The 1,144,994-nt window shown below is 48.8% G+C and overlaps 24 protein-coding genes and 4 long non-coding RNA genes across 57 annotated transcripts; 9 read left to right on the forward strand and 19 right to left on the reverse strand.

Moving 5' to 3' along the window:
• The first annotated feature begins 26,408 nt into the window (after nt 1–26,408).
• On the forward strand, nt 26,409–98,033 carry TNC (tenascin C). Of its 3 annotated transcripts, XM_031045886.2 has the most exons (27): nt 26,409–26,576; nt 50,990–51,577; nt 52,500–53,720; nt 55,490–55,753; nt 56,604–56,719; nt 56,804–56,960; nt 57,560–57,829; nt 58,924–59,109; nt 59,562–59,651; nt 59,774–60,037; nt 69,745–70,017; nt 71,940–72,212; nt 73,297–73,569; nt 75,849–76,124; nt 78,702–78,974; nt 80,411–80,683; nt 85,526–85,648; nt 86,840–86,983; nt 88,402–88,521; nt 88,968–89,111; nt 89,918–90,048; nt 91,015–91,147; nt 92,955–93,106; nt 93,996–94,092; nt 94,743–94,904; nt 96,060–96,223; nt 96,725–98,033. In XM_031045886.2, exons 2-27 carry the CDS (start codon nt 51,115–51,117, stop codon nt 96,833–96,835), a joined length of 6,153 nt encoding a protein of 2,050 aa, XP_030901746.2. In that variant the 5' UTR covers nt 26,409–26,576; nt 50,990–51,114; the 3' UTR covers nt 96,836–98,033. The 3 variants fall into 3 exon arrangements, with proteins under 3 accessions (XP_030901746.2, XP_005145676.2, XP_030901745.2); XM_005145619.3 differs by lacking the exons at nt 73,297–73,569; nt 75,849–76,124; nt 78,702–78,974; XM_031045885.2 differs by lacking the exons at nt 69,745–70,017; nt 71,940–72,212; nt 73,297–73,569; nt 75,849–76,124; nt 78,702–78,974.
• Nucleotides 98,034–124,727: 26,694 nt separating this feature from the next.
• Nucleotides 124,728–139,732, forward strand: TNFSF8 (TNF superfamily member 8). The gene is made up of 4 exons (XM_005145620.2): nt 124,728–124,922; nt 131,957–132,002; nt 138,728–138,799; nt 139,335–139,732. Exons 1-4 carry the CDS (start codon nt 124,728–124,730, stop codon nt 139,730–139,732), a joined length of 711 nt encoding a protein of 236 aa, XP_005145677.2.
• Nucleotides 139,733–176,900: 37,168 nt separating this feature from the next.
• Nucleotides 176,901–189,784, forward strand: TNFSF15 (TNF superfamily member 15). Its single transcript, XM_005145621.3, has 4 exons — nt 176,901–177,098; nt 183,511–183,562; nt 184,080–184,127; nt 189,181–189,784. The coding sequence occupies exons 1-4, from the start codon at nt 176,901–176,903 to the stop codon at nt 189,606–189,608; spliced, it is 726 nt and encodes a 241-aa protein (XP_005145678.2). The 3' UTR covers nt 189,609–189,784.
• A 51,180-nt stretch (nt 189,785–240,964) lies between these two features.
• Nucleotides 240,965–252,547, reverse strand: TMEM268 (transmembrane protein 268). 5 transcript variants are annotated; one of them, XM_031045882.2, is made up of 10 exons: nt 252,184–252,539; nt 251,681–251,786; nt 249,810–250,134; nt 247,842–247,951; nt 247,216–247,323; nt 245,420–245,569; nt 244,427–244,537; nt 243,186–243,266; nt 242,155–242,340; nt 240,965–241,367 (listed from the first exon to the last, which is right to left on the reverse strand). In XM_031045882.2, the coding sequence occupies exons 3-10, from the start codon at nt 249,913–249,915 to the stop codon at nt 241,188–241,190; spliced, it is 1,032 nt and encodes a 343-aa protein (XP_030901742.2). In that variant the 5' UTR covers nt 249,916–250,134; nt 251,681–251,786; nt 252,184–252,539; the 3' UTR covers nt 240,965–241,187. The 5 variants fall into 5 exon arrangements, with proteins under 5 accessions (XP_030901742.2, XP_033923358.1, XP_033923359.1 ...); XM_034067467.1 differs by lacking the exons at nt 243,186–243,266; nt 244,427–244,537 and having other exon boundaries at nt 252,184–252,547; XM_034067468.1 differs by lacking the exons at nt 243,186–243,266; nt 244,427–244,537; nt 251,681–251,786 and having other exon boundaries at nt 252,184–252,547.
• A 7,459-nt stretch (nt 252,548–260,006) lies between these two features.
• Nucleotides 260,007–264,022, reverse strand: ATP6V1G1 (ATPase H+ transporting V1 subunit G1). The gene is made up of 3 exons (XM_034067958.1): nt 263,884–264,022; nt 262,767–262,867; nt 260,007–260,753 (listed from the first exon to the last, which is right to left on the reverse strand). Exons 1-3 carry the CDS (start codon nt 263,963–263,965, stop codon nt 260,580–260,582), a joined length of 357 nt encoding a protein of 118 aa, XP_033923849.1. The 5' UTR covers nt 263,966–264,022; the 3' UTR covers nt 260,007–260,579.
• Nucleotides 264,023–287,373: 23,351 nt separating this feature from the next.
• On the forward strand, nt 287,374–325,991 carry WHRN (whirlin). Its single transcript, XM_034067899.1, has 12 exons — nt 287,374–287,955; nt 299,664–299,879; nt 306,299–306,424; nt 313,631–313,833; nt 314,228–314,264; nt 315,310–315,522; nt 316,018–316,230; nt 321,068–321,139; nt 321,469–322,069; nt 323,843–324,027; nt 324,534–324,656; nt 325,311–325,991. The coding sequence occupies exons 1-12, from the start codon at nt 287,374–287,376 to the stop codon at nt 325,491–325,493; spliced, it is 2,754 nt and encodes a 917-aa protein (XP_033923790.1). The 3' UTR covers nt 325,494–325,991.
• A 683-nt stretch (nt 325,992–326,674) lies between these two features.
• LOC115945939 (microtubule organization protein AKNA) lies at nt 326,675–335,736 on the forward strand. Its single transcript, XM_034067741.1, has 11 exons — nt 326,675–326,762; nt 331,321–331,605; nt 331,700–332,559; nt 332,952–333,026; nt 333,898–334,074; nt 334,138–334,269; nt 334,763–334,822; nt 334,928–335,025; nt 335,096–335,258; nt 335,353–335,480; nt 335,559–335,736. Exons 2-11 carry the CDS (start codon nt 331,404–331,406, stop codon nt 335,734–335,736), a joined length of 2,073 nt encoding a protein of 690 aa, XP_033923632.1. The 5' UTR covers nt 326,675–326,762; nt 331,321–331,403.
• A 141-nt stretch (nt 335,737–335,877) lies between these two features.
• On the forward strand, nt 335,878–340,280 carry LOC117436803 (microtubule organization protein AKNA-like). The gene is made up of 11 exons (XM_034067742.1): nt 335,878–336,070; nt 336,160–336,266; nt 336,457–336,671; nt 336,851–337,034; nt 337,340–337,513; nt 337,699–337,790; nt 337,930–338,034; nt 338,113–338,214; nt 339,187–339,300; nt 339,527–339,686; nt 339,965–340,280. The coding sequence occupies exons 1-11, from the start codon at nt 335,984–335,986 to the stop codon at nt 340,209–340,211; spliced, it is 1,587 nt and encodes a 528-aa protein (XP_033923633.1). The 5' UTR covers nt 335,878–335,983; the 3' UTR covers nt 340,212–340,280.
• A 1,643-nt stretch (nt 340,281–341,923) lies between these two features.
• On the reverse strand, nt 341,924–361,420 carry LOC101878563 (syntaxin-binding protein 1). Of its 2 annotated transcripts, none has more exons than XM_034067628.1 (19): nt 361,304–361,420; nt 352,920–352,969; nt 352,676–352,757; nt 352,002–352,078; nt 351,739–351,817; nt 351,534–351,637; nt 350,319–350,467; nt 349,885–349,969; nt 349,574–349,704; nt 348,979–349,086; nt 348,836–348,896; nt 348,360–348,425; nt 348,135–348,215; nt 347,889–348,027; nt 347,568–347,677; nt 347,304–347,405; nt 346,306–346,391; nt 345,494–345,648; nt 341,924–343,436 (listed from the first exon to the last, which is right to left on the reverse strand). In XM_034067628.1, exons 1-19 carry the CDS (start codon nt 361,338–361,340, stop codon nt 343,354–343,356), a joined length of 1,785 nt encoding a protein of 594 aa, XP_033923519.1. In that variant the 5' UTR covers nt 361,341–361,420; the 3' UTR covers nt 341,924–343,353. The 2 variants fall into 2 exon arrangements, with proteins under 2 accessions (XP_033923519.1, XP_033923518.1); XM_034067627.1 differs by lacking the exon at nt 341,924–343,436 and adding an exon at nt 343,553–344,615.
• Nucleotides 361,421–369,040: 7,620 nt separating this feature from the next.
• LOC101868973 (protein Niban 2) lies at nt 369,041–395,246 on the forward strand. 2 transcript variants are annotated; one of them, XM_034067370.1, is made up of 15 exons: nt 369,041–369,186; nt 382,697–382,827; nt 385,316–385,444; nt 385,549–385,654; nt 386,333–386,500; nt 388,331–388,446; nt 388,527–388,631; nt 390,059–390,221; nt 390,585–390,772; nt 390,920–391,075; nt 391,478–391,594; nt 392,243–392,350; nt 392,434–392,545; nt 393,086–393,826; nt 393,887–395,246. In XM_034067370.1, the coding sequence occupies exons 1-15, from the start codon at nt 369,132–369,134 to the stop codon at nt 394,144–394,146; spliced, it is 2,655 nt and encodes an 884-aa protein (XP_033923261.1). In that variant the 5' UTR covers nt 369,041–369,131; the 3' UTR covers nt 394,147–395,246. The 2 variants fall into 2 exon arrangements, with proteins under 2 accessions (XP_033923261.1, XP_033923260.1); XM_034067369.1 differs by having other exon boundaries at nt 393,086–395,246.
• SLC31A2 (solute carrier family 31 member 2) lies at nt 395,215–400,464 on the reverse strand. The gene is made up of 4 exons (XM_034067371.1): nt 400,389–400,464; nt 397,110–397,176; nt 396,725–396,893; nt 395,215–396,061 (listed from the first exon to the last, which is right to left on the reverse strand). Exons 1-4 carry the CDS (start codon nt 400,392–400,394, stop codon nt 395,893–395,895), a joined length of 411 nt encoding a protein of 136 aa, XP_033923262.1. The 5' UTR covers nt 400,395–400,464; the 3' UTR covers nt 395,215–395,892.
• Nucleotides 400,465–401,922: 1,458 nt separating this feature from the next.
• On the reverse strand, nt 401,923–409,858 carry LOC101868804 (collagen alpha-1(II) chain-like). The gene is made up of 23 exons (XM_034067743.1): nt 409,820–409,858; nt 409,639–409,692; nt 409,372–409,425; nt 408,948–409,001; nt 408,037–408,144; nt 407,813–407,866; nt 407,686–407,739; nt 407,426–407,479; nt 406,943–406,996; nt 406,705–406,758; nt 406,494–406,547; nt 405,880–405,933; nt 404,902–404,955; nt 404,773–404,826; nt 404,568–404,621; nt 404,429–404,446; nt 404,204–404,257; nt 403,985–404,047; nt 403,519–403,684; nt 403,169–403,275; nt 402,871–402,951; nt 402,453–402,641; nt 401,923–402,072 (listed from the first exon to the last, which is right to left on the reverse strand). Exons 2-23 carry the CDS (start codon nt 409,684–409,686, stop codon nt 401,923–401,925), a joined length of 1,632 nt encoding a protein of 543 aa, XP_033923634.1. The 5' UTR covers nt 409,687–409,692; nt 409,820–409,858.
• Nucleotides 409,859–410,552: 694 nt separating this feature from the next.
• LOC117436793 (uncharacterized) lies at nt 410,553–411,439 on the reverse strand. The gene is made up of 3 exons (XR_004550127.1): nt 411,331–411,439; nt 410,953–411,006; nt 410,553–410,661 (listed from the first exon to the last, which is right to left on the reverse strand). It is a non-coding gene; the product is annotated as an uncharacterized lncRNA (long non-coding RNA).
• A 202-nt stretch (nt 411,440–411,641) lies between these two features.
• On the reverse strand, nt 411,642–412,761 carry LOC117436804 (collagen alpha-2(IX) chain-like). The gene is made up of 5 exons (XM_034067744.1): nt 412,741–412,761; nt 412,520–412,627; nt 412,221–412,274; nt 411,900–411,953; nt 411,642–411,722 (listed from the first exon to the last, which is right to left on the reverse strand). Exons 1-5 carry the CDS (start codon nt 412,759–412,761, stop codon nt 411,642–411,644), a joined length of 318 nt encoding a protein of 105 aa, XP_033923635.1.
• A 905-nt stretch (nt 412,762–413,666) lies between these two features.
• LOC117436795 (uncharacterized) lies at nt 413,667–414,121 on the reverse strand. Its single transcript, XR_004550129.1, has 3 exons — nt 414,076–414,121; nt 413,847–413,900; nt 413,667–413,718 (listed from the first exon to the last, which is right to left on the reverse strand). It is a non-coding gene; the product is annotated as an uncharacterized lncRNA (long non-coding RNA).
• A 2,058-nt stretch (nt 414,122–416,179) lies between these two features.
• LOC117436794 (uncharacterized) lies at nt 416,180–419,277 on the reverse strand. The gene is made up of 4 exons (XR_004550128.1): nt 419,168–419,277; nt 416,785–416,838; nt 416,426–416,479; nt 416,180–416,222 (listed from the first exon to the last, which is right to left on the reverse strand). It is a non-coding gene; the product is annotated as an uncharacterized lncRNA (long non-coding RNA).
• Nucleotides 419,278–419,550: 273 nt separating this feature from the next.
• LOC117436805 (pulmonary surfactant-associated protein D-like) lies at nt 419,551–422,885 on the reverse strand. Its single transcript, XM_034067745.1, has 10 exons — nt 422,835–422,885; nt 422,127–422,171; nt 421,750–421,803; nt 421,619–421,663; nt 421,432–421,485; nt 421,067–421,111; nt 420,787–420,840; nt 420,256–420,300; nt 419,655–419,708; nt 419,551–419,577 (listed from the first exon to the last, which is right to left on the reverse strand). The coding sequence occupies exons 1-10, from the start codon at nt 422,883–422,885 to the stop codon at nt 419,551–419,553; spliced, it is 474 nt and encodes a 157-aa protein (XP_033923636.1).
• A 305-nt stretch (nt 422,886–423,190) lies between these two features.
• Nucleotides 423,191–483,108, reverse strand: LOC117436806 (collagen alpha-1(V) chain-like). The gene is made up of 16 exons (XM_034067746.1): nt 482,913–483,108; nt 453,673–453,820; nt 452,798–452,956; nt 452,056–452,251; nt 451,227–451,370; nt 449,586–449,627; nt 436,366–436,627; nt 435,517–435,917; nt 434,025–434,069; nt 433,267–433,386; nt 428,392–428,430; nt 428,212–428,265; nt 427,405–427,458; nt 424,364–424,471; nt 424,106–424,159; nt 423,191–423,316 (listed from the first exon to the last, which is right to left on the reverse strand). Exons 1-16 carry the CDS (start codon nt 483,106–483,108, stop codon nt 423,227–423,229), a joined length of 2,112 nt encoding a protein of 703 aa, XP_033923637.1. The 3' UTR covers nt 423,191–423,226.
• Nucleotides 483,109–490,611: 7,503 nt separating this feature from the next.
• CACNA1B (calcium voltage-gated channel subunit alpha1 B) lies at nt 490,612–779,447 on the reverse strand. The gene is given in 48 exon segments (XM_034067574.1): nt 490,612–492,125; nt 496,530–496,733; nt 496,735–496,781; nt 496,886–497,093; nt 501,100–501,210; nt 501,877–502,003; nt 503,044–503,171; nt 504,253–504,365; nt 505,595–505,702; nt 507,601–507,709; nt 515,482–515,578; nt 521,795–521,922; nt 525,283–525,433; nt 526,199–526,290; nt 526,948–527,013; nt 528,035–528,151; nt 533,305–533,310; nt 537,097–537,180; nt 537,331–537,441; nt 538,308–538,472; nt 539,926–540,127; nt 541,026–541,163; nt 542,268–542,428; nt 544,993–545,089; nt 553,782–553,888; nt 555,028–555,087; nt 556,568–556,697; nt 560,307–560,427; nt 562,126–562,340; nt 563,545–564,366; nt 581,582–581,688; nt 587,131–587,198; nt 595,176–595,293; nt 600,132–600,204; nt 601,073–601,204; nt 605,056–605,168; nt 608,106–608,218; nt 616,181–616,390; nt 620,496–620,585; nt 623,318–623,374; nt 633,159–633,274; nt 647,731–647,834; nt 672,662–672,849; nt 677,049–677,201; nt 679,353–679,444; nt 770,279–770,418; nt 776,974–777,079; nt 779,188–779,447. Coding segments are annotated over 48 exon segments (6,996 nt in total). The 3' UTR covers nt 490,612–491,594.
• Nucleotides 779,448–803,770: 24,323 nt separating this feature from the next.
• EHMT1 (euchromatic histone lysine methyltransferase 1) lies at nt 803,771–918,877 on the reverse strand. 16 transcript variants are annotated; one of them, XM_031044131.2, is made up of 32 exons: nt 898,299–898,366; nt 897,617–897,726; nt 897,305–897,415; nt 879,321–879,469; nt 878,425–878,640; nt 863,761–863,848; nt 855,062–855,618; nt 851,954–851,995; nt 844,945–845,122; nt 843,391–843,527; nt 842,489–842,677; nt 841,292–841,372; nt 839,148–839,421; nt 837,228–837,359; nt 834,973–835,118; nt 832,202–832,345; nt 830,440–830,666; nt 829,593–829,757; nt 829,033–829,115; nt 827,492–827,598; nt 825,610–825,732; nt 822,970–823,071; nt 822,107–822,211; nt 820,561–820,715; nt 819,589–819,756; nt 819,066–819,210; nt 818,087–818,164; nt 816,771–816,886; nt 813,982–814,068; nt 809,655–809,733; nt 806,339–806,514; nt 805,226–805,576 (listed from the first exon to the last, which is right to left on the reverse strand). In XM_031044131.2, exons 6-32 carry the CDS (start codon nt 863,804–863,806, stop codon nt 805,393–805,395), a joined length of 4,026 nt encoding a protein of 1,341 aa, XP_030899991.1. In that variant the 5' UTR covers nt 863,807–863,848; nt 878,425–878,640; nt 879,321–879,469; nt 897,305–897,415; nt 897,617–897,726; nt 898,299–898,366; the 3' UTR covers nt 805,226–805,392. The 16 variants fall into 16 exon arrangements, with proteins under 16 accessions (XP_030899988.2, XP_030899991.1, XP_030899992.1 ...); XM_031044132.2 differs by lacking the exon at nt 898,299–898,366 and adding an exon at nt 897,884–897,924; XM_034067340.1 differs by lacking the exons at nt 878,425–878,640; nt 879,321–879,469; nt 898,299–898,366 and adding an exon at nt 897,884–897,924.
• Nucleotides 918,878–921,673: 2,796 nt separating this feature from the next.
• Nucleotides 921,674–959,722, reverse strand: ARRDC1 (arrestin domain containing 1). The gene is made up of 8 exons (XM_034067540.1): nt 959,546–959,722; nt 943,117–943,227; nt 929,739–929,789; nt 929,116–929,270; nt 928,447–928,629; nt 927,499–927,675; nt 926,944–927,355; nt 921,674–925,889 (listed from the first exon to the last, which is right to left on the reverse strand). The coding sequence occupies exons 1-8, from the start codon at nt 959,661–959,663 to the stop codon at nt 925,825–925,827; spliced, it is 1,272 nt and encodes a 423-aa protein (XP_033923431.1). The 5' UTR covers nt 959,664–959,722; the 3' UTR covers nt 921,674–925,824.
• Nucleotides 959,723–974,364: 14,642 nt separating this feature from the next.
• On the reverse strand, nt 974,365–982,111 carry LOC101880293 (glutamine synthetase). Of its 3 annotated transcripts, none has more exons than XM_031044160.2 (7): nt 982,088–982,111; nt 980,115–980,290; nt 979,429–979,590; nt 977,644–977,790; nt 976,714–976,841; nt 975,432–975,631; nt 974,365–975,103 (listed from the first exon to the last, which is right to left on the reverse strand). In XM_031044160.2, exons 2-7 carry the CDS (start codon nt 980,278–980,280, stop codon nt 974,782–974,784), a joined length of 1,125 nt encoding a protein of 374 aa, XP_030900020.2. In that variant the 5' UTR covers nt 980,281–980,290; nt 982,088–982,111; the 3' UTR covers nt 974,365–974,781. The 3 variants fall into 3 exon arrangements, with proteins under 3 accessions (XP_030900020.2, XP_030900019.2, XP_005143602.3); XM_031044159.2 differs by lacking the exon at nt 982,088–982,111 and adding an exon at nt 980,448–980,465; XM_005143545.4 differs by lacking the exon at nt 982,088–982,111 and having other exon boundaries at nt 980,115–980,334.
• Nucleotides 982,112–1,013,764: 31,653 nt separating this feature from the next.
• On the reverse strand, nt 1,013,765–1,025,832 carry NELFB (negative elongation factor complex member B). Its single transcript, XM_034067846.1, has 13 exons — nt 1,025,659–1,025,832; nt 1,025,374–1,025,537; nt 1,025,092–1,025,191; nt 1,024,125–1,024,355; nt 1,022,949–1,023,134; nt 1,020,997–1,021,109; nt 1,020,249–1,020,351; nt 1,019,236–1,019,331; nt 1,017,750–1,017,892; nt 1,016,705–1,016,811; nt 1,015,676–1,015,817; nt 1,014,742–1,014,850; nt 1,013,765–1,014,213 (listed from the first exon to the last, which is right to left on the reverse strand). Exons 1-13 carry the CDS (start codon nt 1,025,758–1,025,760, stop codon nt 1,014,076–1,014,078), a joined length of 1,734 nt encoding a protein of 577 aa, XP_033923737.1. The 5' UTR covers nt 1,025,761–1,025,832; the 3' UTR covers nt 1,013,765–1,014,075.
• Nucleotides 1,025,833–1,027,857: 2,025 nt separating this feature from the next.
• LOC101875518 (ectonucleoside triphosphate diphosphohydrolase 2-like) lies at nt 1,027,858–1,040,562 on the forward strand. Its single transcript, XM_005140666.3, has 9 exons — nt 1,027,858–1,028,040; nt 1,030,188–1,030,305; nt 1,031,906–1,032,056; nt 1,032,795–1,032,942; nt 1,034,163–1,034,390; nt 1,035,625–1,035,897; nt 1,036,678–1,036,773; nt 1,037,704–1,037,838; nt 1,038,828–1,040,562. The coding sequence occupies exons 1-9, from the start codon at nt 1,027,927–1,027,929 to the stop codon at nt 1,039,056–1,039,058; spliced, it is 1,494 nt and encodes a 497-aa protein (XP_005140723.2). The 5' UTR covers nt 1,027,858–1,027,926; the 3' UTR covers nt 1,039,059–1,040,562.
• Nucleotides 1,040,456–1,046,044, reverse strand: LOC115947465 (uncharacterized). 2 transcript variants are annotated; one of them, XR_004081394.1, is made up of 4 exons: nt 1,045,828–1,046,044; nt 1,045,100–1,045,230; nt 1,042,639–1,042,865; nt 1,040,456–1,040,860 (listed from the first exon to the last, which is right to left on the reverse strand). It is a non-coding gene; the product is annotated as an uncharacterized lncRNA (long non-coding RNA). The 2 variants fall into 2 exon arrangements; XR_004081393.1 differs by lacking the exon at nt 1,040,456–1,040,860 and having other exon boundaries at nt 1,042,601–1,042,865.
• A 2,652-nt stretch (nt 1,046,045–1,048,696) lies between these two features.
• TUBB4B (tubulin beta 4B class IVb) lies at nt 1,048,697–1,051,138 on the forward strand. The gene is made up of 4 exons (XM_005140659.4): nt 1,048,697–1,049,050; nt 1,049,151–1,049,259; nt 1,049,336–1,049,446; nt 1,049,934–1,051,138. The coding sequence occupies exons 1-4, from the start codon at nt 1,048,994–1,048,996 to the stop codon at nt 1,050,992–1,050,994; spliced, it is 1,338 nt and encodes a 445-aa protein (XP_005140716.1). The 5' UTR covers nt 1,048,697–1,048,993; the 3' UTR covers nt 1,050,995–1,051,138.
• On the reverse strand, nt 1,051,059–1,063,883 carry CIMIP2A (ciliary microtubule inner protein 2A). Its single transcript, XM_034067747.1, has 7 exons — nt 1,063,828–1,063,883; nt 1,060,646–1,060,827; nt 1,058,405–1,058,664; nt 1,056,628–1,056,748; nt 1,055,428–1,055,522; nt 1,053,453–1,053,570; nt 1,051,059–1,051,217 (listed from the first exon to the last, which is right to left on the reverse strand). Exons 1-7 carry the CDS (start codon nt 1,063,881–1,063,883, stop codon nt 1,051,129–1,051,131), a joined length of 921 nt encoding a protein of 306 aa, XP_033923638.1. The 3' UTR covers nt 1,051,059–1,051,128.
• A 1,417-nt stretch (nt 1,063,884–1,065,300) lies between these two features.
• On the reverse strand, nt 1,065,301–1,111,406 carry LOC101874899 (discoidin domain-containing receptor 2-like). 4 transcript variants are annotated; one of them, XM_031054465.2, is made up of 17 exons: nt 1,111,268–1,111,406; nt 1,100,429–1,100,566; nt 1,096,206–1,096,308; nt 1,092,746–1,092,974; nt 1,088,736–1,088,883; nt 1,088,422–1,088,527; nt 1,085,685–1,085,871; nt 1,081,669–1,081,915; nt 1,079,987–1,080,079; nt 1,079,322–1,079,479; nt 1,078,886–1,079,081; nt 1,077,463–1,077,707; nt 1,074,433–1,074,554; nt 1,073,871–1,074,068; nt 1,070,717–1,070,951; nt 1,068,852–1,069,001; nt 1,067,510–1,067,650 (listed from the first exon to the last, which is right to left on the reverse strand). In XM_031054465.2, the coding sequence occupies exons 2-17, from the start codon at nt 1,100,490–1,100,492 to the stop codon at nt 1,067,510–1,067,512; spliced, it is 2,622 nt and encodes an 873-aa protein (XP_030910325.1). In that variant the 5' UTR covers nt 1,100,493–1,100,566; nt 1,111,268–1,111,406. The 4 variants fall into 4 exon arrangements, with proteins under 4 accessions (XP_030910326.1, XP_005140719.1, XP_030910325.1 ...); XM_034067410.1 differs by having other exon boundaries at nt 1,111,272–1,111,294; XM_031054466.2 differs by lacking the exon at nt 1,100,429–1,100,566 and having other exon boundaries at nt 1,065,301–1,067,650; nt 1,111,268–1,111,404.
• Nucleotides 1,111,407–1,144,994: the final 33,588 nt, after the last annotated feature.

The raw sequence follows: 1,144,994 nt of genomic DNA on the forward strand, positions 1-1,144,994 counted from the left end.
AGAGAAATTATACATAAACCAAGATTTGTGAGTTCAGAAATCATTAAATTCGTCAGGTGAAATATCTGGCTGAAGCTTGTAGCTGGGTTCATTAAGTACCACAGTGCTGCTCTCTGCCTTACAATCTCTCAGTGTGTTTTGGCTCTGAAAGCTGTGACACCTTTCACTTGCTTGCTTCAAATCTCCTAGGGAATTGATTGTGCTGATAGTTAAAGCCTTTACTGCTTTATTGTTTTTATTCTCATTATTGCAGGACTATATTAATCTTTACATAAAGAATAGTGAAGTTCTTCACTATGGGGGTGCTGAGGCGCTGGCACAGGGTGCCCAGAGAAGCTGTGGCTGCCCCATCCCTGGCAGTGTTCAAGGCCAGGTTGGACACAGGGGCTTGGAGCGATCTGCTCTAGTGGAAGGTGGCCCTGTATGTGGCAGGGGATTGGAACTGAATGAGCTTTAAGACCTCTTCCAACCCAAACTAGTCTATGAAAGTATGCCTGATTTACACTGGTCTCTTGGAAGAACTTTCAGGATTAAAGTGGAGTCAGATGGAAAAAGGTGGAAGGACACGGAAAATTCAGGACATATTGACCCTATTTGACACACCTATTTTCTGTCAGCTTAGTGTTATTTCTTAGTGTTTCTTTCTTTATAGGTTGTTAGTGTAAAACCTGTTACTTAAAAGGTAACAATTTTCCTCTACAATCTTTGACTTATATGCAGTGGAGGTGGCACCAAGCCTTGACACAAGTTGAAGCTGTGGGACATCTTTGCAGTTGATAGTGACAACCTCAGCGGTGTTACTATTTATCAACTGGATCAGCAAAAAAAGACCCAAGATGAAAGATTGTCTTCCATTGTGTTTAATTTGATGTGCATTTTCTTTCAACAGCTACAATAGGTGCATTTTACATGGATTATGTGTGACAACGATCTTACGAGCTGGTACCTTCTTAAGTAGAAGTGATTCTACTTTGCTTGATAGAATTGTCCTGGTTTTTTATTTTTAATATTTGCATTTACTTCAATTACCATTTAATTTATAAAGTGCATAAGCTATGCACACCTTTGCTGTGTCAACCTGGCCACTGCTTATTTTCTATGAACTGGCTTTAGACAGAGCGTTCCCCTTCAGTGGCAAAGCGGTCCATGAGGAGAGCCATTCCCAGTACATGAGTTGTATCAGCTGTTCTGTGAAATGAAGAAAGAGGGCTCTAGATATAAAAGGAGCTTCACTGGGAAAAGTGTCAAGAACAACAAAGAGAAGATTTTGAAGCTGTTTGAGATGCCAAAATTCTGTCAACATCCCACTACAAAGTACCTAGACCTTAGTTTTCCCATGTCTCATATATTTGGAGAAGGCAATAACAGGTTGTCTGGGAAGCTGTGAATGCTCCATCCCTGGCAGTGTTCAAGACCAGGTTGGACAAAGCCTTGGGCAACATGGTTTAGTGTGAGGTCCCCCTGCCCATGACAGGGGGGTTGGAACTGGATGATCGTAAGGTCCTTTCCTACTCAAACCATTCTATGATTCTATGTGCTACTCACTAAGCTGAAAATGTCTAATTTGATAGTTTTTTAATAGAAGGAGGGTGCAGAGAATGAGCTTTGTGTCCCAATACCCAGCAGAGTCATCTCCATGAAATCTGAAGGCCCAGACATTCATAGAATCATAGGATGCTTTGGGTGGGAAAGTACCTTAAGATCATCCAGTTCCAACCCACTGCCATGGGCAGGGATGCCTCACACTAGACTGTGTTGCCCAAGACTCTGTTCAGGTTGGCTTTGAACACTGCCAGGGATGGAGCATTTACCCCTCCTTTGCGCAACCTATGCCAGTGCCTCAGCACCTTCACAGTAAAGAACATCCTCATATCTAACTTGAATGTCCTCTATTTAATACCTTTACCACAGGTATTTTTAAACCATGAAGGATTTCATGAGTTCCATCAATGGACATGAAGTAAAATCAACAGAATATTTTTGGGAGAGGTTTCCACTGCTTTTCCAGCCAAATGTACCCATTTTCCTGGTCTGGATCAGCCTCCTGATTCATAAAATGTTTGCATCTGCTTGCCATTACTGCCTCCTTCTTCCTCGTGAATTCCATAGAGTCAGCTGCATGTCTGCCTGCCTGGTTTTTGTACAAGTAGATAACACGCTTCATTCCTTAAGAATCTGTTCCTAGGGAGGAAAGAAAAGTCATTCCCTTCCAAACAATTGTCAAAAGCTCCTAAGCCTTCTGGAGCATCACACAAAAGCAACTTAATCCTTCTCTCTGCAAATGTCATGTTGCCTTGATCTCTCTTAAGAGGAATTTGTTAAGTTGTTGCTACAACATGTGCAGCGATCATGCCCTATGTCATTGCCTCGTGCCACAAATCACATGCAGAGAGCTGTCGGGTGCAACAAAAACACATCCAGGATGAAATGGCTTAAGTGCTGCATGAAAGATACAGTGCCATAATTCCACAATGTTCATTGGTTTTTCTCTGTGTGTTCCTGCTGGATCCTTTGAGACTGAATTAGGTCATGGATCTGTAGGGGGGGTGGAATTTGCTGTGTAGAGCAAAGAGAAAAAGTAAGCAAAGTTTAGTGTAGTTTGGGCTTGATGCCTTCAGAAGGATTTACTGAAAGCAGTTTTGCAGTGGGACCTTGCCTACAGCTGCAGAGCCAGCACAGGGAAAAAAGAGTTTGTCACTGCCTTGCTGCTGGGGCAGAGCAGAAAACAAACTAGCTCAAGACTTGTGTATCAGGGGATAACTATTGCCATTAAAATTCAGTCTCTTTTTTTGCAGTGAATCCTCCTATGGACATTCTTCCGAGTACTTTCATGCAATTTCAGCTCATCTGCTTCCCAGCTGGATAAGGTAAGCCTTATAATGGCTATGTAGACAGGAGTAGTCACGTACTTGTACAGCAGCAGCTCTAAGCTGGCAGATGTGCACCACCTCTGGTTAAAGAACAGTGTTAAAACACCACTGAAATCCCAGGTGGTGCCAAGAAGGATGTGTCAGCTTGGGTTTAGTGTTGAGCTGTCATGGCTGCAGATTTGCCTGCTTGTGCCCTACCAGCATGGGTTGCAGGTGGAGGAGACATGTAATTTGCTTGCATGAGACCTTGTATATGAACCATTAGTAAAGCACAGGCTTTTCTATAGGAGAGTAAAAGCAAAGAAGTAGTTCACTGCAGTTTTTGTGAACTCTTTCTTTCTCAAGGACAGCAGCTCTATCTCTTCCTTTGCTCAAGATGGGTGGTAGCTTACTTCCAGACATCCCTTTTCCCCCTGTGTTAGTAAAAACAGAAAGAGATGCAACTGAGAAAACACTTCTCTCCATGGCACACTTATGTCACTGTGATGATACAGGAGATCTGCCTTGCAGTGAACTATACTGGTATAGACCCAGCTAAGCAGCTGTTTGATTATAGGTTTATCTGAAGGTTTAGGTACTCTTCAGGAGATGAAAGGTATTTTTGCCCCAGTCCTCAACTGCATTGTGTTCAGATACATTCTCCCAGAGGGAGAACCTTACTGAATACATGAATACAGCTCTTTCATTCAAGAAAGAGGTTTTCAAATGTGGATCCCATTCACTTGTCATTGGTGACTCTGTGACACCAGCTGTGTGACAATATGCATCCTATGGTGGGGACCATTGAAAATGGATGCAGAAGAAAGTGCTGGAGTTAGGTAGACAAGTGGCTTTGTACATGCAGTTACAGATCATGAGTTGTCACTCAGAGAGTTTATTCTAGTGGTGTAACTTCTCCAGTGAAAGATACACAAAAGGTGCAAGAGCAGCCTTCATCTCTGTGCTGATGAAGACATTCTTCATTTGCAGAGGAGTAAGTGGTGAAGGAAACACATACTTTATCATATTGCTGGGATGAGGTGGGAGGAGGTCCGTTTCTTCTAACAGGTCTTTGAAGAAGAATTTGCTAAAGTGATTCCTCTGTCCATCCTGCCCATTGAGGACCTTTGGGATTTGCAGAGAGCTTGAGACTTCTCTCAGAGAGGTCTGGACTTCTGCAGGGAATTAATATTGCTGTTTCTATCTATACCTGCTAGATGTGGGGAAAACCCCAAGCAACTTGTTTTTAAAGAGGATTAAAGCAAAGCAGTTTCTCCTTTCTCTTATAAAGTAACTGCTACTCAACCCTTTGTAGAGAAGGAGTTTCCCATCTGGAGGAAAGATGTGGTGTGTGAATTCAGGTTTTCTGTTATAATAGAACAACTGTATATCTTTCATTGTAGCTGACTTTTGCAGCTGAATCACAGAACCAACTGTTTTGAATCAGAATCAAGATCTGATCAAGAATGGTGCATAATGTTCTTATAAATTTTCTCAAAGCTTTGCAGATAGATTATTGTGTCATCACAGAGAAAAGGCATCTTGGAGGTCATATCTGCTATGGGAAACCCCAGGCAGGGCTTTTAAAATAGCAAGGGCAAATTAAAATGATGAACTAATGAGAGAAGGCCAGCTTGTTACTCAGCATGACTTCACCAAAATCAGCTGTGCTGTATCAGAGCAGAGCTCTGGCCCTGAATACAAATACATTTGCAGCATACTTAGACTATAGGATGTCATACCCCTATAAAGTATAAATCCAAGCTGAGGTGTTCTTGTAGATCTTCCATGTATAAACAATCTATAAACATGACTTCTCAATCTAATTCACCTAAGGAAAGATTAAGATCTGCCTCAGAGTTTCATGTCTGTCTGCATTCACAGGCAGGCTCTGAGACATGAAAAGACTAAGTATGTGTTTGGAAGCTGGAGTGTCTGTGCCTGAGAGCAGATGTTTCTGTGTGGATAACCACACAGCTTGGGAGAATTGTGTGTCCATTTCATTTGTCTCTGTGCTGTGTACACTACCAAACTGTGACATGAAAGAAATGATTCCCTCATTTTCCATGAGGCCAGAATATGCATCCAGTGGGCAGTGCTCGATTAGCAGCATCTGGCATACAGGGTGTACGATGCTTCAAGAAAAGCAGGACAGAAGGACACTTTAATGCAAGCAAAAGGTTGAAACAATCTGGCTCCAGGCAGCTACAAGGAGGAAGACTCAGGTTCCTGGTGTGGAAACACAGCCAACACATGCTCTAACCATGGGCTGCATGACGTCGCACACCAGCTATGTAAAACAAGAACTCTTTCACACTTTAGTCCCCCCACAGCTATGGGGTGTTGCACCAGGCTAAGTGTTACTTGACTTTGATGTTCTCCAGACAGACCCCATATTTGTTCATGTTTACACGTTTTGACAGGGAAGGAACAGCTCTGCTTAATATCCCCTGGGTTTCCTCACGGTACTTTAAAACACTGCACTGCAAATAATCAGTTCAGCAGGTCCTACGACAACTCGGTTCCTCCAGGCAGAGTCTGTGTCTGGCAGGGTGGTGGGTGAGAGCACAGATTGCTGACACAGAAGATTTCAGACCTACAGCCTCTCCTGGATGCAGATACTTGGAAAGCTCCCATTCCTTCCAAATAGGGACAAGAAAGTGATGGAGAAGCTGTGATAGGCCAGTCTGTTTGCTCCTTCCTCCTCCTCCTTTCCTTTGCAATCCATCTCCACATGCTTCAGGAATACTTTTAACAGTAGCTGGACATTGAGAAGCTTTCTCAGCATACCAGTAACAGGGATATACTGGAATCGCATGTACAGTCACCTGTATCCTGCCTTTGATATTGTATGTAAATGTCACTAAACCCCAGGTTTGTGGAAAATTTGGTTTTCTGTAGTTTATGTGTTTTGATGCTGCACTTAAATCTGATTAGAGCCTTTATACATAATAACTGCGATAGAGCTAATGTACTGAACAGCTTTGGTCTTATTTTGTCCTCAGTTGTATTGGTTTTACTCAGTATTTGTCTTATTATTATCCTGCTTTAATCTGTCATGTGCAGAGGACCTGGAAGGTTGGATGAAATCAAGGACTTGCAGGTATCACTGAAGAGAAAATGCAGGCAAAGAAAATTCAATGATTTATCTTGGGGGTAATCAGGGCATTTATTACAAGTCTGTATCCCTTCATCGCTGTGATCATATTTAATATCCTATAACAAGGAGAAGCAAGAGCCAAAAGTGAAACTGAAATGTTTAAAACCTGTGTATGGAAAACATATCATGCTTTCCTCCGAAGGACTTTCCATCTGAATCCTTGGAAGCTGTGTTATCACTACAGGGAATAACAAAGAATTAGACAAGATAAGGCAAGGAATGTATCCACATGAAAAGGAGTGGAACTTTCCTCTTTCAAACAAGCAGTAAACAGGCATATTTGAATCAGTGAATTCCAGCACTGGACTTCTCTTGAGCTTTCCAAGAACTTTGGGCTTTTCTTGATTTCTTCCCCCCTGAACAGAACATTGGGTCACACTTTAAACCAGAATCCAGCAAGTTGTAACTTTAATTACATTCAGGATCAATGAGGTGAAATGCAGCAAGCCAAAACCTTCATTAAAAGGCAATTTCAGTGTCCAGTGTGCAGGAATGCAAAGAAGCAACCTGCATTTCTAGTGAATACACCGCAGAGCTGTTGGAATGACATGGGTCTGCTTATGTCAAATAGTTGTGTTCAAAAGAAGACAATCTAGTGTTACTTGTAATTAGAAATACAGGACCAAACTGAGAAGGGTAGAGACTTATTGCCTCTGAATAGGTATTGTAAGAAAACAAACTGGCCTGCTGCTATGCTTTAAGGCCTGTTTTTTTGCTGTGAGGAAGATGAAATGAGAGTGGATTTGGAGCCTTCCTCTTCCCATCCCAAAGTTTGCTTCAGTCTGTTAATCAACTGTGATAAAAAAAAACAAACCCTAGGGCCAGAAAGCTAAATCCAGTACTTGTGGTGTTCTGTACTTGAACTGTGCATTTGGAGAAAGCCCCAATCTACTCAGTTCATGCAAACATAGCGAATAAAGAGCTGACAGGCAGCTGAAACTCATTACACTCCATAACTGGGGTTGAATTTGACATGCACTGGGCATGAATGGACCAAAGAGCCTTCTCCCATCCTTTGGCATGAGATCAGAGGGATCAATCCTAAACAAGACACAAAGCACAGTGAGGCTAAGGGCTCCTGGGGAGCAGTGTGAGGATGGTGTGTAGGGCTATGTGTGAGAAGACTCTGAAGTTCAGGAAAGACTTCTCAAGTAAACCATGAGAAATGAGGATACCACAGCAACTGGAGCAGACAAAACAGGTAGTCTGGATATCTCATAGTATACTAAGGAAACAAGTGGTGTTACAAGGTTCTGAACATAGACTATATACAAAATGATATCTGCAGCTGATGGAAATTGGCTGAACTCTATCTAAGCCAAGCTGAACTGTGTTGCTTTATAATTCATGAAGTTCTCTGTATTTGGCAGGGTAATAGTTTAGGCTTTCTGACTTAAGTGTGGATGGGTGGATGGAACAAAGTATGATTTCATTTAGTCAGTTGTTGTAAATATTTATGAACATAACCATCATTGGTAGGGAATGCATGGTTACTCCGCATTAATAAGAATGAAAAGGGCAAACATGACTGAGGCTCACAAGGGCAGAACTGGGGCCAGTGAAATTTATATAAGGATCTGTTCTTTGCCAGATCTTAGATGTCTTTCTGAAGCTCTAGACAGGTAGGTGAATAGCCCTGCAGAGGTATAGATGTCCATTTCAAGATGGGAATTACTCCTGTGTGGATATTAATACTGAAACATCAAAAGAAGTGTTTTGTTTTGTTGAGGACAGAGGTTTGGTTTCAGTGATGTGTTTGTTCCCTGCTGGCTCTAATAACCCATATGCTTCATTCTGCCTTGTGCCTGGGGTCCCAGTGAGCCAGTATGTCGCTAATGAAATGGAGTTTGTGATGTGGTTTGTAGTCAGCTGAATGTGTAAGTGTCTGCAAGTTCAGGGTCTGACAGTTATCATGAGTCATAAGGAAAAAGTATCCTTTAACGTAAAGGCTGGGAAAGGTTGTTGGGTTTTTCCATTTTGAAAAGCTGAAACAGTTTTTTTCCCAGATATGTCCCTTCCAAAGAAAGTTTCCTTCTACTTCTGCCTTGCTCAGGAGCCATGAATTCCATTGCAGACTAACGAAGTGATGAGGGATTTGATTTGGATGAGACATCCTCCTGGGTGCAAGGAGATCTGGCTGCTTCTAGCTCTGTCACAGACATACATAACCTTGTCTGTGTCATCTGGTGTTGATTTTGTTTTCTGTCTGTCACTGTAAAAAATGCAATGTGAGTTTCAGGTAAAGTGTTCTGGAAAGGCAAAGAATAGCACTGATGTACAGTTCATTGTTTGTCAGGTTCAACTTTCAATCTTAGCCCTACCTGGTCCCAGAAAGGATTTTGTTGTGGTTTGCTGTATTGGGAAGAATAAGATGTGTATCATGGAATGATTTGTCCTTTATGAGACTATACAAGTATTTCCATCCTTCCCTCTGCTACTCTAATACTTTGATTATCTTACTGTAGAAAAAATCCTGCCACAATAATCTGAAGTAGATAAAGCTCAAACCACATATCTTCACTTGCACAGCTCTAGCCTTAGGGACCTGATGTGTAGGCACAGATCCATTTATCAGACTCTTCTGGCTAGTACCTCTGCAAAACCAGATGTGTTCTGTTCTTTGGCTTGTTGTCCTCTGGCTTCCAAACTTGATTCTTGCAGTAAGAGTCCAGAAAGAATGTCATCCCTACCTCCCTGTCCCCACCACCTTTTCCACAGCCATCTTCAAGCTTCCAGCCTGCCTTGCTGGCACCTTCTTTAGCAGCATGTGGTTCCTGGAAGTCTCTACTCATTGGTTATGTTTCAAGATGATGGGCTTGGCCAGGTCCTGGCCTGTGGAACTCAGTGGTAAACATTCTCACGAAAGGTTTACTGTCTGTCACAATAATTTGCTAATCTGTTTATAGCTGGGATTCTTCTGGAATGAAATCAGTCCCCCACATAGACTTCGCATCCAAATATCTCCAAGAAATAGACTTGATGCGTTTGATGACATCATTTTTCTTGCTGCTGCTCAAGTCAATGACATTGAGCAATACTCCTCCAGGATTTTTCCTACTTTGGAGCTCACAAGGTCTAAGAACAATTAAAAGATTCTTACATCCCCCCTCATTATTGGAAGGGAACCCTGAATTGAGGATGGTTCAAGATTGTCTGTGGGAAACTGGTTTGCGATAAATGTTGACTGCATAGTGTAATTGAGAGCCAAAGCCATGTTTATAAAGTACCTTTGAAACCTCAGTGAGTTAGAGTCATTTAAGGATGACCATTAAGCCCGTTAAATGACTGTACTGTTTCTGTTGTAATGTGTTAGAAGTCCATGAAGACTGTAGCTAGAGAGCTTATGAATGTCATTTATGCCATAACTTTGGGGCTCTTCCAGGTGCTTTGAAAGGAACCCACACTGAACTCGTTGCGAATTCACTTCTCTTTTCTGTCCTCACATATGCCAGCAAAACAAAGAGTTAACTACTACATGTGGGCATAATTTCCAAGTAAGCTTCAAACTGGGTGACATGAGTAGTGAGGACTATTAAAATACATGATAGAGTTTAGTACCGGAGAGATACCATGTTATGTTTCTACAGTTTCCAGCAGACTCTCAAAGCCAACTTCAGTTGCAGCCAAATCCCCCACTGCCACCTCTGCCTGCCTCGATAAGATGAAAGCAATACAACAAGTTGCACCCACATTTTGCTGTGCAGATGCATCCCAAGAATACATTAGAGTGGATGAACAGTAGCCTTTTCAGCAGAGATCATACAGCTGCAAAGCCAAAGATCATTGTTATTCTAGGGCAGGGATAACTTAGTAGCCTCTATGAAGAAGCTCTCAAAAGAACTCAGTAACTCTTGATAGTTTCCCAGTCTTTGCTGTGGAAAAACTTGCAAAGATTCTCAGCAAAGTTATGCTACTTTGTTATTTACGTTCTTCATTGATATAAAGGGATGAGTTTTGCAAATCTGAGCACAGCTTTTATAAATACATATTTATTAGCAGTCCCCAGTTTGGCTGTCATGTTCCTGTCTTGGTGTTTAAAGTCTAAAGTGCTCAGTAACTCCAGGGAAGTCACTACAGCCGATAAGGAACGATCATGGGAATGGAAAATCTCTCATTGTCTTGCTGATGGAACTCAGACAAGGCTGTGTAATCGGCACAGAGCAGTTCTGCCTGCTCTGTGAAGGGACCTGCACAGAACACTTGTATCTGGCTCAGGTGCAGCCCAAAGCCCTGGCAAAAGCGGAAGCACAGGCCAAAAGTGACTTCAGAAAATACTTAATTTTCTAGGAATTTTGGGTATTTGGCAAGTATCTTTATCTTTTATTTCCTCTTTCTATTTGAAAGAGCCAGACATTTATATAGGACCTTTGGGTATGTCTGTACTGCAGGCCAGTGGTATAATACTAGTTTAACCTTGGCTCAGATATGTGTATATAAACTCCTAGTTCTAGTAGCAGGACCTCTGTGGCACTCAAAGATGGCTTCAAAACTCCCCTGGGATTCTGAAACACACCTTCAGTCACATCTGTGTTGTGATAGAAACTTTATTTTCTATGCCTTCACATTCATTGCTCCCTTTGCCATCTGGTCTGGATCTTGTTGGCACAAGCTGCTTTCACAGTTGTCAAACTGCAGTTTGTCTAGGTAGCAAAACCATGTTGCATGTGTTTCAAAAGGGATACTCAAGAGGCTACAGCTGTTTTGAAGAGCTGTATGTGATACACGGGTAGTTTATAAAGCAGGAGGAAAGCATCTCTACAAGCTGTTTCTGAGCCTATCACTGGATCGTGAATTCAGGTTGAATGAGGAAACATGTGGCTTCACAGTGCCTGACTGGTGCAACAGAAGTACAGAGGGTCTGCTCCTCTACCTGTCATTTCCACTGCAGGGATGAGGAATGAAAGGATTTTGACTGCAAAGAGTGCAAAATGAATGAGGTAGGATGTTTCTCCAACTGATTTTGGCAGCAGTCTAGTGTCAGTTGCACATGTTGAACAAGCTTATCCTGGGCTTAAGGATCCAGGGGCTGTTGAGTGTTCTATGGTCCTGAGGATAAGAGAAACACTGAGCTGATTTCTAAGGTCTCCTTCCCTCTTTAATATTGCCATTTTGGATGTAATCCTTTGCTCCAAGTAAGCTTTTCCTACAGTTGTTTCTCTGGATAATACCTGTCATGATCTAGTGAGAGAGACAGTCAGTTAAATCATATGATCCTTCAGGATTATCCAGGACTGGAAAGACATATTAAGAGCCAAGTGCCTTTCTAATGTGGCGGTGTTCACTGTCTCAGACTTGCATGGCACAGGTGGTGTCATTTCATATCCTCTAACCACCTTGTCTGGAGAAATTGTTAGGTTTGCCTGGCTGTTGTAATTGTCTTCACAATGGGTCTGTGTTCAGGAACTTTCATCAATTGTAAAACTAAATACATTATAGTCATTTTTACTAAGTCCTCAAAACCTCCTGGGCAGCTTGAATTTAGCAAGCAAAAGAAACCATTCAAATTATGCCTATAGTTCTCTGGGGAGAGCTGGGTCTCCTGCTGTGCTCAGCCTGGTTTCCAAAGCAAATAGACACAGGGGCACTTGGAGAAAGCTTTGTAGAAAAGTCAGGATCGTTGCCATTTTCTTCAAGTAGACCTATTAACCTGTGAAGGAATTTGAGATTTGCGCAGCCCGAGGTAGGATGGTTCCTGAGGTGTGTTTTCAATGATCTCATTATTCGTATTCTTGAGGTAAAACATACTCCATTGACATATTGCATCTCGCCTTGTGTTTCCTGATACTATGTAGGAGGCTGCACCAATGTATTTCTGATGTCAAATTTGACCACTCGTAGCAGCTTTCTTTCTCCAGGTGGAATACAATCTATAGAGACCATTGGCTTTTTACAGTGTGGTGAAACATTAACCTCTTCCTCTCCACCAGTCTAGAACATCAAACTTCTGACCTGCCAGTTAGGAGACACAGTCATTTACACGAGTCAAAACGTGGAAAAGCTATTTTGGATTTATACCCTTTAAAGAGCAGAATTTTCTCTTGAGCGCTCTCCTTCCTCTCAACCTTTTCGTGCCTGGCTGAAACATTGAAGTTTTGTAGGCTCCCACATTTAATCCGTACCAGCCTGGAGGGCAGGCAGTCCTGTGCAATTGTGGTAAATATATCAACTCACTCTGAAATAGATATACCTTTTATCAGATTCTTCTTTAATGAGGGAAGAGATTTAATTTCATGGTTAAAAAATTAAAATGAAATGAAAGACGTGATACACGAGCAATACCATTAGACTCTAGGAAAATGGGAATTTTCAGACCTGGTCTAATCAGCAGTCTCTGAAATGGTTAATTATGGAACAGATAGCTCACTTTCAGTGCTTCCTTGAGAAAAGGCTAACGAGCACATAGTCCAGAACCTGGAGAGAGAATCCACTTCATACTAAGTTTATTACAGACATTCTCACATTGGCAAAGTCCATTGCACTTTAATGAAACATAAGGACTAGTGTTGGAACAGGCACAGATGTCAAGAGTCACTTCCAATATTATATCTGAGTAACTTCCTCTAGTGTCTATTAGCCTGGAGATGCAAATGTATTTACTGAAGCATTGTTTGGTATTCTGTCCATACTACTTCTTTTTCTTCTGCATCTGGGATCCCCTTAATCCTTGTCTGCTGTCTGAGCCAGCTGCTGAAAATAGAGTCAAATATTGTAGTGTCCTTCCTGACCTGTAACATTGTCTTTAAGCATATACAGCTCATAACAGAAGGCCCCATACAATAAAAAGGGCCTTTCTCCCCAGTTCTCCCTAGTTCTTACTGTCACCATCTGACTGCCTGCTCAAGGGCTTCTTACCTTAATGCTTTTCAATATTATGTGACTGTGACACCTTTGCTAAATAAGACATAGGGTTGCTTATACCTGCTCACACGCTTGACTGGTTAGAAATGCCTGTTAGGCCACCGAAACTGAATCACATAATCACAGAATCCCAAGGGTTGGAAGGGACCACAAAAGATCATCTAGTCCAACCCCCCTGCAAGAGCAGGGTAACCTAGAGTACATCACACAGGAACTTGTCCAGACGGGCCTTGAATATCTCCAACATAAGAGACTCCACAACCTCCCTGGGCAACCAGTTCCAGTGCTCTGTCACTCTTACAGTAAAGAAGTTCTTCCTGATGTTAATGTGGAACCTCCTATGCTCCAGTTTACACCCATTGCCCCTTGTCTTACCACTGGATATCACTGAAAAAAGCCTAGCTCCATCATCCTGACACCCACCCTTTACATATTTGTAAACACTGATGAGGTCACCCCTCAGTCTCCTCCAAGCTAAAGAGACCCAGCTCCCTCAGCCTCTCCTCATAAGGGAGGTGTTCCACTCCATCATCTTTGTGGCTCTGAGCTGGACTCTTTCAAGCAATTCCCTGTCCTTCTTGAACTGGGGGGCCCAGAACTGGATGCAATATTCCAGATGCAGCCTCACCAAGGCAGAGTAGAGGGGGAGGAGAACCTCTCTTGCCCTACTAACCACATCCTTTCTAACGCACCCTTGGATGCCATTTGCCTTCTTGGCCACAAGGGCACATTGCTGGCTCATGGTCATCCTCCTATCCACCAGGACCCCCAGGTCCCTTTCCCCTTCACTACTTTCCAGCAGGTCAACCCCCAACCTGTACTGGTACATGGGGTTGTTCTTTCCCAGATGCAAGACTCTACACTTGCTCTTGTTGAATTTCATCAAGTTTCTCCCTGTCCAACTCTCCAGCATGTCCAGGTCTCGCTGAATGGCAACACAGCCTTCTGGTGTGTCAGCCACTCCTCCCAATTTAGTGTCATCAGCGAACTTGCTGAGGGTACACTCAGTTCCCTCATCCAGGTCGTTGATGAAAATATTAAACAGCACTGAATATTGAAATGAGCCATGTTGCACTTACATTGTTAGCATGGTGGTCTGTGTTAGTAGGAGAGTCCATGTAGCAATGGTTAACATCCCTCTTGTAGCCCTGCCTTGAATGCCTGAGGTCTGGGAGCATGGACAGGGGGGTGGCACAAAGGGGAAAACAGATTCCTGCCTCCATGAAGTCTTTTTCTTTACAGCCTCACCTAAACGAAGAACGGTCAGTGTTTTAAAAGGGTTGGTGTTGTTCTCCAGTAGTATCCCAGTTAAGGGCTGAGCATCCTCTGCCTACACAGCAGGCAGTTTGTTTGTGGCTGCTTACAAAGAACTGAGATAATTCAGCTACCCTATGGGATACTCTAAATGCAAAGGAAGTTACTTGACAGCTTGTTTCAGCAGACAATATCACTGTTATTGCCAAATGTTTTCCTTCTGGCTTGCCTTAGAGTGGGCAGATGGGGGAACACCCGCAGCGGATTAGAAACCAGTATTTGTCTGCAGGTACCACTGCCAGACAGAAACCCTTTTGCATCTCACCGAGTCCACACAATCTGCAAACTCTGAACAAGCCCAGTTGGGAAAGAGATGATTTTTTCACACTTGTTTCTCCAACTTTAATAATAATAATAATAAAAAGATTCATGCAAGCTTGGGAATGCAACATTCCAGTAACATTTTGCTTTTACTGACTGAAATTTCCCGTAAGATGGGCCTCTGGCTATAGAATGGAAAATGTGTCCTCACTCACTTCCCCCTCAGTACTGGGCGGACGTATAGAGTCTGGTTGCTTTGTGATTCTTGCCAGGGCTGCTGCAGTAGCTCTGTCCTAGTGAGTCTCGGGTGCCATGAAGTCAGAGCCACGAGGCTCCCCATCACTGTAGGTGGTGGGGTTGGTGGTTTGTTCCAGGCGATATTCCTAAGCCCTGTGTCACTTCATTACACAGCAAATTGGGAACAGACACTGTTAACAGAGGCAGAAAAAAACAAAAGGAAAGAAAAAGAGGAGTCATAACACTATCAGAGAAATATGTGTAAAGTCCCTAAGTGCTTCTGCACTGTGGCCAACTGCCAAATTGAAACCTAAGATGCTTGATGTGTTGAATTCTGAGTTTCCCACCACAATGGCTTTTATGTACATATATACTTTATTTTCATCTAGCAACTGGTAGTGAGATACAAACTTTATTGTGTAGCAGTTACCATGTTGAGCTTGTGGAAAACTACAGTAGGAGGACATGGGCTGAATTTGGCTATAATTGACTGGAATTCATGACACAGAGTATCTTTTGTTGGCTTTACAAAATGGAATCACTTCCTAACTGTAATGAGAAGTCTTGGACATGAGTGTTTTGGGACAGTAAAGCACTGGCTGTTACATGAGTACTGCTGATCCTTCTTGCATAATGGGGGCTGTAAAAAGCTTTTAAAGAAGGAATAAAATATTTGGAATTTGATATGTATAGAGGTTCTGAGTCCTCTCACTGTTCTCCAGGCATCAGTTTCAGATTATATTTGCCAGAATAAATGCAGTTTAAAACAACAAGAGTAGGAAAAACAGTCTCATAATGCAAATGTTTGCCCTAAAATTGCTTTAATTGAGAGAAACCTAACTACACTCTAATTAAATCAGGGCTGTTCTGGAGATGATGGATTAAAGCAGAGATCTACAGCAGGAAAAAGGCTTTTGTGTCTTGGTTGTTTTGAAAACAGGTACTAAATTATTGATACTGATGGTGCAAAACCCCTGAAATGTCTTTTTTTTTTGTGAATTGTATATTCAGGTCACTTCAATTTTGTAAATTAAGTTTTGAAGGAGTATTTGCACAATACTGTCATGCAATACTCAAAAAATATGGTGATAAAAGAATTTTATTCAGAACAAAAACAGTATACTTGATTTCTATTGTGTTGTCATATAAATAGCTCACAAACAACTTTATTTCAGTGTGGGATGATTTGTATTATTCTGCTGTGGAAAGTTTGCCTTGTTTGTTAGCTCTGAAAAAGAGATAATCTTAAATCTGAGCTAGGAAAGATGGTTACAAGCAAGAGAGGAGGTTTAAACTGATTTTACCCTTCTGTTGTTGATGTTAAGAGACGCCTGAACTCCTGAGGAAATAACAGGGTGCTCCTGTGCTTTAAAGAATGCAGGAGAGGCACTTGCTATAAGGAGTAGTCAGTTATGCGTTCTCCTGTCTAACCTGAGCATGTATTTTGCTTCTGTTGTGTTACCTGATGGACTCAGTCTCAGGCTAGGGTGCACTATGCTGACCTATTGAACATGTGAAGAATTGGTAAATAGGGAAGGATTGGTGTGAGCTCAGTTACAGACTTGCATTTTTTTCGTTAAATTTATGACTTGGATGCTGCTGACAAATTCACTCTGTCTTTTGGCTCCAACTGATTGCAGAGCTGGATTTCTAAAGACATAGAAGCAACGTAAGAAGTGAGCTAACCCATTTGAAGAAGCCTGGGATTCCAGCTGTGTTTAATAAAATCTGAGCTAGCTCTAGAGAATGTCAGTAAGCTAAATCCCATCTGCTTTGAGGTTTCCCTTTGCTCCCAGAAGAAGCCAAATGCAGGATATGAGGAGAGGTGTATAGGCTCCTACCGGAAATGTTGGGAAAAAGGCAAAGAAAAAGGCCTCCCCCTGCTCCTTTGGTCTGCTTTTACGATGTGAACTCACTAGTGACATAGTGCAGCGTGTTGAGCAATACACAAAGAGAGAGCTTGAAGAGCCTGTGCTCCCCTCACTACCATCTAAATGGGATAATAGAATCATAGAATAGTTAAGAGTTGGAAAGGACCCTAAGATCACCTAGTGCCAAACCCCTGCCACAGGCAGGAACACCTCACACTGGAACAGCTTGCTCCAAGCCCTGTCCAACCTGGCCTTGAACACTGCCAGGGATGGAGCATTAACCAATTCTTTGGGCAACCCATTCCAGTGCCTCACCACCCTCTCAGTAAAGTACTTCTTCCCTGTATCTAACCTGAATGATGAGCTCTATGAAGAGCCAGCACCACCTCTCCCTTTTCCCATTGCTGCACTGTGTCCATAGACATTTCAGAATGGGCAGTGCCAGGAACTGGGCTGGTAGGACAATGCTCCTGTCTCTTGTACTTGAGTGCAAACTGGAGATGAACAGCTACATCAGGCCAGGCAACTCTGAGGACTCATATGTGAAGTAGGGTTAACCATGCAGATGGCCCCTGGCAGTCTTTACAACTTGGATATGATATCCCAGCTGATCAGGGGGACAATTCTGATTAAAAACAGAGGAAAGGGACATGCTGACTAGTACTTTTCACTAAAAATCAGCAAGATGGGCTGGGGAGTGAAGAGGAAATTCTCACAAGTCTGCTTTTCGTTGACTCTTTTTCTTTTTCTGCTATCAAGAACTGAGGGAATAATTACACAAATGTAGCTGTAAAAAACACTTTATGAGTACTTAAGAAAGCCAGAATTCTATTTTAAGTATGTGCATTTATCATGCCTACCAGCTCCCCTCCCCTCTGCTCCTGGGATACTGCTCTTGAACCTGAGGTTCAACATTCAAAGTTTGTTCTTCCTTGAAAATGAACAGATTATTCCAGCTCTCACACTCAAACACTTGGCTGGTCTGTACCAATGCAGCTCTGCTGTCTGGCTTCTGTCTGTAGTGTTCCACTGAACCTTTCACCTCTTCAGCTGATTGCAGAGGCTGGGGATCACAAAGCAAATGATGGGTTCTCCATCAGCCACATTCCTGACTTTCTTTAATGACTTTATCTGCTGCTCTTCCCTAAAAACTGGATGGAGAAGTTAAACATTCCTATTTGCTAAGCTGTGACCATGATTTATTAGTTTAAAATGATGTTAGGATATGCTTTGAAAACTATAGAGACAGAAGTGTGTAGAACCAAGACAAACAGGTAGCTTTTAGGTGGTTTGGGATACTTCCTGTCTCCTCAGCCACAGCTTGAGATTTCTGGTACTTGGACAGACAGTTTTTTCTCTGAGGTTTGGGGGATATTTTTGGTTTTGACTCAAAGGACAGTCACACAGGTCTCTTCCTTTCTTATGGAGGTGCTTTGGATAGAAATGGTTTTCCCCCATCTCTCTTTTATGTCAATGGAACAGGACTATCTTCATAAACACCAGACAAACTGTGCAAGATGAACACAGTCCATCTGCTTATCCTCAAGTGGGTCTTTTATGGGTGCTCTGGATAGAATATTGGTTGAAATACTTATCATAAACACTAATCTGTCTATACGCTTGCTTACGTTCACTCAGAGGAATGTCAGTGATGATACTCACGATAGGATGTTTATAAATGTGTCTAAGCAGCACCTTTTATTTCATGTCCAGAGGGTACGTCATTGAAGGTCCTTCTGCTGCATTTTCCTACAGTGTCTTCCTGTGTCAGAGTTTTACTTTAGCATGAAGACAGCCGTTGTGACCAGCTTTCTGATTTAAGGTCAGACATGAATACCTGGGTAGCCAGTGAATCTCATCTCTCCAATTAGCAAATATTAATCACTGCACGGTGATTATCAAACCCACCACCTTCAACTCCATGGATCCAAATCCTTGTAAAGTTTCTCTTTTGTTTTGTGGGGGTGTATGTGTGTGTTTGCATGTGTACATTTGCTATGGGTTACCTGTTAAACAACTAAACAGTCTGGGTATAGCTTTTAAAATTACTGCATTGCCTGAAGCATGAATGACTGTGATCTTCTTTCTCTGATTGTTTTATCTCCTTAGAAATAAACTTTCCATTGCTTTACTCAGAATAGAGACATATTACAACAGAATCAGGGTGTTGTGTACTGTGTATTGATAGCTAAAATATACCTAATTTGTCATGTAGCCTTCTGGCTAGGTATTAGAAAGGCTTAACCCTTATGTGTTTGCTTTCTCATTCTGCTACTGCCATGTTTAATTTTGGTGTAGTTCCCTCTCAAAACAAGTGCTATACTCTTTGCCAAGCTTGTTTTATAAACTGTATTGGGTTTGGTATAGCTTATTGTGCCCTGGGGAAAGATTATATTAGTTGCAAGGTCCCATCTCATTCTTTTTCTGTATAAGTGCTTTGACATTTTTGAATGAAACGTGCAGGTGGGACTAAAGATTGCTTGAACTCATGCAACCATTTCTCTGGCTTTCAGTTGCAGCATGGCATGGCTCACACTGAATAGAGTCATTTAAGGAAGTAGTTAGCTTCCACAAGATCTTCTGGTCACATCTTCTGTCTCCTTTTTCCTAAGAAAGCAGATGTCATGTTTAGTAACAGCAGAGATATCAATGTGACAGTTGTACATTCCTCCACAGGGGTAGCCTCATTCTTATGTGAGGTGAACAGTCCATTTCTGGTGGCCAGTTGGCACCTCTTTTAATGACTGATCATGTTTTCTGGGAGCATCATGTCATCTGGGGTAGTGCTTCTTCCAGGTACTTGTTACCACAGGGCCCTTCAGGGCCATTGCTTAGTCCCGGAGGGCATTGAAGATTATGAACTGTCCACAGCTTCCCTGGGGGGTGTGCAGGAGGTGCATGTGAGGTGTTAATGTGGCATAAATTATGTCATTTGGGCAGCAAGTGTCATCAAGTTCCTACCCAAAATTAAGTCACATTATTATTAAACAAACCATACTTGATAGACTAAGCTAGAGACCAAGGGAACATTGCTGTCACTCTGCAGATTGCTGCCTTCTTCAGCTACCACATTCATTAGATGCCCCCATCTCTCTCCAAAGGAGTGAGGTAGAGCAGTCTGGTGGGTAATGTAGGTTACCTTCTCCCATTGTGATGACGGGTGGAATTGTATCATGTTTTCCAACAAAAGGTCACTTAGGTGTGCTCTCCTCTGTGCTAACTACCCACCCTTCAGTCTTTAATAGCATCAGGAACCCTCATCAGTGTAGGACATATACTGACAATGGCTATTGTTGTATTTGAACATGTTTCCTATAGAATGGATGAGTACTAAGGACTTTTGCTTTGCTGTTTTCATTACTTAAGCTGCAGTAGGGAAACTGTTCCTGCAAGACATTTAAGGTTATGTTTAACATGATTAGCTGTAATTTTGACATTAATAATCTTAAAAACATGATTACAGTAAAGTACCTGGAAGTATTTAGGGATGGATAGAAGCATGTTCTTAAGTATTTTCATGCATGGAAGCACTTAGAGGATACAAACTGGTGTAGTACAGAATAAAACCTTTACAGCAGTTACTTTCCCTGTGTCATCTATGGATTAACAACTTGTGATTAATGGTAACATACTGAAAGATGCTTTATGCTATTCCACATAGGGACCTTGACTTTCTCAGTCCTCAGCAATTTGGTATAGTCTTCCTTGTCACTCTTCCTACATAGTGAAAGCTATGTTTTGTCTCATAAACTTTTAATAAAGTCTACTGTAAGTATAATAAAAGATGAAGGTGTTCATGAACACTGCAAGTCACTCTGTGCCACAGACATTCACATCAGCAGTTTGAATGGAATATACTTATGTCCTACATAGCTATTATTGCCTATTTACTATATTTTTTCAGTGAAGTTTGATTTTTCTGCAGTGAATTTTGAATCTAGGTTATCTTTATGTGTTTAGTATGTATTATCAGTGTGTTGAAGTCTATCTTGTAAAGGACATTTATTTCATAGATCAGGAAGGGACATGATCAAGGTCATCTCTTCAGATGCAGACCTTGCATTAGCACCCAGTTCATCTGGCTCCGCTCTCAGGTATCCCTTAACAGGCACATCACTTCTTTTCATCAGTGTGATAAGAGACTTTGAAATAACTTTATTAAACACCAACATCTGCCCCATTACCTCTTGTTTGTGATTAAGCCTGTGGCCTGTCCAGGTCATACAAATGCTGCCAGGGTACACTTAGCTCTTAAAAGAACAGTTAAAGAAGGGCTAAATGATATCTGTCACAAGTGTCTTCCTGTGTACAGGCTGTACGCAAAGTCAGTGGGTTTGCTCTCAAACAGCTGCTTCCTATTTCTTTATTTACAGAATGAATGCAACCCTGGGGAAATGGTCTGATGATAATAATAAGTTCAAATAATAGAGGAAATTTCCTTTTTGGAGAACATCTCTTAAAAATTCCAAAATTGACAAGTATGTTTTTGTAATTTAGTGGTTGGTGTGGTACTTAATGAACATTTTTAATGGATATTATAGGGCTTCAACTTTACTATCTTTACATGTGCAGTTGATTCCACTGAAATTCTCAGTGGTGCTGATCTGCGCAGCAATGGCAAACTTGTACCTTCTGGTACAAGCATTGGTCTATTTAGGTCAGACTTCTCCTGAGTTAAGAATGAGCTTCTGCATTCTCTGATACCAAAACATTGGACAATCTTCCTGCCTTTTTACATGGGTTGCAATTATCAGGATCAATCCAGCCTCAAAGCATGTCTTCAGCATGGTTGAACATGGTCATACAACTGCTCATAACGTTTAGGGAAGGATAGTCAATGTATGACTGTATAAATTAGATCTAAATAGAAGCACTGGACAAGTAGCCATAAATCTAAGGTACTTGAAAGCTGTTACTCTGTTTGAGAGTTATCACATCAGGAAATGGAGGGTATTAGTGTAGAGGCAACATGAATTGCTGCAAATAGCAGATATTTAAAGCAATCATTTAGATATTTAGATATTTTGTGGGGAAGCTGAAGTGTCCTCTTGTATATTAGCATTGAGTGATTCTAAATAAATGCTCTCTTAGAAATCAAAGTCTGTTTGCAAATGCTTGTCAAGTAAGAAGCAGTGAATGCATTGGGACAGTGCTTTGCTGCAGATTAATGGAAATCAACTGAAAGGCAGAAAATAAAATCATAGCCCAAGAGCCAAAGTTTTGGTAAGGTTGTCAGAATAATCAATGTGAACTAAACTTAACTGACCTGTATCTGGCTACAGATGTAAAGGAATCAAGGAAACGCAGACATAAAGACAAAAGTACTTGAACTCGATTCTGTGCCAGTGAAATCTGTTGAATGCAGTCTCAAAAGACAGTAGATGGGAGTGTCGTGGTTTAAGTATAGCAGGTAACTCACAACCATGCAGCTGCTCGTTCACTTCCCTTTTTGCTCTTCCTGCTCCCAGAGGGATGGGGAGGAGAATGGAGAGAATGTAACTCCCACAGGCTGAGAGCAGTCCAGTAACTAAGGTATAACATAAACCACTGCTGCTGCCACCAATAATAATAATGATAAGGGAAATAACAAGGGAGGAGAACACAACTGCTCACCATCCCCCGACTAATACCCAGCCCTACTCAAGCAGTGATCTGGACGTTCAGGATAACTCCCCACAGTTTCTATCCTGGGCATGACATGCTGCAGTATGGAATACCTCTTTGGTTAGGTTGGGTCAGGTATCCTTTCTCTGTTTTCTCCCAGCTTTCTATGCCCCTCCTCACTGGCAGAGCATGAGACTGAAAAGTCCTTGACCTGAGTAAGTATTACTTAGCAACAACTAAAAGCATCAGTGAGTTATCAGTGTTGTTCTCAGGCTAAAGTAAAAAACACAGCACTGCACCAGCTACTAAGAAGGAGAAAAATGACTGCTACAGCTGAACCCAGGACAGTAGGGAAAGGATCAAATGATGTAGTGAAGGAGGATCAAATGTCTCTGGAAATTACTTGAGCCAAAAACATCAGTTGTAAAAACGGAGCATGGAAAGGATTTTTAAAGTCATGTCTCTCTAAGGATCAACACTGTGATATTATAGTCACTGTTTAAATCTTGATTTTTTTGTCTTCCTCTCAACATTAAATAAGAGAAGCTGTCCTTATCAGGATGCATTTCACTGGGTCTAAATTGACGCTGTTTCTCAAGCTGGTTGGTTTGCTTGTCTCCACTCTGTGCTGCTTTTGAGCATTGTTCTACTCAATATTAGTTTCCTATGAGAAATTCTTTTCCTTCCAGCCACTGGCACTGAATATTTCTGGCTCCTAAAACTGTCCAAATCCAGTATCTGTTTCTCTGCATTAGGATAGTATCATCTGGCTGGCCATTTATGTCTCATATGTTATATTCCAGTGGTTCACTGCATTCCCAGCTGCATGCTATTGAAATCAGCTGCATTATGTGTGTACCAAGGACTTCTTGGGCTACGCTACCAGTGGTGTGAATTCCCCGTGTGGTTCACATCTTCAAATTCAGGGCAGCTTTTACCCTCTCAAATATGCTATTACGGAGCAGGTTATTCCTAGGACTGGGTGAACCAACACAGGTATGAAAAGGGAACTATGTCTGATTGCCTGTGTTATACAATTTTGTCCAAAGATAATAATGAGCATGACTTTTCCTATTCACTACTGTTTTCCAAAGTTGGTCTCTTTCATACTTTCATAAATACCAAGATGCTCCTAGATTTGTCCACCTGTTACGATCTTCCACACATGTTTAAATTTTTTCTCTAATATTATCTTTAAAGTGCATAAAACCACAGCAATAAACTCAAGAGCATGAAGTTTGGTGTTCATTTAATTTCTCCCTGTTCCTTTCATACAAAAAAATCAGTTGCTACCTACATTTAACTAATGAAAGATGATACCACAGGGCACAGAATCCAGCTTGTTAGAGATCACAACCTAAAGCTATCTTTCTGATTAAAATACATTTTCCTTGTTCTTTCATGTTATCATTTGCTTCTGACTCAGTGTTTCGTTCAGTTGCAGCAGAGTGTAATTAAAGATGGGTGAGCCCAAAAGGATAAAACAAGAACAGGCCTGAACTCTTACCTGAAGCTCACTTCACATGGAATAATGTTTTAAAGTCAGGTGAGTGGAGAATTATTTGAGAAAAAGATTAGTTTAAATTTTGATTGAACAAATGTTGGCAGAAAAGCTCCAAAACTAAATCCTGCAAGTGGCTTTCCACAGTTCACACACAATCTTGTTTTAGACTTGTAGGCATGGACAATGAAATAAAGTGCTTTGCAAATGTATGCGGAAGGGCTGCTGAAGTAAGAAACAGTGCATGGGGAAGAGCTTTTTCTGAGGCAGATTTCGTTGCAAAACTTGTGTTATATCTCACATTAAATTTATGGCTTTGAGTATATATTTTAATTGAGTTTACTAGTACTACATAATTTGGGCAGAGCTCACCCAGGCTAGTACCAGAACCATCTAGAGAGTATTCTGAGAACTACACATAAAAATGTGAGACTTACAAGTGTCTATATACAGTAACTTCATTGCCTTTGAGATTGGTGGAGGTGCAAGTAATGATGGGACAAGGAGAATGAATTTAAGCTGAAAACAGGGAGACTGAGATGAGCTCTTAGGCAGAAGCTCTTCCCTGTGAGGGTGCTGAGGCGCTGGCACAGGGTGCCCAGAGAAGCTGTGGCTGCCCCATCCCTGGCAGTGCTTAAGGCCAGGTTGGACACAGGGGCTTGGAGCAGCTGCTCCAGTGGAAGGGGTCCCTGCCCATGGCAGGGGTTGGAGCTGGAGGAGCTTCAAGGTCCCTTCCAACACAAACCATTCTATGTACAGAATAAGATTTATTTTTAAAAATCATGGATCAAAGATAATCCGATGCCTTTACCAGGGATTTGTTAACATTTCTGACCCTCTCTCCAACAGAGGCTCATTTCTTGTCCTAGGACATGCTTGTTATGAAACACAGCATGTAAAAAATAAACTCAGAGATTGGAAATGGGTGTTCATCAATGGCTGATGCTGATACATCACTGGTCTTGGTGAAACTCCTTCCCCCAGTGCTTTTTGAACCCTTCTGTAATCAGTTGGATGAGGGGATCTGTTTGGAAAAATAATTTGTAAAATCTTCAAAGAGTTTTTGTTTAGTTTTTGCTTGTTCTGTCAGCAGCAGCTATTTGAAAATAACTGAAATCAGTGTCACATACTGTGGAAGGGAGCTCAGTGTGAGCTCTGTGATACCACTAGACATGAAAGAATACACTTTATGTATGAAAGCCACAGCAAAGAAAGCTGAAGTAGCTCAGTGAACAGAGCAACTCTACTCTTTATGGTCTCAAGAATAACGATTCTCAAATGGTGATTCAGAATCTCAGGGTCAGGAATTCTCCCATCCTTGCCCAAGTGTGTTGCTGGCAGTGCTGTGCCTGTAAAGCAGCAAAAAGGGATGTGTAAGTCCTGGAGCCTGGGAAAGGCCAGCTGGGTGCAGAGACATTCGGAAAGAAACATCAGCAGCAAGGCCTGAGGAATCAGTTTTTGTCTTTATGAGCATCCTTGCTCCTGAGAGAGATCCCTTTTCTTTCTTACTGGGCTGTCCCACTGCCCCTTGGAATTGGTGGGAAGTGTTTTGTGTTCACTGTCTTTAGAAGTGCTTGGGTAACTCTTGCTTTCTTAATCTTCAAACAGAAGAGTGATTTTATCCCTTATCCTAGAAGGCAGACCTGAATGTTAAAGATCAATTTTCCTCTCTCGCCCTCTCCCACCAACACCCCCAGCAAAAAAAAAAGCCCAAATTAAACCCAAACCAATAGTGGGCTCGGGTGCAGGCAAGAGAGAAGTAGACTTTTAGTACCAGATAGGAGGGAAATGAATGTTAATGAGTATCCTTTAACCATGGTCTTTACTTTTTGCCACAAGCCTGAGGTTCAAGGGTAGTCAGAGATAACAAACACCCTGAAAAGGTCCCAGATGAGCACTCTGGGTGTCACAGATAGCTCTGGCCTGGGAAGCAGGGAGAATGGGATGGAGACCACAAGGCTCATAAAAGTGGTTGGATTATCTTGGCATACAGGCAGCCACGTAATCTCTTTTTATCAGATCTAAGAAGAAAAGGGATCCCTCCTGTGCCATTTGCTTTGAGCTTTTATATCCTCTGCTCTTTACAAAGAATCAGGCTAGGGCTCTGCTCATTAGACTTTCCTCTTGATTTCTGCACTCTTCTGCCTATGGTTTTTGAGAGAGCAGTACAAAAGGAGGTGAGGGAGATCACAGGCTTGAAAATATGGGGATTTACCAGCTCCTTATCTTGTGTACATCTGAATCCTTCAGCTGATCCAGTGGAATGTGATCAATTTGCACCAACAGCATTTCAGCCCCATTATGTTTTGTAGGAATTGAAATCCTGCTGGTGATTCCTCTGGTTTTCATTGAAGTTTGCTACTCTTTCGCAATGTTAAAATAAAGGGGATGAGGGGATTTAAACTCCTGATAATGTACTTGCTGATGCTGTAAGGAAAATATTCTGCTTTCTGAGTCATTTGCCCTGAGCTGACTTTCTTCTTGAATGGTTCAGGGGTTTCCTTCTTTAGCCATAAATTGCATGCAAATTCTTAGTGTGTGTGTGCCTGGGGATGACAGCATGTGTATGTGAGTGTGCCTGTGTGTCTTTCAGAAGCGAAGCCAAAGAGAGGGGCTGTTCCTTTAAAGCAAAACTAGGGGGAAAAAAATGCCTTCAGGCGTCCTATTACAGTGGAATGAGCCAGGGATCAGGATTTGCTGCTCAGCTATATAAACCCAGCAGAATCTGGCTGATCTGACCAGTTTGCTTCACTGTCAAACGTTTCTGCCTCTCACACACTCACCTGCAAAATCAGAGCAAGCAACTTCGCTGAGTTTTTGACAGGACGGCAGTGAAGTCAGAAGCCAGCAGCTGACTTTAACATCCTATTTATTTCATGGAGACTGCTCACAGCGGGATCTGAGCTCTGCCAGTCTGTAAGGTAAGTCCCTCCTGAATTAAACCCTCTTCTCCCACACAAGTTTGCAATGTCAGTGCTCTGACATGACACTTATAGACACTGTCAGTCTGGATAGGCAGGGGTCTTATTAGGGGCTAGTTTTGAATTGGAGCGTGGCTGCTTTTATTGTCTGGTGTAGTAAGAAATGTCTCAGTGATATTAATCTGATCCAATGAATGAATGAAGGATGAGTTATTTGGATGCTGGACATCTACAGAAATAGAGACAGAAACCTAATTGGTAGGAAAGGTAGAAAATCGGATTTGGGGTTTCCTCTTGGCTACTGAAGTAATGTAAACGTTTCCCTCATCCTTACCGCGTGTGCCAGACTAAATTCACTTGCAGCTCTTACACCTCCCAGGTAAACTCCTTTTCCTCTGCTATTGTCGGTGACCCGAGAAGTCAGGCCCCTTCCCCTTTGCAATTTGCTGTCTGCACACTTATTTGCCCTGGAGCCTTTGTCACCTTCCTCCCTGCCCCCCACTGAACTCCACTTTCTTCTAGAAGTACAGTAACACCAGTCTGTAGTAGGGAGCAGAAGACAAAGGAAGATTCAACTGGTATCTAATTACCACTGCTTGAATGGGAGGGTTCTGGGAGCCGGGTGGGTGAAATTCTCCATCCTCTTGGAAAAACGGAGACCCTTTATGATGTGCCTTAACTACTTGGCGCCTTGTCCGTGAAGATTTTCTGCATGACTGTGTCTGCACTTATCAGTTAAGCTCAAATTGGCTTAAAATAACGAAGCAGATGGGGAGAAGGTGATCGCCCTCAGCTTCATTTAGGAGTTAAGCCCACTTACTCAAAATTGGGTGTTACATCACCTCTGCAGAGTTGTCCCTGCCTGATTTGCTCTCTGACTACTAGAAGACAGAGGTCTGGGCAGTTATACTAAACTTCAGAAAAGTATGTGTCATCCTATGCAAGAGAAGGTTGTGTTCAGATTGAAATGATGGGACATATCCTCATGCACAGTAGAGACCTCATAAAACTAAGAAGCATGATAAAGATATTTATCAGATTTTCCTTCATGTAAAACATAGAAACCAGTGAGGTACATGTAACTATGGACTGGGTAAAGCCTTATTGTCATGATGCTGTCTTTGGTTTTGTCTCCCAGATTTTCTTTTAAAATAACATTAAGTAATGGGAATTCATTTTACACTCTTTCTGATTACCATTATATGTGTTGGTGTTCTTTATTATGCTGGGGTTGTGCATTTGCCTTTCAAAGCTGTGAAATCTTAAAGGTGGTCTAGTCTGAAAATGAGTTTTCTTAATGGTTCAGGGACAGTGGGGGCTTGTGACAGCCCTTTGAATCCCAGGAACACTGGCAGAAAAGTGTTATGAAGCTTTTGGTTTCTTTTTTTTACTGCTATTGGGAACTTAGAAACAAATACTTGAGCAAATGAAATAGTTCAGCCAAAATTTAATCCATCTCTCTGAAGTTCACCTTCTCTGTCTGTGAATTTTGAAGGTGTTTGGAAGAGTTCTCAGGGCATTCCCTTACAGCTATTGCACCTCTGCACCTTTACTCAGGAAAGGATGCACATCTAGGCTGAGCAGAACCATTGGCAGCTGGAAAGGGGCAGAGTAAGTGGGATGCTGTACAGGGGCTGCTGTATGGGGGGCTGCTTGCCCCCACCCTCATTGACCCTCTCACAGTCACTATCCTCAGCAAATTTCTACTCATTTCCCATACTTTTTGCTCATTAATTTTAACCTCTGGCTCCTTTCAGCCCAAGGAAAATTCTTTGCAATTTCCAGTCCTTAATCCTATGCCTACAATTACTTTATCAGTGTTTCCAAAGCTGTAAAACTGCCAAAGGATCTGCTGAAAAGCATACAGCCTGCAGATGAGAATATCATGTCTCATTTGGAGGGGAAGCTGATTTTCTGCTAAAGAAATCTCATCCATATACATTAATGGTGATAGGCATGTGAAAAGAGAACCAGCCAGATCCAAACCTCCTTTTGAAGTAATGATGCTTCATGGTGCTTAGAATTTACTAGGAATATCCCTAAATTCAGATTAAAACTCCACAAAATTATGAGTAACTCTGTTAGCTGGAGACTTTTGTTAATGCAAATTATATATATATATATTTAATCCCATCTCTTTAAGACTGGATCATTTCTCCTCAGTGTTCACTTAAAGTTAACTATTATGTTGCTAGAACAGCATTTCTGAAGGTGTTCGAAGTTCAGGTCAGGTGGCTTATTTGTCATATTACTACTTATTATAAAACATCTAAAAAAACCCAAAACCTACTCAGGTATGAAGATGTTCTGACATGTTCTGCTGTAAAGGGACTGTCAAAATCTGTTCTTGACTATTGTTTCACTTTTTGATAAGAAAATGAGACTAATGGCTGAGTCTGTGCTTCTTGGGACTTTTCTATCCTTTTTAAGATTGAAATAGAACTGAGAAGTGTGCATTTGAAAGACTTGAGAAGTGATGTTTTGGAGCCAGGGCTTTAACCCTTTCACCCTTTCCGGTAACACCATTTGAAATACTGGCCTTGCTTGTGCAGTTTTCTGCCTCTTTCCTGGCACAACACAGCAGTACATCTGTTCACCCAGCTTTGTAGGCTGTATTCAGAGGTTTGGGTCATGCTAACTGGCAGTGAAGTGTACTGGTGTGTATAATGCTTGTCTGCTGTAAATGATGTCCCATATTAGCAAATCTGTAAAGGGAGAAACAGTGTTTATTCAATTGGCCATTCCCATTATTGAGCCCTGGTACCTTCTAGCTTGAATTTGGAATCTAGCTTGAATCTAGCATTTGGAAGTAAGTGTAAATGCAGAGGGTGGTGTCTGCTTCATCAGCAGTGACACACACAACGGTCCTATCCTACCTACTGAAACATGAGAAACGAAAGTGGTTAAAAATTACTCTAATTTGAAGCTTATGACTTGATATATTCGTCCTTGGACACGTGCCATCACAGTCTGCTAAGCTGAAGGGCCATTGACAGTTTTAGGGTCCACTTTCTCATAAAGCTCTAGCCTTAGGAATGGATGATTTACATCACTGGAACGTTAGAAATCTCAGCTTTCCAATAATAACAAAGTATTTGTTTTGAATTGTGGCAGTTTGAGATATTGGGCTTTAAAACTCTGTTCTGGTTTACCAATGTTCACTTTCTCAGACTTAATTTCTCGCGTGAACTTAGCACACCCTTGTCAAAGACTGCTCTCTGTTATCAACCCCCATGGTTATAAACTATATAAGCCTGAAACTACTGTAGAAGGTAATAGATACCCTTAGTTTTAAGGAAGTTGCTGATGTAATGTTGTGGAGGAATCTTTGTTATTGCAGAAGGAAACTATGGAAGGTAACAGTCACAGTGAATTAAGTTTAGAGGATACAGTCATCACCCAGGCTCAGAGATATGCAAAACTCGTGCAAGCAGTTGTAGGGCTAGTAAGCTCTCAACAGGAAACATTATAACTTGAAGTCAAGAGCTGAGGAATAAGGGATGTTATTAAGGAACTTATGATGAATTTACGTAAGGTGTAATTTAATTTATTAAACTGTTTGATACCAAAGTGGACTTGCTGGCCATGGCTTCTATTGGATTTCTGTAGGAGTTTATTAGAAGCTGATGATGTTGTTACTATTGCAACAGTATTTTAGGCCCTCATTGTGTTAGAAAGAGTGAATAGACATAATAAGCGATGCTCTCTGCCACAAACAACTTACAATTGCTATTATTAGCTGTTCAAAACAGTTCTTTGTGTAGTGAAAAGAAAAAATGAGGAGGAAGGCAGCTCTTTGAGGAGCAGGACTACTGGAGAGAAGGACAACGAACAATCCCGAGAGACAACCTTGAGCCATCTCCATTTTCACTGGCCTGGGGGGTTTATACAAGTGTGAAACTTTCCCTAACTCGGCACTTACTGTCCACTCATGCGTTTGACCCTTTGTCCAAGCTGAGCTGAAGTTAAATGCCTTTCACATGTGGGAAAAGTTAAAACCTGGGCATTCTTCCAGGTAGTGAAATCTTTCTCTGTATGATGTAACTTACTGTGTGGAATGGGCAGGGTGGGGAGGAGGAGTCAGCCTGGAGAGAGAACTGTCTTACAAGAGATGTTTCTTGATCCAACAGAAAGTGTTTGGGCATTGAAAGAAGGAATATAATACGGAGTCTTCTTCCTTTTTCTGCCAAAAGGACAAAGTTTGGATAACTTAATGACTCCTTTTAACATTGGCTGGAATGAAATACATGCCTTTATAACTAGGCATGGCCTTAATGTAATATTTTACTGGATTTCTATAGGCATCATTTATCTCTCTCCTATATACTGCACATCCTGTTGCTGACAAAACGTTATCAACAGAAAAAAAGCCCCTATAGCTTCAGTGAGTGTATCTGGATACAAACTTCAAAAAATACTAGTTAATATACATGATATCCCATAAAGTGCCCTTCACAAACAAAAGTCATATTTTGCTACTCGGGGGTCAATGAGAATAACTTTCCATTTCTGTTTTTGTTTGGCTTATGCATGAGTCACTCATCAAAGATAAATTCATTCTGAGTAGCTCTTGTTGCAAGAAATGTCTCCAAATTCACATCCTTAATTGTCTTGCCACTGTAGTTTCAATTAAACTAAGGTGGGATGGTGCCAAGTTTTCAAAACCTCCAACTAGAGAGTGCCTGTATGCGAATAGCCTCTGGCATTTTGTATTCTTTGGGCAGCGGAGAACAACGCTGCCAAGTTTGCATTCAGTCATCCATCACATATTAGCCTACTGGAGGTCCATTCTTCCCTAGCAATAGGGGAGCTCTGCTTCCTACTTAGAAAGATTACTCACACAGAAAGCTCTTTCCCCATAAGCAGAACCGCACAGGGAAGAGAAAGGAAGCTTTCTTCAGTTCACAGAAGTGCTCGGTTTCCAAACTCTCCACAAAAATGATATTGTTTCATGCCTAGAAAACATATTCTTTTTCGTAATTGAGTTGAAAGTGCAGGATGGTGGAACAGAAATCTTTAATACAGATTTTAAAAACAATTGCTTGAATCATAGGCACAACAAAGGGTTGTTGTAGTAGTCTGCCTCATCCCCATGCCAGGCTGCGGCATTGACTATATGTGTATAGATGTTGGCTGAAATTGGTGCCTGGGGAAATTCCACGGTAATGATTTTGCTTCAACTGCCTACTTGAGCATTTGCCTGTGCCTTATCCTCAGATGCACCAGAACATGATAAGCTCAGAAATCTAAAATTACAAAAGCTAATTTTCTTATGGGATTAGGATATTAACCATAATTTAATGTAAACTGTCTTGATTTTTCTTTAATTTTATCCTCTTTCATTCCATTCAGTCAGCACAAAGCTAAAAAGGGACATAAATATCTTCTTCAGAGTATACATAAAAGTTAAATTGAGATTGTTTCCCTGCTGGCCCATCAGAACAGGCTAAACAGTTATTTCCACAATTAAGGAACTCCTGCTAGAAAGGGATTAAAAAAAAAAAGAGGGAGATATTTATTTCCAAAAAAGGAGTTCACTTTTCATTCTCAAGAAATCAAAAGAACAGGAAACAGATTTTGTCCATCAGTTTCGGGCTTGCCTCAAAGACAGGATGCAGAGCAAGCAGGTAAGTGTCAATTGCAAGCTCAATGCTCTTGTGACTGTGGTTTTCTGCCTCTTTGGTTTGATGAAAAGCCTTTAGTCAGACAGGAAAGTTTCACTTTCAGTATGTGTTGTACACTTCAGTACAAGTCCTTAGTGGTTATCCTCATTCTTGGCCTGGCATGATCTCATTTAGTCAGAAGTCAGCTTGTTAGGCTTTCAAAAGGAGCTCAGTGTCCACTTTGCACTGGTCCTTTGTTTTTACTGGTCCTTTTGGAAAGCCAGCTTCTCTTGGATATGCTGAATCCTCCTAAATAGTTTCCCTGTGCTGTGTGTCAAAGGTCTATGCCAAGAAAGATATAAAGGTAACTTATGGTGTGTAGGCAATCCATTCCTCTTAGTGAGACGCAGGGTAATGCATATTTTTCCTTTACTTGTGGCTTACACTTCCCTTCTGCATTGCTTGTACTACAGTAATTCACATCTGACTCAGAATGAATGCTGTGCACTGTAGCCTACAAGTCAAAAGAGAACAGGATGCATATTAAAGGAAGGGTCTCAGATAATTTTTCTTGCTGAATTATTTTGGCAATGTAAATAGCTTCCAGGAAAAAATGCTGGCATTTCCCATGGTGAGCACTCCTTATAAATGTCCTATCTATTTTTCCAGTTTGGTGGCCAAGTGCAATGTTTATAGGAGGATATACCATCTACAAGCCAGGGGGTTTATATTTCAACTGCCAAGTGTTAATTATGGTGTAGATTTATGCACTTTGTGGGTTAGCAAGTCAGTCACAGGGATCCAGCACTACCAGTGCTGCAGTTCTATATTTGATGGACAGAGTACAGGACCTAGAGAGAGCACTATTCTCAAATGGATTAACAAGGTTTGTACTTTGCCATTCTCAGGTGGTTATTTCATATACTGTTTATCTGCCTTAGCACTACTACACTGGGATTTGTCAGGATTGCTGTTAGAAGTAAGGACATACAGTTTACTACCAGCCAGCCATGTGTCCCCTTTTCCATGCCTTCTCCAACACTGGTCTGTAGGCTCTTGCATCTCAAGGTGCTCAGAGCCACATCTGTGCCAGCAGAAGCCCCATGCTTCTGGTATTGTGATGCCATGTCAGCACCGAGAAAGGTGACTTTGGACACAGAGTTCATTTGCTTTGGTTTGGATCCCTCTAGATTTGTAGGGGAATACATTTTCACATTACTAATCGTCCCTCTGGCGCTATTCAAATGAGTGAAGTCTCCTCTGTAAGAACAGGGAATCCTGTTATCCTGAATTAATACAGTGTTTTCCAAATTGTGGCCTGACTCTCTTGTACGGTTTATGTTGCTCAGAACATGTGCAGGAATCCTTAGGTTATCTTTGCTTCTGTGTGTATACATAAACTTCACATGTGATGTGAGAAAAGTGCAATTTCTATCAATAGAAATATGCCCTATAAATCCTATAATCCTATGAATTTGCCCTACTACACTAGCTAAAGGGGGCTTTAGTGTAAATAAAAATTGAGTCTATGTAGTCTAACTTCAGTGATTTCACATGGGCAAAGAGCTTTTTCTGCTAACATGAGCAATTATTTCACTTCGATACAGGGTGTTGAACATGCATATAGTAGAGCTGCTTGATGTTGTCTTAATTATATAGCAGAGAAATTCCTTTTCGTAGAAGATGTCTTGTCCACATCCAATTTGGTTTGTGCTCATATAGGTCAGGAGTACTGCTCATGGAGTAACATGAGGGTAAAATCAGACTGGCAGAGAGGAAATCAGAATCCACCGAGCACTTCTCATGCATTGAGCAGCACTTCATTGTCTGCATTATTCCCTGTCTGCTTCACTCCAGCTTGCATTTCTGAGGGGATGGTTTCTCCCATGCAGACTGCAAAGGCTGCCAGCCAAATTCTCATGTGACACAATTGCATTGATTTCACTGGAGATGTGTTGCTGGATAATTGAGCTCCACATCCCTTCTTGTATTCCACAGCTCAAATTGCTGCCAGCTAAGAGTTTAGCTCAGGCAGGTCTCAAGTCACTGTGGGTTAAGAGAAGGAGGTCAGAACGCTGTTGGTGGAGGTCTCTCAAGTCTCCCATTAGTGTAACAGTGCCCAATTTGTTGACATTTGAAGCAGCAGTGCAGATTTTTGTCCGAGTTCAGTCACCATTACAACTAATCACTTGCTCAGGGCTACATATATGCCTGTATTTTCCATTCCATTACATAAGTGCTTCTGCTTTATATCAGAGCACTGAGAAACACTTTTTAGGAACACTCTTCTCTCTTTTTCCACATGCCTTGCATTCAATTTGTTTCATATTTTGTGAATCTAATTTATCTTTTCCTTTGTCTTGCCAAGCTTTGGTTGATTTCACTGCATCTTCACTCGTCATTAGGTTTATTGTTCTATGATGAGTTTGCTACCCTACCCTAGGTTGCCAAAGATGCACACTGATGCTACCACATCTGACAGAACCAGGCCAAGTACATATCTAGCCTGGGGGCTATTAATGGAAGCAGGATTTCAAGGAACTCCTTCTGTGGTGTGGGGAGTTGGAAGAATGTGCACATTCCAGCACATTCCCAATGCTAGTACCAAGGACAGAGGAGCTCTGGAGGGGAGGAAAAGTCACCCAAGTAAACTAATAGTTGTTTTAAAAACAGAGAATTGCCTGGTGAAGGGTTACCCCTGTGCTTCCTAGCTTAAGATGATGACCAAAGGCTGCTAATGGCAGGAGGCAAGTAATAATATTTCTGGTTGTCAAGAACAGCACAGGTTTTATGCCTGAGTTCTGAGATGTTTTTAGAGATGTCATTTTTAGTGCTTGAATAGGTACCTAGTTAAATGAAATTAAAATTACAGACCATATGTAAATAGTCACAGTGAGTTCTGAAAGCATCCTGCTGACCAACATAATCTGTAGCAATTCATGCTGCTTAAACACTCCTATTCCAGATGAATCTACATGTAAATTATTTGTGCTCTTAGTTGCAGCAAAGTCATTAAAAAGAAGAATTCCACATAACTTTTCTCTGTATGTGACTTACATTCAGCTAAAATCACTTTAAATATGGAAAAATGTGATGCTGGATGTATGAAGCAGGGTTTTGGCTCACCTCTTCCTTATAACCTTCAGGAGGAAATGTGAAAAACAGCTTCATGAGAGGTGCTGTACAAAGCAATGTGGCCTCAGTGTGTTTAGCCTATTCACTTGTACACTATGTATTTGTTTAATATGTCAGTGGTTCATGGTTCTTTAAATACAAAGATTGTATTTTCTACTGCATAGTTTTCACCAATATTTTTGTTAAACTTGTTGATTTGGCACCTATTCACCTATCCATATTGTATTTATTAAGAATGTTGGTGTCTCTTTTCTTACATCTCATTATCTGTAGAATAGCTGGTGTTTGTGAATCAGCTGTGAATTTTAGAGACGAGTGAGACTAAGCTCCTATTCCAGAACTGGCTGCTGCTTTGTTCACAGAAACTCTTGTTCAATATGAAAGGAGTGGGAAGCAAACTCAGAACTCCTGAATTTCTGCTCTTCCCATATCAGCACAAACCCATCTAGAACTTTATGCAATAGGCTTTGGAAAACCTATAGGTGGTTTTGGAAGAAGCACTGTGGTGAAGGGTCTGGAAATGAAGTAGAGCTTGCTTTGTGGCTTGAATATAAGTTTCTGTGATTCATGCAAAAAAGCACCCAAACCTCATAGTTTGTAACTGCATCAGCAAATCCCTCAGACTAATTCAAAGTGAAGTCTCCAGTGTCTACCCAGAAAATAATGAGCTCCTGACAAAGTGTAACTTGGCAAAGAAACTTTCCAAAGACAAGTTTAGAAAACTGTAGCTCCTTTCCAGCTATAGAAGCTCTGTCGAGCTTTTCCAGTCTTTGCTATGAGGAGGAAAAAACCAAGAGACCAGGCAAATGCTTTTGCTATTAAGAAAGGCTTCATTAAAAGGGACAGTATGTACATAGGAGGCAAGAATGGTTTCTGCTGAGAGATTATGTGCAAAAGTTGCTTTTGCTATGAAAAGGGATTTTGATATTGGAGAAGGGACTGATCTAGGTTTCAGTGTCTGTGGTAACTCTGCTATGAACCTGATGCAATTCTGCATTTAACAGTCCAGAGTCCCGCATGTATCTTCAGAGACTAATGTGTAAAACTCAATTCTGAGCTGTAAATGTGAACAGGGGTTTTGGTGGGAAACTGAACAAATGGAAAGTGTGAACCCTTCTGCTTTCCATGGAGTTCTTCTGAGATGACCCGTTTCTATAGTTCTGCTTCTGGATTTAGAACATGATGGTTTTTCTGAATCCGTTGTCTTTGTTGCTGTTCACACCACTTGTGTCCCGCTGTTTCTAATCCAGTCTAGGCTGTATCTGCTAGTGGCTTTTTTCTTAAAGTTCTGAAAGCTACAGTAAGAGCAGAGGTTGCTTTGCAGATGGGAGGAAAAAAAGCACTTAGCAGATTCATAGTCCTCTTTTTTTCTCTCAAGTTTGTAGCAAATTGCTCTACTTGGCTGGTTGCTGTGAACCCTGCCATTAGTCTGAATGCAGCTCAAAAGCACCCCACTGACCTGCTTGTTTCATTTCTTTTTTCTGAGTTCCTGTTTCCAGAAATTGATACTCAAGTGTCACAGCTCTTAAAAAAAAAACAAGCTCCAAGGACAGATTGAATCCTCTGTTCACTTGTACCTCATCTCAGTCACTGGGAGCTGGACCAGATAGGGTTGATGCTAGAACTTCTGTACTTACTTCTTCTAATTCTGTTTCTCTTTTCTACTTTATATGTAACACATTTGAATAATGTGCCCCATAAAATAACTAGCTTGTTTCTTGTGGCTTCTATGAAACTCTGTCTGTGGTTTGAGCTGGACGTACTATTCTTCTTTACATCCTGTCTAAAAGCATGAATCATTTCAATTGTATAACAGCAAAAGATGTTGCTACACAACGGTGGATACAGATCATCATGGAGGAAGATTGTGTGTATGAAGGATCTGTCTGAGTTCATAAAATGTCTGGAGACTGTTAGAGATGAAAGGGCATTCTGTAGACAGAAGATCATTAGCTGCACCCAGGAATTCTGTTTCAGTTGCACATTTTTCTCCAGTTTTCTGGTGTGTTTCTCTGTGGGTTTTGTTAACCTGATCATTTATTTCCATGGATTCATCTCCATATTCTGCTGATTGGCTTGGCTGTGCTTTGGCTTCAGAATAAGTCTCCAATTTTCTAGCGTTACCCTAGCATTTCAAGCAGTCCTGTAGCTATCAGCATATTTGCTACGCATTTCTGGTCAGACTTTCTTCTGCAGTGCAAAAGACATTTTCCTGTTGGTGATTCTTTCTTCCTTACATTGCAGGAGATATCACTTCAGTTCTTTGCTTTTTACTTATATATTTTCTAGCATTTTTCTAGCACTCTTCAGGAAGATGTTTAATTACGGAAATGAGGGTTTGACAATACATTTCCTCTGAGCTCCTTGGAATACTGAATTCCCTGAGACATACATTCTCCCTGTGAGGTTTTACCAGTGGATAAACTGAGACACGCCAAATGATTTATAAAATCATTTCAGCACAGGATGCCTGACTTTCAGGCTTCAGTTCTAACCATGAGACCACACAATTAATCCTGAAGTTGTAAGCGCTTTCTGGAGTCCTGTTGAGAGTTTCTGTGGGAACTCCACAAGTCCAGCCCTAACAACACAGCCCTATCTAGCTTCATTTCTCTCATTATGGTTCAGAAGACTCAGAGATGGCAGACTCTTGGTTAGGAAGCTTTTGTCTCAGTTACTGCTGTGACATAGTTGTTCTGGGCCTCGGGAATCCATTTAGTGGGAGACCTCTTCATTTCTCACTTCCTATAAGGTATCTTATGGCCTACACCTCACCATTCCATTGAACAGATGAACATATTCTTTGTCTGCCCTCTATATTAAACTTCATTTTGATTTTCCCATCAGTCAACAGCAGACTCCCTACTAAATCCATTCAGCAGTTTGTATTCCCAGTCCTTATAAAGGAGTCTACTGTCTAGAAAGATCCATCCTTACAGCACCACAATCCAAGGCTCTGGCAGAGCAGAAGTGAGCTGCGTTGTTCCTTTGCCTGCCATCATCTTCCACATTTGCAGGACAAATCTGGAGGATATTTCTCCTTCTCTTATACTGTGTGAGTAGGAGGATCCAAATCAAACCAACATACAAGGCATTCTTGTAAATGTCACCTCATATATATTTTAAAAACCTGACTCAAATGAACATTTATTTGACTTTTTCAACTCAACATTCACAGAAGTAAGGGAATAAACCTAATATGTAAGAAACCCTGTGCATTTTATGCAGCATTTTAATTTCCCAGGCTTTGCACCTCTTAAGAAGCAGCAGCATGTGAGACATTACTTCAGCCAGCCTACTACCGCTTGCATCATTCCCTTGAACTCATTCAGCAGCATCCTTCTTACATGCTCTTATCCTTATTTTGCCTCACCCCGAAACTGTATTTTTGAAAAAGTAATACAGAAACATATTTTTAGCTGCTGTGAATCACTGGAATGCCCCAGGTCAAATTCACCAGCTGGTCGAACATGCTTTGTAGGAAAAGAGAATGTGGAGTTGGCTAATGCACCACAGCACTACAATCAGCAGTACTCTATCTGTCATCTCTGCTCCCCCTCCTGGTCCCTCCTCAGCTCTTCTCTCTCTCTTTTCCCAGTCTTTCAAGCTGTTTGTTTCCTTGCCAAGATGATTTCCAGCCAAGCATGCTTGCAGGGTGTAGGGGAAGTGTTACTTATCTGTAGTTACGATGCTTTTTTGTATTATAAGCAGAACTGGCCTTGCAAACAGAAGAATCAGTGTCTGCAAAGAAACTGGTAAGAAACAGGAAGGTAATTGGACAAGGAGTCAGACCTCAATAAAACCCTCTTTGCCTCTTGGACTGCGGTTTTGAAGTATTTTGCTACCTGAAAATTTAGTTTGGTGTGTAACAGTGGTTTAAAATGCATTGGCATGTCTTCCTTATGGACTCATCTGTACACTCTTAAAGGTGTAAATGATCGTAAGAGTCATTCTCTTCCTCCTCCTGTCCTGCGATGAAGGAGAGCATAAGCACTGTTGTTTCATGTTCATAAATGGAAATCCAGGCAGTTTGGTGTTTTATCAGGAAAAGGAGGTTGAAGAAATGCTTGTGTGGGGTGTGTTTTCAAAAAGGCGATTTTTTGCTCACAACAAGCCCTAGCAGAGAAACCACTGGTTTCAAAGAGGTTTTCCTCAGAAGGTCTTTCAGGGCAGGATAAATTTTTTTCTTGAGCAAAAGAATTCCTGAAATGCTGCTGACCATATTTTAGTTTTCTTCTTGCTGAGTTTTCAGACTTGAGCAAAGAATGGCATCTTTCAATGGCAAAATGTGTTAGGAAAATCTTTCAACCCGTTGTTATCTGTTAATTTATCATCACCCAGTCACAGTTATTTCGTGCTGTTTTTATGGAGCCAGCCTTTATAGGTCTGTCTGGTTGCTTGGACATCCAGTGGAGAGGACAGAGAAACACCGAATGAAACAGTGCAGAATGAGAGAAACTGAGTTGTTTTTTCTAATATAGGAGATCACTGACACCACCAAGTAACTAATGTGGAATAATGTAATTCTGATGAGTACAGTTATTTAACAACAGATATCTTGATGTTTATAAACATCTCTGAGCACTTACAGATAAATCAGTGCAAACCAACTCAGGCTTTGCTGCTCTTAGACTTCCCAATATAAGCTGACCTTGGGTGTGTGTCCTGCAGGGGAAATTAGTAATGATGTAGTTATAAGTCACTCTTTCCCTGCTGGTGTTCCTGCCACATCATAAGGGGTACTGCAAAGCACTACCAAAGTTGCTTGAGCTGCAGGGTGATAAATATTCTCAGCTTAAGGGCTAAGTCAAGTAAAAACAGGGGGCACAGTTTACCTTCCCTGTAATGGCACAAAAACCCAGTGTTTTGGTAGTGGATTTTACTCCTGCAGAAGGTAAGTGCTGTGTGGTGAGAGGCAGAGGATGGCTTCTAGATGGCTTGTGCCATTGGGACAATGCACTGTGATACCTCAAGATGAAATTGCCCTGTGGATGTGTCCAAACAGTGTCTGCCATGGTGCTGGGCTCTGTAGAATATTTAGAAATAGATCAAGAAACTTTGTCCTGTCATGTGAGAACAATGAATCCCATTCTTGTGCCCCTTTCCCATCTTATTCCAATCTCCTTTTACTGTCGGATAGAATGAAAAGAAAAACCTCAACCCAAAACCCACCAATTTATTTATTCACTTCTCATTTCTGCCTCAGACTGTTTTTAAAGCCCCTTCTTTTGTAAGTTTAATCAGATGCTTGATAACAGAAAAAGCGTTGCTAACTAACCCGGGGTACAAAAAGCCCCTTCAGAGGAACACATGACCTCACCCAGGATTACTCTATCACATGAATTCAGACTCCACCGCACACCCAAAATAAATGTTAAGCTCCATTTGCAGTGAAGTGCTTCATTCACCTCCATTCGCAGGGCATATGCTTTGCCAATGTCTTCTTCAGTCACTGGGATTAAATGTGTATGGAAATACAGCACAAGAGGCAGATTTTCCTGGTCACAAATAGCCTGCTGTGCACTCAAAAGCTGCTGGCCGGACGGTGCCTTTGGGCCATTGCCCTCCTGGAACCAGCGAGCTTTGGCACAGTTTTGCAGTCGTGGAGCAAGTCTGGTTTTCACTCACAGTTCCTATTGTCTGTCTTGGTTTTGTTGGGTGCTGAGAGCCTTGGCAGCCAGAAGCTGCCTCTGGGAATGCTTGTGGGCTCACACACAGCACTCCCCAAACTACCCCTTTGCCAGAAGGTGGCATGCAGCCCTCTAATATGTACGAAGTGACACTAATATATTGCCTCTGTGCTGTCAGGGCCTCTAGCACCTAATAATGGGCAGCATCAACATCCTTAAGATATCCTTTTTATAGGCACTTTTCAGGAAGTGTGTGGATTTCTAGCCAGGTACTTTGAAATCTCAGGCTGGGTGTAATAACAACTTGTATTCTCTGTGAATGAACAGGAAGACATGGAAAGCAGTGCAGCTTCCCACTCTGGCACGCTTTTGTTGGGCAAGGTATAGCAACAAAAACTGTAGGGTGTCCAAGAAAAGGCAGAAAAGACAGGAAAGGCTGATGAAGCTTGTTGAAGTAAAATAAACTATAAAGGCAAGATCTTGCCAAGTCACAAGCTGGAGGTATATTTGGTATCAGCCACATTATCCATAGGCGGGAGCCCACAAGCATACTGGAGGGCAGCACATCTGCAACTCAGGCTGAGATGTATCATTTGTTTCTAATTATGCACATTTAACAGTATATTACATGAGAGATTAAACACCCAGTTATGAGCATCGCCTGATTAATTCTGCATTACACATGAATGCTCTCAGCAATTATCTTGATTCATTTTGAACTCAGATCATTTTATTAATTCTGGTGGTACCAAATATGGGTTATTAAGAGCTTTTGATTCCTGTGTTTAGTAGGGGTCTCCTCCTGAGCCTGGTTGGCTCTATGTAACTTAACGTAGTGCCACATTGGACACTTTTCCTATAAACAACTCTGTTTAAATAGCCTTTAAGCTCTGACACAAGCCAAGGGAAGCTGAGATATTCTAGGATTCAGCAGATGCCATTTCCTTCAGGCCTGATCCTGTACATGTGAATTCTGAATAAAACTTGTGATACCTGTTGGTGGGACAACTGATGTTGCAAACCCTATTTTTTTTGAGGTTTTCTAGTTGATATTTGTATTCATTTTGGGGGTCCAAGCATTTTGAGTGTATCATGTAACAATACATTCTACCTTTACATTTCTTCAAGGGACAGAAGGCTGCTTATAGCGTGACGGTCTGAATGTACAAACTTGCGAGGTTTCCTGCAGAAAGCCACATGGAGGGGTTTGGTTTTTAATTTCCTCTGATGGTGGCTGGGCTCTGGAACAGCTCCAAAGGAAGCATTGAGTTTATTCTATAAATAATTGCGTAGGCACGGCCTTAACAAAAGTATCTTATACCCAGCAGCCCTAAACAGTATGGTAGTTGTTTCAGAGCAGTTCTGCTCTAGCCAGACTGTATAATTTCCAAAGGCATCTCACTTGTCCTTTTCACCCTCAATCTTGTCTCCTGTCTATCTGTGGCTTATTTAGAAGGTGGCTGTGATTAAACCTTGTTAAGAACTGCAGCCACTTGGCTACTATTATTTACACAATTAGGGCTTCCTCTAATGTAGGTAGTATATAGAAGCATTAAGAGACAACCTCTAGCATAAAGTTCAGCAGAAAAACTGATGGCAGGTAAGGTCTTTATAAGGGGAAACTAAAGAATCTCTCTTGAGGAACAATTGGAAACATAAAAAGAATGAAGGAATTAAGAGTAGTTACTTGCATTTGGGTTAGGGTGCGAATCTCCCTAGAAATCAGGATGATAATTGTCTTTGCTAAAGTCAGGCCAGAAACTAGGAATGATCCCAGCTCTCACAAGTCCCAGCACAGTGTCATTTCCACACACCTGGCTCTTCATGCTCATTTGCTCTTGATGGAATCACAATAGCAGCAGCAGTGTGTTCAGGCAGAATTTCTTTACTTTTCTCCTTGCAGCCAGGTAACTACTAAGAAACATAAATCAAAAATGTCTTTAGAGCTGTGAAACTGGAAGGCACCTCTTGGCTGTTGAGTTCGATATCCTGTCAATGCAGACACCTCAAACATAATCTGTTTGGCACTACTGGTTAACTATTGTATGTGTTCAGCAGCCGTTTTCTCCTAGCTGACTTAATTTTCCCTCTAATTAATGAGATTTGCTCTTTGAATTTCATACTTTATTGATCAAAGGTGTTACTGATACCAGAAGAACACCTCATCTCTGAACTTTGGCTCTGCTTTGAAAAATAGACAAGCTTACTGTTTAGTTGGGAAAGGTCTGTTCTCGCTCTGAGATCCTAAACAAGGGTAGACCTAGAGAGATTTGCCATGGGTAAGAGTACAAAATTTTTGAGACAAAGTCGTTTATAATGGAATAATTATGCTAATTTAACTCCAAATAGTCACTGTACAACAGAAGGTTTTGTCTCTCATGGGACTCCTTTTTATGCTTATCATTCAGATTACCATAGCTCTTTCACATTTTTATGGATGTTGGCTTCAGTGGGTTATTTTTCCTTCTCCTTTTGTGGCACTGTCATGCTGATGGCTTTGAAATATGAGCCTTTGCTAAATTCTAAATTGTACACAAAGCAATTAATTAAAATTCCTTCCAAACAGCCTTGGTCAAGCTTTGCTATATTCAGTTTTTCAGCCAAGGTAGAACGGGCAGAGGCTAAAATGAAAGCAAAAGGTTTTATTTAAAGATGATGTCCAGTAGGATCTTGTGAACCAGCAACCAGACATCTTCCCTGAAACAAAAACATCATCTAAGAGCTGAAGCCAAAGATGATAAATCAACTGGAGTGAAGAGTTCACCCTTAGCTGAGGGATGTTTAGTGCAGGAGCTCAGGGGCTGCATGGGGCAAAAAGTATCTATGTGTTTGTTTTAATTGCTGTTCTTTGAATCTATCAGAGATATAAATGTCATTGCAATTCTAGTGATCACTAGGATGTTGTAGGGTGCATCTATGGTAATCTAAAAGTTGTTTTATGTTTATTGCTAATTCCAGTAGCGTGGGCAAGGCCCTCAGAATGTGTGATGGATGCATTCTGCCCATGAAAACCCTGATTTATGAGAGCTCAGAAATCAACTGTGAATTAACCGTGCAAATCAGTGCCCTCCTCTGCATTCGGGTGAGCTTAGTTGTAAGTGCTCTCCCTCCCATGAAGGGGGCTGCTCTTAAACATGCAGGGCTAGCACTAGCTGAAGCACAGGTGGCTTCAGGGTGTATGCAGAGCTCCAAGTTATGGGTGCTTATCCACATTGAGCATATGCTGCCAGTTTGCCCTTAAATAAGGAGAGTTTAAGTGTTAAAGGCAAACTCATGAAAAGGACAGGGTGGTGTCAGGGTCTGGTACTGTAAGGTGCTAAAATACCTCTGAGAGGTGTTTGTGTATGAACACCTCTGTGTTCAAACACTGTGATGGGACTCAACAGAGCTATCAGCTTAATCAGTCTTGCAGTGGGTAGAAAACTTAGGTCCAAATGCAGAGGCTTCTAGGAGCTTGGGTGTCTCCACACCAGCTCTCTGTGTCTCAGTTTTCCATATTTAAAGTGAAGGAACGGCATTTGTCCATTATAATGACAAAATCCTTTTGGAGAAAAGGCTTTCTGCAATACCTACACGACACACAGATGTCATGGGGCCCTTAATCTGTGGCTATGGACATCACTGAATCACTTCTGTAACAGAAATAGGATTTTAGTACCTGTACCAACTTGTAGCTACTCTCATTAAACAAACATTGTTTGGAACTTCATTCCAAATTGGTTCCTCTCTGCCTCTTTCTCCCTGCATTTATTACAGAGGGTACTTTCTCACTCTTTTTCACTGTTGTTGGATATCACCAGACAGCAAAATCTTTTTTGGTTAATGCTTTTCTTTCCCTTTAACTTCCAGCAAGAGGCTCAGACAGCAAATCTGGAGCAGGGTGGGGGGGCAAAGGCCTTCAAATAAGTGCCTTTGAATTTTGATGTTTATTAAATGAGGGTGTCACTGAGTCTGGATCCGTTGCTGTTTATGGGTTTTCCAGATGTGGGATTTCTTATATAGAAAACTGCAGAGTACATGCAGGATGCTTTTTTTTAATCAATTTGCCATGGAGGTAGGAACAAAGTTGTTTGAATATAGATTAGAGGTAAATCTTCACAGTGTAACTTGGAAGCTGGATGTATTAGAGCTTGTCACACTACATTTTAGCTGTTAGAAAGAGGGAATTGGTTTCTTTCTTTCTTCTTTGACAGTTACAATCCTCTTTTCCACTCTTCATGAGGTCCATTAAAGACTATGAAGAAAAATTCTGAATTATGAATATTTCCCTTTGGAGCTTCACATTCCAAGGACCTGTTTGCATCTGTGATATCTAAGTGGTGTTGAAAGAATCACACTGTGCACATGTTCTCTGTGAACCCTGGGGAACACAATGGAGTTTTTGGAATTACTCTAGATTTGGCTGCCTTTAAATTCTTCTCCTTAGGATGAATAAAATGTAAATAGAGAAGAAGAAGAAAAAAATAGCAACAAGTTGGCTTTGATTATTTCTGCTGGAAAGATTCAGTGCTGATGGTTTAGGACTGTTATGAATTTTTGCTCTCCACTGTGATTTAATCTAGTTTGACCTACACTGAGCATCCCTGCTGATTCCTTTTCCCTGTTGGAATTGGGAATGGAAAGAAAATGATTTTCTGTAGTTACAATTGTATGGAAACAGCAGTGAAAAATGAAGGGGTCAGAACTGTTTGTGTTTTTGCTTGCCATGGCAAAACTTTCACACTCCCTCAGTCTCATTGAGAACATTTCAATTTACTTCAGTCTTAATCCGTTTGTGTTTGAGAAGATGCTTGGAACCTCAAGAGTTGCATGCTCTTGGCAAAGCTACATTAGTGTTTTTCCTTTAAAAGGCTGCATCTTTTGAAAAGCCTTGTAAAAATGCTCTCTGACAGACAGTTTCATTTTAGTAATCCTCTGTAAAAGCACTGCTTGTATTCCCTGTAGAAAATGCACATGTTCTCCATGTCTGCAAAGAGGGAGTATTCCAGGACAGAGCACATTCCTAACATCTTTTGTCTGTATGGCAATAGATAAAGAGAAGAGCACCATGATGCCTATCCCTACACAACTGTGTTGCTGGATACCATGGTCTTGAGGGAACAGATGGCCAAGTCATGTCTTGGTAGGAATTCTTGAACCATGAAGTTTCTTACTTAACAGATCACACAAAACTCTTCTGGGATTAGCAATTAACAAACCTGAAAATGCACCTTTCTGTGGTTCCTGTAGAGGGCTGTGATTCTCAGTCTTCTCTCTGGCAATACCTGCTGCTTTAATGAGGATTTGAACAAGAGGTGCTTGAATCCAATAGATGCTGGCAATAGTCGATCCCCTCCTGTAACATTGGAAGTACCTGTTTAGAGAGGAATTGTTTCCTTTTTTGTTTCCCGTTTTTTTTCTCTGCCTTTTAAAAGTCTAATTTCCAAGTCATGACATGTATGGGGTGTCTGAGCAACTCTCATCAGCCTTCTGCCTGTTTTAAGAAGGACAGATGAGATACTTTTTAGCACCTCCATTGCTCCAATGCTGCAATCTGCTTTGATTAAAATCGCAGGGTACTTATCTGCATATTTATCACTCCACAAACTCACAAATCATCTCACAGTTCTGCCACTCCTGAATTTGCAACAGAGACTCGAGTGGTTCACTAGGAATTTGAACTGTGCAAATATTAATTTAGTTTCTCACACCTGCTGCTTTACAACAAATGTGTCTTTGGGGTTGAGGAAAATATTCCTGTACTACCTTTGCTCAGTATTCCTCAGGAGTCAGGATTCCTGGGGGTTTTCAAGATGGATTGAAAATTTCCTATTAAGAAACACATTTCTAATTAAATGGAGATGTCCTGGAATAGTTCTGATGTCTTGGGGTGGGAGGTGATGTCTAAGCAAAAAGAAAATAACTGTAATACTTTTTCAGCTTTTGACAGCCAGACTGTGATGTGCTTTCAGGTCCTTGGATGAAAGGGCTGCAATGGAAGTGAAAATGATTCCTTTCCTTTGTGCTATTGACAGGCTATCTTATCTCCATCAGGTAGTACCAAGAGTATTAGTGATCAGGGGTTTAACAGGGTTTTTCCAGAAGTGGTCTGTTTTTTTTCTCTTTGGAGCAGTGTTTCTACAGAAGAAGGAAAATGTTTGTTTTCCTGATTCTCTTTCTGCATCAGCTGGTGCTGCATAGATGTTATAATTGGCTTCTTAAGTGATAGTCTCTAATTCTTGTAGTAGGCCAAAAAACTCTAAAGTGAATAGTTACATGCTGTGAGCCAGGCAAGGTGGAGGGGTAGTGAGGATACAACAGTTCAGCAAGTGGCTGGGATGAAAAAATACGGATTATCTTTGTACTCTTCTGACTTGATCTCAACTCTCCTTGCAAAGATCCTAAACTTTCAACACCACTGCTGCCACAGTGGCTGAGCCATTGCCAGATGCCCTCTTCCCATGTCACAGGGGTACAGAAAGCACATGTATCAGAGAGGGACTGACATCTCTATCCTGGGCACCTAGACCAGTCGTTTCAGATACATCACTCACAAAGTTTATGTGCTGTAAGGAAGATCTTCCACAATTAAGCAAACAAAAAGTGTTCTTAGGATGACAGATGGTGCATCCAGTGTTACTGGTCCAAGGTTTCATTACTCAGTCTGTACCTGCACAAGCTATACTCAGGTTCTACTCAGACGGGTAAGACTACCTAAGTGTTCTTGGAAACAAAGATAATGCACAGCAGACCTCAGATAACTCCAGGTGATAGACTCTTGGATCTTTTTTTCTGTCTGGTGCCAACATGCAAGTCAGTAAGTGACAGGACTTCAAAATTCAGTCAAGGAAATTAAAGACGTGTGAGAGGCCATAGCACCTTCTGTTATCATTTTTATAATAACAAGGATTATATAGGAACAGAAGAGAAGTAAAAGATAAGTTTTGCCCAGTGAGGGTGATGGCTGTGGGAAGATGCCAGTGATCAGACTGGGAGAACATGAGCTCTAAACTTCATTATTTTGCTTGACAAAAAGAATATTTTGCAGATCAGCCACCAAATCACTGCAAGATTTTTGGAGCAGCCATGCTGTAGTCAGGACAGCAGGGGGGCACAGTCCATTAAGATGAGTAATATTCTGTATTATACAAACTGCTTGTCAAAACTGGACATATTCTGAGTCATACAAGGTTCCCAATGTACCTGAGAGATACAAACATCACCCATCTCCTTTTGTATGCATTACAGCAAGGTTAAACTCATGATAAGGGTCATCTTTTGCAAACTCCTGCTGCGAGACTTCTAGGTGCTTGTAAAGAATCCAGGAGCTCATTCTGCAAAGCAAATATTGAGAGGATGTCTCCAATTAGCAAGTTTAAAATACAACCTTCATGAACCATTCTATGAAGGAACAGTTGCTGTGGCTTCCATTTTTCTCTCTAACAACCCCTTCTGGGTGGTCCCTTGTGGTCTGAGCTGTTGTTTAGATATGTTTGAGGAATGGGAGTTGGACAGAAGGATGTCACCTTTGTTCTTCCAGCCAAAAATATGGCTAATATACAAATAATTGAATGAAGGTGTCTCATTTTGTAGATCTCAGATCTAGGAATGGAGCTCAGCTAGTCAGATGGGTCCTTTGCAGATCAGATGAGAATCTGATCTAAGTCAGAAATCACACTAGGTGTCAAAACATAGAGGTCAGACCAAATACTGGGGAATGCTTCTTCATAAATTTCAGCCAAGGTACATCAAGTCTTCTAGTATCATCTGTAGGATGAGAGGTTTGGCTGACTCTAATGCAATGAGTTCCCAGTAGAAGTAATGGTGTTCATATCCTTTCACCAATAGTGAAGGCAACAGTGACAGCAACTCTTGTCAGAAGTAGGTTTTTCATTTTCCTGGCATACTAACAAAACGACAGTTTGTACTGTCATGAAACGATGTGTAAACCTCCCACCAGTCAGCAGAAAAACTACAATCAATTTTCTTGGTTTGGTCAAGGTCCAAGTTCTTGTAGGCTGGGATATTTAAAAAAGCCATAAGGAAATTGATGCTCGACTTTCACTAAAATTCAGTGAGAATTAGATGCAAACCTGCTTCCAGTTTGTTCCATTTTCCCTTGGTGGTGCATCTGTCAAGCAGCCTGTCCCCTAAATAACTTATTGAGGATTAGGCACTGATTTTAGCTATGTGACCTCATCTCAGAGCAAGAAGTGGATAGCACATGGGATCTCATTGCATGGACAGCAATGAACAAACCCTATTTGGGAGTTCTCGAGAGTAAAATCCCACTTCAGATACTGTCCTGAATGTATTTCATGAACTTGCAACCCAATTTAGGGGTTGGTCTGAGTCACAGATGAGACCTGGACCATGTCTGTTATTCTTCATTAGTGACCTTGTGATCTCTTCTGGTGCGAAGGGTTGTTGCAGACATATTTGATAAAATGTGGTGTTAGAAATGGCTTAAAGTTGAATGCTTTTCCATGGCAAGTAAAAGCCTCCACTGCTGCTTGTTTACTTCTGATTTATTCCCCAATAAAAAGGGATGAAGTTAACTTTTTATGAGGTCAGCATTGTCTAAAAAAGCATTAACTTCAGTAAAGTGTCTGATGTATTATTGTCATCCTTTCACAAAGGCAGCTGGGGTAGCATGGGAAAATACTACCTCTGTGCTTTGGGGGAAGCAGAAGGGTGGAAGAAGCTGGTTTCTCATCTGACTAATTAAATATCATCAAAAGAGTGTTGTTTGGAGAACGAAAGTTTTCTATATTACTGGCGTATCACTAACTTACAACTAGTGAAAGCACAGTCACTGAGCTAACAGCTTAACTAAGCTGATCTGGGAGTATAGCAGAAAATAAATGCTAAGGTGGTATTTATAAGGTGAGCTTGTTTAGTCAGTCCATTTGCTGTTTCTGGTTCTCTACCTGCTGAAGGGTTGACCCTGTACAGAAGTCAATAGCTGTCCTTCAGCTCCCCTGGTTCATATTTGAAAGGAACAGATACAGACTGAGGAGGAAGAGGAAGTATTGTAGCTAAGTGAAAAGAATGAGTTTCAGAAAGAACTACTACAGTGCAGCCGGGTGCTTATAGACATAAACAAACTATTGTATTATAGCTGATGAAATATCAGACAGTGGGAAAAGCTGCCTAGTGAAAAAAACTGCTAAAAGGTGTTTTTACACCTGTATTGTTGTAAAGCTTCCTCTCTTGAAGGACTAGATGATCAAATAATTTCTTTTCCTTCTCTTCCTCTCCTTTTTTTATGTATGTGTACACACTGGTGTTTCTTATAGTCTGTCTCCTGTGTTGGAGTCTCCTGTTGTGTCTCATTACTTCTATGCTAAAAGACTGATAGCTATGGTACAAGCACTGACTGTAGACCCTTCAACCAGCAGTGCTCTCCAGAGAACTCAATTTATCAACATGCTGTAGACAAATCATCAGTATAGTGAAACTTGCTACAAGTCCTGGAGCTCAGATTCCCAAATAACTGGAGTAATTTAAAGCATATGGAAAAGGGATGCAATGAGCTTTTAGGGTTGATATAATTTTTGACAATGTCTTGAGCTTCTTTTGTGATCCTGCTTTCAATAACCTTCAAACACTGAACTAAGGAGTGAAGGAAATACAGACTTTTAATGTAATATACCTGAATTATGACAGAACACATATATTTTACCTACCTCTGTCTGAAAATAATTATTTTCAGTTGAGATGAGACTCAGCAAGCTTCCATGCCCTAGTCTTCCGCTTGAGGCAGTTAAACCTTCCATATTACACAATACTTGCTCTAAGTTGGAAATAATAGTAGCTTCCTTCCAGATTCATGTCTTATGACATTTTGTTCACAAGCACACTGAGATCCTGGAAAACAAGGCAATGTCTGTTGTTATGTATGAGAGCAAGCTTAGCAGCTCAGGTGAAGTGAGATGGTACATTGAGTAGCACCCCAGTCCTTAAAAGTGTTCTTTAAGGACACCAGCACACATTCAGTGTCTTAGGCATTTCAGTGTGGGGTGTAACTGTGGTTCATCCCTTATACTGCTCCTTCTTCTTCTAGGGAACAAGTCTGCCAGGAAAGGATATCCAACTTGGTTTGAACTGGCTCTCCAATTCCTGCTCCAGAATACAAAGGCCAAACATATATAACACTCCATCAGCTTTGAAAAGGACCTGAACACCACAATGGGACTCCCCACCCAGGTTTTAGCCTGTGCAATTTTGGCTTTGCTCTATCAGCATGTTAGTGGTGGACTCATCAAGCGAATTATCCGGCAGAAACGGGAAACTGGGCTAAATGTGACCTTGCCAGAGGATAATCAGCCTGTGGTTTTTAACCACGTCTACAACATTAAATTGCCTGTTGGCTCCCTTTGCTCTGTGGACCTGGATGCAGCAAGTGGTGATGCAGACCTGAAGGCGGAAATTGAGCCCGTCAAGAATTACGAGGAGCACACGGTGAATGAGGAGAACCAGATTGTCTTCACACACCGGATTAACATTCCCCGCCGAGCCTGCGGCTGTGCAGCTGCCCCAGACATTAAGGATCTGCTGAGCAGACTCGAGGAGCTGGAGGGGCTGGTATCCTCCCTACGAGAGCAGTGTGCCAGCGGGGCTGGATGCTGTCCCAATTCCCAGGCAGTAGAAGGTAAGGCAGACTGGGGGGAGCTGCTCTTGGGGAAATTCGTGTGCTGGCTGTGGATCTTGTTTAGAGTAGATACATCTCTTTCAAGAATGAGCAAAAGTCAACCTGTTGTATTTGAAACGTAATCAAAATTAGGAATGTAGTTGGCCAGCTTGCAAGATCCATTCATTCACAGTTTTGCTGGTTTATGAATCTGTGGGTCAGAAGTCTGCCTGGGCTGCTTTGTAGCTGTGGCATTGAGCATGTACAGTACTTGGGCATGGTGACAATCTGTGTCGGAGTTGAGATTAAAACTCATACAGTCCAAGCTCTTGGCTCCACATTTTGTCCCCTTGAGTAAGCTGCCAAGGTAACTGTTCTCGTTTCCAAGTTTTCTTTAAGAGAGGCTGATAAAAATACAGCTGGACATAAGGCAATAGACAAGCACAAGTAGTCAGGGAAGGCGGAAGAAACACTAAGGGCTTGGTCATACAAGAGAGAAACGTGGATCTTCTCAGCATTAATTTGTCCCACAGAACACAGAGCTGTTCTCACAGTTGATGATACAATTGCTGCCTGGCTTTTTATGTTCGGGAGTTAGTTGGGGAATAATGATTCATGGTGCAAGCCCTAATGAAGCAGTCAGGAAAGCTGCTCAGTCAGTGGAAGAGAGATTTGGAGAAGGGCAGAGGAATCCAGCATCCTCATTTAACCAAGTAATTGGCAGGGGCTCTTCCCTGGCATCAGTGGGAATTAAAGCATCCCTGGTAAAGTGAATCTCAATGGAAAAAAAGATTTATTGTGATTTGAAAGCTTTGGTGATTCTGGAAATCATATCCTGTATGGAGCTAGGAGCATTAGGCCACTTTTAGGTGGTCTGTGCCACACTGGCCTAATGCATCCCAGAGCCAAGGGGAGTAATTGGTTTTCTGGATCATTGGTACAGGTCGTCTGGACACAACACCCTATTGCAGTGGACACGGCAACTACAGCATTGAGATCTGTGGCTGTGTTTGTGAGCCTGGCTGGAAAGGTCCCAACTGCTCTGAACCAGCCTGTCCACACAACTGCTTCAACCAGGGCCTCTGCGTCCAGGGCAGATGCATCTGCAATGAAGGCTTCACGGGTGAGGATTGCAGCCAGGTCTCCTGCCCGGCCGACTGTAACGACCAAGGCAAGTGCATCGATGGCATTTGTGTGTGCTTTGAAGGGTACACAGGCACAGACTGCAGTGAAGAGCTCTGCTCCCAGGGGTGCAGTGTGCATGGGAGGTGCGTGAACGGGCAATGCGTGTGCCATGAGGGCTTCACAGGCGATGACTGTAGTGAGCCCCTCTGCCCCAACAACTGCCACAACCGTGGGCGCTGTGTGGATAATGAATGCGTCTGCGATGAGGGTTACACCGGTGAGGACTGCAGCGAGCTCATCTGCCCCAATGACTGCTTCGACCGTGGGCGCTGTGTCAATGGGACCTGCTTCTGTGAGGAGGGCTTCACTGGGGAGGACTGCGGTGAACTGACCTGCCCCAACAACTGCAACGGCAACGGGCGCTGCGAGAACGGGTTGTGTGTCTGCTATGAGGGCTTCGTGGGGGATGACTGCAGCGAGAAGAGGTGCCCCAATGACTGCCACAACCGCGGGCGCTGCGTCAAAGGGCAGTGTGTGTGCCATGAGGGGTTCATTGGGGAGGACTGTGGCGAGCTGCGGTGTCCCAACGACTGCAACGACCGCGGGCGCTGCGTCAACGGGCAGTGTGTGTGCCATGAAGGGTTCATTGGGGATGACTGTGGCCAGCTGAGGTGCCCCAACGACTGCCACAAACGAGGTCTCTGTGTCAATGGGCAGTGTGTGTGTGATGAAGGGTACACAGGGGAGGACTGTGGGGAGCTGCGGTGCCCTGAGGACTGCCACAACCGTGGACGCTGTGTGGAGGGGCGTTGTGAATGTGACAATGGCTTCACAGGGGAGGACTGTGGTGAGCTGTCCTGCCCCAATGACTGCCACCAGCGCGGGCGCTGCATCAATGGGCGCTGCGTGTGCCATGAGGGCTTCAGGGGAGAGGACTGCCGAGAACAGTCCTGCCCCAATGACTGCAACAATGTGGGTCGCTGCATCGATGGACGGTGTGTCTGTGAGGATGGTTACATGGGGGATGACTGCTCCGATGGTAGGTTGCAATGCCTCTTTTGAACTACTTCCCGATGGTAATTCCCTGTGCCCTTACAGCAGCTTTGGAAGCTCTGTGAACCTTTTACATATAGCCAGGCCCTGTTGCCACTCTTATTTATCGTCACCCAGACAGCTGAATTGGAGAAGTAACAACAACAATAGCAAGATTTTGACCTCCCTAACCTTTCAGGGCTATATAGTCCAGAGGTGACTGGTGATTTTTGGTGGTCAGCAAGCTGGCAGGCTGATAAAGGTGATGCAGTTTGCTCCCATCACAATGCCACTGGAGCCAGCACAGGTTGGGATTTGTTACCATGACCTCTCAGTTCCTCACACTGCCTCTTGATGCTTAAAAACCAAAATGCATCTGAAAGACACTGTTCTAGGTATGGAGAAAAGGAAGATATATCCAGGGTCATCTTACTAGGAATCCAGCGGGATTAGTCAAAAGAATATGGGCTGAATTTTAACTAAAGAATAAGGCTTTGCAGGAATGAGACAATATAGACAATGGATGCCAGTGAAAAAGGAGCCTGGATATCAAACATTTCTTGCAGCCAGTTTCTGGTTCCCAGTCTCATGCTGGATGGATAAGAAAGGGGTTTGGATTTATAACGCCATCACTACTGTAGGCAGCTGAAAATGAAACTGACAGCACTAACAGACCCACTCACGCCAGGGGCTCAGTGACTTTGCTTTGAAGACAGTCTCTGAAAGGGAGTCCTGGTGGAGACAGAGGGTATAGTTAGTGGAGACTGGACACACATGGGAAATAATGTTGTCCCATCTGAGTGAACTCTCATAGACAACTATCATAATGGAATTGCCAGATGTGCAAATATTGTAGCTCAGGATTTCAGGATTATGACAAGGGCCTTGGCTACCTCTCATTTTGGCCAGATAGATCTTTATAACTAAAGTAAATCTTGATTTTTTTATATATATAATATATATATATATAAAATATATATAGATATATGTCTGTGTGAATGTTAGAGCTGATAAAAGCTTAGAGTAAAATCATGGAATCAGCTGGAGTGGAAACTTAGCTATGAAGCCACATGCTTAGTTTCCCAATACCACTGACTTTATGGAAATTGATAGAAAATTTTGGCAGCTAGATAATGACAGGCATTATGCTATAAATGAGGTAGTTTTCTTTAGTAGAGCCCAGGGGAGAAATTTTAGAACTAAGATCTTTGTAGAGTAATCAAAGAGTACTTTGGGGTTGGGAACATTATAAGAGACAATGACTACCCTTGAAAAGAAATCCCCGTTTTTCATCTCCTCCTTCTGGAAGACTCCTAAGCCACATTTTGTGCTCCTGCACTTGCAAATGTGGAGTATTCTATTGAAAGTATTTACAAAAATAATAATGTTTAATTTTACTTTGGAAAATCCATGCAAACCCCAGGACTTACAGCTATAAAACCATGTGTTGCTGGCAGTTGAATTGAATGTCTGAATCCCTAGGGACCCAGCTATAGTCTTATGCAGTAGCTATGAGAGGAGGAGCTGGAACACAGTCAGCCATAGGCTGTATGCAAGTGTGAATGTAGAAATTGGCCTTTTGGAAATATCTGTAGTCTTCATCAGCTGAGCATTCCTCTCTTCAAGCAGCCAATTTGTGGGACATGGCTTCCTCATTCCCTGTCTGTTAGATGATTCTTACAAACTGCTCCTGGGAAAATGGGGAACTGGGTAAGTCATTATTTTCTGAGCCTTCAAAACTTCTTATACGTTTGTTTTGGTTTTTCCCCTCCTTAGTGTCTCCTCCAACTGAGCTGACTGTGACAGACGTAACAGATAAAACCGTCAATCTGGAATGGAAGCATGAGAATGTTGTCAATGAGTACCTCATCACCTATGTCCCTACTGGCAGCGGTGGCTTAGATATGCAGTTCACTGTGCCAGGAAACCAGACAGCTGCCACTATTCATGAACTGGAGCCGGGTGTGGAATACTTTATCCGTGTTTTTGCAATCCTTAGAAACAAGAAGAGTATTCCAGTCAGTGCCAGGGTAGCAACATGTGAGTTTTATACTCCCTGCATTCATTCTTTTGTCTATAATGTAGTATGTATTTATTTGCATCCCTTTTGGGAGGTATTATTTCTTTTGTATTTTCTATTTTCAATTCATCTTCTGCTCTGGACAAAGGCAGCCTTCTGCTCTTTCATTTTCTAGTATTTTCCAATAGCAATGACTGCATTCAAAGTTACAGCTCTCTCACTCTTTCACTCTCTGTGGTGCCTCCCAATGAATATCAGGGGGTCTTTGTAAATTAAGACCTTTGGCTCCTTCATAATTAGGTCCATTTTAAAATCTGCTAATGCTTTCTTTAAAAATAGGAAAATGTAACAGTGTATAAAAGAGGAATGTGAAATCACTCGATTCAAACTGTTTTGGCTGAAATGGAGGTTATATTTGTTTTGTATCTTCTGTGTGGTTTACCACAACTTACTTTCTATCTGCCTGTCCTTTCATTTGTTGTTCAACTTCCTTTTTGTATGGTGCATATCACAGTCATAGCTAAACACCCCAGCCTCAAAAGATGCTCTTTTGACTTCTATCACTGTGCTCATTTCTAGAGACCTGGGACAGGATTCATGTCACCTGTCTTTGAATGTCCATACTAGGCTTCCTTCAGGAGGGCAGAAAAAGAGATTTTTAGGGCAAAATGCATTTTACTCTGACATCTAAACCAGGTCAGAGGAATATCTCTTCAAAGACAGAACAACTGGATGTGAAGAAGGTTTAAACATCTCAGATGCAGATAAATACGAGGCAGATATTTGTAGTGGTGGAAAGATGTCTCCTTCCCAGGGTCCTCTTTAGGAGAACTTGTCACCAGGTAATGACATCCTTCTTTTCTGTCACAGATCTGCCTGCTCCAGAGGGTCTGAAATTCAAGTCTGTTAGAGAAACATCTGTCCAGGTGGAGTGGGATCCTCTAAACTTCTCATTTGACGGCTGGGAGCTGGTCTTCCGTAATATGGTAAGGTAGCATATGGCATGAGACCATACGCAAATGGAAGAGCCTGGATTTTTGAGTTAATATTGAGTGTTCCATGTGTTGCAGAAAAAGGATGATAATGGAGATATAACCAGCAGCTTGAAAAGGCCAGAGACATCTTATATGCAGCCAGGTTTGGCACCAGGACAACAGTATAATGTGTCCCTTCATATAGTGAAAAACAACACCAGAGGACCAGGACTATCCAAAGTGATAACCACAAGTAAGCATAACATGTACTTGGTGTAGGGTCACCAATAAAACAACTACTGTTTGGTGTAGGGAGTTTTTAAACAAAGAGAATGCCAAGTTCTCTATACTGTAAATCAGTAGGGGGAAAAGAAGTAGTCGTGGAGCTGCTAACGAAGGATACATGAAAAGGAATTAATTCCTTTCCAAATTGCCTGTTTGAAGAGGAAATTATTTTTTTTTAGCTAGAAGGTAGCAAAGAGCATTTTTATTTTATTTCCCATTGTACATCAACAGCAAATACAATTTCTTTCATCTTAGTATTATTTGCATGAAGAAATCAGTTAAAGGAGAGCCTCTATTGTGCAGGAGAAGAACCTCTTAGGGTTCCTGCTTGTCTTTGCTTGGCAGCTTCTGATGTTAATGAATTTTGATGAATCTGCTTCTGATAAATTAACTCCATTTCGCATTTTCTTCTGCAGCTATGGAAAGCAAAGTGGGAAAATAAATGAAGATAAGCTTCAGTTGGTAGAAGCCACACATTTGAATTTTGAATCAGAAATTGAAAGCATAAGAATGTGTACATTATGGTAAGATTTCTTTAAAAACGACTTTTTTCTCTTTTTGTAACAGAGCTTGATGCCCCCAGCCAGATCGAGGCAAAAGATGTCACGGACACCACAGCTCTTATCACATGGTCCAAACCTTTGGCTGAAATTGAAGGCATAGAGCTCACTTATGGCCCCAAAGATATTCCAGGGGACAGGACAACCATTGACCTCTCTGAAGATGAAAACCAATATTCTATTGGAAACCTGAGGCCGCACACAGAGTATGAAGTGACACTCATCTCTCGTCGAGGGGACATGGAAAGTGATCCCGTGAAAGAAGTCTTTATCACAGGTAAGAGGCTTGGATACCAATTCCAACCTCTGGGAAGGTAACGCAATCACCATCAATCTTCCTGTGCTATTTGTGTTGCATTGCTTGAGTTGCTGAGTTACTTCATCAACACAGAATCAGCAGCACTATTATAGAGGTACATGAAAGTGGAGAATATTTTTCTGTGCCTTATATTCCCTACTGACTCAACAAAATATACTCCTCAAGTATCTAAATGTATTTTGAAAATGAGAATTATGCTATTAAGTCTCTTGAAAGCTTTTGCTCATCATACCCTGAATCTCCACTTCAGGAAACAAATTCCTCTGGGTTACTTATCTTCTATGGTTTCTATTCCACCTAAGACATTGTTTCTGTTTAAAGCATAACAGACTAGCAGAAAACTGCTTTGTTTTCATACTGCAGTACTTCAAATGTTTTCTGTCATGCTTTTATAAATTTACTTTGGTCTTTAGTGATCCTGGGAATGCTTTATGAAAGTGTGAGTCCTTTAGCATGTCATCAAGGTCTGATGCATTAAGGGAGCTGAGCAAATGGTACATAGAAAACAACATCCCTTTTCATCCTGAAATGAAATTGTTCATCCAGATCAGGATTTGAGTCTACTGTAGCTGTGAACAGCAAAAGCCCATTGAACTTCTACATAATATACACGTTTTCCTTTAAGCCTTAGAGCTTCTTTCAGCCATGAATGCAAGATAATTACTGAACAGAAATTCTAGAGATGATCAGCAGCCTTGATTCTTTTGAAAGCTGAGGTATTTATAGAGGAAGAGTTGTATCTTCATCCAAATGTCTTTTCCCACAAGCCTATTTTGTAAAGAAAATAATTGCTAAAGTTGAAATCATTATTTTTGTCTTAGGAGATAGAAGTTTAATTTCTTCCACTGATGTTTTCTCCACAGCCAGTGAACTCTCCACTTCATGCTAAAAGAAATCTGCTTGATGTAGTTAAGAATATAGAGGTATCATGTGAGAGGGAACTTAACTGCAGCTTGATGGATCATTTCACCTTCTAAAAAGTACTGCTATAAGAGACTTCTGTCATAAGAGAATTATTCCTATTTATTAATTTTTTGTTTTATTGATTACAGACTTGGATGCTCCAAAAAACCTGAAGCGGGTGTCGCAGACAGACAGTAGCATTACTTTGGAGTGGAAGAACAGCCATGCAAATATTGATAACTACCGCATTAAGTTTGCTCCCATCTCTGGTGGAGACCATGCTGAGATCACAGTGACAAGGGGCAACCAAGCAACAACCAGAGCTACACTCACAGGTAGGGGAATGGTGAACTAGTGATTAATGTCATACCACTGCCACAACCTACGGAACAGTGGTGTAGTGCAAAAATACCCTTTTGGTCACTATACATAAGAGGTACAAGCAGAGGTTATTGCATTTTGAGTACAGGCAAATCTCACATGCATGTCTATGTGCTTTTCTTTGGCACTTGTACTGCAAGCTCTTGAAAATAGAAGCTATCTCCAATTATGCGTTTGCACTGTGTCCAAAATGTGATCTCAGTCATAATCTTTATATTTAAGCATGTACATGGAAAAAGATTTATTACCATGAGGTCAGCTGGAGGGTCAACTGGAACCTCAATTCTCTGCATGCACAGGAAAGCATCTATCTTAACTTGCACACATTCAGGTTGCTTTGTTTAAACAAATGCCTGTAGGCATATTCTGTGGACAGAAACTCATACTTCTGTTTCTCTCCACTTAGGGTTGAGGCCTGGAACTGAATATGGCATTGGTGTGACAGCAGTGAGACAGGACAGGGAAAGCGCTCCAGCTACTATTAATGCTGGCACTGGTGAGTAACTTGATCCCCTTTTGCTCTGAAGGAAGCAGCAAATCAAGTGGATAAGCCTCTGAGCTGTTGCTAGATACCCAGTATAGATGCTAATCTGTCAACTTTGCTTTTTTAACCTGTAGATCTTGATAACCCCAAGGACTTGGAAGTCAGTGACCCCACTGAAACCACCTTATCCCTTCGCTGGAGAAGACCAGTGGCCAAGTTTGATCACTATCGCCTCATTTCTGTCGACCCCTCTGGAAAGAAGAGTGAAGTGGAGATCCCCGTGGACAGCACCTCTTTTATCCTGCGAGGGTTGGATGCAGGGACAGAATACACCATCAGTCTGGTGGCGGAGAAAGGCAGACACAAAAGCAAACCCACTACTGTCAAGGGTTCTACTGGTGAGTGACAACTTTTGATGAGTGCCGTGCACCAGGTCATTGGGCAGTGACTAGTCCAAATCTTCACCTGATTTTGTAAGCCATGCCTGGGCAACTGCTTAGAAACATCGGTTGCCTACAGGGAAGACTTAGCTCTGTCTAACATGATAGGCGTAACTGAGGGATAGCTGTGCATTTCCCTGCCCACCATGTCTAGCTCCATGTTCTCAATGATTTCTCGCTTAACCTTTGAGAAGACTTGCAAAGAACACAGCTCTTTGTCCTGCATGAAATGCAGACGTCATCCTTTGTTTAAAATGAGGCTGTTCTTTGTGTATTATGTCTTGTAACTTGTTTTGTTTTCTACAGCCAAAACCAAAGAGGAAGAGCAACTAGAATGTATTTAACATTACTTGTTTCTGCCTAATGAATTCTCTTCACAGCATGCCTCCACCCATCATGCTTCAGCAGGGTCAACAGGGCTCTGATGTTGCCTTTTTTCATTTTTGTCTGAAGGGCCTACAAATCTGGTCACAGTCACCATTTCCATGGAGACCATGACTGTTACATTTGTCTACAAAGAAGGGGGCCATTTCTGTCGTCTCCATTTGTACAAACCACTCCAACTAACCGGTATCAGTGGGTTACTTACCAAACAAGGTTTTATTCTTTGTGAAACGTTTTAACACAAAATCTGTTGCACACAGAATTGTATCTTGGTACAGAGCACAAATAAGTCCTGAATCTTTACATGCATTCGGACTAAATCCTATAAGGCAAAGCCTAAAGTGCTGTAAGTGAGCAGAGACAGTGAAATCAGAATCAGCTGAGAATTACTGTCCTTAGCAGCTATCAAAGTGTTTATCCTTTTCTCCCAAAGACCATCTATGAGATAAACATGTGACTGAAGTTATGGATTTTACAAATTAATAACAGCTGAACAAATCAAAACTGGTTTCATACCCACTGATGGTGTCAATGCAAGCACAGCCTCTGAGTGCTTTTTAGAGTTCACTTATCCAGTACTGCAGAGATGTTTATGGCATGATGTAGACTACAGAAAACCATCAGTACTGTATTACTAGTTTGATGCAAGGCCTGTGTCCAGTGTTGGGAAATAATAGAAAGCCTTGAGGTACCCACATACAAAAGGAAGCTGAAGGTTTATGTGGCAAGAGTGAGCAGGCTTTGATTCTTCCCAAGTTACCTTCCCAAGTGTCTGAAGTGTCTCCCAAGTGTCTCTCTATCTGTTTGAAGACTGAGTGGTCACAAAAGGGGCATGTGTAGATGGTGAAATGGCAGAAACAACACGTTGTGGAATTTCACAGTCTGGCCTTTTCAGCACCAGTCTCCCAACTCTCACAAGGTAGCTTCTTTTTCCTGATTTGGTCTTGGAGTTCTTACAGATCCATTCATCTGGCCAATGTATTTGGTTTACAACTTTACTCAGAGCAGCCAGTAGAGCTCTTTGCAGTGGGCTCCTTAGAGGCATCAGCAGTAAACATAACCTGTCTCTGTGACCTTCCTCCTGTGTAGGAATAGACAAATTCAAACACATGGTCCTGGGGAGGCAGAAATACTCTATAAGCCTGTGGAGTGTAAGAGATGAGGTCTTTCCTTCAGTTTACTTTTTTATCCAACCTCAATTCCATACTCTTTATCTGTGTTCCCAATACTTGGGAGGTCCTGAAGTCCTCAGGCTAAGCCAGACAAACTTGGTTTACCCTCTCTTGCAGAGCTATGGGGGATCTTAGGTCCATTGCACTACTTTGAGCAACAAGGGAGAGAGAGGAATGATTGAAGTAAAAAATGCCATTAGCACAGCTAGGACTGGACTAGCTCTTCTCAGAGGGTGGGGAAGACAGTCCTGCTGTTTGGAGGGGCATGTGCCACCCCTGCTGAAGATGGGGGCCAGGGTCTGCAGAAGGGGTGAGAGATTTTTCTTCTCAAAGTTTCCTTTGTTCTCCACATTGCCAGATTTTCACCTTACTTTCTTCCCAGCCTCTTGATCAGAGCCAGGCATCCCTGTCAGCTGCTGTTCAGGGGCTTCTCACATGGTATTATTTATTTGTATAGTGGATTTTCTATTGCTGAGGGTAAAGCTTCTTTCAGCCCCAGAGCTGAAGATCTTCTGTTGATACCTTCTCCCCCTCTTGCATTCTTTGTACTATCTTCTTGTGTATATCAGCTCTCCACACAGAACTGAAATGTTCAGAGCTCATGAGCAAAGAACATGTCCCAAAACATTCCATAGTATAGGATGAGAGCTTTCTGATGTTTCTGTCTCTTCTTATAGATGAAATGCAGCTCAAGTGACAAAGGTTTTTGTAACTGATGTCAACAATTCTGTATTCAAGGGATGATAAAGTGAACAGTTTGCTAAGTGTCATTTTATTGTACTGAAAAGGGAAGACTGAATACTTCGCACTGCCATTTGCTTATCTGTTTCTTTGTAGCTTTATATAGTCAAACCCAAATGCAGTCAATGACTCCTTACCCAGAGGAGCTTTCTGGCTGTGGGAGCTTTCATGCTCCAGAGGCCTCAGTGATACAAGAGGATGCTCTGAGAGACCTTGTGGTCTCAGGGATGACAGACCACAGCTTTAGTGTCTCTTGGTATGCAAATATAGGAGTCACAATAGTTTTGTGGTGGAATACAAGGATGTGCCATTGGCAGCTGAGCCCCCTGCAGAAACCTTCCTGCCCAGAGAATCCCTAGGTGCTGTGATTGATGGACTCCAAGCTAACACGTCCTATAAAATCAAGGTGTATGGACTGGCTGGAGAACAGTGCTCTTTGTAAACTGTGGCTACAACAGATAGCTCCTTTCTGTTATTCACAAAGGTATCACAAACTAGGGTACTATCTGTTTGTTAGAGGTCCCACCCAGCATCTCACTAAGGTTTTGGTTTAGAACTCCTTCTGAAATCAAAGAACATGAGCCATTTTACTAGTTGGAGAGACTTTTCTGGCAGCATGTCTTGAGAATGTTTCATCAGATTAATAACTAATTTGTAGGGTGAGCACGTAATCCTGCTCTGAGGAAGTTGAGCAGCCAGAGTCCAGCTTTGTTCTTGCTCTGGTTTGGAACCCTGCCTGCACAGCACAATGTGAGTCCTGGAGGAGGATGGATGGTAATACATCAGCCATGAGAGGCCTGTGGAAATAAATGAGTGGACATTAGAGAAACCAAGAGCCAACCTCGAATTCCTCTGCTGAAGGACCCAGATTGTGCAGCAACTGCTGATGAATCGTGGTTGTGATACTGTCTTTCATCTGGAAGTGAGTTGCACATAGGAGCATGGCTTGGACAAGTATCTTTTCCATTTTGTTAAACATTTTTAAGACAACTTATGCTGTTTACCAAAAACTGTTGTCTGTGCTGTGCGTCAGTCCCTTTTCCTCTCCTGGCTTCTACACATCTTATATTGCACCATCCATTCTTATTCAAACTTAAACATTAGGAAGAATGATTAGGTGAGGCAGTTCAATGGGAAATTGCAGTACTGGTGACTGGCAAACTAAGTTTGCCAGTAAAGACTGTCCATTTATGCAGCTGATTCCTCTGCAGAGAATACCTGGAACCTGACTTTAGTGGGAGCTGCTGTAGCTTTTTTTGGCTTATTACTTACTGCAATGCTTTCTTTATCAAGTTCAGAGGGGCAGAGGCACTCTAAGCCCAGTTTAATCAGCTGCCTGGGAGAGGGGAAAGCTATTTAGCCAGAGATCTGAAAAGAACTGAAAAACCTTGATAAACCATCATATCTTACAGTGTGCTTGAGCTTATGGGAGACTCTGCAATGAAACTGGCTGATAGCTCCTCTTGGCAAATAATATAAAATCCGAGAAGCAAGAAATAATACAGAATACTGTATTATGAATACTGAATCCCAAGGAACTGGGGAAATGTCCTGGCAGGACATTAGCATTCTTTTTAGTAAAATTGCCAGTGAAGCATTACAGTTCCTCAGTTCCTCAAAAATTCCTACAATTCCTCAAAAGGCTATCAACACCAGTATAGATGTATTTAGGCCATATTTAGCTTGGAGATTTTACTAAGAGAATTAAACTAAGTATCCCAGTCTGAGAAAGAGCATATGTTTGTTGTCCAACCAGTTTCCCCTCTACATTGCTTTCAGGTCTTTGGCATCAACTATTCATTCATCTTGCCACCATGAATCACTCTATCTGGCTGTCATCCACCCACTGAGGACTCCCAGAGTTCTCTTTCTCTTTTCCCCATACATTCCCCTGGTTGCCAAGTCAGGTGTTTGAACTCCATTGATCTTGTTATCCTACAGTTCAATGGTTTTCCAGATTTTCTGTTCTCTGCTATAGTATTCCATGTGCTAAAAGATGAGCACTGATACTGTCTGTGGTATCAGAGAATTTTCTATGTATTCCTATAATTTTCATTTTCCTATCTGTTGTTTGTACAAAAAGCCACATATTCTTCTATTATGCATGAACTTCATGTGGCGTATATGAGTGTTAATACATGCATGTGGAGGGTAGACCACTCTCTTCCACAAATTCATTTGTGGAGTCATGAAACCCAAGGTAATATTCAGAATTAGGTCTGAAAAATAATCAGAGGTAATGTAGTTACATATAATTAGATATGCTCCATGAGACAAGTTGTGCATGGCAACCTGCCATGTAGTTGGCAAGGTTGGCAGAATAAAATTAATCCACTTGTGACAGCAAACTTCTGAATTAAAGTGCCGTTTAGGTAGTTGGTACTTCAGGTTTTGTATAATACAGTTGAACAGCTGCTGTATTTTCCATTCACATTAGAGTAACTAAGTTCTTGTGTGGTTATACTACAACAACTGGATCTGGGAGAACATCAGGAGGATGGTCTAGTAAAATGAGGGAAAACGAGAAGCCAGTTTTGACTCTCATTACACAGAGTTTTCTGATAGATCCTCCATATATCAGGAGTTTAATATCAGCCTTTTATTTTTCTTTTCTAATTCTCTTGTATTTTTTGATGTTTTCCTTTTATTTCCAAATCAGAGTGCATGCCAGTTTCCTAGTGGGACCATCCAGAGCATGAAGCTGTACCTGTACCAGGTCTACCCTGGTACAGCTGCCCTGTCCTCCCCACTGGTCTGTTCACTCTACCTATGCATGTCTTCTGCAGAAACACCCCACAGTATAGCCCAGCTACCACTGTGCATGTCAAGTAGACAGCCTCAATGCTGAACAAGTACCAATGCACTTGCTTGATGCTTGATGGTTTTTAGCCTGGTCCCAGAATAGAAAAGAGCTGGTTGACATCTAATTGTGCACAAGCAGCTGAGAGTCCCTGGTGACTAATGGTTCCTCACTGCATGTCTTCCTACTTTCCTACATAAGCACAGTAACCCTGGTGCTGTCAGTTCTGACAGCTGGTTTACTGAGGAAGAGGGAATTAAGCTAGTGGTTATATTGCAGGTAAGCTGGGGTGATGGTTTCTTCAGGTTACAGCATAGATAAGGCCTGGTTCAGATCATATGCCGAGGTAATTTAAGGCAGGCCCTCACCTAAGTCAAGAATATCAATGATATATGTAAACATAAATCGCTGTTTGTCTCACCTGCTTTTACATCACAACGTTTTTACATCTGCATTTGACCTGAGAGTATATTTTCAAGGTAACATTTCTGCATTTACATTGACACATTTTTAATTGATTTTTCTCCTCTGAAAATTTCTTTTTTTTCTGATACATGTGTGAATTTGGAGACACATATTGAATCCTGAGTATGTATTTGTGCTGATTTGATTGATGATGGAAGATGACTTGCTCTCTCTTAATTCAATGCAAGCGGAGCATATAAGCAAGGAAGTCACTGAGGTGTGAAATGACATGGTTTGCCACTAATGAGGAGATAATTCTGCATGTCAGAGAAATCACCTGCCTCTTGCCTTGCAGCTGTGATCAGAAGCATGTTCTCTGTCACCTCCACACTACTCAGATCCTCAGAATCTGACTGTGCTCCAGGATGTGTTCATAGACCATTCAATATGTTGAAGGCCAAGTCTTTTTCCCATCCGTTCCTTTGGATCTCTTTAAAGAAAGGTTGCTCAAGCTCTTTCTGTCCTAGTTTTTAGGTAAGGATGTGTGTCCCCCTCCCTTTTATGAAAATCCTGTGCATATCCAGATGAATCACTCATCCAAGCCTGTTTTTGCTGGGTAGGATAAGATTTAGCATGCTTCTGCTGTGCTGATTGCTCAGTCTGGACTTGGTTCTGTTTGCAGTATTTGGCATGCATTCCACTTATGTTTTATATCAGAAGCAGTAACTTATGTGCTGTAGGAAAAAAAAGGCGTGTTTGAGAGACTTAGGGCTCAAATCCTCATCAGTGTGAATTAGCAAAGTTCTTTGGAGGTAACCAAAGTGTACTGATTTACATCAACTGAGGGTGTACTTGTTTCTCTGCTGGGACCATTTCAGCCCACAGTTTAATGGTTGTTGCTCTGGATCTGCTAGTTAGTGTTGTCGTGTGAGGATCACGCTGTGCTTGGTGCTGCTACCTTTCCTTGTGGCTTGGATTCAGTCTCCAAAAAAGATAAACCTATGTGTGTTCTTAATGCTCTTTAATGCAAAGCAAGCAAAGTGTTTGTAGCAGATATCAGCTGGCTTTTGGTGTATTTGGGAGTTTATTACCAGGAAATTTTAATTTACCTGTGTTTAGCACTTCTAGTCACAACACCTGGAGAATCAATCAGTGAAGTATCATTTAATCCCATCAGCCCTGCACCTACAGAGCTAAGCTATTTAGCAAACCTCAGTACTGATTCTCATGCTCTGCTTTTGGTGCCCACTGACCTTCCCATCTCAGAAACCATTGGTGCTCTTCATGACATTAACATAACACACAAGACTTTCAGTAGTCTCACCCTGTCTTGGGCAGCACAGGATGAGGTTTGGATCAGTTCTTTATCACTCTGAAAGACCTGCCCAGTTTAAACAGACCACAGGAAATCTTTTTGCTGGGAAACCATTGTGAAACAGAATTTACCAATCCCAGAGCAAGCACACAAAACTTCCATGGAAGTACTCAGAGTCAGCTGTCTTGGTCCCTGGAAGCCCTAGCTACTACAGGTATTTTCTATGGATTCGTTGGCCATATGTTTCTTTTCTGCTTTGAAATACAGAACTTCATTTCATACTGCTGTCCCACTGCAGAAATGCTGGGCTTTGTGAGTGATGAATCCTTACTTAGTTGTTCTTTCCTTTCTTCCTTTTGCATGGGATAAAAGTCTTATTGCTATGGAATGAGAGCCTTGAGTGGTTCAGCATGGAAAATACCTTTTAAGCTTTTAAGGTGATGTAGCATCAATTCTCTCTTTCAAATTGCATGTAACAAGTGATGTTGGTGCATCTGCTATTTACAAGGCACATGAAAATAGCAAGATGCTGTAGGTATTTGTCTGCATTGGGGTTCAAGTGCAAGAAAGATTGCAAGGATGTTGTGGATTGCAGCATTGGCATGGAAGTGGTGATGTCAGAGAAAAAAAAAAAGGACTGTAACACATTGGGAGTATTCCTTTTAGCTTTTATCCCTGTTACATGAATTTTATGATAAACAGTCCTATAGCTACAGGGCTCACTTCTATAATAATCAAAGTACCAGTGTGTAAGATCGTATCTGGGTAACCTAGCTGGAGATTGATGACTTTACCTGCCCATCATCAAACCCAAATTCACAGCATGAGATAAAATATGTACATAGAAACACACAGATTATTTCACACATATTGCAAAGCTAGGGTATCTAATTTCTCAGTGGTTGGTTCTTTCTTTTTTTCTTGTTTAAGCAAGAGACATCATCCCTTGATATAATTTGCTATGAAACTGTCATTGTTTCATCATCTATGTTGGATGTTTTATGGATGAGGCATTTGGAGGTTTCCAGCAGTCCAAGTTGGTGCATGATCTTGTGTGCGAATCTCTTTTCCCTAAAAAGCATGATGGGGTTGTGTGCACTTCCATTGCAGACATGCATGAGAAAGGAACGGGAGGAGAAGGGACTGCATTTTGGAGATGAATGAAACTGAGCACCCATCAGAGTAATCTGAATTGCTTTTAAGCTGCGATGATTACTGCATTACTTATTGCAATCAAGCTTTTACTTTTCATTTTCATTTGAAGGCAATGTGTTTGTTTGATTTGTTTCTGTTGCCACCAAAAGATCATTATTTCTGATACAGTTATTTTCTGTTCTGCTTTCTCTTTTTCAGCTCAAGGGTGTTATTTCAACAGGATTCATCTTTTACATCAATGAGTCTAATTTCTGTTCCTGATAAAGCAAACCAGCTCTGAGTTCATGCTTTTATTTTTTGGTAGAACATCACTGTTATTTCATAAACAATTTCTTCTTTCCAACAGGATGGGAAAAGCTCATAAAAATTTTGTGTTCCCGAGTAGCTATTTACAATAGCAATTTACTACACATTAGTGAATCTCACTGCAGATAACTGTGATCTGTGAGTGTTCTGCCTCTGAAAATACAACCCCAGCTACATATATAAGGCTATGCAGCAGTCATACAATAAGCACTCTTTTTTTACAGGAGGGTAGTTTATATGAGTACTGTTGCTGAGTCTGAATTTTGCTTATTCCAGGGCCACTTTATCTTCTGCCTTAAAATAGGCATGAAGCTTAACGTTGCAGTTTACAACTGACAAATCAGATCCATTTCCCTTTGTGCATCATGTAAATTGTTGCTCATTCAGATCGGGATGATTCAGATGGATTCTGTTCTTGTTATAATGCTGAGGTGTCAACAGTGCAAATAAATAAGTGCTAAAATGTCATCGCAGTCCAAAGCCAATGTTAGATCACACAGGTAGTTTTTCCATGCAGAAAAATTCAGATGTTATTCTGACATTTCCCTGTATGACTGTTAATTTGAAGAAATCGGGTGTATTTTCTCTGTAACAGAGGACTTTCTATTCTGAGAAAAAGACCTGAACTTTCAGATTTAACAACATCAGAGTTAACTCTGATGATTCCCAGCTTCCTCTGCCACCCTTGTGGTGGCTTATGAGAATGTTCATTTCTATGAATACAGATTTTAGTTTTAGGTTAATACCAATAACTCTGAAAATCCAAAGTGCTCTGCCCCAGGAAGGTTTTGTGGACAGAATACTGTAATAAAAGGAAGACAAATCTGTTAAATAAAAGACATGCAGCCATGGAAGAATTTTCCCTTTTATATTTTTGGATTAGAAATAGTTTGGAAGAGTAAATAACATCCTTCATGTGGACACAATTAAAATCATAAACATCTGAATTAAAACTGCTAAACTTGGTATCTTCCTACCCTTACAAATGGGTGCATTATTCACTTCATAATGACAAATACTGTGTTGTTACTAGTGCAGTACAGTAGTTATAGTAATACTTACTGCTCTCATAGTGAGTTGTAATTAATGTTGGCAAGACACTTGCAGCTGTAAGATGGTCTAAAAGCTGCTTGCTGTAAGCAGTCTTTTAGCATTAATGTGGTTATTTTTTAGTATTACAGTTATTTTCTTACAGTTCTGTTGTGCCATGTCTGAAGAGACTTTACAAGTTATCTGAAGCAGCTGAGAATGTAAATGTGGGTGTGGGGGTGCTTTATTGTGTCACTGGTTATAAGTGACATTCTTTAACATGGAACATCATTAAATAATATGTCATCATCACTAGTCTGTAATGTGAGTAACTGGTTGACTTTCTGTCCTTATTCAGAGGAGGAACCTGAGCTTGGAAAATTATCAGTATCAGAGACTGGCTGGGATGGTTTCCAGCTCACCTGGACAGCAGATGACGGGGCATATGAGAACTTTATCATTCAGGTGCAGGAGTCTGAGAATCCTGAAGAAACCCGGAATATCACAGTCCCAGGTGGACTGCGCTTTATGAATGTTACAGGCCTCAAGGCCAACACACCTTATAACATCACACTTCACGGTGTGATTCGAGGCTACAGGACCAAACCTCTTTCTGTTGAAACCATGACAGGTATCTTTTCCAGTCACTCACCCAGCCTGGTGTCTCCCTTTCTTTGCAGACAGGAACGGGAGCCAGAGCTATTGCAACTGCTCAGCAAAGCTTGCTCACTTTGCATGGGGAGCACTGAACTCATTAAAGCTTGGCTGAACATCTCTGGCATGGAAATGTCTCTTGGTCAGACTTTCCAATAAGAGTCTCAGTGCCCCCATGGAGCCTTTCACTTTTAGGAATGCTTTCTCCCCTCACCCCCCCCCCCCCCTCTGAATGGCTTGTTTTGTTCCCTTTACTTGCTTTTTGCTGGTTGACACTAACAGCAAACCCCAATTCACTGTTGTACATGCTTGGAAAAGCCCAGGTTGCCTTTTAAAATTACAAAAATCCATTCATTATAGCCCAGAGAATTAAAACCTAACAATAGGTTTAGTTTTTACCCTTTGGAAGCTATCCATGAAATGATGCACTAGCTTCTGTGTAAAGACAAACTTAGGCGTACAGTGTGTGCATCTAACTCAGTGCAAGGCCAGACACCTTCTATATGTTCTCATATAGAAAATAACACAAATTAAGTTCTACCAAGAGTAGTAGCATATAATAAGCTGTATAAGGTTGTTAAACAGCCTGGTTGGTCTGAAAAAGATATAATGCAAGAAGATCAAGTTCAGTAGAACTGCCTTGGTGTAACACTGACCTGAATGAAGGAAGGTAAGCTCTACATTTTGAGGAGGTTGCATAGAACTAATTGCAAGCCACAAAAATAATTTTCTGGATGATACTGTGAAAGATGTCAGTTTGAAATGAGAGCTTATCTTGAGCTTTGTGAGAGGTAAATACATACCTCTGTCTATTCTGTATGCCTCAGTGGCTGTTCCTTCAAACAGTTTTCACTGGACAGTATCTGATGCCTCTGGGCTTCCTTACAGACCTTTGTAGCCTCCTGTGATTGTGAGATAGCCAGAGCTGGCTCATATTTGATTTCCCCCAGCACAGAAGGGGACAAAAGTACACAATAAGAACTAAACAGAATTAAAACATGAAACACAGTAGAGCTTGCTTGTTTCAATAATGCTTTAAGCAGCCTGGCTTAGGTAGAAATGTGTCTGGCACAAGGCACTCCCCTTGGGCTGTGTCCTATTGCAGAAGTCCTGTGTTTTCAGAGACCTGAGTGTGAGCTGGTAGCAGATTGCTCATTGAAAACTGACAAATGTGGCTAGACAAAGGAGGCCGTACAAGGACAAGCAAGAAAACAGACATCATGGGTGTCCTGCCTAACTATGCAATGTGCTCCCTTCTTCTTAACTTCATAAAGGCAGCAGAAGATGCCCTGCTGATGTTTTCCCTTCCCTTTCTGGGTCATGCTCAGCACCCAGCTTTTCAAAACTGTCCCTTCTGGGGACTTCCAATTGTCAGAAATTTTGGAGTCTTCCTGTAACATCCGAGGGATGTCTGCAGAGAGGAAGAAACCCTAAGGCAGCAACCACTATTCTGCATTTTGGCTCCAGTTCCAAAATTGCATGCCAGCTTTCATAGGCTTAAGCAAAAGGGAAAGCAAAAAAGCAAACAAAACACAACCTTTTCCTTTGGATAAAGAAGGAGCTCTAGGTTTAGCTTCTAAAACTGGAAGCTGACTTTTCCAAATGCCCTGGGGGCATTCAGAAAAGTTCTTCTGCATCTGCTTTCATGCTCGGACCTCGAAGACACATGGCTGCTCCTGGAGGAAAAGGGAAATAGCCATAGCTATTTCCTTATTTAACATGTTGAGATGCTTTCTGATTTCTTCCCGTTAGTAATTGTCTGCTTGTAGCAAGCTTTTACCCAAACCCCCTTCTCCAGTGGCAGCTGGGATTGCTGCCAGCATGAGCAAAGTACAGTGTTTCTGAGCAGGAGGAGGTCCAGGGCCATTCCTTTCTGATCTATGTTGTTTCCCTTCTCAGGAGTGCACCCGGAAGTTGGTGAGCTAACCGTTTCCGAGATTACTCCTGAAAGCTTCAACCTTTCCTGGACAACCACCCATGGAGACTTCGACATCTTTACTATTGAAATTATTGATTCTAACAGGTTGCTGGAGCCCATGGAGCTCAACATCTCAGGCAACTCAAGAACTGCTCATATCTCAGGGCTTTCCCCCAGCACTGATTTCATTGTCTACCTCTATGGGATCTCTCATGATTTCCGCACACAGGCAATAAGTGCTGCAGCTACAACAGGTATACAAAACTACCTCAATGCTAACTCTCCTTTCTTCTAACTCTTCCTTACAGGTTGTGCCCCTTTCCCCGCCCTCAACTACCCCACCAGTCTACCCATTACCAAATCCTCTACCTCACTGTTTGAAACCTCCTAATGAAGACCTGCCGGAGACATTTTGAACTGTGAATGTTAATCCACCATCCCATCCAGCAAAGTCAGTCAATCGCATTATGATGCAATTTCATTCACACAATAAGCTTGCTCTTGTTCAAACATTCAGGCTGGGGAAATTTGCCACAGCAAAATACATTTCTCAAGAGCCAAGTGGGAGATGATGCATTGTGCTAACCTTGCATCATGTGTTTGCATCTGTCACCCACATACAGGAGACGCTATTCCTCTCAGATAAGCTGATTTCTAGATACAGCTTTTATTCTGATTCTTTAAATAGATTTCAGGCACATTCCAATCTGTGGCAGCAGAATCTTATAAGATAGATGCGTTGCCTGAATCCAGCCTCAGAATTCAGGTTGCACTGGGTGAGAGATTGAGAGAGCCTATTTGTCTTGATGTTGGTGAATGAACAGGAAGGCATTTAGCTCTTGGCACATCACACATCTTCAGGTTTTACAGTTGGCAATTTTTCCAGAAAAGACAGGGAAGTCAAATGTTCAATGTGCTCTAGGTAGTAAGAGTATGAAAGTGGAAGGAGAGGACTAGACTACAGAAACAGAAGGTGTATTCTCATAGTAAGCAGATGATAGTTCACGTTGTGATCATTTAAGTTTTGCCTGCTCTATGACAGTTTTTCCTAAGATCATGTCAATTTATCATAGCAATAGACGAACATGGCCAGTGACATTTAACAGAATGGCAAATATCAGTGATCAGATAACAAAGTTCCAGTTTCCAGCAGCAGCAGATGAGTTACATGGGCAGGGCTGCCATAGTAATGGTATGAACAACACTCAGAAACACAAAGCTAGATGATCTTCATGACCCGTGGCTCATGTGTATTCAGACTTCTATATTACTTTATTTTGTTGATTTGGGTTTTAATGATTGCAATACATTTCCATTTGTTGTCTTCTTTTTCCATAGTAGAGGAACTTCTCCTTAGCAAACTCAGTGTATCAAATGCTACCTCAGACAGCATGTCACTGACGTGGGAAGCGCAGGACAATGCCTTTGACCATTTTATTCTAGAAGTCAGAAACTCTGACTTCCCTTTGGACTCCCTGGTGCATACAGTGCCAGGGGCCTCCCGGCGCTATGTAGTCACCAACCTCAAAGCTGCCACTAATTACACTGTCCAACTCCATGGTGTAATTGATGGGCAAGGTGGTCAGACCTTGACAGCACTGGCAACCACAGGTATTTCACCTTCCGGTTTGCTTTTTGCTCTTCTCTCTTTTGCTGTCCACCGAACTGCTCTAAAACGTGGCTCCAACTCATCATCCTGCCTTTGGTAAATTATAGGGAGATCACTATGAGGGGAAGCTGAAAAATGCTGGGCTTGAGGGTGCTTGGAAAAAGAGAGATCTGAGACAATGGAAAAAGCTGAAGAAGTGCCCCCAGCATTAAGGGAGCCAGTAGTAAACCATGATTGGTTTCCTTATATATACACTTACTTGCAAGTTCAGTGTATATATAATTGACTTGCTCCAGAAGGTCAATGTTTTTCACAAGGTATCTTTGCACTTGATCTGGAAAAAATTCTTGTTCATCCCATCCTCACATGCTTTGTTGTGGATGGGAAGCTTTCATGTCTTTATTAGCCTGGAGAGGCACCTGCATGCCATTTTTGTTCTTCATTCTTAAATCCAAATGTCTTCTATGACATTTGCATCTCTTGTTGGAGTTTCATGCAGCATGCTAAACGACCAGCCAGAACTGCATGGAGTGGTCTGATGTTCTGATGTTCTTCTCTGCCTGGTATTTTCATGTGTTCCCGGCAGAGAGCAGGGCTCAATAAGCAGCTTCACCCTTTCTTGATGGTCAGTCCACCCCTGTCACTTGCATTGCTGCCTTTGAATCTCTAAGACCTGTCCTGTTTAGCTGGATGTCAGAGCTTCTCCTGTGGCGACAGTGATTTCAGGAGAGCAGGAGGTCACTAGGACTTGCCTTTTGCATGTAGTGTTCTTTGAAGTCTGGGTGTCTTGACGTGAACGTGCCTGACTGGATATAAGCAGCATGTGAAGGAATGTGGCTATTTCAGGATGATATTGGAAAGGATTGGTTTGCCCTCTCTGACCTGCATGCAGGGCTGATGGCTCCATGCTTGGTTTCACTGGGTTTTGCACCCAAGCCTGTTTGCTTTGGGGATATTTTCTCATCTCCCGTCTTCAGAAGTACCATGCTTACATGGTGACATCCTCACTGTCAGCCATGAAGGCACTGATGGTCACTGATTGATAGCATGATTACAGCATGTGTCCTTAACTGGGGCCACTTGGATTCACCTGTTCCTAGTCAATCCCAGAGAAGAAGGTGGACTATTATTTGGACGGGAGTAGAAGTTGGAACATCTCGCAGCAGTTCATGTTTTAGTTAAGAAAAGGATTTCATTCTGTCACTGTTCTCTCTGTCAGTGGGATACAGCTTTCTTACTTTTCTCCAAGCATGAATCACTTGCATCAGTATTTTCCTGTATCTCACTGCATTTCCCAAGGTGTTCTTGGTTCATACTCGATTGGCAACAGGAAAAAGAGAAAATCAGCCCAGAGAGCAGACATGGGATTCTCTGCTCCCTGACTGCTGGGTCATGTTTGTGCTCTCTCTGGGTTTTAATGAATATTTAATGATTTTTATGCTAAATGGAATAGCTTTAAAACAGGATGGGCAAGGAGCTCTCCCCCTACGATAGCCTGAAGGCTAAATTTGTCTCCTGGCAGGGGGGATATGTGATTCTGAATCTCCTATAGCAGACAAAGAAAGTCTTTGCTTCTTAAGGAAGTACTCTGACCACTGAACAGTCAGGGACGAGAGCAACAGCAGTGTTGTGGAGTTATTTTTGGTCAGTCTATTAGATATTCTCTGATTGTGCCTAATCAGAGGATGAGGAACACCTTATCTGTGGAGTCCAGGGAGGTTTTGGCCTGAGATTAGTGCTGAGATAATAACTGTTAGGATTAAAACCCCTCATAAACTTCAGGGTCTAAATAGAAAATGCCTCTACAGCTCCAGGCAACAGAAATGCTAAACAGAAGCTGAACTGGGATTTCAAGAATGTCTGGTTTGGACTCACCTAATTCCTGCCTGAATCCTACTTTATCTACTTTGGAATTGCTGTAGGTTTGTATTCCCATCAAAATCCCAATGTGGAGTTCCTGCAATTTCTATGGTTTTACTGTTTTACCATAGGACTATATACTGCTGGTTCTTCTGTAAATCAGGCCTACATTTCATTAGGAAAATTGAATTTATTTAAGAAAATGGAATGAAAAAATCAAAGTCAGCACTAATTTCAGAGGCTTCTTTCCAAAACCTTACAAAATAGCTCTTGCAATGCTCCTTTTTTTTTTATACTTCAACCACTGCAAAACAGAGCTGATATATTCAGCCTTAGCTTTAAGCTTCTATAGACCCCTACTGCTATCCCCCAGCCCTGTGGAGTAACGCTGTGTCTTCACCTATGTTCCTTTCTCCTTCAGAGGCTGAGCCACAGCTGGGCACACTCACCCTCACAAACGTTACCCCCGACAGCTTCAACCTCTCATGGACCACGAAAGATGGGCCTTTTGCCAAGTTTGTTATACACATTAGAGATTCCTATGCAGCACACGAACCCCAGGAGCTCACGGTGTCAGGAGGTGCTCGCAGCGCTCACATCTCAGGCCTGCTAGATTACACTGGCTATGACATTAACATTAAGGGGACCACCAGTGCAGGTGTTCACACAGAGCCCCTCACTGCTTTTGTCATGACAGGTACCTGCTTAAAGGTTTGGAGTCTATTCATTGGCTCATAAAAATAGTTATTCCAGCATGGATAAAAAGAAAGGCTATCTACAGCACTGAATATCTTGTCCAGCAATGGTTTTGTTTACAAACTTATGCAAGGATGGGTCAGACCAGTCATGTTGACCTTAAAAAAAAAATATCCAGGACAAATACAAGTTCAAAGAGGTTTAAGAGCCCTCTGGAGTCATAGAACCATACAATCATGGAATGGTTTGGGTTGGAAAGGACCTTAAGATCACCTAGTTCCAACAGCCTCCTATCTCTAATAACACTTTCCCATGTCTAATAACCTTTAATTCCCGAAGTTTGAGGGGTCAGTTTACCTAATACACAGTATTTGCATATGAAGGATCCAGAGGGGGCTGGATTTTAGAACAAATCCTGCCCTGTGATGTTATAGAATTACAGAATGCCTTGAGTTGGAAAGGACCTTCAGTCATCCAGTTCCAGTCCCCTCACACTAGACTGTATTGCCCAAGGCTCTGTTCAGCCTGGCCTTGAACACTGCCAGGGATGGAGCATTTACCACTTCTTTGGGCACCCTGTGCCAGAGCCTCACCAACCTCACAGGAAAGAACTTCTTCCTTATATCTAACCTGAACTTCCCCTGTTCCAGTTTGAACCCCTCACCCCTTGTCCTATCACTAAAGTCCCTGATGAAGAGTCCCTCTCCAGCATCCTTATCACCTCAACACACCCTTTATGTCTGAATATTTTGGTCAGATTTGAGTGGAATTGGCTGTACATCACAGGCCTCCTAGATGACAAAATAAATGCCACAGAATTCACCTGCTATATGTATTATGTGGCCAGTATGTGCTATTAGGGCTTATCACATAGACATATGGATGCTCTAAATAGGATTAATGGAGAAACTGAGGCCTTATTCACCTCTCTTCACTAATATGCAGTGGAAACACCAGTTACAGCAGCAGCATCCTTACAGCATATGGGGCATGGCTTTCTGTGAAAGGCAATATCTATGATCATTTTCCTTAAGGCAAATGGTTGTTTTGCACCAGCTCTGATCTGCCCCCTCCTGACAGTCAGTCACACAACCAGAAGTGACCAACTGCTTTCAACCCCCTGCTCTTTTGCTCCACCAGAGCCCAAATACTTCCTTGCTGAAAATGAACCATGTATTTGGAGAGGAAGCTTCCCACAGATAGGTAAACAGCAGAAGAATGTGCCAGCAGTTCACATAAATCTGCTGGGCTTAGAGTGCTGGTGTCACTCAACACCTATCCCAGGAAAGTATTTCAGCTCACTATTTGTTTACCTGCCCTCCCAAAGACCTAACCAAAATGTGAATCTTTGGGATTGCTCAATTAGAAGTAAGTAAGCTGCACAAATGACTCCAAATTGAGTAAATTTGAGCTGAATCTCTGGCACCCAAATGTGTAAACATAAAAACATAAGGACTTCCAAATTATAAAGCTTCAGGAGGGAATTTTCATGCCAAGTTCTAACAGAGCATCGATTGCAGCTGTTATGAAATGTCAAAACCAAACCCAAAAGCCTTTCCCAGAGAAAGTTCAGTGTTTAACCAACTGACATTTTCTGAAGTGAGTGGAATGTGAATGGTTGGAAGATGGGATGAGTTTAGCTCCTGCGCCAATGCACCAAGGTTTGATTAATAGTGTAGAGAAATAGTAGTAATGCCTTGGATTCGGGATCATGACCAGGGCTTAGCAGAGCCAGTTGATCTTCCTATCTATCTGACTTGTCAGATTTTGAGTGAGCAAAATGCATCTTGTGGGAATTTGGTCTCTTTATTTAACTTGATGGGAAAGTTTTGAGGAGCTGATCCCCAGCTTTGACAAAGGTCATGCTGATGGGAAACACAAAAACACAGCTCACTGGAATTTCTTGAAGTTGTCAGCAGACAACACTAGCAGCTGCTTATGAAGCTCTTTGGACACATTAGCTCTGTTCTGCCATCATTAGCTCTTGCCCTTAGCCAGTGCAAACCCTGGCTTCTCTCCCATCCCCAGCAAAACCCAAAGTATTTAGTGCTTGCACTGGCTGTGACCCTGACTGATTAATGTCCTGCTTCTGGCAACTCTGACCCTTCCACCACTGAAATGAAAAGCTGGAGATATTCATGTGAAGTAGAGAGATAAAGAAGCAAAATACAGGAACTATGAATGCCAAAGTTGAGGCTTTGTCCCTAAAACACCAATGGTATGGACAACTGGAAGGAAATGAAAGCTTTATGCATAGCATTTCTAAGCCAGTTTTGGTTATAACTGTCTTGCTGTGCATGTGTAACAGAAGAAATGTGCTTATACAGTGAGCTTGGAAGGAATTTCAATAGAGCTTGTGAATTGATAGTACTGAGACACCCTTGATGAAAATTTAGGATCTAACTTCTGGAGGCTCCATTGAAAATCCTGGTCTTGTGGTCCTGGCTATGCACTTCTGTTAAATCCATACTTTGGGGGAAGATGTGATTTATGCTTGGTGAAATCTGTGACACTTTCTAATTTGTAATGTTTTTTTGCTTCTTTTTTATGTGTGTTTTTGCACCTTCCCTTCTTTCAGAGGCCATGCCCCAAGTGGAAAACCTAACTGTCTCTGATATTAACCCTTATGGGTTCACAGTGTCGTGGATGGCATTGGAGAATGCCTTTGACAACTTTCTAGTAGTCGTGGTGGATTCTGGCAAGCTGCTGGACCCACAGGAGTTCCTCCTTACGGGAGCCCAGCGGCAACTGAAGCTTAAAGGCCTTATAACTGGCATTGGCTATGAGGTTATGCTTTATGGTTTTGCCAAGGGGCACCAAACAAAGCCCCTAAGCACTGTGGCTGTTACAGGTATTTTAATGTGAACAAATTGTTCTCTTCCACCCTTTCTTTCTTGCTTTTCTTCTCACATGGAAGATGTCTCATGCAATCCATTTGCAAAGCAAACCTTGGCTTTTGCATCCTTTTCTGCATCATGGCTACACATAACACCTTGTCGTTGATAGGTTCACCAATGAAATTCTGTTCCTTTTAACTCAATGTTTCCCTTTTCCCTTTACGAGGGATCCTGCAGAGGCGCATGAAGGGGGTTGAGGGGTGAAAATTTCTGGTGTGGTCATGCAGGTTTTTCTAACTGAAGTCTTTAAAGATAAAGGGCTGCATGTGGGAGCTCGTCTTGTTAATAGCTGCTGGGCACATCAGCATTCTCCAACTTGCAACCATCAGGACCTTCAGAAAGAGTCATGGATTTCTTGCCCATGGTCTCCTTTCTATCACTCTCTGTGTGGGTTCCACCCAAAGACCATCAAGTGTGATCAGTGCCACCTCTAAGGTTGGCTGGCATCTCTCTCCAGAAGCTCATGTGTTCACCTTTATCATAGCTGCTGTTTTCCAGTAGCATTTGAGCTTTCTTGAACAATCATTGCAGACCTATTCTCTAGTCCCATAACCATCTAGTCTCGTCTGCATGACACTGTCTATGCAGTAGTAAAGCTGGGGGTTACCTCATTGGAGGTTCTTCTGTGGAAGAAAGAAGTGCTTTGGAGATGTTGTAAGACAGTAACAACTCCAGTAGCATTTCTCAAGGTAATGATGCTTGACCATACCGTACTAAAGATATTTTGCAGGTAATTAATAACTTACAGCTCCTGGGATCCTCCTGAATGGGTTCTTTCATTAAAGACAGTCTTGCCTTTAGATTTAAGTGTGTGGTTTAAGGAATATGAGTTTTCATGATTCCCTTTTCTGCTTCAGCATTTGTTTAATACTGAAGTAAAGGGTCCGTCTGCTCTGAAGCATCACAGATGCCAGAAGTGCATGAAACAAGGGGTTTTGCATGAAGTAAAAGACTCTTTGAAGTGGCTTCTGTATTGTCCTCCTAACAGAGAGAGATCTGACAACATTCAGGCATGCCTTCTGTAGCAAGAGCTTGGGTTTATTATCCATGAAGGTTTCACAGAGGTAGCAAGGGAGAAATGCACCTGAAACTTACTATTAGCATGTGTAACTTTGCATGTCAGTGGCAAATGGTGTATGTCCATGCAGTGGATTTGCTATTAGAGTGGAAGTTTGAATGAGCCTGCACACACTCACATGTATCTTCTTCAGTATGTGTGTAATGCTAACAGTCTTTTTACTTTTTTTTTTCAATAGCTGGCAGATTGTTTCCCTTTCTTTGAACTGTGGTTGGATTCTTGCAGTGTGCTACAGCCAGACCTTAAAGAGGTCTCTAATGACCTGATTAAAAAGTCATTTCTTTTCCCTACTCTTATCTTCTCCTCTTTTAGAAGCAGAACCCGAAGTCGACAACCTTCTGGTTTCAGATGCTACTCCAGATGGCTTCCGTCTGTCCTGGACTGCAGATGATGGGGTTTTCACCAGTTTTGTTCTCAAAATCAGGGATACAAAAAGGAAATCTGATCCACTGGAACTAATAGTACCAGGCCATGAGCGCACGCAGGATATAACAGGGCTGAAAGAGGGTACTGAATATGAGATTGAGCTCTATGGATTTAGCAGTGGACGACGTTCCCAACCCATAAATGCAGTAGCAACCACAGGTATTGTCTTTGCAGTAGGAAAAACATAACATGTTCATGCCTGTTTCTTTCACCATCTCTCCTTTTCATAGCCTGCTTGAGTTGTTACAAACTGTCTCCTGCATGTCCCTTATCCAAGTTACTGGTTCAGTGTGGTGTAGTTACTTGTAATCAGTCATCTCAGATTGCTTAGCTTCATCACTGTCTATTTAGTGTGGTTTGATTTAATTACTTTTTAATATGGTTCAATTTATTTACTTTTATGATCTGGAATTAGGTAGCAGATTATAGCAATTAAAACACAGGCTCTGAGGGACAGAAATATTGTCTCTGTATCAGCCTTTATCTGTGATTCCCGACAATAATTACATATTGGCACTGCACAACACTTTACCTCCTTAGAAAAGAGGTAAGACAAAATGAATATACCAGAGCTATTAAGAAGTTTATTTATGGCTTGATCAGCAAAGGACTAAGCACCATTAACTTAGATCTTAACAGGAGCAACCTGTGTTTGATAATCCAAAATCAACTTGAGTTTCTTGCAGAATCAAAGCTTTAAACTCCCTCAGCAGAAGCTGCTATATATTCTCCTTCTTGTGTGTCAGAAGCCCTGATGTGAATGAAGAAACATTGCAAACATAAGTGCAAATGGCTTCTGTTTGAAGTTGGCCTAAGCTTATTTGTGTTGAAAAACCTCCACCAGAACAAAGCTTCATATTCTCAGTGTCAGGGAGAAGGGCATTTTTGCTTTTGTAATGGGAATATTTTCTTCTTCCTTTATTTTTCTATGAATATATGTAGATACTAGGCAAGTAAAAAGTTCTTGAAGCTTAGGTTGAATTCTTTAGCTTAATTACACAAAGAAAAGGTTCATACTTTGAAGCATTTCATTTTGGTACTTTTGAATGAAGCTTTTCTTCTTTTTATCCCCACCAAAATCATGGTTTCATTTGGAAGCATTTAAATCCAAAGCAAATGAAGCAATGACCCACATTCAGTCTCTTAAAAATGCTCATCTGCTATAAAACCACAGTAATTTCAAGTCAGCCTAGTTTCATGAGGGGAATGAGAAGGGACCAGGTGAGTTCAGTGTGTAAGGAAGCGAAGAGAAATGCATAAAAGAGGCATTTGCCCAGTTGCAGCAGTGTACTCCAGACAACGGTAACTCAGTGCTCAACAGCTTCTCCTGAAACACCATGGACTCATGATTCACCCTAATGTCTGTGGTGCCAGTTGTTAGCATGTAAAAGTGCATTTCTGACCAGCTCTACTGATTGCCATCACATCCCTTGAATAAACAACAAGGGCATGTTTACTCTCACCCAGACATTTACATGAAGCAGAACATGCATCCATCACAAGCCACCATTCTCCAGACTCATGTGGGTTGTCTCATAATGGAGAGGGATGTTTAAAGTCAGCTGCACTTGTTAGCAACATGTCCCCATTTTCACTGACTTCCAGAATATTTATGGTAAACCACTAAGAGTTCCCATTTTCCTCATGACTACATTCTTCACTTCTTTCAGGGAGATTTAGCACATGTCACCTACTGAAACCAATAGCCCAGAAGATGTTTGTCAGATATAAATAGCCTGTGGATAATTGATAATAGAGCTGGAGCCACAAAAATCCAGCTAAATAACTCGAACAGCGGGTTACACCACGTTGGGAAGCTGGGCCACCGAGACATCTAACTAATTTCTATTCTTAGGAGTGGATTATTACACAAACATATGTATATTTATAGCATGTCCAGTCTGGTGGCAAAGAAATATTTCTGTCCCTGAAAGGTGTAGCTCACACAGACTTATATTCAGCCTTGCTTTATTCTGGACTGTGTACAAGTTACAAGGAATAAATTAGCTAGAAAGTCTTTAGGTTTAGTAGAGGAGATGATAGTAAAACAACAGTTAGAACAAAGCTAGCAAATGGAGCAGCAAACCTAAACCAAACACTACCTGGAAATGAAGACAGAAGAAAAATGTAGATTGAAAATACTTCTCTGTACTTAACACTTCCAGCTTCTCCCTTTTTCCCCACCTGGGCCCGTGCCCTTGTACACACAAATGTTGTCTTCAGGGATCAGGTCCAAGCAATCTTCCCACACCATCACAAGTAGTTCTTCCTTCATTGTGAATATACATCCAAGTGAACAGCAGTTTTCCCCCAGATCCTGATAATGGCATTGTTAAAACGTTATCTTCTTTGGGCTGATGATGCTACCCTACTCTGCATTTATCTGTTATTTTATCCTCATTTCTTCTGCTGTGATAGGAATCATCAATTCTAAAAACACTGTAGTGCAAGGCGGCATCATGCAGGTTTGCAGTGTCCATTCAAGTTGGCTCAAGGGAGTTTGTCCACTGCTGCTTTCAGAGGGATAGTCAGTGTCTTTTGGAAATTCATGTGTATAATGTTTGTTAAGATGCAGTTCAGCGCTCACTGGGGACCACAACCTGGCTATGTGCCACTTCGTGTCCTTGGTAGGAAATATGGGTCTTACGCTGCTGCTTTCCTCTTTTTCTTATGGTGTTCTGACACACTATGAAGCATTTTTCAGCTGAGATGATCACCAAATCTTTCACATGCTCTTTATACATGATAAAAGTCACCTGGTGCTTCCTGTTGCCTAGGAGAACAACATACTCCTATAGCCTGTTAGGAATGGGAGAACAAGCTCCTGGAAAAAGATCCCCAGAAAAATAGCAGCTACTCAGATTTCATGGGTGCTTCAGCAACCTCACAAGGAAGTTCTCTGTCTCTCATACAGTTCATGGGGAATGATGCTGGAGGGTAATGCCCATTACCTGTATTTGCCCAACAGATGAACTGGGGTTTTGTGAGTGACAAGACAGAAGCATGCTGGACATTTTTATGCCTGCTTAATTTTGGCTTTCAGGTACCTCCAGAAGATGATTTCATTTGCTGCTTTTTAACTTCCCTGTGCTCAAAGGTACCACTCATGCATCTCTGGGACTCATTCCAGGACCGATGCTTGTTGTCATTGTCTGCTATACTTCCTTTGCTAGGTTTGCTTCCAGGAAAGTACCTGCAATTGTGGCACTTGGGGATGTGGAACTCTCAAATAGTCAAGACTTTTCTTACTGCTGTTTGTTATACAGTTTACCTGCTGCAGAAAACAAGTGTTAAGCACAAAGATGTGTGCCCAGCAAAATCCAAGTGGGATGGGTTGGATACTTTATTTTCTGGGAAAGGCTGGAATTCTTCATGTCTATGAAAATTGAGTCCTGGTTCATCTCTTTGGTCTCCAGAGTCATCACTAGCACTTTTCACCAGTCACAAAGTGCACCTACAATGTGAAGCAGAATCCATGTGATATTCACTTCTCTCTCCTTCCCAGTTTCTTTTTATGCTCCTGTTTCCTTCAGACTGTGCCTAAATCAGTAGCAACTTCACATACCATGTGCTTTTACCAACCCTACCCTACTTTCTTAGTTATCTTTAATTCTTTCCTTTTTATTGGCTTTTCCAAGAGAGCAAACCTCTCAAACTCAACATGTCTCATGAGCTCCAGATGAATAATTTACATTTCTCTTGAGAGCTCCATTGTTTTTCTTTCCTTGCCTTTCACTTGATTCAGTGCCTTGCTGCTACAGCTTTGGGGACACATGGAACAAACAGCCTTTTGACTTCTTGCCCACAGGCACGTTCTTTCCAAGCTATTTCAAGCTCCGTCACTTTTTTTCTCCTATTATCCCCTGCCGCTGCCCTCAACCTGTCTCCACTGCTCTTAATGTGGCTTGATATCCCCTCTGTGCTTAATGGTCTACTGTGTGTGGGCTGTTTAATTTTTTCACAGCTGTCAGGATTGTTTTGGTTACAGTCAAAAGAGTGCATTGGAAGTGAGATGCCCAAGGTGAACATTGAAGTGTCAGAGCTCTTTACCATGTCCTTCCACAGGCCCTTTCCATACTTGTTTTACAGTAGCTGAATTAAGCCTTAAACTGGAATGTTTCACATTAAGTGTTGGTTTGCATATTAAGGTTGGGTTATTTTGGCAAAACTTGGGCTTTGTTTACCCAGTTTGCTGATCTAATTTGGATGGGCAATGTAGTGCTCAGGCTTATACAGGGAGAGGCTGTGTTGTATGACAAAGAGCTGCAGTGGAACCACAAAATGCCTTCCTCATGATGAAATGGACTTGGATGTCCTCTGGATGGATGTGCTTGAATGCACTTAAGAAAATCATGGTCTCAGATAGAGATTCCAAGAAGAAAATCTTATCACTTCTAGTTTGAAGCCAACAGGAGCTACAGCCAGTCAGTGCTGGAGAGAATGGACCCATGAGGAAGTCTTGCACCTGAGTCCTGGTCTTTTTTAGGCATCAAATAGTAGAAACTTTACTCAAGCAGAGAGATCTCTCCACTGCTAAGGGCTGCCATTGCTGCTTGTTACATACAGGGCTCTGAGACCCAATGGAATGTCTAAAGATCATTCAAGGAAACTGGGATGGAAAAAAAAAATAAATAGAATGACTCATGGGTAATAGAATGACATTCCTATAAGTATTCTTCCATACTCTTCTATCACACCGAAATCTGTTACTTCTATGTACATGATATGAGGCATATGTCTGGGATGTTTTTAAGCTATGCACTACTGTAATGTTACTGAAAAAGGAGAAAGACCACATGGATAGTTGTTGTCAGTGTGTGATAAAACCATTAGCTGTTTGGTACTCCCTGTGTAAGTGCTGTTCAGGACAGAATACTGATAGCATCAGCTCTTGGGATAGAGGGCCAAGATAAATCAGCATTCCAGCACTAAGGACTGATAAGCAAATGATTTAACTTTTCTTTCTATGTGGTGTGTTTGTTCTCTCTTCTCCATTGACAGTTGTTGGATCTCCCAAGGGAATTTCTTTCTCTGACATCACGGAAAACTCTGCTACAGTCAGCTGGACACCCCCTCGCACCCGTGTGGAGAGCTACCGCATCTCCTATGTCCCTGTCACAGGAGGTGAGAACTGGGAGGAGGACAGAGAGGGAAATGATAAAGGGAGAGCAGAAAGGGTTTCTTCTGTTGATATCCATCTCTCAGAGCAGCTCCAGATGATCTTAAATATCCTTTTTCTTCAATCTGCTGACCAGGACCATGGGTGTGTATGCATGGTCCCAATAGTCAACCTCTGTCTGAGCATAGTCCCACCTTCCATGGGCAAGGCTTGTAAGTCTGCTCAGAGCTAGATGTTGGGTGATTGTACCCCTAATAAGGCCATGTTCACAAAACCCTCTATTCCTGCTGAGCCTCCTAAGTAAGGCTTTACTTCCAAATTGTCTCATTATTTTGCATGCACTTTATGAGCTGAGCATATCTGAAAAGATGGCCCTTGGAAATAATAATTGTGATCCATGATTATAATAGTTTTCCAAGGCAGTGATTTTTCTTAGTACTCCCCAATATTGTTTCATTCCAGCCATTATATCGCTGTTTTAGTGTTCAGCTTAAAAAACTTCCTATACTTAAACAGATTTTTAGCATAAATTAGGAACATCTCTGAAAGGAAATAGCTAAGGAGCAAACACTACAGACATCAGGACCATAAAAGACTTGCTGTTGACTCAGACAAGAAAACACATAGGCCTTTAGACAATGCAATATATAAGCACACATGTAACTTTAAATATATACTGCTACCACCACAAAGAAAAAGGAGCAATCCACAGGCATAAAGTTAGGCACTTGTCTAAGTGCCTTCCTGGAATAAACTGAGAATATGAACCAAATATATAGTGTGTTCTCACCCACATACACAGCACCTCTTAAAGTAACGTACACTATATCTTGGTTGATCTAAACTGCAGCTCCTGTCCTCACAGGTGTAGGAACTTCCATGTACAAAGCGCTGTTTTCACCTTACATCTCATTTGTAAAATGAGATTTTTCTGAGCAGAAATGATGATTTTTCTTGCTGTTGGCATACACTAGGAATGAATCAGACCAATGTCTTAGAGGTAGTTGTTATGGCAGCAATCTTTTTTTCCTGAGGCTGCTCTTTGACATTGGTGATTGTAATCAAGTGGAGAAAATTCACCTCCTCCTGTGCAAGTACATTCGTGTTGGTCATAAGGTCTTTAACTTGGAACACATCCTTCTAGCATTTACTGGAGTATTGTGTCACTAACCGCTTGGCATTTGGCTTCTTCCTAGGTACTCCAAATGTTGTCACAGTCGATGGAAGCAAGACAAGGACCAAGTTGGTGAAGTTAGTCCCAGGTGTAGACTACAATGTTAGTATCATCTCTGTGAAAGGCTTTGAAGAAAGTGAACCCATCTCTGGCATTCTGAAAACAGGTAATATATAAAGAGGAAATGAGAGGTTTTCAAATGCATTGTCTGTGCTGTAGGGAAGACCCAGAAACTGGAGCTGTAGTCCCACTGAGATCCCATTTTTGCTGTCCGCACAAGCTGCAGGAAGATTTGTGGTCAGTCTTTCTTTGAGTCCAGAACTTGTAAGTTTGATCAGGCTCCCATTTGCTAACAGCTGAAGCAACTTGCAGTGAGACAGACACCATTCATGTATTTACAGTCCTAATACACGAGAAAAAAAGAAACAGTTTAATTAACACCATTTTACAGATGAGGAAGTGAAGGGCCAGCTCAGCTGAGCAGTTCAGATCGGTTTTGTTGTGTACTCAAACTCCACATTTCCCAGGTTCCACACTGTTCTAAGCATAAAAACAGTCTCTCACGTAGTTTTTCTTCAATACAGCTTTAAATATCCCTGCAGGAAATGAGGGTCCACCATGCTCCTGCTGACCCATCCTGCTGTCGCATTCTTTTTTGGGGGGGATAATAGATATTCAGAGAACTAAGGCAAGGCACAAGATGCTGAGTATTGGATAATATAGAATCATAGAATGGTTTGGGTTGGAAAGAACCTTAAGATCCTTAAGTTTCAACTCCCTGCCATGGACAGGGACGCCTCATACTAGATCATGTCACCCAAGACTCCATTCACACTGACATTGAACACTGCCAAGGATGGAGCATTTTTCACTTCTTTTGGGCAATCTGTTCCAGTGCCTCACCACCGTCACAGTAAATAACTTCTTCCTTAGATCTATCCTGAACTTCCCCTGTTTAAACCCATCACCCCCTATCATATCTCTACAGTCCTTGATATAATGAAATTTGTAGCCCATTCCAGCTGTTCTGGAGGTAGATATCTATCCAAATTCAGGGAAAGCATAAACCTGCATGCAAAATAGAGTCTCATGAGGAAACAAGGCAGGACGTGTAGGGATTTTGGATGGTTGCTAGCTGTTTGATTGTTTTCTTTTTAAACATGAAGGGCAAGCTGGTGGAAGGTCACAGTGGCTATCAGTTATCACATTAGTTATTTTTCCCAGCTCTGTCTCCTGAGTTTGTTTCAAAAAGCAGTCAGATTGGAGGGTGCTGAGAGAAATACGTCACGTCTGACAGTGCCATTAAGATTGGTGATATCAAGACTGATCTGAGAACATAGTGATGTCTGTTCCCAGTGCTGAATCTTTTCACGCGTTGACCTCCCTTTCCAGTGGAGGCATTTGATGTCTCTTTATAGGCACTGAAGTCTTTTCTGTGGAGCTCCACTATTCTGAAGGGGGTCATAAAAGCTGCATGAAGCAGCACTGTTTGCACATTTTGTACCATATATTTTCAAAAGGGCATTGCACAGAGCTGAAGAATGTTTGTCAAATTCCCTGAATCTGTTACTCTCTCTCTTGCAGCTCTGGACAGCCCATCAGGCCTAATAGTGGTGAACATCACAGACTCTGAGGCTCTGGCAACCTGGCAGCCAGCAATTGCTGCTGTGGATAATTACATTGTCTCCTATGCTTCCAAGGATGGTAAGAAGAGTTAGTGATAGGTCAGGGAGCTGACAGCATTACAGTCTTGAGACTGTCTCAGAAATGGATGCAGCAGTGTGACACCAGGAAGATGGCAGGGGGTGTTACTTGAAGGAGATGCTTCCTTGCTGGAAGCAGTTTAATAATGATGCTATTAGTTAAATATCCCCAGTTGAGGCACGAACAGAGATAAGTGAAACTTGGAAAGAAAAGCTGGTGTTATTATTCATACGAACACTAGAGAGTGCTAATACTTTTAGATAAAGGACTCTAGTGTTAATTCGCGTTCAGTATAGGTATGACCAGAGAGATGTGCTCTGGGCTTTTACCGTTTTCACCTTGCTTGCAGCTAGTAGGAAAAACATCAGAGTGGAACAGGGGGCTGAGTACATCGTTACATGAGTGAACAATGCCAGGACCTCTTCTTTTTTGTGTTCTCTTCTTAGAACCAGAAGTTACTCAGATGGTATCAGGAAACACAGTGGAGTACGACCTGAAGGGCCTTCAACCAGCAACTGAGTATACATTGAGTGTCCATGCGCTGAAGGACACACGGAAGAGTGAGACCCTCTCCACACAGTTTACTACAGGTGCTGTGTCCCACCTCAGTGCAGGGAGACCTGCCATCTCTTCTAGTCCCACTGGGCTTTCGTTTCACGAATATCTGAAAATCAACCAGCACATTGTACCTTTTTTGTTAGAAACCTGGATTTTGATAGTATTTTCACCAAATTTTCTCTGGTAGAAGGACGGTGTGATCCAGATGGAGGCTTTCTGTTGTTAGTTCTACAGAGTCTCAAAGCAGGACTTCTTTGGGGCCCAAATGTTGGGGTACCAATCCTGAAGGTATCCAGTTGGTTTTATACTGTGGCTTTCCATGAGCATCAATGAAATCATGGTGATTTCTCATTTTCTTGACTGCTCCTGGGGCGTTAACCATAGAGCCAAGAACTAAGCCATACAAATTGAGTGTTATAATTACAGTGGAGAAGGGAAGCTATAGCCAGACCAAGTCTGAGAAGCTTTCCTATTTGAAAGAGGCATCATCAGAACCAGAGTTTTTTTCCTGGGAATATGTAAATATTGATTTGTCTTGTAGGAAATAATAAAAGGCACAATATTGTTTCAACAGACATTTCAATGCAGCTGCTTGCAAACTGAAGTGTCTGAGACAAGCCAGTATTTTAACTCGGTTAAACTAAATACCTTTATTTTAAAACCTTCAATGGGGAAATTACTTTTTTGTCACAAAATTTAGGTTGAAGTATTTTTCAACTTTAAATTTCTGTAGAGAAAAATTTGCTTTCCTGTCCTGTTTAAATATACTGCCCATAAGATAGCTTGTGTACTAAGCTCCACATAGACATGATTGTAATTGATCTGTTTTCTCCTTCAGGACTGGATGCTCCAAGAGATTTAAGTACTGCTGAGGTCCAGTCAGAGACATCTGTGATAACTTGGAGGCCTCCACGTGCTCCCATCACTGGTTATCTCCTGATCTATGAGTCCGTTGATGGCAGAGTCAAGGTATAGCATTTGTAACCAAACCAAGAACTGTGCCTGAAAACAGGGCAGTAAGGATGCTCTGAAGTGTCCAGCAATAGAACATATTCATGTGCCTAGGTTAAACATGCTAAAATGCTAAGTACCTGTTTCAGTGCTAGCTTGAACACAAATGCATTTAAAACCTGCTTAAGTACTTTTCTGTGTTACATCCTAAAACAGAAGCTCAGTTGCAGCCTGAATTTTGGCAGTTACCTCTCCACAATACAGATAAAAGCACAATTAATAATTTTGCCTCGTTCCAAACCACTATCATGGAATAAACTCATACCCCCCAAGGAATGTAATTCCTCTTTCTAATCTCAGAAGAATCCATCCCTGTGCAAGTGAGATCTCTAAGGCAGGATGAATCACTATTGAAAGTGCGTTTTGCTCTCCAATAATTGTATTATGTTTGTACATAACTAGCTTACAGTAGATGCTTAAATAGAAATGAGGTGAATCCCAGCAAAATTGACAGACAATTCTGGATGCCCAGCCTGGTACATCAAGGAGGGTTCTGATTTTCAAGAAGGCAAATTCCTTAAGCAGATTTAGTCTTTTAAAGCTACCAGAAAATGCCTTTCAAAGACTGGAGTATAATATTTCTTTGTTGTAGAGGGTGATTCTTCTCTATTTTTTACAAGTTTCACTGACATAATGTGTAGTTCAAGGCATGCAGACATTTATGCTAACTTGCTTTTAAACCACACAGCTTCCACATGCTGATGGTCATGATGGTCATAAACATTTATTTCAAGTCAACTACTGAAGAAAGTGAGTTTGATACAAATCTTAGAGAAATAGAGCTTCTGTATTAAATGATTTAGATGGTTAAAATGGCCCTAAATAGTAACTACAAAAATAATGTGATGGACTGAAACATATAACAGTACCAATTATTATTGTTTTCTCAATGAGATTTTCCTGTATTGTTTCTCCTCCCCATAGGAAGTCATCCTAAACCCTGAGACTACTTCCTACAGCCTGACAGAGCTGAGCCCATCTACCCAGTACACAGTGAGACTCCAGGCGCTGAATGGATCCCTGAAGAGCAAAACAATCCAGACGATTTTCACCACAAGTAAGGACATTAGAGCACACTCACAGTGGAAATAATACATGAGCTGAGCTCTGCAATAAGCAGACATAGACCTCGTAGAAGATTTTCAATCCGATTGTCAGTATGCACTTCATTAGCTTGTAATGTCAGTGCAAAAGTCCCTGTTCCCCCCTCAAGCTGTAATCTGCTTTCCCCAGACTGGCAGGACGAAATTCTTTTCTTTGCATCCATCCACATCATCTCTATTGTCCTCTTTCTGAGGAAACATCCTGCGTAAAATATCAGAAGGAACATTACTCTAAAATCCAAGCTGATGCCCTGATTTAGCTCTGTATTGATGCATAGCAAGCTGTTAAAAAAAACAGTGTTTTGAGCTGAAATGAAGCAAGCCACGCACACAGATACAGACACGAATCAGTTCAGTCCAAGGAGATGAATTTTAGGGCAGCTTTTTTTCTCCTTCTTCCAAGATCAGTTTTCACAAAGCCACATGGCATGTCTGTTCCAGCTCTGGCAGGACAGCTCTGCAGTGAGCTGAATATAAGAATAGATTGGGTTCTCTGAAGGTCACTTTACAGCTGACATTCAAAAAGAGGTTGTTCAGTATTAACTGTGAAATCTTGCCTGTCATTAGTCACACTCTTCACAGTTTGCAGCCTTTCAGGAAGGACCTTCAGCTATTTCCATTCTCCCTTCTGCTACTTGCACCAACTTCAGCCCAAGGACGCCCAGAAGTGCTAATAAAGATCACACAGCTCCAAGGCTGCTCACAATCACTCTTTTTGGTGGAATAGGATGAACTCCACCAATAGGTGACAATCCACATCCAGAAATAAGAGAAGAATTAAATCTGGGTTTATTTAAGTGATATTTAGCAAATTGGCTATAAGCAGGACTGAATGGGGTGGCTTCATCCATATGAACATGAAGGCAGCCTCAGTCAGGTGGATATTTAAGCCTGGCCTTAATTCTAAACATACATTTGTGTGCTGTTTAGTGAGAGGAAACACTGAAACAGCTCTCTGCAAAGAGATGCTTTTCTCCAAATCCCAAAGCTGATGCAAATTCTCTGTAGCTGAGGCACAGGCAGGGATGTGCATCATGCTGCAAAGGGAACAACAGCCACTCTGTGAGCAGCCAGAGTCAAACACCCTACTGTGGATACACCTAGAACATCACTTAATTAGACCATTGGCTGAAATAGTTAATAGCCTAAGTGAACTTAAAAACAAACGAATAAAAACTTTTTGGGGGTTGAAATTGTTCTGACTGCAACAATCACACTATATTGTTGTCAGAAAGAAATGATTAACAACATTTCCCTGTACTTTCAACTGTTTTTGTTTGCTTTCATTTTTAAAAGCCTCCATTTGTAACATTTATGATTCTCTGATTTAATATTGTACTTGCTAGCAAAATATTCCCAGTTTCTTTTAGGTCATAGTCCTGTGTTTGTGATTTCCCTTCCCATTTCTGTCATATAATGAGATGTTGGTAGATTTGGTTTTATCCAAAAGTTCCTTATGCCGTTTAAATACTTAGCTGGAGAATGCACATCCATTATAGCAGGAGTAGTTATCTGCATTCACAGCACTTCCAGAAGTGTAGGCAGATGTGCAAAAGCATATTCAAAAGAAAAATTTGCATCATCTGCTGTTGACTCTGAATCTTTTGTATGTAGGAGGGGATTTACAAGCCCATTCCTGGGCTCTATACCTGGCTGTGCCATTGACCTACAACTGATTTTTATGAGTCATCTGTACTCAACAAGTTCCTTGTAACTGCTGATTTCCTAAGGACTGCTTTCTCTCTTTCTGTGTGTGTGCAGCTGGTCTTCTCTATCCTTACCCTAAAGACTGCTCCCAAGCTCTCCTGAATGGAGAAACCACCTCTGGGCTCTACACAATTTACCTGAATGGGGACAAGGCTCAGCCTCTGCAGGTCTTCTGTGACATGAGCGAGGACGGCGGTGGATGGATTGTGAGTAACAGGGAGAGGGCCCACACCACCTTTACGTGCATCTGCCTGTGCTAAGAGCACCTGCTCATCTATGGGATCCCCCATAGTGCTCTACTGTCAGAGTAGGGCTGACTTTTCTATAAATTTGGGGAATTTAATCTTGGGTAGCGCATGTGAGTGGCTAGAACAAGGCTACCAGATGTTCCTGTAGTTGGAGGAGAGCTGTCTCCATAGGATGGGTCACATCAGTGGTTTCAGTACTAGGAAAAGCACTGATCTCTCTCCACTGGCTATAAGGAGTGCTGAAATAACCAGCTTAGATCAGATACATGCCTTCTAAAGAGCTAATTAGGTGACAGGAGGATAGACTGACTCTATTTGAATGAGGGAAGCAATGGAGGAGGTTAAAGCACAGGCCAGAGAAATATTGCTTCAGCAGCCATGTGGTGTGATGGCCAGCCAGGCTTCCCAGGCCATTATTCAAGGAATGCAACCCACACAGACAACAAACGAATGGAAATAAAAATGCTATCTCTCTGTACTGATATCCTCAAATCTGAACGTGCCAGAGGGACCTGAGGAACAGAAGAGAAGAAGGAGCTGGAGAAATGCATGGCTAGGGGACTAGGGCATGTAGGAAGTCTTGGCTGAGAAATACAGAGCTGCAATGGGCTGTTAGAAAAGCAGAAAGGCCATATCATGAAGCCTGGGAACCCAACAGAGAAACCAGAGACTTTAAAAAACGAAAGCAGCCTTGGTACCATTCAGTAGTTGCAGTGATACAGTTGCTTTGGCTGGTAAAGGCAGGGGAGCAGCAATGCCAAGTCCTGCCTTTGTAAAAGCCACAATGCTAGTCCCTTTCTGTCAAAGGCAGTGTGTCTATAACACTTCTTGCATGTGGTGCTTGTAGGTGTTCCTGAGGCGTCAAAATGGGAAGGAAGATTTCTACAGGAACTGGAAGACTTACGTGGCTGGCTTTGGAGATCCTAAGGATGAATTCTGGATAGGTAAATGGCAAGAATTTGTCTTTTTTTAAAGAGAAAACATGAACACAGGCTGAAAGACCAGAAGCCACTTTGAACCCTCCATTTAGCTGACAAAAGTCTGGGCAAAGGAGGTTAGGGAGAGCATGCCCTGAGGGAGATTGAAATTGCCAGGTCCATGCCAGTCCCTCTAGTCACAGCTCATAGATGTCATGGTTCTTGGCTCACCGTACATACCAAACCAGTGCTCACTGATGCTCTCTATAAGAAGTCAGAAGCTAAGCTGAGAAGCAACTGCAAACCTTCTTCTTCCTGTAGTCCTAGGACACCCCAGCAGCAAAAGCATACAACTCAAAGCAGCAAAGTGGGGAAAATAGCAGTAAAAAAGCAATTTTTCAAAGCTTGTGCTACACCATTTTAGGTTGTAAGTGAATGACAGTAATGATCACACAGCACAACCTTGCTTTTCCCAAAGGGCTACCTGCTACTGTGATCACTCAGCCTGTTTCTACCTATTTGGTTTTGTGCTGACATTACCCTATAGCAAAAATAGCTTTTCCCTCATTAGTGTTTATGCTCAGGTGTAACAGACCAGTGTAACTCTTTTATGGGACAACACGATGGTGGAGGAGTAAACACGGGGAGACAAATGAATTGTTCTTTTATGCCCACAGGTCTGGAGAACCTCCACAAAATCACTTCTCAGGGCCAGTATGAGCTGCGTGTGGATCTGCAGGACAAAGGTGAGATAGCTTATGCTGTCTACGACAGGTTCAGCGTTGGAGACTCCAAGACCAGATACCGCCTAAGAGTGGATGGCTACAGTGGCACAGCAGGTGAGGGGAATATTTTTGCCTTCTGGTTTGCAATTTCCTCCCACTTGCCTCAAGATAACTGAATATTGCAGATCAGCATCACAGCAGATACTTTATGTATGTTATGTGCTTGAAAATAGGAACACATCAATATATTTTATGTTTCCATTCTAAATCTTCCAGTCATTTAGGTGCCACATTTTATGGCATGCTTACGGCAGAATATAAACTAGTATATTAAACAGCCATCTATCTCATTTGGTCAATACTTGACTGTCATTTATACAGCTAATAATAGCTTGGCACAGCCTCCTGTCTTGTCAGTGGAACGTGCAGCAATGTCCTGCTATAACATGATTTGTAATCAAATTGTATGCCTTTTGTCATCATGCTGGGGCAAACCCTGCAGCCCTTAACAGGGTTTCAAAGGATTAAGAGATAAATTCAGCTTCACAGGATGTCTTAATAGGAGATCATTTCATGCTGCTAGAGGCATAAAACACCACAGAGATATGCATGTATGGACTCTGCCCTGTGACCATCACACAGACTTTATGCACAGCCTATATATATTATACACATATCTATTATACAGCCTATATATATTATACAGCCTATATATATTATACAAAGTATATGCAGCAGTAGTAGAATTAATGTCTATTTGACGCAAACGCATTGGTGCAGAGCAGTAGTAGCTGCTGCATCTAGTAAGATTCAGTCTTACTACTTCCTTTTCCTGAGCATTCAGGTCTAAGATTTATGGATAGAGCAACACAGATACTATGACATGAATGAGAGCTCTGCGTCAGGCACACACTGAAAGCTGCTCCTATGGCACCTAACTGTAAATGGGCACCCAGACCCTGGGAGTAGGAAGTCAGTGGTAGGCAGACAGCTCTCTGGCTGTGTTTCCAGATGGGCAGTTTTACTGCATGGACCAGCTAAGTGAGGAGACTTCTTTGGTCTTGCAGATTCAGTCCTTCTGGAGGTCTCTTTTGTCCACACTGCCTTCTGTACAGAGCCAAAATCCACCTCTCAGCAAGGAGTGCAGAAACTGAGCTGCATAAAAATACTCCTAATAAGTTGAGAAGCATTTGCTGCAGAATTGTCACTCCCATGTTATCTAAAGTAAGTAAAACATTGACCTTGCTTTCTTTTATCTTTCCCATCCAGGTGACTCCATGACGTACCATAATGGGAGGTCCTTCTCCACTTTTGACAAGGACAATGATTCTGCCATCACCAACTGTGCTTTGTCATACAAGGGGGCATTCTGGTACAAGAATTGTCACCGAGTCAATCTGATGGGCAGATATGGTGACAACAGCCACAGTCAAGTGAGTCTGGTGTTTAAAGTCTTCCATAATGCATTAAGAGAAGGGGAACTGCAGTTATGGATATGTCTTTGTCGTTCAGCTAGCAGAACATCAGAGCACCAACTAAGTCTACCTTCTAGACCCAAGGATCATAGGCAAAGATATGGGCAGTTGCTCCCAAATAAGGAATTTAATGTCAGCTGGTGAAACATGGGATGTTTTTGTAGGATTTTCCAAGGGAATATCCCAAGTGTGGAGGGAACAATTGTAGTTGTCAACATGTGAAACAGAATGTTCTTCCTGCCATGAAAGTCAGGCAAAGAGTTACAGCTCTGAGGGACAGCACATGGTTTGTTTATCCATGTTGTGCCTGCTGGTGGCCAGAGCCCTACGCCCCTCCAATTCGTTGTGCTTCTGCTCCCGTTACAAAACAGCCTGCAGTCTGAAATGAGAACAATAAAGGCTGACAACAAGAGAAGACATGGATGTATAATCTCCTTCACTCCATCTTTTTCTTTGCAGGGTGTTAACTGGTTCCACTGGAAGGGCCATGAATATTCCATCCAGTTTGCAGAGATGAAGCTGAGACCCTCCAGCTTCCGGAACCTGGAAGGAAGGAGAAAGAGAGCGTAAAACCCCGGAGGTGGCAATGGGGCTATGGGCATGGTGATGGGGGGAGGGATATTGAGTGTGGGTGTGGGCAGAGGTGTGGGGAGATCCTCTAGCATCACTGGGTGGTGGGGTGTGAGGAGCTGGTACTTGTACCAAAGCATCAGTGCCCCTTGGCCCAACAGAGGCTTCGGCAGCATTCCAAACAATAAGCCTTAAGCATCCCAGCTTTTCCAGCAGAGCAGCTCCAGTTTCCCACCAGTAATGTCCTCCACACCAAAGACAACGATCTCAAGGGTTGTCGGGTTGCTCATTCTTATTTTCTCAGAAAGCCTCTGGGATAAGGTTCTTCCACAGTCTGACTATGTCTTGGGTGGCCCAGGGGAGGGGAGGGAAAACAGCTTTGTACATTGGTAGTTTGTTTTAGAACCAGCCATATTTTACACAGAGAAATGTGTATGATTAATTATCATTATTATTATTATTAGCTAGAACCGAAATTTGTCGGTCATTGGAAAGCCTGGTTTTATATATATATCAAGTATTAGAGAGAAGGAGGGGGTGGGAAGGGGAAAGCAGTATGGTTTTAAAGTTAAGTGTAAGATTAATATTATTAATATAATGACAAAGTAATAATAATAATGATAATGATAATAATAAGCTAAGTTTTGGTCATTTTGAAGAGAACCATGCTTGGGAAACACAGCAGGACAGTGTCTGATTGTAAATTTTTTTTTTGTTTTTATAAATAAAAGCACAATTACTTCTAAATAAATTTCTACCTTTTCGTCATACATGTTGAGTTTGTGCATGGCCAGGGTATGTTTACTTAGATGGGGAAATAAAAGGAAGGATGAGAGTGATGAGGCTGCTGTGCCCCTACTGAAATCTGTCCTTTCTGTGACTGATCGGTTGTAAGTATTCTGCTGGGTTTGTTATAATGAAATGCCTGTAAGGAGTTGGTTTCTTAGAGAATATATTTCTTATTTTTCCTGCCCAAAAGCTTCTTACATGTTTTTTAAGCATTACTGACCAGTGCTTGCTCCATCTAGGTGGGAATAACTAACAAGAATACAAAGAAAATACAGCTGTTGTTAGGTACCATTGGCGACTTCAAACAAATGTAAATAAAGGGCTCTTTTTTATATATGAATGAAATCTATGTGTAGTTCCTCTGTATCATATGCTTCAGTTGAAGACAATAAAAGATCTGGTGTTTTAATCCAGTCTCTCTGCCCTACTTCAAGCTTGCACTTTTCAAACAGAACAAATGGTTCCACCTCCTCCTTGGCAATCACTGGGAGGTGGCTGGGAAAGAAGATGCTGTCAGCGAGAGCAGATGTGATCAGCTCTGTGAATAAGACTTACTGTGAAGTGGCAGCAATGAGGTAAGGTCAGATAGTGTTGATTTGACACAGGGTGTTAAAGGTGTGTGTACATGGGAAACGTCACTAAAAACCATCGAAATCATGAAGGAGGAAAGGGGGAGGGAATCACTTCCCTTCACCCTTAGCTCCTTTCTTCCTGATTGTTTCTTGTTGTTATTATTTTTGTCATCCTTCCATTCATGCAGTTCTGAGCTTTAGCTCAATAGCCTTTGGGAATGGTAATGTCCCAGGGCACCTTGTTCATGGTCTTGACTCAGGTGTGCACTAGGACCAGCTTTACTGTGAGAGAGCCCCAACACAACAGGAGTTGCCATATGGAGGCAGAGAAGGTGCTGCAGGCAGGAGCACCAAAACCTGCTCTTCTTTATTAATAATCAGTCTCAGAAGATACATTTTGTAAATGTCTCATTTCTGTAGGTGTTTATAAAGCATCTCCAGGAATCATCTCACACAGTGCTCAGCTTTCATCACTAGGCAGACTTTAGGACCACAGAGTGAATGCTCAGGGATGGTGCAGAGCAGTTACTGTCTGGGAACAGAGAAGGCCATGCTGAGGAAGTGGGAGAAGCTCCTCTTCAGCATGAGTAAAACATCGGAGGTCGTCTGTTCATGCAGTTTCTATTCCAGCACCTCTTGGTAGTCCTGCTCACTCTCCTCATCCATTACAAACCAGGCTGCCGGCAGATGGCACAAGGAGCCTGTCTGCCGTGGTCTGTGCCTGCTCTGTTCGGCAGCACTTGGAAGTCCTGTGGATATCCAGCATCTGCCATTCTTCACCATGGCCTTCTTGTGCGCTGACATCCAGCACTCTGAGCTTCCCAGCTGCTGTTGGTGTCCCTGCGGCAGTGACCTTTGTTAGGAAAACTAACTCAGGTAGTAAAGTATCACCTGTGGCCTCACAGCAGGAACTTTGCAAGGACACAGTGAGAAGCTTACTTTTGGCTTGCGAGAGCAGGAATAGGTCACAGCAAAAGCACATGTCAAAGGCAAACTTACTTCATTAGTACTTCCATGTATTTTGAATTTCCTTCTCCTTCGCCACCCCTCCAAATGGAAGTTGTACTAGTGAATATTGTTTGTTTTGCACAGGGAGCACAGATGTCCTTTGACCTTCCAGAGCACTGGCAAGGGGTTGAGCTGCAGCACTGTATTAAAATTCATTCTCTGTAAAGAATAGCCCTTCTTTGGTGTTTGGCAGTATAAAAGAGAGGAAATCCAGTAACGAAGAAATATGCCCCACTCTCAAGATGCTTTTCAAGTTATTAGAAAGTGGCACTAAATCTGTATAACTGGGAGCTTGAAAGCTCTTAGACTATGTTTGCAGACATTCAGAAGAAGAATTGACATGTATGAAATCATTTCCCCATTCCAGTAACTTCACTAGGCTGAGTGTATCTGGCTGTGATGCCATTTAGCTTGGCAGAACCAAAGAGGGCTGCTGGAGAAGGGCTCAGCTTGGTACCTCTCTCCAGAAAGGATGCAAGCACACTGCACAGATGATATTTCCTGTAATTACTCATGGACAGATGCTATGATTGATATCTTTCATGATTACTACTGTGGAAGAGAAACTGGCAACTCCTTGAAGTAACACACGCCAACCCTTGGGAGCTGACACAAGCTTGATTCAGTACCAAGCAGCTCCACCATGGGCCATTGTAAGGGATATTCACTTTCTGGTTTTTCTCTCCTCCCTTTCCTGATTATAACTTGTGAGAATAGCTTGAAAGCACTCCCAATTTTGAAATCTATTTATAAGCCTACCAAGGGTGAATCAAATTGCTGACTGGTTATTCAACTTAAAAACAGAGAAGCCACCTTAGTGCTGGTGTTAATACTTAACATGATGAAGCAGTTTAGGAGAAGAAGGGCTTCCAAACTGTTCAAGCAGCAAGACTGAAGATCTCAAAGGCACTGAAGAAGATATCTGGGGAAGTGAGTGGGATTTATGTGGTTAGGACTGCATCCATAAGGGGCATTTTTGAGACATGTACATGGAAAGCATCTTCTCCAGTGCCACAGTACCAATTCTCCTTTTGTCGATGCATGAGCCAAGCCCTGATGACCCTTATTCATGCTGCAGTCCTAGCAAGATCTCAGACTTGGATTTCTTACTTAAGTTTGAGTGAGATGGGCAGCTGGGCAAAAGACAGCTGAATAGATAGTTTTGGAGCACTGAGGCTTAAGTTGGTGGCTTTTAGGTTATTAAATATTCTGTCTTCTTGTGGGACTTGGAGCACTAAATGGTGTCTATTTCTGAATCCAGGTTTGAGTGTGCAGCCACCCTGGCCAAGTGGATCACTCCAGTGTGATGTGGGAGATGAGAGATGCTTTAAATTCCTCCATCTGCCTGAACCAGAGTAAGACCTTGATGTGGGCTCAGTTTGACCACGGGAGAGCACCCTCCTCTGCTGCACTGTCTCTGGGTGCAGCTCTATTACCTCTTCTCCCTATTCTATTCCATTTTGCTCATTAATCAATAGTCTAAGTGGAACCACAACACCAGGGCATCTTGCTTGAGTATTAGTGAATAAGTATCCCAAACTGCTGCAGTGACTGAAGTGAGAGAAGACACTTTCTATTCCCCATCTTTCCTGCACAAGGATGTCACTTCATTCAAAATCACAGGTTTAACTTGCTTTGCTTTAAGATGAGTTGGCATAACTGGGTTTAAAGAGCATGTAAAACTAGGAATCCTGCATAAACTAATACATTGGCTGCCCCCATACCCATTTGGACTCAATCTTCAATACCTGAATCCAAAATTGCAGCCTTGAAAAACCTTCACACAGCTGCCTTCTCTCTTTTCCCTTTTCTCTTCTTCCTTCCTTCCTTCTTTCTCCTTTATTCTTCCTCTTTTCTTCTTAAAAAAATAGAAGACATGAGCCCTTCAGCAGCTTTAGTGCTCCAGTTGGGGCTATCCCCTATTCCCCTCTATTGCCTTAGCATTTTCTTTGGAAGAAGTCTCCTCAGAAACCCTTCTAACTATAGCCTTTGTTTTATGCCTTTTTTTCCTGGGTATTTCCCCAACACCATCTCAACCTGGGCTATCTCAGCAACTTTGTGTGGGTACAACATCTGTTTGCCTCATAAACAAGGTGTGGTTTGTCCCCAAGAGACTGCAAGCAAATATCAGCAAAAGCTTCACATATGATCTTTGTTCATGGAAGGCTCACAGCCTCACTGTGAAAAAGCACATCTTAATCAGAGCTTCAATCTAGAGAATAACATGATTACTCTGTGGTGAAGAAGCTGGTTTAGGTGAGAGGGAAAGACAGTTGAATGTTACGATGATGTAAGAACACCTCTGGTTTTCTGGGTCACCCTCAGCTGCTCACAAACTGTTCCTGGCTCCAGCCCAAGAAGTTTAGGAGTAGTAACACTGATGATTGTATGGTTTTCACTTGACTGGCAACCTTGGTGAGGAGTTTCCACTTGGTCGAGAATGAGTCTCCATCCGGGCTCGTACCAATCATGTTCCTTCAGCAAAATGAATCAGTCTTATTTCATTTTGCAGTGGAAATGACATCCCAAGTGGAGGATGGAGCTGTAATACAACCGCATGCATGCATTTCAACACCCCTGCAATTTAACGAAGGTTTTCTAATAGTAGTAGGAGTTGGAAAAGAAAGGCAGAGGAAGTTATTGCATTATAGTTAAAAAAGAGGCTTATGTTCTACCCAAGTAGATGATCTCTGTCTGTTTTTTATCCCTTCTACTCCTACGTTGAGACACATGCACACTGAAAAACCCACTGCCATTTTAGTCACCTTTAAAGTATGGGGAACTCATGGTCTCATTGAGATATCTGATGATATCCGATGAGTTACTCACTTGTGCCCTTTTGGCTGACATTGAGGATAAGTTTTCCTTAGGGTAGAAGTCCCTCTTCAGGACCTCTGAAATTGCAAGTGTTTGGGCTGAGCTTTACAAAGGGGTCTTGCAATCTAGGAGGTCCAAGTCACATTCCTTGGTACTGATGTTCTGTTTCCCCAGCTTGGCTTCAGAAGAGGAATAGAGCAGATTTGGAGCAGCAGCTATGGCTATGCCATACAGCAGGAGCTTGCAAATTGCCTGCCCACTCCTGCCCTCCCCATTGCAGCTCTCAAGACTCAACCTCACGCTTTTCCATCTCTGGATACAGAGAGGAGCCTCCAAAGCCCAGGTGCTGTGCACAGAATGAACACTAGTCACAGTGTGTTAATGGTTTAGAGGTTTTTTGGTGTACAACATGCAACATAACTTAGAGCTAAAGTACTTCAGTACTTCCTGTGTTTGGATTGCCAGAGGGAAAGATTCAAACCTTGTGTCCCTCCAGCACTGGCAAAGCCACTTCAAAGGTACCTCATTGCATGATACTGTCTCTGCCTGACACCGATGAGGATGCATCATACATAGCGATGAAGTCAAAGGGGCTGACGATTTCACTCCTTCACTTCTTTGTCAGGTACTTTCCTCAGAGGAAATCATTCAGCTTCCTGTGTTTTTACTGTAAATTATGTGCTGCCAAGAGGAAAGACAGACAGACAGATTAGGAGGGAAAAAAACCAAGAGACGACAGTTTCAGTACAGATAACCCCTTTCACTGCCACTTTTGTGGCTCCCTTTGCACCCCCCTTTTAACCTACAGAAAAGGTTAAACCTAACAGCTGAAAGTTTACTGCTTAAACTGAAACTACTTCAAGGACCCAAAGTGCCCATTTCCTCCCCGCCCTCCCCCTGCCTCTTTACTTTTACTTAGTGCCTTGTCCTTCTATTTCTGTAACTGAGAGAGAGGAGAAATAATGTGAAAAAGACTACTTGTCTGTTTGTCCTTTGTCCAAATGGAACACAAAAATATCCTGGCTGTATCACCAGAGAGCACAACTGTTCGGATTTGTTCTCAAAGATAATTTCCACTCTTTCATCAAATCAATTGTAAAAGTCTCAGCTTTAGGAAGAGTTAGGACTTTTTTATGAACAAGATGTTCTAGGTCTCCATGCCAATAGGATGCTGTTTGTAAAGAAGGTGCTCAGCCAAAAAAGAAGCCATTTTGCCTAGGAAAAGGTTTTGATGGGGAATTTTTAAGCAGCTCCCATGGAGATGTTTCAGGTGTGAGAGACCAAAGAAGTGCAACCAGCTGAGATAAACTGAAGTAAAAACCCCAACAAAACAACAAAATCCATCATATTCTGAGTATGCATGTACCCTGAACCAGTAAGAATTAGATAGATCCCCCCCAGATTCCAGTTTTTATGTATTTAAAGTGCAAGCTTTTTGTAACCAGACTACCTGGAAATAGCACACCCCACTGCAGTGCTGGCACATCAGCCTAATTAATTGCAGATGCCTTTTTATTCAGTTCATCAGACTAATGATACAGGCAGCAGCTCTGTGTTTTGACAGTCTCCCACTAGACCAAAGGAGTCTCCTCTGGAGCCTTGTGTGTGAATTTATTCCAGCCATGGTTATACATGGATACCTGTGGTGTCTTAGAGGAGGGAATGGCTTTCACATTTGTGATTGCATCTGACCAACCTGATCTTTGCTCTCCAAAAGGCTTTCAAACACTCGCAGCTCCAGTCACTGCTTTGAAATCTTCTAACTGAAATAATGGATTAAGATCTCTCTGCTACAAAAGTGTCAGTGCCCCTGAGCAGAACTTCAGTTCTAAGCCCTGCTTCACTCCAAACCATCTCCCCTGTTGCAAAGCTTTGTCATCTCACTTGGCTATGGAGCTGAAAAACAGCTCTTTGATGAGGATCTGCTTCCACATGGTAGCAGGTGACCCTGTCTTTGCTGCAAGATGAAATAGGATTGCTTTGCATATGGAGTGCATCATTCACACGTACCAGTGCAGACAGAGGTGTGTCTGTGTTAGTGTCTATGTGGTTTTGTATGTGCAAGTGCCCTTTAACTGTGCTGCCTTACACCTGCCATCAGACCAAGGGAAGAATTCAGACAAGAAACTCCCCTTGTAAAATCCAATGTGCTGGAGGATGTAATAAGTCAATTTAGGTGACACATCCCTGGTCAATTCTGCACCTCCCACACTGCGGTGCTACAGGGTGCAGTCACTTTAGCTTGTTTTCTTCCTGTTTGCCTTGCACAGGTTCATGTGGGCTGCTGTGGGTTTGTAGAAGCCCTTGGGCTATGGCTCTGCAAGGGAGAAGGCTCTCCCCACCAGTTCTGGTGCTGGGTTAACATCCTGCACCCTGCCAGCATGGGACCTTCCAGGTAGTTTCATCCTTCAGTGAGTCAGCTGTGCTGACTGTGGGTAGAATGGGATGAGAAAGTGGGTAGATTGGGATGAGATACGTAGAAGAAATACTTCCCTGTGAGGGTGCTGAGGCGCTGGCACTGGGTGCCCAGAGAAGCTGTGGCTGCCCCATCCCTGGCAGTGTTCAAGGCCAAGTTGGACACAGGGGCTTGGAGCAAGCTGCTCCAGTGGAAGGGGTCCCTGCCTGTGGCAGGAGTTGGAGCTGGAGGAGCTTTAAGGTCCCTTTCTAACACAAACCAATCTGGGATTCTGTGATACATATGCATTTATAGGTATACCTATGCATGTGTAGAAAATAGCCATGTCTATATATGCATTTGTCCACAAATATTCATTTGTACTATTATCTATTCATTGCACGTTAAAGAGAGAGCAAGAAAAGCATGTGTGTACACATGAACAGCATGCACACACAGACAAACACACAGATTAGGCAGATACATAGATAGAGGTATAGATATAGATGTAGATTAAGGTATAGATACAGATTTAGATATATAGATATATAGATATATAGATATATAGATATATAGATATATATAGATATATAGATATATAGATATATAGATATATAGATATATAGATAGAGATAGAGATATAGATCAGATAAATATAGATACAGGTATAGGTATAGATATGGATATAGATAGAGATAGATATTTAGATATATAGATAGAGATAGAGTTATATAGATATAGATTAGATAAATATAGATATATAGGTATAGGTATAGATACAGATTACAGTTGTTTAAAGGCTGGGAGTACCACTGGTCCAGAGCCCCCAAAGTGCTACCAGCTCAGCTTAATTATCAGTACTTGCAGTTTATAAAGGGAACAGAAACCACTGAGTTTTCAGGTGGCTGCAGGTACCAGGATCTCAGCATCAGCCCCGGTGAGCTGACAGCAGCTGCCTATTGCAGCCAAGTTCCACCAGCCTCACGCTACGTGCAAGCTCCAATGCTCCAGAGCATTTTGATAGATTTCCCATTCCACTCCTCTGTTAGGGTGTGATACAAGCACATTTATTGCTCTTGTTACAGCATGTTTATGAGTAGGAGTGCCCTGATTCCTGTAGCAATTGGTTCATTCACTTAGGTTCATGCTTCAAAGTGCGTTACAGAGAAAGAACTAAAGAAAGAACCAAAGGGGTGTCTGGGAGGGATTCATCCCTAATCGGAGCTTGCTTCATGTGCCTCAGGCCAGAGCAGGTGGGGAGGTAATCAAAACAAAGGAACAGTAACTGTGTACTTGCAGCTTGGTTTAATGCTCCTAGCAGGCAAGTTTCACCTCTCCCAGGGAAGGATTTTAACAATCTGTTCTTTTATAGCTTCTCTCCTTGCTATAGTTTGGCAATTCTCATCAAACTTCCCAGCTCAACAAAGCGCTGGTCTGGGAGGCTCTGCCACGCAGTGGGTTCTGGAGAAGTCTCTTTGCTTTGTCTTAGTTGGACACTGAACAAACACCACCTGATCATGTTACCTATGGGGGTACCCAGGGAACTCTAAAGTACAGCAAAAACCGAGGCATGTGGCCCCTCTGAGATAAGAGACCAACTTTGCATCTAAATGGGAGGCAGTAAAAATGAGTCTATCCCCTCAACTCTATTACAAAGGCAACAAACCCAAAGGCACCTGCAACTGATGGGCTCTCTGGAGTTAGAACATGGCAAAAGTTGGCATGCTCAGCTACCTGCACAGTTAGTGCCCAGCCGAAAAGTGGTAACTTGTGTGTACATTTCATCAGACCATGGATCTGGAGGAGAAATAGCAGAAAGGATACATTTGGCACTAAGCGCCTTTTATTCCAACTGCAAAGCAAACAGTGTGTGATGAGAGTTCAAGGTTGCTGTGTCAAAGCAACCTCTGAGCTTTGCATATGTTATTGGCCAAAGAAACATTGGTTGCTGCATTTTCCAGTTAAAGGCTGCATGACCAGCTGCAAACCAGCTCTTGTGAGGGTCACATTTTTCAAAGGGCTGCAGGTACAGCAGGTTTTGGGGGGGCTGAGCTGCACTTAGTGTTCTGGAAAAAAGGTCACCTTGCCCTGGCCATCTAAAGATGTTAAAATCCTCACTGAGAATCTTATTTTATGGCAGTTTAGCCCTGAACTAAGTATCTATGTGCATACAGATTAGGAATCAGACGAAGAGTGTTTGTAAAGTGAGTATATGATAATAGTGTGAAAGTGAATATGTGATGATAGTGTGTGCTATTTCTGATAGGAAATCACTTCTTTTTCAGATAAGTTGGTGTATAGTGATAGTTTTGAAGTCTTTTATCGATGATCTGTGAATGTGTGTGGGTGTATCCTTTTTTTAATGTATACATATATCACAGAAAGATGTTACCTATCTCCTGTAAACAGCACACAAGAAATGTCCCATCAGCACGAATGTATCACTTATGTGATCTTTCAGAGTTAACAACAGTGTCTAAAAGCAAGAACAGCCTGTGGAGTTTGATGTTTCAGTGCAAACTTTTCACAGGAGGTTCAGTTATTTTTGTTGTTATTTCATAGAATCCAGACTGGTTTGTGTTAGAAAGGGTCTTAAATCTCCCCCAGCTCCAACCCCTGCCACGGGCAGGGACCCCTTCCACTGGAGCAGCTTGCTCCAAGCCCCTGTGTCCAACCTGGCCTTGAACACTGCCAGGGATGGGGCAGCCACAGCTTCTCTGGGCACCCTGTGCCAGCGCCTCAGCACCCTCACAGGGAAGAGCTTCTGCCTCATATCTATCCTGAACTTCCCCTGTTTAAGTTTGAACCCATTAATCATTTGCCATGCAGTACTTCCTAGAACCTCCAGTTAAGAAGATGGAGCTTTTTAGAGGGGACCATTGTGTGAGTATTCAACACACTGCTGGCATTTAGCACAGCTACCCACTTTTTGGAATAAGACAATGAAGGCAGCATACCCTGGTCACACCATCCCTTAACACATGAGGGCATCTGCTTGCAGATGTTTTTCTATTGACAAATCAACTGAACGCCCAGGCTGCCACGTTTCTGTGAAAATAAACCTCTCCTTCCTGGGAAGACAACTGATGCTGGGGCTTACACAATTGCATAGGTCAATCAGCTGAGGATGGCAGGAGTGGAACTCCCTTTTGTGGTCCTCACAGGGAGAAATCAATAGAGAAGCTGGCAGACATTGGTGTCTGCAATGGGCAAAGAGAGAAAATAATAAGGGCAGGCAGGCTGTCAAAGAGGATTTTTAGCAACCAGTACTCGTGTTAAGACTCTGACCTAGTTTCTGAAAGGCCTATATATGGAAGAATATTCTCCACCGAGCAAGTAGCTAGTAAGCAGTGCCAGCATTTAAGAGCTTGGAGTGCACCAGTTCTGAGATTCAGTTATCTCTTCCTGGAAAGAAATAAAGCACAGAAAACAAACACTCTTCAAAAAGCATTAATCCACTCCCCCTCCATTTCTAACAAAAGTTTGTACCTCAGCCGTGGTGTGAGTTGGCTCCGTGAACCCAAAGACATTGCTGTGCTTGCCCACTTGTGGCTAAACCGCCAGATGAACTTCACGGGAAAGGAAAATTCCTCCCCTCAAGTTACCACAGCTTATTTTGATGGAGTTTCTGCAAACAGACGTCCCTTTGAACCACATGTAGGTACAAGTGGTCTGGAGTGCAGCCTTGGCACCGCATTCTCTTTTTCTTTATGGTTTAAGCCTTAAGCCTATAACCTGCGTGGGTAGGTCCAAGTGGGTGGGTCCAAGTACATCAGCTTTACAGGATGCCTACTCTCTTGAAGCCACCCATGACTTCAGGAGCCTTTGTTTCCCCTTGGCCAGTGTGAGATGTTTCAAGGCTTCTTTCGTCAGTCAGGTTTACTTGCAGGGGCCTTCACTTTGACTTCCAGTGGGGCTGAAGTTGCTCAGCAAATTATTAGGAAGTTTGCAAAGTCTGGACATCAGAAAGTAGAAAACCCAGAGCTGTTGCCCAAATCTGATAATTTGGGGCAAGTTCTCACATCTGGCAGCACTTATTTCACTGCTTACATTGGTTCTAGCTGTGTGTACAACAAATAAATGGTGTTATTTCTAATTTACTAAGTTGAAGGCTGCACAGTTAGTCCTCATAAGAGTCATAAGACTATTTTTTAGGTCACTATCCTTTCAAGAGATGCTTCATATGTTGTAGTATAAGAGATACTGTAGTGTTTCAATGATTCTCATCAAGAAATAAACATAGCAGAAATTACACAGAAGTGCCTTCCCTTTTTGAGAGTCCAAGTGCTTTTCTATTGACTGAAGTACATAAACATCAAAACAGCCTGCTCCTCAGGGTGAGGATGTTTTCAAGACCACTGGGAGAAAGTAAAATCCCATTGTGGTTGGGGAAAAGAGATGTTTTGTTTCATTAACCATGGAGTATCACTGACTCTATGACTTTCTGTCCTGGTTTGAGCAGTAGCAGTCATTTTTCTCCTTCTTGGTAGCTGGTGCAGTGCTGTGGTTTGACTTCCGGGCTGGGAGTGGTTGCTGATAGCAAGTATGTTTTGAGTTACTGCTCAAATGTTTGGTTTGACCAAGGCCTTTTCTGAGCTCATGCTCTGCCAGGGAGGAGGGGAGGACGGGAGGAAGGAGAGACAGGACACCTGACCCAGGCTAGCCAAAGAGGTATTCCATACCATAGCACGTCATGCCCAGGATGTAACTGGGAGAAACCCGGAAGGGCTGGAGCTCTGGGGGGATGGAGGAGGTATTGGTCGGTGCTTGGTCAGGCAGGGTGGGGTGAGTTATGGGTCGGTGGCTGGTGAGATGTTGTATTCTCTTCACTTGTATTTGCTTTATCATTATTGTTTGTAGTAGTAGTAGCAGTAGTGATTTGTGTTATACCTTAGTTATTAAACTGTTCTTATCTCAACCTGTGGGGGCTACATTCTTTGGATTCTCCTTCCTAACTCTCCGGGAGTTGGGGAAGCAAGGGGGCAAGTGAGTGCACAAGCTGTGCAGATTGGTTTTAAACCACCACATTTTCTTGCTTTCTTAAGTGAACACTTATGGAAGAAGACTTTCTTTTGCTTCTACAAGTTCCTTTGTTTCTATAGTTGGAAGAAAGCATAGCCAGATATAGATGTTCTCTAGGGATATATGAGGACTGAGGAGAGGGCAAAATAAGAACAACTTAATGCCATTTTGTACTTTACATGTTTTCCTAATCTTATTTCTTCTTCTATTAAATATTTATTCTTATAGAGAAATCTGCTATTAAACACTTCCTATTGGAACCTCTCAAACACACTCAGACAGCCGCCCCACAACAGACCTGCTCACTCCTGGGGATTTCCATTTTATTGGTTTCAAAACCCCATCACAGAGGCATGAAACACCCAATTCAATACATACAGCAAATCACTGCCAGAGCCAATAGCATCATCACTGTCCATTGCCATCCTCATTGCTTCAGCCACGCAAGCATCTGTTCTCATCCTCAGCTCTCTCCTCCTTGAAGCATAGGGGTTGGAATGAGCTCAACACACAAACAGGGGATTGCCTGGATCCTTCCTATGATGCTGCTGTAATAGTTTCCACTGTGAAAAAAAAAAGAAGAACAAGGGCTCTAAAGCTTGGGTTTTTTTTCCCCAAAAAAATATAAAATAGCGGGACCCAAAGGAACATATGACACAAGCATCTCCCTCCTCCTGTTCTTTCTGCATTATCTTGTACAGCACAAGCTGCCTGGTGGGAGGACCTCCGAGAGGAATTTGCCACAAGTGAAACTAACCACATTTATCATGCAGATCCATAACCATCCACCTTATCAGTGTGTCAAGCCCCTCAGTGTAGCATGCTCGCTGCTGCTACACACAGACAAGCTGACCATGGCAGTGCTACAAGTGTTTGCCCCTTGCTAACCTTTCATAACACCTATCTGTTTATTAACTCTTTAAAGCCCTTGTGGGTTTCTGTAACAGTGCAAAACAAGAACTGTCCCTCGATTCTCAGAAAAACATAGAAAACCACAGAAAACCACACCAGGAGTCTGTCAGCCAGTCTTAAGTGTGTTCTCACTGCACCTGCCTCTATAGGGATTGGGGCACTGACACAGACCAAAAGAAAAACTGACTTAGCTGAAATGGCACCAAAATCCATACCTCAGCTCTTTTAGCTAGTAAATATTGTTTCATTTTATTTTGCTTCATAATTTGCTGAAATTTCAATTAATCCAGCAGATTTACTGCCATTCAAAGACTGCATTCAAAGACACCTTAGGATTTCCTGCTTTTGAATAAGCCTCTTAAAGCAAAGCAGGGATTCCTGATGTCTCCTGCAGGGTGTGGAGGGCTGCATCCTCCCCAGCTCTCCATGCAAAAGATGGAGTATGCAGCTCCTGTCCACCATGGGGACAGGCAGGGAGTCCTATGCTACTTCCTCCCAGGAGCTCCTGAAACAGATACATACAATAAGGCAGAAGAGTGTCCATTTCTCCTTCTTGATTGCAAAGTAAAAAGGTAGGAAAGAACACTATGAAATACTGAATGCTTGGAGGCAGCAAGCCAGAGATGGATCCAGTTCTTTATCTAACAACTATAAGGGGCACCTCAGGAAAACAAACCCTTCAAAGCATTTAAGGTAAATGAAAAGAACATTTGCTTTATACATAGTGTGATGAAATTATGGGTCTCACTGTCACAGTGCCCAAGTGTGCTCAGATAGGAATTAAATAATAACTTAGGTAATGCCCACTCTATCTTGCCTGTTGCTTATACTTTCTCCCATAGCAATTTTGACTTAATTACTGTGCTTGCAGGTGGTGTGTTGGGCTGGATGGGATTGGATCTGACTCGGTACAGTGCTCTGACTCACTGCAGTGACCAAAGGCAGTGGGTGGTGACATGCCTGTTTCTTCAGTAAGCAGCTCTTGACTATCTGCATCCACCAGCTCCAGAATGGTTTTATTTTACGCCTTTCTAGTGCCTAATTCTGCTGCTGCTGTTTCCAGCATATAAATAAAACTACAGCTCTCTCCTTCTCCAACTAATACGGAAAGGGCTGTTTTGCTCCTAAGGAACCCAGGTCATAAGTGGTTGAATATCTGGTGGGTACTCATCCTGTAAAAGTGAGACCCAGGGAGTGAATCTTAACTTGCACTGTTCAGGAAATAGTTATCAGGTATTTTCCTATCCTTTCGTTCATTTTATGGCATTCTAATTTGTGCATACTATTTAATAATAATGATTTCTTGAGTACGGGAGAAGGTTGTTCTAATCTGTGGTCTGAATTACTCAGAGAGGGAGATCTTATCTGCACTTATTATGGTGTGCCTTGTTACCTTAATCATCCAGTTAATGGATGAGGAACAACGTCTCCATCACCTAGCTCAGGTTTTGGCACAAACAGAACCCATCAGAAGTGTTACTACTCTTGAACTGTCTAAACCACTGTTTACCCTTGTCTAATTCCAATGTTTCAGCCCTCCAAAAGTTTTCGGCATTTGTGGTTTTGGGGTAAAATTCAACTCAAATTCATGAACTGCCTTGGCCAACCCAAAAGTGCCTTTTCCAAAGAACTAATGACTCATTGAACAATTTTCTCCCACCTTTAGAGTCACACCATTTCATGGAAGTGGGTTCTTTGCTCAGAGAGATGGCTATCACATCCGACTCTGCCATAGGAGTGTTGAAAGCGGAGGCTGTGGGCTGTGCAGCTGTCTAGGACTAGCTTCTGTGATAACTTGAGCACTTGTGGTACCTCCTCCTCTATTCTCTTTCAATTAATTCAGCAGATTTATTACTGTTCAAAGACTGCATTCAGAAAACTATTTCCCAGGGTTAAATTTACCAGATGTTGCAGTCGCCTTATGATTAGGGTGTGCTTTGATTTGTGGGTCCATCATGTGCTTTGTCATTTTGCTTTCCACATGATTTACTTCCCTTCTGTTACACAGCTGTCAGGATAAACATTTAGATTTTAACGTTATAAAAGAGGTAATAAATCTTCCCTTTGTGTGGAGAACCAGTGTCCAAACATCTTGTTTTAATAAGAAAAATGGTTCCCAAACCCAAAATTTCCCCCTGAAATAAAGCACAGTCACCTGTGTCAGTCTGCTGCTGTGCTGGAGTGCTCACTGGAGGAGCCTTACCTCTGCCTGCCTCCAACCCCAGTTGCCTGCAGAGATGGGTAGCTGTTCCTTGTGGCCATATCCCATGAAGCCTGCTCAAGATGTGCCCTTAGCCATCTCCCCATACTGCTGCTTACTCTTCTCCAGAGTAGGGATGAGCAGCAGTGCTGGGGCTGGGTCTTCCCCTCTCCTCCGAGCCATGTACCACATCCTCTGCCCACATAGTGACTCACCACAGGTTATACTGTCCAATGCCTGTGCATCACCCTGGCACAGGCTCTGCTGTCCCCACCGCACTGCCTTTACCCAGTACATCTCTTATTCTCAGTTCCTCTTCAGTCCTGCAGTCATATGTGTGAATAACCTGCCCAGTTCTGGACCATATCCACACAGTCTCTTCATAGAATCATAGAACAGTTTGGTTTGAAAATGACCTACAAAGGCCATCTAGTCCAGCCCCCACTCCCTTACTTTGACATTCATCATGGCACCTCACAGCTATCCTATCTCCCCAGCAACCTCCTCCAACCCTTTGACCCCTCAAGCGCTTCATCAAGAAGGACTGAAAGTTTCTCCCTTGCTAGCAAGGCAACTCGGTCACTTGTTGCTTTAATACAGTCACTGACATTGCAGCAGCTCGTCTGTGTGCCTGCATTGTGAATATTCATGACCCTTAGGTGGCCTTATGCTGCTTTTCCAGGGCATTTGATGGTGTTCCCAAGTGAGATGCAGTCATGGCAGAAGTATGGAGCCCTGCTCTAAGCCATGCCATGGCAGACTTGACTTCATGAAGAGCATCCTGTCCCTTCCTATGGACACACAATTTTTCAACCACCTAATCCCTCACCTATCTGCAGCTCCTTACTTCTCCAACTTTTCGTATATTCTAACTACTTTACCTGCCTGCGAGGCACTGATCCCTTTTCCCATGTCTTTATGCACCACCATCCAATCCTTATTGCAGAGGTGTCTCTTTGGGAAGCAAAGTAAATCAGTCATTTTTTAAAGCATTATGAAATTCATCAGATTGGCAGCAAGGGAAACCTTCCTGAATTACTGAATGAAAGTGCTGACAGAGTTTGCTACCATTGGAGAGCCACTGGTCATGCAAATATTTCATCAGGAACTAGCTTCTGTGTTTGGGTTGTAATGCTGCCATTTAAGACTAACTTCTATTCAGAAACAAAAGTAATCCTAGAAAGCCCCTTTCTCCACCCCAAACTGTAGCAAATGGAGATCAAAAGGCTATTTTCCCCCATAGTTTCAAGTTGAATAAATACATTGAATAAATAAAATCATATTGAGTAGAGTGTTCCAAAACAAAATATCATTTTAATAGAAAAATAGTACTGAATTGCTGAACTTGTGGCTTTCAATCTTATTGAAGTGTAAGGATTGTTTTCATTTTCTGGGAAGTTGTATCAGAATGGCCATCTTTCTGAAAAAATGGCTTTGCTTTTAAAGAAACAGTAGTTTTGAGAGGAGGGGAATCCACCGGGATATTTCCAACTATCTGCTGCCATTTTGGACTCAAAACACCAGAGCCCCGAGGTGGGAACTGGCACAGATCTGCAGTATGACTGTTGCAGTATGACCTGTATTATGACAGTTCAGGTCTCTCTGAAGGTGACTCTTAAGCCTGCACTGGCCACATATCACAGATTCGTAGAATCATAGAATGGTTTGGATTGGAAAGGACCTGAAGATCATCCAGTTGCAACCCCCTGCCAGAGGCAGGGACAACTCACACTAGACTGTGTTACCCAAGGCTCTGTCTAACCTGGTCTTGAAGAATAACCACAGTAAACCCCAAATATGCCACGGCACCCATAGGATTAAGGTTACTTTGTGTTTGGTGAACATACTGGCACATATAGAATCACAGAATAGTTAGGGTTGGAAAGGACCTTAAGATCATCCAGTTCGAGCCCCCTGCCATGGGCAGGGACACCTCACACTAAATCATATCACCCAAGGCTCTGTCCAACCTGGCCTTGAACACTGCCAGGGATGGAGAATTCACAGCTTCCTTGGGCAACCCATTCCAGTACCTCACCACCCTAACAGTAAAGAATTTCTTCCTTAGATCCAATCTAAACTTCTCTTTTTAAAGTTTCAACCCATTACCCCTTGTTCTATCACTAAAGTCCCTAATGAATAGTCCCTCCCCAGCATCCCTGTAGCCCCCCTTCAGATACTGGAAGGCTGCTATGAGGTCTCCATGCAGCCTTCTCTTCTCCAGGCTGAACAGTCCCAAATTTCTCAGCCTGGCTCCATACAGGAGGTGCTCCAGTCCCTGATCATCCTCGTGGCCTCCTCTGGACTTGTTCCAACAGTTCCATGTCCTTTTTATGTTGAGGACACCAGAACTGTACGCAATGCTCCAAGTGAAGTCTCACGAGAGTAGAGTAGAGGGGCAGGATGGATCATCTACCAGCAATCACTTGCTGAGACTCTCCCACATACCTGGGGGATGCAGAAATGCTGTCGGTCCCCCAGAAGCTTTCTCTCAGTCTCTGCTCCTGCTGGTCCTCCCTTCCCATCTCCCCAAAGCCAGACCTGCTTCCTGCAGCACCATCCTTGATGCACCAGCACTTAAGAGCTTTGCTGCCCACCTCTGGGCTGCTCCAGGCAAGCAAGAGCAGTTCATCACTTTTAGGCTGGAAGGCAGAGCCTTAAAGATGAGAAAACCAGTGCTCCAAGCTTTTGCTCCCTATCAGTCTTTGCATCTCCTGTTCAGGCTGCACAAGACGGCTTTGTAATATATAGAGCAACCAATACTGTGTGTTTCTATTGCTAGCTGTTACCACGACATAAGCAAGGCTCTGTCAAGACTAAAAGGCTTCCTTAAATATGTGCACTGATAAGCCTGTCTAACTGCTTATTGCTGCTTTTATGTCTCATTACTAGTTTTTAGACTTTAAGGTCTTTGTGTCTTTGTCTAATCTACTTTTTGGCAACAAAAACACTTATAGAAGTGTTGATAGTATAGCAAAGAAATGATAAACACAGCCACAGAATAGTGGCTTGATTGTGCTGTCCCTCCTTCATCCTAGATGAGTGGAAGACCTATATTTGGGTTGTGGCTAACCTGTACCTGGCACGTCACAGCCCAGACTCTGCCCTCCTGCACTGCATGTTGACTAATAATAACAAAAACTACTTTGTGAGCTGTTTACCACCCACATGTACCAATCCCCCCTAAAAAGTCCCAGAGGAAATAACATGAACTAATGGGCTTTTTCTATTTATAAACAGAAAAAAAAAACATAATTCCTAATAATAAAACAGGCAGATGTTTATCTGCTATGTAAGAAATGTTGAGTTGTTTTTTTGAAATTCCAAATGTGAAGTTTCCTTTGCTCGTGTCAAAGCTGTTTCATCTTCACTCACAGCCTACACCACCACATCCTCTTTCTCATTATCTTCACCTTACTCCTTCCCTCATTCCTTGTCTTGCCTGGGTACATGTGAAAGGACTGCTCAGGCTCAGCCAGCATGACAGCAAAACCCCACTGACACAAAGGCTCATGGAGCTTTCTGTTGCCTATGATGTTTCTGCAAACTGTTTAAGTTCATGGTAGAAACCCACTGCAGCTGCATGGATCTCACTTGTTTAGTGCATATGGCAAAGGCTTTGGAAAGAAGCAGGGTCTCTTTGCTTTCTCCATCCTCTGCCTCACTTTGCCTGTAAAATGGTAGAAATCAGGTAGACCTTTCTTGTAAAAGGTTTTGAGCTCTGGGGTAGAAGAAGTATATTGAGCTCTGAGATTCAAGTATTTTGCAATAGATCCAAAGGCATTCGCAGGTCTTTTCTTCTCAGTGCTGGCTTCAAAATTTCTCTTCCCAAAGCATTCACAAAAGCAGCAAACAAGTGCAGAGCAAGGGTTGGTGGCTTCCCTCGCAGAGCAATACACCACTCCCCTCCCACCCTCTTCTCTTGAGCTTTGGCCTAAGAAAGTCCAGGCAAAGTCATTATTGTCTCATCTAAAATTACCCTGCACTTTCAAGGGATGCTGACAGATGGTGAGGCCGTATGTTCACACAGCTCCCACCCGGGTGAGTGAGCCGCTTCCCTCACAGAGCTGCTGGGAAAGTGGGACACAGCAGGTGCCAGGCACTGCTCAGGCAGGATGGCTGTGGCAGAGACCAGACCTGAGACCTTATCTCCTTTCAGTCTGAGTTTTACCCACAGGCCAACCTTTTCTAGAAAACAGGCAAAGCAAAACAAAACAAACCAGCATGCTGAAACACATCCTGAAACTGCCTCAGTACGTTTGACAGAGGCCACAGAGCAATAGGACATTATTGCATCTGAGTGGGTGCCTCTAACTTTCAATTGTTTTCTGTGTTTCTATTCATTCAAAGCACTGTTTGAGGCTGCACTTTGCAGTTTCCCATCCTGCATGTTCTGAGAAACATCCTCTGTTGAACATTTTCCCCATTAAACCATAGCAGTGGCAGAGTAAGGAAATTATTTGGGCTCTAGAAAATAACTTTAACATGAGAAATCTGAGCAATTTTGTTTGTTTTATTTATTAACTTTATTATTATTATTTTGGGTTTTATTATTGTATTATATGTATATTATATGTTATTTTATGTATTTGTTCATTCAAACTGAGGAAAGAAGAAAATTTGAACCTGAGTCCATATGGATTTAAGGAAAGAAAAGTTCTGACTAGTGGAAATGTGTTAATGACAGATGAGGTGAAAGAAAAAAACCCAACACAAGGCTTTCCACTTTTCTATCTTTCTGTCTGATTCTCTGTCAGTCCAATAGAAAAGAAAAATGAATCCGTGAGACTAAAGTTAGTTAAACATTACCATGACACCTTGAAGGAAATGGCAGGTCTATCGTGACTTGAAGTCTTTGAAATGAAAGCTAGCTGTCTTTTAAAATTAAATCTTCCAGTCTATTTGAATTTCTTGGTTCAGTAGTGCTCAATAAGGTAATTTCTAAGGAATTCAGCAAGAGAATCAGTACTGATGTATCCTGGGTGACAGAATTGGCTCAGTAGGTGAGACACAGCCTTTGGTAATGTATGCAGCATAAATACACATATTTGCTTATATATCACTAAAAATGCATTAAGATTCAAGACAAACTGTCCGCAGTATAATATGTCTGCAGTGCTACCCATTCTTCATCTCACTCCTATTTTAATTCATCTACTATTTGACTGTCATGAATTCAAGGCTGAAGCTATCTTTTATGTGCACAGCCCTTACACAGCCTGAGCTACCAAGTGCTTGATGAGCTCCCTGTCCTGACTTAGAAATCATCCAAACTTTATTCTCTAGGGAATAAACCACCTTTAATCAATGAGAACAAGACTACAGTCTCAGTATTTTCCCTGTCTCTTTAAACCCTGAGAAATAAAAGATGTAGACTTGTGTATGCCGCGCCTGCACCACGATTTCTCCCCCTGAAAAGAAAATCCTTGATTTTCATCTTCTGGGTATATATTCAAGACTGAAACTATACTAACACAACCAATACAAAGGCCAAAACGAAGCCTGAAACTCAAGGGCAATAAACCAATCTATTTTCACTTAAAGTGGGGATTCACACAGTGCAGAGAACTGTCTCAGTGCAACCAAGTACTTGATAGCCAAGGCTGGTGTTGTCAACCATTATATTCCCAGTAGATAAAAGTGCATAAATAGCAATTCACAGTGCTTAAACCTCATGCTTATCTTTTTTTTCAGACTCCATGAAACTTTCATAATGAAACCCCAAAAAACAAAGGGAAATGTATGGTTTGGTCTGGAAACCATGAGCAATTCTGTGGTTTTGCTTAGATTTGGACTGAAACTAGCCCAAAGTATTTGGACTGAAACTAGCTGTATTTCATCTAAAGATTTTTAATTCCTTCATACTTGAAACTGAGAGCAAAATGTAGGGGGCATGAATCTATATAGCTTAAACGAAGGAAAAAGGGTGAAACCGCAAGTCAGGTTTGCTGAGTTTAGCACCATTTTGCATTGTTTTGCATGGTGTTGGCTGCTGACTCATTAAACTATGGACCCCATGTCTCTTTGGCTACTTGTGAATTGTCAAGTTCTTGTACAGGTACCCATCTTTGAAGGCATGGCTAATGCTTGCCTTGTGCCAAGGGCAAAGTAGGCCAAATAAGCTAGAAATACACATGTAGGCCGACAGGCCTCCAGCATGGAAAAATCTAAAGAAAAAGTATGGAGAAGTAGTACTGCTAGAAAACTCCTTGCTATTTGCTACAGTGGTTCATATTGATGGTTTCTTTTGATTGTCATTTGGGCATCTCGGTGTTCAACTCTTCTGTGTAGGGTGAAAAACCTGCTTTTCCAACAGGAAAACATGCTGTGTGTTGTATGCCCATGAAAGTACTAAGACATTTGCACAAAGGCATCAAAGAAAGACATAAAGGAAATTGTGGGGGTGGGAATCAAGAACAGACAAGATAAAATTTATCAGTCTGCATAAACTGAAACTGACATTGCTAAGATTCCTGGGTTACATTAATTCAAGAGAAGCTGAAGTAGAAATGATATGAATATCAATGGGAATGCTGTGATTGGAATTCAAGACAGTAACACCCAATTTAATTCCACGGAAAGCAAACAAAACAGGATCCATTGTGAACAAGTTCTTCTTGTGGATAAGAATTCCAGCTTTGATAAAAGCTTTGTGCATTTTTAGGGTAACTGTTCTAGTGAAAATGCTGGCAGGTACAGTATTTTTTCAGACAGTTTTGTTCGTAAGGACAAAGAACTGTCACTCAAGCCCGATTATATTGATTTTGCTTTTTCATTCTCCTGTTACTTCTACATCTTATCTGGCTTATGTAAATGAATAGCCAGTTTTTCAAGAGGTGATTATGCCCTGGCAGTCGCAGCTGTTGTGATGCAGTGATGCCTTGATTTCCTTATCCCACTGTTACCACTCCTCCTGGATGCACCAAAATAAGATAGCTCTCAATCCCTGAATCATCTCTGCTTGATGATGGCCTTGTATAGTTTCACTCACAGACATGGTGTGTTATGCTTAATTGGTGGCTGCTACCCTCGAAAGGGTGATATAAAAGGTGGGTGTGATTCTTCACATGAACAACAGTGATCAATCTCCCAGCCCTCTGCTAATGAGGGTCATAAATCACAAGCATTCCCAGTCACTTCCCTGCCTTCAGCTATCTGAAAGATATCTAGACCAAGCAAATTGTCTATTTCTATAACATAGGCTGGGAACACAAACATTACCAAACTCATTCACCCCACTTGACTCAACTATTTTAAGCTAGATTGAATCACTTGCCAAGAAAGCACAGTCTAGCTAATAGTGATGCCTGCCTTAGAATTTGTCTGGGGAGCTGAGAAAGATTCCATCCAACACGCTTATGAAGATCTTGCCCCTTTTCAGTGAGTAAAGCTTGTGATAAGCCAAGCAGCTTAGAAAATTCACTGAAGAAAAATGCTCATCCTGAGCTGTATGTTTGCACAGCTATAGATCAGTGTAACCATAAATTGCATAGGGCTGGGATCTAAACAGCTCTGTTTGGAGATGCTGACTGCAGCCAAGTGCTACCCACCTCCAAGGAGGTAACTTGCAGTGCTTTTATGGTGATTTTGTCTTTAACTATGGTTGTGGGAGACTAGAAAGAAGTTACTGCTTGAAAGGTTCCCAACTGCAAAAGTTCAACACCAATAACGTTGAAGTTTTTGACATGTATCAGACCAAGTAGTATTTAGTTCAGGATTCTGCTTCTTATTATGGCCAGTTATTAAAAGTTTCATATTCACACACAGGAAAACTCTTATTATTATAGCCTAACATTTCCAGAACTATGCCCCTATGTCCCCAAAGATAACTGAGTTCCCCTTTCTGTTTAAGAGGCACTGTCATCCTTTCCTATTGCTCATCTGCATCCCTCCATGCCCCACACTCTTCCTTAGATGGGGTGGGAGAGCCACACACAGATGCAGAATGCTGCTCGAGTCTGATCCTGTCCCACAACTAGGACCCCACTTGATGTTTCTTTGCCTGGCTCATCACCATTATAATTTTCCAGGTTTTCTGGGTCAAACCATAGGCCTTTTTCCTGCATAGCAAGTCAGATCATACAACCTGAAGGCCCCTTTCAGACTTACAACATGCAAATCTCCTACACATATTAAGTGTAAGATCCTTTTCAGGATTGAACCTTGCTCACCCTGTTGCATTTCTCTGCCAGCCCTGGCTGTACCTGGATACAGCTGGATTCAGTGTGTCTTCCCCTTCACACAACACATGGTCCTGGTGTATTCTCTGCAATGTTCATCCAAAGTCCAGCACAATGAAATGGAGCTGTTCCCTTCCTTTCACTGGGTTTCTATGCTCATGGTTATTTTTTCCTGCTACCCAAATCCCTTTATCAGAACTTGCTCCTGCTGACCCAAACCACCTCTCAGATTTGCCAAGATATTCAGCTGTGTCCAGAGACTTCAAGAACCATATTCAGATGAGCAAATTCCCCTTTTCTCTCTCTTAATGAATTTGAAATTGATATAATCCTCCTTCTTTTTTTGATTGTAGACCCCAAAGGAGGCCCCAGAGTCTGAATATGCTTCTGTGTGGCTCAATTTTTTATTATGCTGCTTGAATCACACAGAAATAGCCTGGTTTTCAAGAAATTATGAGAATATTATGAAAATAGAATAACTGGAACTTCAGGTATCTGAAATCTCTGGATGTGCCTAAAAATCATATGAATAACTGCTTTATTATTATTATTAAAGTTATTTAATTATCCCATTTCTTCCAGCTTTGTGATTCATGCAGCTTCTTCTTCATCTTACTCCCAAGCCATTAATCAAAATACAAAGGGCTTTAATACTGAGAAAAGAGTTTTTCTTTTTGGATTGACTCTTACCAGCAAAGCTCCCTGCTTTGAGGAGGATGCTGCATGGGAAGAACTATTACTGTCTGGGCAGACAACAGCTCCCACTGAGTAAAACCTCTCTCTGACACATGTGTGGAAGTTACTGCACTTTTATAACTGTTCTATTTGTACTGCTTTAATATTGCATTTTATTATCTATCCTAATATCTCTGGTTTCTACCTGCTCTTCAAAAGAGATGGATGGTGCATATCACCTACAGTAACAAAAGGTGGTTTTCCCCCTATAGCAAATTTTCAGCTGATTTAATATACCTGGTTTTCTATTGACTTACAAAGCTGACTGATATAATTCTTTTGAACAAGGAAGACAGTTGCACAGCATGAATAAATGCTATTACCTTCCCAAGGAGATAATATAGTCCAGCAGTTGCAGTAAGCTTTCCTTTTTTCTTGTTTTGCTCCTGTATGATATCTATTTTTATTCAATAATTTTATTTGAGAAGCAAAATGAAAAAATAACATTGCTATTTGTGGAACCTTTCCAGTATGTTGCAGGAGCAGAAGGCTTGGATGGGAGATACACAGCATCTCTCTCAAAAGGCTGGTGGCAGATATCATGACAACAATGTTAAGAGTGTGATATTGGAATGTCATTTACTTCCTTCTGTAACCAACCTTAGATTAGCACCACATTAGAATGCATTCTAATAAATGCAATTTAAAACAAACAATGTTGTCACCTCTGGCCCAGGCACCCACTTCCCTTGGCTTGGGCTGAGATGTGGAGTATCAACATCATGCTGAAGTGCAATAGAAGAGTGATTCATCTGAGGGAACTTAAAAGCCTCCAACAACAAGGTGATTCAAGCTTTGAGTGCTAATGGTGTTTTGCAGGAACTTCATTTTACTGATTTTGCATTTCCATATCAACTTCCATATCAAATGATTTACAAGCCTCTGCATGAGCTCACATGTTTATATGTGAGCAGTCAGGTGCGACTCAGCTGAAGTTAAATTATCCTCTATTAAATGAGGTCTCTCTTTGAAGATAAGCTCAAGGCATCTTTCTAGATAAGACCCTTAAGCAGGAGGGGACCACAAATCACTTGTTGTAATAAAATATAATGGTTCATCTTCTTTGAGCTCTCTTAAGTCTTGAAAAGCTAAGGATGAGATTCTGGTAGCAAATGGATGTAAACATGAATGATGGCTTTGATGAGAAATGGATTCAGTTCCCATAAGGGATAAAACTAGAAACTTCCAAAACTTCATTCCTGCACTTCACACCCCGGTGGCAGCTGGTACCTACACATCTCTGAAGAACTGGCCATTAATGTCTTTCAGAAAGGTTTTCAGTTCTCACACACTTCAGTCAAGGATGAATTTCCATTGACTGTGTGGATCGGTTTTCAGTTCTCAGCAAGTTTATTCAGAGCAGCCTTGCGGAGAAGGACTTGGGGGTGTTGGTTGATGAGAAAATGAACATGACTCAGCAGTATGTGCTTGCAGCCTAGAAACCAATTGTATCCTGGGATGCATCAAAAGGAGCATGACCAGCAGGGTGAAGGAGGTGATCCTGCCCCTCTACTCTCATGAGACCCCACTCGGAGCACTGTGTGCAGTTCTGGGGGCAACAACATAAGAAGGACATGGAGGTGTTGGAGCAAGTCCAGAGGAGGCCACGAGGATGATCAGGGACTGGAGCACCTCTTGTATGGAGCCAGGCTGAGAAAGTTGGGGCTGTTCAGCCTGGAGAAGCTGTGAGGAGACCTCATAACAACCTTCCAGTATCTGAAGGGGGGCTACAGGGATGCTGGAGAGGGAGTCTTCATTAGGGACTGTAGTGGTTGGACAAGGGGTAATGGGTTCAGACTGAAACAGGGGAAGTTCAGGTTAGGTGTAAGGAACAAGTTCTTTACTGTGAGGGTGGTGAAGCACTGGCACAGAATATATTTTGCCTGTTTCCACAGTGATGAGAGATGCTCTGAAAAACACTACTTTGAAAATCTATAGAAGCATTTGTAGTGCTGTGATTTTGTTAAAGATAGAAGTAATAACAATGAAATCCCAGGACTCTGTAATGCCAGAGGTGTAAAGAAGAATTGGATTAAAATAGAAAGGTACTACCTCTGGTTCTGAAGTCCACAAGCCCAAATCATAGGAAACTGGAGAATTACACCAATAATGATGTTCTTCCCAAGGCATCCTTTGTTACTCTCTACTGAAGGTAAGATGTTGAGCTAGGTGAACCATTGCTAAAATTCTGTTTGGCCTCTTTGATGCCCTTTTATTACCAACACAGGAAGAGCTGAGACAAATGATACTCCCAGTCATTTTGATCATGTTATACAAATAAACTGCTTTGCATATATATGAACCAAAAGAGGACACACATCTAACTGTGGAAGTTTTCAGAAACACCAGGAGTGCCTTTCAAGTTTTACTGGCCAGAAGGCAAGGAGTCATCTCACATCAAAAATGCAGGGTTAGGAATGACTGCTCCTTCCATACTGGAAACAAGTAGAAATGTTTCCAATTAAAGCAATCTCATTTCAGTTCTATGAGAAGTCCAGTGGTTGGGTGATAGTCCCAGGCTAGGACAGAGGAGAGGCTTGTGGGCAGGATAGAAATGAGGAGGAAGAGGAATACAGAGACCCTATGCAGACACATCCTAACATCAGCACTTTCAGCCACTTTGATGTGACCACTTTCTTCCTATGTCTCTGCCTAGAAAATTCTTCCCATTTCAAAAACATCTTCCTGACACATTTCTATGAAATTCTTCAAAGAAAACCCCACCCAACATCTCCAGACCTTCACAGGCACCAATCACCAAACTCAAAGCCTGGGTTACCTCTGAGCGTAGAGCTCTGGAAAGCACAGCTCTGGGACTCTGCTGGGAATAAGAAGAGATTACCCTGTACAACAAAAAGGCAGAGCTCCAGGGTGATTCAGTGTACTGAATTGTAGCTGCACAGGGCAGAAAATGAAACAGGATTTGCATAGCTCTCTGTTTCACAGAAAGCCAGTGGTGGGGCGGGGGACAGCAGATCTGGGTAACTGTTCACCCGCTGACATCAGAAACCTCCGATGCAGCACCCGAGAATGCCACTGCAAAATCCCTGATCAAGAGCATGAAGCTCCTTCCCCTCTTCACAGCTGCATCCTGCTTCACGCCCCCAGGTCCCCCTTTTTTTGTACTACGAGTGATGAAGGTTTTTTTCCGGATCACATGAGCCAGGATGAAGGGGGAAAATCCTGCCAGGAAAAGAGATGGGCTGCAACTTGAACCTGATCAAGGGGAGATACAGAGCAGTACCCTGAGAGCTATATAAGAATGTGCTCGGCACAAGAGCAAACATTTTTTCAGGTGAAGGACTTGCATGAGTCAACCATGCATGTGAAGGAAGACTCCATTTCAAGGAGGCTTGGAGCCACTAACAGAATGTGTTTGTATTTCATCATTGCTGCCCTTGCTGCGTTACTCATCTTTGCATTAGCCACCATCATGGTCTTAGTCGCTCAGAGGATGGTAAGAAATCTCTTATTTTATTCATCACCCCTTTCTCTTTTTTCCCCCTCACCCATAGTGCTTTCCCAAAATTATCCTATGGCCAGAAAAACAGCCACTGCCTCCTCTCATAAATGCATTCACATGAATTAGGAGAGGGGAAGATGAAACAAAGAGGGGAAGAAAAGAACTTTCAACCTTTCTCCATGGGCAGCATTAATTTCTAGCATGCAGTTCCTCTTCTGTAAATGGAAGTGGAAAACTCAGTCTGAGATGCAAGTCACCCTCTATCCTGCCTAGTTAGGACAAGAAGTGGAGAGAAGATATAGTGCCTCAGTGTTTGCTACCTTTTTTTATATGTGTCTCAGTTCAGTTCTTTGGAGAATGGCCACTTTCTAAGTCTGGTCTGGTTTCTAGAGTCTACATGCATCCCTTTGAAATACTGATGAATTTCAGTAATGGATATAACGAGAAACATCTCTGTGTGTGACACTGTGGATACACCACGCTGTGGTGTGGCAGGACTCTCTTGAACTACCCAGGGCAGTGGCTGTGGGAAAAGTAGCTCCCTTCTGCTCTCTTGTTTTGTCAGTCCCATTCTTGGGTGGGATTTTTAATGCAAAACTAGAGCTATAGCAAGGATGACTGAGGATGTAAGTGAGGAGATCTCACAGGGTCTCAAAACCAGCTGTTCACTCTGCCTACAGACATTTTTTTCCTTCTTAAAATGAAGAGAACGGCTCTCAAGTGCACCTGGGGTTGAGTGAGGTGAGAAGTTACAGCCAGGGAAGGGGCACAGGTGGTTGTGAATATAAAAAGCTCATTTCTAATCTTACCAGGAACATTGCCATGAACTTTACTGGGATGAAATGCCAGGTTAGACAATTTACAGGATTTGAAATCTTACTGCAAATATCTAAGTGCTAAAGTACCATAACTATTCATAGAGTAAAAGCACCAGTGTGGGGCTGCTGGAGGAAGTTGACCACAGAAAACAAAATATGATCTTTCAACTCAGTGTTTTCTCTTACTAAATTAACTCTGTGCAATCTGTGTGCCTCTGTATGCACATTACCCAGAAATGAAACCACGAAGGCCTGACTGATATTTCATTGTTGCACCTGAGAGGAGACATTAACCTGAAATCAGTGTTCTTCCAAAAGAGAAGCAGTTTGGGCACAGTAAAAATGAGACGTGGGGGCTTTCAAGTGACAAATAGTGGGACATTAGGGGAGATCTTTAAAATAACTGGCTGGATAATTACAGAATTGCCAAAGCTTCCCTATATAATGAGACTTTCATTTGTACTTATTATGAAAGTAAGCATTAAATTACCTCTCCATCAGGATAAATACAGTTACATTATAGTTGCCAGAGGAACAATATTACTGAAAGAGTCAAGTTTTTCATTTAGAAGAGTAATAACATTATTGCAGCTGCTTTGGTAATGAGTTTGGCTGAAGGAGAAGCTGAGGTGTGTGAGGAACACAAATAAAATCAAGCATCAATTTTACACTGTGAGAGGAATTTGGCAGTGAAAGCACAACTTGTGCTCTTGCTCTCAGGGAGCTGAAAGACCCCCAGGTTCTGAAGCTGCATAGTCATTCTCCATCTGTGACTAGTTTTAAACTTCCAGACCGTGGAGCAAGTGTTGGTTCTTACTCCAAAGCTACTTTGGCTCATGGTCACAATGTCAGTGTAAGGCTAGGCACAAACTCCTTTGGTAAATACAGTTGTGGCTGGGCTGAGCATCGTGTAGTATTGACTTCAGTAGCTCCATGACATGGAGTCTGGGTGGTTCTTGCACCTGGAGCCCTGTAGACATTGAGTCTTACTGATGTAGTGATTAGAACATCATCAACTGTCTTAATTTTGTTTGTAACTTCGAAAGAGAGGAACAACATTTTGTGTGATCAGCCTCTTGGGAAGATCTGTTTTACACTCCAGATGTTGTCAGCTGCATTATCTGAGTGGTCCTTGACCACAGGGGCCATGGTGGCAACTTCATGCCCTTCCTATTCTGAGCTAGCGACTTTTCCTCTGCTCAAAGAAGTGTTAGGTTAATGGGTCTTAGAGACAATGCAGGACCTTGTGACCCATGCCTCAGGTACCACTGCATTAAGAGAAGGCTTCTGATGGCAAGCAGTTCGTACAGTCTCCTAGCCCCACTGCAGGTACATGCAAGTCACTGCTTGACTTCCTTTTGATGAATTTACACTTGCTTACTTTAAGATGAAGGATGATGCATTAGAAAGGGAAAATCAAACTATGCAGAAACAAGGCAATGGCCTCATCCAGTATCTGGGTACTCTGAATAAAAGGAAATCCAACATGAAAGACCAAAACAAAAAAAACAACCATGATTCCAGAGCTGCTTCCCTGAATCGAACAGCACTGAAAATACGCATTACCACCCTCACAACACACCCCCCCATCTTCCAACACGCCAAGAACTTTCCTTTACGCCTTGTTTACAAGGATAGCACAGCACATTGGTGTCAGACATGGGAAGCGTCACTTTGGGGAAGTAAACTATGTTTCTTGAAACTACATGCAGTGCTTAGATCAGTCAATTTCTTCAGCTTTCACCTGCAGAAATCCTTGGCCATTCACTTGTCTAGATCGTTCACAAGTGACTGTTTTTCCCTGGAATAAGAATAGCTGCTCTATGGTGGTCAGCAGCCTTCATTTGTTTTCTTAACACTGTTATGAGAATCCTAACACATCCACCCTTCTGCCTGCTGCTTTTCACTGCTGCTGGATATAGGTATATATACACATCTACATATAAATATATACACATCTATGTATGTGTAAATATATATACATGTATGTGTATGTACACATCTATGTATGTTTAAATACATACACATATATGCATATACACATCTATGTATTTATACATACACACCTATATATATGTTTGCGTATAGAGAGGGATATATGCAAAATCAGTGAATAATTATGGGACAGGAAGGGCTAGAAAAATGCCATTTTAAGATTCCCATACTTCAGCAAATCTTACACTGTTCTGCAAGGAACAGTGTATCAGACACCTAAGCCACCTACCTCTATGGACAAACTCTTTGTGAATATCCAAAGTCTGTAATCTCGTACAGCCCATCACTGCTCTGGATCTTGTAGACTCCATATTTTAACCTCCAAACTGCATGGGCAAATCTTTTCAGGACCGTTAAGGCACCAGTGTGGTAAACGCCAAGAGCCAGTGCAGTTATTTCTATTTGCTGATGTAGTTTTCAAGGCTCCTGGAGTTAAAAATGTCAAACCCTTTTAGCAGTGGGACTGTCGTAACCAGAAATTGCTCCTACAGCACCTAGCATGATACAACCTATAGCACCTAGTATGGTAACAACGCTATCAGTTATTTATGTCTGCTCAAAGATAACCTTGTCACTCCCTGCCCCACTCGGTGCCTATTGGCCCCCTCTGGCGGGCAACCCGGACAAAAAAGAAAAGGTAAAAAGCCCAGACACCAGCTATTGCCCTGAAAGCAGATTTCCACTCGCTGAACACCACAGGAAAACCACTGAGGCATTTTAGATAAGAAAATGCGTTGTTCCAACGCTTGCTGTCGACTTTGTGTACAGTGACAGTCACCTGCTATATGGAAGGATGCCTTTAATAGGGTTTGTCAGGACTGGAAAAACTGAATTTCACAGAGAGCTCTGTTTCATCGAATCAATGAGGTTGGAAAAGACCTTTAAGACTATCAAGTCAAACTGTTCCCCAGCACTGTCAAGGCCACCACTAACCCATGTCTCTAAATGCCTCATCTCCACGGTGTGTGAACACTTGCAGGGCCGGTGCCTGCAGCCCTGCCCTGGGCAGCCTGTTCCAATGCCTGAGCACCCTCTGGGGCAGGAATTGTTCCTCAGCTCCATCTAAACCTGCCCTGGTGCAGCTTGAGGCCGTTTCCTCTTGTTCCATCCCTTGTTCCTTTTGAAAACATACCAGCCACCTCCTGGCTCCATCCTCCTGTGATGTGATACTTGTTATGAGATCCCCTGTGGGGATGGTGCTCCACTTTCTGGCATTTTCAGTGTCAAGTTTCTACCTTTGCCTCTTGGACAACCACCTGAAGTGCCACCTCCCACCTTTCCCCTCAGCCAGAGATGTGTAATGACAGTTGGAGGCTGAGCAAGAGACACAGGAGATCCTTGAGGCTCTTCAAGTGGCAAAACTTCCTTGGAGGGCAGCAGCCCAAAAAGCTTGTTTCCACAGAGTCGCTGTGTGGACATGCTCTTGGGAGAGCCCTGGACCTTGTTCAACTGACCCCAGGACAGATTTTAGGGGGCTGTGATTTGGAGGTGCGTTTTCTTGGGCTTTTTAGAAGCAGATACATACTCCGGTATGTTAAATGGTTAAACGACTATTCAAGGTTCTAACACAGGACATGTCCCTTTAGCAGCACCAATCTGGCTCAGCCTTGGAAAAGTTATTGTAAAATAAGGCAAAAGAAGAAAGAAATAACTTTCACTGGTATCTGATTATTATTTTCTCTAACAAAGCAAACTCAGACTATGCTACTTGCTGAGAAAAGACTGAGATCCTTCAGCAGCAGCACCCAGCTCACTCCAGAAAGGGTGAAATTCGTTGTCATACATCCTGCCTGAGCTGGCACTATAGAATTGAATTTCTCTGGGCTCCTGCTGCGTGCCACTTTGCATTCCAAAGCACAGCATTACGTGTAATATTTTTGCTGTCAGAAAAGGAAGAAGTAGTGCCAGTAATATTTCAAAGCAATCTGTAAAGCTCTATTTGAATATCTATTCAATTGTCACTAAAATAAATTGTGTTACTATCTGCTATTTCCACCCACTGGGACACTTCCCAGGTAAGAATGCAATACATTAGTTCATTTCTGTTGTCCTGACTCCAAAGTAAGCTGTGAGCCATCAGCCTTGTCCTGCAGGCCACCTCCAAGGGAGGTGCAAGATGAACACCTCATTGATGATAATGGCTCAATCAGTTTACCAAACACTTCTCTGCTGCCTGCTTTCATTTAGCATAATGTACTTGGGGACAGAGCGTCTCCATGCAGAAATGCCTTTAGCTCTCTGCAGAGGGCAGACATGCTCATTGAGAAGCAAGGCTTTCCTTCTCCCTGAGTGCGTGTGAGAGGGACGTCCCAGTGCAAGAGTCCAAGACAGGAGCTGGGATGCTCCTTGGGACCATTTTCAGCAGAGTCTGTTCTCAGTCCCACATTTGATGATATGTGTGTATAGGATCCATAACAGTTTGCAAGGGAGGATGGCATGTAAAGGACTAAAAAGCTTAGAAATGCCTGGTTTTCCAAACTGCAGCTTCAGGTTCCTATTCCTCTAACCCAAAGACCTTCCTGCATGGTTTAGGAAGATAACCTGGAGAATTATTGTCTCTACAAATAACTTTTCCCCCGTTGTACATGGGCGTGGGGAAAGAACATGAACAAATCACGTATTACAGATACCCACATCATGAAGCACCTATGCCATCTGTCTGCAGGACACAGCATTTGGTATTAGACCAAAAAACAATGGTGCTTTGCTGCAAGCAGATGCGGCCTGATACTTTAGCCATGGTTGAAAACATAGCCACATTAAGCCAATGTCTAATTAAAAGTATTCTTAAATATTGAAAGCTAGAACATTAAATACCACAAATACACACAATCTGACTTCTCTCACTTTCCAACCATCTTCCTTCTCCATGTGTTATCCTATTTACACACAGAAATAGTGCTTATGAACCACTACGAAGTTCTCTCCCACCACATACATGGTATGCCTCATTTCTCTAAGGAGATATTAATGTTCTGCTAGATCTGGCACCAGCTTCCCAAATTTCTTCTTCTTGGGCATCTGTTCAGTCACTGAAACAGGCTCCCCAGGAAAGTGCTCACAGCACCAAGCTTTTCAGAGCTCAGGGAACATCTGTACAATGCTTTTAGTCATTTAGCTTAATTTTGGGTAGTCCTGTGAGGAGCAGAAAGTTGGACTCGATGACCCTTCAGGGTCCTTTCCAGCTCCAGATATCATAATATTCTATGATTCCATGCTAAATAAGGTCTGGCCTCATTAGATTGCACAACTAGCCCAGGTAACTGATATCTGATAGGAGGAGCTGGTTTAGGCTAGCCTGAGGAAAAACCTCTCCCTGATACTGAAATCACCATGGGACTGCCTGCATTAGTGAGTGCAGGAATATGACAGTTTCAAGCACTGAGGCACTCTCAGTGTCTTTCCTCAGTATTTTTTCTTCCTGTTGGAAGAATTTCTTTGTTCCCTGAGGGCAGTTGCTGGGTGTTTACAAGCTGTCAGTGACTTCACTTATGTGGTGGTAATACACAAGCAAGCACAGGTTTCAGGGTTGTACATCTGGATGGCAGAGAGGTGTGATGAAGTAGAAGCAAGGCCACAAATGAAGCCTACTATATTTCTCACTTGGAGCTTGTTTCTTGAGATGCTCTCAGGCCATGCTGACTGAGGAAAACTGTCTGTGGCCATTCTGAACATTGGGCTTGCATCCCAGCAAGAAGTGGGAGGGAGGTGAAGCTGGACACCACCATCACTCTCCCACCCTGGGCTCTACATCTTTTACTTTCATCTAACTACTGGCTTCCTGGGGGCAGATATTGACTTTCTAGGGTTACAAGTCCCATTCTGTCCTGCTTACCCGAAGCTTTGCAAGCCACAGAGTGAGGTTTTCAGTTCTTCAAAACCCCACACATATTTCTTACTGCACTGAGAGAGTTGCTGGCTTGTCAGAAATGCAGATTTTCTACATCAGAAAGAAAGGACTGTGATGAGGTATGCCTGAGGGTGATCTTTGGAGGATCATCAGAGAGCTGTTTGCTCCATAGCAATCCTTCATTCAACCTGTGAGGCTCTGTAGGAGCCATAAGCTCTGTGGCAGCTGGCGCTGGCTCACTGCGCCTCAGGCTCTGTATTGTCTTCATGACATGCAATAGAAACTATTACAATCCACTTTTAAAACAAGGTTATACTTGAAGATGGATGTAATTCAGGGAATAACCTTCTTTGCTTCTCTTTCAGGCAGCTGATCCTGCCACAGAGGGCATCGCAAAACCATTCAAGACAGGTAAGACACCTATACAGTACATGTGATCTGTCTCATCTGTAATGCAAATATTGCCCAGCATCCCAAATAAGCCAATTACTCACATCTTAACATTTACGGCCTTGGATAATTTTTTTAATCTGATACTCTTCTGTATCAGGCTTGTTTCATAGCCCACAAGTCTCAAGGTAGTCCCTGCATGTCCTTCCTGAGAACTTCACATCATGCCTGAGCATCACTTTTTTTGTTTTAAAATTCCTGTAACCTGGAGGGGTTTTCTTTTCCCTAGGACATCCTAAGCACATATTGCTTTCTATCAGCCCTTACAACTTTATAAGTCTTAAGATTTTTAGAGGTTTATTTTGTATGCAAAGTTCCTCAGAAATAAAGCTGCTTCTGAACACAGCCCTACTCTAATGCATCCCCAAAGGTGCCTCAAAAGGAGCTTTGTAAACCCAGAGGGCTGCAAGGTATCAGCCTCTCTGCCCATGGTCCCCTGAGATGATGGGAAGTCCCCAGCACTGCAAGGTGGTACGGACCCCGGAGCAGAGCCTCTCTCTTTAAACCAGCATAAACTCAGAAATGTCACCAAAACCGTGCTGGTTTTCATGGCTGTTTCATCACCAGTTAGGAGGAAATAGTGAAAGCTGTGGGTGTGGAATCTAGTCAGTGACAGGTCAGTGTTTTCCAAAGCAAAGCACTGACCAGCGATACTGGTACTCCCAGGGCAGGGAGGAATGATCTCACTAATCCAAAAGCACATTGCAATATACATAGATATATGTGTGTGTGTATAAATGTTGGTATTTTATACCAGGCAAGCTATGACAATTGCTTTTTCTCCTCATCACTAGCGGGCAGATGCCAGGCAGGAGGAATGTGTTTTTTCCAGGCATGTACCAGATGCTGTTTCATTAGCCAGAAACCTTTCTGTCTTCGGGTCAATATCAGTACAGACACCCTCTTGCTCTGAAAGCAGCTGTTAAATCTGAGATGATGCCATTAGTGAGAGACAAAGGAGGGAACGATAGAGAAACCCCACAAGACAGGAAGAGTTGCAGGAACAGTTGAAAGCCGTTCGCAATGTGTATAAGGGCTCTATCAGCCTCCCCCTCACTGCCTATCAGTCTTTACTGTATGGGTCTGGCAGGGTAAAAGAGCACTGAAGAGTGAGGGAATTACAACAGCCTTTTATTTTCCTCTTAAAATGTATTGAGCAGGGCTAATGGGTCAATATATCCCAGCGGGTACTTTACTGAGGTCCCCTCGGCAGGGAGCTCTACCATGTGCTGCCAGGCACTGTTTGCTGTCTTCTAAGCAGGCAGCTGTAGTGACCATTGCAAGGTCCAAACCAGCAGTTGTGGAATAGGAAGAAACAGAAGCGTAAGGAATATTGCAGGGGACTGTGGTGAGGCTGAAGTTGCTGTGGGTTTAGATTTGGATTTGGGTCTGCCTCTCAGGCAGCCTAGATGCTGGTAGTGTGGTTTGGATGTGTTTTCTACCTACCCTGTTCAAACCAGGGCTTCCGAGCCCTGCATTGTAAGAACTGGCAAGCTAGCAAAAGGTTAGCATTGCTAAGTTACCAGCTGGGTGCTCAGCCTTGCTCCAGCCCTGTGTTGGTACTTACTGGTGTGAAATATCTCAGAGATGCTAGTGGCAGATGCAGGACTGTGCCAGTGGGAACAGCCGGGGTTCACTAAGGCAGAGATTGCTTTGTAACACAAAGGGATGATGGTCCGAACACAGTTACATCTTGGAGTTAATTCTGTAATATTAAAGCAGGAAACACACAATGATTTCATTTAGATCCTCAATGAGATTATGTTGTACAAATACTTAAATGCCAGTGGGCACTAAAGCAGATTTAGAGGTTTACATCCCTGACTCATCAGTTAGTCCTCAATGGATGGGTTTGCAGGTATCCCCAAGCATGATGCAGTATCACCTAATTAAATGTCTGTGTGAAAAATGGCACCAGTCTTCTCTGATCCTCTGATCACCTTGTCAGTGAGTACCTGAGCAACAGGGGGAAAAACCGAAATTCATCATGAATTTTGTTTGTGAAATGTTCTTCCTGTGGAAAATATTTCTGTCATCCACATTTGGATGAGAGATGGAACTCATCCACACTCATAAATATCAAATCATACATTAATATGGGTGAGACATGTGTTATTGTTAGGTTCATTTTTTAGAGGGAAATCTAAGTCACAGAGAAATTTATGACCTGACAACATCTGGAGAGGTTCAGCCTTCATCAGCTCCTTGCTGTCTTCTCCATGCCTCATTTCCCTATAAATGTAATCCTGGCCTGATGGCTTTTCTTGGTTTTTTGAGCTGCAAAGACAAAATACCAAAACTTCTTATTTATAAAAGGAAAACCCTGCAGCTACATAGGCACAAGCACACACACTATTTATAGGTATCTCTTTCTGGTGTTATGATCCATTGGCAGTTGGTGGACAGAGCAGGAAAGGAAACCCCATACCCCATTCAGTTTCGATGGGAAATAGGTTCCCAAATAAAACTCTGGCTCTGAGAAATTATTGTAATACAGGTGCTATTCCCATCCTTGCTACCCTGGAGTAAATCAGGCTAAAGCCACTGAAGCAGACAAGCCCTTCCAGATTTGCAGCTCTATCTGAGTGCAGTTTGGCCTTCTGCAACTAAATCTGGTCTCTTCCAGCTTGGAATTGTCCCAGTGCAACACTAATGAAACTGTGGGTTGTTAGCCACAAGTGCCATGATGGTGGGTGCTTCAGAAATAGATACTTCATGTTTAGACTGTAGAGATTTTTGCCTTCTCAGCTTCAGTACACGTATGTGTTTGTATGCATATATGTGGAAATGTATGAGGTTCTGTCTGCTCTGAGGTGAGGGCAGATGAGCTGTTTCTCAGTCTGAAACATCTTGCCAAGCCTGGGCTTGCAAATGCTAGAAAAAGTGCACCGGCAATCTCTGGGGCCAGCATCCAGAGCAGCCTTCAGCTAGGCACATTCCAGGTAGTCATAAAGGAGCTGTTTGCTTTCTTAGTTCATAACGAGATTATCAGTATTGCTACAAGATGCAGAATGTTAGATCTTCCATCTCTACAATACTTAAAATGCAAGTTAGAGATTAATATATAAATGGGGAGATATACAGATACAGCTCATGAAATTAGGTGGCTTTAGGATACGGAAACCTGAATAGTTTTGGCCTTTAACTCTACATGTTTTGCAGTATTAGGTGTGCAGCGATGGGATTGCACTGAGTGCTTCCTAAATCTGGAGGACAGAAAGGTATACTTCTAAAGCTTATGGTTTTGGAAGAAGGTAAACTTGGCAGTGAGTCGAGGCCCATTTCAATGCACAGGATCAGAATGACAGTCCTTGGGCTTTCAAGGACCAAAGGCACTTGGTACATGGGTGACAGCATCACTCAGCTGGCACAGTCCATCAGTGTCAACAAGCAGATGTTCGCAGGACACTGAACTAAAAGGAGAGAGCTTAAGATAGCTACAGACACTTCTTACAGCAGCTGCTGAGACATAGCATTAGGCAAGTTCTGCTAGCTCTAGCGTGCTGACAGAGATGTATGAAATCATCTTGCCTAATTTTACAAGCACTTAAATCAGTGGGGGGTATGGAGGAATTGAAAGTTGTTTGTTGCCAGCCCGTAATTCTTTACTTCATAGAATAAGTTCAGGTTCTTGTCCTGCTTTTGTGCCTGCTCACACTCAGCCTCCAGCTAGTTGTAATAGAGATACTGCAGAGGAATCACATAGTAAGAGATGGCAGCTACTAGAACAAGCTTCAAAAATTGCATTTGAGGGGTTTTCCATGTCAGGGTAGCAAGATTTTGCACTCTGGCATGCCACTTTCAGCTGCTGGTTTCACTGCCCTTTGTCTGTGCTCCCATTATACTCAACTGAAAGCTGGGAAAACTGAGGCAGTGAGGAAATTTCCCTAGGCATCACAGGGCTGGTGGCATCAGGTGCCAGGAGTGCCACATCTCTTTGGACCTGGCTGGCAGCAGCCCTTATGTCCACATGTCCCAAAGACCTTGGGTTGCTCCTGGCTGGACAGGATCCTGTTGTGTTTTGATGTTTCTTGTTTGTCTGCAGGAAAGCTGGAGAGGGGCTTGGGACAAGGGCCTGTAGGGACAGGCCAAGGGGAATGGCTTGAACCTGCCCAAGAGAGGGGAGACTGAGATGAGCTCTTAGGCAGAAGCTGTTCCCTGTGAGGGTGCTGAGGCGCTGGCACAGGGTGCCCAGAGAAGCTGTGGCTGCCCCATCCCTGGCAGTGTTCAAGGCCAGGTTGGACACAGGGGCTTGGAGCAGCTGCTCCAGTGGAAGGGGTCCCTGCCTGTGGCAGGGGTTGGAGCTGGAGGAGCTTTAAGGTCCCTTCAACCCCATGGTTCTATGATGAGACTCCTTCCATTTTGCACTGCAGGTGAGGCTGCAGCTCCTCTGAGTCCCATTTCAAAGTCCCCTTTAGCTCAGTGGGGAAAAGCTGCATTAAGCTCACAGAAATAGTCTGGGCCTTTTCCTCATAGTTGCACCCTCTGGATGCTCATCCTATGGTAAAGGGGTCAGGAAGACAAGAGTGAATGAATTATCTCCCGGTACTTTCTTTAGGGCAAAAGAGTCTAAACGGCTTCCTACTAAGACTCCTTCCTTACTAGCAGGCTTCCTTAAAGCAGCCTGATCTACACTGTCAGGCAACAAAACCAGTGAGGTCTCCTTGGTATTTCATCCTAAATGTGGCTTTACTTTTCCTCATTCTCTTGAGTTTTTTTAGTCATATAATCCTATTCACTTCAGTGGGATTACTTCAGATTTACAATTACTAGTACAAAGCAAATTAGAGGATGTGATTGAATATATGCATCAATCAGGCCTGAAACTGGAGTAATTTCAGTCTCTTCTGGCTGGTGCTGAAATGCTACTTTGCTACTTGGGAAATAAAATAGGAAAATTGTTATTAGCTGCCTTAGCAAAGCGAGAGCCGGAAATGTCGCTATAAAACCATTTTTTCCCATAACTTGCCTTCTCAGAAACACAGCTGATGTCACCAAATAAATGTTTTAAACACACACACACACAAAACCTGCTGACATCAATAAATGTAAGTACAGCTTTGGAAATGCAAAGCACAGCTAACTCAGTGAGGGGTGAGTCTTGAGTGATGCCAAGACTTTCCTGAGACAGCTCATGACTGATGGGGCTCCTGGTGGTACCAGGCTGTTTGTAGAGATTACTGTAATACAGGTGCTATTCTCATCCTTGCTACCCTGGAGTAAATCAGGCTAAAGCCAGTGAAGCAGACAAGCCCTTCCTGATTTGCAGCACTATCTGAGTGCAGTTTGGCTTTCTGCAACTAAATCTGGTCTCTTCCAGCTTGGAATTGTCCCAGTGCAACACTAATGAAACTGTGGGTTGTTAGCCACAAGTGCCATGATGGTGGGTGCTTCAGAAATAGATACTTCATGTTTAGACTGTAGAGATTTTTGCCTTCTCAGCTTCAGTACACGTATATAGAGCACTTTGCTTGCTTCAGGAGACACTGCAAGGCTGCAGCTCCTAAAGGCTGCTTGGGCAGCAGGGGATTTTCTGCCTTATAGGGTGAACTCTCTAAATGTCACCGAGTTTCTGTCAAAATACTCTCCCTTCTTTCAGGACAGTTGTAGTGGGAGCAGGCTCAGGGCGCTGCCTGTGCATGACCAGAGACTGTCGTTACCACCCTAACAGCTTCAGTTGGAAAGAAGGGCCAGAAGGGTTTTCTCCTACCCTATGACATCTCTCCACATCAGTACAACACTACATTGACATGACTAACATCAGGAAAGCAGGCTTTGGTTTTTCTCTGGGGATTTCCAGCACAGCCAAAGGACTTTGATATGTGACTTGCTCAATCTTGGAGCGCAGTGAGAAGCTGTTTCCCTCAGAAGTGTTTGAACTGCTAAAAACCAGAGACAGATTGCAATTCTTTCAAGACATCCCCAGCCCCTTCTCCAACAGTGAGTGCAGAGGGTGCAACTTTACAAATCACCAACAAGGGGAAATTGAGGAGACCAGTTTCTCCCTGATCTATCCCTCCTGACCAAGTGGCTCTTAGAGATCCAGCCATGCAGATAATGCAAGGGTCTGGAGATCTGAATTCTTTTTTTGACCCTTAGTTTAAGGAATCCTATAAAATTCAGATCCTTGTCTCACTGCATTTAGTTGACTCCTTCTTATTCATATAAGGAACATGAAATATATTATCTGATGTCATGGAGTAGCACCAAGATGTACTAGAACTTAGTTTGGTGTATTAACCCATCCTTCAGAGACCCTGAGGACGGGTGCCTCTAATACTGATGTTATAAACTGAGCCACAGTCATTGTATATCATGAGAGAGGGAGCTGCAAGCACAGCCAGGAGATGTAAAGAAGAACCAAAGCAATGAGAAATAACCATTCACCCTGTCTGGTTGCAAACACTGGGATATACACTGCTTTTCTGAGCCTGTATCTTGTCCCTGTATCCATGTGCCTGTGGGCTGCACAGAACAGTGGGAACTGCTCTATACAATCAGAAAATAACAGGAATAATCAGCTCTCCTGCATGCTATTCAAGCTGCTGCTGCTTGTTGCTTTGGAGCTGCTGCCGTGGGGGTTGTCCATAGCACAGTTATAGCAAATACACAAGATGCCAAACGCCGACAGCATTTTACAGTACACAACCAGCAGGAGTGGTCACTTAATCTGTTGTTTCCCTCAGGGAACACCTCCGAAGACTTTTTAAGAATCCTACAGAATGTCCCGACCAAGGGAGCGGCTGCGTACATGAGAGGTCAGTGGGGAGTTCAGTGTTGGCAAGGAGAGGTTGAAGAGGTGGTTGAAGAGCAGGCTGCTTGTTATTCAAACTGGGTTTAGTGGCAAGCAGCTTTTTGACCAAATGGATATTTTTTAAGTAAAAACATTCTTCAGTTCCCTGAAATGTGGGTGTCTTGGGTAAAGCCCCTGTCTGGCCACATAAACTCTGGTTTTTAACTTGATAAGGAAAAATCAATAAGTAGATGCCTTCTGCACACAAACACATGAATACACATCTGTTATTTGCATTCAAGTATTGCAGAAGACCATTTTGACTGCATCTCCCTGGGTTTCCGAAGGGCTGTGTAGGTCCCTAGAACTCTCTAATACCCCATTTCCATGTGTGAACTCCCAGTCGTCTGGCCAGGGCCTTTTTTTGGAGCTTCCTATAGGAAAACCATTGAATAGGTGTCTGTTTATCAGGAAACACACTGCTGCAGGTCACCTAAGGCTGAATTCAGGTCAGTAGAGCTCAGCAGCTCATTTTAAAGTTTGTTTGCTTTCTTTTCTAGTGTCCAATCCAGTAAACAGTTCAAAACTGAGCTTGGTTGAGAAGGGCATTTGTGAAGGCATCCAGTGCAAGAGAGAAGAGCTGGTGATAAAGAAACAAGGCCTCTACTTGATCTATTGCCACTTGAACTTTTATTTCCCCAGCTGTTCAAACAGTCCCACTGACCTCAAGATAGAGCTCCTTGTGAATGACCAAGTCAACAGGCAAACGTTATCTACATGGTGCGCCTCTGAAACGTGCCACAAAAAGACTTTTAAGACCTTGTTCCAGCTCCATTTGACACCCCTGAATGTGAAGGACCGAGTATCAGTAACACTCAATCATCCTAAATTCTTGAATGAAATTTTTCTTCCCAACGAAAATGTTCTTGGGGTCTTGAGGTACAGTGATGAAATGTGAGCAGCTCTCTTGACTTCTCACTGCTGCCCAGATTGATCTTTCCCTGAACAACAGTAGTCTGCTTTTATTAGGCAACACCTTTAGGAACTTTGTGAGTATCCCAGAACAAACCCTAAAACACTGCAAAACCCACACCTGACAGATTCTTCTGGTGTGTTTTGGGGTTGGATTGCTGTTGGACTACCCAGCATATAACCCATGATACCTGCCAATGGTTCCTCAAAACAACACTGTGTAAACTCAGATTAAAACATAACCAAATTATGGGAAGAATATTGAGACTTGTTGGCTAATGGACCATTGGCAAGGTGCCTGTGCTCATGAGATGGGGGAATCTTTTTAACTGAATTTGATAGAGTGGTATTTTGACATGGATTTACCAAAAAACTATCTATCAAAGTCTGTAATCTGGATTTTCTTTACAACAACAGTGCAGCAGTAACTCTGGAGTAGGTTTATGAATAGAATGTATGAAAGCAAAGAGAATGATATTATTGACTTTCAAGCTAAAACTCTAGAACAGGACACAGAAGATAGGGGATTTACAGGATATTTCTGTGCTGCATCCTGCTATGGACTTTGTGCAATTTACTTCTAAGTGTCTTCCTTTTCTCTATTTATCCATCTTTTCTATTTAAATATTAAGCTCTTTGGGGCAGAGACTTTGTTTATGCGCAATGCTCCTGGGGTTGCTAGACCTTTCCATAACAAATACTAAAACAGTAATCTAGTTGCAGATCTAGCCACATAGCCAAGCTCATTACTGTATGTTTTCCTTGAATCCTGTCCTGCCTGTTTGACAGAACCCTGCATGACACCAGGCCACACTGGTGTGGAAATACACCTCTAATGCTTTCACCTTCTGAAAAGCCAAGATTTACATCTGAGGTCCAGACTTTCCCAGAAACAATTTCAGGCCTGGCCCTCAGCCAGGAGCTGTGGAGTTTGCGCAGTCCAGAAGACAGATATTATCTGAGCTTCTTTAGCTTAGTGGAATCCTTAGATAATGAAAGATTAAAGAGTAATCTCAGGTTCTCTTAGTCTATGAATTGTAGTAACACAGGAATGTATTTGAGATTTAATTTTTACAGTGTGAAGATAGGACCAAAAAGTGACAAAAGCTGGTACCAGTGTACTCTTTTCTCTTTCCCCTTCATCCCTGAGACCCTACTGAGGTCTATTTTTACAGTATTCAAGTTTTTACACTTGTATTCCTGTATCTTCTTTCCTTTACATGTCTAGAGCTCAGTGGGCTGTTCACATCAAAACATTTAGTCACAGATTTAGTTTCTAGCTTCAGAAATGCATTGTCTTCTTATTCAAGCTTAGTTGATGTTGTCAACTGAGGTAGCTTAGTTTGCATGAACACACTCAAAAATACTCCTAATAGTAGCAATCTGTTAATTGTGCTATGTCACCAGAAACTGATGGTACAGAGTGGTGAGGTTTCATCCCATTCTCCAGGCAACTTCAAAGTCTCTGAATAGGGTTTTTAACCTCTGTCTGCCTTCACCTCGATGCACACAATGGGTGTCCAAAGAAGTTTAAGCGAGCTCAGCAGCCAGGAATCATAGCTCCTGAATACAGAAAAGGCAGCTAATGAATGAAGATACACATTTACTCACATGTAATGACCCACTCCCTATTCCTAACAGCTTTGAATTGAAAAAGAAAGACCATTCTTAAAAAAAAAAATAAAATCAGTGCTCTGCACAGGATGATTTTATTCTATTATTTTACCACATGGAGAAAATCCTAACAAAGCAATGCTAAGCTTCTCAGCCCCAGGCTTTTTAATACCACAGGATAAAGCAATCTGGCCTCTGCTCTTTGTCTCTGAGAAATAAGAATAAATTATAGCCATAAAGAGAACCCATTAATAGTGTGCAATTTTGCCATCAGTTAGACCATGCTAAATATCTTCCAGCGAAACAAGACCCTGAACCAGCAGCAGCCTCCATGCTTCCTGGCAGACTCCAAGACACTTCACTCTTTCATCCTTTTGCCTTCTCTTATTTCCTAGTGTTTTGAAGCAGGGAGGTTGTGAATGCTCCATCCCTGGCAGTGTTCAAGGCCAGGTTGGACGACGCTTTGAGTGACATGGTTTAGTGTGAGGTGTCCCTGCCCATAGCAGGGGGGTTGGAACTGGATGATCTTAAAGTCCTTTCCAACCCGAATTATTCTATGTTTCTATGATTTTGGACAAAATTCCTGTACTACAAAGAAGTCCAGGCTATCCCTTCACATAGTGTGGTCTTTTCAGCAACATCAGCAGCAGTTCACTTTGGGGAACAAATCATTTCCACGGTCTTATCTTCACCGTATGCAGCTGATGAGCTTTTCTATAGGAGGGTCCTCACTCTTCTGAGGAGCACCTCAGCCCTAAAAACCCTGCTCTGGTTTCCCAGCACACAGCTCAGCCCATGAGAGAGGGGGCACTACTGAAAGTCCTGAAGTCATGGAGAAACTCTGAAAACCCCTCCCCTTGCCCTCAGATGTGGCAAACGTGTGGCTTTCTGTGCGTATGTTCTATTGTTAACTTGACCAGAAACAGGAAGCATCAGCAATCTCACAAGCAAGTCTTTTCTGTTGAGATTTCTTGGCCCATTGCAGACACCAAAAAAGCTGCATTGTTAAACTATTTTCTGCTTGGCTAATGAGTATCTGTAGGTGTTAATGTATGCTGTTATTTGTATATTGGTGGGTAGGAAAGAATGCGTGATGTTGGGTTAATTCTGGCTGTTGTTAATTGCTAGAGAATATTTTCCATAGGGCCCTAAATAGAAGATGAGTCAATGCACACTTCCAGACAAGCTCACCCGGGGGCAGCAAATCAAAATCAGATCAAGTTTAGTTTACATGACAGAGTCGGATCCAAAATTCACCCAAACTGTGAAGACTTTGAAACTGGGATTGCAGTTAAAATTCACAAGGCTTGGTGACAACTTCCATGAAACTAGTCTGACCCTAAACTCCTCAAAGCTCAGATCTGAAAACCAGTCACAGCTTATCTGACACAGATTCATTATTTAGGCTGTGCAACTGCCTGCTGAGGGACTCCGGAGTTTTGCATTCACTTCAAGTCTGGTTTAGTTTCATTTCACTCTCCTCAGCACAGGAAATATCATAGTCACTGAGAGAGAAATCCTTCACTGTGCCATGGGCTAACCAGGGGCTCTGTGCTACCTAAAAATGCACAGCAGTCCTATTTTAAAGATCCCACTCAGATCAATAGTCTATCAGCCTTCTTCTGCAAGACAACTGACTCAGCAGCCCTCTAATGCACTCAGATTCCTTTGGAGAACAATCAGCATTCTGCAAAAACTTTGCCACTCGCTCATGCTCTTAAATTACTATTATTATTCTTTGTGATGTAATAACATTCCAAAGATACAAAACTTACAAGCAGCTATATTTTTCCTGAAGTGAAAGTAAGAAAGAGACTCCACAGCTCAACCAACCAACCACAAAGTGAAATAAATAAGAAGCCTTCACTTTTTGGAAGCTCTAGCTGGCCCTTACTCTCGGGTCTTTAAAGACTGGAAATGATACAACTTGTGTTTGGTGTGAATGGCAAGGAAGAAATTCAAAGCAAATGCAGCTTCTGTCAGAGGAATAACTGCAAATATGCAAAATCCCACAAGCAACGCTTGTGATACCAGGAGTTGTTTTCAGTGACCTCAAAATGTCATCCAGCCTCTGCTTTTTATGCTTATAATAGGTTCAATTTCAAGAGGGTATTATAGATTGTGAGGATAAAGGGAAATATGTTTTGGAAGACAGCATTCTGCAGCCAGCCCCCCAACCCAGGGGCTCAGCTGAAGCAGTTTAAATTCCATTTCCCTTTTCAGTACTGATCCCAGGAGCTTGAAGATTTGGGATGAAGGAGGGTAGAGACCAAAGGGATTCAGGTGCTCCCAAGGAGAATGGAGGTGGTGAGCTCCCAGAGCCCAACATTTGCATCAGGGCTGCATGCAACGGCCACAATCAACGTCCCCTTTGGGCTGCAAATTGCTCACTGCAGACAGCAGCCACCCTCCTCTGTTGTAAGAAGAAGCTGTTGTACACCATGGGTGAAGTCATCAGTTCTTCCTGAGATGCTGTATTCCACAGTATTGCACACACCATTTCCCTTCAACCATGTTGACAGAGTCTAAATTTAGTATCCCTATTTCACTCTATAGCCTGTGTGACGCAAGAGCTTCCAGGAGGTGAGTCAGAGAACCACAGATAGCTGTCTAGATAAAACACAGCCAACTGCTGAGTCTTTACACAGACCTGTCCTTGTAGTCCTCAGCTTTCATTCAGTTAACACAAAACCCCAGAACAGTTGGAGTTGGATGGGACCTCCTCAGATCCTGTAGTCCAGCTCCCTTGCTAAAGCAGGTTCACCCAGAGTACGTTGCACAGATCATGTCCAGGTGGGTTTTGAATACTTCCACAACCTCTCTGGGCAGCCTGAGATGCTCTAGTATCCTGATCATCTCTGTGGCCCTCCACTGGACTTTCTCCTTGTCTCTCTTGTACTGAGGAGCCCAGAGACAGACACTGCTCCAGATGTGGCCTCACCAGGGCAGAGTAGAGGGCAAGGATTGAACAAGACAGGACCCAGTACTGACCCCAGAGGAACACTGGACTCCAACTAGACCCTACACCACTGATCACAACCCTCTGAGTTCTGCCAGTTCTCAATCCACATTGCTGTCCACTCATCTAACTCACACTTCTGAGCTTACGTCCATGAGGATGGTATGGGAGACAGTGTCAAAAGCCTTGCTGAAGTCAAGGCAGACAATATCCCCTGCTCTCTGTCGTCTAGGCAGTCAGTCACTCCATCATCAGATTGGTCAAGCAAAGATGATGAATTAAAGACAAATAAAAGATCATTTAATCTGTGGATTGATAATTTATGCACTCTTTCTGCTAATAATTTATGAGCCCTTTCTCCAGCAAGATTTGTAAGGCAGAACACAAATGGCAAGTAAAAAACTCATAAATTTATGGATGCAAAAGAGTAAGATTTGTTTGCATAGGTTATTTTTGTTCCCAATAGAATCTATTACTTTGCTTGGACATGTCCAGACCTAATAGAGGGAAGGCAAGATTTTGGAATCAGGCACCAATTTGGTACTTTGGGTTTGAAGTGACTGTTTTCTCACCTAAAACTGTTTAAATATTTGACAATTTAATTCCTTCAGCTTACGTATTTTTAATTTCCTTGGGTTTCTACCATTCTGCTTCTTCGTCTCCTTGCGTCTATTTTTCAGTCTCTATTTCTGCATAAACATGGATAAGAAAAAGCAACTGAATTGTAAAGTAAAGGAGGGAAAAGGATTGAAACCAAAGCAACATGAAGAATTGGAAAAAACCCTGAACCTCTTTTACAGTTAAACGAGCTCTACAGAAACTCTAACTCAAAAGGTGTTAGTGATGATTGGCATATGCAACAACCTGAAAATAGGTATTTCTACAGCTGATGCTTTAGAGGAAGAATAAGTTTAATGCTTAAAAATAAGAATTTTATGCATTTTCTTAATACTTTCTATGAATGTAATTCCAGGGGCTTCAAGCAAGCTCCTGAAGCTTGAAAGTGGTAGAAGAACTGAACTTTTGCCTCTGGCAAGCAGAATTGTGTGCAGTATAGCAGAACCTTTATATTTAAAGGGTATTTTTTCATGTATAAACCTGACTGTGTTGTGAAGCTATTCACTGGGGGCTTTAGCAATAGAAAATGAAAGGTTAAATTAATTATGTCATGTAAAATGAAATGGTTCTGTGTTAATTATTGCAATGTAAATATGGGGGGCATCAGTTTTCCTCAATAAACACATCTGATTCATAACACAGTGGGGAATGTGTCTTGTATTACCTTCAGAACACCACAGAGAATATCTCCAGGTACGTGTGGACAGAACTGATAACGCAGCCTCAAGAATTCCAAACCTATTCCTTATGGGTGAGTTCACCTGGTGCTGGACCACAGCAGCCCTTTCAACTGTGTGCTCAAGGCAGAGGTCTGCAGACAGCATTCATCCTTCTCCAGCAACAGGGAACCCTATAGCAGCTCTAGCAACACAAATGCATGGGTCTAGTTGACCTTTTACTGACTGAGGTCTTCAGGTTAGAGAAGTGGTTATGAAATTTGGCTGGGTTTTAATTTTTTCTCAGATGAGAATGAAATGTCTGTACAGACATTTAGGAATTTCAACATTTTAGTTAAATGCTAATTCAAGTTTTGGAATCCAGTCCTGTAATGTGCTCAGTACTTTTGCTCTGACTCAGAGGAACACTTCAGGGTAGACTTCACTTCAACAGGTATTTAATTGCAACCAAGAGGCTCTAAAAACACATGGCCACTTCAATACTTGAGTGTAAGCAGGAGCAGTCACAATGCATGAGTTTAGGTGTCTCAGTAATTCTGGGTCATGGCATTATAGGAACGTAATGTACGTTTGTGTAGTGTCAATATTTTTAACAAGTCACTTGAGCTTTTCCGCTTTTCCTTAGACTTTGATTCTTCATTACCTCACAGATTAGGGGCTTTTGAAGCTTCAGATAACTTCAATTAAACTTAAAGGTTGTAAAAGGCAATAAGCAACAAGGACTTCAGTGCGCGTTTTGTTTAGATATTGCATAAAGTCACTTAAAGCATAATAGGAATTGAAAGGCCAAAGATCAAAAAAATGATTAAGCTGACATTTTTCCCCTCAAATTTTAAATAATACAAATAAAGGAAACTATAGTAGTTATAAGTTTGCATAAGAAAGTGCGACAGATATGACTCATTTTACAAGTTTTCCTCTGTTATGGTATATGCAGATAAGACAAAGTCACTTCCTTATTGTGAAAGATAAAGAAATTAGAAAATAGCTTTATAAATAATCCACCCTATGAGGTACATGCCACGTACAATTCTGAAGGTCATTTTTTTCTTTCTTTACTGAAGCCTGAGGTTTACCAGCAGTAGGACTCTAATGAAGTAAAATGATGATTTATTGTAGCAGATTCACTAGGATGTTATTAATTGTCAAGGATTTTCATTAGCAGCACTGCCAGCTAGAAGTCTGATCCTTTTGAAAGGGTGAAGTAAAGCCAGTTTATGTATTGTAGAGGAGAGCAAAACTGATTCAAAACCAAGAGCCACTATCCTGATATCCACAGTGGCCAGCATGGCTATGCCAGATAAAAGGGCAATATCTGTCCCTACAGAATCACAGGTTAGGGTTGGTAAAGGACCTTAAGATGATCCAGCTCCAACCCCGTGTCATGGGAAGGGATGCCTCACACTAGATCATGTTGCCCAAGGCCCTGTCCAACCTGGCCTTGAACACTGCCAGGGATGGGGCAGCCACAGCTTCTCTGGGCACCCTGTGCCAGCGCCTCAGCACCCTCACAGGGAAGAGCTTCTTTCATATACCCAACCTGAACTTTGCCCTGTTACAGTTTGAACCCATCACCCCTTTTTTATCACTGTAGTCCCTGATGAAGAGTCCCTCTCTGGCATCCTTGTAAGTCCCCTTCAGATACTGGAAGGCTGCTATGAGGTCCATATTATGCACCATCCCATCCCACCAGGAACTTCTGGAGATCACCCAGACCTCTGACATGGGATTTTTCATTTATTCTTAACATGCTGTTTGTATATGAGCACCCCATTGTTCTTAATGATCACATTAAAATCTTGTAACTCACAAATCTGCTTCAAGTGAAATAACCACAGACTGATTATTCAGAAATATGAGGGGAAAATAAATCAGGGGCTTTTAATTTATGCCCTTTACAGCAGGGTAAACATTATTGACTGGTTTTTCTTAATATGTTCCGAAAATAGAAATGACTTACACATCCCATCAGTTGAGGTGTCATAGTTAATTTTGTTCAATCTACAGTCCATTTCACATGTTTTATCTCCAGTTGCTATCAGAGCCATCCACAAAAATGAAGTGGGTAAATATGGGGATGTGTAACTAAACTGAACACAGAGGAAACTAAAGAATGAAAGAGAAGACAGTGTAGCTAGATGGGAATAAAACCACAAGTTTTACGCTCCCCTACTGAATCTGTAAGCTCATTCAGGAAATCTGCTTTTATACATCTTAAAAGCTTTCATAGAAACTATCTGGTTTTACCATACAAGCCAAACCCTATCGAATGGACATAATGAATGCATTGAACAACAGTAACAGCAACACATAATCCAAGAAATTAAACTCAAATCCATGCCTGTCCATTAACAAAAATTCTAGCTTCTATCAGCAAGGACGATTTTGCCTTAATGGCTTTTAGGAATTCATATGCTACAGTTGATTTTTCCTCCAAGATTCTAAATATTCTGAGCCTCCTCAGATTGAATATGGATCCCTATTTGATGTGGACCTGTATCACTGAATACATAAATTCATATCATTTAGGATCTTATTGTTTTTAGGAAAGGAGAACTCTGTTTCTCAACTCTACATCAGCATTTGCCCACCAGAGAATCAAAATTAATAGATTATGTTAAAGGCAAAGGGAGTACCACATCAAAGAAACTGAAGTACATGCCTTTTTCTCCCTTTTTTGGCCAAAGCTTGCAGGGCCCAGCTCCACAAGGAAAACCAATGTCCCAGAAAGTACAAGGCATACTTCTTTTACCAAACCCATATTTTTCCTCTCTTTTTTTTTCTCTGTGAAATACCAGTCTCACTGAAACATCTATCAGCAGAAGTTGCTAAAACCACAATGGAATTTCTGGTCAAAACCACAGAAAGACCAAGATACTCTCACAAAATATCCAGGGGATCTGGCTCTTCCCAGAGGCAGGAGGACATCACAGCAAAGCCTTACACCAGGTCCCTCTGATGGAGGAGTGCCCAGCAAAGAGCCCCTATCCCCAGCGCTATGCGCTCCATTACCACCACCACCACGTATTTCTGTTAGTTAATACATGAAATTGATTGTGGTTCATAATATCCTGTTGTGGTATCCCCTGGCTGCAGAGTATATGGTTCCTTGCTAATGACAAATTATGTCTGAAAATCCCCAAAGCATTAAACAAAGAGCTAAGTACTGAAGAACAAATCTGGAAGCCACTGTTCAGGATGGCCTAATACAACTCTGCTGGAAGGGTTGGTGATGCAAAAAGTACTAATTTCACCCAACGCAACCAGAATGCCTTACCCCTGTATCAAAGGTCTAGTAAACGGGTTTCAGCTATTTGGTTTGGGATTTTGAAAATAATGGGAGAAGATCTCCATAGCACCCTGGAGAACTGCAAATACTCGCAACACACTGGAGCAATCTTCAATCCAGATTCAGCATTTAGAGTCTACACTTGCTGAGTCTTCTGGAAAATACATCACTCTGTAAGTCTTCAAAGAAAGCAGTATCCATCCCTTACGGATTTTGAGTATCGTCCCCTTGGAAGAGCAGCTGGAACAGCACTGAGAGTACCCACCCTCATTCAAATGTTTATTTTCCAGCTATGCTTCAGTGTCTTTTTGACAACAGGCTCTTACTGCTCTCTTAAAAGCAAAGAAATCCTTGGAAAATATGGGCTAGGCCTTTTCTTTGCTATTTTCTTTCACCATACAGAAAGGCAGAAAGTACGAGGTACTGTCCAGCACTTCCTCTTTCCATGTCCTCTGGTACATTTCTCTCATATGCTGATTTGCTTTGCGCAACCTTCCTCTCCAGCTTCTTATGTCATGTAACTGAGAGGCATCCTGTCTCTATAATGTAGATAGACAGAAACCCCTTGTGCAGAATGGCACTGAGACACAGCTATCTGCTTCCTATTAGGAGAAACTCTTCTGGGAGCTGAGGAAGGAAATAGTTTTGCAAATTGAAAGGAATAATCTTTTCACTTGCCAGAGCTCAGGATGGAATCTGGCTGGGGTTTTCCAAGAAGTCCAAAAAAGTGAATGTACAGCTTGCTTAGAAATTCATTGACATTTGAATAGGAATGTGTTAAAAACATCACATTCCTGTTTGTTCCCAGCACTGCCAATGACTCAGCATAGCTGTGCCTACACTGACCTGAGGGCAGGGTTTGTTTTGGGCTTGGTAATGGCATTGGGCAATTGCAGTGTTGGATGCTGGTAGTACAACACTGTGGAAGGGTCAGGGTATGACAAATCCCACACCCCGCACGAGGCTGGGGCCATCCCAGGAAGGATTCTGGGACCAGTGATGCTGTTACAAGGCAGGAAGTGTGGCTGTCCAGGCTCAGCTGTAGGCTGATGTTTTCCTGGCCCATGTTAATGCTCACTTTTCCTTCCCACCCCTTAGCAAATCTCACACTGTATGCTGTTGCTTGTATCTGGGTTTGTCCATGCACTGACAGCAAAGGACAACAAAGCTAGACTCAGGATCTAAGTGTAATCCACCTTCAGCTTGTAAATGCATTCCCTGCAATCTTGCTAATCAAAGGCAACCATTTTAGGCTGTCTCCATTTTCACAAGCACTCCTGCTTGAGGTGTGTCCTTGCCCTCACCATCCTCCAAAAGCACTGCACAAAATGAACTGCCATCTATGAGAACATTTGCCTATATCCTATCTGGCATTTATGTTTCCTGATCCACAATAAATTGTACCTAACGCTGCTTTAGTTCTGCATCATCAGATAGATGCTCCACAATCACAGCCATGATGTTAACAGAGGAATGCATAACAATGACAGATGAATTTGTAGAAGACACAGAAGGCTTTAAAAGGCAAGTTTCCACTATTGCATATGTATGAACCACCCCCATGGGACACAGCCCCAGGGACTGAAGTGGTATAAGGCGGTTCCCACAGTACCATTGATCAGGATCCAAATACTATAGCACAAAAGCAGAACCAGTTCAGAATGGCAGCTTAAACTTTAAAGAGTCTGGAAAAATTTTAAACATCACATATCAGATTATGCTCTTCAACCACAAATAAAGAGATGTCTTAAAAGGCCCAAATCATAAGTTTTGGAAAGAAAGAAGTTAAATTCTGCTAATCTCTGCTATTCTTCTTAGGCTGATAGTTAAACAGCAGTGCATTCCTCTGCTCAAAGTGATGCTATTTAAACAGGACTTCTGATATGCAGAATATTTCCATTTACTTGAAATAATTTTCATGCCTGGAGATGCGACGTATCAGAAGTTAGGACTCTATAATGAGATAGAAGGAATGGTAAAAAAAAAATCTAACTTTATGATGGGAAATAATTATCTGTATCATAATGCAAAGTCTTTTAAACTCTCTTCTAGTTGTTTTCTAGAAAATAGTAATTAAAACAGGTTTTAAGCAATCAGAAACAGTGAAAAGCTTCATCAGCTTCCCTTCCTGAATGCCCTAAGCCTTGCAAACAACACTTACGTATTTATTCACATGCTCATTACAAACAGTATTCTCCTTGCCCTTTGGTTTCCCTTGTTCTTCACAGTTACCAAACATCAGGCAAAGTTGCCCAGCTCAGAGAATCATAGAATCATACAATAGTTAGGGTTGGAAAGGACCTTAAGGACACCTCACACTAAACCATGTCACTCAAGATTCCATCCAACCTGGCCTTGAGCACGGCTAGCGATGGAGCATTCACAGCTTCCTTGGGCAACCCATCAGTGCCTTGCCACTCTCACAGTAAAGAACTTCCTCCTTATATCTAACCTGAACTTCCTCTGTTTCAGTCTGAACCCATCACCCCTTTTCCTGTCACTACAGTCCCTGATGAAGAGCCCCTCTCCTGGAAGCCTTCAGATACTGGAAGGCTGCTCTGAGGTCTCCACATAGCTTCTCTTCTCCAGCTGAACAGCCCCAACTTTCTCAGCCTGTCTCCATACAGGAGGTGCTCCCTGCAATAGGGCTGCCCTGTAGGACTTTATCTCATAGAACCTTACAAAGCAGGCTCCTGAAGAGGCCAATATCTGCTCTCTTGCAGTCCAGGGCAGTGAGCTTGCTGCACGCTCTTCTCACTGTCCTAAGGATCTAGAACTCAACCATTTCATGACTGCTGCGTTCAGGGGTGCCCTAGAGTGTCACATTCCCAGTCAGCCCCTCTCTGTTCGTGAGCACAAGGTCAAGCACAGCACCTCTCCTGGTCAGCTCCTCCATTACTTACAGAAGGAAGTTGTCTTCCACACAATCGAGGAGCCTCCTGAATTGCTTGTGCTGGGCCGTTCCATCCCTCCAACAGATATCAGGAATGTTGAAGTCCCCCATGAGGACAAGGGCCTGTAAGCTTGAGGCTGTTCCTGTCTGTCTATAGAACACTTTGTCCACAGAGTCCTCCTGATCAGGCGGTCTGTAACAGATCCCCACAGTGATGTCCCCCATTGCTGTTCTTCCTTGGACCCTGACCCACAAGTTCTCTGACTGATCACCTGTCCCCAGAACGAGTTCCATGCTCTCCAGCCTATCACTGTCATAAATAGCAACTCCCCCTCCCCGTCTGCCTGGCCTGTCTTTTCTAAAGAGCCTGTAACCTTCCATTTTAACACTCCAGTCACAGGAGCCATCCCACCATGTTTCTGTGATTCCAGCAATGTCATATTGAGCCGTGCACACACCTCTCATTTCTCTTGTTTATTCCCCATACTACAGGCATTTGTATAGAGGCATCTGACCTGAGCTTCACACAAAGCCAACTGATTGGCTGGTGTGGCTGATGTAGCTCTGCATCTCTCCAAGCATTTATTACAGCTGCTGGCAACTGACTGGGAGTGTTGGGGTGGATCAATGTCCCTCTTTCCCAACATATCTAGTTTAAAGCTGCTTTGACCAGCCTGGCAAGCCTCCTGCCAAAGCAGCTCTTCCTCTTCTATGTCAGACTGGCCCCACCAGCCTCCAGCAGACCTGGCCTCCCAAGCTGAATCCCATGATTAGAGTAACTAAACCCCTGACTATGGTACTAGCCCTCTGAGCTCCAGAGCCCCTAACCACCTCTCCCAGGGGTCTGTAAACCTTCTTAATGATTCCCAGCTCAAGAACCACTTTGGTTTTACACCCTCACACAAAGTCCCCAGCCTCCCTGAGTGCCATAGGGCTGTGTGAAACCATCCCAATGCAGCACATAATTGAATCTGGAAAGCAATTCTTTCCCAGACAATTCTTGGCTGTGACACAAGCTCAGCACATCTCTAGTTTGTGGCAAGGCACTAATGAAGTCTTACAGTCTGATTTTTATTACAGTCAGGCCTAGATATACCAAGAACAAAGAAGGGAGAGGAAAACCCCATAATCTGTGCCTTTCCCTTCACCTGATGAGCCAGACACCACCACCCAGGGAATTTCTTTGGGACAGCTGGCATTTCTGTTATTAATAATGTTTGTGGCTTCTCACAGTGGCAAGGAAAGAACAGTTTGTTCAACAGTACCCTGTTGCCTGTACATGCTGACACAGTGAGTCAATTGGAGCCAGAAGGTTAAGTGGCAAATCTTAATATAGCAATGCAAGGCTCAAAAAGAGACCCCATAGGTTTCCTGATAAACCAACCGAAAACAAGGTTCATACAGCAAATCATTTCAGTGAGGAATGGGAGGAAATCCCTCAAGGCAGACCACTAGGTGGTGATTTTATAGACATTTTATCAGGCACCAAGGTGTTAAAGCCTATCACAGTTCAATAGCAAGGCTTTCATTCCAGCTTACACACCATGCAGGAGAGGATCCTGTGAATCTGTGATGGAAAGAGGCCTATGACCAAGTCTTGTGCAAGTGGAAGATGAAGAACCTTGTAGTAACATTTGACGTTACCAGGCAAAAAGTGACGAGACAATGACTTCATCTTATAAGATACAAGCCAGCAATTGCTATTTGCTCTGATGATAGGTGGTTTAAATAGGTGGGTCAGTCTTTTTCAGGCTTTATTTTGTAACGGAAGAGGCAATGATATAATCTTTACCAATTTCTTTTGAAACTGAGCAAGGAGCCCATTACAAAGAAAGTGGGGTGAGAAGCATCACAAGCCCAGGAGCTAAACCAATTTGTGTTACGCTTTCCACACTCCTTTCGTATGCCTTGGCTTCTTGCTCAGGATCGACCAAAACAGGTTGCATAATCTAGCAGCACAGTGACGTCCTCATGGTGCTGATGCTGCTTATTCCCTGTTCACATGTGTTTAGACATGCCTGTACAGCATGGAATGTCTGCTGCCTTCCACCATAGCCGCAGTGCCCTGAAACAGTTTCTTCCCTTTTCAAAGGGCCCGATATATTAAATCAAGAAGAATCTTCACTTTTATTAAAGATGCAGAGGAAGACAACAACCCACTTGACACTGGTTTTCATTAACATACTGTCTGTGCAAGACCTATTATATTTCCCATCACAGTTCCTTTCATTTGTGCCTGCACTGTGATCATTAAAGAGCCCTGCACATGTTTCCTGCTACTCTCTTTTTCTGCAACACATAGATGTTGGGCTCTTTAATCAGAAAGAAAGCATTTGACAAAGCCCTACCAGACGTTGCAACATGAACAGGATCTTGCCAAGGATCTGAATGATCCGAGGCTTGGACCAATCGGGCCTGGTTTTGGCAGGAAGGGAAGATTGGCTTTGAGAGAAGAAACTTCAAGAAAAGAAATAATAAATATAGCAAAATAAATTATATAACACAGTCCTTGAGTCCAGATCTATCCTAAGCAGCTGAACATAGCTCAGCATGCCCCCACACTGCACATACCAAAAAGGAGGGTGAAAAAGCAAAAGGGTATTTCAGCTCTGGAAACATGGGTTCGCTGCCTTACCTGATCCTAGTGCCCCTGCTGAGCTTCCAGAAGTGGCCAACCTTTTCCACGCCTGCTTTACTGCTGAAGGGAGTTTGATTTGTGGGCAGCCATGGATCTGGAAGCACTGTGGGAAGGACTGGGCTTCCCTTGCCCCAGTGAACACCCCAACCCATGGCACCTCAGTTCCACTGTGTTGCTGGTGACAATCCATTCCCACATCTTTCCTGAAAGCCTTCCAGGTCCTCACTCTCATGTGCCTGAGCTGCTGCCAGCCGTATCTGGTATGTGTGTTTCTACAGCAGGGAAGTCCAATGGCCATCACACAGCCAGCATGTTAGATGAGGTCTCCTGCCTCCCCGGAGCTGTACCATCCTTGGGGAAGGCTGAGTACGCTCTATGTGTGAATAACTCCCTTGACCCAAAAGAGGGGTTGGTACCATCAGCCTTCTCAGCAGCTCTGCCCAACGCACACTACCAAAGGCAGAGAAACCTCACTTGGTGTCTGGAGTTCCTCTTCATGTACCTATGGGTCTCTGCTAGTGAGCTATGCAGGCAAGGCTCCACTAAACCCATGTTTCAGGTGACTCACAACAGCTGCTGTTACTCTTCCTTCTCCTTTCTCCATTTTTTTCTCATGCTTGTCATACCATAATTAGAAAAATGAAATGATGACATGTATAATGTTGCGTATTGCTGCCTACCCTGCAATCAGTATTGCTTCATTGTCATCCTTGCTCTCTCATTATGGCATGTGGCCATCTCTCCTCTTACGCTGAGCCAGAGTTAATCACTATATCTTTATCTTAAAAGGACAAAACATCTCCCAAGAAAATCTCAGCTAATGCAAGTTATCTGGTATATAAACTCCTGTGCAATGATAACCAGACCCATCACAAACCAATAAACACAACTATGTGTTGAAAAAGTGAGTTTTTGCTGGTCACTTCTCACAGTTAAGTAAAGCAAATCTGGAGGAAATTAACTCAGGAAACAGCAGGAATTTGGCACATTTCCCTTGCACAATATCTGAGGAAAGAGAAATTGATACTACAATTCTGTTATTTGAATTATAGAATCCCAGCCTGGTTTGGGCTGAAGGGACCTTAAAGCTCCTCCAGTTCCAACCCCTGCCACGGGCAGGGACACCTTCCACTGGAGCAGCTGCTCCAAGCCCCTGTGTCCAACCTGGCCTTGAACACTGCCAGGGATGGGGCAGCCACAGCTTCTCTGGGCACCCTGTGCCAGCGCCTCAGCACCCTCACAGGGAAGAGCTTCTGCCTAAGAGCTCATCTCAGTCTCCCCTCTCTTGGGCAGGTTCAAGCCATTCCCCTTGGCCTGTCCCTACAGGCCCTTGTCCCAAGCCCCTCTCCAGCTTTCCTGCAGCCCCTTTAGGCACTGGAGCTGCTCTCAGGTCTCCCCTTCAGGAGCCTCCTCTTGTCCAGGCTGCCCCAGCCCAGCTCTCTCAGCCTGGCTCCAGAGCAGAGCTGCTCCAGCCCTCACAGCATCTCCATGGCCTCCTCTGGGCTCACTCCAACAGCTCCACATCCCTCTTGTGTTTCTGGAAGCAGGACTGCTGCGGGGGAGGGGGGAATGTCTCATGATCATTAACAACACCCCCTTCTTTAATTAAACTAAGTCCTTGGCTGAAAGAGCTATATACCTATATGTGTGTTTTCCGGCTGAACTGGATCTTTGGGGAACTCTAGCACTGGCCTGCTCAAATCAAGACTGTCACTAGCACTAGATTAGGCAGGCAGTATCTTTCTCTAGCCAAGTTTTGACAGCTTCCAGGGAAAGGATTCAGGCACCTCTCCGATGGCCCATTCCTGTGCTGCATCAAACACTGAGTGAAAAGGGTTATCCAAACGTCCAGCAACAAGTTCCTAAACTACAGTTGATGGCTGTGAATTATACCTGGCATTACCAAGGTTTCTTAGCTCCCCTTTGACAAACTAAACCAGCCCATCTTTTTCAGGCTCTCCTCAGAGGTCATGCTACTCAGGGCCCTGAGCATCTTTGTGGTCCCCATAAGAAGTAAAGAAGGAGGCAATGATCCCTTCTCTCTGGTATCCAGTGACAAGACACATGGGAATGGCTCGAAGTTGTATCAGGGGAGGTTTAGACTTGACATTAAGAAGCATTTCTTTACAGAGTCTGTGAACACTGAACAGGGTTCCTAGAAGGTGGTTAATGCCCCATGCCTGTCAGTGTTTAAGAACCATTTGGGCAATACCCTTAATAATAATTTGCTTTACTTTTTGGTTAGTCCTGAAGTGGTCATGCAGTTGGACTAGATGATCCTTGTAGGTCCCTTCCAAATGAAATGTCTATTCTACTCTAGTCAAACCTATCCGACCCTCCTGAGCCAAAAATGGACACCATATTCCAGATGCAGTCTCATAATGCCTCTTAGTCTGCTGGCCACTTTCCTCCTGACATTTCTCAAGATATAAAGAAACCATCTTGCCTTGCCATCCATACCTAATCTGGTGTAATGAGGCCTGAGTCAAGTCTTCATCAAAAGCCATTGAACACTCTTAATTTACTTCACTGGATTGGGTACTCCTCTTTTATCAGCATTGCCATAAACCTGACAGCACCGCCAGCTGCAGGGGTTTGAATTTGTCTTCTCTGGATTCCGGTAGTTTCCCCTCCTTGAGACAAATGAAGAGAGACACCTTCCTGGGACTATGGAGAACATTGTCTCCCACTGCATTCCTTTCAAGCACAGGTATGCAGAAAGAAGCTTACTTTACATTCCTTTCTCCTTTGGCAGCTACAAAGCTCCCTGCAGCTGCAAAACCCACATCATTTGCCAAGGAGATGCAGAGGAGTTTCTCTGCATGGAGGTGGACTCCTTGGCCGCCTCTGGACACAGTGGAGGAGGAGAGGAAACACTTTGCAGAAGGTGTGTTGAGGCAGGCCATGGGACTTTCATCCTGCATGGTCACATGCGTGGGATTCCAGGTTTTTACTCTTGGTTTTGTTCTTTTTTGGCAGCTTTGTAGCTGCCAAAGGAGAAAGGAATGTGGAATAATCTTCTTTCTACATACCTGCACTTGAAAGGAATGCAGCAGGAAATCATTTTATGTTTTGTTGCTGCTTTTTTTCCCCCAGCTTCCTCTTTACACAAACAACATATATAGATAGAAGCAGGTATTTTTCACTGGAAATGTGAATAACATTCAGGAACATAAAGCTTTGACATATTTCTGGAACATTCCTGTCTTCCTTGAGAATTTTTACATCATGGCTAAAGACTTTTATGAATCTGCCTAGCCTCTGCTCCATCAACAATGTAAGCAAACTGAAATTAGTCTTTCAACCAAAAGAAAAGATGAAATTGCAGTATTTCCTATACATCTTCTGACTTTATCAGTGTTCTGATATGTGTTAGTTGTAGACTGCGTCCTCACCAGACACCAGACAATGTCCTCGCACACTGTGCTCATCAGTTTTGTGTCCACAGCATTGCCCTCAGGAAACATGAATGAGCAGCTGTCATGAAGTGTCCTCTCTGTAAAGTTCAGGTTGCTCACAGGGACACTTCTGAGGCACTGAAGCTTCTGATTGAGCTCAGACGTAACCCACCCTTTACAGGGGTTGGATAGTGGGCGACAACTGTTGACGTGGACTTGTAGCACCTCTATGAAGGCAGTTGAAGGGTGCTGTGACACTGACCTGAGACACCATACCATAGTCTCAAATGGTCTCAAAGCTAAAGTGACAAGATGCAACTTGCTTCAACACAAGATGGCAACCAAGAGGTCTTGGCCCTCCTGGGCTCCCTTAGGAGCAGTGCAGGCTGCAGCTATGAAAGAAGGGAGCCAATACTCTGCACAGGGCAACAAAGGACAGGTTTTTTCTCAGATTTCCCAATAAGAGCCGTGTTGAGGACCACTACACAACAACCAACACTGGCATCAGCAGATGTACTGAGCAAGCTGTGCAGCTCTCAGAGTGGAGACCTCAGGACAGGAGATTGTCCCCAGCTTTACTTGCTGCAAGCACATACTGGAGGAGCCTTCATGCTGTTGTAGCTTGCCAAGGGAAGCAGATCTGCTCCAAATGGTGTAGGGGGAAGTATCAAAAGGTAAAGCAATCTACCTCTGCAAAATCTGATGTGTGTGGAGAACACCTAATCTCAGATCTCAGCTTTTATATGTTAATACTTAGTAGTTTCTAATTTTGGCTTTTCTGAAAGAAGGGATGGAAGGCCAGAGGAGAGGTTAAGGATTAGAAGTCAGGGTGCTCACTGGGGTCTAGTCCAGTTCTCCCTGGCAACCTTAGAGAATATTCAGAATAGTTCAAAATTACAAAGAGGAATCAAGATCCATAGAAAAGAACAACACAGAGCATAGACACAACTGTACCATTGGGTTCATCTCACAAACATTCTGTGGGTTGTACCATATTCATTCTAAATTTATCATGGAAAAGCCTAAAATTCTGCTTCTATTTTTGGCACTTCCCTTTTCTAAATGAATTAAATAAAGATACTGCACAGGAAAGTAAGGCAACAACTCTTCATGACCAGTGAAATCAAGCCAGAGCAGACAACTCCGGAAATGTGCTTGTGCATATTGTGAACAGAATACTTCTTGCATCACATCAAATGCTCTTTTTCTCGTGGGAACTTATCTCATGCTATGGCAGCCCTACTTTTTATTTCATCTCTGCTAAACTGAGATAATGCTTGAAATGTCCTTTCTATGGGCAATATTCAAATGTTCCACTTTGGTTTGTTCCAGCACAAACTGAAAAGCTGAAAGCTTTTTCCTGAATAGAATTCCTTAATTTGTGTAAGATTTAACTTCAGAAGGGTGGAGGTGTTTCTTTATCATCTTGACCAAAACAGAGAAAAGAACTTGATTAGATTTGTTTGAAATCAAGTCAAATTAAGTTGAAACAGGATCACCAAACACCATTAAAATGAGCCTTATAGATGATTATCCTTGACAAAGGCAGTGCCATCCCTCCAAGACTTTTCAGTTCATTCACACAATATTTCCTTTCAGGAGACAAATATTCCCATCAGAAATAGTGTGGTCAGATCTGACGGCTCAAAGTGAAGTGTCAAGGGATGAATATGCCATGGGGTTGAAGTTTCGCATCTCACCCTCTTTGCACTAACCCAGTTTAGCTCTCTGAACTACCTAAGAGCAGGCTGGGTTGTGTCTCATTCTCTAGTGCTCCTTTTCTGTACCATTTCCTGTTTTTCAGTTGGGTGTCAGAGGAGCTGAACATTCCAGCACATGGCACAGGCAGCGAGTGTCCTGCCTGGAGCTAGGCACATTATCTAGTGAAGCTAACTCAGACTAACAGAAGGGATCATAAGCAAACTGATCTTAAGTTGTAAGTAATTTCCCTTATCATTGCCAGTCTGATTTTCCTTTCAATTATTACCACCACTCTGTCCTGGACAGTCCTCCTTCCTTTCCATCCCGGCATGTTGTTATTTCCATGTTATAACTGCACGGATCTCAGCATAATCCTTCAGTGCTGCATGGTTTGTGTGCACAGCATGAAACAACTTCTGTTCATCAAGTGCTCTTGCAATAGATTTGAGAAGTGATACATCCATTTTTTTGAAGCTGGGTATTGAGGCAGAGACCACTGTGTGGCAAACAGATTTTAAATAGCATTACAGCACTTAATTTCACTGTCAGGGGTCAAGCAGTTTCCAAAAGCAACTAAATATGCGACTTAAGAACAATTTCACATGAGTGTCACTGCATCCAAGGAGCAGCATCACATTGACAGGGCTGGTTTCCCAATAACCATAAAAAAGAAGAGTCCTCTAAAAACGTTGTGTTGGTTCCTTTCTCTGCAATCATGGTAGACAGTATAAGCTTTGTTATGTGATCTAGGAAGACTTGGAAAGTATTTCCACACTACAGCAATAACATTAAAAAGTACAGAGGTTAATCTAAGCAACACTGATATTATAGGTGAAATCAGTCTTAGCAGTTAAGAAATGCTTAATACTGAAAAAAAACCCTATTTTAATACTAATGATAGCAATACTAACAGTGATAGAAATACTAGACAGGAGGAGACAGCTGGGCTGGGGCAGCCTGGACAAGAGAAGGCTCCTGAAGGGGAGACCTGAGAGCAGCTCCAGTGCCTAAAGGGGCTGCAGGAAAGCTGGAGAGGGGCTTGGGACAAGGGCCTGTAGGGACAGGCCAAAGGGAACGGCTTGAACCTGCCCAAGAGAGGGGAGACTGAGATGAGCTCTTAGGCAGAAGCTCTTCCCTGGGAGGGTGCTGAGGCGCTGGCACAGGGCGCCCAGAGAAGCTGTGGCTGCCCCATCCCTGGCAGTGTTCAAGGCCAGGTTGGACACAGGGGCTTGGAGCAGCTGCTCCAGTGGAAGGGGTCCCTGCCCATGGCAGGGTTTGGAGCTGGATGAGCTTTAAGGCCCCTTCCAACACAAACCAGTCTGATTCTATGATTCTATGATAATTGTAGTAATAATAATAATTTCTGATGAATTCCTCAAGTGCTTCACAAATACGCCCAATACACATTTTTAAGCTGTAATTCATTGCTCTCTTTCCTCCTCTTGAGGTATCAGTAGCAAGCTCTCAAAAAAGCCTAAAATCTTCTTTTAACCAGGCACTGCATCTGTGATTATGTCTCATGCTGCTTGCATTCTCCACACCTCTTTTAATCCTCACTGAGTTTTCCTAGAAAACTTCCAAATGGACATGCTGCTACAGAGATGCTGGAGGCATACATACATGACAGCGCTTTATGCTGTTATTTCATATGGTCTTTTCACTGGGGAGGGGGAATAAAAACCCTTTGAGACCAAGTGCTCAGTGCCTTGAAGCACACAGAGCTGTATAGCCATTTCTGAAGGGTTTTTCCAAAGACCATGGTGCCTTAAATGACCATGCCCCAGCATGGAGATGAATTGTGCACCCCAAATTGCACAAGCCAGCATTGGGCCTGCTGGGGACCCATAGTTACCCCAGCATGGGAGGGCTGCCCTTGGCTTCCAGGCTTGCTGCATAGCTGTGCCCTTGGCACTTCAGCAAGACGTGGCTCATGGCACATCACTATGTGCAATGGGTGCCGGGGATTGTGCAACCTCATTGGTGGTGATTTCCAGGAGCAAGATTGACTTGCTTGCCATGAGAACAGCCACTACAATGAGAGCTACTCACCCTATTTCTACTAGCAGGGTGCAGTGAGCAGTCCAGCACAGTTCAAGCCTATGAATGAGGAAAGAGACAGATGGCTTGGCACCTGCAAGAAGCCCTTTTTGTACCACAGTTGAGACATGAGGCAGAACAGAGGTGCTGTAGCCTCCTGGATCATACCTGAGGCAGCACCATTTGAGAAAAACATGGAGCAAAATGAAAGAACAAAGCAGACCTAGATGTGAGAGAAGTCCTTCTACCCTAGCTTACTGATTTTCTCTCTACCAAAGCTCTGTAATTTCCATTAAAGACAATAGTTACTCATTCCTTGTACTGACAGCATTTGACTCAAAATGCCCTTTCGTTACTCATTCTAAAAACCAGTGCTGGATTATTCATGAAGGGAGATTTTTCCCTTGAATTCCCAAGACTAGGTAGCTCCTGCAAAATCCAGAGGGCTCAGTGGTGAGACATCACACTGGGAGCGATGGATTGAGGACTGAAGGATAGTAAAAGAACATTCAGAGGTCTAAAAAGATGTCACTGTAATGACCCAGAGGGTAGGAGGGAGGAACAGGAAAGTGAGGAATTTGGGAAGACAAGGGAAATGGTGTGACTTAAAAACCTAGTGGAAAGTTCCAAAGAAAAACAAAAGAGAGGAGCCTGCTAGCCTAGGCAGGGAGGCAAGAATAGCTTCATGATGCAAGCTCATTCCTTTCCTCCCATGAGGTAGGGAGGGCTGCTGTGCTAAAACCTCCGTGGAACAGGATAAAAGAAACACAAGGGTATTTTTCATCCAGCATCTGCTCAATGTGAACATACAGAGACAATTTATTTCTATCAAGGTTGTTTTGCTGAAAGCTCTGGAAGTCATTACGATGACCCTCCTATTGTTTCGTACAGCTTTCATTACCTGAGGATCATCACTTTTCCCAGCAGATGAGATGATTTAGCATGTTTCTCCCCACTTGCTATACTTTACAATTTCAGACAACAGGTAAAGTTTCTGGGAATGACATGACAGCCTGTATGGTATTTCTGCAAATGGAAGAGTTTTGTTATATGTTACAGACAATAGTGTCCAAGAACAGATTGAACAGCCTTGGGTGTTATGGTGTAGTGTGAGGTGTCCCTGCCCATGGCAGGGGCTTGGAAGTGGATGATCTTAAGGTCCTTTCCAACCTTAATTATTCTATGGTTCTATGGCAGATGTTAAAGTTTTCCATAATAATTCACCTACTAGCAACTAAAGAGGAGAGTTTAAAGACTGATGACTACAAATAAATTAACCATTAATCCATCAGCTACAACCAGTAGCATGCGAGTTGTACATGAGAAAGAGACTAGAACACAGGGCATTGTTATACTGAATGTTTTGGAGAAGCTATGGCACTCTTGCTTGATCCACTTATGAAAGCATAAAGGATGGAAAAAGGGTGTGTTTTGCGCCAGTTCTCTCATTCAAAGCTGTTCTCAAAGTCTTACACAACAAATCCTTACTAAGTGCTTCAAACTGATTCCCTAAGCCTGTGTTGTTTAGATTCTCCAAGTATTTCTGAAAGTCTTCTTCTACATTCTTCGACTTGGTTGTTTTGAGACAACCTTAAAGAGAGAAAAGAGGAGGCTGAGGAAAAGAGGCTAAAATCCTTCTGCCCTTACCTTTTTTAATTTACCATGGCAGCTCTACATCCCATTGGTAGTCCATCTGCACTTCCTTCCAACCTTCCCTGGACCTGTCCCCTTCCCTCTTGAGCAGTTGGGTCCACCACACATCTGAAAGGGAAATACATGTCCCTAGGAAGCCACTTCTGTGCCTGGAGGAGCAGGACATGCTTGTGTCTTGGGTGCCTTCTGGAAGGCCACATCACTGGTGTCTTATAACTCTGGCCAGAATACTTTCAAGTATCAGGGTGTAAGTTAGAATCATAGAGTAGTTAGGGCTGGAAAGGACCTTAAGATCATCTAGTTCCAGCCCCCCTGCCATAGTTGTATGTAGCAAGGGGCAATTGGATGAACAACATAAAATATTTCAATCGTGTTTCTTCCCTCACACCCCAGGATGTTTTGGTGAATAGAATTATTTCCCCAAGCCTATAATCCTACCTTCCTTCTATTTCCAGATTACCAAAGCCACAACTTTATTGATCAACATAAAACCAGGAGTGATTTGCGTTTAACAATAGAAGGAGAGGGAGTATCAGGAAACAGCCTTTCTGTATAAGAAACCTACATGAACCCATGTGATATCCACCTCCACTCCGGCACGCCTCCTGCAAGCCTATTTTCTCTACACTTACAAGACTCAGAAATGAAAGATTCTTCCTATTGTCAGTGGTAGTATGCTGATTTATAGGGCTCAAATTACATAAGATTAGCTAATAAAACATTCCAGAGGCTAAACATTTTGGCAAGAACTATGTCATGATATTGATACATAAGTAACAACGACTTTAAATAGAAGTATAAAAACAAGCTGGGAAATTATATGCACTTACAGATAGGAGATGCATGACTAGATACAATTTTGTGATAAGGCACAGACTGTGTCATTTAATTGCTTCTCAGCATATTCCCCATATAGAAAGAATATCCTCTTACAGAATCATAGAGTAGTTAGGGTTGGAAAGGACCTTAAGATCATCTAGTTCCAACCACGCTGCCGTGGGCTGGGATGCTTCACACTAGACCATGCTGGCAAAGGCTCTGTCCAGCTGTGTCAGAGTGGCTGCAAGTGGGAAAAACTAACAAGCTGTGAATTTTGTTTTTCAGATAATTCTTTGATTTCAGTCTTTTAAAAAATTTAACTTTTGCTGCTTGATTTCTGTATAGGTTAGCAACGATAGATTAGAGTTCGTATCTACAAAAGCGGTGAGCTTATAATTAGTTCCAATCAGTCTTATCAGGTATACAAGGAGTCAAAGTGTTGACTACGGTGTAGTCATATCCTGTGTGAAGAGACAGGGATCCGTCTAAAAGCCACTGCTATAGTCCAGTAAATCCATTATTTCATCCACCGGAAATCTCGGCTCCAATGCTCAGTGCAAATCATTTCAACTCTTTCCCAGAGGTCATTGACTCACTGGCTTTGCCTACACAACAGGACTGGGACATGAGGACTGTTGAATCACTCTTCCAGGCTGACGGACATACTGGCACACATGATGGTTCTATCTCCCCATTTGCATGCCCACACTTGAACATCCCATCAGAGGATGGTGTGGCCCCAGCTCTTGCTCTGGCCTGCATGGTCATGGACTGAGAACACACCCACAAACCAGGAATGGTGTATATAGCAGAGGGCTCCTCATCCCACAAGTGAGATTATGCCAGGAGATTCAAGAACAAGTGATGAGGGATATGGATCTGTTGACAAGTTTCAGGAATTGACTCATTCATTCCCTTGGCACTTGAGAAAGGCCCAATTAAGAAGCAGCAAACTTCTGACCTCAGAAAGCAGCCAGAAACATTAGCCTTACAGAGACTCCTAGCTGGAGCCTGCACATGAGGCTGGGCCGTTCCAACAAGTCTCCTTCCTCACCCACTCAAGATGTAATTCAGCCTATGAAGCTGACAGAGCAATAATGTCTTTCAGTGAATTGCCTCATTAACCCCACCCCGGCAGCCTTTGCTTGTGCTGAGATGACTCCTCTCACTGTTCTTCCACCATCCCAAACAGGCTTCAGGCTTCAGAGGTGCAACTTCATCTTAATTGCACCACTACTTTTCCTAAAACCTGCCCAGTATCGAAGCACACTTTGTCTGGTGCATTCAAGTCTGCTGTAAACTGGTTTCTTGGATGTGACAGACCCACTTTTCCACCTCAAGCCCCCTAAACCTACATCCCAGCTGCTAAACAATTACCAGCCTCTGCCAGGCTGACCATGAGATGAGATTTGGCCATCATGTCTCCCACAGACCTAGTCTTCCCAGGCTGCTTTTGTCCTCCTGCCACATCTACCGACAAAGCCAGATGTGTTCATAGTCCAAGCCTGTCTAGTGTCTACCTTAAGCACTCTCCTCTTGCAATGGGAACCTCAGTGCTCAGTTTGTACCAGCAATGTACAGCATGTGATGACTGTATGTAGTCCCAGGCTAATACATCTAGCCAGTATAAGATGCAGGCGTACTCTTGCTCTTTGATATACTTTTCCAACCAGTCATGGAGGGAACTAATTCCCAGTTCCCTAGAAAATTCCAATGATGAATCTCAAATCAAAACCTTAAATCAAATTGTGAATCTCAGAGCAAACAACTGAAAGCAATTGCATTGGAGGACATGCATGCAAACACGTAACTGTCCTGATAGGAGACTTCCCTCTGTACAAACAACACCTCCAAAAAACAGGGGGAATTTCACAGCTGTACTCAGGAATGCACTATTTTTTCTTTAGTGAAGCTACAGCTTTAGTCAAGTTTTTGGGGCATCACTCCAGGAAAAATAGGCCTAATCTGTCCAAGAAAAATAGATGTCAGGAACTGTTCCTGACACTTGTGTTTCACAGGTGTTAAGAGGCCCAGTGAGTTAATATTGACAGAGCACTTACTAGCCCTTCATAGTGAGAAGCCACATAAACATTCAAGATAGATCACAGAATCCCAAAATCACCAGGGTTGAAGGGACATCTGGAGATGATCCAGTGCAACCCCCTCCCAGGGCAGGGCCACCCAGAGCAGGGCACATGGAAACGTATCCATGGTGGGTTTGGGATGGCTCCAAAGAGGGAGACTCCACAACCCCCATGGGCAGCCTGTGCCAGGGCTCTGACACATTCAATATGAAGAAGTTCTTGCTCATGCTGAGGTGACACTTGTTGTGGTTTAGTTTATGGTCATTGCTCCTCATCCTGTCACTGAGCATCACTGGAAAGAGTCTGGCACCATCCTGCTGGCACCCACCTCTCAGATACTGATCTGCATTGATGGGATTCCCTCTCTGGCTGCTCTTCTCCAGACTAACCAGGTCCAGCTCCCACAATCTCTCCACATCTGGTTGATGCTCCAGACCCCTGAGCAGCCTTGCTGCACAAATCATAAATTCTGCATAAAGCTAATCTGAGTCTTATGGAAATTCTATAAAACTGAGATGACTTTGCTCTTCTGTTCAGATTTTCACATATGTTTATGTTATCCTTGGAACGTGAATCTGTTCAGCATCAAATGCAACAAAATGAGTGAAGGTTGTACCAGTCCCTCCTCATTCATGTTTGTATCACTTCTGCGTTTGAAGCCATGACAATGCTTTGCACAACATGAAACTAATATCCTCTCTCCCTCTGTAATTTCCTTTCCCTTCTCCCACCTCAGTTCTCAACCTACTATGAGATTGTTGTATAAGTATCGTTCATTCACTGCCAGCGGAAGCTCATGAGTCCTTGCAGACCTTACATAGTGTCTCTAGTTTTGATTTGCATCTTGAGTTCTAGGCTGAACCACCCTTATGAATCACAATGAAATTTATCACATATTAATTCAGCAAAGCAGCTTATATATTGCAATTTCCAGGGACATAAAACAAGGTCAGCCCTTCATGGATAGGTAGAAAACAACCTTAATGCTGTCTGACAACTAGTCTCAAATCCCCTGCCAGGTCATCTATGCTAAACTAAAGAAGAGCTTTGCAAAAGAGAAACACCATCTTCCATGCATCCAGATACATCTCTACATACCAATCAAAAGGCTGACCCTGAGAGGTCATTGTACCCCCAGCAATATCTGAACATCTCCTGTATGCCTGGAAGTAGCCCTAGTGTTCTTTGATTACCATTCAGTTAAAAGAGGGACAGACAGAAAGCTTTGAAACACAAAGAAATTTACTGTGTTTGCTGTATATTTAACATTCTCACCTTTATGAAGCCATATTTGGGCTCCAGTGCCATGAAATATTTGCTTTCATTAACAAATGTTTTTTTACAGAAGGATAATCTATAAACAATAAGGAATTATCACATTTCAAGGTAAACACTATAAACTCAAGCCGGAGTGATATTTGTGCCTGCATCTTTTTGTAGTGTCAGCATAATAAGCTGCAATTGCTTGTCCGTACTTCATGTTCAACAAAACAGTACTTGTAGTGGGCTTGTAATCTCTGTGTCAATAGCAGGAAAATCCCTTTGGATTAATGAAAAGACCAATAAGATCATGTAGTCTCATACAGGGCTGCTGAAAGAGGAGGGTTGAAATGTTAAGAGCACCCTAAAAACAATGTCATGTGTGATCTTTATGCCTTTTCCAGCCTGCTTCCATCCTGAAACATGTATTTGCTTCACAGATTTAGAACTGTAAAACCTACCCAGGAGAACTTCCCCGTGCTATTCCCACGCTGAAATTCCTCACAATACATCCCATTTCTGAGAATATCAATTTGAAGATCAGCTCCCAAAGAACAGACATGGAAAAGTGCATTTATTTCTTAATCCCTAATTTCATTTCAGGTAAGGTAAGAGTTTTGTGTGGGCAAGCAGGTTCTTCAGAATCGCAGCCAACAGAAAGGGTGCGTCGGAGGGAGGGGAAGAGCAATGCAAGTGAGCAGTCTCCCACGCCAAGTGCACGAGACGGCTGCCAGCAGCCCATTTGAGGATACTCTTCCACAACCCACCTAGGGAAACCATAGAGGTATTACTCAAATGAGGAGACAAAGTGGGCTGAAAGACTCGCATCAGGAACTGTGTAATTAATACCAATCAAAATACGGAAGCAGGCTCAGCGTGGCCTCATTTGATGTGAGCACCCTTTCTCTGCCGGGTATAAAGGTGTATCCACACCTGCCGCTATAGCCTCCAGACCTGGCACAGTAACTCCGCCTATTTCCTCCCGTTGGAGCCGTGACAAGTCACCAGTATCAGGAAGTGATGGTGCAGTATTTCCAGAAGTGCCCCAGCCCTGCCTTGCTGTCTGCAGATGAAGATCTACCATGAGGCCATTTCCACAGGCATGGCCCAAATCTCCCTAACCCTAGTCCCAATGTACAGGGCAAACATATACAATGCTTCCCAAAACATTCCTTCAGTTTCCAGCAATTGGAGGCCCAGGACTTCCTGAGACACAAAGATCCTGAGTATTTAGATCCCATGTAGAACTCCTCTTCTATAAACCTATTGAGCATGTGCTTGAACCCATGGAAATTTTCAGCATCCACAATATCCTGAAGAAAGGAATTCTACAGCCTAAATGGGATAGGGGGGTGCTGGTTTCTTTGGACCTTTTTCTTGCTGTTTTAGCTCTTCAGCAAGTGCTAGAACCATCCTACCATTAATTTAATTGGTTCACGTGATGCTGGCCATAAAAACCTGGCAGTGAAAGCTAATCATAAAGTTTGTATGCTGGTTCCTGTGATGTTCACAGCACCCGTTGTGAACCAAGGTGTAGAAGTTCACACCAGTAATACCACTTGTAAAACCTGAACTGTTGAAGATTGCCATCCTGCCCAAAACCAGAGGGAAAGGACCTCACTGGGGTTTCTTCTTGTACAATCTCTAATTACCTTCTCTCCATGCAAACTAGTGCTTTTGCAGCTGAGCTCTCAGCACCTCTCCAATGGGGATCCAAAGAGGCCAAGCAGTGCCTAAGGCAAGTCCTGACCCCAGGGTCAATGCTAAGGTGTCATGGCCCCATCACATGAGTAACGTAAGGCTCTAAATGCTTCTCTTTTGCTCTCACACATATCCTAGTAGAGCAGAGTCTGGCTCACTGGCTGAGGAAGGAGAGATCTGAAATAAGTGCAAGTGAAGGGTATTGTTCCTGTGGTATATTTGCCTGATGGGACATAGTCCATAAAGACTCTGCCAACATGAACCATAAAGCTACTAGAGAATGGCAGGAAGGACAAAATATTTGACAACATAAGTGTGGGAGCAAGTGTTGTAAAGGAGGAATAAATACATCCCAATGTTCATTTCAAGAGGAAAGCAGGGCTGAATCAGCACTGGGAAATTGTCAGCACATGCAGAGACATTGATTACTCTCAGATGCAAAAGCTAAAGTTCCCTATCCACCACATTCACAAAAGGACACAGAGATCCTGACGCCAATTTGTGCTGACAACTCTTGTCTGTCTCTGCCCCAGGCCAGGACCTGATAGCTAGGATGTGGTTAAGTGTGACCATACTCACTCATGGCACTGTGATAGGTGTGATTCTTCCTTTTCACCACAGACAATGATGTGTTCCATAAAGCATCAGGATTAAAAGCATGGATTTAATTTCCTCTGCTCTACTTTTGCAGAGTTACTCCCTCTGCGGCTCCACAGCCATCCCTCTGTGGCTGGACCAGTGAGCCAAGTCTGGTATAGGACCTTTTTTTTGTGAACACGTTTTTCAGCACTGGAGATAGAGGTTGCAGCTAAATCAGAAATACCGTGGAAAAAGTTAAGATCTAACACAAGCCTTCCATCATAGAATCACAGAACCAACCAGGTTGGAAAAGCCCTTTAAGCCCATCCAGTCCAATCATTCCCAGCACTGCCAAGGCCACCACTAACCCATGGCACTGAGGCCTCATCTCCACAGTGTTTGAACATTTGCAGGGACGGTGCCTGCAGCCCTGCCCTGGGCAGCCTGTTCCAATGCCTGAGCACCCTCTGGGGCAGGAATTGTTCCTCAGCTCCATCTAAACCTGCCCTGGTGCAGCTTGAGGCCGTTTCCTCTTGTCCCATCCCTTGTTCCTTGGGAGCAGAGCCCAGCCCCTCCTGGCTCCATCCTCCTGTCAGGCACTTGTAGGGAGCCATCAGGTCCCCCCTGAGCCTTCCCTTCTCCAGGCTGAACCCCCCAGCTCTCTCAGCCGTTCCCCATCTCTCTTGTGCTCCAGGCCCTGCACCAGCTCCATTGCCTGTCTCTAGACTGCTCATAAACTTCCTTAGGGCACATCTGTAAGAGACCTCCCTAAAATCCTGCTTCATGATGCAAACAGCTCTTTCTCATTGAGCTTTTCTGAAACTCTCTGGCTTTTTCTTCATCATTTTTCTCTCCTGTGATAGTGTTCTTGCACCTTTTGACAATGCCCTTGTGGCTGGGGGGAACAGGAGCAAGGGCAGCATTGGAAATGGCACCCCAGTTCTGCTCAGCCCTGCCTCCCTTTGCCCTACTGGCACACCAGCAACATCCTGACCCTCCAGTTCAGCCATGGCTGGGGTTACTTTGGCAGACTCATTCTCTATGGGAGCAGCAAGCCTTGTCTGAAGAAATACGGGTCATCCCTGTAGGGGAAGAAGACAACTCCTACCCCCAGGTTTCTGTGGCGTGCACTTCATTTGTCAGTGGCACCCTTATACATGAATCCTTCTCTTCTCAAGAAACAGGTATCACTCACAAGCATACCCTGGCAAGACTGAGTCTCGAGGGTCTGAGAATATTTTAAGGCAACACAGGCCAAGACCTTGAGCTGAAACTATTTCACCTATGCTGGGAGAAATCTGGAGTCTGGAACAAGTGAGCTGCAAGGTCCTCTGATCCCATTGCTCACACTGGACAGTTTCTAGGCTGCATTGTTTCCAGAGAAGGCAACAAGAAAGGGAAAGACCAGCTGTGATGCATGAAGGTAATGACATGGTCATTCTTCCCCTCAATCAATGCCATATAATCCCTTCCACAAAATAACCAGGAACTGCATCAGATTTCCTTCATTTGCTTGTCTTTGCCACATAGAAACAGGCAGAACTGATGCTGCTGTGTGTATCCTCAGCAACGCCTTAACTTCACAGGTAGAGCAGGGAGGTTGGTGCAGAGCAGTGTCATCTGCTTCATTAGATCATTTGCTACAGACTGTCAACAACAAGGAGAAAAACAAAGCCCTGGATCATGAAGGTAATACTTTACAGAGCCAGCTCCCTTGTATGCACTGAAACAGATGGGAAAATGTCCAGCTAACCTGTTCCCACAGCACAAATGTATTCTTGCAAACCTTGAGCAAGATGTCTCTCTGGAAACATATGGGAATGAGCAGTGTTTCTATAAATGCATCTTGTACTAGTCCTGGAGAAAAACCTTAGACATCTGACCTAACTGTAATTATTTCCTACTGATATCGCCTGTTCCCTGAACATCTTCATGAGTGAGAAGCAGAGTTCAGACTCTACACCCATGCACTGGTATGTTGTGTGGATCTCATTGGGGAAGCCCATCCTCAGCTGATGTGCACTGGTTTCATTCACAGATTTCAACTTGCCTGTGCCAGTGCAGTCAAATCGAGAGCATCCCTCTCTCTCTCAGTATCTTGTTTGGAGTTTGACTAAGAATACTTTTCTCAGCTCTGTAATCAGATGGGCCTAGGTTGGGCTATTACAAATGTAAATGATAAATGGTTTCTTTGGTTGAGCTTCCCTCCCTATCTTTGACTACTTCCTGATCGTAGGAAATTCACTGGAAGAAAACATATGAGGAAAAGCAGAGAGCATTATGCCTAGGAAGGACCGAAGGCAGTGAGAATTCCAGGTCACCAGGAATTAATTCCCAAGAGAACAACCTACACTGTGTTGCTGAGCTGCAACAGCTCATAAGTAAATGCTGAAAGCGCATCTGGTCAAATGCTGAGAGCTGTCCTAGGTGAGAGCTAAGCATCCCTGCACATGACATCTTCTGGCTTCAAGAGAGATTTGAAGAGAGAGGCTAACGTGTTCTTAGCCTCTTGAAGACTAATGTAGAGACTAAGGTGATCTTCCCTTGTCAAGTGCTACAATCTTATCCCTCAGTCTTCTAAAAGCTGTCCATGTTACTCCATCATGGGCCTGTCTTGGCCAAACTAGGTACTTTCCCTGGTGAGAAATCTATCCACAGAGCAGGGGATGAGATCTTCCAGGATATACATCCTGCAGGGACCATGCTGGATTTTGGTCTCTTTGCTCAATGCATACAATCGAAGTTCTTTTAGGAGACTTTGAACCCTTACGCTCTCCTTATTTCATGCCACTTTGCCCCAGTGCACTCCATACAAGAAGCCTGGTATAATGTAAAGCATCCTGTGTATCATTTACCTTTCTCTCCTTAAAGTAAAGACAGAGGGGTGAAGAAAGGTGACTTGAGCACCACAAGAGACTAAAGTTCTGGTCTGTCTGTGTCTCACCTGGGGTCTTGCTGCTGGGAAAAGTCTCCTGGCATCAGTAATAGGAGAAGCAGCTCAGCACAGCAGCAAATGTGGTGCCAGTGCACCTTAAAATTCAAGAAATTCCAGGTTGTCTATGTCATGCTAAAAAGCACCATGGTTTGCAACAGCACAAAGGGGATACACCAGGATTTGCCCTGGAAGGCTCTCCTGAAATCCCTAGCATGGTGCAGTTCCCATCCCACAATCCCTGCCTCCTCCACAGCCATGGGCTGGAGCCAAGGACATGGGAGCAGCATCGCTTTGGGCCATGACATTCCTGCAGCTTCTGACACCATCAGCTGGGAGTACCGCCCAGCTGATCGTCTCACTCAGTATGTGGAGGAGGGAAATGTGGTTACAGGACAGAGCCAAAGGAGGATTTCAGTAGCAGAGATGTGGGAGGTCACAGCAGGGACACGGCGGCTAGAGGTGGGAACCGTCCTGCACACTCCCACTCCTTCCCAACATACGTCATCCCTTGGCAAGGGGCAACTTGAGGAGCTGGTCCCCGTCTCCTGTCAAACCCAGTCTAGATAGGTAACAATTTCACATAGCAATCAGCTATGTCCTACTTCCGCTTATTGGTGGTCAGGAGTTGAGTAAGATTCATGACTGACCTGAAAAGCCCCTCCTGACACATACCCATACCGACTATGCCTAAGGCAAAACCCTCCCACAGCCCTTGTACACAAGGGAGGGAATAGTCTCTCTTCCAAGGTGGTTCTGGTCATGCTAAGATGAGCCACTCATCCCTCTACCTTCCCTCCAGCCCTGCTGTTCTCAGCAATCACTGACATCAGCATACGAATTTATTGGATACCCATGTGCTGATCCTGGTGTAGTAGAAATTCCAACACCACTAGCACCAGCTACAGTCTTTCCATGCCCCATCTGAAAGACATGAGACTCCAGACACCCTAGCAAAACACCAAGCAGGAAGGATATGACAAGATCAAGAGGTTCACCTTGCTGATTCTCCCTCTTCTCCCACCAGAAGGATGCTCTGTACTTTGTCTTTCTAAGGGGAATCTCCCAGGATTCAGCTGGAAATAGTGAAGATGAAACATCAACCATTCTGAACAAAGTCTACAAAAATCACTTTGGAAACTCCTCAGAAATGTGTGAAATGGTCTTTCAATGCTCACTTACTTTTCCTCCATACTCACTGCAAGCTTAAAATCTAAAATCACAGCCATAGGCTAATGTAGACAAGGGATGAATAAAAATGCAATACGCTAAGCATCTTCCATGCTAAAGACAGAAATGCCTGTAGTAACATCTTTGCGTACTTTATCCTCACTATATATATGATTCATCTTACTTGTCCTCAGACAAAATTCCTTCATACACATCATACACAAGCACGCAGGAAGAACAAAGCAGAGAATGAAAGATAACTGCAGAAAGAAGAGAAACCTCAGCAGCACAGAGGTGACATGCGCCAGCGACAACCTGCTTCTTTGGATGCCTAATTCCTTTCATGGCTTTTCTTCTCTGTAGAAACATCTCGAAGTCCCACATATTTAATTTCGCAGTAAATCATCTCCCCTCTTTAAAGCTTGTTAAAGGACAGAGATAAGCTGCAGATGTCTCTAATAAATAGAAACTAGTCAAGGATTGCAAGCTGAACACGTCTGATGTGAGCAGAAGAATGTACCCACCAGTCAGAGCTGAGAAAACCAGGGAGCCCAGGAGACATCTGAAAAGCACTATGACTGGCAGCTCCATTCAAAGAGGAGACCGTTGTGGACACTGAATATTCCCTGTTCTGCAGTAAGGGGATGGAAACATTCCAGGCAGGAACATCCTGCATGGTGCAGTGCAGCCAAGGTTAGCAGAAGCCCAGCGCTGATCTGCAGGCCTGGCTTTATTCTGGCTGTTCTGATTTATTCTGCTGAGCTGCCTTGGGCAAGTCACCCCCTGGCGAATAAAAGGCACGCTGTGTATGAGAAGGATTTACACTCTGCAGAGGAAAACCAGACTTTTTTCCTTCCTTTCTTGTGATTTTTAGGAACAAATTCTTAGTTTGGCTTCACAACCAGGCACATGGATCTGTTCCCATCTCATCTCAACGCCCAGCCCTCACTCCCCAAGGCTCCAACTATCCATCCTCTTCCAGCCAATGGTTTTCAGGTCATACACCACTGCAAGAAATCTCAGGCCAATAAAAGCTTTTTAAGAGCTCTTGAGCTGTTCTAACTCAGGATTCCACTGGAATTCCCTGGAAAATAGAACGCAATAAACCACAGGGGGGTTGCTAGTTTACAGATTGGAGATATGTGGCTGGCTGCTTGTAAGCAATTAGATATTTGGTGGCACCCACAATGAAGAGAAAATGAACTTTAACATTCATGGCCAAAATATTAGTATTAGGTTTTTTGGGACTCTGCCCTAGAATCAACAACTGTGACCCTGGAGAGGGGGAGAAATAAATTATATCTCTACACAGCACTTCCACAGAAATATGAGTTTTCTTTCAGCTTATCTTAGCAGCACCTTCCCATTCATTATGGTTTTTAAACTGATGATGAACATAGCCATGGCTGCCCTGAAGTCAGGTCTGGGCACTGTAAAACCACACAGCAGTCCTTGTCCTGAAGGTTTTACAGCCTCAATAAAAACAAACAAGGAATTAAAGAAGGAAAGAAATCCGTCACTAGCCTAAGGTCACAAAGTAGTTCTGCGGCTTGGCTTGGATTAGAGCACAAGTCCTTTAGTGCTCTACCAGCTCTCTTGCCTCCCTAAACTATACAGGGTTTAATTATTTCTTGCGTTCTCTTCCCTTGACCTATTCCCAGTGCAATCTGCTGGCAAGGATTCCCATCCCCACTGCTGGCAGCCTCAGCTATCCTCACTAACTAAATTATACATTACTCGGATCATGACTTTTAGGCATTCTAGCTCATCAAGAGCAGCACTGGACTACTGTAAAGGATGATTTCTAGCAGCATTATTGAAGTGTGAGTGATAAGATCTGGCTGGAGTTTTATTGGGGGTTGGTGTAGACAGAACGGGATATGAGAAAGTATTTTTCTTTCTTTGATATTATTTTGCAATAACATGAATCTGAAATGTTTCTCATAGGGAGGTGGGGGAAACCTTGTTGCTCTTTCACTAAAAAACACGTAAGTTTCCACCCTGTTTCTCTACGCAAGGAAAAAGGAGAAGTTTCTGCAGAGCAATGTGTGTGTGTGCATCTTTCAGTTTTGGCAAGAGCCATGTTTTCTTAGGGAAAAAAAATCCCATTTCAACAATCGCAATAAGTCTGTATGTCACCATCTCCTCAGACAGCCCCTACCAAGCCCTTCCTAAACCCCACCAAGGCCAGGGGATGGAGGGTGGGCCACTGCTGTGTGCCGGGGTTGCGAGCATGCAACCAGCCTTTCCTGGCAGAATGGAGCCTGTTCCTGCTGGACATCAGCTGCTGCCAGAGCTCATTTCTCCTAAATCAGTTGCTGAGCATCTCCTGAGGTTGCCAATAGGCATTGGGTCCTTCAATCACAGGTAGCAGCTATCAGGAAGCAGGACATCACTTTATTGCCAAGTGCAATAAAGTCACAGTTTTTCCAAGACATGATAACAGGCTTCTTTGAAAGCACGGTTACAATAAGCTGGGAGATGATGAACCCCACAACACCCTATTTTAGGCCTGACCCTGGTTTGTTTGGTGCAAAAGGTACATTGACTGCAGCCTGCTGTGAATTCTGCTAAGATATAGGAATGAAGCAACTTTCCAGAGAATCAGACTCCTTCTTTGGGGTCCCTTGCAATACCCTCACACTCTCTCTCAGTCTCTTCCTTTCTCTTCTTGGGTCTGTGCTGAAACTGCTGGGCTCCCGGACACCACAGGCTCGCAATTGGCTCTTGCTCTCCCCCTACTTCTCACTTTCACTCCCATTGGTTTCATGTTCCCTTTGCCACGCAGAAAAGCTTTCAAGTTTATCCAGCCCAGCAGCAGGGTTTATCCTGGTTCCACCCACTGGGACTTTCCTGCTTCCTTCTGCACAGAAGGGGGAAAAAAAGCCAGAGGGAGGCCAGCAGCAGGCATCTCGGAGAGCTCAGGGAGCCGCAGTGCTCTCTTTCCCTGAGCTAGGTTTCTATTGTAGGCGGTGCATTCCTTGGGAGGGAGGGTGTGTGTGCCGGTGCCTTCCCACACTTGGGGCAGCTCTTATTTAATGGGGGTCTCCATGCAGGGCAGACATCAGAGGAGATTTTGCCATGCCCCGTTCTCAGCCACGATCAGCAGCAGCTCTCATGCCAGGCACTGGCATGGACCGTGGGGCTGAGATAACCATGGAAGAAGTGGCTCCTGGGACCAATCCAGCTGCCAGGATGCACCTCCGGGAGGATTTGAAGAGGATACGGTGCGCAGTGCTGCTGTGCCTGCTCTCCGTGCTGGTCCTCGTGCTGCCCATTGCCTACCTGCTGGTTGGACACCTCAGAGTCCCCAGCTCCTGTGCTGGACAGGTAAGAAACTGACGGCTGATTTCTATCGTGCCGTGCTATGTTCTGCGTCTCCGGGGTTGGGTTTGTTTGGCTCTTTTATGCTCTTCGTGATTTTCTCATGTTTAAGGGAATATAAGAAACTTGCCGTTACATTCTTTCTTCCTTACTCAGAGCAAATCTGACTGGGATAAATGTTATTTTGGTTTGGTCTTTGTAGGCAATGGTTTCTGTTCCTCTTAATTTCATTAAGGTGACAGCACAAGGCACAACTTTAAAACTTTCAGTGATGTGCTGCAAGAAACACTTCAGAAAAACGGCTAGTTGATGGAAATCAGTGCCTCTCCACTGATCTCAGCCAGATTTTGACACTATGGTTCGTTTTCTTCCCTTCTTTCATGATAAGAAAGGAGAATTCCCCTCCCAGTGTCCTATTTCAAGAAACATCTGTTCACTGTATTGATGATGTCAACGGGTCAGTGCCCATCATCCATCACTAGACAGAGAGATACCGCTCTTGCTTATTATTAATACAAACTCCTGCAGTGGCATGATTTGAGACAATTGAGTCTAACCTTAAATTTCACATCCCAATTTTACTTCCATCAAAACTTTCTCTAGATCTAGGGATCTGCTCTGCTCATCTCCTTTGACAAACAGCTAAACCCACTTTGCTCCTAGCAATATAAGCTTGCTGCTATAGTTGCTTCTAATGCTTTTCTGTGCACTCCTTGTGCCAGACTACAAACAACTGCCTATTCCCACAGTAGACTGTGAATTCAGAAGGACTGCCCCATGCTAGAATGATGGGTATACACTTACAGGTCAGAAGAATTATGGTTTGAATTTTAGCTTCAGGTCTGAAATTCCCCCAGTAATTATCCCACTTGTTCTATGCTCACTTAGGAACCACAAAAAAGAAAGCACTGTTAGTAAGTGGCCTTGTAGGCAGCTTTCTAACCTTACACACATTTAGCCTAGGGATGTTTGGAGAGCATTGCAGCCTGCAATGGCTGCACGCATGCGCTCTGGGCTGCATAGGGACGAAGTCAAACTGGGGCTGGCACAAGTCTGCACAGCTTGCATCTCACGCCCAGGTGATGCTGGCCTCAGGGTGCAGCATCTTCTGCGTTGTTATTAAACCTTTGTGCAGAGTTAAGAGGAGAAGCATCAGGCCTGGGCACTACCTGGGGCTGTTAAATCTGCCTATTTATTTCTTGCATATGTGAAAGTGCATGTTACTGCACTGACCCTCTTACTGCCATCATGTTGGAAAGGGACTCTTCATCAGGGACTGTTGACAGGTTCAGACTTACACAGGGGAAGTTCAGGTTAGATACAAGGAAGAAGTTCTTTACTGTAAGGATGCTGAGGCGCTGGCACAGGTTGCCCAAAGAAGTGGTAAATGCCCCATCCCTGGCAGTGTTCGAGGCCAGGTTGGACAGGGCTTGGAGCAAGCCCATAGCAGGGGTTGGGACTGGATGATCTTAAGGTCCTTTCCAAACCAAACAAATCTGTGATTCTGATTCAGGCCAACTAGAGCAGGTGCACACAGAGTGAAGAGGAGCTTTGCACTCTCAGCTGCATTGTCCTGTGAGGTTGTACAGAGCAGATAGTTCAGTTCTTGAAATGATCTTACAGTGAAATAATAGAACATGTTAGCCTGACTGATTGGACTAATCTGTTCCTGGCTCTTGACCTCGTTGGCAGAGTTACCAAAGTATTTCCGTGAGTGGGGTTGGCTCCTGAAGAGGGAAAGCACAATATAAGCCATTAGGTTTGCTCTAGCCTGGGCTACACCAGTGTGTTTTCCCATGCATATGCGAAGATTGTTAGTGCATAGTACTCTTACAGTGATGCAATGAGGTGATCAGATGACTTACAGCCTCTTGTGAGTCCCAGTGAGGAATAGACTAATCGCTGGGGCTGGCTGGCTGCCCGCTGCCTTCGTGCCAAGATCAGAGGTGGAGCTGCAGTTCAGCTGGATCCTGCTTTCCATTTGCTGCTGGTGACTGTCACCAGTGCGGTCCAGCAGCAGAGTGCTCTGTCTGCCTAGGTGACATTCGGTTAATTCCCCATAGCACTGTGTCACGCTTAGCCCAGGCACTGAGTGCTGCAGCTCAGCATGGCTCTAGGGAGCTTCAGTCTATGGGAACACTTCCAGGCATGAAGGCTCCCGGAAAATTACTTTTTGCATTTCCTACTACATCTTAAGTGTTACACCTGGATTGTTGAAGGATGCGCTTTCCTCATATGCCCCTTTGATAACCCAAACCAGAATGATAGAATCATATCATAGAATTAGGGAATGATTTGTGTTGGAAGGGACCTTAGAGTTCCTCCAGCTCCAACCCCTGCCACAGACAGGGACACCTTCCACTGGAGCAGCTGCTCCAAGCCCCTGTGTCCAACCTGGCCTTGAACACTGCCAGGGATGGGGCAGCCACAGCTTCTCTGGGCACCCTGTGCCAGCGCCTCAGCACCCTCACAGGGAAGAGCTTCTGCCTAAGAGCTCATCTCAGTCTCCTCTCTAATATCTAATATTAATGTTTGACCTAATATCCAATTATTCCAATCCTAATCCTACCTAGAAGGAGAAGGTTGAGCACAGGTGAATGTGTCAGAGCTCTCTATGGCACTGGTTTTGGGGTGTGGATGCCCTGGGCATACTGGGAGCAAGTGGGAAGACCCAAGTTTGCCTCAGATGCATGTTCACCCACTGACCCTTGCCTCAGCGAGCTCATAAGTGTCCTCTTCTTGCCCAGGACCAGAGCTAAACTCACGCATGCCAGATTATCAGCTTCATGTGCATTGGGACAGTGGAAAGGGGGAACCCAGCAGCAGGTGAAAAGCAGAAGCACATCCTCCCTGGAACAAGGATGAGTGGGAAGGGAGCTGGGGAAGGCTTGTACAATAGGGTTCTTCCTCTTGCATTCATCCGCAGGGTGAGGCAGTTCATTCATCTCTGCCTCTGCGTGGGTGCACGTGGTGTCACATTCTGCTTCCTAAGGGACACAAACTCACCTTTTCCTTGGGAAACATCCCTTTCAGAAAAAAGCAGGGCAAGTTATGTCGTCACAGCAACACAGATGAGCCACCAGTCCTCTCTCTCCCATGGTATAATGCATCTTGCATGAATAATTGAAGTCTGATGATGAGTTTCCTCCCTGGACACCTTCCAGGTTCACTACACTGCTTCCCTTTTGGAAAAAATAAATCATTTTGTTCTTCAGGGCAGAGCAAGGTGAGGAAAAGGGGTTCTAGGGATCTTTAAGCAGTGACACATGGCTGATGTTATCAGCAGGAAATCTGCGAAAGTCTCTAATGACACCTTTCCAGAGGAAGGTCCAGGAATGGTGTGTATCTTTCCCTAAAGGGAAGCCAAGTTTCACTCTGAGTGCACAGATCTACCATGGGAATGGCACAGCAGCCAGGACAGCATCTTCTGGCTGCCTTAGCAGCTCACTCAGCTAGGCCAACAAAGCAGAGCATCAAGTCCTGTGCTCTGGAGGTGCTGGCACTTGGGTTTATTTTCATGGCATCCTTGGCATGCCAGGATCACAAGCAGTGTAAAGAGAAATTCCAAAACCTATTCAAAGGGTTGACAGGAACCTGTGTGCCATGTCAGTCTTGCAATGGATAAGGGAGCTCTTGCAGTACAGGAGGGACTTTACAGTCATGGAAACATAGAATCATAAAATCATGGAATGGCTTGTGGTGGAAGGGACCTTAAAGCTCCTCCAGCTCCAACCCCTGCCATGGGCAGGGACCCCTTCCACTGGAGCAGCTGCTCCAAGCCCCTGTGTCCAACCTGGCCTTGAACACTGTCAGGGATGGGGCAGCCACAGCTTCTCTGGGCACCCTGTGCCAGTGCCTCAGCACCCTCACAGGGAAGAGCTTCTGCCTGAGAGCTCAGCTCAGTCTCCCCTCTCTTGGGCAGGTTAAAGCCATTCCCCTTGGTCTGTACCTAAAGGTCCTTGAAGGGCATCAAAGCCAGTTTTTAGTGGCACGGGACAGGTCCCTACCAAAACTGCCCAGCCCAGGCCATGCAGTATCTCTGGAGCTTGCAAAACTCTGTGTGCATGTACTACGTGTGACCTGTATGGAACCTGCCCGTAAAACAGTGTTTTGTCCTAAAAACAGATGGCATGGGGTGCTGGGGATATTTTACTTATTAATCTCTCTGCCTGCAATGCCAAGCTGCTTTTCCCATGCAGTTCCCCACCATATAACCCCAGCCCTTCCTGGAGTTGCAAGAGCCAGAGTGTGAGTGAGGATGCTCAGCCCATCTTTTTGGCTTTAACAATGTGTATTCTTATTGAATAGCACAATTAGGAATAATAAGAATCCTAACTTTACCAAGCAACAGAATAACTCCACACCTCACAACACCCTGCTCCATCTACTACATCACACTGCTCTTTAGCATCTCTGAATGCAGCTTTCTCCTCAGCTTTCAGTCAAAATCTTTTTCTTTATTAAAAAAAAAAAACAACAAACCCCGAACCAAGAAAAAAAAAACCAAAATAACCCAGAATTCTTCTCACTATCCTTCCCACTTTCCCATCATTTGTCTGTATTGCAACAACTGAGTTTATTTACAGTACTTCAGCAGAAGCTAGGCTTTACATATTTAAACAGTCCCACTGAAGCTACATGATTAAATATAGGTTTGTGATTGATTTGCAGCTCAGTGCAGTACTGAGCATCATTAGAAACTGTCACTTCATAAATATGTAGGAAGTGTCACATAAATAACAGTGTAAATCAACTCATTCACATACACATCTGCCCAAAAGCAAGGGAGGAATGCTCAAGGGAAATCCTCCACGCATCTTGTGCTTCCCACCAACAGAATGACAAAGTCACCTGGCTATGACAGTGTCACATCACCTGGCTATGATTGTGCCCCATCAGAAGTACAGTCATGTTTAGATGCCACAGTAAGCAGACAGGACCCTTGGTGGTGAAGGGGTTTAAAACAGGGTTTTCCCTCTGTATTTTATTCCAACACATTGGAACAACTGTTTTAGAAATCATGGTTTTCTGCAGGAGCACAGGGATGTTCCCTGCTAGTAAATCCTAAAAATAACTCTGGGCTTACCAGTGTGGCTGGCAGTCCCCAAACCTAGGCAGCCTGTGATTCTCCTCTCAAAACCAGTCTTCTTCCCCCAGCCACTATAATTATCTATTTCCTACTTCTCCTGTAGTACTTGAAGTTGTGCAAGACACAGACAAAAGGAGACAGCTTCATCATCCATGTGTTAATATTTTTTCAGCCTGTTTATGAAGTAATATGCATCAAATCATTGCCTGCAAGCTGAGCGGTGGCAGTTTATTCTATTTGACATATTTATTGCAGCTGTTCATTAAACACACTCTATCAGACCAATGTGCTTCTGACAAACCCTGAGTAATGGGGTTCCTGACAGCCAACCCTGAGCTGGCTGCATATCCCAGACTGTGTTCTTTCTGCAGCCACACTGCTGGCATAGCAATGCAATGAACTGTGCCCTGGGGAAAGCATAGGGGATGCTCCTCACACCACAGGGAGGCCGGGTCCAGAGTCAGCATCACACAGCATCCTGCAGTTAGGAGCCATAAAAGAACTGGCACTTGGCAAGAAGCCACTGGCTGTGCCCAAGCATTACTCAGAAGGACCAGCCCTGTTAGGCATGCAGCAGGCAGACAGCGGCTTCCCTTTGAACTGCTTGACCTAAGCATCAGAACCACTTGGTGCAGTCCGGGGCCGTGTCCTGCTGCTATGCAAATGCGTGTTGGCACAGGGATGGGTTGTGAGCATGCTAGGGCTCATCTCTGGACCAAAGCGTAAGAGGCAAGGAACTGGGAATCACCCTGCTGTCCCTCGGTAGAGCATCAGTGAGCTGCAGAGCTCACCCTCTGCCACCTGCACTCTCTGACAGTCCCAGCTCCTTTCCACCCTCCAAGAAGGCTGCCCAACATTCCAGACAGTCTTGAGACAGGGAGGAATTGGTCAGATTGCTCTGCAAAGATTGAGGAGCAGGAGAGTCTCTAAGCAGCAGAGGTGCTCCAGTCGTGCTGGATGGAGTCACCATCCCAATGGAGGGCTAGTGATCACTAATCCACACCAGCCACCCTGCCAGTCCTCTCCCAGTTGTGCCAAGGGCTTGTCCAGCCTCTAAACAAGACTGGAGTTGAGCACAACCATCACTATAGGAGCCCCAGCTCATATCCCTGGCATCCTTTCAGAGACACAGGCAGTTTCAAACAGCAGAAAGCTCTTGCAACGAAGCAAAGCCTTGTCAGGGCTTGTCCTTTTACACAAAAACTCTAGCTGAACTCGGTAATGTTACTGTAGCACATTCCATTTTCTGGGATAACACAAACAAGACCCTCTGTGTCGGTGCTCTACCCCCCAGAGCCCGGAAGTAACCGGTTGGAATCTCTTCTGCAGGTCACAGAAGAGAGGGGCTCTCGCTTTCTGAAGCAGCGGGCAGTAGATACTGGTAAGTTTGCCTGTTCTTCCACCCCCCCATCCCCAATACCTTTTTGTGCTGAGGTTTTGCAATCCCTGCTGCAGCACCCAAACCCCTCCCAAGCCAAACAAGCCAGGGCAGACAGAGACAAACCTTGGTGACAAGATGCAGGGAGATAACTGGGGCCATAGTGAAAGTGTGAGCCACTCCTAATCCCAGGACAGGGCAAGCTCTTTGTAATGCAGGCACAGACATTCCCGGCAGCTCTCTGGGATCAGCATAACATGGACTCAGGAGCCCATGCACACAGCTCTCTGATCCATGGACACCACCCTCCACAAATATAGGTTTAACGAGCTCATCCATATGCCAAGGGATTTTATTACCGCAATGGTGTTAATAAACAATCTCAGCAAGTAACTCCTGACTCATATGCAGAAATAGAAAGGAGCTGCACAGGTTTCCTCAGCAGCACTGATCACCACTCACACCTCATTGACTTGAATAGCAGCAAACATACTTACTACTTTTCCCTTTTTTCCTTCAGTTACAGGTACACTTTCCAGCGCTGAAAAGCCAAGAGCTCACCTGACAGGTAATGTTTGCTCAAAATTTAAGCATTTCCCATGAGTATTCCAGCAGAAGTAACCTCAGTTTATACGCATCTGATAGGATCAGGTGTTGCAAGGAAAATACTCATCAGCTCTGCCTTGCTGACCACAACAGATTGACTGCAGGCCGTGTTTGTAGGAAAGGCACTGCAAAGGAGGTAGTTAACAGAAGTGTTGCCATTCTTCCCAGATGGAATGAGGCATTCCTGCCCATGGCAGAGGGTTTGGAACTAGATGATCTTAAGGTCCTTTCCAACACAAACCGTTCTAGGATTCTGTGATTCTATGTTTCTTCTACTGAAAGAGCATCTCTTGCAACTGTACTTAGATAAGTCCCTGGTATTTTAGTGATCTGCTGAATCCCTTAGAAAAGGCAAGAAAAGGAGCCCACATGGAGGAGTGAAGTGGGAAGAACTACTGGTTTTGGGAGAAAAATCAGGTAAAATAAGATCAGTTTTAGACCTTATTTTTCTGCCAGATCTGGCTCAGGTCACACACACCATGTTGCCATCAAACTGCTCCTCTTTTCCATGGAAAAGAAAGGCTGAACGCCTCCAAGCCCTTATCCTGTATTTGGAAGGTGCTGCCATGAAGCTCTATTGCAGGGTAGGTTGCAATATGTTTCTAAGGGGCTACTAGCATCTGCAAGGCCACCATCTCACCACCTCAGCCCTGAAGGTGTAGCTGTCACCACACCAAGGCCATGTCCTGAGCCCTCCCCTATCCTCACCAGCACCCCCCACCTGGAAAATACAGGTATTATTTCCAGGAAAGAGGAAAAATTCATGGCTGGTTCCCATGTGGATGGAGTGGAATGCTGAAAGGCTCTCCAGCTGCTCTGACTCAAAGCAACCTACAGCTCTAAAAACCTTGGTGCAGAGGCAACCCCAATGTCCCACGTACTGTACCAGGGGAGCATGTCAGCAACTTGAAATATGCAAGAAGTGTAATGATGCTTCACACAAATTCACCTACAGGGTTAAATCAATCTGTATTCCAGAGGTGATTTCTTTCCCAGCATAGTTTACTTTCCCTAATCCACAAGCTGCTTCCTTGGTCCCATCCTCTTTCACATGCAGGTTGCTAGAGCTCCAAAACTGACCTGTCCTTATTCAGAATTGTATCTTTGCTTAAGTACACATTTGAAAGAGCAAAAGCACCGTGTCTGCTAGTGTAAGTCTCTCCATTTCCCAACTCCCCCCATGCTAGGGAGAGGGAGCAGCCACATTTGGCCACAGCAAGCATGAAAAGAGAAAGCCAAGGGGATTCCATGCAAAGAGTCTGCAGTGCTATGTAACCATCAGAGAGCCTAATTTCCATGAACGTTTCTTTGGCCCTATTTTTAGCCCAGTCTTGTTTCTGGTGCTGAACCCTGTGGCAATGAGTTCCCAAGCTCAGCAGTGCATCGCAGTAAGGAAATATTTCCTGTTATTTCAAACTTGCTGCATTATTCCTTGGGTGTCCCCTTCTCAGAAACCATGGCTCATATGTTGAAAGTGGAAAAGGAACAATTATTCTTCGAGTCTATGGGACATTCCCCCACTGCAGGTATACTTTGTAAATTGAAGGTGGTAGACTACAGACTCTCACTTGTAGGAAACCTCTTCCAGCTCTCTATTGCAACACATATATTCTGACACATATAGCCTTTTAGACACACATAATCTGAAGGTGAGAAAAGGAGTGAGAGGAACAAGGACTAGATGCAGTACTTTCACAGCAATGCACCATAGAATTAGCAATAGCAGAATGACTCAGTGTTTTCCTTTCCATTCCTTTATTATGACTTTTCTACCTGCTTTTGATCTTTTTAACGCACATGGAGCATTTTGAACTTATCCAAACTGGCATCAAGATCTCTTCTTCCTGGGTGGCTATAGCTAGCGAAGAATACCTAGCTAGGACTTTTCTCATTCCCATTCTCTCCTGTACAGTAACACGTATTTAGTGCTGATTGTGCCACACCATCATCCCCTCTCTGGCTTGTTTGGTTGCACTTTGGGTCACGATACAGACCAATGCCTATTCCTTCTTGTCACCAGCCTGTGGCATGGTGCAGAAACCCCATTAAGGTACCTGGCTTACACTTACTATGCTGCCGATGGCCCCCAGGCGCTCCACTAAATCTGGTTACTTCTTGGTTCTACTTGATGGTTGGAACTAATGACCTTTCTAAGGGCAGTTATTAAACTTCCAGGGCACAAACTTGAGTAACAGAAGCCCTGCAGCCACAGGACTTTACAGTACATGCTGTTCAAGGGCTTTACTACCACAGGAGACTCAGACTCTAACCTCTCACTGAGGCCCAGACTCTGGCCTCAGAGTCCAGTGTTCACTATCAGGTTTTCACACCAGTGAGAACATAGATACCCCACAAGTTCAACAATATGTCCCCAGATGTACCCAAAAGCTGCCAAGCAAAAGGGATTCTTCAGCAAGGGACTAAGCCAAAAGGGACTTGGGGAATGGAAAAGTAATTTTACATGTAAGAGATGCTAAAAATTTATAGTGGACAGGAAAGTTGAAGGAACTGTAGCAATGAATCCCTTATTAAAAGCCAATTTCATTGTCTTCAGGAATTAGCATGATAGGAAGTATAGCTCCATCTATTTACAAAAGAAGTAAATGAAAACTACAAAGTACAAAAGCTGCTAGAAAAGGAGATGTGCTGTATTCAAAGGCATTTGAACAGGAATTTTTCCCCTTGATCAGGATTGAAAGCATGGGAAAAATTAATTAACTTGAAAATAGAGAGCATCAATAGAGTGAGATTTATCCTAAAAGGGAGGTTGTAGCTGTAAAACTTACAGTTGCCTAATTCTAGAAGTTATGAAATCATGTACTTCACTTAAGCTGCCTGTTAGTTATAAAAGACATTGAAGAATGTGTGTCACCAACACCCAATGCATCATTCTGCATGGAAAAGAATATTTCACATGCAGCTTCCCTTCAATTTCCCCACAAAATTTCCAAGATGGAAAAGAGCCCAGGACATTTTCTGGGAATTTTCTGATCTTTTCTGATCCTTCTCATCTCAAACAATATTTCACCTGCTACCAACAGATCTGTGAGACCTGTTACTCCAACCTCTTGTAAACCTTAGAGTGTCCCAAATGCTACTTAAGCTTTTGCCAGGACTCAGACCTGTCTTTAGACACCCTGAGAAGTAGATGAGGATGGAGGCAGACCATGAGTGCTTCCACTTTTATTCCTCTCTCTCTGTATCAGGAAAAGCTCCATTGGCTCTAACCCTTATAGTTCTTATAATACTGCTATAACTTAGCTTGGCTTGCTACCACAATCCCTCCTACACAGAAATACTCCCCTCATGTACTTTACCTGTTGGGGAAAGACCAGAAAGATTTGATACTCCAGCAGCACTGACAGGCAGGCTGAAAAACACCCATTATTTTGTTGTGCTACTCGGAATATGAAAGAAATCACAATCCTAGCACCTTCTTGTCTCTTTAGGGATTATTGATTTCTAGGAAAGAGAGGGAAATAGAAGCCATTGGAAGCTGAGCAAGTTGTTTTTTCTGAATCTCATTTCACCCAGGATAAACCTAATGGTTATTGTCAAGAAAGGATCAGAGTAATCAGTACCTGCATTGCATTTGCATCCCTACCCATGCAAATGTGCCCCTTCCCCAAATGCTAAATCAAACTGAAATATAAACATTAACTCAAGTTCACAAAAAATGCCTCATTTCCTGAAATCAGTTGCCTCAGTCTTTCTCAGCATTTAATCTTAACTTTTCAGGTTCATTTTAATACCTTGGCAGAACCAGAATGGTTTTTATCCTCTTCCTGTCCACTGCTTCAGCTGCTGTTTTACCACAGTAATTTCATGTGGCAGACAGTAAAGAGAAAACCCTTTTGCTTCCCTGCATTAAAAAATGAGTAAGAATAAGTCTAGGACTTATTCTCCTGGCTGTTGTGTGAGAGAAAGTGAAAGAGCGGAGGAGAGGCAAAGGAAATAGGGCAGCAGTTCGCTCATTCATCCCTTGAGACCCTTGCAGCCAGGGGAGCATCCTCAGCCTGGATAAGAGTGATGCTGAGGTCTGGCTTAGAGCTTTGCTTGTGATCAGCTAACCATAAGACTGGGAAAAAGCCTGGAGAAAGCTGAGGCTGACATCAGCTTAGGGTTTTGTTCCAGCAAAGCACCAAAGAAAATAAAAGGAAAAGAAAGAAAGAGATCAAAATGATTCTAAATGTAATGTGCTGCTTTGGGTTTGGGCCTTTTGAAGCACAGTGGGGTCTTATGAGTGTCTGATAAAATCAAATGACACCGGTAAACCAAAGGGAATTCTAAGCAAAATATTTCATTGAGAGCATTCATGAAGCTTGACACAAGGGCTAACAAAACTTGACATGCTTCAGAAGCAAAATGGCAGGAATAGAAGTGTCTCAGTGTTTGGTGATAGATCGTGCTGATCATTGGGAAATATTTGCATGCACAGTAGTGGCTAAGAAATGTAACTGCAATCCATAACTACTGAAGAAAATGATGCTTTAATATCTTATGCTGCTGTCCTGAACCATTAGCTACAGGCATGGTAACCATGTACAACTGCCCCAGCACTGGTTTCACTTAAAGACAAGGTTTTTACTCTGTAAATAGGTAAAATAGCACCTTGGATGTTTAGGGTATTGCTGTATAGTGCCATGAGACTCAGCCTTTAGAAAGGACAGTCTCATCATTCAGGATCTGCCCGCAATCAGGGTATCCAGTCACAGCATACTCCTTCAGGCAGCCTGTACTGGCCAAGGTCTTCCAAAAGCATCCTTGACTCTAACTCCTGATTGCTCAATCTGGATGCCTTATGAACACCCTCCAAAGCCATCACTGGATAGCTGGCCTGCAGCCACTTCCTTTCAGCTTTCAAGCTGTAAAATAAGAACATTTCTGTCCTCGCATTTTTATTACCCCATTTAAATAGTTCACCCTTTGCAGTAGAGATCTCGCATCGCATTCTGCAGCATATCCCTGGCTAAAGCAGACTAACCCATCCTTCTCTATCTTTTTTCTTCCCACAGTGAAGAAACAAGACGTCACCACCACCACAGGAAACCATATGCCCATCCTGCAGTGGGAAGACAAGCGAGGCTTGGCCTTTACCAAGAACAACCTGAGTTACTCCAGCAACTCACTGGTGATACCTGTGTCTGGGGACTACTATGTCTATGCTCAGGTCACTTTCCGAGGGCCAATTGAGAATCACAGTAAACAAAACTCTGTCACTGAGATCATCACCAAAGTCACTGACAGTTACCCTGTCCCCACCAAGCTGCTGGCTGGCACCAAGACCCTCAGTGAAAATGGAAATAACTGGATCCAACCCATTTATCTGGGTGCTGTGGTCTCCTTAAAAGTAGGAGACAGGCTAATGGTCAACGTTAGTGACATCAAGCTGGTGGATTACACCAAGGAGCACATAACTTTCTTTGGTGCTTTTTTATTGTAGTCGCTGGCAGCAGCTGGTAGGGTCTTCCCATCAGGGTCCTGGAGTGACCTTACTGGATCTTGGCTTTGTGGGTGTATGTTGGGGTGCGATCTCTGTGCTGTTATCCTTCTGTACTGTCACTTCTCTGCAGCCTTATGTTAAGGGGGAGGGAAAGCTGAAGCTGTAGGCTGAATTGAAGCAAGCAAAAATGACTTAAAAAACACCAACAAAAAAAAAAAAACAAAAAACAAAACACCCCTCAAAAAAAACCCCAAAAAACAAAAACCAAAAACCAACCAAACAGAAAAAAAATGAAAGTAGGATTGGAGGAAAAATACAGTTTTGAAAGTGAAAACTGAGAGCTCTTCAAAACTTTGTAAGATGGGAAGGGGCAGTTTGTGTTTGTGGGTGGGATTATTGATCCGGAATATTGCAGCTAGGCTACATCACTAACTCCACCTCCAATGTATAAATTAAAACCACAGAAAAAAGTGGCTTTGAACTTTCTCCAGCACTTCCAGTACAGTTTTGCATGACCCTTCTTCAGATTCTCAGTTCTGAAAGAGAACTCCTTTCCATCATTTCCTTCTAGAACCATAGAAACAGATTGGTATTTCTAAAAGGATTTGCTTAGTACTTTGCACTAACAAAGCTCAGATCATCAACTGCTTCATTAATCCCTTCAGTTTCCCTCTAAACTGGATTTAAATTGTATCTTGTACTTTGAAGAAGATACTTTTGCTTTTATTCCCCCCCCCCAGAACACTTTCTGTTTCAGCATGAATCCTACCCCTGCTAGGTCCTAACATTAGGAAAACAGAATAGACAAGGCACAGAGAGACATGTAGCAAAATTTCCCACACTTTTTAGGTGAACCACTGAAATTCTGGGAGAAAAACCTCTGCAACGTTTTGCTTTCCATTATGTTTTTATTCAAGGCAAGTGCAGCTAAAGAAATCACTGTCTTGGTGCTCCCCCTTGCAACTATTGCCAATGCTGCAGCAGTCCCCTAACCACAGGAGACTCCCCAGCCTTTCCCTGGGTGAAGGCTGGCAAGCAACAGTCCTTACACAAGGTTAGATCCAAAGACACCATCATGGCATGCCATGGGCAGGTGTGGAGCTCAAGAACATTCATGTCCCCACCTCACACCTATTTATTTCCATAGACCTTGGTGTCTCTCAGGGAAATTCCCCAGCTTGTTTTCTCTTTCCACAACAAATGGTGTGGAATCATCACTGACAGTGACTCAAGTCATGTTCTCATAGGCTTGGACTTTACACTCTAACCTGCTACCAAGGTCTCGCACATGAGCACCTACAACCCAGCCATTCTTGCAATGACCAGGTGCACTCTCTGCATCTTTTTCTCTTTCCTTCCTCACCTCATTGGATTTCCTCCATTTCCCACTTTTGGGCCAGAAGCAACAACATGGTTTGATTGCTTCATTTCCACTCAAAGCCACGGTAGTGCCCACTGTTAGTGTCAGGGAGTAACTGAGGCTGGGGAATACATAGCACTGATTTGAGCTGAAGAGCTTAAATGGGCAAAGAAGTTCTGTGATGGAGAGAGCTCAGCTACAGAAAAGACCATGTGCAGCTGAAACAGCAGAGAGACCAGGCTTCTTTGTCCACAGTGAACCTCTTCCTAGCAGGAGATAATGTACTGCTATAGAAAGACCTCCTTGAGCCGACAAGGCAAAGTTAGTGGCACAGCTGAAGAACAGGAAAATGACAGTGAAGGGGGAAAGAAAAAATACATTTTTGAGAGAAACTAAGAGCTCTTTAAAACCCTGTAAGCTAGAGAGGAACTCTGAGTGACCATAAAACTGCATGGTAAATCTCATACATGGAGGATTTAAAAGTGACCTGTCTGGGACAGGTGATTCTCAACAACTAGATAGGAAAGCTTCTGTGAAGTGTTGTGTAGGATGGATTTGGTTTATCCTTGGGAAAAACTGGTGTGCAAATTCCAGCTGGTTTGAGACAGTTACAGAAATTCAGAAATCTCTTTATTTCTACAAATGAGATGATACAGCATCCTTCTGAGGCTGTAATGCTTGTAAACCAGATTACCACAAAACTGTATCTAAAGTCATCATCCCTTAGTGCCTCATGCTCTGAATGATGGTAAATATGAGATCTGGAGGAAAGGATTGGTGAATGCAGTATTTTGCAAAGAATAAAAGAGACTTCTATGGGGTATATACACATATAGACATATATACGGAATATACAGGTGTGTACATATTCCACAGAAGTTCTAGGAAGCCCATTGACAATAACAAGCATTTTCTACCACAAGGCACATCATCTGTGTCCACTGTACACTAACAGTGCATTTCACAAGCAAAATGGTGCCTGCTGTAACCCCATTACAAGTGAGACTTTCTTGATCCATTATGACACCACGATATTTATTGTAGTCCTGTCAGAGCCAGCTTTTAGTACATTTAGCACACTAGCACACTTTAAATTACATATAGTAATATATTGGGCATTACTTGTTTTAAAGTGGTGCAAATATATTAATCCGCACATCTACCCTAGTGGAAATCCTCTCTCTCTTTCCCCCCCCCCCCCCCCCCCCGAGTGCTAATAATGTTTCTGTAATAGTGACCAACAAATAGAACAAATATGCAGGGATTGATTCTGACCCTGTGGTACATCAAATCCTCCTCCACAGAAGCCAATGGCTTAAAGTCAGCGTAAAGCCAACTAAATGAGGCAGAGAACGAGCTTAAAGGGAAATATCTCAGGCAGAATCCATGAAGTGGATGCTCAGATTTTTCCCAAAGCTAAGTAAGGACTGAAGTGTTCTGAGAAGTTTGCTTTTAGTGAATTAGAAAATCATCTTTAATGCAAACCATTTTTACAGAAGTGAAAATGCAGATGCATCAGCATTTTCAATTGAATGAGAGGACAATGCAATCTGGCCACATGAACAAGTGGCTTTTCCATCTGTGGTCAGACTGAAAACATGTTTTGGTTTGGGTGGATGTGAAACTAAAACAGCTGTAAGAAAAAAATCCAAGCTGGAGAAAAAAGGGTAAAAGAGACAGCTCATGCTAAATAAGTTAAAAACACACAATTTCAGGGTTTGACCCTTTATATGTTTTTAGGAAACAGAAGAAAACCATTGCAAGAAATCATTATTATTATTTTTCATTTATGTGAAGCCTGCTCAAAATACTTCAATTCTTAGGACCTTTCTCCTTCCTTAATCTCCCTGATCCCAAAAAACCTAACACTAAATATAGCGCAGATTCATTTTTAGTTTCACTTCCTTACCATTCTCTTTCTCCTTAGAAACTATTGATATATAAGCATTAACTTTCTCTCCATAGACATAAAGAAGTCAGTTTAAATCAAGTAATAAGATCACAGCTCCTATCTTACCAACATATACTCGTGCTATACTTAGTCCTGAGCGTGTAGCTAAAGAGGTATCATTGTCAAAGCAAGCTCAGTTTTCCTGTTTGATGTATGGGAAGAATAGAAATCTACATTGCTCAAATGAAAAGGGGATAAAATGTTTTACTTATGCAACCACCAACTACACTGTTGTAGGAGCAACCCTCCAAATGAACGAGCACTTATGTGGAGCATATCCAGCACATGTATGTTGGCAGGATTAGGGTGTAGAGGTGTAAAGTCACGTTCCTTAGCAAAACGTAACCCAAATGATGAAAAGGACACTGCTGAGATGAGTTTAGACATAACAGTTCTGTTGCTATTAGGATAAGCACAGCAGTAGAAAAGGAAGTTGGGGGAATCTAATTTTTCACCTCTGTATAGTATAACTGACCACACTGTGCTGTATTTTATTTATCTCCTAAATGGCCCATCATTTCAAATGAGAAATGAGGAGAAAGTTCATTCTTTAGAAGAATCAGGAGATGTTGAGAGTCTTTGCCCAGATGTGGGTATTAGATACCAGTATAGCATTTTGCTATTGTAAAGAGTTTTATATGAGTGATTGTATTAATGCCTTGTGCTTCAGCACTGATGTATTTTTACCAGTAGAACTGACTTAGCCTGATGTTTCCAAGCTTTATGATAATAAAAACGCAAGTTAATTAACGTGACAACTTTTGATCCTGGTTTCAGAAACTCTAACCAAATGGCACAATTAAGAGGAGTGAGCCAGTAGAGCCAGATAAGGCTGATATGGAACTAATTTCTTGTGTGTTAATGTGTCAATGATCCTTGTTTTATGCACTGCTAGAGATCACTTACCAGAGTGAACTCTGAGTCAGTCTTTCCCCCATGGTCTGTAGAGACAGAAGGCAAAGCCATAAAGGTTGAACAGATTTCCTTTGCCAGTCCCTTTGCAGGGTGAGGAAAAGCTGATTCCTTCTTTTTTGCCATTTCTTAGTCTATTTTCAAAAACCAAGTCTGAATGAAAAGCAATGATCATCAGGAACTGCATCATAGCTGCACCCACTGAGCACCCATGGGAGACAGGAGCCACAGTATTGCCACCGCGCCAAAAAGCCAGGTTTGCCCCATCTATAACCATACATAACAGCTCCTTGGCAGCTTAGCAATTGAATGCTTCCAGTTGTTCAGCTCCAGGCACAACAAAGCTAGAAAATGCTGGCCAGATAAGGGTCAAATGAAGGCAGCCAAGCTATGGACAACCTTAGCCTTGTTCTAGCTCAAACTTTGCTGTCCTTACACTGTCAGACAAGTAGCAGCAACCACTGGCTATGTATTTCTTATCCTGGATGTTTTATCTTCAATTCCTTTGCTGCCAAGAATGCAAATTCTTTCACTACAGTAGCAAAATTGAGAAGTTTTCACCCAGATTATTTTGTATTTTCAAAATTTCCTTTGTTTTCCTGGCTGGAACTGAGTGTTGTATTTGAATTTCTTCAGAAGAGGTTTCTGATTAAAGGCTTAAGGCAGGTTTTTACTTCAGAACTCTGACAGAGGATGTGTTTACCCTGGTTTCTATCCACCTGCAAATGCAGCCTTTGTAGATGAGCCAAGATTTCATTACAGAATAGGAATCAAACTGCTTTCTCCTGGAACACCAAAAAGATTGAGGGGGTTGAGGTTTTTTATCCAACTGCAACCTCACATTGAAAAGAACAGCAAAAGTAAATTATAATTTTCCAATTATTTTCTGTTTAACTTGAGCTAAGTAGAATTCATTTGATTTATTGCCATTTTATTCTCTGCTTTGCACATCCAGGGTAATAGCTTAGCATCATCTTTGTGGCCTGAATAAAGTGGCACATACAGACTCCCCCATTGAGCATTGTGCTTCATTTTGCCTACCTTTAACCATATAAAAGTTGTCTATTCTCAGCCATTTTCTAGGCTCCCTCTCTAGCCAGGTAATGGGAAGGGATGCACATTCCTGAAAGGCTACATAAGCTAGGAAAGGTGGGGATAACAGAGGTGCTTCTCTCCCAGGTTGCGGAAGAATGTGTGTAGTCTTTTCTTACCTATGCAAGTAAGATAATAACAGCACTCAGTGAATGTGATCACTGCACTGCACTCATCCGGCTGGATAAAGCTGGCCAGCTACTGGCAAGGCTGAATCTCTGTAGGGCTTAGCATTAACAAATATACATGTGGACATGAATCCTGAGGGAAGGGAGAACCTCACTTTCATATGATTAAGTTGTTGCTCCATGAAATTCATCCTGCAGAGTAGAACACTACCCATGAGAGTTCCTAGCTCTCATCTTTTGGCCAAGATGCCCAACTACAGCTGGATGTGCTACTTGCCAGCTTTGTTCTTGCATGAAGACCCCTTTTTCCCAGCTGGGGACAATTTCAATGTCACCATTAATATGTCCAGCTTTTAGGAAGAGCTCTGGCAGGGCATGGAGACTTTGGCCCCTCTGCATCTTGCAGGATGGAGCATAAGACGAGATGAAATGGAAGTGATCTCCTCTCACAGGAAGTCCTATGCTATAAAAATCTCAGCTCTCTGCCAGGCAGCTGAATAAGTGACGTGCTTTCTCACACACTCAGCATTCATCAGACAAGTTCTCAAAGGAAATGAAGGCTCCACTCTTGGGTTTGTTTCTGAGGCCTGGTGCCAAAGCTGGGTTCAGAATTACACAAACAGGAGCCGTGTTTGTCAACAGTGACAGTTCCAAACTCATTTTGCCTCAAAAGTGTTATTGCTGAATCCTTCAGAACAGCATGAACGGCATTGCCCAAGAAGTTACAACCTGGTTTATTTAGCATCATAAGTCAGGACTGCTTGCGGGTTTTGATGAATGAACTGAAGTAGCTTTCCAGATGCTCTCATTCTTGCCCAAAGAAATGTTCTTTCATTGATTGTACAGTTTGATATTAAAACATCAAAAAGGCACTGAAAGTGATTGCTGCATATTTATTGATACTGTACATATGGTTGTTTTAATTATATGTGTGAGAAAATGTAAAAACAATGGTATAAAGTTTAGCTGTATCATATTTAATAGCTATTTATTTTAGAGAATGATTTTGATGCTTTCTGACAATGAAGTTTCCAAATAGTTCTTTAAAGAAGAGTTTTGTCTTAAAGCAAAAGAAATAAAAGCATTTTATCTGTTTCATATTTATTCCTGAGTCTGTCTTTATTCTAATGAACACTCACCAAGTGCTCATATTTACAGCTGGGAAAGGCAGACATTTACTCATTGCCAGAGTAGTTGAAGTGTGCTCTGTAATGCATGTAGAGGTCCTCAGATGTGTAGGCTTTGGGCATTTTTTTATGTAAGCTATTAATCACATATAGAATACACAGAAAATGATTTATCCTAATCCAAATAAGCCAAATTCATCTGAGGACAAGTTTCAGGCATTTTCACAAACTTTCATTTTAAGAGCTTTAAAGAGAGAATTTTGGGCTATGGCATAAGACTGAGCACTGGGGGAATGGGTTTAAAATCAAACATGGAAAGTCTGGGTTAGATATAAGGAAGTCCTTTACTGTGAGAGTGCTGACGCACCAGAACAGGCTGTCCAAAGAAGTCGTGAATACTCCATCCCTGGCAGTGTTCAAGGACAGACTGAACAGAGCCTTGGGCAATATGGTCTGATGAGAGGTGTCCCTGCTCATTGTAGGGGGTTGGAACTGGATGATCTTAAGGTCCTTTCCAACCCAAACCATTCTGTGATTCTATGATTCTCAGTTCCACACTGATTTAAACCTTTTCCTCTAAGAAATAGATGAAATTCAGCATCATTTTTAACGGTGCCAAACACCCTTAAACAACATCCACCTCTCTCCAAATAAACTCTCTCAGTGCATCCCAAAAATGTTGTACCTTGCTTTAGAATAAAAACCTCCCATTTAACTCCTTTCTGCTCAATAAGAAGATTATTCAGTAAAACCTCACTATGTTTTGACACTTTTTTAGCATTTCGTATTGGAGCAGAACAATAGAATCAGAATATATTCAGAATAGATTCAGAAAATACTTAAGTCTTCAGTTCTTAATTCTCATGACTGGATTCAACTCACCAATCCCACAAATCGTTATTTCTGCAAAAATACCAAAAGAAAACATAAATCTGCATTCAGAGAACAAAGTGGAAGGAATCTACGAAGGCATCAGCAAGCAAAAAGCTGCCAGGATGCTTTTATGTGAAAAAAAAAACATCATACAAAATAAGGGTTTGCTCACTACATTTCCTTTCCCTTATCAGTGCCTGAAAGCAAATGGTCAAAAATGACATCCTTTCTAAGACATGATGAGCAGCAAGTGCTGCCCATGCCCTGACCCTAGATCAAGGTGATTTCGCTTCACAAAGAAAAGGAAGTGGGACTTCTGTATGTAAATCAAGAGATTCTTGAAGACAAAGCCAAGGAAATCTGAAACAACCTTTTCCTATAGCACTGGGACTGTTCTTCTTTCCTACTGAGTTATCTAGTGGAAAGGTAAGAAAGATATTACAGCATGTGGAAAACTCCAGTATCTGCATACAGATCTCTAGGTCCATTGAAAACAGGCACTGCCTTATTTGTGTTATCAGCATTGCTCTCAGACTGAAGTGGAAAACACAGCACTGCACCAGCTACTACAAAGGAGAAAGCTGTTACAGCTGAACCCAGGATATTTACCCATCAGCTGCAGCTAATTCTCATGTAAGTATATCTGTTACTCCTTACTCCAGTTTCTAAATTACAATCACAAATTCAAGAAGATATTTATGACCATTCTTCCCCGAAAAGTCTTACACCACTGTGGGGTTAATCTCCTAAGGGATAAGGATATCCCAAGGGATATCCAGCACCTGCTGTACACTCTGGAAAAACTCAGAGGATTGAGCTACACTCCATTCTCCTTTACTTTCTATAACCCAAGTCAGATCACTGCAGAGCAACAGTGATGAGGGGACACCAGGCAGGTTCCTAGCCTGCCCCAAGACCAGTGGGTCTGGGCTATGTAATTTCTCCACCCTCCCTTTAAGCCTGTCCATTGCCAGGATGCAAAGCTTCAAACACTAAAGCTGTCTCATAAAGGAGTTTACGCTCATCTTACTATGAAGGGCTGTGGCCCCTCAAGATAGTCTTTGCTCTCTACTCCCTCTATTATCCCTTCAGAAGGAGCTACATGTCCTAACACCAGAAGTTCCCAAGCTCCCTCTGCTGCACAGGACACCTTTCCCTTTGTAGCAGAAGTTACAAATGAGACTATTTCACCTTCATCACACATTAAGGCCAGTCTAATGTCAGATTTGCTGCAAACAAACCAAGGCTCATTCATTTAGGTTTTTGTTCGCACAGCTTAAAAATCAGCAGAAAACTAATAACTTTAGCTCATGCTTCACAAAGCAGGTATCTGATAGCCTTTAGTAGCCCTAGAAATCATCACCCCAGATTCTGGGAATATTTCATGTTCAGTAGTTTTCCCCCAAACTGTCAAGTAAGCAACCATCTACAACTCAGAAGCAAAACTCTGCCATATTTTCACGCATTACTAGTACAGTACTGGCAGCAAGCAGTGCATTCAGATCAGGATTCAGCTCCAGAAACACCACATTGGCAAAACAAGAGGTGAAGAGACAGAAGAATTCATTCTCACAATAAATCAAAGACTGAATATACTTAAAGATATAGGCAACACTCCAAAATATCAGCCCAATGGTCTATTACAGCCAATACTTGAACAAGAGTGGCAGAAGATGCTGTTTAGAGAGAACAGAGTTCTGACAACTATTAGATTCATTTATCTCCTATCCTATTGCAACCATGCTTACATCTGCCATAGCAGGGTTTTCAGAGAGTGCATCCATACCTGTTCCCTTTAGTAACAAACTCATCAGTATCAGGTCCACAAAATGACTAATGACATTCTGAACAAGCCTTATTTGTTCCTTCAGTTTCATGAGGAAGATTCCTAAAATTCTTTCCCTGCTGTGTAAGAGAATTTTACCTGATTCAACCTGAAGATGAGAACAGCCTATGAGCCTGGGGCTGCAGCACTAACCTGGAGCACAGGAGACACGCAATCAAGTTTGGGACAAGTTCTCCTTTCTGAACATGAGAGTTGCCCGTCAGCACTTGTGTTGATAGTTGTTTATCACTCAGCAACATGCACCACATGAAAGGAACCACATCAGAAGCCACACTTACACTCTCTCTTCACACATCCATGTGGGAGGACACAACCTGTGTGTCTTCTTGGCTACCAGAAGCCACAGGAATTAGCATAGACTCTAATCCACAGAGTGATTAGCTTACTGCACCACATAAGGCCATCCTGCAGTGAGCAGGGTGCACCCTGTGTCAAAGGAACATCTTTGCTCAAAAAGGTCACCAGTAAGTGCTAGCATAATAAATACTGCTGAACAAACATTACTTCTTTTTATCCTGCCATCTTCCCCATTCTTATATGTCGTCACAAAACCCCAGCCTGGTTTGGGTTGGAAAGGACCTTAAAGCTCATCCAGTTCCAACCCCCTGCCACAGGCAGGGACACCTTCCACCGGAGCAGCTTGCTCCAAGCCCCACTGCCATTAATCTCAGATCTGTGAGGAAAAAAATAACCATCACACAGGGCATTGCTTGCTTGTTGCTGTTTTCCCCTTTGTGGGCTTTTCCATCTGACTCTTCATCAAAAGTAAGTGGGTTTTTTTCTTTCCCTTCCTCCCTGTTCCCTCTGGGACAGTCACAGAGCCAGGATCCCACCCTGCAGCTCTTGGAGAGTGGTGCTCCATGGGTCAGGAAGGAGTGCAGCAAAAGGCTCCTAGCTGCCACAGCATAGCCTTCCCAAAGCAAGGATCTACAGGGAATTCCAGGAATCACAACAATAGGCTCAGGGAGCAGAGCAACATATCCCACTCACTCTGTAGTCATCACTAGTGATTGTTTATGTGGATAGGGTCCAGAGGAAGCCTTTGACTGAAGCCAAAGCACTAACTCAACTCAGAGTTGCACACAACAGGAAATACAAGCATTAGTTGTTGCTTGTTTTCTACTGGGGCACTAAATAGAATCAGAACTGAGTAAATGGAAAAAAACAGATTAAAACACGACCATGAGCAGCCAGGCTCCCTCTGTTTCCCCTATAGCCATCCCATAGAACATGCCTCTGTTTCCCTTCCATACCTTCAGGAATCAGCACGTCCAGGCACTTGAAGCTCACTGCAGATCAAAGCACCTACTGCAGACCCCATTCCCAGCCTGCAGCAACCCACTGCCAAGAGAACCACTTCTTTTCCCACTCCCCCTTTTGTCTTCCTCTCCCATGTTCACACCTGCAGGCAGGGCTAATGAAGACAATTAGCTCTCATTAACACCTTCCTCCCTATGGCAGACATCAGCCCTCTTGCATGTGTCACTGTCTTGGGAGGACCTCCTCAACTCAACTCAGGCTCTGTCTGCATCTCTCTGTGCTGCACCTCAGTTGACAAAACACCACCAAAATGCATAAGCACTCTCTTGGTGCTTTTCTGTTCTTCTGAGGTGTCTTGGATCTTTCTCCTCAGCCTCCAAGCCATGGGTAGATTCCTATTTCTGTAATTCTTTTCCTACCTGCACTTTTGTTCTGGTTTGGATGTGGTGAAAAAGAACCAGCCACTAGGCTTCTGCAACTTCCTTGTAAATTATGCCATTATCCTCATCCACAGATGTCAAATGACTCCCCCTTCACAGGTGAGCTCTGTGCTCCCATTTACTGCTTACATTGGAGAATATATTACTTGTAATTTAGTCTTTGTTTTCCCTGTCTACAAAGGGAATGACCTAAAGCAGCAACAGAGCCAAACTACAATGACTTATACACAACAAAGAGAATTAGTTATTGGAACGACTTCTAAATACCACATGTGCTCTGGTGCAGGCGCCCAAAATCTTACTTGTTTTCTTAGGAATAACTCCCATATTCCCAGAAAATCATGACGTTTCTGGCTCTTTAGTAAGAGGAGGTACTGATTTAACTAGATTCAGTCCACATCAAGAGAGTATCTGAGGCTCATTAGCATATTGATTCTCATCTCATTCCTATGAGATAGGGAAAGTCCGGTTTTGCAAACAGGGAACCACGGAGACACTAAATGACTCGTCTGGAGTCACACAGGAAACCTGTGGTGGGGAAAGGAAGGGAAATCAGACAGCTCTTCCAAAGTCCCCCACTTGCCCCCTAACCTCCTCCCTGCCCTCCGGCACCCACTGAGGTGTTGTTGGTCAGGGTACAGTGGGAGCCCTCAACAGTCTCAGACAGTGAGGGGACAGTTCCCCCTCCTATGCTGGCTGAGGGGTGGACACCGGTGTCACCCTGCTCTGCAGCATGGATGCAGGCTCCGTGTCCTATGGGGCCAGCACAGAGCCTGGACCTTCACTTGGGTTAGAATCATAGAACCACCTACACTGGAAACCTTGAAGATCATGGAGTCCTGCATACCGGTTTCCTGATAATGTCAGCAATTGAAGCACATTTCGGGGTTATGGAGTGGGAATTCTCTAGCCCTACTCCCAGGTTTCAGAATGGGGATGGAATTCACTGGCTCTGCAGCACACGCAGTGCTCAAATACCCTAGGGCTGCCTGTTGTCATTGGAAAATGTTCACTGCTGGGAGGAAATTCCCTCCACTCAGGAATGCTGTCAAACATGTCTCCACGCTACTGCCCAGGTTGTTGGCTGTCTCCAGAGGGAAATGAGACAATGCTGGCGATGTTCCTCACCGGAGCAAGGAATGCTTCTCCTGCTGGAAACATTGCATTAGTGAGAGAGGAAGGAAAGAACATAAATGAGTTTACAAAAGCAGGTTTTTTTTAGCTGCTTAAGTCTCAGTCTGGAAGGTTTCACTTTGAGTAAGTATAGGGTGTCTCTGCTCTAGGATTAAAGTGATTGATCCAGTCCTTGATTACTGGCATCTCTCTTTGCTCCTGTACTTACTATCAGCCATGCAGGGCAAAAGCCTCTAATTAGGGACTGCAATTTACAGTCTTACTCCAGCCACCAGCTAGCTGCAGTGTGTTTGAGTAAGAGGCATGTGGAGCCGGGCAAGCACCCAAAGCAGAAGTTTGGGTGATTCCTTTGGAGAGGAGCAGCCTTTCAGAGGTCAGGGCTTCCCCGGCATTTCCCCTGGGCTCCCGTAAAACCACTGGAGTCACAAGGGCAGCACTAAATTCCACTTGCAGTTTCTTAGTAATAAACATCTGTCCCAGCTTCGAGATCTGTGGTGGCACAAGTGAACTTTCAAGAACCATTCATTATCTTGTAAAGTGGCTTGATTTGCTTTTAACAGTTCATGTTGCGTTCTGGTTACCCATTGCTGGACCCTAAGGTCAAATTGCCATGGCAGGACTTCCAAGGAGAAAACTACCTTCAGCATGAACTGCCTTCAACAACTGTTCTAACAAGTAGGAGAGATGTGTGCCAGTGAATAATTACCAGGGGCTGTTCAACAAAGCTGTGAGAATTCCCCTAAATAACTTTCCTATTAGCGTGATGAGTGCCTACACGTCACCTATCCTTACCTGGAAGGGACATGCTGCTGGAGCATGGATGCGGCTGTCATGCAGAGAGCAGCCCTAATCCTCTCCCAGAGCTCATGCAATCCTGTTGGCATCAGAGATTTTCACACTGATACAGATGACTTCATTCAGCCCATAGCTCCCCTCACCCCGCAAACTCCAGCTGCTGCTGTTGTCTGTCATGAGCATCCTGACACCCATCTGAGAAAACCACGGTGGTTTAGAGACAGTATTTAGTTCTAGATGGACTTCACCAGAGCATTATCTCAAGGCAAGACTGAGTTGCACCCTTGGAACCATTCATAGACACAGCTTATGGGACAAGAAACGCTGCCATGCAGCAAAAAATGACCTCCCATAAATATTTGGAGGCAAGGGAAGACTTAGCAACTTCTGCATTTAAATGGTTTGGGAAAAGAGCTGAATTAGTGACCCAGCTTCTGCAATCTGCCAAACCAAACAGAAATAATCAGTGTTTAACTGGGCTTGCTCATAAACAACATGCTTTTGCTCCCAGGGGAGCAGCCCTTGCAGCATCTCTGCTCCCGATGCACCATGGTCAGAAGAAGAACACATTTGCCTCTTCAGAACATAATCAGAGAGGGAAACTTACTACAGAGGAGCCTGACTTCAGGCTTGCGGCAGGACAGAGTCACCTTCTGTCCCCTGGCAGGGACGTATGCAGACTATGCTCTGAATTTTCCAAGTAATATTTCTTTTCTGTTTAAGAGGAAGGTTCAGGATTAAGTGTTTGAAGTATTTTTTTTTCTCTCCTTGGTAGTTTTCTTTTATTTGCCCTGTCTCCCTTAAAATAGAAGCTATCTGAACAATGTCTGATGGAACCATAAATCCTGCACATATTCAGGATCGTATTAAAACTGTTATTCTTTTGGGAGTATTGGATATTAGACTGAAAATCTATTTTTGGCAAGATTTGCGTCAGAACAGACTGTTTAATGCACTGAGGAAAGCTTGGATGGTTGATGGAGGCTGGCTGCAGAATGTATGGATGCTGGCTCTGGACCACACAGAACGCCACCTGCACTGCAGCATCTGCCCTGACCATTGCACCACTTGCATCTGGAGGAGATGCAGACAGAGAAGGTCTCGCCACTGAACACAGCTCTAAAGAGAACACTGCTGAGCCCCAGCTGTCAGAATGACATGGACAAAGTGGGAGGTAATTTAGAGGCTCAGCAGATGGTGCTGGAACAGACACAAGGATGTGGGAAGTATTCCCATTTTCTGCCTGGTTTTAGCTTAAACTGTCAACCTGTTCATACACAAAAGTTCTTAGCTAAGATCCCTCCTTGGCCCGCTCCTTGTTATCAGTTTTGAACTCAAATGTGGGTTCTTTGAAAGGATAAAACACTTCGAGGAACGCATCCCTAGGATGTCTGGGGTTTGATCCAGAGTCACTAAATAAACAAAGCGTACTGAGGAAACCCAAGGACACAAAAAATTGGAACCCTCTCTGTTCATCTCTTATGCACAGACAGACAACTCCCTGCAGTTGCCCTGAGCACTGCAGACATTAACAGAATCTCTCATCTTCCCCCTCATTGTATCCTATCAAGCACATTTACCTATATTTTGTCAGGCAAAATTAAGGACTTCTATTGAAGCTGAAGCCAAGAAGCGCTGCATACTCTCCATAGCCAAGATGGAGGAGGTTAAGCACAGCAGAGAAATGCCTGGAAATGGGTGGGAGAAAGGAAATGCATCAATGTAGGCAAGACCTGGGAGCTGAAGCACAGAGATACAGAAGCTTCTTCCACTTTACAAGATAAACACAAAGCAAAACCAAGAGCTGAATGTGAGTTCCTGCTTCTCCTTTGAGACCAGCATCCATGAACTAAAGGTGATTTTCATTTTGGTGTGTTTGCTGGGTTGTTTTTTTTTTTTTTGGTTCCTTGAGATGGGCGATTTCGTTCAACAAAGAACAAGCAGTTATCAATCGCATCAGACTTCCAAAACTCATCTTCTCCTCATCCAACTGAATTACAGGACAGATGGAAAGGCAAAAGCCAATGATTTCTCCTGCACTCAAAAGCAATTGGCTCTGGGAACCTGTGTGGCAGCACTGATGTGAAGATCACTTGCTCTCTTGAGCAGAGAGCTGGAAGAGAGAAGCAGAGAGCAGCCTAAAAGCCACCCACTGATTCCCAGGCATCTGGATCCTGGTTTTCCTCATCTCTGGTGGCAGAAAGAATGAGATCCTGGTGAATTCTGGAGCCAAAATTACAGAAGAGCTTTTTCTCCCTGGAAGTTACCTCTGAATCTCCCTGACATGCTCAGGGCTGGTTCTGTTTTGGTTTAGTTCCAACCTGCCATTTCAAAGTTTGAGGCTTCAGGAAAACATCATGTACATGAATAGGTATCGAAAACATCACAGTGCTGGAGTTCAGGAATCTTTTCCCCACCTCCGAAAGTACCAGACAATCTCCATCTGCAGCTTACAGCATTAGTTTTTCCTCTTTCAAACCCAACTTCCAAGACTGCTAGGAAAAACAAAACCATAAAATATACTCATCTGTCTGTATTTACTCCTCATGTAAAAGCCCTCACAGCTTTGAAACATTTAACCTTCAAAAATGGAAAGCTATTTAAGCAAGGAGAGAATGACAGGTTGGATTCTTCCAATATAAGGGTTTTTTCTAAGCAAGCTTAATGATGGGAACTCTAAGACACTTGTGGTCTCAGAGTCTTGGTCAATCACATTTGAACTTGCACATTAGGGCAATTTCTGACATTTGGGTTTTCTACCTTCAAATGAGATGAAAACCGAAAATATGGAAGTTCACTGAATAAAGACACCCAAGAATTTTTCTTTGAAAAAAGGTGGAAGATTTCCTCTGCAATGTTGATATTTGAAAATGCCTCTCCCACAGATATTTCCTTAACTTAAAAGCAGAAATCTTATTCTAAAACATAATGCTCCCATGAAAAATACCCTATTGAATGAACTACAATATTTCTTTTATTGTTCTGGGTTGAAAGGTTTTAGCCAGCATTTATTCAACCTAGAGCTCCACATCAGATCCTAAACACTCATTAATGGCTTTCTTTTAACAAACATTTTCAAACCACTGCACAGAAGCACCTAACATGCCACAGAGAAATATGACTGATAATTATAATGTATTGAGAGTGCTCAAAATGTATTTTGATACCACAGCATCCAGTTCATACTGAATGACAATGAACAAATATTACAAACATCAAAGGTTACCTTGTGGAGGAGGTCTTTGTTAGCTTCACACATCTTTGTCACTGATCACAAGCCAGATGATGACGCATGTTATTTGTCAGAGACAGAAGCTCACAACTGAGAGCCTGAACATCTAAAAAGTGAGATGAGAAAAGTGATGATAAAGATTTGGGAAACTGTCAGCAGACATGACACAAATGTTAAAAAAATCCCTAAACCTCTGATTTTTACAAAGTAGTTTCCACCAAAATACCTTGTAGGTCATCCGAAAGAGAAAAGTAGAGAGAAATCTTTGGAAAAGCAGAAGTGAAAGGACAGAAGGGAAACCCACCCATAAAATTACTTGTTTTCTTCTTCTGCTTGTTTTGTGTTAAGCAGCATACATAGTCACAACTATAAATCATCGAATCATAGAATAATTTGGGTTGGAAGGGGCCTTAAGATCATCATCCAATCCCCTACCATGGGCAGGGATAGACCATGTGAACCAAAGTTCTGTCCAAACTGGCCTTGAACACTGTCAGGGATGGACCATTTATCACTTCTCTGGGCAACCTATGACAGCACCTCAGCACCCTCACAGTAAAAAACTTCCTTATATCTAACCTGAACTTACCCTCTTTCAAGCTTGAACCCATCACCCTCTGTTCTATTGCTACAGCCCCTGATGAAGAGCCCCTCTCCAGCATCCTTGTAGCCCCTTTCAGACACTGGAAGTTGTTTGCGTTCTCCACATAGCCTTCTCTGCTCCAGGATGCACAGCCCCATCTTTCTCAGCCTGTCTTCATACAGGAGGTGCTCCAGACTGTTATCATCCCCATGGCCCTTCTCTCTACTTGCTCCAACAGCTCCATGACTTTCTTATGTTGAGGACACCACAACTGTAGACAGCTGAAATACGGGTTAAAGCAATGAGAAAAGCATGACTCAAATAAAACCTGACAACTGGACTGATTCCAATCGCAGCAAAGTATTGACATAGGCTGTGAAGCTGGAAGTCTTTTCCCCCAGTCGTTTAATGGCAATATTAATATCTGCTTTAACCTTTAACAGATAACTTCTCCAGCAGCCTGCTCACATGCAGGAGCCACCAAGCTTCACAACCAGATTTTTCTTCTTTCTTTCACTGTGTTCATTTGAAGGCTATAAGAAAAAGCTCCTCCCTGGACTGAAGCCTCTAGACAGCCATAAATTATTCCACTCTCATGTTGCATTTGCCAAACCTGGTTGCCTTCACCTTGCAAAGGACAAGATATTTGTTTAATTATTCCTGAGGTTTTTTTGTCCTAATGTGTTGCTGCAAGATGTTTCAGTGGAAACACAACTGTAGCAGAAGGAATGTTAGGGGAAACCTGGAAACTTTGTGTGGTTTTACTGTTTACTCTTATCCTTATTCATCTCATTAATCTAATGGAGCAGGATGGTGTATGATGATAAGGAAACACCTCTCAGATGGCTTTCCTCAGTGGGTTTGCCTAGCAGGCACACAGTAGTCTAGCAGACTTCTGCAGCCACTGCTGGGTGTCACACAAAGTCAGAACACACCAAGGAAGTCATGGATCATAAAATTCTTTAGGGTGGTAAAGACCTTTAAGATCATCAAGTCGAACTATTAATTCAATAGGCTACCAATAAACCATGCCCCTAAGCACCACATCTTTTATATACCTCATTAATACAGTTTGTGAACACTTCTAGGGACAGTGACTCCACCACAGCCCTGGGCAGCCTATTCCAATGCTTCACAACCCTTTCAGTGAAGAAATTGTTCCTAATCTCCAGCCTAAGCTTTCCCTGGTGCATCTTGAGGCCGTTGCATTGCTCAGGATGAGTGGCCAGAAGAATCACTCACTGCCCCTTAGATCTCTAAAGAGGGCTGATAGGACCTGCCTGCTGTCCCTTGAAGGGAGTCACTGGAGCCTGAGCACATGCTTTCACCTTGTGCAAAACAGAGAAATGGTGCTATCTTTTGTTATCATTATTTTTATTTACAGCAGTTCTTGCAGGTTTTCATTGATTTAAATGTCACAACAAAAAGAAGATAACTAACCTTTAGACTTTGGAAACCAGCCCATAACTTAAGATTCAGCCAGTGCTGCATGCCAAGTCTATGGCACCTCTGTAGATACCTGGTTTTAAGTCAAACATCTAACCTTTGCTTACCTTCAGTCACATCTGGAAGGCCTGGTGTGGTCTTTCACTAACTGCTGGTGTCTTACTCACAGCCTAGGAAGTAATAAAGGTAAGGAACAAAACAAAGGGTTATAGAAGTCATCCATGCCAAAAGTAGATTAGCAATGGGGTCTTGTGACTTGCAGGTTCCATTCCCAGTGCCACTTTCCAGATCTTCAGTCTTCAGGATGTTCTTTGTTCTGTTATTTATGCACTGCTTATTCAAATGACCCCACTATAAATATTGCTGTGTAGGTAGCAGCAAGCCCAGCTTGCCCCCTTTGTTATCCTGTTTCCTCAACAGTATAAATGTCAGGCAAACACAAGAAACTTAAAATTAAACATTTCCAAGACAACAGTAAAATATATTCTGACAAAAGACTTCATAGCCTCTCCCTTCCTGTTACATTCTACAAAGGATTACTCATTCCTCACAGAGAGTACAACTGATTGCAGAACCATTGGCATGTTTCCCACCCCGTCCAAAAGAAGGGAACTCCTAATATAGCTTGAGTCATCTTCCTCACAGTTCTTGTCAAGCTTATGGTCCTTTGAGCTGAATCAAACCAGGAATTTGGCTCTAAACCTAGTCTGAACCCAAATGTCAGAGAGTGGGATGTCCTACTCAAAAAAATAAGGATAGACGAATAGTAGGATGCAGCTTTTCTCAGTAACTTATACCCCAGCCTCACACAAACTAGGTATTCCCAACAGCCTCTTGCAGCAAGTGAATTGCTCTTATAAGTCTTTGGGTCAATTGCATTAAAAAAGTACATGTTGGACTTTCCTATTAGGGTTAAATAAAAGCAACTGCACAGCTGAAATTAGATCCAAGGTGCCTATGAGCATGAAGCTAAGATAAGAAAGCAAATTTTAACACAGTCTTCAAAAAAGCTCAATCAATAAGTCACCTCTAAAAGGAAGTCCAAAGCACAAAGACCTTGGATTCAAGTCAGGGACTTGAAGAGAAGTCCTGCTCACATCCATAACCTAAATCCGGATTTCTCATAAAGAAAGCTATCATTAGCACTGTTTTGAATTTCCATGAGAAGTGGTAATTTTAAACACAAAATTGTACAAACAAGGATTTCTCAAAACAAGTTTGTGTCTACTCATCTCTAGCGCTGCCTCACAGTAAGTGACCAGTTTCCTTTGGCTTGGTCTGCTCCTGTATTACTGCTGTTACTCATGAGGCAACAGTCTGAATAACTTCCAGATAAAATTAGCTGTGTACAACGAAATTTCTACCAACACTGAAGCAAAAGATTTAGGTTTTATTATACCTGTAGCAACTCAAAGCTCTTTACTGAAACTCAGAGAAGGGAGAGAAATGGGTAGAAGAAACTTCTGATCAACTTGAGTATGTTTCTACTAAGTGTGGAGAAATGCTTGTGGTCTAGCCCAGAACACATCATCTAAAGTTTATCATTCCGAAGTAATAAAGACTTTTCTTTCAGAGCATTTGTCTACGGTTCAGGAGTATATATGATTTCATAATATACGGATGGTAAGATTTCCATTATCCATATATGAGGATTCCCATTTATTCTTGCCTGCACAAGGTCCCATCATTTGCTTAACTCTGTGATTCTAGCACAGCCCTGCAGCACTGCTGGAATCTGCCATGGTTTAGGGTGCAGAAATATCGGAAGATCAGTACATACAGTGTTCCAATCCCAAGCTGAGAGGTTTTGTGGTTTGTTTACTGATAATTGTACCAGTAACAGGCGGTTTCACACATGTAGTAACCAAAAAAATGCTGTCAGTTTATGGGAGCAGAGGATTTCTACCCTGTATGCCCAAAGGGCTAACATCAGACACTCTGTGGTACACATTTCATTTTAAATTCAATACCAAATGCACATATTAGTTTCATAAAGCTATTCATTACAATCACAGAGATTTAAAATATCCTACAATGATATAACGGTGGACTGCAACAAATGAGCAATTAAGATGTACAGCATTGTATGTTACAGCCTTAATTGTTCCAACACTATTAAAGACATACACTTTATTTTTTAAAGGGGTAAAGATTTCCAGTGACAGATGGATTGCAGCAATTTTCTACTCTCCTAAAAAGCTTTGAAAATCCAATGGATCAAGTGCTGCTTTAAAATTGTTGTCTTTGTTCAACTTTTGTTAGTTTAAAAACTTGTGTTAAGTCCATCCTGCTGCAGAATTTCACAGAAATGGGCTATTCTTCTGTGAAAATTTACACCAGTTGTTTTTCTTTACCAGAAACTGGGAAAACTCTGCATGCAGTAAGTGAAATTCACTGCCAAGAAGACTAACACCCAACCCAGGATGGAGCAGGCAGAGGACCACTGGCTCATGGACTCCATTCCATGGGGCATTGCCCTGTGGTTATTCCTCCCTGTGCTGGTTATGGGCCTGAGCTCAGTTCTGCTTTGGCATAAAGGTGGAAAATCACATTTCTTGTATACCTTAGGGAATTCACCCATAATTAAATGAAAAGAAACACCAAATAACCAAGCATGTGTCTGGTTCGTATACTTTTATTATTAAGACATCTGTTCCTTTTGCAGCCCTGTAGTAAAAAGGAAGCCAAACTCCACTCAGTTGCTGTTCTGTAAATGCTTTACAAATACTAACAGATGTCAATGACGAGCTTTTGAGATCCTTCCTTTGGGTTCCCTTTGTAAACAGCTTCTGGGAGTAATTCAGATATGGGCCCAGCAGCAATGGGAATGCCCCTGGCAGACAAAGCCTGGTGGCTCATTGGCAGCAGAGAGGAAATGTAGGAAGGAAGAAGGAACATGTGCTTTCCAGCTGATAGGAAGCCATGTACACCTTCCCAGAAACACTTTCCATGGAGGGATATAGAGGGGAACAAAAAGCAAGGTGAAAGGTTCAGGAAAGAAAGGATAGAAATGGCAGAGAAGCTCACATCAGCAAGAGCTGAGTGTGTTCTAACCAAAAAGCTGCCTTGCCCCAATGACATCCATACCCTGATGCGTAATTTCCACGTTCCTTGGAAATCAAGCAGTGAGTGAGATCACCAGGGTCCAGGTTGCATGAAAAAGCTCATGGGACCTTTTAGGCTCTTGCCCGAAATGAAATATCAGACTTGTTTAGCAAAGGAGAATGGGAATGAAATAAGTGCATATGTAAACAAGTATTTGGAGCTTCACAAACAAGAAAAACTGAAGGCAACCTGGAGGGAACTGATACATTTTAAACAAGGAGGCTATCTAGTGTGCTATTGAAAATATGTTCAAGTTTGAGTGTGTGACAACACTTGCATCACCCTTATCGTGTGGTCAAACATCCCCTTTTAAACACACAGTCTGGGAAGATTGGCTTGGCAGGCACCATGGATCCTGGTCTCTGCACTCCCAGTGCTGCAGGACCTGAGATGGTCCTTTACCAAGGATGTGTGCCAATACATCAAATGTGCCTTCTACAAGTAGCCATATCCAGGGTCCAGACAAGTGGATGAAATATCGTGTCATCCTTGAAGGAAACACCACCAAAGAGCTTCCAGTAAACATGCAATGACACCGAATGTCCCAACAAAAATCATCACTTTTCTTCCCCTTTCACTCAAAATAACTGTGTAATTTCTGGACTTTTGAATTAACAATTGGCAGAAGAAGAACATGCATGAGCCACTGATCAAAGACCTCCCAGGTTTCCCATGAGCTATCCCAAGGGAAATGCAATCATGGAGATGTAGCTGTGCTCCTCACATAAGAAGATGATCTGTAGTCATCATATGTTGACCACAGAGGAAAGCAAGAGTTAGGAAGCTGTGATATGGATCTACATTGTAACATGATCTTAATCCTTCTACCCATGGGCTGGTTTTGGAGCTTAGGTGGGACTGTTTTAATAGCCATCCAACAGTTGCAACATCACTGAGTAATACAAGCTGCAATTGTACATGTCCCAGACACAACATCTAGACACAACAGAGGTTTTGGTGAAGGATCTTAGGAAGGGAGGAAGCAAAGCATGATAGAAGTAGTAATTCTTGTAATGGGGTCATTACTGCAACAAGATTACAACACATCCCATCTGGAGATCATAACCTTTGATCCTAGCTGAAGGAGGAAGACAGACACGATGCTCGCCCACAACTGCTCATGTTCTGGGTCTGTGCTAAGGTCCTGCCATCTGGGAAGAGACATGCTAGGAGATGCATGGCTGGCCATGATCCACTCTCCCTCAGCACATGGGTTCCCAGGCTGACATCTGGCTCAAAGCAGACTCTGTGGTGAATTGCTGCTCTCTAACACAAAGCTGAGGCTGGAAAGGTCCCCAGGCTTTGATGTGATTAATCCCTAAGATGGAGACACTGCCTTGGCTTCATTTGGCAATGTTAGATTTAGAAGTATACTGGCATTTTCAGGTGCTGGTTTTGCACACTTGGCAAATGCAGGCAGCCACAGCCACAGTCCTCTCAGACTGGGAAACACAAGTGTGTTTGTTAAACCAAGACATGTAAAATAACTGACATTGGATCAGGTTTACAGATTGACAACAGGGTGAATTTCCCAGACCTGCTCAGGCATAATGGACAAGATGCAAGCGAGGACGCGCTCCATCACTATGCAGGCTCTGGGGGAACACCATGGCAAAAGGCATGGGACAGCAGGCTGGAATATCTTGGCAGGTATTAGTATTTATCACAAATGTATGACAATGACTTAAAGAATCTGAAGTCTGACTTCCTGTGCCTTCAGCACTGGAACAACCCTAGGAGAACTGGAGTGTGGTGACACAGGGATTCAGAGCAGGCAGGATGGAATTTCCTCAAAGCTCCCCTTAACTGACACCAAAAACACAAAAACTCCAAAGAGCTTTAGGGCTTCCCTTTGTCTTTGCTAACTGTCTGTAGCAAAACACGGATGGAAACAAACAATGTCTTTTAGCACTACATACAACTTCACGGAACCCATGGGTGCGGTTTCTGCAGCTGAGGAAAGCAGTGATTTGTGAACAAGAGCTATAATATCCTTATAAATAAAGGGTTACAGACAAGGGTGGGTGGCAGTCACGCTTGTGGCCAGTGACATCACAGCAGCTGTATCTTGTCCAAGCCCACAAGAAGGAAATACAGGACGCAGCTGGAGCAGCTGTAAGGAGTCAGCTTTGCAAACCCTCTGAACTGCTTACTCCTGAATGCATCCGCCAGGGAGCCGGCACGGAAAGGGGAACCTGGCAAAATCAGATCCCTGCAGAGAGGGGGGAGACGCGAAGCTGAGTCACAGCCATCTTTGCCAGAATTGTCTCTGCATGCTGTGGCGGGCTTGGAAGAGTAACAGAGTCATAGAATCAACCAGGTTGGAAAAGCCCTTTAAGTTCATCCAGTCCAACCATTCCCAGCACTGCCAAGGCCACCCCTAACCCATGGCACTGAGGCCTCATCTCCATGCTGTGTGAACACTTGCAGGGCCGGTGCCTGCAGCCCTGCCCTGGGCAGCCTGTTCCAATGCCTGGGCACCCTCTGGGGCAGGAATTGTTCCTCAACTCCATCTAAACCTGCCCTGGTGCAGCTTGAGGCCGTTTCCTCTTGTCCCATCCCTTGTTCCTTGGGAGCAGAGCCCAGCCCCTCCTGGCTCCATCCTCCTGTCAGGCACTTGTAGGGAGCCATCAGGTCCCCCCTGAGCCTTCTCTTCTCCATCTGACCCCCCCAGGTCCCTCAGCCGTTCCACATCTCTCTTGTGCTCCAGGCCCTGCACCAGCTCCATTGCCCTTCTCTGGCCCCGCTCCAGCACCCATAGTAGTAAGTGGCCCAGAACTGAACACAGAACATAGCCTAAGGGTTTGAAAGCACCTTCAGATCATCCAGTTCCAACCCACTGCCAGGCTGTGTCCAGCCTGGCCTTGAACACGGCTAAGGATTCACCACTTCCCCGGGCAAACTGTGCAATATACAGGTAGCAACAGAGAGAGCTACAGAGCCTTTGGGCTTGCTGAGGTACCAAGGGTTGCACTGCTCTCACTTCATCGCTGGTCATCAGCTGAAAGATAGTCACAAAACACCTGTGGATGATCCCTGTTTGACTTGCATCACCCTTCTTTTGCTTTAGTTTAAGTGAATTTCGTTGAACCTCAGTTAAACTGATCAAAAACTAAGGAAGCTATAAGCCTGTTTGAAATGGGAGGTGGGAACTGACTCCGGAGAAGCAGCTGGAAGTTGCAGATGTCTGGAAACTTTTGGAGCACCAATAAAGGTGCCTTTGGGGTTGGTTAACAGTGTTCATCTAAAGCAGTTCACAGGGTCATGCTGGGTGCTATTCAAGAGAAGGCAATACCAACTGCTGAGTGAAATCCCACACTAGGTGTGCAGGACAAGTACAGGATTGTCCCAAGGGAAAAGGAATAAATGTTCCTTACCAAATTGATGTTGTCTAGTTTTCATTCCCACCTTCAAAGAAATTAATCTGAACACAGATGCACTATGTCAGCTACATGGAGTTATTACTTCCCACTGTGATTTGTAGTGGTGTTTCTGGTTTTTGCTCCTGGCTACTGCGAGATGAAGTTAGTTAGATCAGACCTGTGCCAGTCCAAATATCCCTCTTTTTTCCCAAACCATTGCCAAGCTCTCCTGAAGTTGCTCAAGAGAAGACAGCAATAGGAATGCTCCAGGCCTTGCATCTGCTCAGCCTCCTGCTGAAAGCATGATCTTAGGTGAAAGACTGATCCTTATCACCAGGATATCTGATAACGGATAAGAAACGAACCAGTGCCGGATTTTTTCCAGGGAAGAGTGATGGGGATAGCCTGAGCGCATTCCATCCATATTGCTAAAGTGGATATATGCCGACACGAGGAATGCGTTCAAGTGAAATATACCTGAATTTATACCAGTTTCACTCTCTGCAAACACTCTAGGGGCAGCTGTTTGACGAGGTCTGTTTTCTGCAGGACAGTGTGCTGCATGAAGAAACCCCCAGTGATCCTTGCCAGCCATTCACAAGCCATTCAATCTGATTTTTTCCAACTTAGCTTTGGATTTTACATATATTTATAATATAAATTAAATACATCATATGTCATAAAGGAGGTAAATACCCTCAGCTAACTGCTGTCTACTTTGAGAGTAAATCTGTGTTCTTAATTGAAACATCCATATTGTTATCAGCAATGGTATCTCTTCTATCTTGACAGCTGTAGCACTAACTTTTGTTTTCTAGCATGACATCTCACAAGCTCACCTTAAAAAGTCTCTTTAAAGTGAATATAATTAATTATTTGCTCAGCTCCCCAGTTCCTTGGTGGAAGAAAACCCTTCTTAGACAATCTGGAGTGCAAAGACCAGCTTGCAGAGATCAAACACTGACCGGATACCCTGGAAAATTATCTTCACACCTTTGTTCAAGCTAACAAACCCAAACCCAGAGCACCCAGAATCGGTGCTCACACTGCCAGAAAAGGGAAAACAATGCTGTTAATGAAAGCAACCAAGCAGTGACCTCAGGAGCTCATGCTCAGAGACCTGCTGTTATGTGAATAATACCCACAGAGCAAGAAACCACAGCACAAACCTCTCCCAAGCCTGACCAAGAGCCTTGCTCCATTTCCTGCCGTAGTTTCATGCACAGCTGGTTAAGTCCCCAGGTGTTGGGGTGCTCCATGAGAAGACAGCTCAGCTCATTTACCAGCCTGGAGGGAGAAATGGGGATAACCTCTGAAGAAACATCTTTAGAAAGGAAGGCAAGATGCTGAAGGTGAATTAGAGACACAGAGATCAAGTCCTGAAAGCTTCACTCTGTCTACTCAGCACCAGGAGGAACTGTGTGAGGAGACAGTAGTGGTATTTCTGTTGTAACTATGGGATTGTGGAAGCAGGGCTTGCTAAACATTTTACTTTCAAGAGTTGGTTTTGCACCTCTGCATATCCTTTGGAAGAAATGCATCTTTGCAAAACCAGTGTGAATTGATACCAAATTACAGCTTTCTGCTTCCACTGGTGGGAATGCATTCACTTTCTGCTGGTACCATCCACAGCAGACAGGAACTTAATTCAGGCTTAATTTTCACTTTGCTATCAATAATTCACCTCCAAATCTGTCTAGATCTCAGCTAGCTTATTCCAAATGGATACCTACGATTTGGGTTGTGTGGATGACTGTATGAATAAGTGTTTCTGCTCCATGAATATGTGATGGAAACCATGTAAGGAAGCTACACTGAAATAAATGAGAGAATGGTAATTTATGCTAATATTTGTAAAGTATTTCCAATCTGCAAAGAGCTCATTGCTGTGCTGCAGAAATAGATACTGCCTATCACAGAGAAATGCTGGTTTAGTTTGTGCAGTTTGAGTATTACATTTTCCTTCTAATCATAGAAAGGAGACAGGTGTGAGACACAAGAAAAATCACTGCTCTTGAATCTACATTATTCTGTGTATTTCAAGGAAAGGTATTAACACACTTTCCCTCCACCCTCCTGGTCGACAGCTTGAGCATAGCAAGGTGTGAGCTGTTCCCTGCAACTCTTTGAAGGAGTTTTCTTCCCTTCAGAAGAAAATTTGAATATATTTCTAAATATCCTTGAGAGAAAGAACAACCAGTGAGGAGAAACAGACAGAGATGGCTTTCCTTGGGGATATATAGGCATATTTCAGGAAATTGAAACAATAGGAACAGGGGTTGGAACTAGATGATCTTCCAGTCCTAATCATTCTATGATTCTGTGAATGCAGCCTCAGGTTTTGCAGCTTTATACTTTGCTTCCACTGAAAACTGCATTTGCAAATGGTTAAAATATGGGAAGAAAACAGGTAGGGTTGGTTGGCTGAAGGCAGCAGCAACACTGGGCTTTACAGCTGAAAATGTTGGCAGAAGGGGAACAGTCAGAAAAAGGTTAGCCAAAGTTCAAAATAAAGAAGCTGAATGTTGGTCTGGGAGCTTTATCCCAGCACAATCCCAGTTCCTTTTCTGATGGTCATGACAGAGGTAACACAGGAATATAACTGGTCACTGTGGAGCCATAGAGCAAAAAAGCAGCATCTTGCCTGCTGGAAGCTCCACCAGCATGTGGAGGAGGGTGCCCACAGAACAGTCAGCACTGAAGATGGAAGAAGCTGTTAATCTTGCATAAACATTCATGGTAGGGGAAAGAAAACAGGAGAACAACAGGTTTGAGCCGCTTCTGATGGTTTTGGTTTAAACGAGGGATAGGTTCATGGTGCAAGAGCAGCAGAAGAACAGGCTCTAAATCATGGTAGACATCATAAAAATATATATGAAGAAAAAGTAATACAAAAGCTTAAGAAAAAAAAATCAAACTCATTAGGATGAGTTTTTCAATTTTCATCCTACTGTATGGTACCGCCTGGATCATCAGCGCTAAAGAGGCAGTCGTTTGTAGGGATGCTCACCTGCAAAGAGCATCCGAACTGACATTTCACTGCTCACAGCCTCTGGGCATCTTAGCTCCAAAGTTAAACAGCTCAGTGGAAGTTCAAAGTGAGCACGGCCATTAAGAGAGTGTGTGAGTCAAGTGAATGGTGGATGCATCTTGTAATGCAAAGTGTATTGCTCTAATTGAGTTTCCTGGCTTTGACATTACTGGGAAAAGTATTTCTCAATGTGTCAGCTTTACTGTCAAGTCGCAGCTGCACATTCATTGTAAAGGCTCAGACTTGTCTTTGCACAAGAAGACTGACAGCTATTTCTAGCTGGTATTCACACAGCACCACTCCCAGAGTACCTGCTCCTACATCCTCCATCAGGGATGGAGAGACAAGGCAGTTAACCCCTCGTCCCAACTATGGTAAATTAGCTATTTCATGCCAGCCACCTAAATCCCAAATGACTGCCTCAGCTTTTCGAGTCTATTTGCTGTGGTTTAAGGTAGACAGAAGTGATGGGCAATAATAAAGAGGTGCGAAGTTTGGGGCAGTTTCATGATTACTTAGCAAGAGAATCTTCCAGACCTTCCGAGCCCAGAAATTGCTCAATCACAACATTTCTTCTTGCTTTCTATTTCCAGTTAAGCTAAAATCCAAGTCTTGTGACAGGTTCCTTTCTGCTGTAACTGTACTCGTTTCATCAGAGTTAAATGGGGTAGAGGATGGGCCATTACCGTGTTGGTTTTCAGCAGCGTAATTTCCAGTTACAAGCAGAAGAGGGAAATGGAGGGAAATGGAAACCAGCATCACTCTATCGTACTCCTCACTGCCAGGTCTCCATGTCCCCAAAACTCACCCTGTCTCAGCATCAATTCCAAGGTATCTCCAAGGCAGCTATTAGCAAGACCCAGCTCAACCCCATTCCTGTAAGGTCCCAGCTTTCTCTTTAGTCAGGGGCTGCATGCAGCTTAAGGAGGTTTCAAGCTGTCTTGGTTTTGAAGGGCTCTGTCCTGTCCTTCCCTGTTTTCCACAGAATCGGCATATTATTCTGCTTTTGTTTGCTTGGACATGATTCATTCCCCCTTGGAATAGTGCATGTGCTGCAGGGCTTCTGTCTGGATGATCTTTTTCCAGGTATTTCTCCATTCCAATAAAATGAGCTCTCCCATAGCGATATTTTTAACATCTATGGTACCTATCCCAGTCGTCTCCCTCAGCAGAGCTCAGGGGAAAGCCCACAGCATGGGGATGTTTTGCTGCAGCAAACAGTGATCTTCAACTCTACCTTCTAACACAAGCAGCATAGGGAAAGATTAGCTCTCCAGTGTGGAAGCTGTGTATGTTACAGAAGCCACAAAAGGCCCTTAAATGCCTCCTAAAAGAGGTTTCTGTTTTGCTGAGAGCTTGCTGCATTCCTGATAGAAGAGGAGAAAGGAACAGGTCCCAGCTTGGGTGTTTAAGAAACCAGTGAGGAAAGTATCTTTGCTGAGCTGCTTGGGTATGGCCATAATCCAGGACATGGCTTTTCCTCTGGAGCATTTGGTGAACTCCTTCCTAACCCTGCACTGCCTCTCTGTACATTTTCCTGTACATCTGAGGGACGTCAGAGAGCTACGCTCAAACACAAACCCTTACAGAGGTACTCAAAACACACCCTTTGGAGCCTTCTTGCTTGCAGGAGAAGATGCTCCCATTGAGAAGCCACCCCACTCCGGCCTCATTTGACATCCGCAGCACATCTTCGCTCACAGACGCACAGAAGCAACTTTGGGCATGGCAAAAGTGAAACCTCTACCAGCATAAACAGCACTCCAGCCTGTTTTGAACCCAATCCTTGCCACCCTCCAGCAGGTGAGGGATGGCTTCAGCCATATGGAGGTGGTTTTGGTCTCTCTTTGCCAGCTATCCTTGTCAGTATGGACCTGCATAGGAAAGCTGCATGCTGAGCTTTTCCCTGTGGTCAAGAGTGAATTAGTCAAGCAAAAGAAATCAGCAGTTGACAGTTTCTGACCTAGTGGAACCTATTGCTGTAAACCTTAAACAATTGCCACCTAACCTCATCCAGCTTGGTGGAAGCAACTGTTTTCCTTCTGCTTTTAAAATAAGGTGAAACCACCAATCTCTGGTATTGAAGCTCAGAGTTTCAGATTTGCGTTTTACCAGTTTCTCTGGTCCCAAAGGCACAGTCAAGCTCAGAAATAAGAGTAGCCCCACCAGACCAGCTGGATTTAGATTAGATATTTGGAAGCTCTTCCCTGTGAGAGTGCTGAGGCGCTGGCACAGGGTGCCCAGAGAAGCTGTGGCTGCCCCATCCCTGGCAGTGTTCAAGGCCAGGTTGGACACAGGGGCTTGGAGCAAGCTGCTCCAGTGGAAGGGGTCCCTGCCTGTGGCAGGGGTTGGAACTGGATGAGCTTTAAGGTCCTTTCCAACACAAACCATTCTATGACTCTGGACTCAATGTACCCTAATTTCTCTTTCAGATGTGGACTTTCTGCTCTGAGCATAGACCAAACAAGAGAGATGTGCTGAAACAGGATTGACCTTTCACCCTTTAACAAGCATTTTGCCAGGAGTTTATTGCTCTGCACTCTGTGACAGCAGAGCAAGAGCTGAGTCAATTAAGTGGCAAGTGAATTCCTAGCAAATAAATGGGAAGAAGCCTACATGGGCTGTGTTGTCAGCACACAGGAAGCAGATAAGGCTCAGCTCCTTCGTGCAGGGTTTTCATGAGAATTGATGATTTTAAACCCTGGCAATGTCTAGCAGCAGTAATTACATTTCACACCTTAGATGAATAGAAAATATCCTGCAATATCTCCTGGTTTCTCTGACAGGGTGAGTAGGGAGCTCTGCACTCCCCTGGGAAAGGACATGCAGATCAGCGGGAAGAGAAAATATCAGTTTAGAATGCATGCAGGAGCTGAAATATCTCCACATTTTACCTATTTTTCTGAACAGTTCTGAGCTGGACAAATAAAAAATAAAAATTATAATAAATAAAAATCAAGCCTTTCAAACCACAGCTGGGAGAACTTCCAAAATAAAAGCAGAAATCCTTGGATTTGATCTTGTCCTTGTGCGCTTTCCAGCAGACGGCCCCATGCACTTCAACTGGGCAATGCTTTCTAAGTTGCACCACAAGTATCAGCAGGACATCAGAAGGTCACTTCGTTTATGCATCCCAAACATTAGTGTCAGGACCTTGGGACATAAAGGGATAGTTTCTGAGTCTGGTGGCTCTTTCTTGTTTACCGCAAATGACTCCAGCAGCCACCTATTAAATCATTTCAGAAACACATGGAAATATTAAGCAACCAAAAAAAGTGTTCCACATGCATAAGTAAACACAGATAAACATCTTTGGGGCTGAACGTCATTTGTACCCTTGTGTTCCTGGCAAAAGTCCCCTATCATGTCTTCTGTTGGAAGCTCCCAGAGAACAGGTAGAGGGGTCAAAGTTTAATCAGGAAATCAAAGATTGGGTAGAAGAGAAATGCAACAAACTTTGTTCTGAGGTTATGTTCATCACCAAGCCTTGGGACTGCTCCCCAGCACATCACACCATTGTGACCCTCAAGACAACCACACGAGAAAGAGCTTTTCAGCCCTCTGAATCCTGAAGTGACTGACTGCTCAGACAGCAGCCTCCTGGGCACATCACTCACTTTGTCACTCCTGGTTTCTTTGCAGTCTCTCTGCAGCGTGACACTGGAAGGCACCTCTGGGTCCAGTCCATCTTCAATGCCATCATGTTGCTGTCTGCTCAAAGGGCATGTTAGTCACTGGGGTACAGGAAGAATTAAGCTCAAGACTCTGCAGGACAGGTTTGTGCACACCGGAGTGCTTTTGCTGATACAGGGGTTTTCTTTAATGGTGCTTTGTTTTTCTGGCTATCCTTAGCAATTTGCACCCATCCATCCTTTCCCAGAAATCCACCTGCTACTAAATTTGTCTCTTCTATACCTCTGTAAAGTGGCAAGGTCTGAAAGAGCAGAAATAAGCATTTTACCAGATATGCCATCCAGCCCATCTGTGGTGTTGACGCAAAAGCATTTCGTGGATCTCACCTGGAACCCACAAATGACATTGCAGGGAGATTCCTACTGCAGTTTGAAGTGGACCTGCAACTGTTTGCACAACTGGATTTTGACACAGATGTTGCTCTCATGCAACTGGGAACCTCAGAGCTTCAGTGCATGGACATCTCCAGCTTGACAGGGACAAATGAGCCTCCTGCCATCAAGCTCCATCACCATAGGAGACTGCAATGCTGAGCCTTGCTCTGGTACAGTCTGTGCCCTGCTGGCCTATCCCTAGAGACCTTCCCCTTCTCCTGACACCTCTCTTCTGCATGGCCCAGGAATGCTTCCAGCAGGCATCTTTGTTCCTGGAAGGTGGGCAATAGGCACCAATTAACCAATTCATTAATCATAGAATAGTTCGGGTTGGAAAGGACCTTAAGATCATCCAATGATCTAAATTATTCTTACCCATTTAAAAAGAGCTGGGATGAAGCTTTTCTGTGAGTTCTTGTGCTCCCTCCTATCACTGCTCTGCCATGACTATCTTGCTATCACCTTTCTGGCACTAGTATCACATAAAAAACTATCAGCTTGCTCCAAATTCATTAAATCTCCCTTGAACTTTGACTTTCTTCATGGTATCTCTCACAATCAAGGTTGAAGGGAGGGACCTGCATAAAATCTGTCCATTCAAACTCAGCAGCAGCCACAGAAAGCTTCTGCTCACTTCCCTCTTTAAGGTATCACAGTTTTGCAAGTAGAGAGGGCTTCTCAGGTGTAGTCAGTTAAGCCTGGCAGCCTGATTTTCCTAATTGTCTTGAGATTTGGAACCACCCCAAGGAAGCTGATGGCTTTTTGGTTTGGCTCTCAGTACTGGCTCAGATGCTCTAATGCCTTAACATGAAGCAGAGGTGGCTGAATCATAGAATCATAGAATAATTAGGGTTGGAAAGGACCTCAAGATCACCTAGTTCCAACCCCCCTGCCATGGGCAGGGACACCTCACACTAAACCATATCATCCAATCTGGTCTCGAACACTGCTAGGAATGGAGCATTCACAACCTCCCTGGGCAACCCGTTCCAGTACCTCACCACCCTAACAGCAAAGAATTTCTTCCTTATATCCAATCTAAACCTCTGCTGTTTAAGTTTCAACCCCTTACCCCTTGTCCTATCACTACAGTCCCTAATGAATAGTCCCTCTCCAGCATCCCTGTAGGCCCCCTTCAGATACTGGAAGGCTGCTATGAGGTCTCCATGCAGCTTCTCTTCTCCAGGCTGAACAGCCCCAACTTTCTCAGCCAAGCTCCATACATGTGGTGCTGCAGCCCCTGAGCATCCTCATGGCCTCCTCTGGACTTGTTCTAACAGTTTCATGTCCTTTCTATGTTGAGGACACCAGAACTGCACACAATACTCCAAGTGAGGTCTCACGAGAGCAGAGTAGAGGGGCAGGATCACCTCCTTTGACCTGCTGGTCACGCTCCTTTTGATGCAGCCCAGGATACGGTTGGCCTTCTGGGCTGTGAGTGCACACTGCTGGCTCATGTTCATTTTCTCATTGACTAACACCCCCACGTCCTTCTCCGCAGGTCTACCTTGAATTTCCTTTTTGCCCAACCTGTAGCTGTGCCCAGTATTGCTCCGACCCAGGTGTAGGACCTTGCACTTGGCATGGTTAAACTTCAGCCCACCTCACAAGTGTGTCAAGGTCCCTCTGAATGGCATTCCTTCCCTCTAGTGTATCAACAGAACCACACAGCTTGGTGTCATCGGCAAACTTGCTGCGGGCACACTCAATTCCATTGTCTGTGTCAGTGACAAAGATATTAAACAAGACCGGTCCCAACGCCGATCCCTGAGTGACACCACTCGTTACTGGTTTCCAGCTGGACATTGAGCCATTGTCCACAACTCTTTGCATGCAGCCATCCAGCCAGTTCTTTATCCACCGAGTGTTCCACCTATCAAATTGATGACACTCCAATTTAGAGACAAGGATGTCATGTGGGACAGTGTCGAACATTTTGCACAAGTCCAGGTAGATGACATCAACTGCTCCACCCCTGTCCATCACTTTTGTAGCCCCGTCACAGAAGGCCACCAAATTGGTGAGGCAGGATTTCCCCTTAGTGAACCCATGCTGGCTGTCACCAAGCACCTTGTTGTTTTTCATGTGCCCTAGCTTGCCTGCCAGGAGAATCTGTTCCCAGATTTTGCCAGGCACAGAGGTGAGACTGACTGGTCTGTAATTCCCCAGGTCATCCATTTTCCCCTTCTTGAAAATGGGGGTTATATTTCCCTTTTTCCAGTTGTCAGGAACTTTACCTGACTGCCATGATTTTTCAAATATGATGGCCAGTGGCTTTGCAACTTCATTCGCCAGCTCCTTCAGGACCCGTGGATGGATTTCATCAGGTCCCATGGACTTGTGTACATTCAGGTTCTTAAGATGGTCTTGAACCAGATCCTCTCCTACAGTGGGCCCAAGGTCTTGGTTTTCATAGTCCCTGTGTCCGCCTTCCAAGACTTGGGTGCTGCGGTCAGAGCCTTTGCCAGTGAAGACCGAGGCAAAGAAGCCATTCAGAACCTCAGCCTTCTCCAAGTCCTGTGTAGCCAGCTCTCCTGAAAGCTTCTGGCGGGGGCCTACATTGTCCTTAGTCTTTTTTTTTAGCCGCTACATACCTATAAAATCCCTTCCTGTTATCTTTAACATCCCTTGCCAAGTTTAGCTCCAATTGGGCCTTAGCTTTCCTAACTTGGTCCCTAACTACCCTGACAACATCCCTGTATTCATCCCAGGCCACCTGTCCTTTTATAAGCCTCTTTTTTCCTGTGAATTTTTCTCAGCAGCTCCTTATCCATCCAAGGAGGTCTCCTGGCCCTCCTGCTGCACTTCCTTCTAGTCGGGATGCAACACTCCTGAGCTTGTAGCAGGTGGTCCTTGAATATTAACCAAGAGTCTTGGGCCCCTTTGCCCTCTAGAGCTATATCCCATGGAACCTTGCTAAGCAGGTTCCTGAAGAGGCCAAAGTCTGCTCTCTTGAAGTCCAGGGCAGTGAGCTTACTGCACGCTCTTCTCACTGTCCTGAGGACCTCAAATTTGAACATCTCATGATCACTGTATCCAAGACTTCCCTGGAGAGTCACATTTCCAACAAGCCCTTACCTGTTGGTGAGCACGAGGTCAAGCAGGGCACCTCTCCTCATCGACTCCTTTATTGCTTGCAGAAGGAAGTTGTCTTCCAGACAATCGAGAAACCTCCTGGATTGCTTGTGCCGGGCCGTAACGTCGCTCCAACAGATGTCAGGGTGGTTGAAGTCCCCCATGAGAACAAGGGGCTGCGAGTGTGAGGCTTTTCCTATTTGTCTGTAGAGTTCTTCATCCACAGGTTCCTCTTGATCAGGCGGTCTGTAACATATCCCCACAGTAATGTGTCCCATCACCGATTTCCCCTTAACCCTGACCCACAAACTTTCTGTTAACTGATCACCTGTCCCCAGACAGAGTTCCATACTCTCCAGCCTATCCCTAACATAAAGGGCAACTCCCCCTCCCCTCCTACCGGGCCTGTCTTTTCTAAAAAGCCTGTAACCTTCCATTCCAACACTCCAGTCAAAGGAGCCATCCCACCATGTTTCAGTGATGCCTATTATATCATAGCCCCATAGATGTGCCCACATCTCTAATTCCTCTTGTTTATTCCCCATGCTACAGGCATTTGTATAGAGGCATCTGATCCAAGCTCCAAATGAAGCCAGCTCAGTGGCTGGAGTGGCTAGAATATTACTACATTGCTCAGAGTATTTATTATAGGTGCTGGCAACTGACTGGGTGTGTTGGGATGGAATGATGCTCCCCTCCCCCAACACAACTAGTTTAAAGCATCCTTGACAAGTCTGGCAAGCCTCCCAGCAAAGCCACTCTTCCCTTTCTTTATCAGAGCAGTTCCACCAGCCCCCAGTAGGCCTGGCCCACAAATGTGGGCCCCATGTTCAAGACACCCAAACCCTTGACTATGACACCACCTTTTTAACCATTTATTAACCTGTCCAATCCTCCTTGCCCTTGGAAGGTCCTCCCCTGTGTCTTGGAGAATTGTTGAAAAGACTGAGCTCCAGAACCCCTGACCACCTCTCCCAGAGCTCTGTAGTCCTTCTTTATACTCCTCAGGCTACTACTGTCTATATCCCTAGCACCCACATGTATCACTAGAAGCAGGTAATAGTCCATAGGACTTACTAGAGCAGGCAGCCTCTCCGCAACATCCCTGATCCGTGCCCCAGGTAGGCAACACACCTCCCTTGTGACCAGGTCAGGCCAACAGATGAGTGCTTCTGTCCCTTTCAAGGCAGAGTCCCCTACTACTACAACCCGCTCCTTTTTCCTGGCGGCACCAGGAGAGATCTTCTGTACCAGTGCACCAGCAGACTGTTTCTGATGCAAGTGCATTGCCTCATCAGCCCCTTGCAGGACAGCAAAGCGGTTCTGGGTGGGTACAGCAGATTTAGGAGGAAGCCCCTTGCTTTTAATTGCTCTCTTCCTCCTTTTGTTGGGTTTTTTTTTGTTACTAATTCCCAGCTTCCCTGATCAACAGCCTCCTTCTCTCCTCCATGAGTTAGAGGGGAAGCTTGAGGCCCCTGTGCTGTTTGGGCCTGGAGCAAGCAGTCCTGCTTCCTCTCAGCTTCCCTGACATCTTGCAGCTTACTGACAGCATCCCGTAGCTCAGCCACCTGCTGCAGGAGGACTTCCATCAGGGAGCAGCGAGCGCAGCCCTGCCCATTCTGCACCTTTCCCTCACCAGACCAGTGCAGGCACTCTCCACACTCCGAGCTCTGCACCACAGCTTCCCCACTTACCGGCTCTGTCTGAGTGCCTACGCTGGCCACCACCAGGGCGGCCAGAACAGAGCTCCCAGACCGGACCCTGGTCGTATGGCAACTGCTCACCATCCCGCTCGCCTGCCCGCGCAAACTGCCGCACAAACTGCCTCGACCTGCTCTGCTCGCCCGCTCTATTCGCTGCGCTCCCTGGGTAGGTTTATAACCACTCACAGTTGGTGCCACTCCTCCTGTCTCCGCCCCTGGTGAGTCACCTCCTTGCGGGAGCTGAGCTCTTTACAAGGCCTGTGGAGCACTTGAGGCTCCCTCCTCAGTGGCTCTTGTCGCTCTGAGGTGAGGCTCCTGGACGCTGATCTCCCCCGGCTCTGCTCCGGTGTTACAGACGTCCTCTCTCAAGCTACTCCCCTCAGCAAGTATGTGGAACCTGAAAGGTTATACACAAACAATTGCTAATCTCAAGAGATAAATCACACATCAAAGCACAGCAATTCTATTCATCAGCAGATCAATGATGTTAATAATGCTCATAAATCTTCCCTGTGACTAGTGTAACACACTGATGTGCAAGACCATTCATCTTGTATGACCTCAGGTGGAGTGATTAAACCTGATTTTGACCTTTTAGGTGATATAAAACACGGATAATTCCACACAATTTTTTTTTTTTCATTTATTTGCTTTTCTTTTCTTTGGGTGGGATGTGCCAGGAGTGAATTGCTCCCATCACCAAAGTGAGCATACACTGCTCGCTCTTGGTATGTTTTGCATTGCATTCAGCTGCGAGAAGGATGTGACATAGTCTCACTTTGGTGACTCATATGTGATGAATTCTCTTTGGGAGGGACTTCTGCTAGCTGACAGAGCACTGCAGACCTATCCAACCCAGCCTGGAACCTCCATGCCTGTGTTGGGAAGCACAGTTGCCCACACTCCCTCCCGACCCATAGGAACGCTCTTTACCTCCAGTGTGAGAACAAGGTTGCATTGGACCAAACTCATTCCACACCCTGCCCTGAACCCCAATAGGAATATGGTCCTGTCTTTGAGCTCCCTGTTAGCACCAGGTTTGGGACTGTGGAAAAATGGGAAGATCAGCCCAGAAAAGGAAAGGCCCTGTTAACAATTGAAGCTGATTGATAGACTTATAAACAAAAAGTGCTTGAGGAGAAAGCAGGCTGAGTTGAGGCTGGTTTGGTGGTGCTAACTTCAATCAGCATCACCAAAACAGCTCGTGGGAGCTACAGTAACTGCAGTGCCCAGAGAGCAGGAGCAGTCAGGGGCACTGGGTCTCCCTGGAGAGACCTGGAGAACATAGAAACGCCTCTTAGAGAAAGAGCTTTCCTGCAACTGGAGTACATAGAATCCTAGAATAGTTAGGGTTGGAAAAGACCTGAAGATCATCCAGTTCCAGCCCCCTGCCATGGGCAGGGACACCTCACACTAAACCATGGCGCCCCAGGCTCTGTCTAACCTGGCCTTGAACACTGCCAGGGATGAAGCATTCACAGCTTCCCTGGGCAACCCATTCCAGTACCTCCCCACCCTCACAGTAAAGAACTTCTTCCTTATATCCAAGCATATATTACATCCCAGCAGCTATACCTAACAGAGAGGGTGTCAAATGGCTGTTTGGATGTGCTGGTCAGTTATGAAGTAAATATCACCAGCACCACCAGCAGCCCTTGTGCTGAGATTCAAAAGTAACCCCCTGAGATGGAGGTAAGACTCTGCTCTTAACTGTACCCTTCCAGGTACCCATCTGGCCACTTTGCTAGGAGTGCTTTGTAGCAACATTCCATTGACAACCTGTACTGGTGATAGATTGTATGAAATCTTTGCACAGAGCTGATGCCATTCTCACACTGCACCAACAGCACCTTGGAGTAACCTGCTCTAGTGGAAGGTCTCGCTGCCCATGGCAAGGGCTTGGAACTGGGTGAGCTTTAAGGTCCCTTCCAACCTTACCCATGCTGTGATTGTGTGATTCGCCAACCTCAGCTTTATCAGCACTGCCTTAAAGTAGCCCTTAAAGCAGGACATGCTTAAAAGAGCAGATCTGGAGCACAGCCTTCTTCAGCTCTCTGCCCTGGTTGTGTTGTCAATTTGGGGTTTCCACTAAAGCACGGAGCTATACAAAACCAGATTGTTTGCTTTCCAACTTAATAAATGAAGCCCTTTTCCAAGACTGCTGTTTTGATTTGCCAAGTGGAAGCTGCTGTTTGAACACTATGATGATTATCTGAAAACATGAAGTCCTTGAATAAACCATTCCAAGAGTGGTGAGGTCAGATCCGGTAGCCCGGGCTATTTTTAAGTCTTTGTTTTAGTTAATGCAGCTGAATTTCCATGTTAGCCCAGAAACACAGTGCTAGGTCTGGACTATAAATAGAAATTAATCTAGCTGCAAAAAAAACCTCAATTTGAGATGCTTAGTTATCTACTGGAACCCGGACAAGGAGCCAGCCAGGAGGAAGGGCCTGAACAGCATAGCTAATGTGACCAACTGCTAAGCAAGCCAGCTACAATGGTTACCTGTTTATAAGGGAAAAATGCTTTACCCAGACCAGAAAGAAGATTGGAAACTCATCCTGCACATAGTTTGGCATCCTGTTTGGGCAGAAAAGGCCCACGCTTACCCCAAAGTTTGCTCCATTTCTGCTGCAAGCTTCTTTGGGTTTCGGAAGATGCAGTTTAAAAGTAGTTAAGAATAATACAATGTTTTCCTCCCCTGGGCTTGGCATTAGGTTTTGGATTTTCATTTTTTCCTACCACACTTTTCTCTGTGTATCCATGGCTTGGACACTTTTAGCACCCAGAGGTGCCCAGTGCCTTTCATTGAGATATTGATAAAACATAGACTCATAGAATGGTTTGGGTTGGAAGTCAGCTTCAAAGCTCATCCAGTCCAATCCCCTGCAATGAGTAGGGACATCTTCAACTGGATCAGGTTGCCCAGAACCACATCCAGCTTGGCCTTGAATGTCTCTGGGAATGGTGCATCCACCACCTTTCTGGGCAAATAGATTTCTTCCTTGCATCTAGAAGTTTGCAGCAGAAATGGAGCAGACTTTGCTGTAAGCATGGGCCTTGGCCCCCAAAGAGAGTGCCAAGCTATGTGGAAGTGTGTTTCCAATCCTCTCTTTGATGTGGGTAATACATTTGTTCTTTATAAAGTGACCTGATCCTTGTCACTGTCATAAATGCTTTATGGTGGGATACAGTGGTGGAGGCAGAGGCCATGATTCCATTCAGAGACAGTAAATGGAGCACAAGCAGTTGTACTCCTGATCCTGTAATCATCATGGGCAGAATCCCCAAGGCCCCAGCTCCCATAAAGACCCAAAACACAGGCTCACAGTCAACTGCTAGAGCCTGGAGGATGGAGCCCAAATTGCCCAAAGAAATCCCTACAAACCACAAGACTCTGCACTCCCTGGCATCAGCACCTTGAGATCTGCAGAGGAACCACTTTGATGAGTTCTTTTTTCCTTCCAAGCATGTGCAGTAGCTCCTTGCCTCAGTAATTCGTAATACAGCTTTCAGTCCTATCTCAGAGTTAATTCAACCCTGTTTCCAGTGCCAGTGGACAGGATACAGCAGAGCTGCTGGGATGGATGGATTAGGTACAGAGGTTTTTACCCACAGACATATGGAAGAATGCAAATGTATAAACCCCCTCTATCCAGCAGCTTACCATAGGAAATGAATTCTAAGCATCCTTCAGCAAACAAGAGTATTGGCAAAACTCGTCAGAATAACATTTAATCTCCTTGGTACTTTCTCATTTTTTTATCCCATTTCTCAATTTTTTTGCTGTGGTGTTATTACATAATAAGAATGATAATAAGGTGGCCAAGGACAAACAAAAGGTAGCTGGGGTTATTTCTATGAAGAGCTATAGTAATGGGCTCGAACATAGCGTGAAAGCAGATGACACCACAATTCTTAACTGCTATAGATTTAATAATCCAAAGTCTACTGGGGGATGATTATTTGCCCCTGTAGGGAATTATTTATAAAGATTTATACCAAAGAGAAAATAATATCCTCCTGGAATTGATGTTTCTCTACTTGTATGCTAAAAAAATGAATGAAAATCATAACCTTTGAGACCTCTGTTGACAAAATCTGTACCAACACAAGTTAACTCCCAGCCTTGTCCTTTTTCCCTCTCCCTTCCAAGTCCTGCTGACACCCAGGACCTGGGCAGGGAGAAGCAGCAGCACTTTAGAGCCTTTGAGCCACTGGTGTTGGGGATCCTGCATGGATAGGGTTGGAGACCTGCAGCAGGGTCCCTGCCATAGGGCAGTGTGAGCCCTGGGAGAGAGCTGCTTCTTGCACAACGTGATGTGGGTATTTTTACCCCATCAGTTGCTCTCACAGGCACAAAACAGAGCACTGTTCCTGCCCAGAAAAACTTCTCAGCTCATCAGATGTGGAGGAAATGGGGAAGTGAAGCTGCTTGCGTAAGTGCACAGTGAAAGCAGAGCCAGGATAGAAGCTGGTGTCTCTTGCCCTGCTCTGGGAGCCCAACTGTTGTGCCTGTTTAGGAAACCTTCCACATGATCTGTCATGTCCTCCAGGTCTGGTTTGTCTCAAGAGGAAGGAGAAGAGCAAGGATTAGAAAGGAGGGTTGTGTCTGCAGGGTGCTGCGTGGATCCACATGGATAGAGCTGAGCACGTTTGGCAGGGTGGCCTCAGGGTACCAACAGAGCATCGGTCCTCCACCAACTTGTGCATCACTAGACTGTGCCAAATAGAAAAGGCCTTTGGGGATTTCTATACCCCAGAAGACATTATCTGTTCCTTTTCGGGAAGATCTGAACATCTTCCTGAATTCGGGGATAGCAGATCTCCTAAAGAGCTGTTATCCCTGAATTCCCTCACTCCTGGAAGGGGAAGCTGGTCCTAGAGACATTGTCTTTGACATAAGGCCAGGTTGGATGGGGCCTGGAGCAACCTGCTCTAGTGGAAGGTGGCCCTTCCCGTGGCAGGGGGTTGGAACTGGGTGAGCTTTAAAGTACTTTTAATTGGCTCCAAACCACTCTATCATTCTATGATTCTGTGAGGTGGAAATCAGATAACAGAGGGGAGAGGCTGGGTGTAAAACCTTGGTTGAGAAGCTAAATGTGTAGGCAGCAAGAGCTGTTACCTAGAGATGATAAAATACACTAGGGGCTGACCAAGTGCAGCCAAGCCTCAAACTGAACAGCACAGACACCTCTCACAACGCAGATCTCAGTCTTTTCACTCATCCTGCCACAGTCAGTTCCAGCAGTGAGACTCTTTGCTGGATTTCACTTATGGAGACAACTTATGTGTAGTGTGGGAATCTGCTTGATTTCTTCTTGATTAATAGTTATTAATATTAGTATTACTAGCTATTAATCCATTTTTCCTAGGAGCACTTGACTCAGGATCACTGGGGGTACATTTCAGGATTAGGCAGAAAGTCCTGGCTCTATCACCCTGCCAGAAACTGCTGCAGAAGTAGGACAGGCACCATCAAGTGTTGCTGCCTGCAAGGGAACTTTACATAGGGAGAGCAAGAGCATGAGCAAGAGCTCAAGCTGGCCCATGCAGCAACAGCAGCTTTGACTTGGCATCTGTTTCTCAGTGATCTTGAACAGCATCCCTATGTTCCCTGTACTATTCAGCAGACATGCCTGGTGCATGTCTTGGGGTTGCACTTAATCCTGATTTCCTGCCAAATTTGCCGGTTTTCCCAGTTTTTCTCACATATGAATGAAAGGGCGTAATTTCTCAGGCATCTCATGCCACAAAGCTTTAGCTGAGTCAAGCATCACAAGCTGCTTTCCCTGCCCATGGCAGGGGGTTGGAACTAGGTGATCTTACAGTCCTTTACAACCCAAACTATTCTGTCATTCTATGGTTCTGACCATCCCTTTTTGCAAGCCCCATCATTACCTCCATTGCACAGCACTGCAGTCCTAGCACCCACCAAGAGACAAGTGACTGCATGCAGCAGGCAAACACCAGGTCTCATCTCCATAGTCACGCTCAGCTTATCTGGGCTCTACCTGAAATATCTGCAAAGCTTCCAAGTTTCTCACAGATTTCCTGCATTTCCCAATTGTGGTTGGGTAGAATTATGTGATGAGAAGCAGCTGATGGGGGCAACGGCACTGAGATTTCTCTGTGGTGCAACAGGCACTCAGCTGGGAGCAGCGTCTGTTCCATGGACCGCTTTACTCATGGATCCGCTTCCTATTGCCATGTCCTCATGCAAGAATGACCTTAACTTCCTCATCTAAGGGAGTCACTTGAAAGCAGCTTGCCTTAGTCAGGCTTTTGCTGAGGTTTCCAAAGGCTCACAACACACAACATGGGGATGGCTGGAGGTCTCTTAGATGGTTCTGAAAACCCCACTGTGACTCTGCTCTGGGATGTCAGCATTGCAGCAGCTTTGGCTGGCTGGGCTCTCCACAAAGCCACCAATTTTACCCTCTCGTAGGAAAAGAAAACTTGATTTTAGCCTCATTTACAAAGCTGTAAAACCAGGCTAAGCATGTTAAGGTCAAGAGAGCTGACTCTGGAGACTGAAAATGACTGAGTAAAAGTTACATCAGGCCCATGCAGTAAACAGCCTGGCCTACAGCCACCCTGGGGTTTGTACAGCAGCCCAGAGATGTTTTTCCCTTAACGTTCCATTAACAACCACATTCCTGGCCTGCTCTAAAAAATCCTCCCCCATTTAAGGCAGTATGAATCATTCTTACTTCATTTGCTCTCAAAGCTGACAAACCACACCATCAGTGCTTGCAAGCTGATGCAATTCCCTTGAAGTTAATCAAATACAGAATCATAACTAACAGGGGTCTAGATAGAATCCTGGCTAAGGATCATTTTTTCACTATCTTCTTTCAAACAATGGGACAAAACCTGATTGGAAACAAAAAAAGATTTCACTTCTATGAATTCTACCTCAATTTTTCACCCAGTAGAAGTTCACTCATTGGAAAATTCCCTGTGAGTACAAATTCTGATGGGTTATTTCCTCCTGCAAGAAATTACTTTTGAGGCTTTCTAGGTATTCTCCCCCCACAAGAAAGTGGTGGGAGCCACTGAAGTAGAGCCTTTAAGTGAAACGCACCTGAAGCTGATGCATCAGTCCTTGGATTACACCCAGTACATGAGAGATGCTGGGCAACTTTCACCCAATGGGTGGCTTCTGATTGAGCTAAAATCATCAACTGAGCCAATCATCAAGCACAGCCCTGGCCCATCCTGCACATCGATTTCCCACAGCTCTTTGTGTTGGTGAAGCAGAGCTCAGCAAGGCTGAAACTTTCTCCAGTTCCCTGCTAAACACATCCCAGACCTTCTCTGGGCACCCTGTGCCAGCGCCTCAGCACCCTCACAGGGAACAGCTTCTGCCTAAGAGCTCAGCTCAGTCTCCCCTCTCTTGGGCAGGTTCAAGCCATTCCCCTTGGCCTGTCCCTACAGGCCCTTGTCCCAAGCCCCTCTCCAGCTTTCCTGCAGCCCCTTTAGGCACTGGAGCTGCTCTCAGGTCTCCCCTTCAGGAGCCTTCTCTTGTCCAGGCTGCCCCAGCCCAGCTCTCTCAGCCTGGCTCCAGAGCAGAGCTGCTCCAGCCCTCGCAGCAGCTCCGTGGCCTCCTCTGGCCTCGCTCCAACAGCTCCACGTCCCTCTTGAGGAGGAGCATAACAAGAGACACTTCATTTTCCATCCTGCTGCTGTAGTCTCTCATTACTGGAAGCTCTGCTGTGCTTTAGAAGCCATGGTTTATCATGGGAAAAGTATCTGCTGCCACAAAACCCCCCAGAATACAGTGTTGAGCCAAAAACCCCATGCTCGTTTGGCTGCCCTACAGCACTGTAACATAATTGAATCAGAGGCACTTCTTTCCTCATGGAAGTGCAACACATCAGATGGGTTGCAAACATAGTGGTAAGAGGCAAGGATTGTGGATAAATCCTTTCTGTTTGGTTATTAAAGGATACCAAAACTGGTTTCTGTCAAAACCAGCTTCTCTCTTGAAGTCAGGAGCTCTGGTTCTTGGTGACAAGCAAATCCGGATGCTGGAATGGGGGAGGAAGAGCATCTGCATTGCACTCTGACGTGGCATACTCCAGGCAGCCCCTGGCAACACTAAATCCACCCTAGGGACTGGTGCATACTGGTGTGGTTGCACTGGTGCTCACAGTGGGTGAAAAACAAAACCACAGCTTCCAGAGAGCAGGCAAATCTCTGCTTCTAGAATTGCTCCAGGTCATGTGAAGGGGCAGTTTTAGTTCATAATGTGAACAGGCTGAAAATCTGAAACTAGAAAGCAAGCAAAGAGAAGCAGAGGAGCGAGCAGCCCCTCAAAGAGAAGACACACTAAGCAAACCTCCCCATGCAGAAGAATAGATAGTGTTAAGAAGCACCAGCACAGCAGCAGGAATACAGCAAAACATGAGGACTGCGTACTTTAAAACAAAGTACATTAACTATTTGGTAGTATTGGAAACACTGGTATCTAATGGGCGAAAGACTCTTGAATTCCAGCAGCCATCCCAAAATCTCCTTGAAGAGACTGTGATCTGGAGGTCAGAAAGGCAAAGCGGAGCATGAATGTGACATTAAACCCTATACAAGCCCTGTGATGACAACTCAATTACAAGCCAGCCAAACAGCATTTGCCAAGAGCAAATTGGGTCACATAAGAACAGGCATCTGGCTGTGTGGGTATGAAGGAAGCATCCTGCCTGAGCAGGGCTCTCAGCACTGTTCTATACAGTTGCCTGTTTTGTGCAGCGCCATGATGCTCTTTTTTTCCTTTGCTCTTCCTCCTTCATCCAGCCTGGATGCAATCACTGTCAGAATCCTGTTTCTGAATAACTGCTTGTGGTATTTGCAAGTCTGAGGATAGATAAAGGTGGCAGCAGGCTGCTGAAGAAGATGCGGATGGGTCTTTGCAGCTCTGACTTCTGTGTTCCTTCATTTCTGTGCACCCAGAGGCGATGCAGGGGACAGTGATCTTGATCCTGCGGGCAAAGCACCTCAAAATACACTTCCTTGCTAGTAATTAGCAAACAACAGGAGATGAAACACACCCCGAGGGAGCTCCTCTGTTGGCTCTGCTGCTGGTATTTGCTCAGAGTTACCTGGGGATGAGCCAAGCCAGGCTGACACCACCGGCACCCATCTGCCCTGGGACAAACCACCCACTGCTCTCTCCCTCTTACGAGCTCCCTGTCCTCCTGAAGCCCTTCCCATGTCATGGTTGTTGATTAATGAGATGAGTCTATTCCCTCTCAGCAAGGATATCACCTTGCCAGGGGTTGGGAATAGCACAGGGGAACACTTTGGGGGTATTTTGCCATGAAATGCTTGCAGACATCTTTATCTATCCTCAGACTTGCAAATACCACAAACAGTTATTCAGAAATGGGATTCTGACAGTGATTGCATCCAGGCTGGATGAAGGAGGAAGAGCAAAGGGAAAAAAAAAGTATCATGCCACTGCAAAGAGGTCAGGGAACTGACAAAAACATTCCCACCTGAGGAATGCTTGATTCCACAGGACTTCCCCACCATGGACGCCAAAAATAAAGCCTCTAGAAAATATGATGACAGCTTTGGCTCCAAAAAAAGCTTTTCCCTGTGTTATTTATAGTCAAATATAACTGCCATTGCAAGAGACTCAGCAGCTCCCACACAGCAAGACCCTTCCATCCCTGCCTGCCAAACCTCTGGAGGAAAGCAATATTTGGGCTTGCTCACATTTTGCTTACATCTTCACTACTCCTTTTACCAATGAGGTTCTCTGGTTTCATTCACACTAAAGGTATCTTCAGGTCTACCTGCAGAACACACTGAGCATGGATGTGGTTGCAGCAGAGATGCACTGAAACAGACTCTGATGACATGAGGTTTCTTAAGAACTTCACAAGTCAATGTTGTGTAGTTATGGGCTATATCAGAGGTTTCAATGGATAAGCTGCCTGCAGCCCACAGGTTGACAACTCATTTTTAAGAGGTGTTGAGAAGGAGAAGCAGGAACCTGAGGGGTCTCATCTTCAGAAAACCTCAAGTCTCACATCAGCATTCAGGTACCTGCCCTGATCTTCTCAATATCCCTGAGCACTGGGTGCTGTGCTTTGCAGATAACACAGCCTCAAACAGGCTCATAGAAACTGCAAAGTGCTGAGCACTTAGGACCATAAGGGACCAGTCTGCTCAGCCCAGTTTTGGGGTTTCAAACAGTAGAGAATCTGTCCCTGAACTCTTAATCTAGTTTATAGGTTCCTCATGAATAGACCTGAGCCATTCTTGGAAGGAAAGCTTGACAAAAGCAGCCTTTCCCCACTCCATCAGTAGAGACCATGTTCAAAGCTCAAGCCAACAAACCTGGATTGGAGAGTAACTAAAACCTGCCTTTCTCCAGATGGGGGGAAGGGTGATATCAGGGCAGCAGGAACGACATAGACACCAAGACCCACTTGTCAGCTTGCTCTCTAGATCAGGCACCTGGATGGGAGCTGAACACTTCTCGGCTCCAGTTGAACCAAGGCTGCTTGTGCCAAAGAGCTGCCTCCTGCAGCCCTATATAAAGCAGCAGGTTGTGCCTTAATGCCATCAGTGCTATGAGCATCTTTTCCTTCTGCAGACAAGGCACAGTGAGAAGAACTTAGTTGTCTCCCAGCAGCATCGTATCAGGATCATGCTACTGAGATGAACAGAGCTGTTATCTCCCTATGTATATTTACTCAAAAGAAAAACAGACCTGAATGTGGCTATTCTTCTTGAAAATGATCTCCTAATAGTTCTCTTTCAGTAGTTTATTTACTGCCCATCTGTGACTCCAAAGTAAAATCTGTTCAGCTGTTGATGGAACAGACTTCATAGCTATCCTCAATGATTCCTGCCATTCTGTGCCTGAATTCTCTCTCTGGGTTGGTCACATCAACAAATCATACATTCTTTGTGCTCAAATTTGGTGAAGATTCTGGGTAATGAGGCATGAGATAGGAGAGGACTCAGCTGATGTAGTAGCTGTAGTTGTTCAGTACAGTAAAACTGAATGAAGCAGAACAAATAGTTAAGACAGAGTTTTTTTTGCCATTAAAAAACAACTTGTCTGGTGTAGTGCATGGATAGTGGCAGGTGCATGGGTTAAAATCATGATGTGGTTGTGGAATCTCACACTCCAGCATTGGGAATATGAAGTGGAGGAAGGGCCCGAGAAGTATTTGCCGCAAATAGACACGGTGAGCTCCATAGAAGAGCAAGTGTAGAACTGCATGGGTGCATCACTGAGAGCAAGCAGAGATGTTCTCCTAGCCCAGGAGACCTCAGGCAGTGCAAGACCTGCAGAGGCAGTGACCACAGGACAACCCCTCCCTCTCGCCACTGACTTTTCTCTTTAGCTTAGCACCATCTAGAGGGTTCCATCTGTAAACCCAAGGCGTCAGCTCTACATTGGCAAAGGATGGCACCCATCTGAAACACTGCGTCTGGAGTCAGGGGGAGCCAAACAACTGAAAGGGAAGCCTCCAAAGAGCAGTTTACTCCTCCAGATGCCTTCGCTATCCGTTAAAGCGCAAGGCTGTGGTAGAATCCTTGCTCTTGTCTTGGTGAACTCTTGTATGAAATGGAAAGATGGGGTCCTCCAGACAGGATTGGAAGGGGATTGGGGGATGAGTTCTAGAGGGGGATGCTCAGGGTTTGGGGGTTATTTTCTTGAATTTAATTATTTCTTAACACCCACATATCTTGCGTCACATGCTCCTGCAGGCTCCAGTTGTAAATGACAATGTGATGGGGAGTCATTTGTGCTTTAGAGCAGACATGATTCTCCATGTCCATTCAAAGCTTTGTTTTTCATTCCCACCACAGGCAGTACAACAGGACACAAGCACAACTAAAGGTTTCTATGCTGCAGTTTACAGTTTTCAGCCCAGTGCGTCAGAGCTCACCCAGGTCTCTTGACATGGAACAGCAGAACAACACCAAGGGACCCCCTCTGTATCATAGACTGCTGCCTTTCAGTACCAGGAGATGCAACACCTGCTCTCCATCAACCACAGCTGACCACCCTTTTATAACCCCATAGAAAGGCCATTGAAACCAAAGTCTGATTTGCCTGAATCAGACAGTGTTGGGTTTGGAGCAGGAAGCACATTTTCCTTCTCAAAGCAGCTTTCAGAATCCAGCTAACGTCAAGAACAGTGGAATCAACAAACGTAAACCACTGCAAGGTTTTGCACAAAAACCTGCATTTTGTGAGTAAATGGCTGCAGTGACCCTGAGGACAAAAACAAGCAGTGCTCTGAAGATGGAATGGCAGAAGGACTCTGGAGAAACCAAGGCCAATGCTACTGCCTATGCTTCTATTCTATCTGCTAGGGATGTCACCATGTGTATGATGGGATATGGTACAAGAAGGTTTGAAGGTCTGGCTGGGTAGGAAGGATGTTCTCATCCCTGCAGAGCCCAGGCAGAGGCAGGAAAGGAGAAGCAATGTCCTTTTCTTCCCCTGCTCCACACAAAGTTCACGCTGCAGGGACCTTCTCCAGCTCAGCTTAGAGATCACAGCACAAGGTTTAAGCTCTGACAACTCAAACCCAGGTTCTTCATCAGCCACAAAGTACCCACAGCAGCTCCTCCAGCCAAGCCCAAGGCACATAATGGCACAGTGGGCTCAGCCCTTGGTGCTGATGCCCAAAACCAATGCTCAGAGCGTTTCTCCATTCCAAGAGCCTCCTGTTTCCCCATGTGTGTCCAAGTGCTACTGGAGCAACATGGCTATGGGAGGGAAGGAAAGAGGAAGCCAGCTGTGAAGAAATAAAACCTCTGCAGATATAAGAGAGAAGGATGGGCTGACCAGAGAGAATGGCTTTGCTGAGCTGGGCAGAAAATGGTTTGAGTGGTTACCAGCAGTAAGAAAACCTCTTGTTTGAGGCAAGAGGCCTTGAAGGGATTTCTGCATAGTAAATACTCAGCCTGTTGTGTGGCCTTGGCATGTGAAGGGGAAGAAAGGCTGATGATGGAGTGGTCTGAAACACAGCCAGGATGCCAGACACGGTAACTAACTCCTTTTTAGCCTGTTAGATCCAGAGCTCTCTATTTCCTCTGTTACTTTTGGACATAACCTGCCCTAGGTCCAGTGTAGCTCCCTGCTGATCCTCCTCTGTGACAGGGATCACACGGATCACATCACATCTCCCTGCCTACAGGGGAGATGTGCTGGTTCCCATCCCTCCCTGCCTGCGCTCCAGCGTCCACAGTCTCTCTTAGAGCCGCCTACTTGCAAAAGGACTCTAACAGGCAGAATCTGCTTTACGTTCCCTTGCTTGGTTTTGCCTTTAAATGCTGTGACTGCATCCCAGTCCCTGGCAGGGAGGATGAGTCTTTGGAAGGGAGGCCAGACTGACTCTGTGGCAGCCAGAGGGGTGGGTGAATGCCTCCTAAAGCATCCCTTCCCCAGAGCTATGCCTCACTGCGAAACTCCTCTTTATTTCAGCACCCTGCTAAGCACCAAACTTCATCACCATGCACCCAGCTGGCAATGAGGAATTGTTCTCCTTGCTGCCAACCTTCCCCAGCCTTTTCCTGGCCCATTTTAAACACACAAATCACTATGACTTTGCAGAACTCTCATGTGACACCCCCAAGAGCTTCTGCTCCTCATCCCTGCATCAGGCTGCTCCTGCATCACCCATCAGTGCTGCTCAGGTGTTAGAACTGTCAAAACGGAATAATTTTGAGCAGCAGACAAAGGAATCTCAGCTCAGGACAGATCTGTCCCATCAATATGTTCGACTGGCTCAGCTGAGTCACCCCTGCATGCTCTGGTGCAAACATGCCCAGAGCTGCACCCTGGCACAAGCACGATGCTCAAGTCATGCCCTGTGGTCTCCTACCTCTGCCAGGGCACCCACAGGGCAGATGTAGGGCTGAGCCATTCCCTTGGGCTCACATGTGTGCAAGGGAAGGAAAGGGAACTGCATGAATAAGGGGTCCTATAAAATCTCTGGAGTACTGCCTTTCCCCTAAAATAACAGGATCTGGCTCCTTAACTGGGGGGATGTGGTGAGGGGAAAATGGATGTCTCCCTTCCCCAGTGCCTTAGTCAAGTGCTTATGAAGGCAAAGCAGAACCACAGCCATTGGCCTGCAGCAGGAGACCAGACTTTCAAAGGCCCCACATGGAAAGATCATGGCAGGCACTTGTTTGTATTAGGGAGAGGAATCAGCTCCTCCTTTGAACAAAGCAATGAGCTCTTTCTCTGTAGTTAAGTGCTGGCTGTTTCATTGCATTAAATGGAGCTGCCCTGTTGGCACCAGCAGAGGTTCTGACCTCTGGCAGGATGGGCACACCAGCCCCTGAGCTGTGTTGGATGCAGGAGCTGCACCAGTATGAAGGGCAGTGGTGATGCTCCTGGGTCTCCTGCTGCTGCCTTGAGCGATGTTTGGCCTTCGGTACCAACACCTTTCTGGTACAACATCACACAAGAGGTAGATAGTCGGTGGCAGGATGGGATGCACACAATGGAGGGATGTTGTAGTAGTGCATCCCTCACTTCATCCTCTGGGCTGCCCCAGGAGCTCAGGAATTCCTGTCAGGCTTTACCCTTTGTGTAATGAGCTGGATGGTGAAGCATCCCTGACCATACCGGGAACTATGGAGGCTAAGGAGGAAGAACTGATCAAACTAAGGACTCCTGGACCCCAAGTAAGGTGGGAAGAGAGAGCTGGGACAATAAGTCGTCCCCATACAGCTTTCCCTTGATCATAACCCAAGTGGAACGGTACCATTGGTGCTGAGTTTTTAGACATTTACAGGAATTATTAACTCAAGTTGTGGCCAGGATGGAGATCAATGACTAAATTCAATCACCTTGTGACCCTGTTAATAGTGGTCCAAAATGAAGCCCTTTGAGCTCTACTGGACCATAGCAGGCACCGAGTGTCTTGTATGGTTTATTGGAGTCCTACTTCCACTTGTTCATCCAGCTGAGTCCAGGATGGGCAGTCACAGTCCTTCTCTGTGCCCCATGTCACCTTCACAATGTTGTGTATGGACTGTTGCTTTTCTGCATATCTCAGCCCCCTCTGGTCACCGTGCCATGAACCAGCTCCGGTGGGTGTTGAGCACAGAGCTCTGGATGAACTGGCACAGACAGGGCACACTGCTCTGCTCCAGGTGCCCCCCTGCCACGGCCCGGGGCAGCCGCCCGGTCACCAGGAGCCGGACGTAGCATCCACTGAAGATCACCAGGAGCTGCTGGGCCATCACCTGGAACAAGCAAGAAAGGAGTCAGAGGACAAGTAATGACACATTAAATGCCATTTGCTCCCTCATTCAAGGACTGTCCTTCTCTGAAAGAAACAGGACCGAAGCCAATGGCATATATAACTGTCCCAGATCCCCGTCTGGTCAGCAGTGCTGGCACACTGTCCCCATGGGGGTGTGACATGACCCCACCAGTGGGTGGCCAGGCAGCCAGGATGCTTGGGGACCTGCCTGCTCTGTCCCTGCCTCCCCTTGCCTTGTTTTGCCTCTGGAGCTTCAACCTGCAGGGATGTCACCTGCACCAAATTCACTTAGTAACAGTGAGTGGAAAACTGTGAAATGAATCAAAATCATCCCATTGGAAGCTTCTTGCTGAGCAGGAATGAGGCCACGGTTGCTGCTCAGCATGGCACAAGTCTTTGAAACTGCACTCATGGAGGAGACAAAGGCTGGGCACATCCAGGCCTTGTCCCCAGCACAAACAGAGGCGCTGGGTCTCTGCACAGACCCCTGCCTTCCCAACAGGGATCCCAGGCCACCAGCAAGGCAAAGCCCAATCCTCTAATTCCTTAAGGATTAAGCACTGTCTGCTCAGTATTCATTAACTACTCAGCACTGTTAGGGCTGGAGGTGGTGTGTGTGGACCTCCAGGCTTCCAGGGGCTTCTACTAGTGATAAAGGAGGTGTTCCTCATGGCCAGGGTCTGCTGGGATGGGTTTTGGAATCAAAGGTGTCTGGAGATGCAATCGGGTACCTTTGCTCCTCAGGGAGGTATATTTCTTCTCCTTACCTCTGGTGGGCCCTCAGGAACAAGGTGGAGCAGCTCATTGCATGTCACAGGCTCCTTATTTAGGTTCACCCCACTGGATAACAGAGGGGACTCCTCACGCGAAGCCTCCTCCTCCGTGCCCCGGTCAGGGGAAACCACTGCTTCCATAACCACACAGAGCTCATCCAGGCTGTGCCGCAGGGCCGGCTGGAAGAGAAACAGATTTTGGAGGCCTCCAGAGCCAGGAAGGCAGCAGTGTCTTGAGGACAGCCTCGATTTGCTCCTGCATGTTCTTAACCCCTAGGAGTTACCCCAGGCGTAAAGCACAGCACTGCCCAAGAGCCATGGCCAGCGCTTGGAGCTGAGCACCTTCATCCCACATCCCTGCTGCCATCAGGTGCCTCTTCAGTGACTTCTCCCAGCACAATGGTCACAGCCTGGCATGGAAAAACCTGTCTTTAAAACAGTCTTTAAAAGCCTGATGAGTTATATCAGCCAATATGTGACGTGTGATCGCCCACCTGCAACCTGCATCTGCAGCCATCCACAGTGAGGGATAAGCAACCTTGAGATTCTCAGACTGTTGTGCCCCCTTCACCTCTCATCCCACAACCCTCCAGTGCAGGAGAACATGGTGTTTGTGTATTTATACAACCAAATGGAGGAAACATTTCCTGAAGGCCAAGAGAATATCAGTTTCATACAGTAAACCCAGCATGCACTTACTCCTCAGGCTATCTCATTCATTTCAGGACAGCTCAAGGCATTGCTTATTTCAATTGTGACACATGCTTTCCAGATTTGCCCTTGATTCTTGATGCCCTTCCTTCATTAAAGTCATACAGTTCATTAGCCAGACACACACAGCACCTAAACAAATCCCTGCTGAACTGAGCACCAACAGATGCAGCTGATCCAGCTCCCAGCTCACAGCAGGGGATGCCCAGAAGGACACCCAGACACTTGATTGGCTTTGCCCAGCTCCATCCCACCCAAGCTGGGGCATCAGAGTGTCTTGCACAGGTCACCACGAGAGCTCGAGCATCATTTACCTCCCGAGTCCTCTGCAGGTCCCTGATGTGGGCTGATAAGGACTGGAGGCAGCGCTCCGGGCTGAAGTGCACAAACCATAGCTGGGATGGGTTGTTTAAGGAAGGAGTCTTTCCATGCTTCCCCCCCTTGCGGATCATGGTATGGATAGAACCGAGGCAGCTGGGGATAGCCAGGATACACTCAGGAGCCACATAATATCACTGGGCCCATTTTAAGCCAAGCTTAAAGTGGAAGGGCAGAGGGGTGGCAGAGAAGGGGGAGCATTGCCCCACATGGCAGCCAGTCCTCACACACCTTCTGCAGCCTGGTGCTGACATTGGGATAAACCAGGGCATTGCCCATCACTCATCTCAGAGGTCTTGCATCTAAATATAGGGTCATGTTCACTTAGCTCCCCTAACCCCCTTCCTGATTTCTTTCCTTTTGTTCTAGGGATTAATTGCATTTATTTTTTTCAAAAATCAACTGAATTTTTGGGTTGTTTTCTGCTTTCAGGCAGTTCTGGGACTGGTAGGTGAAGGCTCATTGGATTAGTTCTCACTGCAGCTTACAACTATGGTGGTCTATAAAACCCATTAAATTCAGGTTCTTTTAGTGTTTCCTCCCCATTCTGCACAAGTTCACTCCTGCCGGCCCTCCTGCAGCATTCCCTGTCCCCATTTCTGACCCTGTGTTTCAGCCTTGGTCCCCCCTCCATTCATGCCTCTCTAAATACATGGGGTGGTGTGAAGTCCACCAGAAAATCTGGGAGAGCATCTCTCACCTTCCCCTACCACTTCCATGCTCTCTTGAAACTCTCTTATTTCCCCTAAATCTTTGCCTAGTGCAGAAAAGGTATCTCTGAAAAGCACCAAATGAGCCCAGGGATGGAGACTTCTGTTTGCTCGGTGTTGGTTTCTTGTTGTTGGGGTTTTTTTGCCACAGGCACATTGCTGTCACTCAGCTCATCTTAAGAATCATCACTGTCATGTGGGTACAATACTCTTTCAGGAATAATTGTCTTGCCTAAAGGACTAATCCCACTTCAATCTTTTAGTCGTATTATTTTCAATTACCTCTGGGCATAGCTTAATCCCCATTTATAGAACAAACACACCCCAATCGCTCATGCCAACCAATGGGAGAACAAATCCTAGACATGCCACCCCCTAGAAACCCTCATGGATCATAATGTCAACAAATAGCTCCATATCGTCAGCTCCCCAGCAGGGACACAAACAATTCCCTACAGAAAGGATACTCGTAGGATGCTGTGTGGCCCATCCAGGACATCTGTAATGCCCAGAATTAAACTGTGTTTGATAAAGATTTCATTGACAGCAGCCAGCCTCACGTCTGTGTTCACATTTATCTGTTAAAGAATGCCAGAGAAGTTAACATGCTCTGCAGCAGAAGTTGGGCTGGTGGTTTTGACCTCCAGAACCATGTCCTCTCTTCCATCCCACAGCATTGCCCACATAAAGGACTCCTGTCCTGCACCTCTGTGCACTCACATGTTTGCCAGGTTTCCCCTTAGAGGAATCATTGCAGGGCTGTCATTAGAGGCTTGTTCCAAAACCTATTCAGATCACTGCAGAGATCCCTCTGGATTTTGGATCAAGCCTTCCCAGTATTATCCTTCAGCTCACTCCTTAGAAATCTCCATACCCCTGTGATTCCTATAAACACAAGTTGACACCGACCAAGCAGCAGATGCTGCAGGCTGCTTGCCTCTCATGCTAACAGCATCTCCTCTTTTCCTTCTGCTGCCCAATCTACCTTGGCTTAATGACCTTATGGCAATTCCTATGGGTTAGGAGCTTCCTTTTTGTTCTGGACAGGTGTGGTAAGGCCTGGACCATGACACCATGGCTCCAGCAGCACAAGTGAATGAAGTTCTTAATGGTAACAGGAAGCCCAGAGCAACCACGAGAAGCAGAGCAGGAGCCAGCTCTGCTGGTGAGCTCCTATGGCTTCCCACCAGCCGTGGGAGGATGAACCATGTCCTGCAAGGCCTGCTCTATCTCCAAGAAGTGATTTAGGCCATCCTGCCCAGCTCCCACACCTACATTTAGGTATTACAACACCCACCATGGCTGCATAACCTGATCTCCGAGTCTGCTGTAAACTTGTTCCTTCCTTCCCCAGATAACTATGTTCTTAAGTACGGTATCTAGATGACAACCCATGTCCCAGCACTTTGGTGGGAGGAAGTCCTGCTCCCTGTGCCTGCAGACAAGCAGCATCCTCTTACCTTCCTCTGGCGATGGTCAATAACCAGTATCACGATGACAGTGACTGCTACAGCAGCCAGGGTCACCAGCACGCTGGCCTCCCAGTAGCGTCCAAAGGAGCACAGCTGGACTGTGGTGTAAATGTTGGTCCAGAGAGACATGTAGAAAACCTGGGAAAATCCAGAGAAACAAACACAGACCGTGAGAGTGAGAAAAGTCACAGGATCACAGCCTGGTTTGTGTTGGAAGGGACCTTAAAGCTCCTCCAGCTCCAACCCCTGCCATGGGCAGGGACCCCTTCCACTGGAGCAGCTGCTCCAAGCCCCTGTGTCCAACCTGGCTTTGAACACTGCCAGGGATGGGGCAGCCACAGCTTCTCTGGGCACCCTGTGCCAGTGCCTCAGCACCCTCACAGGGAAGAGCTTCTGCCTAAGAGCTCATCTCAGTCTCCCCTGTCTTGGGCAGGTTCAAGCCATTCCCCTTGGCCTGTCCCTACAGGCCCTTGTCCCAAGCCCCTCTCCAGCTTTCCTGCAGCCCCTTTAGGCACTGGAGCTGCTCTCAGGTCTCCCCTTCAGGAGCCTTCTCTTGTCCAGGCTGCCCCAGCCCAGCTCTCTCAGCTTGGCTCCAGAGCAGAGCTGCTCCAGCCCTCGCAGCAGCTCCGTGGCCTCCTCTAAGGTTCTCTTCCCTGCTCATGGGAAGAAGAAAAATCTACCAGGCCTCTCTCATAGGGCAATAACTTGCCATAAATTTTCACATGAGATTTTCAGAGGGTGAAAAGGACAGAGGGTTTTTTTTCCATCAATAAATGGAGAAAAGAAAGGACTAGAAGGACTCTGAGCCCTAGTTTATTATAAAGAATTACCAGTCATCACAGAGAGAATTGTTAAGGATGATTCATACCTAGGAAGGATTTCAACCAAGTTCTTCCATTTAGATAAGAAACGCACTCACCAAGGCATATTGATAATACTTCTAACAGTCCCTTCATTTAGAAAGCTCCTGTGTCAAAACACTCTAGGAGGTGCAGACACTGCTCGATCAAAGTAAATGGTGATGCTGACACTGCGGTCAAGGACTATGTTAAGGACTGACAAACCTGGCCTTTGCACAGATACAGGCAGAATTGAATTCATTTGTCCTTTACTTCAGATAATATATATTTGGGCAGGAGATTGCCTAGAAGCAAATATGACATACACAGCACAGCATGTCCCAGCATCACCGTGTTACAGCATCATCTTGCACTAATGTAGTGTATTTACACTAAATGGGTAATAAACCCATCAAAACACTGAGCACCAGTTCCTACAAGATTAGGGAAAGGAGGAGAAGACACGTATAATGGCTATCCCAAAAAATAAATGCAGCTAAACAAGGGAGTCAGACTTCATCACATTCTCAGCACACTGCAAAGTATCATCTCTCCAATAGATGCTAATGGTTGTGGTCTCTGGAAGAGCTTTTCTCACCCGGAGAAGAACACTAGACAAACCCCTCAGCAATCAAAAGGTTGACTGGTCCTTTGGTCTGAATTAGCCTCAGGACCAGAACCTCTACAGATGTTTAAAATCAAGTTAAAAAAGAGTCTGTTGTAGGTACAATTACCTCAATACAGGCTAGTTATTCAGCCATGCTTCGGTGGGAAGCAAGGGGCTGGAGATGGTGCCTTAACCTCCATCCACAGAAGATCTGTGCACCAAGGTTTCGCAAGGAGTCCTCTACTATGTGTGAAAGCCAGCTCCATGTAAGCCTCTCTCCTTCCTCGGGCACAAGAACCCCAGCTGCAGGTCTTGAGACATCCCAGCCTTGTACTTACCACAGCAATAGCTATCTGGAATGCCCTGGAGTTGTAGAACATGTACCGTCTCACTTCAGGCTTCAGAACAGCATCCTGGATCAACCTCCTCCACTGCTCCCCTGCCACCTGCTCATGGAGCAAACAGAAAACTGGAGCCACCCCGTAGGTTTGGGCTCCAAATCCCATCACATCCTAGCCTGGGCAGTCATTATGGGCCAGGCTTCACTGCAGCTCAAACTGTGTCCCAGAGAACACCTCCAGCCTCATCCATACAACTAGCACAGACCAAAACCTTGTGTTCTTGCCTCATTTGCAGTATTATCTCCCTGGAAGCGCAGGGAAGGTCACAAGAGAAACCAGCTTTTCAGGACAAAGGACAGATTGTCCCAGGGATGCTCCAACCCATCAGAGTGACTTTCAAGCAGCTCTCTGTGTTGAATAGGTTTCTTCATGGTAGTTCAAGCCAAGATTACAGCTGATAGCAGCCCATGGGGAATAGACTGAAGTGGAACTGAAACAAGTGACTGTCAGAACAAGAACTAAAGCAGAGCTGTCAGTGATGTGGGTGCAGATGCAAATGATGCTGATCCCACTTGTGTTCATTCCTGCAGGGTCCCCGGGGGGATAACACATGAGGAGCTTACCTGAACCCCAAGGGACTGGAGTTTCTCTGCACAAAGCTCCATATCAAAGGAGGTGGCTGAGCAGTTGTTGTCCATGCTGAGCACCATGAGCACCTGCCCATTGAGGGGTTCTGCAAGAGCCCAAAGGAGGCATGAGCATAGCTCTGACATGGGTTTTGTTCCCAGCACAAGGCAAAGGGAAGGCTGAGGCACGCAGACCACCCCGACATGTTTTAAACAGAACAAGAATCCCCCTTGGACATTTCTAAGGACATCACAAGGAGCTTTGGAAGCAGCCTCATGTCTCCTTTAAGGAAACAACCTACAGAAATGGGGGACACGTCAAACACATTCCAGGAGCAAGGAGCTAACACAACACTGATCATCAGCAGGATAACACCTTGCCTTGCTGATCCCGAACTGAAAGCACGATGGACACAAGCTGCTGGGTGTTCTGAGCTCCCTACCTCTTAGAGAAGTCCCCCATTGCCCACCCACCCCATCCATCACAAGCCTGAGCAAAGCCTGAGCAATCAAAGTGCTTCTCAACCATCACATTGGCAGGGATGAGCTCCTCCAACACCCAGCTCCCTGCCCCAACAGTGCTCCTGGGCAGCCTGGCTCTGCTCAAGGCTCTCAGCTCTGGTCTCAGCTAGGGCTGGGATCAGGGATGTGCTCTAGGGAGCCAGGGTGCAGTCAGGAGCCTGGGAAGATGAGGACAACCCGTCCTAGATGTGAAGAGCAGGTTGCTGGGAGCTGAGGGAGAGCCACATCAGAGCAGCACGGGAGAGCTGTGATCTCCGGGCATCCCATCTGGCACCCAGAGCTTACACAAGCTGTGCTGCACCAAGAGGAAGGGACGAGGGCTAAGGAAGTGCTTGTTCAGCGGAGCTCCTGTTTCACTGACGTTTCACCCAGCTTCCCTTCCCCTCTGCAGATCCGGGGTCAGATCCGTGATGTGTCCCCTGGGGCTGTTCCTGCTGCTCTCCCTGATGCTGCATTGCCTGAATCTCGGTGTGTGCTCCCCTTTCCTTTCTCTCCCACTTACGTCCTTCATTCTTATCCTTTCTTCACTGCTCAGGAACAGGAGATGCCAGGTGAAACAAGGCAATTACATTACAACAGGGGTGTGACTGCATCGAGCCGAGATGAGAAGGGCAGATGCATCTGACACCTCCAGGATAACAAGGTCCTGTGTGTCTGCTGAGGTTTATTTCATGCGAGCACTGGAGGCAGGGAGTATAAAGCAAGAATAAAAGCACACAGCCTCAGCCTTGGGCTTAACTGTCCTGTCCTCCTTTGGTCAGGATGCTCAGCACAAAGTCTAGCAAGTTGGGTGCCAAACTGAGATACCCCAGTTCTGAAGAGGGGTTCAGCTCTTTGGGCTCACCTGGAGTGACACAAGCTGCTTCACCCCGGCAAAACCTGAGCTCTAAGGAGGTGCTATGCACTCAACAAGCAGAAAGGCTGCCCTGGATGGTGCATGGAGGTGTCTGTGAGAACAGGCATTCACAGAGCTGCCTCCTGCCTCTGCACAGCACCTCAGGCGGCTTTGGAAGCACCACTGCAGGGAAAGAGAAAATTGCTACAGGCACTTGGAAAGTGCAAGTGATGTTTCCCAAAGGTTTCTAGAGAAGAGGACTTCCAGGATCCTGGGTTTCTATAGGTGCATGACTGTAGTGACAGGACAAGGGGTCACGGGTTGAAACTTGAACAGCAGAGGTTTAGATTGGATATAAGGAAGAAATTCTTTACTGTTAGGGTGCTGAGGCACTGGAATGGGTTGCCCAGGGAGGCTGTGAATGCTCCATCCCTGGCAGTGTTCAAGGCCAGGTTGGATGAAGCCTTGGGTGATATGGTTTAGTGTGAGGTGTCCCTGCCCATGGCAGGGGGGTTGGAACCGGATGATCTTAAGGTTCTTTCCTACCCTAACTATTCTATGATTCTATGCATGTCCATTCATTCCTACATATCGAGTTCCTCACTTACCTTTCACCCACTGCAGGGATCCTTCCTTTAAATCACTCTTGCAGTAGAGGATGGAGGGCAGTGACCCGTTTCTCTCAGTTCCACCAGTTTGGCTTGTATGGGCCATGCTGAAGGTGTCTCTGCTGCGGGGACCGTGCTGTATTGTCACAAATCCAGCACTTCGTGTGTCTGCCTTATCTTCCACAGCTAGGAAACACAGCGTCAGCCCCAGGGCGGGTGGCTTGTTCTGCTGCTTGGGGAGCAGATTGTGAAATCCTCATTCACACTCCCACTGACGGCTTCCTTGAGATCCTGCTTTCCATGGGCAAGAAGGCATCTTCCAGCCCTGGAAAAGGGAAAATGAATATCCCAGACCTTGCAGAGACAGCAGGGAAAGGGTAACAGCACACACCGCTTGGGTGTACTCTGCTCTTTGGACACCGCTCCCACTGGATGTTATCACCAGCCATGAGTGCAGTATGCACAGCCTCACCTTTTGCTGTAATTACCTTTATGTTTTGTTAATGGGTAGAAAAGTTATCCTTAAACGTGGCTTAAGTTATCCCAACATCCTTAAATATTCCTATTTTGTGAACAGTTAGTCAAGGAACAGGCAGGATTTCTCCTTGTGAATCACAGAATCTCAGACTGGTTTGTGTTGGAAGGCACCTTAAAGGTGATCCAGTTCTGATCCAGTTCCAATCCAGTCCCATGAGCAGGGACACTTTTCACTAGACCAGGTTGCTCCAAGCCCCATCCAGCCTGGCCTTGACCACTGCCAGGGATGGGGCATAATGATGAAGCCAAGAGGCTGTTTGCTCTTGCTTTCATCAGGCACTTTCAGAAGCAGAGCCAGTGTAAATGCCCCATGCACCCACACTGGAGGATGATTCCCCACCGCACACAGGACACAGTGCAGACAAGGAAGACAAACACCCAGTGAAGGCAGAGGGAAGCAGGAGCTCTCACCCAGCAGCAGCAAAGCCCTTGAAGGTCTCTGCTTTCCTTTCCCTTCTCCTCTCCACCACGGGCAGTGCCAGGAGCTGATGGGCTGGTGCAGCAGGCACGGTGCCCATGGGCTTTCCAGGCAAACACTGCTGACGCAGCCTCAAACCTCCTTTAACAACCACCTGTGGGTGGTTATTAAGGCAAATGCTTGGAGGACTCTGAGGTTTATTCTTCAATTACCCAATTCCCATGGCTCTCCAAAACTACCATTTACTTTTCAGCCTCCGCTCACCCTTACTTTAGCACCAGGAGCCTGTTGCTGTCTCTTGGTGTAAAGGTCCCTCGCAATGCTCTTGCGCTCTCCATCCAAAGAGGATTGCTTTGGTTTTGGCTGCTGCTTGTCTTGGTTGGCTTAAATCAGGATAGGCATTGGTTGAAGGACTGTCAGAAGGGAAATCGAGGCAAGGGAACCATGGAATGGTTTGGGTTGGAAGGGACCTTAAAGCTCACCCAGTTCCAAGCCCTTGCCATGGGCAGGGACACCTTCCACTAAAGCAGGTTGACAACACCAAAGGTCCCTCTGATGGTAGAAAAGCCCTGCAGAGGGCTGCAAACACATTTAAAGGAATCAACCATGGTGCACATCACACAAGGGGTGTGAGGAGTGAGTGAGTGAGTGAGTGAGTGCACAGGGGATGGGCACAGCTCCCACTCTTCACCGTAGAGGTGAGATTTCCCTTGCAGAGCACAGGCAGGAACGTTACAGAGCATCAAAAGGGGGATTCAGTGAATTTTCCCACTCCTTTCCCCTTTTTGCCTTCAATCCCCTCAGGTTAGCTTCAATCGGAAGGGAAAGCACAAAACAGGGCAGAAATCCCCATACAAAACAGCAAAGCAGGGAGTGAAAAAACAAGGGAGACAAAGGGAAAACTAATTAAACCTACCACCTCGTGCTGCTGCTGCAGGAATGGAGGAGCTCTGGCTTCGATGTTGGAACCTTTGAGTCTCTGAAGATAGTCCCAGGAAACAAGAGCAGGATCAGGGCTCAGCCTGAAGGATGCAGCAGGGACAGGGCTCAGCCCTCCCCAGCCCACAGGAGGGGAGCAGCCTTCCCCAGCCAGGACAAGCTCATCAGGAAAAGCAGCTTTGCTTTTACCTCTTCATGCAGCACAGACCTTGGTTGGCCCTTTTACTGCAGAGCAGCCGCCCGTGTGTGGAAATGGGTCTGCCCCAGAGCCTCCCCTGTGCTAACGCGAGGGGCATCCTCTTATCTGCGCTCTATTTCTACACCTCTTGTTATCCTTTATGTAATGCCAACATCTCTGGTGACTTTGCCTCCTTCAGGCCATGGATCTTTATAGGACCCCCTCCAAGCCCCAGCTAAACAGCAGATAAGCATTCAGCAAGTCCTCCTGCTCCCTTTGCAGAGCAACTGATGAAGGCTTACCTGATCCAGCTCAGCTCCTGCTGCTGGGGAGCAAGCTCAGCTCCCTCCTCCTCACTGTCCTTTATCTGCTGCCATCCCCTCTGCCCCATGCGAGGTCTCCAGCCCCACAGCCCCAGCCTGTGCTCTGGGTCACTCTCCTCTCTGCATCTCCTGGGCACTATGGGCTAAAAAGGCAGGGCTCAGCCAAGGCAAGGAGCCTGCACCTCCGCACTGCCTCTTATGAGCTGCAAGCACCAACTTGCAGCGTCTCCCTCGTGCATGTGACTTCTGCCCTGGGCTGGTTTCACAAGTGTGGTTTAACGCTTTAAAGTGCTTCCCCACCAAAGCCATGGCCATGGGAGCAGATCCGGCCATAGGAGTTATCCTCACCTCCATGGGGTTGGGGTCCAGAGCTGCAGCCTAAAGGCAGTGAAGAGGTGAAGTGGCACAGGCAGAAGGCTTCTCCTCCTCCATCAGCTGGGCAGGACTCTCGAGGTTGCATCAGATTGGCTGCTGCCAACAGAGTCAAAGTCAAGCATCAGTGCGGGGGCTGGAGAAATGAGGTGAACAAAGACCTCAAGGCTGAAAGGGGTCACTGTGTACCTAGCAATAGGTGATGTTAAAGCACAGAGAAGCAGGAAGAGCACACAGGGTTAGAACTGCACCCTCCTCAAGCAGGAGGCTGTGCTGGTACAGAGGATGGGTGTGAGTTCCCTCTCTGGATGCTGGACTCAAAGCAGCAGGGTCAGACAGAGCCACCAGGACAGCTTCACGTGCTGGAGAAGTCATTTGTGTTCATGTGAAGAGACAACACTGAGAGACACCGCAGGGGAAACGGCTCATCAGCCTGGGAATTCTGGTTTCATGGCTTGCCAGAAGCCAGAGGATCCATGGAGGCTGGGAATGGAGGGAATTGGTGATCCTGGTGACTGCTGGTGCTGGCAAATGGCTTAACAAGAAAAGAAAGCAGCTGCTTGCAGTGCCTGTGCTCACTTCCCAGAGGAAACACCGTTCTCCTCTTGTAGGGGTGAATTTCAGACATTGCTGAGCCATGTGTTCATTGCACCAGGAATGGGACTAGAGCTGGCTCCAAAGCCATTTAACCCACATGGGATCTCATTACACTGGAAACTGGCGCCTTGCACAGTAACATGGTCCAGGTGTTGAGAAAATCAGATAGAGCTTCCTGCTGCTGTCTCCAGCTCAAACCCCCGCCCATGCAAAACCACAGGTTCTGTTGCAAACGCTCCTCATGAAAAGCTTTGGCTTCGGTTCCTCCTTTTCTCACCCACACAAGGATCCTGATGCAGGAGAATGTGAGGACCAAAGTGCTTCGAAAGAGCCCAGTCAGCTCCCTGCAAGGAAAGGCCCGAGGCAAAGCTCTGTGGGGGCAATAAGCTTAAAAGCCACATTCATAACCACCTGCAGCATGTACAGTGCACACCTCTGGCTCAGCAAGATGTGCGTGGATGGGCTGGTCTTGGCATCCATACCTCATCCCATAGCACAGGCAGAACGATCCTGCTCGTCGGAGATGGGTAATGGGGGGGAAACTTATCCCAAGTTTAAAGCAATCCCTGTTTTGCTGCTCTGGAGCAGCAAGAAGCCCCCACTGTTAAAGCTTTGGAAACCTTTAGACTGACAGGCTTTGTCTCTGAAGGTTTTCAAAGCATCTGCTTCACACTTATCCATGTAACAAAGGAGGAAGCTCCACCGCAGCTAAACCCACCGCAAGGGTTTCCAGTTGTTCTTCTGAGATGGTTTTCCACCTAAGCACCTCTCTGAACTTGCAGCTCTGGCCCAAAGGAGACAATGGGTCTGCAGGTTGGGCTCTAAGGAGCCAAGGTCTCCCAGCTTGACTCTCCCTGAGCTCAGCAGTCATCGAGCCTCATGCTCAGCCCCTGATTTGGGGCATAATCTTGATCCTTTTCTTCTGTTAGGTGAGATCCTACCAGGTTCCTTCCTGATCCAAGCAGGTATCTGGTAGGCACAGATCCCATAGAACAGTCTATAAAATATCCATTGGTTGATATATAACAATGAACGTCACAGTTTGGGTTTGGGCTGGACAATGAGCTGCTATTGTATTTGCACATATGCCTTTTGCTGTGTCTGTAACACTCCCAAGCCACCAGTTGATGACCCTACCAAAACTTCAGCATAAGAAATTTAACCCTCTTAAAGCCAAGAGACAGAACTGTAACTAACAGCAAATATGAAGTCAAGCAGTAAATGAGAAAGGAATGTGGAGAGTGACGTAAAGGCTCACAAGAATAAGGATTGATTTGATGGCAAAACAGAGGGATGATGCTGGCAGGATCCCAGTGCAGACTGGAAATGCTTGTTTGACAGAGCCCATAGAATCCCAGCCTGGTTTGTGTTGGAAGGGACCTTAAAGCTCCTCCAGCTCCAACCCCTGCCACGGGCAGGGACACCTTCCACTGGAGCAGCTGCTCCAAGCCCCTGTGTCCAACCTGCCCTTGAACACTGCCAGGGATGGGGCAGCCACAGCTTCTCTGGGCACCCTGCGCCAGCACCTCAGCACCCTCCCAGGGAAGAGCTTCTGCCTAAGAGCTCAGCTCAGTCTCCCCTCTCTTGGGCAGGTTCAAGCCATTCCCCTTGGCCTGTCCCTACAGGCCCTTGTCCCAAGCCCCTCCCCAGGTTTCCTGCAGCCCTTTAGGTACTAGAAGGCTGTTCTAAGGTCTTCCAACTGACACCCTGGTCAAAAAAGACAGTCTGCAAATGAGCTCTTCCCGAAACCAAAATGAGAATCAATTAAATGAGTGGATGAAAACACAGACTTCTGCACTCCAGGAGGCATTACTTACATTAACACATGGCAAAGCTGTTTGCAAAGTCTCCCTGCCTTTCCTCGCTTGCCCTCTGATAAGGAAGTGATGAGCTCCCACTGCAGCCGTCTCATGAGGGGACACTTTCACCTTCCTGTTAAATGAGAACTTCCCCTTCCCTCCACAACTCAGCTGCCAAAACCCAACCACACAGCCTTCATTCTCAGCTCCATCTCACGCACGACCCTTGTATCAACACATTGTACAGAAGTGACTTCGTTTCCAACCCAGAACACCCCGAGTCCAGGGGAGTTCACCCTTGTTTCAGAGTTTCTGCATTGGATATTGATTTCTTGGGGTTGGTTTCACCTTTCCTTAGTTCATTGTTACACTTCTCTTCAGGGAGTCTTTTGCTGTTGGCTTCAGATCATTTCTTCTCCCATTTATCAAGATCATTTTGAATTGTGATTCAGTCCTCTGTCCTGTCTGTATCCCTCCCCAGCTTGCTGCTCTGGACACACTGTAACCGTACTCCCCACTCCATCATGCTGCATTAATTAATATATTACACAGAACCTGATTCCAAGGAAAATTACATCCACCACTTGAATTGTTTTCCCTGAGTGACAGTGACCCCCGATGCTGCCTGTCTCAGGGGTAACCTCATCCTCTATCATATTATCAAGGGGTTGGAACTGGATGATCTCAAGGGCTTCTCCAACCCCAACCATGTATACTGCCATGTATGCTCTCTAGTGTGCTTTTTGCTATCCAGCTCCCAAGACCATATTCTCTCTGTATGTACTACATGGTTTGATAGACTTCACTGGCTTGCAGTACTGGAAAAGCTGATAACACATCCCTTAGTCCTTCTTTATTCTGCACATGGCTGCAGTTTCTCCCTGCTCACGTCCTGTCTGTGGCTCAGCAGCAGTCAGCACAGGCAGATCTCCTTTTGTTTTGATGAAACTGCATATTCAGTGGGGAGCTGCTCCAGCACCTTTTATATATCCTTCCCCAGTGAGCTTTAATTAGGAAAACAAAGTGGGTGAAAGCCTTGTCTTGCCCTTCCCATCTCTTCCTGCACTCCAAGTCTCCTGTCACACACTCTGGGTTAGGGTTTGTCAGACAGCTCAGCAATGCTGACAGACAGTCATTGAATATAAAACCTTCATTTCCCCATATCCCTAAATTACACATTTCAAATGAAAAATGACACTTACTTAAGGAATAAAGTGTGGGGGTTTGGGTTTTATTCCACTTACTTCTGCCTTTTTCCTGTGAAGACTTAAAGTATACTTTTGTATTATGGTAATGTAAAAAGCTCTTTCTTGCATCTCAAATGAGGAGAGGGGAAGCTTGCTATGTGCCTTGGATAATGATTCAGCTATTGATCCAGAAGGTGCTTTACTAGATTGAGACAGCCAAATGTAATTTAATAGCTATTTATTTTCTATTCCTATGTCAGTCAGAGATACAATCTTTTCTGCATGAAATTAATACTTTCTTCTTTCATCCTCAGAGAATGATTACACTGCACCTTTCCTGGATAAGGCTGGGGAACTCGTTCAACAAAACACTGATCTTGAGGGGTCTGGATCATCTCTTAATACTTTGAAGCCAAAATCTCAGCTGGGATCAGTGGATTCTCAGCTTGTCTTTCTTAATAATGCAATAACTAGCAATGTTGGGTAAAAGGGGGAAAGATTCCAGATGAGGAAAATAGAAACAAAGAGTTCAAAATGAGCAGGTTTCATACAGGCAAAGGGAAGAGGAATCTTTTAACATAGTTACCTATAACCTACAGATGGGACTGCACGATGCTACAGCAGAACGGCCAAGAGAGCATCTCCAGTAAAGATCATAAGGAATTGTGTAGGGACCTCAAAGGCAGGAGAGTGAGGAATTTAATGTTGCCCAATTCGCACTTACACACTGGAACACCTTCAGTGTCTCGTTTACATATGGTCTAGCAGCCTGTCACCACAAGGCGGAACAAGGAATGGTTGCTTGACCTGCAGCAGCAGCCACAGCCCTGGGACCCCTCCTGTGGTCCTGACACTGTCCAAATGGAGCTGCCAGAGGAGTTCCTGATGAAGCCCTGCAGTCACAATTGCTCTCCAGTTAAGGAAAGATTTCCCAACCTCCTGGACTCCACACCTGAGGTTGTGAGTGATTCCGCACCTCTATTTCACTGGAAAGGAGGAAAGGAAAAGGGTGTAGGGGTGTCTTTAGAGTGGAAAATTACTCTCTGAAAGCAACCAAACCTAGTCAAACATCACACAAAATGCTTCTATAAAAATAATTGATGAATGATTGTTCTTATGTCATAGGAAGTCCCATGAATCAAAGGCAGAAGAAAGTATTCTCCCTTGCCATCCCACACAGAGTAAATCTTCCAGCAGCAGCACTGCCTTGCTTCTCACAGGAGCACCCAGGCTGTGAGTGACCGGGAAGGGACTTCCCTGCTATCACTGCACACACATTTCAACCCTCCTGTTCATCACCAGCCCTTTCTCTCATGTTTTTGCATTAAACTACGACAAATGCTCAGGGGATCAAACCCATACTGGCTCTGAGCTGACCAAAAGTTATCAAGCATCATCAGGCAGAGCAGACGCGCTGGATCTAACAGGGATCAGAGGCCGTGATTTCTCCTCACCCTGCTTCCCAAAGGGGTCCTTGAGCTCTTTAACTGCTCTTCACCTCCTTGATTCAACAGACAACAGTGAGGAGATGCTGACCTTCAGCCCAGAGGTGAGTGGGGATCAAGCCCTGTCAGCAGGGATGAGCCTTAGAAACTGACCTGTGGCTCCAAGCAGCACAAAAGTGTGTCCTAATTGTACCCTGTGCTGCCTGTTAAGCCATCCAGATGACACTCATGTTCTGGTGTTAATAAGCCGTTTGTCCATCTGGTGCTGGTACAGATGACACACCTGCCATGGGGTATTCTAAAAGTGAGCAGTATTAACTCTATAAATACATAAATAATGTCTGTATCTCTACATTTACTCCACAGAAATCAAGTCCAAACTGCTGCTGCTAAACACAGACGTGACTGGAGCTGAACTACACTGTGCAAATCCCAATCTGCCCCCACTGATCCCAGGAAAGTGCTTATTCACAAGCAGTTTTAGTCAGGAGAAATCAGCATTAGCAGCCACTCACTAGACATGGTACAAACAAGACAAGACAGGAGTCCTGAGTGCTTCTTACCTCTATAGAGCCCCAGGACTCTGAGCATCCTGGCAATCAGCTGCTATTTCCAGGGATGAGAGCTCACATACAGGGAACCAGACAGCAGTACATGTGCCCAAAGCAGCTTCTGGCCCTTTTGGAGGTACAGAGCAAGCTATGGCTTGGGTACATGGGCCACATCTACAAGGGATTATGGAGGCAGATCAGTAGCAGGACAATTCAGAGACAGATTTGTACTTGGGGCTTACTCATGGTTTTACTCTTATCGCAGAAAATCAGATTTCAGAGGCAAAAAGCCCCATGTACAACTCCACACCTCTTGTCAGTAGAAGACTATTCCCTGCTGCATGCTTCTCTGGCCTAGTCTGGCTTATGCAAGAAGGTAGGAGAAGGTCTCCCTTTCCCAGAGCATTATGGTGTGATATGAAAGAATCTTAACTTAAAAGAAAACATCAACACTGCAAAAAGCCTTCCAGTACAGCAGTAACTAGAACAGTTTGGTTCAGACTTACAAAGCCAGGTAGCTCTGGACAGTTCAGTTTCAGGGAAGTATTACACAGAACTGATACTCTTGCAACACACTGAAACTTGTGCATCTTCTAAAGGGAGCATCCTCATTCACACCACCTTTGGCAAGAGGAAATCATCAGGGAAGGGTTTGTGTTTTGTTAAGGATAGAAAGACCTCATTAAATGGAAACTTAGGAACCAGTATGAGAAAGTGGGGCACGCACTGTGCTCTTTCTGGACAGTTATGTCTTCAAACAGGATGAATCTGCTAATTACAGCCTGGAGCCAGAAGGACTTTTTGAGGAGCATCACGCAGGAGCCTGAGCACCTGCTCTCAACAGGAATCAATGTTTCTTCTTCAAATGACAGACTAGATTTAGCAGGGCTGCAACCCTTCATGAGGCCACAGCATCTCTCTCCATTAGATTAGACTGATTGAAACAGCTTTGATCCTGTTCTCTTTGTACTGACCTGGCTTTCCCCCCCCCCAGTCTGGAATGTTTGACTTTGCAGGAGGCTTTTGCTTCAATTTTACAACCCCTTTAATAGTTTGAACTGCTAAAGTGATCCTTCCAGGACTACACCAGACTAATATATTACAACAGGAGACACCACAGCAGTCTGTTATTCCACCACCCTGTGTGACTGCAGGCAGACACTGATTTCTGTGGTATGACTTTCTCCCATCCTGCTCTCCTTCCTCCCCAGCACAATTAAACTCTGGAGATCTGGGGGCTTTCTGGTACTACACTACCAGCCTATGGGCAGATAGGATGTCCTGTCTGAGGAGCAGCATCAGGAAGGTTTCTTGCATAGATCCTGAAGTGCACAACTTGGGTCTGATCAGGTGCTGACTGAGGTCTCTTTCCTGCAAAAAGCCTTAAATTGGACTTAAAAAGGCAAACCTGCACTTAATATTCTGCAGGTGAGAGGATAAAACTGTTGAAAAATGAAACTTCTGCTGTATAGCAGGATGCTGTAGGGTATGGTATGACCTTGGTATAACAAGCAGTGACCGGTGTTTGATCAATGGAAGGATAATTACTGCACAGTGCCTGGCTATCAAACTATCCCAGTGAACTGGCAGCATTTTATTTCCCCTAATGGACACAAGAACATTTGTTCCTGAAGGTTTTCAGAATGAGCTGGCAGGTAAAGCATCAGACTGAAGCCAAGAGGAGGAGGCTCTGTAATGGGTTTTTAACTTACCTGCTGCGACCAAAAGACATTTGCTGTGTCTCTTACTCTTTCTTTTATCAACACTTGAGAGGCATTGTGCAGAGCCCACACTCCCATGAAACACAACGACTCTCAGAACAAGTTAGCAGGAACAAGACTGACTAGAGACTTTGGAGTTAAGTAAGTGGTTTTACTTCCAAGTGTCATGGTGTCAGACTTGTAAGTCAAGCTTAACAGTAGGATATATAGAAGATAGTCAAGACAGAGAAATCCAAGCACCTGAAAATTATCAGCCAGCACTGCACAGCCAGAGAATTGTTCTGAACAAGGTTTAACCCCTCTACAAAGGTTGACACCACACTGAGAAATGCATTTTGGTCAACAAGAAAACAGTTACACAGGTCAAATGGTTACTGACACTGGCTCTCCTTTTAAACCTGGCCAGCATCTCTCTCCCCTTTCTGTTTGCAGAACAGAACCTCTCACTGAATGTTATCCAGATCAAAAGGGAGCTTTAATGTGCCAACTCAAATATATATATAATAACTTAGCACAGATTTGAGACGTGGCCATTTAATATTTGATTAAGCTCTAAATCAGTGTCAGGAGAGAAATAAACAGAACTCCAACAACGCACTGAAATAACTTAACACATTTACAAGAACACTTAAGGTATGGCTAAAAGCTGTACATTCCACCTGAAGCTCAGCCATTCCCAGTATGCTTATTCCTTCTCCCACAACTACCCGTTGATGCGGTAATTCACATGGATTTCAGGTTTGATGTCACACACAAGAGACAAGAGCTGGGAGAGGACCACCTCCCGGTTCTTCTGGAAGTTCTGCTGGATGACACTCATCTTTTCCTGGGTCTCTTTCTCAACTTCAGTGGTGCAGCTGCCATGAGATCCAAGTGCCTACAAAACAGCAAAGATAAAGCTCACATGTGAGTAATGCAACAAGGAGATCATTATCCTTAGCTCTGTATTTTGCTCTTCTGACTGCCTCAGTGGTGCATCTCAACCATTCATCTTTGCTGAGGGAAAAACTACACTGAAAAAACAGCAACCAAAAAAGTACTGTTGGATTCTCTGTTCAGATTTCCCACTGAACTTGTCCAAGCTTGTGTTTTACACACAACCCCTGCCTTTTGTCCTCTTTTATTCATTATCTGTCAGTTTAGAGCATGAGCTTCTGTAGAACACCTGAAACAAAAGGCCCTGCTGTACTGGTGCCTGGAACTAGGAACCCCTGGGCACTGCTGTACTGGAGAGCTCCAGGCAAGTGACACCTATGATTTAATTCAGGTGCAGTCTTCACATCCCACTGCTTCTAACACAGAAGAACCTTTATAAAAAGCTCTCCCTTCCTAAAAGGACTGTGGGCCATGTGATACACACAGCAAAGAAACTCTCACAGCTTACAACACTCTTCTTGACCCATAAGCAAGGGCAGAAAAGCAAATTCCCTTTATAAGTGGAGGGGAAAAAAAGGCACAGAAGAATGCTGAGACTAGCACCCTGGGACTGCCATTCAAAGAGTTTCCATCTCTGGAGAAGGATATATAAAACCAAACCAGCTGACACGCAGTAAAGTCCACATTATTAGCCTGAAACTGCTTGGTACTATGCCTAACTGGGCACTATTGGGCTGGTAAGTATGCTGGGGAGGGACTCTTAGGGACTGTAAAGACAGGACAAGGGGCAACGGGTTGAAACTGAAACAGCAGAGGTTTAGATTGGATATAAGGAAGAAATTTTTCACTGTGCGGGTGGTGAGGCACTGGAATGGGTTGCCCAGGGAGGTTGTGAATGAACCCTCCCTGGCAGTGTTCAAGGCCAGGTTGGACAGAGCCTTGGGTGCTATGGTTTAGTGTGAGGTGTCCCTGGCCATGGCAGGGGGTTTGGAACTGGATGAGCTTAAGGTCCTCTCCAACCCTAACTATTCTATAATTCCATGACTATAGTGACAGGACAAGGGGTAATAGGTTGAAACTTAAACAGCAGAGGTTTAGATTGGATATAAAGAGGAAGTTCTTTACTGTAGGGTGGTGAGGCACTGGCACGGGTTGCCCAGGGAAGTTGTGAATGCTCTGTCCCTGCCAGCGTTCAAGGCCAGGTTGGACAGAGCCTTTGGTGCCATGGTTTAGTGTGAGGTGTCCCTGGCCATGGCAGGGGGTTTGGAACTGGATGAGCTTAAGGTCCTCTCCAACCCTAACTGTTCCATGATTCTATAATGAACCCAGCTAACAAGGGACTGTGAAAGATTAATCTTGCTCTCCTGCATGAAGACAGGCAAAGAGAGGAGGTGGCACTGTGCTGACCAGAACATTGACAGAGGGGACACTGTCAGGCAATTTTCCAATGACTTCAGTATTGACAGGGGCACACAGGCAGTGGAAACCGCCTCGGCTGGTAAAGGATATCAGCTCCCCACCTTCCAGGAATGCCTCCACTTGCTCAGAAGGAAAACACACCTCTTGGGACACAGCAGGGAACTGTGCTGAGCAGAACACCAGCCTTGCATCTGCTTCACCAAGAGAGCAGCATCTGAGAGGCAAGGTGTCCCTACCACACTAGTGTTGTAGAAAACAGCCTGTCACAGGGGAAATTAAACTCGGTGTTTTCTGACACTGCTACATACAGCAGGTTTTGGGAGGCTGCCACCCATCAAGCACCAGGCAGTACATGAGCTTATGAAGCTAACTCCCTGCCAGTCACTAGCTCTGGCTGTTGAGATGTAACACACCACGCTCTGATTCATTCCCACTGGTTTTTCCATGGCACGTGGCAGTGCATCAGAGGAAGGCAGTTAGGGAAGTACTCCTCCAGCAACATGTTCCACCCTGAGGGCTCCTCTCAGGGCAAGTAACCCCAAACACAAGACTAAAGGGGCTGCACTGGTAACAGTGAAGGAGGTAGAAAACAAACCGCTGCTTCCTTGGCCTTGAACTCCTTCTCTCTCTGCAGACGATACTGCTCAATCTCTGCCTGGGCTTCTTCTTTGGCCTGCTTCAGCCTCCGATTCTTTCCTGTTTGCAAAAAACATGCCAAATGAAATACAGAAGAGAAAGTATCAAGAGTATTTCTCCTCCCAGTGAACAGCAGCCATGAGAGCGTTTGCTATTCCAACAGCTCCTTCTGCAGGAGGCATTACCAACCTCAGGTTACCCCCTGTGCCAACAAGCCATCTCCAAGCTCACCATGCAACAAGCTTCAGGCAGTAAGAGGGTCTATGGGGCGGGGGATGCATTGGACAATGGCAGGTCTAGCCTTGCTCAAGGGCACATGCAACCCCTCAGAGTTGCAAAGAGGACAGCAGAAAGCACATTAAGCCTTAAGCTTTGACTCACAGAAGAACTGGCCACTGCATCACTTCCCCTCTTGGCCTTTCCACCCCATTCTCCCTTTGAAGGCTATCATCAGGGTAAGCTACAACCATCTACTCCTTGCAACGCTGTCAGGGATAGAGCTGCAAGGCAGGGCAGCTTCATTACACCAAACAAATACGGGTTTGAACCTGGAACAGTTTGTAAAGGTGAGGCCTTTGTAACCTGAATTCCTCTCACTCAGCAGAAAAAGCTAACTTGGATGCCCATAGGAAAGCTCGCTCAGCTCTATAAAACCTCTACTTATCACCAGGAAAGCACACTGTATTCATCAAGAAGAAACAAAACGCAGTTAAAAGGAAGGCACCGATAAGCACACGCACACCAAAAGGAAATCCCCGCTGCCCTGGAGCACAGGTTTCCATGGTGCTCTCCTGCTCGGGAGGCCGCAGGAGCCACCGAGCCCCGCACAGACGGGGGCTCCTCAGGGCTGCCGGATCCGTGCCGAGCACCGGGGACGAGCACCGGGAGCCGCTGGGCCCGCGGCACCCAACAGGGCCCGGAGCTGCCCTCGGGCTCCGCTCCCCCTCCCCACAGCGGCCCTGCACCCACCGCCCCCGGCTGGGCCGCTCCGAGCCGGGCCTAAGGCGGCCGCGCTGCGCTAGGCCCGGCCGGGCCCCCCCGCACTCCAGCTCCGGGCCGGGCCAGGCCGTACTCACTCTTGCGGGCCTCGGCCACCTTCTCCGCGGCGCGTTTCTCGGCCTGCAGCAGCTGCTGGATGCCTTGGGACTGACTCGCCATGGCGGAACCTGCCCCGGCCCGGCCTGCCCCGCCGCAACTGCGCTGCGGCAGCGCGGCCCCGCCTCCGCCGCACGGCCCCGCCTCCTCCGGCCTGGCTGCTGGGGGTTCCCCGGTGGGGGGAGTGTGAGACCCGGAGCCGAAGAACGGGTGGGAATATGGGGGGAGTATCCATTAGATCCCTGCAGGGAGGCTGTGTGGAAACCGGGAACGGGACTGGAACCTGGAGAGGAGCTTGGGACAAGGGCCTGTAGGGACAGGCCAAGGGGAATGGCTTGAACCTGCCCGAGGGGAGACTGAGATGAGCTCTTAGGCAGAAGCTCTTCCCTGGGAGGGTGCTGAGGCGCTGGCACAGGGTGCCCAGAGAAGCTGTGGCTGCCCCATCCCTGGCAGTGTTCAAGGCCAGGTTGGACACAGGGGCTTGGAGCAGCTGCTCCAGTGGAAGGGGTCCCTGCCCGTGGTAGGGGTTGGAGCTGGAGGAGCTTTAATGTCCCTTCCAACACAAACCAGGCTGGGATCCTATCAATTTGTTTCATGTTTTCAGGCTCTGGCCTCGCAGCAAACACAACCCAGGCCACTGCCATGAGAAGCTTTGCTCCCCTCTGGGCAGCACCATCTACTCCCAACTGCCCAGGGTACAGGGTCTCATCCCCAAGCACAGAGGAAGGGATCAGTGTCCAGCACTGCTCACTACAGGGGCTCCCAAGCCCCAAGCTCCACACACACACACCCCTGCTTCACCCTGACCCCACTCCAGCGCTATCCCTTTCCATCACATCCCAGGGACCTGATTTAAAGCTGGATGGGATGATTTAAAGCCCAGAACAAGGCTCCCCCAACATTTTAAGGGTATAAAATAGAGGTATTGATGAAGAATATTGCTGTGCTGAAGCAGCAGAGCTGGGACATGGGCTCACATGGCTGCAGGGAGGGATGGCAGGGCTGCTGTTACACTTCTTCCATCCCCTGTAATGGAAGCACCGGGAGACTGATTCAAACGTGTATTTATAGTGCGGAATAGGAATTATGAGTGTTTGCCAGGGTGACCTTCATCCGGGCCCAGTGATTAACTAAATGGGCTTAGCAGGCCTGGCCATTGAGTGTTAGATCTGCTTCAGTGAAGGAAGGATGGGGAGAAGAGCTCATAAATCTGAGGACTGAAGCATGGGTACAAAGGGAGCACGTTCAGCCAAGGGGCTGAGGTTTCTATTTCAGAACATACCACAACTAAAAGCACCCAGTGGGGCTCAGCTGGGCCAGGTCCAGGCTCCTTTACAACAGAGACACCCAGATAGGAGCATCTCATCACACTCAGACCTCTGCAAAAGCCACAGCATTCAGGTTTCCCACTGCCTGTTGCAGCCCTCAAATGATGCCCCTCGGTCCCATTCCCATCTAGAATCTCACAGTTATCATCATCCCACCATCCTCATCAGCTGCTGCTGGTTTGCATCTGATACTGAATAAAGCACTTGAGCAGAACCCACAGACAGCCCCACACAGGATGCTCTGAAGATCAAGCAGAGTTTGCAGCAGAGCAGCTGAAACAAGCCCAGCTTTGCCATGTAACAACCCCAAGAGGGTTATTTTCCTCCTGGGTGATTCTGATTTTCAGACTCGCTGCTTCTGGCTGATAACAGTGCCCTTTCCATAGGGGGTTGGAGCTGGATGAGCCTTAAGGTCCCTTCCAACCCAAACCACTCTGGGATTCTATGTTTTAAAGCAATCTTTTGTTTGGTTGTGTTGCCTTTCAGCTTCAGATTGCTCAAAAGCTAATTGAAACCTCCTGGCATGTGTCACATGAAGCACATGTGGCTCTAAAGGCTTTTTAATCAACTTCTCAATTCATTTCAATTCTCTTTCCAGAAAGGAACAAGCATCCTCCAGAGCTTGATGGGAATAAACCATTGTCTTTGGCTGCTTCTGCAGGTCACATTAATGCAAATGAAATTAAACAGATTTCTTCATTTTCTTCCTTTCCCCCTCCCCAAAAGCTTTTTTCTTCTCTCCTTGCAAGCCCTGAACACTGATTTTCACTTTGGAGTCGTATCTTTCATCTCTGTGTTTATTCCACATGGGGTCATAACTCTAAGCTGGTGATACACCGATCTCTGAAACATCAGATGTTTCCAGAATCAGGAAGGAAGAATACAGATTGTCTGGTTTTCCTTTGGGTTCCAAGCACAGAACATAGGCCAGGTCTTCTGGTCCTGCAGTCATTAAGGATTCCAAGCTGGATCTTGCAAGAATGCGGTTTTAAACATTGTGTCTGGCTTCTTTTCAGATCAGGTAATTACATTTTTCCTCTCTAAATTCCTCTGCCCTCTCAGTTGGGTACATTATTAATCTTTATGCTCTGACTTAGAATGCTGTGTGAATGCCTGCTCCTTTAAGCAGGTTTTGTGTGTGGAATACCTGGGACCCAAACTGGTTTCTCTCTTCTGAGGTTTAAGTCATTAACACAAATCACTCCAAGGCACCGAGATGGGGCAGATGTTGGGTACTGATAACTGATCATTGAAAGACTACCAGTGAATAACTATTAATTAGAATTCAGAGCTTGGAGGCTTCCTGAGCTTCACTCCCCAAGCAGGGTCCTTCCTCCCTCCCACAGCCACATCTGCATTGCACTGAGTTGTGCTGCAGCCCTTTCTGCTGGGCTCCCCCAGACCAACACAGCTGATGAACAGATTCCTTCAGCACTAAGCAGCTGCTTTTAGAGCTTGGTACCAAAGTCATGGCTGTGTCACTGGGCTGTGCCAGAGCCCTGCTGCAAGGTAGCATCTCCAGTAAGGCCCCATCCCTGGTACCCATCACACCTTTCCCTCACAACCTGAAGCAACAAACACTGTCATATGAATCAGTGCTGAGGCGCTGGCACAGGGTGCCCAGAGAAGCTGTGGCTGCCCCATCCCTGGCAGTGTTCAAGGCCAGGTTGGACACAGGGGCTTGGAGCAGCTGCTCCAGTGGAAGGGGTCCCTGCCCGTGGCAGGGGTTGGAGCTGGAGGAGCTTTAAGGTCCCTTCCAGCACAAACCAGGCTGGGGTTCCATGATTTTCCATAGGAGTCAGGGAAAGTGGCTGTTCATGTATTCTCCTGTTGTGATGACATTTCAGTGGACCTTATTAATTCCTCAGGTACCAAAAGAAATCTCCATTCCTACTTCCTCAACATCTACTGGTGTCCATTCTCAAACAGGGGTCAAGTGTCCTTTGCAAGGGATGTGTCTGGGAAGTTTAATCCCTTGCTTGATGAGTGACACTGCTGGGATGTCAAATGACATTAAACAATTGGGGTCCCTGCATTAGGGGACACAGCTGTCATGGACTGAGCCACATCTGCACAGCATACAGGCTGTCTGGGCCTGGCTGTACCTTTTAGATACAACAGGAGAACAAAGCAGGTCCTGTTATACACTAATAAGTAGCATCTTTAATGGGTCTCACCGAAGCTTTGACTGGGCAACTACCAGTTCTTCCATCAGCTTCTGCAAGAAGAACATTATTCCTGCTCTACCAGGAAGAAACACAGCCCATTATTTTCCCTGCCATAAAAGATTCCTTAGCTTTTCAGTTCAGCTTTCTTTGCCCCAAACCAGTGTGTAATGTCACAGTCCAGCCACTGCTTCAAATGGCTGAGTTTCAGTGATGAAATAATCCCTGTGTACAGAGATTGTTTGATGCTTTTAAAGATGCTTAAATAAATAATACACTGCAGGATCAGATGATGAAGGGAGTGGAACACCTCCCTTACGAGGAGAGGCTGAGGGAGCTGGGTCTCTTTAGCTTGGAGGAGACTGAGGAGTGACCTCATCAGTGTTTACAAATATGTAAAGGGTGGGTGTCAGGATGATGGAGCTAGGCTTTTTTCAGTGATGTCCAGTGATAGGACAAGGGGCAATGGGTGTAAACTGGAGCATAGGAGGTTCCACATTAACATCAGGAAGAACTCCTTTACTGTGAGAGTGACAGAGCACTGGAACTGGTTGCCCAGGGAGGTTGTGGAGTCTCCTACGTTGGAGATATTCAAAGCCCACCTGGACAAGTTCCTGTGTGATGTACTCTAGGTTACCCTGCTCTTGCAGGGGGGTTGGACTAGATGATCTTTCGCGGTCCCTTCCAACCCTTGGGATTCTGTGATTCTGTAATATCCTGCTCGCCTCTGGGGCTCCGTGTGGTGTGCAGCAAGAGTGCAGGTTCCTCACGGGGCTCCTCCTGTCAGCCAGCTACAGGATTCCTGCCTGCTAAAGGAATCACTTTCCCCATAAAGAGCCAGTTGGAGCAACAGAGCCTTCACTGCAAAAGCTCAACCAAATGCTCTGAATCACCACCAGGAAGGGGAACCTTTCCTCACCACCAGCTCAGAGTTTGAAGCCAGACAACAAATGGCTCCATGAGTAAAGTTTCAGAAGTACATAAGCACCTACACATGCAAATAGCTACCTAGTGGAACTAATTTGTTTACAGCTTGCATGGATAAAGCTTAATAACTAGTTCTATATTTAGTCTAAATGCCTTTGGAAAATCTGAGCTTGTCACCCCTGTGGTTCCTGGCCCCATCCACTCATGTGGGGCTATGGGAAAAGGCCAACAATAAACTGACAACCAGCACGACCCTGATGCTTCTGACAAACCAGACCCAAAGGCTGCTGCTCTGCTTTGCAATGCCATATGCCCATTTTTAACTCAATTATCAAAGGCACAGTTCACTGCAGAATCAAGTGTACCCAGTTTACCTGAATTACCCCCTCGCTGCTCTTTCCTCCCCGGATCAAACCCCTGCTCCATCCCGCTTGTTTCCACTGTGATTTGCCAGTCAGCTTGTAGCTGCGGGGGAAAAGCAGATCAATCTCTTTTTCCACCACCTCATCCATCAGCTTCATGCTTCACCCAGCATCAAGCCTTCTGTTGCCAAGATGAGCTCTCCAGCAGCTGGCCACCACCAAACAAGCCCTGGGCCATTTGGTTTGCCCCATGCACATTGCTGCTAGAGCAGAGGCTGTAGTCATCTGCCTGGCTGTGTTCTGGGCAAGGCTACAGGAGCAAAGGGTGGGCTCCATGTGATGAAATGGAAGTTCAGGAGGTTTCGGAACATTAATAGTGTGATTAACCTGAAACAGCCGTGGTAACAAAGGGATTATCAAGAACAATAAATCATCTTCTCACAGAGGTAGCCTGGGGAGGGGAGCTTGCATTGAAAGCAATGAGTCTGCCTACAGGACCATAAGAACTTCCAGCACAGAGCAGTACCCACGAAAAAGCCAAACAGCACTGGGTTGTGGGGATGGAGAATATGGGGGAAAAGGCTGCTCTCTTTTCCATCTTCAAGATTTGGACACAGGTAATGTCACTTGTGTCCAAATTTTAAAGCCTTCACTTCCTGCTCCTGCTCACCTCCATTTACTTGCCAGCCCTTTCCAGAAGGCTTTGGGATGAACTTTACAGAGCCTGGGGCTGCTGTGGGCAGGAAGGACATCAGCAGGAGTGTGGCACCTCCAGCACTGAGCAATCCAGAGCCTGCAAGACACACCAAGCTGCTGAGTGATGGGCTGGGCACTCCTGCATCCCAAAGCCCCAAAACCATAGAACCATAGAATGGCCAGGGTTGGAAAGGACCTTAATATCCTCCAGTTCCATGGACTTGCTCATGCAGGTTTTCATATCCAGCCCTCTGAATGCAAACTCTGGCCTAAAAGCTCAACCCAGCTGTGTCCAGCTGCCTTCCCACCAGCAGAAACAGGGGTCCAACAAGGATCACCATGTTTGAAGAGCCATAAAGCATCAGGTAACCAAATCTCACTCACTGTAAGCCACAGCTGGAAACTGAGCTCTCATTTCCTTAGAGGCAAAAGGAAACAACTCCTTTGTGTAGGATACGAACAGAATTCTTTGGACACACACAGGGAGGATGAGTTCTTGTCTTGCTTTGGTGATCACACCTTTTGTCCAGAGACCTTCGTTAACCATCTGCTGGTGCATTACAGTGCTCATACCCACGTCCAAGGAGCTAGAGAGGAGCATGGCTATGAAGGGAACAAATATGTGCCTCTCAGCCTTTGATCCAGGCTGCATTCCATTTGATCAAGGAACATTTCAGGGGATAATTTGCAAGTGCTGCCCACAGGCACAGAAAGAGCAATTTGGTTTGGGGTTAGCACCCAGAGACCTCTGCGACACCCAGACACCATCCACATGCAGGGAGGCATTGGCAGAGCTTACATGACACCAGCCCCAGTGCAGACCAGGCCTTCCAGGTATCTCCTGAATGCTCTTAAGTGTAATACCTCTGTAGGAGGGTGCTCAGGTATTGCTGTAGCTCAGAACCTCCCTGTCCATGCTCCTTCCATCACCTCTAATCTGCACTGGGAACAGCAGGTTACAGACCCCTACATAGCCCTTCTGCCCTGGCAGGTTCTTCAGAGCATAAGGAGTTACACAGCTTCTCTGTGCTCCTTGTACTGAGGCTGAGTTAAGCAGGAGTCTTCATATAGACAGATGGGACAAGAAGTACCAGGTGAAGCTGTTAATAAATCAAGCAGTCTGCCATCCAATTGAATGGCTGGGCCACAGCTCACTGCTTTTGTTGGAGAGAAATACACAGCCAGTGACAAAAAATCACATCCAAGCCCAGGAGATCACTAAGACATGCAGGGGTTGAGCCAGGGGAAGTTGGTACCATGCTGTCTATTGACCTGTATTAGTAGTGGCATCAGAGGAAAGACAGCCTATGACTTATTTGGGCTTTAAGAACCATTGGGAACTGCAACAAGGCTACCATGCACCCAGTTCACTACCTCCTTTCCCAGATGAGACAGTTGAGGGCCAGGAGGAATCCAGAGATTGGCAGACTGAGAATCTCAGTGCCTGTCACACATTGTGGTGTTGGAGTCAGACATGGAAAGACTGAGACAGCATGTGGGAGAATTTATCCTGCTCCCAGATGTGAGACTCACCTCTCGAAGGACCAATCACTCCTTCTCAAAGCATCTTCTAGTGGAATTATTTCCAGTTCCTTAACAACTCAGCTCTGCTGTCATCCCCAGAGGCACTGAGTCACTGCAGCACTCTTCTCCCATCCACGAGCTTGCAGGTTATATGGACATAGAATCACCGAATGGATGTAATGCCTTGCTGCTTCTTGGACACACCTAATGTAAAGGCCATAACCTTAGCTCCAGTTCATCCAGCTCTGCCCTGGCAACCATTCCCAAGAGACAGGGCTCTCTGCTCCTCACTTTGCCACTGGGAACAGAGGATTCAAGAGGGACCTGTTATTTTCATTTGCCAGTGATGAGGCATAGGATCCCAAGAGAGACACTACAAATTCACCCTGCAGATAACATGATATATGAACACAGGCAAGTTCTTTGAGCAGGATGCAATCCGTTAGAGCAGCACCAGCCCATTGGCATGACAAGCAGAATCCTTGGAGCTGCAGTGTAGCTCTGTATTCACATCAACCTGATCCAAGCCCCCTCAGCATGGATCAACAAAACCTACTGATTTCGGGGGGGTTCATGTGTAATCCCAAGGCAGATCAATGCTCATATGAAGACTTCTTTGCTTCCTAAGGGCTTTAAAAGCATCACTTGGGGTTTGCCAGGATGCATGAGCTTGCTCTTACCCCATGTAAAGCTCTTCTGTTGGATGGATCTTGTCACTCCTTTGGGAATCAGTATGTCTAGACTTAGAAAGAAGCTAAGAATAGGGTTCAGTGCCTACCTGTGATGACAGTGCTGGAATATTGCTGTTTGAGTGGGAGACCCTCTTAAAGCCATTCAAACTGCAAACACTTGGGATCTGTTTGTTCACAAACAGAATTGGATACAAACCAAAGGGATTCAACAGTATTAGATGCCTTTGATAATCCCATATTGTCTTCACAAGTAGGTGCTGCAGTAGTCAAACAATGCAAGAGCAGGCTTTCAAACCCATTTGCACATCTGTAAGTGACACTAAGTGCCACTTGGTGAGAACCCCGCTTCTGGGGCTCTCAGAATAAAGTTCCCAACTCCTATTCACATACAAAGAGGTGAGAGCCAAACCCCCTTTGGCCTTGCCCATACTCCAGAGCTACAGATTTGACTGTGCCTAAATCAACTCCCACTCTTAGTGGTACAGACACAGCTGAGATTGCTTATTCTGCCACAGAGAAGGGACTAAGCCATCTTGATTCAAGTAAAACCGCATTCATTCAGGAATTACATCCTATATCAGCATCACTAAAACAATCAGGTGGTGGACACATGAAGTGAACCTAGAGGTGCAGAACAGGAGCAATGTGCAGCCTATCAACTGCCTACAGGTGAGGATGTTGTGCCTGGGAACAGAGAGACATAAGGAAGTGCAGTTGATTCATCCAGGGATAATTTTGCTGCTCCTCCTGAAAGGATCCATCATTCTTAGACCTGGACGACACCTGCAGCATTGTGAAGTGGTGACAGCTTGCTTAGAGCATGGATTAACATGTGGCAGGGTGACATCTCTATACATGCAAAGCCTGAAACACCTTGTACCTTGCCAAAAGTCAGCTTTTTACTTCTGGCCTTAGTAACCTTTATGCCCCAACCAACACTGTTGAGTTGGCAGTGTGACAAGGCAGAAGGCTCTACATGGGTAAGACTTGTATTGTTAGGCAAAGATGAATAGTGGAGTTATCCACTTCTGATTTAACGGGAGCTTCTGGGTGATGTATGTACCAATGGAGCACAACCCAGGGAAGTCAGGCATACATAAAAGCAGAACTTCTTCCTGAGTTTTTCAGTATGTACAGGAAGCATTAAGGACCAATCACCCACCAGGATCTTTGGATGCTGCTGCAGTTTCAACAGGTAAAGTTAGTTACTTGTGGCATTTGGCTGCAACTTTTACATAGTAATTCTTATAAGGCTTCCATAGATCCATTTGTGCAGACAGAAAATACTCATTGCGTCTAGCACTGCTAGAACTGACATCCCTTAGGTCTAACTGCCCATACCACTTCCCTTCCTATGCCCACAACACACTAAACATTGGACTGATCCATGCCCAGTGATCCGTACAGCTGCATCCTTCAGTCCTTACTCCCCACCTTGCTGGGGAGCAGCAGACATCAGATATGAGTGGACACAACTCTGCTTCCTCAGGTCACACACTTGGTAATTCAGCCTGGGCAGTAGATTAGTTCCATGCTGCCAGTTCTTCACTGCAGAGCCACAGCCCAGACCAAAGTGTGAGCAAGCCTTAAATTGCCTCCTAGTGAAACACAGAGACCCATCAACATCCTGTGCTCTGCCTCTTATACCCAAATCACATTGATTTCATGACCCATCTCTTTACATAGCTTGTAGGAGTCCCTTTGGAGCAGCACACACCTGACACAACCAGCACAGTACTGCTTGCTCAGCTGCTGGTTCTGGCCAGCATGAAATACAATAAAGTAAATTTGCAATAAAAAAGGAGGAAAAACCTCCAAACCATGAGGAGATTCTCTCTGCCATGCCATTCTGCTCCTGGCAAAGACCAAACACCAGGTCCATTACAGCTAGGCCAGCAAGGGGGAATTAGATCAGTGTTTTCCTTGCTCCTCCCACAGACACCCTGTCCATAGCTCCCATATACCCAGTGTTGCTCCTGGGTGAAACCACCCCTTCAGTTCTGGCCCAAGTTTATTGCTATGGGAGGCCTAAATCCTGGGATTTTGACCAAAGGAATGCAATCTGTCCACAGTGCTCCAGTAGGTAATATTCAAAGTGACAGGTACACCCCTATCTGCTGCATCCACTTTAATTATGGGTATCCTGAACTCTCTGGTGGCCATTATTCCAAGTGGAGGCACAGGAGGAGGGAATGGCTCCCAGTTGTGTTTTCTGGGTAATTTACCTTTAATAATAACTGCTTATCAAACCCAAATATTTCCTATATAGGGGGTATATGTACACATATATCCCTTCCCTCCTCTCCCTCTAATTTAGAGGGCATGTGTAATCTGGGGCTGACACTGAACGAACTGCATCCAGCAGAGCTAAATGCCTTCTGCTCTTTACAACAGAGTCAGGCTTCCCTGGTTCAGTCCCTTTCCCGTGACTGATGACTGGTATTTAAACGAGCACACAGCGTTTCCTAAAGCATTTTATCCACTTTAATTAAAACCTAACATTTATAGAGCGAGGCAGATGTGCTATACACCAAAAGAAAGGAACAGGCTCTCTTGGGTGGCTGGTGCTGCTCTGCAGTAACAGGCAGATAATCACTGTTAAACTGGAATAAGTACTATTGACTGTTGTCTCTAATAGAGAATATGATTTTAAGAAACTTGCAGCACTGGCCTGTCAAGCTCACTGTGTTTATTGATTGAGACGATGAAGACTAATCACACATGAAAACACAAGGTTATTCGTCATATACTGGGTATTCAAAAGGAGCATCCAGCACTGCCTGAATGAAATAAAGGAAGTAGAAGTGCTGCTGGGGAAGGATTTTGTCACCATCCCACAGCTACAGACTAGAGCAGTGGAGAATCCACATGCTGCTTCAGGCATTATCATCACCAGGCAGAGCTCTTTTGGGAAAAGAAAGGAAAAACAAAAGGGAAAGCCCATGCTTCCCACTAGAAACAGGAGGGAAGGGCAGAAGAGACTGAGCTGAGCTCTTAGGCAGAAGCTCTTCCCTGGGAGGGTGCTGAGGCGCTGGCAAAGGGTGCCCAGAGAAGCTGTGGCTGCCCCATCCCTGGCAGTGTTCAAGGCCAGGTTGGACACAGGGGCTTGGAGCAGCTGCTCCAGTGGAAGGGGTCCCTGCCTGTGGCAGGGGTTGGAGCTGGAGGAGCTTCGAGGCCCCTTCCAACACAAACCAGGCTGGGATTCTATGTCTCCTGGTGCCTGCATAGATGTGCAGCAAAGCACCAGTCTCAGCTAACAGGCTGCTGTGTAGCATTTTATCCACTTTCAAAGAGACACAGTTTCTTCTTCAGCACTGAGTCTGGCTGTGGAACTGACTGCAAGCAAACACTGAGAACACAGACTTCACATTAGGATAAGAGGAAATTTATGGAGCATCACCTCATTTCTTCTATACAGTCTTTTAACTCTCCTTGTCTAGTAGCTACTACCATTATTCTAGCCCAGCCTCCAGAGTCTTCCACACAACAGCACAATTCATTGGTAGCAACTCACTGCTTTCTTTGCTGTATCATATTGCATCCATCACCAGAGACACTGCCCACAGCATCACAGCACCTCAGAATTAAGGATGCTGCTATAGTAGCAACTAGTAGAAGCAGCAAGAGAGAGCTGCTGGGCAAGGGAGGAGAAAGCATCCTTACCAAGGAGGACACAGTACCTGCACAATAGAAGCTCAAGGCTGGCCAGTGATCCACAGCTATCCAGACAAGTCCAGAAGGCAAACAGTCAAAGAACCAAACCCCAAGTCCATCACACATAAGTACAAAGGGAGTAAAGGGTTGAGCTTAAATACATGTCCTGAGCCAATGGGTGGAGAGCCCAGATGGGGCTGCTCATGGCAAATCAGAGCCACATGGAGACCAGGGAGGAGAGTATCATAGTGAGGGAAGACCCCTCATCTGCACTGTTCCATACTTTGCCAGAGTAATGGAGGAGTTGTTAAGCAAAACCAGCCCTTAAAGGGACCCCATCCCTATGCTCCTTACAAGGAGGAGCATCAATGACCCCTTGTCAGTGATTGTTGCCATCTCTTTCACCAGATCCTCTTTAGTTTTCTCCTTGTCTCTGTTTTCTTCCACTTCACTGACAATTTCCCACCACAGCCTCATTGCAGATGCTTTTACTGAAGAGCACCTGCGTGATTTAATGCCTATCTGGTGCCTATTGAATCAAGCATCCTCCTTAAAGCAGCACTAAATTAGCCTTGTATGTTCCTTGTCACATCATTAGCCATGTTGACTTCTATGCTATTTTGATGCTATATAGCAAATAAAAGAGTCTCTTTGCTGTTCTGGTGCCACAATGCCATAGTGCTAGAGATTTCCTGCTGCACTGGCCTGAAAGGACAACTTGGAGGTGAGCTCCTGTCTGCTGTGGATTGGTGCTTATAGCAACACCAAGAGAAAGAGGTGATAAGAGTCTGGTGCTTTGGGAAACTAGAAACTCTGTGGTGCAGGAGGTTGGTAGTTAAATGTGCAACACTACAGCTAATCCTTAATTTGGAGGACATATTCCTGATCCATATGACCCAACTCAGGGTCTTGGGAGGCCAAAGGAAGTTCAATGGTGTTTGCAATGATGGTTTTGACAAAAATACTCCTCTACAACTTGCTGCTGGCTCACAGTCACCCATGTGAGAACAAGACACAGACAGCTCTGACAGCGTGAAAGGTTTCTTTTTGCCTTTCTGTTTCCAGCATCTCTTGTTAAAATCCTTGCAAAGTTCCCTGTCTGCGGCAAACCAGTTCAGAACCTACAAGCTTGACATGCTACATCCTCCTGGCCTGTTTGTCTGTGCTTATAGATGTATCCCAAAGAGATCTAAGTGACCGCTTCAATGCTGTGGTTTGTACAAGGAAAGGGAAGGCGTATCCTGAGCCAGCAAGGCTATGGACACTATAAGAAGTAAGCAGGAGCAGTGGGAAGCCAAGGTGGGATGGGGCACTCTGCACTTCTATGTCCCTAATGGCTCAGAAAGCCCATCTGTGAGCTGCAGATGGGGAGCACCCCATCTGAGGTGCCCTTGCAGCTCTAAGAGCTGCTTCTGAGCTAAAGGAGCAAAGGGAACAGGAATTCACTCGCAGCGATGGAGCCATCCAGCTGCACCGAGAGCTCGGTTACACTCAAAAGACTCAACAGCCCTCTGGACACATCATCTCCCAAGGAAATCCTGTGAGGGGAAGCAAGAAGGAGTTCAGGTGGTGGGAGGCTCCAAACCCTGATGAGTGTTTACTGGGAGAAGGCTGACAGGCTGGAGGTTAGAAGAGGGGAGGGTAGCAGCCAACTACTCCTAGTCGGAGCGTGGTGGCTGTGTCTGCCTTGGGTTTTGTTGGCTGGAAGAGTTTGTTTTCGAGTGAGGTCTTCTTTAAGGGTAGCATCTTTTCAAAGTATTGAGAAAACGTGGCTAGAGAAGGTGTTCTGTTACCATCTTACCTTTGCTGGAGCCCCAGTGCAGCACTGTGGTTGCCTTTACAACCCTCCTGTGTGAACCCAAGGGGAGGGAGGGAGGATGTCAGGCACCTCCTGCCTTGCTCCCTGCCTGTCAGTTGGCAGCGCTTCTCCTTCCTCATCCTTGCAAGTTTTATTGCCAAGTTCTTATGCAAAGTAAAAAAAAGCCTCATTAATTAATGCTGAAAGTGCTCCTCTGTTGATGCTAAAATGTGGCAGCTGTGGAAGGGAGCGCAATGTTCTGCTTGGGCTAATGCCTTGTACGGGTACAAAATGACCCTGCAAGGTGCAGAGCAGGGAGAAATCAGGCCTGGAAAGGAAGGTGAATGGGCTGAGTTCTCCAAGTGTGTCAGTTCAAAGCTGGGAAACAAGCCCAGACACCCTCACTGTAAGTTTAATATACATGCTAAGTGTCCTCTGATTTCTCTTACAGAGCTCTGGAGAGCAGATCCAGAAGGAGCACTGTGTCACCTCTGGTTTGCATCAGCATTGCGTGTAGTCCATGGACATACAGAGCTTGGTTTCATGAGGCCTTTGGGGTCTGGTCCTCAGGCTGATCATCAGGTAGCTCTGATTTAGCCAAAGGTGCCATTGTGGCTTATACCGGGTGAGATTATCCTGCAGTTCTTCATGGCTACAAGTCCTTCTGTCCATCCCCTCCAGCAGCATCTGACCCATAAAGCATCAGCTGAGAGCAAATCCTTGTGGAAGAGATCTAGGAGTTATGTTCAGACACGATTAACAATTAGAGCAACACTAACCATGAGCTGGGTACTCAGATGCTCTGAAGAGCCCAGGACCTCCTGTCTCTGTGTGCAGCCTTCATGGAGGGGGGGAGAAATTGCAGACTCTGGTTCTTCAGCTCTAGATATTACAGCAGAAACCCACTGAGCTGGGGGATCACAGATAACACCACTGTGCAGAGCTCTGGGTTCTGCTGCTGAAACCCTTCAGCTGCTTTGCCCTGGGGAGATTCTTCTGGGCTGTTTCCCCAAAAACAGGGCTGGACCAGAATTGCATCTTCCATTGTTTGTGTTTCCTTTATGACGGAAGTCCCAAAGGTTACAGAAATGGCACTGCTGCATTAAGTCTTGCACTGGGAGCAAGGATCTGATGGCTTCTCTGCTGCTTATGCCATGTAAAACTTGTTTTCCTCTGTCTGTGATGGGCTTTGCTGGAAAGCATAGAGTGTATAACTGCAGGATTTGTCAGCTAAAGTAGTGCTTACAATGTCCCCCCTTGCTGCATCCCATTACAGCCTTTCTCCCTGTTGTTTGTCTTATTCAGGCTACTATTAACTCAATTGCTTTAGCGGAGGCTCTGCTTTTACAGCACATCATCAAGTCAAAATATAGCAACAGCTGCTTGAGAGGCAGCAAAATTCATCTCCACTTTCTATTAGCTGGAGGCTGGCGGCCCACATGGGGAAGAAGGTAAAAAGCAATTCATAAATGAAAGCTGGGAAATTAAATGTTGTACAGCAGAGGAAGATTTAGACCACATAGGAATCCATTTACTGCAGTCGTCCCTGCTGTCATTCCTGATATCCAGCAAGGACGTGATGACTGGAAGATGCTGGCATGAAGGAGGCAATCTTCATTCAACCGCCCAGGTGAGCAGCTATTCAGGACTTCCTGTGTATTCAGCTGTCTCAGTACAGCTTAGGCTGAATGGAGATATTCTTATTCCAGGCTAAATGAGATGTTTTTAATGTCAGCTACTAAATTATCTTGTGTGATCTAGCTGCTGCCTCCTGCTGCAGCAGTGCCTCTGTGTGTGGAGAGATGGGATCATTTCCCTCTGGCTGTCTTCAGAGCAGTGTGGTGGTGGCCTGACTCTGAGGCTCCTTTCAAAGGTGCTCTGTAGCTGCCAGGAGGAGAGATCTCCTGCCCAGCCCAGGGTAGGGGACAGGACAGTCCAGGTGGATGCTGGGCTGAGGCCTGTTGCTGGCTCTGCCACTGAATGTGGTGGGATCCTTTCCTCACTTAGCTTTGATTTAGCACATACCAGATTTGTTTAGGTGGGAATCTCATTAATAGTATGTAGGGGTGGAAACTGGATGGGATGGGCATCTTTACCTCAGGGTCAGGCTGGTGATGCAGGAATGGTCGCTAACTGTGACCATTGAAGCCAGCTTCCACCTTCAGTGTTTGACTCTTGATGGCAGAGGGAGAGAAGATGCAGTATTAGGAGCAAGCCTGAACCTCCTTTTCTCCCCTTCCCACATGGCAGCATTGCCCTCTTCTCTCAGAGCAACACACACTGAATCGTTCCACGTGCAGCAGTGACTCCTGCAAGCCCTCCATCCACATGTGCCTCTGCAGGCAGCTCCTCAGGCTGCTCATGCATCATTGAGGCAAGGACCATGGCTGCTTTTAGGTGCTGCTATCATAGTCCCTGGCTTCAAAGATCTGCCTGCAGGGATCTCTCCCCTGTACCAGGGGAGCTCTGCTTTCCTTAGGATACAGGGAATCAGTTAACTGCTTCATGGATGGGACCTTTGCTTGGAGCAAATCTGTTGGGTTCAGGGCTTCCAGGGCAAGATAATCCTACTCTAGAGGAGAATAAATACCTTTAAGATTGTAATCAGAGTCACTGGGGAAATGTGACAGGATTTAAATGACATAACATACTTGTGTCTGCTGTCTCTGCTAATGAGCATGAATAGAGAGCATTAGAGATCTATCCATGTGCATTAGTGTGTGTGAGTTGAGATCACAGGCATAATTAGTCTCATCTCTGCTGGCAGCCAAGGCACTGACCTGGCTGGTGCAGTCACACATCACAGAATCCCAGCCTGGTTTGTGTTGGAAAGGGCCTTAAAGCTCCTCCAGCTCCAACCCCTGCCACGGGCAGGGACCCCTTCCACTGGAGCAGCTGCTCCAAGCCCCTGTGTCCAACCTCGCCTTGAGCACTGCCAGGGATGGGGCAGCCACAGCTTCTCTGGGCACCCTGTGCCAGCACCTCAGCACCCTCACAGGGAAGAGCTTCTGCCTTAGATCCAACCTGAACTTCCCCTGTTTCAGTCTGAACCCATCACCCCTTGTCCTGTCACTGCAGTCCCTGATGAATAGTTCCTCTCCAGCATCCTTGTAGCCCCCTTCAGACACTGGAAGCTGCTCTGAGGTCTCCATGCAGCCTTCTCTTCTCCAAGCTGAACAGCGCCAGTGTTCTCAGCCTGTCTCCATACAGGAGGTGCTCCAGCCTCTGATCATCCTCGTGGCCTCCTCTGGACTTGTTCCAACAGCTCCATGGCCTTCTTATGTAGAGGACACCAGAACTGCACACAGTGAGGTCTGAGCAGAGCAGAGGGGCAGGATCCCCTCCTTTGACCTCCTGATCATGCTCCTCTTGATGCAGCCCAGCCCATGGAGGGGTTCTGAGCTCAAGCGCCCACTGAGGCAGGGTCATGTTCAGTTTCTCACTGACCAGCACCCCCAGGTCCTCCTCTGCAGGCTGCTCTGAATCACTTCACCCAGCCTGTAGCACGCTCTCCAACGCTTTGGTGATCACAGACATTAGCAGGGCACAGTGCTGCTCTCCATCACCTCTCCATGTAGTGCCTGCGCCTGATTGTAGAGGGTTTCTCCTATTTGTCTCCTTAGGAGGAATCTAAGTGTGGTTTATTCTCTGCTGGGGAGTTTCAGAAATGTGATGACAACTCTGAGATAGATTTTTTCCCCATCTGTTTTCTATTGAGCATTTTTCACTTTGGGAGAACTTTCCGCATTCTGAGCAGCTTTTTTTGCTAAAACCTATATTTATTTTCCCAAATGCTTCATTTCTACAGAAAAAGGGGGTTGGGGGCTGGAAGTGAACACGTGAAAGCCAGCAGAGGAGGGATCCAGGATGCAAACTTGTCCTGGCTTCTCTTCCCATCCCTCCATGCTCCTGATTCCTCACTGTGGCCTTCCCAGTGAAGGAAGAGCCCCACCAGCAGTGATGTGGCTGCTGGGGAGGAGCTGAGGCTGTGGCTGGCAGCCAGCCCTGCTCCCTGGGCTCCTCTAGCCTCTCTCAGCACCTCCCTGATGCTATGAAATCAATTCTGAACAAGCAAATCAAACGGCTGATGTGATTGATGAGATGCCTTTGCCCGGCTGTGTTTAGTCAATGGCAGTGGGTATTTATTGCATTATATACTACAAATCAATAGTGATTAGTACATCATTAACCTTTGCTTTTGATTGTCTTCTTGCAGTGTTGTTCTCACAGATAATCCCTCTCCAGCTTGGCAGAGATGGGCTTGTAGGCTGGAGAACATGAGTGTTGATCTTTCAATGAGGAGCATGACCCTGCAGCCCTAGTACTACTTTAAGTGCAGGAAACATGGTGTAAATCACCCCTACCAGGAGAGATGCTTGTGGGAAGTTTCACTCACCTCCAGGCTCCCTCAGCAGAAGCTGGTGAGGGCATACGGGCATAGATGTCATAGATCTGCTGCAGGCTGGGTGCAGATTGGATGGAGCACCAAGGAGGAGAAGGAGTTGGGGCTATTGGTCCATCAGGAGCTCCCCATGACGCAGCTTCAGTGAGCACTTGAGCCCAGAACCCCCCCATGTGCTGGGCTGCACCCCCAGAGTGTGAACAGCAGCTTAGGGAGGGGATCCTGCCCCTCTGCTGTGCTCTGGGGAGACCTGAGAGCAGCTCCAGTGTCTGAAGGGGCTGCAGGAAACCTGGAGAGGGGCTTGGGACAAGGGCCTGTAGGGACAGGCCAAGGGGAATGGCTTGAACCTGCCCAAGAGAGGGGAGACTGAGCTGAGCTCTTAGGCAGAAGCTCTTCCCTGTGAGGGTGCTGAGGCGCTGGCACAGGGTGCCCAGAGAAGCTGTGGCTGCCCCATCCCTGGCAGTGTTCAAGGCCAGGTTGGACACAGGGGCTTGGAGCAGCTGCTCCAGTGGAAGGTGTCCCTGCCTGTGGCAGGGGTTGGAGCTGGAGGAGCTTTGAGGTCCCTTCCAATACAAACCAGGCTGGGATCTCAGTCCTGTAACTGTGGCAATGGTTGAATAAGGAACAAGTCTCAGCAGTGCAAAACCTCTGGTGTGGTGAATATGCCTGAGGAAGAAAGGACTGCCTGGTGTTCTGGTGGCATTGGAGGTTGCCACAGCAGGAGTGAGCTGTGCTGCTTGTGTTGCACTTGCCATAGGACAAGCGACAGTCTCCACTACAATGGTACACACAGAAGGAGATAGTCTCAGTGAGAAGCTATAGGGAGTGACCCTCCTTTCTCTCCTGGTGGCTTTATTCCTGCACATCAGACCTTGAAGTTGAGTTACCCTGCTTGCTGAGCTGTGCTGTGATGCAAACCTGCAGGGATAGCGTGTGCCACTGTGCTCAGGCAGCTGGAATTCCACTGCTGCAGAAAATAATGGGGAGAGAACAGCCCATAAATCCTGCCCAGGCTTCCATGACAGTAGGTTTACATACACTTACTTGAATGAGATAAAGGTCTTCAAATTACATAGCTTCAAATTAGATTAGCTCTGTGTGAGTTTGTCAATCCTCAGTGTGAGTGAAGCCATGGAACTTCTTGCCTGCTGGGAGGCTGAACTTGTGCAAATGAGCTCTGCAGTGCTCAGGCCTCTTTGGAAGCTGTCAGGTATATAGAGAGTGCTTCAGAAAGGGGCTGTACTTCCCCCAGGTTCATTTAGGTGCTCTTGAGCTACATGGATTGATGTAGGTATGTGTGATGTGCTGCACTGACTTGGGTGCCTCACCTGTAGCTGCAAGGGAGGTCAAGGCTTTCAGGTGCAGACACCCAGTATGAGGCAGTCCTTGACTGAAAGGGGAAATGATGTACTCATGAGAAAGAGAATACAGCAGTGAAGGCAGCCACCATGTGCAAGGTAGACCGTGGGCAGCACTAAGGATAGAGTCTGGGTCTGCCCTCTGTCAAAGCACCCTGCAACATCACAGCCTCTTCTGCTGCCCAGCTCATCACTGGGAGAGGGTTAGATTTGCTTAAGAATTGATATAAGTCCAGTCTCGTAGGGTGAGTTACTTACACCCCTAAGGTTGGCTCCTTCTGCACGTGTTGCCTACGCCACTGCTCTGGAGACTTCACCTCTTGCACCTCAGGACCCTCATGAGCAGGCTCTGTGTCCTGTATACACAGAGTTGAACCGCTAAGGTGCCCAAGTAGGAGCTGGGGCAGTGGCAAAGGCTGATCCTCAGCAAGGCTCTGCTCTGCCTGGCTGTAACATCCAGGGCCACATCGTGCCTTACAGATGATTTGTGCTGGGCATAAAAAAAGAGCCAGTGACGCAAGTGGCTTGTTCAGGCATTCAAGAAGGGCTGGAGAGGGGAGGAGGACTGCAGTGTTTACACCCACTGGCACTGCTGCAGGGTTACGCAGTGCTGTTGGCACAGTGGAGAAATCACTGCAGGCAAACCCGAGGGAAACTTCTTGATGTTGGGTTTTGCTCACCAGAAAACAGAGCTCTGTCTAAAGCAAATGCTTTCCTAAAGCGTGGGTTTGCTTTAATCTGAATTGCTTTGGCTTTGGGGTTTAAGAAGTGTCAAAGCATTCCAATGGGACTAAAACAAAGGGTTTCTGTTACGACAGGTGAAACTCTTGCTCTCTGGTTCCACTAACTTTTTAATCCAGGCAGTATCTAAAGGACTGATAACATCCTGTGATGTTCACCCTATGGCAACTCCAGTTTGGAGCGCAAATTCTCAGCTTTGATAGTGTCTTGCACAATAGAAACCAACCAGTTCTCACCCAGCTGAACCTGGTTCAGGCAGCCTTTGCTCAGTAACGGGCTCAGTGTGGCACTGAGCAATATGAGCATGAAGATTTGTAGATACCCAGATTTAAGAGGTGTCTGGATTCCCTCCTTTGCTGCCCGCTGGAACCATGCTCAGAAGTGTCTCTTCTGGCTGCTGGCTGAACTTGGTTTGATTAAGCATGGCAGCACCCATAAATTGGAACATTTCTATTGGGAGTGGATTACGTTTGTGGTCGTAACTCAGGGTTTAGAGAATCACCTTTAAAGCAGTGATTTCTCACTGCTCCTTGGGCTGTTCTTTAAGTCCCCCTTCTGCCTGTTCCACCTGGGGCTGAAAAGATGGAGCGTGCAGCTTCTGGCACAGTGGGGAGCTTGTATTTCATTGTGCTGGCCTCAGCTTTAAGGCAAGACAATGGTGAGGTGGTGCTGGAACTCACCGTACCGAGGGCCTCTGTTAGAAAACCCTCAGGATGCATTTTTCCTTGCATTGGCTATTTCTGTAGACCACTCAGCTGATTCTTGCCGATGCTGAGGGAAACGTGTATGGAGACAGGCTGAGAACATTGGGGCTGTACAGCCTGGAGAAGAGAAGCTGCGTGGAGACCTCAGAGCAGCTTCCAGTGTCTGAAGGGGGCTACAAGGATTCTGGAGAGGAACTATTCATCAGGGACTGCAGTGACAGGACTAGGGGTGATGGGTTCAGACTGAAACAGGGGAAGTTCAGGTTGGATCTAAGGCAGAAGCTCTTCCCTGGGAGGGTGCTGAGGCGCTGGCACAGGGTGCCCAGAGAAGCTGTGGCTGCCCCATCCCTGGCAGTGTTCAAGGCCAGGTTGGACACAGGGGCTTGGAGCAGCTGCTCCAGTGGAAGGGGTCCCTGCCCGTGGCAGGGGTTGGAGCTGGAGGAGCTTTGAGGTCCCTTCCAATACAAACCAGGCTGGGATTCAAACCAGTCCAGCCAGCCAGGGACAGAGGATAGGGAGCCAATCTGCTAAATAAGGATTTAGCCCAGAGGCAGCCCTGTGTGCCAGCCATCTCCTAATGCTCTCTTAAGGAACCTGGCAGCACAGGCTGCTTCCTCTTCCTCACAGTTCAGCTCAGTCCTCCAGCTCTGCAGCAAGACTTTTCCAACCAGAATCACATTTTGTTGTCTTCTTGGTACAGTGCCTTTTAATTAGGAACACAGCTGCTCTGGAAACATGGAGTTCACTTTTCAAAGAGCACTCTGGAACGTGATTACAATGGATTAAAGGAGAAAGGTTGAGCAATTTATTCATGTGACGCTTAGAATGCAGTGGATTACTTTGTGCTGTAAAAATGATTTAAGAGAAAGAAGGAAAAACACCTTTTTGGCTCTTGCTGGCCTTAAGAGGGGAGACTGAGATGAGCTCTTAGGCAGAAGCTCTTTCCTGTGAGGGTGCTGAGGCACTGGCACAGGGTGCCTAGAGAAGCTGTGGCTGCCCCATCCCTGGCAGTGCTCAAGGCCAGGTTCCTCATGCCAGTGTTGTGTGTGGTTCTGCTGGGTAGTGTTGGATTCAACTCATCTTAGGCTTGGGAAACTGGCTTTGTGATGATTCCTGGTGGAAATACCAGGGACCCAGAGGCAGCACTGGGCAGCTCTGGTCATTGAATACCTGCTGTGGCTGTGGTTTGTGCCATGGTGTGCTCTGCTGAAGCAGGGAGAACTGGATGTGCTGCTCCAGCCTGGAGCTGGTGCGGAGCAGGGGCAGCTCTTGGTGCTGTTAGTACACTTGGTGCCTTCTCGTAGGGTAAAAAGGGGCTGGAGCTGCTCACATACAGCACTTGTGGGAGCAGTAGTGCTTTGGAGGAGTCTTTGAGCAGGATGCTAAGCATGAAGATTGCGTTTGAGTACAATTCAAAGCCAGGCAGTGCCTTGCTTGCCCTTATTTTGTTTGGCTGATGTAGGCGTGTTTTTGTTTTTACTCACTTCTCTCTCCTATATTGTCCCTTTTTCCGCAGCAATGTTGATGGTTCCATCTGCTTATTTATCACTCCCGGTTAGAACCTGAATTTCAATTAGCAATCTGCTTTGTTTAGCTTCGTCTTCGACAAGGCATTGAAAGCACCGACAAAGCTTTAGTACATAAAGCTACTTGTAATGCAGCTGTTCCAGCTCTTCCATCATATCCACGAACAGAATGAATTCTATTGCTATCAAGATTTACCTGATAAATTGGGTTTAATCCTCCTCTGCTGTAGCGGATGGAAGGCACTTCAGCAACGACAGAAGGGTTTCAAATGAAAATGGTCTTTGCTCCAGAGATGTAAAAGAAACTAAAACCTTGTGTGGTAGGAAATAATTCATCTAGCAATGAGAACAGCAGCCCCTGGCTTCCTGTGCTGACTTCTAATCCCGATCCTTCCCTTTTGGATGGAATGTCACAGGTTTCAGGAGCTGCTCCTGCCCCTCTACTCTGCTCTTGTGAGACCTCACCTGGAGCATTGTGTGCAGTTCTGGTGCCCTCAACATAGAAAGGACATGGAACTGTTGGAACAAGTCCAGAGGAGGCCACGAGGATGCTCAGGGGCTGGAGCACCTCCTGTATGGAGACAGGCTGAGAAGTTGGGGCTGTTCAGCCTGGAGAAGAGAAGCTGTGTGGAGACCTCATAGCAGCCTTCCAGTATCTGAAGGGGGCCTACAGGGATGCTGGTGAGGGACTGTTCATAGGGACTGTAGTGACAGGACAAGGGGTAATGGGTTGAAACTTAAAACAGCAGAGGTTTAGATTGGATATAAGGAAGAAATTCTTTACTGTGAGGGTGGTGAGGCACTGGAATGGGTTGCCCAGGAAAGCTGTGAATGCTCCATCCCTGGCAGTGTTCAAGGCCAGGTTGGATGAAGCCTTGGGTGCCATGGTTTAGTGTGAGGTGTCCCTGCCCATGGTAGGGGGGTTGGAACTGGATGATCTTAAGGTCTTTTCCAACCCAAACTATTCTATGATTCTAGGTTAGGGATGTGGAAGCAGGATGGAGGAGGGCCCAGACTATGGCAGGTCCCAGGCAGGAATGCCAGGTTTGATCACTGGATCCAGATCAGCAGATCCCACACAGCAACGGCTTCTCTGGGCTGGATTTGCTGAGTGAAGGGGATGAACTGGCAGGGAGCTGGGGCTGCACTCCAAGACCGCCATCACAAACGGCTTCAGCGCTGCCAGCAGCGCACTTACCTGTTGATTCGCGACTGAAACGGAGCCTGTGCTGAGCTTCTCATTGAGCCCTGAGGGGCTCACGGCTGCGATGAGCTGCGCGCAGGGCTCAGCTGGGGGGGAGCCGCGTTAATGAGGGGCAGCGCTAATGAGGGGCGGGAGCGCTAATGAGGGGCGGGGCCTGGGGGGGGGGGGGGGGGGGGGGGGGGGGGGGGGGGGGGCGCAGTCCCGGGGCCGCTCTGTATAACCCGTCTCCTGGCAACGGCGGGGACGTCACTTCCTGGGGAGCGGGCAGGTGGAATAGCGGTCCCGGCGCTGATCGGGTCCCAGTCGGATCCCGTCGGTTCTGGTCCGATCCCGTTCGGGTCTGGTCGGGTCCCGCTCGGGTCCGCTCGGATCCGTTCGGGTCCCGGCGCGATGAGCGCGGAGCTGGACGGGCTCTCCGTGCACTCCTCCTCCTCCTCCTCGGGCTCCCTGGGCTCGGCGGCGGGGCCGGCGCCTCGCCCGCTCTCGACCAACGTGCGGCGGCTGCACCAGGCGCTGACGGCGCTGCTGAGCGAGGCGGAGCGGGAGCGCTTCATCCTCTGCCTCAATGCCTACCACGGCCGCCGCAACGTCTGCGACCTGGTGCGCTCCCTCCGAGCCCTCCTCGACGGGCCCCGCCGCCGGCAGCTCCTGCCGCTGCTCCGGCTCGTCCTGCCGCGCTCCGACCAGCTCCTCTTCGACCAATACACGGCCGAGGGGCCCTACCTGCCGCCCCTCGTCCCGTCGCCGCCGCTGGTGCCCGGCGAGCTGCGCCAGGTCACCCTGCGGCGGAGCAAAGCCCACGAGGGTCTGGGCTTCAGCATCCGCGGCGGGGCCGAGCACGGCGTCGGGATCTACGTGTCCCTGGTGGAACCGGGCTCCTTGGCTGAGCGCGAGGGGCTGCGCGTCGGTGACCAGATCCTGGGTGTCAACGGCAGGTCCCTGGACAGGGTGACCCACGCCGAGGCCGTCAAGGTAAGCCGGCTCCGGGATGGGGTCTGGCGGCCGTGCCGGCTTCACCCCCGAGGTGCGCTCCGTCCCTGTCTGCTCCCCCCGGAGCCCCGCCGGGCGCCCCGTCCAGCTTCGCCCCATCCGGTCTCGGTGCCCGCTCTCCCGCCCCGTCCCATCCCGGCTCCGCTCTTTGGGACGCGGCGGTGAAAGCTGCGGCTCCCGGTTCGCATCGTGCCGGAGGGATCGAGCCCGTCCCGCCGGGGAACGGGGCAGCAGCAGCGCGGGGAGCGGAGCCGGTGGAGATCCCGGTGTGTGCGGGCAGGAACGCGCTGCCGGGGCCGGCCGGGCACCGTCTGCAGCTCGTCCTCTCCGAGCCAAGAGGTTCTCCTCTGTCACAGCATCTCCGGAGCGCAGAGCTGCTGCTTGCGTTTTCCTTTCAGACCGGGAGGCTTGTGGAAGTTGGCAACCCGCGTGATCCAGGTCCTAAGGCGGGTGCTCGAGCTGCTAGACCGTGTTTTGTGCTCCAAAAGGTGGGCGAACTGAGGCAAGGAGGAACGGAGCAGTCTCCCCAGGACCGGGTAGTGCCCGGAGCAGGAACAGAGCCTAGATCCCCTTCCAACTGTATCGGGGAGGGGGAGAACAGTTACACAACCGAGGTGCTCTTCCCGCTGCGCAGCGTTTCCCTGTGTCCCTGATGCTATGGGTGCTATGGATGAAAGCTTTCCTGTGAGGCTTGGTGTTCTTTTCCCCCTGGAACTCAGTGTTTTGAGCCAAAGTTCATGTCCGAGTGACCCACCCCATTCCCAGAGATCATCTTGTGCCTGGTGGGCTCAGCTCAGGGCACTCCCATGGCACAGCAGCACCAGGCACAAACCTGTTAAGCTGAAGAATACACTTGTAGGGCAGCAGTTTGTAAAGCAGAGCGTGGTGAGCCAGGGTCTGGGTTGAGCAGAGTTTTCCAGCTGTTTGTGCTTTAATTTTCCCATAATAAGCTAAAGCACTGCTGTTTGCAGCCTGCTTCGTGTGGTGCATTCCTCTGACAGCACATTCATCTTGCATGGCTTTGATCAGCATCTTCACAGCCAGCCTGTGTGGCCTCTGCCCTGGCTTTAAACCTGCACCACAGGCAAGGGCATGTCTTCCAGGCTGGAAACGAGTCCCTGCTAATCCTGGGACTAAAGAAAGGGTTTCATAGAATCCCAGCCTGGTTTGTGTTGGAAGAGACCTTAAAGCTCCTCCAGCTCCAACCCCTGCCACGGGCAGGGACCCCTTCCCCTGAAGCAGCTTGCTCCAAGCCCCTGTGTCCAACCTGGCCTGATCTGTAGGAATTCCTTTGTTTTTTTTCCTTCCTAATGCTATGACAAGAACAATGTGAGAGCTTTTGGAAGTTTGTCTGCAATTTTGTGTCCTGAAGATTGCAAAAAAACACCCCAAACTGCTGTATTTTGGCTGTGGTGTTGGGATGGGTAGAAATGAGGTGTCAGGAGTGCTCTGGTCTGGTAAATGATCTCATCTCTAATTCATCCCAGTCTGCTGGATAATTCACATCACTTTGTTTGTTCTCTATTACAATATACATGATGTTTTTTAGACACTATTAACACTGAGTGAAACTAAGTGCTTCCTGCGCAGAAACCATTCCTCTAGGATGTCGGTTGCCAACGGTTTGCTCTGTGACATTGCAGGAAAGAAGGAAAGAGAAGCTTGGAAATGGTCTGCTTGTGAGCAGAACTTGTTTAAATGACAGCTCTGTCACTCACCCAGTTGTGCTGGCATCCTGGAGAGCTCCTGCACTCTTGTTACCTATGGGAAGGGTGTATGACCCTTGTAGGGGTGGGAGAAACCCTTTCCTTGGGAAGGGTCGCAGTGATTTACAAGGCAGCTCTGATAGTTCCTCCCTGGGGTTTAGAATAAAGCCGGTGTCCTTGCGTGCTGCATTGAGGAGTGAATTGCATTCAGGGATGATAAAGGGCAGTCTTTGAAGGATTTCCCTGGGGTTAAGATCCAAATACCTCAGCCTAACGATCTGGACATCATGCAGGGTGTCAGAGCTGCAGGGAGGAGAGGTGGTGATGCACAGGGCAGCTTGACCCCGGGTTCTCTGCATCCCCTTCAATCCTGGGAGCTCAGTCTCAGTGTAGGTGTTAACAGCTCCACAGAGGCCGCTGGCTGTGGTCTGGTGTCCTCGAGCACGACAAACCCCTCCATGTCCTGACACCCTCACTGCTGTCTGTTGCTCTGTTCTGTAGTGGATCGATGGAGAGAGAAATGGGATGAAAACAGCTGGGGCCCTGGAATTTCCATGTACACTGTATTTGGGTTCAAATGAGGGGAGAAAAAAAAGGTGAGCAGAGGCTTTCTTAATACAAAACCATGGCTGCATAGCTCCCAAATGCTGTCTGCCTGCTTTAGATGGGGAGATGTGAATTCTCCCTCAGTCAGAAGCTGTCTGATTAAGGCACAGCTCCCATTTCTGTGTGTGGAGGATGCTCTGGCTCTCTATCTGTCTGAGCAGGAGCACGTTCCTGTGCTGCACTTCCATCTTGCCTGTCCTGCAGCAAGAAGCTGTCTGTCCAGGGCAGCATTGTTATTCATAATATGCAGAACGTGCTATTGTGAGAGGAGTTGTCAGAGCTTGCTCTTCAGGGCAACTGCAGTAGATGGGGAAGGCTTTGGCTTAGGCTGCTCCTGGCTGCATCGCACTGTTGTGAGCACCACAAACTTACTGGAGATCAACTTTGTGCCTGTCAGGGTGCTCAGCTGCAGGCACGAGGCAGCTCTGCAGATGGAGCATGAATGAATGCATCGTCTTGACTTGTTTGTATGATTTAAGAGCATTCACACTAGGTATTGCGTTCATTGTACGAGTCGTGGTAGCTCACTTGCTGCTTTCCCATGGCTATGCAGCAGTACCCCAGCACCCCTCTCAAGGAGGAGAGAGGCACCAGCTGTGGAGCAGGAGCAATTTCTATCTCTTCAGGCATTGCTCGGAGCAGGGATGTACCAAAAGTGGGATCCTGGCCCTAAATGACAACGGCCACAACACTGTACAAGGATGCAGGTCGTGAGCTGCATCCCATCCCAGCCAACAGCTGATGTGTGCTTCGTCACTGCTGCAATGGGGCTCGTGGATGTTTTAGTGTAAATAACTTAAAAAGTGGAATTCTGCCTTAAATAAGAAGATTACATAAGCACTCAAAACCCATTCACTTAATGACCAGCTTCTTAACCTTTATGTGAGCAGTGCAGTTTTATGCCTTGCCTGCTTCGTGCTCGCTGTTTCATCCAAATCAAAATGAAATGACTCCATTACAATTATAGCTCTATCATTCCAGCATTCGAGAGTGCACTTCAGTAATAGATCACTCTAATTTGAATTATGGGGTAAGTGGAGAAGTTTGTATTGGCTGTCATACATTTTTAGAGCTTGCTTGGCTTTCAGCAGCCTTTCTGCATAGCACAGGGTTGATACTGCAGCAGTTGTGCTGAAAGTTTGCCTTGATAAGCTGTAAAAGTAGTTAAAATCAAGATGTTTGTGTGTTTAGACCATCAAAACACTACACAGGGAGGTATTGGCCCTCTGCTCTGGGGTTTGCATTAAGCTCACACTCCCTTTCCCCTGACTTTTGTTGCTTTGCAGTAGGGTTTTATGTCCTTTACATCATTTAGGGAGGAAGGGGAGAAGAGAAAGTGTTCAAGTATCACGATGGATGGATCATTCCTGCTTGAGGATTTGAATTCATGAGCTCCACCAGCCTCAAGAGACCTACTCTGATTCCATCGTTTGCCCTGCTGTGTCTTTCTGTGATCCAGCAGGGCAGATCTGGATGAGCTTGACCAAAATCCCCTCAAGGAGACTCATTTGTGTGCACTGGGCATTGAGTGTGGTTCTTTTCATCTCGATGTTCATCGGTGGTAGCTTGGTGAAGTGGGTTTATTCTGAAGGATGTGAGGGGGGTTGAGCCCACCCTGTGGGGCTCTTCAGAGTGGCTTTGGAGAGAAACTGCAGGGTTTGTGCATGGTGGGGCTGGGGGAAGTTTGCAGTGAGGTTGGACACGGGCTTGGAGCAAGCTGCTCTAGAGGAAGGTGTCCCTGCTTCTGGCAGGGGTTGGAGCTGGATGAGCTTTAAGGTCTTTGCTCAGGGGGTTTCACCCCTTCCAAACCAGCCTTGCCCTCTCCTGCTTGAAGTTGGCATTGAAAAAATAATGAAAAAGATGAAAATTGTTTTTTTTTATTATCTCCTATTCATTTGGACTTTGCTGGTGGCAAACAGGGTGGGTGATCTCTTTCAAGGAGGTGATATTCCGCATGCTGTCGGAAGAGCTCCAGCTACTTGTGGTACTGCTAAAAGATCAGAGAGAAATGGCACAAGAGATGTGCAGCCTTGAGCCTTGAAGGTGTATTTAGAGTGCTTTTACTTTCCAGGCTGCTTTAAAGAAGGCAAATCTCATTGCATTGTTCTTGTGATGCCCAATGAATTAATTGTCAACATCTGAGACTGCTGCTTTGCTGTAGTCAGTAATCACCACTGCTCTGTACAGGCACTGGAACAGCCTGTGGGAATGAATGCAGCTTGGTTTGGTTGGGTTTTAACCCTTCCAAGTACTTGGAGTTGTGGACCATCTCACACAGTCATGGGATGAACGAGGAGTGAAAGCAATGCATCAGTCCTGGGATTCTGAAAGGATACCAGGCTTGCTCCTTTAAATGCCTGCTTGCATGTGTCTGTATTTTTAGAAGTCACCGATCCAGAGGCTAAAAACCTGTCCCCTTTCCAAGGGATCTCAGGTGGCTGGAGCATGGAAAAAAAGGATGTGACTAGCATCTCCCTCAGTAGATACAGTGGTAATCTACTCCTTGGTCTCTGGATCTGCTTAGAAACACAAAATCCCCCAAAACCTGCCCACAAAAAAGACCCTGCAGCTTCAGATGCAGGTGCTGTGCAATGCCATGCACGATGCTCTGCCTTTCTGTCCTGCAAATAGTTCCCATCTTTAGTTCTGTAGCCAGCTGAGCTCAAAGGGAGAGGATGGGAAGTGTGAAGGCACCAGGATCTCCTAGGAAAAGAAGGGGGAAGGAGAAAGGTCGCTCTGGACCTGGAGACATCTGCATTTTAAATGCTCCTTGAAGGGAAGGGCACACGGCAGTGGCAGTGTAGATGGGGCAAGCGATGCTCATGGTTACAGAGGCAGATCTGGTGACACACAGTGGAGAAGGCTGGACCTCACCTGCATGTCGGGTGCCGCACAGCAGGGCTGGGAAGTGATGCTCCATCCTCCCTGTGAGCTAATCTGAGCTGATCAAGTTAATGCCACGTGTAGCTTAGAGTGGAGGGAGCTTGCACCTATAGAGAGCATCTGTGGGAACGCAGGTTTAGCACTGGAGCTGGGAGCAGGCTGTATTTGCTGCTCTGCCACTTGTTTCCCTCAGTGGACAAATTACTCAGTCATCTGTTTCCCTTCATTACACCAGCAAATCACAATCAGCCCTAATGAAATCAAATGACATTATACTGATGCGAAAGATGGGAATGAGGTCCTTAATCTCTCCTCTGCTCATAACGCAGGGATGATAGTACTTGGCATTGATATTGGCTTCTTCATGTTAGGGCATCCTTGAGTTCTTGTAGTGTCAATGTTATTTAGTGGGCTCCTTGTAGATAAACAGTTCTGCCTCAGGAGAGCAATTGATAAGATAGCCCAAAAGACAAACCCCTCTTTCCTTCCAGTGTCTATTAGAAGAAAACAGAAGTGTTAGTGTGCTGCATAACCGGGGAATCAAAGCATCTTTTACTCAGTTCCTCTGCCCTCGGGGAGGACAATGGATTTTGTTGACACCTTCCTCAATGCCACGTCTGCTTGGAGAATCATTCAGCTCCAGATCCCCTCTCCTGAACTGACAGCACATCTGCTAGAAGGGTTTGGCTGTGTTTCATTTGACTGGGTGCTCTGTGGATGCTCCCTGTCCTGGACAACCAAGCGCTCAGTAAATAGAGGTGAAACAGGGACCTGGGCAGCCTGGAGGAGCACTGCTCCTGCTGGCTTCTTGCTCAGGAGCTGCAGCTGAGCCTCTGAGGGTGGGATGTGCTGGCAGGGCCTGGGTATCACAGGATCAGGGAATGGTTTGGATTGGAAAGGATCTCATAGCTCATCCAGTTCCAATCCCCTGCCACAGGCAGGGACCCCTTCCACTGGAGCAGCTGCTCCAAGCCCTGTATCCTTGATGCTTAATCAAATGTCTTGCTCCTTTCCCCCCCCACTGATTCTTTCCAAGTTAGTTTTCCCACCAACTAACCAACCATCCCATGGTTCGTTATTATGGGTTGGTTTGTTGGTGGTCTTTATGATGTTTTTCAGCATGGTTTGATGTGGAGTGGAAAGAGAAGGTGACAGAGGAAGCAGGGGCAATACTTTGGTTGAGATTCCACTCACACATTACCACCCCTCTGAAAGCACCTAAACAGCTTTCCAAGCTTGGAATAACGGGATGTGGGCTTTCCTGCTCTGTTTTAAATTGTTCTGGGCTTACTTATGGACATTCTGGGCAGTGATCAGCTTTGGGAGGGGTGGGAGGTTACAGAGCTCTTGTCTTGAAGTGGGAATGAGGAATGTCAGCAATTAGAGGGAGACAGCCTTGGAGCTAAGATTTCATTTAACCTTTCCAGGTAAAAGGGACACTGGCTTCCCGATGCCTTGGGGCTAAATATGTGCAATCACCATAATTATGCATCAATTTGCATTCATTTGCATAAGTGCCACTACTTGAAAGCCAAACTGCTGTCACCTTTGCCTTGGGAGAGGGGAAGAGGTTGGACTGTGCCTCCTGCAATTCCCATTAGTCTTCCTGACAAGGAGGACATCTCTCACTCTCCATCCCCTGTGCTGTGTCACCACCGCTTCCCAGTCTGATTCCTGTCACCCAGCATCCCATCTGAAGTGTCTCAGCTTCCCATTATCCCTCCTTTTACTGATGTCTCTCTCCACCTGCCTCTGTATCACCTTTGTCTTGTTCCACTTGTCTCTGTCGTCCCCAGGCAGGGATGAGCTGCTTGCAGGTGTCAGTGCAGACCAGTCTCCTGGTTCCTCTGCACAGAAGCAGTTCACTGCTCGTTGTCAGGCAGGATGATGGGGATACACCTGATCCAAAGCATCTTATTCGCTGCAACAGACTGATCATGGGCTGGGGACAAGCTCTCCCTATACATTTGTACAGCACTTGGCAAACTTGGCCTTAACCAAGGTGTGTAGTGGGAGCTGTAATAGCCTTGGATGTGTCCTGCATGCAGAGGATCCCTTTGGGGGCAGGTCATGCTTATGCCTGTTGTCTTCTGCTCCATCCCTCCTGCTGGCAGAGGAACAGTTCAGCTCATGTTGTCCAATCTGCCTCCCTGTAGAAGGTCTCAATCCTGCCCCCGCAGCCCCCACTCTCTGTAGCAGACAGGGGCATCATTCCCATGGGCACTCATATGGGTTTGCTTGGTGTAGCGAAGCCCACCAGCTTAGAACTACCTGGGTCCAGTTGAAGTCAGCTGGTGCCTAAAGGGGCTACAAGAGACCTGGAGAGGGGCTTGGGACAAGGGCCTGTAGGGACAGGCCAAGGGGAATGGCTTGAACCTGCCCGAGGGGAGACTGAGATGAGCTCTTAGGCAGAAGCTCTTCCCTGTGAGGGTGCTGAGGCACTGGCACAGGGTGCCCAGAGAAGCTGTGGCTGCCCCATCCCTGGCAGTGTTCAAGGCCAGGTTGGACACAGGGGCTTGGAGCAGCTGCTCCAGTGGAAGGGGTCCCTGCCTGTGGCAGGGGTTGGAGCTGGAGGAGCTTTAAGGTCCCTTCCAACACAAACCAGGCTGGGATCCTGTGATAGTGCAGGAAAGAGCAGTTAAACTTCTGCATCTCCATGGTGCTGGAGCTCGCTGCAAAAGCTCGCTCTGCCTCCCTCCTGTGGCATCTCTGCAGCTCTTTCCCCTTTGCAGCCTTTGGTTTTGGACTCTAAAGCATCACTTTGTGGGCACTTGGTGCAGGGTTGAGTGGTGTGTGGTGATTGATAACCTCCAACGCTGACCTTTGCGGCTTGCAAATGGAGCGAGTGCTTGGATGCCCATTATCCAAGCAGCCCAAAAAGCCAAAGAGCTCTGGCGAGGCTCTTAGTGCCGGAAGAGAGCAGCTTGAGTCTGTAGCGAGGGGGAGGATGGCTCAGAGTTAATGCTTCTTGCATCAAACTGTGCTCTACCCACTAAGGGCACGGATTGGAATAGATTGCTCGTTTCATTAGCGCTGAAGGTAAACGAGTGGGCTGCATCCCTACCAGAGGCACATTTCATTCAGGCTGCCAAAGGAATAGCAGGGATTAAGTGCCATTGATTTCTGACATCAGTGTTCCTACTGGGAGCATTTTGGAAGGCCCAGAAGATGCTTTTACGCAGCTTTCAACCCGTTGGCACCCTCCGAGTGGCAAGAACAAGGGGAGCATTATGAAGGTGGGAGGGTTAAGCCTTCAATAACGCAGGCCATGCTGGGCAGGAATGGCTTGGCACCGGTGGGTTTGGGAAGAGTGACTGCTGCCAGGTTCATGTTCAGAAGGAACAAGCTGTGTTGTGTGTTGGTTTGGGTTTGTGGGTATGTGAGATGTGTGTTTGCTTTTTTTGACTGCTTTAAGCCATCTCCTTCATTCCCGAAGTTCTTGCTAGCTACTTCCATAGAGTTGTTAGGGGATGGGTGGCCTCGTGGAACCAACCTGCCCTTCTCTCTGGCACTTGCTGCTTCTGAGAACATTTCTAGGCTGTCAGGGGCTGTTTCCCTGCTGAATGCTTTGGCACCGATCCCCATCTTCAACTGAATTCTTCCCTTCAGCTTGCCTTGTGGCAGTGCTCTTGCACGCTGTGGGGTCAGCGTTAAACCTTTCATAGCACTCTTCAGATGTGTTATTGATGGGGAAGCCAGATTTTATCCGAGTTTGGAGCAGAACACAACAGCTTGGAACTGGAGGAGCTTTAAGGTCCCTTCCAACACAAACCAGGCTGGGGTTCTATCGATTGCCATCTGTACAGGTGGCCCCACTCTGCCCCACAGCAGTGGGTGTCACTGTCCTCCCCTACCTGTGATCACCCAAAAGGTGCCTGTGGCTGGAAAGGCAGCAGAGCCATGTCCTGAAGAGTTCCTAAGTGTAGGGAAGGCCTGTGGAGGGGTTCCATTGCCTTCCTGCCCTAGCTCTTCAATAGGCATCAGCCATGGGGATGTGCTGAGGCAGGATGGAGCCAACCTTCATCAGCCTCCTGGTGCTCAGCCTGGAGCCCAGCCTGCGCTGGTCACCTCTCCTGTGCCTGGTGAGGCAGAAACCCCAGAGGCTTCTCTTTGGTCCTCACTGCCCTTCCAGGATGGATTCTCTGTGGAAGGGAGGAACAGGATCCCTGCATCAGTCCTGAACAGATCCATGAGGGAATGTTGTGGCAGCGAATGTGGAGGGAAAAGGGAGCCAGTGGATGGGCCCACCCTTAGCTTTTGAGCTTTTCCTTTGTTACTTTCCTAAGTGATAGTGTTGGTCAGCAGCTGGCGTTGAGGGAGTCTATGAACACATCCAGGTGAGGAATGTCTGGGATCAGTGCAAGTGGAGAGGAAAAGGGTGGGAGTGGAAGTGTCAGGATGCAGTGGTGTTTCTGTGGCAGGAGGAGGACTGTAACCATGTACAGCTGGACAAATCACTGTGTATCCTCATCACTTGCCTGTGCTTGATGAGGAGCTGCAGCCCCATTCAGAGATGAGACTGTTCATGGGATTGTCAGTGCTGTTTGCTGTCTTGGTACCTAGGGAAGGAAATGCCATTATCCAGGCTTAAAACAGGTTTTGATGGAGATGGCTCTCATTTGAATGAATGGAGGATGTTTCAGGGGGATGCTGAACCCCATCTCATAGGGGTCACTCTTGCACTGGTAGCTTGAGAGTGAGAAGCCTCCCTGATCCCAACTCTTTGTTGTGGAGTTCAGATCATCCTGGGCCTGTCTGTGGGGCAGCTCATAGAATCATGGGATAGTTTGGGTTGGAAAGGACCTTAAGATCATCCAGTTCCAACCCCCCTGCCATGGGCAGGGACACCTCAAACTAAACCATGGCACCCAAGGCTCTGTCCAACCTGGCCTTGAACACTGCCAGAGATGGAGCATTCACAACCTCCCTGGGCAACCCATTCCAGTGTCTCACCACCCTCACAGTAAAGAATTTCTTCCTTAGATCCAATCTAAACTTCCCCTGTTTAATTTTAACCCATTACCCCTTGTCCTGTCACTACAGTCCCTAATGAAGAGTCCCTCACCAGCATCCTTATAGACTCCCTTCAGATACTGGAAGGCTGCTGTGATGGAGCTTTGGGTCAAGCAATCCCAACTGTGCCTTGAAGCACGGATGGGTCCCTGCACTGTGTTACCTGAGGGTGGACAACGGGCTCAGATACAGCTCCATCATCCCAGTGAGCCTGGATGTGCTGAGCACCTCTGTGGGAAGAGATTCCCAGTTGGTGATGTTTGAGGGGATGGGGCCTGGCCTTCCTGAACAGCTCAGGATGCTCAGGTGCTCTGCGCTTGCTCTGATGGAGCTGTTGGTTTCACAAACCTTGTTTAAGCTCTCCGGGCACATGGTGACCTTGGGAGCATGTGACAAACCTGCAGCCAAATTCCTATCTGTGATGGAGATGCTGAACTGGGAATTGGTGAGCTGGATTCCTGCCGGCTCTGGCAAGCAGGGACAGGAGTGGTGCCAGGGCACAGCTGGGATCCAGCCAGCCCAGTATTACTGATGATATTACTCTTCACCAAAGAGCTGCTGGGATTTGTTCTTCCTGGTCACGAGCTTTGCTCAGCAGCTTCTCTGCTCCGTGGGGAGAGGAGACCTTGTGGGATCAGTTCATACATGTGGGAAAACAACCCCAAAGCACCGCCTGGGAGCAGATCCAGAGTGTTAACATTCCAGAGGCCTCGGAGCACTTACACTTGTCCCCAGGCAGAACTCCTACCTGTTCATTTAACTTTACTATAGTGCCTATGGCAGCTCCTCACAAGGGAGGCTGGAGGAGAAATTGCAAATCACCTTATCTGGGTCCCAGCATCATAGAATCATCTCTGCATGCTGCTTTAAATACATATGTATGCTTAATAGCGATTGTTCTTATTAATTGCTTGTGCTGGGGAAGGCAGCTCCTAATGGAATGGCAACAGAGGCTGGATTTCCCTAAAGCATCAGGATCTCTTCCAGTGGCAGAGTTTGGGTTGAGGGGAATCAGCAGTGCCAGTGCCTCAGCACCCTCACAGGGAAGAGCTTCTGTCTTAGATCTAACCTGAGCTTCCCCTCTTTCAGTCTGAACCCATCTCCCCTTGTCCTATCACTACAGTCCCTGATGAAGAGTCTCTCTCCAGCATCCCTGTAGCCCCATTCAGATACTGGAAGCTGCTCTGAGGTCTCCACGCAGCCTTCTCCTCTCCAGCCTGAACAGCCCCAATGTTCTCAGCCTGTCTTCATACAGGAGCTGCTCCAGCCCCTGAGCATCCTCACGGCCTGCTTTGGACTGGCTCCAACAGCTCCATGTCCTTCTTGTGTTGTCTTCCTTTTGCATCTCCATCATTCAGCTGGTGGGTGCAGAGTAGCTTGAAACCTTTGCAGCTCAAGGAAGAGCCCATCCCCTCCAACCTGGATCCCGGCTGGCTTCCCCCTCCAGCGGCATTGACTCTGCTCTCTTTGGTTGCCTTGCAGGTGCTGAAGGGCTGCAAGAAGCTGAACCTGTCTGTGCACTCGGTGGGCCGCATCCCGGGGGGGTACGTCACCAACCACATCTACACGTGGGTGGACCCACAGGGCCGCAGCGTGTCCCCACCGGTGGGGCTGGCACAGCACCAGCACAGCTCCCTGCGCAAGGACAGCGAGAAGAGGAGCCACCTCCAGCTCCTGCAGGAGGGGGATGAGAAGAAGGTGAGCACAGGGATGTGGCACAGCCCTGGGGGTCTCTGTGGTTGTTGCCATGTACATGCCAACCCTGCTCATTGCTGTGGTATCTCCATGGGGATGCCTGTCTCTCCTCCTGGATATACTGGGTACCATTTTTACCCTTGGTCTGTAGCTTTCCCCCTGTCTCCCACAAGGAGTCACAGAATCCCAGCCTGGTTTGTGTTGGAAGGGAGCTTAAAGCTCAACAGTTCCAACCCCTGCCTTGGGCAGGGACGTGTTCTTGTTCCCAGTACTCTTACTGTGTAAACTGGCTTTATTATAAGTTAAGCCAGCACTTCAAGTTTCAATCCTGACTTGAGGGATTTAGTGTTTCTTCTGCCTTGTGCTTCCCATGCCCAAACATACCCAGAGTCCTGTAGGTGCAGAGCAGCAGTGCCTCCTGCACTGGAGGCAGAGGCTGGAGGAACAGACTCTCTTCATGATGATGGATAGGGAGCTTGTTCATCTTGTACAACCAGGACATGGTGTGGCCTCACTGGCAGTCATGGGATACTGGCACATGGGTGAGCGTTGTGCTTTTCCCAAAGGCACGATGTTGCTGGGAGCCTGTTTCCATCCTGTTACCCTGAGATCTCTATGGGGGTGGTGAGGCGCTGGCACAGGGTGCCCAGAGAAGCTGTGGCTGCCCCATCCCTGGCAGTGTTCAAGGCCAGGTTGGACACAGGGGCTTGGAGCAAGTTGCTCCAGTGGAAGGGGTCCCTGCCTGTGGCAGGGGTTGGAGCTGGAGGAGCTTTAAGGTCCCTTCCAACACAAACCAGGCTGGGATCCTATGATTGTATGTCCAAAGCGTCCTCATCTCTGCCTGGAGGGGGCTGTAAAGCTGGAGCTTTCCACCTCAGCCAGAGAGGAAACAAATCTAAGCCAGGCTGAGGCAGTTTCTGATGCAAAATTCATGTGGACCACAAGGGAGAAGGCCCCATTACTTTAAGGAGATGAGAAAAGCAGCTGTGGCTGGCTTGCTGGTGTCCCCTACCCTTCCATGTCACCTTGACACAGCAGGCAGCAGCTCTCTGAAGCCGGAGGTAGGTGTTTCTGTGCACATTGTTCCTTTAGTCCTTGCTGAATATCAACATGAAATGCTTAGAAGCCTGCATGTGTGCCCTGTACCTTGCATGGCACCAGACAGCCCCTTCCTGACAGTCCCTGCAGAGCTGGGATTCCACATGCCCTGGCTGTCCCCGGGCACCTTGGCTGTGCATGGACCAGTTACCACCCCAAAGCACCCTCCTCTGGGCTGCTCCTGAGCTGCTCCGGGGTGCACAGGAAGAATGCACCTGATCTTTGCAAGTTAAAAGAGCTTTAATTACTGCAGCTGAATCTGCTTTGGAAGGAAATTAAGCCAAGTTGAATGAAGGCCACATTAAACTTTGAAGAGCATCTGGGCTGGACTGGGCTTGCTTGCTGTTGAATGCACTCACAACCAAGGTGGGAAGGGGTCCCCAGCTCCAAGTGGTCCCATTCTAGCTGAGCCAGGCTGTGGAACCTTGGCTCACTGACCCTTCCACTTCTTGCTCTGCCTTAAGCCTGCCTCCAAACCCAGCTCCTCCTCACAATCCTACCCATTGGTGTCAGTGTGCAAGGCTTGGTGACAATAACCTGAATTCCCATCTGCAAGACCTGCAAAACACAGTGGATGCTGCAACTTGCATCATAGAACCATGGAATGGTTTGGATTGGAAGGGACCTTAAAGCTCCTCCAGCTCCAGCCCCTGCCACGGGCAGGGACCCCTTCCACTGGAGCAGCTTGCTCCAAGCCCCTGTGTCCAACCTGGCCTTGAGCACTGCCAGGGATGGGGCAGCCACAGCCTCAGAACCCTCACAGGGAAGAGCTTGTGCCTTATCTCTAACCTGAACTTCCCCTGTTTCAGTCTGAGCCCATCACCCCTTGTCCTGTCACTACAGCCCCTGATAAAGAGGACCAAGGCTACCAGACCCTTCTGTACCCAGAGGTGCCTTGCTTTGGTCCCCATGACCAAGCTTGCTGCAGTGAGGAGAGCCTGACCCGCCTGGTAGATTTGAGAGGGGTTATTTGCTGTGACTGCCCATGTCATTTGCTCAGCTCCTGCTTCAGGGCATGAATTAGCTGAGCTGCTTTGTCCTGATGTACTGTGAACCATCAAGTGATGCAAATGTGTCCCAGAGCACAGGAACAGCCTGCCTCTAGTTTTTTCCCCTCTTTATTTGTATGTGTGGAGTTGTATCTATTTAACTGTTGAAAGTGGGGTCATTCTGCTCACAAGTATCATGTACATAAAAGCCACGTACCCCTGTTGAACTCAGCCCAGTCAGCTGCAATCGACAGGTACTGCTGCCATCAGTTGGTACCTGGATAGCTTTGCATTGTGAGAAAAGGGGTGGGATTAGTTGGTTATTTCCCCCCTTATTTCTAATTGATCTGATTGCCCTAGAATATGTATGCAAAAGCTTTCAAACAGGGAAAATAGAGCCGAGATCAGACTTCAGCCCTGCAGCTGAAGTGATGCAAGCCAGGGAGGTTTTAATGCATTGAGATGCTGCTGTTTCCAGCTTTTCCAAGGTTAGAGTCAAGGTTGGTGGAGGCATCCTGTGTGCATCAAGCTATAGAGATATCCTGCCTGGCCACCTTTTCCTCCGTACAACTGCTCTGTATGTGAAACAAGTTTGCTTATCTGTAGGCAGAAGCATTCATTATCAAAGGGCTTGAAATGGAAACTGCTGCTGCTGACGTGTGTGCGATGGAGTAACCGATCTGCCTGGTAGAGGAGGGATCCATGTACCTGCCCCGGGGCTGGCATATACCTGGTCCATGGGTTTACACTGCGTTTTAACTGGGAATACTGGGATTCTTTCACTGTTGAATGGAAGCCATTATGGGGATTTGGGAAGTTAGCAAAGCCCATTGGTTTTGTGTCCCCAACATAAGAGGGACATGGAGAATGCCCAGGGACTGGAGCACCTCCTATATGGAGACAGGCTGAGAACACTGGGGCTGTTGGAGAAAAGAAGCTGTGTGGAGACCTCAGAGCAGCTTCCAGTGTCTGAAGGGGGCTATAAGGATGCTGGAGAGGGGCTCTTTGTCAGGTTCACATGATGGAGTTTTCATCATGGAAAGCCTGGGAATGTGCAACAACTTGCATACCTCCTTCATCACTCCATTCCCTTTAATTCTTACATAAAATCATAGAATGGCTGGGTTGGAAAGGACCTTAAGATCATCCAGGTCCAACCCCCTGCCATGTGCAGGGATGCCTCACACTAAACCATGTCACCCAAGGCTCTGTCCAGCCTGGCCTTGAACACTGCCAGGGATGGAGCATTCACCACGTGCTGGCTGTAGCAGGTAGAAGAGATGACTCTGTTCCCTCAGGTCTGCTATAATTCATTTCCTCACAAAGGGCAGCCTTCCTTGTGGCCGGAATCAGTGGATCCAGAGTTTCCTCCGTGCCCATCTCCCCATAGGTGAAGTAGCCAGTGGTGGTGGCCAGTGATAAGCAGGATTTGTGTGATCTGTCCAGTGAAGTCCTCTGATCTTTTTCACCACATCAGGGACCACTTATGCTGTGAGTTGTCCCTGATGTCCTTCTGGGATTGAGCACTTATTCCATTAAAAGCACTTTGGAGACCATCAGCCAGCAGAAACTTGTAGGTGCTGCTAATCTGGGAGGAAAATGAACTGTGCAAAATGCTCTGCAAGCGTTGGGCTGCTAAATTCTCTGTGAAACATGGTTTCATCAGCTGGATCGTGGCTGTAATGTGCTTATGGCCAGGGGAGCTGCTTATTCCTTTAAGCTTTGGGTGCAGCAGAAGAAGGGAAAGATACAGGAAGAGAGTGTGAGCATCCCCTTGCCTCCAGGCAGTTCTGTTTCCACAAGTAGCTGTTGTTATTAGAATAGAAGACAAATTTGATCTGTGGTAACACTGCATGCCTTAAATGTTTGAGGCACTAATGGTGCCTACTTGAGCATGAAGGAGAAGAGATGCAGGAGAGATAAGAAAGGATTTCTTTCTATTAGATTCTAATGACATTTGCAGAGTGAAGTGATAGAGCTCACCACATCTCTCACTGTTTGCTTGCTGGGTTTGCTCTGCTTTACAGCAAGAAGCATGTTCAGTGTGCTCGGTTTGTTCCCTGTGGTGACTGGGGTATGTGGCATGAGCCACTGGTCCCCAGTTCACTGGATCCTTCTGTCTGGAGCAGCATCCCAGCAGATTTAGCCCAAACTGTGCTCCTTGTGTCAGAGCTCAGCTCAACCCATGCTGGTGAGCACCAGAGCATCTCCTTGTTACTGCAGGGGTTCTATTGCAGGGAGGCATCTGCGCTCCTGGGGGTTGCTGCCAGTGGAACTGTGACAGCCAAGTCCCCAGCATGGCCTCACTCATCCTGCCCTGGATGGAGGGCTGGTGTCGAGGCAGCAATGATGGATGCAGCCCCCCCCCCAGCAGCCACAACTGCTGCTCCCAGTACCTCAGTTAAAGGCTGTGAGCTGTGCCTGCACGTTTGCAGGATGTCTAGACATCAGCCAGTGGGGTTTCCTTGGTGAGCAGGAGGAAGATGAGCCCTGTGAGCCTCCTCAAGTGTTGTTTGTGTTGTGTGGTAGCACTAATGGCATGGCAAGAGCTGTCAGCATGGGCGAAGCCTTCCCATGCGCTCCTGCAGCTGTGTGCTGAGCCGTGCTGATAGAGAGTAATTCTTGTCTGGAAGTGCTTTTTCTAATGGTAAAATTACATCTATCAACAGGTAATTGCATAAACCCAGAGAAATGAAATCCCGTGTAAAAACCAGCTCAGAGAAAATGCCTTCTTGATGGTGGCATTCATTTCCCCTCGATTCCCTGCTATAGGAGGTGGCAGATGCTTCAGCGTTGAAATTGAAATTAAAAGCATGACCTTGATCTTCCCAATGAGTCTGTTGTAGCCCGGGGCTGGACACAGCCCTGGTATTGTGTAGGGGAGGAGGTGGGGATGGGCAGCATTAGTGCTATGGTGAGCCTGGAAATACCTTCCCCTCTCAGCAGGGTACAGGGGGTGCCTTGCATGGGGGTCCTCAAGGATGCCAGAGGGTGCAGATAGTGTTGTGCTTGGGGCAGCTAGCACCATGGTGCCAACCCCACTGAGCACCACCTCTTCCCTAGAAAACAGTGTGCAAACCAGCCTCCCCTCTTATCCCTAAAGCCCTTAACATGGAGTGACTCAGCCTTTGCTTCATCCTGCAAGCAGCTTATCTCTGCTTTGGCTCCTCAAGGCTTTGTCTCTGCTCCTCCTTGCTCCGCAGGCTGCTCGAGCCGAGCCCCCTGCCTGCAGCCCTCGCTTTATTCCTCAGCTCTTCCCTAAATCTGCAGTTTGTCAGGAAGCCAAATTCTCCCAGAGCTGTTTTTTCCCTGGTCCCTGCTGCTGCTGCCACTCTTTTCCCAACAGCCTCAGTTGCTTATTGTGATTTCCATAGGGTTTATTCCAAGAGAGGCAGGTATCAGTTGATTAAGAAATGCAATTAAGCCTCCACAACCCAACGTCGTGGCATTGCCAGCAGTGATGTGGGTTTAACTGGTGCTCAGGTTTATTCACTCAGCTTTGGGTTGCTGGAAGGTCCTTTCAGCCTCTGGTCTTTGGGGCTGGATCATTGCTTTCTGCTCCTCGCAGGCTGGGTTTGCTGGGATGTGTGTAAATGAACCAGCTGGCACAGCAGCACCTTGGGTTTGCAAGGGGTATCTCTTACTCTATCTGACGGTACTGGGCTGGGGAGAGCAGCTTCTCAGCTTACCAGCACCTTGAGATAGTGTTAAAGGGCAATGTAAATGCCTTCATGCAGAGCTATCGTCCTGCTGACTCCAGTGAAGTGCTGCAGTGTGAGCTGGATCTTCTGGGCAGGATAGGTGGAAATAGTGTCCTGGCATTATAAAATAGGGATCATGAAGCACATGGCTGCGTGAAGGAGCCCTGGGAGCCTTCTGTGCCTTCAGGTGAACCCACCCTGAGGCCGTGTACCTCGAAAGCATCCCTCAGGCAGCCCTGAGTGTGGGCACAGGGAGGTGGACAAGAGATGCACTGAGGCACTGGCACAGGGTGCCCAGAGAAGCTGTGGCTGCCCCATCCCTGGCAGTGTTCAAGGCCAGGTTGGACACAGGGGCTTGGAGCAAGCTGCTCCAGTGGAAGGGGTCCCTGCCCATGGCAGGGGTTGGAGCTGGAGGAGCTTTAAGGTCCCTTCCAACACAAACCAGGCTGGGATTCTATAAACCTTCTCTTCTCCGTCCTCTGCACTGCAGCAGGCAGGGGATATCCCTGGATTCAAGCTCCATCTGGGGCTGTGGCTGTCTGGAGTTACCTACAGAAGGGCTTTGTCCCAGTATGTGGGGAGCTGGGGCAGCAGGGGAGACACCACATAAATGCCTGCTCCTGATCCTCTGCAGGTGAATCTGGTCCTGAATGAAGGGAAATCACTGGGCCTCATGATCCGAGGAGGGGCAGAGTATTCCCTGGGCATCTACATCACCGGTGTGGATAAAGGCTCTGAAGCAGAGAGCACTGGCTTAAAGGTAAGAGCAACCCCACAGTGGGCTGGGGTGGGAGATAGGGAGATTGAGCTTCATTCATTGAGGGTGCAAGGCCACATTAGCAGCAGTTCCTACCCCCTGTCCCGAGCCAAACAGGGGTCTCAGTGGAGAAGTGGGAGTTCCTGGAGCTGGCTTTTCAGGGCAGGTTCTTTGGATGTTTTGGATATTAAACCTTTAGGGAGCAAGGTGGTTGTGCAGAGAGGAAGCTTCTGGGGCAGGTTGTACCTTGTCTTCTGCCTTAGCACAACTCCACACCTGTTTTCTCCTCTTTGAGCCAGCTTGAGGATGGTTTTGATGCTGATACCTGAATGCAGCCTGGACTGGAAGTGAAGAAAATCACTGCCACCTCCCTGAACTGGCAGGGAAGAGTTTGCTGTCAAAGATCCTGGTCCTGTGCCCTCTTCCTGCATCTTGTATCCAAAGCCATGATGTTTGGAGCTAGTGTTTAGCACAGGGAGTAGAGCATGTGTTGAGCTGCTGTGATGAGAGGAGGCCAAGCTTCCTGTGCCAATGTCCTCGTGCAGCACTGGATTCACAAGCATCATGTCCTAAAAGGCAGAACCAGCAGGATCACCCTCAGGGATAGAGCAAAGCTCATCTGTCAGCAGCCTGGCTTGGTGTGACCTCTGCCTATGTCAGGCTCCCTCCATAGTCTAATAGGTTCCTGTGGGGTGGCTGGGTCCTTCTGAGGCTGCCCTGATCCACAACTGGCTACAGAGACCAAGCATGATCTTGCATCTCTTTCATCCCACCACGTCCACACATCATCTCCAAGCTCCTCCAGCCTTCCCACTGCGCCAGGCCTCAGAACAGGATGGGGTTGGGACCTCTGCTGTTCCCAAAGGGACATTTGGGTTAAAATTATATATGTTCTAGGGGTTCACCGGTCAAATAAGTTGTAAAGGGAGCTGTTGGATGTGTATCTGTGCTGCTCATGAATGGGGCACATTTGAAACTCAGATACCTCAGGCAGCAGCATTTCATCACTCAGGGTTTCTCTTCACGTGTGGTTTTTCTCTCTGAATGATCCAATTCCCTAGTGTCCCCCCTGTGCCCTTTTTGCTTCCTCCAGTGCAATCCCATGGGCTCTGAGAGTCGGTTCTTTCCCTGCTCCTTGTGTCACTCAAGACTCAATAGATGTTAAACCCCTCTGAAATGGTGCTGGGCTGCTGTGCAGTGGTGTTAATCCGCTCTGATCCCCTCTCTGTATTGTGGTGGTCCATTTCTCCATTGATCAGCCCTGAAGGGTCTCGGGCTCAGCCCTCAGCTTTGCTCCAGTGGCCCCATAAAGTCACTTAAAGCTGTCAAAGCTGATAGCATGAGGTGTGTGGACAGGGTAGTGTAGGGCTGTGATTTAGGCTGGAACAGACACAGTCTTGTCCCTCAGGTTGCTGTGGCACATAACAGTGCATCTGGCTGGGCACGGAGATCACCAAGGTTTGCTTTATAGACAAGGAGCCATTGGTGGGGGTGATGCAGCCAGTTCTGGACTTAATCATCCTCTGCTGGCTCCTTTTTCTTTCTCCTGACTCTTTTTGACACCAAAGGGAAATGCTGAGCTTGGAGTTTTGGAACTGTCCAAGTCTTAACGTCTCCCTCAGGTCCTTAGCAGGGAAATCATGGAATGCTTTGAGTGGGAAGGGACCTTAAAGCTCCTCCAGCTCCAACCCCTGCCACGGGCAGGGACCCCTTCCACTGGAGCAGCTGCTCCAAGCCCCTGTGTCCAACCTGGCCTTGAACACTGCCAGGGATGGGGCAGCCACAGCTTCTCTGGGCACCCTGTGCCAGCGCCTCAGCACCCTCCCAGGGAAGAGCTTCTGCCTAAGAGCTCATCTCAGTCTCCCCTCAGGCAGGTTCAAGCTATTCCCCTTGTCCTGTCCCTACAGGCTCTTGTCCCAAGCCCCTCTCCAGGTTCCCTGCAGCCCCTTTAGGCATTGGAGCTGCTCTAAGGAATCAACTCAATTCTGGTAACAAGTTCAGTGGAAGCTCTAAAACTCATGGAAGCGTTCACTGCCTGGGAAGTCAACAGGAACTTCCCAATGATCCAGCAAGGCTGGGTTGAGCTCCCATTGAACAGCACCACAATTCTTTCATTCCAGAGTGCAGTGAATGACCTGGAAATCACATTTACCCACCAGTTCTTCCCTCCTGGTGCTATCACATCCCTACCACCACCTGGAGCAGCAACCTACGTGCAGCCATCTCCAACAGCAGAACATTAAACATGGCAGGGGCTTGGAACTGGATGAGCTTAAAGGCCCCTGCCAACCCAAACCAGTCTGGGATTCAATGAATCCATGATAAAAGGCCTTTCTTTATCTCCAGACCTCCCAGCAGCTCTAATCTTAGAGCCTGCAGCACACACAAACCCAGGTGGGAAATGTCAGTGCATATCTGAGATCACATCAAGCCTGGCATTCAGGAAAGCCCCATCCTGCTCTCACACACACACAAGGGATAAAGCTGTGTGTTCTGCTGCTGTGACTCCTGTGTGTGCTGGTTTGCAGTTAGACCTTGGCTGTGCTGAGCTCACAGGCGTGGGGATTGAACCAGGAAAAGCAGCAGTAACAGGGGCTTGGATCAGTGTGGGAGCAGTAACCATGAAATGAACAGGAAGAGCTGGAGAAAACCAATGCAACCACGGCTTCTTTTCCTGCCTTTTTAGGCTTCTGGGCTGCAGGAGATGGAGCCTGGCACTGGCACAGGGTCTGTGCTGGGGACAAACATCCTCTGACTCTGCAAAGTCACCCATGCAGCACATGGAGCAGCTCCAGCCAGTCCCTCTATTCCCAGATCTGTTGGGCAGAAACAAATTGTCCTGTGCCTTTTATCATCTCTGTCTTTAATCCTCACATCCCAGAGCTCTGTCCCTGCTGCCTTTCACCACGACCTTGTGTTGACTGACATCCCCAGGAGCTGCTGTACCCTGGGAGGTGTAGGCAGAGTGGTGCAAGGTGGCCAACAAGGGGTAATGTATGGTCTGGGAGAGAAGGATGCTTTGCAAGGAGCCTCCAGTAGCAGCTCTCACTCAGCCATCTCCAGAGGATGCTCCTTGTCCCTGCAGCCCAAGTGACCCTCTCCTATGGAAGGGTCCAAAAGCCCCCATGGAGCTTGGAGCAACCAGGCTGGGGTTCTCTGCTTCTGCCAGGCTTTTAGTGAAAACCTTCTTGCATCTATGGCACCAAATCCGCATTTTTGAATGTTTTAATAACATGTTCCACATTTCCCTTAAATTTTGATGAAAGAGCCATCGATGTGGTGTTGAAAACCAGTCAAAACCAAGGCAGCTTCTCTGAGGCCCTAAAGCTCAGCTGGCTTCTGTCTGCTACAGAACCAGGGTCTGAGCAGTGCATCAAGGAGGAGACCCGGCCCTGCTGATGCCCATTTGGGTACCACTGTATCTCCATGGCCACGAGCAGAGTACTTCAGGTGCCAGGAGAGAGCAGGCTGATCTCTGCACTCAGTCAGGCATCAAATATTCATACTCTTGGCCTTGGCTTCCTTCTGTTTATTCATGATGAAACTTCAGGTTCTGTCCCCCATGATGTTCACAGCGATGCCAATGCAGGAGCTGAGCTTGTGCTGCTCATCCCCATTTCTTCCTCCTTCATTCCTTTTGCAGGTCTGTTTTGTCAGGATGTGGGTCTTTAAGCCAATTTTTCCTCTTCTTGACCTTTACCTCAGCAACAGCAGATTTCAGGTGGCTTGCTTTGAACAAACAACTCAATGCTGAGATCCCAGCACAAAGGCTGGGGTAAAAAGAGGCCACTGCAATCAGTTTATGCCTATATATATATATGAGTAAAAGAGAGTCTGTAAATAGGAAGAGGTGAATGATTTTACGTCATTGGTTTTAGTCACAAAGCTGCCTCTCGAGAAGGGGCTCGTCTTTAGAGGTCTGCACGTAGGCAGGAAGCTATAAAAAGCCTCGTGGCTGCTTCGAGTCTGGGGAATGAGCTGAATAGGGAGCAATGCAGTGAGGATGTGCGTGGTTGCGGTGCGCAGATGGAGCCTGGAGGCGGTGTGGAGTGGTCCTTCAAACCATGTCACCTTTATGGGGACAGACGGTGCTTCAATGGGAGGCCAGCACAAACCAATGCCTACCCCAGGAGACAGCCTCCTCTGCTTGTATGCTTCCATACAGAAGCATACTGATCCCTTTTGGATCTGCTTTGATCCACATCCTTGTGTTGCAAGGTATGGGGAAAAGAACATGTTTCAGACAGCACTGAACCCACTGTTCCCTTGCCTTGCTCCCACATAAGGATCCTTCCAACAGACTGTATTGGCCTCATTGGATGTGGGTTATCTGCCCCAGCCCTGGGGAAACTGATTATAATCTCTTTAGTTTTCTGCAAGTCTTAATTTGGACATTTCCACTTTTTTCTTGCCCGTGGTTTCAATTTCTTAAGGTCTCCTTTTGGTAATTCCTTGTGCTAAAGGGAGACTCCTTCCACTTCAATAGTACCCATAAGTAATTTAATCTCTCCTAGCACATTAGTAGCGTTTAATAAGACTAGTGCTGGTGCCAAAACATTTGGCATCCCATTAGCCCCGTTATTCCCAGCTCAATTTGATGTCATTTAGCATTAATTCACTTTGAAAAGCTCTCACGCACTTCTCTCTGTGACTGAATTCCTCCCAGAGCCAATGCTGATCAGTTTAAAGAGACTTCAGGTGCTCACAGCCCTTGCCTTGAGCCCATTACGTTTCTCTTGATTGCACCTCCTGTTCTCTCTGTCCCCAGGAAGAGAAGGAGCCATTGGGCTCTGTTGTTTCTGCTCTCTGGTTCTTGTCAGTCACCTTTCACATGTCCTGTTCAGCCTTTGCCTTTCAGGGTAGATTTTTCCTCAGGAAATGAGAATAATCCCAGTTTCAGAGCTGATGCTGTTCCCTTTCCTTTCCTGGCTGTTTTCTGCAGGGAAGGTTCTTGCTGCTGCTGAAGGAAGACACAAGAAAGCCCAACAATGCTTATTTTGCACATCCCAACTCAAACACAGGGCCTAGGACTAACTCTGAGCCTGCTGCAGAGAATCACAGAATGGCATCATAGAATCCAGGCAATTTCTCCATCTCTTCTGTTACATTTCCATCAGAAGCTGGGTGCTGGGACAGGAATGTTCCTACAGGAAACAATGTGCCAGGGTCAACTTTTGCTTTCATAGATAGTTCTTTTGCATCTTTGCAGTTTTGTGTTACCTTCCCAATTGTCCTTGACTTTGGAGGGGTAAGGGGATAAGGGGGAGAGAAGTAATTATTATCTATGTTAATTAGCAAAACCAATCTTTTCCAGCTCCAATAGGAGCCTCTCATGAAGATAGGTGGAGGTGGTCTTGTGCTGGGCACTGTGCTGAGCACAGCTGGAGTCTGAAGGACAGATATGGATGAAGTAGCTTGTCCAGAGCCCCTCTGCTCTCCCTGTTGTGGCTTGTCAGGTTCCGTTTGGTCCTCTCTTGAAAGGAGAAACTAAAGGAAGTCTATTAAATCTGTATAACATGAACAAAATAAATAAGGACATTTTAATCCCTGATCTGGAAAACTATTAAAGATCCGTACTCACAATAACACTGTTGAATCGCATTTGGATTTTCGCTGTTTGATGCTGCAGTGAGCCTGATGCTCCTCGTTTGAGCAGCAAAATCCACCCCAGCAGCTTGCCCAGTGAGTCAGAAAGACCTGAGGACGGATGCTTATTGCACTGCATGCGTGTTGCTCTTGGCAGTTGAGGCACTTGGGTCATTTCCTCTCCCTGTTGCGTTGGTGCTCAGCAGTTTTCAGATTGTCAGCTTAGAGCAAACAGAGCTCACAGGGAAGATGAGGAGTTTGTGGAGTCTGATGATGGGATGTGGTCATTTGGGTCACTTGCCTTTCCCTGGGCTCCTCCTCATGTCTCTGGTAGCAGCTCAGACTGCCTTTGGCTCCCTTTCTGCACTGAGAGTGTGTGAGACTGAGCAGTGCTTGGTGAGGGAAAGCACTCCTAAGCAGCAGTTAACCATCACTGTGTTATCAGTGTTGCACTCAGACTAAAGCCACAACACAGCACTGCAGCAGCCACGAGGAAGATTAGCCCTATCCCAGCCAACATCAGGACACCCTCTTTGCTGGAGCAGTCATGGAATCACAGAAGGGTTGGAAAGGACGTTAAATTCATCGATTTCCAGCCCCCCTGCCATGGGCAGGCAATGGATCCCAGGATGCTTTATTCTGGTGATGCTCCTGGTGTTCTCTTTCACCCCAGCAATGTCCTGGGTAGCACTGGGGTAAACTGGGTGACAGCAGAGTCAGAGCCACTCCATAGACTTGGCTTCTCCGTGGAGTAAGGGAACTAATCCCAGTCCAGGAGTGAGCTGAAAGGATGGTGTTGACTCTCCTTGTTCTATTAGACTTAGGAATTCTCCCCATTCCCTCTCATCTCCTCCTCCGAGAGGGAGGTGAGGGATTTAACTGATGCCTCGTTGTGTTTGCACTGCAGCACAAAGGGAATCAAGCAGTTTTGACAGAGCTGAACAAAGCCTGTGCTTGAGCAAAGCTATGGAAGAGCAGTTTCAAAGAGGTGGCTGTCAGGAGCAGTTCAGTTGTGCTATGGGAGCGAGGAGGGCTGGCACTGAGAACCTAGGAACACAGGGAAAGAGGACGTGGGGTGCTCTATGAGTTCTGTGTCCTGACTATGGCCAGGCTGTTAGGGAAGCCCCCACTACAGCTCCTGGGAAGAAAATAGGAGGATAGATGAAATCCAGCTCTCTGAGCTCCTACAGTACCGCTTGGAGACTGAGGTGGGACACTTGAGTTGAGCCCTCCCTCCAGCACACAGAGATCTGGGTTTGGGGCTTCCACGGGTGGTTCCTGGCATCCCACATCGACAGGAGGGGTTGGGGCTGCAGGGCGAGATGTTCTCTGGGGGCTGTTACAACCAGACTGGTCTGTAGGTCCAGTTAATGGGGGAGACTGGGCAGACTGGTCTGGTCTGGGGTCCTTGACAGGCTTCACTGGTCCTTCACTGGTCAGCTCGAGTGCCTGGTCTCCAGCCACCAGCACTTGGCCCGTCTCCCTCATTGATCCCCCCAGTTGCTGTGTCCCCTGTTTGAGGTGGGATGGACAGAGCAGCTCCTCCCTGGTGGGATCAGGAGCTGTATCCCTAGCAGGAAAGCCCCCAGGACACGGCAGCCTCACCGCATCCTGACTCCACAGGTTGGGGACCAGATCCTGGAGGTGAACGGGAGGAGCTTCCTCAGCATCCCCCACGATGAAGCCGTGAAGCTGCTCAAGTCTTCCCGACACCTCATCATGACAGTGAAGGACATCGGGAGGCTGCCCCATGCCCGCACCACGGTGGATGAGACAAGGTGGATAGCGAGCTCCCAGGTTGGGGACACCCTTGTCACCTCAGCAGGGTACGTGCTTGGTGCACCCCATGCAGGTTGGTTATCGACATATTGCTCCTCTATGCTGGACACAGTCACCAAGGGGTGTGTGGAGCCTCAGGACCTGGAATGTACTGGGTTTTGTGGAGCTCCAGTACCCGGAATGGTGGCAGCCAGATGCGATGCAGTGTGCATGGGCACCCTGTCCATGGCTTCTCAGGCATGTGGCCCCCATATGTGGGGCTTAGAAGAGAGCATCTCTGGCCTGGAAGGTGGATCAGGGCTTTAGAGCACACTGCTGCCCCTTCCCTGTTCCCCTATGGGCACAGAGAGGGGAGAGCATCACAGGTCTGGAGCCAGGCTCGATGCAGCGGGTGATGGGCACACGGTGCTTGGTGCTAACTGCTCTTCTCCCTCCTAGCAGGGCAGTGGGTGACCGTGGTGCGGAGGTGACAGCCAGGGTAAGAGATACACGTCCTTCCTGGTGCCTTGGCAAAAGAAATCACCATTCTTGTCCCCAGTTTTCCATGGGAGGGAGGGATCTGTGCTCCTGGCTTGAAAGGGATGCTGGTCCTATGAGTATTAACTGGCTCAAGCCTCCAGCCTGGAAATGCCCACATCGATAGGCAAAGACCCCGACACCCCACAGACATGACTCTGATGTCTTCTGTGTGGTGGCTGCCTCTGGGCCCTGCCAGCTCCTGGGATCATTCCCACCTGGAAGCAGAGCTGCAGTGCCAGCAGGGCTTCTCTCAGCACCTCCTTGCACAGCTCCTGTCTTTGAAATGGAAATGAAGCAGCGAGGTTTCACAGGTGGCTCTCACTGATAACTGCTCTGTGCTGGTCCATGCAGTGTTCACTCCTTGCAGTGTCTCCAGGATAGGCAGGGTCTTGGCTCCATATCCCTCTGTGGACTCTGCCAGAACTGCCCAGGGGGGAGCAGCAAGGACCTCCCCTTAGCAACCCCTGTCCAAGGCAAAAGCCTTTCACCCGCAGCCTGGTTTGTCTCTCTCTGGGCTCCTTTGCTTGCCAGGAGCTCTTTCTTCACCAGGCTCTGCTTGAAGCTTGCAGCAGGGGCAAATGTGCCTTTTCCACAAGATGGGAAGCTTGTCTTTCCTCCTGGCCCCATTTCCCCAGCTCAGCCAGGAAGGGAATGCAGCTTGCTATTGAATCAAGAGCTGGCCAAGGGATCGCTTGTGAGCAGAGCCCTGAAGATGCTTTGGTTATTCTGCATAAACTGGCTCTGGAGTTAGAGGAACAAGTGACACCGAGTGAGGAGCTGTGCTGGTGAATCCTTGTGGACACCTCCCTCTGGTCATTTTGGAAGCATTCCCCTTCCACTCCCTTTGGCACAGGCAGTAGGGTGGGAGCAGCAGCCTGTAAGGCTGGGGTAGGGCTGGCAGCAGAGCGAGGGGCAGTTCCTGTGCAGCCCGGCTGTGTCTGCTTCCCTCCTTTCAGCCAGTTCCTTGGCATCCCAAACCAAAGCCTCTCTCCTGTCTCCCGCAGCCCGTGTTCTATCGGGGCCTGGCTGGCTCGCAGGTGACACTGAGCACCATGGTGAACCAGACCCGTGTCATGCTGGAGGAGCAGGCACGGCACCTCCTCAATGAGCAGGAGCGGGCCACCATGGGATACTACCTCGATGAGTACAAGGAAGGCAACATCCCTGTGGATGCGCTGGTCATGGCGCTCTTCGAGCTACTCAACACACACGCTAAGGTGAGGCCCACACCATGGTCTGGGATGGTTCCTTGCTCCTAGTGAATGGAGCAGAGCCCTTAGCACAGGAGATAAGTCTCCAAGGTTATCTGCTCAGGGACAGTGGTGAGGTTGGAAGGCAAAATCCAGATGTAGGGCACTATGGGGGATAGGAGCTGGTGTTCAGTAGCAGAGGAGCTTATGGTAAAGGTTAGGATCAGACCTCTTCATGCTCTACATGGAATGGGTTGTGTTGTGTTGGAAGGGACCTTAAAGCTCCTCCAGCTCCAACCCCTGCCACAGGCAGGGACCCCTTCCACTGGAGCAGCTGCTCCAGGCCCCTGTGTCCAACCTGGCCTTGAACACTGCCAGGGATGGGGCAGCCACAGCTTCTCTGGACACCCTGTGCCGGCGCCTCAGCAAAGGCTGTTACCTGCCAGTGCCTCCCATTCCCACTGGTGGGCAGTGTGGGAGGCCGTGCTCCAACGGGTGCTTGGTGCCTGTCTCCTGGCGCAGTTCTCGCTGCTTTCGGACGTGCGTGGCATCATCTCCCCGCAAGATCTCGACCGCTTCGATAACCTGGTGCTGAAGAGGGAGATCGAGTGCATGAAGGCACGGCAGCCCTCGGGGCCCTCCCTGGCCACTGACTCCTACTCCATGATGTCCTACAGCGACACTGTCTCCTCCTCCAGCAGCCACTTCACTGCCACCACCGTCAGCTCAGCCAGGGTGAGTCTCTACACCCCCCCCATATCCCTGCGGGGCTGTAAAGCCATTCCACCCGCAGGAGAAATGGTGGATTACTTCCTTGATGGATTCCCCAGAGCTTATCCAGGTGCAACAGTGTGATTTGTAGGTGCATTGGGTGGTGCCAGGACATGTGCTTGGTATCTCGGTGCTCCTGAGACTGAGATGTGACTGTCCTCTGCATGGGGGCTTGACCTGGTGCTGTCGCTTTGTCCCCTGTGCAATGCAAGCTGCATCCACACGCGGATCTCAGCGACTTGTCCCTCTGTGCCTGCTGCTATTCATCAGCTCTGGTGTCTGAATCATCTCCTTAAGGATGTTTGCTGCCTGCTCTTCATCCCAGCAGGGACCTCAGTGGCCTGTGCACGCCCCTGCCCCCTCTCCAGCACTGAGTGGCAGCTCTCCCACGTCTCCCTTCACTGCATGCACCCTCTGACTAAGTTCCTGTAATCGCCTCCAAGTGCCCATTAATCTCCTGGCCATCAAATGCCTTTCACCATAAATGCGTCAGCAACCTTGGAAATTAAAACCTTCATGAAAGGATGGATGCCAAGGGGCTTTCTGCTGGTTGGGAACAAAGAAACCAGCCGGTGGCCAGGGGAAGTGGGAATGTGGTGCAAAAGGTGCAGGCAGGGTGGGTGTTGGGGGCATTCCTGGGCTGTCCCTGCCTGCATAGGTCAGTCCAGCATCCCAAGAGGCCTCAGAGAGCATCAGAGCTGGGCTTTGGCCCCATTGACTTCACAAACCCCATAGGAAAGCCATGTGCTCTGTTCACAGTGGGTTACAGTGAGATGCTTTCTGGATCAAGAAAAACAAAGGTCTCTCTCCTGCTCCTTGATACCAAGTGAGGCTGCTTGGCCTGGTGTGTGAGCCGTGGTCCAGCCCTGCCTGGCACACGAGCCCTGAGGTCAGGATGGAGACTGGGATGCTGTGCTGGCATAGATAAGAGAGTGTATACACTGCTTTAAGGGCTTCCTTCAATCATCCCTCAAATAGAGTCATTGAACAGTATGGGTGTCCCTTGGTCTCACTCCAGGTCCTCCCTGGCAGTGGGGCACCTCTTTCCATGAGTGTGAAAATATGCCCTGCTCCAAGCTCTGCCTGGGGTGTTGGGAATGCTAACCCATGAGGTGGTTGTCAGTGCTGCTGCTGGAACAAGTGCCAAGCAGAGAGCATCACAGTGGATGGATGCTTGTCTTAGCTAGCAGGAGACATAAGAGGGGCAGAGCTCCCAAATGGTTTCTCCTGCTCTTGCTGCTCTCCCTGCCCAGCACTGGCTGCAGCTGGATGTGGATCCTGCAGGATGGGTTTGGAGGGAGGAGGGATGCCTTGTGCTGGGTTTGCTTGTCTCCCTCACTGGTCCTGCACCCCCCTGATGGTCTGTTTTGCTTTTGTGCTTGTTTCAATCTGCTTTCCCCCCTGCACGTCCCCAGGAGCGGCTCTTGTGGCTCATAGACCTAATGGAGGTAGGGGCTGCTGGAGCGCTGCGGTTGCCATAGCAGAGGGGATTGAGTGTGTGTGTGTGGATGGGTGCTGGGAGGGAGGCAGGGAACAGGATGTGCAGGGACCAGCTTGTCAACAGGGACCACATAACAGCTCCTCAATTCATCCTTTAGCCCTCTTGAGCCATTCCAGTCCCTTTGCCCCAGCATAGCTTAAGGCCTTGGTGCTGCAGAGCAGACAAGGCTCAGCTTTGAGCCAGACCTTGCTTGCACTGGAGCCCTGTGTGTCACTGGCAGCTCAAGGATGGGCTTTTAGGGCCAGCAGCTTTGATGGACCCCACACTGGCCCTCCTGCTGCTCTGCTGCCTTGCTGTATGGGCACCCTAGCTAAATACCAGCAGGATGGTCACATCCTGTCGCACATAGAATCCCAGCCTGGTTAAGGTTTGGAGGGACCTTAAAGCTCATCCAGTCCCAGCCCCCTCTGGAAACAGCACTGCTGTACAAGGGGATGCTGTGGTGTTCCCAGATGGAGTTTATCACAGGCACCCTCACCATGGTACACATTGTTCTTTGCCTCCGTGACAACTGAATTGTAGCAGCAATGATGAGGTGCAGGCTGTCGATGGGAGCGGGATGAGTTTGTCATTGCTCACAGGCCAGGCAGCCCTTCCTGGGCACTGCCTCCTGCCCAGCCCTCGTTGTTCGCATTACCCCCAGCAAAGATGCTGCCATCGGAAAGTGCCTTCTCCTCCAGGGGCCTGATCCCACAGGCTCTGTCTCACTTCCAGCTCCCTGAAGCTGCAGGATTGGGCCCCAGGAGGTATCTCACTGACCCATGTCTGGCTGTGCTCTCTTTGGTCTCTGTTCCACAAGAAGTACAAGAGAGGAGATGATGGCACTGAGCTATTGCTCTCTGTGGGCAGTGAATCTCAAGCACAGGAATCCACAGCCTCTTTGGCAGATGATCTCTGTGTCTCCATAGGGAAAGCAGAATGAGAGCAGAGGAATAGGGGGCATCTTCCTCACCAATATCTCCTGAGGGATAGGCACAGACATCCCATGGGGAGGGTTCTCATGTGCTTGGCATGGGCGAGGTTAGAGACAGGGTGAAGCCACCACATGGGTGCCGTTGTCACCCTCAGAGCCCCCAGAGTCAGGTCTGTGTGCTCAGGCTGGACAGGGAAGGGGCTCTGGGGCTCCTCCAGCCCCATGGATCCATTCTGGGATGGGAGAGGGAAGGGGCGAGCAGAGGGGAGCTGGCCATGGAATGGTGCCGTCATTCCAAAGTGAACCCTGCAGGCTTCCGGCTGAGTGGCTCTGCGGAAGTCTCATTAGCAGTAAGTGGAAAATAAGGGACTCCTTTGGAGCTGGGAGGTTAGTGAAAGGTTGGGCTGTGTTCCCCAGGGAGCTGGGAGCTCCTCCATCACTTAAGCAGTGGATGGAAGCTGGCTGAATGAAAGATGCTCTGACAGAAAGATGCTTTCCAGCTCCATCGCTCCTGCCCTGGGCTCTGGGATAGGAAGGGCCAAAGTTTTCCATCTGAGGGGCTGGGAGAGCCTCACCTGCCTCCAGTTTTCATAAGAAACTGGAAAACAGCTTGGGTAAAGGAGCAGGGGCAGTGGGAAGGAGCGGCCTCCTCAGTACTCATCTCTCAGAGCAGTGGCACCGGAGCTCCAATGGCTCTTCCAAGGGAAATCCAAGAAAGCTGTCTTAAAATAACCAACAAATGAAAGCAAATGTGCTCAGCTTAAAAGCCATGGCACTGGGCAGCCTGGAGCAGTTGCTGTTGGATTGCTTTTATAGGATCATAGAATAGTTCAGGTTGGAAAGGACCTCAAGATCATCCAGTTCCAACCCCCCTGCTATGGGCAGGGACACCTCACACTAAACCATGGCACCCAAGGCTCTGTCCAACCTGGCCTTGAACACTGCCAGGGATGGAGCATTCACAGCTTCCCTGGGCTACCCATTCCAGTGCCTCACCATCCTACAGTAAAGAATTTCTCCCTTATATCCAACCTAAACCTCTGCTGTTTAAATTTCAACCCCTTACCCCTTGTCCTATCACTACAGTCCCTAATGAAGAGTCCCTCTCCAGCATCCCTATAGGCCACAAAGTCCTCAGTGTGGGGAGAGCAGAATCTGGGTGCTGAGGGAGCACAGAGCCGGGGCTGGGGCACAGCACATGGTGGATACAGGATGGAATCAGCCTTGGCCAGAGGAAGTTTTCCCAAGCTCAGGCTTTACCTGTCACTCTCTGAACAAGCCTTTTCCTTCAGTTCTCATTCTCCAGGGCTCTCTCTGAAGCCAAGGAGCTCAAAGTACTTCCCATCAGTGGTTTTGCTGCTTCTCTAATGCTCTTCATTGTCTCCCGTGTCTATTCTGGGATGCTGACGTCTCAAGCACGGCAGCAGGCTCCAGCAGATGGGGGGATGCAGCTGCAGCAGCGGCTCAGCTGATCCCTTGTTTACCCTGCAGTAAATAACACACGGTTGAAAACAAACTGTACCCGTCCCATTCCAGCGCCAGGGAGCAAACAGTCCTGGGAACATGACAGGAATGATGCGCAGCGCCGCTCCGGATTGGGAATTGCTGTGTGAGAAGGATGCTGAGCACGGATTTGCTCATCCAGGGCCTTGCAGGGGGACCAGATGGAGCTGGGGATGTCAAAGGCAGCAGCAGAGCCTGGCTCTGGGCTAAAGTCAGGAGGAGCTGGGTTCAGCCCTGACTCCACACCCCACGTCCTCCCATCCCTGCTGGTACTCAGCCAAGGTGCCCATTTGCTCTGCTCAACCACATCCCTGGCCTCTCCTTGGGTCCATCCTGCTGACAACTGCCCCTGCACATCCAGACTGACAGATTCCCATTGCTCACCTTGCTTGCTGGAGCTGGGATGGGATTGGAGCTGTGTTGGGACATTTCCTATTGCCTCCTAAAGGGAAAGCAGTGGCAGCAGGTCCTGTTTGCATCACACTGCTCTGGTTTACAAGGGAGGGAGGTTTTGCACTTTCTTGCCCTTCTCCCAGGTAAGATGCAGGTATTGAACCTGCTGGGTCCAAACCAAACAGGAGGAGCTGAGGTTTGCATTAAGAGGAGCACATCCCCCTCTGCAGGCTCACAGTGTGCTTTGAGCACACTTCCTAGCTTGTATCCCAACAAAGCTGCTTTCTTCTGGATCCCAGCACAGTCGCTTTGCTCAGGTGATGTGTGGGTCTGCAGGGAACCTCCAAGGAAACAGAACCCTTTGGGTGAAAGACCAGCCTTGCATGGGGGGTTTTGGGTGAGCACCCTGCATGGTCCCCATCGGGCTGGTGCTGTGCTGGCTGCTCAGTGCTGCTCTAACCTGGTTTGCTCTTCCTTCTTTGCCCTCTCAGAACACGTCGGAGTTGGAGGGAAGTGGAGATGGCCACCAGAGCAGCATCAACACACTGCCGGATGTCTCCCTGGTAAGGCATCAGATGGGAGATGGAGGTAAAATGGTGATGCTGAGGTTTGCCTCCGCTTCTGTAGCTCTTAATGAACACCCCATGGATGTTATTGAAGCAACTTAATCAGACTGGTTTGGAAGGATTCAGGCTGGATAGCATCTGTGTAGAGCAGAAGTTGGGTGGTTTGTGCTCTGATCACCCTCATTTGTGAGGTACGCTCTTGTCAATAAGGTCAGGAAGGTGTTTCTGTGGAAGTCAGCTCATTTTTGCCATCGTCACCATGAGAAGGCAGGCGGAGGTGGCTCTGAGCCTGGGGAACGTCCTAAACAGTGTCCTTGCTTTGGCAGGATGATCTCTCCTCCTTCCCAGATGAGCCACCCAACTTCAAGCCTCCGCCTCCTCCTTCAGCCCCGCAGATGCTTCAGGCCCCCTCCTCTGCCCAGCACAGGGCCCAAGGGAAGGACAAGCCCAAGCGCCCTTCCTCTGAGTCCTCGCAGTCAGGCCTCTTCTTCATGGCCCCCCGGCACCCCACGCCCCCCCCCAACCACCCCGAGAAGGACACGGTCAGCATCACCTCCACAGCCACCGCATCCACCGAGGAGTCAGCCCCAAGCCCCATCTATGCCACCATCTCCCCAGCCCCACACAGCTCCAGGAGGCAGATGGATGCTCAGCTCTCCTTGGTCAACCAGCACCACATCGGGCCCTTCCCCAGGGTCCAGTCCCCAACCAGGTTGAAGAGCCTATCCCCAGAGGGGCCAGCCTCTGGTGGGCTTCAGAGCCCTGCTTCCCCATCACCTCCTCCTCCTCCATCCCACCCGGCACCCCCTCCTCCGGACAAGAACAGCCCCCAGTCCATGGCCAACCAGCACTTCATCATGGTGGAGGTGCACCAGCCCAACAGCGAGCCTGATGTCAATGAAGTGAGACCCCTGCCCCAGGCCAGAGGTGGGTGATGCATTATCAGCCATGGGGTGACGAAGTGAACCCTCTCTGGGGTGCTCCTCCAGAGAGCAGTGACAGATGGGAAGGGCAGGAAGGGGCTGGAGGGTGAGACCTGTGTCAGACTGCTGGAGTGGGAGGCTTGGTTGAAGGGTTTCCCCATTCCCAGTGGGAATGGGGGCTTCCAGCACATGCTCGTGAAGAGCTCTAGGAGAAAACATTTCCAGTTTGGTCCAAACTCCAGGTCAGTACGGTGGGGGGAAAGCTTCAGAGCCTGGATCAGTGCAGCCGTGGCCTGTTCTTTGGTTTGCTCTTTGTCATAGATGAGTTTCCATTCAGAAAACAGCTTGTGAAGTCAGAATCCCAGCCTGGTTTGTGTTGGAAGGGACCTGAAAGCTCCTCCAGCTCCAACCCCTCCCACTGGAGCAGCTTGCTCCAAGCCCCTGTGTCCAACGTGGCCTTGAACACTGACAGGGATGGGGCAGCCACAGCTTCTCTGGGCACCCTGTGCCAGCGCCTCAGCACCCTCACAGGGAAGAGCTTCTGCCTAAGAGCTCAGCTCAGTCTCCCCTCTCTTGGGCAGGTTCAAGCCATTCCCCTTGGCCTGTCCCTACAGGCCCTTGTCCCAAGCCCCTCTCCAGCTTTCCTGCAGCCCCTTTAGGCACTGGAGCTGCTCTCAGGTCTCCCCTTCAGGAGCCTTCTCTTGTCCAGGCTGCCCCAGCCCAGCTCTCTCAGCCTGGCTCCAGAGCAGAGCTGCTCCAGCCCTCGCAGCAGCTCCAGGATCGGTCTCTCCTGGCCCCCGTTGAGCTGCGGTACCCCGGCAATGTCCCGTTGCCGTCCATGCGCGGGGACCGGTGCGGGTGGCGTTGTCGCCCTCCTGTGGCACCATCCTGCCACTGCAGCTCATTCACCGCGGGGCTGTGGATGGGGCTGAGGGACCCGCTCTGAGCTGACCGGGTCGCATTCTGCCCGCAGGTGTCAGCGGTGTCAGCTCCGCCCAGCCCCGGGACATGTCCCGCACCCGCTGCCCTCTCTGCGCTCCTGTCAGACCTTGTTCCCTGGTGCTCATCTCCATCTGCACCCACACTCTTCATCCTCAAAGGGGAGGAAGCTCCTATCTGGCAGCTCCTCTGCTCTTGCCTGTCCCCATCCCCTCCCAGACCCTGGTGTGCAGCATGGGCTGCATCCAACCTGCCTCCAGCAGCATCCCTAAAGCCATCACCACCTTATTCCATCTGGGTTCAGGATTTGGGTTGGATCCTTGGCCTGGGTTGAATCCTTGAGGCCTTTTGTTGCTTGGCACTTCTTGTGCACAGCGTTGCTGTTATCACAGAATCCCAGCCTGGTTTGTGTTGGAAGGGACCTTAAAGCTCATCAGGTTCCAACCTCTACCACAGGCAGGGACCCCTTCCACTGGAGCAGCTGCTCCAAGCCCCTGTGTCCAACCTGGCCTTGAACACTGCCAGGGATGGGGCAGCCACAGCTTCTCTGGGCACCCTGTGCCAGCGCCTCAGCACCCTCACAGGGAAGAGCTTCTGCCTTAGATCCAACCTGAACTTCCCCTGTTTCAGTCTGAACCCATCACCTGTCCTGTCGCTATAGCCCCTGATGAAGAGCCCCTCTCCAGCAGCCTTGTAACCCCCTTCAGACACTGAAAGCTTGGGAACCTCCCTCCAAAGTCCAGGTCTGAATCCCAAGGGCCCTGCCCAGCTCTGGGAGCAATTGGGATGTCCCTGCCCTGAGGACATCCTAACCCCATAACCTGCCGGTGTCCTGCAGCCTCCACACTGTCGCAGCTCTCGGATAGCGGACAGACCCTGAGCGAGGACAGTGGGGTGGACATTGGCGACGTGGAGCTGAGCAGCAGGGACAAGGGCCAGCAGCTGATCTCCGGGAAGAGCCGAAGCCTCCAGGAGACCAGGAGCAGTGATGGGGCGGCAGAAGGAGCCTCCAAGCCGGTGAGGGTGGGTGCCCATGGGTGCTGGTGCAGGTGGTGGAAGGTGGGCATTGGGGCTGCCCCTGCCATAGGCAGGTCCCCCTCTTCCGTGCTTCCATGCACAGACCTACACATGGAATGTCAGGAGTCAAGGAGCATCTGCAGGTGGTGTGTCTGTGCCTCTCCTGTGAGCCTTCCTTGGGGTGACCCTGCTTGTCATGGGGTGACCTTGGACAGGAAGGGAAGGGACAGGGGTGCCTATGGGGTGCTGGAAAGGGAAGGTGGGAGTACAGCAGCCATGGGGAAAACTGCCCCATCCCCACAATGGAAGGCTCCATCCTCATCATATCCCCATCCCCTGCTAGGGGCATCCCTAGGACTGGGGATGCTCCATCCCATCCCCAATTCATCCCCATTCCATCCATATCCCATCACCTGCTAGGGGCATCCTGGGGACTGGGGATGCTCCATCCCATCCCCATCCCATCCCATGGGCCCCAGTCCCCCTCAGCAGCACTGCCCATCTCTCCCCAGCCGGGGCTGCTGGAGCCCACGTCGTGCCTGATCCGTGTATCCAAGAGTGCTCCGACCCTGGGCATCGCCATAGAGGGGGGAGCGAACACACGGCAGCCGCTGCCCCGCATCGTCACCATCCAGGTAGGACTCAGTGCACATCCTGCCCATCCCTCTCCTCCTGAGCACCCTCTGGGGCAGGAATTGTTCCTCAGCTCCATCTAAACCTCTGGTGCATCTTGAGGCCATTTCTTCTTGTCCCATCCCTTGTTCCTTGGGAGAAGGGGGGATTTTGGAGATGCGCTTCCTCTCCCATAGCATCTTCCCTTGTTGTCAGCATCATTCTGCTGCAGGGGGGGTCTGAGGGTTGCATTGGTGTCCCATGGAGCATCCCATACTATAGAGTGTGGCCTGGGAGCTGAGGGTTTGCTGTGGATCCAGAGGGGGTCTGGCAGCCCTGAAAGCTTGGCTCTGGTGTCTCCAGATGGCTGGAAGCTCCCTTTTCCTGCTCAGATAGAGGACTGGGAGAGGGGGAATGGTGAGGGATAGCTGGGGTGGATGGATGGCTGGGAATAGCAGCTTCCTCTGCTGCTTACCTGCGGCAAAACTCAAGTCATTGACAGCGAAACAAAGCAGAGCCGACTCCACCTTAGTTCTTCTTGGCCATTCCACTGGGACAAGCAAACCGGGAGCCCAATTTATCCCTTCTTTTGGAAGCATGAAGTGTTTCTCATTTTCCCTCCAATACATCCCTGGGATGGGTGATGGGATCGGGATCTCACCACCTCTATCCTGCAGCGCGGGGGCTCAGCACACAACTGTGGGAAGCTGAAGGTGGGCCACGTCATCCTGGAGGTGAACGGCACGGGGCTACGGGGCAAGGAGCACCGGGAAGCCGCCCGGATCATCGCTGAGGCCTTTAAGCTGAAGGAAAAGGACTACATTGATTTCTTGGTCACAGAATTCAACGTTGCCCTTTAGGGATCCAGACTTTGGGATGGGGAACATCCCGAATAGGAGCGAAAGGCAGTGCCGAGGTGGGAAAGCTGCATTCCCACCCTGCGGAGCCCTCTCCCACTGCACCATCCCGCACGCACAGACACCCCTCCCCCCCGCTTGTCCCCAAGTGTCCCCTCGCCTGTTGCAGACTCATGCCTGGGGAGAGCAGGCTGAGAACGGGCAGAAATCAGTGCACATCCCATAATGTCTCTTGGATTGGGGGGGGCACTGCCCTTTGGGAATGTCCTCTGGTTCTCCAATGTGGGAGTGGGGCAGGAGGACGGGGAAGGTCCGGGTATCCCCACTGCCATGTGAGTGCCACACAAAGCACAAGGTGGGCCCGCGGCTCAGGCTGGAGGGGGTTTGGGTGGTCCCTGCTCCCTCGGGTGCTGGCCCAGGCGGGTGGCACGGCCATAGGTGGGGATGCAGAGGGAGCAACCGGAGGCCTTGTAAATCGCTGGCAGAGTCCTTGTGTTTCTATAGACAGAGCTTGTGCTTTAATTTTTCAATAAACCAATCAGGATAGACAAAGGCTGGGATTGCGGGATTCCTCAGGGCTGGAATAGGGGGCAGGAAGGGAATGGACAGGGGTGGCTATGTGGTGCTGGCAAGGGCAGGTGGGAGTGTGGCAGCCAGAGGGGAAACTTCCTGATCCCCAGAAAGCTCCATCCCCATCTCCTGCTAAGGGTCATCCCAGGGAATGGGGGAGCTCCCATCCCATCTCATCCCCTGGCAGGGCCATGCTGGGCAATAGGGATGCTCCATCCCATCCCTATACCTATCCCACCCCCTGGCAGTGCCATGCCAGGCACTGGGGATGCTCCATCCCATCCTGTCCTATTACCATCCTCATCCCCGCCAGAGCCGACCCGGGCCGGGTGCAGGAGTTCCCCACCAGGGGGTGCCGGAGCTGCATAAATTATGATAATGATCCCCTCTGATTGGTCCCCTGCTGCTGGCTATGCAAATATAAGGAAGGGCGGGGTTTATGCTAAGAACATCCCGTTCCGTGCTCTGCGGCGCGCTCCGATTGGCGGGTAGCCGCCGGTATGCTAATGAGGGCGGAGGCCCCGCCCTCCCGCCGCCGGCGGCCCGCGCTATTGTCCCGCGGGGCGGAGGCGGGGGGAGCGGTGGTGGGACCGGGATCGGGGCTCGGACCGGGACCGGGATCGGGATTGGGATCACGATCGTGATCGCGGTGCGGAGCCGCCCGCATCAGGCGAGGAGCCGGCGGCGGGGCCCTCCCTGCAGGTGAGCAGCCGCGGGGCAGCTGTTGTGCGCGGGGCGGGGGTGCTCCTCCAGCCGTGCCCAGATGTGCTCCCCACATGTGTTCCGGGGGGCCGGGGCAGGGCGATGGGGCCGGCGCCGCTGCTCGATGTGCTCGCTCTGATCCCCCTGCAAGGCGCCTTCTGCAGCTGGAAGGAAGGAGAGGACCCCCGGGCACCGCTGGGAACACAGCTGGATGCGCAGCTGGGTGCCGCGGGGATGGGCCCATCCCGGGGGGCCGCATCCTGCAGTCCTCAGAGCTACTGAGCCCGGCTTGGAGCTGGAGCTGCTCGGGGTCCCTGGGAAGAGCGGGGGATCCCAAGCCGAGGGGATGCACCGGGAGAGTGCGGGTCGTGCCTAGTGGAAGGCGTCGCTGCCCGTGGCAGGGGTTGGAGCTGGATGAGCTTTAGGGTCCCTTCCAACCCAAACCAGGCTGGGATTTCGTGCCACTGCGTCGCTTCTGCCCACGTTGTCCCCAGGCCACCGGAGCCTTGCTGGCCCTTGGGAAACTTGTCAGAACTCTTCTTATTCCGGTGCTTCCTCCCCGCCCAGGGCTGGCTCTGCCGCCCGCAGGGTTCCGGAGGCTTGCGGAGGGTTTCATCAGGCTGCGAAGGGCGGTGCGGAGCCATGGCTGTGGGATGCGAGGCCGTGCCGCTGCCTGTGGCTCCTCCGGCTTCAGTTCCTTGTTTTACTCCAAGGGCAGCCCTGTTCCGGCGGGTGCCGGCAGCGGGGCCGGGGTTTCTGTCGCCATCCGGGCAGGGATGTTTAAATGACCCCTTGGAGAGCACCCAAATCCAGCTAATACGGGATCGCTGCTGCTGGCTCTTTCCAGACAGGGATTAAGGCCGCTCTTTGCAAGGCATTACTGCCTCAGCAGCCCCCATCTCCTGTATGTAAGGGGAGGTTCAGCCCTGGATCTTGCCAGCCTCTGCCGTGGGGACAAAGCTGCCCCTTATCGAGGACAGGACCGTGTGTTGGGGACAGGAGGGTTCATGGAGCGGGCAGGAGGTGGGAAAGAACCGTGGGGCTTTGCTTCTGCGGAAGTGATGGAGAGATGCTGTTTCCACAGGGATTTAGTGCCTCTCCATGGGGATATGCTGGTGTGGAGCAGCTGGGGGGGGGGGGGGTGGTGTTATGGCCCCTTCAGGCAGAGGAATGGGTGACCCATGGGGTTTAGAGTGATGGTGCAGTAACAGGCACATGTGCTTTCAGAGGACAGGGAGGGTTTGTGAGGCTCTTCCTCACTAGGATGCTTTCTCCCAGACTAAGCAAGCAGCTTCTCTGCCCTCTTTCATGCTCATAAACCAGGACTAAACTTGGAAAGAAAGGGTTTATAAACCAGGAATTCCTCCCTCCTGGAGTGCCAAGCTTCATCTTGAGGCTGTTGTTCTGGCTTCTTTCAACCTACCAAAAGAGATGCTTCGGGTGGCAGCACAGATGTGTCTTAGATAAAAAGGGAGCTGAGGGAGGTGAAGGGGATCATGGAGGTGCAGAAGGAGACCCATGGGAGGTTGGATGCTGTCTGGAATTGAGTTTTGGATGGGAACAGGTAGTTTAGGAAACTAAAATAGCCATTATTTTCCTTTGGGGGGGGAGGGGGTAAAGCCTGTTTTGGGGTTCAGCAGGGGGCTTTAACACCCCCCCCCCCAGAGCAAGGGATGTCTATTCTAGGGCATAGGGAATATCATTCCCATTGCCATGTGGATGGAAGTGGGCATTAGCACCCCCCCAACGCATCCGCATCACCCAGGGTTGACAAGGCAGCAAAGGCAGAGTGACAGCCCTGTCTCCCCCCTTCCATGGCACCGAGCAAGCCCCGGGGCTGAGGATGTGACAGTCTCCTTTGCTTGTCACCACTAATGAAGCCAAGAGCTCTGATGGGGCTGTGCGCTCTGCATCACACATAGAATGAGTTGGGTGTCTCAGCCTCCATCAGTCCCATTGGATTGGAGTGGTGGAGGTTGAAGATGCCTAAAGAGAGGAGCAGGGATTGAGGTGAGGGCAGGGATGGGCAGAGGTAACCCCTTCTGCCTGCTGGGTGTGCTGAAACCTGGCAGCACTCAGCACTTCCAGTGCCGGAAGGGACTACAGGAAAGCTTGGGACAAGGGCCTGGAGGGACAGGCCAAGGGGAATGGCTTGAACCTGCCCAAGAGAGGGGAGACTGAGATGAGCTCTTAGGCAGAAGCTCTTCCCTGTGAGGGTGCTGAGGCGCTGGCACAGGGTGCCCAGAGAAGCTGTGGCTGCCCCATCCCCGGCAGTGTTCAAGGCCAGGTTGGACACAGGGGCTTGGAGCAGCTGCTCCAGTGGAAGGGGTCCCTGCCCGTGGCAGGGGTTGGAGCTGGGGGAGCTTTGAGGTCCCTTCCAACACAAACCAGGCTGGGATGTTGTGGTTACCCTATTGCAAAATCCTGGCTTTCCCAGAGCAAGATATACAAACACACTCACTTGGATTGTTTGCATTCACTTTGTGGCTTCTGACAAGGTATTCACACCACTTGTCCAGCAATTCTGTGTTACCATAACAGCGACCAACAAGATCCCAAGTTTTCTCCCTTCCCGCTGTGACCATTGGTGGAGGCACTTCCTGGGATAGTGATGAGTGTGGCTGGATTTGCCAGCAGACCCTGTGGCTGTTGCGGACAGAGCAGCTCTGGGGACGGGTTGAGGATGGGATGGGCACTGGGGGTGACAGCCCTCGGTGTGTGGGTAGGGCATGATCCAGGCACCAGCCTGCCAGAACCAGGTGGGAACAGTTTAACCCTCTTTGCCCTGAGACAGCAGCACTCACCAGCTCCTTTTGCATGCCCCCAGTGCTGGTGTTTTGGCTCCTCATCTCTTGGGGTGCTGTGGGGCTTGAGGTGGGTTGAGGGGCACTCACTTTTCCAGGCAAGGCCTTCGGGCTGGAAACGTCCCAGCTCCACCAGGGGCTAAAGCCCATATCCCTCTTTAGCTGCTCTGAGCAGCCGCAGAGCCTGGAGCATCCCATGGGCGGCTCCATCCCTGCTGGCAGCAGAAATGTGGAGCCCCTCCATGGAGTGGAGAAAGGAATTGCCCAGGCAGGGTGTGGGATAAAGCCTTGTGCAAACACCCCAGCAGGTCTGCAAGTCCTTAGGGATGCTCTGGGGTTTGCTCCTTGCTCTGCAGAAGGATGTGGGCATGGCTGGGAGCGCTGCTGGTGCAGGGGTGATGCTGAGGACCTCAATGCTGGGTGGCACCAGCAAACAGCCCCTAAACCCTCATCAACAGTGGGATATAAGCCACGGAATCTGTAGATCCCACACACTGCAGTGGGTTAGGAGTGTTTTCCCCCAGTATGTGTGTGCCATAGGTTGATTTCCTGCTCAGCAGCATCCTGCTAAATGCAGCCACCCCAGGCCCGCGCTGTGGTTTCATCAGCTCATGCAGCCTCTCCACATGCTGCTAATTACACACTAATGAGCTGGATTAATTGTCTGCCTGGGAGGGAGCCAGCTGGGCTGTGTTACCTGCCTGTGGCCATGGGCCTACAGCCCTGGGGCTGGAGCAGCACCTCGGGGAGGAGTTAGGGGGTTCTGCCTGGATTTTGGGGGCTGCATGTTGAAGTTTGGGGCTGCTTGGCATCTCGGTGTTCTGTGTTGGTGTTTCATGGAGGCTGCAGCTGCTGCTGGTCCCAAGGATCCCCCCCACATTTTGCTCTGGCATCATGCTCCGTGGTGGTTTAAAACCCCAAAGGCTGGGGTGGAAAGCATCGTGGGAGCGGGGTTTGCCCTCCCTCAGGGCCTGATGGGGTTAAGAGCTTTGCAGCAAACCTGCAAGCTCACAGGAAGCTTCGCTTCCTCCTTCTACAAAAGCCCTGCAGCTGCAGAGAGGTTTTGGGGTGCTCGGAGCAAGGCTGCTCTGGGGACCCTCAAAGGGGTCACAGTGATAAGCTTGTCTCATGGATACTGGTGCAGGTGAGTGCACCCCACCTGCACCCCCCTATTGGCAAAGCTCGCTTGGGGGGGGCTCAGATCAAGGGAATGGTGGGAAACCCCAGGACCTTACCTGCTGCCTTCCCCGTGGTTGGGTTTTGGCATCCAGCATCACTCGAGGTGCAGAGGGAGGAGTGGGATGAGGCTGAGCTCCTGCTTCTAGGTCATCAGTGGAGTGAGTGTGCCAGGCCTCTGCTGCCATCCCTCTTGTGTCAGCCCTCCAGAGCTGGCAGGGCAGTGGGGTGCTCCTGATGATGGTCCCCAGGCTGTGGCTGCCCCATCAGCATTGGGTGATGCTCATAGGGTGACAGTATGGGCTGGGTGCTCCCTGACACCCACCTTGGGGAGGGGGGATAAAAGCTTTTTGGAGTGGCCCAGAAAGGCTTCTTCCTCATGGGGACCTCTGGGGACCATTGTGACAGTGAGAGATGCAGCAGCTCCAGCTTCATGGTGGGATGCACTTGGACATCACCCCCATTGTTGGGGTTGCTCTTGTCCCCAGGCTCTGGGGGACAGGGGAAGCAGCAGCAGCGGGGGGGGGGACACCCCAAGTATCCCACTGTGTCATGCTGAGCACCCTCACCCCCGTCAGGATGCAGCAGTGAGGATGAGAGCTACATTCACGGCAAGGATGTCCCCAGCCTGCCGCCGCCGGGCCATGAAGCGGCACAAGTGATGGTGCCGCGGTGGCCGTGGGCCATGGCCAGCCCAGCACCATGGCTGCACCGCACACAAACACAGCTGAGGCGCTGGCAGGGAGAGGAGGAGCAGCAGCAGGAGGAGGAGGAGGAGGAGGAAGAAGACGACGGCTTCCAAAGGCAAATGGACGAGGATGGGGTCATCGGCCTGGGGGATGACGCCAGGAGCCCTCCATGGGGTGAGTTGTCCCCTCCCTGCTGCCAAAGACCTTCATGGGGTGTCACTGGAGCAGAAGGGGACTGCAGCAGCCCTGCGGTGCTGGTGTTTTGCAGGCAATGGAGAGGACCTGGAGGAGAGGTCCCTGGTGCAGGAGGGTCACTGGCACCCACAGCAGGATCTGGTGGAGGAGGATGAGGACCAGGGCGGCTCTGGTGGGGATGAAGGGCCCTGGGGGGCAGAGAGTGATGGGGACCCCTACCCTGAGCTCTCCTATGAGGGTCAATGGGGCTCGGGGCTCAGCAGCAGCCTCGAGGCATTGCAGGGTCCCCGGGCTCTCTGCCAGCCCCATGGCCACAGCACAGATGGGGGGGACACCTCGGGGCTGTCAGATGCCAGCCCTGACCCTGCCACCCCATCTCACTGGGGCTGGGGCATGGCTGGGGATACTGCAGGGGGGCACAGGACCCCAAAGCAGAGCATCCTGCTGCACTGCTCCACTGAGGATCATCGCGATGCCACCAGCACCAAGCCTGTGCCAAAGCTGGCACCCCCCAGGACCCCCAAGACCACTGGGGACCCCCCTGCACGGCGGGGGCCCAAAGAGGCAGCACCCAGGGTGCTGCCCCCGCAGCAGTCCCTGGGGCCGCAGCAGCAGCACGGAGGCAGCAAGAAGGCGAGGAATCCATCGGGAATGGGCACCGGGTACGGCCGGGGGCAGCTCAACCACCCCCTGCCCGACCTGTCCAAGGTGCAGGCGCGGGTGAAGGTGACCCGGAGCTATCGGCCGCCGCGGGGCAGAGCCCTGCCCAGCGCCCCCGGACCCAGCATCAGCTCCAAGTCACCAGCTGACATCGTGCGGGAGGTGCTGCTGAGCAGCGGGGAGGGGGTCCCCCTGCAGCCCCCCCCCACCGCAGGGCTGCCAAAGGGGTTCCGCTCCCCTGAGCAAGCCACGGAGCTGGTGCAGCAGCTGCAGGTAATGCCTGGCACCCCCAGGGCAGCCTTAATGGGGGGGGGGGTTGTGTGTGCTGGTTAAATGTCCCCCCGTGTCTCTGATAGGAGCACCCAGGCAGGATGGAGGCAGGGATGCTCATGGTACCCCCCCCAGGGTCCTTGTACCCCTACCCCAGTGCCCTCTGGCAGTGGGATGCTTGTGGCTGGGGATGCACTGCTGCCCTGGGAGGGGATGGAAGTTCATGGGGGCCACATCTGCACCAGATGGGCTGCGGGTTTTGGGGGTGGGTTTCTGCACCCCTATGGAAGCCCCCATTGTCCCAACATGGCTCCCTCTGAGCCGCATCCCCCCTTTGCCACCCCAAGCCCCCATCCCCATGATGGAGGCCATCCCAATGTGTCCCTTCCCTGCAGGACGACTATCACAAGCTGCTGACCAAGTACGCTGAGGCTGAGAACACCATTGACCGCCTGCGCCTGGGGGCCAGGGTGGGTGCCAGGGCTGGGGGGGGGGAGGGTCCCTGCTCTGCTCCCCCTTCCCAAGGGATATAGAATCCCAATGTGGTTTGTGTTGGAAGGGACCTCAAAGCTCCCCCAGCTCCAACCCCTGCCACGGGCAGGGACCCCTTCCACTGGAGCAGCTGCTCCAAGCCCCTGTGTCCAACCTGGCCTTGAGCACTGCCAGGGATGGGGCAGCCACAGCTTCTCTGGGCACCCTGTGCCAGCGCCTCAGCACCCTCACAGGGAAGAGCTTCTGCCTAAGAGCTCATCTCAGTCTCCCCTCTCTTGGGCAGGTTCAAGCCATTCCCCTTGGCCTGTCCCTACAGGCCCTTGTCCCAAGCCCCTCTCCAGCTTTCCTGCAGCCCCTTTAGGCACTGGAGCTGCTCTCAGGTCTCCCCTTCAGGAGCCTTCTCTTGTCCAGGCTGCCCCAGCCCAGCTCTCTCAGCCTGGCTCCAGAGCAGAGCTGCTCCAGCCCTCACAGCATCTCCATGGCCTCACTCCAACAGCTCCATGTCCCTCTGGTGCTGCTGCCCCATAGCTGCACACTGAGCTCCAAGCAGGGCCGGATCTCCTCCATGCTCTGCTCTCACACTTCTCTATTTGCTGCCTTCCTCCTCCCGGGGAGCTGCGGTTGAAGCAGCCCAGCCCAGGGATGGGTTTTGAGGCCGCCGCTGTGCCCGTCCTCCATGGCAGCGCCAACGCCACCCCAAAATGGCGGAGGGGCCGTCCCCAAGATGGCGGCTGGCAGCGTGTCCCCATGGCCTCCTCCTGCCCTGTGCGGATGGGGAAGCTGAGGCAGGGCTGCAGTGTGGGTGCTGCGGGCACAGGGTGGGATCTGACTCCTGCTCCCCTCTCCCAGGTGAGCCTGTACTCGGACCCACCTCAGCCCAGCCGCAACCTGGCCATGGGCACCGTGGGCTCTGGCAGCCGGGTGCTGGCCCTCAGCATGGCGCAGGCCAGGACGGCAGCGGTCAGCACAGCCCCGGTGCCCTTGCCGGGTGGAGGTGTGTTGGACAGTGTCCCCATCCATCATGGTGTGCAGGGACCCCGCACTCCCTTGTCCTCGTGCTTGCGTGCAGCTCCAGCACCTCCCGAGCAGGGGGGAGCACCCCAGCCCTCTCCCAGCTCAGCACCCATGGGGGGCTGCCCCACTTGCCTGGGGACCTGCTGCTGCCCCGGGACCCGGCTGACACGGACCCTGGCAGGGCAGGCCCAGAAGCTGCAGGCACAGGCAAGTGATGGGCACTGCAGTGGGGTTTGCATTGGGGCTGCAATGGGGTTTGTATTGGGTTTGCATTGGGGTTGTGGGGTTTGCATTGGGGCTTCAATGGGGTTTGCATTGGGGTTTGCACTGGGGTTGTGGTGGGGTTTGCATTGGGGCTGCAGTGGGGTTTGCATTGGGGTTGTGGTGGGGTTTGCATTGGGGCTGCAGTGGGGTTTGCATTGGGGCTGTAATGGGGTTTGCATTGGGGTTGTGGTGGGGTTTGCATTGGGGCTGCAATGGGGTTTGCATTGGGGTTGTGGTGGGGTTTGCATTGGGGCTGTAATGGGGTTTGCACTGGGGCTGCAGTGGGGTTTTCATTGGGGCTGCATTGAGGTGCTTCATTGGTGTGCCATGGTAGTGGGGTGCTGCCATAGGGGCTGCAGTGGTGGGTTGCCTGCAATGGGGGAATGCAGCTTTGGGGTTGCAGCAGCACTGGTCTCATCCCTTTCCCTCCCTGCAGGTGGATTCCTTCGAAGGTTGGATCCAAGCAGGAAAGCCCACACTGCAGGAACAGCTCCAGGTACATCAGCCCCTTCCCAGCACCCGCTTGGGGATGCACCCATGGAATGGGGGGTTGGCAGGGACCGAGCTTTCAGGCTGGGATGTCTCCTCCATGGTACCACAGCGGTTTGGGAAGCTGAAGGAAGCACAGGATGCTCTGGAGCAGGCGTACCTGGGAGCACGGCAGCACCCGGGGGCCTCGGGGGACTTTGACCCTGACCGGTGAGTGCTTGGTCCTCTCCCTGAGCTGTGGGTCCGGTGCCTCCCAGCACTGATGCTCCGTGTCTTACAGTGCTGTGGAAAGGGAGATTTTCCACCTGGGATTGCGCCTGGAGGACCTGAAGGAGCGGCTGGAGCCCAGGGCCAGGCAGCAGCTCCCCTCCAAGCGCCTGGATCAGCCCCAGTCCCCCCCAGCCCCATCCCCATCACCAGCTGCCCACTGCCTGCACCCCGAGGTGAGCTGGGCATGGCTGGGGAGGGAGGTAAAGGCAATGGGGTGGGGATGGGTCATGCTTCTTGATTCCCCCCCTCTTTTTCTGTGCCCTACAGAGCCCCATGGTGATGGATGGACCCCAGGGGACAGCGGGGAACACTGAGGTGGAGACAGAGGGGTTGCCTCAGCCCCTTTGGCACAAGCAGCAGCAGGTGGAGGAGGATTTTGGGGACCTGCTGGAGCAGTGAGTGTCCTGTCAGGGGTGCAGCAGTGAGCGGCTCCCCAGAGCCCCCACCTCCTGCCTCTGGGTGTCCCCCCCCAGGTACAAGCACTTCAAGTCCTTGCCGGAGTCGCTGAGCCTGGAGCAGCTGAGCCTGGCAGGGAGCAGGTCGCAAGAGGAGGCAGATGGAGCTGCAGCAAGGGATGGTGGCCCCAGCAAGGTCCCCTGCAGGACACGGTCCTTGGAGGAGGGCTCTGACATTGAGACCTCTCCCTTGTAAGTGCTGGGGGGGGGGGGCAGGTCCCCCCATAGATGGTGAGTGGGAGGTTCTAGGTCAGGTTTGACATGGCTGGTATTGATAGGCTGCAGTGGGGCATTTCCCCACATCTGGGCTTGCTCTGCCCTCTCCCTGCAGGCACCCTCTGGAGAGAAGAGTGGTACCACTGTCCCCCAGGGAGCCCCCATGGCTGGGGGGGACACAGGGCCACCAGCCCCTGCCCACCACTGAGGAGCCACCATCTGCAGCCATGACTTGCCTGGGGCTCCCCAAGGCACCCCAGGCACCCCTGTCCCGCCAGCTGGGCAATGCTGGCACCCAGCACCGGCCCCACAAGGTGAGTCCCCGTGTGCTGGGGTACCCCCAGCCCCGGTCAGGAGGGTGCTGTGGGTGCTCAGCACCGATCCTGCCCTCCCCTTCCTGCAGGAGCAGCGCATTGTGTCACCAGAGACGGACAGTGGCTTCGTGGGCTCAGAGGCCAGCAGGGTGTCACCCCCTGTGCACACCCCCGAGCACCGGCCCCCCAGCACCGGGTATGGCTCAGGGTCCCCACTGTCACTGGGGGGGTGGGGACATGGGCTGTTGGCTCTTGTGGGGGTTGTGGGGTGCTGAAGGGGAGCAGGGAAGGGATGCTGGGGGGGGGGGGGGGGTGGGGATGTGCAGGGTGCTCCATGGCTGAGGGACAAGCCATGGGGGCTGCCTCATGACCCATTCCATCCCCAGGAACCCCAGTTCACTGGGACCTTCCATCCCCATCCCTGCAACCCTCCATCCTCCATGGAAGAGAGAGGTGACGCCACTTCCCCCTGAGACCACGGTGATGGGCACCACAGGAGGGACCTGCCAGCCCCCCAGCACCCCCTCACAGAGCAGCTCCCCCCGACACTGGACTCGGAGCCCGGGCAGCGAGGCAGGACATGCCCATGGTGGTGTTGGAAGTGAGTAGGCACTGTCATGTGTCCCAACGGATTGGGATCTGGGGGCTCCTGCTCTGGGGTGTTCCCCCAAAACCCCCCTTGGGGTGCTGGCCTGAGGGTTCCTTCACCCTGCTGCTTGCTCTCCATGGGGGGACACCCCAACACCGCCAACCTCATCTCATGATGTTCCCCTTCTCCAGCTCACACGGACTCGGAGGTGGAAGGCAGGAGCTGTGCCAGCACTGGTGGCCACCCGGGCACCACCAGGGGCCCAGGCAGCCCCCCAGCATCCCCCAAAACACCCTCCCCACCCCCGCTGGCCCTGGACCCACCATCCCTCCACCTGGCTCACTGTGATCTGCTGGGCTCCCGCTTGGAGCGCGAGTAAGTGTCCGTACCCCCAAACTGAACCCCCACCGTGTGGGGCAGGGACCCTACCAAGCAATGCTCCCAAAGGCATCAGCATCTTCTGGAGATGCTTGTGTCCTTCTTGGACAGCCTGGACCTCAATTGGGCTTGTGACCCATGGAATGGCTGAGAATGAACCCCCCCACACCCAGTCAAGCACTAAGCTCGGTTTTGGGGAGCATCACAGCATGTCCTGACCAGTGGGGATGGGGAGCTTGGAGCTGCTCCCCAGCACTACTTGGCTGGAGATGCCCTTCACCGTGGCCTCTGTCCCATGGCAGCCAGGCCATCCGGGAGCTGCAGGATGAGGTGTGGCGGCTGCGGCTGCGGCTGGAGGAGAGCCTGCGGCATTCCCACAGCTATCCCAAGGGAAAAGGCACCCCGCGTGTCACCCTGGGCAGGAGGCAGCTGGTTACCAGTGCACCATTGTCCTCCAAGGATGCAGCACCCGTGGGGTAGGTGGCTGAAGGGACCCTGGGCTGGGTGGGAGGGTGGCAGCACCATAGCCTATGGCTGTAGGAACACCTCTATCCCATCTCATCCCATCCCATCCCATCCCATCCCTGCTGTGACTATGGAGAGGTTGGGCTGGGGGCACTGTGGTGTCTATGTGGTGCCAGCAGCTCTGTCCCCTCCACAGGGAGCCGAGACCCCCGGTGCGGGGCAGGGTGGCCCCCACGAGGCGGGGGAGGTCGGTGTCACTGCCACGGGACAGGCCAGAGCTGGACCTCAGTAAGTGGGACCCCACTGGGGGGCACAGTGCCCCATTGGGAGCATGGTGCTAGTGGGGCTGCAGGGTCCTGGTGACCCCCTGGGACCTGGTACACATGGAGCACTGGATCCCATCCTGCTTCCGTCTCCTCCACCCCAGCCTCTGAGTCAGACCCCTCTCCCACTGGACCTCGGGTGACCCCCTCCCCATGGAAGACCCCCCGGAGCCCCCCAGATGCGGTGACGTTCCGGGGACAGCACACAGGTGGGTGCCACTGTGCTCAGCGCTGGGGACACAGGGTGCTCACTGCCACACTGGGGGGCTCAGACTGTGTTTTGGCAGGGACATGGTACCAGGCAGGGGTGCCACGAGCCAGCACAGCACCCCGGGAAGAGCTGCGCACCCCAGAGTGCTCCCAGTGCCGCCGGAGCAGGGCTCCATCGGGTGAGTGACCCTGGAGCAGCCCCCAGCACCTTCTGCCCTTCCCTAATGCAGTCATGGAGCTGCTGATGGCTTTAAATCATAGAATCAGAAAATCCCAGCCTGGTTTGTGCTGGAAGGGACCTTAAAGCTCCTCCAGCTCCAACCCCTGCCACAGGGAGGGACCCCTTCCACTGGAGCAGCTGCTCCAAGCCCCTGTGTCCAACCTGGCCTTGAACACTGCCAGGGATGGGGCAGCCACAGCTTCTCTGGGCACCCTGTGCCAGCGCCTCAGCACCCTCCCAGGGAAGAGCTTCTGCCTTAGATCCAACCTGAACTTCCCTTGTTTCAGTCTGAACCCATCACCCCTTGTCCTGTCACTACAGTCCCTGATGAAGAGCCCCTCTCCTGCATCCTTGTAGCCCCCTTCAGACACTGGAAGCTGCTCTGAGGTCTCCATGCAGCTTCTTTTCTCCAGCCTGAACAGCCCCTATGTTCTCAGCCTGGCTCCATACAGGAGTTGCTCCAGTCCCTGAGCATCCTCACTGCCTGCTCTGGACTTGCTCCAACAGCTTCATGTCCTTATGCTTCATTAATTGAATTAATCCATTCATTCATTAATTACAGAAGTTCGGGAGCTATGAGCCCACTCCTCATGGTCTGGGGCTCTCCCCACTCCTTGCTGCAGGCACTGGGAGCAGTGGGAACCTGTCCCAAGCCCTGTCCTTTACCTAAAGGTTAACCCAGGCTGTTGTGGGTGGCAGCACAGAGCCAGGCATTGCTGTGTCCCGTGGCTGCCTGGAGCTGAGCTCAATGCATGCAGAGGGCTTTGCTGAACCCCCTGTTTTGCAGGACGCCCCCCATTACAGCTCCCATTGCAGCTTGCAGGGAAAGGCTCCCCCTCCTGTCCCAACTGCTCCAAACTGGTCTGCTCTTCCCAAACCCCCTTGCTTGGTTTATGGGGACATTCCTGGACACAGACTCCTCTCTCCATAGCAGGACAGATGGGCGATGCTGCGAGGCAGCCCCAGCACAGCACCCCGAGGAGGATGTTCTGCCCTGCCTGCCAGGCACCCATGGGTGCCCCCTCATGTGATGGAGCCACATGCGGTGGGTGACAGGGATGACACATGGCTTGTCCCTGCAATAGGGATGGGGTGTGGGGAACAGGGATCACCCCTCAGACCCTTGGCATAGAGCTGGCAGATTGCTTGGGGACAGAAGTGCTCCCCATGGGGCTCGTTTGTTCCCACCCAACCCAATGTGGCACCTGGGGGGCTCACATGGGGATATCGAACACCCCTGGAGACACCTAACCACCTTCTGCCCACAGCAGAGCATGGCCCTGGTGCCACATCATCCCCAGGCTCCCACACTGGTCCCCGAGCCCAGAAGCTGGAGCAACCTGGACTTTGGTACTTGGCCAGCCCCGGTACCAGCGCTGCCATCGGCTGCCTGGCGCCAGTCCCCATCGTGCCTTATGCACCCTCTGTGCTGTAAGGATGCTCTGTGGTTGTGGTGGGGGGGACCGGGGTGAGGTCAGCATCTCCTGGGGAGGGGGGTGAACCCCAGAGGGGCTGTGTCCCCCCAGGGCGCTGCTGGAGTGGGTCATACAGCCCCTGGCTCCTTTTTTGGAGAGGGGGGCTGCATGGGGTTGAGTGTATGGAGATGGGTTCTGGGGGTTGAAGATGTTGGAGATGGGGGAGAGGAATGAGAAACAAGGGGGGGGCACAATGCATGGAGCAAAGCTAACCTCCTGTCCCCTTCTTTGCAGCTACTGCTCCCCAGTGGTACCTACCTCACCCCACACTGTAGGGCAGCGTGGGGCAGAGCATCCCCCCCGTTCCCCTGCTGCTGGTGCCCACCGCTGCCTCCCCCTGGATCTGGAGGAGCTGGACTGGTCCCTGAGCAGGGCCATGGCTGCTGCCCGCAGCGTGAGGGTCACCACCACCCGCATGAGCAGGGTGCTGGCGGCTGAGCTGAGCCAGGCACGGAGCCTGCGCCACTCCTGCCTCTTCTGAGCATCCTGCAGCCCCTCCTGCCCCTGCAGAAGGAGGAGGAGGAGGATGGTGTCCCCTTCATCGGCATCCTTGCACATCTGGTGGCACAGGGGGTGGAGGCATCGCAGTCCTGGCAGCCATCTCCATCCTGCTTGCTTAGACCTTCTGCATCACCTTGTCCATCTGTGCACTTTCAGGATCAGCCACACTGCAGGAGTTGGAGCAAGACAGGGGCAGAAGTCCCCTGAGAGCTGCAGCATCCCATGGGATACAGCCCCCACTGGGATCAAACCATCCCCTGGCACCAATGGGGTGACCCCATGTCCCCTAGGTCAGACACCCCCCCTGAGCTGAGCACTTGTGGGGCTGCTCTGAGTTGTGTAGGTCCTACCAGTGGCAGCTGTGTTTACCTCCATGCCTGCATAGGCAGAAATACATGCAATTCCCTAAGTTAACTCCTTTCCCAGGCTTTAGGCTTCTTTTGGGGGGGTCATATCCAGGCTTTGCTCTGGGTGCCCTTCTCCACCCTCTGCTCTGCCCATGGACTTGAACCCAGATGGGTTTTTCCCTGGAAAAATGCTTCTTTTTGTGATTTTCATATGAATTTATTCTTCTTTAAGGTAGCTAGAAACAGCCCAATCACTCTAAGGGCTGACTGACGGTATAGCATGTGTGTGTGTATGTATATGTATCTATATAGAGATACAGTATATCTAGATATGTATCTATAGATATATCCAGATATGTGTCTATATAGTATATACAGAAATGTTTCTGTATATAGCTATGGTATATATAGATATGTATCTGTAGCTATAGTATATATAGATATGCATCTATATATAGATACATATATATATGTTCCAATTTTAATTTCAAGCATAATCCTTAGGGCATTTTTATGGGGTGTTTTTGGCCACCCCCGTCTCATCCTCCCAGGAACTGAGAAGGATTTGGGCTCTTCCTTGGCATTCCCAGGGGCTCTGGGCAATCACCCTGTGGGACCCACGTGGGGCAGGGAGCCCTGAGGGGGTCAGCACCGCATGGGTCCAGCCAAAACCCCTGCTCCATCCGGAGCATCTCAGGCTGTGGGAGCCCCTGGCTGTGATTATCGGTAGGACCTACCTGAAGTGCCCATGTTTATACTTTACTGTGGCTGTACCAAGTCCCCACTTTGGAGGGGGGGATCACAAATGCCCCCCATGAGTTACTCAGGTTTAGAGCCTCTCCAAAGCCACTGAGCCCAGACCTTGCAACCAGCCCAGGTTGTGGTGATGGGCTGCGAATGGGGGGGTCCCTATACTGTGGTTGGGGGGGGGGGGGGGTTGGATTGGGGCATACAGGGAGGCTTTTAAAGAGGGTTTCTATGTCTCTGGTTGCATCTGCTCATCCCTGTGTCTCAAGTGTCCCAGCTGGGAAGCACACCGGGACCCTGCAGCCATATCCAGCTCTCCCAAAGGCACCAGCCAGCAGCAAAGATGATGTTTTTTACCGTATCTCTGATTTTTGTAAGGCCAAGCAGAGCCCTTTGGCTGCTATTTTGTACTGAGAGAATCACCTATTTTTGAACAAAATAAAGGCACTTGGTTGCTTTGTGGCTTTGCCTTCCTTTCCAAAACCGCTTCTTGGGCCAATTTCGGCATCACCGCACCAGGATCCTTCCCTTTTGAAGCATATGGGGTTGGGAGAGGAGATTTGCCTGTCCCCTGAGCAAGCAGCACGGCACAGGCAGGTTGCACTAGGGATGGAGATCGCTTTTATTGAGTCACTCGAGTGCTTTAGTACAGAAGAACAGATATACAGAGATGATACATGTTTGTGCTTCAACACTTTCCAACATTTAGATTCCAGTAATTCCAAGGTAAACAAGGTCCAAGACAGACTAGATTAATTCTTTTTTTTTTTAAAGTTTTCCTTTTTGATAAATTATTTTTTATATAAATAACTGTTAACAGAAAAAATAATAATAATAATAATGTCCAACATACAAGATCCTGAAGCATTTGCATTGCTAAAACCAAGGAACTCAAACAGGGAGGGAGGACCAAGGAGGGACCAACAAAGATCAGTGCAATGATACAGCCTTTGCCCTAAAAATATATATTTAACTTTATGGGCAAGGAATAGATGGGGAAGGAAAGGATTTGGGGGGGGGGAACCACCAACGAGGCAAGAAAGAGAGATTTAAGGGAAGGAAAAGGGGGGTCACAGCCTTCAAGAACAAAACGATGGACCCCAAAATATTGCAGTGCACCTAACGGCAGGGGAAGAGGGAGGGGGGGGCAATAAAAACCAACTAAAAACCCGAGGTTTGGGTAAATCACTATACACCAAGCTTGTAAGAACATCACAGACACAGTCATTAATATACACAGAGTCTGGGGGGGGGGGCCTCGGGGTGACGGCACGCTCAGGGATGCTTCACCATGGGATGACACAAGGAGCCGGGCATGGGAGTGCCAACTTCCATGGGGATGGATGGAGAGGGAGATACATATGTAAAAATCCAGGGATTCTATCATATATATCTCTCTTCCTATATATATAGAGAGGCCCAGAGAAGGGGGGGCTGCAGCAGGGCAGAGGAGCAGCCAAACAAGCAAACAAGCCCCATCTCCAGGTTTTGACCATTTTGGTCCCTTTTCACATGGGAATTGCCACAGCATGAAGCATCTCGGGTGCAGCCTGATTACCCCCACCGCCCTCCGTGCCAGATGTTGGCGTGCACATCTGGCAGGAGCACCCACCACCCCATAACAGGAAGGGCAGGCAGAGCCAAGCCGAGCTGGAGCCATGGGGGGGGGGGTCACCCATTATCCATCTGCATGGAACCACATTCCCTGGAGAAGCGTTGGGAAAAAGGCCAGCAGTGGGTTGATGGGGCACTCAGTGACGAGCTCCTGGGTGCTCCCAATAGCTGCAGCTACAAAGAGAGAGAGAATTTGGGTTCTTTTCCTCTTTTCAACGCAACGCATCGGGGTTAATGGGTTCCTTTTTGGCTGTTGTCCCCTCCCTGTGGATAAAATGAGATTGGGAAAGCGCTGGGAGGGGAATGGGGGGGAATCAACACAAGAACAAGATCGAAAGCCAGGGCCGGGTGCTGCTTGCACCCATGGGGAAGGTTGGATTCGGCATCGAGTGGTGGCGGCGGCAGCGCTTCCTTTTAACTGCTGCTTTCCTCCTCTGTCTTATTGAGTTTCTTCAGCGTGTCCAGCAGTTTCTGTGGGGTGAGGATGTGCGTGGACCCTGTGGGGTAGAAGAGATGGAGCGGGAGCATCAGCGATGGCTTTGGGATGCCCCAGCGATGCCCCAGTTCATGTCCGTGCTGTCCCCAATACCCCCCACCCCAATCTCCACCAGTGAGGCCTTACCTGGTGGCCACAGCCCCGCACGCCAGTGGAAATGCTTGCGAGGGAATGTATGTCTTGGGAGGGGTATAATGGGAAAGGTATGGGAAAGGAGATGTGGAAGAGGTGGATGGAGCAGGGTGGGATGAGGCAGGGGCCAGGGGGGACTGTGAAGCAAGGTTATGGTCAGTGGAGACGCTCCTGGACACTTTGGAGATGCCAAAAAGCCACAAGGGATTAGGGCAGGCAGCACATACGGATCTTCTCCAGCCCTCAGGCTCTTCCCCTGCCTGCACAGAGCATCCTCGGGTCAAAGGGGTGGCTGGGAAGGGAATGGGTGGCAGAGAAGGAGGTAAAGGGCTCTTGCCTTCCACTGCCCTTGCAGCCTGCCTGGATCAGCGCACACCAGCACATGGCTCATGGGAATGCCATGATGGGCCTCATCGGCAGCCTTGGAAAAGGGACCACAAGAGCAAACCTGAACTTTCCCATCAGGATTTCAGCCCCATCACACCCTGGAGCTGGGGAGTCATGGCAGCATCCACTTGGTGCTGGAAGGGATGAAGGGGGCTGAAGCCAGTACAAGCACCTGGCTCTGCCCTGGGCACTGAACCTCCAGCCCCATTGCTGGATGTGGGATGTGGGCAGCATCCCAGGATGCTCCGTCCCCCTGCCTGACCCTGCTGCTAGACCCTGACCCACCCCCTTGAGCCCTGGCAAAGGGGGAGCTCATGGCATGAAGGAGCCAGCCAGGACTGGCCAAGAGACATGGCAGAGGGATGATGGAGTGGCGCTGGATGCTTTTCCACCCAGTAGGAGGAACTTGCAAGCATTTTCCTATGGGAGACCCGAACAAATGAACCCCCCAGTAATAATAATTAACCAAAGGAGGAAGAATGAAAGAAAACCCTTCAGGGAGGAAGAGTTTCTTTTTCATCAGTAAGCTGCCTTTACTTGGTGTCTTTGGCTCACTCCATTGCTGGAGCCTGATCCTCAAATGATACCCTAGTGGAGTCCCTGAAGTCGGGGTGCCTCAGGTCCATGAGAAATTTGGTGGGAGTGAGAATGTGAGTAGAACCTGCAGGAGAACAGAGCGGGGCTGACGGCTGCGCCCGGCCCCCCCCACAGCCTGCGCTGGCGTGAGGAGAGGAAGGACACGGCTGCCACCCGGAGCATCGCAGGCGCATGCAGGGAATGGTACCCAGAGAGAGGTGGGATGTGATGGGCAGCGGTGCTGGGTCCCGGGGGGCGGTGGGAGGTGATGGAGAGGGAGCTGCTGCTCCCAAGGGAATACAAGGAGAGGGATGAGATGCCGGCAAGAGGCTCCACAGCTCTGAGATGGTGAGGGGCTCCTGCCCTACAAGATGTGTATCCAGCCGTGCTTCCCGGGCGGAATTTTAAGGGACCTAGAGCTCCTTGCTAACATCGGGCAGGAATTCCATTGTGTCCTCCATGCCTGACCCATGGCTCCTCCAGGAGCTGAACACACATCCTGTCACACATGTGTTGTAATGTGTGCAATGGGAAAACGCACCTCCTGATGCACTGCACATGCAGCATGTGGGCAACCCAAAAATGCATCTCCTGTTGCCCACACAGTGCCCATCGCGGTCACTGTGTGCCATTGCTCACCACTATTGCATGTTTCCTCCCTGTAACAACCCCACTGCCAATGGTGCAATGGGGCAGACAGGAGCCATTCAAGATGCAAAACCCCCTTCCCATTCACCCATCTCTGCTTAACCAAAACCAGCCGGGGAGAGGAAAACTGGGAGCCAAGGCAGGGATGGGTGAGGGACATGTGCTGTCCATGGGGAGGAGGGACAGAGGGGCACCAGGAGGAACCCTTTCCGCAGCATCCCAGCTCCCACAGTGCTGTGGAGCCAGGAACAGGCGGGATGGAGGAGGTGGAATGAGCAGCCAGCGCGGCGGGCGCGGGGACAGGACCCCACTCACCTATTAGCACTTCCCACTTGCCGCTGGCTTGTGTCACCTCGTAGGCGCAGCGCATCTCGTTCATGCTCACACCGCCCAGGATGAAGATGATGAGGCGGGGACCACTCCGGTACTCGCCAGGGGCCTTGTTCTTGTGCCAGTGGCCATAGCGGGCACTGAAGAGAGGAAGAGGAGGGTGAAGGATGGGCATAAAGCATCCCAAAACCCCAGAGCCCCCCCAGCTGCTGGGCTGCATCCCCAGAGTGTGAGCAGCAGCTCAGGGAGAGGATCCTGCCCCTCTGCTGTGCTCTGGGGAGACCTGAGAGCAGCTCCAGTGCCTAAAGGGGCTGCAGGAAACCTAGAGAGGGGCTTGGGACAAGGGCCTGTAGGGACAGGCCAAGGGGAATGGCTTGAACCTGCCAGAGGGGAGACTGAGATGAGCTCTTAAGCAGAAGCTCTTCCCTGGGAGGGTGTTGAGGCACTGGCACAGGGTGCCCAGAGAATCTGTGGCTGCCCCATCCCTGGCAGTGTTCAAGGCCAGGTTGGACACAGGGGCTTGGAGCAGCTGCTCCAGTGGAAGGGGTCCCTGCCTGTGGCAGGGGTTGGAGCTGGAGGAGCTTTAAGGTCCCTTCCAACACAAACCAGTTTGATTCCATGGTTATCTCCCAAGCTGCTGTCAGAACAAGTCCAGCTCTGAGTGTTGCTGCACAGAGGGAAACTGAGGCACAGGATGCCTGAATGACCGCAGAGCAGCTCGCAGATGCGCAGATGAAGGCTGGATGCTGTCAGTGATGCAGGGATCTGGGTCTGGGAGCGGGGGGTTTGGTACCCACCTGACAGCAGTGGTGCTGAAGGAGGCGGAGGAGCGGGTGGAGATGTACGGGTAGTGCTTGGTGTCCAGCTTGTCATCAATGGCATCCTGCGGGCAGAGAGATGGGGTCAGCCAGGGGCAGGCACAAGTTCCCTCGATAGGGCTGCACCCAATAGGATTGGCCCATTTAGGTCAGGATTCATTTGCATATATTTGCATAGGCTGAATTAATGACACAATCTGCCTGTGTTCCTGTCATAGGGTGCACTTAGGCTCAGAAGGGTGGTGTGATGCTGTGGGGCAGCACAGGCTGCAGCACAGGGAAGGATTCCTCCCAGAGTAAGGGCCCTGCTCCTGCTTTACTCAGGGGTGAGTATGGATGTGGGGAGATCCTGCTGTCCCCTCTGGTCAGGGGATGAGGGTTAGGGGTTCCCTGGGCAAGAAGTCGTCCCTGAAGAGCTTCCAGGTGAGCTTGTATGGGCTTGTGGGAACTGGAGGAGCTGCAGCTCTGCTTGCCGGTGGTGGCTGGGAGCAGAGGGGGCACTGACTGCATGGATGTCCCCTTCCCCACATGTGGCTCCAGGGTCTGTGTCTGAGCAAGTGGGATCTGCCTGTGCTGTGGAGCAGTTCTGGTGCCTGGGGTCCCCTGGCCATGTCCAGGGGTAGCTCCTGATGGGGCCGTGCCTGTCCCTTGGCTTGGCTGGGACATCCCTGTGATAAGGCCACCCAACTGTGCCCACCACGGCACACAAGGAACAACCAGGGCATGGCACAGGGTGCCCAGAGAAGCTGTGGCTGCCCCATCCCTGGCAGTGTTCAAGGCCAGGTTGGACACAGGGGCTTGGAGCAGCTGCTCCAGTGGGAGGGGTCCCTGCCTGTGGCAGGGGTTGGAGCTGGAGGAGCTTTAAGGTCCCTTGCAACCCAAACCAGTCTGATTCCATGGGGAGGTGTCATGGTCCTCTGCAGCCCCTTCCCGGGCGGTGCTGAGGCTCCTGCTCCATCCCTGTCCTTGCTGCTCACCTCCATGATGTCCTTGATGACCGGGGTCCATCGGGAGAGCTGGTAGGTCTGCTCACTGATCCGCTCCTTCCGCTCCGGCTTGCTCCGGCGGCGCAGGGTGGACTGGGCAGAGGGAGAACACAGACACCCTGAGACTGGTGCGGGACCTCAGAGGGCTGCTGGGGGTATCCCATAGGATAGGCACATCCCAAAGCAGGCCGGTTGCCACGCATTGTCCTCCCGAGGCGCAAGGAGGACTGTGGGCAGTGGGAGGAGGACACTCACGTCTGTGATGATGGGCACCCCAAGGTGGGCCATGTTGGTGATGATCTCGCTGTCCTCAGCTGGGATCTGAGCGTGCTGGATCAGCTTGTTCAGGTTCTCCTCAGTGATACCTGGAAATGAGACAGGGAGATGGTGTCCTCCTGAGAAATGCTCCTCCATGAGGGACACAGCTCTTCCATTGCCAGCCCAGGACAGTGGCTGGGGATATGGGGTCTCTCCCTCCAGCATAAGCCATCTAACGGGTGACAGAAGCTTTTCCATCTGGCTTATGCTGGTTGAACCCTGAGCTGTTTGCCACCATTGCCCATGCGTCCTCCTCACCATTCTTCAGGAAGATGTAGAGCAAGATGATGCGGATCTTGTCATAGGTGCTGACATTCCCATCCAGCAGGATGGGGACAATGGCCCTCATGGGGTCCTTGATCTTCTCTCCTTCTGCATCGGTGCCCATGGCCAGGTCCTGCAGATAACACATATCATCCCTCAACCCAGGGCTCAGTGCTGAGCTGTGGGGCAGGAGCTCCCACCTCCAGTTTGTCCCCACTGGGGATGTGGGTCTGGTGGTACCTGTTCGACTCGGCACAGCTTGTCCACCGTGCCCTGGTAGTGCTTCATGCAGTCCTCAGCCAGGTGAAGGTGGGTTGAGTACTGGGGAGACATGAGTCCTGTGGTCACCACCAGCGAAGGGTCCCTGTGCCACCACCCCAAGCCCTTTCCTATGGCCTGGGAGCCTGTGGGGAGAGCCTTCCCCATAGACGGGCTCTCTGCAGGGACATCCCACCCTCCTCATACCTTGCTCAGCTCCTTCTGGTACTGCGGCATCTTCTTCAGCATCTGGGACAGGTCCCTCATGGTGGTCTGCAAGGGAAGGAGCCACAGTCACTCACCCTGGGGGACCAGGAGCAGGGAGGGGGTGACCTGGCCTTGGCAGCTCTGCAAACTGCAGTGATGGGGGAGAACACCTCCGAGGACCCTCCTCTGCCCCCCAAGTGTGCTTGGTTGAGGCGGAGATGATGCTTCCAGCTTCTGGACACTTTTACATCCTGTTTTCACCACGGCCCCCTCTCACTGACACCAGCTCAGGGAACCATATGGACCCCATACCTGTAGCAAACTGACCCCAAGCCATCCCCTTTCTCCAAGCCCAGGACATGGGTCCAGCACCCCAGAGCCATCTCCCCCTGTCAGGAGACCTGAGCACCCTTTGTGGAGGTGCCCCCAGGAGACCCCCATGTGCCCGTCCCCACCCTGGCGGATGCAGTTGTCACCTTATCGCCTGTGTTCATCCTCTTGCTGGAAGAAAACTCCTTCAGGGACCGGGTCACCTCCCTGGGGAGAGGAGGACAGCGCTGTCAGGGAGCAGGGACACCAACAGGGCTGTGTGGCAATGCCAGCAAGCAGGGACACTCACTGGGACACCTCGGCGATGTGCTTATGGCGCAGGGTGACCCACAGGTCGTCATCCTCATCCAGGAGAACCTCCTTAATCCGGGCTTCCCCAATGCCACTGGTCTCGTACCTGGGAAGAGGACAGAGAGCATCACAGTGGGGTTCAAAGGTGGGGGACAAGCTGTGGCTGCCCCATCCCTGGCAGTGTTCAAGGCCAGGTTGGACACAGGGGCTTGGAGCAAGCTGCTTTAGTGGAAGGGGTCCCTGCCTGTGGCAGGGGTTGGAGCTGGAGGAGCTTTAAGGTCCCTTCCAACTCAAATCATTCCATGATTCTATGACATGGGGCTCTTCTTGGCTCTGCCAGAAGCCAGGTGAAGTTGCTTCAACTCAGTTTCGCATCTGCCCTTCAACTGCTAAACATTGGGAAGAAGCCATGGGTTGAAGGCAAGGGAAATCCCCTTTTGCATTACTGCTGCTCATCATTCCCTGCCACACTGCAGGTGGGAATGACTTCTCCCAACAAACAGCTTGTGATGGACGGAGGGAAGAGCATCCCGCTGCCGCTCATGCCCTGAGTGGGACCATGGGGACTCTGTGGCCAGCAGCACTGCACTCACTTGTAGACATCGTTCTCGATGGGCAGCAGGTCGTAGCTCATGGCTTGGAAAGTCAGCTCATGGAGCACCGGGGACGCAGGGTCAAAGCCACGGTCCAGGATGAGAAGTTGGGAACGAGCCTTGTCCGGACCCTGCAGAATGGGGGGGAACCATCAGCAGTGGGGCTGGGGGCTCCTCCAGCCCCACAGCAGTTCAGGGATGCCAGGGAGACTTTGGGGTCCCCACTTGGGGTCTGTGATTGTGACTGAGAGCTCCAGTGGGACTTTAGGAGAGAAGCATCACCCGAGCATCCTCCCCTTGTCCCTGCTCACCTCGCCCATGGTGGGGTCATCAGCTTTGTAAGCATCCAGCTTGTCCTGGATGAGCTGAGCCAGCATGGCATTGTCCTTGTAATCCCTGCAGGAAGCAGAGGGAGAGGTCAGCTCCCTGGGGCAGTGGCATGGGATGGGAAGAGAGGAGCTGCTGGTTTCCCTTTGCTCATGGGAGGTGAGGTGTCTCAGCAAGTTTTGCTGCCTATTCCCACCTCCCCTTGGAGTGCTCCAGTTGGATTTAAGGATCCCAACCCATCTCCCAGAGCATCCTCAAGTCTGGGGTACTTTACACTGAGCACTGCATCCATCCCCACACTGTCCTCAGCCACATCCATGTCCAATGCTCAGCACGGCCCCAGCTCCACTGTGCTGGGGATGAGGATGTGTCCCTGTGTCCATAGGGAGTGCAGGGATGCAGTGGGTGCTGCCCTTACCCCCGGTACCGCACGGCCGGGTACTCCTTCAGCGTGGCGCAGAGGGTGGCGATCTGCTCTGCCAGGCGCTCCAGGATTGGGTTCTTCATCTGTGCCTTGTGTGGGCTGTAGAAGCTCTGGAAGGAGTCAGCTGAATCCAGGGAGTAAACCTGGAGGAGCAGCGGGAGCAGGGTCAGAGGAGGGGGAGCAGCCCCGGTGGGTTTGGAAGCTGGATTTAACCCCAGCTGAGAGCAGTGATGCTCGGAGCATCCTTTGGGCTTTCTGTGCTCCCCAGTGTCTTCCCCAGCTCCACGGCATGGTCCTTACCCACACACAGGGGAGCAGAGGAGGCAGTCCCGCAGCAGGCGTTTGCCCCAAGCAGGGACAGACCTGGGAACATGCTGCTCCCCTGGTGAAGACCAGAAGCCAGTTTGGCTGCGTGTGGAGACCATGGAACCATAGAACCAGCTGGGATGGAGAAGCCCTTTAAGCCCATCCAGTCCAACCATTCCCAGCACTGCCAAGGCCACCCCTAACCCATGGCACTGAGGCCTCGTCTTCACGCTGTGTGCACACTTGCAGGGCCGGTGCCTGCAGCCCTGCCCTGGGCAGCCTGTTCCAATGCCTGAGCACCCTCTGGGGCAGGAATTGTTCCTCAGCTCCATCTAAACCTGCCCTGGTGCAGCTTGAGGCCGTTTCCTCTTGTCCTATCCCTTGTTCCTTGGGAGCAGAGCCCAGCCCCTCCTGGCTCCATCCTCCTGTCAGGCACTTGTAGGGAGCCATCAGGTCCCCCCTGACCCTTCTCTTCTCCAGACTGAACCCCCCAGGTCCTTCAGCCATTCCCCATCTCTCTTGTGCTCCAGGCCCTGCACCAGCTCCAGTGCCCTTCTCTGGCCCCGCTCCAGCACCTCAAGGTCTCTCTTGTAGTGAGGGGTCCAGAACTGGACATGCCAAGAGCTCATCTTCCACGTCTTGCCCAAACACTCAAGGGTTAATGGCACCAGCAGGTTCGGCACCATCTGTCCCTGCAGTCCCCCTCATCGCATCCATTCACCCAGGCGGGCTGGCTCTCTGCTAAATCCCCAGCAGTGGATCAGCCCCAACAAGTAATCAAAGCAGACAGGAAGGGCTGAGCAGGGGCTGAGGAGCCAGCCTGCGGTGTGAGGCTGTGACACAGACCCTGAGGGGCTGGACGAGGAGCCAGAGCATCCCCTGCCTGCCCCATCCCGGCCTCACCTGGGACTCGGAAGGGAGGAAGGCAATGTTGATCTCCGTCAGGGTCTTGATGACCTTGGCAGCACGGGACTTCACCAGCTCATTGAAGAGGGCATCAGGGCAGGCTGTGAGGGGAGGGAGAGGAGGAGCTCAGCATCCCTGCATCCCTGTATCCCTTTACCCCTGCATCCCTTTAGTGCCAGGGTCCTCCCCTCTGGGTACTCACAGTCAGTGAAGAAGACATGGGCAGCTCTGTACTTGGAGGTGGGAGGATCCTTGAAGTCATTGATGAGGGAGTGGATGGACTGCAAGAGAGAAGGGACCGGCTGGGCTGGGCATGGGGCTGGCACCAGCATCCTCCCTCCCGGCACGAGGCATGCTCCAAACCTCTGCTCCATTGCATCACTGGCCTGGCTGAAGCCAAGATGCTCCCTATGGGCCCAGCATGAGCATCCCACTGCCTCCCCCAGCCCCACGCTGTGTATTCACCTTCTCAGAGGGGGTGATGAGGTACACGGCCTCCAGGCTGGGCAGTGGCTCCCGGCGCTTGTTGATGTCTTCCACAACTGGAGAGGGGGAAAACAAGGACCATGGTAGGGATGGGTGAGGGTAGGAGCTGTTGGACATCCCACCGGCCCTGCCAAACCCCTCACCACTGCACACCCAGGAGTCCCAACCCATGGGGCTGTGTGCAGGTACTGGTAAGCAGTGCATTTGTCTGTGTGCTCCCATCCTGCTGTTGCTTGGGGTTATTCTCACATCCCTCCACTGCAGGGGACCGCCTGGGGTAGGTGATGCTTCAGTGGTACGCAGGCTGGGGCAAAACCTCCCAGTGCACAGCCCTGAGTGCTCTGCTGCTTTCTGAGTGCTGCAGGGAGCTATTTAGAGGGCTGGCATAAGAGAACACCTTGTCTCCTCCTCAGACTGAGATACCACCAGGGAATGAGGTGTCTGGGCTCCTCCAGCCCCAGCAGGTAAGGAGGGAGGCTGTGACACAGCAGGACAGTGGTCCATGAGCAACGAGAGGTAGCGCGTCTCCATCCCCAGTGGGATGGGCACGGATGGACTGGCTTGTGCCAATCTGGAGATGTCTCTGCAGGCCCAAGAGGGAGGTTTTGCCTTTCCCAGGGTGAGGTTTGCTGGGCCAGGGTCTGGTTACTCACTTGTTATGCCTTCGGTCATGATGTCGGTCATCTTGCAGCAGGAGGAGAGCATCCGCATGCTGAGCTGGTCCACCACCAGCACCTGCAGAGAGGGCTGTGAGCTGGGGCACAAGGGGCAGCCACAAGCTCCCCTTTCCCATCCCTTCCCCATCTTTGTCCCATTCTGTCCTCATCCCTTGCCCATCCTTAGGGGCTCCCTGTGTCCTCCTCCTCTCCTGTCCCCCCTGCAGGGGTTGATGCTCACCTTCCATTCTCCCTTCTTCTTCACTTTCCGGATCACATCGTGCATGATCTCTGCAAGGAAAGGAGCACAGGGCAGGGTGAGCACCACAAGCCCCCCCTGTAGCACCCCAGGACCCACTGACAGCAGCATGGGAGGCACTGGAGCCCCAACCCACAGTGAGCCCCGCTCCCCAGCACCTTTCCTAGGGATGTGGCAGGAGATGGGGATGGGTTTGGGGTACCCAGGGAGGGCTGGTCACCCCCAGCCCTGTTTCTATCTCATGTTTGGCACTAACAGCAGAGCCCACAGCAAGTGGGGAGCTATGGGATCACTGTGGGGGGGTCCCACCCCCCCCATGTCTCAGCCCTAATCTGAAACACCAGGGAAACAACAAGGGCTTAAGAGCTCCTTTTAGAAACAAGACTCAAGCGGCCTCAGCCTGGTCCTTGTAATCCCCCAAATCCCATTTCACCTCCTGCACTGGCCGGGTTTATGCAACCAACAGGGACAGCAGCAGCTGGGGTTCCCCCCGCACCCCTCGGCCCTGTGGCCACCCTGCACCCATACACCATGGGGTGCCCATGGGGCTGCTCCCTGTGGGGTGCAGGTTAAGGCCATGTGAGGAGTGGGGTGCAGTGGGTGTCACTTGGGGGGGCTGGACTGCAGGATAGGGGGCTTCAAGCCTTGCTAGAATCAGTATTTGCCCTCCTGCCAAACATCTGCACTGGGGGGTCCCTGAAGGTCCCTTTTGTACCCTGGTGTATGAAGCATCACCCCTTGCACAACAGGGATGTGCTCGGAACTGCCTGGCTGATCCTAAGGGAGAATCTGCATCCGTGTCCTCCCCGTGGTGCTTCTCCCTGCCTTTCTGCCCTGGAGGGCTTTGCTCTGAGCCTCTGCTTCCAGGACCAGGGATTGAAATGTGCAGTTAAAACCCAGCTAAGGAACGTTTCTATGCTATTAAACACATGTGCTATGTGGAGCCCACTATTGAGGTGTCATTGCCTTGGGTCCCCCAGTGAAGCTCCTTTGGGGTTTATGAAGTGTCTGTCCCCTTCTTCCAGTCTCTTTGGGGGGGGAGCAAGCGAGCGGCTGCGTGGTTCTGAGTTATCCCCAGGGCTAAACCATGACACAAAGCTTTTGGAAGCAGCCACTGCACATCATCTCCTTCCCTGTGACGTCTGCCTATGGGATGCTCCAGAAGGATGCTGGCCATCAACCTGGAGTCCTGCCTGCCCTTGGTCACATCCTTTATCCTTTCCATCGGTAAAGGGGCTGCATGGCCAGGGAGAGGGGATGGAGCTGGGCACAGCTGGGGGGAGAAAAGCTGCTGCCTGCACCCATATGTGCTGCCCATCCGAATCCAGGTCACTCACACAGCAAAAACGTGGAATGGGAATTGTTCTCCCCATAGGCAGGAGCCTGGCCCCATCCTGCGCTCTGGTCCTTCACTGGTGCAGGAGCATGGCTGGGAAGCAGGGATGCCAGCGAGAGCATCCCTCCTCTTCCTTCCATTACACACATTTGGCTCCTTCCCCGGAACAAGGCTCCAGGAATAACAGAGCTGTTTACAAAGCAGCTCCCGCCCTCCGTCCCATCCCAACAACCTCAGCTGCAAACTATGTGGAGTGAAGCACAGGGGCCATGGTGGTGCCCCACTGATGGTGACCAGGGTCAGGGTCTGGCTGTCGGAAGACTTCCTGCCCCTGTGATGGCTTTGCTCTAGGGCTGGGAGGGGAAGGAAAGAAGGAAGGAGGTTGGGAAAGAACATCCTGAGGCCCATTGGTGCAAAGGCTCCATTGCTGAAGCAAGGAGGGGACAGCCCAGGACAGGGGAGCCCCAGAGGTGGTATAGAAAGGGTGGAATGTGGGAATTCTGGGGTGCAAAGGAGATGTAGGAGAGTGCAGCCTATCCCTGGGGCTGTTCTGGCTCATGTGGCTGCTGGCATTGGAGCTGTGGATGGGATGCTGGGCAGGACGTGAACAGTACCCAGGCATCTCCGAACAAGGACCCTGCTTCTGCTGCTGGGTGGGAGATGAGCACATGGGGATGGATGAGGCACCAAGGGCTTGGCCAAGGCCAGATGTGAGAAGATACCAGACCTGTCCTTGAGCAGTGCAATTCCTAAGCAGCATCTCTGGTACAAGCACATCCAGCTGCACACTGTGCTGTTGATGTCTTGATGCTATCAGGGATGAGCAATGCCTGGGAAGGCATCCTCAAGCCAATTCTTTATGGCCCCTTCCAACCCTAACCATTCTATGATCCAGTTCCACACTCAAGAGAAGTTATAGGATCATCAAGAGACTCTTCCATTCCCTGAGCTCCTCAAGTCAAGCCTGGCCACCTCTTGTGCACCATCACCCTGGCACCAGGACAGTGGTCCATGAGCAATGGGAGGTAGCGCGTCTCCATCCCAAGTGGGATGCTCTTGTGTTCCCACATTAGCAGGTCAGATGTTGCCATCAATGTCCCCAGGTGTTCTGGCCAGCCAGGGCTGCTGGGCTCTAGCATCAGTTGGTGATGCTCACAGCCAAGTTTTTCAGCTTCACCAGGGGAAAAAATGCATATGTGCATCTCATCCAGTGCCTTCAACACTTGGCTTGTCTGGACCTACCACACTGCACCTGATTCCTTCAGGCTGGAATGATTGTAGTTCCAATATCTACCAAGAACAGACAATACAGACGGCTCCAGACTTATCCTCCAATGCAGAGACAACATCAGTGCCTATGGACAAAGAAGCATATCCCATCTGCCAATGGACAACAGCGACAGGTGGCATGGAAATGACCCACTGCATCATTTCCAAGCAGGAGGAGAAGCTGGTGACACGGTGGCCTAGTAGGACCTGAGCCTATCCATCACTCCAAGAGGCTTAGTCCATGGTATTTATAGCAAGCTGGCTGGGCAACAGCAGCCAGCCCCATGTCTCTAACTGGTTGTGGGGGAAGAGGAACCAACCCTGCCATTGTCTGTGCCCATACAAAGCCTGTGCTGACATGGACCCATCTGGGATGCCCCAAACCCGTTATCCTGCTTCAGAAAGAGCCTGGAACCCAATGAGCAGCCCTGACCTCCACCAGTAGTGGAAGCAGTGGAACCACATCCACCAGGAGCACCATGATGGGTGAGGGATGCTGCAGGAACCCAGAGTGAGGTTTGCTCAAGACCCACTTCTCCTCTAAGGCTGTCACACTGCATCTCCAAGAGGAACATGTTTGGTTTGGGTTGACTTAGCAACTGCTTTTTGCTGGTTCATTAACTAATTGCTTAAGACAGTGTGAATGTTGCATAGACATAACCACGACTGAATGTAGTGGAGCACAGACCTATCTCTGAACATCCTCAGCAGGGATCTCAAGGTGCCAACGCTCCATCCTCAAGCAGTCCCCAGTAAAACAGGCTCCGTGGAGCAGAGGATGGCAGGAAGGCCATCAACCCCATTGAGGATGCACAGGATAACTTCCCTTACAGGAGGCAAAGCCTGGCTGGTGTCCTTCAGTGCAGGTAAGAGCAACCTCAGGGGTGATTTGAGCGCAGAGAACACTGTGTCCATAACCCAAGGCTCAAATATCTGCCCTGCAGCACTCTGTGTCCTCAACACCTTGCTGGAGGACACGTTCCTCACGTGGGAACCCGACAATGATGCAGCCCAGGTGCCATCCAGCTCCAGTAAGTCTGGAACCACCCAGGCTCAGCTTCATCCTTTCCTCCCCAGCCCTGGATGAGGACATCTTTGCTATTTTCACCCACATTCCTCCTTTTCCTATTTGCTCTGCTCTTGGGAAGGATGCACCAAAGCCATGGGAAACCTGCAGAGCCCAGAGAGGAGGACAACAGGGACCTGAAGGTCTTGAACTCATGAACACAGCCAGAAGGGAGGAACGGAAATGAAATGCACGATCACTGCCATAAACGGCGCTCGCTGCCTGCACTGGAGAACTGTGGTGACATTCCCAAGGGTCTCCCTGTGGGATCGCTCCTGGCACTGATTCCTCAGGTGTGCACACAGATGTGGGAGCTGAGCAGGTCTGGGTTGAGTCAATGGGCCACAGGGCACATCGGGTCCCTTGTGAAGGCATCACCCTCCAGTAACATTTGCCCTGTTCCACTGGGTGATTCCATCCCTGGCACAGATGCTGTACCTGGATGCTGCACCCGGATCTGCACCTGGATGCTTTGTGCCCAGAGGAGCTGCAGCAGGACAGCACACACAGGGTGCCAGTGTCCTGGAGGGGAGGTAACCCCCTCCCAGGGGTAACTCACCCCTTCCTATGTGTGTGACTGTGACTTTCTGAGCTGGTTCTTCTCTGCCTTGAACCAAGAGGGTCCAGCTGATGTGTGGCCAGGTCCTGATGATCTTTGCTGCTCTCTTAGGGACACAACTGATGGACTCCATCAGTGACCCTGCAGCACACGTGTCAACACGTGTGTACATGTCCATATGGGAAACACGGAAGCCCCTAAGTTAATGCACCTCCGGCTCCATCTATTTTTGCACTCTCCAAAGCATAAGAGCCAAGTCCCTTCCCTCATCATGAGTTGGTGGACGCAGCATCTGCTTCTCAGCGTGCAACCAAAAGCCATGTGACAATGATTCTCTTTTTAACCGTGTTGGTTTTGTGGGAAGAGGGAAGGAATCTCTCCTGGGATGCTTTTCCTCAGAAGTGCAGGGGAATCAGACTCTTCTCCCTTCTTTTTAGAGGGAAAGAGTCCAAGTTCCTTTCAACCTTCTTGCACAGGCAGACACTGGTGGGTGGATGTGATGTCCAAGTGAGGTTTGTCATTCCTGGTACCTTTCCATGGTCATGTGTGGGCAAATACCCCTCGGCCCTCCTTCCTTCCCTGCCCTTGGGACTCCCCAGAGCTGCGCACTGGGAAGCTGGGCTGCCCGGGAAGAGATTGGCTTCAGCTTCAGGGTCTGCTCCCACCCATAGGGGCCAGGGCACAGAGACCACCATGTGCAGGCAGGAGGATGCGATGTGCATCCCTGCAATGGTCCCACCAGGAGCAGCCAATCCTGTGTCCTCTGCTGCTTCCTCTCTCTTGCCAGACCTGGCTCCAGGGTAGCACACAAGCCTTGAGCTGGGCATGGAGCATCCTCCATGGGCAGCATCTGTGCCCTTGGCACAGGGGTGGGGGGAGCTATGGGGTGCCCCATGCATCCTGGGGAAGTGACACACCAGCAACTGGCAGCAGGTCCCCACGGCCCCTGCCTGGGCCTCATCCCTGTCCCTGGAGGTTTAGCACCTCATGTGCAGCTCAGAAGGAGCCTGCATCCGCAAGTCACCACATCCCAACATGGACCCTCGAGAGGTTCAGATGGGGACACTGGGTGACACCATGTGGCTGTTACATGGGTGCTGTGGGCCCATCAGACCTCATCCAGGCAGGATTTAACCATGGGGCTCCTCGGTGGGGCTCTGGTAGGCAGCACAGGAGGCTGTAGAGCAAGGATGCTCCATAGGAAGATCAGCTCCTGTGCTGGGGGAAAGGTGTTTTCCTGCTGTCTCCAGAAGGGAGCAGGGTTCTCCCTTATCCCAGGGCTGCTCTGCTTCTCCCATCTGTCCATGACAGCACCGTGAGCAAAAGGAAGAAGCCTTTGGGGAGGTTTATCTCCTCTTGCAGGGGGTCAGGGGGGTTCAGATCCATTATGGGCATCACTCCAGCTGTGTGTCTTGCACCAGCCCATGGCGGTGGCAGGCACTGGGCAGGTGTCACCCCTGCAGCAGGCCCGGCTTGGTGATGGTTCAGTGAAGTAAAACCCAGCCGCCTCCTCCTCCTCCTCTCCACTGCAGGGTGCTGCAGGACAGCAGGGACCAGCCTGGGCCAGGGATGCTCAGGGCAACGGGGTGCAAGGAGGCCCTGAGGCAAGAGAGGATGGGGAATGTGAATGCAGTGGGAGTTAGAGGAAGATGGGGGGGCTCGGAATGGGGATCAGCTCCATGCTTGGGTGAGGCTTTGCAAACCAGACCCAGAGCAAAGGGACTGGTTCTCCAGTGGGGGTCTGGGGAGGGGGCTGCAGAGGGAGCAGAGGCACAACAGGAGGATGTGGTCCTTGGGCACCGCACTCAGCTCCGACCCCAGCTGAAGGAAAGCAAGTCCTGAAGGGATGCAGCCATCCCTGGTGGATGCTGCGGGGAGGCGCAGGGACACCCCCAGCCCGCACCCCATGGCTCTGTGGGGGGGACAATCTGGTTCTGCCCATCTCCTGCAATACTCACCCACCTCATCCCCCTTCCCACCTCTCCAGGGGCCTCCAAACCCTGCCGTGGCACCAGCTGGTCAGAGGAATAATCCGGGTCTGGAGGGAAGCCAGGGCAGAATGCAGTGACGGAGGGGGGGCCTGGCAGAGCGAGCCATGGCAACGCGGCAGCATCCATCCAGCTTTCCCTCCCTCCTTCCACGGGGGCATACCCTGCCCTGGGGTCAGCCCCAGGCTTGGACCTCTTGCTCCTTAGGAGCATCTTCTGCAGGAAAACCTTAGGGAATCCCTTTAGAGCAGGCTGGTGCAGTGGGGGAGAGCCCTGTGCCATCCGCAATGGTGCCCAGTGGGGGAGGTCCTGGTACCCTGCTCCTGACTCCAGCTGCAAACAGCACCTCAAGGCAGGAACGGACCCACCAAGGCCAGGAGCTTCCCATGGGAGCCCGAGGAGGGATGGGAGGGCTGGAGCCCGCAGGGTGCTCCTCAAGGGCCCCGTTCCTCACTCCTCTGCAGCATTTTGCCTGCACATCCCTGCTCCCTCCTTCCCAACACCCCCGCTTCCCTGATGCCCAGCTCTCAGTTATCGTTTCCAGTCTGGAATGAGATTTTTCAGGGAAGCACAGAGCAGTTTGTTACCCTGAAGGGGAGGATGGAGACAGATTTCCATGATGTGTATGTGTGTGTGTTGCTCTCCCCCAGCCTATTTCAGCGCAGAGACAATGAATGGAATAAGGGACGTGCAGAGGAGCTGGTCCCCGTCCCCTCTTTCAGGAGGGCACTGGGAGAGCTGGATGGGGCCTGGGAGTGGGTGGATGGCAGGAAGCGAGGGGACCCCTCCAAAAGCACACCCAACAAAGAGCCAACCTCCCCCCTCCCCAAAGCTCATCCTGCAGCAGAGAAACAACCATTCCCTCGCCTTTCCCCTTTGGTTTTCCAGCCGGATGGGCTCAAACCCCCAATGCAGCACCCCAGGGTGATGATGATGAGGAGGGAACGGCTCAAACCCCCCCATCCTTGGGGCAGGGTGATGCCTGGGAACAAAGCAGGGCCATCCATCCAGAGGGATTTCCCCCCCCCCCCCTTTCCCATCACATCACCACCCACCCGATCACACCACCAGCCCCGGCTGCACCATCCGCATCCCCACCGCGGGGATGTCACCCACAGCCACACACATACAACAACCCCCCCCCTTCCCCGATTACACCCCAAATACCGCCCCCCCATCCCAAAAAACACAGGAATCCGGGCCCGGATGCCACGGAAATAAATCCCGCAGGAGGAGCGGGGAGGGACGAGAACGGGTTTTCATGGCTGCGGGGAGCACGGGGGAAGTTTCACCGGTTCCTGCCCTTTCTCCTCTCGATTTCAGTCCAATTTACATAGAAATAAATACAGGGGGGGTCGCTTTAATTTGCCCTTTGGAAGGGACCCCCCCATTCCCCCCCTGCTTCCAGCCTGGAGCGTTTTGGGAACCCCCCCTTTCCCCCCCCAATGGAGACGTTGCAAACACCGGCTGCAGGAAGGAAGCGATCGCGGGGCCCGGAACCGCCGCAGGACCGGGACCCGAGGGGCAATGCCCGTGGGAAAAGGGGGATTTAGGGGGTTAAGGGGGGGCGCATCCCGCCCCCGGAACAAGGAAGCGGAGCCGGGGCCGGGAAAACACCGATATCCATAAGGAAAACCGGTGAAAGCGGGTTCGCTGCGGACAAAGGCCTGAACCAATGCCCCCCCCGGCCCTGCTCAGACCCCCCCCCGAGAGAGGGGGCGAGCGGCTTTTCCCCATGATGCGATCGCCCCTCGGCCTTTAGGATTTGGGGGAGGGGGAGATTCAAGCTCCTTTCGCTTCCTTCTTCCTCCACCCTCCGTTTTCCAGCCCCCTGTCCCCGTCCCCTCCCCTCAGCACTGCAGAGAAAAACCCAAAAACCCCCAAAATGAATAAAAACGGGGGGGGGGGGGGGGGGGGGGGGGGGGGGGGGAGGCGCAAGCCCCGATCACACCGGGCCCCCTGTCCCCACGTCCTGCCCCATGGGGGGGTTCCCTATGTGCCCCCCCCAGGCGCTGATGCCGTCCCGACGGTCCACATTGCGCACCCTCAGCATCCCCCCACCCGCGGTAAAAGGAAGGGGGGGTCCTGAACCCCGTTATTGTAACACCACCACCCCCCCCCATAGCGCGGACCGGACGCGGATCTTACTTTCTCCCACCACAGCCTTGAGTCCGATGGGGGCCATGGCTCCGGGGGGGGGTCCGCAGCGGCTGGGGATGGGTGATGGATGTGGGGGGGCACAGCACGCACCGGAGCCGGGCGAGGCTGCGGGTGGCTGCAGCGGGAGGGGGGGGGAAGAGCGAGGAGGGGGGGGGGGGAGAGCGCGGGGAAGGGGCGGGGCTTAGCTGACCGCGCGCGCGGGGGGCGGGACCTGCGTCACTTGGCTCCGCCTCTCCCTCGCCGCAGCGGCGCGCCCCCTGGCGCCGGCACAGAGAACAACAACGAGAACCGGTGTGGGGTGAATGGGGGGAATGGGGAAGGATGAAGGGATGTGCCCGGGTGTGTGCACCATGGAGCCATGGAATGGTTTGTGCTGGAAGGGACCTTAAAGCTCCAACCCCTGCCACAGGCAGGGACCCCTTCCACTGGAGCAGCTGCTCCAAGCCCCTCTGTCCAACACTGCCACGGATGGGGCAGCCACAGCTTCTCTGGGCACCCTGTGCCAGCGCCTCAGCACCCTCACAGGGAACAGCTTCTGCCTAAGAGCTCATCTCAGTCTCCCCTCGGGCAGGTTCAAGCCATTCCCCTTGACCTGTCCCTACAGGCCCTTGTCCCAAGCCCCTCTCCAGCTTTCCTGCAGCCCCTTTAGGTACTGGAGCTGCTCTCAGGTCTCCCCTTCAGGAGCCTTCTCTTGTCCAGGCTGCCCCAGCCCAGCTCTCTCAGCCTGGCTCCAGAGCAGAGCTGCTCCAGCCCTCGCAGCAGCTCCATGGCTTCGTCTGGACCCTATATCTGTATCTATTATATCTATATCTAATATATCTATATCATCTATATATCTGTATGTGTATGTATCTATATATCTACATCTATATCCATATATATAATTTATATTAATTTTTAATATATATATGCATGTCTGTGTGTCTGTGTATGCCCATACATATATGTTCCCCCCATCACTTACAAGTGAAGCAGGATGGGGGGTCCCCGGGGCCACAGGACCACAAAGGTGAGTCCGTGGGGACAGGACTAGGGCCAGGTCCCGTGCTCCATCCCAGCCACGCACATTCCCAGCAGCCCTGCGCTGTGCAGACGTGTGTCTGGATCCTTTGCTGTAAAACCTGTTCTCTCCAATGCTTCCTTTCAACTCAGCTGGAGTGGAGTTTGTCAGAGCCCTGGACTCGGTGCCAAGCGCAGGCTATAAATACAGCAGCTATTTAAGAGCGAGGTATTTATTTGGCTTTCCCAGCTCCTCGTCAGTCTTCCTGCAAGGATGAGCATCGCTTGTGTGGGGCAAGGATACAATGCATATAGGGAGCAGGGGCCATCTGATGGGGTCCCATGATGGGGGTCCCTTCCTCAGGGATGCTCAGCCCGGACACATGGTGGGGATGCGATTGCTGCTCTCCTCGCTCCATCCTGTGGTCCAAGGGATGTGAAGTGGGGTCTGGTGGGTGGGAGCTCTGCAGGAAGCAGCACTGGTGGTGTGGGATTTAACCCTGCCTAAGTGACGGAGGATGGGATGTGAGACAAGGATGGGTCACAGGGGCAAGAGGCTGGAGGGAGCCGGTTTCATGACAGACAAGTTTGAGGCTGTTTGTGGCACTGAGGGGGTGATGGAGGAGACACTTTAGCCCTGGGGCCACATCCTGACCTCTCCTTGCTGATCCGTTCCTCAGGCATCCGGCCTCGGAATGTGTCCCAAGGGAAGGTGGCTGCAGGGCCACTCATTGCTTTCATCCCCATAAGTGGGGTTAACAATCCCGCAGTGTTCCTGCTGGAGGCAGTGAGGGTGATGATTGCTCTGGGTGCAAGCAGGGCCCAGGCTTTGTGCTTTGGGTTTTCCCAGCTGTTCCCATTGCTCAGACATTTCCTTCATTTCCTTTCCCAGTGCAAATGCCACAGCAGTGGCTGCAGTGATCCAGCACCAGGCCTTGCGGGATGTGATGCCCAACCCTGCCCTGGGTCTGGAAGTGGGGCAGAACCCACAGGTCAGAAGCCCACAGTTCACAGTAAGAGGCAGAGCCAGGGCTGCATCCTGGCCTGATCCTTCCCAGGAATAACCCCCAGAGGCCAAAAGGGTGAGACCGTCATTCCCATGTTTATTGGTGTCTGCTGCTCCTTGGGGAAGCTGGCAGAGTCTCCCACCCCTCCGGGCTCCCTACAGCATCCTGTAAGCATGCCATGCCCCATTCCCATGCCCCATGCACATGCACATACCATTCCCACTCCCATTCCACCCACAGACGTGCCCCTTGCTGGTGTCCATTCAAATGTCTCATGATCCTGGTGCCAGCACCCCATGCTGGTGCCTGTGCCCGTGCCTATGTCTGTGCCTGTTCCCACACCTCCTGCCCATGCTGGTGCCGCTGCCCCAGGCAGACAGGCTCTTTGCCATGCCCATGCCATGCTGGTGCCCATTCCTGCACACCCTGCCCATGCCAGTGCCTGTCCCCAGACCCCATGCTGGTGTCCATGCTTGTGCTCATTCCCACACTCCATGCCATGCTGATAACTGTCCCCAGACCCATGTCATACACCTTCCCATTCCCATGCTCCATGCCTATGACAGTGCCCTTTCCAACCCCCCATTCCAGTGTCCATGCCATGCTGGTGTCCATGCCCATGCCATGCTGGCTCCCATTCCCATGCCCCATTGCCCATGCCCATGATATGCTGGTCCTGTCCCCAGACCCCATGCCACTGTCCATGCCATGCTGGCTACCATTCCCAAGCCCTGTGCCATTCCAGTGCCTGCCCCTAGCCCCATGCCATGCCGGTGTCCGTGCTTCCCATTCCCATGCTTCATGCCTATGCCAGTGCCCATGCTGGTGCTTGTGCCAGTGCCCGTTCCCACACCCCATTCCAGTGTCCATGCCATGCCGATGTCCATGCTCATGCCATGGTGGCTCCCATTCCCACTCCCCATACCCGTGCCCATGCCGTGCCGGTGCAGCCAAAGCTGTCGCACACACCCTCCGCAGTCTCCCTGCCTGCAGGCTCCCAGTGATCCCAGTTGCGGCCAGCAGAGGGGAATGCTGATCCAGGAGAGGGGAATGCTGATCCACAGCATCCTCCTGCTCCACCCGTGCCCTGCTTAGCGCAACGGCTGCGCTCCGCAGCCCCGCGGTGCCCCCCGTGCAGCGGGCAGGGGTGTGGGTGCTGACCCATGGAGGGCTGTGACCCCCCAGTGCTCAGCCCGACCCTGTGCTGCCCCACAGCCCCTGGCACTGGCTGGAGAGTGCTTTGCAGGGTCCCCAGGTGCCCCCCAGGCAAGGCAGGGATTTGAGCTGCTCCCTCCATCCCGTTGTGTGGCTGGGGCTGGATGTGTTTCATGGGCTCTGGCTCTGATGCAGGAACAACGGGCTGCAGCAGGTCTGAGCCAGCATTCCCTAATCGCCCTGTTGTGTGGGATCGCAGCGAATCCCGCTGGAGTCAGCGGGACTGAGGGTGCAACAGCCCATGGGGCACATCCCCACACACAGCACTGCTGATCCAAAGGGACAGGCAGAGCTGCCGCTGCTTTATCAGCACAAGGCAGGTTTACTGCTGCAATTACACAACTGTTAATGGCACCCACGCCGGTTCCATGGAAGCCAGCAGCTCCCAGGGCACGAGCAGGACACGTTCACATCCACTTGCCAGGAGCTTTTCCCTCTTGGCCCTCTCAGACCCCACACCACAGCAGATCCTGAACAAGGATGGGTCTTATTCACCTCCAAGGCCTTTAGAGGTGACCCCGGCTGGGTTTGAATGTGCCCGTTCCCCATGGATGGGACCCGACCCTAGCTGCCAGGGTCACCGCAGGGATGCAAGCAGCTCCCTTTGCAAAGGACACACTGAACCCTGCATCAGCTGCCCTAAAGCACCCCCAGAATGATCATGTTTCCTGGTGATGCAGGCAGGTGGAAACAGATCCTTGTCCCAGGGTCAATGAGAGTGAAAGGAAAACTCCACTGATTGCTCCTTATGACAGAGAAAGGGAAAGAAACACCAGGTTGAAAGCTTTCTCCTGCAATGCACCCCTGTGTTCAGTGCTTGCAGGAATTCAGCACGTGGTAGGTGATGGAGAACACCATGTTCTGGGTGCTCTGCAGCTTTGCTGCTGAGAGGTCAGATTTATTCTGTGGTGCTGATGGCTGGGGTGATGTGTGGGTACCAAATCCAGAGGGACCAGCTGAAGTGGCAGGTTCGGTTTGACTGCTGTAAGCATGGAAATACACCAAGGAATCAGCTTCTTATTCATAAATGCTCTTTCACATACATGGACTGGGGCATCAAGAGTGACCAGGAGATGTGCTGGGTCCCCAGGATGGTGAAGGAGAGGTTTGAAGTACTCTGCTCGTCCTGGGGGACATGTGCACCAGCCTCAGGCTCATTGAATCCTGGAATGGTTCAGGTTGGAAGGGACCTTAAAGATCCCCCAGTTCCAACCCCTGCCATGGGCTTCAGTCCAGAGAAGGCCATGGAGATGCTGCAGCAGCTGGAGCAGCTCTGCTCTGGAGCCAGGCTGAGAGAGCTGGGCTGGGGCAGCCTGGACAAGAGAAGGCTCCTGAAGGGGAGACATGAGAGCAGCTCCAGTGCCTGAAGGGGCTACAGGAAAGCTGGAGAGGGGCTTGGGACAAGGGCCTGTAGGGACAGGCCAAGGGGAATGGCTTGAACCTGCCCGAGGGGAGACTGAGATGAGCTCTTAGGCAGAAGCTCTTCCCTGGGAGGGTGCTGAGGTGCTGGCACAGGGTGCCCAGAGAAGCTGTGGCTGCCCCATGCTCAGTGTGCACTGCTGCTGTGCTGACAGGGGTTGCTTGGGATTGGCTTTGCAAGGCGAGGGCTTATGCCATGTACCTGTCTGGTTATCAGGGCTGTGTGCGATGCCTGAAGCATACTCCAGACAGTGCTTCTTTTAAAGGAATGATGCTTGGGTTCTGATCATGAAGTTGTAGCTATTCCCTATTTTCCTGTTGTTCTTCACTTGAGGGAGGTGGATGCATGTCCCCCCACATATAAAATGCCCTTGCCCCCCAAAAGGCTGACTTCTGAAAGAGCCAGATTCCTCTGGGATCAGTGTTCAAAAGCCTCTGGTGGAAAGGTTTTCTATTTTCAAGGAGATTTTGCTGTAGCTCTAATTACCAGGGGTATCTCTTGATTTCAGCATTGCTTTGGCTGGGAAACAACCTGCAAACAAGCCCAGTGCTCAGGGAAAAGCCTTCTGATGGGCACTGCAGAGAGAAAAAGGTAAATCACAGAGTCCCAGCCTGGTTTGGGTTGGAAGGGACCTTAAAGCCCATCCAGGTCCAATGGGCAGGGACACCTTCCACTGGAGCAGCTTGCTCCAAGCCCCTGTGTCCAACCTGGCCTTGAACACTGCCAGGGATGGGGCAGCCACAGCTCCTCTGGGCACTCTGTGCCAGTGGAAATGCTGGGATATAAACACTGGAATAAACACTTCAGCATTGAAGCCATTTACCCTTTGAAATGACTGGCAGGGGTAAGAACCTGTGCTCGGATGGAGAGGGCTGATGTGTGGTGGCAACCTCAGGGGTGAGCCCAGCCTCTGGTCACAGCCCACACCCAGTCTCCTCACTCCCATGGGTGCTGGGGTGATACAGGTGACATCTGGGTGCTGCCCTGATGTCCTTTAGCCTTTAGCAGAGCCCAGCCTGCCCTGGCAGCACCCAGATCCCTCCCTGCTTGGGAGGATGCTTGGCCCCAGGCTGGCAGCACCCTGCCATGGCTGCAGGGGGAAGGACCCCCGGTGTTCCCTTCAATGCGCTGGGCAGGGGATGGGCACATCGGAGCTGCAGGAAGAGGTGTGAGCAGCCTCCATCCCCTCCCCATCCCGGCCGTCTGTGGCTGGCCAAGAGCTATTTCAGGCAGGATAAACAGGATGCTCCGTTCCAGGCTGGCCACCTCCACTCCTCCTTCCCACTGCCGGGTAAACAGCCCAGCCCAGGAAAAGATTCCCTGCACAGCCCCAGAGCCAAGCAACCTGGCCACGGTTGAGCCACCAGCCAAGGCTAATGCTCTGGAAGCAGCCATGGACCTGTGATCCCAAGGCATGGATCCATCTCAGCAGCGACTCCCCCGAGCCACCCTGCAGCTGGGAACAGCCTGAACTTTCTGGCCACGGCACCACGTCTTCCCCCTTCTTCCTCCTCCTCCTCCTCTTCCTCCCTCGGTCACACCGGGTCTGTGCTGTGCCCAGGGGCTGGGAATGATGCAGGCAAGGCCTTTCCTCCGGCCGGATCATGCCCAGGCAGCGCCGGGGGATCCTGTGCGGGCTGTTTCCGCCTGTTGCTCTCGGGAGAGGAGCTGCAGCAACAGGAGGGGAAGGAGGAGCTTTTCCACCGCTTCCTCCAGCTCCTCGGCTGCTTCCCTCGCTGAGCCTGAGAGCTCAGCCCGGGGATCCAGCATGTGCTGTGCTGATGAAGCGTTACTGGTCCTGGTACCCCACCTGGAGCTGCTCTCCGGCTCCCCAGTGATGCCAGATGCCAGCCTGCTCCTGGCTTCCCTTACTGTGGAAGAACGGCTCCAAACAGGGGTCCGAAATACATGGTTCAAGTCCCTGCGGGGAGTGGTTTAAGGCAACTTGAGTTTTCCCATCCCATTCTCCCCCATAACGAGGGAGAGGGGCCCTTCGCTTGCATCCCGCTCTGCCCCATCCCGCTCCCACCACTGCGCTGGGTGTGAGCGCAGGTAGCAGAGGGAGGAGCCGGTGTTGCAATCGCCCCATGGAGCAATGTGGGGCGCGGAGGGGGCCGGTGCCAAGCAGCCGGAGCTGGTTTGCCTGGCGCCGGCAGCCGTGGGAGCTGGCGCGGGGCCCTGTGGTGCGGGCACACGGCATCAGGACCGGGCATAGGGGGGTACAGCTCTTCCCAGTGCCCCAGTGAGCTAATTAGAGCAGCTAATTACAAGGCGGGGCAGGGAGAGGAGCTTTTACAGGGGCATGTAGTGATAGGACAAAGGAGAATGGCTTGAAGCAGGAAGAGGGGAGATTGAGAGCAGATAGTAGGAAGTTCTTCAGTAGTAGGCTGCAGAGATAGGGAGGGGATAGAGGTTGCTTATACCTCTCCCTGCAGTTCAGATGTGGTCATCCCCTGCGCAGCGCACCCCGGTGGGCACTGGGGGTCTTTCCCCCCGCTATCACCGTGCCAGGGTGCTACTGTGGGACCAAGCATCCTCCTCAGCAGGGAGGGATCTGAGTGCTGCCAGGGCAGGCTGGGCTCTGCTAAAGGCAAACCACTCAATATGAGGCTAAAGGACATCAGGGCAGCACTCAGATGTCACCTGTATCAGCCCCAGCACCTATAGGAGCCAGGGGGCTGGGTCCTGGCTGCAGCCGGGTGCTGCTGGAGCTGGGCTGGGCTTTGTGCCGAGCTTGCTACCGCACACGAGCCCTCTCCACACCCTGAAAGTCATTTCAAAGAGAAAAGTGTTCCAAACCTGAGCTATTTATTGCGATTTTTGTATTCCAGTATTTTTCCTGGCACAGGGTGCCCAGAGAAGCTGTGGCTGCCCCATCCCTGGCAGTGCTCAAGGCCAGGTTGGACACAGGGGCTTGGAGCAAGCTGCTCCAGTGGAAGGTGTCCCTGCCCGTGGCAGGGGTTGGAGCTGGAGGAGCTCTAAGGTCCCTTCCAACACAAACCATTCCACGATCCTGGAACACGCTCGGGCCCAGCCGGCGCTGACGCGGTGCAGGGGGCGGTGTGGGGGGAGTGGCCGCGGCTCTGTGGGGCGCCGCGCTGCCTGGACCGCCCTGGGCGCTGCCTTCCTCCTCCTCCTCCTCCTCCTCGCCCGCCCCGGCCCGGCTCCGCTCGCCATGGGAGATGTGGTCTCCACGCACCTGGACGAGGGTCGCCGCCAGCACATCGCCGGTGAGCTCCCGACCCCGCTCCCCTCATCCCATTCGGGCTCTCCCCATCTCTCTCTTCAATCCCCCCCTTTTCCCCGTGTTCCCGCAAGCCCCCCGCCTCCTCTTGCCCTCTTTCCCACACTTCAAACTTCCTTATTTTTCTCGCCTCCCTTTTTTTTTCTTCCTCTTCTCACCACGTTGCATTTTCCCTGTGTTTTCTTCTATCCCATGGCTGGACGCATCCCGGAGCGGGGCGCGGGAGGGAAGGGGGGGATATCCCGAGGTGCTTGTCTGCTTCCCAGATGAAGGACTGGGTTGTGCCGAGGGTGTTTGTGTTGGCTCCGCTATTCCTGCGCTTGAGCTTCCCCGGGCTGCGGGAAGGGAAGGCGAGGAGCCGGGCTCCGGATTGGTGCTGGCAAGCCGGGTCCTGTGCCGGGAAACCACTGTCAGTGTGGGATTCGCTGGGGCTGGGCCCGCAGATGAACTTTCTCCCCATTAGCAGTGCTGGGGGATCCCTAGGGAAGCACTTCCCAAGGGGGGTTTGGGGCGGAGGGAAGCAGCTTGGCTGCGCCCTTGGGGTACCCCTGTGAATAGGCAGGGCTCGGCGTGGCCCCCACCAAGCGCTATGGGACGGGGAAGGGTGACAATGTGCTCATTGACGGCCCGGGCGTCGCTGCCCCCGGCACAGGATGTCTGCTCCGTCTGGGAATCGCCTGGGAATGGCCGAACGTGGAATTACGGCTTCTGTGCAGTGGGATTGGGGCTGGGAGGGTGGCGGGGGCGTCTCACTGGTGACTGACTCGACCCCTGTAAGTGGGGCCACCCCCCCCCCCCCCCAAGCTGCTTTGAGTCGCTTGTGCTGTGTTCCTGGGGCTCCCGAGCAGGCAGGACCTGACCTCCCAGCCCTTCCCTGCCATGCTCTGGCTTCAGTTCCAGCTCCCCAGGCTGAAAACCCCACAGGCAACCCCACAGCGAAGCCGCACCTTGGCCGGTGGCTTTGTGCTGGACCTTGTGCAGCGAGCTCAATGGCTGGGGTGTGCCGAGGGTTTGGAGGTGGCTCTGTCCTATCTGTCTTCTATCTCCACCATAAAGCCACGGGAGCGGCTCTGGAGTCCTTTATCCCCAAGGCGTTGATGGCATTGATGGAGCAGCGTGGGGTGGCTGTGGTGGCACCGGTGTGTGATGGAGCCCATGGGCCGTGCCGTGCGGGCCGGTTGGCAGGAATGCTGCCGTGGTATGTGGCTCAGCAGGGTGCCAGCAGGTTTGTGAGCTTTGGATGAGGGTTTGTAACTCGCTGTGGGGTTCGTGTGTTGCATACTTGAAACTCAATGGGGTTGCTCCAGCACCGGCTTGGCCCTGCTGCTCACTGCATCGGGTCCAAAGCACATCCCGAAACTTCCTTCAGCTGTGCATAGATTGCTCCCTGTCCAAGCCCCGTGATCTGAATCCTGAAGAATAACAAGGAATAAGTATGCAGGAATCTGTGTCCGCTGGGCCAGAAATGACGTGTTTGAAGGTCAAGGTGATGGTTGCAGCCTGGCAGGGACTGAGCCGGTTACACTGGGGGGATGCAGATGCGTTCTCATGGGAAAAACAGGATTCCTGGCAAACTGGATGATGGAGATGAGGCTGGTGCTTGTCCCGTGCCGTGCTGCAGCCCTTGAGGTTCCAGGTGGGTAGGAGGGACCCTCCTGCACTGGGAAACCTCTCTGGGAGGTACTGGAGGCACTGGGTTCACTGAGACAGAGGCTCCGTGCTGGGTGAAAGCCCCAGAGATGGGAGGAGCCAGAACCCACCAGGCAAGGCAGGACTTGCTGTCAGAATGCAAAGCAATGTGCAGGGAGAACTCCAGGCTTCCCTGCCTGGCTTGGCCTGTTCTCCTCCTCCTGCTGCTGCTGGGGATGGATCCATCCCCTCTCCAAGCAGCTTTTCCTGGTTGTCCTATCAACTCCGGGGAGCTCGGAGGAGCTTCCGGGCTGCTGTGGCCCCTGATTGCAGCAGGGATGGGGACTCGGAGCTTGACAATGCTCCCTGTGGATCTTGCTTCCACCAGCAGCAAGCCCTGGGCAGTGGGGACATGGGGAGAGCCTCATTCAGATCCCGTTGGGAGCTGTGGGATGAGTGCTGCAGGTGGGCTAAGGCAGGAGGGAGGCAGTGAAAAGCCTTCCCATGCTCTGCAGTGTGGTCTCCTCTGCGCTGGCCCCTCTGACATCAAACCTGCCTTCCCTGTGAGGGTGCTGAGGCACTGGCACAGGGTGCCCAGAGAAGCTGTGGCTGCCCCATCCCTGGCAGTGCTCAAGGCCAGGTTGGACACAGGGGCTTGGAGCAGCTGCTCCAGTGGAAAGGGTCCCTGCCCATGGCAGGGGTTGGAGCTGGAGGAGCTTTAAGGTCCCTTCCAGCACAAACTATTCCATGATTCCATGATTCTTTTCCCCCACTGCTGGTGCTCTGCTGCGCATCCCTGACTCCCTGCACTGTCCCAGTATCCCTGCACTGGGGCTGATGGGGCAGCCCAGGGGTGGGATCTACACTGGGGTGGTGCAGCTGCAGCTCCTGCATCCTTTTCTCCAGAGTCTCTGTGACCGCTAAGTGCTTCCTCCTGCTGCCCTGCTTGAGACATCATCCTGGCCTGAGTCACCCGTCTCTTTGCCAACACCCTCGGGCTGCCCTCCTCCTCCTCCTCCTCTTCCTCCCAAATGTGGGTTAGGAGTTGTTCCCAACTCAGGGCCTGCGCTCTCCTCCTTGCTCAGTGATGCCCAGCACAGGCCCCATCCCTGGGGACACGAGGCTGGCAGGGATGGGATGGAGAACCTGAGATGTCACCGCGTGCCTTTGGGTTTGCACAGTGTCCCCTCCTGTCCAGGGCAATGGCTGCCATCAGCAAGGGGCTGGGTGAAGCTCTTCCCTCGTGTGTCCCAGCTCCATGGACCCCTTCTCCAGGGGGTGACATGGAGCAAGGCAGGCAGGAGCTGGGTGGCTCTGCCCCCTGGGCCTGGAAGAGCCCAGGGCTGCTGCAGGATGCTCCAGGTGGGATGGGGAGGTGGGTGGCAGCGCAGGGAGGGTCCTTGGGAGCTCACACCTTGCTCTGGCATTCCCAGGGAGTTGCCAGCTCCTTAATTACTGACTAAAGGAGCTGTGAACTTGGGGTGGGACCTGTGCAGGTGTCAGCCCACACAGTGGTGGCATTGGTGACACCGAACCTCAACCCCACAGCCTTCCCCCTACAGCACCTGCCAGGCATCAGTGGCTGCGTATCCCTGATAGCATCCCAGCCTGGTTTGTGTTGGAAGGGACCTTAAAGCTCCTCCAGCTCCAACCCCTGCCATGGGCAGGGACCCCTTCCACTAGAGCAGCTGCTCCAAGCCCCTGTGTCCAACCTGCCCTTGAACACTGCCAGGGATGGGGCAGCCACAGCTTCTCTGGGCACCCTGTGCCAGCGCCTCAGCACCCTCACAGGGAAGAGCTTCTGCCTAAGATCCAACCTGAACTTCCCCTGTTTCAGTCTGAACCCATCACCCCTTGTCCTGTCACTGCAGTCCCAGATGCAGAGCCCCTCTCCAGCATCCTTGTAGTTCCCTTCAGACACTGGAAGCTGCTCTGAGGTCTCCACACAGCTTCTCCACTTCATGCCAATGAGGAGCATCCTCCTCCTCCCGGGAAGCTGTGTGCTGAGGGGATGGGCTGCGGGGTCAGGTCTGGTGGTGCCAGTAAATGCCAAAGGCTGTGGGAACAGGTTCCCAGCAGTGGGAAGAGGTTTGCTGTGGCTCCCTGTGCATGGCTCTCATTTCCTAGCCTGGTCACTCATCAGCTCCTGGATGTCCTGGCTGCCGGTGATGGGCACTGGGGCTGGTGGGAGGCTGAAACCCTCACCCTGCCGCAGGGGGACCAGAGCAGGGAGCTCCGATGGGTCCTGGGATGTGTGTGTGGTGTCTCCATTCCTCATGGAGTCACCATCTCCCTGGCACGCCAGGGCTCCCTGCCAGGGCAAGGGCTGGTTGTGGCACGCCAGGGCTTTACCTGCAGCTCTCATGTCGGGACATGGGGCTCGCTGGACCAACGTGTTGGGGCAGGGGACGTTGTCCTCGTGTGCTGGTGACCTCCCCATAGGGGCAGGAGGAGGGAGCCCTCCCTGTGCTCAGCCTGACCTCCATCCTGGGAGTTCCTCCCACCCCAGCAAAGGGGGATGTGACTGAGGGGATGGAGCAGCCTGAGGAGAAGGACCTGGGGGTGTTGGTCAATGAGGAGCTCCCCATGACCTGGCTTCAGTGAGTGCTTGAGCCCAGAACCCCCCCATGTGCTGGGCTGCACCCCCAGAGCGTGAGCAGCAGCTCAGGGCGGGGATCCTGCCCCTCTGCTGTGCTCTGAGCAGCTCCAGTGCCTAAGGGGCTGCAGGAAAGCTGGAGAGGGGCTTGGGACAAGGGCCTGTAGGGACAGGCCAAGGGGAATGGCTTGAACCTGCCCAAGGGGAGACTGAGATGAGCTCTTAGGGCTGAGCTCATCATAGAGCTCAGCTCTGTCCCACCCTTCTGGGGACCATGGGGCTCCGGTCCCTCTGCCCCAGCCCCACATCATGTTGCAACAAGCTCCCACCCATGGTGCTGCCATGCTGGGGACAGCAGAGGTGATGCATGGACATGGGGACAATCACTGAAACAAACACTAAAACACACTTGAGTGTACCCACAGCTCTGGTCCATGGGGACCCAATGAGTGCTGGGTGCCATGGGCAGACCCTGTGTGCAGGAGCCTGGTGCCAGACTGTGGGAAGGAGCCGTGTCAGACCCCCCATCCCATTTCCAGCCCTCCTGGAGCACTGCAGGCTCTAGTTCACATCCTGCCCTGCCCTTGCTCCCGAGGAGCAGGGATGTGGGGTAGCAGAACACTGCTCACAGGGTGGGCTCCTGCCTCCACCACCACCGCTGCGCCCTGGACATCTCAGCAGGGATGCAGGGATGCTCATCCACACAGCAGGCAGGGTGAGGTGTGAAGGCAGGCGAGCTCCGGGTCTCCATACAAAGCCCCTGCAGGACCCAGCTCTGGTCCTGGAGAGCTTGGAGGCAGGAGGGGAGGAAGGGGCAGAGCAGAGCTGCTCATTCCAAGGACGCTTCCTGCAGCTCCTGGACCGGATGGGGAGGAAAGAGTAAAACTCCACCTTTTCCCCCCTTTCAAAGGGAAAGGGCAGCAGTGTTCAGTGCAGGTCCCAGCTCCCGCTGGTAGAGCATAGTGCCCTTCTCCATGCCCTCCTGCCCTGGGGGGCTCACACCCCACTGAGATGGGAGCACCCAGGATGGGATGTCCCCATGCAGCAGGGATGGATGGGACAGCTTAGGGCCTGGTGTGATGCCCCTTTGGGGGTTTCTCTGCATGATGGAATGTGCCCCAGTGCTGGGGAGACCTCAGTGCTGCTGTGTGGGGCAGGAGAGCAGCACTTCCAGCTCACAGGCACCCAAAGTGGCAGTGGAGCTGCAAGGGAATCTTCCCGAGTCTCTTACTCTGATCCCAGTGCATGTAGAGCATCACCTGAGGACAGAACCCAGCCTTGGGAACATCCCGGCCTTGGGAACATCCCTGCCTTGCCTAGGAGCCACGTTGCTCTGCTGGATGCTGCCCACACTCCCATAGCAAGGAATCATAGAATCATGGAATGATTTGTTTTGGAAAGGCCCTTAAAGCCTCTTCTAGTTCCAATCTCCTGCCACAGGCACATGAACTGCCATATCTCCAACCTGAACTTCACCTGTTTCAGCCTGAACCCATCACCCCTTGTGCTATCACTGCAGTCCCTGATGAAGAGCCTCCTCCAGCATCCTTGTAGCCCCCTTCAGATACTGGAAGCTGCTCTGATGGAAGATGCTGGTGATGCTGCCAGCCCCATAGACCTGTACTCCAGGGCATCACCCTCCATGGGGAGCAGGGAGCATCAGGGGGCACAGCATGGGACAAGCACTGTGGGGCATGCGGGACCCTGGGTCCTGCAGAGCCCAGGGCAGGCTCAGGGCTGTTTTGTTCAAACACCTCTTGGGTTTGGTTGGGTTTTTTGTCTGGACACATAAAGGGCTTTGTTTGGTCTCCTCCCGTGGTGTGGGATTGGGTTTCCCACTGGCACTGAGCAGCTTGGAGCATGCCAGGTGCAGCTCCTGTCTCTGGGGCTGGGCACAAGGGGCTGCTGCTTGTCCCTGCCAAGCGCAGGAGCATTTGCTGGGGCATCCCATAGATTGTACCCACCCCCTGGTACCGGGAGCCTCTGGGACCCAGAGATGCCCAAGTTCCATCACAGAATCCCAGCCTGGTTTGTGTTGGAAGGGACCTTAAAGCTCGTCCAGCTTCCACTGGAGCAGCTGCTCCAAGCCCCTGTGTCCAACCTGGCCTTGAACACTGCCAGGGATGGGGCAGCCACAGCTTCTCTGGGCACCCTGTGCCAGCGCCTCAGCACCCTCACAGGGAAGAGCTTCTGCCTAAGAGCTCAGCTCAGTCTTCTTTCCCCCTGCTCTGGCCCCTTTGCCTTGGGTTTGCAGCTCTTCTCCAGCCTGGCCATGTGCTGGTGGGACCCTGGGGACAGAGTCCATGCGTGGTGATGTCTGCAGCCAGGTCCAGCACCAGGGTTTGGGGGTATCCAGCTTGAGGCAAGCTGCTCCATGGGAATGCTTCCTCTACCCACAGCTACTTCCCTGCCTGTGGGATGTATCCTGACTGTCCTGCGAGTGCCATCACATCCTCTGGTGGTGGGTTTAGCTCAGCTGCGGTGCCTTTGTGGGCCCTGTGGCTTTGGAGCATCCCCACTGAAGCACCAATCAAAGGGAAAGGGATGAGGGATCAGGCAGGAATGGGAGCACAGGAGGGGGATCCTCTGCCCGGCTCCCTCCCATTTGGGAAGGGAGGTTCAGTGCACACATCTCATGCTGGGCTCCATCCAACCCCAACCAGCTCCTCCAGAGACGTGTCAAGGCCCCAGATGCCGTTTGTGACTCACGTGCACATTCCTCGCACGCAGCCTTGTTCCCGGAGAGCAGCGGGACACCAGCTGCAGGAAAACACAAATCCCTCATCCATGGGGCTGGAAGCACTGCCAAGCCACGGGAATGGGGGTGATGCAGGGCGCTGACTCTGGTGGGCTTGGGCAGCAGGAGAAACAAGTGATGGGCACCAGAGAGCGGGGTTTCTTGTTCCCATGCTGAGGAAGTGCTGCTGAAGGTGCTGCTTCACTTTGGCCCCATGGATTTCGTGCCTTAGATCCTGCCGCAGCCGTGCTGGGGCAGGTTTGTTTGCACTGGGCTGGGAGCAGCATTGTGCAAGCATCGCGACTGGGTGAGGTGTGTGGGGACCAGGAGGGTGCTGCCGCGGTGGGGATGGACCCCTGTGGGATGAGCCTCACCATGATGCAGCCGGGATGCAGCCGGGATGCAGGATGCTGCAGGGACCTGGTGCAGGCACCAGCAAAGAGCCATGTCCCCAGCGGGTGCCCCAGCCTGGAGCTGGCACCGCGGCTGCTTCTGACTCATGTGGGGGCAGAGCCTTGTGATGCAGGGGCAGGGAGAGGATGAACCGGTTCAGGCCTGGGCCCATCTGGTTTCTCCTCCCAGGCTCTGCTGCCTCATCCCTTCCTGCTCAGCCCCCATCCTGCCCACCCTTCCCGCAGCCCTGTGAGTCAGAGGGCAGCGGCTCCTTGGGATGGGGGGGGGGGGAGCGGGATGCTCCCCATTCCCATTTGTGCTTCCAGCTGTAGCTGGGAGTGTTCCCAATGGGGGTTGGAGCGTGCTGGAGGCAGGAGGTGAGCCCTGTCCTGCGGGTCCTGCGGTGCTGAGCTGGAGGAGAGCACAGGGAGCTCTGCTCCCAGTGTGTTCCAGGATAAACTCAATTCAGGGGACAGCCTGGGGCAGAGCCTGGGCTGGATGCGGATAGGTTTGTGTGAAGGGTGCATCTGGGTGCGGGCAGGGAAGAGGGGAAACTGTCCCCATCCTCGCTCTCTTCCCTGATGTCTTTCCCTGTTTCCATCTCTCCTGCTCTGCATGAGACGGGATGCTCGGCTGGGCCAAGCCAGGCCCATAGGAGGGAGGTTGTGTTTCTGGGTGGGAATGACCTCCGATTCACATTCCCAAATTTGAGGTCTGCCCTGGTATCCCATCCCTGGCCCGCTGGGTGCGCACCCTGTTCCTGCCGTGCCATGCACCCCATTCCCAGTATGCTGTGTACCCTCAGTGGGGGATGCCCAGACACATTGTCTGCACTATGCCAGGATTCAGGATCCTGAGGAGCAGCTGGCAAACCCCCAGGTGTATTTAGACCAGTACAGGATCGCTGGAGCAGCCTGGCCACCCTTCATCCAGCCACTGACATCAACCCCCTTGTGATGGGCTTGTCCTTGTGGTGGGTTCTCCTTGCTGGACAAGCCATCTTCATTGTCCTCCTGGGCCACCAGCAAGAATAGGAGCAACTGGAGAATGGGATGTGAGGGGCAGGACAGCGGGATCAGCATGGATGCTTGGATGACTTTCCAGGTGCTTCCCATGCTCCCTGGTGCGCAGACAGGATGCTGGGACCCTCCAACCCCTCTCACATGCTGGATATATGGACCACTGTCTGGGTGGTGACAGCCAGGGATGTCCTGGTGACAGCATCCCTTGCATCCAGGAGCCGGTTAGGGTTAGGGTTAGGGTGGGAAAGGGCCCCTTTTGGTTTTGCTGCCTTTACCCATGTGAAGATCACAGCCGAGGGGTGAGCTGGCCGAGCCGGGATCACCCTGTGCCACCCCTGGGTGTCCCTGTGGGTGCCATCGGTTGTGCTGCTGCCCCAGTGACCCTCCTGCACTCCCTATGCATTCCCTGGCTGCATCAGTGATAACTTCAGCTCCTTCCCCAGCAGCCTTGGCCATGCCCTGCCAGCAGGATGCCCGTTGTCACCAGCAGCATGGGGCAGGTTTAGATGGAGCTGAGGAACAATTCATGCCCCAGAGGGTGCTCAGCATTGGAACAGGCTGCCCAGGGCAGGGCTGCAGGCACCGTCCCTGCAAGTGTTCACACAGTGGAGACGAGGCCTCAGTGCCATGGGTTAGGGGTGGCCTTGGCAGTGCTGGGAATGGTTGGACTGGATGAGCTGGAAGGGCTTTTCCAGCCTGGTTCAATGACACCCAGCAAGGGGATGTGATTTCCTGGTCCTCCCGAGTGTCTGCTCTGCAGGCACATCCCTTTGCACCACCCCACTGCTGAGGTGGCAATGAGGGGACGTGGGACATGTTTGGGGGGAGCTGGGGCTGACTCAGGCTGTCCCATGGGCTATGAGCCAGCAAGCATCCATCAGGCGTGTGCGGGGGCCAGGGCTCCACAGCCCCGGGCTCTGCCTCAATGGGCCTTTGTGTCCTTGGCTTGATCCTTCTTTATGTGCTGGAGCAGGAGGAAAATTCCCTGCCTCCGGTGAGGCATCCCTGCGGCATCCCACAAGGGTTGGTCATGCTCCCACCCGTCCCGGCCACAGAGACTGGGGGGGGCTGGGGAATTTGGGATGTCAAAGGCTCCCTCTGCCCTATCCATGTAAATGGCAGGAGGAAGGGGGTCTGGAAGGTGTGACAGGAGTGAGGATGGGCTCTGGGGTTGGGAAGCGGGATGTGGGCTGCAGGGAGCATGCACACGGGTGTTCCTGCTGGGATGTGTCAGATGCTGGGCTCCAGCCTCTCCTGGGAGTGTGTGCATGGGTGTGCATGTGGGGCATGTACCTGTGTGTGCATGGGGGGTGTGTATGGGTGTGCATGTACGTGCATGTTTGTGCATGGGTGTGTGTGGGTTCACGTCCTGCTCCCTGTCCTGTCCCTGTCCCTTGGGGCCCGGTGGTGCTGCCAGCACACGGTGGGGAGCAGGGGACAGCTCTGCATCCCCAGAGGCTGCCAGCACCTTCCTGCAGGGTGCAGGGGGTGAAGGCTGGGTCAGATCCATCCTCCCTGCCTTTTTCTTATGCTTTAACCCTCTGCTGCCCACCCGAGATCCTGCCACATGAGGAGAGGGGAAAGGCCATTTCCATCCTCAGCTCCTCGGGTATCTCTGGAGGGGCACAGGGGTAATGCTCATCTGAGGAGCAGCTTTGCCCAGCACTGTGCAATGCATCCCAATGCTGAGGGAGGCTGAGCTGGTCCCCAAACCCTGGGAGACACCAGGGTTGAGCCATGTCCCAGCTGGGCTCTGTCCTGGGTGGGATGTGCTGTGAAGCTGTGGATGGGTCATGGATGCATCTGGAGGATGCTGAGCAAAGGCAAAACAAACACTGCTGTTGGGTATGGGCCAGGCAAGCTGCAGCAGGACCTGCAGAGGCTCTGACCTCCCATTGCCAGAGCTGCTGATGCTGCTGACCTTGGCCTGGGCTATTTAAAGCATCGCTCTCATTTTCACATGGTTTTGAGGGGAGTGAGGTGTTGAGCACTGGTGCTCCAGAGCTCTGCAAGCAGCCCTGGTGGTTCTGTGAGGAGTGCAGGCAGCACATCCAAGTGGCTGGAGGGAAGGATATGCTCAGGCTGCCCATGCTGCTCTCCAGGTGATAAGGGCTCTGGGCTGGTCCTGGAGCTCATGGGCTGTGTTTTCCCCTTGGCTTTGCTCTGATGCTGGGGTTGGGGCTGGCCCTGCTCATATGGGAGGTCAGGATAAGAGCTGGCTTCTGCCTGGAGATGTGCATGTGTGTGGCTGCTGATGGTGCTGGAGATGCTCCCAAGGCCGGGCTGCTGGACCAGCCTGGGCAGCTTCCTGTGGCTTCTGAGGGTGGAATCCACCTCCTGCCCTGGTTCAAAGGGACGGGTGCTGGACCAGGGCTGCTCTGCCCAGGCTGTGACCTCTCCATAGGCGAGGGCTGCACGTGCCTTTGGGCTGCAACCCTGCCTGCTTGAGGACTGCTGCCTTCCCATTGGGACTGTTGTGCTGGAGATGCTTCGGGCTTGGTGACGATGCTTCGGGCTCCGTGGTGGCTGTGCTGGCACAACCGGTTGGGGAGATGGGCAGGAGCAGGGCCTGGATGGTTCCACCCAGACAGCCCTCAGGCTCCTCTGTCCTCAGGTGTCGTGGGGACAAGGGCAGACCTGCGCTGCCTGTTGGGTCACCCTGGCAGGGTGTCCCTGGGGTGCTGCTCTGCTGTGCCCTTGGCGTGCTGGTGGGTGATGGGGAGGCCATGCGGGTCCCTGGAGATGTGATGGGGAGGGATGGAGGTGGCTGGGGATGTGGAGCTGATGTGGCATAGAGCCATAGAGTTAACCAGGGTGGAGAAGCCCTTTAAGAGCATCAAATCCAACCATTCCCAGCCCTGCCAAGGCCACCCCTAACCCATGGCACTGAGGCCTCGTCTCCACGCTGTGTGAACATTTGCAGGGCCGGTGCCTGCAGCCCTGCCCTGGGCAGCCTGTTCCAATGCCTGAGCACCCTCTGGGGCAGGAATTGTTCCTCAGCTCCATCTAAACCTGCCCTGGTGCAGCTTGAGGCCGTTTCCTCTTGTCCCATCCCTTGTTCCTTGGGAGCAGAGCCCAGCCCCTCCTGGCTCCATCCTCCTCTCAGGCACTTGTAGGGAGACTTCAGGTCCCCCCTGAGCCTTCTCTTCTCCAGACTGAACCCCCCAGATCCCTCAGCCATTCCCATCACACTTGTGCTCTAGCCAAGCACAGAGGGCAGAGGACGGGAACCCCCTGCTGATGATGGCAATGGGTGCCCTGACCCCCCCCAACCTGCAGCACCCTGGGCACTGGCTCCTTCACCTCCCATTCCTCCCTGAGCAGCTTTGGCTGCAGGTCCAGGAGGGACAGGAGCTGTGTCCTTTGTCACATCCCAGCCCATCACTAGCTTTGTGCTCCCAGGGAGGTGCCAGTTCCTGTCCCATCGGGAGCCCCGGCACCCCTGCACTTCCTCATCCTCCCATTCCCCTTTCCCACAGCCATGGCCAGGACTAACCCACACGTGGCTGCAGGCAGATAAGGGGTCAGGAGCAGCTTTGCACTGCGAGGGCAGGGGCAAGGTCCTGGGCATCCCAACCACCCCATGGGTGCTGAGGCACTGGAACGGGTGCTCAGGGCAGTGCTGGAGTCACCATCCCTGGGATGTGCCCCCCTGTGTTCCCTCTGCCCCCATTGAGCTGGGCAAGGTTTGATCACTGCAGGTGTTTGAGTGCACATCTGCTTCAGTGCCTGCAAGTCATCGGCTCCTGCTTCCCATTGGCTTCAACATTCCCATTCGGGCCCTGGCTACCCAGGGACAGCGAGTGACAAAGGAGCTCCTTTTTCCCAGGATCTGGAAGGAAATGAACCCTTGGAATGGCCTTCCCAATGCGAGCAGTCTGCGTCGCTGCCCGGAGCCGCAGCCAGGCTCAGGCGGAGCTGCAGCACAGGCTCTTTTCCAGGGGAAAATGCCAAGCTCGGGGGTGAGGAATTTCCCAGCTGGGATGTGCAGGCGCCTCGCTCTTTGCCACGGGGAAGGGCTGTTTAACTGGGAAGGGGCTGTCAGCTTGATGCTGGATGTTTGCCTCCATCGCGGCGCATCCCCCCCGGGACAGCTTTATCCCAGTGGTGTTTTCCCCTCATCCCATGGGATGTGCAGCATCCCCTGCGGCAAACGGCTCCTTCCCTGCCTGCTGCTGGGATCTTGGCTCCGGTGAGCGGTGCCAGGGCCAGCGTGGGGGGTGTTTAGTCTGGGTTCGTGCCCCCAGCGCTGCATGGCTCCTCCCCAGTGCCTTGGCACCGGCTCCAGCCGTCGGGAAGGGCTGGAGGAGACTTGGATTCCTTCCTTTCACAGGCTCCAGGGCGAAGTTGAGAGCAGGATTCAGAGGGGAGGCCAAAGGCAGCCCTGGGGAAGCTGCGATGCATTGGGAAGGGGTTGGTTTGGTGCAGGAGCTTCATGGAGCTGGTGTGGGGAGAGGGGTGGGTGCAGCGTGGGGCAGGGGTTTCTCTGTGGGGCAGGGTGTGCATGGGGAGGGTATTCCATGGGGCAGGGGGTTCTCTATGGGGCACAGTGTATGTGGGTCAGGGGTGCTGGCAAAGGCTGGGGGGATGCAGCGCCACTTGCCCTTGTGGCTGATGGCCCAGTAGGAGCCTTGGGGCTGGGGGGGTGATTGCAGTGTCCCTCCTGCCCCAGGCATCCATGAGGCTGCTGGGGAAGGGGATGCTCTCCAGCACCATGGGGGTCTGACATGGGGGGGGGGGTGGGGGGGCCGGTGAGTCCTTTCCCCTTCTCATCTCCCAGCTGGAGCATCGGAGCTTCCCCACCCCTCTGTAGGCTGGTCCTTATGGGGCACAGCGGGGTCGGGTGGGGATGAACGATGCCCGGGGCTGGAAAAGGGTTGCCCCCAATCTCAGTGTACAAGGCACAGGAAACCATCACCATCACCGGCATCAGCTCCACATCAGGAATTCCCTGCCAGGGAGTGGAATCCACGGCATCAGTGTGAAAAGGCCAACATGGAGCGATGCTGCTGGCCCCATGTGGTGCCTGTGCCCACGGGGAGGGTGTCCCGGGGAGGGGGGGTGCAGAGGAGCCCCCCCCATCCACCCCTGCTAACACAACCACACTGTCCCCCTGCAGAGAGGACGGGGAAGGTGCTGGGCGAGTTCTGCCGGTGCTATAAGGAGCAGTTCGGGGTCGCGCTCTTCAACAGTGTCCGCTATGAGATCGAAGGCAATGGGGGGCCCCAGGCTCAGCTGCTGCACCGCAAGGTAAGAGCTGAGGGGAGCTCCATCCCCATTCCCACCGCACCTGGGAGTCCAGCCCATCCCTGTGGCATCATGCACCGCCCTGGGGTCCCTGGGGTGGGTGTTCTTCCCAATCCATGCAATGAGTGCACCCGGGTAAGGCTGGCTCTTGGCTGCAGCCCCTATGGAGGCTGGTGGCTCCTGGACCCCACTGTGCCCAGTGAAGCCCCAAGCAGGATGTGCTGGGCTGTTGCTGGGTGTGAAGGATGCTCCAAATGCCTGTGGAGGGCAGGAACCCCTTGCAGGCATCCCTGACCCCATGGGGAAGAGGAGCTTGTTCTGAGCTTCTAGGAACCTCATGCCTCCTGCCTTGGGAAAGGTCTCTGAGCATCATCCCTCCTTGGTGCTGTGGCTGCAGCACCCAGGGGTGGATCCTGCCCTCCCTTCCCACCTCCAAAGGCAGATGCACACCAGACGGGGATGCTCATCAGCAGGCAGGGTTTGGGATCCCTCCATGGCCGGGTCAGTGGAGCTGCTGCTCTGGAAGTGCAGTGGAAGCAGGAGGAGATGTGGTCGCATATGGGAATAGGCTTCTGTGTTTGTGCAGGGCTGGAAGGGGGGGGGGGGGGGGCTTTCAGGACAGGGATGGGGCTTGGAGCAAGCTGCTCCAGTGGAAGGGGTCCCTGCCTGTGGTTGGAGCTGGAGGAGCTTTAAGGTCCCTTCCAACCCAAACCATTTCATGGTTCTATGGAACCACCCCATAACGCCCAGCACCAGATGATGCTTAAATGCTCAGGGCCTCATGGAGGAGCAGTGCCAGGACCAGGCTCTCTTCTCCTACCAGCCCTTCCTGCACATCCAGACCCTGGTCCCTGTCCCCATTGCTCCCAGTCCCTGCAGCAATGGTGCTGACAGCACAGGGCACTCCCAGCCCAGCCCAGCTGTTTGGCACATACCTGCCTGTCACAAATGCATGCCAGGGTTGGGTGGTGACACCTTGGTGACTGCCTGGGGCAAGGAGGAGGTGCAATAAGCTGGAGCACCCCGAGTGCTGGTGGCCATGGAATCCCTGATAGCATCCCAGTCTGGTTTGTGTTGGAAGGGACCTTAAAGCTCCTCCAGCTCCAACCCCTGCCACAGGCAGGGACACCTTCCACTGGAGCAGCTGCTCCAAGTCCCTGTGTCCAACCTGGCCTTGAACACTGCCAGGGATGGGGCAGCCACAGCTTCTCTGGGCACCCTGTGCCAGCGCCTCAGCACCCTCACAGGGAACAGCTTCCTTACATCCAGCCTGAACTTCCCATCTCATGGTTGAGTGTTCCCAAGTCAGAGCTCAACACCTCACTGGCATCCAGTCTCTAGGGCTCCATCTGCCTTGGGCAGTGCTTCTAAAGCTGCTTCTCCTTGGTTGAGCCCCCCTGGGGAGATGCTGATGCTCTCCTGGAGCTGGATCCCCTTCCTGTCCCCATCCCTGCTGACAGCCTTAGGGTCCGGTTCTCATCCCTCCCGCTGTCCCCAGCCCTGCCGGACTTTGTGCTTTCTCCTCCCCCTTCCAAGGCCTTTGGAAGCACTGAGGAGCTGCGAGTGCCTCTGAGTCTGTTTGCTGAGCTGAGCCGCTCCCATAGCTCCCATTGCCCAACGTGTGGGGTTGTGGGGCTGAGGGAAAGCCATGGAGATGGACCCCAGGAGATGGACACAGCAGGGAGAGAGGAGGGAAAGGTCCTGGGCACGGTGGGACCTGAACCCTGGCTGGTCCCTCCTGATGGCCACCATGGTGGATGGTGGGTGGCCAAGGCAGCAGAGGCGCCGCTGCACTCTCCCAAGCTCTTGGCTCTCGTTTATGTTCCTGGGATCATAAAAATTCCTGGCAGGAATTCTGGGCTTGTTCAGCCTGTGTTTGGAATGGAGTAAATGCTGCTGCTGTGTGAGCCAGAGGGGCTGGAGGGACAGCCTGCTCCTGACACTGATCCTCTGGGGTGTCCAGAGTGTTTAAGCATCGTCTGGTGCTGGGCTCTATGAGGTGGCTTCATGGAGGCATGGAATGGTTTGTGTTGGAAGGGACCTTAAAGCTCCTCCAGCTCCAACCCCTGCCACAGGCAGGGACCCCTTCCACTGGAGCAGCTTGCTCCAAGCCCCTGTTTCCAACCTGGCCTTGAGCACTGACAGGGATGGGGCAGCCAGAGCCTGGGGCATGAGTGGGACTGCTTGGTAATGGCCATCAAAGAGAAGGTCCCAGTGGGTGCAGGTCAGAGGCAAGCTGCAGATGCAGGAAGCAAGCTCTGCACTGCCGTGGTCTCCATGTGGGACATGGAAGAGGCAAACAACACAAACCAGGCTCCACGATTCAGGCACCAGAGCTTGCAGAGCTATCGGGCACGATCCAGAGGTGACCTTGGGCACCCCCAGCACAGAAACCCTGACCCCAAAAAGCTTTGCCAAGCTCCCTGCTCCAGGCTGCGGTTATGGGATGGAGCTGCCCCTCTCCTGCACCTCCCCTGTGTTCTCCTTGCAGGTGCCCCTCGAGGACCACGTCATTTACTCGGGCAACCTCTTCCACTACATCGAGGAGAACAAGAAGTGGAGGAACCGCTTCTGCGTGGTCCCACACAACTACGGCTTGGTCCTCTATGAGAACAAACTGGTGAGGAGCATCCCCCACCGCTGGTGGGCCCAGCCCCGAAGGGATGGGTTGATGCCATCCCATCATCACCCCCCATCATCCATCCCCCTTGTTTCTCTGCTCAGGCCTACGAGCGGGACCTGCCGCCCCGGCTGCTGATCAACAGCGCTGGCTACAAGATCCTCACCTCAGTGGACCAGTACCTGGAGCTGGTGAACAGCAGCCTGCCCGGTGAGTGCTCCTGGTGCCTAGCGGGGAGCAGGGATGCTCGGGGTCCCCTGTGCCCCACTGCTGCTGGGCATCGCTTGGGAAGGGGTGGGTTTGGGATGTATGATCCCTGAGGACTTTATGGAAGTGGTAGTTTTGGGCTATAGCATCCCTGGGGACCTTCTGGAAAGGGTGGTTTTGAGGTGTAGTATCCTTGGGGACCTTTGGAAGGGGGGGTTTGGGATGTAAGATCCCTGGGGACCTTCTGGAAGGGATGTTTTTGAGGTGTATTATCCCTGGGGACCTTTGGAAGGGGGGGTTTGGAGTGTAGAATCCTTAGGGACCTTCTGGAAAGGGTGGTTTTGGGCTGTAGCATCCCTATGGACCTTCAAGAAGAGGTGGGTTTGGGGTGTAGCACCTCTTTGGACCTTCTGCAAGGACTGATTTTGGGGTACAGCATCCCTGGGGACCTTTGGGAAGGGTTTCTCACTAGAAATAATGATTTTCTTAACTTTTTTGTTAATTTTCACTTCTGATTTTCCTTTTTGGAAGAATTTGTGCTTCCTTTGCCCATGGTTTTGGTGGAACTCGCAGCCAAGGCACTGGGAAGGAGCTGAGGGATGTTTTGTGTTGCTGCTGGACCCTCAGCCCTACATCCTCATCCCTTCTCTGCTCCTCACAGCATCCTCCCCTCTTTGGCAGGTGTGACACCCAAACTGGGGCAGACCCCCATCTTTAAGTGCCCCACGGATTTCCCCCTCATCCTCTGGCACCCCTATGCCCGGCACTATTACTTCTGTGTGATGACAGGCAAGGAGCAGGAGAAGTGGAGAGCAGTGTTCCAGGACTGTGTACGGCACTGCAACAATGGTGAGAGATGCTGGGGGGGGACAACGTGGGGCTATGAGAGGAGAAAGCATCCTCCTGCTCCAACAAACCCCCATGGAGGTTGGTTTGGGTTTGGGGCCAAAGGGGATGATTTGAGCATCATTGAGCATCTCGTGGTCTCTGTGAGTGAGGATGGGGAGAGGGAGGAATCATAGACCTATGGGATGGTTTGTGTTGGAAGGGACCTTAAAGCTCCTCCAGCTCCAACCCCTGCCACGGGCAGGGACCCCTTCCACTGGAGCAGCTGCTCCAAGCCCCTGTGTCCAACCTGGCCTTGAACACTGCCAGGGATGGGGCAGCCACAGCTTCTCTGGGCACCCTGTGCCAGCGCCTCAGCACCCTCACAGGGAAGAGCTTCTGCCTAAGAGCTCATCTCAGTCTCCCCTCGGGCAGGTTCAAGCCATTCCCCTTGGCCTGTCCCTACAGGCCCTTGTCCCAAGCCCCTCTCCAGCTTTCCTGCAGCCCCTTCAGGCACTGGAGCCTCTCCTCCTCCTCAGCATGTGATGGGAACACCCCACGGGATGCGCAGGGGTCCCAGGGGTGCTCGGTGCTTATTTTCTTGCATTTCCACAGCCTGGATTTCTCCTTGGGATGGTTCCTCCCCCCTGGGCCCCATTTCCGCCCCTCTCTGCTCTTGCAGATGCCGTTCCCAATTCCATGAAAGCCCTTTTGTTGTTGTCAAGCAATCCATTTAGCCTTTTCCCTATTAGAGGCTCTGGTTCTGCCTCTGGGTGCGATGAGGGTGGGAATTTTCACCTCCCTTTTGGCCAGCCTGGTTTCCCTGGAGCCTGGGTGCCCTTGGCTGCTCCAGGAATGCCCCATGTCCTGTGTGATGCCTATTGCCCATAGCACTGGCTGTTATCCCTGTTTTAGCTGTGATTTGGGCAAAAAGTGCCTTCAGACCCACATCCCTTCTCCAGTTTCCCCAGCAAGAGGGGTTTCTCCTGTGCTATGGGACACAGTCCCAGGTTTGGAGGGTGAGGTTTGGCCATAGAGCTCTGCTATGGCAGGAAGCTCTTACCATGGCGTGAATCCCATACCATGGTGTGAAGCCCACAGTGGGCTATCCCGCCCTGGAGGTGATGCTGAGCCATAGATGGAGAAGCTCCAGCCTCTGAAATCTCCCACCAGGAACTGAGAAAGGCTCAGACCTGACTTTCTCCGTGTGTTTTTTCCCCTCTGCCCCTTAGGAAAAGCTGCTTAGGCTTGAGTTCAATGTAATCACCTTAGGACAATCTGTGTGATTGGAAGAGATCCGCTCCCTGCCTGGGATGGGGAGGGTAACCCAGCCCTGGCTTCATCCCCACAGCTTGTGGGGTGGTCCAGGGACGTGCTCTGACCCTCCACTGTCACCCCATGCTCTCGGGCCATGCACCAGTGGGCCCCATCCTCCTCCTTCCCATGGGCTCCCAGCACCCTGAGGGGTGACTCACCCCCAGCACGTGCTTTCCTCTTCCTCCCCACATCCTGCAGGGCCCCCTCCTTCCTTCAGCCCCCCCCCCTCCCCCCCCCCGGCTGCTCCATCCCACTGGTGGGGGCCCCATAGAGCACTGGGGGTCACTGAGCCCCCTCATCCTGCCCAGCCCCTGCTCCTGGTCCCTCCCTGCCCTCGCTGTGCAGATTGGGACCCCCCAGCCACTGCTGCTCCCAACCCGGTCAGAGGCTTGGGAGAGGGTCTCCCAGTCCTGGTGAGAGCCCCAAGGTCCTCATGTGGGTCCAAGGGTGTGGGGGGACACAAGGGACCCCTCAAAGGTGGTTGGGTGCTGCAGCAGCTGCTCACTCATCCCCATCCCCTTCATCCCTCGTTTCCAGGCATCTCCGAGGACTCCAAAGTGGAGGCTCCAGCCTTCACGGATGCAATCCGCATGTACCGCCAGTCGAAGGAGCAGTATGGCACATGGGACATGCTGTGTGGCAACGAGACCCAGGTGAGCTCCCCTGCTCCCCCCACGGCTCCAAGGCAGGGATGTGGGATGAGCAGGGCACCCACAGCCTCCTGCCCTCGCAGGTCCTGAGCAACCTGGTGATGGAGGAGCTGCTTCCCGAGCTCAGGAATGCCATCGGGCCCCGTCTGAAGGGCAAAGCACAGGAGCGCCAGCGGACATGGATCCAGGTATGGGGCTTCTGGGGGGGCATCAGCACCTGCCCTGCCTCTGCTCTGTGCCAGAGCCAGCACAGCCGCCTGCGTCCCTCTCTGCCCCCTAAGAAACCATCTTTATTCTCCACCATCCCTGTTCTCCACCTCCTTATTCTGCTCCATCCTCATTCTCCATCATCCTCAATCTCCTCCATCCCTATCCACATGTGTCCTTATTCCCCCCGGTCCTTATTCCCCTCCCTCCTTTATTCTCTTCCATTCCTTATCCCCCTCCATCCTTTATTCTCCTCCATCCTTACTCTCCATACTGTCCCCACAGCAGCCCTGCCTGCACTGCCTGTCCCTGGGGTGGGGAAGCAGGCAGGAGGAAGCCCGGCCCTGGAGCAGAGCCCATCCTGGCTATATTTAGTGAGCCATTTTTAGAGCAGCACAAGCTAAATCCAGGCTGAACCCTTGCGAAAGACCAAGGGCTCTTTCGAAGTGCCTGTTAAATCCCTAAGAGCTGATGGGTAATTACCACCAGGCCTGGAATGTGCCTCTGGAGCAGCCCAAAAACAACCAAATGCTGCTTTTCCAGGAGCTGTGGTTGTAGCTGCAAAGCTGGGAAGCCCCAGGGAGATGGGGGGAAGTGGTAAGGGGGTGGCTCTGCCTTCTGCCAGCCCTGGATTCACTGCTTGTGCTTGCAAAGTGAGTGTGAAGCCTCAATGAGCAGCTTCAACCCCACCATGGGGTGGGCTCCTGAGACCCCAGGAAGGGAACAGCCTCCAAATGGAGTCATGGGCTCTCATGCCCGGACCACCAGGCCCCATCCCTGCACCCCCCCCATCCTTGCAGCCCCCCATCCTTGCAGCCCCTATCCCTGCATCTCCCCCATTCCTGCAGCCCCCCTATCCCCACAGCATCCTCATCCCTACAGCCCCCCCATCCCTGCATCTTCCCCATCCCTTCATCTCCCCCATCCCTGCAGCCCACCCATCCCTCCATCACTCCAATCTCTGCAGCTCTCCATCCCTTCAGCCCCCCTATCCCCGCAGCATCCTCATCCCTCCATCACCCCCACTCCTGCAGCCCCCCCATCCCTGCAGCCCCCCCATCTTTGCAGCACCCCTATCCCCACAGCATCCTCATCCCTGCAGCCCCCCCATCCCTGTACCTCCCCTCCCACCCCCCCAGACCTGCCTGGAGGTTCACAGAGGCAGATGCTCAGCTCTCTGCCCCTTGAACCATCTCTGCCCACTTTGAACCATCTCTGCTCCATGGGAGCTTCATCTCCCCCAGCTGGGGGGTCCCTGGTGTCAAAATCTCCTGTCAGCCTGTGACAAGGGGTCTGGTCAGGACATGGAGAAGGCTTGGCAGGTCCTGCAGGCATCTCTTGCTGGAGGTGATGTGCAATAGGGAGCATGGGGGGAGTGCTGCTGACCTCTCCATCTCACCCTCTCCAGATCTCAGATGCTGTCTATAGGATGGTCTATGAGCAGACCAATGCCCAGTACGATGCAGCGATGGCCAAGTGCGAGCAGGAGCGGCCCCAGATGGAGAGCATTATCCGCACAGACATGGACCAGATCATCACCTCCAAGGAGCACTTGGCCAGCAAGATCCGAGGTACAGCCCTGCGGGGAGACAAGGATGTGGACATGGATGTAGCTGTGTCCCTGCTGTGGCATTGCCACTGTTTCACCAAGGGGTGGTGCTCCTGGGGTGCAGCATGGCCTGGAACCCTTGGGAGATGCCAGAAGGTGCCAGGGTGCACATCCTCATCGGCATTGTCCTAAGAGGTGGGGGACAAGGTGGGCAATGGGCAGGAGCAGGGCCCTCTGCATTAACACCCTGTGTTGCCTTGCAAGGCTGGAAGACTTCTGTAGGGCCTTGTAGAGAGGGGCACGTCCCCCTCTTTGGGGTGGGTTTAGGGCCTGATCCGAAGGGCTGGAAGGAGCCTCACAGTGCTCACCCCTGCTTTCTGCCCAGCGTTTGTCCTCCCCAAAGCGGAGGTGTGCGTCCGTAACCATGTCCAGCCCTACATCTCCTCCATCCTGGAGGCCCTGATGACCCCCACGAGCCAGGGCTTTGCCGAGGTGCGGGAGGTGTTCTTCAAGGAGGTGACAGACATGAACATGAACATCGTCAATGAAGGTGGCCTGGAGAAGCTGGTGGAGGTGAGACTTGCAGGCTGGAAGGCTTGGGGGTGGCAGAGCTAGTCCTGCTGCATCCTCAGTGCAGGCAGCACTGGGGGATCCCAGGAAGGACGTGGGGATGAAGCCCCTGTGCATGTCCTGCCCTGCTAAGCCTGGCTTTGTCCCCAGTACATGGAGAAGCTTTCCCACCTGGCCTTCCATCCGGTCAAGATGCAGTCGTGCTATGAGAAGATGGAGCAGCTGAAACTGGAGGGTCTTCAGCAGCGCTTCGATGTCACCAGCACGTCCGTCTTCAAGCAGAGGGCCCAGATCCACATGAGACAGGTGGGATGGGGACAGGGGTCCCCCTGCACGCCCCTGTTCAGAGGCAGAGCAGAGCCCAGGCTGGTCCATGCTGGCTGCCCTGTCTCAAGGGCCTTCATGTCATTGGTACGCAGCTAAGGCTGTGTGATGGATCTGGCCCTTCCCTTAGGTCTGCAGCCCAAGCAGTGGGGCAGTCCGTGGCAGCAGCACAGGGCGTCCTAGCTCAGCACCCAGACTGGAGCATCACAGCAGAGTTGCCCCTTTGCCACCAAGCCCAATGGCACCAGCAAACCCAGTAGCCCAGTTCTGGGGTGTAACCCAGCCAAACCTGGAGCAGGGTGTAGGGGAAGGGAGTGCAACCCATCAGGGTGGAGGGATGGGGCCTTTGGGTCCCCAGTGCTGACTGTCTGCCTCTGCTGACAGCAAATGGATGATGCTGTGCACACGTTCGAGACGCTGCTCCACCAGGAGCTGGGGAAGCTGCAGGGCAAGGAGGACCTCTGCAAGTCCATCCAGCGCATCCTGGAGAGGGTGCTCAAGGTGAGGGGTGCAGATACGGGCTTCAGTGATGTTCAATGGCCTTGGGCCAAGGGAGGGGATGCTGCCCCTCTGCTGTGCTCTGGGGAGACCCCCCCTGCAGCCCTGATCCAGCTCTGGGGCAGCAGCACAAGAGGGACCTGGAGCTGTTGGAGCGAGGCCAGAGGAGGCCATGGAGGTGCTGTGAGGGCTGGAGCAGCTCTGCTCTGGAGCCAGGCTGAGAGAGCTGGGCTGGGGCAGCCTGGACAAGAGAAGGCTCCTGAAGGGGAGACCTGAGAGCAGCTCCAGTGCCTAAAGGGGCTGCAGGAAAGCTGGAGAGGGGCTTGGGACAAGGGCCTGTAGGGACAGGCCAAGGGGAATGGCTTGAACCTGCCCGAGGGGAGACTGAGCTGAGCTCTTAGGCAGAAGCTGTTCCCTGTGAGGATGCTGAGGTGCTGGCACAGGGTGCCCAGAGAAGCTGTGGCTGCCCCATCCCTTGCAGTGTTCAAGGCCAGGTTGGACACAGGGACTTGGAGCAGCTGCTCCAGTGGAAGGGGTCCTGCCTGTGGCAGGGGTTGGAGCTGGAGGAGCTTTAAGGTCCCTTTCAACACAAACCAGGCCAGGATCCTATAAGAAGGATCTCACTGACCCATTGACTCTTTCACCCCTCAGAAATACGACTACGACAGCAGCACTGTGCGGAAGAAGTTCTTCAGGGAGGCCCTGCTGCAGATCACCATCCCCTTCCTGCTCAAAAAGCTGGCGCCGACCTGCAAGGCGGTAAGAGTGTGAAGTGTGGGGTGAGGGGCTGGAGCACGTCTCCCTCCCGCTCCCTGGCTGAGTGGCCTCTCTCCCCATGGCAGGAATTAGCCAAGTTTCAGGAGCTGATCTTCGAGGACTTCGCCAGCTTCATCCTGGTGGAGAACACTTACGAGGAGGTTGTGCTGCAGTCGGTGATGAAAGACATCATGCAAGGTAGAGCCCTGCAATGCCAGGGAGCTCCAGCACCCGGGGTGGGTGCTGGGTGTAGTCAGTGCAAGCCAAGCCATGGGCTCAGCATCACCTGCAGGGTCCATGATGGGTGCTGGGGACCAGAGGAGGGAGATCACAGAATCATGTAGGTTGGAAGGGACCTTAAAGCTCCTCCAGCTCCAACCCCTGCCACAGGCAGGGACCCCTTCCACTGGAGCAGCTGCTCCAAGCCCCTGTGTCCAACCTGGCCTTGAACACTGCCAGGGATGGGGCAGCCACGGCTTCTCTGGGCAGGATAAACCCATGCAGAATACTGGGAATGCACAAGGGTCCTCAGCAGGGTGCTGGGGGGGGTGTATGAGGATGGATGACCCCATGCAGGATGCTGGTGGCATCTTCCCCGCTGTCCTTCCCACTGTCAGGGCTGAGCGGTGTGATGCTGAACTGGCTCCATACCCCCGAAGGGCTGCAATGGGATAGATGCTTGGTGGGCTCTGCCCCATGCCCACAGCCCCTCTGACCCCTCTCTCCCGGTGCCCGCAGCTGTGAAGGAGGCGGCCGTTCAGCGCAAGCACAACCTGTATCGCGATAGCGTCGTGATGCACAACAGCGACCCCAACCTGCACCTGCTGGGCGAGAGCATCCCCATCGAGTGGGGGGACGAGCCGGGCGCGCAGCCCGAGCCCGAGCCGCACGGGGACCGGCGCCGCAGGGCCAAGCAAGTGGTGTCGGTGATCCAGGATGACGACGGGGTCCTGCCCTACGCGGTGGAGGAGCCCGGGTCCCCGCAGGCAGCGGAGCTGGAGGAGCCGCAGCCCGATGGGGTGCAGGAGATCCGGAAGGCGCTGGCCAAGGAGAGCTGCGGGGGTGCTGGGGAGGTGGAGGAGCGGCTGAGGAACGGGACTGATGCCAAGCGGGAGAGTGGTGCCACCGAGGAGGTGGTGGTGGCAGCGTCTGTCCCAGGTGATGTCCCTTCCCAAGGTACAGCCAGGGATGGGGACAGGGTGCACCGTGACACAGCAGCATCACCTGTAGCTGAAGCTGTGTCAGGGGCTGGGGATGCTGCAGCGGTGTCAGCGGTGCCTGGAGCCGAGGTTCCATCTGGGGCTGAGGTGCAACCGGCTGCATCAACATCATCTGTGCCTGGAGCTGATAGCCCATCAGGAGCCAGTGTGCAATTGGCTGCATCAACATCACCTGTGCCTGGAGCTGATAACCCATCAGGAGCCAGTGTGCAACCAGCTGCACCAGCATCACCTGTGCCTGGAGCTGATAGCCCATCAGGAGCCAGTGTGCAATTGGCTGCACCAGCATCACCTGTGCCTGGAGCTGATAACCCATCAGGAGCCAGTGTGCAGCACACCATGCCAGCATCACCCAAACCCAGAGCCGATGTCCCACCAGAGGCCAAGCTGCCCCATGGCACACCAGCAACACTTGGCACACAAGCATCACCTGTACCAGAAGCCAAGACCCCGTCACCGTCCACCGGCTCAGTTTGCCATCAGCCCAGTGACAAGGAGACAGGCGAGGAGGTGGCTGTTACCCCCCCACAGCCCCCAGGCACGACAGAGAGCAGTGAGGGGGTGCAGACGGAGTTCTAGCCTGCCCCCCCACCATGGACTGGCCCTGGTGACACTGGGGGTTGGGATAGAGGGAACAGGACCCCTGTGCTGCCAGGGATGGAGAGCAGTGCTGTGGGAAAGGGAGGGGATGGGAAACACCAAGACCTTATTGCCTACGGGGGGGGAGACCCCGCTGCTGTGCGGGGCTGGCTACAGCCAAGTGGTCCTATTGGGTCAGACTGGGGAGGCCCCAGCCCGGGGTCCCCCCTGCACTCTGCTCTGTCCTTCTTCTGCCTTAGTTTCTTCTTTTCTAATGAGGAGATGCTTTATCTGTCCCTCGAGCACTGCCTGGGGGGGCTGGCACTAGCCCTGCTGTGGATGGGTGCATGGGATGCTCCCGACTGCCCCAGGGATCGGCCACTGGTCCCAGTTGAGGGTTTCCTGGGAATGCCCACCAGGATGCCCTAGGGATGCCAGTGGGATGATGGAAAATGTGATGACAGGGATCCAGCAGCGCTGGGTGGCTTGCACTGCTCCTAATGGAGTGAGAGCTGGGGCAGGTGTGGGGTAACAGCACCCAGGCTGGGGTAACTGCATCCAAACTGGGGTAACAGCACCCAGCACCCATCCCTGGCTGCCCTCACTCACCCCAGGCCCTTCTAGCAGCTAAGTTCAGATTAAAAGCTCAGCAGTGAAGGTGATGCTCACCCCATGTCTCCAATGGGACTGGGCTGCCTGGATCTGGGCAGAGGAGGGAACCCAGCTCTTGCTTCCCAGTCCTGTGCACAGATGACGGCTCCAGCTCTAGGGCCCTGGCCAGCGCAGTGCTGGTGGGGCAGAGATGGCATCCGCTGTGGGGTCGGGGACAAGCACAGCCCCATGCAGAGGTGCTGGTGGGGCTGGCACGACTCGTGTGTGTGTGCATGGAGCAGGGACCAGCACCCCGACACCCGCCTGTATTTTAGGTGCTGCTGTTTCTGCCTCTGAAGGGGGGTGCCCAGCCTGAACCCCCCCAAAAGTGCCTTGCTTGGGGAACTTAAAACCTGTCTCTTCCAGGATATTTTATTAATAAAGTTATACAAATGTTTAAAAATATGCTTATAATAATTAATAAAATGGAAAAGCTTTATTTAAAGCCAGAGGAGATTGTGCTCATTGCTGAACCCAGCCCTGGGGCTGTGCTGGAGGGGCAGGGATGGGGGTCCCCACTGTGACTGGGGGGGTGACACATCCAACACAAGCCAGAACCACTGAGATGGTTTTATTAAACGGGGTGTCCCGAAGCAGCAGCAAGAGGCCCCCAAACAGCAGCTTCTCCCCAGCAGGGCCACAGCCTGGGGGCTGCTCCCACCCCATCCCTGAAGCACTGGGAGGGGGGCCCACAGGACCCCCTGTTCTCCCTAGAAGGCACTGTGTGAAGAGGGGCTTGGTGCAGGGCAGCGCTGGGCAGGAGGGCACAGGGGTACTGGTCCCCTATGTCCCCATCCCCATCACTGCACTATTCCTATTGCAGCCAGGGTGAACCTTGCAGTGGGGGGGGAGGAAACACTCAGCACTCCCCCCATCATCATCACCCAGCCAAAGCTCCCTGAGAGCTGGGGGCAGCCACACATGCACGGTGGCCGTGGGGCTCCCCTTCCCCAGCAATACCCACCCTGAGTTGGGCCAGTCCCCACAGCAAGTCCCCGGGTGCTGTGTCCTGCACAGCACAGGTGGAGAGACCTAAAGTGACAGCAGCAATTCCAGACAGAGGGCAGGAAGTGTGGAGCATCCCATGGGAAGTGACTAACCCCGACCGAGCAGGGGGTACACCACGAAATAGCCCAGCGTGGAGCCGGTGATGGCCCCAAGGAAGATCCAAGCGTTGTAGGACATCACGGCCAGCATCACCATGTAGCCCAGCACCACCTGCACCACATGGAACAGCGTCTGACCAACGTGATACTGAAACCATCTGTGGGAGAACCATAGAATCACAATGGTTTGCGTTGGAAAGGACCTTAAGATCATCCAGTTCCAACCCTCTGTAATCATAGAATCAACCAGGTTGGAAAAGACCTTTAGGATCACCAAGTCCAACCATTCCCAGCACTGCCAAGGCCACCACTAACCCATGACACTGAGGCCTCGTCTACATGGTTTGAGAAACCCCAAAAGCAAAGGGCTGGGGCAGCTGGAAGCCAGTATCCTGGAGCATCCAGAGATGGGTTTGGGAAGTGAGGCAAGGGATGGGGGCTGCAAACAACAGTGTAGGGGGAAATCCTGCTCCAAAGGATACTGGCAGTGAGAAGCATTCTCAGGCATGGCTTGGGATTAATACACGAGGAAAAACCCAGGGCTTGGCTCCAAGAGTGGGAAGGAGAAGCCTGGGTCAGCCTTGCTGGGGTGCCTGAGCCCATTCCCAAAGCACAAGGACCCTGCTGCACAATAGCTCCTGGGGGGATGTGATCCTTTACTAAGCTTAAACCACCCTGGATATCTCCCAGAGGACCCGCATGGGGCAGGATACCCTTGGGGTCACTTCCTGGGGCTGTCCCACCCCTCCCTTTGAGCTCAGCACTCCCCATCCCTGATCCCCCTTCCCCTCTGAGCAGGGTGCGAGGGGTCCCTGTGGTACCTGCCCTGTGTGGGGCTGGGGGCCCCCTCCTCCGGCTCCAGCAGTGGGTCCTGGCTGAGGCTGGGGGGCAGCGCCCGCAGTGCCCGCCGCAGCAGCACGGCCTTGCCCATCTTGATGGCTTCATAGAGCATGGAGAGCAGCAGGATCACCAACACCGAGAGCACCATCCCTGCAGAGAAACACCTGCGGCTGCCCATGGGCATGCACTGGTGTGGGGGGAGAGGTGGTGGGAACCAGCACAAAGTGCTTGGGAATAGCGCTTGGGTATTGCCCCATCCCTGGCAGTGTTCAAGGCCAGGTGGGACACAGGGATGGATGGACGGATGCATGGATGGATGCATGGATGGATGGATGGATGGACAGTGTCTCAGGGCTGGCAGCCTACCTGCGGGGGTGTGGACACTCCAGAAGTCAAACAACAGCACTGCCGTATCCGAGAAGTAGAAGGACATCTGGAAGAGAGGCCAAGAAACCAGCTTGGGGTGATGGGCACAGGGCTTGGGGCACCTGCATCTTCAGCAGGTCCATGCAACATCCCCATGCCATCCTGCAGGGCTGTGCCCGGGGATTTACCCAATGCTGCAATCAGTTTTTCCCCCAGTTTCTGGAACGGGAAGAGGAACTTGAACTGAGAAATGAGAGTCATGCTGGGCAGGCTTAACTGTGCCCTTGGCTTCCTGCACCAGGTCCTGGGTGCGTCTGGACGGGTGAGAAAAACCCAGTGAGCACTGCCAGGGATGGGGCAGCCACAGCTTCTCTGGGCACCCTGTGCCAGCGCCTCAGCACCCTCACAGGGAAGAGCTTCTGCCTAAGAGCTCAGCTCAGTCTCCCCTCTCTTGGGCAGGTTCAAGCCATTCCCCTTGGCCTGTCCCTACAGGCCCTTGTCCCAAGCCCCTCTCCAGCTTTCCTGCAGCCCCTTTAGGCACTGGAGCTGCTCTCAGGTCTCCCCTTCAGGAGCCTTCTCTTGTCCAGGCTGCCCCAGCCCAGCTCTCTCAGCCTGGCTCCAGAGCAGAGCTGCTCCAGCACCTTGCTCCAACAGCTCCGTGTCCCATTCTGTGATTGCAAGAGATGAGCCAAGGCTTCAATAGCCCAGATTTGAGAAGGGAAGGTCTGTGTGAGGCAGACAGAGGCTGTTGGCCACCATCCACAGCCTGATCTCAGCCACTTTGCTTCCCTTTGCCTCCCAGGGGTTTCTCTGCTGAAGCACCCAGAGCCACAAGCACAACCACCTGACCATGGGCTGGTCCAGGGACGCCTCCATGGCAGAGCAGCATCGGTGCAAGCTGGGATCAACAAAGGCTTCAACCCACTTTCCTTATCACACTGAAACGGGAGGAGCAAGTATTGCTGTTGTGTAAAGAACCTTCCCACGGAGCTGGCACCGCGCTGCCAAGCCCTGCTTGGTTTCACCATCAAAACCAGGACTTTGGTGGGGTTTTCTCCTCCCTTTGGTGAACCTCTCCAGGGAGTGTTTGTGGGGCTCGTGCCCTCCCCCTTGCTGTTACCCCGTTACTGACACCAGCAGATGCAGCCAACAGGACCGGCCTTGGCCAGAAATACCATCCAACAACCGGGCATCCATGCTACAACGGGCTCTAATTACAGCCGTTGGCCACTCCTCACCCTTGCACATTACCATGTGTAATTGGCACACAGCTTTAAGCCTCCTTTGGCAACAGGTTCATGGTAATTAGATTTAAATTGAGCTATTTCTCCTCTACAGGTTTCACCCACAAGTCAGCAGCACCTTGTAAGGAGAAGGTAACTACTGCAGTGACAAGGGAACACAAGAAGATCCCTTCTGCTGCCCCAGGTATCTCAGCCTGGTCTTCAGGTAGCCAGTGTTGCCATGAGGCCAAAACACCTCTTGCCCAGTGGGATTCTACAAGAGACCTGGAGAGGGGCTTTGGACAAGGGCCTGTAGGGACAGACCAAGGGGAATGGCTTGAACTTGCCCGAGGGGAGACTGAGATGAGCTCTTAGGCAGAAGCTCTTCCCTGTGAGGGTGCTGAGGCGCTGGCACAGGGTGCCCAGAGAAGCTGTGGCTGCCCCATCCCTGGCAGTGTTCAAGGCCAGGTTGGACACAGGGGCTTGGAGCAGCTGCTCCAGTGGAAAGTGTCCCTGCCTGTGGCAGGGGTTGGAGCTGGAGGAGCTTTGAGGTCCCTTCAACCCAAACCAGGCTGGGATTCTATGGAAACACAAACCCAGGCTGCCCAGTACGTCCCAACCTGCTGCTCCAGTCCAACTGGGATACCCAGCCCTGCACACTGGGATGAGCCCATAGGAACTGCAGTTCATTGACCCCTGGCTTGCAGAGCAGCATGGAATGCTGGACACTGCCACAGGGTGCCCAAGCTGCAGCCCCATGCTGTGGACACAGTGTCCTGGGAAGGATGCTCTAAGAGCTGGGATGAGCCATCCTTGGAACCTTGCAGAGGGCTGGTGGCAGGAAACTGGGGGTACCCAGTAACCTTAAACACCAGCCAGTGATGTTCAGCAAGGGCCTAAGTACTGGTACAGGCTGGGGGTGACCTACTGGAGAGCAGTTCAGCTGAGAGAGACCCAGAACTGTTGGTGGATGATCAGTGAAGTTGTCCATGAGCCAGCCCGTGCAGCCAGGAGGGACAACAGCATCCTGGGGTGCATGGGCAGGAGCATGGCAGCAGGTCAAGGGGGGTGATACCTTCCTCTGCTGACCCTGGTGAGGCCACATCTGGATCAGTGTCCAGTGCTGGGCTCATATGGACAAGAGACAAGGAGCTGCTGGAGAGGGCCCAGTGGAGGCCACAAGGATGCTCAGGGGTCTGGAGCATCTCTGTGATGAGGGAGCTGGGCCTGGTTAGTCTGGAGAAGAGCAGCCAGGGAGGGGATCCCATCAATGCAGATCAGGATCTCAGAGGTGGGTGCCAGCAGGATGGTGCCAGACTCTTTCCAGCAATGCTCAGTGACAGGATGAGGAGCAATGGCCATAAACTAAACCACAACAAGTGTCAACTCAACATGAGCAAGAATTTCTTTACACTGAATGTGTCAGAGCCCTGGCACAGGCTGCCCATGGGGGTTGAGGAGTCTCCCTTTCTGGAGCCATCCCAAACCCGTCATGGACACGTTCCTGTGAGCTCTGCTCTGGGTGGCCCTGCCCTGGTAGGGATTGCACTGGATCATCTCCAGGAGCCCCTTCCATCATGAATGATGCTGGGATTGCGGGATCACATCTGAGCTCTGGGGGTGAACTGAACCCACTTCAGGCAGAGGGCTCAAGGCCTCTGCTTGGCCGTGAGCTCCTGCGCGGTGACAGCCCCTCCATGGGAGATGGGGAACGGGACATGGAGGAAGAGGGAGATGGGTGAGGGGACGATGGCAGAGTGGGAGACAAGGGAGCCTTCAGGGTGGGGATGCAGCAGCACGGGGCTGCGCGGATCGGACCGACCGGCTACAGACAGACACAGAGCGGGGCGCAGCTCGGTGGGGCCCCGCTGCCTGAGGGCTCTGCTCCAGCCCCGCTTGGGCTTGGGGCGAACGGGAACCGGGGCAAAGCAGGAATAGGAGGAGGGCACAGTGCTGAAGCCACAGCGCCCGCCCGCAGCGGAGCGGGGGTCCCGGCTGCCATGGGGCACAGCACCCCCAGCACACACCGGGATCCCCCCGTCCCGTCCCCGCTCACCTGCATGGCGGCGGCGCGGGCCCTGCCCGGAGCGGCGCAGCTCGGATCGCTCCCGTTCCCGGCTCGTTCCCGTTCCCGGCTCGTTCCCGTTCCCGTCCGGTCGCAGGCTCCTGACGTCCGGCGCGGGGCTTCCCGGGAGATGTAGTGCGGGGGGAGGGAGCGTGTGACCGGGGCAGTCTGGAGAGGAGGAGGATCCTGAAGGGGAAACCTGAGAGCAGCTTCAGTGCCTAAAGGGGCTGCAGGAAAGCTGGAGAGGGGCTTGGGACAAGGGCCTGTAGGGACAGGCCAAGGGGAATGGCTTGAACCTGCCCAAGAGAGGGGAGACTGAGATGAGCTCTTAGGCAGAAGCTCTTCCCTGTGAGGGTGCTGAGGCGCTGGCACAGGGTGCCCAGAGAAGCTGTGGCTGCCCCATCCCTGGCAGTATTCAAGGCCAGGTTGGACACAGGGGCTTGGAGCAGCTGCTCCAGTGGAAAGTGTCCCTGCCTGTGGCAGGGGTTGGAGCTGGAGGAGCTTTAAGGTCCCTTCAGCCCAAACCAGGCTGGGATTCCATGGATTTGGCATTGTTTGAACCACTCCATAGGCAACTGTGCCCCCCAGAATGCTTCAGCTGCTGCTCTCCCCATCCCTTGGTACAGGGCACCTGACTGCCACTGCTCTGCAGGCATCGGCATTGATGCCCAGCCTCATTGGCACACAGCAGGGCAGCCTGGACGCCCCTGCTGCAGGGCAGAGCGAGCAAGCTCTGCCTTAACAGTCCCAAACCTGAAGGATGCTGAGAAAACCACAGTGCAGCACAGAGCCAGCTGGGATCTGGGGTTTCTGGCCTGTGTGCCAGTACCTAGGCTTGGGGGCCACACGTAAGCCTCTGCCTGCCTGGGGCCAGGCAGCCCAGCGATAGTGGGGTGATAAGAGGCAAGAGAAACACTGCTGGGAACAGCAAATACAAAGTGATACCGGTGCTGCAGCACGGAGCCAAACAGCTCCAGTCCCTGCCCTTGCCTGACCAGAGCCTTGCAGCAGCCTTGCTATAGCAGCCCTCTGCTCTTCACAGGAGCTGCAGACTCAAAACGGAGCCAGGACTTGGGGGATTTGCCTTTTCCACCCCTTTTTTAGTGGCTGGAAAGGCTGGGAACAGGAGCAGTGAACAGGCAGCAGTGCATGGACCTGCTTGCCTGGGCTACAGGGCTCCTCCTCAGCCTGATGCATGGATTTGTGCACTAAGGCAAAGCCAAGCCCTTTTCCTCCCGAGCTGGGAGTGTTTTCTCTTTAGCAAAGAGTTCCTGATGGTTTCCGTTTCGCGAGCCTCCCCCATCACTCATCAACCAGCACCTTCTCATATATATAATATATATATAATTTATAGAGAAATGACTTTTGTAAACAGCATTCTTCTACTCCAGAAGGGAAGCGCAGTCTGTGCCGTAATGCAGCTACAGATATCTCCAGGGAGCCCATTGTCACCCCCAGCCACCAGCACCTGGCAGCACAGTTCCTGGGTAGGGAGGGCACCAGCTCGGTTTGGGTGTCACTGGTTTCAGCTGAAGCAAACTGGTCCCACTGTGAAACCGAACTGGTGTGAGGCATCTCCATTGTGGAACACGGCCAGGTCCCGCAGCGGCAGCAGGGTCAGCTCTTCGCTGGCGAAGTGGAAGATGGTGTCGGTGATGGAGGAGTCGTTGTCCAGCTGAAATGAGCACAGGGGCAGCTGAGCAGCACCAAAACCCTGGTCTGGTGGCCTGAGGGACCCTCATGGAGCACCCACTGTTCCCTCCCCTGCTTTGGATGCTCCTTGATGCACCCAATGGCCAGGTCTCCATCCCCGGCCTCCTCCTTGTCACCCTGAGACACCCCATTCCCTGCCATACCCCAAGATCGGCACAGCTCCTTGGTCCTAGGAAGAGGATGCTCTCCATCTCCATCCCCATCCCGCTGCAGGAAGTGGATGCTCCCCATCCCCATCCCACCATGGGAAGCCTCACCCCAAACCCTGAGGGTGCAAACATGAACCAAGGGACAAACGCTTGGGAAGGGGCTCCGTCTGGATGTGCCTGCAGGAGGGCTCACCAGGCAGCCCTGCAGGCTGGCTGCATAGCTCTGCTCCCGGGAATCGGCCAGGAAGCGGATTTCTTTCTGGAGCTGGGGCTGGCCCTGCTGCGGGGCCGGTCTGCAGGAGTAGGAGACCTTCTGTGTGACCAGGCGGCTGTGCAGGCGCAGGAACCGGAGCTGCACTGCGCTGGCCCCTGCGTACTCCAGCTACGGGCAATGAGAGAGGAACCAGGTAATGGGAGCTGCATGGATCTAACGGAGGAATCTGCCCCCCCCCCCCCCCCCCCCCCCCCCCCCCCAGCTGAAAGCTGGGATTCAGCCCTCAGCTGAAGCACTGGGTTATGTTTTCTTTGGACAATCCCTGTGCTTGGGCATTGCGCAGGAGCCCCACAGCCCCATGAGATGGGCTTTGCATCACATCGGGCTGGGTACTCACCAGGAAGCCCCCGGGCAGGGTGCTGAACCACTCGAAGGTGTTCTCAGAGGTGTAAGTGCTCAGCCAAGCCTTGATGGGGACCTGGGGGCATTGGGGACCAGGTCACACTGTCCCAGCAGGACAAGAAGCCAGCGATACCAAAGCTGTCTCTGCAGCCTGGTCACACACCACAACCAGGATCTGCTCCCACAGATCCCTGTGACAGCAGCAAGGGACCGGCCGCACCATCCCTCTCCAGCCCCACCAACCTGCCCTCACCGGCCCCAAGAGGTAACACGGGGTTGAAACCGCCCCATACCTGGTTGTGGATGGGGGCTATGCAGGTCTCACCCCCCGCTGTGAAGTTGCAGAAGGCCACCAGCGCATCCTGGGAGCTGCCCTGGTTGGGGTCAATGTGGTATTGCCCTGGAGGGAGGCAGAGGGGAGCTCCTGGCACCAGGGTTTTGGCATGGGGAGGATGCCACCTGGTGCCATCCCACCTCAGCTCGTGGTGTATCCCTGGCTGCAACCTCTTGGGATGCAGCCTGGCTGCTCCCCCGTTCCTCCAGGGATGGAACCTGATTGAGCTCATCCCCCACATCCTCATCCCCTGTTAATGCTGGTGTAACACTGCCCGGGTCCAGGATCCCCCCATGTGCACCCTGGTACCATCAGGGAGGTGAGGGTGAGCCAGCAGCAGCTCCTTGCAGGTGGCTGCTGGGTTGGCTTTGGTGCCATTGGGATGCTCCACAAGAGCTTGCAGCTCCTGGCTCAGGGTGTCCAGCAGAGCCCAGACCGCAGTGTAGTTCAGGTGGTTGGAGGGATAAATGAGGTGCTAAAGGAAAAGGAAGGGACATAACCAAGCTGATATTAGCCCCTCACTCTTCTTTGGGTGAGGAGCATCATCAGCAGCTCAGGGAGGAGCTGGGACATGCAGGGCACAAGTGTGCTGGGAGAGGGGTTAACCATAGCTGCTTGCTCTTTGTACAAGGGCCTTACAGGACTTAGAAGCAGTGGGACATGGGACACCACCACTGTCAGCCCCTTCCCTCCCTCATGGCACCCATCAGAGCAGGGCTGGGAAGCTTTGGTGGCACCACATGGGGATGGGAAGCCCTTGTCCCCATGCACTCACCTGTAGCTCCTCCCTGGACAGCATCAGCACGGGTCCACTGGGGCCAGGGGGGCCAGGGGGGCCCTGTGTGACAATGACAACGCTGGTGACTGTGGCTGGTACCCCTGAGCCCACCGCCATGCTCACAGCTCCTCCGATGGGGCCAACCCCATGGCATGGCCCCCACAGCACTGTGGGAGCAAGGGACCTGTGTTCTGGCACATTGGGGATCCCACTTACTGGCAGCCCTGGTGCACCCCTGGGTCCCGGCAGCCCTGGGAAGCCTTTCAGCCCCTGCCGAAGGAGGAGGTGGAGGAGGGAAGAGAAGCAAAGGGGGAGCTGCTGCTGTGTGGAGCTGCACCCCAGGGCGCCCCATGGGGCCACCCCACACCTCAGGGACAGGGCAGGAGGGGAGGGTGCCCATGGCAGGGCTGAGCCCAGCTCCAAGCACTCCCCTGTACTCACTTTGGGTCCAGACAAGCCCTGGAAGAGAAGGACAAGGCCCAGGGAAGTGGGAGGCAGGCGGGATCAAAGCCCCATCCCAGCGGGATGCGATCCCTGTTGGGGAGCAAACCCCAAACCCGATGGGAAGTGAAGGACTCACCGGTGTCCCGGGGGTGCCAGGGTGTCCCTGTGTGCCGGGGGGGCCAGTGTCACCCTGCAAAGGCACCAGAGGAGGTCAGGGCATCCCCCAGCACTATATTCTCCTACAACACAGCCCCTTTCCCAGGTGGATTTGGCATTTGGAAAAATGAGGAATTCACACCAAATACTCATCTCCTGGAGGGCTCCCTCCATCCTGCCCTTACCGGCTGTCCCTTGGGTCCTGGCCTTCCAGGGATGCCCTGGGCTCCCAGCTTGCCCTAGGAGATAAAGGTGTCACACAGGGTGACAAGGGACCAAGGGGAGGGAGGAAAAGAGCAAACCCCTTCACGTACCTTGAAGCCATCGTCCCCTTGCTGGCCCCGCTCCCCTGTGCTGCCCTTCTCGCCCTGGGAGAGACAGGGAGAGCTTTGGTGGCAAAGAGAAGGATGGAAACCCCCCAGGGACACCAGCCAGGGTGAGGGCTGTGTCCCAAGGGTGGGCATCAGAACCTTGCTCTAGTTCATCATCATCATCATCATCATCATCTAGTTACTCATCAAATCAGTGTTCCTCCATTGGGTAGGCAATGGATGCTTTGCTTCCTGCATGACCCTGGCCGGAGGGGGACATTTCCCAAGCCCAGACATCTCCTGGCCTCCAGCAAGCAGCTGGAAATGGGCAATTTATGAAGAAAAACCCAAGCCCATCCTTTGTGTTTGGTAGAATTCACCATGCCCATAGAGGGGAAGGAGGGGGGTGATGGAGCATCCTCCTCTTCTGCTCAGCTGCAGGTCTGAAAGGCTTTTACCCCAGCCTGAAACAGCACTCAGAGAAAACAGAGGATCCCCAAGCCTGCCCAGCTCTGTCCTTGCTGATTGCCCTGCAGTGGGTGAGGAGCTCTCAATGCACCTAAAGCTGTATTTATTACCAGGGTTTCATTCTCCTGATGGCTGTGAGGAGCCATGGGCCCCCAGGGATGGCCTGTCCCTGATTTACAGCCTAGCAGCTGATGGATGAGGCCATAAAGACGAACTCGGCCTCTCTGGCCAAGGTTGGATCCATCAGCGCATCAGTAATAGCACAGAGGAGGTATGTGCTTGTGCTGTGTCAGCAGCCTGAGAGCAGGGATTACACTGCCTGCTGCTGCTTGCAGCTCCAGGAGGATGGAAGATGCTTTGGAGAGAGGCTAAAGGTTCCAGCACCCAGGGACCTGGGGGACAACCCCCAAAGATGCTGCAGTGATCAGGGTTCAAGGAGAGGGGACAAAGTGATGGCATCCAGCAGGTTAAATGCTGATCCCAGTGCTCAGGTGCCTGGTTCATGCCACCTACCTTGGGTCCTTTCAGTCCAGGGTCTCCTTTCATGCCCTTCAGCCCTGGAATGCCCTAAGGGAGAAGCAATGTGGTTCTGCATCACCCTGTGCTGAGCTGCTCCCGCTGGCAAGGAGCAACCTCGCCATGGCTGAGGGTGCCACCAGGATTCTGGGAATTTCGGGCAGTTTTAGGAACTTGGAGGCAGCTTTAAAAGCTTGAGATTTAGAAACTCTGAGGGCAGGTTGGACACAGGGGCTTGGAGCAGCTGCTCCAGTGGAAGGGGTCCCTGCCCGTGGCAGGGGTTGGAGCTGGAGGAGCTTTAAGGTCCCTTCCAACCCAAACCAGGCTGGGATCCTGTGATGCACTAGAAGGAAAGTGTTTGGCCTCCAGAGGAACTGATTGGAAATGATGCGATTTGCATCACACGGACTGTGTGTAGCTGGGATGAAACTGGGAAGGAGAAGGCAAGAGGAGGTGGATGAATGATGGATGGATGGAACACCTCAAAACTCTGCTCATTTCAAATGAGTCTCTCCTTTGGTTGTCCATGGAGCTGGGTTGCACCGTGATACCTGGGGGGGGGGGGGGGGGGGAGTAACTGTCCACCCAGAACCTCCCAACCTGATACTCACATGGGGTCCTTGGGGTCCCTGGGGTCCTTCCAGCCCCTTGTCACCTGGATGGCCCTGGAATGCAAAGGTGAGAGGTACCGGCTGGTGTGAGAGCAGGGCAGGAGCAATGCTCTGGTGCCTCCTGCAGGGAGAGCAGCCCATGGGGTGCAGGTGCCCCCTCCTTGGTCTGGAAGGGGACATGGCGCCCTCCAGCTACATGATGCCAACCGACCTTGTGTCCCCGGGGTCCCCTCGGGGGCTGCTGGCCAGCTTTGCCTCGCTTGCCCTGTGAATAACAGAAGAAAGCCTCAGGAGCAGTTCAAGCCTGTTCAAGGCACTAAGCTAGGTGCCCCGCATCCCCCTTGCTCCCTTTCCAGGGATGCTGAGCCCCCAGCAAACCGGGACCCCTCTGCAAGGCCTGCAAGCATCATCCTCCCATCACGCTCCATGAGCACAGCAGTGCCATTTACCCGTCTGCCAGCTTCTCCGGGGACTCCTTGTTGTCCTTCATGCCCCACATCACCCTGGGGGAAGAAAAGATGTGGGTCACCAGCAGCCTGGCCACATTCTGGACCAGGGAAGCAGGGATGCTATGGGCCCCTGGGGACGGACACCAAGGCCATGGTGCAGAGCTGGCCAGTGAAGGGAAGTCCCCTGTGTCCCCCCCAAGGGCACCTAAGCCAGGATGGAGGCAGACCTATAGGGCTGAACTGGGGAGACCTGCCAGCCCCTCACCCCAGAACCAGCCAAGGCACCCCAAGGGTGTCCAAGGGCGCTGTGTTTGCCAGGCATGGATGAGCCTTTACAGTGGGGAAAACCAGGTCTCCTTGGGGTGATTCCCGCTGGTTTCTCTCCGTGGACCACAATGGGGTTGACCAGCTCAGGCTTGGCCACCCCATGCCTGGTGGCTGCTCCCCATCAGTGCCATCTGCAGAGGAGGATTTTGGAGGTACCTTTTCTCCTTTGCGGCCTTTCCACCCTTCAGGACCGGCTTGTCCTGGAGACCCCTAAAAACCCAAGAGAAGGAAACCCCTCCATAAGGATGCTGCAGCAGGGATGCCCCCTCTCCCCTCCCTGCAGGCTCTTGCCCCAGTGTGCACAGTAGGATGCTCTAAGCTGGGATATTTCAGTGGGAGCAGGAGATGCTGCCCATGGGGGACATCCCAGCATCCCAGCACCTGTGCCAGGAGCCCAGCTCCATCCTGCTCCTCACCATTGGTCCCGGTACTCCTGGCTCGCCCGGCTCCCCCTTAGCACCTGCCAGACCCTAGGAAGGAAACCAGGAATCAACCCAATGATGACCAATAAGCTCCAGGGTTATCCGTTGGGGCAGCTCTTACCTCGGTGCCGCTCAACCCTGTGGCTCCAGCTTCACCTGGTGGCCCCAGAGGACCCTGAGTTCATTTGGGGACAGAACAGGAGACTGGCATCAGCTCTGGGTCATTTGTAGGGCAGGAGGGCAAGGACAAGCCTCTGCCTTGTGCCAGGGTCTGCAGTGGGGTTGTTTCCCCACAGGGACCACATGCCAGGGATGTCCCCATGGCAGACATGGAGCTGCTGTTACCTGCTGGCCTGGCTGGCCCTTGGCACCCACTGATCCTCTGGCTCCTTGGTGCCCGGTGTATCCCCGCAGCCCGGGGGCACCCATCGGCCCCATGGCACCCACTGCACCCTGCAAGCACATACAGACCATGCACCCATTGCACCCCAGCCCAAACCTGCCTAGAGCTGGGGCTGAGCTGCACCTTGAGGGGCTTCACCCAACAACAGCTCTGTAAATGCTTGTGTTCCTGGGGTTTATTCCATGTGCCAACTTATCTCAGCAAAGTAATCACGCAAATGAAGCACAAAACCATGGAATGGTTTGGGTTGGAAGGGACCTTAAAGGTCATCCAGCTCAGACCCCCTGCCATGGGCAGGGATACCTTCCATTAGAGCAGCTTGCTCCAGGCCCCATCCAAGCTGGCCTTGAACACTGCCAGGGATGGTAAGGACTTGTCCTGCCTGGGCAGAGAGGCACTGCAGCATGGGAAAACAGGGATGCAAATGGGACGTATCCTGCAGCGGAGTGCAGGCATCACTAATACAGCTGCGGCTCTGTGCAACCACGGAAGGCATCCAAAGGCAGCTGCCCTGCCCTTACAGAGACCTGCGGAATTACTTTGGGAAGGCAGAGGAGGAGGAAGCCAAGCACCCTGCACCTGCCTCAGGCAGGCTCTGAGAGCCAGGCATTAACTGCACAATGGTGTGGCACTTCTGCAGTGCTTAACAGCTCTATTAAAGTGCCTTTATGGAGCTTTGGCTCTGGGGAAGGATGACTCAGTTCCAAACCCATTGCAAAGCAGGACCTGCAGCAGAGCTGCCTTTGTGGCCATCCCCTGGCTGAGGCACAGCCCCAGCCCCAGGCTCTGCGGCTCAAGCTGCCACCAAACCTCTTTCCCAGAGAGGTTTTGCATGGTCGGGGCCAGTACTTACCACTGGACCGGGTTTGCCGGCATCTCCCTTGGGTCCATCATCGCCAGCAGGTCCCTATGGTGATGGTGGGGATTTAGAATAAGCCTGACACCTCCTTGTGCTTCCTGCCCAGCTGTTTCAACCACCCTCTCCCTTGTGCCGTGTTCACCCGGCCAAGGCACATGCCCAGGCAGCACCTGAGCCGTGAACGTGCTTTGATGGCAGGGATGAGTTTGGGAGCATCTAAGCACCTCCTGGGAGTCAGTGCCAAGATGTGAGGCATTAAAACCCCTCCTCGCTCCTGACCCCCTGGCCTGGCCAGCTATGGGGCAATAAATCCTTTGGCTTCGGTTTGTGTTGGAAGAAGTGAAGCACGAGGGAAGCCTTTGGCAGCTCCCAGCTCTACAAGAGCCCAGGTATCATCAGTACCTCCAGGTATCAGTACCTCTAGTCCTGCAGCACCAGCGGGTCCAGGCATGCCCTGTGGTCCTGGATCTCCCTAGGGAAGAGGAAGGTACAGCTCTGTCCCCACAAAACCCCTTCCTTGCCTTGTTGGCTTTGGATCTCAGGTAGGGAGGGTCCCATAGCAGGTCCCATAGGTCACCAGCCTATGTATCTGATCCAGCTCCTCCACCACAACCAGACTTTGGGCAAAGGGTGGGAAAGGGCACTTCACCCAGAGATGAGGGTTGGAGCCATCACCCCACTGTACCTTCATTCCTTTGGGACCATCGGGTCCAGGAGCACCTCGCAGACCCATCCCACCCTGTTCAGGGCACAGGCAAAGAAGATCCATGGAGTCAACCCTGCCCAGTGCTCCCAGTCACACACGTGTCCCCTGCCAGGTCCGTGCTTGGCAAACGGGGAGGAGGGACATGATGTGACTCACAAACCGTCCTCTGGATCCTGCGGGGCCCACATCTCCGCTGACACCAGCCTGGCCCTGGGACACAGAGAGAGAAGTGCTCAGCATTGACCCAGACTGCGCAGCAAGGCACAGACAGCATCATGGGGCTGTTTGTGTTGGAAGGGACCTTAAAGCTCCTCCAGCTCCAACCCCTGCCACTGGAGCAGCTGCTCCAAGCCGCTGTGTCCAACCTGGCCTTGAACACTGCCAGGGATGGGGCAGCCACAGCTTCTCTGGGCACCCTGTGCCAGCGCCTCAGCACCCTCACAGGGAACAGCTTCTGCCTAAGAGCTCATCTCAGTCTCCCCTCGGGCAGGTTCAAGCCATTCCCCTTGGCCTGTCCCTACAGGCCCTTGTCCCAAGCCCCTCTCCAGCTTTCCTGCAGCCCCTTTAGGCACTGGAGCTGCTCTCAGGTCTCCCCTTCAGGAGCCTTCTCTTGTCCAGGCTGCCCCAGCCCAGCTCTCTCAGCCTGGCTCCAGAGCAGAGCTGCTCCAGCCCTCACAACAGCTCCATGGACTCCTCTGGACTCGCCCCAGCAGCCCCAAGTCCAAGTTATTATCATGTGCCAGCAAGACCCAACATGGGAACCCTGCCCGAGAGACACAGAACTCCCAAATTACGGAGCTTTGCCAATTCCCAGGACTTTCTATGCTGTGGGCACCAGGCTGTGGGTGCACTGGGAGCCTGGTGGGCTGAGGCAGCCTCTCTCTATGTACTTGCCAGCAAACCTTCATGTCCCTTCTCTCCTTTACGGCCTTGTCCTCCACGATCCCCTGTACCAGCTCCTGGTCCTGGTGCTCCAGGAAGGCCTCTGGGGCCAGCATCACCCTGCTCAGGGATGGAGACAGAGGTGGGAGGAGGAGACAGAGAAAGAATAGCAAGAACATGAGCTTCTGCTTGGAGATGATGTTTCACCCTCTCACTGAGTGCCACAGACGCGTTCACTCTAGGGTGCTCAGGTGATGCCAGGTCTGAGCCCTGCATCTCCAGTGATCCTCAGCCATGGGGATACCTGTGTCCTGCTTCTGCCCCCATGATGGCAAATGGAGCAGTGGCAGCTGAGCAAGCTGTGGGTGCTCCTGAGCTGCTTCAAGGATGGACAGAGTCAGAGGCACTCACCTTCTGCCCCTGTGGTCCTGGCTCGCCCATGTTTCCAGCATCACCAGCATCACCCTGCCCGGATGGGAAGCACAGCATCAGATGCAGCGCCTGCTCCCCAGCCCCATTCCGAGGGGGTTAAAAGCTGAGCTCTGACTTCCAGGGCCTTCTCCACCCTCCCCTGGTTGGGATCTCAGTGCTGATGGCCCCACAGCTTTACCTGCGCCAGGCAGTCACTATAGCCGTGACCCACACTAGCCCAAAGAGCAAGGGAGGACACAGCAGCCAAGCAACACCTCACCCAGCAAAGGGACCCCAAAGCATCAGCTCCCTCCCTCAATGCCTGTGTGGGGCAGAGCTGCAGCTCTCCAAAGCTGGCGGCACTCAGCACTCATGTACCTCCTTGCCTGGCTCTCCAGGTCTCCCTGGTGGCCCCTCGAGCCCATCTTCCCCTGGCTCCCCAGGGTCTCCTCTGGTGCCTGGAGCTCCACCGGTTCCTGCTTCACCCTGGGCCGGATGAAGACAACCGGGATGATTCTGGCTCTGCCCATCATCATTTCCCACCACCCCACATTGCCTCGCACCAGGTACCCAGACCATGCCCAGCAATGTAAACCTATGAGCACACTGGGGGTGGGTTTCAAGCCACCCCACATGCTCCTTGCCCATCCCTGCAGCAGAGGAGCCAGGCAAACCCAGTGCCACCAGTATCACCGCAGCTCCCAGCAGGGACTGACCCGCTCGCCTTTGGGCCCCGGCTGCCCCTCTGCTCCCGGTGGTCCTGGTGGTCCCTGGGGAGGAAGCACAGAGCCCAGCCCTGCCATGGGTTGTTCACTGAGCCCTTGGCTCAGCTTTAACCTTCTGGTTTCAGAGGGTCAGAAACCTCCTCCCTCCATTCCCCACCCTTGGAGAAGGTGCACAGGGAGCAGCACCAGCCGATGGGAGGATGTGGCTCCTCAGTGATGTACCTGCTCTCCATCCAGCCCGCTGACACCAGCATCCCCAGGATGTCCCATGTCACCCTGCCAGAGGACACAGACATTAGGGCAGGTCCCCCCCAGACCTTGCTGTCCTGGACACCCAGTGCCTGCAGGAGGGCTGGCAAGGCTCTTCTTGCACCTTGCACCACACATGGATCCCAATCCCAATGGGAAAAGCCAGTGGCCAAAGTGGGAGCAGTTCCCCTATAGCCCTGGGGAGGAATCCGCACTTCGGGCAAGCAGAGCGAACCCAAGGCTCTGCCTGCCTGGGCAGATCCTGAGGGAACAAACCACCATCCCCATCCTTACCTTCTCTCCTCTCATCCCTGAAGGCCCTTCAGGTCCATTTGGACCTTCCCGGCCCTGCAGACAAACAGCCCATGTCAGCAGTGGGGCTTTGCCTTCCCTCGGGAGGCTTCTGCATCTCCCAAGCATGGATCTGGGATGCCCCAGCACATCATGGGCAGAGAAGCCATGAACCAGCTTCCCTTCCCCTTCCCTTCCTGCAGGGGCTTCAGGGAGCTCCAGCACAGTTCCTGCACCCAATCCTATCGGCTGAGGTAGGAGGTTGTGTTGGGAATGATGGAAGGAGCCGCATCTGCACTCACCGGGTACCCAAAAGGACCAGCAGCACCAGCAGCTCCAGGAGCCCCTGTTTCTCCTGCTGAGCCAGGCTTCCCAGGAATGCCGTCCAGCCCCTGTGTACCAGGAATGCCCTGCAAGGCCAAAAGGTCACTTAAGCACCCAAAACACAGCACAGGGTGCAGGGAGGGCAGTGCCAATGGGAGCCCCATGCCTAAAGCAATTGGGCCACCATGTTACCACCTACATGTGGGTACTGGTGCCTCATCACTGCGGGTGCAGGAGGGCACTTCTGTCCCATCCCTGGTTGTCACCACCCAGCTCCCCAGTGCAGGGTCATTCCCTTCCCCACAACCAGCCCGGGGATGAAGCTGCCTCCAGAGGGGACACCTATCTTTCATCCCACCCAACATCAGCCTGCAGAGCATCCCTGCAGCTACAGCTTTCCTACTTACAGGCAGCCCTGGAAGTCCTCGAGGACCTGGGTCTCCCATTCTGCCCTGAAACAAGAAGGGTGCTCAGCAGCATGGTCATGGCAAAGGGACACAGGGGACCCTGAGCTGGGTGTTCTTGCACCATCCACGTGTGCCTGGGCCACCTCAATGGTGTCTGTGCAGCACCAGGACAAACCCAGCCAACAAGAAGCAGGACCAGGGTCCTGCAAAGGGTTCCAGGATCTGTGCTGCCAATGCTATAGGTAGCACATGGTGTGTATTGCAGAGTGTTGCCCATCTGCGGGCAGAGGGAGAGGAGCAAGACAGGCTTGGGAAGCACAAGGAAGCCCTACCTGAGAGCCAGGAGGACCTCGTGGACCAGGGGGACCTGGCAGGGCCTGGGGAGGAAAGCGCCATCAGAGCCCTACACACATCCCTGACTGCTGCCCTCTCCCCACCGTGCAGCCCAGTGATGCCTATGGCAAAGATTTCCCTTTTCCCATCCTCAGCCCAACAAAGGTGACTTTGCTTGGTGCTTCTCCAGTGAGATGGAGTTAACTGGGGTGGCAGTATCAGCATTCACCTTAGGGCCAGCTTTTCCTGGGAATCCCGGTGGGCCTTGTGCTCCCCTTTCTCCCTGTGAGGAGACGAGAGATATCCTTTGCTCCCTGTTTCCAAAGCCTGAATTCCCACCCCAGAGCATCCCCTCACTGCTGTGCTGGGTCTCCCATCCCTACCTTGTCCCCCCTGCGCCCTGGCCTCCCACGGTCACCAGCAGGTCCTGGGTAGCCCTGGGGAGAGCGTGGTATTAAGAGGGGCTGGGAGGAGGAGGATGCTGAGGCTGAGCCCAGGGAAAGGCAGGACCCTGGCACTGCAGGAGCCTCCCTGAGCCCTGCTGCTGCCTGGGGCTGTCACTTACATAGGTGCCAACAGGTCCTTGTGGCCCCTCCGAGCCAGGCTTCCCAGGCAGCCCCTGCCAGGCAAGAGGAGGCATCAACAAACCTCTGCTCCTGGGGTGCCCACAGGCATCTTCTCACCCTTGGTGTTCGCATCTGAACTCCCAAGGTCCCCCCCATGTGTCCCCATGGCAGCCAAGAGCCTCTGAGGGCTGTGCATCACCATGGCATCCAACCAGCCCCAGCTCTCACCTTTGGGCCCAGGGAACCCGGGACTCCATCAGGTCCAGGTTTTCCCAGAGAGCCCTTTGGAAACATTTGGGAAGGAGGTGTCATGGAGGTGCTGAGATGAGACCAGCCCCACCAAGCCACCACTGCTGTCTCTGTGCGCAGGGGTGAGCATCACTTGGTCCAGACTGGGGTGGTGGGACCAGACTCTGCCACCATGGCCTGTCCTGGTGGCTCATGCACAGCAGCTGGATCTCCAGTGGGGTTGCCGCTAGGGAAGGTGACAATTCCACCCTTGGGATCATTGTGGAGCCCAGCCGAGAGCAGGCTCTAAAGGAGAAGCTCTTCCCGCTGCAGGAGCTGCTCTGGGTCTCCAAGGACAAGGGACTGTCCTCCCTGAGCCTGTACCACCATTTCCACATGGGATGGAGCAAGCCTTGATCCCCTCCCAGGACCACCAGTGCGTGAAGGGATTCCAGGGGCTGTCATTCCCCATGGAGACCCCGAGAAGATGCAAAGCCCCTTGGATAGGCTGTATCTCTTGGGAAATGATCCTGCTCTGCCCCAGCTATTTCCGCCATTGAGGCTTTTTAATGTGTTTTAACAAGACATGAAGACCGGGTCCTCACTCCCAAGGTGGGAAAGCCTCATTTTCCCCACCAGTGGCACCAGCCCTATTGACTTCCCACCTAAGAAAATGCAGAGTTCATGCAGAAGGAACATTATTGTGTCCTTACTATGGATCCAGGAGCTCCTGTGTGCCCATGGGGCCCCTGCAAGCCAGCAGAACCCTGCAGGAAAGGGCAGAAGATGAGTGATGGAGGCAGAGCAGGAGGGATGGAGATGCTCTCCCCTGGCATGGTCCAACACCAACCCAAACCAGAGAGAGAAGTGCCAGGGTTTATTTCCTTTTGCATTTCAGAACAAAGATTAACAGATACCAAAAATCCTGCAGAAGGGAGAACTTGCCACTGGCCCAGGCTCTGTGGTGGTTCTGCTTTGGACAGCAGCACCAGGGATGAGAAATCACTTTGCAATAGGACTGTTCCTTCTCCTTCACCCCTTAGCACTATTTTCAGCAGGTCCCTGCCCTAGAGGAGCACCTTTTGTCTGGTCCTGCTCCATCAGGGCCAACCACCTCTTGCCCTCCATCCCACCCACATGCTTTCAAGGCACATCCCAAGGGGATCGAGCTAAGCAAGTGGAACAGGAATCAGCCATCCCTGCAGCAATACTCACCGGTGCTCCCCTCGTGCCCGCGCTGCCCATGGTCCCTGGGTGACCCTGCAGGACAAGCAGGTGACGATGAGGATGGGGAGGCAGGAGCAGCCTCTCCCAGTCCCACCACAGCAACCCAGTGCCTTGCCATGAGGCAAGGTCCAACACAGTGTCAAGGTCTTGACCCACATGGCCGTGGGGATAATGGGGTTGGGATGTTCCCCCCATCCCCATTGGGCTCAGCTCTCCCTCTCAATACAACCCACCACTCCAGCCCTTGTCAAGTACAGAGTGTAGGATGGGAACCTGTGTACCAGGCTTTCCTTCTGTGCCTTCTGCTCCTGGGATGCCCCGCGAGCCCTGCAAGGAGAATCTCATCTCAGGAAAGCAGAGCCCATGGCAGGAATCATCCATCCCAGAGCCTCCCTCCCGTACTGAACGGTGGCACATCCGCAGTGGAATGGTCCCCAGGGTGCTGCTCTTTACTGTGCCATGGGTTCATTAATGCACAGTTCATCCCCACACAGCTCCTCCCTGCTCCATCCCACCTTTGGATGCTATCGCTGGGAAATAACACGAGTGTGGGAGGAAACCCGTTCCCACCACCTCGACCTTGCTTTCCCCCTCTTGCCCCAGCTATTTATTCCTTCACCAAACACGACTCTGGGTGACAGAGTTTGCTTTAAAAGCTGTTATTTCCTGCATTTCCTATGCTGGGCGTTAAGAGGGGAGCTGTGGTGTCAGAACACTTCATGCAGGCTGCAAAAGCTGCTTGTTCCAGATTATCCTGTGCAAATTCCCAAGCAGAGCCAGTCTGAGCCATCCACATCCCAGGATGCTGCTTCCCAAGAACCAGCTTCCCTATCCCAGTGCTGGAGGCACCACAGGGACATGGGTCTCCTACTTACAGGCAGCCCTGGGACTCCAACCAGCCCACGCTGACCCACACGGCCCTGCAAAAGAGGAGTGTTGAGAAAACCAGCTTCTACCAGCAATAAACCTGCAGTTTTGGGGCAAAACTGGTGCCTCGAGATGCTGTGGCTCAGCCCCAGCACAGCCCAAGCCACCCAGTGATGGCTCTCCAAAGTGGTTTCAGTCTTCCATAGCCAAAGATGCTCTAAGATGCAGTGACGAGTACCCGCCCCCCATCACTTACCCTGGCTCCCCGTGGTCCTGGGGGTCCCCTGGGGCCATCAGGTCCTTGGCTTCCCTAAAATTCACACAGAGGGATACACAGTCATTGTAGGCAGTGCTGCAGGTGTCTGCCAGCGTCTCCACCACGGTGAGCACCAAAGGGATCCATCCAACCAGCTTGGCAGGTCAGTGCATGGCTGTTGTGTGTGCAGGGATGCAGTGCATGGGGTGCAGGGTGCCAAGAGGCTGGATCATGATGCTGTGCCCTGGCTGGAGGGACCCATGCTCGAGCTGATGGGCAGGGTGGCCTCATCCTGTCCTGCACCCAAGGATGAGCACAGCCTATAAGAACCAGGACCCACAATGAGCATTGGCACTGACCTTGGGTCCCTCACTGCTGTTCAGCCCCATTGGACCAATCTGCCCTTCTTCCCCCTGCCAGGAGAGAGGACAGGAATCAGCAGGGTAAATGCAGCCCCTGCTCCTCTGACTGCTGCCCCAGGCACCATCCATCCCTCCCTGCAGGGGAGAAGTGTGGCTGGAGGTGACATGGATTTAATGGCAATGTGAGCTGGGGGGCAGCAGTTGAGCTTTGGGGTGGGGATGGGGGCTTCTCCTGACCCCAGAGTTATCATAAAATCATAGCTTGGGTTAAAGGGACCTCAAAGCTCCTCCAGCTCCAACCCCTGCCACGGGCAGGGACACCTTCCACTGGAGCAGCTGCTCCAAGCCCCTGTGTCCAACCTGGCCTTGAACACTGCCAGGGATGGGGCAGCCACAGCTTCTCTGGGCACCCTGTGCCAGCGCCTCAGCATCCTCACAGATGAGAGCTTCTGCCTAAGAGCTCATCTCAGTCTCCCCTCTCTTGGGCAGGTTCAAGCCATTCCCCTTGGCCTGTCCCTACAGGCCCTTGTCCCAAGCCCCTCTCCAGCTTTCCTGCAGCCCCTTTAGGCACTGGAGCTGCTCTCAGATCTCCCTGTAGCCTTACAAACTGGCCAGGGGAGCTTAATGGGTCGGTGTTGGCCCAAAACAACCCAGTTGAATAGTTTTGGATCCTGCTGATGGAATGAAAGGCAACTGAAGGGATTGCTGTGTGGACGCCCCTGCCTGCTCCGTTACAGCCCAGATCCCAGCTCCAGCCCTGCGCTGTGCAGCAGCAGAGGAGCCGAGCTGCATCTCCATCTCCCGGAGAGCTGGAGGATCTGCTTCTCATCCTGAATAGCAAATGTGAGAGCAGATCGAGGCAGGCATCCCCAGCATCCCCTGAGGGGGAGGCAGCACTCGCAGGGGGATGCTGCAGACCAAAACAGAGGGTGGGAAAATATCATCCCCCTTTTCCTTCTTCTGGGAAGCTGGAAGCCACTGGGATGCACAGCCAGCCTGGCGTTGGTTCCAGGCACAAAGACTGAGCCGTGGCTGGGCTGGTCCATCCTGACAGCTCACCTGGAGCACACAGAGCAGGAAAAGGCACTCTAAATATAGTGCCTTGTTTCTGTGGTTCCCTGATGCTGCTGCGCTTGGCTCCTGCGTCTGGTGATGCTCAGGGCTGAGAGCAGCAGCACAGATCCCAGAGCTGGGCAGGAGTCAGGGATGAGCATCAGGTCAGGAGAGCATCCCATGAGCTCCCAATATCCCTGTGCAGGGGCTGACCTGGAGCACTGGGAACCCTGCAAAGATGCTTGGGCAGAGGCACTGGGGTTGAGCTTGGACCCGCTGGAAATCAATCCCCTGCCTAAAGCCGCCCTCTCCTCGCAGTGCTGGACCCACCAGCTCCTTCCATAGAGCCACAGAGTCACAGAACCAACCAGGCTGGAAAAGCCCTTCAAGCTCATCCAGTCCAACCATTCCCAGCCCTGCCAAGGCCACCCCTAACCCATGGCACTGAGGTCTCGTCTCCACGCTGTGTGAACACTTGCAGGGACGGTGCCTGCAGCCCTGCCCTGGGCAGCCTGTTCCAATGCCTGAGCACCCTCTGGGGCAGGAATTGTTCCTCAGCTCCATCTAAACCTGCCCTGGTGCAGCTTGAGGCCATTTCCTCTTGTCCCATTCCTTGTTCCTTGGGAGCAGAGCCCAGCCCCTCCTGGCTCCATCCTCCTCTCAGGCACTTGTAGGGAGCCATCAGGTCCCCCCTGAGCCTTCTCTTCTCCACCTGAACCCCCCAGCTCCCTCAGCCGTTCCCCATCTCTCTTGTGTTCCAGGCCCTGCACCAGCTCCATTGCCCTTCTCTGGCCCTGCTCCAGCACCTCAAGGTCTCTCTTGTAGTGAGTGGCTCAGAGCTGAACACAGGATTTGAGGTGCAGCCTCACCAGTGCCCAGTGCAGGGGGACACTGATGGGGTCAGTGATGGGGGTGCAGCTGGAGGGGTCTGGTGCAGCCAAGTCAAAGCTGTGATGGTGTCAAGCACCCGAGACCCCAGGGATGCCCTTGGAGCAAAGCTCCCCATGACCAAACACTGCAGAGGGAGATGCCATTAAAGGGCTCCCTTAGTCCACACCAGCTGCCACCATCCCAACCAGCACAGAAGGACCAGCACGGCTGCTTGGTGGGCTTGCAGCTGGGGACAGCCCAGAGCCTTCAGCCCACAGGAGGAGGAAGAGGCAGAGCAGGGTGGCAGAGATGCCCAGGGTGCTGCAGGGGAGCTGGGATTGGGAAAGAGGGATTCTGGGCAGGCAGCAAGACACAACATCCATCACTCAAGTGAGGAGTGATGCACCATGAGCATCCCTCAGGGCTGTCCCCTCCCCACACCAGCCTCAGCACCTACCTCTGGTCCCTGGGGCCCCGCTGCTCCTCGGGGGCCCGGGAAGCCCTGGAAACCGACCTGGCCCCGAATCCCTGCGGGTCCTTTTGCTCCTTGTGCTCCACATGGACCCTTGGAGGAATAAAACACAGCCAGGGCTTGAAACAGCCTCTTCCTAGGGCAGGAACCCCTGAGAGCCCATTGCTTGCTGCCCCTCTCTCTGCACACCCAGCCTTTGGCATGGGGCTGCTGTGGGTGAGCACCCCACAACCCTCCTCAAGAGCATCCCTGGAGCAAAGGCTATAGGGCAATACATCACTTTTGGACAGGTAAAGCAAGCCAGAGCAGGGAAGGGGGATGAGGGGTGGCCATGGGTGGGATCAAGCACAGCCTGAGCTGCTCAGCTCTTACAGCTCCCAAAAGCCTTCTGGTCCCTAAACAACCACAGCAACCCCCATCCACCAGCTGGAACAGCAAAAGGGATGCCCCCACCGGCCCATGGATGTGGTACCTTGTGTCCTTTGGCTCCCAGGTCCCCCTTGGCTCCAACCGGACCTCGAGAGCCCTGCGGGAGCAGCAGAGAGGAGGATCCATCAGGAAACCCTGTTGTGCTCCTCCTTGCAACCAAAGGGTGCTGTGACCTGGCTCTGGCCTCAAGGGAAGTCAGCTTTGCCCAGCTTAGATCAGGGCTTCCCTCCCGCAGGGGTTTCAGAGCTGGGTGCTGGTCCATCTGCATCTCCTCATAGCAGGGTTGGGGTCTTGAGGTTCTGGTTCCTTCACCCCCAAGCCCTTCGTGCCCCCAGCACCCTGTGCCAATGCCCCCCTGCTCCCTGCCTGCAGCAGCGGGTGCTGGCAGCACAGATACAGCATGAGGATGATGAGCACCTTGTCCGCATTGCTGTGGCCTTTGACACAGGCTAAACTGGCCCCACTGCCAGCATCTCAGGACACACTGCTGGGTCTGAAAGCTCCTTATTACAAAGTGAGCCCAAGTGCAGCTCTGCCTCCCCCAGGGGCACTTGCCAGGCAAAGGATTCAGAGCTGGTGCTCTGGGCTGCTCTAACACGGTGCTGCCGCATCCCAAGCAGGGATGGCATGGGAGCATCACTCACCCGCTCTCCTCGGGTGCCTTTGGAACCTGGCAGGCCAATAAACCCCTTCAGAGAGACACAAAATGCAGGTTACAAAGGGAAACTCATGGGGGTGATGCACTGGGGGTTCAGAACATGAGAAGGAAATCATGGAATGGTTTGGGTTGGAAAGGACCTCACAATCAGGGGTCATGCTCTGTTGGGATGCTGAGGGGAGGGAGGGAGGAAACCCAGGCTGCCCCAGGCTCCTTATCCATTGAAAAGGGCAGCTCAGCAGCCTCATGTGCACCCAATCATGCACCAGGGAAGGGAGAGGCAGGGCTGGCGCTGGGGCACCTTTGCTGATAAACCCATAGGAAAGCAGCATCTTGAGGTCGCTGCAAGCAGCACTCGGAGGAGCTCTGGGGTTTGGAGATGAGCAGCGTGGCCATAGGGACGTGGCATCACCCCCCAGCCCTTGCGCCACAGGAAGCTGGGGGTGCGGGGGGAGCAGAGCATCCTCCTGCGGTCCAGGACCATCCTGCACCCAGCCACCCACTCCCATGGACTCACCACAGGCCCCTCCTGTCCCTGCGGTCCCCTCACCCCGGGGACACCGTCTGTGCCCTGCAGGAGGAGAGCTGGCATCAGGTCACATGTGATGGGCAGAGAGATCCCAGCCCCATCACATCCCCTCCCAGCTGCTGGGGACCTGTAGGCTGCACTGGGGAGCTCTGCAGCCCTGGATCCCCTCCGCATCAAGGGCCAGGACACCTCAACCCACACCTCCAGGTCCCTCCAAGCACAGGGTTCATCCCCACAAAGTCAAAGCGAGGCAGCAAGAAGCTCTTACAGGGTTTCCTTTGGGACCAGCAGATCCCTCCATCCCGGCTGGACCCTGGGGAGAAGCAGATGCGATGGGAGGTTTGGGGTGCTGCTCACTATCCCACTCTGCAGATGAGACCCCAGCCCATAGGAACCCTGCCCAGGGCCCCAGGAGCTGCCTGTCACACTATAGGGATCACAGCTCACCCTACCCATGTAACACAGACCTTCCCATCCATTCCCATCCATCCAAGGGGCCACAAAGACCCTTGGGGACCAGGATTTCACACCCATTTGCCAGGCACATGAAGGGCAAAGCCAACAGCTCCTTCCTTGCTTAGCAAGTGAATGGAGGTACCCCCAGCTTAGAGACAAGAAACAGCACCCACTTACCTGCATGCCCCTGGGGCCGGGGGGGCCACGTCTGCCTTGCAAGCCCTGTGGTCCCTGTAAAGCAGCAGGGGTGAGGAGATGCTGTTAGAATCAAAGCCCTGCACCCATCGTGCAAAACAAGATCACAGCCCCACTGGTGGAGACCCCATCCTGGCACCCCCAGGATCCTGCATCACCATGCACATACCTGGGGACCGCGGGGGCCAGGCAAGCCAGGGGGACCCATTTCTCCCTGTGGAGAGAGCAGGGGATGGACAGGATGAGTGCAGTGCCTGGGAAATTCCAAGTAGCAAAGGATGGGAGCCGGGGCAGACCCACCTGAGAGCCATTGACACCTTGGCATCCAATGGATCCTGGCAGGCCAGGCTCTCCCTGCAACAGGAGAGTGTGCTCTGTCCTGCAGCCATGTACACCATGAAGAGATGGGGTGGGACCCCCCAAGGCATCTCCCATGGGGTTTTCCCAATGTGCATGAGTTTTAACACCATTTATCCTCTCCTGTTCCCTGCTCCCTGTTACCAGGAGGCTGCACCTTAAGCAGACACATTCTCAGGTATAAATCAGCCCAAGGAGTGAAACCAAGCAGGACATGGTGGCACATCCCAGCCATGGTAGCCCCTAAATGGCAGCAGCTCCCGCAGCTCAGCCACCACCCATGATCTGGCAATGGTTTGAAGTGAAAAGCTGAGACTTACCCTGGGGCCAGCAGGGCCTGGGGGACCAACTGAGCCACCTTCTCCCTGCAATGGGACAGAAAGGATGCTGTTTGCCAGCCTGGTTTGTCCCGATCCTCTCCTTTTAGTCTTCACATCAAGCATCAGCTCCATGATGTCCCTTTGAACAGCTCCCTGGCCATTCCCTGGCTCTCCCTGTTCCTTCATGTTGGAAGGTGCTTCCATTCACCACCCCCAAACCACTTCAACTTCCCTTATACATCCTCTGCAGATCCTTTGGCTGCCTCCCATAGATGTGGCAGTAGTTAAAGCTATCAGGGTGCTGAGAGCAGCAACCCAGAGGCTGTCAGCCTGGAATTCAGCTCAGCTGGAGGTGGTCACCTGGAAGGAACCCCCATGCAATGTGCTCTTCAGTGGCTCATTCCATTATCAGCCAGAATGAGCTGGGATGCTCCGGTCCCCAGCATGCAACATGTGAGGATGCTCTGGAACAGTATTCCCATTAATAAGAGCCACCTCCAGGACAAAGATGCAGATATGTAGTTTTAGATCCAGCTCTTGGGCTTTAGTTTTAGGTCCAGTTCTTGGGGTTCACTCTTTAGTAAGAGCAAGCCAGAAAGGGGTGGCAATGGCTGGCAAAGCCAAGTTCCTATCTTTCCAATGGGGAGCAGAAAGTTTCTGCACCTCTTCAGGGGGGGCTGGTGATACAGAGAAAGCAAAACCACTCACCTGTGGCCCCACGGGGCCTTGGAAGCCCATCACACCCTTCAGACCCGACATCCCCTGGGAGAAAAGCCGGGAACAGGGATCAGAGAGGTGCCCACCCACCTTTGCCCCATCCCTTGCAGGAGGAGCAGGGAAAACACAGGCTGTGCCCAAAAGCAGGAAAACATGGACTGGAGCCAGGGACGGGGCTTGGGGCACATCAAAGTGTTCTCCAAGGAAAGGGGATGGAGGAAGGAACAATCCCGGTGCAGTGAGGATGAGACATACCCAGCATCCCTGTTAACTCACGTGAAGGCCGACAGGACCTGGCAGCCCATTTTCTCCCTTCACCCCCTGGAAAAGCCAAGAGCAGGCAGAGCCATGGAGGAGGGCATGGCCTGGGGCTGGGGGCCGTGCTAGGGAAGGGCATAGCAAGGCAGACACCCTCTCACCTTCATTCCCTTCTCTCCTTTCTCCCCAACCGGTCCAGGGTCACCCAAGAAACCCTAAACCAGGAGCAACAAGGATGTGTGAGCCTGAGCTGGACCATCAGGAGCCCAAACGTGGCTGCTGTGCTCCCCCAGAGGGGTGCTGCAGGGGACGGAACCCTCAAGCTTGTGCTGGATGAGGCACCCCAGAAGCAAAGCCTGGCTTGTCTCCAGAACAGGACCACCCCATTGCATGCCAAGCTGGTGCTGCACCGCGCCACATGCAAGGGGGACAGGGATGGGGTCCCCATGGCAGCGCTGTGGCAGGGCCATGGCCATTGCCTGTGCCTTGGAGGGCACTGAGTGCCCTGAGCTTCACACTGAGGCAGTGGGGAAGGGAAAGAAAACCTCATGGGCCCATATGGGTGGTTCGATGTTTCCTGGGTTAGCAGCTGCCAAGTGCTCAAGCATGGAGAGGGAAAGAGATGCTCTGTATGGATGCTGGGATGATGCTCACAAGCATCACAAAGCATGGGTCAGGAAAGACAGATGATAAACCACATGGCACTGCTGTTTCAAAAGGAAGACCCTGGGTTTCAGACATCCCATAATGATCAGATTGAGTAGGAGCCAAAATGTCCTCAAAATTATAACTAACACTTAGAAAGGGGGGAAACAAAGGTGTCAAGACACCAGTATGTAGTCTTTCTATGGACATTTTACATCCTGGCTTCCCAGCTGCTGGAACACACAGGGATGTGGGTACCAGGCACTGCTGGAGCAGTACCAGTGGAGCCAGGAACACAGAGCTCTTGCTGTTGGCATCAAGTGCCTGCACTGGAACTGGAGCAGTGAGAGCTCACTTACCTCTTCTCCCTTCTCCCCAGTCAGCCCCTGGTCACCCTGGAAGCCCTGCAGCCCCTGCGGAGAGGGAGGAAGGAGCAGAGCAGTTGAGGGGCTGCCCAGTGCTTCCCATCCATACCCAGTTCCAGCCCCACTGCACTGGGAGCTGCTGAGAGCCCCAGCCCTGGTCCAGTCCCTGCCACCATCCTCCATCCAGGCTTGGGGCTGCAGCTTCCCCATCCCAGCACTGGTGCCCCATAGCCCTGCTCACCCATGGCTCACCTGCTCTCCTGGCATCCCCCACGGCCCTGGTTTCCCATCCAAGCCAGGTTTGCCATCCAAGCCAGGGTGACCGGAGCGTCCTGGAGAGCCCTGGAGCCCGGCTTCACCCTGCGGGGGAAGAGCCCAGCACAGAGATGTGAAATATCCTCTTCAGGATGACACCAGTGAGTGAAACCCTGAGCCCTGCCTGCCCCTGCCTCCTCACAAGGGCATGGGGAGGGATGGCTGGGGGAGAAGCTTCGTGCATCCCAGCACTGGGATGTGGATGTGCACAGGATCTCCAACCAGAACCAGCAGGACACAAAGCGGAAGGCCAGCAAGAAGCAGTGCATTAAGTGGTCAAGTGAAAGCCTTCTCCATCTGCTTCTTAGCGTTGGAGCCAACACTCCAGGCATTTCTGATGCTTTCCCATACAGAAACACAGGATCCCAGCCTGGTTTGTACTGGAAGGGATCTTAAAGCTCCTCCAGCTCCAACCCCTGCCACGGGCAGGGACCCCTTCCACTGGAGCAGCTGCTCCAAGCCCCTGTGTCCAACCTGGCCTTGAACACTGCCAGGGATGGGGCAGCCACAGCTTCTCTGGGCACCCTGTACCAGCACCTCAGCACCCTCACAGGGAAGAGCTTCTGCCTAAGAGCTCAGCTCAGTCTCCCCTCTCTTGGGCAGGTTAAAGCCATTCCCCTTGGCCTGTCCCTACAGGCTGTGATGAAGAGTTCCTCTCTGGCATCAAAAGATGCAAGAGCCTAAGCAGATTTCTCTGGGCTGGGCATCCCCAGCTAAAGCTTGAGGGTAGCTTGTGTTTACCCTTTAGCTCACTGGCAATTGTGAATTAAGGCAGGATAAAGGAGTCTGGAACAAGGAGATTTCCCTTCAAATCCCTTTGATTTTTTGGATTTCTCAACAACTCAGGGACATTTGGCCAAGTCCAAAAACTGGGCTTTGTTTTAGGCTAAAAGAGTCTGAAGGGAGGTGGAGTTGCAAGTGAGGAATGAGGTTGTGAAAATACAACAGCTTGTCTGGGGCAGGTTTGCTTTGCCATCTCCCTCCCCAAGGCCTTCAGCATCTCGAACAGCCGTGCTCATCCCCATAGCTCATTGGTGGCCATGTATGTTTGAGGCATCAGCCCAAAAGGCAGCACTTTTGCCCCATTCCACATCCAGTCCTGGCTTTGGGGAATATTTCTTTGTGCTTTGCCATTGGGGAATACTATTCTTTGCATCTTGCAGGAAGGAGACCTGGGTTGCACTGGAGACCTTGGGCTGTGCTCTGGGGCAGAGGAGCCTCAGTAGACGCAGAACAAACCATGGGCAAACCCAACCCCATGTGCCCTCAGGAGTGATGCAGGCAGATGAAATCCCTCCTCCTCTTCCTCACCCCTGCTGTCATCCCATCAGCATCCCTTGGTCAATAGGAGCAGAGAGTGGAGATCTGTTGGAGCCTCAACAGGCATCAAAGACTTCTTGGCCCATGGTCTAGAAACGTGAAGCTCAACAAAACCCAGCCCAGGATGGTCAAGAGCTGAGCCCAAAACTGAGCTGGGTTTCCTGGTAGGAAACCTACCCCTTAGAGCCTTCAGGAGATGCCAAAGCAAGAGCAGGAGAGCAGGGGGATGGAGACAGGGCTGTGGCCATGACACAGCCCCTCAACCCAAAGCCATTGGGCTTGCAGATGGACTGCGACGGGTGGAAAGAATTTGCTCTTTTCCATTCCTGTGCTAATCCCCCCTAAACTGCTGACTCCCTCCCTGGATCCTGTTTATGTGAAGACTGAGAAGAGCTTTGGCACCTCTTGGTTGAGCTGCACTGAAAGACTCTGGTGTTTACACTCAACAGCCTTAACAGAGCCAGTGATGCCTTCCAGATGTTGACAGCTGGTAAAACAGCATCCCTGGGGCGCATCCCTGCTGCAGGGGAGTGGGATAGGACAATAGGAGCAGGATGTGTGATGGAGAGCAGACACACTGTGCCTGAATCCACTCTCGCTTTTGTCATAGCCAGAGACTCAAAGATCCAACACAACTGCCAGAACCAGCCCATGTCCTGGTGCCTTCAGCATCAGTTCATGTAAACCCAGCCTTCCTTGGCTCCTCTTTTCAAGCCAGAGGAAAAGCAAGTCCAGTTTTGAAGAGGAAGCCATGGTGACAACGATGGCAGGAGGAAAGGAAGGTAATTGCTGAGAGGGAGCCAAGGGGACCACAGTGCCATGGGTAAGGTTGCTGGGAGATGCTATGCAGGGTGGGAAACACTGGAGGGCTGATGGTTGCTCCAGCAGGGAGATGAGGAGCAGCAGGATGGGCTCTGCTGTCCCTTTAGAGCAGCCCAGCAGCAACCAGAACAAATGAGCAAGAGGCAGAGGAATGCTGGGACAATGGTGCCAACTTGTGTCCGGCTACATGAGAGGGCAGGGAGTGATCCAAAGACAGGCTGAGAACATTTGAACTGTACAGCCTGGAGAAGAGAAGCTGTGTGGAGACCTCAGAGCAGCTTCCAGTGTGTGAAGGGGGCTACAAGGATGCTGGAGAGGGACTCTTCATCAGGGACTGCAGTGATAGGACCAGGAGTGATGGGTTCAAACTGAAACAGGGGAAGTTCAGGTTGGATCTAAGGCAGAAGCTGTTCCCTGTGAGGGTGCTGAGGCACTGGCACAGGGTGCCCAGAGAAGCTGTGGCTGCCCCATCCCTGGCAGTGTTCAAGGCCAGGTTGGACACAGGGGCTTGGAGCAGCTGCTCCAGTGGAAGGGGTCCCTGCCCGTGGCAGGGGTTGGAGCTGGAGGAGCTTTAAGGTCCCTTCAACCCAAACCAGGCTGGGATTTTATGGAATTCTGCCATGAGCCTGTGCTCCCACAACCCTTCAAACCAGGCACCCGTTTCCTTGCCCAGCTCCCAAGCAGGCACCAAACCTGCCTGTTGCAGTTCTTCCTCACCCCCAGCTCCAGGGCTTGATCCAAGAGGGTCAGGGTGTCCGAGCATCCCCCAGCACAGCCACACACTGAACATCTCAAACTGGGCTCTCCCTGCACCCCTTCCCCAGGACCCCACTCACCGTGTACCCCTGGCGGCCTTTCTCCCCCGGCTCTCCTGGCTCTCCACAGGGTCCCTGTGCACAAACAGGGATCAAGTCACCAAATGTGTCCCCCTCCATCTTGCCCATGCCAAGAGCAGCTCACGGAGGCCATAATGGGAGGACAACATGGACAGAGGCAGCTTCACACAGGGCAGAGCAGAGGATTCGCATCCCTAAGCACACCCTGACCACTCCTGTGGGCTCTGTGGCCAGGGCTCGTTTGGAGGTGGTGACAGATCCACTTCCCCCTGTCCTGTGATGCTCTAGGGAAGGTCAGGACAGGGAGTTTTGCCTTCATTTCCTTTGCTTCATGCCATTGAGGCCAGTGGGGGTGATGGGGAGAAAGCACAACCCAGCATCCGGGGGGCTGCAGAGCCACCAGCCTGAGGCTGGCCCTGCACAAATGCTTCATCAGCCATTCCTTGGCTTGGTTTTGTGCCTCTGGGAGGGTTCCACATGATCCCCATACAAACACAGGGCAGGAACCTGATTCCCTGGGGAAGATAAGCCAGCATCATTCAGCTGGCAGAGACACAGGCTGCGTTTGCCAATGCAACCCAGGGAGTCTGGTGTCATCCATCACCTGCACTCTGGTGGGAAGCAGACAAGCAATGGGTTTCTTTGAAACACAATCCCAAAGCCCTAATTACAGCATTCCAGGAGCCGCCAGAAACAGACCCTTTCCAGGGCAGCCCAGTGCAAGTGACTGGTGACATGGACTCTGTCCCTGCCCAGGGCATCAAGCATCACCCAGCTACACAGAGGACATAGGGGTTTCTTACTTACAGGTGCTCCTGTTCTCCCTGGATGCCCTGGTGGCCCAGGGGCTCCGGGTTTCCTCTGGATTGAAAGAGAGACACATTGGTAAAGCACATCTCATTGGGAAAGGGGTTGGAGGGAAGGAAACGCAGCTGACCCAAGAGAAAACGCAAACCATGGGGTAAGGTACTTGGCAGTGATACTCACCGGCCAGCCAGCATGCAGGAGCTGGTAAAATGATGATTGCTGAAAGAAGAATGTGGAAAAAAGCAAAATGCAATAAATAAATAAATAAGGCCTAAATCCATTTTTGCTGCTTCAGATTATGTTTCCCATTGTTTTGGAGGACATAGCAATGAAGCAATCCTCTAATTCACTGATTCTTTTTATACTATGTGTATTCAAGTCACAGGAGCAGGCTTAATCCAGGGACAATGTGTAGGAAATAAGGAACTACCTTGGCCTTATCAGCAAATTAAGACAAGAGAGCTCGCCTGTCAAGTCTGAGTTCAGCTCCCCGATAGATGCCCACAGCATGTGTAAAGGTTGGCATCGTGGTGTTGATGAGTGCAGGTACCACCACCCTTAGCCCAGCATGGACTAAACTCGTTGTTTGCACACTGCAGTTTGTCCCAGGTGGTAAATCTCATCCCAACCAGCCCCATCCAAAGCCCTGGAGCAGCTGTGGCCGGGGGATTTCTCCTTGGTGCTTCCATCAAGGATATCTTTCAGGTACTTCTAATTGGTCAGGAGACCAGATGGCCACAAAGAGGGGAAAAAGCCCACTCAAAAACCACAGGTAAGATAATCCAATCACAGTCACAGCTAATCCCATTGTACTTCAAAACCAATGTAGAATCTCATAGAGCAGCATCTTCTCCACACACTTCCAAGCCACGTTCCCCCAGGATTTGTGTGATGGCAAGGAAACAAAATGATGTCTATCTCCAACACATCTACAGTGCATAGACTCATAGAATGGTTTGTGTTGGAAGGGACCTTAAAGCTCCTCCAGCTCCAACCCCTGCCACGGGCAGGGACCTCTTCCACTGGAGCAGCTGCTCCAAGCCCCTGTGTCCAACCTGGCCTTGAACACTGCCAGGGATGGGGCAGCCACAGCTTCTCTGGGCACCCTGTGCCAGCGCCTCAGCACCCTCACACGGAAGAGCTTCTGCCTTAGATCCAACCTGAACTTCTCCTGTTTCAGTCTGAACCCACCACCCCTAGTCCCATCACTACAGTCCCTGATGAAGAGCCCCTCTCCTGCATCCTTGTAGTCCCCATCTCCAGCACATCTCCTGCCCTCCCAAACCACAAGCCAGATGCTCAAGAGTCAAATCCCATCTTTCCTCCACCTCCTCCCCAAGGTGAGCCCAGGCACATGGTCCAGGCAGGTCCCCCAAACCCTCCCTTGCATGAAAGGCAAAGAAAAGCCCCCCACCTTGTTCATCACCCCAACCCCAAGTAGCTGGAGGGACAGGATTCCCACGTGCTCCCCAGCTTTAGGCTTGGGGGTGCTGGGAACCCCCCTCTTGTCCCCCTTCCAAATATACCAGAAGAGAGAGAAGGGAAGGAGCCAAGGAGCTCATTCCTCAAACTAAACACAGAGCTTTCAACATATGGGAATGCTCCTAATAATGAGCAGGGTGCTGGGGGTGGATGATGGATGGATGACAGATGGATGATGGATGGAGGCATTGAACTGCTCCAACACCACACCAGGCACCTCTGTCCTTCCCAGTTGATCACAGTTTGGTTACCAGGAGCAAACGGGTGCAGTCCTTGCCAGGACCAGGGCATGGTCTTCCTGTCCAGCCAGTTCTCATTTCCCTCAAAAGCTGCTCAAACTGGGTTTTGGGGTGTTGGAGCACGGCCAATGCTTCTGCCTTGTCTCAGGAATCCGTGAACTCGGATTCACTCGGGACAGGATATTGTTTCATTAGGCTTCACATAAAAAACCCCAATCTTTGAAAGAAAGGGGGGTAAAAATCCCACCGGCGATGTGAACTCTGTTTCAGAGCTCCAGATGCCAAGGAGAGGGGAGAGAATCAGCTGCCTTCTGCAACTGCAGCAGGAAATAGACAGCGCTTTGCTGCTGCAGCTCTGACTGGGGGAGTGGGATGATGGAAGGAGGGATAATGAGCAGGGGATGAAGGATGGGGAGTGATTCCCTATGGATCTGTCCCCCTGTGCAGGTCAGGGAAACCCCTTCAGACAGCTCTGCAGGTTATAGAATCACAGGATCCCAGCCTGGTTTGCGTTGGAAGGGACCTTAAAGCTCCTCCAGCTCCAACCCCTGCCACAGGCAGGGACCCCTTCCACTGGAGCAGCTGCTCCAAGCCCCTGTGTCCAACCTGGCCTTGAACACTGCCAGGGATGGGGCAGCCACAGCTTCTCTGGGCACCCTGTGCCAGAGCCTCAGCACCCTCACAGGGAAGAGCTTCTGCCTAAGAGCTCATCTCAGTCTCCCCTCTCTTGGGCAGGTTAAAGCCATTCCCCTTGGCCTGTCCCTACAGGCCCTTGTCCCAAGCCCCTCTCCAGCTTTCCTGCAGCCCCTTTAGGCACTGGAGCTGCTCTCAGGTCTCCCCTTCAGGAGCCTTCTCTTGTCCAGGCTGCCCCAGCCCAGCTCTCTCAGCCTGGCTCCAGAGCAGAGCTGCTCCAGCCCTCGCAGCAGCTCCATGGCCTCCTCTGGGCTCGCTCAGCTCCACATCCCTCTTGTTTTGACCAGTTCCCATGGCTTGTTCCACCAGGATGGAGCAGAAGCAGCTGTTGAGCATCCCAAGAGCTGTAACTGCTCTGGGGAAGTCACTGATGTTCCCTGTTTTCCCAGTCCATCACAGGGGGACCATTACCTGGGTCCATCCTGTTACATCCCCCAGGCTGAGAGGTGGCTCCTCTGACTTGCACGTCCATATGCCGAGCCAATGACAAACCCCTGCAGCCCCCAGATCACAATCCCTCTGTTCACAACAGCTGCCCTGTTCCAAGCTGCATTTTTCCATCCCATCAGACATGGGGGGCTGCAGCAGCAGACCCCCCCTTCCTGACAGCAGCCAGCATCAGCTTTTCACCTTGTGCTATCTCAACCCAGCTTAGCCAAGCCCAGCCCACATTCACCACTCCTGTTTCCTGCTGCCGGGGTCAATGGGGCTCAGACACAAAGCCCACTGAGGCTGTGGGTGCCCCTCACCTCCTTCCCCTCCAGATCGGCTCCTTGCCAAGAGCCCCGGGCCAGAAGCCAGCATCCAGGCCCTGGGATCACTCCAGCTCCTTTCCAAGCACATAGCAGCTCCTCTGCTCCCTGCAGCATTCCCAACACCTCAGCACCAAAGGTGGTGCTACACCAAAGGAATCGCGGTCCATGGCAGCATCCATAGGCATGCGTGTTTCTTCCTGAGGAAGGACAAAGCCTGAGGCCCCTTTCCATATGGAGGCAGGGAAAACCAGACAATTCTGAGTGAGTGTGCGGAGCAAAGAGCATGAACAGCCTGAAAAGAGCTGCAAGTGTGCCCTGACAATGGGATTACGGAGATGTCTGCCCCAAACACCCTAGAAAGAAGGAGGTAGCCCTGGCACAGGCATAGGGATGCACTCCAGCACTGCTGGCTTCTTCCAGCTCACTCTCTCCTACCCCTGTTTGCTCTGGTCCAGCACTGTGTGCCTGCAGTAAGTGTGTGAGCACTGGTAACAGCACAGCACCAGCTCTAAGGCAGCAGGATGCCAGGAGAACATGGAGGTCCTACAGGTCAACCAAGATTCTCCCAGTGATCAGCTTTCCTGTACTTCCCAGGAGGAATCTGATCTCTGCAATGGCAGGTGTTGATCTCCTGCAGCTGCTTTCATCCAATCCAATGCCAAACTGAACAGGCAGGACTGGCCCAAGGGCTTCTGGTTGGTCAGTCCAAGCTCAGGCCAGCACAGGACCACTGCCCAGCTCCTACCTGCAGCCAGCATCGTGGTGCAGTGCTGGCAGAGCAGAGATGCTCCTCACTGTATCCACTGGCCAGCACTGAAGGCATCTGCCCTGGAGCAGATGAATGAGTTGAAGAGGAGTCTAATGTCCTGCCCAAGGTCAGTGAAGCTTTTAGAGGGCTGCAGCCCTGATCCTGGCCCATTACTGTGCCCCTGGCACCAGTTTGATTTGCAGCCACCCTCCCCGGCCTCTGCTTGGAGCAGCTGGTATGATCTGGAGATGCTGCAGTGCCATCAGAGGGACACTGCAGATGCACAGCGCATCCCTGCTCCAGGGAGCTCCAGCCTCAGGTCGGTGAAGTCCCTCAAGCATCAGTAACCCAGAGCCTTCAGGTACTGCCCTGCCCGGCCCACGCAAGGCTTGAGAGGGGTTTGAAATGAACTAAATCTCAGCAGTCACTATGGGGCACCTGGGTGAGGATGGCTGGGTCATTGCAGTGACTGCTCCCACAGTGCAGGGGGCTCTGCAGCACCCCAAGCACTGTCCCCACTGCAGCAGGGCTCAGGTGAGGAAGTATCACATCACAGCAAGGAGCTCGATGGGCACAAACCATGTGAGCCAGAGCCACGGCACACAGCAGGGATGGGGCTTGGAGCAAGCTGCTCCAGTGGAAGGTGTCCCTGCCTGTGGAAGGGGTTGGGACAGGATGAGCTTAAAGGTCCCTTCCAATACAAACCAGTCTATGACTCTATGATATGGTGGAAAATAGGAGCAATGCTCTGTAACCAGCAACGCAGAGCAGGAGAGGAGCTGCTTTCTGCATGACTTAAGACCTTCTTTTTTCCCTGTTCTACAGAGGTAGGGCATGAACCATGGTAGGGAGGTCATGGATGTGCGTGTGGACCACAGGAACCCAAGATCTCCCAATCAGTCACAAGGGAATAGCTGTGTGAGTATAGGATGTAAATGAGGTGCACATTGATCCCATTTCATCTGCCTGCAGAGCCATTCCCAGTGAGCTACACCTGTATCCTTGGCACGTTCCCTCTATCCCAACAGATTAGGAACCTCAAAGCTCGGGAACCCTTCCTCCCAGCTCTCATCCCAGCAGAGCAGGCGCTGGTGGGGATTTGGCCATGGAGCTCCCCACGTGCAGGGCTGTGACTCACCGTGAAGCTCTGCCAGTCCTCCCTGGAGTTCCTCCAGAGCACAATGGTGGGAACACCAGGGATGCCCATGGGTCCTGGGTCACCCGGGAGGCCTGTGCGCCCCACGGCACCAGGGTACCCCTGCAGAGAGAAGGGCAGCTCCATAAAGGCAGTCAACACAGGCTGGACACTCAAATCGGCCTCCAAGTGGGGTCTGGGCACATTCCTGGGTTCAAACCAGCTCTTAAGGGCTAAATAACCCTGGTGACAGGGAAAGCAAAAGGAATGAGCTTCTGGGATGTGCCCAAACCCATCTCAGTGCCACAGGTACTGAAGGCAATGCACACAGAAGTAACATTGTCGAGCGATGATTTTGCCCATCTGCAGCTTGGGAAGGATGGAAACTCCCATGCAAGGGTGGTTAGGAGCACTCATGCTGGTTTACTGGGGGGGGGGGGAAACTGAGGCACCACCCTTAATCCGGGCATCTCCAAGCATCTGCCAGTGCACTAGGCAATGCTGCGTGCAGCAGGGGACCCAGCTGTGCCATGCAGGGTGCTGTGCACCGGGTTCCCAGAGCAGGAAGGGCAGCCTGGGTCTGCCCAACACGATGCTACAGGACATGTTCCCCCAAGAGGAGCTGGAGGATGCAGAAGGGGTGCCCACCAGTATCCCTCCTCCAGGTGACAGAGTCCCACAGTGCCCTCTTGATGAGAGCCACCCAAACCATCCATGTATTCACTGCAGCCCCTACACCTCGTGCTCTCCTCGATACTCACTTTGTCTCCTTTGGGTCCCACCAGTCCACGCCTCCCAGGACAGCCCTGAAAAGCAAAGGAGAAGAGTGGGGTCACCCCAAAGAGAGACCCCCACAACCAGGGGTGTGTCTGGGTGACCCCTGCTATGGCCATCGTGGCCACAGGGAAACAGGAGCTGAGCTCCTTTAGCAGCAGCACCAAGTCTCAAAGAGCATCACCCTATTTGATGCTGCTTCCTTCCTGATCTCCTGCTCTGCTCAGCACCCATCACAGAAGTGCCCCACACCATAACTCCAAGGTGCAGGAGTGAATTTCCAACACCTGGTGTGGAAAGGGAAGGTGTAAGGAAACGATCCCGTAAAGCTGGATCAGGGCCACACGCTCACACAGTAGTTTGGAGGAGAATGCAGACATCTGTGGCTTGTGTGAGATCTGATCCAGTCCCTCTCTAGGCAAAAGTGCACACGGAGCCAAGCAGTGACCCCACTTCAGGGCTCACCAGAGCATCTGTCCAGACAGACAGATGGAGATCCTGGCTTTGCCTGATAAAGAAATCCATCTGGAAGATGTCAGCCAGGCTGGTAACACGCCAGGCTGCAGCACAGCATCTACTGCGGACCTGATGGCTTCAATTACAGCTGCTTTTTGTTGTGAGCTTACAAACAGCCTTGTCCGAGCCTGGAAATCCACTGGAGTCATTCCCACCTAGCACAGACACAGCCCTTGCTGCCCTGTGCTGATGGGATGGGTATAAAGGCTAAGCTACATGTCCAGAAGCAGCTTTGGCACTGGGGAATGCTGGTTTGTGTTGTGTCCCTGTCTGTGGCAGGGGCCTGGAACTGGATGCGCTTTAAGGTCCCTTCCAGCCCAAACCAGGCTGGGATCCTATGAAAATATATAAAACCATTTTCAGCTACTTCCCACTGAAGACTGGGAACCTCCATGAAGTCTCGTCTGTTCTAAGTTTACCTTTTTCTTTGAATTCCCATTTTTCCATCCACTATGATGGATGAACAATCTGACAATCAAAGCTTATCTCAACGCTCTGCTTTGAACCACCACAAATCTGGGGACATCGCAGTGGTAGAGAAGTGATGGACAAGCAATGCCAGCAGCTCCATGGGCCTGGGGTTTGGTGTGAGCACAGGGTCTGGAGAGGCAGCTTGGCCCCACACTGAGCCCTTCAGCCTGCCCCTGGGATGGTTGGGGTTGGAAGGGATCTGAAAGATCCAAGGTAACCTGAAAGCCAACAATGTGGTTAAATTACTTGAGACCAATCTCTAGGGAAGGGGGACAATGGAATCATCTCCTCTCCAATTGCCACTGAAGCTTCTTCATGGACATCAGCAAACCCCCTCCAAGGGCCAGGCTATTGCACAGCCCACGCTGCCTGTGCAGAGATTTCCCTGCCTGCTTCCCCATGGGGAGCTCTGGCACCAGCACCCTGCACCCACCACCCACTCCAGAGGGGAACCAGCACCAGCAGAACTCATCCCAGCCCTCCAGCACTCACCGGCAGCCCCGGTGGTCCTGGCAGCCCTGGTGGTCCCGGCTTGATGTGACCCTGCTGCCTATGTGCCTCCGGTGACACAGGGCGGGCAGTGCTGTCCCCAAGCCCTGGCACAACAGGGCTGGCTGCTGATGGAGGATACTGCAGGAGACCTTCTGCTGACCCTGACCCAAAGGGAACTTTGGGCACCTTTGCTTTGGGGGCAGCTCCCTGATGTGGTAATGGGGAGACCTTGGTGAAGGTGGAAGGCATGTCCAGGTCAGTGATGGCATCACCGGGTTTGCCGGGCAGGAGCTGCTGCCGGGTGCCCACATCACCCATCTGCTTCTCCGTGGTGACGTTCTCCTCCCAGGGGTTGGGGGCTCGCTCCTTCTTGGCTGCTCTCGGTGCTTTGATGGAGGAGCCTGGGTGGATAAATGCACCATCAGGTATCAGGCATCGTGGTGGGAGAGAGGCTGAGAATATTGGGGCTGTTCAGCCTGGAGAAGAGAAGCTGCGTGGAGACCTCAGAGCAGCTTCCAGCATCTGAAAGGGGCTACAAGGATGCTGGAGAGGGACTGTTCATAGGGACTGTAGTGATAGGACAAGGGGTGATGGGTTCAGACTGAAGCAGGGGAAGTTCAGGCTGGAGATAAGGCAGAAGCTCTTCCCTGGGAGGGTGCTGAGGCGCTGGCACAGGGTGCCCAGAGAAGCTGTGGCTGCCCCATCCCTGGCAGTGTTCAAGGCCAGGTTGGACACAGGAGCTTGGAGCAGCTGCTCCAGTGGAAGGGGTCCCTGCCTGTGGCAGGGATTGGAGCTCGAGGAGCTTTAAGGTCTCTTCCAACCCAAACCATTCCATGACTCTGGACTCACCGGAGCGACCAGGAACCCACGGGTTGGCCCTGCTGAGCCCAGGCCTGCCAGGGCCGGTGATTTTATTGTAGGTGGAGTTCAACAGCTCAAAGCCTTCCTCCTCAACAGAAACACTGCTCTCCTCCTCCTCAGCTGAGGGCATCTCAGTGGCGCGGGGTGAAGTCAGGGTGCTCCCATCAGGGGGGATGTTGAGGGTCTCCTGGGCATCCTCCTGCATCCAAGGGAGCCCCAGGGTCAAATCTGAATGGGTGAGTCTGGAATCCTGGCAGAGAAGAAGGAAAACCTGAAATCTGATGTTTTCACCTGTTTTTTTTTCCCCTTCCCCATTCATCACACTCGTGCTTCTTAACTTCCCATGTACAGGAATGCTGCTGCTGGAATGAGGTGGCCCATGGCCTGTGAGCTCCAGGGCAGCTCCTCCACCCCAGTTCAGCCACCAACACAAAACCCATCCTCCACAATGGACATGAGCCCGTTGTCAGCATGGGCCATGCCCTGACCCATGAGCCTCCTCCTCACAGTGCCATTGCAATGACCCCCCCTGTTTTCTCTGCTCGAAGAGCATCGTAAGAAGAGCCCATAGAGAAAACCATGAGAGAAACCCAACCTTGAGAGCAAACACTAAAGCAAACCTATAGAGTTACACCAGTGATCAGGCCCCTTCAGCCTTTGATTGTGCTGCTTGTGCCTCTTCCAAGGGGGAATTGTACAGGCAGGTTGGATAGGAGCTCCCACCACACATCTTCCCTCTGTCTCTAGGACCACTTCAAATGGTCCCTGCAGGACAATGCAGGTCCCAAGGGATCCTTGAGCCCTACAACCACCAGTGGAGCCCAGATACCGCCCAGGGATGGAGGAACACTGCAGCGTTGGTAGAAGTGTCTGTGCTCAAGGCAAAGGAGTGGAAAAGGAGTTAACCTGTAGAGAAACACCAGTACTTCAAATGCACATCACACACCCAGCACCAGTGCAAGTGCCTCAGGATGGGCTTGCCCAGGGAGACACATGTACACAGGTCCAGCATTGGGTTGGTTGGCTGGGGGGTGTGAGTGACCTTCACCTCCCCTGGAACAACTGGAACCATCCCCATCAGCCCCACATCCCACCCCCCCCTTCAGAGCGTGCTCCAGGCTCCCACTGAGCTCCATGGGACATGGACAACCTGGTACCGTGTACCCATGGTACCCAGAAGAGCCGGGTGGGACCTGAGCCCTGGCTGGGGGCTCCTTGGGGCTGGTGCCATGCAGCTCATGAGGAGATAGTCTGTGAGAAGTCACTAGAGGGAGATGCAGGCCCATGGTTGCCTTGCGGGGCTGCAAAAGGAGCAGGGAGGTTCAAGGCGATAGGAAGCATCCTTCCCATCCCAGCTTGTGTTGATTGAATCCATTGCTCTGGTCTTGCTCAGCACCATGGACCCAAGGCACATGTCTGCCTGAGAGCACTCTTTGGATCAATAGGAAGTGGAAAAACCCAACAATTTCACTGCCAGAAGTGGTGATTCTGTAGGTAAGAACCCATTGTTGGGACAGGGGAGATGGCTCCAAACAAGCCCCACTTCTGGGGTGCCATGGGAGGCTGAGGAGATCCAAAGACAATGGTACGATCAGACTGGAGATCGCCAACCTCTTCCCATCCCAAGGGGGGAGGAAAAATGGAAATTCTTAGTTTTTCAACTTCAGATGTCAAATTTGAGGAATTTCTGTTAAAAACAGCTGAAATTCCTTGCTCAATTGTACAGATTTGGGGGGGGGGGATATCTTTGTTCTGTCTGATTCACTATAATTGACTTTGATTCCAAGCCTTCCTGCACCACCGATTTTATAAGCTAAAATCCATCTCAAATCAGAAAAAATGTTGTTTTCGTTCTTTTAATATCAAAATGAAGTATTTTGGCCTTTTTCCCCTCCCCAAATCTACCCCAAACACATCACTTAAAGTCCTAATAAGGGCAAATAAGCATCCTCCTAAAAAATCATCAGTGCCAGCAACTGCTGCTGATACCAACCAGGGACACAACCCTGGATGCCTCCAAAGAGCAGCTCCATCCTCACACCCATAGCAGGAGGATGGCCAGGCCCTCAGAGCACCCATTTCTGTTGGTCCCTCTGATGCTGCGGTAGGTACATACATGAGGGATGTATCTACGCTGTGTGTAGGTACCAGAGGAACCCACCCTGAGTCACATCCATGTCTTGGTGTTACCTGATCCCTGTTTAATCGCTGCAGCTGCAATCTGAAGTAATACTAATAAGTAACCTAAAATCATAATAAAAAAATAAATTTTAAAATAAATAAATAAATGGAATGGGGGGAAACAGGAATTTTCCCATTTCCTCAGCTCTTAACAACAATTTTCCACCACACTTGTAGAAAGACACTTGCCCCCTCCCCCCCCCCCCCCAAAGTAAGATGTAATGGGGATGTGTTGGGGTTGCTCTGCTCCTCTGGCCAGTGCTATGTCCCAAGCCAAAGGAGCAGCATTCCTCTAGCATCAGGATTTTTGCTGATACCCCAAATGTCATTAACAGCCATTATCTTCAAAGAACAGTGTTTGCAGCAGTTGTTAAGTAGGCAAGAAGCAGCCTAGCACCAAGGAGGAGGGGTTGAGAATCCTGGGTTTGGGCTCTGTGGATGCTATCACATCCGTCTGTTGCATCCAGTGTTTTCCCACTCAGAACTGTGGGCCAGGTTGGACACAGGGGCTTGGAGCAAGCTGCTCCAGTGGAAGGGGTCCCTGCCCGTGGCAGGGGTTGGAGCTGGGGGAGCTTAAAGTCCATTCCAACACAAAGCAGTTTGAGATCCTATGATAACCAGCAACTCCATGTGGAACATTACATCTTCCCAGCAGAACCCCCTGTGGTTTAGTTTAAGCCGTTCACAAATGTTAGGAAACAACCAAGGAATGAACACCCCTGTGATAGCATCCACAGATCCCTGGAAGCAAACCAGTGTAGACCTGGAGCCGTGTTCTCCTCTAACCCTACATCCTTCCTCCTGGACATAATATCCAAACCCCAAGGAACCCCCAGACATCAGCTCACCAACCCCTCAGGCATGGCCTTTGCAAGCCCAAAGTTGCAGGAATAGGGCCTGAAGCCATATAGCATGTGAGGAAGGTGAGGACAGACATCAGCTGCCCCCATGCAAGGTCACATTTGCAGTCCCTCGGGGCAGCACAGGCTCTCAGGAGGACAAGACAGGATCCTTCAGTGCTTTCCCATCACACACATGGTCAGGTACAGCCCTTCCCTCTCTTTGCATTTGGGTCCAAGGCAAAGCAAGGCTGTGAAACCTGAGTTGATTAAAGGCAGAAACCTGCCCTTGCTACAAGAGGCTTTTCCCCTCTTGCAGCCTCTTAGCACACAGCAGAACCGTTTCTTTCCTTTTCCCTTGCTACACAGTACTACCAGTGTCAGGATAGGGACCCAAGGGGTTAATGACAGACACATCACCCAGCACTGCAGAGATGACCAGCACCCTGGATCACATTAGTTACCCAGATAGACCAGAACCAGTGGATTCGATTACCTGAGGGTAAAACCTCCTTCAGTGTAACATATAAACCAGATTTCAAATCCAGTTATGAGCCCCCTTGTCATTAGCTTCAACTAACAGTTTGTGGTCCTGTTCCTGTTTAAGCTGATAGCTGGTGATGGTCAGTATAGAGCTGTAACACAAACTCCAAACCAGCGTTCCTTTCCCCAACCCTAAACTAATAACCCCTGACTCACTTTACAAGGTCCTTTTGGGCAAGAAATCAAGGAGCAACAGCAAAAGCATCCTGGCCAAACCCTGACTCCATCATTTGTATGCCTTAAAATCAGAGCAACCACATCCCCTGCAAGGCCATCTTCCCACAGAGCATGAGAGGAGCCAAAGGGGACCCAAAGGTACCTGCAGGCAGCTGGGTCACTCCCTTTGGCCCAACCCCAGCAAGGAGACCCACATCCACCTCTGGAATGAGCTGCAGAGCATGGGGCAGACCTGGAGACCCTGCAGACCATCAGCTGAGGTGCCCTTGGCTCTACCATAACCCCTCAACGCACACACACACAAAGCTGATGCTTGGCATAGTTCCACTGCATTTCACCTTCCCCATGGCTTGTTCAGGAGGAGTTTCGGGGTTGCCCAAGGAGCTTATTGCTCCCATATGGAGCCAGGATGAGAAAGTTGGGGCTGTTCAGCCTGGAGAAGCTGCATGGAGACCTCAGAGCAGCTTCCAGTGTCTGAAGGGGGCCTACAGGGATGCTGGGGAGGGACACTTCATTAGGGACTGCAGTGATAGGACAAGGGGTAAAGGGTTCAAACTTAAACAGCAGAGTTTTAGACTGGATATAAGGAAGAAATTCTTTACTGTTAGGGTGGTGAGGCACTGGAATGGGTTGCCCAGGGAGGTTGTGAATGCTCCATCCCTGGCAGTGTTCAAGGCCAGGTTAGACAGAGCCTTGGGTGGCATGGTTTAGTGTGAGGTGTCGCAGGGGGGTTGGAACTGGATGATCTTAAGGCCCTTTCCAACCCTAACTATTCTATGATTCTATAACTAACATGCCGTAATTTCCTCCCTGAACAACTCCAGAGCTTGCATCATTTGTTAGCAAATCACAGCAAAACCAAGGCAGCTCCATAACCACTCACTCCAGCATCTGCCCACCAAACACATTTAGTGCTATTTGTAAGCCTCCAGCAGCTGGGAGCCTCGAGAGGAGCATCTGAAGTGTGAAAGGGGCTGAACATTCACCTTGGAATGGAGGCAGAGAGAGTTAATTTATAACCCCCCATCCTCCTCCTGGCACAAAGGATGCTTGGCGGTGAGGACCAGGCAACAGATGCTCCTCCTGCACCACACACAGCAGTTAAACCCTCTGCAATCCCAGCTGCATGCTTCAATTTTGGGTTTGGCACATAAGAAAACCAATAGAAATGAGAGCTACTGGGGCAGGTTCTTGGCCTATTTGTCAGCTTCAATTAAAATAGTATTGAAAACTGACTCCTTAGCTTTGGATTTTACTGTTTCCAGCCCATTTTGTAGGATGACCTCTTCAGCCAAAGGAAATTTCTTGTCTTTTTACTTTGGAACCAACCTTTTAATTCACAAACAGACCCACAGCAATTCAGGACTTTAAGGAAAGGCTTTTCAACGGGGAAGTGAAAATGTTTCCTTTGAGGTGGAACAAAAACCAGGCTGCTGTGATCTGGATACCAGGATCTGCTGCAGGCTCCCATCCTGAGCCACCCAAGGATGCAGGAAACACCACAAGAGACATTTTCTTCTTTCATTTGATTAGGGACTAATGTCTTTTGGAGCAAATAGGGACCTTTCCTTTCCAAGCTCCATCTTGAGATCATGGACATCAACACCATTTCCCAACCTAAACCCCAGGTGGGTGCCCACCAGGACCTGTGGTTGCAGGAGACCCATTCATTGGCTTCACGTCAGCCCCTCTCTAACCTGGAACTTCCTTTTAGCCAAGGCCTTTGCTAATAATTAACACAAGTCAAGGAAATAAAAGCACCCAACAGAGGCAGAAAAGGCAGGATTTGGACACTGAATCAAAGCAGGGGGCTGGGGGAAGGAGCAGAAGGACAGGAGCAGCTCCAGGTTTTCCCACTGCAGGGATTCACCAGTTTCACAAAGGAAAGGACGGACAAGCTCAAGGCATGAGCTGCTACAGCAAAGGGAAAAGCTTTGCATTCCCTGCTCACACACAGAACAGGTTGAACAGAGCCAACCACATGCACCCGTTCCTAGAAGGAGCACCAAGGTGCAGTATCCAGGCGGTTACTGCCCCAGGAGCATCCCAGGGGCTGATCCCCAGGGCTCCCAGCCAGGAGGTGCTGGTTGGCTTTCCAGGATGATGTCTCATCCGCAGCACTGGCTGCTGCCATGGAGACTGGGCTCGGGGTTCCAGGGCTGCCATGTGAATGCAAGAAAGCAAGAAAGCTCCTGAAATCAATGGGCTGGTGCAAGGAATCGTTTCTTTAGTATTATTTTTTGCTGGTAAAAAGAGCCACCTGATGCCTAAAGACACCTTGAAAGTCCCAGGCAAAGATGCTGTAAAAGGGTGCCATTAAACCCAGTGAGATGAATCAGCAAAGGCATCTCTAAGGAAATGAGAGGGAAGGTTTCTAAACAGCACCCCTTCACCCCACAACCAGCAGTAGACATCCTCACCACTGCTCCCCCCGAGATGCTGATGTCCTTGTGCCTGAAGGCACAATAAAATGGGGTCCCTGATGCAAACCCAGCCTGCTCTGATATCGCCATTCATCCTGCAAGCCAGACCTTCAACCCAGCCCCATGTAGCTGCAAGGAGGCTTTGCACCAGGTTTGGAGCCTGTATCCATGCAGGTGCTCATGAGCATCAGCATGGTTGAGCCATGATGGACCAGTGCTCAGCCCCACAGAGCAAGCCCTGCTGCCAAGGCCTCCTACAGACCTGAGGAGCCCCTGTGGGGAGAACCTCAGCAGCTCTGCTCCTTGTTTATATGCCCCAGACAAGCTCCTAAGAAGGGGACAAATGTCCGCAGATACAGAACTGCCTATAAACAAGGTACCAGTAGCACTCTGCTCCATGGGGTATTGCAGGGGCTGCATGATGAAGCCCATGAACATCAATAGGCAGAAATGATTTGACAGAGTGTCACACAGGACAGCAGCTGCCTCAGAGGGAACAAGGGGAATATTTGCTCTCAGCACAGCAGTCCCTGGAGAGGATATAAAGACATGGTTGTGGTTTATGAGGTGAAATAAAGAATATAAGGCTTTTTCGTCCAGAAAACTACATAGCGAGTTCATGTGGTTTTGACGTTACAATTTGTTGCTTTGGGGTTTTGTTTTTATTAAAGAGAGGCTTGAAATATACCCTCAATGGTGGGGAAAGAAGCTAAAATCAAAGTACTTCAGCATTCCAACCTGAGCTGTATTTCTCCCTCCAACCAATGTTGATCCAAAGTGGTAATTCCTTTAAAACACGTTTTGCAACCACAATATTGAGAAGTCTCAGCTATGGCCACTTGGAAGAGAACTTGGTGCCTTGTTCTGTATATCCTGAAGAGAAACATTAATGGTACCAGCACCGCTCTGCTCCATGGGGCACTGCAGGGGCTGCAGGATTAAACCCATGAAGCCCAAATAATTTGACAGGCAGAGAAGAGAGGGAGGCCTGGATTAAAAAGATTCTGGATCAGGTCTGCAAAGCTAAACCAGCCAGTTCTTAAAGGGAAGTCACCTGTAGACAGGGTGACAAAAAAGAAGGACCTGGAGCTGTTGGAGTCCAGAGGAGGCCATGGAGATGCTGCGAGGGCTGGAGCAGCTCTGCTCTGGAGCCAGGCTGAGAGAGCTGGGCTGGGGCAGCCTGGACAAGAGAAGGCTCCTGAAGGGGAGACCTGAGAGCAGCTCCAGTGCCTAAAAGGGCTGCAGGAAAGCTGGAGAGGGGCTTGGGACAAGGGCTTGTGGGGACAGGCCAAGGGGAATGGCTTGAACCTGCCCAAGAGAGGGGAGACTGAGCTGAGCTCTTAGGCAGAAGCTCTTCCCTGTGAGGGTGCTGAGGCGCTGGCACAGGGTGCCCAGAGAAGCTGTGGCTGCCCCATCCCTGGCAGTGTTCAAGGCCAGGTTGGACACAGGGGCTTGGAGCAGCTGCTCCAGTGGAAGGGGTCCCTGCCTGTGGCAGGGGTTGGAGCTGGAGGAGCTTTAAGGTCCCTTCTAACACAAACCAGGCTGGGATGAGACATCCAAGCACAGATGGCACCAGGTGAGGAAGAGCACGATGGGAAGCCTGAACCCTACTTCCCTATAAGACCAGGTACAAATGTTATTGTCACCAGGTGCCCAGATCTTACAAACCACAACCTGTGAAGCACTGCACGGGCAGAAGCTGAATCATTCATGTATTTAATAGGTGAAGCCAGCACAGAACGAGTCCATAGGCCACACAGCAGCCAGGGAATGCCGACTCCAGCCCTGGCATCCTGCACTGACATGGAATCATGTTCCTACACATTGCAGACAAGCAGTTTTTAATTCCACTTCACCATCTGGCATGGGAAAGGTCTGGACTGGAAACTCTCATCTGGTGAGCTCAGGGAAATGGGTCTCTAAGCTAAAGCAGTCTCTCAGGCACAAGGAATCATGACTGAATTACCCTGGTTCTGTATAAACAGAACAAAAAGCCAAGATCAATAGCATAGATGCTTGCTCCTTTAAGTAAGCCAAATTTAAAGAACCAGCTGAGAAAGACAAACTGGGATCTGCTTTCAACAGCTCAGGAGTTGTCCAAAGGCATGAGAGCGGACGCAGAAGGATGCGGGTTGAAACCCCCCTGAAATCATTTATGGGACTGAGCACAAATTGAAAGCAGCCATTAAGAATGATGAAACAAAAGGAAAAAGGAATTAGCATGTGCTAAAAGCAATGCAGAGTCTATGATCTGCAGAAAATCAGCTTGGACAAGGAAAATACAGAAGTGTCTGACACACACATCCCTTGTTGCAGCATCCTCATCATGGTCCCCTGCCACGTGGACATGTCCAAACCACCATCAGCAGTGTGGGAAGCCAAATCTCTGCCCATGTTTCAGACAACGCAGATGACAACAAAATGTTTCCCATTCCAGCAGTGCCAAGGAGGAGGGGTTTCTCCATCCACTCCCGATAATGCAAGCAAAACAGCATTAAAATAGCAGGCTCTCCCAAAGATGAGCGCTGATTTTTCCCAGTTTGGCTCGGAAAGCTGGGGGAGCTCCAGGGAACTGGGAAAAGGCTTCATGTTGTGCCAATACGAGGGAGAAAATGAAGGCAAACAGGAGGCCTTGAGCAATTACAGACCTCTTCCCTCACGTAGAACCCACGTTAATAACAGAGCAAATGATACGGGGCTCATTAATAGAGAACCCACAGATAACGTAATTAGCGCCATGGCTTTGCAAAGAGCTGCTGGGTAACTAACTTGGTATCCTGCCTGAGGAGATGATGAGTGTTTGCTGGAGAGATAACTGTGTTGATGTAATGATCCTGGACTTCCATAGGGCTTTGCTGGTGGTAGAGGTTGATACCATGATCCAGAACCTCAGCTGATGTCCGAAATGGTGAAGAGGTTAAAACCCAGCCTGAAGCCTAAGTGTCTACAGGAGCTCAGACAACCAGCATGACACACTGCCCTAGCTTCCAGCTAGCCCAGGCAAAGGAACATGTATTTCAAAGCTTAGGGTCTTCTCTCAGGAAACACATTTTTGTTAATAGAAGTTTCTTTTATTCAACAGACAAAGGTAAAATGTGATTTATAAACCTAAGGTCAGAGAAAGACAATTTAAACTGCTTTTTCCAGCACATTTTGCATCAGGTCCCTGGAAGGTGGTAATGAGGAAGTTGCAAATCAAGGCTGGTCTCCTTGCTAAGCAAGCTGCACTGATTTAGAGGAATAATCACCAGGAAATCCAATGGGCTGTGTTCAGCATTAGACCAGGTCATTATTATACCTTTGGATCTGCAGCATCCACAGCAGGAGTTGATGAAAGAGAAGCCTCTTCTGGTGCTTCCTCATTGCTCTGCACCAGTGGCTGTTTCCTCAGAGAGGTGCACAGGGCTGCAGTCCTCAGCTGAGGCATCACTGTCCTCCTCTATTTGCTTTGGGCCAGATGTGCAGACTCTTGTGTGCCGAGAACATCTGCTCCATCAGAACTGGAGTAGCTCAGGACAGTGAGCCCCACATCACTGCTCCATGGGAGCAAGGGTAGGGAACCTTGCTCATGAGTTTCAGGTTGGACACAGGGGCTTGGAGCAAGCTGCTCCAGTGGAAGGGGTCCCTTCCCGTGGCAGGGGGTTGGAACTGGATGGGCTTTAAGATCCCTCCAAGCCAAACCAGTCTGGGATTCTATGGTATATGACAGGCAGGTGCTGGATTTGGGAAGTGAATATGCTGTAAGCAAATAATAATACACAACAGAAATGATTTCTTGTTGGAGACACCTCAGAAGTGCCCTGTTTTCACGGGGGGGGGGGGGGGGGGGGGGGGGGGTTAGGGCTCCCTGGTATCCCACCCAGGCAATCAAAATGAAGCAACCCAAAAGCCTGAACATCCCTGCAAGCTCCACACCCAGGGGCCACAATCGGACTGGAAAGACTCTGAAGGACTCCCCCTGCTCAAACAGCACCAGTGCCTTTCCTCCAGCCCGTTTCTAGGTGGGCTTCAGACAGAGGGCAGTGCTGCTGCATTGCACCCAGATGTGGCTGCCCCAGGCACACAGCCATGAACCCACAGACATGAAACACCGGTGGGAAGCGAGATGTCCCATGAAGCTGCGGATCAAGCCATGCCCTTGCTGCAATACTCCTGCCATAAGGAAAGCCATAAGTCAGCAAGGGCACAAACCCTGAAGCCAGGCAGAAGGTCAGATCATAAAGGGTTGCAGAGCAGCTGTAACTCTCACTACAGGATGCCTCAGGACTCGGTTGGATGGAATAGCACTTTATGGCTTTGACCTGGGGTGGTGGTTAAACACCACGGTTCAGACCAGCACACTCCATCACATTTATCACACAGTGGATCTGAGGTGAAATAAATTACCCACAGACACCTTATCCTACCTAAGAAACTGGCTTCAGAAGCCTTCAGGTGCCTGAGATACATGGACATAGGCTTTGGACTACTCTGATTTAAAGGAAGGATGCTCTGGTAGTTCAACATTAAGCAATCAAAGGTGCTAACAAGAAATTAGCAGTTAAACCTCCATTTACTGCTCCCCAAACCATCTGTAAGATGGACCTTTCTCCTAAAGCTGAAGTAGAGCCAGGATTTCTTTTTCCATAAAAAATCCCAAGCTTTTTTCCTCTCTTCTTTGCATATGAATTCTCTTAATCATCAAAAGCACCACATCGTGATTTGCGTTATTCAACTGGAATGTTTCTCAGTATGATCAAAAGCTTGCAAAGTCCTGTCAAGTAAAATCTTTTACCCTGTACATTTGATATATTCAAACTTCAACAAAAAAAGAGGTTTTAGTTAAAACTCAGACTCGATGACAACAAAACCTCACTAGAAATACTCTGTTTTGCCATCCAGGTCAGTGATGTCCAAGCTCGTTTTGCTCCATGTTCTTTGCTGGCACCTTGTGCATTGCCTGCATTGTGTCACCCAAGAGTCTCCTGTTAAGCACACACAAGTGCAGGAGCAGAGACAAGCACATTCCCAGCACACTTCTGGTTCATTTGGCCTTGTCCAAAGCCCCTCTCCAGGTTTCCTGTAGCCCCTTTAGGTATCAGGCGGCTGAATCTCAGCAGCAGTTTGAACTGTCCAAAGAGTTAAACCTGTGAATTTTTGTCTCGCTGGAACCCAGTGGGACTTCAGCTTTATTTGACTTTTGGTTGAATGGCTTTAGGATCCCAATTTAATTTGCTTTGGAAAAAGCCATTTAGTGGGGTAATCAGCTCAGCCCTTCTGCTCATGTTTAGTACAGGCAGACAAAGAGAAGACAAAAGGCAGGAGAAGGGGTTCAATACCATCCCTGTCTCAAGCATTCCTCATAAATTACAATCTTCCCCTCAAAATAACAAATCCACAGAAGGAAGAGACCGCCATTCAGGCATAATTTAGGCTACCAGTAACAGCCAGCTAATCTAGTGCCTTCATCCACTTCTATCCACTTCCCCACCACCATCCTAGCCTTCCGTAACGATTTAGCTCTAATCAGTAAAGAAGGAATTCCCTGATACACTGATTTAGGAACAAGGGCATGGGGAGTGTAATTCCAAAGCATTGCTTCGAGGTACCCCTGCGGCAGAGCTGATCTGCTCTTCATTACTGTCACACTGCAACGCGTTAGCAGCGCATTGCTTTCTCTTAATACATTCACACGCCAAAGACCCTGAGGCCTCTCTGGTGCTGATTAAGTGCTTGAAAACCCAATTTGTCCCCAATCCAGAATATCCTTATTCTTCCCCTGTGGGCCTATGAATTTCATCACTTTTCTTGTTAAGGTAGCATCTCACCAATTCACACCAGTCGCCCTGAGAAGAGCATCGGATGGGGGAGCACATCCTGAACAGGATCCAACAGGATTTGAGGACTAATTGCAGGGAAGAGACCATCATCCTGACATGCTCAGGGGAGCGATTTTGCCATCTCAGTTCATTATCACCATCACAAATCCAACCCACAAGCAGCCTCATCAGCTCACCAGCAGCACGCTCACCTGTACTGCTGCAACCCTTGTGTCACCCAGCACCGGAGCAGGGTATGAACCCTGCTGCATGAGGCCACTTTGCCAGAAGAGAGGCACGAGCTGCACAAAGAAGTAATAAGATGTAGCAAGGCAGTTTAAGCCAGGAGTGAGAGCAGAGACCATCCCCAAACAGTTAACAGCAATGCCTGGGAGGGTGAGGGGAGCACAGACAGAATCGTTCTGCTCACATACACACACAGATCTCATTTTACATTTGCTGGCAGCTTTCCCCCTCAGGATGGCTGTTTGCAAGGACTTGAACAAGGAACCCTGGCCAGAGATCCCAAATACAGCAGAAACATAAAGGATGTGCAGCACTCAGCCCCCTATGCATGCAGAGGAGCTGGAGACGTGCTCCGAGCTCCCACCGAGAGAGAGCAGCTCTGATGGGGAAGCAGCAGCCTCCAGTCCCATGAAGCAGGGAGCAGCTGCCCCTCTCCCACCACCAGACATGGAGCTGTGCCAAGGAACTGTGATGCTTTAACCCCCAGAATCACAACCAACTTCTTCCACTGCAGAGCTTGAGCCTGTCCCACCTCAACCACAGCAAGTCCTCCCCATGCACAGTACCCTACACATGGGCAGAAGCCGCAGCCATCAGCCTCCTGCTTTCTCCTGTACCATGCAGAGACCTGCCAGCCTCTCTGCTTCCTCCCCTCCAAGCAATCCCAGCCAGGCTCACAGGCAGATCCTGTGCACAGAGTGGCCTCATCCATCTCATCACTGCCTTCCTCAAGCCACATCTCTTGGGCTCAGTGTAACTGGTCGGGAAGGTCACCTAAACACTTTCCTCGACCTCCAGCTCCAAGACACATCAAGTTACACTCAAACCATTAACGGGAGACATGGCAAGAAAAATAAGTAGATGCCTTGATGAATTCTTTGGGCTTTTTACCCCATTGGTTGCTCATTTATCCAGGAGAGATTATGGTGGTGAGACACAGGGAGACATAGAGAGGGGAGCTCCCTGCACATACCCCCTGAAGCAATGCAGAAGAGTCATACCTGAGCAGATGAGTCCCGGATTTCATTGGTTTCTTTTGGCACCTAGACAGTTGGAGAGAGAAAGAGAAGCATCACTGCCTGAGGACCTGCTCTGATTTCAGCAGTGCTTCTTGTTGGCTCCAGAACTGAAACGCTCACTGCCTCCAATAGCATGGGAAACATCCAGGGAATGCACACCAGGAACCAGGCATTCATAACAACATGGGGGAATAACTTTTGATTAAAGCTCTCAAGTCTCTTGGTGGTTTTTGCAGTTTCTGTTGGGTTTAGAGCCCATCAGTCCTGAGGAGGATCAAGGGATGGGGACCATCCTATGGATTCCCACTTGCAGTCAATTCAATGATGCTTCAAACCCCAAAGCTTTCTCCCTGCTGGGTAAGCCCCTGGAGACATTCAGGTGAGTGCCCCAGGCTTACAGAGCATAATATAATTTATTATATACATTAATATATATGTGTTGATGTATATCACATGTACAGTATATATGTTATATATTAACATAATATAGATGTTAAAAGCAGGTTAAGAGGAGTCCATCACCTTGCGGGCTTAGAGGACTCATCTCTTAGCTTTTAAACCATAGAATCAGACATTTATAGCTCTAGGGAGTGAATCCAACTTATCTTGGAGCTACAGCCAGCACATAAGGGCTGACAGCATGAGAAAAGCTAGGGATCATTTTGGGAATGCCCATGGGATACACTTACTAGGAACTCTGACACACTGATCTTCCTTACCTCAGGAAGCTTTGCCATCTAGCTGTGCTAGCAATAGGATCCCAGAGGAAGCAAACACTGGGTAGGACCCAGACTGAGCAGATGCTCTACCCCACACCCAGTTCCCTCCCCTGACACTGTCCCTTTCCCATCAGCAATCCCAGATTCTCATTAGACCAGAAAAGTGTATTACACAAGGGAGGTTCGTGCCCAGCACTGACATTAGGCATATCCCTCTTTAGCAAGCCTTTTCTAGGCAGCTACAAGCCCTTCAGGATACCCGGCCTAGAGAGATGAGAGGTGAGGTGTCTCCCTGAGCCAGCTCCAGCTCCTGAGGTGCTCCATGTCTTTGGGGTTTCACTGTGTGATCTGGGCTCTTGGGCACACAGATACCTCTGGAATAATTGCTGAACACCAAAATAGGAGCAAAATCCACAAACCCTCCACTTTCCAGCATTGCTGGCAAACAGGAGACAGCCTTTAATGGGACAATGCACTAAAGGGTTCAATCTTGCTGGGGCAGAGCAGGAACGTCAAAGCCATGTGCAACTCCCAAGTAAAGCCTTCACCCCTTCCCAAAAGCAAAGCTCCAGCTGCAGCATTACTCAACAACTACTCACAGCTTCCCTGTGTTAAATACATGAGCACATGCAGTCATACACACACCCAGGCTTTCTTTGGCTCAGAAACCCTCCCTTTAACTCATCCTCCCTTTGCACCAAAGCCCATCTATGACTTGAAGGGAGGGTTTGGGTGGTGAATGAAGAAACACCCTATGTGCTGGCCACCATCACCTCCTTGCATTTGCAACTCAAACTGGAGACCCAAGTGCTTCCAGGCTGTATCAACACCCTGGGTTGGTCCTTTCATTTGGTGCTACACCAAAGAGGAGCAATCCCAGTTTTCCAGCTGCCTTCAGCCCTACCTCTGGCCAGGCTGTTGCAAGATCCCATTGGGAACTGAAGCGGGTGAGGTTGAAGGAGGATGCGCACATTGGGTTGTATCTGCGGCAGTGCTCACCGGCGGCTGCTGGGTCTCCCATCACAAAGGTCAGTTGCTGTAGAGCACCCTGGGGAGGAAGGCACACAGAAACCATAGTTTACCCCTATTGCCTCCAGAGGAGGATGGGTTGGGGGTCTGTCTTCATCCTCTCATAACCAGGGACTTCTTTAAAGGGTAGCTTTAGGCAATCAGTATTCACTGCCTGTCTTCAAGAGCTGGATGCAAAGGCTGAAAGCATCTTCTTCAGGCTGAACAACCCCAACTCTTGGATATCAACACAAAGCCATACAAAAACACTGGGAACCTGGCCTTTGAGTTTATCAGGCATTTTAACACTGCCATCTACTCTGAGCTGCTGGGAACTCTTTGCCTGTAAAGTCCTCAGAGCAGGGACTTCATGTTCAACACATGTATGGGACAAGTTCTTTGCCAGCTGCTTTGCATGCTGACTGCAGAGGTGACTTCTGTGCCTGGTACAAGTCATGGTCAGCAAGGGAGGATGAGTGTAAGCCTGTAACCTAGAGGTTTCTCCTGCTGACCTGACTGCTGCACTTGTGTTGCCCTGACCCAAAATCAAGCACTTTGCACAATTCAAAGCGTTCACAAAGCTCATCCTTCCCAATGAAAAATAAATGGTGCATTAAGGAAGGCAAAGCAATGGATTCCTTCAGAGGAAGTTGCAGCCCCACTTCATGCAGATAGAGCAGATCATGTCCTCCAATACAACCCTGCCAAGCCTGTCCAGCTCTCACCTTAAAGGGTATCTCGAAGGACTCGATCAGGCCTCCAATGATGATCAGCCCCTCAGTGTTCACTCCCATCCCGAAATAGTTGGACCAGCTCACTCTGTCCACCAGCCGACAGTCCACGTGCAACTCCAGCCTCTCCAAGGAGATGCTGAGAGCAACCTGGTGCCAGTGCCCATCGCCAAGGAAGGAAACTGGGAACCTGCATGTCCCAGAGTGGGAAGGGAAGAGGCATAACAGGAAACTTGAGTCCCACACCTTCTGCAGGACAAGGCTTCACCCCTACCAGCTCCCAGGGTCTCATTATCCATCCTTAGTGCTGATGCAAAGGACAGAACTAGAGAAATCCAGTCTACCTGCTGTGACATGTAAGCACCATCACTTCTCTTCCAGCATGAGAATGCTGTTTCTATCCAATGGATTTGGGCACATCTACAATCAGTTGAGGTGTCTGGGGAACTACTGGTATTTGGGTCTCTCCCCACTTGATTTATCCCTTGAATCTTTCTGTCCTTTGCTTTGTTTGACAGATCTGCATTGTTTGGACAGTGCAGTGAGGCAGGGACTTCCTGTGCAGTATCACCACTAGGTCTGAGGGGCTGTCACTCATGAGGGGACATGAGCTTGATTCAGCTGAGGTGGGGTCAGAGCAGTGCCCGGACCCCAGAGTGGGAAACCTTAAGTGTGGCCTTGGGAGTAATAATGGAAGCATGGAAAGGCAGAAAAGGGCACCTGAGCTAGAACTTACTCATAGTGCCTCCTCCTCGTGGTGACAAAGACCAAGGCGTATGGGTTGATCCTGATCTGGAAGAGCACATGGCTCCGATGGCTGAGGATGGTCACAAGGCTGGTGTCCTCCTTCAGCGAGTACCTGAGCTTCATGAGCACGCTCAGCTCATCTGCAAAGCTAGTGGAAAGAAGGGACACGTTATGTGGTGTCTGCTGGATCACCATGAGCTTCCTTCTAAGGACAAAAGCCCTGATTCAGAGCACAAATGAACTCAATGAGAGCAGGATAAAAGCAAAAGGAGAGCAAACAATCATTTAGGTTATAGGGTCAGAGACACAAACAGCAGCAGGCAGGCCAAAATCAGCACTGTCCATACAATCTCTATTCATCTCTCAGGTGCAATCTCAGCACGTCTATGTGGCTGTGCATGACTTCCCATGAGACTCCTGCTTTGCCCGTGGCTGAAACTAGATTGTGATCCGGTTACAAGAAGTTCTTCCATGCTGTCTTCTCTCACCATGTCCTTGTTCAAAGAAAGTTGAAGCCCTACATCAAGAACAGCAAAGGTTTGAACTTGTCTATGCCTCCGCAGACCAGTGCCTTGGTATCAAGCAATGCTGATGGAGGTGGCTGTGCTGTCTCTATTGCTCCCTCCAGTTACGTGCTGGAGCAGAGAGATTTTCCCAATGGGAACACAAAGCAAATATATTCCTGGAAAGGGTCAGTCAGTGATGTGCCAATGTCTTCCCTGCACTCAACCAAGAAAGATGGAAGAGTGGATGCATTATCTTTGTGTCACGGAATAGGGTCTTAAAGTAACCCCTCAAACCAACATGAATGCATGAGATGACTCTGAGCACCATCACCCAACCCATCCCCTGAAGACAGCCTACCTGTCCCCAAACGCCTCTCTGGTGGGGATGTTGAGTGTAGCATACTGCCCAATCTCCAGGATGCTGCAGTTGGCTTCATCATGGCCAAAGGAGACATTGCTGAGGTACTGTGCATGGGAAGTGATTTTGTCCAGCAAGTCCACTTCATCTGTGTGGAGGGAGAGAAGAAGAGAGATGCTCAGTAGCTGAGACACCTTCCCTACAGGGCTCTGCTCTGTTAGGCAACAGACACCCCCAGGAAGAACAGAATGCAATTTGGAGAAACTAAAATAATCCACAAACTCAGTAAACTTGGACCAAAACAAGCATCCAGATAACCCCAGAAGCACCCAGGTGGTATTTCTGATGCAGAACACGTGTTTCAAAGCTCGTGTCCCAAAGACATCAAGGGCCCCCAGCAGCAGTGGTACCTTTAGTTGGGATGCTCAGGACTGTAAAGCAGAGCTGGGACACAGATATCCTAAAACACAAGTCCTGCATCAGCTGGGTACAGAAAATCCTGCTCAGTCCTAAGGTTCCTTGTTGAAGTTTGCCCAATTTCAATGAAGAATTGGACCAAGGATTGGGGTGAAGTTACCGTGCTGTGAACACACAAGATGGTTTGAACTGGGTGACAGCCCCTGGTCTGGGCTATTTAGCAGCACCATCACTTTGCCTCCTGAGGAGCTTTTAATTCCCTTGGTGAACAGAGACAATCCCTTTCCAAGCTCATTCATCGACTAAAGAATCCTTCAGCTACAGAAACACCATACAGAAAACTGTTTAAAACCACAAGGTTTCTTGTTCCCCTCTATTAGCAAGAAAACTTGCTGCCATCTGGCTCTACCCAGACACACCATTTCTATCTTTGAGACATCTACAACCAGGTCCCCCCTTTCTTGTCAGCCCTTTATGCTACTGGGCAGTGCAGCAATAGCCTGTCAGGGGTGGGGATGAGGAACAGACCCAGGGCAGCATCCCATGGGCCCAGCCTTGCAGGATGGGTCTGCATCACTCCAGACCTGTAGCCCCTTTACTAGGAGGGCCTGGACAATCCCACTTGATGATCAGTCAAGAGGAATCCTGCCAGTACCATCTGCACTAGCATCTGCCATCGCTTGGGAGGCATCCAGCCTCTGCCTTCACTCCAATTCCCACTGTTGATGAGGCACAAGATTTATGGGAGGGCAGATGAACAGCCTCGGGCATGCTGCAGCCTGACAGGACATCTACACCCACATAGATCCATGGCTCTGTAAAGTAACAAGTCAATTGAGCAGAAAGCAGCTTTGATCCAGTTCAGATGCTAATGTAGTGGTCCAGCCACCATCTCCTCAGCTGGTTTTACAAGGCGAAAAGCTGTGTATGGGTAAAGGAGGGAGAGAGGGGGAATGGGGTCCCGCAGGAGACTCGGCCTTTTGGGGTGACTTGGGTTTACACCTGGTATTTCTCCAGCTCCCCACATGGTCACAGCATCAACATGCAGGCAATGCCAAGCTCATGAAGTTCAACAAGGCCAAGTACAAGCTCCTGCACCTGGGTCGGAGCAATCCCAGGCACAGCTACAGGGTGGGCAGAGAAGAGATTCAGAGCAGCCCTGAGGAGAACGACTTGGGGGTGTTGGTCAATGAGCAAATGAACATGAGCTGGCTTCAGTGTGTCCTTGCAGCCCAGAGAGCAACTGTATCCTGGGCTGCATCAAAAGGAGCGTGACCAGCAGGTCAAAGGAGGTGATCCTGCCCCTCTGCTCTGTTCTTGTGAGACCTCACTTGTAGCACTGTGTGCAGTTCTGGTGTCTCCAACATAAGGTTGAATGCACACTGTGAGGAATTGATCTTAGATCAAACACAGCTGACAGAGGGGGGAAAATCCATCAGGAATGTTCATTCTTTCTCATTCCCAGATAGTTTTGGGAGGTGATTTCCCAGCTGCTGACACCAGTGGATGTGCCAAGACTTGAAAGTTCCATCTCCAAGGACTGCAGCCCTCATCACCCATCAGCTCTGCTGGTGATTTCAGGCAGATGAGTGTGAATTCAGTGGTTTCTCTCATGTTAAGGCTTTTCCTACACAGGCTGCATCTGGGAATGTAGTACTGCAATGGAAAGAAACTACTTCTTCATGGCCTTCACACACAACTTGAGCATTTGCTGAAAGTGAAACCCATGGTCCTTGACAAAACGTGGGGCTGGGGTTAGGGTTAGGCACGGGCCTGGTGCTTCCCTAAATAAAGCAGCAGAGATTCCTCTCTCTGAGGCCTCAGAACTGGAGGTAACAGGGGAGCGACCACAGGAGCTGGGCTACACCAGGAGGTTTGAACAGCCAGGGCTGGTACTTGCCTCTGGACCCCTTCCCAATGCCAAGAGCAGAATCTGACACAGAAGCAAAACAGAATTAGAAGCAAAACTCATGAGATCTCTTCATGGCCAGGCAAGGCAATGGGTAGGAACCACAGCCCATCATAGCCAAGGCTGTCCAAAGCATGGGGCACCTACCAGCCAAGGGAGAGACAGACTGACCCCAGTGTAAGCCCAGAGCTCTGGCAAAAGGGCCATGCACTGCAGCAGCCAGAGCCTGAACAACATGGGAGGCATTATGCTGTATTCCCATCGTCAGGAACACCTTCCTGCTTGTTCGCATGCACATTGGGAGCAGCAGTGAGCAACCAGCAAGCTCCCACCTGCACCCTGGAGGCAACGCTGCCCAAGACCTGAGGCCAGGCTCACACCAAGCTGTGTTCACAGGCAGGCTGGGTTTACATTGAGCTCCAGACTTGGGTTCTCCCTTGCTCACCTGCAGAAGAGCCAGGCAGGACCGCCCATGGTGCACATTCTGCATGTCAAACTGCATTTGCTCTTCAACCTCAACCCTAAAGCCTACAGAATGGACATTTCTAAGCTGGAAAGAAGATTCCTGGAGCTCAACAACTGCTGCCAAATTCAGCTTGCTCCGGGCTCCCAAAGCAGTGAAGGAATCTTCCCAGGCAGCCCAGTGCCAGGAGACTTGTGCACAGGCTTAGCAAGGACAAGCACCGGCCAGTGGGGCTGGAGCCAAGCATCCCAGGCTGAAGTTAACCATGAGGGTACCAAGCACATTTGGGGAAACATGCTTCCAAGGATGGGGAGCACAACAGTGCAAAGGGAGACACCTCTAAAAAGCTATTTGAGGTACACTGTAGAGCTGCTGCATCCAACCACATGAATCCATTTTGGTGCTGGGTGTTGTGACAGGTCTCTGCCTCCAATAGCCAACTGTGCCAAGAGAGATGGCCAGACCAATCCTGTGCACCAGTGCAGGTGTCCCAGCAATACTAAGCTCAGGCTGGAGGAGAAAACCAGCAGGGCCCGGCAGAGCTCAGCAAGAGAAGATGCATTCTGTGACCATCAGCAATGTGCTCTGGACCATCACTGCCTCAGTTGGAGCACATTGGTGCGCTTTAAAAGGTTATTTAAAAAGCTCTGACTTCTTGATTGTTTCCTGGGGAAAAGCTGAACAGAAAATCCCCCAAAATGTGCGGAACCCTTTTAAAAATGAAAAGAAGCACACAGAAAAAGGGACTGAAGACTTTATCCCACCACTCTGGGAAGTTATCCACAAATTCCAGCCCAAATATTAAGCACACAAAAAGCACCAGCATTTCTAGCATAAAGGAGAAATGAAGGCAGAGGGCTCTGTTTGTGCCCCTGCACTGCTGGGTGCTGGACTTTGCCAGTAGACCTCCACCAGACCATGAGCTCTGTATTTTCAATACAGGGTTTCCTTGCCCTCATCAGCCTTGCAGCACCACACAGTTAAAATTCCAAAGGGAAAAGAGGAGAAACAGGGAACATGGACAATAGCCTGGTCAGAGACCAACCCCAAAGGTCCATCTGTCCTTCAAAGAGGAGATGACAGCACATTGCTTACCCTGGAAGGCCAATCTGGACCATGCCTGGCATGCAGGGACCCACCAGTGTGGGCCATGGAGAGGGAATGGACTGGGGAGCACCAACGGCTGGTGAGCCCATTGTGGGCAGCCCCAAGCAGTGGTAACAGGGTTCACAGGCAGTCCTGGACCCAGAAGCAGGTCTGGAAACAAGGCTGCAGAATGGGTGCAAAGCCAAGAGACAGGACAGGAGACAAACATACAAGAGACAAGGTACACCCAGCACAGGTCCATGGTCCATGGTCCATCCAGGAAGCAAAGCCAGAGGCAGCACTGAAGGCAAGCACCCTACACCAAAACTCAGGGGAGGGCTGAGGATGCAGGGCTGAGCTTAAATGGGCTCAGCTTAAATGGGCTCCTGGAGTGCAGGTGTAAGTGGAGGTCCCAGGTGAGACTGGTCAGTCATTAAGTCCCATTAGTGCTCTCAGGAACAAGGTTGAATAGCAGCTCTCCATCACCACATCCTATCCCTAAGGCTTCATCCCAGAGGAAAATGTTCCATAGAGGGGGATACCCCATGTTGCAGACACAATGAAGCAACCATCCATGCTTTCTCTGGCTTGCATGCATGTGTGAAGCTTATATTAGGCTTTAACTTCTCCCCAGAGGAGGGAAATGAGGGGAAAGGAAATTACATTAAACAACATAAACCATAACTGGAGTCCTGGGAGAGCTCGTAACTGGGTCTGTCAGACTGAGTCACTTCCCCTTGGATGTGGCACAACTGGTTGGGACCTGAAATAATTGGGCTGGACAAGCCCAGATGACAGCTCTGGTGCTTGCTGGCTGGGGAATGGAGCATATGAACTAATGGGTCTTTTTTCCCTCTGATTTCTCAGTGCCTTATGAAAAAACTCCTGTTAGAGTCTGCCTAGGATCACAGGCCATGCACTTGCAATTGAATTAGAGAGACCTGTACATCACAGCCATAACTGATATTAAAGGCTTTCTGTATTAAGTGATGGAAAAAGAGAACTTGATACTGGGGCAAGGGTTTCCTGGCACCTCACACCACTGACACTACCACAGTCCATAGCCAAGCACTCAAAACAAGGCAGCCCACCCAAAGCATCAAGGCTCCTTCACTTCCTTTGTGACAGTTCACAGCTGAGGCATAGAAATGCCCCAAAAGACACCAAGTCTGGGTCCCATGTGGTGCTGTACAGGCAGAGAATCATAAAATGGATGGGTCAGAAGGGACCTTAAAGCTCCTCCAGCTCCAACCCCTGCCACGGGCAGGGACCCCTTCCACTGGAGCAGCTGCTCCAAGCCCTTGTGTCCAACCTGGCCTTGAACACTGCCAGGGATGGGGCAGCCACAGCTTCTCTGGGCACCCTGTGCCAGCGCCTCAGCACCCTCACAGGGAAGAGCTTCTGCCTAAGAGCTCATCTCAGTCTCCCCTCTCTCGGGCAGGTTCAAGCCATTCCCCTTGGCCTGTCCCTACAGGCCCTTGTCCCAAGCCCCTCTGCAGGTTTCTTATTGGCTTCTTTAGGCATTGAAAAGACACAACAAAGTCTTCCCGTAACCTCCCTTCTCCATGCTGTTTGCAGGTTATCAGGCCTCCAGCAGCTCTTCCTGCTTCTCCTTCTATCCCTGTAAAGTAAATAACACCCACAGCAGCCACCCATGTCCCATCTTGGGCCACGTCCATTCCCTGTTGTTCCCATTTCCCTTGCCACCAAACAACTTCTTGTTAAGGACAACACCACAAGCCGCACGAGGCAAGGTTTAAGCTGGATACAGAGGGTTATGCAACAGGATTTCAACCTTCTCCTCCCTGCTCCGGAGAGCAGAGAGAATTTGGGCTCGACCCAGTGGCTGCAAGTTGAAGGGGATGGAGCCAAAACAGGAAAAAACGCAAAAGCCCATTTCTCACAGAGAACATGGTACCTATTAGTGGAGAAGTGAATGCAACCACCCACCCACAGAGAGGACAGAGAACTTCAGGGGAGAGAAACCTTTTCAGATGAAAGAGCCAGCTGGGAGCATTGTTTAGACAGGAAAAATGGAAGCATGGGTTTCTTTTCAGGCTCCATACACAGGTCTGCATGCGTGCTGCTGCTCCTTTGTACGGGCCCAGCATGGGGGCTGTGCTGGGATGGGGCTTCTGGGGACAAAGCCTGGGGAGGAGGAAGGGCTGCGGAAGTCAAGGATGACCCCAAATAAGGATACACTGGCTACAGGGAAAAGTAGGACAAGTGGAAGAAGAAGGGAGTCTGTGAAATGCCTTTTGAGAGACAAGCAATGGGAAGAGGGAAGTCAACAGTTTTAGAGTTGCTAAACCCACAGTGAGGATCATGAAACCAGAGTGGCTACAAGAGTGGGGAAGTGGGCTTGATGGGCATTAAGGCCCATTAGCTTCATCACCTTCAGCTTCATCACCCTCACCAGGTCTTCCCTCTGCAAATCCCAAAGCAAATCATGAGGCAGCATGACAATCTTGTCCCATTAACTGAAGAGTGTTTCCTGTCCTCGTAGGAACAAGGGAACGTGTGTTTGCTTTGCAAACACAGAATAAATCAATATCCTGACAAGTCCAGAGACCCTTTTGCAGGAGGTGCTGGAAAGGAAGCTCACAAAGGCTGGGTGCTCTGCAGGATATAGTGGTCTCGCTTGTGTTGGTTTGTTAGAAGCCACTTCTAACCTTGCCAAGACATGTACTGAGAGATCCTGCAGAGCTCCTCAACCATCTCCTTCCTGGGCAACCAAGAGAGTTAACATTAACCCAGAGTTCTTGGTCTCTGGGAAAGTGCTCTGGGATGCTATGCTTCACCCCAGCCTTGCTTGCCCTTCACCCCCAGGTCACACTCATACCCTGGTGTGTCTCCTATTCCCTGTTCTCCAAGGATCCTTCCCAGTTTCTTCTTTCTCTGCTCTGTGTATGCATGTCCTGTTCCTTCCTGGACCATTGGCAGCAAAAGAATCAGACTGGTTTGGGTTGGAAGGGACATTAAAGCTCATTCAGTTCCATTCCCCTGCCCTGGGCAGAGACACCTTCCACTAGAGCAGCTTGCTCCAAGCCCCTGTATCCAACCTGGCCTTGAACACTCCAAATGCTTTTGGGTTGAGTTTAATCCCCCACTTTACTCAAGCCTAACACAGTGGAACTGATATTGTATCTGTATTTAGGGCTTAATAAGTTTAACTAGAAGGGTGCTTTTAAATGGATTTAAACCTGTGCAAATCCCTGCACAGCCACTCTTCAATCTGTCCAGGTCCACCTCACAGCAATTCAGCTTCATTACTGAATTACAGTAAATCAGCATGAACCATGTTTGTATTGCTCCACAGTGCCTACACAGCGTGTTCTGTGGGATTCATTTATGAACAGCTACAAAACACACTAGTAAAAGTTGTGTGACACTTGAGTGGGGACAAGTCCCAAACCATTGGCACTCACTGTCGCCAGTAAATGAGCTTCTCATTGTTGCTCCATTGTCCAAGTAAATTAAGAGCAAATTCTACAAATGATCACACTCCAGGGGCTTGTTTCCAGCTCCAGCTTTCCAAGATCCTCCCTCTCTGTTGTTTTGTTTTGTTGGGCTGAAAGACAGGCATGTAAATACGCACAAAGCCACCAGAGAAAAGCAATCACAGAATCCCAGACTGGTTTGCGTTGGAAAGGACCTTAAAATCATCCAGTTCCAACCCCCTGCCATGAGCAGGGACACCTCACACTAAACCATGTAGCCCAAGGCTCTGTCCAGCCTGGCCTTGAACATTGCCAGGGATGGGGCATTTGCACAGCCAGAGGTTGTACCCCTGATCCTCAGCATCCTCTCGTGCTGATGAAGAGCACTGAACAAACCACCCCCAGCTCCCATGGCCAAGGCTTGTCTGCTGTGATGGACTTCAAGGTGAAGAGCACAAGGAGGTCCCTGCAGCTCCCATCCCTGGCTCCAACAGCAAATGCTTGCAGGAGAGGAGAGGAAAAGCTGAGAACAGACCTGATCTTTCCTGCCATTCAGCTCCTAACTACACTTTCTTGGGGGTTGGAACTTGATGACCTTAAAGTCCTTTCCAATCCAAACCATTCTATGATTCTGTTCTTTACCAAATGGCAAGGGGAAGCAGCAAAATCTACACCAGAAGCTACAAAAGTGCCGTGAAGAGATAGAGATAAGGCAGAAAGAATTCTTACAGAAGGAAAAGTCATTTCAGAGATTGGGAATGATGCAGCAGTTTGATAGGAAATAACTCCTTTTGGAAGACTTTGTTTCCTTCTTCTCCATTACAAGTTGATCTTCACAAGCGTTTCTCCAGCTCCAACTCCCATTCTTTTCAAGCAATTATTCTCCAGTCTGGCAGAGGCTCAGCCTGAGTTATTATTGCAGCAACGTTGAAAGTGCCTCGAGTAACAAGAGGAGCTGTGGGGTCAGGATCTTCTGCTGCAGACATACACATCTGGGAGAGATTACAGCCTGAGAAAAATCAAAACAAACTCCTCCAGGCAGCCTATCCTGGGAATCCCTCTCATTTCAGCAAATAAGGGCTTGGTGCTCCCCAAAACCAGAGCCTTCCTCTAAACTCCTTCACTAGTGATGGATTGGTTCCCCTGGTTTAGTCTAACTGTACATGTAAGATCATCAAAGGCTGGAAAACCAAAGCTTAAACCTGATATCAGTGATAATGTGCAAGGCAAGCCAGACCTAAGGCAATACGCCCAGATGTTAGTTGCTGGTGAAAGGCAACCAGAAAGGGTCTGATCATGTGCCAGGAGCCATCTGTCACCCCATGAACAAGCACACGCTGGCTCAGGATCTCTGCGATTCCTGGTCTCTGAGCTATAATGAAAGCATCAAAACCTTGCAGGAAAGTAGCAGCTGGAAAGCAGTGAAAGGTCCTTTGTGCTTTCAGACCCAAGGGATGTCCTCTTCAAACACCGGAGCTGCCTCACTGGGTCACACACTGGCAACCACAAGTGTAGCTTCATTTTTGGTGATAGTTAGAGCTGGAGTTAGAGCTGAGCATCCACACAACATCCATATGGGAGTCCTTTTGCTGTCCCCAGCTGTACACAGATGTCCTTGATGACTGAGATCCCCAGGAAGAGCTACAGCTGAACACAATGTATTTCCTTAAGCATCCAAATGGATGCTGCTCGTAGAATCATGATTGGTTTGGGTTGGAAGAGACCTTAAAGCTCATCCAGTCCCAACCCCCTGCCTCTTCCACTAGACCACAACCTGCTCTGTTGAAGCAGATCCATCCAGGCTTGCATTTCCATGTCCACATGAACATGGATAAATATTTCTTTCCTTTCATGCAGGTGGAGAAACAAAGCAGAGCTCATGCTGAGAGGCTGTGAGGATACGTGTATGAGGCAGCTAGGATGCACATGCACATGTCCCAGCCAAGGGAAGGACTGGAGAATTAGCTTGCTCTGGAAGCTCTTCCCTGTCTTCTGTGCCATTCTCCCTGCTCCCTCAAGCCCTTGTGTACCAAGCAGGGGTCTCTTACAGCTAAAGGAATAAACACTGCAGCGTTTCAGTCCCACAATTCAGTCCTTGCACTTACCAAACCAACTGCTTGTTTCTTCACTGCAGCCAAATTACCAGAGTGTGTTTTCCCTACCCTGCCTGATTGTCCCCTCTGAAACTCTGCTGCAGAGCTAGAGAGGTGCTACCAAAAGGGAAACATCCACTGATACCCAGAGAGCATCTTTCCAAAGCTTTCTCCTTTTGTATGCTCAGAGCTCCTTTGCAGAGGTGCCTGCCTTGCTCCTAACATCAAGTTCTGGCAATCGCAACCCTCTTCCTCTGCTGGCCCTCAGTGTATTCATGACAAATGTGGTTTATCAACCTCCCTGCAGTGGCCCAGACTGATTGGCTGGGGGAGGGATTCAGATAGCTTCACTTTCCAGGCTTGATAAGAGCCAATGACTTCACTCAGGGAGAAATCATATCCTGCAACTGTGAAGGTCTGGCTCGGGTTACCCCTAAGAAATACCTTGTTATCGCATCCCCGCAAGAGAATGGGCAAAGATCCCACCCAGAATTTACTGTGCCCTTGGCCTCATGCCCTCCAGCCCAATCCTGTGTGTACACATGCACAGAGCTGGCAAATTCACATTCATATCCATTTTGATTCATAGGAATTCACAAACTCAGGGTGTCAAGAGGCTGGAGAAACAAACTGCAGAGACTGCAATGCTCTTCTATGCAGCGTACACCGGGTTTGTGATGGTAGATCATGGCCCATCCAGAAACCGCTTTTGGGGCAGGATGCTCACTGCCATCTGCTTTCAGATGTGAAGCTCTTTCCAGCACACCAGTCTGCAGAGAACCTCAAAACATCAGCCCTGATCCTGAAAGCGCAGGGCAAACATGGCAGCTCCATCCATGAAGCTGGATGCACACCGGCACTGCTTGTCTCGAAGGGTTGGCTTTGGAGAGAAGGCGGCACTCAGGGAAGAAAGCCTGAGGGCAAAAGGCAGGGGACACGCAGGGGACATGGGGCTGGACATGCTCCAGAGCTGTGCCAAGCACAGCAGGCAGAGAGCCAGGGACCAAGCCAGTTCTGCTGCCTACAGCAATGGGATCAGGGATGCTTGTTCATGGATCCCATGGATCCATTATTCATCAGAGCCGGTTGGAGACTCCAGGTCCCAAACTGCTGGCAAGGAAAGGTTACTCCTGTCTGCTTTCCCTCAACAGCATGGGGGCTGCTACAGGAGACTCCCTATTGCACAAGCATCTGGCAAACCTCTTACCTCTGTCCAAACCCCTCTTAGCATCACCTTCATCCAGCAAGGCCAATTTTCCACTTCAAAGAATGACTGCAGGTCAGCACATGGTTGATCTGAGCTAACATACTGACACTTCATGCTGCAATTCATCACCTTGGAGATCCTGGCATTCCCTGAAAGGGTTCCATGCAAGGGAGAAGAGGCACAGATGCTGCTCCATGAGCCCGTGAGCTGTGGGAGCTGGAGCTGCCTGAACTGAGCTTTGCCACTGTGCTTTGCTCTACCAGCTCCTGTTACTCAGCCTATGACTAATGGCCAAACCAACATTAGTCCCAGTGCACTTAATTAAAGGGAAAGTTTTCCCTGCAGGCAAGTGCTTTGCAGGGATCTGTTTCTGCTGCCTTTCCTTTTAGATATGCTATGGGGAGGGTCAGCACCCAGGCTCTCATCTGGTGTTACAACTCATTTGATCAGGAACAAGGTTCTAGAGGTTGTATCCAGCTACCATACACCACCTGCCCCCGGGGACCTGCAGAAACAGGGCAGGGACAAGCAAGAGAAAGCAGCACAAGAACCTCATGCAGCAGCATCAGCACAGCCTGGGGCAGAGCAGGAGCTGCAGTCCTGACCTTCCCTCCATGCTCCCCTCAGCACAGCTCTCAAGAATAAAGACAAACACATTAAAAAGGAGTGTTTCCCAGTAACAAGCTGACATTTCACAGCCAAAAAGTGCTCCGATTTTCACCTCAGGCAAAACATGTGCACGTTTGTGATTCATTCCACACTCATGGCTGCCAATTTCCCTGCACAATCGAATTGTTGTGGTTTCTGCCTTTGCTCAACTCCTGAACGCTCCTCCAGGTTCTTTGTGCTCAGTTTCACAGAGCTGTTCGTCTCCTGCATCTCCCTCCACTGGTACCTTTACTCCCACAGTACATTTGGGTGCTGCAAGCATTCAATGTCATGGTAAGGTGCTCAATGCCATGAGCTGCTGCTGTCCCAGGCATCCGGGCCACCTGTAGGGACAGGGACCCTGAGATCCTCCAAGCAACAAGAGCTCTTCTTCTCCTAAAGTCTTGTTTCACCAGAGCCTCCTGGGTCAGGCTGAGCTCATGGAATGGTTCAGAAGGCTCTGGGTAAACAAAGGTAAACCAGGATTTCCTTCATGTGGAGAGGTGTCAAACCCCAAACCCTGCATCATGAGGGGCTGATCCTCTCAGAGCTCCCTTAGCAGACATTCATCCCATTCATCCACAATGGCTCCCTGGCCCTAAAGCTGACTGACATCCCATCCCTGCCTCACCATGGCCAGATCCTGTGCGGAGGAGGCTCTGCAGGCAGCAAGCCTGGGTGAGGATGGGCATGGATCCTCCACTGGGAGTGAAGGAGGCTCCTGCAACTCTGTTTACAGATGAGGTCCCCAGGAGGACACGCTCAGCACATGAGCATGGGTCAGCCTCTACACCAGTCAGCCTTTATGGAAAAGCAGGATGTGAAGATTTCCACCCCTGTTTCCTCCCCAAGGCTCAAAATCCTCTTCCTCCCTGTGAAAAGCACCTTGGCTCACATCCATCCCTGTGTCTTCTAATGCTGTGATGGAGCATCCTACCCTCTAATAATCATTTCCCAGCTCAAATTAAGTTTCTCTTTCTCTCTATTTCTTTACTAACATAGAGAATTTCCCAGGAACAAAACCAGAGTTATTTATGCAGAGAGACCCAGAGGAAAATCTCTCTTTTCCCCCAGACCCCAGTCTCTGAGCCTTTAGCAGTCATCACAAGTAAAGCTGAAGAAGGCCGAGGTCACACATGCTCACCCATTCATGCTGCCTCTGCACAGCCCAGCTCAGCTCAGGGTGTCAGTTTGGGAAGAGACTCAGACATGGGACTGATGAATCTTGTTTTAACAGCAGGGATGTAAAATTAAATGTGCTCTTCATTCCTCCCGCTGCCTTTGAGTGGGGGAAAACGCATCCGTTAGAGAGGCACCGCTTCCCTCAACAGATGACATGGGGAAAATGCTGGATTTGGGATGTGGGGGAGGTCTCGGGGTTAAATGAAATTGCTGGGAAGAAATCAGTGTCAAACAGAAACTTTCTCCGTGTTTAAGTGAAAAAAACCAGAAGGAAAAGTGAGTCATTTTGAGTTAGCCCAGAAATGATGGATTTCAGCTCTCTCTGGGGAGGAGTCACATCTTGCTTGGTGCCTTTTGTTCCGTATGAGTTAACTTTAGGTAACTGAAACATAGAAAGCTGTTCTGAAACTGAAAATTGAACTTAGCTTTTAAACCCCTGAGATGCCACAACATCCCCCCCAAAACACCCTAACCAGCCAAGAGCTTTCTTTGTAAAACACAGGAAAACCAACAGTTTTGATGGGTTTGAATTCCGCTCCCACATCCCAATTTAAAGTCCCAGGTTCACAATCTCCATCCACCTCTTTTCTCATCCCATGCACCAAGTGACCGAGTGACACCTCTCTAGTCACAGCTCAGCTTCAGGCTCTATCAAGTCCACTGCAGTCCATCAACAAGGGGAGCCCCATGTCATAGTGCTTAGCAGCAAACTGTTGATGGAGCTAAAGAGAAACCCTGGCTGGGGTGTGCAGGTCCTTGAGGAGCTACAGAAACAGCTTTATTTGACTGCAGAAGGGGCTACAAAAGCAACAAATCCAGGCCATTGCTTCAAACACACCAGCAAACGTCAGCCGGAGGTGTCACAATCTCCTGATCATTGCAACACACTTTGAGCTGTCTTTGATATGGCAACTGTTGATGTTACAGGCTTCAAATTAAGACACCTTCTCTCCTACATGCTTAACCCACTTTCAGGTTTGAGATAAGGAGAAAAATGACTCATTCATGCAAGCAGAACAACATGCATCTGTTTTGCTGTGGGAGAGCTTGATGCCCATCCCTCTTCTTGGCAGTCAACTCTCTTATAGAGACAGGGGTGCAAAAGGATGTAGCAAGACCTCACCATGCACAATCCCATCAAAGAGAGGGACCTTCTCTGGGCTGTGTATGAGCCAGGGCTTAACCTGCACTAACACACACACTGCAGTGATGTTGGTACACTGGTGTTAAGAAAGAGAGGAAAAAGGAAGAAATAGAGGAGCAGTTGGAATGGGCTGGCTCCTGCTTGGCTCAAGCCCTCTCCAAGCAGGGAGGAAGGGGCAAGGACAGTCCCACACTGGTTCTGCACATCAGCCAGGCTCTGGCTGTTTTATCAGGCCATTTATCTGAGTGGCGTCCAGTCCTATTCTGTTTCCGATCAGCATCCTCTACCCGGCTGGCCTGAACCCTGTGGGAATTCCAGTAAAACACATTCAGGGAGATTAAAGTAGGGAAAAAGGCAACTGTGTGCTGTGAAAAAGAGCAGGGTTCATTTCCTTGCATCTTACTGGGGGCTAAGAAGCAGGGGAAGAGCTCAGGGGGGCAAAGAAGGAGGATGAGGCTCCCCAAGGCCAGCACCAGCAGGGACAGCACCTCCAAGAAAAGGAATTATTCCATTGCTTGGAATGGAATTCCATTGCACACACAGTGCACAAGCACAGAGCCTGCAAGGCAGAGCACATCTGCCACCACACCAGGAGTCACTAGCATACACAGGGAGGAGCCCAGGGCCAGGGCATCTCCTTCTGTAAGACTCACAAGCAGGAGCAAATCTTAGAGGATATTATGAGAGATTCCTTGGAAATCAGCCCTGCCATCCTTGCACCTCTTCAAAGATGCCAGTGTGGAATGGGGACCTCCATGATTCCTATCTCCATCAGAGAGAAGGGCTGAAAAGGGATTCCTTGGGATATAATCACAGAATCATCACGGAATGGTTTGAATAGAAGGGACCTTAAAGCTCCTCCAGCTCCAACCCCTGCCACGGGCAGGGACCCCTTCCACTGGAGCAGCTGCTCCAAGCCCCTGTGTCCAACCTGGCCTTGAACACTGCCAGGGATGGGGCAGCCACAGCTTCTCTGGGCACCCTGTGCCAGCGCCTCAGCACCCTCACAGGGAAGAGCTTCTGCCTAAGAGCTCAGCTCAGTCTCCCCTCTGGCAGGACAGCATTAGTCCATGTTCTATCAAGCTACAGTACATTCACATGTGAGCAGGGGCTCACAATGTGCTTCTGCAAACTGCTTCTGCAGGGGGAAAATAAACATAGAAAATAATAAATAAATTAATAAACCCCACACAAGCTGTTTTAATTAGGCTGGGGAAGGCATTTCAGGACGAACGCCCCAACCATCCCCACTCACTGTGCTTTAGTTACACTGCAGAGCAGTCTGATGCCTTTCTGGTGATGCTAAGCCAGAAGAACTACTGTGGAGGACATTTAATGTTCTTCAACATGGAGAGTATCCTATGGCCTGAAAATCCAAGGTAAAACCCACAGAGCTCATACAGAGTGGACACAAGGGCCTTGGACCTGCTGCTCTGTAGATCTCCCTTTGGTAGAGCACACTACTTGTTAACACAGACCAAGACTTAATGCTTCAGCTGCTGGACTCATTAGCAGCTCTGAATCTCTCTTTAATTAAACTTCCTGAGCCTCACAGCTATAAAGAAAAGCTTGGAAAAGCTGGCTGCCAATGGTCCAAGCACGGAAAGTTGAATGCAAAGGTTCAGAGGTGACTCTTTCAAAACTTCATCCCCTTTTTTAAAGCCAGGAGTTTCTTATCCCATTCATAAAACTGGATTTGGTCCATCTCCACCCCTAGGAAGAAGCCATTGCCCATCCACCATGCCCCAGCCCTGATGAAAGCTTCCATCTCCCCACAGCACTATGACCACATTGGTCTTGCGAGCCCCAGAGCAGTGCTCGTGATGGTCTCTGTTCTCTCCTGCCCAGCCCCAAGACCTCCTCCCTGACAGCAGCAAACACACGAATTGGCCGCAGAGATGTAGGAAATCCCACCTGCAATGACCCATCCTAGAGAGGGATGCTTCACCTTTCCCTGCAGACACATTGAGAGTGGCTCTGGCTGAGGAGCAGTCCCAGGAGGCCCCCCCCAGCTCACAGCAATTGCCATGATCCAACCTCTCTCCACCCAAAGCATCACCACCACCAAGGCTCACAGCCACCTCTTGTGCTGCACCATCCATGGGAAGCATCTCAGGGACCTCCTGGGGGTGCAGGAATCATCCCCAACACCCCAGAACCACCCATGGAAGAGGGGGAGCCTCTTTTCCCTTCCTGCCTGCATTGGCAGGAGAGGAGCACACCGTGGCAAGGGGACAAGTATCTGGGTGTGTTTGTATTTGGTTTTGAAGGTCAGAGCACACAGCATCATGGCTGCTGGAGGCATCAGGAAGGGATTAACCACAACTAGCTGGTTTCCCCTTTGAAATGGCTCCTAAAGAAGAACTCTTGATCTCCCTGGTTGGGAGGCTGGCATATACAGGAACCAAGAGCTCTGGCTCACTCTTCACCCGTTGGAGTCATCTGGACTCATGCATTGTAACAGTCCAACCCTTGATAACTTCCAATGCATCCAGCAAGCCCTGCCATTGGATGCAGGGGTCACCCCTCTTCTCTAGGTCTCTCCTAAGGGACCCCTTTTAGAGGTCTCCCCATCACCAACCAGGCACCACTCCAGGGCTACAAACACATCCCAGAAGGGTGAAGGGAGAACAGAACCAAACCCCAGGCTGTGCACTATCACTGCAGCCCCACATGCCTGCCAGATGCTGCACGTTTTGGGAGGAGGGGAGGAGAGGTTGGAGGTCAAGGTCAGAAGCGAGGCCTGATTCGGTTCTTTGTGAGGGGGCTGTGCAGGGGGAGAGGGTGCAGGGAGGAAATACCAGCGTGTAAAAACCATCCCGGGTGGGATTCACGGTCACATCTGCACGTGTTTGGCTCAGGAGAGGCAGGAAGCTGCAAGCAAGGGGGTCTCTTGGCTGCAAGGAATTGATGGGAGAAGCTGAAGCAGCACAACACACAAGGGATGCTCCTTCCTACATCACTTCAATGCCTCTGAGGGCTGGAACTGCCCAGTTTAGGATCAGCATCCGGCTACTGATGTTCTCCCTCTCCTCCTTCCCTTCTCTGTCAGAAGGAAATGCTGCTTTGGGATTGCAGTTTCCACATCAACAAGGCTTGGAGTTTGCTCCATGCCTTGGGACCTCCTGGAGTGTGTCAGCTCTATCTCCCTTTCCCTTTGCCTAATCAAGTATCAGATCCTTGTACTCGAAAGGAGGAAGCTGCAGTCTCTGATGTAACCCCAGAGACTTCTTTCCAAGGCTCAAGACCACCTTAAACTGAGCCAGGCAAAAATAAGAGCCCAGGCACAAAGGAACAGTTTGGGGAATGCCACTCACACCTCAGCAGGAAAACCACCCTGAGCCAGCAATCATCTCCAGGTGACCCTGGAGACATGACCTGGATCTAAATGGACCTGCTTGGAGCAGGAGCTGCATTCCATGATCTCCCAATGTCTCTTCCAAAGTGAATTATGCTGTGACAATCTCCCACTCCTGGCTGTGGGAGATAAGCCTCCCCTGCATGCCTTGCCGCTGCGTGTGATGTTAAACAGACTTGCAGTATCTCAACAGCCATAAAACTGGATTTCTCACCAGCCCCGCTCTTCCTGAGAGCAGGAAGCAACTACCCCGGTAACACCAGGAGTGCTGCTGGGGCACAGTCACACTCTGCCCACCCAGCACCATCTAGATCATTAAAGCACAAGAACCAAAGATGTAATTTCCAAGCACTTCCTGGGATAAACCAACTGTGCCTGGCATAAACAAGACATTTTTGCTGCTTTCATTTAAATTTGCGTCACTTCTGCTCAATCAGCATCCATCAAATGGTCACTGAGCATTGCCCAGAGGGTGCTCAGGCATTGGAACAGGCTGCCCAGGGCAGGGCTGCAGGCACCGTCCCTGCAAGTGTGCACACAGCGTGGAGACGAGGCCTCAGTGCCATGGGTTAGGGATGGCCTTGGTAGTGCTGGGAATGGTTGGACTGGATGAGCTTAAAGGGCTTTTCCAACCTGGTTGAGTCTATGGGATCTGCTCTTGTTCACGCATTTTCAAGCCAGAAAGAACCCAAACCATTGCAATTTGGTGTCCTACAAAGAACATGACAAAAGAGGTCTCCAGTTTAATCCCTACTTTAAGACCAACAGCTCTGTCTGAATTTGGGGAAATATCTTTCCCTTATTTAAGAGCATCTGGATTTCAAGTCCTCCCAGCAACCGAAGCTCTACCACAGCCCAACCTTGGGGTAGGCTAGCAGTAAGTTAAACCACATATACAGTCAACATATGGGTTGTTACAGCCAATTTGGGAGATTACAACTAAACCCAACAGAGCTGTGGAAGAAAATTAACAGCACTTTCACTACTGGACACATAGGATTCCCAGAAAGTCCACTCATTTGAAGAGGAGAACCATGGGCAAGGCACTATAAAATGAACCCAGTAATAAGGATTCAGGAAACTGAGCTCCTCTTTAGAAAGACTCACCAGAAGAAGCTTTTGCTCAAAAGCAAGTTCAGACCTTAAAGGTTTTACCCTGCAAAAGAGGATCCCTGCATCACGGACCCCTTCTCTTCAAGCATGGTACGTGGTTTGCAAGACCTGCCCAGTGCAAGTAGGATGACTATCACTTCCCTTGAGCCTGCAGGGAGATGGACACAGCTTTGGTCCATCCTTCATCTGGGGAAACAGCTCATCCCTGGGGCTGGGAGCAGCTCAGCAGCCAGCCTGGAATCCCACTTATTATCCAGGTTCATGGAGCAGGAGGAAGCACTGCCCCCAATGGCAAGGGTAGCATCTAATTTAGAGCCATTGAAGATGACTTCAGCCCCAAGGGATCTGATGCCAAGAGCTGGTGTAAGGTGTATGGCAATTGGAAAGCACCTGGCTTGGAACTGCAGCCTGGGGGGATTAAATACTTATCCTCATGCATTTCCTACCTGGAAGCGGGAAGGAGCACTCTCCTCCTCTGTACCAGCCCCAGGAGCAGCTCTGAGGCAGCTTTTGTCCCTGCAATGCATCCATCCCAGCACATTGACAAGGCTGGGGGTGATTTCCAGCTGCCTTGTTTTGGGAGGGCTGAGCACAGGACCTGCATCCTGACCGGGCAGAAGTCTTGCTCAAACACTCCTGTGTGAGGAACTCGGCCTTTTTCCTCCTATACGAGTACAAAACCTTGATGTTATCAACATGAAAGAGGAACAAATTGTGCAGGTTTTCATTGGGTTGTGGTAATGAGCTCAGGCTTGAGCTTGGGTTTGCTGTGAGGCCACAAGGAAACACAGTCTGTGAAATGAAACCAAACCCCTCCATGTGCTGCTGGGAATGAAGATCCCTGCACCAGCCACCCAGCCCTGGAAGCCAGTGGAACCCTGCAACCACCTGATTGCAGCCATAGGATTCCTGCCTAAACCTTAGGATCCAAAGCACAGACAGCTCTGTGGCTGCGTTCAACCTGATAGAGAATCCATGGGGAAAACATCAGACAGGCACCAGGGATGGAAGCAAGGGCAGGAGATCCCAAGTGATATAGAACAGAGGCTACCCGGACAAAAAGTGTTCTTTAACTCACTCCAACTCTATGCACAGTGTGCATTCATTGGTTTTCTCTCTTTACCCCTCTTTATTTGCAGCTCCCTTTAAACTCCACACCCTGCATCCTTTAGCCACTGGTCAGGACAAGGAGGAACATGTGGCACGATGGAGACTGGGTCCTCCATTGAGCCTCCTCTCAATTCTTCCACCCAAATCTTTCTGTTTGACACCTTCAGTGTTAACATTTCAAGATGCTCTGCTAAGGGGAATGGGGATAAAACACACAGGAGTTGGTTAAAAGCTGCTCACACAAAGCTCACTGCCAAAAAGCAAGATCCAACTTCAAACCCTCTCTGCATCATTAATGATCTCACTACAGAACATCACACTCAGCACCCATTACCAAAACCAAGCCCAGCATTGCCACAGGCAAACCCAGTTTAACTGAGCCATTCCAGGACTTCAGAACAGTATTGATAATGTAACTCTGTCAGACTCAGGGTTTCCCTTCCCTCCTGTGCAGCAGATCCTGCAGAGCTGGATGCCAACTCGTTTAACCTGCCTCTTTTAATCAAGCGCTTCCCACTCCAATGGAAGCTGCCATTGAAAATGTGGCTGCAAACAAAGGTTCAGCAAAAAGGAAAAAGTAATAAGAAAATCGAACTCCTTTCCTCTGAACTGCCACACTTAACCTGTAGTACGTACTCAGACTCTATCTTAAGTATGCACACAGTAAATACCTAGTACAGAGGCACAGAAATGCCCCAAAACACATCCTGCCTGGGTCCTGCATGGTGCTGTACAGAGAATCCCAGACTGGCCTTGAACACTGCCAGGGATGGGGCAGCCACAGCTTCTCTGGGCACCCTGTGCCAGCGCCTCAGCACCCTCACAGGGAAGAGCTTCAGTTGCTGCTTTGAGCAGTGTGGTCCAGTGGAAGTTGTAGTCTGTGGTTCTGTGATTTAACAGAACATCATCTATTGCCTGGCTGCATTTTGCCTTGCAAAGGGACCTCAGCCCAGAGCCTTCACAGAAAGAGAAGAGGCACGTACCCCTGTATCATCACTCCTTGCTTTACAGGTGGAAACCATGGGCAGAGAAACAGCAGTTACCACAGAGCCATGGTGGAGCAAGGAAACCAGGGAGCCCCAGCTCCTGATCCCTGTGTCACAGCCACCCAATCCCACTGCTGACCGGTTCAGTCCTGGCTTCGAAGCCCATGGACTGTTCACTTCCCAGGAATCACTCATCCTGAAGTTAGTTATTGCATGTGGAGCCCTTCCACCAGCCACCTCGTGCATGGGAAGAGCACTCAGTGCTGGGGCACCAGGCATCAAGCATCCAGACCTTTCCCCACCCAGAAAAGTACTCAGGGATACTGAGCCAGCTTCTCCCACCAAAACCATCCTAATGAGCTGGTGTGAATGATCCCAGATGCTGCTCTGCACCAAATCATCTTCCTCTCCTGGCTTTTATCCCCAGCAATGATATTCCCAGTTTGGACTGGCTGCAGCAATAAGCATCAGCTATATCCTCCTCCACAGCTGCCCATGGTACAAAGCAGGGATTATCCCTGCATCCACCACGGATGGGTTTGAGACTGAAGTGCTTTAAGATATCTCTTCAATATGTTACCTACCTGCTTCTCTTATTCCTCCAGATCCCAATGGAAATATTTTATCTATTGAAGTGTAGCAACTTGGTGTACATCCGTGTTCTGCAAGTGGGGAAGCATCTCTGCACAATGCTCGTGGTGAGGATACTCAGATTTAATGACTAAAAGTTAAATAACTTTCTTTAGTTTTTTTCCTTTAAGAAACTAGAAACTGTGATTTGAATGATTTTCAAAGACCACAAATCATTAAGAAAACTGATAAATTTAGCCTTCTTTTACACTCTGCTGCAAGTAACAAAAATCAATGAGTTTCCTTGGGCTAAATCTATCTGACCTGTGCCCAACCCCTGCACTTTGCCCACAGCATCTTTAAGAGGGGATGAACTCTGCAGAGCTGCCTTATGGAGCCATTGAACACAACCAGGGACACCAGATATTGCAGCAGCACGTCCCATCCCCAGTGCCGGGTCCCCACTGGTGAACTGAGCTCTCAGGTGAACATAAATGCAAGTTATGGGATCCTTAGATCTGGACACGAGGCTTAATGGACACATCACAATTCACATCACCCTGGGAATGGGCTCACATCCCATGGGAACTTGCTTCAGCCTCACTCAACCTCTCTGCTCTTGGCAGCAGCATCTCCTGCCTGCAGGTTTTGGTGGCAGGGAGGTTACTGTGCCATTGAGTGGCAAATTCCCAGCCGCTGGGAAAAGCACCCACAGGAATTCCCCAGGGTGGTGCTGTGAGAGTTACCTGAGCTCCAGTGGTGAGATTTTCCTACATAGCATTTTTCCCTTAGAAAAAGAAGTAGCTTTTCCATTGGGAAAACAGAAACAGAGTACTTCTGCAGGCCAGTTCAACCCCAGGAAAACCAGTTCCAGCTTGGGTGGTCTCAAACCCCCTCTCTTCAGGGGCTGTTTTGCCCTGCTCTGATGCTCACACCCTGTCCCAGTCAAGCAAGGGGGTAAGGAGGAAAGCAGGATCCTTAATCCCGGGATCTAATGCAGCTCCACAAGATGATGCTCCACACCAAGCTCCCAGCCCAGCAGCTGCATGGAGAAGCTATTTGAGCTGCTGGTGTCGTGAGTCATAGAATCATGGACTCCCAGCCTGGTTTGGGTTGGAAGGGACCTCAAAGCTCCTCCAGCTCCAACCCCTGCCACAGGCAGGGACACCTTCCACTGGAGCAGCTGCTCCAAGCCCCTGTGTCCAACCTGGCCTTGAACACTGCCAGGGATGGGGCAGCCACAGCTTCTCTGGGCACCCTGTGCCAGCGCCTCAGCACCCTCACAGGGAAGAGCTTCTGCCTTATCTCCAACCTGAACTTCCCCTGTTTCAGTTTGAACCCATCACCCCTGGTCCTGTCACTGCAGTCCCTGATGAATAGTTCCTCTCCAGCATCCTTGTAGCCCCCTTCAGCCACTGGAAGCTGCTCTGAGCTTTCCACACAACTTCTCCAGGCTGAGCAGCCCCTGTGTTCTCAGCCTGTCCAGGAAAGAAATCCTCCTCCCCACAGCATATCCCAATGCTCATTCCTGCAGAGCTGCTGCAACCCATCCATGAAACCACTGCAGCAAACCCAATGAAACAGACTGGTGACCACAGGGCAAGTGGCTGCTGCGTCCCCCCAGCCAGCACCGAGGCCATGGGGCACCCTTGTCCCCACCAGGATGGGGATCAGCACAGTGTGACCTGAGGTGGCCTTTAACCCCGCATGAACTACACTGGCGGGAGGGACAGGGACCCAGGCAAAGTTCCATGTGGATAATTAGTGCTGCACTAATTGCCATCCCTGTGGGACAGAGCCCCACTGTTAAGGTTGAGGTGTCCTAAACAGAAGCTGGGTTTTGAGACTGCGTTGCTCTTTTGAGTTCCTGGGGCAGGAAAGATTGGGGAGGAGGATGCTGAAGGCTGAGAGAGGTTTTATTCCTAATGTATGGCCACAAGAGAGCAAAGCTGCTCGGCTCTGGCACAGCAGCTGCAGGTTGAATTAAGCCTTTGCACAATGCGGAACAGTGGGGACAAGGAGTCTGTTTGCCAGCAGCTGGAAACCAGGATGTGCTTCCCTCTGCCAGTGTCACCATGTGCCCCCAGCGAAGCAGAGCCCACAGCAGCACCAGGTCCCCCCAGGTCTCAGCTCACTGCTACACCCCACAGCACAGGAAAGAATGCTCAGCTTCTTGCTGAGCTCTCATGCCCACTGTGTCATGTGAATGAGGGGACAGACCCAGCCTTGCCAGACTGGTTTGCTTAAATATGGGGAGCAAAGCGCCAGAAAGAGTCATTTAAATGCTGCTGTGTGATGGGCTGGGGTAAAGAGCCATCTGCTCTCTTTTTTGATTAAAGGAATGATGTTTCTGTGTTCACATCTGCTCCCAAAACACTGATGGGGCTGACAGAGAGCTCCTTCCCCCACCTGCCTTGGCAAGAGCTGCAGCACCAGCATCCCTGCACTGATGCATCCTCATGCCCTGCAGAGCCAAGTCTCAACCCTGCACTCAGCTGGGAGCACAAGGACAAAGCCCTCAGCATTCGACAGTTCCCACAAGCCACCCAGTACCCATCACCTCTCCAAAGGGGTTCCTCTGCTTTCCTTCCCAAACAAGCCTCAAACTAAACCAACCCCAGAGGAGTGGATGATCCTGTGTGTCACAGTGATAGGAAAGTGAGCTCCTCAAAGGCTGAGCCATAACCATTCACAGCTACCGGTAGTGGTACCACAGCCAGCATCCCTAGCCCACAACAGGCTTAACACCAGCCCCATGATGACTGCAGGGCTTGCGAGAGCAAAGATTGATGTCATGTGTGTGTATGTATATATAGCACATCCTGAACTGACACGAAGAGCTCTGGCTTCCTCCACAGGGGTGGAATGATGCTATGTCAGCCCCCGCGGCGCAGCCAGGACCTCAACCAGGAGCAGATGGTGGCTCCTCCTGCAAGGAATTAGGAGGTTTTGGAGAGCTTGCCCCAAGGTAGGGGGTGGGAAGAGGCACCCTGAGCTGCTTCTGACACCAAACCCTGTGTCTACACCCATGGACCCCTCCACCTTACTGAAGGCAAACCTCATCCCACTTAGCTTGGGTTTAAGCAGCTTATGGGCACCAGGCTTTGCAGCAAGGCTTCTGTCAGTATTTCCATGGGGCAGGCACTGGTTTAGGTGTAACAGCACACAGCTCAGTTCAAACTGTGCATTTTAATGCAGGCGTGATGGACGTACCATGCAGCTCAGCTCCCTCACAGCTGTATGTGATTGCAAGCCTGCAGCGTATCCACTAGATACCTCTCCAGAAAAATCTCCCCTAAGGAACACACTTATTCACCCTTGAAACCCCTTTCCCAGCACATTGGAATTTAAAAGTGATGATTTCCACCTATTACAGACAAAAACCCCGAGGTGCAGACAGCACCAGCATCCCCAGCGGGAGGCCAGGAAGGAGCACTTCAGTCCTTGCTTGCTCTGCACAGTGGCACATATGGGGACATGGGCTGCTGAGTACCACAGTCAGCCCAGGGCAGGATCCAGACGTGCTGGCACAGGGAGAGTGGACACTTAAACCATCAACAGGGAGAGAAAGATGTTAGGAAATGAGGCTCGGTACGGCCCATTGCTCATGGGAAGGGTTAAGATTTTCCAACATGGTCTAATCAGGAAGGATTTCTCATGGGGATGCTGCCAGGATTCAGGTCTGTGCTCCAGCTTACACGAATACACATGTCAAATGAGCAGAAGGACCTGGGGGTGTTGGGTGAGGAGCAGCTCCCCATGACACAGCTTCAGTGTGCGCTTGAGCCCAGAACCCCCCCCATGTGCTGGGCTGCACCCCCAGAGCGTGAGCAGCAGTTCAGGGAGGGGATCCTGCCCCTCTGCTGTGCTCTGGGGAGACCTGAGAGCAGCTCCAGTGCCTGAAGGGGCTGCAGGAAAGCTGGAGAGGGGCTTGGGACAAGGGCCTGTAGGGACAGGCCAAGGGGAATGGCTTGAACCTGCCAGAACAGGGGAGACTGAGATGAGCTCTGAGGCAGAAGCTCTTCCCTGGGAGGGTGCTGAGGTGCTGGCACAGGGTGCCCAGAGAAGCTGTGGCTGCCCCATCCCTGGCAGTGCTCAAGGCCAGATTGGACACAGGGGCTTGGAGCAGCTGCTCCAGTGGAAGGTGTCCCTGCCCATGGCAGGGGTTGGAGCTGGAGGAACTCTAAGGTCCCTTCCAACACAAACCAGGCTGGGATTCTATTACCTCCCATTTGACCATCTCCCCTTTCTTGGGGTCACAGCCCTGCAGCTACCCCACATCCATCTTCCAGCCCCCTGTGGATGGACCCAAAGCAGAGCAATCCCAGGCTGATTCTCCCCTCCACCCTCTGGTGCACAAAACCTCGGTTAAGAGGAGCACATGCAGGCCCTCTGCAATGAAAGCTGCATTGTACAGATACACTGGTGAGCTCTGTCTGGGGGTCCTGTGCTCCTGCAAGCCCCAAACCTTCAGTGCTTCATTCTCTGCCCTCATGGGGGCAAAGACCCACAGGGCAAGGCTGCACTGATGCTCTCTGTGATGCAGACAAAGGCAGTGACCCCTCTATTTATCCCAATTTATAATGCACAATTTAGGGTCGGGTGGGGAGGGGGGGGAAGACTAATACCATATGGCTGCCTAATGGAGAACTCCATAGTAATGTGCCTGCACTGCAGGATCTAATGGAGATGACAGGAAGAGTCCAAATCTGGTGTTTCTGGATTTTTTAAGCAATTTGCCTTGAAATAAGTAATTATTACCATCCTTTTGTAAGCTCTATATACACACACATGAATGTGAGCTCTATCCCATAAAACATATGCTACTGTACGCACACAAACAGCATTAGCATCACCGTTTATGTCTGGCTTTTGGCTATCTACATTGGGTTAGATGCTGAGTTTACCAAGTCCATGTGCACATCTTAATGACAAGCACACCCCAGCATGAGCCACCAGACTTGAGGAGCCATGTGGCACAGCTCCACATGTCCCAGTACCAGACCTGCAGGAGGAGCCCACTCTTAGCAAGCCTAAAGTGAGAAATGCCATGTGCAGGAGCCAAGCGTTGCATTTTCAGATGCTTCCCTTCATTAAGCAGGTTTTAATTGGGCGACTCAAAGCTTTAATTACTGGCAATTTGTTCATGCACATTCATTTGTGGGTCACATTCCCAGACTGGGGGGGTCTGGGCTGCTTTGGGGAAGTTTGTGTTGTGCAGTGCTGGGTTGTGGTTATTCACTTTACGGGGGGAATAACCAGGTCCTGGGAGCCCTGAAGCCATTGTATTCCTGCTACACCAAGGAAGTTTCCCACTTTCTGCTCCTTCTTAACCCTGGAATGGTGCTGTGAGCTCAGCAAAGCTCTGGAGACACCAACTTTGTGCACACCGGTGCTGGCACATCATGGTACACGGGAAGGGGATGCCCAGGGTCTGCCTGCTCTAGTGGAACGTGCCCCTGTCCATGGCAGCAGATTGGAATACGATGGAGCTAGATGAGCTTTAAGGTCCCTTCCAACCCAAAGCAGGCTGTGGTTCTGTGGGTCAGAAAGGGCTCATGTAAGTCCACAGCAACACAAATTCATAGAGAACTAGTGCCAGGGGCACCTTTCCCCCACCATCACAGACCCACAGCACCACAAGGGGCTCACCCAGGGATTGTTATGGCTCAAGCCATGAGAAATAGGTGCAGATTCAATAATGCAGCCTTGGGAAGAGGCCACCCCACACATTCCAGCTTACACCCAGCTTACACAGCAGCAGTGACCATGGGGAGCTCAGCTCCCACCCTTGGCCTTAGACCACCTCTAAAAATTGACCTCTCCATCATTTCCAGCTGCTGCTCTGGGTAATGTGTGGATTCTGGCTCAATCGAAGGATGTGATTCAGTGTAAACACCGTTTGCTTCAAGGGCATGGGTGTGCTCAGAGGGAGCAGAGCTCACAGAGTGCAGCACACCAGGAATCCCCATTCCCACCATGCCAATTCCCACCCATTCCTGGCACTCCAGCCCTCCTGCGGCCATCAGTGAGCAGCCTTTGGTAACAGCTACAAACCCAACAAACACGAGAGCCCAGCTCCCTTCGGATGGATTCACCTCCTGCTTTTACAACCCAAAGCCCCCTCTGGGGTTTATGAGCTTAGAAACTGAGTTCTTGCCAGCTTGAGCCATGCAAACCCCTCTTCCAACCTGACACAAGGCAGAAGATGGAGCCACCCCCATGACAGCAACATCACAGACATCATAGAATCATCCCAGCCTGGTTTGGTTGGAAGGGACCTTAAAGCTCCTCCAGCCCTAACCCCTGCCACGGGCAGGGACCCCTTCCACTGGAGCAGCTGCTCCAAGCCCCTGTGTCCAACCTGGCCTTGAACACTTAATGCCAAGTGTTTGCTGCCCCATCCCAAGCAAAGAACCAGGAGGCATCAACAACTGAATCCTGCCTGAGCTGGAGTGAGGGAAAGAAGATTTGAATCCTAACTTCCTAATGGATCCATCTAAGAAATGGATCCTTTGTTTCTTTCCAACCCTAAGGTGCCACAAACCCCCCACCCCATGCCCTGTGCAGGGCAATGTGCAACCTCAGCAAGGTCTTAGCAGCTTTAAACACCAGCTCCCAGCTCAGGTCATCCTCTGCTCCCCTCTGGCACTCACTCACCACTTCAGTTCTTCCCCACTTGACCCAGGCTCAGCAGCAAAGCCCTTCATCAGGCACAGGTCACAGGTCCAGCTTGCAGAGCCAAGCCTAGCCAGCCCTACAACCAACTGCCCCTCACTCCCCATCCCTCTCCTTGGTGATACTGATTGCAGCTGAGCTTCACAGGCTTGCTCCGAGCAGCACTGCACCATCAGTAGGGACTGGCTGAAGAAGAAGAGCTTCAACCCCCAGTAACTGTCTTGTTTTAAGCCAAAGCCTGGTAAAGCCATGTTTTTGGAGGACCATGCCCCATTCACCAGCAGGATCTACCATAAAGCCTGAAAACCTGCCTGAACTCATGGCTGTTGGCAGCCTGGGCAGCAGTGATCAAAGGGCAGTCAGGTACCAGGATGATGCTCAGTCAAATCCTCCTCAGGGCTGCTCCATGACCCAAAGGATATAAGAACATGTAACAGGCACGAAGCTTCCTCATGCTGGTAGAGCCAATGAGTTCTTCCCTTTCCTGCTGTGCCTGGCTGCAGACACCCCTCTTCCTTCTGGCCCACACAGCCCAGCACCCTCACTGGAGTTAGCATTCCCGAATTCCTCAGTTCAACCCCAATCTTATACCTTATCCCCACTTGGATTCTGTGCCAGATTCAGCCCCTGGAATGCAATTCCCAGCTCAGTTTCCCAGGCTGTGAAATGTTTCCAAGCCAAGACTCAAGTGGTGTTAAGCTCTACTGAGATAAATCAGTGCTTTCCCTCTCAGACACACATTCCCACCGACACAGCTCTGTTGAGGCTTCCAGCATGCTCAAGCACACATGGTTTGGGCAGGGGGTTGCACAGAAGCATGGGGTTCCCTCCTTGGGTGCGTTAGCACAATGGAAATGCAGTAATGAATGTTTCAGAAACAGTGCTTCTTCCAAAACAAACATCTCTTCTTATAGTCCCTTATTCACCATCCCCAGCACAGCCCATCGCTTCCCAGTAGAAAGTCTCAGTTTGTGAACCACACTTGGGCAGTAGCTTGGTTGGGGTTTCATGAGCAAACCAGTCCTGAGCCCTGTTTTACCGTGTTACTGTGTCCATCCCAGGAGGGAGCTGCCCAGAGGCTTGCGCACCAGGCAGGATGGGACTTGGCAATCCCATGAATCTCAAGATAAGTTCCAGAGCAAATCTGAGGACATTCACCCAGTGACCAGCAGCAGAGGGGCACAGGGAGGTGCTGCAGTGCCCCAGCATAAGGACAACTCCAGCCGTGGTGCACCCAAGCCCATGATCACAGAACCACAGCATCAACCAGGCTGGAAAAGCCCTTTAAGCTCATCCAGTCCAACCATTCCCAGCACTGCCAAGGCCACCCCTAACCCATGGCACTGAGGCCTCGTCTCCACGCTGTGTGAACACTTGCAGGGCCGGTGCCTGCAGCCCTGCCCTGGGCAGCCTGTTCCAATGCCTGAGCACCCTCTGGGGCAGGAATTGTTCCTCAGCTCCATCTAAACCTGCCCTGGTGCAGCTTGAGGCCGTTTCCTCTTGTCCCATCCCTTATTTAGAAGAGCCCAGCCACCTCCTGCCTCCATAACGTTATATTACCCATCAGAGAACCCAAACACAAGTCCCAGCAAGTCCTGCTGCTCTTCTCCCGCATGGAGAGACCCCCCCAGAGGAGCTCTTCCATCCCTGCCGGACCCCCTCTCCTCTCGCAGGGTCCGGGCAGCCCTCGGCAGAGATGCCCCTCACCGGTGGGGGGGATGCAGCTTTTCCTCCCTCCCAGCACACACGTGGCCGCTCTCCGAACGGCGGCACCGCCGTTCCCAGCACCCCGACCCCTGCTCTCCCACGGGTCCCCCCCCCCGGTGCCGTCCGTACCTGCGTGCAGCGCAGAGCCCGGCTCGGGGGGCTCCAGCCCCGCGGGGCACAGCGGGAGGGCGCAGAGCAGCGCCAGCGCCAGCGCCCCGCAGCGCATCCTGCGCCCGGCGCCGGCCCCACCGCATCCCGGCCCGGCCCCGCCGCCGCGCCCGCCCCGCTCCGCCCCGGCCCGCCCGCGCCGCGGGGACCCCGGCATCCTGCTGCGGATGGGGAGCACCCCTGGCCCCTTCCCCAGGCTCCTGCGGGACCAGCGCTGCGGGGGTCAATGTGCGCTCCCATCGCCCCGATCAGGCGCGGTGCGGGGCTTGGAGTGCGGCTTCTCCTATGTTCCCTTCGTATTCCCCTCCCCAGCGGAGCTGTACGGGTTAATACAGACACACACCGCTTGTATCCGGTGCTGCGGCAGTTAATACTACCACCTCCCCCACCACCCCCCAGCCATGTGCTGGTTTGGCCTCCATAGGAGGACCCCCCCAAATAAAAGTTGGTGTGTTTTTTCGGGGTGTTTTGCCCCCGAAGCTGTGTCCCAGGGATGTGGTACAGGGGAGGTGAGAGCAGGGGCTGCCTGATGCTGCTCTCACTGCGTGATGGGATAACGGCAGCCTCACACATTTTGGGTGGCGTGCGGAACCCCAGTTTGCTGTTAGAGCTGTATTGGCCCTCTGGGTTTAACCCCCACTCCCCTTGCCCTGAGCCAGGGCCAGTTCACTCCCTTCTTGGCATTACATGGGTTACATCACACCTCAGCCAGGTCCTGCCCAGCTCTCCCACCACTGCAGCCTCCTCTGGAGCCTCCAGCATCCCAGACAGGAGCCCCAGCAATGAGTTTCCCCACTCACCATCCCAGACAGCCCCACACCAGTGCTGCCCCATCGCAGACCCTGTTCTCCGGTACCCTCTCGGCTCTCTGGTGTCACCAGCAGCACAGACCCTGTCACCGTGGCCACAAGGAGCAGGCAGGCTCACTCCCTGTCTGTGTTGGTATTTCCTTTGCAGCGATCACCCTAAGACCCCCATAAGTATGGGCAGCTTCAGCGAGGGGCAGCCAGACCTGCCTGTGGGTGAATATCCCCTGGCTGTCCCTTTGCTCAGCCACCACCACACCACACAGTGGGGAACGAGGCTTCTGAAGGTCCTGCCTTGAATTCCTTGATTTTGGGGAGCTGTGAGCCCAGCGGGGTGCAAAACGTGCGAATCAGCCCTCTCTGCCCTTCGTTCCCCTGCCATGCACTGACTCCTTGCCAAGGAAATGAAGGTCAGAGACACTGAAGGACTCATTTGCTTTGTCTTGAGGCCTTTATTTGTCGACAACATGTGACAGGGGTTTGGCTTTTCCTTTCTCAGGTGTTGCTGAATCCCATTGACTTCCACAGCGGTGACCTCTTGTCCCAGCATCACGTCTCCTGTCGCGTCTCTGGGCTCTGTCCTGCTGCAGGATGCTCAGTTGCTGTCCTTTCACAGACCACAAGCTGCAGGAGGAGGCTTTTTAGGTGGGTCACCTGCAGAATGAAGTCTTTTAAACACTCTTCACTCCATGAGGAAGACAAACCCACCTTGGCAAAGGCATTCATTTATTGTGCCACAGTCCCGTTGGCTCAGCTCGGCAGCATCTTTCTGAACACGCTGAATCCAGGAACACCACCACATCCACTCCCCTCCTCAGCCTCTTCCTACACCCCTGTGGGTATTCCAGACTCCGGTACAGGAGCTGCTGGACAAGGACAGCGCCTCCTCCTCTTCCTCTGCTTGTGCCATGCGGGCCTGAGGAAAGGCTGCCAGAGACAGAGAAATAATAAAACCAGACACAGACAAAGCCAGAGCTGGGATATTCTGTTTCAGAGCAATGACACAAAGTGGAGATGGGGATAAAATTAATAAATTATGGTTACTGATACTGCTTGCTTTGAACTGACACAGCTCTGCTCCATCAGCACATCCCAGGCTTCCTCCGCGGGTGAAGGGCTCTATTCCCGTGTTCCCATCGGCTCCCTTAGGAGCTGCTTTGCTCAGCCCTCCCTTCCCAAACAGCCTCAGCGGCTCCTTTGTGCCGTTACTCACCTCAGACTTCACCCCACAAGTACTTGCTTGGCCTCATCAGAGCCACCCCTCTGCACCATTGCTCCTCACAGCTACCCCCCCCATCAGCCCCCTCCTCTCATCAGCTCTGTTCCTGCACCTTGCCTTTGAACCCTCTCCAATGAGCCAAGGTGTCTGCTGTGGAAGTGCCCAGTTCCCAGAATCACCTCACTGGCACCCTGCGGCTGTAGGAAAATCACACGGCAGTGATTGAAAACAGGCAGAATGACCTCCAGGAGCTCAGGACACCTTGTCCTTGCTTCTGCACTCACTTGCTGGGTGACCTGGGCAATGCAGTCCCCTGAGGGGGCTCCTTTGCTTTTTAAATCATATGAAGGTGCAAAACTTGCCTCTTCTGCAGCATACACTGTGGGACAGAGCTGAGGCTCATGATTATGGCCAAGTACTTCCTGATATGTTGCTTTCTGCAGCCCAGCAAATACCAGGAGATCGACTCAGGGCTGACCAGGGATGAATTCATCACCTTGGAGGATTCTACAGGCACTGCCTGCAAATGTGCCTGGAATAGGGAATCAGGCAGATGACGCTGGGTTTTCATGCTCCAGGCAGTACAAAAGGTACCTGAGCACCTTGAGCTCCAGTGCGTTCAGTGTCTCACCCTGAGTTTTCTGCATCGTAAGACAAATATTGCAGGGAATGACCCTGCAAGGGGAGATGAATCAGCCTTTTCCCATTGTTTTGTTTCCCTATGAAGTCTGAAAAGCCTGAAAATGCTACCCCCTAATGGTAAAACAAGGCGTGGGGGTGCTGTCCTTGGGAACACCGATCCAGATTTTATCCATAGGGCTGGGAGTGGAGGGAAGGGAGGCAAGGTGTGCCCCTGAGGGAAAGAGACAGCTGCTCACAGCAGCTTTGCATGAAGAGCTTTGCACTGGTCATGAGAACCAGTTATATAGTAAAATGAAGCCACTTTGTGGAGTTCAACTGGACTTAAACTGGAGTGAAGCACAACCGGGTGGTTCAGCCCCGATGTCTTCGATGTGGGAGATGCTTTGAGTCTGGATCCCGCCTGCTCCTTCACCCCAGGATCTCTTCCAGGCTTTCCCTGGAGAAGCCGATGGGCACATTGATGCCTTGTTCATGTGGGCCAATAGAATAAAACTGAAATAAGGAGAAAGCAAGTAAAAACAAAGACAAAAGCTGCCAAAAGGCTCTTAGGATTTGAAAACACTTCAGGGTTGTAAACTGGGTTTGGAGGTCCTCTATGATACATGTCTGGAGGGGAGAGATTGCTCATCTCATCCTCCAGGCAGATTCCAGCTCCCCAGTGGTTGAGTGGATGCCGTGGGGGTCTCTGCTGAAGTCAGGACACACACTGATTCTCAAATCTTGTGCTGCTTTGCAAACCTGCCCTTCTCCACTGCTCAGACACATTCAGATATCTCCAGTTCTCATGTTTGGGATACCTCAAAACTGGAATAAAAGCCCTATTCTCCCCACTGCTCCACTGGTATCCGACCCCAGAAACCCAAACCCTGCACTACAGACCAGACTGCAAGGGAAGCTCTGCTCCAAACTTGTTTGATCTCAAGCAAAACCGTTTTCTTCCTATGTTACTTCCTGATGATCAGGAAATGAAAGACCTGAAGCTCAGGTGGGACCTCGGGTAGTCTCATTATAGAAAAGATGCATCAAGAGAGAAGAAGAAGAGCTGAATGCTACAGTAGACCTCATGCTTTGAAGAGTGCTGAAAAACGCAGCAGTGGGATGGTCCTCCCTTCAACAGGGCTCTACAGCTGCCATTCATTTTGCTCAATATCTTTCTGAGAGTCTTTGGCATTCAAAGACATTGAAGTCTGCACCAGCAGACTCTGATGAAGAAGGTGCACACAGTGGATTTTTCTCCTCCTTGCAAGGAATGAGTGTGATTCTCCAGTTATCCAAATTAAAAGTTCCTTTGTCTTGTACCAACAGCCTTTCTTAGAGCCCCAGCCTGGTTTGTGTTGGAAGGGACCTTAAAACTCCTCCAGTTCCAACCCCTGCCATGGGCAGGGACACCTTCCACTGGAGCAGGTTGTTCAAAGTCCCATCCAAGCAGAGCTGTTCAACCTTAAGCTTTGGGACTAGAAACTTCAAGATACAGTCAAATAGTAGCAGTATTCTTTTTCCTACAAGTGCTACACCCCGGACACATGGCACCTCCTGACACCAACCCAACCCCATGTGCTGCTCATTGCCATGCCCAAGCCTACCTGAAGTAGCACCCAGAATGCTTGTTGCGAGTAGGTTTAAGGTATAATAAGGATTAATGCTAAAGGGAGCTACATGCCCAATAGTTTTGTGCATCAACAACAACCACCTGGAAGGAAAGAACCACTGCCAGACTGTTATCCTCAACTTATGCAATTTTGCTGCCTATTGAACTCCAGGAACTGTAATCATAGAATCATAGACTCAGAGAATGGTTTGTGTTGGAAGGGACCTTAAAGCTCCTCCAGCTCCAACCCCTGCCATGGGCAGGGACCCCTTCCACTGGAGCAGCTGCTCCAAGCCCCTGTGTCCAACCTGGCCTTGAACACTGCCAGGGATGGGGCAGCCACAGCTTCTCTGGGCACCCTGTGCCAGCGCCTCAGCACCCTCACAGGGAAGAGCCTCTTCCTTATCTCTAACCTGAACTTCCCCTGTTTCAGTCTGAACCCATCACCCCTGGTCCTATCACTACAGTCCCTGATGAAGGTCCCTCTCCAGCATCCTTGTAGCCCTCTTTAGATACTGGAAGCTACTGTGGTAACACAGCTATACTAATACATAAACTCCATGCTGGCACCACACTGCAAAAGCAAACCTGCAAATACCTCCCTGCTCAGACCCAGCATCTGTGAAGCCCCTATGGAAGCACACACAAGAGGTGGCCAATTTCTTCCAGCATCCCAATTTGGCCTCAGCTAGAGCCGGCGATCTCAGCGGCTCTCCCTCAATGTGGTGGCCAGGCCAAGCTGCCTCCCATGGCACCGGCCGGGCTCGGGATGGGGTGTCCCTGTCACCATGCACACTGCACACACCGTCTTGGAATTGGTCAGGTTTGGTTTTTTTGCTAAGTTTTTATTTTAATTCAAGGACTTTGCTTCATACAAAATGTAATTGTAGAAACAACTGCAGAATTCAAAGTTTGGCTGATAAATGTTACTCAGGCAGCAAACTAGGCAATCACAGAACCTTATGTTTTCTTCGTTTTGTTTTTCCCCCTTTTTTTTGGGTAAAGTTCCACTTGTGTTGCATGGTTGGAACTTTCATCGTTTTTAACACTGTTTTTTTAAATATAAAGTTTTGCAACAAACCCCCAATTTATATCAAATATAATTAAAAATTAACAACTGATGAATACATTGTATCAAAAAAGTACGAAGATAAACATTTTCCATGCACATACTTTTTTATAGATATGTATATATGTATATATTTTACATGCAAACATTACTTAGTCAAAGTACAGCCACTACGAGACTGGTTTCTGGATGCAGAAAACTGATTGGTGCAATTCAAGTTTGGCAACTCACTATGAGGATTCTTGGAAATATCATGTATGCATTGAAGAGACAGCAGAGAGGCTGTAAAAAAAGGGGGGAAAAGGGTTATGAACAACTGTGGTCAGGCTTGTCTGTCACTGGCATCGACCCCTACGAGGCAGGTGGAGGATTGGACAACTTGAGGTTCTTCTTCATGTTCTACCTAAGAATTGGAGTGACCCAAGGCCATGGGTTTTGGCTGTGCGCTTCCAGATGGTGTGTTAGTGTGGGACTGGGGGTTTGAGTGTCTACAGTGGTAGAGGAAGGGGAAAGACAAAGTTATTCCATGTGGAAAGACACCTCTTTTGCTTTCCAGTTTGGGTACAATGTTTGCATGCACTGGTTTCCCTCTCCTTTACTTCCTGGAGTAAAATAGGAACATTTTCATTAAAATCCCAAATAAAGTGTTTGTGCCTTCATATAAGGAAAATGTATAAAACATTTGGTCACAATCATGCTGAAGCCTGAAACAGGAAAATCCAGCAGATAAAGCTACAGAATGAATGAAGGTCTTTCGGGCTGTTGGTGGTTTGGATGTGTTTCTGAACGTGTCATCTTGTTGCATAGCCCTCCGTTTGCAAATCACAGCTGTTACCCACGGCAGCCCTCTGGCTACTGCACTTCCTTTATTCAAAGTGCACACAAATACAGAGACAGAGATATAGACAGGAGTTATCCTTTAGCAGAATCCAGGGATGAGATTAGCCAGAGATTATTATTTAGTAACAGAACAAAACAAAACAGAAAACCACAGAAGGAAACGAAAACAGGTTGAATTTCCTCAACAGAAGAGCTACAGATGTGAAGAACCACCCTACAGCTGACTGCTCCCTGCCTGAGGCTGAAACACTTGCTGAGAGCATGAGAGCATTGTGGTAGCATCTCATACCCTGCAAACACCCCAGATACAAAAGGAATCCCCAGGGTCTAAGAGGGTCAACACCCATCCTAAGAAGTTTCACAGTTTTGGGGCTTGATAGATCCTCTGAAAAAAATCATCTGTCCAACCCTCTCCTCTTCCCTATCATTGTTTTCAGTGGTGTGCTCATCTGGCACTTCCCACCCATTCTCTTTCAGCCTTTTGTCAGCATACTACAGGTCCCTGTGCCCCAGTTTAGCCCTACAATGGTTCATCAGACCCACGGACACAAGGTCCTGCCCAGGCTTTTCCTTCAGTGCTCCCTCCCCAGCAGCACGTCGTATTTGCCCTTTTCCCAAGGCTCAAAGTGCAGAAATCCACACGTGCACGAAAGAAAGAAATCATCCAACACAAGAGTCATTGCGAGAACACAAAAATCTCATCCCTGAGAATCAGAGTTAGAGGTTTTGCTTTATATTATTATTATTTTAACCTTCTCTTAACAGGCAATAAACCCAAGACTCTCTCCAGCTGCCCTCAACACAAGTTATGCACCATGGAACATGGCCAGAGCTCTCGCAGCCCGACTGCGACTTGACACGCAGTGTGAAGGACGCTGCTTCTCCTGCAAGAGAAGAGCTTCTCTGCAGATGCTGTACTTTTCCACCTGCATCTCTCCCGCAGGACCTAAACACTGGTCAATGAGAAAAGGCCGGGTTTGTTTGCTGCAACCACTCCCCTCCTACCCATAAAAGTATAGATAGATATATAAAAAAGAAGAAGAAATAAAAAGGCCAACAAAACCCAAACCAACCCCAAAGCATGTTTGCCTTCCCCACTCTAAGCTTCCAACCTGGTGCTGGGATACCCAGCACCATGCCGCGGGACCCCGGGGCCCTGCCCTCCCTCCCCTCCTGCTCCTCCCCACGCTCGCCTCAAGGGCTGATGCATCGAAGCGAGAGGTTGCATCGTCGCTGTGAAAGATTCCAAAGGTTAGGCACTTAGTAGTGAACAACTGGAGCATTCGGTAGAAACGGTGGGACCTGGAATGACAATTGGACTAATTCTCTACATAAAGAGTAATTTTTTTCCTTTTTTTTCTTTTTTTTCTTTTTTTTTACTGTACAATTTACAAAAATGCACACAATGAAAAGTTAAAGTTCTATCTAATAGCTTGATATAAAACCAATAACATTTTCTTCTTCTCATCCCTAACCTTTTTCCTCCTTTTTTTTTCTTTTTTGTCTGGGTTCTGTCTTTTTTTAGTTGATTTTTTGTTGTTTTTTTTTTGCTAAATCAAGCTTATATTGTAAACAAGACAAAACAGTGAGGGCGTGTTGCGGTCAACAGGAGAGAGGGACGGAAAGAGAAGTCTCAGCAGCAAGGAAACAGTCCTTACAAAGTAGCTCTCTTGTGGCTTTATCATGTGTCAGTGTGAAGGACCCAACGTGGTGAGTGAAGTAAAAGAGATCCACACGGCAGCGGTGTCGGAGCAGAGTCCCGGCTGCCAGAACGCTCAGGCAGCTCTAGAGCGTGGCACTGGCTCCTCCGACAAGGATTGCTGTGGCTGAACATCAAGTCCCACTGGACTGTCCTTTGTTCTGGTCTGTGTTTCTCCTCTCCCAGTTTCATGGGTAGATCTCTTCCTTAGTGGTGAGCGGGATAAACCGCTGATACGAGCTTTGTTCATGTGTTGTGTCCATTTGCAACTCCCAGACTCCCACCCTCACCAGGGGCAAAAATAGAATGAGAAATCAAGTAAGAAACAGCCCAACAAAAACCAGTGCCAATCTCGGGAATGATTGACTGTCTGCTCTTCTGATGTGGAAGGTGAGGACCGTTCTTCTCTTGGCTTCTCCCTTGTGTCACAGCCTTGGCATCTGGTGCGTGTCTCTGAACTAGACAAGGCAGTAGGGAGGCGACAGGGGGAGAGAGATGCACTCCGCACGCTGCCTTCCCCTTAAGGAGGGAGCTTCTGCCTCCATGTATCTAGTGGAAAACAAAAAGAAAACAAAAAAAAAAAAAGAAAAGCTAAAGAAAACTTGAGGAGAGAGGCTGCAGGAGTGTCTCTAGACCTGGGGCAGAGCAGTTCTTGCAATGGGGGCTACCCCATGGGCCCCCTCCGGCCCCGGGCGCCGCGCACATCGGAGCGCACAGCCTTCCAGATGATAAAACTCATCGATTTTAAACACGCACACTTTGAAGGGTTTCGCCACGCCGCTAGCACCAGTCATCCTCATCGGCTTCGTGGTAGTAGCTACGTCCTCTGGTGCCAGTCCCGGGGCCCGTGTTGAGACCCAGCGTGTAATGGTAACCATTGGGCACCCTGCGGATTTGGTGAGATTGGGAAGTCAAGGAGGAGACATAAGAAGTCCTTGAGGACCGTCCCGAGTTGGTGGCCACAGCCTCCTCGAAGGTGAGCGTGTCCTCCGGCACCGCATGGTAGGGGCTGTCGGCGTCGTCGCGGTGGCCCAGGTAGGGGTCAGAGCCGATGCGGGCCACCACCGGCGGCTGCTGGTCCCCCCGCAGCAGCGCGTTGTGCTCGGACAAGCCACGGCTCAGGCGTCCCGGGGAGAAGGTGGGCAGGACAGGTTGGAAAGTGGTGAAGTGCACGGGCGAGGAGTTAGCGGTCTTGTAAGTGATGCTGGGGCGTGGGGTGAGTGGAGTCTGTGGGAGCTGCCTCCGACCCCGGCATGGGGTACTAGCACCAGATGTCGACAGCAAGGGGCTCCCATTAACTGAACCACTGCCCTACATAAAAATTGGAACAAAGCAAAGCAGAAAATAAAAAAGGGAAACACCGGACAAACACAAAGGCAGGCAGGTACAGAACAGAAGGAGAAGCAACAGAAGGGAGAGACGAGTCACAAGAGGAAAGAAAAGCAAAAGAAAAAAGAGAGAGTTTAGACAAGCACAGTCAGGGGGAGGAGGTTCTCGAGAAGTAATTCAACACGAGATGTAAAGAGCTGGAGAACTCTGAGAGAGGTAAATAGGAACAGACACGATCAGAGCATCAGTAGGACGCAAACTGGCACACGGCTCCGACAGAAGGGGACACTGTCCAGAGGGAAGGCACCCACACCACACACGGGCTCGACATGCTCCTTACCTGGACTAGGCTGAAGCAGCTCAAAACCTAGGGATTTATTGTGGTTTGCAAACAGAGTGTGGCAAAACAGCACTTTTGGATTTTGGGTGGATTTTTGCAGGATTTCCCCCATGAAGGCTGATGTTGGGGGTCATTTCTGTGCTTAAAATTGGGTTATATGGCAGGAGGATTTGGGGACAGGCTATTTTTTTGCTGTCTTGGGAATGAAATGTGTTTCGATTCAATAGGCATTTTCTGAACCAACAACAAAATGCCTTTTGCATGGGCTTTAACTAACAACTTCCTTAAACAAAAAACATAGACTTGTCATAGAGTAACAGAATGGTTTGGGTTGGAAAAGTATTTAAAGCTCATCCCGTTCTAACCCCCTGCCATGGTCAAGGGTAGCAAAATGCGTTTATCTTCTCCTCTTTAATATTACACGTTTGATTTGTGAGTGATAGAAGATTCTGGCAGCTTCCTGAGTTACTAACAGGGAAATGTGGGAGCGAACTAAGCTACATTAAGTCAAAAAATGTCATGACTGGGGAAGAACAGGCCCTTGTTTTGGCATTTCTGCTTCCATTCTCCCAGGGCAGTACACAAAAAGTCCTGTGAGCACATCTGAAAACCTTCTCAGCCTTTCATGACCTAACATTTTGAGAGCAGACCTTTCATTTGTAAAGAGCAGCTTTTCCTCCCTATAACAATATCAGGTTGTTGGTTGTTGAGCTGTCAATCAGTGCTTGTTCTGCTCTGCATGGCTTTGCCAGCATAGATTTCAGGGTGATCCCAGCACTGCTGGAGGCTTCCAAACCAGCAGCTGCATGGAGAAGCTGTTTGAGCTGCTGGTGCCATAAGTCAGAGAATCACAGGCTCCCAGCCTGGTTTGTGTTGGAAGGGACCTTAAAGCTCATCCAGCTCCAACCCCTGCCACGGGCAGGGACCCCTTCCACTGGAGCAGCTGCTCCAAGCCCCTGTGTCCAACCTGGCCTTGAACACTGCCAGGGATGGGGCAGCCACAGCTTCTCTGGGCACCCTGTGCCAGCGCCTCAGCACCCTCACAGGGAAGAGCTTCTGCCTCATATCTAACTTGAACTTCCCCTGTTTGTCATTCCATGTCTATCTGAAGAAGAGGTGATACCCACATGGTCAGAGCAGTGTGGTGCTCACCCACTGCAGCCCTGCCCTCTGCAGACATCCTGATGAAGTAATTGCTGCTCATGCTTCTGGACCAATGACTCCTGTCTTTCTCAGCCTAGAAACCACGTATTTGCCTTTTTATTCTTTCGTTTTCACCTTCTCCCTTCTCTGGCTTCCCCACATTTCAGCCTTACTCTGCTACAGACAAGTATTCCCATCACAGGCACCTGCCACTTGACCAAGCTGCCTCCCACCACCTGCATCCCATGGTGATTGAGATGATGGTGACCACCACCCAGTGACCTGCAACCTTCCAACACCCAGGGGAAGATGCTCAGCTTTTTCAAAAGGGCTGAAGTTGAGCACCTCAAAATTGCAATTCTTATGTGAAAAAACCCAAACAAAAACCCCAGCAGAACTAAGTTGGCTAAAAATCTGTACTTTTTTTTGCAAGGTTTCCAAGCTTCTTTTATCCAACACCACTGCAAAAAGTACAGTAAGACCTTTATTTAAAGTGTCTAAGAAGATCCTTCCTGTTAATACATTTTGAAATTCCAAGTAGCTTCATCTCATTTTTCAAAACGCTTTTCCTAGATTCGTCCTGAAATGGGATTTCTACTGAGCAATTTATCTGTATTGAAAAGGAAACCTGTATTGAAAAGTGAAATAATTCCTAGAAGATGATAACATTTCTATGTTATCAATGTTATTATATTATTCTATGTTATCAAACTCAAGCACTGTGATTTGACCCCAAAATGATGAAAAGTTCATAGCTTGGTTTTCTCGTCTCCTTCTTTTGCATTGATAAAACCTCTTAAGAGCTTCTCTTTGAACCTGCCCTGATTTTTTGGCTTGGCTCTTGCTGGAATAGAGCCACCTTCTTGGCAGAGTGAAGCTCAGGCCAGCTTCCTCCAGGGACCTGGGGACCTCCTGGGAGAAGCTGCTTCTCCCAAGGATAGGGACAGGCTAACAAAGAAAATACTCCAGGGGTTTACACGCACGTTGTTATGGAGCCAAAATGGTACTGGAAATGAACTGACAGAGCTTCTTGCAGACACTTTATGAAGACAAAAGCTCTTCAGCTCATTGGGACAGAAATGACCTGATGACTTGGCTGGTCTTTTTAATCTGTTTTTCTTTCCAGGACAAGCAGCTCCACTCAAAGCAGGTAACATGTGAGTGGATAAAACGCATGAACCCCAAACCAACAGGCTTTCTCCCCTCTGCCTTATAAACCCACATGTGGGACAATGCAGACTTCACTGGAACAGGTTTATGAAAGGCTGCTGATGCTCTAATGCTGAATGTCTATGAACTACGGAAAGGCTTCAGTTTTTTAGTGAAGACATATGTGCATATGTAATATTCAAAGTCCTGAGCATGCAAGAACGGAGAGGTGTCATACTGAAAATCAGTGGCACTTTCCTGTCTCTCAAAGCAGGGGGAAATGAAGAAATGGAAATAAAAACTCATCTGAAAAAAAAAATCAGATGAAGGCCAGCTGGGGGTGCAGCAACCAGAAATGGAAAAGACCAACCCTGGGTGCATCAGAACCAGCCCTGGGTAAAGGTTCAACATGAAGTTCTTAGATGCCTTTTCCAACTTAGTTGATTCTATGATTCTGTCAGACCTTACCCTGATGTCCTATCTCCTCCTGGGAGAGAATGATTTTGTAAAGCATGTCCCATTCCCTGTGTCTCCATAGCTGCATAGCAGCAGCCCCCAGGCACTCACTACACCACAGAGCACCTGATGCTGCTAAAGATCTTGCAGGGAGAGAGAAAGGCATGGTACAGGGTGAGGAGACAAAAAGCTGCTTCATTTTGCAGCTAATGGGACACTATGAAGCCTTGTCATTTAAACCATAGAATGGTTTGGGTTAGAAAGGAGCTTAAAGCTCCAACCCCTGCCACGGGCAGGGACCCCTTCCACTGGAGCAACTTGCTCCAAGCCCCTGTGTCCAACCTGGCTTTGAGCACTGCCAGGGATGGAGCAGCCACAGCTTCTCTGGGCAAAGCCTTCCCCTGGGCTCAAGCTGATGAACACAGGATTTCCTCCCACTCCCCAGGTGCTGATGTTGCTCCAGGGCTGATGGCATCACCCACCTCCTCCTCAGACACTCAGCCTGTCACACACCAACTGCTAATTTGGGGAGATTTTGGAGAGTGGCCAAAGCCTCCCTCCCTGCACAGGTGCTGTCTGCAACCCTGAGATGTTTGTGGGGAGCACCCTTCCAGCCAGGTCCTGCCGTCACCTACATTCCTCTTCTCCCTTACTGGCATTTCTCTTCCCAGATGGATGTTAAATAGGTTAAAAGGGACTTTCCCCTCAATTTTCAGGAAATGAACCTGTTCCACAATACAGCTCTGAAGCCCACGCAACAGCAATTGGAAAATGCTGCTAATACAAGCAAACCCTGCTGAAATCGCAGCTCTTGCTGCCTGCAGTCCCTATACTGCAGTACATTGGCTTGGCCAAGGATCTCGTTGGCAGACATCAAATGTTTGTGCAAGGGCAGCAGTAGGTGCTGAATTAACGCTGGCAGAGGAACATTCAGCTCAGTTGCCCATGTCCCATAGCACACTACTTGTCTCAGATGCACTTGCTCGACCAGCATCAAGAACTGCCAGTTCTCAGGTCTCCCAGGCTTTGCTGAAACCATGAGCAAGGGTGTCCTTGGCAGTGAGATCTCTGCACAATGCCTTGAGTCACTCACTCTGTGGATGGCTTCTGAAGAGCCATCAAGTGACATTTCCATGCCTGTTTTGGATGTGAAGGATCAAGCAAGACCTCAATGGCTTCATCTGCTGCTTCCTGACCTTCCTTCCCCATTCTGCCTCCTATGTTTCAAGCAAAACATGGAAATGCACATACATCCCTGGAAGACCTTAGAGCTCTTTTCCCACCTCGCATCTCCTCACCTGTCTGTGTGGACCTTGCTCTGGCCCTCCGTTGGGTGAGGTGGGCCTGCTCTGATCAGCAGACTTGGGCTGAGAACGGTCCCGGCTGCCGTAGCGGTCGCAGGAGTAGAAGCGCTGCTTTTCAGAGGAGGATGAAGAGTGCTGCTTCCTCTCTTGGGACCGGCCGCGTTCCTGCTTCTTGTCCTTGGAAGAAGACTCCCCAGAATGGGCCACTGAAAGAACGTTTGTTGGGGGTCACCAACATGGGAGGAGCTCCAAAGTGTGGGGCAGACAGGACCCCAAATCACATTAGATGACTGCTGTGCATCCTGGAGGGAGGAGGACAAGGGACAAATCCTGGTTTGCAAAGCACTTACCAGCTTGTCCATCGGCCATCTGATGGGAGGACCTGTCCAAGGACTTCTGCTTCTTCTCTTTCCGCCTGTGGCAGCGGTGGTGGTGGTGGTGATGTACTTGCTCCGGTGGCATGCGCTCCAAGGAGTACTCGTAGAGGTGCATGGGGTGAGGACGCTGCGGGGTCAGCGTGGAGACGGAGCGCTTCATGGGGCTTGTGTCCGGGATGGGCTGCAAGGCAGACAGAAGGAGATGGAGCAGGGTGAGAGCAGGAGCTGCACTGTGCTCAGCAGCTTGTTTCCCACCATGGGGAGGGTTATACAGTAAGAGATAGGGAAAGGGAGAGGAAGAAGAAAAATGGTTAATTGTGTATAACTGGGATGGGCAGAAGGACTTGTGCTACATTTGAGGAGCAAATAGGATCTCCATTTGCTGAAAGGGGCTTTACTTTAAGCAGAGTGCCAACCCACAGGGTGCAGAGCGATATGCAGCACTTCACACCAAACACAGCATCACAGGAGGCAGCGGTGGACCAGCGGGGGCATAGGGCAGCACAGTAGCCAAGCATCTCACAAAGAGAATTCTCCAAGGCTAGTTTCACCCAAAGCTGCTTCAGGGCCTCTGGTCATCCCAAAGCAACTCCAAAGAAGAAAGCAGGAAAGCGTTGCAGGGCATTAGAGGGAGCAAGCTCAGGAATAAGTGGGCAAGATACAGGCCAAGCCACTGAGGAATTACTTCTATCTCCCTGCAATTGAGAACATCTCCCATCAAACATTTAAACCTCTCTTGTTCCACCATCACTCCTTGAGGCTCATGTGGCTGGAACATATGGGATTACATGTATGTCCTCAAAGTCTAACAGGATACCTCGAAAATAACTACTTGAGTTTGCTATTTCTGTTTTCAAATCATCTGTGGCCAAACATCTGGACCCTAAGCATAGTAACACAGCTTCCCACTGGCATTGCTGGACCCTGTCCCTGTGCCAGTGGCAGCTCCAGACTCTGCTCCCTTCCCTTTAGGTTCAAGCCTTTACAAAGATGCTCTGCAGAAACCAAGACAAGTGGGCTACAGGACAGCTGTTCTCGTAGTCTTTTCCTTCCCTACTACCTAATCACCGGCTGTGAAGCTCAGAAAAGGGGGACAATTCCTATGTGTCCTCCTCTTTCCCTCTGCTGGCCTCTGTGGTGGAGATGGGGCTTCATCCATACTCTAGAGACTTCCCTGGGTCTATCCCTGCATCAAAGCTGCGTGGCAGAGGAAGGGCCTCAGAGCACAGTGGTCCTGCCTGATGGGGAAGGAGCTCAGAACATCCTTCAGTCCCTCAGCTCTTTCTCTTGTTTGAATTCACAACCCAATATGTGCCTCCAATGACCGTTCTTGCAGAACATTTACTCTGTTCGCTGTAACCTTTCCAAAGAGCCCTGTATTATTTTTACTGTCTATGCTATTTTGTTTGCTTATCCCAAAACTCAGATCTCTGCTGTCCTGTGATATTTACACAATGCAAAGCTGGCTGTTTCACAGCTCTGTTCCTTATTTTGAGTGGAAAGAACTGTTGCAGAGGGATTTTCTTGCGTGCAAATGTACAGTCAGGCTGAAATTTTGTTTGATGCTCTGTCCCATACTACGAGTGCCCAAATATTGGTGCTTCCCACCAAAAGGTGCAGTGCTAGAGATGGAAAGCTCTTCAGGCACTTCTGGGTTAGGGGAGCGCTGTTGTGCTGCCCTTGTTTCCTCCTGTGGCCCTTGCTGTGTGGGCAAGAAGGTATACTGAAAAGCTTCATGATTGTCCTTCTTGCTTGCTGTTGGGCCTAAAGATGGAGGAAGGCAGAGGGGGTTGTAAACTGCATGGTCTGGTGGGCATAAAAGTGACAAGTGAGAACACTTCCCACCAAAAACACTTATCTGGATTTCTGAAATCCATTGGGGGTTGCAGTAGATTACCTTGGAAGGTCCCTTCCAACCCAAACTATTCTGTGATCCTATAGAGGATCTGCCAGGAAGAAGACAACAGAGATTTCCTACCAAAAAACAAATAGCCAAATTGATAAGAAATCAACATTTTTTTTGGACCTGATTCTGTACTTATTCCAGGGACAGAAGTCTCCCTTGCCACTAATGGGAAGTGGCAAAGCAATGAATACCCTTCTATAGCTCTTGACTCTTGCTACATTAACAGATCTCCCCACAGGCCGTGGGAGACTACACCATAACGCTCCAGAGAGTTACTCATTGCTTCTTCATTACCAACCCCATTGTTTTCACTTCCTAAATTCCTGTGCAACAAGGCAGAGAGAAACAAATCCATAAGCAAACCAAACAAACTCCCTTTTACAGCGTGCAACGTGCAACAGTGGATTGAGGGAATGGCAGCAAAGGGAGAAGAGAAAGCGGTTGAGTCGCTGTGAAATTGGGCTCCAAATGAGAAGGGAGGAAAAAAGTAAAGGGTTAAGGAAGGTTCTTTATTTCTTAACAGGAACCGAATAGGATACAACTTAGTGGAAACTACATACTGCTAGGTAACTCCCCGGTGACCGTGCTTTGCTCCTCTGCAAACAATTCGGACAAGATGAGAGACATTATTTGAAGCAGCCCCACAGTACAGCCAGTGTCAGACATCACGGGAGATGGGCAGCAGACACGATGACGACAAGGGAGGGGAGGTGGTTGGGAGGGGGGCAACAAAGAGGTGAGGTTGGGAGCATAGGAAGGTTTGGGGTTAAAAAGAGGAACATAAAAAGACAGAGGAGTGGCAGGCAAACGGAAAGGGAGACATCCAGAAACAGAAAGCATTACAAATAAGAGTTATAAGAAAGTCAAGATTTGGGGAGGGAGCAGAAGCAGCATGTGAGAAGGGAAGGCGAAGGGCATGGAGGGGGAAGACACACACAGAAAGTACATCAGTTATTCAGCTGAAGCTACAACCACCAAAACATTGTATTATTAAATGAGGTTAGATCTGCTCAGATATTAAAGGCCTGATTCATAAGAAGATTAGACAGCTTTCACATGGGGCAGCTGGGGAACACCTACCATGCTCCCACAGGATATGCTCACCTCTGCAAATGTCTGAGTGCAATGGAGAGCTCCCTGAGGGAAGGCTGGTGCTGCTGGCATCGCTGCTGCCAGCTGCGTTGCCTTGGAAGGGAAGATTTAACTTATGGTCTAGAATAAAGGGCAACTTTGTTCTGGGAAGGGAGGGAATACAGGCTTGCTTTGGGGTCTGTTTCTTTTATTAAACATGTTGAGTGGTGCTCCTGCTAAGGCAGAGTCCCAGCTCTCATATAAAGGCTGCAGTTTCTGAAGTCAAAGCTGCTGGCTGATGAAGTGTAGTTCATGCCAGCTTGAGCGTGTCAGCAGGAAGATGACATCCATTGGTGGGAATGCAATACACAGGCTTTTAGTTTTATCTTTCACATTCTGCTTCCCATAGACAGCAGCAGAAACAGTCCACAACCATGGTCTGCTCAGCCCTGACTGTATGAATCAGGCCCTTTGAATGAGAGACACACAGCTATGAGTGGTGAGATGTTCTGACACACAGGAGGCAGGATGGTGGCTGACAAACATCTGGGACAACAAGATAGCAATGAACATGTAAAATGCCCAGAAATTATCTGTGGAAACCATGACATCCTATGCACTAAATAGCCTTCATGTGGTGCTGTAAAAGTCAACCCCAGTGATGAGATTTCTCTACAAGAAGTTAAACAAGGGAAATCCTCAACATTTTCCTGACCAAAGTCAGAATAGATACTGTAAGAAGATGAAAACCAGGAAGGATTCTTGGTGTCACAGTTCAGCCTTCCAGGCATGGGCTCCCTGGTATTGTTTGTACCTACTACATGAACATGCACATCTCCAGGTTGCTTTATGATTATGCCTTGACTGTCTGGATAGATGGCACACAACAGTCAATGGAAAACACAGGCTGGCAAACAGTTTTGTCCCCAGTCCATCAGAATAGACACTCTTGGGTAGGCAGTCCTCAGGAAGCTACCCAGACAGAGGGATTTCCCTGGGTCACCTTTTTCTACAACCAGGGATGGGTAAAGCTGGGGACAGTGCTGTGTCTACACCTGAATCCCTGCCATCCAAGCACGAAGGCTGGTTACCTGTCTCCAGGTTCAGCACATGTCTTTCAAAACAAGTATTGACAAGCAACTTCCAAGGGCACAGAAAGCAGAGAGAAGGTACCGAGCTCCTGCCCCATTCCTGGTCTCCCACCGCTCACCTGAGTTTCAGCTGCCAGGCGCGGCATGGAAGCTGCCCGCCCCTGGCTCTCCAGGCCTGGTTGGTGCTCTCCATTGGCAAGTGTGGGGCTGATTTCCCTCATTTCTACCACCTGATCAAAACAAGGAATGGTTTCAGTTAGCGAGAACACGAACATCAGCTTTGAAGGCATCATTTGAGCAGGCTGCTTCTAAGCTTGACTTAATTGGGAAGAGATGCTGATGTGGGAAAGAAAGTAAATTAAGAGCTATGAAGTAAATTAAGAGCTATGGAGAGCCCATGTTACTCTGTTTACAGTACCCAGGTTATCCTTATTTACAGTGCCCAGGTTATCCTTATCTGCAGTGCCCAGATTTATGCTATCTGCAGTGACAACTTCAACGAGGACAACAGTGGGACAAACTCTTCCACCAGCCATGGCAATGAGTCCCAGCAACCCCTCATCTTAGCTTGTACACTGAAGGCAATGGAATTGTGACAATGGGACAGCTAGGAAGAAATAACTTTAAGAAATCTATTACAGCAGACAATTCCATACAAAGTGTGTTCACATGTACAGCTATCAGACTGTACAGGCTACTGCTACCAGATTTGGGGTTTCTCCAGTTCGAGCAAACTTGGGGTTTTAAGAGACACAGTAATACCTGTCTCAAGGGACAGACCTTCTGTCTACTGCATTTCACCCAGTTTTTCTAGGCATTTTCTAAAATCTCTAAAGATCTTTTCTAATATCTCCCACATCTCATCCTGTCTTCGCATCTTCACCCTATTTGCTCACCCGTTCAATGGGGATTTCTTCTGAGTGGCCTCGTTCAAAAGCTGGTGTCCTGGTTTCATAAAACACATCCTGGGTGCGTTGGGTCCCCCAAGAACTGGACTCTTTGATCCCACCTTCTGGGGCTGGCCTGTCAGAAGGAAGAGAGGAAAAAAGATCAACTCTTCTGCATGGAGACTTTGCTTCCTTAATTGTGATGAGGGTAAAGCCCTCAGACACCCTTTGAGGTTTCACTTGTGAAACCAGTTGTGGGATAGGCACAGCTGCTGGTGAAGCTATAAGGTCCCTTGGGTTTTGACAGGGACACTTCCTACGCAGCCTGAAGATCCCATGAGCAACAAGGAAATCAAACCAGACACCAAATTTTTCTTCAGTTTGCTACTGAAAACAACTTCTGCAGCTTGATCTGATGAAGAAGAATGAAGAATGTTGAGTTCAGGCAAATTATGTATGCAAGGCCAGTTAGACATTGGTCAAACACATCCGCGGCCATGCTAAAGCACATTCACTGAAGGTACAGTGGTACAGGGGGCTCTGGGTTTCAGTGTAGAGTCTGATGATGGTTTCCCCATCAGGTTTAATTAGGACATTAAAACTTCAGATGTTTATCATTGAAAATCCATAGTGCCTGTGACCCAAGGGAAGCCACCTGAAAAAGAGAATGGATTAGGGATCACTGTTACTATAATTGTTTGGTGAGATTTCTGTGGAGGTATAATTTGACCAAAGATGAACCAGATTCTGTCCTGGAAAGTCTGAAGAAGTTCTTGCTGTTACCAAGTGCCATGAATTTCATGGATGACTTTGTACCCAAGAATCTTTTGATTTCCAAGACCTCACTGCAGTGGTGGTTGGTGGGTCAGGGTTTGCTTGGTTGTTTTACAATGCCCAAATCCCTGTAAACTCACATGTACAATATGGAAAGCTCTTCAACTGAGATTTGGAGGAGAGCACTGAGAAAACCCAACACTAGCACCACATGGACAGCTGCACCAGGCGTTTCAGTGGCCACCAGTGGCAAATTGTCCCAGCCATGGTGTGGAGGGGCTCCTGGTCTTGGGGTCTCCACCTCCAGAGTGACTGAACCAGCAGTGGTTGGGGTGGGTGGATACACCCAGTGTGCCCCTTCTCTGCCCTACAGCTTTGGTGGGGAGGTCTCAGGATACTCACAAGGCACCCCCATTGTTGAGTGAGGCTGAGCTCTTCTGGCGAAGGAAAGCCTTTGCGTTGCTGAATGCTGCAGGTTGGGTTTGCTCCAAAGTGGCCTTCAGGGGGTGGAAGAGTGACACCGGTCCAGGCTGTGAAGCACAAGGAGAGGTTGTCAGAAACAGAGCTGTGCATGCGAAGGATGGGCTGTGGTGCTCTTCCTAGTTAATAAAGCATCCACTTTGTCACCCTGAGAGATCAGCCCAACAGAAAGTCCACCCCAGCATTCCCACAGCTGTAAGATGCTCTGAAGAACACTTGCTGCCCACAGAACTGCACAAGGAATTGCTGTAATCCCTCTTCTCTCTAACAAAGCATCCTCCTGGTCACGAGAGAGCAGCAGGGATTTTGCAGACTGATGTGACCAAAGGGGCCGTATAATTCCTTGTGGCACTAGCTGTGCTGTAGGCTTCCATCTGTGAGACAGACAGGAAATCAGCAGGACTATCATCCTGAAATCTATAGGTATATGTCATATCAGAAACCACTGGGATTTCAATCCCAAAATGATTGTGTGGAAATATTGCCAAGAAATTGTAAGAATCCTCAAATCTCTCAGATCCAAATGAACCTGAAGAATTCCCATTTTCATAAGTAACTTAAACTTCTTATAGCCAATATAAACACAGCTATATTGGACTCTGATCCCACCCTCTGGGGCTGGCCTGTCAAAAGGAGAAGAGCAAAAATGATTATACAGGGGATTAATAGGTTTAAACTTAAATAGGGGAAGTTCAGATTAGATAAAAACCAGAAGCTAGGGTTAGGGTGCTGAGGCGCTGGCACAGGGTGCCCAGAGAAGCTGTGGCTGCCCCATTCCTGACAGTGCTCAAGGCCAGGTTGGACACAGGGGCTTGGAGCAGCTGCTCCAGTGGAAGGTGTCCATGCCCGTGGCAGGGGTTGGAACTGGATGAGCCTTAAGGTCTCTTCCAACCCAAACCAGTCTGGGATTCTATATATCCTCAGCTGTCAGTAACTCCTTGGTGTCCCAAAGAACTCTTTGGGTGTTCCCCAGCCATGTGCAGGTTGTGGTGCAGGCCACATCTGAGAATCTGACTTAGACTGCCAGATGTCACTGGGCATTTGTGGAACAGACTTTTCCAGCCATACTAGAGAAGAGAGAAGAGGCTGCCTGGGAGGGAGGACCAAGGAGGACACCTTTTGGCTGAGTACCTGACACAGGCCTCCAGGCGGCTGGTGGACTTGTTCCCTGCTGTTCTTATTCTGCTTGTAGAAGTCAAATATCATCAGTGCTGCATACACCTTCCCCACGGTCATCTCATCAGCTGTCAGAGAAGGGACAAATGCAGTGGAGACATCCAGGTGAGGAACAGGAACAGAAGAGAAGAGTAAGTCAATGAGCATGAAAAATAACAACAAATGAGCATGATAGAGAAAGAAGAGGTGACATGAGAATAATGAAGCGAAACACACAGAAACATGGGGGAGAGAAAAAAAGGCCAAGGAAAGGTTACAACAGACTTCTTCTTTGCTTGTTGCTGCCTTCCACATCTGAGGAAGATGGCCCCTATCTCCAGCTCTCTGGGGCAAAAGAGACTGTGTATTAAAAAAGAGGCAGGAAATCTGTGCCATTGTAAGCATTGCAGCCAGAAGAATCACTAAATAAGTACCAGATCCACAGCCAGCTCTTTATCCACAAAGCAGCCTTATTCCTATTTCTTTGAATTACAGTCGACTGGGGCATGATGGGCTAATATAGATTTAGAGAGTATTTCATCTTTCCAGATGTCTTTTTCCACCCTCACGGCTATGGGCTCCCAGTCCTTCCCTGCACAGCAGTGGAGCACTTACTGTAGAGCAGGGAGTTGAAGCAGCAGATATACAGGCATCAAGAGAGGAGGGGAGGAAAAGACTTAAGCAGCCACTACCCACTGATTTGCACCTCCTCAGCTGCCTTGTTCTTCTTAATGAACAATACCTTCATTGCTCTGCATTGTTTCTCATTAATCAGGAATCCAGAGCTAATCAAGATAATGGCAAAACTTCCCATTTTCTCAGCACATGTGCTCAGGACATCATCAAGTATCACAAAGGCCCTTAGCCTCAAAATACCTCACTTCTGATTCAGTAAGTTCTCAGCAAACTTCCATTTTTTTTGCCTGGTTTGCTGGAGCTCAATTGTCCTGCAAGGCACAGGCTGGAGGCAGACAGAGCTAGGAAAAAGCTCTGGAAGAGGCTACACATCAAAAAAAACCCCTAAATCAAATAATGCCAAGAAGGGGAAAATGCCCTAAGTACATCAAAATCTACTGTAGCATAATGAAATGCATGCCTAGATGTGTCCTTAGTTTCCCTGCTCCTTTTGTGACCATGGTGTGAAGGTGCAGGCTATGAACCCTGTGGGGAGGATACCAAGAAGGTGAAATGCCTTCAGTTTCTTTGATGCATCCTCCAGCTAACTGTGCACCTCGATGGGGCCAGGGACAGAGCAGACAAGGAGGGAGAAACCTGCTCTGCATGGGATGGGTTGGGTGCTTGTTGATGGACCACTTACGTTTGTGAGGAGGCACCAGCAAATCCAGAGTCTTCTGGGACAGGTTGGGCCAAACCAGCGAGATCTCCTTCCTCAACTCTGCATCACACTGGTGCTGCTTAACACCACCTGCAGAACAGGAGAGGGGGGAAAGAGGGACACAAGGAAGAGTGAAAACTCTTGTCTTGCCAGCACATTCCACTGCACACCAAGCATGGGAGAGGGCATTTCCTCCATTCCCATTTCTTGAGGATAGCAAACCAGTGCCAATGCAGCGGATGCTACAAAGGGAATCAGTGACTCCCTCTGTGACAGAAGTATGTGAAGGCAGCAGGACCATCACTGCTTCAGCCTGCTGACCCTCTGCAGTTATTTGGAGCTTAAACTTAAGCTCAGACCTACTCTACCTAAGTGTTAATATGGGGTGCTGGGTTCTGTCACCAGTCAGAACCTGGTCTGAGGTGCTGGACTATGAGCAATGCCATGGTTGATTGTGAACACTCTTCACACTGTCTCTTCCTAAAGACGTTTTGGCCATGAGACATAAGCACCCTGTTCTGTACCAGCAGCATCAACCAGCAGCCACATGGCAAGGTAAAACAGAAAGAGCAGAACACGGTGGCATTATTCAAATGGCCAAAGTGAGCTCTTAATACACAAGTGGAAAGTGATTAAAATACATGTAAGCCAAGAGGCCAGCTCCCAGATGACTGCACGGCACAGCAGGCAATTAAGTGCTTCATCTGAATGACAGAGATTAGTTTTCTAAGAGAAAGGTAATGGGAGGAGGTTCTGGGTTCCCTGCTATACAGTGGTTTGTACTCCCACACAGAAACTCATTAGGGAGGGTTTATTAAGGGCCTGTTAATCCCACTAAAGACTCAATTAATTGTAACACATGGAAACTATTCAAACAAAGCGTATAACAACAAGCCAGGTCAAACCCTCCCAACCCACAGCAGATAGAAACCTGAGAAAGAATCCAGTGCTATCAGCTGAGCTCTCTTTGGTTCCCTTCCAGTGTGCAGCCAAAGAAAGGGGGGGGGGGGAAGAATTTTTGAGTTGAAAAAGGCTGTTTCAATTACCATTGCTGACAGGTAACGAGAAGCCTAAAGAAGACACACTCACAGCATCCTTATCTAGATGATATATAACTGAAATAAGGTGCTGGCCCTTAAAATCCCAGGCAGTCTAAGTGCATCCTTAGGAATGAGCATCTAATACTTTGTGTCACTCCTAGGGGAGGCCCCTCAAAATACTGTCTTCTTCAGCAGTGCCTGCCCAAAGCATCAAAGACAAAGTTTAAGCAACAAATAAAGGAGGTAACTGATACAGAGAAGTTGAATGACTGACCTAAAACTGCTTCAGAAAAGCACAACATCCTAACCCTGCCCTGCCTTTTGCTTGTAAGAGCTTTGTTACCTCCTGTTAGTGTTCACATTAGGTATAGGAGTGCTCTGGCCAGTCGTGCCTTGCTTCTGACCCCAGCCAGCCTGATTAAACAGTGTAACGACCCAGAGAAAAGGCCAATGTATTTTATTCCATTGCAATGTTTAATTGGGAAGTCAAGTAAATGCCTGATTAAACACTTAAATAATTAAATCTTATCACAAGGCAGAATGTGCAGGGCATTTGGAGTCACTGCTTTGCTGCCAGCAGGCAGCAACTGGTGAGGAAGGGCTGGTTTTCCCTCATGCTGGAATAGCAAAGAAAAGAGGTGTGGAAAGTCTCATTTCTCTTATACAGCAGCAAGCACACGCACAGGGCTTCTCCTCTGAGAGCCCTCAATGGGGATGGCCAAAGTTCTCCATGTCTCATCCACAGGGATGCTGTAAGCAGCCAGCCCAAAGGCAGAGCAATGCTCCAGACCCCTCTGTTGCTTGTCCATGAGGTTCCCTTGTCCTCGGGTGCTGGCAGATGGCAGCCAGGCTATGGGAAGACAGGATTTCCACCCAGGGCAGACACCAAGCCAACAGGCACTTGGGGTTTGAGCCCACACGTGCTGTAGGACATCACCTCCCTCTCACCTGAGGCGAGCTTGATTTCCAGGGCAGTGCGGATCAGGGCCATCAGTGTGGATGTGAAGTGGACGGTTAAATCTTCAGGTGAGATCGGCATGTTCATCCGCACCAGGCGCTGCAGAGAGATGTGGTGGCTGTGAGCCTGGGCCAGGATTCCTCCCCCCCCCACCCCTTCCCTCCCATACTGTGGGACCATAGAAATAACCAGATTACAAACGTATGTTAACCTTTTGTGCACTGAGTTAAACGCATCTTCTCCGTACAGATGCCAGCTCTCCTCTGAGCTGTAACGGTGGCTTTAGTGGTTAAATGGTTATTTGCCAGCATTTGTACTGCAATCCTACAAATACAGTTCTTCCAGAAGAAGCCTGTTTGATCCCATCCCATTTCACAGCCTGATACCCTGCTCCTGACAGTTTCCAATTAAGTCTGCAGCCTTTAGACATGTGGCTGGTACCCATCTCCCCTACCAAAGCAGCCTGCCCAAGAGGTATAAACCATGAGGCCACCTCCACCATCCTTTCCTATGCCAGGGACCTTCACCCACAGGAACAAAGGAGACCTGGAATCTTTGAATGATAGATGATTTGTATCTGCTGCTCAAGGATGCAGCTCCATCCAGAAAGTGAGGTGAGCGGGATGTGATAAAGGCACTTTCAATGACTGACAACAAGGAGGCATGTGAGTGCTTCTACAGGAGCTGTGCAGTCTCTGGAGCAGCCCTGTGATGATGCATTCGTATACGGCCTGAAGCACACTTGAAAACAAGGCTGGTGAGCCCTGTGTTGTGGCTCAAGTACTCCAGGGCAGTTTGGGACTGGTTTTTAATAGGTAAAGGTGTGCAATATCCTTTTTATTGGAGACACTTGGATTCTGTCTCTTACTTCCTTTCACTGTGGCATCCTTTGAGCTCTGGAAGTCTCTTCCTTTCCTTCCAGTCAATGAGCTACACAGCTCCATCCAAACCTTACCCATTGGGGAACAGCCTGGATTAGCATGAGCAGGACTATAATTTCCCCCAACTATGTTCATTCAGTCTGAGCATGGAATATTTGCTCAGGATAAGTATCTTCCAAGATCTCCAGAACTGAGAGCAATTCCTTCCTCATCACCAGCCAGGACCACCTCTGACAGGGCAAATTCATCACTCTGGTAAGCAGTGAATTACCTGAGATTGCTCTGGGAAGCTGTGGCTTCCTTACACCATTGGCAGCAGAGCATGTAGACACAGATGGGGAGAAACACTCTCCAAGCCTTCCTGATAACCTTAGCAACGCATGTAAAGGATTGATTTCTTCTCCTCCAGTGACCTCATGTTTTCTCAGCCTTTCACAAGCTGCTTAGAAGCTTCCTTGGCCAGAGCCACATCAGACAAGCCCCTGTGTTTCCGCTCTCCAAGGGTATGTGCAACCTGAGGAAGTCACTGGGTGTTAATCTGCCTGAGCAGAGCCTCATAGCAGCCTGTAAACCCAACTGTTAGCTTAGCCCGGGCCCCTTGCTCGGGAGGGAATTTCATCCACATCTGAAGGCTGCTGCTTTAGGCTGTTATTTTGATCCCTATCGCTGCACAGAAACCTTCTCTTTGTTTAACAGCAGCCCAACACGCTGCTAAAGAAACTCAAGCACCTTCAGCAGCAGGCTACAGACTTATTGAGGCAGAGAGTGCACAGGCAAGGCCAGATCCACACACTATAATACTATACAGTGTCAGTGGCTGTGAATATCATTTAGAGATGCAGCTTTGCTGGTTCAACCCTCCCATCAGCTATGACTGCAGCAGCTCAGGGATGCCTTGTGCAACCCCTCTCATCCTCCTTACTGGCTGGGGAAGCTGGGTGGTAGGAGCACTGGTGCTGATGGGCAGGTTTGGGCTGGTGAAGAGAAACACAGTGTACCTGAGAGCAAAGATGTTCCTGGAGCAATAGGTGAGGTGAGAGGGTGTTTGCTCAGTGTGAGCCCCAATCCTTATGCCTGTGCTCTACCCAAAACCAAGCTAAGACTGGTGAAGGACTTGGTCTATCAAAGGGTTATAAGGGGCAGACCAAGGGCACAAGTCTGCTTCTGAAGTGAGCTGACATTCAAGGAGCCAAGGCTGCCTTAGTTATCTTATTACATACCTTCAGATCTCATTGCATGCTGCAGGGACAAGAGGCTCTTGTAACAAACTGCCTCCTAAAGCCTGAGACAAGCCATTGTAATCTCAAAGGTCCTTCTTAAAGCTTGCCCAGAGTTTATCTTCCATGTCTGACAAGCCTCAGACAGGGAAATCAAAGCCAAGACTCTCCCCCCTTTATAATTCAATAACAGTATCAAATGCTGGCAACGAAACAACAATTTTTTCTGTTCACTTGTATTAAATGAAACAGGATTTTAATGCAGACCCTGCCCTCAGCACACAAAATGTTACCAAAAAATTACATCACTGACAAGAGACCCCAGGTACCACTTACAGAGTCCCACTGAATCCTACTATAGTGGGAAAGTTAAGGGATGGAGAGAGAAAGAAGATGCATGGAGGTGAAGAACAAGCAGATGAAAAGTAATTCCCCACAGGAGAGCTCTATCCTCACAAAATCTAGAGCCAAAAAAAAACATTTTGGGACTGAAACATCCCAGATCCTCCCAACTGACTTTCCGGACTGAATTCCCAAATCACATGGATGCGGAACACGGGTAGTGTCAAAGCTATATGCAGCAACCCAGTATGCAAACTGGTCAAACAGGTCAACCCAGACACTTTTGGGTCATTGAAATTTCCAGTCATAGGCTCATAGAATGGTTTGTGTTTGAAGGGACCTTAAAGCTCATCCAGTTCCAACCCCTGCCACGGGCAGGGACACCTTCCACTAGAGCAGGTTCCTTCAAGCCCCATCCAACCTGGCCTTGAACACTGCAAGGGATGAGTCTTACCAGTTCCTCCTGCAAAAATCTGACTAAAAATGAAAATCTGATTTAGACAATTTTGCATCTTTTTAGACCCCAGAAGGAAAACACATGAGCCTGCTGATACATGCAGATGTACCATACAGATGGCAGGGGACCTGATGCTTCCCTGCACTAGTAAAAGGCTTGCATCACTTGGGGTGCCCTGGGAATTGCCAGCCACAAACAAGAGGTGTTCAGGTGAATTAATGACTGGGGAACAGGAAAAGGAAAACGTAAAAATCCCTCTCAGATGGCCAGACCTGACAGGGAAGTGCTTCTAGATCAGGTTGGGCTTGGTTTTACTGTGAAACTGGAACACCAATGTGAAGCAGCCCTGTTCATTGCAGGGTTTGGATGAGATGACCTAAGGGTAAGTTCCAACCCAAACCGTTCTCTGATCTCCCTGCACCCGATACTGCTCCTCTTCCTCCCTTCATCTCCAGTTTCCTCCAAGAGCATTGGAGGGAAGGCAGCAGGCAGCAGATGGAGTCCCCGCTCCTGTTTCCCAGCTGTGCTTGGGGAACTCTCCTCCTGCCCTTGATTTTAATGAGGTGGTTTGAGGCATTCCCCTCCCTCCTGAGCCAGCCATGGCAAGGGGAGCTTGTTCCTGCTGCTGCAGGAGGAGGGCCAGAGGCAAGAGCTGCAATATTGTCTCCAGAGTCTCCTCATTAACTCAGTGCACAAAACCAAGTAGTAACCGATTACAGATGGGTTGACGGAGGCAGTGTGATTTACTCTGATTACTTGTGTAGTCAGGAGGGGTGCAGACACCTCTCAGCTTCTTACAGTGATATAATTGCAAATATGGGCACCCCAAATGAGAAACCAAAGCTTTGTGTCAAGCAGGATTGACAGAATTTATGTCCTGTCAGTATTTGATTTCTGCAGATCTGCTGCTTAGAAACATCTTAATGTCCAAATAGGCAAGGAATGTGATAGAGAAATGGGGGGAAATTCATCCTGGTGTGAAATGCCAGGATAAAAGGTTCCCTGTGGGCTCCCAGCCTGACCCAGAAAGCGAGCACTGAGCTATCTGCACTGAGGATTGTGCACTGGCACATTTGTCTAATGTGAGCAGAAACAGGAGCATTCTGAATGTCGGGAAATGTAGCTGGCACCCCAATGGATTTGAATTATTAAGAGAACTGCAGCCTCTGGGACAAGAGCCGCTCTGGGAACAACCCCCAAATGTGAATAGATTCGGGACAATGGAGCACTGCTTGTGGGAAACGAGGCTGAGTTTGGTGAATAAATTATTTGGTATGAATAATTCACCCTGACCTAGTTGTAACTGTTCTGCTCTCCTTTAACTCTTCTGCTGGCTTCAGGGAGGCTGCTCACGGGTTTTCTTTCTCCTGAAGCCAACAGAGGAGCCAGGTCTGTGCCCCAAAATATGGGCTCTGTCTCTGGCACACAACTGGACCATGGAGTGGTCATCCTACCTTCAGTAGGTCCAGCCTTGCTCCTTGTGCAGCAAAAGCATTGTATGATGCTAACTCTGTGCAGAAGAGGTAGCAAGGTAGCAAATGGGCCTTTCAAACTCTTGTTTACCTTTCAGGGATGTAATCCAGATCCCAAAATCCATGTGGCAAGGTGAGGTACAGTCATGGATGGGGAGCTGCAAGATCACCCCCATCACATATCCAGGAGCCTTGGCCATGTCAGGAGGTGTTTAAAGGAGAGCTGGAGCCCTCCTAATCCCTGCAATAAATCACTTTTGAAACAGGGTGTGCAAAGCTGTGCTTGACAGCTCCAAAACCACCACAAAATGAAGTCAAGACCCCCCTCCAGCTGCCATCATCACCCTGCAGACTCCGTGCAGGCTTTTGCCCACAGCTACTTGGACAGAGGTGTCAATGCTGGCTGGCAATGCTGTCTTCTGTCCTCAGAGAGGGAGGTGAAAAGATGACTCTTCAGAGCAGTGGGGAAAGGCTTGGGTTATTGCATTTCCTAACACAACACTTCCTAAGAATCATGCAAGGCTCTCAGAAAACCATCCTTTAACCTCACTCATACTGATATCTGCAAGATATCTTGATGGCACAGTAGTCTCAGAGAGATTTAGCAGCATCACAGGCATTTCCTTGTCCCTTTTTTCTTTAAAGGTGCACACAAAGTGTGCATAGGATGGGCTGAGTCCAGGTAATGGCAAAGGCTGGCTGCCGCTTTGCCTTTACAGCTACTGCTGAATAGCAGATAAAGCCCAGGACCTTTCTCTATGGACAAACTGAGTCTAAGAGACCTCAATATCTCAATACATGACTGTAAATGTAGCAAACCTGCCCCCATATAATCATATAACCACAGAATGGTTTGTGTTGGAAGCGACCATAAAGTTCCTCCAGTTCCAACCCCCTTCCAACACCTTCCACTAGAGCAGGTTGCTTCAAGCCCTGTCCAACCTGGCCAACATCACCACTTTCACCTAAAACCAAAGCGATCAAACCTGAAGACACGTGAGTGAAGTCAGTGGTTTTCTTCCTCTTTTCAACACAGAAGGTAAAAGAGATTTCCAAGTTCAATTCCTTCCTCCTTTAGCCCCTCCACCCTGTGCAGGATAGAGCTCTCCTGGTACCCAAGCAGCTTGGCCAGAGAACCCAACACATGCACCTCCTGGCAAGCAGCAAGCCACACGCACAAAACTGCAGAGGCTGGTCACACTGACCAAGGAGAACAGTTGAGAAAGAGGAACCAGAAAACAACAGAAAGGAAGGACAGCAGCCAAGGAGGCCAAGAGAGGGGAAAATCCAAACGAAATCACAGTGGGCACATACTGAGAAGGCAACATAGACGAAGACACAGGGCAAAACCTTTTCAAAGAGGACTGGGAATAATAAATATGGAAAGAAAAGGGGTGGATATGTGGGGCAAAGGAACTTTTGCCAGACAGAACTGTAAAAATGTCGTTTGGCTCAGAGGGAGAGAGCAAAAATAACGCAGAGACAAAGTCTTGGCTGCTGTTGGCACTGACTGAGCTACAGTGCAGGGAGAGGGGCTCTTTGTCACCCCTCGAGCTGGCTCTGTGTGGGCTGCACTGTCCTCCCCAGGTCTCCCATCATTATGGTTCATACACAGACACCTTTTGGAGGGTTCATACGTAAATGGGTAAAAATTAATGATGTGTTAGAAAATAAAAATAGCAGGAGTCTGTTTCTAGGTACCTAAATTCTGTGGATTTGTCCTGCAAAGACAGACAAATTCAACAAGGTACCAACTAACTCAGAGGGAAAAAGACACATTCTCAGTGCCCCTGCCCAGGGACAGTCTGCAACAAGAGTTGAGCACAGTCACATAAAAGCACAGAAATGCCGTGCTATGAAAACCAGCAAAAGGCTTGTAAAAAATGTCTATTTTAATACATGATCATTTTATCCCCTTTTATTTTCTTCATTTCTAACTATACAAGATTAGGGGGAAAGAGGAGGGAGAGCTTTACACTTCTGGTACTCATGTGTGACCATGGAGCAGATCTGATTGCTGCAAACACATGCTACAGGTCGCAGCTCCATTTGAATTCCATAGGAACCCATGGGTGCTAGAAGGAGACATTGATTACTTGAAAAATCATTGGATTTCTGTGTATAATTGGTAACTCTATACAGATGTTCAGCTGTCCACTCTTCTGTCTGAAACAGCTGAGACCTGGGAGCTGGCTTTTTGATGCACCTGGGCTTCTCAAGCATAGCTACAGCATGGTGGGTATGAACTGCTTGTAATAGAGATGCTCTTTTAAAGTACCTACCAAAGTAGTCAGAAACAAATCAAAAGGAATACAGAAAAGACATCTAACTGGCTCAACTTTAAGGTTATCTTTAATTTTCCTTTTTAAATCCTAACACATTGAGGAAGGTTCTAGTAGGAAGCTGTATCTGAACCTCTTCTTGCTGCTAACTGCCCTCTACATAAAGGCAGGCCCAGGTCCAGGTTTAGCTGGAGTTTCTCACAAAATCTTGTTTTCATGTGGCCTCAGTGAGAACACAAGCACTACTGGAGGGGTTGTTGTGATCTGCATCCATTGCACCCAGCATGATGGGATGCAGTAACTGGGCTTGGTGGTGGCTGAAATGCCATCAACAGCAAAAAACTCCCATTGAGTCTGATAGATGCTCAGTTACACCAATGCTAAATGCTTGTGGCAAACCTCTCCCTCTAAAACTATGGAGCTCTGTGTTAAGAGCTTCCAAGAAATAGACCCTACAAAGGCAGATTTCCAAGTACAATGATCCACATGGCTTTAACTGGCAGGGTCGGGGTCCACTCCATGATCTTGGCTCTGTGTTTGCACTGCGTTCCTGCAGACAGCGTCTGGAAGGCAGCAGCTTGCAGCCTTTTGGTTAGAACGCATTTCTTGTGATTCAATTAAGAAGTTTTCCACAGTAAACAGTAAGTTTGAGTGATTTCTTCATCTTTCTGGCTTCAGTGGTTTCTGTTCAAATCATTTCTTTCACAAAGGGTATTTCAGGAGCCCTTCTGGTGTTGCCTCTGTTTAATGGCTTGCTAACTCCTACAGCACTGCCTACTCTGATTACTCCAATCTAATTAAGAGGGGGGAAAACCAACATACTACTGAAGGGCTACTGAGAACTGAGAGTCAGATCTTTAGAAAGACAAATGGGGATCATACTGTGGGGCAAATTGTCATTAGCACCCTCCCTCCCCAAATTAGCCTAAATGGAAGCAGAATGAGAGAGGAGAGAGAGAAACACTGATAGAGATAGTGGAGACATACTTGTAATGACAAAGTGATGTGCCATAATTTTAAAGACCAAAAAATAAAGGTTATTAAAGAACAAAAAAAAAAATAAGAAAAGCAGATCATCCAAAATCCAGTCTGCTCGGAAAGCAGAGGAAGCACCAGCAAAGTCCAGGAGAACAACACTAATGCCACAGAAACCCAGCACCCACTTCAGCCACGGCACAAAAAGCTGGTGGTTTGGCAAGAGTTTCTTGGGGTTGGTCTACCTTATAGGCAACACGAGCTGGGCATTTCTTTCCAAGGCCTAGAGGTGGGGACATGTGTCTCAGCATCTCATACATGTCTGTGTAACTGATGCGCCCGCTTGGAGTCAAAAGGAGGGAGGCAAAATCAAGAGGACACAGAAATCAAACCAGATCGGGTGGAGGGGTGGGAAAAAAGAAGGAAGGGGATGGGGAAAAAAGGCAACACAACCAAGCAAATGAAAAGGAGGAGAGAGAAGGGAAAGCAGACAAGAAAACAGAGATCTGGTTAATCAGACTTCTCAGGAAAACAAAACCAAAGAGGTGGGTAAATAGGAAGGTTTCTCTGCTTCCGTTGCTGTGTTTCAATGCCCAACGTCTCCTCCTCACTGCAGGGATGTCCCATGGCCAGAGCTGCGCCTGGGCAATTCGGTCCCTGTGGGGAATGACTGATGTCTCTGCTTGGGGTGGAGAAGGTGTAGGGAGGGCTCGGTTTAGCTGGCTCTTTGCAGGGGTGGAGGATGCTTCCCCTTCTGTATTCACCATGCCAGGGAGAGCTGGTAGGCAGAGTTATGGGACAGGGAGAGACAGAGCTTGGAGAACTCATTGAGCTTTCCTTCTGTTTGGTTTTCAGGTTAGCCTGTAGGCTATGAGAGAAGCAAAAAGCCAATCCTGGTCTGTGTGCTCAGGGGACAGACTGGCTCCAACCCAAGGGTGCAGTTCTGCACAACCTCCAGCCTGAATTTGACAAAACCAGAGCCCAACACTTGTTTTTCAGGAAAGTGGTGGAAAGGAACCTGTTTCTTCTTTATGTTTGATGGGCTCCTCTTCTAATGCTGCCCTGCATTAGAGAGAGCTGGGAATTGCAGGGATCTGGGAAAAGGCCCTTAGACCAGCCCAGTACTGATGGCATCTGCCTTCAGTTCATGTTGGTAGCAAATAATATCCTGCCTAAAGAGCAAAAGACACAGAAACTGCAAGGAATTCACCTGCTCTGCTTTTTTCTGGCTACTGAAACTGGGAGCATGACTATGACAATCCCATTTAGGTTTCTCAGGGAGCTGCCAGCTTATTACATTGTGCAAATCTGTGCTGCCTGTCATCTGAGGAGACTTAAGTATATTGTAACATGTTATGAATGTTTAATGTCTATAAAAGCAGGACAGTATTATCACTATACTAGGAAAGAAACCAAGACCGAAGCACCTATCTAAGACCCCTTATCTCAAGCAGGACAGCTACAGAAGCAAGCACCAGCACACTGCCCTGACACAGGTCTCAATCCCTATGTTAAAGCATTGATGCAGAAGGGGGTGGAAGAGAGAATTTACCAAGCCAAAAACATCTATTCCTGTCCTTGGTTACTAATGCAGTTAAAACACCACCCAGCTTTTACAGCCCAGAGCTTATTTAAGGGCTGTTGAGAGACACAAATTGCAATAAGAGTCAATGGCTTCCCCCTGACGCCTCTCTTCTGCCTCTGCTCCCTGGCAGGAGGTAGAGGGTCTCATGACTTTTCTGCAGTGCTTAATAACTCTAAATCCCCAAATCAGGTGCGGAAAATACTTGATCTGGAGTGAAAGAGAGAAGCAAGCTTCATGCTGGCTCCTTTCATTTGTCTCTCCTTTTCTTCTGCTCTCCACGTACTGACTGCAAGAAAATCCCTGCCTTTAACCAGGACCCCACTGAAGTCCAGTGCCATCCTGTGCTGGTTTTTTGTAAGATCTGTCCTTAATTCCCACCTTGGCTCCCAAGGACACTGTGCTTTTCCTGTGCCATAAGCCAGGAGGTTTCACTGGATCTTGGAGATGTAATTTTCCTTCCAAGGCCATCTCTGGCTGTTGCACTGGAAAAAGCTCATCCCCAGCTTAGGTCACCATCCCACCCTGCTGCCCCGTTAGCCAGTGCCTAGATCAAACATCTTTCCAGTTCAGGAAAGGGAGGGCTCAAATGCTGATCATCCAACTGGAATGACAACACTTTGAAGCCCAAACACGATGGACAACTCCCTGTAAAGCTTGGGGGCACATTTCTCTCTGGTGTGTATATACGGAGAGAAAGTGCTCTGGTGCTGTGCTGCTTTTCCTCAACACTTCCCACCTAGACCTGGCAGGATGGAAGCTGGGGGGTTCACTGTCTCATAAAGCTGCCTGTCTCCAGCCAGCTGGGGTGTGGGAGTAGATGGGGAAGAGATGCATGACGGAACAAGAAGGCAATCAGTCAATCATTCCTTCTTTCAGGCAAGGGGTTAGTTACGTTGCAGTTTCTTTTCTGTACCGGTTGCATTTGCACTTGGAGGGGAGGTTGTGGGGTGTAAAAAGAAAAAAAAGAGAACTGAAAATGCTGGAGGGAGTCTCTGAAGTTCCAAACCTTGTAGGCCACCCTATGAGGGCACTTCTTTCCTAAGCCCAGGGGTGGAGCAATAACACGTAACAAATTGTACATATCCTTATAATGAATCCGGCAACTGGAAAGAAAACATCAGATGTTATGACAGCAAAAACCAGTTTTTCCCCAGGCAAACAGAAGTCGGAAGAGCAAAACACACTGAAAAGCAAGGTTAGTCTGAGAGCTTGCAATGAAGGAGGCACTATAACACACACAGAGAAAGGAAGAACTTCCAACTGCTCCACAAAATCTATATCCTGGCATTTTCTTTGTTGAAAACTTCAAGTCATGTTCAAGTCTTTCCAACCACTGCATCTGGTTACCTTTATCACTAATGTGCCCAACAAAACCAGAGCCTGCAGCACACAAACAGCCTGTTTAATGGGTTATTACTGGGATTCCAATTAGCTGGCTCAGAAGAGCTTGGGAACCATCACCTTCCACTGTTACCACCTACATAACTCCAGCAGGGTTGTGCTCTGCTTTATGGGTAATAAACTGAGTCCAGAAACTGCCATCATGAGACCTGCTTTGACCATTGGCACTGGGAAAACCTTTGTTACCAGCAGGTGAAATCAGATGCCTCCAGGTAGCTTTATCTTCAGTCTCATTAATTCCCAACAATATTTAAGCTAATTTAACAGTAGGATTAGATTTCTTACTCTACTGTGAGCAACCAACTCATGTACAAAAAGAACGGCACTGAACTTCAAGATGACCTCTCCTGTAAAACGAGATGATTTGGCTTCACTATGTTTATTTTGGTACATCATAGAAAGAAGGCTGGAATATTTTGGACTGCCTCCTTCAATATTACTGCTTTTTTGGAAGTGAAAAATTAAGGTCTATTCAAAACCTTCAGAAGCCACTCAAAACTATGAATTCAGAAAGAGATCAAATGGAACTGTGCAAGTGTTGGCTGCAGGCCTAATCATGGTTATAAAAAGTACTTTGGTTTAAATGAGTCAAGAAGTTTGCTGAAATTAGAGAATGGTTTTGTAAATTCTGTGTGTAGAAAATATGTATGAGCAGTTCCTCTAAGGGAGAGTCCATGGAGGGCCTTCAAACCAGCAGAGGTATTGTATCAGATGGTTATGGCAGCAAACCATGTCAAATTATGACAAATAGGGATTCTTTTCCAGGTTGTTTAAATCCATTTGAGTTCTGTTTATTTTCATCATCATCTCTTTATCTCAGATAGCTAAGGAAAAATGTCTATACTGGCAGCTGAAATCATAGAGTGGTTTGTGTTGGAAGGGACCTTAAAGCTCCTCCAGTTCCAACCCCTGCCATGGGCAGGGACAGCTTCCACTGGAGCAGCTTGCTCCAAGCCCCATCCAACTTGGCCTTGAAATGCTAAAAGGAGATGGGCTGACATGGAAAAGAAAAAATGGATCAACATTTGCTTTCAATGAGTTCGATCAATCAGTAAACAAATGGCTGAATAAAAAACCCTCTTCTTTTAAAACCCTGTGTCTTCAAGATAGGATGTGCTCCTGGGAGCTGTACCATGAAAGATGAGCTAATAAGATCAGTCCACAGAGAGATGTTCTGAAACACCATGGCCACAGCTTCACAGAAGTTCATCCCAAATGATCAAAAGATCTCTTGTGGCCTCAAACTGTGAATAGATTTCAGATTACATTTAAATTGAGGATGTATTAGTCCCACTTATGAAAACACAAGTGAGTTCAGTGGAACTATTCACACACGGAAAATCCACAACATGTGCATGTTTTAGGATCAAGCCTCGAGCATCATGCATTGGCTGTCCTTTGATTCTCACTTCTGCCCCGGTCCATCTGTCAACATCAATAGCTTCACACCAAGCAAAATGGGAGCAAGCTTAGAGAAAAATGGGATTAGGATCTTAGTATATGACATACTCTGTATTAAATACTCTAGAAGTGAAAAGGTTTGGCCTCTGTGTGACTCACGAAACACAACCTCTGTGCTCAGAGTTAATAAGGAGAGCAAATCTTTCTGTAAGCTTAATGCTTCTGACTCTTATGGGTGGAAAGTTCCTGAACACATAAAACATTAAAAAGTCGCACTGATACTAATTTTTCCCCTTGCAGGTGTGCTATTCCTCCCACGGATGCTCACCAGAGCCAAGACTATTCATAAGGAGAGAATGGGCATTCCCAAGTTTTCAGTCTCATTGGGATTTTCTAGTGGCAAAAGATAAGACTGGATTTGAAAATGGGGGAAAAAAACGCTATTTACTGCCTGCCAACTACCCACAAAAGACTTGTCTGCGTTACAGAGCATGTGGTAATGAAAATCTGCTCAGAGATTACAAGTTGCTAGCATGTTTGCAGTATATATGCAGGCTCATGGTACAGCTGGCTTTGAGCTAGTTAAAAATCACACAAACTGCAGAGAAATGCAGTTGTTTTGGAATAGGTTTACACTTAAATTTAGCCTAAATCAATTTAACTGAGATTTTAAAGTGGTTTAATTGCATCCTAGCAGGGAGTTTGAGATGCTGATTATACAAACACTTACTGCATCTGTCTCTACTGAAGGGAAACGAAAAAGAGTAGAAAGATTGGAGAAGCTGGAGACAGCTTCATTACAAATACAAGTAGATTCATAGCAGAGGAAGTTTTGGGGAGGAAAATGGATATAGAATTAGTAGGGTTAAGTCTCCCAACAGGCAGATTCCCAAGCTGCAGAACTGCAAGGAAACTACTGTGACTGACCATCTAGAAATGCATCCAACAACCAGGACTGTTGTGCAGTAGCTTTCTCTGAGCAATGGAGAAAAGCAAAGTAAGTCTTGCTCTCAAAGTGACCACTGACCAGAACCATTCCCTTAGTTCAATAAATCCCTTTAAATGCAGTGGCTTCTAGGTCTCCCATACACTGAGATATTTAATCCCAGACAAGCTGCATTCTCTGGCAATGTCTTTGAATAAGGAAAACAAAGAAATAAAACCATAAACCCAAACAGCTCACCAACTGCTGTGAGAAAACCATTTCTTCCTTTAGCACACTAATCTATCAGGAACATTTTATCAGAGGCTCACTGAGAACTGAAATGCTTCCAAAGTCAGGCTTCCTGCCTTTTCTTCTTATTTCACATCTTATGTTCCAACTGCAAGTCCAAAAGCTGAAAATGTTATTTAGAAGAACAAAATTCCCTTGTATAATTTGCTGGCATTACAAGGAGGATTCCAAGATCCAAGCACCGTGTTTGATAAGAAATGTCTGTTTGAAAATCACATGTTTTGAGCAAAACACCCTCATGTGGAGAAACTTGTATCACTCCCTGCTGCCTCACGGGTGGGTGAACACAAATGATGAAGGCTGAGCCTGCAGCACTTGACTCGGATGCAAAGCAAGGGGGTACATCAGATCCTCTTAAGAGATGGGCAGCACCTTGAAAACTTGAATTGTCTGAAGTTTTTTGTGTGGCCTTAGGTCTCTTCACAGGATTTGTGAGAACTACTATTAAGGTGGTTCTCAACTAGGGGAGACATGCTGCACAGATGAGGTATAACAAGGCCTGCTCTCTCTAATTACCTAGAGTGCTGCCAAGGGCAAGAGTTTCAGCATATTTTTATCTCCAAACTGAGATGCAGAAACCAAAGGCAATCAAAGCTCCTTTTGGAAATGCGAAACAGCTTTTCTACTTGGCCAGTTAGCCAAAATCATTTGAATCTACCCTATTAATTTTTGGCTCGGGGGTGGAGGGTGCATTTTGCTTTCTTCATTTGTTGGTTCATGTCTATATAAAGGAAATGTCCTTGTAATGACACCAGATTTATTTGTTTCCAGTCTGCAATGAACTGAAGTTGGATCATTTGCCACCAATGTTACCCCAAGCTTTGGAGCCATCTTCCTTCTGGAGCTGTACTCACATTAAAACAGGCTGTTCGTGTGCATAGGTATGGTATTTATACACAACGGAGATGCCTTTCTCCATATATAACAGTGTACATACCAGGCAGCTGGGTCATATTCAGCCCAGACACGAACAAACTCATCCAAATGATGGGGCCCAAGGATGGAGGAATCTCTTGTCAGGTATTCAAAGTTGTCCATGATCACAGCCACAAACAGGTTTAACATCTGCAGAGAGTAAGCGATAATACTGTTAGAGAGACAAGAAAAGGGGAAAGTAAAGAAAGAAGAAGAAAGAAAGAAGAGGAGAGAAAAAGGAAAAAAAAAGATGGAAAAGTGAAGGAGGAGGAAGGGAATATAAGGGGGAAGAAAGGGGAATGGGAAAAGAGAAGAAAAGCTGGAAGAGGAGCTGGAATGATTCCCTTAGCATGATTAGAATGATATCCTTAGTGTGGTTTCTACAACAAGCAGCTGCACACTGGAGAATAAACTGTATAGACTTAGCACTGGGTACCTGGGCCGCCTGCTGCCTTCTCTTCTGCAGCAACCACTACCCCTGCAGCAAGCAGCAGGTTTGCCATGGCTTTTGGCCTCAACCCCATCACTGGAAATGCCCTACAGCATGACCCATCCCAAAGTCCACTGGCTCAGCACCTCTCCCTTGCCCCATCTTCGCTCTGCTCCAGCACAGACTAACTCATGGGCTGCAGCAGCTGCGGCACCGACTGGCTGAACTGGGTGGACTCTTCCAGCGCTCTCATATCAAGACATATCAAAGCAAGAACAGCTAGGAGAAAAGCTCTTCTTCAGCTTGGATATCCAATTTCAAACCCAGAACAACTCAAACTTTCAAAGATACTCAGAAAGACAAGGGGCAGGACACACAAAAGGTTCCTGCCCCTAATGGCCACTAACACAGAGCCTGGCAAATGCTTCTGGCATCTAAAGATTCTCCTCTTATTAAAGCCAATGGAAGAGTCACAAGGATTTCAAAGGGAAAAGATCAAGCTGCAGCCAGCAGAATGGAAAAGCAGGAGGGCAAGGGGTATGGATGCTCCTGTGTTGGATAAAGACCTCAGTGGCACCTTTCTACCTTTGTTGTGTCTATTGAAGGGAGGCTGAGCTCCTGCTATGAGCACTGTTCCCCTCCATCACACTGAGCAAGGAGAACTGTGGTGAAGCCATCTGAGAGTGCTCACTCAAGGATAAGCAGAATTAAACTGAATGCAAATATCCCTGGCTGGTCTGTCAGCCATTAAAAGGAAACCAGGCAGAGGATTTTGGGGTTTGTGCAGTTTTCAACAGTTCCTGTGGGATCTGGATGGAGAAGGGGTCTTGGTGCTTGCTGGGACACACAACCCACCAAGTACCAGCAAGCACAGTTCATAACGAATCACCCCTAAACACTAATCAGGGACTCCCCAGATCTTTAGTCCATCTATTTCTAGGACACACCCTGCAAGAAAGTGGGGAGCTGAACCCAGTTCCCTATCTATCTATGGCTACACTAGGGTCCTGAGGTGTCTTATACCACCACCTTTTTCAGGCCAAGTTGTAGAGCACAGAGCCAAGCACTCCCCAGCCCTGCTAATGCCTCAGCTGCAAACAAGGTTTCTGCCCTGCAGCACTAAACATCACTGCTGGGTTTGGGGACCAAGGCTTTGTGCCTCCCTGGCTCCAGGATTCTCTCAGGGACTCTGTGCAACACAGCCTAGACAAGTCCTAGGATCTTGTTGCAGTGCACTATACAGTACTGGACAGGGATGTCCGAACCAGCTCTCAATCACTGAATCAAAGACTGGTTTGGGTTGGAACAGACCTTAAAGATCACCCAGTTCCAATCCCCTGCCATATGCAGGGTAATAGCGATAAGCTGCTCAACAGCTGCAAGCACTACAACCACATGGGCAGGCTCACTCATGCTCTGGAGGTACCCCACACACAACAGTACCCACAGAGCATCAAGAGACAGCAAGACATCCTTTTCCATTGCTCCTAGCTCCAGCCATGGGTCAGTACAGTTTTCCGTTGTTTGCACACAGCTGTTTCTAAAATTCCCATATATTTTCAATTTTCAGTTTCTATTTTTCATCAGTGTAAATGTCAGGAGGAAAATGTTGTTGAGCTGGACATTCACAGAGAGCCAGAAACAACATTAAAAACCTGAATACATTACTCAACCCCTCCCACTCTGTGGTGTAACCAGAAAGATGTGATCTCCTGGCCAGGCTGCGGCTCTGTAATGCTTTAATCACTTGTGGGGAACCACATGTTTCACTGCAATGAAGTGCTGAATGCTCTTGAAGAATTGAGTTACAGCCCTGTCCCGTGCAGCCCAGCTGCTTGGCTTTTCCCTGCCTATTTTTGGAGCCTGCCCTCACTGAGTTTGCTCTTCATGCAAAGCTGTGTTGCACAGATGTGCTCCAGCCTCTAATTCTGCTACTACATGTGGAATGGGATGGATGATACAAGCCAGGGAGGGTGAGCCAGGAGGAGATGTTTGTTTGTCTTTTGAAGAGAAAGGTTTAGGAACAATAATGCACGTGAAAATAACAATGAGGATGTCTGGTGTTGGGGTAGGGATTTGTACAAGGAAAACAACTGGCTTTGAAACAGACTGCCAAAGGTATCGGTAAATGGGGCATTAACTTTGTATAAGGGACTCATGTTTTTTGATATATGCAGAAGAAATAAAGCATGGGATGTCAAAGGGGCAACAGCAGTAGGACAAAGGATCTTGGTATGGGGCATTGAAGCTGCTCTGTCTACACCCAGCATCAAACTGCCACGTGTGCCTCTTTTTCCTGGTTAAAGGTCTCTGATGACAGCAGGAATTAGCTGCACAAAGCACCAGAGCTCACATTTTAAAGCAAAGCCATGGAACTGAATGTAGGCTTCATACATTGCTTTTCGGTACATTTCAGAACCGACTTTCATATTCTTTCTCCTTAAAGTTTAATTGGGTCCCTGTCCCTGGTTTTCCATCCTTCTGTCCCAGTGGTGCAGAAAGTGAAGCAAGGCCCTAGAAGCAGAGAGCTTTTTATGCCTGTAAGTGATTGGAGAGACACTGGCACCTATTGGAGCTGAGACCTAGCCTGGTATTGATGACCACAGGCACAAACCAAGTATAGCAGCTCTGTCTAGTTTCACGTCTAAAGCTTTCCTATCACCATTGCAAAAGAAAATTATAATTGCATGTATGTGACAAACAGAATACAATGCATTGAGTAAGTGTGATGCTGCCTCCTGCAATCACTGATGAGCCAACATTTTCTTGGACATTCTCACCCTACTCTGGCCAGTTTGCTTACTCAAAGGAAATCAAGACAAACCAGATTAATGCTTAATGACAGATATTAGACTCCCCTGTGAGAAGGAAGATAAACCCCTTTAATAACTAAATGATCTCTTTGGGGATTAAAGGGATTTTATCACCGGGATGATAAATGGGTTTTAGTGAAGCTCTCTTGTAATGTTGTATAAATCATAATTAGGGAGAAGAAGGAAGCAAGGAAATGAAGAGGGAAGGGCTGGGAGGGGGGGTCCACACCAGTACCCCCACTATGGGAGAGACTGGATCCAACTTACCAGGAAGGAGCAGAGGAAGATGAATGACACAAAGTAGAAATAGGCAAAGTCACTGCCACATTCATTTTTGGTGAGGCCAGAGAGCGGGTCGCAGGCTCTGTTGCTCAGGCACGACAGCATGATCTCATGCCAGGCTTCCCCCGTGGCACTCCTGCAGTTGGGAATGGCAGAGGGTGAGCTTATCCAACCCCATCACGGTTACACACCTGAAGCACATCCACCTTGTGGTATTGCTGTGCTTAACTAAGTACTTTAATAAAGCAGAAGGCTGTGGCCAGGTGGAGATACTGCATCTACATCAGGAATTTGAACTACCAGCCTGCTGATATGGAAATGAAAGGAGGAAGAACATTTCCCTCTATTACCGGGGGACAGAAGAAACTCACCAGGCTAAGGCAGGCTGAGCTATACTGGTTTTATGGAGAATAAAATCAGATTGATTTAAACATGTCCAGTGCAGTGAAAATAAACAGAGCTTAGATTGTTCCCTTTTGAAGCAGCTAACTTTTCTGTCCTCGTTCTGGCTGTAAACCCAGCGGAGATGATGGGAAATGAAAACTGCTTTCCCCTTGAATTTCATATTTCCCATATCAGGCAAATACAGAAACACCAGGATGATTTGGTTGGTCATAGTGACTTGGATCTTATATTAAGCCTCTGCCTGACTTTATATGGGTTGTCAAGGTGTTGACTGTCACTTTATGGAGATACTGGTGTGCTGAAACAGATCTGTCCTAGTCAGAGATGTTCCAGGGCAACCTTTAATGCTAAGGAGGATGAAGGAGGAAAGGATGCTTTACTCCACGTACCTTTCTTAGAGGATGCTTAAGTCTCAGCAGCCAAACTGATGTATGCAAAACCAAAGACTTACTTTTTGTTCACATGCAAGTCATATGGTGTTTTATCCTCTACTTACCTGAACAGAAGCATCAGGGCTTGGAGGAAGGTGCGGAAATTATTGTGTCTATTAATGGAGGTTTCATCATCTAGAGCGATGTTCCCAAATACCTGCCACAGAAAACAGAAGTGATTCAGGCCAAACACATCCTCATATGGACACTGTCAATGAAGGTGGATCTAATGGAGCAGGAAGAAAAGGCAGGGAAATAATTTGTCCTTTTTAAAGGATCTGAAAGTTATGCTTCTGCGCTGAAGAGGGGGGTAAAATGTGTTGTAGAGATTAAATAGGGACAAAATCAAGCTTAATGTGCTTCATCTTCACACAGACCCTTTCCAACACCAGCTCCATCCCAGGTCAAGAGAACTTTCTCATTTCTTATTAGGAAGGTGCAGAGACTGAGCTGCTCCCTGCTCTCAGCTTCTTGATGTGCCTGTTCTCAGAAGGGGCATGTTCTGCCCAAGGGAGACATGGCTGCTCACCAATGCCTTGCAGTTGCTGTGCTGTGACTCCTGTAGCTGGTTTGCCTGCTCACCCTCTCCCTTTGTACACCCAGGGCTACGTTCAACACAAAACTTGGCAATAAGCATAGAAAAAGTGGCTTTTCTTTCCCCACTTCTGATGTACCTGACATCAGACAAGAGGAGTGCTTCCCTCTTCCTAAGTCAGTTGTTGATCTTCCTGTGGAGGCAATAACCCATTTGCACCCTGAACCAGAGGGACAAAACCAGGCTGATTCTGGTCAGTATGAAAGCTCAGCTTTTTACCTGCATGCCAATGATGGCATAGATGAAGAAGAGCATTGCAATGAGGAGACACACATAAGGCAAGGCCTGTGGAAAAGGAGAAGACAACATTAATGACAGCAGATACAAACATCAGCTGATATAATTTAATTCCTTGTGATTTCTGGCATTCTTCCTTCAGGTGAAGAAACTGGAAGAGAACTCTGAGGGTGCTGAGGCGCTGGCACAGGGTGCCCAGAGAAGCTGTGGCTGCCCCATCCCTGGCAGTGTTCAAGGCCAGGTTGGACACAAGGGCTTGGAGCAGCTGCTCCAGTGGAAGGGGTCCCTGCCCGTGGCAGGGGTTGGAGCTGGAGGAGCTTTAAGGTCCCTTCCAACACAAACCAGGCTGGGATTCTGTTATTCTATGAATTCTGGCAGCCTTCAAAAGACAAACCCCTGGAGACAGGTATCATCGATCACAAAACAGTCTGGGCTTACCAATGGCTCTCTGTACATCCCTGCAAGCAGACCAGCAGTAAGCAGGAAAAGCACAATAAGAAGTTCCACAGCAAGCACTGGAGCTACTGGCAAGCACTGACACTTTCTATGTAAAATTGTATGAACGTTAATTTTTAATGACCTTGTTGTAAGTTTAGCAGACAAGTTCCTGCTCTGAGACAGGCATAGATTGCAACCCCAGGAGAACAAAAAGACTGAGTTTCAGCAAGAAATCAGTGAAGGCTACAATGTAATGATGACAGTAACCAAGCTGAGAGTAACAGCTCCTTCCTACTCAGGCTAAATGAATGGGTAATTAATGCAGTGAAGGGTTTTCATTTCAGATTAAGTGATGTCCTCTCTGCACTGCATATGCCCCTTAGCCAGAGATAAAACACAAGCTGTAGAAATGGGCTGCAAATGAGCTGAGAGCTGCTCAATACCCAACTTCAGGGCATGTGGGCTCTTATTTAGATCTGGAAAACATTCCTCTAACTGTTTTGTAGAGGTGCAGATAGGCAGTTCCCTTTGCAAAGAGAAGCTCTTTGATACCCAGTGAAGGATGCTACAGACATGCCAAGCATCACCGTCTCCCCGTCTCTGCCCTGCCTCCCACCCGTATAACACCCACCTTAAATGACTGCACAAATGTCCAGAGCAAGATGCGGATAGTGTAACCCTGCCGGAGGAGCTTGATAAGCCTGGCTGCCCTGAAGAGCCGCAGGAAGCTGAGGTTGATGAAGTTGTCCTGCGGAAAGTAAAGGGTTTGTGTCCTTCAGAAATTAACGCGATTGGAAACCACAGCCCGCAAAAAAGAAATTAAAATTACCAGCTTCACGATCTAAGCAGCAAATCGGCCACCAGAAAACCTTCCAAAAGAAACATTCGTCAGTGCAGATCACTCCACATGCAGCAAGTATGAGAAAATCCCTCTCCACAAGAGCCCTCCCCTCTGCTACTGGGTCAATGATGGAAAAGGAAAAGGCCTTTTCACGCTGTCCATGGTTATTTTCTTTGGGCAAGGTAGATTTTCTCCCCATAGAGACTCGGGGGGAGGCAACGGTGCCGTGTTATCATTTCATAGAGAACGAGGTTGTTTTGAAGTCTTGGACAGTTCTCTTTCTACAATGAATTGAACTTAAGCCAAGACAGTTGCAAGGGTCTGTACATATAACCTCTACCGTAACAAAGAAAGGCATCATTCAGTGAGGATTAAAACATCCTTGAAGGAATGAGGGTGTTTTCTAACCTGAAGGTTTTAAAGGTTTATACAACATGTGACTGGACAGGCTCATCAAGGAGAAATGGCACCAGGAAGACTGTTTGGAAGATGGATCAATGGCAGCAAATCAATTGGGCAGATTGAGGGTTCAACAGCAGGAGGGGGCCTTAGGAACCTGCTGATTCTTTAGATTAATATAAAATGTGCCTTTGCAGGTGGATCAAAGAACTGCTGGGTTTGTACGATTCTCCATACCCCACACCCCATTTTTATCTTTCCTTCAGGGAAAAGAGGTTTCTTGCCCCAATGAGCTAATCTAGAGAGGGTTCTTTCCAAAACAAAACATGCAAAAGCCAGATCCCTCTTGCCCTCCTATTTTAAGGAGATTAAAAATATCCCCCCTTTCCGTACTAATTCCAATTTGCTTATTTATGAATCTCTGTTAGCAGCCACTTATTTGACTGAGTAAGCTAAAGAGAAAGCATCCCACTTTAAACTATCAAGCAGTGGAGTGGAAAATACAATCATAAGGAGCTCCTGTTGGTAAAGATGAGCAAAAATAGTCTTTCCTTTGTATTATTGCTTTACCAGGAGATACCCAGTCGTACTGAAATGACCCACATTTCTTGCTCATTTGGCTACAGAGCTCATGCTGCATTTGGGGGGGCTTGTTGGATCTATTCATTTATTTAAAGGCCAGCTCAGTTTTGGGGGCATTAGCATCGCATTCCACCAATCCCAGAGTTCAAGAAATCAGTCTCAGGCATGCACTCGGTTTCTCTCATTTTAAAAACACAAGCAGCTCAGAGGTAGGCACAGACCGTATATCAGACTCAATCCTCAAATAAAGAGAAAAGAGAAAAGCACAGGTATGTTCAATGAAAGAGCAGACAACACTGAGCTCATTCAAGTCAGCAACAGAATTCAGCTCTGGCAGGCAAAAGACAAGCGAGGATTCCCCTGGGTTGTTCAAGGTCAGCAAAATAGGCACTAGAACTTCAACACTTGTCTCTTAGTATCAGCTTCTGGTTCATTTTTCACATCCCTTCACAAAATACCACCTTAACAGGTAAGGGCCATGTAAGACTCAGGGGCAGAGTTGGACCACAGCTGGATAACCAGGTGCGATCACTAATGTGGTCCTTAGCAGCCCGTTTCCCTGTGGCACTGGCTGATAGACCTCTGCAGAGCAGAGTCAACCAGTGCAGGGCAAAGGTTTAACCCAGAGTCCATTTAATGATGGAAGGTCTTCCCACTGGATCAGACCTCATGTGTAATGTTCATGGCACTTTGGGTATCATGCCTGCAAGTCTGACAAACTACCTTCAGAGCAATGCTCAAGCCAGACCTAAAGTGCCTCCAAGGAGCATGTGCACACTCAGCATGTGCAGGATCTGTCTCTCTGTGTATGAACCTGCCTTACCTCTCTTTTCCCTTGTTTTACTGCAGCTTAACAGGAAGAACATTGTTTTGTTCAGGCTTTGCTATAATCTCCTTATCACAGCTGACATGATGCTCAACATCAGCTTTGGTCTAGGCCGACTACAAGGTCATACTTAGCCCAAGCTATCCCTGTGCTACATGAGGTATTATACAGAATATTGTCCATATATACAGTATGGAACAAGGGGCTCAGAACTCTGCACTTACATCTATAACTACTCACTCTTTGGGATTTGGAGGGACAAACAGTCCATAACAGTCCCCAAACCCTCCCTGACTCATGCAGTGACATATCTTCAAGTGCAGCCAGAGCCCCAGCTCTGCTGGGAATCACTCACAACCCAGGAAAATCCAGTCACCAACATCTGCAGACTCATCGAAGGACTGTTCTCTGCGCTGTTTGTAGGGAGGCAAAGTTACACACGCTCGTGATGGATGGAAGGGCTCCACGTGTGTAACCCTCAGCACACCAGGTAGAAAACCCATCCTTCGACACCCCAGCTTTCCAGGCAGGTATTAGAACCGCATGCACTTAAAGGGGAAACTCCACATTGCAATATTTCTTGTATATAACAGAAATTTGCATCAATTCTTCTCCCACTTAGCCACCACATTACACACAGATGACCATCCTCTGGGTTATCAAGGTGCTGCTTTCCAGGTTTTAATTTGCTTTGCTGTTGCACAGATGCTAAAGGCTGGCTGGTGCTCATGAGAAGCACCATAGCTGTGTGGTTTTATGATTCACCTGAAGACTGGCAAATCTCCTCCTGCCCTGTCACTATTTTCCTTAAAGAGGAAGCTCTAGTACCAAAGGCCCACAGTCACCCGACCAGGCTCTGGGGTGATGGGCACCCTCATACGACTGCCTTACAGCAGCTTCCCATGACCAGAGTACAACCAAAGCTCAGTTGAGAGATATCATTCCTGGAGCAAACTGCAAAGCAGGATGTAGCAGATAAAGAACTGGGCTTGACTGTTGTCCCACCATGGGCAGACAGCCGGTTTGCCCTGTTTTATGGTGTTTTCCATACTGAAAAGACATGAAGATTAGGAGATACAACCTTTGCTCAGATCTGTTCTTCAGCAGAAGAGTAGTTTCCTCCCAAATGCTAGAGCTGTGCCCACCATCCGCAGGGATGAGGAACAAGCTTCGTTCTGTGCACCAGTGACAAAGCACCAGCTCAGTAACATTTTGGATCTTGAAACCTGCAGCAGGAATATGAGGGGTTTGTGCCATGGCTGGACAAGCTCTGCGGGATGTAGAAGGAGGTTCCATTACACTGCAATGAATCTGGGAGAATTTGAGCTGCTCATTCCTGCTTCTTTCTCCAGCCCTGTTGCAGAAAACAACTGCCCCTTGGACATGAAACTTCAGTTTTCTGTCCTCAAACTGAAAGGCTCACCCAAAGTCGCAAAGAGCTGTGGGAAGAGGAATCCAACCAAGCCAAGAATGGGATCACTCAGGAAGCTTTGGCAGTTGTCTTCATCTGGTATCAATAAGAATTAACTTACTGTGCTAATGATCTACTCTAGAGGAAATGGTTGTGTTCCCTTGTCAGTACTGAAGAAGAGATCCTGAATCTTGCACAGGGTCCTGGCTTCCTCTGAAGCTTGGGGAAAGCCTTGCTGATTTTAATGGGCTGAAGATGTTTGCCACACAGGTCTGTGCCTTGGGGACACTGCAGTTATAGGCATCTCGTATCATGTCCTTTCATCCTGAGCCAGAAGTGATTTTGTGTGTGATGCCCATTTTTCTCCTCATTCCCTCCTGTCTTTAAACTTTGGTGCTTCTGCTGCAGTCACTATATGCTCCCATCATCAGCAGTGGAAGGAAGAAGGCAGCTCCAGACGACAACTTGGTGCTCCAAAGATCCATGTGGGAGTCTGAGTGGTAGAGGGAGCCTGTACTACACACATGACCAGAGAGACTGCAATCCTAACAAACCTCAGGATGAGCATTTAAACCTTTAACAGCAACAAGGCCAAAATTTGGCCAAACTGAAAGAAGCTGTTTTTTTCCAGTATTTTTTCCCTGTGTGCAGCTGATGCCAGAGCCCTCATCTATGCTGCCTGGACCAGGGGTGCAGAGGATGAAGTCCCCGAAGACATCATCTCAGCTCCCACACATCTGTAATGGTTCCAATTCCCAGATTGTGCTGGGAGGCCTTTGTCATCTTTTTCTATGCTATTTCCTAGCAGACAATTCCCTTCTGTGACCCTCCAGGAAGAACACACAGGGCATATTTGCAGTCTGCCATAAAGATTCACTCTGCTTTACTTCTTAACAGCAACTGTGCAACAGGAAGACCAGATGTTAACAGATCCAAGACCTGTTGTCAGGTGGCCAAGCAAGTGGCTTTGATAAGATTTTTGTCTCATTTGTGTTATTAACCATAGCTAATTATCTGTATTTTTTATTGTATTTTTCTTTATTCATTCCATTTTGCTTAATTTATGATTTTCAAAGGCAAAGACCAGTATCACCAAAGGCATCTTTAGAGCCAGGCACTAAATTCCCAGTGGGATCTGGTTGCCAGTGCTTTTCAGCCCTGTTCATAACAGGGCTTCTGCATTTTACTTCAGATCTTTGGTTTTGCATCCACGGACTCTGTGTCCACTGTGGTGGCAAAATGCTTCTATAGGATGGTATCACAAAGAGTTTTCCAAGTCCCTCTTTCCTATGAGTTCTCTTTTGATTTGAGAGAAGCAAGTCTGTAACCACTTCATTTTTTTTCCTTACCTTACAGTGTAAACCATGGGTTTAAAGTACCTGTAAGGCAGCTCTCTGAAAGGGGCTGCTTCCCTTTGCAGGAAGCTCAATGTTTCTCACCATAAAAGAAAACCAGTTTCTGAGAGCTGAATTTGGTTCCACCACCCACAAGAGGTTTTCCAGCCAGCCAATCTTCTCTACTCCAGGTCATCCAGCAGCATCCTTCCCTCCTATTCTCATTCAATTTTCCACCAAAATAAAGCAAGTGTCAGTCTCCCCTTTATCATTGCCAGGTGTAACAAAGAGCAGAGAACAGGCTATTGGTAACTGCATTTGCCTCACGTCACCAATTAGCCAAGGGGAAGAAGATGCAGGACAGAAGCCAGTTTTGAGGCACGCTGCAGTGAGGCTTTTTTTCACCAGTGCAATCGGAAATCTCATCAAAAACGAGTCAAATTAAAGAAAAACGAGAGAAAATAAAAGCAGAGAATTTAAAGAATTGTTTAAATTCAATGAAACCAACCGTGTCCTATATGTGATGTTGTCATGGATGGGGATTTTGCAAGGTTATTTACAAATTTATTGGGTTTTTTTGAGCAGCAGGTGCACAACATACAGACGGAGACATGGTTTTCGCATTGTATGTTGATTGGATGGCGTGATTCAGCAGGTAGATAAGGAAAATAAAGAACAAAACAGGAAACAAAAAGAGAAAATGAGTAATCAGGACAAGCAAAAAAGGAAACTCTGAAAATTTCACTGGAAAAGAAACTGTTGGGTTTTTAGGGGGTGTTATTTTGTGATAGTTACATAAATCAAAAAGTGCTTCAAACCAAAACATGTTCTGGATCCTAAAGGGTAACACAGACAGTGCAGTAGATATTTGCATTTCATTTTGTAATGCAAATTGGGAGGCAATTCACAAACACTTGTCAGGATGGTTTTTGTATTTCCAGGCATAGAAATAGATGTCAGTTTGCTATATGCCCATTCGGACACCTCCTCCTTGGTGCCCCCTATTATATCTCAGTTACTGAGAGAGTAAAAAACTGACATAAGTGTTTTTTGCCTAAGGAAATAAAAAAATATATATACATATTTCACTGCATTCACAAAGTAAATTACATATGACACGACTAGAAAATCAAAATAAAGCAGTTAATCAACATGTCTTTTCCTTTTATCTTTACTTTTCAGTGGGTTTAAGTACCGATGTAGCACAGCTGGTGGAAGCAGAGGTGAGACTGCCCAGGTTGGCAGGTTCCTTTACCTTATAGCTGAAAAATATAGTCATGGAGAAAAGGGGTGCTCCTGTAACTGTGTGTGAGCCTGATCTCAAAGTTATACCCAGACAGCATCCTCTTGCTGTAGGGAACTGCAGTTGTGAATGCCCCATCCCTGGCAGTGCTCAAGGCCAGGCTGGACACAGGGGCTTGGAGCAACCTGCTCTATTGGAAGGTGTCCCTGCCCGTGGCAGGGGGTTGGAATTAGATGATTTTAAGGTCCTTTCCAACCCAAACCAGGCTGTGACTCTGTGATTCATGGGTGGTTGTTACAGGCACAGAAGCATCAAGTTGACATTGTGGGGGTCACCTGAGTGGGTGACCCTCACTTCTCAGCCTGAGGGGATGGCAAACAATGGGGCTGAATGCTTCAGGGAAGGATTAATGGGGGCTGCCACCCAGCTATCCCCATGGTTGCTCCCCAGCCAAGGAGAGGCTGGAGCTGAGGGAGGCAAAGGGAGAAGAGGGCATCCTCTGCTGTGGACAGAGCTCTGAGCTGTGGCAAGCAAAGACCTGTTCTCCACTTTGTACATTCTCAGCCCTGTAGAGCTCATAGAGCTGCTGTACCCCTGATCATGGACTGAGCCAGGAAGCTGATGAAGTGGGGTTCTACATTAGCTACTGTGTTTTCTGCAGAGTCACTCTTCATCCTGACCCTTAGCAACTCCTCTGCCCTACCTGGAAATCTAATGGGTAAAGAGAGTTTGAGCAGAGGCTGTGGGATTGAAGACTTGAGGCCACACAACTGATCTGTGCTCTCTGACTGAGGCACTCACCTGCTTGGTCACGCCTTAGTCCCTTCTGTTTGCAGTTTATTCACTGTCATTGCATTAGGTTTTCCAGCCCCTTTCTGCATTTTTCAATGGGTTCTAAATACCAGTAGTATGTAAGTGACTTAGGTGTACCTCTAGTTTAGCAAAATAGCAAGTTATACATTACGAAGATGGATTAAAGTGTAACTTTTCTGGAATATCCATGTATTGTGTCACTTCCAGGGTGGCAAAACAGTCCTGGATTTTCTCAGGCAACTTTGGGACCTCTTGGGTTTCCCCTGATGTGGTCAGAATAACACGTGTTACAACCTATTGTGGAGCCAACAAAACAGAACCAGAGAAGAGTGCTGCATCCTTCTGCTGGTTTTCCACTCTATGTGCCCCAAGGGAAAGCACATGGGAAGGAGCTGAAGAAGGGGAAGATTTAGAGACGTCAATGGCCTGAGACAGAGGACCAAGAGGTCAGGGGCTGGAGTGGTACTGGAGGACATACAGCTTTTATGTTTAAGACATGTCTGTGAGCAGCTTTGTATTGCACAGACTGCCAGATAAAGCTGTTAAACTACTTTAGAAAGTTCTCTCGAACGTTTGACTTTAAGGATCTAGTGTTCCAAAACCAAAAGCCTCTCCATTACTACCTGGGATCATAATGGAAAGGAGAATAGGTGGCTGGGAGCTTAACACTACTGGAGTTTACTGACTGGTTTTAGACGTAATTGATACTACTCTTCAAAGGCATCCCCAAATTGCTGCTGCCTTTGATGCTGGAAACCAGAAACGTTACTGCCAAGCAGAGAACAGGCAACACTGATCCTGCTCTCTGCCTGCTGAGTAGCTGTACAAAGCAGGATTTTAACAAGAAGCATGTGGCCTTGGTGTTGTGAAAGAGACATCTTCCTACAGGAGAAGACACCAATCTCTGAGAGACCACAGGCTCCCTTACCACGTGTGAGTTGGTTGTAATGCTTCTTCCCAGTCAAAGGAGGGGTGGAAGAGAAGCATCAGTCTCTGTAGCTGACTTGCAACTGTTTTCAACAAGTTTCAAACCAAGGCAAAAGTTTGGGGACCTGAGACTGGCAAGCGAGTGTGTCCCATGAAAGGGAGTGGGAAAAAGCATCAGTGCAAGGATTCTAAGCACTCAAAGAAGTGGTAGTTAGATTTTGTGTTTGATCTGAGTCACTTTACCCTGACTGTAAGCTGTGCACTGAGAGCAAAAGGTAATCCAAAACCTACGAGATAGGATTCACCAACTATTAAATGAGCACCATTCGTGTGGGGAGTGAAACTGGGGGGGGGGGGGTTGTGCTTTTTTTGCACCAAAGAGGTTAGTTTATAGTGCATTTTGTTAGAAACAGTAAAATGATCTTCACCACCAGCTGAATGTCCTGTAAAGAAGTCTGGGAGCATAGTTCTCAGCACACACAAAACAGATCAATAAGCAAATCCCAGGGACTGAGAAAAAAAATACTATGGTAAAGTTCAAAATCATCACATGGAGATACAGCATCCTCAGCTAAAACATGCACTGGGAGAGGAGAGGAGCAATTCACAGAATGGGTAGTACCAGGTTGTCAAGGCCTGAGTGAGACATTTGCTGCCTGCATGGAAAAACCCCCTTGAATTTAATGGCAAGTTTGTACACTTCATGTCATCTACAGGTCACATTAGCAGGGAGACAGCAGCCAGGGCAGGGCTGGCCAACAAACCCTCTGGTGAAGTTGTTTGAATCATTGCCTCGCAAAGCTTTAGTGCACAGAGCAAAAATGCACCAAACACACACTCCAGGCTGATGAGTTTCTGCCTGTTTCTATGTTCCCATCACCCCTCCCCTTCTCATTCCTCTTATCACCTTCATTCTGCCTCGTGACCAAGACTGGGTAGGAGCCCCAAGGGGACAGACGTGTCTGTGTGCCCCGCAAAGCACCTCACACTCTAAACCAGCAGTCTTCAACAGAATCCTTTTGATCTTTTCCCTCTATTAAATTCAACAGGATTTTTCCATTAACAGGCAAAAAATGGCTTGAGGTTAGAGTAATTTTCTGAACAAGAAAGTAAGGCTGCTTTCTGGCAGGGTCACTAGCACTCTCCATGGAAAGAGTAGAGCTAACGGAACCAGGCTGCCAGGTCACCCAAGGACATCATCACACACTGAGTCCCAGAGGCAGCTCTAGGGGATAAGGCTGGTAGGGAGAAGGTGCAAGGTCTTGACAGGGTACAGCTTTGTTTGTAAATGAAGCAAATTGAGCAAAGTGTACTTACCGCAATCTCTGTTACTAAAATATCAGTAATACTTCCCAACACTGTTACAAAATCAAAGACATTCCAGGCATCTCGGAAATAATTCTGCCAAATAAAAACACAAAGGGGATAGAAAGGATCCAAGGGTTATTTTCCTCTTTGCAACACGGGGCAGGGGGGGTAAATGCACATCATGAAATACAAGCATTTAATGTAGAGAGGAATCAGTTGAAAGTAAATGAGGAAGGCACATACCAGCACACCAAAGGCAATGATCTTCAGCACACATTCCATTGAAAACATGGATGTAAACACAATATTCAGGCATTTCAACATTTCTTCGTATGCTTCTGGAGCATCATAGAACTAAACCAGGATGGAAGAAAGGCTGTTACTGGAGGATCACTTACAGAACAAAAGCTTCTCCTCTGACCTGTCTGACTGCAATACTGCTCATTTCAGTGCCAGATCTTGTGCTCACTTTAAGCAAGACTTGGGGATACAACAGTTACTCATGCCATTCCATAAGCACACTGCTGCCTCCATGCTAGCCTAATGGGGCAGCTGGAGAGAGCCCCAGGACTGGAGGACTGTTGCTGGCATACATCTCCCTGTAGGCACAACATGGACCAGGGCGAGAAAGGGCATTTTCAAAACCAGAGGATGAGTGCAGAGCTGTGTTTTGTTCCAGAAGACCCTGTGAATATGGTGACCCCTTGACTGTGAAGATACTCTAAGCTAGACAAGAGGTAGGAGGGGAGTTCATCCACAATATCCAGCCACCTGCATCTCTTCCTCTTAAGCACTGTGGATCACATCCCAGAAGCCTGACACTGCTGCAAATTGTAATAATTTCCCTGGCATGGCTGGATTTTGAGCATCCTCAAGTGACCCTGCTCTGCAGCAGGAAGCCCAGGTTGAGCTGGGAGCTCAGGACCAGCAGATCCCAGTTCCCATCCCAATGGCCACATACTGAAGGGGCTATGAGCCAAAACAGTGCTGAGTGGGGGAATCCCATTCTCAATATCTCATCACAACTAAACCACTTCCCTTTGGGGACCAAGGCATCTAAACACAACCACAAGGCATCTGAAAATGGCACCAGGCAAATGAGAAGGGGTAGTTGATCCTGCTGATCACCCCCAGCTCTTAGATCAAGAGTACAAAGTCTCTCCAGCAAACACCACATTCACTCACCCAGAATTGCAAAGATTCAGTAAAAGCCCACTAACCTTCATCATGAGGACAATGGTATTGAGTGCAATCATGACCATGATAAAATACTCAAAGGGAGGTGATACCACAAATTTCCACATCTTGTATTGAAAAGATTGCTTGTTCTGAGGCATGTAGCGGGTCAGTGGCTTGGCACTTATGGCGAAGTCTATGCAGGCCCTCTATAAAACAAAAAGGGGATGAAAAGAACACAGAAAAGGGCTGACATCCTCCATCAGTTGAGATACCAGACTGGGAGAGTGAGCAGAGCATTTATTGGAGGATGGTATTTTTAAGTATTCCTCACACATGATCTGAGTACTGATGACTACTGTAAAATGCAGCCCAAGATGCCCAGAGAGTGATAACTTTTGGCCGTTTGTTAAAATATTAAACCCCCAAACACCCCTATGGTCCTCTGCAATCTTAGGAGACAGTTTTCCATCACAACCCAGCTCCCAGTAGGTCCTACTTAGGGAAGGAGTTTTAAATGCACAGGCTCACTTCAGAAAACACTGCCAGTTCCTCCTGACATGCAATTGTAGAAAGCAGAGGATTGGTAAAGATGTCATTTGTGCTTAAAAACTATTGGGAAACTCAGGTATGTTCTCACACACAGCAAAACCTCTGTAGCTAACAACATTACACAGAATGTGAACTGAACTCTACCAACAAATTAACCAGCAAATATCACTGTGTGAACTCCCAAAGACCCCCCTTAGTTCCCTATTTCTGTACATTATTATAAGCATAACACTAGATAAAAATTGATTTCTATCCACAGGAACTTTTAATTCTGGAGCATTTTCTCGGCTTGGATTTAGGTAAGAATTCAAAAGTTACTGCAAAAATACTTCCTGCTCAGTTTAAGAATAACATGAGTAAAACACCTTTAAATATTCTGCTTTATTTTGGACAAATAGACAAACAATGCACTAAATAACAACTGAGTAATAAGTCATCTCTTTTCATCAACAGTCAGGTTCCAGCTTCAAAATAAATGAAAAGAGATGGGTTTTAGTACAACAGATCATTGGGGCTGTGGGACCCCAGACAAAGGATGTTGCAGATGCTAAACATCTGATGGGTTCAGGAGGAAACGGCACATCCATCAAAGAAAGATACACTAAACAAATCCATGTCCAACTTGGGGTGTTCCTGAGCCTCATATATGTTTGTCCTGGTCTTACACTCTTCCCAAGGCACCTGCTTTTGGCTGCTCTCAGGACACCATCTCAACCAGGCACAAAACCAGCCTGGTGAGAGGAGCTTTTCTTTAGGAGTTGCAGCAGCCATAGTTCAGTTTGATTTCTGGTGACTGGCTTCTAAAAGGCCAAAGATTTCCTTTCACACCTACATGCTTGAGCTAACATGCAAGTCTACCTTCACTGTGAAGCAGAGGTGTGGTTCATAGGGATGTGTTACAGTGCTTGCTAATGTGAGGCACTAGGGGCTCTCCCTCATTTTGTGCAGAAGCTGAAACAGTCTGTATTTGGTCTCTACACCATACCCCCTCAGAACACCATAACCCCTCAGATACTCCTCTAAAGTCACTTAAGGCATGGGAGGGATAAGGAGTGGGTTTGCACCAGGATCAAGGTGCTCTGAGCCCCCAGATTCAGAAGACACGGGTACCTCGTTTTTCTCAAGGCTGCACTCTGACATCACTTTATCTCCTTGCTCTTGGAAGGTGATGATGATTAATGCCACAAAGATGTTCACAAAGAAAAAAGGGAAGACAACAAAATACACCACGTAAAAGATAGACATTTCCATTCGGTAGCCAGGGCTGGGGCCCTGTTCCTCGTAGGTGGCATCCACTGAGTGCTTCAGCACACTGCAATCAAGGGCAAAGAGAGAAGAAAAGTCAATGAAATTAGTGTGAAGCACCAATGACACACTGATAGCCACTCACTGGCTTTCACTCGTGCAAAGGGTGTTCTCCATATGCCCAGGTCAAACTCATTCCCATTGTTATGGCTGGGAAGAATTTGTCCTTGAGGATATTTTTAGGGAAACCCTTTCTGTTTTCACCATTCTGTCAGAATGATGGAGATTTGCTATGTACAGATCCATTTATCCCCTTGGCCAAGGGGAGAGGATACAGTTAGATCTGGCTTTTCTTTTCAGATCAACAGGGATGAAAAGTAAGGGTAGGAAAAGAAATGCAGTGATGATCTCCAAGTAGGGGAACACACTGAGGGACTGGAAAAGGAAGACTGGTGCTGTGTGCTTTATTTATCTTACGAAACAGTTGAACATGAAGGACAGGGAAGTCCTGCCATGGAGAAACCCTGACCATGATTTGTACTCCATGTGTCACAGCAGAAAAGTGTGCCAAAATAAAGTTGTATGCTGAACAGTAAACGTAACTTCGGTACCGTCATACCCAGCATACTTTCAGCATAGGTCACAACACTCTTTCCCCCTCTTTTTCTTACATTTCCATTATCAATTGGTACACCTGAGGAATGCATGCAAATCCAAAACACTGGAGCGAGCAAGCTACTAAGTACTGAATACCACCTAAACATCCTTGTGCAAGCTCAGAGGAATGGCAAGGAGAGCAGAGCCCTGCTGCCGATTCACCCAATAATCACACAAGGGGAAATAAAAGCTTAGCTGGGAAGAGACTGTTCTTATTACACAGGTCACTGCTGCTTACGTGACCCTCAGAGCTGTGGAAAGATACCATTACCTCCATGATCACTGACCCTGGAGCCCTGTGTACTCACGTTGGCCACCCTTCTCCTGTGGAGACAGTGAAGAGTGTGAGCAGAGCCCAGAGCACGTTGTCGTAGTGGAACTCGTATTTTTTCCATTCCCTGGGCTGTGCCTCCACCTCATCTTTTTCATAATCGAGGTACTGACCCCTAGGAAAAAGCAGCAACTCAGATTGAGAGAATTCAACCCAATCGACGCTTCACCTGACTCATGGATCATGGAAAAACCCCAGGAGCAGAGTCCGGCTGTGCTAGGTATTAAAGACAAATAAAGAGATAGCCCCTAGGTTTGTAACAGAAGTAAAGGGCTTATTCAAGGCATTCTGAGCCACAGGAGCTGAACTGGGGTCTAAAAATGAAAGAAATAGTAATCAGGACATTCATTCATTAAGCAAAGCCAGGAATTAAGAGCATGCTGACCCACAGAATACTGTGCTGCTCAATAGGGAAAAGACTCTGGTTCCTACTTCTGTATTGGACCTGTCCTTATGCTCTAAGGAACCTGGCACCTGCAGAGTTCCCCTCCAGCCTACAACATACGTTCTTCAGTAATTTCACTTTCCTCTCTGTAATTTCACATTCCTTTCTGTAATGTATTCATCTGCTGTATTGCAAACAAGAGCTGCAGCAAGTCTCCACATCTATTGCACACATGGATGTGGTCTCACCAGGAATGGGACCTGCACTTGTCAGGCAGCAGAAGAGGGGTAACAAAGGCAGACATGGGCAGTGCTGAAGATGTGGTTTGGGCACCAGTTAAAAAGGCAAGTGAGAAAGATGCGTGTTGTGGCAATACACTGTGACAGTGTGCTGCAAAGGACAAAGCACGATAGGGCTTTTAAGATATTCAAGTACTGTCCCCTTTTCCAGCTAATTAAGAGCTCTCTAACTTCCTACCAACTCACTTCTGATTATTTATTCATTCTGCTTTTCTAATTCATATGAGCCCAAAGAATCAAGGCAGCAGGTAGAAAGGAGTCACACCACCCCTTCAAAAACCCCTTAGCTTAAAATCACACCCTCACTGGGGAAGCATCCTGCTCCCCTTCATCATTAAGCATCTGATAGATCAGAGCCAAGAGTAATGCAGCCGTTAAAACAACAAAAGGAAGAGTTCACTTCTAGGGTAATTGTGCTGAAGCACTGCTCTTACTTACAGGAGACTCATCAAGCTCAGCAGATACCCAGCTGAAGCTTTGGGGCAGTCAGGGAGCTGCTGCTGCCAAAGCAAAAGTGGGATACCCCCAGCCATACCTGCAGTCCTTCTCCAGCTCCTTTGACTCATCAGTGCAGTAGAAGAACCTGCCTTTGAAGAGCTGCACAGCAATGACAGCAAAAATGAACATGAAGAGCATGTAAACGATGAGGATATTGAGGACATTCTTCAGGGAATTCACCACGCAGTCAAAGACAGCCTGGGGATGGAGGAGAACAAGGTTAAAGGGTTGAAAAGAAGGAAAAGCGTGTCTAATACCTTGGCATCTGGCATGTAATTGCACCCAGGGGTAATGACCCAACCTACAACCCATGGGTGTCTTTATGAACTTCCATACCAAATGTTTGATCAAGAGTCATGCTCCAGCTGTGAGAAATAACACCACAAACTTCTTATATCTCCTGCTTTCTTCATGAATTTGACTGTGCCACTCAACAGTCTGGTGCTGCCCATTGAGTTGCATTAGTCTTAAGCAAAAGTGCCCCATCCCTGGCAGAGTTCAAGGCCAGGCTGGACACAGGGGCTTGGAGCAAGCTGCTCCAGTGGAAGGGGTCCCTGCTCGTGGCAGGGGTTGGAACTGGATGAACTTCAATGTCCCTTCCAAACCAAACCAGGCCATGGAAGTCATAGAATCATAGACAATTATGAAATGTAAAATGCACTTCAGTTTAATTTACTCCCAGTTATCAGACAAGTAAAGCTTCATCAGATATGTGACTTGTTGAATAATAAGGACAATATACCAAATACAAATCAAATCCTTCAAATAACATTTCTCTTATGAACTGTCTTTCAAAATAAAGTGACTAATCCAGACAGCATATGTCACTTTTGAACTCCCTGTAAAGTACTTCTCAAATACATTTATGGTGTGGTTATTAGTCACTGATTCATTGTCATTTGCAGTTTAATTTTAGTCTGAGATGTTTGTCATAATAATAGAAACAGAGCAGTTTTACTGCCCAAGCACGGGGCTTGTACAATACTGCTCCTGTTTCTCTGAATGGAAGTGAATAATTCACAAAATTGCATTCCTGATGCTACCCAGAAATCCTGATTTAAAACACTGGAAATATCTCTAAATCTCCCCATTAATCTTGTTGATTACTGCATACAAGACAATGTTCAGGAAAAAAAGTGAATTACAGAATTGTGAAGACTTTTAGTCATAGAAATGTCTAGGTTGGAAAAGCCCTTTCAGCTCATCCAGTCCAACCATTCCCAGCACTGCCAAGGCCACCCCTAACCCATGGCACTGAGGCCTCGTCTCCACGGGGTGTGAACACTTGCAGGGATGGTGACTGCAGCCCTGCCCTGGGCAGCCTGTTCCAATGCCTGAGCACCCTCTGGGGCAGGAATTGTTCCTCAGCTCCATCTAAACCTGCCCTGGTGCAGCTTGAGGCCGTTTCCTCTTGTCCCATCCCTTGTTCCTTGGGAGCAGAGCCCAGCCCCTCCTGGCTCCATCCTCCTGTCAGGCACTTGTAGGGAGCCATCAGGTCCCCCCTGAGCCTTCCCTTCTCCAGACTGAACCCCCCAGGTCCCTCAGATGTTCCCCATCTCTCTTGTGTTCCAGGCCCTGCACCAGCTCCATTGCCCTTCTCTGGCCTTGCTCCATCACCTCAAGGTCTCTCTTGTAGGGAAGGGCCCAGAACTGAAAAGGGTTCAGTTCACAAACCTTATGAATATGACTTCTGCTTCACATAAAGAGCTTTGAATGCTTCTCTAGAAGTGGTAAAATTACTCTGTAAAACGGCTTGAAAATAAGGAAGACATTCAATAAAAATCATTCAGCACCCTGAGGTACTGTCGACTGATTTATGACCTAAAAGCTGCACATTTCAAACTTCTAAACAACTAAAGACCATTGTTCAACATTACTCCTCCTTATCTATTGAGGTAAATACAGTATGCATAAAACCACATAAAATCATTTAAATGTGAATAAGTAAGGACAAAAGCAAATCTATAGAACAGCCAATCCTGGTTTTTACGTGTCACTATGCAGCACCAGGGTTTGTCAGACATAGTTTCACCATTGCAAATGCACCCATTGCTTTTTTCCCCATCTCTCACAGAAAAGAGCATGCAAGCAGTGATGCCACATGAAGATTTCTCCAATAGGTGTTCAAGAGTTGCAGAAATCGAATTGAATTGAATCTTGTAGCTCCTTCCATTCTCTGCTTCCAGGGGCTGGCTGTACCTCAAAGTGTTTGTGAATAAGTAATCACAGGCCATTACTTTAATTTTACTGTATAACAGTATCCTAGAGATGAAAGGGTACTGCTGAAAACCCTGTGTTATATATCCTTTTAAAGAAAAGATAAACAGAGTTAAAGTCCTCGTACAGCAATGATACTTCTCTTTAGACGGATTGTGGAATATCTTGCAATGTTAATGTGAAGTTCTCTAGGGAAAGCCAAACACTCCAAAATCTGTTTTCTCCTGTATCATTTCTAAGAGCATCACACTCATGAACTGTAATTTAATTTATTTGCTTTTTTTTTTCCTTTTTCCTTTTTTAGAAGTTTGATTTTTAATGTGGGTTCACAATAATTCATAATATTGCACACAGTGTTTGCAAAAGAAACAAGTGTTTGACATTTGCTAAACATCTGCATGGCTATTTTTATAAATCTGGCAAAGAGATTAACTGCAATGAAATAGAAGGAACAGAAATAACTTGCAATAAGTTTAGTCCATCAGCTTCCCCTCAGATCAGTTGTAAACCTCCAGGGAAGGAAAGAGTTGTGGTTATTCTCTAACCTTTAGTTTTGGCAGCCGTTTAATGGTCTTCAGGGGTCTTAGGACTCGCAGAACTCGCAGTGACTTGATTGTGTTGATGTCCTTGCCTTTGGTTCCTCTGCAAAGAATAAAAGGCACAAGAACAACAGAGGGAATAGTTTGGTCCTCAGGTCATTAACTACAGCATCTATAGGTTCCCAGTGTGGTTTTGGCTGTGGAATTGATTTGGTCTGGGGGGCTTTTGCAGGTTTTGGTTGCTATCCTCACCACAAACGCAGACTGTCCTAGTGAGGACTGCAGATGAACGCCCACTCGAGGCATGTTCATCACCTCACAGGAGGAAGGTTGTGGGCCCTGCAGCATTCAGCCACACGTGCTCTCCAGCTTTCACTCCCTTCCCAGCTCCTCACCGAGCATCACCCAGGAACTGGTCACCTTCCTGCCCCAAATTCCCACCCAGTCAACAGGCAGAGCGAGGGCAGCAGCGACCTTCGGCTGCAGCCACCAGAAGAGGCTCAGTGCACCCATCCCAGCCTCAGGCAGGAGAAGTGGGAAAGTCACACTTGGCTCTCCTGCCTCCCAGGCACCTGGGTGAGGCAGGAGGATGTTCCTGTGTCCTTTTGGGAACACTGTGTCTAGACAGGCAGACAGAGACCAGAGGGAAGTGGAGACTTCATGGTGAGGGACAGAGCTCTCCTGGGGACCAGAGCTGCTCCATGCTCATACGCTCATCCTCAAGTCTCTCTTAGAAGACATGCTACCAAACCCATGCGGGAACATGTAATATGACAGCATATTACATGCCTGGAACAGTGCTAGGGAGCTTCCCACTTACACATGCAGGTGCTGTAAGTCACATTTTGGTTTTAGTTTTTGTTAAACATGAGTGCAAGACTTGAGACCGTTCCTGTTGTTACCATTAAGAGGATTTTAGGGGAAGGATAGAGTTCCTTTCCTCATGCACTTCCAAAGTAAAATAAAAAAGACATGGTTATATCTCCTTCCAACCCAACAGCAAAACAATGACATTCCCCTTCATTTCTTATGGAGTGAAAAATGGGATGAAAATCTTTAACAGAGTTTTAATCATGACTAGAGATTTGGGTCTGAGACTGTATTGAGGTAACACAGGTGTGAATGAATAACACATGGAATAGATGCTGATATACCTATTCTATGCTCTTCCAGTTTGCTAAACATTACTCTTCAACAGCAAAGCAATAGAAATGCAAGTAACCCAAGAGACCCACAGGAGATGTGCAGGTAGTGGACACAAAGCTTCCACCACCCTGCTAGCAGCCAGCCCTGGGCATGATGCTAAGGGATAAGAGCCAAGAGTGGAAGAAACCATCTAGTTCTATGGCTGGGCCTTGCTCAGCCCTGGAAGGTGCCCTTTTGCAATCTATCTGCTTCTGAAAGACTGATAACTCAGTGCTAATACTGTGCTACTCAAAACTTGCGCTGGATCTGAATCTGTAACCTAGAATCACACATTCTTGTCTCCAATCTGGTCTCTTTCTCCAATTACCAGTCACTGCACTTGGCCTGAAATGCAATAAGCAGTGAAACACAAGGAATTTTTGGAGGGCTGTGGGCTGCATCCCCATGACTTAGACACAGAACACAAGCTGCCTTTGCACATGATTTAATAGGAATGGAGGGTGGAGGAAATAGGATGGAGATTTACCTGTCCTCTCCCTACCTCATCATTCAGGGCTGCTTTAGAACCATTTTAATCATGTCTGACTGCTGGCACAGCTGTAAATCCAGGTGATTGAGCTGATACCCACAGAGTTACATGACTGATTTTATGCCACAAAGTAACTATTATATATTTAAAAGAAATAATTTTTCATTCTTATTACAAACACTTTAATCTGGTTGAGATGCAGCAGACACTGCCAACACACCTTTTACTGGTTTTCTCTTCAAGTTTCAGCACAAATGAAGATCTGGCCCATGTTTGGCTTTGTTAACTTGCTTCCAACCAGCTCCTAGCAAGCAATGATCCTGCATGGGCACTGCAGCCACCTCCTTGTCACCATAGCCTCCAGCTGAGCTGCCCGAACTGGAGCTCATCTGCTCCTCAGGAAGCTGTGTCAGATCCTCAGCAATACCCTGGCTGCAAAACTATCTGTTCAGCCTCTTGAGGAGGACATTTGGTGACAGAAGGAAAGTAGAATGGGAAATAGGTAACCGGGACTGAGATATCACCTAGCACAGCCAGCCAGCCTGTGCCCATGGCTGACGGTCACACAGCCTATGTCTATTAACCTGGCTGTCCCTCCTTGTCCCTTCACCCTCTGGAAGTCCAAGAAAATTGCTTGGGTTTCTCCATGCTCCCCAGCCATTTGGAGTTCAACTCCAAATAAGGCAAGGGAGAGAGGGTGAAGAGATGAGAGCTGAGAGAAATAGAGGTGAGAAGAGAGTGAAGGGTTAAGGGGCATGTGGTTGAGGCAGCAGGATTAAAAAAAGAGGAGGGATACATTGGTCCAGAGCTGTATTCAATTCTTGATCATTTGTGGCCATGTTTCTGGTTTGCAGGTTACCACACAGAGCCCCAGCTTAGCAGCACAGCACTGGCAGGGAGCAGCTGAGCTAGTAAAACTCAGGAGTCATTATCTGGGTTCAAACAGAACCACAGAATATTTTGCATGATGTCTTCCAGTGCTCCTGATTCCAGGAAACCTTCATACCTATCTTCTATACTGCCATGCATCTGTGCTAAATAACAACTGTACTAGTAAGGCCTCATGGAAAGGAAGTTCAAGACACAAACAGAGACTTCTTGGTTCTGAAGGAGCAAGCTTGAGTCTCATAGGGTTGGCTCCAAGCCTGAAGCAACAACCTCTGTGGGCTTAATATATCTAGGAAGGATAAACAGACCCACTGGGGACTAGTGGATAGGTGGGACAGAGCAAATCCTCCCTCTTGGGTCTATGAGAGAACCTGTTTTTCCTTCACAAGGGGTTGCATGTGGATGATGGCACCGAGAGCCTGGAGGTGAACAGCAGACAGCTCCGGTTTTACTAAATTCCTTCTGCCCGAACAAAGGTCATGAGAAAGGGTTGACTTATTATTTTCCCCCCTTTCAGGCACCTAAGCAAATAAAGAACACAACCAGTTAAATGTTAATGGGATTTAAGATCTCAGTCACATATTGATCCTGAGAAATCATTCTGATTTCTTGCCGCAGTGAGGTTCCTCTATAGCAGAACATAACAGTGAGGTTTCTTCTGTAGGACTGGTACTCTGAACTGTAGTGATGCAGATTGCATTTTAACTAAATGGATCTTCTGCAGCTACTAGAACTTATCAGATAAAACCTTAGGGGTTGTTTTCAGTATTTTTAAGAACCCTTCTGCCAATACTGATTTATACACCACTCTAAGACAAACCCAGATGTCCCACAAAATAAAAGGTCCAGATGGAACTAGGATGCAGTCAAAGGGTGTATTCAAGCACACATTTGACCAGAATATTTCTCACAACAGAAATAAATGGTTCTGAAAGGAACAAGATCTTAGATGACTGCAGAATAAGAACTGCAAAATTCAGAAGAGATAAAGAGAGCAAACAGGAGCCCAGTGGCTTAAAACAAGAGAACACCACAAAAAATTAAATTGCATTAGGCCAGTTCTAGTTCTGTAGGGGGGCAGTTTGCTGCTATTTAAAACATTAAAAATATTTTAAAGGAGCTTGACACAGCCTTTTTTTTCCTTTAATAAATAAAAGATCCTTTAAAAAATTAATAGCTCTTTAAAATGGAAGCTTCTTGTTTCTGTTGCTCCTATCAGCACCTCTGATTTCACGTGACATGGGTGTCACAGACTCATACCATCAAATATTCAGTCAGGTGGAGTCACAACCTTGTGCAATTGCCTGAGATCCCCAGGGCAGAACATGAATTCACAGAATCATAGAATGGTTTGGGTTGGAAGGGACCTTCCAAAGCTCATCTATTCCAACCCCCTGCAATGAGCAGGGACATCTTTAACTGGATCAAGTTGCCCAGAACCACATCCAGCCTGGCCTTCAGTGTCTCCAGGGATGGAGCATCCACCACCTTTCTGGGCAACCTGTTTTAATTAAAACCATCACCTTGTCCTAGTGCAACAGGCCTTGCTAAAAAGCTTCTCCCCATCTTTCTTATAAGCCCCTTTTAAGTGCTGAGAGGCCACAATAAGGTCTCCCCAGAGTCTTTTCCAGGCTGAACAATCCCAACTCTCTCGGCCTTAAATTCCTCCACCAAAGACTAAATGAGGTCACACAACTCTGCCCAAGCACAAAGCCACCCTCCTCCAGGCTCTAAATGATCTGGTTTCCTAGATGGAACAAAGAAACAAGTGCCCACTTTCCTGGTCCATATCCTTGTGTCCATTTTATTGCATCTCTGACTTATCTGTTACAGAGGAGCCAACCCATCTCCTTCCCTGCTCGGAATCACAGCATGAGAAGATGCAGCTCCTCCTCCTCTTCAATCCCCAAAGCAAATCTGTGCTGTACTGCACCAACACCACCACTTCCACCTCCTTTCAGATGGTTAAATGCAACTTTTGCTACTTCCTCCTTTACAAATTGCCCCTGCCAATGTCTCTAAAAGCTCTCTACACTGTTCTCACGTCAAAGACTGCTCACTAGTGTCAGAGGATGACAGCCTGAATCCCAGTTGAGTCACACTGCCCAGATTGCGCAAAATTAGTCCTGAAGCTTCTAGCACTGTTAATGCAGTTTAGAGATGCAGTCTTCTAAGAATAAAATTGCTTCTTTAAACCTCATTATTAGGATTTTCCTGAATTGCAAGCTCCCATATTAATAATGCTATCCCCTCAAATCTTTTCTGTACAATATATCTCCTTATCATGGTTTCTGACTCTCTGGTCTAATTTGCTTTCTAGTCTGCTTCTATCCTCTGTTTCAGGAAAATTAGGATGAATGGGGTTTGTTAAGGGGAAATACGTTTCACTGAATAATGAGTAATAAAGGCACAAAGGAGTCGATGCAATGGGTGGAACATGGTTTGTTTCCACAGTGGCAAGTGTGTGTACACACGGTTGACAGGCATAACAGTGCAGCAAGAGACAGGAATAACATATTACCCCATGAAACTCCTAGAGAGAGATTCCAGCAAGAAGAAGACAAAGAAAGAGCAGAGTCAATGACAAACAGAAAGGTAAAGCTATACAGTGTCCCCCATGCACACAGAGATATGGGCTGCCAGATATTCCCATCCCCTGTCCCACACCCACCAACTCCATCTTCATAAAAACAAGCAAGGAAGCAACAAGTTGGCTGTACAGGATATTGCCACACATCCCCCATGGTGCATTAGCCCTTTACCTGACAAGACAGGGTGAAAATCTACCTCCCTCCTCCTGACACTTTGGGGGACAATAACCTTGGTTGCTTGGCAAATACTGCTTGCTTTTCCAAAGAGCTGTGTGAAAATCTGTGCAGCTCAGCCACCTTTCTGTGGTGGAAAATGTAAAAATGCAGTCTCTTTTGACTGTTCATCAGCTATTTCTATTGAACAAATACAGTTTACACCTGAGGCTGACAAATTTTGATGCCAAATTTGCTAGCTTGCTTTAAGCTCCTCTAATTCTACTTCCCTGAAGACCAAAACATGTCTGTATGTTTGTGGCATGTTTAGAAAAAGACAGGAATTTCTGTTTGAAATACATTGTTAAATAGAAGACATTATTTTATTATCATCATCATTGGTATTACTGATGTTTCTAGCATCTCACTGGGGCCTTATTTAAAAGTGTATTTACTGCTTTGAAGTACAGTCAAGCACAGAAGAGCTCCTAAACAGCTCCAGGCACAAAGCAGACTGATAGCTGCTTAGAGAGACTGAGATGGATTTTATGAACCTTGCAGCAGCCACTGATACTATCTCATATGCCTAAACAAATAGTCTACTGCAATATTCCAGATGGATGCATTTCCAGATGGAAGCTTTCAGGAAGCTCTGTTTTTCCTGTGTTTTCAGTGACATGTCTATTCAGGAAGAAGTTGATTCATATCACCTTCACTGAACACCAATGAGGTCAAGAACATGCATGAATTAAATCCCACCCACTGAGTGGCAATCCCGTATTCTTGCAAACAACCTGGTGACAGCCACATTAAATATGTTTTTACAGTGACACTGATGCTGAGCGACAGGTCTGGAGTGTTTGCTAGGAAAAATGCTACTAATAAAATGGGGAAGATTACTCAGATTGCTCTCCAAAAGCTCTTTTTCAGGATAATCCAACTTCAGCAGGCTTGACGCATCCGTCTGGTTCAACCAAACCATGCAGTTGAGCTAAGGAGGTGACTATCCTCATTTGAGCAGTCTAAGACTTGATAGTGTTCATAACTGGACTGGGGGGAGCAGACAGCAAATCATCCCCTATGAGTGACTGGATTCCTGCTCACAGGTCAGAGCAGAGATGCTTCAGTGTTGTCAGAATTGGATGCCAGCACTCCCTGCCTGATGAAACATGGGCATGTAGAAGAGGTTACAGCCATAATAAAAACCAAAGAAGTAATTCAGATTTCCCCAGGTCTCAGAAATAGGTTTGACTCACTTTAATCTGAGACACAATAAAGAGGCAGGCAGATTTAATGCATTGGCTTTCTGCAAATCCCTGCTCAATGCTTACTCAAAGAGCATGTAAAACAGAAGCAGCTTGGGGCAAGCACAGTTGGGAATGTAACAAGTAATTTATTTGGAGGCTGATGAGGTGCTGGTAGATATTCATGGCCCAATGCAAGCAATAGAAAACCTAAGCACAAAAAAAAACTCATAAAGATTAAAAATTACTTATTTTAATCCATAACTTGTCCCTAAGAAAATCTTGTTCAAAAGGGAGATGTTTTAAACGCAAACACTGCTGTCTGTTCTCACAGCACATGGAGTTGCTCCAAAAGGCTCACAAAATGCCTCTTCTCCCAGTCTGTCTTGTAAGTTTGAATTCTTAATGGAAAAGGGAAATTCTCAGTGGATGACGAACTTGGGTAATATTGTTTTGCAAACCAATACTTGTGTCTAATACTATTGTTCTTTTCTACCTCTCTTCAATTTAGAGGAGCTCTGTAAATTTGCTATACTTCTTTAAATCTGTATTTGCTTGACTCAGTCTGACCACATCCACTTGTGAAAGATGTTGTGTTAATAAAACTTATGTGCAGGGAAACCAAGCTACACACATATCTAGTCAGTCTTAGAAAGCAGCCTCATTTGGGATGTCAAATTTGAGGTAAGCAAGGCATTCACCAGTCCAGCAATTCCATCTCAAGACAATCTTGTTTACAAAGGAGCAGTCAGCTCCTCTGAAAATCAAATTTCCAATGAATAAGGACAAAGCCTCTGAAGAAGGGAGGACAGAATTCCTTTGAAAAACTTGTATTGGACATGACTTGTTCCAAGATCTAAATTATTTGGCATAGGATTGGGCACAGAAAGCCCAGACCCCAATATCCCCAAAGTGTCACTCCTCAACTGGCTCCCAAATCATACTGACAATATCAATCCCATCTCCTTCTGTCCATCAACCCCTTGGTGAAATTAGCTTAGGGTTTTTGTCCAGCATTTGCTATGAAGAACAGAAGATCTAAAATGAACAGAAGATCTCACAGCCTTCACATGAAAAGAACTTTGACACCTCAGAAAATGAAAAACTCAAGAAATGCTCCAGGCCAACCTTACCAGAAAGGTCCCAGTAAACTTTTTGCGCTGCAAGGGACATGGCAGTACTTTTCATCAGCAGAGCACATAAAAGGAGCAATGGATGAGGCTGGCTGCCTACTAATTACTTGCAGTCAAGAATATACAAGACAATTCCACAGTTCCTTGACAAAGGTGAATGTTTTTTCTCATTAGCAAGTAAAACAGTTCCTTCACCTTCTCTAATCATAATGTCAATAAACAAGTGAGTGCAATTTGCACATGGGCTGCTAAATGTTCATGTAATTACTCAAGGTTAATCTAGCAGAAGATTAAACTGACCAAGTCTGTTTCCAGGTCATCTCCTAGAATGTCTCAGGAAAACATTTGCAATACAATTATTCCATAGGCAACAACTATACATGGAAAATTTCTTTCTGTCTTCCAAATCTGAGCTCCCCAAGTTCTGAATAACCTGCATTGTTCTTCTCTGCTCTCTTCATTTGAAAATGCTCAAAAGAAAAGCTAATCTTCATTTTTAAAAGGTGATTCCTCTGTCACTGTTGCTCAAAATCCTCCATGACACTAAATAATGCTCCATGTGTTTCTCTAATGTCTTAAGTAGAAAGCTGTGTTTCAGGGAGGGAGCAGTTAACCTGTGAAGTGAAACTCTCTGGAAATCAAAGTACCCTGAATGAGAGAGGAGGAGAAACACCAAAGGACTATGAACCAGAAATATCCATGGCTCTAGAAAGAAGGTTGTAAAGAGTTCACAGACTTCTCAGCTGATTGCGTTAACTGTTCTTTTATAGTAAGGACAAGTTTTAAAACAACTGCCTGAAGACACTGGGCTGCCACAGACTGTTTCCATGTGTCCTTGGAAAGAAGTTGGCCAAAGAGTCATCAAAATCTTTGGCTTAAGGTTTGAATGAACCCCTAAAGCTGGGAGAATTTCCAAGGGATTCTACAACACAAATATATAGAATTATATTTTTTGCTTTCCCCCAGCTCTGAGATGATAAAGGACAGAAACTGAACATTTCACTGAGAAATGGAGCCACAAACGCTGCACTTCAACTAGGACTGTGCCCTGGTTCTGCCTCCTCTGCAGCTTATTCCCTAGAAATTGGGATGCGAAGGAACATTTACTTACGAGAAGGCAAATGCCACCAAGGCCCCACTGACCACAATGAAGTCCAGGATATTCCACAGGTCACGGAAGTAGGAACCAGGGTGGAGTAACAGCCCCAGGTCAATCATCTGCAGGAGAAACAGAGGAAAAGAAAGAGTTTTAATAAAACAAGTACCAAATCAACACTACTGCAGAGCAGAAGCATGTCCGAGATCAAATGACCCTTCACAAACTCTTCCACAGGGCTTTGCAGCAGCAGAACAGCATCTGGATACTTAGTCAAGCTGCTCATCTAATAGGCACTGAGTGCTCTGTCAAAACCAAAGCTGAAGTCAATAAACCATTACCAAAAACACTAGAGAAGTAGCCTTAACTGCTACACAGGACTCTCTGCATAAACATACATTAATCTCTGGGAACAGCAGTCTGTGTGTGAAACATCCAGTTTGATTCCATTCTACCCCAATCCTACCATATTAGTAGGACTCAACTGGCAGAGGATATTGCACTTCGGCACAAGACTGCCCCTGTCCTTGCAATGCTGCTAAAGGTCTTCTACAGTTGAGTCTCGAAATGCATGCTAGGTTTTATGTCATTATCCGAGAGCTCTGCACTGCCCACATAAGGTTGCTTTTCTCACATAGCTCCAATTCCTTTCACTGAACAAAGGAAATCTGGTTTTCATTCTGCATCTCTTTTGCACCTTACTCTAGCAGTAAAAACTAAATCCATCACTACTCAAGGAATAAATCCTTTCTTTATTAGTATTGTGCTTTCTGGAAAGTTACTGCTCCATGGTCTTAGCAAAACCTATCACCCTACTGAGGAAAAAGATAAATCCTCAACTTTTGGAAACATGACAGACCAAGAACCAGTTGCTATTAATATTCCTGGTCAGCATCAAAGGAAAAGGAAGAATCAGACATGTCTCAGTAAAGTCTATCAGCTCCTGAGTCCTTAGCCACGCACAGACATTTCTGCATCAGACACGATTCTTATCCTCTTACACAACCACCTACTAAAGATATCCTTATTTTCCTTTATGAAATGAGAGATTAAAGAAACCAGGAAAGCCACTTCAGAAAGGCATCTGTTGTGCACTGTCTAGCCCAGGAACAGCATTTGGAAGTACGGCTTTCCATCACCACCACTTCTCCAGGCACGTCAGGGATCTTTGCAGTGCTTCACCCTCTTTCTCCAGCTTCACAGAAGCAGATATGTAAATCTGAAAGGGGAAGTGAACCTTTCTGCTTGGAAATCTTCTTACCTTGATCACCATCTCAAAGGTAAAGACACCCGTAAATATATAATCCAAGTATTTCAGAGCCTAAACGGGAAAGAGAAACTCATATTAGGGGAGACTACACATTGAAATAAGCTGCACATGAGCAAAGAGTCTGTTCCAGCAACAGTCTATTTGCTTTAGTAGGTAAATATCTCATAGGAGGCTTTCAAACAGTTTAGGCACAAAGTTGCATCATCTGATTTAAACAGCAACATATTTTCCAGTCCTTGCCAGACTGCAGTGTGCATGCCCATGAGTTGCTTCAGTTCACCTGCACATATGGCAGCTTTAATAAGACAAAACTGGATATTTCAAATAGAAATATTTCAATATCCTTTCTAAAAGAGCTTATCCACCATCATCTGTGTAGCAGCCTGGTTTTCCCTTCTGCTGTAGCTGATGATAGTGCTCTTAAAGACCTTGGGAGAGCAAGAGAGTGCTAAAATCCTTTTTGCAAAACTCATTCCTCAGTTATTAAGGATGAGGGACAGAGAATGCTCGTAGCTACTTCAGCTCATTACTGATATAGGAATTTGTGGATCCTCCTCTGGAAAAAACTAGGATTGACCAGATACAGAAGCAGGAGGCCAGGACAGGAAATTCCTGCTCTGACCTGGTCTGCCGGCCTGTGCTCTGAACAGTTCAGTTCCTTAATCTATTGAAGGGGTGGATGGACACAGACTCCTCAGCACATATCCTGGTAAACACAATACCAGTCCATCCAAACACCCAGCCATCTCCTAAATTTCATATGGATGGGATGCAGCTATTCAGAGTCTAATTCATATCATTATACATAGTGAATGGATATTAGGTCAATAAAAACATCACATGACACTGCAGCTATCGACACTGAAGAGCCTCAAATCAGTCAACTGCATCTTGCAATTTCTATCATCTTCAGTTCTGTAGACTGTCAGTTGTCCATGCAGCTGTAAATAGCTCTGTGAATGTGCTTGAAAGACAGACACCCAGCTATCTGCCTTATGAGCACTCCTGGGTAGGATGCTCTCATGTTCAAGGTGGCATACTCCTGCTTGTAACAGCACCCATCCATGAAGATGCCAAGTGTGGTTTGACATCCATGGACAAGTAGATTTGCTACTAACTCTAAGATATTGCTGCCATGCTCCACCAAGATAAAAAGCTGTATCTGGCTTTACATCCTCTGGCTCTGCTCTGGCAGGAGAAAGGGATAGTAGTACAGTGTCAGCCCTGGCTTGTGACTAGGCAGCCTTTCCCAGTGCTGAATGATGTGTAAGATTTGCAGGCATCTTCCATGTAAGTCACATCAGCCATAAAACCAGTGATTTCCAAGTTCTCATTTGGTTGGAGCAGTAGAAAATGATGTGAATTGTGAATGTTTTGATAGTGAAGCAAGCTAATTTGATTATGCAGAGCTCCAGTTCTGCACTTGCCAGTGCTCCTTGTTACCCTTTAGGGATGGGCATGGATATGCCTTGCGTAGAACTGCTGGGAGAAGCAGAACAACTTTATTCCGGCCATCTTGCTTGGTACTCACATCATTCCTTGGTGACTCGGCTTGGACAGGGTCTTCTGCAGCCAGGGCAATGCTGCTGAGGGCTATAACTATGAGGATGACCATCTCGAAATAGCGCAGGTTGACGATGTAGTGGAAAAGGCGCCGAATCCTGCAAACAACAGAAGCACTTAGGAGGACTATTGCAGGTCCTGGAATTCAAGTGCACTGCTATAAAAGGCTGGCAGAAGGACAGCAATCATAAGGAATATTGCGTAACATCAACATAATGAAACTAAAAATTCTTCACAGAAATCACAGAATTGTTTGGGTTGGAAGGGACCTTAAAGCTCATCCAGTTCCTGTTACAATAATAGTAAGAAAATAGAAAATAGGATCAATGGCTTTAAACTTCAATTTGCAGCTGATCTGTGGTAAGATTTCAAGTAAAACATTTAACATCACTGCACTGCTCTATACCCACTCTCCAAAGCAATGGCATCAATCTAGTTTCTATCTATTGGTCTATCTATCATCATAAGAGCATTGAGAGCTTTCAAGCATTCAGAGTCAGTTTTATAAATTATGTTTATATATCCCCCCCCTTTTCACTTTGAACTCACAGGCTAAAGTCCTGTGAATTCAAAACTAGGTTTGAAATCCTTTTAATACCAATAAATCCCTTTAAAATTGAGATATACACTACGCACTCTGAGACTCTTAACTGAAACTGGCTTTGTGGCTGTGAGTATTACTTCTACCAATCTCTCCCTTGTCAAGTACCTCTGCCAGCAATTTATGCTAAGATAAATATGCCTTATAAGCTGCATAAATACTTTACGGTAATATATTTGATTGCTTTAACCTAATACTTTTTCCCTCAACAAATTGTGTCCAAGAAAAGTGACAAATGCTTCAATTTCCAAGAAATGCAAAACTCCTCACAGAGTTCAGTTAATAACTCTTTCTGACCACTATTCATCAATGCTTAGCAGCACAGAGAACAACATTGCCTGCTGAATAAAGGACTTACGTTCTGAACAAGAATCAAATTATAGGTACAACTCACCAGCAACCTTGTTATCTGAGAATGTAATTCAGTTCCTACATCACATTCTCTCTAAGCAAATATCTGAACAGTTAGAACTAATGTTTCACATTTACTGATATAGTCTTTTTCTCTGAATTGCTAATGGATTCAGAAGGAAAAAGAGTTACAAATACCAAGGAAAAAGATTAGATACAAAACAAGATGAAGAAAAGTGCTTTTGTGGATCCCTGAACTCTGGTTATCAATCTGACAGGAGAAGATTAGCATCTATATGCTCCACAAATCCATAGACGTGAAAGCCAACATTTTCAATAACATTTGTAACTGTAATTCGTGCATCAAACTCAATTCATCGAAGGAATTACAAGTCCCTATTTTTAGATCTTCATTGTTCATAGCCAGCAGTGAGATGCAGGAGCATTTGTAAAGTGCCAGTGGTGCTTGTGGAATCATTTTAGATGTGTGGCGATGGCACTTGAAAAGTAGCACACTGCATTTATGCTTCTCACAACAGTTTTCCCACTGGCAGGACCCAAGTCACGCATCCCCAGCAGGGCTTGGAAGGGAGGGGGTAGCAATAGCTGTGGTAGAAACCTGCATGCTCCAGAAAGCTGAAAGATTACTTCTCTCTTGAGAAGTTAGCACCAACTAAAACAACTAAGAGGATCCAGCTGGATCTGCATCTTGCCCAGAGGAAGAAAACGAGGCTGCTGATGTTCCTGAAGCTTGGTCTTTGTCTTGTTTTTACTCCGTGGTCCTGTGTAATACATCTCTCCTATCGAACTTTGTGTTTTCACTGCAAGACAGGGAACGATCTTGCAGTGCAAATTCTGGGGAGAAAACTGAAACTGAGAGTGACTGAAACAACATACCAGCTGCTCGACCGTGAGATTCAGAAGGTCATAACTGAAGGGGCAGGTGGGAGAAAACAAGCAAACAATGAAACTAAATTCTTCATAGAAATCATAGCATGGTTTGTCTTGGAAGGGACCTTACAGCTCCTCCAGCTCCAACCCCTGCCACAGGCAGGGACACCTTCCACTGGAGCAGCTGCTCCAAGCCCCTGTGTCCAATCTGGCCTTGAGCACTGCCAGGGATGGGGCAGCCACAGCTTCTCTGCTCTTGCTGCTTTTCTGTCTGCCCTGTCCACTCCTCAGCTCAGACCCTTATGGGCTTGGGATCACCCAGCTTTCCACTCTGCAATGCTGCCTTCAGTGGACATTTTACAGCTGATGCTTGTTTTTGGTGGTCACTCCACAACAGAAAGACTTGTGCTACCAAGTATTAGGGAAATACAGTTTCCTTATACAACGAGACAAGGGCCAAGCTCCATAATTCAAATTTGACCCAGTAAGTATAATCACACTATGAGTGCACCTAATCTAATGCTCTGTCTACCCTTTGGCTGCCTTTTGCAGGAATCCATGGATATGTTGCTTTACTGGAAATAGCACAATGCTATCACAAGTATCCCAAGGTCTACCTGGAGAAGTCAAAGGGGAAACATGAGTGTCTCTTGTGGATTTGAGACAGAAAGGATACTCACTGAGTCTTCAATTCATTTCCTTTGTAGACAGGATTAGATTAGCAGTAGTTTGGGGTCATTCTCCCTCTCTAACAGCTGGCATTGAGAGATAACCTCTAACTTCTCCCACTGATTAATTCCTTCTGTGTTCATAGCTGTATCGTCTTGGAGGGCTGTAACCTGAAGTATGTAACTGGCACATGTTTCTAAAGAAAGTATTCAGCCTGCTCACTATCCAGAGGTGTTGGACTGTAGGTTTCACTAGAGAAGCATTTCTGATGTCAAAGATGGGTACACAGAGCAGCCTGTTCTGTTGCACCGGCTGCACAGGCAGCCAGGATGTCACAGTCCTGAAGAGCAGCAGGTGCAGGAGCACTCTTTGTTCCCTTGAACCAAGGTGCTAAAGGAAGGGCCTGAGTTCCCCTTAGAACCTGAAACACCAGCATCAAGGATCTGCAGCAAGTCTACTTGAGCTGGAGAGAGACAATCACATCTGCTCCTAGCAGATCTCTGGGTTGGCAGAAGTTTCAACACCCTCCATCGCCCCAAGTTACTGCTTAAAATGACTCATAGGCCTTCATGCTACAATTATTACAACTCCTGCTGCTCTTGTCTGGTCCTGCAGCCTTCAGAGTGACATATTCAGTATTTGCAGGCTTTGAGTACAAAGCTCCCCATGAGGTAGAGATGCCTGAAGCGGAAGAAATGCTGTAATCCCAACAGACCCCATGAGCAGTACTCTCAGCCTTGGCAAATGAAAAATATTAATGTTTTCCCAGAAGTTGAAGGTTTCCAGAGGTGTGAGGATCCTAGTATAGTAAGAGCACAAATTCCAGTTGAGGAATCTGCTGACATCAAACAAGGCCCCCAACCTGCATCTCCTGATGATGTTTCTCCAAGTGATAGTCCATGCTCCCACCTTTTATAGTGATAAAACTGAGCAAATAACAGCCCACTTGACCATCAGCAGGGCAGTTAGGAAGGGTCTGCCTAAAGCAGCATCTTTTCCTTCTCCTAGCAATATATTCCTGCAGAAAATCCCAGTTGAAAGACAGCAACTGGTCTGCAGCCTCCCTAAGCTTTTATGTCATTTCCCAATGTGTTTGACTGGCAGAGATGAAGATCAAGCTGACGTTATTGCTCTGAATGCCCATACCTGAAGTACCTGTAACCCATAAGTGGTATTACAGGGTCAGAGTACTTACGGATTTGTAGGACTTAGGATAAACATGGAACTGTAAGGCAAGATTGGTTTAGGCCCATTTTTTGTCAAGTCATCGACGTCTTTCTTCTCCTCTGTTTTACTTTCAAATTCAACGTTGTTCACTGAAATATGAATTTAAGGAAACAGAAATCAGAGAGTTAAAAATGTATCTTTACACAGCAGGCTGCCTGCAACAGCTGGATATGCAAACAGTGCAGCTGGGAAAGCAAACAGCCTTTGAAGACGTTGATTAAATGTGATGAACAATCATTTGATTATTATCACTGCTATTTACTACGCTATGATATACACTGCAATTATCCTCCTTAACTGCTGCACTGATGAGCAATAGATCAGAAATGGCCAGGAAATGAAGATGCCCAGTGCTGACAAACAAAGAAGCCTCATACTTATTTCTACAAGAGCTGCCAAACTGGGGACGGAAATCCCATTCCAAATATCATACATTATTAGGGAGAGAAAAGTAGCTAGGGATCCTTGGAAAGAAAAAAGACAGTGAATTTAACTTACTCCATAATCTCATATCTTCTCCCATAGATCAGCATTCATAAGCATATTGGCTTTTGAATGTGCAGAAGAGCAAATTCTTAGATCAGCTTCAATAATTTTGGGGTTAAATGTTGAACTTCCCAGTGTTAGGAAGAGACTTGGAAGAGATTTATTGGAACCCTTAGCCCTGCGCCTGCATAGTGTATCCCAGTTTTGGCAGAGCTCCCCATGTACAAATGTGTCAAGCTCCATCTCGCATCAGGTTTTTCATTACATGAACCTCTTCTAGATGTTAGTTTGGAATCTCACTTCCAAAGATTAAAAATGCATTCTCCAATTTCATCATAAGTTTACTTGCTGTGGGTTTATAGGATAATTCACTTAATTTCCAATGTACAAACTGGAAAACATTTTATGCTGCAAATTCTCTTGTTAGACAGATACTGACTTGTCTATTAATTCACAGGACTTGGAATCCAAAAACCTCCACCCACTTATAACGTGTTAGGTGCAGGGTTTTATTACTTTTTGTTTTATTTTGCAACAAAATGACACTTCATTGTGTGTGAGTGACATGTTCAATAAACTGCTTATTGTATCTGAAGCCAGATACCAAGGAAATGGCCAGGAAAGAGAGAGGCTGATAAATTGTGATTGACAGAGACTCAGTATTGCAATATAGTAAAATTATCACTTAAGAAAAAGAAGAAATTAGGATGGGGGGGGAGACAGTCTTGTGTGGCTGACAGCACAGTTAGAAAGCACAGAGAGAGGCCACCAGCTATTGGCTGTGCCTCTTGGAAAGCAGTATCCTGACCGCCTGAAATCTACTGTGGACCTCTTGGATCTCACGCTGCAATCCTCCTTGGCATCCCCAGGTCTCAAGACCTCCCAGGCTGTGCCTACACTGCTAGGGATGAGCCACAACCTGTTCAGAATGAGCTGGTGGCCGGGTGTTTGTCGTGCAGATCATGGGCACAGTGGTCTTGGATCATCTGTAAAACAGGGTAGACCCACACTGATAAACCCAATGCACGGAGCTCTGGAGAAGGACAGGTGAGGGTGGATCTGCTGAAACTGAGACACAGAGGACTGCAGGAAGCTCTAAAATTACTCAGTCTGCAGGAACCCAAAGCACTGATGGATGCTGTGGTAGCACTGCTTCCACAAAAGACCTGCTGCTTCACAGTGGGCTCAGCCAATACACCAAGAAGTATGAATTTGGTCTATGGGCTTGAATCATAGCTCCCTGGGAAGTCATCTCTTCCCTAGCTCTTCTTAGCAAAAAGCAGGGGGACAAAGGCACTCACTTGGTATGACAGTGGTTTCCCCCGGTGGGGCAGTGATGGTGACAGGGATGTTCACAGTGGTGGTTTTGTCCATGGGTGGCTGAATCATACGTGTCACGTTCTTCTGGTTGTCAGCATCTTCTGGCTGCTCCGGCACCTTCTGCAGGTAGGTGCTGGGAAGGGTGTGCACAGGGACACTCACACTTCCACTAGCCTCAATCTCACACTTATTCTCCCTAAGGCAGAAAAGCAGGTTTTATTGGATATGGCCCAAGAAGGAGCCAGAGAACATACACACCCTGGTGCTGCACCTCTTGCTAGGTTCCATAGACTATTTTCTCCATGGAAGCCTTTGCAGGAAGGTCACAGGCTGCAGGACAACCTACTGATAGCACAGGATGTAACTGGTTCCTCTGAGCCAACATTAAGAGGAACCATGCCACTGAGCATCACTTTGTTTAGTTTAATAAGACTCAGAACCGAGGTTCATAAGGAAGGACCAGACAGCACTTGCATGTAACAATGACATTAGCTTTCCAGCATCAGCTGGCTTCTGAATGAATTCTGACATTCTGCTGCTTAATGTTCTCCTGAGACTTCATTTTAAATATGGTGACTCTCATTCCCAGTCCTAAACCCCTCTATAATGTTGCTTTATGCTACTAAACAGCTTCTGCATTCCTCTGCAGCAGCAGCCCTATTTCAGCGAGGAGGAAAGTGAGCTTGTGCACATGATCAAACTAAACAGTATGCAAAGTGTTTTGAAATCCATCTGAAAGGAGGATAATACAGACAGGAAAATTATTATCTCAGTGCCACTCATAGCTCTCTACGGTGACATGAACACTATTCTAAAGGATCCCAGGGAAATTTCTTTTCCACCAGACTAATAAAGCTGAAAAGGCAATCTATCCTTCTTTATTAACTACTTTAAATGCTTCACGAGTACAATTTTTCTCACTTGACTTACATAAGAATTAAATCAAATGGGGTACATCAGTGTTCTTAATGAAAGAAGCCACGTGCTGTAACAATGGGTGATGCAGCGACAGGCTCATCATAAAATAGTAAAAAGAGAACCAAAGGGCTGTAAGAAAGACTGGATGCTATTTAAATGTCTGTCCCACAGAAACTTCCTTGAAATTCTCTGCTCCATGTTATGTGTCCTAGAGGGTCTGATGGTATTTACATCAAGGATATTCCTTTACATAAACCTGAGCTACTCTATAGTCCATCATGGACCGAAACCGCCTTTGGGAGCCTCTGGCATTACTGACTGAAGCAAAAGAGATCTGCAGGCTGTGGTGGTAGCTGGTGTGGGTGCGAGAACAGCAGGGGACACCATGGGAAGGGGAATAAGTAATTCCCTGAATCATGTCTGTGGTCTCGTGGCCCCTGAGCTGTCCCAGGGACGAGTCCAATCACGCAGCACTCACTTACTTGGGCTGATGATTCCGGTGCTCCTTCTCGCCAGCCTCCCCCTCCTTCTCCCCGGTCTCCTTCTCCACCGAATCGTAGGTTGACAGTGCCCTGCTCCTGAACCTGTGCCGTCTGTGAGGCTCTTCTCCATTCTCGCCCTTGGACCCAGGCTCCCCTTCCCGGTTCCCAGACCTCGACCCTCCCCGATGTCGGGAACGCCGCTCGCTCCTGGCCCCGTTGATTGTCCCATTGCCTTCCTTGCCTTGCCGGTCAGCAGAGTGCCGGTGAGGCCGGTGCCTGCGGTGTTCCTTCTCACCACCTTCATCCACTGAGCCCCGCCGATGGTGCCTCTTTCCCCCTTCCTGACACCTGTTCCGATCACTTTTCCCTTCCTTACTTCCCCCTTCCACCTCCTTGCTGCGGCTCCGGTGCTGCCTGTGCCTCTCCTCCTTATTGTTGACACCAGGTTCCCCATTCTCATCCTTGGTCACATCACCCTTCTCTTGCTCTCCCAGTTTGTCCTTATCCCGATGTCGATGGTGCTTTCGTGGAGCTTCTGCCCCATCACCGGAGCTGATTTTGGTCTGCTCCACCTCCTGCACATCCACAGGACTCAGCTTGCTGATGTTGTTCCTCCCTTCGCTCCTCGGCTCTACTACCAGTGGTCGATCCAAATGAGTCTTCATGTCCGGGCGGATGTGAAGGGTGGTGGCGTAACGCACCCGCTCCTCTGGATCCAGCTCATTGTACAGCGCCTCGCAGCTGGCTCGGAAATTGTGCATCCGGATCTGGCTGGTCCTCTGCTCCCAAACAGACTTGGATTTGGAGGAATTCTGCTGCTTGCTGAGGAGGGGAGGAAGGTGGAAAGTTAGTATCGGACTTTGAACTGATTCCCAAAAAAGAATCAAAGTACAAGAGGAATTTTTCAGCTGAGATGGGGAATTAGAGGGTTCAGCCAAAGAAATTATAGGAATGGAGAGAAAATGGCTGGCGGAAAACATGAGCAAGGAAAGCCAGCAGGATCGTCAGTGTTAGTTTGCCCCCACACGCATTAGGCATTATGGAACAAGCCCTCTGGAAAGGAGTTATCTTGGCTTCTAAAACAAGGCCATTCCCATTGGAAGTGTCAGGTACAGCCCAAAGGGTTAAGGTCTCTGCACACATTATATAGCACAGCCAGCATTTTAAAACAGCCCACAAGGCTTCCCACAATTAACAGCACCTCTGTCCCCACCTGGAAACATCTGGATGAGCAAATCAGCAGTGAAGAAGAGAAATTAGATTGGCAGGAAGAGCAAGGAGAAATGAAATCTGTCCCTGAGCATCAAAGCCTGAGCTCTTTCATGTACTGTGAAAAGACCCCAGCGATGGGGAGAGTCACACATAGGTGCAGATATGATGAGAGCACCTTTATCCCATGGAGAGACTAGCTGGTTTTTATGCCTGTCACCTGTTATGCTAAAGATACCTCTATTGGCATTGCCTTAATGCTTTAGCCCCTCAGCACAGATCTTGGTTTCTGACTACCACATGCAAATGGGTCATCTCCCTAAGCCAACACAGGCAGGGAAGGCTGTTTCGCTTTCCTCCTAAAGAGTCAAATTCTGCTTTTGCATAAACCCAAAGCAAACCCATTGGCTTCCAGGGTGGAATTCTGCATTTAGCTGGATGGAGGTCCAGCACCCATTTTCTTCCTTAATGAAACTTCCTCTAACAAAGGCAGGGGAATCATTCTCCTTCCACCAGCCTGCTCTGTTGTCTCCCTTTGCCACGCATGAGTCTGAGTCTGCAGCCGGAGGGGCCGCGTGGGACTCCAGCACTTAACACACACCCCACAAGGGAGGCAGATGCATTTTCCTGACGCACTTTGTGGGCTCCCCTGACAATAGGAGAAAGCAGCTCCTGTGCGTGTATGTGCTGATTTGGACTGTCAGGGTCTGTCACTGTGCACAGACCCTGGGGGAAGCAGCGCTCATGTAGCACAGTGGGAGCTGTCAGAAAGGCTTCACATCTCAGAGCTCTGCTGGGGGATCACTTCTTTACCAAAGGTGCTGCTGCCTGGCTCTGCTAAAGAGGCAAAAACCTACTTAACCGCTCTGCAGACAGAAAGGGCACCCAGGCAAGTGTGAAGGCATCTGATTTAAACCAGAAATCACAGAGCTAACCACTAAACCCACAAATCTACATTCCCCATTCTCAAGAGGCATATTCTGGACTAATTTACCAGCAGCTGAGTGCCCCATTTACACCACAGCATAAGAACTGGTGTCAAAAATCACAGTTCTAAATGTAAATTATACCAGAAGGTACTGAGGACATAGCTTAGAGCCCCACACACCAAGTATCACACATCAAACGGAGAACAAGCCCATCATTAGGGAAGAGCACTCCTCAAGCTGTTCTAGTGACCCCTGACACAAAACTGAACAACCTCATCATAGCATAATTTGCCATTTCTTTTGGGTTCCACATTATGAAAGATTATCATGTTATCAGCCAGCAGCTGATTTACTTGGGTTTAGAAGGAACTAATGAGTTAACATGCAAAGCCTCTGACTGCCCAGACCTGCTGCCCTGTGCAGGGATTTCCCATGAGGAGCTGTATTTGCAGCCCTTCATGGTCAGCACAGATGGGCACAGAGAGTTGAAGCTGCCTCAGACAGGCATCCCAGAATGTCCTGCGCATCCTCCAGGATGAGTGGGTGCCTTGCTCTGCAGTGCTCCAGATCTAGCACTGCTTAAACAAACGGGGCTGAAAAATGAGCCTTATCTTTAGCACACAGGCTCAGGGAAACAGGACAGGTTAAGAACAGGTATGTGCATTCCCAAGTGCTGCCTTGGCACAAGCCACCAGATGCATTTTGCTCTTAGAGAATATTTCTCATTTCATAAAGTCCTTGGGATGGGGACCGGCTTCTGGTTTGTGCTTTGAACAGCCAGAGTGAGCTGTCAACACTGAATCAATACCTAGGAATAACAAGTTAGAGCTGGGAAACTGCCCTTCTGATGAGCGAAGCCTTCAGTTGATCTGCAAACCACAGCTGCCTGCTCCCCATCCCCTGTGCTCTGTCTCCATGGGACAGGCACCACACAGGGATGGGATGCAAAGTCCAGGCCTCCCTGCAGAGACTCTCCAAAGTAAAACACACAATAAGCCACCAGGCAACTTTCCTGGACACAGCCTCTCCATAAGTGCCTGCATTGAGCCCATCAAAGCCAAGATACAAAAGAAAATCTCCTAAATCAGCCTGGATGTGGTGAGGAGGAAGGCTGAGGGTGCAAGGTTGGTACTCACCACAGTGCGGAGGAGACGCTCAGAATCTGCTAGCTCTGACACAAGATGTATCATTTCAGGATAGGTTTTAGTTCTGTTTCAGTTGTGCCAAGAACTTAAATCAGCCTTTAAAAGATATCTGAGGTGCTAAAGTTTCCACTCTACCTCACTCGTAGCGAACTGAAAGGTGCTGACAGGTACATACACCACTGAGAAACTGGAGCAACCAAGTAATGCTCATATTAACAAAACCTATTTTGCCAAAATCCCTTCCTTAAAACAGACACTGACATTATAGACTTGAATTTCTCAGCATCTAGAAATGAGAGGCATCCTTAACGTTGACACAAGTAGCAGAGGTGACTGCCAAAAGACTACAACACATAGCCACCCACTGCTTTGGCTACTGACAAGCTGAAGAGCAGGAGGTTCAGAAGTAATGCCTTCATCCTTTCTGCTTTCTATGTGAAAAGGCACCAAAAAAAGAAGTATATCAAAAAATATCTGAAGTGCAGTAAAAACACTACCAGGAGGATGTACAGCCTGCCTGCAAGCTCATTATCCTATTCAAACCAGCCAAGAACATCAGGAGCAAGTGACATTGTACATAAAGTCTGCTGCAGGAAATGGAAGTAAAGCAATGGAGCAGTTTGGACCCTCTGGGGACAGTGTTTCAGTGGTTTGGGAGCTAAAGCAGCAGCAAATGGAAGGAATGTGTTATCTCCTTGTCCAACCTTATATGACTCTTGCTTTCTACACGTTCTCACCACAACTGGGCATGGCCATATGTGACAGCTTCTCCTCTCTCATTGCTCTGCTGAGCAGAGAAGAGCTTTTGAAGTTATTTATGGCCCAACAGGATGTCACTTTGAAACAAAACCCGGTTTCATTACAACTGCCTATCTGTGAGGATATGGTGTCTATGCACACAACACAAAGTATTGCAGAAGAGAGGGGAAAAAAAAGATAGGGCAAAATCATTTCCTCTGCTTCCTCTAGTGTTAGGTCCACATAATTATTGACCCTGCATGAGCTGGAGCAGACACAAACCGTCTCCAGTACAAGCATGATAAGCTCCAGCACAGCTTATCCACAAACTGATAAAAAAAGGAGCCTCTGTGATAAGAAGTATTTCTTCCAGAAGAGAAAACTATCTAATTATGAAGCCAACTCCTTATCTGAAATCCTGTTCACTGCTTGCGTCTTAAAATCCTTCTGAATCTATTCAGAAAATGGCAATAATCACTTCTGATCTACAGACGTAGTACAAAGATGAATGCTAATTCACATTATAATTACTTTCTATCCCTATTTTCTGTCTATAGAATATTTGGAACTCTTTGAAGGCTGTCGGCCAATACTCGGGTTTCAGTTCCTGTAAGCTTGAAATGCTGTAGCAGATATTACTGCTAATGTGCTTCCTTGAGTAGCTTCACTGCTTTTGCTTGGACTAAGAAGCCAGTAGTCAAATAACTCCTGCCTAGGGCTATAAATAAAACCATACAATTCAAGTAGAATCAAATAAAATTCATATTAATGAATCAGTGACTAATGTTGGTCTTAAAAAAACCTGCAACGAGTCACTATGTAGATTGTTCAAAAAAGGAAAGTGTATTTTTAGTCATATTCTAATCTTAGGGTATTCCTTAATGAGTAAAGATGTTGTTATCATAACCTTTTAAAGCGCTGCTTCAGTTAATAGCACTTTGCTTCCCAGAACTACTGGTTTAATCAGCTACATAAATGCAATCCTTCAAATTTTGCTTTAGTAAATAATGAAAGCTCACTCTGAACATCATAATTTGATGTTAAAAATACCTACATTTTAGATTGTGGGCATGAAAGAATATTTTCTGATTACAGATGAAAGGGAGTTTCTTGCTAAAATACAGTTTCAACCAAACATGCAATGCAAAAAAACCTTTCCTCTAATATCATATTTTCTGTTCATAAACTGTGAGAAGCTCTCTCCACATTTCAATTTCCCACTTGGAAAACACAAGGCAGTGTTTTAGTTTGGGGCAGGCATGCACAAAGCAGAATGGTTTATCTCTGGTTTGATAACACAAGTTTGTTTCAGATGAACTCATCACCAGGGTTTAAATATGCCTTGCCAGTGACCTCAGAAGTTGCTGCTTGGATGCTTTGGCACCTTCTCTTCTTTATGAGCTTCATGTCCCAACTGAGCTCTCCTGGGACATGTACCGTGCTGTCCCACCAAGCTGGTGCAATGGTTTGCATCAGAAATGCCACCACCAAGAGCTGCTGCAGAAACCACTGCTCAGTCTTCTCCAATATTATCATTAAATTTGGTTCTATATATATCAGATTTTTTTATCCTGAAGTTTCTCAGAAAAAAAAAACAAAAAAACCCCAAAAAAAACCCCAACACATTTTCTTGCATAATATTTCTCTTAATTTCTATTAGCTAGAAACTCTAGATTTTGAACATGGTCTAAGCCTAATACAATGCTGACTGCTGACTGCACCCTTATGTTCAGAAACTTGCCACTGAAATCTGAAATGCTTTCCAAAGAGATACCAGCTTCTTTGATTGAGAAAGTTCACTAAATCACAGGATCCCAGCCTGGTTTGTGTTGGAAGGGACCTCAAAGCTCCTCCAGATCCAACCCCTGCCACGGGCAGGGACCCCTTCCACTGGAGCAGCTGCTCCAAGCCCCTGTGTCCAACCTGGCCTTGAGCACTGCCAGGGATGGGGCAGCCACAGCTTCTCTGGGCACCCTGTGCCAGCGCCTCAGCACCCTCACAGGGAAGAACTTCTTAGTTATATCCAACCTAAATCTACTCTCTTTCATCTTAGAGCCATGTAACATGCATCAAAATGCAACATTTTGATATTTTCTTTAGTATTATTATTATATTTATATATAATTTAATTTATATATAATATTTATAAATAATAATTATTATTTAGTATTTAGTATTTTCTTTAGTATTATCATCCTCAGATTGAATTTCCACTCCCTCCACCTTTTTAGGCAATTTGGAGAACTGCAGATGCAGGACATGCTGACCACAGGTCTCAGCAGGAGAAAGAAGCTGAGATGCCAGAGTGGGACAGAGCTGAGCACTACTGAAGGTCCTCCAGGAGCCGCTGAGCGCATGTCACTCATGATACACTGCAAGCCCTTTGGCTGGGGTCTTTGGCCAACACAGAGCCAGAAGGTTTCCAAGATGTGTATCACAGCACAGCTCAGGGAAGACCTAGCACTTTGCTACCACTCACATGAGGTGTCCATAGCCATCATCTCCAAAGAGCAGCAGAAATCATTACATGCCACTGCTTAGAGCTTGAAGACAACTCAGCCACCTGTTTTTGTACAGCTCTGAAGTGATGTGAAGCTACCTAAGCCAAAGCTTCCTGGTGCTATGCTACTGTAGCAGAAGTTTTACTGCTTTCAGCTTCAGTTTTTTCATCACAGGGTAATTTCACTCAATCATAACTCACCATCCTGCATGCTGTTCTCTATGCCTCTAATAAGAAAAACTTCCTAATTGTTTTTCATAATCACATCACATACTAACCCCTGATGGTTTTATGCACATTCTTATCTTGAGAAAATGCCAGAAATTATCTAATCTAACTCAAGCTACACTGCTATCAGTCACAAGATCCCTTTTCAGACCTCACGACTTCCTTGATATTGCAGTTATGAATTGTGATCAAATAATTGTATCCTCAGCAGTAAATAACAGGCTCTTCAACAGAGAGAGTTACACGTAAAACAAAAATATGACAGTTAAAACCCACATCACTATGGCCCAATTTAACGTAAAGCACACCAAGGTTAAATATGTGGAACCAGGTATTCTCCTAAAATCCAGTCAAATTACATTTACTTTGTGTTTTGCCTCTGAAGTGTTTAATCCATGTTCTCCAGAAGACATTCTGACAAATCATAGAAACATATTGTAGAATGGTTTGTGTTGGAAGAGACCTTAAATTAAAGCTCCTCCAGCTCCAACCCCTGCCACGGGCAGGGACCCCTTCCACTGGAGCAGCTGCTCCAAGCCCCTGTGTCCAACCTGGCCTTGAACACTACCAGGGATGGGGCAGCCACAGCTTCTCTGGGCACCCTGTGCCAGCGCCTCAGCACCCTCACAGGGAAGAGCTTCTGCCTAAGAGCTCAGCTCAGTCTTCCCTGTTTCAGTTTGAAGTAATTCCCTTTGTCCTATCACTGCAGTCCCTGATGAAAAGTCCCTCTCCAGCATCCCTGTAGCCCCCTTCAGACACTGGAAGCTGCTCTGAGATCTCTTTTGCAGGCTGAACAGCCCCAGTTTTCTCAGCCTGTGAAATAAGCTGCAATGGCCGAGACCAGACTCTGTAGGGACCACAAGCATTCTGTAATGATCCCACCATGAACTCCAGCCTTTTATGAAAACCCAGGACTAAACACATCAGGGAATGAAGTCACAATCCCTTTTTGCGCATCATGAGGATGGAAATGAAGCAGATAGGCCCAGACAGTGAATATAGAGAAGCAACTGATAGAGATCAGGAACAGTTTGGGTTCTTGGATAGTGAATGACACATTCATTCTGGTAGAAGATATTGAAGCTTTCTCATTTCCCTCTGTACGCTATCGGGTTGTCTACAGCTGGGTGGATGCAGCACAGACGTGCTGTGATGGTCTGGGTGGGAAAGAAAGAGCTTCTCGAAGAAAACCAAGTTTTGTTCTGGCAAAAAAGATAATCTGTGGCCAATGCTGGTGTTAAGCACTTCAGGAAATAAAAATCCTCAGCTTGTGAAACACTGGGGTTTGCTTTATTTATGAATCTAGAAAATGCCTTAAGAATATGTCAAGTTTCATGTCCAAGCAACGACTGACACCTCTGGACCCCATTAGAAATAATAACCAATAGCAATGCAAAGAAAACCTCAAATTACTGCACCACTTTGATTTCATCAGCAATTACAATATAAGGATTTATATGAAAATACAACATCCCAGAACTCTTAAATACCTACTACTGGAAAAATACAACATAATTATTCACTTTTCTGTGTGTCATCCCCTATGTACATACAAATTAGTCACCAATTGCAGCATGTATCTTAGATAAATGCTCATCTTCTTGAAGCAATAGAGCAGATCTGTATTTAACTACCTCTCGGTCAGTGAATTAAACATGTATTTTGTACTGCTTGCACTGCTTGTATCACAGATCTTATAGCTCAAAAGGCTGGAATTAACACAAGAAAATTACTTCACCTTGATTATTTAAAGAAACCAGCTCTGATATTTTGTCTTTAGTTTCTTACCAATGTACAATTATTAATATTTTTAATAAGCAAAGGATAGGGGAATAAAACCCAAAGCTTTGTATCTCAAAAGATTTCTGAGTGAGCCTTGTTCTTTCAAAACAAATGACCATGGCTTTGCAGAACCTGGCTCTTAATGATATTCAAGACCCAAAGTATTTTCTGCTGTTTGAGCAACCCAAGGGAGAAAAAGGAATGGGGATATTTTTGCACCTTTTACAAGCTCTTTTTGATCAGCAAAACTGTTCAACTTCCATCTGTGCCCAAAAATCACACCATTTATCTATTCAGTATAATTACAGCAATAGCACTCCCAGTGGGTAGAAAAAAAGTGGTATAAAGGCATCCTGAACCTATGCTAATATTCACCCAGGGAATGGGAGTCCAGAGCACCTGCATGGCCCTAAGAGGAGCTGTTCCAGTTTATCTATTTGGATTGAAAATAAACCCCCACACATTTCTAACCCTTACATTTATACTGAGTAAACAAGAATTTCAGATGTCTTTACTCTGCAGGGAGCTTCTACTGCTGCTCTGTGATGGCTGGTACTTTTATACATTGCACATTGTAATGGGGTACAGTGATTTATTTAATCAAAACAGGAGGTATTGCTGGAGAAATGCTCTTTAGATACCCACAGAGAAGAGAATGCACGCTCAGCTCATCTGTCAAAACCAGCTCTGGTTTGCATAGGAAATTACAAATTATTGCCCAGACGGTGCATAGAAATGTTAAAGAGGAGAAGAATCCTCAGTTAGAGCTTTTTGCAGTAAAAATTAATTCTGTTCAGAGACCAGATGTGAGTCATATCAGCAAAAAAAGCCTCCATTATACTGTCTTTATTGCTGGTGGGGAGTTAGCAACAGACCTCAATGGCAAATGCCTCCAAATGCAGGCAAATCCTCCTTCCAATGGGATTTTAGTAGTTGTGGTTTGATTTCACCTTCTTTTAAGAAGCTCTGTCTGTGGAAGTTTGGAAAAGGAGCCAGATTCTTCATTCTTACAAGGCTTAATTTCTTATTGGGCAAACATTGCCTCCGACCAGTTTAGTGCAACTTCTACTGGAGTACTGGGGAGGATGCAGCTCAGGACCTCTCCCCTATCACCACCTTTAACCATCACCTTCCTCCTGACAGAGGTAAGGCAGGGTCAGAGGGAACCAAAGGGCAATAGACCTTTCTCTGCATCTTTCTGCCTGTAAAGACACCATTGCAGACAATAAATGCAGTGCAAGAAATGAGCCAAAAGTGCCTTGGTCTAGTTTATTCCCCTAAATTTTCACTGTCCTAACCCTGTGACATCTCAGACCTTAGCACAGACAAGTCACACCTACTTTTGTTAGTTGAAAAAGTTCAGTCTTGGTCACAAGAAGCAAAGCTCACACATCATATCAACATATGTTGTTTGTATTTTTAATATAAACATGCCTAAGATCCACCAGTAGATAAGGACCCTCAAAACACCCTGGGGAAAAGGAAAATGTCAGGAAGCTGGTGGAAAACATCTTTTGCTTCACTGTGCCTTTAGTAGCTGCTATGGTGCACATAAGACAAACCCACACATGTTTGAATTGCACTTACTTGTCTCTTCAAAAGCATTAAAGAAGAAAGATAACATCAAACAGTAAAGGTATAACCCAAAGCCAAGACACTGAGATGGGTTGATGAGAAGCTGATGATGAGTTCTGTTGTATTAGTCAGCAGGAGCAATGATATTTTCTACAAACCTGCATTGGTGTCAAAGCACACCCACGATTCACAGCAAAGCCAGCAAGATTTGTTTGTTAGGAAGGGGATAGAGTGAATGGAAGGTCTATCACTGTGTTCGCTCAACCACAGGTACATAGGAGTTTACTGAGTGCCTCATTTTTACCATATCTGTAGCTTTAAGCTCCAGCTCAATGACAGAGAGCACAAGAATATGCAGCGCTCTCATAAGTTTCCCAAAGATGCTTATGGAGAGTTTTCCAATTTGGTCTCACTTGGGCCCCATTTCCAGAAGTTTCTTTTATAATCCTCCTCAAGCTTTCATTTGAAGAGCACACTCATGGTTGGCCCCCATTCTCCTATTGAACCATAAGTGCAAACACTGGTGGAACATCAAAGCCATCAGCCCAGTACATAATAAACACAGAGGACAAAAATACAAGTGAGAACAAGATGAACCACCAAATGAGGGCAGACAGGAAAAGAGGGAAAATAGTTAAGGAATAAACAAAGGAAAACAGTTAAGGGGATGGGAGAAAAATGAAGGAAGGGAGGAAAAAATCACAGTCAATGTTCAAAACACTACGGAGTTGCTCACAATCAAATCACAAGCATTATATGGCAATGTCGTACACCTTCCAGTCCTTCCACTGTATGTTGGTCTGGAGGCTTTCCACAATGATGGGAATGATTTTTGGGGAAAACAAGGGGGGGGGGGGGGGGGAAGTGAAGGCATCAGGAGAAGGGGAAAGAGGGAGGTTTGTAAATATAGAGATAGAAATCCATGTACTGAATATTGTAACAGAGAGCAACTCACGGTGAATTTACGCTGGAGACTGACGAGCTGCGAGATACAGTACCTCGAGTTTGCTTTACAAAACTGCACATGCAAAAACAAAACAAACAAAGAAAACAAAAAGTGAGAAAACAAAAAGAAATAAAAATAAAGAAGAGCAGAGAAACCATAAAAGACATTGGGAGGAGGCTCATACAGGCTGTGTCCTATTGAATGCAGACTGCAGCGTGCACCTTGGTAGGAAACCAGGCAAGCTTCAGAAAGTGTGGAAGCCACAGACACACCACCTTCTAGTTAACAAGGAAACAACCAAAGAATCAAAAACAGAACCAAAAGGAGGGGGGGACAAATTAAAAGGTGAACCAAAAGCCGCACAATGATATTAGGACTTTATGCCTCCATGTGCTATACTCACACAATCCAAGTCCTCCGTAGAAGTCATCTTTAGGACCTCAGGGTAGAGGTCCTTGTAGAAACAGGTGGTGGTTGCTATTACAGCTGTGCTGAAAATCATTATTTCCAAGCGGGAGCAGGATGCTAATTCCCACTCTAGCTCCATAACATGAGGAAGAAGCCTTAGCACAGAGAAAAGCATGGGCTGGAGGAAGGAACCTGGGCACATCCAGAGAGCCCAAATCCACCTGAACCCCAGCAGCTGGAGACAGGCTGCCTCTCCTCTGTCTCTACCTTGGATTTGCTCTTCAGAGGCAACTACCTCTCTCCTCTAAGAGGCATGGGAACATGCCTGAGCTCAGACTGCCCAAATACAGCTCACTGTGCCTAAACCCCATAGGTCTGCTGGGCCTGACACAGAAACCCATAGAATCATCGAATGGTTGAAAGGAGCCCGTTTCACTTCACAAGAAATTCCATAGATTCTCCTCCATCCAGTGTTTGTATAAACACCCTTGTATGTGTGTGTGTGTGGGGGGGTCTAACTATGGAAATCACTGAATTGCACTGAAAGAGTTTATTCTTCCTTTGGCAGGGAATCTACTGACAAACAGGATTTGAAATATCTTGATAGATCTTGGCTTGAGGTGCTAATTTTTGCATTGTTATAAGAAATTTTCTTTATAAATCTACATCATCCAGAGAATCCTCCCCAAAGCTGGAAATAGAATCCCTTTGCCCTTGCAGCATTTTTTCTCCTGCTTTCATGAGGGTTTTAATCTGCTCATGACCAATACTAGCAAGTCAGAAGGTTCATCTAAAATCTAATGGTTTTTGGATATAAGTAGGATTAAATATGCATTTACTTAAAATCCATGAACTATTCTGAACAGAAATGTTGGCCCAGGTAAAGGCTATAATACAACAATCCAAAAGTCAAGAAACTTGGAATGAATATAAGAGAAATTATAAAAGGCATCATAAAAGTTTTGCTTGGAGCAAATAATGTGCTGAACAGTCAGGTAAAGAATTTTGTCTAAACTTTACTATTTCTACATTTGTACAGTGCCAAATGAAATGGGAGCAGGACTCACAGTGGAGTTGGCATGTCCTGCTTGTTTGTCTCCATGTTGCTCCAGCTGGGGACCCCTTTACTCTCTGGCTGGATGCTGAACCCTACACAGAACAAACCCTTGACTGCATGAATGTGTCAAGAGTAAGTAAGAAATTACTTGGGCAAAAAAGGTGTAAGACTCGTGATGGAGGAGAATGTATTTTGCTGCCCTAATTTACCTGCAAGTCAGCACCAACACTGTGCAATACCTGTGGAAATTTGGCTTAGAATTGCTGAAGGCAGGATTTCAACATCCCTTGGCAGGAGGCTTGAGTGAACCTTCGTATCGATCCCTGCCTCATTTGGTGCAGTGCAGAATGAAGACCATGCTTAGATCTTGCCAAGTATCCTTGTAACCTGGCCAGCCTACGTTATGCAAGTCCTGCAGCACTCCAGGTTCACTCCTCTGCTCCCACTGCTGGAGTTTGCTCTTTTGAAGCCATAAATTTGACTAGATTTCTGCTGGAACTGCAGGGTGTAAAGCCATGAAGCACAGACAGCCTCCTTTTCCAAATCAAAATGACACAAGTACTTGAGCTTTGCTCAGTGCTACTTACCATCCGTGAGGAACAGAGTACAAGAGTGCCTTTAGGTGTAGCTGAGTCACCGTTACACTGACAGCAAGGGCAAAAAGGTAAACTCACAGGAGGAATCACAGTACCTCACACATCAACACACTTCAGGGGGGGAAAGAAAGGGAAGAAACCACAAGCCAGCAAGAGAAAAAGAGCAGCTCTCCTAGTCTACACATCAACCAGCACATGATGTTTTATGGGCTGGGTGTTCAGGTACACTTCTTGCTGGGTCCTGTTGGCTACTGACAACCCAACAGGGATTTGGAAACAGACAGCAGTATTCCCAAGACAGAAGGAAAATATGCAACCTCTGAGATGGAAAATGTCCTGGAAAAACAGAGCAACTCCCCCCACCCCTTTATTCCCAGACCTGTACAAAAGGGACAGACAGCTCTGAAGGTCACTATGAAATGATGTGCCACCTTAGTTGCTCTTGGCACTTTGCTGGTGAGTAGTCAGCTTGCTCACATTAACAGGCAGTAGCTACCTGAGGGTGTGCAACTAAAATGTAAACTGCTTTGAATAACCACGTGAGGATCCAGCAGAAACCAGTCAGAGCCTGGAGAGAGGAAAAGGTCTTTAGAGGCTGGAAGGTTTTCTTGGGAAGCACGGGTAACTTTGGAAAACAGTAGTGGGCAATCCTATAGAATGCGTTTAAATCCAGTGCCCACAGTGAACAAACTGTCTCTGCCACCATCAACAAAGCTTCTTCCACTACATCTGGGAAGTTGTCCTCCCAACCAGAACTCACACCCGACACCCATACTTAAATATTGCCCTTGGGTCTGGCTGTGACTGTAACCCATTACCACATGGAATTAAAAAGAAACCCATAAGAAACAAACCAGTTTCACTTCACATGACTTCAGGAAAATGATCTACAAATGGTTCCTACAAGTTGAGCAGTTGCTAGCTGTTGTGACCGTTGTTTTAAGGCTTTTCCCAAGAAAATCTGAAGAAGCTAGTGGAAAATACATGGGCTGTGGGTGCCAGGTGAGCTGCAGCCCGTGTCCTCTCCAGCTAGCTGGGTGTGTTTATTGCGGCCCCTTTTGTACGTGCCATTGGTGCATCTCTGGCTGGAACAGAAAAGGTGAATGGGAAACCCAAACATGGGGAGTTAAGGCTTTGGGTTAGATGTTGGGGTCTTTGTGTGACCATGAAAATGAACCCAATGGCTCTCCCACCAGCACCTTTTCATTGGCATTGCAAAGTGGTTTGCACATCTACTGCCTGTATAACTGGCCCCCTTTTCCCCCCTCCTCCATTCTGGCCACCAAGGAAGCTGCACCAATGGCTTGCTCTAAGGACCCATCCATCTGCAGTCGTTGAGTTCAGGAGGCTGAAGAGGTTTAAATGCTGTACGGAACAGAGGGTCTTGAAGACAATGCTGGGCAAACTGAACAAACCCAGAAACTCACCTCCCGAAACAACAAAGCAAGGAAAATGCTAAACAGAAAACAAAACAAATCACAAAAATAAGAATGAAACAATGGGTTCAAATTAAAATGCAAGAACACACGCTAAACACCTACCCTGGTTTAAACCAAACATCACAACAAGGACAGAAACAATGTCCCAGCCTAGGTTTTAATCCTGAAAAATCACAAAACAAAAAAGCCCAAGGACAGAGTTCACCAGGTGAAAAAACAAACTCCACTCAGATAAATTTGTTCACGTTGAGTCCCCTTGGTGGAGCAGAAGACAAACCAGAGAAATCTTGAGAGACTGATGAAGTGAGAGCTACAAACCAAGTGCAGGTAGAACATTATAACAAAGCACTTGGACTCAGCTGCAAGATAGATGATATCTCAATGCCACTGTAATAATGAGTATATTATTAAAACAGATCCCCAGGACACCATATAGCTTCACCATCTATCAACCACAAGACAATTTGTTGCTCACGCAGCAGCCTATTGCAGGTGAAGGTTCCTCTTCAGACCCTCCAAGCAGGCTGATGTGCTAAATAAGCAACTTGTTTCTTATGCCTAGGAAATGACGGTTTGCAACTAAGGCAATAACTTGAACATTTCCTGGAGGTCACTTATGAAGAACTGGTGGAGATAAACCGCAGGCACAGGAGCATACACACCATGGGTGCAAAATGTAGGTGACAGGGAAAACGCCAGAGGCAGAGGAGCAGATACAACACTACAGAGTATGGAATGGCCTGGAAGAAGGCTTAGGGGAAGATAAAGACTCTCAGTCCTTGATGTAGGACTAAGGGAAAGAAGCAAAACAGCAAGCACAGCACATCATTGGTGAGAACGCAGAATGACCGATACGACTTTCCACCAGACACAGCCCCAGGAAGGCTTTATCACCTCTATGGGAGGAGGACAAGCACACCAGGAACATGAACATCATGACTAAGGAAATGCAAGTCATGGTGCCCTCTGCTAACACCAGAGAGACCTGTTTTGATTGATGCAGATAGAGAAAATAATGATGTTTTCAAAACATTGATCCAGGCTGTTGATGCCTGTTGTTACAGAAATTCATTTTCATATGTTATGAAGATAAAATCAAGTTATAAAAGTAAAAAATGATTCCTTAGGAGGTAATAAAAATATAAACTGGAAGAGTAGATCCATCTTTGCAGCAGGTCTTTGGCAGCTCAGTCCCAGATTTCCCAGCCCCTGCTCACCACTCACTGTGGGGTGCCCAACTTCTACGTATGTTTGCTTTTTGTGATGATATTTCCATAAACCAAGGTCCAGTTCCCAAGTGGGCCCAGCACTTGGATTCGTTCTTGGCATGTCCAGCTCCGAACTGCATCAGAGATTTGACCTAACAAGTCTTGCCATCAACATGGCATTTACTCCAACTTCAGGACCTCTGTGCAGCTTAAGAGCAGAAGAAATGAAATAACAGGGTACATTTGGCTGTCAACCATGGGTCCCATCATCAGCCCTACTATTCTGGATCTAAGGGATAGGTCCTGCAAGCCTGAAGGCTGTAGCTGCTAAGACCTTTTGGAGTTTGCTGTGGATCCATTAATGTATTAAACAAATTGTTTTGGCATGCATTCATTAAATTTATTTTGGATCATGAGCCAGCAATCCATTCGTACACCTATTTCTGCCTCACAAAACACCTGACTTCTCTCTTGCCCTCTCCTTTATGTCATCATCCATTTGGTCATCAACATATTGACCTTAACACATTTGGTTTTCAGAACAGAGCCCTGCAAGCTTTGGGGGTGGACTTGGAAGCACCTCACTGGCACTGAGGCAGAGAAAAGGGGAAGTCACACAGTGGCTGTTAGATGATGTTTCCCATTGAGCATACATGATGCTGCACCTTCAGATGTGCTCACTTGTAAAGCCTAATTATGTTCCTGTAGAGATGCAGCAGGTGGGGGTCTGGGCAGATGCAGTGTGAGGAAAATAAGTAGAAATCCACAATTTTGTACTCACTTTCGATTGTGGTCACAAACCTGGCCCTGTGGTATTGAAAGCCAGGTGAAAGTCTGCTGAAAAATCACGGAATAGGGTTATTCTAAAGCTAACAATGTGGGGTAAAATCTTAGCTCCATTTTCTGCTTTATGAGAAATCTTCCCATGCTTTTGATTAATACAGGAAGAAAATAAGCATCATCATCTTGCATTTTAAAATAACACTACCAGGAAATTCATCAAAGAACAAGAGCAAATATCCTCATTTGACTTCTTTTCAAGACTAGACAGGAAATCATTGTAAGAAGAAGATCATATTTAAACCCAACAAAGAGACACAGAATAAATAGAAGCTGATTAAAGCAGTAATGGCAAAATAAAATGGTAAGAGGAATAAAATAGCCAAATGAATAATATTCTTTTCCGTCACATACAATGAACTGGCTTCATTTGGCCTATTGTCTTTGACAAAGCAAATTAAACTTCCAGTAACAAGGGTCTCAAGAGATTTACCCTGATGGAACAAACAGGGATCTTGCTGCATTTCAGATGCTTTGCAATAAAATTGAACAGGAAATGGCTTTTTGTACGCTTGAGCTGCCCCAGCCTTCGGAAGTCTCCCCTGCAAAAGGGATCCAGGAAACTTCAGAAGCTTTCAGTAAAATCTGAGGCTCGACCTGATTTTTTTGGTGCTGATTGTCCTGATGCTGAAAGTCCAGAAGAATTAAATGAACCCTTTAAGAACATAGCTCTTGGTAAATCCATGCAAGGTAGGCATGTAGCAAACTCCAGCCCATAATCCCACACAGGCAGAACTCTGCACTGACCTCAGCAACATCTGGGAAAAGTATTTCCACTAACATAGAATGTTTTTCACATCAGTTTAGATCCATATATATGAAAAGTGGTCCCCAAGTCAATATTTTCTTCAGGATTCTGGTATGACAGAGTCCGTGCTCATGTCCACATCCATGCAAAAAAGCCTGAATCTGAAAATGCAAACTGATGTTTCTCGCTACAAACTACTGACTGTTCACATAAGCGATTTTATTCAACCCAGCTCTCTTCCAAACAGCAAAAAGAGCATTCAAGCGTATTTTTCAGTCTGATATTTAGGAGGATGCCTTACCACTTAAATTTTCAAAGCAGAAATCATTGAAAAACAGTTATTATGTGAAACATACCTCTTGTAATTGCAAATCCAGAGTGAATGGATTTGTTAACACTTCACCTGGTGAAATCTATCCTAGAAGAGCTTAAAAAAATAATCTAAAACCCAAGTTATTTATAGCAGGGCAAAAGATGAGGCGTTACAAAGAAAACCAAACTTAAATACTGAATTAAATACATGGTTAAACGATCAGTTCTGAAGTATTCAGTCCACATAAAGCCCTGTCAGTAAGAGATATAAAAGGGCTCACAGAAAACTATGGGATGCTCATGTTGAACAGACACATACTGACACTGAAATACAGAACCCAAACAATAAAGTTCCCAAGTTTCAAAGGCATGCTTACGCAGCTATGGAGATGTTGGCTGCAGACATGGGGCTGACTTCTGCCACCTCCTTGGCCTTTTGCAGGGCGAGCTTTTGATTGGTGGCTTCCTCCATCTCCTCCTCATCCTGGTGCAGAAAAACAAGAGAAATCAGAGTGCATCATGCAAGGACAGTGACCAGAGCTCTCCAAGGCACGAGTCATATGTGAACATCACCACTCTGCTGTGGGAACAGTGGAAACTCATTAATATAAGTCATAATTCCATAACTTGTAGGGGCGCCTGGGTAGGGTCTTGGTGCCAGCCACAGCAGGTTGAGATGAGAAATGCAAGGTTCAACCAAGTGCTCAGTGCATTTTTACCAAGATTATATCTCCCTTGCAAAGCTTACCTCTCTTGGGTCTCCTCTTAGCACTGGGGAAGGTGACTGTGGCAGAGCAGGGAGAGACCTGACCACAAGCGTGACATTTCTGGGGTGAGGTGGGCCCCATCACTCTTAAGCCTAAGTCCTATTGAAATGCATGAGACAGACTCCTAAATCCTTCATGACTTCTTCCCAGAGTGACTTTTCTGAAACAGCAAGTGTAATAAACAGCAGACTTGACTGGTCCTGCTCACACCAGCTTTACTCCAATAGTTCCACTTATTTCAGTTGAATCACTGAAGACTTACAGAGTGACAACAGAAAGGAGGAGCCGTATTCAAGCATAGTCTGTAGACTCAAGCACTATAACCATCAGAAAGATGATTATAGTCATGTTTTCTGCATACACACCAGATCATGTGGATTTTTAACCTCTGTTAGCACTGCAAGTTCCCTCAGAGTGTAACTGTGATTTATTTCCTCCTCCTCATTGTAATGGCAAGAGAAACACTGTTCAAATTCAGGATCTCAAGCAATGAGATGAGGGCAAAAAGCAAAGAAAAACCTGGTTCAACTTCAGTGGTGGTCTAGGCTAAACTTCCCTTACACTTTCAAGGCAGTGCAATCAGTAAAATCATGGCAGGATAAACACAGACCCTCTGATGGCAATAGCAGCATCACACATACTCAGGGAATAACCACATGTCACAGCGAGAGCAGTCACAGGCTCTGCTGTCAAATTTTATGAAATGCCATGGATCTACCTCTGCTCTTCAGTGGTAACGTTGTGAAAGAGTTATGCTTAAAATAATGAGAGCAGACAGCAAGGCATCCAACTCTGAAACAGGAAATCATCCAGATTTATCTATCCTGAATACCATATGCATAATCAATTCTACCCTATGTAAGGAGCAGGAAAGGTCTTGATTCTGTGCAAGCACTGCTCAACAGTAACTGAAACATCCCTGTGTGATCAACACTGCAGCACAAATCCAAAACAACACCCCACACCAGCTTCTGTAAAGAAAATTGACTGTATCCCAGCCAAAGCCAGCACAAAGGGTGTCTGCAGAACATCAAGCTTTTGAGGAAGAAGACCTGCAATAAGAAGGCTTTTCTGATTTTCTTTTCATTCCACAGGTATGTTCAAGTTGTTTCATCTCTTGAGGACCCTCTAGCAGTGTTAAAATCACATACATTCAAAGGCTTTTGATTTTTCTTTCTCTGAACCTGAAGCACCAGGTGCAGTTTTATCTATCTCTTTAGAATCTGTAGCTTCTACTCCATTCATTCTGGTTCATCACTAATACTGCTGGATTCCGTATCTTGAAGTAAAGGCAGAAAATATCTGCTGTCATTACAAATGCAGCCATCCCTAACTCAGAACAAGCCCACTCTTTAGCAGATGACTGCTTAATAACATTTCTGTAGCTCTTTTCATCCAGAGATTACAGACCACTACAGAAGTTAATTAACATTTTGGCTAGCACTTACACTGCCAGGTCTCACTGGGGCACAAGCTCATCTTGTTCTGCTTGAAACATACAGGGCTGTGATAGTGTATGACTGAAGCCAGTTCTGAGCCGTAATGGCAGCACACATCCATCCATCCCAGCAACAGCCAACTGTTGCCATCATCATAGAATCATAGAACAGTTCGGGTTGGAAAGGGCCTTTAGATCATCCAGTTCCAACCCCCCTGCCATGGGCAGGGACACCTCGCACTAAACCATATCAACCAAAGCTTCATCCAATCTGGTCTTGAACACTGCCAGGGATGGAGCATTCACAACCTCCCTGGGTAACCCATTCCAGTGCCTCACCACCCTAACAGCAAAGAATTTCTTCCTTATATCCAGTCTAAACCTCTGCTGTTTAAGTTTCAACCTGTTACCCCTTGTCCTATCACTACAGTCAAGTGCATACAAAGACCCTGCCTATAAGGACATCTCTCTTTGATGTTTGCTGTTTTCTAGAGCTCTAAATCTCATTTCAATCACAGTTTATCACATGGTAAACCCCACCTTCAGTGCTACCCATAATGACGCACATAGTTAATACTGACCGTTAGTTATCAAGTTCACCCAATGAAAGACACCTGTGCACTGGGGAGAAGGGCTCTTCACACCTTAAGACTCCTGGGTTTGCTGCTCACTTCAGTCCATTATTTCTGGGGATTCCTCAACTTTATAATATATTTTTATGTAAAATTCACACATCATTCCCACTCCTCACTGCACGGGTTTATGCTGCTTCCCCAGGGCCTGCTGACAGTGCACTTAGTACTCTAGGATATTGAGGAAAATAAAGGGTCACTTGCAGTGACTTCACATGCCAGTGTAAGGAGGATGAAGAACTGCTGTGTGTCACTGGACATGATGGGGGAATGTCAGCAGAGAGACAAAGCAAACTCGGGGGTGCATTTTTGATTCTACTATGAGTAAGTGAACAGGAAGAAAAACCTGCCAATATATGGAAACAACTACAGGGTATATAGGCATATATATACCCTGACATATATATCTTATATATATAGGCATATATATGCCTATAAATACCTACATACCACTTAATTTCTATATGCCTATGTGTATAGGCATATATATAGGCCTGTATATATCTCTATAGAGAGGCCTATATATATAACTATATAAGTATACATAATAACTATATATATGTATATATACAACTACATGTATATAACATAATAACTATATATATTGATAGGCTTATACATATAGGCAGGTATATATTAATGTATCTCCATATATAGGCAGCCCAGATTCAGGACAGTTCTGAGGGATCACTAGAAATTAAGTTGGCAGAGTTTAAGTCAGTGCTAAGGGAGAGCCAGTACAGAAAGAGCAGGAGAGAGACTGGGGAGGGAGAGGAGAAGGAGGCTGGAGAGCAGATTATTTAGCTATCGAAAGCAAAGAAGGTGATTCTTTCTTTGCCCAAAATGAGTCATTCCAGTGTCTGCTCCAAAACTCACAAGTACTTTGAATGATCAAGCTTAAGTTAAATATAGTTACAACTCTGATAACTTCTGTTACCGGTCACAAGGCCCAGCTAAGGCTACTGAGAAATGTTCAAATGCCGCGATAAAAGAAGTCCAAATTAGCATCCAGAACTGGAACTGTTGGTTGGAATGTTTCAGTCCTGCCATTTAGCAGGAATCCTTTCTGTCTTTCCAAAACAGAGGCAGTTGCAAACTGCCTGTGGTTTCCCCACATGATATGCAGCACTGATCGCGATTAGTTTTACAACATAAATGTCAAGAAAGTCTCCTGAGATCAACTGACTCCTGAGTAACTTAATTATACCTCCAGGCCATTTTTGGGTTTGCATGATCATATTTACTTCACAGTAAATCCCTCATTCTCCAGGTATGACATCTAATTGAATTACTTTCATCTTTTCCCTCTTCTTTAGAAATCCCTAGTGTTTTGGGAGATCAGAAATAAAATTAAAGCCAAAAAACCGAAAGTTTGCTCAAGAAGCTTTATGATTTGGCAGTGCTGCAGAATCCATCAATATTTAATTATACTTCCTAAACCTCAACAAAGGCAGGTTTCTAACTGTCCCAGTCAGCTCCTGAAATATCCACAAGAAAGCACTTAAAGGATTAAGAAAGAAGTAGGATGAGCTTCGTTATCAGAAACCTGCTCAGGGCCCTGTTCTCTCTCAGCACATGCAAGGATGCTCCTAGATCTCCAGAACAGGCTGGGAGAATGCTGCCTCCAGGCTGGAGGTTTCTGGGGGCTTTAGAAAGAACAGGAAGAGCTGAGGAGCAAGTGAAAAACCTCCCAGAGAAAACAAAGAGTGATTAAACACAGCCCTGAGAGGCATTATGAGAGAGGAGGGATGCAGAACATGGTCTCAGAGACATGCACCTGAGAACCACAAGCCTTCCTGTATGGTCTGTGCTGGATATCAGGCGTCAGGAAACAAGGCTCAGCTAAAGCTGGAAGCTGAAGCCAGTCATGCAGCTCCACAGCACGAAGGGAGAGCTGGAGCCTAGTTTTGTCTCTGGGCAGCAAAAACATGGATTTTAACAGAAGGGGGTTGCCTACTTTGGTCTCAAGAGCTGGAGCGGGGCAGGAAACCCCTAGAAGTCTCCGTGTCCCTGAACTGTGGAGTTGCATTGCGTATCCATGAACTACAGCACTTTTCTACAGCTCTAAAAGAGAAAACATCCTTGCCTGCTGCTGCATAAGCACATGATTAGTGATCCTCTTACGGAGTATATGAGCTAAAGCTTGTAAAATACAGCTGCTAAGGTGGATATGGTGCTACTTTTGTCACTGACTTATGGCAGAGGAATGGAACTAGATGATCTTTAAGACTCCTTCCAACCCAAACCAGTCTGTGATTCTATGATGGCAGTAGCACAGCAATGGAGAGTGTGGGATTTTATCTACTCAGTGAGAACAAGCTAGAAATGTGCACACAAAATTTAATGCTGCCTCGTAAATACAGCTGGCTATGCCACAATGAGAAATCAAAAGTATGTAATAATACAAACTGCAGCACTTGCAATCCTTCCTGCTCCATACTGAGGCTAGAAGGTTTTCTCTATAGGAAATGCTCCAATATAAACCTGCACATAAAGTTACATCGGTGCCATTTCCATCTCCTGCCAGTACCTGGCTTTCTGGTGCCTTGGATTTCTCCTGCTCCTGGTGAGAGGCAGGAAAATTATACCCTCTTCAGTGAGTATTCACAACAGCCTCTGCAAGCTGTGTTCCAGAGTTGATTAGAGAATGTTCATTCTTTGATGCATCCCAGAACTCAGCAAGGTATGAAGCATCAGCGTGAGACAATCAAAGTAACAACACAACACTTGTGTTTCCCCATGTCTAAGCTTCAGGTCAGCCAAAACCCTTCAATTGCTTCACCTCTCCTCTCAAAACCACCAGTGCCTGTGCACCTCCATGCAGCAGCAAGGTGAGCAATGCCCACTGCCCACTCTGTGATAAAACAAAGCTGAAAAACATCAAATAGTTCAATGAAACAAGCCTGAAATAGAACAAATCTGAACAAGCTTAAACCTCTGGGTCCTTCTCTGCAACACAAACTGGTAAACAGAGACACCACATGAACAGGCTCTAGAAGACATCTCAGGGGGCCTGGAAGGGTTGGCAATGTGGGGTTTAGATCAGCAACTGCAGTCTGAGTTTGAAGAAATAGAAATCTCATACGTACCTTGGTCAGCTCTTGGGCATTTGCCAGATTGTCCACAGCAATAGCCAAGAAGACGTTCAGGAGTGTATCTTTTGGGGAGCAGCTAAGGAAAACACCTTCACACAGCAGATACAGTAAACTGTTCCCTGCTGCTGCCACTACCCTTCTTTTCCCACTTATAATCATCAGTATATTATACATTGGCCCCTTGCACCACTGCCTTGTCTTCATCTCTAACCCACCTCCTTCTCCTGGGAGACAGCTCTGCAGGACAGTGGGTGCTGGACACACATTTGTCTTTTTCCCAGCATATATCCCTGATGAGGATACACACGGAGCTTTACAACACTAGAGGTGCCACTGGTATGAGACCATGTGGTGGTCCTGGAGACACAAGGGACCCTTATTTTCATTCCAGAAAATCCACACCTATGGTCCTGCCCATAGAGAGAGACACACACACAGGATTTCATCCTCAGTTTTCCTCTCTTGTTTCAAAAACCAGTAGACTGGAAATCAGTCATTTTAAAGACAACATTTACATAATATATATATACACCTATATAAAGGCGTATGGTACCATGTTAAAGTTGAGCTCAGATCACTGCTGCATTTCACACTGGTAGGAGGACCCATCATGACTCATCACACTGAAGTCAATATGACAATTAGACCTCCATGGACATCCTCTATCCTCAGTGCTGCAGCAGCCCACATAGCACAGCTACAGAAGAGCCTGTTAAAAGAGCACCCAGCCCAAGTTAATGGGTTCTGCTGAGAAACAGGCCGTTAGCCCAGGCCAAATTGCATGTAGCCCAGCTAAAGAACCACAGTGCTACTCTAGCTTGGGTCTCTCTGGAGAATACTGCATTATACCCCTAAGACATAACATTTGCTTACACTATTTATTCATATTTTACTTTAGTTTTTCCATTTAATGATTCAACTGTTACTTGTCTCTTCATCTATTCTGTTGTTATTCCTGCAATGTGCATGCAAAACAGCACAAACCAATTGTAAATCAGATACCTCTGCACGTGAAAGGAGAGCAAGCAAAGCAAAACCAAATCTAAACTGCTTTCCAAGAAGAAAATGCAGGCTTTGAGCAAGCTGCTCTAGTGGAAGGTGTCCCTGCCCACAGCAGGAGGCTGGAACTGGATGAGCTTTAAGGTCCATTCCAACCCAAACCAGACTGGGATTCCATGATCTTGCTCTTGCACATTACCTGGTGACAGGAGAGTCACTCCATAGCTGTGTAACAGTATGTTTGCTCCTCTAAACATGAATGTACATGAGAATGAGGTTGATATCATTAGTGTTTCTCCTCTGGGGAGTCACAAAGGCTTCAAGAGCGATGAGCCACTGCTGTGTTTGTATTGCGCTGTCCTCACCAGAGCCAAATCCCCGTCAGGGATCAGATGCAGGTTCCTATAAACTGAGCTAAAGGACTGCAGCAGTTTTACACAACTAACCCACTTATTTCCTATTGGTTTAGTGTGCCCCCTGTTTTGGACCTGGGTTGGAAGCAATGTCCAAAGCAAGGCTGCAGGGAAGGCAGGACAGTGGGATGAGGTTGGTGTGCAAGGGGGAGCCAGGCAATGACTCCATGAGGGGACATGTGAGCTCTCAGGCTTCTGTCAAACCTGCAGTGAGACACTGGGAAAGCCTGGCCTCGGCACCCCTCTGCTTTCCATCTCTCAGGATGCCTGGAGGACGCACCTGAGGTTTCTCTACAAGCAGAAGTGCAAGGCTGATTTACTGGCTGCAATTGCCTCTGCTGAACAGGAGCCTGCCCAGCTCTGTGTTCCAGCTAATCCCCATGCTCCAGCAGACTCCAAAGCAGCAAGCTGGCTGCAGAGCCATTGCCCCACATTGGCATAGCATCAGGAGACTTCCTAGGGCAGTCAGGGACTAAAGCTGGCCCAAACAACCGGCTCAAAGCCTCCTTGCTTCCCTCTCAAAAGCTTTTATCAAATATAATTAATCCAAGACTTCAGAACCAGATACATCTTCAATTCCCATTGAGATGAGTGTCTCCAGAGCCTGAATGCCTATCAAAACCGGAGCCTCTGCTTGTGACAGTGGGAAACAGGAGTTGTGTTTAATCTCTTAGGATGCATCTGTATCCTGACTCCCAAACCACGCAGGGAATGTGACACAGAGTTTCTCCAGGAAAAGGCCAGGTCATCCATCATGTTTTTTCCATGTCATATAAAATGGGAAAGAGGTTTTTATCGTGTGAAGACAATTCCTCTGGGACAGAGGTTTAAAGTGCGATGCCCATCAACTGCTCCTTCTTTCATTCCAGCAGGACAGCAGGGTGGAAAGACCTCAATCCCAGTGAACCCAGCAGACAAAGGACAAGAAAAAGGGAAAGATGATGCTGAAATTATCACTTCCCTCCTGCACTGAAATCAGAGCTCCACCAAATTTCATTTGCAGAGGTACCCACTTCCGCATTTCCTTTTAAGCAGGAGCTGGGAAGAGGAACCTGTAACTTGTGGGACTGGGATTCAGGCAGGAGGCTAAGGTACCACTGCCCATGGCGACACTGGGTCTTTTCCACTGGGATGCTTCCAAGAAGTTGGTCATACTTCCAAGTCTCCTGCTCTGGGAATAAATGTCTCAATAATAAAGCTGTTTTCCTACCCTGCCTAGACACTCATGCTGAAAATGTCTCCTGTAACATAATTGACCACTGGAAATAGAATTAATTGATTGTTTTAAGATATCAGGCTGGTTGGACCCATCTCCTAACAGACTTGGGTGTTTCTGCCCCCAAAAAGGTCCCTTGGTCCTTTCTGCAGAGCCTGGGGTTTCCCAAGCATTCCGCAAACTCCAGCCTCTCGTCCAGGCTGGATAACCTGGGCAGATCCAAGGACCTTGCTGCCCAGCTGAGCCCCGTAGAGCTCTCCTGCACAGCAGCTAAGGGCAAGGACAGCATGAGAAAGGCATTTGTTGCATTTCATTTCAGGCTCCTTGGTAGGTTTTTGTAGTTTGGGTTTTTTCCTCAACAGATGCATCCATTTATCAATTAAGTGGAACACAGTGAATACAAGCACAGTGTCATTTCCTAGAAAATCAGACAAATCCTGCTGTTATTCTCATTATACTACTTCCATTAAACCACTTCAGACAGAGAAGTCTGGCTCCACACAGACTCTCTGACACTGGAAACAGAATGTGAGAGTCTTTTGACTTAGAAAAACAAAGTTTCCACATCTTTTCTTTTCAATAGTCCCTTGAAAGTGCAAATGGATTCCAAGAACCAACTGAGAAGCAGCAGAAGCTGGCACCCACTTGCCTTTATTCCTCATAAAGAACACTCACAATGCCCTGAGCAGCTCTGGGAAAGGACTCCCTCATGTTTAAAAGAACAGGTTTTGCAAGCAAAACAAACATCTCCAATGTCAATTCTCCAGCAAGATTACATAAGGTCATAGGATAGTTTGGGTTGGAAAGGGCCTTAAGATCACCCAGTTCCAAACCCCCTGCCATGGGCAGGGACACCTCTCACTAAACCATGGCACCCAAGGCTCTGTCCAGCCTGGCCTTGAACACTGCCAAGGATGGAGCATTCACAGCCTCCATGGGCAACTCATTCCAGTGCCTCAGCACCCTCACAGTAAAGAATTTCTTCCTTATATCCAATCTAAACTCCTGTTTAAGTTTGAACCTGTTACCCCTTGTCCTATCACTACAGTCCCTAATGAAGAGTCCTTCCCCAGCAAACCTGTAGCCCCCCTTCAGACACTTGAAGCTGCTCCGAGGTCTCCACACAGCTTCTCTTCTCCAGACTAAACAGCCCCAACTTTCTCAGCCTGGCTCCATACAGGAGGTGCTCCAGCCTCTGATCATCCTTGTGGCCTCCTCTGGACTTGTTCCAACAGTTCCATGTCCTTTTTATGTTAAGGACACCAGAACTGCACACAGTGCTCCAAGTGAGGTCTCACAAAAGCAGAGTAGAGGGGCGGGATCACCTCCTTCGACCTGCTGGTCATGCTTCTTTTGATGCAGCCCAGGATACGGTTGGTATTTGATGCAGTTTGCCTGAACCCTTAAATATAGTCTCACCAATGCTCAAAAACTGAAAGCAAAACTCCTCTATACAGAGGAGCCAAAGTGCCTTTTGCTGATCAGCATCTGTTAGGGCTTAGACCGATTTAAATGGTAGTGATACAAGAAAATAAAACCAAGAAGTCCCACCTAAGGAATTCAGCTGTGGTGGATGCTGTGTGGGGAGGGCTGGTGGCAAATTCACAGGTGGGAAATGAAAAGCTGGATGAAAAAAGGACATTATTAAAGCTTCTTGGAAGGAGTACTGCAAAGACAGAGCGGGAAGAACTTTGTGACGCCCCAGGTTAGAGCAGAAAAACACTTCACAATGATCTATAATTAAGCAGTTTGGACTGACCTCTTTAGGCTCTCTGCTGGGCTGTGGGACTCTCCTTGGGCAGGTGATCCCGAGGTTCAGACCTGTACCTCACCCTGTACCCCTGCCTGTCCTTAACGTGGCTGCAGCACCAGGGCATCATTGACGTTAATGAGTAATTCCCTTCCTGCAAAAATGCAGGACTGCTCTTTTCTGGCAAACTAAACTTGATTTTCAGATGCTCCTGGTTATGTTTTGACAGTTAATGACAACTTAAGTCCCTGGCAAGTCACACGGATCAGCTTTCCCTCAGAGATAAATGACTGCCTGCTGCTTGCTCTCAGCATAAAAACTGTCACTAGTGAAAAGCAGGGGTAGCACTGACCTTACTGAAACACTGTTTGAAATATCAGCACGAGCATAAACACACCATGAGAAGATTTAACCCTTCATCCTCCACCACACACCCCAGACCCAGTTATCCCCTCCTGCCAATGGTGCCTAAAGCAAAAATGGTCTGCATGTGATACAGAAAAGCCTGTCCAAACCCACTGTGAAAGCAGCTGATGCTCAGTTCTGGGCCCCTCACTACAAGAGAGACCTTGAGGTGCTGGAGCAGGGCCAGAGAAGGGCAATGGAGCTGGTGCAGGGCCTGGAGCACAAGAGAGATGGAGAACATCTGAGGGACCTGGGGGGTTCAGTCTGGAGAAGGCTCAGGGGGGACCTGATGGCTCCCTACAAGTGCCTGAGAGGAGGATGGAGCCAGGAGGGGCTGGGCTCTGCTCCCAAGGAACAAGGGATGGGACAAGAGGAAACGGCCTCAAGCTGCACCAGGGCAGGTTTAGATGGAGCTGAGGAACAATTCCTGCCCCAGAGGGTGCTCAGGCATTGGAACAGGCTGCCCAGGGCAGGGCTGCAGGCACCGGCCCTGCAAGTGTTCACACAGCGTGGAGACGAGGCCTCAGTGCCATGGGTTAGGGGTGGCCTTGGCAGGGCTGGGAATGGTTGGACTGGATGAGCTGAAAGGGCTTTTCCAACCTGGTTGGTTCTGTGATTCTATTCTATGCTCTCAAGACTAAGTTTCTACACAGACAGTCTGGGCCAGGTCTCCAATTCTCAAACAGGGATGTAAATCTCCATAGAAATTAATAGATACACTTCAGGTTTATAACTCTGATCACTAGAAGCTGGTGAAAGCCTTCCTCCAGGACATTATGAAAGGGTTTCTGAGGGTTGTTTACTGTCAGCCAGCTTTCCCCTCTTTCTGTGTTTGTATAAAGTCACCTGCAGCAAACTTATCCCCGTCAGCAGGGCTCAGAGAATTAAAACATCGTACCTGACACATCCTCCTTGCTCAGCACAGAGGAGCTGAGGTAAAGATATGCCACCAGCGTGTGACTGCAGGAAAAGGGGACGAGAGGGGCACTGGAAATGGTCCCAGGTAAGCAGCCAGGAAAGTCACCCCTGCATTATCTCAGCAGCAGGATGGCAGAATCATAGAATCCCAGCCTGGTTTGGGTTGGAAGGGACCTCAAAGCTCCTCCAGCTCCAACCCCTGCCACGGGCAGGGACCCCTTCCACTGGAGCAGCTGCTCCAAGCCCCTGTGTCCAACCTGGCCTTGAGCACTGCCAGGGATGGGGCAGCCACAGCTTCTCTGGGCACCCTGTGCCAGCGCCTCAGCACCCTCACAGGGAAGAGCTTCTGCCTCAGAGCTCATCTCAGTTTCCCCTTGGGCAGGTTCAAGCCATTCCCCTTGTCCCAAGCCTCTCTCCAGGTTTCCTGCAGCCCCTTTAGGTACTGGAAAAGGAAGGGAAAGCAAGACAGCTGCTGTCTGCCGGGAAGGTATTTAGAGAGAACACGGCTAAGGTTTTGCATCACCACTCTGCCAGGGCGAGCAGAGGTGGATACCAAATTCATGGCAGTGGCAATAGGTGAACCAGGTCCTTACTCCCTCCTCTTGAGCATCCCCTGCTCTTTCCCTTTTTAATGAAAACTAAAGGATAAGCATGACCCTCTCCCCTTCTGAATTAAAGGTACAAGAAGGGAATTCTATCCTGTTCCTCAAAAATGCTGGATCTTAGCTGCTCTGAGGTAAGTGTCTCTCTCAGCTCTGCTGTCAAGCCTGATTATAGCTTAATCTCATTTTCAAATGCCAAGCCCTGAGGATTTAGAGATCTCCCTCCCTCCCAGTTCTCCATTGACCCAGTTTTCCAAAGCCCTGTGTTTCTGAAGGGCGCACGAGGCGGATGTCTGAGCAGAGCTGTGGAGCCATCACGTCTGCTCTGTCTCTGACAGCGCACGTTAATGGGACAAATCCCTCAGAGACACACTTATGTGACAGGCACAGCTCGCACTCCGTCTGCTCCCCTGTTCCCTGCCTGTGTTCTCATGCTAATAGAGAGAGTTCAGGCAAAAGAAGGGGCTGGAGCTCTGCCGTGCACTCCATGGGCACTGATGTCTCATCTCATCTTGTCCACCCACTGAAGGGGTCGATAACAACCTTACATCTTTAGCATAAGTATTGCCCCCCATGTACATTTCCTTTCTCCTAGGTACGCAGCCAACGCTGCCACCCAAGCAGGGCTCCTAAGAAAAGATGAACACTGGGATTGGCACTGAGTTCACACTGCTGGGAATCCCTCCACAGAGTGGCATTGCTTAACGTTCTTATCCCCATTTCACAGAACAAACAAACCAGCCAGGGTGCCTCGTATACACAATAGGTTTTAAGGTTCCATTTTTAAGGATGCTCTGATTCCACACAGCTTGTCACTGCAGGCAGCAAACATCTCACACCAACAGTTCTGTACCATTTAATGTGAGCAATGCTGTGCAACACTGACCCAGTCACAGCCTCCATCATGAGACATGAACTGAGCCATTACAATTGCTGAGCTCTCCTGGCTCTCCTTATACCCAGCCTCAGATCAAAGAACCTCTGCTCATTTTGGCATAAAATACAACCTCTCTTTCCAAATTCCATCTCTGACTGCTAAATCCTTGCCTTGTTAGGCCTCTCTGGAGACACACCACACATCAGAGTGCTGCTGGTCCCAGGAAACACCCTGGGACATTTTTGTTCCAGTTTCCTGTTGCCCTCAAGAGGTTTTCATGACTAAGCAGAACAAAACATCTTCAGACCCTTCATGTGTCAGTTCTTGGAACACAACCAAACACAGAGCCCAGAAGCCGAGATCTGGACTGAAGTTTTTAGCATTACGTGGAGACAAGAGAATTTTAGGTGTTTGGAAGAGCACAACTGGTTAAGCTGCTACATGTAGACAAAGGCTCCAAGAGATTGGAGCCTGATCTACACACCAAAGCAACTTCAGTTCTTCCTTCTGCTGACCTAGTGCAAACCTTCTTGGAAGATATTCAAGCTACACAGGTCCTGCTCTGACTGAACTTCAATCAGCTTTCCCACAACATAAATTAACTCATAATAGGGCATTCATAAGGTAAGCCACAAAAATTGAAATGAATGACGACTATGCTCACATTGCCATCAGAACAGTGACACCAACTTGGACAACTTACCTGTGTCTTTTACCCTGTAGAGAGCAAACTTACAGCAATCATTTGGGTTTAAAAAGTGTGACGGTGTGAGAATTCAAACAAATCTAGGTATTTGTAGAACCCCATAAGGGTGTATGGCCCACTGTGCCTTTAACACAAGACAATGTGTAAGGATACAGTTACCAAACAACGTCAGGACGATGAAGTAAATGGAGGAGAACATCCCCGAGCGAACGCCGCCCTGTGACTCTATCCCATGGTACATCACAGCATTCCAGTCTTCCCCTGTCAGGATCTGCACAGCAAAAGTTGAAAGAGAAGAAAGGCTGAGTTAAAGGAAAGACAAAGTCGGGAAGGTTTGGGGGAACTGAAATAGGCAGCAGCTTGATGCAATCCAATACTGGTCTTTAAGTGGAAAATGGATGAGCGTGTTAGTGTGGCAGGCTGCACAGTGGACATCAAACTCCAGCCCTGGATGGCTTCACCCCACAATGGGTACAGCTTTCTCCTCTGGCACAAGCTAAGGAGGAGGGAGGACCACTGGTGAAGGACCCCCATTGCCCCATTCCTGCTGGCTCTTGGTTACATGCCTGCTGCCCACCTCCAACTGCAGGCTCTCATGCACAACACTTCAGCTCCAGCAGGATTACCCCCCTCTTCATTTTTAAGTCATGTGGAGGTACCAAGTTTCAACAGCTCCATGCACAGCATCTCCCCCACAGGCCTCCAAAACCTCTGACCACTAAGACCTGAGTGGAAACTCTGCCAGTATCAACTCCTTTCATTGGCTTCATACAGCAAGGGCTTGCTCAGCTCCTGCAGCTCTCTTCCACTATTCCTCTGTTCCTCAGGGCTGCAGACAGCCCTGGTACACCTCAACAGTACTGCAAATACCATTCACTGGGCAGCACAACCACTGCCAGGAGGTTGCACCACAATGGATTCATCTCCAGGTTTGCTGCTTGCTCAGACCACAGGGACCCTTCAGCCACCCAGATGGCCACAAACCACAAAGAAACCCTTAAGCAGAAGCAATAACTGATGTGCATAAGTGAGAACAAATGAGGGTAGCTTGAAGGGGACTCTGATCCTCCTCTGTGCTCCCCTTGTATAGAGGTGAGCATAGCCTGGCTCTGCAGAGCTGTCCTGGCTGCAGGCTCTGCACACTGACCTGAGGCTAATGAGCAAACACATGAATAACAGCAAAACTAATCAGAGCAAGTGAAAACACTTAAGACTCAAATCACTGTCATTCTAGATGCTAATTCTGCACCATCTGAGTCCCCTGCCATTCCTGGTCTTCACCAATGACTGCAACAGAGCAACATTTGAGCGCATCAACACTTCATCTACCTGCCATGGCAGAGTCAAGGGTAGTCACTTTCAGTGTACTGTCAGATGCTTCTTGGGATGTGAAGCTCAAATTCCTAAATAGAAAGTTGTCTTTATATTTAGTAGAAGCAAATAAAATAAGAACCAAAAAAAGCCCAAAGCATGATGCGTGTTGTAGTAACGAAGCCCCACGTGCACACAGCACACTCAAAACAATTACACATTCCGGACTAGTCATCATCTGCTGACAGAGAAAAACTCTTGCTGCAGGGTTGGTGCTGATGGCTGCAATAGGCTATGAGTAAATCTATTCAAGGACATACAGTGCATACGCCAACTTGTATCCCAAATGCAAAATCTGGCCTCAAATAACTCAGAGACCACAGTTCAGAGCCCGAGCCTAACCCATATCATCAGAATTACTCTGGATTTACATCAGAGAATAGGAACCAGAGCACTGGGCTTTCAACTCTGGCACTCAATTATGCAAAGCGCTGTTCACAAACTTGCTTTCACATAATTTCCATGAATCCTCAATTGTTCCTGCTTTCTGTGAATAACCATAAAGTGATTTCTGTTCACACAAACATTCGTGGAAAGGGAAAGCAGGGGCAATGTTTCTATCCCCTGCAGGTATCATAAATTACAACTTCACATAAGCAAGTCCAGCTGGTTTGTTTATTTATCACTCTGCAAAAGTCTGCCTGGGTAAAGATGAGGATGCTCTGGTGCCCTGGCAAGAGGACAGACAATTTGACCTGGTGTCCTTCCCACTGCTCGTGCTGTCACCCATCAGCTGGAGGAATTACTTAAGCCATTAGGTAGCAACCCTCAAGCATCAGAACACATGCAGTAGGTAAAAGCCTTTCTGCTCTATAAAGTCTCTGTTTATGGATGCCATAAAGCATCTTGCCATATAGAAAGAGCTTCTTGCTATTGTGGAGAAAGGATAACATTGCAAAAGGAGGGGTGCAAGCAATGAAGACTTTGGAGTGAGATGAAACCCAAACATTTTAGTTTTCCCTGGCCTCAAAACTGCTTCTGGATGCCCCAGATGAACATTCTGTGGAGTGCCTGTCATCATTTAACACTTAGGCTTAGCTGAGGAGCCACCAGGTGATGGAATAAAAACAACTGTCAAGAGCTGCTGTGAAACCTTAATGGACTAATGAGCACATTAACAGTGGGAGACACTCAGCTATGGAGGAATCATGATGCACCATTCCAAAGGGATGCCCTCAAAGAGAGATGCTTCCCTGAGGAAGAGCCTGAGTAAATGCAGAATCAGTATCAGATCTCTCAGGCAGGTCAGTGAGGGCAGCCGGAGCACTCAGACATCCAACCAAAGCCAGCTCTGCTTCCCACACCTCAGCAGGGCACCCATCAGCAGAGCTGAGGTTTGGTCCCATCCTGCCACTGTGACTCCTCACCTCCAGTGGTCACCAGTGCTCTGCCTCTTAGCAGTCAGCAGTATGTTACTACTTACATAGCAGTTCTGAGGATGGAGAGCATGTATAGTTAACACACCTCCTTCTGCTTTTTAGAGTCTCTGCACTACGGATATTGTACATACTTCCAACTCAATTGCTGGACTAGGGAGATGCAACTAGCCATTTTGCATGTGTATATACATCATCATAGAATGGTTTGTGTTGGAAGGGACCTTAAAGTTCACACAGCTCCAACCCCTGCCACGGGCAGGGACCCCTTCCACTGGAGCAGCTGCTCCAAGCCCCTGTGTCCAACCTGGCCTTGAACACTGCCAGGGATGGGGCAGCCACAGCTTCTCTGGGCACCCTGTGCCAGCGCCTCAGCACTCTCACAGGGAAGAGCTTCTGCCTAAGAGCTCAGCTCAGTCTCCCCTCTCTTGGGCAGGTTCAAGCCATTCCCCTTGGCCTGTCCCTACAGGCCATTGTCCCAAGCCCCTCTCCAGGTTTCCCACAGCCCCTTTAGGCACTGGAGCTGCTCTAAGGTCTCCTCAGAGCCTTATTTTCCCCAGACTGAACAAGCCCAGCCTAGATACAAACTATGATTTGTGTTTGTATTTTGTCTATACACAACCTGACACTCAGCTCACAAAGACCTTCTTGGGAGCCAGGAGCTGCAGAAAAACATGTGATGCTCTTCAAAGAGCATTTAGGGAGAGCTGTGCTCAGCTGCACCCAGCACTGAGCTCAGCCAACTCCAGGTGACAAAAATACCTGGAGACACGTGACAGGGGACTGTGACCCAGCCAGATCTGCTGAGATCAATGGGGCTAAGGCAGGCTGCAGAACACTTTAAACCTGCTTCCCAAGCAAAGACTCTCCCAAAGGGGTTAGGAACAGACAGGATGTATCTGGCTTTATTATGTTTGTTCAACGCATCAAAAGCATTCACTGAATGATGCTACTCTGCTCATTAGAGCAGCAACCAAAGAAGCTGCCTTTGCTTCTTGCCTGACTTTATGAAGACAAGGTTAGGAGAGAATCCAAAGCCCATATTGAAGAAACATTGACACATTATTTACAATTCAGTGGAGAAGAGGGGATGGACTGGGAGCAGAGGTTATCAAAAAGCCTCAGTGAGGCTGTTCTGAGCTAATTCAGTGCTGATGGGTTTTGCCAGTTTTAATTCATAGCTTTAAGTTGCTATACAAATGTCATCAAATGAACAGTGTTTTCTTTCATCCCACAGCCACTGTGTTACAGGGGTGTTTGCCTCAGGGATAGAAAGGAAATATTTCAGCTAAGTACTCTCAATAGCATTGCTCTAGTCCCAAAAGCAAACTAAAACATAAAACTAAAACATGAAGCTCATATCTGGAGCCTGACTCAGGTTCAGTTCTGGCTTTGTGGCAATACCTTTACATTTCTATAAGCCCTTCTTTGATGAGTATCAAAAATACTATGCAAATACTAATCTACCATGATTTGCAATATCCTGCAAGGTAAGTACTACCAAACCTGCTTCACATCTGGAGAGAAGCAATATCAATATGAGGGTCATTATAGTCATAGGACACATTTTCTTTTAGAGTCTTTCTGGTTTAATCAAAGTATTTTCATCAGATCCTTGCTTCTCTCCTTTTTCTGCCCTCTTTAAGGGACATGATAGTGAAATACATAAGCCAAGCTTTCCTGAGACCTATGAAAGTTTGGATCTTAGTTCAATATCACATCAAGAATAGGCCAACGCTATATATGCCAGGCAGCCTTCCACAGAGCTGTGAGTGTTACTTGCACATGGAACAGGGTGCAACACCCTCAGATCTCTCCTGAAACACCTGAAATAACTGGTTTAATACAGGCATGCAGAGAACAGCTGCAAAATTAGGCTCTTAAATCTGAGCAGTGCTGCTGCCAGAGCTGCAGACTTTCTCCTGCCATCACATAGACTTGCCCAAGGCTGATGCCTCTTTCTGAGCTTCTCCATTGACTGTAATTCTTATCCAGCATTATCTTATCTTGAGCTATTACAGTGCAAAATGCTCCACTATTTCCTCACTGCCTGGAGCTAGCTCAGGCCTCTCTCCTCATTACATTATGGCAACCACAGGAGAAAGGAAAACAGGTCAACCACTATCCAGGATTGCAGAAAGGACATTGATGCAGAAGGGCACATGCAAGTGATGCCATCCCAGCACACAGCCCCAGGCATGGGCCTCAGAAGAAGAGAACCTGGGAACACACAGACTTTAAGCCAGGCTAGGAAATGTCTATTTAACCAAATGCCTATTTTGTTCCAGTTTCCTTTAATTCACCATAAGCAGGAAGAGATGCCCAGGAATTCATTTTTTCCCAGGACAAGGTATGGCTTTACCTGGAATACTGTGAGGATGGCAGCAGGGAAGGTATCAAAATTCGTGGTTGGTGTTTCATCTTGGAAATTGAATCTAGAAAGGAGAAATAAACCCAAGAGCAGTAAGGGACAAGCAGGTCTTGTAATACCCTGTAAACTGAGTCAGGGAGCAATATTTGTTCTACCTGGCAATAACACTGCAGGCAATTACAGAGGGGAACACGGCATCTCTGAGACGATGCTTAACAAAACTATTAGCAGAAAATTGTATTGCTGAAGAAAGTCTGGAAGCTTTGACATTCATTTTCACCCACAATTAAAAGGAACAAGAGAAACCTCAAAGGATTTTGCAGAACGGATCACTCCAAGAGTTTTTTTGCTTCAAGTGTGGAATTCAAACCTGAAATTGCCCTTTTAGTAGATTATTTCATTTTAATATTTTAAAGATAAACCAGTAAATGTCTGGAAAAACAAACAGACAACAAACATGTTTTCTCATTTCAAAATCCATGCTGCAGCTCAAATGGTAATATTTTGATATTTCTTGTTGCAAAATTCATCACAAACAACATTTATAATGAGAAAAAAAACCCACCTTCAACAGAACTGTTCTTTCCAGCAGAAGGATTTTCCAAGTGAATAAATTCAGGGAAAAGAATGTGCCTTTTCCCTAACAGTAGAAAAAAGTGCTGCCTCCCCAGCCCTGCTCCAGAGCTCTGGGTACGCATGGGGACCATGGAATGACACAGGAGCTTGAATTAGGGTAACTAGAAAGAATTCAGCTCCAGGTAAAAGAGCAGAAGAGGATTTGCTTTCCTATAAACCAGTGACCACTTCTCAGCATCCCAGGAAGTCTGACATCTGTACCCAGGATGTGAATCCTTCATCCCTGCAGACCCTGTAGCATTCCAGGTGCTTGCTTTCAGATTACTCCTGAAAGGACAATGATGAATTACACTTACTGTCCTCCAAAGAGCTGCATCCCCAGCAAAGCAAACACCACAATGAAGAGGAAGAGCAGGAAAAGCAAACTGATGATGGACTTCATGGAGTTCAGCAAGGAGACCACCAGATTCCTCAGGGAATTCCAGTACCTGCATCGGAAATCAGAGCAGCAAAGAGAGAACGTGAGAGGGAGAAGAGCCTTTGGTGAGAAACTAATATGATCTATTATTATAGAAAAGGAAAAGAATGGCCAGGAATGTCAGCATCTTTTAATGACTCTCCATGGCTGGAAAACACAGCTCACTGAGGAGCAAAACCTCCTGTAAGATCTCAAGGGCAGAGATGACCACCTCAGTGCATGTGTACCCATGCAGAACAGTTGTATGCAGTGACAGTGTTTGGTTTCATTCCTCAGTAACAACTTTTCTGATGCAGATCTCAACCTTTCTGTATCTTCTCCTCCAGCATGGCAGCCAGCAGGGGTGTGCAACCAGGGATGTATCAATGTCATGAATGGGGACAGCAAAAACCTCCCTTTGTAAGGCACAAATCAGCTCACTTCCAGTGTGATGTCTTTGTGGCGTCCATCCAGCTTGTCAGATGCCAATACCCATATGGTATTAAGTGAACTTAAACTCCCACATGTTCAGACATCTATGATTTCTGTAGATGCTCAACACACACATTCATGCACAACAAATCCATTCACTCACAATGCCTTCACTGTGGGGCAATTCAACCACATAGTTTAAGCATCCAGGACCAAGCAACAGCTTTGGACAATGAAAACAAATCTGGGACATTGACTCCAACTTGGCTCAGAGTGAATCCTGCCTGACACATGCAAGTCGCCGCTGGCCAGATACTGAAGTTAGTTTGCTTTTATCCCTCCTGTCCCCCGAGATGGTACACTCGCAGGCAGGGACATTGAGAGACAACGTGCGGGAGGGTGCTCAGGATCAGCTCTTTCCTGGCTTTATTGCCCTGCTGGGAACAGGCAGGGAGCATTTATATTAGGAAAACTAATGAATCAGAAGAGGCAGAAAGAGCCATCAAGCAGAGGAGCTCTTTGACAATCTCCTTTTGGACAGACCGGCAGAACAACAGAGCTGGAGCAGACAGGAGGGATCGAGTGATTTAGAGCCATTTCACGTGTCCTCTGATAGAAGTTTTGAGACCATGGGGGAAGATTTTCCTCTCTTTTTGTGCAGTGACTTCCCCCTTCTTCACCACCCAGCACCAAGAGCTGCCATTCGGAGGCCACTCTCAGCAGCAGCTCTACCACCCTGGCCTATGTGTCCTCTGCCTGCAGTTTTAGGGACAGTTGCACACTAAGCTCCCTCCCGCAGGGCAGCTGTGGGTATCCAGCAGAAGGAAGCTCATGGATTCCTCCTCTCTGATGGGGAAAGAAGCTCAGAGCTTGAGTCAGAAGCACAGAAACATCATCCTTTCTCTTCTCTTTATCTTTGTTTCCCTAGTCTTCCTTCCCACAGGTGTAGCTGGGAGAACTTAACCACCCCATGTTTCTCTGAGCTGCAGATGATACTGGTACGTGCATCCCAGGAGAAGCAGGATCTTGCATTCCCATTGACCCATTCCAAGAAAAGTTATGTTATCACAGAGTGACAGAGTTTCAGGGGAAACTTTCAGGACCAAATCTAGTCAGGATTAGCTCTTCAGCAAAAGGGGCTGAGCTTCTGTCATTGGAGATGGAGGAAGTGTTTGCTGCTCACATGGCTCTCCCCTGTTTGACACAATGGCTTCAGGCAACGCCTGCCACAAAAAAAAGCTAACACAACCGGGCATGAAATACATGGGGAGGTTCTGTCTTGCGCTGGAACAGCTCAGCACCAAATCCTGCCTGAATACACAAAGCCAGGATACAAACAGGAGTTGCATTTCTACAAATGCCAGTCCCCATTCAGTTCTGTGATGACAAAGAAGAGAACACGTGAAGCTGTTTTCTTCTTGTCCTCTTTGCTGGATTTTAGCCCTTCTTTAGCTGTGTCCACTCATAGTGCAGCTTTCTGCTACCTTTCAGGCTGACTATAATTTAACTTCTTAACTATCACATCACTCTGCTGTCTGTAGTCACTGATTTGGGAGATATGAATCAGAAGATCTAATGCCATCGATTATTCAAGGCATTGGAGTGCAACTGGCTTCTATTAAACACAAAGGGGAAAAAAACAGGATATGGAGTTTCAGAGGAAAGTTTCTATGAAAGAGATGGAAAAAAGAAAACTACTGAGGATCAGGATGTAAAATAAAGACTGTAATGAGAGCACGTAGGCAGCAATCTGTGCCTTGTGCCACTGCTTTGGTCACTCTCCATGACTGATGCTAGGGCTGAGCTGGTCAGGCACTGGGATGATGTGGCCCAGCAATGAGCTACCTCCATGTGAGCTGGGGGTGAGACCTGGCTTCTGGTAATGCAATGAACACAATTGTCATGTCAGGTTCAAAAATAACATGGTGAGAGGTCAAAGGAACTTCAACGTCAGTGGGGTGAGAGTTTCATTGGCTGTTCTAAGAAGGGGAATAGCACTTGGCTGGTTCCATGATGTGCTTTGCTAAGTTAAATCGCAGACCTAACCCTTTATTACATTGGCTAAAACCCTGAATAGTCAAAACTTGCAAGAAAGTTCATTTTAGAATGTAAAAATGTCCAAAATTATTCAAAAGTACAACACACAATCAGATATATTGAATCTCAGTAGCTCTGGATAAAATTAACTGCTGACTTGCTAGGAATTGCTAACAAATCCTGGAGTTTTCCATAACTAGCAGTAGCTCACAGGTAAACTGTAGTGATATTTGTGGGGCAGGCATCCACCTATTTTGCTGAACATTCATAGAACTTCATGTTTCCAACTCTTTTGTCTCCCAGTACAAATGACAGTGTCACACACAGATCTTCGTTCTGTATGGTGATTAACAAATACAAATGAGCAAATCTTGCAAAGCTGACAAAACCCATGGGCCTGAATAGCTGTGAAAGTACCTGGGTACTTTAAATTACTGTTGTTCTCAAATGTGATAACTTGTGCTCCATCTATTTGAGATGTCTGGGTTTGCTTTGGAGGGAGATGCTGTTCCCCCTTTCATTACCTTAAGCTAAGAACAACTAAGGAAGTGATGGAAAGAGGAGAGATATGAGGAGGTAATGGTCTAAATGGTGTAAAAATGAAGAAAAAGGTAAAAAACAACAGCAGCAGCATCAATTTTCACACCACAATTTTGAAATCCTGCAGAAATTGCTCTAGATGGATTTTTAAATTGCACAGTTGGCTACTGCCAGCACATGTTAGTACAATGCATGAGCACGAAGACAACTGAAAAGCTGGTGCAACACAACTCCTAGTCACGATTCAGCTTCTCAGGCTCAAGACTGAAAACTTCAGACATACCCAGAGCAGAGAGAGCACAGGCAGCAGCAATACACTTCATACTTGTGTGAACACAGTGGTTCAGGCACCGGGATTTGGTATCTACCAATAATCAGGGGAGCTTGGTATTTCCTAAATACAAAGTATTTCCTAAATACTTAAGGAACAGTCACTGGCTCAGCAGCAGATAAGGACAGTGGGCAGGTTATGGAGCTTAGAAAATTGATAAACTTTTTTCTCTTATCACAAGAAATAAGGGATCAGCTTGTGAGATTTTTGTTTCAAGGAAGCCTAAAACCAAAGAAAAGAAGGATGCTGTCATGCTCATCACTGCACTATGGAATCTTCTACCCAAGGACAGACAAACCTCTACAAGATCCTGGGGAAAGGGCTATTAAAAGTTCTTGTGGATGCAAACACAGGCTCAGGAACTCCCTAAACTGCCAGAAACATGGATAGCCCAGCCAAGGAAAGGCACTTCTCATCCTGCCCCTTATTAAGGCCAGTGCAGACGTACAATGTTAGGACTAACAAGAGTGTTCTCCTGCTGATGATACAGGTTCCATACAGTGCTAAAAGTCTAATCTGAGCAGAAAGAGAGCTGGACTTACTTTGTTACTTTGAATATCCTCAGCAGTCGAAGCGCTCTCAGGACACTGATGCCAAATGAGGTACCTGGTTTCACTGCAGCCCAGATGACTTCAAATATGCTTCCCACGATCACCTGCAACAAGAGTCCATTTTACATTAAGCAAAACTTCTGCTTAGTTCTTCATGGTTCACCTAAGGAGGCTGATGACAGAACAAGAATCAGAGCATGGTCTGTGCTGGCTTTCTTATGAAGGCTTCAGCAATATCATGAGTTAGCCAACAACAGTGAAAAACCTTGTTCCAACTTCTTAAGGAGCTTCTGTTTGAGAAGAGGGGCTTTGGACAAGGGCCTGTAGGGACAGGCCAAGGGGAATGGCTTGAACCTGCCTGAGGGGAAACTGAGATGAGCTCTGAGGCAGAAGCTCTTCCCTGGGAGGGTGCTGAGACGCTGGCACAGGGTGCCCAGAGAAGCTGTGGCTGCCCCATCCCTGGCAGTGCTCAAGGCCAGGTTGAACACAGGGGCTTGGAGCAGCTGCTCCAGTGGAAGGGATCCCTGCCTGTGGCAGGGGTTGGAACTGGAGGAGCTTTAAGGTCCCTTCCAACACAAAGCAGGCTGGGATGCTATGAACTTTCTGCATTCCAGTCTACAGAAGTGCAAGACCAAATGCCAACACTTGATTTTCCTACCCAATGCAGTACAGTCAGTACAGCCTGCAAATGCAGGGGACACTGCCTCATCCTCCACTTCCCATCCCAGAAGTCTTTCATACACAGCACTGCAGAAACTGCTTATGAAGACTTCATACACAGTGCTCCATACCTGATACTAATGAAGCATCAGGTGTGGGCAAGATTACCCGAAACTTCTGGCAACTGAGAGTCTTTAGGAGAGCAATTAAGGTAATAGCTATTAAGAGATCCTGAAAATCTCTAGCACTTACAGCCCATCATCAGCTAGGCTCTCAGGTTATTGAAAAAATAGTCCTAAATCAAGGTGATTTTTAGGTTTTTTTTGTTTTCTTTTTTTTGTTTTAATGTTGGCAGAGAATTAACCACAAGTGATAATCTCTGAAATCCTTTATGACAAAAAGCACAAAATAACCCCTAATGGGTTAAACACAATTGCAAAGGACAATTAAATCCACACAGGTTACTGCACAGTTAATAAGACAGGCATTTGGCTGCCAATTGCAGTTATTACTTGCATTAACCCAGCATCTCAGAGCTCCCATTGACCACAGTCCCCAGTTGCATGAAGCACCATAAACACGTTATCACCAGACCCCTGCAAGCAGCTGGCTTGTGTTGTGAGAGGAAGCCTTTAATGGGAACTCAGTGCTGGAAGAGCTGTGTCTGAGTACCTGAGCAGTGCTGGGAGACTCAGCAGCTTGGAAACCAATCCCTTACCTAAATAGAAACCCGGATGTTGTTTCAAAACTACAGCATTGCTTGTAGCTTCTCTGCAAGTAATGCTGTATCCTCAACTTCAAGAATGCAGAGGAAAGGCAAAGCCAACAGCTGCTGATCCAGTCCCTCCCATCAGAAAAAGAAGGAACTAAAACTTCTCTCCCACAGTCTTTCACTCTTGAGACTCCCTCATGAATCAGCAGAAACCTTTCCTGAGACACTCCATATGTGTCTCCTTTGGTAACTGATTTTGCTGTCATCTCCATACGGCCTCCTGGGAGCTTGTTTCACATGAGACCCCACTGGACTGTTGCTCCCGAGACTGATGCTGCTGTGATTTGTTGTTTCACTTTTTGCATTTGAATGGTTTCATCTTGACAGTTTGTCAAACTAAACTGACTACAGATCCCTGCGATGTTCCAGCGGGGGTGAAGTAACTGAATTAATTCTGGAGGCTGGAAGGTGGGCGAGGAGGAAGAAACATAGATAGAAGCTGGATCCCTATGGATTCTCTAAAGAAGGAAGACTTAGAAACAGACCAACAGCTTTACCTCCTGGGAAACACTCAGCAAAACTTATCTCTAGTGCTGCACTCACAATAGCATGATGCAAAGCAGAGAAACCAATAGGTTCATCTCTTGCTTAGGGCAAGTTCTTAAGTTGCCCATAACAGGAGGTTGGAAGTAGATGAGCTTTAAGGTCCCTTCCATTCTAGGATTCTATAATACCTGTAGCCTTACATTTAGGAATAGTCATTTACTGAAGAGCACTTCCTCTCCTGCATTGCCAGAGCAAACCTGAAGCAGGGAATTTTGCTCCAAGGGGGAGAAGAATCACTCCCAGGGTTTTGGCAGATAAAGACTAGAAACAACAGACTAAACTTTGGAGAGAAGGACTGGATGATATGTACAATGAACTGTTTCCCTCTTGCCTGTGGCTGTAGCATAAGCTTCACATCTGGTTTGTTAAAGAAACCTTCTAGACTGATACCAGCTCTGGGATGCAGTGCTCAGCCCACTCTAAAGGTAAGAAACGCTGAGTTAAACTCTGTGAGGACACCTTACCGCCTAATAGCTTTTAATGAATAAATTAGCACCTGCATGCAATGTTCCTTGTTAGACAGAGTCAAAACTGACCCCGTTATTGATACCTCAATGCTGTAGTTCTAACATGAAGAGGAAAGCCTGTATTTCTGCAATAAAAGGATGTGAGTTATTATTTTTCTGTCACTTAATCATGTGTTTAGTCTTCTACTTCTGGGCACTGATGTCTGAAAAGTGCTGCCTATGTATCTTGAGGTAAAGGCCATTAAATGGATGACTGGGGAGGTAAGCAATAAGATGTGGGGGGCTTTTTGTCTTTCAATCACCTCATTGAAATGGGAGAGAGAATCTCTCAGTAATCAGAGCATTTACTGGTGCTGATGCTGCGAACACCCTCTAGCTTGATGAGGAAATGCAATCCCCAGCTGTCACATTTCTTCAAAAAGGATGATAAGCAGGGAAAGCTTAATGTGTTTCACTGCAGCTCATTTATACAATGACAACTTCCCACAGAAGGCACACACAGAGCACCATTTCCCATGGATTCCCACACTCACCCTTAAATGCCCAGCCCCACTGTATTCAGTGGGAAAACCACACATTCATCCACACAGACTTACCCCAAAGTCAAAGCAGTTGAATGAAGAATGGAAGTAGTTCCTTGGCCCCAGCCCATACATCTTCAAAGACATCTCAGTAAGGAACAGACCCAGAAAAACAAACTCTGCAAAATCTGCAAACAGGAGAAGAGGTTAAATTAGCCCACAAGACCTCGGTAGGCAGATCTCACCATGTGGGGAATGAGGGTAACTGTTCACAACACAGACTGCCTCCTGCCAGGAGAAAATCCCTCTGGAATGGCAAACAGGACCCCAAAGACAGTTTCACATCCTTGTTTCTATACACACCACGAGCTGTATTCAGCCTTCAGGAACTGTGAAGTCACTGCTTCATGTGTACTCTGGAAAGGTGGTATGAGCATTAAATAACACACTCGGCATCTTTGTAAGGGAGTTTCAAAAGAAAGCTCTGGATCTAAAGGCTTCATTGCTAAAGGTCTCATTTAATTGCACAGATAATGTTTTGCAAATGTGTGTTTGGGACTTCTGTACCTACACACGACAGGCACTTTTGGAAGCAGGGTGTAAGCTTTTGTAACATCCTCTCATGATAAAAATACCTTCAGATGCAACGGAACTGTTGCCTCTGAGAGCTCATATTCAGAGGTGTTGTGTCTACTGTTAGCACGTAACCACATTTATTTTTATTATGTCAGTATAACCATATAATTATGGAAGAACAAGTTTTGTTTCCTTCTGCTTCACATAGCACAGGCAAAGAGGCTGTGAAGCTTTTGATGAGGAAATTTATCACCTACGATGAAACAAAGGGCAGAAAGAAAATACAGCTGAAGACTGCATTTTCCACATCAAGTTTTTAGGCCTTGAAGCTACAGAAAACACTGCCTTTGGCATTTTAAGTCATGCAAGTTTAGACCTGGAGGCCAATAAGCAACAGCAACAATAGAATATTAAAATACAAACATGAAAAGGGCAAAACCCCCTCTACATTACCAAAACAAACCAAACAGCATAAGGCAAACCTGTCGTTCTAGAGAAATGATGAGGTAAAGAATCAAACTTCAGAGTGGAAATGAATCACATTGCTTAGTGTAGTACAGAAGGTTCTCAGATGCTGGAGCTGCATAGATGCTACAGGAAAGTTATCTTCTATAATTTCAGTTCTATTACGTCAGGAATGATAAAGACGGGACCAAACTTCTCTCAAAGGTGCACACAGACATACAGGGGACAACTCATGCAAGAACACATGCAAGTGGCAAGGAGGAAGATTTCAGCTAGATAATCCTGAATCCCAAGGCCTTTGTACACCACCTGCAATATGTGGCTTCAGCTAAGGAGTGTGGGGAAAGAGATGAGGGAATGCATGGCTTTCACTCCATGCACAGCCTCGCACATTCATACTGAGTGTGGCTGGCCCAGGCCCATCTCCCATTGCTGCTTGTCTTTTGGAACTGCTCGGGAAAAAAATACAGCTTCAATTACCAAAAAATAAAAAGGGGTTTTGAATTTCAAATGAAAGGCAGTCATGGAATAGCACAGGCATAAAGAGAAGTGAAATCCAGGAAGCATTAATCAGATGAGAAAGGCTTTATTAACACTTCAGTGAGAAGCCTACAAGGACACTTCTGCCAACATTTGCAATAGAGAAGGAAATACCAGGAGAGTATTAATTATACGGTGCAACCTACTCCTCTTGAAAATAGGAGCAATATCATTAAAGGAAACTATCAAAGGCAGAGTATTCACGTTTGAGGAATAAGATGCTAAAGGATGAAGTCTGCCGACTTCTCAGCCTTTTTCCTACTGAGAGGTAGGCTCCATCCGCTGGCTCTCAGTGCTCAGGGAAGCACATGAAGGAGCAAGCACACCTCCATCTCCCTTTGAGCTTGGATCTTGCTCTGAGAAGCAAGATTCAACCTCTGCATCATGCTGCAACTTTCCTCTCCCTTCTGATATCAGATGCTCAATGAACAAACGTTGTTTCCAGCAAAAGGGATCCCAGTGTAGGGTGTTATCCACAGTTTCAGTGGCAACCCATCTGACTACATGAGTGCAGAGGGTGTGAGAAAGGCACCAAGAAACCAGTGGCAGGCATAAAATGAGATGGCTGACAAGTTCAGAAATACAAAACCACATAGTTTTAAAAAACACATATTCAGTGGTATTGAGTTCCCTTGGACTGAATGAAAAAGATCATAATTGTGAACTATGAATGTTTAAATCCTGAATTATTAATAGCTGGCCCCATAAACCTGAAGCTTAAGCTAGTTTCCAGGTCTCATCCCAAACTTCCATTTTGCATCACATGTACTTTGGAAATGGTAAGAAACAGAAGGCAAAACTCCCCCAAGAAAGCATACGCATCTTCTCTGGATGTGAAAGAATTTCTGCTACTGCTGTCACCCATTTCATTAGCCCAGAGGGAAAGCTTGCCCAGCGTTTGTGCTGACAAGAGCCTCTTCTTGCTGGGTAGTTATCACTTACGTCTTCAGCTTCTTGCTTGGCAGAGCTCAGTGAGCCCAACGGTGCATACTGGAATGACTTCAGTGGAAAGTCTCTCTATCACAAGGTTTGACACTAAGCCAGTGCTTTGAAACTGGTGGCCTTGATTAGTTAGCAGACAAAAGTTAAAATCATAGGGAGGGGTTGTAGATCAGACTACAGAAAGCATTGCACATCCTCCTGCTGCTTCATATCTCACTCTGGCACGAAGATTCTCATCCTCTTATCTGTTCACCAGACTCACCTTCAAGAGCTACATTCCAGGTACATCCCATAAGCTTCCAGAGAGTAACAAAATACTAGGTAAGGGGGAGTTTTACTGTTATTTTCACCAGTAAATCTCAGTGCGTTTTGCCAAGACAATATTCATCGTTGTAAAGAAGAAGAAGGAGGAAAGAAACAAGGATTAATGCTCAGTCACCCATCTGGCAGAAGTATGAGCAAAACCCAGGTATCAACAAGTGCAGTGTTCCATCTTCAGACTGACACATCCTGCAAATATACATGCAAAACCAGGATATCATAGGAGAAAAAAAAGCTAGCAAAGGTCCTCAACTAGGTAAAACAAAACCAAGAAATATTTGATTGAAAAAAAAGCAACAAGAAATATTAGAAACTCAGAACATCCAAGAAACAGCTTTCTTCTGTTACTCTTCAAAGAACCACCCAGCTCGACCCTTCACAGCTGATGACTCCCATCTAGATCACAGTTCAAACCAGACACTGACAACTCTATTTCAGCAGGTACCAGGTACTACAAATCATAGCACTGGGAGGACAAGGGATGGAGGCAAGGAGGTGAGGAAAATATGAATACAGTGAACTCCTTGGGCAGAGGGAATTGACTTGCAATGAATCAGCTTCTCCAGTGGCAGATCAGAAACACGATTTCTTCTGACATGGCCTTGCCTATATAATTGCAAATGAAATTTCATTGTTTGGACCTCCTGGTATTCAGACCCCACATGTAATTTAATCTGCCTTAAACAGAAGCATTTTATAATATGATTTAAGGGAAAAAGTTTGATACAAATACTGTTATTTCATTTCAAATTTGTGCCATTGGCAAAGGCTGTGCTAGCATCTTTTTGTCCCTCATGTTTGAATTAGACAGCTAGCAGCTCTTTTTTGTCAGTCACCCATGGATTAATTCCATTTCTGCCCTGTCCCCAAGTCCACTGTAGTTAGGAGTAGTTGTTTTGGTTTTCTTTCCTCATCCTCCTCACACGTTAAGCCAACCATGAAGAGAACCTCAATGGAGTACAACTTCCTCCTCTTAGACAAAGCAGACGTGAAACATTCAGCAGCCATAAAGAAATATGCTCACTCCAGAAAGCCTTTTTACTCACAGTTGCAAAAGCTTGCATATTTATATCCGGAGGGAGCTGGCTATCTAATTCAAAGGCAAACACAACATCATCAAAAAGGCCTAATCGCACCAGGCACATGGTGCAGCATAGCACACAGGGAAGATGCTCTCGGGCCAGAATGGCAAAAATACTGTTTTCAAATATTGTATTTATCAGAAAAGAGACATTCTGGATCTTGGTTTTAGACAGTTGTAAATTTAGGAGCAAGTCCAGGATCACTGAAATGTTAGCTTTAGAAACATCAAGAGTGCTGCTTCAGGGAGGGCAGCCACAGGAGAAGGGAAGACCCATGAGAGGGCTTCCAAGTGAAACCTTACTGATCCTAAAACCTTCTCACCATGCTCAGTAAAGCCCACCCTATGAAGGCTAAAGAGCTCTGGTTCCCAACTGGAAAATACCTTAATCCTGTACCTCCACTGTGTGCCCATATTATGGATTTTGTCAGTTCGTTGCCCTCAGTTGAAGATGCATCTTTGCTGCTACGAGATCTCAGTGATGCTTTTTGAGTGTAGACTACAGAGTTGTCTACTGACATAAGTCTCTGCTTTCTGAGGACACTGGCAGTGGTAGAAATTAATGCAAACAGATGACAACCATGGGTGGCTGCATGAAATTTATACTTTCATAAGAAACCGCAACTTATTTAACAGAAAGTCCATGCTTCAGTGAGAAGAACATGCCACATGTCCATGTGTAGTATGACAAACAGTTCTATTGTGATTTGGTGCTGGAGTCTTTTCATACAGAGAAGGAAAATCTCTAATCTAATTTGGGAATAATTACAGGGCCATAAAGGATGTCCTGTTATTCATCACACCCCAAGAGTTCAAAGGATTCCTCATCAAATCTAAACTAAAGAAATCCCAAGCCTCTTCTAAAGCTCCTACAGCTCCTTTTCCAAAGCAGTTGCAGTACTACAGAATATCAAGCAGAGAAAGCTAATCAGAACAATTCAAGAACAGAACATTTCAAAGAAAAGACTAAGGGAAAAATAAATCAGTGAGGACCCACAGGCTTTTGCCAACCGTTAAGTAAAATTAATCTGTAATGTAATTAGACTTCTCCCCAGAGAGACATATATAATTGAATTAGAGGTGCCTGGGTAGAGTTTCAGGGTTTAGTGGATCCTCCCAGACTTTCTCACCCTCGCCTCCCACTTCTATAAGCTCACAAAACTCTTCATCAGTTCATTTCTAAGCACCTTCCCTGAGACAGCATAATTAGAATTGGCTACTTCTCTCTTGCTCTGCATCAGACTAACCAAGTCCTGCTCCTGTATAGCGAAGCTCATGCACCACGGATTAACCTTAAAGCCATTTTTAAAGTCTGTCACTCTTAGAGTTGAAGGATTTTGCCAAGTATTTCCAGGAGCTATTTAAATTCCCTTGTTTTTGTGATATCTTGTTCTGCCTTTATCTAATAGATTTGCGCAAAAATCTGGGGCAGAACAGGGTTTTCAAGGAGCACTCCCCAAGGGCTAAGCCACTTAGGGAGTGAAATGTGTGTACTTTGGGGTTAAGTCAGCCTGTCTGTGATTTAGGGCAGGCAGAGGTGAGTGGGGCCAAGTCCAATCTTACCATGACTACAATAACAAAGCAGACAGTTAGTCCACACAAAGCCCCACATCTCTTAAGGAATAAAATATTCCCTACAATCAATGTTAAACTTTAAACGTAGGAAAAATTATGCTATGAAAACTTGATTTAGCTTAGATCTTAAGCAGAAGCTCTTCCCTGTGAGGATGCTGAGGCGCTGGCACAGGGTGCCCAGAGAAGCTGTGGCTGCCCCATCCCTGGCAGTGTTCAAGGCCAGGCTGGACACAGGGGCTTGGAGCAAGCTGCTCCAGTGGAAGGGGTCCTTGCCCATGGCAGGGTGGCTTGGAACTCTATGAGCTTTAAGGTCCCTTCCAACACAAACCATTCTAGGATTCCACAATCCCCCCGGAAAGTGGACAGAAACCTTTAGTTCATTGCCCACACAAAGGCAGGCTGGGAGGATGAGGAGGATTTAACTCCCAAGAGATTCTCTGCTGTTTTTCTGATTTTTCCACAAAAAAATAAGCCAATGGGATGCCTCATTCTTAGCTAGGTGGTACCCGAACACCAAGAAATCAAAATATGCTACCCAAGTGCTTCTGAAACTAATTGACAATCCTGGATGTTATGGACACATGCAGAGCTCCTGAAAGAAGGATCCACCCAACACCTGATCCCTGGCACACCACAATCTCAGCCTTTCCTACGTTTCATCTTCAGCTGAGGTAGGTTAGAAGTCTAATTTGTGGCCTCTGTCCCAGGTACATTTCCCACCTGGAGCTGTAGCTTTCATTCTAATCAACAGAAACATCCCTCCCAGCTCTCGTATGAACATTAAGTAGAATTTGCTGGCTTATGGATTTCTGTATGTTCTCTTAGAGAAGTTACTCAGGAGGTGTTCCCAAAACGGAGTTTGTAAATCTGAAGCCTTTTTTTGAGTTGAAAGACTTAAAATTAGTTTTTTTTTCTAACATTTACTCCTACTTCAAGAGAAAATCCTAAGCTTTAAACTTGCAATTATTCTGCCAGTGTAGCTTACTATATCCTCTGTTAATCTTAGGAAATGAGTAAGCAAGAATGACTTCTGTGTAGTCTGTCTCTCGTTTTGGTCTAAATCTTGGCAAAAAAAAGAAAAGAAAGAAAAACCAAAAAGCTAACAATAAGCCCAGAGTTGAAAGAAGCATCTCTCATTAGTGCTCCAGTTACCTGGTGTTAGTAATGTTTCAGCAAGCATTAACACAGAGGTTCTGAAGCCAGAGAAGCGAGTGTTCTTGAACTTCTAGGTCTATGAAACAAAAACTTCAGATGTTTGCTTCCTTATATTAAGATAAAACCTAAGGATCTGGGGCTAAAAATATTTAGTTTTCTGATTGATACAGAAATCAAATAGATGTAGGTAGATAAGTCAAAATTATGGAGTTAGACTATTTGCAGTATTTTGGGGGGTTTCGTAGTTTTCTGTTCTCTTGCTCCAGAAGTTAGACTCAACATATTCTGAACTAGCCACATCTGAATATCAAGTGCTGAACAACAGATTGGTTCCTGGCCATTTTACAGTCAGAAGGGGTCAATGCAATGGCTCTCTCTTCCAGAAACAAACCCTCCATCCCTTCCCTTCAGAAGGATGAACTTGCAGTGTCCCACTTTCAGTGTCACCATATTCTTATGCTACTGATTTGTAACATATTTGCAGCTCTAGGAGTCACAACCTTCATGAAAATAGACAAAAATCTCTGTCCCTCACCCTCCACAGTTGTTAAAACGGGCTTCACAAGCAAGTCTGCAACCTCAATGTAACATTGGTGTTTAAAGGCTTTGCCTGCAGAAAGCTGCCTCTGTTTGTTATTCAGCATAGCACAAAACAATATGCAATTTAAATAAAAATAATCATACTTCAAAAGCACTGACAGACTATCTGAAGACTGGACTGATAGGTGACCACAGGAATCAAGCTAAAATGAAAGCTTTTGCACAGGTATAGTATAATCTTCTGTGTGGTATTACTATCATCACAGTTGCACATATTTTCACAGAAGGACATTGTGACATCTATCCCATCTAATCACACACCATTAGTAAGGAAGACACGATTATCAAACAACACCTTCTGTAAAACTGCAACCTTTTAAAGAACATGACAATAATTGCCATAACTGCAGTGAAGTAGTGTATGATTCTATAAGCATAGACAGACATTCTTATCTTCCAGATAACACTACCCACTTCATGTGCTGTTATATCAGGGACTTCAGAGCTGGTAGAGCTTTAAGTGTGTCCACAGCAAAAGTCACCCATAGATGCAGATCAGCTGCACAGTGGCATGAATTCTGCAGGACTCTGGGCAGATATTGATTAGACAGAGAAACCTGCCTTTACACAAGTAGATGGCCATTCCCCTTCCTTTCATAAAGCCTGTTAAGGAACAAATCCTTCTGTCATGCTAATGGATGCATCTAAGTTTCAGATAACGTTTAGTGTAACATTCCCATCTCAAACAAGTGTCATGTCCCAGTAGATTTACTCTGAATTGTACAACTCAATTACACTTGAGTTACTAGAAACATTCATTAATGCATTTCTGACCCTTATCTGAGGGAGGCATAGGAAGGTGAAAACCAGACCTCATGGTGATGTGACAGCAGTGCTCGGAGTGGTCAAGAATGCAAGACCTTGGTAGAGGACAGATGGAGTCCCCAGTACTCACACAGCGCAGTGGTGAGCTTCTCTGGCTGGTCATAGTGCACCATCGCAACGCAGAGTGTGTTGAGGGCGACCACGCACAGGACGATCCAGTAGAAGCTCTGAGCTTTCACCATGCGCCGGATGAAGAACCGGAACATCTTCTCTTTCCTCCTGAAGTAGGATGAGCTCTCGTTCTTCCCACTCTTCAAACTGGCACGGGCGAAAGGAGACCCTGGCATAGAAAGAAGAGTCACTACACCACATCCTGGCCAGCAAAAAGCTGAAGGACGTTGCTGGGCACACAGATTTGCACCCAAGCACCAGAAACACGGCTGAGCAGAAAGCTGGGCACATTGACTATGGGCTGAGCAAGGGATTCTTGCTTGCAATGACATCATGAGGGATGAAGGCTGAGATTTTAGAACTTCATGAATGAATGCCCAGCATTACCATCTAAAGAAACCAGGCTTCCAACTCTATGAAGCAATCTTAAATATCCCAGTTTAACTCATAACTTTTGGGTTCCTGGTTGACTGGAGATATAGCAAGACCCTGGCCCAGTGGTATCACTGCCAGTAGTGTGGAGCACATCCTCTTGAAACAGGGCAGCTGGCAAAAGGAAAACTAGTCCCTATTTCCCCTACTCCAAGGACAAGGCAAAGACCCAGCCCTTACTACTGAATTGAGTGAAGTCTCATTATTTCACCCTCCAACTTCATGTATTTCTATAGCAGGGGGCTCAACATGCCTCCCCCACTTCATATTTTGAGCACAGCTACTCATTTGTACCAATTCCGCCTGTATCAGCTACATTTTGAGTCTGGTCTGAAACCCTGGAGGAGAGTCAAGTGTTTTAACAATAGGAAGCTGACGGAAAAAATGACTTCTAATGTAAGCTCCCCCCCTGTGGCAGCAGGCACTCTTCAAACAGAAGATGAAAAGGCAATCTCCAGCTAGTGCTGAGGCAGGAGAAATCAGCACACGTTACTCAGACACGTGTATCCCTTGGAGCTCATCTGCAACAGCCGCAGACCCTGTTGCCAGCAGGGAAAATCATGACTGCCACAGGCTGCCCAACTATCTGTTGCCCACTGTGCTGGCACACCTCAGAGACTATAAGCAAACCTTGCTTATAGATGGTTTGTGGCAAGATGTTTTGTTTCACTGGGACAAGCTGCCCATAGAAGTTGTGAATGTTCCATCCGTGGAAGGATGGAAAAGAAGGAAAGCCAGGTTGGAAGAGGCTTGGAGCAACATAGTCTAGTGGAAGGTGTCCCTGGCAGTGGCATGGGGCTGGAAATGGATGAGCTTTAAGGTCCCTTCCAACCCAAACCATACTATGATTCTAGGATAATATGCGATTGTCCTTCCCCATCATGGGATGGAGCCCCTCAGTAAGTAGGGCTGAGCAGGATGCACATGGCCCTGTCTTGGACAAAGCACTGCGAGAGCAAATGACTTGCATGGGCTGCTGTTGAAGATGGTTGAGTTACATGAACAAAGTGTTTGAGCTGTGGCAGCTGAATTTTTGACTGTACTCTCTCACATTGCAACACTTGGCAGCAGTGGGACTCTCCCTGTTTCATCCTTCAATAACATCAAACACAGCACCCATAGAAAGGATGAAGCATCCAGATGTGACAGCAATGGGTTTTCCAAGCCTCACAGCTACACAAGAGCAGCTGTGTTGTGTTCCCAATAGAAAGCAAGCTCTCCGCTCCATGTCATATTTTGGCTGTCCACCAACATGCCAAATGCAGGGCTGGCCCTGACCAGGCTTTGAACAAAGTCCTTGTGGAAAAGCTCAGTCGTGTTCTGTTGGTTTGATAATCCTCCCTTTGGAAGTTAAAAAAACCAACTCAAATCATACTATTCATCTATTGCTTTAAGAAAACAAGATGAAATATAGGTTACAATAGAGGTTACACCATATTGTAATACTGCTTAGCAGGTAAAGTCTTCTCATATATTCAAGCCAGCCTATGCTCTCAGATCTGCATGGCCACATCTGCTGTCCTTTTGCCCCCTCTCTACTGCTTCTAATGATCTTCCAGAAAAGAAAAGCAGCAGTATTTAAATTGATCTCGCATAGAAAACACCCACTTCTCCAACCTCCACTGTCTGGCAATTAAGAATGTCCTGTGCCTGGTACAGTGTAGAGGGTGGGAAGCCAGAAGGAGCCAGCATCTACTGCTGCATGTTTTTTAGTGCGGAAAGAAAGGCTGAGAGTTGGGAGGAAAGAAAAGAGTAAATGCTAAGAACAACTCTAGAGAACACACTGGGAAGTCTTTACCACTATAGAGCTTTGTAATATAATTATAAGGCTCATTGAGGTACTTGTGTTTGAATTAAAGTGTAACGTATTCAGTCAACGGCCAGCAAGAGACCTGTCAGAGTCTCTACCGCTCCGGTTTGCATCTTCACTCAGTAATTATATTGTTAGTTCTTCCACAATCCTTATGCTCCCATCAGCAAAACATTACCGAAAACCATCCGAAAACCCCTCTCTCAAAAACATATTCTTTATGCATAATTGCCCATCTGATCTGACTGTTTATGTTATGCAGAGTTTCAGCCTTTTCAGGAGCCTGCACAAGTATCTGCTTTATCCATTTCTTCTTTTCTGCCTTGTTCCATGAATCAAAGTCAAAAACACTTCTCCCAAGTGGGTGAACCACTTGCAGAAGGTGGAAAGCACTGCTGTTATTTTCCCTGCCATATGCTCCCGAGACAGTTCCCAGCTCTGCATCAGATTATCCACAAGTCCAGATGCTCCGTTATCCGTTGCCACCTGAAACGCTGAATTCCAAGATCTGTTTGTGTGGCATGGGTGCCCAGAGCCTGGAGGGACTTGGATGCTAATGCAAAGATCTCATGATTATTGCCACAAATGTTCCAAAAATGACCACTCCTTGTTATCCGTGCAGGGATCCGAGCTGCTCAGAATAAATCAGAGCAAAAATGCACATGGTTGCTGCATTTTTGTCCTCTTTCAGCAACAAACCTCTCATACAACTGTCAATTTAGTCACAAAACCTGCAGCCTGCTCAGCCTGAGGGAACTGTGGTGGTTCAACAGTGGGTGATGGGGTCAGTAACATGCTCAGCAACATTCAATTCCGGCAACCAGGCCTTCGCTGGAACTCCGTACTCTTAAGGTCCTTTCCAACCCAAACTGCTCTGTGATTTAAAGGGCAAACAAAAATAAAATCCAGCAGCAGCTCAAATCTCTTAAAATGTTAATGCCAAATTTCCAAAGAGCATTTGAGGCACTCATGCTTGCAAGCATATATGGACATGTACTCTCAAATGTACTGTTTGTGCTGCTCCGCTTATGCATCCAGGATTTGCTGCTTCGTGGTAACTGGGGTGCCAAGACATTTCTGTGGAAGATAATGAGAACATCTGCTGCTTCAGCAGCAGAACAAAATACAGACTCAAACAACAGGGACAGGAATAAGCAAACTAGCTAACTCTGAAGCAGTCAGGAAGATGCATCCCCAGCCAGCAAGTAAAAGCCCGTAACGGAAAGGTTTTTCTGTTGATGTCCTATCAGCTCCCCTTCTGTGGGGTGCTGTGCACTCAGAGCCTACCTCTCCCCACAGCTCCAGACCTGCTTCCTGCCTCTCCCCCAGCAACATCTCAGGAGGAACCTGGCTCTCTGCTAGCTGCAGTACCAGCAGCATCTCTGTAGCCTGACAGTGTCTTATTCACCAGAGCTGAAGATACCAAACTCACACTATCAGTGTTACACTATGCAGGATGCCACCCTCTGTATTGGAGATATGTGGGTAACTGCGTGCACACGAGTGTGATATCTCCATATCTAGCTTTAAAAATGTAGAGAATTGCCTTAAGAGCTTCTTCTAAGGCAAGAACTGGGGCCTCTGTCTGGCATTTCCCAGGAACCACTGACACAACAAAGGCTGCAAAGCCACACGCTGTGCATTAGTGGCAGATGTGACTAAGTGTCCACTTCCTCTCCTCCCTTCAACAGCTGAGGCTTAGAAGCACCATTTGATATATTTGGGTTTAATTAGCATGAATGCACATGTTCCAAGCAGAATCACACTATGGCCATCACAGCACAGGGTCTCCAAGCATTTAGGCAAGGCTCTTTAAAGGGTGCAGCATGCAATAGCTGAACAGGGCAGCGTGGGGAGAGGGTGAAACCACAAAGCCTTTTGCTTTGGGAAGTTGAGTGTTGCTACAGGAGCAGTGGTCATTCTCCTTCTTGAAACTGCAGCTTCTGGAGGCAAGAAGTTGCTCAGAGGAAACATGGCATGAACACGTTTAGGTGGAGATCTGAACCTCAGGGAATGCGAAGCCAGTACTCACCAACGGAGCAAATGTCTGTGAAATGGTCCTCACCTTCTTCAGCATGAATCAGGTCGTTTTTGCTCTTCTTTATTGCAGCTCTTTTCAACACTGTGTGCAAATTAAAGAGAAAAAGCCCTGTGAGCATTCAGAGTGGCTTCTCTCTCCCCCTCCCTTCACTCTCCAAGGACAGCATTTACTTCCCAATGCCAGCTCAAAGCTCTCACGTATGGGTAAGCTGGAGCAAACTAAGCGACCTACAACCTTGCAGGGCCTTTGCATGCTTCAGTTCCAGGGTCGTTTAGTTTTTTGACCTTCCAGATGTTGAAGGTTTGGCCATGCACAGATCTGCATCCTTACGCTTCACCCCAGCAGATGCAGGAGGATGGGGGAGCCACTGCAGCTGCTGGACCATTCAGCGCAGCAGAAAGGCTGGGCAGGGTCACTAAATCTTTCTGAGCCCCAGTGGGTTATGAGATGAGTGCTTCTATCCATTAAAGACATTAATGCTGTTTACAGTGTGCACCATTAAGAAGTTACATTTACAGTGCTCAGATAGAGTTTACCGCAGAGCAATGCCTCAAGGAGCAGAAATGCTGTGTCAAATGCAACTGCCACAAATCATCCTCTTAATAGCAGCCAGTGTACGATTCCTTCCCTCTGGGGATGTCCTAACTCTTTAAAAACACACTTTGTCCAACAGCATCTCTTGTGGGGAGGGGAAACAGCTACACCATGTTACTCGACAGGGAAAGAGAACTGGAGGTTAAGGCTCGGAGAGGTCTGCACCATTCACCCAGTGCACAAGGGGTAAGATGGACACTGGTCCCACGACCACCTACCTGTGAAACCTTGAGAACTAGCAGAAAAAAAATACGTTGACACAGTTTGGTAACAGCTTCAAGACATACAGTAACTAAGCACCATTTGCTATCAGCAGTAAGACACCCCACGGTGTGGTGATACATACTGGTCAGATGGCACACACAGCAAACCACGCACTCTGCAGCGACTGCCCTGCGGGTAGGTTTGGACAAGAAGATCCCCTCACTCTACACAAACTTCCTGCCTTGACAGAGAAACCGATGTGCTGCTTCCTCCACAGCTAAGGCAAGTGTTAGGGCTTCTGTCACTCTAAGGAAACACCCAGACCATCACCCAGGTTCAGAGGCTCGAAGAGGAGAGGATGCTCTGAACCTGTGATCTGGATCCCATTTTGTTTGTAAATAAACCTATGTTTGCTCTTTTCTTCCCCACCCAACAGGAGGCTGAATCTTCAGTCCCAGCACTATCAGCTCTTGGGTCCTGCAGGCTGCAGCTGTCCCAGTATGCTCCAGCAGGTCCAGGACCAGAAGCAACATAACCAGACCTGGGAATAAAGTTTTACAACACTCCCTGGTGTGAATTGGACACCTTCCTCTTTATCTTCTCCCCCAAATAACTCCTGCCTGTGTTTAGCAGTGAGGTCATGCTGTCTCTTCACGCAACTTAGATGCAATGTCCCTCTGTTTTGGAGATGAAGATAATTTACCAGCATAGATACGGTCTGCTCCTTAGCAGCTGGTTTCAAGGCTGGGAACATTGCTGGGCTCCTTTAGCTTACTAGTATAGAGTGAACTTCAGTACACCTGGCTATTTACTCCATGGCCTGCACCCACCTCTAGTTTGCTCACAGACTACTCTTCCAGACACCCATTTCACCTTGAGACTAACAGCTCTGGCTGCACCCACGTGCTGGACAAACTTCCACAACACACACACATCCCACACACCCTCACGCAAGCACAAAGATTTGCCAAACACACCTCAGCCCTGACCTTCTGCAGCCCCAGCTCTTCCATCCCCAAGTCCTCCCCGAGCACAGGTCACCATGCTGGCCAAGGAGGACCAGCAGCAGGGAGCCTGATGCCCCAAGGAGCCGCGTGGCTTGGACTAAGGTGCAAAACCACTCCTGAAACACTGCTGGTGACCTGGGCAGGTGGGGCTGTGGGGAAGAAGCACTGCCCCGCTGTGCCACCTAAGCCCCTGGTGATTTGCAATCCACTCACTGTTGTAGCTGCTGCCGCTGCTAGTCTCTGCCGGTGCGGTGCCTTGTTGAATCGGCCCTTCCGAGGCGGCCCTCCCTGACAGTGAATGGGAGGAGAAAAAAAAAGAGGAGGGAAAGGGAGGGGAGGGGAAAGGAGGAGACATGGGAGGACGAAAGATGGTCAGAAAAGGGAGAGGGAAGAATCTTTAACTGAACTTTGACTGGCTGTCGCATCCTAAGAGCTCATCTGTCTGGGGCTGCAGGGTGAGCAGTCCCTGCAGCCTCGCTGCGCCTGCATCCGAAGCTTGGTACCTCCGGCCATCCTGCATCGCTAGGGTCACACGTCAGAAGGTAGGATCACCACACCCTGTTATGTCTTACTGCTTACAAGTAACAGGGGTCTTAGTCTCTCTGTCAGATCCAGTTGGAAACCTCGGTTTAGAGCCCTGCCTTCTCTTGGTCAATGCATTTCTCTTCTGGCATCCGCTCTGCAGCCTACCCCCACCACGAACTGCACGCAGACACAGCCAGCTGCGCTTGGCAGAGGCTGACCGGTCACACTGGTGTGGTCCCACAGGCAGAAAAGGGACCAACCGACCCCAAGGGTAGAACCCCATCCCAGGGTGGTGTGTCACATAACCTGCAACCTCAAAAAGACCTAACATGGGAAAAGGAACTCTTTAGCCCAACCTATGCCAAGTGCATGCAAGAGCGTGTTTCTCACACCCTACTGGTTACAATGGAAAGCCATGTCAGCGTACACAGGTGAACCTTTCATGTATCACAGGAGGAAAAACCACACAGCAAAACAACCTACCGTCCAGAGGAGATTTCTCTTCTGCATTCCTGTCTTCCTCTGCCAGCATTACCTCCTCTGTAAAAGGAAAGGAAAACAGCAAGGTTCAACTTCAGGTTTATCACATCCCTGCTTTAAAACCACCTGAGCTGGATGCAGCAGGCATATGTGCCAGCTGCCACCAAGCTTACCCCATTGTGCCACCAAGGTACAAGAAGTCTGTGGAGGACAGGATGGCTCAGAGTACTGTGTGTCTGATCCCGTGTCCCTCGTGCACAGGGGGAGGAGGCCAGACACACCTCTGGAAGACTTTAGCACTTCCTCCATTATGGCCCTCTTCACAATCAACCACTCACTCCAGTTTCTTTACCCAGCTCTCATCAGCAAGGGACTTCTGGAGACCAGAAACCTTCCTTCAGACCCAGGCAAGACTGCAAGCCAGAAGATGCTGTACCCAGCCATGTTGGAGACACAGAGAAGTGAATGATTGCTGCTCTTCTGTCTCCATGAAGAAGACTTAGACTCAACCCCTGAAAAACAGATCTCTGTCTCATGGCATAGGGTAACACAGGCAGGGATTGCTGCTGCCACATCGCAGGAGACAGAATATCACCAAATAGCCATCACATTGAATCTTTGTCCAGATAAAATCCACAGCCAAGTTTCCATGGGGGAGTTCTGGCCAGCCCAGTTCAGACTGCGTAAGATGTGCTAGAACACCATGGTTGGTTTTCCATCCCTATGAAACTCATCTGCAAAATACAATTTTATGCTTTCCTAGAGGAAAAGAATCCAAAACACCCTGAAAAGACAACTTCCCCAAACTGACTCATTTTTATCTGTGTGAAAGACAAACAAATTTCCTGAGGTTTCACAATGCAAATGTCATCACCCGAGTCCATTGCAGTACGCACCACGCTGTGCCAATATTGAAACCTACAGTTGATACAGTCTGAACCACAGATCTGAGCTCACTGCTGGAAAATCATGTGAGGATTTTCTAAAGGACAATCTAAAGCAGAAGAAATATTGAGTTAGCAGCTGGTAAACTGTACACTTCCTTATGTTATTATAAATGACAAATTCTTTCACATGGTTGATGTAATTTGGGATCTTACTAAAAGATCTGACACTGTTTTCACACCACATTTTGCTTTAAAGTCCATTTAAGCCAGCCTGGGTAGAAAACTAATTTCCAAAACAGAAATAATACAAACAAACCAGAGGCCAAACATCAAAGTGTGTAGCTGAAAACTGTATAGAAGAATACTAGAGGGATCAGTGCTACAGCACAAGCCTTATATAATCTCTTTATTAATCATGTGGGAAAGAAAGTGAATGATCCATTAATAAGTCAGTAAATTGAGAAGGCTGAAAAATAATATCCAGGACTGAAGTAGAATGGAAAAATCAAGCACAGGAGAACAAAAGTGCAGTTCTGATGTCCTCTATATAAGAAGGACATGGAGATGTTGGAGAAAGTCCAGAGGAGGCCACAAGGATGATCAGGGGCTGGAGCACCTCCTGTATGAAGACAGGCTAAGAAAGTTGGGGCTGTTCAGCCTGGAGAAGAGAAGGCTGCATGGAGACCTCATAGCAGCCTTCCAGTATCTGAAGGGAGCCTACAGGGATGCTGGTGAGGGACTATTCATTAGGGACTGTAGTAACAGGACAAGGGAGAACAGGTTAAAACTTGAACAGGGGAAGTTCAGGTTGGAGATAAGACAGAAGCTCTTCCCTATAAGGGTGCTGAGGCACTGGCACAGGGTGCCCAGAGAAGTGGTAAATGCTCCATCCCTGGCGGTGTTCAAGGCCAGGCTGGACAGAGCCTTGTGCAACATCATCTAGAATGAGGTGTCCCTTCCTGTGGCAGGAGGTTGGAACTGGATGATCTTGAAGTTCTTTCTAACCCAAACCATTCTATGATTTTATGAAAATAAGAAAGTACGAACTAGTGCACCAGAGAGATGGAGGAAAGGAGAGCTGAGAGGGAGGGAAATGTCAGGTAAGCTAAAAATCTTCATTTTAAAAAGTATGAAACCCTTCCAAAACCCACAAGTCAGTACAATTCAGTTTTTTTCTGAGGTTCATTAAGAGAGGTCAAGAGAAAGAAATGGACTTTTTTAGACATTTCCAAAGAATTCTCTGTGAAACCAGCACCTCAGAAACCAAAAGGTTCTTCCAAAGTCTTGCCTTAGGGAAAAGCTGTACTGGTGTTTGGAGGTTAAAAGTATACAAGCAGTTAAACGGCAATTAACAATGAACATGACTGCCCTAAAACACATAGATGGGATGGGGGTCTGATATGGAGACCCCTTCCCAAAGGCAGCTGGACAAAAGGGCTGTAGATTGAAACACAAAGCAAACCTGGGCTGCAAGAAGTATGAGTTTGAGGTGCTCTTACAGTGGACATTTTCCTATAGATTTTTTTAAAAGCCTACACTGCTCATGAAGTGTGATTTTAAAAGCTTTGTGTCGTATCTGAAAGTGATATACCCACATCATTGCATAGGATTCTGCATAAAAAGCCAAGTCTGACTCCTAGTACTGATAGAGTCAGTAGTGTCACATAGACGTTTCTGCACTCCTCTGGATTCAGGGATCAATTCAGTCCTCAGTACTTTGGGGTTCTTCATTTTGTGCTCCTCTGCACAATGCAGATGTGGTTTCTTTTCTACATACTAGCAAATCACGGTGAAAAGTCAAAACCATTTGGAGTGGAATGTATGTTCAGGTCTTGCAACAAAGAGCAAGCACAGGAAAGTGATCGCATCCCAGAGGAGCTCTTCTGCCACTCTGAGAAAGAAACACTGCCTTTTAGACAGTGTTTGGTAATTAAATAGATTAACACAAGAGACTGCAGGGAGCAGACACATTGCATTCAGGTGAGCAATGAAAATAATGAGCTGGCAAAGGTCAGAAGGCAGGAGCTGCTCTTCAGGTGAACTCCTGGGTGAATGCAACGCAACAGTGCTGTGTCTGCAAAGGGAACATTCCCTCGAGAGCCAATACACTTACTGGTCAATGCTCTGAGGGTTGCTGGTTTCAGTCACATCTTGTCAAACACTAAAACACTGCAGGAAAGAAAGAGCCTATTCCCTTAGCTGGAAGCTCAGTCCTGCACTTGATTCATGTCAGCGCAGGAGGACAAACATTGCAAAAGATGTGTCAAAGATCTGTAAGTAGGAAAAAGGAATTCTTGTTTGCCCCTGTTTCCAAGCAGCATCTTGTGTTGCGTGTTCCTGTAACAAATTGTTATGACTCTCCATTGTCCTTTGGGCAGCAGGAGAGGAACAAGCCTGAGTCCCCAGATCACCTCTGGGGACTGTGGACTGAGTGGATACATAATCAACATGATTTGTAATGGTGTGCTCATGCCATCTGATGTTCCAGTGTCACCTGTGCCCCCAGTCAGATGGTAAGGGGTTTAGCCATACTGAGGTTTCAGAAACCAGAGTTATAAATGCCAGTGGCACCTCAGAATGTGTAAGGTGTGACAATATGATACCAATATATTCTCACCTACAAAGTACACAGTCATTTGAGACAGCTCTGCAAACCAGCTGAGCCTTTGCCCCAGAATTCAGGCCCTGAGCTGATGCTCAAACGTATCTCCATCCATAAACAGGACTCAGCTTTACTTTTCCCTTGAAATAAACAAACCCCAAGTTTCCCCTTTGCAATTCCCAACACTCTTCCACACCATTTTTCCCCAGTTCTCTCTCTTTGTAGTTACTTCTGTCTGTCTTGTCTCCCCTGGGAAACCAAAGTGGTTTTACCTTAGTGGGCCTTTACATGGTTTTTAAAGCCTGCTATAAAGCCAGCTCAGCAGGTTAGTTGTCATTGCTAGCTCTTGTTTCTAAAGCCATACAGCATCCCAAGCAGAGGATCAGAAGTTGCATTGCCTTTAGTCATCACTACAACAGAGAATAGAAGAAGATAATTAGGATGCCTGGAAAAGCTCCAAACAACAGTGCTTCTACATTCGAAATAACATTCAACAAAGACAGTATCAGATCAGCATCTTTCCAGCCTCCAAATAAAGGCACAGGGGCTTCACTAGGATATCAGAGTGAGAGGTGTCCCAGCAATAAGATTAATTGCTGGTCATTAAGTACTGGCAACATACAGCATGTTCCAGGACTGAAAATAAAGGCAAACCTTATACTGAGGAAGTGGCAAAGTGAACAATAAAGGAAAAGCAGCAGAGAGACACAGTGCCCCCTCCCTTTCTCTTTGGAAGGGGGCATGGAACATTGTGGGCTCTAAAGAAGAACGGGTTAGGAGAAATAACTCACATTCAACAGGCAACAGAAGTTAGAAAAAAGAAAAAACAATTGGAATTAACTGCTGTAGTTTCAGACTTGTTAAATAGAAGAAGAGAATAAAAGAAGAGTAGAAGAAGCCACCACTTTCACATGGAACTCAAATTTGTCTTTCAGGCAATTACTCTCCCTTGCCTTCTCACTCATATTCCTGCCCTTTGTCACTGATTGTTGGTGTCTTCTCCCAGCTGTATCAAGGGGCTTGTTGCTCTGTTTCTTCTACAGAAAGCTGAAACCTGAGGTTCATAAAGCTCTGTTGTGTCAAGGAATGGCATTCAAGTTACAGAATCAGTGCTGTGTGAAAGAGATGGACTTGCAAAGAATTAAAATGCAAAAGACATGAAACTTGATTAGCTCTGAAGTGAAAGACTTCCCATCTCTGGGCAAAGTGTTTTCAAAATGTTGCATGTCCTTGTTAGATAAGAGGAACATCTTCAAAAGAATATTTGTGGGCTTAAGCGCTCTTTGCTCTGTGCAGAGGTCTTCTAGCTCTCGGTTGGAAACGCAGCATGACAGCCTAATAGTTGCTACAAGTTTTGAGGAGTTTAATGGAGAAAGCAGCAGTGGCAAAGTCATTTGCATGGATTACACTGCTTGGCTTTGGCCCTTTTTAATTCCTCTGAAAGGCACAGTTTCAAATTGACTTGGTACAGACTTTGCGCAGAGCCCAATGAAAACACGAAAGGAGCAGAGGCTGTCACAGCATGCAGTGGGTGGAACAGGACAGGGTTTGCTCATCACTGGTAAGACTCTGTAAGATATTGGTTGAACTGAAGAAGAGGTGTTTAGGGAAGAGAACTGTTGGCCTGTGGAACAACACAGTGCCAAGCATTGTCTTTTATCCATATATCAGCTCTCTTCCAGTGGTGGGAAGAGTTGGTCCCTTCAAAGAATTTACGAATAGACAGTTGACTTTACTCTTCAAGATTAAAGGTCTGTTTCTACCTTATCCCTACAGTTCATTTCTAAACAATATAGAGAGTCAGTGTTTATTAGTTGGACATGGAAATTGCCATACAAATTTTTGACCTAAATTCTATGAGATGCAAGAGATTATGGGATTTGATCGTTGCTTCTGGCCTGCAACTCACACTAGTTTTCAAAGCAGTAAGATTTTCTGTCTTCTAAGACGTTTACAGATTTCCAAGTCGTTTAAGGTGGCATGACATTTCTTATTGACATCCTCAAAAAGAAACCCCAAACCTCTACTGAGTTACAATTTTCCTTCACAGAACCCCAGAATCATCAGGGTTGGAAGGACCCCTTGAGATGATCCAGTGCAACCCCAGTGCAACCCCCTCCCAGAGCAGGGCACACAGGAATGTGTCCATGGTGGGTTTGGGATGGTTCCAGAAAGGGAGACTCCACAACCCCCATGGGCAGCCTGTGCCAGGGCTCTGACACATTCAATGTAAAGAAGTTCTTGCTCATATTGAGGTGACACTTGTTGTGGTTTAGTTTATGGCCATTGCTCCTCATCCTGTCACTGAGCACCACTGGAAAGGGTCTGGCACCATCCTGCTGGCACCCACCTCTGAGATCCTGATCTGCATTGATGGGATCCCCTCCCTGGCTGCCCTTCTCCAGATTAACCAGGCCCAGCTCCCTCATCACAGAGATGCTCCAGAATATTTGCCTACTTAGTCTTGACCTCATGATGTGTGAATTTTACATGAAATCACCTGGTACCTCATTTGAAAATATTTAAATCCTCCTGACTACCCTGCATATCCAGTCTTCAACAGGCACCTGAGAAACAAGTGAAGCTAGAAACATCCTGCCTGGCTTCTCTATAATCCTAAGTGAAGAAAGTCAATTCAAACTCTAAGGAACTTGGTCAGACTGTGGGTCGAGTTTTATCTTTTAAGTCATGCCTGTATAAATTCAGCACATTAATCTGTGTTATAATTTTCTCTTTCATTCTTCAAACCTTTCTTAAGGCAGCATTTGTTAAGCATTTTATCAATTCAGGCTTCCTGTATTAAGTACAACTCACACAAGTATTTGCACATTAAGGTTGCCACTGTTTGAAACACGTTGGTATAAATCCCTCAGGCAGATAATGCTGCAGTGTTAAACAATCCACATTTAAAACAACCTGAGCTATGTTTGCTTCCATTTCAACCACAACTCCACTTCTGGTGATTTATCAGTAGTGAGCTGGCACCAAAACCTGTCAGCTCTGCCAAGGCACCTACTTGAAAACTTCACAAGCACTTTTTATCAATATTTTTCTTCCTCTTTATGCTCTTATTTTACCACAGAAAAAAAATTTCAAGGTAACACTAGAAAAAAAATAAATAAATTAAAATGCATCATTCAGCTACTGAAGAGCCAGAAGTTTCATTCTTACACCACAAATATGAGACAAGTCATTAGACCAGGTCTGGAACGTACTCGAGTTAGCAGTTAAGAGGTAGGAAACAAAGACCCCATTGTTTCATTCTGGAGGAGTGAAGTGTCTACAAATTCAGTATAAGAAAAGGTCAAATTTTATCTAATTCACCTTTTCAATGCAATACGCACAGCAAGAGATAATGCAACATCATTCAGATTACGAGTAGGGGAAACTGTGGGAAACATTCAAGAGTGGTCAATAAATGATGAACACAATGCTAAATTAAAATCATTGACAAACAGGAGGTAGTGTACAGATGAAAGAGTGGTTTTAGACGCTCAGCTCCTTTCCTTGGTGCTAAACTAGTTCAAGCCCTTGAGATAAAAACTTAACTACCAAGAACAAGGAAACCTCCTTTCCAGCTCCAGCAGCTACTGGGAATATGTAAACCATTACAGAGCAAAAACTATCAAAGCATTAAATACCACTTTATGAATCACTGTCATGCAGTTTTCCTACTTTGCATCAGAAATAAATGTGAAAAAAAATGAACAAACTGCTCACGGAGGATATTATAAATATTAGAGGTCTGGAGATCCTTCCCTAGGAAGGGAGGGGGTGGAGCAGCTGGGTTCTGAATGCTTTAGAGCAAGAAAATAAGATGAAACAAGGTAAACTAGAGAAAGCAGAGAAACAAAAGAAATAAAAAGAAATAGGGAGTGCACTCCTGGGCTTATCCTCTCACTGCAGAAAAGCAGCATTTAAAATTGAGGGCAGGACATACAGTTTGGTGCCTTGGTTTGGCTCTTTTTTGAGTCAAAGCAACTGTTAACATGTGGAACTCCTTGCTACAAGATTCAATGAGGGCAAGGAAACAGATATTTGTATGGATAATAACATTGTCCCCCCCCCCACAGTACTGGACAAGGAAGACTGTCTAGTTTGGAAATCCAGGATCATGCCCTGGTTGAAATCCTGACCTCTGAAGCAGAAATGGTAAATCCCCATTGATGCCAGTCACAGATTTCAGCTCCTGAATTCAAACCACTCAATTCTGTTTTGGTTAGCCTTCACAATACCTTTTGTATCTAAAGATTTACTAACACTGCTGAGCTGATTTTAATTATTGATATTATTCAGCTGTACTGGAAGCTTTCTTTATATTCCTGTTGTATTTTCAGCCTTTTTTTCAGAGTATTTTTATGATTCACTGATTCAGCTGTTTTGCATACACCTTCCTGTTCTAGAAAACCTTCAGGATCTTTTCTTATTAGACAGAATAAAAAGATGGACAATTTACAGCATACTAATGTGGTATTTATTCAGCACTGGCAATACAGAAATAGAATAGCCAGCCATTCCCACAGGGTGCAAAGCTGGAGCAGAGATTGGTTGTATGTTTCATAACTTCTCTACATCAACTTTCAGACAAGTTCAGCTAATGACCTCTGCATGGCTCTTCTAGGCAGAACAGTCACCAAACCTAAAGGAAGCAACCCTACAAGGGAATTCTCATCTTTATTTTATGGAGGGGGAGGCCAGGATTTAGAGAAATTATGGGAGCCTTAAAAGAAAGCTTAAACGCCTTAAAAGCTTTTGGCACCAGAGCCAAAGGAGAACCACGGAGCACTGGATAAACCAGTAATTTGAATCTGAGGTAGCACAAAAGCTTTAGACACATGGGAAGAGGAACTATAAATGGAAAGTGAATGATTTGTCTTTTTTAATCCTACAGAACCATAGAATGAAGTGTGGTCGCTTAACTGAGGACAGTTGCTGTGGAACAGTCACAGTGAGTAAAAATCCGTCAATACAACTGGTACTCAATTGTCACTCTGAGCAGTGCTATAGGAAATAGTGGTTTCCAGACACCAAATCAACTGCTGCTACTTCTTCCTGGTTTACATTTCAATGATTCAGCCTTTTTTTCTCTCTGGCCATGTTGTCAAGTCGTGCTCACACCACTGCCCTGCTCCCCAAGGAACATCAGCCAGCAGATCCCTTCAGAGGAGACAGCAGAAGCAAAGCAGCAAGAGCCACATGAAAATGCTCTTCCAAATAGTGGCACCCAGCTTGTGCACACGAAACAGAAGCTGTAAATCCAGACAAAGAACGGCTTACCCACAGAACAGGAGCAAAATGCTCTGTCTCCTGGCTTGTACACAGCTTAGGCATGCACAACAATTTGCTGTGACTGTACATTTACTTGCTTGCCCGAGCACATTTTAGCACATCTGGCCTCTAGCATCAGTATGGGTTTCAAAACAAGCAATAATGATGTAGCTTTTAGTGTGGCACCAGCTCACAGGTTAGGACCAGTTCTGCCAGCAGCTGATGGCAGGCGAGCCTCTATATAATGTTGGACTTCAGTTTCCCCATTTGTAAAGAGCAAGGATGAAGATGACATGCCTAGAAAGGCACCTGAAGATCTATTTGAGAAATCACAGCTTCTTTCTCCCCCCATCACTGTTTTAAAAGGCATTTTCACTTTACTCAGGTATTCCAGCTTTTCAGAAAAGCAAGCAAGGAAGCAAATTAACCCCAGAAGCTTTCTTGATGATACGTGAATGAATTGCACTGTGGTTATGTCAGCTACTCTATGACACAGAAAGGTTATTAGTAATCTTTCCTGTTCGACAAAAAGGCAAAGCAAAGCATGTTATTTTTTGTTAAATTAGTGTGTTTGGGTCCTTGAAGTTGCTCACTGCTTGCAATAAAGAGCAATGCTCAATTATAACAGTTATAAAGCAGTGTTAATGTGTGCTGGAGCGAGTTCCATGGAAGTGATCTCTATAGCTCATAAAACTGTATTTTGCCATCATAGCAAGAGAGGTTTATAAAACAGCTGTGGTGGAAAGTAAATAAAACACAAATGACTCATCCAAGGGAACAGTTTCCCCACTGTGGACACTTTGGGCACTGTATCACTTTTTATATCACACTGTATTAAGACAACTGGTTTGATCTCAGCAATAAAGAAAGATGGCCAAGCTCCTTCGGTTTTGCTTAACAAAATTGAGATCTTTTGCAATAACTTAAGTGTGAATGCTCTGAAACAAGCCCAACAAAAATAACAAGTGCTACCTGGGCCCTCTCTAGTCTTACATTACCTCCAATACCGAGGACTAGGTCTCTGTCACCATCAGACTCTTCTTGCCACATGACACATTGAACAAGGATGGGAGATCTCTTGCCTTACCTGCTTTGAAGATCCACTCCAAGTATCCATTTAGTTCCCTTTCAATTTGCTGCTGCCTGCGGAGTTTCAGGAAAGCCCGGCGATTTTCTACCCTCTCTCGTTCTTTGGCAAATTCACTATGGAGAGAGAATGAGAAAGCACATCGCAAGTGGTCAGGGAAAACACACAGACACTCTTTTGTCTTTCAGGCTGTGTCTATGAAGCTTGTGAAGTCGATGACAGCACTAGTGAATGGAAACCACAGCACGCTACATGTTGTCATCCAACTTCTCTAGAAGCACAGTATCAAGTCACAGTGACACCAGCACTTCTTTGGTGTTGGAAGAACTCTACTCTTCCCTGTTAGACTTTCTTCAAGTTCCCCCATACTTAAGATGATTGACAAACGCAACTCAAACGACAGCTACGAGTGAGGATGGGCACACTGGGATCAAGTTGAAATAGCCCAGTGCTCTGGGTAAGGGGTAACAATGATCTTGCTACTCCCTAAAAATCACATGGAAAACAAGTATCTTGATATCAGATCATTAGAACAGGACCATACAGGGAAATCAGAGAGGAAAGTTCATTGTTGGATGAAAGAAGGTTCATTGCAAAAACCTTACCCAAGTCCATCCTACTGCCCAGTTTGAAATGATGCTAAAACAACAGTTCAGCCACCACTCGAAGACATTGGGAGTTTCCCCAAGCTAATCTATATCACCTCTGAAAACTTCTGATGTTTATCAACCATTTACAGAGCTCTGAACCAGGCTCTGCAACCCCTCGCTATAAGCACACACAGGAGCAACTCTCACAATAGCTTGATCTATATGGTTAAATGTGAGATTCAGCTTTTGTCCCCTATGAACACCAGCGGTTCAAACCTCCCATTTGGGATCTTAACTCTGCTGCATCCTCCAATCTTCAGTTAGATGGCAGCTGTTGCAAACATGCAGCCAGGCACTGCTCATGCCTAAAATCTCACCCAGTCATCAGTTCATTACCCACACATGCTCCTCAAACACCAGTGAGAAGATGAGAGAAAGGAGGAAGAATAGGGGGAGAACAAACTGCAAAGTGCCAGAGGCACCTTTATATTCACAGTCTACACTTCATCCTTCAAAGCTGACACTTTTACTTTGTTTGGCAGGACTGTGTGAGAGGGAATTGTAGGAAGGGACTGTAGGAAGAGCTTGGCTCAGCACTGTGTCACAGACCGGTACCAGCCACTGATGCGAGAGCTGCCATCAGCTGAGGTGTTACCTTGATTTTGGCAGCACATCCCTGTCTCCAGACTCCCCTTTCCTGGCCCCCACCTGACAGGGCAGCCCATGACCCCATCCTTGAAACAGAGGAAGCTGAAACATCATTCTCAATTGAAAGTTCCTCCTTGGCATTCAGCTTGCGTCTGCCAGATGAGTTGGAATCTTGCTCGTGTCAGCTGGACCACTGATTTTCTCCCTTTTCCTTTTTAATGTACTCATTTCTGGTTCAGTGCCTGCTGGTTGGGGCCACAGACCTCCTCTCACTTTTGATTTCTCTCTGGAGCAGGAAGAATGAGATCAGACAGCACAAGGTGACAACATGCATTTAAATTGCCAGACATGCAGGGGTCACAGTTCCTGCACTGCAGGCTCGAGTCACCACAAACTTCCTAGGGCTGGGCTGGGTGGGAGCAGGAGGCAACACGCAGTGGGAGTTTCACAGTATCCCTGCCTGGTCTGGGTTGGAAGGGACCTTAAAGCTCCTCCAGCTCCAACCCCTGCCATGGGCAGGGACCCCTTCCACTGGAGCAGCTGCTCCAAGCCCCTGTGTCCAACCTGGCCTTGAACACTGCCAGGGATGGGGCAGCCACAGCTTCCCTGGGCACCTTGTGCCAGTGTACCACCATTTCAGTGTGCTTCATGAAGGACCAGAGCAGGCAGGAAGGGCAATAGATGAGCCATGAAACCATTCCTTCATCCCTCTGGAGCAGGCCAGGGAGAGCTTTCCCTTGCAAAGTCTTTTATCCTCTGCCAGCTCCTATTTGGCCTACGGAAAGTAACAGCTACCTAGAACTTGTCCATTTAATCTCAGCTTTAAACATATAAGAAAACAAGGGAGAAACTGTGCAAAGTTGCAAACCTGCAGTAGTTTCTGTACAGCTACACATGCTTTTCAGGGGATATCAAAATGCCATATTTCATCTAAAAATATTTTACTGAAGTTTTCCTGTTGGTTCTAAATGAAAACACAGAAAGTCCTATGGGAATGTTTGGTAACACTAAGTTTACTCTTTTATTTGGCAGAACTGCAACCAACTGCAAAAATCTCCCAAATCACCAGAAAGAAACCTGAGCAGGAAATATGCTGGTCCTCTAGAACTTTGGCCAGTTCTGGAATGAATAATGATGTTCACCCATTCTCATACTTAGGTTTTGTCAACCTCCTGATGCCCCAAAAGCCTTCCAAAGCATTCATTTTCAGCACTGTCCAGATAGGCATTAAGAGGAGGAAAGCTGAAAGGTTGGTACTCCTACACACAGCACAGCAACAGGAGACACTGCTTTGGAAGAAGCCACACTCTGAGTCGATGACTATCATGCATTTAGTTACAACATGACAGTTGTGAATAACTGATTCTATAGAGACAGCAGGAACAAACAGAAATCAAAGGAAGGGCATTCATCATGGAAACCACACGCCATCCACTCAAGCCTAACACACCACATTTTTCTTCTCAAGAGTGGTCGGTGCTTAAAGCCACCAGGAAGATGGATGATTGTTGCTTATCACCTTGGTGGGTGGAAGAGCAAAATAAATCTTGGTGCAAGTATGCACTGAAATAGCCACTTCAGGGAAATGCAGGAGCACACCCCCCAGCCACAAAAGAGACAAGGTCAACTCATGAGTAACCACCAGGGTTAGGAAAAGACTATAAACCAATGAAGTTCTTACAAGTACTTTATCCATGCTGGCCTGGAATTAAAAATACTGTCACAGCAACTCAAAAGGGAAAAATTAAACAACCTAAAATCATCATCCCCTGAGACACTGATTAACTTTCCTATATGACAGCAGAGAGCTGAAATAGAGCATCATGTAATGTGCCTCCTGGTCTTGGCTTTCATGGCTCACTCCCAGGGTGGCAGCAGGTCTGCTGCAAGACTAATCACAGTGTTAAACCTCTGCAAGTCAGGTTTTCTGCTTGGAAAACAGACAGGAATGCTTCCCACTCACAGGGAAGAAGCAGGGAGAGATGATACAGCATCACTGTCCTTGCTGCCACTAATGGGGCTGATGATTAGCAATTCCTAATAGCAACACAGGTAATTAGCTGCTCATTCAGGGTAATACCACTGAGCTACACATGATCTCCTGAAACCTCAGATGTTAAAATGGGAGAACATCCTTCAGCTACTGAATCTATAGCACTGTTCAGAGGGAGCTGAAAGAAGCACAGATCTCAGAAAGATTCTGCCAGAGACTCCTGGAATGCAGATGTAAAGGACTTTTAGAATTTTAAGTCTGAAAAATAAATAAATTAAAAAGAAGGAAAAAAAAAAGAAAATTTAGTATTGGCTTCATCTCCACTCCAAGTGCACCAAAGGAATGAGTAAAGTTGCTCCTGGATGGCACATGATATCCAGGGACATAGTCCTGCCTGGAGAAATCCATCCCTCAGGAATGGAGAGGAGCCAGGTAACTCAAGTGGGTGAGCTGCTGGCCAAGGCACCTGCCAGCACTGCAGATGTTTCACTGAGTTACTCAAAGACCAAAACTCAAGAATCCTCCAGGTGGAGAAACAAAATTGGCCAAGACAGGAGGTTTGATTTGCAAGCTTTGTTGCCTGAATGTGAAGCAGCGCCCAAGAACAGATTTGATACCTGTCAGCAGCCTGGTAAGCAGCCCATGTCACTCAGGAACAGGGAGGAACGTGCTGGAGGTAGAAGATGGAGTACAGCAGCTCCTGTGGCTGCCTGGCAAGACGGAAAAGCATCACAACACATGCTGGAAGAGCAGCACTGGGCTCTCTCAGTCACTTGTGTTATGCTCCTCTGGGGATGCTTGGATGGAAAGAGAAGTGTTCAAAGTTCCTGTTTCAATCCACTCCTTTTACATTCAGCAAGGAAGGAACCCCAAAAGAAACTTTGTGCCAATTATGCACATAACTCTCAGTGAGCTTGCAACAAGAGCAAGACTGAGGTAGGAATTTCCTTAAGGGGCTGCAAAGGGACTGCAGAGATAAGAACATACACTTGTAGCACCCGAACATATGAAGATGGTGCATAAGAGAGGTAGTAACATGAACACAACACTATCTGCATTTTTCAGTAAAACCACATCTTTTGTGCTTTTGGCAGGCTTTAACCACTTGCTCAGGGCTGTATGACACTTAGCAGGTCCTTCAGAGCGCCTTGTGCCTTCTTAGCACAAGGACTGAACACACCTCCAGGCCTCCCAGCATCCTGAGAGCATCCACATGCAAGCAGAAACAATTGTATTTTAAGGGGGAGAAGTCCATTTCCTACCAGTTCCTTTGGTTAATCAGCTGGAAGAAGGAAATGGGGAAAGAGCCTTCACTTAACTTTTTCTTTCCCTCTCAGGTCTGTTTCTGATGCTGGGGTTTGCCACCTTGTCCTAATCCAACCAAATCCCAACCACTTGGGTGGAGCCAGTTACAATAATGTGGAAGGCAGATTCCTGCTGAGCCTACCCTCCTTGTGTTCCTACCATTCCATAGATCCCTCAGTATTTGTGTGATTGCATTTGCTCCCTCAAAAACACACAGTCCTGCAAAGCACCTGCAAAGAACCAAGCAAAACCTGGCTTGGTTCACCAGGTCTGCTCCAGTTAATGTTCCTGACATTTCATTGACTAACTGCAGAAGCACCCACGTGTTTATAGAAAAGCAGATTCTTGCTCCAGGGAAAGAATTTGTTCTGTGGGTTCCTATCTCTGTGTTTTGTCTTCATGGAGAACAATAAATCCTTTATAAGGGAGAAAGCAACAAAAAAAGCCCAACAGCTTTATGACTGTCACTGTTTATGCAACTAAAGGCAGAAAGCCTTGGTTGTGCTAAATATTTAGTTTGCCTTCTGGAAATTAGTTTTGAGAGATAAAGGCACTGAGGGAGTCCAAGACGGAGAATGAGCAGGAGCAAGGTGGGCAGTGGGGAGTGGAAAGAGAGAAAAGCAGATGCTCAGTGTCCTGCATTTTGGCAGAGGAAGAGTCTGGTACCCTGTAGAGCATCCTCACCCCTCCTTTGGGTGTTGCAGTGACTTAGGGCAGTGCATAGGGAGTATGAATCACAACAGCAAAGCGAGGGATCTGAGCAGGGACCATGGACATCACCTTTCCTTGATTCCTGCAGCATTTTGCTTCAGCAAGGGTGCATTGGCATAGAATCACAGCTGGTTTGGGCTGGAAGTGACCTTAAAGCTCCTCCAGCTCCAACCCCTGCCACGGGCAGGGACCCCTTCCACTGGAGCAGCTTGCTCCAAGCCCCTGTGTCCAACCTGGCCTTGAACACTGCCAGGGATGGGGCAGCCACAGCTTCTCTGATTCTGTCACTAGGAAACCATCACCAGCAGCAGCACCAGTGATTCTTTGAACTTCTAGGGATTAAAGGACCCACCTCAGCTCACAACACAGCTCTGAGAGCCTGAAAGGGGCTGCCAGGGAGGAGCAGCAGGAGAAGAGCAATCCTGCCAGGATTACACCCTGCAGGCCAGCATCAAAAAGGCTTCAACCTTTGGTGTTTCTAAGGTCCCCTAGGAGAGGAGGAGAGGCAGCCACAGCAGGGGTGAATTATTCACTGCAGCGCTCAGAAAGCAAAGGGCAAGAGGAAGAGATGGGTTGGGGAGGGAGAGGAGAAAAAGCATCATTCCCTTCAGTTCGCTAACGTGGTGAGTTGGAAATACAGGTAGAGAACAGAATCAAATCTGGCTTTAGGAAAGAAAAATACTAAATAAATCCAGGAGTAAACAGACAAACAGTGCAATTTCCATCTGGGAAGATGCAAACCCAAGAGGATGTGGCTCAGCTGTGTCCAGAGTCAGATGCTTGCACCCAGGAGGGCTGCAAACAAAATAAGATGAACAAAGACATGGGTTTCCTTATCATAGCATCAGACATCTTTACCACATAAAGGCCCAGGAAGACTTCAAGGATGAGCCAAGGTATGGTTATTCTCATTAACAGACAAACTCCTCAAGTGCAGAGAGACCTGCAAGTAAAACTAAAGCTGATTTGATGCCTCTGACTTACTGACCTGAAAATGTGAAAAGAACTGCAAGTATTGTTAAATCCCTATTTTAAATACCACTAAAATCTGGCCCATGTCACCACTGAACATAAGAAAGCGTATAGACTAGTATGCCCATCTTAAACAAGAAAAAGCATGGAAATGCACCTCATTTGGGCAAGAAGAAGGTCTGAAGGAAGTAAAAGAAAACACATCCCAGGAGCACAGAGACATCACACCAAAAATTGCTGGATTGAGATGAAACCAAGCAACTGATTAACATGTAAAAGCATCAGTAAGAATTTCCTTATGCCAGTGACATTTAGTGCCTCCAAGATATTGTTTTCCTGGTGGTTTGCTCACAGAGTGTTGAGCCCTGTTATTAAACAAGGAAAGCCCAGCAAAGGACCAAGATTTCTTAGTACAGAAGATGACAGGGCTCTGTGGTTCATCAGCTGTCCTATGAGCTGCATGAAATTCCAAAGACACACAGTGCTGTATGTTTCTATGTCACCTGGATCTACAGGTGGCCAAGATCACACTGGGACTGCCTGAGGAGGCATGTCCATCTCTCCCAGGCTAAGCCTAAACATACAGACCCAGCTGTCTCAGCTACTTAACCCATCCTTATACCCACGGTTTAGGACTGGCTCAATCCATCCTGAGCAGCTACAGCTGCTTCTGCTTCCTCCTCATTGCTCTAAAGAGGGGGAAAATATAGCTCTCCTCAACCATCTGATAGAGGATGAAAGTATCACTGAGGGATTGATCTCTCAGCAGCAAGCCAGGCTTCACAGTCACTTTTATCACTGAACATAGCAGGAAGATGCTTCAAATGCAAGCCAGATATGGGATACACATTGTATTTCTAGAAAGAGGAACAGCACAGAGGTGAAGCCTTCAATACATCTTCCTTCCTTTCGTCTTTACATTCAGCTGGTGCTGGTTTCACTTTGATTCCACCTAATCCGACTTGCAATGCTGTGAGTGTCACAACTGGACAAATCTGGCTTGAAGGAGGTAACTATGAAGAGAGAAAAAGGATTAAAAATCATCGTTTATCTCATAGGATCAGCCTACTGCAATTGCTGGATGAACCTCTGGTTCTGTTCATCAAGTTTCCACCACCGAGTCCAAAGCAGAGGCCCCAGGATATTAAAATTTAGGTCTCCTATGTATCATTCCTATATTGCAGACTTTAATATCATTGCAGTGTAACAGAAGAGCAAATAAAAGTAGTCTGTCTCTCCTATGCTAACCAAAACCACAAAAGAGGCAAAGGATCCACATTCAATAGGACGTTCAGCTTGGTGAGATGAAGCTCATGTGGAAAGTCATTGCTCCCTGACCTCTTCGGCAAGAAACACACTGCTCCCACGTTTCCTGTTTGCAACAATGGCTTGGTTAAAAGGGGGATGAGCAAGGAACAACAGGAAAGAAAATAAAAGTTTTTGCCCTTTCTGCTCCTTTTTAAGCACAGGCTGGGGACAGCCTAAAAGCAAGGAGGAAACAAGCAGAACCTCATCTCTTTTCATGATGCAGCTCTTTTGCCGCAAATAATTAACAGCAGCCAAAGTCAGATCACAGCAGGTAACAGTGAACTTGGAACGAATGAGCAGGGAAAATGAATTATTATCTCTGTAATGAGGGAGAAGGAGGACAGAAGAACACTTTGCCATTATGACAAATTAATCAGCCTAATTCTTCTCCAGCCTCTGCACGTCTTTGCAGACTGAAGTTTTACGATCTCAATCTGGCAAAATTCCTCAGGATGGGAAAACATGTCATGGGACTCAGCAGAGCAGGTCACCGAGACAGCTTGTTCAGCGAGGTCTGGATGGGGCTCTGCATCCTCCCAGGAAGCTGCTCTAACAACACAAAAGCCTCAGTGACCCCAGATACAACCATTAGAAACAGATGTCCCCCAGGGAGACTAAAGCATACAACCAGGAGAGTGTTTAATGGGAGTCTGCCCAGGGAGCATCACCCCATGCTGAAGACTGCTCAAAAGAGTGTGCAGCAGCAAAGAACTAAAGCACCATTCACCCTGATCCTGGTCAGCCTGCAAGGTGCCAGCACGCTCTGTAGCTGTGTCCCTTGCCAGGCTCCTGCTGTCACAAAGATGCTGCATCCGTTCAAAACATCTCCCTGCAGCTCTTACCCCAGGTGGTCTCATAGAACAAGAGGCAGGTGCTGTGCATCTTAGGACCACAGAATCCCAGCCTGGTTTGTGTTGGAAGGGAGCTTAAAGCTCCTCCAGCTCCAACCCCTGCCACAGGCAGGGACCCCTTCCACTGGAGCAGCTTGCTCCAAGCCCCTGTGTCCAACCTGGCCTTAATTATTACGGTAATACTTAAGAAGGGAAGATGCAAACTGGCCACTGCAGTGCCTCTCCACACTTGGTTATCGCGGCCAGATGAGTAAACCTCAGGAAAGATAATTTTTCATCACAGGCTGGTCTGGAAATACCTCAGGCTTCACCATGAATATTTGAGGACATGACAAGCAGCATTTTTCACACTTGAGAGAAACAGACTCAATATTCAAATGCATCATTCACAGTGCACTGCCCTCTCTGGCCAGCACTCCTGCTGTCTCGCCACCCCCACCACTGCATGAAGCGGTGCCAAAAAGCACTTAGCCTTGAAATAAGTTAAATCATCTTCCTCACAGCATCCCATGGTAACGTTTATCCTCTTTGAATTGTTTTGATGCTTTGGATTACACAATCACAAATGTATTGTACAGAATCATCCAGCTCATTACCAAGCAAAATTAATACCCAGCTCAACATGCCAGCAGTAGAAAACTCCATAATCCCACCAGCCCGCTGGAGAAAGCAGCTAGCTGGGCTGGGAGGATGCTGAGGGCTGGGAGGGAGCAGCAGCAGAGTGAGGAAAACAGCGCTGGAAATCAGTGCTCAGGCAGGGAACACCAGGAAGCTCAGGTGTACATGAAGATGGGTGCCCAGGTAGCAGAGGGCTGCAGCAAGAAGGCAGTAAAAAATTAGATGAATAATAAGCCTTGGTCAGGACTTCTCAGTTCAACGGAGGACATCTGTGTTTGTGTTCCTCCTCTTCCTGCTTGGGGAGATACAAAGACCTCTGTTACCCACCCCCAAGAGATCATCTGGAAAAGCTGAAATAAATCCTGTAACAGTCTTACAATACCTAAAGGGGTCCTACAAGAAACCTGGAGAGGGGCTTGGGACAAGGGCCTGTAGGGACAGGCCAAGGGGAATGGCTTGAACCTGCCCAAGAGAGGGGAGACTGAGCTGAGCTCTTAGGCAGAAGCTCTTCCCTGTGAGGGTGCTGAGGCGCTGGCACAGGGTGCCCAGAGAAGCTGTGGCTGCCCCATCCCTGGCAGTGTTCAAGGCCAGGTTGGACACAGGGGCTTGGAGCAAGCTGCTCCAGTGGAAGGGGTCCCTGCCCGTGGCAGGGGTTGGAGCTGGAGGAGCTTTAAGCTCCCTTCCAACACAAACCAGGCTGGGGTTCTGTGATTCCCTCTTCACTGTAAACTGCAGAACCATGTGCAGAGTTCGATAAAAAGTTGATCAGGATCATCACAGGGCATTTTCTGGTCAGAATTGAAGCTAAGCCCCATGATATCCCTAGCAGCAAACAACCCTGTCTTTAGGGGAAACTGAAAGGCACTTGGGGTCAACCCTTCTTGGCATGACTTGGAGCCAGAACGTTTCCATGATGCCACCAGAGGCAGCCAATCTATTTTTCTATAGAAAGGTGGTATTCCCTGTGATGGATTCCCTGTTGTTCCACTCTCTACTGGAAACCTTACAAAATGCTATCCCAGTTTCTGGGAAACACGGTGGCCCAGCTTTCTGGAACAAGGTTGGCATGGCTAGAATGGCTTCTGATGGTTATAACAGATGTAAAGTCAAGTGCAGGTCTCTACTATGAACAAAACAGTTCACCCTTTAGATGGATGATGGTGCAGCAGAACTTCAGCCAGCTGTTTAAGCTCCTGTTTGGTCTTTTACATTTCCCTTTCCCCTTTTTTCTGTCTGTGAGTGGGGAGTTATGAGGCTTGGGCAGTCCCCCCAACGTGCTTCCCAGCACATGGAAGAGAAGAACTCCCCCTGCATCTTCTCGATCAGTTGGGCAGACCTCCGCATGCAGTAGACAAATGACTCTCCCAAATGTCCTAATGCTATTAAAGGGGAGAGAAATCTCCTGCTTCTGCAGTCCTAGCCCTACACAGTCCCATCTTCACTTGAATCAGCTATGCCACTCAATAAAGCTCCTCCAGAAAAACATTACCTGTGGTTTTCTGTTCTATTGGATCCTGCAGGGCTGTTGGATTTTATCAGCTTAAAGAGGGATCAAGTACCAGAGAGGAAAAACAGAAAGCATGGGGAATACATAGTGAGGAAGAGAGAGGAAAATCCCCAACAAGGGACACAAGCCGTATTACTGCTCCATAGCAAACAGGGTGCTGTACTCCTGCTGGAAAGCCCCACATCTATGGACAAGCAGAGGAAGCTCCTGGATTTTAAGAGTTGTTCCAATCTCAGTTCAGTTGTGTACCTATGACTATGCAGTATTCCAGGAAAACTTCTAATCCCATTCACAGCAAGAGAACAGCACAGTCTGTCTTAACTTGTGACGTGCAACCTAGTAATGGGGGGCTGCTACCAGTTTCCCCAGCCAGAGCACCCCCCTTTAGTACTGTGTATGGCACAGCATCCACTGCAACGTGCTTCTTTTGTAAAGGCGTAGGAAAGCCCAACATCCCCATTGCACCAGCAGAAATAAGATGCTGGGAATGTCCACAGCCCGTGTCCTGGGATCACCGTGGAAATCTGGGTATTCAGAGGCGCAAGCAGAGCCAAGCTCTGCTGGCTGGCCCTAGTGCTTGCATCAGTGAGAGGAAGGGAACAGAAGGCAGAGATCACCATATAGGGGGGTGTTTAAACACTAACCCATTTCAAGAGCACTGGCAGTGCTTTGATCAGTGCATATGGAGAGGACACACTCTCCAGCAGGCAGAGGCTCATTTAATCTGAATTATGGAGTCAACATGCTTTTAATTACATCCTTAGCCAGGTACTCAGAGGTTTCTCTCATACGACTGTAGCACAGGATTAGGGGCTATCTTTATACCACACATTCAGCAACACTTACAGATTTCCACATCTCCCCATCACTTCCTTGCCTTTGCTTTCATTATAGTTCCAGAAGAATCAGCAGAGGGGAAAGGCGGCTTGCTCTTTATTTAAAAACAGGTATCATCTCTTCTGTAGCATTTGCAATGCAAATGAGTCCGTATTTTGCTAGCAGATGAGGCTTGGGTCAATCCACTTTGACTGCTCAAACAGATAAACCCAGGAGCTAAGCCTGCTCATCTGCCCAGTGTGGACATGGGTCCACAAATAACTCCAGCAAGCCAAAAAATCCCATTTTCCAAGAGTCATGGCAAAACTCTGTATAATCTACTGCAGTAGGAAGCTCAACAACTTGTCATTTCAGATCATTCATTATTGCCATAATCTGTGATGGCATCTGCATACCTGCTTTAGAAATCTGTTGCTTTCTTATCACCCACTGAGGAGCACAAATACGTGAAAGGAAATAGCTCAAAACTAACAGCAATAAAAAATGATCACGCAAAAGCTTTTTGTGTGACTTTGCAAGGTGCAGACAGTGTCATCCTGAAGCTTAACCCCGACACTTATGATGCACAGGGCAAAGTGTTGGAAAATAAAATACAACCTGAGCAACAGGGGTTTGTGAAAGAGGACAGTAATGAGAATCACACACAAGCTTAGGAAACTAGTGACTATATGTCACTAAATCAACCTCCTTTTATTGAAACAGGTATGTGGGATATTGCCAAGAGTCCCAGTTGTGGGAGTCACTGACGGTGACTGGGACATAGATAACAAAATGTACTTGAGTGAAACTGTACCCTATGGAAGTCATTTGCCAATGACTCTTTCTCCAGCAGAAATTTCTCTATATTCTACAGTGCTCTCTGGGCCTTATATAATATAATTACAACAATCTCTGCTTTCAGAGGGTCTTTCCATTCTCTGGTGCCTTCTTATTCCCTGTTCATTCAGGCATACCCAGTTCCTGCCATTGCTCAATAAAGTCCACCATCAACCTGCTGAGCAGGTGTGGTCAGTGCCTGTGCTATTTATTCTCCTCAGCCTCACCCCAGAATTATTCCAGCCAAGGACATGAAACCACTATGCAAAATAGAATTTAGAAGCTTCCCTCTGAAGAAGACACCATCACCCTTACCACTAAGCAAGGAGAACCCCAGTGCACAAAGCTGTTCTTTTAACAGGAGAAGAGAAATATAGGTTGGAAGTAGATCATAGAATCATAGAATAGTTAGGGTTGGAAAGGACCTTAAGATCATCCAGTTCCAACCCCTGCCATGGGCAGGGACACCTCACACTAAACAATGGCACTCTGTCCAACCTGGCCTTGAACACCGCCAGGGATGGAGTATTCACAACCTCCCTGGGCAACCCATTCCAGTGCCTCAGCACCCTCACAGTAAATAACTTCTTCCTTATATCCAATCTAAACTTCCCCTGTTGAAATTCAAACCCATTACTCATTGTTCTATCACTACAGTCCCTAATGAAGAGTCCCTCCCCAGCATCCTTATAGGCTGCCTTCAGATACTGGAAGGCTGATGTAAGGTCTCCACACAGCTTCTCTTCTCCAGGCTGAACAGCCCCAAGGTTCTTTCCAACCCTATTTTTTGATTCTAGGATTCTATATAATATGCATGTTTTGCTCCAGGCAACGAGACGTTTCCAGAGAGCGAGGCAGAGGTCTCCAGCACAAAGGGACAGGAGCCTGCAGGCTTCCAGAGTTTTGCTTTAAATCACACGTATCATTTCAGCCTGTGTGGGCTGACTCCACTGTGGAAGAAGGAAGATGAATCCCTAAGGAACCACACTCAGCCCTGGCTCTGGTGCTCACTTTGAATCATACATCAGACAAGTATGATCACGAAGATCTCCTTGACAAAGCCCCTGGTACAATAGGATGGCCAATGAATGCCTTTGATCAGTTCTTGATCATGACCATTATTTCTGGACTGAAGGAACACCAAAGTGCATGAGACAGCTTCACCCATGGCCCTCTTTTGTAGCAGCACGTCTGCCAGTCCTCGAGCAAAACTGTACTGCTGCTTCCCTCCTTCTACCTCCAGCATGAGCTTTGAGGACAAGGAACCTTAACAAAACAATAAAACTGAGCAAGAATCTGTTCTTTGGAAAACATTTTTCCTTCTCTAGTAACTTAAGAGAAAGAGCAAAGGTGCAGCACTGAAGGGCTTTTACCACTCAAAAGCACTAACTCCTTTCTCTCTTCCCATGGTGCCAAGAGCTAGAAATAAATCCAAACCTTTATAGATCTGTGTAATCCAGATCACGTGGATGGGCTAAGCAGAAACTGTGCAAAACGAGGTACCAAAGTCTAAGAGTTTGCAAACCATTAAGATGATTCAGGTTGTTAATTCCAGATCAGATTTCCACAGATGCTGGGGACGGTCCAGCTAGGCTTCAAACCTGGCAGCCTGAGCTCTGCAATGGCCCAAACCCAAAACTCATATGCAACAAACACCAAATCCTTGGCTGACCCCGGAGGTTTGAACATCAAGAGACCAATGTGTCCCCAGAATTCAGACATTGGCTTAAACAGAGAGAGATTTCAAACAAACAAACACCATGACTAAAAATAACCCCAAGCAACCAAACAAAATCCTGAGATATTCTCATTGCCTTCTGCCTGAGCTTCCACTTTCTCCATGCTGCTCAGCTACACCAAATGCATTATGAACTCTTTGATGTCCAGCATCAGTGGGATCCTGGTGGGCTTTCAAGTTGAGGCAGGAGTAAGTGTTGGCTGCGTAGGGTCAAGTCAGTATAATGACAGGGAGCTCACTTAACAGAATCGTAGAATCTTATGATGGTTTGTGTTGGAAGGGAGCTTAAAGTTCCTCCAGCTCCAACACCTGCCATGGGCAGGGACCCCTTCCACTGGAGCAGCTTGCTCCAAGCCCCTGTCTCCAACCTGGCCTTGAACACTGCCAGGGATGGTGCAGCCACAGCTTCTCTGGGCACCCTGTGCCAGAGCCTCAGCACCCCCACAGGGAAGAATCAATCAATGATTTTCCATCAGCTTGTCCCCTATCTGTGGCTCTACAGTCTTCTAAAAATACCCCACTGCAAGGAAGGGACAGAGTAGGAAACGTGTGTAGGAAGACAATGTACAGTATGATGTAACACCCCAACTTCTCTTTTTCAGCTACATCATCCCACAGTGCTAATTCCAACACATCTTCCCTTCAAGGTGGAGACAAGCAAGTCATTAGGTGTCTTACCCTGATAAGACGCCCAGCACCAAGTTGAGCATGAAGAAAGAGCCAATGATGATGAGAGGGATGAAGTAAAGCCAGTTCCAGGTATTTCCTGCAGCATCGTTTGTCTGGAATCAAAAAAAAGGGAGAAAGAAAAACAGATATTAATTCATATCAGAAACAAAGTACTATAGGGAAACTGGAGAGCAGGGGAGATTCCCCTCACATTTCCAGAGGGCTGTCCACCACTGATGTCTGGTTAGTTCTGTTATGTTCACCAGGTGAAATGCCAGCAAAAGAACTGGTGAACCAAGCTGACTGTCCCACCATCCACACCACAATATGTCATCCATTCCAGTGGGAAGATTCTTCTATTCCTACAGCTCCAGACTGCTCCTGCTGCAGGACCAAAACATGCTTTGCAGCAACCTACCTTTGGTGAGACTCTGGACATCAACCTGCTCCCTTCCCACCTCAACTCTGCGTTCCCATGTGCTGCGCATGGATGTCATATTCACATCTGAGCTGAGACCCGCAACAAAGGAAGGGAACCCATGGCCCTGCATTAATCTGTGCTGCAATTAAGGCAGAGTGTGGCTCCGTGCCCAGAATCTGGGCACACACACAGAGCAGAAGACAAGAAGTCTGCAAGGAAAGGAGGCTTCTTCAGAGCGATTGCAATTCTACATCTGCTGACTCAGCACTTCGGGCTTCTGTCATCAAACCCTGTCTGAGGCTCCCTGAGTAAGCAGCAGCCTCGATGGAGGGGAGGGAAAGGCGGTTTAGTTTATGACAAAGTTCCTTTATTCATCAGCCACAAGGGAGCTCTTTAAGGAAGTGCTGAAATGTAAAACGCCACGTTGCCATTTACTGAGGCCAAGTGCTGAGGAAAATGCAAATTCTCCTCTTGTGAGTGAAGAATGCAGCAATTTGAGAATCTGCTGTTGGGTGGAAGGAAGGGGAAAAGAGAAGCAAAAAGACAAGACCCAAAGACATTCTCCTCCTCCTTCCTCCTCCTGAAGAGGGTAAAGAATAGCAGGAACACAGAGCTCACCTACCTGCCCTAGCACAGAGGCTGGCAGAGACCACAGAGAAGTGCTCTCAGACACCAGCTTGCAAAAAAATGCATTAATTCTAACTGCTATTGGTGCCTTTTACTTATTAACTGTAGTGCTTTTGGGTCATTATTCCCAACCATATTTGCAAGGGTAATTTTGCTTGCTGAAGGATTCACAGAAAGAAGTGTTTGAAATGGGCTTTATTTCAACCAAGCATGCACTCGATGCCACCTCAAAAAGAGCAGAAGTCACCTAATAAAGAACCAAAACCAACGTGTGACACGGGTGACCGATGTCGTAGCATTACTTACAGGTTATAACATTTATAGCACTGATGCAAGCAAATACCTTTTGTGTCATCTTTTAAAACTGTGCATATCTGCACCCATTCTTCCTCAAGGAACACGCTCTGGATCAAACTCACAACAGGCATTCCTCCAAACAGCAAAAACTCTGCAGAAATATCTGTGTCAGTTGATCAGTGACTCACCTGAGAGGAACAGGGACTCACCAACCTCATCACAAACCACCCCTTCTAAAGGGAAAACCAGCATGACAGATCAACCTGAAGGAAAAACAGGCTGGGAAGTGAGAGCAGAAAGACGGGGAGAACTGCACAGCACAACCGCTCATTATGGTTTTTTAATGTCTTTTGCAATACCTGTCATCCCACCCAAGCTGTGCTACTTCTGCATTCTCTGTTTTGTCATTCCATTCCCCCTCTCTCTGCCTTTAGCTATTTCCTTTCCTTGTTCTCCTGCACCACGTCCCTATGGATGGATCCAGAGGAGACAAGGATGCTCATCCTTAGTGCCTCTTTCTCCAACACGTGGGAAAAGTGCCTGGTTCAGCTCCTGGGGTCACCAGAGCAAAAGCCATGGTTTTAGATTTAGAAGCTGTTCTTCAATTCCCATTTTGTTGCCAGAGGTGGCAGCTCTCACGTCTCCACTTGGAGCAGGCGCATCCCAATCTGCCAGGCTGGGATCTGCCATCAGCCAGGCAAGGGGGGCTTGAAATCCAACCCGCAAGGAAGAGCTAGAGGAAGGGAACAGATGGGAAAAGGGAAACGACATAAACATGCAAAGAGAGTGCAGCGGGTTCATTGCTGCCAAATGATCATTTATCGTTTATTTATTCATTTGAAGCCCAAACTTGGCGACAGATCCACAATTCCATGCCATGATCAAAGCCCTTAGAAATGAAATGTGCTGAAATACAACTAATTAACCACCCTCCTCTCAGTGTTTGCTAGACTGTTTTATGCTCGGGGCAAGAAAAGGCCTTGCTCTGTTTGCTCTGCCTCACACACAGGGATCCAAGACAAACCAGAGGGCAAAACACCAGGCAAAAAGGTCAACAGAAAAGCTCTTCTGGTAAAGCAGAGTCTTCCTGGATGTGTAGCATCATTCCCAGCACTCCCAAGCGTGCTCAAACGCCACCATAGTTTATGGCACAGGCTCTGCCATGGTGAGATGCTTTAATGAATCCATCCCATTGCTGCCAGGAAAACTGAATTCTTCTCTTCCAAGGAAAGCCTGGATCCCACAGGCACCTCTGCCCTCTGCCCACGGAGCCACTGAGGCTTGGGCTGTGGCCTGGCTCCAGGCTTGCTCATTTAGCAGGATGAGCCAAGAGATCAAATCAGTGTCTATGTACTGTGTGTTGCACTGCTGTACCACCTGGCTGACTGTCAGCACAACCTGATCCTAACCACAGGGAAGGAGGAGAAATGAAACACTTGTCCTGATGTGCCAGAATTCCATCCACACACAGTAAGGGCTTACAGGAGAGCTCTCTCACTGCCCAGGAGCTGCGGAACCCACAGGTCAGTAACAGCTACAGGGCTCCTCAGAAGCACCCCCTGAACAAACAGTGCCCACATGGAGCTGAAGCCTTGCTCCAGGAGTGTCCCAGCACAGTGCCTCAGGCACACAAAGCCCTTATGAACCATCCAGCCCCTGGAGTGCTCTTCCCAAAAAGCCCAGCAGCCACAGCTCCCTCTGCCTAACCACTGCTCAGCTCCAAGCTGCTTCCACCCCTGACCCAGCACTTGTGCCAAGATGCACCCACTGCACCTGCCCACAGCTGGGTCCCTCCTTTCCCTTCTTGGGGTTTGGAACTGGATGATCTCTAAGGTCCCTCCTAGCCCAAACCATTCTATGATTTTGGTTTTGGGGGTGGTTTTTATCTGCTAAAAGCCTAGATCCCCAACAGCATCCTTCCAGCCTCCTCCATGTGACTCTGCTTCATCATCCAACCGGATACCCCTGCTCAGCAGGAGCATCCAGGTCACAGCTGGATGCCAAAGGACAAACCTTTATATGTTGACACAATGAACAGTTGCCTTTAAGCACCTTCATGCAGCATCAAGCACATTGCCAGCATCTCCAAGCAGTGACAGCACAGCCACCTCTCTGCAGACGCAGAGACAGGGAAGTGAGCACTGTCGTCGGTAACAAACGCAGAAGCTAAAAGGCTCCTGTCACACAGGGAGATTAATGCCCTGAGCTCCAATACAGCCCAAGGGAACTGAGTGTACTCCAGCAAAGCACAAAATACTTCCCACAACCAAACCTTCTGTGGCCTGTCCAACACCAGAGAAAGGCCAGTATTAATTCTCACTTCAGTCTCTCAGACACAGGGAGCTCTTAGGCCACTGCTTCATTATATTAACAAGATGGCAGCTGCTTCAAATTATTAATTCATTTAAAGATATGTTTTGAAACAATTGACTTGAAAGCAGCCTACTGCTGCTTGCAATGTGCTGCAGGGACCAGAAATGCTTTTATATTACCTTTCATCTTCCCTGGCCATGGCCCATGTTCTGAGGCTTGGGGGCAGGCAAAAGCCATTGTGCCTGGCTGCCCTGAAATGAGTGTCTCTGTTGCTGGAGCCTCTTGCAGCTCTGCTCCAGCCACCCCATCCCCTCACCATGAAGTGGTCTGTGAAGCCCTCCCTGCTCCATCGTCCTTCTCTCAGCTCATCCCCATCCTGGCAGCACCCCACCAGCTCTCCCAGGACCCTGCCTGCTTCCAGTTCAGTGTTCCCAGCACTGGGGCATCACCAGGGAGCCTCACGGCCAAATCCCACATGCTGCTGACTTCAAATGGGGCTGATCAAAGGGAGCAGGAGCTAGCTTACTAGGGGAAGGAGCATGTGAATACTCCTCAGCACTTCTTTGCTAGGGAGGCTTCCATCAGCGGTAGGGAGATACTGGGTTAATGATGCCAGCCCCTGCAGAAGAAGCCCTGGCAGCCACCAGGAAGGGAAGCCTGGGCAGTTTCTTTCTTGACCATGGTTTGCATCAGCGATGAGCTCCTGGTTCTGGAATCCCAAAATAACAAGCACACAATCAAGTGGAATTTGGTTTACACAGACAGGTGACTGTTTCTGGTCAATCAGGTTTCAGGGGCTTTCCAGGCTGCAAATTAGAGCAAGTCAAACACAGAATAATCCCCAAAATCCTGCCCTCCTCTTTTCCCTAAGCAGACAGCTCAGCTGCCCACAACCTTCTGCCCTCTCTAGTTTCTGTAATACAACATAAATCTGTATTTCACATAGGTAAATGATAGGAGATTGTAGCATACCCAGGCATGTGTGCCACTGTGCAGTGCCCAGAAAACCAGCATACTAAGGCCATGCCCCAGTGGTGAAGCTGAGACCTGGTGGATCTGCAATCCAAAGCTGACAGTGATCCTAGCTGGTGCACATGGAAGACCTGCAACCTCTCTGCAATGCCCACAGTCCTCTTCAGCACATGCCAAGGGCCAAGTGAGCCAGGCAGTGTCACCAAGTGTTTAAATCATAGAATCATAGAACAGTTTGAGTTGGAAAGGACCTCAAGATCATCCAGTTCCAACCCCCTGCCATGGGCAGGGACACCTCACACTAAACCATGGCACCCAAGGCTTCATCCAACCTGGCCTTGAACACTGCCAGGGATGGAGCATTCACAAACTCCCTGGGCAGCCCATTCCAGTACCTCACCACCCTAACAGTAAAGAATTTCTTCCTTAGATCCAATGTAAATTTCCCCTGTTTAAGTTTCAACCCGTTACCCCTTGTCCTGTCACTGCAGTCCCTAATGAAGAGTCCCTCCCCAGCATCCCTGTAGGCCCCCTTCAGACACTGGAAGCTGCTCTGAGGTCTCCACGCAGCTTCTCTTCCTCAGGCTGAACAGCCCCAACTTTCTCAGCCTGTCTCCATATGGGCAGTGATCCTTTAAATTGCCTATTAATCACTGCTGAACACGATTAAATCCTCTTAGGGAACACAAATGCAACAAGACCTTTGCCATAGGAAAATATTGTGTGGTAGGGACTGGCTACCCTGACTGGAGACTGTTGTGCTCCAAAAAACATCTCATATTTCAGCTTCTGATTTCCAGGTTTCTGATGGAAACACCGTCATGCTCTTTGTTCTTCTCCAAAAATCATCCATTTCTCCACTTGCAGTCCCTTTATTCCTGTGTTGGATGGAAGAGAGCACTCAGGGATGTCCATACACAAGGCTACACCAGATCAGCTCTATCACCACAGACTCACATGTGAGCACATGGACTTTATGGTAAATATATAATTAATATAATTATACAGACTTCCTGATGACTTTGACTTGCACGGGGTAGGATGTCAGTGCAAGCCAGATGCCCATGTAAGGCAGACTAACCCCCCATGGCAGACCCCCTTCTGCACCCACTCCTCTGTGCGTGCTGTCACCACGATGCAAACCCCCTCCTGCTCACAGCTGGAGCTAAGGAAACACACCCAGAGCTTCATGGCTCAGGGTTGAATTCCCTTAAGCTACTGTTATGGGTGGGCAGCCACCTGTCAAAGACAGCAGCTGTGCAGCAGCCTTCACCAGAGCTCCTCTGCCAGTGCTTAAAGACAGCCAAGATTCCTTTATAGGTGCTCTTCTGTTGACTTTGAAGCTTCAAATGAGACCTCAAGGGCAGCATCTACAGAAGGGTAGAGTCACAGACCATCCTACCAAGTACCAGCACCAACCTGAGTACCAAATCCCAGAACTAGGTCTAGGCTGGTCCTGCCAGCAGATCTCCACCTAAGCTTCCCTGGCTGTGCAAAGATCCTGCTTTGGGTTCTCAAGCTGTTAGAAACCCATTTAGATGTAGTGTCACTCCATGTTTTCTATCAGTAGAACACCAAACCGACTCTCTTTGACTCTGAACAGGGAGCCATTCTGCTGCTTGCATTCTTCTGTCAGCCACTTTTAACAGAGTAGCAACTTGAGGCAACTGCCCCAGATTTCCAAGGAAGGAATTCTGCCACCCCTTTGCTCAGCACATTGTCCATCAATGTGAAAAACAAGCAGTTAATGAGCTAACACATAATCCTTGGGAAATGCTTCCAGAATGGGGTTCAATAAAGCAGCGATATAATTTGACAGATCCAGCCAAAGCTGAACCATCACATCCCATTAGCTCTTTACTATGTTTTTAATCAAAATGTGTAGTACACCTAGAGTTTACTCCCTTTAATCTAATCAATGGTAGGGCCTGACTTATTTGGGCCAATTAAAGCGTAATCTTCCTTTAGATAAGTGCTTTTGCATTGAGGAAAACTCTCAGCTATCTTGGAGAGCTGAACTCTATTTACCCTTCATCTGATTTTCACTATTTGCTCCTCACTACTCTGGTTAATTAGCAACACCATTTCTGTTTGATTTATTTCTGTCTGTTCCTATTCTTAGGATTAGGTGAACATAGAAATTAATAAAAACAAAACCAAAACTAATGGAAGTGTGTACATGAGCACACGGAGCCTTACCCAGAACATTTTCTCTTGGCGTTAACTCCATAGAACCATGGAATGGTTTGTGTTGGAAAGGACCTTAAAGCTTATCTGGTTCTAACTCCTGCCATGTGTAGGTACACATTCCACTAGATTAGGTTGCTCCAAGTCCCTTCCAACCCGGCATTGAACACTGCCAGGGATGGGGCACATCTCTGCTCCCTCTGAGCTCTTTATCAGACAGACCTTGCACAAGAAGGAGTAAAGGCAAAACCCCAAATTTGCTGAGAAAAGCCATTCCAAGTTCAATATGTGGAATCCGTGATGACCTAACTAGTCACAAAATAGCCACAGACTCAAATGACATTTAAACCAGTCACTTCTCTCAGATGCTATACAGTCTGCATTACCATCATATCCCAAAGGGTTCATCTTCACTTCTGTAAAGTGCAAAGTGCTTTCACAGATGGAGAATGAGCTACAGCAGCTGCATATGAACTTAATATCTCCAAGTCCAAATCTAACTCACATCTAACATCCCTGAATGCATGGCTGTGGTCAAGCGTAGGCTTTGCCCATTCTAATTCAGAAATACTCATTATTTGCTCTGTATTTGTAAGCAAAATCCCTGGGGGAAAGCTTGGACCCCATTCTGCTGAAAACCCTGGAGAAAACACCTCTGCTCCAGACGCCAGTCTGGTGGAGTGTAGCCCAATGCATTGTCATATTAGAGCACGAGACACTTGGCTTCCGCTTAAAAAAGGTAATCTCAAGTCTAAAATCAAGCAGGACATTGAATAGCTTCTTTGTATTTCAGGTTTCATTTTAAACAAAAATGACCACAAAAGGGAACCAGAGGGATTACTTCTTAAAACAGTGCAACCTTCAGGAATAACTACAGGGACCTAGGAGATAATGAAAGGCCTCAGTCTCTCATTCATAACATAGAGGCAAGAGCCAAGTACAGCACCTTTCGTACCTCCCTGAGAAACTCGCACCTGAGCATCTCATTCAATACAGTTGTGGAATATTTTTTCTTTATTCCAGTAATTAAGTTACCAAAAGGTTTCAAAAATTATGAATTTTTGAAAATACTACTTTTTTTGCCTTTATTCCCTACTTTTTTACCTCACATCTCTTTGGATCAACTGAAAATAGAAGAATTAAAATTAAAAAAAAAAAACCCAACTAATAAAGACCTAATAAATTTTTATCTTTTATGTTTTCTATAGCTGTTTTCACCCAGAAACACCACCAAGCCCTGCACTAAGGACATCTCTATTGCTACCCCCAACTTTACAGAGGGTTAAATTGGGCAAAAGGAGAGTTGCTTCCGCATTTCCCAGCAGACCAGCAAGAGAAGTCCCATCTCTCACACCCTGACCCGTTGCGCTGGCTTATACAAAACACCAGAATCTGAAAGAAAAAAAGACCTTTTATGTTTTCCTCCCAGTTTCAGTTTAAATACAAACTTGGCACAAAGTCAGCCCAATAACTTTGGTTACTGACTTTCAGATGTTACAGTCCATTTGCAGAGAGCATCTGTTGTTCAGCTCTGCAGGGCTAAGGCAGCCAGGGATAGGGGAGTGCTGGTGATTGACCATTTTGACCCAAATTAAATTGGCAGAGAGGTGCATTTCCAGTTGATGCTCAGGGGTTGTACCCCCCACAGGATGGAGATGACAGAGCACCTGCCTGGTGTGCTCATCTGTGTGAAGGATAAAGCAAAAATGGGCTGGTTAATTAAATCAGTGGTCAGCCCAAATCGCAGTCCCATACATGCTATGTACAAAGAAACAGGGTTTGATTTGGGTTCAGATACCCCTCTGAGATCCCTCCATCTGGGATCAGTGGGTTCAGGTTCTTAGAACAGGACATATGGACAGAATGACTGAATCAGTCTGGTTTCTGTTGGAAGGCACCTTAAAGCTCCTCCAGCTCCAACCCCTGCCACAGGCAGGGACCCCTTCCACTGGAGCAGCTTGCTCCAAGACCCTGTGTCCAACCTGGCCTTGAGCACTGCCAGGGATGGGGCAGCCACAGCTTCTCTGGGCACCCTGTGCCAGCGCCTCAGCACCCTCACAGGGAAGAGCTTCTGCCTCATATCTAAAGGGTGAATTAAAGAGGGAGGGAATTAAAATGGAAAGGCTCCAGCCCAGGCAGGCTGCAGGGAAATCTGGAGTCAAGCTTCAACCCTTGTGGTTATATCTGCTCATGTGTGCTTTGTGGAAAACTCCTTGGCTGGAGGATTCCACATGTGGCTGTGGGATGGACAGGATGTCAGGAAGCCCTAAGGTCCAGGTGAGGTCCAGGTGACAACTCAAGATTGGAAGGTCTCCTGATCTCCTACAGCACTGTAACTGTGCCTTCTGTGCCTCTATGGTAGGTCTCAAGTGGGGTTTAGATGATAGGAGATATTTCATAGCAAAGGAGATGCTTTCTGGAGGGCCCTATGGGATGGGTTACCTGTTATCTTGCAGCTGGTGATTGTAACAAAAGCAAACAGAGAGCACACTGACCTCTGCTCTCTTCACATCGCACCTCGGCCAAAGGCAACCAAGTCCCAGGTTTACACCTGCTCAAACTGAAATCTCTGGGCACTATAAACTCCTGACACATGTACACTCAAATCAGTGTTTCTGGTAAGATCCTCTGTCTTTACAGAAGGACTCTGAGTTATTCCACTCTTCCTTTATACCTCCAGAATAGAGGTCAGTCCACTTCACTGCTGTAGTAACAATCTACCTTGTTCAAATCCCACAATTACTCCTTAGATCCACCCATAACTCCTGGTTCCCAAGTTGGCATCAGATGAAAAATACCTGAAAATCCTTCAAGTCTCTCAACATAAAAATCAATGATGTTTTGAAATGAAGATAATCTTTCTGCCCCAAAGAGAAGTCACTTTCATCCAGCCCCATAGTCACTTGCTGTTCAGAGGAGCAGAATACAGAGCCATTAGCTACCAGGATCAAAATCAAATCCAAAGTGTTTCATATTCTGCAAACTGAACTCACGTGTGACCACACACATCCAACCTCTCCTGCAGACTCTAAAGCATTGGCAGCACCATCTATGGGTGATGGGTGCGACTTCAGGCCTGGCATTTGCTCTTATCCCCTGGGACTAAGAGCCCAGCCAAATCCGAACAAGCTTGTGGTGCTAAAGATAAAGCAACTTTTGGTGGTGGTGGTTCTTGATGCTGCATAAAAGCCTGTTCAGGGCAGGAGAACATAAAAGGCATCAGCCACAGTGCTGATGTGTGACCTGTGCCTGCATCTCACCCCCCTCACAGTAAAGAACCTCTTCCTTATATCTAACCTGAACTCTGCCTGTTTAATTTTGAACCTGTTACCCCTTGTCCTATCACTATAGTCTCTAGCTTTTCTTTCCAATGACGAGAGGACGAAAGTCCCAAATAAGAGAGGAAGGGAGGTGTAATTCCCTTGAGCACTGAAATCCAGGAGCCAGGCTTTCAGAGGAAAGCATCCAAATGCATAAAATCAACCCAAATACCAGAAGACACTCGGTATAATCCTAGGAGGTAGCAGCATTTTAATTTCCTACAATGCTTCTAGCCCTGTATGAACATGTTTTAACTAGTCATTGCATGCAATAATAATGCTAATTCAGCCAAGCTTAAATAGAAGCAAATCCATCCCTTTGTTTCCTCCTTTCTCCAGCCTTAAAGAGCTGGGGAGATGGAAGAAAGCAAAAGCACTGAGGTTTTCTGCCTTGATGCAAAGGATTATGGCACCAATAAATCAATACATAAATATGCTAACAGATTTCTTAATAAAAAATTCATTCTTTCCCCAGCTACTCTGGACTCACTCAGCTACTTTATTCATGAGCCTGCCTGGCACTGTGAAAGCTCTTCCCCTGTCAAAAACCCGCAGGCTGGCCAAGGGACTCTGCCCATCTTCTGAACCTTTATTTTTGTCATCTCTCCTCCCCTTTCTTTTATTTTTAAACAGCTGTAGAGTTTAATTATTAGTGTAAACCTGGTCTCGACAATTCCTGTTGGAAACAGGTAATGCATGTTCACAGTAAAAGGAAAGTCAGACCAATGGTGAAGGTACCCAGGAGAAAACACACCCCAGCAACCACACCGCCAGCCATGGTGAACCCCATGGGGCAGGTACAGCACTGAAGCTGTCTGGAACAGGCTTTTTACATATATGAGCACTTTCTGCAAGGTCACATAGCAAGTTAATGGCAGAATGACAAACAGAGCCCAAAAACACCAAAGCTGTAACCAGAGGCACCTAAATCACAGAATCACAAAACCAACCAGGGTGGAGAAGCCCTTTAAGAGCATCAAATCCAACCATTCCCAGCACTGCCAAGGCCACCCCTAACCCATGGCACTGAGGCCTCGTCTCCACGCTGTGTGAACACCTGTAGGGACGGTGCCTGCAGCCCTGCCCTGGGCAGCCTGTTCCAATGCCTGAGCACCCTCTGGGGCAGGAATTGTTCCTCAGCTCCATCTAAACCTGCCCTGGTGCAGCTTGAGGCCGTTTCCTCTTGTCCCATCCCTTGTTCCTTGGGAGCAGAGCCCAGCCCCTCCTGGCTCCATCCTCCTCTCAGGCACTTGTAGGGAGCCATCAGGTCCCCCCTGAGCCTTCTCTTCTCCAGACTGAACAACCCCAGAACTTCTGAGTTTGAGTCTTTAGCTGGAATCTTTAGCTGTGACAGCAGACCAAGGCACTGCCTTGCTGATGACCACAGCGTTCAACCCAACAGTGCCCTGAGGGCATCTATATCAAGCCATTTATCTCTATGTCCTCAAAACCAATGTCTAATAAAGGGCAAACCTACCCTATCTGCATTCAATATTCACCACAAATCTTAAGGCCAAATAGCTAGTAAAACCACATAATTCACAGTTTCACCTAAATATGAGCCAGACTCAGATGTGGAGGGGGAGCCAGTTCATCCAGCTAAACTCCAAGATCAAATATGATTCAAACCAGCACCACAAGTGCTTCACATAGTTATCTTCAGGTTTCTCTTCTCTGAACACACAGCTGAGTTCTGTTGCCCAAGAAGGGGGAGAAAGCACCACCAGGACCATATTAACAATCAGGACCTGATTAACATCAGGTTAGTGCAGAGGCTGGGGTTGGGTTGTGCTGGATTGCTCCTTGAAAAACAGGCACTGCTTCCAATTTGAAATTCATGGAAGGTAAGAGTGCTTTATGTGACATTCATTGCTTGAGAAGACTGATGTAAATCAAGTTACACGTGGAATAAATTCAGAGCTCTCTTGATGTCCTTTCTGGCACTGCAAAGCCAGCTAACGTATCTGCTATCTTTCATTGAAAAGCCAAAGCTGTTCCCAAATGTACTCCTAAAGTCATAAGGAGGGAGAAATACACACACTTAGGTATATGCACAGACTCATGTATTTAGAGCTCTGTTCAGTTTAGTTGTTCATGGATACATGTGATATTTAGATACGGGTGCATTCAGACTGGGAGTCAGGATTTGTTAATCTAACAAGCAGATGCAGAATAAACCCGTGGCCTGTAGCCACAGTCAGTGAGGCAGAGCCAGTCACATGGACCAATTCCCAGACCACTGAAACAATCCAATACTCAATCACTTCCTGACTTGAAACATAGGAAATTGTGGGTCAATGCCCTAAATCACTGTAGGTAATGACAACTCTAAGAATAAGCCACAGGCTTCCTTATCATCTTAAATGCAGAGCTAGAGTCTTCCTGTTTTTCCCTCTAAGTACTGTTGGCAACAGCTTCCCAAGAAATTTTCAACAGCAGAAAAATGTTCCAATGAGTTAAAGTCTTGCTTTCACTGTATAAAATTCTAACAAGAGGCTATTACATGCATGCATGCTTCAGCAGAGGACTGGAATTGAGCAGAGTGTTGATCTATTTAGATTTGGCCACATTCTCATTTTGTCCTCTAAGACTATCTCCAGCAATATAGCTTTTCCTCTAGTTAATTATAAGCAGAAAACATTCCTGTAAATACATCTAGAGCTCAGAGAACTAGCTGGAGCTGAGATCTCAGTCATACAAACTTCAGTGCATGGCAAACCCACAAGTCCAACAGTACTTTCATGGAATCCCAGCCTGGTTTCTGTTGGAAGGGACCTTAAAGCTCCTCCAGCTCCAACCCCTGCCACGGGCAGGGACCCCTTCCACTGGAGCAGCTTGCTCCAAGCCCCTGTGTCCAACCTGGCCTTGAACACTGCCAGGGATGGGGCAGCCACAGCTTCTCTGGGCACCCTGTGCCAGCGCCTCAGCACCCTCACAGGGAAGAGCTTCTGCCTAAGAGCTCAGCTCAGTCTCTCCTCGCACAGGTTCAAGCCATTCCCCTTGGCCTGTCCCTACAAGCCCTTGTCCCAAGCCCCTCTCCAGCTTTCCTGCAGCCCCTTTAGGCACTGGAGCTGCTCTCAGGTCTCCCCTTCAGGAGCCTTCTCTTGTCCAGGCTGCCCCAGCCCAGCTCTCTCAGCCTGGCTCCAGAGCAGAGCTGCTCCAGCCCTTGCAGCAGCTCCATGACCTCCTCTAGCCTGGCTCCCGCAGCTCCACATCTTTCTTCTGTTGGGGCCCCAGAGCTGAAAACAGTCCTTTGTCAATGCAAACCCTACTTCTCAGAACAGGAGCCCAAAGCTATTTTATCACCTCCATTTTCCTGTTTCAGGCGAAACAACCAAGAAACTAAACCAAAACCAGTTGGTCATGATCCCCTCACCTCCATCTAAAGGTGTTTCACAAGGTTTTATAAAGATATTTTAAATAGAAAAGGATGGTTTGCTGCAGGGAAAGAGAAAAGAAAAAATCATAACCACAAGCCCTGCCAAATTCTTCCAAACTTAACTGAAAACTGTCTGTGAAATTGCAAATTTAAGTGTGAAAATATTTACTACAGTGTAAATTCATTACATCTGTAGAAAATTGAGACTAGCTCAGAGCTATACAGTGTATTCAAAGTGTCCAGTGACAACCAACATGCAGTTTTGCCTCAGGCCACGCTAATAAACAAACTACCCCTCAAATAAGCAAATGCACTCAAGTTTTTTCCTTGTGTCGATGAGCAGGCGACTTAACTGCTTTTAAAACAGTATCAAATGCTTCAAATTACACCTGCACTGTTTAGGAAACATCTGGTCAAAACAATGGGAACTACCTACATTTTTCATAGACTCACAGAATGGTTTGGGTTGGAAAGGACCTAAAATCATCCAGTTCCAACCCCCTTGAATCCCGTCCCTGAGCTGCTGCTCATGCTCTGGGGATGCAGCCCAGCACACGGGCGGGTTCTGTGTCAAGAGCACACTGAAGCTGGGCTATGGGGAGCTTCTGACTGACCCACAGCCCCAAGTCCTTCTCCTCAGGGCTGCTCTGGATCACTTCACCCAACCTGTAGCTGTGCTTAGGGTTGCCATGACCCAGGTACAGAACCTTGCTCTTGGCCTGGTTGAAATCCATGAGATTGGCATTGGCCACCTTTCAAGTGGGATATAGAAGAGATGTAAAATCAAAGTTTAAGTGTTCAAGGCCAGGTTGGATGGGGCTTGGAGCAGCCTGCTCTAGCAGAAGGTGTCCCTTGGACTAGAAGATCTTTAAAGGTCCCTTCCAACACAAACCATTCCATGACTCTATAGAAAGAAGGAAGGTCACCAGTGCTGGCCCTGAAGGCAGGCAAAGGAGAACAGTGGAACCTTCTGCCAAAAAGCAACTTCAACTTGTATCTTGTTGCAGCACCCTCATGCCATACACCAGACTGACCACAGCAGACTCTTCCGTCTTCTCTGCTGCTGACAGAGCACAGCAAAAAGCCCTGATAGCACCCATCTGTGAAGTTCTCTAAGCCCAGTACCCCCAGAGTTGCATTGCACATACACACCAAGCATCCTACTCGTCCCATCACCAAGGTGTCTACACCCAAGGCCACACCAATACAGTACAATACCCCTTACAGCAGGCTGCCTTCATTCCTCTCCTTCCACATTCCTTCCACAAGGTATGTGGTCTGTAGATTAAAGAGCAAAGGCTTTATCCCACACACTCATCCTCTTCTGTCAGAGAACCTCAGCCACAGGTATTTTGGGTTGCTGTAGGAACTACGAGAGCAGATAAAGTCTTCACTTTTGCTTTCCTTAGAAGCATTCTGTTATTCTCTTCCACTCAAACCACAGATGCAGTAGTCATGGAATAAGCATACTCCTGAAAGCATGCAGCTGCCTTTTTCATCCTGTGGAGGAAAGCAATTGTCGGGCATGTAAGAGAGCTGCTTGTACCCTCAATGCTCTCATGTTGTCAAGCTGCAAGTGAATTTCCTCATCTGGAGTTTTCATTTCTTGGCAAGCACTCATGATTAAGCTGTTGTTTGGAGAGATTTTCATTTCTTTTCAGCGAGCAATTGCTCTGCTGAAGGGGCTCTTTAACTTGGATGATATATGTCATTCTCCTGCTGTATATCTTAAATGTCTCCTACTAAAGCTGGAGGTGGCCACCCCACAGTCATTTTGAATATACCTTCACTGAGACATTGAAATAAGATGCAGAAGCCTCAGTGAGGCACTTAAATTCCTGCTCAGCTTTACACATCTGCTCAAGAGCTTTTCTGAACAGGGTGATTTGCTGAGTCAGGGCTGAAATGCCTCAATCCCTTTAGCCTTAGAGAGAACATCCATGTGGGCACAGGGTCAGACAGTCTGTGTTTCCAGACAGATGGAGACCCCAGCATGGTCAGAGGCATGCATTGCACCCGTCTTGGCATCTAAATATTTCAAAGCCATTCTAGCACTACCCATGTTGCACATTTCCTATCACAGTATCTTTGGATTTCTGCAAAACTTTCCAGACAAGGAAGCATGCAAAGCCTGCCATACAGGAGCATTGCATCCCTAAAAGACCTGGGAGTTCAGCCCTTTGGCAAGCAGGTCCTCTGGCCCTCCAAAATCCAGGAGGAAAGCATGAATAAATGGATATTAGCTAAAGCAGAATTTAAACTGATGTGAAACTGTTGTACTGACAGCTCATCATTCCACACAGGATCTGCCAGTTGTACAGATTCCTCCATTCACCATATGCTGTCCTATCACAGGGGCCAGCAGAGAAGTTCAGCCAGGCAGGGAAACTTGGGCTGCTTGCTCAGAGATTGTCAAGGAATTTTTCAGCTGAACCTCAGGTCTGTTGACATACACATCGATTTATTATACCACTATATTATATATAGCTGACAAGCTATCATTAGGAGCAAATACTCCAAAACTTGGTGTGAGATTTCCCTCTAGGGAAATAGGGGGTGAGAAATCCAGTCCACCTTCTTAAGAGAGAGATGCTCAGAACAGTTTGGGCATGGAACTTTGACCAGAAGACTCATTTTTCTACATAATACTAAGCCTCCCTGCCGTTCAAGCAAAACACATGCTGTAACAACATAATGGGATGAAACAGGCTTAAGAGCAGCAGGAAACATGGGTGAAAACCACAATTCTATAATCAGCTGGAAGAAGGTCCATACATCAACCCATTCATGACCTCAGAAGAGGTAGAAACAGGACATGGGTGATGCACGGGCCACATGCAGACTCTGTCTGTTGGGATGGGTTTCATACATGGGGAGTCTCTACCCAGAATTTCCAACATGGTTTTCTGCTCAAGTTAACAGCTTGACTGCTCTGTTCTGTATTTTTCTTCAAGAGCCTGGTTAACCCTATATCAGTGCCTGACTTCTGAGTACTGACTCTAGGAAAGCATCAATACAGAGCCTAGGCTCTTCCCTTCTTCTCCCCCAGCTATTCACTATCACACAGATCCTCACTCAAAGCTGTTGCCAGGCTCTTGGCTGCCTGCTCCTAACCCTGCCATTGCTGCCCAACTTCCCTGTAAGCAATTGATGATACACAAGAAATCACCATTAGCCTGACAGCAGCAGCGAGACACTGACAATTATCTGTCACCTTTGTGTCTGATTCCTATTAGCAAATTAAAGCCATCCTAACTCAATAGTGAATGCAATTTAGCACTAACAACATTAGGGGGTTTCTCTTCTTTATGAAACTGCAGGGAGGAAGAGAGTGCAATTACATCCACGCAGCTCCACAGCACAACACAGGAGCTCAGCTCCCATTTCCATCATTAATCCATGATACCAGTGTATGACATATACACTGCTGGCTCTGGAACACAGCTCCTGGTCCTGGCATCTCCCTTGGCTGTCGGTACATTTCCAAGAGCAAACACGCTGTGACAGGAAGAGTTCAGTGCTGATGAACATCAGGTCCCAGGGGTAATCTTTCCCCAAGATGGGGCTATGGGAAACTTTACACTATAGATATGAAATCCAGCTGTTAGCAGATGCTGTGTGCTCTTGGCTCTGGGATGCTCTAAAAAGCCAAGAAGCCAGAATAGGTTCTTTGTGATAGACAAGGCTGTGGTGGCACATTTCTTCACACACCTCTAAGCACTGTTTGCTTTAGCATTGTTATTTCATCTGTCTGCTCCTCACTTCCTACACTGTGCTGCATTATCAGACCTCCAACTGGGCTATGCCCACTTCTTTGAAGACCCAGGTAAACCTTCAGGCCCCAGCCACATGCTGTGTTCCCAGAGAACATTTCGGCTCATGCTTAATTCTTTACTATGAGGGTGCTGAGGTGCTGGCACAGGGTGCCCAGAGAAGTTGTGGCTGCCCCATCCCTGGCAGTGTTCAAGGCCAGGTTGGACACAGGGGCTTGGAGCAGCTGCTCCAGTGGAAGGGGTCCCTGCCCGTGGCAGGGGTTGGAGCTGGAGGAGCTTGAAGGTCCCTTCCAACACAAACCAGGCTGGGATTCTATGAGCACCCTTGTTTTCAGGTTGCTCTTGTGCAGCTATGGATGCCAGATGTGGTGTCAGTTCCCAGTCAGTTCTGCTGGTACTGCTCTCCTCCAGCCCAGTGTCCTGAAACCCCACATTCAACTGAAGCAATGCTTGTTCTGTGGACACAACAGAGAATGCAGCATAAAAGAAAGAAACCGTATCAGAAATGTGCTGTGTGATTCAGAGTGGCAAAACAAAACCTTTCCTTGTCCTTCTTGTTCCTGTCAACATAATGTAAGCAAAGCACTTCAGTCAATTCCCCCTTTTTTCCTGTCTGCTCACAGTTTTGCTGGCTAAACAGTTTTGTTTCTCAATACGTTGATTCAGAATGAGGAGATACAATACACACACAAACACAAAGAGTGGTCATAAGAGAATGAACCCATCCTAAACCCTTTCAGGCACTAACATCAAAGGCTGCCAGCCCCAGGACACATATGTATCAGTGCAAACAGAACCTCATTTACGTTCATCCATCTCAGTATCTAGCAATTACAGATTTGTGCCTTGGTGTACTGACTTCAGGCCACACCTAGCAGACTGCAGGCAACACACATCTTCCTAACACACATTGGGTGTATTAAGAAGATGAGCAATTTCAAAGCCACCGTAACAGAGTCCCACAGGCTTTGCTATTGCATTTAGTGCTGTACCAAGGTAGGTACGACATTAGGAAAACCAAGAGCATAATCTCAAAGGAAATCAGTCATGAGCAAATGGACAGCAACAAGCTGCTTAAATCATCTTTAAGCATTAACTGGCTGGTTTAAGAGGTGCTTGAAAGTATGGGGGGGTCTTGAACCTGGGAGGAATCTCACAAGCAGGCATCAAGCTAAGAGGAACCTTAGTCCAAGTCTCTGAGATGAAGGGATGTTGCTTTGTGTTATTTATTCCCCTTCTGCTTTATGTTGCGCATTCACCTGCACCCTTCTCTCTACCTTTCTGGAGAGTTTTGCACAGGAAACTATCTCATGGTCCATGCAGACAGTGCTGCTCACATCCAATCTCCTCCTGTGAACATCACCTTTGATTCCTCAATTCATATTTGTGATTGATGAAGACCAAATGTCAATGGTTTGATCTTTCTAGATAAATGCTCCCAGAAAGACATTGTGAGATCAAACAACGATGCCAGACAGATCCTTTTCTACCCCTACAAACTCCAACACACTCACCATCCCTCCAACAAAACTACCTCTGAGTTGCGCTGGAAATGGAACAACAATTACATCCAAACTTTCCTTTGCTGTATCTTTATAGGAAACAAGAAATTCAAAGCCACAAAGGGGAATGAAAAATAGCAAGTGATTCATCAACTATTTTAAATCCAGGGAGGGTAAAGCTCTAGTTGGGATCCAATTTTGGGTAGATTTATATTTTGTTTGAACTGCTCATACCTACTTACAAGCATATTAGGTTAGGTCCAGTCCACAGTCTTGAAATACCCACCGGACACTAGTATTTATCAGTAGAAAATAGAAGAAACATGAAAATCTCTTGCCATTAAGATCAAACGAGAGTGAGTGCATACTTTGACATTTCTCCTTTCCTGCAAGGAGTCCCTGTTTTGCAAAGCAAATTCCACCATGTAGCTTTGAACTCCTATAGAGAAAAGATAAAAGGTGAAACCCCAGCTCTTTGAAAGTCAACATCAAGATTTCTGCCAGCTTCAGATGAATCATGTTTGACCCATGGTTTTCTGTAGGAGAACTGGGACCACAAACCACACTCCTCAGCTCCTTGGGAGCTCATCATGCACCTCCACTGCAAAGGCATGACTACACCTCATGCAGGGGTGTATACCAGCTAGTTCAAACAGTGCTGACTGTGTAATGACTGCAGCAAGGAGCTCAAAACCCTTCCTAATCCACTTAGCATACAATGGAAAGCATTGAGCTCCAAGCCAACTGCAGCTACAGCACTAGGTCCACCCTAGCTATTCCATTGAAGGCTCCACCAGTGCAGCTCCTCTCTGGTTACGGGCTTTGTAATGAATTCTACTTAGCAGAGTAAAATAATTCTTTTAATTGGGGAATTCACGGGCACAAGACTTTTCAGGCTTTTCTCCTTTGTAGAACAAGGTGAGCTTCCTATGGCAATCAGGCTTCAAGGCAGAAGAGTGTTTCATGACAGACAATAAGGTTCTTGCATGGGAAAGACTGAGAATTACTGCTATAGAACAGGAAACCAGGAGTTGTACTGTTGCCTCTTTAAAATACCTCCAAATAGGCTCTACCAGCAATATGCAATAGATGAATGAATCACTGTCATTCACAAACATGAAGCACATAAACTAGATCTGGAGGAAGATCAGGACCGATGGTAATATTTAGCATATCAAAATACTTCATAGGGAAATAATGAATAAATTTACATAATGGGCACAATAAATAATTTGATCACCTCTTACCACTTACTTCAGTAACACACAAGGTGGACGCAGCTGTCTCCCATTGTCCCCAGTGTGATGCTCCAGGTGAACACTTCTGACTGCAGAAAGTGCCTACACTGACAGAATCCAGAGCAGAGCCTGTGCCAGCACCACCAAACCAGGACCCAGAATGGTCCTGGTGCAGGGGCTGTTCCACATGGATGAGAGGCACAGCTCCTGTCAATGAACCAGCCTGGAGCTAAACTAGTCCCAGCTGCAGGAAAAGAAGTCAGATTTGTTAATTTAGGGCATCCTGTACTGAGCAGCATCACTGCCCACACTGAGCTGGTGCTTTAGGTGGGTTATTTCCCCCTAATTTCACAGCCCGAAAGATGCTCTGCCTGTACCTTCAGGGGTCTCTGATCAGTCTGCACCGAGTCATTCCACAGAGGAAAGCAGTTTAGTTATTCTATTCTCATGTATTCCCAGATCACATTGAAGTCTTTGGTTAACAGGAGGTAAACGCACTCCATTTGCTGGAGGAAAAGGTTTTTCCCTGTCCTCAGGACACGGCAACCTTCCCAAATCACTTGTTGCTACTTGGACCTTTTCTGAGTAGAAAGAGTTCCACAGCTGACAAATCTGCAGCCCCTGAAGAGCTTGTTTGGAGCAATTGTTCTGATGCTGTTGCACTGCTGATTCAGGAAAGAGGTTTCCCCAGCTGATTCTTAAAGCATTTTACCCCACTGATGATTCAGTCTTTTTCCTTCAAGCACAAACCTCCTTCCAGATAAAGCTCTGTTAGAAAGCCCTCATTGGCCCTAATTAAACTGCAGCTCTGGGAAACTATAAACAGTGGATCAGCAAATAAAAATGAGGGGGGAATTTGTGAGCTTACATTCTCCCTGCCCTCCCAGTTCCTCAGTTTATCACAGGAGGAGGAGTGAATATTTGCAAGGTTGATTTCTTATTGCAAAGATTAGCTTTTGATGCAGTTTTTCTCTAAATCTGCAGGCAGGCTGCATCTGGACCACATATAAAGTCATCTCAGTTCTTTGGAAATGACTGAATAATCCTTCACAACAAACCCCTCCCTTTGGAAAGACCTGAGCTAAACCAACAAACTCAGGCCCAAGCTCCCTCTCACCTGAACATCACTTTACACTAAACTCTTCTGCTTGCCTGAAGCCACCATAAACCAACTTTTCAGTCTCAAAGGTGCTTTCAGGACAGAGTAAACTCTCTTCCTTAGTTAAATGAATGCTGAACTAGTAAAGCACAGCCTCATCCTGTGACTGACCCCAGCCATCATCACTGAAAACCAAAAACCCCACAGAAAATGAAGTAGCAGGAAAAGAGGAGCAATAACAAAGCCCTATTGATGCAGAGCAATCAATCAATCACCATTTTGCAGAAGGAAATGAATGGCCCATTAAGGAAAGAGTTGTAACCTCAGCTTCCCTCTAATGGGTCTTGGTCCTAGACTAGCTGGCAACAAAGGGATTTGAGCCCTAAGAAAGGACCCCATGTGGTCTAGCTGCTTTAACAGCAGGAAGGGAGACGATTTGCACAAGCAAGGCAAGAAACCTACCCCAACTGAACCCAGCACAAAGAGAGGGGTGAAGGAAGGGCTCTGCTACACCCGAGGAGAAGCAGCTTTCCCTATGTTATAGTTAGTTAGTGGGAGAAAAAGCACAAGTCTCTTTTCTTACTAACACATAATCACAGCTTGCATAGACCACATCTTGCCTCTTGCGGTCCCACAGCCTTTTGCAAACCTTGGTTAAGCAAAACACTGAAAGTTCACAGCTCAGCTCTGATGAGTGTCCTGCACCTGGGGGCTGCTGGTTTCCTTGAGGAAAACTGGGATGGCACAGAAACTAGTTCCACCAGGGCACAAATCTTCCTGTCCAACCACCTTGTCTACAGCAATAGAGGATCTAAATGGTAATCAAAATTCATTGAACAAGTAATAATCTAATACTCACCTGTTGTCTGAGTCTAAATATGCTGGTTTATTACAGTCCATGAAAAAGGAAAAGGACGTTTATTTACTTACCCCACCATTCAAGTTCCGGGTGCAAGAGGCAACACCTTCTGGTTTCCTCCCGTATCAACCCATTATAGGTCCAGTTGGGACCCAGCTGATTCAGGCAGTATTACTGTGCAGCTGTGAATTGGTGCTGGGTGGACAGACTGGTTGCACTGCTGTTAGCTCTGCATAGTCTGCATCCTCAGACATCCACCAACACTGGATTTTCAGTCACTGCTGCAGCCTGGTTTGGGCCTTTGTTTCATTTCTAAATTTGATTAAGTCAGAGTAGGCACAGAAGAAACCAAGACAAAAGCCAAGTGACCAGAAAACAGCAGAAAACTGAAGCTGTGAGCAGCTTAAGGGCTGCACAGAGTGGATCTTCTCCACCCATGGACCTTCTCCTTGGCTACTGACTTGTAAAAGCACATCCAACTCCTCAGTAAGTGGAGCAGCATGGGAGGGATGACACAGCATGCAGGACAGGGCTAAATGAGCTGGGACAGAGACACTGCTGGCACCAGTTACATGGACACTGCCCAATGATCCTAAAAGAACCTACCTCGTAGACCTGAAGGTCTACCTGAGAGGAGGATGGAGCCAGGAGGGGCTGGGCTCTGCTCCCGAGGAACAAGGGATGGGACAAGATGAAACAGCCTCAAGCTGCACCAGGGCAGGTTTAGATGGAGCTGAGGAACAATTCCTGCCCCAGAGGGTGCTCAGGCATTGGAACAGGCTGCCCTGGGCAGGGCTGCAGTCACCGGCCCTGCAAGTGTTCACACAGCGTGGAGACGAGGCCTCAGTGCCATGGGTTAGGGGTGACCTTGGCAGTGCTGGGAATGGTTGGACTGGAAGAGCTTAAAGGGCTTTTCCAACCTGGTTGGTTCTGTGATTCTATGGCACAGCACACACCACTCACCTAGCACTCCTCAAGCAGACTGTCCAGAGACCCCCATGTCTGACAGACACATGAACCATTAAAACCTAAACTGGGGTCTCAGACAATGCTTGACATTATATATAACAAATACTCAACTACATCTCATCCAGGCATCTGTTTCTGATTAACGGGTATCTTGAATTATACTATAATAGTTTTCAAAGCAACCCCCAAAATCAATACCCCAATAGTAAGCTCTGTTTTTTTGCATGTGGTACAAAAGGCAGTTTGGAAGAAGATGACCTAATACACCACATATTGATTAATCGATTCCAGGCAGGATGCTAATGGGCTTTTCTTACAACGGTTGGCATTAGAAGGAAGGAGCAGGATTGCTGAATGAGAATGGGAGAAACTGGTTGCCTGATGAAGTCTCAGGGTGAGGGAAGGGCATGCAGTGGGGAAACAGGCCCTGCTAGAGACTGCTGTAACTGGGCAGAGACTGGGAAGAAATTAAGAAACCAAGGGACAAATGGAGAAGGTATTAAATGAGATATATTGACTTCAAACATAACAAAATTGTACCATAATTTGCTCTGGCTGATATTAATAATACTTTCCTGTTGCTACAGAAACTGTCACAGGAAGGTCTGTGGAAAAGCCCAGCATCTGTCTAGAGTTTATAATGAAGTAGACTGGTCAATTTGTAGTCCTAATGGCCAGTGAACTGGTCTGGAGGCATTACTGATGCCTACCTGAGTTATTTTCCCACATTGACACTTCTGGCTAGGAGAGTGTGGTGTAATTCAGACCATCTGTGCTCAGCTGTCAGATTGTCCTTCCTTTAACAGGCAGTGCAAAGAAGCAGCCAGCATAGCTGTACATTGCTGCCCACCATCACTCACTCTCTCCTTCCTGCTCTGTACCTGATGAAGTCCTTTACTTCCATTGAAAATTAAGTCCAAATCAGCTGGACCACCCTCCATACCCAAACCACAGCACTTTACACCCACTGCAGGAACATATGAAGAGCTAAACAAACCACAAAGCTGGGGAGAACAGGTCTGCAGCAGACACACAGGTCCCTCAGAGCTCCTGAAGAGCAACTCTCCCACTCTGGGAGGAAAATGGTACAGATGCTGGAACACAGCTGAAGGGCTCTATTCCCAAACTGTTATAAGGGTTAGGTGCTTGCTTCTCAAGACAGGACACCTCAAATGTGTAGGTATGAATTACAGAGACAGACGAGAGCATTGCACTGCCTGAAAGCCAGTGGAGTCATTCAGTTGTTGCTAACTGAGGCTGCTCTACTCTTTTGTATTTTGAATTGTAAAACTGAAAATAGCAAAACTGACCAAGAGGTTTTGACCTTGAGTGGCCATGGCAGGCATGGTTCTGGTTGCAAGAACCACAGACAGCAAAGACCCTAAGAGAGGAAATTCAGCCTGGCTTATCCTCTCTACAGCCAACAGGGTCATATCAGGTGTGAAGGTGACTGATAAGGCTTTGTAAGGCTGTACTGGAGTTGCCAAAACTAGCACTGGATCTCAGTGCTAGCATCCAGCTGATGCTGTTCACTGGTGTGGATTGCAAGTTGGATCACAAAGGCTATACCCAGTCAACCTCTAAGTACAAAATATCAACGAGTCGCTGGTGTTGCCATCCTATACTGTGCAATTTGGTACCTGATTATGGGGCATCATGAGAACATGCTCCTACTCACCCACCCTACAGCAGAGCACAGTAGCATCTTAGAGTAACACACATTAGCTCTTCCACATGGCAACACCACGCTGCCACAAGACATCATGTTGCAGGTAATCAAGCCTGCAGCCTCAAACCACACCAGTGGTTCAGAGGCTCCTACAGAACCTACAGAACAACCCTGAAGGAAAAAGGATAAATCGTCCTAAAAAGCAGGATGTGGTGCTAACCAATATGGAAAAAAAGCACAAACTAAGTTACTTTTTCCCAGAACAACCTTTTACAAACTACCACAACACATCACAGCACCCAGCAGTGGACTCACGTTGTAGAGGATGTCAGTCCACCCCTCCATGGTGATGCACTGGAAGACGGTGAGCACAGCAAAGAGGATATTGTCGAAGTTGGTGATGCCGTAGTTGGGTCCTTGCCAGTACTCCCTGCAGGTGGTCCCACTCTCACACTGCCTGGCAGGAGGCTCCTCTCCACAAGGGAAATCTCCCACCTCATCACCTGCAGAGAACAACAACAGGGCAAAAGTTACCAGTTGAAGCCAGCCAAGCAGCTGGTGCTGCTGTATCCTCCTGGCACCACTGCCTGAGTGGAATTCAGGCTTCCTTGTGCCACTGTGGGAACATAAAAGATATTAAACCCATGTAATCACTTATATACTGCTCTGGCAGGGTGGAGCAGAGCCATCCCTGAAGTACCCATAATTTCTAGTTTGCCCCAGTGTTCAGTCATGTCATATATGAGGAATGCCACAGAAAAACCCCAGTGTGGTAAAAGCAAGGGATTGGGAATGGTGCATACTTCAAACACTGTAAGGCGAACAGACATCCTCGTACAGCACAGTTCAGTGCTAAATATCAGCCCTATGACATTAAATCAAACAGGCAAATTCTACACCAGCAGCTTAAGCAAGAGTGGGTTGTGGACAGCCCCAGAATTGCCCAAACACAGATGTTAAACCACAGCTGCACAGCTTCCTCACAATGTATGACCACAGCAGTCTGTGAGTGGACCAAGAGCTCCAACCTCTTTGCAAACTTCATATTTCTGTCCCAAAAGGGCAGATTGTGGGTACACTTGTCAGGGAAAGCACCCAGCCACCAGCTTGTCTGCAGCAGGGATGGAGTTTCTCTGATGAGTTTCATTTCAGACCAGGAGAAGGCACAGGAGGATGAGTCTGCCATAGGTAAGGACCACAGTGGATGGCCAGAATGGTGGCCAGCATCTTCCAGGCTCAGCTGTGAAGTGTTGCAGCCCTCCAGAGGTGCTGAGAGCACCAATACAGAGCAGTTTGGAAAGCTAAAGTCCTGGGGTTTTCAAAGTAAATAAATATACTAAGTAATACTGCCATTTACACAGAGATGCAATTCGGGAAATATTAAAGGGGTTTAAAAGTGACATGTTGTGGTAATGGAGCAGCAAACAGCACAGAATCACATTCACCAGGGGAAAACAAGATCAGCACTAACAATAATTAGGAATAATCATTCCATAGAGCAAAGCTTGCAGGAGGAAAACAAGACTGGCACTGTTGCTCCAGGATATATATATATATATATATATATGTGTGAATGTGTGATGTGTTTTCCTGTTGACTCAACACCTTAATGCAGGGCATCTCTCTCCATCTCCCATATGGGCTACCACAGGCTTTCACAAGGGCTTAGTGAGACAAGCAAAAAGAAAATACCAAATCTGACGCTTGCAGACCACTTGTGTGTGTGTCTTAAAATAGGATCCAGTTTTATCTCTGTTTGGCCCTTTATTGCCAGGCAATGCTCTGAAAATGCAATGCACATCTACTGTGAAGGTCTCTCCTTTTTAAAAGGGAGACCAGAACCGGTCCCTACTCCCATGGCTGGGAAAGACAGAGAAAAGGGGGAGATACTCAATGTAAAATGGGAAACAAATGTGGTGCCCTCCTCTCTTGGAATGGCTGAGGCACTTGGCCTCCAGAGCTGCAGAGGGTGGCTGCTTAATAATAATCCAGCAGAACAGGTCAGCACAGAGGATGCAGGGAGGTGAAAAACAAGTCAGGCATGCACTGGAACATGCACTGCCATTAAATTTTACCCATTTTCCATTAAAATAGATAAATTATTCCACTAGCTCAGAACAACCTGTCAGGCTGAGTGGCAATGGCCTTAAATAACCCTTTTGCTGTGTTCTGATCCCCAGCATCCCTCTCTGTTGACGTTTATTACCGACCTACCCAAGTCTACTGGATTAGCAGAGCTGTAGCAACATTTGCTGTTGACACCTCTACTCTGTTCCCTTCATGATGTGCTGAAGGAACAGCTGGTACCTCTCATGTGGCTCCTGATTCCAGGAAAAATCCCAGGAGTTTGCTCACTTTGAGGATTTGGAACAGAAACCGGCATGAACAGCTCCTCCGCCAATTTGCTACCCTCTGACAGAGGCATCAGTTAATGAGGTTCATATTTCCACACTCAAGCCAGCCTTTGGAGCCCATGGTATCAGGCCTGTGCTTGTTAATGCACCTCTTTGAAGATGATGAGCACTTAGGTTTTAAAAGGCTCTACTGATGGCTTTGTGGGATGCTGTGCTGCTCCGCTCACAAGGGACCGCAGCGCCAGGAAACCTCACCACTCTCTGCCTTTCCAGAAACACCATCATGCTATTTCCTATCGAGCAGGAAGAATCAATGCCCATCATTCATCTGACAACCAGCTCGTAGCCCTTGGGAAAAGCAGGGGCCAGTGCATGTTCATGAGGGTCCCTTCCCCCACTTCCTGGTGAGTGGATTCAGGGGGAGATGGGACGCTGCATCCTCCCACGAGATGCTGGGTGCTGTAATGCAGAGATATTCAACACACACAGCAGTCTGTCAGCTGCACTCCCAATTCCTAGCTAGAAGCCACCCAGAAAACAAGAGTCACTTAAGTACAACAGAAATCTGCTCTCAGTCCCCAAGCCTTGCACCTTACACAGAGACCTCTTAAGTCATCGCTGATGCCAGAATGGTTCCTGCAGACAACACAGCTTTGGGATTTATTTTATGCTTTTATATTAACTATTTTCTGGAGGGAGTTAAAAATAACCCCTCTTCTCTTTAGGCCAATGGCCAAATACAGCCCGTAAGTCCCACTGGCCATAAGAGCCTCAATGCTCAGCCTACAGCCACTACCTGCAAATGAAGGGTGCAAAAAAATCACCCACCTTAGCTGCAATTTAACACACGCAAAAATACTCCTAGAAAACACAGACCTGCTCGTAACTGCTTTCTCCCTGCCGAGAACACTTCTGCCTCCTACACACCTAGATCTTCACTGTTGTTATTCCTCTGTAATGGTTGCATACCCCCAGAGATGCTGCAGTGGGTTGAGATGTGTTCTGCTTGGCCATAAACACACAACACCCTGCAAAAAGATAGTCATCTCCTACAGATCCAGTCCAAAACTTTGTTTCTTCCAGGAATGACAGAATCCCAGCCTGGTTTGTGTTGGAAAGGACATTAACACTCATCCAGTTCCAACCCCTTACCATGGGCAGGGACACCTTCCACTAGAGCAGCTTGCTCCAAGTCCCATCCAACCAAATCATACAATCCGGCTGTCCTTCACAAGTCGCATTATGTTTTTCTGACTAACATAGGAAGCAAGGAAACCATTTCACCCTGCTTTTGTAAAGGGAATATATTAAACTGCTTCCATGTTGTTAGAAAGCACTGTGAAGGATGCCCAGAGATTTGGCAGGGATGTTGTTTTATTACCATTTGAATGCATATAAATAAATCAATATTAAAACCTATTAACGATAATCACCGAAAATACAAGACTGTGTTTAAAGACAGTCAATTGTACCTTAAATTGCAATCTTTTGGAGACAAGAACAATGTTTTCAGCTGTGGATAGCCCAGATAACTAACATATATTAGCACTACTATAAAGGAATATTTAAAGATTTGAGGAATTAGATGGCAAAATTTGGCTTTTTTGGTTTTAAACTGGCATGAATGCTGTGACATGGCAACCAGTCCCAGCCCAGGGTCTTGGGGCATCCTTCCTCTCCACCTCCACCTTTTGGGGTTTATCCCTCAATTCATAACGAGACACATAATTTATTCTGCAGTGCCCAATTTCCCTTGGTTTTCTCTCTTTGAAGGACATTTTTATCCTTTCTCCATGAAAAGACTCCTTGCCTTCCATCTATTTTCTTTCTGGTTGCTCCCAGTCTTTTCAATCTTACTATTTCACACCAAAGTTGTCATATCCATGCAACATGCCCTAGAAACCTTGCAAGGAAGTTCAACGTTCAGCAGCTGATCATGGAGATAAACCCAATGAAAGTGGAAACAGATCAGTGAATCAAAAAAAATGACCCCAAAAAGCCTTAAACAAGCTGGAACAACAGGAATTTGGTTCTGTATTTGTACTACAGATAAATTCTACCATGAAAGGAAGCCCTAAGCACCTTGCCCTCATTCTTGACTAGACTGAGAGAAATCCACTCCAGGGCACCATGGTGGTACAGCAGAGAAGAGAGTTTGTTCAGTACATGTAGGGTGAGCACAAAAGTCTGTTAAGTCCTGGAGTAGGTGGGTAAGGAGGGAGAGAATGCAGTGAATGTGGAAAAAGGAAAAGCAACATAAGAGCAGGGCAGAAAGCATCCCAATGAGATGAAGGGGACTAGAAGCATCATGGCAATGTGTTGGGAGGGGAGGAAAGCTCAAAGCTCACCCGTCTCATTAGAGAAGCAGGTTTTATGGAACTTCCCCATGTAAAACTCCAGCCCGATGATGGCAAACATCACGATGGCAAAGAAGAGGAGCAGCCCAATCTGAAGCAAGGGCACCATCGCCTTCATGATGGACTTGAGGACAACCTGCAAGCCTGTGGGCAAAGGAAAAACAGGTAATCAGTGAGGAAAGGAAAACAAGGGCTTAGGGGTGGGGTGAGGTAGGAGAGAGGGGCTGTCTAAGGGGAAGTTTAGGACTGTCAATACCAAGCGAAGCTTCTTTTCCCAGGTGCTATGAAAAAGATGCTACAGTCATAATGAACTCAAGACGTGAGAGAAACAATCAGGAAAGTTATCTTTTTCTGACCTCTATTCTTCAGGTTGCAGATTCACTAAACCATGGAATGGTTTGGGTTGGAAGGGACCTTAAAGCTCCTCCAGTTCCAACCCCTGCCACAGGCAGGGACCCCTTCCACTGGAGCAGCTGCTCCAAGCCCCTGTGTCCAACCTGGCCTTGAACACTGCCAGGGATGGGGCAGCCACAGCTTCTCTGGGCACCCTGTGCCAGCGCCTCAGCACCCTCACAGGGAAGGAGACGCAAAGTAAAGATTCAATGGTCTCTTAAGCTTCAGGGACACAAAAAGGACTATTTCTGCAGCTGGTGGAGTCCCAAGGCTCAGCCTGGAGTGGAGCAGGTCTGTAAGGCAGACCCTGCAGCAGTGGGCATGCCAGGGAGAGCAGGGAGCACTGAGCTACACTGGAGCTGCCCCTCCTGCTGTGACACACAGAATAGCCATGATGCTGCTGTGCCTATCACACCCTGACTCTGGAGAAACACAACCCTGTCTCCAGGGCTATCCATCCATAGCTTTTCACTGGCACTAAAACTCATTTTCAATTAAACCCAGGGGAGATAAGCCTGGAGATGAAGGTTTCAGATAACATCAAACAGACACACATAACAAAAAACCTTCAGCGATAAGCATCAGCTGAACCCTCCCTTAGTGACCTGTCCTAAGGTGTGGAGAATAAAGGATCATCATTGTCTTGCCACCCTGTGCAACGCTACTGAGGCCAATACAGGCGTATGCAGGAAAAAAAGCATAAAGATCTGTTGGACAGGAAGAACACTGAGTGTGTAGAAGGAAAGCAAATAAGATGCTTGTGCTGCTTCCACAGCATCACTAAAAACAGAAGAGCAACTAATGCTCTGTGGGAAAATACTGCGCTGGTCCAGGACACATCACTGGGTGGGAGAGCACATCACCCTGGGGGGAACATGCAACCCACACCAGGACTGGGATACCCCTGAAGGGCAACCTTTCTTCTCTGATGTCCTGTCACCACCACAGTACTGTAAGTGCCTTGCACAAGCACAAACTCCATGAAAAAACCATCAGAAGCATCTGCTTATTAGAGATCCCATTAATAAATGACCCTTTCCCAAGGCTAGCCAAGGGCAAATCCTGTGTGGGAATTCAGATTCACCCCTTGCCCATGAAAAGGATGCTGAGTTCAGGAAATTTGGGTGCTGTTATTGCAAAGCATAACCCTTTGCTGGATTTCTACAGCATCCTGATGCAGCCAGTACAGGGACAGAGATGATGGAGCAGAGGGAGCAGCCTGGCTGCCAAGGGGTTAATGCAGACAAGAGCAGAGCATCCCACAGAGCAGCAGTTCCCTTTCACTGGCTCTTGCTGCAGGGAAAAACCTCTCTGTTCAACATTCAGAAATGAAATACCCTCAGAGTGGCTGGTGAAGAGTGACAAATAAAAAGGCATTAAGCAATGGGGTTGGAACTCTGATGGCTTCAGGGCATCAGCAAGGCATGATGCAGCTCCTCACTGGAGCATTCAGACCCTTCATGTTAATATATACAATATATCAAGTTACTCATTGAGTAGGCAAGAGCAAGTTCTATCCGCTCTTTGCCTTTGTTATTAAAGAGGCAAAATCCCCACTGCAAGATGCTCAGCTGGTAAAAAGTGTCAGAAGTTCCAAGCTCAGGGGCCTGAAAGCTGCAGAATTTGGGTCTCAGATCTTCACAGCCCAGAGAATTAATTCAATCCCAAAAGGCAAAGGAGTCTCAGGACAAATCCCTGCTGCTCACCTGCAGGCCTGGAAGCACAGTGCTGAAATCAGCTGGCTGTATGCAAAATGAGATAGCAGGAAACCAGAGCATAGCAAGGGCAAGAGCCACAGGCCACAGGGAAGCAGGGGAAGGAAATATTGCTGAGAAAAGCATGCAAAACCCCAAAAGCTACAGAGCCCCTGTGGCTGCAAGGTGATGTTATCATGACACTCACTTGGGATTCCTGACACGAGCTTCAGGGGTCGCAACACTCGGACGGCTCGCAGGGTCCGCAGGTCAAAGTCAGTCCCAGCAGTTGCGAGAATCCTAAATGTAAAAGAGGAGAGAGGGGGGAAATTGACATTAAATACATTCCAAAGCGTGGATAAGTGGTGAGGAAAACCTGGGAATATTCAAGCTGCTTTAAACTTTCCACCTGTGATCACGCTGCAGATTGCATCCACTGAAAACCATCAATCCACATGCTCTTCCAGAGCTGCTGAGCCTTGCTCAGGCTATAAAAATTCACAATGTCTGCTTGATGTGAGGCCATTTATAGAGAGAGCAGGCCTGGCTTGGGCCATTAAAGAGCAGCACCTTGTGCTTATAGGAAAGCACGCACCATTTTCAGAAGGAATGTTATGCTAGAAATGAGCTTTTCCCTATAATGAATTCAGAAATCCCTCGAGTACTGATGTCTGCCATTTCCTAATGTCTGAAGCAGTTCCTAGTTATACAATTTACTCTGTGTGTGCAACATTAATTTTTGTTCAGAGCAGCTTATTTGAGGAGAATATCCAGAGAGCAGGGAGCGTTTCCTCTGATCTGCAGTAACTCTGGTTAGAAACATAGTCCAAAACAGAGCGATCCTTCAAAATGTAAGTGCTCTGCACAGAAAATGAAATGGCTTCACTGTTCTAGGGCACAGCAAAGAAGGAAATCTTGTCACACAAGTTACACTGATGGAAACTCCTTAAGTGAAACCCTGCCAGGCAGAGTACCCCACAGACAGCAAGGCAAAACTGCCTTCATTAATTACAGCAGCACTTCCTATGATGCTTCAAACAAAACTATTCATGCTTTAAAATAGAGGTCCCCTAACACTACCACAGCCCACAGCAAAAGGCCTCTCACCAGCTCCCCATCAACTGCACCCTGTAAAGTGATTCTAAGCAACTGCCATGAGGTTTTGCCAGGTTTGTCCCCAGGCTGTTCTATCAAGGTGGAAGTGGCCAAGCAACCAGCCCACCAGTAGGGTCTGCAAGCCCCAACTGCCTGGTACCCTGCATAAGAGATGCCACCACTTTGTTAACTACAACTGCTGAAAGCACTGCCAGGGCAGACCCAACCTTGACCATAATCAGACACTTTGCCAGCCCTTCCCCAGGAGCTACTGCAGCAGGAGAGACCTAGAAACCTTGCTGGAAAGTGGGATTCCAGAGCTGCCATGGGCAGAGCTAGAGGGAGGATGCCAGGCTTGGGCAATGAATCCTAGGTAGCTCTTTGGGGCTTAAGTATCCAGCACAGCAAGTGTTCCATACTAGAGCAGAAAGATGCTCTGAGAAGTGCAGAGCACCCACGATGTATCTGCATCTCCCCAGGAGCCCTTTCTCTTGGTTCCTGATAACTGGCTGATGAGCATTCAGCAAAGTGGCCAGTTGCCATAAAAAAATACAAGAGAAAGCAGAGTTTTTCAGGAGGAGAGGTACAGCTTTACTCTGCAACATGTGTTATACAGGATGCTGGCAAACTCGGCAGGGCAGGATGTGGCTACAGTCAGATAAAAACCCTGTCCTTAACTTACTGACTTCGCACTGCTGCCAAGCATGGGCCAAGGAGGAGCAGGATCAGCATTGCTGTGCGGAAAGGGCCAGACTCCATCAGCAGGAGGTGCTGGAGATCAGGAAAAAAGCATGCTGAGATGTTGGATGGCAAGAGAGGCAGCAGCAAGCCAGGACATGAGGGGCAGAGGATCTCTTCTGTAGGACACCTGTTCCTACAGTTTCACAACCAGAAAATTCACATTACATCAGCTCTGTCAGTGCAGTTTGAACATAAAGCAACAGGAGACATTTAAAACCAAGAACCATCACATGCAGAGAATTCTAATTCCATCTTCTGCACCCGTGCCAGTGATTACCTTCCTCTTCTTCCCTCCATCCTCACAACTTAATTGCTCAGTTATACACCTCAGCAGTCTGGGAACAGCACACACTTCAAGTCAAAAGATAATCTTCAACATCCACCTTGGATGTTGCTACTAACAGAGTAATTAGTCTCCAGTGAGCTAAGATGGATTTGTGCTGTCATTAGGCAGAACCCTGGTTCCTGGTGCAAGCTGAGGGGTGCTCGGTACTTCATCTTTCTCTTTCTAAATTCAGAAAGAAAATGGGAGCGACTAGGGACACCATCTATTAGTCCCATGGTGTCAGTAAATGTTCCAGTGGCTGGAGGTCTTCATTCCAGTCTTGTCTTCCTAAATAGGCCTGACGCTAAAAGCAACCTGCTTCAACTGCGCAACATCCCAATCTCTCCACCCAAACCAAGACCCCTAATCCTTCATTAACTCCCACATCACCAGCACGGTGATCCTCTTGCTAACCTGCACAGCCCAGTGTCTCCCACAGCTGGAGAGCTGGTCCAAGGATCCTATCAAATCACACTTGAATCATGCAAACCATCCATGAACGTACAGCTAAGCTGTCGCTGCTACATCTGCACATGAATCAGCCTCTCCTGTAAAACAATACAGCCCTGGCCAGGTTTTGCCTAGAGAGAATAAAAACCACAGCTGTCTCCAAACAAAAGCCATCTCTGGGGGAAGAAACAGAAGGCCACGGGGGTGAGATGGTGGCTCTAGGTCTAAAAATTCACATTTGAGCCTTGCAGATAAATGAGACAGGAGGTAAGAAAACCCAGGTGGGCATTCAACACGTTTCATAGTACCATACAATCATAGAATGGTTTGGGTTGGAGAGGACCTTAAGATCATCCAGTTCCAAACCCCCTGCCATGGTCAGGGACACCTCACGCTAGACCACATAGCCCAAGGCTCTGTCCAACCTGGCCTTCAATGCTGCCAGGGATGGAGCATTTACCACTTCTTTGGGGAACCTGTCCCCATGCCTCATCACCCTCATGGGGAAGAACTTATTCCTTATATCCAACCTGAACTTCCCTAGCTGTCCCAAGGTGGAGATGGTGCTTTTTGCCACTGTAAAACTAAAGCTAATTTACAGCTGCTCAGAATTTCTTTCCTCTAAACCATACAGACATGCATGGAAGAATGTCCCAGTAAGGGAGATATTTGCCTAAGTGGAATCATTCTGATTTACCTTCTAAGCCTACTCCAGCTGAAAGCTCACAGCAGCCACTGTGAGTTAGGCCAGAGCAAGTCAGAAATGATCATTAAAAATAAGAGGAATAGCGAGATCAACTGAACTGGCCGATAAGCACGTCCTGGCTATCCCACCAAAGCATCCCTGGCTGCACAGCAAACAGCTGGGAACAAAGCAGAGGTGAGGGGTGAACCAGTGACGGAAATCTGCAGTGAAAGGTAAAAAAAAAAACATCAAAAGAGAAGGTTTTAGGAGAAAACTTCACAAAGATGAATAAATGGTTTGATCTATGGCCCTTTTTGTACCATAACAGGTTGTATAGGCACACAGATTTGATAGGCTTAGGATGTTGACTTTGATAGTGCTTCAAGTATTTAAGTGCAACAAGATCTCATTAGATAAGTTCTTCCATGTAATTTGACTTTTTACAAGCAGGATGGCTGACCATTAAACCATTCTTGTTCACAGAGAGCTGGAGCAGCTCTGCTCTGGAGCCAGGCTGAGAGAGCTGGGCTGGGGCAGCCTGGACAAGAGAAGGTTCCTGAAGGGGAGACCTGAGAGCAGCTCCAGTGCCTAAAGGGGCTGCAGGAAAACTGGAGAGGGGCTTGGGACAAGGGCCTGTAGGGACAGGCCAAGGGGAATGGCTTGAACCTGCCCAAGAGAGGGGAGACTGAGCTGAGCTCTTAGGCAGAAGCTCTTCCCTGTGAGGGTGCTGAGGCGCTGGCACAGGGTGCCCAGAGAAGCTGTGGCTGCCCCATCCCTGGCAGTGTTCAAGGCCAGGTTGGACACAGGGGCTTGGAGCAGCTGCTCCAGTGGAAGGGGTCCCTGCCCATGGCAGGGGTTGGAGCTGGAGGAGCTTTGAGATGACTTGCAGCCCAAACCAGCTGTGATTCTACAATGTGTTGCTGTGAAGGATCTGGGCACACATCTTGCCAGCCCAGCAGTGGCTCAGCACTGCTGCAGTCGTTCCTCACTTTCACGATAACTTGGTTAAACACTGCTTTCTCTATCACCACCTCCACTAACATGCTCTGATATCTGTTTCCAAAGACATAGACCAAATTTATGTTAAAAGCTTAATAACTTTTCTTATAGCAAAGCCTGAAATGAGTTATAAGAGCAGCTTATTCCTTTGGTTATTAAAGAAAGCAAAGAATAAGGGGGAAGTTCCTGTCCTGAACGTTATGCTAACATAAATAATTAGTAAGCAATCTCTTAAAGTACCTCGGTGCTCAGGATTTCTGTGTAGTGGCTCAGCAAGACACATGCTGGCTTACAGTGCTGCACTTTTCAGTGCTACCTGATGACAAAGCTCCTTGCTGAAGCCCTGCCCAAAGAAAATGTCTTGAAACTTGTTTGCACTTAGCCCCAGATCTCTAAATCCTGAGGACCAGAGGGGGGAAAGCTAATCCTGCTCCTCAGAATCCACCTTGTCCTAAGCCTGCCTTAATTGCCCTTTTGTGGATTTCATAGAATTGTATTAATCCCAGGCTGGTTTGTGTTGGAAGGGACCTGAAAGCTCCTCCAGCTCCAACCCCTGCCATGGGCAGGGACCCCTTCCACTGGAGCAGCTGCTCCAAGCCCCTGTGTCCAACCTGGCCTTGAACACTGCCAGGGATGGGGCAGCCACAGCTTCTCTGGGCACCCTGTGCCAGCGCCTCAGCACCCTCACAGGGAAGAGCTTCTGCCTAAGAGCTCATCTCAGTCTCCCCTCTCTTGGGCAGGTTCAAGCCATTCCCCTTGGCCTGTCCCTACAGGCCCTTGTCCCAAGCCCCTCTCCAGCTTTCCTGCAGCCTCTTTAGGTATTTTAAGACTTATTATAAGGATTCATTTCAGTTCTTCCAGACGATGTCTTTGGGAGCAGGTGACAGAGGTGCTTTGTATCTCCCCCAAGGCAGGCAGAGGAGGAGAAACAGAAACACAGATGTCTCAAGTGAGAACTGAGAAGAAATGATCAAAAATACAAGGTTTTCTATACATATCTCTGCTTGTAGGAGCAACCACACCAGGGGTCCAGCTTCAGCAAAGAGCAGCTGGTGAGGCCCCACTCAGCACACACATGAATCTGCAGGTGATGGAGCACGGTTTTCCTCCCAGTATCCTACTATCACTGTCTATAAATCACAACAGAGGCAGCATGAGGCCTGTAGCAGAGACCTGGATCTGGCTGCAAGTCCAGTAGCTTCCGTATGTCTGCCTGTTAGCAGATAACATACAGCTACAGCAAAAAGCAGCAGGATTAATAACTAAGAATGATTAACACTTCCACTGGACAACACCAGTACAAGGCCAGGTCCTGTTAGAGTAGGAACCGTTGGCATAAATTGCAGGTATTTTTTATGTCACTTTGCTTTTTATTACAAACTCTAGTCCTAGAAAGTGGAAACAGGGAATTTTTTCCAGAAACCTTATCCCAAGCACCCATTCCTGAGAACCAAATCAATCTCTTCAGTGGATTAGGAGAAAGGATAAATACCCACCAGACAGCTGCCCTCAAACAGAAGATAAAGGTAGCCAGCTGCACAGCAGCTGTCCTAAGAAAAGAAACCGCAACCACCACTTCCTACCCACATACCAAACCCAAACTAATGTGGATACCTTGGCAGCATCAATCCCAAAACCTCTGATAGAAGCACAGAAAACTCCAGTAAATCTCCCCCATTCCCAGAGCCTGGCTCTGGGCATAGGTTAACAATGTTGAACAAGCCCCAGTGACACCCAGGTAATAGGAACCAATAGGAAAAATGAAGAGGAGTAAGATCTTCATCAATACTGGCTGACTAGTTTAAAGACACTTCCCCCATCATCCATGGGCAGCCGGTAGGGCTGACTGTTGCCTCTATCTTTGTCTCTTGTGCACCCAATCCTTCCTGATTTCCCCACCCCAGGGGGTGAAGAATGTCCCTAACTCCCTGTGAAGCTGTCACCACCACCAGGATCACTGTTGTGGTATTCATGGTAGCTGGCAACCCAAGGGGAAAAACCTGCAAGGTCCTTCTGATCCCACACCACTGTGAGAACACTTGGGAATTTTACAGTAAAACTTAAATAGAAAGAAATAATCCTTTTGAAAACAGAGATTCTATGGAAAATACTCAATTCCTTTAAAAAAAAAAGGTCCCTAACATTCGTTCTAAGAAACTGGGCTTTTTATCTGGTGTTTTTCTTTCAAAAGCATATGCAGAACATTAAAAATTTATGAAGATATATATTCTCCATTTCTTCTCCCCCCCGAAACTATCTGCCATGGGAGGCTGCTCTGCTGCTGCTTTCTGAGCATTTTAACCCCAAATCAGCACACAGCACATTCCTGACTGCAGCTGGCAAGACTTTCCAGGACCAGGAATACCAACAGCACACCAACAACCACAGGCCAGCCACTGGCCTCACCGTGCACATCCCAGCCTTTGCATTAATGGTGTTTATCTGGAAACTCCAACTTCCCCAGTGTCCACCCTGTACAATGGTCAGGAACCATCTACCCATCCAGGAGATCCTGTGATGGGTGGAGGCGGCCACCAAGAGAGAGGTTCCTATCACAGAAACTTCTGCCCAAGTGAACGTCTGTGAGGGCTGGACCCCATGATCCTGGGTGGATGCAAGATTCACCTGCACAGGGTGGGCTCCAGTGGCTTCAGGCAGTGGGTGAAGGAGCTACAGGAGGAAAATAGCAAGTCCTGATGGATTAGGGAGGGGGAGTAAGGAATAGGGTGTTACTGGAAACATTGCAAGAAGAAATATTAGGTCCTCTTAGCGCTGACCTCCAAGGACCACGGGAGCATCAACGGCAAACAGAAACCACAGTGGAGAAGGAGGCTCCATAATCTCTAGCAACTTGTGGGAAAAGGGCATCACTTGCCCCCATTCCCTCATCCATACCAACCAGCAACAGCTAACAATGCCTTGGCAGCAGATGAAGCCAATGAACATGATTCACAGGGAAAAACCACACCAGCTGCACACACTAGAAGCCAAAGAAGGATGCGGTAAGTGTTAGCAGTGGGTGTCTGTCTGCTGAGAGGCACCTCAGCTGCAGCACAAATCAAAATGGGTATTTTTCACCTTCTTCACTCCCTAATGCCTACTGAAGACATTGCTCAGTGACATGGTCTGGCTGATGTCCTTACCTTGGACTTGAGGGCAGGCCAGTGGAGGAACCCAGCAAAGGGGTGCCCATGAACCAGCTCCTCAGGTGCAGGCAGCACTGCCCAAGCCTGACTTGTGCTCAGACTGCAGCTACACGGTGTCAGTCCTGCTGCTCCCTCCTTCTCCCAGCCACAGCACAAATCTGCATGCAAATGGTGACGGGAGCAGCTGGAAGGATGCCCCTTTTCTCTCAGTTTGATTTCATGGTGTGTGAGCTTTACCTTGACTACCAAAGACGGAGTCAACACCAGGTCTGAGCCGATAAGTAAATCTGGCATGTTAATTGCACCGTTTAATTTATGGCACTACCAGGTCCATCTGTTGGCTCCATCACTCCACACTGGAGACTTCCCCATCCCTTCCATAGTCCCTGTCATGTGAAAGTGCTCAGCTTACCAGCTCTCTGCCTCTGCTTTAGATGACCAACACCAAGTTTAAGCATCTAATTGGATATCTGCATAATGCTTTGAGCAGCCTGGTTTAGTGGGATGTATCCCTGCCGATGTCAGGGGGTTGGAATTAGATGGTCTTCCAATTCAAACCAGTCTGTGATTCTATATTACATCTAAGCCAACTCTTTCACTTCAAATCACATCTACAAGACAATGTCCTGGGTCCCAGTCCTTAACAAAAGACCATTCAGAGCAACTCAGTCTGATCCCCTTGCTCAGAAAAAAACATGTTGGTCTCATAATCAACTGTATTCTTCAACACAGCCTCTCTATGGTGAAGGATAAACTTCTCTTCAGCTGTAACATGAAGAGAAGGCAAAATAAAATACACTGAGGGAATAACAATATTCAACAGAATGGAGTTGCTCTGCTTCAGAGGCACAAACAGACAATTCATTCCTTGGTCTCACATTTAAGAGTCTTTTGTAGCCAGCATTTAATTTGCCACCAGCCTTCCCATACAGAGCTGCCCAGATAGGAACACAACTCTCCTCCTCTTTTATGGCAAAAATACTTGAGATTCCTGGGAGGAGATGAAGCAAAATGAGAGCAGAATTCCCCCCCCCCCCCAAAAAAAAACCACCTGCAACCTACTTTCCTCACTGAAATTCCTGAGCCAGGCTTCAGGGAGAAGACAAGGAGAGGGGCATCTGTAGACACTCCTCTGCTCCAGCAAGACTCACAACAACCAAGCAATATGTGACTCTCAAACAAAACGAATGAGGTTTTGCAGCATGCAGGGAACTGAGAGCTTGGCTTCTGCCCAGGATAAAGGGAGATATTCTGATTATGAGGCAATTGCTCAAATAAGTCCTCACTGCTTCTAAGCAGGAGAGATGTGAACATGCCGCACCACGGAGCAGAAAAGAAGGCTCATTCGCAATAAGCAATGAGAGCTGGCAGGAAAAAGCACATGTCCAAAACATTTTAGTGAGCTCACGCTGGGAAAACGGAGCACAGAGGAGTTAAAACCATCCTGCACTTCACTGTGGCTGCAAAGTAGGTCATACCTTGAGCCTCGCTGCATTAACATTACAAAGGAGAGAAGAGGGCTTTCTGTCCTTGGAAATGGGCATCCCAGAATTTATTCCTGGCACCAGAGGATGTGCAGAGCAGGAACTGGGAGCTCAAAGTTCTTTCCTGAAGAGGTGTCCCACAGTGCACTCCATGGTCTCTTGGCTATGGGCAAACTATGGGCAAGCAAACTCAGTAGCACACTGAGAGGTGAGGGGAATTTCAGGGTGAGCAGAAACGTTTCAAGTATTTTTACTTGAGGAAAGATGAGAACAATGAATCACAGAATCACTTAATGGTTTGGGTTGGAAGGGACCTTAAAAACCATCTAGTTCCAACCCCCTGTTAGGGTTTGCTTGCTTCATTTGTCAAGTTCTAAAATTAAGCATTCTGACTTTTAATGTGTTTTCCCTCTTAGTGCAAGTAATTCCTGTCAAGCCTGCAAATATTTCTGACTTGATTTAAACCTGACATTTTCCTGAAAAATACAACCCCCAGTTTCTGTGTGCATGAAAAATGCCACCCAAACGAGACACCACATTTCACTGCTGTGCAGAAGGCCTGAAAGAGCACGACTTTGGTATGTACTAACTGGTGCTGGTTGGGCAAAGGGCAGAGGACACTGGGAAGCTTACTGGGGTTAATCTTTCTGCCAGGTAGGCTAGCAGGGCAGCACATCACTGCAGGAGGTAAGAGGTCCAAATCACCAAAACCACATCTCAACCTTCCTTCCTTCCTTCCTTCCTTCCTTATAGTACCCATGAAATGAGAGCCTCCTTGCCAGACCACCCTGGGGACGGTGATGAAATCTGTGTTCTTTGGAACCAGAACCACATCACCCTCTGCATACGGCCAGTCCCCAGTTCAAGAATTAAGCAGAAAATGTCATCATTATCAAATTACACTGGTGTTTAAATAGCAAGGTAAAATGGTTCAGAACAAGAGCTCAGCCTTCCCTCTTGGGGTGCTGAACTGATGCTGCTGGAGAAGGACTGCAAGTAGCAGCCAGTGAGGGATCGTGCAAAAGAGAAGGAAAAATATCTGTCAGGGTAGAAAGACCTCTTGTTAGGTTACTGTTATCTGGTCCTTTCTGTACTTCAGGCTTTGTTTTTCCAAGCCACCAGCTGAACTATGCCCTAGCTTCCAGAGGGAATGCTGGGAGGGATGGCCTTCCCCTGAGTCCAGCCATCCCACCTTGCCACTGCACTGCTGAATCCTGTAACACAGAATCATAGAATGATTTCAGTTGGAAGAGACCTTAAAATCATCGAGTTTCAATTCCCTACCATGGGCAGGGACACCTTCCACTAGACCAGGTTGCTCTAGATTGTTGTAATCATAGAATCATAGAATAGTTAGGAGGTAGGCAGATAATGTGCAAGGATAAACACAGCATATAAAACAATAGCCAAGAACACTGATATAATAAATGGAAAAGTAGAGAAAGGAGAGTTACTTAATTCATGCTGCCACATTTGCACAGTTTTTGTGCTCATTCTCCAGCACTCAGCCAGCCAAGTCTCACTGGCACAGCCAAATAGATGATGAAAATGGATCATCAGCATCATCCACACCTGGATGTACTTGTGTACTTGACCAACTTGAGACCCAAAAACACCCACAGACTGAACCAAGCCATCCTAACTAGAAACTTTAGCAGAATGTCAAGTGTTCCTGGGTTTTCCTACACCACAGCAAAATACTGGCAATCAACAGATCCTGCTGCCATCACCACGTCATTGCACCTCTATTCCTGCTTTCTACTCATCGCCTTCATCCTCCAAGCACAAAGCACGTGCTATACCCAAGGAGTGACACTAGCTCATGCTGCCACTTGCATACTGCAGAGGAACACCATCCAGGTGGTAAAACCCAATTTACCAAAGCAGCATCAAAGGGGGTTAGTGGGTGCACAAGCACCCACCACTCCTTCAACACTTCCTTAAAGAGGGAGCAGCCACAGCTCCTCCATGCAGGGAAAGGCACTCACTCTTCTGCTTCATCAGGTTTCTTCTCTTTAGACAGAAGTTGGCCAGGGAAATGATTCCTAGCCATTGTTACACATAGTCACAGGACTCTTCAAAAGGCTCAAATGACCCAAAACCCCAACATTTTTCCACCTGCAGAAAGTGCCCTTTGCTCAGAAATGCAGCATTGCCAGTGGGCACACAAGTAGCCCCAAAATCAACAAGGCTCTATTAAAAGCCACAAGACCTTTTTTCTCTCTAAAACATATCAGGGCTCTCTATTTGTCTTATGATTCATTGGCTTTTCCAGGCAGCCAGAGTCATGTTTTCAAGCTTTAGTCTATGAGCCGCCAAGATACACACTTCCAAATAAAAGCTGAAACACTCCTCTTGTCACAGGGATTAATATAGGGCAACAGATATCATCAGACTTGCAATGTAATATCTCTTCTTCCATGCACTCCTCATTGTCACTCCCAAAAGATCTTACTCACTCTTTCTTAGAATTTCTTGTATTTTTTTTGGCTAGAACTCTCACAGCAAACATGCAATGTTGTTCTAAGGAAAACACAGTTTGCCAAGACATCTAAAATATTGTGTATTCCCTCCATCTGCTTCTGCTAAATAAACCCAGGGCCTTATCTAATATAATGAGGAGATGTTGGCAATAATTGCACAGCCATCTGTACCATGCTTTAAACCTGTTGCAAGCTGGGTTGTGGACATGAGAAAGGCAGAATTTATTCCTTCTATACTGAAAACAGAAATTGTAAACTTCCCTCTTTTGTTTTGCAGGATCATTTAGCCATATCAGCACCTATGCTTAGGGAACAGTACATCACGACTGTGTCAATTAAACCTCCTCTTTCCGCCCTATTGTGTATAGATGAAGCTCGAGTTCTGCAGCTGACAAGGTTCAGAACAGGACCAGGTAAGTGCTGGTTGCAGCACACCAGCTTCCAAGGGCTGTGCCTGCCCAGCATAGTGGCATCCCAATGCAATACATCTCAGCAGTGCCTCCGCACCATCAGAGATCTGCCTGTGCACAAGCCCTGCTGAGGAGGACTGTCCCAGAAGAGACTTACCAGAAACTTTAAGGCTTCATCACAAACCTGAGCAGTGGTGCTCAGCTATTTTTACACTGGACTCAAAAAACATTGAGGTCCTGGCATAAAAAGAATTAACCAAAAATAACCAAACCTTGTTGCCTATGGAATCAAATTACCTGGCTGCACCCAGGTACATGTTGGCTGGGAACCAAGATGCTCAGAGAACACAGCACAGCTGCTGCATGCTCAGGAGGCCACATTCAATGACTACATGGATCACCAGTCCAACACATGCCCATGATCATGGGCTCTCTAAACACTGGTTTGCCCATCCTGCTTTCCTCCTTCTCTACCATCCATACTGTAGCTGCCCACTCTTCCCCCATTTTGCCCACCCTTTTTCATCTACCAGGCATGATAATCCCCTTCCCAAGACGAACACGAGCGCATGGATGCACAGTCAGCAATGGGAATAGGCAGTGCCACTAGGTCACATAGAGCAGAGTGTGTGAGACCTCAGGGGCAGAGCAATGTCACTGGCGCATGGAAGACACATCTTTGTAACAGGATAGGGACATGTGCTTGGATTAATTCTTAGTTCAGATAACAGAGGCTTTTGCTCTTCACTGGGCTGTTAAGAACATTGGAATCGCTGCAGATAAAAGCCAGGCAGCATTTTCATCCTAAACTCAGCGTTTCTGGACTGTATAATCCAGCCATTGAAAAATACATGCTCTGGGCTAAAAACCTGACATACCAGGTCCCAGCAAGCAGCAAATATTTGTGTTTCATGAATTTCCAGAGCCGTCCCTTTGAGCCTGTCAGGCAGTTCCAAGCTGGACAAGCAGAGATGGAAGCTGCAGATTTCCAAGGGGATGTTGCACTTGCATCAGCCATGGGTTTCAGAGCTTCATTTCACTCTACTGAGCAGGCAGGCAAGTTTTCCTGTGGGCTGGAGCCATCTGAAATCCAGGCAGAGAGCAGCATGCACCAGAGAAGACTGTTCATTGGCACCACTGGTCTGCTGCAGCAAGTTTTCTTTGTGAAAAGACAGACCTGAGTTATTGGGCAGGAGAAAGATCCGTGTGGAATTTCTTAGACAGCTGCAGAAGAGATGAGAAGCAGCCCATGGTTCACAGCATCTTTCTGACAAGGAGAATATAGCAGTGAGGGCTTTGGGATGTAGGCCAACAGCATCAGATGCTTTTTGTTGATGCAGCCTATTGCTGTGAAATGGTCCAGAAAACCCCCCTAGCTGTTCAGCACCAGAGTTAAGTGCTTCGTTAGGAGCTAAATCATTTCAGGCTTGCCTCTACAGCAATGGAGAAAAGCATAAGCAGAGGAAAAGAAACCAAGAGCAGTGGTGGCAGCCTCTGCTGTCCGAAACGCATGGATGAGGTTGAACAAGGAGTAGCAAGAGTGGCTTTAAGACCTGACAAATTTAATCATTGAGAGAGCAAGACCAGTCACTGTTTCACTCCATGCTGCTGGTTTTCCTTTATAATATACCCCTCCTGCTTAAGCTGTGCTTTTTGGGAAGGAGATGCTTCACATTTTACTTGGTTTAAATCCTAAGCCGCTGCCCATTCATTTCTTCTCCTGGCCTTGACACCCTGCTTCATTTAATCACCCAACCTGGTGCTCTCCAAACAGAAAACAAAGCCTCAGAAATGCAGTGTTTGGGCTTCACCTCCCAGGGAAGCACCTCTGGGGACTCCCTCAAACCTCTGAGCATTCTCCCACTCCATTGGCATTACGTTGACTTTGCACAGAGCAGCCCATTGTCCAGATAGCATTAAGGTCCAACCAGGGAAGATGCAGGGAGAGGCAGTGTGGTTTCCAGAGTAAGCATTTCTGACATTTGCTTAGTCATCTCCTTCCCTCCAGTTTGGTATGCTGAGTGATTCCTTCCTCCAGTAGTCCTGGAAACAGCAGAAGGAGGCAGCTCCAGATGTGCACATAGCAGCTCCAGGCATGGGCTGCTGCTGTGAGGTGGCACTGGGTAGGAACTGGGCTTTGTCCCATCCTCATCACCACCAGGTCTATCTTCCAACAGCACACAGGGGAACAACTTAATCTGGTAATTCATCCATCAGTCCTCAAGCCAGGGCACTGGGATGCTGACAGAGGGCTGGGAATGAAATGTACCCAGACACCGAGGTCTGCGGAGACACCAGCAGGGAGAAGCACCTAAATAAAGTTTAAGTCCTCCTTCCATCTGTGCCCTAACTTGTTTGGGCAGCTTTAGCAACTTGCTCTGCTTTCTTCCTGTTTCCATTCTGCTTTCCCCAACTTCACTGGACCAGTCCACAGCTCAGGCCAGACGCTGCCAACAGCTCTGCAGCACTCAGCACCCAGCACAAGGGCATTGCCATTATGTTTGAAGGCTCTAAGCACTACCTCAATTAAAAGAAACAGGAGAAGAAAGCACAAAGCACTGCATTCTGTAACTGCTACGTTAAGAACAGCCCTGACAAAATGCAAATAGAGGCATCTTAGTGGCAATAACTGAAGCAAATCAAGAAGCACTGCTAGTTCTCAGAAAAAGCACTCCGCAAAAGAAGGGTTTTTTTGTGCTGAAGAATGCCTTTTTTTTCACCAAAAATATTTGTTTTCAGGGAAACATAATTTTCAGTTTTCCAGTGGGAAATAATGAAACTTTTTGGTTTTGTTTTGACTTCAAATATGAGTTGAAATTTTATTTTGATTTGGTTGGGTTTGACTGCAATGATACTGTAAAGCTCGGCTGAGAGCAGCATTTCCACTTTAAATCGGATTAAAACTTCCAAGGGGAAGCTATCTTCTGAAACAAAAACTTCTGGAACCAGGAGTTTTCCTACACTATCTTTCACTAGGGAAAAATCTGGATTTCCAGGCAGCCTTCCTTCAAGCCTGGAGGGAGCCTGCCCTAACCCCAAGTTAGCTCATACCCCATTCCCATAGGAAATGGAGCTGGGTACGAGTATTAGACATGGAGACAATTGTTTGGCTGCATCTCCCTCACCTTCAGAGCCATGGAGGAGAGCTGGGGCAGCAGGTCACCGCATGTGTGGCCCATGTGTGCCAGCAGTGCTCATGTACAGCCACTGACCCCAGCTCGCAGGCTCACGGAATCCCACTCACCCCTTCAGCTGCTGATGGCTCAAATAACTGGTTGCACTTTGATATTTACACGAGTGTGCTGCTTGTCACAGCAGTCCCCAGTAAACCACATTTTTGGCAGGCAAGGAAACTCCTTTGGTTTCTTGCAACTCGTGGAGAAGCACAGATTTATGTTTGCCCTTTTCTTTTGTTGACAGATTCCCCAGTAAAATCCCAGCCTGGTTTGTGTTGGAAGGGACCTTAAAGCTCCTCCAGCTCCAACCCCTGCCACGGGCAGGGACCCCTTCCACTGGAGCAGCTGCTCCAAGCCCCTGTGTCCAATCTGGCCTTGAGCACTGCCAGGGATGGGGCAGCCACAGCTTCTCTGGGCACCCTGTGCCAGCACCTCAGCCTGTCCCTATAGGCCCTTGTCCCAAGCCCCTCTCCAGCTTTCCTGCAGCCCCTTTAGGCACTGAAGCTGCTCTCAGGTCTCCCCTTCAGGAGCCTTCTCTTGTCCAGGCTGCCCCAGCCCAGCTCTCTCAGCCTGGCTCCAGAGCAGAGCTGCTCCGGCCCTTGCAGCATCTCCATGGCCTCCTCTAGCCTGACCTCCATAGTTCCACATCCTTCTTGTGCTGGGGTCTCAGAGCCTCACTAGCCTGGCATGGTAAGGTGGTGATGGCAGGAAAGCTCAGTCAGACACAAACACAGATTGCTGAGAAAGAGCAGAGATTCAAGGTGGGCTTTGCACCACTGGATTAAGGAGGAGACTGGGAGTGAATGCAACACTGGGGGCAAGCAATACTGAATGCACATGTATCCTGGCCATTTCCATCCCAGTCTTCAACACCTCTGCCTGAGCCAGAAACTCATCCTCACATCCTGCTTTTCCAGCTTAAATAATTTCAAACTGACCTGACAGGTCTTCCCATCCCCCCAAACCTCTTGGATTTTGGGCACAAACTATGCCAAAAATCACAGTGTTGAACCCAAAACAAGGAGAAAGCTGAGCCCACCAAATTCATTACATCAGTGAGTGTCCCTGGAGCAAGATTTTAAACTCCTCTACATAGAAATGAGAGGCTGGACCTGCACACACATCAGCCCCTTGAATTCACAGTCACAAGAGCTGAACCTGCACAGTTCCCATCTCCCTGACCCAGCTGCAGGAAGGAAGACATTTTTCCCCCTTTTCATTTCCCTCTCATTACAATTTTCTCCCTTGTTACACGAATGAGAGAGCAGAATTTTAATGCCTCTTATGTTCTGTGAAAGATAACAGCAGTTGGTACCACTCTGACCTTTTCAGTGGTTTATAATTCCATCAGCTGTCCAGACCGACTCTTCCCTTCTCTGTGCTCAGCCAGGGTGAGCAGAGCAGAGGTGAGAGCACCACTGTTGCTCAGAGTGAAACAGCAAGGAGGGACAGGGCCCTTCCTGGTGGGACAGGACCAGGAGCTGTTTTCTGTAGCATCAGCCCTTGGTATGGGATCAGCTAAGGGCAGAGGGTTGGAAGCAGGAGGCTGATACGGGTCCCTGCTATGCATCCTGTAGCTGATGGCATCAGGATGGGGAGGAGAGCACAGTGCCCCAGGGAGGTCCCAGGGGTGTAGATTTGACTTTGGAAAGCCTGAGGAAGACAGCAATAGAAAAGCAGCACAGCAAACAGATTCTCTTGGTCTCACCAGCTGGGAAATGAAGATACGGGGAAGATACAGTGAAGTCCTGTGCCTCAACACAATGAGCACCACAAAGACCAGCTCAGACCCAAGCCCAGAACCCCAGACTTTCCCAAACACTAATTCAAGTGCTGTCAGCTGGCTGGGCAGGGGGACAGGGAGCTCTGGCTTCTGCTTTGCTGCTCTAGGGCTTGCATCTTCCCCGTCTAGGCAGGAACCTGTCATTCCCATCCCTGCACCTCCACAGTGACAGAAGGGACTGCTCAAAGAGTGCTGACACACCAGGCCACACAACAGCCCCGATGGAGAAACTGCTCCCTGCACACATCAATCAGATCAAACCTTCTCTGTGCTCCAAATCCACAGCTCAATTCACATCAGACCATGGCACCTCAACCATGAACAGGACCATCTCCAAACACAAACTCACACACAGGATGGTGCATCTCCACCCAGGCTGCTTAAGCAGCAGAAAGGGCTTCTTCCCCTTTTCCTTCCTCTTCCCCAGTTGTTCAACCTGAAATCTTCTCTAACTCCCTCCATTGCAGGGAGAAAATGGCTCTGGCTGCCACAGGCTAGTGATAACCCAGCAGATTTTAATCCTTGCCTGTTATTGTATTGCCACCAGGAGTACATGGATTGAGATAAAAGGCTCAGCAGCCCAGCCATAATGATATTAGAAAGGCAATTATCTCCTTTGCCACCCGACTTTGTGCTTTCTTTCTATAACGAAGTTTCCAGCTAATGTTTGCAGTGACAGGACCAGCCACCACTAATTCACTGGGAAATGTAGAAGCTAATTGTCTGTTCAGCACATGAGGAGCAGCAGATCAAGGCTGCTTGAGAAGCAAAGGAAGAAAGGAGCAGGGGAGCCTCCTGCTTCTTCAAGGGAAGAAGAAAGGAGCAGGAAGCTCCGAGCAGGAGCAGATGAACGCTCCTGGCTGTTGATGATGCTCGTACCCCACCACAGAGCTGGTCCTAGAGCACCTTCAGGCTTTCAGCTATGGACATCAGCACCCCAAATCACCGCAACATGCTCTCCAATACACATTTGCTTCAAGACACCTGCCCCATGGATCCTGCTCTTTCAGACTTTCCAAACCATCAGGAGGGCTAAGGGGGTGTTAAAATGAAGACAGCACTTCTTGAGCCTAGTAACTAACACTGGAGAGTAAGGAGAATGCCATCCCATAATCACCAAAGCAGTTCACTGTGTTACTGGCTGTAGATGACAGGTTGCAAATGGAAAGGGAAACAGAGGCACAGAGCAGGAAGAGGACTTTGGTGTCCCCAGTGTCACTCCCATTCAACTCCACCCAAATGGTCTCTGTGTGAATTGGGACCAAAGCTGCTTTCAGTCTGTGAGGCATCCTCACTTGTGTTTCCAAGCACGGAGGCAACTTGAGGGGCTCTTCTCCCCCAGACAATAAATTATCCATAATTGTATGAGCTAAATATAATTTTAACCAAGCACACATCGTACAGATCCCAACACGAAGACGTTGGCTTAAATACGTTGGGTGCATTGTTTCATAGAGAGGATTTTGTGCTCTGTACTATTACTGAGTAGAATGAAATTACTGTTTGAGACACTTAATTTTACTAATTACAATCTTTAGGGGAACATTTTGAAAAATTACTGTCCTTACCAATGCATAACTGACCATATGATGTCCTCTCTATTATTGCCACCAGAGTTTCTGCCCTCTTTCCAAATTGAGAGGTAGGACAGCACTTCATAAAAGCTCCCAGAAGGATGCGTTCCCACCAGCATCCCAACAGCTTGTGCTGTTTGTCTCATGTCATTGCAGAAGAGGATGTTTTTCTCCCTTAATGACAAGTGATGCTCTAATGACTTGGAAAAGTATCCAAAAAACCCAAAACTGAAAACACGTTTCAGCTGAGTTTCCTCAGAGTCAAAATTAGCACTAATTTTGATAGGACTGAAAAATTGGTGTCTTTGGACAATTCTTCCCTTCTTCCAGGGTTTTCCATTTTAAGATGGAACTATCGTAGTTCCCAGGATAAAACTAGGAAACTATCCTAGGTTTTGGTCTCAGCCCTCAGAAACCATCCAGCACCCAAACGTCTCCAGACACCACAGAAGAACCAGCATATAGATATTGGCCTACACCTCCACCACTTCTTTACTGGGCATCAGCAGAAGTCTCCCTGCCTCTTCCCACTCAATAGCACTCATGACCTACCCAGCAACATGAGGTTTGATTGTCCCCTTGCGCTATTATACATTGCAGCACTTCAGACTGCTGTGTCCCTACATCTTCACAGTGATGTGCAGAGTCCTCACACAGCATCAGATTTTGGCACCACCCCTCCCAATTCCTTCAAGGATATAACACTCATCCCAAACAGCTTGTAACAGCCTCCTGTGCACTGATGACCCTCCTGAGGATGCCTGATGCAACAAGGGGATGTTTGGTGGAGTTCTTGCTCCCCGTGTGAAAGCTTCAGGTTTTGAGCAGCATCATAAGAGCAAGGCAAAGGGATGGAGGATTGCATTGCAGGAGGATGCAGCAGGAAGTAAGTGCCTGCTGCATCCCACACCTGGCCTTCCAGCAGCATCTCCTGACAGCACACAGTTCCAGCAACAGCCTCAACAGCTTTGCAGGAAGCTCTTCCCAAAACCCAGCCAGCTCATTCCAGAAACTGCCTGGGAAGGAGCCTGCCACCGACTGCCCATAGAGATGGGGCACCAGGGAGAGGGGATGTGCCTGGAGGTTGTGCTTTAGGAGGTTTAAAACCTTCAGCCTGTGAACAGCTCTCTCCAGGTAGTCGCTGGGTGCAGCTGCATGAACCCAGATGAAGCAGAGGGGAAGAAGAAAAGGCAGCTAAAATCAGTTGTGCAATCTGACAGTGTTCAATCCACCTGCCCTCGCTGCTCAGCTCTGCTTGCAAATGTGGTGTTTAGAGTCCCATGTGCTTACAGAAATACCTCTAGTCCTTCATTACCATCTAATCCTCTGTCCCACTCATCAGTTCCAAGGGGGCACCGGCAGCACAGGAATGGCAGAAGAGCAGAATTTGGCTGATTCTCATCTGGGCCATGCAGAGCCCCCAGGCTCATTGGAAGCAGCACATGGGGCAGTATGACCCCACCAGCTCCAGCTCTATCTCATCAAACTCCACACTGACACCAGCACCAAACACTTGAAAGGCCCAGGGCTATGGAGCTGATGAGACTTCATCAAATTAAAGATGCATGTATTAAATTACCTCTATGAGAATCCTTATCCTCCAGCTTAATACCCAGGCAAAAGCCACAAGGGAGCCAGTGCCTCCCCTGCAGTGCAGCCGGTTTCAGTTCCTGCACCACAACCACACCACAAACAAGTGGTAACCACATGCTGGGCTGTCTCCTCTGGGACAGGCTCTCCTCTCCCATCAGTGTCCCTGCAAGATGCTCTCCTCCAGGCAGGCTGAGCCACGGCAGCACTTTTCCATGCTCCCCACCTCAATGACGGATCGTCTTCCTTCACAATATCCAGCCTCTCGGTAGGGTGCAAGGTCAGCAAATCCTCCTCCACAGCTCAGCCTGCCTTTGTCTGCAGTCCTGATAATTGGACTCATCTGTAGGCTTTCACGTCTTCCCTGGGCTGGGAAGATGAAGTCAAATTGTGCCTTCAAAACTCAAGCTGCCTTGTACCAACTTTGCCAGTCAATAAATCACTGCCCCCCCACCCCGGGTTTTCAGTGCAGCTATGGAAAGATCAGACCAAAAGCACTTGTGGGAATCTCCCCCCACCATCTGTCAAACAACTTGCTCTGAAACACGAGCATCCTTTAACCTCCTTTTACTTATTTATTTAAGCAGGAGAGAGAAAAACATCCCAGGCCAGCCTGTGTCAGCAATTAGGAACATGAAATATCTGGCAGGAGCAGCTTTATAATTAGAGCTTTACCCTGTCCTTCCCTCCACACCAGCAAGATGTTACTGAGGACCAGCCACGTCTGCAAGGTTGTGCTGCTGCCGGGGAGCCTCAGAGGACAAGCAGGCTGAAGCACTGAACCCGGCTTCATGCTCCCATCAGTCAGGAGAGCTGCCTGCACAGAGAGCGCAAGCACTGCAGACAGCACAAGGGATCTCTCTTTTGGCTTACCCAGAGCCTTTTACTCCTCCAACATTGGACAATCACAGAATCCCAGCCTGGTTTGTGTTGGAAGGGACCTTAAAGCTCCTCCAGCTCCAACCCCTGCCATGGGCAGGGACACCTTCCACTGGAGCAGCTTGCTCCAAGTCCCTGTGTCCAACCTGGCCTTGAGCACTGCCAGGGATGGGGCAGCCACAGCTTCTCTATGCCACTGCCTCATCCCCCTCATAGTGAAGAATTTCTTCCTAATGTCCACTCTAAATCTACCCTTTTTCAGTTTAAAGCCATTTTGCATCTTTAAAAGGCACAAAGGAGAACAGGAGGCAGATATACCTACACAGCACACACATATACAGCAGGGGTAATACAACTCCAGCTGCTGAGCTTGCAAGCCAGCACATCCTTACTGAAATCACTCTGTAAGTCATTACCCCTAAGCAAGTCAATGTGTTCGAGAAGCAGCTGCATTCATGTACAGCATCTGACCCAAAAGGAACTCAGCAGACTGAGAAAGGGACCTGGGAAATTATAGAGCATGAGGGGATAGAGATGTCCCTGCCACAGCCACAACCACAACCTCTGCCCAGCCCTGGCTGCTTCAGAGACAGGTAACAGCACACAGTCTCTACCTTGCAGCAGTATATATATGTTACATATGTATACTGATGCAAGGTGTGTGTGCATATATATATATATGTATGTATAAAATCAACACAAAGGCTACTAACTGTTAGTGTCTTTGGAGATTTCAAGCACTTGTGCTGTAAGTGGATTTCAATCAAAGCCATCCATAAAGAGAGAGGGCTCTTCTCTCCCTCTAAATCACAGCAGCACAGCAGAAGGAGTGGAAAATGCACTTTTAAAGGCTGTACCTCAGATGGTGGAGAGCACCATCCTCTTACATGAAGGGAAGAAACTAATTAATTGATACAGGTCAAATCAGAACAAGACTCTCAATTATTCTACAGTAATTACCCTAATAAAAATTTAAACACACATAAGGTAACATCATAAGGTTCAGCCTCAATATTAGCAACAGGAGAAACTCATCTTCTGCAGCTGCCCAAGGGAATAGTAAGAGTTAGCTACTGATACACAGACCCCCAGAAAGGTCTCCCTCAAGCAAACAGCCATTTGGGGCACAGACACGTGTTAAATGCCTAGTTTGTGTGCAAATACATCTATAACTTGAGGAAAATAAAGTCTGTACACAATATATCACAGCATTTTCAAGCCACACACAGTTTTCTTACAAAAGCACTGGTGTGCATGCTAAATAAAGTGAGTTTCCCATTCAACAAACTCGGAGGATGAGAAAGAATCTTCTCATTCTCATTATAAACACTGGGAATGGAAGAGAACCGTTTTCTTTCTGGAAAACACTTTATCAAAGGAAAATGCACGTGGACTGAAACCAAAAGTGCTGGCTAATTTGGGCTGAACACAGTAAATAGCCTCAGCCAGGAAAAATGAAGAGCTAAAGGAGTAATCAAACATTTCCTTTTGGTGTTTGCTAAATTAGGTGGTTCAAAATGGTGTTTTAACTTCAGTAATTCTCTATATGTCAGCATAAATGAGCTTTATGTGTATATATATATACACACCTATATCAAAACAGTAAAATGGAGCAACATATCTTATTTTCACATCTTGGGAGAAATATACAATGAGGAGAGCGCCGAGGGGTGACCAACGATGCTGGAGCTTGATTTCCCCAGATTGCTCAACAGATGTGGAAAATAAGAAGACAAAACTGAATTCAGGCCCAGAGGGATGCCTGAAAGCCCCTGGACTGCTCAGTCCACCCCTGTGCCAGCCCATGCCTGGACCTTCACAGCTGGGGGAACTGTACCATGGTGGCCAAGGCTTCAAGGTGACAGATAACTGAGAAATATGCCCTCACTGCAACCCAGATTGGAAGCTGGTCTTACCTAAGTTACCCCATGGCCCAAATGATGGGATCAATCTGTAAAGTTGCTCCATCTCTCCCACAACCCAGGCCTTCCACCACACAGGCAGTAAGCCCATCCTAGTAGTTCTGTTCCTCCTAGGGACAGCCACAGCTCCAAACAGAAGAAATGGTAGCTTAGGGATTGCTAACCATATCTCCTCCATCCAGTTTCACTTGTTCTTCATGGACCTGGCTCCTCTCACCTCTTCTGTGGCTGCAGTTCATCAGGAGCTAATGTCTTAATGGAGAAAACATGTGTGGAACAAGCCTTCAGCAGCTGTGGGTAATTGGTTTTGGAGTGCCTTGGCCTAGAGAAATGTGTCCCTAATAACCTTCCGGTTAGGTTTGGTTGTGTTTGCTGGCTCCCACGTCACATATGCTGGTGCTGGAAAAAGGATGGGATTGGGAAGAGAGAGGCCAAATTCAGAACCACACCAGAGAAGGACAAAGCACTGATGCCACCCCTCTCCCCACAAGATCTCAAGGTTAGCATATTTGTTGAGGCCACAGGAGGCCAAGTGTGTGTGTCCCAGCAAGCTCACGTCTGCCAAAACAGGGTCCTTGTTCCTAGGATGTGAGAGCAGGGCTGAGTGGTTCTCAGTGCCTCCTCTTGAAGCTGCTTCACTGCGTGCAGATGAACCTGGGCAGGAAGCGGAAGGCAGATGGCCAACCCCAGCATGGGTGCTCAAAGCACCCACTGAGGGATCCTCCATGCTCCTGTGTCAACAGCTACTTATGTTGTTTCTATAGAGTACAAGAGCTACTCCAGCAGAAGGGATTCAAAATGCCCGGCAGCCTGATGATTAGAGTACTCTTGAAAAATGCAACACTGCTTTCGGTTCCTGCCCTCAAATCAAGCAGAGGTTAGCTCAGAAGTTTGCTCTCCTGACTCCAAAATCTCTGAGCATGATGCTGCAAGGTGCTCTTGGGCAAGTCATGTCTTCACTTGGGCTGTTCCACTCTCAAACCATCAGGGAGGCTATCAAAGTAAGTGATTACAGCTTCACCCCTACAGCAGAACACCCATATTCCTGCTTACCAGACATACCATTTGATCAAACACCAAACCAGATCAGGTCAAGAGTCTTAAAACAGAACAAGATGTTCTTATTTTGCTCCTCTAAGGCACAAAACCTTCAGCTGTCTGTTCTGCTTGCCCAAACCAGTAACTACTCTCTATCTCCAAGCTGGTCCCAGAACGGGGAACGGTCATTCTGCTCCATCATTCCTCCTATCAGCAACAATGCTGGAGATAGTTAGAAGGTGCATCCTGCAGAGGCGCACTGCAGTACACAAGTGTGTCACTTCAAAAGCTACTCAGCCACATACTGGTGCTTTAATAGCTACACTGGCATTACGCTTTTCAAAGGGAAATGAGATGAGCATTAGCACTGGTGCATCTTCCCACCTTAGCTGATGACGGGTGAGCATGTACAGATTGGGAGTGCTACTTTTGGACTCATGCATCCCCAGAGAGCCACAGCTCAGGGACTTCATGCCTGTTGGAAGCTCTGCCTGTGCTGTTACACAACCAGCAGTGAGCACTGCTCAGGGCTGAGCTGGCTTTGCTGCTCTTCATAAAGATGCTGCTGTCCTTGGATAGTTGAATTCCCTCCGGTACCTATGTAACACCTTACTGTGTGTTTTACACCCCCCTCAGTGCATAAACCAAGGGTCATGAATCTGTTAAAGCAGCCATTAAAATGGCAAACACAAATATTTTTCATGTTATCAAAGAACTCATGAATTCCTGACAGACAGCAGGCAGGGGCAGCCAGGCTGGTGGGAGAGGGAATGTTTCCTATTAGGTCCTCTGGGAAAACCAAGCAGCTTTCAGGAATTTATTCGCCATTAAGATGGTTGCTTAAAAAATGAATAAATGAAGAAAGAAAAACAGAGACAAAGCTTGATTCCAGATGCCTGTAGCTGGGCCAGGGTGTTCATGCTGCCAGGCCAGAGGGAAAACCCTCTCTGGAATTAAGGATCAAAGACAGGAAGGGGATTGAGCAAGCACAAACATTCCTATTGACTCTTGCAACTACGTCCATATGCAAAGATCCACGGTTGGCTCCCACTTAAATTACAGAATAGAATCATAGAATAGTTTGGGTTAGAAGGGACCTTCAAAGGTCACCTAGTCCAACCCCCTGCAATGAGCAGGGAGAATCCTCTGCTCTTTATCAAAGCTAAAGCTACTCAGTGCAGAGATGCTGGTGTGAGCTTTGAGGGCCAGCACAAACCTTTTGCTCCCCTTTCCTCCCATTGCCCCATGTTGCCAACACCACAATGGGCCAACACTGTAACAGGGCTTAGAGCAAGCTGCTCTAGTGGAAGATGTCCCTGCCTATGGCAAGGGGCTGGAACTGGATGAACTGTAAGGTCCCTTCCAGCACAAACCAGTCTGGGATTCTATGATCATGGACCCATAAGCATCAACAGCAGTACCACAACAGGCTGCAAACCTGCCACCCACATGTAACACCTTTACTCCAAGACCTATGGGGGCTTCGCATGGGACACCAAGAGGGATGCATTGGAAGATGTGAATGTGGGGCAGGGAGCAGCAGCAGAAACCAGACCATGGTCAGAGCAGCAGCTCTCCTCCAGTGGCTTCATGTAACAGAGGCAAATTGTGCTGAGCTCGCAGGCTGCGGAGGAGGCAGCTCAGGAGCAGGAAGGGGGTTATAAAGCTTCCTCTGTCTCCAGGTGCAATTTAGCTAAATTATGTCACAGAGAGTAGGAAAAACATTACAATGAACTGCACCGCGACATTCATTGCCAAGGATGCCTGGGGCACAGGAAAGGAAAATATTGATTAGAACTGGCTGCAGGTTTTCTGGAAGAACAATTTTCTGACAGAAAATGACAATTTGATTATACCAAAATTTTCTGCTAGAATGGGTCAAGCTCATAAAAACTTCATTTAGGAAAACAGTCACAATCTGTCTTATTGAATGTTCCGATTTTGAAACCACATTTTCTTTCATTTTAAGACTCACACCAGAAATTATTTCTAAACCAGAAGAAAAATAGTTCTTTCCCCCCCAAACTACCCATTTTCATTGCACTGGAAGAGCATATTTCAGCTCTCTAAACACGAATTTTGCCATCGCAAAGTATTTTTGCACAGTGGAAACTCCAGGTTCTGCCCTGACTTCGAACTGGTGTGAGCACTTTTTGCCCAAGAGGGTTAATAGGATTAACTAATTCTATAGAATATTCATAATCCCTACCCATGGCAGGGGGGTTGGAACTGAATGATCTTAAGGTTGATCTTAAGGTCCTTTCCAACCCTAACTATTCTATGATTCTATGATCCTTGTTTGAATACTTAAATTGGTATCAACTGTAATTGTATTAATGAGAGTGGGTGAGGCTGGGGCTAGCTTGGGTATGCTTCTATGCAAACATTTTCTCATATGGTAGTTTGGGGATTTTTCTGTGTTTTGTGGGTTATTTTAAGTTATTGAGAAAAAAATCATGGCAAGATCCTGTTCCAGAAAACAGGAGATACCCTGGTAAAACCCGTCCATCTCCAGCAGACCCAGTGGATGATGCAGAGGGTGACCTGTCCCCATGATGGGTGGCAGGAATCTCCTTGGCTTTTCTGAGCAGGAGCACACCATGGGAGCACTGGGGTCTCCATCTTCTATGTGTTGCCAAAAGTAGAGCAAAAAAATGAGGTGTTAATAGTAACAAAAATTAAGCAAAATTCCTGAGTCACAGAGTCACAGCAGTATTTATGCATCTAACGCCTATTGATGTCAAAGCAAGCCAGGAACCAAATCTCTCCTGGATCCAGCCCATGGATGTCATTTCTCACACCTGCTCTGTCCTCTCTGTTCTTTTCCCTGGTTTTCACTTGTTCTCTCCTCTCTCCTGTCATCACACAGTTTATTACATTCATCATCGCCTTTGCCTTGCTCCCTCTGGTACTCTGAAAGCATTCATTTCATTTCCAGTTCTCAGACATTAAAAGCATTTTATTCTGAATTCTGGTGCCTTCAGCACAGAAAATCAGCCTCAGCTGCACTTAGAAAGCACCAGCCTGATCTCGTTATACACCTGCTCTTCATACAGTATTAAGGCAGAGGGGAAAACCAAGCTGCCTTTCAAATAACCCTGCTCATTAACCACTTGCAGTTCAAAAGCTGAATGCAGAGAATGCACCACCGGGTGCAAACCCCACTGCTCACACTGCATCCCTTCTGCAGTCTGTGTTATGGAGATGGAAAGGAGTGCTGAAGTCTACGATGAGTTTTTCTTGGCACTGTATTTTAAAAGTGGCCATGGAGTGACCAACAAGAAGGATGTGAGGGTGCTGAGGTGCTGGCACAGGGTGCCCAGAGAAGCTGTGGCTGCCCCGTCCCTGGCAGTGTTCAAGGCCAGGTTGGACACAGGGGCTTGGATCAAGCTGCTCCAGTGGAAGGTGTCCCTGCCCGTGGCAGGGGTTGGAGCTGGAGGAGCTTTAAGGTCCCTTCTAACCCAAACCAGGCTGGGATTCTGTGATCATGGAGGCAGAAGCAGCCAGAGCAAAGGAGTCAGGGTGCACCCATATCCCAGCAAGATGCCATAAAGCCACCACCCTATCCTATAGGTTCTTGTGGATCTCGCTGGGACAAAGTAGAAAATTCCTGCCCCAGTTGGAGACAATCATCCCACCTCAGGGATGTGGCTCTTCATGTAGCTCAGCTCAAACTGCCATTGAGACAGAACTAATTAACCAACCTGCCCTGCTTTGCCTGCAGTGAGCCAGGAGCAAGCTTTAGATCTGGGTTTGGGTGACCTTATTTTACCTGCTTCCTCTCCCCCTTAAAGACATGGTGCATTTTCCTGCAGTTTTCCCCAACTTTACCTCCAGAAGGGGAATCACTGTCACAGTTGAGGGCAGTGATTTCTCATGTCAAAACAAAGGTATGCCTGCAATACTTCACACAAAGCAACGTGCCACACACACGCAGCCTCAGCAGCTCAACCTGTGTTGCAGAATAAACGTATCCATCAACACCTCAATAAGCTTACGCTGTAGATCCAGGCTCTGCAGTGAGTAAATCCCATGGAGCCATGCCCCAGGGACAGCTCTCACCCCATTCCTCAGAGGCTCACCATCACCGAGCATCATAAGCAGTTTATAATCTGCGCAATGTCAGCAGCACCACACTAAACCCACAGAGCGCTCCCTGCTTTGTTCACCAGTGCTGAATGTGAATTCCACAGCAATGCAAGCACTGGCCTGAGTAAAACCTGACTTAGCACGGCTCCAGGCAGCCAGACAGCACCTATGTTATCCATACAATAAACCCAGCCAGCTTCTGAGCTTTGCCATTCAGATTGCTCAGCACTGGTATTTCCCTTGTGTGTGCATTAACACACACAAACTGCTCAGCCCTTTGGTACTTGCTTATCCCAGCAGCTTTACAGGTTGATTAGGATTTGAGGTATTTTTTAACCTTTATTCTAAAGTGAAAAAGCACCCAACCAAAAAAAAAAAGCCCTCAAATCATTAGAGTGAGGAATATCAGGAGTGACTAACAAAGAGAAAAACAACAAATGAACTCCCAAAACACACCAGCAGTGAACAATATAACGTAGCTCTTCGAAAAGACATCTTTTCATCACCCTCAGCAAGGCATCGAGCCATTCCTCTGATATATCTTTTCCCTGCTCTGACACACAAAACACCTGGGTGTAGGGTTTATTTTCACTAACAACCAACAAACTCCCATCATTAAAAATAACACAGGATAAAGCTAACCTGGATGCATGTAGAGCAGCAGATGCTGCTGGGGCCTCTGGGTCATACCCATGTTCCCCCCAGGTGTTGGTCCAAGCACATGGCTGTGGTTTCACCAGCAGCTCCCACAGCACTTTGCAGTAGATGACCTGGAGACACATTAACTGCCTTGCCCAGGCTCATGGAAAACTGGGAGAAGAATCCCAGGGACACTTGGCTCCTTTCCCTATATCTCTCCCACTGGATCAGTGCCTCATTCACTCCCAGCCCACGATGCATCCCTCTTGTGTCCCCCCTTCAGGCTCCTTCTGCTCCTTGGGAAAGATGTAGAATAGGAGCTCTGCTCTGCAAAGTGCTTAAGCACATGCTCAGAGTTGGGCTCAAGGGCTTTACAGGGAGGTACTGAGGAGTTCTTCAAGTTCAAGGAGATAATTCTTCAGTTATAAGGAGGTAAGGACTAATGCAGTGTATGACCACTGGAGACTGTGGGGTCTCACACACCCTAAGAGCAATAAGGGTCTGCTCAGCTCCCATGACCCTTCCCTCCATGGGGACACGAGTGAAGCTGTGCTGGCATGGGAGGGCTCACCAGCTCCAGGTGGAGCTTTCAAACAAGACAAAGATCAAAATCCCCCGGCCTGGATCCTGCACCCATCTCCAAGCTCCCTCTACTGTTCCCAAGTGCTTGTTACAGTCCCCGATTCCTGTTAACCTTTTCCACCCGCAGGAGGACCACAGCAGAAATGATGTCCTAGTGCCACCAAAAGATATTTCCTCCTGTATCAGCAAGATCAGCTGAACCAGGAGCAGGATACAGCAGCAAGTACCTTTGGAGGCTTTACCTGGGATGGAGGTGATGAAACGAGGAAAAGCAGAAACCCCTGGAACAAAATAAGAAGGGGAGGAGGAAATCACCCTGCTGCAAAGGGGTCAGATGTTCTGCTGGAAAGCAGAGAAAGCAACCACATTAAATAAGTGTCTGAGCTGCAAACTACTGTCCCACTTGGGGTTCCTCCATTTCTCTGCCTCCTCCTAGCCACTGCTCAATTCTCTTACTTTAGCAGTGATATTGCCATCTGCAAATGCTGGAGGGGCATTGTCCTCCAGCAAACGCCCAGGGCATCTCTCAAGGCTAGCATGAACTCTAGATCCTTGATCTCAAACCCATCTCAGAGACTTGCTATAGCCAGAATGTTCTGATTCTGAAGGACAGCAGAGGAGGGGACCAAGAGTGGCAATTCCTGTGATGAGCAGTGCTCCCAGCCTGCCTCAGCCCTGGCCATCCCAAAGCACAGACCCACCCAGCTCAGCTTTGTCCTGTCCATAGGGAAAGACACCACTGCAGCCCAGAAGAGCAGCAGGGTCCAGCCTGACTAATAGCAGGAGCAACAATAACCCATCAAGTTCCACTGCAGCCTTCACAGAGATACTTGGTTAGATCAGAATAACTTAAATTCCTGTGATCAAGGGGGAATGGCTTGAACCTGCCCGAGGGGAGACTGAGCTGAGCTCTTAGGCAGAAGCTCTTCCCTGTGAGGATGCTGAGGCGCTGGCACATGGTGCCCAGAGAAGCTGTGGCTGCCCCATCCCTGGCAGTGTTCAAGGCCAGGTTGGACACAGGGGCTTGGAGCAGCTGCTGCAGTGGAAGGGGTCCCTGCCTGTGGCAGGGGTTGGAGTTGGAGGAGCTTTGAGGTCCCTTCCAACACAAACCAGTCTGAGTCTATGACTTCTTGCAAACTCCACCCAAATGACACTGTCCCCAGGCAGTTTACAACCTGGCACCTGGACCATCCTCATAAATTCCAATCTAGTTTTTAGGGGAAATGAATGAAGGCAGCTGGTGTAGCTTAAAGACAAATGGATGTTTACCTGAATATTTATCTCCTGAGTGGGTTGCAACTGTGTCTTCAATGTGGAGTGGCACAAAAGGAAGCCACAGGTTGTTACTACTGAGGAGATTAAAGAGCCCTACTGCACGGCTTCCCCTGGCTACGCAGGCTTCTACCAGTGCCTGCCTCAACTGGGAAATGATTCATCTCAATCTCCGGAGGATTCTTCTGGTAACTGCTGCAGATCCACCTTGGGATGACAGAGCAAAACCAACAGAAAACTGATCTCGACACTTCTGGTTTTTTCTCCCACCAAAACGGCAGTATTTTAGGATTGGGATATCAGAATCAAAGCTAAGGACAATCAAGCTCCTTACACAGAGACCTTTTTAAACCTGTTTTTAGCTGGCAGTGTTAAAGCTGCTGCCCATAGATTTATTGGTGACATTTATGAGCCAGTGAGGAAAGCCACCGAAACAGGAGGAAACACAATCAATTCCAAATCTCGGGACAAGAAGCATGTTTTGGTGGGTTTCAAAGGTGTTAAAGTCAGTAAGCCAGAGAGAAAACAGCATGAAATAAATACATATAGCCTCTAATCCCCTAAGATACTTTATCTGGAAGACACCAAGCACTGTGCTGCAAACTAAAAGCAATAACTCCTAAGGGACAACCGGGCCTTGTTACCAGACAGGTAAGAAATGAGGATGAAAGCAAGTAAGAAGCATGACAAGTTAAATACAAAACCATGTGTCACAGCATTTAGAAGCAGGGAAAAAAGAGGAAATACAGACTTTCTTGGCTAGAGCTTTACTCACAGCTGACCCAAATGAAGAAGGCTGTACTCAGGTCCCCTGGGTGATGGCTATGCTGCCTGCAGGCAAGGAACCAGGGATCACAGCTATCACACCCACCCCACCACCTCTCAGCATGTCCATAAGGCTTCCTGCACATCCCCAGCCTCTCTGAAAGGAGCCTGCTGGCTTTTCAAGCTCCACCTTCACTCATAGTGCTACTGGGAGAGTTTAATGCACCAGGAAGAGGACTCAGCTGGATGCATACAGCCTGCCCTATACTACCAGTGCTGCTCATTCACATCACCATGTTCCAGCTTCAACAACATACCTACATCTAGCAAGGTGTCATACCCTAACACAAACCAAGCAAGCTTTTCTGGTTTAGATGTGACCCTTCCTCAAAGTCCACCTCCAAAACAGGAATGGAAAACTCATGTAGCATCTAATGTCTGCATGTGAAGGAAAGAGAAGAGGTTGCCACCATCTCTGCCTAGACCTGCCTCCCTTTTGTCTAGCAGATACCTCTGGATAGAACATCCTCCTGCAATTGTGTGATGAGGGATACGCACACCCCTGTCCTCTCGCAGTCATCTGAGAGGCAAACCTCTGTCTCCAAACTAGCCTTGGCAAGTCTACAGGCCAATGACAAAGAGAAAAGAGAGGAACAAGGCTCCAAAATAGTTTCTAAGTCTGAGAGGCTTATTTCCAGTTTTCCATGTTTTATTTATGTGTGTATATAGATTACAGGGTCACAGAATGGTTTGCATTGGAAAGGACCTTGAAACTCATCTAGTTCTAGCCCCCTGGCAGGAGCAGGGACACCTTCCACTCAACCAGGTGGTTCCAAGCCTCATCCAACCTGGCTATAGATAGATGTCTCTCACACATAATTTTTTACATCAGCCCCTTGTTACTCAGCACCTGGGGAAAACAGAAGGTTTATTCTTTATTCTGAGTCATTTCTCAATTCTGCACAAGCACGAAGCCCAGCAGGACCTGATGTGCCGGATGTGCTGAGCTGCGCACAGACAGCGCTTCCTCTACAAAGGTCTCTTCCTCCTCCTCCTCCTGAAATTCCACTGAGAAATCACTAAAAAAGAATCATTTACTAAAGAAAAAGGAAATCTGAGGTCACAGTGAGAGAGTCATGATTCACAGAAAGGGCCAGGGCAGACGTGCTGCTCCGGATTGAGAACACAAGGACTGAGCAAGCATCACCTGAGCCACACGCTATCAAGGATACCATGCCAGCACTACGTTGCTAATCCAAACCATTTACCCTTATCCATGAGAGCAGAGCACCGATGGGAGAAGCTGGCAGGAGGCAGAGTTGGGGCCAAGAAAGAAATAAGAACCAGAACACCTGGCTGCAGAAATGGTCTGAAACATCCAAAAATAATTAGCTCCTCAGCACAATTCCTTTATCCCTTGCAGCAGGAATGAATGAAAATGAATCAGTATTTAACCAGCAGCTTGGAGCCTTTGGTACAGAAACATTTCCAAGCTTGTACGGGAGGGGCATAGCTCCAAATTTCCACCAAGTTCTCAGGGGCTGGATTAAGAGAACAATAAAAATAAAATAAATTAAAAAATAACAAAGGGTCTGAACTTGGAATAACAAACCAAGAGAATTTATGAGAACTTTTCTTAAGGTTCAGCTCAGTTTTGGTCCCAGCAATGGCCAATGCAGGGAAGTTATTGCTTCTGGTCTGATCCTCAGATGAAAAGTAACCCAAGAAGATCACAGCCTGGCAGGGTGGCTCAGAGCAGGACTGGGGACAAGGAGAATGGCCAGTGCCAAACAGAGACTATGACAAAGGCCAAGCCAGTGTCACTCAGTCCTGTGCGATGAGGCCAGAGGCACCAAACCTCTTACAAAAAGGCATCACAGTGAGGGACATCACAGGCAGACAAGCACTTTCTCCACACAGCACCATGCTGGTCCTGGGGGATTTGTACCTGGCAGCCTGCAAAGCTCAAATTCAGTCTGGAAATGTTTCAAGCAGTTCTCCAGAGCAGTCTGAGCCCTTCAACTGCTTGTCCTTCACGTTGTCTGCCTTTATCAGAAGGAAATTATCCACAGTTACCTCTGCAAAGGCATTCTTTAAGTGAACCAACCCTTGGATTTCCCTCTATCCTAGATCTATTCCTATCCTTCACTCATGGAAGAGTCCTCCTATATCTACCACCAAGGCATCCCTCACCAGAGCATCCCCACCTGAAAAGAGCTGGCTGGGACAGGAGCACTCTAAATAAATCTAAAGATGAGGTTAAAAACCCAAAGAAAGGGAGAGGGAAGACCAAGGGGCAATTAATAGCAAGGAATTTGTTTCCTTAGCAGCTCCAACTCCATCAAGCATGAAAGCTGAGGATGCTCTCGGGGGAGGGAAGATTCTTGTCTCAAGGCAAACTGGCCTACTCACTCTATTTATAGAGAGGCAGCATTTTAGCCCTGCTGCAGCTCAGCAGAGCCCACTTAGATGCTCTGCACGTTATGCAAGTGCTCCAGAGCCAGGCTGGTCCCCTGGCCCAGCTCCACATGTGGAGGTGGCTACCAAAAACACAAGGAGATGTCCCGTGCAGGACATCCCATCCAGCACAGGGGTGTCACAGCCAGTCCCCCACTGCTGGCACCACGCTGCAATGAGACGACAACAGTGAGAAAGACAGAAACACCAGACATCCCTCTTCTCCACTAGCACAAATTGGGCTTGGAAAAGCAACACAGTGCAGAAAAACAGCATCTGAGATTTTCCTAAAAAAGGCAGGAAACAGGAATATTTGAAACCTCCTGTATTGAAGGGAATGGCAACAAATTCCAATTTCTGGGCTAAATATCACAGACTGGCTGTGCATCACAGGGCTGCCTGGGGACAGGATGGGGACTTCTCCTCCTGCATGGTCGCCTGACATCTGAGGCTGCTGCAAGTAGGACTTTGGCCTTCAAGGTGATGCCTGTGCTTCTGGGACCAAAGCAGCCACTTTGATCACGAGACATGAAGTTCCACAGGAGGCAGATGTCAAGTAGTCATCATGATGCAGCCAAATAAACTAAAACTCATCTTTCTACTCCTTATCTTCTGAAAGCAAGTTTAGCCTTCAAAACAACTGGTTTGTATTTGTCCTACCTCAGCTATTAACAACAAGGATAAAAAAGGGAGCCATTAATGGGAATTTAATCCTGGTCTTTTAGGACAGGGTCACACGCATTTGTATGGACAAATCTCAGGAGTCCAGCCTGCTCCTCATCCCCAGTCAACCAGCAGCAACACAGCCTGAAATGAAGTCACCAAAGAAAAACAGTTAAATCACAATGGGATGAATAACCAGGCAGTGAACTCCTGCAGAGAGAGGGGCACAGAACACACTGAGCAGTGGTTAGAACTGGGCTTGCTAAATGTGGTATAAAGCTTTCTAGGGATAATTCACCAAGACCCAGGTATTTCCTGGACATCTCTCATCACCCCACCAGTGTGCCTCATTACTTGTTTATCAGCCTTGCTTATTATTAACCTTTGAGAAACCAGTTAATACTCCAAATCCAAATGCCACAAGAGCTCGACCTGCAATAACCATAAACTTTGGGCCAAAGGGGACAAGCAGGGTGCATCAATCAGGAGCTAGTTAACCTTGGTCTTCAGCACAAATAGAGCAAGATTTGTAGTTCTATGAAGCAGCTACTGGATGAATCTGCAAGGAGTCAGCCTTCTCCATCATGGCTTATAATACCTACACAGACACCTTAAAATTTACCTTTCTGCAGGGTCCCCAGTTAAATTCCTCCAGCATCACCACTGTGTGTCCTGTGGCACGGGATGCCAAGAGGCAGAAGGAAAGCCGCAGTTGCTGGGGCTGCCACAATATCCACTGGCCAAAACCACCAGCAGCACCTGAGCACAGCCCTTTGCCTGAACCAGTCACCTTTGCTGGGAGCAGAAGCACGTCAGCCAGGGCAGAATGGTCCTCACTGGTAACATCTAGGCTATTACCCTGGACCGTGTCACACTGTGCTGGTTTGGGTCCCACTGGCACAGCATCGCATCCTGCAGTGTCAAACCATCCCCTCCCTGGTGCCTTGGGCTGTGCCTGCAGGCCCTCCAGCTGAACAAACAGCCCCAAAGCCTCCTACACATAATGAGCATAATTAAAGGGGGAAATGTGCTATGCTGCTGCTCACTACAGGCAAAGGGAAAGAGAAACATCTGAGGGCTCCATGGGAGACCCCTCTTTGCTGAAGGCCAAGAAACGGTTGAAGGAGGCATCAGGCTGGTGTTTCAAGCTGCACCAGAGGGAAACAGTGATCTGGCATTTGCCAGGCTGCCTCAGACACATGTTGGTGTCCTTATAGCAAACCTACAGGCAGGCTGGAGACTGGGATGGGTTGTAGGAAACACCCTGGAATTGTCCATGCATAAAAGGATGGGAGCCTGACTGCTTTTGTTCTGGCCTTGGGGTGGGAGATTCAAAGAAAACAAAAGCATAAGCATCAGCTCTGGGTGTGGGAAGGGGTACAGATGGCTGAGACTGACACTTCAGGGAGGAACGTGGGATCTTCGCAGGCTCCTGAAATACTACCTTTGTCTGTCTAACAAGAACTGTGTGAGAGCTGAGCGTGTCCCAAAACAAAAGCTCCTAAAGAGAGTGCCAGTAGAGTCAGGGGAATTTCTAATGTACCAGGTAAAAAGAAATGAGAACCCAAGTCTACAGACACATGGGCACATCAAGGTAAGAGTCCAAGGTCATCTTCCAACATTTGACAGTTCATTGCTTCTGTTTGTGCCAGGTTCTGTCACAGCAACACGGTGAATATGGCATCATCCTCACATAAGGATGGCGCCAGGTGACAACCAGCCATTCTTTATCATCCCCCAGAGTGCAAAGTCCACTACTGACTTGAGCAGGAAGGAAGGCAATCTGATAGGAGTTCAGTCATTCAGAGCAAGAGGCTCCACACACAAGTTCTTGGAGGCATTTAGCAAGTGTGTGCCTCAGTTTCGCCATGGGTACAAACAGGAATCAGTGATAGCACTCTTCCAACATCCAGAGATTCTTGCTAGGCTGAGTTAATGGCTTCAGATACTCCAGTAAAGAAAGTTAAAATCATATAGCAATGTTCTGCTCAAACTGGAATATATTTGTCATGTAGCTACAGCATCCTAAGAGAAACTATTTTGCAGGAAACAAAACTGTCCTCCGTGTCTAGAGAGAAATGACCCTCTGTGGCAAGGCAGGCCATGGTAAAGCAGCAGTGTCAGTGTCTGTTCTCACTCCTTCCTACACAAGGGCGATAGCTTTTAATGTGAAAAATTAATGGAACAATACAGAATATCAAGGATAATGCCAAGTACATTGTCTATAAGATACTGGCAATGCAGCTGCCTTCTCAGCAGCGCCCTGAGTTGCTCTAACAAGAAACCTCCAGATTGCCACTGCACCAGTGTTATCCTCCTATGGAGTAAGCACACCTTGAGTAGAAGACAAGGCAACTGCTTCTTCCATCTGGGAAAGCTGGGTACAGATCAGCTGGCATAGCCCAAGAAGGCTTCCTCCATCCACCTCCTTACCCCTTTCTCCCTAGCCTTGCTCGGGTGTTTCACATCCCATCAGGGAAGGCAGCAATGTCCACACATGAACGTGGGTTACTCAGGCTGGTCAAGCTAAGGTGACAGAGTCTGATTATCTTATGGCTACAGACTGCAAAGAAAGCAAGCAAAAAAACCAAAATAAACCTCTTCTTTTTTGTTCTCTCCAAGATCAGCTGCTCTGGGCGAGGACATGACAGAACCCAGGACCCTAAATGCATTCGATTCCCTGTAGAAGTTAAAAGAGAGGATCCCTCAGAGAGCCACTGAACCCAGTTTTTCCAAGTCAGTCAAGTGGTTTCTGCAGACCAGTGTGTCCAGTGGCAGCACATGCCTTGGGGGTTTGAAGGTTCTCAGTTGCCAGTGAAGCCTATGACAATAATTAGGCTGTTTCTGTGTGTCCCCTGCCTAGGATCTACCATACAACTGGCTTCTGGTCTGCCATTCTGCCCTCCTCATTCCAGCGGCTTTAATTTACCTTTAATCACTCCCAGCCTGCTCTCAGGGATTTGATTCACTACCATTTGGTGGTGCTAACGAGCTCACCATCACAAACAGCATCCTCTGCTCCTGCTACCATAACAGACGTCAGGGCTCCACTAGCCAGGAGCTCAGAAAAGCGTCAGCTCCAAAAGTGAACTTTGCTTGGTCTCCATGCCCCATCTAATGTTGCCCGGTAGAGAAAGAAACATACTTTAATGCTTTTTCTGGGTTGCATATGCACAGAGGGTACCTACTGTCCTTATCCAGCATCAAGGAGAGCCAGGAGGACTCTATGCTCCCCAAGGCCATCAGCTCCAGGTCCAACATCTAAGATTACTAAGCAGTGTCTCTTAGGAACACAGGTCAGCCACAAGCCATGTTCCCTTCCAGAAAGTCCAATTATGTACCTAATAGGCAATTTTCTGCCATCTGGACATTCAAAGCTTGACCTGCAGTATACCAGACATCCCAGTGAAGTCAGTGTTTGGCACCAACAGGGTGCTACCACTGCCTGGCACTACTGGAGAAGTGGATGGTGACGAGCACGACAGCGCAAATCAAATGAGCGTCAGAGCTTTCAGATGGATATTCTCAGTCTGCTCAGCAAGCTCCCATCCTCTTTGCTTCGAGATGAATGTGGTTTGAGATACAGGTGTCGGGCAAAGTGTGGGAGGGACGCCTATATTCTGTTCTTTTCTCTCCAGAGTTAGCATCAGCTCCTAACTTTCACGAGCAACCAGTTTATGCTGCTAAATGTCATTTTTCAATCCTTCAAGCTGAACAGAGCCCAAAGCTTTTGGCCCTGGGAGAGTCAGTCCTTGGCACTCATGCAGGATTTTCACCAGCGATAGAACACCTCAAGGTTGTTCCAGCAAAGATCAAGTCTACCTTAGCATCAGGTGTTGGTGGGAACACCAGGGAAAGAAGATGGCTGTGAAAACACCACTGACAACAAATGCTCCCCTCCTTTGGCTGCTGAAGTTACAGTCAGGATTCACTGCAAAGAATCAGGACTCTGAATCAAGACACCCTGCCCAGGGCCAGCAACTAAAGATGGAAGCACTGCTCTAATAAAGGAGCACAAAACACATCGCTGATTTGATTTTATTACCTCTTGGAGAAGCTCAGAGTCCCACTGACCTCCTTCCCTTTTGGTAGCTGACAGGTGACATCACTGAATCCCAGCCTGGTTTGTGTTGGAAGGGACCTGAAAGCTCCTCCAGCTCCAACCCCTGCCACAGGCAGGGACCCCTTCCACTGGAGCAGCTGCTCCAAGCCCCTGTGTCCAACCTGGCCTTGAACACTGCCAGGGATGGGGCAGCCACAGCTTCTCTGGGCACCCTGTGCCAGCACCTCAGCACCCTCCCAGGGAAGAGCTTCTGCCTAAGAGCTCAGCTCAGTATTCTTCTGTCAGTTTAAAGCTATTTCCCCTTATCCTATCACTACATGCCCTTGTCAAAAACCTCATCCTCTGATACCTTGTAGGCCCCCTTTAGGTATTGGAAGACTGTATACAAAGGTGTGCTAATATAAAGATCCTAGAGAAGCAGAAAAGTTATGGGGCTTTAATTATTCTGCTTCTTGACACTGAGGTAGAGCTGAGGACTTGGCAAAGGAGGTGAATGAGCATGTGCATGGAAACTGGGATGAGAGTATGTCTGAGCAAGCAAGTGGGCTAGAGACGCTCATGCTACAACCGCAGTGCTACCTGCTCCCTGCTAATTTTTCCTCCCAGTTTCAACACAGGCTCAGTTTCAAGTTATGAATTGCAAAGGACCCAGAATCATTCTCAAGCAGGAGAAAAATACATATAAAAAGAAAATAGAAATCAGACATGGGAGACATGGGAAAAGGGGACCAGGGAACAGGAAGCCAAACACAGAACTATTTCCAGGAGGAATAACAGCCATATGGAAAAAGTTACCAAAGAGGATGAATTCTGCCTCCAATATGTTCAGAAAAGAAACTACATCAGACCCAGTCTGGGGGTGGCCAGATCTTTCAAAAGTGGAGGGGGAAAAAAGCTGCCACCCCAGCTTGAACTTGAACATTTGGTGTTTCATTTGCATCTTGGAATAAAGCAACTGTTATCATTCAAACTTTGCATTCTCCTCTTGGATCTCTGCCTTCCTGGGTCACATTTGTGGCTCTCACATAACCAGGAATCCCCCCGCTACAATATGCTTCTCCTGGCTCGGCCCTGAAACCAAATTCCAGAGCAGCTGACATGGAAATTTACCATCAAATAACTATTAAAGTTTCACCTCAGGCTGTAAAAACTGCTTTATGTGCTCTGCATGAGGATTGTTAGCGTGCACTCCTCTCACGTGCTCTGTGGCACGCTGCCACAGAGCTCCACACTGCAGTCTCCTCGGAGTTGGGAAATCAAGCTGGAGAAGTGTAGGGATGGTAATTGTAGCCCCAACTCTTCAAGTCTACAACTGCCTGCATACAGCCAGAGACTTGCTGGCTGCACTGCAAGCTGCAAAAACCCATCTGAACAAGTCGTGGCAGTTTTCAATGATGAATTAATTTAGCTTCGTGATTCCCATCTCACTCAGGTCTCTCCCTCCATATCCAGTTTTATTATTGAAGGGCTAGGGGAAAGCAAAGCACAACTGAGCCAGGGAGGACTGGCACAAAGATGAATCAGGGCAGAGTAACCCAGTAGCACACCAGCTGCCCATGCACACTCATTTCTCACTCCATGACTCACAGAGATGCCCCCTGAGGCAATTCTACCATGAGGAACTGCCCTATGGAGACCTTTCTCTCTGATGCCTGATCTTCTAATGCAGGTACATCATTCAAGTACTTAAAGCTAACTGGGATGAATCCAGGCTTTTCTCCGATTAATGGCAATTTCTTTTTCTACTTTGCATCCCAACTTCATCTTCTTTCCTCTTTTCTATGCAAATCACCACCCACTTGCCTCCAAGGGTGGACAGCCTTTGCCAATACAAGCACCCAGCAGAGAATTAAAGCTAGAAACTATTAACCATCATTGGGTTTTTTCCATCACCATCAAGCTCAAAATCCTCTTCTATTCAAGCTACAAGTGGGCTGATGTATATCTTCTGCAGATGTCTGTGTTCAAGGAAAAGAGAAAAACAACAGCAACAAAACCCTCTTTTGGCTAATAAACAGAAAGTAATTGCAGTTGGTTTCTTTGCTGCAAAAGGAGCTGTGCTATTGATGGCATTGGCTGAGCATGCCCAATTTGTAACAGTGGCTTGTATCATTAGCTTTACACTCTCCTGCTGAACCCTACTCACCGTGTAACCACATCTCCCTTGGTGCTTTGCCCACCCGACTCCTAGATGATGGCAGAGACTGTTATTCATCCCTGTGCCTTAGTAGATCACACAACACAATGAGATCAAGCTTCTTTTTCCAATTCCTACTCACTGCATAACACAAGAAATAGACATAATTAGACATTCTCCAGCGCAGCAATAGTCACAACTGTGTGCCAGACTATGAGCCCCATGTATGAAATATAAGGGAAGTTATATTGCCCAGGATACAACAGCAATCCGGCAGTAATGAGGAATCCAAAGTGATTTTGCCACAAGCAAGGTTAAACAACTGCTTCTGCCTTTCTCCTCTCCAAAGCAACTTGCTGATTAATTCGGAAGCAAGGTAAACAAGAAACAGTGATTATGTGCACAGGGCTGATGATTCAGCCGAAGCAGCAGATCAGCTTTTGAGTAACAGACTACAAACATGTGCTTGATTTTCTCAATGATGATTCTCCAGTGAGCAATGGAACAAGATGTGTTATATACAGCCACCAGTCAACAGCATGGTCCCAGTGTCAAGAGCTACTTGCATGACTACCAACCCAAAGAACTAACACGAAAGCTTAAACAAAAAGTCCTATGGAGATAACATATTCTAGGACCAAGATTTTACATCCAGGCAGCAGTAAACACCAACCAGCTGCGATATTTCAACTAGCAATAGCAGGGCAGTGCCTAGGAGGATGTGCTGTGTCAAAACGATCTTCTGGAAAAGTGAAAATATATCAGGACACCTGCAAAACAGTGACTTTCTGCCTGCATAACCAAACTGTGCAAAATGTAAATGGGTAATGCAAGAAAAACATGCTGGAGCAAGTTCTCCTATAAAGCCATAAACCCCTGAACCACCAAGGGAAAGAAGGAAATGATGACGGAAAGCATTTGTGCTTCTGGTTTATGCCTCATATTTTCATTCTGCCTCATCACAAGCCTGATTTGATCATATCTGTTACTTGGATAAAGAGAAGATGGAAATGCTTTCTGTTGCATCAACAAAAAGCAGTGTGAAAGATAACTGCAAAGGCAGTGAGCCAGCTCCGAGGTAGCTGTAGGTCAATGTTGTTCTGCAGCACTCAACAAAACTGCATGGACTTGCAAAGAGTGATAGTTTGACCTCCTCAGATCTGTGATTGGAGTGATCTCTACTTAGAGCAGATAGCTTGTGAGCCCTTAATATTCCACTCAGATTGCTCTATGTAGATGGGGAAAGAGACTGTTGCTGGGCAGCTATGAGTTGTACAAGGACATCACCAGAATCAAAGCCATGCAAGTTCAGTAAATTCATTCCCATGTCCATAACTTGTTCCCTATCTGGCATGTTGAGCAGCACAACCTGCTTTGCCTCCTTAAACTCACCTCCCACCAACACAATAGGTGTCTTCTAATAACACCTGCAAGGTTTATTGTATTAGCAGCAACCAAGTTGTTAACCAATCTAAGAAATATATCCACTCTACTTAAGCAAAGCAAAGCAGCAAGGGGGCTCCATGGTGTTGACAACTCTAACAGCAAATTAAGAAGCTGAAATAAAATGCACCATCAAGCAAGCAGCTGGAGTGAGGCCAGAAATCAGAAATAGATGTAAAGAAAAATGTATCGAGAAATCAGCTCCAAGCAGGCTCATTGAGCTCAATTACTAGAGATGAGAAAAGGAAATGGAAAAATTTATATTGTGAGGACACAATGCATTATGTGGCATCAATGATGGCTGCTCTGTTTATTGTCTCTCCTAACTATGTTTTTATCGCATGGGATTTGCAGTACCAGATGAGAACGATATAGATACAGGAGGACAGCCTGCCACTTCCAGGCAGAAATTCACAGCTTACACTTGAGGCATCAAACTAGAAGTGAAATGCAGGGGATGGGGTTTATGCCCATCACCCCAGGGACTGCCACGTGCTCACATCTCAGCACTCAGGCCCACTCACAAGGCTGGGGACAGGATGAGGGAAACAAACGGTTTTCCAAAACAGTTCCAAATAGGATGATTCTTCTACATTTTGAGCCAGTACAATCCTGCCTTGAAACTCTACTCTGCAGCCAAGAGCACTTCTTCTATTTAAAAAGGAAAGAAAACCAAACCAAACAACTCATGGGCAGCCATGCAAGTCCAAACAAGACAGGAAAGGAAACACTACAGGAAGTTTGAGCAGCCCCAGTTACATGAGCTGGCAATGCTGTAACCCATGAGCAGAGAAAAGCTGAGGAGCAGCAGCCACAATGGAGAGATTTGGGGTTGCATTATCCAGAAACATCCCAACCACCAAGCACTTGCTCTCAGTAGTGTTGTAGAAGTGGCCTGCAATGATGATTACCCCTCTTGAGCTCTGGAGGAGAGGAATGGGGTAGGCTCAGATGTATTTTTACATCCCTATTTTCCCCTTGTAGCTAGCCAAGTTACAGCACCTGGGAACTGAACCTTACAGCATCCCACTCGGGCAGGGTCAGGACTGGGAACCAGTCCATATCTCGCTCTGAGCTGTCACTTACTGCAGAACAATATGGCAAACCAAACACGTGCTAGGCTGAAAACCAGCCAGGATGACGTGGGACTGAGTGCCAGATCAAACACAGCTGAGTTCATCACTGACCTGGTGCAAAGCACTACCCATCTGATGCTGTAACACTTTCCTTACCTTTAAACTGCAGTAAAGGACTCTTCAACTCACAGTAACAGGCACAAACTGTAAACTTAAGCTGCTGGGCATAACCTGGAAATATTTTAAGATAACAAACCCTCTTCAGCTGCAGGCTGTGGGACTCAGAAAGATGCCTCTAATCAGACAGAAAAACCTTATTCTCTTGTAGGAAGCTGGTGGCAGCACCTAAGAGTTTGGTTGATGAAACGTAGAAACATGTGGACAAAGAAAGCAAAGGCCCCTGTTGTCCGTGTATCACCAGACTCATTCATATGGCTCAGCACAGAGCTGGAGCAGCCAAATATTGTTCAGTCTGCTTTCATGACACACAGACTTCCCACTCCAGATGCACCAGAGGCAGGAAGGTTGGGAGCATTACTGAAGTCTGAAGGTCTTTGTGTTTCCAGCACAAAGGAACATTACCAGCAGCATCCCACCTTCCCTACATGCCTTTACCTTATGTGCCATAGACCTCCCAGGAAGGTCTCTGGTTTATTTCTGAAGGGAGCTACAAGAGATGTAAAACTAAAGTTTATTAAGTGTTCAAGGCCAGATTGGACACGGGCTTGGAGCAGCTGCTCCAGTGGAAGGTGTCCCTGCCCGTGGCAGAGGTTGGAGCTGGAGGAGCTTTAAGACTCCTTCCAACCTGAACCATTTTAAGGAATTCAGAAGCCTTCATCTCCTATCTAGGGAGCCAGGAGCTAAGAGAGTTTGAAAGCAGCTGCCTCAATCTGCCATAAGTCCATGTAGAACCACTTGTTATGGCTCAAGCTCCCCTTAGTGTTTGGGAGAATTTGGTCTGAATTCCTGGAATCCTTTGCCCAAAACCAAAGCTCTTCCAGCAGAGCCTTGGCTTTGTATTTGCTCATTCGCAGTTTCCTATCAACCCTCCTGCTGCAGCTCTCTATTCCTCACATCTATTCCCCACTCTTACTCTGTGAGCTTAGGGGCTGCAGGTGAAGGAATCCAGCCACACGAGAGCACGTGCTCCTCCTGAAACAAAACAGGACCATGTAAGGTACCCAGAAGGAGCACTTGTCACCAGGCCTGACCAATCCCTGTCCCATACCACAGTGCCTGGCAGTGGGAAGCACATGGGGAGCAGCACTGGAGGCCACCTAGAGCAGCACACCAGCCTTATTCTCACTTTGCTTCACTGTGATTTTCATTCAGCTTTCCCATGGCAGAGATGGAGGTGGACTGGGGAGCTGTAGGAAGAGCTCTGTCTCCAACTCCCTCTTTAAACTGACTTAATTTCTTCAAAATGTTTCCTTTTATTAAATTCCAAAGGATGAAAGAAAATATCCTATGTGTTGTCACACAGGCAAAAGTGAGGAGACTGATCCCTGCCTGGGTTTGCTTATTTAGAGGACTTACTGGTATTTACATCTGGAAGTTTACTCCTTCAAGCTGTTTATTGGGGTCATATTCTTCAACAGAATTCATCTATTCCTCCAAACTGCTCTTGGAGGCCTCCAGTGCACTCAGGAGCTGTCTAAAAAGCCTACAAAATAACTCTGTCCTCCAAGGATGTTTAGTTTCAAGTTAGGCATTTAAGTGAGTTTTATTGTATTGACATTCCCTATCCCTAAGGAAGGGCAAGGCCAAAAATATCACCTCGATGCTTTTGTGCTGTGCAGGTCCACATGTACCATCCAGCACGTGTCTACCTGCATGTCCCTGGGAGCTCAGGGGCTACTGCAGCCTGGCAGGCATTTGCCCAGCCCACAAGCTGCTGGTCCCAGTCCAGCCAAGAGCAGCAGGGATGCAGAACCACCATCTGCTGGCTGCTTGGTGGCTTGCGTGAAGCAAGTGGGTTTGGTCCAGGTCCTGGCGGGCAGGTATCCATGTGTCTCAGACCCACTGCCTGTAAGGGGAAGGCTGGGTGGATGCCAGGCACGAGCAGGATGGGGTCCTCTGAGGTCTGCTGGCAGGAACACGGGCACCTGCCCCATGCTCGGATGCTGTGCTCCAAGTCTGGCACCTTGCTCTGAGATAGCCACAGCTTTACATCCTTTTTGAGTGATGCAGTTTTTCCTTTGCATCCCTTTCTCATGCTCACCAGGCCCATAAGACAACCAAGATGCTCTTTAGCCCCAAAGCTGCAGTTATCCCAGTTCCCTTCCAATGGGAAGTTCAGGAAGGTGGTGGAGGGTTCTCCACCAAAGCAAGCAGCTGGGGCTTACTAGGCTATTTTTCTTAAGTAAAGGGAAGTTTTTATTTGAGGGCCATAGTCATGGAAGAGAAAGCAAGAAGGTGGCGTAGGCCTGAAGCACCAAGGAAGGCATCAGGGTCCATCAGGAACAGGAGAGAAGCTGTCGAGGAGAAGGGGGCGATGAACACGCCAGTGAAGGAGAATGCAGGCGAGTAAGGGCGGGGGCTGGAGATGCTGAGGAAGCTGCTAAAAGGGGTGGAGTAATGGAAAAAATATTAAGCAAGATGGAATTTTGCATGTACAACTCGGGACTTGGTGAAGCAGCCCTGAATTTCAGAAGGGTAAGAGGGTAAATGCCTTTGGGCAACCAACTTGGGGCACAATACTCTCATTCTACCCAGGTGAGATACATCTGACAGTACCAGAGGAGAAAAGGAGCTTCAGAAGGAGAGAGAAGGGTATCAACCACAGAGGAGGGACATTTGGGTCTAACAAAGCCAAAAGCAGTTCTGCACTGAGCCTGTAAGAGAACCACAGCCCCAAGAGGCACTGAGGTGATGTGGGAGGTGGGGTTTTGGCCATAGCCAGCAGAAAGCCCTATCAGCTTTGACCAGCTCTCTGCAGAGTATGGGCACCTCTGTGCAGGGCTTTGTGCTTTGCTGCTCGCAGCAGCACAGGCTGACAGCATCGGTCCTGAGTGGGTGGCGCAGCCTCATCCTTCATGAATGAAAACTTAAAAAAACATAGAAAACACAAGAAAGAATCACACCACCCACTAGCAGGTAGGCTATAAATACCATGGCAGGGGGTGTCTGCAGAGGAACTGGAGGTATTGACTTTGTGGTGTACTGACAGAGCCGCATATGCGACTTAATTATCATGTACAGCCCCTTACTGAAGACGCTGAGCTCCCCAGCACAGGTCTAAGCTAACAGAACAGGGCTGGCTGTTCTGCTACAGCCATGCAGCCCTACAGCAGGGCAGGAAAACTATGAACAAGCCCAATTCCTTTTCCAAGAACAGAGACAAATAGTTGCATTTATGCTACAGTGGCACCTGCAGGCATCCCAGCCCTGGAGAGGCTTTGCAGTACTATAAACTCTGCTTTGGAAGATCCCAGCCAAACTCACAACACCCTAAATCCTTCCTCAAGCACTTGAGATCTGAGCTGGAGAAGCAGCTTGATGCTGACCTTCGCTTCACTATGGAACGTGCTGAGATTTGCAACAGCTGCAGTAGGGCAGAACTCAAATATTTGGCAAGCTTCAGCTGAGATCACCTACCTGATGTGCTCAGTAGGCAAAGGCAAAAGAGGGATCCCAGCAGAACCCTCCATAGGAATCAATTTAGGGTGGAAAGGCAAAGTCACCGCTGTGTGGTTTAATCAATGCCAGTGAGGGTCCAAATCCGGCCTGAGCTGCATATAAATCACAAGAGCAGCTCCTTTCTGGATCAACGTACCCTACGTAACAGTGATGAGACCCTAAATCTTTAATTCCCTAAAGTGCCCCCAAAACCACCTATAATGCGGATTGCTGCAATGTGCATTTACAAAGCCAAGAAGAAAAATCACATAATAGCACAGATACCTGTCTGATAAGAAAAATGTTTGGTTTTACTATTGCAGAGAAAGAACATTGTTACCTGGAGAATGAGCCTAGAGGAAGAGCTGAAATAACGGGAGTTGCAGGCAGAGGAAGGGGAAAGGCAAGTTGAATGGCTCACAGAAGACAGAACAGTCTCAGCCACAGGCAGAACCTGCTTGCAAGAGTCCCTGGAGTCACTTCTACCAATATCCTTAAATAGTAAGAGAGCCTTGTGGACGCCACAGAGTCTCAGCTTTGCCCTGCAAAGCAAAGGGAGCAAGGAAACATGGTCCATCCCCCAGGAGGACGCATGGGTGCTCATCTGCCTCACGTTTAGCCTGCGGGTGCCCCAGAAGAGCTCTGCTTCTCTGACACATAACATAGAACAACCTCAAGTTACCCAGCAGAACAAGCTGGCTCACAGCAAGGAACTGCAGCACAACCAGAAGCAGAGGCTGAGCAGGGAGTGGGAGACCACAAGGGAGCAGGACTGACCTAGCCCAAACCAGGGCCTGGAGCCATCAGAGAGATTTTCTCACCATCTGGCTCACTGGGAAGAGCTGGGAGCCCCATGGACATTACCTCAGTGCTCTGCAAACACGGTTATTTCATGGTGTTGCATGACTTACAAGAACCTACTTATGGGCTTATACACTCAGCACAGCCAAAGCTTTAGCAAGTCCCCAGACTTCTTTAAGGGGAAACAATTAAACAGCTCTAAAACTACCTGTAGAAACATCTCTCTCCTGCACTATCTTCACTTTTTAACTCGCAGCATTAAGGTACTTGTATACTCCAGCTCACTGTTAAGCACTAATGGGATGTAAGTGTGATTTAGTCCTTTCTGGGCACAGCACACCTTGCAATCCCAGCTGATCAATCCTGCTGCTGCCTACAAAGGAAGGTGCCTACAAAGGAAGGCTCATGTTCCCCTTACCTCAGTGGATGTGGCTGAAAAGAGAAAGTAAGGACTTTGCAACAGACGTGCCAAGTGCTAAATACAGGTTGCTGCTGCTCCCACTCAGACTGTGGAAGAGTCAAACCAAAGACATCATCCTTCAAATGGTCCTTCCAAGAGAGGGTTGAAAATGACAAAACATAAGAAGAGATGTGCACAGAATTCCCCAGCATTAAGCAGGCCAGTTCTTATAGTTTCACTGGTGTTACAAGACTGGAGATGTTTATTCCTGTCATTCAACTTCTTTTCTCAAGAATGATACTTCTTCAAGAACCTCTGACAAAATAATAACAAATATAATATAAACATTATATTATTTATATTATATTACTATATTATATTTATTATATTATATTTTTACACATCTTTTCAGAAGAATGAGTGTTCCAGAAGGAGGCAGAGGTTGACCATGAAGCCTGGGTGGTTCACACAGGAACAGACAACTTGGTGGCAGCCCACAGAGCCAAGCTCTGAGGTCAGCTCTCAAGACAAACCAATACTTTAGTATATGGAATTAGAAAAATAAACCTTCTTCATAAGAACAGAAGAGGTGGAGTGTGTGGTTATTGCCACAGAGAAGCCAACCAAGAGATTACCCATCATGTGGGGCACACAGCCCCACATGAAACCTCATTCTGCTCTGGATGCTCAGTCCCGTGGCCTGTCCTAATCCATCCCAATTCCTCTGACCAACATTTCAAGCACCTTTATCTCATACAAAATCAAAGCAACAAAAAGCACTTTCAAATATTCTTGGCATTCAGTCATTTAGCACAGTGGATGCTTAGGACCACACCATCAGGAGGTCTATGGGAAAACCATGGTTGCGGCCTGCCTCAGCTGCTTTCAGTGCTTGGGGAGGTTGTCTTTTTGTACAGTTATACTTGGATTAACTCCCACACTAGCTCTACATGTGCCTCATCATGTCATGGGAGAGGTCGCAGCTCCATCATCCTTATGGAAATCTTATGTCTAGATCCAGCATCGGCTGCATCATGCACGGGTGCACAGCTAAAATGCCAGAGACCAATACACCTGGGTCTGAACTAGAGAACAAAACACAAGAGCCCTGTAATTCACATCCTAAATGGACTCAGCACAAAAGGGACAAACACAAGTTCTCCAGTGCAACATTTTGACAATGCCAGATCCAAAGGGTAGCATCCCAGTCTTACTTTCCCAACACAAATTATTTCCTGAAGAGCAACAAGGTAGAGAATGAGGTTCCTCTTTGAAACCAAAACAAACCAACCTTCCCCTCCACTCTGGCCCAGCTTGAACTGCCTTTCCAGATCCTTTTCTCTAACTGAAAAAGAAAGGAAGGGGGAAAAAATTGCTTACCAAGATGATTAAATAAAATGTTAGCTATTCCAGCTACCCACTGGCTCTGGGTTTGACGTCAGTGCTGAATGCATTAACTATATTTGTCGCTCAAGATCTAAAAATATCTGGGGCATTAAAAAGAAATAGGGCAGTGCTGGGAGAACTGTAGGTCCTTAGGAAGCCTTAATGGGGTTCTTTGTGGGCCCCAGTAGCTGCCCATGTTGTTGCACAGCCCATAGGGATGAAAAGCTGCCAAAGGGAAGGAAATGGGATGCTGCTTCATGTCTGCTGATAAGACTGTTGAATTGCCAAGGGTGCCCAAGGTGTTTGAAGCATTTTCCCCTCTTACCCAGCTTCCCAAAGTGATGAACATTGTAGAGCTGGTATGTTTGAACTAATAATCTGTACTTTTAGGGGTAATAGAGGGAAGAAAACCCTCTTTAAATGATATAATGGAACTATGTGTTGAGTTTAGAGCCAGCCCTGCTCTTTTCCTGTCTTTTCCAAGGTTTTCCTTCTTTCAGCAGGCTCAGTCTGCTCTCAAAGGATACTATAAATGCTATTGGTGCCATTTCAAAAGAAAAGGAGTCAAAAGCAGAACAAACATTTGAGTAAAGCCTAAAGAAGCTATTTACTTTGGTTCCTTGTCAGAGAAAGCACCTGGTGAGTCAAATATCCTTCACACCCTTTTCACTGTTTGCTAAGAGTCAGGTTGTTACTTAAACAGAGAATTCCTATAGGGCTTGTTATAGAGTAGTAAATATCTAAGCAGGGAAATAAGCTACAGAGAGTCTGGGTTGTTGTGTGCTGCTCCAGGGTAGTTGCAATAGGACAAAAGGAAAGGACCAGAAAACTTTGTCTACAAGATAAAACTTAGAGGAAATAAGCCTAGGTTTTGTTTAAAGTTATGGAAAGCAATCCACATTGACAATTTAGGGGTTTACAGTTCTTATTTGTGCAGGCCCTGATCCAGAGAAGCCTGTGAGCATGCATTTAACCACAGGAATAAATCCCACTGACTTAAGTATGTTACTAATGTTTCCCTGATTCGGGATGGAGTCAAGCATGTGCTGTGGACTTGTTACAGAGACCTTGCTTGGTGCATAGTGAATTATAACACAGAGGAGCTAAGGCTACCTTTCTGCTGCTGTTCCTGTGCCAAGTGAAAAGGACGGTTTGTTTCACTAGTATTCTACAACAGGCTTACTTCTATCAGAATTTGCATGGGAAAAACAGTGGCAGGAAACAAAAACCAGAGCATTTGATCCTTGCACTTGGAGGGACCATTATAATAGTGTTGCTGGATACTAAAAGAATACACACACAATGATTCTGCAAACTCTTATAGCCAAAGTCATAGTAATATAGCAATACAGCAAGGGATGGTGAGGAGCAGCTGATCCATGCACACAAGTGCTATGGGGAGATTTCTTCCCCATGGGGCTGGGCAAGGCACAGATCCCTCGGAGCCTTTCCCCTCCAGGGAACCACTACTGGCTCCACAGCCTGAGTCCCAGGGATTTGTGCATCTACAGCCGGAGGTTCTAGATACAGGCTCCAGGGGGAAGCCAGTCAAACGTGTTATTAAGCACACACACCGATGAATGACACAAAGCAGAAACCAGCAAGTCAAAATCAATTTCCTGGCTCTGTAAGCTAGCATGCAGTCAATGCAATGAGAAACACACCATCCATCCCCAGCCCTTGTATGACAACCCTTCACGTTTTGCCCAGGGGATTACAAGTGAATGTTGTATGGTGCACGCACAAGCAAAACCCTACTGGGTTGTCCCTGGGAGACAGAGCGCCCTCCCACAATACAGTTTCACCAGTGTGTCAGACATAAGGAGTAGAAACATCATCATGTCTGAACTGACTTATTAGTCCACAGTAACAGAGAACAAAGAGAACAGTGTTGAAATGTCAGCAGTGACAGGATGGAGAGCAAAATCTATTTCCACAAAACCATGGATGATTCAAGGTTGCAAACCACCTAATGTAGAAAGCTTTATTGGAAGGATAGATGGATAAAAGATCTTTATATCACCATCTGGAATATTTGATTTTGTAACAGCAACTGTGAGCCTGCAAACTGCTGAATCTCCTTAACCTGAGCCCTAGCAGAGCCATGGTTACCTCCTCCGGCAGAACTGCAGCTCATTCACCTCCTTCTGACACTTCTTCTTCTCTATTGCGCAATATTAACATATGTCCAATCTGTTGAGGGTTATGGAAGGAATTTCTCACTAAGAAAAGGTTAATAAACAAAGAAGTCCTGCAGTAACAATACAACCACTGTGTGAAAACTTAATTGGATTAGCAATATATCAAATATGCCAACACAGGGGCAAACCTGAAAAAGGATTGTTTCATCTCAGCCCTAGGTCATGGTTTCAACTAGTGCCTTGCAACTGAGACTGCTTTGTAACCACGCTGAGAAGTTACAATATGCTGGAAATAAAAGCTGTTGGTAGCTGTCTTTTTTTAGAGCAAAAAGTTATTTCTTTAGGGATTTAAGCCACCCAGACAAATATCAACTGTAATTTTCTTTAGCAATGTATTTTAGGGAAGAAAGGTTTTTTTAACAAATAAATCCAATACTTATTCAGCATCAGGCTTTTTGCAATCGGATTAGACTGATGAGCACAGGAATAAATCCACCAAACCAGGGATAGTAGAGAGAAGCTCTTGAGATCACCCACCTAAATCTCCATCATCCTCCATGAGATAACAAGGGACATTCAACCCAAAGTCCAACATTAGAAATTCCACATTTTCAAACCCAACTGTGATTTAGTTGATTTTTTTTTCTTGGAAGTGTCACAGTGAATCAATGTACTCCAGGAAAGCTGCCAGCATTACCCAGTGAAGTCTCACTAGCATCTAACTTCAGAGCAAAACTTCCATCCTCAGCTCAACTTCAGTGTGAGCAGACTCTGTGGTACTCAATTTACAGCATTACCCTACAGGAACCCAACCTCACTTTGAAGCATCATAGATTGTCTTCATCAAAGCAACTCATTTCAACAAAGGGGAGCAAGCTGCTAAAAATGATTCTGGGTGTCTGGATTGTAATTAGGAAAAGTTTAAAAACAAAGTGGAGCTGGCACTGACAACCTGATGATGTACCATGGCCATTCCTGATTTAGTTACATAGATACTACACTGTATGTGCTTTTAGTGCATACAAGTTATGCCAAAGTGGTACCATCTCAAGGAAAGGATATTTTCATAGAGTCATAGAATCGTAGAATAGTTTGGGTTGGAAAGGACCTTAAGATCATCCAGTTCCAACCCCCCTGCCATAGGCAGGGACACCTCACACTAAACCATGGCACCCAAGGCTTCATCCAACCTGGCCTTGAACACTGCCAGGGATGGAGCATTCACAACCTCCCTGGGCAACCCATTCCAGTACCTCACCACCCTAATTCTTCCTTATATCCAATCTAAACCTCTGCTCTTTAAGTTTCAACCTGTTACCCCTTGTTCTATCACTACAGTCCCTAATGAAGAGTCCCTCACCAGCATCCCTGTAGGCCCCCTTCAGATACTGGACGGTTGCTATGAGGTCTCCACGCAGCCTTCTCTTCTCCAGGCTGAACAGGCTCAACTTTCTCAGCCTGTCTCCATACGGGAGGTGCTCCAGCCCCTGATCATCCTCGTGGCCTCCTCTGGACTTGTTCCAACAGTTCCATGCACTTTTTATGTTGAGGACACCAGAACTGCACACAATGCTCCAGGTGAGGTCTCACGAGAACAGAGTAGAGGGGCAGGATCACCTCTTTCGACCTGCTGGTCACATTCCTTCTGATGCAGCCCAGGATATGGTTGGCAGCACAGAAAATGTCCTTCGCTTCCTGAACGCATGGAGATTTGTACGTTTCATTGTGACTAGGAGGCAATGACAGGGTTTGGGGGGGGGGGGGGGGGGGGGGGGGGGTTTGCTCTTTCTGTGGTTTACTCCATATCTGGGAAGGAAATCCATTTTGATGTGGCATTCGCAAAATGGCAGCTTCCCCTGGGAGAAACCATTCACGGTTACAAGCACCAGAGAAGTGGCATTTCTGATGAAATCCCTCCTCTGAGAGCTGAGGACTAGTGAGTGTCAGTAGGAAGACGCTGGTGAAATTGTGTGCACTGAGCATGCGCTGGTCCCAAGTACACACGTACAGAACGGGCACAGCTCCCTGCAGACCAGTACAAATCCTTAATCACCCCGAAGCGTGGTGTAAGCATGACCTCCACATGGTTTAAATAGTTTAATTGTCCCAAGGCATCATGAAATGCCAGAGGGAATCCATTCCATAGCTTCATGCACCAGAAGACTACCCCACAGCCATCAGAGCCTCTGTCAATATCTCAGGTCCTGTAGCAGCATCCTACCAGCCTTGCCCCATTCAGAAACACCCAAGTGTTTTCTACATGCTGGAGGGATGTCAGCAGGACCCCAGTGCATGAGATTCAAGATCCAGGTTTGTCAAAGCTGCAAAAGGTCGGGAATTTAGAAGCCTGAAAGCACACCTACTTTGGGGCAGGGTAAGGAATGAGACTGCAGAGCTACAAGTATCTGATGTTGCTTTGGGCCAGCAGACAGATCCTACCATCCCTAATGCTGCCTGGCACACACACACGCACTGCCCCAAAGGAGATGACGCCATTCCCCCACAGATTCACTTTGCTATTCTTTAACCCTCTCAGAATTAATCCAGACTCATTCCTAAGCTCACTCTCATTTGTTTGGTCCCATCCAGAGCAAACCTCACCTAGAGACAGCAAGGTCCCATTGGAACCTGCACAGCTCACACCAGGGTTGCTTTCACTATCCCGTGGTCCATCGCCTCTTCTGCACAAGCACTACCCAGTGTTTGCCCAACCCATCCTGCCCTGCCCTTGCTCAGCACACTCCTCTTAGCAGACAGACTTTAAAGACACTCAAAGCACAAATTCCTCAAGTCCAGCTGCTTATTAAGCAACAAGGGCCAAACACGACCAACACTGGAAAGAAAAGACAGAGCAGGAACCACAGGTTGCGTGTAGAAGGGAAAATGAGGTGGGAAACACCGGATCCTCACTGTGATTTAAGGCCAAATCAAGGAGAACCAGAGTCGATGGGGATTTTCTCCTATGAGGAATGTTGTGTGCCAAAAACACTGCTGGGTACAATGAACCCCTCTCTGAACCAGCCACCTCTTCCCCTACAGCACATCCCCTGCAACCTCAAGCTGAGGAGAGGTGATCCAGTTTCCTCCAGGGACAACATTGTCCTCCCTTTTGTCTCTGCACCAGTGGCTATGCCACCCCCAAAACACACACTGTGGTCTGACCCCTTCCCTTCCCCTGGTCCATGGCTATTGCAGGATTGTTACCACTCCCCTCTTCCCACCACCTCCCTTCTCCCAGCCACATCCTCCTTTTCCATCTTACAGCCTCAGTTATTCACTGATGTCGCCAGTGGTACAGAGGTACAGATAGAGGTAGAGAGCTGGGTGCAGAGACACTTTGCGAAGCTGTCACCTTTCTCCTGGCTATTCAGGCATTGCCAGTCCCCCAAGGCTGGGCTATAATGAGCTCTGGAAGCCACCACAGCATTCATCCCCCATGCACCAGCCCCAGGAAGAAAGGAAACAGCACGAGAGCAGCTCTCTAATGGTGCAGGACACAGGCAGTGATCAAAAAATCCTGCTGAATATGAAGGAGAGGAGATATATGCTCGCACATAAAACATAAATGCTGTCACGCATCAATATTGATGTTTCTTTGCTCCCACAGACCCAGACCAAGGATAATTACATGCAATTTTTATGCCGCCTCTGACATACTTCAGTCTCTGAACATCAAAGCAGGTAACACTACAAGATGCCAGGAGTAGTGTGGATCAAAATGGAGCTTGTGGAGAGAAGCAATGGGTGGCAAGGTGGGTAATTGCGGCAGCCTTTCAAGGCTGCAGATACTGCCTGTGGTTACAAAGAAAATAAAGGAGATGATCACAGGCCAGGCCCAATTATTTGCCTTGTACAACTTCAGGGCCCTTGCTGAAGCATGGAAGGGAAGGGCAAGCTGGCTAAGGACCTGGTGGGGTATCAGCAAAGCTGTGTGTGGATGTAGAGCTAAGCAGAGGGAAGCACCAAAGTACCAGAGAGAAGGAGCAGGATGCCTGACCTGGCACAGAGGGGTTAAGAGCAGGATGAGAAGGAAGCCAGATTCCCTCTCAGCTTCCCATCCCCAGCACACGAACAGGGTTGGTGCTTCCAGGGAGCCCTGATGAAAGCTTTTACTGAGCTGGCATGTTTCCACACCACCTCCATCCCAGGGAGAGGCACACCCCCATCTTCAGACCGTAAAAGCCTCTAAAGCAGAGACTGGGAAGCATTTCCCACAGCTTTGGGAAGCAAAAGTAGGCTCTTCTTGTCAACACTGCTGATAAACAACCCCTTGGTTTCTCCAGGCCGGGAGAGCATCTCTGGCTGCATGAAAGCAGGGATCACACACACCACCACTACAACATCGCACGTGCAGCTCCACACAGCTAACTCCACCACACAACAGCTTTTGGGGGAGCACTGGGGGATGTTATCAGGCACAGCTTGGACTGACTGCCCCCTCCACCTGCTGGCCCCTCTCTTCCTTTCCAGACATAGCAAATTGGCAACCAGCAGCATCCAGATTTCTCCATCCCGGAGACATGGATACAAGCTGCATCCGTATTTGCAGCACATGGTGAAACTGAACGCACAATTTAACATTTTTTCCTTGAATGACAGTTTTAATGAAAGACAGTTCAGTACTTAGAAAAATCAGCATAAATGATCAGTTGCTAATCTTGTTCTCCCAGTAACTCTGGGAAGTCAAAAATAGCCTAGGCAGAATAAACTGGGGGCTGAAAGCGGAGGTGGGGATGGAAGCGGGGGTATGTTTTGCTCCTCTTTCTGAGAAATCACATAGCAATTGCCACTGATTAAAAATCCCACTTTTTTTACAAAAAGCACAATTTGCTGTGCCACCAGTGTTGTGCAATACTCGAGGCTGTCTCTGGGCTCAGCAGAAGGAACTGATAAGCCACTTCCTGTGCATCTCACCAGTCTCCAGCCTTTCACACCCCTACCACAGCTTACAGACCCCACAAATCCCTGCTGTCACACACAGCTGAATGCACAGAGAGGACAACACAGCCTTTACCACAGCCTGAGAGGCCATCAGTACTCAGGAGCTGTAGCTCTGGGGAAATCCCTGGACCAGAAATTTTGCAGGATGGGACAGTGAGGAACAGGGAGAGATGAGTGGATGACACAGATTTTCTCCCTCTAAATGGCTTTAAGGGATTGACTGTAAGATGGAAGAGGGGAGAATGAGATCAGACATTAGGAAGAAGTTCTTTCCTGTGAGGGTGCCCAGAGAAGCTGTGGCTGCCCCATCCCTGGCAGTGTGCAAGGCCAGGTTGGACACAGGGGCTTGGAGCAGCTGCTCCAGTGGAAAGGGTCCCTGCCTGTGGCAGGGGTTGGAGCTGGATGAGCTTTAAGGTCCCTTCCAACACAAACCAGGCTGGGATTCTATGGTTCTTATGAAATAAGCACAAAGCCACAAGATCCCCAGTTCAAGAGAAATACCAAGATGACACCTTTGCATTGACCGGATAGAGCTTTGCTGCACACTCATAAGCACAAGGGTTACAGCACTTGTACTCTGTTCATTAATGCTTCAGGCTAAAGAGCAGTTATTGTGCTCCTCTCCTTAGCCCCATACAGAGCAGGAGAGGATGGCAGGTCCACAACAAAGTGCTGCACTGATCCCCAGTGAGAACCAACTCATTTCGGGGCCCAGGACACTGCTCTGGTCCAGGCTGATGCAGCAGGTGACATACCTCACATTACAAGGTTGGCAAGACCTTTGTTTTGACTTCACTCTTTTTATCTGTCCTGTTGTACTCAGAATCTTACCCTGGTTCTGTCACCATGGTATCTGAGCTCCCAGTGGCAAAGTACTAATCTTTACAGCATACGAAGGGACAATTTTGACATCAATATGTGGTTTTTAACAGCTCCTGTCTTCGTGAAAGTGCCTTTTTAGTACTTCATTTCTATACCTTTTTATGAGGCTATTTTCCTTATTAGTACATTTTTACAGCTTGTGCAACACCTTAAGCATCTCCAAGAAAGTCCTTTATAAATAAAATTGTTAATAAAATTAAGGGTTTAACTTGAAGAAAAAACAGTTTGCGAAGTTCTGATTCACATGGCAACTGTTATATGCCCTTCTTATTTGTGCAGGTCCTTGTATAACCAGTGGGTTATTAGTTTTGATGCCTATACTTCTGGCAAAGCTGTTGGATTCTCAGCAGGTCCCTGCATTTCAGGTATATAACTAATATGGCTTTTGGAGCTATTATATTTCTTGTTTTCTGTGTAATTCAGGTCTCTGTTCCAGAACTATAACAGGCTTGGGGTTTTTTTTTTTCTTTCTTTTTATATCATCTTCTTTGAGGCTGTTTAAAATTTCATTGGTATCTGAGCCACCAATTATCTGCAGCCAACAGGACAGAGAAGAAGTACAGCCCATCATGCCAGAAGGTCCTGGGATATGCAAATGTGCTGCTCCTAAGGCTACTTTATTCTCACTTGCAGCAGAGAAACAGGAAAATTGGGAAAACTAAGGCTGGATGACTCTAGATCACTAAGTTATCATTACACATGCAGCAATAGTGCAAATCAGGTATCACCAGACACTGCTCTGAACCTGCTTCCCATGCTACAATGTGCACTCCCAAATTATGGGGGATTTGAGGCCTGGCTCAAATTAAACTGGTTCTATGAGGAAATTAAAACTGGTTCTATGAGGAAGTACAGCTCTTATTTTGTTTAAGCCATCAGACAAGGTCTTTAAGGGTGAAGTCTCAAACTCAGCTGCTTTCTTCAGCAGACAGGCCCAGGACTTCTGCTGTCTTCCCTGTATCATACAACACGCAGCTTTCATGGCCCACCATTACAGACAACAGTAGAGCCTTTGTTCTCTTTCCAAAGGGCCTTTATAAGCTTTTTCTATAAATTAATAGCCACATCTATGCCACTATAGGAGAATACCAGGCAGTTTCAATCAAAAGTGATGCTACAGCATGGGAACAGCAACCTAAGGTTCAGAAGCCAGCACACAATGCAACACCACAATAGCCCTGGAAAACTCAACTTCATCAACACCTCACACAAACACTGAGTTTTACAGGCAGCAGACATGTACCTATCTCCAGGAAACCTGCATTCTCAAAAGACACAAGAGGCAAAGACCCAGACCTGGCATGTGCTGTTACCCTCTTCTCGACAAGAGGAGGAATTCAGGAGCGAATACATCTTTGGCCCCAGTGATGATGCCAGAGCCCAGATCCAAGCTGAGTCACCTTCTGCACCCAAGCTTCCACCAGCATCAACCTCTCCCTTCAGCACCAGCAGAAAGTCTGGTCATTCTCTGCCTTTTTAAACCTTCCCTTCACTCCCCTGCTCCCAGCACTACAATCAGGGTTTGAGCTACCCAGCAAAGACCAGCTCCAAGCTGTTATCCACCTGGTAGCTGATCTGAAGGTGGTTCAAGGCCTACAAACAAAACCTCTCCTGATAAACTCAGTGATGTTTCATTTTTCTCATCCGTGCTCCCAGTACTCTCATGAATTTACCTAAAGAAGGGCATTTCAGGGATCTTTCACCAGGATCCCTGCAGAAATGGGGCAACTGCTGCATGCAGAAAATAAACTCTTCTCTGAAACTATCTCTGCATTTGGAGTCTCCTTTTGGAGCTGAGATGGAATCACAGAATGGGTTGGGTTGGAAGGGATCTTAGAGCACATTCAGTTCAAATCCCTTCTGCAGGCAGGAACATCTTCCAGTGTTACTGCACCACAGGTGAGAAATTTTCCAGACAAATATGTATGTTGGCTTTCACAAGAGACCAAATGGGAAGTGTGGCCAGGACAGCAGCATCCCATGCATGGTGGCACCCTGGGAACAGTGCAATGCCTGAATGCAGGCAGCACCTTCCTTCTCCAGCAAACACTTGGCTTCTCTGTGCTATTCTGCTGTGAAGTCCTACTGTGGCTCTGAATCCAAAAGCTTCCAAGAACCTGAAGATTAATTTTCTTTGCTTCTCAGAAACCACCTTCCAAGCCCCATGACATGAGCCATCAGAATATCATAAACAAAGACCTTTGCCCCATGGAATCTGTTTCCAGTGGTAGCCCGTAACTGTTTGTCAGAAAAACCCCACTGTCAACCCACATTGCATTAATCACTGTTATTCACAAAATAAAAACAGTTTCTTCCTGATCCCTCCAGGTAATTATATTTTGCCCTGAAGCATACAATTTTATTATGTTTAGTCCCATTTCATTTCGAGCCTGAAGAAAGCCCATAAAGTCTGATAGGAGTGATAAAAGGAGATGATTCTCAAGCCCAGCCTTTTGCAAGTCAGCATCTGACCAAAGTTTAAATCATTCAAGCACCATAGGGGGGTGGGGGGAAAGTCCTTCAGATTTTAATCTATTTGAAGAGAGCAGGAATGCTGGCTGAATCATGAACTCTGGGGAATATGAATGCCTCCCGAAGGGAAGAGGCCTTTCTTGTCAATGTTCTTTAAAAAGAAAATAATGTTTCATGTGGGTGTGTGCTGTTGGTTTTTTCCACTGTAGAGCAAGTGCCCCATCTTATTTCTCAAATGGTCTTTTCTTTGTTGATGCCTCATCTATTAATAATCCTTCACTGGAAGGGGAAAAGAAAAAGCAAGCTTCTGTCAGACATACAAGCTGTTAGTCTGAGATGGACAAAAATAAACCAAAGCAGCACAATTAGCTGTAACACAGGTCAGTTTTCTGTAGCTGCTTAGTGTCTATAACCATAACCTTACTAAACTTGCCTTATAAAGCATAGAGTTGGACATTGCTTTGGACCCATAAGTGTCCTGAAGACCTGGAGTAAAATAACCTTCTAAGTTTTCCTGAGCTGTCCAACCCCATGTGCTACATTTACCCTCTATTTGGGGCCAAGAAAACATTTTGTTCTTAAAAACACAGAGGAACAAGATTATACCTGTACAGTTTCTCTATGGGGGAACAAGATCACACTGTATGTATAAAGTCATGACATCCAGGGAGCTGCCGCGGGTTCAAGCGCTTCTCAGAGGAGTATTATGGGTTATTCTGTAACCTTCATCACAAAGGGGCTCTGAGCCCTTCAGAAACAATAGTGATTTTCCCCACATCCCTCCTCCAAGCTGGGCTGGGTTTACCTCCTCCCTTCCACAGACACAGTCCCTGGCAGCCAAAGTGGGCCAAAAAGATCACAGGGGGTGGGAGCTGAGCCCAGGGTTTGATGATGCTCCACCCTCCATCACCTCAACTGTGGGAGGTGGGCAGCATCTTCAGGGGGAGTCTGGGATGAGCTTAAATTTGCAACTTCCCAAGTGAAGCCTTCATTTGCTTTCGCAGGTCTTCTCTAAACTGCAGCCCTTTGAAACAGAACAGAATTTGCTGCAAACGTCAGCCCAGAGCTTCGGTGGTGGGTATGTTAAAATGCCACTGGTGAGATCAGTCATACTTCTGAGAGGTGTGAAGTGTATCAGGGAAGCAGCCAACTACCTGCGTCACATTGCAGGAGACTTGATGGTGCCACCACATTTCCTGCGAAGGCACAGATGCCGTCTGAGCCCACAACAGACCTGCTTTCTTGCCTGCTCACACAGCAACTGCGGGAAGAGTCAGCATTCCTGAGGCTCCAAAGACACTTCTCATGATGGCAACCCCCAAAGCAGGCTTTAGCCTGGGGACATGGAGGTGAAGATGTGAGAATAACACAGACATGAGCTAAGAGTCCAAGGATCACTAGGGCAAAGAGAGGCAGTTCTCAAGATATTATCCCTTTGCAAGGTCTCAGCTGCATTGCCAGCTCCATGAAGCACTGCAGGCTCCTTGGTCCCCAGGGCACAGCCCCAGCATTTTGGAACTACCTGTCCTCTTCGTCCTAATGGGCCAGAGTATTCCTGCTCAGAGCAAAGCCATGATGATCAGCATCACTCTTTGCCATGAGTTCTGCTGCAATATTCCCAGTCTTCGTCTTCCCCCTAGGTTACCCACCTGCAGGAAATCATATGAAGTCATTAAAACAGATGTCTGTACTTTTCAGGTCCTTTCAAAGGTCACAGTCTGGCTTGCTGGGTTGGGGTTTTCCATTGTCTCCCCAAGTCTATTTGTCTTCCTTCTGCAGCAAACATGCCAGTATGACTCAGGTAGGTGAGCCTCAGTAAACATGTTGTGTTGTCTGGCAGGATCAAACCACTGCACACAGCAAAAGGCAGAGGCTACTCCTGTCACAGCAGCAGTGCTTGGGGGGAAAAGGCAAGTTTCAAACCATATCCTCTTTAGAGAAGACTAAAGAGAACATCTTCATTCCCAAATAGCACCACAGTCAAAGCCAAGCTGCTGCACAACCCTCTGCAGCTCTTGATGCACCAAGCAGTGGGACCAAGCCTTCTTTTCTGGGGTACAGGATCCTCAGGGAACTCTGTGACTGACAGTTGCTATGGGGATGGATGAGCTGTAGTCCCATGAGCCAACGTAAGGGAAGGTGTCCAACAAGCAGCTTGGACTGGGGCTGCATCAGCCTCATGAGCAGCAGGAAAGTGATCCCTATGACCCCCTTGCACATTCATCACCTTTCCTTGCAAGTACCCAAAGCCTTCAGGCCATGCTGGAGAAAAACACAGGTGTGGTTACTTCCAAAGACCTTCTAGATGAGACAGGGATGGGAATGGCAACAGCTCCTTCGTGGAAGGAAAGGGTGTGAATTACTCACCTGGAGTCAACACAGATCTAACCAGCCTGAGCACCGCCAGCACAGCTCCTTTCCCACTGCTTCCAACACCCTTCTCTCACACATTTTTCCTCCCACATCATGCACTGTATTTCAGCCTTCACCAAGCCAGAGCTCGTGGTCCCTGAGCTTTCTCCACCAGGGAGTACAGAGGAGGAGGAACATGAGAATGCACATTTCCATGCTTCCCAGCCTTCCAGCTTAGGGTGTCAAACAGCAGCAGTAAACAATCAAAATATTATTTCACAAGATAATGTCACCTATTGCCAAAGCCAGCACGAAATACATCCTACCTAGAGCCATTTCATCTCAGTGGTACGAACCTTCGGCTCATTGCCAAGATCTAGAGCCCAGGCTGCAGTATATTAGCATAGGCTGCCTTATCTGCAGGGAAATAAACTCAGACCTGCTGAAAACACTTGAGTGGAATATCACCATAGAAACTAGGCAAGGAAATGGGTGAAGTGTCTCTCCCCAGCTAATTTCAACATGACAGCAACCAGAGAGACCAACCACTTTGGGTCGAGGTGGGGTAGGCGAGAAGGATGCCTGGAGCAGCGCCAGCCCGAGAGCAGATGTGTGTGGTGGGGAGATCCCCCACCCGCCCCACAGGCTTTATCTATAGCTGCAGCAGGCTTCCTCCCCAGCCACCCACCACCCTCTGCAGCACGGCATCCCCCGGGCTGCTGCCGGTGCACACCTCCACACGCACCCACTGCGGCTGTGGAGCACGACGAGGCCGTTCCCTTTGCATCTGCACATTTCAATAGTGGGAAAAGGGAATGATCTGGGAGCAGATCACAGAGCCCCTGAACCTTCTACATACAGCACAAATGTAAATCCATCCCCAGCCTGGAGACAAGCTTGTACACAGCAAGGCCTGTTCTGGAGAGAATCCATCTCCAACCACAGCCTGGACTAACTGCTTTGGAGAAAGAGTGTTTCCCACTCAGCTCCTTCCCTCCCTTCCAGGCCTGCAAGTGACATGAAACACAGCCATGATTCCATGTCTTTAGTGCAGTACCAGCAGTGCTGAACAGTCTTGAGATGTGATATATGCAGGTCCTCAGTCTTGATAACATGTAGAGACTAAGCTCCCCAGCTTGTGTCCTCTGCAGGAAGTACAAACATCGTGCTTCCTTGCATGTGGGGGTTCTTTTATTACTATATTTAATAGTTACATGCAATTTCTACTTGTGCTTCATAAGTAAGAAAATGAGCCGCTGAATCACTGGCCTATCGTTTCTGATGTTTTATATCTCTCATGTCCCCATTTAGTCATCTCCTTTACATTAAATGACCCTAGGCTTTTCATTAATATTGCCTTAGCTCTACTGTTTTTCATCTTGACAACTTCTATTTCTACTCCGCATACCCCGTTAGATGCAAGGATCAGAGCAGCAGCTCAGGAAAGGGTCTTTTGCTGATTTTATGACACATTTTTTTTACCTCACTGAAATCCTAACATGTTTGTTACTATTTCCACTATTCCCATGCACTTGAGTAGATTTTCCACTCACCCTCCACAGCATCACCTGGATCTATCTCGCCCCCTCTTCCCCACAATTACCACTCAGCATGCAGTTACCATACCAGAAACTCCAGTTATCCCTTCCACAACATAAGGTGTCCTTCTGAGGCTGCCAGCACTGCTATCATCCTGCCCATCCTGCTAGCTTGGTCCCCACCTCCTGAAATCCTCCAGTCTTAGCTAATGTCACTAATTACATGAGACTTTGACCCTTGCATCTTCACAACCCACTTTTCTGGATCATTAACAGATACACTACACATCAGTGTTAAACCAGATGCTGTTAGTGTTTCCTGCTAGCGGAGATGCAACAATTACAATCTTACATACAAGCTTAATTTCTTCTGAATCCCATTCCCGAAATATAGATGTGTAGCTACTGTATTGGAGAAAGTAGCTATATTGTCTGGCAAACCAGAGATTAATGACTGACCTACATGATGAGATTGAGCCTGTAATTGGTTTCAGATCCAACTCATATTTATATAGGACCTAGTATAATGCAGTCCTGGATTGTCTATGGGCTCTTTGCACATGTAGATAAATAGGTTAATAAAATTAAATGGTGTGTAGTAATTTCTTAAATTAAAATACTTTGGACGTGATGATTAGGAGCTAAGATAATCCATGATTGAGCCCAGCTTCTATTTAAAAACTCTAACAAGAAATTCACTTAAATTAAAAGTGCTTTTCAGGTGCTTTGAATTTAGGAACATTGGAAGAAAGCCTTTCAGTTCAAACGTATCTGTATGTGCAGGGGGGTATTGTACGTATAGCTATAGATAACATATATAAAAACATACTTTTCCACTTAACAGTTCTAGAAGCGGCTCCTCTTTGGAAGATCCAGTGTGAAATGAAAGAAGTTGCTGTATCCAACTGACTAAAACCTGAAAAAGAACCACTGCAAGAAATTCTCAACGAGGTTTTGAGTTCCTCCTCCTAAGTTAGATGAAACCTGCCCTGATCTTTCTTGAGCTGAAGGGTGAAATCGGTGGGACAAGCATGAGGAGGTAAAAGACCCTGAAAAATAAAGGTATGAAGGTATCAAACATCCCAGCTCAAAACAAGCAAACAAAAATGGATATAAATACACACCTTAGAGAAGAAATCCCAGGTAGAGAAGTGTTTGGAAAGGGTAGACAGCCTCCTTTCCTGCCAGAGGGCTTCCAGAACTGGCCTGCGACTGGACCAGGGCCATCTTGGGCAGATTGTTTAATAGATGAGTGTACAAACGGGTTGTAAAACAATCCCATCACTGCACAGCTCAGATCCTCAAAAAGACCACACTAAAGGAAACAGGGATGCAGTGAGTTCAGGGTGGCAATTGGCAGGTGATACATTTGGTCCAGGAAATGGCTGTGAGAACTGTGTAATCATTTTTCACTCAGCTTCAGCTCCTTTTCCCTCTGGGGGAGAGGCAGAGAGGACATCTTTGGCTTGGAAGAGGGGGTGGTTATTGAGGGCTTTTTGCCTCAAAGATTGTTTCTCCCCTTCCTCACCAATTTACGAGCATACAGCTCATAAAGAGCATTGAACCTTCAAAGCATTTTGTGAAAAACAAAATGAAGAGCAAGTTTGTTTCTTATTGACTTCATTAAAATCCAGAGAAAACTGGGGACCCTTCCACGTCACCCCAACACCCCCCAGCAATACAGAGGATGAAGACAGTGAGGGAAAAGCAAAATAGAATGAAATCGTTGAGTACCTCTTCAGCAATTCATCTCCCAGAAGGAACAGGGAGGTCTGATGAAAAAAACTGCCCTTTTTCTAAACCTTTTAGATTTGAACTAATCAGTACAGAGAGGTTTTTCTAATGATTTTCCAATGAAAACAGAGAAAATTAAAGGCATTGGTCCCTGTGAGGCAAGAGCCACCCATGCTTTTATCTCCAGGGAGCTCTGCTTAGAGATGCATCACTCTAACTCCTGCCTGGATTGGGTACAGCTTCTACTTGACTGCAGCCTTTTCTGATTGCCAGTGTCTGAAGACTGCTCAACCTTCTCTTTGTTATACAAAAGAGCCTGTAACACTCTGTATTTTCCAGGAAAACTCCAGCAGGAGATTCTTAACCTGTCACAATTTCTTTTTGTTTCCTTCTCAGGCCTGAACTGTTTCAGTAGACCCCTCAGATGTTTTCAACCAGATTTAACAGCCAAGACCTGCCACCAGCAATGCCCATATGTTACACCGAGGAATCACTTTTCTTCTATGTGTTTTTTCTGTCATTACAGACTCCAGAAGACCAGAGACATGCTGCTGCTTTGTGTAACAGGATATTCCTCCTACCAACATGCTTCTTCCACAGAGGTTTCCAAACAGTCCAGCTGAACAGAATAAAAGCATATTGGTTTTTTCCCCACATCATGCTAGACCCAGTCTTTCTATAGGACACGCATTCAGGGCTTGATGCAAGGTTGCTATCAGAAACACTTAGTTTCCTTATTGTGCTGTTTCCCTGTCAGGTTTAAGTACTTCTCATGCCCGCAGACAAGTCCCTTCTAATTCAACAGGAATGTTCTGATCCAAATGAAGAATTCAAGAAAAAGGTTTGCAAAACAATGTACTTTCCCAGGGAAAAAGCATCTGAGAGGAGCCCTGTTAGGTCAACCAAATATTTAGTTTGACCAGAATGCAACAGATTTATGATGTCTGAGTCATTTAATTAATTTTCATTTGCAGTTTAGATCAGTGCTATTTCAAAGTATAAAGTCAAAGAGTATCATTTTGAATACATAAAATCGATATATCCAGGGGCATCTGAACTGAAGTACTTTGATTTTCTTCCTTTCCCATTTTTTACATTGAAACTTTCATCTTTCAACAAAGGTGCTAACAGATTAAAAATTATTCTCAAGTCTTCCTTATGGTATTGCTTCTTTCCTTTTGTATGCTCTTAACCACTTCTACCTTTCTGGAGCACAATGAGTGAAAGTAGCTTGTGCTGGAACAGATTTGAAACGGCTCTTGTAAACACATCAGAACCAGAGTTTAGAACATGAGAATGAAGAAGACTTCGTGTGCCCTAGCCCCTAAGGCATGCTTAAACCACAGCCAAGAGACTTCATGTTGCCTTTCATAGGTAAGAGTCTCCATCCCTGGCAGTGTTCAAGACCAGGATGGATGGAGCCTGGAGTAACCTGCTCTAGTGGAAGGTGTCCCTGCCTGTGGCAGGGGTTTGGAGCTGGGCGAGCTTTAAGGTCCCTTCCAACACAAACCATTCTAGGATTCTATGATCTACAGCCACCAGGACCACCTGAATAGCCTATCCAACACCAAAAACAATTCTTGTATTCAGTTTCATTCCCTTCCAGCCTGTCTGGATGAACCAGACTGCAGAGCTCTCTACCAGGTTCCACAGGATTAAAGAAAACCTACTAGTCCCAAATATCTTGAGCCTTTTCAGAGCAACTCCTCAGCATCTCTGCATGCTTTTCCCTGTCCCACACACCAAGTTGCCATGCCCTTCTGTTGCTTTAGGTCAACATTTTCCCCTTCCCTTAAGGGCTTGTCGGACATCTTCTCTGTGCAAAGAGGCAGAAGGTACCACCTAGGCTGCAAGGAAAACTGCTCAAAGCCTAAAATCTGGATGAAGAAGGAGTTTGTAGAGCTCATTTAGAACAATATCACAGAGTTCTCTGACTTCTTTTGGAGTATTATAAATATTTAGTCCAAACTAACTGAAATAAATTGTAATACAGGAAAACAAGGTTCTCTGTGACTCTACCTTCATCTACGTAAGTGACGGGACTCTTTTGACGGCAATGACTTACACCAGGGAACAAGACCAGAATCACATCTGGTATTTCTGCCTGACTAGGAGTGCATTCAAGGCAAGAAAATTGCATCATCCAGGAGGAATAAGTGAATCGATTGTGGAAGAAACAGTCACTTTCAGGAAGGCAAATATAAAATCTGCAACACAGATAAAAAAGGCCACCAGTGGTATTTGCCAGTCATTATCCATTTTAAGTGGGTTCCCCCCTTTTTCTTTTTTTTGCTTTATTACAGGCTAGGAGGGGGTCAGCAAATCTCATTCAGGAGATATGAGACATGCTTCCTGCTGTGTTTGAGACGCCCAGAGAGGACCATTGTTCAAATACACAATGACCATAAAGAAATAAAGTCATTTTCTATCAGAAACTACATTTCCATTTCTTTACTTCATCTGTCAGATTTCCAGATTTACATAACAAGTAGCTCCCAGTGACAGCGCTGAGCCTTTGTAAGAGCCAGGGATTCTTCATCCCAACTGCAATGGGTCATCTTTCTCATCATTCAGGGAGTAATTGGTTTTATGTAAAACCAAACTGTGCAGGTAAAACACCCTGGACATCATTATCATGATCCTAAACGTGTACAGCACCTCTCTTAACAAATGATCCAGGGATGTTTTACAAGATGAAACAGTCCCATCGCATGGATGCAGCCACCGGGATGGATGGCAGGGAGCTATTTCACAATGTACAATGGTGCTCTGAAGACCCAGCCAGGAAGCTAAGAAGAAACCATATGCAATTAAAGGTGCAAGGAAGGCTTACAGAGGCAGATGCTAAGATGTGTCATTACCAGGATGCGAGGACTAAAAAAACCCAGTTCAGCTAGAAGTGCCATGTGGGCTCAGTGACCCTGCTGGGCTGGGGTGTCACTTTTATATCTGCTTTAGGAAGATCAGCAATGAACTTCACACAGAGCTCTAGAGGAGGAGGAGGAGGAATTTAGCATGCTCTGTACCCACTTCTCTTCCTGCTCTTAAAAAAGCCGGCAGCTGCCTAAATCAAACATCAAGACGACTGCATTTTTGTTCTCGATTGCTTTATTACTATCCTACTACCTCCCTCTTTCGTTTCCTCTCTTAGAAGATAGGTAATAGTTATGTTTCCCTCCCATATTTCATTAGATACTTGGTAATTATCCATTTGCCAGCTGCTGTAAGTTCCTTGAGGAAAGATGTACAGAAGCTGGAAGCATGGTCATCTCCACCAGGCCTCAGGAAGACCTGCTTAAGGGACATCTTTGTGGAGCCATGTTGACATGGTACTTTTCACACAGAGGATTTCAGTCTAGGAGAAAAACTGCCTCATGTCTTAGTTACATGAAAGTCTCTACTGAATATCATTAGTGGTGCAGAAATATTGGGGTATGTGCTATGAGCAGAAAGGTGATTTCCCACCTCCAGAGCAAGTGGGTTTCTAAGGCACCAGCTTCAACCTGACACAACAGGCTTCCATTTTTACAGATGGGGAAAGGGAGGAAATTTGGCCCAAGGTCAGTTGTTATAATGGAGGAGTTCTTGCCTTGCGGCACCTCATTCATCTCATTTCATCAACCACTTAATCATCATTTAATCCAAGGATACTCATTCATTCTGGATTCTCACAGCCCTGCGGGGAGTCTTTCACAGTGTCATCTGAGATATTTAAAGCTGGGCGCCTGGCAAGGACATCAGTTGTCTGCATCAAGTTCCTTGACCCTTACTTTGAAGACCTCCTTTGCACCAGGGGAAAAAATAGAAGAGTGCTAAATGGCCCTTATGAAGATGAAACAGCCCAACGGCAGCACATTCATTTACTTAGATCATCAGGGCCATCTCACTTGTGATCCTAAGCATGAGAGAGAAGTTAAATCTTCTCTGAAAACTTCTCTTAGAAGACTCAGTGCAGATCTGCAGCCTCCAGAGATTCATGCAGAGACAGACTCCCAAGAGGTTATATTTAAATTCTAAAATAGCCCTGGTTGGTTGGGTCAGTCCCTGTTTAATGACACACACTGATGGTTATTCTTGAAGGTTCTGGCACCAACTAGTCATTATAAAATGGGGCAGATTCATCAGCCCACAAGCAGGTTCAGGTTTCTCCAATACTTTGTCCAGCCTTTCACATTTTTAGAGGCCCTGGGTTGTGATAGGGAGAAGTTGCATGTGTGGCTTTCTGCTCCTCATCTTTCTGCTTCAAATTATAAGAAAGTGCAAAAAAACCCCACAATTACAAGTTTCAACTATATAGAATAGATAGAATAATAGTATAAAAACTGACAAACTGAAAACAGTGCAAACCATGAAAGAAGAAATAGGGGAAAGTCTGACTGTTAGCCTGTAAGATAGAGTAATCATCCTAAAAATTGTGGAGATATATTCATGTTGCTAAGGCTCCTTTCAGACACCAGAGTCAATCCCTCATCTATAACCAAGAGAGCAATTTTAGAATTCAGCAAGATCAATCACAAAGCACCAGTGAAGTGGGAGAAAGATTTTCCTGGAAGAGAGAGTGGATTGAAATTTCCAGAAGCTCAGTAGCAGCAGTTGTTCCTCAGCTGCACATGAGTAACTGGCTTCAGACTTTCCCTCATTGTGCCATGGGCATTGAGAAACAGATGCAAACCTGGCACACAGAAGGACATGAGTTACCTTCACCTATAGCTTAGTTTGAAGCTTTTCCTCTCTTTTCATCAGCAAAAATCCTGTCATAAGATGTTCCTAGAAGCCTCTATTCACAGCCAGAAGAACAGGGTAGAACATATTTGTAACAAAAGATGACTGCAACTGTTTGTTATTTGCTCCAAAAGGGTCAAGAATGAGCTGCAAAATTGGCATGCTGTTTAGAGACTGAGAAAGCAACAGGGCTATTGCAAATCACACTGGTGTCTAGGACAAAGTTATCCAGAGATGTGCTCCAGCCACACTCCCAGCCTCAAACAACTCCACAAAACCAATTAAAAGGGCTGAGAAATTATCAGGACATGAAGTCCATTCATAGTTTTGGCTCTCACCAGCTTGACAGGGACAGTTTGAAGGACTTCATGGAATGAGGGGTTAGAAAGCCTTATTCAGAGGTACAAAGGATCAGTATATGGGACAGTAATTACTCTGAAGGACGTTCATTTGAAGTTACAAGGGTTCAAGATATTTCATGACTCATCCTGCACCCCCTTTGCAATGATACCATTTCAAAGAGATAGATTCAAATTTACGCAAGTGACGCTGGCAGAGGACAGAGAATATACTTTCTATGTTTTATGAGCATAAAGAGATCCATAAATTTTCAGTGAAAAAAAGTCATTACATAGAGAAAATATTTTAGCTGTCAGTCTGACTCTCTCTATTGCTAAGAGAATAATTCAACAGGATACAGGAGCCCTGCAGACCCAAGCACCATTACTGGGTGCTCTGGGAGCAGCAGCTTGCAGCTCCCTACCAGCAATCATCAATGCTTTGCTTTCCCACAATGAATGTGTACGAATGGCACAGCCATGCCCCAATCTATGCACATCAGTCTGCAACAATGGGGAAGGACAAAGTGAGCACAGTGAGCCATGGGACAGGAGGGTCCATATCCTTGCACTGTGCAAATGTGACACTGTGCTACCTTCACCCCCTTGAACTGACTGTGGACCTGTGACAAGCCAGTGGAATCTCTGTCAGCAACTGCACCAACCAAGCCAGTACCAAGCTGGTTGGGACTGTTCTATACTGCAACATGGTCAGAAACCCTGGGGACTGATCTGAAACCCATTAAAGCCAGCACAAAAGTGTTAAGGATCTGCCTTTTACAGCACATTGCTAAAATGTAGACACAAAACCTCTGCCTTTCCTACTGGTAGAAGGAAAGACCTGTTCCACAGTTGTTTGACTCACCTGATAAAGTAGCTATGTAGTGGGTTAGAATGGGTGTCAGCCACCGTACATCACAGGAGAGTGCTGTAAAGATGAACTTGTTGAAAAATATGCACAAGAGAAACATTTCTGAGCTGCAAAGAGGAAGATCCCTGGGAGCTCCCTCACCTTTCCATCACATCCTCATCTTTGTGCAGAGCTCAGCACAGCAAAGTCCTCAGAGCTGGAGGCTCTGCCATCATGTACTCAGAACTTGTGCTACAGAAGCAGCAGCACCACACAACTACTGAGCCCAAACCATCATAACAGCTTCAGAAGGGCCAAGTAAAGGGAAGAAAAACTAAAATCTCTGCCTAGGTTTGCGCCAGAACTGAATTCATTAGTCAATCACACAAACCAGACCAAGTCAACTGGGGTTTGCATCTCCCCTTTGGAGTAAGAAGCATCGAAGCATTAACATAAAACAACTGCAGTTTGCAGGGTCACATGGCAAAGAATGTGTTGCCTCCGCAAAGAAGGTCTCAAAAGCAGCATTACACTTGCTGTTAAAACAAGATAGAGAACAGGATCCCACCTCAGCAAGAAAAGTGTAGCTATTTACTCCTAATGATTTCATTCCAAGAAAACTGGTTTGAATATCCTCTTAATGTTTCAGACAGCTTTCCCTATGCCTGCTAAGCACTTCTGCTTGAAACAAATATAATCGTCATTTAATTTTATATACACCAACAAAATGCAAATTACAGGAGCAATAGTCTGGAGTCTTCATCCTTTATCTCATCTGTATCCCAGTCTCCCCACTTGCAGACTAGGAATGTCTGCTCATGGATTTTCTTTTTTTTTTCCCCTAGCACGCAGCCAAATAACTTATGCCACATTGTGCTGCTTTCCTCCAATATAAATAATGTTCACTTAACAGTGCATGCATTAGAGAACTACGTTTCCATTGAGTTGTCATTTCCAGAAATATTCTGCTTTTGGGTAGAAATTTTCCATTCTCGGTCTCGGCTGAAAGGCAATTTTTCTCCCCACTTATTTCCATCTTTTTGGTATGTGTTGGTCTTATTTTTAATTTTAAAGCCCCAGCAATATGTCCCAGTAACGAAGGCAGTGAAAGCACAGACTTCTTCCCAACCTGTAACTATGGCTTAATTTGGAGGTTATTTATAACCCTGGTGACAAACCGTTGCATTTTTGTGAGCGGGTCAGTAGCATTATCCTGTGTCTTTCACTATCACGGGCACAAAGCACCAGGAATAGCACAGGGGAGATGACTCCAAAACTCCCAATATTTCCACCCTGTGGTGGATGGGACATCAAGGAACTGACTATTGCCCAGGGAAACAGGTATCACATATTTTATCCTTTACCAGTTTAGCCTCGTTTGCCCAAATGAAGATGAGGCAAAGGGTGGCAGCAGACAGGGTTAATGTTCAGCAGCACCCTATTCATAGCATCCCAGCCTGGTTTGTGTTGGAAGGGCCCTTAAAGCTCCTCCAGCTCCAACCCCTGCCACAGGCAGGGACACCTTCCACTGGAGCAGCTGCTCCAAGCCCCTGTGTCCAACCTGGCCTTGAACACTGCCAGGGACAGAGCATTCACAACCTCCTTGGGCAACCTGTTGCAGTGCCTCACCAACAGCACAGTAATGAATTTCTTTCTTATATCCAACCTTAATCTCCCCTGTTCCAGTTTGAACCCATCACCCCTTGTCCTGTTGCTATAGTCCCTGATGAAGAGTCCCTCTCCAGGGGACATATTCACAGATGAATCTCTTCCCCCCTTCTTGATGCCAACTGGTCAAAAGAGTAAACTTTTAAGGCAACAACTATAACCATGAATGTGCTTAACCTCTTAGGGGGTACAACCAGTTCTGCAGAGCTGTGTCTCAAGCTCACGTTGGACCATGTGATCTGAGAGCACCTGCCACCAGTGTGGCTGTGGACCCCAAAACACTGCAGTAACACTGGTGAAGATCAGCATGTCGTGCTGCAGGTTTTCGGAGAGCAACAGCAGGGATGTGCCAATGCCAGCCCACCCCATCCCCTCTGGCAGATGGGCACCAGGCAGCTCCCCTACATTATGCAGCGCAACCAACCCACTTTTGTCCTGTTGCAACAAGAAGACCCACAGTGGCCTTTAAGTCCCAGGGCACAATCCTGTCTACAACATCTCTGGCCCAAACAGGATTCTGGAAAGCTCTTTCACCAGGTAGCTCACAGTTCCTGACCAGGGGCATAACCCAGGGGCTGAATAAGGGAAGAGATGGAGAAAGGGGGAAGGTGGAGAATGTCTTCCGTTAAAAAGGAGTAAATAAAGTGTGTTTAGTTCAGACAATTCAGCTGAATTAATTTCAATTTAGACAAGTGAAATTAAAACGGTTTCATGGAGAGGATTTTATTGAAAGTTTCCATGAGTTCTTTCTTACTTTTTCCCTCCACAACAATTCACATGAACACCAACTGCTTTTGTCAGCATAAATAAACATGAGAAACCCTCCCATCACACAAAGACACACTCTGCTTATGATTGCTTTCTCCCCTGCTCCTCCTGGAAGGAGTACACTATCTAGGCCAGCAGCTTCATCCATTTTCCAGTCCTAAAAATAACTGGTGTTTGTTCCTTGCCCTTTTTGCTTCACAAGATCTCAGATGTTAAATATTCAAACAATCCACATATAGAAAACTGATTCATCTCAATTATTCTTGGACATTTTCTTACTAAAGTACACCCATACCAAGTAAAGAAGTAATACCACTGAGGTTTTTTTTCCTCCACAGTACTGCTATACTACCAACAACTTTAAAAATCACTTTTCACTAACAGATGGCAAACAGGGCTAAATGATGGGATGAGTGGTAGAAGGTTTCAGATGAGCATTCAGTGCAAGCTGCAGAAACTGTCATCTTTAAGCTAAAACGTCCACTAAGACGTTCTTTACCACCATCACCTACGTGATTTTTTGCTTCCTGTATGCGTCTACGCATCATGAGACGAGAAGCACACAAAGTTACCAACAGACTTAAAGGCAAACACTCCTACCTCTTTTTATTGTTTAAAGTTTTCTGCTTTGGAATGAAGTTTTCTGGGTGCCTGAGCATCCTTCAGTAACTGACGAAGTGGTAGAGCCCCTTCCTAAATCAAGGAGGGCTGTAAGAAAATTCCACTGACTTTACGAGAATCCCTAGAAACCTTTCATTTTGGCTTGGTGCCCTGAAAATTGACAGGGAATGAGCCCCTACAGGAGAAATGAACCTGTCGCTGATCCCAAAAACATGCTGTGAAAGTATTAAGTGAAAATTAATGGTTACTTTTGTTTTTAATATTCTTATACTCCCCTTTCTGCTATAAAATAAGAAGCATCAAAGTCCATCTCACAGGGGTGTTGTGAAAGAGAGTTAATGTTTGTGTGAAGCACTCATACTATAGCAATGAGGTCCATAAAAAAGGCCTAGAAGGAAATGAAGATTCCCATTTTCAGCCCACAGTTTGAATAGTGAGCTGTAAATAAGACCCAGTGCTGTGCGCTGAACAATAAAGATGGCAAATGACATCAGCACCATCCCTTCTGCAGCCTCAGACAAAGCTGGAGTCCAGCAGAGAAGCACAGGGGTGATCAAAGAGCAGCACGGTGCAGACACGCTGCCAAACAGGGTTAATTCCAACATCTCCCCATTTCCAACAAATTGCTTACTGAGCAGAAAATGGTTTTAGGGCACCAAGTCTGCTTTGTGACAGGACAAATCAGCCTGGAGACATACCATGTGCCTGGAGAGATGCCCTGCTCCTGGGATTATCCCCACCTAGCATTTCTGTGCTCCCCTCCACATTCATAACACTGGTGCAGCTAGGATGAGGCAGACCAGAAGCCTTCATCTCTACCATGCTGCATCCCACAGGCACTGAGAGCAAACAGAGCCGTGACACCACCCATCACAAGCTGTGCACACACACATTGTAAAAGGCTCCAAGGCCAGGTGTGTTATGGAGATGCAAGTTAATATTCGATAGAGTGAGGAGACCATCTGTACCCAGGAACACAGCATGTACCATCACACCCAGCACCCAGGCTGATGGTCACCATTCTGTGCACTCCATCACAGGCATCTCCCACCCCTCAGCTGATGAGCACAAGCAATGGCTTTTCGTTAGGAATGGGCAGAAGGGGGCTTGGAGCTGGTCAGCTCCTCAGGAGATAAAGATCCATAATGCATCAAACCACCCCAAAGACCTCAGCTTTGGTGTGCAAACCTTAAATTAACCCAAGCAAGTTGAAATCCAGTTTATGCAAGCTGGGCCATCACTCCAAACAGCAAGCACAGAGCAAACTGGGAGACTTATAAACAGAGAAGATGTTTCAGCAAAAGACTGCATCTTTAAGGATGCTCAGGCTGTCTGCTGGCCCCCATCTGCCCAGGAACAGAGTATCACAGCTGCACGAGGGGAATTTTTGCTGACTAATTTTTGCTGAATTCCCACACACACAGTCCCCCCAGATTTAGGTCAACCACAACACTTGAGTAGCTCATGCCAAGTTTGCCAAAACGTTTGCTTGAAGGAAGGGAACATGGAGAACATTTTGTATGTCAACATTGTTCAATCAAAACCTTTCAAGTCTGGCCCTTTCTTCTTGGAAAGATGTTCCATTTTAATTTCCCAAACAAAACTGAAGTTATTGAGAATGTTAAAAGCTTACAAAATTTTCTTAATCCAGATAAGACAAAAATGTTACTCCTCATTTTACCCAATTGTCTTTTTAATCTGCTTTTCATCTGAAACTTGGTTCTTTCAGAACAATTTCCTTGATTTTTCAGAGCTACAAGCAAGCCAGAAACAGCTATTTGGACAACCAAAGCAGTTACACCACATACATTTCCATACCTATCAGACAGCTAAATTTAACTGCTTAATTATGGGAGGAGAAGGGTGGAACAGTAAGAAAGGCACCTGGCAGCAACTAACCATATCTCTTTGCTCTGGGAGCAGCACTGGAGCCCCCTGAAACGGTCTCTTTATCCTTTCATTTACCTGCTGGGTGCTGGAACAGGATGTCAGATCTCAGTCTGTACATTTTGTCCCCATCTTAAATCTACATTTGAAGAGCTACAATCAGTCTAAAAAGGAGAAATCCGAGATGTTTAATTACTTTTCTCCATGTTCGAGAGGCGCTCTCAAGTATAACCAGGGTTCCTGGAATTGCAGCCCAGTGCCAGGGAGAAAATTAACAGCAAGAGATGGCTAAAAAAATCCCCCAGCTCCCGGATATCTGCCTGAACCACAGCTCACTTCCAGGAACGCTGCACTGTCAGTCTGGCTGGGGCTAGTCTCAAGCAACGCCCCTTCCATCTCCCTGCTGCAAGGTTACGCTCCTGTTGAGCTCAGGGATTTAGTGAACCTCCTCACATACACAAACCAGCCTTGAGGCCGGATGAGGTGGGAAGTGGCAAGAGGTGGGTTTTGCACGGCTGAATTTGTTTTAATCAGAGCACAAGGGAAGAGGATCTGCATCCAGCACAGACTGCAGCTCAGCTCCCAGCACTGCAGGAGCTGGCTACCTAACGCCTGAGCTGCAGCAGCACTTGGGTGTCATGACAGGCAGGCACAGTTATCCAGCCTCCAGTTCCAAAAGCAAAGCCTGAACCTTTTGGTAGTCATTATCTCCATGAAGTCACATCTCCAGGGTCTAACATACACCAAGCCCCAGATGACCCACAGGCTGCATGAGAAGGCAAGCAGCAGTGCCAAGGGAGGGCAGAGAGCCCAAGGAGCTCACATGTTGTCTTAGATCTCAGCCCTGAGAGATGAAAGGTGATAACACACTGCCTGAAGCCCTTTCACAGGATGCAGCTCTGTTGAAGGGTACCAGAGCTACCTGTTTTCTACCTGTCACCCTAAATCAATGCTTTAATCAAAGCAACAGATGCGTCTTGTTAGCTGTACCTCGGAAGTCCTTCAGTCAAGGCACAAAAGCAACTATGTGTGTCCTCACCCCATTTCTGCCAGTGTTTTCGTTGTTTTGGTTTTGCTCAAGCCCCTCATTCCTAAAGAGAAAAGTAGACGCAATTATGGCCCATAGTTCCTGGGGAGGATGAGCATATAGTAACAGCCACTAATTTCCTACGAGCAAGAAGCAGTACTCAAGACTCGTAGGCTTTCCCTGCACCTCCCAGAGACACCCATACACTGCCTAACACTTAGCTCAAACACCACGGGACTCTGCCTCGTGTCTGAGTCCTTCAGACCACTTGCTTGCAGCTGAGCTGCCCACACACGGTTTGGAAACACTGGCACAAGGCAGCTGGATTGCACAGATCCCTTCCTACAAACATTCCTGTGAAAAAAGCAAGGAGTCTCAAAGTATGATGGGAAGTGCCCAGCAGGGATGTACACAAAGGCCCTGTCTGTATCCTGATGAAGATGCTCTGTCCCTCTCCCTTCACCCAAGTCACTGTGGCTACTGCAGGCTCCTTCCCAGCCCTGTCTCAACCCAGCCATCCTACTGCCACCAGGCTCCATGTAAAAAGCTTTCCCCAGTATATTCACTGCAATCCCAGCTTCAGTCATGCTTCTTACATGAGCAGCAGAGCTAAAGCAACACCACCACTGCCAGAAATGAGCTACATGGGGAGGCAAGGGGCTCTCTTCCCCCTCCAGCAGAGCCCTGAGCACCCATTGTATCACACCCCATGGAAGTGACAGTGTGCGCTGTTCTCTCAGTCCCTCCATCATACAAGGTCCTGATCAGCCTCACAATGTGGTGTCCACATGGTTCACCTCCCCATGCCATGCATGCTGCCTGCATCACTCCCACAAGGACATCAAGCCTCACTCTTTTGCAATCGTGTTTCCCTGGGTAAGGATCCTCTTTCACAAACTGCATTTGTCTCAATCCTCTCATACCTCTGGAGCATCAGGCTGGGGAGATACCACCCATAATGTCCAAAAGAGCTTGTTCACAAACCTCTCAGAAGTTGTTGTCAGTTTTCCCTTACTTGAGGGTACAATTACTAAAGATGCTCCAATACATTCATCCTCTCAACACTCTTACACAGTTGGGCAGTGCTGTTATTTCCCATATGGGGCCAAGTGACACAGCCTGTGCTGGCAGTCATGCATTACAGCTTATCTCCATTCACCCCACTTAGTGTCCAGCCACTGCATAGTCCTTTTGTTCAGGACCAGAGAACACAGACCATTTGCCACACAATAATGTGTGGCAAATGCTCATGGACATAATGCTCATGGACACACTGCAATGTCAGCAGCAAGGAGTACCAGACACTCTAAGGTGTCAGGTATCTGTTGTGCAGTCAGAGTTGGATGATCAAGGCCTGAAGGAGTTCCTAGAGCTGACAGTGGTGCTGGGGTGATTTCAAGCAAGCAGCCCAACTGTATTGTTGGGGCATCACCTGAAACAAGGCAAGAGAATTACTCCCTCCTAACCCCACTGGCAGTGGCTTCACAGCACAGTGTAGGTCATTTGCCACTGGGTCAGCTTCTCCAGAGCTGATGAAAACAAAGATCCAGTTTGGTCCATACACATGGCTGGAAAGATCAAGCAGAGCAAATGTCTGCAGCACCAAGGGCCCTGTTTTGCAAAGTCACTTTTCTTGATCCTATCCATGTTTCAGAACATCTCCAGCTAAGCCCCATTAATGTAAGTGATTTTTAATGGCATTCTCAAAGAAACGATGTGAGGATTTTAACAGGCTATTAGATAGAAATTAAACCTCACCCAAACCTTCCTCATGAGGAACAAAGGCATCCAAAAATGCAGGGGGGCTGTTCCGTTCCTGCTAATGGACAAGGAGGTACTACAGTGGCCTGGGGAAAAGGGACACTGATTCCCCATATTCCACCTCGCACAACATTGATCCGACCACTACCAGAGACAAAAGGTTTGTAATTACAAGCGAAGGGTTTTTCATCCTTCCCATACAAACAAGATCAGAGGGGAGCTCTAGAGGGACCAGAAGCAGAAATACTATTTGATGAGCTGGAGGTCTTCCAGGTTTCAAAGGGAAGAAAATAAAATATAGGTCCTGCTTGCTTTTGTTCTCTGGGCTCCTTCATGCCAAGCAGCATTGGCCGATTCCTCAGCTCAGGCCTTTGAAACCCAAGCAGCTGAATCTGGCAAGTGGTTATAGTCAATGGTTCCAGCAGTGCTGCTTTCCCAGCAACAAGTGAGGATTGTGCAGCAGTAAAACATGACAGCCTCCTGTAGAAAGAGGAACCAGGCAAGGACTTCAGCTTCTCCCTTTTATCCATTCCCTGTATACGCCATGAGCAGCATTTTCTCTGCTACCCATGGTTCAAACAATTTAAAGCCATGACGCTACCCTGAAGACTGACTTTGCCATGAGTGTCATTCCCTTTTCCCAATTCAGCCACTTCTGCTCCAGCAACAGTGAAGCCACTCCTTTTTTTTATTCTCTAGCAAATCAGTGACAATGCTTCTGGACATTTTGACTCAAAGGATGTCACCTCCCCCAAAGGTCCAATCTTTCCTCAGGTTAAAATCTGACAGACACCCACATTTGCAACTTCCCCTGTGTGGCACGCCATCGTTTTGACACATTCCCCGTGGTACACGAACACTGAGCTCCATGCAAGGTTCTCCCACTCACTGTGAGTGAGCATCTGCATTTCTAGAAGATTATGCTGTTACCATCTATTTTACTTCTGATTCAAATTCTCCTCACTTGATTTCAACATTTTTGAAGACTTATTTTTACTTCTTTTGAGACATTTTAAACTCATTTCTTTTCAACACTGTCACCCAGCCGTTTTCACTCATACATTACAAATCTGGGCAGCATTTCATCTTCATTTTTGAAGAGGTAAAAATGTGGACACACACCAGAAAAGCAGCGGCCTAAAATCCTTTCTTAGCCAATGACATGGGGAGAAGAGGAAAACAGGACGCCCTAATCCCACTCCATTGCTCAATCTGCTAGGCAAGAGAACCAAAACTGTATTATCCTGAATCAGTCTCATACACAGCATTATCTGCTGCTATAGACTCATGTTCTTTCAGACATTCCAATTAAAGCAAGAAAATTGAATCATGCTGAGCTTCCTTTGTCCTTTTCACCTCTTGTGAAAGACAGGGGTTACCATAATTTTATACCTGTTATAATTAGCTTTACTGTTGTAACCAGAGAGGGTAAAAGAATAGTGGTTTTTATTAGAAGACTCAGTGGACCATGGAGTGCTCTTACCTTTTCCACAACTAGCAGCCAAGTTTGGTATTTCCAGATCTTCCTACATTATATCTAGCCGGTTTCAGTACTTTACCCATTACTAGAGGAAAAAGAAGTTAAAACTGTGCAACAAGCTCAGGATTCACCCAGCCAATCCAGGCAAGGACAAAAGTTTGATCACGGAATTTCGGGTATTTGTAATGCTTCTGCCCAAGAAGTGTTTAAACAAGGCTGGGATTTAGCATCAGAAAACAAGAAAGGTAAAACTTTTTATTGCAGCACATGTTTCTCAGGGTAATACTGCATAGGTCAGTGATGAGGATGTTATCACCTAACTGTTTATGGACTGATAAAGCATCACTTACTTGGAACACATGATTATGAGGTTTTAAGAAGAATGGGATTAAAACGACATTCCAGGAGTTTGCTGGACTTCAGTCTTTGTCCTGTAGCAACAACAACCAGGGTACAACGGCACATGTATTTACTAAACCAAGACCTGAGGCTTTCATCTCATCTTTTACCGAGACCTGCTTCTGATGAACATCAAGAGAGCTGCTACCAATCTACCAGCAAACACACCAGCCAACACTGCACATTCCTTCATGGTGCAGAAATAGCTCAGTGCCACTTTACACAGCTTTTGACTGCCACCCTTCACCTCATACTGGAGGTCAGAAAAGCAGCAGAGATTTGTCCTTGGCATCGGGAGGGAGGTTTGTGAATACTCCTACCCAACATGAGGGCTTTCATGCCCAGCTTCTGGCAGCTGGATGTGCTTTCAGGTCTTACTGAAGCCTCATTCAGGACAGGGCCACCCTCTGACATGATAATTTCACCTGCCAGAATCTTCTTCCCTGTTCCAAATCCTGCAAAGGTTGGAGACCACAGCTGAGGAAATACCTCTCCTCCCAGAGCAAGGCTAAGGGGATGTTCTACGATGGAAAGAGAGCAGTAACACTTCAGCAGCACCTGGCTTGATGGTGCCAGACCTCACTCTTCTACAAAACCAGAACATCATTATCAAAGTGACATTTATATGATTAGAAACCACCTTGGATTCATTTTAAATGAGTGACAGTTTTCAAACCCAGCTCTTTCCCTGAAGCTTAGGCTTGCAGCCTTTGAGGGCACACTTAACACTGCACTGGAGTATTGAAGTTTCTCTCTAAGCTGCAGCACAGCTTGCAACAAGACGTTTGATCTTTAAATCAGACATCAAGTGATGGAATACCACTACTCCTATTGATATTGTTCCATGTAGACAAAGTTTAGCCTTGGCATATACTGCTGTATTTCACTGTAACAGCCTGAATGGCTGCTCTGGAGTCATGTCTCCAGCATGATTCAGAACAAATTACAAGATAAAGAAAAGGACAATTATGAAACAGCCTGTTCACATTTCCACCTCACTTATTTCAGGGAGCACCAGGAAAAGGACCTAATCATCCTCCTTCAAAAATCCATTTCCCCTCTGGTGAATCTGTAGATGATCTCTAGGCTCCTTTGGTTTCAAGATCCAAACCAGACCATTTCAGCTGAAGCAAATTCTTGTTGAGTTCCATGAGTTAATTACATTTCCATTAGTAAAGAAGTTCTAAAACTTCAATTTCTTTACTGATGCTTTTTGAATCTTGCCAAAATAGATACAGAAACATGATTTCCTCTCTTTTCTTTATCAGTCTCACCCTTATGAGACTTCCCTCTTAATTTTAACTCTCTCAGCCTTTTCATTTCTCCTTAAATGGGCATTTCTTCAACCCTTTAATCATTTCCACAGCCTTCCTCCTAAACTCTCATGCCCAAACTTTATTTCAAGGATGATGGTTCAGGATGTTTGAGATTAAAAACCAAGACAAAAAGTAGTCCAAGCTTCTTCTTTTTTTTTAATGGAAAATAAGCTCAGAGCTCCAATTTAAGTTCTTTTAAGTTCTCTTTGAACCAGAACCAAGCTACATCCAACTGAGTATTTCTGATTATCAGTTTAGTTCAAGAGCTCTTCAGGACAGGGACATTTTGTAGCTGAAAGTCTTAGTCTCCTTCAAATAGCTCATTTCTGTCCTTCACTCCATTACTTCTACATCTCCCCATGGATCATCAACATGCTCTTAAACTCTTAGTCTGACACCGGATGTTTCCTGTTTTGCAGACCCTTAAAGGGAATTTTTACATGTTTAATGATGCAAAGGAGGGAAGTCAACTTCAGCCTTTCTCCAGAAACGTCTGTGAGGAACAATCTTTGCAGTGAAGCACCTCTCCAACCTCTACTTCGGATCTTTCCCTTGCTTAAATATTACACAGGCCAACAGGGACTGACTTTACTGAGCCAACAGCTAAGCCCACTATTGGCTAAAACCTGGGGTTTAACTCAGGAGTGACCTGAACTTCTTGCTCCAGAGGGATGCTTTTAAAAGTCTTCAGCTGATCACGAGAACCACCTACACATACACACCCTCCCTTGTAGCCAGCTTTTGAAACCAAGGCATCTTCTCCAGCACTGACAGAATAAGAGTATCTAATGGAAAAACCTGACCTGTTTCCTCAATATCCTGCCCTGAGATCCCTGAGCAGATACATTCAGACAAAAGAAAGGTGATTTTCCTGACCTCCAGCATACATGAAAATGGAGGAGGGAGGAGAAAGACCTCCCATATGCATTTGAAGAGCACTTTTTGGGTGGCCATGCTCCTTTGTGAGGATCAGAACAGGTTTGACACATGCCGCACAAAGACTCCTTTCTCAGCCTAAGCTGCCAGGCTTCCCCATGGCACAAAAGCAGCCTTCCCATGCAGCCAGGAGCTGACAGAAAGTACACTCTGCTTCATCCATCCTGCTGAACTCATTCACAGAGGATCTCTTCCCTCTACACCAATTCAGTCAGATCCTTCAATGCAGAGATGTCAAGCAAAGAGTCTAACCTTGGTGTCAAAATGCATCTCCAGGCACCCAAATGCCAAGTGCTGACCCTAGAGTGTGGTTACCTGTGCAGAGACCTTGAGCCACTCATCCCTCTGGTTCCACTGAAGCCTTGCCCTGGCTAGAACATCCCACACACCCTGTCTGTGGTTCAGCAAGAACAAAACAGAAGATCAGTTTTCCACCCCCACTAAGGTTCCCTGATGTTTTCAGAGAGCCCTGAGAAAGGCAATGGTCCCAAAGCACCCATGGGATGAGCTGTGGATGCAGGGATGCATGTGCTAATGTGACACTGTTGCTCCTGGGACTCGGGATTAGATTACAATTAAAACTAGGCTAATTTTCTAAATCCTCCTTCTTTTCAACAATAGCAGCCAGGTTTTTATCATCTCAGATGAGCAGGCACTTTGCTGTCAAAAGCTGGCCCCTTGGGAACTGGGACACAGCAGCAGAAGCAACATTTGAGAAACAAGAGCCTGAGAAATCCTGCCCACTCCCCCTCATCTAATCATGAGACAGCACTCAACACCACACAGAGGACTTGCAGGTCTCGGGGTTGTTTAAAACAGAGAAGCAGTGAGAAAATGAACATTAAAGCACTTTATAGCTGCAATTTTATTTGTTCTCCTGGTTTGAAATTGCTAGTGTTCACACGCAGCTGTAACAGCAGATAGGTGTACAATGCTTTCCACCTTTAGAAAAGAGCAGTCAAGCAGATGCCCACACTACACAATTGCTAGGGCAGGATCAGACGTTAAAAGCAGATCACAAGGTCCAGAGTCCTCTTCTCAACCTGCCATCTCCACAATTGCCTTTGCATGGTACATCTGGTTCCCTCACAAGAGACAATATTTCCCTGTCACCAGCCTCCCTTTGAGAGCCATAAAAAGCTAAAAATACTCTCTGGACTAATGATCCTACCTGGCTTTGATAGAGCCCTGGCTGAGAGGAGGAAGCATTCCTCCCTCTCACTTGGGATGGCCACTTTTACTTTACAGCTGCCCATTGGCCCATAGGCCAGGGAGATGCAGGTACCCTCAGATGCTGTCTGACACTCTCCTCTGTGAACAAAAAGCTTTAAAGCAGCACAAGATGGAAATCTCAATAAATACTTTTGTCTCCTCTCTCTTGGGACAAAAGCTATTTTTCTATGCCTCAACTTTGTGGCTTGTTGCACAGCACCATCATTTATCACTTCACAGACCAGGTATTCAATACCTTGCAGTCACTTTTAATAAAGTAAGTGAGAAGCACGTCAATCTCATTATCTATTTGCCTTTGAGAAGTACTCTGACCTGAAACATTCGGTTTGCCACAACCAGAGCAGAGCCATGCTTCAAGGATAACTTCTGCCAGCAAAGGGCTGTCCCCACCTGCGGGTCCTCTGAGAGGCTGTGACCATCTGTAGCCTTCCTCTAAGCACAGCCCGGAGTCCTCCTCTGCTCAGGAAAGTCTCCTTCTAATTTAGCAGCCAGCCACACAATTACACACCCACCTGCTTAACTCAACCTGCCTCTCCCACCCGCACCAAAATCAGGGCACAAAAGCCACTACAAGTGACAACAGAACATGTGAGCCCTGAATAACACTCCAGCAGTCTCAGCATGACCTGGGACCCCCTTTGATAGGTGAAACAAGCCCAGAGGGAAAGCAAGCTCCAGTCACAAAGATCCTGATGCCCCACTGGGCAAAACTGGTTGTAATAGCACATTAAAGGGAACAGGGACATCTTCCAAGGTGGGATTAGAGCCCAAAATTCCTTCCTCCCTGTCCAGCATCATCTCCTTTGAAGGAAACTGCTTTTTCAGCTCCCCAAGAGCCCAGATGGCCAAGGGACAGAAAATAGAAGAACTTCAAACTATTTTTGACTGTTGAAACTGAGACCTCACACACCCTCTTCCCTTCCAGTTACTAACCACTCATTTTCTCTGCCTCAAAAAAAGCCTGGTTACTTGCCTTCCTCCGTTACTGCCCCCATACACCAGCCAGATTGCCAGTTAACCCTCGCATTCAGGAAAGCAGGTAAATTCCCTTTGCCTTCTCCATTTCTTTTTTGTCTGATTTGATTGCAGAAGGTACCTTTAGTTTCTGAGCCAGCAAGTCTCCATCCATCACTGGAGCATAAAAGAAATTGAAAACGAGGATGAGCTCCATTAAAATCTACAGAGGCTTTGCTCTTGGCATGACTCATGCACAGTGCTAATAGCAATCAGCCTTAGTCCATCACCACCCAAACTGTACAAAGAGGCTTACTTGTTTTCCTTATGACAACTAATCAAGATGAAGCTTGTCTCTCAAAGTATCCATTTTCCCAACTCCTGTTGCAGCCCAGCTTTGCTTTCTAGCACGCAAGTGCCAGAAGTTCCATGTCATAAAAGCAGAGAGAAATCTGCATTTGCCTCCTTCATTCCCCAGGGTCTAGATCTAAAGCTTTTAAACAAAGCCCTGAGCACACTGGCTAAAGTGATGCCAGCAGGGCATCCGAGGGGTTTTATTTCATTTTAATTTTACTTTTTTAATTATTTTGCTCTATTATTATTTGCAGGTGGCAAGATTGAGATGTTTTGGGGATCACACAAGAACCAGTCACACAGGACCCCATAATTCAGACATCCTAATTTGAGGTTTTGAATGCATAGGAACATGCATGTGGAGAAAAAAAAGGCTAGAGACTATAGGCATCTATGTCTTTTATTTAATAATCCCAGCCCTCAACCAGACATCAACTTCTAAAATACCCCTGTGGTCACATCTCACCCCATCTAGGAGGTATGTCCACCCTGAATTGAAAAATAAGGGGCCCATAGAGGGCCCAAGAGGCCCTCTGCTGCACAGAGCAGGCTGGATGGTTCCTATGCCTCCCCCTTTGACAGTCAGCACTGTAAGCAAGGCTGCTGCTGCTCCTCATACACTGTACCAGGAATAGCATCTCAGACTGCCCACATACTAAGATGATCCTGGTAACTAGCAAAGCTAACATCAAGGATGAACAGGTCTTTATTATGCTACTAAATGAGTTACCTTCCAATTTATTAGCATTACCAGGAGCACGTTTCTCAGTCATCCAGACAATCAGGATAATTCTAGCTTCTGTAATTTGTTCCCGACAGCCTGAGACATCAGTAACAGCACAGAGACTTTGTGCACATCACTTGGCAGCTCCGGGCCTGGCACACACTGTCTCTGCCAGTCCCACCCAGAGATCCAGGCAACTGATCCAACTGGCTCAAGAAGCTACCAGGGCTCTTCGAGAGTGTTTAGGCCAGGCTGACTGAAGCCAAAAATCCTAACTCTGCTCATAAAGGACAGAGCATGATCCTTGCAAGTGGTCTAGTTATTTATACCAGGCTTCAGCAACTCTCAGTGCTGGACAAACCCTGCACATGACTGTGGTCGCTGCCTCCAAGAGGATATGATAGAACTAGGAAAGGACCAGAGCAACAGCATAGACCAGTGGTTCACAGTAAACCTCTTGGGTTAAAGGAGGTTGGGCAGCATAAATCTCTGACTGGTGAAATGCTGGAGATTCATAAACACCATAAGCATGCAGGAAAAAGAATGACTGTTCTCCAGATCTTACTATACAAAGCCTAGAAATGACCAACAAAAATCTCAGGTAGTTAGTGATGAAAAAGGAGATAAATAACACCTTTTCTTGTAGTATGTAATTAAAACATGAGACATTACCCAGGATATGATGAAGCCAGATACGTCAACAAGGCCCCAAAACACAACCAAGGAGGACAGTCCCCTTGAACCACACAGTTTAAAAGCCATCAGACCCATATTTTTTTCTCAAATATCCCTAGACATCTGAATTTCAGGAATCAGGAAGATAAGAACTGGTTCATCCATGCCTTGAACTCCATTCTTCTCCTTAACAGTCACCATCTCCAGCTAGAGAAGAGGTTTGTAGCTTAACCCAGAAGAACAGCCCTTCAGGCCCAGGACACCAGGAGAAATCTTCCCATGAACACAAACACAGGCAGATCTGAACCTCAAGGCCTGGAATTCAGGCTCATAGCTCCATCCACTGCCCTCTGAGGGGTTTGGGTGTAGGGTAAACCTTGTTCCCAAGATTTCTAACATTTCCACCCCAAGAGAGGTTGCAGCAGTGTAGTAAGAAGTCCCTTTGCTCCTGCCTTGGGAATACTGCATTGAGAACATACAGTCCCAAGCCGGTTGAGAAACTGCATTTTTGTGTGATTTAGAGCTGCTATTGGGTGATGTCATCACTGGAGTGAATGCAACCCCATGGAAATGTGAAAAGAAAGCAAATAGGAGCTCTAAAACATACTTGTCTTCACAATAGCAACAGGCACATCGCAGCGGGGCAGCTTTCCTTGATACTCATCTACAACTGGAGGAGTTTACAGGAAACAACTAACAAAAAAATAACAAAGAAAATCTTTCAAGGAGCAGCAATCTATTATTTTCCGTTGCCTTTATTAAGAGCGGATCAGCATGCTTCCTGCAAAGTAAAGGAGACAGGCTCCATGGCACTGGGGAAAGAAACTGAGCGTTTTCTGGACCAACAAACCAAGCCATTTTGGGCCACTCTCTGTTAGGTTCAAGCTTAGCTCAATAGGATATTGATCCTGGCTGCATATAACACAGCCCTGATTTATTCTCAATTTAACAAGTTCTTCTGCCTGATTTTTGACAAACAAAATGTCCATCATTGCAGGTAAATTAAAAATACATTTATCAGTAATGCCAGTATGCAGGCATTGAGCAGCAAAAAGAGGGTTGGGGAAAACAGGAGGAAAGGGGTACTGCATGATCACTGTAATATTTACATAAGGGTAAGTTCAATAAATGCAGAGCCGTCCCCCACAGCCTCCTCCAAAACACACCCAGACACTGGCTGGCCTTCTTCCTATGGAAACAGTTAAGGAGAGCAAAAGCTTCTCTTGGCTTTCATGGGGTTTAGCTACAAGCTGAAAATGAGATCAGATTTTCTGACATTCACCATTTACCTTAATACAAATGTGCACTCAACAGGATTAGCAGGTACACAACTCTGTGTGTGGTATCATGAACTGCATTTTCCTGATCTTTCGTGCCTACACGTTAAAAAAGAGAAATCAAAATCGCTCTGTAACATTGAAGATGAATGCAAAACTGAGCTTAAGAACTGAACGCTCAGCACTGCCTGGGAAACACGAAGTAACATTTTCAAGCAGAAATCTTGCACATATGGCAAAGGGAAGCTTTGGATAGAGTAGTAAAATGGTATTTCAAAAACTGATGTGCTACCTATCTATATTTATAAGAACATATTAAGTACTAGTTCAGCACTGTCCCTTTTTATTATTCCAGAATAAATTACAGAACCTGCCTGATCTTTTTTTGAAACACACAGATCTGAGTCTGTCTTCCACAGAAATGAAATTTAAGGTCCCCCTTGTGTCACCACCTCAAACCCTGTCCCTGGAGAAACAGTCAGGTTTGTCAGGAGTAAATGTTCTCCTTCAGCAGTCACAATATGGAATGCCAGGATCACGTCTGTCTCCCCTAATCTGCCTTGCTCAGCCTTCCCCTTGTTAGCTGAGCCAGGCAATAGGCAGATGAAAGGGTTCCTGGCCAGTGAAGGAAGCCCAAGGAAGAGGAGCTCCTGCTTTCTAGCACAGGCCCATGGCAACACAGGAGTGAGCTAAGAACATAATAAGGATCTAGGAAATTCAGAGCAAAACACAACAGGCTACAGAGAAAACACTAATTCCATTCCCCATGTGAAGCTGCAGATCTTGCAGTGTTATTTCTCTGCTATAGGTCCCTCCACCCCATTACTGGGTTTGGAAATACAGTCCCAGACTCAGGAAAGCATTTATCTAACCAAGCACATGAGTAACCCTGTTATTTTCAGTAGCCCCACACACACGCTCCCCAGACACCAAAAACTGGGCATGAACTCAAGTGCCTTGTAAATCCAGCCCTTGAATTATAGGATTAGAGGTCTGTGATTTCCTCAGTGGAGATGAGTCTTGGACTTAATGTCAGCCAGTTTACGCTTTGCCTTCCCTGCATTGCCTGCCTGGTGGGAAGTCCATGTACAAGACAATTTCAATACAGCCCAGCTAGCATCACCATTGGAAACCAGCAGCTTTGACGTTAACAGGATTGTACTTCAAAAGACTACGCATGTTTGCAGATGGCAACAGGGTTCCTATTCCAGCTGTCTAATCAAGCTGATAGTCCACAATTATGCTCTGAGATCAAACAGCTCTGCAAGCAGCACTCACAATACAACCAGCACCAGTAAATGCTGGTGTCACACACATAAGCATCACACACTCGGTTGTGATTCCACAAGCATGGGACATAGAGGAGGTTTCAGCTACTCTTGCAAAACTTTCACCATCTCAGTCATAGCATGGCAGTTCAAAACCCATGTATCTAGTTTGATTCCTGACCTGTGTTTATGGAAAAAAACGTAACACATGCCTAAACAAATACCAATATGGCTGTAATCCAGAAAGCTTTTATGTATAGCCTTAACTTTCAGTAAAGAGCCACTGGAGTCAGCTGAATTCAAACGTGTACTTGAATGCTTTGCTGAAGGAGAAATCTAGCCACATGCCAAAGTCCTTTCTAGAATCAGGGCCTTGACTTTCTTTTATTTAGTTGTTTTCAAACATAAAAAAGGGCATAGTGCTCACTAGGAATCAGAACATACCATCGATGCGAGTAATTGTAACATCTGTGCTAATTCTCTTTTCATCCTGGTACCCCCTATGCTTCCAAGCATGTAAATCTGATTCTCCTTGTGACTTCACTGAAGTTTCTATTGATTAAACACCCAGCTCCAGCAGCAGGAGAATCAAGCCCTGCGTATTTATTTTCTTCCTCTGAATACAGAAAGAATTCCCTTTGGCCTCTCAATTGTTATATCACAAGGTACACTGACTGCATATAGAAATGCAGTGATAATGTATCTAATGAATACATTTATATATGTACACAAGCACTTTCCTGACAGCATCCTACTCTACACCACTAACCAGACCAAAGAACAGAGATGTTCAGTGCATACAGTAGCAGAGGTTTGTGAAATGAGTTTGTATTAATAGCAAGAGCCAGTTTTCTGGGGGGGGGAAACCAACTGAAATCCTTCCAAGATGAAGGCTGCAAGATCAGGACCTCACGCAGACCTTTGGAACATTTCCTCTGGAGCTTTAAAGCACAATTTGTAGACCGTAAGTGTTACTTAATGTTTGTGTTTTCATTACCCACTAGCATTTCACTGTATTTATATAAACAGATACTAAAACTGTTGCACTGCATAGCAGAAAAATATTGTAAGCATTTCCAAGAAAGAAATTAGGGATATCATTTCAAGCCAGGGTACAAAACACACAGGTAGCATTTTCAGCTCCATCTGTACGACACGCACCTTCTTTGACTTAGTTTTAGAAAAGGTTTTTTTATAGCAGATCAAAGTCATTCTTGCACAAACTCCACTGATTTCAAAGTTGTAACAGCTTAAAAATGGGATGCATCTAATTTGTTAACTCTATGTTGACTACTAAAGTCATCCTGTAAAGTCAGACGACAGATTGATTTAAATCAGATTCAGGTACCCAGTGGCAATTAGAACCTGCAAAGCTGGAGCAATGCTGGTAAACATCCAGCTAAAATGCACAACAGCATATATGCAAATAACTATCCTCCAAGCCACTTTGCAGGTGGTTCAAACAACACTTCAAAAGTGACTCATTCGGTACAATAGCCACTGTTTTAAAACAGCATGGTCAAAATGCAGTTTTCTTGTAGTTTCACTAAAAATCACTGCCATCCTAACCCACAGCTGAAAAAAAAACCAACATAAATCCAAGCAAGAGTCCCCCTTAAACTTGGAGCAGGAGGAGGTCACTTACCCTGTGAGGACCACAACAAAATCCATCACGTTCCAACCGTTTCGGAGGTAAGAGCCTTTATGAAAAACAAACCCCAGAGCGATGATTTTTATCCCCGCTTCAAAGCAAAATATTCCAATAAAGTACGGCTCAGTGTCATCCTGAAAAAGAATAAAACCCAAAGGTGTCACAGAGATATCTACAGTTCCGCACTGATAGCAAGAGTCATTCAAACAACTACATGCACTAACTTCCTGCCCTTTTCAGCTCTCTGAACAGAGGTGAAACCAAAAGGTTTTGATTTACTGAAACTAAACAGAAGAATCTTGTCACTGTTTCTCTGTAGTGATAGGACAAGGGGTGATGGTTTAAACTTCAACAGGCAGAGTTCAGGTTAGATATAGGAAGAAGTTTTTTAATGTGAGTGTAGTGAGGTGTTGGAACAGGTTTTCCAAACAAGTGGTGAGTGCTCCATCCTCAGCAGTGTTCAATCAAGGCCAGGTTGGACAGAGCCTTGAGTGACACGGCCTAATGCGAGGCATCCCTGATCATGGCAGGACGTTGGAACTGTATGATCTTAAGGTCCTTTCTAACCCTAACTATTCTATTATGGTAAATTTGCTTTTTCACATTTTTCACAACTCTTTTTGCCTTTATTCTGATTGTTTCACCCCGCTCTATCTTTACTCAATATTCTGGAGGGAATTTTAATACTCAGATTTTGCTCTAAGGGTATATTTATACTTGAAATAATACATTTCTGTAGTTAGTGACATGGAAGAAAACATGTGCTTTACAATTCATCCAGGAACCCAAAACAAGAGGATATCTTGGGGGGTAGCAGTCAGCGCAGCCAGCTTGCAAACACTGTCAGGAAATTATTTATTTATCATTTATTCCATCAGTTCTTCCTTCACTTCCTTTCATTCTCCTCCATTTTCTGAATTTCCACAGCTGCAGTGTCATCTGTTTTCCTTCCACTGTGTATCTGATTCAGGGAGAAATCCCCACTCCCTTCCATTAACAACAGAAGCATCAAGTTTGTGTCTCAGGCCCTTGGTGCAGACTAAAGCAGACCATGGGATTACAACTTCAAAGGAATCAAGCTTAATCTCTATGGTTTTACTAGACCATTTTTTCATCTGTGGCACCATATCCTTAGTATTCTACTTTATTATAAGAGTTTCAACCCAAAAGCAATGCCAAGTGGAAGCATTCACATTTGAAAGGAAGATGCAGGCTAGAAATGGGAAGAAAGCAAGAGGTGAAAGTAATGGGCATCACTTTCAACAAAATATTACTTAGCTCTGGCACCTGGAACCAATTTCCAAATGTGCCTTAGATCCCGGATTTCAGCTGGGGGCAATGGAAGTAAAACAGCCCTACCCTAAAGGAAGCAAGTTCCCAAATTGGCTTTGGCATTTCAGACCATCAGAGTTGGGCTGCTCTTTGATACACAGCTTTTTACATTTTGCAATTCTACTAATGACAAAGGTGAGTTTAGTTCTTCTATACAGAAAGAACATGAATGTTGAATCTTGTGGCCACAGAACAAAGAATTTGTTTTGATATGAAAAGTTATTTTACAAGCATGGTAACACCTGGTAAACTCTGACCCAGCACTAGCAGACAGCCCTGTGCTTTAAGCATGGTACTTGTACATGGTACAGAAAGCCAGGGTTTTCCCACCTAGAAGACTAACATGCTTACATGCTTAGCACATCAATGTATACCCAACTCAGCAAGTCAACCACAAAGCACTAACCACAGAAGGTGCCTCCAAACTGTTAGAAATTACTGCTTCTAAACAAGCTTTCCCATCAGTTTTGTTTCATGCTCTACATCCCTACACACCTCAGTGACCCCAGCTCCTCCATACACTTCATCTGTCACCCTACATCATCCTCATTCCTCTCCACCATTCCTTATCTCACAGCTCAAAAACTCTACTTTCCATTCCCCTTTGGCCGGGCTAGATGACCAGTCACCTGTAGATCACACACACACTGTCTGGCAAGTGACTGTTGAGCTCATATTGGGGGCTTTCAGCTGAAATGCAGGGGGAAAAAAACAAACCCAAAAGCATCTTCTCTTCCAGCCAGAGCTGTTCCCACAAATGGCAGCACCTCCAGGCCCTCTACTCACCCACAAACCCTCTCAGAAGATACAGAGGCTATCACTGACAGACTGAGAAAGACCAACTACCCATCTCAGTGCTATTTACCCACAGAAAGAGGAACCAGGCAAGGCCATCAGACCTTCTATGACCTTCAACAGAAATCCTACAATAAGAGTCCTCCTCCAGCAGCTTCATAACACAACCTAGAGGCATCCTAGGACTGCAACCCACTACAGAAAACAGGGAAGAAGCAAAAAGGGGTCATAAATCAACATGTGTGATTTCAGTACCCTACTGCTCTTCTGCTTTCGCCCATACACACAGGAGCACTTTAATAGCCTTATCTACCTACTCTCCAACCCCACAAAACCTTCTCGTTCAACAAGCATATTAAATCTTTGCAAACAAAGACCTCCCAAACCATCCTATGCTTCCTTCCCACAACTACTAGTATGCCTCTAAAAATAGCTCTTCTAACACATACAAAAAATATACCTTTACCCACCTACACCTCCTTTCATCGCTCCCTCACTTCCTGGAAGCCTTATATCAACTCTGCTCCCAGTCGTTTGCTCAATCTAGGTCAGGTGCCTTGTGATTACAGCTCCCAGTTTTAAAGAGCCAGGCTTCAGGTACTTCAGGATTTGGTAGAATATGCTCTTCCCAAAGCTAGGACTCCACAAGAGATCTTAGGAAGTGGGTCAAAGAAGGTCTCGTCAGCTCCTAGCTAAGCAGGAAGGCTCACAGATGGGCTTGAGTATTATTACAAAGAAAAAATGTCTTCTATAGTGTTGGGGAAATAAGAGGGGATAGGAAAAGGGTCTTTTCTAAAGCCTGTCTAAATTTACAGTAATTCAGCCTAAGAATCAGGGCAGTAACAAGACAATGAAAAATAAACTTTATACTCCATTACATAGTGGGGCGTGATGCTGAAAAAAGGGGATTGCATGACTTGTGTGATGGACGGAACTGAGGGCAAGGACATGGGGGACATTGCTGCCAGATCAGCAATCTTGCTGCCAGGACATCCTGCAGCCCCCTTCAGACAGAAGGCTGTGTTGCTGCTTGGGTTCAAGAGTAGGAAATCAGGTGACAATGAATATCAGTGTGCATACTTGGAAGGAAGGAGGAGAAGCTGGGCAGCAGCCAGAGCTGTGCCAGCAGGTTGTTTGCTGTGGACACAGCAAAGCTTGAGGCTGGGCCAAACACACATTTAATCAATATGTTTCGGATCAGAAACAACTTCTGAGTCTGGAAAGTCATTACTATTCCTAGTCGATGTCCTAGTGTCTTTCCTTGGCCTTTGATGTGATAGCCTTGATAGGTTTGGGTGTGTAAGGCATTGTTCATGCAAAAGTTAATATGAGCAGCTCACATACAACTGCACAAAGTGTCTGTGGATAGGATAAAGAAATAAATCCATTTTATTATTAAGTGCAAGACTTGCTATGCTGACTATCTGAGAAAAGTTATATTCTGTCCTCACTTTAAAAACACCCAGGGGAGCCAAACACTTAGAGCTGTGCAGTGGGGTACAGAGGAACATCCTATAGATGTTGTCTCTGTCAGGCTGGGGCAAGTCTATGGTCTACTGAAGCTTCTCAAGAAAAAGTGAGACGTTAGAAAAGAGACATAGAGGAAATGACTGAGTCTCAGACTAAAGAGCATCATGAGCACAAGGCATCCACGTCCAGGGCCATTTGGGCTTATATGTGAAACTCCCCATTCCTACATTTGGAGCTCTCACTAGCAGGCACTCAATACAACTCCCTCAGCATCTTTTCAGTTGGCATCACTCCACAGTGTATAAACAATGCATTATTTCTTAGCACAGAAGGAGGCTGACTCTGTAACCTACTGGCTAAGGCACTCAGCTGAGATGGACAATAGCAAGTTTGTAGTATCTGTTCCAGCAGATAATTACTGATGTGAAGTCAACTCTTCCAGCAGCCAAAGCATGTGAAAGTCTCAGCTCAGAGCAGTCAGGAAAACAGAGGGTAGGTCATTCTACAGCTAGCAGAAGAATGAATTTATTTCTCTTGTCTGAAGAGTAAGTCCTTGAAGCCAATGCTCCAGATCACCACTAAATGCTTTGACCACCAATACGGTGTTTTATCAGAGCCCTAGTTTTAAACAGCATTAATGCAATGTTTTTCTGTGCTACAGCTACATACAGAAAATGGACAGAGAAAGATTACTCATAATTCAGCCACTCCAATTCTTGAAATACTGCATCTACTGAGACATCGCTTGCTCTTCCCATGTGCTTAATTAACCCTGCTTAACAAGTAACACGAGCACAGGAAACAGCCAAGAGAGATCGCACTGCAGGTTCATCTCTTAGGTCTCTGGGGAGCTACATAGAAGGATATTTTGAATAGCAGAGAAAAACCATGAAATGTTTGCATGGACTCCTCCCTCTTTTTCTCAGCTTTAACCAATAGACAATCTTGAGGGTTTTGTCCTTGTATCTGTGCCACAAAGTATCTGGGCAGCTTTGGTTTCCCTTTAACACCTCTGCCTACATCTCCCAGTCATAAAAGGCTTGTGATGTGCACCTCATATCCTTAAGATGTGACTAACTCTTCAGTGATGAGCCCTCACTCCAATGTGGAGATTTTAATGAACCCAGGAGAAGGAAAGGTACATCCATCAATCATTAAGCCAAAACCACCAATTCCATTCCTGGCAAAGAGAGCACTAGAGTCCCTGCTCTTCTTTATGGACTTGTAATTTGGCTCAAAACCTGTAAATGCATGGGAATGTTGGTGCACTGTGATTTAGCATAGATTTGTAACATTTTCAGTGAAACAACTTACAGTCTGTGGAAGTGGCAGGAGGGTTCTAAGGAAGTTTCACTTTGAAAACCAGGAGACAGTTTTTCATATTCACAATGCTTAATCTTTCCAGCATATGTTGAAAATATGAAATATTTCATGACTTGTAAAGATTCTCAGTGCTATTCTATGCTGAATCCCTTTATACTTTAGAGCTACAAATGTGCTGTAGTTAAAATGGCTTCAGAGTATCTGGATCAAAGGCAATATTGCACAACGGTGTTGGGGACAAAAACCAAGGGTTAATTCTTCCTTCTTTGCCAAGGCACAGCCAATAAGGTGGACACTGCACGTCCAACTCATGCAGTTACTTTGCACAATTTGGTGGTAATGCCAGTGCCCCCTTTGGAATGATTTGGGCAGGAACTGGAGGGTGTGTGCAGTACTGGGGACTGTAGAATGCAATTAGTACAGTGGGGGAAAAGACCAACAAAGAACCTCTAGGATCCATTTACAAAGCTAGAGTTAGAGAGGAACACAGGAACAATGCGCTAACTGTACCTACCACTCCTTCAAGCAACAAATCACCAAAGGCTTACCAAACCACAACATTCACAAACCTACTTTTCCCCTTCACTGTTTCAAAGCTATGGAAGACATTTCCCCAGCTCTATCATTACCCTGAGTCTAAACTTCTGCTTTGCTCAGACACACGCAGGCTTGCCTGGCTAATCAATCCCAAAGCACACAAAGACAGCAGCACAATCAACACACATTCATGTTCTTAAGTTTTTTCTTCATCTCTTCCCAAGTAGAAAGAATTCAAACAGAAAGAGACTAAGCAAACACAATGCAGGTGGGCAGCCAGCATGAGCAGATACATTTCCAAACAGGCAGCATCAACTCGCTGACCCTGAAGCTCTTTCTAGATCTATCAGTTACACGCGTTTTCCCGTTTCTGCACAATGACATTGTGAGAGTTGCCCACTGGTGTGGACCGAACTTGGCAACTGCAGCAACCAGTATTCAGGGGCTCTGGCTTTTGGCAACAAGCTTAATATTATTTTGGTTCGCATAATTTAATATCTACATGTAAAAGGCATGTGGGTTTGTATTTATTCATCCTTTGAACATGTGCCATGGTTAATGCATTTAGGCATGAAAGATGTTCCAGACCATTAACAGCAGGAGAAAAATCAAACCAAATATTACCCATTTTTCCTACAGTGATGATGAATGGAAGAATGGTTTTGAAGCTATTCTTATATTTTCTTTTGAAATAAGGTAATTGGGCTCATTACCATAAAGCCTGCGGGTAAATTATTTTCTTCTCTAAGTTGGTTTCTTTTTTTGGAAGAGAAGTGTAATCATCTAAAGCCAAAGTTTGCTTTTGTAGGATCCTTGCTATATGCTGTAACAGGAAGCTAGCTTAAAGACATAGGAACCTAAAAGGTTACTCTGTTCTAGCATTTCCTGGGAAAATATCACACAAGTTCATTTGATTCTACAGCTGATTCTGAGCATTTGGCAGCTCCTTCCTGTCCTGGTTTATAAACAACCTAAGTTTGCTGCTCTTATGATCATAATTCTGCTCCTGCAATTGGGCAGGGCTAGAGTGATGAAGCATTCTTGTGGAGATGGGATGTGCAGGTTACAGTTATACTTGTTGTCACTGTCATATTTTGTCTGATTATCAGGTTAATGCCCATTTGTTTATACACGGTTCCTTACAGTTGGTACAAGCACTCACAACACCAGGGGGCTGACTGCTTTTTGTATTAGAACAGAAACAAGAAACTGAAATAAATAATACAACTCACCAATCTCTCTGACATAGGTGTCTTGTCTCCATCCGGCAAATGTTGTTCCAGAGCCAGCACAATACAGTTGGCTATGATTGTAGCTAAAATCATGTATTCAAATGGAGTAGGGACCAGAAGTTAAAGAAGACACTAGACAACACAAAAAGAGCCTCATTCAAATCCCATTTCTATCTAAACAGTTACATTAGTTGAGCATTCTGAGATTTCTTATCTTTTTTGAAGGTATTTGGTCTCCTTGACTTCCTCAGCTCTTTCTGGGGTGTCTATGGAAGGAAAGTTGGAAATTGTCTCTTTTCTTTGAGGGAGTTGGTGACTTTTACAGAACCCAACGTGCTCAAAGAATTTGGGGGCAAGAAAGCAAAAGGTCCAAAGGAAACAGAAAACTATTAGTAACTGTTGGTTTTAAATTATATTGATAAGCTAAACTGCCCCGAAATAGATTCTACAGCTGAATGCCATCTGCTGAGTTGTTCTTCAGAAATTCCCTGTCATCTTACTGGAGCACACAGTGTAAATAAGAGATGGGCTGGAAAAGTTTGCTTTAGAGCATCTACGCAGGTCCAAAACATGAATTCCTGCTACATTGCAATGCCCGCTCCTGGGGAGGATGAAATCACCAGTGCCCTGTCGGGATGTATAAGGGAACAATCTCATGGGGAAGAAGGCAAACGCGACACCGGGTGCCCATCGTCTCTAGCCCTAGGCTGTGCTGAGCCCTCGCTGTCCCAGGGCGGGGCCCGCGGTCCCCTGGCACCGCGGACAGCTCCACTCAGCACCGCGGACAGCGCCCGGACCCGGCCGCACCTCGCCCGCAGCTCCGGCGTGGGGAGCGACTGACGGCTCCGCTGCTCCCCTCTCCCCGAGCCCCAGCGCTACGGGTCCCCTCCCCACACCCCGCTAGGAGGAGGCAGCCGAGGGCGAGACTGCGCCTGGCCTTGCGGGAAGGCGACGCTGTGGCAGCCACTGGAGCTTTGGAGCTGGTTTATTCAGACTTGAATGCAGGGAAGGAGAAACGGGTGAGGAAGTGCAGCAATCCCTGTGATTCTACAGTACGGACAGAAAAATCACTGCTTGTGTGTGTGTGTGTGTGTGTGTGTGTTCAGGAGTAAGAGAAGTGCATTCACTCGACTGGTGTATATTTTTTCCCCTCTTAGCCCCTCAAGAAGTGAAAACTGGGGGAGCCTGAATGGGAGATGGCCTCTGTGGCAATGGGAAGTGTTGCTAGGAGGCTGGGAGGAGGCCCTGCTGCTGTTAGCTGAGAATTAATAGGTGTGTGATATCAAATGTAAAGAAAACAACCAGCTCCCTTGAGATACCAGTGTAATGCACTCCCATACACACACACACACCCCAGATCTACCCCCAGGTAACCTCAAATAGTCTGCTTCTCTTTTCTCAGGGCTACAACCCCACTGTGTGCATCATTACGAGCAAAGCCCCATTCTGAGGACAATCTCTGCAGTTCACTTGGCCTGGGATCTGGGTCTGAGACAGAAAGCATCTGTGCCTTTCACAGCCCAGCAGATGATCCTTCTCCTCACTTACTGCCTCCCCCCACCACAACGCTTTGGGTTTAATTTTGTTAGTACAGCCTGAGCTTAGGCTATGCACCTAGTGAGAGTGACAAGATTCATGTTGATGCTAACGGATTCAGGAGGTGATGTACTAAAAGACTCACTGCAATGATTGTATTAATGGGATTCACAAGGTATCTCAGCTCTCAACATCCCTACTATCAATGCAGCTTTAATGCTAAGGTGTCACCATCTTAATCCCACGTTCCTTCATCTATTCAGAGTGAGAAAGAAGGGTTGAAAGGCTCTAAGATGGAAATAGGTATGAGGGTTCAGTAGCATGAATCTCATAGAACCCTTTGCATTTGGCTTAAATTGTAGGCAATGTAGATCTTTGCAACTGTACATCTCACACCTAAAGGCACAGGGAAATGCACGTATGTCTCCCACACACCCCTGGCAGAGTCAAACACACACTCTGCTATTCCTACTGAAACAATTTCCTGTGATCTCCAGCTACACGGCTGTACATGATGTCGGACACACGGCTCCATGTCACACACACCCATCACATACTGGATCACACACATGCGTCTACATTAGCACCAGACACTCAGCCTTAGCTGCCGGGGTTTCTTCCCCCCTGTCCTCTTCTCCCCCTCCCCACCATGCCCACATCCCCTCCCTGAAAGGATATGGCCATTCTGTTATTCTCTTGGCATATTTCCGTATAACATTATCTTCACTGAAGATGAAGAGGGATCTGTTGACTGTGAAGCAGTTCTGTTTGACAGGGATGGGGTTGTAGAGAGCCATAGTCCTGGCCCTCTGAGCCATCGTCTGCTTATACATCCTTTGGCCGGCTTGGGGGCCACCTTGCCGGCTGCTCCCTCTTCCAGCCCCGGCCGGCCCTCCGCCTCCATAGCGGGTTGGCAGATCATCCCCGAACCGAGCCATTCTCTCAGTGCACGGAGCCGGGCGCTACAATCCAAACTGGCAGCCGAGGCGAGAGGAAGACGCATCACAGCGCACAGCACTTCTCCCTCCGGGGGCTTCGGTTGCGGGATCGGGGTTGATCGCAGCGAAATATACAGATAGAGTTAAATATATATATATGTATATATATCTCCCTTTACCTTCCTCCAGCCCTTCCTCTTCCCCGCCGCTGTGGCTGCCCGGGGCCGGGCGGAAGGCTCCGGGGCTCCGCTCACCTCCCCGCACAGGTACCGTCTCTCCGGCCCGACCCCATCCCGGGGCGGCGGCGGCTCCGGCAGGCTCCCTTCTGCGGGGGGAGGCCGGTGGGGCTGGAAGGGGCCGCGCTGCTGCCGTGCCGGCCGCGGGAGCGCTCCGCCGTGCCCAGCCCAGCCCAGCCCGGCCCGGCACGGCCCGGCCCGGCCCGGCCCCGCCGCATGTGATGCCCGGAGCCAATCGGCCGCCGCGGCTCCGCCCGCCCAAGCACCGGCACCGGGAGGCGGGCGGGGAGGGAGGAAGGGAGGCAGGAGGGAGGGATGGGAGCAGGGAAGGATGGAGCCTGCCCGGCGCCGCCGCCCACCCCGATAAATACGACCGAGCCGCGGCCACTCCCCAGGGCCGCGGGGAAGGAGGGATCGATCCCCCCCCCCGCCCCTGCGCAGCGCTCCGCGGGAGCGCAAAGACCCCGGGGGAGGGCTCCGCCTTGGGGGGACCAGGCGAGGCGGCCCCCGCGCCTGCGCGCCGCTGCCCAGATGTGCACTGCCCAGCTGCTGCACCCATGGGTGCCCCCTCGGCACTGGGCATCGAGTTCCCCCCCACCCCTCAGAAGTCCTGGGGAGCGGCGGGGGCTGTGGGGCCGGGGGGTGCGGGGTAATGGGGGTGCTCAGTTCAGATCCAGTCGCCGGGGCCGCGGCAGGGATGGGGTGTGGGTGCACCCCCCGCGCCAGCACCCGGGGATGGGGCGCTGCAGGGCTGTGTGCGCTCAGCCAGGTCCAGACCAGAGCTGTGCCCTTTCCTCAGACAACTTACTTTGTTTCTCCTTGGTTTGAATGACTCCTGCAGAGCACTTGGATACCTTTAATCCTGTATTTATGGACGAAATCCTTTAATCCTGTTTATTCCAGCACCCTCTGTTGCATCCATCCACCACAAGTCAGAAAGCTAACTCCTCCTTGCTCGCGGAGCGCCTCACGTCAACCGGCACTGCAGTAGCTGGTGAGGATCCGCTTTTGCATGTAGGCTAAATCTGGGATACAAACTATAAACTTCTAGAAAGGACCCTTCAGAGAAGTCAGGGTTGTCAACAGGGGGGCATTTTCACTCCCCCACAGTAAGGAAACCCTGGACTCTGCTGCTAATGTGTTTTTTGCCTTAGTCATCCAAGCTGTCTCAGTTCAAAACCAACCCACCAACTAGGGAAGTCTGTAGCAATAACATCTGCTGAATTCAGGAGACAGCGAGAGGGCTGGCAATACCCACAAATGAGGGCTGGCAATATCCAAAGGGTGATTCTCTGGGAGAAACTGGCTCCTTGCTCAGGGGTTTGGTATCTCTGAAGGGGTTTCTCACACTGCAGCACAGCCCAAAGATACCCTCAGAGGCAGCAGTGGCTGCTGAGGTGAGCCAGGAGCAGCCATAAAGGAGAAAGGGAGGAAGGTTCATTACAACCTGCATCCCTGAGGATCAGAGACAGCAACAGCCACCAACCCCCCTGACACAGCCACAGCCACCCAACTTCTGTAAGCCCAGGGGACCAGGGCAGCAAGAAGCTGCTCCAGTCTGCAGGTTGCCTCCCCATGGGAATGCAATAAAAGAAGACTTTCCCCCCAACCCCAGTACTGGATAATTGGCAGATTAAACTGTGCTGAAGACCTTAGGAAAAACTGCCTGGAGAAGGAGGCTGAAGTCTGGGAAATGAAGCCTCATGCCAGGATGCTCCAGGATGTCCCTCAAACACTCGGTCAAACCCTGGGCAGAGATTAAACTGAGAGTGTTTCCTCCCGGGAGCCTTCACCCCCAGGCACTGCCAAGCTGATCCACACAACTGGGCAGCAGGGAAAGAGTCTTTACTTCATGGTGAGAGGAGGAGGGCACAGGGAGCTCACAGCTGAGCAGGGCAGGGGAATGCTCCTCTCTAAAGCGTCCCTGATCCCATTTTCATTTCCATCCTCAGTGCATTTTTTTCCTATAATGAATTTCTCTTTTCATCTGAAACTCAACTTCCCCTCAGCTGATTTATTCAGTTATCAAAAATTTTCACTTCTCTGCTTCTGGTCACTAAACCAGATACATTTTGTGGTCTTATGTTCTTTCAGTGAGAAAATCTGGCTCTTTAATCAGCAGCCACTAGAAAGGAAAATGCCATTTTCAATAATCCCCCACCTCTTCTGCTAGAAATCAGCACCTGAAAACAAGGAATACCTTGGTTTCCACAAACCTTTCTGTCTGCATCTTCCTGTGCTTACAGAGTGGAGGATGGATGAACAGCAAAACAGCTCTGAAAACCAAATCAGCGCTGTCTTTGGCATCAGGTGGCATTGGGAGTCAGGTAAAACTCTGAGCCCCACGTCCCCTTCTCTTATCCCAGAGCCACCAAACCATCTGTCCTCTGCCAGGAGCAAATTCCCCACCACGGCACTGCAGTGAAGGCAGCAGACAGGGTGGTGACAGCGAGAAACCGATGTGAGCATGTCATGGGATGTTCTATTAACCCCCAGTTTGCCCTTTTCTCCATTTGTATGCTCAGGGCTTTGCTTTTCTTGCCTCCACACCATAGGGAAGATCACACACATCTTAAACACTGAAAACCTTAAAGACAAGAAAGCAATTGCAATGGCAAGGATTATTTAGCCCCGAGAGGGGAAGCGTCAGGATTTAGTTGGGCTGTTTGAGATTAGGAAAAGAGCAGGGGAGTTAAGAGAAAGCAAAAAGTTTAGAGGGCTGCAAAGGGCAGACATCTTTAATCCACAACAGGAGGACAAAGAGCATGCCATGGCAAATTCTAGATACGGATTCAGTCATGAGCAGCTCCTCCTCATCAGCTCCAAAGACAGAGGAGAGCAAACCACACTGCTCTCCAGCCCTGGTTTGGTTTCAAGAAGAAGCCTTTGTCCTCCCCCAGCAGCTTTCCCAGGCAAACAGGCATTGCCCTGGAATTTCACCTCCATCCCAAGCTCCAATCCAGAGGCAGGTGGCTGGGTTTAATGGAGCAGCACCTCCATCTGGAAAGGTGAAGCCCCCCAGCAAGGTGACAGGATAGAGAAAATACTGCAGGTCTTTGCCCGTTGGGTGACTGGGACACTTGGATGGCAGCAAGCACCAGGGGCACAAGGACTCCCAGGGCAGTCTGGCTCTGTCTTGGGGGGTGAGGGTTCTGGTTGAACCACAAAAGAAGTAGGTTTCCAGCTTACTGTGCTCCAGAGGCATGAGCTCAGCTTCCTCTATGAGGGACAGCGGCTAAAACTGGGGGACACCATCCCAACATCCCCCACTGAACAGCTTGGGGGGGGACACTTGCAGAAGCCCCCACTTCAAGCCCATACATCTTGAAGCTCTGGACCCAGGTTATTGCCAAAGAAAGCAGCTCCCAGGAGCGTATTACCTTCAAGAAACTCAACAAACCCCACAGGCTGCACCTCACCTTCCAGCCCACAGGAATGTCCACAGCTCCAGGCCAAGACAAGCAGCTTCCCAAGGCATTCCCAGGCAGCAACGTCTGCTCTCCTCACTCCCAAACACACATTTTGGACCAGCTGTGCTAGAGGAACAGCCTGCTGTGATGCAGGGGAGAAAGTTGTTGAAGACTGTGCTGGAGCCTGCCAGACAATGCAGGATGCACGGTGCCAAAGGCAGCAAGGGGAGGGCAGCGAGGAAGTGCTCTGGGGCTTTTCATCAAGAATTAAAGGGTAAAAGAGTGAACAAAGGGAAGGAGAGGCCTCATGAAGGTACAGCTCCTCTTAGGCACTCGTCTGTTCTGTAACCACTGCCCAATTGCCCTCAGCTCTGTGTAAATGCAGAGTGAAAGAGACCCTGCCTTCAGAGCCCATCAGTATCAATGGCAAAGGTCCTGGGCTGTACCAGCCTGGCGCAGGATTTCATCTCTGCACAAAGGGATGCACAAGCGAGCACCACCCCAAGCCCTCAGCACCACCCAGCCCAGGACATCAGATCAAGCTTGGTGTTTACAAGAGCTTAGTCTAAACACTCAAAACAGAGGGAAAGGAAACTGAGGCACAGTGATCACAGAGCAGGTCATGGAGGGAAATCAGGTACCATGTGTCCCAGCTCAGCACCTGTTCCACATCACCTCTCCCCCTTGCATGAACACCAGGAGACCAAGAGCGGTTGCACTCATTCTGTTTCCCTTGAATTCACCTCCTTGGTAGATGGACCATGACATGAAACCCAGCAGCCATTCTTTGGCTGTGGAGGAAGGTAGTTGAAGTCTGCTGGTGTCTTTGCTTCATATCCCAGGTAGCCAAATAACCAGGCAGTCAGTTCAGGAAGTACTTCAACAAGCAGGACCAATGTCTGAATAATGCCACACTAGAAAATTCACAGCAATGGATAACTATGGAATCACAAAGCACAGTGAAGCAAGGCTGTCCATGGGTTGAAGACACCAAAGAAACCTTCTGCTTGGTGCCCAGTGTCCCACTCAGTGTTACTGCCCCACATCTGAGCCCCAGCAATACCACAACAGTGTTTGCTCTGTGGAAAGGCAACCCCGTGATGATGGATAAAAAGTACTATTAGTTTCAAATCAGGCATTGTCTCTTTATTCTCTTTGGCATTTCTACACCACTGGTCTCCAAGCCTGAGCAGCCAGCAGGGAAAGGCAACAGGTTCACACCTTCTCTTCTGTTGCTTTGCACCTCAGTTCAACTGAGAACTTGCTCACCAGAGATGGGGATTTGGTGAGCTTTAGCCTGCCTGTCACTGCAGCTCTGTTTGTGGTACTGCAAGGATCAGACACCTAATCCTCCTTAAGATTCAGGCCTGTCCTCTGCTTGGGCTCTTCTGAAAATCTGCCTGGGTGCTTCTCAGCACCCAGATGTCAAAACACTCCTTCAAATCTGACATCAGGCAAACTGGAGTAATGCACAGGATCAGCTCTACGTAAGCATCACTCTTGACAACCAAGAGTGAGAAGCATCATAAGAACCGATAGGGCACCAGGACTTCATCAGTCCAGATGAGGAGCTGGGTGGGTTGGCAAAGGAAAGTCAGAGAAGTCTGGGAATTCCACCAGTCACTTGCCCACAGGTTAATGCAAGCTGAAGTCAGGCTGCTCCCAGGTTCTTTTCCATCTAAACCCAGCAGTGTCTGTACTTGGCCCCCGCAGACGTCTGCTGTGTATTATGCAAAGCTGGCAGCGCATCAGGTGCATGTCAAATCACTCTGCACAAAGAATTACACTTTGCCTGGATTATTTTCAGCATTATTAGTGAATACAGATTGATCAAGGACCAAGAGCTTGTCATCTTCTCAGTGATGGGCAAGAGAAGCTCGTCAGGCATAAAGAGAGAAATGAACATACATGGAAATGACTCCATGTCAGTTCCAAACAGCTGCCAAGTTTTGGGTTGAGGTGCTCAATGACAAGGTGTAGAAGGGCCCAAAGTCCTCTAAGGTTTTGGAGAACTTGAGCACTGGAGAACGATACCACACAAGGAGAGTATCACACTGCAGTGTCACCTCATTCCTCAATTGTAGGATGGCAGTTGCCATGAAAGTTCATATTCTAGAACTAAGGAAGATGATGGTTTCCTTTCTGGACACCTACAGCTTCCAATGGTGTTTCTGCACCTAATACCTGCAAAAAGCTGGCACCTGTGTATGCAACATCAGTAATTAGGCACTTGTCCATGTAATATATCTGAGGGAGGGCATGCAGGGGGGACTGATAACCTCTACAGTGTTTTCATGTAGTGAAAAAAGAGCCTTTGCCCTGGAACACCTGGAAACAGCTGTCTGGGCAAGCTCATCCTCCAGAAAGTATCACTATGGAGCAAAGAAGCAATATGGAGTGACAACAGTGTTTAAAGTGTTGCAGCTGCAGTAAGTCAGAGATCTCACTTAGGAGATCCTGGTGAAGCTAGACCCAGGTCAGTGGCTCTTCACCTTACACATCACATCCTCCTGCAGAACCCTGTTGCAAGGAAATGATCCTTTGAATCCTTTCACCAACACATCCAAAGTCTTCCCAGTTTCAAGATGGTTTTGGTCCTTTTAGCTTACGAAAAGGAGTAGGTTTTAGTGACATGCGGTCAGGTGATAGAAAACAAGGATCCATTTGTTAGATGGGGTCTTCAGTTCACGTGGCACAACATAAAAGATGCATAGCAAAAGATGGACAGAGTTTCCTTAAAAATTGGGTGTTCTGACTGAATGAAATTGCAGACACATTCAGCCACATCAAGCAGAAGCAAAGCCACTGCAGTGGTACCTTCCCTCCCCAAACCCCACAGCTGCAGGAGTTATTTTGGCCAACATGCAGCAAGTGCTATTGTCTGCTGGCAAAGAGGTGAACCAGAGCCAGGAGCCCTGGGGTCCACCAAGGGTTTGCTACAAGTATCTCAACAATCCTGAGCACATGGACATCCCTAAGGCCTTTAAATCCCTATTTCCTTATCCTGAAACAGGCATCGAGATGTCCTTTGCTTCCTTTCCCCTGTTTCAGTTGTTATCTCTCTGATCCTGGGATGCTCTGCAGAATGCTCAGCTCAGCAAAGCCCCAAGCCCACTCGGGAGCTCCAATCCACCTAACACACAAATTCAAGAGACAGGCTGAAGGTCTGATGAAGTGCTTAATGAGCTACAGTTAATGGGTGGATGCTGCTCCTCTGTGTAGGACCAGATCACGAACCGTGCAGCAGGCAAGAATAATAGGCATTAAACAAAAGCCGTGCACACTCCACAGCCTCCTCAGCTCTGAAAGGTTAATGCACACAAAAAGGGAGAAACACAATAAAAAGCTCTGGAGCTACAGATTAACTTTCACTCCTCAGAATCTATTATTGTTATTAAGGAACAGACTGAAAGGCAGGAATAGGAGCTAGATGCCCTACTTCCACTGCCTTGCACTGGGAGTTGGGGTTTGGGTTTGTTTTATGCCTTTCAATATCCTCCCCATTATTTTTTAACCAAACCTGCAGTGGAATGCAAATGACAACAACCTTGATAAGCAGCCTGAGAGCTGAGCAATCCTGACAGGCAGGGAATCCCCCAGGTTCAAAGCAGGTTGGTGCATTGCGAGGCAGCTCCCCCTTACAAAAACTGCTCTTTTGTATCTGTTGGCAGGGCTGAGGGCAGTCAAAGCCTGTGCCAGGCGATAGCTCCATTTATAATGGTACTTCTATTAGGCAACCAATCCGTTTAGCTTGGGTGCTTGTTGTTTATTCAGCTAATGGTGAAAGTTATGTCCACACTCTCGTGTAAATTAAGTATTCAGCTATTTTACAGGCACAGTAAGTCGGTCAGCCTTAGCCTCAGTAATTAGGGCTTACTGTTTAATTAATCTCTTGTGGTCACACACACGATGCAGCAATCTCCATCACACTCTCCATTGGCTCACATGGTAAAGTGAAGCTAAGGAAAAGGAGGAGTTAATCCTTTAAGCATGTCACTTATCCTCATTGCAGAACGTTAAATGGAATGGGGGGTTGCTCTCCCTCACTGCTGGGAGAAGATTAGGATTAAAAGCCAGCAAAAACCACTCAGGACATTGGCTCATTGCCTGGGGAACCCATCACACCTACAGACAGGGGACAAAGTAAAGACCACTGGGCCTCACTCCTTGCAAATGGGCAGGAGAGAGCTGTTATGGCTTCGGCTGGAGAAGCTCTGAGCTAACGGGGCAACGCTTCCTCCTTGCCACAAGCCTGCAGCGTCTGAGCTGCTGTCTCCAGCAGTCGCAGCCCCAGGGCTGTTGCCCCACGATGCAGGAGGGTGATGCCTGGGAACACCCATCCCTGGAAATGTCATGTCCTTGCCAGGAGCAGCAGCAGCCAGCACAGGCAGGGGCCACCTTTCCGCAGCAGGAAGGAGTCAGATCCCCACGAAGGATAGGGGAGGGGGGAGAAGTGATGCCAAGGAGGTGAGGCTGGAAGCGCTGTAGAGCAAGGAGCGGTGAAGGGACAGGAGCACAACTCTGGACAGAAACCCCAGCGAGGGTTTGGCTTCTTCAGACTGCCCAGAGCTGCTGCAGGAAAACCGCTCATCCCCAGCCTCAGCATCATCCCCTGCATGGCCCCAGGCTGCCAGGACAAGTAACACCCATGACAAGCAGCCTTTGGGAGGGGAAGAGCTCCCATCACCGTCACCAACACCGAGGTTAACCCCGCAGAAACCACCGCGGTGTCCGAACCGGCCGCTCTGGGTTCCCTTCCCACCGTGGCCGCAGGAGCCGCTCGCCGCAGCCTCGGGATTTTTATCGGGCTCCAGCGCCCTCTGTTCCAGCGTGGCCAGAACTGAAGCTCCTCTCCCCCCGCTCCGTGTCCCAGCCGGGGCTGTGGGTGCCACCGACCCGCACCACGGGTGCTCCTGCAGTCCGGTCACCTCTGTCACCCGTTGTGACACCCCCTGTTTGTCACCTCTGCCAGCGCTCCTCAACCAGCGCAATCCCTGGCACTCAGCGAGACTGCCTTATAAACAGAGCAGGTTTCTGCTTTGTGCAATACTTTGAAAGACTAAAGATTTGCAAGGGAAATTGCTAGAGAAGTGCACGACCACCCACCCAGCCTGGACATCAGGAGCGTCTCTGCAGCCAGCTCCTCTCGTGGAGCACAAGACACAGCCTCAGGGCTGGTGCTGGGGTTTAGGCAGCCACTAATGCCATGTTACAGAGCTCCTGCATCCTCAGCACAGGCATACCTGGATTCTTCAGATATTCATGTCGATACTTGGCCACCCCTTAGCTGATGCACAGGAGCCCTGGGAGCAGGCAGGAGCAGAGCATCCACTGCCCACCCTGAGCTCTTCCTCACATGATGCTGATCTCAGGGAAGCCAGAGCCCTGCCAGGACTGTTATCTCTGCAGAGGGGTCCAGCTTCCTCACCACGACCTGGGAGATCCTTCTCCTCCTTCCCCGGGGTCAGGCACTGTGAGGAACTGGTCTGCACCACAGACAGATGCTCCCATAGCACAGAGCTGCTCCTGCAGCTCCTTTCCATGCTCATATGCCAGACTCCACAAAGGGGCCAGACTAAACAAACCAGTCTGTCTCCGGGGAGGGAAGCTGCTAGTGTGCATTCAGAAAAGCTTACAGCCAAGGCTCCCAAAGCAATGCGTGTCCTCTGCTCTGCACTAGAGAGGTTTCCTCTGGGAACAGGAGAGAAGCCACTGTGCCCTGTGGTGGGTCCATTCAGTCACCCATATGGGGAAGGGAGGATTTTCATCCATGAGCTGGTTTCCAGCACTGGAACCTGCTGTAACTGGGATATCATGTGCAAACTTTGACATTTCTTATATCTTTAAGGAAAGAGTTTAGCTCTTTTTTGAGCAGCTCCCAAATGCACATGGGTTAAGACACTAACTCAGGGATACCTGCTGGTGGTAACCACCTCCATCCAAAGCTGCAAACCCCCCTGCCCAGCTGCTCCGTAACCCTAGGGGCACCTCAAGTCTTTAAAGCTCCAAGTTTCCAACAGAAGATTTTCCTACATCTCTAAATACCCACTTCCAACCCTTAGTGAAGTGGATAAACCACATGCTCACACTTAGAGCCAGCAAGAGTCATGGCTCAGGCACTTGCCTTCTAGTGTGATGAACAAGAGCTCCTGATGCTCTGAGCACTGGATACTGCAGAACAGAGTCATTGCCACCTCCTCCAACCCAGAAAGTCTTCTAAGACCAGCCTCAAGGAGAGAGCACATAAGCTACAGCCCAAGGAATAAGCAAGACAGACACAGGTCAGAATCCAACAGCTAGATCCTAGGGTAGTTAGTGGGAAGATAGCACCTTCTTCCTTACACCCCCCAGTTCCCCTTTGGGAATCTATTTCTCATGCACTTGCTTCTTGCCTTAATCCTGCTAGATGCCCAGATGTTCTGTATGAGCTCCTAAAGCTCTAACAACAACAAGCCAAGCAAAACAAAATGTTGCTGTATACATGGATAAATGCATACATATTAAAGACCATACATATATAAATATAAATGTGCATATAAATGTTTCTAGCATAGCACTGTGTTCTGTCAGGCAAGGTCTTGTATGCTTCCCCCTCAGTACAGCTGGAGGGACGGCAGCATTTCTCCTCCATAGCAAGGCTATTTGGAGGAGAGACAGTCAAAAATCCCAAGGTGCTTCATTCCTGCTACAAAGAGGTTTGATAAAACAATAACGGGGCACAAACAGACACGGGGGACACCACAGCATCACCAGACTCTTCAGGCAGTGACACTACATGTAGCATCAGGGCCAGCGGGTGAGCTGTAGAGAACACATGAGAACACCCTGCTGTAATCACTCAGCATCAGCACATGAGGAGGTGGCATCTCAGGCACACAACTCTGATGATTTATGATGCACTCAGGGCTCTCCAAAGGCATTATTTATTTGCATTACCAAGAGGTCTTAATTATTGCTCCTCACATTAGAGACTGAGAGCTTCTGTAACGGAGAAGATCATTTTAACCAGCAAACAGAGCGCATGCCACAACCAACCATTTATCAGACAAAGCTGAAGAGTTCATATTTCAAACCCTCACTGTATAGAGCTGTGTGTGCCTGATCTACATAGGCTGACCCATAAACCTCGTGGGGCAAAGCTGAGCAAGCTTCTCAGCAGGTACTGCTGCAGCAGGGGCCCAGCAATGCCAGAAAGCAGAACATTAGAGGAAGAAACAGCAGCTAACAACTTCACATCCCAGGAACTGGCAAGAGCAGGGGTTAAAAATCATAAACAAAGTCAAGCAAAGCAGATTTCGGACCGGGAGCCCCATTTTCAGGTCAGTTTTGGCAGCAAGGGTAGCTCAGCGGTCAGAAGAGGGGCCTTGAAGGTATCTGGCAGCTTTTCACAAGCACTAAACCACTTGGCAGCTTCTGGAAAACAAGCACACTGTAAACAGCTCTAAAGCATTTCCATTCTTTTAAATTACTTTAAGGCAAAGTTTCAAGAAGTGTTTTTAGCCCAGTGGGATTCTCATAAGCACCTCAGCAATAGGCACCTAATTCCTGATGAAGTCAGCACTGGACTCACTACAACGTGTTTATCATCTCTAGGACCAACTGAAAGCGCATTAGGACACGTGAGCTGATGGTGCTGCAGTTCCCTAAGGTGACAGTGACACCAATGACACTGATGGGCATCAGCCAATTTGCACAGGGACCATATCTGCTATTTCTAGGCTGGGACAGTGCAGACAGTGATGTCCCATCACCAGAGACACAACACGGCACCCAGAGGTGACAACAGCCTCTCAGCTGCTGATGGTTCCTTCCCCAGGAGCTCACTGGTACAACTAATGTGGAGCTCCAGGTCTGGTTTTTTATCCCAAATGTAGTTAAAGTTTGAGAGACAGAAGCTGGTGTCATAAAGAAACCCTATGGGAATCCCATGGGAGATCATACATATTTTGGCTTGGAGCAAGCAGCTCTAATGGAAGGTGTCCCTGCCCGTGGCAGAGGGTTGGAACTGGGTGAGCTTTAATGTCCCTTCCCACACAAACCAGTCCATGATTCAAGCCCATGGTTGCATTATTCACAGTGAGACACCATTCTTGGTTTTCTGGGATCAGAGGTATCATCTATGGGCTTATAACAACAGAAAATCTTTCATGATCTGAACCAAAAAATCCCCACAGTCTGTCTCCACTTGGAAGTTCCCCTTTCCATCTGCTGCAGGACTTGGACCTGTCATGGAGAATGAAACCCACAAAACTCAGGGACAACTGGTACTGAGCACCCAGCTGAGGAGGTTGGGCTGGGCAGAGACAAAGCCTTTCATGCCCAGTTGTGTGATGTTTGCTTTGCATCATCAGATCAAGCACTTCTAAATGCTTCCTCAGTTAATGAGTCCAGCCCCTCTAGATGTAACCAGGACTGTTCTTTTCCTCAGGTCAGTGTTCTTCCATGAGCACAACAACACAATGGCCTCTTCCTACCACTCCCCATGAGAGGCGAGTCCCCATGTCCCTGTCAAATGATGGTGTTCACTATTCAAGTTACTCCTTGGCAAAATATGAATGTACAGCCAGCATTTTAAATACTGGCATCTCTATGCATTGAACACAGTAATTACAGCTCACAAGGGTTCAGGGGAGGGACACATTTCTCCACAGTGAATGGGGCATTCAGTACCCACTTGACATCAGCTCCTGAAAAGTGGAAATTAGAGGGATCATCACTTGGATGGAGTAGAAACGTGTGTTAATGCCAGCGAGCAGGGTGGTCAGCTCAGCTCCCAGCACTGCTGCCATTCTGCATCCCCAGGCTCAGCTGCCTGAGGCTGCAGAGCCCCGCAAGACATGCATCCCCAGAAGGGCTTGGTGTGCAGTACAGTGAGGTCTTTACATTTTGGTGCAATAAGGACAGATACAACAGGAGCTCTTGTGGGAGCAGGACTTGACTTGCTGGGTATTTGAGCAGAGCAAGGTTTGGTGGAACATTCTGCATGGGCAGCAAGGTTGTGGCAGCAGCTTTAAAGCATCCTTGACAAGGTCACAACTTGCTTCTGCAGCCTGAGCTACATGAGAACAAAGGGGAGCAGTACATCCTTATGCTCATAGCTACCAGAACCACTACCTGCTCTAAATAGCCCCTAGTCATTACAGGTTGGAGGGGACAACAGCCCAGATGAGCCCCATTGAACCACCTCCTGGACAGAGCAGAGACAGGGCAGCCCAGCATTTCTGAGGAGGAAGAGTGGGCCACACCATGCGAGCAGGTAGACACAGGCACACAGGTTGATGCCTCTATCAGAGAGCCATGCAGAGGAACAGCATCTTTTCGTGCAGAAAAGGTGGTTCTCAAATGCAAGGAGGGTCTGGAGGCAGGTTGATAAAGCCTGGCTTTCCACTCAGGTACTAACAGCAGCAGAGTATGAATGGGGACAAGTTACTGATTTACCCTATCCAAGAAAGTGAGAAAGGAACACAACTATTTTCTCCTACTTCGAGGTCTCACCTCCCTGCAGATGGGAGCACAGGCCCACAGGGTAGGTGCATACAGCTCTGCTCTTCTGTCCCAGCTCCATCAGCATCCCCTGCCAAATCAGCCTGCAAACACCAGGGCCAGCACCACACTCTCACTGCCAGGCATGGTCTCCATCCATCCATTCTCCAACCTTTCTGAGCCCCTTGTTCATTTTATCTATAACCAGACCAAAATTTCAGTAATTTAATCAGAAACTGGTTTCTTGCTTTAGTCCCAACCAGCTGATAACACACAACAAGTGAGCAGCCCAGCTCACTGCTTAGCACACTTCTCTTCACTGAGGACCTTATTCAGGTCCTGTGTCAGGACCTGTTTCAGTTTAATACAGGATCAGTTCTTGGGAACGGCTGTGGTTTTCACTTCACTGAGAAACAAACACTTCAGGCTCTTTTTGCTTTGCAAGCAGCATAAGAGCAAAAGAGCTCAATGCTTTCTAAGAGAAGTGTTTGCACTCTTGGTGGTCCCTCCTTATCCCACCTCAGAGCCCTATAAACCCTCTCCTTGCATGAAGCCTGCACAAGAACACATACAGGAGTTTGGGGGTCACACAGATGAACCCCAAATACCCTTGCAGCTCTGAGCAGCAGCTCTCAGAGCTGGAGGACCATTGTACTGCACCCTCATTTCTTCCCTTGTTGCCCTTTCCTCCTGAAGACACAGCTGAATATAAAATGGGTAAGGCTGCTGGGTTGTCAGGGGGCTGCAGGATGCTGCCCGTGCAAGCAGCAAGGGTTTGGCATCTCAGATGTGGGGGCCTTTCTCCTGGGACATAAATAAAACCAGCTTCTTAATTAACTACTCAGTATTGATTTCATTTTCATCCTATTAACTGCTTTGCCCTACATGTGTTTGCTGCACTCTGTAGGATTCCTTCTCCCCCCACCCTGTATATGTACAAATGGCAAAGATAAAACAGCTTCATTAGTCCTATCTGCTCGTCAGGCACCAGTTGGTTTGGGGTTTTTTGCTTTAAAGTGCTCATAAAAGAGCCTCCTTGACAGCTTCCAGGCCTGCATCTCTCCAGCAGAGCTAAGATGCATGAACCAACATCAAGAGCTCTGCTCCTTTTGAAAGAGAGGAGAAGAAAAGGGAAACAGCCCTCTGCAGAGCCCATGAAGAAACCCATGCTCTGGGTATCTCACACCCCCAGCCTGGGGTGGGTGATGGGAACTGGAGGGGCCAGAAAAGTCAATCTCCAGAGCTAATGTCATACGTTCATCCTTATTGTTGTGTCAAACAGTAGCAACTGCTTGTCCTTAAACACTGAGCCCCAGCAGAGCCTGAGCAGCACAAGGTCAGGTCAGCCCATGTGGGAGCTGACCTGCTGAAAGGCAAAGCAGAGATTCTTGTTTTCCCCCTACATCACCAGATACAGGAGAAAGCCTCATGAGGGAGAGGAGGGAGACAAATATCAAGTTAGAGAGTGAAAACATGTAAAACTGGGAAAGAATACAGAGATAAGAGACTGAGGAGAGCAGGCAGGAAACGAGCCTTTTCCATAGTGCTAGAACTGAACACACTGAACGAGTTCAGTTTATGCTGCATCCTCTGAGGTTATTTGCATCAGTAAGAACTTAATGAACTTGCGAAACCACACGGTCTTAGAGCAAAAGAATTCATAACCAAAATTAAGGCTTCCAACCAGAAAAAGACCATTCAGGGAAATGAAGAGGGGAGGCATGTAAAAAATAGGAGAAAAAGAGAGAAAAAAAAAGCTATTTTCACCTCTTAATTTTGTACTGGGGTATGTTGGAGAAGGGAACTGAAGGAATGAGAGCTGGTTTGGAAGCTCAGAGAAGATGCTCCCTGCAGAAACTAGAGCTGGCAGAGGTAAGGTGAGGATAAAACCCAGCATGAGCACAGACAGGTTTCTCAGGGCTTTATGGCACTTTCCAAGCTTCCAAGTGCTTCAGATTGCTCTGATATTGAGCTGAAATCCCTGGAATTTCCAGTGCTCAACCACAGGTGAATATTTATTTACTAGAGACAAAGAAGTAAAACAGGAAAATAGGCTGTGCAGAGGGGGGGAAGCAGCTCTGGGGAAGGACCTGGGGGTGTGGGTCAAGGAGAAGCTCCCCATGACCCAGCTTCAGTGAGTGCTTGAGCCCAGAACCCCCCCTGTGCTGGGCTGCACCCCCAGAGTGTGAGCAGCAGCTCAGGGAGGGGATCCTGCCCCTCTGCTGTGCTCTGGGGAGACCTGAGAGCAGCTCCAGTGCCTAAAGGGGCTGCAGGAAAGCTGGAGAGGGGCTTGGGACAAGGACCTGTAGGGACAGGCCAAGGGGAATGGCTTGAACCTGCCCGAGGGGAGACTGAGATGAGCTCTTAGGCAGAAGCTCTTCCCTGTGAGGGTGCTGAGGCGCTGGCACAGGGTGTCCAGAGAAGCTGTGGCTGCCCCATCCCTGGCAGTGTTCAAGGCCAGGTTGGACACAGGGGCTTGGAGCAGCTGCTCCAGTGGAAGGGGTCCCTGCCCGTGGCAGGGGTTGGAGCTGGAGGAGCTTTAAGGTCCCTTCCAACACAAACCAATCCAGGGTTCCCATCATCCAAGTCTTGGAACTGGCCTGAAATACAGCTGGATAAGACAAACAGCCTGACACTTGTTGGTCTCTTAACACCAAAGGCAATTACGTAAAAGGTCAATGAAGAATAATCTGTGTACACTGAATTTAACTATCTCTGGCATGAATTTATCTGCTATCTTCCAAGTGCACAGTTGATAACAGAAGACTTCTGGTAAAGCTTCACATTCAGATCCCTGTTGTTTTTCAAAGCAGAATTAAGTTAAATCATTTGCCCAGTTCTAGGCAGTGCTTTGATGTTTACAATGATTTAAGAACCAGCTTGAAAATTGTTACATGTGCAAGGGAAGTGGAGCAGGGCCTGGGTGCACAGGAGGTGTCTGAGCTCTACTGCACAGCCCACATTCTATTTGCTTCAAGAAATGAGGCTCAGCACCATCAAAGCAGTGCGCCCTTAGGTCCAGCCATCAGCTGGAAGAACTTCTTGTAGGCATCATCAAAGCAGCGTTTGCTGATGTTGCACCAGGACCTCAGTTCTGCAGATCTGTAGACCAGGCACCACTTACTTCAACTGAATTAGCAAGAAAGGTCTGGACTGGTTAATTGGAATTATTTAGCCATAATGTTTTTGCACTTCTCGTCCTCTCCTCAGCATAATGTTTTCTAAATTGAATTCCTTATGCAGCTAAATCCAATATGCAACAAAACTGTTGTTGCCAGAGAAATGAAACTTTTTGGGTCTGGCTGATGGCAGCAGCTCTCAGTGACCCCTTTTCTGTCCCCCTCCTCTGCCCAGCACCAGCAGAAGCGAGTTTCCTTTGATCCAGGTCCATGGGGCAACAACTACACCAACATCACACAGGCAGTGTGGCTGCAAGGAAGGCTCAGGACCAGGATGTCCCCTTGTGCAGCTCCATCTTCCTTCCCATGCTGGAATTCCAGGGAAATCTGTGCGTAAGCAAGCCAAACATCCCTTGTCTGACCTTTTCCTGAGGGCAATTCATGAAGAATCATGGAGATACTGAAAATAACTGGAAGAAACTGATTGTGCATAGGCCAGCAGACCGGGAGAGCCAGGCACCCTCCACCACAACATGTATATTTTACCCACAGATGAAACCTCCACACCTAGAGCAGATGCAGCCACACCAAACAGCACCTTCATGCAACACAGAGGGTCAGGGAAGTGCTTTTCCAACACACAGAGCTGCAAAGCCAGCAAGCAGGGATGGCCCAGGGACAGCCACCTTCCAGGCCCACAGAGACACAACCTGCATAGAAGTGAGAGGCAGCAGCCTGCATAAAGCTGGAACTGCACAGAGAAACCATTCAAAGCATCACACCCCAACAGAGGTCACTGTACCTGGGGTGCTGGTTTGTCTGTAATAGCAGATCCTGTGCTGCTGGGTCTCCTGCTAATGGAGAGCTGGACTGGGAGGTCTGTGTCCTGGGAGGTTGCTTAGCACAGAGATGCACATCCACTGCAGCCAGAGCACTGGCTTTGGAGCACACCCAGCCTGAGGGCTTACCATCCCCTTTACAGCAGAGGCACTGCATGGGGACACAAGGATGAAGAGTTTGCAGGTCACTTGGTTCTCTTTTCCCTTCTCTGCCATAGACATTAATGTCAGACGTTCTCTGACATAAACGTTAATGACGTTTGCAATAGTCCTTTCATAGAATCCCAGCCTGGTTTGGGTTGAAAGTGACCTTAAAGCTCTTGCAGTCCCAACCCCTGCCACAGGCAGGGACCCCTTCCACTGGAGCAGCTTGCTCCAAGCCCCTGTGTCCAACCTGGCCTTGAACACCTTCTTGGGCACTTTTACAGAAAGAATAACCCAAAAGCATAAAACTGAAAATACTTATCTGCAAAATCTGATTTCCAGGCTAGTTTTAAAGACCAGTGTTATACCACAGGCTTTCTTTATGCACCCCCCCCCCCCCCCCCCAGTGACTTTGCAAGTTTGGCCCCACACTCCTCTATTCTCTTTGTCTTCTTATGGGAGCAAGAAGGTCTCTTCTCCCAGGCACACACAGGACCCAGCACAGCAGCACCCTCATTAGTAGTTAAGGAGTTGGGGTGAGGTTTTCAAATGCCCATGGGCAAGTCAGGAGCACAAAGAACCACACAGTCCATTGGGAACCATCATTCCCTTTTGACTGATGGGGAGCTGAGGCACAGAGATATCTCCCAGCTATAGAGAGGGTGCAGAGAGGGCAGGGTAAGAGCATCTATGACACTACTGAAAGCGTACAAAGCCTTTAAATGGGGAGAGCAAGAGGCACAATCAAGCCTGGGGCAGAGCTGGACACGTTCGTATCTCATAGCTGAGTGATTTAGCAACAACTGCTTTCAGGAAGATGATTTATACCCAAGTGAAACACAGAGAGAGCTTCAGCAGAAAAAGCATCAGCACAAAGTTGCCTGAATCTGCTTTTCTCTCCAATGTAAACCCAGCAGCTTGGCACTTCCCCATCCCAGTGCGCAGGGTGGGTGCTGCTGGTGCTGAGCATCACATCTCTGCCCACTGAGTCAGCAAGTCCTGCTCTCCCTGCATCCCGAGGCCCCGCCGGGTACCAACCCGAGCTGCTCCCCCCGAAGAGCTGCGGCTGCTTGGGGACGTTTGCACCGTGGGCAGAAAAGTGGCTCCAGCCACAGCAGGAGGGAGAGGCAGGCGAGCTCAGCAGAAACAATGCTCCCATGACACAGAAGTTGCTGAACTCCCTCCAGCTCCTGAACTTCCATCCCCTCCCCATCAAGGGGATCTTTGCAATGCAAGAATCTCCTCCCCGGTTCTTTACCCCTTTCCACCATCATTTCGCTGACATCGCAGGCCACGTTTGCTCTTCACTAATTCCCCAGCAATTTATCCCAGTTATTTTCCTCCAGCAGCTGCATGACTAGAGAGAAACCCTCTTCCCAGCAGAGGATATTTGTCTTATTGTGCCTGGGCAAAGCTTATCTGCTTCTTTGCTGCTCAAAATTGCATTTACAAGGCACAACCAGGACAAAGCCAAGCACATTAATTGCTGTTGCTCAGGTGGAATATCTTCCACCCACCCTCAGCCCTGCAGCACTGGGGCTTTATACTTTATCTGGTACAAGGGAGCTACACAGAAGGCTTCTATTATTTACCCATCGCAGCTATTTCATTGCCACTCTGTTTTCTGAAAGAAGGAAGAAAAACCCCAGTGATTTCCTACATCTTGCTCTGCTTTTCAAACCAGGATTGCTGATTCTTCCTCTAAGCTTATTACCCATCACAAATACATCACCATTTAAATCAACCTCATTCTGAAAACACAGATGGAAGCTCCTTCAGAAGACAAGGGAAGCTCTTGATAACTGGGTGCTTTGTGAACTCAATGCAGCAGGCTCCAGGCAGTTCCCTTTCAGACTCCCATGGGATTAGCATGGTGCACCCAGCAGAGAGGGTTTCTAGCCCCTAAATCTTCATACTTTCCACCTTATCAACACCACAAATCCACATCTTACCTTTGTTGTGGCTTGTTTAGCCTCCCACTGACCCTTTGTTCATGCAGCAGAGCTCAGGTCAGATGCTTCACACCCAGCACTGGTGGTTTAAAGCATCCCCAGTAGAGCAGCAGCGTGGGATGGGAATCAATCAGTCTGTAAGGACCAGCTGGTAGCATTTACCCTTTTTCCCCTTTCCTTAGGGAAGGGAAAACCATCCCAAATGCAAAACGCTTCCCAGCCACCTCCTCATAATCAGCTCAGCCCAAAATGCTCTTGGCTCTCCCCAGGCTTAGAGGCGTTCATACCCTTTGCAAGCCCACCCTCAGTGGTTAACTGGGTGCGTAGGAGCCATATGTGTCCAACACTTTCTATTCCTGCAGTGGTATTAAAGACTTCTGTAGCCAGGGAAGTTGGCAATGGATCTCTCTTAAAATAGCCAGCCCTTTCCCTAATGTAGGCTCTTGTCATTCTTGTTAGATAGCAGAGTTCCAAGGACTTAAGCAAAGTCTTGGCTTACTGTGCCGATGCCTTGCTCCTACCAAGTCAGCTGGGGAAGTTTGCTGTACTGATGGATTTAATCCCAGCCAAACATCAGGCTGTGATGGCTTAATAAGAGCACTGGCAGCCCTGGGGCATAAACTTGGTCCCAGGAGGTCTGGGCAGGGGGACAAGGGCTTTCATCTTAGGTACCCGTTCCAGCATTCCGCTACACGCTCCAGTGTTTAAAGGATGGCTACAGAGAAGATGGAGAGTCCCTTTTTACAGGGAGTATGAGTGGTGATGGGCACAAGTTACTCCTGGGAGGATTCCAGCTGGACACAAGAGGAAAATATTTCCCAATGAGAACCATCAGCCACTGGCAGGATCTCCCTGGGGAAGTGATGGATTCCTCAGTACTGGACACTTCAAAGCTTCAGCTGGACCTGGCGCTGGGACACCTTGTCTGGAATGTGTTTTTGCAAAGTAAATCTGGAGCAGATGGTCACAGAATCCCAGCCTGGTTTGTGTTGGAAAGGACCTGAAAGCTCCTCCAGCTCCAACCCCTGCCATGGGCAGGGACACCTTCCACTGGAGCAGCTGCTCCAAGCCCCTGTGTCCAACCTGGCCTTGAACACTGCCAGGGATGGGGCAGCCACAGCTTCTGTATCACATACCCTGACCCCAGAGCTCCCCACTCTACACCAGCTGTTTCGGGGAGGTCACTTCCAAGCCCTGCACTCTGGGATTCACAATTAAACCCCTTCAGGCCTCCCACAGAAATGAAGGAGAGGAGAGGAGCTGCCAAACAAACCCCAGCTGTTTTGGCCACCTTTGCTGATGCTGAGCACGTGTTGATTGGGGTGTAACATGGATGAACATTCTCATTGCCTGTTTCCTTTCTTCCACTTCCTCACCCATCCCAGAGGGGCTGGGCAGCATTTATTCATTATAAATACAAACTTGCTGGTGACAGGGGCATTCCCTTGCTGGGGGCTGCTTTGATGCTGCAGTAAGAGCAGAGGTAACCAGGGGATCACCTTGCAGGTACATAGAATCATAGAACAGTTTGGGTTGGAAAGGACCTGAAGATCATCCAGTTCCAACCCCATGCCATGGGCAGGGACACCTCACACTAAACCATGTCACCAGCAAGACAGTGTCCCCCACGATGTCTTCTGCCACCAGCAAAGCAGGAGCCCCAGCAGTTGCTTAGCACAGTCAATAGGTGCCGAGTCCTTTAATGACTCTCCCATTGGATAAACAGAAATGAAAAGGCAAAGTTGAGCAGGAAAACTCAGGCATGGGCTGACCCTATTCAGCCTTCCCCCCCCCCCCCCCCCCCCCCCCCCCCAGCTCATCCCACTGCTGCTTTCAGGCCCTGTTAAGCAATATTTGCTCTGCTGGTCATTTAGTCCATCAATGCTAAGGTCTGGGGAAGGCAGCGGGTGTCACTTCCTCACCCCTTGCCTACTTCATCCCTCCCATCCCATCTGTGGGCTTTAAACCTGAAGCCTGGTGCGAGGCTCTCGTACCCAGCAGCCAGGACATCAGTGCCTTTCGCTGCCAACAGCAGCAGCACCCGTGGCTTTTCATCCTGCCCAAAGCACTGGGAAGGAAATTAAAAGGGCGATAAGGGAGCTCTTTCAGCTGAATTTCACCCAATATTCGGTGCTATCGGTGAGATAAACGAATATCTCTTCCAGCTCTGGCAAAGGCTCAGGAAAGACGTCGGGTGAAATCTGCATTTATAGAGGTTTCATAACTGCTCCAGGCTGCAGGATAACCATCACCCTCGTCACGTTTCCTCGGGGAGGGAGCTCAGCACTGCAGGACAAAAGGGCAGAGTCTATAAAGAGGAGCCGGATCAGCTCCAGTATTTCAGGGCAGTTTTATGGCTCTGCTGGCCCCGTGCAGCTCCAGGGCAGCAGATGCTGCCTTTTGGTGCCTAACACCCCCTGTGCCCAGCAGCCCCCAGAGACAGGAGCCAGCAGAGGGTTTGCATGAGCTGGATTTGATCCATCCATGGCTTATCCATTGGTCCCAGAGCAGGGGATTGGCTCCTGTATGATGCTCCCCTATAGCTACAGGAGCTGATGCCCACCAGGAGGGAGGTGTACTGGGGATCACCAGCATTCCCTAGGGGCACTTCAGTGGGAACAAGAAGGGGAGTAGGGGTGCTCCATGCACAGCAGGAGAGCAGCATCTCCTCCAGCTCTCTGAAATCAGGGGTTAGCCCCGTTACCCTCCTGCCATCCACATGGGCAAGGATGAGATGCTGCAAGATGCTCAAGATGCCCCCACAGCTCAGCCACAGGCCTACCTGAGCTCAGCACCAAATCCAGCATCCATCCATGTGGTCCCACTCCTGGGGACAGCTCTGTGACCATGGGGACACCCAAAAGCATCACTCTCCAAGTGCCCAAATCCCCAGCACAAGGCCAAGGAGTGACTGAAGGCTTCTGCACACTTAGAGCAGAGCTAAGGGAAGCCCTGGCCCAGCACAGGGTGGATGTGAGGCCTCGTGTCCTGCTTGGCAGCGGCTGAAAAGAAATGCTCCTGTGCTGGTAAGTGCATGAGCAAAGCAACAACCGACTGCTGGGGAGAAATCTCCCCATCAAACAAAGCAGAAGCAGAGGCACAGGCACCTCCCCAGGCTTTGTAAGGATCCAGCAATTAGTGAGTGAGCAGCTTCGCTGCAGGCAAAATACTGACATTGACATTGTTGCATCCTTGAAGTGATGCAGCTTAAGTGAAGCATCTTAACAAGTCACTGCCCCCAGCTGAGTGGGGGCAGCTTCACCCCAACCCCAGAGCCCCCCAGTGCACAGCGGCTGTTGTGGGGCAGAAATGCCTGTTAAACACCCAGCCCTTCTCCAGCTCATCCTCACCTGTGCAATGTGGTGGGGCCTCAAATGTGGAGCTTCAATTTGCAGTTACTGGCACAGAAAAGGAATGGGATCGCTCAGCGGTGCCAGGGGTCACTGTGAGCAAACCATGTTCAACCTTCACCCATGTGAGCATCCTCCCTGCACCCAGGACCAGCACTGTGTGATCCCATGAACCCTCAAACCCATGTGTGTTTCCCACCCTCAACACCAGGAAAAGGACTCATTTAGGAATGTTACACTCAGAGATTGGATTTCTCTGGGGGTTTTCCATTTCTCACCTTCAATTAAAGCAGTTTATTCTCATCACAGTGTTTAATTATCCAGTACTGGAATGAATTATTATAATTAGCCTGTAGTTAAATGGTCTCGATGTGCGAGGGCACATGGGTGCCTTCAAGGGTCCTGCTCGCTTTCCCTGACAGCTCTGGCTCATCCCAATGGCACCCAATGCAATTCCAGAAGAAAAACTCAACATAGAGTCATAGAATAGAGGTTGGAAAAGCCCTTTAAGCTCATCCAGTCCAACCATTCCCAGCACTGCCAAGGCCACCCCTAACCCATGGCACTGAGGCCTCGTCTCCATGGTGTGTGAACACTTGCAGGGATGGTGACTGCAGCCCTGCTCTGTCCCATCAAACCAACCCAGCCTCCAGACATCACATTTTACTGACCCCAAGCCTGCGGTGAGGGAGGATGATGAGGGGCATCACTGGGTGACAAGAGAAAGGCAAGGGGTGAGAGGATGTGGCCAGACTGATCCCTGCTCCTCCCATCCCCGCTGGCATCAGGCTGGGCTTTTCCTGCTGTTTCTATGAGCTATTGACCAGCAGTGACTCAGCTCTGTCCTGTTCCCGACACAGGTCAGCAGTGAGGGCATGCGCTGGCTGTGCTCAGTCCTGCTGCCTTGGCAGCCCCTGCCCATGTCTGGAACTCTGGAACCACAGCACCTGGGGGGACCTCCCAGCACCACTTCCGTGGTTCACTCCCCAGCACCCCAACCACACAGCCACAGAGCCCCACAGTCCCTCCTGACACCACTTCCCAGCACAGGGAACATCCCAGCATTTGCTCCCAGGCAGATTCACGAGCAGAGGCTGGGCTCCCAAACAGAACAATGTCAAGACCAAAGAGTTGGAGCTGGAGCAGCTCTGCTCTGGAGCCAGGCTGAGAGAGCTGGGCTGGGGCAGCCTGGACAAGAGAAGGCTCCTGAAGGGGAGACCTGAGAGCAGCTCCAGTGCCTAAAGGGGCTGCAGGAAGCCTGGAGAGGGGCTTGGGACAACGGCCTGTAGGGACAGGCCAAGGGGAATGGCTTGAACCTGCCCAGGAGAGGGGAGACTGAGATGAGCTCTGAGGCAGAAGCTGTTCCCTGTGAGGGTGCTGAGGCGCTGGCACAGGGTGCCCAGAGAAGCTGTGGCTGCCCCATCCCTGGCAGTGTTCAAGGCCAGGTTGGACACAGGGGCTTGGAGCAGCTGCTCCAGTGGAAGGGGTCCCTGCCTGTCCATGGCAGGGTGTGGAGGTGGAGGAGCTTTCAGGTCCCTTCCAACACTAACCAGGCTGGGATTCCATGAATTACACAACACATAAAACTCAGCTTCCCCCATACCTCAAAGCAATGCTCAGGCTGCTTCTTCCCACCTTGAAAGTCCGCAGGGCTGAGGGTTTAACTCCTTCTTCCACTTCCAAGCCCCTGGATGGTGCCAGCCCCCAGTCCTGCACATGAAAACCCCAAAATCCTTTTAAAACACCTTTTTTTTTTCTTTTTTTCCTTTTTTTTTCCTTTTTTTTATTGATTTCATTGAAAACAGAACAAGAAAAATGAGCGGAGCCAAAAGAACGCTCCTGCGACAGCCGAAACAGCAACCGCAAATAATAATAATAAACATGACGGCATTATGAATGTTCTAGGAGAGATGAACAAAAGAAACTGGTACTGCCCTAATTACAGTATTTAAAGATATATGCAAAAAAACAGAAACAGAACAGAACTGAAGGTAATGACCTGCGCAGCCACCACACAAAAGGTGATGGCAAATTTTATTCACACTACAATACTAACCATTTAAAAAAAGGTTTCTTTTTTTCCTGCAGTTTTATACTAAAATCACTTTGTTCTTTTTATACAATTGATAAGTTTATATTCACGTGGTGAGCAAAAATCACACCAGAATCAGCACCGTTTTGTTGTGTGGTTTCTCTTTGTTGTCGTTTTGGTTTTTTTTGGGGGGTGTTCTTGGGGTTTCTTTTCTTTTTCATGGTTTTTTGTTAGTTTGTGGGTGTAGTTTTTTAACGCCAGTCCCCAACGTCCTGGTAAAAAAGAACTCAGTTTCTTGGAAACTCATAGCGTGTGGTTTAAAAATGAATCGAAGGTGCCCAGCGTTGAGGAAAGGGATGGGAACAGACGAGCTGGTGGCATCCGGGATGTCCTCGCCTGCTCTTCGCCCTGGCGGCGGCTGCGAGTCGAGGTCCTCTAGAATACGTTTATCATTCACTTTGTGTTTATAAAAACAAGGTAAAACCTGAATTGCTGCAGAAGTTTAGTGTCTTGTACGATCCCCTTCAACCTTCCCTCTCATGCGACGGGGTGAGGGGAATCCTTCCATGGAGACAGTAACAGAGCCCAGTGGTGCGGATGAGAGCTGGTTCCTGATGGAGAAAGCCCAAAGGGAGCCCAGGCTCAGGGGAGGAATCTCCGGTTGGCTCAGGGAGAGCCAGGGACCAACAGGATTGTGAGGAGCATGGGTTTCCTCTCACTGATAGAGAAAGAGGCCAGTGGGTTTGGGGCAAAGAGGGTATTTGTTAGAAATGCCCTCTAGCTCCTAAGGAAAGGCCCCACCACAACGTCCTGTGAGATGTGGGAGAAATCCATGATTAGAAACAACCAACCAATCAAAAAACCAAACCAACCAAAGCCAACCAGCAGAACCTGCCCCGGGGCTGTGCCAAGCACCCCGAACGCCAGCACCTCCCTCCCTCTGCTTAGCAACAAAGTCCCATCAAGTACTCAAAGTTTATTCCAAGTGAACTGGAGATGACTTGGCATGAGCGATGCATTCAATGAACATTCCGAGGATGGGAGGCTCTCCCCTGGACAACACTTAAGAGCACACTACAAGGAGGAGGCCAGGACAGCTTGCATGGAGAAGACAACTGCACCAGCCACCCCTCCACACTGTGAAACCCAGCAGCTTTGCAGGCCCAGGGAGGGGAGAACATCATCACGGAGGTGGGGTTTGCTTTTACTTATTCCTCAAGTAACAGTCGGTGGCACAGCCCTAAGTGTCACAAACTCTTGGCTTTCCTGGAGAGGGCTTGTTTTTTTGTGTGTTTTTTATTTTTTTTCTCTTTAAATGGAAATTCAGACAGTTTGTGAATCTATGGGGTTAAAACGAGTCAGTCTCTGGGGAGCGGGGCCTCAAAAGGGGCCGGCTGCTGTGGCAGAGCTGGTGTCGGGGAGCCCGTTTTCCTGCGTGTCCTGGGACGAGGTGCTCGCCTGCCGCTGGGCCAGCGCTGAGCTCGAGTGTTTGCACTTGGGTGAACCGCACTGACAGCTGAAGAATTTGCCTTTGATGTCCCAGAACCTGTCTCCGTAGTCAAAGCTGCAAGAGAGAGGCAGAGATGGGGTCACTGCAAAGCACCAGCACACAGGAACAAAAGGGGGCACTGAAGCTAAAGGCCACGTTTGGCAATCCGCAGAGCTAGGGGGTTTGGAATGCTTCAGGGGATGGAGTGTGCTTGTGGGATCCCTTGGCACTGAAGGGGTGGAGTGACTTTGTGTCCAGTTCTGGGCCCCTCACTACAAGAGAGACATTGAGGTGCTGGAGCGGGGCCAGAGAAGGGCACTGGAGCTGGTGCAGGGCCTGGAGCACAAGAGAGATGGGGAAGGGCTGAGGGATCTGGGGGGTTCAGTCTGGAGAAGAGAAGGCTCAGGGGGGACCTGATAGCTCCCTACAAGTGCCTGAGAGGAGGATGGAGCCAGGAGGGTCTGGGCTCTGCTCCCAAGGAACAAGGGATGGGACAAGAGGAAACGGCCTCAAGCTGCACCAGGGCAGGTTTAGATGGAGCTGAGGAACAATTCCTGCCCCAGAGGGTGCTCAGGCATTGGAACAGGCTGCCCTGGGCAGGGCTGTAGGCACCGTCCCTGCAAGTGTTCACACAGCATGGAGACGAGGCCTCAGTGCCATGGGTTAGGGGTGGCCTTGGCAGTGCTGGGAATGATTGGACTGGATGAGCTGAAAGGGCTTCTCCAACCCGATTGAGTCTATGATTCTATGACCCTGCTCAGGAGCAGCACTGCTTTCATTCCACCACGCTCCATTCTCCCTGCAGAGAGGCAGTGGCAGCCCCCAGACAGCACTTACCCAATTTCTTCTCCAGCTTCTATGTGCCTTGTGCTGAAGAAGGCGATCCTGGGAAAGCGGAGGTCCTGGTGCGACATGAACACTCGCACAGGGATGAGGTTTGGCTCACAGAGGTGGTTGATAAAGCGGCTGATGTTGCCATAGAAACGGGCATCGATGCAGTATACCTCTCCATCCTAGGGGAGAAATGTGTCAGTAACCATGAGGTGAGGCTGGGTTTAGTACCACTGCATTTTTTACAAGGGCCTGTAGGGACAGGCCAAGGGGAATGGCGTTAACCTGCCCGAGGGGAGACTGAGATGAGCTCTTAGGCAGAAGCTGTTCCCTGTGAGGGTGCTGAGGCGCTGGCACAGGGTGCCCAGAGAAGCTGTGGCTGCCCCATCCCTGGCAGTGTTCAAGGCCAGGTTGGACACAGGGGCTTGGCGCAAGCTGCTCCAGTGGAAGGTGTCCCTGCCTGTGGCAGGGGCTGGAGCTGGAGGAGCTTTAAGGTCCCTTCCAACCCAAACCAGGCTGTGACTCCATGGTTCTACAGTTACTGCTACTTGTTAAAATAAAACAATTGACCAAATTATTGGTCATTCCACCAATACTCTGCAGAGCTTCAAGACGAACAACCAGGGCAGGATGGCCGCTGCGGGTTTAAAAGGACTAAACACACACTTTTAGATCCAACAGTACCCTGAACCCCCAGTTTTCTGCACAGCCCTCTGCCCACACCAGCCCAATGCTCCTGTCACTGCCTGGTCCATCGGCTCTCTCCACCCTGCCCAGGTAAAGCACCAGCTTGGCACGGTGGGATTGATGTCTGGTGCAGACAAACACCTTAGGGGTACAAGCTGCTGGAAAGGGGAATAGCATCTGTTCTGTCCTCTAATTGAACATGACAGTGAGGAAACACAAAGCCGGAGCCTCAAGAAAACACAGGGGTTTGCAGATAAAAGTGCAAGGAAGAACACAGAAATTCCCTTTCCAGAGAGCAGTAATATTTTGTTTTCCTTGAAAAGAAAAGAACCTCCCTCAGGGCTTTTTTATTCCAGCAGAGAATGACTGTGCAAGGCAGAGGCTTTAATTACAGGAGCTAATTTCAGTTGCAAAGAGGCCAAAAGCAAAAGGCTCCATTAGCAGTGCTCAAGCTCCCTTTTGAGCAAGCACCTCACCACTGTTAATGAACAAGTGGTGCCAGATCACACCACCCCACCGGGGCAGGAACCCAGGGAAGGTGTCCCAACAGCTGGGGAGGCATCACCCCACATCGTCCTGTAACACACACACGCTGTTATTTCATATTGCAATTATCAGTAATTCTCGTTGTCCCCTCACTTTCCTCCATGGAAATGCCTTGTCTGGTGAGGGCAACATCACCCACTACCACATCTAGTGCCCATCTGGAAAGATCTGGGCTCCCCACCATGCAAGTCAAGATGTGCTTCTTGAGAAAGGATTCTGCTGCCTTGACTGACCCAGAGAGAGTCCTCACTGTGAAGCTGCTGAGGAGGAAGAGTCCCAAAGCAAAGTGCTTCCCACCTTGCCATGAGGGTAAGAGGAAATCTGAAGGGTCAAGGCCCAACTAGAACTTAATCTGGCTACTGCTGCAAAAGACAATTAGAATGATACTATAAATACATTAGCAACAAAAGGAGGGTTAAGGAGAATCTTCATCCTTTATTGCATGTGAGGGAAATATAGTGACAAAGGATGAGAAAAAGGCTGAGGTACCTAATGTCTTTTCTGCCTCAGTCTTTCATAGCAAGACCAGCTGTTCTTGGGTATCCAGCCCCTAAGCTGAAAGACAGAGACAGGGAGCAGAATAAAGCCCCCATAATCCAAAGGGGAATGGTCAGTGACCTGCTATGCCACTTAGACACACACAGTCTATGGGAATGGATGGGATCCACTCAGGCGTGCTAAAGGAGCTGGTGGAAGTGTTCACCAAGGCACTTCCATCATTTCTCAGCAGTCCTGGCTCACTGGGGAGGTCCTGGTTGACTGGAGGTTACCAAATGTGATGCCTATCTACAGGAAGGGCTGGAAGGAGGATCCAGAGAACTACAGGTCTGTCAGTCTGACCTCAGTGCTGAGGAAGATCATGGAGCAGATCATGCTGAGTGCCATCATGCTGTACATACAGGATGACCAGGTGACCAAGCCCAGACAGCATGGGTTTATGAAAGGCAGGTCCTGCTTGTCTGACCTGATCTTCTTCTATGACAAGGCAATCCACATAGTGGATGAGGGAAAGGCTGTGGATATTTTCTGCCTGACCCTAGTGAAACCTTTGACACCATTTCCCACAGCATTCTCCTGGAGAAACTGGTTGCTCACGGCTTGGATGGGTGCACTGATCACTGGGTAAAAAGAGTAGGGGTGAATGGAGTCACAAGTGGTGTTCCCCAGGCCTCAGACACCCTGAAGAGACAATGCTTGTGCCTTGTGTCTTCCTCTTTGCTTCACTGCAGGCTTCCTAAGAGCAAACCCAGAGGTTCTCCATCAAGGCAGTAAGCCAAGGGCTGACCTAAAGGCCATGCAAGGCCCAGGTGGGCTCTAGCTCTAAAGGCACAAACCAGGCTGAAGTCCCTGGTGCTTTTCAACTCCATAATCACAGCTTGACTCTGCTGTTCTCAGACTGACTGCAACACTCATCACTTGTCTTCTTTCAGTTGTTCAATGTGTGTTGCTTTAAAAAGAAAAAAAGGCAAAATAATAAAGCAAAGCTTCTTTGTCATTAGCTGATGACAGAAACAAGACGTCCTGGAAGCCACTGCGCTCCTCTGAGTCCCCAGCTCACCTCTCTCCTCCTTTCCCAAGCAAAGTCTGAAGTGATGGCTTTGATAAAAAACTTTAGATGGCACTTTTCAAAGCAAGGTTTCTGCTCTGAGACAGCTCTCCACAGAGCAGCACAGGGTAACTACCAGCAGAACAAGCCTCCAGCCCCTGCCAGGGTATCCGATGGATCCCTTTTGAGTGAACCAGGCTTGCTTTTTCAGTCTTCCAACTCGTCTTTTTATGAAGAACTCACAAAGCTGTCAGTCAGGACTGCAAGCCTGCATATACACACTGAGTATCAAAAACTGAACAACTCAACTCGGGATACCTGCACAGTTTTGACAGAAGAGCATCTTGCATCAAAACTGGTGTGGGCAGCACACACCATGCTAGCCCAGCATTGCTTTAACAAGCCCTAAGCCTTACATCAACCCCTCCGTATTTTGTGGCCCTCCTCTTTGCTGTGTGTCAAGATGGAGACAAACACTCTCTTTGCCTTTATGGAGAGGCAAGACCTTGGGTTTGTCACATTAGATACCTCCAGGTACAGTACCTTGTTGTCAAGGTCGAAGAGATAGGAGTCCTCTTCACGGACATCTGCCTCCGAGTCAGATATCAGCTCACCAACGTACCTGCAGACAAACAGGGAAGGCAGAGATAAGATGCTCATGCAATCATATGTTTGGGTTTAAACTTCTCTTTCTGAGAAGAGGGAAAGAAAGAGATACAGCCCAGCCACCGGTGACAACCACCAGCCTCACAGTGCAGGTCACCTCAGAGCCACCCAGGCAAACTGAGCTTTGCCAGCTTACAGCAGCTAAAATCTTGCTCCAAAGTCCATCTTTTCAGCCCAACACTTTCAATATTAAAACTGGAGTCTTACTTCCAATAAAATTCACTTTTCCTCCGAGGAATGTGTTTCCTTCTGCAAATCTCTTTGCTGGCCAAGATCAACACATTAATCCAATTCTCCTTCTGTTCAGACTCATGTCCTGGCTCTCCTGTACACTAGTGCAGTGCTTGTGCTGTTTATATCCCAAAGCAAAATGGTTGTGTCTGTCCCTCCTGTATCTTCCAGGGTATTTTGACTGATTACATAGGCTATGTACCTTATAAAGGTTTGCTTCTGAAGTCTTAGGTCTAACCCAACCTGGCAGGACCCCTGGAAGGATCCTAACTTCTTTCTCTATCCCACTCAAACCAGAATAAATCAGAACTGTGGTTCAGTAACGACAACCTTGTTGTGAAACCAGGTGCAAGGCAGATTACAACCAGGTCCTCTGAGCACCAAAATGCATGTGCTGCTTGGCCTGGCTTGCTGAGAAGGACTAAATATACCCATCACCTTCCACACCCCAGGCAGACACTGGTTTTGTCGCAATCCCCCTTGTGCAGGAGTCCCCACTGCATTGGTGTTGCCACATTTGTCTCCCTGTCTCCATCATAAGCAGTTTTGGACTGTCAAGGTTCAACATTTCCTGCCTTGATCTGCTCCAATTGAAGTAAGAGACACACGACAAGAGGTACAGAGCCAGAGGGAGGATATGAGAAAGCAGCAACAGCACAGCAGTATCTAACTCTTCCTGGCCTGCACTGCAATGCTAATTAATTATAAGCAAAGGATTCACAATACGAATAAATGAATATTTTGCAGCATCAACATTATTCCATGATCAGCATCCATTATCCCAGCATTCCTCTGCAGCTCCCAAGGCATTTCCAAGTGTTAACTGACTGTATCCATGCCCCCTCTGGCTCAAGGCAGCATTTAACTGCAAGGGTGGAACAGAGGAGAGCCACAAAACATCAACCTGGAGAGGATCCACTCAGTGACAAGGGATCATCTGGCTGCAGTGTCCAAATCTGAGGGATCTGGTCAGAGCAGGAGGCTGTTGCTGTGTGTGATCCTCCTCTTTGCCCCACTACATCTTGTTATTTATGAAGCACTACTGGAAATCACACGCTCAGTGGTGACCTAAAGCAACAGGAAGATGATGGCCAGAGAGGAATTGCTGTAGCATGGCACAGTAGCCAGCAGCAGCTGAGAAAGAGCTGAATAATGCTGCATGGAGAGTGCTCTGCTCAGGGACAGCTACTCCAGGTTTACAACTCAGTGAAACTAAAAACCACAATCGAAATAGAAACTGTTGGTTTGATATTCCTTTAAAGACTATTCCTGTAATTCATTTCCTTTCCAGAACTGCTTACAAATACAAACCGTTCCTTTATTTCCCAGACGGAAAGTTAGGGAGGGATGTGCAAGAGGCACATGTTCCTACACAATAAACGAGCAAGAGCTTCAGTCCCTTCCTTTAAAAACTCCCAAAATCAAGCCAACATCCTTCTCAGCAAGACATTAAGCATGGTGCTGGCAAGTAATGACACCTGAGCTTTATCCTGCCGCTCATCACTGCAACACCAGAGCTCATTCCATGCAAAAAATCAAGAGCAACAAGAAGGTCCCAGCATAGGCTCCAGGGTTTTCCATGCAGTGTGGAAAACGGGACACCTGGGGCTCTCTCTCTGGCTGAAGGAGTACCTAAAACACCTGGCTCAATGCAGATGGTATCTTATTAAAGCATCACTCTTTCATACAGAATTGAAAGCACATTTAGTGCACGAACAGAAAGCAACAGACTAGATCCTCACAAGCCTCTGCTTTCTGCACCCCACTAATTCACAGCCTCTCTGCTCTGGAGCCAGGCTGAGAGAGCTGGGCTGGGGCAGCCTGGACAAGAGAAGGCTCCTGAAGGGGAGACCTGAGAGCAGCTCCAGTGCCTAAAGGGGCTGTAGGAAAGCTGGAGAGGGGCTTGGGACAAAGACCTGTAGGGACAAGGCCAAGGGGAATGGCTTGAACCTGCCCAAGAGAGGGGAGACTGAGATGAGCTCTTAGGCAGAAGCTCTTCCCTGTGAGGGTGCTGAGGCACTGGCACAGGGTGCTCAGAGAAGCTGTGGCTGCCCCATCTCTGGCAGTGCTCAAGACCAGGCTTGGAGCAAGCTGCTCCAGTGGAAGGGGTCCCTGCCCGTGGCAGGGCTTAGAACCAGATGAGCTTTGAGGTCCCTTCCAACCCAAACCAGTTTGAAACAGCCCAGAAGCAGAAACAGAAAGGGAAACGATTGCTGCAGTGATTATAGAGAAAAGTTGAAAGGTTTCTAAAGCACAAACCAGGCTGAAATGCTCCTTGCGTGTAAAAAAGGCATTTACACATAGAAACAGTCAGGACCAGCAGAGCTTTGCAAAATCAAAGTGTTGTGAGAACTATTCCAGACATGCTCCCCATGCAGGCAAACGTGAAATATCATGGAATAAAGTCAGCCTTACATCAATACTACTATCATCCTTCCCAAGCAGAGGAAGAGCTATGGTATGAAGCCATTAGCTGCTCAGGGTTCTAATCCAGACTTTCAATGCAAAATGCTCTTTCACAGGAGCTGATCTCAGGAGCTGCTGTGTGCAAGCAGCTCCCAAACACCTCTTGCACAGGCACTTCCTTGCCAGAGATAAAGGAAAAAAGAAACCAAGTCTCTAGGTTGCCCATGAAGAGCCACAGGAAGGCCATCAGTGCAGCTGGAAGAGAGGAGGACTGCATGTTGGTGAGCTGAGTAAATACTTTGCATGTGTGTGTGATGGAGATAAGAAGGAATATGCATGGGCAAGACACAAATTAGCTCAGCTTTTTAGTATGCAACTTATTTAGATAATGATGAAGATAGTGTCAGCAGCTCCTGGCAAGGGTGAAAGGAAGAGTTAAGCATGGTCATGGTATCTGCACCCCATCAGCAATGATGTGCTCCACAATGTCTGTGTCCATTACACTGTCAGGGCTGCACTGCTTCCCTGGGCTGCCAGTTCACCACTGCCAATACCTCTTGTGTGTTTAGCATTCCAGTAGGATATGGTAAAGTTGGTGCCTTTCCTCTTTGGGAGCAGTTTACTTGCAGGCTCTGGCTCATCTCTGGATGCTGAAAACCAGGACACTAGGATCTCTGGTACTTTACAGAAAGCCCCACCTGAAGACAGACGTGGAACACTCCCCCCAAACAGCAGTTTTAAGGTTTACCTCTGCACAAAACATGCTCTCATCCATCTGCTCCAAACATGGAAGAAATACTTGGCCAATTCACTGCAGAACTGACTTAATTCTACAGTGATCTTCCTCAATCCCCTGCCCCAATTCTATAAAACATCAACACTTCTAGAAAACCCCAGCACCTATTTCCATGAAGGCCACGAGTTCAGCCTTCTTTGGAAGGTGTTAACTCACTGGAGCATTGCAATGAAGAAAACACTTCCCAGAACATCTATAAAGCACGTATAGCACTTTAAAGCCTGAAAACTGTGGGGTTCAATGGCAGATTTTTTCCCTTGACATATATCTGAAACATTTTTGTTCTTAAACACTTTAGTGAATCAGAGCTGACACATGCGTAACACCAAGTGCTTTACTGTTTTGTTGAATAAGACCAAAGCCAGAGCTGTGACACTGGAAAACCTCTTGAGAAGTCAGTATTGAAACAGAAAAAGATCCCCTAGAAAGAAGTTGTTCCCAACTGCCTTGGCCTGAAATGTCCCCTTAGGGACAGTGAACACATGAGTTGAGCACAAGTGCAGCACAACCCAAATGCATTCTCCCCTCACCACTCGAGTTTCAGAGGGGAAAGAGCTCAGCACAGATCCCATCGAGTCAGCGAAGGGTGGAGAAAGCTCCACACTATGAGGAAAAGGACAAACAGAGCAGGAATGGAGTCAGGCAACTCCATTCAAATTGGCTGAGGGCCCGATGCCAGTTTGACTGGTGTGAAAACCTCTCCTTAAAGAGCAGCAAACGACCTCAGGAAGCAATGGGCTTGTGGGAGCTACTGAATGCTGAGGAACTTACTCGCACACGAAGGTTCCCAGAGGAATGTCCTGCATCGTTCGCACACCCCAGCCCATCTTTTGTGTCCGATAAAGCTGCAATCGAGTCCTGCGAAGAGAAAAAGAAGCCACATTAATAACAGAAAGATGATGAACTTTCATAGAGGGATAAGCAAAAAAGGCAGCAACCTTCCATGCCCACAAACTCAAAGCTGATTTTGATACGCAACCCCCAGTTTTTACATGGGCACCACTGAGAGAACGCTCCACTCCCACCACTGCTCTGAGCACGTGGGCAGATAATTCTTCACCATGAGTGTGGTGAGACACTGGTAGCCCAGAGCAGCTGTGGCTGCCCCATCCCTGGCAGTGTTCAAGGCCAGGTTGGACACAGGGGCTTGGAGCAAGCTGCTCCAGTGGAAGGGGTCCCTGCGCGTGGCAGGGTTTGGAGCTGGATGAGCTTTAAGGTCCTTTCCAACACAAACCAGGCTGGGATTCTATGATGGAAACTGCCTGGGGACAAGGGATGGGCATCCATCACCCCTTTCTTTCTCCCTGCACAGCTGCACCCCTCAGGACTGGGGAGGAGGATGTGGGAGTGGATGCTCCATGTGGTTACACCACTGACAATTGACGTGTAGGATACCAGGCTCTCACCACCAGCATTTCTTTTTCCTTACACACACTCAGGAGAAGGCCAGGAAGGTGGAATGGGACTTCAGGCAGTGTATCTGTGCACAGAGGGTGCTACAAGGGGAAGGCAGGGAGCTTATGGTGAATTAAGACCGCTTTGAGTTAAGTGCTCTGATCCCTTTGCCCTCTGTAGAGGCCAGTGCATTTAGCAGCTCCATCATATCCAGCTCCCTGGCTGAAAGACAAGGAAGAAACGCTGCAGCTTGAAACTTCTTAGTGTAATTGCTGCTCTGTGGAATTTTACTGATGGAGTTCATAGGCAGAGAAACAATCCTGTAAGTCACTGTGCCTCCTGCTCTGCCAGGACTTGAGTTTGTGCAGGAGGAACAGTCTCCAGGGCTAGGGAAGGCTCGTGCTGTCTCAAGGGAACCAAAACCCGCTCTGAGCAATGCTGTTATCGGAATAAAGAGAAATCCAATGTTCACCTTAATTTCACCCTGTTGCTTTTCCCAGTATTTGTCTTCCCCAGCACTGCCTCCTGGCACCACCATCAGCTCAAACCAGGGGCTGTGTGTTTTCTTGTATTTGCTCCCAGCTCCTGAAGCCTTCACCACGGCAAAACATGACTTCCTGAGAATGATCACTCTCAGAGTGGTTATAACACTAGTTCAGGCTTGAGGAAGCTCCCCCATGTTTTGCCTCATCCATCACTGCACGGTACCAAGCTCAGGTTCAGGCTCTGCTGTTGGGGATGACACAGGCAGCGGTGGGACCAGGGCTCCAATCCCAACTTCCCAGCTAAGCCGGGTCACCCTGCCAGATGGAAACGTGTGTGCTGCTGAGCAGAGTTAATCTGGAGCAAATCTGATCAAGGAAGCACTAAAATGGAGCAGGAACACCCATGTGTCACGCTGAAGCCCAAATGCAGGAGGTTTCCTCCCCAGGGACCTCAAGCACAGCTCTGCCAAGCACCCGACCGCAGGCTTCCAACACAGCTGCACTCCCAGGATCACGGTTGGGTTTCCAACACTTCTGGCTTTCAGAAAACACTTTGGCAAGGCAAAAATACAACAGCAACAGCTCTAGGTGTACAGCTCGTCAACCAACACCCACAGAGACACCGCAGCTCTGGAACTCAGCACGGAAAGCCAGAAGAGATAAAGCTCTGTGGAAACACAGCCAGCTTCTTCTGTACTTGTTTTTAATACTGCAAAATGTCATTCAAACTACAAGGCTTGCAAATAAAAGTGTTGTCAGCACTACAAAAACTTTGCAAAAGTCTTTTTCCCACTGGGATTCCTTTGGATTTAGTGCAGTGGCAAACTTCTCCACAGCAGAGGTCCAAAACACAACACTGACACTTTTAGCTTGGCAATAAAACAATAGCGGCTGATCTGCAGCACTGAGGCCAATGGGTTAGTCAGGTATCGATCATGGGGAGTCAGGCCAATAGCTGGAATTTCTGAGTAGCCACATATGGGCATGCTGGCCTATATAATATAGAATCATAAAATCCCAGCCTGGTTTGTGTTGGAAGGGACCTCAAAGCTCCTCCAGCTCCAACCCCTGCCACGCGCAGGGACCCCTTCCACTGGAGCAGCTTGCTCCAAGCCCCTGTGTCCAACCTGGCCTTGAACACTGCCAGGGATGGGGCAGCCACAGCTTCTCTGGGCACCCTGTGCCAGCGCCTCAGCACCCTCACAGGGAAGAATGTCTAACCTAAATCTCCCCTCTTGCAATTTAAAGGCGTTAAATATAGACTGCTAATTTATAAGTTCTCCTAAACAAAGGCTCTGCAGTTCCTGCTGCTATTATTTTCCTCACACATCTCCACCTGAGAAGTTACATCCAGGCTGCTCAAGCAAAGCCACAAGTCATTTCCACGTTTTATGGTCAGGCTGATGAAAGAACACCACGTTTTCAACATGACAGCAGCAAGGGCATGGTGTAAATATTAACTGAGATCAACAACCTGCTGCTGCTTTGTTCCCAACAGCACACAGGAACCCACATGCATCCCACCACTGTATGGTGGCACCTGCCCCAACTTCAGCCTCACCTCAAGAAGTCCGGGGGTTTTTGTGGGTTTATGGGTGAGGTGAGACTAGAGAGCCAGAAAGCTCACAGGTTTGGCGTTGGTCTTGCCAAGATAAGCTGCGTTTGGATCCTCCTTCTCACCTGAGCCCATTCTGCACCACCCGGTTCCTACAGGTTCTCCAGCACGAGCACGCGTGATTGCACTCAAAGATCAGCGGCGGCTCAGCCATGTTGAATTCTGGCAGGAGTCGGCCATCCTGAAGAGGAGAGGCATTCCAGACTGCGTTAGTTGTTCATTCCTGCCACCCTTCCAAACCAGGGGCAGGCTAAAGGCAGAAATCCCCCCTGAGTGTCAAAGCAGGCCAGGGAACCCCATTGTGGAGGATGCTCCAAGCTTCCCCAAACCAGCATCAGACCTCAACTTCTGCAGTGGCTCTGCTCTACCCCAACCATGGTACCACTAGCGTATGAAGATCATCATCACTATCACCAACATCTACCAAACAGCAAGAGACCATTTAGATTTCTGCTGCCTGGCATCACCCTATGCACCACCAGAAAAAGTATCTTACAGAGCTGTGCAAAAACCCAGTGTGCATCCCCATCATTATTATCATTTGCAGTGCTAGAGGGGAGAAGCAGATGCTTTGTCTGCCTCTGGAATAAAGCCTACACTTCCAGAATATAAAGCCATTAAACCCAAGTTCTTTGAACCACATTATCTTCCCAAATAACACTCCCAAAAAAGCTACAATTCAATTATTAACCAACCCAAGACAGGATTAAGGAAGCGATAGACGCAGCTCCTCATATTTAACAAATTTGGCTTTTAAGGCTTGAAAGATGTAATCACCTATTAACATGTAAATAAAATTACTACAGAGCAAAGAAAGATGCCAACAGCCCCCCTGGGAGAAACTTACAGAGATTCAAGGAAGTTCTGATCTTAGCAGAACCTGTCCAAATGTTAACCTCAAACCCTCCCTGGAGCATTGAAGCACGGTTACCCAAACCAAACCAGGCTTCTGGCAATGCAGCTGTTAAAACATCCCTACTTTGCCCTCAGCCAGAAGGATCACAATGATAATAGATAAAAGCAAGCAAAAAACCTCTCTACTACCCTGCCCTTGTTTACATATGACAGCTTTGTCTGTGCTGCTCTGAACTGGAAGCTGATTTCACGCATGGATTATTCAATACTCTCTAGCACATGGGTGTAATTAATGGCTCAGTTGGCATGTGAGTAACACGAATAAATAACACTAGAAAAGCTTTCCTGCTTATGTGTTTTGCTGTTATCACACACACCTCAAAGCTGAGACTACAACTTCAGGCATTTTAAAACAAAGAGAGAGGAGTTGTGCAAGGAACTGGCTTAAAGGTACTACTATAAACCCTGAACTGTGCAGAGTTCAGCTCACAGTGACCTGACCCAGTAGCAGGTTCTGTGTCCTCACCTTATCATACCAGCAGCGCATACTGAGTTGGCCACACATGCAGTTACTGGAGGAGCAGTCATCTATACATACACAATACTGGAAGAGAAGAGAAGGGGTTAACTCCCCACCACACACATATACTGAAAGAGCAACTTCTGTGACTGGATCAGAGAGGAAACCACAAGTCTTCTTGCTGCAGCAGCTTAGTGAGAAAGATGAGACTCATCAATTGAGCAGTGGTTTTACTCCATTATCTATGTGTGCAGTTTTTGTGTGCTCTCACATTGAGCCACCCTCCTATGTCATGACAGGATGTCCTCCTGTGATACTAACCTTCCTGCATGCCCAATGAGCTGTGCTCCACACTTGGGTGGAGTCACTGAGGACAAGGACTGGTCCAAGGAGGGACAAGAGCTGGGAGATGATGCAACATGACATCTCAGTCTTGCCTGTTGCTTGCTTCTTCCCACATGTGCTCCAACTGGCTCCAGCATTCCCCAGGCCAACACTGTCCCACCACCAGCAGCTGCCCAACAGGGTTTGGGCATGGGATGTTCACTTCAGCCATATGAGGGCTGTGCCCAGAGAGGGCTTCCCTCACCCTACACTTCCCCACCTCTGCTCTCACAACCCAGCCCTTCCAGGACTTCCAGTATCACACTGAAGACCTTGGCCTGGATGCTGCAGTCAGCATGAGGAAGGTCTCCCAACAACTTACTAACTTTCCAGATACAGAACACAGGAAAACAATAAATGAGAGCCACATCAGCCAGCACCAGCCACAGCACACAGCTGATCACAGATACTAGCTTAAGTGCTGGAAAAGGAATAAAGCAGAATCCCATCTCCTAGAGAAAGAGCTGGAGTTTAGGACTACAGCCTTAGCTGGAATTTGATGGCCATATTAGGAGCAGACATTCCCATTTGAATGTAAACCCCATTCTGAGGTGCAGCACACCAGGACAAGATATCCACGTCGCTATGCAAGGTCCCTCACCTGTAAATGGGTAATGTTTCTATCAATGTCCATCGGGGAGGTGACACAGTTCTGTGAAACATATTTGTAGTTGCTAGGACAAGGCTCACTGTCCACGGAGTTGACACAGGGAATGGGGATCCGCTCATAACCCCGGGCGATGTCTCTGTCAGTGAGAGAAAGAGAACTGTCAGAGAGGAAAAGCTCCCCTGTAAAAGGGCCCATTCAGCTGCCATCCTGGGGCAGAATTACTGTCTCTGATCACTGAGCACTCAAAGCCTAAAGCAGTTCAGACTAGCAGAAAGCTCATTTTTTTCCATCCCATTTTACAGATTGTTCTTTGTGCTTGTATTTCCATTTGGAGGATGAATTTACAACCAGGGTCTGAATCAGCATGTGCTTAGCTCTTGCTAAGCTCAAGCTGACCTTCACACCAGTTTAAAAGGCTAAACATGCACATGCAGTCCTTTCTTAAACCAGGCCCTCAGCTTCCCCCATGAGGCTCTATTTCATGACCCCCAGGCAAAGCCAGATATATTCTCACCTGCTCACAACCTTCTCTATCTGGACAGGCTTCTCAGCAGATGATTCTTTGAGAGTCTTGTTCATCTGTAGGGCCACCCAGACCTGAGAGTTAAGGCTGGAGCATTGGAGTGGGGTCTCACCCTCCTTGTTCTTTAAAGTGACATCCGAGCCACGTGAAAGAAAGAGACTGCAAAAGAGCAAGACAGGGTAAGCATCTCGTGAGAGAAACTGTGCAAGGGGAAAACAAGCTGAATCACATCCTCCAGGAGCCCTTAAGAGGCAAGGAAGAATCTACAGTAGTGAATAATCACCTGAGTTCTCCCTATTAAGCATGGTTCAATGAATCCTTCTATGTGAAGGTGCTAGCAGAAGCTACAGACTTGAGCTCTAGGCATTCATGAGAGCTCTGGGCAAACCTTGCCTTGCTTCAGGCATGACAGGTACTCTGCTGGTACCAGCCTAACTTCACAGAGGCTTGAAACTCTCTCTGGCAGGGAAAGATATGGGGTGGAAATGAAAAGTCCCACAGGACACTGGTGCTGGACTTGGCCCTTGGTTATACTCACTGGTTTTTGGTGAGTACCCAGGATGACTTTATTCATAGCAGTGATGGAGCAAAGGGAAAGCCCTGTTACCGTATTATGCCATGCTAGTTATGGGGAGAAAGAAAGCAAGCTTTAATCAAGGATGCCTGAGGCCTTTCTGTTGGGAAGCCCAGGCTGAGCACAGTCCCTCAAACCTCTGCCCAAGACTCCAGCACCACTCATTGTTTCTTGCTCTGCTTTCCACCAGCTCTAGCAGCAGCTTGTATTTCAGACCCATTGCCCCTACAAGCAGGGTAATGGAGAAACGAGTCCTCCATCCCAATCCTGGTTTGTGCTTAGACACCAAAGGCATTTCAAAGGATCTCCTGAGCTTGCCAGCCAGTAACCAGGCAGAAAGGAGTGACCAGGGGAAGAGAGAGGAGCAGCAGGGCTGGAGCTGTACTTACACTACACACTCATAGCGATTCTCTCTGGCTGCAATATGCAGGGGCGAGTCGCCGTGAATATTCACTGCATGTAAATCACACTTAGCAGCCAGCAGGATCTCTGCTATGTCAACACAGCCAGAAAAAGCAGCCCAGTGCAAACAGATATTTTCCTCCTGGGGGGAGAGAGAACAGAGCAGAGGCTGTTTAGTGCATTAAACCCCTATTGCTTTGGGATCCATCATCCCTAGTTCTACATCTGCAGCATGCAACATGTGGCTTGCAGTCTCTTCCCTTCTGGGTGGGACTGCCAGTGTGGGCAGGGAAATCTCTGCATAGACAAGCAGGGATTTCTCACTCCCACTGCCTCCAAGTACCAAGGATGGGGAGGCTGCACACAAAGTGGTCCACTGCCTACCTTAGACACGCAGGCAAATCATCTGTCTCTAAGCTACAAACCTATCTCAATCTATCCATGAGAGAGGTGGCAGACATGAACCAACATGCTGGAAAAGGCTAGAAGCTGAGCTTCCCCAGCCCAGCCAACAGGAAAGTCAGCATGCCTCCAGTGCTACAGAACTAAAAAGAGCACAGCACGAGCTATAGGGACTATGAAGGTGCTAGAAAGAGAACCATGAGCCACAGGGAGAACAATCAATCCAACTTCAGGCAGCTCTTAAATACTGAATGTACTCATCTCTCACTAGCAGCACTGGAAATAGCTGAACACTCATCTTTCTGATGGAGGTATTTTAAGCAATGATACTCTGTTTTCAGTTCCAGTGCAATTCGCAGCACACTTCGAACCCTTCCCCATGACAAGCTCTGAAGACATCGATTAAAACAGTGCAGTGATAGTAATGATCAACTCTCGTCTATTTCTTTTTAAGCAAAAATAAAGCAAATCTTGGAGTGATTGCAGCTTAGATCCTTCCTTAAATGGGAGGCTATTGACATGCACCAGGGAGCGGAGAGGCTTTTTTCTATATAGCTTCTGCCTCCCGGTGTTGCAATATCTACGTAAAGAAAACCCTAATCACATCACATACAGAAAAAATTCACCCTGTCAATTGCACACCACATGATGCTACACCTGGACTTGCTACTCTGCCTTGCACCAGCTACTGCTGATGGTACTGCTTGCAACAGGAGCACAATCAAAAGCATTTCTCCTGGAGCTTGATGGTTCCCAGCACAATACCTGAAGGGGCTGACAAGAAATCTGGAGAGGGGCTTTGGACAAGGGATTGTAACGACAGCACAAGGGGGAATGGCTGTGAACTGGTGTCAGGTGGACTGAGATGAGCTCTTAGGCAGAAGCTCTTCCCTGGGAGGGTGCTGAAGGCGCTGGCACAGGGTGCCCAGAGAAGCTGTGGCTGCCCCATCCCTGACAGTGTTCAAGGCCAGGTTGGACACAGGGGCTTGGAGCAGCTGCTCCAGTGGAAGGGGTCCCTGCCTGTGGCAGGGGTTGGAGCTGGAGGAGCTTTAAGGTCCCTTTCAAAAGAAACCAGGCTGGGGTTCTATGACAGTGGCTGATTTCTGCAATGGATTCCAGGAAGGACCTTACATTGTCACGGATGTTGACGTCTGACCCCTTCGCAAGCAGCAGCTTCACCAGCTCAATATGCTTGTATTCAGTGGCCCAGATCATTGGCGTCCAGCCTCCGTCATCCTGAGGAGGCAAAGGGAAAGGGTGAGACATGCAGGATGGGCAAGAGGTCTCCTGCTGGATTCACAATCCCCTTGGTAGCCACAGCAGGGTGCACCTTGCCTGGGAGCCACAGACACCTTCCCTCCCTATGGTTGTCTCATCACTCTTCTTCAGTCTATGCTGCTGCAGGAAGAGGTCCCTCAGGGTCCTGCAGAGGCCAGCACCATTTGAACCAACATGCCTCAGCAGGCTGGAGCTTATTTGTAGCTCAACACACTGGCAATGGATCTCCAGGTCATTCAAACACTGTCCAAAAGGCACAAGGAACATCCATCTTGGGTAAGAGCTACTGCAAAGCTCCCTGAGAAGGCCAGGGGTGCTGGGGTTCTCCCAGAACCAGGAACCCTGACGCAGCACTGCCTCACCCCACAGCAATGGATAAGCTCTGTGATGGCAAGGGCCAGGCTCAACCCATTCCACACCATGTCGATGATCCCACCATTCCCCTGCTAGGGAAGAGCATAGTGACTCCCTTGAACAACAGGCTCCACCAGCAAACTCGGAGTCAAGGAGAAACTGCAAATCAAGGCATGTGCAAGGCAAGTTTCCATGGGACCAGTGTAGGGGATTCACCTTCTCTGATGGACCGGGATGCCCATGGCACTGTCACCACAGAATGTTCTTCAGGTGCCTCCCAGGACTGTTCTTGAGAAACACTGCTGAGACTTGAGTCCCTGACCTGAGCAAAGCAGCTCCTGCCCCTTGCAGACAGAACTCACCTGGCAGTTGACATCCATCTTCCCGCTGGAGAGGAGGTACTGAACAACGTCGTAGTGCCCCTTCTTGGCAGCCAAGTGCAGACACGTGGAGCCCTCTGCATCCTGGACACAAGCACAGAACAAGCACTCAGAGGACATCTCTTCCCAGTGTTTCCCATGTCTGTACAACCCCAGTGATTCTCAGGAACAGAGAAGTTCCCAGGTAGAACAGAGGACTCTAAAACCCCCAGCAGCTGTGAAGAAGGCAAGAGAGCAGGAGCCAACACCAGCACTGAGCAGGGGGAGCCTTACACAAAGCCCAGCGGTGCAAGCCATGCAGAACAGGAGGCTGAGAGTGCAAAGGCTATGAGAAGAGAGGTCTTTTTGAGGCCTAGGAAAAGCACCAGCTCCAAATCCTGGCAGATTGATGCTCCCCTTCCCCAGCAAACCCCCTCCAAATCTTCTCCATGTGCTGGGGAGCCAAGGGAGGCAGAAATCCCTTAAAGAGGAGGTGTTTCCACTTTACATCAGAAAAGAAGCCTTGTTTCAACCTGAAATGTTCCATTCATACAGGCTTTTTGCTGGATTTTATTAGCACAAGGCCTTATCCCAGCACCCAGAAGCAAGGCAAAGGGGTGTCCTGCTCCTGAGAGACCAAGTCCCCAGCATGCCCGCAGCTGTCTGCTGAGATAGGAGATGAAAAACAGCCACAGGCTGAAAGGACAAATGCCTTTGGGAGCTGATAATACAGGGTCTGGAGGAGACGGACAGGCTGTGAGTCACGACGGAGACACTCCCACACTAACACCAAAGACTGCGGTGGCTGGAGCCTGATTTTGATCAGGCCTTTATATCCCAAGAGCTTAGCACAGAGCAAGGCCCAGAGACCAGGAAATGAGGAGGAGGAAATGAAAGATGGAAAAGCAAAATGACTGCCTCCAGCCCAGCCCCTGGAAGAAACATGGGAGGTGAGAGCTTCCAGATGGAGCTGATAGGGGAGTGTGGCACAGGGCTAGGGAGCAACCCCCAGGCAAGGACAAGACATCTCGGGTCAGGAGTTATAGTGTGGGCTTCTTGGGGTGAAGAAGGAGTTCCTACACCCTTACAAGTGCCACACCTGAACAATACCACAGCTTCCCCCTTAGTCTAGCATGAGCCAAGTGCAGCATCTCAACCCTATGTAGAGCAGACACACATTAATGTAATTTTTACCTAAATGTCTAATTTAGATTAGATATTAGGCAAAAAAATCTTCCCTGTGAGGGTGCTGAGGCGCTGGCACAGGGTGCCCAGAGAAGCTGTGGCCGCCCCATCCCTGGCAGTGTTCAAGGCCAGGTTGGACACAGGGGCTTGGAGCAGCTGCTCCAGTGGAAGGGGTCCGTGCCCGTGGCAGGGGTTGGAGCTGGAGGAGCTTTAAGGTCCCTTCCAACCCAAACCAGGCTGGGGTTCTATGATTCTAATATCAAGTTTCTGCAGATTTTGTGTGGGCTTTTGCACCCCATCAACACCTTCACCTGGGGTCTGAGAAAACCCCTCCCACCCCCCAGCTCCCTGTGCTGGGTGCACACCACAGCAGCTCATGGCTGGATTTCTCATTGCAATGGCTAGAGCTGATTTTAAGCTGCAGTGTTGCTGCTTTCAAACAGATGACTAATTTGGTGTGAGAAACTAATTAACATAATAAACTAGTCTAGACTTCAGACGTGATCTCAGGCTTCTCATTTGCTGTTGCAAGCTCTCCTTTGCCTTCAGAAGAAAAAAACCTTCTTTTCACTTCCTCAGAAATAAATCAGGCAAGAGGTATCTGGGTTGCTCCAAGACACTTGGGACAATGGTTAGCATGAACCCATACATGCCTGTCCTATCTTTTCCCCTTCTCAGCTCAGAACCAGGCTCTCACGGATCTGTTTAAGGCTTGGGGTGGGCAGCACCTTTTGCAGTCCTCCTTGTTTTACCAGCTCCCTCATGAAAAGAGCATCCCTGCTCAGCTGTATCCCCCAGCAATAGCAGAGTACCATGCCAACAGCAGCAGGTTGCAACAATAAGTTTGCATGGGGAGGGCTCCTGAGCTCCAAATAGCATCTGATGTAGGGGACTAACACATGATCTGTATATTTTCCAAGACTGCAATGTAACCAGAGCATGGTACAGGCAAACAGGCAGCTGTGTTTTATTGTACTGCTTTAAATTAAAGGGTAGAGTTTGAAGATGGGGTACAATTTTGCCACTGCAGCGTGACTGCAAGAAACCACATGGCAATCCTTTGGAAAGCAAAGCTTCCTCTGTCTTTTCTGCTGGTTTGGCAAGCAGCTAATTACCAGCCCATTTTAAAATGTCACCCCAAAAGTCTCATTATCAGAGTCTATAAAGAAAGTTCCAAAGTCACTGCAATGGATTTCAGTAGCTCCATATGAACTCAAACACCTCCTACACCCGGTGCCACAAACTTCATGTAGCCAGTGGCAGCACTTGCCCCAAAGTGCTCACAGCCAGGATAGTGCACCACTCCAGCGATGCTACCAACAACCATGGCCGTGCCAAGCCTTCATGCCCAAGACAAGCAAGTCTACCTCCCCTCTGTACTTCCACCCAAGACCTATCAAGAAAGAAATGGTGGACAAAGGCTTCTTCAGGAGAAAAAGATAAGGAAACAACTGCTACCTTAGGATCTACAAGTGCTCCAGCCTTGATAAGGTATTTCACAGTTTCCAGATGGTTGTTTTCCGCTGCTTCCATTAGTGGGGTCCTCTGGTCTTCAGAGCAGGAGTCGATATTAGCACCAGCCTGTTAGGAGGCCAAGGCAGATACAAGGACAGTTACAATCACTGCTGGTGAGCAGAGGAAGGATGTACAAGGAGTGATTTAGTAGCAAGTTTTTAAACTGAAATTTAGCCATGTTGAGCAGGGGAGAAGAAAAGAAAAAGGAAATAAACCCAAGAAAGAAGACAGTGCAATTCCACCTGGTTTGGGAAGCAGCACACAATGCCTGCCCTCCCCCTGCCTTCTACAGCCAGTAACCAGGGCATAAGGAAGCCAACAACTGGTATTAAATAGCTCTTGTTATTAATGGATTTTGTACTGCTACTTTCTAGATATTATTTGGGAAAAATGAGCCTCCTGCTTTCTCCAGCAGCTTTGATTTCCCTGGTCTGTAATTTCTGTGGACACAATGAACAAAGCAGCTAGCTCTTCTCAATGTCACAAGCAGCGGGAACAACTTGCTGATTGCAACAGAGGTAGAAGCTGTAAAAATACTCCTGGAGATTGTATAGCTAATCCTGTGCAAGTCAATGGGAATGTTTCTACAGAGGTCCCTGACCACAGGTCAGTTCAGTTCTCAGTTGAGTATGGAGTGCCTTGAACCAAAATCTTACTCTTTTCCAAAGCACTCCTGTGTTGTGTGTCCTGCCTGCTTTAACTCTTTAGCTTAGCTCAGGAACCCACCCAATACCTAAAACCAGAAGATCTCTGAGCTAGCCCAACTGCTGGCAGGTCACACATGCAGGTACACGTGTGAAGCACAGACCTGCTTACAGCAGCGACATGCTGACTCAGGTTCACCCCTTCCAGGTGCCTCCCACTGAATGCGTTTGTTTTGATCACTTTAAAATAGCAAGAGCTACTTAAACCAGACCTGAGAAGAGGCATTTCAAGTTTAACAAGCTGTGGACATGCCCAGCCAAATCCTGTTCTACTGCAGTAGTCAGACATGAGGGAAGAGAGAAGATGATGAAGGATTTTGGAAACAAACCAACTCTACTGATACTTAATACAAGTTGTTTGTAGTAGCTCAAACATTTTACTCCTTTTATTCATACAAGTCACTCTGTTGTCTTCACGTGCAGTAACTTGAGTGAGAGCAGCAGGGTAGGCCCATAGCTGCACCTTCAAACAGCACTTTGTAAGCCTCTGACTCCAGATGCTGAAATGCAACAACCCAGCAGGCTTGTTCTCAAAGCCATGGCATTGCTGCTTTCCCAAGAGCCCTTTAAGGTTTCTCAGCCACACAGGGTAAACAGAGCACCCTTCCAGTCACTCCAGGTGATAACTGGCAGTACAAAAAGGAAAAATTGTAACTTTTTAAACCCTTCTTTTTCCTTCACATCATTTTGGAATGGATTCAACAAAAGCACCCCTATGTCTTTGACCATTTCTTCCCTCCATTAGAATCCAAATCTCAGACAAGCAGCTAAACTCTCATCTCCTTTCCACATGCAAAACCTTTACCCTGCAGAGGAAAATCCTGCTGGATTTACTCATGTTTTGACGGCAGGGAAGACAGATGCTGCCTGCCAGGCTCCAGAGCTTACCTGCCTTTGTCACAAGGAGCCTCTTGGCAGCAGCTTGCAGATGCCCTGCAGCCTGCCTGCAGTTTGCCTGTGCTGGCACATCTGGCAGCGCACCACTGTTGGGTGTGATGGGCACATAGGCTCCTACAGGCTGCACAGTGCCCTACACTGAAGCTTCACATGCTTGTGCCATGTGGGCAGGAGACCAGAAACCACAGAAAATGGCTTATATAGCAGAACAAGTGGAGACAGACCTGAATCAGCATATGGCAGATGTCCACATGGCCAGACTCGGCGGCAGCGTGGAGAGGGGTTCTCTTATTCTGATGCTCCATTTTAAAGTTAGGGTCAATGCCGTCCACTGGAAAAGAGTGCAGGGATGTGTTCAACCACCATTCAGGGATGAGAGAAAAGGGTAACAGAAGAACCAGGTCTCAACTAAATCCTCTTAAAGGGCAGGTTCCTGGTCCATCCTCAGTCCTTCTCATGTCTCACTACCCATTCATGCCAGAAAGCCCTCATGGTACCCATGGACATTCAATATGCTACAGCCCTCAAACCAAGAACTTCTGACGTTTAAGACCTTTAAGTCATCACTATTTCTATACAGGCCTTCTCCTACACAGGGCATCTCCCCATTCCTGGAAGTGTTCAAGGCCAGGTTGGACACAGGGGCTTGGAGCAAGCTGCTCCAGTGGAAGGTGTCCCTGTCTTTAGCAGCGGGTTGGAACTGGATGAGCTTTAAGGTCCCTTCCAACCCAAACCAGTCTGAGATTCTGTGATTCAGATTCACAATTCACCATTTCTCAGTGCAACAAAACCAACGAACACTATACAAAGATAAAAAGGAAAAGAAAAAAACTGCTTTGTTTAAAGCAAGAGAAATTGGAAACACCAAAGAGCCAGAACTACCTGGCCTTTGTGTCTAATCACTAGTAAATGCAATTAATAGCAGTGATCCTCTTTGCATCCTTGCAAACACAGACCTTCTCCAACTACCAGAAGCTGGAGATGTGACCAGAGACTCTCACAGCTGTGCAAAGACTGACAAATGATGATGACAGCCAGACAAAGATGTCTGGGCACGATAATATGTTGCATATGATGAGGCCATAGTTAAATATCAATGAGTAACACTTTTGTGCTATTGAAGATACGAACAATGAAGCTAACACTTCCTAGACAAAAAAAAGAAGAATCTGATAAATGAAAAGAACAGAAAGCATCCAAAAATGTACTGCAAAGTACTGGAGTGGCAAGGAAATGATCCCAAGGAAACACTGCGTCCTTCAAAAGGGAGATTCCTCAGGAATATTTGTTGGTAAAAACAAGCTCAGCAGCTAAAAGTCATCTGGTGACAGACAACTATGTACCCCCTAAACAAACCCTTTGTATTGAAGGGCTCCTCCTTTCTGCTCTCTTGCTGATGGGCCTCAGCATAAGCTGACTCCCATCTTTTTACCTCCCTACTGGATGCAAGTACCTGTCCATCCCATTGCACGGAGAGGAAAAGTTCTATCAGACTGGAAACATTACACGTAGGTGTTTTGGGGACAGAAAGAGTTTCTCTGTGCCCAAATGCAGAAACAAGCTGGGAGCAGGTCCACATTTCACAGACAGATGAAGCCATTTCCAATGACACATCACTTGCAGAAACGGCTTTCTCCTCCAACTCCACTCACAAGGGGCAGTGGGGAAGATGACGTGCTGCCATGCTGGGAAGTGGACTCTGGCAGCTGCCTGGCAGGAGCTGGGAGTACCGCCAGACACAATGTCCTGGGAAGGAGCCACCTACCCAACATAAGTAGGACTTTTTGCAGCTCTCCTTGCCTCGCAGAGAAGTACAACTGCTTTGGATGGAACCGTAACTTCTTGGGTCTGCAGGAGTGGGAAAAAGAGGTACAATTAATACCCACTGAAGGACACTTTTGGCCTTTCACCCCATCCCACTGCTAGCCCATGTGCATGACAAAGTCTGTTCCTATGGAACAGCTCTGGAGCACCAGCAAAACACAGAACAAGGCTCCAGAAGGAGATCTTAAAATCCAGTTCCAACTGCAGCTAGCCTTGTTCTAATGAGAACTGTTACCCATGAGTGCTGCTCATCAACAAATTCTGGGTATTACAACTGTAAACGGGAATTCGTTGTAGTTATAGCTATGGTTGGAGGGCAGTGAAAAACTAAATCCTCCAGACAAATCACTGAGAGCTATAACTGTTCTGAATCAGTCATTTGTGAGGGGTGAAGAAGAAAAGGTCTGAGTGGGACCAACATCCACAGAAGCTAAATCTCAGTCTTCTCTAGGTTAAGCAACTTTGCTGGGAATTGGAGAGACACAGTGGTCTGTTTCTTACTTTTCCGAGTCCAGGGCAATCAGGGCACTTTCCAGAGTTTCTTTAACTGGTCCCTGGGTCAGGCTGGTAGAAGGCTTTGGGAAAACTGAAGACCCAGGTATGTCAAACCCCTCAGTAGCTGAACTTTCTGGCTTGTCTTCCTCTGACAACCGCGTCCCAGCGCCACTGAAGAGACAAAATGAGAAACAGCCAAAGCACAGCCATTAGAAATACTCAACAGTATGGGTCTCATGCCAAAGAAGGGAAGGAAATGGATTTTAAATAAGTGTAAGTGAAATTGAAACACAAACCAATGTATTTTACAGCCTTTTCAGTAAGAACTTGCCCCAGGAAGTTGCACTGCCTATGAGTATATTTTGATGTATTCTATGCTACAGGAAACCAAGGAATGTGCGGAAACAAGGAATATAAAGGCCACCAGAAGAGACCAGATAGAAGTCAGAGCACTGTTCAACACAGGGATGAATGTTTTTTCCTCTACAGTTTCATCCTCTCTTTATATTTGTGCCAATTTGTGCAGGGCAGGAGCTGCAGCTAGGTGTTGCCTCAATTTCCCTGTCACTTAGCAGATCCAGCAACATAAACTTATTCCACTCTTATTCCATTCCTAACAATAAGAGGAAGGGATGGCTTTAACTCCTGAGCCCCTCCTGTCTTCATAGCTCACCCTGTGGCCACTGCACTCCTCTCCAACACAGCAAACAACACAAAACACACTTGCAGATTCCTGCAGTTGAGTTTGGCTTGTCAGAGAAGGAGCAGAAAGCACTTTGCTCCATCAGGAGCATCCAAATGTAAAGCATGGTCTGGCGCAAGATTTGAGATCACCGTGTGCTCCCAAGCTCACCTCCCTGTCATGGTGTCAGCCCTTCCCTCCACAGCCGCTGGTTTCTGCTGCTCGTAGGTCAGGGACACTGTTGAGGTTGTGTCTGCTTTTGCTATTGTCACCTCCTTTGCCTTGGAGGCCTCTTCCCCGCAGTGTGGGCAGTAGCTCATGTCGTTGACCTGGGAGGCACAGTTCTTATGGAAACGGTGGGAGATGCTGCTCTCCGGCTGACACTCCATGAAAGTGCCCTAAAAGAACCATAGAGAAGAAATTCACGCCTTGGTCACTTCGTGCCTTACCCCTTTCCACATGCTTCATCCACAGGTCTCTTAAACACTTCATTCATCACCACTCTTGTCCCTGGCGCTTCCAATACAGTAAGCAAGCACTGCCACTTCTTTAGAAGAGAACAAAACCAAGTTAATGGGGAAAAAACTTGGTTAAGGACTGCAAAGCAAGTTCTTTAACTGTGCTTGGGAAACAGAAGCAAGAAGTTCCGATTTCCAGCTCTTTCATCTAATGCTTAAGTTCTCGCTTATGCTCCCAGAAGTGCCAGTGTACTGTAAGGACGGCCCAAAACTGGAAGAGAAAACTTCAGACCTGTGTGCTAAGCCAGCATTAACACTACCTGACCAAGCTGTGCACCAACCATTCCAGGACCTCCATGAGTACAAGTAAACCAGCTCTTAACCCCAGTGTAACCTCAAGTATGTGACTTCTCTGCCTGGCCCCTGTCTGCTGTTTAACCCCAACAACGTGGCTGACTGCTCCTTCAACAGACTTGTCCTAAAATTATCTTTCCTTTCCAGCAAAGTGTTTCAAACTGAACTGAAGGACCCCAGAACTCAGAACCCTGTGATATCCGTGCTACCTGAAGCCTTGCTGTGCATTGTGCTCTTACTGATGGACAGCACAGACAAACCCCCCCAGGTTTACCTGTGAGCTATGGGAACTACATGAACCACGGCTTGTCACTGAGACGTACAAGTGTGTAAGAAAAGACTAGTTAAGCTCCACTCTTCTCCTGAATTCATGGCCCTCCCAAGCAATCTAATTAACTCTGTATCAACTCTGTGAAATGCCTTGAAGGGTTTTGTGGATGTTAGCCTTTAAATGATCTTTGACTCAGCATGGAACCCCAGGATGGCTCCATTTACACAGCAATGTTTGAGCCTACTGTAGCATCTTTCATTGATTCATCTTCAAGAAGACTGGCATCAGAAAATTAATCCTCCTCACACCTGTGAGGCCCTCAATTGGTGTTTTTCAGCTTTACCAACAGGGAAACTAGGATGCTGACAAAGAACTGGACCATTAAAAGCCTCAGTGGCAGAGGTGGAAGAAGCAGATCTGAAACACTGCCTTGTTCCAGTGCCATCACTCAGGTTCCCATCTAAACCATCACAGGCAGGTGCAGAGACACTGATGTGTGTACACAGATTCATTTACAAACCAAGCTAATATAATTTCTGATGCAATTGATCTGTACACAGAAAAAAAAACCCCAAACAATCCTTGTTCCAAAGAAATTCCTACGGCAAAACTTCCACTGTGTGAATTTCCAGTGAAAACCCTTCAGTAACATTCCTTGGGGTCTCCAGGAAGATAAAGGTGACAATTGCAGCTACACATTCCTGTTTGAAAACACCATCTGATGTGCTGTGGAACAAGGTGGAGCTGATGCCAGGAAGTCAGTAAACCCCTTTAGGTACCACTTCCACCTTCAGCTCTTCCAGCTACTGCGACAGGTACCCCCTTCCCTAGATTGAGAGCACGGACTTACTGCAGTGCAAAAGTATCCACAGCCAGGGCAACACTGGTGTTTCACCATCCTCCCTCTATGGTCCTCACACAGCACCAAAAGCTGGACTTTGTTAGACGGGCGCATCAGTTCATACTTAACCACACTGTTTGTGCATCGGCCCAGCTGGAACAGGAGAAATTAAAGGAAATGAAATTACTGGACACCAAAACACTCTCTGTGCTTGTGCGGAGGAAGATCCTGCACACTGCCTTGGTGAGCCCTGGCTTGTTCACAGTAATTCAGACGTGTGCCAGATAGCATTAGCAGTGCAGCAGGAAGCTAGGAAAGCTGCTCTCACAGGAAGAAATGCATCATTTACTAACTAACATGCATGTGGACCCTGAGTCGTTTGTTCCTTGCAAGAAAAAAAGGGCTTTAACTGGAACTAGGCAGCAGCCAAGCAGCAGCAGAAGGGGCAGTCCCAGGGGCCTGACTCACCCAGCACAGCTCTTGGCTCGCCAGGAAGAGCCGGGTGTTGTGACCATGAGAACAAGACCATATGCACTAAATCTTGTTACTGCTCAAAAGTTAAGTCACAGGAAGATAAAGGGAAAAGTAATTGCTCTTCATTGCCAGTGGAGTTATCATCTGTGCTGGTTCCAGCACTGGCCCCTGCCCACACCACAGCGTGAACAGTGAGAGCTCTGGGTGTTTTCTGAAGGGTTTCACCAATGTACAGCTCTGGGCTTAAAAAGCTGCCTTCTGTTCACTACCCTGTTCTGTTAAAGACAGCGGGCTGCATAACTGGAGTTCACTCTCCCCAGCCAGTGTTACTCAGAAGCATCAGCTCTTCCTCCCACTGTCCCCAGTCACACAACCACAACCTCTGCACATCCCAGTTGCCACCTGCATGACACAACACGTCTGGGTTCTCCAAGTTCCCCTTGATATCAACCTTGGCTTCCCCAGGTGCTTGGCAAAGGACAGTTATAGAAATACAAACGTGAAAGGCTGCTACCAGGACATGTCCCTGCTGAAACCAGTGCACCATTTACTGTGTGCTGCCACTGTGAGCAGAGGAGCCCATGGGGAACATGGTGCCTGCTCATCACCAACAGCCTGTCCAAGCTGAGGTTTCATTTGCTGCTTTTTCTTAGCAAAACTAGACTTCCTCTCCAGTTTTTGTTTTAAACTCCACTTTTCCTGCACAATCAACACCCCTGTCAGAAGAGAGGATGGATTTTAACTTTGGCTCGTCCTTCACTCCTCACATCTTTGATCCAACTTAACCCAAATTCCACTGCAAAGTCTACCTGTGGTTTGGACACCTTGGCTACATTCATCACCAAGACACCCAGAGCCCAGGGGCTGCAAGGGTGGCCAGAGAGAATCATGCTTTTATTTCTACTTAGGAGCTGAGGAAATGGGATTAACACGTGCAAAGCTGCATGTCCCAGTGAGGAAGTCCCTGCATCATCATGTCACATTGCATTACTTGTTAGAAACTCTAACAAAGTACAAAATGATCAATTGCTATTTTCCAACCATCAGAGAGTGCAGCAGGGTGCTCAGCACTGTTTCTAACATTCTCCAAGGACATGACAGTCTGGAGAACCCAATATTCACATGGATAATGTAACATCGATGAGTCACTTATCCCACTATGAAAAAGAATTTAACATAAAGCATGGCATCTGCTATTCCTGTCTGATTTAACCAGGGTCAGAACTGTCAAACCACTACAGAGACAAGAAGAAAGTCTTTCATATATGTTTAATTTTACATTTAGAAGCCCTGGGGTCCCCCTCTCCTGAGTCTCCAGAGCACTCTCTCTTTAATGAATCTATTTTGCCATGCTTTGGAAATTCCTTTCTTATAGATATCACCAAGTACTAACAGAAGCAGAACCGGGCTGCCAATCCTTTATTATTCCTTATTATTCCTTTCTCCCTCCATCCACCCTTCTCCTGGAATCCTACAGGAGAACTAGGGATATTCTCACTTCTTATTCTACTACCAGCAAGTACCAGATCACTGCAGTGTGACTGCAGACCAGCTGAAGCTTAAAAGAAACCCAAGTGCCACCCAGTAAAAGGAGGATCTACCAAGACCGTTCCTGTCCCGCAGCCTCACTTTCCAGACTCTGGGAAGAAGTCACTTCTGCACTTACTTCCACACTTCTGGTATCAGCAGGCATCAAGTGGCATCTGGACCAAAAGGCACCAAGTGTGACCATTTCAGCCATCCAGACCTGGAAGCTGCACAGGTTTGCCTGCACAAGAAGCTTTGTAACGGAAGCCTCTTGGGGGAGGAGGAGAGAAGCAGACTGGGGCAGAACGAGCTGGTAGGGAGCATGGCAAGTTCCCAGAACTCAAGAGCTGAAGGTCTGCATCAGCTCCTTGGTAATCAAGGGAAACCAGCTCTGAGCGTCCTCTCACTGGGTTTTCTCTCAGTGATCACTCTGATGTATTTTAGCCCACTTGGCCTGAAGTGTGGCGATTCCATCAACCTGATCCAGCTGCACAGACCAGGACAAGCAGGAGGGATCCATCCAGAGCCTCTCCTACTGCAGATCACACATCTCCTCCCTTTGAGGCCTTCAACCCAGCCATGCAACACATGCAGAGTGCTGGAGCCCTCAGCTTAGCGAGCAGGGTGGCCCTGCTGTTGCCACACACCAGCGGGTTCCCAGCCTAGCAGGCTCAGAGCCCCTGTGTGATCCAACACAATGTTCCTGGCACAGCTTTTTATTCTTTATGTCTTTGTCCTGAGCAGCAAAGTCTGTGAGAATCTAAAAGACAGGCTCCTACCTCATTGTCCATGCTCTCCGTGGCCATGCACTGGTTGTTGGCTAGCGTGGTGATCTCTCTGCTTTTGGGGGTTTCCATTCGACAGCTACAGAGGGGGACTTCCTGGAGCCCATCTACTTCCATTGCTTCAGGACCATTGGAAAGACCTAGAATACAGAAGACCAATGAATCAACTCTGAAACTCACTGCTAGGAGAAAGGATACATCCACCAAGCCCACCCATGTCCTGTGGCACTTTAGCATTCCACATCCTGAAACACTCTCAAGGCATTATCCAAATCCTGTACAACAGACCCATTCTTACACCAGCTGGAGCTGGCAAAAGCATCCTGTTCTTTCCTACAGATGACTGTGCTGACATCCTGAGTAGTAAGTTACAAACAGTTTACTCAGAGAAAGGAAAAGCAACGATGAAGTGCAGATTATTGTCACTCTTCCCACCTGCCCCGCAACACTGTGCTCTGGCACAGGAAAATTTGCTGGAAACGAGGTAGAGATGGAAATCTAAGTGGTTAGTGGAGTGATAAATAGAGAAGATCAGGAAAGCACAAACTGCTATTTGCAGAGGCTTATTACACAGATGGGAAAACAACATTCCTGGGACGATTTGGTCTCAGCCAACCAAAATTGATTTCTTTTAGACAGGGAACAAACCAGGGAAAAGAAAGCAGCAAGATGCTCCAATGTTCTTGCCTTCTCCTCATCTCTAGCTCTCAGATTCTGGACATTTCTAAAGCTATTTAAAGGTGGGTAATGGCTTTTGAGTGGGCTCACCATCAGGTGTGGGGGCACAGAGTGAATTGTCTTTATAGCTCCTCTGGCTTCAACTCAATCTCTAGCCTACCAACAAGAGGGTTGCTCCTAGGCCTACACTCCTATCCTGATCCTACACAGTCGTACAATCTCTTTGCAGTATTTTCACTACAAAAGCAAACCCTCCTGTATTTATTTGCCTCTGGATTGGGTCACCCTGATGTGTCCCAAGCTTTCCCTATCACAGCTCTACAATGGGATCAAGTCCCAGGGAGAATGAAGCTGCTATTTCTTAAGTTTGTGAAAGGATTTGTTTTGTTGCAAAGTGTCAAAGATTGACTTAATTCCTGAGAGAGATTCCTCTTTGGCTGCCCTGGCAATGGCAGCATTCCCCCCACAGCATCCCCTCCCCAGCCAAGCACAAGCCCCTTTCATCCCATAAGGAGCTTCCTTTAGCCAACAACATGCAAGCTCAAGCCTAGGGAAGGGATGGGATATTTCAAGCTATGCAAGAAGAGAAAGCCCTTGCAGTTTTCATGTAAAATCCTGTCAAGATCTTAAAGGTTTAAGAGCTTTTTCTAGGACCACAAATCACAAAGCTCATCCGTCGCCTTCCAAGCTGTCACCTTCATAATCTTTCTGACACGCAGAGGCTCTGGTGAAAGCATCCCTCATCCGCACTGACCCTCCCGTGGTGGTGAACACTCCCACCTGCTCTTTGATGTGCCTCTATCAAAAGAGCCAGACTAGCTCTGAAAGTGAAAGAGCGATGGGGAGGGGGGGTTGCAGACTGAGGGATCCAGGTCAGCCAGGAGGAGCTGGATCCTCAGCGTTCAGCACTGGGAACAGCGGCTGGGAACCAGCACCCAGGAACCTGCGTTAGCCCGTCCTCTTCCCAGTGCTGAGCAAGACTACCCTGGGGGCAGGGGCAGTGATTTGGGGAGATGCTGTATCAGCATTCTTCCAGGAATGGAGCTGTTGAGCAGGAAAGGAGGGCTGGGACAGCACCTTGGAGCCCTTCATGGGCATCTCCCAAGCTCCACCCAAGCCTGGCTCCCCATCCTTGTCTCCATCCGCATCCCTGTTTTCATCCCCATCTCTGTCTCCATTCCTATGCGCATTTCTGTCTCCGTCAACATCGACATCACTGTCTCTATCCCCATCCCTGTCTCCGTCCCCATATCCATGCCTCCATCCCTACCCCTGCTTCCATCCTGTCCCCATCCCCATTCCTGTCCCATCCCTGTCTCTATCTCCATTCTGATCTCCACCCTCATCCCCATCCCTCTCTGCTCCCCATCCCTACCTCCATCTCCATCCCCATCCCCAATCCTATCCCTCTCTCCATCCCCATTCCCATTCCGGCTCTGCAGCCGCCAGGGGGCAGCCGGGCCCCGGTGCGCCCGGCGGAACAAAGCCCCGGCCCCGGTCCCGGTCCCGGTCCTGGGGGTCCCGGTTCCTGGGCGGAGGGGTGGGGGTTAGGTCCGGGGGTTCCCACTCACCTCCCGCCGGCGAGGAGAGGATTCCCTTCACCCGGAGATCCAGGGAATCCAGGGACACCTCCATGTACTCCATGCTGTTCTCCTGGCCAGGGCCCTCTCTGCCTCCCAAGGATGATTTATAGGCTTCGGCACCTTGATGGAAACACACATGTATTTACACTGCTAAAACCAAGCATTAACAGTAAAACATCCAACTGGCTGCAAGCATGTGCGGGTGTGAGAGCCATGTTTAAGCCAGTAGGCTGTATGCAGGCTCCTCAGAGAGGCCAAGAGTACAGATGCACATGGAATTATGGAAATGCAACATCTGGGCACGATCAACCTCTTAATTCCCCCTGTCTGATCAGACAGAATTCCCACTTCCACTTAGGCAGGTAACAACAAAAGAAGAAGAAATGAGACAAGTTGTGCCTCTGAAAGGCACATCTGCCTGCTGCTGTACTGCTTTGGCTGCAGAAGCTTCAAAGGCACAAGAAGGGATGAAACTAGGGCTGAGGCATCCTCCTGCCTGCGACCCACTGCAAAGGGCTCAGGGTACACTCCAGCCAGGCAGAGCCAACCGGCTCGTCACGGATGTCACCAAGAGGATGAGGCAGGGGACATCCAGCTTAATGGGAGGGGAAAACCAGAAAAGCCATGTTCTGGCTCTAAGTGAACAAAGCTTGCTGCTGGGAAGAGATTGTGTGGGGATCCCTCAGAGCCTTCATGGGAATTGTCAAACTTCGCATTCCCTTGGCTTTGCTTCCTCTCCTGGTTTGCTTCTCCCACAAGCCTGGAAGACTGGTTGCCACCTTCATTGGAGGGGCAGCCATCCAGTCTGCATCTGATACGAAGAATTAGCTATTTGCTCTGACAGGGATCAATGGTCTCTACTTTGTCTTGAGGAAGGGGCTGTTTTGGGAGGAAGAGGAGCGAGGCAGATGACAGCCAAACCCCAGGCACAGCCCAGAGACTGAAACGTGATCCTTTAGCTACTTCTGGTTACTTTCAAAGTAGCCACATATCTGCTGACAAAAAAATGGCCTGTTTGCAAAGAATTAGCAAGCACAGAATAAGCCCTTTGATGGCGATGGATGTGTGAAACCTTCATAATGAAGCTGAAAGCACAGCTTCACTTCAGAGACTACCCACTTATTTTTACCCATGTCATTACCTTTCCTGATGAAGTATCCCTTCCAGCGTGCACTCCTGTTCTCCCCAACCCACAGCTCTCAGAAGACAAAGGCCACTGAAACCTCCTTCTGAGCACTGGGTAACTTGGGTCAGACAAGAATGATCACCTGAACATCACCCACATCACGAGATGGGCCAGAGGGGCAGCTCATTACAACTGCTGTGGTGCGCACATAATCTGCACATTCCATTCAGCTGGACAAACATCCATACAAAGCAACTGAGCATCACTGTTGGGTGGCTCTTCCCTTCTGCATCTAACCATGCTCCCTGAGCTCATGGGACATGAGTCCACATGGACATGAGTCCACAAAGTCTTTATTTTAGATACGCTTAGGTTAAAGGGAGCTCATGAATAAAAAGATATTCCTCCAATATGCCAAGGATAAAGCCACCTCACATGTTCTGCTGCCAGGGAGATGCTAGTTCACGCACGGGTTTGTCATACAGTCAGAGAATCATAACATTGTTTGGGTTGGAAAGCACCTTAAGATCAACTACTTCTAACTGCCTTGCCATGGGCAGGGATGCTTCACCTTAAATGATGTTACCCCAAGGGTCTGTCCAACCTGGCCCTGAACACTGGCAGGGATGGATCATTTCCCACCTGGGCAACCTGTTCCAGTGCCTCACCACCCTGCAGAGCAAGCTCTGCAGCCAGCCATTGCCCCATGGGCCTCAGGCCCTTACCCCTCCATGTGGAAGGCTGATTTCTGTGCAATTCAGGACCAAAACACCATGAATTACCTAGCACACTGGCTTGTTTCTTTCTATTCCTCCGTCTCCTCTTGCGGGTGGGTTTCAGCCATGGACTCTCCGTCTTTCCTTTCCTCTTCAGCAGCTTCTTCTTGACGCTGGACTCGGAGCTCTGAATAACCAGAGAGGCCACGTGCATGTAAGGCATGTTGGCAGCAGCGTCCCAGCAGCCCTTCGCGCCCATGCGGAAGAGCCTTCCCGCAGCTTGTGTTGTGTGCAAAGGCCTGAAGGGCTGGGGGTTTGCAATCAAGTGGTGCTGAGATGTCTTTACAGCGCCGAAAAGGAAACACAAGCACACGTGTGGGTGCATTTCCTGTCATTTCACGAATGCTTCACTTTCTCTTCCATGTAGGTTCTTACACCACACTCATCGCAGTAGTAGCCGAGCGCCTCGGCGCAGCAAGGCAAGTAACAGGCACACGCACACTTCTAGCTTCTCCCCAGAAAAACGGTGGGTTTTCCAACTCAAATATTCACATTGCTCCACAGTCGTGCTAGGAAATGCCAACAAAACCCCACCCTGCACCTAAAGAGCCACCTTACAGGGTTGGGATGGACCCAATGGAATCAAACGCTACAGCAGCAGATCAGCCCCTTCCCTGAGCAAGGAACAGGGCAGCACAGACTAGTCATGCAGAACATCTTCAGACATATTTATGTATCTAAATGGGCTTTTGGTTTAAAAAAGAAATACAGTTGCTGGGGTGGGTTTTCAAGGTTACCATCAGAATAGGTAACAAGGCACCCGACCCTGTAAGGCAGCGTTCAACACATCATCATAAAACCCACATTCCGAATGAACCCATCAGCTCCTGATGCTTATCCATCTCCCACCAAAGCCTATGAGAAACCTCCTGCACCATTAAAAGTGGCTGGATCAGGCCCTACCTGCATGGGAAGCCGACGTTGCACCATGCCCTGTTATCACAGGGAGCGATACAGTGGTGCTGAGCCCTGGCTCTCCGGGGCAGCTCTGCACCGTGTCTATACTGCCCCCAATAACTGTCCCCAAGAGAGGGCCCAGTTGTGCCCAGCCACGTGGCTTACACCCATTGCATCACTCTGCTTGTGGGGGAGAGGTTTGCATTTGGGCCAGTCCCTGTCTGGGGAACCAAATGATTCACCAGAGATGTGAGCAGAGCAAAAACCACCATCTGGTATGTGGAGATCTGGCTTGGGAGCTGGGACTTGACTGCAAGCTCAAGCCTTGGTTTGAGCTAACACTACAGACTGGCTTCAGCTACCCAAAGAGAGGGTCAGGCTACACAGCTCCTGCTGCTTGGTCCTCTCTGGCTCCTGCAGTGTCAGAGCACAGGGCACAGACCCTACAGAGTTCTGATTCACTTGGAAGAGTTGTTTCTACATTCAGCAAAAACATCAAGAAATGAAGCCAAGAATTTTTTCAAGGTGACTGAAGAGTTAGGATGCCTTAAATGCTGGCTCCTCAACTTGAGGTGCTGTGGAAAGGAGCACATTTTAAGTAAAGGGGAGGGTGGGAGACAGATACAATCAAAGAGCAACAACTGAGGTTTAAAAACTAAAGGCCAGGTTCTCTTCGCCTGCTAAATACAAAGTACAAATCACCAGCAGCTTGTGAAAGTCTTGCCCTGGTATGAGAGAGATAAACTCACAGGGAGAGAGTCTGTCTCTCTGTGTGCTGTTTGCATGTTTCCCCAGTGAGATCTGCTCATCTGGTCCCTGAGGTGGCAAGTCAGATCAATGCGAATTTAAGCTCTGGGCTGAGCCAATGGGTTTGTGAACAATCCCACCTGAGCTCCACACAGAGCTGCAGGTTGTTGAGAAACCATTGCTGGCTCCTGCCTCATGCCAAGTCTGTATCTGAAGCCTTGAAGCACTCTCAAACATTTCTAGCATTCATGACTGAAAGCACTGGACACCTTGTTGAAAACACCAAAAAAAGCTCAATAATTAGCATCAAGAAGCAATGAACTTTATCACAGATCAGGGTTAAGCACCTTGTGGAAAACATTACTGTGTGGGGGTGGTTTCAGAGCAAGTTTTGTCAGAGACATGAAACCCCACAGCTCTGTGCTCTCACTCCTTTTGGCAGCGGAGCAAAGGGGAAATTAACAACAGGACAAAGGTTGAAAGACACAATTAGCAGCCACGCTTACCAAGTCAGACTCATCTCCATCTTCCTCCTCCTCCAGAGACTCGACAGACTCTTGTTCCTCCTCAGACTCGCCATCATCAATCTGCAACCACCATTTCCCCAAGAACAGAAAGAGTCAGTCAGGTCAGGGCTCTCAGAGCCAGGCTGGACAGAGCTTGGAGCAAGCTGCTCCAGTGGAAGGTGTCCCTGCCCATGGCAAGGGTTGGAACTGGATGAGCTTTAAGGTCCCTTCCAACTCAAACCTTTCAAGCATTCTATGATCCCACACTGCACTGCTGGGCCCCCACCCTGCAGAGCATCCCCCCACCATGCTGCAGCACCCAGTCCCAGCCTGCATGTGAACTAACAGAACTTCTTTGCCAGGATGAGAACTCCAAGGCTGTTAATGCATGTCATAATACATCCAGAAGGATGATACAGGGGAAAACAAAATTCAAGTCCAGAAGAAAGTTTTCCAGCCAAATCTTAACTTCCTTGATTATCCAAACTCAGCCTCATTTCTACACTGTCTATCATGATGTGGGAGAAAATGAACTAAATCTATTTTAGTGCTTTAGCAGCCTGTTATAAGCAAAAACGGGAATACGGAATGGTTTGTGTTGGAAGAGACCTTAAAGCTCCTCCAGCTCCAACCCCTGCCACAGGCAGGGACCCCTTCCACTGGAGCAGCTTGCTCCAAGCCCCTGTGTCCAACCTGGCCTTGAACACTGCCAGGGATGGGGCAGCCACAGCTTCTCTGGGCACCCTGTGCCAGCGCCTCAGCACCCTCACAGGGAAGAGCTTCTGCCTAAGAGCTCATCTCAGTCTCCCCTCTTGCAGTTTAAAGCCATTCCCCTTGGCCTGTCCCTACAGATCCTTGTCAAAAGCCCCTCTCCAACTTTCTTGGCCTCTTTAGGCACTGGAAGGGAACATGTCTCTTATTGATTCAGTGAATTCCACAACTAAATATGGTGGGGGTTCTGCACCTATAGTGGACCACAGACTTATGCAGCAAAGCTGAAACTGGGGGTAGGTGGGGAGATTCTCAAAGGTGCAAGAGAGAGCAGGAAATGGTCCTCCAAAGGCCTGGCTACCACTGCTGTGCTTTCTGTCTTCTTGCAGGCTAAGAAAACCTAGAATTGCCTCAACTCCTGCCATTCCCATCCCACCTGCAGTGTCCTACCCACTCCTGCAAGTCCTGCACAGGGCATGTGAATACCTTTCTGGCATTGTCTGCATCACATACGCTGTCTTTAGAGGTCCTGTTATCATCTGCAGGAAACACAGCTGCCTGTTCTGCTCCATGATCATCGTCCTCTTCCAACTCATCAGAGTCTTCCTCTTCAGAGTCTACATCTAGGCTTTCCCCATTCACATGAGGGCTGGCATCACCCAGGTCCTTTTCACTCTGAAAGTTGTCCAAGCACATGAGCCACAAAGACAACATCAATTCAGAGGACAGAGCAGCCAAATCCATCCTAGACCTCGTCTGTGCTAGGAGCCTTCAAGCTACCAGGGGAAAGCTGGCTCTATGTCCCTCCAGAGCTCTTCTAAGCTGCCAGCAAAGCCAGCCAGAAAGCCTGCCATGTGTCACCTAACCCTGTGGATCAAGGAACCAAGGAACCATGAAGAGTCAGTCCAGACTCGTGTGGTTGTAACAAGACATTGAGCAGAGGAGAGCTGCTGGGCAGGAGCCTTCAGACAGACCCCTGCAGTCCAATGCAAACATGGAAAGGCACCTCTACCAAGGATGCAAGAAGGTTTCTAGGGAACGGAGAGGGATTTTCACTCTGCTCCATGAAAGCCTAACACTGTTCTTCCTGAATTCAAAGACCAAAACCTCAGGGCATGGGTTGCAACGAAAGCAGGATCTGACCAGGAGTGAGTCCCTGTCTAAACCTTGTTAAGCAACCAGTTGTTTTGTCGTATAGCCTCAAGCAGTAACACCAGACAGTTATGGGCAGGATGCTGTTGCCAGAGAGAAGATGCAGATTCAGAATGGAAAGTGCTGACCACAACAAGCCAGCATATCCCTGAGCCTACACAGGGGTTGGTGTGTCGGGACAAGGGATGTGTATGGTGACAATAAACCATGCCCAGTGGGCTCAGCACTCCCCTTACCTTGACACCTGCAGAGGAATGAGTTATGCTCTTAAACATCTCAATCATTGTTCTCTGTTTTAACACTTTGGTCTTTTTCTTGGGAACCAGGCTATAGGTTCCCATTCTCCGTTTTTTCTTCCGAGATACTGCAGCAGCTGGAAAAGAGAAGCAAAAGAAGCCCAAAGTTTGCTCAGGAATGAGAAGAAGATGGGATAGAGTAGAGGCTGTACTGGGAGCAAGAGGTTTCCCACTCCAACTGATTTATTTACAAGTTAACCAAAAGATGACACACTCATATGTACAAATACACAAAGAGCTTTCTGCTAGTGCTGCAAAGCCACCCAAACTCTGAGTGTCCTCTCCACACTCCTCCTGGCCCCTACATCACCATACACAACATAAAATCCTTAACTTAGCCTGTGTTTGGCAGTACTGCTGATGCTGCAGGAGGCTGAATAGAATCCAACTTGCTCAAATAGATACTGCAAGACTAATAATACCAACTTACAATGAAAGCAATCGCCTAGTAAGGGAGGAACACACAGGGAAGAGGTATCTTAAATAAAGAGCTTTTGCCATTTAACCTCCTTTCACACCTACTATGGAAGGTTTTTTTGATTCCTTTCACTCCTTTGATTGGGTCTTAATTTGTTAAGCCTCCCTCCCGGCCTTCTAATCAAATCAGTCATCACACCTCACTGCCTGGTGCTGTCTTTGGTGAATACATATCAGAAGGATGCTTACTGCAGGCTCTTTTAAGAACAGCATACAGTAGGGAACAGCCAGGTTCAGCACCAGGGTTATTGTGTGCAGCTGTACAGCCTGTTCCTTGAGAGCATTTCTTAATCTTCCACTATGATGGAATTTCACCCAAAATCCCCTTTTGGAATTTAACCAAGAATCCCCTCCCTTGACCTGCTGCTGACACTGCAGGGGATGCAGCCCAGGACATGACTGGCTGTAGTTCATGGCCAGCAGCTGTTGCAGCGATACACAAAGCCCTCAAGAACTGATAGAAACATTAGGAATATCACATAGGAAGATGGGATGAAAGTGGCTCCTCTAACAAAAACTCTTTGCAGAAGAGTGATCTTCAGCATGACAGAGCAACCTGCCTCCCCATGCTGCCTGGGATGGTCCTGCACCTGCTGAAACAAGGTGGCACAGGCAGGCCTGATTGGCAGGAGCTCCCTGCAGCGTGGCAAAAGGGTGGACTTCACCTGAGAGGCCACTTTTAACAGGGGAGTGACAGAACATACCCTGTACCAACACCCCCAGGGGACCAGAAGGGAGTCCAAAGCACACAAGCACCACAACTGCTGCGTGATGGCCACTTGCAGAGAAGTGGCCAAATGACACAGCAGCTGTCAAACAAGGTCTAAGGCAGCAGCAGCCCTACTGATGCCAGCAGGAAAGGAAAACCCAAGGGGAGTTCAGTGGGAAAAAGGTACTGACAGAGGTTTTTCAGTCCCTGTTAACCTGCCTCATCTCCCATTCACCCACAGAGGCACATGTTTGGGAAGAAGGTGCTGCTCAGGATTGTAACTCTGCCCTTAACTCTGTCCTTCTCACCTGTCTGCGACTTCGTGGTGGCCACATAGCTCTGGTTCTGAGGTAGTGACTGGTGAAGGCCCGGGAGAGAGGGCAACGGCAGCGGCTTCCCAAACTCCAGGATGGTTTTGTTGCCTTCCTCCTTGGGTTCTTTTTGATCTCTGCTGTCTCTCCCATCTTTGGGGTCTTTACTTGCATGCTGGAAAACAAAATGCAGTTAAATTGAGCCTCTGCATCAAATAAAATTAAAATCAATAAATCCATTCCATTCCTTTCTCTCAAACATAATCACTTTCATAATCACTTTCAAATATAATAACTTTCAAAGACAGAACCACACATTCAAAGCAGAAGCACACAGCCCCTTCTCTAGCATGTGATGATGCTTTGCCTAAAGACTGCAAAACACCTGGTTGGAACTAGATGATCCTTAGGGTCCCTTCCAACCCAAACCATTCTCTGATAACTGTGATTCTATGAATAAATACACCTATTCTCTGAAACACATGAGGAGCACGGCTGTCACATCAGGCACACACAAGAACAGTCTTGCAGAGACCTTTTTGGAAGAGCAGAAGGCAATGGGAAGGGATTTAACACTTCCTTCTGGACAGTACTTGGTACAACCAAATCACAGCAAAGGCTTCCAGCTCTAGCCTGGCCCACAGCAGAACACAGCAAAGAAGGTGTCTGCTTGACATTGCAGGTTCACCTCCAGCACTGCCACTGCCACAGCAAAGACCTGCCCAAGCTTACTTTAAACCAGGTTCTCCCAATTTAGCTGTTGCCACATCAAACACAGGGCAGGCCACAAGCTCCTTCTGAACACCAAGAGAACTTCACAGCAGCCTCTGTTGCTGAAGCCAGGCTCTCTGGCACCAACACAGCTCATACCCACTCTGATATAAGCACATAGTCAATGCAGAGTCTCATCCAGCACCTTTGGCTATGAAAGAGGTTCCTACAGCCCCACAAGTGCTGCACCTTTCATGACAACCACTCTGCTAACAGAGGTGGAGGAAATGCTGCTCCACTGATTTGATATTTTACACTGGATTTGCCCTCTCCTGTATTAAACAGATGATGTAGGTCCATACATCCTCTCCATATATCTATCCACTCAGCTGCCACAAAGAAGGCAAGTGTGGCAGGGATGCTCCAGAAAACCAAGAGCAGTCATTGCAGATCACAAGCTCTGCAGTGGCAATGTTTTAGTGCTGCTCCACTTGCAGGAGAACGCTTCTTATGGGACTCCTGAAGCAGCAGCTGAAATACCAAAAGAGAATGAGGACTCCAGGTGAAAGAAAGGAAGAAATAAAAAGCAGCAAGCAAGAGAAACACTCTTTAAAGCCCAGGTTCAGACAGGCACTCTCGGGCACTGCTTTGAAGTACTGTGACCTTGTGAACAAAGAAGGAAGCAACTGATTCTCCTAATTACAGCTCTGCCACGTGCACACTGCTGGCTCTACGCAGCCAGAAAAGCTGTGCTGATAAAATCAACCTGACCTGCAGGGAAAAGCCACCAAACTGCCAATGATTCCTGTTACCATGCCCATAGCTTCTGGCTGGATTGCCACAGCTGTTCTTAAAAGACATCTAGTCTTGGATTAATGAGTTCAAAGATGACAAATCCACCACAGCCTTTGATATGCTGTCCCCATCATTAATTGCTCTCACTGTCAAATGACTAAATGCATTATGCTTTTGCCACTGAATTAAAGAGCCCTGTATCATCAGAAACTCTCACTCCAAGGAGATACTTATGGACTATGACCATAAATCATTCCTTTTTAAACTTTCACCTCAATAAGTTTAATAGAATGAGCAAAATAAGTGCCCACAGGATAATTTTCTGGACATTGGATCACTTCCGAGCCTGCTCCCAGTTGTCCTACCCCTTACAAAATGTACGTCAGGAGTGCTGGGCACAACATGCCAATAATAGTCTCAACAATACTATTTATACCTCTTTAAAGTCCCTAGTTAGAGATGTGAAGGTTAACGGCAACTCTGGGCTGTAGGATTATTCTGAGAAGTCCCCTGGAACATCCACTGCTTTCCATTTTTAACTTAAAATGGGAAAAATGAGCTTGGGAGAGGCAGAGCTGACCCAGCACTGCCTGCAACAAGTGCCCACAGGGCTGCAGTTTTGGGCCTTTAAGTGCAGGTTCTTGTAGCTGGTCTCTGCCAAAGCGTGTCCTTACTCCCAACTAGTGAGATTCCACATCCAGACCATGCCAAGCCGTATGGGAGAACATATTCCAATTTGAAGTGAACAAGTAGTATGTTATTAGCTTGGGGTTTTTCTCTCCCCCAGTAATTACCATATGGAAATAAATCTGAAATCTTCAACAGGGCTGCAGGACAAGTGGTAAATGTGACTTTTTCAGGGCAATTCTGGCAAAACACAGTTTTTAAATCAAGTTAAGCCCTGGGAGACCTGGATTGGCTCTTGGAGGCATATGCAGCAATGCTAAAGAACAATGCCTGCAGAGAGGTGTCCAGATCTCTCAGGAAGCTTGATGCTATGGGAAGCTGAGCAGAGCAGCAGTAAAAACATCTCTCTCTCACACACATGTATATAAATACATATATATGCATATATAAACTACTACATCTAAGGATTGTAATAAACGGATCAACAAAGAGCTGAAAGCACTTCTACTCGGTTTTCTCTCCATCTTTCTTCAATCTTAGCCAGATAAAAGTTACCTGTTTGCTGTTCCTATTAAATTTTACTCTTACACAAGTGGACGGTTATGGGGATGAAACTTTGTTTTTTTCCCATTTCTAAAGTCTCTGAATTCTGACAGTTCCATGGCTTGAGCCTGCAGGTACAACCCAACTGCGTCTCCTACACTGGGCTTTGACGCTCTGCTCTATCTGCTCCAAATTTAAACACTCCCACAAAAGAGGCTTTGTTAATCGCATACACTGGTCTGCTGGGAAATTTCTGCTTCCTTAAAATCCCATCACACTGGCTAGGAGCCGGTTCAAGTGCACCAGGGCCATTCCTCACAGAGATATGCTGGCATCGTAAGGAATAAGGAATTGGCTCCCCCTCTGCTGTGCTCTGGGGAGACAAGCCTCCCCCCCACCCCCCCGTAGCCCTGCTCCAGCTCTGGGGCAGCAGCACAAGAGGGACGTGGAGCTGTTGGAGCGAGGCCAGAGGAGGCCATGGAGATGCTGCAAGGGCTGGAGCAGCTCTGCTCTGGAGCCAGGCTGAGAGAGCTGGGCTGGGGCAGCCTGGACAAGAGAAGGCTCCTGAAGGGGAGACCTGAGAGCAGCTCCAGTGACTAAAGGGGCTGCAGGAAAGCTGGAGAGGGGCTTGGGACAAGGGCCTGTAGGGACAGGCCAAGGGGAATGGCTTGAACCTGCCCAAGAGAGGGGAGACTGAGATGAGCTCTTAGGCAGAAGCTCTTCCCTGTGAGGGTGCTGAGGCGCTGGCACAGGGTGCCCAGAGAAGCTGTGGCTGCCCCATCCCTGGCAGTGTTCAAGGCCAGGTCGGACACAGGGGCTTGGAGCAGCTGCTCCAGTAGAAGGGGTCCCTGCCCGTGGCAGGGGTTGGGGCTGGATGAGTTTTAAGGTCCCTTGCCCCTGCTGGAGCCTGCCCAAGTGCTGCACAGCTTTCAGTATCTGCAGGGCAGGGACTGCTCTGTCAGGACACTAACAAGCAGAGGCAGTCTCTATTTTCAACAAAGCAGACTCCTACACTCAGAAATTGGATGAAGCTCATCCTCCTTCACTTAAACCAGCAGACACTCAAGAGAGCAGAGGTGCTTTCATCTCACACCTACAGGGCTCCACTGCAAATTGCAAAATTAGAGGCAAGAAACTCTATTCCTGACCCTAAATAAACTCCCAGGCTGTGCTCTCCTCGTCCAAACAGCCGTGGTCTTTGGCTTTTTTCCCCAATTACATTTAATAGCCAAGCACAGTTTTAGCTGCAGTTATAGAGAAGCACAGTGAGGAGAATCCTGTGCAAAGGCAACTCCAGGAGACAGTTTGAGCTCCCAGGTTGTGTTCCATGGTGTCCCAATCAACACACGTGTGGGCCATTTTGGGGGTAAGAAAGGACCAAAAATCATAGAGAAAGAAAATGCCGTACCAACGTCATTTCCTTCTCATGTGGTATCACCACTCCCTGTGCAAAAGGCATTTATTTCATGTTGGGCATTGCAAGGAATAGTCAAAGAAGCTGGAGCTAGCCATTCCAAGGCTCAGGCCAATGTTTCCAGAGATTCTTATGTCTGGAAGCAGCAAAACTTGGATTACAACTACATCTGACACCATGGTGAGAGAAATAACCCAGAAACTTGCTTAGACTGAGACAAGAATGCAGTGTTTGATGTGTTTATAAACATTAAAGTCAAGTGCTTCCTACATTTTAATGGGATCAAGCATGTATCTGTTGTTGGCACAGAAGTCCCCTACAGCAGCAGGGAGAAGTCACTAAAAACAATGGAAGAAAGAATATCCCTCTCCAAAAGCAAAATATAGAACAACCCAACCTTATCGAACCCATTTGGTCCAACAGGCTGCACATGGTACTCTTCCCACAGCCCAGCATTTATGAGGGCTTTCTCTTCCCAAACCAAGCAAGCTGGACACAACCAAAGGGAAACCAGAGCAGAGCACCACAGAGCTCTGTGCAAGGACACCAGCAAGGTCCTGCTTTGGAGGAGAGCAGCTCAGCGAGCCCCACACCACGGCCATTCACTCTTTACACCTGAAACCATCACCAGCTTACACACACAAGCTCTTACTTCTCTTCTCTGCATGACTTTCATCTCCAGCACAGTACAAGCTTGAAACCAAAGCCAAGTAGCCAGGAGGAGCAACACAGCAGCTGTCATGGAGCAACCCTCTTCTCTCCATCCATCATGCAGAGGGGTAACAAGATTTGTTCTGAGGCACTGCCTTTGGACAGCACAAAACAGCAGCTCCTGGGGGTATCTGCCTCTAACAACTGATATATAAGCAAGGAGCATCAGTCTGCTATGAAAAATGCATCACCAGCAGATGACAGTGCCTGTCAGAGCTGTCATGGTGCTACTGTCCCTTTGCTGCTGCAGAATTACACTTCTCACGACTGAATTCCAGCATGGCTGTCAGGGGATCCTGACCCCTACCCGAGCCTTACCTTGGAGTATCCAGAAGAAACCTGCATGGCTTTGGTCTTATCTAGATCAGACAAGCTGTGATGCTGATCCTCTTATTAATACCCTTTTATCTGCAGATTAACACATGCCTTTAGAAGAGGGATCCTGGTGTGACTTGATCACAACTGCACTGATTTGTGTGCAACATCTGCATAAAATCATAGTGCTGTAGGCTGCCAGGCAGACTGTGCTTCAGTGCAGACTAAACCAAGCTACAAATCTACATTGACTTTCCACCTCCCTCTGCAGCAAACCCTCTATGTAAGAAGTCCCTGGCAGTCTATGGCCTCATCACTCCTAAAGGAGAGTTCTCATAGGGGACATTTAACTGTGGCCAAGCTCACACACGTGGACTTCACACTTTCAGTCTCACTGTGCCCATGCACCTGGCTACCCCTCAGGAGAGCATCCTCCATGGTTGCACCTTCTAGGTTCAGACAAGCTGACAGCAGCACTTGCAATCACAGTCCTCTATTTCACTATGCCCTCTACTCTTATCTATGTAGTTCCTCCCCTCCCAGAAGTCACTGTCTCCATCACCATCCCATGAGCACCTGCCCTTTGTTTTCTACCTATTAAAGCCTGCTGCACAGACACTTGCAAAGCACCTGCCTGGCCCCAGGAGATGAAGACAAGGTGTTCTCAGACCAGGAGCTCCTGCAGAGCAACCTACAGACCACATCAGCACATCACTGCAGTACTGCTGGGCACTGGCATGGAAAATTGTATTTCCAGCTACAGCAACCTGTGTGCAGAGTGGAAGCAGCTCACCAGTCCTGGGATCAGGTACGGAGTGGCAATGCTGCTTAAAGGTATAGTTTGATGAATATTGGTTGAAACACCAACATTCACCCATTTAGGGGGCTGCAGCAGCTCCCATATGGAGACAGGCTGAGAACATTGGGGCTGTTCAGCCTGGAGAAGCTGTGTGGAGACCTCAGAGCAGCTTCCAGTGTCTGAAGGGGGCCTACAAGGATGCAGGAGAGAGGCTCCTCATCACTGAAGTAATAGGACTGGAGTGATAGGACAAGGGGTGATGAGTTCAGACTGAAACAGGGGAAGTTTGGGTTGAAGATAAGGCAGAAGCTCTTCCCTGGGAGGGTGCTGAGGCGCTGGCACAGGGTGCCCAGAGAAGCTGTGGCTGCCCCATCCCTGGCAGTGTTCAAGGCCAGGTTGGACACAGGGGCTTGGAGCAGCTGCTCCAGTGGAAGGGGTCCCTGCCCGTGGCAGGGGGTTGGAACTGGATAATCTTATGGTCCTTTTCAACCCAAACCAGTGTATGATTCTGTGATAAACAAAGCATCTCCTGCTCCAAACTCATCCTTCCCTGTCCAGGCTTTGTCTCCCCCAGTTAAACTGGCACCCTGTTTTCTGTGCTCACTGGGAATTAGGCTAAGACACGAATTTCATGGATTTCTGCACTATTTCTTCTGATAGTTCAGTTCCCCAACCCACTCCTCTGCACAGCACGAGAAAATACCACCAGAGACACACACCTCAAACTCCAGCTCCATGGTCACCAAGTAATGACTGAAGACAGAACATGGATTCCCAATTCAGCCATCTGCTCCTCTTATCTCAAGAGATATGGGATGCTTTCATCTCTTTTATCATCCCTTATCCCTTTCAGACACATCTTAGGGACGTGAAGGGGCCTTCTCCAAACACAGGATACACTTACACATCCCTTTCAGTCTGTTGCCTCGCTCTGTAAACTTTTGGGTCCTCAATAGGGTTGCAAATGGACCAAAAGGTGCAATGCTCATGTTACTGCACTATTCAGCAGGGGAGCAGAAAGGATGCTGTCAACAACCCTTCTGAGGTCTCTGCTCAAAAAAACATGCAACAACATCAATGAAAATCATCACCTGTTTCAGACTCAGCTTCGATCCCAATTCAGGAAGAAACTCCTAAACAAAGAGAAAGCTGGTTACATTTGGGAAACAATTCCTCCTTTCAAAACTCAATCCACGTGTGCAGGAAAAGGCTGCCACGGTCCCCTGACAGTGATTGCATTACAGAAAACAGCATTTTTTGCCCCAGTGGATTACTGCGGGAGCTGGGGGGGGGGGACACACACAAATGTTAGGGCCACTTTGCAGGCAACCAAACACCTTCCTCCCCTCCTGCTCCCAGACAGCAAGAACAGTCTACCAAGAAAACAGCATTGCTCTAAAACTTATCAGTAAAGAACTGACTGTGTCCTGACATCAACTTCTGGGTGATTTCCACAATGCATTTCCTGGAATCCAGCACCTGCTCTCCCAGTGTTTTTGAAGGGGAAAAGGTGTGAATGCGGAGGCTGGTGCATGAAACATTCCTGCACTGCTGGGCTTATGAGACTCTTACAAGCAGCTCCACAAAGAACTAATCAGGATGGCAAAATGACAACTAGCAAGGACTCTGCTGCTCAAAAGAAACTCGCATGTACATTCCAGAGACAATGGGCAAAAACAAGGTAGTAATTATCAGGAGGGCTGAACAAACCAGATGTGTTATTGTCTTATAGAAATGAGATTAAATCTTGGGCTCACATTCAGATGCACTGAGTGGAGAACATGGGAACAGCCTCTTCTTACCACCCTGCTTGTGAATGTTCTTTCTCTCTCTCCCTATTTTAAGCCCAAAGGAAATGGCCAGAGGTGCTGAGGACAGGCTGTGCATTCTTGAGCGGTCCAACAGCTGCAAGCTTTGGGTTATGAAACTGCTGGTAGTGTGTGAGCAAATAACCATCAACAGCATTATCACAGCCCCTCATGTCCGTGAGCACCTGCAGAAGCAGCTTTCCAGAGACAAACCTTGAAGCCCAAGGGGCTGTGTACAAATATTCTTTTTGATGTATCATAAAATATGAATGAGGAAAACTCTCCCTCCTAACCCAGCAGTCATCTTTTAGAAGGGAATTGCCTCTTTCAATTGCTCAGCCCCAAGGGAGCTCTCTCTGTGAAATTCCACAAGGGTCTGGGGGTTTGCCCGGCCTCATTTAAGTGCATGACAGGCTGCTGAAGGGAAGTTGTGAGGCTGCAAAGCCTTGTTTGGGTAAGACACAGCCTTAGGAGAGACTTTCATCAGGCTGCATGTAACTGCATCTGGCTTTCCCCAGCAAGAAAACAGCAGTGTGAGAAGGAGAGAATTCAAACCCAGTCAGGGGAAGGCAGAGGGGAAACAGTGGTTTGGGAGAAGGGATGGGAAATCCTATGGCACGTGTGGTTTGTGCCCTGGTGCTGAGCTGTGTGCCCACCACGTCTCTAATCTTGATGTGCTCTTTGGACTCCCACCTGCATCTGGACCACAGAAAGTGCCGCAGCTGAGGCCACCTTTCCCATCTGTGCCTGGCTACATGCCACCCATCTCTGTTCTTCCTCCTCTCTTCCCCTGCTCCAGATCACAGCGAGTCACAGCTCTAAGACCTTCACATTGTATTGCTGCTGTGCTGTAACACGTGGGTGACATCTGAGGATCACCTGGTCACCAACCTTTGCAGAAGCTTCCCACGTATTTGTGGGTGTCACTCACCCTGCCAAGCAGGACCAACAATCCTTTCCTTCACCTAGATGCAGGATACCTAAAGGCTGCTCTCTCTCCCATTAGTAGATACAGCACAATGAGAGGATCTATGTTATTGTAGCTAAATATAAAGGGTCACAGGACTGGAGACCAAGGGACATCTGCCTGTTCCAGTGTCTATTCCTTACCTTTGGCAAAAGAACCCCCAAAATAGGCAAAAGAACCAAACTTGGCCAATGATAAAGAAAGGCCCATTTCTGTGCACCCCACTGTAACATGAATGCACCAGATGACTTCACATCTCCTTTTGCCTCCTAAAACCAAGGCAGAGCTCTGTTTTATTAAGTGATCCATCCCTAAGGATTCTGGAGTGAAGACACGTGAACAAGTTGCATTACTGCAGGCAACACAGAGAGAGAGAAAGCATCCGCTGGTTTACCACTATAATGCCATGGCAGCGCAACCAAGTTGCCTATCATACCAGCTTCTTGACAGCTTCCAAGCTTAGGAGAAGCCCCGGTTTAACATGCTATGGTAATTTCTTCTGGGTCCAACTTAGAAGAAATCTAATTTGTTTCCCAAGCAGCTCTGGATTGCAGCAGATGGCTGATGAGCAACACAGCCAAGAGAGAAAGGCCATGGAGTGTCTCACATGTATGTATTGGAGAAGGTAACTGATCAATTATATATTTAGAAACACATTGGGGAAGAGAGCTGGTGGTGGCCATATTCCAACACCTCTGCTCTCAGTCGGAAGAGACAAAATAAATATATGTATTCACATAAAAATTAATATACATAACATATATATATATATTGGAGCATTGTGTGCAGTTCTTGTGTCCTCAACTACTCCAGCAGTCATGGAGCTGCTGGAGCAAGTCCAGAAGAGGCCACGAGGATGATCAGGGGCTGCAGCAGCTCTTGTATGAAGACAGGCTGAGAACATTGGGGCTGTTCAGCCTGGAAAAGAGAAGCTGCATGGAGACCTCAGAGCAGCTTCCAGTGTCTGAAGGGGGCCTACAGGGATGCTGGAGAGGGGTTCTTCATCAGGGACTGTAGTGACAGGACAAGGGGTGATGGGTTCAAACTGAAACAGGGGAAGTTCAGGTTGGAGATGAGGCAGAAGCTCTCCCCTGTGAGGGTGCTGAGGCGCTGGCACAGGGTGCCCAGAGAAGTGGTAAATGCTCCATCCCTGGCCAAGCTGGACAGGGCCTTGGGTGACACGGTCTAGTGTGAGGCATCCCTGCCTGTGGCAGGGGGTTGGCACTAGATGATCTTATGGTCCTTTCTAACCCAAACCATTCTATGATTCTATGATGTATAGTAAACCCTCCCCCTAACAATCCACTTGGTGGGAATTACAGGAATTACTCATATTCCCATGCAGCACAGCATCCCTCTCATGCACTCAAAGCAAGCCAGGAGCAGTTGCAGCAGCAGCACTGGCTGCTGGGCATATACATTACCAGGCTAGCGATAGGTTTAGGCATTGTCTTCCGTGCTCTGTGGACCTTGACTTCAGCATTAGCAGCGGTGGCTTTTTTAGCATCCATGTCCTTACTGCCCTCCCCGAGCTTGGCTGGCATTGTGGCTTGCATCTGAGAAAAGGAGCCCACAGTTCTCCCTTTGCTTGCTCCTCCTGGCAGGGTTTTTGCAGCATGGCCGGTGAGAGAAGCAAAGGTGCTGGTAGTCCTTAGAGGCTGCTCCTGTGCCATCTGCTTGGTTAGAATATATCCATTGCTCCCTGTTACAGAAGTCTGTGTGAAGTCATTAGCTTTCAGATGGTTTTGCTTCCCAGTCTCACCATCTCGTTCAGAAATGCCATTTTCTGCTATCCTATTTAACTTAGTACTGGAGTCCTGCTGGCTCACTTTCGTATTGTCCTGAGTGGTTTTAGCTGGGTTTGGGTGGCCACCAGCTTCGCTGTGCTCACAGGAACCGTTGGTTTCACCATCTACTGCCATTTTTGGTTCCCCTGCTTGCTTTTCTGTAGCACTTTCATCTGCAGCCATGGCATTAAACCCTGGAGAAAGAGGGAGGAGGAGGAGGAGGAAGAGAGAACGAAAAGGGTTACAAGCAGTATCGAAACTCCAAAGAGAAGGTACAGCTACTCACAGTGGCTCAGGAAGAACAACCCTTTCCTCCAGAAAGCTGCTTGCTATATATATGTATATATATATATATATATATATGTAAATCCATTTAGATTGTTCACTCACCTACCTGGCTTGGCTGGATCCTCAGTGAAAAGTGGGGTGTGTGCCTCAGTTGCAAGCAGCACACTCATTCTCACTTGCCTCAGCTGCAGATGTGGCCATTTATTCCCAAGTATGGATTTCTCAAGGTAAATATTACCTTTTGCTTTTCCAGTAACTCCACTTCCTGGACCATCTGTCAACCCCTGCACATCAAACAAAACACTGCCCAATCTTGCATTCAGAATGCCAGACTGACACAAGAGAAGTCGTGAGAGCTCTGGTGGCTCAGACACAGCTCAGCAGCCAAGCAGCTCTGCCACTACAGAGAACATCCCAAGGAGGAACTCCCTGGCAATACCAGCTCTCCTGGCAAGGTTATCCAGTGGCTCTTTTCCTGGGATGAAGCAGCACAGGAGCAGGATTCACAGTGTCATCTCAGAGGCAACAGCCAGAGTAAACACAGGGCAAAGCATGTGAAGTGCAATTCTGGACTAAAGTAATGACAGGAGTCATACACAGCAAGAATTTTGCAGGCTCAAAGCTCACACCCGGATAACTCGGGAGTGCTCATGCAAAAATTTTTTTCTCCACTCCTTCCAAACACTTCCATGCCCCCCTCATCATCTGAGGTTTCAGACCTGAGCTGAAGAAAACCTGACTATGAACACTGTGTACTTAGAACGGTTTGGGTTAGAAAGGACCTTAAGATCATCTAGTTCCATCTGTGCACTTGCAGAAGGGTTTCCAACATGACAAACTAGCAGCTCCCCAGGCAACCAGGAGTGATAACAATTCACTGGCACGCTCAGTGAAACGATTCAATCAGCCTGCTGTTAGGGATCCCTTGTGTTGTTTCCCTTCCAGAGGCCACACAGCTATAAAGAGCATCACAAATCCCACCAGCAAAAGCCTTGTCAAGGCAGGTAGGACTGATTACAACCAGCTTGAATCAAAGCAATTTTCATGTACAGTACTCAGAAAGGCCCAGAGTCAAAGTGGAGGACAGCTCTGTAAGGCAGAGCAGCATACTGCTGTCAGCACCTCATTTTGTTCCACTCCTGAAGCCCAAACACTCCAAGAAAACAATACTTTGAATGTCTCTGCTGACCTGGCAAAACCTGATGCAAGGCTCAAGTGTGAAGCAGAACCAGGATCCTGGATGCCAGGATGTCAAGTCCAGCATATCTGGGCTGACTGTTTAAATCCAAGCTCCGCAGGGCTTTGCTGTATGCCCAACCCAATGCAGCTCAGTGCAAACAGCAAGGAGGAGAAGCAGGGCTATCACCAGAGCAACGTGTGATTGCCTCTCACATGGACTTTGGTGGCTCAGAGCCTCTAAAAAGAGCTCCAAAACCTCCCAAAAGAGCTCACCAGTGCCCACTGGAGCACACACAGGGGGCAGAGGCAGAAACCCACCCCTCCAGCAGGCAGTAACTAAATGGTTCTCCAAGCACGATCCAAAGTCATCACCTCCATCTGCTGCCCTCTCACACCACCCAGACCACCTTCTGTGTACTGAAAGCTCTGATAAGGGTTTGTTTTGGAGAGCAATGACTCCTGGAGAAGATAAAGTGCTGGTCTTTCACTGTTATTTAACAACTTGAAAAGTCCTGAGCAGAGAGAGCCAAGAGCTGTGCCTTTATTCTTTGGCTGTTGCCATTTAAACAATTATTTCAGCAAAGTCAGTGCCAGAATAAAACAACAGATGAGCTCTCTAACCACAGATGGAGGTTTCCAGTGCTCAGCACCAGGCCCCTGTCCGAATTCCGTCTTCAACACGTGTTGATTTAAACACTGCACACTCCCACCAGTGCGGTCAAATGACTTCAGTGGCTGATTATTAGATAAAGACAATAAGCAGAGGGCAAGAATTACTTTGCCTGCAATGAGGGCAATCAAAACAAGGTGCATTAGAGCACTGCCCTAAGGGAAAGAGTAACTGTGTTAGTCCAGACAAATCTGTGAGGCCGAAATGAAAATCCCACGTACAGTTCCCACACACACTCTTCTGAAGTGTGCAAAGCACAGTGTGGTTGTGGAAGCATCATCAATCTCTTATGAACTGGCACCAGAGCCCCAGATCTGCATGATTAGAGGTCTGCCTAAATAAAGATATGAAATTTCATAGTCCCTACAGTGGCACTGAACTGGAGAGCTTGACAGCAGTCATCCGGGGATGGGTTTGATCTAACAGGATTGTGCACCCACTCTTCCCTGCTGTAAAGGGCTGCCCATGTTGCTGGGCAAAGTGAGGTCCAAAAGCTTCCACATCGATAGAATCCCAGCCTGGTTTGTGTTGGAAAGGAACTTAAAGCTCCTCCAGCTCCAACCCCTGCCACAGGCAGGGACCCCTTCCACTGGAGCAGCTTGCTCCAAGCCCCTGTGTCCAACCTGGCCTTGAACACTGCCAGGGATGGGGCAGCCACAGCTTCTCTGGGCACCCTGTGCCAGCGCCTCAGCACCCTCACAGGGAACAGCTTCTGCCTAAGATATAATCTGAACTTTTCCTCTTTCAGTTTGAACTCATTCCCCCTTGTCCTATCACTACAGTTGTGATGAAGAGTCCTTCTCCAGCATCCTTGTAGGCCCCCTTCAGATACACCTCATTAAAGATACCCCCACAAAGAACTAGTTTAGATAAGGGGCTACATTACTTAATAACATGTGGTAGCCCAAGTAAAGGAGTCTGGGTTTCACAACCAAAATCCTTAGACTGGTAACAGCAGAACAGGAGTTGTTCGCCCAGGCTAGGCTATTGCTCCTCTTGACATGATGCTCTGCCTGTAAGACATGCTCCATCCCTGTGGAATGGGACTGGTCTGCAAGTCTGACCACGTTCAACAAGCCTTAGACACATGAAGTGCACATTTACAACCACTGCTGAATAGACACAATTCAACAGATATTCACACTTTTGCTGAAATATGGCCTACAGATGGAGACAGGAACATGAACTAGAGACAGCAGGAACTTCACAACAAAGAAATACTGACTACAACAGCCTATAGAAGCTCTTCAACTGCATCAGGCAGCTAAAGCTTCCTGCCATGACTTCCTCATCTCCCCTTGTTCATGATTAAACAAGACGAATCACTGCAAACCTGCCAAGATCTTCATTTCAAAGACACCTCACAGCAGTGAGTTCTCTTCTGGTCAACAGCTTTTCTGCTTTTGTGCTGCAAATGCAAGTGAGTAAAAACTGCAATCATTTCTCCAGAACTTGACAGCATTCCTTCCTTCCAAGCAGACCAAAATTACCTCTCCTCAGTATTCCCTTCTTTCCAGCTCACTCGCTGTTCTTTAATCTACAACCATTCATTTCTTAACTACAACAACATGAAAGGTAGAAAGATAGAGCCTGTGTCCATGGAAGTGTAACATCTTTTACTAGAAGCATCTTAGCATTTTCAGAGCTCCCGTATGCATTCCCTATGCCACATGCAGCAGGAAAACCTTGTCACATTGCTCACATCTTGCATCTCAATCCAAGCATTTGGGATTAACTTGGTATAGGTAACTTGCCCAAGAGATTTATGCCCTGTTATGGTGCCTGTCCTCGTATCTGAAATTCACAGAATCATCAAGTTGCTTGTGTTGGAAGGGACCTTAAAGCTCATTTAATTCCAATCCCCATCACAGACAGGGACACCACCCATTAGAGCAGGCTGCTTCAAGCCCTGTACATCCTGGCCTTGGCATCCAACCTGGATACCGAGATGAAAGAAACTTCACTAAAGGTTTACCTCTTAGGAGCTGGCTACATTTTAGTAACACAAGGAAGTTAAGACCCAGGAAATGCTGCAGCTCCACTGTCACTGAGACTCCACATGGCAAAGAATTATCAGTAATGCATTCAAACCACTTCTCAGCATTAACAGCTCACTGGAGTGATGCAGTTTCCAGCCCTTCCACCCTTCCCCAGGCTCAAGCAGACCCTGTGCAGGAGTTTCAGGCGTCAGCTTTCTTCTCAATATCAATCTCAGTACCTTCTCAGTATCACAGTCATTCAAAATTGAATTAAAATCCCCATGAAGGCAACAAAATCATACAGAAGTAAGGCAGAAGCCAAGTCAGACAGGATGAGGCCACCTCACCTCATTTTAGGTGTCCAAAAGGTACCTCAAACTCCAGGGTGCCCCTAAGCCACCACTGCAACCAAGAAGATAACAGCTTAGATAAGCACAGTCTGACTTCATTCACCTATCTTCAGCTAAGCTACCCACCGCCTGGATGTGCCTACCATGTGCAAGCAGAAACGAGCTGGACCAGCTCAGAGTTAGAATGGTAACTTCAAAAAAACCCCTAAATTAGGCAAAATGAAACCCACCTCTGCTCTGCGAGCCCAGACTCCTGCAATGAGGGCTCCTCTCCACTGTTTCCAGCTCTTCCAGCAGAGCCAGGCCTGGCTCTGGTCCTGCTCTGGAGCCAAAGGAAACACAATCACCGCTGCTGAGACCAAAGGGGATGAGCAGCCACTTTGCATGTGCAGGCCACCAGATGGATGAGCTCAAACCTCTCTATTACTTTCAGAATGCAATGAAAACAAAGTCTGAAATACAGATTTTTAAGTTCAGATCTCACTCCTCAGTGAGACAAATAATAATATGCAAGCATTACAAGCCTTATACTCCAGGTCAAACTCCAATCATCACTGGGTCTGAGGGGAAAAGAAGACAAACAGAAAGAAAAAGAATATCCTAGAAGCAAAGACACTACTAAAACATGGAACTTAGGACCTATGTTTTGCTGAACATCTTAGTGCTGAACACTGGTAAAGATGAGACAACCTGAAAGAGACAAGCAACAAGGCCTTGCAGGGTATTTTCTCAGTCCCCTGCAATTTCCAGTGTCCCCAGCACAGGGCCACGAGGCTTCAGCTGCTGCAAGAGAAACATCCATCTCTGAACTAAGCAAAGACTGAGCTTATATAAAGTATATGAAGTGCAGTACAAGTACTGCAGACATTTCCATGTATCACACTTCACAGGTGTTTTACCTTAAGCAGTTTGCAGATCATCTTTTAGAACACCACAGACATCACAGTCTTGATTCAATAACCAACTGTCCTGCTGGACCAACTCTGACAAGGGAGAAATGCACCTGGTTTGCAACCACTGCGTTACAGCAGTGCCCTCGCCTTCTCCTCAAAGCAAGTAAGTACATAAATATGCAAAGCAGAGAGGAGCCCAGCTGACATCAAAAGGATGCTGAAGAGATAGGGGCTGACTAGGGAGAACTGGTGGCTGGAGATCCTGCATGCTCTGGGAAGGAAAGCAGCTCCTCTACCACTGAAGCCAAAAAGTGGAGCATTTTGAAGTAAGGAAATTAAGAGAACCATGTTTCCAGGACAAGGTTCCTCTCTGGGTTGTGTCCAGCTCTGGGGCAACAGCACAAGAGGGACATGGAGCTGCTGGAGTCCAGAGGAGGCCACGGAGATGCTGCAAGGGCTGGAGCAGCTCTGCTCTGGAGCCAGGCTGAGAGAGCTGGGCTGGGGCAGCCTGGACAAGAGAAGGCTCCTGAAGGGGAGACCTGAGAGCAGCTCCAGTGACTAAAGGGGCTGCAGGAAAGCTGGAGAGGGGCTTGGGACAAGGGCCTGTAGGGACAGGCCAAGGGGAATGGCTTGAACCTGCCCAAGAGAGGGGAGACTGAGATGAGCTCTTAGGCAGAAGTTCTTCCCTGTGAGGATGCTGAGGCGCTGGCACAGGGTGCCCAGAGAAGCTGTGGCTGCCCCATCCCTGGCAGTGTTCAAGGCCAGGTTGGACACAGGGGCTTGGAGCAGCTGCTCCAGTGGAAGGTGTCCCTGCCTGTGGCAGGGTGTGGAGCTGGAGGAGCTTTAAGGTCCCTTCCAACACAAACCAGGCTGGGATTCTATGACTGATGGTCTCTTCTTTCACTGTCCCCTTTTTAACTCCATGAAGGCAGGTGATATTCATCCAAGAGACTGCCCTGTATTTCCAAAACACAAACACCACTGCTCCCAGTGCCCTGAAGCTGTCACCCTGGGGCACTGTCACCCTGGAGCTGTCACCCTGGGGCACTGTCACCCTGGGGCACTGTCACTGCTGCCCTTCTCCTGTCAAGAGTCAAAACAGGAAAACTAAAAGAATAAAAAAGAACAACCTCTGCTGTGAATGCTCAGTACTGAGACTGCAGAGGTCAGATAAATGGGATTCAGCACCTCTCTGATGGGCTGAATCACATGAATACTGATGGTGACTCAAAGCAGTTTAACAGCCTGGGTGATACCAATTTGTTCCTTTGCCATGGGATCAGGTCCACAGGGTTACAGCAGAGCAACAAGGCCCTGAGCCCATCTGTGACCATGGGATGCTCCAGCTCTCGAGCTGCCCAGCTCCAAGAGCACTTCTGCTGCCACAGCCTCCCTGAAGCAGGGGACATGAACACTGGGTGCACATCTGGATGCACATCTAAAACACCTAAGCATCATTTTGCCCTGTTTGGTCTCCTGGCTGCCAGTCTCAGCAATCACAGCTGGGTAACAAAAGCCAGTGAAGAACAATGCACAGGGCACAGCCACCACACAAACCATTGTCTTTTACACACGTGGTGTGCTTCAGGAAGACAATGCTAACATCTGAATGTTACCATAGGAATGGAGACCATACAGTTCCCATTGTAGCACCCTTCTTTCCTTGGTAGCAGAACTGGACAATAAGCTGAAGTCATTGGAATCCAACCACCTTGTGAAGCCTCAATACTGTTCCTGCACAGGGAGGGTTCTCAGCTTCCCTTTGATACATAGCACTTGCTTTCAGTCCAAGGCACTCAGGAAATGTCTCTCTCCCTACCCTCCTCCTGGATTTTTACCTTCACAGACTCTTGATACTTACCTTAAGATCAACCAAGAGCTAAATAAACACCTTTATAGTCCTGAGCCAAGCAAGGCAAGGGATCAAAGCGAGAGTCTCCTCCCAGGGCAACGTGACCTCCCACTGGCACCTCAGACTTGGGCTCCCAGAGCAGAGGTCTGGTGCATACATGTGTCAGCAGCAGCACTCACGTGCTCCCAGTTAATATACAAGCACTGTGGCCACATCTGATGCAGCATTCAGTATTTAGTCTGTTCTGAGCTTTACTAACTAAAGAAATGGCAAAACATTACGCTGGAGAGAAGAGAAAGGAAGAGCAATGCTGTACTACACACATCTGAATTAAGTCCAAAATTGTGTTGTTAGCTAAGACAAGGTATTCTGATGGGGCCAGTTCAGTGCTTTTCTAATGCTCTGTTATGGAAAAGAGAACAAAAATACACCAAATCCCTGCAGAGCTATCACAAGTAACTAGTCAAGGAATAATAGAGCCATGGAAAGAAAGGAGGGGGCTGCAGAGATAAAGTGTGGTGGGTTTTTCTTTTCCCTAATCCCATTGACACATTTATTAAGCCCTCGGATTTGTGTGCATGCAACTCCCAGCCAGCCACACAGGAAAGACTTCGCCAAGTTAACATGTGCTGCATCCTGCAAATGAAAAGCAAGAAGAAACAATGCAGCAGCCATGAAGCATCCTACAATAGCACAAAGTGCAGAGGGCCCTAACCCCACCAACCACTCTGCAGCCATCAGTGCCTGTCCTGGAGCAAGAGAAACCCAGGGGAAAACAGAAGGTTCACTTGACTAGAGGGAGGAAAAGGGCCAGGTCATCATGTGGCAGGATCAGAGTTCAGTTCAAAGTAGTCATACTCAGGAGGTTCAAAGTAACTCCTTTATGCTTCACAGCCACACCAAAGCAGAAGTGAAAATCAGCGATCAGTCATTAAGGTGGGTGGTGATGGAAGGACTGAAAGGCCAATTTGCCATCTCCTGGGGAAGAGCCCTGCTCAGATAAACACAGAACTGTTTGGGGCAGCACACCCAAGGAACAAAGCCCATCTCCACACCCCAGTTTTGTTCCCATCACACGCCAGCCTCACCAGCAAGGTCTGGCCCTCGACCGAGGCAGGTGCTCACCTTCCTCTTTGTTGTTGGTGATATCTTTCAGCAGCTCAGTCTTCATGCAGGCGTCTTTCCTTGGCTCTGCCTTACTCAGCACTGTTCGCTAGGGGTGGGGAGGGAAAGAAATGGGAAAGAAATATCATGGTTTAGCTCAATGTTCATACACAGGCTGCATTGAGAAGAAGAGACAATCATGGACACATCCTGTTTACATCAGGGCAAACCTCGTTCTGCTCTGTAACGGCTGCCAGGAAGCTGCCACCAAGGCACAGGTCACAGACATGAACTGGCAGCTCATCTCCATGAGGAGCAGAGAGGATTCGTGCTGCACCCAGGCCAGGACCTCGCAGCTCAGTGTGGTTCAGATGCAGCCAGACAGATTCTCTACGTGTTTGGGAATCCAGCTGAGTCTGGCTGTGCAGGCATGGACTGAAATGGTCATGAAAGGCACAACAGAATCTCAGCCTGGTTTGTGTTGGAAGGGATCTTAAAGCTCTTCCAGTTCCAATCCCCTACCACAGGCAGGGACACCTTCCACTAGAGCAGCTTGCTCCAAGCCCCTGTGTCCAACCTGGCCTTGAATACTTGATCATCTCAAGGAAGCAATTCTTATTCCCCCAAAACTTGTTAGGTTTTAGGTGCGGGGAGGCTGATCTATCAAACTTGTCGTTCCACATCATTTAGCAACATTTACAGCCCATGGATGCTTTTGCTGTTTAGTTTTGGGGTTCTTTCGTTGTTCATTCAAACGCAACTTACAAACTGCAAACCCTCTGTGAGCTCCAACTCATTATTCAGAACATCCATGTGTATTAAAGCAAATGAGCTCTAGTTTTAATTCTATAGAAAGTAATTGGGGTTTTTACCCTCTTTTTTGTTATTTTCTTGTAAAAACAACACACCTGCTCAACTCCTGCCTTTCACACACCTGCAGTCATGCTGCCAGGTCAGGTTTGCAGCTTTAAAACCCTCTGTCTTTTTGATACATCAAGACAAAAAAAATTGCTACCAAAACAAAAGGAAAAAGGTATTAACCCCCCCCCCCAAATACACAGAGAAGGGGTCCTTTGATGCAGTGCTCAGAGGACAAGCTGGTCTGAAAGGTGAAGATGGTGAGAGTAGAGGTGCTGTGTCCTGAGGCCAGCTGGGCAAAGGGCTCACAGCACACTGCCAGTGTTGCAGGAGAAGAATGAGCCCAGGTCAAGCCAAGTGCTGCAGGCCCACACAGAGCAGATGGTGCCTGCAGCCCTGCAAATCATAAGGTTTAAAGCACACTGAGTGATAAAGAAAGGGAAAGAAAACAACCTGCCCATCTCCTATAAGCAAGCAAAAAGAGATAAGATGCACACACGAAGCCCAGTGTACCAGCTCCAAAACCAGCCCCAGCAGCAGCTTGCCCTTCCCCACATGTTTCTGTCTGCATCTAGCAGGAGGGATGAGCTTTGATGTTGGCATTGCTATAACCAGCCATCCTCTCATCTGTGTTTCCTTGTCAGCTCAGCTGCAATGCCAAGTACTGGCAAGTGCTGCAGTGTGGGGTCTTCCTCCACGCTGCTTTTGGCAGCCCCCAGCGCCATGCAAGGCAGGGACAGCTCATCCAGAACCACATCCACATCTGGCTCACGCAGGACCATATCCCTGCCCCTCGGTGCCAGCCCTGCACCAAAATACCGCTATCTACAAAGCAACACACAGCTGATGGAAGGAGGATGTAGCTGGACACAGTCTCCACCACCTGCTAAGGGCACCTTCAAGGATTGCTTCTCTAGCAAGGAGGAAGGTGGTTGTACAAGGCTCCTGCCCCAGGCAAAAGCAAACAGCAAACACAGGCAAGTCTAGATGCTCCCAGCAAGAGGGAACTTATGCCCTGAGCTCACCAGCTTCAGACACAGACCAAAACTCAAACTGCAAGCATTTGCAACCTCAGCCGACCAAACAGCCTCAAACAAACCATACCTCCAGCAGACAGTGTCCAACAGCTTCCACCCAGAAATGATCATGAAAACACAGCCCAGAGTTTGAACATAGATCAGCTTCTTTTTATGTATATTTGCTAAGCCAATAATATATATCCTTCCTGCAAACATTTGCTTGTAAAGCCTATCCTTCGTCTAGCTGGACTTCCTGTAAGCTGGGAATAACTTCATTTTCCTCATGGACTCACCCTGCTGCAAGACTAATGCAAAGACACCGGCAGAGAGATGGGGCTCAAGCACAGCCCCATGGCTCCTACCCATGGGCACCCAGGTCCTTGCCACGTGTAGCAGCAGCAAAGAAAGACCCTCAACCTACAAAGGGACCAGGGTGTTTTCCCAGCCTTTGCTGCAACAAAGAGGGGTTTTGCTACTCCTGCTGTTAAACTGACTCATTCTGGAAGCCCCAGGACTTCCAGCAGGTCACTGGAGCCATCTGATTCTAAGTCTGCCTCTATTTCATCAGCAGTAACCCTACTCCATAAACCATCCACATTCTCCCTTTCTCAGAGGTGTTGCTGCTGCTCAGCCCATGATGCCTGAAGGAAAGCCACAGCTGGCACCCATCAGACCTCAGCAGACAATGACCACCCTCCCTCCTCATTGCAATGAGCAGGGGCTCCAGGCTGCCCCAGGGCCTGCCCAGCAGCAGGAGCTCTCAAAGCAATGAAGCCTTTAGTCCTGGGAGAGTAGGGGGGTGCCAAGGCAAGGCTAACCCAATGGCACCTGATGGGCTCTCCTGTTCCTAGCTCACGGATACATCCCTCGCTAGCAGCGGCGGCGCCTTTACAACTTCCATGCCTTGCTCTGCAACAGACAAAAAACTCAGCATCAAGGTAGAACATAAAATAAGAATTACAAATAAAAAGCCAGCTGGGAAGGTTGAAGCATTTTGACCCAAATGAAACTACAGGAACCCCCTGCAAAGTGCTCGAAGCCTCTTCCACCCAGGCCAGCCTTTCCCCTCCTTGCTCCATCACCGCTCCCAGCACCCAGGGGCACCCACCACCAAGGGCAGCGCTGCCCATTCATTCCCACCAACCCACGGCTCCACCCAGCCAACTTAGCAGCAACTTCAGTGTCAATACCTCCATTTGTGGGGGGGATGTGTTGGGGTTTGGGGTGGGTTTTCCCTCCCTGAAATCAGAGCAAGCTGCCCTGGCTGCTCCCACTCCCCATGCCCCAGCCGTCGCTCGGATTGCCAGGGAAATCCTATACCCACCCTCCCGCCGGGAATGCCGGCTCCAGCAGCAGCCCCAACAAAGCCAACTGCCAAGCACACGCTGCTTCACAATAAAAGTCTCACTCTCGCCATTTATTTTTCCCTTTCCTCCTTCTCCCCTTTCCTGCAGCCGTCCGCCTCCATTCCCTTGTCCGCCTCCATCCCCTCCCCAAGCCCAGACTGATTATTAACCTTCGTGTCTAGAGAGCCTCCATAAGGAATAGACACCACCAACAACGAAGCCTGAGCACCCCCCAACCCTTTCATTTTTAGGTTTTGAGGGGAAGAAAAGACTGATTGCACCTTAGGAAGGACCCATTGTGGCTTTAAAAGCCACGAGGATCCAAGCAGAGGAGCTTGTGCTGGTTCAGTTTTAGCTCTGTTTACATGAAAACAGGCTTCCTCTCCTCTGCGAGGTCTTTGGAGGGGATGGAGGACAGGTCAGACCGGCCAAGGAAAGGCTCTGCAGCATTTCCAAACACAACCAGAAGCTACAGTGGTGCCTTTAAAACAAAAAGAGCCCACCAAAGGAAAAAAAAAAGGAGAAAAAGAACAAAGCTGGGAAACAGAAAGAGCTTTCTCAGCCTCCTCCTTGGCATTTTCACCGCCATCCGGGTGCCCTTCGCCACGATCCAAACAGGTTTTATAGGCAAAGGCAACGCATGCACAGCAAAACTCCAACGTATCGCAGCTTACCAAGCCCAAGAGACCAGTGCGTTGCCCCATGAAGCAGAGCTCTCTCCAGGCAGAGCAGGAAGAGCGGAGGTTGATGTGCAAAGATGTCTGCCTTCACCAGGGTCTTTTTATTCTTTGGTCTTAAAACTCACCCGTTGAGGAGCCGAGGCTGTGCAGCAGCGCTGTGCTGATCATGCAGCCACTGCAGGTTGAGCTGGCAGGGCCGGGAGCAGGAGGACCCCTCTGAAATGCTGCTTGCTCCCACCCAGGGCACCAACACATCTCCCTGCACACCAGTGGGAATGATGGGACCGATCCTGCCCGACCCACAAAAGGCTTCAGCCTGGAGCTGGACACAACCAGGCACTGTAGCACTGGGGTATGTACCCCAACACCAGCCCCTCTACAAAGCTCCCACCAGCCTTGCAGCAGGGCAGGATCCCACCTTCCATGCAAGGTTTGCAATGCACACTGCAGCAAGGCAGGAGGCAAAGCCTTCAGACAATGATACAACCGCAGCACCAGCAGATTCCTACTGGTTTCTTTCCTCTTCTAAAACAAAGTAACACAGCCTAAACCAACTTGCTCATAATAACCTTTGCCTTAATTGAAGACAAACATTTGGAGTTAATTATATAGGAAGTAACTCCTAAGAAAATGCTTGTAGAAGGAGCATTCCTTGGGCAGGCACGTGCAGGCTGCCCACTTCAGATCTTGCCTCTGCTTGGGTCCTGCAGTGCATGGGGCAAGGCCTGGGATCACCACTCATGTCGATGCTGACCACAGGCCTGTCACTGGAAGCAGCAGAAGCATTTGATCTGGAGAAGGAAGGAAATACAGCCACCAGCATACCTGGCCTACAATGCAGTCACCAGCCTCAAAGCTCCCTTTTTCCCTTAGGTTAAGGCCACTTCCTTATAAGCCTCATGCAATCATGTGAACATGGAATTTTATCTGCAGCTCACAACAAGCACTGCCTTCAGCCTGAAGTTTGTCCCCCACATCAAATTCTTTGCCATTCCTTTGTCTCCTGAATTCCTTTCATCCAGACCCTTTCTAAAAGGCACCAAGCATTTCCTTCTCAACCCCCATGTCCTCGCTCCTCTTCCAGCCACACAAATCAACTCCCGAAACGGGGAAGCGTAAGAAACGAGGCGCAAGTCCCTGCATGCAACAGCTGGGAACAAGGAGACACGTGCATGGAACACAACAGGACTTAAAGTGGCTTCTCGGAAGCCAGCACAGCCCTCAATGGCGCGCAGGCTTCAGGCCAGGGGGGTCACAGAGCCCAGGCCCTCCTGTAAAGGGGAGATTGATTTATGCTTCCTCTTTGCTTGCAGGCTGGGAAGCGTCGTCCCCATCTAGCTGTGTCCCAGTAGAGTTAAAGCAACTTGTGTGTGCAGGCAAATGTAAATCCAGAGCAGACAAAGGCATCTCCTCCTGCCATGGGCTGAGGTTAGCAAGGAGTACAGCTGCTGCCTGCCTTCTCCTACCACCCATGAGGGAAGGGGGGGAAGAAAACCCTAACATGGAGCCCAACAGTCATCACCACCTCAAGCAAAAGCAAACCAGCCATTTCAGAAACATCCATTCCCCTGGAAGGCTCAGCCTGGATACAACCATGAGGAGCCTGGAGCAGGCCCCAATCGAGGGGGCTCAGGCACCTCTTCAGCCTCTGCGCTCCTCTTCCTCCCACCCCTAAACCACCGCAGCCAAAAGCAGGTCCCTCTCCACCTGGGTCACCTCCAGCCATCGAGAGGCCAGCAGCGAGGCAGTGATGCCTGCGAGCTGGAGCAGTAGACACGGAAAAAGGGGAAGGAAAAAAAGAGACAAATAATCATAAGAACAAAAACTTTCACCCTCGGGCCTGTCCCTCTAATAACTACAGCCAAACCTCACCAAGGCTTTACTCTCCTGGAGGGTGAGAAAGCGACACAGCGCTGCCCAGCACCCGAAGTCCTAGGGATGGGAGATGCTCACACCCTCTCCTCCATGGCCTACGGGCTTCGTCCCCGGCGTGGGGCCTGGTTTTTCTGCTCTGTCATTAAGAGTGGAGCCTGGTCTTTTCCTTCAATCCCAAGAATTGCTCTGAATTAGATCATCTCCCTGGCTCACCTCCCCCTGCAGGCTGCTCCCGAGCATGCTCAGCGCGGCCGGCGCTGCCATTTCATAACCGCATTGTTTACAGGCACACGCTGACCTGCCATCTTTTGACAGGAGCAGAGGAGTGAGTGCGGGCTCCCGACCCCGGCCCCTCCTCACGGGGACCCACGTTTTGGGAATGGGAAGTTGCAAAAGGCTGGGAAGTAGCAGCCTGCAGGTTCCTGGTGGTGGGTTTGATGCTTATCCCTTGCCTTTCTCTCCTTTCCCCTCCTGATCCAGGTCAAAAGCCACCTGCTCTGGAAGAAGTTAACCCCTTGGAGGGCTGGGGGCACTCGGGAGGAGAGGTCTTACAGAGCTCGATGCACATTGCCAGCCATGATTTTTAGCTTCTTCGAATCACAACCGTGCTTCGATGGCACCTAAAAATACAACCCCCAGCCCAGTCTGCCATCCTCTGTCAAGCCTTCCTCTGCGAGAGAAAGGCTTGGAAACATGGTATTCCCCATGAATAAACAAGTTGGCTTAGTCCCAGCACTTACAGTTTTCTCCTTTAAATGCAAACCAAGAGTATTTTTGCAGGCACACAGGAAAATGAGGAGGGGAGGAGGGGAAAAGTTCCTCCTTTAACACCAAGAGCTCCATGAAAAGCCTTGCAAGGTGGCTCTGATCCCCTCCCTGCTCCAGTCCTCTCCCACTCCGATCCCATCATACTTCACAGGTGAACGCAGCCCTGACTTATGACGGAGACGGAAAATGCCAGAAGAGCCGGAGGTTTCCTCATCCTTGGAACAAGGACAAGTTGTGAAAAGCTTCTTTTGCAAGAGGCACTGTGCTGCTCTGACACAGCATGGCAGCGGTGCGGGGAAGACACCTGCACGTCACATCTTAACCCCCACAGCCTCGACCCTTCTCCACTGCATCCACCAGCCTTCCCCCTCCTGATGGAGGCTGAAGGAAAGGGATAAACCCATACCCGTGTTGGGGGAAGGAAGCTGGTGTGATGGATCCCAGCATGTATTTTTAAACAGCTTTGCTCTACATTCTTTCCTCTACATTTTGTCTTTCTTTTTAAGGCTCCTTTCCAATTAGCTCATACAGTTCGTGAGCTTCACTCCTGCTGCTTCCCTGACTACTGTAAATCCTGGCAGACAGCGCTGCCCATCCTCCTCCTCTGCCCCCCTACACCACCACACAGCACAACCAAACATCTCCTCCTCCACCCAAGAGACCAAGCAGCTCACACAGACACAGGGAGGGATGGATCCCCTAAAGCAAACACAAGGGGACACAAGGGTCTCCTCTGCAGAGAGGGATTGGTGTCAAAGCTTGGAATTCACAGGAGTCCCAAATAAGTAGCTGGAAAGGGCAGCTAAGGAGTATAAACTGGAGGTTCATTTCCAAATCACTGACATTCCATGTCACTGCAGGACCATATGGTGCGCCGAGCCTCGCGAGCGGGGAGCGCGCGCTGTCGGAGCCCCGAGCTGTTTGGCTTGAACCTAAAGCAAGGTAACTCTCCCACTGCGGCAGTTCCTCACCCACTCAGCTCCAGGAGCAGGAAGGGGAGAAGGAAAAACTTCAGGGAAAAGCAGCAAAAGGACAAGCAGCAGGAATACAAGCCAATCCTCCCACAAACCAACTGGCCTGGAAGGTGAAGAGCCTTAAAACTCCTTGTTTACCTGCATGGAATAGCCCCCTGCCATGGCAAGGGATGCATGCAATCCTTCGTTAGGAGACAGCACCACATGGAGGAGGTCAGGGGTCCAGACCCAGGACAACCATCATAGCCCGATGCCACGTCGTGGGCCTGATCCTGTTCCTGCCAGCCCCATGGATTGTCTAACAGGGGGTGACAAGCAGAAAATACATCCCCTGTGTGCTACAGAGCCCAGCTCTGTCCAAAGTGTTGTGGAGAGGAGGGGAAGCACTCGTGCTGGCACTGGAAACTCAGTTAAATACATGAAGGGGAGAAAACCCAAGACCTGAAAGCCCCACTCTGGAGCTCTTAACCCTTGCTGAAAAGCAGCGCCAAGTCCAGCCCTTGGGTTTCTTTCTTGCCTCCAAAGTAGGTCAGGCTGTTCAGCGTCTCTCTGCAGATGCTTTCAAAGGGCATCAGCCACAGGAACAGAGCATTGGGGTGGTTTTGGCTGCTGTCACACCGGTATCACCATCACAGGAGCACACACTGCACACCTCAGCATGGTTTTGGTTGCTTGCTTCCTCAGCCTTCATCAAAGCCAAAGAATGCTTTTTTTCCCTTGGATAGGAGCTGATCATGCAGCACATCAAGGCCTCTGCTCCTCACTGTGCAAATGAAATCTCATTTCTCTCTTCCTGACTTCCTCCGATGCCTTTTCCTGTAGCACACATCTTCTGGATGACAAACAATGAGAGTATTTATAGTCCAATGGAGACACGATGGATATTTAGATCTGGTATCACAGATTGCCCTGTAAGCTCCTTAATCTTCTAAACGCCACCTTCACGTCTCACTCCTCCATGGAAAATCCAGTGTCACATCCTCATGGCAGCTTCAGGGGTCTCCCTCGAGCACAGCATGAGCTTGCCTGTGTTCTGCCCCAACCCCTCAAGGCTCTGGGACCTCCAGGGTCCCACTGAGGCCTGCGGCAGCCAACAGCACATGTAACACAAACGACAGCACAAACACAACAACAACAAAGAGCACGGCAGGGCCAGGGACTGAATTTTAGGCAACATTTAAAGAAGCTGCAGACATGGGCCTCGTGCCATGAAATCAACCACGGAGGTTTCGGTTTAATCAGCTGTTCCCTTGGATCGCAAGGGAACTGGTACCAAAAACCAGGAGAAAAGAAGAAAGAAGGGAGGAACCACCCCAAAATAAAAGGGATTGTTTCATCCTGGTACAACAAAGTCCTCTCCTACCTCCGCCCGAAGAAGAGAGTTTGATGCAAGCTGGGGTGTTCAAAGGAGACCTAGCGAGGAGGTGCCACGTGGCCACAGGCCCTCTCTTGCCCTTCTGGAGGTTCAGCCTTCGAGCAGCTCGGACACCCCAGGCTTTGCTCTTGCTGCTTACAAGAGCTGCGAGCAGGGAGGGCTCCTGGGAGGAATTTCCAGAAACTTCCCACTTTAACAAAATAAAGGCACCAAGAACCCCCAAGCGCAAACCCCCCAGAACCAGCCCCAGCCCCAGAGCCTCCCCACCCCACAAGGCAAATAAAAGACCACGTGGACGCGAGGAAACAAAGCCCGAGCATTCCCAGAGCCAGGCAATGCCGGATGCTGCAGTCCCCAAGAGCCCAGGGCCCAGTGCTGGGCAGCAGTGACCCAGGCAGCCTCCATCAGCCTGCTCCATCCTGCTCCAGCCTTCTCTGCCTGCTCCCCCGTGTGCCCCCCGTGCACGGGGCAGTAAAACCAATGTCCCTGGAAACAACTAAATGAATAACCCCAGCCATGATTCCCCACACTGCCTTCCTTCCTCCTCTCCAAGGCTTCAGCTCCCCACCAGGAACCAGCCTGCCTGCTCCAGGGAGCCGCTGCCTGCAAGAGGTGGGCCCTGCGGTACCTGCGGACATCTGTGGTCTTCTTCTGGTGAAGACTCAAAGAGTTGCATATTCCAGATCCTCATGAGCAGTGATTCAGTTTCTGCTCATGTGATTGAAGCTCCCTCTACAGAGTGAGCATGCCCAGAGGAGACCATTTCACTGCTCCCTCCAAGCTGCAGCCATTTCACAGAGAACCTGCCGGCTCCATTGGAGCGCGATCAGCCCGGGCATCCCGGGGACGCACCAGTAACACCGATCATCTGTCACCTCTCTGACAGGGTGCCAGGCCTCAAACCTGAGCGCTCGCCTGAAACAAAGAGAAAAGCCTTTTAAACCATGCAGTGAGGTGTTCTGTCTCGGTGGCCTTCAAGAGTAGCCCTTGCTCGCAGGGCAAGGAGAGGCAGGAGGGACAGGAAGGGATGCTCCCGTGATGATTTTGTTCCAGTTAAGAAAGCGCCCGACCTCTAAGCACTAGGATGAAGGCACATGGGTTAAACTGCTTCAAGACTGCAGTGTCCAACTGCAAGGGCATTTGAGACCCAGTCTGCTGAGCTGAACAGGAGCTGTTTGTCACTTTGGGGCTTAGTAAGACAACCTGACCTGATACAACCAACCTTACGAGGGTATCACAAGCACAGTCATTAAAGAAGGGGGGGAATGGGATGAGGGGGGAAAACCCTAGTGCAGGGATAGTGCACTCCTAGGTGCTCCCAGCTCAGCCTATGTCAAACCATATGATACAGCTGGCCCAGGCGGGGAGATGGAAGAAGGAATTGGAGCTTCAAAATAAAAGCAGTTTGTCTCTGTTCCGCTCCACAATTGAGCCCAAACTCTTGGCAAGCTCCAGGATCTGCTCAAGCTCCCAGTAAAACTGCCAGCGCCACTCGCAGAACATCTGTAAGCAGCCATGGGCTGGAAGGGGTTCAAGAGCAAGATGGGTGTTTACCGGAGGCAGGAGCTGGGTGTCTGCTGCAGAACCTCCCCCCGGAGCAGAGGCCAGGAGGAAGAGGAAGCTCAGAGAGGGCCGATGGCACCACCCGCGTGGTCCTGGCCAAGGGAAAACCCTTCGCAGAAGAGTGAGAGCACAAAAGACAGTTCACTTTAAGAGCATAAAGTAAGTGATGACGAGCTGGGTGTAATGTGCTACAGTGGGCTGGGGGAGCGGCCTGCACTGTAGGGAGAAAAGAAGCCACTGAAATCCATAGTGAGGTTTGGGGAGCACAAGGGTTTTGTTTGTCCCACTCCTTGCACCAGAAGCAGGCAGGTAAACTCAGACCTTACACACAGGCATGAAGCCATGCCCTGTGCTGCTCTACACATCCCCTCCTCTGCTGAGCATCACGGGCGCATGGAGCATATCCTGCTCTCAGAGTGCTGTGGGCTGCGAACAGCTATGAGGCACCCAATCTTCATCCCAAGCAGCAAATTCACCACCATGCCCAGGCACACTTGCAAAGTGGCAGCAGTTAAATGAGCCCAAGAGATGGCTATGAAACTTCCTTGGCTATGAGGCCACTTTTCCCCTCCGCACTCTGGAGAAGTTTCATACTAAACAGTTAAAACACATGGCTAAATCGAGATGACTGAAATTCACAGGGAAGGAATATCTGAGGTGACAGTATAAAGCAAGGATCTCTCTTTCACCCACTGGCGTTTTCTTTGATGTAAATCTCAAGTTTTAATATACACAAAATGAGATTTTCCTGGCTTTGCTTTCTAAGAGGTGTAGGGGTAACTCATTCAAACGTGAAAATCCCCAAACAAAAGCAATTCCAGCTACACAGACACAAGCTGCATTACCCGCTGCATCAAAAGATAACTCTAGCTCAAACCAAAGATAGCTTTAAAACAGTCAACTTGTCGCCCTTCCTTGCAGCATGAAATGACCAAGCTTTCATCAAAAGCCCAGAAATAAACCCAAAGCTATGAACAAGAGCAGTGTCAATGAACCACCACAGCCAACATCCCCTTTCAGAGGCAGCATAACCCCCAAGACCCGCACTGCAGCCCGGGCCTTGCCGCGCATGCGCAAGGGCAGCGTTCCCCACTGCATCCCAACACTAGACACGTTTTCACTGCTGAGGTTAAACACACTCTGCAAGCAGAAGCTACCAGAGACGCTTTTCACATCTCACGGCCATCCTTGACAGCACTAAACACTGTTTAAAACCCACACAAAAAGCAAAAGCAGAACAGGGCATTGCAGCTGCTTCACCAGCCAACTGGTGCAAAGCAGTCAGCATCAGACCAGCATCCCTGCACTGCATTTGCAGGGGATGCTTGTGTGTTCATTGAGAAGACCTGAAATTTATGCCCTCCAAAGAAAGAAGCCTCCAGGGCACAGCCACTCCTGTGCCCAAGCAGGGTCTATGGGCTGTTGGAGAGGTGCTTCCTGCCCCAGGGCCCCCAGCAGCCATCTGCCCCATCCTGCAGGGGCTGGGAGCAGCACAGGCTCTTTTCCAACCAGCTGGTTGCAGACCCATCTCCAGGCTGGACAAGGAAGCTGTTCTGCTCATGATGTAGGTTAAGAACATGCCCCATGAAGCCTTCCCCCTTAAGTGTTCCAAGTACTCTCCAGCAGTTTCCCCACCAAGCCTGTATGAGCCAGCAGAGCATCCCCCCCCCACCATCAACATCTTCAACAGGGACCATACAACCACGAGGTACTTCTACACCAGAGCTCTCTGGTCTCCACTCTCCAATCCAAGGCTCAAATATCCCTTTCAGCAGTCTCCCATTTTGAGGAGGAAGGCAGCAGCACAGGCACCTCCCTGCACAAAGGACACCGGGTCCCTCGGGGCTCTTGCCTCACTCCCACGTTATGTATGGCATTTTCAGAGCTCCCTTGCAGAGTAAGCACAAACAGGAGACAAGGGGAGATTTCTCTTCCTCTATGAAGAACAATATTCAGCCCTGCAAAATACATGGAGTTTCCTTTATTTCCATCAGGATCCTCTTCTTCCTGACCCTCAAGTTGCTCAATCTGAAGCTCTCTTTCAGCCTCCTCAGAAGCAATCCCAAAAGCACAAGCTGAAGGGATGTTCAATAGAAAAAAGAACATTTCTGCTGCAATCCTGGTTTGCTTCGGCACTGCTGTGAACCAGTGAACCACTCCCCAGCTCTGCCACGAGCCATTAAAATGCCTCCCTTCCTTCCTCAGCCATTACGGATGACATTTCTTAACCAGAACATCCCAGGACACACTGAGTGTCCTCAGCATCCTCCAAGGGAGCCTCAATGTCCGCCTCCAGGCTCAGACAACAGCCTGGAAGGAGCAGGCAGTCACTAACACACACGTGGAATGACAGCTTTCACCACCTTTCAAACCCAGCTTTTTTCCCTTTAAGTTTCCAAGCCATCTCCCTTCCTCCCCCTCCTCTCCCCAGCAAAGTTGAAAACGGCTTTGACTTAATAGGAAACATGAAATGTTCTCTGGGAGGCTGCACTGAGTACATGGCACACACCAGGACGAAGGGAAAAAATGGGGAAAAGAAAGAAAGAGAGACCATGTTGCGAGAGACCCTGGGATGCGAGCTCTCTGGGAGATGTTGCTATGTTTTGGTAGGAATATGCATTGAGTATTTCATTTACAGGGCAATCCTAGCACTTTATTTAGAAGCATATTGGCCAGACAACTGTAATTTAGAACGTACTGTATTCCTAACAGTTCCCAATTAGAAACTCCTTCAGCTTTAACTTACAGTAACCACAGCTCCTTCTATTTTGGAAATCTGAAAACACCATTGCTCCCCTTCAGTCAGTTATCACACATCAAGAGCTTCCACTGTACGAACACAGCATTCCATCTCAGGAAGAGGAGCAGGCTCATCGCTTTAGCCACCCTCACTGCTTGCTCCACAGAGAAATGTCTTCCTGTTTGCGTTTGGGGACAGTGGATGCACTGGAAATCAGACCCATGTCAGCACAGAACCATCCTGCTTGTTTCCAATCTTCTACCAGCAGAGCCAGCTGTGAAAATGGCTGCTTCCATTCGATCCCGCTCCTGCTGTAATGGGAATGCTGGAGATCCTGCCAAGGAGCCTCCTATGTTCAACGTGTCCCTGTTCCTTGACCTCACACCTTCTTGGTTTTTAAGGATTAGAGCATTCACGTGAAAACAAGCAAGCTCTTCACTGGAGGAGAATCAATGCTCCATGGTGCTTTTGTATCATGGATTCACCTATGAAGCACCGCAGTGGATGGCTCTACAAGGAATTCTGCTGACATTATGTGATTTCTTCAAGGAACAGAAGGAGCAAAGGAACTCTTTAAAAACAAAGCTCCTGCCTTCATGCAAACAGCACCAGTTAAAAAGAGAAGAGAAATAAAGCGAGCATGATGTGTGTACAGAATGGGCTCTAAAGAGGCTGCTTTTCAGCAACTGCCATAAGGTGGCAGTGGGTCTTTAAGGCTACCTTACACCTTTCACACAGCACAATAGGAAATAATCACACCACTGGTTTTCCAGCATCTGAAACCGTTTAAGTCAAATCTCTTCATCAAGAGAACGAGATCATAGATGAAAACTTGCGGCTGAGATCACCTCAACGGCCAGAGGCACACAAGGAGAAAAGCCACCAGGATCCATTCTGCAAAGCCATAAATGCAGTTCTCATCTGAGCCAAAGAAAATCCAACCCTGTTCCTTTCCATGTACAATTACAATGCCATTTATTTTACATAAACACTCTCCTTTGTGCATTCATCCAACCCTAAACAAGCCAGCAGCCATTAAAGGGTAAGAGAAGTTCTGCATGACCAGTGAGCTGGGGCTCCAGCAGCCTTTTGTGCAGGGACCGTAAAAGCCACACCAGTAAGCAAACTGGTCACCAGTGAGTGCAGGGCTGCCATAGGAAACAGGCTCAGGAAACACTGAGTACACAAGAACCAGACAATAAATAGGTGAGTTACTAGAGGCAGTGCAGTGACTCCTCATGCAGATTGACCCAACTGTGTGAGACCAGCACCTGGGGCACAGCAATAAAATATCAGTTCATGTTTGCTCTTTACCAGTCGCCCCTGAACTGCACTGAGAAGCAGGCAGAGGTGCCCTGAAGGAAGAGCTGATACAGAGGCTACAGACAGACCGTGAGCAGAGATTCCTGTTAATAACGTTAAACACAATAACTTCATAATGCCAGAGTATGCACAGTGCCCTAAGCACAGCAAACCTCTTGCCTTACCTTTACTTACAGGCCAGGGTGGACACCCAGGAACACGCCTCCCATAGGAGACAGGGTCTGTGAGGGCCGAGCCTCACGGCCGACGTCTCCCCCCTGCTCCACACGAAGCCAGATCTTCCCTGCACTTCACTCATCCAATGTAAATGTTTTATTGGCACTTTCCCATGCCGCTTGCTTGTACAACAACTGGAGTCAATCGGCTCACGCAGCACATACCTGCTGGCGCGTACACAGTCCTTGTGAAAAGCTGGCAACTACAGGCGGAATCCAACAGCCCACCCCAACCCACCCCACAGGACCCCCTTTTCCTTCCCCCCCAACCCACCACGTGGAACCCCTGCAAGAAGCACGCAAAATGTCCCAGCCAAAGGAATAAACCCATCCCTAGTCCCTCCTCTCCTTGCCAGTTTGGAGGACCTGGTGTGGCAAGGTTTGTTTGCAATCCTTGGAATGCAAAATAAGCCCGCAAAAAGGGAGGTTGCGTGTGACATTCTTTCACCCTCCCACAGTCACAGCTCTGGGTTGGAACCGCGACGCAGGCCCGTGCCCTGCAAGGCTTCCCATTAATAACAATTAGCACCCGAGCACGCAGCCCACGACGGAGAGGCGATCATCACATGCCTCCCAATATGAAGGCAGCTCAGGGCAGTCCCTCGCTGCCAGCCCTGCCTGCTGTCACTGTATGTCACCTCCCCAACAGTAGACAGGGCTGTTCTTTCCATAGGTTCCCCAGCCAGTAAAGGTCAGTGGTTTACAAGCCCTCCCTGCTGATCCGCAGGAAGCGGTTTGAAGCCATCTCGTGTCAGTGGTTAACTATGCTGCTTTTGAATCAATTCCAACTGGTTTTACTTCCTCCGGTCTCCACGTTCCCCCGAGTCAGCTTGGGTTTGCCCTACCTCGGTCCCGGCTGCGGGGAGCTGCTGGGTCCTTCCAGATCCTGACTCCAGGCCTATCACTCCTCCAGCCACAAATCCATCTCCCTCTATGGGTGCAGCCTCCACCCCGGAGCATGCTCAGTACGGGCTGATCTCCAGCCATTTCAGAGCTTTAATGAAATGTAAGCAGAAGGAAGTGTCATTAGCAAGAAGCAAAAAAATAGAAAGGTGCGGGATTCATCCCGATCCGGCCAACCTTCCCGTTCCCATCCTCTGTCAAGGAGGTGAAGCTCTTGCTGTAGGATCACAGGCATTTTTAGGCAGCGAGCATCTCGGGTTAGAACAAAAGCCAGGAAAAGCCTGTCTCAGGCAAGCCTTGTGCAAGGAAAAGGGAGCATTTCCAGTGCCACTCAGAGCAGCACATTTGTCACTCTGGGCCTTCCACATATTACAATATTTTCATGAAATGCCATTAATATTATTTTCTCCCCCCCAATGAGCTTCAACTGAGCCTTTTAGCTCACGATGCAAATAGTGCTCCCATCCATCTTAAAGCTAAACCTACCCTACTCTACCCTCCATCACCTTGAAGGTTATTTTAACTCCACCTGCAAGTTAAAAAGCAGGATGAAAGAGGGGAAAGAGACTCAAGTACAACCCACTTCATGCCTTGTTTTCCTAAGGAGCTGAACTGTAAGAGAGGTTTTTCACTACTCCATCACTACTCACCTCCTCAATGCCATAAGACTGTTTCAAAGAGGAATTAATAGATGATTTTTATCCTTTCCAGTTTCCCAAACAACAACAATGCTGATGTCCACTAGGCTTTCTCACTGTGAGTGATCTGCACACGGAATGTGACTGTTCCTTAAAACCCTGTATTTCCCTGTATCTCCTTTGTACATCCCCAGCACATCCCTACCAGCTCACAGAACTACTGCAGAAAGCAAAGACAGTTGATGCAGAAGTAAAGCTTTGCAGGCCAGGGCAAAACCTGGTTGTTTAACCCCAAGGAAGGTTTAATGCACACCCTATTCCTCATGTTAGGCCCAGGCCAGAAAAACCTCTGCATGTGCAAATCCATTACTTGTGGATGCTCATTTCCCATGTGCACATGGATAATACATGGGTGGACAGTGTCTGCTTCAATGCTCACGCTTGAATTCTTCAAAGGAAGATGAAGAAATGAACTGAATGAAGTTACTTTAGCAACACAGCAGTTATGAACACATCAGGGTGACGGATGAAGACCGAATCCCAGCTCTTTCCCTGCACCAAGCTTCCAAGGTAATCACAAAAACGCCAGGAGACTTTCTGTGCAGTGCAATAAGCCAAGCAAAGTCCAGACTCCCATCAGCTCACAGCACATTCACATCAGATGCACTATGCACACAGCTCAGCCTGTTGGTCTCCTATCTCCTGCCTGATGAATTCAGCCCAGACCTCAACATCAACCCACAGCTTCTTAGCAGATTATTTGGGATACCAATCACATTTGGCTTCCCAACACACATCAGCCTTTCCACATCAAGCACTGGTGAGCTGCATTTTACTAAAGCATTTTTGGAGCACAGAGGGACCCAGGGTAAATGAGAGTCATTTGGCTCAGAGAACACGTGGCTCAGCTCCCCTCGGCGCTCTCTGTGTGCTGGAGCATCTCCCCAAGCCCCAGGCTCTGCAGCAGGAATGTTGTTTAGGGACCCTGTTATCAGCACAGGATGCTCTTCTCCCCACACCACATCAGGTAACTCTGAGGTACCACACAATGCTTTCATCAAGCACAGATTGGTAAGCCCTGCTGACAAATTCTGTTCTCATCCTCTCCCTTGCCTTTAAATTGGAGGTGGTTTAAAATACTACTCAGACCATACAATCCTGAGGCATGTCTGCTGGATCTGGAGTGTTTGCATCTAGCACAGCTCAAGCATGTCAAATTTGTTTCCTTGGAAACAAAGACCCATTTGCAAGCATTGCCTTCTTCCTTTTTTTTTAATGCAAGGAAGCCATCCATACCTGCAGCTCTTGCTGATACAAAGGAATTAAAGCAGATTCACTTCCCAAGAAGGTGGATAAGAGAATTATTAATGTATTTCACTAAGGAACAATTGGGCTTGCTACACTAATGGAAAACAGCACAGTTCATCACTGTTTAAAAATCCCTTTTTCCCTCAGTAGATACACACTTGAGGCATTCACAGTGTTTCCTTAGGGACTGGCAGGGAAAAAGCAGCAAAGCAAAGTCCTTTGCTTACCCAAGGCTAGGTACACTGGTTCCAGTGCAGGAACAATCTAAAGGCAAAATCCTGTATTGCTCCAAAAGGTGCACTGGTGCAGCTCAAAACACATCTGCTTCCAACACAGACTGCAGAGACAACACCAGCTTAATGCAAAAGAAGCAATAACAGCCTCTGGATAGGTTCTGCCTGTTGGAATCCCAACTTCTTCCTACCAAGGGGCATGCGTTAGGGCTTAGTGGGAAGCAGCCTCTCTGTGTAGCTGTAACTCTTCTCCCAGGGGCTGCTCACATCAAAGGTCCTCACACTGGAAGCAGTAAATCCTATGGTGATGACACACAACCTCTCTGAGAGGGCAAGGAAGAGGAGCGAGGGCAGCAAGTGTCAGAGCTGAGTTATCCATGGCCTCATCTGCACGGGCAGGCAGTGCCTCCCACTTTAGAGCCTTCATCAGGGATTACAAGAGCTCAGCACCTTTCAAACCCTGTCAGATATGAATCAAAGAACAGTTTGGGTGGAAAGGACCTTAAGACCATCCAGTTCCACCCTCTGCCACGGGCAGAGACCCCTTCCACTGGAGCAGCTTGCTCCAAGCCCCTGTGTCCAACCTGGCCTTGAACACTGCCAGGGATGGGGCAGCCACAGCTGCTCTGGGCACCCTGTGCCAGCGCCTCAGCACCCTCACAGGGAAGAATATGGCATAAAATGGACACACATGAGAAGAGTAAATGAAATCATGGCTCCTTCAACATGCTGTACTCATGCACAGTTCACTTCCTAACACGACTGGGCTGGGGCTGTGTTACAGTCTCTACTTCAGAAGACCACCTTCAGATCCAAACCTTCTCTTGTTCCTGTTAGCATCACTGCATTAGAAAAAGCCAAGGGAGCTGCACAAACAGAAGCTGACAGTAGCAAGGAAAGCCTCCTTCCTCCACATGAAGGACAAAGCCTCGCAATCCCCTGCAACTAGAGAATCCCAGAGTCATTGCTAGAGCCAGCGCTAAAGGTGATGTGAACCCTGAATGTTTCACACTTCTGGAATCAGGTCTTGGACTCCAGTGTACTAGATACTGCAAGGAAGTTCAGAGCTTGCAAAGGTTCCAGAGAAGCTGTGGCTGCCCCATCCCTGGCAGTGTTCAAGGCCAGGTTGGACACAGGGGCTTAGAGCAAGCTGCTCCAGTGGAAGGGGTCCCTGCCTGTGGCAGGGGTTGGAACTCCATGGTCTTAAAGGTCCTTTCCAGCCCAAACCTTTCTATGATTCTATAATAGCGAGTATGATACTGTCCACTTACTTGCCTCACAAGGAGGCACTGAATTCAATTCTGTTAACATTTTAAACTGAATGATTCAAAATACAGCAGAACACTAGGAAAAAAATTTAGAAAATGCTAAACTCTGATCAGTTTCAGTTTATGGCCATTGCTCCTCATCCTGTCACTGGGCATCACTGGAAAGAGTCTGGCACCAACCTGCTGGCACCCACCTCTGAGATACTGATCTGCATTGATGGGATCCCCTCTCTGGCTGCTCTTCTCCAGACTAACCAGGCCCAGCTCCCGCAATCTCTCCTCATCACAGAGATGCTTCAGACCCCTGAGCATCCTTGTGGCTTCCACTGGACCCTCTCCAGCAGCTCCTTGTCTGTCTTGTACTGAAGAGCCCAGAACTCCATCAAAAACATCATGGACCTTTGAAGCTTCTCCTCATGCAGCGTTACCCAGAGAAAAGACAAGCAGAAGTGCCTGATTCTGGTTTGGTAATACAGAACATAAAATAAAAACTCACAGGCAATAGGGAAAAGAAATAAATCTCAGTATTCTTCTGCAACAGGAAGCCGAATGCTGGTCTTGATCACTCTTGGGCTTCAATGAAACAATGTCAAGCACTGCCCAAGTCAGCTTCCTGTGCTTGAGCAGCTTTGTATGACATGTGCTTGGTAGCTGCAAGCTCTGGAGTTTCACATGAAACTGATTAGTGGCTGGATCATCCCTGTCACCGACTTCAAGAGATCGCACCAAGACAGCTCCTTCCTGCGTGCCTCTGATTAACAACTCCTGCTGCACTTGGGGAACTGAATTTCAGCACTGCTTCCATGCACAAGCTAAGGAAAAGCAGCCAGACAGGATCTGGCCCTCCAAGAGGCATTTCCAGGATTCCCTGCTACTCGGCAGCTGACAATATACAGCTAAGACACAACGAGCACTGCACAGCATCACCGTGGCACGTTGGATGCAGTCTGTGGGATGACCCTGCCCCAATGGGTGAGTCAAGGGAAGAGCTGCTGCAGCACCTCTCAGACCTTACTTGGCCCTTTCCCTGCCTCCTCGGTGCTTTCCCCTCTTGTGACAGACCAACACTGATGTGGGAGCTGCAGCTCTGGCCTGCCAAAGCACCCAATGCCACAAGGACCAGGCGTGCTCCCAACACTCGTCCCCCCAGCAGCCCCAGTGGATATGAATGGGACTCCTTGGAATCAGTCAACCAGGTTGGAAAAGCCCTTTAAGCTCATCAAGTCCAACCGTTCCCCAGCACTGCCAAGGCCACCAGTACTGATGCTCCAGGCCCATCACCAGCTCTGTTGCCCTTCTCTGGACCCGCTCCAGCACCGCAATGCCTCTCTTAGCTCCCAGCCACAAACACCAGCCAGAAGCAGGGTTGATACTGGTTCCTCCCTGGCCCTGGACCTCTGCTCCCCTCCCCAGCTCACCCGCTTGCTTTTGCAGAGGACATTTACAGCACTAACCTCGACCACATTATGCCTTGCATTGTCACTGGCTGTCTTCCATCATGGATCATTAACAATTCCCATTTATCATCATGCAGTTCTTCTTTCAATTAAAATAATACAGGAAAATGCACTGAAGATGTAGGGGTTTGTTTCCTTTCTAAAAGAACCCAAACTACTCCACAGAAAATCTGTGCTTTCTAGTAATCAGGGAACAAAAATAAAGCATGGCTGAATTTTGAGCCTCCCAACCTTGCACACTGCCCTTTTTACACCTGACAACACAGAGGCCTGAATGCTATCAAGTCACACACGGGTACTGGCAACACAAGCCTGCTCCGGGCCACTTCCCAGCCAGGTGCTCAGTTTAACCCAACACAAGCTGCCACGCAATCACAACAGCCCCAGAACAAAGAAAGGGCTGCAAAAATACTCAACCACCCTCATTTTTACCCTTAAACCACGAACAAGGCACCAAAACAGAGCTGCTTTTGCAGTGTGTTGAATTTAAAAGCAAAGAGCGCCCACACCCCATTATAAATCCACACAGGAGGGATATTTTTGACATACTCTATATTATGAATGTGTCCCAAGGCACCGCAGGCCCCTTTGCCACCCGCTCCAGCATGCTGCACAGATGCATTTAAAGCACAGGGAAAGGGGGCCCTGCCTTAGCATGAGGAATGTAACCACTGGGAGGGGGAAATGAAACCATAATAAATAAATGCTCATCAAGACACAGCGCTGCTGCAGACCAAGGCCTTACCTGTGGGGTGGGAGAGCTGCAGCAGGAGCAGCACCCTCAGCACACAGGCTCCATGCTGCTGCAGCCACCGGCACAGGGTGAAGTAAGCAGGAGCCAACCGGCTGCTCCCTGCTGCTGAGCCAGTTCAGAGGCATTTTGCCCATCCCAATGGAGCCTTTTCAGCTCATCCAGTCCAACCAAGGCCATGGCCACCCCTAACCCATGGCACTGAGGCCTCGTCTCCACACTGTGTGAACACTTGCAGGGCCGGTGCCTGCGGCCCTGCCCTGGGCAGCCTGTTCCAATGCCTGAGCACCCTCTGGGGCAGGAATTGTTTCTCAGCTCCATCTAAACCTGCCCTGGTGCAGCTTGAGGCCGTTTCCTCTTGTCCCATCCCTTGTTCCTTGGGAGCAGAGCCCAGACCCTCCTGACCCCATCCTCCTCTCAGGCACTTGTAGGGAGCCATCAGGTCCCCCCTGAGCCTTCTCCAGACTGAACCCCCCAGGTCCCTCAGCCATTCCTTATGAGACCTGTTTGGCCTTGCTGGCTTTTAGATTCCCATCAAGGATTTTGGGAGGGCTAAAACAGCACATCCATGTGCTCTGCACCATAGGGGGTGACAGTGTGCTCAAAAGGAGCAACATCCTCCCAGCACAACATCACCACAGCTCCATCCCATTGCAAGGGAAAGCAAACAGCCACAATGCTGCCCTGCTCCCAGAGCCTGGCAGGGGGAAGGAGGTAAATCCAGACCATTTTAAAGCTCTCTTGATCATTCCTTAGAATAAGATTTAGAAAAAGAACGCACGGAGCGATTAAAATGTGCAACCATTCTGCTTGCTGTTCCGACTGCCACCTTTAATGTTTCAAACAACATCCAAGGCCAATATTGTTGCTTAATTTAACATAACTGGATCCCGACTGCATTTGTAACAGATTAAACCACAGAAATATCCACATGTTTTAATGAGGATTTGGCACAACTCAGCGCCAGATTTTAGCAATATTTTTGGACTCCAAGTTCTTGCAGAAGAAAAGAAGCCCCTTTGGTGCTGGACCTGCATTCCCTGCACTGAGGCTTTTTTGGATGTAAGTTGAATGGAAAACCTAAATATTCAGTGCTGTCAGAATCTGAGCAACATCTGGGCAATTCTCTTTGCCTCACAGAAGATTTTAGCCAGCTCCGCAGAGCCTCACTCATGTTGCTGAGACAGAAGGGCTCCTCTTACATTTGCATGCTTCACTCTCAGTCTGTAGTTTCTATGCCAACAAGCACTTGTAACTCCTTCCCAAGCACATTTGGAAGTGGGGGAGATGGAAGATCTGAAATAGGATGAAGATTCTTTCAGTCTGAGGGGGTTTGCTGTGGTGGTTTTTCTCCCAGAGCTAACTCATCCATTCCTCCTGTCTTACTGTGAGCTCTGGAAAGGCCCAGTAACCATCACCTCAGTCACGGCAACTCTTCCACCTGCTCCAAAAGACAGCAGGGACTTCCTAAGAGGAAAGTTGTTTCAGTCATTCTGAGGTGAAAAAATATATTCATACCTGTAAGAAATTTGGGGCTGTTCAGCCTGGAGAAGAGAAGCTGCACGGAGACCTCAGAGCAGCTTCCAGTGTCTGAAAGGGGCTCCAAGGATGCTGGAGAGGGGCTCTTCATCAGGGACTGTACTGACAGGACAAGGGGTGATGGGTTCAGATTGAAACAGGGCGAGTTCAGGTTAGATCTAAGGCAGAAGCTCTTCCCTGTGAGGGTGCTGAGGTGCTGGCACAGGGTGCCCAGAGAAGCTGTGGCTTTTTCATCTCTGTGGTTGCGTCCATGCACCTACAAGGTCAGAGCGCTGAGCACAAGTGTTCACTATTAAATTGGTCTGGGGTAGGGAGGAAGGGGAGACATCACTTTCAAAAACCTGGATGAAACTCAAACTGCTGAGGTCTGACTGACATCTCAGCAGTGGCCCTGTACACTCCAGTGAATAATGGTCACATAAATTTGCATGGAGCCGTTGTCTGAAGAGACACATTGATTCTTTGGAGAGAAAACTGGTGTAATATATACTATACATATATTATACATATTGTATATATTATATATACTAATTAATCTGAGTATAGAGAATCACAGAATCCCAGCCTGGTTTGTGCTGGAAGGGACCTTAAAGCTCCTCCAGCTCCAGCCCCTGCCATGGGCAGGGACCCCTTCCACTGGAGCAGCTGCTCCAAGCCCCTGTGTCCAACCTGGCCTTGAACACTGCCAGGGATGGGGCAGCCACAGCTTCTCTGGGCACCCTGTGCCAGTGCCTCAGCACCCTCACAGGGAAGAGCTTCTGCCTAAGAGCTCAGCTCAGTCTCCCCTCTCTTGGGCAGGTTCAAGCCATTCCCCTTGGCCTGTCCCTACAGGCCCTTGTCCCAAGCCCCTCTCCAGCTTTCCTGCAGCCCCTTTAGGCACTGGAGCTGCTCTCAGGTCTCCCTTCAGGAGCCTTCTCTTGTCCAGGCTGCCCCAGCCCAGCTCTCTCAGCCTGGCTCCAGAGCAGAGCTGCTCCAGCCCTCACAGCATCTCCATGGCCTCCTCTGGGCTCGTCCTAACCTAACCACAAGAGCAGGAGAAGATACTCTTAAGGACCCCAATATGATAAACTTCTCTTACTTGAGCTAGATGAGGGATACAAAGGAAGGCAGACTGGGTGCCCTTAGCTCAAGCACAACGTTCATTGCACTGCTGTTCCGGCAGGGCACCAGTTCCTTCCCTCCCTCCACAACCACAGATGATGCTGTGCATCAGACAGCTGATTTCATCAGCAACTCAGGATTTGTTTTTCCAAACAGGGATGAGGATGAGATCCAGGAAGGGCAAAACCTCCCTCGGGAACAGGAGACAAAAGGACAAGATTAGCAGTATGGTGGCAGAGACTAAAAACAACTTGTGTATTTTCAAAAGCACTACTGTCTGACAGCCCCCAGCGAACAACCAGAGTTAGTCCTGCCAAGAGCCATTAACAGATCAGCAGCAAAGGGTACCTCTGGAAAACTCTTCTCATTTGAGACAGGCCTATAGGTCAGTGCCTAGCACAAGAAATGCCTCAAGCACAGAGAAGATGCCTCACAAGCTATCACCATTAACGCCCACTGTCCAGCCTCCGCTGTGCCTTAGGAAGGGGCAGCCTCCTTCTCTTACCCAGCTTCCATCCTCTGAGGTTCCCTGCCACGCTTTCACAACCTTTGCCATTTCAAAAGACCTCCTGGCAGCCAGGCCAGTGAGCACGGAGCTGCTACACTCAAGGCTGCATGACTGATCAGTGCAGGCTTCTCCCTCCACGCCATGCACACGCAGCGCACGCTGCCGACCGATCAGGACCATAACTGCTCTAAATGAAGAGTATTTTCACCTAGTGCCATGGGCCATGGGGATTTGTACTCACTGGAAATACAGCTCCATCTGCCACTGAAGAGACTGAGCCTAAAACACATAACCAACAGCGGCTTTTGGCAGAGGGGTGGCCAGTGGAGACTTCTCTGTCTGGGGCAACTTCTTCCATGCTATGCACAAGCCAAGTGCACCCACAGCAAGACACAGCAATGCCTATGAGGTACAGAATGAACAAACCTGGGTGGGTTTATGCTGCCGCCTACACCTACACCCCCCTGGGACCACTCTCTGAGTAGGGAGAGCAAATCTAAATCAATCTTTGGCAGAACACAAGCCTGTCGAGGCTGATGTTAATGAAATCCCCAGCCAGGGTTAACAGCAGACAAAGGGTTGTGTGTGCCAAGCAGAGCAGGTGAGACCTAAGGAGGATATTCACACACCTGGTTTGTGTTCCCTGCACTCACTCTACCCAGGAGAGCCTCCCTCCCTCCTCTGTGCTAAGGGACATCTGGGTCATGAACCCCTACTGCAGTCCCTGGAGTTGGGTGGTATTAAACTACTTCCACTGTCCTTTTCCTTGAGAAGGGCAGCACAAAACTCTGCCTGGAAATCACAGAACCCCAGCCTGGTTTGTGTTGGAAGGGACATTAAAGCTCCTCCAGCTCCAACCCCTGCCACGGGCAGGGACCCCTTCCACTGGAGCAGCTGCTCCAAGCCGCTGTGTCCAACCTGGCCTTGAACACTGTCAGGGATGGGGCAGGCCCAAATGCAACAGAAGGTCACACACGCTCCTCCACTCATGGCAGTACCCACTCATGGGTCCTTGTGCCGAGCCTTCTCCCAGTGGGTCTCTGATGGGATTCCTGCAGCAGCCAAGTAAGACAAATCAGTATTAACTGGGCTGAGTGCTGCAGAGAGATCATGAAAATGAATTAACTGCCACCCTTCTCTCACCCATGATGGATTACACTGCCCCTTTGGAGCAATTCCACATAAGGGGAGAGGGGATCACCCGTCAAATATGAGGAATTTATTGCCATGTGGTTTCCTGTGTTGAAACACAGCCTGAAACTTTCACCAGCACCTCTGATAATGCTACGAGAGGAGGAACGAGCCAGGGCCACATCCAGGTCTGGTGCCAGCAACTTTTTGCTGACTACAGTGGAAATGAGCTCCACTTCTGCTGCCCTATGCCTGGATGAGCAACACTTACATGGACATGAATCATGGAATCATAGAATCAACCAGGTTGGAAAAGCCCTTTAAGCAAATCCAGTCCAACCATTCACAGCACTGCCAAGGCCACCCCTAACCCATGGCACTGAGGCCTCGTCTCCACGCTGTGTGAACACTTGCAGGGACGGTGCCTACAGCCCTGCCCAGGGCAGCCTGTTCCAATGCCTGAGCACCCTCTGGGGCAGGAATTGTTCCTCAGCTCCATCTAAACCTGCCCTGGTGCAGCTTGAGGCCGTTTCCTCTTGTCCCATCCCTTGTTCCTTGGGAGCAGAGCCCAGCCCCTCCTGGCTCCATCCTCCTGTCAGGCACTTGTAGGGAGCCATCAGGTCCCCCCTGAGCCTTCTCCATCTGAACCCCCCAGGTCCCTCAGCCCTTCTCCATCTCTCTTGGGCTCTAGGCCCTGCACCAGCTCTGGTGCCCTTCTCTGGTCCCGCTCCAGCCCCTCAAGGTCTCTCTTGTGATGGGCAGCAAACCCTGTTCACTACACAAGACTTGCTTTAACATTGTGCTTTCTCTCTTCACCCACCCTCAGTGTAATTCCCCATTGGAAGCAGGGCCATCCCTACCTCCAAGTTTCTATCTATTTCTCAAAGCTTGCTGGAATGAAACTGGAAAGCGGGGTGGAGGCCAGGATCAGCACTCCCCAGCACCACGGCAGCTCTGGAGCTGTGCCACTGCTCCCACCCCAGCTTCACCAGCATGCCTGGCGTTCAGGAGCTGGAGCGTGCAGCCTGCTATAGAGAATAAATGTGTTAGCTGATAAAATATGAAACTCCCTTCCTCAACCAACGCACCCACAAAACTCTAATTTAGCTCTGAGATTCATCACTGAATATTACATCACTTTGGAACCTTTTAAGGAAGCATCCCAGCATCTTCCCAAATTAATCAGGTAACTTTTGAGCCTTTTAAGGAAGCATTCCCCTGTTTTCCCAGATTAATCAGGTAACTGGTTTTTAGCCAAAGTTAAAAATAACCAAGAGGCAGATGAGTGCCAGTGAAAAACTCTTGGAGGGAAGAATTTGTTCCATCACACCTGTAAGGAAGCTCTTGTCCTTCATACAATGGTTTGGACTGGAAGTGCCCTTAAAGCTCCTCCAGTTCCAACTGTCCACGGGCAGGGACCCCTTCCATTGGAGCAGCTGCTCCAAGCCCCTGTGTCCAACCTGGCCTTGAACACTGCCAGGGATGGGGCAGCCACAGCTTCTCTGGGCACCCTGTGCCAGCACCTCAGCACCCTCACAGGGAAGAGCTTCTGCCTAAGAGCTCATTTCAGTCTCCCCTCTTTCAGTCTGAACCCATCACCCCTTGTCCTATCACTACAGTCCCTAATGAAGAGTCCCTCCCCAGCATCCCTCTAGGTCCCCCTCAGATACTGGAAGCTGCTATGAGGTCTCCACGCAGCTTCTCTTCTCCAGGCTGAACAGCCCCAATGTTCTCAGCCTGGCTCCATACAGGAGGTGCTCCAGCCCCTGAGCATCCTCGTGGCCTCCTCTGGACTTGCTCCAACAGCTTCATGGCCTTCTTAAGCTGAGGACACCAGAACTGCACCCAGTGCTGCAGGTGGGGTCTCACCAGAACAGAGTAGAGGAGGAGAATCACACCCCCAGGCACTGATGTTCCTTCCCAGCAAACACCCAAGGACAGCTCTCCTCACGAATTCTGAATCACTTGAGGGCTTCCATTGCAGGCAGCCCATATTGCCAGCAAAATCCTAGAGCAGACTTGCACTATCTACCACAGCAGGCTTGACCCCATTTTCATACTGCAGAGCAAAAATATCCCAACAAACCCTCCTAATCCTGCAGGATACAGAGCAAACAGCACTCCAGGACTCCTTCAGTACCACCCGATTAAACACAAACATGCCCCTATGGTAGCTCAATGATTTTAAACATTCACCATCTTTTCATTTCAGATTTAAGCACTTTGCCTGGTAACTGTCTGAAGGGCAAATCATCACAGAAATAGGAGGACAACTCATTTTCCTTTATTCTGGAAGAGATTATTGGAATAAATAAAATAATCAGCTTAGACAAGAGCACAGTTGACAACTTGTGACAAACAAAGGACTCCTTTTCATTTTCCTTTCCAAAGGGAAGATGTTCTTGGATGGAGTTTGCAAGGGAAGTGCAGAAGTTCTGGAGTTAAATAACCTTGGGCTGCTAACTCCCAAACAACTCCCTGCACGTCACTTCAGACACTCTCAGAGCCACTTAGTTTTAATATCATTAATATAGACACTTAGAACACCCCCAGAAAAGATACAAAAGCTGCTTCCCAATCCCATTTTGTACAGAACTACCCTACAGAAGCAGCCTTAGTCCGAGTGGGAAAGATGGGAAAGATGCCCTGGGAGTGAGCACAGCCCCTGCACTAGGCACTGACCACAGCAGGTGACTGCCTTTTAGGTTCCCCTTCCCATCCAAATCTCTGCCCCCCATAAATCCACACTAAGTCCTTGGAGGCTAATGAGTTTATCTGGATTTCAAACAGTGTGGAAGATACTGGAACCAGTTTCAAATCAAGCCAAGGAAGGTTATATGCTAATGCTTGCTGATGAATGCAAAAGAGAGGAGCTGTCTAATCAATGCCAGCCTGTAGCACTTGATGCTCAGCATCATGATTAACATGGTTAAAGAAGCATCAGATACACTATGACTTGCACATATAGCCACAAATCTGAATTAAGTTAAAGGCAAGGCATTTAACTCCCAAAACCCAAGCCTAACTTCTCCCAGTGGGAGAAGTGAACAAGAGGAAAAGGAACCTTCCAGTTCATATTAGCAAGAGATGAAGCTCTTATTTACTGGGCAAATCGGGGGGTATCTCTTTCTGAAGGACTCTTTTAATAAGCAATGTGAGTTATAAGAATAGCAGGAAACTGTGGTTCAAGGTTGCTACAGCCTCAAAAAAGAAACAGGGATAATGAACTGATGGAGGCACAGATTCCCGGGAACACTAAGGGCTGTGACAGTACCAAGGAATCAAACTGATGATCTGGAAAATAAGATGAGATTAAGAATGATCAGGTTAGTGCGGGCTCCTGAAGGAGCAGAAGCAGAACACAGACTCCTGGGCTGCAGTGGATTGTTAAGGAGGTTTGGGATGAATAATTTCTGCTGTTCCCATCATGTCCCTGTGTTCCAGGTCCCCAGACAGGCCAGTCACACAGTGCCCTGCATCCCTCCCGGGAAAGGAGCTCGCTTGTACATCAAGGAGCCATATCCTTAAACCAGCTCCAAGCCTGGTGCCTGGATCCAGCACTGCTCCCTGTGAGGAACAGAGGGAAATGTGTGACTTGAGATGCTCCCTTTGCTATCTCAAGCAGTGGTTCTGTGGATTCTGGGCACAGCCACATCGCTGCAGCTGGAGACAGTGCCACCAGGAAGAGCTCCTGCATGTTCCAGCACTCCTGCCTTCCCACAGGGAACAGCCATTCCTTGTGCTCCCTTCAGCACCTGTACTCTTCCCACAGGAAACCACCATTCCTTCTGTTTGCTTCAGCACCTGTACCCTTTCCACAGGGAGCAGCCATTCCTTCTCTTTGCTTCTGGAGCTGTAAATCACTGCGGCAGCAAGTAGGTCACGGGCTGGATGACGCTTGAAGAATCACCTGCACTTCATTTCCTCTTCTTTCTTTCCTCCCCTCCCCTTGTTTTAAGGGGCCACCAGGGCTCCTCACCACTTCTGGTCCTCTCTTCCTCCTCTGCCACACTCACAGTCTCGGCTCCTGCATTCCTGTTCTCTTCCTGCTCTGTTTAATCCCATCTTTCAGCACAGGCAGACACATGTCTTTGAAGCAGGATTTCTCTTCCATCTTCCCTTTCTTCACAGACCCTGTTTTTCCAAGCAGAACCCAACGCACTGTGTTGCTTCTCTGAAACTCAGAAACCCAAATGTATGTCCTATACACTGATCAGTGCAGCACACCTCATCCACCACAGGAATCCCAGCCTGGTCTGTGCTGGAAGGGACCTTAAAACTCCTCCAGCTCCAACCCCTGCCACGGGCAGGGACCTCTTCCACTGGAGCAGCTGCTCCAAGCCCCTGTGTCCAACCTGGCCTTGAACACTGCCAGGGATGGGGCAGCCACAGCTTCTCTGGGCACCCTGTGCCAGCGCCTCAGCACCCTCCCAGGGAAGAGCTGCTTAATGTCTAATCTCAATTTCCGCTCTCTCAGGTTGAAGCCATTGTGGAATGCTGTGGGATAATGTGGAATGTGGTTATTCTATTGAGTTCACAGCCAGGTTAAAAAATGCAGCTCCTTCCCCTGTGCCTGTACGTTCACTCATTAATCCTAAGGGAGATGGGGGGTTGGGAGTCCCCTTTGCCAACTGCTGCTTTCAGGATGCTCCAGTCCCTTCTCAGGAGCACAGAAGATGCTGAAAGCCCCTTCCTGGCTTCACCCTGCATGCACAGGGAAGGCTCAGAACAACAGGAGGGCACCACAAAAGGGCACAAGGCAAGGCTGCAGCAGCAAGGAGGTATTTGAGAGCATTAAGGAAGAAGCTGAGATGCTGCCATGGGCTGGATTTCAAAGTGTCCAGGCAGGCAGGAGAACCATAGATAAAACCTCTCTTCCAAGGGAGCCTGGTGGAAGCTCGAAGGTGGAGAACACTGTGTGTTACAGAAAACCCTGCTACAGCTTACAGCAGAACGAGGACTCATCACAGCAAGTAATTACAAGGCTCCTATCATAATGGCTGGGTTTAAAGTCATTGCCAATTGACTACAGGTTGGCTGAAGCAGTTAGAAGGGAGAGAAGCAAAGACAGCAGGCTTTGAAGCGGTCACCATTTGCTCAGTAAAGCCTGGGACTTTGATGCAGTGCATTCCCCAGCGCAGTGACTTTCTCCTCCCTGTGGCTGCAAGGGCTGCAGAAGGGTTCTTTAGATGCACCTGCAAGATTCAGTTCCAGTTTGTTCTTTCTGTTTTGAACACAGTCCTTGGCTGCTATGGTACCAAAGAGGTGAGCAAGTCCCAGACACAGGTTTCAGTTCCTCCCCTGAACAAAGTTGTGCTGATGGAGAAAGAGACAGCACTGGCCATACATCTAAACCTAAATGTAAATCTAACTCTAAATCTGAATCTGAATGTAAAGATTGGAGCCTGTAAATTCAGGCAGTGAATCCTCCTGGAAAGCCCAAGTCACCCATCTCCACCAGGGCACACCGGAGTCCCCAGCACTGCATTCCCCACATGCACCGCAGTCCACACGGCCCCATCCACACAGATAGATGAGTTTAACACCCAAGGTCATGGGTTTGGGTGGGATCCACCTCTGCTCTCCTCAAATGACTCCAGCCACAACACTGGCTGCTTCCTCCACTACTGATCCCCCTGTTCTCTGCAGGAAACAGCCCACAGTAGCCGCAGCCATGCCCTTGACTGCTGGCGCTCACAGCAGAGCCTGCTCCCACACTGGTGGGCTATGAGCTGCCCAAGCAGAGGAACCAACACAGAATCCCAGCCTGGTTTGGGTTGGAAGGGACCTTAAAGCTCCTCCAGCTCCAACCCCTGCCATGGGCAGGGACCCCTTCCACTGGAGCAGCTGCTCCAAGCCCCTGTGTCCAACCTGGCCTTGAGCACTGCCAGGGATGGGGCATTCAGCAGGGATGTGCAGAGCTGTCATTCACAGAGCCCATGAACACATCCACAGACCTTCAACCAAACAGAAATGAAATCCGGTTGGAGCTATTTTTTCCTTTTGGACTCCTTGGTTTCAGGCTTTCTGGAGAGGAGCTGGATGCCCTCTAAGAGAAGCCTTGCACAGGAGGGAGCAGCTCTGGGCTGAGGCTCTCAGTAAAAGTGCTCCAATCTGTGGGACACCAAAGGCATGGTAAGACCAGAGCGTGGTGCTCCATGCTAAGGGCTCTCCTCAGCCACTGAAAATAGCTCATTCACCCCATTTTACTCTAAAATAAGAAGAGGAGGAGGGCTTTACTCTTTAGCTCTGAGACACAAGGCAGGACACTAAGGAAACAGCATCACCTGTGTCCTTTCATTGAGCCTCTCCCTATTTTCTAGTGCCAGAGATGCCTGCCCTGGTACTAGAGACCAAAGGGAAAAGTTTAAAGCTGATCCAAATTTATTGTAGAGAGGAACTTGATTCCCTTTCCCAGTGAGGCTGCTGGGAAAGACTGAGATGACATCCCCAGCCTCCCCACTATGGGACCTGGGGACAAGCCCCCTGCTCCAGCACATGGACCAGGTCTGGGGCCTCTGGGTCCCGCACTGGTAAAGCGGCTTCCCAGCTACTTCAGGTTCAAGATGCATTTGTGCTACATCTTGATCATACATTTTAAGGCTCAACTTTCTTGCTTTCACCTCTGCTTTTCTGAGAACTATTTCCCATCCCTTCAACCAGAATCTGATTGCTCTCCTCCAAACTAAACCCCCCTTGTCATGGTGACAGATACATCACTGGTGTAAGATAAAAATATGACATAGAAAACACCCCTCCACCACTGAGAAACTGAATCCCAACAGCCACGGTCCTCCAAGAGACAAGCCTTTGTTCCCACGATTTCCAAAACAGCATCCTGAAAACAACATCCCTCTCTGCACAGATTTATATTGCTGTATCTCTATCATTTTCCTTACACCCATCAAAACGAATATGTAATTAACCCACCCTCAACAGAAATTACAATGATTCTGAAACAGCAAGAAACAATCTCTGCATTTGGTAGCTAATTATTCCCCCTACGCACCCAGCCACCAATGTTCCCTAAACCCATCCAGGGAACAGACAAGCTGTGCCAGCCGGAGCTTCTGGAAAGGAGGGAAAAAGGAGGGACTAAGCAAATACCTTCAACATTGGGGTGGTAAAATTGTCTTCCAATGCTCAATACCTTGAGCTCAGCCGAGTCTACAGCACTGCCCTTCAGCAGTCACCCACCAGCATCAGCACGTGAGCTGACAGACACTACGGGATGGGTCCACTGGGAGCCACTGACATGTGCAAAATGATGGAGTTATTATTCCCTTCTTCGCACCGCTCTAAGGAAACATGGAGCCACTTCCCAATACATGCTGTTGGATATAAATTTAACATCAGGACCGCTGTCATAGCCATGCAACACAGGAATTTTCAGCAGCACAGGCAGAGTTGCACTATTATTCCTATTCCCTGCTCGAAGGAGGAAGGGTGTGCCCTTCTTCCACTGGGACACAGTCCTGGAGACCTGCTAGGAGTGTTCTCCAACAGCTCCAGCTGGAGGGGGGCGATTCATTCCACTTAGGTACATACCACTCACACCATGCCCTCCCCACCCCCCCAGCCAGGCAAGTTCTGCTGACGATTCACCTCCATTTCCTCCTCATCCCGAAGGATTAGCTGGATGTTTCTAAGAGGGAAGGACGCAGGCTGTGGTTAGTGAGCACTGCCTCTCCCAGCCCAACCTCGGCGCTGGCTGAGCAGCTGGAGACAAAGCAAAGCACCAGGTACTCCTGCTCCATGTCCTGGCAGCCCCAGGTTGGCTCTCTATCACTCTACATCCGTGGAAGCTCATCTAAAGCACCAAGCAGGTGGTAAATCACCTCCTCCTTCACCCATAGAGTAGATAAAACGCTGTTCACTCCCTTGGAAGGAACAGAGGTTTTTCCTTCCTCCAGGATGCACCCACAAAGCAGGGACTGGGAAGGAAGGAGCTCAGGTTCACCTTGACGCAATCCGTGCGCCTGCAACACTTACCTCGCTGGCTTTTCCTCTCCTCAACACGTGAGAAGTGATGGTCCTTTAAAGCAAAGCCAAAACATCTCAACGATTATTCTCCTTCCCACATCTGACACAGGTTTGCAGCTCCTCAGGCATGGAGAGGAGGGGGAGCAAAATCAAAACAAGGCACTATTATTCTGTAGGCAATCCAAGCTAATCCCTTCACATTTTCTTCCCAACAAAAGCATTGAGAGATCAAGTCCCAGTGGGTTTTGATCGCAACTAAACAGGACTAAGGTGCTCTCAGCCCCTTGCTGCCAACAGAGCTCAACGTGCAGCAGGCCTCACCTCGTACAAGCATTTCAGTCAACACGAAGCCACCCTGGTGTTCTACCCCAGCTCTAGAAAGGCAGCCCGTGCCCCAGTATGGCCTTGCACGGAAATAGGATTACTTTGGCCTGGAGGAAAAGAAAAAAGAAACCACAACATGAAGGTCACCCATAAAATCATTACACAGCTCCCTCTACCCCAGCTCTTCCGAGAAAACAAAACCTCTATCAAACCCTCAACCTGCAAGGAGAAGCACAAAAAGATAGGTACATTAATCCCATATACCTCCGTCAATTTTTTTCCTCGTGTCTTTAGAGCAGTTGTTTACTGCAGCCAACTGCAGAGAAATTACAGTAGCTTAACTCTCCAACTCCCTCTAAAGGATTAATCTTCCAGTGAGCATGCTCACGCGAGATCTTTTTGCAGCAGTTGCATCCATTTCATGAAATGAAGGGCTGCTGCAGACACGAGGAAATGCCATTTCAGGACGAGAGGCAAAGTGAAAGAGCCCCCCAGAAACAGGGCTCAGCCCTTCCCAGAGCTCCAGAAAGGCTCTTTGCCCAAGCCTCCAACTCCAACGAGGTTTAAAGGTTTCACGTTCATGTGCCCTTGCAGGAAGAGGGGGGGTCAGTGGCTTCCCTGCGACACACATTTGAAATGGCTGTCCTTGGCTCTCCTCGCCAGGCTGGTGGACACTCACCCACCGACCCCAGAGACACCCACAGCAGCTTCTCGCTGGCACATTGTTCTTTTGTGTCACTCGTTGGCTCCTCTTTGCTTTAAGGGAAAAAGCAGGAAGATCATTTGGGGTGCAGGGGGGGAGGGGAGGGAAAACATTCCAATAAAGAGGAATAGCTTGAAAAACCTACTTCCCAACTCAGTACCACAGGAGGTAAGAGATCCAGAGACACGTTTAACTCCACAGATTAAGGACCCATGCAAATGAGGATTTGCTGTAGACAACAAATCCAGTGTCTGAACAAGGCTGTTCAAGTAATCGTGTCCATTCCCTCCAGGACCACTGCAGTTAAACTGCTCTGTTGGGGGGATTTCTCCCTCACCCCAAAACCAGGGTGAAAGCAAAGCTCAAAATGAAGCACTAAATATTTATACTTTCCAATCAGATTCTTCCATTTCCCTCTTCCCACATTCCCAGGGTTCTGCCTTCCCCTTCCCATTTATCTATTTTATGTCCTGGTGCTTAATTGCTCTTTGTAGCTGATGGAGACCCGAGCTCCCCTCCCCCACGAAAGGCTCTTATTTCAAGTCTGAAGCCCTGCTTGAGCCCAGGACTCTTGGAGACCAGACTGCAGCCCCGGAGTGAGCGCTGGGAATGCCGGAGCAGGCTCCAGCCCAAGGGCTGAGATCGCTCCTAGCATCCAGGCACCAGACCTCACCGGGGCCATTGTAAACCCCTGAACATCTCTTCTTCACACACACACCAAGTCTTGAACACCTTTGATGCCAGGAAGACCCCCTTTTTTTGGTGAATCCACAAAAAGAGGCAATGTGCCATGAGAGTGTTAACTAAGGGCTATGTCTGCTCTTGAAAACGAACGCTCACCATAGCGACAGGCTCCGTAAGGAGTGATAAAGCCTATGGTGACAGTGGATATTTTGTTCTGTTGTCACCTAAATAGAATCACCCACAGAAAGGAAATCTCTGTTACCATGCATTAAAATAGACACTTTGTTTTATTTATAAAGCATCCAAACTGGTTGGTTTGGATGTGTCACAGCACAGGCTGTTCATCCACCCCTCCCTGCTCCATCCTTTGGGACCTAATGAACGATGCCTGCAGTCATCCTGCCCTCGCCTCCCACTGATCTCAGGTGGTGCTGAGGCTGATCCAAGCCCTGGGTGGAAGGTTTGGAGCCAGGGTGGGATCTGTCCTGCAAAGGAAAAGCCCAGGCTTAGAGCATGTGAAACAACCTTGACGCAAGAAGATCATGTCCTGCACACCCAAACATGAAGTTGGGATCTCAGATACGGAGTTACCCTGACCTGTCATTCCCAATTTGGACACCAGTCATACTCCCAGAGAGCTTCGCCTTTGAAGATTGACTGCTATTGATTCTTCTTCAAGCAAACAGCCCGAGCTGGCAATCAGTCAATAATAAGCAATTACTCAACAGCCTCTTATCTGCAGATGCCAGCCCAGACAGCTCGATTTCGAGAGGCAGCAGGTCAATAAATCAAAGCTGCTCTCCAATTTGAAAATATCATCATTTAACAACTCCCCCAGCCTTCAACCTGCCTGAGCAAGCAACCAGAACACAGGGAGATTCCTGCAGAGCTGGATGGTGGGGTACTGCTGTTTTACTGAGCAGGAGATGGTGTGTGATGGGGTGAGAGCCACCTCCAACACTCCTCATTTGTCATCAGGAGGATGAGACTTGCAGCAGGAGGAGGAGGAGAGAGAGGAGGAAGCGAAGTCCTCCTCCTTCAAACAGGTACTTGTAGGGAAGAAGCAGAACAGCCTTCCCTAAATGCTCTCCATTCCTGGCTTGCTTGGACCCACCTTGCTGTTCACTGGGACCCTCAGAATACCCAACGGAAGCATGTTTAACAGCACCATGACAGCAAACTGATGACACCTTTCTGCTGTCCCTGCTGTGACCTCTATACTCTGGATATACAGTTAATCATCTCATCCCCAAAAAGGTACTGCTTTGCTTTTTCGTGGACTAAACATGATCCAAGTGGATGAGCCAAAGGCTCCTCTTGCACGTTTCACTGCGACCCAGAGGTGATGCTGTGAAATCCACTAGTGCCAACACGGTGCAACAGAGAGAAGAATCAGCCTCTGCTGAAGACCTGTGTAGGCATTTTATGCTCCCAGTGCAGACTCCCATTAAAGACTCATTTGTATGAGAAGAGCTAAGAATTGCCTGTATCATTTGCAGGAGAACACTCAGCTGGAATGCAGCCTTCTGTCTAGTGCTGGAACACTGGAACGAGACACTGGCATAGGGTGCCCAGAGAAGCTGTGGCTGCCCCATCCCTGGCAGTGCTCAAGGCCAGGTTGGACACAGGGGCTTGGAGCAAGCTGCTCCAGTGGAAGGGGTCCCTGCCTGTGGCAGGGGTTGGAGCTGGAGGAGCTTTAAGCTCCCTTCCAACACAAACCAGTCCACGTTTCTACTGCAGAACTTAAAACTCTTGTACCTTCACTGTTAATCCCTGGGTTCTCACATAAGTCATGGGAACAACCTAAAAGTGCCAACAGAACGGACAGTGCAGCACAAATCATTCTGCCTCTGCTGCTAGAGGAGGAAGGAGACCTACAGGATGCTGCATCCTCCAGGTCAGGTGTTAAACCTGGGCACAGAAGGAAGGAAACAATGTACCAACAAGCTCCTCAAGCACAGGAAATCCAAGACCCTTGGAGACCATGAAGCTTTCTCTCATGCTGCAGAAGTGTCCCAGGTTCATGGAGCTTGGGGCAGCTCCCCCACCATACACAGCATTAGATGCCACCCCATCTAGGCAGGCTGCCGGAGGTCTAAACCACCCCAGACAGATGAGAGAAGGCAGTAGCATGACTTGGAAACATGTTACCAGCAGCTCATAAAGAACAGAGCACAGAGGCTTCTTGCCTCATTGAACATGACCACTGGTCCCAGGAAGGAATGTATTTGTATAATGATGACCAAACCCCAGTCCAGCCACACTAGCTTGAAAAGAGAACAGATTTTGAGCCCAATATCTACACAAAAGGGGAGACCCACTGGAAGCAGGATCAGCCCCACGCCTGGTACCCACTCTTCACACTCCCATGTGCCACAACATGCAGGTGCCTGAGATCATGTCCTACATGTCCTCAGTCTTCAACACCTCTCAGAGTTCTGGGAGGGAAGTGAGGTGAATTACTTCGATTGTACTTGCCAGCTGGGTCAGACTTCTTGTGGAGGAGCTTACTGAGGCTTTCACCTCCAGCTACATACGGTGCACTTTGTTCTTCCTTTCACCAGAGGCTGGGACAGCAGGAAGCTGTGGGAATGTAAGCCCAAAATCTGAAAAGGATTTCTCCTCTTCTTACCCACAGAGCATCTACAGGTGGCTTTTACACTGTCAGAGTAGTCTGCAGCATTGTGGTGAAGTGTGTCAGCACATCACACTGTATCACTGTCACCTTTACAGAAAAGCCACAAAATGCCAACCCAGCTGACAGGATCCCACAAACCACACTGCAGAGCAAGAGCAGGTTCATGGGTCTTGCAGCCTCTCAGTTATTTTCACACATACCTGCATTTTTGGGGTATAAAATACCCTTTTCTCTCCCTTCTAAACATGTAGATGAGTAGTGCCAGGAGTAGCTCAGTGGATCCATGCTGTAAGGACAGGCTGGTGGTGGCACAGCTCTGAAGAGGAGCCTGCAAAGCTGCTGGAGTTGCTGAGCACTGAAATGGTTATTTCCTCACAAAGGAGGGCAACAATGCTGCCTGCATTGGCCTGGCTTCACTGGATACAGAGCCTCAGCCTCACCTGTCTTGTCATATTCCATAAAAGGAAAGCAATAAGGAAAATAAGCATCAATGTGGCATTAACACCGGGTTATCTCTTATCGTCTATGATGAACATAATGCAAGACTATGGGATATCACAACCTGCTGTTCACCTTTCCCACCTCCAGCCATGACCATATCATACAGATGCTGCTGAGGATCTGCTGTACTATATTTCCTTCTTTTAAACCATCATGTTAGCGCACCAGAGTCCTGCTGCTTTGGGTCTTAAAAGTGTTGCTAGAGCAACAAAGGCTAGAAACCAGAGCACAGACCAAGAGGCCTCCACAGCCCCACCAAGGATGTTATCAAGGACATAGCAAGGATGTAAAACAGGATGAAGAAACCTCCCTTAAAGCAGGGAACTGCTATCTCCAACACTTTTGGTGGGTAGAGTGATAATTTAGCAAGCCCATCATCTTGGTAAGAAACCACAACAGCTCAGCCCCATGTCTGCTTCTTATCAGAAGCTCCACAACTGACCAAGGCATTGCTCCTCTTTATGATCCATTCTGTCATGCCCATCATGAACATGCCACCGCAGTCCAAGACCTCACAGCTGACTGTGCTGCACAGAGGCAGGGTTTAGGGACAGACTCTTCTGTAAAGGCAAAACAAACCCCTGCTTACATGTCTGGCAGGTTGCCTGTGCAGAAGGTGATGTGGTCAGAGTACCTCTCACTGGAGAACCCAGTTTAGGTTAAATTCCACCACTCCATTGGGCAGGGTAGACAAAATGGGATCTCACTGTATCTTTCAGGACTTACTAGAGTGGCCCATATGGCTGCAATGAATATGGATGCTCTAGAAAACAACCCTCAAGGCAGACTGATTCTGGGACTTCTGGCATGCAGACACAACCCCAGAGATGTGTGCACAGTGCCCTAACTGTAAATACTGCACACTGGAGTACAGGGAGGACAGGAAACAGCAGGCAACCTACTGTCAGAATCAGCCCATGGTGGTTGTTTGCTGCATCATGCAGTCTGCAGCCCCAGTTTTGATACAGGAGAACTTCAGAAGAGCTCAGAAGATCCTCACACTTCACGTACACATGGATCTGTTTTGCCCTACGCTGGTTGCAAGGATGTGACTTAACTCTGATTTGCTTCTCGAGGTAACCAAGGGCTGTTTGAGGGGGTCCTATCTTCATACAGCAAGACCTGTCCCTCTGCACCCAGGCTTCCTATCACCTACCCCAGGGGCTTTCAATCTTTGTCTGCCACCTACTTCCAGAAGGCTCCGAGGGGGAGCTAAGAAAGGCAAACCACTTGCAATAGTCCTATTGCTATAAACATTTACACCCTGCTGGCATGGGATTAAGAACCACTCAAACGCAGAAGCAGCAGCAAAGAGGAAGTCTTGGAGGTGTCTGGCTTGAAGTACAAAAGCCAAAAAAAAAGAGTAACCTTGCTTTTTTAAAGCTTAAGCCAATGGTTTAGTGAAGCTGATAAAGACAAAACTCATCGTGGGGGCTGATGAAAATGAGCATGATGGCTTGCAAAGGGACTACCAGCTGCAAGGATGAAGGCTCAAAGGTGAACCGGCCTCACCTCTGGCTTGTAACACATATACGGGTTACCAACCAAGCACAAAGAGGGTGATTATTTATCCACCCTCTGAATCCAAATTCAATGGTAGAAAAGATACACAAACTACTAAGAGTCATAGCACCAAGTATGTGCCCTGCCCAGGGATCAGAGGCCCCAGCCCCATGCTCCCAAACACACAGTGAGGATCCAGACCTCAGGAAAACTGAAGGGGTTTGCAACAACTTCATCCAAAGGCCTGACAGCCCAGAACTGTGACTGTGACATTCCATCACAGCCAGGTATGGAGGCCCAGATGCCTCCCAGCATGCCTGTCCACAGCTCTGGAAGTCATTCCCTCCTCTGTTGTGCTCAACCACACAACTTTCACCCGACAGGCAAAGCAGAGGGTGGGACGTGGTCCAGCCTCACATTGCGTGGATCTACACTCCAGCTTTTTGTTTCTGTGTTCCCAAAATAGCTTGTTCCCTGTTAAAAGGAAAACCCCAAACACAGAGAAATGCAAACACATGGAATGAGAGACACTGGAATAGTAGAATGTAAAAAATACGTGAATTAGTTCAAGGACCTGAGAACACTGGGGCTGGGGCAGCCTGGAGAAGAGAAGCTGCGTGGAGACCTCAGAGCAGCTTCCAGTGTCTGAAGGGGGCTACAAAGTTGCTGGAGAGGGGCTCTTCATCAGAGACTGGAGTGACAGGACAAGGGGTAACGGGTTCCATTTGAAGGGAAGATTCAGGTTAGATGTAAGGCAGAAGCTCTTCCCTTTGAGGGTGCTGAGGCGCTGGCACAGGGTGCCCAGAGAAGCTGTGGCTGCCCCATCCCTGGCAGTGTTCAAGGCCAGGTTGGACACAGGGGCTTGGAGCAGCTGCTCCAGTGGAAGGGGTCCTGCCTGTGGCAGGGGTTGGAGCTGGAGGAGCTTTAAGCTCCCTTCCAACACAAACCAGTCTGGGGTTCTGTGATTCTATGACCTGATTACTGGTCCAGCCACAATTTTTGCATCTTTAAGCTACACCAGACAGAAGCGCCCTTTAGAGCATGACAGTTCTGTTGAGACGATTCAAAGCCTATTCCAAGTTACAACAACATAAATGTGCTCCTATCAACATGGCCTTGGTCAACACCCTTACGTGACATGCAGCACAGCCACATTCACACCAGCTTATACCAACACAGCTAAGCCCTGTCTGCACAGGGGTTAGCTACACCAGTACAAAAGTCCTAACTGCCTGTTAGTATTTGTAGAGATTCAGTCTGTGCATGCTAAAAGATGTATGTAAATGAGCTCTCCCAATACAAAATTAATAGTTTTTAATATTAATAAAATTAATAGCTTTCAACATGCAAAGGAACTGTCACGATCATCCTGTCAATGGTTATTTCTACAAATCAAATGGCTCATGGCCAAAAACCTGCAACTGCTGATTAAAACACACCACAAGCATCTTCCTGGCTTCTCTGCTCTGCTGAGGCGGGCTGTGAGGAACACATCTCAGTGGGAGCCCTTAGCTGAGGTCTTCATGCCATGGAAGCAGCTTGCTCCACTCAGCAGGGCTTATTTTGCCAGCAAAACGGCACCCACACTCAACCATTAGAAGGCACCTGCACAGCCTTACAAAGAGGCATTCCCATATGGAAGCATCTACCTGCACATTCAGGGCTTAGGCGTGCAACCCTATACCCAAGGCACAGCAGCATCTGAGCCACTATGTCACTGCCAAGCAGCTCTCCCTGTAACACTGAAAGCTATGGCATATTAATACTTATTACTCAGATGTGTCAGAGTTTGCAAGATTAAAACCTACCTGTCTAACCATGCTGTGTAATTACAGAGCAGAACACTCTGCAGCACACAGCTGAGCTCCTCTTCTGCCTCATCTGGACCTGCAATGTACCATTACAAGAGGCACCACAGGCTCATTCCTACATTGAGTTCATAGCATCCAAGACTTGGTTGCTCCAAGCCCCGTCCAACAGTTCAAGGGATGGGGCAGCCACAGCTTCTCTGGGCACCCTGTGCCAGCACCTCAGCACCCTCACAGGGAAGAGCTTCTGCCTAAGAGCTCATCTCAGTCTCCCCTCAGGCAAGTTAAAGCCATTCCCTTGTCTTGTCCCTTGTCCAAAGCCCCTCTCCAGGTCTCTTGTCAGCCCCTTCAGCTATTGGAAGGCTGTTCTAAGGTCTCACCAAGGCAACCAAATGGCAAGTGACTGTATTCTTGGAAATGCATTTGCAGAGGTGGCCTATATCTAACAGCCCCTGGACAACACCACTGAAAGAGCAACCTGCTGAGACATACGTGGCTGAAAGCCTACACAACAGGTCATGTCATGTGGCAGAGTCAGAAAACCCTTTCATCCTGTCTCTGCCGCTCTGGTGCTGTAGCACACAGGGATATCTACAGTTAACAGAAGCCATGGCCTACACTGGCCAACCCTTCCCAAAGCTCTGATAACGCCGTGAAAAACCATTCAGGTTGACTTTCCTTCCCTGCAATTTAACTTCTAGCCCTCAGTTTAACACACTCCTTCCCACTCTCATGCCCAGAGCCAAGCAAAGCACATCTGCTGGAACACTGGATCTGCTGGATCCATTAGGAACCTGACTGACAGCAGCCCATGAGCACGTGGAACCTACCCAGGCTGAGCAAGAGACTGTAACCACATGGGTTTGTCACGCACAGAGGAAAAAGCACTGTGAATTCAGGCCAAAATATTAAGGGCTTGGTCTCATTCAAAACCATAAAGCAGCTGAACAAACCAGCAGAGCAGAGCTTCCCCCAGTGTGTTTGCCCCATAAGGCACAGCCACACCATGGGTGGGAAGAACCTGACCCAGTGATGGGCTCTCACGGTGACAAAGTTGATGCTGCAGGATGCTCGTGGAGGGCTGAGTCCCTTTTAGTCCTCTCCCTACTCTCCTCTACTCACCTGCACACTAAAACTAGGCCTGGACCTCCAGCTCCAACTGCTCTGCTCTTGCACTGCCATGCAACCACAAAAGGCAAGTTCATCAAAGAGACTTTCCTACCCAGTGTTGTGCTCTAGAGAAGTCAGTGGCAGGTTGTCAAAGTGGATTTGTTTATTCCAAAGTGGATTTTTCCCAGCAAGGAGCACAGAATGTCTGTGCAATAGACGCCACACTGTAGTTATCTCACGACTGCATAGACTGGGACAGGATACATTCACCTAATCTAAAAATGGAGAAAGAGAACACATGAAATATTACAGATGACACTTTCAAAGCCCAGTGCTGCTATCGGTAGTCCAAAGAAGGCGTACTGGACACTGGGAGTCACACTGGCTTTGATCACAAATAGTTCACATGTTACAAAGTGCTTCTAAGAAGTTTTTGATTCCTCTTCATCAGGCCCATCCATGATCTCAAGGAATGAAGCCAGAACCCAGAGCACATGAAACAATGAACATCTGGATGTGTGTAACTTGCCATCTCTTACCAGTGAAGGTAAGCTCTACATTTAAAAACCAACATCCTGCATTTCTACACTTCCAGCTTCTAGTACCAAGTCAAGCCTTAGAACTTTGTAAAGATACTCTCTGTTTTATAGATGGGAAAAGCATCACAAGCCTACCCCAAGGAGACCGAGATGAGCTCTTAGGCACAAGCTCTTCCCTGTGAGGATGCTGAGGCGCTGGCACAGGGTGCCCAGAGAAGCTGTGGCTGCTCCATCCCTGGCAGTGTTCAAGGCCAGGTTGGACACAGGGGCTTGGAGCAAGCTGCTCCGTGGCAGGGGTTGGAGCTGGAGGAGCTTTAAGCTCCCTTCCAGCACAAACCAGGCTGGGATACTATGATGTCCAGTACACCAGACACTGAGGGCCACCTCACAGGCCTCACCTGATCCCACTGAATTCACTGGACTACCAAACACCCCAATCCCAATCAGATCCAATACAACAGCTTCAGAGATGAGAGCAGACACATGGGCACAGGCAGCACATGGCTCTGCTGGCAGTAGGGCCACTGCCTCAGCAGACAAAGCACCACAATAGATGTGCCAGCACAATTACCAGAGTTCCCATTCACTGGCATTTGACATGACTGCAGAGTGTCTCGGGCACAGCAGCTCTTCAGCAGGGACACATTCTAAACCTCATCATCAGGCTCTACCAACCAGTCTTTGAATTTCTGTTTAAACTGTTGCCTGCCCCACACCCGTGGGCTCCAGTCTATGCAATCTTCTGTCTTGAGGAGGGTCAGTGCTGCAAACTCCTTGCACTTAAGTCCTATTACCTGCCCATATTAATTCTGCCTTAGGGGGAAGGTAGGATTGCTGTAGAATTGCCTTACAGGGCCTCAGCTCTCTGCTCACACAGCTCCACGTTCACCAGCCTCAAAGCCAGATGTCTGCTAAGTAAGACAAAAAAGAAAACAAAACCCAGAGATTTACCTTACTTCAACTGCACAGTCAGTTTTTCCAGCACTCTCATCCTGCACAAGGCCCAACACCTACTTCAGAAACTCTGGGAAACAAGCAGGTTCTGTTCTGTGCTTGCAAAGCACCACCTATACTTACAGAGCAATAAAAATTAGCTTAATTAATAATACATCAGCAAGAAAATGGTAATGAGCCCCCAGCAGGGAAAAAGGCTGTTGTCTAATCTCCTTGTGTGGACTCCTTGCTTTGGCAGCAATCAGCAACTGCATCAGCATTACCATCCCAGTGCAAGCTCAGATATCTGACTCACCAGGGAGCCAGACAGGAGCCAGGCGCTTCCCAATGTCCACATTTCTCTTTCGAAGCTGCTGCCTCAGGAGTGGCTTTTGGCAGCTCCAAACCAACTTCCACTTGTGGAGTTTTTGACAGTTAAAGAAGAATTTAGAATATCTCTGGGCATTCAATGTATAAATCATAGAATCCCAGCCTGGTCTGTGCTGGAAGGGACCTTAAAGCTCCTCCAGCTCCAACCCCTGCCACAGGCAGGGACCCCTTCCACTGGAGCAGCTGCTCCAAGCCCCTGTGTCCAACCTGGCCTTGAACACTGCCAGGGATAGGGCAGCCACAGCTTCTCTGGGCACCCTGTGCCAGCGCCTCAGCACCCTCACAGGGAAGAGCTTCTGCCTAAGAGCTCAGCTCAGTCTCCCCTCGGGCAGGTTCAAGCCATTCCCCTTGGCCTGTCCCTACAGGCCCTTGTCCCAAGCTCCTCTCCAGGTTTCTTGCAGCCCCTTCAGGCACTGGAGCTGCTCTCAGGTCTCCCCTTCAGGAGCCTTCTGTTGTCCAGGCTGCCCCAGCCCAGCTCTCTCAGCCTGGCTCCAGAGTAGAGCTGCTCCAGCCCCTCTGATCACAAATACACACAACAGAGCCTCCTGCAAGCAGCTCTTTGGTGATGTCTGCAAATTACACCAACAGAGCCTGCACCAGCATTAAGCTACTGACACAAGCGTACTGCTGGGCCACAATCACACTGTGGGGGATCCAAAACAACCCTCCCTAGCCCTGGGAGCTGGCCAGGAACATCCAAGCCCTTTGTGTCCTGCCACCATCACTGAGCAGAGGCACCCCAGGGTGTGCTGCTGCTGTCTGTGCTAGGTGCATTTCAGGGCACAGGATGGGAAACCCCTCTCCCAGCTGTTTTCCCTCCCAGCTGCAGCTGCAGGAGGCTGTGTTGGCAGGAGCCAGCACCCCAGGAGCTGGAGCCCAGGGCTCACTGCTGCCAGGGCCGCTCTGCACTGGAGCCCATCCACGCTGGCGCCCGGCCGCGGCGCGTGTTCATCAGGGCCTTGTGCCGCATGGGGAGGTGGTTTCCTGCAGCCAATGGAGGAGCCGCTCCTGCATCACATCACGAGCGTGCCTGGGAACAAAGGCCCCGGGAAGAAAGGCTCCTTGGCTGCTACAGCTTCCCAGAGCTCGCCAAGCCTCAGAGCTGACAAATCACCCTCGGTCCTCCTCGCTTCCTTCTCCGAGATCACACCAGGACCTGTATTCAAGCCCCCATGGTGGCTGGGGGTGAGGAGGATCTTTATGTTGTGTGTCATCACTGACGGCGGCCTCGAACCACAACTCCAGGACAAACAGCAGCAACAGCAGTGTAACATGCAGTGTGTCACAACATACAGCACCCACATCTACATCTGAAGCCACAGGTAACAAAACACAGGGGCAGAGGGTAAATTATGGCTATAAAAGAGCCTCCATGAGGATAGTCTAGAGGTGTGGATTTGAAAAGGCATCAAACCAATCTGTTTTTAATAAAAGCCATAAATGGCTAAGACTAATGTTCTATCAACATCGAGCTCCATGGTAAAAAGCATTAAACTCAAGAAATTCAACTCATTAGAAACCCAAGAATGCAACTATCACCAGCACAAAGGGTACTTTCAATAGGGAAGGAGACTATAAAACAAACAAAGACATCCCCCAAGTGTGGGAGCTGGGCACAGAGCACACTGTGTGTGACAGGCACCTGGCCTAATTACAAAACCAAGATAGGAAATACAACTTGCAGTGAGAGGAAAACCAAGTGGAAATCACCAAGGCAAAATGTGATCCCCGGCTGGCCCTGTCGAAGGCTGAGAGCTGGCGGCTGCATTAACCTCTCCCCATGCACATCCTCACAAGGCAAAGCAGAGGCATCTTCACAAACGTGCTCGGCAGCAGTGTTTGCTTCCTGGTCCTGGGGATGTTGGTTAAAAGCCAGCATGGCTCTCCCCCACGGGATCTGGCACCACAGCAAGAGTAAATATTACATCAAATAGCACATCTCATCCAAAGGCCATCTTTAAAGGAACATCCACTGTTGCTCCTCAACATGCGGTATGAAAGATTAAATATTCCAGATGTCATCCCCAGGTCCTATAGGACATCTGCTTATAAACAGTCTTCTTTGCATATTAAAGAGGCATTAAAGCACCAGTGTGAAACAATGCATCCCAGCAATAGTAAGAAACACCCTTCCTAGGCCAAAGAACAAAAGGATTCCTAATAAATGGAATTCACCAATCCTTAACATTTACCACACAAGAGTTGACAAAACAAGTTGACATTTGCAATTAAAAACCCCTCATGTCTTAGTCACCAGTTCAGCAGTGGTGTTTTGCAGAGCCCTCTGGGTGTTGATTTCATCTACCAAACACTAGTAATGCTCCTCAATTAATAACCAGTTGATAGAATCCCAGCCTGGTTTGTGTTGGAAGGGACCTTAAAACTCATTCAGCTCCAACCCCCGCCACAGGCAAGGACAACTTCTGCTATGCCAAGTTTCTGTTTAGATTCATTCTTTATGTTCCTGTAATCTGGAGGCTTATGTTCAAACTCACAGGCCAACAGGGTACTAGATGAAAGCAAACAAATCAGCTCATAACCTGCATGTTAATGCTTTCATCTCCCAAATACAGATACTCTCTTCTTCCCACTGATAAAACCACATCTGACAGGGTGTAAATTTGCCACCTACCCCCTTGGACAGAAGAAGAAGTTAATTTCTCAGGTCCCAAAAACACAAGTGACTTAAACACCCATCTAGTGCAGGTCCTGATGACCTCCAGGCTGGAGGTGCTACCCTCTCCAGTATTTGGGGGCTATCTCACAGGCTACTGCCAGCCCCCAACACCTTCCTGTGGGTCCCTTCCATGTGTCTGAAGCAAAACTCACAGGGAATGAACCTCAGTTAAGGGCAGCATAAAACCATGCCTTCGGTAACCATGCCCCAGGAACTGAGATAATCTAGAAGATAAATTAAAGAAACAATAAGAAATCCATATGCCTTTACTGCCCAGTCACACCTGGGCTGAGCTAATGCAGCATCAAAACCTTTGGTCAAAGGCCTTCAAGCATTTGCATTCACCAGATACCAACCAACATCACATTTCAGTAAGCACCTCCTGGTACTGTGACAGATGTACTTTCAATTCCCAAATCAACAGCAGGGTGAAGCGTGTAATTTGGAAACCCAATAATCCTTCCTATGTCATATCCATGTGCATGATTTTGGAGAGAAGATGACTGCAGGTTCTGAACAGTCTGGGCTGGCAGAATGAAACATCCCCAATGACCACTGGAGTTAGGTAAAACATTTGGGTCATTTGCCTTCTGGCTTTGAACCTTTGGGAGAAATTACTTATTAAAGCTTGCTCTGACACTGCAAGGAGTAGAAATGTGTGACTAGAGAGGAAGAAGGTAGCTGAGACTCAAGAATCCAGGAGCTCAGGCTTGAAAAGGAAATGAAGATGGGGAAAACAAAGGATTTCACTGCAGTCAGTATTCAGAAGCATCAGCAGGTCACGGCCATTAGTCCAGGGCTCCTCTGTGCCAATTAACATGCTCAAATCCATGTCCACATCAACACGTGTGGTCTAAAATTCATTACAAAGCATTCTGAACAACACACAGACTGTTTCTCTCAATATAACCAAGACCAAAACACAGCACATTAATTCAGACACCTGCACTGCAATCCTCTCCCCACAGAGGTGCCCTCACTCTCCTGCTGCATTCCCTTTGGCTGTAGGGACAGCTCAAGCATCACATCCATCCTGGCTGCCCTCATTCTCAGCAGCAAGGAGCACCATGACCCTCTTCTTTCTAGCAATGTGACAAGCACAAGGAGACACATTTTGCAGACACAAGCCTCTGGGCTCGGCTCAAACACTGTGCCCCAAATCACAGGCAATGAACCTGATGCGCAGCCTTTGGGAACCACTGTTGTCCCCTCTCACCTCAGTTTGCTCAGCTCCCCAGCTCTCTGCTGTTGGTTTTGAATGCTGCAGCCACAGCAAGCTCATACCCACCTCCTGGGTCAGATGCTGACCTGGCTGACCCAAGAAGCTACAACCACTTCCATTAGTTTTATCCTTGTTTGCATCATTTTCCATTTCTCTGTAACAAATGGAAGAAGTCACTTACTTGGCTCTATTTGGACTTTATCCATTCCGGCCTGGTTATCTTGTTCTGTATTTACTTCCTCCCTACCTGCAAGTGTCCTCCCTCTCCCTGTGCTGTCCCTGCACTATCATCAGTGTATGCAAACAGAAGTGGACCTGAACTTTCTGCTCTACCCATCCACCATCTCCCTGTCCTGAATCAACACTGTTCATCACTGCCTCTGAGACCAATCCCTTGGGAAGGAGACAACATATGGAAAAGGATGGATTTAACACTTAACAGTCCCCCTCCACCCCCACCCCCATGGCAGTCCCTCGCTCAGCCCTACATTGTGTCTGCAGTTTATGTCAGGCATGTGTCTGAATGGGGAATCCCTTGTGGAGCCAAACTATCCTACACATAAACCTGAGCAGAGCGAGCTGGTATGGAGGCAGACAGCAAGAGAATGGTGGGGAATGAGCTGGGTACTAAGGAAACAGGAATCTAATCAGAAGAATATTTCCCACTTGAAAAGAGGATCACAGAATCAGACTGGTTGGTGTTGGAAGGGAGCTTAAAGCTCTCTGGGCACCGTGTGCCAGGGCCTCACCACCTTCACAGAGCAGAACTTCTGCCTAAGATCTCATCTCAGTCTCCCCTCCATCTAATTAAAGCCATTCCCCCTTTTTCTATCGCTACATACCCTTGTCAAAAGTGCCTCTCCAGCTTTCTTGTAGGATACTCTGGATGTCCTTCCCTGATGCTTTGCCTGTGCTAGAGGTTTTTAATTAAAAGCAGGAAAGCCTTTCTATTTTAGACACAGCAATACAAGCATCAAGCACTGTCTCAGTACGGTTTATTCTGGGTTTCTGTGTGTTTCAGAGAGCCTGGAAGCCACATTAGCCAGCGGGCCTGCAGCAGACTCTTCTACTCCAACCAGTCAGCAGCCATCACCAATGGGACGTGACTGCCCATGCACCAAGGATACACTCATACAACTTCTCCCCGACCCACCTGAGGCACAGACAGGTAAGTGAGCCTTCCATAGAATCCCAGACTGGTTTGGGTTGGAAAGGACTTTAAGATCATCCACTTCCAACCCCCTGCCATGGTGACCTCTGGCTTCCAAGGCAGCCAAGGAGAAGGAAATCTCCAGCACAAGTCTTGAAGTACTCACAAAGCCCCCTGGAACCTCTCAATGTGCTGCAAAAAAACATAACCCCCCTTCACCTCCTCTTCTGAAACACAGTAACCCAACCCATAGGCATCAGCTGTGCTCTGCTCCAAGCACTTTGCTAGGGAAAAGCAAGAGGAATAGGACCTGCTGCCATCCCGTCACAGCCCTGCTTCTGTGGGGGGATGCCGACCACATTCAGCCACCTCAGCAGGGGTCTTGCCAGGCAAGATAATAGAGCAAAGCCCCAGATTTGTGTTTCAGATCAGCAGCAACGCAACAGTACCCATCAAATCATCACCATATCAGCTGCACATCTGGAAGCAGGACACCCCAGGGTATCAGCACATCCTCAGTGCCCATGGCAGCACATCCCTGCAGGATGCTAATGCCAACATCTGCTGTCTGCAGGTGAGTGTCCTGACAGCACAGCTTCAAGCACTACCCCCATGGCAAAGCTGCTTGTTTTTCTTGTTGCTGCTGTTGTTGTTGGGGTTTTTGCTGGTACTTGTATCTCTACCAGGACTTCTGCTGACACAGCACTGGTGGAGGGGAGAGCAATTTCCTTGCAGATAACTAAGTTAGCAAAGCTTCTCAAAAGTAGACCAAGCCTCTGCTTTGGAAAGCAAAAAAAAATGCTACTTTGGTCTAAAATCACCTCTAAACCAGCACAACTACATCCACAGCAAGGACTTTTATTGGTATGGCTATTTCAGCAAGGGAAAAATGAGAAACCCTTCTCTCCAGCCAGCATAATTATATTGGAAGAGCTTTCTTAAAAGCATAAACCAGGCCTTTGAGTCTGTCTTCACTGACAAAACGTTCTTCAGTCTGGTTGGCTCACAACCGAACACAACCGAAGGGCACTTTTCAGGCTTTCTTAACATTTCAGAAGCCACATTTGCCCATTCTGTTATTATTTGAAGTTTCTGTAGGTGGAAGAAAAGGAGCTCCCAAAGGGCCTTTGCTAGCCCACAGCTCGCACAGCATGCAAGAATTCCTGGTAGGAAAGTCAGTTTTAGTCTCTGTTTGACACAGGGTAAAATGTGTAATTTTAACACCTTAACAAAGTAACCCTTGTGTGGATAAAGTTATAAAATCTCCTTTCTAGGTGTTGTGTATCAGAGAAGGGAAGAAATGCCTTTCTCCACACAAAGACACAGCTCAAGTGTATTAAACCTGGTACCCCAGAAGGTATTTAACACGACTGGGAACACACATATATTGCCTGTGTTCACGAGCTCATGTCACTGTAGTATCAACATACCTCACTGCCTTAAGGAGCCTCAGGAAAGCAGCCACTAAAGCTCGCAAAGGCGAAAAGTTGGTGGGGTTTAAAGTGCTCTGAGTCTTCCTGCTGTAGCTTACTGAAACAGACTCAGCTTTGAAAGCAAAGCCCTCTCCTCACTGCAATCCCAGCTGGCAGGAGTAAATCAGAGAGGAGGAAGGGCAGGGCAGGCCTGAAAGAAGCGCTGGATGTCACATCACCTTCAGTGGGAAACTGAAGGAATCACCTATGTGCTCACTGCTTAAAGGCACCGCTCATTAGGTCCTGCCTTTCCCTATTATCACTCCTGCACTCAGTGGCCTATTACAGCAACCTCCTTCCAGCCAAGGGACCCGTGAATAGGAAGCGCTTTGACATGAGTGAATGTTACCCCTTAATCCGGTCGGGAGTTCATTGAACAGGCGGAGGGCGGCTGACGGAGCTCCCGGCACCAGCTGGCGCAGGGGAGGAGAGCAAGGATCAAAGGCAGGGCAGAGCCTCAGCACCACCAGCCTGATCTGTGAGGCTGCTCGGCTTCTTGAGCCCTCGCTTTAAGAGATGGGAGCTGCTGCGGTGCCACGCTCCTTGGAGCCCCAGCCTCAGCTGAGGGTGCGGAGCAGTGGGGAGACGTGTCCTGTACGTGGCTCACAACTTCACTCTAAAGATCAAAGCTGCATCTCCAAAAAAAAAAGATGTTACAGATCAGAACAGACAGGCAGGGGGGGGAAAAAATGATGAAAACTGCAGGGTGAGTTCTGAAGGGAACCACTTCATTCAAAGCCACACACACACCTTGCTTCCTGCTCAGCACCAGCCTTCTTGAGGTGAGCACAAGCCCCAGGGAAGGCAGCGTGGGTTGAAACCTCCCTTTTTAACCTCACAGCAAAGCATCACTTTAGGAAACACATAAACACAAGATCAGCTGATTCTCCTCACTAAAGTGATGCAAACTGGAGTAGCAACATCAAATTCAGTGAACCTGCTCTGTAAAAGTGGGTGAGGAAGACAAACTCAATTCCTTAAACTTCAATCTTTAGTGCTGTACTTGCAGCAGGTCTAAAATACATAAAAGCCCCAAACCTGGCTATAAGACACCTGCTAAAGAAACTCAACAGCAAAACCAGGCTTCTCTGCAGCCATGCAGTTACTGCACCCAGTGACTGCAGCACAGCTACTTACCTGGCAGCTCAAAGCACAGAGATTACTCAGGGCAGCTTCCAAGGCAGCCAGAAAAGGATAACCACCCAAGTTTAGAGCTCAGAACTGAGGAGGAACCTGGTGCTCAGAGAGATTCTCCCTCACCCATCAAACACTAAGATTTAGCAATAAGCTGGTCTACAGTTTTTGTCTTGAATGAACCAACTGCCAGCAACTGCCTGCAGAGGTGGTGCGGACTCTCCCTGCAGACACACACACACAGAACACTATTCCAGCCTGCCCAATCCCACCCAGATCTGCTCGGAGCAAGTATCCCCTCCCAGGAACACACCTCTGCACCTCCCTCAACCAAATGCAATAATCCCTTGCTTCTACTCCACCTTGCCCATGGCAGGACACTGCAGTTGTGGGATGCTTATCCGTGCTCTCCCCCAACAGCACTGGGGAAGCAAAGCGCAAGTCTGAATTCCAGCCTGATTTATACCGACTTCCTCACCTCTGGAATCAGGGGGGTATAAGCAAAGGCAGATCCAGCCTCAGATTTACTGAGTGTATGGGTGAGGGGAGGAATTAAACTCCAAATGAGGCAACGGTTGCCTCCCCATAATCCAGGGCAACATCTGTGGATATTAAGCCTGATTCCAAGAGCCTGCTCCCGGATGCTCTGCACAGCGAGCAGACCCTGCCAGCACTCCTGGGAGATGCTTCCCAAAATAAAAGCTGTGCACCTGCACAGACCAACCTGTGCATGAAGTTGATGAGTTATGAGCCAGCTCCTGCCCCGCTTCCAGCCATGCCATTCTCCTGCAAGCAATCACCCCGAGGGAGGTAGTGAAGGGAAAACCGGACCCTGGCACCACTGGAGTACCTGAGGGCTCCTCTGTCACACAGGAAGGTTAACACATGGTCCTCTTCAAAAGCACAAAGGAAGGGCAGCAGGATCAGGCCTTGGATGCAGTTGTGATGGAACAGAGCGCATAAGGACAAAGCTCCCATCAGAGATGACAGGAATCTTGTCTGAGCAATAAACTCGAGTTGTCCTTGCAGTGCCTTGCAATGAACTGCTGATGCCACCTGTGTGGCCATGCCACAAACTTCATCCCACAGTAAGCAGAGATTCCCTGCCACAGCACAACCTGTATTCCAGAAGGAAAGCCGGGAATGGCTGCAGCACAGCCTGGCACACGGGTCAGGTCTGTTCCAGCTGTCAAGAGATGCTGACCGGTACCTGCTACAGTTACAGAGCATCCCTTGTCCCCTGCTCATGGTTAGTTTGTGCATGTCCATACACCTGCATTATAACCCCCTTTGTGCATAGGAAGGCTCAGCAGGCAGCATGCGGCAGTCCAGTGTTCAACTGAGGACAGACTTACAGAGTTTATATTCTCTAACAAACCCAGGAGAAGTTTCAGCTCAGGACACAGAAACAGGACAAGCGCAGCTCAGCTCAATATGCCAATGTGGGGTTTTATGGTGTTCCAGCTGCACACTCTTGGGACATCCACAGATTTTGCTGATTACAGTTAACTGTCATTACATAGCAAACTTCATTTTCTTGGGGAATTTGGGGACTTTTTTTTTCCTCAAGCCTTGCACTCAGTTCATTTTAAACCACTATAGTGATGATGAGAATAGATCGGGAAGATTTAGGTTTGGGTAAAAAGAAGCTGTTCCCTGTGAAGGTGCTGAGGTGCTGGCACAGGGTGCCCAGAGAAGCTGTGGCTGCCCCATCCCTGGCAGTGTTCAAGGCCAGGTTGGACACAGGGGCTTGGAGCAGCTGCTCCAGTGGAAGGTGTCCCTGCCTGCGGCAGGGGTTGGAGCTGGAGGAGCTTTGAGGTCCATCCAACCAGAGCACTCTATGACCCGATGAACAACGGCTCTGTGCGGGCCGGCACCCCCAGCCCGCAGCCGCGGAGCTGGGCCCGCCTCACAGCGCTGCTCCACAGCAAGGCCGGGGCTCTCCGGCCGCCCGACGGCCCCCGGGCGGCTGCGGGGTTGCCGCACGGCGGGTGGAAGTGAAGCCAAGCGGGGTCAGGCCGGGGAACGGCGGAACTACCCCGGCCCCGGCAGACTCGAGCTTCCTGAGGTAAAACCCCACGGCCGCCGCCCCCCGCCTCGTTCCCATTCCCATTCCCGTTCCCGGAGAGCCGGGGCCGCCGCGCAGGACACATCCCGCTGCCGGCCCGGTGCCGCCGGGCGGGGCCGCTCCCGCAGCTCCTCCCGCCACGGGGCCGGGCCGGGGCCTCCCCAGCGCCGCCGCCGCGCGGGGCCCGGGACCCTGCATAGCTCATGCCTGCCCCCGCACGGCCGCGGGCCCGCCGCCCGGGACCATGCATAGCGCATACGGCGGCCCGGCCGCCGCCGCCGCGCCCGGCGGGCCCTGGACTCTGGATGGCGCCGCGCCAGCGCCGCCCGACGCTACATAGGGGGCCCCGGAACATGGATGGCGCGATCGCCGCTCCCCCCCCTCCGCGTCCGCCACACGCACTCTCTCCCATTGGGGGGAACCCCGGAATCTGTATGGCCCATACCACTGACTCACCGCGGAGGGGTGTAACTTATACAGAGTCCCGGGCCCCCCTACACACAATGGCAGCAGCTCCCACATTCTTCCCCTCAGAGGAGTTGGACTGAACCATGGGGCGGCGGGGGCACGGCTCCCCTCCCGGACTCCGACAGAACCCGCCTGGCCCTGGGCGATACCACTCCACGCTCCCCCATCTTCCTTCCCCCCGCCCGGGTAGATGGACGCCGCCGCTCTCACTCACCTCGGCATCCACTGTGGCCATGGCCGGAGCCCCGGAGCGTAGCCCCGCCCCCTCGGCGGCTCCTCACGCCTCGGCCCCGCCCCTTTCCCCTCATTCTTCTCAATGGAGACGCTCCGTCGGCCACCGCGCATGCGTGCGGCAGCATGGCGGCCCCCATGGGGCTCCTCTGGCCGTACGCTGTAATGGCGGCGCCCATCAGGAGGCGGCCGTACAGCTGGAGCAGGGCTGGGGTGGGAACAAGGTCCTAGTGACATTCCCAAGCCTTGTGCTCGTTACTGCTGTACCAGGAGCCCCGAGGCGCGGCTGCAGCCCCTCACACCGTGGGATTCATCCCACCACCCACGGCAGCAACTCTGCCCATTCAGTGCTGCACAGTGAAGAGCAGGAGTTTGCCAATGCGCAGGAGCACCCCGGCATCCAGAAACCTACAGAAGACCCAGGCAAGATCCCAAGAGGAATCATAAAGTCCATCCATCCTCCTGGCAAAGGGCTCACTCTTTGGAATTCCTCCTCTTGTGCAGCTTCTCCCACTTGTGTGTTATTTCCAGCCCAGGGCTTGGCAACTCCTGGCTAAAGGCTGGGAAAGAGGGTGCCCAGAGGACTCTATAGAGGGATTGCTCCCAGCCACTTTCCCCCTTTCCCACAATCAAGTACCCACAGGAGCTGCTTCCATCCTCCCAAATCCCACCCTCCTAATGGCAGGGCCTGTAAAACAATGATTGCAAAGCAATCAGCTCTTTTACAGCTCTTCAGTAAAGCAGGAGATACCGCAAGGGGGGAGATAAAGCCAGAGCTGGGGCTTTACTCCCTGGAGGGAAACAGAAGCCTTTGAGTGCCCTGGTGGCAATTCACACCTGGCAGTGTTCACGGCCAGGTTGGACACAGGGGCTTGGAGCAAGCTGCTCCAGTGGAACGGGTCCCTGCCCGTGGCAGGGGTTGGAACTGGAGGAGCTTTAAGGTCCCTTTAACACAAACGAGGCTGAGATTCATTACCAGGAACACCATTCCCTCCCTTCACCCCTGCAGCCCCACACCAGCACCTTCCTCCTCTCACTTTCATGTGCTCTCCTGCTCCAGCACCTGAGCCCTGCTTGCAGCACCCTTGGCAGGCCCTGGCCATGGCTGCTGCTGAGGACTTCCCCACAGTCCCTTGGTCTAGTGCAGGAATTCCACCATGGATATCACCACGTGTCCCCACACACACTATGGAGCCTCCGCACCTTGCACAGCTCCGTGGGCACCCACAGGGCAGGAGACCATCACCACAGCAGAAGACAGAACCACAGCATCAACCAGGCTGGAAAAGCCCTTTAAGCTCATCCAGTCCAACCATTCCCAGCACTGCCAAGGCCACCCCTAACCCATGGCACTGAGGCCTCGTCTCCACGCTGTGTGAACACTTGCAGGGACGGTGCCTGCAGCCCTGCCCTGGGCAGCCTGTTCCAATGCCTGAGCACCCTCTGGGGCAGGAATTGTTCCTCAGCTCCATCTAAACCTGCCCTGGTGCAGCTTGAGGCCGTTTCCTCTTGTCCCATCCCTTGCTCCTTGGGAGCAGAGCCCAGCCCCTCCTGGCTCCATCCTCCTGTCAGGCACTGAGGGAGCGGTGACTCCGCGAGGGCCGCCCCGCACCGCAGGCCAGGCCCAGAGCGCGGCTGCAGGCTGCGAACCCGCGGCCCTAAGCTCGGCTCCGCCCCCCCCGGCCCCGAGCGCCGCGGTCAAAATAAGAGTCCCCGGTGCTGAGGCGGGCCCGCAGCACGCGCCAGGGCAGCGCTGCCCCGGCAGCCCCTGAGGAGCCCATTAATTCACTAATCAGCTCATTAATCAATTCATTAATCAGTTCATTAATCAATTCATTAATCAACACCCCCCTGAGGGCCCCGCAGCGCTGGCGGCTACGTCCCTGTGGAGAGTCCGCCATGGGGCCTCCTGCTGTGTGGGGAGACCCCCGGGCCGCGGCAGGGACGGAGCTGTGGTGGCCGTGTCCTTCCCCCTCCGGTCCCCCCGCCATGGAGGCACCGAGCCCCCAGCCCCTCGCAATGGTGCCGCTGGAGCCTTGGGCCCAGCGAGGAGCAGTGTCCTGCAGTGGGGATGCTCGGCTCGACACTGAGGGAGCCATCACTGCACTCCCCTCCCTGCTCGCACACCCAGCGCTGGGGACACGGTGGTGCTGAGGCAGGGCCCGGTGCTGCAGCCGGGGCCACTGCGGCCGCTGGGACAGACAAACCTCCCCTCGGCCATCCGGAAGCGGAGAGGCTCCCATAGGGAGCGGGAATAACCGGGAATACACCCCAGAGCCATCGCTGCTGTCCCCGTCTGGCTTAGCCTCGTGTGTTAACACGAGCAGGGCGAGGACAGGATCTGCTTTGCCCAAGCTCCCATTTCCCTGCAGAAGATCCCAAGAGGAGCCGCAGAACCTCCAGCAGCGCGGATCCAGTGTGGATTGGATGTGGATCCAGTCCGGAGCCGCGGCTCAGCCCCACCATGGCGGCGGCTCCCTGGGCTCCCGCAGCCGCGCTGACATCGCCCTCTCCCGCACCGCGCCGGGACCGTCCTCCACATCCTGGGATTCCTGCCGGCAGGAAGAGAACGGCCCCGGCGCCTCCTCCGGCCGGAGCGCGGGGCCTGCCCGCTGGGCAGTGCGGCACGGCCGGAGCTCGGGACGGCTTCGTCACCCCCCGCTGCTTTCCCGACCCGGTTCGTTGCAGGAGACGTGGCTTGGCTGTGAGCCCGGCTGTAAGCGGGGCCCTCTGACAGCAGGAGCCCCTTCTCCGTGCTGCACCCAGCCCGCAGCCCCGCACAGAGCCCGTCCCGCTTCAACCCCAGCAAAAGCAGCCGCGGGCTTAGAAAAGATCTTTATTTACATTCTCCAGTTCTTTACATGGGGGGGTTTAAAACCCGGGGCAGAAACAGGCCCCGGGAGCGGGGCTGAACGTGTAAAACTGGAGGGTGCCACTGCAAAACCCCGTTACAAATCGCACCGAAGCCTGAGGTTAAACAGAGCCATCAAATGCTGTATAAAACCCCCACATCTGGAAAGGGAACCACAGGAATCAAGAACTGCAGCCGCTGGTATGGGTACAAGAATGGGCACTGAGTGTGGAGGGTTTTATCCCCCAGGTATCTCCTTGGGACATTCCTGCTGCAGAACATTGGAAATGTCTAAAACTAAGAGAATAAAACCCAAACGGAGCCCAGAGCACCCTTTATCTCCCCTCTTGTGCTGGCTCAACAGGGAAGTTCCTAGCAGGCAGTATGTTGGTTCAGTGGAAAGCTGAAAGAGAGTCAGTGTCCAACACAAAGAAGAGCCTTTGCATCCCCTGTGTCCCCTTTCCCATCTCCCGCAGGCAGTGGGACATCAGGTGCCAAAGCGGAGTTTAGCAGGACACAAACAGCACTGAAAATGCCCAAAACATGGAAGCAGCACATGTGGAGAGCGGGACAAGGACAAAAAAGCAGCAGCAAAGGGAAAAAGGCAGATGATTTTTTGGTATTTTCCATGGAATGCTGAGTTTGGAAACTATTGGCTCACTAGTGCCCCACTGCTTCCCCACTGCAACACAACCGAACCCAACTGCTTAAAGCCAGGAATGTGAGTGAATCCCTGTGGGTTGGAGTTCTTTATACCCAGAGCTGGGTTTGGGAAAAGGGGCTTTTTTCCCCATCTTCATTCCTGCCTTTGGACTGAGGGAGGCTCAGGGGCCTCCAGGAGCTCCCCAGGACATAGAGGTTGAAGCTGGAGAGGCTGCAGAGGAGAGAGACAGCAGCAAGGCTGCTGTTTCTCTCCCAGGGGAACACACACCCAGACACTGGGATCTGCCCCGTTGTGTTCACCCAGTGCATGTTACACCCCAAGCACTGCAGCCACCACCGCAGGCAGGTTGAAGAGCTGGACTAATTCCATCCATCAAAGGGGTCCATGAAACATGACCAAGGATGGGACCTGCTGCACTCTGGCCTTAGCCTCCCTGCAGGTCTCAGAGGGGTATTTCTCTGCAGGAGCTGTGTGTGCCCAGCCCCAGCATCCAAAATGAGGATCACCGTGAGGTTCAGCTCCAACTCCTTCCTGCTCCCTCCACAGCAGAGATGGACATTCCTCATCAGTGAAGAATATGATCCCCTTTGTTGCTTTGCCAAGGAGACTTCCATGTACAGCAAGAGGTGCTGAAGGACCAGGTTGTAGTAAATGTGATTTGGGACAGCAGGCTCAGAAGAGGGGAGCACTGCAGCGATGCAGGGCACCCCAGGAGCTCTGGGAGATACAACTGGGCTCTCCTTGCCATGGTCTCCACCCTGAGCGGTGCATTCCTAACTGCAAAGGTTAAATGAGGAGGACAGACATGGCTGAGGGTGTCGAACGGCATCCCCGTGGCTCTGGTCACAGTAACCAAACAGCATCCAAGTTTTCCAGGAGAGGAACATGGGCTGGACATGACACCAGCAGCTCAGCTCCAGGGATGGAGAACAAGGAAGTGGGAACCCAGCCCCAGCCCAGGCTGCCTCCCCTGGACCTATCTTGGCCAGGAGCATGTGAGGCCAACTGAGGAGGGCCAGAAGCATTGACAGCTCCCTGGGATTTGTCCAGAGGTGTGGAAGGGGTTTGGGTTGAGGAAAGGAGTGATACAAACTGCTGACAGCCAGGAAGGCCACGGGAGCTATGGGCTGAGCCAGGCACAACAGGTTCAGGTAACTGGGAGGAAGAGGAAGAGCACTGGGAAGAGCTGCACCATCACAACCAAGTTCCTGCCTTTGACCCCCTGCATATCAAGAATGCTTTCGATGGCAGGCACAGACCAGCAGGCAAAGGAGAGAGGCTGGAATAATAAAGCTGTGCAGAAGCATGAATTGAGCAGTGAAGCCACATCCTCATGTCCGAGACCCAGCTCACACCTTGGGCTACTCACAGTGACAGTACTTAGTCAGCACCTGCACACCTCAGCCATGGTGTCACCAAACTGTGCATCTGGGGAGGAAACTTCTTCCAGTTTTAACACATTGATTCCAAATGGCTCTTTAAGAGAGGGCAGGGGCTGGTGGTGTCCAGCCCCTCCAGCCAGGGCTTGGCTGCTCCATCTCCATCCTGAAAGGAGAGCCTGTGCTCCCATCCCTCTCCTGTTGGACAGCAGAGAGAGGTGCCTGAGAGGGCCACTTGGACAGACCATGGCTTTGGGACACTGGGCAGGCTACACTGTGCTGGGTGTCAGCAGAAGTCACCATCTCCTGTGGCCAGAGCAAAAATGTGCTTCACTTTGTCACTTCCCAGCCCGGTGCATCCCTGGGTTTGGCATGAAGAGGCACATGGATAAGCATCAGCAATGGATGAAAAAGCACAGCGTTTCTCTTAGAATAATTTATTAAATACAGCATTAAAATTTGTATTTCTGAATTCAATCATTAAAAACAAAACTTCATCTCATATATATATATATATATTCGGGGACAATGACAATCATTCTATCACCAGCGGTGCGTGCTGTGCCAGCACTGCTCAGAACAGCACCTTCTCTACTCTATCCTTAAAGCAGTTCAACACTTAAAATGAACCAAACTAAAAGCATTTGCAAAGGAAGAGTGCAAAGCAGGCTTGTCCCCAGCTGCAGCGGGCGTGCGGGGCGGAGGGGAGGCTGGGCTGCTCCCCAGAGCTTTGTCACATACTGCCTGGAGTGAGAGCAGTGCTCAGAGGGGCCCAAGCTCTGCACCAGCCGTGCCCTAAGGTTGTGGCTTCCTCAGCTTGGGCAGTTGATACTAAAAAAGCTTAAAAAAGGAGGTGAGGAGGGAGAAGCAAGGAAGAAAAATGTTGGTTTCCATCCATGAGCTTCACCCCTGACCTGCTGGGTCCAGAAGCGCAGAGCTTTGTGCTCCCACTCCTCATCTAGCTCAGGAGGCAAGTGGTCAACCAGCACCCACAGAGCAGCGCCCAGGCCAAGCACCCTCGTGCCCTGGCTTGGCTGTGCTGGGTGCTCCTGTGAGACACCAGGCTGAGGCTCCAGGGAGGGTCATCCCAAAGGAAAGGGCTTCCATGTGCAGGGACTCAGAGGTAGCATCAGACAGGACTTTTCTAACTTGATCGTCATGGAATTCTGGCCTGCTGAAGGCAGCTGGGATGGAGCAGGCACCCTGCAGGGTGGGAGATGGGACATAGGGATCTGGGATGCCCCATCACTGCAGCCTGACGAGTGCTGCCCATCCCAAGTGATGCAGCCTGCAGCGAGCCAGGATGGATTGTCTCTTACAGGGCTTTCCAGAGGAAAGAGTCACCCTCTGATGAGAAAGGCCAGAGGCTGGGTGATGGGCACCCAGGGTAACACTGGGCTCCCTCCACAGCTCCACAGGGACTCCTGGGTTAGGAGTGGGTGCCACAGCGTGCTCTCTCTTCCCCACAGACTGTGAAAGGACCAAAGGCTGCAGGTCCCTTACCCCACAGCACAGGTACAGGGAGGACTTTTGGCTCTTGAGTCTGTGACCTTCCAAACCTGCTCACTCCAAGAAACCTCCTGTTTCAGCTACCCTTAGGCCCTATGAGGACAGGGTTCTCAAAACCACTTCTGGAGAGCACACGGCCCCTAAAGACAAGAGGAAAGTCCACCCAGCCCAGCCTTCACCTACAGTGGAGACATGCCAAGTCAGGAGCATTTCAGATAAGGCATCGCAGGTGCTTTGATAGTAAAGCAGTTAGTGTTGACTACAGTACTTTAATCACAGGCTGCTGCAGAGGCCATGCCTGGGGCTAAACCAGTCCTCCAGCCCTTGGTGCAGCAGCAGTTGAGTTTCCCAGACCTCTCCTATGCACACACAGGCTGCTCTGGCTGCACTTTTTGGTTTTCCCACCCCCCTCCCTAGAAAGAGACTTAGAAAGCCCAGGCTGGGCTGTGCCATTTACCCCACCAAGCAGCCAGGGAGATAGAGACACCTCGTGCTGTAGCAGACCTCGGTGTAGGCAGCTGAACCGTGGCACTGGGGTGGGCAGCACCAGCAGCACTCAGAGCAGGGGAGGTCAGTTGCCGTTGCTGATGCTGGAGTTGGCACTGCTGCAGCTCTGCTCGTAGGATGGAGGTGCCTCTGCAGGGAGAAGAAGGAATAAAGTGGTTGTGGTGGGTGTTTGGGAGGTTCCCTTCACCCCGCGTGTGCTAACACGTGGCATGGGACTTTCTGACAATACAAAGCTGTTGAGTTAAATTCTTCCCTGTGAGGGTGCTGAGGCGCTGGCACAGGGTGCCCAGAGAAGCTGTGGCTGCCCCATCCCTGGCAGTGTTCAAGGCCAGGTTGGACACAGGGGCTTGGAGCAGCTGCTCCAGTGGAAGGTGTCCCTGTCTGTGGCAGGGGTTGGAGCTGGAGGAGCTTTAAGGTCCCTTCCAACACAAACCAGCTGTGATTCTCTGTAGTGCACAGGCAGAATTTGGGTGAGGCAGCCCCATCCCTGTCCCAGTGCCTGCAGGGATTAAAATCAGCACCTCCTGTCCTGTCTGTTCCCTCTTCTTCACAAGCATCCTCATGTACCTCCATTCAAGTGCCTCGTGTTCCCTGCACCCTGAGGCAGGGCTGAGGTGACGTATCTCATTCCCCCAGTGCTAACAGATGGGTTTATTCAGGTAGGACCATGCTAACAGACACTGCCGGTCTCTTCCACCCCAGCTGCCTGGAGAAACACAGCTCCAGGAATCCATCACGCTGGGATTTCCCAAGCTTTTCCAGCCTGGGCAGTCTCTCAGCTCCCACCCTCACAGCTTGTGTCTCAGACCAGCTGCAGGCCCACTCCAGCTCAGACTGAAGATTCCAGTTACATCACTTTCCTGGCTCGGCTCCCACCAGCCTCACCACAAGCCAAGAAGTTTTTCTCTCAGTGGGAGGCTGGAAGCTCAGTTACGAACAGGGAGATCCTCTCACAACAATGAGCCCAGGGCATGCACGGCTACAGATGTGGGAATGGACAGCAGCTTTGACAGCTGTGACAGGAGACTTCTCCAGAGGCTAATGCAGGCAGAGAGATCTGATGCTCCCCTCTGCCATGACTGCAGGCTGACATCCCTTGTATTCCCCCCCAGCTCGCAGCTAGCAGAGACTCTTGTGGTAGGATATGTTTCCTAGCACACTGCCAGGCTGCTTGGATCCTCACCATAGGGGTAGCCCCACGTGCTGTACTCCGGAGGCAAAATGAGGGAGCTGGCGGTGGCGACAGGCACCACGTTCCCCTCGGCATAGTAAGGGACAGTGGCCCCCGTTGACAGGCAGAGTGTGGGGTGGTTTGGGGAGCCCGTCTGCTCTGAGTCCACCCGTATCTCCTGGAAGCTCAGTCCTGGGGCATAGCTAAATGGCTGCTGCTGGGAATGGCTTTTGGTGGGGATGGAGACATTGTCCATGGAGTGGTAACCGCTGGCAGCCTCCTCTTCCTCCGGGGGGGCACTGGGTACCACTGCAGATGGGACGTGCTGGATGGGCCGGGAGGGGCTCAGGGGCACCCTGTTCACAGCAATGTTACCGATGTAAATGGGGAGCGTGACTGAAACCTCTGGAGACTTGAGGGACACCTGGAAGAGAAGGAAAAACAGTGGCATCCTCTTCATCATACATTGCACTGGGAAGGTTCACCTGGTGCAAGGGCTACCCACAGAGTTCAGCAACTGAGCTCAGCCCAGCCCACGGGAGCTCCCAGGAGCACTGATGGACTCACTTGGATGTAGTAGTCAATATGGATGAGGCTACAGCCCTGCAGAATGGACTGGGGCAGTGCTGGAACAAGGATCTGCTCCTTCCACTCTGCACATTTCCAGGCTTTCACTCCTGAGCCTTCCACCTCTGCGATGGTTCTGAGGTCATAAATCCAGCGCTTGGATTTATAAGCCACTTTCTGTGCAGACAGAAGAAAACAGCTAGCAGAAAGATTGCAGATGGTCTCAAGACAGACTGAGAGAGCTGGGCTGGTTCAGCCTGGAGAAGAGAAGGCTCCTTGAGGGGAGACTTTAGAGCAGCTCCCAGTGCCTAAAGGGGCTGCAGGAAACCTGGAGAGGGGCTTGGCACAAGGGCCTGTAGGGACAGGCCAAGGGGAATGGCTTGAACCTGCCCGAGGGGAGACTGAGATGAGCTCTTAGGCAGAAGCTCTTCCCTGGGAGGGTGCTGAGGCACTGGCACAGGGTGCCCAGAGAAGCTGTGGCTGCCCCATCCCTGGCAGTGTTCAAGGACACAGGGGCTTGGAGCAAGCTGCTCCAGTGGAAGGGGTCCCTGCCTGTGGCAGGGGTTGGAGCTGGAGGAGCTTTAAGGTCCCTTCCAACACAAACCAGCCTGGGATTGTGTCTCCCACAAACTCAAGTCAGGACACAAAACCACCCAACTTCTTTGTCAAACAAGCAGGAGCACAAACCTCACGTGCATATTACAGAGCAGAAATACCCATCATTACCTGACAGACTGAGTCAGTACAAGCAAGGCAAGTTCTACCACCTCTTTCCCCAGTAAGGCAGAGAGAATGAGAGGTAGCCACAGGCCTGAACTCCTCTCTGTCCCCTCGCAGCCACACACAGCTGAGATGCACAGTGGTGGGGGTGAGAACTGCCCCAGTTTCACAGAGACCTTGGGGTGTGCAGTGCCAGCACAAGGCCAGAACCAGCCTTCAGATGCTCACCTGGAGCAGACTGGCTACCACAGCCCCTGTGTCCCGGCCCGACTTGTTCTCGATGTCGGTGCGGAGCTGGATGGCCTGGCCCACGATGTACCCTTTCAGATCTGAGGTGGCAGTCAGGATGATGTTACCACTTTTCACAAGCTTGTAGTTGAACTTCTTGGTGATTGACATAGTGTTGGGCTGCTGCAGGACAGCGAAAGATAGAGATGTTGGCTCAAGAGACTGAGAGAGCCCCCGAGAAAACACTCAGAGTTTGAAAACACACAAGCAGAAATATCTGGTCTAAAAGGATGCAAAGAACCAGCACCACAGCACTGCCACAGACAATAGCTCTCACTTCTCCATCTCCCCAGTTTTGCTGTCCTAGTAGCTGCTCTTCCCTCCAAAGCAAGTTCCCCACAGCTGGTTCTTCACAAGAACCTGGTGCTGTTGGCCAACACCTCCCTCTGCATGCTGAATTCACCTGAAGCTTTTAAAACAACATGTGGAAGACTCACAGATCCCTTGGAGCAGGGACTGACATCAAGGCAGGACAGACCAGGAGTCCCTGTCCTGCTCTGGCACAGTCAGGGAGTTGTCCAACCACACAATTACCCTCCAGACAGCACACAGGACACAAGGACAAGTGCTGAAGCCTCAGCACATCCCAGCCACGCTCCTTGTTCTTACCTCAATGTCGGGGATGTCATTCAAGTTGAGAGGGCAGAGAATGTAGAAAATCTTGCTGCACTTGTAGTCCTTGGAGAAGCGAGGTGTGTCTATCACAGCCTTCACCTGATGGAGGACCTTGCCAAAAGGGCCTTCAAAGGATGTAGGAGCAGAGGCTGGAGTTGAGAGGGAAAGAAAAGGATCATAAGGCTGAGTCAGGCCAAGTGCTTCTGGACTGGAAGCACCATCCCTTTAAACAGCTTTCCTCTTCTCCTGAGGAGGTCTGCAAGGACCCCAGAGACAGAGCCCATGGGAAATCCCCCCAGAGGACTGGGGCTGAATGCTTGAGGTCACTTGGAGACCCTGATGCAACCTCCTTGCAAGAAGAGATCCTCTGCAAGTATGGGTGCCTGAGCACAAATCCTCTGTCCAAGCCACAGGGCAGGGCCCCAGTGCACACCAGAGAGCTCGCAGGGATCAGCCACAGCTCAGACCTGGCTTTGCACCAACACAGAAGGTACCTGCTTGTCCAAGCTCCCTCTTGTGTCCCTGCCATCCCCCCAGCCCTGCTCAGCACACCCCGGGAGGCTGCACAAGCCAAGGCTTGCATGGAATTGCCTACAGCCCTTTATCTACATCATTACCTGGCAGCAGGAACTGGAAGGGAAAGTTGTGCTCTCCAGCTGACAGGATCCCTGTGGGAAACAAGAGTAAAAGGTCAGTGGGGCAGGCTGTGGCCATGGAATGCTGTCATCTTCTGGTGATTGAGGCCACCAGACAGGGACCACCACACAACTTGTGCTCCTGCCTGCAGCCCCCTGGGCAACTCCAGATCCAGCAAGCACAGCCTGACTCAACATGAGCCTCTGCTGCCACACAGCCCTCCTGGGGATGGGAGATGTCGCCATTCCCAATGACTGGTTCTACATTAAGATACCCTGTAAATAAGGTAGTTTGCGGCAGGGTTTAAGGGATCCCAGCACCATAGCACATGATTAGCCCACACTGCTGACACAGGGCATGAAGAAGAGGTGCTGTGTGCTGGGAGGAAGGTGAGAAAGCACAGGCACTGTCTGAGAGTGGAAGGGAGGTCTGGTGGGCATTGAGCTGCCTTAGCCACCCACCCAGCCCCATGCAGACTGCACAGTGCTCAGGAGCTGGAACCAGAGGTTCATCTCCCAGACCTAAATCCATCCCTGGTCCCAGGAAAGAACCTGCAATACCTCAGCCCAACAGAATCACAGGATCCCAGCCTGGTTTGTGTTGGAAGGGACCTCAAAGCTCCTCCAGCTCCAACCCCTGCCACAGACAGGGACACCTTCCACTGGAGCAGCTTGCTCCAAGCCCCTGTGTCCAACCTGGCCTTGAACACTGCCAGGGATGGGGCAGCCACAGCTTCTCTGGGCACCCTGTGCCAGCGCCTCAGCACCCTCACAGGGAAGAGCTTCTGCCTTAGATCTAAGGACCTGAGGAGAAGATTTCCACAGCATTAAAACCTCAGCACTGGTTTTCTTTGACCATACCCTGCTCTGCAATGGCAGCCTCAAGGGTGCAGACCATGTACCCCCAAGCCTCAGCACACGGCTAAAACAACAGCTTCAGACTCAGACACCCCAACCCCAGCCACCCTCCAGCACTCCCATCTGGATGCCCATTCCCTCCCAGGGCAGTGTGATGGCTGAACTGGACCTGCACTGCGGTCTGGTCACATCAGGCACCTCCCAAAGTTGCCTTCAGCAAGAAAAGCACTGAAGTTCACCCACACTTGTTAACTATGTGCAAAGACAGGAATGGCAGTGCTGAGAGCAGACCCGGGCTCCCATCCAGCCAGGCTGCTTTGTAAGACCATTGCTGGAGGAACCAAGGCTCTAGATCTGGCCAGCTCTTGTGTGGAGGAGGCAGCTTGCCCCTCAGCAACACTGGCACCCCAGAGCTGACAGCAAGTCCTGTTGTCAGGGGATAAAGTGACATGGGAAGGTGAGGGGAAAGAAAGGTAAAGCCATCCCATTGACACTGCAAGCCGGGGGAGCTGGTATGTGACTGGGTGCATCCTTCACGTTATGAACAACTGCAGCTCTGCCCCTTGCTTGCTCATCCATCCCTCAGTGAGCACCCTGTCTGCAGAGCAAGGGCAGGCAGAGGAAACTACAAGCTTCAGGGAGGGGCTGTAGGCACCGGGCCTGCAAGTGTTCACACCCCGTGGAGACGAGGCCTCAGTGCCATGGGTTAGGGGTGGCCTTGGCAGTGCTGGGAACGGTTGGACTGGATGAGCTGAAAGGGCTTTTCCAACCTGGTTGGTTCTGTGATATGACAGACATCCCATCGGGTACCGCTGCAGAGGCAACACAGGAAAGAACCGAGGTGCGGGTTCATGTGCTTTGCCCTCCCGGCAGGAGCAGATCGCTCACTCCCGGTGATCCCGGCCCCACAGAAACCGGGATTACGGAGCCTGCACTGCAACGCCCGCGCTTGTCAGCAGGTGGAGACACAGAGCCACGGCTGCCGCCCTGCCTGCGGGGCTGGGGCAGCCGGGGCGGGGAGCGCTTCCCTGTGCTTCCCTTCCCTCTGCGGAAGCCTCGCTCCGTTAACGGCAGCAGCTGAGGAGCCTTCGCGTGTTGGGGACAGGGTAATGCCTGGCTCAGGTGACTCAAGGGCACCTGCCTTTATTGGGCACCATCCCACGTTATTCCTCCTGTTGGAAAGCGGACTGACACACTGAGGGGACTCGCTCCATCAGGCAGGGAGAGGGAGCAAGTGCAGTTATTGCCGTGCAGAAGGGAGATGGGAATCCCCGAGGGCAGTGGCCACTGGGTTTCCACTGAGACCTGGAGGCTTTCCAGCTCTGACCCACAGATGAACACACAAACAGTGACTTCAAGCCTCCTGCTACGAGCATGAAACCCCACAGCCTTTCCAGGACCCTTAGGATAAATCCAGACTCCACAAAGTGGAATTCCCTCTTCTGCACTATAGACAGCAGGATCTAAGAAGTCATTTTTGTTGAGCTCCTGCCCAGCTCATGTGCACCAACAGAAAACCAGCTGGAAGTGAACCTGTGAGCACTTGGCATTCCCAGTTTCTAACCTACTGCAGAAACTCAGTGGTTCTCAAGGTCATTCCCAACCGCAGCAAGCAAGGCATTCTTAATACACTCTCCCAGCATCCCTCACAGAGAATCCCAGCCTGGTTTGTGTTGGAAGGGACCTTAAAGCTCCTCCAGCTCTAACCCCTGCCACAGGCAGGGACCCCTTCCACTGGAGCAGCTGCTCCAAGCCCCTGTGTCCAACCTGGCCTTGAACACTGCCAGGGATGGGGCAGCCACAGCTTCTCTGGGCACCCTGTGCCAGCGCCTCAGCACCCTCACAGGGAAGAGCTTCTGCCTAAGAGTTCATCCCCGTCTCCCCTCGGGCAGGTTCAAGCCATTCCCCTTGGACCTTAAGTTCCAACTCCCTGCCACAGAACAGGACATTGAATGTACCAACTGCACATGCAAGTTGACTTTGCAACAGACAGTGGCTGGCAGCATGCAGAGGTGAGATGGTTTCCTTTGGGACACCCCAGCATGCCCAGGAGGATCAGCCTTTGTGAAAGCTCCTTTCCAAGCTGCTCCTGAACCAGCAGCTTTGCCAAACCAAGCCAGAGACTGCATGGGTGAGAGCAGGCCAGCATCATTCACTACAGCCCCATGGAACAGGCTGGAAGGCTCCTGAGCCATTCGTGAGCAACCACACTGTGAGGGGAATGGGCTGTGCCAGCCACCGCAGCCGCTCTGAGCCATTCCCTCCCCATTCCCAGAAACCTGAACAAAGCCCACAGTGTGCTTGGCTGCAACACAGCTTTTCCTGAAGTTTACGTGCAGCTAAAAATACCTTGGGAAAGTCATTAGGCAGCAGAGGCAGCTGCATCAGCAGAGCGCTGCTGCGGGGCCATACCTGCTGCAGCCTTTCCTCCGATAGGAGCCCAGCCAGCAGCGACCGGCGGCCCCCGCACGGCCTCTGGAAACATCCTCCCTAAACATTCCTGGAGGGAAAGGAGCTGCTGCCCCAGACAGGCTGGAAAACAAACAAACTGAGGCAGCAGGAGCAGCAGCGAGAGCCAGCGGTGTGGAAGAGCAGTCCTAGAGCGCACAGCCGAGTGACCTTGGAGATGTCCCCAAATCCAGTGGGGAAGTCCAGCCTGGAAGCAGACTCTCCCTTTCACAGCTCAGCTGCTCCCCTCCACAGCGGGATGAGGGGTGGTTCAATGGTACTGAAGGACATGAAAGAGGCCTGATTGTGTAGAGAAGAAACACCTTGATCCAGAGGGGTAACCCCAAGTCCTCTGCTGGGTCCCCAGGAGGTGACCTGGTGATGCCAGACCCAGGCAATCGGAACCTGTAAAACATCACCAGTGATGGGGAGGACACCCCAGCCCAGCACGAAACACCAGACCCCAGTGGTGCAGCACCATCCTGCAGCACTCAGGGCATCTGTGGTCACCCTCATGTGCAGTGCAGGGACAGAAATGCAGGGTTTTTTCCCCAGGGTTTATGGGGTTTCTATGCAAAGATCAAGCTGGCCTTGCCCCTGAGCCCACCCAGGGCTGAATGCACCATCCTCTCACTGCAGACAGCTCTGCTGCAACCCACAAAGGTTCCCCTGTGCACACCACTGCTCAACCACAGGGAAAACATGACACCATCATAACCCTGTGTGGGTGAGATGACCACATGTCTCTGTTTACACTGTTAAATCCAAGTCGAGCTTACTCCACCACAGCTCAGGTGCTGAAAGACTCTGTTCTGAGCAGCGCAGGCAGAGGAAGTGGCCAGCCCTTCAGAGCCATCATCTCTCCAAGAGCAAGGAGAAGCTGCAGCTGAGGCTGGGCAAGGTCCTCTGGCAGCCTCTGCCTTGGCATGAGAGCAGGAACCTCCTGGGGCTCAGGAGGAACAAACCACACACACACACAGGCCCTGCCTGCTGCACCTTGCCTGTGCTTCCCAGGGCTGGTCTGCAGCTTTCTCTTCTAGCGGCCCAAGCAAACAGGCCAGTCTTACCAGAGAGCCAGGTTCAAACCAGTGCCACCACAGGGACATCTCTGCCCAACACCTCCTCCCAGGCTGGCCCCTCCATCCCTGTGGAGCTGGAAGCCAAAGGCAGTCAGAGGCAGCTCCCCACAAGGCTGACCAGCAATGACCAGCCAGGACCTCCAGGTTGGTGTCAGCAGGGGAAGGCTTTGGAGAGGATGCAGAAGAGGGTTGGGAGATGCCTTGATCACTGATGCACAAACACAACAGACTCAGCTGAGCCTTGTTACTCACCCCTGTGAACGCACACCCTGGTGTGCTGGGAGAGACAGCCCAGTGCTCTGAGCACACAGCAGGCTGCAGGCCAGGCAACCACAGTGTGTGATACCACACGCACCTCTGCTCACCACGCTTCATCCATGGCCAGACTAGGGTGAAAGAGATGAATATTCTGTGTACTGCTCCCCCCATTCATCAAAGAGGAGGATACCATTTGTTCCATAACCACAGCTAGGAGCCTGGAAGGTGTCCCTGCACCCCAGGCACCGGAGTGGCTGAAATTACAGAATCCCAGCCTGGTTTGTGTTGGAAGGGACCTTAAAGCTCCTCCAGCCCCAACCCCTGCCATGGGCAGGGACCCCTTCCACTGGAGCAGCTGCTCCAAGCCCCTGTGTCCAACCTGGCCTTGAACACTGCCAGGGATGGGGCAGCCACAGCTTCTCTGGGCACCCTGTGCCAGCGCCTCAGCACCCTCACAGGGAAGAGCTTCTGCCTAAGAGCTCAGCTCAGTCTCCCCTCTCTTGGGCAGGTTCAAGCCATTCCCCTTGGCCTGTTGCTATAGGCCCCTGTAATAGGGCTCATGTGCCCCAACCTCCACCTCTCCTGGCCAGTACCTGCCAAGCAGACGGCAGTGGCTCTGCTCCCTGCTGCTGCACATGCGGATGCTGGAGCAGGAACAAGTTGTGCCTTTGGAGCACACATATTTTCTGGTTCTTCTAGCAGAGGAACAGCAGGCCAAGCCATATGGCATTTTCTCTCTGGCTACTTAGCAAGTGATGCATTAACTGTGCTGGCCAAATCAGGCAGTAGAGGGAAGGTACCTGGTGCCTGCTGGTCCCCCTGCTGCTGCCTGTAGCAATACAGTCTTCCTGCTGCCTAAAATCAAGCTCTCTGTCTCCCATGGGGAAGGTGAGCTCCTCCGAAGATGCTGAGAGTGATGCCAGTGTCACTGATGCACAGCTCAGGTGCTCTCCTCTCACTGTCCAGGCAGAGAGCAGGAAAGCATCAGGTTTGTGGTTTCCACTTCGAGGTGGAGAAACAGGCAGCCCTGCGCCCACACTGTGCCACAGGACAGTGGTCCCCAGGTACAGGAAGCACCATCACTCACTGCAGCCCCGGCCACGGCACCCTGCTCCCCCTGCCCTCCTCATCCACCTTCACAACCTTTTTACTGGATGTAAAAGCAAGAAGATCAGAGCTCTTGTAACTTGCAAGAGGCTGTATCAGGGATGTCAGATGGGAAGCATGAATTCTGGCTGTGCCAGAGCACTTCAGGCAATGCCCAGCCCCTGCAGCTTCAGTGAGGACTCCAGCTCAGGCTCGGGTGGATTAGACTAACACAGGATTACAAACTGCAGCAAATGAGGGGAAATGAACACATTTACTTGTGCCATCCCTGCAGCAGGCACAGGGGGCTCAGAGGGAGCCAGAAGAGTGCTCTGCCAGCCAGCACAGCCAAACCTGCCGGGGAAGGCGCAGTGTTCAGCTCAGCTTAGCTCTGCTCACACAAGAGCTGTCCTGCTCCCGAGCGGAGCTGGTGTCCAGCAGCGAGGGAGCAGTCCCCAGCTGGCTCCAAGCCCCTGCTCAAAGCAGCAACTCAGAATCCCAGCACCATTCATGATGGAAGGGACCTCTGGGGATCATCCAGTGCAACCCCTGCCAGGGCAGGGCCACCCAGAGCAGAGCACACAGTAACGTGTCCATGGTGGGTTTGGGATGGCTCCAGAAAGGGAGACTCCACAACCCCCATGGGCAGCCTGTGCCAGGGCTCTGACACATTCAGTGTAAAGAAGTTCTTGCTCATGCTGAGGTGACACTTGTTGTGGTTTAGTTTATGGTCATTGCTCCTCATCCTGTCACGGAGCACCACTGGAAAGAGTCTGGCACCATCCTGCTGGCACCCACCTCTGAGATCCTGATCTGCATTGATGGGATCCCCTCCCTGGCTGCTCTTCTCCAGACTAACCAGGCCCAGCTCCCTCATTACAGAGATGCTCCAGACCCCTGAGCATCCTTGTGGCCTCCACTGGGCCCTCTCCAGCAGCTCCTTGTCTCTTGTCCTTATGAGCCCAGCACTGGACACTGCTCCAGATGTGGCCTCACCAGGGTCAGCAGAGGAAGGAATCACCTCCCTTGGCCTGCTGCCACACTGCTCCTCAGGCATCCCAGGATCCTCTTGGCTCTACTACTCGCTCACACAGGATTTGCATTCACAACACACAGTAGGTCCAACCTTCAGTGCCCCAATGTGGTTAATGCAGCAGAGACAAACCTTTGTAACACAGGAGGTGCAGAGAGGGGAAGAAAACACCCTAGAAAGCCCAGTGCTGAGAGTGGGGCTCCGCTGCTCAGAAATCCCCGTGCCAGCAGTTTCCAGGGCCGTTTTTAGGGAATTAGCAGGATCTGGCAGTACAGCAACGCTGCAAAAATCCTCCAAGGATTAACACCCATCTATTCAGGCAAGAAACTGGGAAGTGCTGAGGAAGCTGCTGTGACCCAAGGCAACTGCAGCTCCTTCCACTTGGTTTTCCTGGGCTGAACCTGCAGTTACTGCTGCTGTGGCCAGGAGCTGGCACCAGCACATCCTTAACAGCTCGGCAGTGTCCATGGGCACCCTCCAGCACTCACCATGGGCTGGGCAGGAGCATCCCTGCTGTCACCTCCACTGATCCCTGAGCAGAGTCTCCCAGTGCCTGCTCTGTGGTCACTGAGCCTTCACAGTTCAGTTGCAAGCCAGGATCCTCACCCTGTGCCAGGCCGGCAGAGAACCACCCCAGGGAGGAGGTGATGCACATCTGCCCCTCTTTAGCTCTTTGTGCAAGAAATGTGTGAGTGGAGCAGCCAGGAATTCCCTGCAGCGCCTTCCCACTGAGGAACAAGCTGCCAGAAGCCAGGTCAGCTGGGAATTGCAGCCAGCTCCCTGCACGGCTCAGCTCAGGTGCAAACAGGATTTAAAGGGAATGAAAACCTTTGCAATGCACAAGCCATCCACAGGGCAGGAGCTGTGTGTGAAGGGATACAGGGTGTACAAGGAGAACAGCCCATGTGGGTACCAGCACACAAAGGACTTGCTCCTCTGCCTGAATAAGGCTGTAGCTGCAGTAGGGGAGGGGAGAGGAGCAGGAGAGAGGCCCCACAGAGCTGAATTACTCCATTATTTCGGATCAAAAGAGGCAGCTCTGTCAGAGACCAGCACTGTGGGCACAAGTGGTGCTATTCTGTACTGAGTGCAACTGGTGCACTGTACTCCTGCACTGCTGACACCTACAGAAACCAGCATCCCCCCCATACCCTACTGCATTGCTTTGTAAAAGGGGAACCCAGGAGAAACCAGCACCAGGAACAAAGTCAGAGACTCAGAGAATGGTTTGTGCTGGAAGGGACCTCAAAGCTCCTCCAGCTCCAACCCCTGCCATGGGCAGGGACCCCTTCCACTGGAGCAGCTTGCTCCAAGCCCCTGTGTCCAACCTGGCCTTGAACACTGCCAGGGATGGGGCAGCCACAGCTTCTCTGGGCACCCTGTGCCAGCACCTCAGCACCCTCACAGGGAAGAGCTTCTGCCTAAGAGCTCATCTCAGTCTCCCCTCTCTTGGGCAGGTTCAAGCCATTCCCCTTGGCCTGTCCCTACACGCCCTTGTCCCAAGCTCCTCTCCAGCTTTCCTGCAGCCCCTTTAGGCACTGGAGCTGCTCTCAGGTCTCCCCTTCAGGAGCCTTCTCTTGTCCAGGCTGCCCCAGCCCAGCTATCTCAGCCTGGCTCCAGAGCAGAGCTGCTCCAGCCCTCACAGCATCTCCATGACCTCCTCTGGCCTCACTCCAACAGCTCCAGGTCCTTCTGGGGTGCAAGCACACTCTGCTGCCTCATGCAGAGCTTTTCATCACCCTCCACCCCCAAGTCCTTCTCCTCAGGGCTGCTCCATCCCACCCCCCAGCCCGTGTTTGTGCTGGGGATTGCCCCAACCCTTGCTCTTGGCCTTGCTGAGCTCCAGGAGGTTTGAACTGTTCCAGCTTCCCGGCTGTTAAGTGGGAAAAGCAAATCACGCCTCAGCCTCCCTTAAGAGCCACTCATGAGCAGTGAGACCTCCCTGCTGCTTCCAGCACCTGCTCAGCCCCAGCCAGAGGCTTTCCCAGAGCACAGACACTGCTCTGCTCGAGCAGGGACATGAGCAGGGTTCTCTGCAGCAAAACCACCCATCACCAACCTGCAGATGCTCAGAGCAAGGCTGAGTCCTCCTCACCACAGACACTGCTCCAAGGTGGGGGATGAGAAGGGAAATTAAGGATGAGGCCAGTGCCTTAAATAACTGCCTTATGTTGCAAAGCAGGCATCTGGGTTATTTCAGGGCCTGCCTCCTTTCTCATACAGTGTACACCCCTAAAATACCCCAAACCAGTGTGTAATACAGCAACAGCTGATGCTACAGAGGACGAGGTGCCCCCTCACTTATTTCAGTGCAGAGGCATGTGGGTGAAGTACACAGTCATCCCTAGCTGCTTAAAGAGCAATCCAAGCCTCCATAGCTCTGCAAACCCCCTCTCCCCTTCCCCCCTCGTGTCCTCAGAAGCACAGATCACCGATTCTCAGCTCCCGCTCAGGATGTGGGCAGGGAAGCAGCGAGGCAGCTGTTTTCCAGGCTGAGCCTGCCTCCTGCACTCCTTCAAGTACATGAGACACGTGCCAGGGCAAGCCAGAGGTGCGTTGGCTTCATGGCCCTGGGGAGACCAGGGACCTCCCCTAACACGAGGTGATGCTATCAGGCTGGATGAGGCCTCTGCAAGAGGGCTGGGGATGGTGCCACAGGGAGCTTGGCATCACCCTGCACCCCAGGGCACAGCCCTGCCTCCAGCTCCCCCCAGAGGCTGTTGCTCCCCCTTGATGCACAGGTTCAGAAAGGGAGGTAGCAGCAATGCTGTAAGGGGGAAGGAGGAACTGCAGAGTGCTCTGAGTTCTCCCCTTCCTCCGTTCATTTTCCATTTGTGCTGCTGGAAGGTGACATTGGGCAGCCCTGGGAGGGTGCTGAGGCGCTGGCACAAGGTGCCCAGAGGAGCTGTGGCTGCCCCATCCCTGGCAGTGTTCAAGGCCAGGTTGGACACAGGGGCTTGGAGCAGCTGCTCCAGTGGAAGGGGTCCCTGCCCGTGGCAGAGGTTGGAGCTGGAGCAGCTTTAAGCTCCCTTCCAACACACACTGGACTGTGACTGTATCCCCCTTTATGGATAAGATGCTCTCACAGTGCTCCTCCACCTAACACATGGGGCCTCCCATGGTCCTGGCCTCCCTTCTGCCCTTCAAGGTGTGAGGAGGAAGGGTTGGCACAGACAGCCTTCACCTGAGGAACAGGTACACATTCACCCCGGGGGGTTTGCCATGGTTTTATGCATGTGACAGCACTGTCCCATATGCCACAACTGCACTTGTCCACTGTAATCTCTTCTTGTGGTCCTGCTTTTCACTGGTGGCTGTCAGATGCCGGCCAGGGAAAGAGTCATGGGCTGGCCCCATGTTCTGTGCTCAGAAATGCTTCCAACTCCATTAACTAACCTGGGCTCCTGCCATCACCCATCAGCAAGCTCAATACCCTGAGCCCCAAGAGCCAGGAGTGTTTCCTGCCTCAGTTTCCCCTCCCCACTGGGTTTCAGACCTGCAGGGAGGCACCCAGGGAGCACCCACGAGCACAGGGTGCAAGTCCCCAGAGGCAGCTCCCCTCAAACAGCTTCTCTGGCAGACACGGGAGCAGCTCATCCCTGTGGAATGCTCTTGCCTGGAGTCACAGGGAACGGGACAGCTTTGAGCAGAGCAGCACCAAGGGAGTGCCCACCCATCTGGAGCTGCCTCACACTGGTCAGGAAAGGCCAGAGCAGCTGAGAGCTATTCCAGGGGAGCCTAAAAATGCCATGGCTGAGTCAGCGCTGAGGCCCTGCCTGCACCAGGCACAAGTCCCATAGCAAACCCCTGCCCTGCTGCTGCTGTGCCCCCTTGGAGCAGGCAGGCAGAGCCAGGCACGTGTAGAGGCACAGACATGGAGAAGCAGCCTGGCTTCCTGCGGCTCCAGACACACACCAGTGTCAGGCCAGGCTGTGACAGCAGTTATCTCGCTCCCCATGCTACAGGCTGGGGCAATGCCAGCCCCAAGGCTCTTGTTTCCACTCCACACAGCCCAGTGCAACTGCAAGGGACAGCCTCAAACCCATCTCTGCTGAAGGACACAGGCCCAAAGGCAGATCCACGCTGTCCCCTACAACGTACATCCCACTACTTGCTCTGCTGTGTCGTTGCTGGGACCAGCCATCCTGCCTGAAGACAGACATGGGACAAGCAGTGCAAGTCCAGGACAGTAACTCCTGCCCCACAAGCACTGCCCTTGGCTACAATCCCATGCACAGACATGCCCACCCCGTCCACAGCTGCATCCCTGCAATGGGAGCCAGAGGCTGGCAGGTCCCAGTGGCTGTGTCCACTTTGACACAGAAAGCAGAAGAGCACACACAGGTCAGTGACCAGGTGCCTGGTACAATGCTCCTGATTGATTGCTGGGAGCTGGGACCAGGCTTTTCCCCATAATTGCACTGCAGGCTTGCAACACCAGACAGTAACCTCAGTACTACACATGTCAGCTTTAGAACACAGGACTCCACAGTCCTAAATGACACATTTTCCCTTCATTACATCTCTGAAAAGTCATATAGTATCTTAGAATAATAGAATGATTTGGGTTTGCTTTAAAGCTCCTCCAGCTCCAACCCCTGCCATGGGCAGGGACACCTTCCACTGGAGCAGCTTGCTCCAAGCCCCTGTGTCCAACCTGGCCTTGAACACTGCCAGGGATGGGGCAGCCACAGCTTCTCTGGGCACCCTGTGCCAGCACCTCAGCACCCTCACAGGGAACAGCTTCTGCCTAAGAGCTCAGCTCAGCCTCCCCTCAGGCAGCTCAAAGCCGTTCCCCTTGTCCCTTACATGTCCTTACAAGTCCTCCACTACCGTTTCTCTCCTCACTGGCCTGGAGCTATGACAGCTCTGGAAGTCCTCAGCCAACCCGGTCTGTCCCATCACACCCCTGGCACAGAGCTGGGCAGCTCTAGGAGCAGCTCCAGCACAGAGCCCAGCCCTGCCCTGGGCACCCATTCAAGTCTCAGGCTGGCAGAGTCTGTAACAGTGGCAGTTCACAGATAGCAGCAGTTCACAGATAGCAGCATTGCACAGAGCTACCCAGAGCCTCGGGCCAGAAATTAACAGCTAAAAGACTAGGGCTGCCCATGAACTGGCAAACCAGCTGGGAATACCAGCTTTTGGCTGTCTGTGGAATTCAGGCCTTCAAAGCGGACACTACAGAGCCATGAAAGGGTGTAGCCATTAATGCATTTTCCTTGCCTCCTTCCACACTGGCCCTAGCTGTCAAGGGGAGAGCTCCCAAGGGCCACCCACAAGACCTGACTATCAAACTCTCCCAGGGCTGCCCATCCCACGAACAGCACATCAACCCTTCCCACTCCTACCTCCTGCTTGGCTTTTGCCACTGCTCAGCTTTACCAGCACAGAACCAACCACAGCACCACAGCTCTCCCTTGGACCTTTAAATACCAGAAACAAAAGTTGGAGGTGGGTTTTTCAGTGCAGTTGCAGGTTTAAACCTCTCCAGAACAGTACAATCATTCGCAACCTGCAGCTCCCACCTCAGCTCCGTGGCCTGCAGCACCTTATATCCTCTGGGACTTTGCTACCCTTGACATTCACAGCTGGGCTCTCTGCCTGTGCTCAGCACCACATCCAAACGCAGGCAGGAACATTGCCCTCCCTGGCAGTTCACGTGCAGCTGCAGCCCCTGGGCTATGAGCCAGGCACAGGGCTGTCTCCCTTCCCCAAGCCTTCGAGCAAGCAGTGCTCCTGCCACTTGCTGTGAGGATGAGGTCAGTCTCCCCTCAATGCTAAAGCTCTGCTTGGAAAACTGCTGAGCTAGCAGGAGCTGCCACTTCAGGTTTACCCATTTGCTGTTAGGAGATAAACCAGCAATGGAGGGCTGAGCTCCTGCCACCCTTGGCTTTTGCCATGGCTCAGTTACTGCTGCAGCCACTGCCTTTGGCAGGTGAACGCTGGCCCGTCTTGATTTCAACAGGAGCTAGAGCACAGCATGAATTATTTGTGGTGAGCTGACCTATTTACCAGCAGAAAGACAGCATTCATTCCAGCCCAGAGTCCCCAGAGGCTGCTGGTGTCACTTTACCCCACAGGATAACACAACCCCACTGCTATCTCTGGGCATCTCACCTCACAGGGGTAACTTGTCCTAGGCTGCTCCTGCCATGTCTCTTGGAGGACAAGAACAGCTCCACATCCCTTTCAGTGCAAACTACTCCTGGCCTGCAAGTGGGCTCTCCTGACCAGCTCTGATCAGTGTTTTGTGACCATCACAGCCAACACATATAGAAAGCAGAGCAGAGTGAGCCCACAAGGCCTTGAAACAGTGGAGAAGTCACTGCTGGCAGCTCAGTTTCATGCAGAGCAGGCTCAGAGCATGTGAGCAGTGTTTGTGGGGTGGCTGCCAAGTTCTGCAGCTACACAGGATGCTTCTCTGTACAGCTCCTTCTAAGCTATTCTCATCTCTAATATTGGCTCCCATCCTCTGTGCACAGTCCTAGGCAGCCTGTGAAGGGGTACTGCACATTGTGAAGATGCTGAAATCTTGGCAACTCATTCCTGTTGAGCATCTCAGAATCAGAGACCTCCATCACATCACTGTGGACCTTACCTTTGTCTGCCAGAGACAGTGTGCTGTTAAAGTACTGCTCCTCCACAGTCCATGCTGTGTCATTGATCTTGTTAGATACCCCACAGGATCCAACGCAGCTCACCTTGATGGCTGTGGAGAGAATGCACACCTGTAAGCTCTGGGAGAAAGCACAACCTCAAGTTCAGACTTGCTTCAAGTACTTGTGCAGGAGCAGGGCCTCATGAAGCACACACAAGGTGCAAAAACACAGCAAAGGAATTGGGTCATGTTTTCATTTCATTTCAGAAGCATGTTTTCCCTTTACTCTCAACACTATTGCATGCTCCCTGCTACTCCAGTGCTATTTCCAGACGTTATCACCTTAAGTCCTGGCCTCTTGCACTGTGAAACCCTTAGCAGCACTGATTCCAGCTCTCCAAGAGATAACCCTCTCTCCAGTTTGCTCCCAGATGAAGCAACATGCACGTCAGCCTCAGCACTCAGGCTCACAGCAAAGACTTTTGTGGCCACTTTGAGTGGCTTCTGCTTCCTGTTACAGACTCGGGGCCCACAGCAAAGCCACGCAGCAAGGTCTGGAAGCACCTGAGATGCCATCTGATGGTCCCAAAGCAAGGAGGGTAAATCTGAGCTATGTTTGTGCCTTGCCTTGGGAAAGCCACCCCAGAGCCCACCTTGCAGAATGGCTTTCAGAAGAGGTACCCACAGGACATTTTCAGTCAGTCTTGGCCAATTCACAGCAGGTTGAAATCAAGCTCTGATGTTAACACTGGACCACAGAGACAAATGTGATGGACTGGCCTTGTTTCACAGCAGATGATGCACAGCCTGCCCCCATGCAGGGAGGATGCAGACAGACTGATCACAGCACAAACCAGGCCTTCAGCTTTGTCCCAGCTGAACACAGAATCATAGAATAGTCCTGATTGTCACCACGTTTTGAGCAGCTTCAGTGGATCCCACAGAACTCCCTCACTGGATTCACTGTGTGACTGCTTCTGCTGGCAGGAGCTACCAGACAGACTCTTCTCCTGTTTCACCCATCTGCTCCCCTCTATCCAAGCCCTGTCTCACAGGAAGCATCTCCCTGGGAGGCAGGAGGCCAATTCATGCTGGCTTCAGAGCTCTCCCCTTCCCCACGCCTCCTCACAGGCACCTCCCCAGACACCAAGGGCTGTGTGATGCTGCACACAACCACCCCAAAAGCCATGCCTGGCTGGTGTGACCTTGTTCCCCACACTGACTCAGCACAGGGTGGAAAGAAACCCAAACCATCTCTGGTGGGAATGGACAGGCCTTACCCCAGTGCCCTACTGGTGCTTTGCTACATGCATTCAGGTGAAACGAGCTTCTCAGGGCTGGAAGTCTCTCATCCCACAATGAAGAACAGCTTCCCCCCATCAGATCTCCTACTGTGCCTTCCCAGCCTGATCATGACTCTGAACACTGTTGCAGTCAAAGGGCTGTTTCATACTCAAGGGCAATGGATAAACAGCTCCAGATGCCAACTCTCATTAACACACAGCAACAGAGCAGCAACGCTGACACAGCAGCTCACCTGTGTGTGTCTGGGATGTGCATTGCCACTTCCAAGGCACTTCCAGGGGAGCGTGGCCTCCACATCACAGCATGTGGTCTGTGCAGACACCAGTCCCCTCTGGAAGCAAACCATCACCCCAAACCCCCCTGCAGGTCTGGGACATGCAACCCTCTCTTTTGCCAGATGGCAGAGCCAAAACCACACAGGGCCTTCAGCATCAGAAGGAGCAGGGAACGGTACCCACACACTGGTACCAGATCACGTGTTTCCACCTCAGACACACTGCCACGTCTCTGGATTCACAACAAGCCTGTCCCACTTCAAGTTAGCCCAGAACTTGGATGGCTTAAGTCAAATCAAGCCCAGATTCAACTGCTCCACTCCCACATTTTCACACAGAAGATGAGAGCAAGAAAAACCCCACCAAGAACTGGAGAACATCCACAGAACATTCACATCCTTCAGGAGCAACAGGCTCCCCCTCAGGCTCCCTTCACCACAGGAGTTTATAGATCACCACCATCTGTTGCAACGCCCAGATACAGGGATGATGGTCTTGAATTTGAGCTTGCTGCATTGCTGCATTGCGGTGCTGAGGCATTCCTGCTCCTGGGAGGCAGGTGGGAGGGATGTTCAGGCACATACATGTTAGAGACCATCTCCCTTCCCGCAGCAGACAAACTCAGCGAGCAAAGGCAGTGGGTTTGCAGTGGGACGTGCAGAGCCAGCCTTTGCCTGGTGGTCCCTGCTGGGATGATGGAACCCCTGTAACCAACATTAGGGCTGCACTTAACTGTGTCTCAAGGTCTCACTTCATGTAGCTAAGGAGTTGTCCATCAGAGGCACAGGAGCTGTCAGCTCCAGAGCTTCTCAACTACCAGCATTCCAAACTGGTGTGGTCGCAGCCAGCCTGTGCCTATGGAAGAGGGACAGATCCTGGGGGAAGGAGAGGTCTGGGGCTCTTGGGGGTCCCAGTCTTGCAGCCCTCTCCAGTGACACACATTCCTGACCATCACAGACCCTGGGACTGCCGTTCCAGATGCATGGAGACAAGCAAAGAGCCAGACAGCAACATCTCAAGCTGAAAAGCTGGAAGGCAATTTCACACCAATGGAGAAACCCTCCCCTTTATGCTCTCCAGAGCTGCCAGTGTAGTGTTAACCAGGCACACTGAGTCACTAGGTACAGGGCAAGCCTTGGAGCAGTTCAGGTGGCAGAGGATTTGCTGTGGAGCATCTTCTCCAATCTATTTCAGAAACATGAGCTTCTTGCACCTCACTGGGCGAGAAATGGGGTGGGCAACATATGCGTTGCCCCATGGCTGAGAGAGGGGCTGTGGCTGGATACAGGGATCACCCCACAGCTCATCCCACAGGCTCCTGGAGGAGGCAGCAGATCCACAGCTCCCCCAGGGTGGGCAAAGCAGGGGTACAACAGATACAGAGCAGCCAGAAGCCCCCATATTCCATGGCCACAACCACAGAGCAAGCCTAGCAGGAAAGCCTGGCAGTTACAGGGCTCTTGTTCCTCCAGGTTATCTTGAGAGGGGCCAGGTTCCACAGGTCAGACCAGCAGCTCTGCTCTGGAGCCAGGCTGAGAGAGCTGGGCTGGGGCAGCCTGGACAAGAGAAGACTCCTGAAGGGGAGACCTGAGAGCAGCTCCAGTGCCTAAAGGGGCTGCAGGAAAGCTGGAGAGGGGCTTGGGACAAGGGCCTGTAGGGACAGGCCAAGGGAAATGGCTTGAACCTGCCCAAGAGAGGGGAGACTGAGCTGAGCTCTTAGGCAGAAGCTCTTCCTTGTGAGGGTGCTGAGGCGCTGGCACAGGGTGCCCAGAGAAGCTGTGGCTGCCCCATCCCTGGCAGTGTTCAAGGCCAGGTTGGACACAGGGGCTTGGAGCAGCTGCTCCAGTGGAAGGGGTCCCTGCCCGTGGCAGGGGTTGGAGCTGGAGGAGCTTTAAGGTCCCTTCCAACACAAACCAGGCTGGGATTTCTCTTATCCCTAACTATGTTTTGGAGCAGCCTCACCATGGAATCCAGAAGCATCCCACAGGCAGAGGAAGACACTGGGGACTCTCCTGGCAATCCATATGGGGTCCTGCCCACAGCAGAAGGAGGGATGGGGGCAGATGATGGCCACAGCTCAGGCTTGTGGAGCTGGGGCAGCTGCAAGCTAAAAACAGGGTCAGTGGGACAGCCCTGGGAAACCAGCACCACCAGAGCTACCTGAGGGGCAAAGCTTCTCAGCACCACTGTTAGGAAGCAGGATGCACAGCTTGAGCCTTCCCAAGGAAACCTCTGTGCCAAGCTGCAGACAAAGCAAATGAAAGGTTTCTATATCAGAACAGGCTGGTTCCAGTTAACAGAAACCCATAAATGCCTCTGGAATCCAGTGCTACCAGTGCCCAGGTTACCACGCTCCTGCTCCCTGTGTACCCAACCTGCTCTGAATAAATACAGAGAAGTGTAGGGAGGAGGCAAAGAGCAGCAAGCAGAGAAGAAATGAATTATGAAGCCCTGCAGAAGACAAAAGCCTCTACCCTGCAGTCCCAGAGGGATTTGGGAAGTGGGCAGCTTCACATCCAGCCAGATACATCCTTAGCAACGTACTACGTGCCATATGCTGGAAATAAAAGGAGACAGTTGAGACATATCCATCTCTGCAGGAAGTAAAAATAGAGATGCCAGGAGCTGGGCATGTCTGCCGCCTTCCAAGGTGATTTGAGAAGAGCAGTCTCGGACCTCAAGTTACTGTTGCTGGTGACCCAGTGAGATACCCTCCTCAGGAGGGCTGGTATTGCAGCTGCTGGATGTGCACATCCCTGCTTCCAAAACCCAGCCATGTGCTGAGCAAGCAGAGTCTCACCAGCACACTGAATAGGGCAGCAGGGCCAGCCCTGTCCAGCTTCAAGTCCCATCTCCATCACACACCGACTGCAGCAGGGACAGGCAACAGGCAGTGGAAGAGGGAGGGAGACACCAACAGCCTCGTTGGGGTGGGGGTTCTGGGATGGGGAAGCAGCAGAAGTCGAGGGTGGTGGTTGTTGCACGGTGGTGGTTGCTGCACGGTGGTGGTTGTTGCACGGTGGTGGTTGCTGCACGGTGGTGGTTGCTGCACTGAGCAGCAGTTTGCACAGGACAAACGGACCAACCTGTCATTCTAGTGTGAGATGTCCCTGCCCATGGCAGGGGATTGAAACTGGGTGATCTTAAGGTCCTTTCCAACCCTAACCATCCTATGATTGCCCTTCCACTGCAAGGACAGATGAAGAGCTGGTGCTGAGCTCTGGACCAGCACTTGCAGCCAGCCCTGGGGCTTCACAAGCTGAAGCCCACTTGTATGTGACCTCAGCCATGTCTGTTGGACACAGAGGCTCCAGCTCCACAAGCATGGGATGAGGGGGATGGCACAAAACCACCCATTGCCTATGCCGTGACCTCCTGCAGGACCGGGATGTGCATTCCCAATGGGTTCAGAGGTACCTGTGGACCTGAGAGGTGCTTTGGAAAACTTGTGCTCACCTGGAGCAGATAATGAGGGAGCAGAGGGGGAGAAAGCGCTGGGGAGACAAGTGAATGTGCATCGAAGACTTAATTCCATAGAAACCAGCCACAGCAAGCCAGAGCCCCCCTTCCTCCTCCATGTTCATCAGAGCCCGGGCAGGCAGGATCACCACAATGTAATCAGATTGCCTCAAGCTGCTGTCTGTATGCACAGAGCTGCAGGGACTCAGCACCCCATGAGCTGGGAACGGGACGCATTTCCCTGCCCCAGCCCTGCACATCCCAGGGGCCAGAAACAGCCCCAGAAGAAGGGTGACATTGCCCAGAGCCCCATCCAGTGCCCAGTGCATGGTCCTGGGGCCCTGCCCTTCACAGAGCCATGGCTGGCACAGCAGCAGGAGCCAGCTCAGCGCTCAGCACCGCAGCTCCACCCCGGAGTGAAACCTGGCTTCAGAGATGGTACCTTTTGGTACACCCTGAGAGCTCCTGGCCCCGTGAAGTCCCTGCCCTCGATGTGATGAAGATGATGTGTTTGGGGTTACACACAGAGCCAGCAAAGCAGGACCAGATGGTGCTGGGAAAAGGGAAAGCCCATAGACAGAGAGAGTTACTCTCAACCAATAGCAGAGACTGGGGGATTCCTAGTAAAGCTCCATGAGAAGTGGATGCTGAGGAAGCCAAAACCCCACAGAGGGGCAGGATGAGGCCTTTGTACTGACAGCCTTTCCACGGACACAACCCAGCACCACCTCAGACACACAGGGCTCATGTCTGCTAAGCAGGAAGGCTGGAAGCTCCCAAGATCTGCTACTCCCTCCCGCCCGAGTACCCTGCCACTACCAATTAAATCAACAGCTCCCAATGAACACCCATCTGTCCCCATCCTTCTGGGGCCATCCTGCCAGCTCCTGAGACACAAAGTCAGGAGCCAGTGAGGCAAGAGCAGAGCTTACAGCGACTGCTGGAGGCAGTGGAGGGCTCAGTGCAAGGGGAAGGATTTTATCCTCTTCCTCCCCAAGAGCCCAGCACAGGCGCAGGGAGGGCACTCAGCCTCTGGTGTGGAAGGAGAGGAGTTGTCGAGAGGACCAGTTCCCGCTTCCCATCTCAACTCAGACCCAAGCCTGTAGCCAGGCCCCCGGAGGGGACACACACTGAGCACATCTCCCAGCCCAGCAGCAGCCTCTAGCACACCAGGACTTGGCTGCTGCTCCCTGTGAGCCGGGGGGACATCCCAGCTCCTGCAGTCCATCACACAGGTCACCCCAGTACAGCTCTGCTCAGAGGCTCCAGTGAACCAGTGAAACACTGCTATGGTTTGACTGGTCTGTGCCCCTGTGCTGCTGCCCATGGGTGATGCTGCTGCCATGCACAAGCCCAGCTGGGGCTCAGGACCGCCCCTCTGCAGTGCACAAGCTTTAGCATCATTTAGTGTCCAGGAGCAAGAGATGCTCAGCCAATCCTTCCCTAGGTTTGCACTGGCCCTCTGCACCCTGCAAGAAGAATCACTCACACAATGGAAGACACATCGTGATCTTCCAGCAAAGCAAGCCCAAGCCCAGCAACACCCATCCTAAGCAGCACAAGTTCTCCCTGGCTATGAGACAGGGCTGTATTTGCCTGCTGTCAGGCTAAGGCAGGAGGACCCAGCCCCATACAACCTGCAGGAAGCCCAGACCCACCCAACACAGGCCCACGCTGCAGGAAAGATGGACGCAGCCTGTAGAAACTCCACCTGTAGCAGCAACAAGGCAGTGCCAGCTCTGCCACAGGGACAAAGTGACCCACAGCCATTAGTTTGGCTACACTTGAGTTACTTTAGCCAGAGTCCACACCTGCATGGCGAGGGACACATCCATGTAGGCAGTATCGACACATGGAGGATGTTCTAGCAGATGCAGAAGTCTGTACAACAGCAGAGCAGCAAATTGCCTCTGAGGCCATTCCCAAGCAGGTTGGTCCTGCCCCTCTGCAGCCACTTTCTTCCATCACGCTGAGACTAACAAGGAAACCAACATTTCCCATTTTCACCCCAAAATCCAGGGTCAACAGACATCCCAGAAGAAAGCAGGCTCTGGGCTCCACTTCAGAGCAAGGTCCTGTTTAAACTGAACACTTTTCTCCCTTGTAGAGCTGGCAGGTTTATTTCTAGCAGCCTGGTGTTTCATCACCGTGTGCTGATAGAACAGTGGCTGCCCTCAGAGGCAGGGGTCACCTCAAACATGTGGAATGAAATCCCAAGCTGAGCGTGTTTAACAAGCCCAGCTCTGCACGTGTCAGCCTGGAGGTGCAACACCCACCAGTGATCAAGGCCACAGGGGCTGTGGCAGGGGGACAGCCACATGCCACAAAGCCTGTGCCTTGGATCTGCCACTCCTGCTGCCAAAGGCAACAGCAGCTCCTTAGCAACAGGCAGGGAACAAGGCAGCATCCACAGGCAGGGCATCGTGATGGGCTGCACCCATCCAGCCCTTCACCCCAGTCCCCACCATGCTGCTGATGCCACAACCCCCTCTCTGCTCACCGAACATGTTCCAAAAGGGTTGTCCCAGCATCATCCTTTCTCCAGAACTGCCATCCACAAAAAAAAAAACAAAAAACAAAAAAAACCGAGTTTGGCTGGGTTTGGAGTTTTTTTAGCTACAGATTGATGTTGGGCTGGGGCAGCCTGGAGAAGAGAAGGCTCCTGAAGGGGAGACCTGAGAGCAGCTCCAGTGCCTAAAGGGGCTGCAGGAAAGCTGGAGAGGGGCTTGGGACAAGGGCCTGTAGGGACAGGCCAAGGGGAATGGCTTTAACCTGCCCAAGAGAGGGGAGACTGAGCTGAGCTCTTAGGCAGAAGCTCTTCCCTGGGAGGGTGCTGAGGTGCTGGCACAGGGTGCCCAGAGAAGCTGTGGCTGCCCCATCCCTGGCAGTGTTCAAGGCCAGGTTGGACACAGGGGCTTGGAGCAAACTGCTCCAGTGGAAGGTGTCCCTGCCCGTGGCAGGGGTTGGAGCTGGAGGAGCTTTAAGGTCCCTTCTAACACAAACCAGGCTGGGATTCTATGTTTTCTCCTGTGATACTCAGAGGGATGGATATCAGGAGAGGAGGCTGAGTGCTGGCAGTGCAGCTGAGGTGGGTGGCTGGCATGGAGATATTCCTAGTGAGTGCCAGATCTGCCTCTCTCTGCCAGTTACTCCCCAGTACAGATGGGACCGAGCTCCCACCAGAACTTGCAGCAAGAGTCCCACCCTGGCCCCAGCAGCTCTCAGCTCCCAGTGCTTTCAAGTGCAAAGCAGCAGATGCTGCCGGCTTGGTACAGAAGCATCTCGTATTTAGGATCTCAGTGAGGTCCAGGAGAGTTTTACTCACAACCCCTTAACAAGGCAGATCCTAATTTCCTGTCATCCCTCTCAGGGAACCTGCGCAACTTAAACTCAATCTTGAGCTTTGGGCAACCTGAATTTAAGCAAGTTATTCTCTTCAAAGCAGAACAAGGCTGTACATACATAAGCAGTCAACATCTTCATCTGCAGTGCTTGGTTCCTAGAAGAGCCCTGTGGGAAGGGAATGCAAGTCCAGATGCTCAAATGCAGCCAGGCAAGTGGAGCCGAGCCAGCCACTCGCCCCGGCACACAGGAATGCTGACAGACACCAGGACCTGCCAGCACTCAGCACTGCAGCCAGCCAGGGACCACAGCCACCCTTCAGCAGCACTCAAACAGGAGAGGAACCTCGTTTTTTATAGCTTGCCCATACTAAAATAGGTTTCCACCCTGCACTTAGCAATACTTCAGGCCTCAGCAGTGGAGATATTCCAGTACACTCGACTTGGGTGGTTAAAAAAGGAAGAATCAGGCAAGAAACCCCACCGCAGCCGACCACACAGCGCTGCAGGTCACTGCGTGCTGTAAGACCAGTCCACACTGTAACAAACTGCCCCTTTAAACCTATTAACAAACTGGATTGCTCTCTCCCAGCAAGTGCAGAGCCTCCTCCCACCTCGCTGGCACACAAGCCATGACTGAGGGCCAGGCCAAGCTCTCTGCTGTACTGGGAACACACCTCTGCGATGCTTGTGACCACCACCAGCTCCGCTCTGCTCTTCCCACACACCGGAGCAGGGTCAGCAGGCTGTGCCCCCCGGACAGCCCCTCTGCAGGAGCATCACCCCTACTGCAGGCAGATAAACTGCGACTGATCAGGTTTCACTGCATAACCACAAAGAGGTTGATTCACTAGAGCCTACTCCCTTTTCAGGCTCTCTCTAAATAAAGGCTTCAAAGAGTTCTGGAAATTCATGCTTAACAGGCTTACTGTAATACCCGGGCTCCTGTGGGCCAGACACTGCTGCGGGACTGAGTCAGGCTCATTTCTTCTGGGACTCTCGGATACACTTGTCTGGGAGTTAAGGTTCGGACATGTCCTGCTGGCCGATGCTCATGTTGGCAGATGCTCACTGCCACCCACGACACACACTCCTGGTCTCCTCAGCAACAGCCAGCCCTGCAGATGCTCAGGGAAGGGGGTGATGCTCCTCCAGCCCTCAGGAGGAATCACAAGACACTCATAGAACGGGTTGGGTTGGAAGGGACCTTAAAGCTCCTCCAGCTCCAACCCCTGCCATGGGCAGGGACCCCTTCCACTGGAGCAGCTGCTCCAAGCCCCTGTGTCCTACCTAGCTTTGAGCACTCCCCAGGTCAGCTCAGCACCCAACTGAGCAGGAAAAGGCCTGTTACAGGCTGGACACCCCCCACCACATGTGTCTGGGGCACACAGAGTACTCCCATAACCAGGTGCCCTGAGCAAGCCTTTGCCTCCAAGGCACCACAAGGGGAGGGCACAAGAGACAGGGGACAAGCAACTGTGCATAGCTGCACTGAGGCCCATCACCCTGCTGCTCTAATCCCGGCGCTGAACTCACAAGTCAGCAGCTAGAATTTGCTGAGACACCTCCAAATGATTTAATGCTGCTGCAGCCCCCAAGCACAAGCCCAGAGCCAGCTCGCCCCTCCTAGCAGGGGAGGTTTCAAGTGTCTTTTCCTTAGGAGCCTTATTTATAAGCAGTAAAACCACCCTGCATTTAGTGACTCCTCTTTTAGTCTGCATACCAGGCTCTCCAGTGGGGAGGCAGGAGGTGCAGTGTGGCACAGCACCATGGGAGAACCCAGCCACATCCCCTCGCTTGCTCTCCACTGAACATGTCACACGCCACATCGAGCTCCCAAGCGTTGCTTTCACACGTCTCAGTTGTCAAGAAACCCCTCTGCCCCAGCATCTTCAAAGAAAGCAGCTAGAATCCACTTCATTCTGCATTAGAGCTGCTCCTGTGATTTCCTCTGATGCCATTCAATACAAGCAGCTGGATTCTCTATTTATAGCAAGATCATCAGTTTGGAAAGACAACTTATGTTCTTCTTGTTACCAGAGCAGCAGACAGATAACGAATCCCTGCTATGCTAAGAGTACTACCAGACACCCTTCATGGTCAGGCTGGACACCTGCAGAGGTCTGAGCACATAGAAAATGAAGCATTTGGGACCCCTGGACCTGACATTCAGTCCCATGTCGACACTCCCCATCAAAGCAGCACCTCGCAATACCCACACACTGAGCTTTCCCCCCTGGAATGTTGCCTTCTGAGCCAATTTTATTGAAGTCTTACTGCAGGAAGCATTTGGGATTCAGCTCAGGAGGGGTGGACAGCAAGCTGTTACCTCTGGCCAGAGCTGCTGGAGCCGGAACGACCAAGAGCACAGCTCCTCAGCAAGAACAAAGGATTGGAAGTTACAAGCATTAGCGCTCCAGAAATGATTCATGCTTCTTGGAAACAGCCTTTTTGCTGCAGATATCTGGTAAGATCTGGGTTTTAATCAAGATTAAGGTGCTCAGAGGTCAGGGTGTTTTCAAACTAGGTCTCCAAACAATCCTAGGCTGGCACTCAGCCTGACACCCTCATTTCACCAAGGGGGTCAAAAGCAACATCCACCCTCATCTCAGGACACCCCATATGCTCTCCACTTGACACTGGCTCCCCATCAGCTCATTTTAACTGGCCATCAGGAGGAATTTGGGCTTGTAGAGTTTCTGTGCAAAAGCCATCATGAGGAGACAGAAGCCTGCCCACCTCTGTGGTCTGAAGCCATTTCACCTCCTGTATCAGATCCTGGACATCACCCAGGGACTCAGAGCACACACAGGAACAACTGTGCATAAGGGAAAAATCCTGCTGACTGGCAGCACTCTGGTCCTTTCTCATTTTCTCCTCTCCTAAGCAGTCTGCTCTTCTACACGAGATTTGAAGAGTGACAGGTTTTAAGAGCAGCACAAAGAGGTAATTAACTTCCGCAGCAATCCCTATTGCCAGACTTCAGAGGTCACAACAGTAGCCTAAAGGCTGTAGGTTGGTTATCTGGGCAATCAGCCTTCAAGAAAAGAGGCACCAAACCAAAACCCAGCCCCTGGTGTGCTTGCCAGGCTGACCCAGGAGCAGCTGCCCTGAGCAGGAGGAGGAAAGACCTGCCCCAATGCCAGGCAGAGCACCTTCCAACAGAGGCTGCCCATAGCATTGCAGCACAACCCAACTCACCCACTGACCTTCTGGAAGAGCCTGAGCACTCTCTTCTCCAGACAGCAGAGGACAGCCTCCATGTCCATGGTACTCTTCCTGGCCAAGACTTCACCAAGTCAAGTGACAGCTACATGTCTTTTAAGATGTACTTCCTCCTCTTTCCCAAGAATGACTTTCAGCAACAGGCATTCCCTGACACACCAGAGCAGGACATGCCCATCCATGCACCCACACCTCCCTTGGCAAAGGGGCTGCCCCAACCATCACCTTCCCTGGCTGCTCCAGCTCGCCCAGCCCTGCCTGTGGGGCCATGCTAGGGATGGGGACTTGGCTCCAGAGGAAAGGGATGGGAACACACAAACTTCATCCTCCCAGCCAAGGAACTTCCCTGCTGCCTACCTGACTCCAGCCATGAAAGACAACCTACATCTCCGACAGCTCTGCACTGCTTGGGGGAAGGGATAAGCAACTCACACCCCATTTGTCACACTTGGAAGCAAATCAGACAGACAGAACTCTGCTCCGCTTGTTCTCCCATTGTGTTAAACAAGAGATGTGAGGCTGCAGCATGTCTCCTGGCCACAGAAAGCAGCAAACAAGAGGTTTCTGGATGAGCACAAGTGGTGTACAAGTGGGGGAGCAGCAGAGAGAGGCACACACTACAGAGACAGGAGACACAAAACAATCTCGTGATTAGTTATTGACTCCAGAGGACTTGGAGCTCTAGCAGCAAGCCAGCCAGGAGAGCAGAAATCCCTCTTTTGTTCCCCAGCCTCAGACAGACTTGGCCACACAGCTCCCTGCTGTCTCGCTCCAGACAATGAGAAAAGAAAGTTAATCCGCTTCCCCTGCAGCAGGAGCCATCCAGCCTGCCCGGGAGATGCTGCAGAATACATGAGCATTCCTGTGCATCAGCACCAGCCTCATCCCGGCACCCGCTGCTGCCAGGGAATGCCAGACGGCTGGAGGACCTCACCAGGCACTGCCAGCGTTCCCAGGGATAGGGACAGCTTTGGATCTGCTCCTGCCTGCTGAACCCTTTGGGCCGTGATCAGCTCTGCACTGCAGGCACCGCTCCCTTGCCACGCAGCACCCAGAGCAGAGACCAGCTGTGGGGCTCCTCCTGCCCCAGTGATGTCCAGATGAGCACAGTGATGTCAAACCCACCTTTACAGAAGGCAAACTTCTGACCTGGGATAGAGCAAGCTTCAGCCTAACAGGGACTGAATCCATCCCGTCACCATTGCTTTCCCAAGCAGCCCAAGCCACAGCCCTTCTGCTGGAACACTGTTTTCCTCTATATCAAGTCAAGAGGTAGAGAGGATCGTGGCCAACAAAGTCCTTTGGTGTCACTGCTTCCCCTCAGGAAGGGCACAGGTTACTCACACATCAGACCCACCGTGTGTGTGAACCAACCCCAAACTTCTCCCTACTGTCCTTCTAGGGAAACAGAGGTAATCTTTTACTTTGGGCTCATGCCTTAGGATTCCTGTCACCTGCTTTTCAACCCCCTCGTCACCATCGGCTTTCTCAGTTCTCCACGTGAGAAGAGAGGGTGTTTACTACACTGAAGATGAGAGAAGGAAATCAGGATTCACTGGCACTCTGCTCTGCAGAGGGAATGATGTACCCAGGTACTCCTAGAGCACAAACAGACATCAGTACTTGTGTCAGGAGCTTTGTAGGTCAAGGGAGTGATTTTCAAAGTCAAGTCATCATGGCATAAGCTTGAACAGCTGAATACCAGCGAACAGCAAAGTGCTGCACCCTGCTCTGGAAGGCACTTGCCGTTTGTTTTACCCAGTGACACAGGAGAGGGCTGGTACTTTACCATTACACTTCCGGACACGAGAGCCTGGCAGCGGGGCCGGAATAATCTGCACTGCCCCTGGAAGCCACAGAGCTGAGAGGAAAGTGCTCCAGCTCTCCCAGGCAGCTCAAGCCTTTGTTCCAGCACACTCCCGCCAGCAGCCAGGGCTGCCGGCCCTGCTTTGAGCACACTTATCTCCTTCCTCCCTCCCTTCCTCCCCCCAAATTACCTCCATCTCCAGCTGTCCCAGCGCCAGCTTCCTGGTCGGATTAATTATTCTTTGTGCACCCGCGTTTGACGATTTACCCAGCGAGCCAGGCACAATATGAGGAATTCTGCCTTCCCATTAGCGCCTTCCCCTGAGGCTCACAAGTTCTCAGGGAAGGACCTGCGCCCTGGCACAGCCAAGTGTGCCTCTCCAGAAGGTCTGCTGGGTCACCACAGGCCACTTGTGACGCTGCTCCAAGGTCAGCTGCAGAAGGTGTGCTGCTGAACAGCCTTTCCTCCTAGTCAGCAGGGCTGGCACAGAAGCCAGCGTAGGTGGGAGTGCTTGTGATCCCGCAAGGTGCGTCTCCAGTGAGGTTTTCCCATGACCCAAGATTTCCAGCGTGTTTAGCCAGGCAGAACAGAGCTTTGTTTGTACTGTCTGCCCTTCAGAAGGTGCAATTTTCAAGAGCCATCAAAGGAGTTACCGTGTGAAGTACTCGTCTACAGACTCATTTGCATTTGTGATCTCAAAAAGCCACAACGCTGAAAGAAGCCACCACACGGACTGGTCCAGCTCAGGCAATGGAAAGCACCAAGCCTCAGCGCTGGGGGCCAGACCTGCAATGGGGGAGGACTCGGTGTCTCCTCCTGGGAGCTGTTTCTTAGTCTGAGAAGTGATAGCTGATCACAGAAGGTGTAGGTGTACATACTAGAGAAGCTGATGCCACCCACCTCTCCCCACACTCCACCAGAAAGCCACAGCACATCAGGGTTGCCTGATTCCTTTGCTGCTGAGCCCATGGAGCTCACCAGGGCTGAGCAGCCCCTTTAAGACCTCTTGCCAGCAGGTAGCTGCCTGCTGTCACACCAAGAAGGATGTTTCAGCAGCTACTTGAGACTCCTCCTCTGAGGGTGAGGCATTTCCTTCAGCCAGAAGGAAGAGGGTGCCCATCAGGGAAATCCCCAGCCCTAGTGTGCAGGGATTAAACACCAGAGACTGGAAGGTACAGAGCAGCAGGGAGGAGAGGCAGCAAAGAGCAAAGAGCTGGGCAGATGCTGGTGTCCCAGCCCAACGTGACTTATTTGGGTAGGTTCACATATCAGTTACAGGAAGTTTCCACCCCAGCTGGTGAACCAATACACAGGGATCGCAGCCCAAAACAGCCGCTCAGGTCACCTCTGCACAGAAGCAAAGGGAACAGCCACACACAGCCCACCTCAGATTCCAGCTGGATGCTTCTGCCAGCATTCCTAGAGCCCTGCTCAGCTGCCCCTGCCTCTTACCAAAATCAAACACCAACAGCAAACCCCCTCCTGGCTTCAGGACCAATCCTTACACTGGGCCCCAACGTTTCACAGGGTCAAAGCAATGGGAAAGCAGAAAGAAGATCCAGAACAAAGAGACACATTTCTCCTGCCCCACCACAACCCGCAGCAGCACACCAGGAAGCAAGGAAGATCTGGTGTGAAGGAGAACATGCAGTTCCTCTCCAAGATGGGAGTCGTAGAAGCAACAGCAAGGTGGATCCGTGGCCAGCACAACCAAGCCCTCGGAAGCCAAACACTTGTCTTGCCCAAGAGGCGCCTTCAGGAACAGGCGTGGAAGTGAAGGGGATGGGCTGAGGATGGAAGTCAGCCACACTTTGTTCACATCTTTGCTGGAAGAAGTACCTTTGGGAGTACCCTCCAAAACATGCAACTGTTTCGCTCCAACAGGAGCTGAACAGGCTACAAGTCTGCACTTGTCCAGGATACTGTTTTCCTTGGGAAGCTTCCAAAAGGCTCTTGCAGACAACTGGGAATGGTGCTCACAAAAGCAAGACATAGACAAGCATAGGCACCACCATCCAGGCTGACGTCTCTGTTTAAGAGAGACTTTGCATTTCACATTCTTTGGTCTTTTTTTCCCCATAATAATTTGTTATAAAGGCAGAAGCAAGACAACCTCAGGGAAAACAGCAAATCAGCCTACATTTCCACAGCACTGAGCACAACAACCAACTTGTAATGCAAATGACTTCTAAAGGCTGGGGGAGCAAAGTTCCTGGTTTGGAAGGTCTGAGCCAGCTGCTCATCACTCCCCAACCCATCCCTGTCCCCCTGCCCTGAGGGACGGCAGCAGCCACCAAGGGGGCCCGGGGCTCACCCGGAGCAGCCCCTATACCTCCTGCACCACGAGCACAGTGGGGGCTGCAGCCGCCCGCCCCACCGCGGGCACCCTCTCCCCAGCACACACAGGACCACAGGCACAGCCTGGACGCCTCCAAGCCGGTGCTTCCACAGCTCAAAACGCTCAAGTTATTCCAGATGGAATGGAAGGGATGCTTGCTGCGGACTGGGGTTGCAAACGGGAGGGCACCCTTCCTGCTGGGCTATCATCCCCGGGCTATCATCCCCTGCCTCCCCCCATGACCCTCGCATACAGATCACACATTCCAGCGCAGGGACCGCTGGCACCGCGATGCCGCAGCCCAGGGAGGCCGCAGGGCGCCGGGGGAGGCTGGACACGGAGCCCGGCTCCTCCGCCTGCCTCCCGATGCCATTAACCGGGGCACCGCCGGCTTGCGAGGCTGCTGTGAACCGAGCCCTCCCCCCCAGGGTTTGCTGGGGTTTTAGGGGGCGGGTGGCTGCTTGTTTATGGGATGGGAGCAAAAAGTACGAGGAAGCAGAGGAGGAAACAATTCACAGGTTGTTGCTGCTGCTGCCGCTCCCCTGCCCGCAGCGCCCGCTCCCCGGCGCCGAGAACCGGCTCCTCCGCGCACCCCCAGCCCCGCCACCGGCCCCACGGGACCCGGCCCGGCCCCCCGGGGACAGCAGTGCGGGGAGCGGCGGGCAGGCCTCGGGCTCACCTCGGTACTGCAGCGAGCCCGAGAGCCGCACGGTGACGGTGCCCGCCAGCGGCTCGCCGGGGCCGAACACGACGCGGCTGTCGCCCAGGCGGATCTCGAAGAGCTGCACCTTCCCCATGGCCCCCCCGGCCCTGCGCGCTCCGCCGGCAGCGCTACCTGCGCCCTCCGCCGCGCCGGCCCGTGATGGCCCTGCCCCGCCGGGCCCCGCACCGCCCCGCACCGCCCCTTCCCGGCCCGGCCCCACAGCGCGGCCGAGCCGGGGCGGGACCGGAGGGACGGGGCGGTTTGTGAGGGACGGGCTGGGAGGGAGGGGGACGGCTGTGGGGCTGAGCTGTGGGGCTGGGGTCTGAGGGAAGGAGGCGGCTGTGGGGCTGAGCTGTGGAGGAAGGCGCCGGCTGTGGGGCTGGGGTCTGAGGGAAGGAGACGGCTGTGGGGCTGAGCTGTGGGGGAAGGTGGCGGCTGTGGGGCTGGTTGTGGGGCTGGGGTCTGAGGGAAGGTGCCAGTTGTGGGTCTGGTGTCTGAGGGAAGGCGCTGGCTGCCCCAGCACGGGGCCATCCTTCCTCCTGGTGATCCCTGCTCCCTCTAATCCGATCTCCCCCCCGTAATTCCCTGGCCCAGCTGTCACCTCTCTCCCTCCTATTTTTATAACCCCAATCGCTTTACGTGCCCAGTGAGAGACAAATGCAGGTGACCCGCAGCGCCCTGGGGCTGAGGGGTGAGTGACGCTCCCCACGGATCAGTGGGGTGAAGGGGTCTGACCCTGCCGGGGGTCAGCAGCAGGCTCCCTCCATCTCAATCACCGTGCCCCCCCCCCAGCCCCCCCCGGCTGTACAGCATGGAATAAACCACACCTGCAAAACCCGCACCAAAGGCACGGCTGGCGAGCCCGCTGTGTGCACAGGCAGAATGAACAAGTGTAGAAGGGCTGTGCATCTGCAGAGCACACCCAGCTCGGACCCGGCCGCACAGACAGACAGACGTCCATCCTCCATGGACCTCCAGTGACACCAGCAGGAGGCAGGACCCTCCATGCTGCCTTATGGTGGGTGTTGCGATATTCAGTCCCTCAGAGAGCACCGGCGGAGTTGGTGTGCCCAGAGCACAGGGCTCCTGCCGGGCACTCCCTCCTCTGGCGCTGCAAGCTACCTCTGTTTCCAGCTTGTCTGTAGTCACAGGCAGCATAAACCTCGCTCCATGGCCTGCAGCAGCTCATCTCCTTGTACACCATGCACCTCTCTCCTTGTGCTGCCCTTCTCTTTTGTTTTGCCAGGCTACATGCACTGATTTCTCCAGTCTCTTGGATTGTAACACCAGCCCACAGCAGCTTCCATCAGTCCCTGTTTAGCTCTGACAGCAAAACCCAACAAACTGGAGAGGGGCTCTTCATCAGGGGCTGTAGCGACAGGACCAAGGGTGATGGGTTCAGACTGAAACAGGGGAAGCTGAGGTTGGATCTAAGGCAGAAGCTCTTCCCTGGGAGGGTGCTGAGGCGCTGGCACAGGGTGCCCAGAGAAGCTGTGGCTGCCCCATCCCTGGCAGTGTTCAAGGCCAGGTTGGACACAGGGGCTTGGAGCAAGCTGCTCCAGTGGAAGGTGTCCCTGCGCGTGGCAGGGGTTGGAGCTGGAGGAGCTTTAAGGTCCCTTCAAGCCAAACCAGGCTGGGATTCTCTGATTTTACTAAGCACCCTTTCCCCATGGAAAGTGGCCAAAGGCTCAGGGCTTCCTGCACTGCTGAGGCCACCCTAGAGGGACACCACACGTGCAACAGCTCAGGGTGAAAAGCCCCTTCCCCAAGCTGCTCTCTCCTGTGCACCTGGTTTGCAGAAAAGTTAGCTGTAAGCATGGCAAAAGTTGCTCACCCAAGGTCACAACGTGAGTAAAAAGGGTTCCTGTGCCAGGAGCTGAACAAAGGCACCAAGCACCATGCATGGCTGCAGCACTGCGGGGTGGGCACTGTGTGCTTCACACAGACACGGGAGCCCTTCTTGTGACATGACCAGTGATGCCACAGCATCAATCCATCACCCAGACCATGGCTATGGTGGGCACAGCAGCTTGTGAGGCATAACTAGGTGGGTATAGATTCATAGAATCCCAGCCTGGTTTGTGTTGGAAGGGACCTTAAAGCTCCTCCAGTTCCAACCCCTGCCACGGGTGTTTGGGAAACTGCAAAGGATCCACTTTCCTGTGATTTTGGACCATTGTTTTGCTTTAAAGAAATTGCTTTGAAGGGTTTGGTGTGGTGGTGGGAAATCTCACTTCCTCTAGCTTCTGCCTGCTCTCCCTTCCTCCTTTTTCCCTTAGTAAAAGGGAAATTTCTAAAGAGAAAAGAAAAACAACTGTCAACCCTGGGTTTAGAGTAAAATTTTCCTATCACATAACATCACGTTCCCCACACTTCAAGGAATGTGACATTTCTTGACAAAGAGCATAGTAGTTATTAAAAACCCACCACAACATGTACCAATACCCCACACACTGTCACCTGAGTGTGCCCTGCCTACAACAGAGATGAGCTTCAACCACGAGCCCTGGGAGAGCAGCCATGGGTGCCCTCACACAGGGATCGGCTGTAGCTGCAAGTTGTGTACTCCCCTCACATGTGTAGTAATGTCAAGGCTTCAGAGCTAAGTCATAGACACTGTCTTGTGACTTAAATTTGTTCTTCTTTTGGCCTCCAAAGGCTGCACCTGGTGACAAGGTGGTGGCACAGCCACACCTGACCGTGCCTCAGTTTCCCCGTGCAGGACACCATGATCCTGCCTGGCAGTGCCTGTGCTGAGCCAGGACCCGGGTGTCCTGAGGGAGAGGCACTGCGGAAATGCCGGAGCATAGCCCAGCCGTGACTGGCAGAGGCTGAGCCATGGGAATGCTGCCAGGTGAGGCATGGCACGTTACCCCTGCGGCAGGCAGGAGCTGGCACGGTCATTCCCACCCACTCTGTGCTCTGGGGAACCCCTGTGGCTGCCGGGGAGAGGAACCAGCCTGGCACCCAGCACCCTGGGGACACCCCCATCTCCTCTGTCACAGGGATGAGCCTTTCTCTCAACCCTCAAGTTTTCTTGCTTCGCCTGTTCCAGCCTCTGCCCCATCCTCCTGATGGGAGGACGTGATGGGGGCTTTACTGCTGGCTGGGTGAGCTCACTGCATGTTGTGAGGCCATGGCAGAGGAAGAGGGGAAGCAGCACAACCACAGCAGGTAGTCAGGCTTCAGTCTGGATGTGAGGGACGAGTTTTACAACAAGGGTGGTAAAACACTGGCACAGGCTGCCCAGAGAGGTGGTGGATGCTCCATCCCTGGAGACACTGAAGGCCAGGCTGGATGTGGTTCTGGGCAACCTGATTTAGTTGAAGATGTCCCTGCTCATTGCAGGGGGTTGGAATAGATGAGCTTTGAAGGTCCCTTCCAACCCAAACCATTCTATGATTCTGAAGCTTCCCTTGGATGCAAAACACACACTTTCACCAACAAGCCCATGGAAGGCTCACTGCTAATATACTATATACACCATTAATAACTATTCTATATACCCACATATGTATAGAAAATCCATAATACTGATATATTTATGTTACACTTACATTCATTACCTTTCCAGATCACTCCCCTGCCTCACTCGGTGCCTCGCTGCTCCTCAGCTGATTCTGTGGCCATTCAACCACTTCATCTGATAGGACAGCAGCAACCATTACTCATTAGTTCCAGGCTCACACCTTTCACCAGCTCCCCTGGGTTTGGTGTTGTTCAGCCACACCTTCCTGCACAGTCACCCTTCATCCCACAGGAGGCCACAAACCAAGGTCACCAGCAAGCTCCTATGGGTTCATGGGCTTGGCTGTGGGCAGGTGAGGCAGCTTCCTGAGGGCACGTGCTGGGATCGGAGCCATGTGTCCCGTCAGTGGTGGATGAAGCTCTGGGATCTTGAGCTGCATCTGCCTGATACCCCCATGGTTGCACCAGCTCTCCCACAGTCCCACTCCTTGGGATGATGAGAGATCAGGATCAGCCCCACAGTGGAGCCAGGGGCAGCTTTGGACTCCATCCCAGGGACTCTTCATGACCCTGTATCCTGAGACAGTGTCCCAGGCCTCATTCGTAGGCTCATGGAATGGTTTGTGTTGGAAGAGTTCCAACCCCTGCCACAAGCAGGGACCCCTTCCACTGGAGCAGCTGCTCCAAGCCCCTGTGTCCAACCTGGCCTTGAACACTGCCAGGGATGGGGCAGCCACAGCTTCTCTGGGCACCCTGTGCCGGCGCCTCAGCACCCTCACAGGGAAGAGCTTCTGCCTAAGAGCTCAGCTCAGTCTCCCCTCTCTTGGGCAGGTTCAAGCCATTCCCCTTGGCCTGTCCCTACAGACCCTTGTCCCAAGCCCCTCTCCAGAGAGTAAAAAAGCCAAAGGGGCTGTAGCAGCCTAATAAATACCATCCCCTTACCCTCATACCATGTGCCTGATTGTGGAACAACCTCACTGAGCCATCTCCACCAGACTTCCCTTCCCTGAGGAACAAACCCTATGTGGCTCTGGGCAGTTTGCTTCTGCTGACAACCCTTCTGCTGCTAACACCCACACTTGCCTTTTAGTCCAGCTTTGGCAGGCTTCAGCCACTGGTTCTTGTTCTATCTTTCGCTGACATTAAAGAGCCCTTGAGTGCCAAGTAATTTCCCCTCGAGGTGGTACTTACACACCAGAATCAAGGCACCTCTCAGTTTCTGTGATAAGCTGAGCAATGTGAGCTTGTCAGGCCTCTCTGCGTGGTGCTTTCTTCAGCCTTTGTGTTCCTGCACTGGTTTGTGCCTCTGCAAACCCACGTTCTGGCATTTGTGTGTGGATGGGAATCTGAGTGCGGGAGCAGCCTCCCCCCACACACACACGTGCACACACGGGAGCTGAGGCATTAGGAGATTATTTATCCCTAAATGCACACAGGGGTACGCACAAGGCCTTTAGATCACATCATGAGGGACCAGGTGAGCACCCACAGGTAACACACAGGATGCTCCTGACCCGTTCTCCCCCATACATTACCCCTCACCCCTGGGGAAGGGCTGATTCACAGCCATTCCTCCCAAGCCATCTCCTCCCTTTCAGTCTTCCCCCCAAGCCATGAAGGAAGATGAAGGCAGAGAGAGCCTCTACCTGAGCCAGTGTAGCCTGTGACCCAGCTGGCACCCATCCCCTTCTTGTGGGTGCTACTGCTTTAATCTGCTGATGCCAGCCAGCACTTGGCGAGCCTCACTGAGTCCTTAGAGAGAGGCAAGGCATTCATTACTGTTATTATCATTCGCATCCTGCTGCCTGGTTTGCTGATCTCCTCTGCTGGAGGAGCCTCTTGCTCAGTGCAGGACTGGGGAGGAGGATCTGATGGGGGGATTCATGTCTTCCCCACAGCATCCATGCACTGGCAGAGTGGCAATGATGGTTTGCTGCACTCACCTACAGGCTCTGGGAGCAGGAGAATTCACTCACTCCTCCCCAGTGATTCCAGCAGGGCCTCACCTGAGAAAAGGACCAAATTAACCCCCAAATCTGACTCTCAGGCCCCCAGCCCCTGGCAGAATTGTGCAGCCCCTCATTGCAAAACTACACACAGTTGGGGTCAGGTTCACACAACACCAGGGCAGGCAGCAGTCGCTGTTCAACACGTGAGCAGGATGAGGGTCCCCCAGGCTCATGGGGACCCTTTTCAGAGCTGTGCTGCAGGCAGTACCCAGTGCCTGCTTCCCAGGAGATGCCCTGAGCAAGCGGAGGGTCCAACAGCAGCTGCATCACTCACCCTGCCTGATCCCCACCCCAGGTGCAAGATGTTTGGATCCTGTGTTTGCCGTGGCTCTTCTTTTTCCCCTGCACAGGTTCCTCTAACACCACAGCCTGACTGGCCAGGACAGCAGCCCAATGCAACCCAGTCATCAGCTCATCCACACTGGTGATGTTTGGTACCCTTCCTCACAGTGGGGATCGCTGCCCCACCACAGACTCACCACTGGGGATTAACATCCCATCAGCCTCTCCCATGTAAGGTCCATGATCACACCTGCAGCACTTCCACCTAAATCCACTGAATTTCCCCCAAAAACAGCAGGGGAGCACTTCCATGTTTGGATGTGGAGGAGATAGCTCCCAGCAGAGAGGCAGTGACAAATGTCCAAGGACAGAAGGCAGCAGTGGTGATATCCAAGAGAACCACAGCTGCTAACCAGAGGAGTGGATTGCTGTGTTGCTCAGAAGGCAGCTAGGGATAACTTGCTCAGCCAGCCCAGATGTCCCTCTTCCAGCTGATAAAAAGCTGTGGACTGGACCCTGTCCTAGATGCCATGGCCTGAAATCACCAAGAAATTCCCCACCCCTCCAGGGAGCTCATGAGGAGGGTCTGGAGAGAGATCATGCACCAAGGGTCATGCACCCAGCTTGAGAGCCCTGGGGTGCAGCCCAGCACCTAGTGACACAGGGCTCCCTTCTGAACAAGCCCCACCTCCATAGCATGAGCCCCTTCCCCATCATCAGGGCCTGGGTAAGGGGCCGGACATCACCAGCAGTGCTGATCCCAAGGGCAGCCTATGGGGTAGGCTAGAAACCACCCAGACCCAGGCGTGCAGGGGAAGGAGTTAATGCCTCAGCACAAGCTGCTGCAGCAGCACTGCCTGAGGGCACCATCAGCACTGAAGGGTTTTCTCTGTGAAGTAATGCTTTCCAAAAGCATTTGCTGGCTGGATGCATCCAGGTGGATGCTGCATGGAAAAGTAGTGGGGAAATGGGCATCCCCTATCACTGTACCTGGCTTTATCCCTGCTTGTCCAGGCTCCCTTGCCCAAGGCTAAAATGTCCCAGGATTGACCCTCATCAGCTCTCCCTTCCCCTAGTCATTATTGATCTAGGGTTCTATGAGCTAATACGCAAGACCCAGAGGTCACTGGTCCAAGGCCAGCCAGATGTGTCACACAGCAGCTGAGTCACATCCGACAGCCCAGCCCTGGCCAGAGCAGGAGTCATTCAAGAGCCCTCCACTGCCACACCATGAGTAATGCCTGCCCCAGCCACACATGGGCACAGTGCTGCTGACACAAGGACCTAATGGAGGCTTTGCCTGTGCTACATCCATGTGCTAGACATCTCCTGCCAGATGAGCTGGTGGCAAGTAATGTGGTTGAAGGTGAGTCTGCAACCCATTTACACCAGTGACCAGGCAACAGCGATGCTTGTGCAGCCAGTTACACCTGCGTGTGCAAATGCCCTGGGGAAGCAGCCAGCACCTCCCACCATGGGATAAGAGCAGGCAGAGAGCTGTCTGCCTCCATACCTCTCGCAGCAGTGGGAGCTGAGTGTGATGAGCTTCTGCATGTCCGTATCTGTTACCCCTACACTGCCTCTGCAGGGCAGCCTGCCACGCTGCAGTCACCCAGTGTACCCACTGGGACAGCAGGAGCTGAAGCCACTGTGCCACCCAGGGACCTGTCCTGCACAGGGCCTCGAAGGGGCTGGGGCAAACAGCACAGCAGAGGCTGCAGCAAGAGGAGGTACAAGGGTGCAGCCTGGCAGGGAGGAAGCACAGAGCACATCCCTTGGAGTTTGAGCTGCAAGCCAACAGCAGGTCAGTGTTACAGCAGCGCAGCTGGTCAGGAAGCACTGAAAGGCAGTTCAGGGCAGACCAGCAGTGAGCTGTGTACAGACCAGATAGCTTTTCCCTTCAGTCTGAGGAGGTGGGAGAAGGACATGCTGGGCACTGAGGAGCTGGTGTAACAAACCATGGGACCCTTGTCTGAGGGCCAGGAGGAAAGAGACATAGTATGCCTGATTTAATCCAGCCAGGATGGCTGTTAACATTGTGCTTCAATTCCCTTTGAGCACGCAGGGGAGGTGGAAACATCCCAGGCACAGTGTGGGTCCATGTCCTGGATTAAGCTCCATGGAGAAGACAGTTATCCAAGCTAAACCTCTCTAGATTGATCTTATTTCATCTTCCTCCTCAGGGTGTTTCTCTTATGGATCAGCTGCTGCCAAAGCTTCCTGTACTTTCCCTGCACTATAACATCACATGTGTCTTTCCCCACCCTCCCTGTATTCTGTGAGCTTGAGCTGGTTTAGGATGAAACCAGTTCTTTCACTTGCAGCTCTGCTTCCCAACAGCACCACCTTCACACGCTCCTCCCATGGGCAAATATTCCAAGCCCAGCTCTATCTACAGCTATTTTCAGAGTCCTCCTAAAACTTGCCTTGCATTGACATTTCAGTCCCTGAAAACACCTACTGTGATGTGAATTGAGGCCAACAAATGCACTGGATGTGTTACCACAGCTATCAGCCTAGAGCAGCACCACAAGAAATCGTTTCATTTGGGTTTGAATCATGTCTCCACCAGACACGTGTCTGACTGCAGCACAGCTACAGCTCAGCCGGCCCCTGCTCCTCTTAGCAAGCTCTGCCATTACAGCATCACCCCTTACCTTCCTTGCAACAACCCAAGGACCTGCAGGACCTTAAATAGGTTTGAAAAAAAGTATTACTGGAGAGGGGCTTGGGACAAGGGCCTGTAGGGACAGGCCAAGGGGAATGGCTTGAACCTGCCCGAAGGGAGACTGAGCTGAGCTCTTAGGCAGAAGCTCTTCCCTGTGAGGGTGCTGAGGTGCTGGCACAGGGTGCCCAGAGAAGCTGTGGCTGCCCCATCCCTGGCAGTGTTCAAGGCCAGGTTGGACACAGGGGCTTGGAGCAGCTGCTCCAGTGGAAGGGGTCCCTGCCTGTGGCAGGGGTTGGAGCTGGAGGAGCTTTAAGGTCCCTTCCAGCACAAACCAGGCTGGGATGATTCTATGATTATGTCAATACCATCTCACCATCCTCTGCAGGCACATCCCTGCCCATGGCATCCCACCACTGGCATAATTTCTCAGCAGCTGCAGGAAATAAGGATTGAAGAAATTGACTTCTCCAGGCCCAGTTTGCTACTGCCTGCCCCCATGCACAGCAAAGGGACCTCCTTGGTGTGAACACTTCGTAACAGCCAAGTTTCTGTTTCCCAGCTCCTCTCACCAGTGCCTGTGCAGAGGGTAGCACCATGGAGGAGCTGATTCTGCCTATTTCAGCATGTTTCAAAAGGCAACACAACAGAGACAGATGCCAGTGAGGAACCCAGTCATGCACCCATGCATACAACACCTGTATCCCCCCCCTCAGCCTGAGGAGCCAGCTCCACAGCTCAACACCTCCTCACAGCATCACCTCCCTCCTCTGCACCAGGCACCCAGCTGTGGGTACCAGCAGCCTCCAAGGACCTCACACAGCAGAAGCATAGGCTAGGACTGCAAGGGACCCCACAGGGGAGATTGTCTTAACCCATCCCAGCAGACACTGCCCTGTAGCACATATTCCACACAGTCCCCCTCTCTCCCAACTGTATTTTCTGCTGTAGCCCTTTCTACAACCACTACCACCCACCAGGGTACAGCAAGGGCCAGGAGTACCCAAAGGTCCAAGAAGCCAAAAGAAACACCACCAGTACAGGCAGGGTCTCCCAGCAATGGCCCTGTCCCTCTGTTCACAAGCAAAGCAGACCTAGGGATGATAGAAACATCCAACCAGGAGTGAAGAGCACCAGGAAAGGTCCCCACAATGAGGCAGATCTAAAAGCCAACCTACAGTTCGGGATCTGTGAAGGCAACCAAGGTGAGACAGAACCTGGTGATCTTGTGGCAGATCTACAGTGATGAGACACAGCAAGCTGGAGAATGAGCTCATGGTTAAGGGCTAAATAACCATAAGAGAAAACCACTACTACTCCACACAGCTCAGACAGGGACTAACCCCCCTGGCAGAGCTTAAATGGACCCATGGGCTGGGGGTCCAGGTGAAGCTGGTCAGGTCCATTAAAGCCTGTTAGCACCTTGACACCCTGTGTGGGTCCTGCCCCCAGACAGCCCCCAGTATGGGGGGGCCTTGTTCACCCACCATGGGCCTGGGTGCTCAGGAGGGGGGCTGGGTGCTGGGATGGCTGCTGTGGGACATTAAGGACTTGTTTGTGAAGGCTGCTCTAGGGGCACCTGCAGGAGGGGGATTTCTTGCAGACCTTTCTCAAGCCACCCATCAGCCCTGCTGTGGCTTCACAGCTCTGCTCTATGACTCTTGTCTGAGCAAAGCAGCAGCCCCACTGCAGCAAGGAGCACAAGGAAGACCCTGTCCTATCCTCACCATGGTGCCAGGGAGCCTTTGCCCGTCGCAGCATGGCTGGCATGAGCAGGGACAGTGCAGGGTTGATGGGAAGAGGCAGCAGATCTGCTCTGCGTTGCTCCAGCCTCTGCTGCTTTCTCCGCCAGGAGCAGGAGGGCAGACCATGGGCTCCTCTTACACCTGGGTGCAAGCTCCAGCTCAGTGCTCACTCATCCTTCCCCAATGCTCCTACAAACAATCCCTGGACTCTGGGTGCAGCCACTGATCATCACATCACCCATGACTGCTCGGTGTTGCACCATCCGAACACAGAGCAGGCAGGAGGTGAAGCTGGAGCTGCTGGGCCCTGCCATGGGAATGGGCTTTCCTGGGAAGTCTCATTGCTCTATCTGCCCAGCAGTGAGTGGGCAGCAGGCCCCCAGCAGCCAGCATGGCCCCTTCCCCATGCCATGTGGGCTGGTCACATAGATGGGAAAACCCACCCTGCATTGCAGGTTATTGGCTGCATCACCCTCTCAGCAAGACACTGCTGCACCCAGGGTGTCCTGGGGGCTCCCCACACACCCCACCTGCAGCTCAGGTTGGGCTGCTGGGGCTCTTCCATCCCATACTTTTAGGGACTAAACTGATCTGAAAGCAGCCACTGCAACCCCAGCACCAGCCCAGTGGAGGGTTACCTGATAGTCAGGCTCCCAGGAGCAAGGCTTGGATCAGGAATGCTGCACAGGGTTAGTGGGGGACCAGGACCAGGACCCCCCAGGCAAACCTCTCCCTACCTCATCTTCTGGCCCATTGGGTGCTGCTGCATTGTGCCTGTCCCTCTCCAGTTGTGGCTGCATTTCAGCAGCAGTGAATTGTTGGTAACGAGCCTTTGAGACCAGAGATGCTCGTATCCAAACCCAGAGTGTGGTCACTGGCCTTTAAAGACCAGACTAAGCTTCTGAGGGAACAGAACTTCAATTTTCTGTAGCTCTAATTTGAAACCACTTTAATGCTCATTAAGATAGAGAGACCCGAGCAGCTTCTGCAGGCTGGAAGACAGTGAGGGGAAGAAAGAAGTTATTATTGATGTCTCAGTTTAGGTCTTTATTCTACCCAGAGCTCCCCACTTCTGGCCAGCAGCTTTGAGTAATGCTATTGTTAGCACCAGGATTGTAATTCTAATGTCCTTTTTATAGCTGGCTTGGGAAAAAATATCCTGACAGCCTTGAATGATTTCGAAGTAATGGAATTTATAGTGATAAAAAGAGATCCGAACACAGAGAAACCTGCAAGCTTCTGTGCCATTGCTCCCTATCATGGGGTGGTCACAATGCTCTCCCACCCTGGGTGTCCCCCTCTGCAGCAGGGTGCTCAATGGTGGGGGATGAAGGAAGGGACCACAGTGGATGCCTGGTCCTTTTGTGTCCCAGCGTGGCAGCCCACTGGATCTGTCTGCCAGAACCTCTTAGCCATCAGTCAGGTCACGGCCCTAGGAATGACAGCCCTGAGGGATAACACAACCCTGGGCAGCTCTGTGCCCCTGGCCGAGGGGTGGGATGGGTATGGGAAAGTGACCAAAGTCTCATGATCCTGCTCTGGGGCAGCAGCACCAGAGGGACGTGAAGCTGTTGGAGCGAGGCCAGAGGAGGCCATGGAGATGCTGCGAGGGCTGGAGCAGCTCTGCTCTGGAGCCAGGCTGAGAGAGCTGGGCTGGGGCAGCCTGGACAAGAGAAGGCTCCTGAAGGGGAGACCTGAGAGCAGCTCCAGTGCCTAAAGGGGCTGCAGGAAAGCTGGAGAGGAGCTTGGGACAAGGGCCTGTAGGGACAGGCCAAGGGGAATGGCTTGAACCTGCCCAAGAGAGGGGAGCCTGAGATGAGCTCTTAGGCAGAAGCTCTTCCCTGTGAGGGTGCTGAGGCGCTGGCACAGGGTGCCCAGAGAAGCTGTGGCTGCCCCATCCCTGGCAGTGTTCAAGGCCAGGTTGGACACAGGGGCTTGGAGCAGCTGCTCCAGTGGAAGGGGTCCCTGCCTGTGGCAGGGGTTGGAGCTGGAGGAGCTTTAAGGTCCCTTCCAACACAAACCAGGCTCTATTGTCCGATTCTTTGCCACTGTCTGTGAGTGCTCGTGTGGGAGCACAGGATGGGGTGCAGGTGGGTGCGTCTGTGCAGCGGGCGGGGGCTCAGGGTGGTCCTGGGGCAGGTGGGAGTTTAGAACAGTAGCCTGTGATGAAGAACCTGCCCGCACCGCGCAGCCAAAGCTCCTTCAGGACCACGACCTCACCCTCCGCGGCCGCTCGCTGTTACTCGCGGCTGCGCCTGCGGAGGGCAGCAATCCCCAGGGAAGCGTCTCCAGATCCCGGTCCCTTCTTGCTCCCTGCTCCCAGCGCCATCTCTCTGCGGTGCTTGCTCGGGAAAGCCCTGGGAATGGTTCCCTGCAGTGGCCCTGGATGGAGCGGATGCCAGCGAGGGTCCCACCGCTGCTTCCGCCCATCATGGTCCAGCCTGAAGCACTGGAGCACCTCCTCCCAGCACTGTGCAACCCTCAGATGGGGAGGGATGCACTTGTCCCCTCACCACGGCCTCAAGCTGCAGCCTCAGGGCTAGTTGAGCCCAACAATCCACCTTCAACAGGGGTGAACACAGCAAGATTATAAGCAAAGCTATTGTGGGAAGTTGCTGGTGTCCTTGTTTCCCCTGTGCTGCAGGCTGTGGGGGTGGGAATCACTCCTGCTTTAGGAAAAAGAAACCCAGGACATACAGTTTCTGGCCTGTTTTGGCCTCAGAAAGTATAAGCAAGATTTTTGTTCTGGCAAAGGAGAGGATAAGCGTGTCCAAGCACGCAGCAGCTCCAGGGAGTGGGGACTGACAGCAGCATCCCCAGAGAACAGTGGCCAGGCCCGATCCCAGCTCAGGAAAAAGCCACACCTGTGGCTTTAGGTAATTTTCTGAATCTCCTTTTGAGCCTTGCTGTCGTTCCCTGAAGAGGAGGGTCCTTCCTCAGAGAGGAATTGCAGGGTGAGATCCAGGAACAGGTACAAAGTGTTTGGAGGTACCATGGTGCTGTGTCTGCTCAATGACGTTTGCAGTGTGGATTCACATGATCCCCCAGATTTAGCAGGGGCTGCACAGCACAGTATGATGAAAGCTGAAGTCCTTTAAGCCTGTGGTACAGCCCAGGAAACAAACATGCATCTTCCTGCTCCAGATTTAGCTCTTTATTGATTTTCCAGCTGCATCCATCAGTCATTGTCACAGGGCTCAAATTACCCATTAAAGACATCATAGAAATGAGAGGAGAAGACGACAGTGTTGTGGTTTTGATGAAAAACATTGAACATCCCAAACAGCAATTTCTGGAAGGAAAATGTGTCCTCCTTAGGGCAGGGATGGCTTACATTTGTTCTTGAACAGCTCAGAGACACCGAGGGCTCCTGGATACCTGCAGCATGGCCCCCAGACCCTGCTCCCTGCTCCATTGGCAGTGCTGTGACCCACAGGAGGGACATGGAGATCAGCATTTCAGTTTGTCAGCTGCTTCAGATCCAGAGATAAGCATCAAACCAGTTTCCAAATCCTCATGACTGCACTGGAGTGGACAAACAAGTCCAGAGGAGGCCATGGAGATGCTGCAAGGGCTGGAGCAGCTCTGCTCTGGAGCCAGGCTGAGAGAGCTGGGCTGGGGCAGCCTGGACAAGAGAAGGCTCCTGAAGGGGAGACCTGAGAGCAGCTCCAGTGCCTAAAGGGGCTGCAGGAAAGCTGGAGAGGGGCTTGGGACAAGGGCCTGTAGGGACAGGCCAAGGGGAATGGCTTGAACCTGCCCAAGAGAGGGGAGACTGAGATGAGCTCTTAGGCAGAAGCTCTTCCTGTGAGGGTGCTGAGGCGCTGGCACAGGGTGCCCAGAGAAGCTGTGGCTGCCCCATCCCTGGCAGTGTTCAAGGCCAGGTTGGACACAGGGGCTTGGAGCAGCTGCTCCAGTGGAAGGGGTCCCTGCCCGTGGCAGGGGTTGGAACTGGAGGAGCTTTAAGCTCCCTTCCAATGCAAACCAGGCTGGGATTCCATGGAGCTGTTCCCTGAACATTCATGCTGCTGCTTCCCTTCACCTGCAGGTAACCCCTCATGGTTACTTCCTGCTCAGGGTGTCCCTGTGACCAGAGGTCCGTCTGCTGTGATAGCAGCTAGCTCCTCCCCACAGTTGTACTGTGGAGAGTCCCGAAGGACCAGGCCATTAGAGATGCTGTTGCCACCGCATCTTCACACAGATACCCTACTTGGGGGCTTTACTCCATTAATATGATCTAAGACCCCTCCTGCAAAGAGTCTCCCACCCCAGGAGCTGCACTGTGTCTCTCTGTTCAGCACAGCATCACCCCGGGTGCAGCAGGAGGTATCCCAGGCTCTCCTCCCTCACCCAAATGTGTCCCCAGAGGGGAGGGCTGCTGCTCACCATGCCCAGCGCTGGATGTGCTGACTCAGCAGCGCACACCCTGTGTAAACCCAGCCAGCTGCTGCCCCTGTTTGCTCAGCCTGCGCCTCTCTGTTTGCTTTCGGGGATCACGATGGAAGGAGATGGCCTTTCAGCGCCGGGAAATGGGGAAAGGCAGCTCCAGACAGCTTCCCCAAGGATCCTCCAGCAAGACCCAAATGCAATCCTCCCTGGAGCTCAAGGAGCTATGGAACAAGGCACCCATTACAGCACAACCCAGCTGCCAGGAGCCAGGAGAATTATTTATTATCATTTCCTTGCAACAGAGATGGAGTAAAGCACCCACCCTCCCCAGGTGCCACCAGCAGCAGCCACAGCTTCCACACAGGGATCTGTACATCCCAGAGTAAAGTCCATTGGGAAAACCTCAATCCAAGTTTAAAAAAACCCTCCCCACATACAACCTAAAACCAAGAACCAGAAAAGAAAGTGGTTGAGAAAACAGGTTGCCACCTCCCTCCTGCTATAAAATATTTATATATTTATATTCCTAAGGCAACGTTTCACAAGACCAGAAGCAAGGCTCCTAAAGAGGCTGAGCTTGCAGCCCAGGACACCGCAGAGCACGCATCCCACCGGAGAAGCCAGTGTAGAAACCAAAGCCTCCACCCGCCCCATGCCTCAGTGGTCAGCATAGTCCTTGGTCTCCACGCTGGTCTCGTTGAGCACCGTGGTCCTCATGATGGCCTCGGTGACCGCATAGGGGTCGCAGTTGGCCGCCGGCCGCCGGTCCTCAAAGTATCCGTACCCATCCTGGCCCACCTGGCGCGGGATGCGGATGCTGGCGCCTCGGTTGGCCACGCCGGCGGAGAACTCGAAGATGTTGGAGGTCTCGTGGTGGCCGGTGAGGCGCCGGGAGTTGTCCCTGCCGCCCCGTGGGTCGTACACACAGATGTGGTAGTCGTGCCGCTTGCTCAGCTTCTCGATGGCAGCTTCGATGTGTCTGTGGGAGAGAACAGGGATGGGTTTGTCAGCTGGTCCATTTGGGGGGTGTTCCTATGGGCAGGAAGGCTGTAACCCCCTCCTCTATGCACCTCTGTGATGAGGACACCCCAGGGGACACTCTCATGACCCGGACATGGTCTAGGGGGAGCTGTCCCCGCCCATGGCAGGGGTTGGAACTGGATGATCTTAAGGTTCTTTCCAACCCAAACCATTCCATGATTCTATGACAGGCCCAGCCCTGCCTGGTGCAGCCACCCAGGCACAGAGACTTACACTCTACGGAGCCAAGGACACCCCAGACCTCCCAGGGACCCCCCAGGACTCACTTGAGGCCCCCTTCTCTCCGCATCTCCTCGGTGCTGTAGTTGGTGTGACACCCGGCGCCGTTCCAGTTCCCGGTCATTGGTTTGGGGTCCAGAGTAGCCACAACCCCAAAGTCTTCACAGACACGGTGTAGGATGAACCGAGCCATCCAGAGGTGATCCCCCATCTCAATGCCTTCACACGGGCCCACCTGGAATTCCCACTGGAAGGTGCAAGCAAGTACTAGTGAGGATGGGCAGGTTTGTGCCCCCCCCATCCATCACATCCCTACAACCCCTCAGGGGGAGCTACCAGCCTGGGCAACAGCCAAGCTTTTCTCTTAGGTATCAGCAACAGGGATGGGAAGCATGGAGTTAAGCAACAGGACAGCTTTGGCATGCAAAAAACTAGGAATAAACAACTAAAACTAGAGCAAATCAGAAGGGTCTTAATAAAAAGGAGGTAAATAAGCACCACTCCGGCCTTCAAGGCTGGTGCTGGAGCTGCTGGCATGATGAATCCCCCAACCCACACTGCAGAGGGGAGGGGACTAAAGAGAAGCCCGTGAGTCCCCCCCAGGGCTGTTCTGTCCCTGCAGGAGCTGGGGTTGCGCCATCCACAGTGACTAAGCAGCGAGTGACGCAGTCATGGCTGCTGCCATGGCCCAGACAGATGGAGCCCGGGATGCAGGAAGCAGCCAAGAAGGACCCTGGAGAAGCCCTGGCAAACAGCAGGGTCGTTAAAAGTCCTGGCCCAGATAAGCCCCCGCTTATCACCACCACATCAGGAGAGTCTGCAGCTCACAATGCATCCGTCAGTCTGGGCACCCGCCTAATGCAATCAGGGGCAACTCCAGCTAAGTCCTGACTGATCCCAGATCCCCCCCAGCTGCTTCCCAAGGCCATGTCCCACCCGAGCTTCCCACTGCTCCAGGTGCTGCTCCCACAGCCCATCCTGGCTCCCACTGTCTCCTGCACCCCTGCTCCATGGTGAAGGAGAGCACAGGGAAGCACCCAGCTCCACACTGGCTGCCAGCTCTGTGAGGAGCTCGCCTGCACTTCGGCTCAGCTGTGATTTCACGTGCCTGCCCCAAAAAGCAGGGATTTGCATATCAGGATGAGTTAGGAGGACACCAAACACAGACATTTTCATCCCATCATTCATACAACTGCTCCCATCTAGACAAAACCTATGTGGAGAGTCACTGGATTTGGCATCCCAGAAGAGTTGCTGGGTTATTCCAGCTTCACAGTAACTCGTATCCATCACCATAAAGAGGGGCTGCACAGGGCCATCCACACGTACCTGGGAGGGCATCACCTCTGCATTGGTGCCACAGATCTTCACCCCTGCGTAGAGACATGCCTTGTAGTGGGACTCCACGATGTCACGGCCATACACCTTGTCTGCTCCAACCCCACAGTAATAAGGGCCTGGAAAGGAAGAAGGAGTCACCCCCAAAGTAAAGCTTTTGGCACCACCAGCAGCACAGCAGCATAACCCCACAGCTCCCAGGTACCAGCCATCATCTGCAGAGGACTTATGGGAATTAAACAGTGTTTCCCTCCACAGTCCATCAAGCCATTGACCCCTACTCCAGGAGTGTGAGCAATTCATCTCTGCAACCTCAGCCTTATTTGGCAGTTAAACAGGACTTGTAATGCATCAACCGGGAGGTGGCCGGGAGATAAGGGCAGCTTGGTCTGCCCCGCGGCACCTGGGGACCCTCTGAGCACATCAAGCAGCCGAGGTTGTTTTGACAACAGCAGACACTGTTCATGGCTGTGGTTTTATGCAGCATCTCAAGCAGGCCAGGCCCAGATCTCCTCCCCGCCTGCGGCAAGGGAGATGTTGAAAGCAGCCGGTCTCCACGGAAGGCTGATGATGCGGGCTGGGAAACCCCTGGCCCTGGTCCAGGCAGCAGCAGAGGCGCTGGGGCTCGCTCAGGAGGGCTCCATGAGCCGCTCTTTCCGAGCAGCCACGGGAGGAGCTGTCCCGGCCCTTGCCAAACAAGTGGTGCGGCTGAGCTGAGCTGTTTGTGCTCTGCAGGGAGCCCAGCGGGAGCAGCACTGCCGCACGGCTCACATGAGGGCTCCCTGCAAACGGCTCCTAACCCCATCCCTGTGCCAGCCACCACGGGGAAGCTGCACCGAGGATGGGGATGGGATGCTCACAGCCAGGCAGAGGGTGGGAGTCAAGGGGAGCGCTGGGGGTGGGGAAGGGATGGGTACTTACCTTGTGGGCCAGGGAAGCCGTTGTCGGGCCAGCCATAGGGGTGGCCATTGATGCCCAGCAGTGTGTACTCCTGCTCCATCCCAAACCAGGGGTGGCTGTCCTTAACCAAGTCCATGACCTTCTTGCATGTGTGTCTCAGGTTGGTTTCTGGGAGCAGAGAGGGCTGGGTTAGACCTGTGCCATGGACAGGCACACACCATGCTCTGCTCCATCCTGCTTCACTCCACCACTGCCAAGTGCTTCCCACAGAAGCCTTAAGAGAACCAGTGAGGAAATCCCCTCTTCCTGCAAAGCTCCCTGCTCACCCACCTCCTCCTTACAGAGCTACTCCATCCCCACAGCATCAGGACACAGGCTGAGTGTGTAATTAGCCTGCTCCCCAAACCACCACCAATGGTCCATGAACATCCTCCCCCTCTTACACACCAAGAGACCAGGAGCTATCCCCCAGCCCTGTTCTACAGGCATCTAGCAGATCTGGGAACACTGACTATACATCTCCCATCACTAATTCACCCCCAGCTTAATCATCCTTCTCTTTCTCCAGCTCCACGTTGGCTGGTGGAGCTCAGGGTAATCAGAGCTTTGCCAGGAAAGATACAGATAGCAGAGAACCATCCTAACACAGGACAACATGCCAGAATAGGGGAATGAGGACTTGGACCACAGCTGTAAGGGAAAACACAGCTGAACAACTGTTGTGACAGGGACAGGCAGCCTCCAGGCTGCAAATTCTGCCTTTAAATCACAGTAAAAGACCCCAAAGCAGCTACAATACATGCCCATAGCGTGGGGCTGGGGAAGAGCAGTGATAACCCCTTGCACTGATGGGAGAAGGGGGAAGGAAGTTATCACCCACACAGAGCCCACAGAGTCCTTAATGTCCATAGAGACCCCCCTGGGAATAGATGGAAGGTGCACCCCTTATCTGTGGGGCTCTGGGCTCAGCTCTCTGCCCTGGCTCCAGTCCCAGGAGCTCCAGGGCCTGGGGGTCTCTTTACAAAGAGCTGCCATGGAGGAGCTGCCGGGCAGGAATCTCAGCCAACACTGTTCCCCCTGGCTGAAAGCCATGGTGCTGTCTGAGGAGGAACCAGCTCTGTCTTGCACCATCGCTGCCCACAGCCTCTCCTCTGCATCACCCCGCAGATGCTGTCCTCCCTCCCCGATGCACCCAGCAGGGACATGGCCCCACTGCACCAGGAAATAACCAGTTGGTTGCTGACAGAACCCCCTCCGGGAGCCCCTCAGCATGTCCCTGTGCACCGTCTGCCTGTCCTCTGTCTGGGGCTTTATCAGAGGAACAGGACAGACACTGGGACCGCCGGCTTCTGCCTGCAGTGATAAGAGACCAAGAGCCGGTGTGCTCCAGGGCTGCTTGCGAAAGGTCAGCACCTTCTGCCTCCTTCTCCACAGCTGCCCATCAGCAAGGAAAGCAGCCACAAGCCCAGCACTTTAAAACTCCCACCGCTCCCCGGGTTAACCCCAGCCCCGGGGCTGGATGTGCTCAGGCTCAAAAGCCAGGTGACGCCTTCAGCACACTTGAGCTGGCAAGCGCCATGAGCTCCACATCTCACTGCTCTTCTCCTCGCCCTGCACCTCCAGAACAGGTTCCTGCAAGCAACCGCCACCACCAGCACTTGAATTTCAGAGCCTCAGGCCAAGCACCCAGTGCTGAGCTGCTCCCCAGGACCAGCGGTGCAGAGCGAGCAGCTCCTCGGAGGGTTGGCACCCTAAACAGTAAGTGGGTAACCCATGGAAGCAGGGGCACATACTGGAGGTGCTCACCTGCAGGTTTCCTGTTGTACTTCAGCACTTCGCAGAGCACCAGCTTGTTGGGGTCCAGGCAGAAAGGGTCCCTGAACATGCGGACGGGCACCAGGAACATGTCACTGTTGGAGCCCTCTGCCTGTGCCGTGCTGGAGCCATCGAAATTCCACTCAGGGACATCTATGAGGCAGGAGGGAGACAGAGAGAGGAGTGGGATTGCAAAAAGTTATCTCAGATATGGATTGTGCCAAGTGTTGGTGGCTTAGACCCAGGATGAAGAACCCAGAGGGCACTGAGTGCTGTGGGATGACGATGGCCAAAAAGTTTTCCTGCCTAGCAGTACTCCTGAGCATGAGTGGGTTCATTCCCCCAGCACAACCAGGGTACAGGCAGGATCAGCCTCAGCCACTTCACCTCCCTCCACCAAGCCCCATCCAGATGCAGACACATCTCCATGCCTGTTTCCCTGGCAGAAACGGGTGAGGATCTCATCTTCCCCTTCTCACCCAGGGCTACTGGCACAGATTAAGCAAACCACAGCAACACGCTTGATACAACCCCATGAGATAACTAAAGTGGGTCTCACCAGTGCCACACAACCAGGAAGCGCACGTGCCAGCTTCCAGTGCCTGAAGCACCCCAGAACTTTTCCCCAGCCCTGCACACCGCCGCCCACCACCCAGAGGGACAAGCAGCGGCGTTACCTTCGATGCTCTTGGGCTCCTTGTCAAGGGTCCTGCTCTTGCAGCGCACACCCTCCCCGCTGCCGTCGATCCAGACGTAGGTGACCTGCACCAGCCCGTCCTGGGGCAGCCGCATGTACTGCTCCCGCACCAGCTTGTTCAGCCTGGAGCTGTGCGACACCGACATGGCGATGGCCCTGCGGGAGCGTGCAGGTGAGCGCGGCATCACCCCCGGCCCGTTCCCACCCGTTAAAAAGCCTCCAAACCCCCGAAACAAACCACCCCCAACAGCGCCCAGGCAGCACAGCACAGCACAGCACCCCCCCACCGAGCGTCCCCCCGCGGGGCTCGAACCCGCAGCCCCGCCGCTCACCGGCCCCAGCGCTGCCCACGCCCGCGCCCTCCGCTCTTTATACGCGCCCGTGGCCGGAGGGGAGGGGGTGGATGCGGCTCCGCCCCGGGAGGCTGCGGCACCGCGGCCGGACCCTGGGAGCAGCGTTCGGAGCGCGATGTGCTTCCCATCCGAACACGGGAAACAGCGGGGAAACCCTGACCTGTGAGAGTGCTGAGGCGCTGGCACAGGGTGCCCAGAGAAGCTGTGGCTGCCCCATCCCTGGCAGTGTTCAAGGCCAGGTTGGACACAGGGGCTTGGAGCAGCTGCTCCAGTGGAAGGGGTCCCTGCCTGTGGCAGCGGTTGGAGCTGGAGGAGCTTTGAGGTCCCTTCCACCCAAGAGGTCTGGGATTCTGTGATTACTTATTAAAGCGATAACTAACTCATGGTGAAAATCTCACTTTATTGATCAACAACAAGTTCTTGGCAAAGAACTTGTTATTTATAAAACATGTATTATTCAGTGAAAATATAATTTACAGCCTCCTGCTCCCTTGCTGCTTCATCCCCCCTCCTGGCACGTTGTTTTTGTAGGGTCAGCTCCTGCATGCCAGCGGGTGCTCTGCCCAGTGAGGCTGGCTCAGTGCATGCCCCCCTTGAAAGTCCCCCAAAAGCCTCAATGGGCCTGTGACCCTGTGGAGTGCGATGCCTCAGAGTGGAGTGAGGTGTCTGGCTGATCTTGGGGACAGAGGCATCCACATCCCTGGGGACAGGGTTAACCAGGTCCCTGGCAGCCCTACCACCACCCATGTTCCCCCTACCCAACCCTGGACACCCCCAGGACAACTGCTGCCCACCTGCTCCAGCCCTTTGCTGCTGCAGGGCTGCATTTGCCTCCCGGGTGTCTGTGCTTTGAAAGAGCAAGAAACACAGGAGCAGAAATCACCAACTGCAGCCCCTTGCTACCGTACAGGGTTGAGCTGAAGTACAACTTCTGCATTTGTAAGCACTGGGACACAGTTAAGTACCCTCAAAACCAAATGCTCTCCCTGCTCAGCAATTGCTCTGATCTGGTTTACACCCAACACCCCATAGCCAGCAGCTGTGAACTGGAATAGGTTATTTCAATCCGGCCCCATTGTGCAGCTCTGCGGCCGGTCCCAAAGCTCTCCCGGGATAAACGGGGCGCTGCCTTCCCTGTTTTCCATCGGTGCGCCCCGGGGCTCGCGGCTGTCGGAGCAGACGGATCCCCAACGCGCCCGCGCACAGCGCAGCGCAAACACCCGGCGCCTCCCGGCTGTTATCACAAAGGCTCCGGTGTTTTCCTTCTGGGAGGAGGGCAGGAGCCAAACAACCCCCAGCAAACGCGGCCGGCTGAGCGCACCCCGACCCTTCAGCCTCGGCCTCTGAGCAGTTTCTCAATGCTGCACATGAGAAAAGGCTTTAAAGCACAACCAGCCTCTGGGGTTTGCTGATTGCCCCGGTCCTTGAGGCGGACTCATGCTTGTGGCCGCCTGACTCACCCCAGGAATGTTTTTCTGCAAAACAGTAAAACGTCTGCATTGGAGCACTGCAAAAATCCGCTTGACAGTCAATGTCCCCCCATCAGGACACCTCCTTGCTAGACACAGACCCACAAACTGCCCCCATTGCACCTCCTCAACTGGCACTGACCCCAAGCCTCCAGCTGTTTTCCTTCTGAAGGTGTTTTGGTCCCACGGGCGGATAAAGAACCCGGAAGAAACCCAAAAGCATCTGTGATTGCACAAGAACCAGGAAATGAGATTGGCAGAGAGAGAAGCAAAACTTAATGAGCAATTTTGGTCCCCGGGTGCTGACATCAGTGGCAGTGGGCTGCGGGCAGGCTGGACGTCACCATCACCAGCCCCACTGCCCCTGCCTGCTGCCTCCAGCTCCCGTGCCAAGGAGGTGGCACCCAGGGATGTGCCCGACGTTCCCAGAGCAGCAGTGGCAGAGCCACGTGGGTCTCCTCTGTGTCACCCTTGTGCCACCCAAGGCTCCTGTAGCTGGAGCTGGGGTGCAGCTCAAAAACAGCCACCTCCCTCTCCAGGGTATTTTAGGGACACATCCATGAATGCAGTTGCAGAGCTCACTGTTTCCTCATTCCTGTTTGGAAATCACCCCAGCACAGGAGGAAATGTACCCCTGGGTGTGCAGCCCAGCAGCAGCACTTCCCGGAGACATTGCAACACAAGTGATGGATCAGCAGCAGCTCTGCAGGATCCCTTGGCCTGGTGCACACATCCCTGTCCTGCTCAGGGAGCTGGAGCACATGAGACCCGCCTCAGGGCTGGGGGAGCAGTGCTGATGGTGAGCTTTGATGGAAAACAGGAAGGATGGAGATGGACCTGCATACCCTGGGGACCATCACAAACCCAACCCAGGGAGAGCAGAGCCATCTCTCTGGAGCCCGATGGGTTCCATCCTTCCAGCAGACAGCAGGACCAGCACCAGTGTGTTTGTATGAGATGCCAGGGTTCACATCCCTGAGCTGGGCATGGGAGAGCCTCTTTTTATTGCCAGTGAAAGCCCCAGTTTCCCTCCTGGAATCATCCAGCTGAGCAGAAACACCCCAAAGCATGAGTGGGCTTGGAGAAACCAAGCAAGCTTCAGGCTTCGTTAACACTCACTGGTAACTGGGTTGGGGAGCAGAGCTCCTCTTTGAATTACTGAGCACCAAAGTACCCAAATGGGGAAGCCAGAGCAAACATGATAATCCCTCACCTGGTCAAAGCCCATCCGGCTCCAGGAGGACAAACACGGGCTGTTTATGGCTGTTTGGGGACCAGCCCATGGGCGCACAGCCACATCCCATCCCTGCCCCAGCCCTGCAGCCGAGCAGCTCACCAGGTATGTGCTTGATGCCAAATTGTTTCATGTCAAGAGGGATTTCAGTGAGCACGAAAGGGTTTCTGCCATGGAGTGCTGGGCATCTGCTCAGTCAGGTTTTCTTGGGATCAGGTCTTGCCCCTCCTCAGTCTAATTCCAGCTGTTTCTGTAGCATCAACTCTATGTTACACCAGTAACACTGAACACAATCCACACCTGGATCCTTGAGCTCCTGAACAACATTTCATCCCCCAAGCCAGCCCATGCTCTGCAATCAGCAGGTTCCTGCCCGCTCCCCTCTGCACCAGGTACAGTAAATATTAACCACCACAAGGCATCCGACTCGGAATCAGTGACTGGCCCAAGGTCAGCAGCCAGAGGAGCTGGAGGCAGAAGGGAGCAGCATTGTCCTTGTAGAAGTAAAAGGTGACACATTAAATCTCCAGAGGCCTTTGCTGGTGCCCATTCAGAGCTGTGGTATGGTGCTGGAGATAGCACACAGCAGGAGGAGAAGCTGATTCTGCTTCATTGCTGCAGCACAGCCCAACCATCACCTCCACCACAGTGATGGAGATGCCATCCAGTGCCCACCGGGATCACACAGCAGTTGCAGGCGATGCTGCAGGATGCAGCAGGGCTGTTCCCTTTCCCAGCACTGTTATTTGGGGTGATGGCCATGGACCTGCAGCCAGTGATGCCCACAGAGCTCTCCCGGGGAGATCTGGGCAAGGCCTAAACACTTTCAGTTCTTATCTCTCTGACTTTGAGACTTTATCAGCCCAAGTGTTCTCCAGCCGTGCCAGAATACACCAAAGATGTTATTAAAGCCTTTGCTTTAATAGTAATAATAAAAGCCTTAGGAAATTTGCCAGGTTGGAACACTTCAGTAACACAACATGCTTTACCAAGAAAGGGTTAAATAGGGGCTAATTTACCTGCCAGTACTTAAACAGGGATTAACTTGCCTCCTGGGGTGACTGTTAACACCTTCACCCCGGCTACAACAAGGCAGGGATTGAGCTGGAGACCCCGCAGCCTTGGCTCTCAGATCCCTCCCCACAGCAGCCTGGAGGGATCACTGGAGGGATCATCCCTGGGCACAGCACAAAGCATTGCTGCTGGGATGCAGAGCTTGTGTCCTACTCCAGATCCCCATCCAGGGCTCAGGATGTGGCTCAGAGCCGAGGTTGTTAAAACCCAGGAGCATCCCCCGGAGCCCTGGACCACGGAGCCCAGGCAGGAGCGCTTCCTCGCAGGTTCAGTGGGATCAGCCCATGCCTGTGTCCTGCTCAGGCTGTTTGGTGGGGAGATTAGAGAGGAGGCAAAGAGCAGGGTCGGTGCAAACACCATAAAGGGATTAGAGAGGCAGGGGGGAGCAGTGGGGGGGATGTTCCTGAGCGCTGCTGGGAGGAGGCAGTTTCAGAGCTGAGGAAATGCTGTGAAGAAAGGGTCTTTGGGGCAGCAGCTCTGAGGTGAGAGCCCTGGGGTGCTGCTGGTGCTGGGGTGCAGCAGGAGGGGACCGAGGTGGGGCAGGTCAGTGCTGGAGCAGAGACCACCCAGCCCCGTGCTCAGGGAGGGCTGTGCTGGCGTTTCCCTGTCCCAAATACACCCTCACTTTTACACCTTTCCTACAAAACAGCTGAGCTGACAGTTTCCCTTTACAGTTGAGACATATTTAAGCAACAGCAAATCTCCTTATGTCTACATGTTTGCACCCAAACCACTTCCTCTTCATTCAAAGAGAATGATAGATCTTTTTATGTACATACACACACACATATGTCATAAAATCACAGAATCCCAGCCTGGTTTGGGTTGGAAGGGACCTGAAAGCTCATCCAGCTCCAACCCCTGCCACGGGGTTGCTCCTACCCCGAGGGGAGCCCAGGAGATCGCTGACCCTTATTTTCCTCCTCTACTCACCCTGGCTCAGCTGGGCTGGGAGGATGCTTCCCCCTCACTCCTCTTCCAGCCTCCTCCCGTGTGCAACATGGAAATAACACCTTGAGACAGCTCCTGGCTTGGGGGGGGTGAGGAACCTGCTCCAGGTCTTGGAGCAACCCCACTGTGAAGCCAGTGACTCCCCTCCAGCCTTGCAGCTCTGCTGTGAGCTGCCCATAGAAGCCCAGGCTCCCCTGCAGAGGCACAGTCAGTGCATTGGGGGCTGCCTGCAGGAAGCTCAGCTCCAGGGGTAAGGGGCAAGGCTGGGGTGAGGTTGATCTCAGGAGGCAGCAGAAAGGGCTCACAGAGCAGTGGAACTGGGCAAGGGCTGCCCTGAGCATCCTCATAGAGCCCCTGAGCTCCCCTACTCCTCCAGGCCACAGGCAGAGTAAATCTGGGGATAACCCCGAGCTGTGTTCATAGAACCACAGACTGGTTTGGGTTGGAAAGGGCTTTAAGACCATCCGGTTCCAGCCCCTGCCATGGGCAGGGACACCTCACCCTAAACCGTGTTGCCAAGGCTCTGTCCAACCTGGCCTTGACGGTTTCCTCCACATGGATTTTGTTTGAATTTACCTTTAATCCCCCGGCAGGCACTTCAGGCTGCAGGAAAAGAACCCGGGGGATGAAAGGGGACGTGTGGCACCTGCCTGACCTCGGGAAGCCAAAGGGAAAGGATCCAGGAGCTGCAGTTCACAGGTCACCAGCGCAGGAGCAGCAGAGAGTGGCTCAGCAGCAGCACAAAACCCGTTAGCAAGGAGCAGGGCTGGGCTCAGCTCCCTTCAGGATGAGGGCAGGCTGCCTGCAGAGCCGCACACCAGGGCTGCCCCAGGCGCTGGGGCTGGAGGGGTGCCTGGCCATGGAGAGGGACCAGTTCCCTGGGGGAGCTGTGGAACATGGGGGGAAGCTGCTTCTCTGTAGAGGAAGAAAGCACGACTCACATCCACTCAGATCCATCCCTGTCCCACAAGGCTCTCACACAGCTCCCAGCTTTTCCTGCAGCCTTTGCTTCAGCGACAGGACCAAAGGTCCCATTGCCACCGTGTGAAACCTTCCCCAGGCTCCTGGGATGCAAAACTCCATCTGAAACGCATCAAAACTCCCATAGCACAAAGGGCTCTGAGCATCCACCAGAGGTGAACCACCACATGTGGGAGATGGGACAAGAAGCACCAGCAAACGATGCACCCAAGCAGGATGGCAGCTGGCCACAGCCTCCTTGCCCAGCTGGTTTCCCAGCCCTATATCCTGTTTGGCAGCCCAAGTTTGCACTCTTACACACATGCAAAAGCTTTTTCACTTACCGTGCTCCCATCCAGCCTGGGCATTCAAACCCATGAGGTTTCCTTGGCTGGGGTCAAAGGAGGTGGTTTCTGTTCTGCCGGTGCTTTCCAAAAGCAGTGCTTCTCTCTGCAGAAGCAATGTCATCTCCTTGCAGTCACTGCAGTCACTTGCTTTCAACAGCTGGAACTTGAATTCAGCTCTTTTAAGGCAATTCCTACAGCTGCAGGGTTTGGCTTTAGATGCACAGAATAAGGCTGCCTTGGGCAGGTGCTGTGCAGTCTGAGGCCATTGGTACAAGACATCTGGGGGCAGAAGCTTTGTTTTTGAAGGAAAACACCTTCTTGCAAGCTTATTGGAGCCTTTTGCACAAAGAAATGGCAAATCCTTTGCTCAGCAGGGTTGGAACTTGCAGAGTCCATAGCTCATTTCATATCCTACAAGGGGAAAACCAGGAGGGCTTTTATGTGAACTTAATCCAAACCTGCCAAGCCAAGAAACTCCCTTGTTCTGGGGAAAAAGTCCCTCTAAGCTCTTCATTTTGGTCTCATTTAACCCATTTTGGAAGTAGGTTGATACAAAAGGAATTGCTTCTCTTCCCTAGCAGAGCATCCCATCCACAAGGGCTTTCACACTCTCCCAGCAGAGCTTAAACTGATCCAGATGTGGTCTTCTGAAACACCAACCACCACCTGGAGTCATCACCCCATGGCAGTGCTCATCCCGTGCCCCACAGCGTGAACCCCATCCAAACACAATGGAGACCAAAACAGCTTCTTTCATTACCCAGATCTTCAGGATCTCTTCCAGCATTGCCATGGGCTGGGCTGGGGGTGCAGCCCCTTGTGCTCACTTTGACTTTGAAGAGAGATCAAAGAGGCCATTGGGTTCAGGCTGTTTCCTGAGGGCTTGCCAGGGGAGGATCTTGTGTTGACATCATAGGAAGAGAAGAAAACAAAAGCTGCCTTCTCCCCATCTCCTGCTGCTCCATTCACCTTTTCCTGCCAGCTCCACTGGCCCTGATGTGTCTGGTGGGAGAGGGGGTGAGATCCAAGCTTTGGGCCATGGCTGCTGCATGGGATGTGGAGCATCCCAAAGCTGCTCAAGCCACCAAGAGCTCTGTGTTCTCGCTCTATGTCTTTTACTGGGCTCCCCAGCACGAGAGAGGGACATGCACATCCTTGGACCATACGAGCTCCAGAGGCCCCATCCCAGCTCAACCATTCTGGAAGAAGAAGGAAGCTTTCACAACAGCATCAAGCCAAGGCAGCAGCCACTGAATACCTTCAGAGGGGGATGAGGTGAGCTTTGGCATGGCACGTTCATTTAGGCTGTGGTTAGATTTTGTCATGTCATAAACAGGAAGCACGTTTCCAAGTCACCAGCTAAAAATGTGGGGAAGTGGCCGTGGTTCTCGCTGGGCAAGCAGGCTCTGTCAGCACGGGCTGCCCACACACCGCAGCGGTGCTGCCAGCATGCCAGTGCTGTGGATGAAAGAGATCCTCAGCCCCACACAGTGGGGAGAAGCTGAGGGCTTTCCCCAGGCCTGTGTCAGCAGCGCTTCCTCCCAGGGGTGACCACTGGAAATGCTCGGAAGGGCTCTGATATCATGAGAAAAACCTCTCAATAGCTCGTTATCCATCATCATCCGTCTTAATATGCAAATAGGCTGATATTCACCTGGGGTAGGAAGGGCTGTGGGAAAACCAGGGAATCTGCAGAATGAAGTGTTTGTACCCAGGGTGAGAGCTTTCTGCTGAAACACTGAGGAATGGATCTCCATCCCCTGGGGTTGGACCCATTTATAACACCCCTGCTCCCATGTGTGCCGTGTGTTGCAGCACCTTAGAATCACAGAATCCCAGCCTGGTTTGGGTTGAAGGGACCTTAAAACTCCTCCAGCTCCAACCCCTGCCATGGGCAGGGACACCTTCCACTGGAGCAGCTTGCTCCAAACCCCTGTGTCCAACCTGGCCTTGAGCACTGCCAGGGATGGGGCAGCCACAGCTTCTCTGGGCACCCTGTGCCAGCGCCTCAGCACCCTCATAATAAGGAATTTCCTTGTTATCTCCAACCTGAACTTCCCCTGTTTCAGTCTGAACCCATCACCTCTTGTCCTGTTGCTACAGCCCCTGATGAAGAGCCCCTCTCCAGCATCCTTGTAGGTCCTCTTCAGATACTGGAAGTGCACAGAGTGCAAACCTCAGTGCAATGCTCCACACAGCACAAAACTACACAGTGCAAACCCTGATAGAACACTGCTGTACTTCACAAAGCCTGACACATGGTTTGGGTTTGGAGTCATCTGGAAAGAAATCACTGGCTTAATCCAAACCTTGCACCCAGCTTCACCATGGGAAGACAGCATCTGCCCAACTCCAAGACTCTTCCAGCATTTACAGTCTATTACCAAGCTTCTCTCCCCCAGCACCACCTTTGCTGTGCTCTCGGTGAGCTCAGATACCACAAGGTATCATCACAGGACCAGGATCTCCACGTTGCCAGGTCATACAGGGAGACTTGGTGCTTTGGTCTAATCCTTTCCAGCTCTGATCAGTCTATGGTTCTGGGGAGGGGTTTTGGGCCTGGGCTCACCAGGGCTGCTCCAGAAGTTCATGATGCTCTACAGAAACCCAGCTCAAATCAGACTCCTGCTCATTTGCCTTTCTCACTTGTGGGGGCAAGGACCCAGGCCACTGATGTAACACTGCACATGCTCCTGCAGCCGGCTCCCAGCCCGACCCTGCTTGAAGTCCATCACAGCACCAGCAACAGCTATTCTCTAAGCAGCCAAGAGGATTTAGGAGACCAGTAACAGGGTTATAAAGCCCATTCCCTTCAAGAACTCAGCCAGTGACCGAGCCCCTTACAGCCTGCCCCATTAAAGCCTGCATGTGCACCAGGAGTGGGGACCTGATGGCTCTTCCCTGACCCAAACTAAATCCCTCTATAGGGAATATTACTGGAAATCACAGGCTGCTTCAGTGCATTTTTAGCACAAGGGATCTCACCTGATGAGAGGGTCAGCAGCCCCTGCAGTGCTCACAGTCTCTGTGCAGAACAAGCAATGCCGATTCACCTCCTTGGGTGGGTGAAGGATCCCTCAGCCCTGGAATAGCAATTTCCATGTGTGAACCCACCCAGAGATGGGTGTCTGACCCCAGCCACAGCCTGGAATGTTCCTGCTGGTTCCTTATCCCCTCTGCCCAGGCTCAGTCGATTCCCATTTCCCAGTCTCAGCCCTCAGCTGCGCTTGGGGCTGAGCTGGGACCGAAGTCAGTTTAAATCAAGCTGGAAAAGGTGGTGCCAAGAGCTGGGAGCCTGAATGTGGTCACCCAAAGCCATTGATGACTTTGTCTTTACCCACAGCTGGAAACCATGTTTGCCCTGGGAGCCTTTAGCACAAGTGCTCTGCCTGGTCCCTTCATGGTGAGGGGCCAGATGCAGTGAAGATGCAGCCATGGGGCAGTGATAAACTGGACTGAGCCAAGCAGCAGTATGGCCATGCTCCTTATAAATGTACGAGTTCATCTCAGACAGGCATAAGAAAATCACCTTTAAATAGTAAAAGTTCAAAACCATTTTCCTCACAACAAGTGAACTGGGACCATATTCCCAAAAGGGTTTCTTCAAACCAAACATGACAGGAATGGGGTGACTTTACTGGATTTACTGAATACTCAGTAAGTGTTCAAACCAAGGAAGGGCAATAGGATTTGTGGTGTTGCTTAGGGTCAGTTTGGGGTTTAAAATGTCGCATGAGATACAGCCCCTTGCAGGACTGAAGATACGCTTTAGTTCCTGGTTATTTGCCCCATCTGCCTTCATCTGAACAACTATGGGATGTAAAGCTGGTTGTCCAGGTGAATTACTGGCAGTTAGGCAAGAGCAGAAGGGTGAATGTCGACCTGGAGAAGGGTTTAGCATCAAAATCATGAGAGTTATGCTCCCTGGTGGAATAAAGGGGCATTATCCTGACCGGTTCCTCCCCATCACTTGCTTCCCCGGGTTCAGAAAGATTAGGTTTCATCTTTTTGCTGGGCACTTTGGCAGATGCTGTGATGGGGATGGGAACAGGCACCTTTCCCCCAGACATTTACAAATGTCCCCTTACTTATGCATCAAATCAATAACACAAAAGTATTTCCTCCTCTAAGTCAGAGCCCGAAACCAAGGTGCTGTTTGCTGCCACCCACATGCCTGTGTGAGGCAGGGCCCTGGAGCCTGCCTGGGTTTTGCAATAAGATTTATCCCATAGGAGTGTTACCAACAGCAGGGAACTGCACCTTCCCGCTGAGCTTGCAAGGTGCTCTGTAGGCACAAATTCAGTCAAGCTGCACAGCAAACCCTGGTAGGACAGGCAGGGGATTAACCAGAGAATTAACTGGGAGAGAGAAGCCAAGTCAGAAAATGAGCCTCTCAGTCACTCACACCCTGCCCTTGGTGCAGGATAAATGCATTATTAGATGGGTTACATTGGAGCAGAGCCCTGCAAGGGGCTTTTCTGCACCTACCTCTGCTCTAGGAACCTCCCGAGACCCTGCCTGGTGCCAGAGAGAGCCCATCCAGCTCCAGAAATGCTGCCCCCCACAACTCCTCCTCCTCCATCCCATCACCCCAGCTCCCCAGTTCTGTCCCCATGAGCTCGGTCCCTTCCACTCCCCCTGCTCCTGCTTCCTTCCTGGGTAACAGAGAGCAGCCACTTCCCACCACCCAGGAGGAGCTGCTTGTCCCGGGGCTGTTGGGCTTCCAGGGCCCAGGAACCCCCCTGCATAGGAAGGAGGTAAAGGGACCATTGAAGGGGAGCAGGCAGCAGGCAGGGTTCTGGCCCTGCTCACCTTCACCTTCATGAGAACCAGGCGACAGCACAAGGTGGGTATGGGCTTTGCATCTGGTGCTTCATCATCCATACTCTCGTAAGAGACCTTGTTCTCCCCTGGCTGCCACCCAGGGATGGAGGTAGCTCCTTGCAGGCTTCAGACCTCTGGGGATAAGGCTGTGCTCGTGTCTCTCAGGACTTTCCAACAGACCGAGTCCCTGGCTGATGAAGCACCATCCTCACATCTGCCTCCTGCACTGTGAGGGAAGACTCAGCTGATGGGTTGGAGTGTGCTTGATCCCATCACATCACACTCAGGTTGGGATTGCCTCCAGGGCTGGGGAGCTGCCGACTTCCCGGTGGCCAAAGGGACTGCCTGTTTGGAGCCTGCCCACAGGAACAACCCCTTGGTAACACCAAAAGAACACAGAGAAGCCCTGAAACCCCCACAGCCCTGCTACCAGCTCCAGGGGCGTGGGACACAATGGGAGGAGGAGGAACCTCAGCGTCTGGATCTTCAGCAGCCGCCCCACAGAACCCCCTGGGAAGCTCTGGGGTGTCTCGGTTGGTGCCTCAGCATTTGCAAAGGGAGTCAGCAAATCTCCTCTTAAACTCATCATTGGCAACCACACACATCAGGGGATCCAGGCAGGTGTTTGCCTGGTGTAGTCAGCACCTTCTGCTGGGTGCAAGAGCATGCTATGGTGCTTCCCATCACACCCGTGGTTCTGCAGGTGTGCAGGGGCCAAAGCAGACAGCAAAAGCCTTCAGTCCCTGTTGTCATCTGCAGAGCCCTGCACGGAGCTTTCCTTTGTTGCTTCAGCAACAGCAGCTCCCAACAGAGCTCCTCAAGTCAAGGCAACAGCAAAGGGCAGAACATGCAGAACTCAGGCCGTGAGCAGGACACAGCCCAGCAGCAGAAGGGTCCCCAGGGCAGAGATGGTGGGTGCAGCCCCTGGGGCATGCAGTCCATGCTGGTGCTCATGAAGATGAGGGAAGCCAAAGGCTCCAAGGACCTGGGAGCAGCCCCTGTGCTGACCTGCAAGGGGGGAACAGAGAAAGCAGCAAACCCACCCGAGCTCATCCTCCGAAGGCTGAGCTGGGTCAGAGGCTGAAGCAGCAGGGGCAGGTTTTGGGTGATCTCTGATCCTGCGGCTGTCACCATGGGTTGACCGCTCTGTGTCCCAGCCCCTCAGGAGGTGACCTGGAGGTGGAAGAGATCGAGTCTTGCTTTTCACATGCAAATACATGACCGGATTGTGCTGCAAGGGAAAGAGAAAGGGCACAAAGGAACTGCAGGAGCAGCTGAAATGTCCGCTGCTGCCAACAGCTGATGGGGGAAGGTGAAACAGATGATGCTGTTCCTGCTGGCTCCCAAAGCCTCTGCACTGAAAATCACCAGTGAGATCCCAGCATCACCCACACTGACATTGCTTCAGCCTGCTTTGTTACAGAGCTGCTCACAGACCTGCTGCAGACAGAGCAGCCCCAAGCATCCTCTGTGCACATCACTCAGCCACCAGACACCCAAACTTCTCCCCCTGTCCCACCAAGCAGGACACCCCACTGGGTACGAGGGACTGCTGTTTATTCACAGCCTGTTGAAGGGAGCATCTCTGCTGCATGAGCTGGGTCCCTCCTGCAGGGAGGACCACAGGGAGGGTGGTTGATGCTTCTCCCTGCACTCACACCAGCACATGCTCTTCAGGTACCTCTTCATTGCCAGTGCTCCCAAGAGCTGGCTGGGAACTCAGCATCCTCCAAAGCTGCTCTTTCCATTGAGCACAGTTGTGACCCAAACCCATCCATAGCTCAGAGGGTGAAATCCAGATGCTCCATCCCAAAGAACTCCCTGGGACCAGGTGGACCCAGGCCCTGCAGGAAGGTTCAAGCACCAAGAACTAACGCTTTAAAACAGCCAGAAGCCAGCACCAGGGTGGTATCATGTGGATGTATCATGTATCACTTGGCTCATGTGGAATGTTCTCTGAACCATGTCAAGCCAAAAGGACATTTTTCTTGGAAAAGCACGGTTTAGCACAGAGCCTGTGGCCCACGAGGCTATGCAGAGCAGAGCCAAGAGCCTCCCACCCCAGGACGTCATCTAATGCAGTCTGCAGCCACATGAGGTGACCTCCAGTGCTCAGGAGCAGTGCTGCACATCTGGGCCACAGCTCTGGGGGGGGGGGGGAAGCTCTTTGTTTACCTCAGTGCAGCGGCTGTGCTGGTTTTGTGCTGCAGTCGTTGCTGTGTCCAGTCCAGGGGATGTGGGTTTGTGGTGGCCTTGGCAGTGCTAGGGTAAGGGTTGGACCTGATGAGCTTAAACGTCTTTTCCAAGCTGGTTGGCTCTATGGCTCTATGAGCTCTATAGGTCTATGGGCTCTATGGCCTTTATGGCTCTATGAGCTCTATGGCTTTATGGCTCTATGGGGTCTATGACTATGAGCTGTCTTCTCAGGAGGTCCTGTTTGGAGTAATTTCTTGTGTTGTGGCACATCCCTTCCTCCCTGTGGTGTCACCGCTTCCCCTGCATGGGGGTGAGTTTGTCCAAGGGTGCTATGGAGGAACAGTGGGGTAAAAAGGCAGAATCAGACCCAAACCCCGCAGGAAACCTCAGTTACCTCAGCACACAGATGGAAGCCGGCCACCCTCTGCTACACCTTCACTCAGCCCAGTTAACTGCAAATACCAAGTAGGAGGTGAGCCCCTCCTGGGGGGCTGGATGCAGGCTGCTGGGTTGCATCACTTGCTCTGGTCTCTGAGCCCACACCACTGATGATGCTGGATCCTGAGTTCTGCATCATCACCAGCTCCCATCACGAAGTGAGCTTATTGGGTAGGATTTCCTCCATCAGCGCTGCAAAGCAACTTGAATAGCTGCAAAGAAGCAAACCCAAGCCTACAGCATCCAAACCAAGAGTCTGATCTGCAGACATGTGTTCCTCTGCATAAAGGATGAGAGGACATTTGTTCTGTAGAAGCAGCATCAAAGATGCTTTTCGTCACACTGGACCATCCCTTACCCCACCAGCTGTTCCTCTGGGGTGGCTCCCAGGCTGGGAAAGCCAAAACCAGCAGAGAGATGCAAGGCCTGAAAGAGAGTGGAGACAACCTCTGTGTATGTAAAAGGGTTTATTGGAAGTAAACACGATGGCATTTACAGGGATAAATCCAGTACGTGATCAGCAGAGCAAGGCATCCCTGTCCCTTCATTCGCTAAGGGTGCAGCAGTCAGGACATCTGCCTGCCCTGTTCAGGTCAGTCTGCCCCATTCAGGTGCATCAGTTCAGCTTGTACAGTGGGGACAGTCCTACCCTGCATCACTGCAGTGGTTAATTCAAGCACAGTGCAGCAGGGAGCAGAGAGAACACCCAGCTCCACATCCTGCCTAGGACCAGGCCAGCCTCAGCTACAGGAAAACAAAGTCCCCACCACCCTGAAACACCTTCTGAATAGTTCCCCTTCTGACACCTTCCCCATTTGTTGCTGTTACCGGTACCTGCATGTACTGGGGTGGGCAGTGGATGCCTTGGGAAATAGCCCCAATGTCCCAGAGCTGGGGCACATCTTTGCAGAGGGTTTATGCCATGCGATGTGCAGAAGGTGTTACCTGCTGCTCCTGCCTCGTTACCCCAAAACATCCATAATCAAGGCACAAACTCCATATCCCAAGCCAAAAGCTTCATCTCCCCTAAGAGTAGAGGTCTGCATCTGAGCTACTTCCCCAGCCTGCCTGGGGTAGATTGGGCACCTCAAGGGCAGGGTTCAGCCAGTTCCTTTTGATGTTTATCTTTGGAGGAGACAACTCACAGCCCCTCATGGACCCCTCTGTGCTCACAGGGGTCTGGGGGCCTAATTCAGTGCAGGAGCAACTCCTGCCATGGGTGAGACAACACCACAACAGGAATGATTTGCAAACAACTGAGCAGGAGGCAAATCCCAGCCTGGTTTGTGTTGGAAAGGAGCTTAAAGCTCCTCCAGCTCCAACCCCTGCCACGAGCAGGGACCCCTTCCACTGGAGCAGCTGCTCCAAGCCCCTGTGTCTAACCTGGCCTTGAACACTGCCAGGGATGGGGCAGCCACAGCTTCTCTGGGCACCCTGTGCCAGCGCCTCAGCACCCTCACAGGGAAGAGCTTCTGCCTAAGAGCTCATCTCAGTCTCCCCTCTCTTGGGCAGGTTCAAGCCATTCCCCTTGGCCTGTCCCTACAGGCCCTTGTCCCAAGCCCCTCTCCAGGTTTCCTGTAGCTTTAGGTATTTGAAGGCTAAAATTATGCACATTTGCAATGTTGAAATGTATCTGTGGCTACTTCTGGGTAATGAATATGTCGCCTATTCCAGCTTCTTTCCCTTCCTACTTCTGGATAACGCCTCTGTGAGCCTCAGTCAGGTTTATAAACGGTTGGCAAGGAGAAGAAGAGGCAGAACCTGAGCCAAACTTTGTGTTCAGCAAATAAGGTTGTTTTGCCATGGCCAGTTGCTGCTAGAACTCAGTGTCAGCACTCAGCACTTCCCATCCTGCGTACAGCTGGGGTGGCAGGACACAACAACTGATTTCACCTCTAAAATCTCATTTTATGCCCAAAGAACAGACTTGAATAAAAGGGCTCTATTTTATTCCTTTCCCATCTAGCTGCTCATTGGAAAGTCACTCTTACATTTGGCTCGACTGCTGCGAATGCTCCAAAGAAAGCTAATTACAAGGTCATTGCATTCGGTAGCATAACTCCAAATCACCGGCTCAATGCTCTCCCCCTTCCACCCTGGAGTAACTCATTTAATAAGGGTGAAGAAAAGCAGAAAGAACTTGACAGACTCCCAGTGAATAAGACTTAAGTGGGAGCCAGCGTTTCCAGACTGTCCTGAGCTCTGGGTGCAAGTTCTCTTGGGAATGGTGGCAAACCGGACACCAAAGATCTTCTGTTCACTTTGGGAAATGCTGGTTACCAGCCACAGAGCCCTCGAGTAGAAGGAGAGGAGCCTGAAACCAGTTGTAGGCTTCCCAGGGTTGCCCACACAGGAGCGAGTTTCCTTCTTCCCCCAGGAAATCTACTCAACCCTTTGGGAAGAAGGAAAAGTCACCTCACGGTGTTGGGTGGTAAATCCGCATCCACCACTGCTGATCCCGCTGCTGGCTGAGGTGCTTCCATCCTGGTTCCTCACCACGCAGGGATGGTTCCCAGGAGGAAGGGGGTTGGTTCCCTCTCATCATGCCAGGCTCAGTGAGCAGAAGCAAGCTGCAGGTTGCAGATCACGGTGCCTGGAGGATGCCTCATGCTGGCAGCTGTGAGGTGCTGAGTGGGTGCCGACCTCGTGAGGAATGGGTGCCTCGGCTCCGTCAGCTCTCCCCATGCTCCCAGCGGATGCATCCTCACGCTTTCCGGATGATCCGCCCTGGTTTCCTCCAGTCCCTGTACCTCTCCCTGCGCACCGAGTGCACCAGTGGCCTGGAGAAGCTGGAGTGGTTTGATCTGGTGGTGTTGCTGCTGAGGAGCAAAGAGAGGCAGGGTTAGACTGGTGTGGGGCAGAGCTGGGGCACATCTCCTGCATCTGGGGTGTAGGGACCCGGGTGAGTGGCTCTGTGTGCCTGAAGCCGTGATGGGGACCCTCCCTGTGTCACCTCCTGGAGGTCTTGGGTCACTGTGAAGTACAAGTGCACAAGTGTGAGCTGAGAACCTCATGAGCAGCCTGTCAGAGGCACAGGGACCGTCCCCTCTGGCCGGTGGGTCACTGAAACCAAACCCCTTGGCTCTGAAACTTCCACTTCAGACACCTGTGAGCAGTTTTCCTTACACCCACTAAACCCAACAACCTGCATTTCTTTGGGCTTCTGCCACCCTCGTTACAGTCCATGTTCCACCAGGAGGTTGTCCAGGGGGAGAACCAACCACACCACATGCCCAGGACACTGCAGGAGCAGTGGGGCTGGGTCCACCTCAGGCTATTCTGGGATGCCTGAATGCTCAGCCTCACTTGCCCTGGGCATTTCCACTTCCATCGTGCCTCAGGCTTTTTCTTTCCTTCCTCCTGGCTAACACCTTCACTACCTCTTTTTCTATCTAGCTTTTGCTATCCTGGCAGAGGGAGCATGCCTGTTCTGCTGCCAGAGCAGAGGGTGATGGGGGACACAACTGAACTTGCAGCAGAATTCCTGCAGGGTGAATTCCCCTCCACATCCCTGCCCAAAGGTCTGGCTCTTAGAGACCCCTCCCCAGATCCTGCTCAGTCATTCCTCCTGTGATCCCAGTGGTCAATGAACACCACCCGGGCACCATTTCCCCCGTGCCCATAGGCGGCGGAGTCAAGGCTCCCTCCCGGTGAGCGGAGCCCTGTGGGATTCCCGGAGCGGCGGATGAATGGAGCGGGGCGTGGGGAGCGCCAGCCACGGCAGGAGCGGAGGAAGGCAGCGCTGGGGGAAAGCTGTGAATGTGAGAAACGCTGCTTTCCAACAGCTTGCTACTATTGAAGGAGGAGGAAGAGCCCCGCGATCCCTGCCCGCGCCGAGGCTGCAGCCGGGAGAGCGCTCCCGTGTCCCCATTGCCTCCCGGCTTTGTGACTTCATTTCCTAATTGCGGTTCAAGTTAATCCCTTTTAGCAGGGGAGGCGGCAGCTCAGGCCCTGCGGCAGGAGGCCAAGCCTCACTCCACAGCTCCAGGCCGTGCTGGGAAGCAGAGTGCCCTTAATCCACCTCTTCCAAGGAGGTCTTGCTGCTGGCTCAGGGTTAAGCTCTTAGGGGAAGGGTTTGGGATCACCTTGGCAAGGCAAATCCTTCCTAAAGCGGCAGCTATCCATGGATCCCAGACCACACCAACCCTCACTCTTGTTCCTCCCAGGTGCAGATGGTACCTGATGGTACTGCAGAGGGCTGAGTGTGCCCAGGGGGAGCAGACATCACATTCCAGCACACAGGAATGAGCTCACCCGGGTGCCCCAGATCCGTACTCCCAATGTGGTGCAGGTGTGGGCGTACAGACACTTCCTGACACTTCAATCCAAGCTGATATTGCAGCTTTCTTTATGCTTTCATGTTTGTGCTGCTTCAGCTGCACGAGGATGGACGACTCTGGAGCTGGGCTGCAGTGGAGGGATGGTCCCTGGTCCAGTATTAAACCAACTGGTGTGAACCTCACTTGTGAGCTCTCTTTGTGCTCTGGTGCTCCTGGCCTAATGCGAGGCATGAGGAAGCTTTCCTGCACTGCTGAGCCACAGCCTCGCCTCTGGAGAACCAGACCACAAACGTGGCAATCACGACTGAGCATTTTCTAAGCCTGTACTGATGGGTGAACATCTGGCTGTGCTCTATGAGCATTGGAAACCTGCCCCCGAGGGCTCATCACTCAAGAAAGCTTCAGCATCATTGCAGGAGCCCAGGCTACACCACATTCAGCGTGTCCATACAGGACTATCTTAATGCCACCAAGAAGATCCCAGTTCATCCTGCAATTTTCCAGTTTCTGGGCATAGAGCTTCACTTGCTCATGGTGCAACCTGTGACTGACCTGTGCAGCACACACAGACCTCATGGCTCTGCTTTCCCAAGCTGGCTGGAATCAGGAGGGGGTTTAGGGCAGGGATAGGCTGGGAACAGCTGGTTGTGACCACAGGCAGCACAAGCTGTGTGATCCACCTGGATGGATATTGCTGGGATGCCCGAGGATGAGGGGTCCTGCACAACTCATCCAGCTTGGTCCCATTTCCCCAGATGAGGCTGGGTTAGATGGCAACACCTGGAGATGCTTAATGGGGTACCTAATTCCCTTAGGTCCCCTTAAAACCCCCCATAATCAGTCCTATGACACTAATCCTGACTGTTTGATGAAAATTCCTTGGTGGCCTTTACTAAATACAATGATTCCTTTAGGTTTTCTGCACTGCATCTGTTCTGCTAGCACTGGGGTACCTCAGACCTCAGTGTAAGTTACTGCCCAGTGCCTCCCTGCACTCCTCCCTGACAGCAGGGAATCTGCCTATAACCTCAGTTACCAACAGCCAGCTCTGTCGCCTTCAAGCTATTTCTGCTCTGGAGCTGTCTCCACCCATGGCTGTGTTCCCAGGGCTCATCATTTCACTTGGACCACACCAGGCAATGCAAGGTGCACTCGGCTTTGCTGGGCTGGAAAAGCAGCGGCTGCATTTAGCCCTGAGCTGCAGGCAGAGGCTGGTCTGCTGGCTGCTATCTCCAGCAAGCCATGGGTGCAGCCTGGCTCCTGCTTCCTCTTGGTGCTCTCACCTATGTGCAGCACCAAGCACCGTGGGGCTGGAATTGTGGCAGGGATTGCAGCACATCAGAGGATTAGGATAAGGAGCTGTGAGCTCTGCATGATGCTGCTGCTGTCAGACCCAGAGCAAACTGGGTCATTGGCACCTTTTCATGTCCAAAGAGATGAGATGTTGGTCTGTCATTGCCCAAGATCCAGCAGGAGATGAATTTGGGGTGCTGGGGTGCAGGTCTCTAATCACACAGCTGATGGAGAGCTGTCAACATCTTTTTTTATAAGACCCCAACAATATTAACACCAATTATGACAAGTGAACAAGGTGTAAGCAGAACTTGCAGAAACATCTGAATTTTAAGGACATGCAGTGCTTATCTTTAAAGTCCTTGTTTCTCCAGCTCCTTCCTGTTGTTGGGCAGAAAACAAGGCAGGGATTAGTGTAGTGGGCACAGCCCAGAGAGTGGGAGGAGACGGTGAGACAGTGACATGCACGCTAGTGATTTAACACAAAATACTCGGGCTGTGAGGAGTCTCTAGAGGTTTGTGCCTCATTGATGAGTATCACGCATGAAGTGTAGCTCCTGGTGCTACCCACAGCTTTCTCTTCCAGGTATGCTGATGGGGAACCTGAGTCACAGGAAACATGCTGAGTTACAGCACATTTCCACACACAAAACCAACCCAAATCACAGACATTTTGTCTGCAAGTGTGTCAAAGGCACAGTCTGTGCAGACAATACAGGCTCGGAAGATTAACAGACCTTAATCCTACCTCTGTGGTTCACACGCAACGGATGATACCCACACATACACAGCTCTAAGGACTGAGGTACACACACAAAAGGCAATCTTCCCCATCAAAGCACACCTGAGCTATTCACATTTTGGGTGCATAAGAGGCATTAACTCACCTAGAAGACCAAACCGGACCCGCCTGCTTCTTTGGCTTGGCTATCTGCTTCTGGTACTCCATCCAGCCACTCACCAGCTCGTGAAGGATCATCACGTACAGGAGGAAAATAAGAATCCTGGGATCCATCCGTGGCACTTCGGGGTCTGCTTCATTGGGTCCAGGTGACATTGGATTGAGAGCAAGGGAGGGCAGCCGGAGGTCTGGGAGCTGCAGGGATGGGGAGGCTGCTGCTGGAGAGGAGCCTTTGCAGGCTGGGCTTTGTGCAGAGTGAATTAGCGCTGTCGGATCTCCCGAGGGATGAGAGGCTGGTGCCTGGGGCGTGGAGCAGCACAAACACAGCTGCAGGGGCTACGGCCGCTTCCTTTCACGGGGAGGATCCCACCGTGCGGGACTCCATCCCTCCCGTTCCCCTCTCCCTCCGGCTCTGTCTGCATCAGCCCGCAGCCGTGAGCTCCCTGCGCCGGGATGGCAGAGCGAGCGGCGCGGGGGGAGAGCTGCCTGCGGAGCCGGCTCCGGGAGCACCGGCTGCCTGCGAGGAATGAATTAACCGCCCTCAGTGAGTCGGGATCCTCCGGCTGCCTCTCCCCTGTGGCTCAGGGTTTGGGCTGTACTGAGCCGGTGCTGACTGGGAGCGTTTCCAAGTATTCCATTGCTGACAAACCTTGTCTTCTGCTCACTTCTCTCACACTCATTTCGTTCTCCTCATTATTCCTTACCTAAATCTTCAGATGCTGTAAAGCTCTGGTGGGGTATCCAGTGTGCAGAAAAACCCCGCTGCCACAGCTTCCAGTCTTTTCCCTACTACAGCTCCTCTCCCAAGCCCCTCGGCATCTTTTTGTTTAGCAGTGTAGGATCGTGCTCCATTGAGACCTTGTTGTGCCATCAAATCCTCTCAGCATCTCCCTTCCTTCCCCCATGGAGACCTCCAGGACACGAGGCAATACATGTGCCTGGTATTTCCAGCAGGACAAAAACACAAATCACTCTTGTTTAGACACTTGTGTAAGACAAGCAAAAAATCACCCCAATTCTAAGACCATCTTGCTCAAAATTCAGGTTACTCCAGTGAATTCTTCAGTAAGTGAAACAGTGAATCCTCAGCAATGATTTAATTACCAGGATCATCTAGAAGCAAGGAGGCAGATTGATCAACCTACCTTTGCTTAATGCCGTTGAAAGGGGCCTGTACCTAAAGGGGTTACAAAAAACCTGGAGAGGGGCTTGAGACAAGGGCCAAGGGGAATGGCTTTAACCTGCCAGAACAGGGGAGACTGAGATGAGCTTTTAGCAGAAGCTCTTCCCTGTGAGGGTGCTGAGGCGCTGGCACAGGGTGCCCAGAGAAGCTGTGGCTGCCCCATCCCTGGCAGTGTTCAAGGCCAGGTTGGACACAGGGGCTTGGAGCAAGCTGCTCCAGTGGAAGGGGTCCCTGCCCGTGGCAGGGGTTGGAGCTGGAGGAGCTTTGAGGTCCCTTCCAGCCCAAACCAGGCTGTGACGCTATGAGCTGCACCAAGTCAGTGCAGAGAAGGAGGTCCAGATGGGTTCAGATCCAGCAATGCCCATGATCCAGTATTTGAAGGGGGCCTACAGGGATGCTGGTGAGGGACTCTTCATTAGGGACTGCAGTGATAGGACAAGGGGAAACGGGTTCAAACTTAAACAGCAGAGATTTAGATTGGATATAAGGAAGAAATTCTTTACTGTTAGGGTGGTGAGGTACTGGAATGGGTTGCCCAGGGAGGTTGTGAATGCTCCATCCCTGGCAGTGTTCAAGGCCAGGTTGGATGAAGCCTTGGGTGATATGGTTTAGTGCAAGGTGTCCCTGCCCATGGCAGGGGGGTTGGAACTGGATGATCTTAAGGTCTTTTCCAACCCTAACTATTCTATGATTCTATGATCTTCAGCTCCACAGCTCCTCCACGAACACAGGAACCACTGGGCTTGCTCTCCACATAGAACAGGGCTCAATGTGATGATCACTGGTGTTCCTCAAGGATGTGTGGCAAATACATAATACCCAGTGTCACAGTAAATGTACCACAAGGAAGCTGCTTCCCACTAACTCAGGTTACATTACCTGTGGGTTTAACACCTGAGGTTAGAATATTCTCAGCAACTTTTGCCCTTTGGGATATCCCTGCAGACACATGTGCAGAAGAGAGAGATTTTGATAGTTTATTAAGCACCATTTCAATGCCCATTAGGGGATGCTAATTGCACAGTACTTCTGCATATTTAACAAACCCAATGGCAGTATCAGTGTCCCAGTCAAATGTGCACCTCAAAGCCTGGTGTGACTTTCCCTCAGCTAACTAATGTTCTTTCATTATGACTCCAGAAGTGTTGAGTAACTCTCTATATTGGGAGGAGAGGATCTCATGGATGGGAGTGAGCAAGTGAATGAAACCAGCGGGGTCTGGAGGTGTTCCAACAGCTACAACAACCAGGATAATTGAGGTTCTCCACCAAAGGATAACGGAGCTGTTCCTATAGCAACAGAGAGAGTTGCCAGGCTGCGGGAGATGGGTTCTGATGCTTGGTACAAGTCATTCATAGTGAGGGAGTTTAGACTAAAGACAACACTGATATTTGATATTTGATACATATGCAATTAGCAGTGAGTAAAGAAAACGTGACTGCTTTGTTCCAGGGGAGAGCAAGAAAACAGAGAGGAAGATGACGGGGGTGAAGCTGCAGGATAACTCACTGCAACTTGCTCCTAGTTTGCACTGGGGCTCCACCTTATGAATACAAACACGTATATAAACATCTGCTTGCTGGACTGACTGCTGCTCCTTTCACAGCCAGCAGACCGCAGGCTGCCTTTGCCCTTTCACCATCGTCAGTGCTCAAGCAAACGCGTCCTAGGGCTGATGAGTCTTCAAAGATTTGAGGCTTATAAGTTCTTGAGTCTTAAAAAAAAGTTATTTGAACTTCCATGCACCATTTTTTGTTAAAAGGTTCCCCAATTCGTCCTTAATACTAGCTGAGGCAGACAAGCCCCAAGCTGTGAGTTACTGCCAGAGCCCACTGCTCTAACTCGGCACTTGGCTTCCAAACGGGTGGGTGACTGTCACAAGGATGTTCTTTGACAAATGATTCAGAAAAGGAACTGGAAGGGCTGAGTTCAGGGTGATTAAATACCAATTTGGGAGGGCAGGGAAGGGTGTGAGGTGGATGTGGTGCTGAACACGGGGCTGTACCCCTCTGCCCCCAGCCTGCACTGGTGCGGGAATTCAGCCTAAGAGCACAGCCTCGCTGTTGACCTGGACAGGTTTGGTGGGAGCTTAAGCCTCTTTGTGGGTCCATTGATTTGTGCAGATACTCTCAGAGTAGAGACAAGCAGCAGTCAGCAAACTCAGGGGGGACTCCTAAGGGTTTGGAGCACCTAACACATGGGCTGTGCACCCCTTCACAGCCTGGTTTGGGTTGGAAGGGACCTTAAAGCTCCTCCAGCTCCAACCCCTGCCATAGGCAGGGACCCCTTCCACTAGAGCAGCTTGCTCCAAGCCCCTGTGTCCAACCTGACCTTGAACACTGCCAGGGATGGGGCAGCCACAGCTTCTCTGGGCACCCTGTGCCAGCGCCTCAGCACCCTCACAGGGAAGAAGATAGTGAGAATCATCAGTACAAGACAGATATACCAATAAAATGCATACAAGGCTATCATGTAACAGGGGCACCTGAGTGCTGAAGCAGATCTTACCTGCAGACCAGAGCCTTGATCTGCTTCTCAGGTTGTCCATCGTTCTGCAAATGGTTTTAGTCAGGAGCCAACATCCGCAGACACATCATGGCTCTCTCCTGCTGCTTCCAGACAACTCTGCAAAAACAAACAGGTCAAACACAGATGAAGTTTGTGTGAAAGATGTGGCATGGGAAGAAGCTTCCCCAGGCTTGAAGTGAGCAGGGAGCAGAACCTGGGGAGAGGTCAGGGAGCCTGGAGCTCAGGTGGGCTCTGAAGAGCAAAAGCAAATGGAAAGCAGGCTCTGGAACACAAAGTTTAGTTGGGCAGAATCCCTTGCAGGGGACACCTCTTTCCACTCACAGTTTAAGCAGACACAAAAGGAAGGGTGACAAAGCTGGGCCATCGATGCATTCATAAAACCTCATTCTGAAGCAGCAGCATGTGCAGGTTTGTGATTCCTTTGTGAATCCAGGCTGGAAATGAGGCACTCCATGCAGACAGTTGGGCTGGAATAAAAACCCAGAGTACTTGAATAGTTACTGAGCCTTTCTTCCTGACTGCTGCAGCATTCCCATTCTTTTGTGTGTTGTTGGAGCAAAGGCACTGAGGAACAGGACTATGTCATTCTGCTGCTTAGGGCCTATTCCCCTCTCTGCTGGGTGACAATCTGGGCCCCTTAACTCCTAAAGAGATTTTAAAATACAGAGGTGGGTAGATGCCAGTCAGTGTTAATATTCATTGCAGCCCCAAGGGCAACACCAGAGATCACTTCCTTCAGGCTCCTTGGAAGCACCCATCTCCTCATTCTTCCACTTGGAATGCAGCACAACAGACTGGAAACCCACCCTTCCAAGGCTTCCCATTGACCCAGAGCTCACACAGTCTCCAAACAGAATCACAATTGTTCTGTTGCAGCAAATCAGGGTTGAGCTAAACTGTGTGTTTGACCTATTGCATTTACTGGCTGTTTAGAAGGAACTTCGGAGCTTCACTGAGAAGGCAGTGACCTGCATTCCCCTTGTACCGGGCCCAAAGGCTGCAGGATTCCTCTAGCTAACAGGATGACTAAGGACTGGGAACATCAAACCTGCTCCACAAGCCAAACTGAAGGATCAGGCCAAGCAGCTCCTACAGCAGGCCATGGGGTCATGGTCCAAAATCCCTGTGGCATCCAGAAGATACAGGGACAACCCCAGGCTGCAGTCAGGCCACAAGCACCTGCAATGTGAAGTACCTCTGTAGAGACACAGTGTGAGTAAAGGTGGATCTGAGGTCTCAGGGTCTTCAAATACCCCAGGCAGGACCCCATCAGCTGCAGGCAGGCTTTCTGCATCTCCACACACACGTCCTCAGCCAGAGCTCACAAGTGCCGTCCTGCTGGGACAGGCGAGATGGAAAACAGATTGCCTTCTCTGCCCTTTGTCCACTTTTCAAGGAACCTGCTTGTGAAAAACCCTCTGTAATTGTATGTTTAATCTCTATTGAGATTAAATCTCTGTATCAGAGACCATGGTGCTCATCTGGAGCAGCCATGGGCTGGTAACAAGCCCGGCTATGACCTACTGGACCAGATGTTTTGCTATTGCTGCCCAGGCTTTGTTTCACAGGTCAGTAATGACCCTGCCCCAGCAACTCTGACATCTCCAATGGGGCTTCATGGGCAGCTTAGGGGAATAAACATCACCTGCAGACACACAGAATTTCATAGAATGGTTTGTGTTGGAAGGGACCTCAAAGCTCCTCCAGCTCCAACCTCTGCCACAGGCAGGGACCCCTTCCACTGGAGCAGCTGCTCCAAGCCCCTGTGTCCAACCTGGCCTTGAACACTGCCAGGGATGGGGCAGCCACAGTTTCTCTGGGCACCCTGTGCCAGCACCTCAGCACCCTCACAGGGAAGAGCTTCTGCCTAAGAGCTCATCTCAGTCTCCCCTTGGGCAGGTTAAAGCCATCACCCATTGTCCTATCACTACAGTCCCTGATGAAGAGTTGCTCTCCAGCATCCCTGTAGGCCTCCTTCAGACAATGGAAGCTGCTATGAGGTCTCCACGCAGCCTTCTCTTCTCCAGGCTGAACAGCCCCAGTGTTCTCAGCCTGTCTTCATACAGGAGCTGCTCCAGTCCCTGAGCATCTTCATGGCCTCCTCTGGACTTGCTCCAACAGCTCCATGGCCTTCTTATGTTAAGGACACCAGAACTGCACACAGTGCTCTCCTTCCCCTCTCATTGCCATCAGTGCTGCCTTCCTAAGCTCAGTAGTGGTCAAACCGATCTGGAACCAGAGGGGAAATAGAGCTGCAAACAGAGCAGATCTCAGCAGATCTCAGCCTTCACAGCAGACAGGAAAATGGATTTTCAGAGTTAGGAAGGAAAAAGCAGCACTGCAGATTCTGTCAGCAGCTTCCAGAGCCTCACACAAGTCAGCAGTGAATAAAGACAACAGACACTCTGAGACACAGTTATTCAGAGGAGTCTGAATTGCTTCTACCTACAGATGCAGTTGGAAACGTGGCAATGTGAAACTTGCACGTTTCATCACCAGATTGCTTTGTATCAGATTGCTCATGACTCAGCTCCAGGGTTTTATAAACATTTCACCACTTTTCATTCTGTTAACCCTGATCAGACAACACAGCTTTGGCACAGCAAATGGATGCTAGGCTGAGGGAAAACATGCTATTAATAATAATTGTGCCCAGAGTTCTGGACTGCTTTTCTAGGACAACACACAAGAACCAACAAGGCTTTAGTGTGACTCGAGCTGGAGGACTGGATACAGGGGTTATCTTTCTTACTTCATTGCATAGACCTGGAGGAGATAAAGGCACAGATACTTCTTGGCTGCTGCCTTCAGCACAGATGCAGAAGCTGTGGTCAAATACTGATGCCTTTCCTCTTCCATGAGCAGATCAGGGGCAGCAGCGATCTATGAAGTGAGATACCTTTGCCCCTTGTGCAATTGTTTTGCAAGAAAAGGAACCTGGTTTCACTGCATCCACTTGTTCAGCTCTGTCCTTCCCATCAGACTCCCCTTGCAGGTCCAGCAGCCCCAAACCCACCCACATAGATGGTTTAGTTGCTTTCTGTGAAGTTATCTTTCAAGCTGGACTGACCTTGTTATCTTCAGTATGGTCTCTGCGTGCTGATGGATACTCCATTCACTGCTGGCTCTTCTTGCACTCCGGAGGTATTAGCCAGGTTTAAAATTCCCCTACAAAGCAAGAAACTTCCCCAGATCAGTGTCTCCTGCCAGAAATATATAATTATTAGGTGGTGAAGATGATGGCAATGGAGCTGAAGATGATGGCAATAAGTGCCAGGCACCCAAGAGCAAGAAGCAGAGAAGAGAGGACCTGGGAAAGAGCAGTGAATGTAGAGCATATCCATGAACAACACAGTCTGGGGCAACCATAGAGCTGAAACCCTGGCCTCTACACTGAGAGCAACCTGAACCTGAGTGGAGCTGCCCTTGATCTGGGGTTTACACCCACCTGAAGCTGTGAGAAGCTGTTTTGCCCCTTGCTGTTAACGCTGAACCTGGCTGGTGGAGGGAGAGTGCTGCAAGGCCACCCAGAACATGTCTGTGGGTTCACTGCTTGGGTTTGACCCATGAGTGCTACTGGGCTCAGCCCTTCCTGACATAACAGCCTGAAGGGGAAATGAAGGGGAGACAGCAAAGCAGAGGTTCTGTGATCACAGTGGGATGTACCAGAGCTGCAAACTGCAGAAGTACTCACTGCTCCTGAAGAGCTGCTCCACCAGGAGCTCCCTCCAGAGAGAGCTGTATTATAATGGCATTTGTATGTCAGGAGAGGCTTGTACCAAAGAAAACATAACGCAGCATCTGTGTGTCACCCATCACAATTGCAATAAGGGTCAGAAAGTCTCTAAACCGCCCTGTGGTGTTGTCTCTTGCTCCAGAGTCCTGCTGCAGGTCACTTACAGCCACCACCTGCCATTGCCTGGGACACAATTCCAGCTTAAGGAGTTCTACATTAGAAGTATAGACACCTGCAGGCAAAATCGGTGTAATTGTCCATCCTCAAATGGATTAACTGTTCTGAAAAAGGAATTAACAAGACAGTCCATGACACTTCATTTTCTGTGCCAAATGCAGCTCTTCCACAGCCAAAGCCAGACAAATCCCAAGGAAGCTGGGCAAGGGGATCCTTGTGTACAGGCGAAGCCACATACCAAGTGCCCAACCATGCACAACTCAGCAGGGTTAACCTAAAGGCAACTGTAAAGCCTGAACCATGCAGCAGCTCTGCCAGAGCAGTATCTTGGAGAGTGATAATTCACTTTGCTGCTGTGCAGCTTCTGTTCCAGACTTAGACACTCCTTTTAGATGTCCATCTTGCCTCCAGCCACCTACATCAGCCCGTTGTTCCCCACCATGGATCCACTGCCCACAGCACTAAGAACAGGGGGTTCTGCCAACAAGCAGATGTTCTTCTGCCTTGTAAAGATGCAGGACAATGCCTTCCAACTGCTGGGTCCCCACCTCTCATTATCCTCTAAGTCACAACCTTCCAGAGCTGCCCTTACAAGGGTCCCAGCTGTGGCTCTTGTGGGAGCATTTGGGAAATCTGGGCTGGAAATCAGGGCTCTCCAAGAGAGTGATTTCAGGGCTATTCTGTTCCACCATTTCAGGTCTAATCCAGAGAAGAGCAGGAGATGCAGGCTGTCAGCATACAGCCCTCTTTTTGAACAAGAGGCTTCCTCTCTTCAGTGGAAATTGATGCCATGGAGTTTCTCCCTGCATCATTAAGGATCCTACTGAGGCCATGGCACAACCAGAGGCTTCTTCAAAGGAAAGACTTCTGAATGCTCTGTCCTAGCAGGAGCTATGCCCTACCTGCCAGGCTCCTTGTTCTATGATTCTCCTTTCATTGCTGCAGAACAAAGGAGGTCTGAAAGATAAAGCATCTAAATCCCATGAGATGGCTCCTAAAGGCATTGAGTGGACACACATGGTCCCTTATCAAAACACCAAGGTCTAAATGCCTAAATTGGATGGATCTCAGTGGGGAAATCAGGCACCTGAGTAGCAGAGAAAGTGCTAAATGCTCATGTTCTTGTTGAGCACATTCCAGCCAAGCAGGACCTGGTAGATGGTCACCAAGGCACTGAATCAACGTCAGCAAGCGGCACACCAGTGTCTTCTTTCTGCCTGCCAGGCTGTGGGGTGGCTCTGCAGGCAGGGAGGGTGCTGCTGTCCCACTGCCCCTCCTTCCATTCCTCCTGTGGAAATCCACTGAGCAACACACCCGGTGAGCTACAGGAAGAGCTCTGAAGGTCAAGCATACAGAGCTGATGCACCAGCTCAGGGAGGTGGTCCTGGTCAGTAAAGGGCTGTGCATTGCCAAATGAAGGTCACAGCCTTCTCCCAAAGTAGAGCAGTAAACTAAGGACAGAGGTGTCACCCAGTGTCCTGGGTTCAGCAGTAGCAGTCATTTTCCTCCTTCTTAGCAGCTGGTGCAGCACTGTGGTTTTGACTTTCAGCCTGGGAACAGCGCTGATAACACCGATGGTTTTAGTTGTTGCTCAGTAATGTTCAGTCTGACCAAGGACTTTCTGAGCTCATGCTCTGCCAGGGGGGAGGGGAAGCCAGGAAGAAGCAGAGAGAGCACACCTGACCCAAACTAGCCAAGGAGGTACTCCATGCCACTGCACATCATGGCCAGTATATAAATTGGGGCAGTTACCCGGAAAGGCTAGATCACTGCTGGGATCAGGCTGGGTATCAGTCAGTGGGCGGTGAGCGGTTGTATTCTCTTCCCTTGTTATTTCCCTTATCATCATTATTACTGGTGGTAGCCGCAGTGATTTGTGTTATACCTTAGTTACTGGACTGTTCTTCTCTCAACCTGTGGGAGTTACATTCTTTTGATTCTCCTCCCCATCCCTCTGGGAGCAGGAGGAGGAAGGGGGAAGAGTGAGAGACTGTATGGTTCTGATTTACCAGCTGAGCTTAAACTACGACACCCAGCCCCAGGGACATCCAGGGAAGCAGGAACACACTTGCTGAACAGAGCCAGGACCCCCAACAGCAAAGGACAACCATGATGACAGTCACACCATACCCTGGTTTAACCTCCCAGATGAAGGGGCACACTGAGAACTAGTACCTACCATGCAGTCTTGCACCTCTCCACAGCATAAGGCCAGAAGACACATCTAACTGCTCCCACCACACACTGCCGCAGCAGCCAACCTTTGAAGTCACTGCAAGAACAATTTGGTGAGGCTCCAGGCATTCCAGCAGTAAGAAGTAATTCTGTTCATCTGCACAGAACCATCAATCCACAGACAAGGCAGAGCTGCATTGCAGGAGGAGCAGGGAGGGAGTCAGCACCAGTGCCTGGTTCATCCATCCCTGCAGAGCAGCTCCAGCCCACAGACCTGAGCTGCTCCAGAGCCAGAGCACAGGGACCACGGGGGGAAGCTCAGGACAACCCAAGCTTTGTGTTCCCCCCACACAAAGACAGGCCAGACATGGAGATGTGGCTTCCCAAACCCAGCCACTTCAGTTCAGCATGAGAATCAAACTGATCTGGGCAGAACATGTAAGAAACCTGGAGAAGGGCTTTGGCCAAGGGCCTGTAGGGACAGGCCAAGGGGAATGGCTTTAATGTGACAGAGGGGAGATTGAGATGGGACATCAGGAAGAAATTCTTCCCTGTGAGGGTGCTGAGGCGCTGGCACAGGGTGCCCAGAGAAGCTGTGGCTGCCCCATCCCTGGCAGTGTTCAAGGCCAGGTTGGACACAGGGGCTTGGAGCAAGCTGCTCCAGTGGAAGGGGTCCCTGCCTGTGGCAGGGGTTGGAGCTGGAGGAGCTTTAGGGTCCCTTCCAGCCCAAACTATTCTCTGATCCCGCAGACAGCTCTGGCTCCTGCTCTGTGGAGGTTCACACGTCCCACAGGTGTGTGTGTGGTTTCTGACACTGGGATGAACTCACTGGCACCTCAAAGGATGGAAGCACACCCTGGGGTTCACTACTAAAAAAAGGATGTTTTCTGGAAAGTATCCCTTATGTTGCTAGCATTCTCAGCTGCCCAAATTCCCTCCCCCACCCCCATCCCCAGCCCAAGCAGCCACCAGCACAGGTAATGGACCAGTTTGTGCTCTGGGACTTCATTCCCTTATGGATTTAAACAACCTGGGAAAAATCCCCAGCACATATCTCTGTGTACTGGCTGAAGCACAAGAGCCTTCTCCACCAAGTAGTAAACCCACAGCCTGGATTACAAGGAGTTTGTGGGTAAAGGAAACCTTTAGTAACCAAGAGAACCCTGCCACAAACCTACAATACCCTTTGAGTTTGAGCAGAGCGTGGGGCCTGAGCAAGTTCACTGTGAAAGGTTTGCCAGCAGCATGGGATGTTATTGTGTGTCAGTTACCATGACAGTCTCGATGGTTTAAAACAAAACCTTGCAAGAAAAACATGATTGTTATACCCAGATCTTGCTTCCAGCAGGTCTGATGCCTGCACTGCTGTGAGCTGCCAAAGGCAACACCGACCCTAGGAGCTGGAGATGCACAGAGGTAGCGTGGACTAGAGGCATCAATATGAGCACCTCTCTCGCATCCACAAACCTAACTCAGCTTCCCATTGCCCACAAGGTAGACAGGTCCCTGCATAAAAAGAGAAATAAAGCCCCAAGGTGATGAAGAGAAGTGACACTCACTTTCCTCATGCAACATCTGAGAGTTCAGGAGGAAGAAAACCACCCCAAGAGAGAGACAGCAGCTCTGTGGAGGGATGTACATATCTACTTAACCAGCATCTGCTTTTTGTTTTGGACTTCAGGAGGGTTTAGCACTGGGATTGCTCAAGTCCCAGGAAACAAGGAGTGATGAGGGACAAAAATCATATCCAGAAACATGATGGAGAAGGAAGTGACAGGGCATGGCCAGTCCAGAGGAGAAATTTCAAGGGTTAACTATGCCTGACAAACCCAATAACCTGCTCTGAAGTGATGCCTGGCTTGGTGGATGGGGGAGCACAAAGTGTAGCTTACCTTGACTTTAAAAGGGCTTTCGACACAGCTGTCTGAGGAATCCACACAGGCACATCACCTTGAGACAGTTCAGATGGCTACATGGAACCAGGCAGGACACACTCAGAGGGCTGTGAGCTACAGCACGAAGCCCCATTGGCAGCACACTACTCACAGCATTCCTCAGGGGGCATCAATGGGACTAATATCCTTCATTGCCTCTATTTAGAGCCTGAAGACAGAATACAGCCTCAGCAAAGGACACCAGGTTCTGAGCATGGCTGACACATGGGGCAGGGCTGTTCAAAGGGACCCCCCTCCCCAACAGGCTGGCCAAATGACCCAACAGAAACCTCATGAAACTCAAAGGTAAATACAAAGTCTTGCTCTTGAGCTACCTCACAAAGTCTGATCCTGTTCCGAGTCAGGACCACACATCCTCAAAGGTGCTCTCCTACCTGAATTACTCTGCCATTCAGAGTATGCCATGCAGACAGCTTCCTGCTTACAGGGGACTGGCAAAACTCGCTTCAGGCACATGGTACCTGCTGAAATTAGTGTAAAGTGCACTGTAAACTAGCCCAACCCATTCTTCTCCTATGTCCCTCTTCCTGCACACTCTACCTGGGGCTGTGGTAAAAGCAGAACAGGAATTAACTGTAGCAGCAAAGACAGCAACACAAAAAACAGCCACTAAGAACAGGCTATGTTTTCAATGACAGAATTTCACCCCACCTACATTCAAACCCTTTTGTCACTGGGGAATGTGCTAATGCCTTGGTTTTTTCTTCCCCCACTGGCTCCAGGACTCATTTCAAGCTACTCCTTTGGAGAAAAGGGGAGAGAATGATTCATTTTCTGGCCTCCTTTGCAAGAGCCTAACTGAGAAGATGGCTGTTGACTGCTTCTTGGTCTGGTGACAGTGGTGGGCATATCTGACTAATGCAACATGTCCTACCATGCACCAGAAGAGCTGGAACTTCAAAAAGGGAATGGTATCAGTGGAGCTTTTCTCCTCTGACTTTTCTTTCTGTGAATATCTTATATAAAGAGCCACAGAGCAAACAAATGGATGAAGGCCAGAGGAGGCCATGGAGATGCTGCGAGGGCTGGAGCAGCTCTGCTCTGGAGCCAGGCTGAGAGAGCTGGGCTGGGGCAGCCTGGACAAGGCTCCTGAAGGGGAGACCTGAGAGCAGCTCCAGTGCCTAAAGGGGCTGCAGGAAACCTGGAGAGGGGCTTGGGACAAGGGCCTGTAGGGACAGGCCAAGGGGAATGGCTTGAACCTGCCCGAGGGGAGACTGAGATGAGCTCTTAGGCAGAAGCTCTTCCCTGTGAGGGTGCTGAGGCGCTGGCACAGGGTGCCCAGAGAAGCTGTGGCTGCCCCATCTCTGGCAGTGTTCAAGGCCAGGTTGGACACAAGGGCTTGGAGCAAGCTGCTCCAGTGGAAGGTGTCCCTGCCCGTGGCAGGGGTTGGAGCTGGAGGAGCTTTGAGGTCCCTTCCAACACAAACCAGGCTGGGATTCTAAGAAGAAAGTTATGGTTAGCCTGTGGGAGTTCACACTACCTGCTCAACTATAATGGAGCTAAACACTCATTGATCAGTTCTTAAAGGAGAGTTTAAAAATACAAGATGCCAAGCTTAAAAATATGGTTTTTTTTTTTTTGAAATAAAAAAAACAAAACTAAACCCCAAAGTCAGATTTTAAAGTGAATCTAAAGACGACACTCAACTATCTTTAAGAAAAGTAAATCTTCACAATGCACTGCATACAGAGTTTTCTAACCAGCAAGAGCCAGTGGGGTGGTGTAAACTGCAGTGTTTCCTGAAAGAGCTTCAATGGCTTTTGGTTTGGTTTCCACCCTGTAGGCAGAGACACTTGAAAGGCAGCACAGTGCCTTCACGCTGCAGAGGACGAGGTTAGCTTCTCTCCTGTGTCACTCAGGCAGAGCTCAGCGTGAGGCTGGTGTGGGCACAGTGGGCAGGGGCAGCTCCATGGAGGGGGTCTCAGTCACTTCAGCTGGACTCGGCTTCCGAAGCTCCAGTTTCTCAGTGAGCTGGTTGTAAAGCTCCTTCACAGCTTCCCCACTCTGCAGAAAGAGAATTAGGAGGAACAAATAGAAGAGTTATAATTCATTCTTCATCAGGGTTTGTAGCAATAGGACAGGGGGTGATGGGTTCAAACTGAAACGGGGGAAGTTCAGGTTAGATCTAAGCAGAAGCTCTTCCCTGTGAGGGTGCTGAGGCACTGGCACAGGGTGCCCAGAGAAGCTGTGGCTGCCCCATCCCTGGCAGTGTTCAAGGTCAGGCTGGAGAGAGCCTTAGGTGACACTGTCTAATGTGAGGCATCTCTGCCCATGCCAGGGGGTTGGAACTTGATGATCTTAAGGCCTTTTCCAACCCAAACCACTCTACGATTCTAGTCACTACGAACTAGAACATTAAGCATGTAATTACCCTGTGTGTTTTAACACAAAGCAACAGAGGAAGTTCCAAGCAAATTAACACACAACTTGGTACACTTGGAAAGCAGAGCACATGTTCCATTAAGCAATGTCTGGAAAGGCAGCTGCTTTCATTTGCTATTAATTTTCCCTTTCTCCTGCTTCCTTTCTTACCTGCTTGGTGGGTTCCAATGCCTTCTGGAGCGACTCTAATTTGGCAGGTGCCACTTTATGATGCAGATGAAGCAGCAGCCTTAGCACATGTCTGTGTACATTCTCCTTTCTGCAAAAAGCAATTTAAAGCAGAGGAGCTGATACCAACAAACACCATCTTGAGAACAACAAAGCTACAGCAACAGCACCAGAACAATTCACACCCCCACAGACTGTTGTAATTTTTCCACACACCTGAGAATTGTAGCCTGTATGCTACAAAGTACTAACCCTGCCTTAGACTTTCAAGGAATTCAGGTAATTCTTTAACACGAGCGAACTGGAGCACCCATGAGGAAGAGGGGGATATATTAAGCACAGCATGTGGTAGCAGCTAGTCTCTGCTGGACAGGCCACATTGCACATGCAGGAGGATGTTTGTGTCTCAGTGTGGGCGGAGAGGGTGGCAGCAGCATGTGCTGCTGTGCCTGAACAGCAGCCCTGGTCACTCTGGGAAAGCCTCCTGGGGGTTGGATCTGGGATACAAGTCTCCACCTGAACCACTGAATTAACAGATACAAACAGATTATCTGTGTGCAAAGAGCTAAGTTGGCTCTTCATCTTCAGAGCTACTGCGAAGCAAGAAGGATACTGTCTTGTGCAACTGCAATTTAGGAATAATGAATTACAGTTTAGGCAATAATTCATAATCTGAATTAATCTGTGGGGCGTCCACAGCTTCTCTGGGCAACCTGTGCCACTTCCCAATTTTGCTGATAAAAACTTGGTCACAAAATATAAGCCTTTCCTTAAAGAAGAACAGCATTAGGGTAACATTTTCACTGTATGTGAAGAGTTTGCTGAACCAGAATTATAGTTCAAAGCAGTACAAACTCTCTCAGGTATCCTACAGACTCATTTCCCTCACTTTCACCCCGAGGAAAATCCAACTTACTTTGAGCAGGCAGTGAGAAAGAAGTTGTCAAAGAGACTGGTGCAGAATTCCTCAAGTGCGAATTCCTCACCCAGCAGCGTGAGGTTTCCAGTAAGCAGATGCAGAAAGATATCACCAAAGGCCAAGTCACTGAATGTCTCAACTGTACAACAGGAAAAGGAAAGAGACTGTCAAAACTTGGCTATAGAGCAGATGTTCTGCCAACAACTTTGCAGTGAGATTTCCTTTTCAAACATGTAGCCCAGCTGGGTGGCTTTGACCTTTCAGACATAAAAGATTAAGAGCAGAGAGGTGAGAATCCATAGAAAGCCCATGTCTTCACCAAGGCTGAAGTCTTGCTCCTTCCAATATCACAAAGTCCCCTGCTACCCTTCTCCAGCATCCTCTGCTCATGGCCACATGCACCTCCCTGCACTCAGACCCCACAGGGAGCAGATGCAAACCACCCATGTAAATGAGCTGACAGTGCAGCAAAGGGTTCAAAGGACACCAGAGGCTGGGTGAGGGGTGGGAAATGAACCCCCACTGCCACTACTGGGAGCTGCAGTTGCTAAGATTGCCTCTGAGCTCTCATGCAACTCATCCCAGAGAAGTCAGTGGAGGTAATTCCAGGAAAAAAAGTCTGTGTTCAGTCCTGTTTTGTGACAGGCCTCTTCACCATACAAAGCCAAGTCCCAGGCTTCTGGCCACCTGGAATTAGTAGGAGCACCAGCAGAATTACACCTCCTGCTCTTTTATCATTCTGATTTATTCCAGGCAGTTCTCAGCTCGTCTCATTGTTAATACAGCTTTTGATCTAAGAAACTACTGACCATCAGCCACTGCCCCTCAGTTCTCAGATCAGCAGAGATGTATCCTAACTGCAGACAAAAGAAGACCAATCACCTCTGCAGGGCCTTACAACTAAGTCACCAGAAGAGCCGAAAGCAGAACATCATGTCTTTCATGCTGAAATCACTTTCACTCCAGGTTTGCTTGCCCTCTGGGTGTCTAGGCAAATAGCTGCAGAAAATGAGACACAAAACTTACCTAGTGCTGGCAGGAGCCTAAGGAAAGCATTCTTGTTTCTCTGTTTAGTGATGTGAAGGATGTAATACAGCCCAATCTCACAAGCTATTCTGTTCTCCTGCAAGAATCTGTTATGGCAGAAGGAAAGTTTCTTAATGAATAAAGCTAAAATAAATTCTATATTAAGAGGGCTTAAAACACCACACCAAGCAGTTACAGCAGTGGCCAGCCTCAAACCCACTGAAGAGCAGCTACTCAGTGACTGAGCAGAGGATGATCACTGTGTTCACTACCATGGTCCAGAAAAATTTACCATTCAGCAAACACAGCAGTCTTGTAATCAAACAGTTGGATTTGATTGCCAGCATTCAGAATAGTATTTATGATCAAAGTGCTCTTCAAAATGGGTTTCAGAAGAAGCCCCAATGCTCAAAAATCATATAAAGGCCAGTATTGTTTTGTTATAACAAAATCAGGTCAAATATTAGCACTGCCATAGAGCAGATTACAACCCTGAGGATACAACTCCCGATTCTGGCACGCTGATAAAGAGTTGTGCTGGAAATTAGTGCAAGGTCTGAATACCAGAGAGCACACAAAGGTTTTCTTTATCTTTCTGAGGCCCCTGGAGTGACAGGTTATCAACAGAGAATGAGTGCGTGACAAAAATGCCAACTTCACAATTTACAACAGCCCTCTTCAGAACCAAGCACAGGCACTCATCCAGCTGCACCCAAGTATCACCCAATCCTTGTTCACTGCTTTTGAACAAAGCAGTGTATTTGGAAGCAGTAACACCAAGTACTTCCATATTTAACCTGCTAAAAGAATGATTATTACAAGTAATATTACTTTATGTAGATTTTACTTAAGGAATTATAATGGAAACCTGTTCTGCTGAAGGAGAAATTCAGGTTTGATTAACTGGCACTAAATCTTACCCCAAGGAAGTCTTCACTTTACCACACAGAGTATCTTCCCCTGTCTGTTGGCTGGCTCCTTGCTGCTCTGCTTTGGTAACAACACTCTATGTAACAACACAAAGTCAGTAAGGCAGGTTACATACTTGGTGAAAGCTTCAGGGATGGTGCTGGGGTAGGGAGTTGGTCCCTTCTCCTCTGAGGGCAGTTTCTGATCTACGTTGAACATCTGGTCATCCACCACAAAGGACATCAGCATAGGCAAGAACCTGGTGATCAACTCAACTTCCTTGGAGGGATGGAAGAGAGGGAGAAGAACAATGCTTTCATCAGTCACCTCATGCCACCTAATGGTCCCAGAGTGCTGTAACAGATAGTGAGGCACCTGCCCAAGCCCCATCCTACACTCGGGAAAACAAGCTTCCACTTTCCAGTTCTAGTCAAAATTCTTAAGCAATTCATTTCCACATGTTCCACTGGTAATTTGGAAAACTACTTCACCTCATCTACAGAAATACTCCTGCTCAAATCCTTTCTCTTGACAATTACTTAGCATTTCTTCTGTGAGACCTTTCCCAATGCTGCTGCAAGCACTGCATGTTTAGGATGATACCAGCTGCTTGTATCAACAATAACAAATCATTTTGTCCATTCCCTAAGCTGACGGGTATCAGTGCACAGCTAGAAGAGCAACAACAAAGAGCAGCTCCTCACACAAGGTGAATCAGCCTATGTTGTATGATACTCACAGAACAGGAAGTTACAGCTTGTGACAATAACAGGTAAAACAGATTTTAAATACAGATTTAGAGATTCCCTTCAGGAAAACCCTCACAGCTCCTTTCTAAGAGATTCACGAGAGCCCCTCTGTGAGTCAAATCAGTCACACTCAGTGTTACAATCTCAGTATGAATGCACACCCTGTGGTAAATTTAAACATGCAGTCAACCTGTAATATACATTCTGGAGCCTTCAAATGCCCCCCTAGGTAGATATTTGCTGCTTGATGGTACAGAACAGAAACAGCAAATTTCTCTTGAGAAACAGCCCTACTGTGCAGTTTCCTGCCACCAGCTGAACATAGCAGCTCCCAAACTACATCAGAGCTGCCCTTTGGAAAAGTATTTCCAAAGCAGGAAAAACTGTAGCTAAATGTGGCACTACACAACATTGCTGTAAGATAGCCGGAAGGTAACAACTTGTTCACCTCAACGAAAAGCTGTTACACTGCTTCCAGTTGCAGACCAGGCTCTGAAATCCCTCTTTCCTTACACAAGATGTGTTTTACAAATGCATCAGTTGTGCAGTGATGTATCCAGGAATAACATTCTGTACCCAGTTGTGTTGCCAGGATCAATGAGCACCCAGTGCAGAACCTAACATAGGTACAGTCTGATTTAAAACAGCAGGGCCAGGCACTCATGTAGAGAAAAAAGCAGGTAAATTAAGCTAAATTAAGCAGGCAAGTAAGCTTACAGGGTGCCTGCTTAGGCTGCTGCTGTGACCACTTACATGCTTTGTCTAAGGAAGCTGTGATGAGAGGTACATTAAATCAGGAATGCAATAAAATAATGATCAAGTCTAGATTTGTTTCATTAAATGTGTTAAGTTCTACACATCAAAATGACTCACCATTTTTGGTTCCTTGAAGACTTGACTGTCAATCATGTCCCAGGCCCCCTGGCCCAAAGACAGCATCCTGAGGAGCAGCAGCATATCTGGGCTTTCCTTGGATTTTTAAGAGGAGCACAAAAACAGCTGTTTTGATCTTCCACAAGTTGCACATACAGATACCGATTCGGAAGTGGTGCTTTACATTCAAAGCTCTCCAAGACTGCTAAGGGCATTCAGTTCTCCCATTTATTGACAACTGATTCCTCAAATGGGACCCAAACAACACCTGATGGTTTGTGGGTTTTAGTAACATTCGAGAATGCACCAAGAAGTATACAGCCAATCCAACCTTATTTTTAAAGGTGTAAAGCCAAATCAGTACACTGAAATATGTGACAGGACAAATCAAGTCATCTCAGCAGAAGTAAGGAGGAGAAAGTGTAAGGCCAACGGGGTTTCGGTTATATTGTGCCCTGAAACCAAATCAGTTTTCAATCTTACACTGGAAGTTATTCAATCCAACAATCAAATTTAACTCAGGCATAAACCCAGCAAATGCCTTACACTGTTCAGACACCTGCAAGGCTACATTCCTTTCGCCATTAGGTTAATTTAAGCACCTCCTGCAGTGACTGCTGTATTATACCACAGCCAACAGACCAGAACAGTGTAAACTAATCCTCTGTATTTACCATGGTGAGGACAAAAGGCTGCTGCTATTAGGCAAACTGATGGAAGGACAAAGCAGGAAGGCACCTATTCTATGTGTGCATAGCTGTTAGGATAGAATGAGCTGTGCAAAGAATTCATAGTCATTTCAGAGAGGTCCAAAATGCCTGTCTCCAAACAGCCCTCCTGCAGAGCTCTGCAACACATGCTGCAGATGGAGACGGAGCATCTTGTTTCCCTTATCTCAGTTTACACATGCATTTGAGAACTTAAATGTACTTCTACAGTACCAGTCCTGTGTTTAAGGATGCTATTCAGTTAAAACTACAGTTCAGATTAGGTACACAAGCTGCAACACTCACCCTGGGTAAGGTGTCCTGCCCAACCAGGTCTTGCACGTGCCTTATGGTACTCAAGGCTAAGGTGTTAACGGCAAAAGGATCACACAGGATCATTGATAAGTCCCTGAGAAAAAGTAAAAATCAAACATGTGTCATACAAAACAAAGAACCCAATCATACAGTTCCATACTCAGCTGTAGATACCAGCTTCCTGAACCTGTGTTTCACTAAATTAAGATATTTGAGCGCACTCTTTATTGCTATCCTGTCAACTATCAGATGATACATCAAAGTAGTGTGTGCAGGTGTGTGTGTGTGTGTGTGCATGCGTAGGTAGATAAAGGGCAAGTACTGTAACAATACCTTACTATGATAATGTAAAACCTGAGTTTCTCTCTCTTATTATCTACAGGTGTCCACCTGATGAACCTTCTCCTGCCACACCATTAATGTTATTTCTTCAACTTGAATGTTATCTGAAAACAATTACTACAAGTCTGCAATGAAACCACACAGATCTCCCACAGTCAGATAGCACAGGCCAAAGGGGAGACTCAAGAGTGGTAACTTAATATGAGCTGTGTTGCCAGAATGTGCTTGGCTATGCCCTAGTGAATTAATGCTTGTGAATGTACTGGATGTGACTGCACAGAAGAGCAACCAGGTGTCAGTGAGGTCTGGGGAAGAATTAACAACTGCAGTACCTGACAGATGCTGTGACTGACAGGCTACTTATTCAGTTTCTCAATAAATAGCCCAAGCACCTTACCCCAAAACTTGTTCTTGTCCTTTCTTCACCCCATCCAGAAACCCCTGCAATTCCCGAGCTCTCTTGTTGTCTACAAACTTCTCCCGAATGCAAGCATCAAGGCACCAGGTGAACTGTTAAGAGAAATAGAGAAAGCTTTATGAAACACAGTGTCTCATGAAACCAGACAAATCTAGCTCAGAATGACTGTGGCCACCAACACAGGAGGGACGTGGAGCTGTTGAAGTGAGGCCAGAGGAGGCCATGGAGATGCTGCGAGGGCTGGAGCAGCTCTGCTCTGGAGCCAGGCTGAGAGAGCTGGGCTGGGGCAGCTTGGACAAGAGAAGGCTCCTGAAGGGGAGACCTGAGAGCAGCTCCAGTGCCTAAAGGGGCTGCAGGGAACCTGGAGAGGGGCTTGGGACAAGGGCCTGTAGGGACAGGCCAAGGGGAATGGCTTGAACCTGCCCAAGAGAGGGGAGACTGAGCTGAGCTCTTAGGCAGAAGCTCTTCCCTGTGAGGATGCTGAGGCGCTGGCACAGGGTGCCCAGAGGAGCTGTGGCTGCCCCATCCCTGGCAGTGTTCAAGGCCAGGTTGGACACAGGGGCTTGGAGCAAGTTGCTCCAGTGGAAGGGGTCCCTGCCTGTGGCAGGGGTTGAAGCTGGAGAAGCTTTAAGGCCCCTTCCAACACAAACCAGTCTGGGATTCTATGACCTCCAAATATGTTGCATTAATACACTTTAATAATACACTCAGGCATATTAAGCTGGTCACAAATACTTGAGGTCAGAAATACAAATCCCAAAAAGAGGACAGAGCAACGTCAAGAAAGGCATTCCCTGGCAATCAAGGAGCAGGCATGTATAAAATATACCACTGCTCAGGCCACTGGATCAATGTGAATTTACACAAGCAGGAGACCAAGAAAGAAGCAGCAGCACTCTGCAAAAACAGCAGGGATATTTTAGCTACTGCAATACCGCTCCCACCTTCTAAGTAGGGGATACTAACAGTGGAGGTGCTTCTGCTTTAGAACTGTACTATCAAAATGGAAAAAGACAGTCAAACATGCTGTTTGACTCAAAATTAAGGGTTTTTCCCCCCCTTTCAGAAAAAAGTATGTATTTTAAAGTAAAACAGAAAATTATATATATATTACAGTATTTTCCCACAATTCAACAAGAACAACTTGTTGAATTTGCTGCAATGCTTTCAGCAGGCTCCCTGCCCTTGCAGCAGTCACCGCATGCTGCAGTGGCAAAATGAGGTTGATAAAAATGATCTGTGGCTTGAATAAGAACTTTCCTTTTCTAGCCAGTCACTGCCTGCATCCTGATTTTGGGAGTCTTGATCAGAAGACATTAAAAAGCATGCAGAAACATTTATCATCACTCTAGGTTATAAACTCTATAAGCAGAATACACACAAAACAGCAATTTTACTCGAGAGAAAAGGCCTTGTTCTAGATCAGAGTGATGCTAACTATAGACAAAGACTGTAACAAGATCCTGGTGTGACATTAACACAGCTATTACATCCTAACATTTTAATATTTTCTTATAATTCAAGATACAAAGTATTTAATGTTACACATAAGTTTACCAACAGATGGAGTGTATCACACTCAGCACAGCAGGGAAGGAAGCAAGATCTGATTAAGAACATTTGTCTGGCTAATGCTTTTGATCTCTTTTTGCAGCACCTCCACAGGTCAGATTAGGCTTTGTTCTTACCACTGCACCAGTACCATAAACTTGAATGATTTATGGGTTATGAAATGAAAGCAAGCTGCTAGTTAACCAAGATGAGATTTTCACCTGAAGTTCCAAGGAATGTAAGATGACTTTTGCATACAAGGTCTGAGCTCTCTTCACAGAGAGGAGTCACCTTCTCTGGGCTGAAGTCCTGCAGGGCAGCAGGTACGGGTGAAACAAAATTCTCCAGTGATACTCTTACGTGTCCCACATGATTAATACCTTATGACAGGGGTCAACAGTGCAGATTTCACTGATTTCCAGGTCATGCAGTGACATGAGGAGCTCTGCCCGTAGTGTGCAGTAATGAATATTCCTTGTGCGGAGGAACAGGGTTCTCAGAAACTGCAACACCATGTCATAGAGCTTCACATTCTTCCCAATCATCTGGGTCAGCTTCTGAACCACCTAAACAAAGCAGAAAAAATACGCGCTCAGTACCAAGAGATGCTGTTATTTCGCACACACACAATGTGAATTCATTCTTTTATCTGATTTATTGAGATTGAATCATCTGCACTGAGAGGAGTTCCTGGAAAGGAACTATTTATACCAAGATTTCCAAGAGCATTTGTTCAAGAGATGTTCAGCAAATCTTTCATGGCCATAATGAAATACAGAATGCCCAGAAAAGGTTCTCTTGCCAAAGGAAATTGAAGCATTTGTAGAATAAGGTACTCAGCTATGTGAAAGAAGCAGTACCTGTTATTGATGAGCCACAGAAACAGCTAATCACATCTTTAAGCAGATCCAACTCACTTTCTTGGAAAACTACTCACTGGTTTTATTTGCTAGAGTTTCTATAGCAATTATTGAGCTGAATCAGGGTGACAACCACCAGAGCTACAGGCACAGAGGAGCAGCCCCTGCCCTTTCTGTGGCTGAGTGTTGGATCAGGTCAGCCACCTTCCATAATCCCATTCAAAAAGCAACCTCTCTGAATGCTAGTTTAGCTACAACTTGCCATGTCCCTTTCCATTTGTGCAAAATAAATTAATAACTAAAGCTTTTGTTGGCCTATGTCCTCAAGAAAAGCAATTTAATATACTCAAACTGATTTCATAGAGATCCTCAGCCTTTAAAACAGCTGAGATGTATTAATGCCACACTGAGCAATAAAGGAAATTTGGCTTTGCCTTTTTTTTTAAAGCACATAAACAGCTCAGAACATTAATGAGTTATTGCTTAGCACCAAGTAACTAATAAAATAATTCCTGCACCTTTCATCAAGAGATGTAGGAAGAATCAAAGTATTTGCCAGAAATACCAAGCTTTCTAGTTAAAAAGCTTCAGTAACAAAGTAAGGTGGGTGAAATGGACACCATTATTTGCTGAGGTGGACTGAAAGCTGGTGAATTCCACTCACAAGCCTGCTGACAGAGGTTTCCTTGTCCTTACCTCTCCTTGACGCCTTGTTTTGGGGGATGGACTGAAGAAATTGTGCAAGACAGAAATGTCACTGCTGAAGAGAACATTCTCCTTCTCCAGGATGTATTGCTTCAGCAGTGGAGAAACCTCATCACCAAACAGAGCCTGGTTGTCCTGCCAAATCTGGCGCTTCACCTCCACTGCACATGCTTTATACAAGTCCTTATCAGCCATTACCAACTTTAGCTTCTTTTCAGGGACCTGCAATCAACAGAGCAGTTACCAAATGCAGAGCAGCTCACCTGCCTGACTGTGCAAGGAGTAAGGAACTGACTACAGAGGACATCTAAATCATAATCTGGTAATCTGCACAAGAATGCAGTTTAACAGCAGGCAGTAGGAGACTTCATCCTTTGCCTCACCTACCCCTGTAAAAGTCAGTCCTTAGACATTTAACTTCTTCAACAACAAAGAGACAACCCAAGCTTTTCTTTACTTCTTTCAAAGAGGACAAAAGACTTGCTTTAAACCTCTGATGCTGAGATCTGGGGCGATGTTTCAGTAACTTACAAAAGTTCTAGTAGCACTTTTGAAGCCATTACCTTAAGTACAATACAATGCTCTTACTAAGGCTACTCCGAGATTTCATTCACAGATCTGAATGTCACTCCTGTCTACCTCAAATTGTGGTCTTCAAATCTTATTTTCCAGTTGTCATTAAATCAGCTGTGGAAAACTCCACCTACCAGTGAACTTGACAACGTTTAGGAAGCTGCATATATTGAATAAAGCAGGGAAATAGCCTCATCTAACTATGAAAATGTAAAATGCTTTTTGAATTACTCTAAGTTATTAAGTTATTACCAGATACAAGAATGTAGTAAATCTTCAGTCAGTTCCTAACACTGAATGACAAACTTGCATTTGTCTGCAGATGGAGCACGCAGCCCATGCAACAGCACAGCTAAGAGAAGCTGCACAACAGAGACGGCTTTACCTTGGGCAAGTGCTTCATGACACACATTACCACAGGCTGGATGGAAGGCATCTTGACCAGGGAAAAGCTCTTCTCTAGGAGATCTTCCAGTTTTTTGTATCTGAAAACACGTAAGAACAGGAGACTAAGTACCATGTAACAGGCATCAAAGTGGCTCATCTCAAAGCCACCAGAACGTGAACCCCGAGGAATCCAGCCCTTGCAGAAGTCACTCATCCACCCTAACTGGTGTTCACACAGACCTCCCAATTCGCTCCAACCAACCAGCAAGACTTAACACACCTCTCCTCCACCTTCCCTTCCAAGGCGATGGCAGAGACCCTCTCCAGCAGCTTCTCCCTCAGCTCATCGAAGACCGACTGGTGGAACTCCAGCCGGGGGGTGCCGTGCAGGTCCAGGAAGGGCAGCGCCGACTGCAGCGAGGGCAGCAGCACCCCATTCTCTGTCTGCCAACACAAACACCATGACGAAGGACAAACCCCACAGAGCAGACCTCCTCAGGCCCTCCCGCTCTCCCACCACCCCGCAGCGCCGGCCCCGCCGCTCGGGCACCTTGTCCCAGCGCACCTGGAACTGCTCGATGGCTTTCAGCGGCTCCGTGCAGTTGGTGAGTGTCTCCTTCAGGTCCTCGCCGTTGGCCACCCCCAGCTCCTGCAGCCCCGCGTACATGGCGGCTGCCGAGCCCCCCGGCCCGCTGCCACAGCGCCGCGGTCCGACCCACGGCGGGTCCCCCGGCGGAGCGCGGTCCGGCGCTGCGCCCCACCCCGCGGAACCCGGTCCCACACACAAGGGTTCCGCCACACAAAGGCTCCGCCGTCGCTGCCGCGGGGTACTCGGGCTGCCCACACCGGGGAGCCCCAGGGCACGCTGCTCCGGCAGCAGCGTTAGCGCAGCGCGGTCGGGGTTCCGGGGGGGGCAGGGGAATCCTTCCCTGCTGGGCAGCCGCAGCTTCTGCCTGATCCCTGGCAGACAGCGATGGAAAGGGGAAATGGAACCCAAACCGACCTCCTAAAGGGGAAGTGCCAAAGCAGACCCTGCACGGATTAAAGGGCATGGGGTTGCGTTCTACGGGAGCAAAGCAGGACTGGGCAGACCACAGCAGCATCTGGCAGCTTCTCAGTGGCTGCTGAACATCCTTTGGTTGTGATGATACATCACAACATTGTACAAACTATCATGAACAGCCCATGGGCATGAGCGATCAGCCAACAGCTTCACACAACCCATGTGCAGTGTTCCTTCGAGGCAGGAGGACACCTGGGGCACCATCTCATTTGCAAGACTGCAGCAAGATGAGCTGCTGCACAAATCCTTCCCACCACAGCACTTGGAAGCCTGCCTGTCCTCATGGGCAAATGGGAAAGCAGGGGCATGAGGATCGTCAGCACTCTGGAGATTTAATCCCAGTGCCCTTTGCAAAGCAGAGCATTGTCAGCCCAAGTGCAGGCAAAACAATCCCAGCCTGGTTTGTGTTGGAAGGGACCTTAAAGCTCATCCAGCTCCAACCCCTGCCACCGGCAGGGACCCCTCCTACTGGAGCAGCTGCTCCAAGTCCCTGTGTCCAACCTGGCCTTGAACACTGCCAGGGATGGGGCAGCCACAGCTTCTCTGGGCACCCTGTGCCAGCGCCTCAGAACCCTCATCATCAAAAAAGACTTCCTCATGTGCAATCTAAACCTGTCTTCTTTTAGTTTAAGAGCATTCCCCCTTGCCCTGTCACATCTGTAGATGCTAGGTGCTGACCAGCAAAATGAGAACTGGAGTCGAAAGCCTGCAGGAAGAGGAGGGAATTCTGGCACTTTGCTTAAAACAACTCTAAGATGGAAAAGTGCATCTCCAAATACCCCTGCAAGGACAATAAGGTGTTCTGCAAACAGGGGCCTGGCTGGTGAACTCCTCTGGCAGGGACAAGACGGCCTTGCCAGTAAATTATCCAGCTCACACACACAAAAACTTTTCTTTAAGGAGTTGCACTTTTATTCCTAGACCCAGTCCCTGGGACCCAGATGGGGACAGCCTGAAAGGAGCCCATCTCCTGGGATCAACACATTTTTCTTCAGGAATTCTAGTTCTGGGGACATGTCTTGTTGGCACCAGAAAGGAGAAAGCAGGCACATGCTTTGTAAAGTCTGGGGGTTGGTTATCCTACATGGGAAGGCTGTGGAAGGGGTGTACAGACACCTATGCTGACACTCACCTTCTGGAGGCAAAGTTCCAAGCACCCCTGCTTTCTCCTACCCACAGCAAAGGCCAAACCAGCCAGAGTGTCCTGTAGGTATAAACCCAAATGTGCATGGGTTTTCCTGTCCTGAGTGCCACCTGATATGAGGCAGGAGCAGCCTGCAGGAACTGTGCTCTGCCCCAACCTGGCACACACGTGGTTGTGGAGAAGCACCCCAGGTTCACCCTGAAGCCCTCAGACCTAAGTTAAACCCAGCACAAGGAATTTCCCCACTTCTAGTTTTGACAGCTAGCACTGCCAGGAGCAGAATACCAAACACCTGAGTTCTGTCTGCTGTCTGCTCATCACACAGCTGAGTTAACCCCACAGGTCTGTTTACCTCAACCCCATTGCCCGGGGCAGTTTCGAGGTTGCACTGATGCCTTTGCACTGGAACAGGCACGAAGCCATCATTGTATTTACTGTGTGGAGGGATGGCAGGAGAACTGCTTGAGTCATCGCTCCCTGTGGTCCCTGTGGCTTGGGGCTGGGCTGAACCCAGAGCCTGGCCTCAGCTCCGCCTTTCTCCTCTTTTAAAGGTTGTGGAAGGGGCCGCTGTCAGTTCGCTGCTCCACTGCTTCCTCTCGTGTCTCTCTGTAGGGAGAAAGCGCTTCATGTCTTGGCGTGAACTGCTTCCCCCCTGGCTGGTGATCGTGGCGGGACTGACGGGCATCGTGCTGCTCTGTGTCTCCACTAAAGATGTGCCCTACACCCCTCTCAGGACCAAGGTAAGAGCATCCACCTAAGGGGTGGCCAAGCTGGGATCAAGTGGGACAATAAGCAGAGAACCTTCTCCTTGTCTATGGGGGCCGCTTCTTAAGGAGAACCTGCTGTTTCCTTGTGCAAGCTGGGCATTTAAACTGGTGTGTTTTGTTGCTTTTTGCATTCATTGCACTACTGAGTTCTTTACTGGCCTGAAACAAACTGAAGAAGGGACTACAGTAATAATATGGGGACAGGCTGGCATACTTTAACATGCTATAGCTTTTCAAAGTGAAAAAGCAAACCAACCCCTTTGGCTGGACTGGGAAATACAGGCTGGATGTGGTCCATAAATCAGTAGAGATGCTCACCACAGGCTGGGGAGTGGTAGCTCATGTCAGAAGCTACCCCAAGAGTCCAGAAGTGTTAGCGGTAGGAAAGAGCTAGGTCCCTCTTCAAAGTTGGTAGGAATCTGGGCCTGAACTTCTGCTTCTCTATTATTAAATACATGTATTAGATATATTATATATATTCCATGCCTTCTCCTCTTCTATTTTCTCTTAATTTTAATAAAAGAGCCAACCTGTTCTACATGGCAGGATCAGATCTGCCTGGTGCCCAGGGGGTTAATGCCCATCCGCTCTGCCTCTTGATGCACCCGCTACTGAGGTGGGAGCAGTGGCACGCTATGATTGAATCAAACGGAAGCAGGTTAACCTGTGTGGTTAGAGACACTACCCCTCCTCCATGCTCCTCTGAGGGACAAAACTGAATTTAAAACAAAACCCCCCAAACCCTTACTGCTGCATGCTCTGTCCTTCCCTGGAGCTGAGCTGGGGCAGAAGCGCCGTGATCCTTTCTCCTCCCTTGCGCTCCCAGCAGCCTCTCCTTTTGTGAAGGAGGAAGAACCCCAGGTTCCTCTGCCAACACCACCCGTTCCTTCCTCTTCTGCAGCAGCCAACGTGTCCCTGTGAGCAATGGGAGCTGTCACTCATGTGGGCAGATGCCAGCAGGCTCAGGCAGGGAGCTCCATCCTGTTTCCGCATTTCTGCTCTAGCTCCAGTCCCAGGCACTGTGTCTGGTGCAGCTTGGACTCCCAAGGGAAGAGGCAGCCAGCTTGGCTCCGAGGCTGCAGCCAGGCTCTGTCTTGTGCTAAAACCCTTCTGATGGTGTCAACATCAAACCTCTCAGAAGGTTTCTCCTCCCACTCAGTCACAGCTGCAACTATTTCTGTGCAAGATAACAGCTTAGACCATATCCCCCCAGATCTCATGAGTTTCTTCTCCATCTGTGTAAATACTCGTTTGTGGTCATGTAATAGTGGGAGGAGAAAAGGAGACCCTAGTATAGCACCAGGGCTATTTTGAGTGTGAGGACATCCAGAACAGCCACAGAGCTGCACTGCAGGGTACACCAGTGGCCTCACACTTCCCAGTGCTCATGTATGAGCTGCAGCTCAGCAAAGCTTGGTCAGCAGCAAAGAGCCCAGATGCTGGGCTGAAAAGAGACTCAGCAAGCCATTGGCCTCCCTGCTAGGTAACAGGATGACTGTCAGTGGACAAGGTGTTGAGAAATCCCATACTCATTGCTGCTCTTTCCTCCAAGATGTTATCTTGGTCTCAGTGGGGCTGCTGCACTGGGCAGTGTATGTGCTGGATGGTCGCAATGTGCTGCAGCACTTCCCATGCTGCACCATCTCCACAGTGGGGCATCAAGGAGATGTGGGATTCAGGTTCCTCAGAGGCAGGAGCAAGCCACAGCCCTCTGATTCCTGCACAGAAGCTGTAGCAAACCAATCCAGCAGCAGCCTGAGTCCCAGAATCAGTCAAAAGCCTGGATACTGCCATCTCCCACTGGTTTGGGACCTGTTTTTCCTGAGCTCCAGGTGGCTCAGCTCAGTGGAAGCCCTCTGCCTGGTTTCAAGAACACACCACACCACTGTAGTTCTGAAGTATTTCTGGGTGTCTCCACTCCTGCTGCTCCTCATGTATATTCAGAAATGCAGATGGTTCCCTGCAAATCCACATCATCTTCTGGCTTCACTCTTTCTTTGCATGTAAAAACCTAACTCAGACACTGCAGTGCAGGCCCATGGGTTACCTACACAATGCTACAATAACAAAGCAGCACACATACAGTGGTGTTGATCTGGAATGTTTTGGGTGTTTTCCAGTATGCCATTGTTCTGGATGCTGGCCCATCCCACACCAACCTGTTCATCTACCAGTGGACCACCACCAAGGCAAATAAGACCGGGGTGATCAGAGAATGTAGTTCCTGTCCTATGCAAGGTGAGGTGCCTGATTCATGCTTGGTGGGCTGTGGGACTGGCATGGAATGGGTAGAAACACAGAGATCTCCAATGTCCTTCGCTCCTCCATCATCAGGCTGTATGCTGAAACAGTGGTGATAGTGAAGCAAAAGCTGTTTATTTCTAGCCTGAGTCTTCTCAACATGGGCAGATTTATCCATACACAGCTGGACATCAACAGCAGGTGACAGTTTCTTTAGCCTGCTGCAGGCAGAGAAGCTCACAGAGGGGACAGAGCTCATCCTCATGTCCATGTGGATCAGTGGCACAGCCAGCGTTGCTGGGCTTCTCACCTAGTGAACAGCAACAGAAACAAACCTGGCTGCAGGGTGACTCCTGGTGCTTTTTGCTTCTGCCTGATTGTACTCTGTGCTCTGGTGTGTGTAGCTGGTGTAGCTCTGGAGCAACAGAAGTACAAAGACTCCAGCCCGCTATGTGGGGTTTGGTAGTACAAGCATGAGTTCAGTGTGGGTTTAGGTGTCACATTTTGGAGAATATTGGGGTCTTTCTCACTAGTTTGAAGCAGTTTAGCCCTGCCAATGCCAGCTGATAGGGTTTCATGCAGTAATGCTTGGGGTTTTCCTTGCCTATCTCTCAATCTCTGATGTTGAAGCCTGATTATAGCAGGATGCTGGGAAACCCTGAACTCTCAATAGCAGTCTGCTGTGACAGGGCAGCTGCACAACAAGCAGGGAAGAGGGTTTGAAGGTTGTAAGCAATACAAACCATGTATAGAAGATGCAATAAGGGCTCCCTGAAACCTTGTACATGTCCCTTACCTGCTGCCACCTTCACCAAATGGCTTAAAACCAGCAACTATGGCTCAGAGCAGCAGTCTGCAGCAGGAGCAACAAGAGGCGCAGGCAGGTCTCTCACCCACATGTGAGGCTTCATCCTTTGCCTACATCCTCTACAGCCTTGGAGCAGCTGTAGACAAGCTGCAGCTCAGCCCCACAGTTGGCCCAGGAGAGCAAAGCAGGGAGTCCCAAGGCCAGGAAGATGATGGGCACAGGATGGGGAAGTGAAGCTCTTTCTGGGTAGTAGTTCAAAGCCAGCATGTAAAACCCCATTGAATCTTGTTGGAAGGATGAGACACGGCTTGCACACAGCTTCTATCTGCATAGCAACAGCTTCCTCTAGAGCAGAGGTGCTTTGTGGTGACTCAGAAGCCACCTTTGTCAGCACAAGAGGAAGTGGCTGGAGGAGAGAGGTGACACATCAGCTTCAGCTCTGTCTGCATGGCAGTGTGTCCTTTTGCTTATCTCTTACAGTGGCTAAAGCCACATTTCTTCCTCTTGTGGCCTCAGGGGCTGAACTGTTCTGTAATTGATAAATGGTTACTTGTAGGTTATCTCAGCAGCAGAGCTAGGGTTTTCTCTGTGTGATTTGGGATTTACACGCATGTGTTTCACTCCCAGTATCATATTTCAGCAGGATGGGTACGTGGAGGAACTCCATTCCACCTGTGGCAGGTCCTGACTTTAACCATGCCCTAGCATAGCAACCCCCTGGGTAACAGCTCTCACACTTCTCCCATACCTTTCCTTAGAAAATGACATTTTTTTATCCCTGGTCCTCAGGTCTTGGAGTCTCCAACTACACAGATTCTCCTCAGAAAGTCATGGAGAGCCTGCAGCCCTGTTTGACCTGGGCCCAGCAAGAGATCCCAGCAGAGCAGCACAGCCAAACCCCGCTCTATGTGGGAGCAACTGCCAGCACGAGGCCACTGAAGTGAGTGAACATTACAAATCCATCCCCAGCCATCATCACAAGCCATGGGATCAGTCTGTGGCTGCATCTCAGCCTGCCTGCTCTGCAGTGCTCCATCCCTGACCTGGTAGCCAGGTAAACTTTCCACAGGTCCTGATGTACTCCAGGGGACTGTGGCTGTGTATCCACAGTGTACCTCCAAGCAGCCATGAGGATGACAGTCTTGCTATTGCTAGCAGTCTGTGTTGTGTCCTTCACAATTGTGCTTGGGAAAACACCCATCAGTCTGGAAGTTGAAGTTAATGTGACAGCCCACCTGGGCTTGCAGGGGTACTTCTTGTCAGCAGGCTGGAAATGGTGGTGGGAAGATCCACCTCATCATACACACTTTTGTGGATCCTGTTCTAATTTACCTCATTACTGGGACTTTTATATCCTTTAGATACTGGGGAAAAGTAAATCCCAGAGGGTACCTGGTCAGTGGAGCAAGGCCACAGGACTCCCTCAGTGGCAGAGGGTACAAAGCTCCTACATTCTTGAATGGTGGCACAGTTGCTCAAATCATCCCTCTGCTGTTCTTGCCCCTAGTGCCATCTGAGGGGAGAGGGAAGTAGCAGCAGGAGTGGGATTGTCATTGTGTCTCTGTGCTACTACCCAAAGCAGAAGCACAGCAAAAGTCCTACAGCTATGCCTCCACCACAGGTTGCTCCTGCAGGGTCCTGCAACAACAAATGTGCCTTCTTTTTCTTTTCTGTTTAGCCTCACCCATCCCAACCTCTCTGATGATCTCCTTGCAGCCCTGAAGTCATCTCCTTTCAAGTTTCAGGGGGCACAAATCCTGTCCAGTCCAGAAAAGGAAGCATTCAATTGGGTTGCTGTTAACTATGTCCTGGAGAACTTCTTCAAGGTAAAGGACAATCCTGCCTGGGGAGCAGAGAACTGAGCAACTCCCATTAGCAAGCAGCCAAACAGACATGTATGTATGTTGAAATCCTGTAGTTTAAACAATGCTTAAGCACAACTTGCACTGCCTTTCAGAGGAGGCAGGTTATATCCAACATTAGCTGGTTGGGGGACAGAGTATGAGATGGTTATAACTAGGATGAAGGACTAATATACCTTGTCATGGACATATTCACACAGTTGCTCTAACAGATGTGAGACTTCCTGGACAACACATCCCATGCTTTCATAACCTGGCCCTGGGGTGTCAGTAACAACTCCACTTCTCCAAGTCTCTGCAGCTCTAGCTCAGCATCACTGTCAAACAGGCATTGCTGCTGTTTGTGGCATTGCCCCTGGAGACCAGCAGCCCCACAGGATATCCTGTGGACGGTGGACAGGGAAGCAGTCTTCTGCTGCTAAAGCAAAAGCCTCTTCTGGAGATGCCAGTGAGAGTAAAGCTGAGTGTCCCCAGCACAGGGGCCTGGTCAGTATTCGGAAGGCACTTGCTAAACAGAAAGAATACACAGAAGTTTCCCTGCTGTCCCCTCAAACCAAAGCCTTTGAGTTCTTATGAACACAAAGGGCAGAAGAAAGGCAGGATAGGCCAAGTGATTCCACATCAGCAAAGTGAAAGGCAGTTTGGATAACCAGCAGCAAGCATGCACTGGTTAGGGAAGTGCTAGCAAATTCCAGCACAGCCTACCAACAGCCAGGGCACAGCACTTCCATCCATGTAAACCTGCCTGCCTGCACTGCTAACTTCAGCATCACCAAAATCAGTTCTGCAAGACTGCAGGAGATGAGACATCAGGGTTCATCTGACATCAGGGTCACTTTAGCACCAAGGCAGTACCTGAAGCCCATACCTTCCCACCTGAAAACCTCCTTTCTACCACTCTCTCCTCTTTTCCCTGCTCCTGCCTGCCAAGACCACTGCTTGCTGAGCCCCGTTTGCTCTCACTGGTTGTGGTGAGCTCTCAGTGCACATGGCAGTGCTTGTTCAATAGCTCCTCTGTTCCCTGCCAAACCACCACTTCAGCATCCTTATATCCTGTGGGCAAAACAAGAAGTTGAGCTGTACTGCACCAAAGAGCTTTCTCTCTGTGCACTAATGCTTGCATTGTGACTGTGACCAGATGCAGATGTCTTAAGAACTGACCTCTCTGGTTCCTTTTGGGTCAGTACGACTGGCGAGGACAGTTGATCCCCTCCGGGAAGGGGATGGCAGGAGTCCTGCTGGTGGGAGGAACCTCAGCACTGCTCACTGCCAGGGTGGAAGAGGAGAACCAGGCACCTACAGAGGAGGTGAAGCTGCAGCTGTATGGTCAGACACACAGAGTGTACACTCATCACTGCCCCTGCCATGGCACGGCCCAGCTCCGCAGCAGGCTACTCGCTCTGCTCATTCAAGTGAGTACCAACAGAGGGTGTTTGCAGGGTTCCTGGCTACAACAGTACTAACTAAAAGTTGACAAGGTGTAGCTTCTAACAGGCAAAATATCAATCACTGTCTTTAACACAGGGCATTTGCATATACTTTAAAAAAGCCCAGTGCATTGGTAGAACATACTCCCTGTGCCTGAATCAATGGCCTCCAAGCAGACACACATTCAGGGGTTTCCTATTTGCAGGCTCTATTTCGCTTTTTTCTTGAGACACATGAGCACAAAACTGCTCTCCAGAGGTGCTAAGACCACCTTCAGGGTGAAGAACAGCAGCACCCAGGAACCAACAGGGACCTTCCATTTGGGGTATTTCCTTTCCTGACATAAACCCTGAAGCATCTTTAAAAGAGCATTATTTCATCTGGAAAACATACAGGTCCTTTGGTTCTTCCAAACTTTATTCTACTTGGCAGGAGGCAGGATCTCATGCAAAGTCAGGAATCACTTTAGTCTCCACCAAACCTGATTTTTTTTTGTCAGAAATAAACCACTTGCTCCCCATCCACTTGCCCCCCTCTAAACCACACCTCTTATATGAGACTGAATGTCCTACATAGAGACCCACTTCACCACAGTAATAGTGGGAATTCCTAGAGATCCCAGGCTGGTTTGTGTTGGAAGGGAGCTTAAAGCTCCTCCAGCTCCAACCCCAGCCATGGGCAGGGACACATTCCACTGGAGCAGCTTGCTCCAAGCCCCTGTGTCCAACCTGGCCTTGAACACTGCCAGGGATGGGGCAGCCACAGCTTCTCTGGGCACCCTGTGCCAGTGGCTCAGCACCCTCCCAGGGAAGAGCTTCTGCCTAAGAGCTCATCTCAGTCTCCCCTTTGGCAAGTTAAAGCCATTCCCCCTTATTTTCTGATAAATTTTTGAGGGGTTGAGCCATCCCAGTGGGAGACCTGAACAGCCTCTTCCTTGCAACTAGAAAGAGTACAGGATCCATTGAAACTGTATTTCTGGTCTAAGGGAGAGCAGCTTGCCCTGGACCCTGCAGTTACTGGGAGGCTGCTGCATTGGTCTGGGACTGCCAGTTGAGTGCCTGAGACAAGGTTTGCAAACCTTTGCAGCCTGTTTGCTCATTACAATACCCTGGTGTCAGAGGAAAACTATTCTTGACTCTGTTCCATTTTGTCTTCCTTCGTGAAGCCGTGGGATCCCAGCCTCTTGCTGCCTCTGTCCTTGTTTTATTCTGCCTCTAGGATCAGAGAGGGGCTAAAACTGTGTCTAACCCCTGCTGGCCCATCTCCTACTCCCGGGAAGTGCAGTGGCAATCGCTGCGTGCTGGGCCTTGTGCTGTCAGTGAGGACACATTGAACATCTCTGGCCCTGAGGTCTTCAACATCACCGGCTCCAGTGATCCCACCACCTGCATGAGACTTGTGCAGAGCCTGATCAACTCCTCCTCCTCCTCCTGCAGCTTCTTCAAGCATTCCCTCAGCGGAGTCTTCAAGCCTCTCCAGACCAGGTTTCTGGTGAGTTCTCATCTACACTGGGGTAGGCAACTGGTGTGGAGAACCCATGCCATGGGACCAGTTTGATCATTAAGAAGTACAGTGGGAGTAGCCACACTATGCCCTCTGCTTTGGGTAATGCTGTACATGTGCTCTCCTGCCCTCTCCTCCTCATTGACACACAGCTGGTCAAATATGGACCACAGGCTTCCCACCAGTGACTGCGGCAGGGCTTTGCTCATCCATGCCTCAGCAATGCTTGCTGCGAGACAAACGCTGGGGCTCCACAGAGCCAGCAGCAATAGGAGTCTCCTGCTGAGCAGGTCTGCTCACATGAAGTCTGTGGTGAAGCTGAAGATCTTCTGCCACTTCCTCAGCAAACATCTGGGCACATTCCACCACAAGCATTGTTGTATCTGAGACCCTGGATCTAGTGTCCAAAGTCATTGGGTTGTTAAGTCAGGACCATCTCAAGATCCCAGGACAAACTGAGTGCATTTCAAGGGAGGAATTATAAACATTTCCTCAGCTCCCTGCTCCTGAGAGTCTCCCATGGACACAGTGCCAAGGAGCATAAGGACTAGTCTAGCACACAAGCTAGAAACAGTCCTGTCTCCAGAGAGTAACAGATCTGCTTGTCTTCCTAGCACACATCAGAAACACCATAACCACCAATATGGCACATGGAGAGGGCACCCTGACCATGCACCCCACAGCTACTGCCACTTTCTTTCCTATAGGTACTGTATGTGATGTGAGGATGCAGAATGCACTGTGACCTGATGATTATTTCTGTTGCAGGTGATTTCTGAGGCCATGGATTTCATGAGAGAAACCATGCCCTCTTCTGACTTGGGTCAGGCAGTCAACAGGCTTTGTGGGATGTCCGTCAAAGAGGTAACTGGAATAACTCAGTGTGCAAGGAGGGTGCAAAGCAAGGAACAGGCTGTTGTAAAACCCCATAGGGCTCATACTGAGAGCTTAATTGACTGGCTCCCTCAAGGAAAAACCTGTTTTTTTCCTGTTTGCTGGTTTATGGCTTATATTCACTTTGAGGAAACAGGCTCCCCTGATTTTCTTTCAAATCCCAGCTGCTGGTAACACCTGGACTGAGTTAAATGAAAACCCACAAGTAGCGTTTGCTGCATCTTAAGGAGTAAACTGAAAGGCTGTCTATTTACTCCTGCACATCACCCTGATCTTCCTGTCACCCTTCTCTCCTTAAGCACAAGGAACATTCACTCAAATGCCAGCAGCTTTCCCATTTCACCTAGGTCCAAGCAGGCCAAGCCAGGGAGAAGCTGCAAGTTCTCTCCCTCAGTTTATGACTTAGAGGTCACACTCATTTGTGCCTACACTGGTCAGCATCCACAGTAACATTCAAACTGGACAATCTCTACAGTTTGCTAATGGAGTAGCAAAGCAGTTTCTTAAAGCTTTCTCTTCTGGACAGAAGAAACAGATCTTGTTCATGTTCCTGTTAAGAGAAAGGCTGCAGCATTAGCTCAGCCTAATTAGAGAGCAAATGATCATACCAAGCAGTGCACCTGCAAGGCAACTGCAGGAGACCTGCCTGCCAACCCTGCTGCTCTTGAACTGCCTGGGCTTTAATAAGATGGGAACAAAGGCACACAGAGATGACACCAGTTCCCAGACAACATTCCAGAAGGTGCAGGAAACATAGTTTCAGTCTGCACAGGACACAAAGCCTTCTTCCAGTCCCACAGGTGATCCCAGAGCAGGAAAGGAGAAGTTACAGCAGGGCTGAAATTCTGCTATTATTTACTTTCTTTATTTTTTTTCATCTTCTTTTGGAAATGACACCAGCTGGTGAAGGAGACCCAGACAAGCCTGGATATACTTGCAGATTACTGCCTTGTGTCTGCCTTCATCTTTCACCTCAGTACAAAGGGATACACCTTTGACTACAGCGGGTCTGTCTGGACTTCATTCCAGAAGAAGGTCAGTTACCTACAGCGTAGTACTTCCAGCTACAAGGGAGGGATGCTTTCAGCAAAGCCAACCTGTCCCCACTCCTGCAAGCCCAAACCAACCAGGTTTCTCCAGCAAGATGCTTTTGCAAAATAAATTCGTAATTGTGATAAACAAGAAAGACAGTGACAGAGAGTTAGAGATTGCACTGTCCTCTCTGAAAAATAGATGGGTCAAAACCCTACCTGGAGCACTGTTATCTTTTAGAGCCTGTATCCAACAGGCAGGCATTGCTCGAGTGACACTTTATGCTAAGGACAAGCTGCTGATAATATTTCCTGAGAAAAAAAAATGTTGCCCTACCTCTTTACAATCACCTTTATACCAGTGAGGCTTTATAACCAGCTTAAAAGGTATGGAATTGCTTCAGGATCTGGAGCCCCTAAGGAAAGCAGGATTGGATTCAGGTTCTCCCCTTCACAAATGAAAAGAAAGCCTATTCCCAAATCCTGTCACAACTCACCAGCAAAGCAGAGTCCCAGTGAGCAGAGCTGCAGCAGTGACAGCAGCTCAGTCAGCTATGTGCCAATCATCACGCTAAGGCAAGGTAAGGAGGTAGGACCAGGACGCACCGAGAGAGGCCAGTTCTGGGAAGCCTGTAAGGTCTGAGGTGCAACCAGGCAACAGGGCCAGAGACAGAACCAATGACCTGAGGTCCACCTGGGAAAACCAGATAGCAAGAAGCAGAGCAGCACACACCTCCAGCTCAGGAAACAGAGAGCTGCCCAGACCAGAGCTTAAATGGAGCTCCCAGGTCCATGGGAAGTGTCAGGTGAGGGTGGTTGGGGCAATGAAGGCCTATTAGTTCACTCAGGGCACCAGGAGTGTGATTGCTCCTCATTTTAAACCTAATCCTTGAATCAATCTCAAATAAAGTATATGAGGCCTTAGGCATGTGCACAGAAATACAGCTGAGGTCCAGAGTGTCTCCTCACCTCTCCTCCTTTTTCTTTCAATAGATGGGTGATAGATCCTCTGGCTGGAGTCTGGGATACCTGCTGAGTCTGACCAACACCATCTCTCAGGACAGCCCAAGCTTCCTCAAGGGGATTGAGCCAGGGGTCTGGTCTTTGCTTCTCATCCTCTTTGTTGTGCTGCTCACTGGCTCTTTCATGCGCATCTCATACCGAGTGATGGTGAAGGAGAACAGCTTCAGTAACAGGAACAGCAGTGACTTTGATGACATCTGATCATTACTCTGGGACTTGATACTTCTGCCAGAGGGCAGTTCATAGGGGACATAGAGAAACCATACCACTGTAAGTCACTGGAGGATGCAAATGATTTTCCTGCAGGACTCCCAGAGCCTCAGTGCCTTACTTCAACTTGCTAGCACTTGCACTGCCATACTTTGAGACAATGGATCCTGCTCTACAGGAAACTCGTGATTCCTAGTGGATGGCAAGCTATTCGTTATCCAAATGAGGCAGCCTGCACTGATCTTGCTTGGGCTGCAACTGGGATTACTCATGTCAACGTCATGGAATGATGCCTCTGGGCAGGCAGGCCCTGAGCTAATATAGAGTTAATACTGAATAACACTGGCTAATCAGGAGGTGTCTGAAGAAAGTGCTGTGTCCTCTTCTGTGGCAAGAGACACCACCTGCAGTAGTGCCACCAGCAAAGACTGGAAGAGCATTAAATACAGTCAGAACACAACAGCCAACTTGCTCCCACATTCTAGGGAAAAAGCAGGGGTTTTCTGCCTGCTCCTATTGTTTGTCTTTGTTCTATCTCTGTGATGGCATCCATGCGACCCTTCAAGAACTCTCCAAAAGCAAAGCTTTTTAGACTTGGCCTCTACAAAATGCGCAGAACATCAAAAGAAAAGCAAAGGGCAGCTGAGTTCCAAGTCTCTTGGCTGAGTCGTGGCAACTCAGGGTTAACACTGTCAATTTAAAATCTTTAACCAGGACTTGGAATTAGATGATCTTTAAGGCCTCCTCCAACCCAAACTATTCTATGACTTGAATTAACACATTTTATTTCACATCTGCTAAAACAAGGTGCAGGGGGGGGCTGAGGATCACCAGTCTGTTAATTTGCACTGAACTGCTTGACTCTGAAAGGGCAGTAGCTCATCTAACACTGTCCCTCAGACAGGAGCAGACCCAAGAAGAGCTTTCCTAATTGACTTTCATATTAGTCTGTGACTAGATAGACCTTATAATCCAACACTCCAGTTTCCTCTGGGCATTGGCAGTCATTCCAAGATGCCCTGCTTGTCTAAGAGCTGAGGCACTGTGCAAATTCTGTGTTATTGTGAAGGGATCAATTCAGACAAACACTGTCCTTTGACTAAAGCACTCAGAGTTCATCTCTGCTTCAAAGCAACAAACAGGCTGCTAAAAGCCTAAAGGACAAGTGTCTCCAGCTCATTTCAGACCACTTGAAAGAGAAATTTAAATGCTCATAGATATAATGATGTGCCTTGCAGGATTTTTAAAGCTACCATGGAACCCAAATCCTTTCAAATCTGATTATTAATTCCTTGTGCTCCCAACTCATATACATGGACACCCCCATAATACTGGGACATTCATAAATTTTCAGGCCATTAATGAGGGTTTGGAACCTGTCAGTCAAGTTTGGAGGGGTGTGGAAAGAGATTTAAATGAGCTTCATATTCTTTTCTTGGAGTTGCACATTAGATATTTTAAATTATATCATGGTATTAAAGATGTTTTAATAGACTGTCTGTGTTATTCTTGGCAAGAGATCACAGTGGGGGTTTATTGTGCATACAGCATGTCCCAGTGAGGAGGATGGGGGGTGCTGGGTTTGCCTCTGTTTACTCCAGAGTTGTTTTGCTGTGTACTTTCAGGGTACACAACGAGATACCCTGAAGGCACTTTCTCCCCAGTGGAAGGCAGACAGAAAATGACTTCAGATAACCTGGCTGCTGGTATTCAGTTGATGAAAGACATGTCTACATCTTTGATGTGTTCTTTGCTCCAACCATCTGAAGAAGGTAGGAGGGATTCGGGCAAGCCTGTATAGAAAAACAAAAGAGGTTATCAGGGAAACAGTAATATCAGGAAAATTCCTGAGACTTCATTTGTCCCGCATCTGGAAATGCAATTCTTAACAGAGCTCTGGCTCTGTGAACTGTCAGCACACAGGAGAACTGTGGTATTCCTGGTGGAGATTTGCAACCTGCCCAAGAAGAATCCTACCACTGTCAGGAATGGAAATAAGCTAGTGAGATGCCAGGAACCCCAGGACTGGGTGTTCTGGCCCGCTCAGTCATTACAACTTCTTGACTTTGAATACTAGATCACAGGCTCCAAGGGAAAAGGACATTGGCTGCAACTTCCCCAAGCCCTTGTTTAGAAGCCTTGGGACTTCCATGTAGATAATAAGTAAGCAATTAGACAAGAAGCTCAGTATGTCCTCCAACACTTTAGTTTTGCCTGTATGAGCACTGTTCTGAGCTCTACTGAGCGATGGCACGTACAGATGCCTAACTGGAAACATTAAATCCATGACACTTGAGGCACCATTTGACACTGAGTGCACTGCAGTGCAAAGACAACCCACAACCACTTGATTTCAAGCAGGTCTTAAACTCTTGACCTAAAAGCTGCTGTTCTCACCAAAGGCACAGTGAGATGTTTCAATGGCTGAAGTTCTTGGTTGTTCACACACCGCAGGTGGCAGCTCTGCTCTCTCCTCTCACCAAAGGCACAGTGAGATGTTTCAATGGCTGAAGTTCTTGGTTGTTCACACACCGCAGGTGGCAGCTCTGCTCTCTCCTTTCCCACCTCTCCTTCCAGATACCACCACTACTGCCTCCTCCAGCAGGCAGGTCATGGGGACAGGCAGGGGCAGGAGTTGTCATGTAATGACTGTGCTGCCCACCTCCAGCTGCAGCCCCCAGCATAAGGGCTCCCAGTGCACTGGGCTTGGGCTGGGCAGTCTTGATGGTGCATATCATTCTCTTCCTATCTGGCAGAAGAAAACCCACTTACAGATGTATTTAGCAGACTATGAGCTAGATTGGTATTTTTAAATCCCTGAAGTGTGTTTTTAGTCATAAAAAGGCAAAACATAACCGAAAATTGAGAACCCTTGAGAAGAATGGAAACTAATAAAAGATACTCCTTTCTTCCAGCTCTCTATGGAAGCAGCTTCTTCACATTAGCACTATGTAACTTTGCAGAATTAACCCCCAGATTACCTCGACAGAGAAGATCTACTTAAAATGAGATTCTAAATTAAATCACTGACTTTGAAACGAAGATGCTTGAGCCCTTTGGTAACAATGCAATTGTGGAAATGCTTATTAATGAGGATTTTCTATCTGTCCATAAATTCTTCATGTTTATGCATAGCTGCCTCACTTCCCCCTCAGGCTGAACCACTGGAGAACTCTTCTGGCAGATAATGTTTGCTTATGTGTAATTACAGATCTCCTGCTTTTGGCAAATACCAGTAAGAAGGAATCAAAAGCATTAGATATAAAAATTGACACCAGAAAAGCCCTTTGACTATTTTAGCTCCAGAAACACACTAGGTTATGTGACCAGCTGCTGGCTACAGCAGCCTAAATTTCATTTAGGCATGTTTGGAGTATATTAGCTCCTGTCTTTCTTCCAGCTTATACCATTTCCAAAGCATCATGGATTCCCAACAGTACATCCCCTGGGTTGTTTCAATCAATTCTCAAGAAAGCTGAGAGAAATAATGGTTTATTGCCTGCAGCCCTGTTCTGCAGTACAGAATTCACCACTTTGCTTTTTGAGTATAGGTATTTCACAGGATGCTTACAGATGGATTAGTTCACCAGGATTTCACAGGGCTGGAATCTCTACTCAGTGCCGTCACAGACCTCCTGGCTTATCTTGGTGAGGGATGAGAAGGTCATTCACACTTCAAGGACCTTCCAAAACTTGCCACAAGGCTGAGCTCCAGCTTTCCATTAATAACGCAGTGACTGTAACTCCTCCTCTCTTTGAGATGTGGAGATATCCAGTTCAGTAGTTAAGGGAAGGCCTCTGGAATAGCAAGGGTAGAAAAGATGTACAGCACCAGGCACTGCACTCAGTTTAGTCAGAACAATAATGAAATAACTTAAAATCTACAACCACTGGTGGACCAAATCACAGAATCACAGCAGAATAGGAAAGGAATGGAATCACAGAATCATTTAGGTTGGAAAAGATCATCAGGTCTAACCATTGAATGCCTTTTGGAATGGCTGGATTAGAGACTGATTAGAACATTTCATTTTGTTGCTATACCATAACTACGATCATGTACCTGGATATCTTCCAGAGAAGCAGGAAGCCATATGATGTTTATATGCTACCTCATGGACTGTCACTCCTACTTCAAGAGCTAATTCAGAACACACCAAAGCAGATGGAAATGCTATCAGAAGAACAAGCCCAGATGAATACTGGGATCAGTAAAACCCCAATTTTGCCACATATCTCCTAATGCAAAAATTCTTTCATAAGGGTGGTGAGGTGCTGTCAAAGGCCTGTAGGGGCAGGACAAGGGAGAATGGCTTGAACCTGACAGAGGGGAGATTGAGGTGAGCTCTTAAGCACAAGTTCTTCCCTGTGAGGGTGCTGAGGCGCTGGCACAGGGTGCCCAGAGAAGCTGTGGCTGCCCCATCCCTGGCAGTGTTCAAGGCCAGGTTGGACACAGGGGCTTGGAGAAAGCTGCTCCAGTGGAAGGTGTCCCTGCCCGTGGCAGGGGTTGGAGCTGGAGGAGCTTTAAGGTCCCTTCCAACACAAACCAGTCTGGCATTCTGTGATAATCCATGAAAGCCAGGCAAGTTATAGTTTTGCATAGTGAAAACCCGGCAGAACAAGTGTCTGTGACCTTGCTTTTCCCATGTTCTCGATACAAGAGAGTCAGAGCCTCGCTGCAGTAGGTGCTTTTAGATCCACGATCAAATGAGATCAACACAGAACGGTGAGATGTTGATCCCCTGAGCATGTAATGACAGGGACTAGTCACAAGAGGGAGAATGGCAGAACAGTGCCTTAAGCCTCAGGAAATCAACGCAGCGAGTAGCTGATCCCACCACAAGTGAAATCAATGAGCAAGCAGGCTTGTCTGGAGACTTGTCAAGGAGACTTCTGATGCGGACACAGATGAAAGACACATTGTAGCATGGAAGCTGTCTACGTGTAGGATGTGAGAGCAGCATTAACCAATGATTTAAGAAGCCACAGCATTAGTGGAAGGCAGCCTCTGTGCCGGGAGGTGGGCACTAGCATGGAGTGTGGATGAAAGCTTTTCTGGAAGCAAAAGGGAGAAAGAATAATCCCCAGCAGGGAGAGGACTGTGCTGGAAATGAAGAAGAGGGGGGTTGAGAGAGAAAGGAATGATAAAATCAACTCTTGTGTGAAGGAAAGCTTATTTTCGCTCACAACAGGGGGGTGTCACCATATGTGCACCTCACGATGGAATTAGTCACCGCTTCTTGGTGGAAATTCTGCAGAGGAATAGATCTCCCAAGTGAAAGAAGGTGCTGCCTCCAGGGCTCATCATCGGCCACAGCCACAGAGCTGTGGGCCTGAGTGAAGGAAACTTTATAGGGACAGTGCTCAAAGTTCACTGGATTTAATCATAAAGGAGACATAAACTGCTGATTAATGCTGATCCTTATGTCAAGTACAAGCTAGTTTAGCATTACCTCCTGTTCCATGGTAATCACTGACAGTGGTTAAGTCTCTTCTGAGTGCAAGCTTTGAAGTGACAGGCTCATGGCCACCTTCTGACCCGAGGAGCTCAGTGGAAACCATCAAACCAAATGGAAGGCGCTCTTCTTCCGCACAGGGTGTGATTCAACCATGGGCCTCATCGTGACAGGAGGTTGTTTATGCCAACAGTTTACATGGCTCTAATAGGTGATTAGATAAATTCATAATAATCCTTTGGGGTATTAAACAAAAGTTAATTCCTTGTGGCTAAAGAATTGCCTGAACAACCTGCCACATCCATACGTGTTTGCCCTGTTCTTCTTTGGCAACTGCTGCTAATCGCTAGAGACAAGACTGGCCAGAGGGACTTGTGGCTAATTCCCCTTCAGGTGCTCCTACTTCTCTCAAGCAGGAATCCACCCACTGTACCTCTCACCCATCACTCCCTAAAAGCAACCCCTCACCTTCAATAACCTCCCTCTTTTGAGAGCAATAGTTTCTAGAAATGAAGTATTGTTTATCCTTAGAAGTAGCAATAAGAAAGACTGGAATGACAAAAGGTCTGCACTTACCCAGGTCATACTTAAGTGTTGTCATAAACCTGGAACAACCCCAACACCACAAGCTCTTCCATTCTGGAGGTAGGCTTCCACTCACATTCACTCTGCAGTGTCCCTCTCAAACTCAGGGCTTCAGATTTTACCTGTATAAACAGTACTAGTTCTGTGATTTCTGTTTGGGATCCTGCCTGCTTAGACCAAGATGCTAATTCAGAGACACGTACTGCTATCATCAACAGAAGCATCACAGCCATTGTCTGATTGCCTGCTGAGAGGAGGGATCCTCTCTATATGCTCCATGCAATGGTTCAGTAAAAAGAGAATGCAATACTCAAAAGTATCTCCCCACTATGCTCAAAACAACCATATTTGCAGTAAAATCTGTTTCCATGCTGACAGCAGTAGAGAGAGTTAAAAAACACAACAAAACAATAATAAAAAGTTTAAAAAACAACTAATATATAGTTCAACAAAACAGAAATGCAATTTCCAGCTTAGTTTTAACCCCACGACCATGCCTTTTGCTGGATTATACCCAGGAACTCTGGCCCTGTAATACTCATCCCTAATATTTTCTAGTATCCCAGCTATTAACTGATACAGTGAACTTCCAGCTGGGAAATTCAGATGCACCTGAATGAGGTGAAATCTCCTTGCACTTGCAGCAGGGTTTGAGGAGAGCTCTCAAAGAATCAAATACCAGCTAAAAGCAATGAAAACACAATGTGAGAGCCACATACCTCCCCATATGGGTAGGATTCTTCTCTCCTCTGCTACCTCAACTGCTTTCCAACCATAGCTGGCAATCTGCAGCAGTGTCTCTAAAACCAAAGAGAACCAGGAATGCACTTCAGCATTGAGCTCAAGCAGGACCATGGAATGCTCGTTGTTTGATCCCCGAATTTGCCCAGTTGTCAATGTTTCATACAGAGCTTTGCCTCTGAAGGAATGCTTCATGTGAGACAAGGTCCTGGCAGAAATCTGCCTTGTTACTCCCCAGCTCACCTACGGCTACACACTAATCCGGTTGCTGGGTTGCAACAGCATTAGAAGTCACAGGGTAAGACAGTCACAGCTCCAGCAGCTCTCCATGGAGATTCCTGGCAGCTTGGCTGTGTTCCTCCTCACAGAGAGCTCAGAACTGGCATTTCACTTCCATTTAAAAAACACAAAAGTATTTAAAATAGAATAGTCATTTCCTGTGGATCTGCATGTAGCCAAGAGCACAAGATCACAAGTAATCACTGACTGGCATGGAATTAGCAAAAAGAAATGTTGCACAAATAATGTGAAATGCCTCCTAACCCATTGGTCTGCCAGAGCTGCATCTCCCAGGGAAACCTCTGGAGGCTGGACCGCAGGACCAAAGTCTGAGGGTACATCCCCTGCTCTGCTGGCTGCCATCCTGCCACCCTTTTGGAGATAGATACTGGAAGTCTTAACTGAGCAGAGTATTTCCACTCTTTTGCTGCCACTGGGAATGCTGGGGGTGGCAACTGTTTCTCACTACATATTACAGAGCAGCTGCCCTACCATTAAAAGCAGACCAGGCTGAAACACAAGCAGTGAGAAGCACTGGCTATAAAGGTTTCTGATTTCTAATGAATTAAGGAAGCAGATCCTTGTCACTGATGCACAGTCGTGCCCTTGCTGGCTATGACTGAAAAAAAGCAACAAACCACAACTGTACCTGCATTAACTGCAGCAGCACTTGTACCAGCAAACCTCCAGTCAGCCCTGCAGCAGCTCTCCCTGCTCCATTCTAGTGATAGTTTTCCATGAGCACAGGAGCTGGCTAATGCTGTTCTGAGTATGTCTCAATGAGAATTTTTGCTGAGTGTGCTTTCCTAGACAGCAAAACACAAACAAGATGTTCCACAGTCTCTTTGTAATAAGACAGAATTCCTTTTTTCTGTTACTCTGAAGCAATGGCATTGCATCCTGGAGGAAAAGCTGTCTTTACTGAATGACTACAGCCTTGTATGAAATCTTCAGCAAATCTATCCAGATTCATCCTGGCTGCCTTTGATACCTCAGAGATACTGAGATTTTGGATTTGGTCACTTTAAGCACCTTTACAAAGAGCAGAAAGGTGTTGTTAGAGTGCTATGCAGAGCTGGAATGGGCAGAGCCATCCCTTCCCACTGACTCTGGTATGAGCACAGCCCTGAGTTAGCTTTTGAAATCAATGTCTATAATTAGGTGGGATAAATCTGGACCCTAAAGCCTGTGCATTACTCAGCTATCTCAAACCGAACTGCATAAACCTCCTGCATTCTGGCTTTGAACGTGGGGTATGAGCCATGTACGTGTCTGCCCAGGGTCCTCTCAGGTCACTCCTGATGCTCTGGGGCTCCTCCCAGGGTCTCGGGGGCTGCTCCAAGTGCTCCTGAGCTCCTTCCAGCATCTCTGCGGGAAGATGTTATTTACATGCCAGAAGTATCAATCACCATAACCTTCGTACTAAGCCAGCTATCTGATCTCCAGCAAGAGCCTTCACAGGGCTGTTCTCCTGCCCACCTCCCCAGCTGGCTCCCTCACAGAAGCAGTTGCACACTGTTCTCCAAGCACAGGCCATGGTGTGCACAAGCCTTAAGGTACCTGTGTCTCATAGGAATGAGAGTGTCAGCCCCATGTGCTCTGTGTAGAGAGAATTGAGGTCATGGCTGCTCATGCCTCAGTCCACTCCCACATCAAGGCAACTGTCTGAGCCCAGCCAGGCTTGAAGAACTCAATTAGAGGCCACTTTCAAGTTTCAGGTGCATTATGGAACAAGAGGCGCTAGGACTTGTAGACATCACTGTCATCCTAACGAGCACGTATAATCATAAATAAATGGCTCTGCTAAAATAACCACCAAAGTATGCTCAGCAGAAGCTGCGTCCAACAGAGGAACTGCCCATGCAAGAATGTGCTAACGAAGGTGGATGACAGAAGGTAAACAGCGCGGCAGAATGAGACCGAGAGAAGGCGAGGGTGGTGTTTATGCAGACTGGGATGCCCGGCTGCCATGCGAGCACACCCTCAGGAATGAGGGATCACCGGCACCGCTCTGCTCACCGGCAGCCGGGCGCAGGCTCCATGGCCGCCTCAGCCCGCCGAGCGGCGCGGTTGCTATAACAACAGCCGCCGGCCCCCGCCGCCTCAGGCGGCTGCGCGCCAGAAAGTGCTAGAAAGGCGCCGCAGCCCGCGCATGCGCAAATGGGCGCACTCCGCCCCGTCTCACCCGGCGCCGTTGCAGCGCCTCGGGGATAACGGAGGTTCGGCGGGGATGGGTTGGGAGACGGGGGCTGTACCCGGAGGAGCGGCGGAGGAGGAAGGCAGCTGGGTGCCCAAGGACCCGTGGGGGAACGGCGGGTTGAGGTTTCCCTGGAAACCGCCCTCTCCCGCAGTAAGGAGGAGCCGCTGCCTACGCTGCGCAAAGTGCGCACCCAGCTTCGGGAATGGGCGGCTGCGCGAGCCACCGCCCAGCGCCCGCTGCGGAGTCATTGCGACGGTTACTAGGACACTTCATGCTCAGCCAATCGGCTGACGCTAGCTCATCCCGGGGGCCGGCAGCCAATCACGTTCGACATCAATCATTCAATTAAACCAATCGAGAGCGTCTTCAGCGAGGAGGGCGGGCACTCGCGAGCCCCGGTTGCCTAACAGTAAAATCAATAGACAGCTGGGCGGAGCTAATAGGAACCTATGGCTTGAATGACAGTCTTTTAGACCAATAAGATCTCCTCTTTCGCAGAGCCTCGTTATAAGTAGCCAATAGCTGCTGCAGGTGTCCGTCTGGGCGGGGAGAGGAAGGCTGCGCGCGCATTCCGCTGCTATATAAGGGTTGGCGGTTTACCTCACGCAGCCAGTCGGTTGGGAGAAGGGTGTTTTTAGGTGGAAGTGTCCGGTGCCGCCGCCATCATGAGGGAGATCGTGCACCTGCAGGCCGGGCAGTGCGGGAACCAGATCGGAGCCAAGGTCCGGGCGGTGGGCAGGGGGCGGCGACAGGAGGGGGGGAAGGATGGGCGGTGCGGGGCGCCCCCGGCCCGGCCGCCCCTGACGCGGTTTTCCCTGGCAGTTCTGGGAGGTGATCAGCGACGAGCATGGCATCGATCCAACCGGTACCTACCATGGAGACAGCGACCTGCAGCTGGAGCGCATTAACGTCTATTACAACGAGGCCACAGGTAGGGCCTGTCGCGCCTCTCGCCCCTTCCCAGGCAGCCCCCGGCGCCGCAGTCACGGCTTCTCCTCGTTTTGCAGGTGGCAAATACGTGCCCCGCGCCGTGCTGGTGGACCTGGAGCCCGGCACCATGGACTCTGTGCGCTCCGGGCCCTTCGGCCAGATATTCAGGCCAGACAACTTCGTGTTCGGTGAGTGCGCCGGGAGCGGGGGAGGGACCTGTCGTGTAACCGGCTCGGGGTGGGGTGGGCAGGGCAGGGACGCTGCACTGCGGGCTTTGCCGCTGCACATGCTCCTGAGGCGAGCGCGGCCCCGAGGAGGGGGTTAATCCTGGCGCTGCGTGACGGGTGTGAAATACCGGCGAGTTGCGGGCGGTGCGGGGTGGCAGCTGCGGGGGAGCAGGTCTGAGGAGGCGCAAGGGGTCGTTGCTCTTCCGAGTCTCGTTGCCTCCTCCACATTAACAGGAGCAATCAAACGGCTGCTGTGTCATTAGTAATGAATGTTTTCTGTGTATCCGCCGAGCCATTTCAGAGGTGCTTGTGTGAAACCACAGCTCAGTGCTGGCGAAAAGGAAGCTCTGCTGGGGGTGGGGTTCTATGTAGCCTGATGCACCCTTGCTTGCAAGCAATAAGCAGGAAGCAGTGACCGTAATCTAATACGAAAATGGCTTTCTTCCAGGTCAGAGCGGCGCAGGAAACAACTGGGCAAAGGGCCATTATACGGAAGGTGCTGAATTAGTTGATTCTGTGTTAGATGTTGTAAGGAAGGAGGCAGAAAGCTGTGATTGTCTCCAGGGCTTTCAGCTTACTCACTCCCTCGGTGGTGGTACGGGCTCAGGTATGGGTACCCTTCTCATCAGCAAAATCCGTGAAGAGTACCCAGACCGAATTATGAATACTTTCAGTGTTGTTCCATCCCCTAAAGTGTCAGATACTGTAGTAGAGCCCTACAATGCCACACTCTCGGTTCACCAGCTTGTGGAGAACACAGATGAGACATACTGTATTGATAACGAAGCTCTCTATGACATATGCTTCAGAACACTGAAGTTAACCACTCCAACCTACGGTGATCTGAACCATTTAGTGTCAGCCACCATGAGCGGTGTTACCACCTGCCTGCGGTTCCCGGGCCAGCTCAATGCTGACCTGCGGAAGCTGGCAGTCAACATGGTTCCCTTCCCCCGTTTGCACTTCTTCATGCCTGGCTTTGCTCCTCTCACCAGCCGTGGGAGCCAACAGTACCGGGCTTTGACGGTGCCAGAGCTAACACAGCAGATGTTCGATGCAAAGAACATGATGGCTGCTTGTGACCCACGGCACGGCCGCTACCTGACCGTGGCTGCTGTGTTTAGAGGCCGTATGTCCATGAAAGAGGTGGATGAGCAAATGCTAAATGTTCAGAACAAAAATAGCAGCTATTTTGTGGAATGGATCCCTAATAACGTTAAAACAGCAGTCTGTGACATTCCACCTCGTGGCCTGAAAATGTCTGCCACCTTCATTGGGAACAGCACAGCCATCCAGGAGCTGTTCAAACGCATTTCTGAGCAGTTCACGGCCATGTTCCGCCGAAAGGCGTTCTTGCACTGGTACACTGGCGAGGGCATGGACGAGATGGAATTCACAGAGGCTGAGAGCAACATGAATGACCTGGTGTCTGAGTATCAGCAGTACCAGGATGCTACAGCTGAGGAGGAGGGGGAGTTTGAGGAGGAGGCTGAGGAAGAGGCTGAGTAACAGCTATGCAGATGAATACCTGTAAATTTTGTTTAAAGCTGTATGAACTCTCATCAAACCTCTCTCTGTGTTGTGTTCCTCTTTATGTCTCAAAAGTCACTTCAACTGCTGTACAGGCACCATTAAAGCATTTTTCACAGTGCACGAGCTTGTCTCTCTTGTTCCTTTTGGTAAGCTTTTCGGGTGCTGTTTCCGTAAGTCAGTGCGTAGGTGTCCCGGAGCTCTGGAAAAGAGAAGCAAAGGACTTGGGATGAGCCCTGCCTGAGGCAGCTGGGGTTCTCCTGCCTCCCAGCCTGGTGTGGGTGTCCCTAGATGTGGTGAACTGGCGTTGCTTTGCAATCAGAGTGTGCTGGTGGTGAGAATAAGGCCTCCTGAGAGGATGGAATTCAGCTCCAAGCTGCATCTAAATTTAGGCACCTGTGTGTGGACTCCTGTTACAGACTCAGCAGGAGCTGAGCAGCTCTGTAGTAGATACAGGTTCTGTCTGCCTGACAACACCTTCCCAAGGCAGGCAGGCTTCCAGCAGAAGATGAGCCAGGCTGATGGGCTCAGCAGTGCAAAGCAGGCAGGTAACCGTGACCTGTGCCAGCAGCGCTGCGGACAGCAGTGCCATGCCACAGTGCTGAGGAGGAGCTGAGCTCCTGTGTGCACAGCCACGTTTTCAAATCCTATGTGGAGGGTTTAACCCCCCCCGAGTGTTACTGCAGGCTCTTCTGCTGAGGTGGGCTTAACACCTGCTAGCACATCGGGGTGGTGTTTCATGGCACCCCTGTGTTAACACCACATTCCTACTGTGGTAGCCATGGTGTGAGCTGAAGTGACCAAACGACTGTTGGAGAGCTGGGCAGGGGAGCAGGCTGCTTTCCTGCCGAAGAAACCCTGCTCACTGCTCTTCAGTTCTGAATTGTTTTGTGCAAAGTTTTTGTGCCTTGAAAACAACTTCTCCTTCCAGTGTCTGAGCTACTCAGAGTCCAAATGGTACCGACTGGAAACAGCCTGTCTGCAGGAATGGGTGGCTGGCTTCAAACCTACCTGGGAAGGAGCTGCTGTAGGTGTAAAGGTGGCAACAGATGGTTAAAGCACCAAGTAAAGACGGTAGGGTGGGTTTTTTCCTTTGGGCTTTACCCTTGCAGGGCCCAGCTTTGTGTGTGTGACCAGAGCCCTCCCCAAGCAACCCTACGCAGAGGAAACAGCCCCTGGAACAGTCTGGGCTATGCTGAGACACCCCAGAGCTGCCATGCACAGGACATGTGCTTCCCCACTCTGCTTTCATTTCTACCAAGTTCTGTGCTTCTAGCATTTTCCTCCTCTGCACTGCATTAAATACAAGCTATGAGGTTGGTTCTTTCTCTCTTGTCTCCCTGATTTCCCAGCCCACATTAATGAGCTCTGGGCAAAAACAAGAAGACAGTTGCTGATTTGTTGACATTTTAGCTTGATACCTTAATGCTTTCAGGTGCATGGGCAGAGCTTCCCCTTCACACACCCAAAAATCATTTCAGCCCTCTCTGTTTAGGCAGCGCCACTGAGGATCAGGCAGACAGTGCAGGGTAGCCACTGCCTGTCTCTATGGTTTATACCATTTCATTGCTATTATTTTGTGCATTCTCATCCCGTTTGAATAATTTGCATCTTGCTTTTTATCAGACTTTAAGCTTAGACATGGAGCTGCTGGAGAGAGTCCAGAGGAGGCCATGGAGATGCTGCGAGGGCTGGAGCAGCTCTGCTCTGGAGCCAGGCTGAGAGAGCTGGGTTGGGGCAGCCTGGACATGAGAAGGCTCCTGAAGGGGAGACCTGAGAGCAGCTCCAGTGCCTAAAGGGGCTGCAGGAAACCTGGAGAGGGGCTTGGGACAAGGGCCTGTAGGGACAGGCCAAGGGGAATGGCTTGAACCTGCCCAAGAGAGGGGAGACTGAGCTGAGCTCTTAGGCAGAAGCTCTTCCCTGGGAGGGTGCTGAGGCGCTGGCACAGGGTGCCCAGAGAAGCTGTGGCTGCCCCATCCCTGGCAGTGCTCAAGGCCAGGTTGGACACAGGGGCTTGGAGCAGCTGCTCCAGTGGAAGGTGTCCCTGCCCGTGACAGGGGTTGGAGCTGGAGGAGCTTTAAGGTCCCTTCAGCCCAAACCAGTATCCTATGAATCACTTTCCTGATGCAGACTCTGTAACACACCCTGGTGACGGGCAGGGTGTTACTGAGCCTCTGCTGCTTTAGCAGGGGGTTGGTGGCTGGAAACCAGAGGAACATTCTGCACAAGCCCAGGCTGGCAGCCAGGCTGACGGGCTCTCCTGCAGGAAAGGGATGGCACCGCTCCAGCACCTCAGCACAGACCAGGAAATAACCTACTACCCATGTGGAACAGTTGAGTAATCGTTCACTTCTCCAGCACTACAGCTAATAACAGTGCTACTTAATGACAGCAATTAGTATCAGTGACTTTCCTTTCACTCAGCTGATAACATTACCTGGTACAAAGCCCATGTAGAAAGGTATCAGTCCAGCACTGGTGTAAATTCTATTGGTAGGCCAGTAATTCTGGGGATATCTCTTGCCAAAGCTGTAACATGGGTTTCTGAGCTTAAACTGAGGAGGAAAAAACCAACACCAGGGTATGGTTAATTTTAAAACACACCATTTTTACCAAGTCATGTGCTTTGACTCTGCATTCAATACTGATGCCACGTACAGCAATTCTCTTTCCAGTTCAGTTTTCTTCTAATTAGGAGCTACACTGCATTCACCTCATCACCTCTGGGCATCACCCACAAGTCCCAAACACCTTGTGCTCCTATGTCTGATATACTGGGAGCCAGCAGTGTCTGCTGGCCTTGGGCACAAGCCTCATCTGTTCCTGTGCTGTGACTGTGCACATCTGGGGTTGGTTTTACCCCTTCAACTGGTTTTGTTTCTCCATGAGTCCCACTGGTGGCAGTCAGCTTAGGGAGCGTTAACTGCAGGGAGAGTGTGAAGCATCCCCTGGAACTGTCTGACCCCATAAGGTCAGCCCCAGACGAGGGGCTGGAGGGTGGGTGTTGCTGCGCTGCCCTCCCTGGTGGAGAAGGGATGGGGCTGATGGAGCCGAGCAGCCCATGGGGCCGCTGATCCATCCTGTGGTGGTGATGGAGCCACTGCTGCATCCCTCAAGCTCTGCACTGAAGCGTGAGGGCTGCACTGTTTTGCCTGATGCAGGCAGTAAGCAGTGATCCATAGCACATCCCACTATGTAACCTAGGGCAACAGAGATTTAGGGCAGCAGATTAATGGCTTGAAGCCATCTTATATAGAAATGTGGGGTGATTTGGTTTTTTTTAGTGTACTTGTATTCCTTCAGTGCCTGATGTGCAGCAGCTGAGCTCTGCAAGCCTGGATTCTGCTGAATCCTGCAACAGAAACACCTCCCTTGCTGATTTACTACACTCAGAATGTTACTTAAGGAATCAGGGGCAGAAAGGCTTTGCAAACAGCACATTCAGTTTTGATAATGCCATGGTTTGGGGTTGGTTTTCCTTGCTGCTTCATCTCAGTTCCTATTAATGGCAGAAGTATAAGGAAGCCAGCACAGAAAAATACATTTCAGCCTGAGAAGCAAGATGCTGCCATGAGCAGCCAGACCTGCTGCTCTCCCTGCTGAGTCATTTCTTCCCAGCTGAGTTTCTCTGAGCTGGGAATCCTCAGTCTTGGAATTTTTTCCTACATCAGACCCGTACACTCTGTGATGAAGGCACTGCAGCAAATCCCAGTGACCAGGAAGGATTGGGAATGTTGTAACCTGTGTCACTGAGCTGACCAGCCCTCACCAGTGCTGGACCAGGGATGCTGCTGCATCTCACTGTATCCTGGTAGCAGGAGGAAATGCATCACTTGGAATGCAAGCTGTTAACTACTGAGGGAGGGGCCTCATTTTCCCATGTAGGAGGGAACTATATGGGGAATCTGACAGCAAGGGGACAAACAGTGTTTCAGAAGGGATATTTCTGCATCCTTCCCAAAAGGAGATCTAAATCCCTTCAAGACAAATCCTGTTAGGAAAGGGAAAAGCTTTACAACCAGTTAAAAGAGAGGAATAACCACCCAAGCAGGCCAGGAAGCCATCCAGCACTGCCAGCCCAATGGAGAAGACGGATTGCACAAGGGAAGCACAGATAGCTGCATCCCATGTTTCTGCACTCAGAGCCGCATTTTTAACAGCCACCCTTGACCCAGCCCTCTCTAGATTTGCTTAATCCTTTTATGAACTCGTTTCTTCTCCCTTAATGTCCCAAGGAAACAAGTTACAGACTTTAATTGCTCATGATTTTTTCACCATGTTACCTAATAGCATTTTATTCTGCTTGTAACTTATAACCCCAGTCCTAAGCCTACTGCTGCAAGTGAAACCACTTCTGGTGTTGCAGCTGCCTCAGTTACATGGCTGAAATAAGGTTTGTGCCTGTAATGTACCTGGTGTTGGTCAAATTCCTTCATTGCTTCCTTCACGCTCCGGATGTAGTTCACACCATGACACCAGGTGAGGCGGGGGATGAATCCAGCGTACCCTGTGGATGAAGACAACAGAGAGCATTGTCTGCTTGAGAACATACATATCCTATAGAGATCAACCAGCCTGGGAGTGGAAGAGGCTGGGATAAATATGAAACCACAGCGGAGCATGGGAAGGAAAAATGCACTCATTTAAAGTGTACAATTAACTCTTCCACATGAAGTATCTGTTCTGAAAGAGTCTTTCTTACAATGCCCAAGGAAAACTCAATGGACTGAACTGATCTGGGTTGATCTCCATCAGGTATGGAAGAAACATTGCATTTCTTAAAGCCTTTCCTGTGCACCAACAGCTCCCAATGTTCTCTCCCAGTTTAATACACATTCAGGAGCTAAGAACATGGTATCCAACCTTTCTTCCTCACGTGCTCTGCCCATCCAACAGATTTCCACCAAGTACGAGACAGAAATGATATAAAGTCTAAACCTACATAAAGCATAGCGAGGTACATCTAAAACACAGGCAGAACTCCCTCTTGCCAAAGGAATGCTTTGAAGAGAGAGAAAATTGTCTTCTGCATCCTGAAGCATTGACGCTCTTTCATTTTGGCTGCAATACTCTGATACAGAGCCCCTCTTTGCTGTGGTCCACTGCAGAGTGAAGATCCCCATGCATCGCCCTCCACCATGCTCTGGCTCTTCCAGAGCAAGTGGTGAAGCTACAGAACAGACCTCCTTGCCCAGCAGCTTTATACAGTGCTGGTGGTGCGATGCATCACTGCCTGTTGGCTTCATGATTGAGGAAGGGCTCTTGTTGCTGGGAGAGAAAGAACCACCCCAAGGGCAGCAGGAGGTGATGCAGAGCCCATGGCCCAGTTCCACGTTTCTGGAGCATTTTCTAGCATGGCCCTGGGGCTGTGGGGATCTCGGGTGGCTCCTGCATCCCTGATGATGAGTTCTCCTGCCCATGGAGAGCACAAGGGCTGATAGCATCCCAAAGGAACACCCTTGCATGGAGAGCAGCAGTGGCATTTTCCATCCCAAAGCGTTAACTGAACTGGAATGACCAGCCAGGATCCCTGAGGTTTCCCATGGGGAAGGACCGTGATGCGGCTCTTTCCAAGGGGGACTCCTGCTGCATGTGGCCTCCCTCCCTTTTACCTGTGATGACTTTCTGCAGGATCACGTTTGGTAGATCTGTTTCTGGCAACCAAACCTCCTCCTCCTCGGCCCCGTTGGTGCTCACGGGCTCCTGGGTCAGCGGGGGCAATGTCACCTGCCCCTGCATTACAGGTTCAGAGCAAGGGCAGAAACAAAACCAACACTGTAAAAACTGCTCCTTCCTGCGGCTCCGGTGCTTAAATCAGCAACAGAGCCTGTGAATGGCAGCTGCGGTTTCATGTTCTTCATAGGATCATAGAATAGTCCGGGTTGGAAAGGACATTAAGATCATCCAGTTCCAACCCCCCTGCCATGGGCAGGGACACCTCACACTAAACCATATCACCCAAGGCTTCATCCAACCTGGCCTTGAACACTGCCGGGGGTGGAGCATTCACAACCTCCCTGGGCAACCCATTCCAGTACCTCACCACCCTCACCACCCACTTTACTTTACTGTGAAGTAAAGAATTTCTTCCTTATATCCAGTCTAAACCTCTGCTGTTTAAGTTTCAACCTGCTACCCCTTGTCCTATCACTGCAGTCTCTGATGAAGAGCCCCTCTCCATCATCCTTGCAGCCCCCTTCAGACACTGGAAGCTGCTATGAGGTCTCCACACAGCCTTCTCTTCTCCAGGCTGAACAGCCCCAGCTTCCTCAGCCTGGCTCCATACAGGAGGTGCTCCAGGTTTTTCTTCCCAGCTTTACATTAGGAGCCACCCAAAGGTTTCTGGTGAAGTCCCATTGTATGTGCCCGCTGTACACAGGGGCTCTCCCCAGGGAGAACAAGGGAAGCTCTGGGCACTGAGCTCCTCTCTAAATCTGCTTCTCAGAGCAAGGAGCAGGAATGCCCTTTCCTGGGACTTCTGTCCAAGCAAGCTGTTGATGGGATTGATTCATCAGATCCCCACTCTGCCCTCAGGGAGCGTGCAGAGCCCTGGCTGGCTGGAGCAGGATGAAGAAATGAAGGGCTCAAACACATTGGTCCCAAGTGATCCTGGCTTTGCTGTGTGAAACAGCACTAGCTCCAGAGGCAAACCCAGTGCCTGTGCGTAAACAAGGGATAACCGTGGCGGGAAACTCAGGTGGGAGCAGGGAAGGAATCAGAAACCCAGCACGTAGCCAAAGGGAACAGGAGGAAGAGGGTGTCAGGGCTGCCCGTTCACCCGAAGGAAACACAGCGCAAGATCCGATTTGAAGCTAAAACTTCACCAAGTAAGAAGTTCAGGCTTTTTAATTAGGAAAGTAATGAACAAGTGCCACAGTTTCTTGGGTATGGGATGGACTTGTTACTGCTGGAAATGTTTCTGCATTTGATATTTCTCTGTGTGACACTCGAAGCTTTCTGCCCTTGTCATCCACACCCACATCACAGGATCCCAGCCTGGTTTATGTTAGAAGGGACCTTAAGGCTCCTCCAGCTCCAACCCCTGCCACGGGCAGGGACCACTTCCACTGGAGCAGCTGCTCCAAGCCCCTGTGTCCAACCTGGCCTTGAACACTGCCAGGGATGGGGCAGCCACAGCTTCTCTGGGCACCCTGTGCCAGCACCTCAGCACCCTCACAGGGAAGAGCTTCTGCATAAGAGCTCATCTCAGTCTCCCCTCGGGCAGGTTCAAGCCATTCCCCTTGGCCTGTCCCTACAGCCCTGATGATGAGCACATCAGGGTCCCTTTTCACACTCCTGTTCTAGGGAGATCCCTTCCATGCCCACCAGTCCCCATCCCTTCACAGCAGCATCTTCTACCCTGTGTCTGTCCCACCCCAGACCACTTACTGGTGCGATTCCTGCCCAGGCACCGCCGAGCTGACCAGATCCGCACCTTCTTGTCAGCCACTCTTGCCCTTCGAACACGGGATAGTGTGGAACACTGGGGGGGTATTCCCGAACCACTTGTGTCCTTGGGATGTATGCACCGGGGTGGTGCCAGGGCTTAGGGTCCATGTGCATCATGGTCAGTTCTTCCTCTGTCAGCTCCGGCTTCAGTGGGTCAGGGAAGGTCGCTGTAGCCCCAGCTGTCTCATAGGGAAAGCACCCTGTGGAATGACACCGAGGAAAGGGAAAGGGCTGAATGAGAGATTCCCATCACCCTGGGCCTCAGCCCCATGTAGTGAAGGAAAGGAGCCTGGAGCTCAGCAGTATCCTACAGGCTGTGAATGCATCCTGTGGGTGCCATCAGCCTACCCAGGTACCCACCCTGTATAGGAAGAGGTTCAATAGCTTAGAATTTAGTCTCAATGACACCTAAGCTCTGCGATACCATCAGCTGAGCTACAAAGGGCAAAATAACCCCCAGTGTGCCCCTTTTCTCCCTGTGCACCCCAAACACAGACCCAAGGATCCAGCACTGCCTTGAGCTCTCCAACCCCATCCTGGAAAATGCCCCGGAGGACCCCAGGCGAGGCTGCAGGGAAGGGTTTAAGGAATCCCTCACTGACAGCAGGAGCTGGGGATGAAGTCACCAGCAGCACCCAGTGCTTCCCAGCTCCAGCACTGGCAGATGATGTAAGGGTTGGTGAGGATGGAGAGCATAGAATGAGGACAGGATAATGAGGGCGGGCAAGTGGGTTGACTGGTTAGTTGGGTCCATCCGAACTGCAGCTTAATCCAAGGACATGCAAATATAAATGTCCAGGTATGAAGCCCTTAAACACCATCTGTGGTGGAGACCTGGCTCCCAGGAAGCAGGGCTGGGATGGACATAAAGGCTGGAAGATTCCAAGCTACACGGCACAAATTCCAGCAGGAAATGGGAAACCATCACTTTGGTGTGGCCATCCCAGATCCTGCTGGGAATGTTACCCTCAGCCTGGAGAGGACTCACTCCCACCAAACAGGGTGTCCGCATGGTGTGGTACATAGCACACGTGTCTCCAAGGGATGGATGCTGCAGCCTATTTTGGGTCTGCTCCACAGGGACCAGGCATTTTGGCCGAAAGAGCTAGGACTTGGCAGGAAATTCCTGCAAATTCCCAGTGTTGGGAATCTAGAGAAGCATATCTCAGTGTCTGATGGAGGAGACGGGGCTTGTGAGCAGGGAAAGAGGGAGAGGGACAGTGGGAAAGGACACATAAGCCCATCCACTGGTCTGAGGCAGGAGCATTGGGATGCAAAGTGAATCTGAGAGCTCTGAGGAGAACAAGCCCTGCACCAGGAGGGTCAGCAGGGAAAGGGCTGGGAGCAGCAGAGCTGAGGGTTCCCAGAGGATGGATCTGAGCCCTTGGAATTGTGCTGGACTGACTGGGGAAGTTCACTGTCCGCACAGCCTGGGTTTGTGCTGCAGCGCTGCTCACACAGGGATGCTCTGGTCACTGCTGGGCAGTGCTCACACAGCCAGGACCTTTCCTGCTCCTCCTGCAAGCAGCTTGGGGGGGAGGGGGGGGCACAAGGAATGGGGGAACGCAGCCAGGCAGTGACCCCGACTGACCCAAGGGGTATCCCAGCCCATGTAACACTGTGCTCAGCAGTGAAACTGGGGGGGCATCGGAGGGGCTGCTGCTTGGGGGCTGGCTGGGCATCACACGGGGATGGTGAGCAATGGTTTCCATTGGCATCACTTGTCTTGCCTGGGGTTTGTTTCTTTTTGGTGTTTTCCTTTTCATTACAATTCATTGCTATTTTTCTATTCCAATTATTAAACTATTATTTTATTCAAAATACAAATGAAATTTTTATCTCAATCCATTAGTTTCCTCACTTTTCTCCCGATTCTCCCCTATCCTGCTGCAGTGGGTGAGTGACCAAGTGGCAGTTGGGGTTTAGTGCTGGCTGGGGTTAAACCACAACAGGAACATGGAAGGATTTCATAATACAGCAAACCATCCTCTGCCTCCATCTAACAGCACAGGAACTTCAATTTCCCCTCCCTACTCCACCAAACACCAATGTGAGGAGCCCCATGCTCGGCTCCCCTTCGCACCGATGCTGCTACACCGGAGCTGTGATCGCTCCATGGAGAACACCCAGGAGCCTGCCAAGGAGCAGAGCCCATGCAGTGGAGGGCCCGGCTGTGCTCACCTGGGTGCCCGGGGAGGTGGCCCTGGGCTCCATGCTTCTCCTCACTGAACCCGAGCTTCTGCAGAGGTGCCAGCAGAGTGCGGGGGCTGCGAGCAATGGTGGGGTCGGTCAGCAGCCGGTGCGTGGTCCTGCCGAAGGTCTCTCCATACTGGAAGCTGTACTGAGGGATGAAGCCCTTGTAGCTGAGGAGGAACCAAAGAGCGGTCACTGAGCTGGGGCTGGGAGGTGCCCACTGGTGCGGTTTCTGCTTAGAGCTTTGGTGCCCTGGGAAGGCTGCAGCCGGGAGCATGCAGGGGATGGAGAGCGTGAGCCCAGGGGGTGATGGACAGGGATGGGGCTGCGAGCAGGAATGAGAACTGGAGCAGCACAGGGGGAGCATGGAGCAGGGGTGTGTGCTTCTGCATGAAGCCAGGCAGGGGGGTGTGTGCTTACACATGTGTGTGCTTGCACACGTGTGTGCCTGTGTGTGTGTATTTGCACGTGTGTGTTTGCACGTGTGTGTTTTCACATGTCAGCATGCAAACCAGCTGATGAATTTACAGGCACTGTAGGCACAGGCTCAGTGCTTTGGTTCATGGGGGAAGACAGAGAGTGACCAAAGCAGCACCTGCAGAGGAGAAAACTTCATAGAATCCCTGGTTTGTGGTGGCAGGGACCTTAAAGCTCCTCCAGCTCCAACCCCTGCCACGGGCAGGGACCCCTTCCACTGGAGCAGCTGCTCCAAGCCCCTGTGTCCAACCTGGCCCTGACGTGGGCTGCCCCAGTTAAAGTTCCATTCCCAGTTAAACGCGGCTCTGGTTCAGATGCTCCTCTCCCTCTCTGTTACTGGGAATTCCCAGTGTCCCTGGTTCAATACTGACACTCCAACCCAACTCCTGCAGGATGCGCTGCTCCTCCGCCCCCCAGCGCCTGGCATGGGCAGTTGGGTGGCTCAGGGAGCTGGAGCCCTGGCTCCATTCCCGAGTCCATCAGCACAGATCGGGAGCTTCAGCTGTTCCCAGGACCACATCTCCTCACAGGGATGTTATTCCACCTCTGAAGAAGCAAGGCAGAGCTCCTGGTTGCAATGTACAGACAGAAACACTCAATGAGCCCACTGCCTATCCAGGAATAAAGCCAGATGATGCACAAGAATCATAAGATGATGAGTAAGTACTTTCCCTTCCAAATGCTTTCCCCAAGAGCAAGCAGAGCCATGCATTTCCACTTGGCAAGAGGTGCCACTTTGCATGCAGGATCTCAGCAGCACCTCGCTGGCTCATCCCCATTGATTTTCAATGGGTCTTGCAGCATGGGAAAGCTACACCGGGAGGATAAAGCTGAGCAAGGGCACAGATGGCTCAGCCCAGGTAATGCCAGGGTGGCCGGAGAGCTGTGAGAGGCCTCAACTCATGGCAATGAGAAGCGAGGCAACAGGAGGAGCTCTGCTGGGTCAGGCTGGGCTGTGCAGAAGGGATGTGCCATGGAGTGAATGGTGAGGGCTGCACCCAAAGCCCTGGTGCTGGGGAAGGGATGGGTCCCAGCAGGGCTGCTCGGCCTCCTCCTGTCTTGTGTTTGGCTGAAGAACCCAGAGGGACCCCCTTGTCCCTGCAGCTGCTGCTCCCACCCCTCATTGGCCTCTCCAGGGCCTCCCACTTGCCCCTTGCTCAGCCCTATCTCTGCCATCACCACTCCCAACCAGCAGCACCGAAACCTGCTCCTGGGCACCGGGAAGAGCCTTGGCCCCACACCCTGCCCATCTCCATGGAACTGTCCATGGGTTTGCCCCTTCCTGTGCACCGCGTCCTTCCCAAACCGGCCCAGCTCCTTGGCTTTGGCTTCCAACACTCCTCAGCGCTGTGGTAGCCTTTCCAAAGCCCCATCTGTGACCATTGCCCAACACAAGTGGCAGCGGGGTGCAGGGTCCGCTGGCTCCACTGGTTTCCTTCAGGCAGCTCCTCCCTGTGCTCAGCACCCAAAGCAGATGCAAAGCAGCCCCAGCTCCTGTGTCTGCAGCAGGGACTGAAGCTGCTTCTGTGATCTGGCTGCAGGCAGGGGCGAGCAGGGGGAAGGGCTGAGGCTTTTGGAGGTGCAAACCCAGCCCCAGCTCCCTCCTTGCTGCTCCTCATCCCTCCCCAGCACGGCTCTGCCAGGGTGGCAGCACACAGGCAGCACACACCACAGACACAAACAGTGCCCAATGCACCCAGCCCCGGAGCTTGTGTAAGCCTGGGAGATGCAGAGAGCAGCCATGGAGAAATCCTGCACGTTGCCGTGATGGGAAGCACCGACCTGAGCACCAGGAGCATTGCTAAGGGAGGGAACAGGCTCCACACTGTCTGCGGCTCAGGGTCTGCCTGTGCTGCATCTGCAGCCGTGTGGACAAACCCAGCCTGTTGAAGCCCCTCTGCCCCAGACATCATCCTGACCCCTTTGGAGCCAGCCTCGGGCTGGGCTAATCCCAGTGGTTTGGCACCAGCAGATACTTGTGCTCTGGGGCTGCCTATGGGGCTCGGCCATCCTATGGGCTACGAGCCCTCAGCCACTGCAGTGGTTTCCATGTGCCACATCTCCCAGCACAGGCACCAGAAGGCTGCATGCACCATGTCCCTCTGTCCCCACAAAGCCAATGCGCTGACTTGTGCCATTCATGTCTTACCTTTTAACCACCAGCTCCTCACCTCTTACCATGACAGTCTGGCTGCTTCTTTCCAAGCCTTCAGAGTAGAGCATCACAAAAAGCTTTGGAAAACCCCCTAACTACACAGGAACCAGCCCACAGCATCCACAGCCCCCGACTCTTCAAAGGGCTTGATCCAGCAGCAGGGCTGGGCTCTGACCAGTTTCATGCCTCTGCAAGTACCTATCCAATGGAGGCCTTCAAACATCCTTGATGCAGGAGCTGTGGCAGTTTGGAGCCAACCCTGCACAGCTGCCCTGGTGCCATTTGCTGCTTAAAACAAGTTAAGAAAGGGGTGGGGAGGGAAAGAACAATTTTGGCCTTACCCTCGATGCGCTATGGCAATGTTTTGCTGTACCCTTTTGTAAAGTGGTGCTCCCCATGCTGGAGCCCTGCCTCCTTTGGAGCGTGAGTTTTTAGTCATGTCTTTTAAACAAAACCAAACAAGCAACTTACCACAGCTCAGAACTACTGATCCCAACAGGAGCTGTTTGCATTGAACAGGCATTTTGGATGAACTTACCCAGGGATATGGTAGGGATGGGAAGGGAAAATGCTCTTTTCCTTCGAGGCTGCCATGGCAATGCAGCAGCTCTGGCTGGTGGGAGGAAGGAGATGCAGCACGATGCAGTTGCCCGGGAAACCTCTGTGATGCACCAGGGGCTGTGCTGTGTTGGGCCTGATGACGCTCCCAGGTCCTCAGCCTTGCCTGGACGTGTTTGTTTCCCCCCCAGTCTGGGAGCCCTGGATGAGCAGGGAGATGTTCCAGTCAGGTCCCCCCAAGGCTCGCACCCCTGGGACAGCTGTTCCAGATGTTCCTCACCAGCAGCCCCAGTCACTAGTGCAGAAGAGGCTCAGGGATTCCCCACACTACAGGGGAAGGCTCAGCCCTCCCCTCCCTCTGTGCCTCCTGGTCTGCCTGTGTGAGGATGCAGCCCTTTGCTTCACACAAGGATTGTTCCCATTCCCATCACCATACAGGTGACTTTGTCCTGGCTGTGGTGGGGTTCACCTCCTCCCTCCAGCTGAAGGCAGGCACAGAACATGGGGTCTCCTGCACTGAGCAGCCTCCATGGCCAGCACATCACAGCCCGCAGCGCCCTGAGCACCAGCATCATTTCACCAACTCCAGTACCAGCAGTGAGGCTGCTTCACCACCAAGGTCCCTCAATGGGCCTGGGGGGCTCAGCCACAGCGCTGGCAGAACCATTCTAGGGTTTCAAAGCACTAACCAGAAACCAGAGTTCTCATCTGCTCAGGTGCCTGCTCCTCCACCCAAAAGCTTATCTGAGGAGGTAAAATTGCTGCTTTGACTCTTGCCCTTGGTGCCTAGTGAGGGATCTGGAGTTTCCAGCCTTTATAAACGTACTGAGTTTGCCCAGCTCCTGAGCAACACCAAGGGACAGCCCCAGGTCTGCATTGCCTGGTCTGTGAGGGGGTGATGGCTCTTCTCAGAGGTGTGCAGTGAAAGACAGAGGAGAGGACAGATACAAGATGGACCGAGGAGCAGGCCCAGTGGACACAAGGAGGAAATTCTCTTCCATGGGAACAGCACAGCCCTGGGGCAGGGGTGGTATCTCCATCCTCAGAGACCTTCAAAGCCCAGATGGGCAAGGCCAAGAGCAGCCCAATGGAGCTTTGTGGTCAGCTCAGCTTTTGGTGGGCAATTCAGTAAGAGACCTAGGGAGGTTCCTCTCAGCCCATATCTTCTGATTTTAACATGAAGAAACTGCTTACTGAAATACAGCCCTGTATTAACGACACCAAACAGCGATCCCAGGCTGGTCCAAGCCCCACTGGCCCAAGTGGGTTCAGGTCAGCATCATCCCAGCACTTCCAGAAGCTCCCTTCAAAGCTCACTCCTTTAAATGACCAACATTGCTCCTTCAAACTTGGGGTCCCACACGTACCAGTTATCTACTGAACAACCAGAGCAAGGTATCTGTGCTCAGTGCAGGCACCTGGCTAAAAGAATAAAGCAGAAATCACTTTTGTCAAGGTTATCAGAATTTATTGATACGAGAGAAACTTTGTATGTCCACATGTCAAGAGAGGAACAGCACATCCTGATGGAACAAGTACAGAGCCCATCCAGGTGACTCCAAAGTACAGGAGATCACACACACGGCTGGGTGTTGCTGGGTACATTGTCTGGAACAGGACAGAAACACTCCAAATACACAGTGTGTGGTTTGCCAGCACCCACCCAGTGCCCCACAGGCTGCAGCAGGGACCACACTGGCTTTGACTCCCATTGCCCAGCTCCAAGCAGACCCTGCACAGGTAACAGCAGCTCCTCACAGCCCTTGCAGTCAAAGAGGGGAAAACACCTCTTTGGGGGTGAGACCCACCTTGGAGATGGGGTGACTTGGACCCTTTGCTCAGAGGACCAGCTCACATGGAGGTGCTGGGGAACCCCACACTGGGTCTGCAATGGGACAACCTGGGTCCTGCCAAGTGAGCCATGACTGGGGATCTTCAGGATGGAACTTGCCCTATCCAGGGAGCAGCCACAGCCATACTCCAGTCTGCCACCTGCAATGCAGCAGCAGGTTACTCCTTTCAACAGAACATTCCTCCTCAGCTTCTGAGTGTTTGGACATTCCCCCTGTCAGCAGAGCTCTCAGCACAGCCATTGTGGCTAAGATAGAAACTATCTTATTATCCTTACTGGAAATACATGCTATGCTGGATGCTGCTTAAAAGGCACCAAGTGCTGAGCTTTCATCTTCTCCCAGCTTATGAAATACTTGGTTTGGTCCTAAGTATGTTGCTATAGGATTAGAGAGGGAATAGCAGAGTATTCCCCAGGCACCGGGTAAATCCTCAATGGATTTATTGTAGAGCTGAATTCCCTCACTCCAAATGGATTTCAGAGCCCTCTAAAACCCTCCAGAGAATGAGCTGTTTGTGACAGGACAAACAAAAAACAACCCCAAGTTCAATGGTCTCGTGTTGTGCAGGGAGCACCCAAAGCAGAACATACACCCAAACTAAGGGGATGTGTCAGTCCCACCTCCCGATGCCAGATTTGATCACAGCATGAAGGAGCCTGGGCCCAAGTGCATCTGCCTGGCCAACAGCACAAACCCTGCCACAGACCTGAAGAGGAACCACGAACACTCAACATACGTGTCAGGGCATGTGCGCACGTGTGTGCTGAGGGACCACCCGTACTCTGCTCCTCCTCTCGCAGGAGCTATGACAAGGGACACGGCAGGTTCTGCACTCAGCCATTGGGTTTCACCAGATCCCAGTTCCCTCTGCACAGGTAACAGCATTGACTTAGAGATCTCATATTAATGGGTACTTATACAGGATTAATTGCACATCAGTCCATTGTGGCTACAAGTTCATTAGGCTAATGAATCTACATAGTGACAGTAGTACAGTATCAGCTACGTTTCAATACAAACTCCCTAGCCTAGCCTTAATCTGTAGGTCAGAAGAAGATCTTCCACCGCCATGATCTTCCTACAACCTTTAACATTCATTTTCAAAGTTATTTCTCTAGAAAACAAACAAAATCCAGTGTGGGGAAAACGCACATATAGAACAAAAGCAGTGCTTAACAACCACAGGAAAAAAGAACATCAGCTTGGACTCTGGGATCAGCATCCTCTGTACACCCTGGCAGCGTTACTTCCAAAGGGTTGCTAAATGCTCCGTCAGTTCTCAAGTCCATAAAAGCATTTCCTAGCTCTAAACATTTCTAGTCTCTCACTATACATATTGTCTGTAGCAAGAGCGTACAGAAACACTTGCTAATGTGCACAAGACTTCCATTTGATTTAATGGAATAGTTTTAGAAGACTGAAGTCTTTACTTGTAGAAATACAACTGTTTGTGAGTGGCAGTGCTCTCACTGACTGGCAGCTTCTGTTCCACCCAGGAGAAAGCTCCAAGTCCCTCAAGGTTTTACTCATCTATGTTGCCCAAAGGTGTGTGGGTATCCAAGAAAACCCCTCTCACAGTATTCCCAGGAAATGATTCAGAAGAGGAGATGATTTTTCAACCAAATGAGATCCTCTGGTCTTGTGTGTCAGACCATGGCCAATAGAATGAGCAGCTGCCATGGACGTCTCAACTTAAATACGGTTCAGTCAAGGGAGGAGAGCAAGGTGGCCTGACCATCTTCTGTGAGGTACAGGCAGAGAGGCACCAAAGTCACTCTGTTCTCAACAGTTTGTCTCTTTTTCCTGGAGTCAAATGTTTGATTCCATTTGTTCTAGCAGGAAGTGGTGAATCATGTCAAAAGTGGGACGATCTTTTATATCCCTGCTCCAACATTTCAACATCAGGTCAAACACAGGGTTAGGGCACAGAGGAGTCTGGGAGAGATAGATCTGAAAGGAAGAAAGGTACAGCTGTTTCAGTGGGTTTTCATATAAGACCTGAACCTTTACTAAATGAACACCAAGAGGACAGTTTCACTCCAGGTTCACAAGACACAGCCATCATGCAACGCTTGAAATCCACTAAGCATGAATCTGGCAGTGGAGTCCAGATGGAGCTTTGATGCCATCTCAAATGGCACTGCAGACACGTTGCCAACAGGCTTGATGAGCTGGTCACAAAACAGTATTTTGTCCCCCAGAAAACACGAATGTTTCAGAGAGATTTGTCTTCCAAGTGACAGCAACACACAAACCAAACCCAAATTTACCACAATAATATCCAAATACTTCCACTCACCGTAGACACCCCATGAGGCTTTCTAAGCATCGTGACAGCTTGTTAGCAGAGAGAAAAAACACCTTTTAGAGCTCATCTAAAGCACAGCCTGGCAGAACTGTTCTTTCCCTCTCATTTCAATACACATCTTTTAGGCTCTTCACTAAATCGTTAGCATTCAGGAGACAGTGAATAAAACCTCCCATTATTTCATTCCCCTTAATCCTTTAATTTGATTGGTGCTAAAGGTGAATTTGGGGAGAACAGTAAACTGCTTTGAACCACATTTTTGGGTGCAGTGATCCTCAGTACTGCGGGGCTGTCCTGCATCATTGCTGGTGTCTATTGAAGGCAGTGGAGCACACAGTCCTGCCTGAGAGCTGGTCAGAGAGGACAGAATGATACAGACATGCCCTCAGGCAGAGATGGCCAAAGGCTTCTTGTCATATGTGGAGATATTCCCAAGAGTATCTAATCCCTGGGAACTAACAACTCTTCCTTCCCCACCTCAGTAAGTGCTTCCTGGTCTTCCACAGAGCAAGCTAGCAGGAGAGAGATGTGAAAGGAAAAAAGCACAAGGATTGTGTAGCAGAGCCCAGAAAAGCCAAGAAGGACAGAACAGACTGAGACAGAAGTGGTTTATAATAAGGCAGAAACACTGGACAGGACCAAGAGCTTGTTCCAGTGGGACTCCAGGATAGGAAAGCTGGTGCAATGAGCAAAGGTAAAGGGGAAGAGAGGTGGGACACACTAAGGTGAGTAGTAGAAGCAGAGTCCTGCTGATGATGTAAGGCCAGCTGAAAGGCCCTGGGAGATCCATCAGGATGTGACCAGGTCAAGTGAAGGAAGAAGAGGTCATGTTCACTGTCTTACCTGCCTGCCCTGGCTCCGGAAGAACTCTCCTGTGTTCTCGATGACTTGCTCATCCGAGAGGAGGCTGTAAGGTTGCTCCTTACACAGTATGAACATCTCCCAGAGGGTGACCCCAAAGGCCCAGACATCACTGGCTGTGGTGAACTTGCCCTGTGAATGAAAGAGTGTTGTCAGCCCAGGCTGCTCACAGAGCGCATTCAGCAGAACCCATTCCAGTCTACACCCTCTGCAGCTAGACACAAGGATGCAGAATTCATACCTGGGAAGATGCTCTGAAGAAGAGACAGCAGAGTAGGTGACCTGCCCCTAGCAGTGCACAAAGGCACTGAGGTATGACATGTCTGCTGTGTGGGACAGCAGCAGCATGTCTGTGGGACCCACAGGACAGCTCTGAGAAGGTGCAGTTGTCACTGGGGCAAACCTCTTGAATCAGGAAGCAAGTCTTAGAAAGCCACAAACAACTTTTCCTCCTGAGAAAGCATCTGCAGCAGCAGAACAGACTGTGGCTTTCCTCCACCCAGAACACAGCAGGGCAGCCCAGGGAAGCTTTGAACAGGAAGCAAAGCCCTCAGGGGGAAAGCAGAGCCAAAGCAGACTCCAGACTGTTACAGAAAGGCCAAGATAACTTTAATCTCTGCACATAAGAAGTCAGTGACAGTCTGCTTGGGTCCCTGTTTTCTGCCTTGGATAAAGGTGCCCAAACTGGCTGTGTTTGGAACAAGGTTTCTGAAGAAGTGAAAAGAAGATAAAGATTGCTCAAAAAATAACAGAAACCAGTTGGGGGCTGTTTGGGCAGGAAACATCCAAGACCCAGATTGCCCAAGTTTATCTGGCAACCCTTGCAGTGTATCTGTGTTTGGAAGATGCTCACACAGGCACTATGAGTGACTTTTGGTTTAGATGCAGCTATAACCAGAAAAATAGGGTGAATTTAGAAAAGCTTGGGCCTATCAGCCATTATAGAACAGGTAATTGCAGTTGCTCTGTGTACTCGGAGTGTGTGGTAGGAAAACAGAACCAGGTGATCTCACCAACTAGTCTGACAAATATTGGGCTGGGTATTGAGGACCTGCCTCCACACTGGATGTGTTTGGGCTGTTGAATGTTCTCCAGAGGGGAAGACAGCAGAACCCTTGAACAGGAAACAAAATCCCAACCTCAAAACCTGACTTGGCACTTGAAACTCATGAAGTTTTGTCCATGCCCCTTTCAGCTTCCCAGCTGGGGAAAGAAGCACAGAAAGGCAACTTCCTTACAACTGCAGCAGGAATCCTGAATGCCAGGCACAGAACAGAAATTAGACCCCAGATGAGGGCTGATGCCATCCAGAGGGACCTGGGTAAGCTCAAGAAATGGGCCTGTGCAAACTTCATCAAGGTTGAAGGTCAAGGTCCTACAGCTGGCTTGGGGCAACCCCTGGTATCAGTCCAGGCTGGGGATGAAGGAATTGAGAGGGACTTGTGGGTGCTTGTGGATAAAAAGCTGGACATGACCCAGCAGTGTGGGCTTGCAAGTGGTGAAACACTGGCACAGGTTGCCCAGAGAGATACCAGATGCCCCATCCCTGGCAACATTCAAGGTCACGTTGGATGGGGATTTCAGCAATCAGATCTAATTGAAGATGCAGGGATTTGGACTAGCTGACCTTTAAGGGTCCCTTACAACTCACAGTATGATCTGTGCTGTATTTGCAAGGTAACACTCCTTTCCCAGCATGAGTTACATCCAAAGCAACCTAACTGACTTCTCACCTAGGACCATTTATAGCACACATTTTGATGTTACAAGGACCTTCAGACATACATGTGTTGCTGTTTCAAGGGTGGAAATCAGAGGAAGGGAGAATGGTTTTGTGCAGCCCCTACCAGGAGGATGCTTTCCCAGGCCATCCAACGGATGGGCAGTACAGCTCTTCCCTGGATCCGGTAGTAATCCCCACTGTAGAGATTCCTGCTCATGCCAAAGTCTGCAATCTTGATGGTGTAGTTGTTCCCCACCAGGCAGTTGCGAGTTGCCAGGTCTCTGTGCACAAAATTCAGAGATGCCAAATACTTCATTCCAGAGGCGATCTGGGTGGCCATGTACAGCAGGTTGGAGTAGCTGCAGTAAAAGGAAACAAAGAACAATCAGTATTGTTGCCCACACTCAACAGTTTCTTGCATTTGCTGTGTTACAGTGACCTGTTGGTTTAGTTTTTGCTGTGTCAGTGAAACTCAACTGTCTCGTTTCAGACACTAAATCCCTTGCCTGCCAGGCTAAGCCAAGCTCTTGAGCTGCCACAGCAAGAACAGACAAGCTGTCCCTGAAATTCAGGGCTCTTGGAATTTAACATCCTGTAGAGTTTTTAATATCAAGTGTTAAACTCAAGATTTTCAAAGAATTCATGCAAAGCACCAACCTTCTGCAGAGAGACATGGAAAATTCAGCTGTATAATCTCTGAATCTCCCATCTTAAAACCTGCTTGGCCTGGCATTTCACACACTGGCACTGTGGCATGCTGGCATTGATGTAAGTGTGTCACAACATTAAAGAGACCTCATTTTTTAGTATGTTTAATATAACTGAAAATATAAACGGATGGATTTTCCATCTAAGATAATTTTAATTCCCTCATTAGCAAAATGAAGGTAATACCAATAAAGCTGCATGATACACAGCCAGGGTTTGGACCATCTGACTTTCAGCATTCCTCACACACTGTTATTCTGGGATGTTTCCCACTGTGGGTTGCCCAAATGCTCCACACAACCAAGCATTTCTCACAACAAATCTAATAAAGTGTTCACAGTTGGTATTTCTCTGATAAAAGTCAGGAAAAGAAAGTCTGTCTCCTCCTCCTCACGCTCTGGTGGCAGTGAGAGAAGCAGTAACATGTTATCTGAATTAGTGATGGAATGCATCTAATGATTACAGATCCAATCTATTCTCATCAATAGCTAAGCTATCACTACAGCATCCAATTATAATTGATCCAACCTATCTTCATCAGCAGCTAAGCTATCTCTACAGCATCTAATAGCAATAGATCCAATCCATCTATCCTCATCAGCAGCTATAAGTACAGTGATTCAGTCAGCCTATAGAGGCCCTGGGCACTGCTCCCCTCTCAGCCTTTCAGCACAGTGACCATCACACTCAGCTAGGTGATACCCAGCCCAGTCCCACAGTCAGGTCCATGCTTTTCCTGATTTGGGTGGACCTGTTGTGCCCAAGAGAAGGAATTCTGCCACCCACTTGTACCTTGTTAACCTGGTTGCTGGCTTTCCACATCGGAGCGGGCCCAGCCTCCAAGATCCTACGTTCTCCCTTCCCCTGCTCTGCTGCAGTTGTCGCCTGCCTCGGGCTGTTGCTCTGCCCTTTGAAGCAGCCCAGTCTCTCCTGTCCCACCTGCACCCTGGCAGGGTCCCACCAGCAGCTACTTTTTGGCTCCCTGCCTCTTTGTTCAGCAAGCTCTGCAGGGCTTCATGTCTGCAGTGCTGCATACAGAGGGGCAAGACAGGAGATGCTTCTTGGCAGAGTCATCTTCATGACTTGCTAGACAGCCAGAGACAGTGGGGAGATGCATTTCAAATACCAAACAGCCATAAGGGCTTTGAAATGTGTCACCTCTCTGCAGGAAAGTGTTCAAGTATGAAGTGCTCAAGGCCAGGTTGGACATAGGGGCTTGGAGCAAGCTGCTCCAGTGGAAGGTCTCCCTGCTCATGGCAGGGGCTGGAGCTGGATAAGCTTTAAGGTCCCTTCCAACACAAACCAGGTTGGGATTCTATGAAAGGGCTGTTCATCACATCCAGTGTACCAAATATCGGGCCCGAGACACACATGGAATGGTTGGACCTTGCCACATGAAACACCCACCGGCATCGGCAGAGCCAAGCTGCCCACTATGGCAGGAGGATTCATTTTACCCTCAGTAAACAACCCCTATACAGATATGTGAGCTGGTCATACTGGCTTCCTTTAATGTGAAACTCTACCTGATTGGAAGGAAGGAGAGGCTGAAAGATCTGCTAGACTGAAAGAAAAACTGGAAGAGCCAGATGGAAACCAACCAAGAATAATGTGAGTGACAGTACTGGTCAGGTGAGAGGTGAGGAGCAGATACAGAAGAAAGGACAGCCTGAGACTTCGGTCAGGAAAAAAAGCTACAAGTCTAAAGGTAAAAGCTGTACCAGATGTGCAGAAAGGACAGGAGGACTGGAGAATGCCGGAAAAGCTTTCTATTCATATGCAAAACCTTTCCCAAACTACAGCTCCTGGTACATCATGACTGCAAGATGCCAGTTTAACACTCCACAACAGGACTGACCACTGCCAGCTACTGGCAGAAACACGGGTGTTGTCTCGACTTGGGAAGACCCAGCCACCTCCTGGTCCAGTCCAACAGGACTGGCTCTGCTTAACTGACTGGTCCTTCAGCTATAATTAATCTTTGGGGAGGTCCATGCCAAAGACTAAGCTATGCACCAGCTTCTGATCAAGGAAGGTTTCTTCCTCCACACAACTCTCCTCTAAGGAAAGGATTTCTGCAATAGTAGGATGCTTTTATGTTAGATTTAATCTGTCCATATAGGAGGAAGACAGGTGTCACCACTGACAAAATGGTTTGCCAAATGTTCTCCTCCTGCTGGAGGGTGAGATCTTTCCTTAGTGAAACTCTACACTCAACTCCTCTCATGTAATATTTCTGAGACATCCAGAGAACAGATGAACCTTCCTGAAAGCCCAAGAGACATTCCTGATTTTCTTGTTGTAACACAAGCCCACCAACACGAACAGATGTCACATCAGCAAACAATACATCTAAGATGGTCACTGTGAACAGCCCAGTCAGGAACAGCTCATAGAACACAGAACCCCAGAGACCTCAAGAACAATGTCCCAAGCAAAGCAGGACTAATGTCCACAGTGTGTGCCAGGCCATGGCTGGGCTGGAGGCAAGTCACTGCTTAGAAGGCACAGCAAATGAAACTGGTAGCTCTGTGTTGTTGATTTGTCCAAAGATGGGCAGTTCCTCTTACCTGACACAGGGAATGTTGTTTGAAATGGCAAATTTGCTGTAGATCTCCCTCTGTGACAGGAACTGATTGAGGTCTCCGTTTTCCATGTATTCCGTTATCATGCACAGGGGGTCATCACGCACACACACCCCCAGGAGCCGGATGATATTTGGGTTCTTGAGCCGTGACATGATCTTGATCTCCTTCAGGAAATCATTTCTTATAAAACAGAAAACATCAGTTTGAATCCTAAACTATTCCTTTGTCTAAGGAAAGCAGAAGTGGTGTGTAAGCACATCTCAGGCACTCGCACTTCTGCCCACAGCAAATTTGAAAGCTGGTTCTATGCTTGTGGTCAACACTGACCCCTTCCACAGCAAACAGGATTAATACAGCATTTCAGTTTGACATCACATCTATTCCTATCCCCTGCTCCTTGCTTGAGTCCTGCTCCTTACATGAACACACACCAGAGACACATGACACCCCCATACAGGTGTCACCAGGGTTAACCTATGTGACACTGGTGCTTGGGGACTATTTGCTTTCCTTCCCAGATGGCTGGCACTGTGGATGTGCTCACCTGGCTGTTTTGTTGACATCTGATCTCAGCATTTTCACTGCCACAAGAACCGGCTGGTGAGTGAATTCTGTAGAGGAGACTCCCAAGAATTCCAGCAGGCCATCGGCTTCACAGAGGTGCACCTGAGGGGCAGAGGCAGCTGTGAGAGTGTGCACAGGCAAAAAACCAGAGGAAAACACACACAGAATCAACCAGGTTGACCTCCAACATCATTAAGTCCAGTCCTTCCCCAGCCCTGCCAAGGCTACCCCTAACCCATGGCACTGAGGCCTCGTCTCCATGCTGTGTGAACACTTGCAGGGACGGTGCCTGCAGCCCTGCCTTGGGCAGCCTGTTCCAATGCCTGAGCACCCTCTGGGGCAGGAATTGTTCCTCAGCTCCATCTAAACCTGCCCTGGTGCAGCTTGAGGCCGTTTCCTCTTGTCCCATCCCTTGTTCCTTGGGAGCAGAGCCCAGCCCCTCCTGGCTCCATCCTCCTGTCAGGCACTTGTAGGGAGTCAGGGTTAGCACCAGCTCCAGTGCCCTTCTCTGGCCCTGCTCCAGCCCCTCAAGGTCTCTCTTGTAGTGAGGGGTCCAGAGCTGAACACAGGATTTGAGGTGCAGCCTCACCAGGGCTAATGTCACACTGAGGTCACCAGTTTGGTCACCACTGGCAGAATGACCAAGTGAATGATCTAATGAAGATGACACTGTTCTGATAAGAAATAGCCTACATAAGCTGGCCCTAGATCCTGGACAAAATGTGTACATCCACTCTACAGCCCATTATGTAGGAACACACATGGATTGCAGCCTGATGTGTCCCCAGCACTCTGAATTGACTTCAGGTGTGCAGACTGTTGCAGTAAAGTACTGAGGCACTCCAGTTCAATCAGAAAGTACTGGAGATGCTCAGGAAGGCCTGGAGGAGTCTGCTTTGTTCTGCATGTACATCCAAGCAGCGTGGCTGCAGCACGTTTGGCATGTACAGCACATCACACCAGCCATCCAAGTCCAGAACTGTCCTGAGGCCTGGCTTGAGTCACTGCTTAAACTTCACTAAGGAGCATCCAGGAAGTACAGACAGCTATTCCCAAGTCCTCCAATTCCAGGAGCAAAAAGAAAAGGGAAAAAAGTGTGAGCACATGCATGCAATGTGAACACCTCACCTGGGAATACACCCAGAAATGAATACTCTGAGTACAAAGAATTCCAAGGTTCATAGAATGGTTTGTTTTGGAAGGGACCCTAAATATCATCTAGTTCCACACCCCCACTATCTTCAGATAAATAAATGAATAAAGACATAAGATTACTGCCAGGGCTGTATTAGAAGGGCTGACAAGACACTGGTTAAGAAGTAATCAGAATGCATATTCAAATGGAGAACTGGGCAACAGATGCTGGAGGAGAGGAGCAGACCAGATGTGTAAGGGTAAGACCTGCAGCAGTGAATGAAATATAATGGGAGTTTAATGAATTTGATAGGAAGAAAGCAGCAAGAGCTTGTGACAAGCATGGTGAGCAGAGGGAGACAGCGCAGAAAATGGGACAATGCACAGAACAGAAACAGAAGTACAAAGGTGCTGCTGTAGTTGTATGGTGAATGAAATCTGCTGTAGTGAAAGGCACAAGAGCAGGAGTAGGGAACAGTCACAGCACAAAGGGCATGTGTGACAAGTGCAGGTGATGTGTCACTGAGTCAGGGAGTGGATGGTCAGGAGCAAGGAAATAAAAAACCTGAAAGGGAAGGAAGCTCTGATGGAGAGGTGAAAAAAGCAGTGAGCCATGGTTCTAGAAGCAAGACCACACACTAAGCCAGGAGTGGAGCAGAGCATATTATGATGACTGGTTTGGGAAAGACTAAGGAGGTGAGAATGAGAGATGGGAGAATGTGATGCAGCACATTTGCCAAAGTGAGGGAAGGAGCCTGTGGTGTGAGGCAAGGAACAGGCTCTGAATGCTGGTGGCTACTAGAACGACAGGAATGAGAAGGCAGGAGAAACCAGAAGCAAAATAATGATTTAAATGAGAAAAGCCTCTGCTTCACTTCTGGAGCACAGTCCAAGGCAGGGCAAGATCCAGGCAACAGCAGAAGGGGCTACACTGACAGCCAGATCAAGAGGCCGAGCATGTCAGCACCTTCCCAACACACAGAGTGATCTAGAAAGGAGTGAGTGGGACTGGAAAGGGGCTGGGGTAGGGAATGTGCACTGTCAGAAGGGAGGAACTATAAAGATAAGCACATCACAGAGGAGGAAGCAGACAGCAAAGGGCTGTGCTTTGTCAAAATGTAGTAAACAGAATTTAAGGCTGCAAGTGAGCAAAAGCTGGGAAGGAAAAAGACAGTGGAAGAGAGGAAGCAGAAGAGGGGAAGACCTGCTCAGTATGGAACTAGGCTAGTGTGGAGAGAAAGCAGGGATAAAAGGCAAGGTGACAGCATTAACAGCTTGAAAGGAGCTCTAGGAGTAAAGAGAAAGCTTAGCAGATGACACAGACATGTATCATGCTGCCTGAGGCTTCTGACACAAACTGGGGCTTGACCAATGCTACAGGATATGTAAGGACATCACAGTGCTTGGGAAATGTGTGCCTTGGGTCAGTGTGCAGAGTCCCACCAGAACCTTAATCTGTTAATGGAAAATCTGTTTCTACAGCTCCTGGCTGAAGGCATTGATGGAGCTTTCAAACTGACATGCCTAGAGGTGGGTGACAGCCATCACATGCTTGAGATACCCACAGAAGACCATGGAACAGTCTGAATTCTCACTGCCAGGCCTTTTCTGTAAGGTATAAAGGATATAATAAGGTATAATAGGGACAAAGACAGCAAAGTTTACCCGTTGAGAAGATTCATGTGGTACCAAGCAGCAGCCTCCCAGGTGCAGAATGGGGGGCTCTCCTGAGGGACCTATCCCGAGGGACATCAGCTTTCCCCACCAGCAAAGACATATTGCACAAATACTGGCATGCAGCACAGCCCCCAGGTATGAAGCAGTGCAGAGACTGCTCTGCAGGCATCTCCTTTCTGGATCAGTGGAAATGCTGTACCTCTCCAAACTGCCCTTCTCCCAGCTTCTCCTTGAGCCGCAGCTGCTGCCTTGGGAATTCACCCACGGAGATGTCCTTCTTGGTGAGGGAGTCCACGGTGAGGGCAGGCACCGCGTACATGTTGTTGCCAGTTACACCCTGCAGATGGACAATATCTGTCTCGGCATAGTGAGGAACATTGTTCTGAAAGCCTTGGTGAGGAGTGGACTTGGTCAGGTCGGGCTCAGCGTAGTCCCCACTGCACACTGAGGAGAAACCAAAAACAGATGGAGTCAGACACATACACTCTCCCTTAAAACCCAGCCTGGCCTGCTCCTCTTGATCCTGCAGAGCTCTGGGAATCCAGCCAAGCTGTGTGCCTACTGCCTTGTACCAGGGTACATCCCGATGGAAGACTCTGCTTGAACTAAGGCTTAAACCAGAGCAAGCTGCACCTTTGCAGACATCCCAATACCTGTGAGTGCCAGTGAACTTGTGTTAACAAATGACTGCTCTACCCAGTCATGGGAGCTAAAGCTCCTGCCCAAGCACTGAGGCATGAAGGCATGAGTCTGAAGTGAATTCCTGCTTCTAATTCATCCTAAATATGATCTGCTCCCTTTACCTGTTGTCTGCAATGTCAAACTTGCTCTCGATTCCCTTCTGCAACAAAACCAGATCAAGGTTTCCATTTTTCATGTACTTTTAGCATGCTACACTATCTCTTAGAGCTTATTCACATAAATATCATGAGATAGCTCTTTATAATTAACTCCCTATATGACCAGTATTACACAGACATTTGTTTTGATTCAAATTCACATCCTGACTCAACCCAATTAGTCTCCCTGTGTACTATAATACTGGATCTTAGCAACTTGTCAGTGCTTGAGGAATGCAGCTCTGCCCTTCCATTCACTCAGAGCACAAAGCACTGCTGGAAACACTCCCTTCTGCTTGCATCCAAAAGCTCCCCAGGGGCTGCAAGCCAGGGCATCACTGATAACTCTGCTGCATTTCCCTCTGCTTTTCCCAGGGGAATGTCAAAGAGCCCTTGCTGCAGGAAGAGGTGCTAAAGGTCTCCCCCAGCCAGTCTGGACAGCCCAGGAGCGCTGCAGGCAGTGACTCCACTGCCAAAGGGCTGATGAGATAAACAACGTGCCATTGCCAAAACCAGTCCCTAAAAGATGACCTGGCTGATGTATTCATAGAGTCTTCAAAGAGAACAAGAAGTCAACACCCTCTAGTGGGACTGGTGTTCCATCTGCCAAAGGTACATGCTAAGAAGTTGCAGAGCTCCAGAATATTGTCTTCAGTCCCTGGGTTACTATTGTATTGCACAGGAGTCAAGAGAAGATTATTCAAACACCACAAAGTCTTTAGAGACTGAGAAAACTAATAAAAGAAGAAACATGTAACTTCTGGAGACTGAGGATTACATTACCCGAATCCTCTGCACTCTGTGAGAGCTCTGGAAGCTTTTGGAGCAGCGTAGCTGGCTGGTGATATTCCAAATCCAGTGGGAAAGCACGTTCATAGGTGGGATTTGACTGGTGAATCTGGGTCTGGTTGTTGGCAATGGTGTAGCTGTAGAAGGAGAGGCGAACTGTGGCGTCCTCCTCCAGGATTCGACGTGGGGCCTGCAAGAGACAGGAAAAAAGCTGAAGTGATGCTCAGTTGTTAAGTAATGTGTTGGCTGCAATCACAGCAACTTCCAGTAACATCTTGGATAGGGGGCTGGCTTCCTCCCTGCTGTGAGAACAGAGTTTTAGCTGCTCTACAGAGCTGGGGAAATCCTGTACTTTCCACTTAATTTCGAACTCATCAGGGTTAATGTTTAGTAATGAACTTGTGCCTGCAAAATAGCTCAATTGTATTACCTTTTCCAACCTTTTTTGTACATATTGCTTCCAAAGAATAATGATTATAATCATCAGGAGCAGGAGAATAATAGCCACAAGGCAGCCCACGAGGATGGAGGTGCTGGAGTCATCTGCTTTCTCTCCTATCCAGGTGCTGGTCACAGAAGATGTGGTTTCTGGAATGACAGAGATACGAAGAAGAATCTGGAGTTAACAAAACACAGTCTGTGCTGGCTAACTTGCTACATGTCCCCTCCTACACACTGGTACAGGAAGGATCTTAGGCAGCTCCCTGAGCACTAACATCAGCTGTGTTCACATTTTGCTCTTGACAGAAACTCTCATTTTGGAGGCTCACAGCTCGGAGCTGTGCAGAGGACTTCTGCAGTCAGACTGCTCTTTGGAACAGATTCCTGCAACAGATCCATATTAGAGCAGACAGTTGTCAGAGTTTCACTGGCTGCACATGTGCCTTCAGCCCACTTGTTCTGAGGCAGCCCCAGCCAGCTGAGGGAAGAAGAAACAGCTGAGGCTCAGCGGGCTGTAAGATGCAGCCCTGTGCACAAGGGCAATAACCATACCCAGAGCTCCAGAAATGGAGGGAGACACCACATTGACTAGACTGCTGCTATGAAACCCCCAACATGTGATCCCTTGCCATGGCAAGTGAAAGAAGCCCTTACCCCAGGTCCCCTCTGTAACATTGTACTCAGTTTCCAGCAAATCTGTTGTGCTTGTGGCAACTGTAACGAAGTTTGGATTCACACTCTCCATGTCTGTGGAAGAGAAGGAAGGTGTCAGTTCAACCACCAACCTCCCTGCTCCTGCCAGTGCTCAATGCAATCCCGACCACCACCCCTGCCTTCCCCAGCAGGACAGGGCTGAGACCCCTGCAGCAGATACCTGCTCCCTCAGCACTTCCCAGTACACCTGCTGCACTGGGTTTGTCCTGACCACTGCGTCTGCAGGATGCTCCCTGAGCTTGGCCAGACACAGGGACTGAAGCAAGAGCTTTTCTTTCCATTCTAGCTCGAGCAAGTCCACAGGAGGCCATGGAGATGCTGCGAGGGCTGGAGCAGCTCTGCTCTGGAGCCAGGCTGAGAGAGCTGGGCTGGGGCAACCTGGACAAGAGAAGGCTCCTGAAGGGGAGACCTGAGAGCAGCTCCAGTGCCTAAAGGGGCTGCAGGAAAGCTGGAGAGGGGCTTGGGACAAGGGCCTGTAGGGACAGGCCAAGGGGAATGGCTTGAACCTGCCTGAGGGGAGACTGAGATGAGCTCTTAGGCAGAAGCTGTTCCCTGTGAGGGTGCTGAGGCGCTGGCACAGGGTGCCCAGAGAAGCTGTGGCTGCCCCATCCCTGGCAGTGTTCAAGGCCAGGTTGGACACAGGGGCTTGGAGCAGCTGCTCCAGTGGAAGGGGTCCCTGCCTGTGGCAGGGGATGGAGCTGGAGGAGCTTTAAGGTCCCTTCCAACACAAACCAGGCTCAGATTCTTAAGAATCATGAACCCAGGCTAGACCAAGCATCTATCTGCTTAGTCCCACATAGAATCATAGAATAGTTAGGGTTGGAAAGGACTTTAAGATCATCCAGTTCCAACCCCCCTGCCATGGCCAGGGACACCTCACACTAAACCATATCACCCAAGGCTTCATCCAGTCTGGCCTTGAACACTGCCAGGGATGGAGCATTCACAACCTCCCTGGGCAACCCATTCCAGCTGCAATTACAGCCTTCCTTTCCCAGGAACATCCTCTCACTATAGCCGATCAGGACCCTTCAAGTACAAAGATACAGACAGATCATTTCACTATCAGTGCTGGCAGCTTTCTCCGAGACTCTTGTCCATTCCCTACTAGAGCCTTTTAAAGCAAAGCAGCTCAAAGCACTAACTCCCACATCATATAGTCAAGACTGGAGGAAAAAAGGTGTCAGCCTCTTATTTTGCACAATCTGCTAACTTGGTCATCATGTGTAGATATATATATACATAGATATAGATAGATATAAATTACTCATAACGGTACTAAATAAAAGTACTAAGTATTCATTCTTGGTAAAGAGAAATACAAATCAACTCCACAGCCAGTGGGTAACTGCCTTAAGAAATGCTTTACAGTCCAGTTTTCAGTTGTCCTGGTTGTGCTTCTGCACATGTGCACAGAATCAGCCTGAAAAGCATCCCCTGTAGAATGGACCTTTATGCCCCTGCCCTACCCTTCCAACTCTTTCAGTGCTTCTACTACCTCCTCCTTCCGACCACCTAGCTCCACAGTGCCTACAGTCAGGTTAACCGCAGACATCCTGCACCTCCACACCATCTTCCTTGCTCTCTGTGCTTCCAGATGTGCTTGACTGAGGGACACTCACCCGACTGGAAGGAGATCTCGCTCATCATCATCCAGGTGTCAGCAAAGTGGAAGCGGCAGAGGATGGCTTTGCCCACGCGATGGCTGAGGGGCACAGTCACAAACCTGGCGCTGGGGTTTTTGTCATCCAAGACAGTTGCCACCCCAACAGGCTCAGGCTCCCAGTCTGCGATCAGGCGTGGTTTGAACAGACACTCCACCTTCTGGAAGATCTTTACCCCCTTGGAAAACATGTTGTTACAATGCACCTAGGAAGGAGAGAACAGATCAGATGGGAGGAAGATTCACTGAAACCTAAATCAAGTCTGAGGAATTATCCATTCATTAATATTATCTAGTTCTAACACCTCCCTGTATGAAGATTGCTAACCCACAACCCAACAAGTCCCTAACGAGGGACCTGCTCAGTAGAGCTCCAGCCACTCGTAGTGTGCAAGGAGAACATATGTGCAAAATGTTACTCTGAAATAGATCTGAACTTTACATGCAAAAGCTACATTAAGAGTCGAATTTTGGCAGCCTCTTCAAAAATCAAACCTGCTGCTAATCTAAAGCCTCACAGAGCAATTCTCCTTGAATACATACCCTTAAAAGGGGAAAGAAAAACCACATCTCTAGCCTCTTCTAGAAAGCCTTCAGCATCTACAGTCTAAGCTACTTAAAGAGAGACACAAGCACAAGAAGATATTCCCATGCCATAGATCAGCTCTTGTGCTGCGGTTGCATCTTAAAGACAACTGAAGGTCTAAGTTTTAAGATAACCATCACAAAGCCTGCATCCATTAGCCTCTCATGGTGTCTCATCATCAGGTGGTCGCTACTGCAATGCCACCACTGGAATTTAAGCTACCATCACTATGGTGCCAAGCTAACGTCTGCCTAAAACCAAGGCATCCACTCCCACTCCAAGTTACAGCTCCACACAGTTCACTTTCATACTAAGCAGCTCACAAACTCCCTTCAGGCTGACCTCACACCTCCATCCCTGGGAGGTTTGTTTTAGCCTCCCAGGAGCTAGCAGTAGCTTTCTCCCTTCCTGTTCTTGGACTGCACCTAAACCAAGAGGCTCCAGCATAAAGGTGACTTCTCCATTTTCCCGAGTTGTGGCACTGCAGACCCATCAACACCAAACTCCTGGCACTCTCCCAGGTGTCCAACACTTCCAAGAAAGCAGGCCTGGCAAAGAGGGAGAGGGCTAGTAAGGATCCTTTATGCTGCTTCACTGTCTGTCTTCAATGCAATTCTTGCCCTTCTCAAACAAAGGCAGAATCACAGAGTGGTTTGTGTTGGAAGGGAGCTTATAGTTCATCCAGTTCCAACCCCCTGCCATGGGCAGGGACACCTTCCACTGAAGCAGCTTGCTCCAAGCCCCTGTGTCCAACCTGGCCTTGAACACTGCCAGGTTGAAGAACTTCTTCCTAAGATCTCATCTCCATCTCCTCTCAGGCAGGTTAAAGCCATTCTCCCTTGTCCTGTCCTTGTCGAAAGCTTCTCTACAGATTTCTTGTAGCCCCTTTAGGCACTGGGAGCTACTCTAAGGTCTCCTTAGAGCCTTCTCTTCTCTAGGCTGAATAAGCCCAGCTCTCTCAGCCTCTAAGTTCTGCCATACAGTCCCAATTTTCAGGACTCCAGTATTTTGGGACTGTGTCCAGTGACCAGGAAAGGAACGAATAATGTGATCCTTAGTCTTCAGTCCCCCTCAGTCTACTCCATTTCATAGCCATGGTGGCCTGATCCTCACCAGCAACTCTAGGAATGATTTCCTAATGACTGGGGGGTATTAGCAACAGTGACAACAACAGCTTCCAAACTCAGTGCAGCTTTGAACCCTATTAATTGCTTGGCCTCTGCGAGGTCCTACAGTGAATAGCAGTGAACAGTAATGAGGACAGCAGGCCTGATGAGCAGGAAAAAGACAAAAGAAGGGTATTTGCATGTAATTAGGAACAGATGAAGCTCAGACAACGTTATTCAATAGGGAGACATAGTCATCCATAACAAGGCAGGAAAGCCTGACGCCTGCAATATAGAATTTGTGCCATATTTGGACAGCAGTTGGATATGTTCATGTCTTGGACTGATACAGAGACACTTTCTATTCCAACCACCACCTACGGAAGTCCAATTTTATAATAGGCAAGCCTAAGTAATTTGCAAAGCAGCTGCAATATTTGCTGACATTTACTTGCAATGCTTTCCTGGACCCTGGGGAGGTTCAGAGGACTGGGATGAAGCTAACAGGTATGGAGAGACAAAAAAGTACTTACAGACCGCTTAGCCCATACAAAATAAATGCAAGCCCAAAAGAGGCAACATTCAAGAAATAATCACAACTTATGCTAATACTACAGCTTTCTAATGAAATACTAGATGTAGCAGCTGTTTTTATGAGCTGATGTGTTTGGTTGATGAGGATGGCTGTGTTTACATGACAGACTTCTGTAAGGCATTTTATTTCCTCCTAACATCAAACTCCAGTTACCAGAGTATGAACTCATGAATTATATTAGCTTGATTTTAAAATGCCAACTAAATCTTACAAGTTTTAAGGCACAAATTCTTCTCTAGGTGCTTTTCTCACAGGAGTTTATTCCTAGCTCAATGTTCAAACTGAAACAGGGGAGGTTCAGGTTGGATGTAAGACAGGAGCTCTTCCCTGGGAGGGTGCTGAGGCGCTGGCACAGGATGCCCAGAGAAGCTGTGGCTGCCCCATCCCTGGCAGTGTTCAAGGCCAGGTTGGACACAGGGGCTTGGAGCAAGCTGCTCCAGTGGAAGGGGTCCCTGCCTGTGGCAGGGGTTGGAGCTGGAGGAGCTTTAAGGTTCCTTCCAACACAAACCAGGCTGGGATTCACTACCAAATTCAATGATCAGAGACAGGAGAATACCCAGTAATGAATTCAACTGAGGGAGGGGAGGGAATAAAGATTCCTAAAATAATCTGAAGTTTTCAGAACTGACTTATTTCAGGGTATTAAGCTTGGGAACAAACTGTAAGTGGTGCTTTCTACACTGGACTTTTATCATGGACACCAATAACTTTAAACTGATTTTCAGCACGATATCAAAGCCTCAATGCACACTGGCTCCCTACCCATTGGCTAAGGAGGACTAATATGATCACAAGGTTCATAAATAGGGAAGAATCATACAGAAGCAGGAAATTGGTACCATTCCTTTATCCAGTTTGATGGCAAGCCTGCATCCAGTCTCAGTGTTTATACCTCCAAAAGAGTATTGGCAAAGAAAGGAAGGATTGAAAGACAGCTAACAAAAGTGACCCAGGATCTCACAGGAAAGGCACTGAGAAGTTCAGCCAGCTTAGCCTAATGAAGCAAAGATGAAGGCAGTGGTTTAATCTCAGTGCAAGAGCAGCGAAGTGTCTGAGAAGGCAGGACTCTTATTTTGGCCAGCGAAAGCAGGCCAAGAGCCAACGGTTGCAAGTTAAAAATAGACAAAATAAAACTAGGGTAAGTAACCACCAAAACAATTTACTTAAGGATGTGGTGGGTTCTCCTTCATTTGAAATCTCTACAAGAAAAGCCACCGATCCTTTTTAAAAGCCTCTGCTGTTTACTACAGCCTCCAAAGTTCAGCTCATTCTTTTCCTGTGTGTTTAAGTCATTTCCCACAGCACAAGCACAGACTTGGACATCCAGAGAAAGTTTTGGTCAAATGGAAACACAACCACATTCCTTTACCTCAGGGGTCAGGCAGCCCCTAGACAGTAAGTAACCTACATCCTAAACCCAGCTCAGCTGCCTAAGCACTGCTTCAGGTGTCTGCTTTTTACTTCTTTAAGCTAAATGCAAAAGGAGAGTGTTTGATCCCTGGAGAGGCAAGTGCTTCCCTGCTTCACCTTTCTACACTGGTGAATATGGGACATCTCCTACTCAAACTCTGTTTTCAGGCACCTTGCATCTTCCTGCTCTGGGAAGAGGACCCAAAAGTGACAATCTGGAAGCATCCAAACCCAAAGCCTGCCCCAAGCTGCTGTTGGAGAGGGACCACAGTAACTACCTTCATGGAGGTGAAGTTCCGTGGCCGGTCAAACTGGAACTCCATTTCAACATAGCCCGTGCTGAAGCTCTCGTTCTTCCAGCCCACGTAGTCATAGCCTGGCCACACGCGGTACTGGTGGCTCTGTGTGAAGTCGTCCAGGCCCAGCACCCCATCCGTGAGCTGGCCCAGGCCACCATACAAGTGCCTGTTATGAAAGAAGCAGGAGTTAGGCAGGACTCCAGCCACGACAGCTCAGATGTGAAAGAACACAGATCCTTCACCTGGCACCAGGAAAACATAGGTTTATTTACTCTTAATCCATCTTGGATAAACTATTACCTGCTCTTATGCAACATCTGCTCTATCTTGTTCAGGCTGGGCTGTTAGTATCTTTCCCTGCTTAGGAAAGGCAGAAATTTTGCACTGATCTCAAGCACTGACAGCAAAGCCAAGCTATGAGCAAAGTCTCTTGAGAATGGAAGCAGACTACAGAAAATGATACTGTACACTCTCCAAACAGAGCTTTAATTGCAGCATTTCACCATGGAGCTGCATGGCAGGAACTGTTCCATCCCATCCTGGGGGAACCAGTGGGGAAAGTTTTGCAGGCAGGCACAGAAAAGCAGGAGAGAGCAGTGAGACCATGGGCAGCTCACTCAGCCACAGCCTGTTCTAACTGGAATCAGCTCTGGAATTGCTCCTTGTGCAAGAAGAGCATGTTATCAACTCAGACCCTCCAGCAAGGACTCTGCCTCCCTGCACTTCCTATCTGAGAGTGCAGAGCTCACTATACAGTTTGTCAGCACCAAGATGCCAGATATGGTTCCCTCCTGACTCACCTGGGAGCAATCCCTGCCACATCCTACAGCAGGGAAAGCACAGACCCTTCAGCTGCTTTAGTGCTGAACTTGCTCCCTGGACCTGTTTCAGAGTCAGCTGCCTCCAGGCAGTTCATAACCAGGGTTGCTGTTACCTACACTGCAGCTCTGCAAGCCCGCTCCAGGTGAGCCTGCTGTCAGTAGGATCTGCACAGGTATGCATGCCTTTGAACTCCAAAACAGGATTTACAGCTGGAAGTGGCAACTCCTGCTTCCAGGCTGGTCAGACTTGGAGGCAAAGCAGTTTGGAAGAGTCCTTGCTTAGCACACTGGGGTTTATGCCTACATCTGTAGCTCCCTGCCACTCCCCAGCAGACAGGCTTCCTGGATTAGTGCTGGGCAGCAAAGAGCAATACCTGCATCTTCCTGCATATAAAACCCTATTTTTTAAAATATCCAATCCCTACTAATACCTAGAGCATCAGATATTAACATGTAAAGACATTGTCACCCAATACCTTGTAACATCCTAGGACAAGGAATGTACTTTCCACCGCGTTATTTTAACCTCCAGCATGATAGAACACAGTTTAGTTTAGAAAAATCAACTCCAAGCATAAAAGTTTTTTAGGCAAGGGTAAAAAAAAAACCATCAGGGAGTTACTGACAACTGGAGACATAATAAAAGCACCTCAAGTCAGTGGATGGCACCAGGTACCTGAAGAGACCCTGTGAGGTCACTTACTAAACCCATTCCTGCACACACAGGGATCTGCTCCCTCAAGAAGATACCCATGCCCCTGTCTGTCAGGTTTCAAGCCATTGAAGCACACTCAAATCTGTATTCATAGCAAGGAAAGTGGTTACACTGAATGTCTGAAAGTTCAGCCAGTTACTTAACATTTCAGATACAGACTCTTAATGAACTCTCCTTCCTTGAGAATCAATTACTGGCTGAACAAGAGACACCTCAGAATGTCACTAGATGCCACCCTACCTAATGTCAGTGACATGAAAAATTAACAGACCTTATAATAAGCTCTCAAAATCCAGGCACTTTTTGATTCCAAATTGGAAAAGCATCATACCCCAGAGGTCTTTACAGCGAGCCATCAGCCACCTTCCTCTCACACCACTTTGGCAGTGGTGCCTCTGCTGACCTGCAGCTTCTGCCAGGGAGTGATGCAGTTTTCCAAGTTGTTTCAAGTCCATCAGAGCTTTGTTTTCAAACCCAACATCTCCAATCTGTCCAGAAGCTCAAAGGTATCAAGTGCAGCCCTAGAGCTCAGGTGCTGCACACTTTCTCTCGTACCCAGTTTACCCTGCAGACCTCCTGCAATAGTTTAAGATGCAGCCTGCTAGAGAGTGCATTTTGGATATCCAACTGCAAAAGCAACAAAGGTAATGAAGAGGGGAAGGACCTTCATCTGCTCTAGGGACACTGGGACTGAAGTGTCAATGACAGCTTAATATTATCCATGAACCAACAAAGAAATCAGTGCAACGAACATGTCACAATTAGAAACCAAGAGCAATGAGGGCTTTAAGGCAACTGGACACATCAGGACTGTATCATCACATCATGTAAAGATGGAAGCTGTGAACAAAGAGAGCCCTTAGCTGTACCAGGACACACTCTTTAAAGAGAGGCAACAATTTCCAGTAACCAAAACCATTATTTCTTTCCTTCCAGCCTTTGTGATCTGGGGGAAATGAATCTGATGCATCCTGAGCCCAAGCCCTCCATTAAAAGAGGAAGTAACACCATGCCAAAGGCCTCGAATAACAAAGTCACGATGCTTTGGAGAACTAGTAGGCTAGCTTGCAGCTCTGAAGGTCTCAAAGAAGTGTTTGGGATGCAAGATACTAGTGACAGGGTAAGTAGGAAAGAAGTAACTTGCACAGTGATCGAGATAGAACAGGACAACTTCTCCCACCTGCGCTCCTGGTAGCCATCATAGGTCGAGTCATTCAGATAAACGATGGGGGAGCCAGGAGCCGCTATTGTCCCTCCTTCAGGGATGCTATAGGATGCCAAACCATCTAAAAAAGAAGGCCATATACCTCAGAAATACAGCAGCAGCAGCCTTCCATCACCTCTGTCCATATGATCCTTTTACTTATGATGTGGATCAATAGAAGCAGTTCTGTGGGCCTGGGATTCCCTCTACATACGTGGGACACAGGTGAGTCCCAGTGAGCATTGTGCAAGGACTACTTTCCAGTGCCAGGCATGGAAATCGGTACTTACCATGCCAGACACAGCCATAGAGCTCCACCCTCATACAGACAGTCATTGGCACCTTTGTCACAGGCATCACCCGGATAAAACGTGCAATGATGGGAGGCCGAAGATCTTTCAAGACCACGTCATAAGTGTCGACATTCCCTTGGATCACCTGGAGAAGAGAGATCCTTACCAGCAACTGCTCCCCATCATGCTGTTCACCTGTACACTGGTGCACTCGTACCCCATCATCTGAGCCTGAGGAGCTTCCCTGTGCAGTATCTACAGAGGGTTACCTGCTGCTGCTCCCCTCCTACCTGGTACATGGCTTACAGGGTAATGGGTGCTACCATTTCACCTCCTGACCACTGCAGAGGAGAAAGGTAGGTAGGAGATGAATGAACATGTAGACTACCCATTGCAGAGAGCTCCAGTTACTAGTACATAAGCTTTCTTCAAGTGAGCCTCCATGTACATGCTAACACCAGGAAACCAAGCACTTGTCCTCATCACTAGATACCTGGTGGATGGTCATGATGTCCCTTCTCTATAACTCAGCAATATTCCAGAGGTGCTGCTCTGCTTGGGAACGAAGGTGCAATCAGCTACACAGCAGATGTCTTGTGTTCAGCATGGCTACAGTCAGCTCATCCTGCTGAGGTGCAGTCTGACATGGCACCAACTCTGACCCTCCCCTTCACCATAGTTCTGGGAACAGTCCACTATTTGTTTGGACAGTCAGTGTGTGGAAAGAGCTGATGTCAAAGCCCCAGCAGTGCACTAAAAGGATTTCTTTTATAGGATTTGGACCTATGGAAACAAAATGAGAACACTTTTGATATCAGAAGTGTGAGTTACAAGTGTGAGAGCCCCTGTTCAAAGACACTATTGGTGTGGACGATGAATCAGAGGCTGAAGTTACTCACAAGACCACAGATTGCAATTGTTGATGTACAGGCAATTTAAAGTACGAAGGCCAGCAAGGGAGCAGAAAGGTGGCTTCCCCTTCATGGCAGCAGGGGAGAGCTCCAGGGAATGCGGCTGGAGAGTCTAGTGAGAAGTGGAAGACCTTCCTCTATCACAAAAAATCAGTCACTCAGGAGACTGCACTGCCCTGAAGAAGAGGCAGCCACATTTGGTGGTTGATGGAGGTGCACTGGGCTGCACCAGGTGCAGACGGAGGTGCAAGATCCCAATCTACTTATCTGTATGCATTAGGAAGACCTCTACCAGTGCTGCAGTTGATGCCAAATCACTGCTATTTCAGTGTGACTCTATGAACCTAACTTGGCATGTCTCTGTTCAAGAAGATCACACAAATGGTTTCAGCCAAACAAACCAAACCCACCCCTTCCCTATGCTGCTAGCTTTCAACATGTACCATATGCTGCTCCTCACCAGGAACATCATCTCCAGCTTTAATTTGCTCAGTAAAGGCAAAAAGACAGTTTGTTGTCCCCTTATCTATGACACCAGTTAAGGATGGTGCACTGGGCTGCACCAGGATAGCTGGGAGCTTCCTGCAGCTGGCTGGACAGCTCTGTAAAGGTGTACAGTCCCAGGAGGTGAGCAGAGGAAACAGAAGGAAAGCCAAGCAGTAAGCTCATCCCTGCAGCTCCTCAACAGGCTTTTCATTTGCAGCCTGTGAACATCTCCCTTCCTAAGAGAAACACCCACGACTTCTTTCCATGAAGTAGGGACAAACACGTAAAAGTAATTCTTGTCTTCAGCAATCAAGTGTCAGTGATTAACCCTTTCAGCTGTCAGACAGGCCAAGACTGGAGACCTGCGAGCCACCCACACTGACCTTCCTGATAGGAGATAAAACCCAAGGAGGAGACAGCATATGGCAGAATAGCCCACATCATCACAGGAGTTGGACAGATCCTCTGGAGTTGATATTTGTCAGGGAATCTCTGAAGTGGTAAATATCCCTACCCACAGCAGGGAGGTTGGAGCTGGATGAAGTTTAAGATCCCTTCCAACCCAAACCACTCTGTGATTCTCTATGTCAAGTCAGAAAGTTCTAGGTGCACACAGGGCTGGACAGAGAAAGAAGAGAGCCTTCCCCCTCAGAAACAAGTACCTTTGCCCCAGCTCCATAGTGGAAGAACTGACATTTTCGCCTATCTTGTCCAGACATCTTCTGAGAGAAGCAAAGGAGAACGCACCCTTTGTGTGGCACCTCCACAAGGTGGGGTTGCTGCTACTGAGCACAGGTTTCTCAGAGCCCAAAACCCCAAAGTGAATACGCTGTGTGTGGAACAGTTTCCAGCTCAGCACCAGTTTCCAGCCCCAGCATTCCTGATGCCAGTGTTCCCAACAACACAAATGAAGCAGTGCTCCTCTCAAACAACTGCTGATGGCTGGTAACAGAAACTGATGAGGGACTAGGACTTAACACTGCTGCACCATGCAACATTAGTGCCAATGGAGAGGTCCGTCCTTAACTGGTGTCAGAGATAAGGGGACAACAAACTGTCTTTTTGCCTTTACTGAGCAAATTAAAGCTGGAGATGATGTTCCTGGTGAGGAGCAGCATATGGTACATGTTGAAAGCTAGCAGCATAGGGAAGGGGTGGGTTTGGTTTGTTTGGCTGAAACCATTTGTGTGATCTTCTTGAACAGAGACATGCCAAGTTAGGTTCATAGAGTCACACTGAAATAGCAGTGATTTGGCATCAACTGCAGCACTGGTAGAGGTCTTCCTAATGCATACAGATAAGTAGATTTGGATCTTGCACCTCCGTCTGCACCTCATTCCAAGGTCTGAATTATTTTACAGGACCTTTAGCCTGAGAGCAGTGCTGCTGAAATATGGATTCCCTACTGGAATATGCCCTTTACTGGTGACACATTTGGAAAAACGTGTCTTATGGAAAGTAATTTTCCAGAGGAGCTGAAATGACAGGAATTGCACCCATTGTGTATGCCCAGAACAGCAGGAGCAGAGGAGCAGAAGCATCTTCTCTAAGGATACCAAGAGGGAAAGCTTTTTGGTCTCCTGCAATGGGGAACAGGTACAAACACACAGAATATATGTGGAATTCCACATACATAGAACAGAATAGAATATGGCTCAAACTTATAATTCATATCATATGCAGCCGAATATGTGTTCATTACCTTATCTTGGCCTAAGAGAGGAATCTTGCAAAAACTGACCCATACTAAATGATAACATCTGACACTAACACAGTCCTGAGTGTCCCAAAACACTGCTCTGCACAGAACCAGGGTGGGAGACAAGGAGCTGCTTGTGGACAGTGTAGCCTATTGAATTCTGGTGTAACTCATAATGCACACTTCACCAAAGGAAGTGTCAGTGAAGAACAATCAACCCCATGGAGTTTAAACTTCCTCTCCCATCCTGCAAACACACCAAAATGTGAGGGATGGGCAAGATAATGGTAATGGTCAAATGGCTGGTCAAAGGTCTGAGTGAACAAATAACTCATTAACAAGCTAGAAGCTATTACCTAATACTGAATACAGACCCCATTGTGACTTGTAAGGCATCTCTAGTGCAAGAAAGCATCATCCAGTACCCTTCCAGTCTGGCTTAGGTCTTCAGACTCAGGTCTGGAAACAGGAGGAGACACCTTTGGTGAGCTGGTAAACCTCTTTGAGCGTGTGCTCAGCACATTCCCTACCTTTTAAACTCCTTCCTTCTCACTGCTCCTTACACTGAGCTCTGATATCAAACACCCAGAAATTCATTTCCATTCCCTGCCATCCTCTTCCCCTTTTTTAACTACAAAGCAGGCATATGCTTTGCAGCTTCCAATTTAGGAGTGAGTATCTGGATGGTAGAGGGGCATTCATGTTTTAACATGGACAGAAAGAGTGCAGAGTCACAGCTTTCACTTACAACAATGGCTGGGAACTGAGGGATCAGCCAGGGGAGGAACAGTCCAGCACCAGAGCAAACAGGACTAAGGCAAAGGATGCCTTGCAGAGAAGAGTGAGGACACAGGATGGTGCACAAGGCAGTCCTCAGAGGATGTGACACAATCCAGTTCCTCCACACTCACCTTCACTCCCTGGCGATCCTTCCAGGATACCCAGCGCTCGCCGTTGCGGCTGTAGTCAATGCGGTAAGCGCGGGCAAACTCCTTGCCTGTGGCATGGGCATGCCGACCCTGAGTGCCAACCAAGGTGATGAAAAACAGCTTGTGCAGGTCGATCTGGAGGAACTGGACATCTTCGGGTTGCAGCAAGCCAGCTGGGCACCAGGCTCCATCGCCCTCTTCCCTTTGTAACCTGAGGGGAAAAGTACACACATGAGAAGTGTCACTTCAAGGAATTTAGCAAAACAACTTGAAGCTTAGGGAACTGGGAGAAAGAAACTAAATCAGCAAGTGACACCTGACAGCTGGCTATGAAATACCTCTCTCTCTTCAAGGTGATGGTCAGTTCAGAGTCCTGTAGCCAGTTTTTCCCTGTTCAGAACAACCACCTCAGTTTCAGACATCTTTCATTACCTGTCAGAAGGCATTTCTTCCCCAGACACATACTTTCATGTTGATCAGAAATAACTGTGCTACTCCGTAGGTAACTGCATACATTACATATGTACTCTGTAGATAACTCAAAAATACCCACATTGCATTGTAGGAAATTGCATTGCTTTTTGGCACCTCATTGGTAACGTGTGTATTTGCCTCATCTAAACCCCACACAGAAAGGCCAGAACCTCTGCCTGACCATCTCCTAGAGCTCAAACACACACAAAGAGGAGTTATCTTAAGAATACAGAATCCCAGCCTGGTTTGTGTTGGAAGGGACCTTAAAGCTCCTCCAGCTCCAACCCCTGCCACAGGCAGGGACACCTTCCACTGGAGCAGCTTGCTCCAAGCCCCTGTGTCCAACCTGGCCTTGAACACTGCCAGGGATGGGGCAGCCACAGCTTCTCTGGGCACCCTGTGCCAGCGCCTCAGCACCATCCTCATCGGAAAGCATATTCTCCTTAGACCAAATGTAAACCTGCTGTCTTTCAGTTTAAATCATTGCCCCTTGTCCTGTTACCTAGGAGCTTGGGTTGCAGGACCCTGCATGCTCTCTGCACCTGGGCTGTACTACAGGCAGATTGTACCTGGAGCTCTCCCCTCCTCATTTCCCCAGTGATACTTGCCATGGTGGATGTTTCCTACAGCAAAGTGCCAAATCTTTTGTTATTTCTGTAGGACAACTCAGCAAGGCACACAAAGAACTCATGACTGTTGCTACAGGTGTTAGGAACAGATGTCCCTACTGTGTGGCTGCACACAGAACACTTTATCAGATGTATTCCAAGCAGCCAGCACTGCCTGACCAGGTCATGGGGACATTTAGAAAGAAAAGCTCTGCACACCTACAAATTATTCTGGGTCATCTCAACCTATCTTCCACGCTTCCATCAGAGCTGCTTGTGCACAACACTGCTGGGGGTACAGTGTGAAGGTCTCTGCTTCCAAGTTGAACACTGTGGCACTAGCTCAAAGATTAAGGCTTTTATCCTTGGTGATGGCCACTGCCATCAGCAGAACCTCTGAAGGAGCCGTGTTGCCTTCCCTGGGTGTCTGCAGGCCCCTGTGCAAGCCACAAGGTGGGGAGAGTTCTAAATGTGGGAAATGTATCCAGACACAATAAGACCCTGTGGCCTTCCTAGCAAAAAACATTTCCCAGCAAACAGGAAAGCCTTGAAGTGTCCTTGTCATTCAGACAGTTATCTAATGGATGGGGTCAGTGAGTGCTAAGCCCCGTGCATCAAGGAATGCAGTCCCCAGAAGAGACACTGAAGGTCAAGGCTCAGGTTAGAGAAGATTTTTGTCTCAGCTGTTTGTGCCAGACTTTCTTACAGTGAAGTGGCACATAAATGAAGTTTTAAGGAAGGCAGGAAGGGTGACCATGAAGTGACAGGGACAGACATCTGCATAGGATAACTATGACCTCTAATGAGGTCAGCTAGAGGATATCTTCATGTCTTCACCCTGTGGATACCCAGCTGCTCTGGTAAAGAGATGATGATAACAGATGGTAAGTGATGCCTGAAGTATTTGCAAACTGCAGATAAGTCAATCCTCAGAGAGCAGAGTGAGTCTCTCAGCTTTCAGACCCTAAGCATGGTCAAACTCCACTAAAACACAAGACATTTGTCATCTTTGTTCTCCCACAGACCAACTGAAAAAATAATCAAGCACTAGGAGAATTTTATGATTTTGCACTGCCCAAATTCATCAGAAAGATGGAAGTATTATAATTAACCTTAAATTAACCTGCATTCAGCTCTGGGGAAACAATACAAGAGGGACATGGAACTGTTGGAATCAGTCCAGAGAAGGCCATGGAGATGCTGCGAGGGCTGGAACAGCTCTGCTCTGGAGCCAGGCTGAGAGAGCTGGGCTGGTGCAGCCTGGACAACAGAAGGCTCCTGAAGGGGAGACCTGAGAGCAGCTCCAGTGCCTAAAGGGGCTGCAGGAAAGCTGGAGAGGGGCTTGGGACAAGGGCCTGTAGGGACAGGCCAAGGGGAATGGCTTGAACCTGCCCAAGAGAGGGGAGACTGAGATGAGCTCTTAGGCAGAAGCTCTTCCCTGTGAGGGTGCTGAGGCACTGGCACAGGGTGCCCAGAGAAGCTGTGGCTGCCCCATCCCTGGCAGTGTTCAAGGCCAGGTTGGACACAGGGGCTTGGAGCAAGCTGCTCCAGTGGAAGGGGTCCCTGCCCGTGGCAGGGGTTGGAGCTGGAGGAGCTTTAAGGTCCCTTCTAACACAAACCAGGCTGGGATCCTGTTTTCATATCTGACTTGCACCAAAGCTGTAGGAACATTTGCTACCATCATTATAAACAATTCCAAGGTAACTTATTTTTATAAGTATTCTGCAAATCATCAGTGAGTAGCTTTGAGAGAAACACAATGACAACAAAAAAAAGAAAAGCCAAGCTTATGACAACTGTAGTGCTGCTTGACACTGAAAGAAAATCCTTCAGTTGCTTTATAACAATTCCTTAACTCTGCAGTTCCCAGGGTTTTGAGTCTAAGTCGACACAGCCCATTTCCTCAATTGGATGCTGTGGAAAAGTTCATCCTTGTAAATGATTTCCTATTATTTAGTTTAAAGCTCTCTACAGGAATCCCAGGAGCACTGTCCCAGGCTGACCTGTCAGTTACAATCCATTAGAGATTTATTCACAGGATGAGGGTCGGAAGCAACTTCTGGAAATCTCAAGTCCAGTCTCTGGCTCACAGCAGGGTTAACTCAAGGCTATGGTGTGTTACTCAAGGCTTTGTACAGGCAAATCCAGATTCCACCCCTCAGTATTGAATCAGGATCTCCTGTATTACAGCTTGAGATCATGACCATTGCCTCCTGGTCTTTCACTATGCTCTAACTAGATTTAAGCAGTGAACAAACTAAGCAAAGGGGTTTCTTTAAGGGTGAGGGACATTCTTCCTCAACCACATACTGGATATCTAGAAGGAAAAATGATGACATTTTTGCTGGAGATGAACTCACCGTGCATACTGGGGCCCTGTGGAATCGTACCACTGGCTGGAAGCTGTGATGTCTTCATCTCGTATCGTCCCTTCATGCATACCCAAAGGGTAACGGCATATAGCTGAAAATGGGAACACAAGCCAGACCAACAGATCAGTACCAATTCCTTCTACATCACCAGACAAGTTTAATTAAAAGGCTATCATGGCTAGAGAATAAACATGGGAATGATAAAATAAAGAATGCAAATAAAAAGGATTAAGTACTTTACAATTACTATAAACTGAAATTATAAGTCATGAAATGCACTCACAGCATCATTCAGCAGAGTCTTGGCAAGGTAAAAACTTTACAAAGAAACCCTTTAAGAACAGGAAATCCAAAGCCATACTATGTTACTGGTTGCATGGACCTATTTTACAATGAAAAGTTATCAATAATGAGGAGACATAAAATGGAATCATTTGTTAAAGAGTTTTCTTCTTCTGGAACAAACTTGTTGCTTGACTTGCATTCAAATAAGAGCAATTATCATCTTCATCAGGGCAGTTACAAGTGAGAAGTTAACCTGCCCTTATTACAGATGACTAGAACCTTAGGAAACCATCTGCTCTGTTGTGTCACTGCAGGTTGGAGCTTACATTTAAGCACAAGCCCTGGCCATACACACTGCTCCATTCCAGTCTGTTCTCAGCCTCACGTGGAGCAGGCATCTCTCTCCAGACATGAGAACACACTCAGATTTGGTGCCTTTGGGGAGTACAAACACAATTGGCTCAAGCCATGGAGCTCTACAAGCTCCATAGAGCTCAATACACCAAAGCCAGTGCAGATGGAGCTCATAGATCCACACTGGCCAAGTTCCCTCCCCTGACATGAGCTTTTAAACATGTCTTGGAATATTAAAGATGCTTCAGAGAACTCAGAATCTTAATGCATTCATTAAGGCTCAGGATTCAAACCAGGCAAGCAAGATATTTTTGTCAGACTGACATCAACAACAGATTATAAAGAAAGTTATACGGGATTAAATGATGAAACAATTAAAAGACCAAAACACTGTCAAGGGCATGTCCAGGGAAGAAGGAAAGGGACTTCTCACAGATTTCTGGTCTTTGCCTTCACAGCAGCCCAATAGCCCCAGCTCAGCCCCTGTGGGCAGGGACACAGGAGAGTGCCACATGTGCTGCTGCATCCTCACTGCCTGCCCCCAGCCAGGGCACTGCCCCCAGTGTGCTCCTCATTTCGCTACCTCAGGACAGCCTCCCCCGTGGCAAACCCAGACCAAGCTGTTCTCCAGGCTCAGCTACCACCAGACAAGACAAAGGCATCAAACCCAATGCAGAGAACAAGCCACCATGGGCCAAATAACTGCCTGACACATTTCAGTGTAAAACTATTTGCATTGTCAGGCACAGTCTCAGTGAATGTGTGACGTTCTTCACATTCCTAAATCATCTTGTAAAGGAGATGGTGGTGAGGTGACAGTGTTTGCTGATGATACCAGATTATTTAATACAGTAGAAAAATCAAATTATGGGAATACAGACAAAGAAGCTAATAAACAACATTATACCACCAGCTATATTCATGGTCAGATGCCAGTCAGATACAGATTGGAGCTCTTACTTCTTTCTTCTCCCATTAGAAGGCAGAGAAGGCAGCACAGATGATGTAAGGAAAGATCAGCAGGCTCATCGTTACAAAAGAGAATACTGAAGTGAAGCATGACAAAGATATTTATATCATAAACAATTACTCACTGTCTCTAAAAATACCAGAGGCAGAAAGCATCAAGAGATCAGGTAGCAGAGCTTAAACCCAATGCATGCATCCTTCGTCTCCTGAGCATTCTGAATGCTAAAGGTGCATATGGTACAAAAACCACCCAGACACACACTGGGACAAGCCAGCACCCAAGGGGTAGCTCAGAAAGCCCCTGCCCAGCAGAGTGCAGGAGCCCAGAGCACACATGGGGTAGAGCACTGCTGTGTACTTGCCCATCTGTGCATCCTTCCCAAGCTAGCAGGGACGGGATGCTGCTGGATTCAGGACACAAGGCTCGATGGGCCTCTGGTCTTACCCAGAACATTCATTGATACATCTGAGGTTTCTTAAGATGCCTGTTTATAGAAGAATTCACTGGGAAGCAACTTGTATCTGTCTGGGATCAAGCATGATGACTGCAGGCTGAAAGCCAACCGAGAGCTCTAATCCTGCTCTGACACTGAGGTAAACTTAGTAGCTAAACTAGCCTCCACTGTCTTTACTCTTCCCTGTCCCACCAGTACAATCTGGTTTATTGCTGGGAAGCCAGTATACTTCTAGTTGCTGAACTATGGGTAAACATCTGAAGATCTTCCAAAAGGGTGGAGTTGCCTGAAAGCAGAAAGGGTTTTATGTGTTTCTACAGTGGGAGTCCTGTCTGGTCACACATCATTTAAAGGTCAAGGGCACACCACACAGCAATGCCAGCTGGAGAGCTGGCTCATTGGGAGGGACCCTGGGGGACCCGGCCTTACAGCAATCCTTAACAAAACTCCTTTGTCCACAGACCCAGGGATGGCAGCTGGAAGCCAGAACGTCCCTGGCATCAAGAAGGGATGCACTCTACGGATGGCTGTGGCTCTCACCAAAGTAAGCAGCATGAGGCTCTCACCAAGATGCACATCTTCTCATCCAAAACCACTCTTGGGTTCTGTTGACCCTCTACTATGCGCTGAGGGACACACTCACCTGCCATGCAGACAGCATACACCGAGGCTCAGAGAAGCATCAGAGCTCACCTGTGTTAGCAAGGTCAAACAACTGATGCTAGGCAAAAGGACTCCACAGAATCCTTCCTGCATAGGTCTGTAATCACCCACAAAGCAGCCTCTTTGGTGTAGAAGGCAACGCAGAGGATGCTTCAGACCACTCCTGGAGCAGAGCAGGAGATCAAGATAATCCCAGCAGGGCATCACAGCCAAGGAGCATCATCCAGACCACAGGTGTGCTGGATTTCAGTAGGGAACAACAGGGCACATACAGCCCCTTGGGGCAGAAAGGGCTGAGCAAGCAGAGCTGCTTGAGGAAGTCACAGGGAGAAACAAGCACGAGCAAAGCTACATGCTGCTTCCTTGGTGGAAAAGACGACTGCTGTGGGACCACAGCACTGTGCTCAGATCCCATCCACCTCCCAGGATCTGGTGGGGGGAAGCTATTCCTGCACCTTTGGCTGCACCAGCTTCAGTAGTTACCACCACCAAAAGGAATCTGCATGTGACTGACTCTGCCTCCTGCCTTTCTTCTTCTTCTACTAGGTTTTAACCATCAAAAGGATAGAGTAAGCCCAGTTCAAAGTTGGACCGTGTGGGGTGTACAGTGCAGGGAAGGACTGTGTAAGTGGGAAGCACAGACCTTGCTGAGCCCCCCCCTCAGGCCTCACTTCACTTCTGGCTGGCTGCAGCACAACCTCAAACCTCTGCAAAGATCCACAGGCCAGAGCAGGGTCAGGGCCAGCCACAGTTAAAGGCCTCCAAACAAAGAGAGCCAGCCCCAGCAGAGCAAAGGAAGGCCCTCAGGGTAGCACTGCTGCCTCACCACACCTTCAGCCAAGCTGGAAAAGGATTACACTCATGTATTTCACAGTCTGTCTCCAACTCAAACCACCTCATTATGGGGATTTTTGCAGTATATTGCAGACCATTACCTTACTCATCTCCATCATGATTCTAACTTGCCAAGTGCTGTAGGGTAAGAGGTCAGGACTTCCACAGGGACCCATAGGCTTATATCCCTGTCTCCACTATAGCTTTGTGCCAGGTAGGGTTTTCTACCTTTCTTTCCACACTTCTCTCTCCAGAACCCCTCTTTGCTGGCTGGGAGTGCTGTGGCTTGTGCTTTGCTAGCTGGCAATTTGCTTCCCGCAGCATTTTTGAGCCAGCCTAGAGCCAGGTTTGCTCTGCAGGCCAAATGTTCAGCGATGAAGGGACAACCAGAGCTCAAGACAGGCCTGCAGGGAGCACAAACCCTCTGGGTGGGCAGGGATGGAGTATACCCATGTGCATGAGCCCTCCTGAGACTGCCAGGAGAGGTGTCCCACTGCAGCACAGCACTCCAGGGGAGGACACTCAGGTACTACATTAGTGATTTTATTTACATGCATTCATTAAATTCACCATGAGAGGCAAAGAAAGGCTGAGGATGAACACATGGAAGGTGGGAGACGAGAGCCCTCTCCCAGCCTGGCAGCTCCCTACCAGGGTTGACTTCGGCGCCCGCTGGCTCCGGCAGGGAAGCCAGCAGCAGCATGCAGAAGATCATGGTAGCGATCGGAGGCACTGCGCAGGGTCAGATGGGTGTGAGTCCTTCAAACACAGCAGCTGCCATCTACATCTCTGAAAGACAAAGCAAAGAGACAAGATGAGAGAGTCCTTCACGGACAGGACTCCTCCGTGCTGCCGGCTGGCTCTGCGGCCCTTGCCTTGTGAAGGGTTGGGCAGTCTTCCATGCCTTCAAGAGGGTCTTCACCTCAGCCCTACTCTGCACCATGCCCTCATCAGAGGCTTAGTGAAGCACCCAGGGTTGCCCAGCTACCTACACTATCTCTAAAGCCATTCATGGAAATCAGCTTTCAGAAGCTCAGCTCCTACAACTACCATGCAGGCATACTGTTATAACTCTCTTAACTGCTTCTAACCAAGTCCCAAGGCAAGGTAATCTGTCCCCATCAATTCTTCACCCTCCTCATTACATTAACAAGCACTGAAGCTGCATCTACAGTGAACCTGGACAGTCCAACCAGGGCTCATCCACCCAATGCACATCTCTATCTGCACCAGTTCTCTACTCCAAGGAGCCAAGTGGGCACTTTGAAGCTTGTCATACAACTGCAATCTAAATGTCTAAAACAGGGTGAAAATACTCTCTCCCCACATGTCCACATTGCTGCCACAAGAGCATGTGCACTCCCACATGCAAGCACACTTCATTTCCTGTTTGGAAACAAGGAAAATAGCACAGGGCTTAAACTCTGGCAATTCCAGTGGAAAGCCACGATAACACCTAAAGGAACACAAGGTCATCTCAGCAGTATGGGAATTCTTTGTGTCCACATTCACTGCAAAGAGCCTCGGGAGGCTCCCATCCTGGAGGGGAGCTTTACAGAAGGCAGGTTAGAGGCTCTGCCTCCTCGTGAAACATCAGGCAGAAAGAAAACAGAACAAAGCAATAAATGACAAAGTTGACAGGACCAGAGGGTGTTTGCTCACAAATCCTCAGCATGGTAGTAAAAAGGCAAAATTGAATATTAGGTTTTGTTATAAAGGAAGAGGGGATATGAAAGGGCCCATCGCGATGCCAGTGCATACATGCCTGCAAGAGCATCAGATGCCATTAGCTCAGGGGTTTCTAACAAAAGGCTGTATTTTTTCCACCCAACAGAATTAAACTGTACGAGTCAGAGCCCTGAGTTGCCCTGGATACCAAAACAATTGGATAGATTCACAACAGAAAGGCACAGCACAGCTTCTTAAATCCAAAGGTAAAACCTTTGGCTCAGGAAATCCCCTCGCTGCAGATTGCTGAGGAGCTAAATCAGGGTTAGAATCACTGAAGCTTGCCCTGGTTTTATTCTCTTTCCTAAGGATACGCTACTGGCCATTGTCCCTGCTGGATTCTGCCACAAGAGATGGTTCTGAGCCTGAAAAACAATTGAGGGCCTTCCTGGGAGAAGGAGAGCCTAAAACAGAGCCTGGCAAAAGGGAAGAGGATCAGACACCCATGAAGACACAGGGTAGCTCCCACCAAAGCACCCTGGGGTTCCCCTCTGTAAGCTACTCAGGGTTAAGGGAAAGAGTGGCTACAGAGCACTGAAACTGTGATTGAACATGGTTGGGTGAGGACCAGAGACCACTGTGGAAGGAAACAACAAACAGGAGCAACCCCAGATAGCATTGGAAGCGTTCAAATGTCTTGGTATCCCATTTGATCCAAGAGCCCAGCACAGAAGGATCTAGAGCAGGGAGGCAGATGCCTGCAGCAGAGCACAGGGATGAAGGAGCCCCCATCCCTGCCATCAGAGCACAGCTCATCAGCCCTGAGTGAAAGGTCCCAAGCATGAGGAGTTTGTCTTTGACAAAAGATTAGCTGTGCTAAGCGTGTCTCATCCTCTCAACATGACAGAAGTCATGACAATGGCCAAAGTCACAGCAATGTAACAAATGCAACACAAACAGAACCATTATCCCATCAGACCAGGAAGAGAGCAGACACCAGAATTTAAGTGCCCAGCTTTAGGCAAAGCTCACGCCATGCTCTAAATGGCACCCACTGCACTTTCCCAGCAAGGCATATCAGCCAGGAAAAAATCCTTCCTGTGAGGGTGCTGAGGCGCTGGCACAGGGTGCCTAGAGAAGCTGTGGCTGACCCATCTGCCCCATCCCTGGCAGTGTTCAAGGCCAGGTTGGACACAGGGGCTTGGAGCAGCTGCTCCAGTGGAAGGGGTCCCTGCCCATGGCAGGGGTTGAAGCTGGAGGAGCTTTAAGGTCCCCTCCAACCCAAACCAGGCCAGGATTCTATGATTTAACCACTTCAATGCAGCAACCAACGTAAAACACAAGAGGAGGGAAGAAGGAATGGGGTGGAGGGACAAGGAAAGTCACACAAATGCCCAAGCACCACATCAGCTCCTGCCACTGAGCCAGCAACCAGCACAGGAGGAAAGGGATGGGCTGGAGCAGCACAGTCACCTCTGCCACCCTGCCCTGCTATGAACCAGGCGCTTCTCAGGGTTTGGTGAGTAAATGAAGCTCAGGAGCTCACAGAAATAGTGTGGTTTGAGGGAGCTGTAAGCCAAAACTGGAAGATGGGGCCATAACGGCCAGCCTGGGCTCCAGAAGAGAAAAGGAAAGCTTCAGAGCTGGCTCTAGAGCATCTGTCTGCAACTCTGTGCCTATAAAAGCTAGCTGTGAACTTGACTCCTGCCTAAAGAGCGTCCAAGATGAGCAACCTCTCTGGACATGTCTGTAACTCCTGCTGACAGAGGAACCTTAACAGCTGGCCTGAACCAACTTCATCATTCTCTGGTGACCACAGTTTGGTGAGAAAGCCTCACCTTGGCATATGGCAGTAACAAACTACTTCCAGCAGTTCAGCCCTGTGTGGGGACCGCAGCAGCTTGTGCTGGGTTTGCTCTTCTCAACACATGTGGTTCCCAGCCCTGGACCACTGAAATGTGTTTGGGAATCCCTGGAGATGCTGCACACTGGGAGCAAACAGGGGCATTTCTCATCTTCTGGAGCTCCACAGCAGCTCTTGTTCTCTTGAACAAGGTCACCAAGAGTGGTTTTCACCCATCTCATCGTCCAGAGGAGCCTCAGCTCCGCTGAGGAGCTCGCACTGCCAGAAGTCACTGTTTGAAGACCTTCTGCTGAATCCAAATCTCAGCCAGTAGTAGATTGGATTCCCAAACTGCACACTTCCCAGTGCTGGGACACACTGGAATACACTACTAAATACAAGCCTCTGCACAAATGGCTTGGAAATCATCTTCCTGGGTAGATGACTTGATAGTTTCCTTTCAGCTCTGTGAGTCCCACACCATACTCAGGCCTTTGTTCCCCACATGGACACACAAAGTGCCACAACCGCAGCACAAGCCCCAGACCAGCAAAACCAGGAACAGCAACATCCTCAGAGAGGCAAGAAAGCGTTAAACTCTGTTCTCAGGCTGAATGGCTCAAGTTGCTAATTGCTAACAGCTGCCTGCAGGAGAATAAACCCCTCTTACAACCATTGTGAGGGTGGAAATAACCAGCTACTCCCTGAAAAACTGAGAAACGCAAAAAAGGGGCAGTTTCCCCCAATGTACCCTCTCTCAAGAGCCAGCCCAGCTCAAGAGCAGCAGCTCACTGTGACCCAGCACCATCCTCACGCATGGAGTCTGAGAGCAGCAGCCCAGTGGGCGCAGGAGGGAGCTATTCTTTAGTGATGTGCATGAAGAAGGTGGGACTTGGAGCTCCTCCAGGCACTGTTCTCCCTCCAGAGATCCATTACGGAGGCCTGGCATGTTTGCAAGCCTCACCAGATCCCAAGTGAAACAGGCAATTGTTTTAACTGGTTCCTTTGCAGATCATTACCTCGGAGTGGGACCTCAGGCTCTGCTGCAGGAATCCTATTACAGATGCCCAGCACCAGGCCAAGAAACTCCACGGTCATGATGAGGACTCATAGCTGTGTGTATGATGTGCTCTGTATGTGTTACAGGAGGATCCAACCTAATTCAAAGTATCCTCAGAAGAGTTGTAGGAATGGTCAGGAGGATTAAATGGTATCATTCCTAAAGGAATTCGAGGAGGAAACAGCAAAGTTACTCACTGGGGCAGCATCTGAAGCCTGAAGAAATAAAGCCTGGAAAGTGTGATTTCCACTTTTCTGGCTCTGAAGCAACAGTAGAACATGTGTCTGCCTCAGAATCAATCTGAGATACCCCGAGCCCAGCAGCCTTCCCCTGGAGCACACACAGCCCTTGCAGCTCCAGTCTGGACCGAACAGAATGTGCTGATGAAAATCAGCTTCACAGAAAGGATTCTGGTCACTTCTTAGAAGGTTTTGGGTGCATGGATGGGACCAGTATCAGAATAGCTGTGCCACAGTGTGCAGGAGCCCTGTGAGAAGGCAGCAGCAAATGTTCCCTTAGGTGAACCCAGAGTGTGGCCTCTGTGGCCATTCCCAGACTCCATCAACCAGGGGAGAGGTCTCTGCATGACACATGGGTGGCACCTGGACAAAGCAAGTACAAGCAGTGACACCAGAAATCAATACACTGGACAGTAACATGGCAGCTGGGGAGGCCCAGCAGGATCCTGGCATGAAGCAGGAGGCTGCAACAGGAGAGCTTGGATATAGGCGCCAACAGCGAAGGTCAGAAAGAGCCTTGGCACTGTTAGGAACGTGATGGGTGCCATAGGGTAGGAACAATGACACCACAAAGTGATGCCTGGAGCAGCAACATGGCTGGACAGGTAAAAGCAACCAGACTTTAGGTGAAGGAGTTGGGTTAATCACAATGCATGTGAGAAATCATAGCTACTGGAAAAGTGAGATGGGAATAGGCTCCATCTTTGTGGTGGTATTGGGAGACCTGTCACCACAAGAGATAGAAAAGAACAACACAAAGGGCTTGGAAAAGGACCACAACAATATAGAGTGGTATTTGGGGTGGAAACGGGGACACCACAGAGCTGGGGCTGAGGCAGTCCCACAGGATTGGGGTGTCCTTGCATTGTGAAAGTGCACAGAGCACTTTTGTCCTAAAGCCAGACTTGGGGATAACTGAACAATGCGATTTAATCCATCAAGGTAATGAGGCCAAAAATAGAAACCATTAGAAAGGCAAAGTCAAAGGCAAGGAAATGCAAATTCACTTGTATTAACAATGGCTAGTTCTCAGCTCAGGTGATTGAAACCCATCGCTACCCTTCCCCACTGACCCCAGGCAGGGCTCTGTGCTCATCCCAACTGAGCAGCCTAGAGGCACTTCCCACAGAGGCAGATATGCTGCAGCTCTGCACAGGACATGGGTGCACATCATCCCCCAGGAGCCCAAACCCCAGCAGCTGGGGCAGGGCAGGACAGAGCCTCCTGGACTCCATCAAGGACTCCAGAATACACATCCCCTCAACTGAGGGGCAGCCTCCAGGCTCCAGTCCCACTGTTTCTGTATGACAGAAGTGGCAGAACAGATGATGTGCAAGCAAAGAGTTCCAAGTCCCTTTCTCGTCTCCCAAGCAGCAGTGGTCACTATCCCTCACCAGAGGTTCATCCTACCCGAACAGGCAGCAGAGACCATGTGGCACATTGATGTTTTCACTCTGTTCCTTACACTGGCATCTCTCTCCAGCTTTTCTTTTTGTCAGGACGCTGCTTACTCTTTTCTTTTTTACACTATCCTTAAAACACATCAACTACAAGTGAGCAATAGGCCTCTCAAGACCTCCAGTCTTCCACTGCGAGAGTCTCACATAGCAACCATATATATGACATGTTAACCACACAGATGACAGATGGAGTATTAAGAGCACTCAATCTAAACCACCTTCCTCCCTCCCTGCTCTCAAGGGGCTCCACCAGAACCTTTTACTTAACTGTACTCAAAACTGCATTCAGGAGGAGATCAGGTTACTGAGCAGCACAATTATTGGGGCTGGAGGAGAGCCTCAGGAGAGCACCTAATCCCACCTCCTGCTCTGAGCAGGGTTAGCACCAACTCCAGAGCAGCCTGGCCAGGGCTTTGTCCAGCTGGGTATTAAAAACCTCCAAGATCAGAGGCTCCCCCACCTCTCTGGACAACCTCTTCCACTGCCTGTCTGCAGAGGGAAAACTTCACCCCTGTTATGCCAAGGCAGAACCTGCTGTTACTTCAGCTGATGGTCACTGTCAACCCTCCTGCTACACATCTCAGTAAAGAGCCTGTTTGTGTCTTCTTGATAACCCGCTCTTCGGTATCCCAAAGCTTTCTCCTGTCCCAGATAAACCTCCTCGACCTCCTCAGTGAAGCCAAACTCCAGCATTATGTTACTTAATGTTTTCTCCCAAGCCACCACTCCTGAGATCAAGTCTCCACTCAGCAGTGGGACAGCTCTGGCCGGATTTTACTATCACTTCTACCAGTTTCTTCATGGGTACACTAGGTACTGAGTTTGTCCCATGCTGACCCTAGAGCGTGGCTGGAGCACTATTCCATGGTCCTGTGTTTAGGGACTGCAAGGATCACATTCCCACCGGTACCTATTTTGAGAGGTATCAGGTGGCACTTTATGAATCAACTTGTTCAACATGGTTCTGATCAGCAAATGGAAACTGAGACCCTGCCACCTTCGCACAGCAAGAGGACACGGACCAGCTACACGGACAGCACAGACTAGGCACAACCAGTGCAGCTCAGGAGGGTGCTTCTCACTCAGAGCCACCAGCTACCAGCAGTGCTGAGGCACCCAACCAGAGCAGGAAGGATAGGCCAGCCCCTGAGCAGGGCAAAGGGGACCACTTTGCCCAGTGGCACCCAACACCTCCTGCTTCCAAAGCAGAGCTTCTTCTGCCTCCTGGGAGCAGCAGCATTCAGTCAACAGCAGGGAATGCTGCCAGTATCCAGGTGTGTCAACACAGTTCCTTTTGGCAGCCTGTACAGGATTCTCATTAAAACCCACCATCTGAAGAGGTTCTGCACATGATCCACTCTCCATCAGAGCACATGGACCACAGAGCATGTGCCTTCTTTAATGTGACATTGATGTACGGATGCAGCAGCTCCCCCGATCCCGCTCTGGCCGAAGGTCAGGCTCTGCCTGTTGGTCACCTGCTCCCATGCTATTTTAAGCCACTTCCACAACATTTATGTTTTCCCAAACTTCGGGAACTCCTTTGGTCCTCCCAGATTTATTACCCATCGGCAGCCAGGATTCAGAAAGCTGCTTTGCCAGTTGGTTTTAAACAAACAAGTCCCTATCTTGCTCCGATTTCAAAGCCTGTTATCTTGTGTTTAACACCCTCCCCCACAACCAGAGCAGGGGAAGGCATTTCCATATCCTCATAAGGGAGAGGACATCATCGAGCTCCTGCCCAAACACAGGAAACTCCTTACTTCTCAATATTGTTACTAGCAATCAGTTGGGGTTTTTTAACCTTCCCCACTATATAAACACCATTGGTGACATTTATTTTGATATACAGAAAGAAAATATTTCTCACTGCCCTGAGATACACTCACTGTGCTTTTACAGTTATCTTTAGCTTTGCCTACATCCCAAAATACCTGCTTTACAATAGCAGCTACTCATTATCAACAACTTGTTAATTGCTCCTGCTGGAATCTTTTTAAGAGATAAAACATGAAAACTGGGACAGACTCCTTGCAAAACAAGAAGCAAACCCACAACACAGGCAGCAACAAGCTGAGAAGCTGCTGGGTTTTGCAAGGGTGAAAGCCAAACTCTAAGAGATGGTTCAGTGAAAATCAAACCAGAAGCACTATTTGGAACATCTACTCACTTAGCTGGCCCTCTAGAGCCACCACAGAAATGCTGATATCACCAAAAGCTGCTTTTTATGAGCTTTGTGAAACGTCTCTTCATAAAGCTAACCTTCAGTACACCTGCCACCGATACCCAGACTTGCCCTTTGCTCAAGGAGCACCACTGGCTCTGCTGTGGTCCTGCCAAAAACTGTTTATAAGTGTAAAACACCATGCCATACAGCTACAAAAAGAAACCAAACTTGAAGCAGCTTTACCAGTATCAGAAAGAAGCCAAATTATCATTTACTGCATTCCACAACTGAAGTAACTCCAAAAACCAAAATGCAGCAAACTCCCATGACCCAGCTTCAGTGAGCGCCTGAGCCCAGAACCCCCCCATGTGCTGGGCTGCACCCCCAGAGTGTGAGCAGCAGCTCAGGGAGGGGATCCTGCCCCTCTGCTGTGCTCTGGGGAGACCCCCCCTGCAGTCCTGATCCAGCTCTGGGGCAGCAGCACAAGAGGGACGTGGAGCTGTTGGAGCGAGGCCAGAGGAGGTCATGGAGATGCTGCGAGGGCTGGAGCAGCTCTGCTCTGGAGTCAGGCTGAGAGAGCTGGGCTGGGGCAGCCTGGACAAGAGAAGGCTCCTGAAGGGGAGACCTGAGAGCAGCTCCAGTGCCTAAAGGGGCTGCAGGAAAGCTGGAGAGGGGCTTGGGACAAGGGCCTGGAGGGACAGGCCAAGGGGAATGGCTTGAACCTGCCCAAGAGAGGGGAGACTGAGATGAGCTCTTAGGCAGAAGCTCTCCCCTGGGAGGGTGCTGAGGCGCTGGCACAGGGTGCCCAGAGAAGCTGTGGCTGCCCCATCCCTGGCAGTGTTCAAGTTGGACACAGGGGCTTGGAGCAAACTGCTCCAGTGGAAGGGGTCCCTGCCCATGGCAGGGGTTGGAGCTGGAGGAGCTTTAAGGTCCCTTCCAACACAAACCAGGCTGTGACTCTATCAGTGTTTCTCCCCTCCCACAACACACTGGCCTGAACCAGAGGGGACAAAGCAGGTCGCGTCCTCAGTGGGTATGGTTCCTTTGCACACCTAACCACAACAGCCCAGTCTGTAACACACATCTGCTACACTCTGTGTATTAAACAAAGTTTGCTCAAGCAAAGTGGTTTTAACGTTTGATTTATGAAGTGCCTGGCAAAGATGGGAGCAATGAGTGGCAACACTTAGGGATCAGCTCAAATTGCTGCACCAAGCCTGGAGACTCCTCCTCCGGTGGGGATTTCCAGGCAGGTCTCACCATGTTCTGCTGCATTTGGTATTTACAAGTTCAATCCCACAAGATAAAGTTTAACTTCTCATGTACAGAGATGAAGTTTCCATTCACTGAAGGTCCCAGCAAAACACCCACCATGCCTACAGACAGACCCGAGAAGACCTTTGTTACCACTATGTGTTTCAAGCAAAGTCAGTGCTTGGCTTATAAACAAAGGAGAAGAGGGGAACATTGGAAAAGCTCTAACAGCATTTCCCAGCTATAGAGAATGGCTGATTCTGATCACATTTTCTCAAGACAGAGCAGGAAACGGGAGCCCACAGAGAAGCAATTACACAGAAGGCAGGTAGCTATAGGAAAATCCTGGGATTCTTTGAGGCAAAGACATGAAACAGGAGAGATGAGGGGGAGAAAAAGAAATATGTAAAATAACGATGCCTAGACCTAAAAGAAGGATCCCATTTACATCTTTCCCATACTGAAAACAAACTGAAATTAAAAACCAACACATTAAAACTGAGGAAATGAAATTCCAGGGCATACCATGCGCATGAAGCCTCTGGGATATGTTGCCACAGAGCAACGTGGGAGTAATTCCATAACATACGGGAAGTGGATCTACAGAATAAGAACATCTGCGATTCCATTTGCAGAGTAGAGGAAAGAATACACTGGATCTACATTTTCAGTCGGCCAGGTATAAGTAAACCAGTAACTAATGTAACCAGAGTGATCTCCTGCAGGGCAGGTTATTCCACATCTGCCTGCATTTGAGCGCTTGGGGTTTTGTGCTCCATGTGCCAAGCAGCCGCTGCCCGAGATAAGCTGGGCCTGAGTAGGTGGGCTGTGATCTAATCCAGTTTGGCAAGCTTTGCTCTGTGTACAGAGATCACATTTCAGCTTTTGGCTGCTTCTTGTGCAGCTCTCAAGGAGAGAAACAAGTACCCACCGTTACTTTATCATTATTCACTTTCTGTAGCAGAGCTTCTCCTCTGTGACACAAAATGGGCAGATGAAATTTCAGCCAAACCAGCTCAGTAAATACCTGTGGAGCACTGAGTGACTCTGTGCAAACACTGCTATTTATTTGGGAAAGTCTGCAGCATCTGGAAAAAATGGGTTTACTGGGGAATTAATCAGATTTTACCTGGAGGGGCTGCTACACAGTTAACCCTAACAACAAGGGCTCTCAGAAGCAGCTTCCTGCACATCCATACTCCTGTGGTTCAGGCTAAATGTGAGTCCAAGGAAGTTTGACAGTGATAAAACCTGCATTAGGATGGGACGGGGAGGTCTGCATCTCCCCAAGAGGTGAGACACAACAGCCATGGAACATGCACAGGGCAAGAGCTGCTGGGGCTCAGGGGACAGGACCGTGGCCCTCACTGTCCCACCATCACAAGCGACCCCCTGCCAGCCCCAGCTTTGGGTATCTGACTCCCCCTTAGCCCTGACACATCCCAGCACAACGTGTCTGATTCGAGCTCTAGCACCATGAGCTTTGCTGGAGAGCCACAGCCCCACAAACCACTCCTGCCCAGGAGAACACCACAGCCAGCTTCACATTCCCACCCCACAATGGATCCCAGGTCCTAGGGCATGAAACACGGGAATATCCACAAGCTGTGAACCCTCCGGCAGCTGCGGGAGGAAAAACAGGGTGCAAAGAGCCACAAAGAGCTCTCCTGCCAGCCAGGGAGCACAGCCACTGCCACCTCTACAGCCCCCCTCCACTTCCAGCCAGTCTCCAAGGGTTTGTGCGTTATCCAGCGTCGGAAGCACGCGAGAAGAGCAGAGTTAAGCTGGGAGGACCCTACCTGCCTTGCCCGGGGCCTGCTGAGCACAGGGAACAACTGCCATGTCTCTGTTGAGCTCCATAGGTTGAGCCAGGCTGTAGTTTCGACATTCCTTGCAACTTTCCAGCAGCACACATGATATGTTCAAACTTGAGTAACTCCTCCCTCCTCCCTCCCTCCGCACACACAGACAGGCCCAGGAGATGGCCCTGCCTCTATCATCCCAGTTCCTATAGCAACTCCTGACCCGGCAGATGGAAACAGAGCTGTTTGCTAGGCAAATCTGCCTTGCTTGGATTCCTCGGCTCTTCCCTGCTGTTGGCCCCTCCTTGCTCCAGTGCTCTCCCTCGGGGCTGCTCCGCTGGCACCCGGCCCGGACTGCGCCTGGAGGAAGGCCAAGCTTTGAATTCATTTAGTGAAACCACAACAGAAAGCAGCTCTCCTGCTCAGGAAGCAGGGCCCGTGTAGTCCCAGGGGCGAGCCAGGCCCGGCCCGGCTGCCTTCACCTTCTGGGTTAACACAACTGCCCGTGCTCGTAGGGAAAATCCCGGTGGGAACATCGCGGCACCGCGCTCTGCGCGTCCGTTCTCCACCAGCGCGTGTCCAGGAGGGAGAAGTAATAAGCAAAGACAGCTCTAGTCATTTATTAAGCAAATCCAACTGATGGGATTATTGCAAGGAGCAGAGGCACCTCTCAGACACTTGGACTTTTGCTTCCAGAGTCTTTCCTGGAAGAGGGAGAGCACAGAAGAAACACCAGGGCTCCAATGCATGTTTATCACAACAGATCCATCACCCCTATTGCTTTCCTCACCTGTGGGACATCAGTCCTTTCCTTTTTCACTTAAAATACAGAAATAGAGGGGAAAATAGAAGACTCAACCAGAATGTGGTACCTGGAGGATGAATTACCAAGGGTGACAGTGGGAACCGCATGGGCAGGTGACATTGTCCGTGGTGGCAGGACAAGCAAGACCACTGCAGAGTGAACCATAGGAGGCACTGAAATAGAGAGGGGCTTGGGACAAGGGCCTGTAGGGACAGGCCAAGGGGAATGGCTTGAACCTGCCCGAGGGGAGACTGAGCTGAGCTCTTAGGCAGAAGCTCTTCCCTGTGAGGGTGCTGAGGCGCTGGCACAGGGTGCCCAGAGAAGCTGTGGCTGCCTCATCCCTGGCAGTGTTCAAGGCCAGGTTGGACACAGGGGCTTGGAGCAGCTGCTCCAGTGGAAGGGGTCCCTGCCCATGGCAGGGGTTGGAGCTGGTCCCTTCCGACCCAAACCAGGCTGGGATTCTGTGATAATTACTTTTCTGAGCAGTCCACTGGGAACATCAACAAAAGCATCAAAGCAGATGCACATCCTAGAAGCAACATCAAGGGTCTGGAGAAGGCTCCTGGATGGCAAAGAGCCCCTGTGGCACTTGGAAGCACAATGACCCAACTCAAACAGATCTGAGCTCCTTTCCCAGGGGAAGGATGGTGCAGCAGAGGCACAAAGCACTGCTAGAAACTGCTGACCTTGCAGTTCACTCGCTGTTGCCTTCAGCACTAGAGCACAGCAACAGGCTCTCTGCTGGATGCCCTCTGCAATGTAACCTGATCCAGGCTGTACAGTCACTAATCAATCTGGGATAAAGCAAAACACTCCTTTTTTTTCACTGGAATGAGCCCAAATATGCACAACAACAGATCCCACTCTGAGCCATTACAAACTACAGCACTTCAGAGAGAGTTTTGCATCTCACATCGCAGAGGGAGCATACTTCTGCCATAGCATCATCGCTTCTCAAATTGTGTATTTGAGAGACTTCCTAATGACCTCATAGCAGCACATGTGACCAGCAAGTCAGCTCCTCAAAGGACTCGGAATAACATCAACAGACCCTGTTTTGGGCTTGCACAGAACAGCTTTCCACAGCACGAGCAGGTTTCCGCACGGCGAGGGGGCAGAACCAGCCCAGGAAGGGCTGGCACTGTTCGAGTTCCTCCAACAGATTGTGTTTGGCTTTGAAAAGATCAGTCCAATTAACTGAGACCAAATTCCATAGACAAATTTAGACACAAAAGCTTGTTTATGCCAGTGCAGGACAATTTGGCTGTTTAAGGCATCTACACGGGATTGTGAATCCCCAAAGTACTGCAAATACATTCTAGGAAGAGGTAAGAGGTAGTCTCCCAAAATAGATAATAATGTCTACAAAGTGTTTCAATGGGCTTAAAAGCAGGGTTTTTTCTTCCACTGCTTGACAATAACCTGCTAAGCAGAAGTATGAAATCTGGGGTGAAGCACTGGTGAGCTGATCACACCAACAGTGGGAAGTTGCCTTCTACTGTCCCAGAGCCACTGGAGAAACAAATGAACAAACACGGGTGCTAAGGTGAAGGCAAGCAGACAAACAGCTCAAGACAGGTCAAGATGGCCTTGACCACCTGAGCAGGACCCTCCTCTGTAGCAAGCACAAGGTTCTTGCAGAGGAAAAGCTCCATAAGCCCACTGTAGAAATGAATGTCAACACCAGACCTGTGACTTGTGGCCAGAGAACCACTGCAGTGACCACTGATGAGGTGGGAATGCATGTCCAAGTGTGAGTAAGGAAAACACTAACTAGAATAGCACCTAAAAGCCTTTCCTGCCAGGCCTCTCCTGCAGCAGCACACCACCACCAGACACCCTGTCCTTTATGCCCCGTAAGGGCACAGCTCTATCAGGAGATCTATCTGCCTTCATCCCAGAATGCCAGAGCTGGGCCCAGGAATCTCGGTAAGCACCCATGTCTCATGTCAGCTAACACAAGGACATCACCTGAGCAGCCTCTGGCTATGCAGGGACAAGGAGTTGAAGAGCACAGGACAGTCCCATGAAGCAGGCTGGACCTGTACAGCATTCACACTCTTCATTCCTTCAACGAGAGGAGGGGACAGCCAGCTCCCGCCTTCACCTTTCCAGGAACTTGTGATACAACACAGAAGCCTGCTTGGAAAGTGCTTTGTTTACACGTCACAGCCCTCTCCTGTCCTTACCCAAAGTGTGAGTACGTGTTCACTCCCACCCTACCCAACTGAAACATCTGCTCAGCCCAGCTCTGCTTGTATCCTCCTTCCACTGCAAAGAAATCCACTTCCAGCCATAAAAATGGGAGAACAGGGAAGCAGGGAAGAGCTTGGCACAGTAGGGGAGGGCTAGTATGGGATGTTTGTGACGTCCTCTGAGAACTACTGACCAACCACCCTTCCATACAAGGTGCTGACTAGAGCTATTCTGCAGGGTAACAGAAGGCTCAGAGATGACAAGAGAGAGCATGGGGTGACATATACGGACACCTGATGAGGGACAACCCCCTCCCAAGCTATGTAAGACACAACAGGACACAAGGGGAACATTCACCTTCCACCACACACCTCCAACCCCATGCCAAGGAAGCCTTTCCTCTGAAGAGAGGGATGTCCTCAAGAGGGCAAATACCGCAGTGTATGCCATCTCCTCTACCCCTCCGTGACTTCCTACGTCACCAGAACAAGCACAACCTCTGGTCCAGCCATGGGACAGCAAATCCTCCTGCCCCCAACAGATACAGCTCTGCAGCTGAGCCAAGCTGCTTGTTTCTGGGTGCACTGCAGCTGCTCAGTGATACCCTGTCCTGCCAGGACATGGGAGCAGGAGAGGCCTCAGCACTGCTTTGCCACTACAGCTCAGGGATGCAAATGGCTGGGGAGGTGGCAATGGAAGAACTCAGAGCTTTAAATACTAGCAGGGAAGACCCAAACAGCAGCAGGCTCCTATTTGCCCTGTATTTTAAACAGCTCAGCTGCTCCATTATGGGCTGCCTCAAAGATGGGGATGAGAGTAGAGGGAAGGCAAGTGGTACATACACCCCCAGGTCAGAACAAGTGGAGAGAGATCAGTTTAGCTTTAGCTGTTGTAATGACAAAGCCCCAGTGAACACATCTTCCAGCTGAGGAGTGAACTCCTGGCACAGAGCAGTGCTCAGCAAGGACACACTTGTAAACACTCTCCCTGGCCATCTTTGCTGGCACAAGTGTGAGAAAGGGGCAGAGAAACCATTATCTGCAAACAGACAACCCTCCCTGTCCCTGGACACCGGGACCAGCCCAAGCAGGACATCTCCAGCCTCTCTGCCTTGCTCTTGTCTGCACCATGAGCCAAGTACTCTGGTGTCTGCAACAGCAAGAGCTGCAGATGAGAACTCAGCTCCCATGAGCTCTGGGCTTCTGACATCTAACCCCTGTAAGCAGTTGATATGGACAGCAGGCACAGGGCCTCTTTCAAAGCTGACCTTCTTGAAGCACTAGATAGCATCCAGTGTCCCGAACACTGTCATGGACACGTTCCTCCCCCAGCACTGCAGTAGCTCAGCTCCTCCTGCCCTCCATCCCTAGAAGGGGTTTGGGGCAAGGAAGGCAGCATAAGGAGAGCTCTGACAAGCAGAGCTGCACAGGGCCCAGGCCTGGTGGGTCAAAGCTGCTATCTCACCCACAGTGATACTTCTCCAGGTCTGTTCCTCTCTCCCAGAAGCTTTGCAGATGAACCTGTGTTGCCATATGTCACCTCAAACACTACAAGCTGTAGGGACCTGCAAAGACCAATGTCTGAGTATTAATTTCAAACCCAGCTCAGAGAAAAACTACTCAGCTTCCTTCATTTGGAGATTTTATTCCAGAGACATGGAGAGTAAGAGCAGAAAGCCAAAGCAAGCTATAGGCTTCAGCAAGGAGGAACAGCATGTGGGGAGAGACTGGGCACCAACAGTTTGGTTTTCCCAGCAAGGGACACCAGAACAACCAAACCAGAGCAGAGCTCAGCTATAGCAGCAGTGCTGTTACAGCCCCTCTGCCTGCAACACACACAGACCCTGCAGAAACACCCGGTGCATGGAAGAGCTAGTGGTAAAACAAGAGCTGGCAGCCCAAATCAGCCTTGAGGTGTCACCCCTACCTCTGCACAGCTGCTGCTCCAGGACCCTCCAGCCACACAAACCAGAACCTGCCCTCTGCACTTCGGTCAAAGCATGCAGCAAGCAGCTGACAACAGTGGTCATTCCTCAGCAGGGACCATGCCTCCAAGTGACCAGAGGCCTGCAGAACCCAATGCTCCCAGCTCTTTTGCTGGCTCTGATATGGAAACAACAGCAGGAGGATGCTCTCAGTTCAGAGGGGCAGGATACCAAATGGTCCCTCTTCGTGGGAATAGAGAACTCGTACCCCACCCAAGGGCACTGCTGCTGGCTCCTCATCACCAGACTCATCTGACACAGTGGACACTACAGGAATACAAGAGGAATCTCCAGAGCAGAAGGCAGTGCCAAGCAAGATCGCACCGAGCCCACGGTAGCTCTCATTCTCAGTACCAGGTGCAGTGAAGGATGCACATTTGTCCCCATGACATGACGGGATGCAGAGCGCAGAGATACAGCCAGACTGGAATCCAGCAACAGGGCCTTGGCTAGGGAAGCTTCCCTTCCAAGCAAGGCCTCCTGGCCTCAGTAAGCATAAGGGTGTTGCAATCTGCAGTTCAGTCTGAAGAAATCCAGCCCAGCCCAGCCACAGCAGCAGGCCTCTGCTCTGGCCTGACTACGTGCCATTCATGGACACCCACTGCGTCCAGAAGCTTGTGGCATTGCCAAGCTTACTTCTCAGATGTAGAGAGCTGTTGTGCTCCCATTAATGCTCAGGGCCACACAGGGCAACTCCGATGAGTGTGCCTGTTGGAGCACCCATCTCATGAGCTGGTTTTCCTTCTGAGAGGACTGCAGCAGACCCTGGGGAAAACCTTCTCCTCCCATTGCAAGGGGCTGAGGAGGGACATTCTTTGAGCATGTGTGGCCTCAGCCTGGGAGCAGAGCTGCTCTGCCCCAGCCCACATTCAGCCTCAGGGCGAAGGATGCTCACAGAGCTCATCCTGTGCCTCCAGACAAACCCAGCTCTGGCTGGGCAAACACAGCCAATACTGAGGAGAAAACACCCATGTGCTCATTCCAGCAACAGAACATGTTCTTCACTGCAATAACCCTGTGCAAACATGAGAAAACCACCTAACAGGGTCCTTGCCTTTTCCTGCAGAAACAGCACTTTGGGTCTGCTCATATTTCCCATCCTAGTATGGAAAAGAGAGAAGGATTCAGATACATTACACATTACATTATTATCCCTACTGGGACATTTCCTAACAGTTCACTTAAATGTTTTTAAACCTGGAAGATGAGGTAATTCAAAGCTAAATGCATAACCCACACTCGAAGGTGGCTCACTAGGTACCACTCTCAAGCAAAGCAAGCAGCAGCTGATCTGATATGGCACACTGCTCCATCCCTGGATCCTTTCAAGAGATGGCCAGACAAAGCCACAGCTGAGGTGATCCCAGGCTGGAGACAACCCCACTTCCAGCAGGAGGCCAGGCTGAAGACCTCCACACATCCTTTCCAACCAGTATTTCCATCATCTGTGACAGCAAATGAGAAGAAGCAGAATAATTATTGCCAAAAGTTTTATAAAAGACACACATTGAGTTTCTCTGAAGAAATCTTTCTAGATTGTATCAAAAGCTTGGTTAAAGATGTCAGCACTGACACAGTCAGTGTCTGTATGGACAGGGATACTGGAGTACCAGTCTCTGTGCCTGCATGTATTACACAGGTCTTAAACAGGGTCAGTGCAGAGCATCACACTGTCCTTGCAGAAACTAACATCCACCATAAGCAGTTTCTTCTTGGCATTTAACTTCAGCTGAGCATTCAAACACAAAAGCTTCCAATAATTCCAAGAATGCAGGTAAAAAGCAAGACAGCCAATAGCTCTCTCAATGTTAGAAGCAACAAGGAAAATCATTTCCCACTATAAGTCTTTACTCTAGGGAGGCCTCAGAGGCACTGCTGCTATTTGGTGTCCTTCCAGTGCTGGGAGGAGGCCAGAAAATGCTGTAGCAGACTGAACCACATCTAATCCCTGGTGGGTTCAGTCCTCAAGATGAAGGCAGCGTGTTGTCTGCATGAGGTGCTCAGTCTGGAGGGTGATGGGGAAGCAGAATCGGGCACTGAGATTGAAGAGGGTCATGGGCCACCAGAGAAACTGCGACCAGTGCTGTTCCTTCCAACTCTGCCCATGGCACTTGTAAAGCCCCATTCAGCTTGTCCCAAAACATGGAAGAAAATACAAGATTGCTGCTAGCTACACATGTAGATGGATGGAATCAAGCTGATGGAAAAGGGAAGGACCCTTTGGGAAGCTGGGTTGTTTGAATAATACCCATGGCAAATGCAAAACACATGCACTTAAAAACAGAGCTCATGAAATGAGTTTGCAGCACTGAGACCCTTGTCCAGGGCAACAAGGAGGGAGCTCACAGCACAGCTAGCTCTGCTGAATCACAGTGCACACAGCCAACACCTCACCCCAAACAACAACATGGTGTTGGAGGCTCACGCTGCATGTGCTCTCCCAAGCAGCCCCAGCTCAGCTCCACTAGAAACACAGAACTGGCAGATAAACATCCCTGGAAGATCACATTACCCAGCATGAAGATGTGAGCTTGTCAGGAACAGCAGAAACAGCCTGAGCTTAGTGAAAAGCACCCATTACAGGATGATTTTCATACTGGAGAACTGCAACACTCCAGCTATTCCTGCTACAGCATGTTACTGTTTGTACGTTACCTTTGGACAGGCAGAAACAGAGAAACACAAGTGAAATAACAGCAGGGATACATATGGACAACAAAACTTGACCCTTGGCTAGTTTAGCTCTCTCTGTGGGAAGGCAACATGAAGACTGATGCCACTACCAAAGGATACATGCAACAAAAACATGCCCAGATTCATAGAATCAACCAGGTTAGAAGAGACCTTCATCCAGTCCAACCATTGCTCAGCCCTGCCAAGGCCACCCCTAACCCATGGCACTGAGGCCTCGTCTCCACGCTGTGTGAACACTTGCAGGGACGGTGCCTGCAGCCCTGCCCTGGGCAGCCTGTTCCAATGCCTGAGCATCCTCTGGGGCAGGAATTGTTCCTCAGCTCCATCTAAACCTGCCCTGGTGCAGCTTGAGGCCGTTTCCTCTTGTCCCATCCCTTGTTCCTTGGGAGCAGAGCCCAGCCCCTCCTGGCTCCATCCTCCTGTCAGGCACTTGTAGGGAGCCATCAGGTCCCCCCTGAGCCTTCTCTTCTCCAGACTGAACCCCCCAGGTCCCTCAGCCGTTCTCCATCTCTTGTGCTCTAGGCCCTGCACCAGCTCCATTGCCCTTCTCTGGCCCCGCTCCAGCACCTCAAGGTCTCTCTTGTAGTGAGGGGCTCAGAACTGAATTTTCATCCTTCAGGGAAAAGCTGCAGACACCATGTGCTCTGCAGGCTCTGTCTCTGTAATTGCTCATTCTTCAGCAGCTCTTCATTACTGATGGGTGGGACCTTTTTACACCTTAAATGTTATTCCCAGAGAAACTAAACTTCACTTCTCATTTTCACTGCAGAAACTCATCTGGTTGGAAGAAAATACCCCACCCTATTCTTCTGGCCTCCAAACTGCAGCTGGCAGACTCAGGACATAGGACAGTCCTGGGGAAGAAACACAACTGTTTGCTTTGTTTGTCTGTCCCTCCTCTTGTGCTCTGCCCTCCCTTCCATCCCCCACGGCAGGGATGAGCTGATCATCTTCCATCATCACCTGACAGGAGCTGACTTGTTTCAGGTTCATCAGGCACCAGAGCTCTGCACTGCAGATCCTCATAGACAGATATGGGCACAGTACCCAAGCATCAAGAAAGGGAAGTCAAATCAGGTCAGGAGAGCATCATCCATGCCGGGAGCCCTTCCAAGCAAACACCCAGAGAGCTGCTGCATTAGGAGCGGACAGGCCCCACATCCAAATTTTGGAACAACTCCACCCAGTTTAATTCCTTGGTCATGCATTCTGCAAGCATTAGTTCTGAGTGGGCTGGGGCTTTAGCAGCTCCATACTTGAAGCTTCATGGACAAAACAAGGTTTAGACAGCACTCTTCAGAGTACAGATCATCACATCCCATGTGTACACACTGCTTGACCCAGCCAGTGGCCTTGAGACACACAGCCCATGACCAGACCCAGCAGGATCCCATCCAAGAGCAGAATGAGATGGTTGAGCTGCTACAAAAAATGTACCATTTCACTGCAGTCCATCAGAGCAGCAAGTATTTCACCAGCCCCTTTCATTAAAAAAAGGATCCTGGAATTACTAGCCAGTAAGTAAGGGCATGCAACAAAAGCAATTTACTTGACAACTATCTAGGGAATAAAATAACACAATATAGAAAAGAGGTATTTTAACTTGCATTGTACTACACACTAAAAAGGATATAGACCTGATAGAACCACAGACTGGTTGGTGTTGGAAGGGACCTCAAAGCTCCTCCAGCTCCAACCCCTGCCACGGGCAGGGACACCTTCCACTGGAGCAGCTTGCTCCAAGCCCCTGTGTCCAACCTGGCCTTGAACACTGCCAGGGATGGGGCAGCCACAGCTTCTCTGGGCACCCTGTGCCAGCGCCTCAGCACCCTCCCAGGGAAGAGCTTCTGCCTAAGAGCTCATCTCAGTCTCCTCTCTTCCAGCTTGAAGTTTGACGAGGCTCTAGATGGGTGTTTTCCACTTAGGTGTGCTTGACTTTGCACCCCTACAAAACACCTGTGTGAAGTTATTCATTGTAAAGAGCTTCTGATAAACATGAATATTGCTTTATTGAGATATATAAAGGAATGCTTTAGCAACAGGAAAAAGAAATTCCACCAAGCCTGTGCACACCTATAAGATTTGCTTTCAACTGCTGGTTTCAGAAAGCAAGCTCACAGAATGAGGCTCTGCTACAAGCAGAACACTGCTGTGCAGTGGTAGGAGGTTTTAACACATCTTGCTTTATCCATTCCCATCTGTAAGTTGCATAAAAGGTTGGTGGATTTCAAGTTTTCCCTGCCCGGTCTGACTCCAATTTCTATTTTTAGTTTTTTAAGGAGAGCTTGGGAACAAGTGGCTCCTATTTCCATAATCAATATTAGTAAAATTCCCTCCTCCCCCCAGTTTGTTTTTGCATAACTAACACCTTCGTGATTTGGAAGAAGTAATTTTAGGCACAAGGAGTTCCTGGCATCAGGAAGGTGCCTTTACCTGGCCTGTGAGAATGGGTTGTACTTACAAACTACTGGCAGCAGCAGATTTTTCACTCACTGTGCTGGGAATACCACCCAGCATCACCTTAGAACAACTTTGCTTAGTTTTCAGCATTCCTAAATGAGGATTGTACTTATTTTGGAAGAAGCAGCCTTTCCATTAAGGACACCTGAACCCAGGTGCCATCAAGAGACATGGAAAACAGCAGTGAGAGGGATCAGAGACCGGTGGGATCCTCTGCAGCAGAACATTAACATCAATTCGCCCTGCTCTGAACATTCTTATGTATCAACAGAAAAAAATATCATCAATTCTACATAAATTCCTTTGCTGAAGCCAGCAGAAAAACGTCTGTGGAATTAAGATGAGAGCCTTCCCTCGCCTGGGCTTATCCCAACACCACACACACTAAAGAGAGAAACAGAGCTAAGGAAAGATGAAATACTTCCTTGCTATCTCCTGTTGCTTTCCAAGCAACAGGACCCAGCACTTGAGAGCATCCCTTGGTATTCTTTGCATCCAGAAAGCTCATGTTGGGACAAAAGCTGCCCCACAGACAGATGCTTTCACAGTCTCTAGTGTTCTGTACGTGCCATGAGGACACCGGGCATGTGACTTGCGTGTTAAAGCTTTCTGGCTCGCCAGTCTCAGTTGAGATTCTTTCCCTGCAAAACACACTGCATGATCTCATCTGCAAGCAATCAGCCTGAGAAATCAGCTTGTTAAAGGAAGCTTCTAGGAAAGGAGAGATGTCTCTGGAGACTTTGGGGGCCTATATAAATTTTAAGCAGTTTGTTAAACCCCAGCTGCTCTTCTCCCCATTGGGGTCACACAACCAAGAAGCCATTTCTCCTCCCACACAGCTCCAGACAGCAGAACACTTTGCCAGCACCTAACTGGAGCACCACGTTTTCGTTCCCCACAGCCTGAAAGCACTCACATTTTCACACAGACTCATTTTAAGCAGGCGCTGGAAGAAGTGCAAGAACAAACTCAGAGCTGCAAAAGTTGAGGAGCAGCCGGAAAAGCAATCCATTAAACACACAGCAGCAGGAACCTGCATGTGTAAGGGTATTTTCTTCATGTCTGGAGATGTATTTCAGCATTTCCCTGTAATTATCACTTGAACCCTATCTGCACCCGAAGAGAGAAATAACCAGTACAACAGGAGCTCTGAAGAGAATTAAGGGAACAATAAGCTCCTCTGAAAGCCAGCTTTACCCTGAGATTGCTTAAAGGGATGTCACAGGATTTCATCCAAGTTTCTGGTGATGCTGCAGGAGCATCCAAAAGCCTCCCCCTATTACTTCCCCACAAAGCAACACCTTTTCCTTCCTGGTGAAAACCACGGGGAAGTGTAAGTGCTGCAGAGAGTGCAGGAAATGAAGTGCAGTATTTAATACCCAGACAACACTGTTGTTCTCTGCAGGGCCAGCTGCACCTTGCTCCTTTAGGAGTACTGTGATGAGCAGAACAAGCAACACCACTCTTGTGCCTGCAAACTCAGTCACATTCACATCCCCTGAGCATTCAGAAGGGGTACCACCACTCTTGCACTCCAAAAAGGAAGATCAGCTCATGATCCTGCCTGCCTTCCCTTTCTCCCACGCAAGCTGTTGCACCCTGCACTAGCTGCTCTCAACAGCATCTCCCAGGCAACCTTTTCTCAGCTGCCCCTAGTTGGTCATTCAAGTACCATGAAAGGCTTCCCTTAAATTCTTGCATAGAAATCACTGTTTAACATTCAACACACAGCACAGCAGGAAGACAAAAACTCTAGCCTGCCTCTAGCAAAAGAGATGGGGAGGATTGAACCCTTGACTCTTCCCAGCCATGGATTATTCCAAATGAAGGGATTATTCACCACTTCCAGCACCCATTTTCAGCTCAAATTGCAAAAGTAACTTACAAAACAGGCTTGGAGCAAGCTGCTCCAGTGAAAGGTGTCCCTGCCCATGGCAGGGGGTTGGAACTGGATGAGCGTTAAGGCCCCTTCCAACACAAACCATTCTATGATCAACATGGAAAGGCAATACACTGATCACTATGGGAGCAGAGGATCATGTTAACCACACTGCGTTCTCCCTCGATTTGCATCTTTAATAAAGCTATGTACTACCTTTAGAAAATGCAGTACCCACACCTCAGCCCATAGTTCTGGAGCTCACTATGAGAATCATGAAGGGCTTTGCCCGTAAAATGCAGAATGACAGACCCATGGTGGAACTGTTTTGGTGGCACCTTCGAGCTCCATATGTGACTGCATCTCACAGCAATTTGAGATGTTGCCCTAAAGCAGCTTTTTGCTCTGTGTCTTTAAGAAATACATAGATCTGTCTGACTGCAAATGTTCAGGCTAAACAACATGTTAAAAGAAAAGAAAAAAAAAGCCTCTTTTAAGCCAAGCTCCTAATTTTACTAGATTAGGAGCAGACACCTCCCCAAACACAACAACTGGTACAGGGCAACAGCACCCGAAACCCTGGGAAACCACAGCTCAGAAAATGCAAAGCATAAAGGGGGGAATATTGCAGGGCTCAGCTGCCACCTCCTAATGGTGTAGCTTCTCAAGCAAATCAGGAGGAGGGCGCAGCAAAAGGAGACTTTCCAGCTCTAGTTCCAACTCTTCTGAAAAATCAGTTTATAAGCACTAAAATAAACAGAGTAAGAACAACTGTGCAGGAACTGGGGACCTGCACAAACAGCTGCAGTGTAAGAGCAGCTCAGGCAACGTCTGGCAATACACCAGCAGATACAAAGGGCCCAAGGGGACAGCAGGACATTTGGGGAATGAAATTGAGAAACTACCTAAAGCTGATCCAGCCAGGGCATGCAGGAGGAACCAGTGCTCCCGGCTGGTGCTGTTTACCACTGGGGTATTTGCTCCCTGTTGGATTCACCTCGCTCTTAAATTCCTCTTTTCCTAGAAGCCCAGGGCTGTCCCATACCATCACCAGGGTGGGCACACTGCTCTTTGCCTGGTCTCCCACTCTGCAGGGCTCTAGTCTGTCCCTCTGTTACCCAAAAGCCTTCTCATAGGACACTGCTGGTCCCTCTCAGGCACAGACCCCCACTGCAGCCAAACTCCCCAGGGAGCAGCCACTTTCAAGGGAAGGAAGGGCAGGAAACCCAAGCAGAGCACTCCAAGACATCGGTTCTTGACCATTTCACCTGCTTTGAAGTCACTCTGGATGGACACCTTCAGAAGAACAGCAACCAAGTACCCACATCAGATGGTGCAGAACTGCAGCAGCAAGCAGAAGAAAAGCCACCTGGAGCCCTGCTGCCATTGCACCATTGGGCTCCAGCCCAGAGAGCTTCCCGAGTGGCCAAACCCTGGGGAGTTTTCTGATACCTTCTCAATGACTGTTTAGAGCTGAAAGATCCATATCTTCACTCAGTGTTACTCAAGGAGCTACCTCAAGCCTCAACAAGACAGCCACACGCTATCCTCCTTCACTGCAACGTTGACAGCTTCCAATTACACCCAGTTCCAGTTGCTCTTGGCTCTCTGTCCCTCACCACAGACCTGCGCTGCCCATGGCCAGGCTTGTCGCTGAGCACAAAAACCAAACTCAGGAAAAGATGCAACAAATAAAAGTCTTCCTGGAGAGAAAATTGACTGAGGAAGATGAAAACTCCTGGGAAAGGTAAGGAGGCAACTCTGCGGGAGGAGAGAGATCACCCCGGGTGATTCCCATGGGGTGGAAAAGGACAGAACACCAAGGGGTCTCGCTCCCAAAAGCTGAAGATGCTGCAGTCTTCAGCATCGACCAGTAGCAGGCAAATACGACCACCAGAAGACCATAACTCCCTTGCCAACAGCAAAAGCTCGCACACCCTGACATGTGCCCAGGGGACAAGCACACACCTGGCTAACAGATTTCAGTCTTCTTAATATACAATTACTTCCCTCAATTATACCCCAGAGGCCGGAGCCTGCAGCAGAGCAAGCCCCAGGTGGCAGAGTGTGTAACCCACAGAGAGCTCCTCCGGCTTCCCACAGCCACCTTACGCAGACCAGCATGTTAAATGGGAATTGAAGCCTCTCTAATGCTATGGTCTGCAGGGAGAAGGCAGGAGCAGCTGATGGAAGAGCTGTGAGGCCTCTGCACACACACACCACTGCAGAACTGCTGCTGCTTTTCCTGTTTTAAAGACCTTTTCCCAACTGAAGAGCAAAGGAAGAGCTCAGCATTTTAAACTGGAGCGTTTCAAAGTGCTGGTTTAGTTTTTTACTTCAAAAGAAGAGAAATTAAGTGAAACCAAAATCTCAGCCAGTCCCTCAGAAAGTTTTCCCTCCAACAAAGCAAATCACCCTGAGCTTCCCTTGAACACTTTTCTCTCGCCTTCGGCTTACAGGATTCCACTAGAGAAGCTGACACAAAGTAGTCCTGGATTCTCATATTTTATCCTTTCCCAAACCCCCCACTCCTTAACTAGGAAACATTTAGAAGCCAGACAAGCCAAAGAAACAGAAAGCCAGCACATGCAGCACGAAAAATAAGAAAAGCACCAACAAACAAGAAATTAGAGTAGTATTAACCAGAAAAGGCCAAAATAGAAGTTTAAAAGCAGTTTTCCCACGGACATCTGATTAGGAATATGAAGATAAAGGCTCATTCTTTCATAAAAGGGGAGAAACATCCCAAACAAATGAAAGCAGAAGCCAGCACGAGGATCTCAACCTGGAGGAAAACTGGACCTCAGGACCTGAGCACAACTAACACCGTAAGCAGTGAAGTTTACTCCCTCCTGCCCGCTTCCTCCTACATCCCACAGCCCCAGCAGCTGCTGGTAGGACTACAAAGGGCACAGAACCACTCAGGTTGGAGAAGCCCTTTAAGCTCATCCAGTCCACCCATTCCCAGCACTGCCAAGGCCACCCCTAACCCATGGCACTGAGGCCTCATCTCCACGCTGTGTGAACACTTGCAGGGACGGTGCCTGCAGCCCTGCCCTGGGCAGCCTGTTCCAATGCCTGAGCACCCTCTGGGGCAGGAATTGTTCCTCAGCTCCATCTAAACCTGCCCTGGGCAGCCTGTTCCAATGCCAAGAGTTCACCCAGCTACGGGGAACAAGAACAAGCGGCTCCATGCATTCGCTGCTGGCCGGGCCTGGGCCGTGCCCGGCTGCAAGGGCCAGCGATGCCGGTGGAGAGCGGGAGGCACGGCCGGCATCGCCGTGACTCCACCTGCGGAGAGACCTCCCGGCAGGAGCGGTGCTGGAGCCGTGAAAGGCCCAACGAAGTCAGCACCGCCGGTACCAGTCACCGGAGCGGTGCCTGCCCTAACACACCGAGCTGCCCCAGCCGCGTTCAACAGCCCGGGGCTCTGCACACACACACACACACCCCGAGCGCACCCGACCCCCAGCAGCGAGCAGGGACCCTCCTCCGCCAGCAGCCTCTGCCCACCGGGCACCCCCAGCCCCGCCGCGGTACCCGCGCCCCGGGAGCGGCCCCGAGCTCCTCCCGCACTTGCGGCCCGCGGGCACCCGGCGGGCGGGGCGGGGCCGGCGCCCCGGGCAGCGCCTCCCCCGGTGGCGGCGGCAGCGGCGGGGTGGGACCGGGGTGGGACCGGGCCAGGCCGGGCGAGGCGCTTACCTGAGAGCCCGAGCGGCAGCGGCGGCGGCAGCGCGGACCCCTTCCGGCCGCCGGGCGGGCGAGGGCGGGGGCGGCCGCGGCGGCCTCGCCGCTCTTAAAGCGACAGCGCTGCGGGGGCACGGAGGGAGGCGTCGCTATGGCAACGCGGCGAGGAGGGCAGGAGCGCGGCCTGTGCTCAGCGCCGTGTGCTGCCGATGGCCCCGCCATGGCCCCGAGCTGCCCGTGTGCTGGGCCTCATGTCCTCGTGTGCCTCAAGGCTGTGCCACCATGTCCCCATGTGCCTCAGGGCTGCGCTGCCATGTCCTCGTGTGCCTTAGGGCTGTGCCACCATGACCCCATGCGCCTCATGCGACCTCACCTTCCAGGTGACCCCCATGCCTCAGTGCCATGCCCTGTCCCCATGTCCTCCTGCTGCACCTCATGGCCATGCCATGATCCCAGGTTACCTCATAGAAACATAGAATAGTTTGGGTTTGAAAGGACCTTAAGATCATCCAGTTCCAACCACCCTGCCAGGGGCAGGGACACCTCACACTAAACCATATCACCCAAGGCTTCATCCAACCTGGCCTTGAACACTGCCAGGGATGGAGCATTCACATCCTCCCTGGGCAACCCATTCCAGTGCCTCAGCACCCTTACAGTAAAGAACTTCTTCCTTATATCCAATCTAAACCTCCCCTGTTTAAGTTTCAACCCGTTACCTCTTGTCCTATCACTACAGTCGCTAATGAAGAGTCCCTCTCCAGCATCCCTGTAGGCCCCCTTCAGATACTGGAAGCTGCTCTGAGGTCTCCATGCAGCCTTCTCTTCTCCAGGCTGAACAGCCCCAACTTTCTCAGCCTGGCTCCATACGGGAGATGCTCCAGCCCCTGAGCATCCTTGTGGCCTCCTCTGGACTTGTTCCAACAGTTCCATGTCCTTTTTATGTTGAGGACACCAGAACTGCACACAGTGCTGCAAGTGAGGTCTCACGAGAGCAGAGTAGAGGGGCAGGATCACCTCCTTCGACCTGCTGGTCACGCTGCTTTTGATGCAGCCCAGGATACGGTTGCTCTCTGGGCTGTGAGTGCACACTGCAGCCAGTTCATGTTCATTTTCTCATCGACCAACACCCCCAAGTCCTTCTCATGTATCTTAGGCCCTGCCCTGCCCACCATTCACCCCCACACCCCAGGTGGAACTAGACGATCTTAAAGTCCTTTCCAACCCTAACTATTCTATGATTCTATGTTCCTGGGCCCCCACTGCACCCCCGCTGCTCCTCAGTCTCTGCCTGCCCCAGGACACCGTCATATCCCCCAGGGTCCCATCCTGGCTATGCTGCCAGCCAGCCCCAAAGCACTGTCCCAAAGCTGTGATGGCAATGGGTGCTGCTGGGCTGGCACGTGGGGGTGGTGGCCACACACAGAGGCTCAATGACAAAGGCCTATCCCACTCGGGCCTCTGTTTAACAGCCTTGGCCTGATCTCAGCTGGCTGTCAGGCACCGGCACAGGCTGCCAGGGCAGTGCTGCAGTCACCGTCCCTGCAGGGGTTTAAAGGATGTGCAGATGTGGCCCTCAGTGCCATGGCTCAGTGGTGCCCTTGGCCGTGCTGGAGCACAGTGGGACTCAATGATCCTGAAGGTCTTTTCCAACCTAAACCATCCTGTGACTCGATTCTGCTTTTTACAGCCATGCCAATGGAGATGGGCCCTTCCCTGGGGCTGTCCAGGCACTTGGCCACAAACAAGCCAAAGGCAGCAAAGGCAAGGGGGAAACTCCCCGAGCAGGAGAAGGAAAGGCATGAAAATGCTGATTACCAGGGAAGGGTTGTTCCAGAGGAGACTTTCAATACATCAGGTGAAAACAGAGCCAAAACCTTGGACTGGTGACCAGAACAGAGCTACAGTCTCTGAGTGTAAAGTAGATGGACTTTTTGAAGACTTAAGAGCAGTGAGGAGCATGGCTTTGCTCCAGGAAGCAGAACACTGGCTCTCAGTGTAATCCCCTGCTCCTTATCATCAACCTTTCTGCTTCACATAAAGACTTTCCCCTCTTTTTTTGCCATGAGTGAACACAAACCAGTTTCACAGCTTAGTGGCTTTCTAACTAACGCCATAAGGCAAGGAGAGGTGCAGACCTCCTCAGTCCAGCTCGGAGAGAGCCCGGGGTGAATAACACACCCAGTGAAACCAGCTGTGTTTATGATTCCCTGGCACGCCTCCGCAGGGAGCAGCATCCGTGCCCTTGTGTCGCAGGGAGGGGGAGCGGTGCTGGCTCCGGGAGTCAAAAACCTGCCACAGAGCTGTTATGAACCGTCCTCTAGAGCTGCCTCAGCAGCGCTCCTGAGCCCTGGCTCTGCTCTGCACAGGGGGTCAAGTGTTCACATTGTGGGACCAGGGAAATACAGCTCCTTTGAGGAGCATCTTTGGAGTCCTGCATCCCCCAGTGTGCCTGGTCCCGCAGGACACATCTGTAGTGCTAAATGCAGCAGCTCCTGGGGATGCTGCTGGGTACAGGAATGGGATCAAGGGTAACAACAAGCTGCCAGAATGGTCCCTGGCCTGTGTTTGGGGTCGTGCATCTGCCTTGCTCCCCAGGGACTGTTCCAGGCATGGTGGGAATGTCCCAGGCGCTGCTCCCAGTGTGTGTCTGGATGCTGTTTGCTTGAAAACCAAGAGATTTTACTGTCAGGGATATGAGCTGGAGCAAAGGACTCTGTGCCCAGTGGCAGGACTGGGGCACTGTGGGGTAGAAGGGTGCTGGGTCTGAGATGGCCTGAGGGGGCTTGGATAAAGAAAGAGGTTGAGGGGAGGAGTGCTATGAGGAGAAGGGGCTGGGACTGTAGCATGGATCAGGAAGGCTCTGGAGCACGCACAATGGGAGCTCTGGGAGAGGAAGGAGTGAGACAGGCTCTGGTCCAAGGACTGCAGGTGAGAGTGGAGGCCGCTGGGGCAGTAGAGCTGGGGTGCAAGGGGCTCCCACCGCAGAAAAGGCAGGTGCTAGCAGGAGCCACAAGGCTTGTGTGGGGCTGGGAATGCAGGACTGGGTCCTGACATGTCCCTGCTACAGAGCCTGTCTGGATACGCTGCTCTGCTGATTGCAGTGGAGCGCAGACACATTATCCCTTCAGGGCACTGTAGGGCTCCCAAAGCCATCCTGCTGGGCTGCCTGGTACACACAGCTCTAACCTGCCCTGGTGATGGGTAGGGCTGGGAATAGCCACAACAGGGCTGGGTGACAGCACTCCCAGCACCATGCTGTGGAGCACCAACGTGCACTCCTAAGGGTGTCCTTCACTCCTGCCCTCTGCCTGGGCTGGTGCTGTCCATGTCACACTGTGCCAAAAGCAATGTTACAGCAAACAGGAGCATTAGAGAGGGGAGCAGGGGCTGATCATGACATGAAACTCCAGACTTCACACAACACCCTTCTTGTGATGGTCCTCCTTGTATTTAGCTCCTTCACGTTACCAGGCCTGAAATGACTTTTCAGTGGTTACATTGGCTTAAGCTGTCAGTATCTGCCTTGGAAGCTGGTTGATGGCAGCCTCTGTTACACTTGCATTACCGCCCACCTCAGCTCACCATCCTGTGCCGTGTGGAACACCTGTAACTCACCTCATCACTCAGTGATGGGGGTTATATTGAAGGTGTCTGTATCTATTTTGCTGAGTTATGCCCCAGCAAGGTGGGGTTTTTGACACATTCTGTTTTCCAGCACACCGGCTCTCTGCAAGGCGCTGACAGCATCCTCAACACTGCTGTGTGCGCCATTGCAGCTTCATTCTCGGATGGCTGAAGCCTTGTGCGTGCTGCGCAGCTTCTGTCTCTGCTGCCCTCCCGTGGTGTCTTTGGGATATGCTGGGCTTTCGGGAAGCTCCTGCTCACCAAGCTTACATCAGCCGAAGGGTTTCATCACCGACACCATTGTTAAAAGATCTTTTTCTTTTCAACAGGCTTTACAATTCCAACCATTTACAAGACTTCACATTCAGTTATTCCTTCTGATCGCATGTTTTCCCTGCCTGCACAAGGGATCTGGAGCCCCTCTGAAAGGCTCATCCTGGACCACCACTCACAGAAGTCCGTACTCAATACACATGGACAGATTGCTCCTTTGGAGTTTTTTCCCAATAGAAATGAAGCAGCTAAATTCTGTCGGTGATTCGGCTTTTTCAGCTGCATGTTTTTGAGATAAGCAGGTCCGTTTGGGATTGCTGTGGGCTACAGCTCCCTGCTCCTCTCTGGTTTGGCCTGCAGTGCTGTGCTTGGCTGTTCCACACCTCTTCTGCAATCACTGCATGTGCGATCCAGCCTCCTTCCAGCCCTAGGTCACGCGCGGCTGCTTTAGGTCATTACAAAGCCTCTGAGTTCTGCTCTTATCAGGGCCTGAGGAACTAATTGCTGCTGCCATGAGCAGACCTGCTTTGTGAGACACCTATCTCAGTGCACAGCTATGTGAGGCACACCAGCTGTCTGTCATCATGTGGCATGGGAAAGATCTCAATTAAATCCCAGGCTGAAGAGGTGGGCCAAGGAGGTGGTGAAATCGCCATGCTTGGAGATGCTAAAGTTGGGTTGGACACAGCCTTGAGCAACCCAGCAAGAGTCTGAGTTGTTTTGCAGAGCAGAAAGTTGGATGGAGACCCAAAGGCAAAGCGATGGGCTGCAAAGGCATAGTGTGGCCTTTAGGGACTGACCTTCACGGTGGGGAGCCCTACTACCCGAGATACATGGCTTGGAGAAGGTTTTCCAGGTATCCTTTCCCCAGGCAGACTCTTCCCAGGGTGCTGGGCTGGGAAAATCCCAGGCAGACTTACTCAGACTTTCCTCAGATGCCTAAATTAGGGCAGCTGAATCCCAGCCTCGGGGGCGGCTGATAAAACAGCCCCGGAAATTCAATAAGCTCAAAATATCCACTGGAAATCCTGGACTCTGTGTTTCCAGCAGGGAGCCATGAGTGGCTCTTTGGAATAAGCCCTGTGGCTGGGAAAGGAGCAGAAGCTTGTCCTGAGACAGATTTCTTTATTCTGAACTCATGCAGCCTGCTTGTATCAGACTAGCTGCACCAGACACCGTCACATTCACTCTGTCAAAGAGCCTACACACATACTGCCCTGGACCTGTGGCCAGCCCCATTCCTCACACACAGAACCACAAAGTGCTGCTGAACTCCCAGTAAGCCCCTGGGGAGCACAGAAATGGTAGAAGTGTTGGTTAGAATGGACCACTGGTGATGTCAACCTCCTCCTTGACAAACCCTCTTCCCCAGCATGTCCCATGGTTTCCTTTAGGAGCCTCCCAGCTTTTCCCCAAGAAGATACCTTATCCCTGGGCATATTGTGCCCCATGTCCCCTGCTGGAGATACAGCTTCTGACCCAGGTCCATGAACCCTCTCCCAGTGCTGGATACCAGTGTGTCTGTGCCTGGGTCCTGCTGTGGCTCTTGCTATTCTTGCTGGTTGGACAGTTTTGTTTCCCCAGGATGCTCAGCGCTTTGCAGCATGCAGCAGTGTGGCAAATCTTAACTTTAAACCCTGAGAAACACGCTGGGAAAATCTGATCTTAGCAGTTTTATTCTTACAGGATTACAGAGGGAGCAAAGCACATGGGATCTTTGCACTCTCATCATTTTGAGAGCTGAGCTACATCTGATTCATGAGAACTGACACTAAATTACAGCATGCAAGTGGAGGCACTGAGTAAAGTTATGCAACACTGGCAGGTAGGTAGCACAGTACAAGCCCAACCTAGGAATGCAAAACCAATTCCTGCAGCCTTTTGTTACAGCTCTTGGAAACCACAGTCTCTGATCAGAGTCACAAGTGAATCAGCAGTAAAACCTGCACAGCTCTTGCGGCAGCCCTGGCTTTTCATCAATGCTTCTTCCAGCCACTTCTGGCCCTGAGTCACCATCCAGAGTCCTGGTGTCCCCTTGGAGGGGTGCAGAGTTCCCAGGCCACGGTGCTGCTCCAGCAGCTGATGTCCAAGAGCAGGTATAGGAGCACAGTTTCTCACACAGCTCACTGCTCTGCACAAGAGAAACTGGCCATGCATTGTCTGCAGAAGGCGTGCAGAGGTCTCCTTGCTTGTTGTGGCACATCTGCTGTGGTTTGCCTGGGAGGCTGGTGCCCAGAAGCTGATGAGAAAATGATTGCTGGGGCCTCTGAAACAGCTCTGTCTTCTCTGGAGCTGTTCCCTGCAGCCTGCTGCGATGCTGGTGCACAGAGTGGCTGTGTTTTAAGGCTCTTCCCCCCAGCCAGTCCTTCTTGCTCAGGATCCTCACTTAAGACCTGCAGGAGGATGATGCCAGCAAAGAAGAGCAGCCACCGCTTGACTAGGTCTTTCTCCTCACGTGGCAAATACTTCCTCACCTGCGCTGGGTACAGCACCCTCCTGGCTTTCCTGCTTCGCTTTGCTGCAAGGCCTGAAGGTCTCCTGCCAGCTGGGACAGCAAACATCGGCCCGGGCAGCCTCTCTGCGCTGCTTTTCAGCAGATCAGTGCTGGAGAACATGTTTTCTCTGGTGTCAGCCAGCATGTCCTCAGCAGCCTGCCGGGGTAGCTCTGAGAACTGGGAGAACGCTATGGAAATACCCTCTTTGCTCAAAGATGGGTTTAATTCAAAAAGCAGAGCGGTGAAATAATAGTAAGAGATATTAGTTAATAACAACAGCAGTTTTATTCATTCGTATTAAAGCAAAAAATGCAGAACCCCAGAGCTGAACTCTTGGAGTGATTTATGCATCTTTCTGGGAAGCTCGCCTTTGATTTCTCTCCCTACTCCTACCTGTGCTATAAATACTTGCTTTGATGAGTGAAGTTGTGATGGGAGGAGCTCGTCTGACTCACAAACCACTCTGGAATGTGTCTGCCCCCTGCACCAGATATCTGCCCACGGGCACTAACAGGAGTGTAAAAGTATGCTCCAAATCTCCTCCTTCCTCAGCTCTGTTCTCAGTTATTACAGCTGTCTGTCACAGAACTTTGCCTCCAGAATTTTCAGTGCTTTTGAGAGTGTATCCATCATTAGAATTCACCCATCTGCTATACAGAACAGTCTGAGGACTCACCTTCCCACCCTGCCTTCCCATCCCATGCTTGGATCTCTGGCCTGGAGCTGGAGGGATGGAGCTGGGAGACCCCAGGTTCTGTTATGATCCCGTGCAATCTCAGCACTATGCCCCAGAAAAAGAGCAACCTCAGCACTTGCTCTGGCAAGCTCAGTCTCAGATATGCCCAGAAAAGGAAAAAAACAATGATCATGTTCAAATTCTTTGTGCCTTATGATGACTAAACAGAGCCTGAGGGGGCTGAGTGCCCACAAACCTGCAGCTCTCTGGCATCTTTGTCATGAACTTAGGAGCTTTAGCTGCAGACTTCCTGTATCTTTGTCAGCGTGGGGCACTTCACACTGGTATGGAGCAGATGAGAAGGAAAAATGGACTTCTGCAAAGGCCGTGGGCAACCACCTCTGGCTAGCTAACCTACGATCAGCAATCTCTCCTGCGCAGCCGTTAGCCACCACAAAGCACCAAGGAGCAAAACCCCACATGTTAAAGTTATTCTTTGACACCTTGGTGCTTCCCTATCTGTGGCAGGGGTTTGGAACTGGAGGATCTTTAAGGTCCCTTCCAACTCAAACCATTCTGTGACCTCCTTTGCTCTCTGGGGTCTCTAACACCACTTGCTTTCTGCTTCTCGGAAGAACAAATTCATCTTGTCTTTAAGTCACAAAGCATCAAACTTCTGTGCTTTCAGCACTGTAAATCACCATCATGTCACCTGCTGTCATGATGTGAAAACTCCCAATCATCAGGTTTATTCCACTGGAAACTCAATCTTGGGAAAACCCAAGATGTGGCTGCTAACACAATGACTACAATACATTTCTAGATATGTACCACCCAGTACCTCCAAGCTGATGGTCAGTAATTCCAAGCAGGAGCACTGCTTGGTTCTGCACTCATCCCTAACCCCCTTTAAACTGAGTCTGGAGCCAGTGGCTCACCACAAGAGATGTGCTGCTGAAAACCACCTTCCACATGGCAGAGTCTTAAATGAATTTTTAAACCTGAGATACAGCCAGAGCTTCAAAACACGTCTTTGGTCATCATTTTCTCTCCCTACAAGGCAAAGTCTGGAGGGCTGGAGACAAACTGCTGCTTCCAAACTCACCTACTCATTGGCAGCTCCGGGCAGTTCCTAAAGTAGCAAGGAATTGGCTCAAGCAGCCTCTGTAGTTACCATCTCTCCTGGAAGCTGGTTGGAGTGGGGTACAATGGCTTGACCCTTAATTGCTGGCTAAAGCTCTGCTCAGTGGCATGTCCTAACTGCATCCCTGGCTGACATCCACCCCCATGACTGGTGCAGTGCTGTCAGGCAGCACCTAAATCACTGAAGTGCTCTAAAAGCAGCATGCAATAAGCAAATAAATCATGTAAAGTGCTGCTGCTTCACCCTGTGGTGTCTGAGGCCCCAGATCCACCCCAGTCACAGCACGTGGATGAGTCAGGATAGGGATTAGCAATGAACCCTCCCGCACGCAGGCCATGGCTTCAGCCAGCACTACTCAGTTCAGAGGAGGAAGAGCCACAGTAAGCTACCAAAGTGGACACTAGGAACACCTGGATGATGGGCAAAGGGTGGATGTTACAGGCCAAAAAGCAGACATTCAGTATGACATTCAACTACCCCCTTTATTTCAATCAGCATCATAACCAAGGATATGGACCCATTTATCTTCTCCCAGCTGTCCCATCATGAGCTGTATCTACCTTGGTGCAGTTAATGGGCAGCTCCTGATGGACTGGAACACAGCCTGTCCAGAAGCAGGCTCCAGCTCTGACACCAATAGCATCACCCTGTGCAACTGGTGATGTAGGAGGCTTCTCAGTGAAGCTCCATCTTCACCTCATCCATCTCACCAGCATTGCCCAACACCCAGCTGTAGGGAGACGAGTAATAACCCAGCTTCAGAATGAGTGCCAGGAAGAGGGGTCTCTACCTGCAGGGACAAATCCTGTTCTTATTGGCAATGACCGTGACCCATTAGCTTATTGTCATGTGAGTATTACACAGGGGTGTATTTATAACTCCCAGGTGAGCTTGTCCAAGCAGGTCACTGGATCTTCCTCAAGTGAGAACTAAGATGAATCAGCACAAGAAGCAGATCTTCTGCCCACCAGGTGCAAGGAGAGGAAAGACGACTTCTGTTGAGCCAGAGCCAAGGAACTGAATTTCATCAACCCCTTGTCTAACCCAGAGACCTGTGTGCATTTCACTAAGGGGTCATCAAAGCCAAAAACTGAGCCTTGGATGCATCAGGAGCAACATTCAGAGGTGGAGGTGCTGGATCTTTGGCACAAGGGTGCAGCCTGAAAGGCCTTGATGTGATTTATGGGAGTAAAAGAACCAGCACAGAGCAGCTTTTGCAGCTGGAGCTGACAGAGGCCGTAGCACTGATGGAGCTGAGGACACTGGGTCGCGTCAGGCCAAGGCACTCTGCAACATTCAGTGCTATGTTCTGACCTCAAGACATCCAAGAATCAGAGTGCAGTTTGTGCTGCAGAGTCTGCAGGGAGGGGCAGAACCGCTCATTACATCATCTACAATAGCTGGAGCAAACCCAAGGTACACACAGCTTTTCTTCACGCTGGAGAGAGAACAACCTTGAAGCCAAGGACCAGCTTATGCTCAAAGGAAAAGCTCAGAACTGACTTCCCAAGGCCCCTGCAGCACCCAGGGAGGTGGCAGGACCTCACATAGGCAAAGCAAGGCTCTGAGTCACAAACCTCCATCACACAGGGGGAATTTATGAGGTCAGCTCAGGAAGAACTGGGCAGCTCATTGTGATAGAGCAGCAACAGCATGTGAGAGTAACACCGCATTGTGTCAGCTCCGAGGGGTACAGACCTTCACTGCAGCCATGGAAAACCTACTGGGAAACAGAGAGCTGGGCTCTGAAAATATGGAAGCTGGGGAGGGCTGGGAACACAACAGATTCCCTGGTTTCAAAGTCAGGCCTGCAGCCCCTCTTGTGCCTGCGCTGAGCTCATGTCAGGCAGCTCAGAGTCTCAAAAGAAACCATACGTTCTGGGAATATGTTTCTCGAGGATTTTTCGTCCATGTCTGGGGTTTGTTTGCTTGGAAGAACAGGCAAGGTGCCACATGGATCCAGCTTGAGTGAGAGCACATGGATAGTGCAGTGCATTGTAGGGGCAGGAGAGGGGAAAACGGACAGGTAAAAACAGATTTTGGGTGCCATTAATGCTTCACGTCTCTCCACACATCACTTACTGGCCTCAGAACTGTACATACATGTCATGCAGGTGAGAAGCCAGGATCTGGTGAAGGATGGGCTCCTTCAGACTGGATCCTTTATGACCTTCTGGGAAAGCTGATGCCAAAGGTTAACAAAAGCCATTGAGATCTGCTGAAGTGCCCCAGGCTGGGGAGAACACAGTGATCCCTCCATCCAGCCACATCCCCAGGGTAAGGCCCCAGCAGGGAGACACACCATTAGCAGTAAAAGCAAAATGCAGGGCATGATGCGCCCACAGAGCTGCCCTGTAGCTCAGGGCAGCAGAGTGACGGCTTTTACAAGCTGTGGTAGCAAACTAAGCAGCTTCGCACAAGCTTGGCCTGCAGGAATTCACTGCCCTAAATGGAAGACATTGGATAAGGATGGGTAGTCAGAGGGGGATGCAGTGCTGGTGGCTTCCATCAGCAGGCTGTTGTTGCATCAAGAGAGCTGCAAAGGAATGGAATAACCTGGGGGCTGCATGGGTACCACATGCCTGCAGGGCTCCAACCCTGCCAAGGGATCCCAGGGCAGGAGCTGTGGTTCAGGGAAGGTTTTCCAGGTGGCCTTTTCCCAGGCCTGGCTTCCTGGGCAGCCTCTTTCCAGGAAGCTGGGCTGGGGAAATCCGGGAAAGACTTACTCAGACTTCAGGATGCCAAAATTAGGGCAGTTAAATCCCAGCCTGAGGGGTGGGTTAATAAAGCAGCACAGGAAGCACAGTGGCAGGAAGCTCAAAATAGCATCCACAGGAGATCCTGGGATGTGTGTATCCTGCACAGACCTGTTAGCAGGTCTTTGCAGCGCTCTCCACAGCTGGAGGAGGAGCTGATGCTCTGCTCCTGCACAGGGAGCCACCAACCAGCTCCACATCTGTAACTGCACAATACCAAACCATGCCGAGGCATCTGCCCCTTCTGCAGGGACTTCCTGGAGGTGGCTACAAGTCCTGAGGCAGCTCTAGGTGCAGACCCTAACCCCATATGTAATATCCATTAGAAAACCAAGTCGATAAGGGAAAACTGTCAAGGGGAACTAAATGAGGTTCTAGGGGAATTTAGTTACATGGTTAACTCTTCTGCATGCTCTAGTTTCAATACGGGCTGATTCTCTTGTCCTTCTAACAGATCCCACCTGGAAAACCAATCTGTCCTGGGAGTTCCTTGCTGATCACACCACATTTCCCAAGTCTGACAGTTCGCAGATGCAGGTGTCTGAGACTTTGCACCTGAACCCAGGTGTTTTAGTAACTGAAACCAAGGAGTAATGTTGAGTTGCTGTGCTCCCTGTGAAGCCTGAGCACTGCAGGTCAGACCAGCTGTGTGCTGAGCAGAAGGTTACAACTGACCCCTTGACAGGCACCCAAGGGTAACAGAAGACAGGCAAACATGGGACCTGGTGTAACCACCATGGCAGAGCCCTACAGCTCTGGCTAAACAATCCTCCATTGGGTTCAGTGGCAGCAATGGAGCAACCACCCCAATAAATCCATTCTGGTGCTCCACTCCTGCAGTTATAGCAGTTTTCCTCAAGTTTAACCTATTCCTCACTCTCTGGACTCAATCCACACCCTGCCATGGATGAGGGGGTAACCAAGCACTGCTGTCTGCTCCTGCCAGGCTTCTGCATGTTTGAAACCTCTTATCATACTTCACCTGAAACTTCTCCCTGGGCTGCATCACCCCCTCACCAAGGTCTTCCTCCCCAGGAGGGTGCCCAAATATGGCCACAGTGCTCCAGTGAGGCCCCACATTACTTCATCCCTCGCATATGCAACACACCTCTTTATACACTTCTGGATGTTTGCCTTTCTCACAACCCGAGGTATTATCCCTTGTGCGGAGCGGGAGTGCTGCGATCCCCCCCAGGCTTGTTTTCCTCCCAGCCCTTTGCCCTCCCCAGCCTGGAACGTGCATTTGCTCACACCCTCCACCTGCCCCCCCCCCCCCCCCCAGCAGCTTCTCTCAAACCTTTCCTCCAGTTCGTGCTTTCCATCCCAAGCATGTCTCTGCAGTGCTTCAGGCCTCCCAGCTCCCCAGCCCCTCCACATTCAATGGGCGGACAAAATCCCACCTCTGTCATCCCCACTGTCTGGGGAATACTGAATTTCCCCAGCTCTGGAAAGCTGTTTCCAGCTCATCCCAGTAACTATTAACAGCTACTATTGGAAAGAAAGAAGTTAGATTTTATGGTCACAGCTTATTTCTCCCCCCTGTTCTATAAGCTCACATATAATACATTTGCTCCTATCTGCCTGTGCCTTCTTCCTCCTTCCCAAGAAAAGGGAGTGCTTGTCCTCCCTCCACCTTTCAGAGGCTCACCCATCCTCATGTGATCTCAGAAGCCATTGCAGACATTCCTTCTGCACCTTGAGGTAAATTGCATCATTCACAGCTATTGAGAAAGCTCTGACTTACCTGAGCTGTCCTCGCTCTGTTCTTCCCTCCTGCAGCCCTGCCACCACTCATAAGATTTGCTTTTCTGCTTGCAGCTCATCTGCTTAGTGAGGACCACAGGAGCTGATAAGAAAGCAACAAAGCACTTAACCCAATAGGAATCATCAGTAGCTTTTCCTTGTCCTGGGAATGTTATCACAGAACCCCAGCCTGGTGTGAGTTGGAAGGGAGCTTAAAGCTCACCCAGTTCCAACCCCTGCCATGGGCAGGGACCCCTTCCACTGGAGCATCTTGCTCCAAGCCTCTGTGTCCAACCTGACCTGAACACTTCCATTAGCATATGTGGAGATGGGGTTATTGCAACCCCCACATCCCTGCAACTGGTACCTCGATTTACACAACCTCTGTTCAGGTGCCTCAAGCCAATGTCACACATCCCCTGTGGTCTTGGTAGAGCCATGGTGGCCAGAGACACTGCCAGTGAGGACAAGATCCTGCTGGGGGGGGCACACTGCAGCAGGAGCAGCTCCAGCAGCACATGGGGAGCTCAAGGACCAGGCAAGCCCAGCAAGCCTTGCACAACACTGTGGTGCGTAACGGAGCAGCACTGGTCAGTACTGGGTCATCACTGGAGCACCTTCCCATGACAGAAAGAAACCTCAGGGAGGGCCCAGCCTCAGAGCCAGGCTGGGCACAGCAGCCAGCACCCACCTCTGGGAGCAGCATCAGCCTGGCTTGCTTTGATCCACAGAGGCACCCAGGATTAGCTCCTTTTAAGGAACATTAAGTACAAACCTTTCCCTGGAGGCAGCTGAAGTTAACCAGAGCTCACACAGAACGTGCCTTCCTCTGCCTGGAGCTGGGCCACGTCCCTGGGGAAACACAGGGCACATCCCACAGCCCTAGGCCGCGCAGGGGAGGCAGCCGGGTCCCTGGTACAGGGGTGCCCTGGAACCTGGGATCATGCCTGCAGTGCTCCCAGCGCATGGGCTTGGTGAAAGCCGCTCATTAGCATGCTCTCTATCGAGAAAAACCTCCCAGCTCACACACAGGAGCAATCTGAGAGTCAACTTTCAGCTCTTCCTCAGGAATCACTGAAGGTCCTCCTGCGACTGGAGGATGGGAGAGACTGGCTGGGAAGCTGTCCTGGATGATGCTCCTAGAGGTGACCAGGGCTGCAGGTGCAGAGCCCAACTGCAAAGTAATGGAGCCCTGCAGCCGAGCAGGGATGTAGGCAACACCCAGAGAGACACAAGCAAAGGCATCAGTGCCCCACTGCCAACCCCAGCAGGGAAGGGTTTGCCATTTCCATTTCTCAGCAGCCCACTCTTTGTCCAGGCATCAGGGTCACTGCACCCAGCATCCAGTCAGAGCACCCACAGACATGAGCCCCAGTGCCATTCACTGCCAGTTGACGTGGCAGGAACAAGCCACCCAGAGCTGGGTGGGAGGAAGCAGCTTCAGTCCACACATGGGCACAAGGCGCAGTGGTGGGTTATGTCAGAACCACACACAGCCTCCAGCGTTAGCATGGAAAAGAGATGCCACTGGGATGGAGCACAGGCCATGCAGCAGTGTGCTAGGGTGCAAGCCCACCCTGGGATACAGCACAGGCAACACCTTCACCAGCCATGCTGCCTGTGTTGCTGCATCACCCCAGGCTGCTCCTTCCCTGGGCAGACCCAGCAATCCATCCTGCAGCCCAAAGCAAAGCTTCTTCAGCAGGGAAGGGGGTGCAGGTGCTGGGAACCACTTTTCCCCCAGCAAAGGGGCTCTTCTGGTTCTATGGGGGGTGGTTCTACCAACACAGGTCATACCCTGGATACCAGAGGGATGTTGCCTTCTCCTGTAGGCACCTATTGGCATACAGCAGTCAGTGCCTTGCCCACAGGGCCCCCTTCAGTGCTCACCCACTGCTGGACACTCATATCAGGGGCACCAAGAGGCAGCTCCCTCAGGGAGGGAGAGCTAGGAGGAACCCAGGTCCAACAGGACCCATCCCATGGTACCTGCATGGGGACCCAGGGAGGTCTGAGATAGCAGCCAGGTCCGAGATAGCAGCCAGGTCCAACCAAGAGTCCAGAGCAACCCAAAAGTCCAGATCCAGCAACACGTCTCATGGTGATGAGATGGGTCCAGTGTGAAGCCAGCCAGCAGATTAGGGCAAGCACTGAACACGCAGGTCCATGGTGACGGAGCAAAATGAAACAGCAGGCTACAGGCTGAGGTCTTGGATCAGCAGCAGTGCATAGATCAGGTAGAGCTAGACCTGCGCTGGCCACCACAGCTCCTCAAGCACAGCTCCCACAGGGACTGATGGCTCCAGCTGAGCTTAAATAGGTTCTTAGCCAGTTCCTCCCGTGCAGGGAAGTCTTCAGGGAGTGGGGAGCTGTCAGGTGTGGCTGATATGGGGAAGGGTAATTGGTACCTCCAGAGCTGGTGCTGACTGGTGCATCTTCTTCACTGGGAGGTGCTCCTGGAGGTAGCCCAGCTGCTCTGCAAAGCTCTGACAGTGCTGTATGTGATGGGAGCCCAGCCCTGGGGAAGTCATCAGCACAGACCACACTGTGACCAATGTGGTCACAATTCCCATGCTGTGCAAGACACTGTTTCGTATTTACTATTACCCTCCTCCATCATTGTTATGCTCTCACAGGCAGCAGCAGCAGCTCTTCCCACCTTCACCTATTGGGAATCACACTGCACTTTCCCCAGGGGAATTGCCCCATATGCCATTCTATCTTTGGGATACTTGGAGGGTGCAGAGTACCTGCTGTGCACCCCATGAGCTCCAGTCAGCCCATGATGGGTAATGGTTATCCTAGTGCTGCTCTGATTACTGAACCAGCTGTGCCTTGCTCAAGGCCAAAGGTAGTGCCATGTCTGCAGAAGGGCAAGAGCTGCTTTCCATGAATCACTGCTCCAAGCACAACAAGAAGGTGTGTGTGCCTGACTCAGGAAGAGCTCTTGCAACCGAGGAAGCCTTCCTAGGGCCACCTACACCCATGTCTATAGCAGATACAGAATGGTTTGTGTTGGAAGGGACCTCATAGCTCATTCAGCTCCAGCCCCTGCCATGGGCAGGGACCCCTTCCACTGGAGCAGCTGCTCCAAGCCCCTGTGTCCAACCTGCCCTTGAACACTGCCAGGGATGGGGCAGCCACAGCTTCTCTGGGCTCCTGCACATCAGGCAGCCCCCATTCACCCAGGGCATGCAGAGGAGCTGGACGAAGGCCCAGGACAGATGTGCAGCCACAGCAATTCTTTTTATCCCTATGAGTATCTCCTCCAAAGTCATATCTCTAGATCTTTGGATTACAAAGAAGCTATTAAGAGTAAAGAATGGCTGAAGACATCCCTCATGGATGGATGAGGGTATGAGCAACACAGCATGATACCCTCTGCAGCCCCCTACTCCATCACGTGTTGTACGCACTCCTGAGTGCACGGTGCATTAAGCAGCAAGAGCTAGCCACAGGAGGGTGACCCATCCTGGTGACATGGGCCCTTGGGACCAGCTGTCCCAGCCTCCTGTGATACCCATGGCCAGGTGCTACTGGAAAGAAACGAGCCCTTCACCAGGCAAAGGGAGCCAACAGCGCCGGGGGGGCAGGAGGGATGCCTCCAGAGTGAGGGAGGTCAGGCTGCCCATCAGCCCTTCAACCCACAGCTTGGCTGTGCAGGGGAAGAGCAGGACCAGCAAGCCAAGAACCCCAGTATGGAGGGTTCTCTCCATCCTTCAACTTCAATCCCATCCCTCCAGCCAACCAGGGTTTTCCCTGGAAAATGCAATTGGATAAAGAAATCCAGGCTAAGGAGGACAAAGTATGGTGAAAGCATGTTTCCACATACCTGGCCTCTCGGCCATACCCATCAAGTTAAAGCTCCCCATGAGCACCTTGGGTTCCATGCCAGGAGCATCCAAGCCTCCAAGAGACAGAGTGGGACCATGGACAAGCCTCAGCTCACTCTATGCTTTGGTCCCCCAACCTCAGCTGTGCTGCAGGAGGAGCTGTTGACTCCTCCAGCCAGGCCCATCAATCAGCACAGCCCTACAGCAGGTGTGTGCCATGGGGGGGCTTGGCCAGGTACGTGTAGGAGTAGCTGAGTGATGAGCAATGTGATGAGTAACTCCTCAAGAGGTCCTGAGCAGCAGGAGACTGCTCCTGTGCCAAGTGAAGGAGAAGAACCTCAGTGATCCTGGCAGAGCTGTAAAGCTTTCCCAATTGTGACAGCAGCCATTAGGGGACACTGTGAGGTTTGGGTCCTTAACGGTTCCTTTCCCCTAGACCAGCTTCCTTTGCACACAGCATTGAGAAATGAGGCACCAGGCTCCTGGTGCTCAGCACTGCAGATTGGCCATGGGCAGGGCTGGTGGCTTTGCAGACGTTCTCACAGCAGTTTGGGGTCTAGGACAGTATGGACAGATGTCTAAGGTGGCATCCTGGGGGACACTGGGGACGGGACACCATTTGAGCTGGGATCTGAGCCCTGGGCAAGTTGGGGCTGGGGACAACCTGGCCACATCCTTATGGCAGGGAAAGAGCTCTCCACGGCCTGCAGGTTCCTGTGTGTTCTGAGGAAGGGCTCCAGAGGTACAGGCTGTGGTGTGGGCTGCAGTGTGAGGAGGGCTGGCACCTGTACAGCACTGGCCAGATTGTCCTCCCCAGCACTGGCCAAGGGATGAGGTGGTCTTTGTGCAGCAGAAAGCTGAGCCCCACTTCTTAGCATGAAGAGGAGCTTTGTGAGAGGCAAAGACCTTGGCAGGTTTCAGGGTGCCCAGGGCACGGATGCACCCCATGCCTTTTGCAGCTTTGCTTTGGGAAGGACTTGATGTGCTGAAGTGGGGTGAGATGGAGGGGAGGAAAGACAGTGCAACATGTCCTTCACCTCCCCAAGAGGCAGCATGAGGCTCTACACTGCTGAGCCACGGGATGCTGAGCTGCTCCCAGTGAGCCCAGAGCCAGCCTGCACCCAGCTCTTGGTGCACATGGGACAGAAGCCATCTGCAATCCAGCACCCATGGGTGTCTGCTCCGGCAGCACCCCTGCAGCCCAGCACTGCAGACACTGATGGCACTTCCAGCCCCCAAGGCCAGGCAGGATGGGAGATGTTGTCTCTCCTGTCATGGGGACTGCGTTTGGAGCAACTCTCCCAGAAACAAGAGACCTGGGTAGAAAGCACACAGCTTCTGTCCTGCTCCCAGCTGGAAAGGGAGGGGAATCGTGGTCACTGAGTTGTTTCTGTTTCTTATCCAGGATAAAACCAGGATTTCTACTACCAGAATTAACTGTCCTGGTAGCAGTCTCACTAAGCTATGGAGAC

This window comes from Melopsittacus undulatus, chromosome 11, assembly GCF_012275295.1.
Source record: "Melopsittacus undulatus isolate bMelUnd1 chromosome 11, bMelUnd1.mat.Z, whole genome shotgun sequence".
Lineage (NCBI taxonomy): Eukaryota > Metazoa > Chordata > Aves > Psittaciformes > Psittaculidae > Melopsittacus > Melopsittacus undulatus.

Excerpts from the sequence above, each read along its gene's own strand:
- TNC (XM_031045886.2), top strand. The coding sequence starts at position 51,115 with ATGGGACTCCCCACCCAGGTTTTAGCCTGTGCAATTTTGGCTTTGCTC. Across the intron at positions 59,652-59,773 it reads TACTATTAATGCTGGCACTG|ATCTTGATAACCCCAAGGAC; the intron begins GTGAGTAACTTG and ends TTTAACCTGTAG. Across the intron at positions 93,107-93,995 it reads AGGACGGCGGTGGATGGATT|GTGTTCCTGAGGCGTCAAAA; the intron begins GTGAGTAACAGG and ends TGGTGCTTGTAG.
- TNFSF8 (XM_005145620.2), top strand. The coding sequence starts at position 124,728 with ATGTGCTCGGCACAAGAGCAAACATTTTTTCAGGTGAAGGACTTGCAT. Across the intron at positions 132,003-138,727 it reads CGCAAAACCATTCAAGACAG|GGAACACCTCCGAAGACTTT; the intron begins GTAAGACACCTA and ends TGTTTCCCTCAG. Across the intron at positions 138,800-139,334 it reads AGCGGCTGCGTACATGAGAG|TGTCCAATCCAGTAAACAGT; the intron begins GTCAGTGGGGAG and ends TTTCTTTTCTAG.
- TNFSF15 (XM_005145621.3), top strand. The coding sequence starts at position 176,901 with ATGGACCGTGGGGCTGAGATAACCATGGAAGAAGTGGCTCCTGGGACC. Across the intron at positions 183,563-184,079 it reads GCAGCGGGCAGTAGATACTG|TTACAGGTACACTTTCCAGC; the intron begins GTAAGTTTGCCT and ends TTTTTCCTTCAG. Across the intron at positions 184,128-189,180 it reads GCCAAGAGCTCACCTGACAG|TGAAGAAACAAGACGTCACC; the intron begins GTAATGTTTGCT and ends TTCTTCCCACAG.
- TMEM268 (XM_031045882.2), bottom strand. The coding sequence starts at position 249,915 with ATGGCCCATACAAGCCAAACTGGTGGAACTGAGAGAAACGGGTCACTG. Across the intron at positions 245,570-247,215 it reads TCCAGATAGCTATTGCTGTG|GTTTTCTACATGTCTCTCTG; the intron begins GTAAGTACAAGG and ends GGATTTTCCCAG. Across the intron at positions 241,368-242,154 it reads TTCCTGAGGGCCCACCAGAG|GTGATGGCCCAGCAGCTCCT; the intron begins GTAAGGAGAAGA and ends TGCTTGTTCCAG.
- ATP6V1G1 (XM_034067958.1), bottom strand. The coding sequence starts at position 263,965 with ATGGCGAGTCAGTCCCAAGGCATCCAGCAGCTGCTGCAGGCCGAGAAA. Across the intron at positions 262,868-263,883 it reads GGTGGCCGAGGCCCGCAAGA|GAAAGAATCGGAGGCTGAAG; the intron begins GTGAGTACGGCC and ends TTTTGCAAACAG. Across the intron at positions 260,754-262,766 it reads TCAAGGCCAAGGAAGCAGCG|GCACTTGGATCTCATGGCAG; the intron begins GTTTGTTTTCTA and ends GCTGTTTTGTAG.
- WHRN (XM_034067899.1), top strand. The coding sequence starts at position 287,374 with ATGAGCGCGGAGCTGGACGGGCTCTCCGTGCACTCCTCCTCCTCCTCC. Across the intron at positions 287,956-299,663 it reads CCCACGCCGAGGCCGTCAAG|GTGCTGAAGGGCTGCAAGAA; the intron begins GTAAGCCGGCTC and ends GTTGCCTTGCAG. Across the intron at positions 324,028-324,533 it reads GAGCCTCCAAGCCGGTGAGG|CCGGGGCTGCTGGAGCCCAC; the intron begins GTGGGTGCCCAT and ends ATCTCTCCCCAG.
- LOC115945939 (XM_034067741.1), top strand. The coding sequence starts at position 331,404 with ATGGTGCCGCGGTGGCCGTGGGCCATGGCCAGCCCAGCACCATGGCTG. Across the intron at positions 332,560-332,951 it reads AGCTGGTGCAGCAGCTGCAG|GACGACTATCACAAGCTGCT; the intron begins GTAATGCCTGGC and ends CCTTCCCTGCAG. Across the intron at positions 333,027-333,897 it reads GCCTGCGCCTGGGGGCCAGG|GTGAGCCTGTACTCGGACCC; the intron begins GTGGGTGCCAGG and ends CCCCTCTCCCAG.
- LOC117436803 (XM_034067742.1), top strand. The coding sequence starts at position 335,984 with ATGACTTGCCTGGGGCTCCCCAAGGCACCCCAGGCACCCCTGTCCCGC. Across the intron at positions 337,514-337,698 it reads AAGGATGCAGCACCCGTGGG|GGAGCCGAGACCCCCGGTGC; the intron begins GTAGGTGGCTGA and ends TCCCCTCCACAG. Across the intron at positions 338,035-338,112 it reads GTTCCGGGGACAGCACACAG|GGACATGGTACCAGGCAGGG; the intron begins GTGGGTGCCACT and ends GTGTTTTGGCAG.
- LOC101878563 (XM_034067627.1), bottom strand. The coding sequence starts at position 361,340 with ATGGCCCCCATCGGACTCAAGGCTGTGGTGGGAGAAA. Across the intron at positions 351,818-352,001 it reads TCATCACCCCCTCTGAGAAG|TCCATCCACTCCCTCATCAA; the intron begins GTGAATACACAG and ends TCTCTCTTGCAG. Across the intron at positions 345,649-346,305 it reads TTCAGCACCACTGCTGTCAG|TGCCCGCTATGGCCACTGGC; the intron begins GTGGGTACCAAA and ends TCCTCTCTTCAG.
- LOC101868973 (XM_034067369.1), top strand. The coding sequence starts at position 369,132 with ATGGGAGATGTGGTCTCCACGCACCTGGACGAGGGTCGCCGCCAGCAC. Across the intron at positions 382,828-385,315 it reads CTCAGCTGCTGCACCGCAAG|GTGCCCCTCGAGGACCACGT; the intron begins GTAAGAGCTGAG and ends TTCTCCTTGCAG. Across the intron at positions 385,655-386,332 it reads GGTGAACAGCAGCCTGCCCG|GTGTGACACCCAAACTGGGG; the intron begins GTGAGTGCTCCT and ends CCTCTTTGGCAG.
- SLC31A2 (XM_034067371.1), bottom strand. Across the intron at positions 396,894-397,109 it reads GAGTGTCCACACCCCCGCAG|GGATGGTGCTCTCGGTGTTG; the intron begins GTAGGCTGCCAG and ends GTTTCTCTGCAG. Across the intron at positions 396,062-396,724 it reads CCCAGCCCCACACAGGGCAG|ATGGTTTCAGTATCACGTTG; the intron begins GTACCACAGGGA and ends GTTCTCCCACAG.
- LOC101868804 (XM_034067743.1), bottom strand. The coding sequence starts at position 409,686 with ATGGGTCTGCGAGGTGCTCCTGGACCCGATGGTCCCAAAGGAATGAAG. Across the intron at positions 402,952-403,168 it reads TAGCCCCCATCCACAACCAG|GTCCCCATCAAGGCTTGGCT; the intron begins GTATGGGGCGGT and ends CAATGCCCCCAG. Across the intron at positions 402,073-402,452 it reads CCAGCCTGCAGGGCTGCCTG|CTGGACAACGACTCCTCCAT; the intron begins GTGAGCCCTCCT and ends TGCTCATTTCAG.
- LOC117436804 (XM_034067744.1), bottom strand. The coding sequence starts at position 412,761 with ATGAGGCACCAGTACCCACAT. Across the intron at positions 412,275-412,519 it reads CTGGTCCTTTTGGGTACCCG|GGCCGGGAAGGTCCAAATGG; the intron begins GTGAGTGCAGAT and ends GTTTGTCTGCAG. Across the intron at positions 411,723-411,899 it reads GCGGGCTGGATGGAGAGCAG|GGACCACCAGGACCACCGGG; the intron begins GTACATCACTGA and ends CTTCCTCCCCAG.
- LOC117436805 (XM_034067745.1), bottom strand. The coding sequence starts at position 422,885 with ATGTCGGGTCTGAAGGGTGTGATGGGCTTCCAAGGCCCCGTGGGGCCA. Across the intron at positions 421,804-422,126 it reads CAGGCCCTGCTGGCCCCAGG|GGAGAGCCTGGCCTGCCAGG; the intron begins GTAAGTCTCAGC and ends CTCCTGTTGCAG. Across the intron at positions 421,112-421,431 it reads CCGGCCCCAGGGGCATGCAG|GGTCCAGCCGGGATGGAGGG; the intron begins GTAAGTGGGTGC and ends GCTTCTCCCCAG.
- LOC117436806 (XM_034067746.1), bottom strand. The coding sequence starts at position 483,108 with ATGCCGGGGTCCCCGCGGCGCGGGCGGGCCGGGGCGGAGCGGGGCGGG. Across the intron at positions 451,371-452,055 it reads CCTTCGAGATACCCTTTAAG|GGTGCTCTACAGCAACTGAC; the intron begins GTGAGAGCTGGA and ends CTTCCTCCCCAG. Across the intron at positions 424,160-424,363 it reads GGGGGATGCCAGGAGAGCAG|GGGCTGCAGGGCTTCCAGGG; the intron begins GTGAGCCATGGG and ends CCCTCTCCGCAG.
- EHMT1 (XM_031044128.2), bottom strand. The coding sequence starts at position 873,310 with ATGCAACTCTTTGAGTCTTCACCAGAAGAAGACCACAGATGTCCGCAG. Across the intron at positions 855,619-863,760 it reads CACCAACAACAAAGAGGAAG|GGTTTAATGCCATGGCTGCA; the intron begins GTGAGCACCTGC and ends CTCTTTCTCCAG. Across the intron at positions 816,887-818,086 it reads TGCGCTGCTGGTATGATAAG|GATGGCCGACTCCTGCCAGA; the intron begins GTGAGGACACAG and ends TCTCCTCTTCAG.
- ARRDC1 (XM_034067540.1), bottom strand. The coding sequence starts at position 959,663 with ATGGGGAAGGTGCAGCTCTTCGAGATCCGCCTGGGCGACAGCCGCGTC. Across the intron at positions 929,790-943,116 it reads ACTGTCTCTGGCAGACAAAG|GGATCCTGTCAGCTGGAGAG; the intron begins GTAAGGTCCACA and ends TGTTTCCCACAG. Across the intron at positions 927,356-927,498 it reads ATATTGACTACTACATCCAA|GTGTCCCTCAAGTCTCCAGA; the intron begins GTGAGTCCATCA and ends CTTCTCTTCCAG.
- LOC101880293 (XM_005143545.4), bottom strand. The coding sequence starts at position 980,319 with ATGCCGCGCTCACCTGCACGCTCCCGCAGGGCCATCGCCATGTCGGTG. Across the intron at positions 976,842-977,643 it reads CGGCTTCCCTGGCCCACAAG|GCCCTTATTACTGTGGGGTT; the intron begins GTAAGTACCCAT and ends CTTCCTTTCCAG. Across the intron at positions 975,632-976,713 it reads CAGAGGTGATGCCCTCCCAG|TGGGAATTCCAGGTGGGCCC; the intron begins GTACGTGTGGAT and ends TGCACCTTCCAG.
- NELFB (XM_034067846.1), bottom strand. The coding sequence starts at position 1,025,760 with ATGTACGCGGGGCTGCAGGAGCTGGGGGTGGCCAACGGCGAGGACCTG. Across the intron at positions 1,016,812-1,017,749 it reads ATCCCTGAAGCTTTCACCAA|ATTCTTGCAGGAGAACAGAA; the intron begins GTATGTAACCTG and ends CTGCCATAACAG. Across the intron at positions 1,015,818-1,016,704 it reads TAGGCTCCTGCCAGCACTAG|TTGAGACATTCAGTGACTTG; the intron begins GTAAGTTTTGTG and ends CCTGTTGTACAG.
- LOC101875518 (XM_005140666.3), top strand. The coding sequence starts at position 1,027,927 with ATGTCTTGGCGTGAACTGCTTCCCCCCTGGCTGGTGATCGTGGCGGGA. Across the intron at positions 1,028,041-1,030,187 it reads ACACCCCTCTCAGGACCAAG|TATGCCATTGTTCTGGATGC; the intron begins GTAAGAGCATCC and ends GGTGTTTTCCAG. Across the intron at positions 1,036,774-1,037,703 it reads GTGGGATGTCCGTCAAAGAG|CTGGTGAAGGAGACCCAGAC; the intron begins GTAACTGGAATA and ends AAATGACACCAG.
- TUBB4B (XM_005140659.4), top strand. The coding sequence starts at position 1,048,994 with ATGAGGGAGATCGTGCACCTGCAGGCCGGGCAGTGCGGGAACCAGATC. Across the intron at positions 1,049,051-1,049,150 it reads GGAACCAGATCGGAGCCAAG|TTCTGGGAGGTGATCAGCGA; the intron begins GTCCGGGCGGTG and ends TTTCCCTGGCAG. Across the intron at positions 1,049,447-1,049,933 it reads GCCAGACAACTTCGTGTTCG|GTCAGAGCGGCGCAGGAAAC; the intron begins GTGAGTGCGCCG and ends GCTTTCTTCCAG.
- CIMIP2A (XM_034067747.1), bottom strand. The coding sequence starts at position 1,063,883 with ATGGCAGCCTCGAAGGAAAAGAGCATTTTCCCTTCCCATCCCTACCAT. Across the intron at positions 1,060,828-1,063,827 it reads CATCCCTACCATATCCCTGG|CTACAAGGGCTTCATCCCTC; the intron begins GTAAGTTCATCC and ends GTTCCTCCTCAG. Across the intron at positions 1,053,571-1,055,427 it reads AGGAATTTGACCAACACCAG|TTTAAGCTCAGAAACCCATG; the intron begins GTACATTACAGG and ends TTTCCTCCTCAG.
- LOC101874899 (XM_005140662.3), bottom strand. The coding sequence starts at position 1,100,492 with ATGATCTTCTGCATGCTGCTGCTGGCTTCCCTGCCGGAGCCAGCGGGC. Across the intron at positions 1,070,952-1,073,870 it reads AACAACATTCCCTGTGTCAG|CTACTCCAACCTGCTGTACA; the intron begins GTAAGAGGAACT and ends CTTTTACTGCAG. Across the intron at positions 1,067,651-1,068,851 it reads TCCGGAGCCAGGGCAGGCAG|ATCTATCTCTCCCAGACTCC; the intron begins GTAAGACAGTGA and ends TCTTCCTTTCAG.